Source organism: Manis pentadactyla, chromosome 6 (genome assembly GCF_030020395.1).
Source record: "Manis pentadactyla isolate mManPen7 chromosome 6, mManPen7.hap1, whole genome shotgun sequence".
Taxonomy (NCBI): domain Eukaryota; kingdom Metazoa; phylum Chordata; class Mammalia; order Pholidota; family Manidae; genus Manis; species Manis pentadactyla.
This window is the reverse complement of record NC_080024.1, coordinates 38232890-39386322: the sequence shown is the minus strand read 5'-3', so window position 1 is coordinate 39386322 and position 1153433 is coordinate 38232890.

The window sequence follows — 1153433 nt, the reverse complement described above, 5'->3', positions numbered from 1 at the left end:
CAGGCATATGAAAAGATGCTCCACATCTCTAGTTATCAGAGAAATGCAAATTTAAACCCCAATGAGATATCACCTCACACTGGTTAGGATGGCCAACATAGAAAAGACTAAGAACAACAAATGCTGGCAAGGATGTGGAGAAAGGGGTACTCTCCTACACTGCTGGTGGCAATGTAAGCTAGTTCAACCATTGTGGAAAGTAGTATGGAGGTTCCTCAAAAAACTAAAAATAGAAATAACATTTGACCCAGGAATTCCACTCCTAGGAATTTCCCCAAAGAAAACAACTTCTCAGATTCAAAAAGACATATGTTTGTGTTTTGACATATGTTTTGACTCTTCAGTTTTGATGGTTTGTTCAGATGATATGTCCTTTTATCCAATGCCCTTGAATTCAGATGCCCACTGAAATTTTACTTCTACATGTTCCCTGATTTTGATGGCAGCTGTAGCTTTAGGTGAGAAGTTCCCTGAGACAACAAACCTTACCCTTCAAGGCTAATAACCTCCATACATTAAAAAATATCTTAGTGTGTATCAACACCTAGTAAGTATATAGTTCTATTCTTGTCACTGGAAATTTAGTTAAGAAAATCTAAAGTACTTAATGAACTTACCTTCTATCAGACTCTTCATATAATAAATACACAGATAATTAAATAACCCAAGCCATGGGTGTGTAACATACTCTGAAGAAATATGAAGCAAACAAAGCGTAAGTAGTGACCTACTGGATGGTATCTTTTCAAAGCTTTACAGAGGTATAATTTCAACAATTATGTTTATTTAGGGTGTATACCTATATAACTTGATTTTTTGATTATGTATACATTGTGAAAGGATCACCATAATCAACCTAAAGAAAATCTCTGTCACCTCATATAGTTACTTTCTTCTTTTTCTTCCCTTGTGGTAAGAAGACTTAAGATCTACCCTCTTAGCACATTTCAAGTATATAATACAATATTGTTAACTGTTGTCACCGGGATATCCATTAATTATATCTTCAGAGCTTACTCACCTTGCATGACTGATACTGTGTATCTTTTTATCCATGTCACCCCAGTTCCCCCTCCCCCAAGCCCCTGTTAATCACCATTCTACATTCTGATTCTGAGTTTGACTCTTAAATTCAGTTTATAAATGAGATCATGCAGTATTTGCCTTTCTGTGTCTGGCTTATTTCATTTAACATAATATCCTTTATGTCCATCCATGTTATCACAAATTCCTTTCAAGACTGGATGATATTCTTTTTTTTTCTTTTTTATTGTTGTTAGTTTGTGTATTTGCCTTTTTTTTTACACTATGGGAGACACCTGTTGGCCAGACCTAGGGTCTGCAACGGGTGGGTAGAATAAAATGGAAATTAAAAGGGAGACAGACAGGGCACAGCTGGAGCCCACAGGGTGTGCTATGTGGCTTTGTGTGTGTTTGGAAAGTTAAGTACCCTGATGGGGGAATAGGGAGAGAACAGGCTTGGATGTGTTGAGCATCAAGGGCAGCTGAGAGAATCGTGGAATCAGGTCTGAGAACTTCAGCTGCAACCACTCCTCCCAGAAGCCTGTTCTTGCAGGGTCTTGGGAGATTTACAGGTCCGAGGATGAGAGACACCTCCAAGTTAGAAGCCACTTACTTGTTCATAAGGAGTCTGGCTAACACCACTTATCACACAAGCTCCAATCCTCGTGGGCTCCTCGCTGTGGTTCAGGTACATATACCATGCTGTCTTCATCTGTTCTTTAGTCAATGAACATTTAAGTTGTTTCTTATCTTGGTTTTAGGAATAATGTTGAACTTGGGAGTACAGATCAAAGTTGCAATTTCAATTCCTTTGGATATATGCCCATGAATAAGATTACTGGATAATATGGTAGTTCTATTTTTAGCTTTTATACTGTTTTCCATAATGGTTGTATAAATTTACATTCCTGCCAATACTGTACAATGGTTATGTTTTGTCTTTTTGATAATAGCTATTTTAACTGTGAGATGATATATGGTAGTTTTGCTTTGCATTTCCCTGATTATTAGTGATACCTTTTCGTATACCTACTAGCCATTTATGTCTTCTTTTGAGAAAAGACAGTTCAGGTCCTTTGCCTATTTTTCCATTTCTTTTGCTCCTTTTGAATTTTATGAGTTCCTTGTATATTGTGGAGATGAATCACTTATTAGATATATGGTTTACAAATATTTTTCCCACTTAGTAGATTGCCTTTTTGTTTTCTTGACAGTTCCTTTGTTGTGCAAAAGTTTTTCAGTTTGATGGCGTTCTCACTTGTCTATTTTTGCTTTTGTTTTGTGTGCTTTTGCTGTCATATACAAAATAATCATTGCCAAAGCCAATGTCCAGAAGCATTTTTCCTATTTTTTGTTGCTAGTAGTTTTGTGGTTTCATGTCTTATATTTAAGTCCTTCATCCATTTTGAGGCAGTTTTTGCATATGGTGTAATATATGGGTATAATTCTATTCTTTGTATCTGGATATCTATGTTTCCAACATCATTTATGGAATAGACTATCTTTCCCTGTTTATTCTTGGCACCCTTTTTGAAGATCAGCTGACCACAAATGTGTAGGTATATTTCTACTCATTCTGTTCTGTTCCATTGATACATATATATATTCACTCCTAAACACTAACAATGAATTATCTGAAAAAAGAATTGACGAAAATAATCCCATTTACAATAACAATAAAAACGGTAAAATACTTAGGAATAAACTTAACCAAAGAGGTGAAATTATACTGAAAATTATAAAACATTGATGAAGGACATTAAATAAGACACAGATAAATGGGAAGACATTCTATGTTTATGGATTTGGATAATTAATAACATTAAAAAGTACACACTTCCAAAGTGATCTACAGATTCAGTGCAATGTCTGTAAAAATCCCAATAGCATTTTTCACAGAAATAGACAAAGCAATCCTAAAATTCATATGGAACCACTAAAGACCACAGGTAGCCAAAGCAATGTTTTTCAAGAAAAAAGCTGAACATTTCCTGATTGCAAAATATATTACAAAGCTACAGTAATCTAAACAGTATGCTACTGGTATAAAAATAGACTTTTAAAAATATAGTATTTAAAAAAACACACTTTTTAGGATTGATGTAGCCTTTTTATTTCCTTTCTGCCCTCCCATCCCATCCTTGGTAATGTTGCACCTATGTGAGTATTTCTGAGCAGAAGACCATAATAAGAAGTCTTAAAACAGAGGAGTAGAATTCATATCTAAATATTAACAGAAGGAGATTAGTTGCAAGGATAATATGACTGTTGTGTACTAAAAGAAGCTGTCCAGATGCTCTTGGTGGACAATGCATAGAAAAATTAGATTTGTGGAACATCTGTGCCCCCAAGCCTCTTTTCCTGCTCCTATCTTCCAAACCCCCAGCCCCACCTCACCAGATCCCCCATTAATAGTCTTAATAAAAGATTAATCTTCCAGTTCTAAAGTACAGATGATTTGAGAGGTTGAGAAAGACTTCCCTCAACAGGGAATATTTGAATACAGCTTGAAATTGTGAGAGAGCAAAGAAAGGAATATCTGGAGATGAAATTGTGAGAAGGTATTGCCAGACTGGAACAGGCTGTAGTAATAAAAACTACAGCTCTCAGGATTTAACACAACAAAAAGTTTTTCACTCAGCGAAAATTCCTATCCCAGTTGGATGATGGTGCAAGTAAACTTTTTCCATGTAGTGACTTAGGAACTCAGCTTTTTAATCTCATGGCCTCAAAAGGTTGTTTAAGATAGACAAAGAGAGGAAAGGAGGAGACATACTTTCTCTTAAATGCCTCAGGCTAGATGTAACACATATTCACTGTTCTTTGGACAGAATAGTCACATGATCCCAACCTAACTTCTAGGAAGTATGGGTAATACTGGTGGCTGGCATGATGGCTTTCCAGGTATTTCAGGCACATGTAGCCACAAGTATAGTATCATCTTATCTTCCAAATCATCAACTTCAAAAAAATATTTTTTGTATTAAATAACAAAGTGAGAATATAACCGACATGACCATTTATCCTTATTTGCTTGTTCATGCCTGCTGTCCCAGCATTCAGTCTAATTCAGTCCTCTAGTAGTTTGTAAGCTGAATATGCAGTGAACTAAGTATTAATTTAAAATATGGATAAATCTAAAATAATCCTTTTGTAATATTTGTACCTTCAAGGAAGTATGTATAAGACTAACTGATAAAAATAGATGTGTTCAGACATGAATGAACAATTGTGAAGAACTAATTCCTTTTAGATTTGGGTGGTTATAGGAGAAATATTTGATGCAGCTGCTCATGATGCAGCTAGGTGATGCCAGCCAGTGTTATAATAAGACCACAAGGCCACTAATTGGTAAACTCAGTAAGAAACATAAGGAGTTAGATATACATGAAATATTTGCAAGGAATGGAGGAGGCTGAGCATCTCTACAATGTGCATGTAGAAAGTTGTCTGAAATGTCATACTAGTTCTTTCAGATTTTGCAGATTTATACTATAAACCTTTAACTTTCTATTCATGTTATTTTTAGGTAATGTCTTTTATTTTGCAATAAAACTTTCCAGCAGGTACAAGCTAAAAAAAGATAACATTACTGATTTTCTATTTTTAAGACAGTTGATGATCAATGTGTAAGTTGAACACATCTGTAGATACTTAACCTCCACCATAAGAACTGTAGTGATATTACTACCATAAGAACCAGAAGACATATTTTACTAAAATTCAGGGAAAAAAAGAAATCAGAAAACAAAAATTACTGTAGAAACATTTTTGTAATTATTTAAAGAAGACTTTCCTTAAAATAACTAACTACTTAATATGTGCAGTAGTGTAGGTGCTGTTATGTGTCAATGAGTGAAGAGTGGCTTTTCATTTAGATCAAATAACTGTTCTAAATCACTTAGCTCATTTCTTAAACCAAGTTTTATTTTGCATATGAACTCTTTGGCATAAGATGTGAATTTATCAATATTCTGGCTTCATCATCAAATTGTTAAATGGTGGCAGTTTTAAAGCAGTGTTGTCAGGTGGTTCAAATAGAAACCAGAAAGTTCCAATAATCTTTCACTTTAATATAACTAATGGAATGAAAGTAAATCACATGGAGATTCATTCTGTCATAATTGAAATATCTGTCATCAATGAGAATATTGTAAAACGTTTCCTAAAGATTTCAATATTGAAGATAAATGTATGTGTTTTTTGTTCTAACATGACTAAAAATCTTGATGGAGAAGATTATCATGTTAAAAGTCTTCTTCCTACCTATGGAACAGATGAAATTTAGAATCATTACATAAAAAGGAACAAAACTCCACCAATCTAAATTAAAGCTATAATTGTCATAATTTACAAACAGTTATACACACACACACACATATGTACACACACATATGCAGAGTAATTAGATATTTTGAATACTTTTGTGGAAAAGTTGATTTTGAATATATATATGTATGTTCTTCAGAATAGAAGTAGCTTTCTATTTGATAAGGAAGCTATCCATCATTTGAGCTTTAGAAGTGTATCATCCTTTGAAGTATATCATCCTTTGAAGAACTATTTTACAAAACTATTTTGTATCCTGAATAAATAGTGAATTTGCTAAATGATACCTCTAAATTGGTTTCCATTATATTCAACATCAGTTGGAAAATTTTCATCAAAATTTTCAAGAATAATAAATCCCAAAGCTTCAGTTTTTGACACTCTTGAGAAATTGCAATAGTTGAAAAACAGTGTTTGTTCTAACACCTAAAATCAAGTTGTAAAATCAGAATCATGAAACACAAATTTTATCCAGGTCAAGGTTTACTAAATATTTTTAATGATATACAGATCAAAATCTCAGAAAAAGCAGAGAGAATTCTAGGGCTTTGGGTAATTCTGATTTAAATATTTGAAGAATGATGCTTGATACTAAGCTGTGAATAGACTGTCAAGTAAGTATAGAAGCCAAGAGGCTTAAGAGGCTATTGATGTAAGGCACAGATGCAGGTGGCTCAGAGCACAAAGGAAAAGATGCATTTCTTGAAGACTTGAATGTGAGTCCTGTGAGTCCTGTCCTACATGACAAGCTCTACATGTTCAAAACAAGAGACATGTTACTTTTTAGGATGTTTTGAAATATTTTGGTATTTATTATTGTTTAAGTTATTGAAACAAAAATAATCATTTTATAGAAACTTTGAAAAATATGCATGTTTTCACAAGAGATGGGAATATAACATTTTTGCATAACAATAAATATATGTATTCAATAAGTATTTGTATGCACATATATGTATATATATAATATTTATTTACAATGACAGAATTTTCTTAAATAAATTTCTGTTAAAAATAAATGAAAAAGGGTGGACTGAGCCAAGATGGCGGCATGAGTAGGACAGTAGGACTCTCCTCCCAAAAACATATATATTTTTGAAAATACAACAAATAAAACTAATCCTAAAAGAGAGACCAGAAGACACAGGACAACAGCCAGACTGTATCCACACCTGTGAGAGCCCAGCACCTGGGGAAAGGGGTAAGATACAAGCCCCAGCATGGTGGGACATAAGTGCCCCTCCCCCCAGCTCCCGGCGGGAGGAGAGGAGAAGAACGGAGAGGGAGAGGGAGCCCAGGACTGCTAAATACCCAGCGATAACCATCCGCACCAGAGCACAGACACAGTGCATGCGTGGAGTGCTGGAAACTAGGGAAACGGGACAGCAAGACCTCTGAAAGGGTTCCGAAGCCAGTGCCTCTGTGACAAAGAAAAGCAAGTACTATTTGAAAGTCTTAAAGGGACAGGGATGCCACAGCTGGACAGAAACATTCCAGGTCACAGTCCAGCAGCTGGAAAGTCCAGGGAACTCCGGGAGCACTAACCCACTGGGCAACAGCTCTGAGACCCCTCATGAAGGTAAACAGCCAAACAGCCCCTGGACCATTACCCCTCCAGGGCGCAGCCATAGCAGAGCAGCAACCTGTGGCTGGCCACGCCCTCAGCAAGGGAGCTTCCTCCATACCAGCCGGGCAAGACACAAAGAACCAGTCTACATGCAGTTGCCCAAAACAAGCCACTAGGGGTCGCAGTTGTCCCAGTAAAGAAAGGCCAGTAGCAAGTGAAAAGTTCGGCCCTCCCAGCTGACAGTCAATAGCACCTGTCAACATGAAAAGGCAAAAAAATATGATCCAGACAAGACTAACACAGACAGCTTCGGTATCTGCTACATCTTCCCCTGAGAAGGAAACTGGGGAGATAGATTTAACCAGTTTTCCTGAAAATGAATTCAAAACAAAAGTCATAAACATGCTGATGGACTTGCAGAGAAATATGCAAGAACGAAGGAAGGAGAATTCAGAAATAAAACAAGCTCTGGAAGGACTTCAAAACAGAATGGACGAGATGCAAAAGACCATTAATGGACTAGAAAACAGAGAACAGGAACACAGAGAAGCTGATGCAGAAAGAGATAAAAAGATCTCCAGGTAAGAAAGAATTTTAAGAGAGCTGAGTGACCAATCAAAATGGAACAATATCTGCATTATAGGGGTACCAGAAGAAGAAGAGAGAGGAAAAGGGATAGAAAGTGTCTTTGAAGAAATAATTGCTGAAAACTTCCCCAAACTAGGAGAAGAAATGGCCTCTCAGACCACAGAGGTACACAGAACTCCCATGACAGGAATCCAAGGAGGCCAACACCAAGACACATAATAATTAAAATGACAAAGATCAAAGACAAGGACAAAGTATTAAAGGTGGCTAAAGAGAATAAAAAGGTCACCTACAAAGGAAAACCCATCAGGCTATCATCAGACTTCTTAACAGAAAACCTACAGGCCTGAAGAGAAAGGCATGATATACTTAATGCAATGAAACAGACGGGCCTTGAACCAAGATTACCGTATCCAGCACAATTATCATTTAAATATGAAGGAGGAATTAAACAATTCCCAGACAAGCAAAAGTTGAGGGAATTTGCCTCCCACAAACCACCTCTACAGGGCATCTTACAGGGACTGCTCTAGATGGGAGAACTCCTAAAAAGAGTACAGAACAAAACACCCAACATATGAAGAAGGGAGGAGGAGGAATAAGAAGGGAGAGAAATAAAGAATCATTAGACCAGGTTTATAATAGCTCAATAAACGAGTTAAGTTAGACAGTAAGATAGTAAAGAAGCTAACCCTGAACCTTTGGTAACCACAAACTTAAAGCCTGCAATGGCAATAAGTACATACATTTCAATAATCACCCTAAATGTAAATGGACTGAATGCACCAATCAAAAGACACAGAGTAAAAGAATGGATAAAAAAGCAAGACCCATCCATATGCTGCTTACAAGAGACTCACCTAAAACCCAAAGAAACGCACAGACTTAAAGTCAAGGGATGGAAAAAGATATTTCATGCAAACAACAGAGAGAAAAAAGCCGGTGTTGCAATACTAGTATCAGACAAAACAGACTTCAAAATAAAGAAAGTAACAAAAGATAAAGAAGGACATTACATAATGATAAAGGGCTCAGTTCAACGAGAGGATATAACCATTATAAATATATATGCACCCAATACAGGAGCACCAGCATATGTGAAACAAATACTAATAGAAATAAAAGAGGAAATAGAATGCAATGCATTCATTTTAGGAGACTTCAACACACCACTCACTCCAAAGGACAGATCCACCAGACAGAAAATAAGTAAGGACACAAAGGCACTGAACAGCACACTAGAAAAGATGGACCTAATAGGCATCTATAGAACTCTACATCCAAAAGCAACAGGATACACATTCTTCTCAAGTGCACATGGAACATTCTCCAGAATAGACCACATACTGGGTCACAAAAAGAGCCTCAGTAAATTCCAAAAGATTGAAATCCTACCAACCAACTATTCAGACCACAAAGGCAAAAAACTAGAAATAAACTGTACAAAGAAAGCAAAAAGGCTCACAAACACATGGAGGCTTAACAACACACTCCTAAATAATCAATGGATCAATGACCAAATCAAAATGGAGATCCAGCAATATATGGAAACAAACAACAACAACAACACTAAGCCCCAACTACTGTGGGATACAGCAAAAGCAGTCTTAAGAGGAAAGTATATAGCAATCCAGGCATATTTAAAGAAGGAAGAACAATCCCAAATGAATGGTCGAATGTCACAATTATCGAAATTGGAAAAAGAAGAACAAATGAGGCCTAATGTCAGCAGAAGGAGGGACATAATAAAGATCAGAGAAGAAATAAATAAAATTGAGAAGAATAAAACAATAGCAAAACTCAATGAAACCAAGAGCTGGTTCTTCAAGAAAATAAACAAAATAGATAAGCCTCTAGCCAGACTTATTAGGAGGAAAAGAGAGTCAACACAAATCAACAGAATCAGAAACGAGAAAGGAAAAATCACGATGGACCCCACAGAAATACAAAGAATTATTAGAGAGTACTATAAAAACCTATATGCTAACAAGCTGGGAAACCTAGGAGAAATAGACAACTTCCTAGGAAAATAAAACCTTCCAAGACTGACCCATAAAGAAACAGAAAATCTAAACAGACCAATTACCAGCAAGGATATTAATGCGGTAATCAAAAACTACCAAAGACTATGTGTTAATCCAAGCTAGACAAGGGCAATAAAACATCCACATATGCAGAAGATTTCTCTCACACACCTGATCATCTACATTTGCTCCCTTACAAAACTAAACTATGTTTTCTACCTTTATCTTGTATCTATCTACCACTTCAGCATTTTATTAAAAATAATAATAATAGAGAAATGTGGTATCCACATATAAATCAAGTATAAAAACCAAATGAGTATTCATATTTGAACTGACTGTTTATAGTTTATAATGCATGAGCAAAACCGAAAGTTTCTGTGATGACTGCCCTTGTACTATTCACTATGTAACTTATTCACTGTGTAAGAATTTGTTCTCCATGTAAGAACTTGTTTGTTATGCCTCAGAAGATTGGAGACTGACGAAAATTAGGCTTGGGGTGGATTAATGATTGTGCATTGAGCATTGACTCCCCTATACAGAATTTTATTATTGTTAACAACCATTTGATTAATAAATATGGGAGATGCCCTCACACACACACAAAAAAAGTACACACTTCCAATGGTAAAATAAATAAGTAACCGGGATGTAATGTATAGCATAAGGAATATAGTCAAGATATTGTAACAGCTTGGTATGGTGATAGCTGGTACCTAGAATTGTCATGTATATAAATGTTGAATCACTATGTTGTACACCTGAAACTAATGTAATGTAATACTGTGTGTCAACTACCCTTCAATAAAAAATAATTATCTAAAAAAAAAAAAAACTACCAAAGAGCAAAACCCCTGGGCCAGATGGATTTACCTCGGAATTTTATCAGACATACAGAGAAGACATAATACCCATTCTCCTTAAAGTTTCCAAAAAATACAAGAGGAGGGGATACTCCCAAACTCATTCTTTGAAGCCACCATTACCCTAATACCAAAACCAGGCAAAGACCCCACCATAAAAGAAAACTACAGACCAATATCCCTGATGAACATAGATGCAAAAATACTCAATAAAATATTTGCAAACCGAATTCAAAAATACATCAAAAGGATCATACACCATGACCAAGTGGGACTCATCCCAGGGATGCAAGGATGGTAGAACATTCAAAAATCCATCAGCATCATCCACCACATCAACAAAAAGAAAGACAAAAACCAAATGATCATCTACATAGATGCTGAAAAAGCATTCGATAAAATTCAACATCCATTCATGATAAAAACTCTCAACAAAATGGGTATAGAGGGCAAGTACCTAAACATAATAAAGGCCATATATGATAAACCCACAGTCAACATCATACTGAACAGCGAGAAGCCGAAAGCTTTTCCTCTGTGATCGGGAACAAGACAGGGATGCCCACTATCCCCACTGTTATTCAACATAGTACTGGGGGTCCTAGCCAGGCTAATTAGACAAAACAAAGAAATACAAGGAATCCAGAATGGTAAATTAGAAGTTAAACTGTCACTATTTGCAGATAACATGATATTGCACATAAAAAACCCTAAAGACTCCACTCCAAAACTACTAGAGCTAATATCGGAATTCAGCAAAGTTGCAAGATACAAAATTAACACACAGAAATCTGTGGCATTCCTATACACTAACAATAAACTAATAGAAAGAGAAATCAGGAAGACAATCCCATTCACAATAGCATCAAAAAGAATAAAATACCTAGGAATAAACCTAACCAAGGAAGTGAAAGACCTATACCCTGAAAACTACAAGACACTCTTAAGAGAAATTAAAGAAGTCACTAACAAATGGAAACTCATCCCATGCTCTTGGCTAGGAAGAATTAATATCATCAAAACGGCCATCCTGCCCAAAGCAATATACAGATTCGATGCAATTCCTATCAAATTACCAACAGCTTTCTTCAATGAACTGGAACAAATAGTTCAAAAATTCATATGGAAACACCAAAGACACCGAATAGCTAAAGCCATCCTGAGAAGGAAGAATAAAGTGGGGGGGATCTCACTCCCCAACTTCAAGCTCTACTACAAAGCCACAGTAATCAAGGCAGTTTGGTACTGGCACAAGAACAGAGCCACAGACCAGTGGAACAGAATAGAGACTCCAAACATTAACCCAAACATATATGTTCAACTAATATTCGATAAAGGGGCCATGGACATACAATGGGGAAATGACAGTCTCTTCAACAGATGGTGTTGGCAAAACTGGACAGCTACATGTAAGAGAATGAAACTGGATCACTTTCTAACCCCATACACAAAAGTAAATTCGAAATGGATCAAAGACTTGAACGTAAGTCATGAAACCATAAAACTCTTAGAAAAAAACATAGGCAAAAATCACTTAGATATAAACATGAGTGACCTCTTCTTGAACATATCTCCCTGGGCAAAGGAAACAAATGCAAAAATGAACAAATGGGACTATATCAAGCTGAAAAGCTTCTGTACAGCAAAGGAAACCATCAATAGAACAAAAAAGTATCCTACAGTATCAGAGAATATATTTGAAAATGACAGAACTGATAAAGGGTTGACATCCAAAATATATAAAGAGCGCACAACCTCAACAAACAAAAAGCAAATAATCCAATTAAAAAATGGGCAGAGGATCTGAATAGACTGTTCTCTAAAGAAGAAATTCAGATGGCCAACAGACACATGAAAAGATGCTCCACATCGCTTGTCATCAGAGAAATACAAATTAAAACCACAATGAGATATCATCTCATACCAGTAAGGATGGCTACCATCCAAAAGACAAACAACAACAAATGTTGGCGAGGTTGTGGAGAAAGGGGAACCCTCCTACACTGCTGATGGGGATGTAAATTAATTCAACCATTATGGAAAGCAGTATGGAGGTTCCTCAAAATGCTCAAAATAGAAATACCATTTGACCCAGGAATTCCACTTCTAGGAATTTACCCTAAGAATGCAGCACTCCAGTTTGAAAAAGACAGATGCGCCCCTATGTTTATCGCTGCACAATTTACAATAGCCAAGATATGGAAGCAACCTAAATGTCCATCAGTAGATGAATGGATAAAGAAGAGGTGGTACATATACACAATGGAATATTATTCAGCCATAAGAAAAAAACAAATCCTACCATTCGCAACAACATGGAGGGAGCTAGAGGGTATTATGCTCAGTGAAATAAGCCAGGTGGAGAAAGGCAAGTAACAAATAATTTCACTCATATGTGGAGTATGAGAACTAAAGAGAACTGAAGGAACAAAACAGCAGCAGAATCACAGAACCCAAGAATGGACTAACAGTTACCAAAGGGAAAGAGACTGTGGAGAATGAGAGGGTAGGGAGGGATAAGGGCGGGGAAGAAGAAAGGGGGTATTATGATTAGCATGTATAATGTGGGGGGTGGGGGAAAGGGAAGGGTTGTGCAACACAGAGAAGACAAGTAGTGATTCTACAACATCTTACTATGCTGATGGACAGTGACTATAATGGGGTTCGTGGGGGGGACTTGGGGTAGGGGAGAGCCTAGTAAACATAATGTTCTTCATGTAATTGTAGATTAATGATAACAAAATAAATAAATAAATAAAAATGAAAAAAATGCCCAGCTAGAGACATGAAATAATTTTTTAAAGAGAAAATATTAAATTTTTCATTAGTTATGTGTTTGGAAAGTATTGTCATAGAGATTTATTATTATGTTGAAAAATTTTTACAGAAAGATAAAAAGATCATCTAAATTTTCTCTGTGTGAAATCAAAATAGTTCCAATATCCCACATGCTTATTTTAAAATGTAGTAAGTTTTTAACTGTGATAACATATAACAATTTGTAATTCAAATGGAAAGTTTCTTGTCACTGAAACAGGCTTACTATATTTGGTTTATTGTTTGCATTTAAGTTTTTCATTTATTTCCAATAACTTCAAGAATTTGATGGCTTTTAGCAAAAAGATAGTTTAACCAAATTAAACAGACAAGTTAACCAGAGACTACTAGTAGATAGTGACATTGATTTTTAACAGAACTTCATCAGTGTTAAGGTGAGCCTACTGGATCAAGTTTACCTTAACATTGGTCCTTTACTTGATATGATAAATTAGACAAGATCAAATTTGAATTGGGCATGTTTCAATAATACATTTTGCTCTATTATTAATATTTAGGGTAAACATTCTTAGAATAGTGAATTGATCTTTTGAAAAATCCTGTCCCATGGGTCCTGACTAATGATGGGCCCTAAATATATGCCTTCCAAGTAAGATGAGTCTTAAGTATACTGAAATGTAGATAAATACAATCTCAGTCTTATTATGAAACTGTACTACACAGTTGAATATTCAATAAAACTATTCTTGGGACTTAAAAAAATAGATTTATTTGGTTGTTTGTAATGTACTAAACATAATAAAGTAAATTAGGGAATGTGACAGACATTCACTTGATTTCTTCTTGAACCTGTGAAAGATCAACTCCCATATGAAGGTTTCAGTGGAGAGTGGGGACCCTTTCAAAACAATGAAGCCATCTACTTTCACCCTAGTTTACAGTTTAATTATACTTGTCAATATCATCTGATTGTTAAGGGACTAGGATGCCACAGTTTGTTTTTTTAGTTGTCCTTGTTCTTAAAAGCACTTTCATGCTGCCTTTAATGAGTCAAGTGCACAATAAACATTCATTTAAACTTATAAACACATGTTTGAAAATAAGGACTTCTGGGGTACAATATCGTTTACTCAAGTATCAAAGGTCTAAAAGTGTGACGTGTTAGTTTTCAAAACTACACTTATGAAAATCGCGCTTCCTTTCTTGTTTATCCTTTTAAGATGTTCTTTCACTAATACAAGATGTCTATGACTACACAATTTCTGATATATTTCAAACAGACCTACCGTGCTCTTTAGTTTTCATTTACAAACCTTCATAGATGCACAAAACAACGAGCCAAGTCAAATAATTATTTAATTCACTGATTGAGTAATTTTTTAATTGGTCTTGAAAATTCTCAAGAGCAATACTGACAGTGTTTGTCCCATTTTTGGAACAGCTTTATTTCTTAAAAAATGTGGGATATGATAATATTTTAACCAACACTAATGAGATATATTTAACTTCAGCAAAGGAAAGGAAGATGTAAAGTAAGAAAACTCTACATGCATGTGTGTATGCCTGCACGTGTGCGTGTGTAACATCTGTCAGTTTAAAAATAAGACAAGCTAGACTGGTTATGTAGCTTACTTTGCTACCATCAGCATATGCATATTTTGCTACCTCCCCCTGTAAGGGATATTCTTCTTGAATAGTATATGTACTCAGTGACATAAAAATGAACACATGCACAATGTTTTATATCAAATAAGACTTTCATGGTATAATTTCCCCCTTCTATTCATTATGGCTATGTCACTGAGTTAGGACATTTTCCTTGAAAATTTAATACTGTTAAAACATAAGACAATACTTTTTTTGGGGTAAAATCTTAAGTTCTTGAAAGAGTTTTATACCACAGAAGGTCACATCAAACATACAATTTAGTTACTATTGGTATGGAGAGGATTCTAAATATTTTTAACCTGTGTTCAAATTTGAAATGTCTAAAGACACAGCACTGAATTTTTATATTAGTCATCTACCTATTATTTAAAATTTATCAAAGTAAATTAATTTGACAGATAATGTAATCATCAAAAATTGTTGTGTTCACTAGTATGTAGTTTGTATAACCTAGAAATATTTTTATTTTTTATATTACAATATGGCTCTATTAAAAATAATCATTCTGCTTGTATATTAATGATGTTCTCATTCAGTGGAGCTTCATTTTACCTAATATTTCTTCTTTTTTTTGTCTGCCCATAATGCTAAGAAATGCACTATTTGTTCTTGTGAAAATTTGTGTTTAAAATAATAGTAACTTTCACTGGATATTCTGCAAGAAATACTCAGGACTAATGAATCAATTTAGACTTAAATACTTAAAGTGCTCAAACTTTTCAAAAGTACAAACAGTGTAAAGATTTTCTAACTTTAATTCAGTCTTTAATGACTCTTCTCTGATGGAAATTCTCAGAGCTATCATATGTACCTTACTGTGTCAGATTTGCTTTACCAGTAACTTCCATTTACTTAGAGCAGCACAGATTTTTAGTAAATATGTAAGTAACAGTGATTTTCAGGAATCTGATTTTGTTTGCTTTAAGGCAGTTATAGACAGTAATAAAAGGCCCACTAGAGTGCATTAGGGTTGTGTAATGTGTTTTGGAAAATGATATCCAAAGTATAGACTGTTGTCACCTTACTGCAAAATGAGATGAACTCCCTGATGCCCTGTGATTACCCACATCCAGAGCCCTGCAGGAAGCACAGAGCTTGCTTTCTACTCAAGCCAACTCCTCACAAGATTATACCTCCAGGGGCTGATTTATGGGAATTTTGGCCCAATCATAACCCTACTAGATTAGTGTTTCTAAGTAGACAAATGCATTTTTGACTGAAAAGTGACAGTGAGTCTGTTATTTAAAACGTGGCAACCAGCTGGTTTCACCCTTATCCTTCCTGGAGTTTTAGTTTGTAAGCCAACAACTATTTTTTACTTTTGTTGCCTAAGAAAACTCATACTGCCTTTCTGTATATGTACATAAACATTCATACTAATGTCAAATTATGACAAGAATGGACATTTTCAAGCTAACTACTTACTTCCCTAAAGCACCTTCAAAAGGACAGTTTTGTCTTCCCTGTAGTTCTGTGACCATTTTACCACAAGTATTGTTTAAAATCATTCAAAGGATTTTTGTATTAGGTAAAAATGTAAAACCAAAGTATTAAGAAAAAAAGCCTCTATGTATTCCTTCCAGATAAAAGCTAGATTTAGTGGAATGAAAAAGAGTTCTGAATAGGAACCAAGATCTGACCTAGGAAACATTGTGTCTGTCTCAAGCAGACTGATAAGTTCCCTGGGTTAAGAGCAACATATGAAAGTTTAGACAAAAGCACGACATTTTAGTTTCCTTTCTATTCTAAGAGTCTACAATGCTTTGCATAAAAACTTGAGCCTGAAGAATGGTTGCGAATAAACTATGGCTGATGATCCTGTCATAGACTCTTCAAAGAACTGAAGGAATCGGTTTGTGAAGACCACAGAATATGTAAAGAAAATATTAGGCAGCTGACAACTGACAAAATCATGTCATTTAAATCTAGGACACATTCCTTACATCTTCCAGCAGACTTCTGTCAGGTTCCAAGAGAGCAAGCGGGAGTCCATGATGAGCCCAGGCTTGGAAAAAGGCCCCTGCCTCCTCTTCGCATTCTGTTACTGGCTAAAGCAAGTCACAAGACTAGCCTAACTCAAGAGGTGGGGAAAATCTTGGTGGGTAAAACTGCAAAGCAACGTTTTAAAGGGCATGACTACAGGTAGGAATCAAAACATGGGTAAGAATAGAAAGGAATTTCTATTAAATCAGTCTAGTGTTCATGTGACAAAACATACTTTATTATTTATTCACTTTACTTTTCATGTTCTTATTGATTCCTTTGAGATTCTCCAACACCCTTTAAGAAGAATTTCCTTGACAGAATTCAAGAAGGCAATTATAAAGAAAATATGTAAATTTTAAAAGGTTTCACATTTCAGATAATATGTTTACCTAAGTTTAAAGTATTTTGAAAAACTTCTAAGCATTTTTAAAATGTATCCATGACTTTCTATATCACATCTTTGTTGAATCTATCATCAGTCTGAAGTTTGTTCCATTGTGTTTGACCTGTTCTTTTATTCTAAGTTTGCCATTTTGCTTTGTTTTGAATGTTTTAGATTTCTAATACCATACCTAACTGTGGGGTTTGGTTTGTCATTTCTCAAGTATTTATATTGTTATTGCCCCTACCTTAAAATTAGGGATGCTTTCTAACCACAGTTTAAATCTTCTCCATGACTGTAAAATAATTGCCAAGGGCAATCACAACTAAGTGAGTAAAGCACTGTAGAAGTCAAAAGATATATGTTAAGGAAACTCCTCTGCCTCTTCAGGAGAAATAACCTCTAACTTCTTAAGAAATTGTATCCCCCTTGGGCAAGGATGAAAAACATTTTCAAGCATGCTACTTTATAAAGGAATTTCTTAGACATATTTATTCTAATAATCTTACATATTACTGATTCTCCATGTTAAATATAATATCAAAACTAATGCATACCGGCTTACTGGACCTTGTGCCCTGCAGTTAGTGTGGACTCAGACCATAAGTTCATGTGAGGGTTAGCTGAGTTTCTCGCTGGAGTCATTTTCCTTCTTTACTCAGAGACAAGATATGAGCAAATGTATTTCTTCACAGTCCACTTTTGTGGGGTTGACTCTTACAGATTGCTTGTTCAGGGAGTGTGTTGTCCTTTGAGGCACATAGGTTTTTGCAGGTATCTCTCACCTGGCTGGCCTCCTGGCACATTCCCAAGGCTTTACCACAATTACCCAAGATGACATTAGAATTACAGCTTGAAGTTACAAGAAATTTCAGAACATTCAGGAAAGTGTGCGTATCGTGACTTGTTTTATGGTTTGGGGGATTTCTTATTTTTGGGTTGTTGAGGGGTTTCTTTACTTATCAGAACCCTTTTTGTTGTGGTTTGTCCTGTTTCAGTTTTAGAGTTTTGAGTCATACATCTTGGGCTGTACATTTTCTCTGTGGATTACTTCCAGAAATCAGTTTCTGCCTTCTCAATGCCTACCTACAATTGCATAGGACCTTATTCATAATGTTATCTAACAACGGTTTGTGGTTTAATCATTTGTTGTTACCTCCATATTGAACTAATTGAGGGCAATCATTTTCTCTCACTCATTTATTCATTATGATATCCTAGCAAAATGGCTGGTGTATGTTTGGCTCTTAGTAATGAGTGTTGAATAAGAATAAGCCATTGGGTTGAAACCATTTGAATAGGATTCCTTTCTTTGTAATACCCCATGGGATAGAATTAGGACCCACTAAGATCCAGACACATTTAAAGTCTAACAAATCAAAGAAAAAGGAAAGAAGTTTTTACCTCACTGGAATTCTGTCCAGATTCATACACATTTTCATTTTTGTTATTTAAATATAGTATGCATATATACACATATACAGATTATGTATATGAGCATATATATGTACTTATCTATACATATATACATATTTATGTATATGTATATATGCACATATGTCAGTGGTAGAAAATAACCTTCTATTTACTTGTATACAGAATGTGCTATAGTGCCATGTATAAAAGTGATTTACTAACATTTCTATAATCCAATGTATTAAATAACTTGTCTTTTTTTCCCTGTGTCATACATAGCACTTATTCCACTTACTGTGTGTCTTACAACTTTTTTCTGAACAATCAGGCCTCTGTTTTCCTGACTGAATGCTATTTAGGGTCTTCTCTCCCTCCTTGCAGATAATATGAGAGAAAAATAGTAACAAAACATCTGCCTACATGGAGTTTACGTTCAAGGGGGAAAAGACTATAAACTTTGCTTTTCTTTGTTTGTATTTGCCTTATGATCTAGGCATGCACTTCCTCCAGATAGCCATTCCCAGCAGTAGTAAATAGAACCTTGGTTCACAAGTTATCAAAGAATAAGGAGCTGCTATAAAAACATTCCTCAGCTCTGCATAATAAAGTTGTGATCAATAAAATGATGGTTTGAATCCTAGAGCTACAGCCTGTCTAACCATTGACTGCTTCAACTCCTAACAAGATCTGACTATGATAATAAATTTTATAGAGAGAGCAGAAATATAACAGAAACTGCTAAATAATTTTATAAAAATCAATGTTTATAAGCATTATTTTTAAGCAGTAGATGGACAGGAATCATTGAAGAATCCCTCCATCTCATTCATCACTTGCATAGGAAAACAACACACACACATACAAATATTTTGCTATAATTCTACACATGGACTGGTGTAAAACCTGATTTATTAATAAGATGTTTATTAACTTTAGTTTTCCGGCAGTCGGAGTGAGCATGTATGCTCTCTCAGAGAATTCTTAGGGTTAAAATTTGGAGGATAAAATTTGAGCTTCCCATACAGTCCAGGACATGCAAGTAACCTGATTCTTCATCATGCTCTCTTAAAGAGACTGAGTTCTTTATGGAAGGCATTGGATAGCATTCCTTTTCCTTATCTTAATAGCATAGCATTGTAGCTAGCGTCTATGTGCTGAATAAATTAATGAACACATGAATTACATCTAAGTATTTCTGCATAGATCCTTGGCCTGTAACACCAGATTTGAAGTAATAACTACATACTTGTCTACCCTCAGTCTTCAGTTTTTACTGTTCTTTCCACTCACTATTCATTGCATTTAGGCACATTAGCCTTCTAGGAAAAATAAAATAAAATCATGCTTCCTGCTAGCATCTCTGAACTTGCTACTTCCTCTGCTTGAAATGCACTGTTCACAAATCTTTATGTGTTGCTACCATCTAAATGTTTAGGCCTCAACTAAAACATCACTGATTTAAAGGGACCTTCTCTTTTCAGCTGGTCTAATGTAGCAATCTCTCCCCAAAACCCATTCATTCTAGTTCATCCATAATATTTAGTACTATTTTTTTCATCTGTTTATCAATACCCAAAATTATTTTACTTAAATATTTGTTTATGACTGCACTAAAGGAATACACATTTTATTTGTTTGCCTAACTTTATCCTCAAGACAGTTCTCCTACATAGAAGATACTCAATAAACACTTCTTGAGTTTTTAGTGAATGAATAAATATTTGCATGTGCGTGTGTGTGTGTGTACTATGGTATGTTGGTAAGCGTTTAACAACTGGCCTTCTGGAAAATAAAGTCCTGATTTGTAGCATTTGCTAATTTCCACACGATAAATAAATACTCCCACCACAGCCAATTTCAGGCTACCACTGCGGTGATGTCACTGAGTTTGGAATTGGGAAGACATGTACACCATTCCCCCCCTTTTAATCCTGTACAAGTTGGTTTGAGCTAGCCCCAGCACACCAAATCTGCTTTTCTTCCATCAAGTGGATGCTCATTAACAGACACTAGTATGTATAGACTTTAAATGTTTCCAAAATCTGGTTCCAACCTGTATTTCCCAACCTCGTGCTGCCAGTTTAATAGGCCAGCTGATCACGTGTGTCCACGTGGTTGGTGAATTGGCCGTGTGCATGCCCCTTCTTCCTCTCTAGCAAATGTCTCATGATGTGTTAAGGTAAAACTCAAAAGTAACTTGCGTTTCATCTTTTCCATCAAAAATTAATAAATTTCCTTATATATTCCAGTAGCGAATTGATTCACCTGTTTTTACATTCAGAATTCAGTTATGTGTTACATTAAGGCAAACGTGTGAGTTTCCCCAGTTAGACTATAGTTTGCTGTGGGCAGAGGACACATTATTCTCATCTCTGCATCATTAGCATATAATGGAACACCTGCTATATAAAGGAATCAATAAACATGTATTTAATTTTATGAACTTTTAATAGTTTAGTGGACCTCAAGTGAAAAACAGGTTAATCAATTCGCTATTGGAGTATATAAGGAAAATTATTAATTTTTTATGGAAAAGATGAAACGCAAGTTACTTTTGAGTTTTACCTGAACACATCATGAGACGTTTGCTAGAGAGGAGGAAGGGACATGCACACGGCCAATTCACTTCTTAAAATTAATACCACTTCATGTTCCTTCTCAGTAAGAAAGCAAGTTTCTCATCACCTTTTATTTTTCTGGTGTACTGTATATTGTGATATACATCACAATTGTCATAAGATGGACAGACACAGATTATTCTTCCCTTAAGACAGAGGTGGTATAAGTCATAGAAAAACATAATGGAAGACCAAGGGAAAGAATCATGCACAGGCCTATCTCACAAATCATTTAAACACCCAGAATGTTTAAAATACAACCTTTTAAAAATAGTTGGCCATAATCACAATGTTTAAAAGTCAATTATTAGCTATGAAGTTTGATTCATAATTTTCCTTAAAAATGAACATCCATCCTTAAAATACCCCAGCCCACTTACCAGGATCCTTTGTGTAGGGTTCTGTAACCAAAGCCAAAGTTAATAAGATATTAACAAAACAACAAAAAAAGTGACTTATTTCCACTGAAACTTTGTAGAGAGTGATACATGTATTCTATATCAGGATTCCATTATTCTTAGGTAAACTGGAGAAATATCACAGTATAATCCCAGTGAACCATATTGTTATTCTTTCCATAGAGAAAAAAAGTACTTTAAGGAGATGTAAAAACCAAAGTTGTAAAATGAATATCATAATCATAGGTAACTCACCAGTTTCCTGAGAACCTTGTGGGGGTTACAAACAACCGATTTTTATTAATCAGTGTTGGGTTACACTAAAATGAATATACATAGCCTTCTGAGTGATAAAATATTCACAAAAACTCTAGCATATAAGCAGTTTTTAAAGTATGTAATTATTTACAACAACCATTCTAAGTCTTCTCATGTCCTCTGAGTTATTTTTTTTATTCCTATATAACAGATTTACCAAAGAGCAGCTTAAAATAACTCATTTATTATCTCACAGTATCTGTGGTCAGAATTTCAATCAAGGTATTCTTTGAGTCTTCTGTTCTTGGTCTCACAGGGCTGAAATCAAGGTGTTGGTGGGACCATGTTCTTATCTGGAGGTTGTACTGAGGAATAATCCAACTTTAAGTTCATTCCATTGGCAAAACCATTCCCTGTGGTTGTATAACCCTGGGCTGGTCTCCTTCCTGGCTATTGCTGGAGGCCACCAGGAGCTCCTCGATGTCCCCTGTGCTTATTTCCCTGTGACACACTTGAGTTTCCCTGCTGTCTTTTTAGCAGCTTACTATGCAGCTGTTTGTTTTTTCAAGATCAACATGACAGTATCTCTAGTAGAAATAGATACATGCATATATATATATATATATATATATATATATATATATATATTATAATAACCAAACACCATCATCTTTGCCTTTTAATATAACCTAATCAAGGCAGTGACATCCCTACACTTCTGCCATAGTCTGTTCACTAGAACAAGTTATAAAAACCACCCACACTCAAAAGAAGGAATTATCTAGGGTTGTCAATCACTGAGAATCAAGTTGTGTTGTTTGTGCCATACACTCACAGCGCTATATAGCAGCCTGTTTTCCCTAACATGGAGAGGAGTACTGAATGCAAATACAGTGAGAACAGATTTTCTATTAGAAAAGTATTTTCATAGTGTGTTAGCTCTAAACTATCTCAGCCTTCCACATTTAACAAAAAAGCCCAGGGGCCATTTTTGTCATACTCTACAGGAGCATATTTTATTTCATTCTATGAAGGAGAACAAACTGGAGACATTTTCTGACATTTTATTTACTGGAAAAATAAAAGCAAAGTCTTATTTAACCAATTAAATTATTGAGAAAAATGGACGTCTAATTTTTTTTCCTAGACTTAAATAGGACACATTTTTTTTTTTTTGGTCCACAAAATCAGGTCATCAATATAATACAAAGGACTGTGTTTGACAATGAAAAAATATCAGGACTTTGTGGCTTATCTAGATGTTTAGTGGCATATTTTCTAAATGTTATGGTTTCCCACATATTATCAATTTTTAACTGGCATCACTTCATTATCACCGTGCTAATTTCAATGAAATCTTATCACACACCATAGTCATTTGCCTTGACACTACATTTTAAACCTTTTTCCTCCTCTGTGTTTTTATTCCAGTATTTTATATTCCCTGTGCAGTCCTGCTATTTCTGTCCCGTGTAGCAGTGTCTTGCATTAGCAATTTTCCTGAATAAGGCAAGACATGCCATCAATTTCAGGATTTGTATTAACTGTTCTGTTTGGTTGGTGTTTATTTCAATCTCAGTACTCATGTAGCTACAGAGGTGAGAAAAAGAACAAAGAAAATGACAGCGCTTTCCTTAAACTAATAGCACCTAGTAGAGATTCAAGATTATTGATACTGGCAGATACAATAAAGCAATTAATTTTTATTTCTTTTTTTAATTCATCTTCTGGCACTCAACTAATACAAATTCACACACAGACCAGGTAGGATAGGGCCTGGGATAAAGAAGATTGGGAAAGCTTGACAACAATAAAAAAGATCTAATTTTATTTTTCTTTGACTTTCAACCGAGAGACCAAATGTTGAAATCACAACAAACCCTAAAGCTTGTACATGCCAGTATCCAATGTACTCCACAACATAACAACTTGCAGTATTCTACTGAATAAAACAGCTCCTTGCCTGATGGAGAAAGTAAAGCTAAAACTGAAAAAAAATTCTATCAAGAATTGGATTACAAATTTTGAGACTATACAAAGGAAAATAACAAAATAATAACTAAAACAAAATTAACAGACCAATTGAGAAACACAATTGCTTTTGTTTGTGAAGGTAAACCCTAAACATATGAAGATTTCTGTATGGATTTTGACTTCCTATACAATTTTATGAACTGGGTGAATGTGTTTTAAAAATATAATTTAACTGTGTTTATATGGAATTACAAGAAACCATTTTCAGATAATACTTGGTGTTACAATTATCACTATCCTACCTTTTTCATAATGTTAGAAAATAAAAATTTTTCCTCAGATTTTTCCCCCATGTATGTTCTCATAATATCAACAGAAAATCTCGACGTCCATCATAGATATGCATAAATCCAAAATGGTTATTACCATGAACATCATATGGAATTTCCATCTATATTCAGAATATGTATCCTTATTTTTAAATAATATACTTAGATGCACATCATCTTTTTGATCTGTGTAATTAAAAGAAAATTGATATAATTAAAGGAAATGCACATCCAGTTACTGGTTGGAATAAGTTTAATTTTCCAAAGTTTAAGATATCAAATTAATGAAAAAAATAATGAAGTATGACAACTCTAAATGCAAAGCAATACATTTAGGATAAATAGACAAGCAACAAAAATTGACAAGGTCCAATTAACTTCTCAAATTTAATGTATTCAAAACTGAACTTATGATCTTCTCCTCTAAATGTGATTCTCCCCTAATGTTCCCAATCATAGTAAATGACATTTCCACTTTTAATATGTCTCAGACTTGAAATCTGGGTGTCATCATTTACATACACTCTGCCTGCGTCCAATCTATCACTACGTTATATTTTATTTTATTCTGCTTGTATCTCAAGTAGTCCTTTTTTTCTCCATGTCACTGCTATCACAGCAGCTCTACCTGTCATTTCTTACCCCTAAGACTTCACTAGCCTGACAATACCTCTTTCAATATCTACTCTTACCTTCCTCAGACCTTCCTTTTATAGTAACCAGAAAAATTTTTTTAAATACACATCAGATCACACTATTCTTAGTTGTAAAATCCTTCAGTGACTTTTTAATTCATTAAGAATGATGTTAAGAATCCTAAACTCTGGGAGAAGGACAAGTACCAAATGATTTCACTCATCTGTGGAGCATAAAAACAAAGCAAAAACTGAAGGAACAAAACAGCAGCAGACTCACAGAACCCAAGAATGAACTAACAGTTGCCAAAGGGAAAGGGACTGGGGAGGGTAGGTGGGAAAAGAGGGATAAGGGGAAAAAAGGGCATTATGATTAGCACACACAATGTAGTGGGGGGGCACGGGGAAGGCAGTATAGCACAGAGAAGACAAGTAGTGATTCTATAGCATCTCACTATGCTGATGGACAGTGACTGTAATGGGGTATGTGGTGGAGACTTGATAATGGGGAGAATGTAGTAACCACAGTGTTGCTTGTGTGGTTGTATATTAATGATACCAAAATTTAAAAAAAAGTCCTCTGACAAATTTCTGCATGTTCTTGTCCCTGAAATATCTCCCTATCTTTTTCAAGCCACATTCTTTCTTTTCACTCTGCTTCCATCACGACACATCTATCTTGCTACTCCAGTACCATTTCTCTTCCCAACTTGTTAACAAGGTACATTTTTACACATCCTCTGGTCAAATGTCTGCTAGAATGGTGCTTTCTTCTTGACCTTATTATAGACTTTTTCCTGTCATGACTTTGCATGTCACATTATTCTGAGTAGTTTTTATTTCTACCCTTTCACATCAGTGTTATTTGTGTGATTATTAGCTTATTGCCATTATCTTCACCAGACTTAAGGAATATAAAGACAGAAAGTTCATTTGTGCCTTATTCTATTCCCAACATCTGGCACTGGGCTTGCTCATAATAGGCAAAGTGTTAACTAAATTAATGTAGGGTGAAACATCAGGATATGTTATAAAAATTTATTATTCAACTAATGTTGTAATTCTCTTATGTGGTACATTTTGAAGAAGTACTATAGGAGTCATGCGAATTGAAAGTTGGAAAGAACCCTAAAGTCTCCTAGGTCATCCTTTTTTTAAAAAATGTTTTATTAAGGTATGATTGATATACACTCTTATGAAGGTTTCACATGAAAAAACAATGTGGTTACTACATTTACCCATATTATCAAATCCCCACCCACGCTCCAATGCAGTCACTGTACATCAGTGCAGCAAGATGCCACAGGTTAACTATGTGCCTTCTCTGTGCTACACTGTTCTCCCTGCGATTCCCACACACCATGTGCACTAAACATAATACCCTTCAGTCCCCTTCTCCCGCTCTCCCCACCCACCCTCCCACACCACTCCCCTTTGGTAATCACTACTAATTCATTCTTGGAGTCTCTGAGTCTGCTGCCATTTTGTTCCTTCAGTTTTACTTCACTGTTATACTCCACAAATGAGGGGAATCATTTGGCATTTGTCTTTCTCTGCCTGGCTTATTTCACTGAACATAATGTCCTCCAGCTCCATCCATGTTGTTGCAAATGGTAGGATTTGTTTCTTTCTTATGGCTGAATAGTATTCCATTGTGTATATGGACCACATCTTCTTTATCCATTCATCTACTGATGGACACTTAGGTTGCTTCCATATCTTGGCTATTGTAAAAACTGCTGCAATAAACATAGGGGTGCATATGTCTTTTTGAATCTGAGAAGTTGTATTCTTTGGGTAAATTCCAAGGAGTGGGATTCTGGGGTCAAATGGTATTTCTATTTTTAGTTTTTTGAGGAACCTCCATATTGCTTTCCCCAATGGTTGAACTAGCTTACATTCCCTCCAGCAGTGTAGGAGGGTTCCCCTCTCTCCGCATCCTCACCAGCATTTGTTGCTCTTAGTCTTTTTGATGCTGGCCATCCTTACTGGTGTGAGGTGATATCTCATTGTGGTTTTAATTTGTATTTCCCTGATGATTAGTGATGTGGAGCATCTTTTATGTGTCTGTTGGCAATCTGAATTTTTTCTTTGGAGAACAGCCTCTTCATATCCTCTGCCCATTTGTTAAGTGGGTAACTTGCTTTTTGGGTGTTGAGGTGTGTAAGTTTTCTATATTTTTTGGATGTTAACCCCTTGTCAGATATGTCATTCACAAATATATTCTCCCATACTTTAGGATGCTTTTTGTTCTGTTGATGATGCCCTTTGCCATAAAACTTTTTAGTTTGATTTAGTCCCATGAATTCATTTTTGCTTTTGTTTTCCTTTCTCTAGGAGATGCATTCAGCAAGAAATTGCTCATGTTTCTATTCAGGAGATGTTTGCCTATGTTGTCTTCTAAGAGTTTTATGGTTTCATGACTTACATTCAAGTCTTTAATCCATTTTGAGTTTACTTTAATGTATGGGGTTAAATAATAATCCAGTTTCATTCTCTTGCATGTAGCTGTCCAGTTTTGCCAACACCAGCTGTTGAAGAGGCTGTCATTTCTCCAGTGTATATCCACAACTCCTTTGTCATATATTCATTGACCATATATGGTTGGGTTTATATCAGGGCTTTCTAGTCTGTTCTATTGGTCTATGGGACTGTTCTTGTGCCAGTAAAAAATTGTATTAATTACTGTGGCTTTGTAGTAGAGCTTGAAGTTGGGGAGCATAATTCCCCCTGCTTTATTCTTCCTTCTCAGGATTGCTTTGGCTATTCTAGGTCTTTTTTGGTTCTGTATGAATTTTAGGACGATTTTCTCTAGTTCATTGAAGAATGCTGTTGGTATTTTGATAGGAATTGCATTGAATTTATAGATTGCTTTAGGCAGGATGGCCATTTTGACAATATTAATTCTTCCTATCCATGAGCACAGGATGTGTTTCCATTTATTGGTATCTTCTTTAATTTCTCTCATGATTGTCTTGTAGTTTTCAGAGTATAGGTCTTTTACTTCCTTGGTTAGGTTTATTCTTAGGTATTTTATTCTTTTTGATGCAATTATGAATAGAATTGTTTTCCTGATTTCTCTCTCTGCTAGTTCATTGTTAGTGTATAGGAATGCCACAGATATATGTGTATTAATTTTGTATCCTGCAACATTGCTGAATTCAGATATTAGATCTAATTGTTTTGGAGTGGATTCCTTAGGGTTTTTTATATACAATATCATGTCATCTGCAAACTGGGATAGTTTGACTTCTTCCTTGCCAATCTGGATGCCATTTATTTCTTTGTGTAGTCTGATTGCCATGACCAGGATCTCCAGTACTATGTTGAATAGAAGTGGGGAGAGTGGGCATCCTTGTCTTGTTCCCGATCTTAAAGGAAAAGCTTTCAGCGTCTTTCTGTTAAGTATAATGTTGGCTGTGCATTTGTCGTTTATGCCCTTCATTATGTTGAGGTACTTGCCTTCTATACCCATTTTGTTGAGAGTTTTTATCATGAATGGACGTTGAATTTTGTCAAATGCTTTTTTAGCATCTATGGAGATGATCATGTGGTTTCTGTCCTTCTTTTTGTTCATCAGGGATATTGGTTTTCTGTTTTTGTGGTGTTTTGCCTGGTTTTGGTTTTAGAGTTATGCTGGCCTCCTGGAATGAGTTTGGAAGTATTCCCTTCTCTTCTATTTTTTGGAAAATTTTAAGGAGAATGGGTATTAGGTCTTCACTAAATGTTTGATAAAATTCAGGGGTGAAGTCATCTGGTCCAGAGGTTTTGTTCTTAGGTAGTTTTTTGATTACCAGTTCATTTTTGTTGCTGGTAATTGGCCTGTGTATATTTTCTGTTTCTTTTTCGGTTGGCTTTGGAAGGTTGTATTTTTCTAGAAAGTTGTCCGTTTCTTCTAGGTTATCCAGTTTGTTAGCATATAATTTTTTGTAGTATTCTCTAATAATTCTTTGTATTTCTTTGGTGTCTGTAGTGAATTTTCCTTTCTCATTTGTGATTCTGTTTATGTGTGTGGACTTTTTTCTTTATAAGTCTCACTATTTTGTTTTCTTGAGGAACCGACTCCTGCTTTCATTGATTCTTTCTATTGTTTTACTCTTCCTGATTTTACTTATTTCTTCCCTAATCTTTGTTATGTCCCTCCTACTGACTTTGGGCCTCTTTTGTTCTTCTTTTTCTAGTTTCATTAATTGTGAGTTTAGAACATTCATGTGGGATTGTTCTTCTTTCCTGAGGCAGGCCTGTATTGCAATATACTCTCCTCTTAGCATGGCCTTCGCTGCATCCACAGATTTTGCGGTGTTGAATTATTGTTGCAATTTGTCTCCATATATTGGTGAACAATGCAAGGGCAGTCATATCACAGAAACTGTTTCTGTTTTGATCATGCATCATGAACTACTGATTGAAGAACTATAAACAATCAAGTCAGATATGATTATTCATTTGATTTGTATACGTGATTTATATGTGAATCCCACAATGGTTATATCTTCTTGTTGGATTGACCCCTTTATCATTATGTAATGTCTTCCTTTGTCTCTTGTTACCTTCTTTGTTTTGAAGTCAATTGTGTCTGATACCCATACTGCAACTCCTGCTTTTTTCTCCCTATTAGTTGCATGAAATATCTTTTTCCATCCCTTCACTTTCAGTCTTTGTATGTCTTTGGGTTTAAAGTGAGTCTCTTGTAGGCAGCATATAGATGGGTCTTGTGCTTTTTTATCCATTCAGTGACTCTACATCTTTTGATTGGTGCATTCAGTCCATTTACATTTAGGGTGTTTATCAATAGGTATGTACTTATTGCCATTGCAGACTTTAGATTCGTGGTTATCAAAGATTCAAGGTTAACTTCCTTACTATCTAAGAGTCTAACTTAACTCACTTAATATGCTATTACAAACACAATCTAAAGGTGTTTCCTCCTCCTCCACTCTTTATATATTAGGTATCATATTCTATTCTCTTTGTCTATCCCTTGATTGACTTTTGGGATAGTTAATTTAATTTTGCATTTGCTTAGTAACTAGCTGTTCTACTTTCTTTACTGTGGTTTTATTACCTCTGGTGACAGCTATTAAACCTTAGGAACACTCCCATCCATTGCAGTCCCTCCAAAATGGACTGTAGAGATGGTTTGTGGGAGGTGAATTCTCTCAGCTTTTGCTTATTTTGAAATTGTTTAATCCCTCCTTCAAATTTAAATGATAATCTTGCCGGATAAAGTAATCCTGGTTTCAGGCCCTTCTGTTTCATTGCATTAATACATCATGCCACTCCCTCTGGCCTGTAAGGTTTCTGCTGAGAAGTCTGATGTTAGCCTGATGGGCTTTCCTTTGTATGTGATCTTATTTCTCTCTCTGGCTGCTTTTAATAGCCTGTCCTTATCCTTGATCTTTCCCATTTTAATTACTATATGTCTTGGTGTTGTCTTCCTTGGGTCCCTTGTGTTGGGGGATATGTGGATCTCCATGGCCTGAGAGACTGTCTCCTTCCCCAGAGTGGGGAAGTTTTCAGCAACTACCTCCTCAACGACACTTTCTATCACTCTCTCTCTCTCTCTTCTTCTGGTACCCCTATAATGCGAATATTGTTCTGTTTGAATTGGTCACACAGTTCTCTCAATATTTTTTTATTCTTAGAGATCCTTTCTTCTCTCTCTGCCTCAGCTTCTTTGTATTCCTTTTCTCTAGTTTCTATTTCATTTATTGTCTCCTCCACAGTGTCCAATCTGCTTTTAATACCCTCCATTGTGCTCTTCCATGATTGAATCTCTGACTGGAATTCATTCCTAAGTTCTTGAATATCTTTCCATACCTCCATTAGCATGTTGATGATTTTTATTTTGAACTCTCTTTCAGGAAGAGTCATGAGGTCCATGTCATCTTTCTCAGGGGTTATATTAATTTTATTCTGAACCAGGTTCCTTTTGCATTTCATATTTGTATATGGCGCTCTCTAGTGACCAGAAGGTCTACTCACTGGAGCTGCTCAGTCCCTGAAGCAGTGTTGCGGTTTGCAGGGGAGCGGTATTGGTGCCTGGGGGGAGGAAAGAGCTGTTTCCTGCTTCCCGGCTGCTATGCCTGTCTCCACTGCCTGAGCCAGTGGGCTGAGCAAACAGGTATAAGCCTCTATGCTTTGCGTTTGTAGTTGCTGTAGATAGATCTTCCCTCTGGTTGGCCTAAAGCCAGGGTAGGGTTTGCCGGTTTGTGAGCCAGGTGGGGCTGGCCACAAGAAAGGCACAGTAGGCTGCCTATCATGGAGGGGGTCCTTGGAGCTGTGTAGCCAGCCAGGGAGCTGGAGCTCCTGGAAATCGTGAAACCTCCCAGCCTGCTGGGCAGATTGCACCTGGACAATTTTGTCTACCTGTCCTTTGACCTGAGCAGTAAGCTCTGTGCAATCCTTGCCTCTTTAGCAGCCCTTTAACTAAGGGCTTCCTTGTTTGGAATTCTCTCAGACTGCTCACCTTTCTTTTGTCCCAGAGCAGCCAGATATGTATCCCTGCTTTCCACAAGCATCTGGAATCTCAGTCTCTCCAGGAATTCTGCCTGTCTTAGCTTTCCAATTACCTAGATACGAGAATATCATGAAAGCACCTTGAAATGTAGGTTTGTGCTCCCACAGCAGATCTCCAGAGTTAGGTATCCAGCAGTCCCAGTCCTCCACCCCGTGTCCCGCTTCGTTTCTCTTCCTCCAGCCATTGAGCTGGGGTGGGGGAAGGGATTGGGTCCCACTGGGCCACAGCTTTGGTATGTTACCCTATTCCATGAGGTCTGCTCTTTTCTCCAGGTGTATGCAGTCTGGCGCAAGCCTCTTTCTTATTGTTCTTTCAGAATCAGTTGTATTAATTATATTTTCATATTATATGCAGTTTTAGGAGGAAGCCTCTGTCTCTCCACTCATGCTGCCATCTTTAATCCTAGGTTATCTTTTACCAGCCAAGTCTTAGAGAGAATGACGTGTGTGACTGTCATGCCACCAGTCAGCATGAGAGCAGGGAAGAAAGCAGGGTCTTCCAGCTCCCAGTCGAGTGTATGTGCTACTGGTAGTTTGGGTCTTACTACCATGACTACATACATTTCTTTAACAGTTTTGTCAATAATGCAGGCATCACTTCTGTACTTCCAGGTCTGTGTAGTTAATCACCTATTCCTGTAAAAAACTACTCTTTAATTTGTAAAATATCACTACCTGCTCATTTCCTACATCTCTGACCACTGTTTTCTCTACTTATTCCTTCAATATAACTGCTTTTCAAGGCTCTGACTTTGTTCCTCTGAATGTTGATATTCTGTAACCATTAAGGATGTTTCCATATACTTTAATCCCTTCCAAAACCAGTGATATTCAATCCAAATTTTAAATCCCAATGTGATCTCTTCTTTTTTTGCCTTCCTTACTAAATAACCATGTGCTAGATATTTCTACTAGTAGAAGCTAAAAGTCTCAAAACATCCTAAACAAAATAAAAGTCATCATCCACCCTCCAAAATAATATTCAATTTAAGACTTAATGTCCTACTATATGCTAAAGCCTGAAAAGTGAGAATTCTCATGGCTCTGCCTCACCGCAGTCTACTTGTCATCAATTTCTTGGACTTTCTCACTTAAGTATTTCCAGACTCTTCCTCCATCTCTCTTTCCCTACTGACACTACTTTCCTTCTGTTGCTCCCTGTCTCTCAGCCGGATCCTTGCATCAAGTTGAACTGGTCAGCTAGTTATGTCTGTTTCCAGCCACACTTCATGGCACATCCTGGTTCATTTTTAAACTAAAAGTTTATCATGGTGTTCTGAAGGAAATGCTTTACCACCAAGTATTTCACTTGCCTTTAACATAAAAAGCAAATATTTTAGTCGATTCTCGAAGATACTTGGTCACAAGTGACAAAACCCAATCATACTATGTTGTGGAAAAAAAAAGGAGGGGATTCATTGTCTCATGAAATCTAAGGATGTAGTCAACAATCAGAGTACCAGAAAAGGCAAAGATGAAGCTGGGCTTCGAATGTAACTGAACAGAGCCTCAAACACCATTGAGATACTCTCTCCTTCTTCATTCTCTAAGTGTCCCTAAATATCACATGATTCTCTCACACTCTGTACTCTTTTGAAATAAGGGAGAATACCAGTTATAGACAGAACCTCAGATTTACTTGAAATAACACTATTTCTTTCACTTACTGTTATGATAATATTTAGTTTCCTAAAACACATTTTTTCTTTTAATAACAGAAAGAAGGACAACTAGGGCCAAAGCAAAGGAATAATAGAAGAAGGAATACCTACAAAATTACCAAACTTCAAATCCAAATCCAAAGTCTTTAAGTAAGGACTTGGGCAATTTAACCAATGTGTGTGTGTGTGTGTGTGTGTGTGTGTGTGTGTGTGTGTGTGTGTGTGTGTGCCATTCTATTTTTCTACTTTAGTCATATTACAAAGTTTTAACTTTATTTTCTCTTCAATAGTATAAACTGACTTGTAAGAAAAGCTGTAAACATCTTTCAGGGAAAGAAAATGAATTGTGGTTTCAGAAAATATTTTCAGTACAAATGTTGTTCCCGTAGTTTTGTTCAATAAAAAAACACTGTGTTGCTGTTCAGGATGTGAAACCAGATCTTTCCTACTGTTGTTTTGTTAGCATAGTTATGCAATTGACAATGGTATCCAAAAGAAAGTAGCCTTTCTCAATACTCCTTAATTTCCATATATAGCCACAGAATTTAGCACAGTATGTGTTTGAATCTAATTTGCTTCCTTTCTTATTCATACGTAAAATACATAGCTTCTAAATTGGTTTAATGGAAGCAATTATCAGAACAGTATTCACTGAAATGCTATGTGTGAGGGAAGTCCATACAAATAGAAAATACATTTTCTAGATGACTTGTATAATCATCTTAGCTCAAGAAGCAGATCAGCACAATGTGACTGAATGGCGTCCTTATTAATGTGTCTTGAATTCAAGGTGTTCCACTAGAATCTAAACTCCTTGAGGATTGCTGGGACTCTGTTTTGTTTAATACCAAATTCCCATTACCATAAATAACTAAATGTGTCTGTCATTTCATATATACATACTTAATGATATACATACTTGCCATTTTCTTTTAAACCACTAATACCCATGTTTAGAAAATTATAAATCTACAACAACTACTTAAATACTTATGTCCTCATCAAGCCACACTCATGGTGCATCCAGATTCCTTTTTAAGGTTTAATTAGTACCTGCCATGTGGAAACCTTACACAAGGAGCTTGTAAATACTTAAGCTATTTCATTAAAGACTATTTTTCCTCCATAAATCAAATAATTTGGAAAAATAGAAGAATCTGTTATTGACTTAGGAACTGAAAAGGGGTGAAGAGCCAACAGTCCACAGCAAGTAGATGTGCATGAGTATTTGTATAGCACACATCACGAAGCTTCCGGGTCTAAAGAGCTTGCATTTTTCCAGTAATTGCTCAGTACCTAGAATAGAAAAGACAGCTAATCCTTGAGTTATAGTTCTATCCATTTCAATAATTTTAGTTGTTTCCAAATACATGAAACATCTTTCCTGTTCTCTTTTTGTGCCAAATTTATACCCCCATTTTTCCTCTTTAAACTTAATCTCATAGTCCATAGCTTTACAGAGTAAAGGAATCATGCTAATTTTTGTTCTCAAATGATAAGAATAAAGATACTTATAATGCTTATCAAGAGAAAGTATTAAATATTGATGGGGTGTTGCTGAGAAATAAAAGGGCCTCCTAAAACTGTTACGGTGTTTGAATATTAAAAAGGTGAACAGAAGGTAAGAGAATTGATAAAGTAAAAACACCAATAGGCAGTAGGTAGAGTAGAGGGACTCCTATATGCAATCAATCCTACTTGTTGATCTCCTATACCTACAATTATAGGAATGTATTTCTAACCAATACGTCTCAAAATTATAGCGATCCCTACATTTTATATGTGTCTCATAAAAAGTCAAAATTCAAGGTACTTCTCATAAGCTTAAATTGAATAAACCTAGATGGAAAGAAGTGTTTTCTCCAAAATAGCATTCTAGGAAAAAATATCAAGAATAAACTGCAAATTTCAAAGCTCAAGAGAAATTAAAAGTATTTCAGGTTAAAAGTTGATTAGAAATGTAAGAACCTAGAGGTGGTTTTGAAAAATATGTAAAATTGAAAAGTATGTAAAATTGAAAAGTACTTGCTAAAGTCATCAAGTATAAAAAATTAGTGATAAAAATGTAATCCGAAATTGCCCCTGGATCTCTCCATTGGCTGAAAAAATTTATAGTAAAGGCTAAAACTATTTTAACCCTTATATCAAAACTTCAGGGTTTTAGTATGGAAATTTGAGAGCAGAAAATAAAAGCTCTCCATGGTTCTTTATAAATAGTCTAACAATGTGTTTCGGTATTCCCTGCAAGTGATCATTTTGGAAACACTACCTACCCATTGCAAAGGGCAGAATCTAAAAATTGTGGCAGAACTCAACTTGAAAGTGAAAACTAAGTAATTAGTTACTGTGTGTAATTCACAGAGAGGCTAATCATATGAGATAATTAAGCAAAACTTTTTTTTGTTAAATAAAGATCATTTTCTTCTCCCTTATATTCCCACATTGTCTATTAAACAATATTTAGAGAGTCGCAGCAGTCAGAATCTACCATAGTCTAATAGACACTTTTCTAATAAGTACCCAATTCTTACTGCTTCATGCCTTTCAGTTAGAGTTTGCATTCCCTTAATTTGTTCAAGTCTCCTCATTTTCTTGGATCACAAATGTCAACTATCCCAAATGCCTCCCTAATTTCCTGAGCAGAAAGTAATTATCCACTCATATCAATCTCTTTAAAATATTTGTGATTTGCCTACCACCTATTAGATTATTTTGTCAGTAATAACTTGTATATTGCTATGTAATCTCTACCTCTAGAATTTAAGCTCCTTTAAAACCATCAATTGTTTTCTTTTTCCTATTTGCACTTAAAAGGTGCCTTGTAGCCTAGAAACCGTTTTAGTAAATGTTGCCTGAATAAATATTCTGACTACATAAAGAAACAGAGTATCATATGATTTTGATTAAATTCTAAAATAAACACCAAAGATGTCAAGATGCCTTGATTAAAGCCCTACTTGATTAATTATCATTAGGAAAATTTGTAAGTAACCTTGTTACATAATTGTCACTTTCTGTAGCTTTTCATTTACATTACAACTCATGTCAAAAGATGATGTTCCAGAATTTGGGACTAGTCATTTGGAAAGTCATTAAAATTAACAGGGTATTTCTCATGAAATATGTTTTGACTATTGGCAACATTTTGTATGTAATCAAACTAAATTATGGTACTTAACATTTAATCAAAATTACTTTTCAAGAGCGAGTTATTTTGTACAATTTTTCTTTGGTTTCTTAATCACTTAATGGCTATAAAATGGTTAGCATTGTGATATAATTTCTACATTTAGTACTTTATTTTAATTATATATCAATTTTTTATTTTGGACAATGTGTTAACATTGAAACAAATATTCTTTTTTACTGATTAAATTATTATAGAAATTATTCAGTGCCATATAAAATATAATTCTTCTAGATGGTAACAACAGTTTAATAATATTTTTAAGAAGCTACAGAGTTTACATATTCTATTGTTCTTTTTATTTTGAATATTTCTTCATCAAAAACTATATTCAAGGCCAGTGTATCACAATAGGGACTGGATTTACTTCTTGTTTAAAACAACTAAAAAATATACAGGATATATGAACAATGGTTTTCAAGATTAGCCATCAGTCAATGAAGGACAGTGAGTTCTGAGAAGTGGAAAATTTCATAAAATTAACCATTACTATAGCTTGTTTTCTTGAAAGAGTTTTTAGGACATGGAGCAGGAAAAGAGAACCCAAGCAGAAAATTCTTAAGGAATAATGCTAGGGAAGGAGAGCTGCCTTGAGAGATCACTCCAGAGACCTGAAAATTGCCCTCTTGGAATATTCAGTAGAGTTCAGCTAAGAACAAGTATGTGAGGAAATCACATAGGCTAAAGAAAAGAGCGCCAAAATGTCTTACAGAGAACAATACACAGGGCACAAACAGGGTCAGAAATAGAATCTGTTCCCATCAACCTGGCTGAAAAACCTCATAATTCTCAGCACCTTGAGTAGGATCTTCAGAAAGATTTTTGGAAATGGTTAAGATTAATAAACTCTAGGCAAAATACTGCATCAGTCCAGTCTGAAACATCTTAAAAGCAACAATGCAACTCTTTCCATGTAATTGAAATGCATCCCAGATCAAAGCTCAGAAATATGTATAGTTATAAAAAATATCCAGTGCCCAACAAAATAAAATTCACAATGTCTGATAGTCAATCAAAGAGTACTCAGTATGCAAAATCATAAAACTACCAAAAAGAATGAGGAAAAAATGAATTAATCAACAGCAATAATAAACTAAGCAGGGGTTAGAATAAGCAGAAAGACACAGCAAAACATTAAGTGCATTGTATTCATAAGGCTAAAAGAAAGATTGAACATGTTTTATAGCTACATAGTTCAGAGAACATTTTTATAGATATAAGACAAAAAGAGACACATATTTTGAGATGTGAAAACTACAATGGTGAGATGAAAATATCACTGGAGGAGCTTGATGACAGATGAGGTATAGCAGAGGAAAAGATCAGTGAATTTGAAAATAGAGCAGTAGAAACTAAGCAAAAAGAAACTAAGAGAAAAATTACTAAGAAAATAAATGAAACATACAGAGAATCAGTAAGCTTAGGACAACTTCAAGAACTTTGATACAAGTGTAATAGGAGTCAATGAAGGAAATAGGAAGGGAAGTAGAAAAATATTTGAAGAAATTATAGCCCAGGGCTGCCACTGTAACATTTTTTAAAAATATGTGATATGTAAGGGAGCATTAAGGAACATAGCAAACATTAGAACACACTTAATACTCTTTTATTTATAATAGTAAATATTTTCATTCTGAATTACATATGTTAAGAGCACCATAATCATTTTAGAGCTTTGTGTCTTTAAAAGCCTTCATTCGGCTCTGCTGTTGAATTCTCATATTTCAACATATTTTTATCCAGACAGAGTGGGTTATTTTACTTGTTTCTAAACTCAAAATGTGTTCTTTTCTCTCAGATCAGTATACTCACACCAAGAACCCTAAGAAACAATTCACTAGATTTAGAAAAGAACAGGTTTCACTGATCCTTTTTTTCTTTAAATTAAGAGAGTAATTTGGCACACATATGTAATTATGTTACAGTCCTTGAAATCTGTGACTCTAGAATCAGGGTGACCAGCAAATACTATTTGGACTAATATTAACTTGAACTCTTATTGTTAATCCAGTCCTATTAAATTAGAGGTATGAGGCAAGGGACCAGGAATTTCAATTTAATAATATTACAGTTTAACTCATATGATCTCCCAGTTTCAATACTAGGTCCTAAGCTATTGAGATACAATTCATTTTAAAGGAATCTGCCTATCATATTTTGAGTCAAATTTCTAGCTATAGCTCCTTAACCACTGAAGGAACACAGCAATTGATTGGACAATTTATCAGATAAGGCATCTAGAAATAACATTTTAACACTGTCACTTAATGAGTACTAAAACCCAGTATAATTAATAAATTAGTTTGGCATATATCACGTCAAGTAAAATGTATTATTTAAATTGAAATGGAATAATTCTATCCTATAAATTGCATTGATAGGTATTATTTTTAATACTGATAGAGCATCCACAAAGCATCCAAAAAATGCTTGATATTATCAGTTTTATAGATCATTAATTTTTATGATATTTAGTATTTTGTGCTGTCTGTCAGCAGTATGAAAATCTAAAAAATGCCACATACTGCATTAGTTGTCTGAAATATATTACTTCTCCAGTTTAATCAACCATCTGAAGGAACTAGAGAGAAATATGTATTTGTGTTGTATTAAAGCCATAAAAAATAGTTTCATAAAAGCAATTTGACGAGTTTTGATTTGTTTTAGGGAGGTATGTGAACTACTACTATAACAAATCGACTTGATTTTTTTCTCAACTCTGGTGCTATCAATTCTGAAGGTCTTAAAGCCATTGTCTCAAAATCATCTGTTAGTATGTTAGTATTTACACAATCTTGGGTGTTACGGATTAGGGAGTCATTTGGATTATGAGAAAAGGGAAATCAATTTTAATACCAATATTTTGATATCCAGCTAAGTAAGTTTAATAAGCAATAGCATTTTCATTTATATGGTAACCTCAAAATCAAAGCCTTAATGTAGCAAAAACTAAAAAAAAGCAAAGTTTTGTGTAAAGATTTGCAAAACTTTAAATTTAAAATTTTCATTAATTAAGAAGGAAAGTGGGTATTTGTATTAACATCAGGATTGCTAATGTTATATAATTTTATGACTGAAATGATTCCCAAAGATCCTGTTCTGAAACAAATTTTATCTATGTATTTATCTATCAAACATGTATCTCTATCTCTCAATCATTTATCTATATAGTTATTCAGTGAATATGTATTGAATATTCTTTGTGTTGTTCTAAGAAGCATGGCGTTTTGATACACTCCCAGATGAAGTACATATTGGTTTAAACTTGCTGAAAGAAGTGTATCAAAAGTTTTGAATAGCTGTGATTCAGAATGCAGCATCCAAGAACTTAGGGGAAAAATGATGGATATGTCCAAAAATTAGCCAGAAATATATTTACTGAGGCATTATTGAAAATATAACAAGGCATAACATATTAATTAAAAGGAACTGTTGTTACGTGGCTTTACCAATAGCAGCATAAGAACACAGAACTTCTTGCTAACTGAATCTAAACATGCTTTTTGCATGAATTCACATGTGGTAGCAGAGGTGCCCTTCTCCTTCCAAGGCCTGTGATTACATTTAAGCTAAAGTTGGCTCACATTCCAGTGAGTATCTGTGGGTTCTTTTGGGATTTTCCTTTTGTCAGGTTGCCCAAGTCCAACTCCAGCAAGTCCAGGAGTCCCGGAAAGATGGATGGCATCGGTGACTAAGTGAAATAAATGAGGACACAGGCACTAGCAAAAGCTGAGCCTGGCCTTTAATGAAAAGTAGCATCTTGATTATATACTCTTAGATTACATAAAGTAAAGTACAGATATTAATCATATAATTGACACATAGCATGGCTACATGAGTTTGGAGAATGAGATTACATCATTTGGCAGGTCTTAGCAGTTAACTTGTTTCTAAGTAAGCCTGGTTTTTAGTTATTACGGCCAGAAAATCTCACAAAGGTTAGGTAGGTGCTAGATTCTTGGTTTTTTTTACAGATAACTATCTAAAGTTCACTATTCTATTATTTTTATTTAGGGCCCTCATTCTTTCATAGCTATACTCCCATTCCTCATCTCCAGCAGGAAAGAAAGAGGCTCTCTCTAAAAGCACACGATGACTTTTTAGTAGGCAGGGATAAATTTTATGGACTGTGCCTCTGACCCATTTTCAGTAAGACTTACAGTGGAGATTTTTCTGTTCTGGAGTTAGGTAACACCCTGTTCTCATTTGTTTTATAGTTTATAAGGCTGTTCTCTGGCTGGCTAACCACAGAATAGTATTTGTTCTCTGTATGCACCTGTTGTCATTAATCATTGAATATGCTATTTGGAGGCCATGTAGGGGCAGGGGAAGGTACCTTGACCCAGGTAAATTCCCCATATCTTTTTCCAATAAACTTGGGTTCAGTTCTCATGGGGTCTCACTTTCTCATCATCGGTGGTGGTCACAGGGGCAGTAGTGGTATTTTCCAATTTCCTTTATGGCCAGTACCTAAAATTTTCAGGGAGAATTGGATATGGCCTCTTCCCTGAAGGGGCAGCTTGAATTGAAAACAAAATAAGCAAATTTATTAGGAGGGGTATTTTGAGCAGGAGGGACATCGGGGTTGCTCCTCTGGGAAGGCCGCTGTGCAGTCCCTTCCCTCCGACTGCCTGGACTGTGTCATCAGGCTGGCAGTTCGGACCGGCTCCCGACCTCAGGTTCTTTATTTATCCTGTTTATTTCCTTTATTTCTTTCTGTCTAGATGTTGATACCAAGCTGGTCTTATGGTTCTTAAAGATTTGGTCCTACTCCTCTCTACTTGGTGTTTTGAAATGGTACATTGCGATTAAGTTTTGTTATAAATATTGTCCAAGAATGTGCTGTTTTTAGGTACAGATTCAGGAAGATTCAAATTAGGCTGTCAATGCCATTATGTTGTGAGAATTCCTATAGTCATCATTTTAAACATGAGGAAATTTGATTTCTTCTTGTTAAAGACACATGTAAAAACCAGTGATAACATTTCTTAAAATAAATCTGTAACTAAAATACTAGAAAGTATAAGGTGCTTTATACATGTCTTCACCTTACTAATACAGAAAATGAATTTGTGGACTGTTAAATGATTAACATACAATTATTTACTTAGATGCTCTTTCAGATTTTTTTTCGATTATATCATCTAATTGCTGTGGTATAGACAGTGTTCTTTTGTAGTTCACTACTACCTAGAATGTATGTACCTTGCAGTTCATAAAAATTGCATGACCTTTGTGTGAGAGATGCAGAATTTTCCATGAAAGCTGAGCAAGTACTAAGAGCAGGCTTATATAATAGCTACATATCATTGGTGCGTGAATTTGAGATAATAACATAAATTTACATTTATGACTTTTAGTCGTATACTTCATTCATAGGCTTCTTGAAAAGACTACTGAATCTGTAATGCTAATAGACTGTAGGTTACTATTTAACTTCTTTGTTTTACTCCTACACTCAATCTCTCTAATGATATAGCAGTTCCAGTGAAGAACTGTCAATGATAAGATTGTATTAATTTCTAGTATGTCAATTATTATGTCAATCATTAGCTTCAGAAATCACAACAAATAGTAGAATAACAAGTACATAATATTAAATTATTATTAAAATGAAGATATTAGAATGATAAAACCAGTAATAACAGGATTAGGTAAAAACCTATTATAGTCAAATCATTGACTATAATAAAGTAATTTTTGAGGAAAGTTTTTATTAATGTCAAGTAACAACTGAATTTTCTTTCTACTAGGTGATTTTAATGATTAGGATTAATATCTTTCACTAACAAAATTAAAAGCTTGGTAGTCTTAAATTGCAAATTTACTGTAGCCTAGAACAAAGGATTGCATTAGCTCTACAGAACTTTATAGAAAATGAGAATTTAATAAATGCTAAGAGCCTGTATTTATAACTCAAGGGAAGCAAGTCCCAGTTTTCTATACCCACAGTTTTCACAATTCTCCCCTTCTACTCTTTGTGGACCCATAGGAAATATTGCTCATTTGAAATCACTAGGGTGCTGCTTTAGTTCTCCACAGACAAGAGGGAAGGGAAAGGGAAACTTCAAAAAGCTGGAACCTAACAGTCCTCTTTAAAATCTATATGCACTTAGATTAGTTAAGGTCAGAATGCTTTATCAGTTAATATTCTTCTATATAATATCCAGTTCCCCATGAATTTTACTAAGGTTCCACATATATTTCCTCATTATAGAACTTGCTTTTATGCTGCTTATTCAACTCTTAACTTTTTTGCTGCTTTCTCCAACTATCTCCCATATGGTTTTATTCTGTTTATTAACATGGTTTTATTCTGTTTGTTTAAACAGTAATTAAGCAATACTACCCACTGCATAGCTTATGGTTTTAAATGTATTATACAGTGTAAAACAGTTTGGCAAGCCATATTACACTGTACAAATGAAAGGTAATATAATAACAATATTTCATTTCCATAACATACTAAATTTATTAGTATGTTTTTCTTAAATATTTAATCCTACAAATTATTTGCTAGATTGAAAGCCATTCATATAGTTATAAAATATAACATTTTCAAGGGAAAGTGTTGAACAAACCTCATACATAATTAATGGTGCACGCCATTGTGAACATTATCATGTTGAGATGGAGGTCACAATTAATGAATGGCTTAAATGACAGGACAAATAATGGATATTGGCTCTTCAAAATTTAATGGCAATTTCACATGGGTAATTTATTAGCAGCATTGTTTATGAAGATTATCATTCCTATTAGAATACCTCTGTTTAGTAACTTGATTTTTCAATTCAGAATCTTTAAGGAGTATCTCTGAATATATATGGACACATAAAGATCTGGGTATAATACTTCATACTTTCAGTGCATTATTTTGGATATTAAAATGAATACTCAACATGCAAAACCATTCCAAGAACAAATTGTTCCTACTATTTTTAGCAGTTACGAAAGTTCATTTGAAAGTTAATGCCGGTGACTGTCATAGGTGAACTACTAATGAATTAGCCTCAGGAAGGGACATGACTTTCTTGGCTGTTTTACCTGAAGACTTTATAAATATGTGTTATGTTCCTTATGCTTATGAATATCATTAGGAATTTCCATTAGAATTCTCTGCCTGAATCATTTGGCAGCCGTATATAAAAACATTTTTTAAAATAATTAAATTTCAACTATTTTCCCTCCATGTGACTTTGTACTATAGCTATTTTACTGGCTATAAAACTAAGCAGATTACTAGTACTCACTTTCAAGTGGAGAAGCAAAGGGTGACAAATTTATATAAAATCTTTTTTATAATGTTGAGCTTCTGTGAGGGTCAAACTCAAATATGTTGACATCTAGCATAGCTTAATTTACATATCCTTATGCCAATAAATTGCTTATGAGATGCTATTTTCAAAATATACTGTATCTTAATATGCAGAAGAAAATTATCATAAATAAAAAATACATAGTGTTTACATTGCTTTTATAAAGAAAATTTGGGAAGGAAACATTTGAAAATCTTAGTTCAGTCCTCTACTCGATTCTGGTGATATACTGAACTTTTTTCCTGCTTAATGTATTCATAAAAGTTTTGGCTCCTGAACAAACCACTCAGATATTTTCTGACCTGCTGTAACTTTCAGGAATTAGAATGACACAAGGGGAAAAGAAATTTCAACCACCATTAATCAATGAATTGCTTTCTTTAAATAGTCAAAGTAAAAAGCACACATTTAAATTTAGCAATGCTGGTAGATACATAAAAATCATAAGTTCCACAGTTCTTAATTACATTTTCTCATGTAAAGGTAGGCATGTAGAGAATATTCTGATGGTATAAGGTCTCTAAATTTTGTAAGCATTTATAATTTTAAAAAATAACAATTCCAGGATGTCAAAAATAGTTTCATCCATATTATAAAAGTGAATAGATCAGATAATCTAGTCTATAAACCTAGTAAATTGCAAAATTCCAACTCTAATAATCTTATGAGTACCAAGCACTTACTTTGTCTATCACAGGAACATTTAAGACTAATAAATGTTGAAGTAATATCATTTTTACCACAAACTGTGACAATCCTATAAAACCAGAAAGGTAATTCTGACATATCTTACTCATTAATTTTTAACTTCACAGTGTTATCATTTCACATATTACATGGTCTCACAATCTGATTATATGTTCTACACATAATGTCAAATGTTATTGATGTTTGAGGGCAAACAAAAATCTTTTTAAGTAAAAGATGTCTCCATGGACCCAAGCTTATTAATTATAGTACACTAGTGAAAGAGATCAGACTTTATATTTGCAGGTAATTTATTTTGAATCCTGGTGGGATACATCCTGATTGTGTGTATTGAGAGTGTCATTGAACTTTTACCTCAACTTCAGTTTCCTCTTAGAGAAATTTGGGAAAAATTATATTCAGCAAGTAGGAATGTAGACAAAGCTTATACAATATTTAATATATAGTATGTTTTTAAAAATAACTTTTATATTTTAGAATAGTTTTAGATTCATTGTACAGTATGTTTCCATATACTCACACTTAGTTTCTCTTGTTATTAACATCTTACATCAGTAAGCACATTTTTAAAAATTGAGAACTGATATTAACATAATATTAACTGAAGTTCACACTTTATTTATATTTCCTTTTCTTTTTTTTTTTATTTTTTTATTTTTACCTTGTGCCTCTTTTCTATTCCAGGATCCCATCCATGATACTGTATTACATTTAGCAAACATGTCATCTTAGAATTCTCTAGACTGACAGTTTCTCACATTTTCTTGTTTTCCATGACCTCAACTGTATTGAAAGATACTGCTCAGCTATTTTGTACAATGACCTTCATTGAGTCATGATTTTCTCATTATTAGATTGGAGTTAAGATTGTTTTGGGAAAAGATCACATAGATAAAGTGACATTCTTTTCATACACTATCATGTATCACTGATGAGGCCGAGGTAGTATCTGTCAGGTTTCTTTGTCATAAAGTGATTCTCTCCCTCTTCACCCTTCCCATACTGTACCCATTGTAATAAGGAAGTCACTATGTACAATCCACATTTAGTAGGTGTGGGGAAAAGTAGCCCTTTTCAAAGGACTGTATGTATCTTCTGCACTGATCCATGTGGTTACAGATAATAGTTGGAGACTGTATAGCATGAGTTTTGACTATTCTCTCCATTTATCTATTTATTTAGATCATTTGTTTATATTATATGTATTCATGGATATTTACTTTATCATTTTGATTATAATCCAATACTGCATTATTACTTTTTCAAATTTTTCCTTCTCTACTATTAAGAGTTCTCAGTTGACACTGATCCCTTGACATGCCTCCATAGTTTTGCCCTTCTTTTATTTGCTTTAATTTATATGTATTTTTTAGCACATCCTTGCTTTCTGGTACTGTGAAAAGTGCTATGCGATAAATCACTGGTTTCTTTAACAAGTAAATTGCAAGAAAAAAGGATGAAAAGGGCAAGCTGGAGTCTATATATTAAATAAGACTTGTCAACCAATTGCAATCTACTGGTTACATTGGATCTTGATTCCAACTAGTGGTTCCCAGCCAGGGGTGGCTTTGCCCCACCAAGGACACAGAAATATCTGGGGAAATTTTTGACTGCTACAACTGAGACAGTGGGGAGGGGAACGCAAAACACATCTACTAGGTACAAGCCTGGGATGCAGCTGTCTGTTTTACAATGTATGGGACAATCTCCCTGAACAAATAATAATCTGGCATAAAATGTCACTAGTGCTAAGATTTAAAAACCCTGATTCAAACAAATAAGCTTTATATTTGTTTTAAATACATTCTAACTCTGTAGTAGCTTATAGGCATACTTGTACACAAGGCACTTGAATGAATGATTCAGTATTAATTGAGTAATAAATAGTTTTAATGACTGTTACTCAATTTTACCAAACTGGTGTAGAGTATTAGTATGAACTGGATATGTTTATTTTATTTTTTAACCCTGAATGCTATAAAAGAGAGATGACTTCATTGGAATCAATTTTTCTATGTCTGAGGGTAAAATGACTAGAAAACTTGGGTAATAAGATCATTGAGAATGTATTGCTGCATGTTAAAAGATCCTTCCAAGGATTTTGCAAAATAATTAACTTAAATAATGCTTCCTGAAATTATTTTTTATTTATTATTAGTAGAATTAGATAATTTATATATTTTTCCTTAATGAAAATTTATTCCAGAATGAAAGAGACAAACAATTTGAATTGAGTGACAATTATCTTTTTTTATAATATTTTTCTGGACTGATAACAGGAGCACACAAACCGTTAGTACATGCTTGGTAAATATTAGTAAAAGCAATAATTATTTGTTAAGCACTTATTATATTGTAGGCATTCTGGTATGTAGTTTGGACTATTTCATTTAATTCTCAGGCACACAATCCCATAAAAAAAAAAAAAACCTCTTAAGGAAATGTTATCAGCCACAGTTTATATGTGAAACAAAGGTTAGTAAGGTAAAAAGATATTCAGAATACTTTTCTGTGAGGTGGTTTTGAAGCCAGATTCAAATGCAGTTCTACCTGATTAAAACCTGTAAAACATTTTACTGCACTGATACTAACAGAAACAAAATTTTAATTCAAAACAATCTGCTTGTTAATTTTATCCTAAATGAATATCTGTAGCTATAATATGAGGTCAAGAAAAGTCATTCATTATGTTATTGCTCCTGACTATATGGAGTGCACTATATATAGTTAAGACAGCAACGTGTTGAGTCCCAAGAGTTGTCCACCATTATCAATTCTCATAATATTTATATAAAATTTCATCTTTAAATTTACTAATGCAAACTGAAAATATAAATGTGGCTTGTGAACATGACAAAGTATACTCTGTAAAATATTTCTTTGCTGTCTTTGGTTCTTATGACAAAGGAAGTTCTTGGGAAGTTGCATTAAAATATGTCATTGATCTCAAAGAACTATTATGAATGAATCAATTGCAAAAACTACTAAGTGATAGTCTCATTTCCATAGAAATGGTCTCATTACAACTAAATACTGAAAATGTATGAGGAGAGTATTGTTTAGAATAAGTCTTGAAGCACTTTCCTTACCACTAACTCATATAAATATCTTCTCTCATGTTTAAAATTAAATCATTTGAATTCATCATGCACACTAGGAGACATACTCAGATTTTCATTCTGAATTATTAGTTCTATTATTTGTGTAAGTTTATTTAGGCCTATAATGACAATGAACTGAGTTGTATGAAATGCTGTCTGCATATTTTTAAATAAAATATGCTTCTTTTCAAAGTTGTAGGCAATGTTTACTTTTCTCCTTCTTTTGATTTAACAAATGTGACAGATGATGAGGTGTATCCAAATAGGCTGTTAGGAAAATTAAACCTACCCATTTTTTTGTCCTTGGACCAATTCCTCAAGCCTAATAATTTCTGTTAACTCAGACACTTACAGTTACAGTAACATATACACACTATGTAAGGGCATCTGCAAGTACATACTTACAGGGTAATCATTAATAACATCTCTTCCTATTTCCTCTCCATGCTTTTGTATAGACAAAATATTCTTACAGTTTTATCTAATTATATGTGACAGTCACCAGTTCATGGTGCCTATAATTAAACAAAAAAAAGAGATTTGTTCTTTCAGAATTTGCTTGTTACCACTAATGTCCTCAATGGTAGAAGTAAATATTTTGAAAGTCCTCATAAATAATAGAAAATACAGTACATCTGTACAAAGACTTCTGTCACTTTAAAAGCAAAAATCCAGAGAAAGATATAGTTACTACAAAGGGAATATTAGCCAAAATAATTACATATATTTGTAGTAACTTCAACTCACTTGAGACCTACTATTTTCCATGTACTATACTAAATGTTTATATGGACTAAGTCAGTCCTCACAATAACATTCAATGAGAGTAGCCAATAAGAATTTGCCCAAAGTCACACAACGCAAATGGGAGATCTAGGATTTGAAACTGTGGGCTTGGCTTCAAGGTCTAGCTTGTAAGCTGCATAACTGGAGGGTGGTCTGTGACAACCTCATTTATACACGTGACAAACTGAAACTAAAACAAAGCATCTGTCCCAAGGTAGCAAATTATTGACAACATGTGACTTGCTCATGCAAGTTGTTTGGTTATTTTACAATGCCAATAAAGGATTTTAATAGTATAATTAGTCATTGCTGTTTACTATAATACAATTATAGCATAAATCTTTTGTTTCACCGAAGATTGCTTCATTCATTTATGTTAAATGCCTGCACCTGAAAGAAATTGAATTTCTCTAGACAAGGAAATTATGTAGAACAAAAGCCTGTCTGATAAAGCTCCTACAAAATAATCATGAAAGAGTTTCTCAGATTCCAATTTATTTCTTCTTTACTCTTATTTTACATACAACTCTAACAAATGTTTATCAGATTTCTCACTTACATCAAATTAGAAATAATAATAGGGAGAAGATTCAATGGACATTTATACTAAAATGATCACATTTCATAATTGCAACTGTCAGCATAAATGTATGTGCTACATATATGTATTTAATTAACTTAAAAAATATACTAACTTGTAAAGTAATTAACTTAAAAAAACTTAAAAAATAATTTACTTAAAAAAATACAGATAGGTTGCTATTCAGAAAGGGATGACAAGGATCAGAGTATAAATTATGACAGAGGAAATTTTATTGTTACTTTTTTTAAAGTGAAAATTAGTTTTGTTATTTTCAAGCACCATTATGCAGAAAAGTAATTTTAAATGTTAATGTCTAAAAGATAAGGATTAACTTATTTTTCAGCTTAAAATAAATTCCTAGTGTTTAAACTGTTTAATCCATCTTATTCTCTCTGACATAAAAATTCTCTTGTTAGTTTTTTATATGAAAACATTGGGCTACAATTATATCCAAAATAAAAACAAGGGAAATGTCTACTTTGTGACAAAATATCTTAGCCATTCTAAAACTATACAGGATCTGTATTTCTTAATTGCTGAACATACTGCATGACATATGTTAAAGGCTCGATAAGTATACCTATAATATTATCATCACTATTTTCATCATTATTGTTAATATTATTATTAATGGTATGCTGTAGCAGACCCCCAAAAGGGAGATGTGTAAATCATCTCGTGGAGTTATACAGAATGCTACCTTTCAAATAATAAATTTGATTTATTAAATCATTTGTTGAGAACTCCAACATTTAAACTAAACATCCCTTTAGTAGAAATTTCAAGTCATCTTTAGACCTACTACCAATCTAAATTTATATTTTCTCAAATAACTAGCTTCGCCACAGGGATACTGAAGTAAGAAGAAAAGATCATCTACACATGCATGCCAGTAAAACTTAGCAAGAAAATGTATGTGTTAAGATAAATCACAGAAAAGTTACCAGGGACTGAATCAAGACACTCTAAAAAATTTCTTTCTTTATTATGAGACAAGCAACTTGACAGAAGTCCCTCTGTGGTTACTGAAAACAGTATTAGTAATCATCTCTTTTTTCTTCCAAAATACCTTTCCCTGATGATAGGAGAGATGATAGAACCAAGGCCCCGATTATGAGTAAATGTTCGTTCCCGGGTCCGAGACCCCTGCCAGCTGTGCTTTAGTCTTAGAACATCGCTCATGCTTCCATCACTTCCTGGAATCACACAGCTAAGCGGATGTTCTATTATTTTTAAAGACATGACAACATGCTACTCACTAATGAAGTCAAATGGCAAAATTAAGATAAAGATTGCATTTAGTTCCACAAATACATAAAGAAAAACCTATACATTATTTTAAGCATTTTAACTTGCAATGTATTTAACAAGTAGTAGTGTTTGAAGCTAATGTGGTTTCTAAAAGATTCACAAGTCTCCCTTAGAAAGGAATATGTCTTAACATTCTGTGCATGATATTTAACTTCGGAAGCTGGAAAGAAAAAAGAAAAAAGAAAGATGTTAGTTTCCTGAAGCTATAGTAAGATTGTTAAAAGTATAGAGCTTGGAGCAAAACATCCTTGCTTCTAAATCCAAGATTTTCCACTTGCTAGATGTCACTTAACTTCTCTGTGGCTGTTGCCACATTTCTGTGCTAGGGATGGGCATAAACTCTACATCAAAGGATACTGTTATGAGGATGAAATGGGTGAAGTCCTATAAAACATTTAAAACAGTATCTGGCATATAGTAAGCTGTATAGAAGTATTTAGCTATTCATGTATTATGAAAATAGTTGCAAAGGTCATAATGAATCATAAAGTTAATAAGTGTAACTTGGCTCAAAATATATGAAAAAGGAATACAGTTTGTTAGTAGTAAATAAACAAAGCACAGAGAATGTTTTCATTTAATATATTCATTTCCTTAAGAAACAAATAACTGAGCAATTGGTGATATGACTTCTATTTTTTTAATTTTGTTTTATGAGAACCAAGACCAATATAATATAAATCCATATAAGTGTTACCAGGCCGTAGTCTTGTTCTGAACCCAAGTTCGGCTGCATGTGGCCAAAAGGCCAAAACTCTAGGGACAAGTGTTGGTGAAAAGTAAAGGTTGCTTTATTCAGGAAGCAGGCAACCTGAGAGAATGAACTACTGTCTTAAGACCATCTCCTAAGTGCCTTAATTTAAGGGGGTCATGTGCTATCTGGAGAATAGAATATCCTTATCTGTAGTATCCAGTGGGCACTGTGGGTGCAATTCCTGAAACAGAGAGGTCTGGTTTGAGGGCAACATGGAGGCAACTTCTTAGCTTGTTGCAAAATGAAGTTTTGAAACTTTGTTAGAGCCTCTAACATAGGTAGAGAATAACTGTCCAGCAAACCTGGTTCTTGTTCTTCCTTGGTACAAAGCAACATTTCCCAGGCTCTTTTGCAATCATCAGGAGTGATGTGATTGGATTCTAGCCAGTAACATGTGAATGGAAATAGAGTACACCCTTTCTAGTCTTGGTCCTAAAAAAAAAATCTCCCACTTAAAATCCTCCATACTCCTTCCTTCTTCCATATGCTTTCTGCAGACAACCTGAGATTTCAGATGGAAGATGATGGGGCTACAAGGTAGCAGTGGCCTTGATTCCAGAATCACCACTTGTAAGAGCAGGAGAGCCACCCACCAATAAAGAACATTGAATATGCATTGTGCATAAGGGAGAATTAAATCTCTATACTTTGTTGCCATCTTTTTTTTGTTAGACCTTGATTAATTATTTTAATTAATATGTAGCTGGCCTGACTTCTGATGTAGGTGAAAGAGACTATGAGAGAGATATATTTTTAGTCATCTAGTATAATGAAAGTTATAAATATTTAATTTTTTTCTAAAATTTCCTATCTTGTCCACTCTTGCATGAGTCTCTTGGAAGGGAACAAAACACATACCAAGTCCTTAGGCTGAATTCAGTTTTTGTAGTTTAAAGATTCTTTCTCATTCACATTTAAATAAAACATTGGTTTGCAATAATGAGTCACTGAGTAACCTACTTTAATTAACTACTTGAAGGAAGTAATAACGTTGTAATTTAGTCTACTCACTTTCACAGGATAAATTGGAATCTGAGTGATTTTCTCTCATTAAAAAAACTATTCAGAAGTGGTATGTAAGCTTCCTTTTTTTTAAAATCATGACTTGTGATATTACCTATTTTTGTAAAGTTCTTTTGTGTACTTGTATATAAATAAGTATTTGTGTAGTTGTATATAAATATTTTTGAATAAAATGCTTTGGATATTGCCTTTGCATATCATCAGGGAGAATATTAAAGTAAGCACACACTGAAGGTGATGAATTTGTAGGGTGAGATAGTAGCTTTCATTTTAGGAAAGAACAAAACAGACATGTGACTGAGCCATTTTATCAGAACATAATAAAGATACTTGCATAATAACATAATAAAGAATATGTACTTGAAATATTCTTAATTCTATTTATCAACTCTACTAGACAAGAGAACAGAAGACAGGAGTGTTCTGAGTGTTTGTTTTCTTGGGTTGCCAGTCACTTTATTTGATAAAACAATGGAGATTAAAATAGAAGCAAAAGTTTATAAGAGGATAGTGTCATTTAATATAATCATTCATGCTGTCTTAAAAAGTTTTAATTTTCTACTGATATTAAGTGTGTATTCTACCAAAATATATTTTAAAAAGGAAATCAAAGTGCAAATGGGTGTTGCTAATATCTAGGAGGCACATATGCCAGTTTTCTGTGATTTCCCCTCAGCTCCAAATTCACTCTTTTAGACTACTCTGTGAAAGTTGACATAATTTTATTTCCTTATACTCAAATTCAATTATATAAGTATAAAATATGTAAATAACATGTATAAAGAATTATAAATAAATATTATTTGGGGGTGGGATGTTATCTTTATTTGAGAATACAACATAGCAGAATGAAATGGTGGCAGAGAAAAAAAGTAAAAATAGATATCTTTTATATACATTTTAGAATTGCAATTATCTATATTTCTAAATATCAGTCTATCTATATCTGTCCTCTGTATATATATTTTGATGGGATATAGCCCATTAAGTGTAGCTTAACTTTAAGTTAACTTGAGGTTCTAATATTTTTCCATTCTAATAATCATGGCATTAATCTTAGATTATGTAATATTCAGTTGTTTGTATTCCCTTCAAATTATATAAGTTTCTGTTTATCAACATAGGCTAATCATTACCTAATAGTGAATCTCTAGGCAAACAGACTAAAAAGAGTATGACTAAACAGACAGAAGTTGTTGCTACTCCATATCAAAAAATAGAATAATACTTTTTACAGTATGGGATAAACAAAACTTTCTGTTGCATGCCATGGCAATTCAGACTGCTGTTTTAGCATTTAAAAATACTATAAAGTAGAGTCTAAGGGTGAATAAATAAATATAATATCAGGTAGCTATATTTTCTATAAAAATTTAGTGGAACAGAAAATGTCCTGGCCACTGGGACTTAATTTTCAGTGTGTTAGTAGTATTCTAATGCCTCAGCGAGGTAGCCAATATTCTCCGTTTTATTGGTTATTTAATCAAAGATGTCTGGGGACATGCAATTTACTCCCCTTTAATAGTGATAGTATCTGTGGAGTTATCTATGGAAAAAATTCAAAAAACTTCATGATGTTCCAACTTTACTTTCCTTGGCTTCCACATTTTGTTAAAAGATAGGAACAGTCCTTGCATTTCTTTCAAAACTATCTGGTGCATCCTTTCTCATTTCTAATAAGACTGTTTTCCTTTCTATCACTGAAGAAAATTTGATGAGTTGTTTTTTCATTCTAATTTAACACCATTTCATCACAGAGAACATAGAATTTCTTAAGAAATAGTCCTTTTTCCAAATTTGTCACTCTGTTGATGACTTTCATGCTTGAAAAATGTTTGAATGCATGTTCACCCATGGGCCATAAAACCAATTCATGACCTATATCCCTATTAAGAATGAGAAATATTCATGATTAAGGACAGCAATTATTATCTCCAGGGAAGTGTTTTCTTAGCTGAAAATTTGTCTGCATAGATGGTTCCAAAAAATTGTTGCATGTCAGCATGTCGATTTGATTCTCTATTAGAAGAGTTTCTAAAAATTCCATTCTATAATTATATAATTTTGAGACTCATCCTTTTGGCTAGTCAAACAGCATTTGCTAATAAATGCCACAGTACAGAATTTTGTTCCATCATGCATTCTTTTAGTATGGCATATTGAAAAAATTAGTTATTATTTTCCCTTCTTACAAAATATTAACTGTGCTTATAGAGTAAACAATATTAAACTAACACCATATATCTCTTTCACACATATTTGCTGAATACCCACCCCTTTGGGGCAACAAATTAGGTACTAAGTAGATATTATTAGAAGAATAACATTTGATTCTTTCTCTCATGGAGTATATAAAGTCAAAAATTGATAGGGCAACATATATTAGGCTGTGTCAAATCTTTTTCATGAAATAGTCTTTGTAGGAGCACAGGTTTTCAGGGCAACTTAAATACACATCAGGTATATTCAGGAACATTAGAAAACTGACTTTGCCTTTTATCTTTTTTGTTTGTTTGTTTTTGGATAACAATGTGCTTTTGCTGATAGTAAATTTGACTCTGAAAAAAGAAAATTGTAATCTCGAACATTTCCTTTTAACAATGTGTGTTTGTTAGTGTGCATCTTTGTTGAATGGAAATTTAAGTTTGAGAACTAAAAACAGTAACATAGGAAGAATATTTTTATCAGCTTTTGCTAACAACTTAACTGTGGATAGGGTGCCTTTAGAGCAGTAATTTCCATAGGACATTCAGAAGTATGTGAAAAATACTACAGAAAAATATACTCTCTCTAACCTGCTATATGAGTCCTCCTTTTATGATCAGTTTTCATATCTTTTATTAAATACATTGGTGACTTATAATGGAGGTCTTGTGTTTCTTCCTTGAAAGAAGACACATATAAGCAAATAAGAGAGAAACAAGATGACTTCAGTTAATGAAAACTTGTATTAAAAAGGCACAATGAAATATGAGAGAGACCTAGGAAGGTGTTCTTCTTTAGGTGGGAAGGTCAGGAAATGTGTCCCTGAGTGGTTGATATTTAGATTGGGAATCAAGTGGATGAAGCCAGGCAAAAAATTGGGGAGATGTTTCAGTACTCCAGTGGAATATCCTGAAGTCTGAGTGAGTTACATGGCATGTTCACTAAGAGGTACCTATAGGCTGTTAGGCACTTTTTTCTTTCCCTCCCTCATATTCCTGGAAAAACAAAATCAGACGAAGTCACTGTAATCGCAGATTTGGGAGACCTGAGTTTGTATGCTGCCTCTGTCAGTGAGTAGCTATTTTAACTGGTCATGTTGCAAAACTTCTGTATCATAATATTCTTAATGATAAAATTAAGATTGCAATTTCTTGAAGGATTGTAGGGAATATTAAGTGAGATAAGAGACCAGAGCATAGGTCATATAGTAAGCACTCAATAAATGATAACTATTAATTACTTATACAAATGTTTGCATGCTTATACATAAAGGTAGATATTTGTCCATTGTGAAACTTCAGACAACAGAGATAGCTTTTGACTAGTTCCTTCACTTAGTTTTTATACAAATCTCTATTCTTTAGAGTGACTGTAATATAAGAAACAAAATTTTAATTACAATTAATAGAGTGTGCTGATATTTCACAAAATTTGCATGGCGTACCAAGAACATAGGCATATTTCATCATACTTTTGGCACTTGTTCTTTCTCATGCCTTAACTTGTGTGACCATGAGAATCTCCTAGTGTTGATTAAACAAACAGATCAGAATATGCAGAAAGTTCTTTGAATTTGTGTTTTTAAACAGGCCTAAAGTGATTACTATGAGTTAGCAAATTTGAAATACATTGGACTATGATATAAATGTATTCAAGGTGTATAAATACAGTTCCACAATAATAGAGAATATGATAATACCAGGAGGATATACAATAATACAGAAAATGATACTACCTCACACCATTGTTGCTCCGTGCACTAGACTGCTCACAGATACGGTGCTGGTGCCCTTTTCCGTGGGAAGCTTGTATACCGCCGCTCTGATGACTCAGACTTATCCTTGTGAATATGTGAAGTGATGTTGAAAAGGTTTTGTAAAGTGTATTTGTTTGAGTCAGGATTTAGATAAAGTTCGTTTAGAACACACCATGCTCTCTTTCTCTCTATCACAAAGCCAAAATTAGTTCAGAAGGAAGCAGCTCATCTTGTTTGGATTTTGGAGTAAAGACAAGCTGTGGAGAGTCACAGCATTCACAGTGGATTAATAGCATGAGAGAAACAAAAGTTTTTGTTCATGAAAACAATGTATATCAGCAAGTACTTAACATGACAGCATAAAGCAGCTTATCCTAACTAACATCACCCATAAATTAGATGAAAAAATTTAATAAATAATAATATTTTTCTAATTATTAAATATTCATAGTTTAAAATTCTGTTCTTTTATGTAGTATCTTCCTTAATAGAATTTTCTATACTCTTTTTCTCCAGTTTCTCTCTTCTGCTTCTGTCTTCAATTTACCCGTTTTGCACCAACCCCATTCCTCTAAATTTCTTTGGCAAAGATCCTCAAAGACCTCCATGTTGCTAAATCTAATGGCCAATTATGTCTCATTTTATGTTTTTTATCTGTGATTTTTGACATAGTTGAGTACGTCTTCTTTCTTGGTCAGTCTTTTCTTTGATTGTTTTTTGCATCTCTACTTTGATTCTAGGACATAGAGCTCTTTAATTTTTCTTAGCTCTCTGACTTCTTTTCTGTCTTCTTTGCTGGATTCTTTTCATCTTCCTGGATTCTAACTATTATATTATCTAGAGCTGACATAAGACATCTATACCTACCATCTCTTGATGACCCCATTAGTCATGTGGCTAAAATAACTAGTGGATCATTTAGAATGAATGTGTCAGTTCATGTAATTTCTTCATCTACTTTCCACCTATAATTTTCCATATGTCTTAATGCATTTCATCTGCTATAACAGAATACCCTACATTTGTTGGCTTATAAACCACAGAAATGTATTTCTAACAGTTCTGGAGGCTGGGAAGTCCGAGATCAAGGTGCCAGCAGATTAGGTGTCTGGTGAGAACCTGCTTTCTGATTCATAGACAGTCAGCTTCTTACTGTGTCATCACATGGTAGAAGGGACAAGGGAACTCTGAAATCTTATGTGTAAGGGGATTAATCTCTTTTATGAGGATTCCACACTCATGAACAAATCACTTCCCAAAGTCCCTGCCTTCATATGCCATCATATTAGGTGCTAGGATTTAATGAGTTTTGGGGAAATTGAAACATTTAGTTTACAGACTACCTTACCCAGAAAAAAGCCAATGTCCTCATCAGGGCTTAGAAACCCCGGTTTTATTTGACCCACTGTCCCTGTGATTACTTCTTCTACTTTTTCCCTTGCAAATGATGGCTATAGCCATGTTGGAGTGCTGTTATTCTCCTAAGATATTAGAAATATTTCTTCTGCCTGGAACACTCTGTGTGGTCTCCTCTTGGCTCATTTCTATATAATATTCTCATCTAATATAATAAAATTATAACAATATAATTTTGTTTTTCTTCAATAATCTTATTTTTCAATGATGCTGTGCCTGACCATTTGTCATGAGATAAAGGCAATGGCCAGATGGCATCCACAGCCAACATGTTAGAAAAGCTTTCATTTGAGAAAACACATGAAAAAAGATCTAATATCAATAATGTTGATAGCCTGTTGACCATTCTAGAGCAATACTTTGAGGACAGCAGTCTTTGAGAGAAAAATTGATACTTAGATTGCTGGGCTGCATGAGTAGGTTACATTCGCCATTCCCCCAATGGGTTGTGGAGCAGCCTGCCATAGCAGTATGACATAAAAGAACCTTCTCTGTGTCCTGAAATACCATTGTTTATGTTTGGAGACATCATCATGGGCCAGGCTACTGAGATCCAAGTCTTTTGGCTGTAGCTGGGTGATGTGACACCTACCAGCAAGATTCACCATACCAGTTTTCATGGTTCAGGAAACACAGGCTCTTTCCTGGGATGATGGGCAGCTAACGTCTAAAGGCTTGAGTTAACCAGAATTTCTTGTCATATACATTAGGCCATCTTCTGTTTTCATGGATTTTTACAGGAGACTCACTCTTTTTCTCAGAGGCCAGCATACAGAAAATATTGCTTAAAAATTAAGTTAAACCTTAATTCCTACCAACCTACTTAATACTGGAACAAAAACTTTCACTTCCCAGAACTCACCAAGCTTCTCCCAATCTCATTGTTCTAAAAGACTTACTTGCCATTTGTAGTATGTTTTAATTATTTTCTTATTGACTGTCTCCTCCACCATAAATTAAGCTCCAGTAGGTGAGCAACTTGAAGTAGTTTTGTTCACCACAATATGTCTGACACTAGTAAAATTTCAATACATTTTTTCAATACAAATAACTAAGTGGAAATTTAAATAAAAGAATAAAAAAAGAAATATTGAATGAATAGCCTCAAAAATCTACCTTAGGCTGTGTTATCAGTGTGCTGAAGTGGTGCCAGTACTCAATAGCTCACTGTGTTTGATTTTACTGATACAGAAAAAGAAGGGAAAATATTGAATATAAAGTTGGTATAGCATTTAAAAGGTATGGAACCAGTAGTAATTATACAGATTACGGAGTTAGCTGGCTTCTGTCCACTGCCATAGAAATCTTAAACAAGGAGGATGGTTATTAACTAGGTTATTAACTATCAACTCAGGGCATGCTATGAAAACCAGAAAGCCTCTATGGTATCATTTTAAAAACAAAATATTTTTATGCCCTGTAGTCAGAAGGAAGACTACTACAAATCAGGACCAAAGTTTGTTTATAAGGGTTGCAGAGGTATAAAGGCTACTGAAGGTATACTCTTGGAAAGTCCAATGTGCTAAACTAAGGCGCTGGGAGAAGGAGTGGGTCCCAGATAAATAGGATAAGGACATTTGGACTGATGCACCTGATAAACTTGAGACCCCAGATACCTCTACCCTTCAGCCCATTTAAAAGGTGCTGCTTCCATCTTATAAGATTCGGCACCCTTCCGTTATTACCTGGGGCATATTCAAGAACTTCATGGGTTGCAGACCTCACAAGATGATGCTTACTTCCCCCAAGTTCCACTCATGTCTACATTCACTGCCTCTAATAGGTAGTTAAGTTACTCACAATATAATTTGAGTGGAGAAATCCAGTCCAGAAGGAAGTAATTTATTCAACCAAAGAGCTGTAGTACCTGGCTAATGTGTAATACATAATGAGAACAAGGGAAACAGTACGAGGATGGATCTTAGAGGTTATACACTGGGAGGAACAGAATATAAGCTGGGTACTATTGATCTAATATAACATGATTTGGCAGGTATTGTACCTTGACATGATACTGACTTAGCGGAAATAAGGGGAAACGTCCAGACCACTTTGACAGTTTTGAAAAAGGAGAAAAGGAGTCCTGTGACTGTGAGAACTGGATGTACCTGCACTAGAATAGATGATTTTGCGATCTGACTGGTCTCCAGAAATGACTTAAGGATACTTCTTTAAGTAAAGCAGTGAAGTATGTATTGCTGAGGGATTAATACCATCACTGAGAATCTCAGTGGTAGCTATCTTTTTTTTTTTGTCAGGATTGAAGTTAAGTCCTATTGCCATGAAACTGGGATTTTTACATTTAATGATAGTAATAGCAATAGGAATCTGGCATGATTAAAACTTGAGAGGGAAAGTGACATAATTACCCTAATAGCCACTAAGGTCAGAGTGGCAGCCAGAGGACACTGACCTGCAGAAGTCTGTAGACCATACGACTAATAAATCATGATATTTGAAAATCAGGATATTTCAGTAGCAGATAAGTTTATTCCTTGATTTTTTGGCCCAAATCTATCAAAATCTAGGGAACAGAAAGCTTATGTCATCTGTCAAAATGGAAGTTTCCTCACTCTTTAGTTTCCTTTGGTTCTAATACATTTTTTCAGACTAGAGGTCATCAAATGAAGATAAAATCCTTTACCCTTGAAGAACTCCGAAATGCTGCTTTATTTCCCACTCATTTATCAAATGGACCCATGGTAATTTGCTAGAATAATTGTGGACGGAGAAGAAAGGATATTCAGGTCTTTCCAGAGCTGTTGGACACAGATTCTGAGATAATAAGATACCAACAATTTTGAGTGGTCTTCATGTATGTTCACTTGGAAACTAAAGACTTAGGAAGTAAAGTAAAAATTTCTGCTTCAAGAAAAAATTTCACTAATGGTCTGATGGATCCAGGAACCACCCTATGTTTATTTTCCTGTTCCTGAGAGCATAATCAGAACGGATATGTAGGAAACTCACTGAGTTATCTGGTCAGTAGCACAAAAGCTGCCTTGGTAGAAGGGTCAACTGTAAGCTTAGATATTCACAATCGCCTTTTACTCTTTCCCTATCCAACATTAGTCAAGTCATAAGTAATACTATACCCTGGTTGGGATGGCAGAGACAATTAACACCCCACAAGAAAGCTACATTCTTCATGATAGTCTGTTCCTTTCAGCAGAATGACCACTGCAAAAACTAGATGGTTAATGGAGAATGATAGCTGACTCATGAAAATATATTCCAGTGATAATTCCAATCTTGGTTGCTGTACTGATGTAATGCCTGCATTGGAACAAACTGCCAGAGCCTTTGGGACTTGGTATGTGACTGTTCATTGATCCAGTGAATACCTGTGGTCAATTCCCATCAGGAAAGATGATCAAAATTGCTTCCATTCATAGGAAATGGAGCAGTTCATGTTCTTTAGGTTATACCAGAGCTATGTTAACTCTGCTCTCTATTAAAATATAGTCCAAGGAGACCTTGATTGTCTTGACATTCTGCAGACATCTGCAAACATTACTATATTGATGACATTGTGCTTATTGGACCTAATATGCAGAAAAGGATAGGTGCTTTGGATGCCCTTGTAAGGAAAATGAGTAAAAAATCTGTGTGATAAACCTGACTCAAGGGCCTGAAAATTGATAAACTGTTTAGAAGTTCAATGATCTATGTAATGTGAAAATGTCCCCTCTAAGGTAAAGGCAAACACTGCTTGGTGAACCTCCTTTTGGATTTTGGAGAAACCATATACTACACTTTGAAATACATCATGTTTCAAAATTCTCAATCATAATGTAGATTGGTCATGGGAATGGTAGTAAAGCATGGAGAATATAGGCAATTATTCTGTAATATCTTCTTATGTTGATTGATAGTAGCTGTACTAGTAGGGGTGAAATTTAATAATATGGGTACCTGCTGAACCACTGTGCTGTATACTTGAAAATAATATAAGACTATATATCAATTTAAAAAAAGAAATATAGCATGTTTCACTGTTAATTAGAAATACCATTTTTTTAACTATATGGCATGAATGGCTTGCAGTTTTGAGCAGTGCCCTTAGAAAAGAGGGCTCCCTTTCATTCCCCCACAAGCTGCTTTGCCACTTAGGCCATGCTTATCCTATGATTCTAGACAGATGTTTATGGTGTAGATGACAAGGTCCTTGAGCAGCAGGAAACTACTTAGAAAAGTCTCTGCTGAAATTCAGATGACCAACAGGCATATGAAAAGATGCTCCACATCTCTAGTTATCAGAGAAATGCAAATTAAAACCCCAATGAGATATCACCTCACACCGGTTAGGATGGCCAACATAGAAAAGACTAAGAACAACAAATGCTGGCAAGGATGTGGAGAAATGGAACCCTCCTACACTGCTGGTGTGAATGTAAGCTAGTTCTACCATTGTGGAAAACAATATGGAGGTTCCTCAAAAAACTAAAAATAGAAATACCATTTGACCCAGGAATTACACTCCTAAGAATTTACCCAAAGAAAACAACTTCTCAGATTCTGAAAGATATGCACCCCTGCACCCCTATGTTTATTGCAATACTATTTACAATACCCAAATATGGCAGCAATCTAAGTGTCCATCAGTAGATGAATAGATAAAGAAGATGTGGTACATACACACAATGGAATAATATTCAGCCCTAAGAAAGAAACAAATCCTACCATTTACAACAACATGGATGGAGCTAGTGGGTATTATGCTCAGTGAAATAAGTCAGGCAGAGAAAGACAAACACCAAATGATTTCCCTCATTTGTGGAGTATAACAACAAAGCAAAATTGAAGGAACAAAATAGCAGCAAACTTACAGACTCCAAGAAGGGACTAGCAGTTACCAAAGGGGATGTGTGGTAGAGGGTAGGTGGGGAGGGAGAGAGGGAGAAGGGGATGGTGGGGTATCATGACTGGTACACATGGTGTGGGGAGAGATCATGGGGAAGATAGTATAGCACAGAGAAGGCAAATAGAGACTCTGTGCCATCTTACTACACTGATGGACAGTTGCTGCAGTGGGGTAAGGGGGTACTAGATAATAAGGGTGAATGTAGTAACCACATTGGTTTTCTTTTAAAACCTTCAGAAGAGTGTGTGTCAATGATACCTTAATAAAAATAAATAAATAATTTTTAGAAAAGAACGTCTCTTCTGGACTACTAGGTCCAAACAGAGTAACTCATCATGGAACATTAAAGAGACTAAATAATAGAAACTAACAGTCATGAGCTGGATTTTTTAGGTCACTCAAGTCAAAAGTTCATTATATGTTGAAAATGGCTTATTCAGGGTTTGTCCTGAGCATGTCCAGAGGGTGTAAGTAAATTTTACAAACAGGTAGATCTAATACCATGCTGTGTATTTCTATTACACTAACAACTTTTATTCAGCCTAAACCTACGAACTCATGGAGAATTTTCCTATGACATGCTGAAAGAAGAAGAAAACACATTAGACCTATTCATATATGATACTGTGAATTGAAAATAGGCTGTTGCCTCACTACAGTCCAATGTAGGGGTGGACCAGAATAGCAGTGTTATGTGGGCAGAGCTGTGAGTAATACACATAGCTGTCTCCTTGCTATGGAGTGCATTGTGGTCTTCCTGGGAACTGGCCAATGGCTTGGATGTTTGTCAAGGGTTTGAAGGAAATAAGACTAAATGATTAGAAAGAGGGAGATCTGGGGGAAAGTCATGTTGTGTTAGCTTTCTCTTGCTGTTCTTTCAAATTATATAAACAGTGGCTCACACCAAGACAGATGTATATCTGTATATACAGATACTAAGACTTTTGAGGTCAGATGTCTGACATGATAAACATCACCATTCTAAAATCAAGATATCAGTAGGACTGTATTTCCTTCCGGAGTCTTTAGAGAAGAGTTTTTAGAGAAGAGTCTCTTCCAAGTTCTAGAGACTGCCTGCCTTCCTTGGCTCAGTGTCCTCTTCCATCTTCAATCTGCAATGGCCAGGCAAATCTTTTTCATGTAACATCACTCTTGGACTCCTTCTCCCGTGTATATATGGACCCTGTGATTGCACTGGGCCCACCAGATAATCCAAGATAGTCTTCCCATCTCAGGGCCAGCTGATGGGCAACTTTAATTCTATCTTCAACCTTAATTCTCCTTTGGTGTATAACCTAATATAGCCACATGTTCCAGGGATTAGAATTTGGACCTCTTTAGGGAGGCCATTATTCTGACTATTCCCTTATATTTTTTTAAGTGTATATATTTTTTACTGAAGTACAGTTGATATACAATATTATATTAGTTTCAAGTATACAATACAGTGGTTCAACAGTTACACACATTATTGAATAGCCCAACTAGCACATTTATTAGTCAACATTATTTTCTTAAAATATAGGATTAATGTATTAGGCTTAGGAGGCAAAGAGATACTGGTTTGTATCTTGACTACTATGCTTAATAACTCTGTGCCCTGTGACAATTTGCTTAAATTTTCTGATCATTAGTTTATCTGTAAAATGAGAAAAGTAATACCTAACTAGAGTATTATTTGGAAGTTTAAAGAAATCTCAGCATAGGCAGTTTGACATGAGCAGAGGGGAGAAAGGAGGGTGGCAGACCACCCAGTCTCCACCCAGAGAACACTCCGTCTCCCTTAGACCAACCCCTTTGTGCAGTTTGGCACAAACTAATAATCAGAAGGTAGGAGTCACTGGGACTTTGCCAATTTCGGAGCATGTTCACTTAAGGAAAACCTTGTCCTGTAATAACCCTGAGGCCATTATAATATTTATGGGGTGGTTTTGGCCCTACCATGGGTTTTGCTTAGGTGCTCATGGGAAAATAATGAAGACACATTTGCACAAAGAGGCTGAAGGGGAGGAAACAAGGGGGATCCAAAGGATGGTGTGAGAATGACAAAATGGGAGGGAAGAAACTAAATAAACCCCCATAGAAAGACACAATGTAAAACTTGGCAGACTGCCATCAACATTCAGGGGTAGCCCACCCCTCTATCTTTGGAGCATACTTTCCTTTTGCTTTGCTAAATAATAAACCCTGTGTGGCTTTAACTGTCTATAAGGTTTCTCTATTGAATTAATTTCCTTCAAGATGACAAGAACAGAGCAATTACACAATCCACCTGCCAGTAACAGAAATAAATATATGGAAAACTGAGAAAAGTGTCAGATATAGAACATTTCTCATTAAATGGTAGCTATTGTTTTTAGTAGTACTAATATTAGCTATTTTTTTAATCATAGAAGTCCCTTAAGGGAAATAAACCAAAATCTTCAGTGAGCCTACTTGCCTGCTTTTTATACTCTTCTATATTTCATATATTTAAAACATGTATTAATACCAAATAAGAAATATTCACTAGAAACTCTACATAATCAAAAATTTCTACCTAATTGTGTTTAATGATTTCTCACAGTGTTTGTGATTATTCAGTTACAGGCTACCATGAAAAAAAATACACTGACAGTATATGATTGCTGTATAAATAATTATAATGGCCCTGGGGAAACTCACATAGAGTACTGGGGTCAGGATTATAGATGATCTTGATGAAGATCGAGGTCATGAGGACAATAATAAATATATCTGAGTGAGAATAACACAAGAATTTTGATGTAGTTTATAAAATATGACCATGGGGGAATGTTGGAAGGGTGGAGTTTCAACAGTACAAATGGAGTGTGACTGTACAGATAATGGACTACCCTTGTCATTATGTACTATGACATTTAACCCAGGCATAAGACCTTTATTGTGCTTAATGATGCAATTATTAGGTGTAATACTGAGTGTTTGAATATCCAGCATGAAATGCCATATACATTTGAGAGAGCAAAACTGTGAATGGGTTTTACTAATAAGCTTTTCTCCTGAACTCTGCCCTTCTAGGGTAAATCTGCTAAAAATGACATGGCCAATGCAAGAATTAAAGTTTAGCATGGGATCCAAGTTCAAGAATCATCAGGGTTAAACAAGAGGAATCAAGGGAGAAAAACTGAGCTGAGTAACTTGATCCCTGAATCCAATTATACAATATGTTGCTGGCTTAAGACTGCTTTAAAGGCCCAGGATCATGCCTTGACATACAATTGTTTTGCATCTTAAAAACTATATCTCTAATCTCACATTAATAAAAACTCTCTCAGATGAAACATATATATTACATGTGTATGCACACAGGTATCAATGTGTGTTTGTAGAGATATTGAGCTGCCCTCATAAGCATGCGTCACAATGATTTTACAATTTAAAATATTTTTATTTTCAAGGTAGTTCTCACAATAAGTTAGAGATACCAATTGCTGCTTGACTGACCCTTGACTGGGGACATCACAGGTAGAAAACCACACATATAGAGTCGGAGTGGCCCAAGATATACTCAATATAATCAACACACCTTAAGGCACCAAGAAGTCGACTGACTTGGTTTCCAAAATTACTTGGCTTAAGAAGCCATCCTGTTAGGATCTATATTGACAGAATTGTGCTTTAATAAAAGAGAATTAAGAATCAAAATGAATTTTGTTTTTATTTACATATTTTAAGTTGTGTAGGTTATAAACCAGCAAATCTATGAGTCTTCCCACCACACAGCCTTCATCACAGGCCTTAGTTTCTTATCCACTTACTTGGCTCCTCCTTTCTCAAAAGCTGCTTTCTTGGAGTTTTGTTTTGTTTTGTTTTACAGAATGTCTATAGTATGAAAATTATTGTAGGCTTAGTGAACCCCAACTATTAAAAATGAATTGCAGAACAGTGTGTGTGTGTGTGTGTGTGTGTGTGTGTGTGTGTGTGCGCGTGCGTGCATGTGTGCATGCATATGCCTGTATCTTTACTGCTTTCAGTCCATAGTTGGGAAGATATTTATACTTAGTCTTCCAAGTTCTGCCTATAATGATCATTGTACAGACTAGATAAACTGCCAGACAAAAATTTTAATCTCATCACTATCTCTCATTCTTATGGAGAACTCTTTCTCTATTCTAGAGATTTAAACTGTCTTTCTTGTCATTGCCATTTATACACCAAAATTAAATACAGAATTAAACTAATATATTTAATTAAAAACATGCCCCACTTTATTTAGATGACATTCAAGAAGGTACTGATTAAATAATTGATTGCAAATATCAATGTTAATTGACTGGAGTATTTTCTCTCCTCATAATTTAGCAGTTCAAAAGGAAAATTTTAAAGTTTAAATTGTACTTTCTTTAAAATCACAATACTTTATTGAGATTTTAGAATGTGACATTTTGTTTAAACAGGCAGTTTATGCACTGAAGGACAAATGAACATTCCCCAAAAGATAATTTGTCCTTTTCTAAAACCCAGTTTGCTTATGAGGAAAATGAGAATTCTAAAAAATTTCCCTAATGAACCAAGGATAAGAACTATATTCAGTATTTAGGTTAAAAATAAAAATAAATGATGAATAAACATACTTCATAGTTCTTGCCATCAAACAGTGCTGTTCCCCTGCCCTATGTGCTGGGGTTTGTGACACTTTGACTAAGAAAATGTAGCAGAAGTGCTGTAGTGTCATTTTTTAGCAAGACTTCAGAGGGCCTCACAGTTTCTTCTCCTGCCCTCTTAGCTCCATGATGCTATCACATAAAAATCTGAATAGAGGCACACCTCATGTTATTATGCTTTGCTTTATTGTGCTCAGACACTGTACTTTTTGCAAATTGAAGGTTGTGACAACCCTACATTAAGCAAGTCTATTGGCATCATTTTTCCAACAGCATTTGCTCACTTCATGTTCCATTTTGGGAATTTACAGTATTTCAAGCTTTTTCATTATTATTATATTTGTTATGTTGACCCATGATCAGTGATTTCTGATGTTGCTATTGTCATTGTCTTAGGGTGCCATGAACCATACCCAAATGAGACAATGAATTTAATTGATAAATACTGTGTGTGTTCTTGCTGTTCCACCAAATAGTTGTTTCTTCATCTCTCTAACCTCCTTGGGCCTCCCTGTTGCCTCAGACACAAAAATATTAAATTCAGGCCAATCAGTAACCCTCCAGTGGCCTCTGAAATGTTCCAGTGAAAGGAAGAGTCGCACATCTCTCACTTTGACTCAGAAGCTAAGAATGATTAAGTTTAGTGAGGGAGGCATATGGAAAGCCCAGATCATCCAAAGCCTGGCCTCTTGTGCCAAACAGCCAAGGTCTGAATGCTAAGGAAAATTTCTTGAAGGAAATTAAAAGTGCTACTCCAGTGAAACACACAGATGATAAAGTAAAACATAAAATAAAGTTTATTTCTAAGTTTTAGTGCTCTGGGTAGATCAAACCAGCTACAACATTCCCTTAAGCTAAAGTCTAATCCAGAGCAAGGCCATAACTCTTCAATTCTTTGAAGGCTGAGAGAGGTGAGGAAGCTGCAGAGAATAGTTTGAAGTCAGCAGTGATTGGTTCATGAGGTTTAAGGGAAGAAGCCTCTCCATTACATAAAAGTACCAGGTGAAGCAGCAAGTGCTGATGGAGAAGCTGCAGCGAGTTATTCAGAAGATCTAGCTATTGATGAAGGTGGCCACACTAAATATTTTCAGTGTGGACAAAACAACCTTTTATTGAAGAAGCCATTTAGGACTCATAGCTAAAGAGGACAATCAGTGCCTGGCTTCAAAGCTTCAAAGGACAGATTGACTCTCTTAGGGGCTAATGCAGCTGGTGACTTTAAGTTGAAGCCAGTGGTCATTGACCATTTCCAAAATCCTAGGACCCTTAAGAATTATGCTAAAGCTGCTCTACCTGTGCAGAAACAGAACAACAGAGCCTGGATGACTGCACTTTTGTTTACAACATGGTTTACTGAATATTTTAAGTCCATTGTTGAGACCTACTTCTTGGAAGAAATGATTCCTTTCCAAATATTACTTCTCATTGACAAAGCACATGGTCACCTAAGAACTCCTAAGGAGATGGACAGTGAGATTAATTATTGCCTGCAGGTAATTCTATCACCCATGGATCAAGGAGTAATTTCAAGTTTCAAGTCTTACTATTTAAAAAATACATTTTGTAAGGCTATAGCTACCATAGATAGTGATTCTTCTCATGGATCTGGGCAAACTAAATAAAAAACTTTCCTGAAAGGATTTACCATTCCAAATGCATTAAGAACATTTGTGACTCTTAGGAAGAGAACAAAATATCAGCTTTAATAAGGAGTTTGAAAGAAGTTGATTCCAAACCTCATCACTGACTTTGAGGGGTTCAAGAGTTGAGAAAGTAACTGCAGATGTGGTGGAAATAACAAGAGAACTAGAAGTGGAACATGAAAATGTGACCGATTTGCTTCAATCTCATGAAAAAAAATTGAATGGATGAGAAATTGCTCTTTATGGATGACCAAAGGAAGTAGTTTCTTGAGATGGAATGTGTTCCTGGTGAAGATGCTGTGAAGATTGTTGTAATGACAACAAAGGATTTAGAATATTATGTCAACTTCATTGATAAAGCAGCAACAGGGTTTAGAGGATTGACTAATTTTGAAAGAAGTTCTGGGGTGAGTAAAATGTTATCGAACAGCATCACATGCTACAGAGAAATCATTCATGAAAGGAAGAAATCATTTGTGAAAGGAAAGCAAAGTTCATCTTTATCTTCTTTGAAAACATTGCCACAGCCACCCTAGCCTTCAGCAACCACCACCTGATCTGTCACAATCATCAGTACTGAGGCAAGATGCTCCAGTGGCAAAATGATTTCAGTTCACTGAAAGCTGAGATGATGGTTGGTACTTTTTAGCAGTATTTTTTAATTAAGGTGTACATATTTTTTTTTAATGATGCTACTGCACATTTAATACACTTCAGTATAGTGTCAACATAACTTTATATGCACTGGAAAATCACAAAATTCAGTGGCTCATTTTTTTGCGATATTGGCTTTATTGTGGTGGTGTGAAGCCAAGCCTGCATTATCTCAAGGTATGCCTGTATTCTGATGGGAAGACACATGGAAGAGAAAGGATGTAATCTGGCCGACAATGAGATCCAGTTTCCTGCCATGTGAGGTTCATGGATGAGAGAGAGTATGGTGAACACTCAGCTTCAGTGAACCCACCCCAAGGCGGCAACTGTGTAAGTGACCTCAGGGGGCACTACGAGAAGAACTGAGCTGAGCCAGAGCCACGGAATTTTAAGCATATTTGTAATTGTTATTTTAAACTTCTAAGTACTGGGAGAGCACATACTTCATTACTTGAAATCCTTCAAAAATATTAGTAATACTATATTTTTCTTATATTAAAATTTCTTTTTAAATCTCTGTTTACTGTCCTGTCTTTCTTCCTACTTCTCATACAAACACCCTGGATAAGGACCTTAATCAATTTCAGTAGCTGTAAATACAAAGGTGAACAATCAGCATACATTCTTACTTATCACTTCTGGAACTACAGGTAAAAATGCACTCACAGATTGACTATACGGAAATACTAATATGCTCTAGAGTAGTCTTACCATTTATATTTTCAACTTGAGACCCTGAAAATTACAATCTATACTACAAGCTTCCCAATTTACTTTTTGGTAAAGTCTTTACCCACAGAAAGCCTCACTTAAAAGGCAAATTATTTCTGCATTATTAATGATTTAACTGATGTCATCTACAAACATATTAATATAGTGGCAAAATACTCAGTATAATTTATACACAGAAATGTTGTAAATTTTGATTTAGAAAGGTCTTGTAGAAGAACAAACAATTGGCAAGCAGACCAAAATGAGGCATTGAAGATGGTATTAAATTTCACTTCCATAATTTAGCCTGGTGATAACCTTGATTATAAAGATTAATTTGGGCACCGATCATTTCTTCATTCTAAAAAACGAAGTACAAACAATACCCTTTCTTAAAATGTGAAAAAATAAAAGATTGCACAAGTTTTTAATTAATTGAATTTTTGCATTTTAAATATTTATATAGTTAATTTTTAAAAATTGTTAAAATATTTAAAATTTTTCATTAGTTGATAAATTAATAGAGTTCTAAAACTAATATGGTATTTGGAAGTCTCTCTTAACAAACGATGCATTTGCTATAACCTTATGAAATAGGAATTTGAATTAGAAATAAGATAAAAACATTTAATGTTTCTGAGTTATATGTTACTTTGAATAAATCTAAATGAAACCTTCCATGCCTATTCCTTCCTGGAAAAAGTAGATTTTATTTTCATTTTTTACAGCTTTACTCTGAAGAATAACTATAGTACAAAGCAATAAAATGCTAAAATATTTATTGCTGCATCACATATGTACAAATCTGCAAAAAACAATTCTGGAGAACATTTTCAATTCCAGATTTCTTAGTCAATAGATACTTGCTGAAGTGGATTACCTAAGTTTCTCAAAACCCTCGTTATTTTCATAAGAACTAGCATACTCAGTCTTTGTTAGTCTCATACAATGTTAAACAAACCATGTATGACTAAACAGCTTCCTATAATTATATACAGATTTATAATTATTGATGCTTAAACTGGGTATCAGTTCCCGTTATTTTATTCTAAGTGTTTCCAAATTAATTTTATACATTTGTAGTTGGAGAAAAAGATTTGATGTGACAGCCAAATATTTGAGGAAAGAGTGTTATAGTTAACAAGTGACCTTGGAAATTAAAAATCTAAATCTGATCCCTAGATATTTTGTACTTATATTCTGTGTACATGCTAGTGCTTTTGTATGTTATGCATTAACCATATTTCCCTAGTGAGGGATCATTTTCTAAAGAAATATCTTCATTAAATTTGAAATACTTCATAACTAAAGAGACATAAAAAAAAGTTCATAGGATTGGACATTCTTTCACCTTGGGTTCTATAAGAATTTAATGACTTCTGAGCTATCTAGGGTCATCTGAATGCTTCATTTTCAGAAATCAGGTTAAGCCAAAATGACACATAAACAGGAAACAAGATTATCTCCTTTTTCCTCACCTTTTTGGCAAATTCATTCACTCAACCAACTTTTACTAACAACTGCTACTGATGACGAGAATAAAGAGATGAATATAATAAATACTGAGTGTACAAAGGTGAATTAGATGTTTTATGATTTGTGGTGCCCCCATTTTATCTCCTATCTAGATGTAGGCTTTTAGAAAATAATTATGACAAAATGTGCTGTGGACGATAGAATTATGCTCAGCAAGCTAAGAGGAAGGGATAATTGACTCTAGTGTTGAAAGATAAAGAATCAGAAATGGAATGAAGACTGTGCTCTTCAGAAAGCAAAAGCATAAAAGAGCCTTGAAATCCACAAAATATTCTAAAAATTGCCATTCCTTGAAGGTTATAATAGATTAGAATGTGTTTGTGTATATGGAGGAGTCAGAGTGGAAAGATTGGAAGAAAATTACTGGAATACCAGATTACTGCATCATGAAATATGAAGGGTGTGGAGATTCAAATAAATATTTTTGCCTAAAGTATAGGGACAAAAAAGAAGTTGTTGGAGATCTGAACCAAAAAACTGACTTGCGAAATGCTTCTTGGAAGAAATACAATGTTTTTAGTGGACATAAAAATTAAGTGTTAAACTTTTATGTAATAAAAGTGGAGTTATCCAGAGAAGATTGACATAAATGAAACTATAAATTTATTCTATCAATAAACTTGTTATACTAATTTTTTGAAGTCTTCAAGGTGATAAAGAGTCTCTACTTTGCTTTTTCCTGACCTAGACATTCACATACACTTCTGTGGAGGTCGCTCTTCACTGTTGTTCACCTGGCTAACGTGCACTGTACCTAATGCATTGATATATTCTCACCTATTTAGGCAGACTTTACTGACCGCCTTTCATACATAAGGCCCATTGCCTGTCCCATTTTATTACCCACTTACATTCTATCACGGATCATTTTGTTTCCTTCATAATATATGAGTTAATAATTATTCTCATGTTTTATTTCAAGCTTATTCCCTCTTTATCCAACTTTATTAGCTACACAATATCAAGGAGATGGTCCAAAAATATAAAAATTAAAAAATATCATCCGTCTTCTGTCATTCAAATTCTGTGCTATTTTCTAGATCCTCACATTCAAAATGTCATAAATTAATCATCTTTCCTGTTTCCCCTGACTCAGCACCTGACATATAGGAGCTTTTCAACTGTATTAGGTGAATGAAATATTTCTGATTGTTTTATGGAGACCTCTACTCAATTGAGCTACTATAGGTCAGCAAATTCACAAGTCTAGGTTTATTTTTTTATCTATCTGGAACATCCACTGTCTAGTCCTTGTGACAGTTCTCTCTCTCTCTTTCCAATAAGTTTAAGGTCAGGGACTTTTAGTGTATTTTAGTATAGCAAGGAAGTAATAGATTGCTTTGTGACACTAATGTTGGCAGTGGGCTTTTCTTTTGCTTTTAATGAGGGAATCTTATTTGAGAAGAATTAAAGTAGATGGCAGAACAAAATTTTTTTAATAATGAAGTTGGAATTAATAAAGGAAATTAAAGCTAAATTCTTCAAAGTTTTGTAAATATATGTGAAATAGTAAATTAGTGGTTGGCATAGGGATGAAGTACAAGAATGATAAAAATAGCTTAACAAGGCAGCTAATATCATGAAATTATTGTGGATCAAACTAGGGCTATATAAAGTGTGTACTTGGAGAAGTGCACTGAAATTCTTTTGATCTTACATATGATCATGTATAGAAAATGAGCTTGGAGAGTGTTTACATTTGAAGGTGCCTCCACTGTTACTTATTCTAAATCAATTATTTTTCCATGAGGGAGACTGAGGCTAAGAGATGGTAAGCTATTTATCCGAGCCAAAAACCTTTTAAAAGCAATTGCTATGACATGAATTCAGGCAGCTAATTCTCAAGTTTGAGAAATACTATGATATGCAATGCACAGAAAAACTGTGAGGATTTTCTGCAAAGAAGTAGCTAATAATATATCATGTGCAACCCTCCCCACCAAAAACCAAAAGATAAAAATAAACCCACAACAAGCCCCTTAGCCTTTTGTAGATTTTTTCTTAGACATAACAATGATTTATGTTAAAACATAAACAGATGTTTTAAAGCTGTGGCAGAAACCTTTTAATCTAATAACATACATAACTTTAATGTGCAGGTAAAGTATTAAGACCCTTAAGGATCACTGAAGAATAAAAGAGTAAACTTGAATCTCAGGCAAGAGGAAAAAGAGTACTAAACATACTCAGTTATATGCACAGCTATTTTTCAAGGTGGATCAGCTTGATAAAAAATGACCTTTTTCTGTACCTTATTTTATTTTCTAGACCTAAAAATATTGCCAGTGCCTGAGGCGTAAGTCAGAGCAAACCTCCATTATCACTCCAGAGACTTGGCACTTTCCTCATTAGGCTCTATAGTATCTGACTGAGTGACCTTGTTTGGTGAGAAGACACAGATGGAGTCTGTCAGTAAATTTTGTTAATGTAACAAGTATTCCTACTGTTAGATGAGTGTTGCACCTGATACTGGCATTTCTTCCCTTAGCAAACAACCCCTATTCCCTTTCCAACATAAGTTTCTACACTCATGCCATGAGGGTTTTCAGCATTAGCTTGTTCTAAGGATTATCTAAAAGAATGTCTCTTGCTGTGAAGGGAGATACTCTCCCTTTCCTAGTAACAAACTCTTGCTGGCTTTTGAAAGATATAACGATGACATTAAATGTGGTAAACATAAGCCAAGTAGACTCTCTCCATGCTAGAAAGCTCTTAGGTGAAAAATAAGATTTGTTATCTGGTAACCACTGTTCTAATGTGTCATTCCTCCTTGTTATCTTTTTTTGCAATGTAAAAGACAGAACTTGAAGAAAGTAGATGTTCTCAATTTTGGGTAAGAAAGGTTAAGATATGTTTTAGTACATATGTTTTTAGTAGGGAGTGGTACAGTGGGAAGTTGTATCATGAATGTTGGAAAAGGCAGGAAAAGGCTCCAAGAAGATAGGGGCCCCTCTCCTCTCAGATTCCAGTCTAGGGTCACTCCTTTTCTCATTGAAGGGTCAGACCACCAATATATCTCATTTCCCCATACCCCCAGCTTCATTTTTCAGAAGACATATTGTAGGATATGAGGCCAAGAGACCAGGGCTCCTTTCTTATACCACATTCCATTATTAAGAAGAAAGATTGACATCAGCTATGAAAGGTCAAAGATATTTGAGTCCTGGTCATCCTCACTCTAGTTAGATCTACTACCTCCCAGATAGTAGGAGGTAGATTCCTTGGCAGCAAAGCCAGGTCAAAAAGACCAGCTCCCTCCGAGCAACCTACTGCATACAGCAGAGCAGGGTTATCAGTCCCAGAGAGGTGGGCTAGTATTCTTGCCTTCTCCAGAGCAATGACACACAGCTTATACTTATTGGGAATGGTGGGTCTTGAAAGCATAAAGCAACTAACAAAGCATGGGAAAAGTCAAATCAAAAAGTGTTGTCAAAACAATGGAAATTATGGTGGTAAGCACTTAAGAAGAGGCCTGTAGTTTCATGATAGCAACATGCATAGATAATTTTTATAACAATGGTAGCACAAAAAGCAGGGAGGAGGGAATAGAGCTATACAGTACTAAAGCGTCTATTTCTCATAAAGTTGGTTCTGGTTTCTTTATCCAGTCTGACCATTTCTTTATGTAATTGTTTAATTTCTTCACATTTAATGTTATTGTTGATATGGCTGTATTTATGTATGCAATTTTATTTTTTGAATTCTATATGTTTCATATCCTTGATGTTCCTCTGTTTATTTTGTACTGCTTTGTTTTTCATTAAGGAGTATTTTCTGTTAGAACATTTGAATATCTATAATTGTTTCACTAAATTTTTTGAATTATTTTATATTGTAAGTCCTAGAACACGCATGTCAAATATGAATGAATTAAATGACTAACTGAAAGTCAGAGACAGACATACTAGATAATGAAACCAGACAAACTTTATCATATGTGTAGTAGATGCTCTTAGATTCAATAGTAAAAACAGATTTAAGATAAGATGTTAGAAAAATTTATATTATGCAAATAGCAATGATAAAAAAGTCTAGAGTGGCTAAGTTAATATACAAATAGACTTTATAATCCAACCATGTAACAAAAAAGAGGGACATTTTGTAATGTAAAAAGAAAACCCATTAGGAAGATATAGCAATTTTAAACATATAGTCACCTAAGAATAGAGCCCAAAGGCATATGAAGCATAGACTAAGAGAATTGAAGGGAGAAAAGCAATATAATAGTTGTAGACTTCGGATCCACTCTTTAAATAATGGAACAACAAAGAAGAACATCATCAACAATACAGGAGAATTGCATAACAGAGTGAACCAGCTAGATCTAACAGACTTGTAAATACCACTACCAAACAACAGAAGGAGACATATTTCTTCTCAAGTACACATGGACATTATTCAGGACAGACCAATGCTATATCATAAGTCAAGCCTCAATAAAATTTAAAGGATTGAAACAATACTAAGTGTGTTAGCTAACCACAATGGTATAAAATTAGATGTCAAAAACAGAGGGAAACTTGGAAGAATAACAAGTATGTGAAACTTAAATCACAGTTTTATATAACCAATTAGTCAAATAAGAAATCACACAGGAAAATTGGAAATTACTTATAAATGAATGAAAAAAAGCACATAACAATACTTATAGGACCCAGTTAAAACATTTTCTAGAGAAAAATTTATAACTGCAAATGCCTGTATTAAAAACAGAAGAATTCTCAAATCAGTAACCTCACCATTCATCTGAAAACACTAGAAAACAAATATTAAATTATACATAAAGCAGGCATTAAAAAAAAGGAAATAATAAAGATAAGAGCTGAAATTAAAGATAAACAATAGAGAAATTCAATAAAATTGAAAGCTGTTTTTTTGAAAAGAGCCACCGAATTGACAACTAGCTTGATTGACCAAGAAAAAGGAAAAGACTTATATGCTAACTTTAGGAATGCAAGAAGAGATGACTTTATAGGAAAAAAAATTAATAAAATAACTGTAATGGAACACCATAATAAAAAGACTGTATGTGAGAAAAAAGTTAGAATAAATAGAAAAATTTCCAGAAAGCTACTAACTACCAAAAACAAACAAGGAAGGAACAGAAAATCTTTATTAGAGATATGAAATTTAAGGATGATAAAATTAATAATTTAATTTTTTTCCACAGGGAAGAACTCAGTCCTAGATAGTTGTACTGATAAATTCTAGTGATGATTTATAGAAAACTTAATGGTACTTCCTTATAAACATGTTAAAAAGTTAGAAGAGTAGAAATCTTCCTAATTCATTGTCTGGGGACAATTTTACCATGGTATGAAAATGAGAGAAAAATAGCACAAAAAAATAATATTAAAGAACAATATCTTTCTAATATAGCCTAATTCACAAAATTTTACAAAAGAATCCAGCAACATATAAAAAGAATTATGTTATGCACCCAAGACAGGAGCACCTACATATGTGAAACAAATACTAACAGAATTAAAAGGGGAAATAGAATGCAATGCATTCATTCTAGGAGACTTCAACACTCAACTCAGTCTGAAGGACAGATCAACCAGACAGAAAATAAGGAGACAGAGGCACTGAACAACGTATTAGAACAGATGGACCTAATAGACATCTACAGAACTCTACACCCAAAAGCAGCAGAATACACATTCTTCTCAAGTGCACATGGAACATTTCAAAAAATAGATCATATACTAGGTCACAAAAAGATTGAAATTGTACCAACCAGTTTCTCAGACCCCAAAAATATGAAACTAGAAATAAGTTACACAAAAAAAATGAAAAATCCCAGAAACACATGGAGGTTTCACGACATGCTTCTAAATAACCAATGGATCAATGACCAAATAAAAAAATAGCTAGGGCAATATATGGAGACAAATAGCAACAATAATTCAATACTGCAAAAATCTGTGGGATGCAGCGAAGGCCATGCTAAGAGGGAAGTATATTGTAATTCAGGGCAACCTCAGGAAAGAAGAACACTCCAATATGAACAGTCTGAACTCACAGTTAATGAAACTAGAAAAAGAAGAACAAGTGAGGCCCAAAGTCAGTAGAAGGAGAGACATAATAAAACTTAGAGCAGAAATAAATAAAATCTAGAAAAATGAAAGAATAGAATCAATGAAAGCAAGAGCTGGTTCTTTGATAACAAAAACAAAATAAATAAACCCCTAGCCAGACTTACTGAAAAAAGAGAGACTACATACATAAATAGAATCACAAATGAGAGAGGAAAAATCACTGCAGACACCACAGAAATACAAAGAATTAATAGAGAATACTATAAAAATTATATGGTAACAAACTGGATAACCTAGAAGAAACGGACGACTTTCTAGAAAAATACAACCTTCCAAGGCTGACCCAGAAAGAAACAGAAAATCTGAACAGACCAATTACCAGCAATGAAATTGAATTGGTAATCAAAACACTAAGAACAAAATCCCTGGATCAGATGGCTTAACTGCTGAATTTTATCAAACTTTTAGTGAAGATGTAATACCCATCCTCCTTTAAGTTTTCCAAGAAATAGAAGAGGACGGAATTCTTCCAAACTCATTCTAGGAGGCTAGCATCACTCTAATACAAAACCAGGCAAAGACACCACAAAAAAAGAAAATTACAAACCAATATCCCTGATGAACATAGATGCAAAAATACTCAACAAAATATTTGCAAACTGAATTCAAAAATACATCAAAAAGATCATCCATCATGATCAAGTAGGATTTATTCCAGGGATGCAAGGATGGTACATTCGAAAATCCATCAACATCATCCACCACATCAACAAAAAGAAGGACAAAAACCACATGATCATCTCCATAGATGCTGAAAAAGTATTCGACAAAATTCAACATCCTTTCATAATAAAACTCTCAACAAAATGGGTATAGAAGGCAAGTACCTCAACATAATAAAGGGCATATATGATAAACCCAACATTATACTTAATAGAAACTGAAAGCTTTTCATTTAATATTGGGAACAAGACAAGAATGCCCACTCTCCCCACCTTTATTCAACATAGTACTAGAGGTCCTAGCCACAGCAATCAGACAAAACAAAGAAATAAAAGGCATCCATATTGGCAAGGAAGAATTTAAACTGTCCATGTTTGCAGATGACATGATATTGTACATGAAAAACCCTAAAGAATCCACTCCAAAACTACTAGATCTAATATGTGAATTCAGCAATGTTGGGGATACATAATTAATACATAGAAATCTGTTGCATTTCTTTCTACTAACTATGAACTAGCAGAAAGAGAAATCAGGAAAAAAATTCCATTCACAATTGCACCAAAAAGAATAAAATATCTAGGAATAAACCTAACAAAGGAAGTGAAAGACATATACTCTGGAAACTATAAGACACTCATGAGGGAAGTTAAAGAACATACCAATAAATGGAAACACATCCCATGGTCATGGATAAGAAGAATTAATATTGTCAAAATGACCATCCTGCCTAAAGCAATGTACAGATTCCATGCAATTCCTATAAAAATACCAACAGCATTCTTCAATGAACTAGAGAAAATAGTTCTAAAATTCATATGGAACCACAAAAGACCCTGTATAGTCAAAGCAATCCTGAGAGGAAGGAATGAAGCTGGGGAATTATACTCCCCAAACTTCAAGCTCTGCTTCAAAGCCACATTAATCAGGACATTTTGGTATGGCACAAGAACAGACCCATAGACCAATGGAACAGACTAGAGAGCTCTGATATAAACCCAACCATGTATGCTCAATTAATATACAATAAAGGAGCCAGGGATATACAATGGGGAAATGACAGCCTCTTCAACAACTGGTGTTGGCAGAACTGGACAGCCACATGCAAGAGAGTGAAACTGGATTATTATCTAACCCCATACACAAAAGTAAACTCAAAATGGATCAAAAACCTGAATGTAAGTCATGAAACCATAAAACTTTTAGAAGACAATATAGTCAAAAATCTCTTGAATATAAACATGAGCAACTTCTCCCTGAACACATCTCCTGGGGCAAGGAAAACATAATAAAAAGGATCTATATCAAGCTAAAAAGCTTGTGTATAGCAAAGGCATCTATAGCAAAGGCATCTATCAGCAGAACAAAAAGACATCCTACAGTATGGGAGAATGTATTTGTAAAAGACATATCCGACAAGGGGTTCACATCCAAAATATATAAAGAACTCATACACCTCAACACTGAAAAAGCAAATAACTCCATTAAAAATGGGTGGAGGATATGAAGAGACAATTCTCCAAAGAAGAAATTAAGATGGCCCACAGACACATGAAAAGTTGCTCCACATTAGTAATCATCAAGGAAATGTAAACTAAAACCACAGTGAGATATCACCTCACACTGATAAGGATGGCCAGCATCAAAAGACTAAGAACAACAAATGCTGATGAAGATGCAGAGAAAGAGGAACCCTCCTACAGTGCTGGAGGGAAAGTAAACTAGTTCACTCATTGAGGAAAGCAATATGGAGGTTCCTCAAAAAACTAAAAATAGAAATACCATTTGACCTGGAATCCCACTCCTTGGAATTTATCCAAGAATATATGTCCTCAGATTCAAAAAAACATATGCACCCCTATGTTTATTGCAGCACTATTTGCAATAGCCAAGATATGGAAGCAACCTAAGTGTCCATCAGTAGATGAATGGATAAAGAAGAGGTGGTACATATACACAATGGAATAGTTTTTAGCCATAAGAAAGAAACAAATCCTACCATTCGCAACAACATGGATGGAGCTGGAGGATATTATGCTCAGTGAAATAAGCCAGGCAGAGAAAGACAAGTGCCAAATTATTTCCCTTACTTGTGGAGTATAACAGTGAAGCAAAACTGGAGGAACAAAATGGCAGCAGACTCAGAGACTCCAAGAAGGGATTAGCAGTTACCAAAGGGGAGGGAAGGCAGGTCGGGTGGGTGGGAGATGGGAATTGAGGGGTATTTTGTTTAGTACACATGGTGTGAAGGGTAATGGGGAAAACAGTGTAACACAGAGAAGGCAAATGGTGGATCTGTCGCATCTTACTACACTGATGGACAGTGACTGCAGTGAGGCATGGCTAGGAACTTGATACTATGGGTAAACGTAGTTATCACGTTGTTTTTTATGTGAAACCTTCATTAAGAGTGTAAATCAATAATACCTCAATAAAAAATTTAAAAAGTAATAAAAAATAAAAAATAAATAAGAAGAATCATGTATAATGAGCGGGTGGAATTTATCCCAGGAATGCAAAACTAGTTTAACACCGGAAAATAATGATTATAGTGCACTATAGTAATAGAATAGAGAACAAAAAGGACTTGGTCATCTTAGTTAATGCAGGAAAAGCATTTGAAAAAATTCAAAACCCTTTCATGATAAAAAGAAAACATTAAAAAAAACTAGAAATGAAAAGGAACTTCTTCCTAATAAATAACATCTACTAAAAACTAACAGCTAACATCATACTTAATTGTGAAAGACTGATGGCTTTCACTCTAAGATCAGGAATAAGACAAAAGATACCTACCAACTCTTGCCATTTCTCCGCAATATTGTACTGGAAGTTCCAACCAATTAGGCAAAAAATAAATTAATAAAAAGCATTCAGATTCTACAGGAAGAAATAAAATTACATCTGTTTGCAGATGAAATTTTCTTACACAGAGAAAAATCTTAAAAATACATGCATACACATGCACTCTCACACACACACAAACAAACCCTCAGAACTAGTAAACAATTTCAGCAAAGTTGCAGGATAAAAAGTTAATATAAAAAATGTATTTCTGTGCACCTATAATAAAGATATCAAAAATGAATTGAAATAATCAGGAACACATTTAACAATGAACAAATGCAAAGATGTTGAAACTTCAGATGGGTCCCAGCTGATTCAATAAATACTCCATATGAAATCTTCTATGTGATGCACCTTAATTATGCCTATAATAATTGTAATGTTGCTTCATCTTATGGTTCCAGTTGTGCTGGTTGTATTATCATACATGACGTCTTTTTAAGACTTTGTTCAAAAACATAAATACAAATCATAGTATGATGATTTGTTAAGAAAGGTGTCCAGTTATAGTAAATGTAAAATATATGCTATATGCCTGAATTGTCATAGTATCATGTGCCCTATGGCCTTATAAGCCACGTTGTTATGGATTGAGGTAAATAGTAAGGCAAGGAACGTTTGTTAAACTAAATTTGATTTTAATTGGGGGTAACATCATTGTAGAATCAAACATGCACTGTTAGAATACTAGGAGTATTCATGAGGGTCCTCTGGTACATTCAATATTGAACTCATTCAGTATTAGCTTCTACCTGCATGAGATATCACTTTTAGATACAAAACATTTATGCAAACAGGATCATGTAGCAAGTTCCCAGTGACAGCAACATGTCTGGTAGATGAACAAATATTGGCCAAGAGCTCTAAAACAATCTTAGACAAAACTGGCACATGTCTAGGAATTCTAGGCCAATACAAATTCAACTTTAATGGAGGTATACATAGAGTCATAAAGTTATTGGTATGAGTTGACAACTTAGAAGAATGATATTTCAGGAAAAACGAAAGCATAATGAGTGGCCCCAATGCACAACACTACTTATAAAACAATGGATGCAGGAAATTCAACAGATAATTAAGTGTAATATTAAGGAATAAAGATGGGAAACTGCATATACCTTTTACTCAACAATAATGAATATGGATGCTATTCCACATGAGTCAGAAGTAGCTCAAAAAAATATTGAGATCCTGGCAGCAGAAATGCAAGGAATAAATCTATGGGAGCAGTAATTTCTCCTCAGTCTAAGGGAATTTATCAATGGAAATTCAATTTACATATATGTTCTAACTCTCTAGGACCCACTCATAGACAAAAAAATGAGGCTTATCCAATAGTGCAACAATTAGATAGAATTGGAAACTTTAGTTAACTTGACGAGGATTTTACTAGTTGTTGGAAGATGGGTATTACTTTAACATAAGTCATATTTGGAAACCTTTTCACCACAGTTGTATAGCTTGAGACAGGTTATATATCAGTTTCCACAAGAATCTAAGTTTCTACTATTGGTTTATACCCTTATGCATTACATTTGGTGTATGGACAAAGGTTGATTTTGTTGGGAAGCATAGGAAAAGTGCTACTGTAAATGTAAGCTGTTTGTTTTTCAATAATAATAGTTTATTATAATTTAAGACCAGAAAATAAAATAATTGTTTATTTTGCAATAATAATAATAATTAACAATTTAATTACTATTTGATGTAATGCTGGTGCACTTAGTAAGATCAATTTAATTTATTGTATCAAAACCCATGATAATGCTTTTATTGATAATCAAATGAATTTGAGAACTTATTTCAAAACCACTGCAGATGTTCTTTCAAAGTAGTTAATTGGTCAGAAGAAGAACTAAGTTTAATTATAAGTGACTAATTATTAAATTAAACTATTAACACTAATTGTAAGATTCAGGCATGGTACTTGAAGGAGATAAAATAATTATTAGAGCCAGGATGATGACCTACTTTGTTTGATTATTTGATAGACCAAAATATTTCCTTGAAAAAATAACTATAACTCATTGGGTAATATAAATGATTGGAATCTTTGTATATACCCTCCTTTTTCTGCTTATACATGATATAACTGGTGTAAGAAAATAAATGACAATGAACTATTTGTAAATAAGACTTGGAGCCAGAAGAGTTAGTAGAATGCTTAATTATATATAGTGTTAATCTCCAAATTTTGTTTATGAAATTAGGCCAGTACATATAGCTCTAGTTTATTTTCATTGCTCCATATTATTCCTCTGTATGCATATATCACATATTGCATTCATCCATTGTTATATTGATGTATGTAGAACTGGTGTCCAAATTTGTTTGTTTGAGCCAGTTTACATACTGAGTTCTGAATCCAGAGAGTAGGGCTTTGGTGTTTCTTAACTTAATTATCTTGTGTAAATTAATTAATCTTCCTTCACTTAAAATATATAGTCTCTTAAAAAATGTATATAGTATATCACTCTTTAGACTATGCTGAAGGTTCAATAACCCTCAAAAGTGGAGCTCCTGGTATTTTGTAAGTGCTCAATAAATCATAGATGGTTATTATTGGTATTCTGTAATAAAGGACAGTGATACTAATACATTCTTGTATATGTCTCCTATGGAATAGTCTTTTTAGAAAATATGCCTAAGAATGGAGCTGCTAGATCATACAGTAATGTGTATTCATTTTTTCCTGATTTCTTTTTTAAGTGTCTGTCCCTGTTTTTGTCCAAACAGCGCTAATATATGAAAGCTGGTTCTTTCATTAAGGCTTCCATCATTATCTTTCATAACAGTTGTTTTAGTTTTATTAAATTAATTGAGAAACATTTATGGAATAATTACTTTACACTATGCAGTAGGCAGTGGAGATGCAAGATTGAATGGACAGGGCATCTGTCCTCAAGGCGTTCATGGAATTGGGGAGGGATACAGGTACATAGACAAAAACTACATACATACTGAAAAGTGCCATCATGTAATGATGGAGATTTGCAATCTTGCCTTTTTCCTCAGCATTTGTGCCAAACGTTACCCAGAATGTTCATATTTAGTGATTACTAGTTCTGTACTTATAGGAACTATGATAATAAGTTATTTGTTTTATTAATTTCTTGGTTGTTGTTTTTTTTTGCTATAGTAAATAATTCTATAAACATTGTCTTTATTCATAAAACTTGAATGATTTTGGATACATTTGCTTATTCAATGAATTTGTTTATTCATTGAATTAAACTGTATTTATTGAACTATTTATTCAATTTAAGTACATTTATTAATGAATATGCTTATTAAAATTTAATTATTAAGTTACAGGGTTTGGTCCTGTGTTAAGAGCACTGAATTCTGAGGGTTAAAAGTACTGGATGGAAAGAATGAAACATTTAGGAAGTATATATCAACCTTAAAATATTTTGAAAATTTCATTTATTTTTAATTCCTCAGCTAGCAAGGAAAACAGATATTCACATTCAACTTGATTTTAACCCTTTAGCTTAATTGATAAATTTGTATTTGCCATCTTCCTATGACCATGAGTGAATTGCAAATTTTCACCAAAGTGATGCTCTGGATGAAGATCCAATCGCAGCTTGTTACTCATCCAGACTGTGGTAACATTGGGCTTTCTTACAAACATATTTTTGAAACTGTAAAGGAGTTAGATTTTGTGTTGAATTTTATATAGTTCTCTCAACCAGAACACTAAGGTCTTCTGGGAGCTGGAAATTGAGAAGTTAAGGTAAATCAAATTGACAGGGAAATAGTCAAATGAATTCATGTTTGAAATATTTCAGACAAGTAAAAATTTCAATTAATATGTTTTCCTGAAATTAGTTTCTCTAATATAAAAGATATTCTTTTTTTGCTTATTTTTAAACTGTATTTTACCTGTATAGATATTATTTTTTATTTTGAAGTATAACTGACATACAATATCCTATGTTTCAATTGTACATCATAGTGATTCAATATTTTTATATATTACAAAATGATCCCCACAATGTCTTACCATCTGTCACCATGCAAAGTTACTACAGTATTATTGACTATATTCCCTATGCTGTACATACATCCCCAAAATTTATTTATTTTACACGTGGAAGCTGTACCTTTAATGCCCTTCATCTATTTTGCCCCAACCCCACTCTTCCCTCTTACAGTAGACAACAGTTTGTTTCCTGTGAGTCTCTTTCTGTTTTGTTTTGTTAATTCATTTGCTTTGTTTTCTGGATTCTACATGTAAGAGAAATCCTATAGTATTTGTCTTTCTCTTTCTGACTTATTTCATTTAGTATAGTACTGTCTTTGTAATCCATTCATCATTGATAAACAGTTTACTTCCATATCTTGGCTACTATAAATAATGCTGTATGGAACATAGGGGTGCATATATCTCTTTGAATTGATGTTTACATTTTCTTCAGCTAAATATCCAAAATTGGAATTGTTGAAGCATACGGTAGTTCCATTTCTAAATTTTTAAGAAGCTTCTGTGTTTTTCATAGTGGCTGCACCAGTTTACATTCCCACGATGTGTATGAGGGTTCCCTTTCTCCACATCCTCACCAACAATTATTATTTATTTTTTTAATTTTCGATAATAGTATATCTGAGGAGAATGTGGGGTGGTATCTCATTGTGGTTATGATTTACATTTCCCTGATGATATTGAGCATCTTTTCACATGTCTGTTGGTTATCTGTATGTCTTATTTGAAAAAATACCTATTCAAGTTTGCCCAATATCTAATCAGGTTGTTTGAATTTTTTATATTAAGTTTTGTAAATTCTTTTTTTATTTTGGATATTAACTCCTTAAAAGATGTATGATTTTAAAAATCTGCAATTCCGTAAGTTGCCTTTTCATTTTGTTGATGGTTCCCTCCACTGTGCAAGAGCTTTTTGGTTTGATGTTATCCCATTTGTTTAAATTTTGTTGTCACTGTCTGAGGAGAATAGTTCAAAAAATATTGCTAAAACCAATCTCAAAGAGCTTACAGCGTAGTTGTCTTCTAGGAGTTTTCATTCAAGTCTTCAATCCATTTTGAATTCATTTTTGTATATGGTATAAGGTAGTGGTTCAGTTTCATTCTTTTACATGTAGCTGTCTCATTTTCCCAATACCATTTATTGGACAGACATTTTCCCTTTGTATATTACTGCCTCATCGTCATAGATTAAATGACCAGATGTGTGTGGGTTTATTCCTGGGCTCTCTATTCTATCCACTCATCTGTGTGTTTGTTTTGTGCCAGTACCATACTCATTTGATTACCGTAGCTTCATAGAATAAATTGAAATAAGGTGCATGATACCTCCAGATTTGTTCTTCTTTCTCACTTTGTTATAACTATTTGGGATCTTTTGTGGTTCCATGCAAAATTTAGAATTCTTTGTACTAGTTCTGTGAAAAATGCCTTTGGTATATTAATGGAGATTACATTTTGAATCTATAGATTGCTCTGGGCAACTAGGTTGCCATGTTGCCATTAAGCCCCCGTTTGGTGACATGGCCTAGCAGGACTGCCCCATGTAGGGCCTGTAGTTTTCTTTTTAAGAAACTAAACAAATATTGGTTAGTATACACACACATACACATACATATTGATATATGAACGAATATGAGCATTGTTATAAAGATTATAACAATTTTGCAAGGCAGTCAAAGCAGATATTTTTCAAAGAGTGAGTTTGTAGCAACAAATTTTTTAAAGTATCTTTTTTATGTTCTGACTGAAGTGATAATGATTTCCAAATGAAATAAATTGCTAGGTATTTGAGTACACCAATGAGGATATCGAAATAATTAAAATTATAAAAAGTGATCTAGGGATATTTAGAAAATGACAAGTTCATAAATTCAAATGTAAAGGTGTAACCTGAAGTCTCAAAAAAGAAGATACTAAGAATAAGGGAGAAAACTGCAAAACAAAATCTGAGGAAATATTTTAAAAGGGTGAAGTTCACAGTGTGTGTGTGTTTGTGTGTGTGTGTGTGTGTGTGTGTGTGTGTGTCTAGTTTTTGATGAGTATCTTGAAATTATTGTCAGCCATTAGTTTTTATAGCTCTTATTTAGAAGGAGATTCATGAAAGAATTTCAGAGTAATAGCCCAGAAAAAATAAATGCACATGTAAATACCTTCAAATGTTTCCAACTGGTAGTTTTTAAATTCAAGTAATTTAAGAGATAACATAGTTAGTGATTTTTTTATTTCAAAAATTTATTTTAGCAGAGGAGGAAAATAATTTATGTCAGATAATTAATTCCCAGTAGAACTAACTGAATCAGCATTATGCTTTGTGGAAGGGGAGAAAAGGATGGATTTCTGTAACATTTTTATGAGGAAAAAAAATGAGGTCTCCAACCTTTATGAAAAGTAAAATGTCAATTTCTAACAATTCTGGAAAAATGTGTCTCCTAGCTCTCTTCTTCACCTGAGAAAATCTATTACTCTTTCTTTTTTAGGGCATATCATCTAAACTTGTTAGTAATTGCAGCTGTTCCCCTGAATCTACTCTTCTCCTCACTCTTTTTATTTTTTCTCAATAAAACCATATGTGTCCAATAATTTTCTTTAAACCAGATACAAATCTTTTTTAGAAAATTTCATTCCTGATGGTAGGCCTACTATAGTTCTCATCTGATGACAGAAAAATCCACACATGTGTGAAACTCTGTGATGAGAGAGAAGTGCTAGTCACAGAGCACAGCAGGGGGAATTGGTGTGCAGGCTCCATGGCAGCTCAGCTGCGAGCAAGTCATCGTAGTCTTTTTGAAAACAGTATTTCCTCTCATTTTCTAAATCACTCTACTCCCCACAATCAAACTTGGTTCTCTGAAATGCTGAGCCAAATGTTGCATTAGAAATAATTTAATGTGACATTTGAAAAGTGTACTTTTGTGAATACATTTTTACTTTATTTATACATATTCTTAATTAATAAACTTTACTTCTTAGATAAGTGTTATGTTCACACAAAATAGAGCAGAAAGTACAGAGTTTCCATATATCCTGTCCTCACACATGTACAACCTCCCTCACTATCAATATTCCTCACCAAAGTGGTACATCTGCTACAATCAATGCATCTATATTGACAAAACTTATTACACAAAATCCAGAGTTTACACTGGAGTTTACCCTTGGTGTTGCCCATTCTGCATGTACAAGGACATGTGTAGGGACCAAGGGCTGGCCGCCCCCGAGATGTGCCATTGTAGCATGAAGATTACTTTGAACCATCAAGACTCAAAAGACTCAGGGAGATACCTTGACCTCCTCCACCTCAACTGCATAAACAGAATTAGTTGGAGGAATTGCTCCAGGAAGAGAGCTATAGCCTTAGACATCTATACCGGAGTGTGAACTGGGTGTGGTAGACTGGGAGGAATGTGACAGTGTGTAGAGATTTCTCTTTGTACTCCCATGTTCTGTGTGACCATCAAGTATATTGTATACCAGAAATTTACTCTTTCATATTCCTGTAAATTACTTCCCTTCCCCTTTGAAGTCTCCTGCCCCTAACCCCTTCTCCTTGGCTCAGGAAGGATGACATATACACCTCATTTTTCCTGTCTTTGGAACCATGTCTATGGCTTCCCCGTATGTACATAATTAAGCTTTATTTTTTTCTCCTGTTAATCTGTTGCATGTCGATTTGCTTCTTAGACCAGCTAGAAGAACCTTGAGGGGATAAAGGAAATTTCTTCCTCCCCAACACATGTGTCTACCATAATGGTATGACACGGAATAGTTTCATCCCCTAAAACTCCTCTGGTTCTGCATTTCATCCCTTCATCCTCTCTAACACCTGGCAGTGACTGATCTTTTATTGTCTGCGTAATGTCTTTTTACATTTACTTTCCAGAATGTAATAGAGACGAAGCAATACATTATGTGGACTCCTCAGATTGCCTTCTTTCACTTAGTAATATGAATTTAAAATTCTTCCATAGCTTTTAATTGGCTTGATAGCTCATTCGTTTCTAGCACTGAATACTAATTCTCTTGTCTGGATGTGCCCCAGTTTGTTTATCCATTCATCTACTGAAAGAGATTTTGGTTGCTTTCAAGTTCTGGCAATTATTCATAAAGCTGATATAACACACATGAAGGTTTTTCTGTGGACGTAAGTTTTCAGTTCATTTCGGTAGACCATGGAGGGCAGTTGCTGGATCATATGGTGAGAGTACGTTTAGCTTTGTAAGAAATTGCCCATCTTCCAGAGTGGCTGTACCGCTCTGTACTCGCACCAGCAGTGAATGAGATTCCTATTGATCCACATCCTCAGCCGCGCTAGGTGTGCTCAGTGCTTGGGCTTTGGCCATTCTAACAGCTGGGTAGTCGTATCGTGTTCTATTAATTTGCAATTGCCTAATAGCATGTGATACTGAACATCTTTAAATGTTTACTCCATTAGTGTATATTTCTTCATGAGGTAAATGTCAATTTAGAACTTTTGCCCATTTTTGAAGTGGAGAATTATAAAGGAAAGTGTTATGGTGAGGTCAGGCAGCTGCCAAAGGGAGAAAATGCTTATTTACTCATTGACCAACATGTTTACATGGTTTTTGCCTTGAAAAATTTGTCATGATTCATGTGTGATTCATAATATTTTAGTCGAATAAACTGATACATATGTTGTGTTTATAGGTCTCAGAACAATTTCAGTGGCATACCTAGCACATATGCCATCAATTTTTTTAAAAAGTCCCCTTTTCTCTATATAGCAAAATTTTCTTCAGAAATAATTCAATAATAATAAATAATACTATCTTGAGTCATTATACTTAAAATAATTATTTAAAAAGAGTAGATTTCACTTTTAAAGCTATTATTTAATATTCACATATGGAATAAAATTCACACACACCAGAAACAAAGATTAAACCTTACAGTTCATATACTATTTCAGTTTTAAATTATAAACACAAATAAAAATTTCAAGTGGCCACATACTATGATAGCATTTAAGTAAATTTCTGCTCATCAGATTTCCAGTCACTGTGCTATCATTTTTTATTTTGAAACTACAGATTAAAATCAGGAATGTGAGGAGCCGTAAGAGCCTGGAGACCCAAATTTCTCTAAAAGCAAGATCATCAATCTTCACCCTCTTTGAACTTAATCTCAACACAAATACATGTAGTTCAGTGCATGAGTGTTAGGGGTTAGCTCTATAATTGACAGCTATTAGAATAAAATTTCATGTAGAATACAACATTTATTAAAGGAAAAATAATAAAATATGCCAGCTTGAGATTTATATATGTGTTATTAAAAATTAACAGTGACTACATGATTGTTTAGAACTTAGAACAATAAAAAGTACTTTCTGAGAGAAGAATTTTATAACTGACATTGTTTAGAATTGCTGACACCTGATGATAAGAAGATGACCATCCTTTAGGTATTTTATCATTATTTAAAAATTCTGTACAGACTTTATAACCCCATTTTTCTTGCTCTCAGAACAGACTACTCATGGCCAAATCATTTTGATTAAAGGTTTTTAGTGGTCCAAAATATTATTTCATATATCAGTATCTTGGCTTAGTCTCACAGCTGCCTAATTATACATTTGTGGGGAACTAATTCACTGCTGATACAGCAATATCGTTCCTCTTATGTTCATGTAATAACACCAGTGGAAATCCATCATACCGTAAGGCATTATGTTGGCTGCATGCTTCAAAATGGCCTTTCACTAATTGTGCTTTATGACAGCATATTTCGCATTAGCAGTAATGGTGGTGAAAAGACAACAACAAGGGTGAGCAGAAGAAATAAATAATTATGAGCCTCAAATTTTACATGTAGGTAATTTTTTTTAAAAGTAGTGGTGAAATAAACACGAAGATCAGTAATTTATCACTACAGAAATTAAATACATGCTTTAGAATATTCTCCAAGAAGTGCATACTATAAAATTCATCTCCAGAATAAGTGGGGGAAAAGAAACAATTGTGCCAAAAAAATTAGTACTAGACTTGTTTGCAAATTTAATTACCCGTCAGTTATAAAAAAATTGATAATAGTAACCATAATGGTAGTAATAATAGCTAGTTTTATTTTATGTAGACAGTGAATTTAAATTTTATATAATGAAATATAAAGAAGGGAAATATTTTGGAATATGGCTTTAATGAATAGGATAATATTTTATAAGAGATGTAAAAACTTGACATATAGGCTTAGCAGTTAAAATTATTTAAAATGCAGTGTAAACAAAAGTTGTTAATTCCTAGCTAGTATAGAAAAAAATAAATGAGCATATCTTATCACAATGGAAGTAAGGAATGGAGTAAAAAAAATAGATATAGGAGAAGCATAGGAAAAATAAAACACAAAATAAATAAGAAATAATTTTAAATACCTCTCAATAAGTAAAAAAAAGTATCAAACTTGCACACATTTAAACCAGAAATCTATTGTTTGATACTCCATACTTTCCATACTTGTCTTTCATCACTTGCTATCCTGCTGTTTTAATTTGTTGCTCCTAGGAAACAAATATTTACCAAACTCCTACCTTATTGCCCAAGTCTGCTCCAGGACTTTGGGGCTGTGTGCTCTAGGAAAGCAGATTTTCACTGTAAACTGTAGATTACTTTACTGCAGCATTGTTTTGAGTCCCTGAAAATCAGTCTTACAAGCAAATGATTATTTTGTTAAAGGTCTCTGTGTCAATTTCCGTTGCTTTTTCACCTGTAGAACATCCTTACAGGTTGGTTTAGTTGTCAAGGTCTATGCAGTGTGTGTGGTCCTGAGTCCATAGTCAGGAGAGAGCCCAATATACAGTAAGACATATTCCCTATACCACCATATACATTTCCAGTTTTTTCCAACAATAATTCATTTGTTTTGTATCTGCCATGGGTTTGTCTACTTCTAAGCCTCAAATTCTCCTAAGAGAATTCCTGTCTCTTATATGTTTCCTCTCTTTAATCTAAATACATGGGCCTGTTTTTCTAAATGACAAAACTCTGCAAAGGATGACTTAATAGAGTCCATAGAAATTTTATACTACCACTAAATTGGCACATTGAAGGTGAGCTGTGGTGGTTAATTTTATGTCTAAAGTTGGCTAGGATATGGTACTTCGTTATTTGGTCAAACACCAGTCTAGATACTGCTGTGTATGCATTTTTTTAGGTGATATTAAATAGAACTTTTAAATTAGTAGACTCTGTATGTGTGTGTGTATATTTCTACACTAACAAAAAACTATCTGAAAGAGAAATTAAGAAAGAATGCCATGCACAATAGCATCAGAAACAGTAAAATACTTTGGAATAAATTTAACCAAGGAGGTGAAAAACCTGTACATTGAAAACTATTAAGACACTGATAAAAGAAATTGAAGACACAATAAGTGGAAAGATACTCCATTTTCTTAGATTGGAAGAATTAGTATTTGAAAATGTCCATACTGGCCAAATAAACATATAGATTCAATGTAATCCCTATCAAAATTCCCATGTTTTAGTAAAGCAGATTATCCTCCATAACATAGGTAGGACTCATCCAGTCTAAGGTCTTATATGCAAAGACTGAAGTTTTCTGAAGGAGTTGCGCCTCCAGACAGCAGCATAGAAATTCTGCCTGAGTTTCCAACCTTTAGAGTCGGTACCGCAGCATTACCTCTTACCTGAATCTCCAGCCAGCCAGCTTGCCCTACAGATTTCAGGCTGGCCAGCTCCCATAATCCCGTGGGGCAATTCTATCTCTGTCTCTCTATCACCGTCTCAATGTCTATCATATCTCTATCTCTTTGTCTTGCTATTTCTCTCATCTCTATCTTCATCTCTGTGTATCTCCTGTTGTTCTGTTTCTCTGGAGAATCCTCATAATAGAAGAGCCTAACAAAATAAATGAAGGAAAATACCAAATATTAAATGATCTACCTGTGATTGTTACAATGAAACCTCTAAGAAAAACCATAATCAGATTTGGCCTTCTTAAAAGGTATTTTTATTAAAGCAGTAAAAGAGGTATTTTCTCTTGATCTGTATGAGGTTTTCTATCCTTGTCTCCCTATGCTCCCAATACATACCCCAACCACAGATACTACATGGAAGAACTGTCCTTCAATTCACTCTAACAAAGTGTTGAAATTCCCGGAGGCATGAATGGTCCATGGAAAAATTGGTAAGGATTTCCCAACACCTGAGGAGGCCTAGCAGCAATTCACTGAATATTTGAAATTATATTAGCTATGAGTCCAACCTCTACCAATTCATCTGCATGCTGGTCAGTCCATCAGAAGGTGGACACATGGATAAAGGCTGCCAAGTGGGATCAGCTTGATTATTGTAAATACTCTAAAATGCATAATACAGAAGAGAACTTTGAATAGCCAACATGTAAGAGAAAGTTTTATGGAACTCCTACTGAACCAGTTTAAGATCTGTGTCTGTTTAGAGCTCAATCAGAAAAGGTTTACTTCCTTGTTAAGGAAACTTAATTCTCCATTAGCTGCCCTAGAAACAGTACACTGTTTTTTGTTTTTGTTTTTGTGTTTAGAATTTGCATTTCTAAAAATATCTTCATTGAATTCACACTCTCTTTTGAATGTTTGCTTCAGTGATCTGTGAAAAAAATTTTTCTAAGTGTTTTGTAGTTTGAAATTTTCTTCATTATTTCTGATTTTAATGCTGCTACTTAGAAACGCCATTCTATCTCTTGGCACTTTGCATTTGACTGGATTCTTACTTCACAGAAACTTTAGTTTCATCTTATATATCTATGTTCCGCGATTTCAGGATGTGTGTGGGTCTTTTGCTGTAGGGCGTTTTCCATACTTGGTGTATTTAAATCAGAAGTTCATGCCCTGGCGAATGTTCATGAAATGTATTTTTCATTCTTGTGCTATATTCTCTTCCTCCCTTCTCTCTTTCTTGCTTATACTCACATTCTCTCTCTTCTTGGGGCTTTTATTATTCATATTTTACTCCCTAAACAAATCATCTAATGTTTTTATTGTTTCTCTTTGGTTTCTGTCTCTATGTCTTGTTTTCCCTCAAATTCCTGGGGGAATTCCTTATTTTATATTCCAATAGTTATAATGAGATTTTATTTCAACTATCATAATTTTAATTTCCAAAGGATCATTTTGTTTTGTCTTCTGAATACTTTAATCATTTTTGTTTCATAGAGGCTGTAGGAGAGGAAAACATTTATCTTCTTCCCTTCTAGGTATTTTTTTGATCAGTAATTAAACTGGCATGGACAAAGTAACAGGAAAAAACTGAATTTAATTTCATAAATACAGGTGTAGGGACAATGGAATTTTCATGGCCAGAATCCTCACCTGATCCTAATCTATTCAGTGTGTACATGCAATGATATAATACTTAGCCAACTGAGCAGGTACATGCTTGCATACCCACTGGGGATAAGCCATTATTGCCTGTGTTGCTATAAAAAGAGCTCTGACCAGTGCTAAGGCAGAGGAGAGCAGAGCAGAGACAGAGCTGGGAGAAGAGACAGCACCTGAGATGGACTTGCTACTTATAGACTGCCCTGGAGGTGGATGGGATTCTAGCACTCCACCTGCCACCATGAGAACAAAGCTTGGTATAAGCCCCCTTTTACCTCAAACAGTCCATTGTCATTTTTCGATCTCACTGAATCCAGAGTGAGCTTGCCAAGAGCTAAGAACCCCCTCTGGCCCACGGGTACACAGGAACATCTGGAAATATGAGACTCAAATTGTGACCAAAGCAAGCACCTTTTCTACATTTTAAAGAAACTATTATTTGTGAAGCATTGACAAAGGGGTTTGGGATTGCAGTAGCAGATTAATGAAGTAACAAAGTTTGTTTACACAGCTTTTTTTGGCAGTGCTCCATATCTCTAGCTGTAAGGATGCTTTCTACCCTTCTGGCTCAGTAAAGGTACCCTTCACATGGGAAATTTATTTCCTGCTTTCAGGAGCATGATGGAGGGTCACAGTGTCCTTGTATTGGCTGTTTATTGAGTAACTTTAATTCAAAATAATCAACATGCCAACGGGCACATTTTGGTGTGGGCCATTTTGCTGCCTTTCAAGGAGATATATATATTTGTATGTCCTCCAGTGTATCAAGGAAATATTTTTGAAAGTTTATTCTTTCTTGCTTTGTCCCTGTTTCTTTCAGTTTAATCTTTTTTCCTGTTATTTCTTTCTCTCTTTCTCTCCTTCCTTCCCTCTTGACTTCCTCCCTGTTTTAGTCTTTAATTTTAGTTTAAAGCTTTCCTCAAATGTTTGTTGAAAATCTTCAGCTCTCTATTCATATACAGTGGTATGGCAGTTAAATACTGATCAGAAGCAAGATATATAAGTGCAATTGTTGGTGGCTGCAAACTTTCAGCAAGAATTAGTTATATTGCCATATAATTGGAAAGCCCAAAATTTTACTATTCTCTCAGTCTCCTTTCTCTGGGGCAGGTCATATTCTTCTGAGAAATTTTATAATCTCCTATTTTTATTTCTGCCTGAAAGCATTCTGGAAGCTTAACAAGGGAGAAAACTCAGAAGTAATTGATGTGGTAGATTTATAATTAATAATGAAGAAATTAAAGACTACCAAATAGAAATAGATCCAGTTTTTCATAAGAAACTTATATAAGAATTGGAATTTTGTTTATAAAATGAGAAAATTAGTAATACAGTAAATCTCTACTACTAAAGGAGTAGAAAATAAATTAAAATTATATAGTAAAAAGCTATGTGGTAGAAAAAATCAATTAGATCTTCATGCATAAACAGCTCTCTAAAAGAAAAGGTAGTTTGAAAAATGATATGCACAGTATAATTTATGTAATTTTCCAAAAATAAACAATTTCATGATTATGTATGGATGCATATTTATATATTTGTATTCATAGTATGTATGTGTAAATGTATATTCATAAATATATTTGTCAGTAATACATATGGCACATACATGTATATATCTCCATAAACTATATTCATGTGAATATACAATTATAAATATGTATGTGTGTGAGATCATAAACACTTAAATAGAATAATTCACACCAAACATACAGTAAGAGTTTCCTAGAAGAAGGAAATTTTACTGAGGAGGGAAACCAAAAAGACCTCAAATTTCTCTGTAGTAATGTTTTGCTTTATAAAACTGTTCATATGCAAAAATTAAGATTAATCATTTGTTACTTCAGAGTGGTAGCTGCACAGGTTTCTTTCCAATATTTTTTGTACTTTCCTTTTTAGATTTTTTCCAAAATGATAATTATAAACTCTTTACAAGGGTAGCATAGTATAGTGGAATAATAAGACCACTGGTTATATTAACTCAGGGCACAAAGACATCTAGATAGGTGGGCAACTGGGGGCTGAAATCCAGTCTACAGAACAAGATTGCCTATTCTGCCCTGAAAAATTTATCACCCCCCAAAAAAATAAAGCATTGTTTTAATATTTTCACTGAGGAAGCATTTTATAGTTTTCATGAAAAATGTTCTACAGGTCAGGCACAGCCCTGTCAGGCAACATGGACAAAACCAGTTCTAAATCCATACTGAATAATTTTGTCTGATTTCAGAAAAATTACTCAACATATGTGAACTTAGAAATTTTTTCCCTTCATCTCGGTACAATATATACCTCTTAGGTTGGTACAAGGATTACCTTAATATTGGTGCATTTTCTTTAAAATTTTAATAAAGGGTTTTCTTTTTACAAATTATCTCACTTTTGTGCATATCAAATAAAATGGCACATCATGAAAAACTGTTCGCTTGATTAATTTTTTTGACTATACTCCATTAAGGGATTTTTCATGAGAAAGACAGCACTGATTAAGTTATATTTTTGAACCTAGTCAAAAGAAATTAAAACTCTTGATTTCATTCCTATCAAATTAAATATAACTCCCAAGATCTTAGAATATATTGTAAGAAAAAAAAACACTGAGAATTGTGATTTCATTATTTTTACTTACTGCTCCTCTATAGTTACGTTATTTTTAAATTGTACATTTTTATAAAAAGACAGAAATCAAGACATTACACTACTTAAAATATATTAATCAATCAACTCGGCATCAAGGTGCTGTTCTTTAGAAGGAGCCATGTCACAACCTCTGCTAGGGAATCCTTAAGGAACATTGTTGAACTGGCTATTTAATTTTATCACTTACTCTTCATTTCTTTCAGAAATTCATGGACTGAAATTGGGCTTGCTGTTGTTATGCTTCCTTAAGAAACAAAAATAAATTGTAGCATAATGGGGAACAAAAAAAAAAGACAGGTGAGCTTCCTCAATTTGGCCCTCTTCAAGGTACATGTCTCCCAGTGTCTAGATGATTCTGTGGGGTAAAAAATGAAAGGAATATTGAACCCATTTTATCAGCCAGTTGACTCTAGGAGTTGAAATCTTGGGAAATCAGCTATATGCTCTGATTCTTCACTAAAACTTTGAAATATCAAGTCACAAATCTTAAATGCATATGGTAAATTAATGCACTGGTTTAGATGATGGTTTTAGAAAATCCTGTGAAAATAGAAAAAAATCTGATTCTTCTGTTTTTCTAAGGAACGGTGTGATAGTTAATGTGCTAAATTTCTCTACATTTAATCTTTGAGGATTTTTTCTATCATATTTTATGTTACTAGTTAGGAAGACATCTGATCATGTTTTCTTCTTCAAATCTGTTTTCAAACCAGTGCCATGAATAACCAAAACCATGAACTTTGAATAGTTCCTTCCTATTCCTGTGCTTTACAATAAATCTTGAGTCCATTTTAGAGTAGTTAAAAGAATAGACATAATTCCATATAATGACTCTTTTCCAGATGACCTGATTCAACAGTATTATCTTTTTAATAAAAGTTGTCAGATAATCCCTGTCTGCCCTTTATACTTTGAGTTAATGTGGTTTATCCTATGTGCCATATAAGATATGTTTTCATGTATCTAAGTCAGTGTTCATTCAAAATGCCAGTTTCATGTTATGGTATTTTTTAAGTGCCTCTAATATTTAACATTGATGAGATATTTATCAGTTATTTTACCTAAGGTTACAGAATTTCCCAAAAAGTATCTTTCCTATGTATGTCTCCCCTATGTCTTAAAAGAATCATAATCAACTACTGGTTCATCAGTATGTTTTAAGTCATTAGGTATCTATAATCCAGCTAATTAAGTCATACATTGAAAAATATTACTGGGTCAAGAAACAAAAACATATATAGACTTATCAACAGTCAGTAAAAGGACATACAAAGTGTGCATTTTAGAAATGTATATAAATGCACTTTCTAGTATTATCAATCTTCTCTTTAACCCTCAAATCTTCCATTTCTTTCATTTATTTAGTGCATTGTTGTTTGGATTAGAAGTAGTCTTATAGTGGGACACCTCTATTATATGTATGAAGAAATCCATTATTACCTTACTGACTAGCCAATTTATTAGTTTTCTGTGGTAATAGCTATCTCACATACTGATTAGATTAGACAGAACCAGTAAAAAGGAGATTCTTTTTAAAAATAACTTATCCAACATTCAAGTTGGAATATTTGTTTAAATGCTTTCAAATTATTTGTGCATTACTCAAATTATGTTGAAAATAGTTTCCTGTGGTTTGTACCCTTGTGATTTTTGCTCACATGTTCATATTATTCATAATGTCCAGTTTTTGCTAAGGTAGCTGGAATTGGGGAGGCTCCAGGCTTGCATCCACCTGTTGTATTTGTATCAGTTTTCATTGGTGGAACTCTGGGCTATGACACAACTCCCATTTCCTCTCATGATGAGTGACCTTTTGTTCATCATTGTGTGCTTTCATGTCGGTGATTCTTTATTCCATCATTAATCTATCAATAATATCCTATTAACATTGATCCTAACAAAAGTTGCAAGACCCAAAAGCTTATCAGTTTTCCTCAAAAGAAGCTCTTTAGCTTTTATGCAAGTTTCCTACTCATCTCTTCCAGAATCACTACCTCTCAGCTTTAAAAATAAAGTGAATTATGATGCTATGAAGATATTGATCTAGTGGTATAGTCTCCTCCTGGCATGAAAAGAGAACATTCAAAAGATTTTTGCCCCACGATAGTAAAAATTTACTCCCTCCATTCTTTATACACAAGTAGCTGAGAAACTTTCTTTTTTGTATAACTTCATGGGGCACCATTTTATACATGTTCGCTTAGTACAATGTTATAATTTTCTAGAAGAAACTGGATATGATGGGCCAGTAGTCATTTCCATACTTCTATTCATGGTATTTGTTTAATAAATAAACAAGTGACTAAATAAATAAATTGATTTTCATAAGTTTTTTAACATTTCACATCTAAAGGCCTTGACCTCAAATTTTAGGTTTGACTGTGTGTATTTATTTAAAAGAGAATGTCCAGGCCATTCAAATTTTAATTTAGTAAAAACAAACAGTCCATATATTTTTGATCACTTGCCAAAGCAAGTTTATACATGTGACCTTTGCATTATCTTGGGGGACACTTTTAAAATATTTAATTTTATATCATTACTATATAATTCTTATTTAAAAATAAAAATGATAAAAAATTACTTTTATCAAAGTTATTCACTTCAAGTCTTCAGACATTAAATGTTAACTTTTTTAAAGTAAGTATGTTCAAAATGAGTTTTGAAGATGTTTTTAACACAGCATTTCTCTCAAAAATTGGGTGAAAATATGTATTGCTTTTTATTTGTGAATGTATTGTTCAGACATTTGTCCCAGCTCTGAGAGATTTATTTTGTTTTGCTTTGTTTTATTTATATCCTAAATATAGGAGCTTTAAGTACTATTGAGTTGAATGTACAGGAGTCCCTTTGGGAATTTTAAAACCTTTTTACGGGCAGTTTTGGATCACCAAACTTGCTAGAACTCTGATTCAACACAATTCCTGAACAATTGAATAGTGTTCTTTTTTGTAGTACTTCTCTTTATTTGGTTTTGTTTCAGAAACAGCCCAATACTCTCCAAGCACCGATCATCTGGTGCCTGTACCCCTCTTCTGCCAACTAAAATTGTTAAATTCTATTTCCAAGTATGTCTCTTTCATGACTGCATGGTCTCCAGTGACAGGTTTGTTTACTTTGTAGTTGCAAGACTCAGTATAGAATGAGAAGCCCAACACAGTGAAGAAGACTACTGTTGATAAATGATTAAGTGAAGGGAATATTTAAAGCCTCGGGGTTTGAGAAGTGATTCAAGAATTAAGAAAGTCGACTTACAGAAATTTAATGATGTTGACGATGATGACAGTGATGATGACGTTGATGGGTAATAGCAACTATGATAGAATGTGAGGAATTGGGTTATTTTCTGGTACACATTTAACAACTGGATCTATTTGAGAATTATGCAATAATGGTATTGTAATTGAAATATATATATTTTTTCATTATATGAAAGATTGGAATTTGGCAATATAAGAGATCTGGAGATCAGTAAAGAGGTTATTACAACTATAATAAAATATAGTGAACAACTCAAATGGAGCAAAAGCAGAAAGAACTGCAAATCTCTGACTCAGTAGGGGTATTTTGCAGCTTTCTGTGTTACTGTTTGGTGTATTTCTACTTGTGTATATATTTAACATTGCAATTTAAAAAATTGATAAAGACTGCAAGAAGGAAAAAAAAGTTTGTGAATTAAACTATTTCCATTTAATTTTATTCTTTCTCTCAATAATTTGTGAAGGTTATAAAATGGTAAATCTGGAGTTCATTCTTGTGAATGTTGGAAAGATGGAATTCAGTACTGCTTATTTAAAAATACATAATTTGGACACCAGATTTCTTTGAATACTTTTATAGGATACCAGTTTTTTTTTAATTAAAAAAATAACTGTTTCTCATTGTTCTGACATATATTATCTAATAATTATTAAAGAATAAAGTTGAATAAAACACTCAGAAAATTAAAGTATGTCCCTCTGCCCTCCTCTGGAATGATGACAAAATTTCCAATAATATCCTTGATTTGTTTTCTTATTTTAGTGTCAATTTGAATGAGTCATATACAGGTTATTTATATAGGACCTCCCATTTAGTTTACATTTTAGACATATATAATTAAAATCTATTATCTCATTTTTATTTTTAGTAAATAAAATTTTTAACTATATGTTTTTTATTGAACTATAGTTGATATGCAATTAGTTTCAAGTATACAACACAGTGGTTTGTCAGTTACCAACATTATTAAATCCTTGGCCCAACTGGTACACTTACTGTCTGTCAACACAGAAAAATGTTACAGAATTATTGGCTATATTCTCCATGCTATACTATCATCCCTGTGACCCACTTACATTATGATTGAGAATTTTTGTGCCCCTAAATACCCCTCCCCAATGTACTCCAACTCCTCCCCTGTAGAAACCACCAATCACTTCTATGAGTCTACTACTATTTTATTCATTTTGTTTTGTTCGTACTTTCTTGGCTAATAATTGGTCTACTGCATTTAATGTGGGTTTAGTTTCACTGATGAAAAATACTTAGGTTTCAGAGTATTTCCATCTATAGAAGTTCCTTTAACATATCCTGTAAGGCCAGTTTAGTAGTGGTGAATTCCTTTAACTTTCATTAACTGGGAAACTTTTAATCTCTCCTTCAATACTGAATGATAACATTTCAGGGAGAGGATTCTTGGTTGAAGATCCTTCTGTTTCAATACATTAAATATTTCATGCCACCTGCTTCTGCCCTGTAAAAGTACTGCTGAGAAATCTGACAGTCTGATGGGGTTGCCCTTATAAATAATTGTTTTGCCTCTTTCCAGCTGCTTCCAATACCCTATATTTATCCTTAACTTGTCATTTTAATTATTATATCTCATGGAGGTTCTTTTGTTAGGGCTTCTCTGTGCTTCCAGGACCTGGTGGTCTATTTCCTTTCCCTGACTGGGGAAGTCTTCAGCAGTCATTTCTCCAAAGAAACTTTCCACTCCTTTATCTCTCTCTCAAATTAAGTTGTCTTAGTTATGACAATTCATGTAATTAAATATTCTCCTTACAAATATATGAGAAACACATGAATTTCTCCAATATAGGTTTCTTTTTTTTTACATTCTGTTAATACATCTACATTTCTCTCCAAATTTAAGGTACCAGAAGGGTAAAGAACCAGGAGGCAATACAAAATTAGACAAAAAAAATACCCAGCTGGTAATCAAATAGTGTTACATTTCAAAAATTTATATATTGCTGTTGGATACAACACCATCTTCCATACAGTGGAGTTCAATATTATTATTCATCTGATTCAATTAAATCCAAATTCAGAAATTATAAATAAAATTCACTTCACTATTTTGTGAATCTAAGATTGCTCTTTGCCATGACATATGGTTTTCAGCCATTTAACCTTCTTATATTTTTATTCTTATTTATTATGGATAATAATACTTAACCTATTTCAAATACAAATTTTGAAATAACTCACAATCTAGGGTATTTTTGAGAATTAATTAGACTTTCTAATGTTTAGGTAATTTTAATAAGCTCATATAAATATTTTATTAATTTTTTGTATTTTATCATTTTATATTTTGAATGTTTGATAGAGAGTATAGTAAAGGCAGTAATAAATGTATAATAAAATTATAGTTATAAATTTCAAAACAAAATGTTATTTTTTTCATATTTACTTAGGTGTACAATAAACCTATATTTTAGTACTATTCTAGGAAACTGGGAAATTTTAGGAATTTTGAAAATCAAATGTCAAAAGTTATATTTATAATATTCATCTCATTCAATCTACAGAAATCTTAAATGGCATGGCATTATTATTACCGTTTTATAAATGAAGAAGTAGAGGTTTCATTAAAAACAATAGAACATTGATGAAAGGTATATTAAACATTTTGCAGTTCTACCAAATACAAAAACCTGTATATTTGGTTATCCGAAGTTTGTGATATTTAAAAAAATATTCACTGTCTTCCTTGCAAGAAGAATATGCATCTTCCCACTCTCAGCACTACCCCTACACAACACATACTGATCTCAGGCTCTGCCAATTATTTGCTTTGCCTCATGGATTGTGAATGACAGTACCATGAATCTATTCTGATCAGAAATTTGCAGAAGTATTCCATTGTTCTGCTATGTCCTCTTTTTTATTTGCTGTGTGAAAAGCAAAGCCCCAGTAGGAGCCTTTTCTATTCACATGCTCCAAGAATGAGGATGTTATGGAACAGAACTGCAGCTTACCCTTCCTGGACACGTTGCATCATCAACATTTACTCAAGGAAAGAGGTGGGGATGGGAGGTTAGGGGAGGAACACATTTTCAGAAATTTATAGTAATTGTTAACATCAGATATTTATAGTGCTTGTTAATGTCACATGATTAAGACCAACATGCTATATGATTGTAATGATATTGATCGGTTGCATTTAACAGTGTCTGGTTGCTTTCATGAGAAATACCATGCTAAATTTTAAGTAATGCTAAATGATTTTCTACTTTATCAACTGAATTCCTCCAACACCTTATTTCTATCCCTTTATGCAATTTATCTGTTTTAAACAATGATATCTTCCTTATGGTGACACTTTAAATATTTGATTATCATTATGTCTCATCTAAAGTTCACCATTTATCATATAGTTTACAGATATGTCAACAATCTTTTGCTGATCTTCATTATTAGAGTCAATACCATCTACACATTTATTACCTCTATTCATAGGCAAGTCCACTGTCTTTTTCAAAATAACTTTACTACTCTAGGAGACTCTTGCCTGGGAAAATAAAAGTTAAAAATACAAATTTAGTGTCAATTCTAATAACTTCATGACACCTATCTATTCTTCAGTATAAACCATTCAAATGACAGTTTTGTTAACTGAAATCAACACAACTGTTAATATTTAAGAAAGATACAGCTTATTCATAGTGTTACTAAGGACAGTGACCAGAGAGCAGCCTATCAGTGTGCTTGAATAATCTACTCCAAAGTCCCTTCCTTTGGAAATAGGTGAAAAAGTTTTTCTACAACAGGAAAGAATGCAGAAAAGAAGTTATGTTTATCAAAACATCAAGCAGTGTGGCCTGGATACATCTCGTTAGTCTCCTAAAAGATCAGGCTATACACATTCTGATGCTATCTGTGTGAGAGGAGACAAGGATAAGGGTCTCATTAGGTGGATTACCTCATCTTCCTTTGGGGATGGAGAGGGCATATATGACATTATCTTATCCATGCTGACTAGAGAGAACCCCTGACTGACTACATTTCTGGGAGAGGTTGAAACTGCAATTAGGTTATGTATTAACCCCTAGTTTAGTGACTTAACTTAGCAGAAGTGACACCAGGTTGAGCCTCTGTCTTTCTTTTTAACAGTTTACATAGGAGACTCATTCTGCTGCCAATCCTAAATTATCATAATGATTCTTACCTAATATGGATCAATGTCCTTATATTTAAACCAACTTAAGTCTGACTTCAAAATCTCAGTAAATTGCTCAGCATTGCCCTTTTCTCTCTAGGATTCTCCTAAGACTATTGCAGAACAATAGCCTATTTACCAACAGATTATTTTGATGTTTTGAGACCAAGCATTTTATAATAGGATGGAAAAAATTATGCCCAGTATGTGTGTCTAGCTGCTTGAGCCTCTGCTGCTTTCCCATCCTGCCCCTCAATGTCCAAGAGAGAAGGCAAAGGATTTGGTTGACTTGATGCCTTGAGAGTTATTCAAATCGCAATGTACAAATAGTGTAAACAAGAAAAATAAAATCATATTTAAATTATTATTTTTGTTCTTTCTTAACAAATTAAAAAAATTAACCTCTCCTCTCTCAGGTAGTGTGTTTTTTTTCTCTCTCAGGTAGAGAGACTCTAGAGGGTGGTAAGTGAGAAGTCAAATTATAGGAGAATAAAGGAGTGAAAATCAAGAGTAACATAAAATGATGAAAATAAAATGGTTATGTATCTTAATATGTACTAAAAAGTGAGGTTAAAAATGGGGGTGTGATTTACCTCCATTACAACTCAGATGTTCAGAAGACTGTCATTAAAATGTTTTCTGTAATTTATTTGGCCTTCCTCCTGCACCCTCATCCTTCCACTAACTGATTCACAGGGAGAAAAGTAATGTTAAATCACACAAGTTGTAAAAATATCTCTGATTTAATAATTCAATTAGTCCTTTTGGAAAACAGTCTCTAATTAGGATAAACATCTCCTGCTGGCTTGGCGTCACCTTGATTCTTGCTAGAGATCCCTTCTGATGCTCCTGCAGGTCTGGATCTCTCTATACAGCCATGGGTCAGAGACAATTCAGGGAGCTAAGCCTTAGAGACTGCCTCTGCCTGATCATGTCGGCTGCACAGTTGCTGTGACAACACCATAGTTGGCTGTGAAGGAAGGGGTCTCTTCTCAGGTCCTACATTGAAAGAGCCAGCACCACCTCTCTGCTCTCAGAAGCTCTTTCACTCATTGAAAGCATCACTCTTTCTTTAAAAAATATATAAAATCAGGTTCTACCTTAGCTAGACACCTCTCTCTTCTTTTTCCCCACCTTCAAGTGAGGAAAGCAGCTGAATTTGCTTCCACTCCTCTGTTCTCTTGGTTTAGCTCATGCAGGTAAATCCTGCATCCTTTCCTCACCACAGGGGAAATCAAATTCTTTTTTTTTTAATTCTCTGGAGTACAGTTGTTGATATGGTAAAGAAGAACAAAGGAATTTGGAAAATCCTCTTTCAAGATAATAACCTGACTAGCAAAGCAATTGTCTTGTGCATAATCCAATTTGAATGTCAAAAAATTAATATTGCTTGGGCATTTCTCCTTTCATACCATCTGTAACAAATTTTAATCTTCTTCTAAGCAGATGGATGCCTAGGGTAGTGCAGGGCAAAGGCCAGATAGTCAAGAAAGCAAAAGGATGAAACAATATTTTAAAATCAATTACTCCTCTTAGAGTGGTTTATTTAAAAGCTTACCACATCTGCCTACAAAATTCCATTTTTCTTGCTTAATTTACTCTAGTACTATACTTTATACATCTCAATCTTTTAAAATTAACAGTATTAAATATTTTTAAAATAAGAGTAATACAAAATTTGTAACAAAATGCATCACTTGCCTCCTTTATCTTAACCAATTTCAGAGGCATTTTTCCAAGTACCTGCTTTTTCTATTTTTAAATAATTAAGATAAATGTATGGATCTTAGGTTAATTTGAATGAGTTTTGGTTACCACACATACCCATTAAACCCAGTCCACAATCATTATGTTGAACATTTCCATCAACCTCAGAGAATTCCCTTACATCTCTTCACAGTTGAAGGGGAGCAGAATTTGCCACACCAAAATATGCCATTTTTAGAATAAAGATTATTTTAGGTTGATTAGTTATAAGAAACAGAAGACATGGGAAAAGCTCTGAAAGCTGAGTAAAATTTAGCCTTTGAAGATACATTAACATTTATAAGGGAAAAACCCATTTGTCCCTCCCTTTACCAGGAGGAGGATGATTAAATCTCTATATAGTCTTATACAAAGGGCAATGACTTCAATCTGTGTTGTAACAACCTTATCCTTGTTTTCAGGGCTTTACTGATAGCTCCCTATAACTGGTTCTCCCAGCCCGCAACATCTTTTGTCTTTAGCTGAATATGGTGTTTATGATGGTGGCTTGGGATATTTCTGGGAGTTACTCAGTTTTCCTGGGCATCTTCCCTGTATGCAGGAGGTGTTCATGTTGTTAAACTTATGTTTGTTTCTTGTTAACATGTCTTTTATTATAGGGGGTAGTCTCAGCTAAGCACCTAGAAGGATAAAGGGAAAATTATTTTTCCTCCCCTACACAGTTAATTACCTGCACTCCAGGAACAAGCCCTGCTCTGATTTCTTTCACAACATACTACTTCTACCTCTGTTCTCAAAATTCATCTGAGTGGGATCATAAATTGCATGTTATTTTTGACATTTTTCATTCAATATAATGCTCTTATGATTAATGCATTTTGCTGTGTATGTTTATACTTCATTTCTTTGTAATGCCATTTGATATTTTATTGTAAATACATAATTTGGTTAGTTTCTATATAGTGCTGTTATAAAGATGCTACTGAGGTAGGGTAGGGACATGGGTGAGGACATATATTCATGTTCTCTGAGAAATACCTAGGCATGGAATTACTGGTTAAAGGAGAGATATAAATTTGAATTTATGGTGTCCTGTTGGTGCTTCAAAGAAGTGTACCATTTGCAGTGATTTAGAATTCAGCTCCACATTTTCATCACCATTTGGTGGTGTCAGCCTTTAAATTTAGCCAAACTTGTGAGTTGGTAGTTGGTACCCCATTATGGTTTTATTGCAGAAGAAATTTCCTCTACCCTTCGAGATTCTTTTCACTTGTTTAGTAATCAAATTGACAGGAGTCAGATTAACAGGAGAAAAAAAAAACAAAAACAAAGTTGAATTAATTACTGGAAGCCATAGACATGGATTCCAAAGACAGTCAGAGACAATGAGGTATATATGTTATCCAGAACCAAGGACAAAGGGGGTAGGGATCTAAGACTATAAAGGGAAAAGGAAATAACTCACAGGAATATGAAAAGGGTAAATGTTCAGTAAACAGAATACTTGATGAGTCAGACAGAAATAACGGGACAGAAAGAGGAATTTTAACTGACTTAATCATATCCCTCCCTGTCTGCTACCCCTAATTTACTTTATAATATAGCTGTTTATGGTGATAGCTCTCCTCTTGGAGCAGTTCCTCTATCTAAATTCTTTATATGCAGTTGCGGCAGGGGAAGTGGTAGTGTGAGGTCAGAGTGTCTCCCTGAGTCTTTTCGGCCTTAAAGGTTTTCAGCCTAACAGAATCTGGCTGCCAGAGTAGCACATCTTAGGGTGGCCTGCCCTTGGTCCCCATGGTTTCAAAGTTGTATTTTCCTGTTTATGAATAGTATTAAAACATTATCATGACTATATTGACCATTATACATCTTCATTATAGTGTTCATTTTTTATTTGTCTTTTTATTATTGACTCGTAGGAGTTCTTTTATGTTCTGAATTAGAGTTCTTTAATATATACATATAGAAGTATGCAGTGATTATTTTATCCCTATCTATGACTTACCTATGCATATTTTTACTGATGTCTTTTGATGAGCAGAAGTGGTTTTCATAATGTTAAATTTATCCATCTGTTTTTTTTATGATTAGTACTTACATTAGATTCCTAATGCTGCTATAACAAATTACCACAAGCTTAGTAGCTTAACACAACACTAATTTATTATTTTACATGTTTGAAAGTTAGAAGAACTAAAGGTTTAGAAAGAACTGCATTTCTTCTGGATTAAATGATTATGTGATTAAATGAGGGCTCATGTTTTCTTTGATGTTTCTGTTTTAATACATTACTTATCTTCATAACTCCAGTTACACTCTCTGTTCTAAAATATGAAGGCAAATAGCAAACTCAGGTGTTGTCAGTACAGCTAAATAAATAACACTGAGCAAAAATTCTTATATCAAGTATTAGTTATTTTGAAATATAATTTCTGTTATTTCAAGAATAGTTTTAATATATTTAATCCATACAAAATAATGAATTCCAGAAATGTAAGTTATAGAAGTTAATAATATAATAAACAAATATCTATAAAATAGCTTATTAGAATACTACTAATATATTTGAACCCCAAATACATTAACCTGTATGATGATAGGTGAACTTGTCTGTAGAACACATCTGTACGAGTTTCCTAGGGTAAATACCTAGGAATGAGATTGCTAGAATATCGTAATGGTGTATACACCATCCAGGCTTCTATAAGAAATACTGTTTCATATCCTTGCCAGATTTTGACATTATGACTTTCAAAAATTTTGGACAGTTTGTTGGGGGTTAAGTTTGTTTTCCTCAATTTTTGTCCCCACTGCAACAAAGAATTGAAGGGGAGAGAGGCAGTAGTGAAGCAGAGCAAAATATTTATTTGCATACACTCTAAGAGAGGAATGGGCAGGAGTCAAGGTAGACAAAGGCAGGTTTACTTGAATAAAGCAGAGAGGATGGGGAAGCTCATTGATGGGAACTTGAAAGCTCAAATCAGAGCTCTCAGTAGCCCCTCCCTACTTATCTAAAGTCAGACAGAGAGTGAAGACTTGGGCTTAAAGTCTGGGTAATAGAATGAACTGCTAGGAGAGCACAGAGAAAAAACATAATAAACTGAGCAGTGAGAAGCCTTTTAAAAATACACTCTCTAGGAGGTGGGCAGAATATGGTGGCGTGAGTAGAGCAGCGGAAATCTCCTCCCAAAACAACATATATCTATGAAAATATAACAAACACAACCCTTCCTAGAATAAAGACAAGAGGACACAGGACAATATCCAGACCACATCCGCACCTGAGAGAACACAGCACCTCGCAAAGGGGGTAAGATACAAGCCCCGGCCCGGCGGGAGCCGAGCGCCCCTCCCCCCAGCTCCCGGCGGGAGAAGAGCAGGCAGAGCGGGAGGGAGACGGAGCCCAGGGCTGCCGAACACCCAGCCCCAGCCATCCGGGCCACAGTGCAGGGCCCTCGATACTAGGAAAACAGGGCAGCAAGAACAGTGAGCGGGCACTGGAGGCCGGGTGCCGGAGGAGGTAAGAAAAGCGTGCCACCATTTTTTTTTTTTTTGCTTTTTTGCTGTTTTGTTTTGGCGAGCGCTTTTTGGAAGTCTTAAAGGGATAGGGAACCCAATACTAGGGAAACAGGGCAGAAAGACCGGTGAGCAGAGGCCTGAGGCTGGCACCGGAGAATAAAGAAAAACGAGTGACCACCTTTTTTTTAATTTAAAAAAAAAATTTTTTTTTTTTTAATTCAAAAATTTTTTTTTTTTTTTTTTTTTTGGTGGTCATTCTTTTGTTTTGGCGGGTGCGTTTTGGAAGTCTTAAAGGGGCAGGGTGGGTCACTTAATCCAGAGGTAGGGAATCCGGGATCTCTGGGCACCCTAACCCCTGGGCTGCAGGGAGCAGGGAGGCCCCTTGGACATAAATAGCCTCCCAGCCGCTCCTGCTCCAACGCGACTCCACCACTTTGGAGTAGCTGCCCGAGCCAGGCCACGCCCACAGCAACAGCGGAGATTAACTCCATAGCAGCCGGGCAGGAAGCAGAAATCCTGTCTGCGAGCAGCTGCGCAGCACAAGCCACTAGAGGTCGCTGTTCTCCCAGGAGAGGAGGGCCACAAACCAACAAGAAAGGAAGTCCTTCCAGCCGTCACTCGTCCCAGCTCTGCAAACTATTCCTATCACCATGAAAAGGCAAAGCTACAGGCAGACAAAGATCACAGAGACAACACCAGAGAAGGAGACAGACCTAACCAGTCTTCCTGAAAAAGAATTCAAAATAAGAATCATAAACATGCTGACAGAGATGCAGAGAAATACGCAAGTGAAATGGGATGAAGTCCGGAGGGAGATCACAGATGCCAGAAAGGAGATCGCAGAAATGAAACAAACTCTGGAAGGGTTTATAAGCAGAATGGATAGAATGCAAGAGGCCATTGATGGAATTGAAATCAGAGAACAGGAACGCATAGAATCTGACATAGAGAGAGACAAAAGGATCTCCAGGAATGAAACAATATTAACAGAACTGTGTGACCAATCCAAAAGGAACAATATCCGTATTATAGGGGTCCCAGAAGAAGAAGAGAGAGGAAAAGAAATGGAAAGTATCTTAGAAGAAATAATTGCTGAAAACTTCCCCAAACTGGGGGAGGAAATAATCGAACAGACCACGGAAATACACAGAACCCCCAACAGAAAGGATCCAAGAAGGACAACACCAAGACACATAATAATTAAAATGGCAAAGATCAAGGACAAGGAAAGAGTGTTAAAGGCAGCTAGAGAGAAAAAGGTCACCTATAAAGGGAAACCCATCAGGCTAACATCAGATTTCTCAACAGAAACCCTACAGGCCAGAAGAGAAAGGCATGATATATTTAATACAATGAAACAGAAGGGCCTTGAAACAAGGATACTGTATCCAGCATGACTATCATTCAAATATGATGGTGGGATTAAACAATTCCCTAACAAACAAAAGCTGAGGGAATTTGCTTTCCACAAACCACCTCTACAGAACATCTTACAGGGACTGCTCTAGATGGGAGCACTCCTAGAAAGAGCACAGCACAAAACACCCAACATATGAAGAATCGAGGAGGAGGAACAAGAAGGGAGAGAAGAAAAGAATCTCCAGACAGTGTATATAACAGCTCAATAAGTGAGCTAAGTTAGGCAGTAAGATACTAAAGAGGCTAACCTTGAAACTTTGGTAACCACGAATTTAAAGCCTGCAATGACAATAAGTACATATCTTTCAATAGTCACCCTAAATGTTAATGGGTTGAATGCACCAATCAATAGACACAGAGTAACAGAATGGATAAAAAAGCAAGACCCATCTATATGCTGCTTACAAGAAACTCACCTCAAACCCAAAGACATGTACAGACTAAAAGTCAAAGGATGGAAAAACATATTTCAAGCAAACAACAGAGAGAAGAAAACAGGGGTTGCAGTACTAATATCAGACAAAATAGACTTCAAAACAAAGAAAGTAACAAGAGATAAAGAAGGACACTACATAATGATAAAGGGCTCAGTCAAACAAGAGGATATAACCATTCTAAATATATATGCACCCAACACAGGAGCAAAAGCACATGTGAAACAAATACTAACAGAACTAAAGGGGGATATAGACTGCAATGCATTCATTCTAGGAGAATTCAACACACCACTCACCCCAAAGGATAGATCCACCGGGCAGAAAATAAGAAAGGACACGGAAGCACTGAACAACACAGTAGAGCAGATGGACCTAATAGACATCTATAGAACTCTACATCCAAAAGCAACAGGATATACATTCTTCTCAAGTGCACATGGAACATTCTCCAGAATAGACCACATACTAGGCCACAAAAAGAGCCTCAGAAAATTCCAAAAGATTGAAATCCTACCAACCAACTTTTCAGACCACAAAGGCATAAAACTAGAAATAAACTGTACAAAGAAAGCAAAGAGGCTCACAAACATATGGAGGCTTAACAACACGCTCCTAAATAATCAATGGATCAATGACCAAATCAAAATGGAGATCCAGCAACATATGGAAACAAATGACAACAACAACACTAAGCCCCAACTTCTGTGGGACGCAGCAAAAGCAGTCTTAAGAGGAAAGTATATAGCACTCCAAGCATATTTAAAAAAGGAAGAGCAATCCCAAATGAATGGTCTAATGTCACAATTATCCAAATTGGAAAAAGAAGAACAGATGAGGCCTACGGTCAGCAGAAGGAGGGACATAATAAAGATCAGAGAAGAAATAAATAAAATTGAGAAGAATAAAGCAATAGCAAAAATCAATGAAACCAAGAGCTGGTTCTTCGAGAAAATAAACAAAATAGATAAGCCTCTAGCCAGACTTTTTAAGAAGAAAAGAGAGTCAACACAAATCAACAGTATCAGAAACAAGAAAGGAAAAATCACGACGGACCCCACAGAAATACAAAGAATTATTAGAGAATACTATGAAAACCTATATGCTAACAAGCTGGGAAACCTAGAAGAAATGGACAACTTTCTAGAAACATACAACCTTCCACAATTGACCCAGAAAGAAACAGAAAATCTAAACAGACCAATTACCAGCAACGAAATTGAAGCGGTAATCAAAAAACTACCAAAGAACAAAACCCACGGGCCAGATGGATTTACCTCAGAATTTTATCAGACATACAGGGAAGACATAATACCCATTCTCCTTAGAGTTTTCCAAAAAATAGAGGAGGAGGGGATACTCCCAAACTCATTCTATGAAGCTAACATCATCCTAATACCAAAACCAGGCAAAGACACCACCAAAAAAGAAAACTACAGACCAATATCCCTGATGAACGTAGATGCAAAAATACTCAACAAAATATTAGCAAACCGAATTTAAAAATACATCAAAAGGATCATACACCATGACCAAGTGGGATTCATCCCAGGGATGCAAGGATGGTACAACATTCGAAAGTCCAACAACATCATCCACCACATCAACAAAAAGAAAGACAAAAACCACATGATCATCTCCATAGATGCTGAAAAAGCATTTGACAAAGTTCATCATCCATTCATGATAAAAACTCTCAGCAAAATGGGAATAGATGGCAAGTACCTCAACATAATAAAGGCCATCTATGATAAACCCACAGCCAACATTATATTGAACAGCGAGAAGCTGAAAGCATTTCCTCTGAGATCGGGAACTAGCCAGGGATGCCCACTCTCCCCACTGTTATTCAACATAGTACTGGAGGTCCTAGCCACGGCAATCAGACAAAACAAGGAAATACAAGGCATCCAGATTTGTAAAGAAGAAGTTAAACTGTCACTATTTGCAGATGACATGATAGTGTACATAAAAAACCCTAAAGACTCCACCCCAAAACTACTAGAACTGATATCGGAATACAGCAAAGTTGCAGGATACAAAATCAACACACAGAAATCTGTGGCTTTCCTATATACTAACAATGAACCAACAGAAAGAGAAATCAGGAAAACAACTCCATTCACAATTGCATCAAAAAAAATAAAATACCTAGGAATAAACCTAACCAAGGAAGTGAAAGACTTATACTCTGAAAACTACAAGTCACTCTTAAAAGAAATTAAAGGGGACACTAACAGATGGAAACTCATCCCATGCTCATGGCTAGGAAGAATTAATATCGTCAAAATGGCCATCCTGCCCAAAGCAATATACAGATTTGATGCAATCCCTATGAAACTACCAGCAACATTCTTCAATGAACTGGAACAAATAATTCAAAAATTCATATGGAAACACCAAAGACCCCGAATAGCCAAAGCAATCCTGAGAAAGAAGAATAAAGTAGGGGGGATCTCACTCCCCAACTTCAAGCTCTACTATAAAGCCATAGTAATCAAGACAATTTGGTACTGGCACAAGAACAGAGCCACAGACCAATGGAACAGACTAGAGTATCCAGACATTAACCCAGACATATATGGTCAATTAATATTTGATAAAGGAGCCATGGACATACAATGGCAAAATGACAGTCTCTTTAACAGGTGGTGCTGGCAAAACTGGACAGCTACATGTAGGAGAATGAAACTGGACCATTGTCTAACACCATATACAAAAGTAAACTCAAAATGGATCAAAGACCTGAATGTAAGTCATGAAACCATTAAACTCTTGGAAGAAAACATAGGCACAAACCTCTTAGACATAAACATGAGCGACCTCTTCTTGAACATATCTCCCCGGGCAAGGAAAACAACAGCAAAAATGAACAAGTGGGACTATATTAAGCTGAAAAGCTTCTGTACAGCAAAAGACACCATCAATAGAACAAAAAGGAACCCTTACATATGGGAGAATATCTTTGAAAATGACACATCCGATAAAGGCTTGATGTCCAGAATATATAAAGAGCTCACACGCCTCAACAAACAAAAAACAAATAACCCAATTAAAAAATGGGCAGAGGAACTGAACAGACAGTTCTCCAAAAAAGAAATACAGATGGCCAACAGACACATGAAAAGATGCTCCACATCGCTAATTATCAGAGAAATGCAAATTAAAACTACATTGAGGTATCACCTCACGCCAGTAAGGATGGCTGCCATCCAAAAGACAAACAACAACAAATGTTGGCGAGGCTGTGGAGAAAGGGGAACCCTCCTACACTGCTGGTGGGAATGTAAGTTAGTTCAGCCATTGTGGAAAGCAGTACGGAGGTACATCAAAATGCTCAAAACAGACTTACCATTTGACCCAGGAATTGCACTCCTAGGAATTTACCCTAAGAATGCAGCAATCAAGTATGAGAAAGATCAGTGCACCCCTATGTTTATCGCAGCACTATTTACAATAGCCAAGAATTGGAAGAAACCTAAATGTCCATCGATAGATGAATGGATAAAGAAGATGTGGTATTTATACACAATGGAATACTACTCAGCCATAAGAAAAGGGCAAATCCAATCATTTACAACAACATGGATGAAGCTAGAGGGTATTATGCTCAGTGAAACAAGCCAAGCGGAGAAAGAGAAATATCAAATGATTTCACTTAACTGTGGAATATAAGAACAAAGGAAAAACTGAAGTAACAAAACAGCAGCAGAATCACAGAACTCAAGAATGGACTAACAGGTACCAAAGGGAAAGGGACTGGGGAGGATGGGTGGGTAGGGAGGGATAAGGGGGGGGGGACAAGTAGGGGGGTATGAAGATTAACATGCATGTGGGGGTAGGAGAAAAGGGAGGGCTGTACAACACAGAGAAGGCAAGTAGTGATTCTACAACATTTTGCTATGCTGATGGACAGTGACTGTAAAGGGGTTTATAGGGGAGACCTGGTATAGGGGAGAGCCTAGTAAACATAATATTCGTCATGTAAGTGTAGATTAGTGATGCCAAAAACAAAACAAAACAAAACAAAAAATAAAGAGGGCAGTTCCTGTGTGGTAACCTCCAATGAGTTCTACACAAGGGTATAAAGGGCATATAAAAGTGTAGGCAAAGGGTCTGATTGCGTTTATACAGAAGATCAAAGCCTAATTGGGCTACCCCGAAAATGAACCAGGATACGATATGAAAGAGAACTTCCATCATCAGCACTCTCTGGAAGACTCATGCCAGAAGATGATCATCAAAAAACCCCAACAAAGATCCACGCACTGCTACAGCTGTTGATGCACTCATCCCACCAGCTCCTGGACTTGCCATGGGAATGAAGGAGATATCTTAGCTGGCCTGTGCATACAGTAAAACAACAAATTTGACTGGATCTATACTGTTGGAACTCAACCAAGAATTAGGAGAAGTGCAAATTGTAGCGCTCCAAAATCTTACAACTACAGACTATTTACTGTTAAATGAACATAAGGGATGTGAACATTCCCCAGGAATGGGTTGTTTTAATTTGTCTGATTTCTCTCAGACTGTTTAAGCTCAGTTGGACAATATTCACCATATCATAGATAAGTTTTCACAAATGCCTAAGGTGCCTAACTGGTTTTCTTGGTTTCACTGGATGTGGCTGGTAATTACAGGTATGCTTTGGTTATGTAACTATACTCCTATTATGTTAATGTGTGCGTGCAATTTAATTAGTAATTTAAAACCTATACATGCTGAAGTTACTCTACAAGAAGATATGTCAAAGAAATAATCAATCTTCCCATGTTTTCTTCCGCCTGCTACTTCTATAGCTTTTCTTCTTCCTTCCTAATTACAACCCTTAAATAGAATTCGTGCCTCATATCAAACTTACCGAGTATCATGATTCTTCCAAGTGGTAAAGATACCTCAAGACAAATGCTGGGCATAGAAGCTACAGGGCATAAATATGCAAAGAAATAAAAAGCTAACCATTTCAAACAATAAGGCTTCTCTCTCACTTACCAACTTTACATTTCCCTGTATGGCCCCGGAAGATGACTGGTTAGCCAGAGACGGGTAAGATTCCTCAAGGGAGGAACAACCTAAGACAGCCACAGTCGCAGGGGGGCCATCAGGTGAGAAATTGGGGATCAACAGAGGTGAGGCTTAGAACCTCACCCCCCCCCCCCATTCTGAGAGAAATCTTCTGCATACGTGGACGTTTTATTGCCCTTGTCTAGCTTGGATTAACACATAGTCTACAGGCACACACCTGATCATCTACATTTGCTCTCTTACAACACTAAACTATGTTTTCTACCTTTATCTTGTATTTACCTACCACTTCAGCATTTTATTAAAAATAATAATAATAAAGAGAGAAATGTGGTATCCACATATAAATCAAGTATAAAAACCAAATGAGTATTCATATTTGAACTGACTGTTTAGAGTTCATAATGCATGAGCAAAACCGAAAGTTTCGGTGATGACTGCCCTTGTACTGTTCACTATGTAACTTACTCACTATGTAAGAATTTGTTCTCCATGTAAGAACTTGTTTGTTATGCCTCAGAAGATTGGAGACTGACGAAAATTAGGCTTGGGGTGGATTAATGATTGTGCATTGAGCATTGACTCCCTTATACAGAATTTTATTGTTGTTAACAACCATTTGATCAATAAATGAGAGATGCCCTGACAAAAAAAAAAATAAAAAGGACAGACTTCCAATGGTAAAATAAATAAGTAACCGGGATGTAATGTATAGCATAAGGAATATAGTCAAGATATTGTAACAGCTTGGTAGGGTGATAGCTGGTACCTAGAATTATGTATATAAATGTTTTATCACTGTGTTGTACAGTTGAAACTAATGTAATGTAATACTGTGCGTCAACTACCCTTCAATAAAAAATAATTATCTAATAAAAAAAAAAATACACTCTCTAAGAAAGGGTAGTGCAGGCAACCTCAGAGAGGAGGTGTGTTTTAGGGCTTAGGATTCAGTATTTTAAGGCTTTCAAGAATGGGATAAAGTTAAAGGGTTAGGGGCCATAGGCTTGTCATGTGGTCTAGTGATGTCCATCTCTAGTGAGAGACAGTATATTATTATCTATAGTCAGTCCTCTAGATAATCCTGCAGGATAAACTTCTTGTTCTTTTCTAAGATAGTGGCTACCCCAAGCACTGGGAACATGACAGTTAAGACTGCTTACCTTTCCTTAAGACAGGTTGGTGGCTGATTACCAAAGAATATGCTAGGACTCTAACTTCCCAGTTCTCTTAAAATGGAATCTTAGCCTTAAGTCTGTTTTGTTCTTATTATGCTATTCATAATGTGGGTGGCAGTATTTCCAGAATCTCTCCGCTGGCCTCAGTGCATCTCCATATTAATAGGTGTTTCCAGTGGGTCCAAAGAAGTAGCTATCTCCACATCAATAGCGAATTACAAAGGCGAGCAGGGCCGAGAGTGAGGGCTTGGAGCAAGGGCAGCAAGCAAGGGCACACGTGGACCAGAGAGGTTGGGTGGCGTCCCTTTTTCCTACAGCCTGGTCACAAGAGACAGAGGAGAGCTGAAGTGGACGACTGCTTGTAAGCAATAAACGGGTTTCTCCCACTTTATTTCTCCCTTATACTGATTTCAGTTTCAAAGGTATTTTTCCCCGGGATTTTCTCCCAGAGTTACACATTCATCTTCACATGTTTTTAGGTAAATTAATTACAATGATTGTCCCATGTCTTTGCTCTATCTTACCTGCATCAGCTAGAGCAGCCTCAGGGTCACCCCAGATTTAGAGCACGTGGAATCAACTTCCATTGCAAAGGGCATTAACCCTGTGAATGTAACCTTTTTGGATCTCTGCCTTTACCTGATTAACTCGCTGCTTTCTTGGTGGGCCCTACCCTCTTTTCAGCTCACTGATATCTATCTTTCTACCTAAAAGTTGGTTAAGATTAAATAATATTTTCTCATGTTTTTATTTTCTGTTTCATTGATTACTAATAGGGTTGAATATGTTTGTTTTGAGGTTTTCTTTTTTGCCTATTGCCTAGCTTTTTTTCCTTTCTCAGAAATTCTTGGTCATGCAGTTGCCTATCTCATGGATTTCTATGATTTTAAATTGATTTTTAGTAGTTCCCTTTAACTCTCAGATATTAACTATTAATGCATTCTATAAATAGTTTACTAAGTTGTGTTTTATCTATTTATTTTCTTTTTGATGTTTTTGTTTAAGTGGTTTCCCAGAATTTAGTTGGAGTTAAATTTATGTTTTGGGGAATTTTTGGTTTATGGGTTTTGTATTGTGTTTACAAAACTCTCATCATCTGAGGTTTTGATATTAATATTAAAACCTTTATTTCAACTACAAAAGGTTTTTTGTGTGTAGAGCATGAAATAAAAAATAAATGCCGTTTTTTAATTATTAGGACAACTACTGATTTATTTTGTCCCAATATTATTGCATATTTCAGAATCTCATGTATGTATCTAGCCATTTGAGTCTGGCTGCTATCACTTAGTAAATACATAGACATCATCTAAGGTGTGTGTCTTGTGTGTATCTGTAGTTTATTATATTTCAATTGCAGTATAGTGTATTATTGTATGGATAAACCACAATAGCTTTATCTATTCCTTAGATAAATGGCATTGGGCTTCCCCTCCCTACCTTGAGTTTTTGGTGATTATAAAGAAAGGAAACATAAATATTTGAGAAAAGTATTCATTTGTACCTAAGTGTTAATTCCTTTTAGGTAAATACATAGGAGTTATTTTACTGGGTTATATTGTAAGTGTATCTTAACTTTTGAAGATGTTGTCAAAATGGCTTACACTTTCTTGTCTTTTTGTATATCTCTTTAATTTCTTTTTGAAGGATGACATTGTAATTCTTATGTGTTTGAGTGCTAGATTTTGTGTTACTCCTTTAAAGAGTGTTTTTGTTTTTGTTTTTGTTTTTTCTGGCACACACATAAATTATCTTAGAGTTCTCTGTAGTCTATTTTCAACCCCACAGCCAGAACTGTAATTTTAAAATGTAAGTCAGAATATATTCCTTTGCTCAAAATCCTCAATAGCAGTCCACTTTTTTAAAGTAAGAAGGAAAGACCTTAAAGTAGCCCACAAGGACAAATAAAATCTAACCCTCAAATTATTTTTAGTGCTATCCAGTGATTCTTTTGAACATATCTCATGGTTTTTGCTCCTTCTGATTTTGTCACACACATTTCTTAATTGCTCCTTGAATACATGTGCTCTTTTCTCTGTGAAGTCTTTCTGTTATCCTCATATATCATTCTTTCACTTGTTTCAGATGTCTTCTCAATGCCATCAATCTAGTGAGTAATTCACTGGTAAAATTATATTAGATTTTATGTTCATCTCATTGATTACCTGGGAGAGTGCAGACTTAGTACAGTACAAACCATGGAAGTTAATATTTATCTCTTCTTATATTATTTTATTTTCAAATTTAATTTGCCTATTTAGACATTTTTTAGCAAAAGATTAGATGCCATCTAGGATGTCATGAGATATGCTCAAAAGAATCACTGGATAGCACTAGGATTAGCTATTGAATGTTTAATTTCTTAATACATTTTTTTAATTTTCCCAAATAATCAGGCTGAGATTACATAAATAGAATTTTAGAGTAAATCAACATTTTAAGTAAATAAAATCATATTTACCTGATGTACAAAATTGGCAAGCATATAAAGTAACAATATTAACAACAAAATTACATTAACATGGCATTCAATTTGATTTTTAATTTTTAATTTACATTTTATCTACAACTTCAGTTGAAAGTAATTCATAACTAAGTTAGGAAATTAGTAACTTTAATAATTAAATGTACCTAAGGTCCTTTGGTCCAATCACTACTATCACCTCTTATAAATGATGATAAGCTCCTGGCCCCTGTCACTTCTGTCTTCATCTCCCAGACTCCTCATGTGGCTTACCGAGCCTGGCATCTCCTGGCCCCGTCAGTAACTCTGATCTGATCTTCTACTCTCTTCTTTCCCTTCTACTCTCTCTAGATGTCATTAGATTCTGAAGACAATCTGTGGGTATTTGCACTATGTGTTCCATCTGCTAGGAATATTCCACATGTATCAGCCAATGCTGACACTGTTTTGCCATGTAGAGGGCAGTGAAAATATTCCTGCTCAGAGATGTCTTTTTTGATTATCTAATCAGTTTCAGATATTTATAATATTTTACTTCTCTTAGCACTAAGCACTTTTTTACAACACTGTTGAGGCGAATCACATTAAAAATAATGAAGCTTCACTTCCATTCAACTTATTTAATTTATTTTTATGTCTCACACCAGTCTTTCTAAAGACCTGGAGGAGTTCCAAAAACGTACTCATGTGTTTATATATTTTTGTACAATTTGCAAAATTAATGAAATGTGTTGGTTAGACTGCTATCCCTTTCCCTTCTGCCTTCTGTCATGCTTATTGTATAAGGTATGAAGTGGCCACCATAAATTGATATGTTTAAGTGAGATTAGGGCTTTTGAGTATATATAGTTTGATCTTATGGGCTATATTGGTGTGGTTCCCAATACATTCCATGTATATTTTATTTACTGGTGATCATCCTGATGCAGGAATGACTTCTTTAAATACCTTGCACACAATACAGACTAACCCACACTCACCAGAATCCTGGTATAAATATGCAAGTCCAGTGGTAGTTTCTTAATACTATGTATCTTATGGTACCTGGTATGGAAAATCTGTGGATGTTGGAGGAGAAACAAGAATAAGCCTAGTCTGTGGAAAGTGATTCCACATATCAGATATATAAAATTGTAAGCAGTGGTAGCAAGCTTAGTTTAAATGGAGACTTTCTTTTCATAGAAATATTCTAAATAATATAATACATAATATCATATGAAAATATGTTGGGCTAAAATTTTGTTGGGCTCTTGCAAAGAAAAATTTGTCAATATTCCAGTGTGTATAAGGGAAAAAGATGCAGCAGTATACTACTAGGAATTCAGTCTGTCTGTGAAGGTTCATGGTTTATGTATCGCAATGTACTAGATTGTTCTTCAGTATATGATGAATCCTATCTTAAGTTATCTGGGGTTCTAGGTGAAGAAACTGACAAAACTATAACAAACACAATAAAAATAACTTGAAGGAGCACTAGTTACAGTTAAAACTCCTTCACGTATTCATTAGTAAGGAAATGTATATACATATATGGTGCCTATTTTTTAATTGATTTAAATTGCTTATGTACATGAAAATTTTGGTTTGCTTTTTATTGTGATGAGAGAATGATCTCAATGGAAGGCATATGAAGGTAGGCTTGAAGTAAGAACACTGAGAAGCCCTGAAAATGTCAAAATTCTTATTTAACACAATTGACTATGAATGTTAAATACATGAAAATAAGAAAAATACAAAGAAATACACCAAATATAAATGATAATAAAATACATTTTTTAAATTTTGTAAGAATGAGGGTACTCTCCAAAAGTAAACAAAAGAAGAAAACAAGGTAAAGGCAAAAACACAATTTATAGTCAATAGAGAATGTACAAATATTAGCAGTAGTTTTATTTTGAAAAATTGATTGATGTTGAAAAGCAGCATATTATTTCATCATGCCTGCTATGATGAATAATAATTTATATCAATACTATTCAATGAAAGATACCTTGTTTGTTAAAATTAGGGTATGCATTGAACAAGAAATGCCTCTCAAACACATAAAAATCAATAAAAAAAATACAATTTCCAAGCTTTAATGAGTTTGTACCCTGAGTTTGAGATACTAGTCCAGGTGATTTTTCAGACTGAATGAGTGTAATTAAGAACCTTCAAGGTGCGAAGACTCCTTAGAGCACAGAAGGTTGTGCTTATTTGGAAAGTGCAGTAATCAAGTACAACTCACTAGACCAATGTCTTCAAAATAATTAATTCAGTATTATTTTGGAAGCCTGAAAATTTGTTGCAATTATTCTTTACTTTTGTTGGTAAAAAAAAATTTTTCCAAAAGTGGTGGTTTTCAAAATAACAGACATTTAATCTAAGGAAATGCTGAATCTGATGAGTTCTTGCATGCATGAGCATTTGGAAAACTATTAAAATGGAAAAAGTGTCTTATTTATTCTGAAAATAATTAATAATATTAATAAAAAATAATGAATGTAATGAAAAAATACAAAATGAATCGATCAAGTCAAATAAGTATATGAAATAAATTGGACACAAAATACTGACCAGTTGGAGACACTGCACCCTACAATTATAACAAAAAACAGTGTTATTTTAAATTTTCTGTGATTTGCGTCAACCAAATAAATAAGTTGTAGATGATTGCAACTTGTTTTTGAATAATATTCACTTTCACTGTCAATCAAGTGACAACAAAGCTGTTTTGAGAGGTGATGAAAAAGGACAGATACATTTTTTAAAACCTTAATATTTATGCATAATATGTGCTATGTACAGCTCATTGCTTTAATCTTCTTGAAGAAAAGGCACAGCTCCTCAAGTTGTTGACTACTTTGGTATTTTGAAGTAATTATGTGTTATTTTCAGTTCAGTGATAGATGGAGCATTTTAAACGCACTTAAAGTTGAATTTTTAATGGATAAACTTAATAATATAGTTTGCACATTACAAAGTTCACCAAATCTTACAGTATGCATAAAACAAAATTTTAAAGACTTCAACCTGTATCTTTAAAGATTTGGAAGAAAACTTCAAAATCAAATAAGATGCAAAATGTTTATTCAGTATTCTGATTAAACTAAAAATATTTTAAGATCAATTTGTCCAAAATTTGAAATATTTCAATAAAATAAGTGAGAAATTACAGAGTTATGAATTGAATAGTAGCATCTTCATTCATTGCTACATTTATTTATGAAAGAACTGAGATAAAGTTTCAAATAAAATGTAATGGGAAAATGTGAAACAAAAGTGATACAATCAATAGCAAACAGGAATTATTTTTACTTTGTGAAGCAAATTGAAATAAACTTTCTAATTATAAAAAGGCAGTAGTTCATTAAATACAAGGGATACATTTGCAGAATGGATAGTGGATTAAGTTTCTTACTGTCTTGACACAAAATACGCCAATGAAGACAATATGCAGTTACAATATATAATCATAATGAAACTTCAAAGACAAACTGGTTAAAGAGAGCTGTCAATTCCAACAGAATTTAAGTTATTACACAAAAAAATTTTGAAATGCAGAGTACAATTCATATATGAGAAATAACTGGATAGAGGTTGTCTTAGTCCTTACAGATTACTATAACAAAATACCATAGACTGGGTAGCTTATAAACAACAAATTTATTTCACACAATTCCAGAATCTGGGAAGTCCAAGATCACAATGCCAGCATGGTAAGAGCCCTCTTCCTGGTTCACAACCCCTATCTTCACTATGTCCCCACCTGTTGAAGAGGTTAGAGATCTCTGGCTTCTTCTATAAGGGCATTAACCTCATGACTTAATTAATTAATCTCATGAGGTCCTAAGCACCTCCCAAGGCCTCACTCCCTAATACCAACACATTGAGCATTTGGATTTCAATATATAAATTTGGAGGTGGGTAACACAAAATATTCAGCCTTTGGCACCTACAGAATTTTCCAAAAATTAACCACAATCATAGCTTAACATTTAAAATAATGAGCTTTAAAGCTGAAAGAAACTTTTCTAAGGCATGAATAATAATAATAATAAAGTATTTTTCAATTCACTATACAACAATGAAGACATTATTTTCTACCCTCTATTTTGATAATAATATTAAAAATTCTTGGAATATATAGAGACATTTAAAGGGTTTGTGGAGAGGATAAAGAGGTACAACCTTCAAATATAAAATAAATTAGTCATAGGAATAGAAGTACAACATAGAAAATATAGCCAATACTGGAATATCTTGGTATGGTAACAGGACTTACACTTACTGTGCTGAGCATGTAGTAATGTATATGATTCCTGAGTCACTGTGTTGTACATCTGAAACCAGTATTTTATCAACTATACTCCAAAAAAAGAATGAAACTAAAAAAACGAAAAACAAAATCATGGTTATTGTTGTTAGTGAAATGCTGATGATACAGATGGTCTTTTGCATTGTCTGTGGATATAAGAGTGAAGTTGACTAACTGATCTACTTTGATGTTTGAATCAAAGACTTTTAATACTGTCTATGACTTTTAAAAATCAAGGATTCCTTAATTTGAAAAAAAAGATGTGATGAACTGGTAAAATATTTATATTCTTTATCTTAGACCCTGAAATTTTAGAATAAGAAGCAAAGAGATAGAAAAGCTTACAAGGATGGGTAGAGAAGTAAAGAGGTTTCATGAATAAAGAATATTTAACTTGGATTGGATATGTAAGAAATTATTTAGAGATTGAACATTTGATGCTACATGAAAAGTACAGTGTTAATAAAAAGTAAAATATTGCAATCATTGTGTAATTCCTTGATAAAAACTAATCATTAAAAGCTATTTAATTTGCAGAGTGGTAAAATTTTTATTTTCATTTTTGATAGCTGTCATGGACTTAATTGTGTGCCCCATGATTGATATATTGAAGCTCTAACCCCTATGTGACTGTTATTTGGAGAACTGTCATCTATAAGCTAAGGGTAGTGGTGTCAGGAGAAACCAAACCTGATGACACCTTGATCTTCAATTTCTCCAGAGCTATGAGATAGTAAGTTTCTGTTGTATAAGCCATCCAGTCTGGTATTTTGCTATGGCAGCCCTAGCAAACTATTACAATAATGACAAATTTTGTTAATTAAGTTGTGCTCTGCTTTATGTGGTATCTTCTCTTGTAAATGAAATGTGCACACTGAAATGTTTTATTTGTAATTTGTGAACTAAATGTTAGCTTCTGTTAGTTTCTACAGAAAGTAGCCTATAATTGCAGAGTGCTAATAACTATCTGAAAAGTGTCCTGATAAAAATATGCTCAGGTTATTACGGTGATTTTTTAAAAAATTTATTTATTTTTATTTTTTTGAAGAATATTATATTTACTAGGCTCTCCCCTACCCCAAGTCCCCCCCACAAACCCCATTACAGTCACTGTCCATCAGCATAGCAAGATGCTGTAGAATCACTACTTGTCTTCTCTGTGTTGCACAGCCCTCCCCTTTTCCCCACCCCCAACATTATACATGCTAATCATAATACCCCCTTTCTTCTTCCCCGCCCTTATCCCTCCCTACCCTCCCATTCTCCCCAGTCTCTTTCCCTTTGGTAAATGTTAGTCCATTCTTGGGTTCTGTGATTCTGTTGCTGTTTTGTTCCTTCAGTTTTTCTTTTGTTCTTATACTCCACAGATGAGGGAAATCATTTGGTATTTGTCTTTCTCCGCTTGGCTTATTTCACTGAGCATAATACCCTCTAGCTCCATCCATGTTGTTGCAAATGGTAGGATTTGTTTTCTTCTTATGGCTGAATAATGTTCCATTGTGTATATGTACCACATCTTCTTTATCCATTCATCTACTGATGGATACTTAGGTTGCTTCCATTTCTTGGCTATTGTAAATAGTGCTGCAATAAACATAGGGGTGCATCTGTTTTTTTCAAACTGGAGTGCTGCATCCTTAGGGTAAATTCCTAGAAGTGGAATTCCTGGGTCAAAAGGTAAGTCTGTTTTGAGCACTTTGAGGAACCTCCATATTGCTTTCCACATTGGTTGAACTAATTTACATTCCCACCAGCAGTGTAGGAGGGTTCCCCTTTCTCCACAACCTCACCAACATTTGTTGTTGTTTGTCTTTTGGATGGTGGCCATCCTTACTGGTGTGAGGTGATATCTCATTGTGGTTTTAATTTGCATTTCTCTGATAACTAGCAATGTGGAGCATCTTTTCATGTGTCTGTTGGCCATCTGAATTTCTTCTTTGGAGAACTGTCTGTTCAGCTCCTCTGCCCATTTTTTAATTGGATTATTTGCTTTTTGTTTCTTGAGGTGCATGAGCTCTTTATATATTTTGGATGTCAAGCCTTTATCGGATCTGTCATTTACGAATATATTCTCCCATACTGTAGGGTACTTTTTTGTTCTATTGATGGTGTCCTTTGCTGTACAGAAGCTTTTCATCTTGATATAGTCCCACTTGTTCATTTTTGCTTTTGTTTTCCTTGCCCGGGGAGATATATTCATGAAGAAGTTGCTAATGTTCACATCCAAGAGATTTTTGTCTATGTTTTTTTCTAAGAGTTTTATGGTTTCATGACTTACATTCAGGTCTTTGATCCATTTTGAATTTACTTTTGTGTATGGGGTTAGACAGTGATCCAGTTTCATTCTCTTACATGTAGCTATCCAGTTCTGCCAGCACCATCTGTTGAAGAGACTGTCATTTCCCCACTGTATGTCCATGGCTCCTTTATCAAATATTAATTGACCATATATGTTTGGGTTAATGTCTGGAGTCTCTAATCTGTTCCATTGGTCTGTGGCTCTGTTCTTGTGCCAGTACCAAATTGTCTTGATTACTATGGCTTTGTAGTAGAGCTTGAAGTTGGGGAGTGAGATCCCCCTACTTTATTCTTGTTTCTCAAGATTGCTTTGGCTATTCGGGGTCTTTGGTGTTTCCATATGAATTTTTGAATTATTTGTTCCAGTTCATTGAAGAATGTTGCTGGTAATTTGATAGGGATTGCAGTGAATCTGTATATTGCTTTTAGCAGGATGGCCATTTTGATGATATTAATTCTTCCTAGCCAAGAGCATGGGATGAATTTCCATTTGTTAGTGTCCTCTTTAATTTCTCTAAAGAGTGTCTTATTGTTTTCAGGGTATAGGTCTTTCACTTCTTTGGTTAGGTTTATACCTAGGTATTTTATTATTTTTGATGCTATTGTGAATGGAATTGTTTTCCTGATTTCTCTTTCTATTAGTTTATTGTTAGTGTATAGGGAAGCCACAGGTTTCTGTGTGTTAATTTTGTATCCTGCAAGTTTGTTGTATTCTGATATCAGTTCTAGTAGTTTTGGAGTGGAGTCTTTAGGGTTTTTTATGTACAATATCATGGGATCAGCAAATAGTGACAGTTTAACTTCTTCTTTACTAATCTGGATTTCTTGTATTTCTTTGTTTTGTCTGATTGCTGTGGCTAGGACCTCCAGTGCTATGTTAAATAACAGTGGGGAGAGTGGGCATCCCTGTCTTGTTCCCGATCTCAGACAAAAAGCTTTCAGCTTCTCACTGTTCAGTATGATGTTGGGCGTGGGTTTATCATATACAGCCTTTATTATGTTGAGGAACTTGCATCCTATACCCATTTCGCTGAGAGTTTTTATCATGAATGGATGTTGAATTTTGTTGAATGCTTTTTCAGCATCTATGGAGATGATCATGTGGTTTTTGTGTTTCTTTTTGTTGATGTGGTGGATGATGTTGATGCATTTTCTAATGTTGTACCATCCTTGCATCCCTGGGATGAATCCCACTTGGTCGTGGTGTATGATCCTTTTGATATATTTTTGAATTCGGTTTGCTAATATTTTATTGAGTATTTTTGCATCTATGTTCATCAGGGATATTGGTCTGTAATTTTCTTTTTTGGTGGGGTCTTTGCCTGGTTTTGGTATTAGGGTGATGTTGGCTTCATAGAATGAGTTTGGAAGTATTCCCTCCTCTTCTATTTTTTGGAAAATTTTAAGGAGAATGGGTATTAGATCTTCTCAGTATGTCTGATAAAATTCCAAGCTAAATCCATCTGGCCCTGGGTTTTTTTCTTGTGTAGTTTTTTGATTACCGCTTCAATTTCTCGCCTATAATTGGTTTCTTTAGATTTTGTTTTTCTTCCTTGGTGAGTCTTGGAAGGTTTTATTTTTCTAGGAAGTTGTCCATTTCTTCTAGGTTTTCCAGCTTCTTAGCATATAGGTTTTCATAGTAGTCTCTAATAATTCTTCGTATTTCTGTTAGGTCCATCGCGATGTTTCCTTTCTCGTTTCTGATTCTGTTGATGTGTGTTAATTCTCTTTCTCTCTTTATAAGTATGGCTAGAGGTTTTTCTATTTTGTTTATTTTCTCAAAGAACCAGCTCTTGGTTTCATTGATTTTTTCTATTGTTTTATTCTTCTCAATTTTGTTTATTTCTTCTCTGATCTTTATTATGTTCCTCCTTCTCCTGACTTTAGGCCTCATTTGTTCTTCTTTTTCCAATTTTGATAACTGTGAAAGTAGACTATTCATTTGGGTTTGTTCTTCCTTCTTTAAATATGCCTGGATTGCTATATACTTTCTCCTTAAGACTGCTTTCGCTGTGTCCCACAGAAGTTGGGGCTTTGTGTTGTTGATGTCATTTATTTCCATATATTTCTGGATCTCCGTTTTAATTTGGTCGTTGATCCATTGACTATTTAGAAGCATGTTGTTAAGCCTCCATGTGTTTGTGGGTCATTTTGCTTTCTTGGTACAATTTATTTCTAGTTTTATACCTTGGTGGTCTGAAAAGTTGGTTGGTAGGATTTCAATCTTTTGGAATTTACTGAGGCTCTTTTTGTGGCCTAGTATGTGGTCTATTCTGGAGAATGTTCCATGTGCACTTGAGAAGAATGTGTATCCTGTTGCTTTTGGTTGTAGAGTTCTATAGATGTCTATTAGGTCCATCTGTTCCACTGTGTTGTTCAGTGCCTCTGTGTCCTTACTTATTTTTTGTCTGGTGGATCTGTCCTTTGCAGTAATGGTGTGTTGAAGTCTCCTAAAATGAATGCATTGCATTCTATTTCCTCCTTTAGTTCTGTTAGTATTTGTTTCACATATGCTGGTGCTCCTGTGTTGGGTGCATATATATTTATAATGGTTATATCCTCTTGTTGGACTGAGCCCTTTATCATTATGTAATGTCCTTCTTTATCTCTTGTTACTTTCTTTGTTTTGAAGTCTATTTTGTCTGATACTAGTACTGCAACACCTGCCTTTTTCTCCCTATTGTTTGCATGAAATATCTTTTTCCATCCCTTGACTTTTAGTCTGTGCATATCTTTGGTTTTGAGGTGAGTCTCTTGTAAGCAGCATATAGATGGGTCTTGTTTTTTTATCCTTTCAGTGACTCTGTGTCTTTTGATTGGTGCATTCATTCCATTTGCATTTAGGGTGATTACTGATAGGTATGTACTTATTGCCATTTTAGGCTTTAGATTCGTGGTTACCAAAGGTTCCAGGTTACTTTCCTTACTATCTAAGAGTCTAACTTAACTCACTTAGTATGCTGTTACAAACACAATCTAAAGGTTCTTTTCTATTTCTCCTCCTTTTTCTTCCTCCTTCATTCTTTATATATTAGGTATCAGATTCTATACTTTTTCTCTATCCCTTGATTAGCTTTGGGGATAGTCAATTTAATTTTGCATTTGCCTCGCAATCAGCTGCTCCACCCTCCCTACCATGATTTTACTACCTCTGGTGACAGCTATCCAACCCTAGGAACACTTCCATCTATAGCAGTCCCTCCAAAATAGACTGCAGAGATGGTTTGTGGGAGGTAAACTCTCTCAGCTTTTGCTTATCTGGAAATTGTTTAATCCCTCCTTCAAATTTAAATGATAATCTTGCCGGATAAAGTAATCTTGGTTCCAGGACCTTCTGCTTCATGGCATTAAATACATCATGCCACTCCCTTCTGGCCTGTAAGGTTTCTGCTGAGAAGTCTGATGTTAGCCTGATGGGCTTTGCTTTGTATGTGATATTATTTCTGCCTCTGGCTGCTTTTAACAGTCTGTCCTTATCCTTGATCTTTCCCATTTTAATTACTATTTGTCTTGTTGTTGTTTTACTTGGGTCCCTTGTGTAGGGGGATCTGTGGATCTCCATGGCCTGAGAGACGGTCTCCTTCCCCAGATTGGGGAAGTTTTCAGCATCTACCTCCTCAAAGACACTTTCTATCCCTTTCTCTCTCTCTTCTTCTTCTGGTATCCCTATAATGGAAATATTGTTCTGCTTGGATTGGTCACACAGTTCTCTCAATATTCTTTCAGTTTTAGAGATCCTTTTTTCTCTGTGCCTCAGCTTCTTTGTATTCCTCTTCTCTAGTTTCTATTCCGTTTATTGTCTCCTCCAGCATATCCAACCTGCTTTTAATACCCTCCATTGTATTCTTTAATGATTGGATCTCTGACCTGAATTCATTCCTGAGTTCTTGGATGTCTTTCTGTACCTCCATTAGGATGTTGATTATTTTTATTTTGAACTCCCTTTCAGGAAGAGTCACGAGGTCCATATCATTTAAATCTTTCGCGGGAATTGTATTAACAATTTTACTCTGGATAAGGTTCCTTTCTCGTTTCATGTTTGTATGTGGCGCCCTCTAGTGTCCAGAAGCTCTATTCTGGAGCCGCTGAGCCCCTGAAGCAGCGTTGGGGGTTGGAGGGGAGCGGTACTGGGGGTAGGAAAGAGCTGTTCCACGCCTCCTGGCTCCTGTGCCTGTCTCCACTGCCTGAGCCAGTTTGCCCGGCACACAGGTATAAGTTTTAGTCCCAGAGCAGCCAGATATGGATCCCTGCTTTCTACAAGCAGCCAGAATCCCAGTCTCCCCAGGAACTCTGCCTGTATTAACTTTCCATGCGAGTCTCATGAAAGCACCATGAAATGTAGGTTTGTGCTCCCAGAGCAGTTCTCGGGATCTAGGTATTCAGCAGTCCCAAGCCTTCCACTCCCTCCCTGCTCCGTTTGTCTTCCTCCCGCTGGTGAGCTGGGGTGGGGGAGGGGCTCGAGTCCCACGGAGCCACAGCTCTCATACTTTACCCCATTGGCTGAGGTCTGCTCTTTTCTCAAGGTGTGTGCAGTCTGATGCCCTCCTCTTTCCTGTTGCTCTCTCAGGATTAGTTGCACCAATTAAATTTTCTAATTGTATCCAGTTTTAGGAGGAAGCCTCTGTCTCTCCTTTAGCCGCCATCTTTATTATTATGGTGATTTTTCTAAGGAAGATATACCCTATAGGTTTATATGTAAGTGAAAAAAAATTATGCTATGTTTATACCTTTGACAAAAGCAGTGCATTATTTATAGGACTTAAATTTATCTTCAGCTATTTTTAAAGACTTGTTTTTTTATTCTTTCAGCAAATCATTGTTTAATTATACATATGATTATTTTTTACAAAGGGTTACATAAAATTTTATTGTTAATTTCTTTTTAATTAACTTTCAGAAACAGCTAAGCTACATGAGACACTGATTTAAGGTTTTAGTCTAGTGATACCATAGGCCTTCAGGGGAAAGGTGATTATATAGAACAAGTAAAATACATGTTAGATGCCTTAAAAATTAACCTATTGGCAGTAACCACCAATGAATAAAAAAATACCTTGCTAAATATTTCAATAGGTTAAGAAAAATGGCTTTATACTATTTAACACAGGTATCATTTTTAAATTCACTACTTATATTGTGCTGATTCATGTCAATTGACTTAAAATAACTTAGTGATCCTATGATATATATTTTTTATTAAGGTATCATAGGTATACAGTCTTATGAAGGTTTCACATGAAAAACAATGTGGTTACTACATTCAAACATATTATCAAGTCCCCTTCCCCATACACCATTGCAGTCACTGTCCATCAGTGTAATAAGATGCCACAGAGTCACTACTTATCTTCTCTGTACTACACTGTCTTCCCCATGATCCCCCCACACCATGTGTACTAATCATAATAGCCTTAAATCCCCTTCTACCTTCTTCCCAACCCACCCTCCACCACCCCTCCTCTACAACCCCTCCTCTTTGGTAACCACTAGTCCCTTCTTGTAGTCTGTCAGTCTGCTGCTGTTTTGTTCATTCAGTTTTGCTTCACTGTTCTACTCCACAAATGAGGGAAATCATTTTTTATTTATCTTTCTCTGCCTGACTTATTTCGCTGAGCATAATACCCTCTACCTCTATCCATGTTGTTGCAAATGACAGGATTTGTTTCTTTCTTATGGCTGAATAGTTTTCCATCATGTGTATGTACCATTTCTTCTTTATCCATTGATTTAGTGATGGACACTTAGGTTGCTTCCATATCTTAGCTATTGTAAATAGTGCTGTAATAAACATAGGGGTGCATATGTCTTTTTGAATTAGATAACTTGTTTCCTTTGGGTAAATTCCTAGGAGTGGAATTCCCAGGTCAAATGGTATTTCTATTTTAGTATTTTGAGGAACCTCCATATTGCTTTCCACAATGGTTGAACTAGCTTACATTCCCACCAACAGTGTAGAAGGGTTCCCCTTTCTCTGCATCCTCAGCATCATTTTTTGTTCCTTATCTTTTGGAAGTTGGCCATCCTACCTGGTGTGAGGTGATATCTCACTGTGGTATTAATTTGAATTTCCCTGATAATTAGTGATGTGGCTCATCTTTTCATGTGCCTGTTAGCCATCTGAATTTCTTCTTTGGAGAATTGTCTGTTCATATTCTCAGCCCATTTTTTAATTGGGTTATTTGCTTTTTGGGTGTTGAGGCATGTGAGTTCTTTATATATTTTGGATGTGAACACCTTGTCAGATAAGTCACTTACAAATATATTCTTCCATACTGTAGGATGCCTTTTTGTTTTGCTGATGCTATCCTTTACTGTACAGAAAGTTTTTAGCTTGATGTAGTCCCATGTGTTCATTTTTGCTTTTGTTTCCCTTGCTCGAGGAAATGTATTCTGGAAAAAGTTACTCATGTTTATATTCAGGAGATTTTTGCCTATGTTTTTTTCTAAGAGTTTTATAGTCTCATGACTTACATTCAGGTCTTTGATTCATTTTGAATTTACTTTTATGTATGTTTCATTCTCTTGCATGTAGCTATCCAGTTGTGCCAACACCAGTTGTTGAAGTGGCTGTCATTTTCCCATGGCTCCTTTTTCATATATTAATAGACCATATATGCTTGGGTTTATATGTGGGCTCTCTAGTCTGATCCATTGGTCTATGGGTTTGTTCTTGTGCCAGTACTAAATTGTCTGGATTACTGTGGCTTTGTAGTAGAGCTTGAAGTTGGGGAGCATAATACCCCCAGCTTTATTGTTCCTTCTCAGGAATGCTTTGGCTATTCAAGGTCTTTTTTTGTTCTGTATGAATTTTAGAATTATTGGCTCTAGTTTGTTGAAGAATGCTGTTTGTATTTTGATAGGCATTCCATTGGATCTGTAGATTGCTTTAGGCAGGATGGCCATTTTGACAATATTAATTCTTCCTATCCATAACCATGGTATGTATTTCCATTTACTGGTGTCTTCTTTAATTTCTCGCATGAGTGTCTTGTGGTTTTCAGGGTATAGGTTTTTCACTTCCTTGGTTAGTTTATTCCTAGGAATTTTATTCTCTTTGATACAATTGGTAATGGAATTGTTTTCCTGCTTTCTCTTTCTCCTAGTACATCATTAGTGTATAGGAATACAACAGATTTCTGTGTATGAATTTTGTATCCCACAATTTTGCTGAGTTCAGATATTAGATCAAGTAGTTCTTGAGTGGATTCTTCAGGGATTTTTATATATAATATCATGCCATCTGCAAACAGGGACATTTTAACTTCTTCCTTACCAATCTGGATTCCTTTTATTTCTTTGTGTTGTCTGATTGCCCTGGCTAGAACCTCCAGTACTATTTTGAATAGAAGTGGGGAGAGTGGGCATCCTTGTCTTGTTCCTGATCTTAAAGGAAAAGCTTTCAGCTTTTTGCCCTTAAGTATGATGTTGGCTGTGGGTTTGTCATATATGGCCTTTATTATGTTGAGGTACATGCCTTCTATACCCATTTTGTTGAGAGTTTTATCATGAATGAATGTTGAATTTTGTCAAATGCTTTTTCAGCATTTTTGAAGATGATCATGTGGTTTTTGTCCTTCTTTTTGTTGATGTGGTGGATGATGATGATGGATTTTCTAATATTGTACCATCCTTACATCCCTGGAATAAATCCTACTTGATCATAGTGGATGATCTTTTTGATGTATTTTAGAATTTGTTTTGTTAATATTTTGATGAGTATTTATGCATCTATGTTCATCAGGGATATTGGTTTGTAGTTTTATTTATTTTTTTTTGTAGTGTCTTTGCCTGGGTTTGGTATTGGAGTGATTGTGGCTTCATAGAATGAGTTTGGAAGTATTCCCTCTTCTACTTTTTGGAAAACTAAGGAGGATGGATATTAGGTCTTCACTAAAAATTTGATCAAATTCAGCAGTGAAGCCATCTGGTCCATGGGTTTTGTTCCTAGGTAGATTTTGATTACCAATTCAATTTCATTGCTGATAATTATTCTGTTCAGATTTTCTGTTTCTTCCAGGGTCAGTTTTGTAGGTTTTATTTTTCTAGAAAATCGTCCATTTCTTCCAGGTTATTCAGGTTGTTAGCACATAATTTTTCATAGTATTCTCTCATAATGCTTTGTATTTCTGTGGTGTCCATAGTGATTTTTCCTTTCTCATTTCTGATTCAATTTATATGTGTAGACTCTGTTTTTTTCTTGATAAGTCTGGCTAGGGTTTTACCTATTTTCTTTATTTTCTCAAATAACGAGCTCCTGACTTCATTGATTCTTTCTATTGTTTTATTCTTCTTGATTTTATTTATTTCTCCTCTCATCTTTGTTATGTCCCTCCTTCTACTGACTTTGGGCCTCTTTTGTTCTTCTTTTTCTGGATTCATTAATTGTGAGTATAGATTGTTCATTTGGGATTGTTCTCCTTTCCTGAGGTAGGCCTGTATTGCAATATACTTCCCTATTGGCACGGCCTTCATTGCATCGCACAGATTTTGTGGTGTTGAATTATTGTTGTCATTTGTCTCCATATATTGCTTGATCTCTGTTTTTATTTGGTCATTGATCAATTGGTTATTTAGGAACATGTTGTGAAGCCTCCATGTGTTTGTGGGATTTTTCATTTTCTTTGTGTAATTTATTTCTAGTTTCATGCCTTTGTAGTCTGAGAAATTGGTTGGTACAATTTCAATCTTTTTGAATTTACTGAGGCTCTTTTTGTGGTCTAGTATATGATCTATTCTTGAAAATCTTCCATGTGCACTTGAGAAGAATGTGTATATTGCTGCTTTTAGTTGGAGTGTTCTGTAGATGTCTGTTATGTCCAGCTGTTCTGATGTGTTATTCAGTGTCCTTGTTTCCTTACTTATTTTCTTCTGGTTGATATGTCCTTTGGAGTGAGTGGTGCATTGAAGTCTCCCAAAATGAATACATTGCATTCTATTTTCCCCTTTAATTCAGTTAGTATTTATTTCAGATATGTAGGTGCTCCTGTGTTGGGTGCATACATATTTATAATGGTTATATCCTCCTGTTGGATTAACTCCTTTCATTATGTAATGTCCTTCTTTGTCTCTTGTCACTTTCTTTGTTTTGAAGTCTATATTGTCTGATACAAGTACTGCAACACCTCCTTTTTTCTCTCTTTTAGTTGCATGAAGTATTTTTCCATCCCTTCACTTGGTCTGTGTATGTCTCTGGGTTTGAAGTGAGTCTCTTGTAGGCAGCATATAGATGGGTCTTGTTTTTTTATCCATTCAGTGACTCTATGTCTTTTTATTGGTGCATTCAGACCATTTACATTTAGGGTGATTATTAATAGGTATGTATTGCCATTGCAGGCTTTAAGCTTGTGGTTACCAAAGGTTCAAGGGTAACATTCTTACTGTCTAACAGTCTAATTTTACTTACTTAGTATGCTATTATAAACACAATCTAAACGTTCCTTTTTTTTTTCCTTTCTCTTCCTCCTCCATTGTTTATATATTAGGTGTCATATTCTGTACTCTGTCTATCCCTTGACTTACTTTGGGGGTAATTGATTTGACTTTTCATCTACTTAGTAATTCATTGTTTTACTTTCTTTACTGTGCTTTTATATCCTCTGGTGACAGCTATTTGGCCTTAGGAACATTTCCATCTGTAGCAGTCCCTCCGAAATACACTGTAGAGACAGTTTTTGGGGTGTAAATTCTCTCAGCTTTTGCTTATCTGAAAATTGTTTAATCCCTCCTTAAAATTTAAATGATAGTCGTGCTGGGTAGAGTATTCTTGGTTTGAAGCCCTTCTGTTTCATTGTATGAAATATATAATGCTACTGCCTTCTGGCCTGTAAGGTTTCTGTTGTGAAGTCTGATGATAGGCTGATGGGTTTTCCTTTGTATGTGATCTTTTTTCTCTTTGCTTCTTTTAATAATCTGTCCTTATCCTTGATCTTTGCCATTTTAATTACTATAAGTCTTGGTGTTGCTTCCTTGGGTCCCTTGTGTTGGGTGATCTGTGGATCTGCATTGACTGAGAGACTATCTCCTTCCCCAGGTTGGGGAAATTTTTAACAATGACCTCCTCAAAGACACTTTCTATCCCTTTTTCTCTCTCTTTTTCTTCTGGTATGCCTATAATGCAAGTATTGTTGCGTTTGGATTGTTCACACAATTCTCTCAATATTCGTTCATTCCTAGAGATCCTTTTATCTCTCTGTGCCTCCACTTCTTTTATTCCTGTTCTCTAATTTCTGTTCCATTAACTGCCTCTTCTACTATATCTAATCTGCTTTTAAATCCCTCCATTGTATATTTTATTTCAGATATTCCATTCCTTACTGATTGAATCTCAATCCTGCATTCAACCCTTAGTTCTTGCATGTTTTTCTGTACCTCCATGAGCATGTTTATGATTTTTATTTTGAAATCTGTTTCTGGGAGATTGATGAGTTGTTTTAGTTTGCATGTTTTTCTGATGTTTGTGAGATTTTGTTTCAAACCAGTTTCCTTTGACATTTCATATTCGTATGTGGCACCTTCTAGTGTGCAGAAGCTCTTGTCTCTGGAACTGCCCAGCTCCTGAAACTATGTCAGGGGTCACAGGTGGTGGCATTGGTGCCTTGGAAGAGGAAACAGCTTTTTCATACTTCCCAGCTGCTGTGCATGTCTCCACTGCTAGAAACAGTGGTCTGAGTGCACAGGTGTAAACCTCTGTGCTTTCAGTTTTTAGCTGCCATAGACAGGGCCTCCCTCTGGCTGGCGTCATGCCAGGGCAATGGCTCCTGGTTTGTGGGCTGGTGCCGGCTTGGAGGAAGACACAGCAGCCTGCTTATCACAGTGCAGGTTATTGAAGTTGTGTAGCCAGCCAGAGGCATGGAGAACTTGAAGCTCCGAAAGTTTCCAACCTGCTGGGCAGAGTGCACTCAGACAATTTTGTCCACCTGTCCTTTCTCCTGTGCAGCAAGCTCTGTGCAATCCTTGACCCTTTTGCAGCCCTATTGCTGTTTGGAAGTCTCTCAGACTGCTTGCCTTTATTTTGTCCCATAGAAGCTAGATATGGATCCCTGTTTTCCACAAGAAGCTGAAAACTCAATCTCTCCAAGTATTCTGCCTGTCTTAGCTTTCCAACCCCACTAATGTTCAGAGCACCATGCAATGTAGGTTTGTGATCTCAGAGCAGATCTCCAGGGCTGGGTATTCAGAATTCCTAGGCTACCACCCCCTCTCCACTCCATTTCTCTTCCTCTTGCTGGTGAGCTGGGGTGGGGGAAGGGCTTGGATCCCAAGGGATAACAACTTTGGTCTGTTACCCTGTTCCATGTGGTCTGTTCTTTTCTGTATGTATGTGAAGTCTGGTGTAGCCTTCTATCCTGTTGCCCTTTCAGGATTAGTTTTATTAACTATATTTTCATATTATATGTGGTTTTGGGAGGAGGCCTCTATCTCACCTCCTACACTGCCATCTTTAATTTCTCTCCACTGATACATTTTTATTAGAAAAATTGAGCATCTAGTGCAGACAATTCCCATATATGCTTCTGTAGTTTGCCCTGTTATTAACATCATATATTTTAGTATCCCACATTTGCTACAATTAGTGAAACAACATCACTATATTATTATGTGAAGTTCATATTTTATTCATATTGCCTTAGTTTTGTCCTTTTTCTATTCTGGAATATCACTCAGGATACCACATTATATTTAGTTGTCACATCTTTTTGGCTTTAACAATTTCTCAGAATTTCCTTGCTGAGGACTCTGACAGCTTTGATAAGTACTGGTCAAGTATATTGTAGGACATTTTTTATTGTAATTTAACTGATGTTTTCCTTATAGATAGACTGGACTATGTTTTGTGTAGGAAAATTATAAACTGAGAGTTCTGTTTTCATCACATTGTATCAAGGGTGCATTTTTATCAGCATGATTTCTGTGTGTGAATCTTCCTTCATCTTGAATATCTGGCTGGAGTAGTGTTTGTCAAGTTTTTCTCTCATAAAGTTACTCTTGTTTTTTCCCCTTTCTGTACTGTACTCTTTAGGAGGAAGTAATTACACACACATGTTACCTAAAATATGGTAAGTATTCCCTCCCTCTTTTGCATGTGAAACCTATGTAACTATTTAGTATTCTGCATGGGAGGTTTGTCTTTTTATCCCATTAATTTATTCAGTCATTTAATTATATAAATATGTGTTCATGAATATTTACTTTATAATTTGCATTATAACCTGTGAGGTAAATGACAGTATTTCCAGAATCCCCCACCTAGCCTTAGTTCATTTACATATCAATAGGTATTTACCACTGCAGATCCTCCCATCAATCTGAAGCAAGGAGTGGAGAGAAAATGACCATTCTCTTTTCTCCTCCATTCCTGGCATGTAATTGGTCTGGCATCTGCCAGTTGCTAAAGACCTGCCAGTGGAGTTCCTCCCAGAAGGGACAAACAGGAAGTAGAGAGTGTGCTGTCAAGGCAGAGCATGAGCTGTAGCCAGGGGAGAGAGAAAGTTATGAGCCTGGGCAGCAAATTTGAGCATGTTGTGAGCAATAAAAACAGTTTCTCCCAACTTACTGTTTCCCTCGACTCATTTTGGTTTCACTGGTATCATTGGAAATTCGCCCTGGGCTGGGAACATCCTTCCTCCCAGGACTACACAACCCAATATATTTTTCATATTTTATTTGCTTAAATTATTCCAGCTTTGGTCCTTGGAAACTCTTTTGTTTGGCTCCTATGGCCCTTTGACATCCCCCAAAACTGTTTGTCTCTTTAACACTAACTTACTTTCTGGTATTACAAGATGTTCTAAGCTTATGTTATATATACTCCTTCCCACACTCCTAGAATTATCCATTCCTCTAAGGAGCCTTGGTTCCTTTTATTGGTGATTGATATTAGAAACAAAGAGTGGATGCCAGCTGTGTTTGTAGTTAATGGGGTATCATTTTTTTAGACCTCTCAGCTGACATAGGAAAGAAATATATGTGTATATATGCTAACCTGTGTACATACATATATTTCCTCTTTCTGTATATAGCAATATGTATAGATTATTAAATTAAACATGAGTTCTTACTGAGTTTCCAACTCTGAATATTACTGTGTAGATCATTCTAGCCTCCTACCCTTGCCAATCTCTACATTTCTACTTCAGTAGTGGGAAACAGTGAGAAATCTGATTGACTATCCATTTAGCCAATTATTCAGTTCCAGAATAGATGTATAGCAGCATCAGAATTGCTGGTACAAAACCCTGTGGAAAAACTTTATCAACTAGTATACACTACTTATGCACAGTTCCCTTTGACTTAGTTTTACATACTCCAGGCTGCACTCATTTCTAAAGTTATTTTATGTAACTTTATATCATCACATATATCAACACCACCTACAGTGTGTTATTTCATATATTTTTAATACAGTTAGAATATCTTGTCACTGTCTCCATTCTCTCTTTCCTAAGATATCCAGATATCCAAAATGTTTTCTTTTTTTGCTAAGGTGTACACTTCAAAGTTCAATCTTCATGCTTTAAATTTCTATAGGTTTTGACAAATGGCTAATATGTAAAAGAGAAAGCCACAAGTCCACATGTGTTCACTGGTGAATTCTACCAAACATTTAAGAAAAAGATGGTAAATATTCTGTACTATCTTTTCCAACAACACTTCCTAATTCATTTTATGGGGCCAGAATTTCCCCAATACTAAAGCCAGGTTAAGGCATAATAAGAAAGGAAAACAACAGGCCATTATCTCCCATAAGCATAGAGGCAAATATCATCAACAAAAAAAATCAGCAAATAGATCCCAAAGACATGTAAATAGAATTATAGATTAGACCAAATGGCCATTATTTGAAAATCTTGTTTTAATATTAACATTAAAAAATCATTCAATGTAAACTATCACATGAATCAACTAAAGGAGAAAAGTAATATGCTCATATTGATGCAGTAAAATAATTGGACCAAATCCAACACTGATTCATGATAAAAACTCTCAGCAAATGAGTAATACAGGGTAACTTCTTCAACTAGATGAAGAACATATAAAAAATATCTATAGTAAACATCAAAATTAATAGTTAGCAAACATCATAATTAATTAAGAATGCCTTTAATTAACTTAGATCAGGAGCAAGGAAAGTATGTCTTCACCACTTCTCTTCAGCATTGTCCTTGGAGTGTTAACCAGCTTAATAAGTCAAGAAAAGAAAATGAAGATAAAACAGAGTGCTTAAAATTCACACCAAAAGCACATCCATAATATTAAAATAAAAAGATATATTGGAATAATTCATGAAATTAGAATTTGAGGTATATGAAATATGAATAATTATATGAAGAATGTATTTAAAAATTATGTCTTAACAATAAAGTTGGGCAAAAAATTGAAAAGACAATTCAATATTGATAGTCATCAGAGAAATGTAAATTAAAGCCAAATTAAATGGAAATGTAAAGGCCCCATTACAGGCCATTCCACACGACTAGAAAGGCAAAATTAAAAAGACTGATAACAAATATGGGTTAAGAAATGAAGCACTTATGATTCTCACATACTGTATGGATGTTAAATAGTAAGACCACTCTGGAGAGCAGTTTGTCATTTCATAAGTTAAACGTATCTTCATGTGGAATGTATCCACCAATTCCACTCCTAGATATTGACCCAAAAGAAATTAAAATATATGCGTACCTCTATTAAGGTTTGTACAGGAATATTCTTAACAACTTTATTTATTGTTTTTCCACTTTACAGTTGAATGGATAAGCAAAGTATAGTATATCCATGCAATGGAGAACTTCTCAATATTGAAAGGAAAGGCAGCTGATAAATACATCAACATAGAACTGGATCTCAAAAGCATGCTGAGCAAAGGAATACAGGTAAGAAACTATGTACTGTAGTTTCTATTTATATGAAATTTTAAGTAAGTGAAACAATACATAGTGACAATATCAGTGTTTGTGATCAGAGGACAGTGGGACTGTGCACAGGTGGCTGAGGGAACATTTTGGAGTGATAGAAATATTGCACATCTTATGTGTGGTAGTCAAAACTCACAGAACTCTACACTTAAAATGGGTCTTTGTATTCCATATAAATTACGACTCATAAAAGGTAAGTTTTTGAAAAAAAATTTGTATTACATGTTTTAGATATATGGCTTCAAAAAAAAGTTCAAAAGGTAAAAGATTAGCTCAATTCTGGACATGTTGTGTATCTTTAATTTGTGAATTTCTAATAGAAGTGTTTTGCAGGAGTTAGAATTTCTGATCTATACCACATAGGAAATGATTAGGGTAAGAACAAAATTGGTAGACTTCAAAATGATGTGTTATTTGAACCCATGGGAATAGATATTATTGCCGATGGAGAATGATTTAGTGTGATGACTGAATCTGCCACAACTCTGACGCCAGTGCAGACATCACTGAATAACCCAATTCCCAGGTGGGGACACCACATACTCAGCAGGGGTACCTGATGGCCACAATCCCAAAAATATCACCACCTCCATGCAGCTGACCACCTCCAACAAGCACAGTGCTATCTAACTGGCAGACCCAGGTAGCACCAGCTAATAACAACATCCACGGTAGTTCCAGGTCTTTGGCTTAAAAGGCCTACCCTGTTTGCCTTGAAATTTATGCCAGAGAGCCTCTCTGGACTTTCTCACTCTGTTTTCAAGCTTTAGCCTCTAGAAAAGTATGTACTTGTATATGTATGCATTTGGACAAGCAACAAGGACAGAACTCTGAAGCACCGGTAAGGTACAAAATTCAGAATATAAAAAGACAATGAAATTAGTCAGAGATAAAAAAAAAATGAGAAGCATAGCAAAAATCATTTCCAGGAGTGGAATGGCTCAGTATCAAATGTGAAAATCCTGAAAAATCTGTCAGTGAATATGGGACTTAGATACTAACAGTGAAACTGAACTAGTATTGTGTTGCTTCAAATAGTGAACATGAAGTAGCAAAATGATGACAATGAGTGTAGGTAATTATTGGAGAATGATAGAAAGAAAAAGCTAATAATTCAAAAGACTTGAGGAGGATGGCCTAAAAACAAATATATAGCCTAAGAAAGAGGTAAGGACGTATAAGAAACGTGATGAAAGTGAAAGTTAGAAACCCTAGTACTAAATGCTGAGTGACTGGCTGCTAGATGACTACATGGTGATCTCTGTCTGTGATAGGTGTGTCTGACTTCCTCAGCAAATAAATATTTCTGGGTTTTCAATGTTCCATGGAGAACACTTTTTAATACATGAAGTACATAATTAAAGAGAAGATATTAGTTTAACATAATTGATACAAATAGGTTGTTCTAAAAGTGAATCTACTCACCTTTGTTTTTGGTGTTCTCCTAAACATAGACAGGAACAGCAGCTAGGAAGCAGGGAATAAGAAACTGATGGAACTTCCTTTCTTTCAGGGGAAAGAATTTTATTGTTTTCAAAGAGAAAGTAATGATTTTCCTCTCTCAATCTTATCTCTGAATCTTTAGAAATCATGTTTCTTTTTTTAATTTTTTAAAAGTTTGCTACTAATGTACCCCAAATATTTATACTCCCCATGGACTTCAAAACCGTTTTTTGTTCCTGACTCAGGTTGAAGTCCTATTAACCATAGCTCTAGGAATGAAACTTCTAAAGAGCATATAACTAAATATTAATAATAAGTATAAGCTATTTATATTGTGCAGAGTAAGGTTTTATCAGTACTTAAAGGGGTTTTGTCCTAAAGTCACTGGCATCAGTAGGAGGGAAATTATTCAGGTAAATGTGTGAGAAAGTCTCAGGAAAGAATTTCAAGCAGGTCTGACCAGGCTCATCAAAGACAAGTTTCTTCAGGCTGCAAATCCTACCACATAGAATCTGTATTTTATAAAATTAAAGTCTTTTATTTACCTTTTCTTTGCAACTACAGGGAGCTCATAAGCTCATTGTTTCACGGATAGGGAAGAATTTATTGTTAAACACTTTGAGAACTGTAAGATAAAGTGCACTATTAGGCTACATGTACACCATCCTGCCACCTTGCTTTTTATTAAAGACCATTCTGACATTCCAGTCAGCGTTTTCTGAGGTTTGGAGAAGTGAAAAATGCTCTTCAATCTGCCTTCACTTGCAGAGGGCACAGACAACCAGAAACTGCATGTACCCAGGTATATTCTAAGAATTGCAAACTTTCTATTGTAAAACTGTCAACTGCTTTCCTAAGCATGCAGTTGAAAATTTTTTAGGGTGAAAGTATGTGGACTTTTCATGCACACCTACATTAACATTAACATTAATGTTAATGTCTAGAGAGGTTTTAAATGTCTATTTTGGTTATCATTTATGATAAAACCAAGCATGTAATGAGCATTTACTGTATGCCAGTCATTGTGCTAAACATTTTATGTATATTACCTTACCTAACACTTATAGCAACCATATAAGAAATTAACTCCAATTAGAGATGAAAACATGCCAGGTTAAACAGTCTATCTGTTGGAGACATTACGTAGAATTCATATCAAGCATACTTCAAAACAACAAAGTTCTGCAAACTTCAAGCAGTTGTAAATGTGAGAAATGTAAAAACATTTGGTTTTGCATATATTATTGAGTTTAAGAAAGGAGATTTAAAAAATCCTCATTGTAGGTAGGTCTTAGTCTTTGTTGTTAGTATAACAACGTAAAGCAGTAGTTGATCCAGAATAATCCCCTGTTTAAAGTGAATTTGGCTTATATTGAAAAATAAGTCAAAAGTGAACCCCTGTTTCTGACATAGCAGCCTCTCCCTGCCATCAGTGACAAGGTGAAAGACGACCATTTTTGAAGGTAGAAAGGCTGTAAAAACATAGACCCATAATCACATTCTTCTTGTCTAAGTGGTGCAGAGAGACCTCATTCAACTTGAATTCTTCCCCAAATAAGAGTCCAAGAAAAGCCTGAGCTTAAACTGAAAACCATCACTCACATCAAAACTCCAGCCAGCTCAGCTGGATGATCGCATAAAGGATCCCCAGAATGTCAGTGTCATTTTGACCAATACAGTCTTTGTTACTGGGAGGCTGTAGGTGATTAGTGCCACTACCTCCTATGTGATCTACCACATCCGTACTAACAGGTCACTGCCTTAGAGCCTAAATGTTTGGTTGCTTAATTTGCTATTCTGAAGTGAGTGGTTGGAGTTACTCATAAGAGTTAGGAGAGAACATGCTTCCAACAATTAAGAAACCCTTCCTGTGAGCCCACTGGGTCAAGAAGGTGTGGGTCAATGCTTTAGCCGTAGAAATCAAGGCCAATATCTTGAAACTACTGTGGGAACTCTTGAAGTCCTAGGCTCCACTTCAGTGCGTAAGACCAAGACCAAAGTGGGCTAAGTCATACAGAAGATAGCCCTGGTGGTTTTGGGTCCCATGTGACTTGCCTGCAAATAGAATTGTCCTAAATCAAAAACAATTTTGACTGACTTCTTATCTCACAAGCCTGCACACTCTTATTCTTCTGGTCAGCTTAAGACAGCCCAGAAAAATAAGGAAGCACCTACTAAATGCTGCTTGATAATTGCAAATTGCTGAATGGATAAGTCAGTAACAGTGTTTTTTTAATCATGTCTTGTCAGATTTAATTTTTAAATATTCAAAATTCAAATCAACCTTTAACAGAAAATACATTGTACTCATGAACCAACAGAAAGTATGTAATATTTTGTAAATTCTGCTTTTTAGATTTGCTTCTCTTTTCATCTTACATTGCTGTTACTCTTTCTAAATTGCATTAGGTCTGATAAAATTTCAGGTAGAGAATATTTCTGTATATGGTTCTATTTATTTAAAAAATATCATCTGCTTCATTCTGCTTAATTATATTAGTAACTGAAATACTCAATTTAAACCTCAAACTAGCAAAGTAAAAACTACATCCAGGTCAAATACTTTATCAAAAACTATATTAAGAATACTCTCCTGAGAACTAGAACCAGTACAAGTAATTCTCAAATGCCCAGGTAATTTATATAGTGCTGAGGTTTGGGCAAAATTTGCTGAACAAGGTCCCTATCTTTGAATATACTGTCAGGCTGTGCAATACATAAATTGCAATAGTAGTACATGATGGTTACTTCATGAAGACACATATTTGAAAGCTTTTTCCAAAAGGAGAAATGATTTTGTTATGTATGAACTGCATGACTCTAGTAGAAGTAACATGATTTTTAAGCCAGCCACCTAGAAAACTGAGAGCAATTAATAAATTCTCTCTACTCCCATTCTTCTCCTGTTCAAAGCTCTACTTCTTGACCCTATATTCATCCTATTCCCTCATTGCTGCAATGTACAGGAATATTGTTGGCATGCTAACACTACACCAGACTACATCTATTAGAATTCTAAATGCAGTTGGAATTCTCTTTCACAGCCGCAAATGTATGTAGACTTGGTAAACTTCAAAGTCCTTATTGAATATTATGTTTTCCTATGGGCATTCAAAACATGTTAATCCTAATGATGTGTTGTGGGGTAATTAGCTAGGAAGTATAGGAAAACAGAACACATTATGCAGTAGTCTCATCAAATATGACTAAATATTTGGAAATTTTTAGTTTTATAAGAAAATATATTCGTGAAATCTTTGGGTTTTTTTGCATAAAACAATTTTTTATATAATTTTCAAATATAAAATAAAGTGTTTTCCATATAAGCACATTAAGTTCAAAATTGGAAAAGGCAGTATGTGAAATTTTAAAAAAATCAAAATTCTCATAGAAACATAAATGCATGAGAAGGGGGCATTTTAGTAATAAATATTAGAAAGGACTTGTGGTTAAAAAATGGTGGAGTAGGAAACAAGGTGGAAACCTCCTCCCACATACACACCAAGGAAGCACTACAGGAAAAACAACTAATCCTGAAAATTAACTGAAGACTGCAGAACAGACCATCTAAACCTGGGGAAGATGAGAAGATCACATAGAGAGGGGTAAAGTGGTAGAGCCACAATCAATAAGAACTCAAGCCATTCCCCTACCCCAGCCCATAAGCAGAAGGTATAATAATGAAGTGGAGAGGGGATAAGCACTCAGGAACTCTGCCCACCTGGCCCTGGAGATCTGTGCTAGAAACCCGAGTCCACATTGCACTGGGCTTTGGTGTTTAATGGGGCTGGACACCAGGGAGATTTGGAGCACTCTGAGAGGCTGAGTTCCTGTCAATTGTGGAGGACAGGCTCACTACATTCATCCTTTTGAGACCCAACACAGAGGTGGCAGTTTGAAAGGTTTAACAGCCACAGGAAGGATGCCAGAGGGGTAGGGGTAAGACAGAGCTCTCTCCACAGGGGAAAGGGCAGGGTAAGGTGGGGGAGTTAGCCCAAAACAGTTCATCCTTGCTAGTAGCTCAGTCCTGATGTGCTTCTCTGCACACCAGCCTGCCCCTGGCCTGCTCAGCCTAGCAGTGGTCACACTTTGTTGCCTGGCAGGTGGAGGGAGACTTTGCTGCCTGGAAGATGAAGAGAGACTTTCCCAGCATTCGTGGCCCTTTCTCAGCCCATCTGGGTAGGTGCCTGCAGGACCCAGTTCCAAATGCTCCTCCTTCCTTGCTGTTGGCCCAGCCCTACTACATGTTCCCCTGCATACCTGCTAGGCCCTTCCTTGGCTCATAAGTACAGCCATTGCTGCAGGGAATACAGAGGGCAGCCCCTTCCACAGCAATCCCAGCAGAAGCCTTGCTGTATGGCCAAAAAGGGCCTCTGCTGACAAAGACTAACCACTGCCAGCAGACAGGCAGAAAAGTGACCTCACCCACAGCCCACCAACAGTAATTGTGGCTTCACCACAAAGGAAAACCAAGCACTGGTGAGCAGTCTTAAGCTTCTGGGCACCACAGGGCACCTTCTTCATAAAGCTATTACTCTCTAGAACAGAAGGCATAGCAGATATATCTAATACAAAGGAAGAAACACAGAAACTCAGACAAAATGAGGGGGCATGCAAATATATTCCAAACAAAAATTCAGGATAAGATACCAGAAATAGAGCTAAATGAAATGGCGATCACCAATCTTCTTGATAAAGATTTCAAAATAACAGTCATAAATATGAGCACTGATCCATGGAAAAGTATTGACAATCTCAGAGAAGACTTCAACAAAGAGATAGAAGAATTGAATAAGAGCCACTCAGAGCTGAAAAATATAGTAACTGAAATGAAAAATATAATGGAGATAATCAATAATAGATTGCTGCAGGTAGAGGAAACAATCAATTAGATGGAGATTAGAGAACAGTAAAACAACAAAGCTGAGGAACAGAGAGAAAGAAGAATCTCTAGAACCAAGAGGATGCTAACAGAGCTGTGTGACAACTCCACATAAAACAACATTCACATAATAGGGGTACCAGAAGGAGAAAAGAGAGATAAAGGAGTAGAAAGTCTCTTTGAAGAAATACTTGCTGAAAACTTCCCTAGTCTGGGGAAGGAAATAGACATGCAGGTCCTGGAAGTGTACAGAGCCCCTAACATAAGGAACCCCAGGAAGACAACACCAAGACATATACTAATAAGAGTGACAGAGACTAAGGAAAAAGAAAGGGTATTGGAAGCTGCTAGAGAGAAGCAAAATATTACTTAAAACAGGGCAACCCCATCAGGCTATTAGCAGATTTATCAGCAGAAACATTACAGGCCAGAAGGGAGTGTAATGAAATTTTGAATGTATTAAAACAGAAGAATCTTCATCCAAGAATCCTCTATACTGCAAGGTTATCAATCATATTTGAAGGAGAGACTAAAACATTCCAAGACGGACAAAGGTTAAAAGAATTCACCACCACTAAACTGGCCTTACAGGATATTTTAAAAGACTGCTGTAGATGGAGATATTCTTAAGCCTAAATATTTTTCATCAGTGAAAATAAACCCACAGTAAAGATAGTAGACCAATTACTTACTAAGCAATATGAAGTTAAAAAAAAGTAGTAAAATAAACTATACATAAATCAGTCAAGGAATACACAAAAAAGGCAGATTATGACATCTAATACATAAAGTATGGAGGAGGAGGATGAAGAATAAAAAAGTGTTTTAGACTGTGTTCAAAACAGAGCAACCAAATATAGACTGTTATATATTTAGGAAACTATCTATGAACTTTAGGTTAACCACAAGCCCAAATAATGTCTTTAACAGGCACACATAAAATTAAAAAAAAGAAATCACAACACTAAAGAAAACCATCAAATAACAAGAGTATAAGAAGAAGAAGGGAACAGAGAGGAACTACAAAAACAACCAGAAAACAACTAATAAAATGGCAATAGGTATACTCCTATCAATAGTTACCTAAAATGTAAATGGACTAAATGAACCAGTCAAAAGACAGGGTGGTAGAATGGATAAAAAAACAAGATCCATCTATGGGCTGCCTACAAGAGATTCATTTCAGACTTAAACATGTACACAAACTGAAAGTGAAGGGATGGAAAAAGATATTTCATGCAAATAATAGGGAGTAAAAAACAGGAGTAACAGTACTTTTATCAGACAAAGCCATTTTCAAAATGAAGAAAGTAACAAGAGATAAGGAAGGACATTACATAATAATAAAGGCAACAGTCCAACAAGAGATTATAACAATTATAAATATCTATGCACACGACATAGGAACTCCTAAATATGTAAAATGAATACTAACAGAACTAAAGGGAGAAATAGGCTGCAAATCAATAATATTAGGGGACTTTAACACAGCATGTACGTCAATGGACAGATCAACCAGCCAGAAAATAAATAAGGAACATAGGAACTGATCAAAACACTACATAAGATGGGTTTAACAGGTATATACAGAACATTCTACCTAAAAGCAGCAGGTTACACATTTTTCTCAAGTCTACATATAATGTTTTCCAGAATACTAGGCCATATAAAGAGCCTCAATGAATGCAAAAAGATTGAAATTCTATCAAGCAACTTTATAGACCACAAAGGTAGAAAACTGGAAATAAATTACATGAATAATAATAATAAAAAGAAAACCACAACAGTGGAAACAATATGGAGGTTCCTCAAAAAACTAAAAATAGAAATATCATATGACCCAGTAATTCTACTTTTAGGAACTGACCTGAGGAAAAAAAAATGCCTGATTCAAAAATATATGCATTCTTATGTTTATTGCTGCATTATTTACAACAGCCAGGATATGGAAGCAATCAAAGTGTCTGTAAATAAATGAATGAGGAGGCGGAGCAAACATGGCGGCATGAATAGGACAGTGGGAATCTTCTCCCAAAAACATATATAGTTTTGAAAATACAACAAATACAACTAATCCTAAAAGAGAGACCAGAAGACATAGGACAACAGCCAGACTACAACTACACCAGCGAGAACCCAGCGCCTGGTGAAAGGGGTAAGATACAAGCCCCGGCCCGGCGGGACCCGAGCACACCTCCCCCCAGCTCCCGGCGGGAGGGAGAGGGAGCCCAGGACTGCTAAACACCCAGCCCCAGCCACCCGGACCAGAGCGCAGACACAGTGCATGTGTGGAGTGCTGGAAACTAGGGAAATAGGACAGCAAGACCTTTGAAAGGGTACCGAAGCTGATGCCCTGGTGACAAAGAAAAGAGGGGGCTTTTTGAAAGTCTTAAAGGGACAGGGATTTAACAGCTGGATGGAAACAGCATAGGTCACAGCCCAGCGGCTGGAAATTACAGGGAAAACCGGGCGCACTAACCCCCTGGGCAACAGCTCTGAGACCCCTCACGGAGGTAAACAGCCAAACAGCACCCCCATCCATCACCCCTCCAGGAGCTGTGAAAGCAGAAAAGCAGCCTAACGCAGACCACGCCCACAGAAAGGGAAATTCCTACATTCCGGCCAGGCAAGACACAAAGAACCAGTCTACACGTAATTACCCAACATAAGCCACTAGGGGTCGCAGTTGTCCCAGTAAAGAAAGGCCAGTAGCAAGTGAAAAGTTTGGCCCTCCCAGCTGACAGTCAATAGCACCTGTCAACATGAAAAGGCAAAAAAATATGATCCAGACAAGACTAACCCAGACAGCTTCGGCATCTGCTACATCTTCCCCTGAGAAGGAACCTGGGGAGATTTAGCCACTCTTCCTGAAAAAGAATTCAAAATAAAAGTCATAACCATCCTGATGGACTTGCAGAGAAATATGCAAGAACTAAGGAAGGAGAATACAGAAATAAAACAAGCTCTGGAAGGACTTCAGAACAGAAAGGACGAGATGCAAGAGACCATTAATGGACTAGAAAACAGAGAACAGGAATGCAGAGAAGCTGATGCAGAGAGAGATAAAAGGATCTCCAGGAATGAAAGAATTTTAAGAGAGCTGAGTGACCAATCAAAAAGGAATAATATACGCATTATAGGAATACCAGAAGGAGAAGAGACAGAAAAAGGGATAGAATGTGTCTTCGAAGAAATAATTGCCTAAAACTTCCCCAAACTAGGGGAAGAAATGGCCTCTCAGACCACAGAGGTACACAGAACTCCCATGACAAGGGATCCAAGGAGGGCAACACCAAGACACACAATAATTAAAATGGCAAAGATCAAAGACAAAGACAAAGTATTAAAGGCAGCCAGAGAGAAAAAAAAGGTTAACTACAAAGGAAAACCCATCAGGCTATCATCAGACTTCTCAACAGAAACCCTACAGGCCAGAAGAAAATGGCATGATATACTTAATGCAATGAAACAGAAGGGCCTTGAACCAAGACTACTGTATCCAGCACGAATATCATTTAAATATGAAGGAGGGATTAAACAATTCCCAGACAAGCAAAAGTTGAGGGAATTTGCCTCCCACAAAACACCTCTTCAGGGCATCCTACAGGGACTGCTCAAGATGGGAGCACTCCTAAAAAGAGCACAGAACAAAACACCCAACTTATGAAGAAGGGAGGAGGAGGAATAAGAAGGGAGAGAAATAAAGAATCATCAGACTGCGTTTATACTAGCTCAACAAGCAAGTTAAGTTAGACAGTAAGATAGTAAAGAAGCTAATCCTAAACCTTTGGTAACCAAAAACTCAAAGCCTGCAATGGCAATAAATTCATACCTTTCAATAATCACCCTAAATGTAAATGGACTGAATGCACCAATCAAAAGACACAGAGTAATAGAATGGATAAAAAAGCAAGATCCATCCACATGCTGCTTACAAGAGACTCATCCCAAACCCAAAGACATGCACAGACTTAAAGTCAAGGGATGGAAAAAGATATTTCATGCAAACAACAAAGAGAAGAAAGCAGGTGTTCCAATTCTGGTATCAGACAAAACAGACTTCAAAATAAAGAAAGTAACAAAAGACAAAGAAGGACATTTCATAATGATAAAGGGCTCAGTCCATCAAGAGGATATAACCATTATAAATTTATATACACCCAATAAAGGAGCACCAACATACCTGAAACAAATATTAACAGAACTAAAGGAGGACATAGAATGCAATGCATTCATTCTAGGAGACTTCAACACACCACTCACTCCAAAGGACAGATCCACCAGAGAGAAAATAAGTAAGGACACAGAGGCACTGAGCAACACACTAGAACAGATGGACCTAATAGACATCTACAGAACTCTACATCCAAAAGCAACAGGATACACATTCTTCTCAAGTGCACATGGAACATTCTCCAGAATAGACCACATACTAGGCCACAAAAAGAACCTCAGTGAATTCCAAAAGACTGAAATCCTACAAACCAACTTTTCAGAACACAAAGGCATAAAACTAGAAATAAACTGTTTAAAGAAAGCAAAAAGGCTCACAAACACACAGAGGCTAAACAATACATTCCTAAATAATCAATGGATCAATGACCAAATCAAAATGGAGATCCAGCAATATATGGAAACAAAGAACAACAACAAGACTAAGCCCCAACTTCTGTGGGATTCAGCAAAAGCAGTCTTAAGAGGAAAGTATATAGCAATCCAAGCATATTTAAGAAAGGAAGAACAAGCCCAAATGAATGGTCTAATGTCACAATTATCGAAATTGGAAAAAGAAGAACAAATGAGGCCTAAGGTCAGCAGAAGGAGGGACATAATAAAGATCAGAGAAGAAATAAATAAACATGAGAAGAATAAAACAATAGCAAAAATCAATGAAACCAAGAGCTGGTTCTTCGAGGAAAAAAACAAAATAGATAAGCCTCTAGCCAGACTTATTAAGAGGAAAAGAGAGTCAACAAAAATCAACAGTATCAGAAACGAGAATGGAATAATCACGACGGACACCACAGAAATACAAAGAATTATTAGAGAATACAGTGAAAACCTATATGCTAACAAGCTGGGAAACCTAGGTGAAATGGACAACTTCCTAAAAAAATACAACCTTCCAAGACTGACCCAGAAAGAAACAGAAAATCTAAACAGATCAATTACCAGCAAAGAAATTGAAGCGGTAATAAAAAAACTACGAAAGAACAAAACGCCCGGACCAGACAGATTTACCTCGGAATTTTATCAGACATACAGGGAAGACATAATACCCATTCTACTTAAAGTTTTCCAAAAAATAGAGGAGGAGGGGATACTCCCAAACTCATTCTATGAAGCTAACATCACCCTAATACCAAAACCAGGCAAAGACCCCACCAAAAAAGAAAACTACAGACCAATATCCCTGATGAACGTAGATGCAAAAATACCCAACAAAATATTAGCAAACCGAATTCAAAAATACATCAAAAGGATCATACACCATGACCAAGTGGGATTCATCCCAGGGATGCAAGGATGGCACAACATTCGAAAGTCCATCAACATCATCCACCACATCAACAAAAAGAAAGACAAACACCACATGATCATCTCCATAGATGCTGAAAAAGCATTCGACAAAGTTCAACATTCATTCATGATAAAAACTCTCAGCAAAATGGTAATAGAAGGCAAGTACCTCAACATAATAAAGGCCATCTTTGATAAACCGACAGCCAACATTATATTGAACAGTGAGAAGCTGAAAGCATTTCCTCTGAGATCGGGAACTACACAGGGATGCCCACTCTCCCCACTGTTATTTAACATAGTACTGGAGGTCCTAGCCACGGCAATCAGACAAAACAAAAAAATACAAGGAATCCAGATTGGTAAAGAAGAAGTTAAACTGTCACTATTTGCAGATGACATGATACTGTACATAAAAAACCCTAAAGACTCCACCCAAAAACTACTAGAACTGATATCGGAATACAGCAAAGTTGCAGGATACAAAATCAACACACAGAAATCTGTGGCTTTCCTATATACTAACAATGAACCAACAGAAAGAGAAATCAGGAAAACAACTCCATTCACAATTGCATCAAAAAGAATAAAATACCTAGGAATAAACCTAACCAAAGAGGTGAAAGACTTATACTCTGAAAACTACAAGTCACTCTTAAGAGAAATTAAAGGGGACACTAACAGATGGAAATGCATCCCATGCTCATGGCTAGGAAGAATTAATATCGTCAAAATGGCCATCCTGCCCAAAGCAATATACAGATTTGATGCAATCCCTATCAAATTACCAACAGCTTTCCTCAATGAACTGGAACAAATAGTTCAAAAATTCATATGGAAACACTAAAGACCCCGAATAGCCAAAGCAATCCTGAGAAAGAAGAATAAAGTAGGGGGGATCTCACTCCCCAACTTCAAGCTCTATTATAAAGCCATAGTAATCAAGACAATTTGGTACTGGCACAAGAACAGAGCCACAGACCAATGGAACAGACTAGAGAATCCAGACATTAACCCAGACATATATGGTCAATTAATATTTGATAAAGGAGCCATGGACATACAATGGCGAAATGACAGTCTCTTCAACAGATGGTGCTGGCAAAACTGGACAGCTACATGTAGGAGAATGAAACTGGACCATTGTCTAACCCCATATACAAAAGTAAACTCAAAATGGATCAAAGACCTGAATGTAAGTCATGAAACCATTAAACTCTTGGAAGAAAACATAGGCACAAACCTCTTAGACATAAACATGAGTGACCTCTTCTTGAACATATCTCCCCGGGCAAGGAAAACAACAGCAAAAATGAACAAGTGGGACTATATTAAGCTGAAAAGCTTCTGTATAGCAAAAGACACCATCAATAGTACAAAAAGGAACCCTACAGTATGGGAGAATATATTTGAGAATGACACATCCGATAAATGCTTGACGTCCAGAATATATAAAGAGCTCACATGCCTCAACAAACAAAAAACAAATAACCCAATTAAAAGATGGGCAGAGGAACTGAACAGACCGTTCTCCAAAAAAGAAATACAGGTGGCCAACAGACACATGAAAAGATGCTCCACATCGCTAATTATCAGAGAAATGCAAATTAAAACTACAATGAGGTATCACCTCACCCCAGTAAGGATGGCCGCCATCCAAAAGACAAACAACAACAAATGTTGGCGAGGCTGAGGAGAAAGGGGAACCCTCCTACACTGCTGGTGGGGATGTAAATTAGTTCAACCATTGTGGAAAGCAGTATGGAGGTACATCAAAATGCTAAAAACAGACTTACCATTTGACCCAGGAATTGCACTCCTAGGAATTTACCCTAAGAATGCAGTAATCAAGTATGATAAAGACCAATGCACCCCTATGTTTATCGCAGCAATATTTACAATAGCCAAGAATTGGAAGCTACCTGAATGTCCATCAATAGATGAATGGATAAAGAAAATGTGGTACATATACACAATGGAATACTACTCAGCCATAAGAGAAGGGTAAATCCTACCATTTGCAGCAACATGGATCGAGCTGGAGGGTATTATGCTCAGTGAAACAAGCCAAGCGGAGAAAGAGAAATACCAAATGATCTCACTCATCTGTGGAGTATAAGAACAAAGGAAAAATTGAAGGAACAAAACAGCAGCAGAATCACAGAACTCAAGAATGGACTAACAGGTACCAAAGGGAAAGGGACTGTGGAGGATGGGTGGGTAGGGAGGGATAAGAGGGGGGTGAGAAAAAGAGGTATATTAAGATTAGCATCCATAGGGAGGTGGGAGAAAGGGGAGGGCTGTACAACACAGAGAAGACAAGTAGTGATTCTACAACATTTTGCTACGCTGATGGACAGTGACTGTAAGGGGGTTTATAGGGGGGACCTGGTATAGGGGTGAGCCTAGTAAACAAAGTATTCATCATGTAAGTGTAGATTAATGATAAAAAAAAAAAAGCAGTTCCTGTGTGGTTTCCTCCAATGAGTTCTACACAATGATATAAAGGGCATATAAAAGTGTAGGCCAAGGGTCTCTTTGTGTTTATACAGAAGATCAAAGCCTAATTTGGCTACCCCAAAAATGAACTAAGATATGGTATGAAAAAGAACTTCCAACATTAGCACTCTCGGGAAGACTCATGCCAGAAGATGATCATCAAAGAAACCCCAACAATGATCCACGCACTGCTACAGGTGTAGATGCACTCATCCCACCAATTCCTGGACTTGCCATGGGAATGAAGAAGGAGATATCTAAGCTGGCCTGTGCATACAGTAAAACAACAAATTTGACTGGATCTATACTGTTGGAACTCAACCAAGAATTCGGAGAAGTGCAAAATGTAGCACTCCAAAATCTTACAACCACAGACTATTTATCGTTAAAAGAACATATGGGATATGAACAGTCCCCAGGAATGGGTTGTTCTAGTTTATCTGAATACTCTCAGACTATTTAAGTTCAGTCGGACAATATCCACCATATCATAGATAAGTTTTCACAAATGCCTAAGGTGCCTAACTGGTTTTCTTGGTTTCACTGGAGATGGCTGGTAATTACAGGTATGCTTTGGTTATGTAACTATTCTCCTATTATGTTAATGTGTGTCCGCAATTTAATTAGTAGTTTAAAACCTATCCATGCTGAAGTTACTCTACAAGAAGATATGTCAAAGAAATAATCAGTCTTACCAGGTTTTCTTCCGCCTGCTACTTCTATAGCTTTTCTTCTTCCTACCTAATTACAACCCTTAAATAGAATTCGTGCCACATATCGAATTTACCGAGTTTCATTATTCTTCCAAGTGGTAAAGACACCTCAAGACAAATGCTGGGCATAGAAGCCACAGGGCATAAATATGCAAAGAAGTAAAAAGCTAACCTTTTCAAACAATAAGGCTTCTCTCTCACTTACCAACTTAACATTTCCCTGTATATCCCCGGAAGATGACTGGTTAGCCAGAGATGGGTAAGATTCCTCAAGGGAGGAACAACCTAAGACAGGCACAGTCGCAGGGGGGCCATCAGGTGAGAAAATGAGGATCAACAGAGGTGAGGCTTAGAACCTCACCCCCCCTGTTCTGAGAGAAATCTACTGCATCCGTGGATGTTTTATTGCCCTTGTCTAGCTTGGATTAACACATAGTCTACAGGCACACACCTGATCATCTACATTTGCTCTCTTACAACACTAAACTATGTTTTCTATCTTTATCTCGTATCTACCTACCACTTCAGCATTTTATTAAAAATAATAATAATAAAGAGAGAAATGTGGTATCCACATATAAATCAAGCATAAAAGTCAAATGAATATTCATATTTGAACTGTTTATAGTTCATAATGCATGAGCAAAACCGAAAGCTTCTGTGATGACTGCCCTTGTAATGTTCACCATGTAACTTATTCACTATGTAAGAATTTGTTCTCCATGTAAGAACTTGTTTGTTATGCCTCAGAAGATTGGAGACTGACGAAAATTAGGCTTGGGGTGGATTCATGATTGTGCATTGAGCATTGACCCCCCTATACAGAATTCTATTGTTGTTAACAACCATTTGATCAATAAATATGAGAGATGCCCTCACAAAATATATATATATATATATATATATGCACACACTTCCAATTGTAAAATAAATAAGTAACTGGGATGTAATGTATAGCATAAGGAATGTAGTCAAAATATTGTAACAACTTTGTATGGTGATAGCTGGTACGTAGAATTATCATGTATATAAATATTGAATCACTGTGTTGTACACCTGAAACTAATGTAATACTGTGTGTCAACTACCCTTCAATAAAAAATAATTATCCAGGAAAAATAAATAAAATAAAAATAAATGAATGAGTAAGGAATATATGGTATATTATTCAGCCAGATGGATAATTATACACAGTGGAATATTCAGTTAAAACAAAGAATGAAATCCTGCATTTGTGATAACATGGATGGACCAGAGAGTATTATGCTAAGTGAAATGAGCCAAGCTGTGAAAGACAAATACTGTGTGATTTCATTTATTTGTGAAATCTAAAAGCAAAAAAAACCCAAACAAAATAAAAATGGACTCACAGACACTGAGAAGTGATGTTGTTGGGGGTGGTTGGAGAGAGTGGGTGGGGAGGCAGAGTGGGATACAGAGGCACAAAAATTCAAAATTGTAATATAAGTTAGTCATGGGGATTATATAGAGCAGCATGCAGAATGTAGCCAGTGATTCTGTAACATTTTCCTGTGTTGACAGATTGTAATTGTACTAATTAGGGTGAGAATTTAATAATGTGGGTAAGTGGTAAACCACTGTGTTGTATACTTAAAACTAATATATGATTGCATATCAACTATACCTCAGTAAAAAAAAAAGGTTTTACTAAAATTAATAAAAATAATACATAAAGCCAGGGACATTATCCAAATATGGTCATTTGTAAATAATTTATTTATTTTTTGTGAGATAGTTCTCACCTTTATTTTCTTTATTTTAACTTGATTGAAGTCATTTACCTTGTGCGTACATTTAGTGGGTCTCTGAGTGGGTCGAACCAAATGTGAAAAAGCAGCTCTTTGCCCAACAAATAATAAAATGGAATGACTTTTAAAAAATGTTAGAATCAACCATCTTTTCATGGAATATTTTTGGATAAAACACTATCTTTAGGATGGGAGGGAGGTTGTCCCATAAAGAACATTTTTGCACTCTTGGTCTCAAGAACATATTCTTATTAAATTGAATATAACAATGAATAAAGCTGAGCATAAAATCCTTCACAATTCCAATGATTATTTTTGCACAGTTATAAGACTAAAAAGTATTATTCTTGTTCCCTATTGGTATCTTTAGTCAGTATGTTTTTCATGATTTTCCTCTAAATAACCTGCTTTAAAATTTCTACAATTCGTGTTACTCTAAAGAATGATATAGCATAGAGATAAATATCCAAATTGAAAGAAAAGATTGGTCTAATAGGAAAGTTTAGTATGTTTAGGTATTTCAGTTGATTCTCTATATAGCAGCTTCCTACAAGGCCTGTGAAAGTGCTTTTCTCTTAGTCTTAGCAGTTAGCTGGGTCATGCTTATATGATCTGAGTAATACTAGAAAAGGTAATTTCAAAAGAACGTGTTTACTGTTTTAGAGTGTATTTCTTTTATTTTTCTTTTTAAAAATGTGTGCGTGTTTCTGCTTTTCACATAAACTTACGTCCATTTATTTGTCAGTAAAATTGAAAAACTATAAAAATTATCAAACTTCTTTTTTTACATAATCAATCAAAAAACAATATTACTGAAAGAAAAAACGGGATAGATGAAAGAAAAAAGGGCATGCAGACTCAACAGTCCACACAGGTTTATTGCTAATCCTGAGAGGCCCCCTCTGTCCTGGCCAGCAGAACAAAGGAAAGAGAGTCTCTAACAGGTCAAGAGGCTTTTTATGGCCAGGGTTTTTGGTGGGCTTTTTGAGGGGAGGGGTCAGGGGAAAGGTGGGCCTTTGGCTTGCTGACATGTCCTCTGGAGAATGATTGTAGCCTAGGTAAGATGACACCTCGGTCTCTCTGAGAGGGTGGGTGGGCTTATTCGAAAGGTGGTACTCAGGCCCGGATTCTGTCAATTATACCCACTTATTTTTTTATGATATTATGTACTTTGTTATCTAAATGGCTGCAGTATCAATAATAAAATAGCAAAGCCTAGATAAATACCGGAGAACAGAAACTGAAACAAGAATCCCATATTTTCCTGTGATTCTCATAGGCCAGTCACTAACTGTAAGAATGATGAATATGATAACATGCATATCAATGAATTTCCAACAACACTTTGTGTTTTGTTCCCGCTCCTATTTATCCAGTTGATTAAGGCAATTTACATAATTTAGAGGTAATTTCTTTCTGAAAGCCATGATAAAATGCTCTGATTGCAGTATGTTGAGCTCTTCACATGTGCAAATTTTTCCAAGAAAGCCTACAATGAGCAGGACAAAAAGGTGAAAATATCTCCAGATGCCAAAAGCAGTGTTTTTAGAAATCCATATTTGTTTCTCATTTCTTTAAGTCTTTAAGACATAAAAGCCCATGTAACAAAGGTATAGTTTAAATAGTTCATATTGTGTTATTTTACATGAGTATGGTATGCAGACTGTAAGCTCTCCATGATCTCCACTTCCTGGTATTTATGCCCTTGCGTTAGCCCCTCCTCTCGAGTATGGGCTGAATCTAGGTTTAGTAACTTATTGCTGATGAGTACAGTATGGTAGATATTATGGAATATTAATTCTCAAATTAGGTTATACAAAAGACTGTGGATTCTGCCTTGAGGGATTTCTTTCTCTGTCTCTTGAACTCTTCATTCTTGGGGAAGCGAACTGCCATGTTATGTGCAGCCCTGTGGAGAGATCAATATGATGGAGAATTAATCTCGGCAGCCAATAGCCAAAGAGGACCTGAAAGCTGCCAGTTCCCATATGAATGAGTTTGGAAGTGGATCCTCCCCAACTGAGTTTGCAGATAAGGATATAGTCCCAGTTGACAGCTTGGCTGCAATTGTGTAAGACTCCTTGAACCACAGCACTCAACTAGTCCATATTTTGTGAGAATTCTTGACTCACAGGAACTGTGATATAATAAATTGTTGTTTTCAGCTGCCAAGTTTGGGGCTAACTTTTTGCTCAGTGTAGCTCACTAAGGTATCTATTATCTATACAGATTAGATAGAGTGATTTTATTATTTTTTCTATTGTTTTATTTTTATCATTTGCAAATATGTGAAGTGATAAGGCCAGGAATTACCTCAAAATCTTCTTAGGGTGACTTGGAGGAGGCTTTTCATGTAACTGTGTCTGTAAGTGTTTGTGCCTATAAGGCCTTTAACATTCCACTCTGGGTTTAGATAAATTGTTTACCTTCGAGATTCCCTGGAAGACGTATTCCAGAGCAGATACTCTTTAGAGAGGATATATGCAGTGACTTGGATTGTAATGAATTGTGAAGAATTCTCCAGTATTTGAATTTAGCAAATTACTTTTCTATAATGACATTTCTGGAAATTTAGCACTGAGCTGGAAATTTTGGGATAATTTTGGTAGAAATTGGTCTCCAAATATTTGTTGATGGTAAATATTAGCTTAAGTTAAAGTTTTGAAGTACCAAAATTTATCTTATTTGTTTTTAAACCTCCCTTCCTTTATTTTTGAAAATATCAACCCTTTTCACTTACACTTCTTTAAAAAGACTTCCTGTTCCCTCCATTACTGTTTTTCAGTCCCTTTGATCTATTTGGCTCTTCCCAGAAACTTATGGTAGTCTAATAGAAAGCTTCTTCTCATAGGTATCTGATAATATCTTTTGAGTTAATAACAAATAGTATAGTAATATGTTGCCTCATATAATATTTGCCTAGTTCATTCATGTAATATTTAATGACTAGCCACTAAATATTTGTGCTAGTTTTTAATCTAAGTAAATCCTTATGGATTTCAGAGATGACAGAAACACTTTGGAGAAATAATTTGTGGGAAATGAGAACCTTTTCTAATATTACTCAGATCATATCAGAATGACACAGCTAACTACTAGGCCTAAGAGAAAAAGCACTGTCATAGGCATTGTAAAGCTTCCATAGAGAGACTCAACTGAAATATTCAAACATGTTAAATTTCCCTATTTTGCACTAAATACCTGGCTTTCAAATGTCTACAATTTTTGTTGCTATAAGGAATGACATAACATAGAGGCAAGTATCCATATTGACAGAAAAGATTAGTCTAATCTAGTTTTTTAGAGTGCATTGTAATTCTAAGCTAAGACTGTAACTTTAGTTTTACAGATGAACTTCCTTAATATTCTGCTCATTAAATAGATGTGTGTTTGTGTATTTTTCCTTTAGTTGCTATTATCCAAGAAAATTCGGTTTAGAGAAAAACATTGATAAATGCCAATGGGGTACAACCTATGAACTCAAATTAATATTGTTCCAGAGTTTTTAACTTCTTTGCCTAGAATCTCACTTCTAGATTACAGTGGATTAAGGAGAATGTGCACTTCTTGATGTTAACCAGTACTCTTGATTAAGCCTTTGTACCTATAATCTTTGTAGCTGCAAATACCAAAGTCTCACAAGCAAATAACTATGTGTCTACAGTTTTGGGGGAAGAGCATTCCTAGCCCAGGGTGAATCCCCTGTGAAATTGGTGAAACTGAAATAAGTCAAGGGAAAGGGTAGATTGGAAAAAAATTTATTTTTATTTGCTCACAGCTTGCTTGAATTTGCAAGCTAGACCCTGCCCCATCCATCCACTCTGGCTACTGCACATGCTTTGCCCTCACAGCATGTTCTCTACTTCCCACCTGCCCCTTCCAGGAGGAACTCCATTGGCAGGACCTTGGTAATTGGCAGATGCCAGATGACTTATGTACCAGGAATGGAGGGGAGGAGAGAATAGCCATTATCTCTCCAACCCTTGTCCCAGAGGCTTCAGGAGGCTGCAGTGGTAAACATCTATTGATAAGTAAACTGACTAAGGCTTGATAGGAGATTCCGGAAATTCTGAAATTTACCCCACAGTCTATACCTACAGAATTCTTGCCTAACAATCTACATGCTCCTCCAATTCCACAATGGCCCCTCTGTGAGAAGCTAGAGCACTGTAACCAGACTAATAACATACAGTAACAGAAATACAGGTAGCAATAAAATCGTGACAATCCTCAAGCCTGAGGATCCAACTGAGTTCAAAGTCCTACTAAGATTAAGTCCCTAATTTATCCATTCCACAGAGGCCAGTAGCTGAACCTGCAGGGAGCTCCATGAATGCTGAGCAAGCAGCAGCTGTGGTAGGAGGCAGGCCCATCCTGCTAGGACTCTAGAGGAGGATAACCTTTAGGGTGATAATAGACATGTTTTAATGATACCAACATAGGCAAATCCTATCTATCTTGTAAGATGCATACAAGATAGTGGTCCTGTGATAGGACAGTGGCAGGAATGGGGTCTCTTCCTGGTCTAGTATACCCCCTTCCCTGTGAGAGTTACAGGTGGGTCAATATATAGGGCTATGGGAGGTACATGCACTGGTCATGAAGATAAAATAGAACTTCCCCATAAGATGCTCTTACCTCCCAGCCATTTTGGGTACACTACCATGATCTTTGGGGGCCACTCTGCTGTTATTCCAGAAACTCAACAGGAGGCCAGCTTCCAGGCCTTTTCCCTAAGGTGCCAGAAGGGCCAGCAATCGCTGATCCATGTGTTGAAATATCCAGGGCCATGTTTATTCAACAGAGTCTCCAGGGTTTAGCACAGTTGGTGCTGGCAGCAGGATGTTGCTCTGCTGGCCACATCCTGGCTTCAATAACTGCTCTTTGGTTTGTACATGCAGTTGTATAGGAGAGGCAGCAATGTGTGTTAGCATGTCCACAGGGCTCAATGACCCCTTCGTGGGCTTCTCATTGAAATGGTGCAGCACTGTCTGTAAGCTGACTGACCAGCCCCATAGACTATTGGATTCTGACTTCAGGACATATTTCAACAACCCATTGTACCTCTCTATCATGCCTGCCTCAGTAGGGTGATATGATACATAAAACTTCCAACTTATCCCTAGCTGCTGCACCCATTCTTGAAATTCATGTCCAATAAAGTGAGTGCCTTGATCGCTCTCAATCATCTGCAGCCTGCCATAGGCTACAAAGAGATACTCGAGACCTTTTTTGGTTCTTTGCAGATCTGCACAATGTCTAGGAAAAGCAACCAACAGTCCAGTAGCTGTGTCCACACAAGTTGTGGCATACCAATATCCTTCTGATATGGGCAGAGGCCCAATATAGTCTTTCTGCCACCTGACAAGGGGTACCAGCCCCTTAACTATTGTCCCATGTTGCTGCTGGACTAAGTGTCAGTCCCTCTTAGAGCACACAAGGAACTCTTTCCAGGCTCTGCTCACTTTTTCAAAGGTCAGTGTCAAGCCCCACTAAGGGGCTACAACCCACATTGTCTTTTGCCCCACATGCAACCAACACTGATGTAACCATTGGTCTCAGAGGTAGGCTTTCCTTCTAGCCAATGCACCTGGGCCAATGTGTCTCCTTCATCATTCCCTGCAGATGCCAAGGGGCAAATGGCCAGTCACATGATATATGGTAACTGTCTTAGTCTGACCAGAGGCCCATAGGTCTTGCCACAACTCTTGCCCCCAAAGGAGCAAGTGACCAACCAGCCAGTTGGCATGGTACCATGTTGATAGTCACAGGGTCAAGCCCCAATAGATGGCCCCACTGTCTGTGCAGGCAACTATAAGGGAGGGCTCCTGGGTGATATGAGCCATACTGCCCTCAATTCACCCAGTTGACTGTTCTTCCCCTCCTCATCCTCCTTCCATATTGTCTCAGTCTTAGGATGGAAAGCCACAGCCTTCCACTTCGGGGGCTGCCCATGACTGGAGCCATCTATATAACAAGCATCTTCAGGCATAGAGGCTATTCCCTGCTGATAAGGGCTCTTGGTTACTAATGTCTCAAAGCAAGTTCTTACTGCTTTCCACTGGTGTATGTCACTGACATGGAAGTTCCCCACTTAAGGGGCTATTGGAGAGGATGTTATGCTGCTGTAAATAGATGCCCCATCTGGCCAGTGTTGGTTTCTGCGCTGCACCACTCCTTGGCTTTTGGGTTCAGTCTTGCACACACTCCATGATGGGATATGTGGTTATTACACATAGTAGGAGGTGTTCTGGGCTCCATAGCCAGCAAAGTATAGTAAACAGCAGCCAGTTGCTTCTCTATCATGGTGTACTAGACCTTTGCTTCTTTCCATAGTTGCAACCAGAATCCAGTAGAGTGGCGGATCTACTCATGCCACTACCAGAGGCCCCATCCATAACCACCTTTGTTTAAATGAATGTATAGCTCACAGGGCCTTGATGAGTCCATTACACTCTAGGCCTGTATGGCCCTGACTGCTCACTGAGCAGCACTAAAGGCAGCTGTGCATGTTTCATCCTAGTCCCACCTGATGCCCTTTCGTACCAACCGGTATAAGGGCTTCAGAATTTGTGCCAAGTGCAGGATAAACACTCTCCAGTAGCCCAAAAAACCCAAAATCTCTTGTAATACTGCCATAGTTATAGGGTTAGGGAAAGCCTGGACCTTATCTATTACTGCTTCTGGGATAACTTCAGTCTTACCTGACCAGACTACACCCAAGAATTTTACTGACAAACCAGGTCCCTGAACCTTGGTTCTGTTCACAGCCCATCTTTCTCCGGTAGATATTGTAGCATTCTAGACTGCACCTTCTAGATCTGCAAGAGAATCATACATGAACATAATGTAATCAATATAATGATACAGCTGCACCATTGGCAGTTTCTCCTACGTGGCCAAGTCCTGGTCTACAAGTCTGTGACAAATGGTGGTACTGTGGAGATATCCTTTTGGAAGGACAGTGAATGTCCCCTCCCCACCTTCCCATGTGAAAGCAAATCATTCCTGACTTTTCTGTGTTACAATAGAGAAGAAAACATGAGCAAGGTCCATAACATAATGAAATGTCCCTAGTTCATGACTGAGGTTGTCCACAAGGGCTGCTGTAGAGGGGACAGTAGTATGCAGAGGGGGCGTGACTTTATTCAGTTTTCTTTAATATGTGATCACATGCCAGGAGTCATCCAGCTTTTTCATTGGCCACACCAGAGAATTAAAAGAACTATGAGTGGGCTTTATGATGCCCACCTTCTCCAGCTCCTGTAGAGTTTCTCCAATTTTCTCCACACCCCCCTCCTAGGCGATTTATACTGCTTAGTATTTGTCACCCACCAAGGTACAGGCAGAGCTATAGGCCTATGCTTAGCATGTCCCCTCAGAACTGCCTTTATCACATATACCCTCAGTCTGAACTTACCTGAAGTAACCATAGGGTCTGTAAATACATGCCCTGCAGGATTTCTACCCCAAAAATATATTCATGGGTGGGAGAAATATACCCAGTATACTCCTTTGGGGGTCAATGCCCTTTTCCCAATGGGATTTGGACTTTCTTCACTCTAATTGCCTTACCCCATAGCCATCTATCATAGCAGGAGTCCCAGGAAATCACTCAGAATTGCCATCAATCAGAGAACATTCATTCAGCTCCTGAGTTCACAAGTGCCAGGACATGTTGTACATTCACTGAGGACCAATGAATTACTAATTCTACATGTGGCCTGGGCCCTGGTCCCCACCACATCGCCCAAGGTAAGGGCCTTGATTCCCCTCTAGTCAAACTGAAACACCAAACACACTCTTGTGCGGTCTGGGTACTCTTCCCCAGGAAGTCCTGCAGATGCCTGGAGGTGAAATGGGGCTTTGCCTCTGGCTTCTGTGTCTTGTACCGCAGTGGCTGGAACCACTGCTCTGGCTTTAACTGCTGATTCTGATTTACTGTCCTGACTCTGCCTTTATCATATCAACCCGAATCTGGGTCCTCAAAACATTCACAGAGCTTTTTCATGCTCTTTCAGTTGTAGACCATATTTCCTTCCATGCGCTTACTATTTCAGCCTCCCCCAGGTTGCTATAGTACGAGTAACCTCACTTATGGGATGGCCCATACTGGGGACTAGAATAGTCACTAGGGACCCAAAGAGGGGTAGGTGAGCTGTATGGAGCACCAGTTTTCTTATCCCCATGATAAACAACAACTCATTGGGGTCCTGAGGGTCCATATCATAGATTATAGTTTTCATGCCCAATTCCTATATAACCTGCTGGAGCTCTGCATATGTTTCTTTGCCAGCTAGTGGGAAAGTATGGTAAATCACCCTGGTTAAGCCAAATTTTCCTGAGGGCTACTGTCAGCCAATCCAAAAGCATATGTTCCCTGGGGTCTGATGGGCATTCTGTTACCTCTGCTGGAGAGAGGGGTGAGTCATCAGGGAAGCCAGTTCATCCATTTCTGACCCAGACAGAATAATACCCTCTACTCCTAAATCCCAAAGATGCAAAAGCCATGTGGGCAGAGACTCTGAGGGCTTCTATTGAAACCGGTTGCTCAAATGCACTAGTTCAGTCTGGGTATAGGAGTGGAGCATGGAGCTCCCCACAACCTGATGAGGGACCTGCTCTTCTCCCCAAGGAATCTGCGGTTGTTGCATCTTTATTTTCTTAACCATAGCCTGGTGGATTCTCAATACCAGAGGGACTGGTGTCTGAGTCTGTTGCCTCGGGAACAGTTCTGCCCTCGGCCCCACCATCTCATCCTCCCCTAGTTCCTCCTCCCCTGAGGTATCTTCTTCCATCTATGGGCACCGCCCCTTCCTTCACCTCCCCCATGGCCTCTTGTAGCTCACATTTTTCTGCTGCCTCCTCCTTTGTCGCTAGTATGTCTGTCAGCAGCATGATCCCAGTTCTCAGTAGGTTTTGTTCCTGTTCCAGAGCATCCCACAACTCATCACCCTGTTCTTCCAATCGATGCTGAAGTGCATCTCTCTCTTGGTAACACTTTCCAATGCTGTGAGAAGCAGCTACCCCTCAATTCCTGCCACCCTGTGGCCACTCAGTTCCCTGAAGGAGTCCCCTATTTCATGGAGGGCCAACTCCACTGCCTCCAGTGCCCCCATACTTCCCCGTTCTGGGGAGGGGCCAACTCCTCTAAGCCCTTTACCCCAGACCAAATCCACACTGGGGAATCCCTGGGTGAATCCCTGTCATCTTCATGGGGACCCCCAGGTGAAGACCCACCATCCACAAGGGGATTCCCAGGTATCTATCCATCACCCACAGAGGGTTCCTGGGTGTCTCCCCACCACCCACAGGAGTGTCCAAAGGTATTTCACCCCAGCTATAGGGACCGCCCGCCCAAACATCACACCTTGAAGACAGATTCTGGTTCACCAGTCCTGCTAACTCACGCCAGATGTGGCTCTGGGGAGCAGAGCCTTCGGGGCCTGGGGTGAATGCCCTGTGAAACCAGTGAAACTGAAATAAGTTCAGGGAAAAGGGTAGGTTGGGAGAAATCTTTTTTATATTACTCACAGCTTGCTGGAATTCACTGTCTAGGCCTGTCCCCATCCATCTCCTCCGGCCACTGCTCACATTCTGCCCTCACAACATACTCTCTACTCCCTACCTGCCCCTTCTGGGAGGAACTCCATTGGTGGGTCCTTGGTGACTGTCGGACCAATTATGTGCCAGGAACAGAAGGAAGGAGAGAATAGCTGTTATTTTTCCACCACTTGTCCTTGAAGCTGTGGGAGGCTGCAGTGGTAAATGCCTATTGAAATGTAAATGAACTTAGGCCAGGTAGGAGATTCTGGAAATTCTGCAATTTGCCCCACAGTGTCACAGAAAACTAAACAAAACAACCCAATTTGATGGACTCTAGTTTTGTCTGAATTTTCTTGGCAATGCTGTTTATTTTTCTCAAAAACTCAATTTCCTTTCAAAGACTCAGAGGCCCTATGATATGTGCCTTTCTATCACACATCTTCACCTGGGTACCTGGATTTGCACAGCTCTGTTAATTTTGAGACAGAGCCTGGAATTCATTTGTATGTCTTTTTTTTTCCTCCTGGTACAAGTATGGAAAGAAAAAAAAAAACCTCAAGCCACTATATATACTTAAAAACTATTTAAGAAATTAAGTTTCTATAAAGAGTTTTTACTAAAAGGACAAGCATAATACCAAAACTGGTATTAACAATAGGACATTGTCCTTTATCCTGACAGCAGAATACAGTAGCTGATGACTATTTTTATCTGAACTATATTTTAGATCATTTAAAAAAGTGACCCAATACCTAACAGATATTACATTAGACACTCCAAGACAAAAGACAAAATGCATGTATTCTATAACCTCTCTAGAGGCAGTATGCATTGTGTTTAAGAATTTAAACTACTTTAGTTTGAATCTTGACTCCGTCATTTGCCAATATAAATTACCTTTGGCAAATAACTAAATTTTTTTTTTGTCTCAAATTCTTCGTAGGTAAAATGGGACTAAATATATACCAAACTCATTGGCCTATTATAGAGGAAAATAGAAAAGTAATAATTCTTACTATAAATCTTAGAGTCTGGCAGCAATTAAACCAATAATTAAGGTCATGTGTCACTGAAGAATGTATTTAAGACTATTTGAAAGCATAAAACAGTAATAACTAATTAAATCTACTACTTTTAAATTAAATCTAAAATTTTTCAAGGGCAGCAAAAATTTATTCTGGCCTTTAAATATTTCCTTCTCATAATATAGTTATAAAATTCTTTGAGACAGTGTAAAATCTCAGCTAATAATGCTATATATTAACTCTTTGGTATATACCCTATTTTTAGTTATCTGATGTTTATATCACTAGGCAAAAAAGGGAATTGTTTCACACAAAAATATACTTACTGCTAAATAAATCAAACTTGAATCTCTTTTAATGCTGACCCTTTTTAGAAAAATATATTCAAATTTACTTTGTATCTTAAAACTTTTTCATCACCACAGCACTTCTGCTTCAAATTAGTAACTGTATTTTCTTAGCATGCAGTAAGAGTTTCACTTTTTTGCAACTAAAGGTTAATTGGAAATTGCTTTGAACTCCTTAAGAGATCACTCTCATAAAGAAGGGTGGTGTTTGCATACAAATCATATCTTTGCATTCAAATTAGTGCTTGAGATTGCAGTATTTTATTCATGGTGTCTATATTAATATAAATAGAAACAAAACATCAACTGATCCCTAGTATTTCAAAAGACCTTTAAAAATTTATATTTTTTAACAACAAATTGTGGTGTTTGAGATAGTATTTAACTTGAATTTTATATTTAGAAATAGAAATAACTTGTGTGCTCATAATTCAGCTCCATTATTAAGAAATAACAACTGTATATCACACATTTAACTGGAAAAGATTCAGTAATCTGTTCTTTACCTAGAATGGATAGATATAATTAGATTTTCTGCATATACACATTAAAACAGAATTGGGGAGGAGCATGTTTTTCTACTTCAAAATATTTCTAAGATATTGAAAATAACAGTTTCAAAAGAATTACTACAGAAATATGAAGAAAAACGACTCAGGTAAGAAAAATAATCAGTTGCAGAAAAGGATGTATAGGAGCTCTAATTTAAAGAATAGCAAAAGTGCCCTGTTTCTTGAGCCAGATAAAGGACTGGGTCCTGGGTAGGAAGTTCCTGCTTCACCAGCAGCAAGGCCAGTTAACAGAAACAACTTGTCTGCCAGACTCAAGAAACAGGGCACTTTTATGAGGGATCCCAAGGAAAGAAAGTTCTTTAAATTCGCCTTGCCTACAGATAAGGAGGGCAGGCTGATATGAAGCAGGGAAAGTCCTGGGGTAGGTGGTTAGTCCATGGAGAAGACTTATGGATTTGTTGTTGATGGTAGTTGGACAGACACTGGTCACATGCGAGGGGGATGCGGTAGTTCTGGCACTTTCCAGGTAATTGTTGAAATAAGTTTCTCCTTAGCTCTATCCAACAGCTATTAACTGATTATGCCCTTGTCATTTTCTCTCCTTCTCTGCCACTTATGTCACTTAATTTAGGATATTTCAGAAATTTTTTTTGCCTTGTCAAGAAATATATTAATACTTTATAAAGCATGGCTGTGCTTAAAATATGTAATACATAATTAAATATATGCAGGCAGTTTGTTTTTCAGTTACCTATATTCTCTACCTTTGTAAAATATTGCCTATATTTTCAGTGGCTTTAACCTCATATTTCTCCTGTACTCTCACTGGTTCTTTAGCCATAGTCTTCTCATTTTGATTACTGCTAATATAATAAAAAATATGAGTCAATACTACTGCTTTAAGGCAATTGTAGTAAGACTACTAAATCAGCTACTAATGAGTTGAGTGTATTTTCTGAAAATATCCCATGGCCTGCTTTTGAAAATGTAATTGAGATATTAAGCCCTGTCACAATTCATCATAAATAATCACAACTTACCTAATAAAAAATAAAGGAGGTTCTAAAATTCACATGGAGCCACAAAAGATTCTGAATAGCCAAAGCAACCTGAGAAGGAAGAACAAAGCAGTGGGGATCTCACTCCCCAACTTCAAGCTCTTACTACAAAGCCACAGTAATCAAGACAATTTGGTACTGGCACAAGAACAGACCCATGGACTAATGGAACAGAATAGAGAGTACAGACATTAACCCAAACATATATGGTTAATTAATATATGATAAAGGAGCCATGGACATACAATGGGGAAATGATAGCCTCTTCAAAAGCTGGTGTTCTCAAAACTGGACAGCTTTGTGTAAGAGAATGAAACTCGATTACTGTCTACCTTCATACACAAAAGTAAACCTGAAATGGATCAAAGACCTGAATGTAAGTCATGGAACCATAAAACTCTTAGAAGAAAACATAGGCAAAACACTCTTGAATATAAAAATGAACAACTTCTTCATGAACATATCTTCACGGGTAAGGGAAACAAAAGCAAAAATGAAAAAGTGGGACTATATCAAACTAAAAAGCTTCTGTACAGCAAAGGACAACATCAGTAGAACAGAAAGGTATCCTACAGTATGGGAGAATATATTCATAAATGACAGATCCAGTAAAGGGCTGACATACAAAATATATAAAGAGCTCACACACCTCAATGAACAAAAAGCAAATAATCCAATAAAAAAATGGGCACGGGATCTGAACAGACACTTCTCCAAAGAAGAAATTCAGGTGGCCAACAGACACATGAAAAGATGCTCCACATTGTTAATCATCAGGGAAATGCAAATTAAAACCACAATGAGATATCACCTCACACCAGTTAGGATGGCCAACATCCAAAAGACAACAACAAATGTTGGTGAGGATGTAGAGAAAGGGGAACCCTCCTGCACTGCCGGTCAGAATGCAAACTAGTTCAACCATTGTGGAAAGCAGTATGGAGGTTCCTCAAAAAACTAAAAATAGAAATACCATTTGACCCAGGAATTCCACTCTTAGGAATTTACCCTAAGAATGCAGCAGCCCAGTTTGAAAGAGACATATGCACTCCTATGTTTATTGCAGCACTATTTACAATAGCCAAGGAATGGAAGCAACCTAAGTGTCCATCAGTAGATGAATGGATAAAGAAGATGTGGTACATATATACAATGGAATATTATTCAGCCATAAGAAGAAAACAAATCCTACCATTTGCAACAACATGGATGGAGCTAGATGGTATTATGCTCAGTGAAATAAGCCAGGCAGAGAAAGACAAGTATCAAAGATTTCACTCATCTGTGGAGTACAACAACAAAGAAAAAACTGAAGCAACTAAATAGCAGCAGACTCACAGATCCCAAGAATGGACTAACAGTTACCAAAGAGCAAGGGACTGGAGAGGATGTGTGGAAAAGGAGGGATAAAGGGGAAAACCGGGCTTTATGATTTATCACACATAATCTAGGGGGTTGGGAACATGAGGAAGGCAGTATATACAGAGAAGACAAGTAATGATTCTATAACATCTTACAATGCTGATGGACAGTGACTGTAATGTGGTATATTGGGGGGACTTGATAATAGGGGGAGTCTAGTAACCATAATGTTCAAGTAATTGTACATCAGTGATATCAAAATAAAATTAAAAAATAATCATCAAAAATAAAAGGCATCCTACAGTATGGGAGAATATATTTGTAAATAACATATTGGACAAGGGGTTAACATCCACAATATATAATGAACTCACTTGGTTCAACATCCAAAAAGCAAATAACCCTATGAAAAAATGGGTGGAGGTTCTGATCAGACACTTCTCCAAAGAAGAAATTGAGATGACCAACATGCACATGAAAAGATTCTCCACATCAGTAATTATAAGGGAAGTGCAATTTAAAACCACAGTGAGATAACACCTCACACCAGTTAGGATGTCAAAATAGAAAAGACTAGGAACAACAAATGCTGGTGAGAATGTGGAGAAAGGGGAACCCTCCTATACTGTTAGTAGGAATGTAAACAGTTCAACCATTGTGGAAAGCAATATGGAGTTTCCGCAAAAAACTAAATATAGAAGTGCCATTTGACATGGGAATTCCACTCCTAGGAATTTACCCAAAGAAAACAACTTCTCAGATTCAAAAAGACATATGCACCCTTATATTTACTGCAGCACTATTTACAATAGCCAAGATATGGAAGCAACCTAAGTATCCATCAGTAGATGAATGGATAAAGAAAAGGTGGTACATAAACACAATTTAATACTATTCAGCCACAGGAAAGAAACAAACCCTACCATTTGCAACAACATGGATGGAGCTAGTGGGTATTATGATCAGTGAAATAAGTCAGCCAGAGAAAGACAAATACCAAATGATTTGTCTCATTTGTGGAGTATAACACTGAAGTAAAACTGAAAGAACAAAACAGCAGCAGACTCACAGACTCCAAGAAGGGTCTAGTGGTTACCAAAGGGGAGGGGTGTGGAGGGCAGGTGGGATATGAGGGAGAAGAGGATTGTGGGGTATCATGATTGGTGCACATGTTGTGTATCGGGTCATGGGGAATACAGTGTAGCTCAGAGAAGACAAATAGGGACTCTTTGGATTCTTACTACACTGATGGACTGTGACTACAGTGGGGTATGTGTAGGGACTCGATAATAAGGGTGAATGTAATAAACACATTGTTTTTCTTGTGAAGCCTTCATAAGAGTATATATCAATGATACCTTAATAAAAAAAATAAATAATGTATAGGAATAAAATTCTCAAAAGCACAAAAACAAACAGGTAGTATATTCACATTACCTCGAAGGAACACCTGATAACTTAGAGGATAATAAGACCTGAAGAAAAAAAAAATCTATCTTAATCTCCATAGGATAATTTTGATACCCAGGAAAGGTGAGAAGTATCATATCCTCCTCTCATGATCTGCAGAAACACCAAACAGCGGTTCTTATCTATCTGCAAATATATGTATATATTTTTTCTTTTTGAGCTGACTACTGTACTCTCTAACTCAGGCTCATGTTTCCTACCTTTAGAGACTATATCAGAGGGGAAACTGGAAGGAATTAGGTATGGAAAAACAGACAATCATATAGTTTTATGGAAGGCCTAGCTCCAAAAACTTAATGGCTAGCTATTGAAACAAAGATAAAAACACTGCTAAATCTGTTTGTGGGGATACGAATTTCCTCTGATAAGGCAGAGCTTCTCCACATGCAGGCATGGTAATAATAGAAATTTGGGTGGAAAATGTATATAGCCACTAACTATTCAGATATGATAGATTTCACAGTCATTTAAAGAGACTTTGTGATGACAAGTTAAATGCAGAAATTTAGTCTATTAACAGTTATCAGTAATGATAGGTGAACTAACAATAAATCTAGGTGAAAATAAATAAACAATACGAAATAAACAAACATGAATATAATCCTGATAAATAACATAAACATTTCTGAAATATATATTTGTTACAGAAACCAGAAGCATCAATAAAATAAAATTTTAGGTTGAGACTGAAAGAAAAAAGAGGGGGTGCAAACTCAACAGTCAAGGCAGGTTTATTGCTAAACCTGAGAGGGACCCCTCTGTCCTGGCTAGCAGAACAAAGGGAAAAAAGAGGTCTCCTACAGGGCTGGAGACTTTTTATGGCCAGGGTTCTTGGTGGGCTCTTTGAGGGGAGGGGTCAGGGGAAAGGTGGGCTTGTGGCTTGCTGATGTGTCCTCTGGAGAATGCTTGTAGCCTAGGTAAGATGACACCTGGGTCTCTCTGAGAGGGAGGTGGGCTTATTCAAAAGGCATTACTCAGGTCCGGATTCTATCAGAGACACTGAGAAAGAATTAGTAAAAAGGAGTAGACAAGGATGAGATAAAATAACATGGGTAGGCAAAGCAGTGGCATAGGATGCAAGGAGAAGAAGCTAAAAAAAGAAAGGTTTAGGAAAAGTTTTAGGGAAACTCAAATGGCAACTGTATGCTGGGCAAGAAAAGCCAGACAAAATACAGAACTTAACTACATGTTCATTTGTCTGAAATTCTAGAATAGGCAGAACTAATCCATATTGACAGAAATATATCAACAGTCACCTTGGCCTAGTGTGGCGGGGATTGACTGCAGATAGGTAAGAGAGAACTTTTTGTTAATGAAAAAATATTTTGTATTTTGATTGTACAATGTTTACAATGGTATATACTCAATGGCATAACTCAGTGAACTCATTGAAGGAGTATTTTAATTGTGTATAAATTATCTCTCAGTAAATTTGATGAAAACTGGTATTAAAAAAGCATAATGTATATGGAGATTCTACATATAGGGAAATAAAAATAATAGAAATAAAGACATAAATTAGAGAGCAGGGCAACAATTAGATGCTAAAATATTTTGAATATATGTCAGGGTTTTCACATTCCATATAAAATGAATAAAGTCTCATCGTAGTAAAATAGTATAAATAAAACATATTATTAAAAAAAATAACCCAAGCATCAAGGAGGAGTGATTAGTACCTTATCACTTCAAAAGAAATTACACTGACTTCCTATAGTCAATGCTCAAAGACAGTGGAACAAAACCATTTTTCAAAAAGAAGCAGTTAAGTTGCTCTCACATTATTATCACAAAAATACATTTTTTAGATGGTGAAGGAACAGAAAAGAATCAGTCTTAATGTCCTTGGTGGAAATACTTGAAAACACTTTTCAAGTATACAAAGATTGTAACTTATAAGTAATGAAATAGCAGAAGAGAATTTGATGGTGAATATTAAAGCAGTTAAAATGGCTTCTATGCTTGTGATTACAAAATTAATCAAATATTAAAATAAATTATTGAAATGGAAAGCCTTAATAGTACTTGAATTATTATAATCTGGTGTAAATTCCAGATTGTAATAAACTATAACTTTTATCAGATTAACATTTATTCATGATTTAATATTAAAACCACTGCTGTGGACCAATATATGCTGTTTTTAAGACATAAAACTAACAAAAATGGCATACATATATTAAGCTGAAAAGTCAGGAAAGTTGGTAGGTGAGAGATACATGTTTTTTGTTTTTGTTTTTGTTTTTGTTGCTTGTTTTTTCCCCTGGATAATTATTTTTTATTGAAGGGTAGTTGACACACAGTATTACATTAGTTTCAGGTGTACAACACAGTGATTCAACATTTATATACATGATAATTCTAGGTACCAGCTATCACCATACAAAGTTGTTACAATATTTTGACTATATTCCTTATGCTATACATTACATCTCGGTTACTTATTTATTTTACAATTGGAAGTGTGTTTATATATATATATACATATATATATATATATATACACATATACATATATATATATATTTTTTTTTGTGAGGGCATCTCTCATATTTATTGATCAAATGGTTGTTAACAACAATAAAATTCTGTATAGGGGGGTCAATGCTCAATGCATAATCATTAATCCACCCCAAACCTAATTTTCATCAGTCTCCAATCTTCTGATGCATAATGAACAAGTTCTTACATAGTGAATAAGTTACATGGTGAACATTACAAGGGCAGTCATCACAGAAGCTTTCGGTTTTGTTCATACATTATGAACTATAAACAGTCAGTTCAAATACGAATATTCATTTGATTTTTATACTTGATTTATATGTGGATACCACATTTCTCTCTTTATTATTATTATTTTTAATAAAATGCTGAAGTGGTAGGTAGATACGAGATAAAGATAGAAAACATAGTTTAGTGTTGTAAGAGAGCAAATATAGATGATCAGGTGTGTGCCTGTAGACTATGTGTTATTCCAAGCTAGACAAGGGCAATAAAACATCCACGTATGCAGAAGATTTCTCCCAGAACAGGAGTGGGGAGGTTCTAAGCCTCACCTCTGTTGATCTCCGTTTTCTCACCTGATGGCCCCCCTGCGACTGTGCCTGTCTTAGGTTGTTCCTCCCTTGAGGAATCTTACCCGTCTCTGGCTAACCAGTCATCTTCGGGGGCCATACAGGGAAATGTTAAGTTGGTAAGTGAGAGAGAAGCCTTATTGTTTGAAAAGGTTAGCTTTTTACTTCTTTGCATATTTATGCCCTGTGGCTTCTATGCCCAGCATTTGTCTTCAGGTATCTTTACGACTTGGAAGAATTATGATACTCGGTAAATTCGATATGTGGCACGAATTCTATTTAAGGGTTGTAATTAGGTAGGAAGAAGAAAAGCTATAGAAGTAGCAGGCGGAAGAAAACCTGGGAAGACTGATTATTTCTTTGACATATCTTCTTGTAGAGTAACTTCAGCATGGATAGGTTTTAAACAACTAATTAAATTGTGCGCACACATTAACATAATAGGAGTACAGTTATATAATCAAAGCATACCTGTATTTAACCAGCCATCTCCAGTGAAACCAAGAAAACCAGTTAGGCACCTTAGGCATTTGTGAAAACTTATCTATGATATGGTGGATATTGTCCGACTGAACTTAAATAGTCTGAGAGTATTCAGATAAACTAGAACAACCCATTCCTGGGGACTGTTCATATCCCATATGTTCTTTTAACGATAAATAGTCTGTGGTTGTAAGATTTTGGAGTGCTACATTTTGCACTTCTCCGAATTCTTGGTTGAGTTCCAACAGTATAGATCCAGTCAAATTTGTTGTTTTACTGTATGCACAGGCCAGCTTAGATATCTCCTTCTTCATTCCCATGGCAAGTCCAGGAATTGGTGGGATGAGTGCATCTACACCTGTAGCAGTGCGTGGATCATTGTTGGGGTTTCTTTGATGATCATCTTCTGGCATGAGTCTTCCCGAGAGTGCTAATGTTGGAAGTTCTTTTTCATACCGTATCTTAGTTCATTTTTGGGGTAGCCAAATTAGGCTTTGATCTTCTGTATAAACACAAAGAGACCCTTGGCCTACACTTTTATATGCCCTTTATATCATTGTGTAGAACTCATTGGAGGAAACCACACAGGAACTGCTTTTTTTTTTTTATCATTAATCTACACTTACATGATGAATACTTTGTTTACTAGGCTCACCCCTATACCAGGTCCCCCCTATAAACCCCCTTACAGTCACTGTCCATCAGCGTAGCAAAATGTTGTAGAATCACTACTTGTCTTCTCTGTGTTGTACAGCCCTCCCCTTTCTCCCACCCCCCTATGGATGCTAGTCTTAATACCCCCCTTTTTCTCCCCCCCCTTATCTCTCCCTACCCACCCATCCTCCCCAGACCCTTTCCCTTTGGTACCTGTTAGTCCATTCTTGAGTTCTGTGATTCTGCTGCTGTTTTGTTCCTTCAATTTTTCCTTTGTTCTTATACTCCACAGATGAGTGAGATCATTTGGTATTTCTCTTTCTCCGCTTGGCTTGTTTCACTGAGCATAATACCCTCCAGCTCCATCCATGTTGCTGCAAATGGTAGGATTTGCCCTTTTCTTATGGCTGAGTAGTATTCCATTGTGTATATGTACCACATCTTCTTTATCCATTCATCTATCGATGGACATTTAAGTTGCTTCCAATTCTTGGCTATTGTAAATAGTGCTGCTATAAACATAGGGGTGCATTGGTCTTTATCATACTTGATTACTGCATTCTTAGGGTAAATTCCTAGGAGTGCAATTCCTGGGTCAAATGGTATGTCTGTTTTGAGCATTTTGATGTACTTCCATACTGCTTTCCACAATGGTTGAACTAATTTACATTCCCACCAGCAGTGTAGGAGGGTTCCCCTTTCTCCACAGCCTCACCAACATTTGTTGTTGTTTGTCTTTTGGATGGCAGCCATCCTTACTGGTGTGAGGTGATACCTCATTGTAGTTTTAATTTGCATTTCTCTGAGAATTAGTGATGTGGAGCATCTTTTCATGTGTCTGTTGGCCATTTGTATTTCTTTTTTGGAGAACGGTCTGTTCAGTTCCTCTGCCCATCTTTTAATTGGGTTATTTGTTTTTTGTTTGTTGAGGCATGTGAGCTCTTTATATATTCTGGACGTCAAGCCTTTATCGGATGTGTCATTTTCAAATATATTCTCCCATACTGTAGGGTTCCTTTTTGTTCTATTGATGGTGTCTTTTGCTGTACAGAAGCTTTTCAGCTCAACATAGTTCCACTTGTTCATTTATGCTGTTGTTTTCCTTGCCCGGGGAGATATGTTCAAGAAGAGGTCACTCATGTTTATGTCTAAGAGGTTTTTGCCTATGTTTTTTTCCAAGAGTTTAATGGTTTCATGACTTACATTCAGGTCTTTGATCCATTTTGAGTTTACTTTTGTATATGGGGTTAGACAATGGTCCAGTTTCATTCTCCTACATGTAGCTGTCCAGTTTTGCCAGCACCATCTGTTGAAGAGACTGTCATTTCGCCATTGTATGTCCATGGCTCCTTTATCAAATATTAATTGACCATATATGTCTGGGTTAATGTCTGGATTCTCTAGTCTGTTCCATTGGTCTGTGGCTCTGTTCTTGTGCCAGTACCAAATTTTCTTGATTACTATTGCTTTATAATAGAGCTTGAAGTTGGGGAGTGAGATCCCCCCTACTTTATTCTTCTTTCTCAGGATTGCTTTGGCTATTCAGGGTCTTTGGTTGTTCCGTATGAATTTTTGAATTATTTGTTCCAGTTCATTGAAGAATGTTGCTGTTAGTTTCATAGGGATTGCATCAAATCTGTATATTGCTTTGGGCAGGATGGCCATTTTGACGATATTGATTCTTCCTAGCCACGAGAATGGGATGCGTTTCCATCTGTTAGTGTCCCCTTTAATTTCTCTTAAGAGTGACTCGTAGTTTTCAGAGTATAAGTCTTTCACCTCTTTGGTTAGGTTTATTCCTAGGTATTTTATTTTTTTTGATGCAATTGTGAATGGAGTTGTTTTCCTGATTTCTCTTTCTGTTGGTTCATTGTTAGTGTATAGGAAAGCCACAGATTTCTGTGTGTTGATTTTGTATCCTGCAACTTTGCTGTATTCCGATATCAGTTCTAGTAGTTTTGGGGTGGAATCTTTAGGATTTTTAATGTACAGTATCATGTCATCTGCAAATAGTGACAGTTTAACTTCTTCTTTACCAATCTGGATTCCTTGTATTTTTTTGTTTTGTCTGATTGCCATGGCTAGGACCTCCAGTACTATGTTAAATAACAGTGGGGAGAGTGGGCATCCCTGTCTTGTTCCCGATCTCAGAGGAAATGCTTTCAGCTTCTCGCTGTTCAATATAATGTTGGCTGTGGGTTTATCATAGATGGCCTTTATTATGTTGAGGTACTTGCCCTCTATTCCCATTTTGCTGAGAGTTTTTATCATGAATGGATGTTGAACTTTGTCAAATGCTTTTTCAGCATCTATGGAGATGATCATGTAGTTTTTGTCTTTCTTTTTGTTGATGTGGTGGATGATGTTGATGGACTTTCGAATGTTGTGCCATCCTTGCATCCCTGGGATGAATCCCACTTGGTCATAGTGTACAATCCTTTTGATGTATTTTTGAATTCGGTTTGCTAAAATTTTGTTGAGTATTTTTGCATCTACGTTCATCAGGGATATTGGTCTGTAGTTTTCTATTCTGGTGTGGTCTTTGCCTGGTTTTGGTATTAGGGTGATGTTAGCTTCATAGAATGAGTTTGGGAGTATCCCCTCCTCCTCTATTTTTTGGAAAACTTTAAGGAGAATGGGTATTATGTCTTCCCTGTATGTCTGATAAAATTCCGAGGTAAATCCATCTGTCCCGGGGGTTTTGTTCTTTGGTAGTTTTTTGATTACAGCTTCAATTTCTTTGCTGGTAATTGGTCTGTTTAGATTTTCTGTTTCTTTTTGGGTCAGTCTTGGAAGGTTGTATTTTTCTAGGAAGTTGTCCATTTCTCCTAGGTTTCCCGGCTTGTTAGCATATAGGTTTTCATAGTACTCTCTAATAATTCTTTGTATTTCTGTGGAGTCCGTCATGATTTTTCCTTTCTCTTTTCTGATACTGTTGTCTGGTGTTGACTCTTTTCCTCTTAATAAGTCTGGCTAGAGGCTTATCTATTTTGTTTATTTTTTCGAAGAACCAGCTCTTTGTTTCATTGATTTTTGCTATTGTTTTATTCTTCTCAATTTTATTTATTTCTTCTCTGATCTTTATTATATCCCTCCTTCTGCTGACCTTAGACCTCATTTGTTCTTCTTTTTCCAATTTTGATAATTGTGACATTAGATCGTTCATTTGGGCTTGTTCTTCGTTTTTTAAATATGGTTGGATTGCTATATACTTTCCTCTTAAGACTGCTTTTGCTGTGTCCCACAGAAGTTAGGGCTTAGTGTTGTTCTTGTCGTTTGTTTCCAGATATATTGCTGGATCTCCATTTTGATTTGGTCATTTATCCATTGATTATTTAGGAGCGTGTTGTTTAGCCTCCATGTGTTTGTGAGCCTTTTTGCTTTCTTTGAACACTTTGTTTCTAGTTTAATTCCTTTGTGGTCTGAAAAGTTGTTTGGTAGGATTGCAATCTTTTGGAATTTACTGAGGCTCTTTTTGTGGCCTAGTATGTGGTCTATTCTGGAGAATGTTCCATGTGCACTTGAGAAGAATGTGTATCCTGTTGCTTTTGGATGTAGAGTTCTGTAGATGTCTATTAGGTCCATCTGTTCTAGTGTGTTGTTCAGTGTCTCTGTGTCCTTACTTATTTTCTATGTGGTGGATCTGTCCTTTGGGGTGAGTGGTGTGTTGAAGTCTCCTAGAATGAATGCATTGCATTCTATTTCCTCCTTTAGTTCTGTTAATATTTGTTTCAGGTATGTTGGTGCTCCTGTATTGGGTGCATATATATTTATAATGGTTATATCCTCTTGATGGACTAAGCCCTTTATCATTATGTAATGTCCTTCTTTGTCTTTTGTTACTTTCTTTATTTTGAAGTCTGTTTTGTCTGATACCAGAATTGCAACACCTGTTTTCTTCTCTCTGTTGTTTCCATCCCTTGACTTTAAGTCTGTGCATGTCTTTGGGTTTAGGATGAGTCTCTTGTAAGCAGCATGTGGATGGATCTTGCTTTTTTATCCATTCTATTACTCTGTGTCTTTTGATTGGTGCATTCAGTCCATTTACATTTAGGGTAATTATTGAAAGGTATGTATTTATTGCCATTGCAGGCTTTGAGTTTTTGGTTACCAAAGGTTTAGGATTAGCTTCTTTACTATCTTACTGTCTAACTTAACTCGCTTGTTGAGCTATTATAAACGTAGTCTGATGATTCTTTATTTCTCTCCCTTCTTATTCCTCCTCCTCCCTTCTTCATAAGTTGGGTGTTTTGTTCTGTGCTCTTTTTAGGAGTGCTCCCATCTTGAGCAGTCCCTGTAGGATGCCCTGAAGAGGTGTTTTGTGGGAGGCAAATTCCCTCAACTTTTGCTTGTCTGGGAATTGTTTAATCCCTCCTTCATATTTAAATGATATTCGTGCTGGATACAGTAGTCTTGGTTCAAGGCCCTTCTGTTTCATTGCATTAAGTATATCATGCCATTTTCTTCTGGCCTGTAGGGTTTCTGTTGAGAAGTCTGATGATAGCCTGATGGGTTTTCCTTTGTAGTTAACCTTTTTTTTCTCTCTGGCTGCCTTTAATACTTTGTCTTTGTCTTTGATCTTTGCCATTTTAATTATTGTGTGTCTTGGTGTTGCCCTCCTTGGATCCCTTGTCATGGGAGTTCTGTGTACCTCTGTGGTCTGAGAGGCCATTTCTTCCCCTAGTTTGGGGAAGTTTTAGGCAATTATTTCTTCGAAGACACATTCTATCCCTTTTTCTGTCTCTTCTCCTTCTGGTATTCCTATAATGCGTATATTATTCCTTTTTGATTGGTCACTCAGCTCTCTTAAAATTCTTTCATTCCTGGAGATCCTTTTATCTCTCTCTGCATCAGCTTCTCTGCATTCCTGTTCTCTGTTTTCTAGTCCATTAATGGTCTCTTGCATCTCGTCCTTTCTGTTCTGAAGTCCTTCCAGAGCTTGTTTTATTTCTGTATTCTCCTTCCTTAGTTCTTGCATATTTCTCTGCAAGTCCGTCAGGATGGTTATGACTTTTATTTTGAATTCTTTTTCAGGAAGAGTGGCTAAATCTCCCCAGGTTCCTTCTCAGAGGAAGACGTAGCAGATGCCGAAGCTGTCTGGGTTAGTCTTGTCTGGATCATATTTTTTTGCCTTTTCCTGTTGACAGGTGCTATTGACTGTCAGCTGGGAGGGCCAAACTTTTCACTTGCTACTGGCCTTTCTTTACTGGGACAACTGCGACCCCTAGTGGCTTGTGTTGGGTAATTGCGTGTAGACTGGTTCTTTGTGTCTTGCCTGGCCGTAATGGAGGAATTTCCCTTTCAGTGGGTGAAGTTTGTCTCAGGCTGCTTCTCTGCTTTCACAGCGCCCAGAGGGGTAATGGATGGGGGTGCTGTTTGGCTGTTTACCTCCATGAGGGGTCTCAGAGCTGTTGCCCAGAGGGTTAGTGCGCCCGGTTTTCCCTGTAATTTCCAGCTGCTGTACTATGACCTGTGTTGTTTCTGTCAAGCTGTTAAGTCCCTGTCCCTTTAAGACTTTCAAAAAGCCTCTGCTTTTCTTTGTCACAGGGGCATCAGCTTCGGCTCCCACTCAGAGGTCTTGCTGCCCTGTTTCCCCAGTATCCAGGGCCCCCCGCCCACGCACTGTGTCTGTGCTCTGGCCCGGATGGCTGGGGCTGGGTGTTCGGCAGTCCTGGGCTCCGTCTCCCTCCTGCTCTGTCTATTCTTCTCCCGCCAGGAGCTTGGGGGAGGGGCGCTCGGGTCCCGCCGGGCCGGGGCTTGTATCTTACCCCTTTTCACCAGTCGCTGGGTTCTCGCTGGTGTAGCTGCAGTCTGGCCACTGTCCTGCGTCTTCTGGTCTCTCTTTTAGGACTAGTTGTGTTTGTTGTATTTTCAAAAGTATATATGTTTTTGGGAGGAGATTCCCACTGTCCTACTCATGCCGCCATGTTGGCTCTGCCTCGAGAGATACATGTTTATGATTACCTCTCTCTTTAAGCAGGAATAATAAGCACAAATTGTAAAACCATTGGTAAAAATCTCAGTATATCTTGATGCACTGCAAGAAGTAGTGATAGAGTCACTAGCCAGTGGTGGAGAAACTGCTCTATTCTTTGTGGACAGTTTGTGGAAAAAATCACCAATCTCATAGCTGCTTTAGAGAGGGACACAGTGGACTGAGATGGATTGAATTCCACAAAACATGGGGAGGATTTGCACCCACAATCTTGGAACACACTAATCCCACTAACTTTGGAGAATAATATTTTTCCTCTTTAGTGAAACTGACAGAGCATGACCTTTCTCCATTATACATAGAGTCCACAAACATTTAAGGATCTCTATAAGCCCATAGTTTCAAGCACACTCACATGTTCATTGATAGTCTGTGTGGGAGAAGTCACCCTTCTCACTGCCTGCTGAACTAAAACCATCCAGAAAAATACAACAGCTTTAATTGATCACTTGCTTTATGTGATGCTATTTTTCAGTATGACTGAATATGTAGGTATGTAGTCAAAGAAAGATCACTCCCCATTTAGCACAGTTGTTCTCTTTGAGCATTGGATCAGTGGGAGGAATTACAGAAATTGTGATGCCCAGGACCTGCATCCAGAGATTCTAATTTAACTGGTCAGAGCACAGCTAGGCTGTGAATTGTTAAAAACTCTCTAGTTGATTCCAACAGGCAGTTGATACTGTGAAACACTGATTTAAATAGATAGAATGATACTAAGCAAAACAGTTATGAAAGTGTATCGTATTAAGGCAAATTTCATGGAAAATCAAATATACATTTACTGAATTTTTAATATTTAGGTTGCTACTCAGATGGAATGTATAAGTACAAGATTAAATTCTTTAAAAAATGTTTTGACATAAAAAGCAACTGAAGAAATAGAGTAGAATGGACACTGTCAAAGATGGATGTAGTAAGAGTCTCAAAGAATTATATCACGAAGCGAAAGTACAAACTATGGAATAGTAGACACTGAAATTAAATTAGCCAATCAAATATTGTATGATACAGCTCCCCATTGAGCAAAGAAGAAAGGAATATCAATCAAAGAAATATTAGAATATAATTCATTGGATTTAGTTGTTTTTTAAGGCTTTCTTCACAAGTTGGAAGTGATTCTAAGTGTCAAGTCTTATAAAAAGGTATATCTATTCTGGTTAAATTTGTAAACCACAGGCCTAATAAAGAAAACATTCAACCATATTTCAAAAAAATAATCTTATCAGCTTTGTTTTCAGAAACAAATCTCTTCTGTTGATTTCAAGATAATTGTAGAAGCACTAACACTTGATATTTCCAAATTCAGGTTTTGTGATTAAAAGAATATGCATCTCCAAATAGCTTTCCTAAAGTAATAAACTGGGATTCCTTTGTTTTTCCTGACTGATCAACCATTCTGAACAATCAGTGTTTCCAGAAAAATAATATAAACTGATAATCTTCTACTAGGTTATTACATGACCACACATAGTGTAAGGATGAAACTAGTTTTTACCAAAGTAAGTAATATGAGAATGAGTAATTAGTATCCCTCAAAAGTAAAACCATGATACAATATATTTTTACCATGAAGAACAAAAGCCGTTCTTATATACCCATATATATACACATATATATATATGGGTAAGGACAGAGAGGGCTTATGGAGACTATAATTTGTCCCCTGAAATTGTAGAGTGCTGGTAAGAGTCATGTTCATCTGTGCCCCAAAGGAGGGTATTCAAATTAGCTGGGTGAGAGTTGGCCAAACATTACTTACTCCAAACATATCCACAGTGGAGGTTAGGACTTCCACATATAAATTTGGGGGTTGGAAGAAGACACAAAATTTCAGTCCATAACATATATCAATGCTTTATACTATCATTCCATAAGAAACTATCTTTAATCTATCTTCTTATGACATTTAATTATGATAAATAATTTTAGTCTGGTGAGGTACTTACACAATTTGATAATGAATGTCAATAGCAAGATCATATTAAAATCATGGGAATTTGATTTTCAGCCAATATAATTGGCTAATACAAGTAGTAAGCATATTTTTTCCCAGTATTTTACATTTATTATTTTAGCAAATACTAAATCCAATATGCATTTTTAAAAACTGCATTCTACTTATTTTTCAATGTTCTTTTTTTTCTGAAATTCAGCTTTTTTCATTGACCTTACAACTATAACCACTCATCTGACTAAGTAGAGAACAGCAAAACTGGCCAAAACCAAACACTTAAAAATAACTAAAGAACATATGGACTCGTAACAGCTTAGTGCCTTGGCACGGTGCAGAGTGAAACTCCAAAGAATGCAAAGACTGTCTTGGCATTGGCTTTCATTTGCTGAATTGAAGATAAATGTGTCCTTGTTTTCCTTCCTAAGTTCCATCCATTGAAAGGCTGAATTTTATGAATAAACCCAGAAGTCTTTCAGACAAGAGCTTTAGGGATTTTTATACTTCCCATTCTTTACTTGTCAAAAGCATAATAAAGACAAATCTCCAAGTATGGTAAACACACGCTGGACAGTGGATGACTATTAGGATCTGTTTGTTTTTATAATCATTATATGAAGGATTTGCAGTTAAACTATATATCACTAATAGTATATTTTGAATATATATATATAAAATTCAGAAATATGTATTATATATTTTACATTTTTCATATATATAAATATATATAATCTAGAAATGTACTTTGCATTGAAATAAATATTTACTTAGCAGCCATGTAGCTTTGTGGATATGTTTAAATGTTTCTTCTCAGGAGATAAAAAATGGTAGCAGAATTATTAGCTGTGAAATTAAACAGTCTCAGGTATGAGTATTGTAGAAGTTAATCTCTCATAAATACATAGATATACTGTAGTTAGAAATATATGGAAATAGATACAGGTGTAGCTATAGCTATAAATATTGGAATAGATAAATTTTAAATACAGATGTAGATACATTTTATATTATATATTCTGATTATTTATTTTATATATCTATATATTATAATAGTCCCCCAAACAAATATACATATATTGTTTCTCATTGACAGGTTCATTCTGCATAGTATAGATAGATAGATAGATAGAGAGAGAGAGAGAGAGAGAGAGAGAGAGAGAGAGAGAGAGAGAGGAGAGACAGCACAGGTATTATATGCATAATACAAAGATTAAAAAAGATAATGCTTGTAGAGCTCTTATCCCTGAATTTATAGGTAGTAAATGATTAACATATGTAAAGTACTATTAAAACGTTTTTCATAAATTCTTCGTTTAACATGAAAAAGTATGCATTTATCAAAATTTTAATCTAAACAGCCATTATTGCTAATTTTCTTGGAGATTTGAAAAAAGAAGTAAATGAAAGTTATAAAATGACCGGGCTCATTCTGCATTGATGAGCTGCAGGCAAAACTAAGAAGTCAGCTGTGCCCTTAAGACTGTTTGAACCATCCTGCATCTACAGTTACAAATGCTCCTATGTAGAGTTTGCCAAAGCCAGAACTGCTGCTTGGATGGACGTTTTTTCCTTACAATCAACTATATCCAAACGGAAATATATATAGGAAAAATTTCACTTTAAGGACTACTCATAGACTCAAATCCGAGGAATCACCCACTAGGGTGTCTAACAGGCACAGGAGTAAATTTGGGAAACTATGGACAGCCACACGCAATTTTGCATCTTTGTCAAAGGTAAACAAATATGCCATCAGTTTAGTATTAAAACCTAAGAGAGATAAATATGGAACTTCAAAGAAATAGTTCTCTATTTTGCATAAAAGTGAAATAATATATTGATGATAGGTATATGCCTAAAAAGCTATAAACTTATTGCTAATGTCCACATGATTGATTTTAAGAACTACTAATCCACAATTACTATGCAAAATTTGGGCCAGGAGATTTTAGCGGAATGTTAATACAATTGGTTGCAATTAGTTATATCACATTACATTAATGTACATTAATTATATTAATACAAATTTTATTTTCAGATAGACAAATTTGTCTAATCATATGTTTTAGAAATAATTGTTTCACTCTTTGTTTTAAACTTTTAATCCACCATGATCTGATACTTTTGTAAAATGTAATAAAATTATTAGGTAAGATAAAGTGAAAAAAAATGAAAATTAAGTTTACATGCTGCAGATAAACATATATACATACAAGATCTATACACTACAGAAATTTAATTAAAGGAAGCATAACATAGGAAAGAACAAAACTCATACAAACCTCTACATTGTTCACAGTGTTCATATAGGCACTTAATAAGGAGGATTGTTATCAAACTCATAAATTTTGTCACCTTGCTTTTGTACCTAAGCAAAAAGTTATGAGGGGATTAGCAATTTCACATTTATGTATCTACATGCACACTTTAAAATAATATTGAGGATATCTGAACTTAGAAGTATTAATTGTGACAAATAAGCTTGTTGCTTCCTTGCTAAATATCCAACTTAGGTTGGATTGATAACATTAATCATAAGGATTAATGTGCATCTGTATTCTATATAGGTGATACTCTTTATCTAGTAATACTCATGATATAGTTTCTATGCAATTTAAGCCATCTCTGCTTATCCATTGTTATCTTTTTTTCTAAAATAAAGCAGAAATATTGATTGTAGTAATGCATCTTTAATCACTTATTGGTAGCATATTCCAAAAAGTCATCCTATTAAATTATAGTTAAATGACTTTAAATGAGAGAAACAAATAAGTACTGGATCCATTAAACTTCTGTATGTTGATCTTCTCTTGAGGGAAAATAAAATTTGAGGTGATTTAAGGGGTTTAGTAGTAGCGTTTTGCACATGTGTAAGATTAAGAATCTATACTATTTCATTGATAATTTTTGTTAAATTATGTAACATGACACTGTTATGCAGAAACTCTGTTCTTCCTTAAATAGAAGTTCCCCAACTATCAAAATCATCAATAACCAAACTGGACACACTTATTCAAAGAAGAGAAGCCATGTGGTTTTCAATGGCAGATAAAAGAAAAATTAGAGTGCTAGAAGAACAGAGTTTCTACAGAATAAAATAATGAAATCAGTTTTGTTCTAACACTTTAAAAGTCTGAACTAAGCTTCAAGACATTATAAATATCTGTAGGTTCAGAAAAGTGCGAAGAAAAACACTTTACTAGCTTTATTTCTTCCATGAATTAGTTTTCCATGTTGTTAGTGACTTGAATTTCATATGTTGTCACAGTATCACCATACATTGCAGGCAAATATCTTTGGTATAGCCTTCCACTAATATTTTCACAGGCCAGTAAAGTACTCTGCATATATGCTACTATAGTATTTGTTTGTTTATTTACTTTAGCGTTATTCCCACCTGTCATCATACAGAGTTACTGCAATATTATTAACTATAACCCCTATGCTGTACTTTTCATCCCTGTGACTTATTTTATAACTGGAAGTTTGTAACTCTTAATCCCCTCCTGTAGCATTTAAATTAAAAATTGTTTCAATAATTTTTTTCATTGCTTTGTTTTGAACTTAATTCTTCATGATTTGTCTCTAAGTGATGCTTAAGTTTTTGATGGTTTTGTTGCTTCATTAGCTTACACATGTCTGCAAGAATACTTAGTGGTTTTAGCCCTTCACTTATGGTTAAAAAACTAAAAATATGAGTGATCACATTCTGGATTAAACCAGCATAATTTGTTCTTTACATTTTCAAAATTCCTCACCTTATATTTTGGCTTGTTGCTACTATCAAACTCAGAAATACATGTCTTTTTTTTTTCCCGATAAATAATACCAGTGAATTGTAGCTAGCCTTTTTAAAGTCAGAATTTGAATTAAATAGCATTTTATTTACCTGAAGTATCTATTGATTTTTTAACTATAAAGCTTCTAAATTTAGAAAACTTATAAAATAATCAATTATACTTAAGAATAAATTTTCAGATGCTTTTGGGATACAACTAACATAGCACCCTTAAAAAAAAATGTATTATAATCCTATTGCTTTTAACTAGTATGCAGATCGCCCCACACTGACTAAGCATGCAAAACAACACCTGAACTGATGTACATACCAGTCAATGTCCTGGTGTCAAATTGCAACCAAAATTTTTTAATATTTATGATCAATGTCTAGGGTTATGTTGTCATGGAGAAGTTAAAGAAAAAATTTTTCACAAGTCAGCACCCATACCTACACCACACTTTGTTGTGCTATCTTAGAAGATCCTCAGATAATTTTCCGACAACTCTCGGGAAACTTCTGAGAGAATCTTGGATAATATACTGGTAATATTACTATAAATTCCAAAACACTTATTCTCAATTTTGTACTTATTTTTTCATACATATAAAATAAATCCAGTTTATGAATCAGCACCAGTACACAGTTCATATTTAAGTAGTGATGTTCTAGGAAACCTTTGGGTAATTTTTACTTTAGAGACTGAATTCCTTAATAGTGTAAATTTTAATGCAATTTTGTCTTTTATTTTTCTTCTAATTTTTTATGATTTATCTTGAAAGGCTGTGTTTATGATCCACCTCAGGTTAATTTGAGTATGGTGTGAGGTAAAGTTAAGGTTGCTTTTTCCTTTGGTTATTCTGTTATTTCCAGAAAAAATTTGGAAAGAACTCTCCTTTATCTATTAGATAGTTTTGATACCATTATCCAAAGGCAATGGCCATATAACTGTGAGTTTTTTTCTGGTCTCCCTCTATGCTTTTCCACTGATACTTTCGGTCCTTGTCAGGGTCCTGCTATCTTGATTACTACTGTTTTCTGTAGTCCTTGAAGTAAGGCAATATAAAGTGGTAATATAAACTTCCTGATATTTTTTTCTCCTTTTTCAAGATTGCTTTAGATATCAAAAACCTTTCATTTCCACATAAATATTATAATCATTTTTAGAATACATTAATTCTGTAGGTGATTTAGTGAAGAATTGACTTCTTGAAAACGTTGAATATTTCAGCCCATGAACATGGGCTCTCTCTCTTTTTTCATAGGTTTGTTTTATAAGTTTTCATAGCTATATACTGTGGGGTTTAGTATTGAGCTTTTTTGTGCATATTTCTATTTTTGTTTGTAAGAACAGCTCTCATGGGTGCTTTTAAATGTGTGTATGTTAATGCAAACCTGTGTCATCTTGAGGCTCATTGTCTCTTCTTTGAGAATAGCCACATTTTTGTTGTTGTTTTTAATTCTTTATGAGTACTTATGGAGATATCCAGGTTATCTAGAGTATGTTATTATTGAGAGCCTGGATTTATTATATTTTTAAAAGAGTGTTGTTCAGTTTTTTAAGTAGACAATTAACTGAGTTTGCCTCAAGATGCAATTTCTGTGTCTTTGTACCTGAAATCTCAGCTGAGTTCTTTCATCCTGTCCCATGCATGCATAGCTTGTTGTTACTCAAATATCTGAGCAGAGTTTGCACACAGAATATGAGTCTCATTCCCTGGGTCTCCCACCTTACTATCCAGGAGATATGGTTGCCTCAACTCTGTGCACTGCTTCTTCCCAGCAGGAAGACTGCAGGTTTTTTATTGAAATGTTAGTCTCCTTATGGTACTAACTTGGCCTTCCTTCATTCAAAAGGGAAAATAAAGAAGTGAGCCATTCTGTGCTGACTGCTTATTCTCCTCCAGAATCTGTCTCCTGTTTTTGTTCATTTTCCTGTGACTTCAGGGTTTTTTGGTTTTTGGTTTTTCTTTTTTTTTTTTTTTGACTTAAGTCTGTCCAGAATTTAGAGTTATCTGTGGAAGGGCAGGATCAATAAAGAGTATCTCAGCAATACTAGAATTTAACTAATGGACTGAGATTTAGCCTAAGATTTAATGTGACAAAAGAAATTGCTTATATACTTCATTTTTGTGACTAATACAGGAAAGTCTTACTGACTTGAGTATTTTCTAATATTCTTTTTCTCACGTCTATTAAATATATAGGTTATACACTGAGAAAAAAAAATCAATGCCAGAAAGAACAAATACAATTTGCACAAAACAAAATTTAAATATTTATGTAGCTTTTATCTTGTGAGATACTTGGACTGTTACAAAGACAATGAATTTAAATCAGCAATAGTGATATTTCAGAATTACTGAATGAGTAAATAGATCCCATTTGATTTTATTCATTTTATGTATTACAGAAGGATGTTGATAATGAGGCCTTTATGCAATAGCTGCAAACAACATGGCTTCTTTTATGGGACTCTAACTATTTAGTGACTGCTAAGATGTTTTTAAAGTTTAGATTTTTTATATTAGTTCTCCCTTTGTGTAAGCGACCAACCTTGGAACAAAGTTTCCAAGTTAAGAGACAAGCTCTCTAATCAAATAGATGTGATTTCATGCCCTAGCTCTGTCCTTTACAATTTGTAAGAACTTTGGCAACTGCCTTCATCACTTTAGTCCTCATTTATGAAGTTGTGCACAAAAGTGTATAATATAGTTTTACTCTAAATGAGAGTAGAATTTAGTCAAATATCATACTGACCTTACATAGTCCTAACACTCACTGGCCTCATCCACTGAAAAACATAAAATCATTGAGAATGTGGTTTAAACGATATTTCCCTGAATTTATTTAGTCATTTGCCTTTAAATATTATAATTGTACCATAATAATGTAAACAGTGTCCTAAATATACTTTCACTTATAGAACTATGATTACAATATCCCTCTCAATCCTATTTTTAGTCACGTAATTTCTCTCACCTAATATACATATAAAAATTACATGTATTCCCTGTCGTCATTTGGGGAGTGTAAATTCATTATTGTCACTTCATTCTATGCTCCTTTGAATCCTCACGAAATTAAATGTCTTAATGACATTTTTTCTTCAAAATATGTGTTACCCAGCTTTTAGCCCCAGTTTTTGGGTTTTGTGAATTCTATAAAGATAGCTTAGGAAATTCAGTCAGTTTGTTTTCATTGGAAATTATGTGATCCAAAGCTCCTTTGGCAAGTAAGAAAATTATGGAACACAAACGATGGTGTGCCTATTATTATGTTCTACATATCTTCTATTAATTAGGGTAGATTTTGTTAGACATTTGGAAATAATTAAATCACACAGACTTTAATATTAGAGAATGTATAAATACACACAAAGTGTAAGCAAAAGCATGTTTGTCTGCTATAAAAATAAAGCAAGCTATCTCTCTTTCTGACAACAAAAAATATTGAGAGTTCTAGACATTTAATTTTGAGAAATGTATGATATACTGTTTCTTTAAAAAATATTTTGGGATCTGTGGATGTTGGAATTACAGAGAATGGGCCAAGTTGTGGTAATAGCTAGGATTCTGCCTGTATACAGTGATAAACATTTATGTCCAGAGTTTATCTAAAAGGAAGGTTTTTTTTTCCCTTTTCAACCTATATTTTAATTGTCTCTAAATTCAGTTTATTGTGAATAGTCTATCAGACTCTTAACTACAGTACAGCATGTTAATGAATATTGTGGGTAATAGAAACCAAATTAACACAAGTATCTAATTTTATTAAATTGTCATGTATTTGTTTTCCTCAAATATTTGCAGTTCATAGAAACTTAGCTGCTTGAGCTAAATATGCCAGATATAATTAAAAGTATTTTCTAATAAATGTACTAATGCCTACTATTTTGAGTTTAATTTTACCAATTATGCCTTTGGTTAAGTAACCTAGTAATCATTTAGCTAGAAGACACATTATGCTGTGATAGTTGTGATGTGGATCAGTTGCCACAGTGCATGAATGTTTTTGTTGGGTGAGTAGGTTTGAAAACTTTTGACTTCTAAATGGTTGCGATAATATAAAAAGTAGTTAATGCATTTTATTCCAGAAGTCTGACACAAAATGGCAAGGTACTTAGGGTTACAAAATTTATATATTTCTCTCACATAATCCAATATCATTATTTCTGTATGAAAATACCTTTACAGAACATTAAAGAATTAACTAAGTAAATGCTAAGAAGTAGGGAGTAAAGAGTTGGTGCTGTAAATAGCATTTGTAAATACTAATTTAAGCCCAGCAACAATATGCCAGTCAGTTAAAAAAATTACATATTGAACTACACACATAGTTTTATTTACTATTTTTGGCTACTAAATAGATTCTTTCTAAATAAATAGAAAAGTTATCATAAATGAGTTCTGCACAATTCATTACACATTTCACAATAATTCAGTAATAAGAGATATGACATACTAATTTACATATATGAAACTGGGAGAGAAAAACTCAAGTGTCAGCGAAGTGGCACTGATTTACTGAGTTTCTGATTCATCCTCTAGTATTCCTTATTCCATATTATTTTGCAAAATAAAGTATACTCCCCTTTAGGTATATTATGCATCTGTGCACAAGCTATAGTAAGAAGGCTCGGAAATATGACAAAGTGTAGTATCTTGTAGAACCAGAAAGAATCAAGCTAGTCTACAGCACATGCTAGAGCAAGATCTAATGTTAAAGATAGGAAATGCACAATCAGAGGAGGATGTTTTCATCATGAGAATAAATTAGCAAAGGAGAAACACTGAGTATATGAAGCAGAATATATCTCTCTCTTACAAAGACTACTCTATTAGCAGTGGTAAGCTGAAGGAAGAAGATGCTGAAGATAGGGAGACCTGTTCACAGTATTATCGGAAAAAGGAAAGGTGAGGATGCTAAGACCCTAATGAAGGTAATGACAGGTAGGAAATACACCCAGGAAAAAATACAAACCAAGGAAAAAATACAAACAGGAAAAATATCAAGCATGTGCTATTAACAATGCAACTAATATTTCTGATAATGACATAGGTAGTGGAGGTGAACTTTTGGAAAAATGCAGGAGTCTATAGTAAATTCCAACAGTTTTGCATTTTGAGTAAGTGCATGGTAAGTTAACAATAATGTTGAGGATATTAAAGTGAAGTGAAGTTGTGAATTATGAAGTAAAGGGAATGTAGTTAACTGTGTTAAGAACATGGTTACATTTTGAGGGAGACAAAGAGTTCCTTTTTTTCTTTAATGCCAGGGCAATTTGGAGGATTTTAATCTTAATGAGGTCAATGCTTCAAGTGAAAACATTTATGACATAAAAGGAAGAGGGGATAGTTTGAAAGAGTAAAAACCTCCAGGAGATAATAGCAATATGAGGGGCTTGCCCTAGATAAAGGAAAGGGAGGCTTTCTTCTCAATAAGATAAAATACATGAATGTAAATATATAAAGGACTGGTGATTGTCTTTTTTTATTCCAGTATCATTGATATGCCATCTTATATTGGTTTCAGATATACAGCACAGTGGTTGCAAATGGCAGGATTTCTTTTTTTAGAGGCTGAATAATATTCCATTGTATATATGTACTGCATCTTCTTTATCCATTCTGATGATTGTCTATTGAATTATGAGAACTTTCTACACTCAGGCTCATTATCCCTATAGAAAAATATCAGGTATTTAAAATTCTCAAAATTGGCTAAAATGAAATTAACTGTCTTGAGAGAAAATGAAAAGGGATTTAGATGGAAAGTTCTTTACAATATTTGTGGTTGTTTTGACGTGACAGAAAATAGGAAAGAGGGTTTACTGGCAACTTAAAAATAAAAATATAATAATTAAAGTTGACTTTGTTTTATTTATATACCAGTTGAAATAGGAAACAATTCATTTGTAATTGTACTAATCAGAACAGGTGAATGATTTCATTCATTGGACCTTAAAAAATTAAAAACCCTGTATAAAAGAGAAAATAAAGAGGTAATAATGGTAATTCTGACATAGATTGATTATTGAATAGAATTAGCACCTTAATTCACTTTTTTGAGATAGTAGTAGAAAGTATAAAAAATTATAAGAAAAACATTTGAAATATAAATATCTCACAATATTTCTGTTATATTCTTTTTTCCTACTCTCAGAACCATAGATAAAGGGAAAGAATGAGGACCTCTGAAACCTGTGTTAAACCTCCCAGAATCCAGGTCTTCATACATTTGGTGATGTCACTTCTTCTAATGACCCATTATGATAGGAAGTGGCATGTTTCTATGTCTATATTATGTTACTTTCAAATTTCAACCTTCTTATTTTTTTAACCTTGACCTTTCAGTCACCAAACACTAGACTTCACAGCAGATGAAAGAAAAAAAAGAAAAAATTATTACATCAGGAATGAAAGAGGGGATATCACCAAAGACCCTGCAGGTATTAAAAAGGACTACAAGGAAATACTGCAAAAAACTCACCTAATATAAAAGAAAATAATTTGACTATCCCTATACTTTTTAAAGACATTGAATTTCTAGTTAAAATTTCCCAAAAAGGAAATCTTCATTCTCAGATATATTCACTTGAGAATACTACTAAGCATTTACAGCATATATAACACCAGATCAACCCAATTTCATTCAGAAAATAGGAAAAAGGGAAATACTTAACTCAGTATCTGAAGCCAGCGTTACTCCAATGCCAAAATAAGAACAAGGCTCTTAAAAAAAAATAAGTACAGAAAATATTCCTTTTGAACATAGAGGAAAAACTTCTCCCCTGAAAAGTTAGCAAATAAGATCTAGCAAACACACACAGACACACACCACACACACACACAGGTATTTATACACTTATTCATATAATGGCCAAGTAGTTTTTATTCTGGAAATAAGCCTGGTTCAATATTCTGAAATCAATCAATGCAGTCTACCATATTAATGAACTAAAGAGAAAGACTTAATGATCATGACTCAAATAGAAATGCAAAGTAATCTAAATGAATGGAAATACACATTGTGTGCATGTATAGGAAAACAACATTAAATATGTTTCCCCCAAATGTATCTGTAGACTTTACACAAAGCCAATCAAAATTACAGCAGGATTTATTGTAGGTAAAGGCATGTTGAATCTAATATTTATACAGAAATGCAAAGGAACTAGACTAGCTGAAATACTTTGGAAAAAGGAGAACAAATTTGGAGGAATCATAATACTTAGTTCTCCAGCAACAGAGAATAATACTGAATTTCCAATAAGGGGCAATTCATTGAGGACCCTTACTGATTACTTGGTGGCAAATTGAATATATAAGGTTGCATCTATTCTCAAAGAGCCATCAGTTCTCTCTTACAGGAACAGATACCTATTCTATATGTATATATATATGGGTTTCCTCTTTTCTGCCTATAGAGCCAGGTCTTTTTATTCAGGATCTTCCATGAAACCTGATCTACATGTGTGGAAATTATAACATTTTGAGAGAAACTTTTGATTTTCTACTTAAATTGTACCATTTATTTAATTCAATTAAGAAATAACAAGTGATAATACAGGAGTAAACTGGCCAAAGGAATGAAAATTTACAGCTAAGTCTTTTTAAAAACAGTGCTGTATTAAAAATTGTCTAGATTTGTGAATTCAGAAATTATGTGTATTCAGATGAACTTGATTATGCAAGCATCAGAACATTTTAAGTTTATAAAATATTTCATTTACTTTGCATAATTTTTAATCACTGACAAATTCAAAGTGAAATATGAATCTGTAAACTTTTTTTTATAAAACAAGAGGTGCATTTAAAATGGCTGAAAATGATTTTATTTTAAACGTGAAGTAAGTATGGTTATCCTATACTCAGTGACAAACTGTTATGTAATTTATTACCAGGTATATAGATTATATTGGTATATAGATGACATAGACCATTGACAAAGAATTGAGAATAAGCAAAATAAAATAAAAGTAGTGGTTCATGTTTGAGAATTTCTGTGAGAAGAAGCCCAGCTAGACTGGGTACAGGGACCTAAATTTTAGGCAGAAGTGGAGGTCAGGAATTGGGCATGTATTCTGCAGTAGTGCTATATACATATGTGGAATCTGAAAACACGAGCTTGCGTCTGCCATCTACCCAAATTACAAGCAATCTAGCAGGGCTAACTCAAAGTATAGAGTTCTTTAAGGCCAGGAATTTTTCACTAGAAATCATGAGAGATACTTAAATCAGAACTTAAAACCAATCAAGGTACAGCAATGAGTCCAAGGTACCTATAATGGAGCTTAAATGTAAATGGTGCCATCATTTGGTAGATTGGGAAAATATGAACAGTGGGGGAATAGATGTATAGAATAAAAAAAAAGGCAGAATTAAATTATTTACCAAAACATAGAAATGTGTTTAAATACTGTCAACTTGCTGATGACATTTAAATCCATATATTGAGACTAGACATAGACCCTGAAATCCAGATTTAAATATTTGATATCTTCATTTGAATAATAGTAGACTTCTTAAACTCAACTTGTCTAAAACGGAACTCATCACTAGTCTGCCAAAATATATATATATATATATGTAAATCTATCTATCTATCTATCTATATAGATAGACATATATAAATATAAATATAAAAAATATATATATATATATACCCCATATACAGCTTTTCTCATTTCAGTTGGGGGAAGTACCATTTTCCAGCTATTCAGTCCAAACATCTTTGCAGTCATCCTTAACTCTTATCCCAGGCGTGTCCTGATATCCATGTCACTGTTCCTCTGCCCACGGCTGTATTCAGCTGCAGCTGCAGGATAGTGTTACACTCAGTTTCAAACTCCTGTCATGATGACACATCCAGCCTCAAGTCTCTGTGAGCCAGGGTGTCTTTCCAGTTCTGCTTACATTATTGAAATCATATCTTTAGTTTTGTAACCTTCTTTAATTGCATAATATTAATGTGTTAATTTTATCACATAAATTAATACTTCATTTCACTCATACATTATCCTGGAGGTAGAAATGCTCTTTATTTTTTAGAATTGACTTTTTAATTTATTTCCATTTGCATTTCTGGTATTTGCCAAGATCTAAAATGTTTTTATATTAGGAAGAGATATCTCAAATGAGTAACATGCAGATTATGGAGAAATGTAATGGGGAAACTAATATAAAAGGGGGAAGTGACTTTTTTTTATTAAGGTATCACTGATATACACTCTTATGAAGGTTGCACATGAAAAACAATGTGGTTGCTACATTCACCTCACATAGAGTCTCTCCCCATACCCCACTGCAGTCACTGTCCATCCATCAGTATAGTAAGATGCCACAGAGTCACTGCTTGTCTTCTCTTCTCTGTGCTTCACTGTCGGGAAGTGATATTTTTAAAAGATTAAGTAGGAACAATACAAATTTTCCAAACCAAATAAAATTTGGTTCAAAAGTTTTTGAACTGTCTTCAAAATTACTTTTACCCAAATGAGGGCTTGGCAGCACTCATATTTTCAATGTTTCTAACTCTGTTCTCTCCTGTTCTCTTTGCCTCATTCGCTATTTGCTTCCTTTTCTTTTATCCAGTTTGGTTCTTCTCTCTTGCATTCCCTCTTCATATTATCTGCCATTTCTCCTCACTATAAATATTTTTAACCTGAAACTGCTGTCTTTCAGATAGAAATTTGTATTTGAAACTAACAAATAAAAAAGAGGATAGAGGATTAAAAAAAATTAATGTATTAAAAGTCACGCATAAACAGCAAATTTGATATTATCTTCAGTCTGTGTGTGTGTGTGTGTGTGTGCATTTCTGTTTCATGGCATGAAGTTAGTATCAAAGGCATTGTTAAGAACCCGGGGACACAGACTAAAAATATTTGGGGACCAAAGCAGAGAATATATGTGCTACTATTAGATCAATATTTTAATTTTATTTCTAAAATCAATGTTGGTATTACTAAATTTTCACAAGCCCTCATATAGGTATTTTCAATAAAACATAACAATTTTATCATACATCTGTCTTTTTTTTATTTTTGCACAGAAGGCAGAAGGCAGATAATAGTCTTTACTTGTATTTTATTGTTTTTTAAAGACCCCTTCCCTATATCAGTATTAATAATTCAGACCTACAGAAACAAGACAAACTCTGCAAAGCCAGAAAGGCAAGCAAGATGGGTATTTTTCTTGTTGCCAGTGACAAAAATCCAAGGAAACATTAATTTCTAAACTTGAACCCTCTCATTCTCTGGTGACATATGAACAGATTATCAATGCAGTCAGTATGACAGCTGCATTCTTAATTGGAGGATGTGCTGTGGAAATGTCAGGCAGAATTTGCTGCCTTAGCTGTAACACAAAAAATTTCCTCTGTGTGTATATCCTTAATCATTGATTACCCCAAAACAAGATCCTAACCAGCATACTTGTTGCATTTCATAAACCAATGTGCACATTTTTATGTAAAGACAAAAAAATGCTTTTAAATCTTTTATTTAAAAAAATGTAATAGATAAAGCAGAAAGTACTATAGTTTGTTTACAGTTTTTCTCAGATTCTGGTAGTCTTTATGTATTTGCTGCTAGAAAGAGTATCTAATCTTATATATACAACACGGCAGACACCTCCACTCCCCGCTTTTTGTTCTTGATTAAATAACATGACAGCTCATGAAGTAATAACTTAAATAGTAACTTTTGCTACAAAAGAGAATGCTGTGATTTTTCAAAAATGTTACTCATGGATGTAAACAAATCACTCTTCAAATTAGCTTAATTTTATCACTGGGAAGTAGACATACTGGATAAGAATGAAAATGTTATTTTTGTTATTGTTACTTTGGGCATAGGTAATTAAGTTATTAACTTAAGAAAATTTATATGGAATATTAGGAAGGAATAAACTAAAATAAATCATTCTTGTCATAACACTCCTAAGAATTCAGGGTCTCACAAATATTCTTTTAAATAATAGGAAGTCCAAACATAACTGGTTTAATTATACTTATGTATAGATACCTAAATGAAAACAACTTCCAGTGATAATACTAAGAGAGCAAAGGTCTTCTTTTTCCTATTAAAATGATACATTCATTATTTATTATGAGATTATTTTACTGGCTTTAGTCATATCTGTATATCCATAAGCTAGTTTCCTCTGTTACTCATAAATGTAATGACTTAGCATAATCCCCATAGAGTAAGGTTTTGTATACCCTTTTTCATGTAGTCTCTAGTGTGTTGAGTAGCCCTTTACATTATTTCATTTCTCACAGCCTGGCTAATATTCCAGCAGCTGCCAAATCTGCAAAGATGGTGGGGATTTGGGAGAGTTAGCATGGCTTATTAAGTATATATTTCTCAAGTTTCTGTAGGATTAACACTTCAGTTAAAAAGATCAACAGAAAGTCAGATGCAAAGCTAACAATAATTCTCACTTATAAATTATATTTTATGAAAGTATAATTTAAGAAAATTATAATACATATTTTATTAAAGGTGAAATAGGAGACAGCCATAAGTGGTTCACCCTTGAAAACATTTTTTTGAAGCTTGTAGCTCCCACTGAGAATATTATTGATGATACTTTCAATATATCTTCTGGAGTCCTCAAGGAAATTTAGTCAGTAAAATCTTGACTTACTTTTTAATCAACATGCATAGTATTACCATCAGAGTCATATAGTTCTCTCTCCTACATTTTGCTTATGTTAAATCTAAAATATAAATTTTGTTCTCATTTGCTTCTCTATTATGTTGCTATATGTCATATCATTATATTATTCAGAGTACCTTCTGTAGGCCCCAAACAAATAAGAAAATTTAGATCAGAAAAAAACATGATTTCCTGTTAATTAAAAAAAAACACCAGAGTAGATACATGTAGTGATAATTCGTCACAGTCATAGAATATACAATACCAGTTTGACTAACTGTAATGTGAGCCATGTAAACTATGGGCTTTAGGCAATAATCATGTGTCAATGTAGGATCATTAATTGTACCAAGTGTATTATTGTGATGGGAAGTGCTGATAATGGAGGAAGTCAGACATGTGGGGAGGCAGAGGGCCATAGGGGCTATCTCTATACTTTCCCCTCAATTTTGCTGCTAAAATTGCTCTAAAAAAAGTAAAAAAAAAAACCCAAACCCAAAACAACACGTGAATCATTTAGTTATCTCTATTCCTGGTTTTAAATCTCAGATACAACTTTTGTCCTCAGTTGATATACTGATTGAGTTTTTCAAAGGTCAACTGTACTTTTAATCTTTATTATGCTGTGTATTTTTATATTGAAATGTAGTTGATACACAATGTTATATTGGTTTCAAGTATATAGCATAGTGATTCAATAGTTATTAAATGATTACCTCTACTGATATAGTTACTAGCAACATAAAAAGATGTCACAGAATTATTGACTGTATTCTCTATGCTGAATTTTCCTTCCAGTAACCAATTTATACCATGATTGAGATTTTGTGCCTCTATATCCCCTGCACCTAGTTCCCCCACCCACCCTGACCCCTCCACCATGATCACAACCAATCACTTCTCAATGTCTATGAGTTTTATTTATCTATTTTGTTTTGTTTTTGTATTCTTCATATAAGTGAAATCATATGGTATTTGTCTTTCTCTGCCTGGCTTACTTTACTTAACATAAAATCCTATAAGTCCATCCATGTTATTACAAATAGTAAGATTTCTTTCTTTTTATGGCTGAATAATATATTTATGAATAGGAAGATTTAATATGGTCAAAATGGCCATCCTGCTCAAAACAACTTACAGATTCAATGCAATCCCTATCAAAATACCAATGGAAATTTTCAGTGAACTAGAGCAAATACTATACTGTGTATTAGAATATCCATGAAACTTACAGAATTTTCATTTGAATCTCTACATTTATTTCAGGGTTAATTAATTTATGTATAGATTTGTAGATTTCTATGGAAAAATTCTCAAAATATGCAATATGAACATTAGTATCTATGCATATTCATATACGCCTTGTTTTTTCTCTTCAAAATAGTTTGTAATTTTCTTCAAAGAGATTTTCATAATTATACCTAATTTATAGAATTGCTCTTGTAATGTTATATATATTTTTCCCTATTACATTTTCTAAAGTCATTATTCTGGTGCCATCCACAGGATCACTGATACTAACTCCACAGAGTTTACATGTAAAATCAGCTTCTTAGGTACATTTCAAGCAGAGAAGCAGCAAAGCACTTACCGTTCCACTGACCGATTACCCCAAAACAGTTGTACTTAGGCCGGTCCTATCAGGATGCACCACAGAAAATACTCCAGGTGAGGGACCACCCTAGAGGTTTTAACAAGGGGAACAAATAAAAACTCCCTCATCAAGGAGATAGTTTTCTTAGGAAAAAGGAGGCAACTAAGTTTAGGCGCTGGCAGCAGCCTTTATGTGATTGAGACAACTGAAAACTGATGGTGCAGGTTAATGGGGGAGGAAAGGAGCCTCCTGTGCCATCTGGAGTTACCTTCCCTTACAAGGAAAAAAATTGATATCAATTGTACTGTTATTTTTATCTCACACCCAGGAACTTCACTACATTCGTAGTAATTAAGTATTTTATATTTTTGGTGTTCTACATAATCATAGACTCTGCAAATATGAATACTTGATCTTTCCCTTCCATTTCATCTGTCTCACTTGTCTTGTTCTTATCTCTGGAAGTATGCTTCTAGACTGATCCTTTAAGTGTGCTTGCTGTTTGCCACAGCTTTTTTCTGAAGATATTTATCACCTTAAGGAAGTTTCCTATAAGTTTTAGATTGCTAAAAGTTATTTTAAATGTATGAACTAGGTACACTTTTATAAGTATATTTTGCTGTATACACACACCATTGTTATCTTCATAATCATATAGACATTAAAATGATTGTGTTTTGGTAGAAGCCATAGTCACTTACTTTGTAGTAAGCTGCTCTGTTTGATTTGCTAATGTGTTATTTAAAATGTTTGTATTTATGTTTCTATGTGAGATTAGTCTGAAATGTAAGCCTTTCGTACTTCCCCCCATGCTGACCTTTGATATCAAAATTTAATCATCCTTTAAAAAATAAGATGTACAGTTTTCCTATTGGTATGGAATTTTATTTCATTTTTAACGTTCATTGATATATTCAGATTCTCTTTCAGTCTTAATTTATATTTTCTAGAATTTTAAAAATATTTCACATTAAAAAAAATTATTGGCCCATTTTTCAATATATTATTTAACAATTACCTTGGCTTATCAGGATTTTTTTTATCTGATCATTTACACTTTTGTGTAATGGGATTAAAGGGATTGAAAGGCTGCATAAGCACGATGGTAAGTGATCAAAGAAAGACTAAATGCTATGCCGTTGTAGGTAAAGTGTGCAATCACATAACTGTTCGAAGAAGGACACTCAAGACTTAGTAACAGTTTCTGCTTCAGAGAAGCAAACACATATTGATAAAATCATAAGTACTCCCGGTAGCTTGATCCTGGTGAGGATCTCATCGTGTCTTTCATTCATTTTCTGGAGGTTTCTCTTATCATTGTGATCCATCCAATCACTTCCGAAGGTGTGGGCTGTATCTCTTATCACCATGCACAGGCAGGAAACTGAGCACAGTCCTGAGTGCTTCAGAAGAGATGGGGGAGTGAGTCAAGGAATAGTCAGTTTTCCATGATTACTGCCCTACAGCGGCTCAAGTTCATACCTGTCTAAGGTGTATTTTACAGTTTGTCACTTTTAGTCATCTTCTTAAAAATAGCTTATATATTATTGATCTCTTCTGTTGTTTTCGCCTATTTATTAATTCCTTTTTATTTTAATATTTCCTTGTTTAAACTCTTTATTGCTTTATGTCTAGCTTCTTAAGTTTAACCATTAAAGCATTACTTCCAGTATTTTCTGCTTTAAATATATATAATCTGCAAACAGAGGTGATTTAAATTCTCTTTTCAGTCCCCATTCCTATAATTGCTTCCTCTTGTTTAACTGGCTCGGTTAATAATGTTGATACAATGTTAAGTAGTTATGAAGATGTTGGGCATTCTTATCTTGTTTCTGATCCTACTGAACATGTCAGGGACACAGGAGCTGAATTGAAGAAAATTCATTGGCCAAATTTGCCATAATTTAAGCATCAATATTATGTTGGTAATAAATTATATATTGAACAGCGAAAAACAGAATTTTTCCTCGTAAGGGAAGGTAACTCCAGATGGCACAGGAGGCTCCTTTCCTCCCCCATTAACCTGCACCATCAGTTTTCAGTTGTCTCAATCACATAAAGGCTGCTGCCAGCGCCTAAACTCTTCTTTTCAACAGGTCACATAATAAATCCAGGAAAAATGACAAAATTAGAAAAACATTTTCCAACTCCTAAGACAATCATTGATTCAAGAAAATATCACCAGTGGCTGTCAAAACAATAGAATGGAAGATATTAGCACACAGGATATTATATTTCAAATTATCAGTCTTTAGTGTGCAGCCTGTGCACTGAGGTTTTTTTTTAGCATTTCCTCAAGTGATTCTAATGTGTGTCGAGGTTTGAGAAACACCAATAAAGGCTTTTGAGTTATTGTGCATGTTGTAAAAATATACAAGTTTTAGTAAACTGTAAGGGAAAGGACTTTTATAGTAGATTTCTCAGCTCTGCTGCTGTGGGCTTAAGAAGAAATGTTCCTTCTGGGTCTTTCCTTCAGTGCACCTTTCTTTGAGTTCATTTTTCTTGGTTCTCTTTATGAGAAAGTTGGTAATACTTAGAGTCTTAACACAAGCTCTGGAGACCTGGCAGGAAATGCTCATTTGCTTGGAGTTAAAGTGTAGTTGGCCTTCAACATGCTTTAGTTTAAGGCATAAGGAATTTTCAAGATCTGGCCCTAGATCACCAGCAGCCAAATCTGAGGACACAAGTATCAAGGTAGTACTCTGTTGGCCTTGTCTTCTAAATGTCTTTCTCTAGAACTTACAGACTTATGCCCTGTAGATGTAGACATCAATGCAACTAACATTTAGCAATGTGTAGCATAGACAACCATGTAGTATTTGCTGTTATAGTTGTTATTGTGGTAGCCTTCCATTCAAACTGCAGCTCAAATATTCCGTTGGCAATCTCTGTTTTGTCTTCTTTAGAAATACAGAAACAAAGGGGAAACTGACCTCTTTGTAGAATCAATAAAGGAAATCAATATAAAAGCTTTTTACACTTTTGCAAAAGCAATTATGCTTTTAAATTTCACCTATGTTGTATTTGATAAATTATATATTAAGAGTGTTAATATGACTGATATATGTAATGATTTAACGTAGAAAAAGCATTTCCATAGGAATTTACTAAGAATCTTATTTTCAGATGGTATCACGAGCTTCCCAATGGTTAATACACTACTCCTTTTACTAATTTTTCTGAGTCATACATCATGTGTTTGATTGAAAGACCAGATAGCTTGTTCTTTATCTGGCCTGCGGATGTTATGATTATACAGTGTCCTTTTTATCTGTTTTGATAGATGAGGTACCCATGTAAAAGAAAATAAGCCAATACTATAAATTCAGAAATTTTAAAAACAAAAGTAAACTCAAATATGTGTATTACAGGTTGATTTTAAAGTCTCAAAGGCAATAAAAACAAGATGCACCCTTTAAATTTCTTTGAAGAGAAACTGCTTTAGGGAACCTGAGATGTCTGACTGCCTCCGGCTGCTACTCCTAGGAATATGGAAGCAATGCTTTCTCCAGGCAAATGACTCCTAGCCAGTGACTGAGGTGAGGGTGCTATTGCTGGGACACTTCTTTAATGGGAGAGTTTTGCTTTGGGTCTCTCCTTCGGCCTGGCCAAGACTTTCTTATCGCTGGCAGTGGTCTGAGTCTCTTCTTGCTCAATCTTCTTTCCTTTCTCCATTCACAAGGCCCAGACAGTGTGAAGTATCTCTCTGCCTACTATTGCCCCCTCCTTTTTATCCTAATACCTATTCTAGTATTTTTGCATCTTAATCAGTTTACTAATCTTTGAGTGATACATAAATGTGCATTTATTATTAAAAGTGATATAAAAAGGAATGGGATTTTTATCCTGTATCTTTTCCTAAATGAAGTTCTGCATTTTTTAACACAAATGGAGTTCTGAATTTACTTTAAATTGCTTGTAACACATCACCATTTTTCTTGGAAATTTTCCATATTAGTTCATACAGATTTGTTCCATAATTAGGAATTGCTGTATTCTTAGTTTTCCAAAGTATGTTTATAGCCATGTACCCGTTAATGGCTATGTAGGATATTTTAATTTATTTTATCAATATTATATAATAATTCAATAACCATCATATATATGTATACACACATTACACACATATGCCTGTTTTAAGTTATAGTCTTGGATTTGTCTATTTAAATTTGATGTATGCTGCCAAATTCTTCCAAAAATGCTTTAATATTTTGCATCCACACAAATAAGTGTATCCATCTCACCATATGCTTCCTGACATAATTGTTAGCAAACTTTTGGGTAAAAATGTAAGTATTTTTTTTGCATTTGCATATCCCTTATTACTTCTGAGATTGAATACATTACCATAAATGTACTAGCTATTTATAATTGTTTCATGATTTTTCCATACGATAATTTTCTAAACTTCAAAGAAGAGTTATGTCTGCACACTCCAACCTTTGCAGGGAAGGATATTTTGGTTGTCCTTATTTAGTTGGTTGTCCTAGATAAGTTGGTTGTCTTATTTAGTTGTAAATATTTTCAGATGTGTTTTAATGGACTATTAAAGTCAAATATTAAAGCCAAAGGTAGAATCTGGTATTTGTATGGGCAATAAGGGAAATGAAATCTAGTCAGCCTTTAGGTCCATTAATTGAAAAGTGAATTATGCAAGGTGGATTACTATGAAATTCTGAAGGCTGATCCTGTTAGCAGTGGTCTGGTGGCAATGTGCCACCAGCATTAGGTGTGGGGACATCCTTCACTTTAATCCAGGACCTCTTGGTTCTACGTGCATGCAAAATGAACATCTGTGCCCTAACACTTGACTTTTCCTCCGAGGGCCTATGGAGAGATAAGTTGTATTCTTTTTCCTACCCAGGTATTTCTGGAAGGTTGTAGCTTAGTATGTGTTGTTCAGTAATCACTGCCACAAATGCATGCATGGTACTTGCTTTGTGACTTGAAGTGACCCCCAAAAACTTTTAAGCATTGTTCCCGTAGTAGCAGAACCAAGCACGCACCGCTCTGCCTGCCCACTGTCCACCAGCTTCCCCAGCTGCTACCTGGAGAGTCCAGATGATGCAGTCTGGAAATATGGGGAATGGATGTCTGTGCATAGGACAGATTTGGAACACAAGAGGCAGGGAAAGGTGGGACACTTGTGGATTGTTTTCTCCCTCTTCCACCCGGTTTATAAAGCCTATCTTTATTCCCTCCCCCAAACTGAGCAGTCAGCTGTAGCAGGAGTAGTAATGAATCACCTTGCCGTTGCTGTCCTGCTTTCCCTGCCTCACTTCCCCTTTTCCTTTAGTTTAGCCCCTTTGAAATTCCATTACACAGTAGATGTGGTAGAATTGTTGGTAATTTATTGGTGCTCTGAACACAAGCTGAAGCAGTGTTTAAATAAGGTCTCCATTTTATCTATCTTTACTCTGTGTATGTTAATGTCCATTTCACTATTTCTTTTTAATTTAGACTTTAAAATTGACTACTTCCATTAATCTTAGTATTAAGACACATCCCAGGAGATAGGGAAACAATTTCCGTTTGAAAAGGTGTGTAATTTCCTTCTACTATTACATGCCGTCTTTAGAATTCTTCCAGAGAGATTAAAAGCCTCCCCCTTCCACCAGAATTTTCAAAACCCATAGGATGCAATCAAAGAAGAGGTAGAACAAGTGAGAAACAGATGACAGAAAAGGGGAACAATTAGACATTCAGTAGGCAGCAGGGGATAAGCCTCCCTTACCATCTTTTGGGCTGCTAAATTCTAACAAATGTCCTCAAATAAAACAGTTCTCCACCTCCCACACCCCCACCCCCACCATGCTGAGCCTTGGTGATTCACAAATACAAAAATGGGTGTGCCAAACACAGTTGGGCATTTCATTTGCAACATATAAACTACCTTTTAACTTTTCACATACTTCATGGAAATTTATTTTGTGTGTTTTCTGCAAAGCCAGAGTCTCTGACTCCCAGTGCTACAACTGAAAGGTCATAAAATGCTCTTCAGTGACTGAGCTTGAAGAGAGATGCAGGTCGGGGCAGCCAAATGATGGCTCCTTCTGCTGAGCCATGTAGTGGCCTTTCTAGCCCAGTTTCTGTAAGGCCAGTCTCTACCACTCCTTACGGATTAGGGAGAGATTGAAGACTGAGTACAACATATTTTTAACTGGGACTTCCTAAATTAGAATCTCACTTGGACATTGAGTGAGCCATAGGGTGTTACTTAATTTTCCTGTGTCTGTTTCCTCAGTTGTAAAATGGACATCATAATAGTTGTGAAGTGGCTGTGAGAATGAGATGATATGCAGGTCTTCAGAACTCTTTCTGGTTCAAAGTAAGTACTATGTAAGTTTTAACAATACTTGTTATTATAGTCTCTATGGCAATAAGACTAATCATGGACAAACAGTTGTTTAAACAAAAATAAAACTAGTATACCTCAAATTAAGAAGAAAAAGATATTCGGTCTTTTCAAATTCTGGCACTAATTTCAGCACAGAATTAAATGGAATCACAGAACAAGATCATTACTGCTCTCATAGCCTTACTCTTGAAAAATCATTTGTATGATAGCTATTAAACACAATTATTGTAACAGCTGTAGAGAATTAAAATGATCTAAAAAGCAATTACAATAATTAAGATAAATATATAATGCACATAATTATAGCATATCCAAGATATACAATGAATATGTAGTTTGTTTTCACAGTTGAAGTTTTATTGGTGCACCTTTGCAACTGGACAGAGGAAAACATTTTCTTTTTTTTTAATCGCAGTTGTATTTGCATGACTTTATTTCTAAAATCATGTCAAGACTGAAAAAAATGCCAAGTAGTTATTTATCACATATTATATTTCTTAATGGGAAAAATGAATAAATTCTGTAAGAGTAGATAAATTATAGTAGACAATGTGATACTCAGGGGTTTCAACAGCCCCTCAAGTTATCAGCAAGTGGTTAAAATGTAGATTATAGATGAAGTTAAATTCTGCTACAAGAATTGGATATATTTAAAAAAATGAAATGCAAATAAGATTGTGTAAAGTCAAACCAAAGATAATATGCATTAATGCAAATTAATAGAAAAATTATTCATTTTATAATATTTATTGAAGCATAAAATATGTTAAAATTATACCAATTAAAAATAAACTATGGATTATTGTGAGGTGCAATTATCCATTTGCCTCCTGCACTAATCGTTGACCTTCATTTTACCACAAAGGTATCCGTTATCTTTATTTCCTTCTTTAGAAACCAGTTCCTGTTATTTTATTTAACACTGTGGTATCTCATACAAAGACGTTTAATTTCGAAGTGTTTTGACTTGGCCACAGCTATAATTGTGGATAATATCCATTATCTTATTTATTTATTTATTTGTTTGTTTGTTTATTTATTTATATTTATGTTTTTCTAGGCTCTCCCCTACCCCAAGTAACCCCCACAAACGCCATTACTGTCACTGTCCATCAGCATAGTAAGATGTTGTAGAATCACTACTTGTCTTCTCTGTGTTGCAAAGCCCTCCCCTTTCCCCCACCCCCACATTATACATTCTAATCATAATACCTCCTTTCTTCTTCCCCACACTTATCCCTCCCTACCCTCCCATTCTCCCCAGTCTCTTTCCCTTTGGTAACTGTTAGTCCAATCTTGGGTTCTGTGATTCTGCTGCTGTTTTGTTCCTTCAGTTTTTCTTTTGTTCTTATACTCCACAGATGAGTGAAATCATTTGGTATTTGTTTTTCTCCATTGGCTTATTTCACTGAGCATAATACCCTCTAGCTCCATCCATGTTGTTGCAAATGGTAGGATTTCTTTTCTTCTTATGGCAGAATAATATTCCATTGTGTATATGTACCACATCTTCTTTATCTATTCATCTACTGATGGACACTTAGGTTGCTTCCATTTCTTGGCTATTGTAAATAGTGCTGCAATAAACATAGGCGTGCATCTGTCTTTTTCAAACTGGAGTGCTGCATCCTTAGGATAAATTCCTAGAAGTGGAATTCCTGGGTCAAATAGTAAGTCTATTTTGAGCATTTTGAGGAACCTCCATATTGCTTTCTACAATGGTTGAACTAACTTACATTCCCACTAGCAGTGCAGGAGGGTTCCCCTTTCTCTGCAACCTTGCCAACATTTGTTGTTGTTTGTCTTTTGGATGGTGACCATCCTTACAGGTGTGAGGTGGTATCTCATTGTGGTTTTAATTTGCATTTCTCTGATAACTAGCGATGTGGAGCATCTTTTCATGTGTTTGTTGGCCATCTGAATTTCTTCTTTGGAGAATTGTCTGTTCAGCCCCTCTGCCCATATTTTAATTGGGTTATTTGCTTTTTGTTTGTTGAGGAGCGTGAGCTCTTTATATATTTTGGATGTCAAGCCTTTATTGCATCTGTCATTTACAAAAATATTCTCCCATACTGTAGGGTAACTTTTTGTTCTATTGATGGTGTCCTTTGCTGTACAGAAGCTTTTCAGCTGGATATAGTCCAACTTTTTCATTTTTGCTTTTGTTTTCCTTCTCCGGGGAGATATATTCATGAAGAAGTCGCTAATGTTCACATCCAAGAGATTTTTGTCTATGTTTTTTTCTAAGAGTTTTATGGTTTAATGACTTACATTCAGGTCTTTGATCCATTTTGAATTTACTTTTGTATATGGGATTAGACAGTGATCCAGTTTCATTCTCTTACATGTAGCTGTCCAGTTCTGCCAGCACCATCTGTTGAAGAGACTGTCATTTCCTCATTGTATGTCCATGGCTCCTTTATCAAATATTAATTGACCATATATGTTTGGGTTAATGTCTGTTGTCTCTAATCTGTTCCACTGGTCTGTGGCTCTGTTCTTGTGCCAGTACCAAATTGTCTTGATGACTATGGCTTTGTAGTAGAGCTTGAAATGGGGAGTGAGATCCCCCCCATTTTATTCTTCTTTCTCAGGGTTGCTTTGGCTATTCAGGGTCTTTGGTGTTTCCATATGAATTTTTGAACTATTTGTTCCAGTTCGTTGAAGAATGTTGCTGGTAATTTGATAGGGATTGCATCAAATCTGTATATTGCTTTGGGCAGGATGGCCATTTTGACTATATTAAATCTTCCTAGCCAAAAGCATGGGATAACTTTCCATTTGTTAGTGTCCTCTTTATTTTCTCTAAAGAGTGTCTTATTGTTTTCAGGGTATAGGTCTTTCACTTCTTTGATTAGGTTTATTCCTAGGTATTTTATTCTTTTTGATGCAATTGTGAATGGAATTGTTTTCCTGATTTCTCTTTCTATTGGCTCATTGTTAGTGTATAGGAAAGCCACAGGTTTCTGTGTGTTAATTTTGTATCCTGCAAGTTTGTTGTATTCTGATATCAGTTCTAGTAGTTTTGGAGTGGAGTCTTTAGGGTTTTTTATGTACAATATCATGGGATCAGCAAATAGTGACAGTTTAACTTCTTCTTTACTAATCTGGATTCCTTGTATTTCTTTGTTTTGTCTGATTGCCGTGGCTAGGACCTCCAGTACTATGTTAAATAACAGTGGGGAGAGTGGGCATCCCTGTCTTGTTCCCGATCTCAGACGAAAAGCTTTCAGCTTCTCACTGTTCAGTATGATGTTGGGCGTGGGTTTATCATATACGGCCTTTATTATGTTGAGGAACTTGCATCCTATACCCATTTCGCTGAGAGTTTTTATCATGAATGGATGTTGAATTTTGTCGAATGCGTCTTCAGCATCTATGGAGATGATCATGTGGTTTTTGTGTTTCTTTTTGTTGATGTGGTGGATGATGTTGATGCATTTTCTAATGTTGTAACATCCTTGCATCCCTGGGATGAATCCCACTTGGTCATGGTGTATGATCCTTTTGATATATTTTTGAATTCGGTTTGCTAATATTTTATTGAGTATTTTTGCATCTATGTTCATCAGGGATATTGGTCTGTAATTTTCTTTTTTGGTGGGGTCTTTGCCTGGTTTTGGTATTAGGGTGATGTTGGCTTCATAGAATGAGTTTGGAAGTATTCCCTCCTCTTCTATTTTTTGGAAAATTTTAAGGAGAATGGGTATTAGATCTTCTCAGTATGTCTGATAAAATTCCAAGCTAAATCCATCTGGCCCTGGGGTTTTTTTCTTGTGTAGTTTTTTTGATTACCGCTTCAATTTCTCGCCTATAATTGGTTTCTTTAGATTTTGTTTTTCTTCCTTGGTGAGTCTTGGAAGGTTTTATTTTTCTAGGAAGTTGTCCATTTCTTCTAGGTTTTCCAGCTTCTTAGCATATAGGTTTTCATAGTAGTCTCTAATAATTCTTCGTATTTCTGTTGGGTCCATCGCGATGTTTCCTTTCTCGTTTCTGATTCTGTTGATGTGTGTTGATTCTCTTTCTCTCTTTATAAGTATGGCTAGAGGTTTTTCTATTTTGTTTATTTTCTCAAAGAACCAGCTCTTGGTTTCATTGATTTTTTCTATTGTTTTATTCTTCTCAATTTTGTTTATTTCTTCTCTGATCTTTATTATGTTCCTCCTTCTCCTGACTTTAGGCCTCATTTGTTCTTCTTTTTCCAATTTTGATAACAGTGAAAGTAGACTATTCATTTGGGTTTGTTCTTCCTTCTTTAAATATGCCTGGATTGCTATATACTTTCTCCTTAAGGCTGCTTTTGCTGTGTCCCACAGAAGTTGGGGCTTTGTGTTGTTGATGTCATTTATTTCCATATATTTCTGGATCTCCGTTTTAATTTGGTCGTTGATCCATTGACTATTTAGAAGCATGTTGTTAAGCCTCCATGTGTTTGTGGGTCATTTTGCTTTCTTGGTACAATTTATTTCTAGTTTTATACCTTTGTGGTCTGAAAAGTTGGTTGGTAGGATTTCAATCTTTTGGAATTTACTGAGGCTCTTTTTGTGGCCTAGTATGTGGTCTATTCTGGAGAATGTTCCATGTGCACTTGAGAAGAATGTGTATCCTGTTGCTTTTGGTTGTAGAGTTCTATAGATGTCTATTAGGTCCATCTGTTCCACTGTGTTGTTCAGTGCCTCTGTGTCCTTACTTATTTTTTTGTCTGGTGGATCTGTCCTTTACAGTAATGGTGTGTTGAAGTCTCCTAAAATGTATGCATTGCATTCTATTTCCTCCTTTAGTTCTGTTAGTATTTGTTTCACATATGCTGGTGCTCCTGTGTTGGGTGCATATATATTTATAATGGTTATATCCTCTTGTTGGACTGATCCCTTTATGATTATGTAATGTCCTTCTTTATCTCTTGTTACTTTCTTTGTTTTGAAGTCTATTTTCTCTGATACTAGTACTACAACTCCTGCTTTTTTCTCCCTATTGTTTGCATGAAATATCTTTTTCCATCCCTTGACTTTTAGTCTGTGAATGTCTTTGTGTTTGAGGTCAGTCTCTTGTAAGCAGCATATATATGGTTCTTGTTTTTTTATCCATTCAGTGACTGTGTGTCTTTTGATTGGTGCATTCAGTCCGTTTACATTTAGGATGATTACCGATAGGTATGTACTAATTGCCATTTCAGGCTTTAGAGTCATGGTTACCAAAGGTTCCAGGTTACTTTCCTTACTATCTAAGAGTCTAACTTAACTCACTTAGTATGCTGTTACAAACACAATCTAAAGGTTCTTTTCTATTTCTCCTCCTTTTTCTTCCTCCTTCATTCTTTATATATTAGGTATCAGATTCTATACTTTTTCTCTATCCCTTGATTGGCTTTGTGGATAGTCAATTTAAGTTTGAATTTGCCTCGCAGTCAGCTGCTCCACCCTCCCTACCATGATTTTACTACCTTTGGTGACAGCTATCCAACCCTGGGAACACTTCCATCTATAGCAGTCCCTCCAAAATAGTCTGCAGAGATTGTTTGTGGGAGGTAAACTCTCTCAGCTTTTGCTTATCTGGATATTGTTTAATCCCTCCTTCAAATTTAAATGATAATCTCATCGGATAAAGTAATCTTGGTTCCAGGACCTCTGCTTCATGGCATTAAATACATCATGCCACTCTCTTCTGGCCTGTAAGGTTTCTGCTGAGAAGTCTGATGTTAGTCTGATGGGTTTTCATTTGTATGTGATCTTATTTCTGCCTCTGGCTGCTTTTAACAGTCTGTCCTTATCCTTGATCTTTCCCATTAATTACTATGTGTCTTGGTGTTGTTTTCCTTGGGTCCCTTGTGTTGGGGGATCTGTGGATCTCCATGGCCTGAGAGACCATCTCCTTCCCCAGATTGGGGAGGTTTTCAGCAACTACCTCCTCAAAGACACTTTCTATCCCTTTCTCTCTCTTCTTCTGGTATCCCTATAATGCGAATATTGTTCCCCTTGGATTGGTCACATAGTTCTCTCCATATTCTTTCATTTTTAGATATCCTTTTTTCTCTCTGTGCCTCAGCTTCTTTGTATTCCTCTTCTCTAGTTTCTATTTCATTTATTATCTCCTCCACCGTATCCAACCTGCTTTTAATACCCTCCATGCTGCTCTTCAACGATTGGATCTCTGACCTGAATTCATTCCTGAGTTCTTGGATGTCTTTCCGTACCTCCATTAGAATGTTGATGATTTTTATTTTGAACTCCCTTTCAGGAAGAGTCATGAGGTCTATATCATTTAAATCTTTCTCGGGAGTTGTATTAACAATTTTACTATGGACAAGGTTCCTTTGGCATTTCATGTTTGTATATGGCGCCCTCTTGTGTCCAGAAGCTCTACTCTCTGGAGCTGCTGAGCCCCTGAAGCAATGTCAGGGGTCGCAGGGGAGCAGTACTGGGGGGAGGAAAGAGCTGTTCCCCGCCTCCTGGCTCCTGTTACTGTCTCCACTGCCTGAGCCTGTGGGCCGGTCACACGGGTACAAATTTTTGTCCCAGAGCAGCCAGGTATGGATCCCTGCTTTCCACAAGCAGCCGGAATCCCAGTCTCCCCAGGAACTCTGCCTGTATTAACTTTCCAACCCGGTATTCATGTGAGTCTCATGAAAGCACCATGAAATGTAGGTTTGTGCTCCCAGCGCAGATCTCCGGAGCTGGGTATTCAGCAGTCCCAAGCCTTCCACTCCCTCCCTGCTCTGTTTCTCTTCCTCCCGCAGGTGAGCTGGGGTGGGGGAGGTGCTCGGGTCCCGTGGAGCCACAGCTCTGGTACTTACCTCGTTCACTGAGGTCTGCTCTTTTCTCCAGGTATGTGCAGTCTTATGTGACACTTTCCTGTTGCTCTCTCAAGATTAGTTGCACCAAACCAATTAAATTTTCTAATTGTATCCAGTTTTAGGAGGAAGCCTCTGTCTCTCCTCTCACACTGCCATCTTTAATCTCCCAATCTCCTTTATTTCTTTTTATCTTTTTGTTTTCTAAGCCTTAAATATAAATGGGATGACACATATGCACTATTTTGCATTTGACTTTTTTTCAATATCATCATTAATTATAGTTTATTCATGTATATTTTTAATATACTATTACATGTATATAATGGAATATGTGTAGTCACTCTACTGTTGATGAATATCTGAATTGTTTTCAGTTGACTAGAAATAATGGTTCTTTGAACATTATAAAAGCTATATCAAAATTTGACATATGAAAATGAAAAATGGCATATCAAATATTGCACTGTACAGGTTAAACTTAATGTGATAAATATCTGCTCATCACTCTTTTTATTATTTTAGTGATTTTTGATGACCAATATGTAGGTCTGCTATTTTATTACAGATTACAAAATGGTGATTTTCTAAGTCTCTCATGCCTTCAATTATTACCTGAAAGTATTTTATGAAGAGAAACTTATGTCATTACTCTTTGATCTATAAACCTTATGATCATTATTTCTAAATGCTTTAGGATTAACAAGATAATTTCTCAAATGCTCTCCAATTAAATCATTTTTCCTTTTGTTTAGTACTTTTTGTTTTCTGATTAAGACAACATTGCCTACGTAAAATTCTTTAACTTACTCTCTTTTAATGTCTTCTAGAAGCTCCAGAGGTTATTTTAAAATGTACTTCTTAGTTTCTACATATTCAAGGGATTCTAGTTACTTTTTATGCTATTAATTTTAGCTTAATTATATATATGGTCAGAGACATATATACTTCATGCTTTATGGCCCAGCATCATATAGTCATTTTATACTTTTATATGTTTTATGTGCATCAAAATATAATGTATGTTCTTTAGTTTTTGAATGCATTATTTTATGTATTAATGATGCCTTCTCTTATTAGTATCAATAGGGCTTTTTTAAAATTCTATCTCTATAATTGTCTCTAACTTTTTAGCTCCTTCAACTTTTGCTTCATATAAATTAGACTAACTTACTGTATGACATAAATTGAGAATTATTATAGATTTCTGGTGGGTTGATTCCTATATAATAATGAAATATCCCTTCTTGTGTTCAACTTTACTTTAAATCTTTCTGTACTTATGAAACTTACTACATATGTTGTACTTAACATATTTTTTGTTAAGAATAGCCTCATTTTAAGCCAGTGTGAAAGTCTTCATCTTTTATTGGAGGATTCAATCTATTTATATAATATACATTTAATATAAGTCTTCCATATCAACACTTGCTTTCTCTGTATCCCAGATACTTTGTTTTCCTGTAGCTCTATTTTCTTGCCTTCATTTGACTTATTTGTTATTTCACATTATTAAATCTCCCTCTTAGTTGTGTTTGCTTACTATTCTTTCATTTACTTATTAAAGGAATTCCCATAGAGTGAAAATTCCCATTGAGCAAAAGACCTCAGAACACATACATTTTTTTTTTTACACTCTCTGGTCTATGACCAAGTTTTATATAATATTTTAGACATCAAAAATATCATTTTTGTTTCATACAATTAATGTATAAGTTTCTTACATATATTACCTTTCCAATACTACTCTTTTCTTTATTCCTGAGCTTTTTTTCTGGTCTCCTGTCGAAGACCATTTTTCAGTATTATATTTAACATTGTTCTAATAGTGGTGAATTGATTTAGTTTTGTTTGCTAGAGAAAGTGCTTATTTCTTCCAAGGTTGGCAATTATATATTCTTGTTGAAGAAAATTTCTTTCTCTATACTTCATTGTTTCCATTGACAAGTCTGTCATTTTTGTTTCTTTGAAGATTATACACGTACATATTATTTTTCTTCTAGGAGCTATATGTAAACTTTAGATTTTGTAGTACTTTTAAATGTGCTGTTTAATGACTTGTTCATATTGTAAAATTTGCAGCCATTATCACTTTGATTTTCCATCCACCTCCTCCTTTTTTTTACCCATTCCACCTGAAAATCTAAATAAATGTATGTTGTAATGTTTCATTATATTAAAAAGAAATGCATGCTCTTTTCTATATTATTTTTTTCCCTTTCCAGATAGTTTCTTTGGCTATCATCCAGATCATTCATTTTCTCATAAGCTGTGACTAAAATACTGTTGAAGTCATGCACTGAATTTAACACATTACTTCTACATTTTTAAAAATTCTGATGAAGTCCAATTTATCTATTTCTTAAATTTGTTTACTAGTGCTTTGTTGTGGTATCTAAGAAACCATTGCCTAATCCAAAGTTAGAAAGATTGTTTCCTAATGGTTTTGTAGTTTTAGCTTTAGCTCTTAAATTTCAGTCTGTGGTCTACTTGGAGTTAATTTTTGTGTGTGGTATGAAGGAGTGGCCCAGCTTTATTCTTTTGCATGTGGATGTCCAATTGTCCCTGAATCATTTGTTGAAAATATTATTTTTCTTTCCACTTTTAATTGTGGAAAAGAAGATAAGCCTCTGCTCAGTTGCTGATGAATCCATTCAGGATGACTTCCATTTCAGGGAGCTGGAGGAAAAGGCAGTTACTTGGCTTCTGAGCCTCTAGAGCAAGGCAGAAGTGTGTGTGTGTGTGTGGAGAATGGGAAGTGGGGGGAGAGAGGTGAAGGCTCTAGCTTGAATGCTAAAACCTCCCACTGTTCTTACCAAATTTCAGCAGTCCTTGTTAAATAAATATTTTCTAATTTGATTAAGCCTTTTTATCAACCTCCAGAGACTTTCAGCGATTGTTTTTGCTGATCCTGACCATCTTAAAATAAAAAGATTATATTTTTTATATACTCTATCAGTCTATCAACAAATATCTGAGTATCCAAGCATTGAGCGTATTGAAATTCAAAAACATTCCTAATTTTTCATAATAACTAAGCAACTCACATAACTCACTAAACTGACTAATTTAAAATGCTCCCTTTGGCGATGTATGTTGTTCTTCAAGCTACTATAAAAATAGTCAGTTGATTAGCCAGTAGCAATGCCACGATTATAAATTAGTTATATGGTAATTTAAATAACTAAAAAATGCATGTGGAAAAGTATACCTAATTTAAATTCTGAGGATTTATTCTGACAAAGGAGGCTCTCATTAGAAATGGGAAAGGCAGTAGGTAGATAGTGCCAAAATGAAACAGTTTATTCAAACACAGACAGTATACTTGTATTTAATAAGCACAGCAGGTGAACAATTGGATTTGAAAAGGAAATTAAATGGGCTGACCCAAGTGTTAAGGCATTATTGTGTAGCTCTGCACTTTATTCTATGATTACTGGAACACTCTTTTGTAAACCAATATGAAGGAACACTATTAGAGCAATTGTGCATCAATTAAGTATTGTAGCCACAGGAGGAAACACAAACACATTTTTAAAGGAAATCAAATTCAATCTGCTTTTATGTTCAGGCTGTTGTCCTCTCTAATATTTTATTCTTTATGCTGTGCTATTATTAATTGAGTATTTTTTTTTTGCAATCAGACCATTTCTTGATGGTTGATAATACTATAGAGTGAAAAAGTGCTAGGACTTGATATATTACTTTTCAAAATAACATACTTTTTCAAAGAAGTACTTTGAACTTTTTGGTGTTATTTCTGTTGTTAAACATTCATTTGTTCTATTCTTCTATATATTGCTTAACATAGTTAAAGCTTCCAAATAAAATTTTATTTTTGTCACTAACATACTATAATGTGAAAAGATCAAATACTGTGTTAGAGGCAAGAAAGATGTTTAGTGAGGAGAAAGAGCTAGAAAATTGGAGAGAAGATTTTAGTTTCATCTGTAGTATTTTATTATTGGGTATCTAACCATTACACCCAGACATATGTATACTAATGCAATAGTCAAGGAGTTACCCTAAAAGCATTCTGTCCATAAACCCATGTTTTAAATGGAATGGAAATAATTCAGATTTGAAGCAGGATAAAATAGTTGATCTAAGAGCACAGTGGAAGATATGAAAGCAGGACACAAGATGTCTTGAGTAATTATAAAGATGCATCTAGTCTCTAGTTACTTTTGACAAAGCTGTTTTTGTGATTTATGGCAGGTGCTTGTTTATAAACCCATTTCTGCAGAGACACAGTGAAAAGCATTTATCATTCTGCTTGGCCTTCCTTATTAGATAAATGTCACATAAACATAACCTTAATCTGGAATCTTGCTAGTCTGGCACATAAGCTAGTAGCATCTCTTTGACTACCTTCATTTTTCTGTTGACCTCTGGCAGTCAAGGAGTATTTGACAGTAAGTATCCTTAGTCCCTGTGCTTTATTTGCTAAGAAGGAAGAAAAGCAGCCATTCATAGTAGTGGAGGTTAGCAAAATATTATTTATCAACAACAGGCAACTCAATATTGATTTTGGTTTAAACATTCTGCCCTGAAGCTGTTTTCAGTTAGTAATTCAGACTAACCAATATAAAAGCTTCTGTATCTTAAGAACATATGTGTTTTGACAAAATGAAATTACCCAGTCCAGGTGTCAGCCAACTTGAATTCAGGCAGCAAATAAACTGTCCACTCAAGAGAGTGGCAAATTAATTACAGTAATTTTTAAAGTCTTGAAAAATTTTATTTTCCATGTATTCTCCCACTCCCTCTAACATGACCTTACTTTTTACATTGTTATTCTCTTCAGAATATTCTTCCTATAATTGTTAATTAGTATATTGAAATTTAGGGGTATTCAACATGACCTTTACTTAATGATTTATAATTTATTATTAAATATGTAAAAGTATTATGAATATTTAACTGTCAATGGCTAAGGATATAATGCAAAAACTAGTAATAAAAAGAAAGCTAATAAATCTGTACAATATATGACAAGTAATGAAGATGAACAATATATTAGAAACTTGAGACTGAATTAATTGTGCAAACGACATTGATGTATTACTATGTTGATTATCCTGTCTTTAAAAAATCATTAAAAACTTCAGGGATGGAGGGTTGAGAATTGTTAAGTGAGTTAATTGTCATTTTCAGTTAAGTTTATTGCTACCTCTATGATTTAACACATTAATACAATTGTTAAAGCCTAAAATAAAGTATAAACTGTGATTCTTATACAATTTAAAAAATAGAAAAATTTCCTTCTTTTATGCTCCACCATAACTCATCAAAATAATTTTCATCGTTAAGTCAAGAGATATTTGAGTTATCTATTCATATAGGTAGCCATTGCCAATGAAAGCTGGACAAAAAATTAAAGTAAGTTTGAAGAGAAAAATAAAAGCTCTGAAATGAAAGAAAAATTGATATTATGTTTTAGTTACTAAAATAAAAATAATTTATTGATTGATACAGATTATTTATGTGATATATAATATATGCAATAGATAATATATATGTATTAAGATAACAAAAATACAAAATTTTTATATATACATTACTAATGCATGTATTATACTATAGCCATTCATTTCAAAGTCTATTAATGTTTTCCAACATTGTGATGGGAAATACATTATTATTTATTCTGTTCTTTCCTTTAAGATTTCTACTATTAAAAATCATTTGACAACCCAAAAGCCAATAAAAGGGCATTAAACAAATAAGCAAATACACAGGATTAAACTATCAGCATATATTCATTTAGTTATTCATTCTTTTTACTTTTATTCATGTATTCTTATTTAGAGTAACATTTATGTGCTGCAAAAGAACATTGAGGCCCTGGTTAGTCATGTATTTAGAAATAAAATAATCTTCACATCAGTAGTAAATTATGAATTTTCTCATAATATGAGATCTCAGGTTCCAAAAGTCATTTTCATGTGTATAATATCTACTAGTCTATTAAGATTTAACTGTAACCAGATACAAGCTCTTAATATTCCTAAGACCTTGCTATTCTGAGTGGGTTGCTGAATTGTATGCTCAGATAAAGGGAGAATCATTGAGATAATTTCAGACACTAACTAGTTTGAGGGGAGAAAATGACTTGCATCTAGGAATCTAATTCTTTGATCATTCTCTTATCAAAAATCCTTCTGTGAAAATGGATGATACATAAGTGTGAGATCATTAGTAATTGATTAACATCTCCTCAAAGGCAAGGGGAGTCTTTCACACATCTTTATATCCATAATATCTAACAGAAATGTGGCATTTTACAGATATTTAATACATTTTTATTTGAGCTCTAATGTCAGGTAGCAGTTGCTAGATTACTGCATAGAACCTAAACTTGAAATGCACTGCTTTACAGCAGTAAGCATTTATTTTTTGCCCACCTACTTCAAATTAGATTGGAGTCACCCAATCTAGTTGAGTGTGGCGGCGTTTGGCTCCAAACTGCAGATAAGATTTGGATATCCATCTCATGTGTCTTATCCTCCTTGGGGAGAAAGTCCCCAGTCATTTTCTTGGGGAAAAAACCCAAGAGTATAAGAGTGCAGCAATGTGGTCCACTCCAGTCTCAAGAGTCACACTTTTTTTTTTTTAAGAGACAGTCCTTTTTCTCTAGACTTAATTACCAGTAATTTTGGTACATTAAGTTTCTAAGGCACAATGCCCTAAAATTTTCTGGGAGCTTTTATGTAAGCCTAGAAAGATCCACTAGATGCCTTCAGATGTTGGAGAAGGGTGTTACAGCCACACTTGATTTTATCTTCCAATGAAGTTGACCCTTTTGGCCACAGTTTGATTATTTTCTGTCTCTGAAATTTTTAGGTTGTTCATATTTCCTCTAAATTCTGCTTGTAAACTGGCCATTCCTTTTGGTGCTCTTTATTTCCTGCTTTCCTGGTGCATAAAGCCAATTGTACCTTTGATATTTGGCCACAGAACTTATTCATCAAATGCTACAGGTTCAGTAAATACATATTCCCATTTCAACAGTTTTTGAAATTATTAAGATTATTTATTAGAGCGCTTTTAGATCCACAGCCAAAACAGGGAAGGTAAAGAGATTTACTGTATACCTCCTGCCCCACACAAACATAGCCTTCCCCATTATCAAACTCCCCCACAGGAGTGGGGCATTTGTTACAATTCATGAATCTACACTGATGGTTATGTATATTTTAGGGGCTTCCACAAATGTATAATGACATGTATCTGTGGTATCTTTTCACTGTCCAAAACTCCTCTCTGTCCTGCCTATTCATTCTTCTTCATCCCTCAACCTCTAGCAACCATTGATCTTTTTATTATCTCTATAGTTTTGTCTTGACCAGAATATCATACAGTTGGAATCACATAATATGTAGCTGACTTAGATTCTTTCACTTAATAATATGCATTTAAGATGTCTTCATATCTTTTCATGGCTTAATAGCTCATTTCTTTTTAGTGCTGAATAGTATCATTGTTTGGATATACTACAGTTTATTTATTTACACACCTATTGAAGAACATCTTGGTAGCTTCCAACTTTTGGCAGTTATGAATAAAACTATAAATATTCATGGGATGGTTTTTGTGTGGACATGTTTTCAATTCCTCGGGGTAAATACCAAAGGGCATGATTGCTGGATCATATGGTAAGAGTTTAGCTTGTAGGAACTGCCAAACTGTATAACAAAGTAGCTGTTCTTTTTGCATTTCTAGTAGTAAATGAGAGCTCTTGATGCCCCACATCCTAGTCAGTATTTGGTGATATCACTGTTCCTGATTTTGGCCATTCTGATAGATGTATAGTTGGATCTCTTTTTTTAATTTGCATTTCTCTGATGACATGTAATGTGAATCATCTTCCCATATACTTATCTGCCATCTTTGTAGCTGCTTTGGTGAATGTCTGTTAAGATATTTAGCTCATTTTTTAATTGGATTGTTTGTTTTCTTATTGTTGAGTTTTAAGAGTTCTTTGTATATTTTGATAACAGTCCTTTATCAGATGTCTTTGGTGAATATTTTCTCCCAGTCTGTGGATAATATCCTCATTGTCTTGACATTGTCTTTCAAGAGGTTTTCAATTTTAATAAACTGGAGCTTACCAATTATTTCTTCCATGAAATGTGCCTTTAGTGTTATGTATAAAAGTCATCAATACATGCAAAGTCATCTATATATTCTCCCATATTATATTCTAGTCTTTTGTATTCTGTGTTTTTCATTTAGGTCTGTTATCCATTTTCAGTTTATTTTTCTGAAGGGTTTCAGGTCTGTATCTAGATTAATTTTCTTGCATGCTGTTGGTCAGTTGTTCCACCAACATTTGTAAAGCTGTCTTTGTTAGATTGTATTGCCTTTGTTCCTTTGTCAAAGATCAGTTCATTGTATTTATGTGGGTTTCATATGATTTATTATATTTCTGGGAGCACTATTCTGTTCTTTTGATCTATTTGTCTATTCTTTGACCAATACCACACTGTCCTTATCACTGTAGCTTTATAGTAAGTCTTTTTGAAGTTGGGTAGTGTCAGTCTTCCAACTTTGTTCTTCTTCAGTATTGTGTTGGCTATTCTGGTGTTTTTGTCTCTCCATAAAAACTTTAAGATCAGTGTGTCAGTATCCACCAAACAACTTGCTAGTATTCTGATTGTGATTCATTGGATCTTTAGATCAAGTTGGAAAGACTGACATTTTGGCAACTTTCAGTCTTCCTACCCACGTATATTGAATATCTGTTTAGTTCTTTGATTTCTTTAGTCACTTTTTAATTTTCCTCATAAAGATGTTGCACATACTTTTATTAGATCTATATCTTTGGGTTGCTAATGTCATTAATTGTATTGTGTTTTTAATTTTAAATCCCACTTGTTCATTGCTAGTATATATGACAGTGATTGACTTGTGTATTAACTTTGTATCCTACAATCTGTCTGTAATCAGTTATTATTTACATGAGTTTTTGTCATTTCTTTCAGACTTCCTTCATAGTTGGTCATGTTATCTGTGAACAAAGACAGTTTTAAATCTTCCTTCCCAATCTCTTTTTTTCATTTCCTTTTCTTGTCTTATGTATTAGCAAGAACTTCCAGTATGATCTTGAAAAGAGTAGTGAAAAGGAGCAAATTTGCCTTGTACCCAATCTTAGTGAAAAAGTTTTGAGTTTCCCACTATCAAGTATAAAGTTAACTATATAGGTTTGTAGATACACTTTATTAAGTTGAGAAAGTTCTTCTCTATTCCTAGTTTAGTGAGAATCTTTATAAAGAATGAGTACTGGATTTGTCAGGAGCTTTTTCTGCACCTATTGATATGATGATACGATTTTTCTTTTTTAGCCTTTTGGTGTGATAGATTAGATTGTTTGATTTTCAAATGTTGAACCAGCTTCACATACCCACAATAAATCACACTTTGGTTGCGGTGTATATTTCTTTTTATACATTGTTGGATTCAACTGACTAATATTTTGTTGAGAATTTTGCATCTATGCTCATAATAGGTACTGGTTTGTAGTTTTCTTTTCTTATAATGGGTTTGCCTAGTTTTAGTAGTAGGGTACAGCTGACCACAAAGAATGAGTTGGAATGTATTTGCTCTGCATCTATCTTCGGAAAAAGATTTGGGGGAATTAGTATAATATGTTACTTAAATGTTTGGTAGAATTCACTGGTGAACCCATATAGGCTTCGTGCTTTCAGTTATGGAAAATTATTAATAGTGATTCAATTTCTCTAGTAGATATAGGCCTAGTCAGATCACCTGTTTCTTCTTTTATGAGTTTTGAACCATTGTATCTTTCAAGAAACTAGTACATTTCATCTGGGTTATCAAATTTGTGGGCATAGTGTTGCTCAGAGTATTCCTTTATAATATTTCTACTGTCCATTGAATCTGTAGGGATGTTTTGCCTTCATTTCTGATATTAGTAATTTGTGTTCACACTTTTTTTGACTTACTTAGCCTTGCTGGAAACTTATTGATTTTATTGATCTTTTCAGAGAACCAGTTTTTGGTTCCACTGATTTTTCTCTACTGATACCCTTTTTGCTATTTCATTGATTTTTGGCTCTATTTATTATTTTTTTATGTTTTCTTCTGTTTACTTTGGATTTAATCTATTCTTTTTCTAGTTTCCTAACAAAAACTTATCTTACTGACTAAAATCTTTAATGTCTTCTAATATATGCAGGCAGTCCTATAAATTTCCCTCTAAGCACTTCTTCGGCTGCATCACACATACTTTGATAAATAGTGTTTCATTTTCATTTCATTCAAAATATTTTTAAATTTCTATGAGATTTCTTCTTTGACCCATGTGTTATTTAGAACTTTATTGTTTATCCTCACATATGTTTTGATTTTGCTAGTTATCTTTTTGTTAATGATTTCCAGTATAATTCTACTGTGGTCTGAGAACAAACATTGTAGAATCTCTAGTGTTTTAAGTTTGTTAATGTGTATTTTATGACCCAGCATTTGGTTTGTCTTAGTGAATGCTCCATGTGAGTTTGTGAATAATGTGTTCCACTGTTGTATTAAGTGGTCTCTATATGTCCATTGTATCTAGGTGAATTATGGTGTTGTTGAGTTCAACTATGTCCTTATTGATTTTCTGCCTGCTGGATCTATCCATTTTTGAGAGAGAAGTTTTGTAGTCCCTAATTATGACAATGGACTGATCTTTTTCTCTTTATTGTTCTGTTAGTTTTGATTCACATAGTTTGATGCTGTGTTGTTAGGCATGTGCATGCTAATGATTGTTATGTCTTCTTGGAGAACTGAATTCTTTATCATTATGTGATGTGCTTATGTATGCCTGATGACTTTCCTTTTTTGAGGTCTGCTCTGTCTGAAATTACTATAGCTACTATGCTTTCTTTTTATTAGTGTTAGCACAACATATTTTCCTATATACATTTACTCTTAATCTATATGTGTCTTTATATTCATAGTATATTTCCTGTAGACAACATAAAGTAGGGTCTGCCTTTTTTTTAATCCACTCTGACAATCTGTCTTTTAATTGGTGCATTTAGACCATTGATGATCAAAGTGGATTAATATCTACCATACTTACTACTGCTATTTTTTGCCTTGATCTTTGTTCCTATTTTTGCCTTTGACTCTTTTTCTGCCTTTTGTGGTTATAATTAAAAATCTTGCATTACTCTACCTTCTTAGCATATCAATTTTATTTTTTTTAATTTTTGGTCATTGCCCTAGAGTTTGCATACAGCTAGACTGTATCTACTTTCCAATAAAATTATACCACTTCACAGACAGTAATGATAACAAAATTATTACTATTACAAAATTTTTATTGTTATAAATGCAATTCTACAAAATAAAAATTATAATAACATATAATAACAGGGCATAGAATTGCATGTTTGTGCTTTCTTTTTATTACATTTTAAATGTAACTGTGAAGTGGTATAAGTTTATAATAACAAAACAATCCCAATTCCTCCCTCCCATCCTTGTGTCATTGCTGTCCTTTATTTGTTATATATATATTATATACATAAGCATACATAATCAAATGCATTATTGGTATTATTTTGAACAAATTTTATCTGTTAGCCCAATTAAGAATAAGAAAAGTACAAATTTTATTTTATCCTCACTTATTCCTTATTCAGTGTTCTTTGTTTATGTAGAACTGAGTTTCTAATCTATGTTATTTTTCTTCTGTCTAAAGAACTTTTAACATTTCTTGCAAGACAGGTTTACTGGCAACAAATTCCTTCATACATACATATATATGTATGTGTGTGTGTGTGTGTAAGTATTTTTTTTTTGGTCAGAAAAAGTTTTTATTTCTCTATTTTTGAAGGATAGTTTTATAGGACATAGAATTGCATGTTTGTGCTTTCTTTTTTATTCTCAACAGTTTAAATATTCCATTCCTCTCTATTCTTGCTTACATAGTTTCCAAGAAGAATTTTTATCGATTTTGTAATTTTGTTCTTCTTTGGGTAAGGTGTTTTTTTCTCCCCTCAGATGCTTCTTTCAGGAGTTTTCTTTTATCTTAGATTGTCTGTAATTGATATTGAAAAGCCTCAATGTAGTTTTCTGGATATTTACCCTGCTTGTTCTCTGAGATTCCTGGATCTGTGATTTGGTGTCTGACATTAATTCTAGGGAAATCTAAGTCATTATGGATACAAATTTTTATTCTATTCTTTTCTGTATTTCTTTTTCATTTCTTTCTTCTTCTATTCCTATTACACATTTGTAGTTGTCCCATAGTCCTTGAATGTTCCGTTTGTTCAGTTTTTTTACTTGGTGTTAGGATAGGATCACAAAATTCAAGTTCATTACATGTATAGCCATAAACTGGATGTCTGCCTTTTTCAATCTTTAATAAAGATTTTGCAGCTACATAGCATTGGTCATTGCTTTTCCGACCTCAAGTAATGGTTCTTTGTAGCCAGTTTCCAACCTAACATCACATATTTTGATAACCTCTACTTTGCACTGACTTCTGAATCATTTAACCATTATCATATGAATATTGTATAAGTAACAGATCTAAAAATTTTGTGACTTAAAACAATATTTGTTTATTTATGATATATCTGTATCTTAGCTACCATTTAGTGGATATAGTGTGAACATAACAAGTGTTGTCTTCACCTTTTAAGTTTAAATCAGGTCTGCTCCATTTCTCTCTCATTCTTCTAAGACCAGTTCCTTTTATTTCTAGATAAAGGGCAAGACAAGAATATAAGTTCAATAGAACTAACACATTCAAGTCACCAGTCATGTCATAATTGCTAATATCCCATTGACCAAAGCAATTTATATAATTAAGCCTAGTAGTAATGAGAAAAGGAAATACACTGTGGAGTTCAGGTGGTTGGGGAGAGTGAATATTTTCTAATTTAAAAACAACTGTAGATGTGGAATCAATTGTTCAGTTCCATACCCAACTATTAAGTTGAATATTTGAATTTATATTCCTGTGTTTTTTGCCCACAGGAAAACAAAGTGGAATTCTGGGGTTGCATATATTGTTTCCCATTAGCAATTATATTTACTCTTAATTTGAAAACCTAATTGCCTACCTTGGACAATGACAAATTGGGTATATTCCAATACAGATTCAATAACCACTTGGCAAATGTGCTTATGAGAAAAATCTAAGAATTAGAAGACAGGTGTTGCCCTTTCCTGTGTTTCCTAGACAGTAAATTTATAAGATTAAAACATTTTCTGTATTTTCAGATACTATCCTTTCCATTTGGTAGGACTATCTTATGAAGTAAAATGTTCATTAAGCTATATCCACAAATCTTATGCTTTATTACAAACTCTGTATTCTATGACAGTATATGGTTAAATGGGGTGATTTTTTACATTATTACATAATTTTCATTTTTTTTAATGTATGATAGTTCTTTTGAAGAATGATTCTAATTCTAGACCTAGAAATAATATATAGTGAGTTTTATTTTCCATTCATATTGCTTATAAAAAATGAGGCAGGATACATTATGATGATGTAATTTAAGAAACTTTATAGAGATAATAAGATATGACAGTATTTTTCTTCTAACAATTATTGGTGTAAATCCATTATTAAGATGATAACACTAGATATTCCGTATCTGTCCTCATTATAACTGCTGGTCCAAACAATAAATAAATCTAAAAATTTACAGAGGAAAGCTATTTGAGGACAGCTCTTTCACTGCCACAAAATGCCTCTCACCAAAAAAGAAAAAAGTGAAGAAAAAAAGAAAGAAAGGAATTCTTCCACTTTTGTTAAGCAGTGCTGGTTCCATTGACTGTTCTTCACTTCATGGCATAATTTTCAGTTTAGTAACCATCTTCAGCTTCAGTGTATGGAGTGTATTTTAGAACATTAATATATTTCTCAAAGCCCAGGTGATGATGCAGATATGCAGTCAGTGGTTTTTATTTATATATGTCTTAGACAACTTGTATATTAAACATTGTTATATCTAGAATGTATATTATTATCTGACATTCCAACATATACTTAAATGTGACCTAGTATATGTGTGAGCCTGAATTCTCTTAGGTAATGACCAAGGAAAATAATTTGATTCAGAAATATGAATTACAAATTCTGTCACAGCAATATTTGCATTTGTTGAATTTTCAAAATCAAGGTTTTGTTTTAGTATAAGCAGGAGAAATTGGGGCTTATGATAATATATCTATCATTCCTATAGTTTTAAAATTTTAATTGGTTAGTGTTAATCAATTCTATTTTTTATTCCAAAAATTGCTATTATTACGTATATGTGCAATTTAAAATTCCATAGTCTAAAATGTGAAGGTGACATATGTAAAAATCGTTAAAAATGTAAAAAAAAGGACTTTATCTCTTTCCCCTGGATATATATTGGAGCTAATAGATAAGAGAAAAGGGAAGGGTCCTGTGAAAAATGGTGAATTAGCTCAATTGCCAATTAACCATATTACTTTTATGTATCCCATAAAAAATGTATCACCATATAGTGCTCTCTGGTATTCACATGTATATTTTAACCTTTATTTATATAGATTGTTGTATTAGATTTCATAAATTTGGATGAGAGTGGATAATCCAAGTTCCCTTTTTAAATTGGAGTATAGTTGACATACTAGTTTCTAGTGTAAACATAGTGATTAAATATTTACATACATTACAGTGCTTACCGTGAGAAGTATAATCATCGTCACTGTATAAGGTTATTATAACATAAAGTTGTTTATAAAAAACAATAATAGATACATATAAAATATTTTACCTTGCTTCCTACTATATTTAAATAGACAGTTCTTAGGGCTAGAGCCAATACACTTGAAGCATGTTCCTCAATAATTCTGTAGCAGTTTCACTCCAGTTATTTATGACTTCACAGTTATGTACTTTCCAGGTGACCTAAAATTGACAAGAAAAGTCATGATCATTTCTGGCATTTGAAACAGGGTAAAAAATATTTCAAGTCTTTATGGCTGTTTCTCATGAAATTCCTTTTAATAAACCACTACATAGCTTTATTTGCCCTTTCCTGTGTTTCCTAGTCAGTGAATTTATAAGATTAAAACTTTTGCTGTATTTTAAGATAATATCCTTTCTATTTTTTCCTCTCATATCCTTGTAAAGAATCTAATAAAGATTTTCCTACATTGTAATTTTTTTCAAAATATTTCCCTGGATAAAACTATTTGAATGAAGATATATTTGGGATAACATTATAGAAATTCAGTTTTGCTTTGAAATATATCAATGATTAGAAATATTGTACAGTAAATTTATACAATATTTGGTAGGACTATCTTAAAAAGTAAAATGTTCATTAAGCTATATCCTAAAATGCTTGCCACATTAATATCCTGAATAAATATAATCTGTGTACACAGTATTGAATACCTGGATAAAGTTCAGATCTTTAACAGGAAGTGCCACATTTAGGTAGCAAAAAGTAAAGGGTATAAAAGTATCTACTTTTCAAGCAACTATATGTTAGTTGGGTTTCCTCTGAATATGAGACACAAAAGATTGATTGAAGGAGACATGTCTGTGAAGGGTAAAAGGGAAGGAGGAACAGGAAAGTACAGGAAGAGCCCCAGGATGCTAAATTAATATTGCAAAAGCATATGAATTTGTAAAACTCACTGATAATGGTAATACATAGTCCAAAGTCAGCTACTCTAAAATTATTTTCTTCTGAGGTATAAAGTTTCTGTATACTATTAAATTTGATTTGATTGAAGCTTAAAATAGGATGTTATAAGTATAAGATATTTTATACAAACTCAAGATAATCACAAAGAAAAACCCTATAGTAGGTACACATAGGATTATGATAAACAAATCAAAGATATCCTGTAAAATCTAATCAAATCACAATGGGAGAGAGCAAGAGAGAAAAGAAGGAACAAAGGATCTACAGGAACAGTACAGAGAATAACTTAAAAAATGGCAACACCAAGTCTTTATCTATCATTAGTTACTTAAATGTAAATCAATTAAATTCTCTAATTACAAGACCTAGAATGAATGAATGCAATGATGGATGCCTATAAGAAATTCCCTTTTATTTAAGGGCACATATAGACTGAGGGTGAAGGGATGGAAAAAGGTATTTCAAGCAAATGGTAACAAAAAGAATGCAGGGGTAACTATACCTATATTAGACAAAAGACTTTGAGCCAAATAAAGTAATAAGAGAGAAATGTCATAATCTAATGATAAGGAGTCAATTCATCAAGTTAATATAACTATCATAAACATACTGCACTCAACCTGAGAACATCTAAATACATAATGAAACTACTAAACAGAACTAAAACAAGAAATAAATAGCAATACAATAATTGATGACTTTAATACTGCATTATGAGCAATGGATAGATTGTCCAGAGACAGAATCAATAAGGATATGGCAAATCTGAACAAAACTATAGAACAAATGGTCTGGAATGACATATACAGAACATTCCATGAAATGATATCAGAAAATACATTCTACTCCAGGGCAGCATTTTCTAGAACAGACCATATGTCCCACACAAAACAAGTCTTAGCAAACTAAAAATGGAAATTATATTAGGTATCTTTTCTGACCACAATGGAATGAAACTAGAACTCAAAAACAGTAGAGCTAGAAAATTCACAAAACATAAGAATTAAGCAACACACATTTGAACAATCAATAAATCAAAGAAGAAATCAAAAGGGAAGATATTTTATATAAACCTCATGGTAATCACAAGGGAAAAACCTGTAGTAGGTACACTTAAGATGATGATAAAAAATCTTGAGACAAAAATGAAAACACAATTTTGTAAAACTCATGGAATGTAGCAGAACAGTCCTATGAAGGGAGTTTATAATGATAAGTACCTGCATTAACAAAAAAGAAACATCTTGATTCAACAACCTAACTTTATACTTCAAGGAACTAGAGAAAAAGAACTCAAAGTAAGTCTAAAATTAGCAAAAGAATGGGAAGAATAAAAATTAGAGAAAAAAACACATGAAATAGAGTAGGAAAGCAATAGAAGAAATTAATAAAAAGAAGAGTTGGTTCTTTGAAAAGATAAACAAAAATGACAAACTTTTGGTTAAGTGAACCAAGAAAAAAAGAGGAACCAAATAATATAAACAAAAAGGAGACCTTACAACTGATACCACAGAAATACAAAGGATCATAAGACTACTGTGAATAACTACAACAACAAATTGGATAACCTAGAGGAAGTGGATAAATTCCTAAAAACAGGCAAACTACCAAGATGGAATCATGAAGAAATAGAAAATCTGAACAGATCAATAACATAATAAGATTGTATCACTAATTAAAATCATCCCAACAAAGAAATAGCCAGGACTATATGGTTCACTGTAAATTCTACCAAACATTTTAAATAATAATTATCACTCCTCAAACTCATCCAAAAAATTGAAGAGGAGGGGACACCCACAAAATTGTTTTATGAAGCCATCATTACCTTGATACTGAAGCTAGACAAAGGCATACAAGACAAGAAAACTGCAAAGCACTATTCCTGATAAATATAGAAACAAGTATTTTCAAAAATTTAAAAAGGCAAACCAAAATCAAAAGGATATTAAAAAGATAACACATTAAGATCAACTGGGATTCATCCCTGGGATGCAAGGATGGTTAAACATACACAAATCAGTCAATGTGACTTATCACAATAATAGAATGAAAGATCAAAGTCACACCATTATCTCAACAGATGCAGAAAAGGCATTTGATCAAATTCAACATACATTCATAATAAAGATCTCTCAACAAACAAAAGGAATGTGCCTCACAATAATAAGGGCCATATATGACAGGCTCATATCTAATATCACACTCAAAGGTAAATGAAAGTTTAAAAGCTTTTTGTCTAAGATCAGGAAAAGACAAAGTTGTATACTTTCATCGCTCCTGCTCATCAAAGTACCAGATGGCCTAGCTAAAGCAATCCAGCAAGAAGAAAAGTAAAAGACATCTAAATCAGGAAGGAAAAAAAAACACAATTTTTTGTGTTTGAAATGAGATACTTATATGGATATAAAATCCCAAACTCTACCAGAAAACTTTTAAAACTTAATGGAATTCAATACAGTTGCAGGATACAAAGTCATACAAAAGTCAGTTGTGTTTCTATACAATAACAATGAGTTGTCTGAAAAAGAAATAAAAAAATAATCTTATTATAATAGCATCAAAAAACAATAAAATACTTAGGGATAAATTAAACCAAGGAGGTAAAAGATCTGTAAACCGAAAACTATAAGACTTTGATAAAAGAAATTGAAGATATACAAGCAAATGGCATGACTCAGAAGAATTAACATTGTTAAAATGTCCATACGACAAAAAGTCACCTATAGTTTCAATGTGATCTCTATCAAAATTCCAATGTCATTTTTTACAGAAATAGAAAAATATTAAATTTTTATTGACCCAGAATGACCACAAATAGCCAAAGCCATTCTTAGAGAAAAGAATATAGCTGGAGTTATCACACCTCCTGATTCTGAAGTATATTACAAAGCTATAGTAATCAAAACAGTATGGTACCATTGTTAAAAATGGACACATACACTGATTGAACAAAATTGAAAGACTAGAAATTAACTCAGGGCAACTAATATTTGACAGGGGAATCAAGAATACTCAATGCAGAAAAGAATGTCTCTTCATTAACTATGTTAGGAAAACTGGCTACTCACATAAAAGAAGTAAGTGGACCCCTGTCTTACACCACTCACAAAAATTAACTCAAAATATATTAATGAAAAATGTAAGACCTGAAACCATAAAACTCCTAGAAGAAAACATAGGGAAAAAGCTCCCTGATATTGGTTTTGGACTTGATTTTATGGCTCTAATACTCAAAGTACAAACAACAAAAGCAAAAATAAACAAATGGGGTTACATCAAACCAAATAGCTTCTGTACAGCAAAAGAAATGATCAACAAAATTAAAATGCAATCTATAGAATTGAAGAGGTTATTCACAAATTATATATCTGATAAGGGGTCAATATTAAAATACATAGGAAAAACTGAATAACACAACAAATAACTCAATTAAAAATGGGCAAAATTCCCGAATAAACATTATTCCAAAGAAGACATGCAAATGACCAACAGGTACATAAAAAGGTGCTCAACACCAGTAATCATCAGCGAGAAGCAAATCAAGGCCATAATGAAATGTCACCTCACAGCTGCTACAATGACTATCATCAAAAAGATAAGAGATAACAACTGTTTGTGAGGATGTAGAGAAAAGGCAACCCTTGTATATGGTTGCTTGTGTTTTACTTTGGTACCACCAGTAGGGACAACAGTATGGAGGTTCCCAAAAAAATTAAAAATAGAAACTTCATATAATCCAGCAATTAGCACTTCTGGGTTTATATCCAAAGGAAATGAAAACACTATCTGGAAAAGATATTTATCCCCAATGTTCATTGCAGCATTATTTATAATAGCCAAGACATAGAAACAACTTAACTGTTCATCAATTAATGAGTGGATAAAGAAGTGCTATACACACACACACACACACACACATACACATACACATATACATACACATACATACAAACATATATATATATATGTATATATATATATATATATAAAATATTAAGCAATAAAAAGAAGAAAAATTTTCCATTTGCAACAATATGGAGGACCTTGAGGGCATTATGCTAAGTGAAATTCATTGGCCAGAGAAAGACAATGTGTGATTCACTTGTATGTAGAATCAAAAAACTGAACTCATAGAAACAGAAAACAGTTTGATGGTTACCGGGAGCAGGGGATGAAGGAAATAAATAAAGGTTGTCCCGTGGAGCAAACTTCCAGTAATAAGATGAATAAGTTCTAAGGATGCAATGTATAGCATGATCACTATAATTAACAATATTGTATCATATATTTGCAAGTTGCTAAGAGAGTATATTGTAAAACTTCTCACTACATGCAAAAGTAATTGTAACTGTGGGAGGTGATGGATGTGTTAATTAACCTTACTGTGTTAATCATTTTGCAATATATACATATGTCAAATCATTATATTGTACACCTTAAGCTTGTGCAATGTAACATGTCAATTCTATTTTAATAAAACTGAAATATAATGAAATATTCCTAAAATATTTTATTGTAAAGATTTAATGTAAAATTAATTTAAAAATAATAGGAAGATATCAAAATAATTATAAAAATACTGGTAGAGGAAATGAATAAACAACTCAAAAGTATTATTGCCTGTGTACATGCACATGAGTGCAAATTTTTATTAGAAATAAATAAAATTCATAATAAACCAGGCTTATGAAACCTTTCATTCATCCGATCCACAAATATTCAACTGTGCCAATGATGGGAGTTGGCAGTGCTTGGAAAACAGCCACTTTTGTGTACTGCTCCTAGGACTCTACATCTTTTCAAACTTCCTGGAGGACAGATTGGCAACACTAGACACTCTCATCTGATATAATCTAGATCAGTAATCATTAAGTTAATTAAGTATTTGACATTTCTACCTTACTGGTTTTATTTTAGGCAAAAACAAATAATGTGTTTGTTTATTCACCAACTTCTAGGTGTAGCACCAAGATCTTTTTTTTGTATATAAATTCTTTGAATATGAAACTCTGATTCAGAGTCCACACCTTTTTTTCTCTCTTTTTCTTACCAAAAAAACACTTGTTTATAGGCTACAAAGTCTCATTACCAAATACCTAAGTGTTTCCTAAAGCTACTTTAAATGAAATCTCAAGACGCTTTTCAAATTCTTATTGATGTTCTCTACATGGTTTACATATCAATAGTTACATGGAAATTTTCTATTGAAGATTTAATTTACTGAATTTTCAAATTTTTCACAATATTCTCATAGATACATCTTCACTTATTTCAGCAGCTTTGTTAATTTCAAAGAAAAGTATATAGTTATAAAAACTATAAATTGATTTGGACACAAATGTGATTAAATCAGTTTCAAGTAATGTAATTGTACATTCAGACTAGAGGGTGGCCAATTAGCCAAAATCATTCAGTTTAAATAAGCACTGATCAGTACTTCAAAATAATTGAAAGCATTAATCTATTGAGTTAGGTAAAAGTCAGAAGACGTTCTACTATAGGTGTCACAATTCTTAAAATGTCATTTATGTTAACTTAGATAACAGAAGTAAATTCATAAGTTTACGTTGAAGGATATACAGAGGATAATTAATAAAATAAATAAGATTGTATAATTCATTTGTTTTACCTTCTTTCTTGATTATAATGCAATAATGTTAGTCAACATTATGTACAGTTTATATAAATAGTTATATATCATGGTAGTTATCTATAAAAATATAATTATTTGTGATTGTTACTTCATGTTTCCTTTAATTATATCTGTTCCAAGAAAACAAAAATGTATTGATTCTTTTGTAGTAAAAATAAAGAACTCACTTATGTTTTCTGTAAAACGATAAGAAAAATAACTTACAAAAATGTATCTATCGTTTCCTTCCCTCTTTTGTCCATTTAACTTTTTGTCTTTCTTCCTTTCTATAGAATCAACGTACAGGCAGAAGTTCCAAAATTGGAACCTGCATTTTTTTCCCCATATATGGAAAATTACTAAGAAAAAAATAGCTTTTCTTAAATGCAAGAACTAATCAGAGAATCATCAGGAAAATGACTGGCTTCTGTGCAAGGAACTTAGAGGGTGACATTGCTGATATGTATCCACTAAAGTGGCTCATATCCTCTTTTTGGTCACTTTGGAAACCTTCAGCTTTCTGCAGTAACCCACACAGTCTTCTATTACCATTTACATAATGCTTGGACCAACAGGACATAATCATTCTAAATTATACCATAAAACTACTCAAATCAAAGCAAGCAGCGCCTAGAAGGAGTTAGATAATTGCTGTTTTAAATATATTATGTAATATCTTTCCATCCTTACAAAGTCAGTTTAACAGTTCTTTATGGATTATATAGACACAGAAAAATAATATAAAAATACCTGAATTTTCAATAATTCATCCATCCATTTATTGTTAAAGGATCCTTTACAGTTGATTTCTTCTTTCATTTTAATGGAAACTTTAGCTGTCTTCAAAACCACATTTTACTTATTTCCCTATTCAGCTTACAATTCAACAGTTAAATTGCTGGCAAAATTTTTCACCCTGATAGGAGACAAAGAATATGAGAACATTGTTTCTGTAAATACTATTATTTTAAACCAGCAATAAGAAGCATAACAAAGATTTTGTTTAGTCATATTTTCTTCCATTTTCCCCAAATCCTCGTGAATATTCTTTCCTAAATGAGTTAAAGAATTTATCTTTGATAATTTGAGGCACCTGTTAAGTCACACAAATAACTTCCTGTTGTAAATATTTCTTAGCATTACAGCACAACACAACTTACTTTGTAAATACCCATGCGATAACCAAATCTTGTATTTAGTCACTTTGGGCTGCTGGAACAAAATGCCAGGGACTGGGTGGCTTAAACAAAAAACATTTATTGTTCACAGTCCTGGAGGCTGGAAGTCTGAGATCAAGGAACAGCCTTCTCCACCTTCTGACTGTGTGTACGCGTACATGGCTTTTCCTCGGTGCATGTGCACAGAGTGAGAAAAGGTGAAGTCACTGGTGCCTCTTCTTATAAGGGCACTGCTCCTGCCCTAAGGACCCCACTTTCATGATCTCATCTAACCCTGATTACTTTCTAAAAGGTCCTGTATCCAAATATCATTGCATTGAAGGCTAGTACTTCAACATGTGAATTTTGGGGAGACACAAACATTCACTCTAGAACAGCACCTTTCAAACATGTCTAAATAAACATTCTTGGTTAGTCATTACATACTCTTTGAGCACTTGTCACTTTTGTAGTGAATATGGTAGAGACGGGGAAAATAGTGCCATATGTTGTATTATGTACTAGGAATGAAGAGGGCTAGCGTCTTATTCTTAATTCCTATGGGTTAGGCATGAAAAAAGAAAGAAGTATTAAGAAAATACCAAAAATCAGCAGTTAATGTCATCTACCATCCCTGGTATGACACATGTCTTTATCTTTTGCACATAATTGTGTATTGTTATCACAATGATATATCTAGACCAATTCATGTGACTTTATTCCGTAAAGAAGTCAACCTAACTCAAAACTGTGTCTGTCAGAGCAGCCAGAAAATACCTACTACTGAGAATATGTTCAAAGCCAAATGAAACATTTTCCAGTTGGTGAGCATTCGGTATGGTTTTGAGACCAGGTAATGGGTGATTTGTTAGAAAAATGCATTAAAAAGAGCCTAAAGCATATGACACTGACTTTGGGGTGGATGAGGAGCAGAAGCTAGCAGGAGCTTTAGGAAACTTAATAGAAGCAATAAGGGCCATGAGGAGACAAGAAAAAATTGTTATTGGAAGCTAGAAAATATTGGTATAAAGTGGCAGACAGTTTGTAAACACTGCGGCATTCAGTAGCATAAGGAATATAAAGAGTACTCAAAAAAACCATGGATTGGCTGGGGAACTTCCCACACAGACTGTACAAACTGCCAACTGGCTTCTTCTAACTTTTTATGATAAAATATGATCAGATATGTGCTAAGGAAGGAATACTCAGTTTTTGAGCAGCCTGTAGGGGAAATACAAGGGAGCCAGGATTTGCTAGATTGTTTAAATTAAACTGTTTCTAAGTCCCAGTCCCTCTAGATGGCAAAAGATTTGCCAAGTAAGAAATAGACTTTAGCCAAAGATAAACTCTAAGACACTTGAAATATAGTATAGCATCAAGATAAATTTCTCAGGGGTATGGGTCTAAGGCACTTCACTGACACCTCAGAAAAAATTAAGGAAATGCCCATTTTGAAAATTAAGGATTTTGAAGATTGTTAAAGTAATTGCCCCACACTATATAACTCAGATCAAAGTAGAGCTGGGCCTCTCTTAAGGAGATTTGTGTATTTAGTACTTTATCTAATGTAGTAACACTCAAAACCTCCCATAGGGAACCCACAGGTTCTTATGAGAATTTTCCTTGCAGAAGCATTATCAGTTTGGTATGAAAGACATATTAATCAAAGAAAACCCTGAATGTCTCAATCCTCCCACAGGAAATTGGCCGAGAAAGTACTCAGGCCATATCAAAACACATCCCATCCTTATGGAAAAGAAAAGGCCTATTTTTATATTGGCCAAGATCCTGGAAGGTAGAACTGAAATCAGTGAAGAACTGCTCTCATGAACTAGAACGAGGCCCTCATCAAGGAGTTAGCACTATGTGCTCTGCCAATTTCAGAAATGAATGCTACACTTCTCCCATATTCCTCCTTTTTATTTTTATTTTTATTTATTTATTTATTTTTATTTTTTTAGATAATTATTTTTTTATTGAACGGTAGTTGACACACAGTATTACATTACATTAGTTTCAGGCGTACAACATAGTGATTCAACATTTATATACATGACAATTCTAGGTACCAGCTATCACCATACCAAGCGGTTAAAATATCTTGACTATATTCATTACATCCCGGTTACTTATTATTTTACCATTGGAAGTGTATACTTTTCTTTTTTTTTTTTTTTTGTGAGGGCATCTCTCATATTTATTGATCAAATAGTTGTTAACAACAATAAATTTCTGTATAGGGGGGTCAATACTCAATGCACAATCATTAATCCACCCCAAGCCTAATTTTCGTCAGTCTCCAATCTTCTGATGCATAATGAACAAATTCTTACATGGAGAACAAATTCTTACATAGTGAATAAGTTACATGGTGAACAGTGCAAGGGCAGTCATCACAGAAGCTTTCGGTTTTGTTCATGCATTATGAACTATAAACAGTCAGTTCAAATATGAATATTCATTTGATTTTTAAACCTGATTTATATGTGGATACCACATTTCTCTATTATTATTATTTTTAATAAAATGCTGAAGTGGTAGGTAGATACGAGATAAAGGTAGAAAACAGAGTTTAGTGTTGTAAGAGAGCAAATGTTGATGATCAGGTGTGTGCCTGTAGACTATGTGTTAATCCGAGCTAGACGAGGGCAATAAACATCCATGTATGCAGAAGATTTCTCTCAGAACATGAGGGGGGAGGTTCTAAGCCTCACCTCTGCTGCTCCCCATTTTCTCACCAGATGGCCCCCTGTGACTGTGCCTGTCTTAGGTTGTTCCTCCCTTGAGGAATCTTACCCGTCTCTGGCTAACCAGTCATCTTCCGGGGCCATACAGGGAAATGTTAAGTTGGTAAGTGAGAGAGAAGCCTTATTGTTTGAAAAGGTTAGCTTTTTACTTCTTTGCATATTTATGCCCTGTGGCTTCTATGCCCAGCATTTGTCTTGAGGTGTCTTTACCACTTGGAAGAATTACGATACTCGGTAAATTCGACATGTGGCACGAGTTCTATTTAAAGGTTGTGATTAGGTAGGAAGAAGAAAAGCTATAGAGGTAGCAGGCAGAAGAAAACCTGGGAAGATTGATTATTTCTTTGACATATCTTCTTGTAGAGTAACTTCAGCATGGATAGGTTTTAAACTACTAATTAAATTGTGGACACACATTAACATAATAGGAATATAGTTACCTAACCAAAGCATACCTGTAATTACCAGCCATCTCCAGTGAAACCAAGAAAACCAGTTAGGCACCTTAGGCATTTGTGAAAACTTATCTATGATATGGTGGATATTGTCCAACTGAACTTAAACAGTCTGAGAGAATTCAGATAAATTAGAACAACCCATTCCTGGGGACTGTTCATATCCCATATGTTCTTTTAACAATAAATAGTCTGTTGTTGTAAGATTTTGGAGTGCTACAGTTTGCACTTCTCCTTATTCTTGGCTGAGTTCCAACAGTATAGATCCAGTCCAATTTGTTGTTTTACTGTATGCACAGGCCAGCTTAGATATCTCCTTCTTCATTCCCATGGCAAGTCCAGGAACTGGTGGGATGAGTGCATCTACACCTGTGGCAGTGCGTGGATCTTTGTTGGAGTTTTTTTTTTTGCTGATCATCTCTGCTCATTTTTTAATGAGATTCTTTTATTTATTTATTTTGATGTTGAGCTGTATAAGTTCTTTATATATTTGGGGTATTAACCCATTCTCAGATAAATGATTTGCAAACATTTTTTCTCACTCTTTAGGTTGTCTATTCATTTTGTTTGTTTCTTTAGCTGTGCAGAAGCTTTGCAGTTTGATGTTGTCTCCTTGTTTATTTGTGCCTTTGTTGTGGTGGTTTGGGTGTCATATTCATGGTATCATTGTCAATAACCAATGTTCAGGATATTATCCCTCTATTTTCTTATGGAAGTTTTATGGTTTCAGGTCTTAAATTTATGTCTTCAAACCATTTTGAGTTGACTTATATGTACGGTGTGAAAGAGGAGTCCAATTTCATTCTTTTGCTTTGCTTGTGGTTGTCCAGTTTTTCCAATACCATTTATTGAAGAGATTATACTTTCCCATTTTTTATTCTTGTCTTCTCTGTTGTAAATTAATTGACCATATATGTGTGAGTTTATTTCTGGTCTTTCTATTCTGTTCCATTGGCCTGTCTGTTTTTAATAATACTATATTTATTCACTATAGCTGTGTAATTTACTTTGAAATCGGAAAGCATGATGCCTCCAACTTGTTCTTCTTTCTTAAGATTGCTTTGGCGATTCAGAGTCTTGTGGTTTCACTCAATTTTAGGATTGTTTCTCTATTTCTGTGAAAAATGTCACTTGAATTTTGATAAGCATTGCATTTAATCTGTAGAATGTTTTGAGATATGGACATTATAATATTTATTCTTTGAACCCATGAGTACAAAATATCTTTCCATTTATTTTTGTCTTCTTCAATTCCTTTCATTGGTGTCTTACAGTTTTCAGTGCTAGGTCTTTCACTTCTTGATTAAATTTATTGCTACAGATTTTATTCTTTCTGATGCAATTTTAAATGAGTTTTCTTAATTTCTCTTTCTGAAAGTTCATTCTTAGTGTATAGAAACACAACAGATTTGTGTACATTGATTTTGTACCTTGTAACTTTACTGAATTTGCCTATTAGTTTTAGTTAGTTTTGTGTGTGTGTGCGTGTGTGTGTGTGTGCGTGTGTGTGTGTGTGTGCGTGTGTGTGTGTGTAGGCTTTAGGGTTTCTATGTATCATGTCATCTGCAAATAGAGGCAATTTTACTTATATTTTTTTTCCTATTTGGATTTCTGTCATATCACTTTCATTTTGCCTGGAGGACTTCCTTTAGCATGTCTTGGAATAAAGATCTACTGCTGATGAGTTCTTTCAGTTTTTGTGTGTCTGAAACTTTTTATTATTCTTTAATATTTGAGAAATACCTTTGCAGTGTATTGACTTCTAGGTTGACAAATTGACATTTCAGCACTTTAAAAATGTATCCATTGTTGTCTTACTTGTATTGTTTCTACAAGAAATCTCATTTCATCTTAATCTTTGCTTCTTTTTATATACTATCCTTTTAAGACTATAGCTATTTATTAATAAAAATTTTATATCTTGAGAAAACTGTATATTCAATGCAGTTGTAAACTATATTACAAAAATGAGAGATTTTGTTCCTTTTAACCAGTTTGCCTTGATGGTAACATCTTTCAAAACTGGAAAATATTACAAACATGATACTAACATTGACAGAGTCAAGAAAAGGAATTATTGCATGGTCATGAAGTTCCCTTAGGATACCCTTTTACGACCCATACCCATCTCCTATCCCCAAACTATTCTAATCTCTGACAACTCTGTCCTCCATTTAATAATTTTGTCACTTCCAAAATGGCATGTAAATAAAATCAAACAGTGTGTGACCTTTAGGACTGTATTTTTTTCACTAATCATAATTTGTTGGAAATTCATAAGTTGTGTAATCAATGGTATGTTTCTTCTTATTGCTGTATAGTATTACATGGCATAAATATATATACCTTAATTAACCATTCATCCATTAAAGGACATCTCTATTTTCAGCTGTGGCTATTATGAGTTCAGTTGCTATAAATATCTGTATATAGCATTTTGTGTGAGCATAAGCATCATATCTCAGAGATAAATTCACAAGAATGTGTTTGTTGGATCATGTGGTGGTCACAGGTTTAGATTGTAAGGAACTGTGAAACTTTTCTAGAGTGCCCATTGTAGATTCACAAGAGCAGTTCACAAGTGATCCACATCCTAGCCAGAGTTTGCTGTCACACTGTTTTTTATATTAGCCATTATGATTAGTATGTAGAGATCATATGGTGTCTTCAATTGTTATTTCCCTAATAGCTAGTGATATTGAAGATGTTTGCACATGTTTGTCATCTGTGTATATTCTTGAGTGAATTGTCTATTATTGTCTCTTGTTCTTTTTCCAGTGAGATTGTTTGCCTATTTTATATTTAGATTTGAGAGCCTTCATATATTAATTGCTAGACCCTTGTCAGGTATGAGATCCATACTGACTTCCTCCCAGTCTGTTGCACGTCCTTCTACCTCTGTGGTTTTGCTGCAGAGCAAATGCTTTAACTTTAATGAGGTCCAATAGGTCAATTCTGTCTTTATAAATCAAGCTTTTGTGTTTAAGTATAAAAATTATTTGCCTATTCCTAGATCCCAAATATATTCTCCTATTATTTTCAGGAAGTATTACAATTTAACATTTCACATTTAAGTCTGCATATAAAAAATTGTAATTTTTGTATGAGGCCTGTGATTTAGGTTGAGGTACATATTTTTGCTTACAGATGTTAAGGTGCTCCAACACCATTTGTTGAAAAGACTGTCCTTCATCCGTTGAACTGTTTTAGCATCTGTGTATTAAAATTTATTTAGATATATTTGTTGTGACTCTATTTTAGAGTTCTCCACTGTGAGCCATTGATTTATGAGTTCATCCTTCCACCACCACACTGTCTTGATTTAGCTGTAGAAACTGTGTATACACACACACACACACACACACACACACACACACTGATTGTCCTGATATTGTCAGAGGGACTCCTAGTTGAATCGGGGGAGGAATGACCCTACCTGTGCTGCCTTCTGTTGCTAGAATGGGGGAAAGTAAATGCCAAGTTTCTTTCTTCTTCTGAGCAGGAAAATATGAAGACATTCTGATACTTGTTCTAATCCTGGAGTGGCCTGCCTCACCACCTTTCAGAGTTCTCTTTTGTTTGTATGTTTGTATTATTTCCTTGTTTTATAGTTGTATTTATTACTCTGCACTATTTTGTCCATATCAGAAATAAACACACTTTTTTAAAGATACTTATGAGTTAGCTGGGTTGACGTATTAAATTTATGTCCATCAATTGTTTGGCTTTTGTCAACCTTTCCAAAAAGAAAGATGACTGAAGCAACAAGAAATTGAAAGACTTGCCATTAGTGGTTCAATACACATATTTTACTTTTGAATATTTGATAGACTATTTTCCACAAAAATGCCAGATGTTGTTCCAATTGACTATTATCGCATTGACTTTCATCAATTACCTTCTTCCTGCATTGTTGAGTGATACACATCTCACTGTCAATATAAATTGCCCTTGGTATAGTACTAAATCAAATTATGCTTAAATTTTATATTAGGATAATTCCACTTAATTAATTTGTAATTTCCTACTCTCCAAACTGTGACTGTATTGATAATCTTGAAATTTCTGTCCCTTTTGAAGCAGTCTAAATTTCAAAGACTGAAATTATTTGCCATGATAGAGAAACAGTAAAATATATCTTGAATGAGCAAAGAAAAATTTTTCCCTTCCTGTGATGATAGTGTATTATGAATCCACTTTTAGATGAAACAATAAAAGTATTTCACAACCCAACTTAGAGCAAACAGAACAGGATTATAAGGTGATTTTCATTAAACATTTACTTGTCAAGTCCACAACTGGAGAAATGATAAATTTCTATTAAAGGCAGAGACATTTCAGGTATGGAAATGACCATCTTTATTTCACTGGACTACTAACTGTTTTTAAAAAGTAGTTATTTAGTATATGAAGGCTCTTATATTACATCACTTGCACCCTGCCATTTTCTGCCTAAAATGCAGAGGTATGGTTAGACAATTAGTGGAAATTTCATCAAGAGTGGAAGCCAATGTTTGCAAAATTGTATACTGTAGATTTTGCTAACCTAAATAATTTTCCCAATCTTTGCCTTTGAAGTTATATTTACCAGAAAGTGCCAAAAAAGTGCACTCTCCTGAAAGTATTCTCCTTTAAAACAATTAATTGAATAGTCATTAGTTAATATAATCTGAGACTGATTTTATTCATTTATCTTTTTTAATTTCATTAATGCAAAATGAGTTATTTTTAATCTTTAAATGACTTTTCTTTGATAAAATGCTTTCTGAGAAAAAAGTTGTTCATAATTATTATCTGTTGTTACCATTTTACATTTAACATTGCATATCCATATTTTTCTAACTAAAGTCATTTACTTCATTGCAGAATTTTACTGATTTATGTACAACTCCTTGACACAGTACTAATCACAAACTTACAGCACTTATTGTTTTCTTACAAATGTTTTACATACATCGGTAAACATTCAGTTTAGTTCAAATAATCACAAGTTATTTCAGCTTGGCTACAATATTTCTTTGATTCAATATGATTTGATGATATTGTCAGTTAATAGTAATCAACAAACAGAATTGTTTTCCACTGGATTGTAAAATTAACATGAGAAGAGTAAGCAAAATTTAAATGTGGCACATAAGCAATAAATTATCACTGTCTTTAAATCTCCTTTAAAACTCTCATAAAGTTTCAATGCACAATTAAAACATTATAAGATATTTGAAAGGCTTAGAGTAATCTTACCACAGTGAACATGATTCTTTTAAAATAGTCTTGTCATTTTAATAGGCATTTAAGTAATTTCAAAAGACCAAGGATGAAGTATATAACTAAAAAGAGACAGACATTACATTATACTCCAGTGTTGACCATGAGGTGGCCTATGATCTCAAAGAAAAGACAATGAGAATAACTGTGCTATAAAACAGGAAATCAGATTTGCCCTGAAGAATCTCTTTCCTATATAAAAATGTCTCAGAGTGCAAAAACACTCTTGGCATTGACAAAACAAAAGATTCATGCTCACATTAACAAGAAAAATTACCTTAACATGGCAAACAAATTTATGTATTTCCTTTTTCATGTACTAATGAGGATATGTAGCTGACTAGTTATGTCAAAACATATCATTTTTTTCTTAAATCAGATATACCCATTTACATATTCACAAATTACTCTGTTCACCTCAGAAGTTGCCTGAATTTGGTAATTACTGTGAAAAGTTTTTTCCTAACAATATGTATAGAAATACAAGCCAGAATACTTATGCTTGGATCCTAGTATATCACTAGCTCTGTGACCTTAGGCAAGGTATTTTCTCGTACATCTATGCCTCGGGTTTCTCATGTACACGGAGGAGATAATATTTAATTCATAATACTGTTATAAGAATTTATAGTAAGTACTTAGAACAGTGACTGACCCAGTAAGGGCTCAGTAAATGTTTTTACTATCATTTTTTTACTGTAATGTTTTCAGAGTAATAGTAATACATATAGTTTTCAGTCAGTGTTTTGGGAAGTATACCGACAGATTGGTTATTTTAAGAATTTACATACATTTTAGGATATAGTCTTAAAGTTTGCTATTTACTAAAAATGACCTATAATAGGCTTCAGAATAAACTACTCTAAAAATTGATACATTTATTAAAGAATCTCCTCAATATTTCCACATCATGTTAATTTGCATTATACCAAATCACACTTACTTATGAGGTCTAAGATTTTTGGCTAGATATACATACACTAAAATAGACCTGTAGTGGCCTCTACTGAATTGTATGACAACTCATGGATTCAGTAATACACTTAATTAACAGAATCCAGTAAGTTATTTATTTGCTATTCATGGGCATCAGCAAGTTTTCCTAATTGTATGTTTTGCAGTGTATAGTCTACCTCTCCAGAATTTACACTCAAGATTATGCTCTTCAAATTCTAATGCCAGCTGCACCCCCATGTCCCACATTATTAAAACTATGTATACTGTTTTTTCATATATCTCAAATAATATATAATCTCAAATCCATGTATCTTGCTACCTACCACCAATTATGCTAAGTTTGTCTACTGCATAAGAGTAATGTGTTTACTGATGATTTTCAATAGCTAAGGAAACTGCTACTACTCAATGCAATTCCAAGTAAAAGTTTAAAAGTTTAACAAATAAAGTCCAAAGATACTCTTTTTCTAAAGGAGTCATCAAAAAAGAAAAAAATAGTGATGATAGCAACATGACATCCTTTTCATTAAAACACAATCCAAACAGTACTAAGCACAAAATAGCTCAGCTCTTCAGGGTTTCAAATCTTTCTCTTGGTTGGATATCTCAATATTCAACCATTTTTCTACATTTGTCCACATACTGTCTTGAGATAAAACTAGATAAGATGATTTTTTCAATGTATTCAGATAACAAATTGAACCAGATTATTTTCAGTTTTCCTGATTAAGTTTAATTTTTGACACACATACCCGACTCATTCAGTTGTCAAGCTGCATGTTTAACAAACTGGGCAGCTCACAGAGTGTAATAATTGTTAGTAAATGTAACGTTAACAAGATCACTGTGACAGTTCTCAAAATATCGGTGATGAGAACAAGTTTTTTTTTTCAATATCCAATATGTTATGGTTCAATTATTTTGTAAAATTCAATAAAGTGACTTACAAAAAACAAAAGTATTAAAGGCATATCAAATGCAAACCCAAATTTTAATATGTCTTTTTGTTCTAATAATAAATATACATACAGAATAAATATAATATAGAAAGAAAACAATTATACAAAAAGTATAGATTTTTATTGAAAGTGTCTATAGATACTCTAAAGAATCCATTTTATATCTCTATTTTCTTCTCTTTTATACTTTTATCTAAATAAAAGCTGTAAGTCAAGTAGTCACTTTCTGTATTTATGCTTCAATATGTGGAAATGAGTTTACATTTTGTTTCTAAATCTACATATTGTAAATTGGATTGATAATCATGCTAGTCTCAAGGGAAAATATTTATCTTTATTATTTTTTATTTTAGTACACTAGTAGTAGAAAAACCAGTTTCACAAAAATAGATGAAGCAAATAAAGTGAATTGATGAACATAAAGTAATTTTAAGTATTACTTAAACATGCTTAGGATTGTAATTTTTATCCAAAATGATGCAAATGATGCTATATTTAGATTTTTCAAGTGTTGGATCCTTTTTTGGTAATTCAAAAGTAGTATTAGATCCTTTTTTCGGTAAATAATTCTAGTAATATATTCTGTAAACTTATAATTAAATTTGATTTATTTTTCTATATAAGAAATGTATTCTGGATCCATGCATTCCTTATGTATAAATCATTTTTCAAAGGAAGATAAAATGAGAAATAGTACCAAAATGTCAAGTGATTAGTAATGGTTTTACACAAATATAGTATCATCATGCATGGTATTGCTAAGTTATAGAATATGTCATTATAAATTGTAGAAACTCCATATTTTCAAGAATCTGTGTCTTTTAGCACTTTGAACATATATCTTATACCTTTCATAGAAGTATTAAGATCATTAAAATCAATATCAGGTAAAATGATCAACAATATCAACAAAATAATAGATCTGGTTGACCAATTTTCATCATTAAATACTTGTACCAAATTGGTTGCTTGTCCTGCATAATCAATAAAAATTCTTAGTATAAATAAATATTCTTGACAGAATTTTTCTAGACAAAACTTTATAAAAGACTTCCATATTAGCATGTAGTGAAGAGAATAATCAGAAAATACATTAAATATACTATAATTAACCAATTTACTATGTCATTCATCACGTCATATAATTCAACTGATATTTTACTTTTATGATTGTGATTTTTTTCAGTGAAGGAATTAATTCATTGATTTTCACATTGGTGCAATCTTTTTAATTTGGGTAACTGCTTCTGAATGCTTTTCTGCCATTGTACTGCACTGTTACAACATATGCATACACCAAATTTAAACTCCATATAACATTTGTTGACAATATAGTCTTTTAATTTTGTATTTTAAACTATGGTGAAAAAGTAATATATTTTTCTTTCTTATGTTTTCAAATGCATTCAATATTCTAAGTAAATATGTTGATGTAGTTGTTCTTTGATTTTGCGATTATTTCTTTGTTTTATATGTAAATATTGCTTACATTTGAAGGTTTCACTGCTTCCTTAGCTGGTATGACTCTGAAAATAGCACTCTGTGGGTTTAGCATAGAAACTTGATAGCTATGAAACTGAACTTATAGCTGGCAATGCTGTTATATAGGAAAGTTGTTAAGAGAGCAAACCCAGAGTTCTCATCACAAGAAGAATTTTTTTCCTTTTTTCTTATTTTTCCCTTTCTTTTTATTTGAAGATGTATGTTAGCTGAAACTATTGTAGTAATTATTTTACAATATATGAAGACAAAACCATCATATTGTATGCCTTAAATTTATACAGTGATATTTGCTATATTTTTCCAAAAAAATACTAGAAAAATAAAAACCCTGAACTCAGTATATAAGGGATCATAATTGAGTACATTCTTCTGTATGTATTTGGAACCACTTTTGTTATAATCATTTGATTATTGCTAACTTATTTAGAGAAGTAGAGATGGGAATTTTTTTTTTTTAACACTTAAGTATGACTTCTGGAGATGGGAACTACAGTTAAGATAAAAATACAATACATGAAAGATGGCAGTGTGAGAGGAGAGACAGAGGCTTCCTCCTAAAACTGGATACAATTAGAAAATATAGTTGGCACAACTAATCCTGAGAGAGCAACAGGAAAGAGGGCGACGCCAGACTGCATACACCTGGAGAAAAGAGCAGACCTCACCGAAAGGGGTAACGTAACAAAGCTGTGGCCAGATGGGACCCAAGCCCTTCCTCCACCCCAGTTCACCTGCAGGAGGAAGAGAAACGGAGTGGGGAGGGATTGGAAGGCCTGGAACTGTTGAATACCTAGCTCCGGAGATCTGCTCTGGGAGCACAAACCTTCATTTCTTGGTACTTTCATGATACTCGTATGACTACTGGATTGGAAAGTTAATCCAGGGAGAATTCCTGGAGAGACTGAGATTCCAGCCACTTGTGGAAAGCAGGGATTCATATCTGGCTGCTCTGGGACAAAAGTTTATACCTGTGGGCTCGGCCCACTGGTTAAGGCAGTGGAGACAGGCACAGCAGCCGGGAAGCAGGGAACAGCTCTTTCCTCCCCCCAGGGAATAATACCGCTCCCCTGTGACCCCTGACATTGCTTCAGGGGCTGAGCAGCTCCAGAGTAGAGCTTCTGGACACTAAGGAGTGCCATACACAAATATGAAATGCTAAAGGAATGTGGTCCAGAGTAAAATTAATATAACACCGGAGAAAGATTTAAATGACATGGACCTTACGACTCTTCCTGAAAGGGAGTTTAAAATAAAAATCATCAACATGCTAACAGAGGCATGGAAAGATATCTAACAATTCATGAATGAATTCAGGTTCAATATCAAATGGCTGGAGAGCATGACAGAGGGTATTAAAAGCAGGTTGTATATAGTGGAGGAGATGATAAATGAAATAGAAAATAGAGAAGAGGAATACAAAGAAGCTGAGGCACAGAGAGAAAAAAGGATCCCTAAGAATGAAAGAATATTGAGAGAACTGTGTGACCAATCCAAATGGAACAATATTCGCATTATAGGGATACCAGAAGAAGAAGAGAGAGAGGAAGGAACAGAAAGTGTCTTTGAGGAGGTAGTTGCTGAAAACTTTCCCAGTCTGGGGAAGGAGATAGTCTCTCAGGCCATGGAGATCCAAAGATCTCCCAAAACAAGGGACCCAAGGAAGACAATAGCAAGACATATAGTAATAAAATTGGCAAAGATCAAGGATAAGGACAGGTTATTAAAAGCAGTGAGAGAGAGAAATAAGATCACACACAAAGGAAAGCCCATCAGGCTAACATCTGACTTCTCAGCAGAAACCTTGCAGGCCAGAAGGGAGTGGCATGATGTATTTAATGCAGTGAAGCAGAAGGGCCTGGAAACAAGATTACTTTATCTGGCAAGATTATCATTTAAGGTTGAAGGAGGGATTAAACAATTTCCAGATAAGCAAAAGCTGAGAGAGTTTACCTCCCATAAACTACCTCTGCTGTCTATTTTGGAGGAACTGCTATAGATGGCAGTGTTCCTAGGGTTGGATAGCTGTCACCAGAGGTAGTAAAACCACGTTAGGGAGGGGGGAGCAGCTGATTGTGAGGCAAATGCAAAATTAAATTGACTATCCCCAAAGTCAATCAAGGGATAGACAAAAAGTACAGAATTTAATACCTAATATATAAAGAATGAAGGAGGAAGAAAAAGGAGGAGAAATAGAAAAGAACCTTTAGATTGTGTTTGTAACAGCATACTAAGTGAGTTAAGTTAGACTCTTAGATAGTAAGAAAATTACTTCTGGTAACCATGAAACTAAAGCCTGAAATGGCAATTAGTACATACTATCGATAATCACCCTAAATGTAAATGGACTGAGTACAACAGTCAAAAGACAGAGAGTCACTGAATGGATAAAAAAACAAGACCCATCTATATGCTGCCTGCAAGAGACTCACTTTAAACCCAAAGACATACACAGACTAAAAGTGAAGGGATGGAAAAGATATATCATGCAACTAACAGAGAAAAAAGCAGGAGTGACAGTACTTGAATCAGACAAAATAGTCTTCAAAACACAGAAAGTAACAAGAGACAAAGAAGGACATTACATAATGATAAAGGGGTAAATACAACAATAATATATAACCATTATAAATATCTATGCTTCCAACACAGGAGCACCCACATATGTGAAACCAATACTAACAGAATTAAAAGGGGAAATAGAATGCAAAGCATTCATTCTAGGAAACTTCAATACTCCCTCACTCTGAAGGACAGATCAACCAGGCAGAAGAAAAGTAAGGAGACAGAGGCACTGAACAACACACTAGAACAGATGGAACTAACAGACATCTACAGAACTCCACACCCAAAAGAAACAGAGTATACATTCTTCTCAAGTGCACATGGAACATTTTCAAGAATAGATCATATACTAGGCCAGAAAAACAGCTTCAGTAAATTCAAAAATATTGAAATTTTACCAACCAGTTTCTCAGATCACAATGCTATGAAAATGGAAATAAATTACCAAAAGTAAATGAAAAATCCCACAAACACATGGAGGCTTCACAACATGCTCTTAAATAACAAATGGATCAATGACCAAATAAAAACAGAGATCAAGCAACAAATGGAGACAAATGACAACAATAATTCAACACTGCAAAATCTGTGAGAGGCAGTCAAGGCTGTCCTAAGAAGAAAGTATATTGCAATACAGGCCTACCTCAGGAAAGAAGAACAATCCCATATAAGCAGTCTAAACTCACAATTAAAGAAGCTGGAAAAAGAACAACAAATGAGGCCCAAAGTCAGTAGAAGGAGGGACATAATAAAAATTAGAGCAGAAATAAATAAAATTGAGAAGAAAAAAAATAGAATCAATGAAAGCAAGCGATGGTTCTTTGAGAAACTAAACAAAAGAGATAAACCCCTAGCCAGACTTAACAAGAAAATAAGAGAGTCTACACACATGAACAGAATCATAAATGAGGAAGGAAAAATCACTATGGACACCACAGAAATACAAAGAATTATTAGAGAATACTATGAAAACTTATATGCTAACAAACTAGATAACCTAGAAGAAATGGACAACTTCCTAGAAAAATACAACCTTCCAAGGCTGACCAAGGAAGAAACAAAAAATCTGAATAGACCAATTACCAGCAAAGAAATTGAACAGGTAATCAAAAACCTACCTAAGAACAAAACAACTGGACCAGATGGCTTCACTGCTAATTTTATCAAACATTTAGTGAAGACCTAATACCCATACTTCTTATAGTTTTCCAAAAAATAGAAGATGAGGGAATACTTCCAAACTCATTCTCTGAGCCCAGCATCACTCTAATACCAAAACCAGGCAAAGACACCACAAAAAAAGAAAATTACAGACCAGTATCCCTGATGAACGTAGATGCAAAAATACTCAACAAAGTATTAGCAAACCAAATTTAAAAAATACAACAAAAAGGTCATCCATCATGATCAAGTTGGACTTATGCCAAGGATACAAGGATGGTACAACATAGGAAAATCCATCAACATAATCCACCACATGAAGAAAAAGAAGGACAAAAACCACAGTTATGTCCACAGATGCTGAAAAAACATTTGACAAAATTCAACATCCATTCATGACAAAAACTCTCAACAAAAGGGGTATAGAAGGCAAGTACCTCAACATAATAAAGGCCATATATGACAAACCCACAGCCAACATTATACTTAACAGTGAGAAGCTGAACGCTTTTCCTTTAAGATCGGGAACAAGACAAGGATGCCAACTCTCCCCAATTCTATTCAGCATAGTACTGGATGTCCTAGCCATGGCAATCAGACAACACAAAGAAATAAAAAGCGTCCAGATTGGCAAGGAAGAAGTTAAACTGTCCCTGTTTGCAGATGACATGATATTGCACATAAAAAACCCTAAGGAATCTACTCCAAAACTACTAGATCTAATATCTGAATTCAGCAAAGTTGCAGGATACAAAATTAATACACAGAAATCTGTGGCATTCCTATACACTAACAATGAACTAGCAGAGAGAGAAATAAGGAAAACAATTTCATTCACAATTGCATCAAAAAGGATAAAATACCTAAGAATAAACCTAACCAAGGAAGTGAAAGACTTATACTCTGAAAATTACAAGACACTCACAAGAGAAATTAAAGAATATACCAATAAATGGAAACACATCCCATGCTCATGGATAGGAAGAATTAATATTGTCGAAATGGCCATCCTGCCTAAAGCAATCTATAGATTCAATGCAATTCCTATCAAAATACCAACAGCATTCTTCAACAAACAAGAGAAAATCATCCTAAAATTCATGTGGAACCACAGAAGACCTCGAATAGCCAAAGCAATCCTGAGAAGGAAGAATAATTCAGGGGAATTACACTCCAGAACTTCAAGCTGTACTACAAAGCCACAGTAATCAAGATAATTTAGTACTGGCACAAGAACAGACCCATAGACCAATGGAACAGACTTAAGAGCCCTGATAGAAACCCCACCATATATGGTCATTTAATATATGATAAAGGAGCCATGGACATACAATGGGGAAATGACAGCCTCTTCAACAGCTGGTGTTGGCAAAACTGGACAGCTACATGCAAGAGAATGAAACTGGATTATTGTTTAACCCCATACACAAAAGTAAACTCAAAATGGATTAAGGACTTGAATGTAAGTCATGAAACCATAAAACTCTTAGAAGACAACATAGGCAAACATCTCCTGAATATAAGCATGAGCAATTTCTTCCTGAACCCATCTCCTTGAGAAAGGGAAACAAAAGCAAAAATGAACTCATGGGACTACATCAAGCTAAAAAGTTTTTGTACAGCAAAGGACACAATCAACAAAACAAAAAGGCATCCTACCGTATGGGAGAATATATTTGTAAATGACATATCTGACAAGGGGTTAACATCCAAAATATAAAAAGAACTTACACATTTCAACACCCAAAAAGCAAATAACCTGATTAACAAATGGGCAGAGGGTATAGAGAGATGGTTCTCCAAGGAAGAAATTCAGATGGCCAACAGACACATGAAAAGATGCTCCACATCACTATTTATCAGGGAAATGCAAATTAAAACCACAGTGTGATATCACCTCACACCAGTAAGGATGGCCAGCATCGAAAAGACTAAGAACAACAAATGTTGGTGAGGATGTGGAGAAAGGGGAAACCTCCTACACTGCTGGTAGGAATGTAAGCTAGTAAGCTAGTCATATATATATATATATATAATGGAATACTATTCAGCCATAAAAAAGAAACAAATCCTACCATTGCAACAACATGGATGGGGCTGGTGGACATTATGCTCAGTGAAATAAGCTAGGCAGAGAAAGAGAAATGCCAAATGATTTCCCTCATTTGTGGAGTATAACAATGAGGCAAAACTGAAGGAACAAAATAGCAGCAGACTCAGAGACTCCAAGAATGAACTAGTGGTTACCAAAGGGGAGGGGTGTGGGAGGATGGGTGGGGAGGGAGGGAGAAGGGACTGAGGGGTGTTATGTTTAGTACACATGGTGTGGGGGATCACGGGGAGAACACTGTATCACAGAGAAGGGACATAGTGGATCTCTGGCAACTTGCTGCAGTGATGGACAGTGACTGCATTGGGGTATGGGTGGGGACTTGATAATATAGATAAATTTAGTAACCACATTGGTTTATCATGTGAAACCTTCATAAGAGTGTATATCAATCATACCTTAATAAAGAGTTTAAAAAAATACAACACATGAGATAATGACCCATTTCAGAAGTAAAGATTATGAACTGAAAGACATGGCAAAACAAAGACAAAAAATGAAACACAAATGGAAAAATTACTTGAAAAATGGAAGGAGCATCAGTGAGCCATACTGGAACTTTAACCAGTGTAATACTGCAAATGGTGACTGCAGTCTCTGTAATGGGGCAAGAGAAGGAATGACAAATTCAAAAAATATTTGAAGCCATAATGGCTGAATATACTCCAAATTTGATGGAAAGTATACATTCACAAATCCAAGAAGTTCAGTGAACCCCAACACAAACAACTTGAAGAAAGATAAATACGTCATAATTGACTTGCTCAGAACCAGAAATAGAGATAAAATATTAAAAGTGACCACATATTTTCGGTTTAAATCAAATGCCATAGACTTGTATCTCCTGATTTCTCCCTGTGAAGTTCAAATATAAATCTTGGAAATAATTCAAGATACAACGGAATGAAAATTGTGAAAGGTGGTAAGTGGGAGGAGAACTGATAGGATAATCCAGGAGAAACAGTGGCTGGTGTCTTTTGACCTCCCATTCATCAGAAGAAATTTAGCCTAACTTGGTGTTTCTTAACTTCCCCAACCTAACAAGAGAATATATTTCAGGTGGGTGCATTCCTCCCCAGAATTAAAGGAGAGTCCATGGACATCAGGTAAAACTGGAAGAACTAGGAAGGATAAATTGGAAATCCATGCTGACAATAAGGAGCCAGGAAATTCCACCTCTTCACTTCAGGGACTGAGGCCCCCCTCCCACACTCAGAGACAGCATATTGCCCTGGGGCCCCGACAAAGAGAGCCTACCACAATATGCAAATCTAGCCCTTGAAGAACTGTTGTTTTCTGCTAGTCTTAAGATCCCCTCTGTCTTGCTTGACAGTTTCAACCCTAGGAAAGTTCACTATGGATTCCGTGAGACTGAGAAATGACAATTGGATGTTGTCTTGACAATGGGTTTCTGTCCAGAGCAAGTTCACTATATATTCAGTGTGACCAAAGAAATTGACAGCAGAACATTCTTGGAGTGAAAGAGTTACACCCAACTTTATTTCCAGGTGGCAGGTCAGTCACTAAAATTCCCATTCACTCACAGCAAGTCTGCATGCAGCAAGCCAGTCTCTCCCTCTGGGCCCCTCTATCTGCACAGCCATCCTCTGGGCCCCTATGTCCACACAGCCATCCTCTGGGCCTCTCTGCCTGCACAGCTGTCCCACACAGCCATCATGCACAGCCATCCTCTGGGCCTCTGTCCTAGGTGCTGTCACCATTCCAGCCTCTGCTCTGCTCTCCTGCAGCCTTGCAGCCCTGCCACTGTGTCACACCCAGAGCACTGGGTGGAGCTCTTTATATACAGGTGTTCAGTGAGCTATTCAACCAGGGCCAGGTGAGAATCCTGGCCAAAGGAAGTCTCATTTTATCCACATTCCACCCCTCCAGGGTACTCTCCTCTCAATATATATGCCCTTAGTCCTCTGCAATGGTCCCTGTGCATGGAAGCTTGAACATTATTCTCCAGGCTCTCCAGCAAAAAGTCATGCAGACACACAGGCCAGACTTGTGGCTCTGTCTCTGACCTCTGCCTCTTTAGTCTTAGTAGCTTGAACAACTGCACTGGTTTCAGTTGTTGCCATAGCTCCAGTACGATCCTATTAGGCTTCCCATCTAATTTCCTTCCATCTACTCCTGCCCATATCAAATCAACCCACATCTGGGTCCTCATAACCTCGTGAGGCCCCTCAAATTCCTCCTGTGAGTAACAGGTCATATTTCTTTCTGGGTTCTCGTTACTTCAGCTACTATATGTGTCACCTCGCATTTTGTAATCGCTGCCTCAGGTGGGCTGCACTGTCAGGGAAGGCAGCTTTCCCATTTCTGAGCCTGACAGAACAATTCCATCCACCTGTAAGTCCCACAGCCACCAGCTCAGCCGGAGTACAGGGCGGACCATAGAGTGCTCCACATCCTGGGGAGGGGGCTGCTCCTCTCCTTGGGGAACTTTCAGCTGCTGCATCTTTATTTTCTTTACAACCACTGGGCATGCTTTCAATACAGGAGGGGCCAGTGCCTCTGGCACCACCCCCTTCATCCGTCCCCAGCTCCTCCATTTCTGGGGTTGATAACACCTTTCTCCTCTGTTATAGTGCCTCACAACAATGCCAGCTCAGTCTTCAGCAGCTCTCTTACCTTCACCTCAATGCTTTGCAGCTGACGTTCTCTTGCCACCTCTGCCTGTGCTTCCCTCAGGAGTTCATCTTTTCCTTTGAGGGCCTCTTCCTCCTTCAGAACACCTGGCAGCACTGCCATCTCCTCTCCAATGGCACCTTGCTGCCGGCACTCTCGTGCTGCCTCCTCTTGCATCAGTGCCATCTCCTTCCTCAGGGCATCCACAGAAGTTTGCAGCTCACATTCTCATGCTGCCATTTCTCGGCTCTCCTCTGTAGACTTTTTTAATACTGTGAGAAGTAGCCAACACACAGTTTCTGCTGCCTCAAGGGCACTCTGCTTCTAAAAGGATCTACTTATTATACCAAGGGCCACACCTACAACCTCAGGTGTCACCTCCACTTGCTTCCAGTCTTGGGGTGGGGCCCAGGCCTCTAGGAGGCAGGCTACCTCAGACCACATAGCCATTGGGGGACAATCTGCAGTCTCCCCATTCACAGGGGCAGCCTGCTGAAGCACCCCTCCCATAAGAGCTGCCTGTCTTTTTCTATGGTCAATAATGAATCCTGCTGATTATGCCAATTGTCTTGCCAATGGGTTTCAGCCCTGGGCAAGTTTGCTATGGATTCAGTGTGACCAAAGAAAATGACAGCAAAACGTTCTTGGACTGAAAGAGTTATACCCAACTTTATTTCCAGGTGGCAGGTCAGTCACTAGAATTCCATTCACTCAGAGCAAGTCTGCATGCATCAAGCCAGTCACTGCCTCTGGGCCCCTCTGTCTGCACAGCTGTCCTCTGGGCCTCTGTCCTTGGCGCTGCCACCACTCCAGCCTCTGCTCTGCTCTCCTGCAGTCTTGCAGCCCTGCCACCATGTTGTGCCCAGAGCACTGGGTGGAGCTCTTTATATAGAGTCAACAGCCATGTATTGCCCACATGTGTGCAGTGAGCTAGTCAACCAGGGCCAGGTGAGAATCCTGGCCACAGGAACTCTCATTTTATCCACAGAAATTCTTGGGGTAAAAGGATATACACCTGGCTTTATTTTCATGGTGCTAGTTGAGCACTAGGATCATGTCTGCATCCAACAATCTGCAAGTCCTTAATCCACCTCAAATTCTGCCTCTACCCAGAGCACTGGGCATAGCTCTTTGTATAGTGACTCAGTCAATAGCTCATTGCCTATGGGTGTGGAAGCATTAGCCTAGAAGTAGGCCAATTGCATCATTAAGTGGTTTAGGATGAGGTGAGGATCCTGACCATAGGAACTTCTATTTTCCCCACACTCTCCAAGAAAAATAGGGCAATGGTGGTGATGGCAAATACAGACAAGATCTTGCCACAAGTGCCCAGCCTAGGAATTATCTTTGTTCCTGTGAACCTGAGACTACAAGGCAAGCAGCACCAACAACCTTGATCTGGTCACAAGTTACAGCCTAGGTAGTACTCTCCATCCCCCCAAGGTGGAGATATCATGCCACAACAGCACCAGATCAGGAAAGAGCTTTTGGCTTTCTCTATGCTACTGACACTTTCTCTCTACCCAGAGGCACTAGGCAGCCTGACCTGAGAGTCATCTTTCATCTCCACAAATAGTACTAGCAGAAAACATTGGTAATTCCAGCAGCAAGAGATAAAACAAGCAGGTGAAAATTAGGTTTCACTGGACTCACAGTTTACAAATGTAGTTTTAGACATGCATGCTAAAACTAAACAAGGTGACTATCTGCTACAATAAATTATTTAAATAAGACTGAAAGTCCTCTGATAATACCAAGATGTCTAGGATGTTTCTCAATAAGTACCTGCAATACAAACACCATGAAAATCACAAACGGGTTGAGTAAAGATTAATCAACTGATATCAACATCAACATCATCATTAATATGAATTAAAATTTGGAATTATCTGACAAGAGTTTTAAAGGAACCATCATAAAAATGTTGTAATAAGTAACTTCAAATTTTCTTTAAACAAGTGAAAAATAGAAAATCTCAGCAAATAAATAAAGTTATAAAAAATGTAATAAATCATAATACAAATACATAGTAATAAGAAACTTGCTAAGTGGGCACAAAAACAAAGTAGATGAGACAGAGGATAGAATCAGTGAACTCAAGGAAAGATCAATTAGATTTTATCTAAAAACAAGGCAAAATAATAAACAAATGAAGAAAGGCCTATAACTTCAGAAAAAGATCTTAGGAGTAAATCTTTGGGTTCCAAAAACACAATCAGTAAAAAAATTTTATATACTGGACCCCAAATTAACTATGTTTCTCTGTAACAATGCCATGTAAAGACAATAATACAAATAACAGACTAGGATAAAAATATGTGCAAGCCACATATCCAAAAATAGAACAAATATCTAGAATATATTTAAAATTCTCAAAAATGAGCCATAATAAGACAAGCAGACCGGTTACAAAATGAGCAACTGACATGAACAGACATTTTATCAGTGAGGTTGTATAGATTACACATAAGTATATAAAAGATAGCCAAAATTACTAGCCATTGGGGGAATGTAAATTAAAATGACCATCAAATATGACTACATGCTACAATTAAGCTTTGTAGCATGTAGTCATATTTATGTAGCTACTATGTAGCTACAAACAATCAAACAAGCAAAGATAGCAACACCAAATGCTGGCAAGGATGTGGAGAAACTAGATTATTCCTGCACTACTGGTAGGAATGTAAAATGGCATAGAAACTATGGAAAACAGTTCGGCAGTTTCTTACAAAACTAAACAGGCAAGTACCATATGACTCAACAGTTACACTAATAGACACTTATCCTTTGGCAATGAAAATTTATGTTCACTCAGAAACTACACAGAAATTTTCATAGCCACTTTATTTCTTTATTTTTTTTATTTTTTTTATTTTTTTATTTTTATTTTTTTTAATTTATTTTTTTTTTATTGAAGGGTAGTTGACAACAGTATTGCATTACATTAGTTTAAGGTGTACAACACAGTGATTCAACATTTATATACATGATAATTCTAGGTACCAGGTATCACCATACCAAGTTGTTACAATATTTTGACTATATTCCTTATGCTATACATTACATCCCGGTTACTTATTTATTTTACAATTGGAAGTGTGTTATATATATATATATATATATATATATATATATATATATATATATATATATATATATTTTGTGAGGGCATCTCTCATATTTATTGATAAAATAGTTGTAAACCACAATAAATTTCTGTATAGGGGGGTCAATACTCAATGCACAATCATTAATCCACCCCAAGCCTAATTTTCGTCAGTCTCCAATCTTCTGGTGCATAACGAACAAATTCTTACATGGAGTACAAATTCTTACATAGTGAATAAGTTACATGGTGAACACTGCAAGGGCAGTCATCACAGAAACTTTCCATTTTGCTCATGCATTATGAGCTATAAACAGTCAGTTCAAATATGAATACTCATTTGGTTTTTATACTTGATTTATATGTGGATACCACATTTCTCTCTTTATTATTATTATTTTTAATAAAATGCTGAAGTGGTAGGTAGATACAAGATAAAGGTAGAAAACATAGTTTAGTGTTGTAAGAGAGCAAATGTTGATGATCAGGTGTGTGCCTGTAGACTATGTGTTAATCCAAGCTAGACCAGGGCAATAAAACATCCACGTATGCAGAAGATTTCTCTCAGAACATGAGGGGGCAGGTTCTAAGCCTCACCTCTGCTGCTCCCCATTTTCTCACCAGATGGCTCCCTGAGACTGTGCCTGTCTTAGGTTGTTCCTCCCTTGAGGAATCTTACCCGTCTCTGGCTAACCAGTCATCTTCCGGGGCCATACAGGGAAATGTTAAGTTGGTAAGTGAGAGAGAAGCCTTATTTTTTGAAAAGGTTAGCTTTTTACTTCTTTGCATATTTATGCCCTGTGGCTTCTATGCCCAGCATTTGTCTTGAGGTGTCTTTACCACTTGGAAGAATTATGATACTCGGTAAATTCGACATGTGGCACGAGTTCAATTTAAAGGTTGTAATTAGGTAGGAAGAAGAAAAGCTATAGAAGTAGCAGGCAGAAGAAAACCTGGGAAGATTGATTATTTCTTTGACATATCTTCTTGTAGAGTAACTTCAGCATGGATAGGTTTTAAACTACTAATTAAATTGTGGACACACATTAACATAATAGGAATATAGTTACCTAACCAAAGCATACCTGTAATTACCAGCCATCTCCAGTGAAACCAAGAAAACCAGTTAGGCACCTTAGGCATTTGTGAAAACTTATCTATGATATGGTGGATATTGTCCGACTGAACTTAAACAGTCTGAGAGAATTCAGATAAACTAGAACAACCCATTCCTGGGGACTGTTCATATCCCATATGTTCTTTTAACGATAAATAGTCTGTGGTTGTAAGATTTTGGAGTGCTACAATTTGCACTTCTAATTCTTGGTTGAGTTCCAACAGTATAGGACCAGTCCAATTTTTGTTTTACTGTATGCACAGGCCAGCTTAGATATCTCCTTCATCATTCCCATGGCAAGTCCAGGAACTGGTGGGATGAGTGCATCTACACCTGTGACAGTGCGTGGATCTTTGTTGGAGTTTTTTTTTTTTTTTCTGATCATCTTCTGTCATGAGTCTTCCCGAGAGTGCTGATGTTGGAAGTTCTTTTTCATATCGTATCTTAGTTCATTTTTGGGGTAGCCAAATTAGGCTTTGATCCTCTGTATAAACACAAACAGACCCTTTACCTACACTTTTATATGCCCTTTTATATCATTGTGTAGAACTCATTAGAGGTCACCACATAGGAACTGCTTTTTTTTTTTTTATCATTAATCTACACTTACATGACGAATACTTTGTTTACTAGGCTCTCCCCTATACCAGGTCCCCCCTATATACTCCTTTACAGTCACTGTCCATCAGCATAGCAAACTGTTGTAGAATCACTACTTGTCTTCTCTGTGTTGTACAACCCTCCCCTTTCTCCCACCCCGCTATGGATGCAAATCTGAATACCCCTCTTTTTCTGCCCCCCCTTATCCCTCCCTACCCACCCATCCTCCCCAGTCCCTTTCCCTTTGGTACCTGTTAGTCCATTCTTGAGTTCTGTGATTCTGTTGCTGTTTTGTTCCTTCAGTTTTTCCTTTGTTCTTATATTCCACAGATGAGTGAAATCATTTGGTATTTCTCTTTCTCCGCTTGGCTTGTTTCACTGAGCATAATACCCTCCAGCTCCATCCATGTTGCTGCAAATGTTTGGATTTGCTCTTTTCTTATGGCTGAGTAGCATTCCATTGTGTATATGTACCACATCTTCTTTATCCATTCATCTATCGATGGACATTTAGGTTGCTTCCAATTCTTGGCTATTGTAAATAGTGCTGCGATAAACATAGGGGTACATTGGTCTTTCTCATACTTGATTGCTACATTCTTAGGGTAAATTCCTAGGAGTGAAATTCCTGGGTCAAATGGTATGTCTCTTTTGAGCATTTTGATGAACCTTCATACTGCTTTCCACAATGGTCGAACAAGTTTACATTACCACGAGCAGTGTAGGAGGGTTCCCCTTTCTCCACAGCCTCGCCAACATTTGTTGTTGTTTGTCTTTTGGATGGCAGCCATCCTTACTGGCGTGAGGTGATACCTCAATGTAGTTTTAATTTGCATTTCTCTGATAATTAGTGATGTGGAGCATCTTTTCATGTGTCTGTTGGCCATCTGTATTTCTTTTTTGGAGAACTGTCTGTTCTGTTCCTCTGCCCATTTTTTAATTGGGTTATTTGTTTTTTGTTTGTTGAGGCGTGTGAGCTCTTTATATATTCTGGACATCAAGCCTTTATCGGATGTGTCATTTTCAAAGATATTCTCCCATATGTAAGGGTTCCTTTTTGTTCTATTGATGGTGTCTTTTGCTGTACAGAAGCTTTTCAGCTTAATATAGTCCCACTTGTTCATTTTTGCTGTTGTTTTCATTGCCCGGGGAGATATGTTCAAGAAGAGGTTGCTCATGTTTATGTCTAAGAGGTTTGTGCCTATGTTTTCTTCCAAGAGTTTAATGGTTTCGTGACTTACATTCAGGTCTTTGATCCATTTTGAGTTTACTTTTGTATATGGGGTTAGACAATGGTCCAGTTTCATTCTCCTACATGTAGCTGTCCAGTTTTGCCAGCACCATCTCTTGAAGAGACTGTCATTTCGCCATTGTATGTCCATGGCTCCTTTATCAAATATTAATTGACCATATATTTCTGGGTTAATATCTGGATTGTCTAGTCTGTTCCATTGGTCTGTGGCTCTGTTCTTGTGCCAGTACCAAATTGTCTTGATTACTATGGCTTTATAATAGAGCTTGAAGTTGGGGAGTGAGATCCCCCCTACTTTATTCTTCTTTCTCAGGATTGCTTTGGCTATTCGGGGTCTTTGGTGTTTCCATATGAATTTTTGAATTATTTGTTCCAGTTCATTGAAGAATGTTGCTGCTAGTTTCATAGGGATTGCATCAAATCTGTATATTGCTTTGGAAAGATGGCCATTTTGATGATATTAATTCTTCCTAGCCATGAGCATGGGATGCGTTTCCATCTGTTAGTGTCCCCTTTAATTTCTTTTAAGAGTGACTTGTAGTTTTCAGAGTATAAGTCTTTCACTTCTTTGGTTAGGTTTATTCCTAGGTATTTTATTTTTTTTGATGCAATTGTGAATGGAGTTGTTTTCCTGATTTCTCTTTCTGTTGGTTCATTGTTGGTATATAGGAAAGCCACAGATTTCTGTGTGTTGATTTTGTATCCTGCAACTTTGCTGTATTCTGATATCAGTTCTAGTAGTTCTGGGGTGGAGTCTTTAGGGTTTTTTATGTACAGTATCATGTCATCTGCAAATAGTGACAGTTTAACTTCTTCTTTGCCAATCTGGATTCCTTGTATTTTTTTGTTTTGTCTGATTGCCGTGGCTAGGACCTCCAGTACTATTTTAAATAACAGTGGGGAGAGTAGGCATCCCTGTCTAGTTCCCGATCTCAGCGGAAATGCTTTCAGCTTCTCGCTATTCAATATAATGTTGGCTGTGGGTTTTTCATAGATGGCCTTTATTATGTTGAGGTACTTGCCCTCTATTCCCATTTTGCTGAGAGTTTTTAACATGAATGGATGTTGATCTTTGTCAAATGCTTTTTCAGCATCTATGGAGATGATCATGTGGTTTTTGTCTTTCTTTTTGTTGATGTGGTGGATGATATTGATGGACTTTCGAATGTTGTGCCATCCTTGCATCCCTGGGATGAATCCCACTTGGTCATGGTGTACGATGGTTTTGATGTATTTTTGAATTCGGTTTGCTAAAATTTTGTTGAGTATTTTTGCATCTACGTTCATCAGGGATATTGGTCTGTAGTTTTCTTTTTGGTGGTGTCTTTGCCTGGTTTTGGTATTAGGATGATGTTAGCTTCATAGAATGAGTTTGGGAGTATCCCCTCCTCTTCTATTTCTTGGAAAACTTTAAGGAGAATGGGTATTATGTCTTCCCTGTATGTCTGATAAAATTCCGAGGTAAATCCATCTGGCCCGGGGGTTTTGTTCTTTGGTAGTTTTTTGATTACCGCTTCAATTTCGTTGCTGGTAATTGGTCTGTTTAGATTTTCTGTTTCTTTTTGGGTCAGTCTTGGAAGGTTGTATTTTTCTAGGAAGTTGTCCATTTCTCCTAGGTTTCCCAGTTTATTAGCATATAGGTTTTCATAGTATTCTCTAATAATTCTTTGTATTTCTGCGGGGTCCGTCATGATTTTTTCTTTCTCATTTCTGATACTGTTGATTTGTGTTGACTCTCTTTTCCTCTTAATAAGTCTAGCTAGAGGCTTATCTATTTTGTATATTTTCTCGAAGAACCAGCTCTTGGTTTCATTGATTTTTGCTATTGTTTTATTCTTCTCAATTTTATTTATTTCTTCTCTGATCTTTATTATGTCCCTCCTTCTGCTGACCTTAGGCCTCATTTGTTCTTCTTTTTCCAATTTCGATAGTTGTGACATTAGACCGTTCATTTGGGATTGCTCTTCCTTTTTTAAATATGCTTGGATTGCTATATACTTTCCTCTTAAGACTGCTTTTGCTGTGTCCCACAGAAGTTAGGGCTTAGTGTTGTTCTTGTCGTTTGTTTCCATATATTGCTGGATCTCCATTTTGATTTGGTCATTTATCCATTGATTATTTAGGAGCGTGTTGTTTAGCCTCCATGTGTTTGTGAGCCTTTTTGCTTTCTTTGAACACTTTGTTTCTAGTTTAATGCCTTTGTGGTCTGAAAAGTTGGTTGGTAGGGTTTCAATCTTTTGGAATTTACTGAGGCTCTTTTTGTGTCCTAGTATGTGGTCTATTCTGGAGAATGTTCCATGTGTACTTGAGAAGAATGTGTATCCTATTGCTTTTGGATGTAGAGTTCTGTAGATGTCTATTAGGTCCATCTGTTCTAAAGTGTTGTTCAGTGCCTCTGTGTCCTTACTTATTTTCTGTCTGGTGGATCTGTCCTTTGGAGTGAGTGGTGTGTTGAAGTCTCCTAGAATGAATGCATTGCATTCTATTTCCTCCTTTAGTTCTATTAATATTTGTTTCAGGTATGTTGGTGCTCCTGTATTGGGTGCATATATATTTATAATGGTTATATCCTCTTGATGGTCTGAGCCCTTTATCATTATGTAATGTCCTTCTTTGTCTTTTGTTACTTTCTTTATTTTGAAATCTGTTTTGTCTGATACCAGAATTGCAACACCTGCTTTCTTCTCTCTGTTGTTTGCTTGAAATATCTTTTTCCATCCCTTGACTTTAAGTCTGTGCGCGTCTTTGGGTTTGAGGTGAGTCTCTTGTAAGAAGCATATGGATGGATCTTGCTTTTTTATCCATTCTATTACTCTGTGTCTTTTGATTGGTGCATTCAGTCCATTTACATTTAGGGTGATTATTGAAATGTATGTACTTATTGCCATTGCAGGCTTTAAGTTTGTGGTTACCAAAGGTTTAGGATTAACTTCTTTACTATCTTACTGTCTAACTTAACTCGCTTGTTGAGCTATTATAAACACAGTCTGATGATTCTTTATTTCTCTCCCTTCTTATTTCTCCTCCTCCCTTCTTCATATGTTGGGTGTTTTGTTCTGTGTTCTTTTTAGGAGTGCTCCCATCTAGAGCAGTCCCTGTAGGATGCCCTGTAGAGGTGGTTTGTGGGAGGCAAATTCCCTCAACTTTTGCTTGTCTGGGAATTGTTTAATCCCTCCTTCATATTTAAATGATATTCGTGCTGGATACAGTAGTCTTGGTTCGAGGCCCTTCTGTATCATTGCATTAAGTAAATCATGCCATTCTCTTCTGGCCTGTAGGGTTTCTGTTGAGAAGTCTGATGATAGCCTGATGGGTTTTCCTTTGTAGGCAACCTTTTTTTTCTCTCTGGCTGCCTGTAATACTTTGTCCTTGTCTTTGATCTTTGCCATTTTAATTATTATGTGTCTTGGTGTTGCCCTCCTTGGATCCCTTGTCATGGGAGTTCTATGTACCTCTGTGGTCTGAGAGGCCATTTCTTCCCCTAGTTTGGGGAAATTTTCAGCAATTATTTCTTCAAAGACATTTTCTATCCTCTTTTCTCTCTCTACTTCTTCTGGAATACTTATGATTCTTATATTCTTCCTTTTTGACTGGTCACTCAGCTCTCTTAAAATTCTTTCATTCCTGGAGATCCTTTTATCTCTCTCTGCATCAGCTTCTCTGCGTTCCTGTTCTCTGTTTTCTAGTCCATTAATGGTCTCTTGCATCTCGTCCATTCTGTTTTGAAGTCCTTCCAGAGCTTGTTTTATTTCTGAATTCTCCTTCCTTAGTTCTTGCATATTTCTCTGCAAGTCCATCAGCATGGTTATGACTTTTGTTTTGAATTCTTTTTCAGGAAGACTGGCTAAATCTATCTCCCCAGATTCCTTCTCAGGGGAAGATGTAGCAGATGCCGAAGCTGTCTGGGTTAGTCTTGTCTGGATCATATTTTTTTGCCTTTTCATGTTGACAGGTGCTATTGACTGTCGGCTGGGAGGGCCAAAATTTTCACTTGCTACTGGCCTTTCTTTACTGGGACAACTGCGACCCCTAGTGGCTTGTGTTGGGTAATTGCGTGTAGAGTGGGTCTTTGTGTCTTGCCTGGCTGGAAGGGAGAAATTTCCCTTTCTGTGGGCGGAATTTGTCTCAGGCTGCTTCTCTGCTTTCGCAGCGCCATGTGGGGTAATGGATGGGGGTGCTGCTTGACTGTTTGCCTCCGTGAGGGGTCTCAGAGCTGTTGCCCAGGGGGTTAGTGCACCCGGTTTTCCCTGTAATTTCCAGCTGCTGTACTGTGACCTGGGTTGTTTCCGTCAAGCTGTTAAGTCCCTGTCCCTTTAAGACTTTCAAAAAGCCCCCACTTTTCTTTGTCACAGGGGCATCAGCTTTGGCACCCACTCAGAGGTCTTACTCCCTGTTCCCCCAGTATCCAGGGCTCCCTGGGCACGTACTGTGTCTGCGCTCTGGCCCGGATGGCTGGGGCTGGGTGTTCAGCAGTCCTGGGCTCCGTCTCCCTCCCGCTCTGCCTATTCTTCTCCCGCCGGGAGCTGGGGGGAGGGGCGCTCGGGTCCCGCTGGGCCGGGGCTTGTATCTTACCCCTTTCACCAGGCGCTGGGTTCTCGCTAGTGTAGCTGCAGTCTGGCCACTGTCCTGCGTCTTCTGGTCTCTCTTTTAGGGCTAGTTGTGTTTGTTGTATTTTCAAAAGTATATATGTTTTTGGGAGGAGATTCCCACTGTCCTACTCATGCCGCCATGTTGGCTCCCACTTTATTTCTTAATAGTCAAAAACTGGGGGAGTAAGCATTCAAATATTATTCAATGAGTGAATGGATAAACTTCTGCACAGTCATATTATGAACACATGCTGCTCAGCAACAAAAAGGAACAAACTATTGATACACACAATAACTTAGATGAATTTCCAGGGGATTATGCTGTATTTTAAAAGTACCTAATTCCAAAGCCACATGCTGTAATCACATTTTAAATGAAAAAATTGTAGAACTGAAGATCAAAGTAGTGGTTGTAAGAGGTTAGGGACCTGGTTCCAGAGGCAGGTGGAGGTGGTTATGAAAAGGCAGTGAGTTTTCTGTGGTCTTGTTGTTTGGTAGATTTGGGTATATTGAAGACTAGGACAAGAGCAATTGCAATTTCTGCTCAACTACCTTGCATCCTCTGTCTACTAAGTATTGCAAAGAACTCACTGTTTCTCAAGGGAGCCAAGCCAGTAGAGTGTGATGAATACTGAAAGTGGCAGGACATTATTTTATCCAAGTATCAAACTCTGGGCAAGGCTACATGCCTTCTCTAGCCGACCAAACTTATCTCTGTTTATTTCTTTCTGTATTAGTTTCTTTGAGCTTTTACAAACTACTAAAATCTGGGTGGCTTGTAATAAAAATTAATTTTCTCACAGTTCTGGAGGCTAAAAATCCAAAATCAAGATAGCAGCAGGGCCATGCTTACTTTGAAGACACCAGGGAAAAGTCCTTTTTTACTTCTTCCTAGTTGCTGGTGGTTACTGGGAGTCCTTGGCTTGTAGCAGCGCCACTTCAGTCTGTCTCCATCTTTACATGGTGTTTCCCTGAGTTCATATCTAGGTGTCTTCACATGGCATTCTCCTTTCTGTATCTGTTTGAAAACTTCCCTCTTTTTATAATAGCACCAACCATCAGTATAGCACCACTCTAACCCAGTATGACCTCATTTACTCGATTAAATATACAAAGACCTTATTTTAAAATAAGGTTATATTCATAGTTACTAAATGTTTTGACTTGAACATATCTTTTATAGGAATGCAGTTCAAGCCACAACTCTTATCTTTCATCTGTCATCTACCTATTATCTATGGTGCATTCATTCATCCATCCATCCAACTATTTAATCTACCTAATGTTAGAGTTAGAATTTAAAGAAAAAACATATGAGTGTCTCAGGGATACATATTAGCATGTTAATTGAAATTGAAAAATGAAGTCAGATATTTTCTTATCTTACCATAAATCTGATACAAATGATTCATTTTACAATGAGAATTGGCTTTTCATTTAAAATGAATATGGCAATGTACCGTAAGAGGACAGAGTATACATAGAAATTAGCCATATAAAATCATTGACAATGTAATCAGTGGACATTATTTTAGATACTTCCCTGAAAATAATTTTAACAGAATAGTAACATTATCAACAGTTTTCTACAGAATGATAATTGGGAAAAGTGTATTCAGTTTCTACTGGTTTCCTATAATGTAAAGGAACCTATGGTACCTTATTTAATCTTATTTCATGAAGGACTTAAAGCTATGGTCAAAAAAGCACTTATAATATTAAAAAAACATTAAATTGAAATAGAAAATCCAGGCAAGAAGAAATATAAATATATAGAGAGAGTGAAGACCAAGTTTATGAGAATAAAACTCTGCAGATTAGAAGGGCTAGCATATTTTACAGGCCAAATTAAAGCAGAGTTAAATAATATTCATAATCAGAAAAAAGTAAAGCTGCCTAATATTTAGGTGAAAATTTTTTTCCAAATAATAGTTTTTAAGTGAAATATTTCATTTGTGGCTTTTTTTTTAGAAAGGATACTGGGTGGTATAATGTACACTTTCTGTGAACCCAACTTTAAACAGCTGTAGGGAGAGTTTCATATATTTATTTCTTGTCATATCTGGAAATATAAATCAAGGAAGCAGCATTAAAATTAAATTCTGTAAAGGATATTCTGGAAAGTGTAATACTTTCTGAAAACCTTTGATAGATGTGGTAACCCATCTGTGGCACAAGATGTTTACATAAAAATTGGTACAAAGCAGTTATTTCCTGGCTCACCACTGTCTAGATCAACATAGCAATTTTCTACAATTGGCCCTATTTTCAGCACCTGACATACTGGGAAAGGATTTATACATTTTTACATTAAGTGATCATATGTTCAGATCCCCTGGATGGTCCTGAATTAAGCCTGCAGACACAGCAAATTATTAATAGTCCCTTTTTTATCCACAAAGGTATCGAGGTTTGGATGATAAATGGTCTTGTTGCTCTCCTTATTGAGAGGTTTGTGATTCAGCCGTCTGTATCTTAACCATACATTTACTATTTCAAGTAATTTTTCAGTCTGATCACTGCTGTGCCACATACAGGCATTGCCTTCCTACTCACTTTTGTTACCACATTTGATTTTTGTCACAACTCCCAATATAATAACATAGTAAAATGGTGATGAACAGCGCATTGCCATAGGGCAAGCCTATTGAAAGTTCAGATTCCGCCTTGACCACCTGTTGGCTCTGTGACCTTAAATAAATTACTAATCCACTCTGTGACTTGATTTCATCACCTGTAAAATGGAGAGAACAATAGTGCCAATAGTTAATTGTGAGGGGTGAAAATGTCCGTACATGGAAAACACTGGGGAGCTAGGACTTAGTGAGCTTGCTGCTGGTGTGAGCTCTTCTCTGCTGTCTCGGCTTCTCTGTTTGTGTCAGCCAGTGTGAATCTGTTTCCATGTTTTCATTTCTCTTGAAACATTCCCTAACTTGGTACCCTATTTGCACTCACCTCTCATGCCACATCCTGAGTCAGCAGTCCAGACTTGCTCTTCCCACACTCAAGGGAGGCTTTTCGGGGAAACTGAAACCTCTCAAGAGTCAGCGAAATGCTAAACTGCACTGCTCTACAGAGGAAGAGACTTTACTTTTCTTCCCACTAGTGCTGATGTTCATGAGAAAGTTATAGTTTTAGAGAGGAATTAAGATGCTAAGAAACAGGAAAATGAGGCAGAAATATGATATAATAATCTGAGTCAATACAACAAAAGGAATAAAAAGGGAGGATATTGGATACTAAACATCTGAAATATAGTTTAAACTTGACGTACGAGCTATGGGGTCTAGAGCCAGCAAAATGTATCCCAGTCTTCATAAGCTGATGCAGCTGAAGCTGTTATTTAATTTTGTGCCTACTGATGCTTGTGTTATAAACCACACAGTTGATGAAGCCTGAAGATGGAGGGTACTAGTTCCTTCATGTATAAAAACATGAGAGAAGTACAGGTTAAAAATCACCTTTGATTTCTAGGCTGTCTAGTTCAGTGCATTTATTAACTTCTTGTCCTTTATTAATAATAATGCCATTAATTTTTAAAAGCATATTCAGAAATAAAAATGAAAATCACATATGGGGAATATTTATAACATAAATAATAGACAAGGGGGTAATAATTTGTCAAGTGAGGACACACATTTTGCAGACAGATTACACGTATATTTGATTAGAAAAATTGTACGGATGGCAGAAAGTTAAACAAAAGATGACATATATAGATGAGTAAAAACAAGAAAGTCTTATGAACCAATATAAGGACAATAAACATTACATAAATTCATATGCATTACTAAAGTCATATTGTATTCAGTGTCCTGGCCAGGACTGGCTGGAACACAGATATGTGTCTTTTGTTTCAATCAGCTAAGGGATAAATACTGGCAGAGACAAATGTAGTAAGACTAGTTAAAATGAAGATGTAAGTCAGCTATGCAGGGGGAAAAAAGAAAGCGTGTGTTCGTTACATGCAGACACTTTGTACCTCTTGACCAGCTGTGAGCATTTGAAACCCCTCTTCTGCCAAGAAGTTTGCACATCTAAGAAGGAAGGTGACTCATGGGTAACCTTGCTACTGAAAAGAAGAGAATAGCCTACAGCAGTCACAGAATCTTGACACTGAAGTTAAAATCCTCTCATTGCAACCCTCTAAAGCACTTAGCCCAATAAACTGTTACATTTGTCAATTAGACAGAAATAGCTCATTCAGTCTGGCATTGTATGAAAATCGTTAAGAAAATGAAAAGAATAAGCATACATTGTAATGATGTACATAAGCATTTATCACTGCTCAGTACAAGCTGGCATAAAACCTAAGTTATGACATTAAAATCTGTTAAAAAGAAAGATAGAGGCCCAACCTCCTGGTGTCCCTTCTTTCAGACCATGTCACCAAAACAGGGCTTAACACCTCACCTAATTGCAGTTTCAGCCTCTCCAGAAATGTACCGGGTCAGGAATTTTCTGTTCAGCATCAATAAGATAATCTGTCACATGTGTCTTTTCCATCCCCTGAAGGAATCTACCTAATAAGACCCTTTTTTCTCTAATGAAAATGACCTCATCTGAAATTCTCCTTTTGTTCTGTTTATGACATACTTGTCCTGCCTTTAAAAAAAACCTCTCCCTTTCTGTAGCCCTTGGGAGCATCTTTCTACTTGCTAGAGAGCTACTTTACTGCTACCTGATTTATAAATTGCTTAATATAGTCAATTAGATATTTATATTTGCTTGGCTGAACTTTATTTTTTAACAAATCTCTGGGGTTCTCAGATACAGAATACTTCAGAGTAATTTCAGCAATGATATTAGATCTAAGAATAGGTGGTAGTCCTTATTTTAAGTGAGTAAAATTTATCAACCTTATATAGATACCATGTTTAATTTTTTCCTCTAAGGTATGATATGAAGATGATCCTAAAGCTTGTTTACTATTAGCAATGAATATAATTACAGTACTGTTCATAAATAGGTCATGTATTTAGCTGTTAATATTTGCCAAGAAATATTAAGTATATTCCAACAGTATACTAAATATAGTATTTAGCATATCTAGTTAAATATTAATAAAACCAAGTGAGATAGGTAATATTTTCACCCTTTTATAGAGTAGAAACAGACTTAAAGAGGTATCAAAATAATTTAAAGATGCAGAGATTGTAAGTGGTAGACACTCTGTTTGAAACTAACCACAGAGTAAAAAATAAAATCCAACATACCAACATCACAGACACTAAAAGTAAACCAACCAGAACTGGCTAGAGCCTTTCCTGAGACAGGTAGGCATACTCTATACTAAAAACAAATACAATAAAGAATTATGTTCACTTATATGTACCATTCATAACTTAGTGGTTAGAGAAGTGAATCAGTTCCCAATAAATTATGAAAAAATAAGGCATAAAATATACCATTTTAGCTGATATAAATTTATCTGTAGAATAATTACTGAGACATAGAGGGAAAGAGATTTATGTGAGAATCAAAACAGGGAAAGAAAGAGCATATGAAAAGTAACAAGTGAAGTTGAATAACTTTTATTATTCATATTCTTAATTCTAATAGTTCAAAAATAATAGAAATAATTTATTCAATGATTAAAGCTTTATAGTTTATGAATAAGTGAAATTAATGACAGAAATAATGCAAGGGGTGAGAAGAGGACTGGGAATAATGTGTTATTATATGGTACTTGCACTGGTTGTAGAATGGTATAGTGCTATTTGAATGTCGACTTGACTTAGTTATAAATGTACATTGCAAACTCTAAGGCAACCACTAAAAAAGTAGAAATATAAGGATAATTCATATGCTAAGAAAGAGAAAATGGAATCTCATAAAATGCTCAATTAGTTGAAAATTAAATGGAAAATAGAAAATGAAATAAAGTGAAAATGCTAGAAATACGAAGTATCATTAGTGAAGTTAAGTACTGCATTTCAACAGTAGACTAAAAGGAGAAGAAAATATGTATGAGCGCAAAACAAGTCAATAGAAAATATTTGTTCTGAATTACAGTGAAAAAAAATGATACCATATAGAAAATACTGTAACAGCTATATGGGAACCAGTGAAAAGGCCTAACATATTCTTTATTGGAGCACCAGAAGCTGAGGAGAGTGTGAATGTGGCAGCAAAAATGCTTGAAATCATACTGCCAGGTTTTTCTAAAGATGCTGAAGGGCATAAAGGCAGAGCTACAGAAAGTTCTGTGAACTTTAACCAAGATAAGTACAAATAGAAAGAAACCACTTCTAGCATATGCATAGCAAAATTCCTCCCTCAAAAAGCTACATTTTAGAAACAGTTTGTTAATCTCCTTCTCTTCCCATGCTCAGGTTTTAAGTGAAATAGGATTGAACATGCAAATCAACTTGGAAACACATAATAACTTCATAATTGTGGGTTTTCCAATCCACTAATATAATAGATCTTACTATGTATGCAGGTCTCCTCTAACTTCTCTTCAAATAATTTTTTTAGACTGAATAAGATACAAATAATATGATACATGCAGGACAAACATTAAGTATAAGGACATATATATTTTGATCATAAAAGGATGGGAAAAACTATAGTATGGACACATTAACCTAAGAAATACCTGGTGTATATATCATAGACTAATTAGACTTTTAAGTTATGAAGTTCTAGAGATGAGTATATGTATTCTAAAATGGTAAAAGTAAATTAGGTAGGAAAATATTTCAATTCTCAATGCATATGCAACTAATAATATAGTTGTCAAAGTACAAAAGCAGATAATATGTCATCAGTGAAAAATTGTGGAGTAGATAGTTCCAGGGATCTGATCCTGTATGGAACCATTTAAAAATTGAGCCAAACCTGTCAGAATGAATTTTTTAATAACTCAAGAAAATTTTCAAATGTTTGCAGCAATCCAGAAAATGCTGAACAACAACAAAGTTAAAAATGGTAGACTTGTTATTGGTTCCATTATTACTAGGGATAAGCCATTTCCTTCCCTCTGGTGGTATACCCAGCATTAAGGTAGTAAGCAGTAGGTTCAGTCACAGAGAACAAACTCCAGTCTCAGCCCCTGCTCTCAGTTCCTAGGGTCGTATCTTACTGGCTTAACTCAGGTTGGCAAAGGATGGTTCCAACCCTGGTCTAGTCAGTTGAGTACTTTGGAAGTGGGTCTCTTCATACAAATTAGACTTAGGAGAGAGAGGTATTGCTCTAGTAAATGTCTCTTTGGACATCCTAGAGAAATTTGGTTGGTAGATACCCCAGTGAATATCCAACTTCACAGGAAAAATAAATGCAATATTTATTCCTTTTATTTCAATAGGAAAAATTGGTGGAAAGTATGAAAAAATCAATATATTCCAGTTATAAAACCAACTATATCATGCTTTGTTAGTCTTTTTTCACAGTCTTCTTTAGTAGAAGCTACTACTATGAACTATACTGGAGAGGAAATTTCTGTTATAGAGACATTAAAATTTTATTAAAATTACATTCATTCTCCATCTTCATATATTTTAAAAAGGTGATCAGTGTGCTAATACAAGTGTCATACCTTTTTTCTTAGAAAATCAACCCTGAAGTGTTTTAAAACATCCCATTGGCTGATTCTCTCTGATATCTTTTTTTAAAAAAATAAGTAACAAACCTAATGGAATATACAATGTTTCATTAAAATACATTTGCCAAGCATTGCAGGTAAAGCAGAATGAATACAGTTCACATTTGTGGACACTTAACAGCCTTATTTGAGACAGTATTTGGTTTGGATACAAGAAAGCCATGGAAATTAATGTTTCATTAAAATTATCTCAATGTGATAATACCAAATATGGAAGGAAGGAGAAAGTATAAAGTAGTTTCATAAAAGGATCTAAAGAAGGAAAACCATCTAAAGAAGAAAAACACAGGCATATGTTTTGATTGAGTCCATGTATATTTCTTCCTATCAAATAACTGAATGTTTTCACTTACACTGAAAGGCCCATAACTTCTACCCAAGTCTGAAGTTTAACCTTCTCTACACTTAATGCATACAAAACTTCTGTTGATTTATTTTCTTCCTATAGACAATATGCAGCCATCTAGGAGTCACCAGAAAGTCTAGAACTTACAAACATTTTTCAATAGTATATATAGTAAAAAACACTTCTGGAAAAATACTGTCTGTGGAGCTTTGTTATAGAATCTAACAGTTAATATAAATATATCTAAATAAAAACTCCCTTTATCTTAAAGCTCCATCAAACAACTGTATTTACAGATTATAAAGTTAAAACACCCACATAAAAACATATAAATGGAAATTGAAGTTTGGAATTTTTGATAAATACAACTTGCATATTTTACCACATTACTAATATTTCCCAAATCAAAGAAAGCAACTCTAACAATCATCAGCATTATCAGCATTGGCTCAATAACCAACATAAAATTGAACCCTTAATTGAATTTATGATTGCTCTTTTTAAAAATTGGAATATAGTTGATAGACAATATTACATTGGTCTCAGATCTACAACATAGTGGTTCAATAGTTATATGTATTACTAATTGCTTGCCATGGTAAGTGTAGTTACCTCATTACTATACCAAGACATTACAATATTATTGATTATATTCTCTATGCTATATATACTTTGATTCCTGTGACTAACTTATTATATAATTTTAAGTTTGTACCTCTTTATCCACTTCACCTATGTCACCCATCCTCCCCCATCCCTCCCTCTATGGTAACCAGTAGTCTGTTGTCAATATTTATGGGCCTATTTCTTTTTCGTTTGTTTTGTTTTTTAGATTCCACATATAAGTGAAATCATATGGTGTGTGTCTTTCTCTGTCTGAGTCATTTCATTTAGCATGATGCCCTTTAGGGTTTTTTTTTTTTTTTTTTCCTTTTCAATTAATTTAAAAAATAGCCTTAGTGGCTTGACTGAATCCAATTTATGTAGTGTGGCTTAACATCCCACTAGCAGTGTTTGAAATAGGAAGCCATGAAAATTAAACTGAATATTATTGAAATACATCCTATAAGAAAATACTCTTCCATTACTATTAAAGACGTTAGTGATATACTGAAGAATTGTAAACATCTTAAATGTATATAAGTAGTATGTCTTTCAACAACAATGTTTTAAAGTGATGTAAATGACCGACATGCAATACCACAAAGAACACCCCTGATATTCTGCCTTATAATCTTTTAGTTTCATTAGCATTTGAACCGATTACTCCCACTTTTAATCCATTGGTTTTTTATCCAGTCCTGAGGCCTGCAGGTGATATTCATTAATCTAACTGTATAAAAGAAAGCCTTCCCTTGGATCTCTCTTACATCCCCCCACTCCTCTCCAGTCCTTCCACCAATAGGAATATCCTTTCTGTTAAAGCTAAGTGGTGTCTAGCCTACTCTGACTATGGCTATATTTTACTAAATTACTAATGATAATCAAAATGAAGTGAGGGACGTAGGATATCACAGTCCCCACTGGTTATCTAATCTAAAATACTCAGTTTCTGTCACTTATCTATTTGAAACAAAAGAAACAAATCAATCCATAACAATATAGGTGCCTTTCTCTGGCTGTGGTCTATTTTGTCAGCCTTTACAGAATGCAACACACTGTGCTAAAGATTATACAGTAAAATAAAGTGGGTGAAGCACTATTGTTTATCATATTTTACAGGGTAAACAATTATATTCATTAATCTATCCTATGACCATTTACAGGGACTGATAGCATCTGGTTGTAATTAATCTTTATATGTGGAGATTGGTGTTCTGTTGAGTGTAATGAATTTTACTACTTAAATTTGGGCAAAAAATGGCAAATAAGATTTTTTTCTGGTTATGCTTCAAAAATCATATGTTTAATGCTTGTGTAGATGTAGGCAAGGAAAATATTTTCTCAACATTTTAGAAACGAAATATGTAACCTCATTTTAAATAATCTCTGTAAATTCATCTCTTGATATTTTACACTATAAATTTTAATAATTTCTGATCTTCTTATAGTGTTGACTAGATAAAGTCATTTAAAATGTATTACTTAAATGATTAAATGATTTGATTACTTACTATATGCTAGTTACTGTGCTTGTCACCAGAGATACAAAGGTAAATATGATATAGCATTTACATACGAGGAGCTTAGTACTGAGAGCTCAGTATCACCTAAGACTGACTCAAAGCTACTCGACAGTCTAAATAATGCTGTCTTGTTGTGTGCTCACATAAATCCTGTCTCTTTTTTCTAGAATAGTTACCTCACCTGAAAACTATAAATTTGTTAACATAGTTATCAAATTTCTATCAGTTTTTGCCCATACATTTCACTAGTACAAGACTTCATTTAAATTCTCCACTATTCCTAAAAGCACACAAAATAACTAGTATTTTTAAATATCTATTAAATATTTATGGAATGAATGAATGAGTGAATGAATGAATGAATATACAGAGTACATATAAAAACTGTAAGAATACCTACAAGGGCACAAATACACAATCAGATCGATCTCTAGTTAGTAAGTGACATAAATATTTTAATCAGCTGGAAGGCTATAAAAGTTCAGTGTAGATCTATTCCTTTGTCCCTATTATTAGAGTCTAAAAAGTAAAATAAAAATAAAGTGGAGGATCCTGCTCTGTGCCCCATTCTTTGGGGGAGAGGAGCCAAGATGGCAGCGTGAGTAGGACAGCGAAAATCTCCTCGCAAAAACATACATATTTTTGAAAATTCAATGAATACAACTATTCCTAAAAGAGAGACTAGAAGATACAGGTCAACAGCCAGGCTACATCTACACCTGCAAGAACCCAGTGCCTCGTGAAGGGGGAAGATACAAGCTGTGGCCCAGCAGGACCTGAGTGCCCCTCAAGCCAGCTCCCAGCGGGAGGAGAGGAGTCAGAGTGGGGAGGGAGAGGGAACCCAGGACTGCTAAACACCCAGCCCTAGCCAACCGCACCAGGAGCGTAGACACACAGTGAGTGGTGTGCTGGATACTAGGGAAACGGGACAGTAAAACCTGCGAGCAGATCCCCGCAGCTGGCACCCCTGGGACAAAAGAAAAGCAAGTGCTTTTTGAAAGTCTTAAAGGGACAGGGACCCCACAGCTGGATGGAAGCTCCCCGGCACACTCAGAATAGCAGTTGGGAATCCCGGAGAACTCCAGGTGCCATAACCCTCTGGGCGGCAGTGCAGCTTGGAGGCCCCTCATGGCGATAAACAGCCTCCTGCCTGTTCCACCTCCAGCATGGCCCCAACATAGCGTAGAAGCAGCCTGAGGCTGGCCACATCCACAGCATCCGGGCACAGCTCCACAGCAGTCAAGCAAGAATCAGAGACACTGTCTGTGCGCAACTGCCCAGCACAAGCCTCTAGGGATCACCGTTCTCCCAGGAAAGAAAGACCAGGAGCAAATGGAAAGGGACTTGGATCTCCCAGCTAACACACGTGCCAACTGCCTATGACTACCTCTATCGCCATGAAAAGGCAGAAGAATTTGATACAGAACAGACTAACCCAGACATCCACCCCTGAGAAGGAATCTGGGGAGATATATTTAATCAGTCTTCCTGAAAAATAATTCAAAATAAAGGTCATAACCATGCTGATGGACTTGCAAAGAAATATGCAAGAGCTAAGGAGGGAGAATACAGAAATAAAACAATCTCTGGAAGGACTTAAAAGCAGAATGGATGAGATGCAAGAGGCAATTAATGGAATAGAAATCAGAGAACAGGAAAGCAGAGAAGCTGACACAGAGAGAGATAAAAGGATCTCCAGGCATGAAAGAATATTAAGAGAAATGTGTGACCAATCCAAACGGAGCAATATCTGCATTATAGGAGTACCAGATGAAGAAGAGAGAGAAAAAGGATAAAAAGTGTCTTTGAAGAAATAATTGTGGAAAACTTCTCCAAACTGGGGGAGGAAATATTCTCTCAGACCACAGAAGCACAGAGAACTCCCAACACAAGGGACCCAAGGAGGACAACACCAAGACACATAATAACTAAAATGGCAAAGATCAAAGACAAGGACAGAGTATTAAAGGCAGCCAGAGACAGAAAAAAGGTCACCTACAAAGGAAAACCCATCAGGCTATCATCAGACTTCTCAACAGAAACTTTACAGGCCAGAAGAGAATGGCATGATATATATAACGTAATGAAACAGGAGGGCCTTGAACCAAGGATACTGTATCCAGCACAATTATCATTTAAATATGAAGGAAGGATTGAACAACTCCCAGACAAGCAAAAATTAAGGGAATTTGCCTCCCACAAACCACCTGTACAGGGTATTTTAGAGGGACTGCTCTAGATGGAAGTACTCCTAAGGCTAAACAGATGTCACCAGAGAAAATAAAATTACAGCAAAGGAAGCAGAACAATCAAATACTAGCTAAAGGCAAAAAATAAAATCAACTACCCACAAAAGCAGTCAAAAGAAACACAAAAGAGCACACACAAAAAACACCTAACATACAAATAATGGAGGAGGAGGAATATGAAGGGAGAGAAATAAAGAATCATCAGACTGTGTTTATAATAGCTCAATAAGTGAGTTAAGTTAGTAAGAAAGTAAGGAAGCTAACCTTGAACCTTTGGTAACCACAAACTTAAAGCCAGTACTGACAATAAGTACATATCTTTCAGTAATCACCATAAATGTAAATGGACTGAATGTACCAATCAAAAGACACAGAAAAATAGAATGGATAAAAAAGCAAGACCCATCTATATACTGCTTACAGGAAACTCACCTCAAACCCAAAGACATGCCCAGACTAAAAGCCAAGGGATGGAAAAAGATATTTCATGCAAACAACAGGGAGAAAAAAGCAGGTGTTGCAGTACTAGTATCAGACAAAATAGACTTCAAAACAAAGAAAGTAACAAGAGATAAAGAAGGATGTTACATAATGATAAAGGGGGCCATCCAAGAAGAGGATATAACCATTATAAACATATATGCACCCAATACAGGAGCACCAAGATATGTGAAACAAATACTAACAGAACTAAAGGAGGAAATAGAATGCAATGCATTTATTTTAAGAGACTTCAACACACCACTCACTCCAAAGGAGAGATCCACCAGAGAGAAAATAAGTAAGGACACAGAGGCACTGAACAACACACTAGAACAGATGGACCTAGTAGGCATCTACAGAACTCTACACCCAAAAGCAACAGGATACACATTCTTCTCAAGTGCACATGGAACATTCTCCAGAATAGACCACATACTAGGCCACAAAAAGAGCCTCAGTAAATTCAAAAAGATTGAAATTCTACCAACCAACTTCTCAGACCACAAAGGTGTAAAACTAGAAATAAATTGTAGAAAGAGAGCAAAAAGGCTCATAAACACATGGAGGCTTAACAATATGCACCTAAATAATCAATGGATCAATGACCAAATTAAAATGGACATCCAGCAATATATGGAAACAAATGACAACAACAACACAAAGCCCCAACTTCTGTGGGATGCAGGAAAAGCAGTTTTAAGAGGAAAGTATATAGTAATCCAGGCATATTTAAAGAAGGAAGAATAAACTCAAATGAATAGTCTAAAGACACAATTATCAAAATTGGAAAAAGAACAAATGAGGCCTAAAGTCAGAAGAAGGAGGGACATAATAAAGACCAGAGAAGAAATAAATAAAACTGAGAAGTATAAAACAATAGGAAAAAGTCAATGAAACCAAAAGCTGGTTCTTTGAGAAAATAAACAAAATAGATAAGACCCTAGCCAGACTTATAAAAAGGAAAAGAATCTACACACCTCAACAGAATCAGAAATGAGAAAGGAAAAATCATGACAAACCCCACAGATATACAAAGAAATATAAGAGAATACTACAAAAAACTATATGCTGACAAGCTGGAAAACCTAGAAGAAATGGACTACTTCCTAGAAAAATACAACCTTCCAAGGCTGACCCAGAATTAAACAGAAAATCTAAACAGATCAATTACCAGCAAAGAAATTGAAGCGGTAATAAAAAAACTACCCAAGACCAAAACTCCTGGGTCAGATGGATTTTCCGTGGAGTTTTATCAGACATACAGAGAAGACATAATACCTATTCCCCTTAAACTTTTCCAAAAAATAGAAGAAGAGCGAATACTTCCATATTCATTCTATGAAGCCAGCATCACCCTAATACCAAAACCAGGCAAAGACCCCACCAAAAAAGAAAATTACAGACCAATATCCCTGATGAACATAGATGCAAAAATACTCAACAAAATATTAGCAAAGTGAATTCAAAAGTACATCAAGAGGATCATACCCCATGACCAAGTGGGATTCATCTCAGGGATGCAAGGATGGTACAACATTCGAAAATCCATCAATATCGTCCAACATATACACAAAAAGAAGGACAAAAATCACATGGCCATCTCCATAGCTGAAAAAGCATTCAACAAAATTCAACATCCATTCATGATAAAAACTCTCAGCAAAATGCGTATAGAGGGCAAGTACCTCAACATACTAAAGGCCATATATGAAAACCCACAGCCAACATCATACTTAACAGCGAGAAGCTGAAAGCATTTCCTCTAAGATTGGGAAAAAGATAGGGATGCCCACTCTCCCTACTGTTATTCAACATAGTACTGGAGTCCTAGCCACTGCAATTAGACAAAACAAAGAAATACAAGGAATCCAGATCAATAAAGAAGAAGTCAAACTGTCACTATTTGCTGATGACATGATATTGTATGTAAAAAACCCTAAAGACTCCACTCCAAAACTGGTAGAACTGATATTGGAATACAGCAAAGTTGCAGGATACAAAATGAATACAGAGAAATCTGTGGCTTTCCTATACACTAACAATGAACCAATAGAAAGAGAAACCAGGAAAACAATTCCATTCACAATTGCATCAAAAAAAAATAAAATACCTAGGAATAAACCTAACCAAGGAAGTGAAAGACATATACCCTGAAAACTACAAGACATTCTTATGAGAAATTAAAGAGGACACTAACGAATGGAAACTCATCCTACGCTCTTGGTTAGGAAGAATTAATATCGTCAAAATGGCCATCCTGCCTAAAGCAATCTACAGATTAAATGCAATCCCTATCAAATTACCAACAGCATTCTTCAATGAACTCGAACAAATAGTTCTAAAATTCATATGGAACCACCCAAGACCCCGAATAGCCAAAGCAATCCTGAGAAGGAAGAATAAAGTGGGAGGGATCTCGCTTACCAACTTCAAGCTCTACTGCAGAGCCATAGTAATCAAGACAATTTGGTACTGGCACAAGAACAGAGCCACAGACCAGTTGGACAGAATAGAGTCTCCATACATTAACCCAAACATTTATGGTCAATTAATATTTGATAAAGGAGCCATGGACATACAATGGGGAAATGACATCCTCTTCAACAGCTGGTGTTGGCAAAACTGGACAGCTACATGTAAGAGAGTGAAACTGTATCATTGTCTAACCCCATACACAAAAGTAAATTCGAAATGGATCAAAGACCTGAATGTAAACCAGGAAACCATAAAACTCTTAGGAAAAAATAGGCAAAAATCTCTTGGACATAAACATGAGTGACTTCTTTATGAACATATCTCCCCAGGCAAGCAAAACAAAAGTAAAAATGAACAAGTGGTACTATATCAAGCTGAAAAGCTTCTGTACAGCAGAGGACACCATCAATAGAACAAAAAGATATCCTACAGTATGGGAGAATATATTCATAAATGACAGATCCGATAAAGGGCTGACATCCAAAATATATAAAGAGCTCACACACCTCAACAAACAAAAAGTGAACAATCCAATTAAAAAATGGGAAGAGGAGCTGAACAGACAGTTCTTCAAAGAAGAAATTCAGATGGCAAACAGACACATGGAAAGGTGCTCCACATCGCTAGTCATCAGTGAAATGCAAATTAAAACCACAATGACATATCACCTCACACCAGTAAGGATCGCCACCATCCAAAAGACAAACAAGAACAAATGTTGGTGACGTTGTGGGGAAAGGGGAACCCTCCTACACTGCTGGTGGGAATGTAAATTAGTTCAACCATTGTGGAAAGCAGTATGGAGGTTCCTCAAAAAGCTCAAAATGGAAATATCATTTGACCCAGGAATCCCACTCCTAAGAATTTACCCTAAGAATACAGCAGCCGAATTTGAAAAAGACAGATGCATCCCTATGTTTATCGCAGCATTATTTACAGTAGCCAAGAAATGGAAGCAACCTAAGTGTCCATCAGTAGATGAATTGATAAAGAAGGTGTGGTACCTATACACAAAGGAATATTATTCAGTCATAAGAAGAAAACAAATCCTACCATTTACAACCACATGGATGGAGCTAGAGGGTATTATGCTCAGTGAAATAAGCCAGGCGGAGAAAGACAAGTACCAACTGATTTTACTCATATGTGGAATATAAGAACAAAGGAAAAACTGAAGGAACAAAACAACAGCAGAATCACAGAACCGAAGAAGGGACTAAAAGGGACTGGGGAAGATGGTTGGAAAGGGAGGGAGAAAGGAGGGAAGAAGGAAGGGAGCCTTACCATTAGCATGTATAATGTGTGTGTGGGAGGCCCGGGGAGGGCTGTGCAACACAGTGATGACAAGTAGTGATTCTACAGCATCTTACTACGCTGATGGACAGTGACTATTTGGGTATGTGGGGGGGACTTGGTGAAGTGGGGAGTCTAGTAAACATAATGTTCCTCAGGTAATTGTTGATTAATGATACCAAAAAAATAAAAAATAAAAAATAAAATGGAGTTAGCAATGGAGTTTAAAAAGTCAATTTAGAGTGGTGATTAGCACTAAAAACATTAGAAATTATATTTTAAAGCCCTTATTTAATTTGTAAAGACTTTATTAATTTTTTTTAGAAACGGGATAAAAGAAAATCATTTTCTTTAGGTTTTTATATATTGATTATTCCACTTAAGGTAAAAATGCAATGAGATATACCATATGAATTCATGATTCTGACTGAAAATCACTTCATTAAAACAGAGTAAAAGTGACTAATGACCTATTTATAAATATATATTCATTTTAAATAACTCAATATTTTTATAAATGTTCCGCTGAGCTTTTGTGAATAATAAGTATTATTGTCATGAACACTTAGCTTTTTGTCTTCCCACTTAAATGACTTCAGCTGGTCATGTCTTCCAAATTTCACTGTTTCAGATATATAGCTTAGATGATTGGAAAGATGAAAGATAGGTAGATGACAGATAGATAGATGGATAGACAGATAGATGATAGATAGATAGATAGATAGATAGATAGATAGATAGATAGATAGATAGATAGATAGATAACATAGGCAGTTTTAGGTGTATTTATAGCTGTAAACATGGAATTAAGTAAGATTCCAATAGTTTTATTGTTCTTTTTGTCTGGTACTGTTTGATAGTTTTTAGCAATGAGTTGTGACCTTTTGATACATTATTTTTCAAAAGCAATGATGCAATGTTTTGATACATAAAATTGAGACATTAAATTGGAAACTTGAAATATGCCTAATATTAATATATGAGATCAACTTTCGAGATCAATAAATTGAATTGAAATGTGAGAAAACTAGATGTATAGGCAATTCACAAAAGAAATAACAAAATGCAATAAAAAAATGTTTGATTTTAGTATTAGAAAAGCAAAGAACTGTGTTTGTGTCTCTAGATTAACAAAAACTGAAGTGTATTATTTAGTGTTGTTTATGGTGCATTCTCATTCATAAGTGTCTGAACACTAGAATTTTATATCAAAAAATAGATTCTTCAATTTTGCAAATCTATTTATTGGATGAAACCTACATATAGAGTCAATATATGATGTACTCATCTCTGAGCAATTTAGGAGGAGGAATAACTAGCACAAACGTCAAATACTGGTTATATGAAATAATTTATAGCCATATTAGAATGAAGTAATGTGATGCTACTAAGTATTATATAGTTTTAAGAACCATATAATTTAATATTAAGAACTAAAAATCATTATATTGTATAGTATTAAATGGAAATGTCAATACAAATATTGTTATATAGGATAATATATAATGCTATGTAGATGTTCTGAATTAAATGTTCATTTTTAGGCATATAAAATTTACTCAATTGGTAACTCCAGCTGAGGTTCTGACAGCTGGTTGAATTTTAAATCATTTGTATTTTCTTATAGTTTTTCTTTGCTTTTAAATGTTTTTTAATGAATATACATCACTCTCATAATAAGGAAAATATGGTATTTTAAATTTAAAATGAAATGCAGCCTGGGAAGCAGATCTCTAGCCTTATTTCAGTAATATATCATTTATTGTTTCATGTATAAGTTAGCAATTTGATGTCTGGCAGTTATGTAATATAGAACAAATTTAGTAAGTTTTAATAGAAGGAAGAGACTCATGGAGAATTAGAGTACCAAAAAGAGAATAAATGTCATCTGCTTTCTATTTTGCCTACAGCTTGAACTATCATCATATTAGAGTCTAATATTGCTCTTGAGTTAATATTTCTAAGTTGAATGCACAATTAGCAATGATTCAGTTATGAAAGCATGGAATGTAATGGTTCTCTTCTCAAATAATTATTTTTACTTATTTTAACAATTATAGTGAATTTACCTCAATTTATTTTGATTTGTATGAGGTTTAAGATATTCTAAAAAAATTTTTTAGACCAACTTCAAGAAAAGTTTTGAAGCACAGATATTAAATTCACTATTAACTGTATAAAATTAGAAATACATGATTTTGTAATATTAGCAGGCCTAGAATAAAACACATTTGAATGGATTGAAATTAACCTGCATTTCTTTTGGAGATTAAATCAGATCTTGTGACAGTGGAGTTGATAACAGGGTCATAGTCAACAAGACACTATGGCAAGATAATGTTTTAAAACATGAAAATTGAGAAAATCCAAGAAGTTGACTGACATGTAAAAAGTAGTCATGAAAATTATGGGAACAATGCAATTATGGTTACATGAGTAACAAAAGATAGCTTATGAAGAGTTTGAAACTGTATTCGATATAAATTTTTTGTACTTCTACTGCTGTCATATCCATTATTTTTTCAGAGAATAAATATAATTCCTGTTATCTAGAAACTGATTCCAGTTAGTCTGCTTTGTTTGCCAGGAAATCTTCCATGTATTGATATAGGAGCTTCATAAATGATAGTTGCCTTTTCCTCAATAAACTTCCCCTCCCCATTCTCTCCACCCCGCCATCCCCTCCACCCCCTTACTTGCAGACTCATTCCGCACTTCTTCATACACAAATTTATTTTATATTATTGTGGATAATGTAATGTTCCCTTTTATGCTTAGGCATGTGCTGTTCTACTTAGTCTTTTAATCAGTAATATTCTACACATTTTGCTTCTTAACTTCATTTTTTAACCACTCTCAACTAGAAAGCTGTATGTGGGCATGAATCTTGTTTGTTTTACTAAGTATAGTAGGAATTCATTAAATAGTTGTTGGAAAATTGTATGAAACTATAAACATGTCACGTACAGAAAGGAAATCAACTTTCAATATTCTATTTCATCAAGAGCCCGCAGGTGTGGCCATTATTATTTATTTTTTATTATTTGATCTAACAAAATGGATGTTGTACACATTAAAATGTATTTTAAATATACCAAATCTTCATAAATGTTGAATCCAAGCTATGTATGTTTCCAAGTAGCAAGAATGTGTTATTGTCTTGAATAATTCCCAGCAGGATATCGTCACAGCAGATTCAGAATAATAAAATACAATAAGCATCTCTTCCACCAAATACGCCAATTGTTGGCAGAAAATAAAAGAACATGCATTCTTGTCCTCTGCTTTCTGCATTCAATAGCATATATTACAAATGCCATCAATGGCATATCATTTCTAGCATGCCTTCATGACCAGTAAGATGGGAGTTTGAAACAAAAACCTGAGAAGGGAAAAGAATAAAAAGACAAAATAGGCCAATCTGTCGGCCTGCTGGGAAATCACCAAGAAGAAATCTGAGCTGACAGATTCACCCTTCAGAAGGTGCTCTCTGAGGACTGATGACCAATCATAAAATAACAAATGAAGTCATGGCCAATTAAAGCTTGAATAGGAAAATCATGCATTTGGAAACTTTGCAAAAAGTTTATGGACAAGTGATATGAGATGAAATAAAGGTGTTGGGTGAGGAAAATTATCTTTTAACTTACTTTCATAAGAGAAATGGGGGGAGGGAAAGACATAGAGACTAGAATAGGCAATAAAATTTTTACATTTGAAAAGGATCTAATAATACTCAATTTTTACTTTCCTTAGAATTCAATATTAATGTAACCCACAGCCTACCTACCATTAAAAAACTGAGAGTTTCATATTCTGGAATAAATCATGGTAAATCAATGTCATTTTCTTAGTTTTCCCAACATTTTCTTTATTTAATCAAGATAGGCAACTTGAGAATTTCTTGTCCATAGGGATAAAAGCAGAAACAGTTAATTAGGAAGACTAAGCACTGTTCATCATTTCTAAAGCCTGTAACATTCAGATAAAAGGAAAATTATATTTCAATTTAAGTCTAATCTACCAAAGTCTAATCTGTTAATTAGAATGCTGTATTTATTTATAAGAGATATCTTCAAAAATAATGGTTTAAGGAATATTAAGATAGGAAAGATAATATAATGGGATATCTCTCTCTTCCTCTCCCTTTGTATGTATAGATATACTTGATTCATATATATCCATTGCTTCCAAAAGTCACCAAGATCAATTATAATTAAATACATGTGAATACAAATAATACTATATATTTTTCTTTATATTTCCATTGAAAAAAGAAAACTGAACATTCAAAAGCATGGACTATATTCTCAGATTTAAATAGATTTTTGTTAGTAAAGAAAATATCAGACTTGCAACAAAAGAAGCAAATAAAGCTTATATCAAGAATTTCTTAAAAAAATACACTTCATTTTAAACATTCCAAATCAGTGAGATAAAATCAGTATATTAAAAATATTGCTTTTTGTCAGAGCAAATACTAGGTATAATTTTCATGAACATTTAAACTATTTGTATCACACTGAATCTTCTTTATAATCTTTAAAAACCACAAATGGGGAGGCGGAGCCAACATGGCGGCGTGAGTAGGACAGTGGGAATCTCCTCCCAAAAACATATATACTTTTGAAAATACAACAAACACAACTAGCCCTAAAAGAGAGACCAGAAGACGCAGGACAGTGGCCAGACTGCAGCTACACCAGCGAGAACCCAGCGACTGGTGAAAGGGGTAAGATACAAGCCCCGGCCCGGCGGGACCCGAGCGCCCCTCCCCCCAGCTCCCGGCGGGAGAACAATAGGCAGAGCGGGAGGGAGACGGAGCACAGGACTGCTGAACACCCAGCCCCAGCCATCCGGGCAAGAGCGCAGACACAGTATATGCCCAGGGGGCCCTGGATACTGGAGGAACAGGGAGTAAGACCTCTGAGCGGGTGCCGAAGCTGATGCCCCTGTGACAAAGAAAAGCGGGGGCTTTTTGAAAGTCTTAAAGGGACAGGGACTTAACAGCTTGACGGAAACAACCCAGGTCACAGTACAGCAGCTGGAAATTACAGGGAAAACCGGGTGCACTAACCCCCTGGGCAACAGCTCTGAGACCCCTCACGGAGGCAAACAGTCAAGCAGCACCCCCATCCATTACCCCACCCAGCGCTGCGAAAGCTGAGAAGCAGCCTGAGACAAATTCCGCCCACAGAAAGGGAAATTTCTCCCATCCTGCCAGGCAAGACACAAAGACCCACTCTACACGCAATTACCCAACACAAGCCACTAGGGGTCGCAGTTGTCCCAGTAAAGAAAGGCCAGTAGCAAGTGAAAATTTTGGCCCTCCCAGCTGACAGTCAATAGCACCTGTCAACATGAAAAGGCAAAAAAATATGATCCAGACAAGACTAACCCAGACAGCTTCAGCATCTGCTACATCTTCCCCTGAGAAGGAAACTGGGGAGATAGATTTACCCAGTCTTCCTGAAAAAGAATTCAAAACAAAAGTCATAACCATGCTGATGGATTGCAGAGAAATATGCAAGAACTAAGGAAGGAGAATTCAGAAATAAAACAAGCTCTGGAAGGACTTCAAAACAGAATGGACGAGATGCAAGAGACCATTAATGGACTAGAAAACAGAGAACAGGAACGCAGAGAAGCTGATGCAGAGAGAGATAAAAGGATCTCCAGGAATGAAAGAATTTTAAGAGAGCTGAGTGATCAATATAAAAGAAATAATATAAGAATCATAGGCATTCCAGAAGAAGTAGAGAGAGAAAAGGGGATAGAAAATGTCTTTGAAGAAATAATTGCTGAAAATTTCCCCAAACTAGGGGAAGAAATGGCCTCTCAGACCACAGAGGTACACAGAACTCCCATGACAAGGGATCTAAGGAGGGCAACACCAAGACACATAATAATTAAAATGGCAAAGATCAAAGACAAGGACAAAGTATTACAAGCAGCCAGAGAGAAAAAAAAGGTTACCTACAAAGGAAAACCCATCAGGCTATCATCAGACTTCTCAACAGAAACCCTACAGGCCAGAAGAGAATGGCATGATATACTTAATGCAATGAAACAGAAGGGCCTCGAACCAAGACTACTGTATCCAGCACGAATATCATTTAAATATGAAGGAGGGATTAAACAATTCCCAGACAAGCAAAAGTTGAGGGAATTTGCCTCCCACAAACCACCTCTACAGGGCATCCTACAGGGACTGCTCTAGATGGGAGCACTCCTAAAAAGAGCACACAACAAAACACCCAACATATGAAGAAGGGAGGAGGAGGAATAAGAAGGGAGAGAAATAAAGAATCATCAGACTGTGTTTATAATAGCTCAACAAGCGAGTTAAGTTAGACAGTAAGACAGTAAAGAAGCTAACCCTAAACCTTTGGTAACCACAAACTTAAAGCCTGCAATGGCAATAAATTCATACCTTTCAATAATCACCCTAAATGTAAATGGACTGAATGCACCAATCAAAAGACACAGAGTAATGGAATGGATAAAAAAGCAAGATCCATCCATATGCTGCTTACAAGAGACTCACCTCAAACCCAAAGACGCGCACAGACTTAAAGTCAAGGGATGGAAAAAGATATTTCAAGCAAACAACAGAGAGAAGAAAGCAGGTGTTGCAATTCTGGTATCAGACAAAACAGACTTCAAAATAAAGAAAGTAACAAAAGACAAAGAAGGACATTACATAATGATAAAGGGCTCAGTCCATCAAGAGGATATAAATATTATAAATATATATGCACCCAATACAGGAGCACCAACATACCTGAAACAAATATTAACAGAACTAAAGGAGGAAATATAATGCAACGCATTCATTCTAGGAGACTTCAACACACCACTCACTCCAAAGGACAGATCCACCAGACAGAAAATAAGTAAGGACACAGAGGCACTGAGCAACACACTAGAACAGATGGACCTAATAGACATCTACAGAACTCTACATCCAAAAGCAACAGGATACACGTTCTTCTCAAGTGCACATGGAACATTCTCCAGAATAGACCACATACTAGGACACAAAAAGAGCCTCAGTAAATTCCAAAAGATTGAAATCCTACCAACCAACTTTTCAGACCACAAAGGCATTAAACTGGAAATAAACTGTTCAAAGAAAGCAAAAAGGCTCACAAATACATGGAGGCTAAACAACACGCTCCTAAATAATCAATGGATCAATGACCAAATCAAAATGGAGATCCAGCAACATATGGAAACAAATGACAACAACAACACTAAGCCCCAACTTCTGTGGGACGCAGCAAAAGCAGTCTTATGAGGAAAGTATATAGCACTCCAAGCATATTTAAAAAAGGAAGAGCAATCCCAAATGAACGGTCTAATGTCACAGCTATCAAAATTGGAAAAAGAAGAACAAATGAGGCCTAAGGTCAGCAGAAGGAGGGACATAATAAAGATCAGAGAAGAAATAAATAAAATTGAGAAGAATAAAACAATAGCAAAAATCAATGAAACCAAGAGCTGGTTCTTCGAGAAAATAAACAAAATAGATAAGCCTCTAGCCAGACTTATTAAGAGGAAAAGAGAGTCAACACAAATCAACAGTATCAGAAATGAGAAAGGAAAAATCACAACAGATCCCGCAGAAATACAAAGAATTATTAGAGACTACTATGAAAACCTATATGCTGACAAGCTGGGAAACCTAGGAGAAATGGACAACTTCCTAGAAAAATACAACCTTCCAAGACTGACCCAAAAAGAAACAGAAAATCTAAACAGACCAATTACCAGCAACGAAATTGAAGCGGTAATCAAAAAACTACCAAAGAACAAAACCCCCGGGCCAGATGGATTTACCTTGGAATTTTATCAGACATACAGGGAAGACATAATACCCATTCTCCTTAAAGTTTTCCAAGAAATAGAAGAGGAGGGGATACTCCCAAACTCATTCTATGAAGCTAACATCACCCTAATACCAAAACCAGGCAAAGACCCCACCAAAAAAGAAAACTATAGACCAATATCCCTGATGAACGTAGACGCAAAAATACTCAACAAAATTTTAGCAAACCGAATTCAAAAATACATCAAAACCATCATACACCATGACCAAGTGGGATTCATCCCAGGGATGCAAGGATAGCACAACATTCGAAAGTCCATCAATATCATCCACCACATCAACAAAAAGAAAGACAAAAACCACATGATCATCTCCATAGATGCTGAAAAAGCATTTGACAAAGTTCAACATCCATTCATGATAAAAACTCTCAGCAAAATGGGAATAGAGGGCAAGTACCTCAACATAATAAAGGCCATCTATGAAAAACCCACAGCCAACATTATATTGAATAGCGAGAAGCTGTAAGCATTTCCGCTGAGATCAGGAACTAGACAGGGATGCCCACTCTCCCCACTGTTATTTAACATTGTACTAGAGGTCCTAGCCACGGCAATCAGACAAAACAAAAAAATACAAGGAATCCAGATTGGCAAAGAAGAAGTTAAACTGTCACTATTTGCAGATGACATGATACTGTACATAAAAAACCCTAAAGACTCCACCCCAGAACTACTAGAACTGATATCGGAATACAGCAAAAGTTGCAGGATACAAAATCAACACACAGAAATCTGTGGCTTTCCTATATACCAACAATGAACCAACAGAAAGAGAAATCAGGAAAACAACTCCATTCACAATTGCATCAAAAAAAATAAAATACCTAGGAATAAACCTAACCAAAGAAGTGAAAGAGTTATATTCTGAAAACTACAAGTCACTCTTAAAAGAAATTAAAGGGGACACTAACAGATGGAAACGCATTCCATGCTCATGGCTAGGAAGAATTAATATCGTCAAAATGGCCATCCTGCCCAAAGCAATATACAGATTTGATGCAATCCCTATGAAACTACCAGCAACATTCTTCAATGAACTGGAACAAATAATTCAAAAATTCATATGGAACCACCAAAGACCCCGAATAGCCAAAGCAATCCTGAGAAAGAAGAATAAAGTAGGGGGGATCTCACTCCCCAACTTCAAGCTCTATTATAAAGCCATAGTAATCAAGACAATTTGGTACTGGCACAAGAACAGAGCCACAGACCAATGGAACAGACTAGAGAATCCAGACATTAACTCAGACATATATGGTCAATTAATATTTGATAAAGGAGCCATGGACATACAATGGCGAAATGTCAGTCTCTTCAACAGATGGTGCTGGCAAAACTGGACAGCTACATGTAGGAGAATGAAACTGGACCATCGTCTAACCCCATATACAAAAGTAAACTCAAAATGGATCAAAGACCTGAATGTAAGTCATGAAACCATTAAACTCTTGGAAGAAAACATAGGCACAAACCTCTTAGACATAAACATGAGTGACCTCTTCTTGAACACATCTCCCCAGGCAAGGAAAACAACAGCAAAAATGAACAAGTGGGACTATATTAAGCTGAAAAGCTTCTGTACAGCAAAAGACACCATCAATAGAACAAAAAGAAACCCTACAGTATGGGAGAATATCTTTGAAAATGACACATCCGATAAAGGCTTGACGTCCAGAATATATAAAGAGCTCACACGCCTCAACAAACAAAAAACAAATAACCCAATTAAAAAATGGGCAAAGGAACTGAACAGACGGTTCTCCAAAAAAGAAATACAGATGGCCAACAGACACATGAAAAGATGCTCCACATCGCTAATTATCAGAGAAATGCAAATTAAAACTACAATGAGGTATCACCTCACACCAGTAAGGATGGCTGCCATCCAAAAGACAAACAACAACAAATGTTGGCGAGGCTGTGGAGAAAGGGGAACCCTCCTACACTGCTCGTGGTAATGTAAACTTGTTCAACCATTGTGGAAAGCAGTATGGAGGTACATCAAAATGCTCAAAACAGACTTACCATATGACCCAGGAATTGCACTCCTAGGAATTTACCCTAAGAACGTAGCAATCAAGTATGAGAAAGATCAGTACACCCCTATGTTTATCGCAGCACTATTTACAATAGCCAAGAATTGGAAGCAACCTAAATGTCCATCGATAGATGAATGGATAAAGAAGATGTGGTACATATACACAATGGAATACTACTCAGCCATAAGAAAAGGGCAAATCCAACCATTTGCAGCAACATGGATGGAGCTGGAGGGTATTTTGCTCAGTGAAACAAGCCAAGCAGAGAAAGAGAAATACCAAATGATTTCACTCATCTGTGGAATATAAGAACAAAGGAAAAACTGAAGGAACAAAACAGCACCAGAATCACAGAACTCAAGAATGGACTAACAGGTACCAAAGGGAAAGGGACTGGGGAGGATGGGTGGGTAGGGAGGGATAAGGGGGGGAGAAGTAGGGGGGTATTAAGATTAGCATCCATAGCGGGGTGGGAGAAAGGGGAGGGCTGTACAACACAGAGAAGACAAGTAGTGATTCTACAACAGGTTGCTACGCTGATGGATAGTGACGCTAAAGGTGTATATAGGGGGGACCTGGTATAGGGGAGAGCCTAGTAAACAAAGTATTCGTCATGTAAGTGTAGATTAATGATTAAAAAAAAAAATGCAGTTCCTATGTGGTGACCTCTAATGAGTTCTACACAATGATATAAAGGACATATAAAAGTGTAGGCAAAGGGTCTGTTTGTGTTTATACAGAGGATCAAAGCCTAATTTGGCTACCCCGAAAATTAACTAAGAAACGATATGAAAGAGAACTTCCAACATCAGCACTCTCGGGAAGACTCATGCCAGAAGATGATCATCAAAAAACCCCAACAAAGATCCACGCACTGCTTCAGCTGTAGATGCACTCATCCCACCAGCTCCTGGACTTGCCATGGGAATGAAGGAGATATCTAAGCTGGCCTGTGCATACAGTAAAACAACAAATTTGACTGGATCTATACTGTTGGAACTCAACCAAGAATTAGGAGAAGTGCAAATTGTAGCGCTCCAAAATCTTACAACTACAGACTATTTACTGTTAAAAGAACATATGGGATGTGAACAGTGCCCAGGAATGGGTTGTTTTAATTTGTCTGATTTTTCTCAAACTACTCAAATTCAGTTAGATAATAACCATCATATCATTGATAAGTTTTCACAAATGCCTAGGGTGCCTAACTGGTTTTCTTGGTTTCACTGGAGATGGCTGGTAATTACAGGTATGCTTTGGTTATGTAACTATACTCCTATTATGTTAATGTGTGTGCGCAATTTAAGTAGTAGCTTAAAATCTATACATGCTGAAGTTACTCTACAAGAAGATATGTCAAAGAAATAATCAATCTTCCCATGTTTTCTCCCGCCTGCTACTTCTATAGCTTTTCTTCTTTCTTCCTAATTACAACGAATTCTTAAATAGAATTCGTGCCTCATATCAAATTTACCGAGTATCATAACTCCTCCAAGTGGTAAAGATACCTCAAGACAAATGCTGGGCATAGAAGCCACAGGGCATAAATATGCAAAGAAATAAAAAGCTAACCATTTCAAACAATAAGGCTTCTCTCTCACTTACCAACTTAACATTTCCCTGTATGGCCCCGGAAGATGACTGGTTAGCCAGAGACGGGTAAGATTCCTCAAGGGAGGAACAACCTAAGACAGGCACAGTCGCAGGGGGGTCATCAGGTGAGAAATTGGGGATCAACAGAGGTGAGGCTTAGAACCTCACCCCCCCTGTTCTGAGAGAAATCTTCTGCATATGTGGATATTTTATTGCCCTTGTCTAGCTTGGATTAACACATAGTCTACAGGCACACACCTGATCATCTACATTTGCTCTCTTACAACACTAAACTATGTTTTCTACCTTTATGTTGTATCTACCTACCACTTCAGCATCTTATTAAAAATAATAAAGAGAGAAATGTGGTATCCACATATAAATCAAGTATAAAAATCAAATGTGTATTCATATTTGAACTGACTGTTTATAGTTCATAATGCATGAGCAAAACCAGAAGTTTCTGTGATGACTGCCCTTGTACTGTTCACCATGTAACTTATTCACTATGTAAGAATTTGTTCTCCATGTAAGAACTTGTTCGTTATGCTTCAGAAGATTGGAGACTGACGAAAATTAGGCTTGGGGTGGATTAATGATTGTGCATTGAGCATTGACTCCCCTATACAGAATTTTATTGTTGTTAACAACCATTTGATCAATAAATATGAGAGATGCCCTAACAACAACAACCAAGAAAAAGTACACACTTCCAATTGTAAAATAAATAAGCAACCGGGATGTAATGTATAGCATAAGGAATATAGTCAAAATATTGTAACAACTTGGTATGGTGATAGCTGGTACTTAGAATTATCATGTATATAAATGTTGAATCACTGTGTTGTACACCTGAAACTAATGTAATGTAAAACTGTGTGTCAACTACCCTTCAATAAAAAATAATTATCTAAAAAAAAAAAAAAAAAAACCACAAATGGTATAATGTTAAATAGATATAGATAGTACAGTATAATATGTATGATACACTATGCTAAAATAAATACTATTCTCCACCTACTCCATTGCTGTGAGGATGATCTAATGTATAAATGTAGAACTTCGTGATTTCTGAGTCTCACTATTATATATATTCAGAATTACATACCACGTCTTTGATACTTGATACCCACCCCTAAGTCTTATGTTTTGGTGTTACCTGTTTATAGATTTGGTAACTCATTGACTACAGAGAATGAGGAAGATGGAGTCATTTCAGTACCCACAGATTTTAGATATGAGCAAATAGGTGGATGGCTGTAAGGTTTGCTAGGGTAATGTTTTTCCTTTTTCCTGGGTCTTTCTTGCTGTTTCTCAATTTTATTATTATTTTCAAAGTTCCAGGTTGGAACTTAATTTTCTCTATTCGTATCTATTTTCTACTTGACTCACTTTTTTATGATTTAAACAAAACATTATGTAATTATTATATATTTATAGTGAAATCAAATTCAAATTTTAAGTATGTATATGTTTGTAATTATTTTAATTTAACAACTTTATTGAGATATACTTCACATACAAAAAAATCTACCCATTTAAAATGAACTGTTCAGTATTTTTAAATATATTACATAGTTGTACAACCATCACCACATTCTAATTTTAAAATATTTTAATGATCACCCCCCCACTAAATGCTGTACCTATTAGTAATCACTCTTCATTATCCCATCCTCCCACCCTGTATAATGACAATTTCACTTTTTTTATATCTAGTATAGTACCAGATCTTTTCTGGGCATATGATATATTTGGAATTATACATTATGTCATCTGTTGAGCTAACTTCTTTTATTTAATGTAATGTTTTCAAAGTTCATGTTTTAGCAACTCCAGTACTTCTTCACGTTTAGCGCAGAATAATATTCCATTGTATGAATATATCACATTTTCTTTTATTATTCATCAGTTGATGGGCATTAGAGTTATCACTTTAGGGCTATTATGATAAAGCTGTTATTAACATTCATGCAAAAGCTTTTGTATGGATATATATTTTCATTTCTATAGGATAAATTCTTAGGAGCCAAAGTGCTACATCACTTTGTAACTAAGTATTTGCCAAGCTAACATCCAATGCACCTATACCATTTTACATTTCCAAATTATCTCCTCATTTGTTATAATCCATCTTTTTAATGATAGCAATCCTAGTAGGTATGAAGTGAAATTACATTGTTGTTTTCATTTTCATTTCCCAAATGGCTACAAATAAGGAGTATCTTTTCATGTACTTTTTGTTTTTTGTGTATCTTCTTTGGAGAAATGTTCTAATTCTCTGATCTTTATAAGTATGTCTTTTTATCTTTTTATTGTTGAATTGCCAGTGTTTGCTACACAATCTGGATACATGTCTCTTATCAGATATGTAATTTGTAAATACTTCCTTCAATATTGTTAATTATTTCAATTTCTTGATATTTATTTTTAAAGTATACCAGTTTTTAATTTTGATGAAATATACTGTATTCTTTGTTTTTTCTTTTTTATTGATTGGGCTTTCGGTGTTGTCTAAGAAAATGTTGCCTGACCCAAGGTCATGAGGTTTACTCTTAAGATTTTCTTCTAGGCTTTTTATATTTTCATTTAGGGCAATGAGAAATTTTGAGTTAATTTTCATGTATGGTATGAGGAATGGATCCAACAGCATTATTTTACATGTGGATGTTGATTTGTCCAGGCACCATTGATTGAAAAGACTCTTCTTTCTCCACTGAGTTTACTTAGCATCCTTGTTGAAAAATCAATGACAGTAAATATAAAGATTAGAATAGAAAAGATTCTACTGAATCATCCACAATTCTGAAAAGTTCATATTTGGGGCTTTAGTATACAGAACATCAGTGTCCTTAAAAATTAGCAAAACCTGGAAGAAGTATATTCCCACCAGGATATGAACTTAAAGATTTGGTGTTTATGTATTTTAGAATCTCTTGCAGAAGTTGAGCTAGAGGTTAGCCAACCATTAATATACAGTACTAGACCTTTCTGGAAAATGTTGACAACACTAATTTATTGCTCATCTGTAGTCACTAAAGTCTTTCTTGAAATTCCCAAAGTGGGTATTCATATCTGCCTACAAAATATGCCTCAAAAGCTACTTAAATAAGTTCTACCAAGTTTTCCCTCTGGCAAATTTTGTTACACTGGGGAGAATTGGAAATACTAACTTATCAATTGAGAGTTTAGAAATTATAAAGAGATACAGTGCTATAACTTCTGTTCCTATCTCTGCTCTCTGTTAAATATTAAATAGTTTTAATATTAGTAGTTCAAGGCTTAGTTAGCAGTGGCAAAATAAAATTTGTTAGGTAAAATGATTGTCATTCATGATGGTCATGGAGTGGAAAATTATTCTTATGCTCGTTCATTTTCATGTGAGGCAGAGTGACACAAAAAAGACTTTTCCTTAAAGCTATATTTTTTCCTTTTAATGAGTTGCCATGTTATTTCACAATTAAGTTGACCTTCTTTTCATAGAAGGTACCACCCAATAGCTAAAATACAGGAAACAAGCATCTTAGAACAGATAAACAATTACTTCCACATTGTAGGTAGGCCAGATTTATGAGTCTTCGTCCTGTTTTCTCTCTTTCATATATTTCACATTAATTTCTTTTTTTGTTGTTTACATGACTCAAGTATTTGTGAAACTATTTCTCCTATAATATAAAAGGAAGCAACTGCATATAATTCATAACTGAATAAACCCAACTAACCCACTTAGGGATGATTAAAGCATAGTTAACAGCGATGTTCTGCATTGGTGCACTTGTGTAACCAATTTCATCTGGGTAGAACTATCCAATTACTTTCAAATATATATTAGTGAAGCATTGTAGACATTACAGTGTGCTGGTTTAAACAGAACAATAAAATATGCAGCAATTTAGGTAAATCACCAAGCTGTATTTTGTTTCCTATGTAGCATTTTTAGTAGCAAAGTCAGCTAAAGGTTAAATTAAAGACCATGTAATTTATAGCACAGTGAAAAAAACTGGATCTAATTATCCTACTTGGACAAATGCTAAACCTATCAGATAAAAATTTACTTTGGAGAAGTTTATTTTGTTTCTGAAAGGCAGGGATTTGCAAATTAAGACAGAATCTAGTTTCTAAAGGCTGTTTTCTTAATTATAATTTAGTATAAATAATTACACTTTATTTTCCCTTTTAGCAAGTGAATCACTTTGCCTACCACTTCAGCGGCCAACCTTTCAACAGGCTGTTTAAAGATTGCCTACATTCATCATCCCACCAGCTTCTCTGTTATTAACCCTGTCTGATTTTATGCCAAGCTGCCACTTTTCTTCAGCTTGTGTAAGTAGAGTTTGAACTGGTGGCATCAGTTTTCTCATTGAAAATACCTGTATAGCAAGTGGGAGGATCAATCCTGTCATGTTTTGTCAAGTTGTTTAAGCGCATATTTAGGAGATGACTTGCAAGAGTTTAATCCATGAACACCAGAGAAATTCTTCATTTCTCTCTCACACCCTCCAGCCTGACTTCTCCTTCTTTCTTCCTTCCTTCTTTTCTTCTTTTCCCCTCCCTTCCTGCTGCCTCCTTTCCTTCATTTCTTCTTTCATTTTATTCCCTCCTTCTTTCTCTCTTGCTCACTCTTTTTCTTCCATTTTGTCTCCTCTCCGACCATAAAGGAGTATATAATAGACTAAAGGAGAATGTCTCATCATAATATGTTCACACTGTCATATTAATTGAGCAGGAGTGGAGTTTTGCCTACCAAATACAAAGCATATGAGAAATTTTTGTTAGTTTCACCTTCTTTCTAATATACCTCAAGCTGAAAAACATAAGCTTCAAAAAATCCTTAGATTAGGAACAGTGATTATTTTTCAGAACTTTCATTGAGTACCAATTTTTTTGTGAAGAAAAAGAAGGAGAACAAGCAGGAAAAGGAGGATGAGGAGGAGCACATAATGGCCTATGACACTGGTGTGCTCATTAGGGTCATAATAACCCACATGTTAGTATATAACATGGTATATAACCAAAGAAGTGCTCTTACAAGAAATGAGTTTTGTATACTTACTCAATAAGGTGAGCCTCTTTCCCCCAACTAGTCTGTAGGTTTCAGATAATTTTTGTTTTTTATTTGCTATACTGAATCAATTGGTCTTATTGGCACCAAGAACTCATTTTATAAGTCTAGTTTCATTTGGAAAAAGCATGAGTTGATGCTCAACACCACATGATACTAAGAACTTCTGAAGATTCAGATATTTTACTTAGGAGGAGGGACTGCGGCCACAATGATGCCTCCAGGTCCTCCTGTTAGGATTCCTCCAATTGTCACAAGATATATGTTGTTGAGAATATTTTGCTTTCTTCTTGTTATTTTGTTTCTTAGGAATCAAGAAAAATAGATTGTGTCCCAGAGATTACTAAAAGGATGTCAATTATTTCATTACTGATCCCCATAATACTTAAGTGAACAAGCAGAAAAAAGCCTACCATATCAGTAAATATACAGTATCTCAATATTCTGAAAACCAGATTAATGTTTGCCTTCACTTAATAGCTCAGCATCTTTAAGGAACTTGTCTGATACACTATCATGTAATATTTTGATATGTCCATTGTTATTGAAATAATAAAATTATATTTGAGGAGGCTGAATATTCAATTTTATAATAATTATTTTAAAATTCTAGAAAAATCAAGCCTGAAATTTAAATTACCATATAGTTACATTTTAAAACCTGTAACATACACAATTCATGTTTTCAGAACATAAAATAAATTAATACCATAAAGAAAGAATGTAACTGAAGCACAACTTAATTTTTTTAAGTGGAAATATGTTCATCTATTCTTAATTTTTTACTGGATCTGATCCCATTTGCTTTGAACCATTTGAATTCTGTAAGCCTCATTCCTAATCGTATATACTCTTATATGCATTACATATGGTGAGATGAATTGTTGAATGAAAGACTTCAAAGAAAATTTTATACCCTTATGAAGACAATGGGTGCATAATATAAAAGATGCAGCTCACATAGAGTATTATTAAGTATGAAAATATAGAGTACCTCTAGTTTATGGCTTAGCATTTTACTTATTTGTACTTCCCTTACCAAATAACTTCTACTTTTGATAGGATGGAAACGTATAATTTGAAGGAAACACAATAATGGAAATGTTTTATTTCTGCACTGTCCATTACAGTAGCCAATAGTTATAGGTGGCTGTTGAGCACTTGGAATGTGACTTGTGCAGCTGAAGAGCTGAACTTTCTAATTTTATTTACTTTTAATTAATCTAATCTAAAAAACCGCATTTAGCTAGTTCCTCTCTTACTGAAAGAGTAGTTCTATAGCATGTCAGATAGCATGGGAAAATAAAAATATAAGAAAAATCTCTTTCTACACAGTAGAGACTTTTCCAGTGTGTCAACAGGCATTCCTTCCAAGACTTCATGTAGTACTTTGTGCTTTTGCAGTCAGCAAAAGTTCAAATGTATCTTGAAAATATGTATCTTTGAGTTCATGGAGATTCCTACGTATTCATCATCATTGTAAACAAGTGCCACATTCATATTGAAATTGTGTAAATTACAGAAATTATTGTACAAATAAAATCTCAAATAAATGTCTCAAAGTAAAAACACTCTGGAATTATAAATGGAAATATAAATAACCTACTAACTTTGGCTTCCCTGTTTGAGTTCTTAAATAATCATCACAAATGATAATCAAAGACATAAAAAAAAAAATTGTAAAAACACCGTACTTACATTGGTAGAAACTTACACATATTTACACTTAAAATGGATAAAAGTAAAGGTGCTTGCATGTAAATGGAGTCTTTTTTTAAATAAAAGTTTATTTATATACATCCATCTCCTAGTTAGTTAACTAGGTGCTAGTTAGTTAACGTGATTCTCCATTCACTCAATTTATACATTAATCACCTTAATAAATATTTTGAGTTGGCTTGTGTCCCAGTGCCTGTTCTACGTTCTGGGATATGAAGATGAAAGACATTCTCTCTGCTAGAATGCACCTCAGAGTTTATGAGGGATTCTTACAAAAGGGTAAATATTATAATTAATGAATTAAGTACTTTCATAGAAATATGAAAAGGTTATTCCGAGGAAACAGAAGAAGGCCATCTGTCACAGGGCAAAGCATCAAAAAGATTTTTCCCAATGGATAGCCACTTGAGTAGAGAAACTATTTTTATTCATTGTCATACCCTAATGCTGTGCTACTAGTATATGAAACTCTGTTTTCATTATCTTACATAAATTTACCTCTGTGCAGATATAGCTAAAATTATTCAAGTGGAATAAAATTGGGAGACATATTCCAAGCAGAGAGGGAAGGACTGTGTAAAGAACAGATACATAGATTTCCAAGAGTATCAGAGGATTTTAAGACTGTAAAAAAGGGAAGCAAAATGAAAGAATTGAAGCTGGACAGGGAGGGCTGAAATCAGGAGGGACTTTCTGTAAAGAGTTTGGATTTTATCATAAATGCTGTCTGTAACCATTGAAGGACTTCAGATTGCTGACTAATTTCCTTAAGACTCAGATTGATTTCCCTCAGGCCTTGAGTGCATAATGATTTGCATGGCTGCTGTAATGATATTCTGGGGCACTGTGTAAATTCAAGTTCATAGATGTCAATGAGTAATACCCCTGTTAATGATGGCACTATCAAAAGCTTGTGTATCTGATTTACAGCGACATTCAAAAGACTTATGGTTGAATAATGAAACACTTAATGTGGAACAGAAGTGGAGAGAAAAGTTAATATAAGTCAGTGAAAGATTTAGAGATCAAAGAGGAAACATATTGAAGTCTCTTTGCACTAACGAGTGTCCAACTCTTTGATGATAGATATTAAAAGATTTAAGTTTGTAGTGTGTGAATATGAGGTTACTTTTTTCTTCTAAAAGCACATACAATACAATAAGAAAATCCAGATTTCATAGGAGTGGTTCATTATATGTAAGACCATATCATTCTTACAATATTGTCATACAGATTAAAATACACAAATTGACACATGATCATATTATGGTGGGACAAGGAGTAAAAGTGATAATAAATATCCTGTCTGTGATACCTGTTTTTCAATTTCAGAAAAAAAAGACTATCTTATTTTCACCATATCACTGTATTTTTGTAAGAAAAAATAACAATACAGTACAAATTATCAAGCTGAAGCTAAGTATTAATCACATTTTTTTCCATTTTTAAAAATGTTTCTATCGTTAACATACAATTACATGAACAATGTTATGGTTACTAGACTCCCCCTATTATCAAGTCCCCACCACATACCCCATTACAGTAACTGTCCATCAGTGTAATAAGATGCTATAGAATCACTACTTCTCTTCTCTGTGTTATACTGCCTTCCCCGTGTCCCCCATCCCTACATTTCACATACTAATCGTAATGCCCCTTTTTCCTCCTTACCTCCCTTCCCACCCATCGTCCCCAATCCCTTTCCCTTTGTTAACTGTTAGTCCATTCTTGGGTTCTGTGAGTCTGCTGCTGTTTTGTTCCTTCAGTATTTTCTTTCTTCTTATACTCCACAGATGAGTGAAATCATTTGATATTTGTCTTTCTCTGCATGGCTTATTTCACTGAGCATAATACCCTCCAGCTCCATCCATGTTGTTGCAAATGGTAGGTTTTGTTTTCTTCTTACCGCTGAATAATATTCCATTGTGTATATGTACCACACCTTCTTTATCCATTCATCTACTGATGAACACTTAGGTTGCTCCCAATTCTTGGCTACTGTAAATAGTGCTGCAATAAACATAGGGGTACATATGTCTTTTTGAATATGGGCTTCTGCATTCTTAGGGTAAATTCCTAGGAGTGGAATTCCTGGGTCAAATGGTATTTCTATTTTTAGTTTTTGAGGAATCTCCATACTACTTTCCACAATGGCTGAACTACTTTACATTCCCACCAGCAGTGCAGGAGGGTACCCTTTCTCCACATCCTTGCCAACATTTGTTGTTGTTTGTCTTTTGGATGGTGGCCATCCTAACTAGTGTGAGGTGATATCACCTCATTGTGGTTTTAATTTGCATTTCTCTGATGATTATGGATGTGGAGCATCTTTCATATACCTGTTGGCCATCTGACTTTCTTCTTTGGAGAACTGTCTGTTCAGCTCTTCTGCCCATTTTTAATTGGCTTATTTGCTTTTTGTTTGTTGAGGTGCATGAGCTCTTTATACAATTTGGATGTCAACCCCTTATTGGATGTGTCATTTATGAATATATTCCCCTATACTGTAGGATGTCTTTTTGTTTTCCTGATGGTGTCCTTTGCTGTACAGAAGCTTTCTAGTTTGATATAGTCCCCCTTCCTTGGTTAGGTTTATTCTTAGGGATTTTATTCTTTTTGATGCAATTGTGAATGGAATTGTTTTCCTGATTTCTCTCTCTGCTGGTTCATTGTTAGTGTATAGGAATGCAACAGATTTCTCTGTATTAATTTTGTATCCCACAACTTAGCTTAATTCAGATATTAGGTCTAGTAATTTTGGAGTGGATTCTTTAGAGTTTTTTATGTACAATATCATGTCAACTGCAAACAGGGACAGTTTGACTTCTTCCTTGCCAATCTGGATGCCTTTTATTTCTTTGTGTTGTCTGATTGCCATGGCTAGGACCTCCACTACTATGTTGAAAAACAGTGGGGAGAGTGGGCATCCCTGTCATGTTCCCGATCTTAGAGGAAAAGCTTCCAGCTTCTCGCTGTTAAGTGTAATGTTGGCTGTGGGTTTGTCATATATGGCCTTTATTATGTTGAGGTACTTGGCCTCTAAACCCACTTTGTTGAGAGTTTTTATCATGAGGATGTTGAATTTTGTGAAATGCTTTTTCAGTATCTATGGAAATGATCATGTGGTTTTTGTCCTTCTTTTTGTTGATGTGGTGGATGATGTTGATGGATTTTTGAAGGTTGTACTATTCTTGCATTCCTGGGATGAATCCAAGTTGAACATAATGGATGATCTTTTTGATGTGTTTTTGAATTCGGTTTGCAAATATTTTGTTGAGAATTTTTGCATCTATGTTCATCAGGAATATTGGTCTGTAATTTTCTTTTCTTGTGGTTTCTTTGCCTCGTTTTGGTATTAGAGTGATGTTGGGCTTGTAGAATGAGTGTGGAATATTCCCTGCTCTTCTATTTTTTGGGAAACTTTAAGGAGAATGGGTATTAGATCTTCACTAAATGTTTGATGAAATTCAGCACTGAAACCATCTAGTCTAGATGTTTTGTTCGTAGGTAGTTTTTTGATTACCAATTCAATTTCTTTGCTGGTAATTGGTCTATTCAGATTTTCTGTTTCTTCCTGGGTCAGCCTTGGGTGGTTGTATTTTTCTAGAAAGTTGTCCATTTCTTCTAGGTTATCCAGTTTGTTACCATATAATTTTTCATAGTATTCTCTCATAATTCTTTGTATTTCTCTGATGTCTGTGGTGATTGTTCCTTTCCTAGTTCTGACTCTGTTTTTGTGCTTAGACTCTCTTTTTTTCTTGATTAGTCTGGCTAGGGGTTTATCTATTTTGTTTATTTTCTGGAAGAACCAGCTTCTGCTTTCATTGATTGTTTCTATTGTTTTCTTCTTCTCAATTTTATTTATTTCTTTAATCTTTATTATATCTCTCCTCCAACTGACTTTGGGCCTCATTTTTTCTTCCTTTTCTAGTTTTATTAATTGTGAGTTTAGACTGTTCATTTGGGATTGATCTTCTCTCCTGAAGTAGACCTGTATTGCAATATATTTCCCTCTTAGCAAGGCCTTCACTGTGTCCCACAAATTTTGTGGTGTTAATTATTGTTGCCTTCTGTCTCCATATATTGCTTGATCTCTGTTTTTATTTGGTCACTGATCCATTGATTATTCAGGAGCATGTTATTAAGCCTCCATGTGCTTGTGGGCTTTACATTCTCTTTGTGTAATTTCTTCTAGTTTCATACCTTTTTCATATGAGAAGCTGATTCGAACAATTTCAATTTTTTTGAATTTACTGAGGTTCTTTTTGTAGCCTAATATATGATCTATTCTTGAAAATGTTCTGTGAGCACTTGAGAAGAATATGTATCCTGTTGCTTTTGGATAGAGTGTTCTGTAGATGTCCTTTAGGTCCATCTGTTCTCCTATGTTATTCAGTGCCTCTGTCTCTTTACTTATTTTCTGTCTGGTTGATCTGTCCTTTGAAGTGAGTGGTGTGTTGAAGTCTCCTAAAATAAATGACTTGCATTCTATTTCCCCCTTTAGTTCTGTTGGTATGTGTTTCACATATGTAGGTGATCGTGTGTTGGGTGCATAGATATTTATAATAGTTATATCTTCTTGTTGGACTGACCCTGTTATCAATATGTAATGTTCTTTGTCTCTTGTTACTTTCTTGGTTTTGAAGTCTATTTTGTCTGATACAAATACTACAACTCCTGCCTTTTTCTCCCTATTAGTTGTATGAAATACCTTTTTCCATCCCTTTACTTTCAGTCTCTGTATGTTTTTGGGTTTGAAGTGAGTCTCTCATAGGCAGCATATAGCTGAGTTTTGTTTTTTAACCCATTCAGTAACTCTAAATGTGAAACCAGATAGGGATTAAAGATGGCAGCATGAGAGGAGAGACAGAGGCTTCCTCCTAAAACTATATACAATTAGAAAATATAGTTGGCACAACTAATCCTGTGAGAGCAACAGGAAAGAGGACGGCACCAGACTGCATACTCCTGGAGAAAAGAGCAGACCTCACGGAACAGGGTAACGTACCAGAGCTGTGGCCAGGCAGGACCCAAGTCCTCCCCCGACCCCAGCTCACAGGCAGAAGGAAGAGAAATGGAGCAGGGAGGGAGTGGAGGCCTGGGACTGCTGAATACCTAGCTCTGGAGATCTGCTCTGGGAGCACAAATCTATGTTTGATGGTGCTTTCATGATACTTGCATGACTACCGGGTTGGAAAGCTAATACAGGTAGAATTCCTGGAGAGATGGACATTCCAGCCACTTGTGGAAAACAGGGATCCATATCTGGCTGCTCTGGGGCAAAAGCCTATACCTCTGTGCTCGTCCCAACGGTTAAGGCAGTGGAGACAGGCACAGCAGCTGGGAAGCAGGGAACAGCTCTTTCCTCCCCCCAGGTAACAATACCGCTCCCTGCGACACCCGACATCACTTCAGGGGCTGAGCATCTCCAGAGTAGAGCTTCTGGACACTAGAGGGCGCCATATACAAATATGAAATGCCAAAGAAACCTGGTCCAGAGTAAAATTAATATAACTCCAGAGAAAGATTTAAATGATAAGGACCTTAAGACTCTTCATGAAAGGGAATTCAAAATAAAAATCATCAACATGCTAATGGAGGTACGGAAAGATATCCAAGATCTCAGAAATGAAATCAGGTCAGAGATCCAATCACTGAAGAGCACAATGGAGGGTATTAAAAGCAGGTTGGATATGGTGGAGGAGACAATAAATGAAACAGAAACTATAGAAGAGGAATACAAAGAAGCTGAGGCACAGAGAGATAAAAGGATCTCTAAGAATGAAAGAATATTGAGAGAAGTTTGTGACCAATCCAAACAGAACAATATTTGCATTATAGGGATACCAGAAGAAGGAGAGAGGAAAGGATAGAAAGTGTCTTTGAGGAAGTAGTTACTGAAAACTTCCCCAATCTGCGAAAGGAGATAGTCTCTGAGGCCATGGAGATCCACAGATCTCCCAACACAAGGGACCCTAGGAAGACGACACCAAGACATATAGTAATAAAACTGGCAAAGATCAAGGATAAGGACAGACTATTAAAAGCAGCCAGAGAGAGAAATAAAATCACATACAAGAGAAAGCCCATCAGGCTAACATCAGACTTCTCAGCAAAAACCTTAGAGGCCAGAAGGGAATGGCATGATGTATTTAATGCAATGAAGCAGAAGGGCCTGGAAGCAAGATTACTTTATCTGGAAAGATTATCATTTAAATTTGCAGGAGGGATTAAACAATTTCCTGATAAGCAAAAGCTGAGAGAATTTACCTCCCACAAACCATCTCTACAGTCTATTTTAGAGGGACTGCTATAGATGGAAGTGTTCCTAAGGTTTAATAGCTGTCACCAGAGGAAATAAAACCACAGTAAAGAAAGTAGAACAGGTAATTATTAAGCAAATGCAAAATTAAATTAACTATTTCCAAAGTCAATCAAGTGATAGATAAAGAATACAGAATATGATACCTAATATATAAAGAATGGAAGAGGAAGAAAAAGGAGGAGAAAAAGAAAAGAACCTTTAGATTGTGTTTGTAACAGCATATTAAGTGAGTTAAGTTAGACTCTTAGATAGTAAGGAAATTAACCTTGAACCTTTGGTAACCACAAATCTAAAGCCTGCAATGGCAATAAGTACATACCTATCGATAATAACCCTAAATGTAAATGGACTGAATGCACCAATCAAAAGACATAGAGTCACTGAATGGATAAAAAAAACAAGACCCCTCTATATGCTGCCTGCAAGAGACTCATTTTAAACCCAAAGACATACAAAGACTAAAAGTGAAGGGATGGAAAAAGACATTTTGTGCAACTAACAGAGAGAAAAAAGCAGGAGTTGCAATAATTGTATCAGACAAAATAGACTTGAAAACACAGAAACTAACAAGAGACAAAGAAGGACATTACATAATGATAAAGGGGTCAATCCAACAAGAAGATATAACTATTATAGATATCTAAGCTCCCAACACAGGAGAACCCATATATGTGAAACAAATACTAACAGAATTGAAAGGGGAAATAGAATGCAATGCATTCATTCTAGGAGACCACAACACTCCACTCCATCTGAAGGACAGATCAACCAGACAGAAGAAAAGTAAGGAGACAGAGGCACTGAACAACACAATAGAACAGCTGGACCTAACAGACATCTACAGAACTCTACACCCAAAAGCAACAGAATACACATTCCTCTCAAGTGCACATAGAACATTTTCAAGAATAGATCATATACTAGGCCACAAAAGGAGCCTCAGTAAATTCAAAAATATATAAATTGTACCAACAAGTTTCTCAGATCACAAAGCTATGAAACTATAAATAAATTATGCAGATAAAATGAAAAATCCTACAAACACATGGAGTCTTCAGAAAATGCTCCTAAATAACTAATGGATCAATGACCAAATAAAAACAGAGATCAAGCAATATATGGAGACAAAAGACAACAATAATTCAACACCACAAAATCTGTGGGATGCAGCCAAGGCTAAGAAGAATGTATATTGCAATACAGGCCTACCTCAAGAAAGAAAAAAAATCCCATATGAGCAATCTAAACTCACAATTAATGAAACTAGAAAAAAACAACAAATGAGGCCAAAAGTCAGTAGAAGGGACATAATAACGATTAGAGCAGAAATAAATAAAATTTAGAAGAAAAAAACAATAGAATGAATCAATGAAAGCAAGAGCTGATTCTTTGAGAAAATAAACAAAATAGATAAACACCTAGCTAAACTTATCAAGAAAAAAAGAGAGTCTACACACATAAACAAAATAAGAAATGAGAAAGGAAAAATCACTATGGACACCACAGAAATACAAAAATTATTAGAGAATACTATGAAAAATTATATGCTAACAAACTGGACAAACTAGAAGAAATGGACAACTTCCTAGAAAAATAGAACCTTCCAAGGCTGACCAAGGTAGAAACAGAAAATCTGAATAGACCAATTACCAGCAAAGAAATTGAACAGGTAATCAAAAACCTACCTAAGAACAAAACCCCTGGATCAGATTGCTTCACTGCTGAATTTTATCAAACATTTAGTGAAGACATAATGCCCATTCTCCTTAAAGTTTTCCAAAAATTAGAAGAGGAGGGAATACTTCCAAACTCATTCTATGAGCGCAGCATCACTCTAATACCAAAACCAGGCAAAGACACCACAAAAAAAGAAAATTACAGACCAGTATCCCTGATGAACATAGATACAAAAATACTCAACAAAATTTTAGCAAACTGTGTTCAAAAACACATCAAAAAGATCATCCATTATGATCAAGTTGGATTTATGCCAGGGATGCAAGGATGGTGCAACATTCGAATATCCATCAACATGATCCACCACATCAACAAAAAGAAGGACAAAAACCACATAATCATCTCCATAGATGTTGAAAAAGCATTTCACAAAATTCAACATCCATTCATGATAAAAACTCTCAACAAAATGGGTATAGAGGGCAAGTACCTCAACATAATAAAGGCCATACATTACAAACCCACAGCCAACATTACACTTAACAGCGAGAAGCTGAAAGCTTTTCCTTTAAGATCGGGAACAAGACAAGGATGCCCACTCTTCCCACTTCTATTCAACACAGTACTGGAGGTCCTAGCCATGATAATCAGACAACACAAAGAAAAGAAGGCTTCCAGATTGGCAAGGAAGAAGTTAAACTATCCCTATTTGCAGATGACATGATATTGTACATAAAAAACCCTAAAGAATCCACTCCAAAACTACTAGATCTAATATCTGAATTCAGCAAAGTTGCAGGATACAAAATTAATACACAGAAATCTGTGGCATTCCTATACACTAACAATGAACTAGCAGAGAGAGAAATCAGGAAAGCAATTCCATTCACAATTGTATCAAAAAGAATAAAATACCTATCAATAAACCTAACCAAGGAAGTGAAAGACCTTTACTCTGAAAACTACAAGACACTCATGAGAAAAATTAAAGAAGATACCAATAAATTGAAACACATCCCATGCTCATGTATAGGAAGAATTAATATTGTCAAAATGGCCATCCTGCCTAAAGCAATCTATAGATTCAATGAAATTCCTATCAAAATACCAACAGCATTTTTCAATGAAATAGAGAAAATTGTCCTAAAATTCATTTGGAACCACAAAAGACCTCAAGCAGCCAAAGAAATCCTGAGAAGGAAGAATAAAGCAGGGGGAATTACACTACCCAACTTCAAGCTCTACTACAAAGCCACAGTAAAGAAGACAATTTGGTACTGGCAGAAGAACAGACCTATAGACCAATGGAACAGACTAGAGAGCCCTGATACAAACCCAACCTATATGATCAATTAAAATATGATTAAGAAGCCATGGACATACAATGGGGAAATGACAGCCTCTTCAACAGCTGGTGTTAGCAAAACTGGATAGCTACATGCAAGAGAATGACACTGGATTATTGTTTAACCCCATACACAAAAGTAAACTCGAAATGGATTAAAGACTTTAATGTAAGTCATGAAACCATAAAACTCTTAGAAGACAACATAGGCAAACATCTCCTGAATATAAGCATGAGCAATTTCTTCCTGAAACCATCTCCTCAAGAAAGGGAATCAAAAGCAAAAATGAGCTCATGGGACTACATTAAACTAAAAAGTTTTTAGTATGGCAAAGGACATCATCAACAAAACAAAAAGGCATCTCACAGTATTGGAGAATATATTTGTAAATGACATATCTGACAAGGGGTTGACATCCAAAATATATAAAGAACTTACATACCTCAGCACCCAAAAAGCAAATAACCCAATTAACAAATGGGCAGAGAATATGAAGAGATGGTTCTCCAAAGAGGAAATTCGGATGGCCAACAGACACATGTAAAGATGCTCCACATCACTAATCATCAGGGAAATGGAAATTAAAACCACAATGAGATATCACCTCACAGCAGTAAGGATGGCCAGCATTGAAAAGACTAAGAACAACAAATGCTTGCGAGGATGTGGAGAAAGGGGAACCCTTCTCCACTGCTAGTGGGAATGTAAGCTAGTTCAACCATTGTGGAATACAATGTGGAGGTTCCTCAAAAAACTAAAATCAGAAATACCATTTGACCCCGAAATTCCACTCCTTGGTATATACCCAAAGAATACAACTTCTCAGACTGAAAAAAACATATGCATCCCTATGTTCATCGCAGAACTTTTTACAATGGCCAAATATGGAAGCAACCTAAGTGTCCATCTGTAGATGAATGGATAAAGAAGTGGTACATATATACAATGGAATACTATTCATTCATAAGAAAGAAACAAATCCTACCATTTGCAAGAACATGGATGGAGCTAGAGGACATTATGCTCATTGAAATAAGCCAGGCGGAGAAAGACAAATGCCAAATGATTTCCCTCATTTGTGGAGTATAACAATGAGGCAAAACTGAAGAAACAAAATAGCAGCAGACTCAGAGACTCCAAGAAGGGACTAGTGGTTACCAAAGGGGAGGCGTATGGGAGGACGGGTTGGGAGGGAGGGAGAAGGGGACTGAGGGGTATTATGTTTAGTACACATGGTGTGGGGGATCACAGAGAGAACAGTGTAGCACAGTGAAGGCACATAGTGGATCTGTGGCATCTTGCTCCACTGATGGACAGTGACTGCATTGGGTTCTGGGTGGGGACTTGATAATATGGGTAAATGTAGTAACCACATTGTTTTTTCATGTGAAACCTTCATAAGAGTGTATATCAATCATACCTTAATAAAAAAAATGTGAAACCAAATACAAAATCACTTGTAACACTGGGATCCTATAATTATGCCATGCCATGCTATGTATCCTCAAATAATGCAAAGCAGGTTTGGATAAAACCAGTGAATTTATGAGTGTAATCCAGTCAACTCCTCATAAATGATGCTGATTTGCTATTCTGAAAATTCCCCATTTTGATAGCCACTCGTTCTTTCACCTGTTTATTTTTTCATAATTATATTTGCTCATTTAAATTAAAAAAATGAAATAAAGGGGAAAAAAATCAACCTAAGTCAGTCAAACTTCTCCCATAGAAGAGCCTTAACTATAGTACAGAAATTTATAATTAGTAGCTGAATTTTTTATTTCATCCTTATGGTTACCAAACCTTTTCACTAAATATAGTGGAACCTTTAAAAAAATAGCAGTACTAATGTTATCTACTATATTTCTATATAATTTATTATATATATATATATATATATATACACACATATATATGTGTGTGTGTATGCACACAACTATATAGTCCTTTTATATAATTCTATGTATAATATATAGAATTGTTATTATTAGTATTTTATCAGTCCTTTGAGATTGTCAGAACAGAGACCTCAGTCCCATCTCATAAATAAGATGGGGGTGGTCAGAGAAGTTGATTGCCTTACTCAAGCTTCTATCTCTGCTAATTTTTGGAGCTAGAGTCAATACCCATTCTTCTGATTCTTTGTCCAGTATTTTTCCCCTTTTAAAAAATGTACCTATAATAATATAGAAATCTTTATACTTTCTAATGACTATATTTTGTGGGTCAATAATCACTATTAAAGTATCTCTGAATACAAAATTACAACCTCTCATAATGGTTCTAACAGAACTTTTGGTTATAGAATCAATACACGCCCTCTGAATAAGCTATCATTATACATAGAATGTAATTTTGTGGGGAAAGTGACTATAATAGCACCTGCTTGTCTTCATTTTCAGCCAAGTTATTCTATAACATAATTTAATGAGACCCAATGAAATCTCCAGATATTGAAATGTTATATAGCCATTAATTATAAATTTCTGTAGTAAATTTCAAGCTGTAGCTGCTTAAACCATTCTTTAACTGATTACATTTTGAAAATATTAACGTTGATATCTGAATTTTTCCTAACACTACTGCACAGAAAAATGAAATGTTTTTACCAGTACTACTCCATCCCCATTCCCAGCTCTAGAAATAAAGCTGTCTTTTGAGATACGACCTCTTAAATTCTTGGATTCTACTATTCAAGCAACCAGTACACTTCGAATGCAGAAAAACTCCCTCCTGACAGATAGCAAAGATCTTTTCTATAATAGCAAACAGAACTCTGATTATGTCAGTTTCATTATTTGCAAAATAAGTAGATTGAATATCTAGTGTTCATGTTTCTTCAACACTGAACAGTCTATCTAGTTTATGTCTGTTCTCTGTAAGGATTAACTGGTGTTTTCTTATGCCAGGTGGCATAGCCCTTGTTGAAAATAGGTTTACTCATTTTGGAGAAATTTCAGAAACCACTCAACCTATTTTTTAACCAAGTCACTTAATAAATCAGTTATACAGTTGATAAGGAGACAAACAGGGTCTTTGTGATTAGTAATACTAGGATCTCTTCCAACCCTAGGACAGGTGGAACAGCTGAAGGGGCACTGTGACTGGAGCCTACGACCTGGCCATCTGTGACAGATTGGAAGTAGGCCAGATCTGCTCTGATGGAACAAAAGGTGAAGTGGGTGGCAGGAGTGAAGTCAGGGAGGCCAAACTATTGCCAGAGCTGTTTTCAAAAGCAGAGTTTCAAAAACTCACAGGTTGGGGGACGGGGACAGGCCATCTTCTCGACATTTTCCAGGCAGCTTCCTTCTCTCAAAGGAAAGCCTCGGGGAATGCGCATCTCAGAATTCCTTAGGAGGAGGAAGCAAGAAAGGATACTCAGAGGTAGCTGGCAGAGAGGCAGGAAAGATTCCTAGAGGTGATGTGTCTCTGTAAGCCATGTGAAGAATTTGTTTCAAAAAGGAAAACACTAATACTAAGTGGAGCCAAAATCGCTGAAATTTTTCAGCCTCCCCGGGCACTCAGTTTGACTTCCAAGTAGCAATACTAAATCTGGTCTTTTTTCTTAAGTAAATAACACAAATCCATATCCTTCCTGACTGATCCTGCCTTTCTAATCATTGAAAAGACTAAAATCTGTATTTACATTCACTTGGAATTATCTTCTTTCTCATCCCCAACTCATGTCTGTCACTTTCTATTTACTTTATTATATGGATAGGTATAATGAAGTGCTGACTGCACATGATGTTTCCAGAGTTTTTCATTCCAGAGTTGAATGTTAAATTTCACTTCTCAAAAGAAATCAATAATTCTCCCTTGCCAAAGACCAAAAATATAGCTTAGATATTTCCAAATGTGACACCAGATTCCTTTCCTGTGACCCTGTGTTTCAACCATACTTAAGTGACTGTATTTCCTCAGAATTGTGTCTGGAATTCAAGTGTTTTGAAGACTGGAAACCCTTTTTTTCATGCTAAAGATTAAAATTTTACTTCTTCCTTTATCATATTTCCTTCAGTTCTACCAAAAGTAGTAATGTCTTCCTACATTATGATTTCATAACCATTTCTTTGATTCATTTTAATAAAACATCTCTACTTTATCATATATGATGAGAATTTGGCCAAAATATTTACTTATCCTATTAATAGCAAGCTTCTATAATGTGTTAACAATGCAATTTTTGTCTGAATCTACTGCTGTAACCACCAAATACCTTGTATTTCATAAGCATTCAATATATGTGTATCAAATATACTTTTATTAAATGTTTAAAATGCCTTTCCCCCTTGCCTGATACAGAGAAGAGATAGCACTCTTTGTGTGTAACATGAGAAAATTTTACAAAACAGATTTTTGTAAGTTGAGTTTGCATTTTGCAAATTTTAGACTGAAAATTCATAATTCCAGAGACACATTTTTGTCTTCATTTCTCAATTGGCAAGCACTACTAAAATTTCAGTGTAAAGTTTTCTGCCTCATACCTTCTGCCAAGTATTTGTCTATAAACAAGTAGCTGTATTACTTATGGATAATTTCACACAAGTGTTAAGTGCAAATATTTTAATGTATTTACATTTACAGAATGGTAACTATATACAAATCTAAACAATCAATTTCTCATAAACATTTTGTATACTTCCTGAGTTTTCCAAACACTAGATGTGACCATGTCCTAAATCTAAGTGTAATTTAAAATTACATAAGAGAGTTATTCTTCCACAAATGTTAGTGACAACCCATCCACAATTGTTTTCTTAGCTTAAAACTGATTATAAGAGCATATGATTTTGGTCCCTGAGGTTCAGAGATTTTCTAATAGAAACTTCCTTGGCTTGATGAATTTGTATATAAGCAGAAGGTCAAGGTCATTTTATGTGCACATACCACTTTGTATATAATAATGTTCCAAAATTCTTTTGGAAAATACATAGACTGTGATACAGTTGAATTTTGTGGAAGCTGACTAATAAGAAAACTACCTTAAAGCTGTTGTATTCCTCTAATACATGAAATTCTTAGAAATTTTGTCTTGGACTATAAAAATATGAAAAAATAATATGTAGGGAGATTGTATGATATGGTTGTAAATCAAATATTTCTTCATTTCAGAATTTCAGGAGTATCTTTTTATAATTCATATAATACTATCCTTTATACTTAGATGTAATGACAAGCACTGTCAAGGCTGCTACCCTGTGTATATGTGCTGATATTTCTGTATTGTTACCTGAGCTGTTTTCCACCAGGGTACGCATGTAGTCTAAACTCAGCCACTATAGCCAGTACTGCAAGACCATGTTCAGTTATTGCTTTAGCACCCACTTCTTTGCCTTACACACTGAATGATTCATGGGCTCCAAAGGAACATCCCACTTGAGATGCCCAAATGACAGCACCATATGTCAGCTGCCGCCATTTCTCAGAGTTTGATGCCTATGAGCATAAATCTATATTTTGCTTCATGTTTTCTGCAGTATATTTTTCTTCCCTACCTGATTGTAGTCTGCCCCAACATCTACACAGGCTTTACCCTCATCTATTCTCTTTCAGACTCCAACTCAATAAAACTGAGTTGCCAGGAGACCATCTTTAGTACTGAAATGTTGTATGGCATAGATTGCTTCCTCAAATTTCTAAACCTTAAAATGACATTAGTCTTTAGAAAATACCCAAGATATCATAAAAGTAATACATGTAAAATCTCACTAATCTGAATTCATGAATTTGTAATTTAAGAGCAATAATGGATGACTAGCTGAAATTTACACTTACACAGATGTTTTTTATGGTTGAAAACCACTAGCTTAGAGGAAATGCTTATTCTAGTAGAAAAAGAAAGCATTTTGAAAAATAAAATTATACATGTATGAACTGATGTATTTAATAGATGTAGATTGGCCACAAATACATATATTCAAAAATTCTATTTCATGATACTATGTCAACATCATACACATCACCAAAATATTTTTAAATAAAAAATTCTTTAAAATTTTTCAGTAACTATTTCACAGAATTCATCCTATTACTGTTATTCTGAATTAGTTATTTAAGGTATTAGTTTATCTGTAAGTGTTATTATATAAAACATATTAAATAATTAACTAATATTAAAATAAATAGGGTACATGGTAAGGACATAAATAATGACCACAAAACTAAGGGGAAAGCCTCATTGAAGAAAAAAGATAGAATAGCATAAATATTCATTCTTTTCAAAAGTTTAACAAGTATTAAATCAGCACCTTTCAAATGGCAGTTACTGATGCACAAAGATAAATAAGCATATTCTATTCTACGGAGTCCAAAGCCTAGTGGAGACCAGGACATAATCTGTAAGTGTCAGTGTGTAAGGCAAGAGCAGTAACAGATGTGTGAAAGTGCAGATATACTTACGTGTTCCAGGGTTAGAGAGGGGAAGGGAAGGAATCTTGTAATAGAGAAGTAGCATCTGTGTTAGGTTTTGTTTTGTGTTCATGGTACAGTATAGAAAGCAAGTATAAAAACAAGCACTTGAATAAACTCTTGGAGGCAGGACAGTATATAGGGAACTCTAAGAGTTTTATAATTCCGAGCCTAAAGTATAAGGAACAGAGGAGATGGAGAGACAGAAGCTGGCTGGTCATGCAGGCATAGATCATTTCAAGAAGATAAGATATAGCACAGGGCTGTCAAAAGGGCAAAAGCAGTTAATGACATTTTCATTATAATTTTAAAGTAAGGCATCTAAAAATGCCCATTGTTAGGTAGCCCAGTATTTGGCAAAAGTTTATAGTCAGCAATTTTTTGCTATTTTTGTGGTCACAAAAGACTGCTAATCTCAAAGTAGCTTTATAATTAGCCTCTCTGCTAATCCTTCAGAAGGATCAATAATTGTGTTTAAGTTTAAATAACTTTTATGATAAATGCTGCTCTGCTTGAAAATTTCTCTTTACAAATCATCAGTTCACCAGATGTTGTTATTTTCTTCCCTAAAATGTGTTTCCAAGTACATAAAATTCACTCTTACCATTGCTTTCAGTACAGTGGATTTCTCTGCACTGCAAACTTCACTACATTTCATTGAAATACCGAGAGATATACTCAAATGTGCTACCAGGTGACAACATGAATGAAACATAATAGAATAGGCTACTTTAATTTATAGGGCTAAAATATTTGTAATTACTTAAAGTATCCAAGCTCATGATTGAATGTGAAAAATAAAAAGTGAGAAAATACTTACACAAGAAATAGCTAAGGTCTAAATAACTATATGAAATTGTCTAATTACAGTGTAACCTAATTCCTTAAAGATAATAACTATGAATATTTAACTATACACTTAAGACCTTATCTGATAATTTAATGCCTAAAATTACAAAAAAAGTATTGTCTTTTCTGTTATATTTACTATTATGAATAATATCATTGCATATATATTGATGTTTGCATTATTTGAATGTTTCCTATGCCATGTCTAGCCTCTCAACAAAATATCTGTATTTGTACATTTCACCCAGTTTTATTTGGAATTTTCAATTGGTAAAAATGGTAATAGATAAGATGTAATGCTATATAAATCCATTGTATCACTTGTTTTATACATATTGAGAGTCAAATATTAAGAATCAAGTATTTATTTACTACAGTGTCTCTTCTCTTCCATCAGCACTGATGTCCTGTTATATATTGTTTCTGGAAGCTTCCTTTCCCACTGAATGATTAAACTGCAGCTTACTTTGCACTGTGATATATTTAAATCCTTAGGGTATAAGGTTCTCAGAGCTTGTGATCAGAAAACATTTCCTGGATGCACTTTATATCCATTATGTATAGATTACAATGGATTTCCAATAAAGGAAGATTAGCCAACCATTAAACTCATGTATGACAAATACAAAGCAACTGTGCTTATTCTATCTGGAAACCGTCACCATTTGTGAAATGCAGGTGATGGGCCAGTGCAAATTCCTTGAGTGGTGCACACTGATTACAGTAACTCTGAACTCAGGGGTTTTTAGAAGAAGCTTATGAAACTCTATACGCATTACAAAACAATCTGTTAATATTACACTGTCTTTTGTATTATCACTGTCCTATAAGCCATCATTTACTCCACTCTGTGTTTTACTTACTTTTTATTAAAAAATAGCAAAATTATATATAATTGGTGATGAAAATGTCATAAATATAAATACATATGCATACACATATAATATTATTTAATATTATTTATATTATCTTCTAAGCCAAATTTCATACTTGCCCTGTAATTTTGATTCCTGAGAAAGTTATTTAAATCAGCAGATTCTGTGTCTTTTGAAAATTATTACTATACAATGCAGTGGTAGCATACACAATCTTTTTAATTCCCCATAATGAATGCTATTGCACTTATATCCCGTGTTTTTACAGATGCACTGTCTGAGGGTTAAAAGATTAAGCAGTCTGTTCAAAGTCACAAAACTAGTGAATGACAGAGCCAGGTTTCAAATCAAGGTCTGCTGATTTCTTAACTATTTTTTTGTCTTCCCCTTGAACCACTCTTTCAGAACTGAAACTGTGACCTGTAATTTGTTCACATCAGCATTAAAATATCTTCAAGTAAGGTAAAGTTGACCAAAATATTGCCAACACTAGTTCTTTGGGTATAATTAAAAAATTGTCCCTCTGGCATCCTAGCTGATAGCTGGATTTTTCTCCTATAAACACAAAGATCTATTCTCCTTGGCTGTGAGAGATTTTATTACAAAGCAATGAGTAAAGACATCTTGATGTACCATCTGGAATTAAAGAGGATTGAAAGGAAGAAATGAGGAAAAGGTTAAGAAACAACCAAATCAATAGAGTGTAGAAAAAAATTGCCCGAGGTGGGATGTAATTGAATAAAGACATACATGGTGTAGATAATGTCAATGCAAGTTATTGCTTTTTACACAATGTGTGATAGTTGAGAGTCATGAACATAAATATAAGTCTGAGTGAGACAAATTCTACACAAGGGTGGTTTTTAGTTATTCTGGGTTAATCTATTTTTCAGACTAGCCTTCCAAGTGCTACAGGAATTAGGATTTTAGCTTGCCTAAATAATAAAGTCAAATCTTTAGCAGAACTGATAGCCAACAAATTAAATATAATCATTCCATATAATTTTCTTCTTCTTAGTCAGTTAGTTCCTAAATGTAAAATGTGGCATTGCTTTATTAAAAAGCCTTCATTTTTGCATTGTAAATATATCAAAGTATAACAAATAATATTACCTTTCTTTTTACTAATCAAGGTAATACCCAGGAACTCTTATGAGAGACCTAATTTTGCTGTTTTATCTTCACAATGACTTAAGAAGTTGGTATTATTATTTCCATTAATAATCATTCTAAATTCAAAATTCACATAAATACATCATCTTAATAGTCATTCCAAGGTTAGATAAATATGTGTTAATAGTGTGATATGAGTCCAAGTTTATCTGGCTTCAAAGTCTACCTCTGTTGTTTACTTTGCATTCTTATTTTAGTTACATAATAATCTCTGTAAATGTATGCCAATGGTATGCCAGTTCTAAATTGAATCATCACCAGTGGTTTATTAGATAAGCAATGTGTGTGTGTGGTATTCTGATATACATGTTCTTACCTCTAAAGAATATGGGGAAATAAGCAATATTAGTCACATTTTTGAAGGCCTCACAGTCTAGACTGGAAAATGTCATGTTAAAAAAAATCTAGTACAAAGAAGCATGTTAAAATTCCAGATAGCTAGAACTAGCATTAAATGGCATGAATGTGTAAGAGAACCAGGAAAACTTAAACGGTGGTAGTGCTTTCAAAGGTACATGTGGAGAGGGTTATTATTATGGGTAAATGGGGAACCTGGCTGAGAAGTGGTACAGGTGAGAACATGAAGGACTTATATGTTACATGATAATTTAAATTTATTTTGTTATTATGCATATTCATTAACATGTTTTTTATGGAGAGTTGATAATGATTAAACTATTTGTAAGCAGTGTTCAAAGGACATTGGGCTAAGAGTGCAAACAGAGAGGCTAGTAGGAAAGCATAATGTGGACTTAGGTGAAAAGTATCTAGAAATAGATACATGTAGTGCGGTAAATAAACATTTAGACCCCTATTTTTGTCCATCATAATGGTTATGATAAACTATTATTAAGGGCACATTCAGAGAGTCATGATAAAGGGCAAATCTAGGGAACTTCATGTATGTTTCATGGAGGATCAGCAATGGAATGGATATTACAAGAAAGTGGGACCACTTAAAGATCCAAGATTTTGAAGTATAACATGTATAAAACTCTATCCAATTCCTTGCTTTCATGAAGCACAAAGTACATTGTTGGGGAGATATGTAAAATTATACATTTAAAGAGTAATATAATACATGCTATAATAGGTATAGCATAGAGCTATGAGAATCCAGTTCACCTGAGTAAAATAAGAACATAGTAAACAGATCTGAAAAATATAGTCTACATATAAAACATGCAAAACAGTTTCTGTACACACACAAAATAGATACATACACATACATATTCATACTTTATAAAACATATATATAAGTTCTGCTGTACAGAGAACATGCAGAAAAAAAGATCAAAAATGGCAATAAAGACAAAAGTTGACTTAATTCACCATTTTTTTCTTGGGCCAGTCGCGTTCTCATGCTTTTAAAATACTAGCACAAACGTAGTCTCTGAGAATATGTTTTTAATTGATCTCTATTCCCTGTTATTCTCATTGGTCTCCCAGGAAGAGTAAATTGTCAAGCAGAGGCAGAGCAATTGTAATATTTTATTAAACCCAGTGAAAAGATCTCATAAGCTATGACCTTATTACTTAATTATAAGAGAATTATGCTTGAACCCATTCTCTAGGCTTAAAAGAGCCATATTTTATTCATTATTCTAGCTAGAATAGATAAAGAGTTAATTTTTAAGAGTCACAGCTTAGCACCTAAAGGGATGATGCTCATAAATTTTTCACTCCACATGGGGAATAATCATGCTCTCGTACATTATTTTATTAGAGACTCCCATGAGTCAGAAAAACTACTGATCACTATGCCCATATGGGAAGATGTGTGTGTGTGTGTGTGTGTGTGTGTGTGTGTGTGCATATGTGTGTGTATATGTTCATGTGTAGGGTGGTGTGCATGTATAATGGAATTTGGGGGGAAGCGCTTACATTCAGTAACAATTCACAGGAAAAATATGCTGTTAAAATATGATTGGATGCACACAAATGTCATTTGTCTTCAGATGTCATTTACTATCCTCTTGATTGCAATTTTAGCCACCCTTTGACATATTTATCAGTTATTCAGAGGCTAATAAACATACCTGTGAATTATTTCATTTTGCTTTCTTTCTACATGTCTACCAACACGAAAAAGTGGTATGAAGCAGAAGGTAAAATTAAATGTGACTGTTTGCTACTCCATGTCTTTCATAGCAAATGATGTAAATGATTGGCTAAGTTGATATTTCTGGGTTGTCCTTGGATTTAAATTTTATTTATGGCTGCTTCACACTGTGGCTAGAGCTACATTAGCAAAAGAACATACAGCTGATGCCTGTGGAATATGGTTTCAGAAATTACTTTGTCTTCAAACTTAAGCAGTGCTGTATGTCAATTATACTCAATAAATCAGAAAAAAAGTCTACTACTTTTTAAAGACTGTCCTGTTACAGGTGGGAAGAAGAGGATGTAGGAAGAAAAATAACAATAAAAAACTATGCAATTTTTGTAATAGTAGAAATGTAAATTACATTTCCATGCTAAATAGTCATGGGTCCTCTGCTATATTTTAGTAAGAGTGATGATCGAAAAAGAGTGGGAGAAAAACCTAGGAATAAAAGTACTCCAAAAAGAGATTAATAGCCTTTGCTGAAATGAGAAATTTGAGCTTATTTAATTGGTATTGGTCAGTGCATCTTGAACATTTATCTGCATAATAACATCTCTAAAATTTTGAGAGGGCATTTATCTGATTTCTAAAGTCTAATTATTATAACACCCAGATCTTAATAGATAAAATTAAGATGGTCTCTAACACTCAGTAAGTGCCCAGTAATTTTTAGCAGCAAAAGTAAGGACCTCTAGTATAATAGAAAAATGAAAAGGAAAAGAAAGAAGCCAAAATAAGATCATTTTGGAGCCTGAACATTATCAATGCATTAGATTTGGGGAAAATAAATAAAAAGAAGTCTGTTGTGCCCAGATTTCTGAAGTAAAAAAGATAGGTACATCAAGAACAAGAATTAGATTGGAATAAAAATGTTTGTATTTGGTAGAATAGGCTAGATTTAATTGGCTTAACACAGCAAAGATTTTAGGTTCCAGCAACTCTCCTAGACAGCAGTTTTTATCCACAGTTGTTGAAGCTGTTTCAGTCTTGCACCTCCATCATACCATCACGAGGCCTCCTCTACAGTTATGTAACAGTGTGGAAGATTTTATTATTTTTAAAGCCTGTATATATGCTCTCTTCTTCCCTCCTGTGTAATAGACTACTTGGTCCTACTAATAGTGGGATTGGCTTATGTGACTTGCTTTAGCCAAAAGAATGTTGGCAGAAGTAAATAAAAGAGAGACCTTAAATGTACTTTGGGGTTTAGCAAGGTCTCTTGCTCTCCTGCCATTTTTATTAGAAAGCATGTCCCTGGACCTGTTTTCTTTCCATTATGTGCTTCTAGATGGAAAGCAAGCATACAAGTCTAACTGATCTCACAGTGTCAGCAAGTAAAAAGCAAATGTCTTTATGAAAACTTAGACATTGGGTTATTATATACTGTGATTGCTGATCGACAAACTGATCAGCAATAATACTGTATGAACGATCAATGCATAATGACATAATGGAAATGACATAAGTCATTTTAACTCACAGTCTGTTGATAAGAATTTTTGGTTGTTGCTTTATAAATAACATTTATTGGGACATGATTCACACACCATAAAATTCATCTACTGAAGTATACAATACAGTAGTTTTTAATGTATTCACAGAGTTGTGCGGTCATGTTCTAAAACATTTGATCTTTCTCCAAAGAAATCTCATATGTATTATCATTCACTCCCATTTTTCCCCCCAACTTTTCAGCCCTAGGCAACCACTGATCTACTTGGGGTCTCTAAAGGTTTGCCTACAGGAAATCTCAAATAAACAGAGCCAAACAACTGTGGTAATTTGTGACTGGCTACTTTTACTTAGCATATTATTTTCATTCATGTCATAGCATGTACCAGTACTTCATTCTTTCTTATTGCTGAGTAATATTCCATGTATAATATACTATATTTTACTTATCCATTGAATGGTTGATGGGCATTTGGGTTGGGCATCTGGGTTGTTTCCACCTTTTGTCTATTATGAATACTGAAGTTTGAACACTTATGTACAAGCTTTTTGTGTGAACATGTATTTCCATTTCTTTTGAATATAAATAACTAGAAATAGAATTGGTGGGAATAGAATATGGCAACTTCTTACTGGTTTTCAAAACATTGGTATCGTTTTACTTTCCCATCAATAGTATGTTAGGGTTCCATTTACTCCATTTCCTTGTCACTATTGTTATTTTTTGCCTTTTGATTATAGTCATCCTAGTGGGAATGAAATGATACTTTATTATGTTTTAGATTTCCATTTACCTGATGGCTAATGATGTTCAGCATCTGTTCATGTGCTCACTGGCCACTTGAATATACTCCTCCAACAAATGTCTACTCAGGCCTTTCCCATTTTTAATTGTGTCATTATTTATATTTATATTTTTTAGTTCTAAATATTCTTTCTATAGTCTAGATTTGAGTCCCTCATTAGATAGATGATATGCAAACATTTTCTTCCTACTTCTGTGGATTGTCTTGCACTTTCTCAGTGATGTCTTTTGCAGGGCAAGCATTTTATTTTGATGAGCTCCAATCTAGTTTTGGTTGCCTGTGCTTTGGTATCATAGCCAAACAGGATTTTTCTAACCCTAAATCATAAGAATTTAGCCCTGTATTTTTGTCTAATAGTTTTATAGTTTTAGATCTTATATTTAGGCCTATGGTCCACTTTGAGTTAATACTGGTAAATGGAGTGAGGAAGGGGTACAAATTCATTCTTTTGCATGTGGCTATATAATTTCAAAGCATCATTTATTGAAAATACCATTCTTCCTATTGAGTAGCCATGGTATCCTTGTCAAAACTTTATTTTCTGTAAATGTGATAATTTATTTCAGGATGTTCAATTCTATCCCATTAATCTATTTATCTATACTTATGCCAGTACCATACTGTCTGGGTTGTAGCTTTGTAGTAAATTTTTTAATTAGGAAGTATAAGTCTTCCAACTCTGTGCTTCCTTTTCAAGATTATTTGGACTATTTAGGGTACCTTGCAATTCAATATATATTTTAGGATCAATTTTTCTTGTTCATTTCAGTGAAGAAGCCAGCTGAGATTTTGATAGAGATTGCATTGAATCTGTAGATCCATTTATGGAACATTGCTTTCTTAACAATATTAATTATTTTGATCCATGAATAAGGGGTGTCCTCCCACTTATGTAGGTTTTATTTAATTCCAACAACATGTTGGAACTTTCACAGTATAAATTTTCACCTTTTTTTGTTAAATTTATTCCTAATTATTTTATTATTTTTGATATTGAAAATGGGAATGTGTTCTTAATTTCCTTGTTGGATTATTCATTGCTATTATATAGAAACACAATTCATTTCATACCTTGATTTTATATTGTACAACCTCACTGAATTTGTTCATCTGTTCTAATAGTAGTTTGGTCCATTCTTTAAGTTTTTCTATCAACAAGATCATTTCATCACAAATAGAGATCATTTTATTTCTTCCTTTCCAATCTGTCTGCTTTTTATTCCACTTTCTTGCCTAACTAACCTGGCTAAATCTCCAGTATAATGTTGAATAAAAGTGGCAAAAGAACACATCCTTGTTTTGTTATCATATTATGTGAAAGCATTAAATTTTTCATCATTTATTATGCTTTAGCAGTAGAAATTTTGTAGATCCCTTTATCAGGTCAAGAAGTTCTCTTGATTTCCTAGTTTAAATGGGATGTTTTTAATCATGAAAGTAGTATTTGGCAGATCCTTCTTCTGCATCTATTGAGATGATCATGAGGCTTTTGGTCTTTATTCTATCAATATATTGTATCACATTAATTGATTTTAAATGATCAACCAACCTTGAATCATGGAGTAAATCCCACTTGATTTTGGTGTATATATATTTTTGTTTGTTGTTGGATTTGGTTTGCTAGTATTTTGTTGAGAATTTTTGCATGTTTACTTATAAGGGATGTTGGTCTGTACAGTACATTGTGTGTGTGTGTGTGTGTGTGTGTGTGTGTGTGTGTGTGAGAGAGAGAGAGAGAGAGTTATGTGTTTTTCTGATTTGGTAACAGTATGATAGTGGCCCCATAGAATGAGTTGGGAAATGTTCCTTGTATTTTTTTTGGAAGGGTTTGTGAATAATTGGTATTAAATCTTCCTTAAATTTTTGGCAAAGTTCACAAATAGAGCCATCTAGGTCTGGGATTTTCTGTGTGGGCAATTTTTTTTTTTTGAGAGGGCATCTCTCATATTTATTGATCAAATGGTTGTTAACAACAATAAAATTCTGTATAGGGGACTCAATGCACAATCATTAATCCACCCAAAGCCTAATTCTCAACAGTCTCCAATCTTCTGAAGCATAACGAACAAGTTCTTACATGGTGAACAAATTCTTACATAGTGAATAAGTTCTTACATGGTGAACAGTGCAAGGGCGGTCATCACACAAACTTTCGGTTTTGATCACGCATTATGAACTATAAACAATCAGGTCAAATATGAATATTCGTTTGATTTTTATACTTGATTTATATGTGAATCTTTACCACTTGGAAGAATTATGATACTCGGTAATTTCGATATGAGGCACGAATTCTACTTAAGAGTTGTAATTAGGAAGGAAGAAGAAAAGCTATAGAAGTAGCAGACGGAAGAAAACATGGGAAGATTGATTATTTCTTTGACATATCTTCTTGTAGAGTAACTTCAGCATATATAGGTTTTAAACTACTAATTAAATTGCGTACTCACATTAACATAATAGGAATACAGCTACATAACCAAAGCCGACCTACAATTACCAGCCATATCCAGTGAAACCAAAAAAACCAGTTAGGCACCCTAGGCATTTGTGAAAACTTATCAATGATATGACGGATATTGTCCAACTGTATTTGAATAGTTTGAGAAAAATCAGACAAATTAAAACAACACATTCCTGGGAACTGTTCACATCCCATATGTTCTTTTAACAGTAGATAGTCTGTAGTTGCAAGATTTTGGAGCACTGCAACTTGCACTTCTAATTCTTGGTTGAGTTCCGACAGTATAGATCCAGTCAAATTTGTTGTTTTACTGTATGCACAGGCCAGCTTAGATATATCCTTCTTCATTCCAATGGCAAGTCCAGGAACCGGTGGGATGAATGCAGCTACAACTGCAACAGCGCCAGGATCTTTGTTGAAGTTTTTTGATGATCATCTTCTGGAATGACTCTTCCCGAGAGTGCTGATGTTGGAAGTTCTTCTTCATATCGTATCTTAATTCGTTTTCTGGGTAGCCAAATTAGGCTTTGATACTCTGTATAAACACAAACAAACCCTTTGTGTGGGCAATTTTTAAATAACAAATACATTCTCTTTTCTTGTCATAGGTCTGTTTACCTTTTCTCTTCTTGAGTAGGTTTTAGTAGTCTGTATCTTTTTAGGAATCTGTCCATTTCATTCAAAACAAAAGAAGCAAAATAAATTAGCAAATTATGTAGAAATTTAATTGGTTTATATACAGTTGTTCATAGGATTTCCTTATAATTGTTTTATTTCTTTAGGTGTACCACATAATAATTAGGTATATGTATGTTTTATGAAGTGATTGCCATAACAGGCTCAGTTAACATCCATTAACACAGATATATTTTTTTCTTGTGATGAGAACTTTTGAGATCTACTCTCTTAATTTTCAAGTATTCAGCACAGTATTTTTAACTGTATTTATCATGTGGTACATGATTTTTCATCTTGATTTCATTAATTAAGTTTTCTCTATTTGTTTTGGTCAGTGTAGCTAGTTTTGTCATTTTGTTGACTTTTCTAAAGAATTTACTGTTGGTTTTGTTATATTCCCAATTTCATTAACATCTGCTTTATTTTTTTATATTCCCAATTTCATTAATATCTGCTTTATTCTTTATTATGTATTTCCTGCTTGCTATACTGTACTCTGGGCCAGATTAGCATGTCAGGAATGGTAGACAGAATAATGTCCCCCAAAGGTGTCTGTGTCCTAAACCCTGGAATCTATGAATATGATAGGTTACATTAAAAAGAGGAATTGTGGTTATAGATGGAATCAAGTTTGCTAATCAGCTATGAGGTATCTGGCTCCTGTGGCCTGTTTGATTTTTCAGAGCCAACCATAGGCAATTACAAAGGCTTTACCTGGCAGGTTTTTCACAGAGGAAATCTGCCCTCCCCACACCAGACTTGATGCACAGTGAAGGCATTGCCATCTCTGAAAATAACTGCAGTCAAGGACTCAGACCCATCTGGCTGAATGCTGCTTTCTTTTTCCATCCCTGTACCAGGTGCCTTCATTTGGAGGTCTCTCAAGACCTCCTCAAGTGCTCTGACTGTCTGACAAAGCTGCCGTACAGAAGGAGGAGGAGGAAACCTTGAAAGGAAGCTTTCCCAACTCTGACTCAGTACTCATCTATGCCCAGCCGTTCTTCCCTTCCTTTCCCCTAGCCCCAAGGTCCATAAAATTGCTGGAGCCTTTTGTTTGAGGCTCCCTTGGCAGGGGGAAAACTTGACATTATAAAATAAGTAAATGCTGGGGATGTATTATATAGCATGATAACTATAGTTAATAATCTTGTACTGAATATTTGAAAGTTGTTAAGAGAGCAAATCTCAAAATTTCTTATCACAAGAAAAAAAAATGTTCAATGCTATATGTCAATTGTATCTCAATTAAGAAAAAAAGAAATTCTAGGCAACCAAGTGCATTCTATTGGAGAATCCCCTATGAAAGTCCCTTTGCTTGCCAGGTCTGTCTTTAGCATGTTTATAGGGAGATTAGATGGGATAAATTGCCTTCATTCTTTCATATAGACACCCTCCCCCCCATAACCAGAGTTTATGTGTTACAGAATATTCTGCTCAATCCTTTCCTTCTGAACTTTTGTTTTTGCTTTATAGGCTATATCACTAGATGTTCCCCAAAGAATTTAAAAAATCTAACTTCATATCTATAGTGGCCCTCTACCAAACAAATCCTGCTTCCTACATGATTGCAAGCTTGACACAAACAGGCAGGATAGAACTGGAATCCCTGGGATAGACTGGGTGGTTAGGAAAAGGAAAAAAAAAATACATGGATAAAGCAAGTCTCCAAAGCCGACCATATCTGGTGAACAAATGAGCCAAGTGAAGTATTTCCAGTGTACTAAGGAAAGTACAAAGTGATTGTGGAGCACATTGCACATAGTACTCTGACTGAGGAAGCACAGGCATCTTTGTGGGAAGATTGGTGGGACTGCAATATGGTAGATAAGAGAACTATTTTAAGAAAAAAAGGAGGTAAAGCAAAGTAAAGGAGCCAGATTTCAGGATGTGCATTAATTTAATGAAACTTCTCAAAATTCATTTAATCATAGGCTAGGGAATACATGAAATATAATTTATAAAATATTGATATTTCTAAATTATTGGTTACAGGAATGGAAACATAATGTATTAAGTCAAGCAAATATTTTTTAAAATCACTTAATGAATATTGTGCTTTCCCTTATATAACTATCATTTAAAAAATAAATCACTGCCGAAGAAGACGTAATGTGTGCCAAAACAGTAGAAGGTCATCAAGAAAACAAAGTTTGTCAGGCGTAAGAGATGGCTTGTAAGAAAGTATAGTGGGTAACTATACTTCAAAATGTTTTATAGGTTTGCAACACCATTGGGAACATTGTATTTATCAAGTTTGAACTGAGAAAACAAGTTAACATTCCTTCAGAGTACATATACTAATAATATACAGCATAGTTTAAATTATTAGTATTTAGTCAAATTTGAATGAAACATTAAACATGCAGGATTCATTTTGTCTGTACATCATCAGTATCATTGGTTAGAATTTTTTATTGAACTAAGACATTTTAAGACTTTCAGAGTATTCTGGAACATATTGACATGCACAAAACGCTTAAATCCTTCCTTTGAAAACATTTGTTCTTGGTTTGGTTTTTTTCCTGCCTTGTCTGTAGTTTTAAAGACCAGTTGAGCTTAGGAAAGTTTTTGTGGTTGCTGAATTTTCAAATCACAACTCACTGTTTAGTAAACTTGTTTCCATTCTTAAAGCACTAGTTTCCGAAATAGCTCATATTTATCTAAAACATGACAACTAGACACAAAAATTGTCCTTCTCTAGAATTAGACCAGTGTGAGTTTGTGATGCACAGTGTTCATAGGCTTGATCACCCACCCACACCTTCTTGTTGAGAGCCTCTTCCTGCTTTCATCAGCAAGACGCTGAAATGTGGGAATTTGGCTGAAACTGATTTCCTGTCGCTTGCCAGCATGTCTTAGAGATAGTGCTGTCTGTAGTATGATGTAAAAGAACAGACAGCTGTCCCCAGTCTTGAGGATTCATCTGGCATATTAGTTTAGAAAACCAGCTTAACATCAGTTTAACCTTTAAAGAACATATTTAAAAATAAATTTATTGTGCAGTTCTCTCTTAAAATAATGTGAATTATTTTTCCACTAGGAAAAAAGAAAGCTGTGCTTCAAAATTAGCCCTGTACTGCGTCCATATCCTAAGGGGGAACTAGTTGTTTCAGTAGTTAGGTTATCTGCACCACTGGGCTTCCACTAATTAATTTTATTTTCTAATAGTATACCTGAAGGAGGTCACATTATTAAACTTTGATTGAATGAAGTAACAAGGCCAGAGAGCTTTGACAAGCAATAAAAATTACCTACTATTCATAGAATCCCAGAAAATCAAATACTACTTATTCATTATTGAAAATGGGAGGCAGATGTGCTGTGCTGAAAGAGCACTGAACTTAAAGGTAGGGGAAAAAGTATGTATGCCATTTGCTACCATTTGTATTTGAGCAAATTAGTTGACTTACTATTGTTATGAAGAGCGGCTGACATTTTTAACTCATACAGTCATACATTTTAATGTCTTACAGACATTTTTGAGAGTTACCATGCATGCAAAGAGCTTAAAGCATGTTGAAGCTAAATTTTACCCACTGTAGAAATTGGGACTGTAGATTAGAATAAGAAATGGGGCTTCAGTATATAGACACCTGGCTTTCCCTAGACATCCTGAATCAGTTTCCATAAAATAGGCTAGTGAATATCTATCTTTAAAATGTTCTACTAGTGAATAGAATGTGAACCCATAGTTAAGTATCAATGTGTGTAATCTTTGGCTTCCAGTTTTCCAGGAACCGTGATCTTTAAAAGATCTCATTAACCTGCTGAGTCCTTCATGTTGGTCCTCAGGAGGGAATGTCATTGTGCTGGGCCAGGGAGGAAGAGTGAGGGACATGGCATTACAGTTAGTATCCTCAAGTCACAGTACTTTGTGAGACATAGACTTGGTGTACTCTGGAGACAGTAAAATCCCAGCACATGTCTGAGAAGTGGAGACTCTGCTGCAGACTTTCCATAATGAAATAATCTTATTAAAAGTAATAGATTACATGATAAACAAAAATCATATAACAGAAGTATTCTTTTTCCTACCCAACAACCCATAGTCTCAAGTCCTATACTTGGCCCAGAAGTTAACAGTTTCTAGAGAAAATTTACAGAATTTTTTTTAAAGTACACAATTTTTTACAGATGCCCATTTTTGTTTAAAAGAGAAAGACTGTAATTTGCCTTTCCTTTATAAAGTAACATTTTTGATGATATCATAAAATTACCACAATATAGGCACCATTTAATTCACCTATGTGGCACGGTTATGTAATGATTTGTCTCAGTGCATGAAAATCTTCTCACATTGGTTGATTTTGATGTTTAGTCCCTATTAAGAACTTATGAGCTCCGAGTTAATTTTCTGTCAGCTGTGCACTGTGGTAGATGTCAGGCTGCTTCTGAAATTTGGCTGTTACAGTAAGTACTGCCATAATTTCTCTGTATACTTGTGTTTTGGATCTTAAAGTATATTCCTGAGGAGTGACTTCTGTGTTGAAGAGTATTTCTGTTACTTTTTAAATATTGTCCACATTTGGTCCCAAAACTCATACCACTTAAAATTCCCATCAATAGTGTAATAGTGCTTGTTTTCTTACACTCTTATTAACAGTGGCTTTTATCATCTCTAACTTTTTTCCTGAGGATTTAGATTTTTCTCTATTTAATTATCATTGCTGTCAGCAGTCCTGTGTTGAGTAGCACGGTGTTACCCCCAAATTTCCAGCTAATCACACAATAGAGAAATCCTATGGGATCCACACAGCCATTAAAAAGGCATCAATTCCATTAAATTTGCTTCTTCCTCTATGAGACAGGCATGTGTAATGGGAAATGCATATATTCTGGCTATTTGCCAATAGGAAAAAGTAACACATATTACCCACTCTCATTGAAAATATGTTCATTCTTAAAACTCATAAAATCTACAGCTTGTTTGGGAAGATTCTTGATTCATTGGAGATTTCAAATTTACAATTTAATTAGACTTAGGATATACTTCTGAGAGACTGAATTTTGGAGTGTAAGAAAGGAGATATAAAGATGTAATTTCTTTCTTACGTGAATAGCCTTATATTAGATACTTAAATAGCTGTCTGTGTAGTCTATGGCTCTGTCTAGTTATGAAATAGGAGATTAAAAAATTAAATAGATGGAGAATATATTGACATGGATTGTTTTAATTCTCCCCCCACCAAAGGCTGCTTTTCTTTATAATGTATGTGGCTACAACTACTAAATGGCAAAAGCCTGATATCAGAACAGACTCTGATGAAGAGTTGGCAGTTCTCAGCTTAAAATACAATTAACTCTCCTATCACTGGCCTTTTTAAAACTTAAGGATGTGGTAGCAATAACCATCTTCTGATAAAAGATAAAACAATGATAATTTTTTTGGTATTAACTGAAAATGTGTTTGTTTTAATTATGTACTTTATGTTGCTTATCTGAAAGTTGATTCAATCATATGCATATTCTGAACAAAGAGAGAACTTTGCCACTTTCTATGGAATCATTTCAGGTCAAAGTATTGTTCAGTTTAAGGGAGCACTCAGTTACTGGCACTTAAGATACATGTACAAAACTATTTAAAAATAGTAGCATAAAATCTGAGATATACCCAACTCATTTTTTAAAGTACAGATCTCCTGGAAAAAAAATAATTGGCTTCACAAAGAGATCTGCTTGGGAGAAAATGCACAAATTTCTTGTTCTTCAATTATTTATGTTACATGGAGGCATAAATGGACATTTGAAATGATTAATGCCAAACTTTTATAAAAAATTCCAACTGAAGAATGGAAATAAGGTAGAGGAGACAAAAATCTTTCACTTCTTACTTTCTTCAGTTCTTGGTTATTTCACTTGGTTTTCTGTTTGCCTGTTTGTTTTTCACGGTAAGCATATGTTTTTAATTTTTTTTTTTATACTTCAGAAATTTAAATTGTAAGTAAAAAATGAATATAAGCACAACTACAAAAAAAAATGTCTTATTTGATCCTATTGACACACATAGCAGTAGTTGCAGGGCCCTGGTTAATATTGGTTATACCTTAGCTCCCTGGGTCAATCTCCATCTAAGTAGATGCTATGTTAAGTGAATTCTCTAGAGAAAGCTGTTTTTTTAACAGATTTTTATAATAATGGGAATGTTCTATTAACCATCCTTTCACTAGTTATACGTGGCTAGTTAGCACCTGAAATGTGGCTAGTGAGATTGAGAAACAGAATTTCAAAATTCTATTTAAATTTAAATAAACACCTATGAATGAATAATGACTCCTTTACTTGACAGAATAGCTCTAGATTGTAATCAAAGTTCTTGTTCCGAGGAGAGTTACACTGGTAAAATTATGTCTTAATGCATCATCTTGAAGACCTAACTGATCATAACTGAAGTTCTTGATGGAGACAAGATTTCAGTCTTTTATGACATTGTCTCCCAACACTAGAAACAGGGAATGCATTTCACTGGCTACTCGCTCACCTATTTAGAATTATGACTCAGTCTTTAGCCATGGGGGCATTATGTCATTGGCTCAAGTGCTTGATTTTACAAAGGGGAGATCATGCTTATTAGCAGGAAAAAAATAAGGTCTGCAGTATCTAAAGTTCTTTGCATGATTGGTACAGCACATGCAGTTCATAAACAAAGTTAGTCTTCTTTTCCTGTCTCTCAAGTTTAGATAATCACAAATAGAATATTAAGAAATTATTCTGTACCATTCCATAGCCTAGCCTATGAATCCATTGTGAGAAACAGAATGTGGGTAAGAATATAACTGTGCAAGGAGTGTATTGATTTTTTAAATTCTGTTCTCCTGAGACAAGACACTCAGTTAAGGAACATCTAAATTAACTCACAGTTCAAGAACAAAGAGCTTTCTCCCTGGAAATTCAAGTTAATGAAATAAAAATTTATAATGTCTATTGGTGTAAGAATACTCATCTATTAAATAAAAATATATAATATCTGTTGTTGTAAGATAGGCCATAAACTAAAAAATGCTTTTTTTAAAGGCAATTTCTATAGTTTCTAATGTATAATCTAATTATAGATTAATGGTTAATTTCTATAGTTAATCAGACAATGAGCCCAACTTGGAGGGGTATGGACAGATATGATACACTTTTTAGGGTTTTATCTATTCGCAAATAAAACATCTTAATTTCCCACCACAACCAAGTTTTATTCTCACCATGTGATAAAAAATTAAGCATTAGAATATGGTATAAGCCTCATAATTTCAAAAATAAGATTTACATATAGATTTTAGTATTAAGTTTACATATATATATATATAGATAGATAGAAATAGATGGTACATAAGTTTCCATGTAGATTAACTTTTGAAACCCTAAAGCATTAAGTGAATTGATAAATTAAAAAAAAATCACACAAAGGCTTTCTTCTTTTAATTCATGACAGGTAAAATTAAAATGAGGCCACTATGTTCCATTTCTGGTTTTACTGGCATAGCTATTTTAATTGATTATTTATTGCAGCTTTAGGCTTTTTCCCTCACAGATTAGCTCTTGCAATATTAGAATGCATGGAAACTTTTTATTGTCTTCATACATTCTCTTCATAGTTAGTTAGACTAAAATTCCACAGGAAAAATGTTGTGCAAAAACTTAAATCAATAAAAGAGAGAAATAGGAAATTAACCTAACAATATCCTGTATTGATTTGATGCATTTAAGCTAATTACTTGAAAGTGTATCCCTCTCTCTGAAGAACATATCCTGTATATCAAGATTGTATCATCTAACATAAATAACCTAAGCTAACACAAACATATACTTAATTTTCCATTCAGAATTGCCACTGCAGGGTGTTGAACTGTTATTCCTGTAATGAAAGTCTTCCGACAATGAATTAAGCAGTTTAATGTTTTCCGTAGTGCATTAAAACAATTCAGTGTGGAGCTTAATCTTTAGAAATACTGAAAATGTGCAACCATTTCACAACTATGATCTAACCTACTTTACACATGCTGTTTAGAGTTAATGCTTATACATGAGTTGAAGAGCTTAATGTCAACAACAGGATGATTTTACCTTTAAGATAAAACATCAGGAAAAGAAGGTTGACTTTACTGATAGGTATTTCTATACAGCTATATTCCCAGCTGTGCAAATAGTAGAGCTGAAAAAAAAAGCAACAGTGTCAAGAATATATTGAGTTGTTCTGATATTTGCTATAAAATTACATTTTTAGGCTACTAGGAATATCTAAACAAATAGGAGATAAGTACCAAAGCAAAGAAAAGCAAGATAAAAGGTGCATTATGTAAAAATACAGATGCACGTGGGAGACATCAGGGCATACCATTGTGGATAGCCCTAGTGTACAAAATCCCAGGGTGGATTTGCAAATATGTAGAGAGAAGGAGCAGGGAACAGATGAGGACTAGGAAATGGATAATCCCATAAATATTTTTATTCATTTATCTATCATTTTTCCTTCATGGAAATTTTAAACTAAGGGAAAACATAACCAAATCTGCAGTTTAGGGGAGTCTAAGAGTCAATGTGATCACAAAAATGCAGGGAGGGAAAATGTAATGAGATCTAAAAAAGAGAGGAGAGCTATGGAAATAAAGAACAGCTAGCCTTTTTAGACAATTTGGGAGATACAATTTTTTTAAAAAGATGGTTAAAGGTAAGGAGTGTTGGAGATAAATGCATATCAAATAACTTTCAAGTTTCTAACTAGAGTATGAACATTTGCATTTTGCTTTTGAAATAATTCAATAGTATAGGATAAATATGACTTCAGATAAATAATAGTTACCAAAAGAAATCACCTAAGAAAGAAGAGGGAATAAAAAACATGGTAACTTTTTATTGTCTTCATACATTCTCTTCATAGTTCACATTGCATAGATAGACTTTTGAAAGAACGGACCATTGACTTAATGAATGCTGTTTAGTTTGCCCCTAACTATGAAGGAACTAATCAAAAGAGGTTCAGGCTGATTTCTCTGCACCAGTCCTTAGCTCTGAATGAAGCCTTTCAATAGCATGAATAGACTGAATAAAACAACCAATGAAGTTTTTCTATTAGCTAATAGTCCTCTTCATTTTAAAGATCTTTATCAGACAGACACACCAAATTACTTTCCCATTTTGGTAAATCTATAGAAAGGTGTTTATTTATGTGTATTGAAAGTTTCTTTCACTTAAACTTTGATTTCACAAGGACTCTTTTGGTCCTAAAATTTGAGCATTGATATTATGCCCATGTTTTTACTATGCGTGTCATGATATTCCAATATTATAAGTATTATTGGTGTTAAACTCTATGATAATGACTTCTACTGTTTAGTTTTGTTATACTTGAATTGCTTTTATACCTATAACCCTTAGGAATTTCACAAAATCGCATGACTGTTGGGGGCAAGGGAGAAATGAAGAAAAATATGAAGACCAAAAGGAGGGTCACTTGATGCAGAGAGGAATGATTTTTAGGAATGATTATTAGCTTGTTTTAGTACCAGAATGCTTAGAGCTCTGGACACCTAAAAAGCCCTGATCCTGTTAAAGTTCAACATTTGTAATGATGATACTAAGCTTGTGCTCTCTTATTTTAAAATGATAATGCTAATCAAGTCAATTTTAAGACAAAGTGAAACATCTTTACATATCTGAACTTTGATTCAACTGTAACTGAAACTGAAGGTATACAGAGACAAGAGAGTGACAAGACAGTGACCTGTCAGTCCTTGGCTCAAAGCTTAGTTATTTTAGTTTTGTTTTGTTTGGAGTTCCTTGAAGGGGGTTACTGAACTTAACCCAAATTATGGTACCTTGAAATGACTCAGGTATATAATTTCTGAATCCCTATTTTTCTTGTATATTTAAGGAAGAGAGAATATTAAATATTGCTAATAAGCAGGATGGACAGGACATCCTCATTTTGAAAGAATGGACCATGTAAAGTAACCTGAATGGTTCTCATGAATTAGTGCTTTTCTCTAGCAAAAGCAAAATCACTTTAGAGTGAATATATGATTATTTTAATCCAGATGGTTTTGTCATCACTTGTGATTTTTAGAGCATTTTAGAAAAATTCCCTTGGGTTCTGTGAAGTACTTCTATAACACTTGGTAACATGTGTCACCATACCACTTTTATTTATAACCATGTATTTTCCCCATTACAACTAGTTCCTATTAATGAAAAAAGGAGAATGTGTAAAGGTGATGGTAATAAAAACCATGAAGACATTTAATTTGTGTAACTTTCATGTGGGAAAGGGTGGCACATAAATTCATCTTGTTAGGAACAAAAATGTTTTTTTGTTCAATGTTGAAGTAATAGATTTTTGGATGAAAGTGGCAGGAATGTCTAAATATGTTCCAGGGAGCTGTCAGGAGTGATAGTTTGAGAGAAAGAACTGTAAATAAAATGATAATTGCTTTCAAAGATTTGTAGACACTCATGTTCCTTTAATGCTAGCTTAATGATTAAACACTTTAAAATGTAGAGGATATCCAGATTGTATGTCCACTGAAAATCATTCTAAATAAACACAATAGCAGCAAAATAAAAAGGTCAACACAGCCTGGAATGGAAGATTTAAGAAACAAAGCATCTCGACCATAACAGCTTAGATGCATAGAGCTTACTTATGAGCTGACTATATAAAATTTTAGGAGACTGATGAACTTTTAAGATCTGTGGCTATTGCTTTCATTTCAATAAATGTTCACCATATATTTGAACATCATCAGTGAGAGCACTGGCTACATATGTTGGCATGATGCATTTAACAAAATTATGTTTTTTCCTATGAAATATCAGAAAATGCTTCAGGAAAAATTAAAACCCAAGTATGAGCCATAAAAAAATAACAATCAATGTAGTAAAAAATATTGGAGACAAGAGGTAGATAGAAACACTACAAAGGGATTTGTAAACGTTGAATTTTACCCAAAGACTGCAGTGGCATGAGGACAGCAGATGGCAAAGTGCTAACGGCACAGGAAGACATCCAAAACCACTGGAAAGTATAATTCAAGAAGCTATATGAGGTACCAAGGGACCAGATAGACGGTACCAAGTGTGAGGCAATCATCTGCACAGCCATAAAACAACCTTCACCTTTCCTGGCAGAGAAGGAAACTGCAGTAAACAAGCTCAAACTGGGAAAGGCACATGGTACAGCGCTGCCTATGATCTCATAAATGTGGTGGCAACTGTGCACTTAGTGTCCTTCGTAAAACCTGTCAGTGGGCAAATGGGAAACAAGGGACTGGCCGAGTACCAGTGCAAATCAATCTGTATAACACTTCCCCTAGCCAGCTAGACATGAAAGAGCAAGAGCTGCTGAACATCATTCTCACGTGGAAGTGTTAGGCTGCTGCCTGCTGGAACCTGCCTGCAAAGAAAGGCATCTTGGAGGTCAGAGAGGAATTTCTGATTTTATCTGATGAGGTAACCCAGTCAGATTTTCTACTTGAATGACACTGATTAAAAAGGTAAATTTAGGCCATGAAGTGCAAATTCAAAGAGTTTATAATGATTTATAAAGAAAACTTGACTGCACTAGTATAGGTAATCATATGTCCACACACCAAATTCACTGAACACACATCTAATAATAATCCACTATGTATGAGGACTGAGTATTAGAGTATTATGAATTTGATTAATATCTGCAGGCCCAGCCCTAACATAAGTAGATAGAATTGCTTAAGGAGTCTTTAAAAAGATCCAGACTTGTCATTTTCATTTTTAGCTGTTTACAAAAAATTCTATTACCACATTTTCCCCTTGCTTCTACTCACCCAGAATGCTGCATTTTTTGCTTGTCCTTACTGTGTATAGGGGGGTTGGTGGGGATAGCAGGAGAGAGGGACTGGGGACATGAAGGGCATTCAGTTTTGACAGTTCCCTCCTGCCGAAGCCCACCAGTGACTCCAGCTGAACAAGTTGGACTTAATACTCCTTTCAGTAAAGGATAACACATACCTCGAGGATCTGTGAGACATCTCATTAAGAAAGTGTTAGAAAGGAAGGGTAAGATTTGGGCTTCTCTTAGGTGACTTTAGGAAAAGTTTAATGAATTTGGAGGCTGGGGTAATTCTATGATTGGGCAGATCTACTAAATAGTAGATCTTGTCTAACGTGAAGACTAGCCCTAGGTAAAACTATAATTGAGAAAAAGACAGCAATTAGTCTTATTAGCAGGATTGGGGGAGTTTGGTCACTTCTGTGGCGTAAAGAATGATCCTAGTTGGTCTGTGTTCAGACATGATTGTGAGGTGGTCTTGATTTTGTCCTAATTCTTCATGGTCATACTCTTGTCTTGTCTAATGATGTTCTGTGCAATTACTAAGTTAGTCAGGAGAATCCCCCAGCCAAGCCCTGAGTGTCAAGCCAGTTTACAGCAAAGAGGTCTAGTTGACGTTGTCAGGCCAGCACCCGGATGTCAGGGGTTGCTTTTCTCTTTCTCAGTGTTGCATGGTAGGTCTGACTAATTGCAAGTGAGTGTCTTTATTTTCTAAATACTGTCCAATATAATAATAATTCCCTCCTCTGTATTATTAACATAGTCCAATCTTTTATGCATTCTAGGTCTGAGCTTCTGCTTGCTTCAGTGCCAACAAATGTTTTTGCAAATTTGATAAAGAGGAAATTGAAATGGAAGAAACTATATTTCCTCTCAATCACATGATCCTCTGTCGGTGTTTATTTTGTGATGTCCGAACTAAAATCCTAGGAGGTATCTTCCACCTCTTGTCACCGTTCTCTTACTTGTAAATGCATTTTGTTACCAAATCTTGCAGATTCTAACCAAGAAAAACTTCTTGAATGTATCCTAAGCTCTCCACTTTAGTCCCTGCCTAGTTCATACCCTCCGCTTTGAATTGCTTCCAGTATTACAGTTTTTGATATTTCTCTATTCCTACCCATTTCATTTATTACATTAACTTTCATCTTATTTGACTCTTTTTCAGTGTTTGGCACTACTCCGAACTCCCACTATTGCCAAAGAAAGGTTTTGATTTTTTGTTTGTTTTTGCTTTTTTTTTTGGTATTCCTCCTACCTAAGTGGTGAGTGGGTCCTATTCTCCAATCCTTTATCAGTTTTTAAATATTAGAGTTCCCCAGGGTCCTATTCTCAGCCTGTGCAGGTGTCAGCTTGCTCCTCTGCCCAGAGCCGTTCACTGTCTACTGCCCTGCCCTTACCGCTGTGCTGATCTGACTGCTGTTGTCCACATCACCCAGGGTTCAGTCAGTGCCCCGCCTCCTCTAGTCCTGCAAGGCCTGCCGGGAACATCCATTTCCATGGTCCTGGTACTACTGCCTGTCCACTTGGAACCCTCAACCTTTCAAGACAAGCAATGGTAAGTGCCCCCCAGTACTGTGATTCCCCTGGGCCTCAGTTTTCCTATTGATCCCACAGCCCTACCCATATTTGTAACACAAAGCTTTCTTCAAAATCCCAGTTCATGGGATTGAGACAATATGAGATTGTCAGCACTCTGAGTGACACATAAACACTGCTTCTGCCTACTTCTTAGATTTACAACTCAATGAATCTATCTTCAACATTCTTGATGTCCATCAATATCATTAATGAATTTTCAAACCAACATTTCTAACTACTACTACTAGTTTTTAAAAACATTTCCCACACTCTTGGATCTCTCAAAATAACACACAATTCACCTGATTGAGCTGGAAACTTAAGAGTCATTCTAAATCATCTCTTACCCCTCCAACTGAAACCAAATTTCATCAGCATCCCTAAAACCTTGTTAACTTGTTAATTTTTTTCTAAATTAAATATCATTTCAAAAGAATGGTTTATTTATCTGTGAGAAATGACAAACACCACTGTGAGTCTGAAAACATTGTCTATTGACTCTCCCTACCTAATTCCATTCTCTTTAAACTTAATATGTTTTTAATTTATTATATTTTATATTTGTAGCTTTTTAAAAATTAGCTTAGTCATTTTTGTAGTCCTTTAATTTTTTGATAAAAATTATCAATCCATATTTTTAAAAATCTTTTTATTAAGGTATGATTGATATACACTCTTATGAAGGTTTCACATGAAAAAATCATGTAGTTACTACATTTACCTGTATTATCAAGTCCCCACTTATACCCCAATACAGTCACTGTCCATCAGTAGTAAGATGCCACAAATCCACTATGTGCCTTCTCTGTGCTACACTGTTCTCCCCATGACCCCCCACACCATGTGTACTAAACATAATACCCCTCAGTCCCCTTCTCCCTCCCTCCCCACCTGCCCTCCCACATCCCTTCCCTTTGGTAACCACTAGTTCATTCTTGGAGTCTCTGAGTCTGCTGCCATTTTGTTCCTTCAGTGTTGCCTCATTGTTATATTCCACAAATGAGGGAAATCATTTGGCATTTGTCTTTCTCTGCCTGGCTTATTTCACTGAATAATGTCCTCCAGCTCCATCCATGTTGTTGCTAATGGTAGGATTTGTTTCTTTCTTATGGCTGAATAGTATTCCATTGTGTATATGTACCACACCTTCTTTATCCATTCATCTACTGATGGACATTTAGGTTGCTTCCATTTCTTGGTTATTGTAAATAGTGCTGCGATAAACATAGGGGTGCATCTGTCTTTCTCAAACTGGGCTGCTGCATTCTTAGGGTAAGTTCCTACGAGTGGAATTTCTGGAGCAAATGGTATTTCTATTTTTAGTTTTTTGAGGAACCTCCATACTGCTTTCCACAATGGTTGAACTAATTTACATTCCCACAGCAGTGTAGAAGGGTTCCCCTTTCTGCACATCCTTGCCAACATTTGCTGTTGTTTCTCTTTTGGATGGAGGTCATCCTCACTTGTGTGAGGTGATATCTCGTTGAAGTTTTAATTTGCATTTCTCTGATGATTAGCAATGTGGAGCATGTTTTCATGTGTCTGTTGGCCATCTGAATTTCTTCTTTGGAGAAGTGACTGTTGAGAACCCCTGCTCATTTTTTAATTGGATTATATGTTTTTTGTTTGTTGAGGTGTATGAGCTCTTTATATATTTTGAATGTCAACCCTTTATCAGACATGTCATTTATGAATATATTCTTCCATACTGTAGGATGTCTTTTTATTCTACTGATGGTGTCCTTTGCTGTACAGAAGCTTTTTAGTTTGATATAGTCCCTCTTGTTCATTTTTGCTTTTGTTTCCATTGCCTGGGGAGATATGTTCATGAAGAAATTGCTCATGTTTATGTTCAAGAGATTTTTGCCTATATTTTTTTCTAAGAGTTTTATGGTTTCATGACTTACATTCAGGTTTTTAATTCATTTTGAGTTTACTTTTGTGTATGGAGTTAGTAGTCCAGTTTCATTCTCTTACATGTAGCTGTCCAGTTTTGCCAACACCAGCTGTTGAAGAGGCTGTCATTTTCCCATTGTATGTCCATGGCTCCACTATCTATATTAATTGACCATGTATATTTGGGTTAATATCAGGACTCTCTATTCTGTCCCACTGGTCTGTGGGTCTGTTCTTTTGCCAGTACCAAATTGTCTTGATTACTGTGGCTTTGTAGTAGAGCTTGAAGTTGGGGAGCGAGATCCCCCCTGCTTTATTCTTCCTTCTCAAGATTGCTTTGGCTATTCGGGGTCTTCTGTGGTTCCATATGAATTTTAAAACTATTTGTTCCAGTTCATTGAAGAATGCTGTTGGTAATTTGATAGGGATTGCATTGAATCTGTAGATTCCTTTGGGCAGGATGGCCATTTTAACAATATTAATTCTTCCTACCCAAGAGCATGGGATGAGTTCCATTTGTTAGTGTCCTCTTTAATTTCTTTTAGGAGTGTCTTGTAGTTTTCAGGATATAGGTCTTTCACTTCCTTGATTAGGTTTATTCCTAGGTGTTTTTTGATGCAATTGTGAATAGAATTGTTTTCCTGATTTCTCTTTCTGCTCATTCATTGTTAGTATATAGGAAAGCAACAGATTTCTGTGTATTAAATTTGTATCCTGCAACTTTGTTGAATTTAGATATTAGTTCTAGTAGTTTTGTAGTGGAGTCTTTAGGGTTTTTTATATACAGTATCATGTCATCTGCAAATAGTAACAGTTTGACTTCTTCTTTACCAATCTGGATGCCCTGTATTTCTTTGTTTTGTCTGATTGCTATGGCTAGGACCTCCAGTACTATGTTGAATAACAGTGGGGAGAGTGGGCATCCCTGTCTTGTTCCAGATCTTAGAGGAAAAGCTTTCAGCTTATCGCTGTTAAGTATGATGCTGCCTGTGAGTTTGTCATATATAGCCTTTAGTATGTTGAGCAACTTTCCCTCTATACCCATTTTGTTGAGAGTTTTTATCATGAATGGATGTTGAATTTTATTGAATGCTTTTTCAGTATCTATGGAGATGATCATGTGGTTTTGTCCTTCTTTTTGTTGATGTGGTGGATGATGTTGATGGATTTTCAAATGTTGTAACATCCATTCATCCCTGAGATGAATCCCACTTGATCATGGTGTATGATTCTCTTGATGTATTTTTTATTTCAGTTTGCTAATATTTTGTTGAGTATTTTTACATCTATGTTCATCAGGGATATTGGTCTGTAATTATCTTTTATAGTGGGATCTTTGCCTTGTTTTGTTATTAGAGTGATGCTGGCTTCATTGAATAAGTTTTGAAGTACTCCCTCCTATTCTACTTATTGGAAAACTTCAAAAATAATGGGTATTATGTGTTCTCTATATGTCTGATAAAATTCAGCGGTGAATCCTTCTGGCCCAGGAGTTTTGTTCTTGGGTAGTTTTTTGATTATTGATTCAATTTCGTTGCTGGTAATTGGTCTGTTTAGATTTTCTGTTTCTTCTGTGGTCAGTCTTAGAAGGTTGTATTTTCTAAGAAGTTGTATGTTTCTTCTAGGTTATCCAGCTTGTTAGCATGTAGATTTTCATAGTATTCTCTAATAATTTGTATTTCTGTGGGGTCTATCATGATTTTTCCTTTCTCTTTTCTGATTCTGTTTATGTGTGTAGATTCTCTTTTTCTCTTAATAAGTCTGGCTATGGGTTAATCTATTCTGTTTATTTTCTCATAGAAACAACTCTTGGTTTCATTGATTTTTTTCTATTGTTTTATTCTTCTCAATTTTATTTATTTATTCTCTGATGTTTATTATATGTCCCTCCTTCTGCTGACTCTTGGCCTCATTGGTCCTTCTTTTCCAGTTTCAGTAATTGTGACTTTAGGTATTTTATTCTTTTTGCTTCAGTTGGGAATGGAATTGTTTTCCTGATTTATCTTTCTGCTAGTTCATCATTAGTGTATAAGAAAGCAACAGATTTCTGTGTATTAATGTTGTATCCTGCAACTTTGCTGAATTCAGATATTAGTTCTAGTAGTTTTAGATTGGAGTCTTTAGGGTTTTTTATGTACAATATCATGTCATCTGCAAATAGTGACAGTTTGACTTCTTCTTTACCAATCTGGATGCCTTGTATTTCTTTGTTTTGTCTGGTTACCATGGCAGTTCATTTGGGATTGTTCTTCCTTCTTTAAATATGCCTGGATTGCTATATACTTTCCTCTTAGAAATGCCTTCACTGCATCCCACAGAAGTTGGGGCTTTGTTCTGTTGTTGTCATTTGTCTCCATATATTGCTTCATCTCTGTTTTAATTTGGTCATTGATTCATTGATTATTTAGAAGCATATTGTTAAGCCTCCATGTGTTTGTGAGCCTTTTTGCTTTCTTTGTACAATTTATTTCTAGTTTTATTCCTTTGTGGTCCAAGAAGTTCGTTGGTAGAATTTCTAACTTTTTGAATTTACAGAGGTGCTTTTTGTGGCCTAACATGTAGTCTATTCTGGAAAATGTTCCATGTGCACTTGAGAAGAATGTTTATCATGCTGCTTTTGGGTGTATAGTTCTATAGATGTCTATTAGGTCCATCTTTTCTAGTGTGTTGTTCAGTGCCTCTGTGTCCTTACTTATTTTCTGTCTGGTTGATCTGTCGTTTGGAGTAAGTGGTGTGTTGAAGTCTCCTAGAATGAATGCATTGCATTCTATTTCCCCCTTTAATTCTGTTAGTATTTGTTTCACATATGTCGCTGCTCCTGTCTTAGGTGCATATATATTTATAATGGTTATGTCCTCTTTTTGAACTGCCCGCTTTATTGTTATGTGATGTCCTTCTTTATCTCTTGTTACTTTCTTTGTTTTGAAGTCTATTTTGTGTGATACAAGTACTGCAACGCCTGCTTTTTCTCCCTATTGTTTCCATGAAATATCTTTTTCCATACCTTCACTTTTAGTCTGTGTATGTCTTTGGGTTTGAGGTGAGTCTCTTGTAAGCAGCATATAGATGGGTCTTGCTTTTTTATCCATTCTATTATTCTGAGTCTTTTTTTAAAATTATTATGTGTCTTTTGATTGTTGCATTCAGTCCGTTTACATTTAGGGTGATTATTGAAAGATATGTACTTATTGCCATTGCAGACTTTAGGTTAGTGGTTAACAAAGGTTCAATGGTTCTTTCTTTACTATCTGTCTAACTTAACTAATCTATTAAGCTGTTATAAATACTGTGTGATGATTGTTTCTTTCTCTCCCTTCTTATTCTTCCTCCTCCGTTCTTTATATGTTAGGTGTTTTATTCTGTACTCTTTTGTGTTTCCTTTGACTGCTTTTGTGAATAGTTGATTTTATTTTTTGCCTTTGGTTAGTACTTGGTTGTTCTGCTTTCTTTGTTGTGATTTTATTTTCTCTGGTGACATCTATTTAGTCTTAGGAGTACTTCCATCTAAAGCATTCCCTTTAAAATACCCTGTAGAGGTGGTTTCTGGGAGGCAAATTCCCTCAACTTTTGCTTGTCTGGGAATTGTTTAATCCCTCCTTCAAATTAAATTATAATTGTGCTGGATACAGTATTCTTGGTTCAAGGCCCTTCTGTTTCATTACCTTAAATATATTATGCCATTCTCTTCTGGCCTGTAAGGTTTCTGCTGAGAAGTCTAATGGTAGCCTGATGGGTTTTCCTTTGTAGGTGACCTTTTTTCTCTCTCTGGCTGCCTTTAGTACTCTGTCCTTGTATTTGATCTTTGCCATTTCTAATTATTATATGTCTTGGTGTTGTCCTCCTTGGGTCCCTTGTGTTGGAAGATCTGTGGGCTTCCATGGTCTGAGAGAATATTTCCTCCCCCAGTTTGGGGAAGTTTTCAGCAATTATTTCTTCAAAGATACTTTCTATCCCTTTTTCTCTCTCTTCTTCTGGTTCCCCTATAATGCGAATATTGTTCCGTTTGGATTGGTCACACAGTTCTCTTAATATTCTTTCATTCCTGGAGATCCTTTTATCTCTCTCTGCCTCAGCTTCTCTGTATTTCTGTTCTCTGGTTTATATTCCATTAATAGTCTCTTACAGTTCATCCAGTGTGCTCTTAAGTCCTTCCAGAGGTTGTCCTGCTTGATGGTCACCCTGACCTTCTCCACTACCTGTGCTGGTTACCTGCACACTGGGAACAGCCTCTGGGTTATTCCCCTTAGCCACTGTGTGTGTATCAGCCCTTTGGGCAGCCCAGAGCCCTGCGGGGAGTGGCAGGCACACCAGGTGTGTTCTCCTGTGAGAACAGCACCCCTTCGCACCTTGCCCTGGCTTCCTCTGTCTGTGGCAGGCAGGTGCACACTGGCAGCAGCCTCTGGGTCTGGCCCAGGTGGCTGCATGCTGAGAAGAGACCGCTCTCTGGCTGCTCTGCCACTGTGGCAGGGCATTGCCGGCTGGGGGGAACAAATCGCAGGCTGCTTATTGCTGTGAGGGGCTTCAAAGCTGCATTGCCACCCAGGGGTCAGGGCACCTGAAGTTCGTCAGGTTTCCCAGCTTGCTGGGCTGAGTCTGCCAGGATGATTCCATCCAGCTGTTAAGCCCCTGTCCCTTTAAGACTTTCAAAAAGCACTCTCTTTTCTTTTCTTTTGTCTCAGGAGAGCTGACTATGGGGACCCACTCGCAGGTTTTACTTTCCATTTCTCTAATATCCAGCCGACCAAGCAATGTGTGTCTGTGCTCCCGGTGCAGATTACTAGGGCTGGTTATTTAGCAGTCCTGGGCTTCCACTCCCTCCCTGCTCTGACTCCTTTCCTCCCACCGGTGAGCTGGGGTAGGGGGAGTGCTCAGGTCCCGCCAGGTTGCAGCTATGCATCTTACCCCCTTTATGAGATACTGAGTTCTTGTAGATATAGATTTAGCCTGGCTGTTGTCCTGTATTTTCTGGTCTCTCTGTTAGGTGTAGTTGTATTTTCAAAATATATATGGTTTTCAGAGGAGATTTCCACTGTCCTACTCATGCCATCATCTTGGCTCCTCCCCCGTCTTAGATTCTTTTAATTAGTGACACATATAGATACAGATATGTAGAAATACATATAGATATGTATATGAATGAAGCCAGAAACTATCTGAGTGGTATCCTTAACCATGGGAGGCTGTCAGTAAGTGGTCAAAACCTGGCCCCACCTACCACCCCAGCCTGGGGCCTCCTCTCCTCTCTCTCCTGCCTCCTGTCTACTGTCAAGCCCCTCCCTGGTCACCTGAGCAGTAATGGTCCCTTAAGGATTGGCTTTCCACAGTTTAATATAGTAGCCACTAGCCACGCGTGGCTCTTAAGCACTTGAAATGTGTCTAGTCCAAATTGAGATGTGCTGGGAGTGTAAAGCAGACACTAGAGTGTGAAGGCTTAGTATGAAATGGAGAATGGAAAAGATTATGAATTCTTTATGTTGATTATATGTTCAAATGATAATATTTTAGATAAATCAAGTTAAATAAAACATGTCATTAAAATTTAAAAAAAAAAGTTCTCTTCTGGCCCTGTTTGACTAGCTCACTGAACACCTGTGGGCAATACATGGCTGTTGACTCTATAAAAAGAGCTCCGCCCAGTGCTCTGGGCACTGCACAGCGGCAGGGCTACAAGGCTGCAGGAGAGCAGAGCAGAGGCTGGAGTGGTGGCAACACCGAGGACAGAGGCCCAGAGGATGGCTGTGCAGGATGACTGTGCAGAGGCCTGGGGGACGGCTGTGAGGGACAGCTGTGTGGACAGAGGGGCCCCGAGGCAGAGACTGGCTCGCTGCATGCAGACTCGCTCTGAGTGAACAAGATTTTAGTGACTGACCTGCTACCTGGAAATAAAGTTGGGCATAACCCTCTCATCCCAAGAATGTTTTGCTGTCGATTTCTTTGGTCACACTGAATCCATAGCGAACTTGCCTGGGGTTGAAACCCATTGGCAAGACAGTTAGCTGTTTCTAACAGTATAAAAAAAGTAAAAAAAAAAAAAAAAAGCTAGCAGGCTTGCCCTACTCCAGGGTAGGCATTTTTTTTACATTTAAATTTTTTAATTTTATTTTATCTTTTTTACAAAGAGTATCTCCACATGGGGTGAAAATATATCTGGTTAGGTACTAATATAGTTTTTTTATAATACAAAAAGATACATAATTAAAAAACAAAAAAATGAAACAACGTTCAGCCAACATACCTTCTCAGAAAAGGGTAGAGGCTCAGTGCTCTGCCACAGGACAGTGAACAAAGTGCTAAGGCTGAAAGTGACTGACCAAGTGATAGGGGCTGCAGTGAGAGGGCTGTTGACATCCTATGTCCTAACATTGGGCAGGAAGAGAGCCCACGGGACTTTCATGAAGACCTGCCCTCTAGATCTCAGTGTTGGGGCATCCTGATCTAGAGTTCCTCCTGGAGTGTGGAGAAGTCACAGTGGGCAAGGCTGATAGCAGCAACCCTCCTCATATAATTAGAGTGTAATTAGAGTAAATTAGAGTGCTGCTGTGTGGAGACAGGATGGGAGAAATAGGCCATAGGTGGGAAGCACAAGCCTGCAAGGATGAATCCCAGCTCAGCTGCCAGGCTGTCTGCTAGACCCTGGGGTGGAACCGTTCTTCCCAGAAGAGCAGAACAGCCCCGTGACGTCACACCGCTGGGCAGGGCTTCCAGGAACTGGTGACACTCACTGACGTCAGGGAGGTGAAGGGGCCACACGGCCCCCATCCCCAGGACAGCACTGGGCATCTTTAGCAGTGATTACAATTACAATCTCTCTCAGAACCCTTTCCCAGCTGGAGGTGGGGTCAACCCTGGGGTAGGGCAAGCCTGCTGGCTTATTTTATCTTTTTTAGGGCTTTTTTTTTTTATCTGTAACAACTTTATTTATAATACCCCCAAAACTGGAAGCTACCCAAATGTCCAACAGGTGAACTGTTAAACAGATTGTGGTACATCCCTTCATTGGAAATCTATTCAGCAATAAAAAAGAAATGAACCATTGACACAAACAACATGAACTGATTTCAAAATAATTATGCTGAATGAAAGAGGCCATACAAAAAAATAATACCAACTATATTTTTTCTAAAATTCTAGACAATACAAGCTAATCTATACATGAAAAAGCAGATCCACGGTTATCTGGGGATGATGGATGGAAGGGAAGGGCTGGGAGAGGGGAATCACACAGCAGCATGAAGAAATGTTGGAGAGTGACAAATATAGTTATTATTCTGATTGTGATTTTGTATAAACACACATTTTACAGTTTAAATGTGAAATTTATTGTATATTAATTACACCTCAATGGGACTATTGTAGAAAGCATGTTTCCAGCTTCTGTGAAATGCTTACATAATCCTGTAGAATTTCCTATGAAAGCACCCTATTGCATAGGTCATGTTCCCTTTAAATTTACTATAGAAAATAATGAATTATGAATAAATTATGTGGCAGAAAGTCAGAGGATGTAGTTAAAAATAACAATTTTAAGTATTAAAAATAGGGTGATAATCACTACTGATATCAGCACTTAGGTCAAAATACTAATTTATTACTCAGTAAAAAAGACACTTGGTAATTGGAAGACAGCATTCATGAATAGGTCCAGGTATGTTTAAGTTTCATTCACTGTATAATTGTATTTTTGTGTGTTCCCTTGCTTGGCATCAAGAGAAAGAGAATAGAATCCTCATATCCTTAACAGAAAACAACAGAAATATTATACAAATTCACAAAGTCAATAAACTATAAATAATTTCTTCCTTTTTTAACAATATAAACAATATATCCATGAAATATGCATTTTGCAAGACTAGTGTGAAAAAGCCCTATTTGACTTTTTTTTCTCTTGTTTTTAGCTAAAGCATGTGAATATTCTGTTGTCTCAGATATAAGGTCAAAATCAATTAAGATAACTTTCATAAGTGTTACTCACAAGACTAGGTGAAATCAGGGAAAAAATATGATTGTGACAAGAAATGTTTCCAAATTAGTGAATTTAAAATCCAGTCCATTCTTTCACTCATGAGGAGTTACAGGTGCTAATATTATTAGCATTGATTTTTGTTTTTGGTTATACCCAGCTGGCCAGAAAATGGGGAAATGTTAGCACATGTTAGCCACTAACTAGGACTAACACTGCAGTTACTATGACATTTGGTGGGTCGACACCACTGACAACCTTTATAATTATCTGCAGAAAAGTATGTAATACAATATGCCTCTTATTAAAATGAAAGTCAGCCCAAATGTCATCCAGAACATTTGAATAGATTGCTATCATACTAATAATGGAGGTATTGTGTCTATAATCTTATGATACTTATAAGCTAGTTTATAGCATTTTATTTTAGTTTCTAATAGTTTTAATAAGTTATTTACTTTCATGGAAAGCAACAAAACTCTATAAAAATTATGTTTTCCTCTTTCTTTTAATTAAACATGCCTAAGGGGTTCAAATCATGAGACTTTTACACACTAGCTATCTATTACTTACTCATTACCCTCATATCCTAATTGCATATTTTAAAAAAATAGGAGAAAATGGAGTTCTGAGCATTGGCATTATAAGTCCAATTTGATAAATGATAGCAAATCTTTATTATTTATTCTCAATCCTCATTCTAAACATTTCAGTTAAAATTTGAAGCAAGAAATATTAAAAGTTGTCGCTGATTAACTGTAATACACAGCCTGGTTTTTTAATAAAATTATGTTTTGTCTTAAAAAAAAAAAGCAAAAACACAGCCTCAAATAAAAGGAGCATTTATTCATTCTCAATGCACTAATGCTATAATGATGAGAAATTCATTTATTTAAGTAATTATTCTTCTCTGTGTAATTTTATGTTTTTCTTTAGTTGCTTTCAAGAACTTTCTCTTTGGTTTTCAACCTATGCAGTGTTGAAAACTTTCTATATCTTAATACGAATGCCCAGTGCACGTAAATAATCATGTGCATATAAATAATTTTTCAAGCAATGCAGATTATGTATTCTATCATATGTCAACTATGTCTCAATAAATCATGTGTCTACATGTAGATGGATGGGCATAGATAGAGATAGAGATCTTTGGTTATCTGTACAAACTGCCATTCTCTATAGTTCATATAATACTACTGAATGCAAAACTACATTTAGTTTTTTTAATGTAGATCAGTATCTCAGATGTTCTTTATCTTTATCTTGTTATTTTATAAGTACATAGGACAGTTATTTTATGGTATGTTTCTGAATCTGGGTTTGCTCATTGCCTTTCCATCAATAAGCACAATTTATAAGTACATTTCATGATTCATACATTATTGACAGGAACACTACTTAGCAAAATATTTCTTTGGTTAGTTAAAGAAGTAAATTTGTGTTGGGGGAACCATGGGTATCACCAGCATAGGCTGAAGCAGAATTAGTAAAACATAAACCTACAATTCACTCCAGAAGTAGTTTTACAAATCATAGTTCCTCATCCATACTTGGGATGATAAATCGTTTTATCATGAACACTTCACCTTTTGTTGTGACTTTTTGGCAAGAACAGTCTCCATATATCAAATATATACTGTCAGAGTTGCTTTTGAACAATGGTGTAAACTCTTACTCTTACTCTTAAAGATTATAATAATTCCTTGTACTTAGGATCATGGTGATTTATAAGTTGTCATTACAGAAGGCAAACATATAAATGAAGGATATTAATCTTGGAGAAAGCCAAGTATGTAGGGTCAGAAACTTCAACCTCCATAGTCAGTCACTGTGAGAAATAAAGTCAGATTAGTATGAGGCTAGGTAATGCTCAGGTAAATTGTACAACTAAGATTGTAGATATACTTTCTCATTATAGTTTTGTAGTCATAATATTTAAAATTTAATTTTTAATATTTTTGATTTATGACATGAGTACAAGAGCCTATCAAAGGCATTTGGTGCATCAAAGAGTTCACTGGGGTGAGGGGAGGTCCTGGTTATCTATTGCCACATTTCAAAGCACATCAATATTAAGTTGCTTAAAATAACTCTTTTGTTTTGCTCACAATTTTGAGTCTAGTTTTTGAGAAGAACTTGTGGGTGGTTCACCTCGGATCCATGTGAGATGGTTGGGATCCACTTCCAAGACGGCATCTTCCCTCAACACGTCTTGCACCTTGGTTTTTATTGTCTTCTTTTGCTCTCCACATGGCACCTCATCTTCCAGGAAGCCTCAGTGTGCTTTGAGTTCCTCACAGCATGCTGGTTTTAGGATGGTTACACCTCTTACATAGAACCTGGGTTCCTGAAACAGAAAGCAGAAGCTGCCGTGCCAGTTAAAGGCTATGTAATGAAAAAATCCATCCAGACTCAAGGTCAGAGCAGGAAGGAAAGCAAGGTCGTCTTGCAGAAGATCATATGTAATGGGAGATAATGTTCTGCCATCTTTGGAAATTCTTTTTCAGGCAAGGTACATTCAGAAGAGAAACTGCTATGGATTTTGTAGACTAAAAGATCCGTTATAGGAATTAGACCTTAAACAATTTTGTGAGGAGCTTGTGTAGGTAAGATCCAAAATACAGATTAACAATTAAATGAATGGCATTAACCTACCTTAGAGTGTGCAACTTGGAGCTTGCAAGAAAATCTGGAAGTTGAGCATATTCAAATGTATGTAAAGGACTGCATAAAGGAGGTAGTGTAGCGGTCTCTGGAAGATAATCAGTCTTCAGGAATAGTGCCACCTCTGTGAGTTCATGGTGAAGCATCTTATGTTGAACATGGGGTTGCTATTGTTCATCAAAACCAGCAATTAGGTGAGGGAAGTGGACATAAAATTGCCAGGAATAAAGACAAACAAGTCTGAAGGCACCTTGGCTTATGTATCTCACCCTCTTTAACCAAAAATAATTTTCATAGTACAATGGCTGCTACTTCACTACCACCATCAAAACATCACATGAAGTTTCACTTTTTTATAAACATTAACCCACAAACATATAAGGAAGGGAATGATAAAAAAAACAGTTTCATATAGGTACAAAAATCTAACACTTGGGAGAAGGAGGAGGAAGGTGACAATCCCCAACATCACAACACCTCCCTTATTACATAGAAAGCACTGTGTAAGGTAAACAGTCTTTTCAGCCACAGCAAGAATGTCTAAAATATGGTTAGATCATAAAAATTTATAATTAGGACAATGATAATAGTGTAAGTTAAATGCGATTTTCGTTTATTGCAATTTTTTCCTACATGAGAGAAAATGGAATAGTAGAAAGAGAATTACATCTTTTAACAGAAAGGGAAATATCTATAGCATAACTGCTTCTCTGAAACCAGAGCCCTTTAAGCTATGACCAAAAAACAGAGTAAAGCTAAGCACTTACTTTTGGGGGTTGCCTAACCATGGAGGTGCAACCCAGCTTTGTACAGCTGTCAGGTTCCGAAAGGTTGTACTGCCCCTTTCTACCTCAACATCCTCATTTACTCAGAGCTTCAGGCTCAACATTGCCTCAATATCAACCAAACTTGCTTTATTTAAAGTGCTGCCAAACCACTCTACTGGTTGTGCTGTTTTTAATTTTTGTATCTTTAATATCTACTGAGGCAGTGTTCAGCCACTTCACTGCTGTGTAGATGGTCCAAGATGTTATTTCCTCAGCTACCAATTATCGTTCATGCACTGTTGCAACACTGTGGCATTTGTTTTTATATCTACTCCAATCCTATTTTTCACATAACTGTAATTCAATTTTAGAATAGGACTTTTTTTCCAGAATAGCATGAATCATGTTAGAGTTGAAATGCATAAATATACACATCCACAAATATATTTGAGCTGTGCATGCATGAAATTGTCCTCTCACTTTCACCTTTCTTCTTGGTGTGCTGGTAGTTTGGAAAGACTGTTTAAAGAGTGTATATTGGGGACAGTAGCTTACAGAAGAATGTTCACCTCACTTTGTCGTCAAAGTCTCCTGTGAAAAAGCTTTTCATTTTATCATCCAAACTTTTCAAAAACAGAGATCAAGTTTTAAAGAGATTAAATTAGAAGTTGAAACTCAGATATTTTCAGTTCTAGGGAGAGGTCAATGATAAGAGAGATATGAATGGAAACTGTGGTGAACAAAGGACCTTAGAACTTTTCTAATTATGGCAACTGTTACTCAGTTACTGCCTATTATTTACAGGTATTTCTCAAAAAGCAAGAAAAGAAGGTTTTTTTAATGTGAAACATCTCAATTTCTAAAGGATGGAAGTACTTTTAGTATTATTAATCTAACAAGTTAAAAACATCTCTATTGAGTTACGTCTTCTGGAAAATGAGTTTGCACCTTTGGTACCTATATTGATCAAAGTTCCACTAGAAGAAACTTCTGGAAGTTTCATGGGTACAAAATGCATGTACCACATCACCTAAACTATGCTATATGTTGCTTTTATCCTTATTGCTTTATATTGAAGTCAGACAAAGAAAACCACTGATAAAATATTCTGTAAATAGTCAGCTTTATCTGGTGTGACCAGACCATTTAGTGCTCTGGCTAATACAAAATTATTAATTAAGCCAGTTGCATAATGTTTTTTAAATAATGATATAGAAAAATTTTATATCCTTGGTAGTATTATATATTAAAATGGTAAAATCAAAGTCTTGTATTTAAATTATGTGTTAGAAGTCATTTTAAGTTTGTGTTTCTTCCCAACATTTTTGTGATTATCAGTTAACTTACCAAATATCCATGTCAGAGTATCTTAATAGCAGTTTCTAGTTCATAATGTCAATTATCTAATTTTATTATATGTGAGCATATGAAATGATATAATTACATTTCATCATTAAAGAAAATAAGTTGATGGAAATAGGTATAGCATCCTTCATAGTTATATAAGAATTTGCATTGAGTTTCAAGCATAGAAATGTGTCATTTCCATTTCAAATAATCATTTGGAACTGTCTAAACATTTAATGCTTTGCTATGCTTATTTGATTTGATGCTTCCACTGATGCTGACTTATTCAAAGCATCTGAAGAAATAATTGTTGATTTTCACTCCCATGACAAGATGCATAATAAATGAGATTAAATAATGCCAATTTCATTGTAAATTAAATATTCATCAAGATACTGTAAAGTAATTATAAGGTAGATTTATTCCTTTAAACACCCTTCAGTCTGGATATTTATTCAATTATTAATAGGTTGTAAATAACAAGCCATGTAGAATTGTGAATATTTCCACTTGTTACTGTACTATTTTATAATTCAGTGAAATTTTTTTACACATAAAATCCAAAGTGCCTATAAATTCAACCTTCTGAAATATTTATCCTCTAGAAAGAGGTAATGACTTCCCAATACTAAACAGATTCTTTAAATTACCAATACAATTAGAAGGACCTAGTGGAAATCAAAAGCAATATCTAATTTTAGTTATATACCCCAACTGAGATGACTTATCACAATGAAGAACAAATTGAATCACAAGAAGACAGAAGTATCACCAACTAGATTACAAAGTTTAGGCTAAGGTATGAAGTATTCTTTTTCAGAAAATTATTCAACTCCAATTAATAGTGACAGTGCTGAAATCATTAAGTGAAGGTCAACACGTTTTACAAATGGTTTTTGAAGAAAGAAACGTGTAACATTAAAAAAATTATCCTTCAATTAAACATAGCTGGCATGATCTTATTTCATAGCTTACAGAATTAGCCTTTGAATAATGAAAATTCCTGATTTTCCAGAATACTGCATTCCACTTGAGGTCAGCACAGATGAGATATCAGTGTTAATCATAAGAAAATCAAAACTGATGTATTTTTAAAATAAGAACAGGGGGGCATAAACATTAGAGGAAAAATTTATCTGAAGTCCCACTAATTTTATAATAAAGATGTAATTGAGGAAACTCATACAAGGAGAAATACATAATATAACTATATATGTATCTATTAAAGAAATCAAAACAAACCAATAATTATTAACCTTCCAGAACAGAAAGTACTAGGCTCACAAAGGTTCATTGGTGAATTCTAGCAAACATTTATGGAAGAAATTGGGCCAATTTTCTACAATCTCTTTCAGAAAATACAGCAAAGGGAATATTTCCGCACTCATTCTGTGAAGCAAGCATTATCCTAGTTCCAAAATCAGATAAAATCATTATAAGAAAGGCAACATACTTACCAATAGCTCATGAACACAGATGCAAAAATCTTCCAAGAAAATATTAGCAAGTAAAAAGCAATGTATTAAAAGTTTTACACAATCACAATTAAATAAGTTGTATTCCAGATATGTAAGACTAGTTCAACTTTGGTAAATCAATTAATGTAATCCATCACATCAATAGGCCACATTTTAAAAGATCATATGATCATATGAATATGTAGAATAATAGAAAATGTAGAAAAAACATTAATGTTCTTATTTATTAGTATTAGTGCTAATAGAGTATTAATAATACATATAAATATGTTTAATATTATTATTAAATGTATAAAAACACTTGACAAAATCCAACATTGATTTACTATGGAAACTCTCAACAAACTAGGCATAGAGGGGAACTTCCTCCACTTGATAAAGAATATCTACAAAAATACCAATAACCAACTTTATACTTAATTGCAAGAAACTAGATGCTTTCCCAGTAAGATAAAAAACAAAACAAGGATGTCTGCTCTCACCAGTCCTAGTCAACATTTTACTGGAAGTTCTAGCTAATACAATAAGAATAAATGGAAATTAAAGTATATAGACAGGGAAAGAAGAAATAAAACTATCTTTGCAGATGATGCAGTTGTGTATATAGAAAATAACAAAGATTCAGCAACAAAAAATAATGGAACTAATGAGTTTTTATAGCAAGGTAGCGGGATAAGAGGTAATATACAGAAATCAATTGATTTCTTATATACCATTAATGAACACTTTGAAATTGAAAAATAATATCATTTAAATTAGCACCAAAAAAGTAAATGCTTAGCTATGTATGATACAAAACATGTAAAACTCTCTATGAAGAAAACTATAAAACTGATGAAAGAAATCAAAGAAGATCCAAATAAATAGAGATATTCCATGTACATAAATAGGAAGACTCAATATTGTCAAGATGTCAGTTCTTCCCAGCTTAATCTACAGATTCACTGCATCTCAATGAAAATACCACCAAGCTATTTTGTGGATATGGACAAATTGATTCTAATGCTTATATGGGAAAACAAAGGACCCAAATAGCCACCCCAGTATTACAGCAGAACAAAGATGGATAACTGAGACCACCTAACTTCAAAACTTATTATAAAGCTATGTAGTAAAGACAGTGTGGGATTGGAAGAGCACAGACAAATACGTCAATGAAACATAATAGAGAACACACAAATACATCCACACAAATGCAGGTGACTGATCGTTGGCAAAGGCAATTGAATGGAGAAAAAAATGATCTTTTCAACAAATGTTTCTGAATCCAGAAATCTACATTCTGAAAAATGAATCCAGACCCTGAGCTTATACAGTTCACAAAAATCAACTCACAATCATAAGACTGAATATAAAAAACAAAGCTATACAACTCCTGAAGTATAACAGGATAAAATATAGGTGACCTTGTGTTTGATTATGACTTTTTAGATGCAACATCAGAAGCACAATCCATGAAAGAAAAATATTGGTAAGTGGACTTCATTAGGATGTAGAACTTCTGCTCTGTAAAACAGAAGGTCAAAAGAATGAGGAACAAGTTATAGACTAAGAGAAAATATCTGCAAAACATGTATCTTATAAAGAACTAGTATCCAAAATGCACAAAAAAACCTTAACCCAATGAAAAAATAGACAATAGATTTAAGCAGACACCTAAACGAAGACACAGGCTGCAAATAAGCATATGAGAAGATAATCGACATGTTAGTAGGCAATTACAAATTTAAATAATAAAATACCTATACACTTACTAGAATGGCTAAAATCTATAAAACACTAACAACCAAATGCTGGTGAAGTTGTGAAGCAGCAGCTCATTAATTGCTAGTAGGAATATAAAATGGAGAAGCCACTTTGGAAGACATTTTGGCCATTTCTTGCATCACTAAACATAAGCTTCCAATACAACCAACAATTTCACTCCTTGATATTTACCCAAATTAGTTGAAGACAGGTCCACACAAAAATCTGCATATAAGTGTTTATCACAGGTTTATCCATAATTGCCAAAACTTGGAAACAACCAAAACAGGTGCATGGATAAACAAACTGTAATATATACACAATAGGATATTACTGAGCAAAAAAAAAAGAGCTTCAAATACATGGAAGAACCTTAAATACATTTTGTTCAATGAAAGAAGCTATTCTGAAAAGTCTTCATATTGTATGATTCTTAATACTCGGGAGAAAGCAAAAATATGCAGGCAGTGAAAAGACTGTTGGTTGTAAGCGGTTCGAGGGGAGAGGAGAGCTGAGTAGGTTTAGGCCAGGGAGTGTTTAGGGCGGTGAAACTATTCTGCATGATACTGTAATGGGGGACAAATGTTATATATTTGTTAAAACCCATGGAATATACAACACAAAGAGTGAACACTATGCAAATTATTGACTTTAATTAATAATAATGTATCAATATTGGCTCATCAATTATAACAAATGGTCCGCACTAGCCCAAGATGTTAATATTAGGGAAACTGTGTGTGGGTGGGTGGGGGAGCTGAGAGACTGACTTCATTTGGATGTCATTTTATTGGAATGAGATATGTTGATAATCAGATATATTAGCAGTTTAAAAAATAAATGTGATCCATGTTAAGCACACATACACATTTAACTTTTCATTGTAATATGTTCTTGTTACAAATGTATTGAAGTAGTATTTTAATTTATTTTTCTGTATTACAAAACTTAAGATAACACATCTATAAATACTTTTATATGAATTCCACCAGAGGTGCTCTATTTTGCTATTTAGGCTTGCTTGATTCATTGCCTTTTTTATAGTACTTCTTATTTAATCAAATCATTCTCGTTAAAAATGCTCTTGAGAGTTTTCTTCCCCTTCTTTCATGATGACAGTATACTTGATAAATGTTTTATAATTAATTTACAATACAAAGGAGAAAATATGGTAAAAAGTAGTAGTATAATTGTATTTTAATACAGATTATCCACAGATTGCAACCTAGAGTATCACCTTACATTGGGCATACACTATTTCTAAAAAATTCATCCCATTGGAGCGCTATAACCATTCTTTAACTTTATCTTTCAGGCTCCTCAAATAAAGAGCAGTCCCTAATGTGGCAGAGAAACTTGCTAAAGGGCCCAGGGGGAGCCGACTAGTCCTTAACGTACTGTGCGCCATGTGGTCAAGAACTTCGCATAAAGGTGCCAGAGTGCCAGATCTGGTCCACTGGAAATGGTCTGCTGGGTAACTGGCGAGACCTACCAGGAAGTGAGCATCCCTGGGCCTCCCACACCCCTGTTCACTAGTAGGCACATTACGGGAGGAATGGGAGCACACGTTGCTTCGGCCTTCAGTGTCTTACCAGCACCCTCTATTGACCAAGTCTGATACTGCATCAAGTGGCTAAGGAAAAATACTTTCAGAGCTTCTTTCCTGTCATAGTAGAACAAAGGATGGATTTGACACTAAGGTGATAAATTGACAGCTAGCCCAATCCATCCTTTTGGCTACTCAGCTTTCATATCCATCATTTTACACATTGGAATTTCCATGCAGAAACAAAACGACTCTGTTGCCACCGAATAAGATGCAACTCTTCTTGGTACAAGTAAAAAATTCTAAAACTTCTGAAAATGAGCAGACACAGAATTCCAACAGTCATTTTATCAACAGTTAGCTATATTGATCACTCCTTAAATTCTTCCTGCAGGCCCAATAAATGCTATGTTTTCACATTTACTAAATTGTGAAACTAACCTCCAAGAACTTGAACATAAAATATGAATGGGAAGGAGATAAAAGGAATTGTTTAAGAAATGCAAAGAAATATGTAAACATAACAAGAAAGAAAATATGCAAAGCTTCTCTAATACTAGTTTCTATAACTGGTCTCAAGATCGTAGTTGTTACCAATGACATCCTTCTCCTCCCACCCAGGAGGATACTTCAGACAGAACTTGAGCTTGTTTTTGGTACACATGTACAGGGGATGGATCAATAAATTCTGGTCTACATATACAAGTGAGGAGTGTGTATCTGCTAAGGTCAGTTGATCTATGCCTGCTGACATGGGAAAACCTCAAGGGATACTCTTATGTTAAGAAACATGTTGATAACAGCCTGTATCTAAGATAATGTTTGTAAAAGCCACTTATATGTGATATCAGCGTGCATACATACACACATATGTGTAAATGAATTTGTGTGTGAGAGAGAAAAAGAGAATGAGAAGATATAGCCTGAGAAGACATACTAAACACCTAAATTATGATCACCTGTGATAGGTTGGACTTTCAAAATCTTTTTTTTCTCTCTTTTAGATGTTCAAACTTACAAGGTATATATATTACTTTTATTATTCTAAAAAGATTAAAATACATCAAAAATTAAAAAAACAAAATAAATGGGCAAGAATCAGAGTAGACATTTCTTCAGAGATGTGTCAGTGAACACATGAAAAAATGCTTAGTTAGTAGTCATTAGGGAAATGTGAGCCAAATCATAATTAGATACCTCATCATATTCACTAACATGGCTAGAGTAAAAAAGTCAATAACAACAACAAAAAAGTCAATAACAAGTTTTGGTGAGGTTGTAGGCAAGTTGAAAGTCTCATACAATGCTGGTGGAAGCATAAAATGATGCAACCACTTTGGAAAATATTCTAGCAGTTGCTCAAATGGTTAAACATAAAATTTTCATATGACTTAGCAATTCCACTCTGTGGTATATAACCAAGAGAATTGAAAGCATATGTCCACATAAAATCTTGTATGTTCATAGTTGTTATTGATAATAGCCAAGAAGTAAAATCTCAAATGACCGAGAACATGAATGAATAAATAAAACATGGTGTATCCATACAATGGAATATTATTCAATTTTATAAAAGGAATTCAGTGCGGCTACTTGTTACAACATAGATAAACCTTAAAACACCATGCTAAGTACAAGAAGCCAGTCACAAGAAAACACACACACAAAAATTATATAGTTGTGTTATATGAAATTTCCAGAATAGGCAAATTTAAAAGGACAAAACATTAAATACTCCTCTGAGGGCTGGAGGGGATAAGGGGACAAAGAGGTGGTAGTTCAAGTGTATGGAGTTTCTTTTGGAGGTGATGGAAATGTCCTAGTATTGACTTTGGTGATAGTTGGACATGGCTGTGAATATATTAAAACCATTGACTTGTACATTTTAAATAGGTGAATGTATATGGTATGTGCCTTATATCTCAATAAAGGTGTTATTTATTTTTGGAAAAGAACAAAGGACAGATTTCAACACTGTAGAGAATGATCTGTCTCTTGGTCTTACAACATCTGGGGGAGGTGGATGGGCTGTAGGGTGGAGCAGAGTAGGGAGCAGTGGGGGCATCGAGAGCAATGGGGCCACAAGCTCTAGTCCCTGAGTAAGGTCTGAAGCCACAGAGAAGCAAAAAGACATGGCAGCAACCAAAAACTAAGATTGCAACAAGCCTCCAAAGCTAAAGCAGTCAGCAGAATAGGAATGAGAGATAGAGTATTTTGTGAGAACACAAATAAGGACAAAAATGGCCAACCCTATTTATTTCACCTAATGCCTATCCACAAAGATGATTAAGGAATCAGATGTACCCATGGGCCAATACCTTGACAGCAAATAAATGTTCAAAACTTAAAAATAAACTCTTAAAGATTGAAAGTACAAAATTTGCTTTATCAAGTATCCATCACTCTACTGGAAGTAGATCTGGAATGAAGACAAATTTATTTCTCACTCCCCATAAAGCTGGGAGTGTGGAGAATGATTTATAACCATTGGACTTAAAATTTTAATTAATTAAAAAAAAAGGAAGTTAGAATTTAAGGCAGCTTTGAAAAATTTTGGGTTGAATTCTAGTACCCAATATGAGAATGTTTTCTTTAGGAGAGACAGTGATGCTTCCCTTGAATTGGAATTTAAGATGGCCTTCAGGCCATTAGTTCTCATTTCATTAAGTAACAAGTGCAGAAGTAAGTTACTGTTATAGCTAAGATGAATGATTCTATTTATCAAGAGGAAACGGGGTTATAGAAGATAATGGAACTCTTATGACATCCAAGAGGTCCTGTAATACTTTCGTATTAGTTGCCTAACAAATTACTTCAAAACTTTGTGGCTCAAAAAACTAGCAACTGAGTAAGGTATTGAAACGTGACTGAGAGGCATCTTCTGGGCTGCAAGCAAGGTGATGTGAGCAGACAACATGGAGTTGCTTATGTCAGGCTTGCCTGCTTTCACACCGATTGCCTCTGTAAACATACCCCACCCTAAAAGGCATGCGGGTGAACGTCCAAGCGGGATAACACCGCATGTGGACTGTCCCTTCTTATCTCCGACTCGCGGATGGATGGACTGGACTATATGAGGGACCGGGCACAGAGCCCCGGTAGCAAGCTCGTCCTAAAGGTCCCTGACACCGGACCACAGACGTGTGCTCCGAGGTTTGCTCCTGCTCATGTACCCGCACTCCTGCACCATCACGGATTTGTCACTGTGCTGGAACTGTCTTCACTGCGTCGCCTTCCCCTTGGGACGAACAAGAGACCAATTGGGACAGCCCGACCTGAACCATTCTTCATGACCTGTATGAGATGTGTTGATCGGTGATATGTGTGATTTTTAGATCTGCTTGATCCCCCTTTGAGTGTTGTGTGAAAGGAAATCACAAAATAAACCGTGTGATTTGTGCAACCTTAAGGGTGTTCAGTTCATTACTCCATCGCCCTGCAGGTGCATACTTCCTGACCCGCTCACATCACAAGGTCCTAGCTAGTCCACTTTCAGATCCTCCCATGTGGCAGAGTTCATGTCCCCACTGAATGTTGACTGAAGACAACATTTCTTTATCATATGGTCCTTTCATTAGGTCCATATCATAACTCCCAACATGCTAGCTGATTCCACAGAGCAAGTGGGAAAAGAGAGAGCAAGATGGAAATCACAGTTTTTTTGTAACTTGATTTTGGAATGATATCCCATACCTTTTGCTCTAATTTCTTAGAAATGATTCTCTAATTCCAACCAACTAATACCATTTTGAGACTGTCTACCACAACTGCCATGTGCAGTGATAAAAATCAATTCAGTATTATGGGAACCTCAAAGAGACAGAATTACCCAGGGATTCTCATGCATGATGTTTTCAGTCAATACACTAAGTAAATAACCATAACCAGCTGAGATAATGGTTGAGAATAAAGGAAACATGGAATGAGGGGGAAAATAAAATTATAAATACCAACCATAATCTTGTAATTCCTGGGATTGTCATGGAAATGGTGACTGTAGTGTCTGTATCTATGGCAACAGATTGTGGTAAATGAAAAAGATAAAGATCATAATTTTACTACTTCTGTATTTCTACTAGAAATTTTAGTCATGCAGAACCATGGTTTCCTGAAATATTCTCTAATATCCATTTGCTCCTTAGGTTTTGAGATGCAGGTGTGAGCCACCCATGTTTTGGAAGTGAAAATCTACCAGAAACAGCATGTTTCTAGAGCCAACAGGTGCAGGCGTAGCAGCTTCCAAATCTCTGGATCAAAGGTAAAGAAATGTGTTCCTTCAATTAAAAATCTCTGCAGTTTTCTGCTAATTTGCCAGCTTCTTAATATTGGCAGAAATAGGAGATCCCCACATGGACAAATTCTGTAGTGTTGTCTTAGTTTTATTTCTTTAAGATATAAATTAGCAGCTACTTTTCCTCTATCTCTTCCAACCCTGTTGTAAGCATTTATTACCCTTCATTAAATCTCTTTGTGTAAAATAGCTAAAGTGTTTTTTGTTAGTTGCAGCCAAATCCCAACTAATATACTAAGTCTTAATTGGAAGGATTGAGGATGGTGGAGTCTACAGAAAACTAGGATGAAAAAAATCAGATTATACTGATAGATGGTCAAGAAGATGAGTGTCCTAATGAAATGCACATCCTTCTCCAAAATTATTTTTTAATTTGTGTGCAGCCTCCCTGTTGGTCAATTTTAAAACATCAGTATGTTAAAATAGCTTGCTTATTTTAATACTCACAGGACAAAATCCAGTCAAAGAACAGCTATGATCTCAAGCAGCTACTGACTGATTTGTTCAAGTGTTTGAGTTAATCATTATGACTAAAATTTCCAGTATGTACAAAGGTTTAGAATCTTTTAAAAGCTAACCTATATTCTCTCAAATATTTTATTAAAAAGCAACATGTTTGTTTATATGACATCAAAGTTGTAGCTGTCAATGATTTATGATTGTATTTACCCTGTAAATTAACAAGCTTTAAAAATTTTATTAAGAACATTTTCAAATCTAAGAACACTATAATAATCCCCCATGTCAGCAGTTATCAACACTCTTATAATTTTGCCATCATTCCACCCCCTACTATTTATTTCTTTCTGGAATGCTTAAAATAAAGCCCAGATATTATGTTACTTCACTTATGAATATTCTTCAAGATATGGCTCCCTTTTAAAAATGAAACCCAATACCATTATCATAACAAGCAAAATTAACAACAATATCTTAATATAATGTGATGTCTATGCCATACCCAATTTTCCATAAGTAACTACAAAATGTCCTTTTACTGTTCGTTTTTTTGAATCAGAATCCAAAGAAAGTCCACATAATGAACTTTGTCATTATTATATTCATTTTGTAAAACAGTTATTGAATCTAATGGTTTCTAATATTGATGCTGTGATAAATTACTAGAAACTTGGCTTAAAACAACACAAATGTTATCTTACAGTTTTGTAGGTCAGACATCTGACACTACAATTAATGGGCTAAAGTCGGTTGTTGGCAGGGCTTCAGTCCTTTCTGCAAGCCTTGAGAAGAACCTGTTTCCTAGCTTTTCTGGCTTCTAGGGGCTGTCCCTACTCCTTGGCTCACCGCCTCCTACCTTCATCTTCAAAGCTGGCAGCAGTGTGTCTCTGACGTCACACCTATCTGATGATGGCCTAGAAAGTTATTCACTTTTAAGGATCCATAATTAAACTGGGTCCACACAGATATCCAGGACAGTCTTCCCATCACAAAGTTTGTCACCTCAATCACATCTCCCAAGATTCTTTTGCCATGTAAGGTATTATAGTGATGGCTTCTGAGAATTAGGTTATTGATATCTTTGGAAACTATTATCCTGCATACTAGAGGTATAGCTCTTAGATGTTTTATCTTTCACTGTAGTTTTTAACCTTTTATTTTGAGTGTTATAGACTCACTGGAAGTTGTGTAAAGAATGTAGAGAGTCTGATGGTCCCTTCATCTGGCTCCTCTCAATGGTGACTCCTTATATAGCTGTGGGTCAATATCAAAACCAGAAAACTGACACTGATACCATTCCATGTATTAGGCTACAGAACAGATCCAGTTTTCACCATTTTTTTCATGCATTCGTCAGTGTGTACAGTTCTATCTAATTTTATCTCATGTATATATTGTGTGACCACTACAGTCAAAATACAGAACTATCTGTCACCGCAAAGAACCCTCCTGTGTTACTCCTTAGTAGTTGTACTCACCTTCCCCATCACTGTCCTTGTCCTTTGGCAACTGCTAATCTACTCTCCATGTCTGTAATTTTATCATTTCAAAAGTATTATGTAAATGGAATCATATAATGTGTAAACTTTTGGGATTGGATATTTTTTCACTAAGTAGAGTGCTCTTGAAATACATTCAAGTTGCTATGTATATCATTAATTCATTTCTTTTTATTGCTGAGTAACATTGCATTGTATGGATGTACTAGAATTTGACCATTCATCTGTTGAAGGACATTTGGGATGTTTCCAGTTTTGAGCTATTAAAAACGAAGCTGTTAGGAATACTTATGTTCAAATTTTTGTGCAAAGACAAGTACATTTTTCTGAGATAAATGGTCAAGAATGTGATTGCTGGGTCATATGGTAAGTACATGTTTAATTTGACAGAAAAAATTGCCAAGCCATTTTCCATAGTGCTTAGGCCATTTTACATTCCATCAGCAACATACACGAGATACAGTTTTTCTGCATTCTTGCTAGCATTTGGCATCATAATTTTTTTAAAGAAATTTAGTCACTCAAATATGAGTGTAGTAATAACTCATTGTGGTTTTAATTTGCATTCCCCTAATGACTAATGATGTTGAACATCTTTTCATGTGCCTCTAAGAATTTAGAGACAGCCTTACTTCATAATTCAATGAATATGAATATAACTATGTAGTCTTTACTTAGTAATTCTGATTACAAGTCAGAATAAAAGCTCTTGTAATGTTCCCTTGTGATTTATGTGCATTTATGAGGTTTATGAAATACAAATCACATAAAAGAAGATGTAGTTAGAACAAAACCTCATTATTCTGTTTTCCTCCATTTCATAATATGTGATAATTCAAGCAAATGTTGCTGCTAGTTTTTTTTTTCTCTGAAGTGTACTCTTTTTAGAAGCTAAATTAAGAGTGAGAAAGGAAGTGGCAAAAAATATAGATTTTTATTTTATATTTTTGTTTGCATTTTTAACAAGCACTAAACAATAGTAGTTATTAATTTGGGATATATATGTATTTTTATATATAAAAATTATTATGTGCATTACAATTATATATATATATACACACACACACACACACATGCACATATATGACAAAAATTAAAAGTCACATTATCATTAAATACACCAGCTTCAGGAGTAGGTCAGTCCAGGTAAAGGAAGAAGAAGAAGAAGGGTTAGTAGGAAAGAAGTTCTCTGTATTTAGCACTTTGTTGTTATTTTGTTAAATCAGATATCTGTTATAGTATGGCCAAATGGTAACATCTACTAATACTGGGTGGTATCATAGTAGTGATATTATTTAATGTTTTTCACATTTATGCTTGAAAATTTTATAAATTAAAATAGGAAAGTTAAAAATGCAGTTATTATAATACATGTATTATGTGTCTGTTGTTTGTCAGTTATTGTTCTAAATTCTTTCTATCATATTGTTTAATCTACACAAAATCCTCATGAGACAAGATTTACATTTGTTCCTATTTTTCGGATAAAGAAACTGAAAGATGAAGAATTTCTTCTCTAAGTGGAAGAATTGGGATTCCAACTAAAAGTGTTCTAACTCCACGTCAGGGCTTTTAACTCCCAATGTTTATTCATATTTAAAATAGTATTATGTACATTACAATTATTGTCCCAATTACTTATTAATAAAAAGTAATTAATATGTAAAAACTGTCTAATTTATTTTGTTTAATAATTTACACATATTTTAATATATTTTATAATCTAAAATGTTCAATTTAGAATTCTCCATCTTAACTTGACCCAGTTAAGTGGAACAAATAATACACTAAATGACTATAATCTTTATCCAATAATTTTAAAGACTAGAGGGTTATATTTTTTAAACATAGCTTATAAAAATTTAGCAATAGGAATAAATGAGGATTTTAGTTAAATGGCATAAATTTTTTTACTGAAATAAAAATCATAAATTTCACCATCATGATTTGAAAACTTTGATAATAATAATGTATTTTACCAAGAAATCTGCTATTACTTGTATCTGTGCTTCAGGATCTAGATATTAAAAAAGGGGTGAGTTGCATCCTTTTTTGCTAACATCCATTTTTTAGTCACAGTTTCAATAATGTTGACAGAAACTTCAAATGAAGTTTTTTCTTGAAAGAATATTTATCAGTTACTGATTCAATTTCAGTGCTATGAAAGCAGTCTAAAACAAAAATATTTTTTTAATGACCTCATAGAACATTTTAGAGTAGGAAGATCCAGGAATTGCTCCTTCCATGAAAACAACTATTGATCTAGCAAAACCTTGTCAGAATCGACTACTTTAGAACTTTGGAGTCCAGGAGAATACTTACAGTGTCTAGTAGAGTGCTGATGAAGAAAGAGGTTGATGAATTTCACTGAGTTTCAGCATTTTGCAACAGCCAGTAGCCACATGGCAGGTGGCTGCAGGGATGGCCGCCATGTTCCTGATTTGGCTTACTGGTTCAGAGATGGTCAATAGTAACCTTGTCCTCCAAAAATGGAGCTTGTGTATTTTGATCTGCCTAGTGGTTCCCAGAGGGCTTGGCACATGCACTATCTATTGTTTCAACCCCCCAAACCTGAAGTGGCTTCTCTGGCAATGTTCATTGATGGAATTTAAAGAAACATATTAACCTTTTATCCTTTTTGTTTTCATACTGAATCAAGGCATTTAAGGAAACCTTTGTCAGATCACCTACTGATCCTGGAGATAACAGTATCAATGATCACACATAAAAAAGAATATAGTCTTTATGACATGATTTGGAAAAGTCACTTATGAATGACTGAAGCCTTCCTTAAACAACAACAGTAACCTTTGGGGGTGTAGGGAATGTGGGGGACTTATTTCTAGAATTACCATATTGCAATATTTAAAATATAATTTCTTTAAAAAACATTACAAAGAAACAGGTAGATTTGGACCATTCATAGGCAAAATGAAATTGGTAGAAACTATCCTTGAGGAAGCCCAGACATTGTACTTACTGGACTCTATTCTGTTCCATTGCTTTATGTGTCTCTATGCCAGCACCCGACTATTTTAATTTCAGTAGCTCTGTATGTTTTGAAATCAGGAAGTGTGGTGCCTCCAGTTTTGTTCTTTTTCAAGGTCACTTTGGCTATTTTGTGTCTTTTGTGGTTCCATATGAATTTTAGGATGGCCTTTTCTATATCTATAAAAAATTCCATTGGGATTTTTATGGGGGTAGCATTAAATCTGTAGATTGCTTTGGACATACAAATGGCCACCAGGTCTATGAAAAGGTACTCCAAATAAAAATCACAATGAAGTATCACCTTACACCTGTTAAGATAGCTATTACAAAAAAAAATTAAATGTAACAAGTGTTGGTGAATATATAGAGAAATTGGAACTCTTTTACACAGTTGGTGAACATGTAAAATGGTTCAGCCACTATGGAAAACAACAGGGAGGTTCCTCAAAAAGTTAAAAATAAAACTAACACATTACAATCCAGCAACTCCACTTCTGGGTGTATGTCCAAAAGAATTGAAATCAGAATCTCAGAGGGATGTTTTCACTCCTGCTCATTGCAGCATTACTCATAATAACCAAGGTATGAAGACAATGCAATTGTGCATCAGCAGATGAACGGATAAAGAAAATGTAGCACATACATAAAACAGAATATTATTGTTCAACCTTAAAAAAGAAGGATATCTTACCACTTGCAATAATATAGATGAACCTGAAGGACATTATCCTGACTGAAATAACCCAGTCTTGGAAAGGCAAACAGTATGGTTCCACTTATATGATGTATCTAAAATAGTCAAACTCACAGAAGCAAAGAATAGAATAGTGGTTGCCAGGGTCTGGGGGGAAGCTGAAATTGAGCTATTTTTCAATTACATAATGGTGGTTAGCAGAAAACGGTGTGGACTTACCCCAAATCCAGTCTGCATATGACTCTAGCTTTATAGCCATAAACTTTATATAGCATCTGTCACTGCTTTGGGCCTTTCTAGAAACAGTGGGTCTTCTTGGTCAGAAGGATCACTTGGTAGGCAGCTCATATCTCATCCTAGACCTACTGCAGTGCCTCTCTAGCTCCAAAGTTACACTCAAATATAGCAGCCTTATATTTACTGGATAAAGGGTCCCCTAAGTATATTACATGAGCTGCCTCCAAAATCTAGAGTCCCACCAAATAATATAACTCTTGCTTTCGGTGAGTGGTAACAAGTTACTGTAATAGCAATCATTATATTTTAAGAGGATTTTCCAAAATGTCCCCAAGTCCTGGTTTGATTCAGACTTCTGAGACCTTAGCAATTACACAGATACACTTCCTTGTGTGTATATCCTATTCTCTAGCAAATAGGTGTTTAAAAATGTCATCTAAGACATCTACAATGTAACGTTATTAATATTGTGGGCCAAATTGAGATTCTGTGGGCATTAGGAAAGACAGGGTACCTCCATAGTTAAATGTGTTAGAAAGCAGGACAGTTGATAGGTATGATAATGAAACAATACTGGTCTCTGCCACATGAAGGCAAAATACTTCTAATGGAAATGGAAAGAAAATATTTTTTAAGCCAATGGGCACATTCTAGATGCCAATACCTATGTTAATTTGCTCCTTCAAAAATATCCAGTTAAGAACCCCAGTTTTAATTGGCTAAACTACATGATTAAATTTTTGATTATCCACAACCATTCCAACTATGACCTTTGCATCAAGTAGTTTTAAGGTTCTGATCTTTGTACATTCTCCAAGGATGCTATATTACTTTTTACTTTAATGTTCTTGCATGCCTGTGGATGAGGAGGTGGGCAAATGGACAATTCTAGGTATAGTCATATGGCCTTTCCCACCACGTGAAACCTAATTGTTCTCACTCTATGGGTCAGGGAACAAATGCAGGGATTAGACCAGCTTTTAAATTTTATGCTCATTAAACTTTCTGGAACTTTGAAAATAAGTGTAAGTATAGAATTGATCTGTGGACCCACCATTAAAGATACTGTACTCCCTCACCTTAATGATGCGGATCTTAAATCACTGGTGAAGAGAACGTCCTCTGAGGCCTGATGGGTGATGATTAGGTTTAGATAACTGCTTGCACTTTGTATGTCCTTTTCAATATGTCTTGAAGAATCCTTTTTGGGCGCCTTCCTTTTCAGTATATTACGAAATTTCCAGCACATCAGTCTTTGTTCACTTTAGGTGTTGCCATTGAGTGCAAGGTTCACTTAGCCTACCTAGCAGACCTTGACACCATTCAGAGTTGCTCAAGGTAACACATAGTGTTTCAAATGACCACTGTCATTGAATTTAGCCCAACTAGCTGAACAGTCTAGGACTGTTTCAATGGTGGATGGACTAGGTTCCAAGAAAGCAGCTTACAGAAGCTACAAAGCCTCTTGTAGCTTGTTTTTGAAACTGGTCCTTCATAAGCAAATCATAGCAAATCATAAGAATATGAAAATTTAAGGGCACAAAGAATGAACATCTCTCTTGAAAGGAGTTGCTACAAAGTTACATAGAAAACTATGCCAAAGTATGTGAATATAGGGAGGAATGAAGGATTATAGCAAATTTGCAATCTACCAGGAGGGTTTCAGAAAAAAACAGCTAATCTATTCACTATTGTTGCCATCAGGAGCAAATGCCAAAACCTGTAATTGCTCCCTAGCCGTTCCCTCCATCTGCATTCCGTCTCATACTAACAATCTTGATAATTTGTGTAATTGTGTTACCACCACAAGCCACAGATTTCCTATATTCCCTTTCTTCTAGCAAAGAGGATTATTTTAATAATCTTCAAATATGTTAACAACTCAATCCCAGAACCATAAAGGTCCATTTCCTAGAGTTACTCATGTAAAAAAAAAATCACCATTCTGATCAGGGTCCAGGAAGGAAATGGGTAACACACTGAAGTTGGAGTAACTGAGGAGAGCTTAATAAGGAATTGTTTGGAGTGATGTGCTAAGCAGCAGAAGCAGGTACCATGGAAAGCTAGCCCTCTACCACTCCACTTTACTGCTGCCTTCTTAGTCTCTCAGGCCCAATCAGCACATAAACACTATTTCCCTTTTACAGTGGGATGCTCCTGAGAATATTCAGTTTTACCTCTGCTTGAGCAGTGTGAGGATGCATAAAACAGCATTTATAGCAAAAAGTAGAGTGGTCTTATTTTCTCACATTAAAAAAACACATCTTCACTCTTTTTATTATCAAACTTAAAAATCATGATGTTTACAAAAATGTCTGTGATCTATAGGCTAATCATCAGTCATGTAACATCTTCTGAGTATTAAATTAAGAAAATACTAAGAATGCTTTATGTAATATGTCTTTACCTGCTATGGCTTGTATATATATTCAAACACACATACACACACACACAAATATGCATTGATTATTCAATTTGTTTTGTTCTCTGGCTAGAACAATAATGCTTATAATTGGTTAATTCTTACTCAGTGTTTACGATATAGCAAAAACCATTTTAAGCACCTTATTTGTATAAACTAATTTGTGGTCACATCTAGTCTGGGTTTGGAGTCTATGCCCTCAGAAACTGTAATAAATATCAAAATACCATTGCACAAAACAGTAATCTTACCACTAATAAATGATTTTTTTAAATAGAATTATCTTTGAAAATGTCTTACTTGCTAAAAAGTATTTTTTGAAATATTAGACTGAAGGGCAAACCATCAATAGCTCTAACCTCACAAATATTTACATTTTTTATCAAATTTAAGCAAAACTTCATGGGAATAACAAATAAGTTTATATAGTCACGAAAAGAAGAAATAAAATGGGAAGAGTTACATAATTCACAATAACAGCTGCATCTGTGAGGACAAATAAAGATTACCTGTCTGTCCCCTGGAAATACTTGTTATATAAGAGTAAAATTGAATAACATAATTGATTCTATCCTTTGATGCATTCTCATATAGAGTTTACTTTCTCCTTAAGAGGACATGTTAATCTTCAAGATAAGACCTTTAAGAATAACTTGAAAGATCATATCCACTGAATTGAGCTCATTTTTTAAAAGTTCTGCTTTCAATAGAGTCTAAATGTTGAATGGTCATATATAGAAGCTTGAAGACATATTAATGTGCAGCGTATTATTAATGAGAAAATAAAGAGTCCGTTTCCTCTCCTATAAGTCTGGATTAAACTGAGCTAACTTTGTTTACCAGCACTGATAGAACTTACTTCGTTGTTATGACTCATAGGTAGATCAACATTTATGTTTCGATTATAAAATCACTATTAAGTGATTCATGGTCTTTGAATTAAAATAGTGTCTGCTGAGGAATGGTAAGTGCTTATTACTAGATTATCTAGAATTTTATTTAAGAAAATATGGAAGACTTGAGTACACTTTTGGAGTATATCTCTTAGCAAGGGTTACTGTTTCAATATTTCAAATAAAAATGTAGAGAAGCATAGAATGCCTTGTTTCTGAAGTGAGTCCTGAATGTGGTTAATGATGACAAACACATAGAGGAGAGGAATTTGGGGTGATGGAGAAGGAATTAAAGAGTGGAAGAAGGGAGTTTATAGTGGCATCCATTTCCCATCCTGCCCCTGACTTGGGGTGAATTCTTATTGTTAGAAACATGACAACCCCAAGTATCCAAATTACATAATAAAGGCATTCTGAGACTTGGGGCACAGTCCATCTTGGAATTCCACTATTCAATTCCACCTGACAAAGTATTGAGGATATAAGCCATTCCCCTTCTCTGCATCAACCCTTTTTCGATCTTGGAACCCCAGAATTTGTATTATGAAATCCTATTCATCAGAGATGTGGCAAGGGTGTTAGCATTGTCAAGAATCACTGACACTGGAATGGCTCTACCCTGTGCCCTTTTGAGATAGATCCTAAATAGAGTTGTACACTTTGAGTACTACACAAAGATAATAATATTTCAGACTTATTTGGTTTTGTTGGCTATCTTATTGTTGTTGATTTTTAATGTAGGAGAGATTGAACATGCTTCAGTGTTAATAGGAAATACTAATTCAAGAACTGGATTTTGAAAATACAGGCCAGATAGAGGCGGAGCCAACATGGCGGCGTGAGTAGGACAGTGGGAATCTCCTCCCAAAAACATATATACTTTTGAAAATACAACAAACACAACTAGCCCTAAAAGAGAGACCAGAAGACGCAGGACAGTGGCCAGACTGCAGCTACACCAGTGAGAACCCAGCGCCTCGCGAAGGGGCTAAGATACAAACCTCGGCACGGCGGGACCCGAGCGCCCCTCTCCCCAGCTCCCGGCGGGAGAAGAGCAGGCAGAGCGGGAGGGAGACGGAGCACAGGACTGCTGAACACCCAGCCCCAGCCACCCCCACCAGAGCACAGACACAGTGCGAGGGCGGAGGGCCCTGGATACTGGGGGAACAGGGCAGTAAGACCTCTGAGCAGGTGCCGAAGCTGATGCCCCTGTGACAAAGAAAAGCGGGGGCTTTTTGAAAGTCTTAAAGGGACAGGGACTTAACAGCTTGACGGAAACAACCCAGGTCACAGTACAGCAGCTGGAAATTACAGGGAAAACCGGGCGCACTAACCCCCTGGGCAACAGCTCTGAGACCCCTCATGGAGGTAAACAGCCAAACAGCCCCCCCATCCATTATCCCTCTGGGCTCTGCGAAAGCAGAGAAGCAGCCTGAGACAAATTCCGCCCACAGAAAGGGAAATTTCTCCCTTCCGGCCAGGCAAGACACAAAGACCCAGTCTACACGCAATTACCCAACACAAGCCACTAGGGGTCGCAGTTGTCCCAGTAAAGAAAGGCCAGTAGCAAGTGAAAATTTTGGCCCTCCCAGCTGACAGTCAATAGCACCTATCAACATGAAAAGGCAAAAAAATATGATCCAGACAAGACTAATCCAGACAGCTTCGGCATCTGCTACATCTTCCCCTGAGAAGGAATCTGGGGAGATAGATTTAGCCAGTCTTCCTGAAAAAGAATTCAAAACAAAAGTCATAACCATGCTGATGGACTTGCAGAGAAATATGCAAGAACTAAGGAAGGAGAATTCAGAAATAAAACAATCTCTGGAAGGACTTCAAAACAGAATGGACGAGATGCAAGAGACCATTAATGGACTAGAAAACAGAGAACAGGAACGCAGAGAAGCTGATGCAGAGAGAGATAAAAGGATCTCCAGGAATGAAAGAATTTTAAGAGAGCTGAGTGACCAAATGAAAAGGAACAATATACGAATTATAGGTATACCAGAAGAAGTAGAGAGAGAAAAGGGGATAGAAAATGTCTTTGAAGAAATAATTGCTGAAAACTTCCCCAAACTAGGGGAAGAAATGGCCTCTCAGACCACAGAGGTAGACAGAACTCCCATGACAAGGGATCCAAGGAGGGCAACACCAAGACACATAATAATTAAAATGGCAAAGATCAAAGAAAAGGACAAAGTATTAAAGGCAGCCAGAGAGAAAAAAAAGGTTACCTACAAAGGAAAACCCATAAGGTATCATCAGACTTCTCAACAGAAACCCTACAGGCCAGAAGAGAATGGCATGATACACTTAATGCAATGAAACAGAAGGGCCTCGAACCAAGACTACTGTATCCAGCACGAATATCATTTAAATATGAAGGAGGGATTAAACAATTCCCAGACAAGCAAAAGTTGAGGGAATTTGCCTCCCACAAACCACCTCTACAGGGCATCCTACAGGGACTGCTCTAGATGGGAGCACTCCTAAAAAGAACACAGAACAAAACACCCAACATATGAAGAAGGGAGGAGGAGGAATAAGAAGGGAGAGAAATAAAGAATCATCAGACTGTGTTTATAATAGCTCAACAAGCGAGTTAAGTTAGACAGTAAGATAGTAAAGAAGCTAACCCTAAACCTTTGGTAACCACAAACTTAAAGCCTGCAATGCCAATAAATTCATACCTTTCAATAATCACCCTAAATGGAAATGGACTGAATGCACCAATCAAAAGACACAGAGTAATAGAATGGATAAAAAAGCAAGATCCATCCATATGCTGCTTACAAGAGACTCACCTCAAACCCAAAGACACACACAGACTTAAAGCCAAGGGATAGAAAAAGATATTTCAAGCAAACAACAGAGAGAAGAAAGCAGGTGTTGCAATTCTGGTATCAGACAAAACAGACTTCAAAATAAAGAAAGTAACAAAAGACAAAGAAGGACATTACATAATGATAAAGGGCTCAGTCCATCAAGAGGATATAAACATTATAAATATATATGCACCCAATACAGGAGCACCAACATACCTGAAACAAATATTAACAGAACTAAAGGAGGAAATAGAATGCAATGCATTCATTCTAGGAGACTTCAACACACCACTCACTCCAAAGGACAGATCCACCAGACAGAAAATAAGTAAGGACACAGAGGCACTGAACAACACACTAGAACAGATGGACCTAATAGACATCTACAGAACTCTACATCCAAAAGCAACAGGATACACATTCTTCTCAAGTGCACATGGAACATTCTCCAGAATAGACCACATACTAGGACACAAAAAGAGCCTCAGTAAATTCCAAAAGATTGAAATCCTACCAACCAACTTTTCAGATCACAAAGGCATTAAACTAGAAATAAACTGTTCAAAGAAAGCAAAAAGGCTCACAAACACATGGAGGCTAAACAACACGCTCCTAAATAATCAATGGATCAATGACCAAATCAAAATGGAGATCCAGCAATATATGGAAACAAATGACAACAACAACACTAAGCCCCAACTTCTGTGGGACACAGCAAAAGCAGTCTTAAGAGGAAAGTATATAGCAATCCAAGCATATTTAAAAAGGAAGAAAAAGCCAAAATGAACGGTCTAATGTTACAACTATCGAAATTGGAAAAAGAAGAACAAATGAGGCCTAAGGTCAGCAGAAGGAGGGACATAATAAAGATCAGAGAAGAAATAAATAAAATTGAGAAGAATAAAACAATAGCAAAAATCAATGAAACCAAGAGCTGGTTCTTCGAGAAAATAAACAAAATAGATAAGCCTCTAGCCAGACTTATTAAGAGGAAAAGAGAGTCAACACAAATCAACAGTATCAGAAACGAGAAAGGAAAAATCAAGACGGACCCCACAGAAATACAAAGAATTATTAGAGAATACTATGAAAACCTATATGCTAACAAGCTGGGAAACCTAGGAGAAATGGACAACTTCCTAGAAAAATACAACCTTCCAAGACTGACCCAGAAAGAAACAGAAAATCTTAACAGACCAATTACCAGCAACGAAATTGAAGCGGTAATCAAAAAACTACCAAAGAACAAAATCCCCGGGCCAGATGGATTTACCTCGGAATTTTATCAGACATACAGGGAAGACATAATACCCATTCTCCTTAAAGTTTTCCAAGAAATAGAAGAGGAGGGGATACTCCCAAACTCATTCTATGAAGCTAACATCACCCTAATACCAAAACCAGGCAAAGACACCACCAAAAAAGAAAACTACAGACCAATATCCCTGATGAACACAGACGCAAAAATACTCTACAAAATTTTAGCAAACCGAATTCAAAAATACATCAAAAGGATTGTACACTATGACCAAGTGGGATTCATCCCAGGGATGCAAGGATGGCACAACATTCGAAAGTCCATCAATATCATCCACCACATCAACAAAAAGAAAGACAAAAACCACATGATCATCTCCATAGATGCTGAAAAAGCATTTGACAAAGTTCAACATCCATTCATGATAAAAACTCTCAGCAAAATGGGAATAGAGGGCAAGTACCTCAACATAATAAAGGCCATCTATGAAAAACCCACAGCCAACATTATATTGAACAGCGAGAAGCTGAAAGCATTTCCGCTGAGATCGGGAACTAGACAGGGATGCCCACTCTCCCCACTGTTATTTAACATAGTACTGGAGGTCCTAGCCACGGCAATCAGACAAAACAAAAAAATACAAGGAATCCAGATTTGCAAAGAAGAAGTTAAACTGTCACTATTTGCAGATGACATACTGTACATAATAAACCCTAAAGACTCCACCCCAGAACTACTAGAACTGATATCAGAATACAGCAAAGTTGCAGGATACAAAATCAACACACAGAAATCTGTGGCTTTCCTATACACCAACAATGAACAAACAGAAAGAGAAATCAGGAAAACAACTCCATTCACAATTGCATCAAAAAAAATAAAATACCTAGGAATAAACCTAACCAAAGAAGCGAAAGACTTATACTCTGAAAACTACAAGTCACTCTTAAAAGAAATTAAAGGGGACACTAACAGATGGAAACGCATCCCATGCTCATGGCTAGGAAGAATTAATATCATCAAAATGGCCATCTTTCCAAAGCAATATACAGATTTGATGCAATCCCTATGAAACTAGCAGCAACATTCTTCAATGAACTGGAACAAATAATTCAAAAATTCATATGGAAACACCAAAGACCCCGAATAGCCAAAGCAATCCTGAGAAAGAAGAATAAAGTAGGGGGGATCTCACTCCCCAACTTCAAGCTCTATTATAAAGCCATAGTAATCAAGACAATTTGGTACTGGCACAAGAACAGAGCCACAGACCAATGGAACAGACTAGACAATCAAGACATTAACCCAGACATATATGATCAATTAATATTTGATAAACGAGCCATGGATATAAAATGGCGAAATCACAGTCTCTTCAACAGATGGTGCTGGCAAAACTGGACAGCTACATGTAGGAGAATGAAACTGGACCATTGTCCAACCCCATATACAAAAGTAAACTCAAAATGGATCAAAGACCTGAATATAAATCACGAAACCATTAAACTCTTGGAAGAAAACATAGGGAAAAACCTCTTAGACATAAACATGAGTGACCTCTTCTTGAACATATCTCCCCAGGCAAGGAAAACAACAGCAAAAATGAACAAGTGGGACTATATTATGCTGAAAAGCTACTGTACAGCAAAAGACACCATCAATAGAACAAAAAGGAACCCTACAGTATGGGAGAATATATCTGAAAATGACACATCCAATAAAGGCTTGACGTCCAGAATATATAAAGAGCTCGCATGCCTCAACAAACAAAAAACAAATAACCCAATTAAAAAATGGGCAAAGGAACTGAACAGGCGGTTCTCCAAAAAAGAAATACAGATGGCCAACAGACACATGAAAAGATGCTCCACATCGCTAATTATCAGAGAAATTCAAACTACAATGAGGTATCACCTCACACCAGTAAGGATGGCTGCCATCCAAAAGACAAACAACAACAAATGTTGGCGAGGCTGTGGAGAAAGGGGAACCCTACTACACTGCTGGTGGGAATGTAAATTAGTTCAACCATTGTGGAAAGCAGTATGGAGGTACATCAAAAGGCTCAAAACAGACATACCATTTGACCCAGGAATTGCACTCCTAGGAATTTACCCTAAGAATGCAGTAATCAAGTATGAGAAAGACCAATGTACCCCTATGTTTATCGCAGCACTATTTACAATAGACAAGAATTGGAAGCAACCTAAATGTCCATCGATAGATGAATGGATAAAGAAGAGGTGGTACATATACACAATGGAATACTACTCAGCCATAAGAAAAGGCCAAATCCTACCATTTGCAGCAACATGGATGGAGCTGGAGGGTGTTATTCTCAGTGAAACAAAACAAGCAAAAAAAAGAGAAATACCAAATGATTTCACTCATCTGTGGAATATAAGAACAAAGGAAAAACTGAAGGAACAAAACCGCAGCAGAATCACAGAACTCAAGGATGGACTAACAGGTACCAAAGGGAAAGGGACTGGGGAGGATGGGTGGGTAGGGAGGGATAAGGGGGAGGAGAAAAAGAGGGGTATTAAGATTAGCATCCATAGCGGGGTGGGAGAAAGGGGAGGGCTGTACAACACAGAGAAGACAAGTAGTGATTCTACAACATTTTGCTACGCTGATGGACAGTGACTGTAAAGGAGTATATAGGGGGGACCTGGTATAGGGGAGAGCCTAGTAAACAAAGTATTCGTCATGTATGTGTAGATTAATGATAAAAAAAAAAAAAGCATTTCCTGTGTGGTGACCTCCAATGAGTTCTACACAATGATATAAAGGGCATATAAAAGTGTAGGCAAAGGGTCTGTTTGTGTTTATACAGAGGATCAAAGCCTAATTTGGCTACCCCGAAAATGAACTAAGATACGATATGAAAAAGAACTTCCAACATCAGCACTCTCGGGAAGACTCATGACAGAAGATGATCAGCAAAAAAAAAAAAAAACCCCAACAAAGATCCACGCACTGCCACAGGTGTAGATGCACTCATTCCACCAGTTCCTGGACTTGCCATGGGAATGAAGAAGGAGATATCTAAGCTGGCCTGTGCATACAGTAAAACAACAAATTGGACTGGATCTATACTGTTGGAACTCAACCAAGAATTAGGAGAAGTGCAAATTGTAGCGCTCCAAAATCTTACAACCAAAGACTATTTACTGTTAAAAGAACACATGGGATGTGAACAGTCCCCAGGAATGGGTTGTTCTAATTTATCTGAATTCTCTCAGACTGTTCAAGTTCAGTCGGACAATATCCACCATATCATAGATAAGTTTTCACAATTGCCTAAGGTGCCTAACTGGTTTTCTTGGTTTCACTGGAGATGGCTGGTAATTACAGGTATGCTTTGGTTATGTAACTATATTCCTATTATGCTAATGTGTGCACACAATTTAATTAGTAGTTTAAAACCTATCCATGCTGAAGTTACTCTACAAGAAGATATGTCAAAGAAATAATCAATCTTCCCAGGTTTTCTTCTGCCTGCTACTTCTATAGCTTTTCTTCTTCCTACCTAATCACAACCTTTAAATAGAACTTGTGCCACATGTCGAATTTACCGAGTATCATAATTCTTCCAAGTGGTAAAGATACCTCAAGACAAATGCTGGGCATAGAATCCACAGGGCATAAATACGCAAAGAAGTAAAAAGCTAACCTTCTCAAACAATAAGGCTTCTCTCTCACTTACCAACTTAACATTTCCCTGTATGGCCCCGGAAGATGACTGGTTAGCCAGAGATGGGTAAGATTCCTCAAGGGAGGAACAACCTAAGACAGGCACAGTCGCAGGGGGCCATCAGGTAAGAAAATGGGGATCAGCAGAGGTGAGGCTTAGAACCTCCCCCTCATGTTCTGAGAGAAATCTTCTGCATACTTGGATGTTTATTGCCCTTGTCTAGCTCGGATTAACATATAGTCTACAGCAGGCACACACCTGATCATCTACATTTGCTCTCTTACAGCACTAAACTCTGTTTTCTACCTTTATCTCGTATCTACCTACCACTTCAGCATTTTATTAAAAATAATAATAATATAGAGAGAAATGTTGTATCCACATATAAATCAAGTTTAAAAATCAAATGAATATTCATATTTGAACTGACTGTTTATAGTTCATAATGCATGAACAAAACCAAAAGCTTCTGTGATGACTGCCCTTGCACTGTTCACCATGTAACTTATTCACTATGTAAGAATTTGTACTCCATGTAAGAACTTGTTCGTTATGCAACAGAAGATTGGAGACTGACGAAAATTAGGCTTGGGGTGGATTAATGATTGTGCATTGAGCATTGACCTCCCTATACAGAATTTTATTTTTGTTAACAACTATTTGATCAATAAATATGAGAGATGCCCTCACACACAAAAAAAAAAATATATATATATATATATATAAACACACTTCCAATTGTAAAATAAATAAGTAACCGGGATGTAATGTGTAGCATAAGGAATATAGTCAAAATATTGTAACAACTTGGTATGGTGATAGCTGGTACCTAGAATTATCATGTATATAAATGTTGAATCACTGTGTGGTACACCTGAAACTAATGTAATGTAATACTGTGTGTCAACTACCCTTCAATAAAAAAAAAAAAATTATTTTGAAAACTAAAACAAACAAACAAACAAAAAAATCTATTTACTAAGACATGTCTTAGTCCTCACAAAATTGTATAAGGATAACTTTGTCAAGTAAAGCTAAAATATATGTATGCATAGCATGATCCACAGTGAGGTATCTATGATCAATTATATAAATCAGAATGTTTTGGCCACAAGTCAACTTTTTCTCCCTAATACTGCTATGTACTATTTTTATTTTGTGATCTGTAGCACATAATTGCATTGTTAATTTGATTCCACTACTATTCACTATGGCTACTATATAGTCCATCAATTTATGATATTAACATAAAACAGGAAGTTTGACCCTCACCTCATCTAAAAGTTTTATTTATAATGTTATTACTTGCATTTATTGGCAATTACTTTGATCCTTTATGATTATACTACTGATTCTTCAGCATGCCTTTTAAGTAAAGCATTAACAAACATTAAAAAAAAAAAAAAGAAAATACAGGCCAGAGTAGGATAAATTAGTGCAGTCTTCCTGAGAAGTTGAAAGATAATAAGATGGAAACGCTTTGTAAAGGGACTAATTTTATTTTTTGTCATGTGAGAAGTACTAAAGGACAGGCGCAAATTTTGTGGAAATTACCAAGAGGAAGTTGAGATCATGCTCATAAGAAGTGTTCAGAGAAATCGAATTACAAATAAGGCAGATTGATGCACTCTTTAGGACTGTGGGCTAATTAGCAAAACACACAGAGAAAGAGTTGAGGGAAGTTAGGGTATTGCACAAAGAATTTTTAGAATACCCAGGGAAACTGTAAAATAACCAATGCATTTTCCTGATATAATTATGTTAATTTGTATTTACTGAAATGAAAAATAATGATTTGACATACATATTGACAACCTTTAAAAATAGTTAGTTATATAAACACCAATAAAATACATCCCTATAACTTCTAGTTTATAAAATTATTTTTTCCTAGAAACACTCAAATGATGGCATAACTTTAATCTGTCTTATTTTAGGAATGTAAGTGCCAGGTATGAAACCATTTTTCATATTTGGTGTCTGTTATGGATTGCATTCTGCCCACACCACAAAGTAATTAATTGATTGAAATCTTACCTTTCAGTAGCCTCTAATGTTATTATATTACGAGACAGGGGTTTTAAAGAGGTAATTAGGTTAAATGAGGTTTTAGGGCCGGGTCCAAAAACAATATGACTGGTGTGTCCTTATAAAACTGGAAGAGAGACCAGGACTTCCAGCCTCCGTAACTGTAAGAATTTCTGTTGCTTAATCCACCTTCTCTGTGGTAGAATCAGGGTAGAATTTTAAAAACAAATGAAAAATCCTGAAATTTACGTAATTTCTATTAGTTGAGTTGTGCTTTACATGCACACACATGCCAACACACATGCACACATGCACATACACATATACAGAACACCAGTGTTTCAAGGCAATAACTGATCTACAGGCTAAAGACCTGACCTCCTTCGCTGGCACTGCCACTGCTTTCCCGCTAGCAGTGTGATTCCTAGCCTATTTAAAACTTCAATTGGTCTTTCAAAACTTCAGTTTTCTTTACTCTAAAATATGCATAATAATGTCTTCTCCCTTACAGCGATGATGATCAAATAAAATAATGGACATGAAGGCCCTTTTTGAAAACTACAAAGACTGATGAAAATGTTAGAAGTTATAACATTGATCAAAACCAAAAGATTTTAATGAAGCTTAATTGCTTTACATTAAACTTGTGTGTGTGTGTGTGTGTGTGTGTGTGTGTCTGTGGAGAAACTGAAGTATCAAAACTTAAAAGTTCAGTACCTGAACAAGAATAAGGACAATACCATGACTTGAACAGAACTTTTCTGTGATGTGCTAATTTTTTAAAATTACTCATCAAACTTAAAAAGTGTTTGATTATGTAGGAGTTAGATTTCCCTTGAATGAATGCCTGCTAAAGAGATTTCCTTCAATTTAGTCCAAACTCATCTGTCAGTTTTTAAAATATGATTAAAGAGACCATAAAATACCTTTATTATGTATGGTTTTCTTGTCACTCAAAGTATAACACTTTCAAAGATTTGGTGCCTGTTATGGATTGCATTCTGCCCACACCACAAAGTAATTAATTGGTTGAAATCTTACCTTTCAGTAGCCTCGAATGTTATTATATTAGGAGACAGGGGTTTTAAAGAGGTAATTAAGTTAAATGAGGTTTTAGGGTGGGGTCCAAAAACAATATGACTGGTGTCATATTGTAAGTAATTATTTATTTTACTTACTTTTCTTCTAAATGGAATCTTGTACAGGTTTCATGATTTGTTTTTCTTTCTATTACCTAAAAACTTTCAATTGACATGAACTTTTTCATACTGTACATCAGTATCAAATCCATTTGATCATTTCAAAGAATGTGATTCTATTTTAATTACTGCATTTCCTGGATACTAAACTATCATATTTGAACAAACTATACCCTGATTTGATAAGAATGAATATATATATAAGTGACTAGATACCTAGAAACTAAATAAGCATTTAGAATATTTTTTAAATTGAAGAGTGTGGATAAAATTGTAGTATTTCCAGAATCCAACAGGTGTTTCCAAGGGGTAGAGAGAAGTAGTCCATCTCCATATCATTAGGTAATTATAAGGGGGAGCAAGGGCATATCTGGCCCACAGAGGTTGGGTGGGGTCCCTTTTTGCAGTTGGGTCACAGGAGACATGGGTGAGCAGAAGTGGACAACTGCTTATAATCAATAAACATATTTCTCCCACTTTATTTCTCCCTTTGACTGATTTTGGTTTCAAAGGTAATTTGCCCATGGCTGGGAACTTATTTGCCCCATGGAGTTACAAAGAGGAATGACTATAACTTGTTTTAGAGAGTTATATATGTGTAGTTGTGAAAAAAGAATGTATTAAAATTACTCGAATGTTTCATAACCCAGCTTTCAATTGTTGAATTTTAATGTTTACATCCATTAAAACATACAGGAAAGAGCAGTTAAAATAGCCTTATAAAAGGAGTAATAAAAATTTAAGAACCCAATAAGCTTTACTATCTCTACATTCATATACATTTGCATGCTATGTAATATAATCTGCCAAAGTAGATGGCCTAAATAAAATAATAATACCATCACAATGAGCATGACTCTCTCAAACTGAAGCAGTCGTGTCATTTTCTTTGACTCTCCTGATTACAGCCATCTTTTAAATAAATCTCCAATTTGATCTGTTGAGAGCATGGCCATAAGCCTGAGCATCAGTGGTATTGTTTTCATATAATTATTATAAATGTTAAGTTGCTATTGCTGATGCATGTAACAGTAATGCTTCATTCATCTCCAAAAAAGGAGAAATGATTTCTTTGCCTCATTGATATGCACATGAAATGATGAAAAAAAGACTGTCAACTGTATGAGAAAATGAAGAGGATCTCTCACAATGAGATATATAGTGTCTATAGCTCACACCTGCACTGTGGAGCACCATCAGATATGAAAGATCCTTCAAGTGCTATGTCAGATTTCTGTAACACATGCAATTAGAAATGCAATGCTCAGGCCATGGAGATATTGTTCATGTTTAATGATTTAAAAGTAAGTACCAAGAAAAAGAAATGTTTGATTTCTTTAAACCTTAGGTTAAATGAGAAACAATCAACATTAACTGATTACTTAAATATAGTAGAAATATGCTCTTTGCATCTTTGTTTCTCCAGCTGATGACCTATATCAGTTTATAAGCTTATAGTGAAGATTTTGAAGAAAATAGGCCACAGATTGCCATAGCAGATAACATCACACTTTAAACAACTAAATTGATTTTATAGAAGCAGACTCACAGAACCCAAGAATGGACTAACAGTTACCAAAGGGAAAGGGACTGGGGAGGATGGTTGGGAAGGAAGGAAGGGATACAGGGGAAAATGGGGCATCACGATTAGCACACATAATGTAGCCAGGTGAGGGACACAGGAAAGACAGTATACACAGAGAAGACAGGTAATGATTCTATAGCATCTTACTACGCTGATGGACAGTAACTGTCGTGGGGTATGTGGAGGGGACTTGGTAATAGGGGGAGTTTAGTAACCATAATGTTGTTCATGTAATTGTGCATTAATGGTATCGAAAAATAAATAAATAAATAAATAAATAAATAAAACAATTACATTGATTTTAAAAGCCAGTCCTAAAAGATTCCTGTGCAGAAATGAGTTAATGTAGTAAGCCTGAGACTGCTATTCTTAATAAGAATTAGATGGTTGCCTTTGGCTTGCAAGGCTGCCTTTGGTTCATGCCTGGAAACTTGGATTTGGGGAGGGTTCCTACCAATTCCTAACTGATAAGAGGATCTCACTGTACCTAAACTACACAAACAATATGGTTTATGCTGAACACTTGCTTTCCCTCTGGAATTTGGAATTTTGTTATGTGCTAGGCAGACAGTGCTAACTGACCAGCTCCCAGTAAAACCTTGGGCCCTGAGTCTCTAGTGAGCTTCCTTGGTAAACATCTCATATGTGTTGTTACAATTCTGTGCTGGAAGAATTTAAGCACATTCTGTTTGTCTCCATGGGAAGAGGACGTTTGGAAGCTTGCTTCTGGTTTTCTCCAGACTTCACCCCATGTGCTTTTCCCTTTGTTGACTTTGCTGTGGATCGTTTTCCTGCAACAAATCATGGTCATGAATATAACAATAGACTAAGTTTTGTGAGTCCTTCTAACAAAACAAGTCTGGAGACCCCCAACACACTTCCTTTTTCTATCTGAAAAAACCGAAGAGTATTAATTTTCCTAAAATTATAATTATATTCAAATTTCTGAGTTAAGCATAACACTGATGTTACTAATCATGAGGTTACTATATCTCTAGATTTATTAACAAAATATATTTTTGTTCTTGTTTTCAAGTTTGGAATTTGTAAATATATTTGGGAAGACTAGTGCAGTTTATGTCTTACTTTTCAAATCATTGCCTTGATATAGATTTGAAGGGTATTTATTCAAAAAAATAGATTATAAAAATTTAAGTATAACTGAATCTACATGTCCTAAATCATGTAGTTCTATAATATTTATAGAATTAATTTATAATATAAATATAAAAATATAAAATTTATAATACAAATTCATTCTATAATAAAGTAAATCATGCAGTTCTACAATATTTATAGAATAATTTTTTATATAAATTTATAATATAAATATAAAAGTATAAAATTTATAATATAAATTCATTCTATAATAAAATGATTCTATTGGGGAGAATTGTTAATATTTCTTGATCTTGGATAGTGGAATTTTTTTCAGAAGTATGTCCATGATTAACACTTTCATATCAAACTTTTACAGATGATTATAAGACTTTGCTGCCTACCTTCCTACCTACCTCCCATCCTCTGAAAATCTACCTTTAAAATATTTTAGTCCTAGTAAAAACAGTAGATCACGTTTTCTATTTAAATAATTAAATATTATGAAAGCAAGTAATAGAGAATACAAGACCATATACACAATTTTGCTCAACACTTTAATGAAAAGACAAAATGAAATTAGAAAGTTTCTAAAAACATTAGTTAAATAAACAATATAAGGAGAGAAATTCTATTAGATAAATAAAAGTAATTGGAATTTTTGACAATGTACATACAAAGTATTATGAAAATGAGTTTTATGATGAAGCCATAGCCACAAACTGAGAGACTAGGCAAGAAAAATAAATGAAAGAAGCAGGCTGGGTGGTGATACTGCTGTACAAGAAAGGGTAACAACTTTGCTCTAGCAATTGTTGCCATGGAGAAAGATAGCCCTTTGTGTTATCACATCATCTACTAAGTAAAAAGGAAATCATGCAAATATGTTTGTGATATCTCACATATCTTTAATTTTAGCAACTCTTAACACCCATTTTTGGCCTGATGTGGGATTAAGAAAGCATGTCTGATTGCCAGATCAGGCTATATTACTGTAACTTCTGTTTCCCCCAAGAAAAACAATCCTCCAGAATCTTGGAGAAGATGCTTCAAAACCTTACATGAAGATTCATCTTGGGTAGCGAGTGGGCTACAGTGAATGCTGTACTGTGCTCCCCAGACCTCTTTACAGAAATAAAATACTTTTGCCCCTAACTGCTGGGATTGTTGCTGGCTCTCAGTATATTGATTTTCATAAGACCTATATAGCTTTCATTGACTCATAAATGTACAGATTATATAAAGAAAACAAATTTCACATCTTATAATTTGGCATTGGATTTGGAAAATTGTTATTTTTATAATAAACCATGCTAAGAAAAACATAAATACCTTTTCAAGGAATCTCATACAATACAGAGGAAGCATGTAGGCATAGGTCAATTTACTTTTTACAAAATTAATTTTTTAAAATGAGATTGTGTCATGAAAATGGATGTAGATACAAGTAGATTTCTGATAACAAAGTACAAACAAAACAAAACTACCAAGAAAAACCCCACAACAAGCAAAAACGGAAACATTAGAAAAATGATAACAGATACTAGAAACTTTGGCATACCAAATGTCAGGGTAGGTGGAGTATCATTGCATGTTATAAATAATAAACTGTGCTTGTAAAAATGGCTGTTTTCCTCTATAACTTTATAAACATTCCTGGAAATAATTTTACAGTATCTTTTTCTCAAAATGCTTTTGCTTTCCTCAGTGCACTTACCCTTGAACTCCCAGATCCCAGAACTATTAACCCATAATCTCTCACCATTCCCGCATCTCTGGGGTCTTTCTCTTATATAGTTATTGGATAATAAACTAATCTCTACTGATATCTTACTTGATAATGGTTCAGACATCTATCTTCATATTGGTATACACAGTTTTTAACAGGACTCCTGAAAATGAAAAACTTTATGGACAAAAGGGGTTGAGAACCTTAAGAAATGACCAAAAGACTGCAAACCTACCTAGAAGATCTATTAAAATTTATTTTTTTCTTTCTTTTAGTCCTGGTTTTCGAAAGAGAATTCTGGCAATCGGCTTCCATTTGGATTTTGGCATGACTCATTCAGTATAAAGTATCTGATAAGATTATATATGGGCTACAAATAGATTCAAATAGACTTAGAATTGAATTGTGATACTGCTTTTTCCTCAATATATAATCCATGGGCTCGTTACATCAACTCTCCAATCTTTTTCTTCTTCAATAATCCTACTATTGCCTACCTCACAGGTTGGTATATTCATTAAGTGTGATTTTTTATTTTTATATTTTTATCACAAAGATGCAGCATTAGTCCTAGTATACAAAAGGAAATTACACGTACATTGCATTTCTCTCTCTCTTTGCTTTAATCACCTGAACCCAGTTCCTGTAACCTGTATCTCATGACCTCTCAGCAGACTAGGACCGTGTCTAGGTGTTAACTGCCTATGTGAACCACAGCTGGCAGTGGTGAGATTTGAAACAATTCAAATCAAGCTCAAAATATTGTCATGGTAAATGTATTATAAAGAAAATTTGAAATCTAAAGTTCCCAAATCTGAAAGATTTAGATATTATTTTCTCCAAATATTCTTTTTGAAAAAATAGTGTTTGGGCATCAATACATATACCAGCAGCCTAGCAGTGAGATTTATTTATAACCTAGTTATAAGACTTGAATACTTTAATAGGTTCCAACACAATCTTGGTTTTACTTCCAACCAAGTCATTGTAATCCACAGGATACTAAAATATTGAGCACATTTAAATGTAAAATGGTTTTATATATTTGATCTTTACACATATAAATATATAGTTTTTATACATTGATCTTTATATTTATATCCTTTACACTTACAAATTTGATCTTTACAACATAGCAAGATATCACTAACATTGCTGCCATGTTACAGATAAAAGAGAAGAAGTCTTACTTAAGTGATCAAACTCTCCATAATGATGGAGATAAGATTGGAGCCATACAACTTACTATGCTCTGATAAAGTTTACAAGTCCTATTTTCAAATGAATTGATTTCTCTTTTAGCGTGTGGGAATGATGTAGCAATGAGCAAATGGAATGTGAGTACTGGCATACACATATTATAATTTTGCTTTCAAAGTAAATGGTTTGGATTTTATTCTAAATATTTTAATACATTATATCTTATTTTTTAAAGAGTGTACTCTGGCTGTAATATGGAGAATGGATTACAAGAGGGAGAATAGTAGAAAATACATATAAGACATTTTATAGTAGCCATCAGAGAGATGCATGAGGGAGAAGGAAAATCCGGATACTGAATTGTCGTAGGAGCCCAGAGGTTTGACAGGAAAAATATATGACATTTTGTGTCAGAAACGCAATTGGAGTGGGGCAAGGTAGAAAACAAAGTCCATTCTGAGACATATACCTGGACCTTGGTAGGCAGTTTGCTAGATTCATGTCTATATCTATAATACTACTTGTGCAGAGAGACATTACTAATTTAAAGAAAGATTTTCCAAAGGAAATAAAAATTATTACATAAGGATTACTAAATACTGTGGAAGAAAAAACGATACTTTCTAATATTTCCCTGCATTGGAATGTTTTAATGGATCTTTTTAATATTTATTTGCACTGGTTTTCCTTTCTTGTAACCTTAGTTTCTGTGAGCCTCTTCTGTGGGGCCTCATTCTTGTGCACTGCGGTGTGCACCAGCACAGTCATTCCCTCTTCACTGTTCTTATTAGTCATCACAGAAAATCCTTGATTGATCAAAGTCCACTTTATTGAAGTATCTTTATCTAATGCATTGCTAATGAAAACTGCTTCCTCAAACATATTATAAAATTATGATTGCTACTCCTTAATGATTAATCAGAAATGGCTTTTCTTCTCATGTGTGTAATCCTGCAGTATTCTGCTTTGTGTTCCTGAAGTTTCCCTGCCTGTGTGCATCTTTTCCTGAGCCCATTGTGCTTTCACTGACTTCTGCTCAAATACACACACACTCGACCTTCTGACATGAGAATGGTTTTATTCTGCATCATTTTACCTAAAAAGATGAATCCACAATTGAGATCAAGCTGGAAAATAAATTCTTGCTCAAGAAAAAAGATATATCTCTGTAGAAATATTAAATATTCCTCTCTGGCTCTGGAGCAGCTCTGGGGTTTTAAATTTTATCCATCACAAACCTACATTTTCATATATTAATACAATCTTGGCTTAAACATGAATACACAAATGCTATGTGACACTTCAATACTTTTGTTTACCTGTGAAACTCACATGATGCATAAAAAGGATACATAATATAAAACATTAAATAATTTGTGTTACCAAAGGAGTTTTTATTTTGGAATAACACTCTTTTACTATATGATGAGTAACTTTTAACTTCATCTTAAGAATTCTATTTTTTTTTAAGTTGATAGTCCATGATGTTTGTTTTATATATATGTGTAAGTCCAGGGGGAAAATTCCTGGGCAAAATACCTTTGAAACCGAAATCAGTCAAAGGGAGAGGTAAAGTGGGAGAAACCCGTTTATTGCTTACAAGCAGTCGTCCACTTCTGCTCTCCCATGACTCTCATGACCCAGCTGCAGAAGATGGGTACCACCCAACCTCTCTGGTCCAGATATGCCCTTGCTCACTCTTGTAATTACTTATTGATATGGAGATGGACTATTTTTCTCCACCCCTTGGAAACACTATTGATATGGAGATGCACTAAGGCCAGGCGAGAGATTCTGGAAATATTGCAATTTTACCCACAATATGCATGTGCACATATTTAGTTATATAGCTTATCATGGCATTTGTATGAGTTTGAGTAACCAGAATAATTCTTAGGATTTGTGGATAATGTAAATGTATTTATTATTTAAAATATTAGGACCTCTTACATATGTCAGTAAACGATCTAGTGGCAATAGTCACAGATTAATATTTCCGTGAAAATAATGAGTTATGAGTTCAATTGTATATAATTAATTAATACAATATAAAGTGAACAATTGCCATTTTTAAATATTTATGTTTGACAGTCTTACCTTTTGTTAAAATTAGCTTTTGGTACACACTGCACAAAGGAGTCCTATGTATATTAAAGTCAAATAAAAAAATGCTTTCATAAAATAATTCTGGAGAAGATGGGCTATTTATTTTCACCTGACCTTAATTCAAGGAAATACTTAAGGATCCTCTTTCACTTTCCTGCTCTGGCACACTCCATTTCATTGAAGTCTACTGTTATCTTGAAGAATATGGAAATATGCAAGTATTATCTAATACTTTTCTGAAAATTTTTTATCATCCTGGAAAGGGATGGGCTTTAATTACCATTTGCAAATCCATTGCATTTTCTTAACTGCTGTTGAGCTATATGCTACAAATAGCACAAAAAGAAATAACTGATAGCTTTCTTGACTAGGCACAACAGAAATATCAACACATTTTTGACAATGCAAAAAAGCTTCAAGAACTTTTTTCCCCTAGATGTTCCTTATGCTTATACTTTTCAGCTCTACACTTAAAAAAGATAAGCCATGATCTTTCTTGCCTCCAAGTACTAAGAAAAAAAAAATGTGTTAAATACTGACAACTGCTCATGTCAAAGAGTGACGATGAACCATCCTTTTAGCTTTGAAAGTAAAAAACTGTGACTGTCAGGATTTGCTGAGATTTGGAGTCGTATGATGGGCCAGAGTCATATGGTGGACTGGAACTAACATTGACAAACAAGTATGCAACCGCAAACATGTACAGCAAACACTAGGTACTAATGAATGTTCTGGCAGAAGCAAAGTGCTGGGAAACACAGCAAAAAAAAAGGGATGTGCATTTTCCTTTTTTAACAAATGAGTCTATATTTTTGAGTTACCACATTGTATGCCTTTAAATATCCTGCTTCATCATTGATTTGCCTTTCTCTTTTATGTTTTTGTTACTTAGCCATCCAACTCAACGTACATACTGAATATTTAGTTTTAAACAGGCACTTGGAAGACAATAGTCTACCCTATATCTTTGCTTACTGTCTCTTCTATGTCATAAAATCTCATTATCTTTTATCTCAAGTCCCATAACAATCTCCTGTTATTCCACTTTTCTGTGTTTACTGTGTTATGGTTTCACTTTTCCGACTTTCAGACTAGTAGTATTCTCATACCACCAAAATAAGATCCAACAAACCTAAAAATTCAGAATCCTTTTGTGGCTGACTTTATTTCCCTGGATACATGAGTAAAGGTAAAAAAATGGTTTTCTATTTAAATATATGAGACTGTTGTGTAGACTTTAGCCCCTGGCCAAAATGCATATTTCAAGAATGTTAAGTAGGGAAAGCCTTTATCTGTTGGACAATTTCACTCAGTATGCAATTTCCACAGGAAATGAAGACCTAAAGTTAAATATTTAATATCATCTACATTTCATAAGGGTGAGAGAGAAACCAAATTATACATGATGAACACATTACTATAAGTCCTTACCTTTCATTGATAATGAAACTACTGAACAGTTTTAAATTAAATATTAAATTAAATGAAAGTCAAATATTAATGCAAGAGCTATATGTAAGTGAAAATACTTAAAAATTTTTTCCATCTGATGTTTTTTTTCTAGTGAAATATAACTTTATTTTCAAATGCTAGTTTCTGGAACAAAGATTTTCAGAACTGTATCTGATTTTCAAAAGAAAAGTTTCCATCACTGTTTTTCCTTAGAAGTTTGCAACTCAAAGAAGTTAGCTTACTTATATAATAGCAAGTTAATTTAACATTTGTACTCATTAGAGAAAAAGAAAAACTTTTTCCACCCAGCATAAATCACTTTTGATTTTTACTATTCCATAGTAAATTTTCCACAATTATCCATTTAATGATAAATGAATTTAAAACATAAATGAATGCATAATCCTTATGAGAGCTTTCCTTCAACCTTAATTTTAAGCTTTGATTTTGAATATAGTTCCAGTGTTTTTATCTTTGTACTTTTCACCGAGTTGTATTAATTAACTTAAATCTTTTACATGATGATGTAAAAATAATAACTGATATTTATTAAACATTTACTCTGTACCAGATAGAGTTCTAATTACTTACCAAGAATTGATTTACTTAATCTTCTCAAATCTTAATGTCAATACCATTATTTTCTGACTGTATTGATAGAAGAGTTTTAAGACTACAATCATGATGGGCCTGTTTAAATTTCTTAAAAAAATAAAGAAATTTGATTCATTATTTTTAAACTGGTGATTTCATTGTCAGCTTGACTTCCTTATTAATCCTTGAGAGTAGGGTAAGACACTGCTTCCAAAATAATTGCTTGCCTATAATTATCAGGTAAACATTTAGGGGGGAATGTGCTTACCAATTTTTAAGCCTAATTTGCAACCTTTTTAAAGCTGAAATAAACCACCAAATCACAATATCACTCTCCTATATTCAATGGCCTAGCCAGTCAAAGGGTCACCTTCCAAAAACAATATATGTCCATGGTTTTCTTGGTTAACTCTGAAATTAATACTTAATTCCTGAGAAGTATGACAATGTATTATGCTTATCAAAGCAGTTGGTGAATATGTCATAAAGAAATTCAGTCTCTGAAATGATCCCAAGTCAGCAAGAAGGTGAATATGTAACTCAACTTCTGCCCTACCATGTATTATGCCTGTGCATTACCCAGGGTCTGTACCACCCACGGTGAGTCTTTCCTCCTTAGCATTTCAGGTTTTCATTTGCATTATACCATTAAGGTGTGCTTGACTTAGTGACATTTAGTGATATTAACATTCTCATACTCTCTTTCTTTGTACCTTTTTAGACATAATAATTTAACCAAGCAGGAAATCTAATGGTGGAAATTTTAGACTCTAAGATCAAGCAATGTATAACACTCTTAGGGGATCTGGTATTCTTTAAGTAATGTCTTTGTAGCACCTCACTTTCCTGTCATCTGATCCTGAGATGCTTCCGGTAGATTTCTGTTTGTGACCTGAAGCACAGTAGTGTGGCATAATTCTAAATAAGTTGTTGGAGTTCTTGATCTTGTCATTCAACCCTAATGATATAGAATTTTTAAAAAGTAAAAAAAAAAAAAAAAACACAAAAACAGTGTGGGATTGGAATGAACATCTTTAAACTTTCAATAGCCAATATGCTGTTTCAATACAGAAGAATGTAAAGTCCTTATGATATTCTTCTACTGACAACAAATCAGTTTTCCCAAATACCAATAAGTTTCATTATATAGCATTAGCCTAAATTTCTTTCGTCATAGGGAGGCTGCTCTCTCCTTATAGGATTAGGGATAAAAGATAATCAGAAAGTGGAAGAGGCACAGGACGCATTTTCCCACCGATAGGAAGAAACAAACATGAATCTGTCAAGTGGTTTCCTTTTGTGTGTGTGGTTGTGTGTGTATGAGGTTTGCTTGTTATTAAAATGTAAACTTCTTCACTATTTGCTATTTTTTATTAGAACATATGAGAAAAATAAATAATAAATATTTTACTATCTGAAACTTATTTTTGAATTAATAAATATTTTTGGAGATTATAATATTAAAAGAAATTTTTTGAAAGTGTACTTTAAAAAGAAAGTACTCCTCTGTTACAAAATTTTCAATCAAAATAAGAAGTCCAATTTACCCCTGACTGACACCTTAATATGATTTCCAAAATGCAAATCTAACTCAGACTGAGAAAACAAGCTGTGAAAGCGTGTTGTGTTGACAGACACTGTGATTTCAGCAATGTAATTTAGTGCTGTTCAGCTTTAGTGACCTTTTAAAGACTAAAATAAAAACATTATTCTCTGTGGTCTGAGTCATTTCAGCTGCTTCAGCTCTTATACTTTACAATACAAATACTTCAAAACAAAGAAAGCCAGTGGGAATACAAGGTGAAAGATATTTTTAATAATTATAGAACACATTGCCATAGCCCATGTTATAATCATTTGCCAAGGTAAAGAACATCCAAGTCATTTATTTTCCCATATTACCTACATTCTGATTATTACATAAGTTTATTTTACTTGTATCTTCAAAGTATAATTGTCAAAGCTGATATAATATTGCCTATATAGCTTTCTTAAGGAGACTGTAGAGTGTAGAGGCTGAGATCTGGGATCTTAAGTCACACTATCTGGTGTCAATTTCTGGCTATGTATCATTTGTTAAGTTCATCATCCCTGGTCAGATAAGGAGTTATGTAGCATATTTTGCCTCAATTTCTTCATCAAATCATAACATTTGCAAAGTTCTTAGAATATTACCAGACATAAAGGAAGCATTCAATATATATTACTGATTTTTTTTCCCTCGTCAATACCCAAGAAATCAAATCCTGGTTTATTAACTCAATGAACTACCCCTCCTTGACTAATTTTAACAACCTAAATGATCATAAATTACTTATTTAGACAGTGGAATTTCACTTAGCCCAATGATGTAGTTGATTTGAAAATAAAGATTTTGGTATTACAAAGTTACATTGATACTTGTATATTTGTATGTTTGTGGTAAGGACCTCAATATATGGAAGGGAGTATCAAGAAAGAAATATCAAAAAATAAATTTTAAAAAGTAGTGATAACATTATTTTTTGTAACATTAAGTTCTGTCAGTAAATTCATTTCATGTCTCTTCTTGTCATAAGAGCCTAAAGCTTCCCTCTCCTGTGACTCACACTGTTCATTCAGTGACAGATAAAAAGTCACAGTTTTGGTTTATCTCTTGAAAAAACATTGAGATGAAAAAACAACAGTGTCTCATGAGATGACTGCCTTTTACATAATGCCAAGAAGATAAAGGTTTGCATGTTTATGATAAGTTTGTATAGATTTGGGGGCTGTATTTTTAGAATATGTGTGAAGAAAGATTCAATTAAAAATGCTGTAAATTCTCATGTATTTGCATATTTACCTAAGCTAAAAGACTTCACTATTGATTAAAAGCAAATGTGAACAGGACACTATTTCATTTAAAAATGCCTTCTGATTTAAACTGGCCTCTTTTGACAACTGGGAAATAGAAAATAATCAACATCATTACATGTAGTTAAATCACAATTTGAATTAACAGTGAAATTCTAATCTGAAACCATGGGGCCAGAACAAAGTGGCACTGTGTGCTTCAAGTACTGAAAACAAAGAACTAGCCTAAGTAAAAGGAAAATGATTTGGCGGCTTCTTTAAAAAAAAAAACCTAAACTAAATATACACTTAGCATATGGCCTGGCAGTCGCACTCTTTGGCATTTATCCCAGAGAAATTAAAATTTGTGTCCATATCATAAAAGCTTTATGCAATTGTTCAGTTGTTCATAGAAGCTTTACTTACAGTCAACAACCAAAATTTCCCTCAAAAGATGAATACACTGAACATACATACCATTATATATAACACAGCAATAAAAATAAATTAAATAGTGAAATACATAACAATTTGGCTGGATCTTAAGGGCATTCAGTTGAGGGAACAAAACCAATCTCAAAATATCGCATATTGGTTCCAGTTATATAACATTTCAAAATGACAAAAATACAGAGATCCAAAATAGGTTGGTGTTTGCATGGCTACAGATGTTGGAGATAATCAGGGGTGTTGTGACTATAAGAGAGTAACAGAGTAAGATCTTCATGGTAAGGAATAGTTTTGTATTTTCATTGCAATGGTAGCCACACGAATCTACACATCTCATAATGTGATAGAAGTCTGCATATCTGCATATACACATAACCACAAACTTTTGGGAGCTAATTAATAACGCTTGTAGTACATTATTCATCTGGTGGTCTTTTGAGTTTTATATAACAATTCATTTTTTTAATTGTAAATGAAATATTTAAAACATACCTCATGTACATTTTTTCACTGTATCATGAGAAGCTTACTCTAATAGTAGGCAAGGAGCAAATTACCGTAGTGAATTGATAGCAAAATTATTTCACAAGAAGGGATTATTTTTAAAAACTGGAAGAATGTTTTAATCAAAAAACACTAAGGATTTGAGTTTACATTTTCTTTAATTACATTAAACTAATTTATTCAACACTGTTAATAAAACTGAATAATGAAATTGGTTCTAAATAGTACATGTTAACTACCATTTTTAAATAAATAATAGGTTAAAACTAAATTCTAAAAAGTACTAACCTTTTATTAATTTATTTATTCGATGCATCATTGAGTCACTTGACAATGTTTTAGGCACCTGAGGCAGAGAGGTGACTAAAACATAATTTCCTTTCAAACATCTCACACACATGCAGACTAGAACAGAAAATCTACAATCAATTGGATGAATAATAGGGGTTGGAAAATGTTATTTTTAAAATAACAAGTAAAAATTACTTACTCTTTATATCATTCATTAGCTCTGATCTATGAAATTAATTATTTGCGCCTAGTTGTTCACTGACCTCTTTTTCTTAGACCACTCAGGCTAACAGCGATACTTTGTTGCATAGCATGCTGGCCCTGTTTCTTTTTCCTCTTTACACAGTCCCCTTGGGAAATGCACCTCACTTCCGGGGCTTTGATTATGAGCCGCATGTTGGAGACTCCCAAATGTGCTGCACCTTACAAGCTTTTCTGGATATTTAATTGAATAAATTCGTTTTCTACTTGGGTTACCTAAAATTGCAAGCTCAGAACGATTAAACCCAAATTATTATTTCACTCTGCCCTCTCCCTCAGCCAAATATGCTCCTTCCATGGCATTTTTCATTCTGTGAATAACATCACAGCCCACCTAGGTGTCTCTGCCTGCAACTCTGATATCATCCTGCTCCCTTTTTCTCCCATCCCTGCAGCTCACGCACACCAAATAAAACCTCTGTACTATTGAGTCCTTGAAGCAATCACTTCATTTCCACTCTCACTCTCACTGCTTCTATGCTAACCAACGCTACAAGCATTTCTTAATAGGATTTCTGAAAAATATCTTCTAATTAATCTCAATACTTTGCTCTAATTTATTATTCATACCACATCCATATTTTCTTAATGTATTTGTAAGAAAAATCACTAACCTGATACGTATTGCTTCAATGACTTCCTCACTCCTGATATTAGTAATGGTTTATGGTTACTGTAAAGTCTGGTTTCTGTCTTCCTCTGCCCTATTATTTCTTCCATTTCTTCATTTTATATTATTGATCTAGCCATATGATTTTTCTATTCTTGTCATTTCTCAAGTGAGTCATACCCTCATTAGCTTCTGTATAAGTAATATTGCCTCTGAAATACTTTCTTTATCTTCTCAATCCTGATTTGGAAAACTACCCATCATTTGGTTCTTAACTAATACATAACTTCCTCTAAGAACCTTGCCTTGCACCCCTATGTTTAGTATGTGTTCCCTATATTTGTGTCCAATATTTCTGTCCTCGTGTATTTTATTTCATCATGTTGATTTAAGAATATTGGCCCATTACAATAATAATAAGAAGAATATCATCTGATAATTTGGGGGGGTTCTTTATATGTGTAAGACATTATTCAAAACCACTTATTATTCATTTTATTTATTATATCTTGATCAAGGGCATATATGCAAATAACTTGAAGTTTCAAATAGCTATACTGAGTTCCCTGACTCTGACCATGGTTCCTCTTTCCCAGAACAACAACTTTTAACTCCTTAGCTGCTGATTTCTGCTTAACTTCATTTCATATCTTCCTACAAGCATTATGTGTTCGTGCATATACTGCTGCTCCTTGTTGCTTCAATGTTTGGCTTCAGCTATGAAATTAACACTAGGATTTGAAAATATAACTTTGTGTATCTTCCACCTCTATAAATACAGGCCATCTTTCCATATCCCCAACTTTCTGAAACAATTATATTTTCATTTTGTTTATATTAATGCCCCATAGTCATATTATTCTATGTAGATATTATTAACAGATGAAGTCATTAATTATCTAAAGGTTCCAAAGCTAGGAGTGGGAAATTCAAGGCACAATAGGCACAATGAGAAACTAAATCTACATTCATGGATCTTAGCTTTTACCAGATGAATAAAAATTATCTTCCCCATCACTGATTGTAGAGAGCATCAGTACTTTATCAGAACACTCTGACCTGTACAGAAGGCTCAACTGGCTAGTCTAGCAACTAATGATGGTAGAGGTTCGCACTCAAGATGAAATCTGTTTGCTATCATGGTAGCTTAGAATCCAAAGAGAAAAACTAATAACAAAAGTTTATTGGGCATTCTATTGTGCAAGACAACTTGAACATAATTTCAAATTTTAAAAACGGTTTTGCAATATAGATACTTGTCCCTCTCAATTTATGGATGAGGGACCTTAAGCTAGGAAAGATTAAATGACTCATGATTAGACTGATTCATGTAAATCAGTATAGTACAGTAGTTGATGGTAAGATTCTAGAGTCAAATATAACTGTGTCTGAATCACATCTTTGCTCTTTATCATCCTATCTGACTCCAGTACCTTATTCTCCATATGAGTTAGTGTTCTAAAATGTAAAATGAGGATTACTGTGTTAAGATGAAAATAACAGTTCTTCTATATAAAAATTAAGTCACTGGGTAATGTGTTCATGTTATTTACTGATGCATCACGAGCCTCAGGAACAGTGTCAGAAAACTTATATTGTGTATGCATGCACACGAGTGTGTACATGTGTATAAACAGAGACATATATAAATATACTATTTTAACACAATGTATTTAGATGGTTGTTATTACCCACAAAGAAATGTGTCTCCCCTGTTATACAAGAACTGAAAAATGGTAGTTTCAAAAACTGTTAGAGTCTCAGAATAAGCATGCATGAGTCTGAAATGCCATCTCCTTAAATATTGTACCACATCCAAAGCTTCAGTCTTTCTGTGAATGGTGATCAGTGAGTGAGGAAAGCATTAACTTTATCGCTAGCCGTATATTACAGTGAGACAGGTGGTAAAGCACCTGCCACCAGAGCTTTCCAGCCTGTCCCCCTCACACTTGTGAGGCTTATGAAAATTAACCAAAGCACAAATGTTTCAGCAAAACTGCATGCATACTCTATTTAAAGGCACTCTTAGCAACATGCCTCTGGTAAATTTTTTCAAGTAATTATAATGAAGTGTAAAATAAAGATACTTGAGCCTTGTGACATATTTATTCATGTTTAAATTCATTACATCAATCTTAATATGTAGGCTTTCATAAGATACTTGTTACTAGAAATACGTTTATACATATGTATATCTGTATGTCTATATATATAATTTCCCTTTGGAGTGACATAAGGAAAGCATTTATTTGGAAATTTGGAGTCACTATTTTTCATTACCTTTGTGACCCATGCAGAAAATTACAGATTTGGCCAATTCTATATCCATCAGCTGATGAGTCTACTGAAGAGGGAGTATTAACAGTGAAAAAATTAAACAGTCATAAAGGAAAAACATTAGTGTATAGAGAAATATTCTTAAACTGGAGAGATTTTTTTTCCTCTTCCAGAGACACACATACCTGTCCCTCAATGGAAAAGTACAATTTAGAAAAGATTCACAGACATTTGAAGGCATTTGTTCATAGCAATTTAAATAAAAAGGTTTTTGGTGCTGGATAACTTTCTGGATCCTGAAGCCTGAGCAAGTCCAGACTCTGAGATTGAGAGCATTCTGACCTAAGCATACAAACAATGTAATCAGACTGAGAAGCCAAAATAGACAAAGCCGAGCAGGGACACAAACCAGAGCAGAGAAAGAAGAGTTCTGGACTCCTCTTGGAACCCCTCTGCTTCTCATAGATATAAATTTTGCCATTCCTTTAATAATAATGGAATGAGATTTGAGGAAAGACAAAAATGTATAGCATCCCAGTTCCCTACTTAAGGGATTATGTATTACCATTTCTATTTACTAATTGACGAAAGAGACTATATTCTTCCCTGATATAAGACAGCAAATAATGATTTTAAGCTAGTTCTTCTGGTTTCTACAATCTCTGCTCTTTCCAAATATTGCTCTGATTTTACATCTCACAAGTGTATAGTATCCCAGAGTAAATTTTGGATCACATTTAAATGGAAAATTTTGGATCCTCAATATCGTATTTCAATTACAAGTTTGAGCAAAACTAACTTAAGAAATTGTCTTTTCCTGAAAATATGTCTTAATTATAAATTATAAAAACACATTCTATTCTCAATATTAAAACAGATTACATAAAATCAAAATTAAATGTATACATATGTGTATATATGTGTATGTATATGTATATATATATATTTTTTTTTTTCAAATATTTCTCAGAACATCAAGAATACAACCATAGCTTCAGTTGAAAGACTCTGCACTCTGCCATGATACCACAAATTTTTGTGTTATATAGGACCAAGTGGTATGATAACTGATAATAACTAAGTAAATCATGGTTTATATTAACTTTAGGAAACTGCAAGCCACCTCATCACATTCATAGATTATTTTCAGAAATAACAGTTGTAACCTTTCCAAAATCCAAAGTTTAAAGAATCATTTAAATAACTTTTAAAGACAATTTTGTAAACTGGATGACATCAACCAGCACTATTTCTTTATTTATAAATGGAGATATAATTGGCAGTCAACATTGTATTAGTTTCAGGTGTACAACATAATGACGAGATACATGTATATATTGCAAAACTATCACCACAGTCAATCTAGTTAACATCCATCACATATGGTGACAATTAATTTTCTTGTGGTGAGAACTTTTAAGATCCTCTTTCTTAGCAAGTTTTAAATACACAATACACAATGCAATATTATTAACTGTAGTCACTATGCTGTACATTACATCCCCAGTACTTACTTATTTACCATTAGAAATTTGAACCTTTTGACCACTTTCATCCATTTCACCAACCCCTGCCCCCCACCTCTTGCAGCCCCCAATCTGTTTTCTGTATCTATATTATGAGTTTCTTTTTGTTTTTCTTTAGTTCACATATATGTGAAATCTACAGTATTGTCTCTCTCTGTTTGACTTATTTCACTTAACATAATACCCTGAAGGTCTATAACCAACATTATTTCTTGAGCTTGACCTAATCCTAGAGAAATAAACTCTTGGTGTATTATTAACTGATAGCCATTAAGTTGTTATTTAATTAGATTAGGATGAAGGAAGCCCATTTTACTTTTACAAAATTTGTGTACAGCTCATCACATGAATTTAGTTGCAGAAGATTTGATTACACTGTATTTCAGTTACTGGTCAATTTACATTAATGGGTATATACTCATTGGTGGGGAGAACATAATGTTTTCTGTGCATGACAGAAAGGACTCTTAGGTGAAGGATGCTATGGTGCTAAGGTGCTAAAATGATCTCCACTCCTAGGGCCTTTGATCAGTACGTACAAAGGATGCCAAAAATCCCACCTCAAAGTTTCCTTCTCTCTCAGAGGCATTACATCTAAATGCTTTCCTTGTTATTTTTATTTATTTCTGTAACATTCCTACTTTTTTATTTCCTCTAAAGAAACTTCTCTTACCCTTTTACACTTCTAGTTTTATACCTTTTATGTTGCCTGTTTCTAGTAAAAGAGAAAGAAAAAAAACTCTCTCTCTTTCTCCGTAATATGACACAGAAGTAGATGCCACTAGGTAAAATGAAAAAAAAAAAGTCTATGGGGCACACTGGATTCCATGTCTGTAGTTCATCATATAGATGGGGGATTGCATAACTCAATTTGAAAAACAGTTACTGGAGGGAAGAAGCTCTACAAACTCTGTAGCATAATTAATAGAACACATTTTGGCTACCTTGTTTTAAATTTTTTGAGAAATTTGTACTGAAGTATAGTTGATGCATAGTATTATACTGGTTTCAAGTATACAACATAGTGATTTGACAGTTATCTACATTATTAATGCTCACCTCAATTCATATACTTACTATCTGTCAACATAGAACAATAATACAGTATTATTGACTATATTCTCTATGCTGCACTTTTTTCACTTGAATTTTTAACTCTTAGAAAAGGGTTTAAAGTGTAAAAACAATAGGTAATTTCTTACACAAAAGAAAATGCGTTACAGAGTCATACCATACTTGGAGCTCAATTAATACATTCCTGATTGTTTGACAGTCACTCTACTTTAAACATCTGATCCATTTTGGTTTTACTTATTGTACCAAATTATTCCTGCTTCCAGGATTTTTTTCAGTGCTCCCCTTTATTCTCCCAAATAATAGAGACTAACTCAGTTTAACTAGATGAAGTTCATTTCCTATGTGTTACTGGATGTCCTCAAATAACATTATTTCTCATTCTTTATGCTCTAACTGCAAAAGGCGTGTGTCCTTTTTCTCATCATCATCTCAAGAATCTGAATTAATTCACAGAAAATGACAAGCAAATGATTTTCTCCTTCTCTCTAAGGATGTATCAGTTCTTTAATAGAAAAGTTCTACTGTTTATAAAAGCTTGGCATTTCTGACTCTGCTCAAACAATATCTTCTAGGAAAACCTTCCTATCTGTCAGGATGAATCCTCTTTAAGTGGCCTCCTGGCATGTTCATAAAAGATACACAGTGAAAATATACTGAATAATTGGGATTGATTTTACAGGTCCCAAGGCATTCTAGAAGTGATCACCTTGCTCACAATGCTGAATCCTTCATCAGGATCTCTAATTCTTATACTCATTTTATATAAAATGTATACTTTAGGAACTTTTTCATGTTTTCATGAGTAGGTACATGCTCATATATACTTTCTGAATCTTCAAAAAGGGATCATTAGCATCATTTCATTATGAGACTGTTAATTACAATTTAACATTAATCTAAAGATACATGTTCACATCTGCAATTAAATATGCATTGTTTCCTAACTAGACTCACTAGCTGAGCACCTTATAGCTCATCACAATTATATAGGATAATATATAAAGCCAAGCATTGTTTCTGAAACTTAAATTACAATTTCTTTAATTACTTTTATCTGAGGCAAATATTTTACTTTTTGTATTTTCAATAATATATCCATACAAAATTACTGTATATTTTGTCCAAACAAAAAATGCAGCTATTTCTACAATTATGAATTCTAACACTTCTCTTGAATTGATTAAACATAACATTACACAATCATTCACATGCTGTGACAACTTCAGTTACTTAATATTGAGAATACACACTTACCATAAAAATATGTATTTCTCTTCTATGCAATATGTGTCTGAGTGAGCATTCTTTCTTTGCCATTCAGCAGTTCTGTGATATATAATTCATCGTCTGTGTCCCATCAATTCCCATATAGATTTGCTATGGCCAGATTTATGGTATGAGTTTAATGGCTTCTAGAAGCTAGCTTGCCAATGCCATGATTATAGGAATGGCTTCATGGGAATCTTATGCTCCCTGACCACCTACTAATTTGTTGGAAAATGCAATCTGGACTATGTTTGTTTCTTGACAAGTGGGAAGGAACAATATAGAGTAATGGAAGAACTTACATGAAAAATTTATTCCTTGGTCATTCCAGGGACTGTCTCAATTGTATCTAAACATACAGAGGGGGGAAGATCTTTGAGTTCTGCATTAGCTTAAGACACCATCAAGAAGTAAAGTTGATGAACAGAAATAAATGAGTTTATAAAATTTACTTTTTACCACTTGAGTTTAGAAAATTTACTTTTCCTCTATAATTTAAATACAAAGTTCACATAATAGAGGATACAGTGGGTCCTAGTCTTGATTTTTTAAAAATGTTGCCTTTGTGTGTGTGTGTGTCTCTGTGTGTGTGCACACGTGCATGTGTATATGTACTTTATAGATATAACCAGAAGCTAAAGTTCAAGGACATGGAACCATGTGATACCCCAATAGCTCTAAATTTCCTCAAAAGGAATGATTATCTTTTGACTGAGAATATGAATTGAACTGATACCAGAGAAACCTGATTTGCTAATGTACATGCACATCATTACAAATCTATTCCCAACTCATTTATACCATTCCCTTTGTAATCTCACTCATTTCTAATTTTAAATTGTTTCAGTCATAATCTTAGCTGTTACATGGAGTTATAAGTATAATTAATCAGTGTTATAGAAAATTGATTAAGGAACTTTATTTTGCTTCAAATTTGATATTCTGTTGATTGCAAAATTCTGTTATAGAATAGAATAGCATAGAATAGCATAGCATAGAATAGAATAGAATAGAACAGAATAGAATAGAATAGAATAGAATAGAATAGAATAGAATAGAATAGAATAGAAAATAGAATAGAATAGAACTGCGTGGTCCTTAAGAGCATCTATAGCATTTATATCCTTGGCTTTCTTCTCATTTACTAACATTTCTCTGATGTTACTAATTAAGCTTTCATTGATCACTTGATTACACACCTTCCCACAAGTTCTAGCTGCTGAATTTTAGACTATATGTCCTATCCACTATTTACAACATATTCCATTAACCACTTCCACCATAATCACCAACTGAAATTACAAAGATAATACAGGCTCAACCTATTCAAGATTCTCCACATTATTATAATAGGAATTTTTATTCCTTCCTGTTAAATCTTGAGCTAAATCACAAGTCTCTGAGTTTGTAGAATTATTCTTTTTATTAACCTTCACTGTACAGTCATGTTAGTCAAAAACACTTTTAATAAGTTGACAAAAACAGCTATGACTTATAAAGCCAGTAGAAAAATATTCAATATCCACATTAATGTTAACATTTTTCATTAATTAAATTAATAAAGTATTATTATTAAATAAATAAGTAGATACTACTCACTAAGTATTTGTTATGAGCCAGGCAGTATGTTAAGCACTTTATATACATAATCTCATTAGCCATTATACTGTATGTTCATCAACCTTACTACATACAGTCTTTACGTTATCAAAGCATATATTAAAACTCAGGCTAAATTATTTGTTCAAATAATTGTAGAAGAGAAGGAAGGAAAGCTAAGGTTAGAAGCCATGCAGACAAGCCCTTTCTTTCCATCCAATGCACTTTCTCAACCAGTATACACATACATTACTGACTTCACACAGAAGATACCATGTCTGTGACATTGAATATTTTTCAAAGTAGGGGTGATGGGATGGATAATTAAACCCTCAGTGACTTCAATTCTTTTAAAAAAAATTCAAGTTACAGGTTTAATGTTGACTTCAAAGTACCCTTTAATCTAGAGTTGGATAACAGAACAGCTTAAATATCTGGGCCCACTGTGTTCTCACTTACATAGAACTTGAGACTGACTTCTGCCCTTCAGTTTTCTTGGAAGTGATTTCTTGACTTAAACTTTATTTATATTAGCAGATGTATTTCCTTCACATCTACTAGTCATTTCTGTTCATCTGTACCACCCTTGTCAATGTGATGCTTGCCACAGGTGTGGTGAAGAAATAGTTAACAATGCTTTGAGTTAGATGTTAAGCCTCTTGTTTGCTAATTTATTTAACACAGTAATAGTTTTTAAAACAGGAGAATGATATTGCTAGGAGAGAGAGGAGCAGAATGGTAGGAGGAAAACAGGTTGAGTGCATAGTAGATAGTGCAGCACAGTGGAAGATGCTATTTTACATTATGATGGTATTTCTCCTTGGCACTCCATACATTGCCATAGTATAACCCTATTCCTGCTCTTGCTATTTTTCTTGAAGTAAAAAACTGTATTTTCAGTCCCCAGATTTCCATGTAATATTGATAGTAATTATTGGTTTATTTAACATTGCAAAAGGTCATGCCTCTTTAGTGTTTATCGGGATTATGCTTACCAAGGTTTTTCCATATCTAGTAGTTCTGGAGAGACCTAATTTTTCTGTTTCATTTGAAGAATCTTAAAAGCAGTCTTAGGAAGCGTTATGTAGAAAGCTTTAAGTTTCCAGAACTTAAACGTAAACACACGTTCATCGTATGAGGCAATGTTAGAAAATTAGAAATTCTGAGTGTCAATTCTCATGCTGTCAAGTTCAGCCAGTTTTCAAAATATCACACATGTTCTTTTCTACTAAGAAATACACTGACATTAAAATCATGTCAGACTCTCCAGAAAGATAACAAGAAAAATACAAGATAATTCAGTTCTTTGACATAAAATGGTAAATGAGTCATGCTGAAAAGTGGGCAGTTACATCACATAAAAAAATACCAACTAAAAGCTTTCCAAGTAGCCACCTGAGTCAAGCCAAGTAGGTGGTCAGCATGTTGGTTTGGCAGAATGCATGGCTGATTGCCAGAGTGTTTCTGAGCAAGGCAGCCAGCTATTCATTTCACCTGCAAACTCAGCAGTTCACTTCGACATTGCACAGAATGAAAAACAAGTCAATGGATATTTTTAGGCTAAACTAATAAAGAGGGACTACAAGTAAAATAATAGCACCTTATTTTCTTTGTGGAAAACACCTTAACGGATAATGTTTCTGCTCTCTGACTTACTCTTTTGTATTCACTGTGTGCTTTTTTAATTTAAATTATACTGGACAAATGGGATATAGCTTTCTGCAGTACTGTTATGACTATTTGGGTTCTGGTGAAGTTTTGGCCTGAAATAAATCCTATCTTTTCTAACTGTATTTATATTATTTTGTATACATGTGTACATGCATCTAATTTTTTTTCACTTAAATTAACAGTTTTATTCAATACTTATTATCAGTCTTGTCTAATATCTACACTTTTTTAGTAGAGAAGATAAATGAGAAAATGATATTTAAAACAGAAATATATTAATGTTTTCTGTGAATAGTGCATAAATTGTAATATATACAGATATATGTATGTGTATACTGTGTGTATATATATATATTTGTGTGTATATATATATATATATACATATGATGAGTATAGATATGCAGCACAAAGATAGAGGCAATATTTGAAACATATCTTGGCATGTTAACAAAATTTTTTTGATAAAACAATATATTACATATAAATGTAGTAACAGTTACAAAACACACACAAAAATTATAATGGAGAATACAAATGGCTCCTATTTCTATCTGTGTGTCTGTGTGTAGTGTGTATATTTAAATTTAAAATAGTACTAGCATTCATATTTTACTATATATGTATATAGCACATACAATAAAATAAATATATATTTAACTATGAATGCTAATATTCTTGTTTTCCTGTTAAATTTGTTTTAATGTGCAAATATACATTAAAAATAGATATTTGCAGAATAGCAAATGCTGTCATTTCAAAAGATATTTGTAAACGTTTACATATAAAGGGGGAGGCAATTTAACCAATTAATACAGATACATTAGAAAATCATTTTGTTTACATAAATACATGTGTTTGTTTCTTGTTATTTCACTAAGAATGTTAAGTTCTATCAAATTGAAAGTACAAGACAATCTACCTATAATATGTATTATACAGTAGATACAAACACTGCCCTAAGTATGTGTTTCTTTGCATATTTGTGTGAATTCTTATATTCCTTAGAATGTGAGATCCAGTTTATAACAACATAAAATCAAATATTTAAAATTCACTTATACATAAGAGAGTTAAGGCAATGCCATCTATTGAAACAAAAACAATTATATTAATTTAACCAATAGTAGAGAACATTAAGATGCATGTGCTCTAACCTAAGAAAGTCTTTCAAATGATGGGGAAGAAGTAACTTTTAAAATGCAAAAATTTAATTTTAGAGATCCAAACCTTTATTGATGACAATAAATGAATGAAACACAAATTTATGACTTTTTGACTAATAAGTACACAACCTAATAGAATAATTTTTACTACTCCCAGTGAAGATACCTTTATTATATTTATATCAGTACTGAGGTAAAATGTGAAATAAAATGCAATGAGCAACTTACCAAGGAAGATAAGGTAAGAATTGAAATTTTAGGCAATAACTACAAATGGCTCAGTTGCATTAGTTTCAACAACTTTTATGAGCCATTTTTTTTTCCTTAAGTCTAGTCATTATCTTAACTTATCACTTCCTATATTACTAAAAATATTAATATTATCGTGTTATTCTGATTTATTGACTGGAATACATACATATACATGTTTCTATGAAATTAATAATATATATATTAAAGGAATTTGTCTATAGATATATAGATAATATAGATAACTGACTGTTCTTAATTCCTAATCATTAATTATTCTGTAGCTATTACTTTATTTTTTCAGGGTAGCAGTAAATGTACAAGGAATTAGATGGCCTTCAGCAAAAGTCCTTGATTAAATAAAAGCTATACTTCAAAGGAATATACGGTATCACACATATCAGTCCTCCTTATTAGCTGAGAAATCTTGTGCTGAGGTAAGAGATAGCTTTTTACAGTGATATCTCTGACTTACACTAGGAAGTGTTGGAATACAACGTGACCCCACTTTAGTAGTGATGATTGTCAAAGAAGTGTTATTGATTCATGTCTCAGTTGAAGCAGAAAAATCAATACCAGACAGCTCTAGGGGAGATGTTTCTAATGGTTTTACTGTTTCAGAGTCACCTGGGAGATGCCTTTCAAAGATGATCAACATGGCTAAACAAGATCATTCTATGTATATTGTGGAACAAATCCAGGGGCCTCAAAATTTAATTTGGAAGGAATTCATCCTAGTTCAGTATTCTAGCAAAGATAAGCATTCTACATAGCATGTATATATAAACTGACCATCATTCCAATACTTTTATTGTTCATATAATTCATCAAAAAATTATATACATATTATATTTATACATAGTTTCAAATATTATCTCACAATTTAATAGAAATCCCTGGTGTTAAAAAAATCAGAATAACATAGTAAGCAATAAAAATTTTGTACAACTTATTTGTCATCCACTTTTTCCAAAAGTCAGCTTTAGTGTTTTGCCTGTTTTTATAGTTTTCCCAAGTGGCAGGAGGTAACAAAATAATTTTGGGAAAGCTTCTGTCTGCATGTTCTCCAAACTTGAAAGGCAATGTTGAACATTTGACAGAATGTGTAGAAAAGCATGTATAGCTTAAAAGAGCTGCCAAAACATTGATTTTTGCATCATGGAATCAAGATTAACTTAATAGTGGTTTGAAATGCTTTGAAAGAAATATTATACAATGAGACTGTTCTCCTGGAAACTGTTTTGCAAAATCAAAACTAATACTTTATAAAGTTTTCTATAAGCTAAGGAGGAAGGAATAGTTAATAACATATCCTAATCATTCACATTTTAAAACACTTTACAGATTCTTCAAAGTACAAATAATTTCTGCATCAAAAGATATCTTTCTAATGAAGGTTTTCCTTAAAATTGTTCCTAGACATGCTGCATGTTCTGTGACAAAAACAAAATGACTTATTAGTTAGCAGTATCTGGGTTTCAAGTGGCATACATCCAATTTAAACTGACTAATCAAACATGGGAATACACTGATTTATATAGTTGGAAAATTCAATAGCTAGCTGAATCTAGGAAATCAAATGGTATTATCAAGAATGTGTTTCTCTGTTTTCCTTGTTCTCTTTTTTTTTCTGGCATGATCTAGTAAGATCTTGCCATGTGAACGTCATTTCCCTTCCCTTAACACTCCAAATAGCCAAAGCTTATATCATGTTTACGGTGCAAAGACTAAGCCACAGGAACATCACCCTTTCTCTCGGTCCCAGGTTCCATTTCAGAGTTTAAAAAAAAATTTGAATTGTCCTTACTTGAGCCCCATACTGTTTCCCATCCTGTGTCCAGGAGTGCACCTGCAGTGGAAGAGATTCCACGTGCTTGACAACCTTTAATGGCAAGAGAAAGATGTTAGGCACAGACTGTAAAAAAGAATAGATAGTCCAGTTCATCTGGAATAACAACATAATGCATTCCATTTCACTAGAATACTTCTAACCCTACTACAGTTTTCTCACTTAACTAGTCCCTCTCAGAATTGCTTTGCCTTTGAATATTATTTTCTTGCAAACATGAAGCATAAAATAATTATGCATACTTTTTAGGATTAATGATTCTCCCATTGGTAGTTGGTTTATGTTTCCTTTGTTTTATCCTCTATATATTTTTTTATCTTTTATATATTTCTGTTTTATCCTTTATATATATAATTTATATTACATGTAAACATATTATATAATATATATTATATATATATGGCTGATTATTCAGCAGACACATCTCTATTTTACCCCTTGTTTCTAATTCTTATGTTTGCTAATCTCATAGTAATCTGAAATTTACTGCAGCTGTGCTGCAGGGGTTCAGGCGCCCAGAGTTCCCGGGGATTCCCAGTTGCTGGCCTAAGTGTCCCAGAGCACTTCCGTCCAGCTGTGGGGTCCCTGTCCCTTTAAGGCTTTCAAAAAGCACTCGCTTTTCTTTGTCCTGGGGGCGCCAGCTGCGGGGACCCACTCACTGTTCTTGCTGCCCTGTTTCCCTAGTATCCAGGACCGCACGCATGTACTGTGTCTGCGCTCTGGTCCGGATGGCTGGGGCTGGGTGTTCAGCAGTCCTGGGCTCCCTCTCCCTCCCTGCTCTGACTCTTCTCCTCCCACCGGGGATCTGGGGTGTGGGGCGCTCGGGTCCCGCCGGGCCAGGGCTTGTATTTTACCCCCTTCGCGAGGCGCTGGGTTCTCGCAGGTGTGGATGTGGTCTGGCTGTTTGTTGTCCTGTGTCTTCTGGTCTCTCTTTTAGGGAGAGTTGTATTTGTTGTATTTTCAAAAATAGATGTGGCTTTGGGAGGAGATTTCCGCTGCTCTACTCACGCCGCCATCTTTGTTCTCTTTCTGAATTACTATTTCTGAATTACTATTTCCCATTATGCTTTTATTGGTGAAACTGTGTCCCAAACATAGTCTGGCGGATTTGGGAAAGCTGAACTCTCACTGGGTGTTACCACTTCCCTTCTCATGCATCCAGAACTCTATCATGGGTGGGAACTACTTTCCTTTTTGCTGGTGACTCCTGCTACTTACAAGGATTTAAGGGTGATACAACCATGATGCCTGTAAGCCCTCTGACCGCCAGGGCTGATGTGGCTGATGTAGCTGCCATGTGCTCTTCCTCACTCCTCACATCATGATGGATCCTTCTGACGTTCTGAGAGGACGACTCTGGAGGATTGTTCTTCAGTAAGAGGCATGCTAGCACAGCACTTGCCTGCAACATTTCAGTCACATGGAAGCAAACAGCAGGGAAAGAAAAGCGAGAAAAATAATATCTACACTTTTTAAAGAAGATATTTGGTTGTACTTTCCCAAATTCTGGCAAAATCCAAAATTTGTTATTTTGAATAAAAGTGTAATCTCCTTTAAGAAAGATTATTTTTTCTATCCTCAGATTCTAGCAAAGTGACAAGCACTTGTTAGGTAAATGGCAAATATACTAAGGTTTTGGTCAGCATTCTTTTATTTAAAAGTAACTTAAATAAAAGAAAAATTGCCAAAGGACATAATAAGAATCAATGGATTCATGTAATGAAAAATGAATGGGGGTACCGACTTCAAGCATTGCTGAATCAAGGATATAAAAATATATTTAGTATGCTTTCTTTCTATGCCTCCACTCTGAGTGGTTTCATCTCTCTTAAAAATAGAGAAGATGGAAATAAGTAGCTCTGGTTTACTTTGCATTTATATCTTCTACTTTCTAAGGCAGACCAATTCTATTCCAGCATTCTTATACAAAAGTTTTAGGAAAACCTCTGAGTGTCCAAGAACATGACAGCTTTGGCTAATGTAACAATTTGAGGATCTCATGTTCCCTTTCCATTTTCCCATTTATACAGTAGCCAAGGCAAACTAAGATCAGCATTTACAATAACACTCCCAACAAAGTATTATAATTTTGCCTGGAGTGTTCCACATGTTGCAGTGTGGATGAGACTCTAGCCTGAAACAGAACTACACAGCCACCTAGGAAATAATTAGGAGTTGGCTTTTGCCAGCCACACCCTCTATACGTAATTTATGAAGCAGGGACTGTGTGTGTGTCGATTTGAAATTTTGCTAGATTCTTCTTACCCTATGAAAGTCATGCTTTGAATCACTCAACTATTGGTCTCATTCAATGGCTGCAATTCTTAAATTCTTAATGTAGCAGATGAGAAAGTAAAATGGATTGGTAACAGTATGCTGTGTCCTGGGATAGATTGTGCCCTCAGGAAAAGAACTGATTGTAGAAACAATAAAAACTAATTATGTTGAATCTCTGTCTTGTGCTATAAAATGTGCTATGCATTATTTCACTTAAATCTTACAGCAAGCCCTGTAGGAAGTGTTAGCCTCATTTTACAAAAGAAATTGAACTTTGGGGAAGTTATAATTTTCAGAAGATCAAAGAGCAGATAGAAGATCTTGATTTAGACTTAAATCTACCTGAATAAGAAAACAATACTAATAATCAATATATTATCCTATCTTACACGGAGCAGAATGATTTTATATCAGTTTCATCTGATAAAGTAATAAGAGCTGAAGAGATAGGCACTGATTTTCCAAGAGGGACGTTACTGTTATAATTAGTGAACAAAACAGTAACAGTATCTCATCAGTCAACAGAGCCTCAACAGAGCCTAGCTTGTAAACCTAGAAAATTAATTTGGGGACTGTGTCCAACAATGCATCCAATGCTCTATGACTGCAAGAATAATTGCTGAAGAAACTAAATGAAAGGCAAGTGATAAAATTAAATCATGAACAATGGTAGTTGGAAAACTACATACCTGACTAGATCTTGACTCAAGGAATAAAAAAGAAAAATGCTGCCAATGAAAAATTCTACAGCAAATAAAATAAGGGATACCCTGAGACTAACAGAAAAGCCTACTTCTATAAGTTTGTTCCAGAAAATTGAACAATTTTGGGAAGTATCTCCATTTAAAACAATGGTATGTATGTAAGAAATGGTACCTTTCATACCAAATATGTAGATGTAAATATCTGTAGGAAAAGTTCTGACTATGGGAGGGTTTACCTGTGATGTCATCAAGGAAAGGGGCAGGGCAACAGCAAATTTTGTCACCAGAAGGCAACTGTCAAGCTGAACAAAAATGTAACCCCACCACCACCATTAAAAATATAAATAAATAAATAAAAAGAAAACAGCACTCTGGAAATTGACCAATGACACAACAACCTAAGAAGACTCTAGGTTTGAGAAACTGATGAACTTCCCATAAGAATGGTGAAAATAGTGATGTTCTTGCCCTGGAGCTGCTCCTGCTCTCTTACCCTCCCCCTGCCCCTCTTTACCCACCCCCAGCTTAACTGACAGGGAGGTTCTCCCACGTTAAGACAGGTTGTGAAGACCAGCATCTTTTCTGCTGTAGTAGACGGAGGCTCTCTCTTTGGAGAACTGGACAGCGCCAATGCCCAGCAGCATTGTCTGTGATGTGAAAAAGATTTCAGAAGCAGGTCAGGAGGGGAGGGCTAGGGGCTCTGGGTCCTCTAGCCTGAGGCTATGATTGGAACTTAAATGAGCATATGCCTAATTGAGGCTGTGTGCAAAGGGGAGGTCAGGGAGGGCCAAGCCTGAATATTGAATGTACTTCCCCACCCTGGAACAAATCCATTGGCAGAAGATGATCGATTTTGCCAGCTCTTGGTGTTTGAGCACATCCTCTACCCAATCACTGGCTGATCAGTAAGCTATGTGGACACAGGAGCAACCACTAGGAAGGAAGCCAGGCTTAAAAGTAAAAAGGAATATTCAAAATAAAAATTGAACTGACACATTAGTGGCTGAACACTACTATTATAATCTATAAAACAAGGTGGATAGACTCAAAGGTTGATGGTACAAATGGAAGACTCAGGTACTAGTTCATACATACATGAAAATTGTATATACGACAACCAAGTAATGAAAATCAGTAGGGAAAGGACATTGTAATAAAATGTGCTAGGTCAATTTAATATCCATATGGAAAAACAATAAAATTAGATCTCTTTTCCACAATCAGTTCTAGATAACTTAAAAGTTTTAAACTGAAAGCCCAAACTTTTACGTACAGGAAAAAGTAAAATAATATTTTTAAAGCCTGTGATACAAAAAATATCTTAAATAAAAATGTTAGATTTATAACTCTACCACACTAAATTTAGGAACCTCTTGAGAAGGAAATTTGTGACACCTGTAAGCAAATAATGATCATATGGATACAGATATGGTCATGCATACATATAAACATACCAATATGTACAGACTTGAACAGTCCCTTAAAATCAATCCAACACACTAAAATATCAACTAAAAAAGAATCTTCAGGAGATATAAAGAAGTGGCTCACATAAAACAACATTTTTTTTTAATGTTCTGTTTTATGGATAATAATTGAAATGCAAACTTAAGTCAAAATGAGATCCTTACCGCCATCATTTTGCAAAACTTTATAGAACCTAACCACACCAGCAATTGGCAAGGATGTGGATCAATGGAGAAAAATCTCATACATCTCCTGGGAAGACATAAATTGATATAACCAGTTCTGAAATTAACTTGGTATCATCTTTTAAATCTGAAGGTAAGCATAGTGTTGTATTCAGTGAACTCATTCACTGGCATTTTTATGATATGAAAAACCTAAAAATAGCTGAATTAATAAATAAATATACTATATCATTGCAAAGGATTACCATACCATACAAATAAGTGAATGGCATCTATATACATGAATGTTAAAGTTGGAAGAAAATTATCCATGCTGTTCCTACACCTCTTGTATTAAGACAATTTTGTTCCAAACTATCTTTTCAAGGAGGTTTACAGAGCAAACAACCTTGGGAGATAGAATGTCTTCCTCTTAGGGCAGATTTGTTTACTGTCTAAGATAATAAAGATAATGTCTCCATGTGGGGCAGACGTTAAACAGGTTTGCCAGCAGCCTCCTTTAAAAGATTGTGGATTTTTAAGCTCTGGGTTTTTCAACTCTGACACAGACTCACTGTATGTGCAGCAACCACCTTACCTTGACTCCATTTTCACCCCTGTGGGACTTGGGAGGCAAGGTACACCCATCAGACCATGAAGGGCATACCGCACACCATGCTGGGGAGTAATTGATTCCTTTGTCTCTACCGAGGAGTCCTGTGTGTTCTGTCAGAATCACTGCAATTGCAGCAGACTAGAGTGTCAGTTAGCAAGTGGGGTAAAAGTCTCAGATTTTTCACAGTTCTTGATATGTAAAAAAAAATCTTAAAACAATGTAATTGAGAAATTGAGACTAAAGAAAAAAATACATAATGATTTCATTTATGCCAAGTATTAAAATATGAAAAACTAAGTAATAGTAGGTATGGGGCAAAAATAAAAATTAAAGCAAGTTAACATTAACACAAAATCTAGAATACTTCTATTTCTGGGAAAGTACATGCAAGTGCATGAACTAATTATCAGCAATGTTCAGTTGTTAAAGCTACACAAAAGAAGGTCATCCTCATTTTACCATTCTTTATAGCATTATATATATGTCTATTGTATTTTATAAGTACATTTTAAAGAAATATAAAATAAAGAAAAAAGTTTTGTTTTTCTTTTTAAGGGTAAAATACTGACCAAAAAATTTCCCAGCAAGGCAAAGATCATGGAGGGATTAGAGACTGTGACCATCTAATGACATCAATATCTTCAAGTGCATGTGTTTTTTTCACCAAGGAGTCAACATTTACAAGTGTAAGCATGGGCAAGGCATCCCCCTGTGTGCTTTAGAGCTGGAGCTGTGCAGGGTAGGTGAGGCAGTAGGCATAGGGTGGGGGATAGGTAAAGGATGAGGCTCATGAGAAGTCTAGGGCAATTAAGAACAGAAAATCAGGATGAGACAGAAATTAGGAGATTAATGAAGGTGTAAGAAAAGGTTTAGTGGAGGTAATTAAATGAAAGAGTAAAAAGATATTTTTGTCAAAAAAAACACAACACCATGATAGAGGTTGAATAGTATCTTAGATACTATTTCAAGGATATGTGTGTGGCTTAAGTTGCATGGATAAAAGGTAATTGGAATTAAGGAATTAAATTATGTAATGAAAGAATGTTCTTGTGGATATTGAATTTACATAGAATATTGGACTCATTTGAACTGGAAAGGTTATGACCAAAACTTGATGTCAAAATCACTAGCACCTCTTAAAAATGATTTGGAGGTCATCAAGTGAAAATTATGAAATCAGTAAAACATGACGGTGCTTGAAGACCTGAATATTTATTAATTATATATTAAAGATTAATAATAAATCTGGAATAATAATAGATTTTTGCAAAATATATTGTTAAGGCATTATAGATGCTATTAACACATAAGTGTCATAGGTAAGAATCGAAGAGCTATTTTTAAAAGTGTTTTTAACAATCATTATAATCAAAATAGTTCAGATTTTATAGAGATTTTATGTGTGTACAGGTACAATTTTGCTTGTTACTAAAACTTTGTGGACTTACTGTTAAAAATTTAAATATTTCCTCACCTGTTAGTAAGGAGTTGCTTTGTCTTCTGCCCTCAAGACATTACCTCAATCCAACAATTAAAGTATAGGTGTCAGCGCAGCAGTTGGTCTTTAAGACCGTGTCCCTCTCTGGTGTGCCACCATCTATTAAGGATTTTGACAATCACTCATGTGTGTACATGCATTAACACACAAAAAGTCATATGCAAATCGTATCTTAATATCAAAGGCATTCCCTCTAACTACAGCCTCCTGACTTTACTTCCCCATGACCATTCTTTCAGTCTAATCAGGAACTTCAAGGAACTTCAATATTTTATCCCTATAAAGCTGAATATTCCTGACTCTTCTTTTCTTTCCTCCCACTCTACCCTGTGTAGAGTATGTAGCCAAATTTTTAGTATCTCCATTGTCAATACTTCCATGTCTTGACCACCACCTCTGTCTCACTTTTATATACTGGACTTATTTAAGACTCAGTCCTGGATCCCTATCATGCTACAGTTTTTACTTAGATGATTTCACAGTGTTCATTTAATAGTTTCATGTATAAATTTTGAATGCCAAATATTTCTTACTATGTCTGCTCCCCTGAATTTCATGAAGCGTAGACAACTGTCTGCTCAGAATCTCCACTCAGGGCAATCATCAGCTCTTTATACTCAAAATGTCAAAGCCTAAATGTATTACTCTTTTATCTTGTAATATGTCCTTACTGAATTTCCTATATTTTTCCTTTGTTTCTTTTTCTTTCTTACCTTTTTTCTTTTTTTTGTAAATGAAAGTTGACATCATGTACTGACTTGTGGTTCACAAGCAAGAATCCTGAGAGTCTGTTTTGAAAACTCCTTACTTCATTCCCCATTTCCAAGTCACATATTAATTCCATCATCAACAGTGATTAGTTCAGAAGTTACATGTGTCATAAGCCAGTTCAACAAAAATGAGTATTGCTGTTATTGTTCAAAACACCCAAGTGGGAAACAAATAACTTTACAGAAAGTAAAAAAGGGACACAAAAAGAAGCTAGGTTGTGCAGCATTGAATTTTTGATGATATAACTCCGAGGTAAATTTTGTCAATGGATTTTCCTTTATTTGATAAAGTCTAATATAAATTCTACTATAAAACCTGCCTCTGGAATTGGTCAAGTCCTCTCTGAACACGCCTAGAGCACCCTGTATTCTTCAAAGCTCTTCTGACAATATGACATTAATATCTACATAAATGCTGGATAAATATCTATGCTTTTCATTAGAATGTTTTAAGTAGAAAAGATTAATATGATTTCCTTACCACTCAATCCCCAATGCTGTCACAATATAAGAGCTCAAAATTATTTCAAAATAAATGAATATAGAGACTTGAACATGATATACATAATGTGAGTAAAATAAAAGTTCAGTGGGTCAATGATTGGATGAACAGATGGATGGATTTTTTTCAAAAGGGCCCTTTTCAAAAAGAAGATTTTCGTGTTCTCTAGAGACAAAGTTATCATGTTTTCCTCTGAGCATAATTATCTTCTTCATTATTAATTAAAATGGAAAGGTTGCTGAGAAATGTTTGTTTTACTAGAGATGATTTATGACTGTCTCTTCTCAGTGCACAAGGACATTATAATTTGACTAAGCATTTCTCTAACAGGATGAATTTAGTTAAGCAAAATATTTTAAAGGCCATCATTAGTATACCAAAGTCAAAGCATCAATGATAAATTGTAGTCATAGATTTAACATTTGGAACACATGGCATTTAAGCAGAAAATACATAGGGAACTTTTTTCTCTGTTGTTTTGGGTTTTTTTTGTGACTTTGATAAAGTTTGTAAAGCATTTCTTCAAGTGACATCTTTAGTAATATTTAGAGTACTGATTCTCCAACATTTTTTAATTAGGGACTACTTTGAGAATGTAGTAGACCCATATCACAATTGAAGTTACATTTACATATACACACACAATTTTGTATATAATTTCAAAGTGTTCATGAATGAATCCAATGTTAGTTTAGAATAACTGATCTATTTGATAAAATATGATACTTGAAACATATATATGTATATACAAATTAATTAAGTAAACATCATGTTTCAGTCAAAATTTATTTTGAATTTTAAATTATTAATTTAACTGTAAAATGTTCCCTTATGTTAAAAAGCTGTACAGCTTTTGAAGCTGATTAAAAACTGTCATCACACAAGAGTAAATGTGCTAAGAAAACCCCAACAATCCTCTGCATGCAGTGTTACGTGCTTCAATCTTAACACTGTTCTATTTTCACAGAGAATTCTGGAGAGATCAAAGTTTACTAGTCTCTGGAGCCTCTGTGTAATGTACAGCATCACAAACAAATTTTATGTAGCTTCTGTTATTATTGTAAATGCTTACTTTACAGTTTATTGTGTAAAACATTAACCCAGGAAATGTTCATTTTTATTGCATATGAAGAGAAAAGAAAAAAATCCTGGTAATAATCTGCCTACTGATAGCATCTCATGAAGAATTTTTATGTTACAAAAGTGTGTGTTTATTTTCACCTTCTATTACCCTTGGAAATCTCTTTGACATTGCATTTGAGACATTGACATAGACTTTGAGATTCTATAAATTCCCATCAAAGCTCATATTTTTCCATCCTTTAAATAATATTTTTTATACTGTATCATGCAGCATTTCTCCAGTTCTTTTTGATGTCATGGGACAAACAGAAACCTTTGTAAAGACTAATAAGCAAGTTATATATTCTACTCTCAAGAAGATCAGTGTCAGAGGACTGTACCCTGTTACAGACTTTAGAGATGAATTTGCCTTTGACTTTGTCTCAAATGTTAAAGGATTAAGTGCCAAAACACTCAGAGAGTGGGTGTTTGATGAAGATCAAAATCAAGGCCAAAGCTTTACTTTAATATTTAGTCCTCTTGACAGATAAATATACAGAAAGTAAACCTTGTTATTGAATATTTAAATAACATATCTTAATTCAAAACAACTGCATCTACTCCTTAGCAAGTTCTATCCTTATATTTCTCTGTCCTTATATTTCTGGACCAAATACAATTTGCTCACAACATGTATTTTTGAAACTAACTGTGGAGAAATACCCCATCTCTGACTTCAGTTTCAGAAAGAATGAATTGTCGAAGCTGTCATTATTTACAAGTGATTAAGGACCTACTTTTTACTATCAGCATACCTGGTACTACTGTGAAGTATGAAGTTCAGTATCTGTGTGTGGTTCTAGACGAGAGTATCTTGATGAAATGTTATTTTCTAGCTTGGTTTTCCCCTTATAGAACTATGATTATCATAGGAAAGTCTTTCCTAAACAAGTTATACAATTGCTTTTCACTTTATATTTCCTTTTGGTATACCTTGTATCTGAGTTTATTATTATTTTCTGTAATTTGCTTAAGGCTACAAATACTTAAGTATGTGTGTGTGTGTGTGTATACATATAAATATACATATATATACATATATATACATTTTTTTTTTTGGTTACCATGTCCTCCAGGGTCTCTCATTATTATTGGCATGGGTTCCCAAAACCCCACAGGTTTAAATACTTTTACTGCAACATCTTATCAGAGACTCTTTACTTTCCATTCTAGACTATGCACTATCTCTAGCCTACAACGCCTCCAGTCAGATCTTCATTTTCCTAACAGTTTTTTGCATGTAAACTAGCTTTCTACCATTAATTTCTTTCACTTACAGAATTTCTTATGTTAGTAAGAACCAGCACTTTCCAAAGCTGTGTAATGTTTAATGGAAATATGTGGGCTTCTCATGAAAAAAAGGAGATTTGGGACAGTGTGAGTACACGTGGGAAGTAGGAAGTCACCAGCATCTGAAGCAATGATTCCTTTCTTCTGTCTCTCTCTGTTATGCTCTCTGCCCCACCCAAACCTCAGCTTGTCACTTCTGCTTGTCCCTGTGTGCATACTCTATATTTGTGCTTCTTTCTAACAAACTGTTTTCTTTGCATAACAATCAGCTTGAGCTGATTTTTAAAATGGCTTTTCTAGCTCCAGTTCAACATGAACATACTATTTAGTTACCTATAACTAATTGGAAGTTATGTGTCTCTCCATTGAAATTTTCAAGAAAGCTCATCTGCCTGTCCATCCATGATGGACTCTGTAAATTAGGTAGTGATCCCTAATACAATCAGTGGTCACAGGGACAGTGTCACCAAGTAGAAAATACCCATACTGTACTTCTCTGCATAAGTTTTGCCTGGAAAGGTGATTTAAAGGAATGAGACACGAATGAACAGAAACTGCTAGACATGTCTATTCCAACTTTATTTACATAGATATTTCAAATGTAATCCCTCTAATCTGATATTCAGTGTTAATTCTTTTCAGATAGTGGCACTAATTTTACTCTGTGCTCAAGTTTTTATCTTAAAGACAGTATTACTGAGATACAATTCATAAGCCATACAATCCTCTCATTTAAAGTCTATACATCAGTGTTTTTTAGTATGTTCACTGAGTTGCAAAGTTATCACTACAATGTAATTTGAACATTTTCGTTCCACTGAGTGATACCCTGTGCCACAGTTTGGCAGTTCCTTAAGAATTTAAACATGGAGTTTCCAGGCTTTCGAATTTGCGTGCATGTTGTAGCATGCTTTACTATTTAATGTCTTTTTATTGCACATTTTATTCAGATTTGGTTTATTAATTTTTAGTTGACAGATAATTAAATTATCTTCATTTTTGGATAATATGAATGGTGCTCTTCTGATCCATTTCTGTACAAGTTTTCAGATGGATGTATCTTTAATTCTAGGGGGGTATATATTTAGGAGCTGAATTGCTGGGTCTTACGGTAACTCTGAACCCTGATCCTGGTCAGGGTTGTGACTGTATGTGTTGTTTGTTTCATTGTTGGTTTGTTGTGTGACTTGATCAAATTAATTATGTGAAGTCAGTTTCCATCAGAGCATACAGTCTCTTAGGTCTCTGATCAGGTCCTGCCCCCCAACACTGTCCCCTGCTTTTCCATTATCTTTCATTATGACATCACAATTGGTGATTTAATTAATCAATCAATCAATTTATTTATTTATTTATGTATTATGGTCCCATCTTCAGCCAAGGATTTTCAGCTTGGAAGTCTTCTCTCCATATCTGAAAGAGTAGAGCCTTTGTCACTTAAACAATCCTCTAGATTTCCAGGGTTAATTTCCAGTTGCTTTGGACAATACTTTGGAGTTCCCCACTCTCTGTTTCAAATTAAATCAGTCCCTTTAGTCAGAGCTAAATAATTTGCATCTTTATACTCTGCTTTCTTCCTACCCTTGTGCCATGAAGTTGGGAGTGGGTGTTCATTTTCCTAGTGAGTGGACACTGGGAGGACGGGGATGGTGGTAGCATGTGGTCTTCTTAGCTTGTCCCTTCCAGAATGGAATTCATGCTCTATGAATAATCTGCAGCAGGGCTATTAGGGTTCCAAAATTCATGATTCTACTAGAAAAACTGATTTCAAGTAAAGAGGTATTTGATCAGACTTTACCTTGAAGAATAGCCATGCTTTCTGAAATTCTATAATTTTTCTATCATATGGTAGAATCTTTACAAATGATTTGTAATTGTTTAATATCTATGGTTTACAAAAATTATCATAAAATACTTCTTTGAATGCCCACAGATTATTATGAAGTAGGTTAAAACCCTCATCTTAACCATTGTGTTGTATAGTTGAAACCAATATAATATTGTGTGTCAACTATACTTCAATCAAAATAAATAAATCCCTCAATTTAAAAGTCAGTAAATGAGATATATGAACTAGTTTGCCTAAAATCATTTGACTAGAAATGAGTTAAAATGTGAAGGTTTCCATAGCTAAGTCCGGTCTTTTTCATAGACTACAATTTTATTCACATTGAGAAACTACAGATAGTATAACACTCAATAAAAATAGGTACTCAATAAATGTTATGACACATTGTCATCTCCTGATCAATAATTATTGCATAAGTCTTTTGCTGTCTAATGTGTCTGACTTTTACAAAGTAGGGCAGTCATATATGATATGGTTGCATGCCCTTCTGTTTAATATCAAATTTGAATAAAATGAGGAACTTACAGCATGAAATCAGTGCTAGTTTCAAGGAAGACCCCTTTCACCTTTGAAAATGTTATCATATTTAAAAAGAGAGAGGCCAGATTTAATACTTTGAAGCTACATTTTTTTCTTGACTCTGTGAATAATGTCATTGGAGAAATGTCTGGAAGTTGATAGATTAAACACAACAGCCGCTGAAGTATGACTTTATTCTTTCACAGATCATTTTAGATGCAAAGACCAAAAATGAGAAAAAGAGAACAGTGGAAAATGGGGAGTTTCAGAGCTCCAATTTTATAAGAAGTTAATTTTATAGTCTAAGGTTAGAAGGATATGTCAAGAAAGCAATATAAACCCTGCTCTTATATACTGAAGCAGAACTTCCATTTTGAAGTCAATTGCTTCTGATGGTAGACGTCTTTCATGATGGCATTCTTGGTTTATGTATTTTTTTTTTTTACTATATAGTATTATTTTTTACCATATTGTTCCCCATCTGTCATGTTTTTTAACCAAAATAAAGAAAAATGTACTCTCACACATTACAAATTGCTAAGGTAGTTCTTTTGGATAGACCCTACCTTGATAGATATTTTTTTCATTTATTTTTTTGCTGTGGTTTGCTCATTTTATAAAAACATATGGTATAAATTGAAATGTCTCCTGTAGGCTATTTTTTGAGTAGCTGTGTTTTGGTTGGATGACAATCAGTAAAATGGATCAATTTATTTAAAAAAAAAGGCATGTGGGACTTAGGGTACATATTTTTCATTTTTATATGCTTAAGTATCAAAACTATCTCAAATATCAAAAATAATTATGGAAGTTCATCCTAAAATAATTCCATGATCAAAGCACATTAATATAAATCAACGCAACAGAACCCATTGGATTCCTAGAGAGAGGGAACTGAGGTGTTGGCTTTGGAAACTTTCTTCAGACACTCCCATCATATTAGGGACCCATGCATGGGGGCGGGGACAGTAAAACTACTGGGAACTTTTGTTACACAAGCTGCAGTGCTCATCCATTTCACACTCTTGTTCTCCTCTTGATTTATCATAACATTCTGATTTATTGATCCTTCTGGGAATGTCTACTGCCTTTTAAAATTTTTTTTGAACTATCTTCTACCCACAACAGAACATATTCTTGCTTTACATGACATTATTACCCATACCTTACTATATTTCTGCTAAGTCCCATCACATTACACAGTAGAATTAGAAATTTCCAAGAGCAACAAAAATTCAAACATATAACCTTTGATAAGTGATCATTACATGTGACTATAGTTACTACCCTCATTAACGATCAGGTGTTGATAACACCAAAATAATAAGTTGTATTTACTATGTATTTTCCCCTTTGTTAAATAAGGTATAATTTATTTGTGATCTTGTGATTTATTTGTGAATTTGGAAATCTTCAGCACCTATGCAATTCAGGATACAACCCATAGTGTGATTGTGAAAGAAAGGAACCCTGGGATTCACTCAACACTAAAATAAATGTTCATATTAAAGAATAATAATGCTGCAAGTTCGGATGGAAAGGTAACTGTGTTGTGATATGTCTGCCGGATTGGAAGGATAAGAGTGGAAACAGGAAAATGCTTCTAGGTAATTGTTTTATTTCATTTTATATTACAGGAATTGTACACAGCACGGAAGCAGTGAAAAAGACCAAAATGTTGAATAGTTGTAAAAATAGACACACATACACACACACACACACACACACATACACACACACACACACACACACACACACACACACACACACACACACACAGTAAATGGAATAATCAAAGATACATTTGAATAGAATAAACCAAATTTGTTGGCAGAAAAGAAAATTGTAAAAATTCTTCTCCAGAAGAAAGAAAACAGATTTCATTTGCTTTCACCTGTTCCAGTTAGAAAGAAAAGGGATCATATACACACCTATTTTTTTTATTTTACTCTGATTTAATTTTTTTTATTAAGATACATTGATATACACTTTTATGAAGGTTTCACAATAAAAAACAATGTGGTTATTACTTTCACCCTTATTATAGAGTCGCCCCCAATACCCCATTGCAGTCACTGTCCATTGGTGTAGTAAGATGCCACAGACTCCCTATTTGACTTCTCTGAGCTATACTGTCTCCGTCGTGACCGCCCACACAGCCTTTGCACCAATCATGATGCCCCACAATCCCCTTCTCCCTCTCTTCCCACCCATCCTCCCCAACTCCTCCCCTTTGGTAACCACTAGTCCCTTCTTGGAGTCTGTTACTTTGCTGCTATTTTGTTCCTTCAGTTTTGCTTCGTTGTTCTACTCCACAAATGAGGGAAGTCATTTGGCACTTGTCTTTCTCTGCCTGGCTTATTTCACTGAGCATAATACCCTCTAACTCCATCCATGTTGTTGCAGATGACAGGATTTGTTTCTTTCTTATGGCTGAATAGTATTCCATTGTGTATATGTACCATATCTTCTTTATCCATTCATCTACTGATGGAGCACACCTATTATTTTTAAAAGTACAGCTGGGTAAGCTTTAGCCGTCTGAATATTAAGCTAGTTTCCACAGTCTAGTAGTATAAGAAATGTGGGTCATGGATTTCAAGACTACCTTCAGAATCTGATTTCATGACATTAAATGTATCAGCTGTTTTTATGAAGTTGTAATGAGAACAGCCAAGAGCAGAGTTCTCACTTAGCAAATGACTGTATCTAGGGAAGTCTTTTGTTTATGTCAATAACGCCAAGTAGTATTTTATTTTAGATTATTTTGTCCCAAGTTTAATTGGTTCCATCAGAAACCTGAACCTGCTTTGAGAAAGGACCTTGATAATGGAACTCAAGGAAAGTGCAAGTCATTTTTTTCTTAATTCTTTTTTGGGCAGTGCCTGCCAAACTCTCAGCCCAGTAGTTGAAGAAATAACCACACAAAAAAAAACTAAATAGATTTTAGTTAAACATATAATGTAGTACATATAAATTAAGGTGTTTTACAATTAGCACATTGGTGAGTAAAATTACAGTATTTCCAGAATCTCTTTCCTTGCTTTAGTGCATCTCCATATCAATAGGTCATTAGGGTAGAGGTTTTCACTCTGCTGTTGCAGCCGGGTGGAGAGAGACACAGGACAACTGCTTGTAAGCAATAAAATAGTTTCTTAAACTTTACTTCTCCCTTTGACTGATATTAGTTTCAGAGGTATTTTGCCCAGGAGTTACAACTTTCAAAAACAGAATTCATCAAATTAGAGAGATCATGGTGAAAACAATTTTAGTAGAAAATGTCTATTGGAAAAATATACATAATAGGCCAACTTTAATGAAAAATATCCTTGTAATATAGGTAAACTGTCAAGGTAAACAAATATTGAACTTTCAGATGAAATTAGTAGCAATGGAAAATATATAGATGACCACAAGTGACCATAATAAGCTACACAAAAAGGATTTATTAAGAATGAAAAATATGAACAATACAATGTAATAAATCCACCTACTTTTAAAAGTGAGTTATAAAATTCTGTATATTTGAAAACACAAACATTATTTCCTTAGGTATTTCATGTAATCTCTGTCAGCTTTATAATATTTAATATTTCTAATTTCATAATAAATTGCCATCTTCTTCAAGATAGTATTGCTTATATTATGGCATTCTATTTGATATTATTTGAATTATGCATGTGCAATAGATCACTACCAAGTGAAAGTACACATTTTACCCTACTCTCTTAAAATATTAGACTGGATGTCATTCAAGGTATCTGATAGTTACCACATGATGTATAAAATAGGGTTGTGTATTTACAAAGCTTGATTTGTTAAGATTTCAAAAGTAAGAAATGATGATACTAAATAATACCTTCGTTGAAATAAAAAAGCTGAATTCAGGTGAAACCGTTACTGTAAAGCAAATTTCCTCTGTATATTTACATAACAAAAATGCTACAATTAACAAAAGACAATGTATGTAGAAACTTTTTGCAACAAATCTAGCCTACATTCCTCTTCCTTTCTTTAAAAAAGATCAAATTTAAAATTCCAAAACAATTCATTGAATTTGTAATTTTATTAGGTCTTGTTACCAAAGTTATAGGAAAAAGATCATAAGACTACAATTTTATAAAGCATACCATATAAACTTCCAAGCCAAGTGAACCAAAATTTAATACAAGCTACAAAGTATTTTAAATTGATTAAGGTTATAAAACATCTATTGAGATTTAATATGTTCAATGAGAATTTATAAAGGACAGTCTTTTACTCTATTCTAAACTTTATAGCACTGATACATCCAGGTAAAAAAATAATAATAATTTTGCCAATACTTAAAAGGAAATAAAAGTGTTGTGATATTATGGTTTGGATTCAGAAATACATATTCAATGAGAAGCCATTTGCCTTTTAATGCTGGAAGATGGAAACACATTAATATGCCTAAAAGAGCATTCCAAATAACTCAGAACATTATGATCTAGTTTTCCAAAAACAATAATAATCTTGTTTCACAATTAAATCCAAGATAGGAATTTGGAAGATTCCCTGAAGTTAGCCGTAATTTTGAAGATAATAATTATATTTTTAAGAAGGTATAAATAATTTTGAAAGATATAAAAATTACTAAATGAGGATAAAAGCCTCATTTGTATAATATTAGAATAACATTAAGCAAATATGCAAAATGTTCCATATATCTTTTCTCAATAATAATTACAGGAAGTTTAATAACTTTGGTATTTATTTATTTAAATATGTATTTATGAAGTTATCTTCAAATGACAATTCATTTACAAATAGAGATTTGTAAACCTTAATAAGCCAACAAGAGTAACTCAGAGGATGAGAAAGAGATGAGAGAGAGAAAAAGAAGGAATTAGCAGATAATTAAGTATTTCTTTGAACTTCAAATCCTAGTTTAGCAATGAAAGCAAATATATAGGACTAAATTTAAAATTAATTGGTATAATTCACCAGGTGCCTTATAAATTATACCCTCTGCTCTTTACACTACTCTACAGATTTATACAGAGAAGGTTTAATTTATCAACTATGTCCCTTAATTGAAACTATTTAATGCAATTTATATTTCATCTCACTAATCTCCTCCAAAAGAGACTCAACAGCTCTAAACCAGTGATATAACAGATTTCTGCTTTTCATAAAAACAGAAGTACACAGCAACATGTAAATCAATGTTCAAAAAAACTATGTAGTCAATGATAAGGCTTAAATGTAGAAGTTTTATTGGGATACTTCTCTCAAAATTCACAAAAAAACAGCGTATGTCCAAAGCCAGTTTCAGATACAAGAGGTCACTCTCAATTTATACATTTAGGTACGTATATTTTCAGTTCTCTGCACAATATATCACTCTAATAGGATTTGTATCTGTTACTATAGAATTTATCACACATAAAGTATCGTTTTTAGAGCTATTTAATATTCCAGTGTTGACTACATTTTAATTTAGCCAAAACCTCAATCTAGAAATTTAAAATAACTCTTTGTAACTTTAACTTTATTAGTTGCTCTAGATATAACAATATACATATGTAATTTATTACAGTATACAACCATTGGTAATTACTACTTCAATTGGAATATGAAAACCTTACCAACACTTAGTTTCCCTTACTCTCATCCATTTATAATATTGTCATGAATATTTTCTCTACATATACTGAGAGTCATATGGCATAACATTAGAATTTTTACTCTACTTTCAGATATAACATTAATAACTCAAAAGAAACAGTTTAGTATTTTACCCACATATTTAGCCATTTGCTGCCCTTCCTCCATTAATGGTCTAAGTGTCCCTGTTTTCATTTTGTCTCTGAAGGACTTTAGCAATTTGCTTTTTTCTGGTAACAAATTAGTTCTCATTGATCTAAGAATGTCTTATTTCACCTTTATTCCTTAAGCATATTTTCAATAGGTATACAACTTTTGTATGGAAGTTTTGTTTTTCTTTGATCACTTTAAAACTATTGTGCCACTTCTATGGCTGGCATGAATCAGTGAGAAATCACCGCCAGATGTAATGCACTGCCTCTGGCAGTTTTCAGGACTTTATATCCCTTTGTCTGTGATTTCATACACTTGATTGTGCTGTCCCGGTGTGGGTTTTCCTATATGATTTATAAACTTCCTGAATCTGCAAATTTATGTCTTTCACTGAATTAAGAAAAACTCCACCATTATTTTTTCAATTGATTTTTCAGGACCACACTCTCTTCTTCTTTGACTCCAATGACATATATATACTAGATCTTTATTTATTGTGCAAAAAGTTCCATAGACTTTTTTCTAAATTTTAATTGGCCTTTTAAGAATTTATTTTTTAAAAAGTTTTAAATTCACAACAAAATTAAGAAGAAGGTGCAGTGGAGTCACAAGTACTTGATGCCTCCATACACACATAGTCTCTCCAGTTGTCAACATCCTCTGCTTGCATGTTTATTTAAAAATCTATTCTATTTCTGTTATTCAAACAGGATAATTTCTATTGATCTAGTTTTAATTATACTTATTCTTTCCTAATTATGTATTACTTCCTAAATAATTATACTTATTCTCTCCATTGTGCTATTGAGCCTATACATAAAGTATTTTTTTCATTTATGTATTTTTCAATTTATATTTTTCTTTATATTTTTTATTTACTTGTTGAGAGTCTATTTTTTTCACTTGTTTCACAAATAATCATAGTTGCTTGTTGGAGAATTTCTTTTTTTTTAATTAAGATATCATTGACATACAATTTTATGAAAGTTTCACCTTAGCAACATTGTGGATTCAACATTCACCCATATTATCAAGTCACTGCCACACACCCCATTGCAGTCACTGTCCATGAGCGATTGTCATTACTTCTCTATGCTGTACTGCCTTCCCCATCACCTACCTATACTGTGAGTGCTAATTATAATGCCTCTTAATCCCCTTCTCCCTCCCTCCCCAACCACCCTCCCCAACCCCTTCCCTTTGGTAACCTCTAGTCCCTTCTTGGAGTCTGTGAGTCTGCTGCTATTTAGTTCCTTCAGTTTTGCTTTGTTGTTATACTCCACAAATGAGTGAAATCATTTGGTAATGGGCTTTCTCCACCTGGCTTACTTCACTGATAATAATATCCTGTAGCTCTATTCATGCTGTTGCAAATGGTAGCATTTGTTTTCTTTTCATGGCTAAATAAAATTCCATTGTGTTTGTGTACCACTTCTTCTTTATCCATTCATCTACTAATGGACACTTAGGTTGCTTTCATATCTTGGCTATTGTAAATAGTCCATCAATAAACATAGGGATACATGTGTCTTTTTGAATCAGGGATCTTCTTTTCTTTGGGTAAATTCCTACGAGTGGAATTACTGGGTCAAATGGTATTTCTATTTTTAGTTTTTCAAGGATCCTGCATATTGCTTTCCACAATGGTTGAATGAATTTAAATTCCCACCGGCACTGTAGGAGGGTTCCCCTTTCTTCTCATCCTCATGAGCATTTGTTGTTTCTTATCTTTTGGATGTTGGCCATTGTAACTAGTGTGAGGTGATATCTCATTGTGGTTTTAATTTGTGTTTCCCTGATGATTAGCAATGTGGAGCATCTTTTCATGTGCCTATTGGCCATCTGAATTTCTTCTTTGGAGAAGTGTCTGTTCAGATCCTCTGCACATATTTTAATCCTGGTATTTGTTTTTTGGTGTTCTGGCCTGTGAGTTCTTTATATATGCTGGATGTTAACCCCTTATTGGATAAGTTATTTATGAATATATTCTCCCATACTGCAGGATGCCTCTTGTTCTGTTGATGGTGTCCTTTGCTGTACAGAAGATTTTTAGCTTGATGTAGTCCCATTTGTTCATTTTTTGATTTTGTTTCCCTTGCCTGAGGAGATGTGTTCAGGAAAAAATTGCTCATGTTTACATTCAAGAGATTGTTGCCTATGTTTTCTTCTAAAAGTTTTATGGTTTCATGACTTACATTCAAGTCTTTGATCCATTTTGAGATTACTTTTGTGTATGGAGTTAGACAGTAATCCAGTTTCATTCTCTTACATGTAGCTGTCCAGTTTTGCCAACACCAGCTGTTGAAGAAGCTGTCATTTCCCCATTGCATATCCATGGCTCCTTTATCATATATTAATTGGCCATATATGTATGGTTTTATGTATGGGCTTTCTATTATGTTCCATCGATCTATAATTCTGTTCTTGTGCCAGTACCAAGCTGTCTTGATTACTGTGGCATTGTAGTAGAGCTTGAAGTTAGGAATCAATTCCCCCAGCTTTGTTCTTCTTTCTCAGGATTGCTTTGGCTATTTGGGGTCTCTTATGGTTCCATATGAATTTTAGAAATACTCTAGTTTGTTAAAGAAGGCTGTTGTTATTTTGAGAAGGATTGCATTAAATCTGTAGATTGCTTTAGGCAGGATGGCCATTTTGACAATATTAATTCTTATCCATGAGCATAGAATGTATTTCCATTTATTTTGTGTCTTCTTTATTTCTCTCATGAAGTGTCTTGTAGTTTTCAGGGTATAGGTCTTTTACCTCCTTGGTTAGGTTTATTCCTAGGTATTTTATTCTTTTTGAATCAGTTGTTAATGGAGTTGTTTTCCTGATTTCTTTTTCTGTTAGTTCATCATTAGTATATAGGAATGCAACAGATTTCTGTCTTTTGTATCCTGCAACTTTGCTGAATTTAGTTATTAGTTCTAGTAGTTTTGGGGTAGATTATTATGGTGTTTAATGCACAACATTATGTCATCTGCAAACACTAACAATTTAACTTCTTCCTTACCAGTCTGGAAGCCTTTTATTTCTTTGTGTTATCTGATTAACATTAGGAAAGTTTTCAGCAATTATTTCCTCAAAGAGACTTTCTATCCCTTTTTCTTCTGATACCCCTATAATGTGAATATTGTTACTTTTGGATTTATCACACAGTTCTCTTATTATTCTTTCATTCCTAGAGATCCTTCTTTCTCTCTGTGCCTCAGCTTCTTTGATTTCTGTTCTTTAATTTGTATTTCATTTACTGGCTCCTCTACCCTGTCTGGTCTACTTTTATATCCCTTCACTATATGTTTCATTTCAGATACTATATTTTTCAAAGTTTCTCTTTTTTAAAGTTCTCCCTGTGATCTTGAATATTTTTCTGTAGCTCTGATAGCATATTTATGCTTTTTATTTTGAAATCTTTATCTATGAGTTTGATGATTTCACTTAGCTCTCTTTCTGGCATTTGAATTTTGTTTGTACAAATTTCTTTACCATTTTATTCTAATGATTCCTATAAATTAATAACTCTGCGTAGGTGGTGTCCCCTAGTTCCCAGAAGCTCTCCCCTCTGGAGCTGCAGAGCACCTGCAGCAATGGCAGGGGTTGCAGGTGAGTGGCACAAGTACCTGCCGGGAGGAAAGAGCTATTTCCTACTTCCCAGCTGCAGTGCCTGCCTCCATTGCTGGCCTAGTGGGCTATACGCATAGGGAGGAGCCCCTGCATTATACCCCTGTAGCTGTCATAGGCAGGGCTGCCCTCCATTTGGCCTGGTGTGATGGCAGGGGAAGCAGGTGTGTGACCCTATGCCTGCTGAGAGGAAGGCATGGAAGGCTGAAAATAGTAGTAGGACTTTGGGACTGCATTGCAAGCCAAGGGGATGGAGCATCTGAAGCTCCTGAAAGTTCCCAACCTGATGGGCTGAGTGTGCTGGGACAATTTTGTCAACCTTCCCTTTCTCCTGAGCACTGAACTCTGTATAATCTTTGCCCCTTTAGCACCCCTCTTGCTTTGATAAGTCTTTCAACATGCCTGCCTTTCTTTGGTCCCAGAATGGCTGGTTGTGCATACTGGTTCTCCACAAGTAGCTGGAATTTCCATTTCTCTCAGTATTCTGCCTGTTTTTGCTTTCCAACCCCACCAATCTCCAGAGCACCATATAATATGGATTCGTGCTCCCAGAACAGATCTCCAGATATGGGTGTTTAGCAGTCCTGGGTTTCTACTCCCTCTGCTCTGTTTCTCTTCCTCCTGCCTGTGAGTTGGGATGGGGGTAGGGCTTGGATTGCTGGACTATGTTGCTACTTTACCCTTTTGTGTGAGGTCTTCTGTTTTCTCCAGATGTGACTGTGTGTTCTGCATTATTTGGGTTGCTCTTTCAGGATTAGTTGTATTTGCTGCATTTTCATGTTATATGTGGTTTTGGAAGGAGGTTTCTGCCTCACCTCTCACACCACTATCTTTTTCCCCTTCCATGTCTGGAGAATTTTTTATGACAGCTTCTTTTTGGTCTTTTACAGATAATACAGCCATGTGTATTATCTCAACCTTGTTTTCTTTTTGTTTTTGTTTTTCATCTTCATTGAGATTTCCCTGATGCTTGGTTGTATACAGATGGGAAAAGCATGACTCTGGAACATAAACAAAACCTGATAGTTGTGGTGGCTTTGAGATATAGCTGGAGGACCTGAAATGGTATTCATAACTTTCTGTGGCTTTTGAATGAATTGCCTATTCATAAAAAAATTAAGATTTATTTTAAGACTGAGCATCTATCTAAGCTGGTAATAATTATAATGATTAATACATTTGACCAAATGAATGATTAAAATGACCTCAACATAACTCTAAAATTATGCATACTTTTTGTCTTAAAGAAGATTGATTTTAAAGTAGTAAATCATACTTTAAGCCAATAAGCAATGCAAAACAGCTTCTGTGCTTGAGCACCTGCCATTCTGCTCTACTTCTTTATTCATATAAATTTTTTAAGATGTTTATCATTTCTTCTTTTGTTATGTGCTTAGGTTTTATGCTTTTATTTAGTATCACCATTATGTCATATTTTGTTTCCTTCTTCCAGTTTTACCATGTTTTCTTTCCTTTGAAACAGAAAACTTTTGGCTGCAAGTAACAGAAATTTAGTGTTGGTCCAAGAGACCCACAATGCTATCAGGGACCAAATCTTTCTTTGTCTTTGTTCTCCCTTCAACAGTGTTGACCCCACCCTATCACTGATTCCTCACATAGTTATAGTATTGACAGAGCAAAGCAAGAGGGGGCATCAATACTCATCATTTATTTTAAGTGTAAGAGAGAAAATGAGAGCTAATTTCTCTTCCTGTTGCTTTCTCTTTAAATAATAATTTTGTATAAGGGAAACTGACTTGTTTTCAGGCTCTGAACCAGTCAGTGTTAAGGAAAATGAAAATATGATTGGCTTACTATTTTCCCCTACTCCAGATATCTGGAGTTATGATCAATATCTTAATTGGAATTCCTTCAGGGAAAGAGAAGATTCCTTAAATTCCCATCAAGGATCCAATTACAAATGTCTTTGTTACCTTCTTTCCTTTCTTCAAAACATTTTTTGTTTGTCTACAATGTTTCAGTACATTGGATGCCACCAAAATTATTGGAATTAGTTATCATTTTATACTAGTGTCTTGAATTGTGAATCAACCCTTCTTCACCATTCTGTATGTATCATTTAACCACAGAAAATAATTTCAAAGACAATCTCATGAAAATCCAAAAAGAGATAAAGTTATATATGTATATAGGCGTATATAATTTCCCATTATTATATTTTTCATTTAATTCTTAAAAATATCAGTAAATTATCATTCCTTCAGTGTTTATCTAAATAAACTGAAAATTATGCATATCCATATGTAAATTCATATTTTACTTATTTCTAGTTTCTAGAAGGAAAATACTTGTGATTATAAATTATTGTTTTTGTAAGCAGTACTGTATTGAGATAGCTTTAATAGAAGGGAAAACATGCTATTTTCAGATTCATACTGGAAAGTAATTGCTGCCTGAGAAGAGTTAGCAAAAGAGTCTCACTAGAGATGAACTAAGTGTAATTATCTATGTCTTATAGTGGAACAAATATTAAAGGAAAGAAAGAAAGTTCTTCCCAAACTCTCCAAGGTTATATTAACCGAGAACTGTAAAAAAGTGCTGCTATTATACTTTAAATAGGCTTAAATAAGTTATTTTTTCAGGAACATTCATTTTATAGAAAACTAGAGTATTCAGTAGACAGTATTCTACTTGTTCTTTGAGGGGAAATAACAGAGAAGAAAATAAATTACCTTGAAATAATAACAAAATCACGTGGACAAGAAAATTTAGAATTATTTCACCACTTAGTTAATGAATGTGGCTGTATAGTATGGAATATCAGTGACTAAAATAGTAGCAATAAATATATAGGAAGAATGCAATATAATGAAGAGATAATTAAGATACTAAACCAAAGAAAATGATAATAAAGCTAACAAGTATGCTGAATTACAGATTTCTCATAAGAAATGTGGCAATTATTTTTCCAAAATGTAATTTAATAATATGAAACACACACACACACACACACACACACAAACACACATTAACATGAGGGTAACTAGTACTGGGCATTTAAAAATAAGTTAATTTTTAAATATAGAAAATTTAAATGTAATTCTTTGTTGTACATTTGTTATAACTCTAAGAAACTAAAAATTGAACAACAAATTAACTTTAATACTACATATGTTTTTTTAGCTTATTAAACTTCATGGTAAAATGAGTATTTCTTAATCATATGAATATCATTTTATGTAATTTCCTTGAACTATGCTCTAAACATAATTCAAATGAGATAAATATTATCCCACTAATATCACACTTCAGACATAAACTAGGAAAAGCCTATATGTACATTTTACTTATATGAGGTTTTTTTCATGTTTACATTCTCTTTTTCTTGCCTTTTCCTGTTTTTGATATTGTTTAATCAACGTATAATTTTTTAATAGGCATGCATCATCACATAAGTTAAAATATGACATCTTGGGAACCAAATAACAAGATAGAATCTAATATCTTATTAACTGTCCCTGGATACTTGGCAGAAAAACAAAATAAAAATATCTGTGGAAAATAATCTCTAGTAAAAAAAAGCTAATATTTCCTTTTATCTTTTTATATAACAATCAAAATTATAAAAGTGAATTATTAAAACACAATCCATATGTTTCCCTTTTGGGAAATTACAGACTCCCTCAAGTAATATTCTAGGTAGCCATCATTACATTTAATTTTTAATTTAATTAAAAACTAGTTTATAATTCTTGATGAATATCATTCATTTGGAATTTGTCTGGTTTTAGGTTATAAATATTCATATTTTAAATGTTTGTGTCTATCTATTAAGGAAATGAAGGCAACTACTTTGATACATATCAGCATGGTACTTTGTCTTAGATGAGATCATGGACCCTAACAGCACCTCGATTTCAACCTGACAGGATGATGAGCAGAGGACCCAACCAGCCCATGTCCAGATTCTTATTCCATGGAAACTGGAAGAAATGTTTGTTACACAGCAATAGAAAAGTAATGCAGCTGACTATAACAGAAAGCATACATGAGCTATAAACTTTTCTATATTTTCAGAAGGCAGATTAGAGAGTGGTTCATTGACAAGTGTGACATACCTAGGTTTGGAGAATTCAGTATGTACCTTTGCCTTGTTCCCAAAGAGTATATTTTAATTTGATCCTCTAGCTGTCTACTAATTTTGTGGAGGTGACTCTGGATACATTCTCATTCAGAAATTTGCTATAGTCATTCTGTAACTTACTGTAACTTATGTTCATATAGGGAATAAATATTATAGATTGGTGAAAAATGCACACATATATATGTATGTATACATATGTATATGTATATAATATATAATCATGTTTACATTATACAGCATATAAATGTATGTACATTTTACATGTATATGTGTGTGCGCTTGTTTAATTTGAATGATCATTAGTTTTCCAGAGGGCTATGTGATTTAATTGTCTTCAAAAGTGACATATCAGTGGTAGTTTTTCAGTCTTTTATCTGAATATATATTCATATAATATATGAATTGTTGAACTATGCTCTAAACATAATTCAATATAAATTGAATTTATATTGAACATAATTCAATATAAATTGAATATAAAGTCTGAAATTCTAAAAACTTACCATGGTTATGTCATCAAGTTTCTACATAATTTGACCATGTTGATTAATTCTTCCTTGGCAAAAGAACAGCAATTAAAAAAATAATAATAACATACACAGGCTTACTCCTGGGGAAGAAATATTCTTCTTTCCACTTTCTAAATATGGGAGCAATGAGAATGTGGCAAGCCAGCAATTTGGGAGTGTGTTTAAATTGAGTCTTACTAGGTTCCAGTAGAACACTAAACACATCCAGAGCCTAATCATGTAGGTAGGCCAATCATCAGCACAACATACCTGATGAAAATTATATAATCATGTACACATTATACAACATATAATGATTTGTCAATTTAAAATATATTTTGTTTCCCTTGTGGTGCTTACAAAAAGGGAGAAAATAAATCTTTTGTAAAAATTAAAGATGTTAAAGAGGAGTGACTTGTAATCATTTTTAACATGATGATATGATTAATCAATATCTTGTAATAAAAAATAACTGCTGAATTAGTGCCTTTTCACAATCTGTGCAATTTAAATATAATTAAACAGATCAGAAAAATACAGTACCTCACAGTTTAAAATTGGCCTTTGTTAACATAAAAGTCAAGTGAACACTAATAAGTTTGGTACACTGCCTTCCCCTTTTTTCTCTATGAATCAAATCCACATTTTTCAGTTTATCTTGCAATTTATATATGTAAGTATAGTCGACTTGTGAAAATCAACTGGAATAAGCTCCTCACTCACCCACTCTAGGGTTGGGTTTACGGTTACAGTTTTGCTGTCTGGTATTCTCCAGCTTAGTCCTTTACACCCACATGGTTACAGACATGCTTTCCAAACATTCTACCCAAATGGCTGTCCTCCTCACCACACCACCTTATCCATCTCTTCACTCTTACATGTATCACTACTTCCACTTACAGCCTTTACATTTTTTGCTTCTATGCTTATTGTTTGTCTTCTCTGCTATAATAACATAGGTATTATAATACCAAGGGCAAAATACTCCAATTGAAAATTTAGTTATTCCAGAGTAGAAACATATTATTGCATAGTTTTAGTAGCATATTCATTGAATATGAATATACCTTTAAAATACAAAAAGAAACTAAAAAACTTGTAGTCATTCACAGAAAACACTAGAGAGCAAATTAGGTTTCTATAGAAGAGAAAATATATATATTTTTTTGGTGAAAGGCAAAATAAATATTTCGTGATACAAAAAGTGGAGAGAATCCATTGTCAACAAACTAGCACTGCAAAAATGTTAAAGGAAGTCTCTTCAGGGAAAAGGAAATGATCAAGAGAAGTTTGTATCTATAAAAGTGAGTAACAAGTGCTGGAAATGGTAAATGCATGATTAAATACAAAACACCTTTTCATATTTTCTTACTTGCTAACACTTCAAAAGTGAATTGAAAATAACAGTGAAAAATAACAATATATTTTAGGGTTTATGACATGCAAAAGTAAAATGTATGGAAACAATGGCACAAAGGCTGGGAAAGGGGAGAGAGACATGTACTGCTGTAATCTTCTTACATATAATGTGAATCTCTGAATCCTGGAGCAACCACTAGATATAGATGATCAAACAATCAATAGATAGATGATAGATGGAGCTTCTAAGTCAATCAAATGCGACAAAATAGAATCATGCAAAATACTCAACAAAACCAAAGAGTGGCAGAAGACATTTTCACAGGATGCAATACATCTTAAGTTCTTCATCCACTTGCCAGGTGGTTTCTTCTGACTCCATCTCTTAATCAATGGCATTTCAGTCTACTCTTTACTTGAGATAGGTATCTTAGAAACACTCTTGGCTTATTCCTCTATTTTCTACATTCCTCCATGCTCTATCAATAATCAAGTTTTAAAAATTCCATTTGAAATGCCCTACAAATGTGCACTCTCTTCTTCATTCTTTATATCACTGACCATTTCTGACACTGTCCTAATATTCTTTGCATCGCAGAATAGTCTATTCTCTACCCATCTTATTACCAGTCCCTTCCCTTTCCACACTGTCTTCAAACATATTTTTAATACAAAATACAAATACATCACTTATTTTAATTAATTAAATCTACCTTTAGGACCATTATGGAATAAAGAGCCATTAAAATCCGCTGTCATCCTATCTTTCCTTCACTCCTAGTCATCTGTTTGCCCCTACCCCATAGGTTTTATGTTCTAACCACAAAGCACTACAGTATTTAGTTTTGTATTATAAAGATAATATATAATATGTTTCTGGTATTGTGTTCTATGCATTGTGATTTTTATTATACTTCAGAAAAAAATTCAGTCAGGTGTATATGAATGTAATTTGAAAGGAGCATTAAAAAGTAGATTCAGAAATAATAGATTTATTTAATCTGCAGCACATTAACAAGATCAGCAATTCTCTTCAAACTATGGAGCCCCAAGAGAATTTTATGGTCATCTTCAATTTGTCAAAATAATATTATATTAATTTTCCTACCAAAATACTTATTTTCTCTCATTTAGTCAATTGCTCTTTATCTCTTCAAAGTTTGAATATCTATATCCTCACAAAAAAGCAAAGATTGTACCAACTTCCACATAAAACGTGTGGACATTTATTTACTTTATTAACAAATTTTTTAATACAACAACAGCTTTTATAATCTCTGCACGAGGTATATATTAGTCTTTTGGGAAGCACATAATGCTGATTAACAAGGTGTATCTTCCCACTATTTATGTTCACCCATAGCATACACGATATGACATTTAGTATCCAGTCACCTTTGTTTTGTGTGGTCTTGCTTTACTTTCCATCGATTAGCTGGGTATGGAAGCAGAACTTCTTTGTCACTTCACTGGAAACTGTCTGGATAGCAACGGAGTGTATCATAAATCAATTCTACCAGGAGAATGGTCCACAACCAAAGTCAATATCATGGTATAAAGCACCTATAACAGGAGTTATAATGAAATAAACCTCAGTGCTCAACTTTGTCAGAGAACTTCAAAGATTTTTAAAGTGTACAATAATGTGCAAGGCAATGTGCTTATCATTTTTTCATCTATATTTAACAGGGTGTACAAACACTAAATATATGTCATAGTAGTAGAAAACAGTGAATAAAATAGTGGATTGTAATCTTAAAATTTTTGTTACAGTATAAGATATGTGAGCATGCCCAAACAGAAATGTTACTAAGTTAAACCTGAATTATTCAGGACTCCATGCCCAACTAATAGGTCTTTCTGTTTTTTTAAATTCTATATATGTACTCTGGATTCTGTCCAGTGGATATTGAACCAATTTTATATATATGTATATACACATACGTATTATGAAACTCTTCCAACAGACCCCTTATTTTACTTGTTTCCGTAAATTATTTGGTATCTCTATGGAATCAAAAATTGAGGAAAAAAGCTGCCATTCTACTTTGTTGCAATTGTTTACATGTTTAAAATGTTATACATATCTTTTAAAGAGAAATGTTGGCCATGCAAGATAAATAAAATTGCAATAATCTAGTAATGCCTTTTAAACTGAGAAGTTCCCACTTGAAAGCATTATTACTATTATTTATTCAGTGATTATGGTATTTTAGACATCCTTAAGAGGAGTAAAAATGGTCATAATCTTAAAGAGAAAATTTTGGTAATTACAATTGCTATAATGTTTAAGTAATATATATTTTTGAAGTGCAGTACAATAACTTCAAAGATTTAAGTAAAAATAGAGTTGAAAGGTTGTAGAGGCACTAAAAAGACTTTTCTCTCCATTTCCTTTTGTGTATGTTTTTCCTCTAAAATGATTTGCTTATTTTTTGGCTGCCTGTCTTTAATAGGTGTTCAGCTACCCTAAGAAGTGCACAGTAATTCTTAGTGCTAAGACAGGACTTGCTTATAAATGTTTAAGAGGGTTCCTACTGCAAGAGAATAGCACTGATTGGCAAGAGCTTGCAATAACTAATGAGGATGTTGTTTAAATTTACAAGGAATTTTATACTCCTAGTGCTATTTCTATACCTCCTCCTCCTGCTCCTTCTACTTCTGATACTATCATTGGTACTTATTATTACTGTCATTATTGAAATTATTATTATCATCATTGTAAATGAGTGGCCTTGGATGTTTATGAGCAAAAGGTTAAATTTCAAACTCAGTGTGAAACTAAGAACATATAAAAATATTATTTCAGAATAAAGTAAAAGAGCAGCAAAATATAAGACTCATAACAGCCTTCAGATGCCATTTGCTTATGGCCACTGTCCTTTATATATTGTTAATACGAATCATCAGGGAAATGCCAATCAAAACCACAATGAGGTATCACCTTACACTAGTAAGAATGACCACTATCCGAAAGACAAGAAATAACAAGTGTTGGCAAGGATGTGGAGAAAAGGGAACCCTCTTATGCTGTTAATGGAAGTGTAAATTGGTGCTGCCATTGTGGAAAGCAGTATGGAGGTTCCTCAAAAACTAAAAATAGAAATACCATTTGATCTAGTAATTTCACTTCCAGGAATTTACCCAAAGGAAACAAAGTCCCTGATTCAAAAAGACATATGCACTCCTATATTTATCACTGCACTATGTACAGTAGCTAAGACGTAGAAGCAACTAAAGTGTCCATCAGTAGATAAATGAATAAAGAAGATGTGGTACAGGTACATAATGGAATATTATTCAGCCATAAAAAGGAAATCCTGCCATTTGCACTGACATGGATGGACCTAGAGGGTATTATGCTAAGTAAAATAAGTCATGTGGGGAAAGACCAATACTATATGATTTCAGTTATTTGTGGAATATAAAAACAGAACAAAATGAACAAAACAGTAAATTTATAGACACTGAGAAGTGACTGGTGGTTATCACAGGGGAGGTGTTAAGGTGGGAGGGTTGGAAGTGTGAGGGGGATAAAAGGGCACAACTATTCTCAGTCATAACATAAATTGCTCATGGGGATGGTAGTACAGCATGAAGAATATAGCCAGTGATTCTGTAACATCTTCCTATGTAGACATATAGTAATTGCACTAGTGGAGGTGAAGATTTAATATTATGGATAACTTTTGAACTACTGTGTTAGATACTTGAAACCAATAAAAGATTGTATATCAGTGATACTTCAATTAAAAAAAGAAAGTAAATCGGTATAATATGAAAGTATATTGCTAGTCTTGAGCTCATTTTGAAAATGTATTTTATCTGTATATGTATCAAATTAAAAAATGTACATACACTTTGTCTTATAATTCTACCTCTAATACATATACTTAAGTAAATAAGTTAATAAATAGGACACATGTGAAAAATACTCATTACAACTTTGTTTAAAATTGCATTAAGGTGAAATCCAAGAAGAAACTGCTTAATAAAGTATAGTAAATTCATTCAATGAAATTGATATTATTAAAATATGTAGCCATGTATTTGTTAGCATGGAAATATATCTAAATTCATAACAATCGGTTTACAAAGAATATTACTTCAGTTGACCAGTTAGTGAAAATTATATTTTCAATAAACAATAAAGATACAGTATATAATAATGAATAAGTAAGTGAGAATGAAGATCCTAAAATAAATTATATCAAGTGTATTAATTATTAAAAAGGATTGGAAAAAAAGGATTAGAAAAGTAATGGAAAGTTAAAATCAGGAGGAAATGCACGAAAAAAGAAGGTCAGTAAGTCAGGTCAGTAAAATTACATTTTAAGAACACTGAGAACACATCCACCGCCTGTCTCAGTGCCTTTGAGGAGCTTGGTAGGCTATGTTAGGCTATGTTAAGTATTTTAGATTTAGTCAAAAGTAAAAGGTCACACCAATAAAGAGTTTTAATCTGAGGAGAGACATAATCTTATTTTCCTTCTTTAAAATGATCTCCTGGGTGGCAGAGAGGTGAATGGATTGCAGTGGGACAAAAGTAGACAGAGGGAGCCCGGCTATGGGAGCATGCAATAGAGGGTAGGGATGTCAGCGGCTGCCCTAAGGGACCGGGCAGCAACAGTGGAAAAGATATTTAGTAGATACATGTGATAAGCCATAGTAATTGAATTTGAGGAATGAGAGAGTAGGGAAGGTTAAAAAAAAAATTTTAGTAAAACCAAGCTGCATATCTAAATGTGTATTATATGAAGCCAATACCTCAGAACTAATACACATAAAAAATGTTCATAGAGCAATCACTAATAGGTGTGATAACGGATGACTTCAGTTTTATTCTTTATACTTTTACACATGTTATTTTTCAAACGATTTTAAGACTTTTCTAAACAAAATAATTAATGTAGTTAAAGCAAGCAGCCCAAACTATACCATAAACCATAAATTAATTTATTGATTGGTGAACTCTGGCTATAGTGCATGTGTTAAAACTTCCTCTTAGCCCTAATTATATTGCCTCAATTTTCTTCACTCTGGCTGTATTTTTGAGAGTGGGCTAGAGTGGCCCCAGAGCCAGCATACTCAAGGTAAAAGAATGTAGACTTGATCTTTGTATTCTCAACTCACAGTTTGTGAGATTATAGATTTTACTTGTTTTATTTAGGATTTTTGTCCTCAGGATATAGTCTATTGCTGTACAATTGGTAGACAGGAAATGTGTTTTGAATAAGACTGAGAAAGCCATTTTTTTAGTGTCAGTTGTACACTTTTGCAGTTTTTCCAATATGTTAACCTAATTCTGCTAGCCTTAAACTGGCACAATAATTGTGACATTTCTCAGCACTGTTTTCATTAATACATTAGATGAACTGTTTCCATAATTCTGCACATGATTCTTGAGAGCATAAGTCTCCCTGATGTTGCAAGCCAACCTTGGGATTCTTCTTCTTGCTAACTTGATTCATAATTTTCCATCACTTCAGTTCACACCTGGGCCATGCACCACCTACTTCTCAAATGACAAATTGCAATGCTAGATGCAGTTGCCTGAGATTGACAAAAAGAATCTTTCCAACCATGAAACTGTATTTAGCTCAAAGACTAAGTCACTTTTTAAATAAAAAAGTGGACTTCTTCATTATGTAGCCTGAAAATAATAAAGAATTTTGAGAACCTAGAAATATTTTTTAAATATATATGGAAACATTTAAAAATTATGGCAAATTTAGCCATCTCCAAATTAGTATAATCTCAGGAATATTGGACAGAGAATTTTTTTTAAAAATGGGAAATTACCAGCTTTAAACAGTAATTCTAAAATACTTGCTGTTAGTTTCTATGATTAGAGACAGAATTCTATCTCTCTAATAAAATATGTATACATAAAAATTTATATACATGTTATTGTCCCAATAGTGACAAAGCATTAGGGTCAAAATTATGGAAATATATAAGAAATAGAGCCAACACCTAAAATCTGTGAGATATTTTTATTCACTATAGGGAGAATGCTTTTACACATAAATTACAGGTGGATTTCAAATATTGTTAAAGGAGATACTGAAAATACACTGGCAAAAAATAAAACTGAAGAAACAGGTAAATGACTAGACAAATCTTATTATGCAACAAAAACTTGGTTTTGTATGTCTTACGGAAGAATTTTCTTTTCCCATTTGGCATTTAATAAGAAAATGATTGTAACATTTCTTATTAAATCAGATAAAGGCTAAGTATGCTATTTTCTAAAAGTTTAAATCAAAAACAAAATATGAACACATACCAACACAATCTCAAAATCAGTCCTATGTTATCACTCTCAATTAATTAATAATTATGTAGGTTCAAATCAAAGAACTTCCATTAATTAAAGGAAATTCTGGGTGTTTTTGTTTTATAGTAAAAGGAAACTTGCAGGTAAGATTGTAAATATTTCAAAGACAACTTTAAGAATCTTTAAAGTTAGACGTCATCCAATAATAACACATCATTTATTGCTCAGTCTTATCACAAATCTACATTCATATTTATCATGTGTCAAGGAAAGGGAAAGAAACAGAATGAAATAATTGTGGATATAAGAAATAAATGCAACATCCAAAATGAATGAAATAAAATAATTTTAATTTGCTGTACAGGGAAGTTACAATTTCATTATGCAGTGAAACAGATATTTTCAGGACTACCTACAGTTTCTTATGAAAAAATTATGAGGATATAAACTTGATTTAGAAGAAAAAAATTAGTTGTATGCAAAGAAAAACTATAGCAGTGGTGAGTCTTAAAATTAGTAAAAATACTGTCTCCTGAATAAATATAATTTGTTAAAAATACTGTTTTATAAATTAATCTCAATAAAATTTCACCTATTTTCCATATACAAATCAAAGGTTGAAAATATGAAAGAACATTACTAAATTAACTCCAGACATTTAGAAAAAGAAAAAAATGAATTAAAGCAGTAAATCTAATAATTTAGCATAAAAGTAATAAATGATTTATTTTAAAGGCAAAACACAAACATAAACCTTCTTTCATAAAAATGAAAGGAATAAAAGGGGAAAAGGAAGAAATTTATAACTTTATAAATGCCTATACTAGAAAAGAAAGAAGAAAGATCTCAAATTAATTACCTTCTCTTCCACTTTAAGAAATTAGAAAAAGAAGAGCCAAATAAACTCAAGACAAGCAGAACAGAGGAAATAATACAAAATTTAGAATGGGGATCAATGCAATTTAAAAAACTGAAAAACAAACAGAGAAAATCAGAGGCACCAAAGTTTTTCTCGAAGACCAACAAATTTGACAAGCCTCTAAAGCACACCAAGATTTTTCTCTAAGTTAGCAGGATAACAGAGATACTGAATAATTATACTTTGTTAACAAAAAGTCTGTGTGTATTTGCTTAATGTTTAATGGTTATTAAAGGTTCAGGAATCTAATCTAGAATATCCAAACCATCAGAGGAATGAAAAGACTTTAAAAGGAAAATTTATTCTACCAATAGCTACTAGGAAAAGACAAAATTAAATACAACAAAGGAAAGTACAGCAAACTCTAAATTTAAAGAAAAAGAGGTAAAAATTCAAATATGTCATTAATCACAGTATACATAAGTACAATAAAAATATCTACCTAAAGACAAGGTATTGCTAAGTTATCTCTAAGCAGCCATGAGGCTTGAAGGCTGGCAGCATGAGCTCCATGTTGGCATAAATTATCCTTATCCTCTACAGAGAGACTGGATATTATTGCAGAATGGGCCCAGGTGTGTCTTTGTCACAACTGAGGAACCCAGGGTTTAAGAAACCCCCAGTCTTACAAGAGGCTGCTGGCCAATCTGCCATCCTTTGCTCCAAAGTAGATATTAAATCTATTACCCTGTAACGTAAGCAAATCTCCTATGGGGAGAAGATGGACACATTACTATTCCAGAATAAATAAATCTACTCTCTGGCTTGGAGGGAGACTCCCTCTATTTTGTAGGCTGTCTGGTCTACAAATGTCCTAGGACTGTGGTCCTATCAAATCATATACTTTTTCCCCCAAATATTTACTACCTCTCTCTGTAAGAAAGGAATTCTTCCATATATACTGACATCAGACTTGGACATATGATTTACTTTGTTCAAAGAACTGTGAGTATGGTGCAATAGGCAATATCCAAGCATGAAATTTAAAAGACTTTGGTCCAACACTGTCATCTTCTCTTGTTGGAGGAGTGGCAATGGTGTGTCTCAGAGGTTGCTTCTGTAGCCTGCGTAATAGAATAAAAACTTGGAACAGAGAGGTATTTGACCTATATAACATGAACATGTGGATAAACTTCCGTTGTAAACTACTAAGAATTTCTGCTTTTTCCCACTGCATAATGTATGATAGGCTGACAAACAGAAGTTGAAAATACAGAGCTCCTCTAGCAAAAGAATAATATACATTAATTTCAAATACACATAGAAAATTTTCTAAGGTTGTAGTATTACAGACCATTTTATCAAGCTACAGTTCTTTAAAACTAGAAATACATAATAAAATACATCTAAGTAACATATTTGAAAACTATGCTCTCCCCAATAGCTCACATGTTAAATCATAAAGCACAATGAAAACTACTCCATATTTAGAACTAAACAATGAAACTATTATATTGTGAAAGTTATGGGATACAATCAAATCTCTATTCAATTTTATAAAGATACAAGACTAAGTAAAACCTAATAAAGAAAACAAGAGTACTTCTCATTTTATATTACAGTCCAATGTAATGTCCTCCTCCAAGTGAATCAACAGTCCTAATTGTTCCTTTATTGCAAATTCACCATCTCAAAGGTCCTGCTTCCAAGAGCCCTATTGTAGGTGGGGCATGAAGAGAGAAAGACACAGTTATAGAGAGAGAGCCACTGTCTTAACAGCTTCAAGACAGAAGTTGCATATTAGTTATTTCCATGTTCCATTTACAATTAATACCCATTCCGTCTGAATGCTTGGGCTCTCGGAACTGTTGTGGAATCCATCGGTCTTAAATGGGCCCTAAGCCTTTTCCATAGTAGAATAAACAGGTGATGGCAGGTCCTGCAGTTCCTTTATTGGGAGTAAAAAAAACAAAGGAGCCAGATATTTTAGGCTATGGGGAAGAATGGAAGTGAAGAAGGCTGCAGGCTTAGTGGAAATGGAATGGTTTGGATTCCATTTGGAGTATTGATGGAATAAAAGAAATAGCAAACCAGTGATCAGTCAGGGGGTTGTTACAGAAAGTTTGGCTATTTGGATTTATAACTTCAGCAGTAGAACAGATCTAGAATGTAGTTTTTCCTTTAGTCAGGAACCACTGCTTGGATTAGGAGCATAACAGCAGCCAGGTATACTTGTTTCTTTGTAATGTATCCTGGTTAGAAGTAAATATTTAATGAGTAATGAAATGAAATTCAATAAATCAACATTATCGTTAACCTTTAATATTGCCCACATTGTTTATTTTCTGGCATGTTTCAAGAAGTAAAAAAACCAAAGGCCTGACTATCTGTTAAAAAGTTGAGTTGATTGTGATAATATTGGGAGAATTTTCACATCATAGCTTCTTAGGTTTCTATAACCTTCAGATTATTTACAGGTATGTATTTGGTTTACCAATACCTAGTCATGTATAATTTGAATAAAATGGCTTATTTCTTCTTAGAATCTACTTTTTGTTTATATCTAAATTCAAAGTGTTTGACTGGAATTCTACTGACTATATTAAGAATGATTCTGAAGCACATTTTTGTAGCCATGTCACCAAAGGGAAAAATCATTTATATTACAAAAAAAAAGATACTTCTGAACCACTAAACTCATAATACCAAATGAGAAGCTTTTTAAAGGGGACGAAACTGAAACAAGAAAAAAAAAACATTCAGTCTCTCTTTTTCCTAGGAGATTATTTCATAGGAATAGATCTAAAGGAAAAACTTATTAAACAATTGCATTTTGACAATGATTCAGAGTGTCATTTGAGTTTTTTTATGAATGCTTAACTCTACACAATTCTTTTATATATTTGCATTTGTGACATTCATAACTTGTCACTTGATGTATTTTTAAACTTTTTATAAACTCTAGTAATATCACTTCCTATAAGAAATGCTTTTGGCTAATAAGTGCATAAATCAAACTAACATCTAGAAATATTTAAACCTCCTTAGAAAATGAAATGGGATACTATGCAGTAGGCGGAAGACACAATTTTAACCCCAAGAGATAGGAAACTGAGGTTATTTATATACTTTCTGTTATTTTATTTTACTTTGTGTTGGGATGAGAGAAGAGGGGTGGGATGTTGAGCCTGGCGGCAGCAGGTAACTATAAATACAACTGTGAGGTGTTGGAGATAATAGAGGCTCAGGACGTGAAGCAAGAACATATAGCATTTGAAACAAAACATACAGAATTCAAGTATATTTAAAAATTGGGGGAAGTTTTGATCTTTGAGCAGACTAGTTGAAAATTATGAGTGGTGAAGTCCTTCACTGTATGAATGACCTCATTTAGTTTTGCTAACAGAGTCTAGTGTATCTGTGGTTAAGAGCACAGATGCTGAAGGTAAACGGCCTCAGTTTAAATCCTGGTGCTGGCATTTAAAAAGTGCATGCATATCCAAAGGGTGGGACTTGTACAACTTAATTTTCTCAGCCTCAATATTTTCATCTATAAAATGAGGTATAGCATTTACGTCAAAAGCAGTTTGAATATTAAACACACTTTTAAGCAGTAGCCAGCATATTGTATCAGGTAACTATTAGCTATTAATATAATAGCCTTATGAAATATGTAATAGCATTATCCTCAATTTATAAGTGAGGGCACTCTTCAGTGAATAGTTTCTTTAAAATGAAACTCAAACTCTGAGGACTAAAATTTTCAAAACCCTTCATATGTTTTCAACATGTCTCTTTTCATTACCCACGGAGTCACTGTGTTCTCAGCACTTTGCCTTTTGTTCTTTACAGAGGCTTTGCTTCTCCTCCACTAGGGCTCGGTTCATGCTGACACCTCTGTCCTGAGGAGTCTCCACCTTTCTCCCCAGTATAAAGCCCTTGCTCTTGAACATCACACCAAGCCCCTTTGCATCAGCATTGTACAAGGCACACTTGAAGGAGAAATGAGGTAGAAGTGTCACAGTCCCTGTGCACCAACACTGTCATCAAGAAAGATCCTGTGATCCATCAGGATCACAGCCTGTGAAATGCCAGAGAAAAATTGATGCCACCATTTAAAATGTTTCAAAGCTCCCATGTGTCTCCCTACTATTTATGAGTTTTTCTGTAACCTCCAATTGAATCTTGATGGCATTATTTTTACATATATTTGTATATGTCTTATTTTTCACGAAATGTCTTATTTTTATATATGCTATATTTTCATGATATTTTCATAAAATATCCCAGGTCTGTAAAAGATGAATTTTTAATCCTCATTAGTGCAAGACAAGTGGAAAATCCTGTTGTAAATCACTCTAGTAGAAAAGAAAAAGAACCATAACAAATGATATAGTATAAGAAATATTTCAAATAAGTCTATACAAATTCACCTAACTTCTTGAAAAAAGTAAACTTTTTTCACCAGATGAAACTGCAATTATTTTTATACATCTCTAGTTACTTAATTAAAACCACAATCTCTTTAAAAAACCTCCTTATCTTCTCCAGTACCCTATTATGTCATGATTAATTAGAATATCAGATATGGAAAAAAGCAACTCTATCTTGATCTCATTCAAAGCAATCGTTAGCGTCAATTTAGGGAGGAAAGACACATCCATACTTTTGTAAGGGTGAAAACAATAAAATAACATTCTGAACCCTTTTTGGGAATAAAGATATCTTAGATAAGGACTGCAGGAGTTTTATATGTATGTTAATATTGTAAGAATTATATTGGACTTACATCATATGTACATTCAGTTTAACTGTATTTAATATTCTTTAGGGACTTAGAAAAGATGGAGTTGGATATGCAAAAGATAGAAAATAACAAATTAAATACCTTGACAATTCTTATGAGCAATCCACTCACTGAGTGTATATTAAAAAATGAGCTTGAAATTGGATTTGCTATTCCCTTAAGCTCAGAACCCCTTGGCCCATGAGTTGGATAGGTCTCTCATAATACTGAATGTGATTCTAATATATAAGGAATTCTTTTTATTCAATACAGAGTCCATCAATATAAGTCAACTACTTCAACTGTTGGAAAGCAAAACAAAAACTCATTCTTTCTGTACTGTCAGGAAACTTCCCTGAGTCCCAGCCATGTTTATGAGAAGAAGTATGTAGGTCTCCAACAGGCAACTTTCTAAAGAAATTTGAAGAGTGATTTGACTTTAGGTGAATTCTACATTGGTTTTTAGACTGAGGATTTCCAAGAATAATTTTGCTTTGGCTGTTTGATTGTCAAGAGAAATTTTGGCTTTAGAACATGAGTGTTCCAAAATAAACTCCACAGCCATTTCTTTTTTCCCTTTCTTTTTCGTTCATTCTTTCTTTCAAGTGTATTTTTTTTAACTGAAGAATAATTGAAAAACAATATTATATTGGTTTCAAGTGTACAACACTGTGATTTAATAGTTTCACACATTATGAATTCCTCACCCCAACTAATGCAGTTACTATCTGTCAACATGGAAATATGTTACAGAACCATTGACTGCATTCTTCATGCTGCACTTCCAGCCTGTGTACAGCACAGTATTTAAAATGAGAGGAACTCTATTAAATGCTGGCAATAATCATCATTATTTTATTTTAATGCACGTTTGCTAAACAAGTTTATAGGGTAGGTGTTACAGTTCTGCTCAGAACTCCCAGATCTTGATAGAAAAATAAAGCACACTTCATTTTTTATTACCTTCATTTGTTTGTTTTACTTGAGCTTATATTTCTGGTGAAATTTTTTACAGCCTTGTGTTATACTATTTTCCTGTTTTTGTATTTCAGGTTCCTTAACATTCCCAAAGTTCATTCCCATATTATTTCATGTGTTTGTATTTCACATTTACATACGTCTGCATGCTCTAAAGAAAATTTAAACAACATAATTTCAAATATTTAGTTCAGTGCATCAATGCATAGTTCTGCTAACACAAATCTCTGTAGTATGAGCATTTTCAGAATACAGTTTGCCCTGGTTATTTGCCATTATCAAAATTTCTGTATGAAATTGATTAGTGATATATTTTGTAGCCCTTATGATATTTTAGGAATACAGAAATATATTCTATAGCAACCATGATGATTATGAAGGAGTGATACCCCTTCACGCTCCCCAGAGGATCAGGGTGATTTGTGGGTCATATAGGTTTGAACCAACTAGAGATGTGCTGAATTGCTAAAATTAGTTCACTAGGCCAACTTCCTTGTTTTTTACAGTAGTTCTTATTTTGGCATGTTCAGGAGTATCCACGACATCAACATAATGTTAACAAATCCTTTGGCAACCTGAAGATCATTATGCCATGCTACATGTACTAATAAAACTAGCATTTAATATCATTCCACTGTTTGATGGATCTATGTCTTAAATCATTTAGATTATTCTTTTATTATGTGTACTTTCTATTTTAGAAAGAAATCAGATAACAAACACATGTTTGCATAATAGACAAGAAAAACAACCTTCATTTTCAGCAGAGTATTAAATTATGCCCATCATAATTTGAACCTTACTTTTATTTACTGTATTCATTACCTTAATGGCTAAATTAAGTTAATAAACATAAATATGTATTTCCCCCATTTGATGTATTTTTAATTTTAAAATTTCTTAATTTTAAAATTTCTGGATGAATACAAATTTATCATGTGGTAAATGACTGATTCATAAAAACTGACTCACCCTCAAAATGTCACAGCAAAATGACATTTGCTTTGCTTAAAACAATTAGAATCTGCTTTTACAAATTCTTCCTTGCTCACAATTGTGTGGCCATGACTTTAACAAACATTTAATTTAGAAATTTCATAAAATGAATGTTTTATTAAAATTCCATATGAAATAATTCCTGCAGCATCTTAGTTACTTGTCTTAAAATATCAACATTGAGCACTTTCAAGCTGCTTCCATTACTGGAGAACAGCTAAGCTGCTTCACAGGGTACAAGGAAAATCTGTAGAGAATTGGAAAAGTTTCGAGCCCAGCATTTTTCTCATTTTGACTTCTAAAGATAGAATCTGAATTCTTAGGCAGGCCTTACTCCATTCCATCTGATAACATACCAGACTCGGCTTCAATTATTTTTGTTATGAGTCCCTAGATCTATTAAAATGCACTTCATCAAAATGCAGTAATCCTTTCTAGTTCTTTCTAGCAGAAACATATTTTAAAAATCTGAATAAGATAACACACTTTGGAATATCACCATTATATGTAACCACTAAAGGAATAAAGCATCAATCACTTTACCAACAAAATGAATTCAAGGAAAATAAACTGGGAAAAAATTTTAGATGTTATTATCTTAAGACTTATATCAGTTATTCTTTCTTTTTTTGAATAGTCAAAAAAACTGATGCTAATGATTAATGCTTGATTAACTGGATTTTTTTTTGTTCTATTGGTTTAATTACTCTGAGCACTGAATTATGTTACCCCTGAATATAATATAGGATTCAGTAATATGCTATCCTTATAGACATAGAATGGTAGTAATGGTGTGGCCTGGAGATGTTTTAAGGCTATTTTTGTTGATTCCACTTGAATACTGGTCCGTTGTTTTGGGCATGCATTTCAACATTCTTCCATTGTCCTACAATTTTCTGATGTTCATTTGTCACACTGACAGAAACCAGTTTAAAATTTAAATCCATATCCCTCCTGAGTCCTGGAAAAGAGTTTGTAAGCCAAAGCCTGTGCAATGACTGCTGATGTCCCCGTCAGGTGCCAGAAGATCCAGCGGAATTGCTCAACAAATTTCATAACAAAATTAACAATAAGACAGATCACAGAAAAACAAATGGCTTATCATAAGGTTGCTTCCATGGCATTCTTCATATGCGTCCCCTGAAGTCATTTCCACAAATAAAATATGACAATAGAAGGAAGTATTCCAAAAATATATTGATATTTAATTGTCTCCTAACTCTTTCAGTTTATTACTTATAAAGAAAGGGCACACATTTGAAACATCTGGTAAGAGATTCCTTTAAAATACACTTTAACATAGTCAAACTGTTTTTCTATCTTAAAGATACAGGTTGATAGGATTTGATTTTGCACTGACTCTTATGTTTTTTTCATCTTTATGACTCAGTTCTCTTTGTTGCAGATTTCCAACATCAAGACTATTGCCTCCAAAAGTATTCTTCTAAACTAGCATCCCTCAAAAAGCCGTGGAGGGTTCATGTTGCATACTCATCTCAGCATAAGCTGTAGTAGAACATGTGTCATTCTAGGAAACTTTTTTTCAACTGCATAGTTAAGCTATGATAAAAGCCACAGAAAGGATGCCATTAAAAGACAGAACTATATTATGATTTCATCCACACACATGAAGTTCTTTACTTCTTCTCTTATGGCAGAATATATGCATGTTAAGGTTAAATCATTCATCATATGCATCTTACCTGTTCAAGGTGGTCCATAGTTTGAGAAACATGACAGTTTGTTGATTTTTATCTTCTTAACCACTGTAGTACTGTCTATTAAAAAATTAAACTTATTACATGCCACTTACGTGTTCATCTCTGTTACATTTGTTTATACAACAAAGTATAGCCACGAGTCAAAAAATTAAGGGCTCGTGTTCCTGGGGACTTTTATCACTTTTTGCTGTAACATACTAATATTCACCATACCTTATACCCTTAATATATGAAGAATATTATAATGATAGACTTAGAGCTTAACATGAGTATAATTGCTTTAATTCTTATAAAATAAACTAGAAAGTTAGAGGTTTTGTATATTTTTGCCTTTGAATTACAGCATAGTAATAGTTTTATTATCTTTGATAATTTAAAAAGTTTTAATGGGAGGGCGGAGCCAACATGGCGGCGTGAGTAGGACAGTGGGAATCTCCTCCCAAAAACATATATACTTTTGAAAATACAACAAACACAACTAGCCCTAAAAGAGAGACCAGAAGACGCAGGACAGTGGCCAGACTGCAGCTACACCAGCGAGAGCCCAGCGACTGGTGAAAGGGGTGAGATACAAGCCCCGGCCCGGAGGGACCCGAGCGCCCCTCCCCCCAGCTCCCAGCGGGAGAAGAGCAGGCAGAGCGGGAGGGAGACGGAGCCCAAGACTGCCGAACACCCAGCCCCAGCCATCCGGGCCAGAGTGCAGACACAGTACATGCCCAGGGGGCCCGGGATACTGGGGGAACAGGGAGTAAGACCTGTGAGCGGGAGCTGAAGCTGATGCCCCTGTGACAAAGAAAAGCGGGGGCTTTTTGAAAGTCTTAAAGGGACAGGGACTTAACAGCTTGACGGAAACAACCCAGGTCACAGTACAGCAGCTGGAAATTACAGGGAAAACCGGGTGCACTAACCCCCTGGGCAACAGCTCTGAGACCCCTCACGGAGGCAAACAGTCAAGCAGCCCCCCCCATCCATTACCCCACCGGGCGCTGCGAAAGCAGAGAAGCAGCCTGAGACAAATTCCGCCCACAGAAAGGGAAATTTCTCCCTTCCGGCCAGGCAAGACACAAAGATCCAGTCTACACGCAATTACCCAACACAAGCCACTAGGGGTCGCAGTTGCCCCAGTAAAGAAAGGCCAGTAGTAAGTGAAAATTTTGGCCCTCCCAGCTGACAGTCAATAGCACCTGTCAACATGAAAAGGCAAAAAAATATGATCCAGACAAGACTAACCCAGACAGCTTCAGCATCTGCTACATCTTCCCCTGAGAAGGAATCTGGGGAGATAGATTTAGCCAGTCTACCTGAAAAAGAATTCAAAACAAAAGTCATAACCATGCTTATGGACTTGCAGAGAAATATGCAAGAAGTAAGGAAGGAGAATTCAGAAATAAAACAAGCTCTGGAAGGACTTCAAAACAAAATGGATGAGATGCAAGAGACCATTAATGGACTAGAAAACAGAGAACAGGAACACAGAGAAGCTGATGCAGAGAGAGATAAAAGGATCTCCAGGAATGAAAGAATTTTAAGAGAGCTGAGTGATCAATCTAAAAGGAATAATATAAGAATCATAGGTATTCCAGAAGAAGTAGAGAGAGAAAAGGGGATAGAAAATGTCTTTGAAGAAATAATTGCTGAAAATTTCCCCAAACTAGGGGAAGAAATGGCCTCTCAGACCACAGAGGTACACAGAACTCCCATGACAAGGGATCCAAGGAGGGCAACACCAAGACACATAATAATTAAAATGGCAAAGATCAAAGACAAGGACAAAGTATTACAAGCAGCCAGAGAGAAAAAAAAGGTTACCTACAAAGGAAAACCCATCAGGCTATCATCAGACTTCTCAACAGAAACCCTACAGGCCAGAAGAGAATGGCATGATATACTTAATGCAATGAAACAGAAGGGCCTCGAACCAAGACTACTGTATCCAGCACGAATATCATTTAAATATGAAGGAGGGATTAAACAATTCCCAGACAAGCAAAAGTTGAGGGAATTTGCCTCCCACAAACCACCTCTACAGGGCATCCTACAGGGACTGCTCTAGATGGGAGCACTCCTAAAAAGAGCACACAACAAAACACCCAACATATGAAGAAGGGAGGAGGAGGAATAAGAAGGGAGAGAAATAAAGAATCATCAGAATGTGTTTATAATAGCTCAACAAGCGAGTTAAGTTAGACAGTAAGACAGTAAAGAATCTAACCCTAAACCTTTGGTAACCACAAACTTAAAGCCTGCAATGGCAATAAATTCATACCTTTCAATAATCACCCTAAATGTAAATGGACTGAATGCACCAATCAAAAGACACAGAGTAATAGAATGGATAATAAAGCAAGATCCATCCATATGCTCCTTACAAGAGACTCATCCCAAACCCAAAGACGCGCACAGACTTAAAGACAAGGGATGGAAAAAGATATTTCAAGCAAACAACAGAGAGAAGAAAGCAGGTGTTGCAATTCTGGTATCAGACAAAACAGACTTCAAAATAAAGAAAGTGACAAAAGACAAAGAAGGACATTACATAATGATAAAGGGCTCAGTCCATCAAGAGGATATAACCATTATAAATATATATGCACCCAATACAGGAGCACCAACATACCTGAAACAAATATTAACAGAAATAAAGGAGGAAATAGAATGCAATGCATTCATTCTAGGAGACTTCAACACACCACTCACTCCAAAGGACAGATCCACCAGACAGAAAATAAGTAAGGACACAGAGGCACTGAACAACACACTAGAACAGATGGACCTAATAGACATCTACAGAACTCTACATCCAAAAGCAACAGGATACACATTCTTCTCAAGTGCACATGGAACATTCTCCAGAATAGACCACATACTAGGACACAAAAAGAGCCTCAGTAAATTCCAAAAGAATGAAATCCTACCAACCAACTTTTAAGACCACAAAGGCATTAAACTAGAAATAAACTGTACAAAGAAAGCACAAAGGCTCACAAACACATGGAGGCTAAACAACACGCTCCTAAATAATCAATGGATCAATGATCAAATCAAAATGGAGATCCAGCAATATATGGAAACAAATGACAACAACAACACTAAGCCCCAACTTCTGTGGGACGCAGCAAAAGCAGTCTTAAGAGGAAAGTATATAGCACTCCAAGCATATTTAAAAAAGGAAGAGCAATCCCAAATGAACGGTCTAATGTCACAACTATCAAAATTGGAAAAAGAAGAACAAATGAGGCCTAAGGTCAGCAGAAGGAGGGACATAATAAAGATCAGAGAAGAAATAAATAAAATTGAGAAGAATAAAACAATAGCAAAAATCAATGAAACCAAGAGCTGGTTCTTCGAGAAAATAAACAAAATAGATAAGCCTCTAGCCAGACTTATTAAGAGGAAAAGAGAGTCAACACAAATCAACAGTATCAGAAATGAGAAAGGAAAAATCACAACAGATCCCGCAGAAATACAAAGAATTATTAGAGACTACTATGAAAACCTATATGCTAACAAGCTGGGAAACCTAGGAGAAATGGACAACTTCCTAGAAAAATACAACCTTCCAAGACTGACCCAAAAAGAAACAGAAAATCTAAACAGACCAATTACCAGCAACGAAACTGAAGCGGTAATCAAAAAACTACCAAAGAACAAAACCCCTGGGCCAGATGGATTTACCTCGGAATTTTATCAGACATACAGGGAAGACATAATACCCATTCTCCTTAAAGTTTTCCAAAAAATACAAGAGGAGGGGATACTCCCAAACTCATTCTATGAAGCTAACATCACCCTAATACCAAAACCAGGCAAAGACACCACCAAAAAAGAAAACTACAGACCAATATCCCTGATGAACGTAGACGCAAAAATACTCAACAAAATTTTAGCAAACCGAATTCAAAAATACATCAAAACCATCGTACACCATGACCAAGTGGGATTCATCCCAGGGATGCAAGGATGGCACAACATTCGAAAGTTCATCAATATCATCCACCACATCAACAAAAAGAAAGACAAAAACCACATGATCATCTCCATAGATGCTGAAAAAGCATTTGACAAAGTTCAACATCCATTCATGATAAAAACTCTCAGCAAAATGGGAATAGAGGGCAAGTACCTCAACATAATAATGGCCATCTATGAAAAACCCTCAGCCAACATTATATTGAACAGCGAGAAGCTGAAAACATTTCCGCTGAGATCGGGAACTAGACAGGGATGCCCACTCTCCCCACTGTTATTTAACATTGTACTAGAGGTCCTAGCCACAGCAATCAGACAAAACAAAAAAATACAAGGAATCCAGATTGGCAAAGAAGAAGTTAAACTGTCACTATTTGCAGATGACATGATACTGTACATAAAAAACCCTAAAGACTCCACCCCAAAACTACTAGAACTGATATCGGAATACAGCAAAGTTGCAGGATACAAAATCAACACACAGAAATCTGTGGCTTTCCTATATACCAACAATGAACCAACAGAAAGAGAAATCAGGAAAACAACTCCATTCACAATTGCATCAAAAAAAATAAAATACCTAGGAATAAACCTAACCAAAGAAGTGAAAGACTTATATTCTGAAAACTACAAGTCACTCTTAAGAGAAATTAAAGGGGACACTAACAGATGGAAACGCATCCCATGCTCATGGCTAGGAAAAATTAATATCGTCAAAATGGCCATCCTGCCCAAAGCAATATACAGATTTGATGCAATCCCTATGAAACTACCAGCAACATTCTTCAATGAACTGGAACAAATAATTCAAAAATTCATATGGAACCACCAAAGACCCCGAATAGCCAAAGCAATCCTGAGAAAGAAGAATAAAGTAGGGGGGATCTCACTCCCCAACTTCAAGCTCTATTATAAAGCCATAGTAATCAAGACAATTTGGTACTGGCACAAGAACAGAGCCACAGACCAATGGAACAGACTAGACAATCCAGACATTAACTCAGACATATATGGTCAATTAATATTTGATAAAGGAGCCATGGACATACAATGGCGAAATGACAGTCTCTTAAGCAGATGGTGCTGGCAAAACAGGACAGCTACATGTAGGAGAATGAAACTGGACCATCGTCTAACCCCATATACAAAAGTAAACTCAAAATGGATCAAAGACCTGAATGTAAGTCATGAAACCATTAAACTCTTGGAAGAAAACATAGGCACAAACCTCTTAGACATAAACATGAGTGACCTCTTCTTGAACACATCTCCCCGGGCAAGGAAAACAACAGCAAAAATGAACAAGTGGGACTATATTAAGCTGAAAAGCTTCTGTACAGCAAAAGACACCATCAATAGAACAAAAAGGAACCCTACATTATGGGAGAATATCTTTGAAAATGACACATCCGATAAAGGCTTGACGTCCAGAATATATAAAGAGCTCACACGCCTCAACAAACAAAAAACAAATAACCCAATTAAAAAATGGGCAAAGGAACTGAACAGACAGTTCTCCAAAAAAGAAATACAGATGGCCAACAGACACATGAAAAGATGCTCCACATCGCTAATTATCAGAGAAATGCAAATTAAAACTACAATGAGGTATCACCTCACACCAGTAAGGATGGCTGCCATCCAAAAGACAAACAACAACAAATGTTGGCGAGGCTGTGGAGAAAGGGGAACCCTCCTACACTGCTGGTGGGAATGTAAACTTGTTCAACCATTGTGGAAAGCAGTATGGAGGTACATCAAAATGCTCAAAACAGACTTACCATTTGACCCAGGAATTGCACTCCTAGGAATTTACCCTAAGAATGCAGCAATCAAGTATGAGAAAGACCAATGTACCCCTATGTTTATTGCAGCACTATTTACAATAGCCAAGAATTGGAAGCAACCTAAATGTCCATCGATAGATGAATGGATGAAGAAGATGTGGTACATATATACAATGGAATACTACTCAGCCATAAGAAAAGGGCAAATCCAACCATTTGCAGCAACATGGATGGAGCTGGAGGGTATTTTGCTCAGTGAAACAAGCCAAGGAGAGAAAGAGAAATACCAAATGATTTCACTCATCTGTGGAATATAAGAACAAAGGAAAAACTGAAGGAACAAAACAGCAGCAGAATCACAGAACTCAAGAATGGACTAACAGGTACCAAAGGGAAAGGGACTGGGGAGGATGGGTGGGTAGGGAGGGATAAGGGGGGGAGAAGTAGGGGGGTATTAAGATTAGCATCCATAGCGGGGTGGGAGAAAGGGGAGGGCTGTACAACACAGAGAAGACAAGTAGTGATTCTACAACAGGTTGCTACGCTGATGGACAGTGACTGTAAAGGAGTATATAGGGGGGACCTGGTATAGGGGAGAGCCCAATAAACAAAGTATTCGTTATGTAAGTGTAGATTAATGATTAAAAAAAAAAAATGCAGTTCCTATGTGGTGACCTCTAATGAGTTCTACACAATGATATAAAGGACATATAAAAGTGTAGGCAAAGGGTCTGTTTGTGTTTATACAGAGGATCAAAGCCTAATTTGGCTACCCCGAAAATGAACTAAGGTACGATATGAAAAAGAACTTCCAACATCAGCACTCTCGGGAAGACTCATGACAGAAGATGATCAGAAAAAAAAAAAAAAAACTTCAACAAAGATCCACGCACCGTCACAGGTGTAGATGCCCTCATCCCACCAGTTCCTGGACTTGCCATGGGAATGATGAAGGAGATATCTAAGCTGGCCTGTGCATGCAGTAAAACAAAAATTGGACTGGATCTATACTGTTGGAACTCAACCAAGAATTAGGAGAAGTGGAAATTGTAGCACTTCAAAATCTTACAACCACAGACTATTTATCGTTAAAAGAACATATGGGATATGAACAGTCCCCAGGAATGGGGTGTTCTAGTTTATCTGAATTCTCTCAGACTGTTTAAGTTCAGTCAGACAATATCCACCATATCATAGATAAGTTTTCACAAATGCCTAAGGTGCCTAACTGGTTTTCTTGGTTTCACTGGAGATGGCTGGTAATTACAGGTATGCTTTGGTTAGGTAACTATATTCCTATTATGTTAATGTGTGTGCACAATTTAATTAGTCGTTTAAAACCTATCCATGCTGAAGTTACTCTACAAGAAGATATGTCAAAGAAATAATCAATCTTCCCAGGTTTTCTTCTGCCTGCTACTTCTGTAGCTTTTCTTCTTCCTACCTAATCACAACCTTTAAATAGAACTCGTGCCACATGTCGAATTTACCGAGTATCATAATTCTTCCAAGTGGTAAAGACACCTCAAGACAAATGCTGGGCATAGAAGCCACAGGGCATAAATATGCAAAGAAGTAAAAAGCTAACCTTTTCGAACAATAAGGATTCTCTCTCACTTACCAACTTAACATTTCCCTGTATGGCCCCGGAAGATGACTGGTTAGCCAGAGATGGGTAAGATTCCTCAAGGGAGGAACAACCTAAGACAGGCACAGTCGCAGGGGGCCATCTGGTGAGAAAATGGGGAGCAGCAGAGGTGAGGCTTAGAACCTCCCCACTCATGTTCTGAGAGAAATCTTCTGCATACATGGATGTTTATTGCCCTCGTCTAGCGCGGATTAACACATAGTCTACAGGCACACACCTGATCATCTACATTTGCTCTCTTACAACACTAAACTCTGTTTTCTACCTTTATCTCGTATCTACCTACCACTTCAGCATTTTATTAAAAATAATAATAATAGAGAAATGTGGTATCCACATATAAATCAGGTTTAAAAATCAAATGAATATTCATATTTGAACTGATTGTGTATAGTTCATAATGCATGAACAAAACCGAAAGTTTCTGTGATGACTGCGCTTGTACTGTTCACCATGTAACTTATTCACTATGTAAGAATTTGTACTCCATGTAAGAATTTGTTCGTTATGCATCAGAAGATTGGAGACTGATGAAAATTGGGCTTGGGGTGGATTAATGATTGTGCATTGAGTATTGACCCCCCTATACAGAGATTTGTTGTGGTTAACAACTATTTGATCAATAAATATGAGAGATGCCCTCACAATATATATATATATATATATATATATGTATATAAACACACTTCCAATTGTAAAATAAATAAGTAACCGGGATGTAATGTATAGCATAAGGAATATAGTCAAAATATTGTAACAACTTGGTATGGTGATAGCTGGTACCTAGAAATATCATGTATATAAATGTTGAGTCGCTGTGTTGTACACCTGAAACTAATGTAATGCAATGCTGTTGTCAACTACCCTTAAATAAAAAATAAAAAAAAAAAAAAGTTTTAATGCCTGTAATCAAAAGGAGGTAAAATTTATAAAAGTCGGTGTTGACATCATATTGTGACCCACGTGTTGTAGAAAAGAGCAGCTAATGATTTCTAAATGCATTTTAGGGACTAAAACTAAAAAGGAACAATTTGTCATTAATATTAGAAGCACATTTTTCGTTTACCCATAGAATGTATTAAAATTGCACAGGAAAAGAGACATGATTAGAAGTGCAATTATATTGATTCACTTAACTTGAATGTACAACTAATTCACAGAGGTAGCAAACATCCATAATATAAAAATCAATGGAATGAAGTTGAGCTGTATGGAATTTATCTTTTAAGACAAAAAGAGCTACCCTCCAGAACACATAATCAAAATATACTACAAGGATTTCAGAGAACAAGTGACGGTGAAGTTTTGATACTACCTGTGACAGTTAGTGTTCCTGAAAATAATAACACAGCTAGAAATGTGTGAATACTTCATGAGGAAATCATGTCATACCTGCCTATGAGACTAAGTTACCTCCAGAAAAGAAAAAGTATTTTCATTAAGTGAATAAGACCAGGAATAAGCTATCTGTTCTTATGAAGAAAAACATAAATATAATTGCATTTGCCACACTCCTGATCAGTGCAGCCCAGCATTCTGATAGTGAAGCTGTAGAGTACTGTACCTTCCTACCTGGCTATTTCAACAATTCAAAGATAGCATTTCCTAATAAGCTCTATATTATCACCTAATCTAACATTCTCCTTTGACTTTCAGTATAATTAAATATATCTTAATTTTCCCCATTATTTAAGTGTCAATGATTTTGAGTTTTCATTAGCCTCAAACTTCCAAACTCAGGTGTCAGCATTTCCCTTAAAATGTCTCCTGCTATAAATGCCTCCTCTATAGTATTTTCATTGCTATCCTGACTCATGAATGTATTATACCCTTTGCAATATTCTCTAATGTATTTTCCCAGCCTCCTGTTTCTCTTCATTAATACTATAAACCATTTGTACTTTCATAATCATCATAAATTAGCACTGTGGATGCACTCCTGCCAAAAAATTTTGATGGTCTCTCTTAATGAGGGAATATGGTTTGTACATTTATACTCACATTAAGGATCTCCATACCAGAAGTTGTGTAGGCTATGTAATGCAAAAAGTATGTTCCTCAGTGTAGAAACCACGAGGTAAAAGGAAGAACTGGGATCAGGTAATGTTGGAACTAGGGGGCCTATGGCAGCACAGATTATTAAGCTGTTAATTTTATTATTACCTCCATATTTCTTGTCTGCTATGTTGAATTATTCTCAACCCTTGACTTTTCTTTCATTAGGGACTTTTTTTAATGAGGGAAGAAGCAGTAGCTATTTGAAGACACTGCCTCTTGTTATCTTTTATTAATTTAAGATTATTGATTTAATAATTTAAGATTATTGAAAAAATTATGCTGGGTACCCTGGATGATGGGAGGGAAGAGAATGCTTTTAATTTAAGGGCAATACTTTGGTATAAAGGAGTGATATCTTGGAGTTTAGATCCCATTATTACTAAATATCCATGGAAGTACCCCATGTTCATGTTGGGAAACAATACATCGTGAATATTTTTATGTTTTTGCATAGTCAGGACTTTCAGAGCAGAGCACTGGTGCTTGTGTGTAAGGAGGATTGAGTGGCAAGCATACCTTTGAAGTTAGAAATTGTATATTGCTCCATAGGAGTGTATTCTCTCCCCTGGGTACATTTGCTTACATTCTAAGTACACCTGAAAGAAAGCTAGAGACCTTTTCCCTCCATCCTTCCCCAGAGAGGATTTGTCCATATTCCAGAAAAAAGGGCCTCCCTCATTCTATCTTCAGAGAGACCAGTCAGATGACCAACTACCCTACATAAGCTACAGGTTTTATAATTCCAGAATCCATCTTCTTTGGTGCAACTCCTGCATGCATAATAGCATGTTGCTCTCATTGCATTGCCCTATGGAGAACTGGGGCATAGAAGATCACTGCTGTTCAAATTGCTCTTTGAATAAATAAGTCTATTTTCTGATCCAGAAGTATGGTCTTCCTGTTAATAGACATAGATAATAGGCATAAGTAGAGATACAGATACACATACACACTCTGAATGTATACACATATATGCATGCATATCTCACACGTGTATACATGCAATCATATATATGCATGTGTATATACACATGTGTATATACATGTATATATGTGTGTGCATATATGAATATATAAACTGCAGCAGGCTATCATATTGAAAGGGTAATAGATACTACATCATTTCAACTTAACAGTTGGTATCAAGAACTGCCAGAGGAAAGAAAAAAACATATGCAAGCCCTGAAATATAGAAAGAATATAATAGAGGCTACTGGATGAAGCAATTAAGGAAATAAATGTGAATTTTTGACCCTTAACAATAGGAAATTCTCCACTATTTGGCACTAATTAATGCCTTCTGGCTCTTGGAGTTGCTAATTTTGAAAATAGGAAATTTTAAAAGTTCCTTGAATTGGCTTAGGGTTAAGGTTGAAGGTACTTTGAATTGAATTGAATGTTTCATATTGAAGTTTGTATACTCATTCCTCCTATAGATGTTTCCTTTGTGCTTCTTCTGAAGGTGGTGGTTAGTAGCCCACTTATGGTAACCAAAAGAGTTGAGAGAAATAGGTATTACAAGTAGTAAGACAGGAGGATAGGAATGGAATGCAAACAAAATACTTTAGTGTTCATGTTTTAAAAAAAAGTGGGTAACTGTGGTTCTTATGTCAATTCTAATATTATAGTGCAGCTTATTTTAAGCAACAGTTCCATGACTGTGAACTATGCATCCATACTTCCTTTTGTGGTTCTGTCCTTGATGTTAGTAAACGTAAAATCAGGGACTTTGTTAGAATAATAAAGAAGGCACTCTAGGAATAGATTAAACATAGGGACTAATAAAAGAGCTATGAGAGAAAGATGTGCACATGCCCTGATATTTTAAATGTAATAAATAGTAATGACACTGCATAAAGGTCTAGTCCCCATTATGTTTTCATCTGGAGGAGAATCTTGCATTGCTGGATGTCTTTGGCTAACTTGGAGAGGACAAAAGTGTGGCTGATATCCACCTTTTGCAGGTTGGCGGAGTAGCTTCAGCCACTGAGAATCTGCTCTAGTCAATGAAAATTATGTGGCACCTTATATAGCCTTCAGTCTCTTCCAGGAAAACAAATGAAGTAATCTACAGTGAACATGAAGTGAATGAGCTCTGCATGTCACTTCTGGCTACCCTCTGTCCTCACCACATATAGGTGGCTGCAAGTCCTGCTGTGTTCAGTCTTTAGTACATGCTGCTCCTTGTATCTTTAGGAGAAGTGTATGGTCAGCAATTTCAAGACCCCTAAATGTGCATAATTAATATCAGTAGAGGTTAATTATAGCTACCCATAAAGCTTCATTACAATCTAGCAGAGAATAAAACCAATCCGAACATTTTAATTATCGAATGAATTATAATTAGCCAGTAGTAGTCACTGTAAAAAGTGTTGGACTAGTCTTCTAAAATAGGATTTTTGAAACAATGATCTATTTCATAAATAAAACAGTGTAGCTTAAGTGAGGATCACACAGCTTCAATACTAATGATTTTAGCTGAAACTCCAGCCATTGTTTGAACATTATGTAAAATAGGTAAAAATAAAACATAATTTTGCTTTGTCTTGTCTTACGGACCTTGGCAGACAAAATTAAGTTGATCTTAATCCTTGTTTCTTAACATACATCAGCGGTCATTGTATGTCCTTTCATGTTTGTTTATTTTTAACATCAAAGCAACTCATAAATATCCAATAATTAGAATATTATCTATAAAACACATCAGTCAAGGTGCTCCTTGAAGCGGAGATTTGTAAATAGTTCAGATTTCTGTTAAATGTTCAACTGAAAAAGGATAAGTACTAAGATTTAAAAGTAAGTTACTGAGAAAAATAAAAATAAAATTTTCAATTAAGGAAAGACTCAGAAAGATTCCTTAGGGAAAGCAACATACACTGGACTACTGATAATTATTAGTAGTTATAGTGCAGTTTGAAGTATAATAGGAAGAGTTGGAATCAAGGTAGCAGGAAATAATTGACAGTATTTCTTGTACTATGTCAAAGAAATGTTCACATCTAAATATAGTACGTGTTTCTATGCCTAAGATAAAAATTCTGGATAAAATCTTTTAAATGACTTGTTGGGTCACAAAGCCCCTGAATGTTCAGGGAAGGATGAATAGAGTAGACACTTTAGCCAACTCAAATCTTTGGCTAGCTCCCAGACTTTTCCCTTAGTAAAATAATGCTAACTCTGGTCAAGAATTAGAAGGACTCTTATATTTATTCAAGCTAATGGTAATTTAATTTTGACCTAACTGGTTTAGGCATAGACATACTAAATCTGATAAACTGTAAATGGCTACATATGGATACAGTTTGTGTAATTTGACTTTGCAGAACCTTCTATTAAGAGGTGTCTATTTCTGAATCCCTTAAGTCCAGGTTTGACTGTACAATTTGCTTTAACAAATGGTGCTATAGCATTCATGAGGCAAGCAGAGACGTGAAACATACCAGTGTGTTGCTTGCTATTTTTTGCTATTGTTTTTAAACTTTGTAACCCCCTTTATGTGATATCTCAGAATGACTTCCTGGAAACAAGTGGCCCAGTGGCTTCCATCAACCCTTCTGAGAGTCAGCCCATCATCATCATATATATGCATATGGCTGCAAACTACCAGCTGAGTACAGATGCAAGCTTAGCTGGCAGTCAACTGCAAATCACTCAAGTTGAGCACAGTCCGACTTGCTATCCCACATATTTGTGAGGAAATAAATGTTGCTTCAATACACAAATTTTTGGACTTTTTTCCCTTACTGAAGGAAAAGCTAACTGATGCATTCTGCAATCTGTGTAGTAAGATGAAATAAGGGAAGGCCTGCTGGGAGCTGAAACTTTTTCTCACTCCGTTTTGCTTTGAATGTGACTATATAAGGAAATTTTGAAGTTACTGTAATGATGTGAGAAAGCAGTTGATATTTTGAACTTAATCCTTAGTCTGAAGAACAGAATAATAAAGAAATGAGGGTCCTTGGTGATGTTATATAATTGGATCAATGAGTTAACTGACTCTGTAACCATTTTATGTCCAGACTTCTTTTTTATATTTAAATACTCTATTGTTTACTTTGATCTTCTCCCAATTGCAACAAAAAGCATGGTAACTGAAACAATAACTCTGAGGAAAGGCATGACCTCCTGAGAGCTACAGACTGAGAATCAAGGCTTGTCCTCTGTCAGAACATCTCTACTTGGGGAAAATAAATCGTCAGAGTTTTTCATGTTGCTTCAGCTTGACTGAAAATAACTGGAAACATAATGCATTTGGAATATATACATTTATATACTGATTTATGTAGTTCAATGACAGTAAACAGAATTGTTTTTTCTCTAATATCATTTCAAGTTGAGAAAGCTTTGCCCTGTCATCTTAATGTCTTAAACATTTCTTGAAAGTAAGGGTTGAAAATAAGCCATCAGGTGAAGTGTACTAAACAACAGTATTGGTAATAATTATATGATGTCATTATAATAAACATCTAATAAATAAAAGCCATGACATGAGTAAAAGTCAAATAATTATTAAGTAGAAAGTTTAGATTACTATGTTTCGTTAAGCAATCAAATAAGTATAATGTTACTGTGAATAGTAATATTTTAAGTCCAATATTGAGACCTATGGTAGGCTGAATAATGACCTGCACCCAAGATGGCCATGTCCTAATCTGCATAAACTGTGAATGTTACCTTATATAGCAAAAAAAGAATTTTTTTGCCATACTTTCAGATATGGTTGAATTAAGGGTCTTGAGATGAGGAATCATGGGTGGTTCTGCTGTAATCACAGGGATCCTTATAAAAGGGAAGCAGTTGGTTCAAGAGGCAGAAGTATAAGTTAAAACAGAAGCAGAGAGATTTGAAGATCCTACGTTCACTGGCTTTGGAGATAGACAAAGGCAAGTCAAAGAATGTAAGCAATGCAGCTCTGAAGCCAGAAAAGGTGAATAAAATATGCTTTCTTTAAAGCTTCCACAAAGAAATAGTTTTGCCATTAGCTCAGTGAACCTGGTTTAGGACTTCTGAACTCCAGAAGTGTCAGAGAACATTTGTGTTCTTTAAGCCACCAAATCTGTGACAGCAGTGATATGAAAGGATTTTTAAACTGCTTTTTCAAGGTATAAGCTTAAATATTTCAACTAAGTAGCTCTATAAGTTTATTGTTGTTTGATTTTGAATTCTTATAGAACTAAATTTTAATTTGTAATATTGATTTTATGCATAATTTTATCTGACACACTTAACATCTCTCAATGCTTCAATTTTGGCATCTTTAAAAAAGAAACTGTATTGAGGAAGTCCCATAGTGTATTTGCACTCCAAGTCCAAATTTCCTCTTTATCAAAGAGGCTTCAGATACAGGTCAATAATATCTACCCAGTGGCAGAAATTATCAGTAAACATTAGTCGATAAACTTCCATATTCTTAGATGAGAGAAACTGCACTTAGAGTCTTGCATTCCTGCAGGAAGTATCACTAAGAGTCAATACCAGTCAGAGTGGTTGCTCCACAATTACCTTCAGGGACCTTTCAAATAGAGGAAAATATGTTTCAATGCAATAGAGTTTCTGTCAGAGCATATACTGAGGCACAAACCTAGGGCCTGGGTTTTTGCTATTACTAGATAAAATAAACATAAAAATCACAAAATTTACAACTCAAATTCTAAGATCCTTACAGCAAGAAATGCGTATTTAATGATATTTACATTACCAAAGGAATGTGCAGTTTAGCCAGAGGACAATGAAACAGTAAGTAAGGAGTCTTGAACTGAACTATTGCATTAAGTATTGAGAATTTACCTTTCTCATAGTTATTGTCAGTTTGTCTTCTATGAAATTTTTAAAAAGTAATATCAGAGGTCATATTTTTCCTGAGCAAATTCATTCTTGGTACAAGGAAATTAAAATAAGTACACATTAAATACTCAAACAACTTTAATGTCATAATTGATAAGAAAATGCCTTCAAAATTAATCTCCAAAGTTATAAAATCCATAACTCATCTTAATTTTTACTCCAATTATTGATATTTTCTCCAGAGCCATGTTTTAACTCTGAATATGAACTGTCTTGCAAATATAGTGAAAACTGTTACCTGTGTCCTACAGGTTAGGAAAGAGTCCCAATACTCTTTGTGAGCCCTTTGCCCAAAAAGCTAGCCTTCTCTTTCCACTCTTGTGTTTTGTTTTTTGTTTTTTTAAGGATATTCTGATTTTACTCCAGCAAATGTAAAATCAGTTCTGAGGAAGTTCTTTGATTCTTTGTCACTGCATAACCCAAAACCCAAAACCATTACCAAAACACACAAACATGAATCAGGAAGAATTCTTCATCTCAAGAAATTGTAATCGAAGCCACTAAATGTCAGTATTAGGAATAATAGAAAGGAGGCAGGTTAACAAAAGATAGCAAGAAAAAAAGAAGTTGAATTACTGAGTCAAAGAGAATATGCATTTTGATTCTGGTTCCCCTCCCAGGAGTTGTGCCTATTTAACCTTCTACAAGTCATGTCTGGTAGGCAAAAAGTGGTATCTTGGTATAGTTTTAATTTATATCAATTTCATTTTAAGTGACGTTAAATTCAAATTAAGTGAGCTAGTTTTTCATACATCTATGAATCCTTTATATTTCCTCATCAGAGAATCATTTTCATAGCCTTTGCCCACTTCTCTGTTTTGGTCTTTTCCATACTGAATTTTTTTTTTTTTGAGAGTGCATCTCTCATGTTTATTGATCAAATGGTTGTTAACAACAATAAAATTCTGTATAGGGGACTCAATGCACAGTTATTAATCAACCCCAAGCCTATATCTCAACAGTCTCCAATATTCTGAAGCATAACGAACAAGTTCTTACATGGTGAACAAGTTCTCACATAGTGAATAAGTTCTTACATGGCGAACAGTGCAAGGGCAGTCATATCACAGAAACTTTCAGTTTTGATCACGCATCATGAACTATAAACAATCAAGTCAGATATGATTATTCGCTTGATTTTTAGACTTGATTAATATGTGAATCCCACATTTCTCCCTTATTATTATTATTATTATTTTTAATAAAATGCTGAAGTGGTAGGTAGATGCAAGATAAAGGTAGAAAACATAATTTAGTGCTGTAAGAGGGCAAATGTAGATGATCAGGTCTGTGCCTATAGACTAAGTATTAATCCAAGCTAGACAAGGGCAACAAAACATCCACAGATGCAGAAGATTTCTCTCAAAACAGGGGGGGTGAGGTTCTAAGCCTCCCCTCTGTTGATCCCAAATTTCTCTCCTGATGGTCCCCCTGTGACTGTGCCTGTCTTAGGTTGTTCCTCCCTTGAGGAATCTTACCCGTCGCTGGCTAACCAGTCATCTTCTGGGACCATACAGGGAGATGTAAAGTTGGTAAGTGAGAGAGAAGCAATATTCTTCAAAAAGGTAAGCTTTTTATGTCTTTGCAGATTTATGCCCAGTGGCTTCTATGCCCAGCATTTGTCTTGAGGTATCTTTACCACTTGGAAGAATTATGATACTCGGTAATTTTTGATATGAGGCACTAATTCTACTAAAGGGTTGTAATTAGGAAGGAAGAAGAAAAGCTATAGAGGTAGCAGATGGAAGAAAACATGGGAAGATTGATTATTTCTTTGACATATCTTCTTATAGTGTAACATAAGTATGTATAGGTTTTAAATCACTAATTAAATTGCACACATACATTAACATAATAGGAATACAGCTACATAACAAAAGCAGACCTACAATTACCAGCCATATCCAGTGAAACCAAGAAAACCAGTTAGGCACCCTAGGCTTTTGCGAAAACTTATCAATGATATGATGGATATTGTCTAACTGAATTTGAATAGTTTGAGAAAAATCAGGCAAATTAAAACACATTCCTGGGAACTGTTCACATCCCATGTGTTCTTTTAACAGTAGATAGTCTATAGTCGCACGATTTTGGAGCACTGCAACTTGCACTTCTCCTAATTCTTGGTTGAGTTCCGACAGTATAGATCCAGTCAAATTTGTTGTTTTTCTGTATGCACAGGCCAGCTTAGATATATCCTTCTTCATTCCAATGGCAAGTCCAGGAACCGGTGGGATGAATGCAGCTACAACTGCAACAGCGCCAGGATCTTTGTTGAAGTTTATTGATGTTCATCTTCTGGAATGACTCTTCCAGAGGATGTTGATGTTGGAAGTTCTTCTTCATATCATATCTTAATTCGTTTTCTGTGTAGCCAAATTTGGCTTTGATACTCTGTATAAACACAAACAAACCCTTTACCCACACTTTGATATGACCTTTATACCACTGTGAAGAACCTTTTGGAGATCACCACACAGGAACTGCTTTTTTTTTAAGAGAAAGGAATATTATCAGAAAAATGTACTTCCATAGCTGATCATCTGACACCCTTTGAAAGATCAAAATTAAGGATATGTAAAGCATTCATTAATCGTTGATTTGCAGTTAGTTTTATCCTATCAGGAAGTAATCCCCCTTTCCTTGCTCTTTTTTTTTGTTATCATTAATCTACAATTACATGAAGAATATTATGTTTACTAGACTCTCCCCTATACCAAGTCACCCCCACAAACCCCATTACAGTCACTGTCCATCAGCATAGCAAAATGTTGTAGAATCACTACTTGTGTTCTCTGTGTTGCACAGCCAACCCCTTTCTCCCATCCCCCACATTATGCATGCTAATCATAATACCCCCTTTCTTCTTTCCCCCCTTATCCCTCCCTACCCACCCATCCTCCCCAGTCCCTTTCCCTTTGGTACCTGTTAGTCCATTCTTGATTTCTGTGATTCTGCTGCTGTTTTGTTCCTTCAGTTTTTCCTGTTCTTACACTCCACATAAGAGTGAAATCATTTGGTATTTCTCTTTCTCCGCTTGGCTTATTTCACTGAGCATAATATCCTCTAGCTCCATCCATGTTGGTGCAAATGGTAGGATTTGTTTTCTTCTTATAGCTGAATAATATTCCATTGTGTATATGTACCACATCTTCTTTATCCATTCATCTACTGATGGACACTTAGGTTGCTTCCATTTCTTGGCTATTGTAAATAGTGCTATGATAAACATAGGGGTGCATCTGTCTTTTTCAAACTGGAGTGCTGCATCCTTACGGTAAATTCCTAGAAGTTAAATTCCTGGGTCAAATGGTAAGTCTATTTTGAGCATTTTGAGGAACCTCCATACTGCTTTCCACAATGGTTGAACTAATTTACATTCCCACCAGCAGTGTAGGAGGGTTCCCCTTTCTCCACAACCTTGCCAACATTTTTTGTTGTTTGTCTTTTGGATGGTCGCCATCCTTACTGGTGTGAAGTGATATCTCATTATGGTTTTAATTTTCATTTCTCTGATAATTAGCGATGTGGAGCATCTTTTCATGTGTCTGTTGGCCATATGAATTTCTTTTTTGGAGAACTGTCTGTTCAGTTCCTCTGCCCATTTTTCAATTGGATTATTTGTTTTTTTGTTTGTTGAGGTGGGTGAGCTCTTTATATATTTTGGATGTCAAGCCTTTATTGGATCTGTCATTTACAAATATATTCTCCCATACTGTAGGGTACCTTTTTGTTCTATTAATGGTGTCTTTTGCTGTACAGAAGCTTTTCAGCTTAATATAGTCCCACTTGTTCATTTTTGCTTTTGTTTTCCTTTCCCAGGGAGATATGTTCAAGAAGAGGTCATTCATGTTTATGTCTAAGAGATTTTTGCCTATGTTTTTTCTAAGAGTTTTATGGTTTCGTGACTTACATTCAGGTCTTTGATCCATTTCGAATTTACTTTTGTGTATGGGGTTAGACACTGATCCAGTTTCATTCTCTTACATGTAGCTGTCCAGTTTTGCCAGCACCATCTGTTGAATAGACTGTCCTTTCCCCATTGTATGTCCATGGCTCCTTTATCAACTATTAATTGACCATATATGTTTGGGTTAATGTATGGAGTCTCTAATCTGTTCCACTGGTCTGTGGCTCTGTTCTTGTGTCAGTACCAAATTGTCTTGATTACTATGGCTTTGTAGTAGAGCTAGAAGTTGGGGAGTGAGATAACCCCCACTTTATTCTTCCTTCTCAGGATTGCTTTGGCTATTCGGGGTCTTTGGTGTTTCCATATGAATTTTTGATCTATTTGTTCCAGTTCGTTGAAGAATGCTGCTGGTAATTTGAACCACTCTTGTGTTTTTATTTAACAAATATTAATTACCATGTGTAAGGCACTAATAGATTCTTAGAATAAAAGTAACCATAAGAAGTGTTGGAACAAATAATGAGGTGGATATATAAATTAGAATATAACCTCCCATACATTACAAGAAAGTCTGGAACAACATACTGGAAAATGTAAATGCTATTTTTTCCAAATAAAGTGAGTGGAATCCCATATGAAAACTGGTTTTATTCGCAATGTTCTTTCCAAGGTTGTTTCACCAGAAGCATCTGTGCTGCAAGCAGTTTTACCACAAACATTTTTGCCACATATCTCATTGGGCATAAGGTATATTTGGGGCACCGGATACAGGGGATAAAAGATAAAAAAAAAATAACTGGTTGACAGTTTGGTTTCATTTCTCCATTGACACTATACTCTCATTTTTGGTTATGTAAATCTTAGCCCTTGTAATGGTCTCTACAGTGCACAGAGTTTTGAATCCTTATTTCCTATAGAATTCTGTAACATCTACTGATGGACATATGACAATATGCCAAGAATAAGTAACAGTGTAGAAGCTTTTCATAACAGAAGGCAAAACTCAGATACAAATATTCATCCTGATATTTGGAAACTCATACCTGTTAAGGAAGAAATTTTGGCAAAAATATAGAAAGTACAGTGTTGAATGAGTAATGTTATACTAAAAGTTATATTATATAAAAAGGCATTACATGAGGAGTGAAAGAATTTGAAGACAGCTGCTTAGGTACAATCCTTCAAATAAAATCAGTAATTTGTGCATTATTACCACAAATCTACACTACTTTGAATATGTTAAAATATATTGTATATCTCAATAGTCTTTTTAATTTTGTTATTCATCTTTCATGTCTTTTTTTTTGGTATCATTAATCTACAATTACATGAAGAACATTATGTTTACTAGGCTCCCCCTTTCACCAAGTCCCCCCCACAAACCCCATTACAGTCACTGTCCATCAGTGTGGTAAGATGCTGTAGATTCACTACTCGTATTCTCTGTGTTGTACAGCCCTCCCCGTGCCCCCCCCAACTACATATGCTTATCGTAATGCCCCCTTTCTTTTTCCCTGCCCTTATCCCTCCCTTCCCATCCATCCTCCTCAGTCCATTTCCCATTGGTAACTGTTAGTCCATTCTTGGGTTATATGATTCTGCTGCTGTTTTGTTCCTTCATTTTTTCTTTGTTCTTATACTCCACATATGAGTGAAATCATTTGGTCCTTTTCTCTCTCTGCCTGGCTTATTTCACTGAGCATAATACCTTCTAGCTCCATCCATGTTGTTGCAAATGGTAGGATTTGTTTTCTTCTTATGGCTGAGTAATATTCCATTGTGTATTGTGTATATGTAACAGATCTTCTTTATCCATTCATCTACTGATGGACACTTAGGTTGCTACCATTTCTTGGCTATTGTAAATAGTGGTGCAATAAACATCGGGGTGTATCTCTCTTTTTCATACTGGGCTGCTGCATTCTTGGGGTAAATTCCTAGAAGTGGAATTCCTGGGTCAAATGGTATTTCTATTTTGAGCATTTTCAGGACTCTCCATACTTCTTTCCACAATGGTGAACTAATTTATATTCCCACCAGCACTGTAGGAGGTTTCCCCTTTCTTTGCAACCTTGCCAACATTTGTTGTTCTTTGTCTTTTGGTGATGGTGATCCTTACTGGGGTGAGGTGACATCTCATTGTAGTTTTAGTTTGCATTTCTCTGATGATTAGCGATGTGGAGCATCTTTTCATGTGTCTGTTGGGCATCTGAGTTTCTTCTTTGGAGAACTGTTGGTTCAGTTCCTCTGCCCATTTTTTAATTGCATTATTTGCTTTTTGTTTGTTGAGGTGCATGAGCTCTTTATATATTTTGGATGTCAGCCCTTTATTGGATCTGTCATTTATGAATATATTCTCCCATACTGTAGGATACCCTTTTGTCTATTGATGATGTCTTTTGCTGTACAGAAGCTTTTCACCCTGATATAGTTCCATTTGTTCATTTTTGCTTGTTTCCCATGCCCAGGGAGATATGTTCATGAAGAAGTTGCTCATGTTTATGTCTGAGAGATTTTTGCCTCTGTATTTTCTAGGAGTTTTATGGTTTCGTGACTTACATTCAGGTCTTTGATCCATTTCAAATTTACTTTTGTGTATGGGGTTTCACAGTGATCCAGTTTCATTCTCTTACATGTAGCTGTCCAATTTTGCCAGCAACAGCTGTTGAAGAGACTGTCCTTTCCCCATTGTATGTCCATGGCTCCTTTATCATATATTAATTGGCCATATATGTTTGGGTTAATGTCTGGAGTCTCTATTCTTCTATTCTGTTCCACTGGTCTGTGGCTCTGTTATTGTGCCAGTACATAGTTGTCTTGATTACTGTGGCTTTGTAGTAGAGCTTGAGAAACTTTATTCTTCCTTCTCAGGATTGCTTTGGCTATTCGGGGTCATTGGTGGTTCCATATGAATTTTAGAACTATTTGTTCCAGTTCATTGAAGAATGCTGTTGGTAATTTCATAGGGATTGCATCGAATCTGTATATTGCTTTGGGCAGGATGACCATTTTGACGATACTAATTCTTCCTAGCCAGGAGCATGGGATGAGTTTCCATTCGTTAGTGTCCTCTTTAATTTCTCTTAAGAGTGTCTTATAGTTTTCAGGGTATAGGTCATTCACTTCCTTGGTTAGGTTTATTCTTAGGTATTTTATTCTTTTTGATGCTATTGTGAATTGAATTGTTTTCGTGATTTTTTCTATTAGTTCATTGTTAGTGTATAGGAAAGATCTCTGTGTGTTAATTTTGTATCCTGCAACTTTGCTGAACTCTGATATTAGTTCTATTTGTTTGGTGTGGAGTCTTTAGGGTTTTTTATGTACAATATCCTGTCATCTGCAAATAGTGACAGTTTGACTTCTTCTTTACCAATCTGGATTCCTTGTATTTCTTTGTTTTGTCTAATTGCTGTGGCTAGGACCTCCAGTACTATGTTGAATAACAGTGGGGAGAGTTAGTATCCCTGTCTTGTTCCCAATCTCAGAGGAAAAGCTTTCAGTTTCTCACTGTTCACTGTATGATGTTGGCTGTGGGCTTACCATATATGGCCTTTATTATGTTGAGGTATTTGCCCTCTATAACCATTGTGTTGAGAGTTTTTATCATGAATGGATGTTGAATTTTGTTGAATACTTTTTCAGCATCTATGGAGATGATCATGTGGTTATTGTTGTTTTTGTTTGTGGTGCATGATGTTGATGGATTTTCAAATGTTGTACCATCCTTTCATCCCTGGGATGAATCCCACTTGGTCATGGTGTATGATCCTTTTGATGTGTTTTTGAATTTGGTTTTCTAATATTTTGTTGAGTATTTTTGCATCTACATTCATCAGGGCTATTGGTCTGTAACTTTCTTTTTTGTTGGGGTCTTTGCTGGTTTTGGTATTAGGGTGATGTTGGCTTCATAGAATGAGTTTGGGAGTATTCCCTTCTCTTCTATTTTTTGGAAAACTTTAAGGAGAATGTGTATTAGATCTTCTCTGTATGTCTGATAAAATTCCAAGGTAAATCCAGCTGGCCCGGGTGTTTTGTTCTTGGGTAGTTTTTCCATTACCAATTCAATTTCTTTGCTGGTAATTGGTTTGTTTAAATTTTCTGTTTCTCCCTTGGTTAGTCTTGGAAGGTTGTATTTTTCTAAGAAGTTGTCCATTTCTTCTAGGTTTTCCAGCTTGTTAGCATATAGGTTTTCACAGTATTCCCTAATAATCTTTGTATTTCTGTGGGGTTGATCGTGATTTTTCCTTTCTCGTTTCTGATTCTGTTGATGTGTGTTGATTCTCTTTCTCTCTTTATAAGTATGGCTAGAGGCTTATCTATTTTGTTTATTTTCTCAAAGAACCAACTCTTGGTTTCATTGATTTTTTTCTGTTTTATTCTTCTCAATTTTATTTATTTCTTCTCTGATCTTTATTATGTCCCTCCTTCTGCTGACTTTATGCCTCATTTGTTCTTCTTTTTCCAATTTTGATAATTGTGACATTAAAATATTCATTTGGGATTGTTCTTCCTTCTTTATATATGCCTGGATTGCTATATGCTTTCCTCTTAAGACTGCTTTCATTGAGTCCCACATAAGTTGGGGCTTTGTGTTGTTGTTGTCATTTGTTTCCATGTATTGCTGGATCTCTATTTTAATTTGGTCATTGATCCATTGACTATTTAGAAGGGTGTTGTTAAGCCTCCATGTGTTTGTGAGCCTTTTTGCTTTCTTTGTACTATTTATTTCTAGTTTTATACCTTTGTTGCCTGAAAAGTTGATTGGTAGCATTTCAATCTTTTTGAATTTATTGAGGTTCTTTTTGTGTCCTAGTATGTTGTCTATTCTGGAGAATGTTACATGTGTGCTTGAGAAGAATGGGTATCCTGTTGCTTTTGGGTGTAGAGTTCTATAGATGTCTATTAGGTCCATCTGTTCTAGTGTGCTGTTCAGTGCCTCTGTGTCCTCACTTATTTTCTGTCTTGTGGATCTATCCTTTGGAGTAAGTAGTTTGTTTAAGTCTCTTAAAATAAATGCATTGCATTCTATTTCCTCCTTTAATTCTCTTAGTATTTGTTTCACATATGTCGGTGCTCCTGTATTGGGTGCATATATATTTATAATGGTTTTATTCTCTGTTGGTCTGATCCCTTTATCATTATGTAATGTCCTTCTTTATCTCTTGCTACTTTCTTTGTTTTGAACTCTATTTTGTCTGATACTAGTACTACAACACCTGCTTTTTTCTCCCTATTGTTTGCATGAAATATCTTTTTCCATTCCTTGAATTTTACTCTGTGCATGTCTTTGGGTTTGAGGTGAGTCTCTTGTAAGCAGCATATAGATGGGTCTTGCTTTTTTATCCATTCTGTTTCTCTGTGTCTGTTGATTGTTGCATTCAGCCCATTTACATTTAGGATGATTATTGAAAGGTATGTAATTATTGCCATTGTAGGCTTTAGGTTCGTGGTTACCAAAGGTTCAAGGTTAGCTTCTTTTCTATCTTACTCTCTAACTGAACTCACTTATTGAGCTATTATAAACACTGTCTGGTGATTCTTTATTTATCTCCCTTCTTATTCCTCCTCCTCCAGTCTTCATATGTTGGGTATTTTGTTCTGTGCTCTTTTGTGTTCCCTTTGACTGCTTTTGTGGGTAGTTGATTTTATCTTTTGCGTTTAGTTAGTATTTGGTTGGTCTTCTTTCTTGGCTGTGATTTTATTTTCCCTGGTGACGTCTATTTTGCCGTAGGAGTGCTCCCCTCTAGAGAAGTCCCTCTAAAATACCCTGTAGAGGTGGTTTGTGGGAGGAAAATTCCCTCAAATTTTGCTTGTCTGGGAATTTCTTAATCCCTCCTTCATATTTAAATGATAATTGTGCTGTATACAGTATCCTTGGTTCATGGCCCTACTGTTTCATTGCATTAAATGTATCATGCCATTCTCTTCTGGCCTGTAAGGTTTCTGTTGAGAAGTCTGATGATAGCCTGATGAGTTTTCCTTTGTAGGTGGCCTTTTTCCTCTCTCTAGCTGCCTTTAAAACTCTGTCCTTGTCCTTGATCTTTGCCATTTTAATTATTATGTGTCTTGGTGTTGTCCTCTTTGGGTCCCTTCTGTTGGGAGTTCAGTGTGCTTCCGTGGTCTGAGCAAATATTTCTTGCCCGTATTTTGGGAGGTTTTCAGTAATTATTTCTTCAAAGACACTTTCTATCCCTTTTTCTCTCTCTTCTTCTTCTGATACTCCTATAATGTGAATATTATTCCATTTGGATTGGTCACACAGTTCTCTTAATATTCTTTCATTCCTGGAGATCCTTTTATCTCTCTCTGTGTCAGCTTCTCTGCATTCCTGTTCTCTGATTTCTATTCCATTAATGGCCTCTTGCACTTCATTCAGTCTTCTCTTAAGTCCTACCAGAGATTATTTCATTTCTGTAATCTCACTCCAGACTTCATCCCTTAGCACTTGCATATTTCTCTGAAGATCCATCAGCATGATTATGACCTTTATTTTGAATTCTTTTTTGAGGAGATTGACTAGGTCTATCTACACCCCCCAGGGTTGTCTGGACTATTTTGGACTGTACTAAATTCTTCTGCCTTTTTATGGTGATAGTGGTGGCTGTAGGCTGGTAGCGCATGTGTCAGCTGGGAGAACTAAGTCCTTTTCTACTTGTGGGTTGCCTTGCCCTTCTACGCTGCCTGTGTCTGTTACCCACACTCCTGGAGCAGCTTCTGGGTTAATCCCCTAACTGCTGTGGGTGGGGTCTCCTTCAGAGTAAGCAGAGACCTGCAGGGAGTGGTAGGCATGCCGGATGCACTCTCCTGCAAAAGCGGCACCTCTGCCAGGCAGCTGTGTGCCAGCAGCGGCCTATGGGTCTGGCTCGGGCTGCTGTGCATCATACTGAGTGGCTGCTTTGAGTGCGGCTGCTTCTGGGCTGCTCTGCTGCTGCTGCCGCCAGCTCCCCCGAGCCACTCCCAGGCCCCTCTGGTGCCGCTGTGGGCTTGCGCGGGCCTCTCCCGGCCCCTCTGGCACTGCCGCCACCAGTGCTCACTGGCTGCTCCCAGCCCCCTCCAGCGCTGCCACCGTGGGCTCACATGAGCCGCTCTGTCACTGTTGCTGCCACTGGCCCATATGGCCGCTCAGCTGCTCCCGCCGCGAGCACGCGCAGGCCGCTCCTGGGCCCCTCTGGCACCGCCTCCCCCAGCGTGCGCTGCTGCACTCCCACTACTGGGATGGTGTGTTGGGGTCTGCGCCATTTGGGGGGATGACTGGCAGGCTGCTTATCGCCGTGAGGGGCTTCAGAGCTGTGCTGTCATCCAGGGGGTTAGGGCGCCTAGAGTTCCCTGGATTCCCAGGTGCTGGGGTGCGTGTGTCGGGACGACTTCATCCAGCTGTGAGGTCCCTGTCCCTTTAAGACTTTGAAGAAGCACTCGCTTTTCTTTTGTCTCAGGGGTGCCAGTTGCAGGGACCTGCTTGCAGGTTTTGCTTTTCTGTTTCTCTAATATCCCACACCCCGTGCACTGTGTGTCTATGCTCCTGATGCAGATTTCTAGAGCTGGTTGTTTAGCAGTCCTGGGCTTTCACTCCCTCCCCGCTCTGACTCCTTTCTTCCCACCAGGGTCTGGGACAGGGGGGTGTTCGGGTCCCGCTGGCCCTGGCTTATATCTTAACTTCTTTGTGTGGTGCTGAGTTCTTGCTCATTTAGATATAGACTGGCTGTTGTACTGTATCTACTGGTCTCTCTTTTAGGAATAGTTGTATTTGTTGTATTTTCATAAATATATATGTTTTTGGAAGGAGATTTCTGCTGAACTACTCATGCCGCCAACTTGGCTCATCCCCGCTCTTTCATGTCTTTTTGAATGAATGTCCTTATTTAATTTTTTGGGATTTTATATTTTATGGCAATATTGCCTCATGGCTAGTTACATGGCAAAGTGTGGCAAAAATGCTTGTGACAAGTATGCATACGTTAAAAATACTGGACATCTTTACTTCTAAAATAGTATAGAAATTAATAATTTTAAATATTGCATTACAAAAATTCAGTTAATAAATCAGTTCATTTTTCAACAAACATTCAGAGTTTTTTGTCCAAAATAGTAGACCATCTCCTTGCACTGGGGACCATAAATACTATTAAGAAAATATTTTCATAAATATGCATTTTCTGCATAGAACGGCATATTTTAAATATAATTTAAATGAGGATTTGAGGCATTCCCTTTTGAAATCAACTTATTTTGTAAATTTTCACCAATTGCTTGATAAACCTTTATGTTTGGTATTGTCAGGCTGAGACATGGCAAAATCCTTCCCCAAAAAAAGGAAATTAATATTAATCAATGGAGTACAGGGACTAAATTAAGTTTTTAGTTATTCAAATATCAATATAAAATTTAATTACTATATGTTAATACACTAATAATGCTCAAAGTGATGGTTTTGTTTACTCCTACCTTAAGGTATGAAGATTACTAGCTACTTGAAGTGATTTATCCAATGGTTATCCACCATTCAGTCATAATTCACTGCCTAGGACAATCCTGTGTCAGCAATGGAGGTGCACTGTTCAGATTTCCCTCATTTGACTTTCAGGTGTAGTTAGCTGAATCTAACTTTAGGCTCCAAGTTCAGATTCTGTTGCAACACTCCCATTAAAGCCACATTCCTCTCAGGCAGGCTATGGAATTTAATGGAGCAAAGTGATAGCACAGTATAAAAATACTTCTACTGCTACTTTATGACACTGTAGCAATCTACATTCCTGAATAGTATTGCAAAAACAAACAAATGAAAAACTTCCTTTGGTGGCAATAGTGAATTTCTGAGCCACTCCAGTCAAACATACATTAGTGCCCAATATTTATGTAACTAGCTAGAATAGTTATCAATTCTTATTAAAGTGTCACATTTGAGTACAAAGTGCATTTCATGTAACTATATAGTTGGCCACTGAACTTGGCTGCAATTGGCTTTAGAAGGACATGAATTAATGGACTATAAAGTTTGGCTTCAGAGAACTTTAATTTTACAAGTACAGCCATAAAGTTCATGTTATTATTTTTTCCTACAGTCACCTTTTAGTCATATCTGTATGGCTAACACTTAAAGGTTATCCATAGACACAGTCTTTACATGCTGAATGAGAGTTCCCCACTAAAATAAAGTAATTATACTTTTATTAAAATATACATTATTAAAATCAATAATGATAGAAGTACCTCCTGTGGACTAGCTCACTTATTTGAACTTACATTTTTTCTCATTTGTTATTAGAACATACTTGAAGAGTGTTCACTATACACATTTTACATGCAAGGAGGAATTGCAGATTATTTAAATACTTAATGTAAATTCAATCACCTCTTTTTTTTCTATTCATATTTTATCTTATGCTTTTTCAACTTTTTTTTGGTATCATTAATATACAATTACATGAGCAACATTGTGGTTACTAGATTCTCCCTATTATCAAGCCCACCACATACCCCATTACTGCCCATCACCATAGTAAGATGCTATAGAATCACTACTTGTCTTCTCTGTGCTATACTGCTTTCCCCGTGGCCTCCCCTCCGCCACTACATTATGTGTGCTAATTGTAATGCACTTTATTCCTTTTCTCCCTCCCTTCCCACCCACACCCTGCCCCCAGTCCCTTTCCCTTTGCAACTGTTAGTCCATTCTTGGGTTCTATGAGTCTGCTGCTGTTTTGTTCCTTCAGTTTTTTCTTTGTTCTTCTGCTCCACAGATGAGTGAAATCATTCGGTAACCGGTCTCTCTCCGCCTGGCTTATTTCACTGAGCATAATACCCTCTAGCTCCATCCATGTTGTTGCAAATGGTAGGATTTGTTTTCTTTTTATGGCTGAATAATATTCCATTGTGTATGTGTACCACATCTTCTTTATCCATTCATCTACTGATGGACACTTAGGTTGCTTCCATTTCTTGTCTATTGTAAATAGTGCTATGATAAACATAGGGGTCCATATGTCTTTTTGAGACTGGAAAACTGCATTCTTAGGGTAAATTCTTAGGAGTGGAATTCCTGAGTCAAATGCTATCTCTATTTTTAGTTTTTTGAGGAGCCTCCTTACTGCTTTCCACAATGGTTGAACTAGTTTACATTCCTACCAGCAGTGTAGGAGGGTTCCCCTTTCTCTGCATCCTTGCCAGCACTTGTTGTTCCTATCAATCACCTCTTAAACGGCAAAATAAGGGTTCAAATCCAGTCAGAGCTAGCAGTATAGTCTGTTATTCCTTCATTAGGCCTCTCTGATTCTCAAAACATTTATTCAAACACAATATCTATTACGTTTTACACATGATAAATCAGTTTTATACAATATTAACCTTAGATTTTCATTAAAAGGTTGCTTTCTACCTATGGGTAAAATTGCAATATTTCCAAAATCTCTCGCCAGCCTTAGTGCACCTCCATATCAACAGGTGTTTCCAAGAGGTGGAAAGAAGTAATCTTCTCCATATCAATAGGTAATTATAAGGGTGGGGTTAGCTAAGCCATATCTGAACCAGAGAGGTTTAGTAGGGTCCCTTTTTGCAGCCGGATCATGAGATATATAGGCAAGCAGAAGTGGATGACTGCTTGTAAGCAATAAATGGGTTTCTCACACTTATTTCTCCCTTTGACTGATTTCAACTTTAAAGGTTATTTGCCCTGGGCTCAGAACATATTTCCCCCCCAGAATTATACCTGGTGGTAGGCGACAGGACCTTGAACCCAAAATCTGTCTTCATGAGTGAAACCCTTGGGCAGGCTTTCCCAAGAAATTGTGGAACATACCTGTAAACCCCCCCTGTGGATTGTGGGGGAGGCCCCAGTGGCTGCTGAGGTGGGGGGTGGTGACTCACTCTTCCTTCTGGCAGCTGTGGAGGGTGTGGCTTTACCCAAAGAAACCCTATCTATGGGGCTTCCACTTCGGGAGACCCTAGTGGAGAACCGGTCTAGGTTAAAGTACCTCCTAGATGGGTCAGCCCTCCCTGAAAATTGGGGAATGGTGTAGACACCAGAAGCTGCGGGATTAGCCCTCTGTGGGACTGAAGACTGCTTAGGGGCCCTGAGTGGTATTGCAGCAGTTGGGATTGTGGGAATTTTCTCTCTCAAGATACTGGAAAGTGTTATTGAGGAGAGAGACATACTTCGGCATCACTTGGAGGAGCCGGGCGATGACCTATGGGATGCCCTTAAGGATTATTGAGAAGACAGGTTGTGCTCCTGGAAGATAGGTTAGCAGCAAGGGAGGGGGTTGCAGGAGAATCTGCATTGTAGGGGCTGTGGGGGAGGGAGGAGGGAGGAGCCATGCCTTCAGCCCAGAGATGATAGATGAAATGTTGGGGGAGGATGAGAGGGTGGGACCGAGTGCCGAACTGTTGCTGAGGCTACCTCTGGAGGTACCAGCCTCTCCTGTATTAAAGGTATGTCTGGTTGTAATTAAGAAAATAAAATTGCAACAACTGTAGGCTCCTCAGTGGGAGGAGCAGCTCCCACCCCAGGATATGGAGCACTCCATGCTCTGCTGCACACCCAGGATGAGCTGGTGAACATGAGCATCCAGTATTGGCAGAAGCCACTGGAACCTCTGCCTACATGGCTTTGGCATCTCTACGATATTGGGGTGGAAAACATTGTACACTGGATTCTGAAAGGAGTAGACTGGTTTCCCTGTTGACTCACCCTTCCCTCTGGCAGTGGTTGCAAAATGCCCATCATACCTCAGGGAAACAGGTGATTCTGGATTGGCTGACAGCAGTCATAAGGGAAGTCTGGCTTAACAAAGGTGACTTATCATATTTACCAGTAGCTGGAAAATGTACACAGAGCTCCAGTAGGTGTTACAGGGGTTAGGCATGAAAAATGTCATCTATAGTATTGGGACTCCCCAGGGTCCCAATAAAGAGTTGTTCACAGTGGGAATGAGAAATCTGGTGCTCTGTACAACTACCCCATCTCTCTTTGGGTCACTAGTGACTATTCTTGCCCCCAACATAGGAAAACCCATAAGTGAGGCTAGTCATACTTTAACAGATCTGGAAGAGGGTGAAACGATAAAATCATGGAAGGAAGTACAGGCTACGACTGAAAGGAGAGGTGCAAAGGGCCCCTGAAGGTCTCAAGGACTCAGACGTGGGTTGATTTGATAAAGGCGGGCATAGTGAAAGCAAAACATGATGGGCAGCACAATACGATCTTGTTAGAACTGTGGCACCAATTAAAACCAGAACAGCAGTTTTAGTCCTTGAGGTCCAGGATACAGAAGCTGGAGGCAAAACCCCATGTCCAGCCTGTGTCCCTGCAAGACTTCCTGGAGGACAGTACTCAGGATCCGCCTGGGCCCTCACCCCAAAGGAGGATGATTGAGCATTGTGGTTTGACTAAAGGGGTGGGGTCAAGGCCTCCACCTTGAAGAAAGTGGTGGGGACCAGATTTCCACATGTAGAATTAGCAATTCATTAGTCCCCCATGAATGTACAACATGTCCCAGCACAAGTGGAAACAGGAGCTGAATGTTATCTGATTTATGGTAACCCTGAGTGGTTTCTTGGGACCCCGCTGTGATAGATGGCAATGGGGGTAAGGCAATTAGAGTGAAGAATGCCCAAATCACATTGTGGATTGGGCATCCCATCCCTGTATATTTTTTGGGGGTCAATATCCTTCAGGGTCTGTGGTTACAGACCACTGCAGATGAGTTCAGACTGAGGGTATGTGTGGTAAAGGAAGTTCTGAGGGAACATGCTAAGCACTGACCTATAGGTCTTCCTGAACATTGGCAGGTGACAAATACTAAGCAGTATAAATTGCCTGAGGAACACAAGGGAATTGGAGAAACTCTACAGGAGTTGGGAAGGTGGGCATCATAAAGCCCACTCACAGTCCCTAGTGTGGCCAGTGAAAAAGCCAGATGGCTCCTGGCATATGAACATGGATTACAGGAAATTGAATAAAGTCATATCCCCTTTGCATGCTGCTGTCCCCTCTAGCAGCCCTATGGACACACTAAGTCATGAACTAGGGATGCATCACTATATGGTGGACCTTGTTAATGCCTTCTTCTATATCGACATAGCACAGGGAAGTCACAAATAGTTTGCTTTCACATGGGAAGGCTGGAAGTGGACATTCACTGTCATTCTACAGTGATGCCTCCACAGTCCCACCATTTGTCATGGACTTGGAGCCCAGGACTAGGACATGTGGAAGAAACTGCAAATGGTGCAGCTGTATCACTACATTGATGATATTATGCTCATGTCTGATTCTCTTTCAGATTTAGAAGGGGAAGGACCGAGAGTCCTGCAACATCTATAGGAGAAAGGATGGGCTGTGAACAGCACCAAGACTCATGGAACTTGTTTGTCAGTAATGTCCTTGGGGATTGTCTGGTCATAAAACTAAAGTTACCCCAAAAGCAATCATAGACAAGATCCAGGCTTTCCCTACCCCTACCACTGTGGCAATATTAGAAGAGTTTTGGGTATTTTGGTCCACTGAAGAGTGTTAATCCTGCACTTGGCACAAATTCTGAAGCTCTTATACTGGTTGGTATGAAAGTGCATCAGGTGGGACTGGGATGAACCATGTGCAGTTGCTTTTACTGCTGCTAAGTGAGTGGTCAAGGCCATACAAGCCTTGAGTGTAATGGACTCATCAGGCCCTGTGAGCTAGATGGTCATATAACCAAAGGTGGTTATGGATGGGGTCTTTGGCAGTGGCTTAAATGGATGTGCTAAACTACTGGATTCTGGTCACAAATATGGAAAGTGGCAGAGGTCTGGTGCACCTGCTGTATACCATGACTTTTTGGCTATGGAGCCCATCACCGGAACAGCTCCAACCAAGGTAATAACCACCTATCCCATCATGGGGTGGGTGCGAGACTGGACCCAAATGGGGTACATATTTACAGCAGCATAGTACTCTCTCTACTAGCCCCTTAAGTGGAGAACTTCAATGCTTACTGGGGCCAGTGATGTATACCAGTGGGAAGTAGGAAGAACTTTCTTTTGAGCCATTGGTAGCTGAGAGTCCTTATCAGGATGGAAAAGCACCTATATCTGAAGATACTTGGTATACAGATGGCTCCAGGCATGGGCAACCCCCAAAGTGGAGGGCTGTGGCTTTCCATCCTAAACTGAGACAATATGGATGGAATATGGAGAGGGGAAGAGCAGCCAACAAGCTGAGTTGTGGGCAGTGTGGCTCGTGATCACCCAGGAGCCCTCACCTATAGTTATCTGCACTGACAGCTGGGCCATCTATCAGGGCTTGACCCTGTGGCTACTGACATGGTACCATGCCAACCAGATGGTTGGTCACAGGCCCCTTTTGGGGGCAAGAGTTGTGACAAGACCTATGGACCTCTGGTCAGACGAAGACTATTACTGTACATCATGTGACTGGCTATTTGCCAGAGAATTCCCCAGGGAATGATGAAGCAGACACACTGGCCCAGGTGCACTGGCTAGAAGGAAAGCCTGCCTCTGATGTACCCCAATGGTTACATCAGCATTTGTTGCACGTGGGGCAAAAGACAATGTGGGCTGTAGCCCATTGGTGGGGCTTGCCGTTGACCTTGAAAGAAGTCAGCAGAGCCCAGAGGAGTAACTTGTGTGCTCTAAGAGGGACTTACACCCAGTCCCACATGGGACAACAGAAAAGGGGGTGATAGCCCTTGTCAGGGGCAGATAGATGTGCAAACAGAAGTGGACAACTGCTTGTAAGCAATAAATGGATTTCTCACACTTTATTTCTCTCTTTGACTGATTTCAGCTTCAAAGGTCATTTGCCATGGGCTGGGAACATATTTTCCCCCTGTAGTTACACCATCTTACCAACCATCTCCCAGTTAATTACCCTTTGTCAACTAGGAATATTTCTATCACCTAAGAATGAAACTTTCATAATTTTCACCCATTCCTGAGTAAGGAAGGACATTTCTCCACTTAAGACAAGCATAATAGGACAAAACAAACAAATAATAGGAAAAAAAGGAGTCATTCCTTTTGTTCTAAATAAAAATAAAAACATATGCTCAGTGCTTGAGTTTACTCAGTATGCACTTTACTTAACACTATTTTGTTTCCTTCCTCTCACAAACTCCTAATGTTTTCCAAAAGTCATTCATTACATAGGATAGTCATTTAATGTATATTTTGAAATATACATTAGAGAATATATGAAAGAAAGTGCTCACAAAGTAAGACACTTATGTTAAGAAGTGTTCTGCTACAATTCTGAGAAACAAATTAGAAACCGGTTAAGCAAATAGAAGTAACATATTTTATTTATTTTCAATATTAATAGGCTATTATCTCAGGGACTGACTTCGCAAAAGAATATGTATCTTTTATGGTTAATTTGGATATTAATATAGTCACATTCCCTGTAGATACATGGAGCATATCACATCTAGAAATGTATAATTGTTGTTTTCCCAAGCCTTCATATTATATATTTTCTTGCAGGCAGGCAAATGCATATTGAAAAACACTCTTTAAAATTATTAATTATCTTGACAGAAAAAAATGTTTCCCCTAAAGGGTATTTAGTAATGAAATTAAAATGAATTTAAAATTTAAATTATTTTTTCCTCACTACATTTAGCAGAAATATTACAAAGAGTCAGTAGAAAAGCAGATTTTTTTTTCTGTCAGGAGGTAGAAACATTGATCCAGAATGAACTATCAAAATAAAAGTTTACAGTTATAAGGTCTTCACAGGGATATTCTATGATATTTAGGAAGCACACTAAAAATGTGTGGTTACAGCAAGATTTAAGATGGTGCATGGTTAGAAATTGTTATATAAGCAATATACATTGGAGTTACTTTGTTCCAGCCTTTGCTTACTCTAACATATTTTTATAATTACACATTTAAAAGCAATAATTGGCTTTGGATTATTCAGAAATAAATTGTCCACACTACATGTCTAAAGTAACATGTGCAAAAAGTTTTCTTATTACATCCTTTGTCCATTTATGCAGTAGGAAAGATTTTTAGAAAAATGTGCGTTTCTAAGTTCTTAACATTTGTTGTCATACAAAACAATGAATAATAACGAATACATATAAATGACAGTGGTAACCTAATTAACAGTGAACTAGGTTATGCGAGCTTGTATAACACTAATTTGTGGTCAGTTTATTGACTCTTTGAAGAATATGTGTATGCCTTGTGTAGTGTAATGTTACTTATCTAAATATAAATAATCGAAGTTTCAGAAAAATATATTCTGCTGAAGATGCTCTCCAGGCCCTGGCTTTTATATCAGCACTCAAGGTCTTTTATGTACTGCAGCTTCTTGCTGTGAGCACCTATGTCTCTGCTTAAGTATTTTCTCTGGCCTGAACATGTTCTATCTTTACACCTGTCTGGCTGTAGTGCTAGAATTTACCAGCCCAGTAATAGGGATCAACCAAAAAAGAAGGAAGTTTCTAACCTCTCACTAGATATCTATGAAGTAGGATCCCCACTTGTCCCAGTGGTCCCCCTGGGATTAAGCTCCATCCAATTGCCCAAAGCACCAACTCTTCCTTCTAATCCCTGCCTCGCTCATTTCCTTTACCAGTAGCTCCCATCATCACCTTTCAAAGAAACTACTTGCAGTGAAATTCACTCTCAGGGTTTCCTTCTGGGGCTGACCAACCTCAGAAAAGAATATGTTTATGAAGTTGATGGTTTCATAATGCATTGTAATCTCAAAGAATAAAACAACAAGTTGTTTTTAAAATTTAAGATCATCTTCAACTTGCCAAAACTCCATGTCATATTTTCCCTTATGGAAAAAATAAGAACATTTTCTTCTTTGTTTCAGATATGTAGCATTTCTATCTTTGTTTTAGACATTTTTGACAACCTTAATATTAAAAAAATATCAATGCTTTTTTTCACAGAAGGAAGTTAAGATGATTTTGGATTCATATATTTTGTGGATATACTTTTGGTGAGATAGGGCTTTAGCTTTTAGGACTTCTCCATCAATCTTTCTTGCTCATCCCAATATTTTGTTTTTGTTTTATTATTAGAGACATTTTTTTTTCTGATTTTTATATTGCTACTCATAAATTTTCTATCACATATTCTCCTATTTCTTTATTTTCAACCACTTTATATCACCATGTTTTAGGAATGCTCTTGTACACACAATAAAGCTGGAATTTTTTTCTTTTTTACTCATCCTGTAAATTTGCTGATCAGAAATCTTCTCTCAGTTTGATTGTCGTGTATTAGTTGTCCTTATTTTTTCACTGATGTTAGGTATTCACTTTATCTTTTCAGGATGATATCCCATTATGTATGGTTTTGATTTATTTGTATTAACATGTTTTAGAAGTCATCAGGTTCCCTTAATCTGTAAATTCATATTGTACTTAAATTCTGAAAATGTATTACCAAATTTCTCAAGTATTGATATCCAAAGTTGTAAAAATTGATTTCCTTCTGTCAATGTTAACTAAAACAAAAGGTCATTTAATTAAACAAAGATGAGCTTATTCTGGAAGTGCAATGGAATTGCACTTTGGGACAATCAAAGGCAAGACATAGGCAAGTCTGAAAAGACAAAGGGGAGGCTAGCTTTTACTGGGTTCTGGGAGAAAACTGGGGAAGATTATTTAGAATGTAAATTCATTAGAGGAGAATGAGAGTTCGAGATTGTGGTGGATTTTGTTACTCAGATGCTATTTATCTATTGAGGCTTGATTTTAATGATCATATCTTTTCTTTAATATTGGCTTTTCTCCTTTTGTAAATTCTGATTATTCATTTTTCTCATCATTATTTTTTTTCCATGAGAGCTTACATTATTTTTAATACATTTAATAATTTTATGCTCTGGAATACAATTAGTTTTGTTCTCTGGTTTCCTTCAAATTGTTGTACTTCTTGGTTTTTAGAAACTACTAAGTCTGTGGTGTGTCTGCTGCCTCTCCCACCTGGTGATTTATTTTTTCATATGATTTAATTAATTTATGAAGTTCATATCCAATAGTTTTTGTTTTTCAGTTATATTTCCCTATGCCCAAAACTGAAAAAATTATTTGTAAAAAAGAAAAGAAAAGTTTAAATTTTGTTTCACAAACGCTACCTCAGTTTTGTCCTTCACTGTTGCCTGAGCCCATCTTGTGATTCACAGCCACTTAGGTAGTATAAATTTGGAAAACACATGAATTGGAAACTCAAATTTTCAATTGAAAAACAATGTGGTTTTTTTTGGTCCTGCATAGTGTACAGGTATGTTACAAACTTTCGTGACATCTGAAGATTTTGTTTGTTTGTTTTAATTGTAGTAAGATATACATAACATAAAATTTACAGCTTTCACCATTTTTAAGTGTACAGTTCACTAGCATTAAGTACCTTCACCTTTTGTGCAACCATCACCATGATCAATCTCCAGATGTTTTCATTTACACAAATGCATTAAACAATAACTCCACATTCCTTTTCCCTGCCAGTCTCTGGCAACCACCATTCTACTCTCTGTCTCTATAAATTCGATGACTCTAGGTCCTCGTATAAGTAGACTCACAGAGCACTTGTCCTTTAGAGACTGCTTCATTTCACTTACCATAATGTCTTCAAGCTCCATTCATGCTGTAGCATGTGCCAGAATTTCCTTCTTTATTAAGGCTAAATTAAATTCCATTCTACATATATATTCATCTATTAGAGGACACAGGTTGCCTCCATCTTCTTACTAATGAGCATAGTGCTATAAAATACATATCCAAGTATCTGTTCTGTTCAAGCCTCTGCTTTCAATTATTTTGCTATATTCTCAAAGTGGAATTGCTGGGTCATATGGAATTAGAGATCTATTTTTGTTTTTTGAGGAACTGCCATACTGTTTACCAAAACAGCTGCACAGTGCCATTTTCTTACCTGCTGCAGTAATGCAAAAGGTTCCAATTTCTGTTTAGCGCCTTACCATCACTTGCTCTTTTCTGTTTTTGTGTTTGTTTTGTTATTTTTTAAATTAATAGCCAACCTAATGGGCAGGAAAATGTATCTCTTTGTGATTTTGATTTGCAGTTCCCTAACGATTGAGAATGTTGAGCATCTTTTCATATGCTTACTAGGTATTTGTGTATCTTCTTTGAAGAAATAAATATTAATGTCCTCCACCCATTTTTTTATATCAGGTTGTTTGTTTCTGTTGTTGCTGTTAAGTTGTAGGTGTTATTCATATATTCTGGATATGAATCCCTTATCAGATATATGATTTATAAATATTTTCTCCAATTTTGTGAGCTTTCTTTCTTGATAGTGGATTTTGATGCACAAAAGTTTTTAATTTTGAATTCTAACATATATTTGTTTCTTTTGTTGCTTTTAGTGTCGTATACAAGAAATCACTACCAAATCCAAGGTCACAAAGCTTCTCCTTGATGTTTTCTTCTGAGAATTTTATAGTTTTACTTCTTACATTTAGTTCTTTTGTCTTGAGGTAATTCTGAGGTAATTTTTTTACTGTGGGAAAAACCACATAACAATATTTACCATTTTAACTATTTTTAAGTGTATGGTACAGTAGTATTAACTATATGCACATTGTTGCATAACGGATCTCTTGAACTTCTTCATCTTGCAAAAGTAAAATCCAATATCATTGAACAATTAATATTGTACTCCCTTTTCCTCCCCCCCACCCACACCCTGGAAACCACCTTCTACTTTTTGTTTCTAAGAGATTCACTATGTTAAATAACTCATATAATGGGATCATCTTTTTGTTACTGAATTATTTCTCTTAGCATAATGTCCTCAAATTTCATCCATGTAGTATATGACATTTCCATCTTTTAAAAGAATGAATAGTTTTCTATTGTATCTCTATATCTATATCTACTACATTTTCTTTATTCTTCTGTTGATGGATATTAACATTACTAAGCATACTAATTTGGAGTATATTTATATCACCTTCATTCACTATGTTGCTAGGAATGCCAGAATGTGCACATTATTTGAAAAAGTACAACAAATGTAAAGTAAACAAGAATATTTAATAAAAGTTGTGTGGCAAAAGAGAAGATCAGGAAGAAGTTTCACTAGAAAAGGAACAATAATTTACCGAGGGTGCTTTCTATGTATACCTTGAATAGATTGTTCCACTGTTTTAATATCACAGTATATATACCATGAAAGAAAGATAATTTAATTATTTTTCAAATATGTAAGTGTATTATATTGGTATCTAAATTAAATATATGTGAAGCAGTTTAAACTCTGCTTTCGTATCTTTAAATAAATGTACTACTCATCCATTTGTACTCTAGTCACCCTAAACTCTCTCAGACTTACAAAAATAAAAAACTTATTTCAGGGAATAATTATACAAGTAACATTTAAACCTTTTAAGATTAACTTTAATTCTCATAGATAAATTTATAAAGTTGTGATTGCAGTACAATAATTTATCTGAGAAAGAGCATCTTTAGTGGACCTCAATAAATTTCAACCTTCATTTTAGGGTATCATTATCAAAAGCCAAACTTGAAAATAAATGAGCAACCTCATTTGCAATTTCCCAAATTAGATAACTTTGTTTGGCCAAGATTTATAAATCGACAAGTCTAAATTTGGTAAGTTATATAAATTGGGTATACGATTTATACCAACTAAGAAAAATATTATCAATTCATATATCAGTAATGGTTTGCTGAGAAAATATGGTCTTCAAAAAATTCTTCAGTATTTCTAGGGATAGTTAGATTTATTGACTTCCTGAAGAGGACATTTTGCATTCTAATCATTGGCAATTAAAGACACCTGCATCCGTTCTCTCTCACTGTCAGATTGCGTAATGTCTCCCTCTAATCTTTTCTTTTATGGAGGCAGATTTACAAAACAAGCAAATGCAACAATGAGCAGAATTATATCCTGGATAAAAATGGTGTCTCAGTAATAAAAGTGTCCAGGGAGTACACAGTAATTATGAATGAATTCCTGTCAACATTTTTTAAGACAGAGTGATCTTTTACTCTACAAATATTTGAAACTTCCGAACAACTTTAAATTAAGGGCATAAAAACTTGTTTTCCAAATGGTAGAAAATATATCCATATTCTCGATGTTTAAAATTAATATACGTTCTATATATATAAAGTTTTGATAAAACTTTAAAAAATGTGTTATAAGATACACTGCACCAGGGAGATTAAAGATGGCGGCATGAGAGGAGAGACAGAGGCTTCCTCATAAACTGGATACAATTAGAAAATTTAATTGGTTTGGTGCAACTAATCCTGAGAGAGCAACAGGAAAGAGGACAGCGTCAGACTGCACACAACTGGAGAAAAGAGCGGACCTCAGCAAACGGGGTAACATACCAGAGCTGTGGCTCCTCGGGACCCGAGCCCCTCCCCCACCCCAGCTCACTGGCGGGAGGAAGAGAAACAGAGCAGGGAGGGAGTGGAAGGCCTGGGACTGCTGAACACCTAGCTCCTGAGTTCTGCGCTGGGAGCACAAACCTACATTTCATGGTGCTTTCATGAGGCTCGCATGACTGCTGGGTTGGAAAGTTAATACAGGCAGAGTTTCTGGGGAGACTGGGATTCCGGCTGCTTGTTGAAAATAGGGATCCACATCTGGCTGCTCTGGGACAAAAACTTACACCTGTGTGACCAGCCCACCAGCTCAGGCAGTGGAGACAGGCACAGAAGCTCGGAGACAGGGAACAGCTCTTTCCTCCCCCCAGGCACCAGTACTGCTCCCCTGCGACCCCCGACATTGCTTCAGGGGCTCAGCAGCTCCAGAATAGAGCTTCTGGACACTAGAGGGCGCCATATACAAACATGAAACGAGAAAGGAACCTTGTCCAGAGTAAAATTGTTAATACAACTCCCGAGAAAGGTTTAAATGATATGGACCCCGTGACTCTTCCTGAAAGGGAGTTAAAAATAAAAATCATCAACATCCTAATGGAGGTACTGAAAGACATCCAAGAACTCAGGAATGAATTCAGGTCAGAGATCCAATTGTTAAAGAACACAATGAAGGGTATTAAAAGCAGGTTGGATACGGTGGAGGAGACAATAAATGAAATACAAACTAGAGAAGAGGAATACAAAAAAGCTGAGGCACAGAGAGAAAAAAGTATCTCTAAAAATGAAAGAATATTGAGAGAACTGTGTGAACAATCCAAGGGGAACAATATTCGCATTATAGGGATACCAGAAGAGGAAGAGAGAGAGAAAGGGATAGAAAGTGTCTTTGAGGAGGTAGTTGCTGAAAACTTCCCCAATCTCGGGAAGTAGATAGTCTCTCAGGCCATGGAGATACACAGATCCCCCTACACAAGGGACCCAAGGAAGACAACACCAAGACACATAGTAATTAAAATGGGAAAGATCAAGGATAAGGACAGCCTGTTAAAAGCAGCCAGAGGCAGAAATTAGACCATATACAAAGGAAAGCCCATCAGACTAACAACAGACTTCTCAGCAGAAACCTTAGAGGCCAGAAGGGAGTGGCATGATTTATTTAATGCCATGAAGCAGAAGGGCCTGGAACCAAGATTACTTTATCCGCTGAGATTATCATTTAATTTGAAGGAGGTACTAAACAATTTTCAGATAAGCAAAAGCTGAGAGAGTTTACCTCCCACAAACCATCTCTGCAGTCTATTTTGGAGGGACTGCTACAGATGGAAGTGTTCCTAGGGTTGGATAGCTGTCACCAGAGGTAGTAAAATCATGGTAGGGAGGGTGGAGCAGCTGATTGCGAGGCAAATGCAAAATTAAATTGACTATCCTCAAAGCCAATCAAGGGATAGAGAAAAAGTATAGAATCTGACACCTAATATATGAAGAATGAAGGAGGAAGAAAAAGGAAGAGAAATAGAGAAGAACCTTTAGATTGTGTTTGTAACAGCATACTAAGTGAGTTAAGTTAGACTCTTAGATAGTAAGGAAAGTAACCTGGAACCTTTGGTAACCACGAATCTAAAGCCTGAAATGGCAATAAGTACATACCTATCGATAATCACCCTAAATGTAAATGGACTGAATGCACCAATCAAAAGACATAGAGTCACGGAATGGATAAAAATCAACACCTATCTATATGCTGCTTACAAGAGACTCACCTCAAACCCAAAGACATGCACAGACTTAAAGTCAAGGAATAGAAAAAGATATTTCATGCAAACAATAGGGAGAAAAAAGCAGGAGTTGCAGTACTAGTATCAGACAAAATAGACTTCAAAACAAAGAAAGTAAGAAGAGATAAAGAAGGACATTACATAATGATAAAGGGCTCAGTCCAACAATAGGATATAACCATTATAAATATATATGCAACCAACACAGGAGCACCAGCATATGTGAAACAAATACTAACAGAACTAAAGGAGGAAATAGACTGCAATGCATTCATTTTAAGAGACTTCAACACACCATTCACTCCAAAGGACAGATCCACCAGACAGAAAATGAGTAAGGACACAGAGGCACTGAACAACACACTAGAACAGATGGACCTAATAGACATCTATAGAACTCTACACCCAAAAGCAACAGGATACACATTCTTCTCAAGTGCAAATGGAACATTCTCCAGAATAGACCACATACTAGGCCACAAAAAGAGCCTCAGTAAATTCCAAAAGATTGAAATCCTACCAACCAACTTTTCAGACCACAAAGGTATAAAACTAGAAATAAATTGTACCAAGAAAGCAAAAAGGCTCATGAACACATGGAGGCTTAACAACACCCTTCTAAATAGTCAATGGATCAAAGACCAAATTAAAATGGAGATCCAGAAATATATGGAAATAAATGACAACAGTAACACAAAGCCCCAACTTCTGTGGGATGCAGCGAAAGAAGTCTTAAGAAGAAAGTATATAGCAATCCAGGCATATTTAAAGAAGGAAGAACAAACCCAAATGAATAGTCTAACATCACAGTTTACAAAATTGGAAAAAGAAGAACAAATGAGGCCGAAAGTCAGCAGAAGGAGGGACATAAAAAAGATCAGAGAAGAAATAAACAAAATTGAGAAGAATAAAACAATAGAAAAAATCAATGAAACCAAGAGCTGGTTGTTTGAGAAAATAAACAAAATAGATGAGCCTCTAGCCAGACTTATTTAGAGAAAAAGAGAATCAATGCACATCAACATAATCATAAATGAGAAAGGAAACATCACAACCGACCCAACAGAAATACAAAGAGTTATTAGAGACCACTATGAAAACCTATATGCTAACAAGCTGGAAAACCTAGAAGAAATGGACAACTTCCTAGAAAAATACAATCTTCCAAAACTGACCAAGTAAGAAACACAAAATGTAAACAAACCAATTACCAGCAAAAAAATTGAAACGGTAATCAAAAACCTACCCAAGAAAAAAAACCCCGGGCCAGATGGATTTATCTCGGAATTTAACAGACATACAGAGAAGATATAATACCCATTCTCCTTAAAGTTTTCCAAAAAATAGAAGAGGAGGGAATACTCCCAAACTCATTCTATGAAGCCAACATCACCCTAATATCAAAACCAGGCAAAGACTCCACCAAATAAGAAAATTACAGACCAATATCCCTGATGAACATAGATGCAAAAATACTCAACAAAATATTAGCAAATTGAATTAAAAAATACATCAAAAGGATCATACACAAAGACCAAGTGGGATTCATCCCAGGGATGCAAGGATGGTAGAACATTCGAAAAATCCATCAACATCATCCACCACATCAACAAAAGGAATGACAAATACCACATGATCATCTCCATAGATGCTGAAAAAGCATTCAACAAAATTCAACATCCATTTATGATAAAAACTCTCAGCAAAATGGATATAGAGGACAAGAACCTCAACATAATAAAGGCCATATATGATAAATCCCCAGCAACATCATACTGAACAGTGAGAAGCTGAAAACTTTTTCTCCGAGATTGGGTACAAGACAGGGATGCCCACTCTCCCCACTGTTATTCAACACAGTACTGGAGGTCCTAGCAAAGGCAATTAGACAAAACAAAAAAATACAAGGAATCCAGATTGGTAAAGAAGAAGTCAAACTGTCACTATTTGCAGATGACATGATATTGTACATAAAAAAAACCCTAAAGACTCCACTCCAAAACTACTAGAACTAATATCAGAATACAGCAAATTGCAGGACACAAAATTAACACACAGAAATGTGTGGCTTTCCTATACACTAACAATGAGCCAATAGAAAGAGATATCAGGAAAACAATTCCATTCACAATTGCATCAAAAAGAATAAAATACCTAGGAATAAACCTAACCAAAGAAGTGAAAGACTTATACCCTGAAATCTATAAGACACTCTTAAGAGAAGTTAAAGATAACACTAACAAATGGAAACTCATCCCATGCTCTTGGCTAGGAAGAATTAATATCATCAAAATGGCCATCCTGCCCAAAGCAATATACAGATTGGATGCAATCCCTATCAAATTACCAACAACATTCTTCAACGAACTAGAACAAATAGTTCAAAAATTCATATGGAAACACCAAAGACCCTGAATAGCCAAAGCAATCCTGAGAAAGAAGAATAAAGTGGCAGGGATCTCACTCCCCAACTTCAAGCTCTACTACAAAGCCATAGTAATCAAGACAATTTTATACTGGCACAAGAACAGAGCCACAGACCAGTCGAACAGATTAGAGACTCCAGACATTTACCCAAACATATATGGTCAGTTAATATTCGATAAAGGAGCCATGGACATACAATGGGGAAATGACAGTCTCTTCAACAGATGGTGCTGGCAGAACTAGACAGCTACATGTAAGAGAATGAAACTGGATCACTGTCTAACCCCATACACAAAAGTAAATTCGAAATGGATCATAGACCTGAATATAAGTCATGAAACCATAAAACTCTTATAAAAAAACATAGGCAAAATCTCTTGGATGTGAACATAAGTGACTTCATGAATATATCTCCCCACGCAAGGAAAACAAAAGCAAAAATGAACAAGTGGGACTATATCAAGCTGAAAAGCTTCTGTACAGCAAAGGACACCATCAATAGAACAAAAAGGTATCCTACAGTATGGGAGAATCCAATAAAGGCTTGACATCCAAAATATATAAAGAGCTCATGCTCCTCAACAAACAAAATGCAAATAATCCAATTAAAAAATGGGCAGAGGAGCTAAACAGACAGTTCTCCAAAGAAGAAATTCAGATGGCCAACAGAGACGTGAAAAGATGCTCCACATCGCTAGTGATCAGAGTAATGAGAATTAAAACCACAATGAGATATCACCTTACACCAGTAAGGATGGCCACCATCCAAAAGACAAACAATAACAAATGTTGGCGAGGTTGTGGAGAAAGGGGAATCCTCCTACACTGCTGGTAGGAATGTAAATTAGTTCAACCATTGTGGAAATCAATATGGAGGTTCCTCAAAATGCTCAAAATAGACTTACCATTTGACCCAGGAATTCCACTTCTAGGAATTTACCCTAAGGATGCAGCACTCCAGTTTGAAAAAGACAGATGCACCCCTATGTTTATCGCAGCACTATTTACAATAGCCAAGAAATGGAAGCAACGTAAGTGTCCATCAGTAGATGAATGGATAAAGAAGATGTGGTACATATACACAATGGAATATTATTCAGCCATAAGAAGAAAACAAATCCTACCATTTGCAACAACATGGATGAAGCTAGAGGGTATTATGCTCAGTGAAATAAGCCAAGCGGAGAAAAACAAATACAAATGATTTCACTCATCTGTGGAGTATAAGAACAAAAGAAAAACTGAAGAAACAAAACAGCAACAGAATCACAGAACCCAAGAATGGACTAACAGTTACCAAAGGGAAAGAGACTGGGGTGAATGGGAGGGTAGGGAGGGATAAGGGTGGGGAAGAAGAAAGGGGTTATTATGATTAGCATGTATAATGTGGGGGGGTGGGGGAAAGGGGAGGGCTTTGCAACACAGAGAAGACAAGTAGTGATTCTACAACATCTTACTATGCTGATGGACAGTGACTGTAATGGGGTTTGTGGGGGCGACTTGGGGTAGGGGAAAGCCTAGTAAACATAATGTTCTTCAAAGAAATAAAAAAATAGAAAAAGTTAAAAAAAAGATACACTGCACTATGATATCCTGTTATGACCCAGGTTTATAAACAAATAAAAATGTTAATTAATAATCAGATTTTTTGCTTTTTTTCAGTTCATTTTTCTGTAGGCCAAAATAATATGATAGCACATACCCACAATTTTAGTGATAGAGTAAATTTTATTTCATTTATATTAAGGAACTTTCCTAGAGAATTTAACTTGTATAACTATTATGATTCTTCATTTGCCATAATAAAAATGGTGTATAGCCACAAAATAATTTAAACACAGAAGGAAATAAAATTAATATAAATCTCTTCTTTCCCATCTCTACTTTCCAGATCTTCATTATAACTTATAACGGTCACTTTGTATTAGCAAAAAATTTTTGTAAATACAAATACATACACATCATTTTCTAAACAATAAGGACATCTTAATAGAGTATTTTTTTGTTCTTTTCCTTTTACCCCTCAATGTGGTTTGAATATATTTAATATCAACATACATATCTAAATTGTGGTTTAAAAAGATTAATACACCAAATCTTAAACACTGTGTACTAAGCAAATTACCCTTCTTACTTGGGTCCATTTATTTAGTTTGTCTTAATACATTTTTTGCTCATATACACAAACATTACATTTGTACTTCTTTGAAGTGAAACAAGCTTTATTATCAAAATTTGAGGGAAAAAAACAGTTCATTTATAATATTTTTTGAAAGAAAAAAGAAAGCAATGGTCACATATCATCCATATATAAATTCTTCTCACTTATACTCTGCGGCCCTTCTGGTACACTTAAGTTTCTTATATTCAGGGAACACTGGGTAAGGCATTCAGAAATAAAATTCAGAGAATCACTTTCATTTGTGCATATTTTATGTACTCTCAGTGTGTAAATTTTATGTACTCTCAAAGGAAAACACTAGTACTTAATTTTAATATATGGAACTTATTCAAAAGAAGGATTGATTCCTACAGTTTTCACTAAGGTCTATATTAAAATATTTATCACTTAAATTTATATGGTAAGCAGTGAAATTATAATAAATAATAATGCTATACATAAGCAACACAGGACCTTCATTTCATCATTTGTTTTAACCCAAAAGTACATTACTTATTGCTAAAGCTCTAACATTATCTATGCTAAGGGGCACAGATTTCAGACACACCAGATGATTAATTTAAATGAAGAAGGCTTCTATAATAGACAAATAGTAACTTATTTACTGCATTCTTACTCCATTCACTTACCAGGTCACATATTGATACCAAATGAATTTTAAAACACTGGTTATCACCTGTCACATCTACCTGCTGAGAGTTGTGATGGCAAAATCTGTGATAAAACCATTTAGTTTGCTGGGAAATGAAATATCCCACACAATAAAATAGAGAAAATATAATTTTAAATTTTTTTCTGTATAGCCGAAAAGAAAGGCCAGAGTTTATGGCCACTTTCACTGAATTTATTCATATTCTACAGAAGCAAAAATTTGTAGCTGTAGCATATTGTTTCCAGGAATTTGCTTTTGGGTGTCAGCAACATTAAAAAAAAACAAACTGTAAAAAAAAAGTTCAAAGCAGCAAGGTTATGTATCTTTTGTTATGTATCTTTACAAGCCTGTCAGGAGGTCATTTAGGTTATACCCTACTGCTTAGGAATCATCTTTCTTCATTTACATTTTCTCTCATTTCTACCATCCTGTCTTAGTACTTACCACCGTAATTGCCTTGTAATGATTTTTGATACCTACAGGAAGAAGAGGGGAGAAGGGCGTTGGGAAGCTGATAAAGACATAAATTCTACTAGAGGTGGCATGTTAAGTTGACATGACAAAGGCAGTTTTAGATTTTTTTAAACTATATTTTTCCAGAATCATTAAAAAATATATAGGAACTTCAGGTGGAAATATCAGGAGGAGGTTAGTATTTCAACAAAGCCTCAACTTCTAGGGCTCATTCGATTTTTCCTATGTTAAATCAACAACATTAAGGAATCTTAAATACACTGTTTCAAATCACTGTTTTCTCATGATAAGCCTAAGGGAACAGTGCGACCTTATTAGGAAAGATCATTCCTTGAGTGCTTTGGTACCTCCAACATTAGTGGTTGCATCATTCCCTCTGTGAATTTCCAACTCTTAAAATAAAATATCTTTTTTTAAACCCAAATCTCTCTCCATAACCTTTATGCATTGTTCCAGTATCTATGCCTTGGCAATACACAAGATCATATGCCATTTTCATGAGATAGTCTCTCAAGTATTTGGGGAAGATAACAAAGCCTCTGGCTTACTCTCTTCTCTAAATCATCATCCCCATTTCCACCTTCATCTTCATCCTCTATAGAAACTCCAAATTACCTCCATGGTCCCCCAATTTCCAGACTTGAAGACACTACGAAGTTTTACTATAACTGTCTTTACCTCAATAATCTGCATGTAGAACTGCAGTATAATATTGGCTTCTTGGTAAGTTTTGGTCCTGTTTAGTAGTGTTATATGATCTCTTACTTATGAAACATACACTTCCCAGAGGAAATCTTATTATTTAAATTTTTTTATATTTATATAATGTCACCATTTCTGCAGAATTTTTTAAATGTGTATTTTGAAACAAATTGTAAGAAAAAAATGGACCCTGGCTCTTTAAAACAAAAAAGATATAAGGATCAAAGAGAAAAATAAAATGTCATAGGTATTATATTTTCAGAGGCTGGTAGAGTGCTGGGGAAAGGGAGGTAAAATCATTCCAAAGAGGTAAAAATATGTACCTTTTAATAGCCTGCTGCGTTTCATGATCAATAACACAACATTCTTTCAACTGTTTCTTGGATTCTTAATTAAAAAGAAAAAAAGAATAACTAATGACATCTGGAGCCAGAACAAAAAACAACAGGCTTATGATATGAAATTCTAGATTCAAATTCTGATACCATAATTAATTTACTCAGAAAACACCAGTGAGGAAATGAAATTCCATGAGCTTCACTTTCTTCAAAGGCAAACGCTTAGAAATTTGTGTTGAGCTTTTTCTTGACCCAGTCCTGAAATCAATTTGCCCTGTATTGTTGTCATGTACCCAGAAGCCATGTTCTAAGTAATAAGAATGAAATGATATCATATTGGGGGAAGTAATTGAGAGAATGTGACCACTGGTTAATCTGTGAGCTGGACACATGCAGTTGGAGGCTCCTCACCCCCTCTCCTGTCCTTGGAATATATGCTCAACCCACTGTTCCCACAGTGGGAATAGTTTTCAAGGACGCAGCCTTGAGAGAGCAGTATATTGTTGATACCATCTGGACCATATGGTGTGACTGTCCCCAGTTAAGGCCTCTATATAAACTTTTAAGATTCTGGCAGGTGGGTGCAGAGATCTTGTTTTGTGGCCATCCAAGACAAGCTTCATATGCAAGTTCCTTTGCTTATTAAACCTGCTACCCTCCAATCTAGAGTGGCCTGCCTTTTATGCAGTCTCTCCTTGCCCTCTGTGTATGGAGGCCAGTTTGTGAACCAACAATTGGTGAGCCAACCAGGAGACCAAAGAAATGGGCCCAGGGGAAGAGCATCCCCAGTGAGGGATGTCTCAAATTGGCCACCCACCTCTATGTAGGGAGGGGTGGGCTGCATGCTGAAAACAGCAGAGAGTCTAATGCATAGATCTGAGAAGCTGTGCATGGCACAATGTGGCAAAGAAGGGAAATGAGTGGCTGACCTCTACTGTGGGCAGTTTGGCTGGCCACTGATTCCCAAGCAGAGGCTGAAGCTCCAGTTAGAGAGTTCGAAGAAGAGTTGAGGTTAGAGGATGGCAGGCATCAGCTACTCTGCTAGCTTCAGGGCTGGCAGACAAGTGGGAGAGCAGAAAGGTAAGCTGGAGTCCTTAGCATGCTGTTTTGCAAAACTAGGAGGGCATGAGTGGCCACATATTAAGGTTGGAGGGCTGTCACAAAGCCTGATTGAGATGCTAAGGGGTAGAATCCCTGGGGAATTGATGCAGGGGGAGAGGAGGACGTTGTAGTGATTGATAATGAAATGGATGAAATGCCTGTGCCCTCTGATCCCTGATACAAAGGAAAACAAAAGCGCAGCAGGGCAAGCCCCTCATTCAGAAACGTTCATAGCAAGAGAATGTACATCTGCTGAGCTTATTGATATACCTGCCAAGTGCCCGCAAAAAGCCAGGTAAAGTATGCATGCATGAATAGTGCTGCTATGGAATACTAGGAGGAGGCGAGGGGAGAGGTTAATGGCATTCTCCTTACAGCTAGGAGGCTGAGAACATTGCCACACACCTTGCCTTTTAGTAGAGCCTGCATGGCACCAGAGGGATTCAAGGTACTCACTCCCTTACAGATTGAATTATTTTACTTTCAGAGAGGCTTGGCCCAATGAGGGGGGATTTCCCTGGGCAGCTAGGATCTTGGAAATCCACAGAGGAGATATTACAGATTCTTAGGGACTTGGAAATGAGACAGGCCATCTATGCTCCTGTCTTCGAAGGCCCTGATCAGTCCACAAGCACTTCAGGAATGAAAACCAAGATACTCCAGTCTATCACGGGTACTTGGTATGTGACTCTTGTATCCAGGCTGGGTCCAGTCATGGGATAGACATTTAGGATGTTGGGCAATCCTTTGCTTGTTTGGGGGAAACTAACAAATCTCACAAATGAATGCAGGCTGTGGGAAAGACCCTAAATAGTATGAGAGCTCGAGAAGCCAAAGAATGTTCCAGTCTTTTGAAAAGGGTCTGGTAAAAGCGACCTGGAAACAAACCTGGCTTGACCTTATTGCTGCACGAACCCCACCTAAAAAGAATGGTAACCCAGTGCTGTGTTGTTTGGCTTGTGAAAAGCCTTAAAACCTGAATAACAGTTCAGACAGCACCTGTCGTCTCTGATGTCCCACCTGCCTGCTGCAGCAGAGGCTTCAGGCCATACAGTCAGGTCCTGGGTGGGTGCCTCCCATGCCCTGGATGCAAGATGCAGGTCCACATTTGCCTCCAAATGAGGACACTTGGAGGTGATCACAGGTCTCATATTAAGCTCACTATTCACTGGTCCCAGAAATAAACCAAAGGAGTCACCTCTGGTTGATTCTGAAGCCAAGTTTATTTTGATACTTGGTAACCCTCAGAAGTTTTCTGATCCCCTCAGAGCCATTGATGGTTATAGAGGCAAATGGTTATGGTCAGGAAGGGCAACCTATCCCTTTAACACTGTAAATCAGGGGTCTACCCCATGAGAATACAAGTTTTTATGTCTTCATACAAGAAAATATGTTAGGCATTAATATCCTATCAAATCAAACTCTGCAAACCTTTGTCAGTGAATCCCATCTCTGGGTTAGAGTCATCAAACCAGTGCTGATGGAAATGCCAACTGGGAACCAGTGACTACCTCCCTGTGAAGAGTGGTAACCCTCAAACAGTATAAATTGCCTGGGAGGCAAGTCTTTCTAGCCCTAAGAACATGAAAAAAGTGCAGGACTTTGCAGGGATTTTTAGGCTTTTGGAGAACTTTTGTTTCCCACCTGACACAGTGGCTCTGTCTCTTATACCACCTGGTAAAGAAAGAGCACGTGGGACTGGGGCGTCAGAGCAGCAATCTACCTTTGAAAAGGCCAAGTTACAGATGGAGCAGATTAAAGCTCTGGGCATTCCCCACAGTATCCTTTTGAATTAGATATTTTTAGACTCTGGAAGGCGTAGGTTGAGTACTATGGCAGAAACAGCAGAAGTAGAGAATACTCCTGGGATTTTGGTCCCAGGTCTGGAAGTGGGTAGAAACCCAGTATACCCAACAGAGCAATAGCTTCTAGCAGTGCGCACAACTCTTCTCCAGACGGAGCCTCTCACAAAGGAATAACATATGCTATGAACATCCTTCCCTATTAAGGGCTGGGTTGAGAATCTATTCCATGGACTCAGCTCTGCCACGGTTCCAACTCCTACTTAGTCTAATGGCATACTTATTTGCAGCAGAGAGCCTCCTGTCCTCCAGCCCACTGACTCTAGAAATGCAGGGGCAGCTGGGCCCTGTAGAGTATACAGATCCTCCAAATGTTTCTACCCCTATCTTTGTGGTGGCCTTTGTAGCCTGCAGAAAGGGAATGGGGGAAATTCCTGCTGATGCTTGCTATACAGATGGATCTAGGAGGGGCAACTATCCACATGGACTGCAGTCACTATTCCTCCCAACACTAACACCATTTAGATGGAAATAGGAATGAACTGCAGCAGCTAGTAGGCTGAACTCAGAAGGGTTTACTGATTATTATCCACAAACCTGGCCATTAATCCTTTGCACTGACAGTTGGGCTGTTGTGAAGGAATTAATCCTAATCTTATGGTTTGGACAATGGGAGGCCGAGGAGTGGATGATCATGAATAAATCCTTGTGGGACCAAGATATGTAGAAAGACATTTGGGTTCACCTGCAAGAGCTTAAGGTAATCCTCACTATTCTCCACATCCTGACTCATGAGGTGCTGACATACCCTGGCAGTCAGGAAGCTGATGCATCAGTCTAGGTACAAGTCCCTGCATATGACCCATCTTTAGATACAGCAGCTTGAGTCCAAGGAAAAAACAGTCACTGTAGTGCCTGGGTGGGATGGCATATTGCCAAGGATGCCAGACTGCCCTTGAAATGGAGTGATTTAGTTAATGCAGTAACTGTATATCCTGTGTATATTAAACAATGCCCAAGGCAACTGCTAAAGGAATCTGGGGTCATTCATTGGAACTCCCAACCAATGTGGGATTGGCAAATTAATTGCATTGTCTCCCTCCGTCCAAGCGAGGGATCTAAAAATGCCTTTAGTGACTGTACAGACACTCTGAATGACCTGACCCAAGCTTTTCCCAATTGCTGCACCAACGAGGCTGCCACCATTAGGGGATTAGAAAAGCTGAGTGCCATGTAGACATGTCCTCATTGAATAGTGATGGGAGTCAGACTTCAATATATGAAAGACTGAGCAAAAGAACATGACACAAGTGAACACCCTGGGTGATCCGAACCCCGGCCTCCAGAACTTAATAAATCAGTGGTTCAGATCATGGAGCTCTTGGTGGAAGAAAGTGTTAGAGGCACACTGTTTTATTGCACTTTTATTGTGTTTCATAGACAGTGCTTTTTTTTTTTTTTTAAAAAAAAAGGGTTCAAGGCTTCAATGTGGGAAGTAACTGCAGATGTGGTAGGAATAGCAGGAGAATTAGATATAATAGAATTAGAAGCCTGAGGATGTTACTGAATTACTGCAATCTCATGTTAATACTTGAACAGATAAGGAGTTACTTTTTATGGAGGAGCAAAGGAAGTGATTTCTTGAGATGGTATCTATTCTTGGTGAAGATGCTTTGAAGAATGTTGAAATGACAGCAAAGACTTAGACTATTACAGAAACTCAGTTGATAAAGCAGTGGCAGAGTTCGAGAGGTTGAGTTCAATTTTGAAAGAAGTTCCGTGGGTAAAATGCTGTCAAAAGCATTGAATGCTACAGAGATATTGTCCTGCAGAGGAAGAGTTAACTTATGCCAAAAAATCTCATTTTTGCCTAATTTTAAGAAATAGACACAGAAACCCCAAACTTCAGCAACCACAACCCTGATTAGTTAGCAGCCATCACCATCAAAGCAAGACTCTCCACCAGCAAAAAGATTAGGATTTGCTGAGAGCTCAGCTGATGGTTAGGATTGTTTACAATAAAATATTTTTTAACAAATGCATGTGCTTGCTTTAGACCTAATATATTGCACACTACAGTGTAGTCTAAACATAAATTTTATATACACTGGGAACCCAGAAAACTCATGTGACTTGCTTTATTGTGAGATTCCCTTTACTGCAGTGGTGGATTGAAACTCAAAATATCTCTGAGATATGTCTGTATTTTGGGATTCATGATCTTAATCTGTGTTTTCTCTTGCATGTGCCTATATTGTTGCTGTGGTATCTGCTTCCAGTGCAGCCCAATAGCTGCCAAAGGAGCCATCTCTATGCTAACGAAACCCCTTGCTGATTGCCCAGGGCACACTGTGAAGAGGCAGTCATGGAGGATGGTAAGAGCCAGTCAGGAGAGAGGTTTTATTGGATTGGCCATTGAGAGGGCGTGACTGCTTCTGATCAGCCAGCTGGAACCTGGCAATCAGAAACTCCTCAACCTTCCTTTTGTCCTTGAAATATAAGCTCTGCCCACCATTCCCACAGTGGGAGCCTTAAATGTAAGTTCTCTTGCCTATTAAACCTGCCATCTACCAGTCTAGAATGGGCTGCCTCTTTCTTCAGTCTCTCTTTGCCTCTGTACGGGGGCCAATTTGCAAACTGTTATATAGTTGCCACAGTATCTTTAAAATTTTAATTCTTATAGTATTTTGATAATATATCAAAAAGCAAAATATTTGTTAAAATTCAAATGTCCCACATATGATTGATAACTTGCAATAGTTTCCTGTATTGAAGGACAAATTTCCAAAGATACTGAAATGCATGTTAGTGTGCCAGGGGACAGGGATTTACTATTTTGAATTTAGCTAAATTGTATATATTTTATATATATATATATATATATATATATATATATATATATATATATATGTATATATAACAGTAATATAATAATATTAACAGTCTATGTGTTTTCATATATTGTTATAAATTTGACTTGTATGCTTGTATGCTAAATGACCTGGAAAAAAATGAGAAAGGTAATTGGCAAATACACAATGTTTGTTTGTGGGCATGAAAGACCACTTGGTTTATGCGAATTTAATTAATCCTCACCTAAAGCAAACACAGTGCCCTGGTACTTAATGTACTGGAAAAATATACATAGCATTTTGACACCATCCTGTACTACTGAGAGGTAACATTCTACTCTGACATTGTATTAATAAGTCACTAGAAAGCTTCCAACAGGGATACAAAATCCTACTTCTAGCTTTATTTTTAAAATGGGAATAAATTCCCAGGATAGAGCAGTCTTTATGATTTGCATTTGCTATCCTTCTTTGTATTTTAATAGTCCATGAGATATGTCTTAGATGAATCTATATTTTAAACAATCAGTATAACAAAGGGAATCAGAAATAGATAATTAGAAACGAAATAGTGAAGTTATAGACAGTAGCAAAGCCATCAGTCTCAGTTGTGGGATACAATTATATAAGGTCCTCAATTATATTTTTATGAACCTGATGGAATTCTGGAACTGCCCCTTAGTCAAGTATACAGAACAACTAATTGTTTTGCTTTCATTATTTGGCTGAAGGGTGGAAAGCTAAAATCCAATTTATCCAGTAAGTGCTACATTTGTGAAAAGCAGTATCAAAGTCTTGAGGTATTTTACTGTATTCGCTTGGGAAGGCTCGTGTCTAATTTTTATGCTGATATGGCTCATAATATAGTCCTCTGACTCTTCTATTTGCTCTTGCAATTACAAGGTTTCTTATTCCATTGTGAATATTCCTCTCAACTAAGATTAGCTTAACTGAGCTGCCTTTGAAAACTTGTCTACCCATCAAATGTGTCAGGCCTAATGCATTCAGTAGCCAAAGAAAATCAATGAACAGCACACTTTTCCACTTCCTGAAATGATCAATAGGATTCACATAATGGGTGGAAAATGTTTAATAGTGGCAACTCAGAATCTTCTTAGCATAAATCTCCCCTGCATTATAACCTCTCCATTTCCCATTTCCTGAATTTGCAAGCATTGAGCAATATCTGTGTAGAAGATAATTATTAAATGTAGCACAATTAGACTTCACAGTTTGATGATAATTAGTTTAGCTCCCAAAGGTCTGTTTTCTAGATGTGAGGTCTTCTATATTTTGTATTTGAAATCTACAAATTGAAGGTATTAAAATGTGAAACATATTTAAATGCAAGTTAATTCAAATATGTATATATAAGGATGAAGATATTGTTTTGATTTTTTCTAACTTAAAATTATCAAGTAATATTGGAGATTTTTAAAACTGAAATTAATTTCTAGTTGTTTTATCCATTTAAGATTATGTGTCTCAGAGATGAAGAATCAAAGGACTCAGAGTTGTAATGTTCAACAATGAGGTTGGAGAAATACTGTAAAGAGAAATAAAGCTCTACAATCAAAGGTAAAGAAAATTCATTTAGAATTTAGTTTTTCTGTCACAAATTTATTATTTAAATGTCTATTCATGAATTGAAAAATTAATTAATGCCCCAAATAACAATCACTTCCCTTCTGTGTGGCATGGACTGTGTTAGCTATGTTAGGTGCTAGGCATACAGAGACAAAAGACAGCTCCTGCCTTTGAAAATTTAGCAATACAGTTATATATTAAGGGGATAATTTCCATTTAATGAGGCAACCTTAAGTGTGTGAATATTCCAAATTTTAAGTGTATGTATTCCAAACATATATCAAACAAGCAAATAAAAACATGTTTTTAAAACAATATTTGAAATTATATTTCAAGGGTATTAAAGAATCATAATACTAAGTGATATATTTACATCTAAGTTACTTGTTTTGTGAGGGAAAGGACAGGCCCATATTTCACTCATCTCTGTGACAAGAATTTGCACTGTGTATGATACATCGTGTGCATGTATGTGTGTGTGATTTCTCTGATTTTTCTTCTCTTTTTTCCTTAATCATCTCTGATTTTGCTAAATCATAGCAAAATCATTAACTTGTGATATATTCCATTTCTCATCATTTTCTACTTGCATCTTGATGACAGCAACCATTCTCAAATAGTTAAGCTTACTGTTTCTGTCCTGAAAACAGAATTTACAAGAACATGCAGTGTTGTTTTCTTATGTTGTAGAAATAACTTTTCATATTACTCTTCTTGTCCTTAATATATCTTAGGTCGACCCCTAATGTAGTCATACACTTGAGAACAATAACAGACAACAAATATAATATGTAATTCATTGTGTAAGGTCATCTAATTTACTATTTAACCTAAATGTCTATAAGATAATAAGGCCAGCATCCTTTAGCATGTTTGATACTAATGGTTATCTTTAGTGCAATAAATGTACTAAATCTATTTCATAGGTATTTGTATATATAAATACTATATATGTATACATGGAAAACATAAGTTTACATATGCATAGAGTTTTGGATTATATTTGGTAACATTTAAATTTCTAATGCTTTCCCATTGGTATTAAAATAACACCCAGTTCTTCAAAAGCTGACACTCAAAAGTAGACTGTAAATATATTGATTTCACTGAATAATTGTTGCATAAATTCATGTTTTATATTTTTCTTTCATAGCAACTTATTGTTTTCCTTTGAAAAATAGAAATGCATTCATATATATCATTTTCCTTTGAAAAAATACAAATACATTTATTTGTACAATTACCATGTAATCCTTTCTCCTGCCAGAATATGTGATCTGAGGGAAGACGTCTATTTTGAAATATTTAGTTAGTAGTTTCTCAACATATAAAGAACATACAAATTTTATTACCTATAAAGCTCTATCAATTTTATCAGCTAAATTTTGCATTGCTTTTTCTTATATTTTGCTTTGTACTGTTATGTAAACATTTTTTACAAATGGGATTCACACACCTAAGCCATGTGAACATTTTAATATCAAGTCACCTGCTAAGAAATTAACCAAATACTTCCATGTAAGCAAAAATGGAAAAATACTTCACACTGTCCTTTCACTCTGACATACAGTGAGCCAGAGATATTGATGGAGGGGCAGATAATTAATGGAGTAGGCATTTTTTGGTCATACATGTGAGAAAGTAGGAACAAAAATTATTGCCTTTAATCAGAATAAATCAGAGTTAATATATATCCCAATACAGTCTTTCCAACCTTATGTCACCTCAAGTTAGCTTCTGTCACTGGTAGTGAGCAGTCTTCACAGGGTGGCATTCATCAGAGCTGTCCATTCAGCATCCAAAGGCGTAGGAGTGTTGTCAGCAGTTCCCGGACAGCACACCCTTCTTTCCAATCCTGGATTCTTGGAATGGAAAACATGATGTTGAGGCTGAATTCTAAGAGTTTAGCAAATCTGCTGTGATTATCAAGGATTAGCTCCTTTCCCACAGAGTATATTTCTTGTCATCCAGATGTTTTGATATTGCATATTTTCCATAAATTATGGATCCTTAGGCTTCCCCTTTGGCCTTTCCATATAATATGCCTAATTCACTAGTTATTCAATTCCCTTCTCTTTTTATGGCCTCAGTAGCCCGTGGGGATAGAAAGAATTGCCAGCCAATCCTAATGTGAAATATTGAAATGTCAAAGCTGTAAAAAACTCTACTAAATTTCTAAGACTATTTTAGGTACTAAATTATGTTACTGCCAAATGGCCAAATGTTAAAAATAATAAAAGTGGGTAATTCTTGTCTTAACAATGCAAATGACAAATAATCAATGGGTGTCTTATTCTTCTAAATCTGCAAATGTTCATTAAGCTATAAAAATCCTTTAGGAACATTCTTTCTCACTCATAGTTGTTCTCACTTCTATTATAATCCTGTTATCTCATAATTAAATGGTGAATAATTTTTAAAACTCTTTTTTATCTACATTTTTCATCTAATAAGATAATAATAAAATTTCTTAAAACTCTTTAACCTTGGCTGAATCTTTTGTAAATCTCAGTAAATTTATATGCAATATTAACACTGTAAAGTTATCCATAGTACCCTTTCTGACTCTGAAATTCTTAACATCTTCTATTTCTAAAGTAAGCCTGCAATGTCCCTAAAATCAATCTGTGAAATAATAGATGGATGTTTGTGTACCCTTCTTTCTGTGATGTCTGTCTCATTTGTTATACATTCCGTTTCAAGAACTTGCGAATCCTAGAGCCAGCCCAGAGATCTGGGCAGCTGGAGGAGGCTCCACCATCACTGGGGATAATTTATGTTCTATCTCCCATGTGCCAATGCTCTGGAATCATCCATATTTCACACTCTCCTTTGAAAGCAGACTTCTTGTGCTTTCAAAAGTGTCATTTTTCTAATCTGATACATTAATCTAAGAAAGTATATTAATGAATTCATGTAGACTATTATATGCTAATGATGTTTATTCATCATAATTTTGACTTCCTAAGTAAATAATTCCACTTCTAATTTTCAGTCATTTAGAATGGCCATATTATTGTTTACTCAATGTCTTGAAGGAAGTATGGTGCAAGAAAAGGCATTTGTTGCATATGAGGTAATCTGGCAGAATTCTGTAAATCTTACTGCACAGTGTGCTATCACTAGCTCTGACTCTTCCCGGATAGTCTGGGTTCATGCCTTCTATCGATCAATGGACACAAGGTAATTCTTTTTGTGCCTTTTTCATCACTGAAAATGTCTCTGTTTAAAAAACAGATTATGTGATTCTCTATTACCTCATTTATACAAAATCCTGCTTAAAATTTTGGGAAGTCATCACAGCCATCACATTACAAAATTAATTTCTCAGTAAAGTATATGTCAAAAGAGATTCCCATTTTTATTTGTTATCAAATAGGTATAAAATGTTTATGATACTTATCAGCTTCCTTATATTTCATACTGATATGGCATATTACAAATGCAGAAGGAAACAAACCTTAACAAGGAAATGGATGAAACAAAGAACAAGCAAACAAAACAATTTTATTTGGTGAGTGGGTGGAAAAGAATGCTTAAGAGATTCTTATAGATGTCTTATATCTTGAAATGAAAAAGGGAGATACATGTGCTTATTAAACCCTGGATATTCTCTCAAGCAGTTTATTTATTTCTCTAGCCCAAACTGTAGAGAAGGTCACTTCTAATTATGCCCAACACATGCTATCTTACCTTGGTTCCATAACCCAAAAAGCCACTGATATTTTCTGTTGCCATAAAATATGTTAGGAAAGAGTGTAAATATCTATGTTCTGCAAATATGCATGTGTGTGTGTGTGTGTGTGTGCATATATGTATCACCATTCTTTCTAGATGCAACTGTTATTTAAACAAAAATATTTTTCATATCCAAGAAGTTATGTGAGCTTATTGAAGTTTATCTTCCCACATGCATTTCAACACTAATAGTTTCAGTAGTAATAGAGGATGTATATTTTCAGATTGATCAATTTACTGATTGTTAATCCAATGAGGAGCACCATTTCCTCCCTTGAAAAATTGTTTCCTGTGAATACCTCAGTTTCCTAATGGCTAATCTTCTCCAACAGCTGCATTATCCCAATCATATAAACACTTCCATGCAGATTCAGAGTATATATAAGCATGATTTAAAATATAATCCAGTGCTCTCATTATTTCAAGTAATCTTTGAATCTTCTTTGCCAAGCATATATAACATGACGTTTTTAAAGTAGATATTGTTAATAAATTTTTTTCCTAGGAAATTGCCAGTTAATATGAATTTGATCTGTCGGATTCTAGAAGGGAAAACACAAAACAGTTTATAAACTGTTATACTATCTACAAACACTTTGCAAACAAAGTATTGTGGTATAATGAAAAGATTTATCATAACTTATTTTATAGCATACATATATACAACATACTATTACACATATATTTGAATTTTGCAGATACTAATCAATGAAAAAAACTAAAAAGATGGAAATGTTAAACTCCTGGGAAAATAATAAGATAAGACACCTCTTTCATAAAATGTCTCAAATACAGCTCTTATTTTAGAATTGAAATTTGAACAAGAACTCAGAGCACAAATCATATACAAATTATTATCTAATAGAACTGTGTGTATTTAGTACTACAAATAGCCCAGGGCATGAGGTGCTATTAACATTTTCATGCTGACACATGTACCACTTAACACTTTCTCTATTGACACTCAGTTTAAGAATATGTGTCCCAGATTAAGAAGAGGCACCTGTATGAGAGTTAGAAAAGGAAGGAAAGTAGGGATAACTAATGAGAGGAAAGTTCCAATTATATCCAATCTATACTTCTTATTTCACCCATTATTAAACCTCTGTCTACTTCATTTACTGAGATCTGCCTGAATCTAAATGCCCTGATATTTTATATTCTCAATATTCTGCTTCACTGATAGCTCATTAGAATTTGCTTCTCCTTTCCCCTATTTTTCAAAATGAGACAGCTAGGGTTCTTATTGTTCAATCCCTGGATACCAGTGTCCCTGATTCTGTGCAGTCCCCATGCAGAAGACAGTAAGCCCGCTGGCCCCAGGAATCTCAGTCCCATCCTTGCTATTCCATCTATTCCATGCCTCGAGTTACCCATACTTAACTGCAGAGTCTAAGTAGTAAATTCTTCCTCCTAGGAACTGCATGTTGTATCATTATCAACCACTTACATGGTGCAAAGTAATTTTTTAAAAGTCCTAAAAGAAGGAGGCTTATATCCTGATTTAAGGAATCAGAGATATTTTAGAAGTAAGAGATAGCCCAATGAAGCTAAAATCAGTCTTTCCTTTAAGAAGGGAACTCAAAAGAGCAAATGAGAATACTGGGTGCTTGGAGGGAATGATACATGAAAAGAGAAGGAGAAGGTAGCGATGACAATGACAACTTTCACTTATCTTGCACAGCCTTAGCTATTAAATATTGGGTCCAGAAGAGTATATGTAACTATAGTCATTTGAGGAAATGCTTCCATCATGTCAAACCTCAGATAAAAAAAAACATAAGCATTAGTGGTAAGAGCGAATTTTACAGTTTCTAAGTGATTTCATATTCATTGTTTTATAGAAAAATCGGGTGTCATGTTTTCATCAAAGATTTCGAATGGCTTATCTCAAGGGATACAGCCCCCTGTTCTGTGAAGCACTGTATTGAAGTTTTAGGGGATGCTATTCGTTTCAAAGTAGATGACAGCCTTTTAAGATGAATATCAACCATGTGGCTCATACTAATTAAATTGTGGCTCATCACATTAAATGATGCCAGGTTCCTCATCAGTGTAACACTAGATTAATGCAAAACAAGAGGGTTGAGAAGCAGAGCAATGTTGGTGGGTCAGTCCCTGGGTAAGAATGTTTATATAGGTCATTGTAAATATTGACACAAAGTATTGCAATATAATGAAAAGATTTATCATCACTTATTTTATGATATAACATATAGACATAAAAAAATGTGGTTTTAAGGAAATTATATATGAAATAATTCCAGTATAGATGAAAATATATATTTAATAATACATATGATATAGTACATGTATTAAGGAGCATTACAAACTACTGGGGAAAGTTAGAATGATTATTTAGCAAATAATATCAACATGTTTCACTGAATTTAAGGGGGTGTGAACTAGGTTTTTGCATTGATATAAGAATGCCCAGTGGAAATAATACATGAGTCACTGAATTGAATAAGTGAAAAGTGTTTCTTAGAATTCATAAATACAGAAAAATACTGAGTTAATAGTTACAGAGTTAGATATAAAGATGTATTGAAGAATTTTCTTTTCGTTCACACTCATTTAATAGAATGTTCTTTCTTGGTGCAACCAACAAGCAGGGTCATAATAGTACCCAAAAGGCCACTCTGGATCTTCTGCTTCCCATAAAGCCCCATACAGGGCTGTAGCTATCAGAATGCTCTTAGATTTTCCATGTTGATAATACCACTGAAAATCAGAATTTGGATCAATTGACATATATTTGCATGTAAGAGTTCTTTATGAATTAACAGAAAGTATAATTTGAACGTTACTACTTTCAGAACAAACTCAACATATCCTTTACATTTTCTTCTCTTAACAGAATTGTAGTCAGCAAAAAGGTTAAGATTAGAGTTAGGACCTATCACTATACACATTTATGAACTACCACCATAGAGCTTATTTTTTTCAAAGGATTTATTTAGGTATTTGACTCTTGTGTCCATCATAGTTTTGTTTTAGCACTTCTTCACAGAGTGTTTCCAAGCATCTGTCTTCAGGGAATCTAATCTGTGTGCTTGATTGAACACAGTTACTAACATCTATAGATTTATTAAAATGTTCTGAACATTTTTGATTTAATGATCTTCATTATTGTTAATCTGTAATTGAATAAGTGTTCAATATTATACTGATAATTTTGCTGAACATCTTACCCTTATCTCCTTGCTTTCTGAACCTGAAACCTAGTATTGCCCTTTGGTGGGCATTTTTGCTTTGGCTACTAGTTGTGAAATCTTTATAAAAATTACTGAGTTCATTGTAATACTATTATAGCATTTCATAAAACAATTTTGGTTTTCACGTGGGTTAACATGCATTTAATGCAGTTTCAAGATTTTCTTGTTTTCATATGTGTTGAATATTTTGCGGAAAGTTGCTGAGCAGTTTGATCAACATCATTATGTCATGTAGAAAATTTTCCTGAAGTTATTTACATTGAGAAATACAAATCAAATTTTATATGATCCTTATGATATTGCCCAGTGACTTCCATTGAATGCCTTATTATTGTATTTGATCTCTGAATCTTATGAATTTGCAGATCTAATACAATTATTTTCATAGTAGTAGGAGATATATATCAATAAAATGAAATTAAGGTATATAATGCTTAAGGGTCTTGTGGTAGTTGATGTAATGTGTAAAACTGGCTAGACTCTAGTTCCAATTCTTCAATGAAACAGTAACCTAGATGTGACTGTGATGTATTGTGTAAACAAGATTAATGTCTCTAATGACTTGATTTTAAATAAAGCAGATAATCCTAGATAATCTAGGCCTGATTTAATCAGTTAAAAGACTTAAAGAGCAGAATTGAGGGTAACCTGAAGAAGATAATGTGCCTATAGACTGTTGTATCAGCTCTTACCAAAGAGTTGCCAACTATCTTTTCTGATAGCCTGCCCCACGAATTTCAGACTTGCCTAATCATGTAAACCCATTCCTCGCAATGAGTCCCTCTCTGCCCTTCTGGTGGAACACTGACTACTGATGCCAGTCTATATAGGTTTTTATATCTCTGTGGTATGATATGAAACAATGATGTAACATATATTTCATATCTACATACACATATGTATATATATATATGTGTGTGAAGATATATATTTCCTTTTTGTATCCTTTAGAATATTTGAAAACAAATTCTACTGATAATTTTAAAATTTCAGTTTTAAGTAACAAATGAGAAAGTATTGAAATATTTGCATTCATTTAATCCAACAGCTAAAATGGACAACATATAAATATTGCCCATCAAAACATTTAAATTACATTGTTCACTGTTAAAATTAAGAAGTCTATCATTCTTACATTAAAGAATGTTTAATTATGTTAAATTATTTTCAAATTTAGGCATAGATAATCATGGCTTTAAAAAATCATAATTATGAAATTTCACCAAGAACTTTAATTATTAATTTAATTAGCTTAATAATCTATGAATAAATTAAGAATTTACCAAATTGTATTCTATTTAGAAATACCTATTGTCAGTGTAATTATAGTAGACCAATAATTCATGTTTGAAAAATAGGACAACTTATTTGAACGTAAATTATGTCATTTCCATTGCATAAAAGATACAGAGAATTTTCAGATTAAATTAATTGCTGCAAGTGTTTATCAGACTGTGTGAGGAATTACCAGTAAAGGTTAATGTTCCTGGGCGCTACAACAATGCATTTCCACTGCAGAACACTTCGTGGCAAAGAACAAAATAAGCACAAGAGACGTAACAATGAAAAATTTTGTCTCTAAGTTGTTAAAATTAAGCAAGCTTACAGTGAGAACCAGAAAAATGTATTTCTAGTCCTATTTGAAAGGTATGAATGTTTGTGCAGTAGTAAACTTAAAAATTATTTTAAAAATATTTTACTGTAAAATTTTGCAGCCATCAGTAATATTCACAGGAAATGCAGAAACAGAAAGGGTTGAAGCAAGGAATGGGTGACACATGTTGATTGAGTAAGAATGCCTTCTCTCCAGCTTTTCTCCCTGTGTCACTGCTTCAATCTGTCTCTGTGTGTCTCTCTCTCTCTCCCTCTCCTTCTCTCCTTCCCTTCCTCCCTTCGTTCTTCCCTCTGTCCCGTCCCACCCTTCCTTTTATAAATGCACAATGTGGCACAGATTTTCAAACTTTTTCTTAGCTAAGTGACTGAACCATAAAACTGGACCTAATGATCCTTTGAAAAAGAATGTGTGGAGTGTGGAGGTATCTCAGAGGAAAATGGCATTGATGTGTTATTCCCCCAAAGCCTCTATTTTTTTTGGAACTCAGTAACTTTTTTCCCCATGCTAACTATGAATAACAGTTACTGCTTCTTGCTGTTTAGATTTTGGAAGTGGATGGGATTTTCCTCCTGTGTTCAGAGTGATCACTGAAAAACTGAGTTTGGGGAGGAGGACACCTTTAAAAGGGAATCTTCAAGTTATACATACCTGTAATGATAATTACTGGCATTTAAACATTGCGTTAAATGCTTGCATAAGTCTCTTAACAAAGCTGCATGAATTAACTCATTTACTTTTTCTCATTAGAATTCTATGCACAGGTAATAATTTAACCATATTTTACAGATGAGAATCTAAGGAGTAAAGTTCTACAATATGCTCATAGTCAAATAGCCAGAAAGTGAAAGTGCTTTGAACAAAGTGGTATATGATTGAAACTACTGTCTTGTTCAGTCTCTGAAATCTATGTAATGGAGAAAAACAAAGAAGAGCAAAGCCACCACTACCAGTGCATATTGTGTCACACCAACAGAAGAGCAGCCTCTGATTTTCTTTTGCTGCTGCATTGTTGAGGCACAAAGCTGATTCTTTCATGACTACTGTAACAAATAAAAAACAACAAAGAAGAAAGTTCTGGAGGATATTGGGAGTGCAGCTGGAGCTTATCTTTACTGACAAGCAGGTGTACTATGCGCGTTATAAGGGCTGGTCTCTTTGTTTAAACAATTACACCTCCTTTTATTTCAGACAGTTGAATATCCTACTTTCATGTTTGCTAGACACATAAAATAAATCAACCAACATTCGTCTGAATGGGAGGGAATATATCAAAAATTATGATCAGAATCAAAAGCATTAGTGGGTAGGAAGGAGTAAGGAAAGGAGGTGTTTGTGGGAAACAAATATGCCACAGGGGGTCACAAAGAGTATCTGTGATCTATCTCAGTTAGGGAACATTGGCAAGGTTTATATAAAGGATGTACATGTTGGGCTGTGAAAAAATTGCTGAATTTTTGGCCCTTTAAAGATCCACAGCAAAGTGAGTGGAAGCAGAATTTACTTAGTATAAATTGAGTAGTCAGAAGGAAAAATGGTAGGCTTTGATAGGCTTTGATACATGAAGCAACACTGGGCAATAAGTAACGGAAAGCCATAGTACAGGTCGAAACTGGGAAATCGAGAAATGTCTCAGTCTGGGGGATGTACTTTATTCTGTCATTCTCCATGGGAGTGTTACAGCACCAAAGAAATTACACCTCATTCATAAATGCAGCTACGTAAATCATATTTCATGAAAACCATAAATAGGTTTGAATCTATCCAACCCATAAAGAGATAAATATGAATGACCATAGAAGATAAAAGAGATTCTCATAATATTCATAAATACTCAGTTTAGCAGGATCTCAATATTCCTCTGTTTAAAGAAAATCTCAAATTCCCACTGGCTCATAAATCTGGTAAAAACACAATAACCCAACAAGCAAAAATGGGACATGTTTCATGAATTTTTGAAACTCAGATCACAGTAAGATTCGATTCATATATATTTGTGCATATAATCATGTGAAAATAATAACATTTTTCAAAAGAATTTTCAGATTTATCACATATAGGAACATTGGTCATTGTTTTTTAACAGTGGATAAAAGAAAAAGACTGCTACCTAAAAAAAAAAATCGTATTCTGTCATAGACATATCTAATCCTCTGTCACACATCCTGTTGGCCTTCACCTGGCTCCAGTTTCTACTCTCCCACTCTTTCTGCCATGTCAGGACACAACCAGAAGACAGCCCTCTGTGCCCAAGAAGGCCCCTCACCAGAACTTGACTATCATGGCACATTGGTCCTGGATTTCCAGCTTCCAGAAAAGTGAGGAATAAATTTCTGCTGCTTATAAAGCACCAAGCCAAGGGTGCTTTGCTATAACAGTCCAAACTAAGATGTAGGAAATTATTTATATTTCTGAACATGGTTTTTTTATCTAGATTTTTTTCAGACTCAAGGAGAATGATCACAGCAGAAAATATATTGAGTGTTTTGAATAGAGATTAAGAATGGAAAGTTGGGTAGTATTTTAGGTAAGTGCCTTTAAGCTATATATTTTCCTTATATCATTTAATATTTCTCTATATTTAATAATTTATCCAACTATTCAATAAATATTTACTGAGTTCATACTTTGTGCAAGCCACTATACTAGGTATTGTAAAATTCCTATTGTTTAACTAGTTATTTTATTTAGTAATGCACTTCATTTTTCACATGCATGTATATAGTTAATGTTAAGTACTATTTTTTCTTACCACCTTATTACCATTTTATAGGGTTTATATTAATGGTCAAAATATTCAGGGCTTATCTAGTGTGCCTAGAGTGCTTACTAATATATATTTTCTTCTCTTTAAAATTATGTAGAGTGACAAATGCTCTTGGATAACTGGGGGAAAGACTTTGTTTCCCATTGGACCTTAATTAAACAGAAGAAATAAGATGTCATATGGAAAAAGATGAAGGTTTAGCATAGCCACATTTAATCATGCTGAATAAGCAAACTGTGAACACAATGAATAAATCTTCATACTAAATTTCAAAAATTTGACTTAATATTTATGGAATTCAACAATATATTTTAATCATAAAGAGCATAAAATATGTAACATTACTGTTCACTGAAAATTAATATTGATCATATTACATTATTTAATAATACCATCATATTATAAAATTTACTGATATTGGTAAGGCATTATTCTATCTGTAGTTTAGTAGACTATCTCTTTGGGCCTACTATAATAAAAATAAATGTAACACAATTTATTATTTTTCAATTCTCTTTTAATAAAATCTCTTCAGGAACTGATGGAAATTTGGCTTATATCAAATATGTTTTACAAATTAGTCTAAGTTACTTGGGAATGTTTTTTAGGTTAGAAAAGAGTGACAAATTATTTTTTAAAGTGGGGTAATTGAGACTTTGTGCAATATCCACTATCAAACCAATTACAGATTTGGTCTATGGCTATTGATTGCTCAATCTAAATTATCAATTATGTATTACATTCTTTTCAAGTCCCTAAAAGGGCTACATCTTGAAAAAACAATCTTTTGTAGACACTTTAAACCATTTGCTTTATTCTATATGAATATAATCTAAATTTTCTAGATAGAAACCAACCTTTAAAATGACTGCCACAATTTAACCCCACTTTTAACTTCTCATGAAGAAAGATGCAAGCAGTAAATGTTGAAAATTACTTCAGTTAGATTGATATGCCACAAAAAGTTTTTTATGTATAGATTGCTTTGGGCAGCATGGACAGTTTAACAACATTAATTCTTCCAATTCACGAATGTAGACTATCTTCCAATTTATTTGTTTCTTCTTCAGTTTCCTTCATCAATATCATACAGTTTTCAGTGTACAGATCTTTCACCTCCTTGGCCAAATCTGTTCCTAAGTATTTTATTCTATTTGATGCTGTTGTAAATACGATTTTTTAAAAATTCTCTCTTAGTTCATTGTTAGTGTAGAGAAATACAACTGATTTCTGTATATTGATTTTGCATCTTTTGTATATGTTGTATTTGATTTATAGAATTGGTTTATTAGCTCTGACAATTTTTTTTTGTTTGCTTGCTCTTGGAGGAGTCTTTCGGGTTTGAGATATATATCATGTTATCTACAAACAGAGACAACTACTTCTTCCTTTCTGTTTGGATTCTAAGTGCTCTGCCTAGGACGTCAGTACTACATTGAATAAAGTGTCGAGAGCGAGCATCCTTGTCTTGTTCTTGACCTTGGAGGGAGAATTTTCAGCTTTTATCATTGAATATGATTTTAGCTATGGGATTATCATGTATGGTCATAAGGTATATTCTTTTTCTACAGCTAATTTATCAAGAGTTTTTATCATAAAATGATGTTGAATTTTGTCTTGTGCTTTTTCTGCATCAATTGAGATAATTTTATGATTTTTAGCCTCTGTTTTGTTCATGTGGTGTATCACATTTATTTATCCGTGTATATTGAACCAGGTTTGCATGCAATGAATAAACCCTACTTGATCATTATGTATGATCCTTTCAGTGTACTGCTAAATTCAGTTTGCTAATATTTTGTTGAGGATTTTTGCATGTATGTTTATCAGGGAAACTTATCTGTAATTTTCTTTTCTTCTGGTGTCCTTTTTCTGGCTTTGTTATCAGGTTAATGATGGCCTCATAAAATGAGTTTGGAAGTTTTGCATCCTCTTCAATTATTTGGAAAATTGTGAGAAAGATAAATATTAATTCTTGAAATGTTTGGTAGAATCAACCAGTAAAGCCATCTGGTCCTGGCTTTTTCATTTTTGTGGAGGTTTTGGATTACCGATTCAATTTCCTTACTCATAAATGGTCAGTTTTTTATTTCTTCATGATTCAGTCTTAATAAGTTACATGTTTCTAGGAAGTTATCCATTTCTTCTAGGTCATCCAATTTGCTAGTGTATAATTGTTCACTGTACTTTTTTGTGATCCTTAGTACTTTGGCGTTATCACTTGAATGTCTTTTCTTTCATTTAGTATAACTTCTTTAAGTGGTTTTTATCTTCTGCTTTATGTAAAATTTTAGCACAAAAAATATGGAACACATCCTTAATTTTTGCTAATTGCTAATGAATGATTTTAAATATATTAGCCTTGCTGGTTTAAGATGAATAATTATAACCATATATGCATGGAATAATTTATTCAAATCAAATGCTGATTTTAAAGCACAAATTTTATAGGATAATATTAGGGTTTTTCTGATAGTAGGAGCTCAACTTCTTGATCATTTCCTTCAGTTGTTCCTTCAATCCATGAGTAGAGGCATTTTTCTTCATATTTTGTCATAGACATTAAGCTTTGATAGTCAATTAATTTTTTTCTTTTACAGACACTCAGTGCCCCCTTGAAGTCAGCCCGTCTTCACCTCAGAGTGCTCTTTGCTACAACAGTTACAACTATTGAGTTTTGAGACATTTGTCAGTTGTTCAGTAATTGAATGAAGTAGCTGCTGAAGATTTTCAATAAGGACGGATTGGCTTAGTTGACTGTCTGATCTAAGTTATGCTGATTTTCCTTTAGAGTTTCTTCAAAATTAATCATTTTCTCAGTACTACCGAACATAGCTGGAAAAAAAGCTGATGATGTGGATTACAGAGAGAAGTATTTTTAAGTCACCTACTGATGCTTTTTGTTTCTTTGCTTTTCCAGAAGATTTGCCCATTTAGAGCTGTGTTATCTATGCCTTTTCTGCCTCTAGCTGTCCTTCCCCCACTGGCCCAGAGGATGGGTTTTCACACATCTGCCATGATCGATGACAGTGTTCTTATCTTTCCATTTTTATCACCTTAAATTGTAAGCTAAGAAAAAGAGAATGCATGTAGAAGGGAGAGAAAGACATACAAAAACAAGAAACAGGGATTTGTGCATTTGTGAATTTGAGCTATCTGAGTTTTCTTTCAGGTAGTATATTATCTATATTTCCAGTGATGAGATTATATGAATTTTAAACTTAATTTCTGTTACAAATTCATTGAAGCAAATGTTACTGGCTCAATTTTCTGACAATTTTGGGTTCTAAAAGTTTCTGATTATTTAAGAGTACGTTCTAACAAGAAATTCTTCTTCATAAATTCTATTTCCCTCTAACTCTTTTGAATATCAGAAAAAAAGGGACAACCAAAATGAATGAGGGCAGGAGAATTAGCTATGCAGGAACATCAAAGGAAAAGAAATGTCTATATTAAAAATAGAACGAGCAGGGTTATTTTTTTCTGCTCTGAATCTGAGTGTGCTTTGTTAGCCAATTCCTCCTAACCCTAACCATTCTTCTTTCTCTATCTATTAAATTGTTTTCTCCCAACTTTATTTATCTGGATTACATTCCCAAAAGTGTATCAGTGCTAGGGACTGTTGTAACCATGTTCTCAGAGTCTATTATTGCTCTCCCACATTACAACATCTTTTTAATATATAGACTAAAACATTGCTTCTGTTTCTTCCTAGCCAATGACAATTTTGTTTGATTAATTAGTAAATGCTTTTAGCAGAGGCTAAAACATTGTGTCTCAACCAAGCAACAAATGTGATTTTGACACTACTGTTTACTAAATAATGACTTTCATTTGTCTTCTTACTTGGAGTTTTGTTCTAGAGATGAGTGTAACAGTCGGAAATGGGCAAACACAACAATATGGTAGTTTGGTGGAGGAGCTGTATTTGGTCACTGAGGGCTTGTGAAATACATAAATCACGCCAGTGAGTGTCTGCTTTATCCAACTATTGAAACTAATTGATATTATTCCATCTCACTAATGCTTACCAAAGCTTAATTTCCCATTAATTAATTTTTTTAATGCCTATCTAAGTGACTAGTGGGGAAGTGAATCATTGCTTTATATACAGGCAACAGCATCTGTATAATGTGCACGAACAATTATGCTAAATATGGTATAAATCTAGAGTGGAACAAGTCAATTCAAGGGACCTAAGATGAATATGTTGACTTCCTGGCTCCAAATTCCTGTGTAAAACTTCTCCAAGCTTTTCTCTAAACTGTCTGCTCTTTACCAGAGGCTCTATTCATGAAAATTCAACTGTTCCTTCCTCTTGAAATTATTCAGTACAACTGGTAATGTTTAGAAAGTTAGCTAGGCGTTGCACATTTCCTGTGTAAGTCTTGACTTTTTTCCAGGTAAAAGTTTTAAGGTATTGTGCTCCTTAACTCTTCAGAAAATATATCTTCCAAAGACAAGTAAAGTGTCAATTATCCTTAATGGCTCTTTAGTTTTCCATTTCTTTTAAACATCTATCATTTTTGACAGACTATATTTCTGAATAGACCCTGACTAAAATAAAATTGTGGGCATGTTTTCCCCCTGTCTAATGATAGGTAACACATAAGAAATCGATTTACAACAATAGAAAAAGTGTGAGATTCTACTGTTTTTTTGTAAGTGTGCATGCGACCTCTTTGCTCTATTAATAATATTCTTTTTAGTTCTCAAAATAAAATATTCTTACTTGAAAATAATAGAAAGTTGTTGGACTTTCTAACAAGTACTAGATGTGTAGTTTTCAAACTATAGAGCTTTCTCTATTAGGGATACTTTCTAAAATAATATTAAATTATTCTATAGTAGATCATTTGAGGATGTGTTATTAAATGCAGGTTTTTTTCATTTCAATCGTGAAAGAAATCTTGTGCAAAGAAAATCATAAGCTGTGTCTCCTTTGAAAACCTAACCTACGTGACATCTTTTATGATTTTTATCAAAAACAAAATAGCTTGCATCAAAAATTCAGTGAAATGCAATGAAGATACATCCTTTCAGTTCACTATATTGAGATTTTTATCACTCTTGACATCAATGAAATGTTACTTTAAATACATATCCACATAAACAAACTAACAAACTTCAAAGAAAAATGTACCTGACTAATTAGACAGGCAAGGAAGATTTTAAGACTACTGAAATAGGGGAGAGAGATTGAGCTCAACTCTACTGAAAAAAAAGGCAGGAGAGTTTTATATGCAGCAATGATCTAGTAGAAAATTTCTGGAGGATATTAAGGACAAAGATAGTAAATAAAGTCAGGCTATCTGTGTTTGCTAATGGCTGCTTGTGGAAGTTAGGCTCCTGGCCTTCAACAGAAACTGGGAGTTAGGACACGACCTTTCTTGATACTTACATTTCAAAAAGATGGCTGACAAGTTCTTGAGACAAACAATACTGGGTTGAAAAATGAACAAGAGTCTAGGATAAGATTTACATCTCAAAGGGGCAGATAAAGAATTTACAACTAAATCTTTTCTAAAGTAAGTGCCCTAAGAAAAAGGAGGTCAGGGGCTTACAGTCAGCAAGAGAACTACCTAAAATTTAATGAAGCTGAAGGAAATGTTAAGATCATTTTGGTGAAAGAAAAAAAAATTCTCTCTTATCTGGAGCCTCTCTGTAAAGTGTGGCTTATCTATACAATGATTGTTCTAAGAATGAAAGAGTTTCAACTTTCAAAAATATTTTCTGGAATTACACTCATGGAAAGTGTGATTTATATTTTTTATATTATAAATATTCTAATTTACTGTAGTTTTTATTATACTAAGAATACAAATAGTTTTGATAAATAGCCAGAAGTGTTTCACTCAATCTCCAATGCAGTGCATTCCTCCAGATAATTATTTTTCATTCTAAGCAGAGTAATCCCTTTATAATATAAAATGAACTGAAATTGATCATGGTGATTAGGAACACCACCCTCTTATGTATTTCACAACTGTTAGAAGAATAAAAATAGCAACATTCAAACAATCTAATAGTAGGCATTTGGAGGTATTTACAATTTCAGAGATTTCTGGAAGATGTGTAGGTTCATTAGACTTCAATGAAATGTTTAGTAGCCATATGAAAGTAAGTCAGACTAAAAACACTTGAGCAAAATATGTTCCTTTAGTTCACTGGAGTAATTATCTATATGCATGTGAGGGTTAAAATGTGCTACCGAACAAAAATCAATTTTAAGTCACTTCAACTTAAGTTCTCTAAGTAGTAAAAAAATATATATTGTGTCTCTGTGAGTCAAAATGCCACTGTCTCTAGATGCATTCACTTACATAGATTCATTATATCTCTATTTTCATATTAATTCTCCCTTAGATATTCATATTTCTGCTGAAATGGGTCTAAAGCATTTTTTGAAATATTTTTAAGTCACCAACATAGTGAAAAAATTTCAAGTAATGGCTAATACCTCTTGCTCTATGTTCATAATACTAAATTATTTATATACATTAACTCATTTATTCTCTTACCAAGCCTATAGGTAGGTTCCAAGATCAAGCACCCTTTTTACACGAGTTATTCAACTTGCCCAAGATCATACTGTAAGTGGTGGCTAGGATTTAAACATAGGAAGTCTAGATTCATAATCCTCGTGTTTATTACTAAGCTATACAGTCTATGTATCTATAAGTTCAGACTTATTCAAGGTTAAAGTTTCTTTCATAATAGAGAGAATAGAGTATAAAAATGTTTGATAAACTCATACCATACTTGTTTGAACTCTGGGGGGAAAAATTCTGGGGCAAAATACCTTTGAAATCAAAATCAGTCAAGGAGAAAAGTAAAGTGGGAGAAACCCATTTATTGTTTGCCGGCAGTTGTCCACTTCTGCTTGCCTGTTTCACAACCCAGCTACAGAAAAAGAGACTTCACTCAAATTCTCTGGTTCAGATATGCCCTCATTCACCCTTGTAATTACCTACGGATAAGGAGATGCACTAAGTCCAGGCAAGAGATTCAGGAAATGCTGCAATTTTACCCACTTGTGTTGGTTTTTCTGTTTTAAATGAATAGTTGAAGTATTTCTGAAAGTTAGAAAGCAAAGAAATATACAGCATTTGATATTCTATAAAAGATTTTTTTCTGTTTTTTGTTTTTCCTGAATTCTAGTACCTGTAACAATATTAATGGCAACATTAAAGACAATTTTAAAAATAAAATATATTTCCTAATAACTTTATCTTCATGTAGGATCTTGCAAAGATCAGTAAAACACAAAAGTTTTGCAGGAAACTGCATGTAAAATTTTGAGTACTATTCCTTTGTGCTTAACATTTTAACAAATATTTCACAATTTAATTTTCTTTATAATTACTCATTCAGACTCTGTGTAAATATTCATGGAATCAGTTTTTCATATTTTTCTAAGCCATCATTCAGTTAGTCTGTTTAGGTTATTACATTTACCTATGCCCATGTGAAATCCTTTGAGAAATTAATAGCTGTCAAATATCACAAAAAATGCCAAGTATTTTGGTTCAGTATATAGCACTTTTTTATTGATGAGTAGCAATAAGATCTTAACTTTACATTTTGTAGCTTATTAACTTCACACAATAAATCTTCTTTTCTTTTTGCTATAATCCCTTTTCCTTAACCTTCACACCACTCTTTCATCCTTTTTTGCCATCAGCATATTATTTTCTTCAGAACTGTATTATGGCTGGGATTTTCTTATAGATTGGGAAGAAAAGTGCTTGTGGGGTGAAATTTTTGCTTACAGATCGCTGTGGCTGTGTATTTCTGCTATGTCTTCTAACTTATATGTAAATGTGCCTTCCTTTCAAGGGGATTAATTGGAGTAAATAAATCTTTTAAAGTATATTTTATAACCTTTTCAGGACTTAGAATAAACTCTCACTGGTAAAACCACAGCTTTGTGACCCATTCTTTGCTCTGTAAAGCATAATATCAAATCTATCTTAGGAAGATTCACTTGAGGGCATGATTATATTGATTTATTCACAACAGTATGTTGTTATCTATCATTTATTGAGAGTTTGGTATATGTTTCAGGAAATACATGAATAATTTATTCCTTTAATCTGATTAATGGGTGATTAAAACCATCCAGTGGGAGAAATCTGTTTTCTCTATTTTTTCATATGATTAAACCAAAGCTTAGAGATGGTAAATACTTCTCCTACATACATTAATTAAATAAGGTTCAAACTAAGGATTCCAAACAAGGGTTAGTAGACTTCAAAGTCCACTTGTTTAAATAGAATTCAGACCTTCTTTATTATGTGTTCTAGTTCTTCTTGATTTCTAGAAAATTATGATTTGAGTCTCTTCAATCCAATTACTTTTACTCAAAGTCAGACACTTAAATATGCAAAACATATTTTCAACCTTTTATTTATTTATTTAAAATTAAACTATCATTGATATAAAATCTTATGAAGGTTTCACATGAACAACATTGTGGTTTCAACATTCACTCACATTATCAAGTCCCCAAACCCCACCTCATTGCAGTCACTGTCTATCAGCATAGTAAGATGCTATAGAGCCATTACTTGTCTTCTCCGTGCTATATTGCCTTCCCCATGACATGACCTACATATATGGTGATTTTGAATTATAGTGTCCCTTAATCATCTTCCCTCTCCCCACCCAACCTCCCCAACCCCGTCCTCTGGTAACCTCTAGTCCCTTCTTAGAGTCTGTGAGTCTGCTGCTGTTTTTTTCCTTCAGTTTTGTTTTATTATTATTCTCCACAAATGATTTGAAATCATTTGGTACTTGTCTTTCTCTGCTTGGCTTATTTCACTGAGCAAATACCCTCCAACTTCCATCCATGTTGTTGCAAATGATAAGATTTGTTTCTTTCTTATGGCTGAATAGTATTCCATTGTGCATATGTACCACCTCTTCTTTATCCCTTCGTCTACTGATGGACACTTAGGTTGCTTTCATATCTTGGCTATTGTAAATATTGCTGCAATAAACATAGGGGTGCATATGTCTTTTTGAATCAGGGATATTGTTTTCTTTGGGCAAATTCCTATGAGTGGAATTCGTGGGTCAAATGGTATTTCTATTTTTGGTTTTTTGAGGGACCTCTGTATTGCTTTTCACAATGGTTGAACTAATTTACATTCCTACCAACAGTATAAGAGGGTTCCACTTTTTTCCGCATCCTCGCCAGCATTTGTCGTTTCTTGTCTTTTGGATGTTGGCCATCCTAACTGGTGTGAGGTGATATCCCACTGTGGTTTTAATTTGCATTTTCCTGATGATTAGCAGTGTGGAGCATCTATTCATGTGCCTGTTGGCCATCTGAATTTCTTCTTTGGAGAAGTGTCTGTTCAGATCCTCCATCCATTTTTTAACAGGGTTATTTACTTTTTGGGTGTTGATGCATGTGAATTCTTTGTATGTTTTGGATGTTAACCCCTTATCAGATAAGTCATTTACAAATACATTGTCCCATACTGTAGGATGCCTTTTTTGTCCTGCTGTTCGTGTCTTTTGCAGTACAGAAGCTTTAGATTGATGTAGTCCCATTTGTTCATTTTTGCTTTTGTTTCTCTTGCCTGAGGAGATGTATTAAGGGAAAAATTGTTCATGTTTGTATTCAAGAGATTTTTGCCTATGTTTTCTTCTATGAGGTTTATGGTTTCATGCCTTACATTCATGTATTTGATCCATTTTAAGTTTAATGTGAATATTGTTCCATTTGGATTGGTTGCACAGCTCTCATTTTGTTTTTCTTTTATCTAATTTCTATAGCATCTCCTCTACCTTATCTGATCTTTTAAATCTCTCCATTGTATGTTTCTTTTCATATACTGTATTTTTCAAAGTTTCTCTTCCTTGAAGTTATCCCTGAGATCTTGAATATTTTCCTGTAGCTCCATGAGCATGTTTATGACTTTTGTTTTTAAATTTTATCAAGATTGGTGATTTCAGTTTCACTGAACCCTCTTTCTGGCATTTTTTTCATGCAGTTTTGTTTGGACAAAATTATTTTACTGTTTTATTTTTTTTTAGTGTTTCCTATGGAATAATAACTTTGTCTATGCAGCATCCTCTAGTGACAAGAAGATCTACTCTCTTGAGCTGTGGAGCACCTCCAGCAATGATGAGGGTCACAGGTAAACAGAACTGGCACCTGCTATGAAGAAAGAGGTTTTTCCTGTTTTCCTGGCTGTAATGCCTGCCTCCACTGCCTGGTCCAATGGGCCAAGTGTTCACAGAGGCACTTCTGTACCATAGTGGGGGCCACCCTCTGACTGGCCTGGTGTGATGGTGGGGTAAGCAGCTGAGCAGGACTGGTGGCCGCCAGGAGAAAGGAGTGGCAGGCTGTGTACCACAGTGGGGGACCTCAGGGATGCATTGTCAGCCTGGGGGATGGAGTACCTGAAGCTCCTCAGAGTTCCCCACCTGCTGGGCTGAGAGTGCCAGGACAATTTTGTCCCCTGTCCTTTCACCTGAGAAGTGAGCTCTGTGTAATCTTTGCCTTTTTAGTGCCCCTTTCACTGCTGGAAAGTCTTCAAAACTGCCCACCTTTCTTTTGTCCCAGGTGGGCTGGTTTTGTGTACCTGCTTTCCACTTGTGGCTGGGATCTCAGTCTCTCTGAGTATTCTGCCCACCTTTGCTTTCCAACCCCACTAATATCCAGAGCAGAGTATAATGTGGGTTCGTTTTCCTGGAGCAGATCTTCAGGACTTGGTGTTCGGTAGGCCTGGGCTTCTACTCCCTCCCTGCTCTGTTTCTCTTCCTCCCACATGTGGGCTAAGGGGTGGGAGGGTTGGGTCCCACTGGATTGTGGCTTTGCTACTTGACCCTTTTCTGTGAGGTCTTTTCTTTTCTCCAGGTGGAGGCAGTCTGTTCTGTAGTCTTCAGGTAGCTTTTTCAGGGTTAGTTTTATTTGCTGTATTTTCATGTTTTGTGTGATTTTTGAGGACGTTTCTTCCTCACTTCTCACACAGCCATCTTTTATACTCTCTCTCAACCTTTTATTTTTATATGACTAAATAGATTTATCCAGGTGTGTCTTCTCTTCTCCCACTCTGTGGTAATATTTATATTAACTATTATTAACTTCAGAAGTATGCCTTCTTAGTGCAACAATGTAACAATTATGCCATGGTTATTAGACTTATTATTTTGTTTTCATAAATCTAACCTATTGAATAGAAACAAGTTTAGTTAAATCAATTACTTATTGACAGCTAATAATAACCAAAATAATGATTAAAATACCTTCATATCCATAGTAAATATTTCAAACAAAAAATAATATCCTATGTAGGATGCAATTCTGGATAATCTTTTATTATGTATGTTGTTTATGTGATTAAGCAATTTAGAAAGCATGTGAATTTAATAATTTACTACAAATGGACAATGTATTTACTGTAATGGACAATCATTAAGGTAAGTGACTTTTACTTCAAAGAAAAACATTTATGTTTATGAATAATTTTAAACAAACATTTTTACATTTAATCATCCCAGAAATTTGTCCATAACAGTTTACAATCTCTCCAGAAAACCTAAAACCATTTCAGAAATATATAAAAATGAAGAAGATAGAAAAAGTAATTTATTCAGTTGTGTATGGACTTTGTCTAGTATTGAAAATAATTATTTTTTGTTCAAGGTCAGATCTGAAATTTGTTGCAGAATAAATGAGACAATTTTATTTCAGTGACAGACAGACTAAAATCTCATTAAATGACTGATAGTATAAGTTATGTTTTTTCCAAGATTTTACCTCCTTAAAGTTCTTTAAAGTTTCTTTAACAGTACACTTTAGAAAAGGCTTAGAACAAAATATGTTTTATTGTGAATGATTGCTGAATTTTATTGTGTGGGAAATATCACTGAGTTAAAGAATATTATGTGTACCATGAGATATAGCTTTTTGGGTTTTTTTTGTTTATATGAACAGGATATATTTGGATCCAGAACCCATTTTTAAAAATATGCTTTTAGGTAAAGCTGGGAATAAAACTGATGTGTCTCAGAATGATCAGAAGCAAATAAAGCCTGTGTGGACCATAGGATGGGTTTGGAGCCTATAGATAATCACTATAGGTCATTGAAGGGATCAACAGTTTATTCACTTTAATCAGGGCTCTGTAATATATTAAATAAAGGGAGTAATTTGGTCAATTTACATTTTCAAAAGAATTCTGATCAGTATTGTGAGATCTGATTTAGGAGGGAGAAACATCCAAGATTGGAAGAAATGAAGTTTTATACTAGTGTATGTGAGGAAAAGTGATGGCTTGGACTTGGGAAGGTGGCAGTACAGATGATGGTAGAACAGAAGTAGATATATACAGTTTCTACTAACTGAAGTTAATGTATGCCAATAGAGGAATAAGAGAAAGGAAAAGAGGAATGGAGCATGACCACTCTATGACATGTTTGAGCAACACGACACTGGATGATGTAATTTACTAATATGAACAGGAGCTGGGGAAGAAATGGTTTTAGACAAGAGATAGTTTCTCAACATTGTTAAATAAATACAGAACTACTTACCATTATTAAGTGTTACTTGAAAACTTAAACAGTAACATGAATATGATTATCTTTGACAAGTTTGAGGTCTGTCTGCAAATAAATCTCTTGTTTCAAACAACATTTCTAGCGATTGTTTTGATGGATTTTCCTGGGATGGTGGATATGGTTGTAAAAATTCCACCCTTTTTATACCTACTCTAATAAGAGTCACATTTACAAAGATAAACAATTTTTTTTTGCTTTTTAAATGTTTTTAAATTTTCAAAAATGTTTTCATATAATTAGAACAAAATGGGAAAAATGATGGTGCTCAATATTTGTTAATAGTTGATTAAAAAAACAACTATAAATGCACGCCTACTTCTTATAGTGAGTATCAGCACTCTATCATACAAAGTTTCTTCCCAGAAACTCAGGCCCTGTCTTATCTCACCCATTCCATTACAATATTTTGAGAACACAATTTCCAAGGTTTCTTGTCAATTTGATTTGCTTTGCTTTTAGCTTCTCTTTTCACAGGGAGAGTGACAATAAACTTTTTTTCTGTCATTAGATGCTTTTCCAAACACTTCTGTGTTTAGGGTAAAAAGAGTCCAAGCTTTTCCTTCTACCTAATAGAGATTTTACCATCATTTGAATTATTAAAACACCTAGGTCTTACATGGGAGAAAATTGGATAGTAAAGGCAAAGCTAATCAAAACAAGAGCTTAAAGTAAAATCTGTTTAATTAGAAAGGAACGAGGATGCCAGAGTAGTGGGAGAAGAGTGTGCTGATGAGAACGAAAGGAGGGCGAGATCAGGAACAGCAGGGCAAATTCCCAAAGGATGGAACTCCAATGAGAGAAATGTGGACTTCATCCTTCTTAGGAAACCTTAAGATATCTGAAGAAAAGAATTGCAAAGTTCAACTTACAATAGTGTAAGACTAGGGTAGAATAAGACTAAAATAGTTGAACATTTTCAGTATATATATATATATATATATATATATATATATATATATATATATATATATATATAAAACTCACACCAAAAGTTTTGGTGCATTTATCTTCTGTAGAATAAGACTGGATTAATATTTTTTTCACTATCACAGTAGAATTCTCTGATTCTATTTCCTTATTGGACCCCAGGCTGTATGTCAGATGTAAGAGGATCACATATCTGAATCAAAAAGAGACATATGTAGTTTTGATATTTGGACTCTGGTTAGAATTAACCTTGGGAAGTTGAGTGAAGAGCATATGAAAACTTTATGTAGTACTTTTGCGATGTCTCAAATTATCTCAAAATGCAATTAAATAAATGCCAATAGACTGAAAAAAAAATGAATGAAAAAATGTAAATAAAAAGAAGTGAGCTATGCAGGCACATATAGGCATGGAGGAACTTAAATAAATATTGTTAAGTGAAAGAAGCCAGTCTGAAAAGTCTATGTACTTTATATTACCAACTATATGACATTCCAGAAAAGAAAAAAACTATGGAAACAGTAAAAAGATCAGTGGTTACAGAGTAGTTAGGGGGAAGGATGCAAGGCTGAGTAGATGCAGCACAAGAGATTTTAAGGGCAGTGAAACTATTCTCCATATTACTGTAGTGGTGGACACATGTTATTCGACATTTGCCAAAACCCATAGAGTGTACAACACAGGATCCTTAATGTAAACTATGGACTTCGGCTGTTAATAATGTATCAATATCAGCTTATCAATTGTAACTAAGGTACAATGTTAATGCAAGATGTTAATAACAATGGAAACTGGGGTGGAGAAATGAAGGGAATATGGTGATTTACTTCTGCTTAATTTTTCTGTAAACCTAAAATTGCTCAATAAATAAAATCTATTTGTTAAACAAATCTGAGATATCACAAAAAATAAATTTATACTACTTTGTAGTAATGCTAATGCAGTATTTTAAACATTTTTTTGTAACTGATCTAATGTATCAATACTATATAGTCCTTGGGAGAAATAATGATAATAGTTCTGACTTGATATATTATTTTACTTTTTAAGTATCAGTTAAAAAATGAAAAAACAACAACATTGCAAAACATTGTTTTTTAACAATGATTCTTCCTGATTATTCTGAATATACATTCTCATTTACTTTGAATTAGATAAGGTATTTCTATATAAGTATAATCCTGTAGGCTAAAGAATGTAATAAAAGCATTCCGATACCCATTGATAGCCATTTCAATGGGATAAATTAATTTGAATACTCTCTTGACTATTTGTCTCTTTGTTCTTCTTTGGTATTCAATAACAGAAAACAACATTATTTTGAAAAACTGAGTGCCAGAGGGAGTTTTAAAAACATCATTTAATTATCTATTTCCATGATTATCAAAAAGGAAATGAAGCCAAGTTGACTGATGTATTTCCAATTTTATTATAAAAAAGGAAACTTACTTTGTATGTTTATACAAAGAACTGTGTATATTTCATATTCTTGTAATTAATCATAGATATTATTTTGTGAATACTTTGAAGCCTTTGTAGGAAATGAGTGACAGTAATAAATGAATTTAAATCTCTTGTGTTCCTTACTAAATTATTTGAACTTTGTTTTATATGCTCTTTGTATTTATTAACAAGTAGGAGCACATACTAATAAAACTGTCTGAGGTAATGGAAATGTTCCATATCTGCACTGATCAATATAGTGATTACTAGCCACATGTGGTAATTGAACACACGAATGCTGGCTAATATGACTGAGGAACTGAATTTTTTATTTAATATAATTACATTTAAATAGGATGGTACAGGTATAAAATGAAGGGATTAAAAACTTTGCACTTCGTAGCATTCCTGAAAAATCAACATTAAATATTTATAAGTTATTACTGTAATTGTTGATGTATTATGAGGTTTGGGGTGTTTTAATAATTATCAATAATCAAGAGAATTGGCTTTTGAATAGATTACTTTGAATGAATGCGAGTTACCCAAGATTACCAAAAGAAAATAAAACAAACAAGGGTCAGATTCTTAAAAACAACCCAACAGTGACAAGCAAATATTTTAGTTAAGTAGAACAGTTTTCCCAAAGTAAGCAAAATCTTTTCCATTTTAAAAATGGTCAATGAAATTAATGACTCAGTTAATTTACTAAATATAAGATTATTTAATTTTCAGTGATTCCTATTTATAAATGAGCTTCCTGAAGTTCATGAATTTTAGTAAATTAGACAACTGTTAAGTAACTGATTTGGGATTTTTACCTACATTGGTTTGGACACAAAGTCTGTGATTTCCCATGCCATCTCCAATGAAAATAAATTCTCTGAGTAAAGAGTGTAACATTCATACCTCAAGAAAACTTATGGCATTAGTTTGTTTCAGCTGTAATGCAAAATCCCATAGACTGGTGGCTTAAACAACAGAAAGTCACTATCTGCCAATTCTGGAGGCTGGAAGTCCAAGATCAAGGTATCAGCAAGCTTGATTTCTCCTGAGGCCTCTCTCTTTGCAGGTGGCAACCGTGTTTTTGTCTCTTAACATAGTCATCTCAGTGTTTTTCTGTGTGCCCTAAATTATTTTTCTTATAAGGAAGGATACCTTTCATATTATATTAGGACCCACTGCAATGGCTTCCTTTTACCTTAATCAACTCTTAAAGATCTCCTCTCCAAACACTGTCACCTTATAGGTACTGGGTGTTAGGGCTCCAACACATGAATTTTAAGACAACACATTTCAGACCCACAACACCGATGTAAAACTAAAATAGTCTATTACTGTTTGAAATATATGAAGAAACACCATTATAATTTTCTTTAAAGCAATAAGATTCTATAAAATATATAATGACTAAACAGATGAGAAGAAATAATTTCAATTTAAATATTTCTATGAAAATAAGTCATAAATTTGACTAAATTGATAAAATGACATTCATTCTTTTAGAATAACTGAATGTTACTAGTCAGATGAATTACAGGATATTTTAAAGAAATAAAATATATTTATAAAAATAAAATGAATTTCCCCTTGCAAAGATGCTTAGGTGACCTCTCTGATGAGGAAATTAAATGAAGAAAAAAATAGTATTCAAATTGTAATTTGAATGACATCTCCCAGGACCTGAGAGTACAGGCAGATCAAAAGATAGTTTAATCTCTTAAATACTTGAAATGCTTTCTGTGAAATTGTTTATATATTGTTTGCTTTGCTAAATAAGAAGAGTAATTTTGCTAGAAGACTGATAAACTCATTCAGATAGTATGTGAATTATTATAGATCTTTAAGGAATTCTTGTTGATTAAAGTAAATCCACCTAGACCAGAAACAAAAGAATGAGGAAGGATGCACCAAATTGCAGGTGCACAAAAACAGGATCAAAGTGAAACAAAAAAGCAGGGACAGAAAAACTATGAACTAATACCATAAATAATTGCGAATAGCTACGGCAATGCTTTAATGGTAAACCGCGTAGGTGGAATGAGGCTTAGCTTGCACCTCAAAAAAAATTTACAGGTCAGAATAGAGTAATACACAATAGAAAAGCATTTGTATTTGTTTTGTTAAGCATGTAATTACTGATAACATAGTAAGGAAAAATCAAACAGGTAGACTTTTTATTTTATATCACTAAGTGCTTCAATTAGTGTAATTTCTTTAAAAAATGTTGCAATAATATGAAGCATTCCGAATGCTGGGTACATCTTAGCGGCATCTACATTTCTGTGGGATCTGTCATCTTTTAAAGATTTTTAAAAACAAAATATAATATTTACTCCTTAAAACCTTTGATTTATGGATAACATCAAATCAGTCTTATCAAACAATATAATAAAATGAATATAAAGGCATAACTTTTAATAAAATAGTCCATTCATTAAAGTATCTTTGGATACAAGAAGTCTTTACATCCTGCTGAAAGTATATTTTCAATAAAGAATAGCAGTACCAGCTGGTGCTACTACTAGTTATGCCTGTCAATAAAAGACTCTAAGCAATCCCATCAGAACCAAGCAGATGTGTGAGCCTGAAGTAGTGAAACTGAACATTTGTTGTAATACAAGGGAAATATGAATACTATGATTTAAGCTTCCCACACATAAAATTGCTCTATTTTTTGTTACTTTCTGTATCAAAAGCAAGACCTGATGAACTCTGTTTTCAGTTCTCATTTATATTTCAAATGAATACTTTTAGAGTTCTTGTTAAGTGAAATGGGATATTTCCTAAGATACGATAGGAAAATATTTGCCAAAACTATGATTTCTTAATAATTATTTAAGTTTATGAATAAATATTGAAGTTCATGAAATTTAGTGAATGTTCTTACCGTTTCTCTTTATTTTTCTGAGGGTAAGTAAAAGATGCATAACTGTCAAGCTTTTGTTCACTTAATTCCCTAATTTCCACATACCTGTCATTCTTTTAAGAAATTTATTTTGCATCTGGTGAATCCATGATCTTTGCTACATGCTGCCCATAAACAAAGCTTAAATTTTTCCCTGATCGTTGATATCATCATCATGTAGTAAAAACAGCAGCTTGAAATTAGTATCACAGTAAAATGTGGGGAGTCAAATTATAATGCAAATAAAATGGGGAGGGGAAAGGTGGATAGGGAAAGTTATCCTCTTTGGATCTCTTCTCTGGGGAAATGGAGAAAGTTTTGTATTAAATTTTGTATTAAATTTCGAATTTAAAGAATGAGTAGAAAGGTCTTTAAATAATGAGAACAAGTAAAGCATCAAGAAAGTGTACGTCCTAAAAGGCAAACTTAGGGTAATTTACTAATGGAAAATTGAAGAGGTGGTTGAAGATGAGACTAATTTAGTAATTCAGAGCCAGATTTGTCAGTTTCTTTATGTCAGTCTAGATAGTTTGGATTTCATTTTGTAGCCATTCAACAGAGGTTTTTAACAAGAATGTAAAAGAATCATAGTAAGGAAAGGTAAAACATTAGAAGACACATTGGAATAGGAAGAACATAGTGGCAGAGACCACTGAAAAGGATTATAATAGCCCAGGTGAGAGATAAAGGAGAGACAACAGTGTCATTAAATCCAAAGAAAAGCTGGATTTGAAAAAATAACTTTGAGTTAAAAACCTATATGGCATAAATGTGAGTGTGGGTCATAACGAAAGGATGAATCAAAGACAAACACAAAATTTCCAATAGAAAAAAGTGGTTGGTTGAAGATGCTGTTAACAGAAATAAGATTAAAAACAAAATGTAGGTAAAAACAAGGTGATGCAGTAAATTATTGGAATTTTAATGTGATAATTTTCAGTTACCAATATCAGATAAATAAATAAATGTAGATATGCTTAAAGCTATGGATATTATTTTAATCAAGTGAATTATAAAATAAAATGTTATGAATATTTATAAAAGCAATTGATGTTATTTTCTAAAGTAGATAATCATGGCTTTTATTATCTCTTATATATTATTATTTTTTTAAACAAACTCTTTTTGTTAGAATTGTGGAAGAATAAAACAGATTTTAATAGATGTTTAGATTTCACAAATTCACAGATGCTGAATTTGTGAATGTGAACTTTTAAATTAAAATTTGTTTCTTTGAATTTTATTTAATTTTCTATTAAGATATATATTTAATTGAATATGATGGAAATGCTAATGATTTTTCATTAAGAGGCCAAAAAGTTAAGGTGTATGATCTCGAAATAACTTAAAATTTTTTTCTACAAGTCTTGACTTTGCTGTGCTACAAGTTTTAGCTTTATGTAATGTTCCATGGGATAACTCTTCATAAACTGGATCCTATAACTCATTCTTTGCACAATTGAAGAATGAGGTTTATTTTCTACAAGCATATGTGTTTCAGAGGTGAAAAAAACATGTTCTTTTGCATTTAAGCAGGTTATTTACCATGTCTTTTTTATAGGAGTATTTAGTTGAAACTGTTGGGGGGTTTGAGTTTGTTCTTTTTGGTTTTGTCTCCATTGCAACAAAGAATTGATGGACAGAGACACAGCAGTGAAGCAGAATGAAAGTTTTATTTGAATATACTCTAAAGGAGAAGTGGGCTGGAGTTAAGGTAGATGAAGGCAGGTTTATTTGATTAAAGCAGAGAGAAAGGAGAAACAGGGAGGAAAGGGAAGCTTATTGAACTGCTGCTTAGCACAGGGCATAATCTCTTGCTCACTCTTAAAGACAGTGTTACTTGGTGTCTAGTATCTGCTTTAATTTGCACAGCATGGGAACTAAGTCTTTACTATTTAAGGAGTTGGGGCTGCTGCAGAGCACTGGATGGAGTGAGATTGTGTTTTGAGAACTTTTTAAAGGCAAAGAAAAGAGATTTTCAGGCAGGCAACTAAGGAGCATGATGGGATAACTGTTTTGTTTGGGTCACCCAGGCTACAGGAACTTGCAAGCTCAGATTACAGCTCTCAGTAGCTTTACTCTACCTATATGGAGTAGGACAAAGAGAGTAACACACTTGAAGAATGGTGAGTACAGGCAATTTCAGAGAGGAGGTGCACTGAAAAGCTGGGCTTTTGTCTTTTAAGGAGTTTTAAGAATGGGATAAAGGTAAAGAGTCAGGGAGGCATAGGCTTGTCAGGTGGTCTTATGATGTCTGTGTCTGGTGAGAGACAATATATCATTGTCTATAGTTAGTCCTTTAGGTAATTATATAGGACAAACATTTTGTTCTTCTGTAAGACAGTGGTTACTATTAAGTACTGAGAACATATCAGTTAAGACTGGTTGTTGGATAAGTTGTTGGCTGGTTACCAAAGTATATGATGTCTTTCTTGTTCTTACTATGCTATTTACATCTCAGCATTTTTCATTATAGGCAGGAAAAGTTAATTATGATGCTTGTCTATGTCTCAGCTCTATCTCACCTCCATTAGCTGGAGCAAGTCTCAACGTCAGCCCAGATTCAGAGCATGTGGGATGAACTCACATTGCAAAGGGCGTTAACTCTGTGAGTCCTTTCTGGCTCTCTGGCTTTATCTGATTAACTCCCTGAGTTCTTGGTGGGATCTACTTTCTTTTCATCTCACTCATATCTGTCATTTTGCCTAAGAAAACTAGTGATTTTTTTGGTTAAATTCATAAGTATGCTAGTCCTAGTGCAGGCTAATTTCTGTCCTTAAACTTTTTTGCTGTCTCTCTGTCACAGATTTAAATTCTTTGAAAGTAGAAAGTGAGGAAGAGTGGCTACATATGAAATTCAATTGTGTACATGCCGTTTGTGTCTTCTTTGGTCTGACACTGTCTGACACCATGGTGGCTTTCCGCACAATGTGGTCTTATTCATTTTCCCATAGTGTTGACAAAACCCTGAGAGATTCAGCAGTGCTTCTTTTTTAACCCTCCACTGGAGACACACAATGTCTTTCTCTAATCTGAAAGGGCTGAAGATCCCATACTATGGACTCTGGAAAGCCTGCCAACCACTGCTCTCAACACATCTGCCAAATTGAGGCCATATTATGTATGGGAAAATTTTTCTGCTCTGCCTCAAATATACTGCAGGAATGGTGGACAGTAATTTCATATAACAAGGTACCGAACCACCACTTGACTCTTCTTCCCAGCCTGATTGCATGGATAGCATCTGCTAAACACACAAAAACTAGAATTGGAAAGCAGAATTCTACTTATTTACCAATATCCACAAACTTCATAGAAGGAACTCCTCTGTTTTCTTTCTTTGCATTTTCTTTTGCTTTCATTCTGAGACTTCAATGATTGAAGAGTCCAAACGATTCTGCAAACGTTCTATCTATAGGTTTGATTCTCATCCCTTTTCTCCAGACCCAACAAGAAGTTAAGAGAAGGCACACAACTTAATCTTTCTTTCTCGCCTTTAACAAATCTGTAAATGATTTGTCTTCCATGCAAATCATTTACATCTAAAATAAACATTTAGTGAATTCTTCACTCCTTAGAGGGGGCTGCATACAAAGGAAGGAATGCCCCTTAATTTATTGGTCAAATGGAGAAAATTTAGAGATTTCCAGTAAAGCAGAAAATGTCATGCCCCTGAAATCTTTCTAAAGACATTGTTTTAAACCAGGAAGACTTTTAGGTTAGTAATCAGGAGGACTTATTTCATTTTAATATTAAATGAGCATCTGGGGTTAGACAAATTACTTTACACTCTCAGGGCTTTGTTTTCCTCATCTATAGAGTGTAAAATAGAGATTGTGTGTTAAGTTGAATTTAAAGTCTCTTTTGTTTCTATGAGGCTATGACATAAAATGCTGTGAACGCTACTTAATTATTTTACTTCTTAAAATAATTTCTCCTCTGATATTCATAGATGATGTTCATTCTTCTCCTGAGTTTTATAATTAATAAATTTTCTCTTTAAAACACATAACAATTTTTATTAATATTGTAAGTATTTAAAATATGGATAATTTAATCAAATGATAATCTACTTGGGAAGGGAAATTACAGTCTACATATACATACTTATAAGAAAACTGATGAATATAATGTGCTTTCCTCAAAATTATGCATTAAGACACATTCATTCATTGGACTTATGGAAGTGTCCAAATATTGTTTGCTGTAATTTTGTGGCTCAGCCTCAAGGAAGTTTTGGGATTCTAAATATAAATGCAATCAAATCTAGAGGTTTTATTAAATATAAGAAGAGCATTCAGTAGACAATATTTACTAAGTGATGCATTTATCAATATATCCCGATAAGCTCCTTTCTCCTCATAGTTACTGTATCTACTAAACTGCTTTTTCTTTAAACTATAGGCTTTGTATACCATCCTGCTCTCCAAATTAAAGGCCCCCTGCTACCAAAGCCCAGGATGCCTTTCATTCTAGTCAAGGATCTTCTCTGTTCTGTCTCACTACATTTGTCTGCTATCATTTAGCCCTTTGCAGCCCATAGTATAATAAGTCACACTTCTCTTCCTTTGGACAGGCTTTCTGGCCTAGATGACCTTATCAGATTCTCCAGCAAATTTATAGTCTTGTTTAAAAATCCTAAATCATCCATTACCTCCATGGAAGACCAGTACTTAATGAGGTTTTGTCCCCTTTCTCTAAGTGGGGAAGGAAAAATGAATCTTCCTCTGTTTTCCATTTGTTAATCCATGTGAACTTTTATATTTTGATTCTGACATATTTTAATGCATTTATCTGGTTGCACACCTATCTTTCCTCTTAGCCCATGAACATCTGATACCAAGAACTATAATTTAGTCATCTATATTGCCAGGCTTCAAGGATGGTAACCTACATGCAGTGAAAGCTCAATAAATGTTTCTGGAACATGACCATGTGCATCTGCTACCAAGTTTGCTATATAGCATGTGTGGTTTCTGAGCTTGACTTTTCCACAAGGGAGTGCATTCTGAGTAACTGAAGAAAAAAATCTGCATTTATTCTGTTTTCCATATTTCCTTTCTTCCCTTCTTTCACACTCCTACCATTCAACTCACCCAGCCTTAGAGAATTAGATGTATATGAAAATAAAGATATGTGTTTACATGCATATGGAAAAAATCTTGCTTTTCATATTGCAGACATAGATTTCTGTTATATGGAAAAGTCTTCTAAAAATGAATAATTATTTATTTGATACCAAATTGATTTATATTAAAAAATGATGTTTCAGGCCCAAACACTGACTGAAGTCTTTTATTTTTCATGTGTCATTCTCCCTTATGTTGTATATGAATTTCTTTTGCTTAGCCTAAACTGATCATTTTTATCTTTATTAAATAATAACTTTCTTTTAAAATATGCCTGCAGTTCATTATGGAAACACCTCCAATGTCCATCCCTTCAGGGAAGGAAACTAATGAAGACAAGCAACTGCTGGGGATGGTTTGAAGTAAAATGATACAAGGTTTGCAATCTGAAGCATGACAATGAAGCACTGTTCCATTTATTGGATGTGTAAGGTGCTTAGTGATTTTGATCATAAAACAGAAAAAGAGAATTGAATCTTTGACGTGAAAAGTATTTCAGTTCCTTTTTTTATACGTACAATGACAGGTATTGATTATTTGGTAAGAGTCATTTTCTACTATTATTTATAGTAGGACAAGTACTATTCTGACCTCTAAAATGCCATGCTTTAAGGGTAAAATGCCATTCACAGTATGTTTTAATAAAAAAGATTCACCTTGGAGAAGGCAAGCATCTGTCAAATGTCTGGTCATGCGCACCCTGATCAGAGCTTTCAGCAACGTTTGAAACTACAGTTGAAGAAGCAGAAAAAGAATTAGATAAGAATGCTTTTTTCCTTGATGTTATCCTCACCTTAAATAAAACTAGTAGAAATAAAGCAAGCTTTGGGTTGAATATATTCTTCAGTTGAATATATTGTAACTACTTAATACTTTCCAATTTTATATTATGCTCTCTTGCCATTATTTAATTTCTCTATGGTATATGAACAAGTAGAGATGATTGCCAATTTTTATTAAGCACCCCAGGAAGAAAGAGCATACTTTGCACATTCCATAAAAAAGTTTAAAGTAAATTTTTCTGAGTGCTTTGTTTGTGGCAGAAAATATGCTAAGCATGTTAGGGATAATAGAAAATTTAAGGGACACTGCACACAAGTTCACTCCTCTCTCATCTTTTAGTGCTAGGAACTGATGAGGATCCCAGCTCCACAGGATTGATGGGAGGATGCAAAGAGAACCTAAGAAAAGTAAAACCATTTTCTCTGACTATAAATTTTTACTTTGAAATTTCTTGACTATTAAGGAAATTCACATGAGTATTCACATTGATGGAATTATGTTTTTTCCCAGTACTTTTCCCTAGACTTTTATTTCAGATTGGGGGTAAAAATTATAATCCTGTTTACACTTCATTTATACACTCCAGTGTATGTGCCTAATATATAGCAGAGCAGGAAGAAGGTATGCGAGTCAAAGACACAACTTTGGGGTGAGAGGAACACATGGGACAGGACAAGGGGGATTTTTAGCTTCTGGACATGTGTGTTCAAAATCTTGCTTTTCTCTTGATGTTAAAAATAAAGAGGATTTCCCAAGATGCATTTCAGGAAAATGTTAACAGCCTTAATACATGACTGGGCCAAGGCCAGGACTCCAAAGGTTAGTTAGTAAGGCTAATGATTCACTTGTGAACTCAAGGAATTCTGTCCACTCTGTTTGATTAACTAAGTTTGGTAGAGGTATTTTAGCTTTTATTTATTTTTTTAGACTAACTTGAAACTTCACTGAGCAAAAACATAAAATCAATGCCTACAGTAAAAAAATGTGTTAGTTAATGACAGCTTTATTAACTCTTTTATTAATTTGGGGAGCATAAAAATGACTGATAGGCACAATGGGATGCCAAGTTATTATTTAAACATAGAATATTAAAGAGGAAGTATTTATATAATCTCCAACACCTGGGCAAGATGAATCATTGGTATATAAGGAGATAGTCTTTTTTCTGAGATACAGAGAGAGTCAAAGAAAAATCACATGATCTTAGGATGTTTCAAGAGTAGACATTTTAAAAGCATTCTTCTACAATTTGCTACAGGAAAAAACATACCTTAAATATGAAACGCCACAGAAAAATTAAGTACTAATTTTCATGGTCCTATTTTCTCAAAAAGAGAAGCATAATTCTACATTTTAGCACTTGGGCAGAAAATTAATTTTTACTAGCAAAACTTACCAGCTGTCAGGAGGAGGACATTTTAAGTTTGAATCATTAATTTTGTTGCCCCAAACTTCTATCAGAGCATATTGACTGCAACAATAGTAATGTATTAAATATAAATAGTGCTTTAAGAGATATTTTCACATCATACAAACTCCTATGCCCCAAGAATGAAAGCTTGTCTAGAAGATAAGCAAACACCTAGAAGACAATTTATGTCAGATACTACGTTTCCCGCCTGCAAAATGATTAAAAGGTTGTTCTGAGCCATTTCAGAATGTGTTTGCAAGCTGCATGGAAGGACTTGGTCTCGACTTAGGATGTATTTGTTTGACCCAAGGGAATTAATATTTATCATTAGCCATATATTTGCCAGGACTTCCTGAATTCTAGTTGTACCATTTGTTAACACTTCTAAAATCTCTTCGAGGTTTTAAGTACCAAGTATGTATATAACATGAAACACGTCTCTTAACTCATAACTTCTCTGAAACTTGTTTGCATCCTTCATACCTCGGCCCGGATTTTCCAGCTCTTTGAAAAAAGCTCTGAGTTGACCTGAAAGTCAAGTGCAGAGAAACTTGTCTGCTCTCTCCTACAGGAACCTGTAGACATCAGAATCTTTCTGCATTTGTAGCAGAATAACCTTACTTTCTGTCCCTTTTTGATTGTTAGCCTCCTTTTCTTCAATTTCCTTATGTGTACCTCCTCCAGTGAAATGGGGAAATTCCTCATTGTAGTGCATCTTATGGAAGACCTCAGTGTTACTCCATGTCAGAAAGTTCAGCCCTGTCTAAACTCAAAATGTTGAATATACTGTGAAAATAAAATGATTGAGATGTGGCTTTGAATTAGTTTGGGATTTTTAACCAATCTGAACTCTGAAAACATGCTTGAGGACCTTCATTTGAGTCAGTTTTCTTATTATATGCTTTTCCCTAAATCATCTATTAAAGTATTTCTTAATAGACTTACAGTACTGTGGGGACAAGTACTGCCTCCTGGTAACCTTTTGTTCCAGAGTAACCATGTGTCCACATGGCCCCGTCTTTCAGGTAATATGCTAAGTATATGGTATGTGGATGGCCTGGGGCTGCCCAACTACAGTCCCACGTTATCTATGGAAGTATCTTTTGGGAGGCAGACCCCTTTGACAAAGGTTTTGGGCACTGGTCACACAAGAATAATACCCTCTTGTAAAGCATGTCCCCTCACCAGGGCACACGCATACTCTTGTTGTCTCACCCAAGTTAAGCAGTTTCCTCCCTGTTCACGATAGCAGTGTGCAACCTCACCCAGCCAGTGGCTTCTGGACTCTGGCTGCTCCTGGACTCCCTGCACATAAGCCCAGTAAACCCTCATGGCTCTTATGGCATCTCCAGGTCTTTCCTTCAGTCTCCTAAGTGCTTTCCTATCACAACTCACCCATTTGGATGTGTGACTGGACTTGTGGCCACACAGGTACCTATGTCACATTTTGAAGTTTAATTTATCTCTCACATCATGGTATCTGAAGTCCTGTGAATTAACACTTTAAACAATCTAAAGTTCTTTTCATTAGCAATTTACCATTTGTCTTATTAGTATAATGATTTTTGGTTATGAAATTAAGTTTTATTATATTATATCACATCATTTTGGCATATGATTTTTCCAAAAATGGAAGATACTTTTCAACGGATGTATCCTTATTCTTCTGTGCAGTCATTTCTTAATTTTTTGATTGAACAAATACTTATCAAATACCATGCTTGATGTTGGAGAGCTACAGATAAAACATGCATGAATCTTGTAAAATAGTGAAAAGTTTAGGGCAGCTATTATATTATTGAAAAAGGATATTTGTAGAGATATGGTTTTAATATGAGAGATGTGTTATGTGCTAGTTATATATGAAAATTCTGGAAACACAGAGAAAGAAGCAAATAGAGAAGAGAAGGAGGAGAGAAGAGAAGGAGAAGAGTACATGAGAGCTCAGGGAAGAGAAGGAGAAACAGTACATGAGAGCACTGCCAAAGCTGAGCCTCGGAGAATAAGCTTCTCAGGCAGTGGAAGCGGGTAAGGATGTCCCAAAGGGAGGAATAAGGGGTAAAAGGCAACACCCATTCAGTTAATGGTACCCCAGTGGGCCTGCAGTGGGGGCAGAGCCGGGCAGTGCATGGGGAGTAGGACAGAGATTGGAAGCTCATTCACTGCTGCTCAGACATAGAAATGCCTGTGGGATTAATTTCTGACAATGTCTTTAAATATTTTTTGTCTGTTTACTTTCCCGACGAGCTAGAGTTTAATCCAGGACATATGGTTACTCTGAGATTAAACTTCTGCAAAGAGCATACTGCTTCTGCTATAAATCCAATTAGATTGACCATGTCCATAAACCTTAGTTTTAGCTTAGAATCTGGCCAAGACCTGTAACCCAAGGCATCTCCCAAAACCTTTCAGGTAAGAGCATATTGTAAGAATTAATCCGAGAATGGATTTTTAAAATCCATCCAGCTTTGTCATGTAATAGGACAATTAAGAAACATTCACCTTGACTTATTGATTCATATGGTTACTGTTCACCAAAGTATTTCCCCCTCCAGCCACATAGAAGGATCATATTTTACAGCTCCGTGGCGGTTTGGTGTGAACACAGGACTAAATGTGTCCTATGAGTTTTGAGCATAAGTAAAGCGTGTTGCTTCCATGTCAGTGTATGTACTTGTTGGGACCCAGAGGGCTTGCTCACCCTCCTCCACCCTCCTGGTCACCTGCTGGGTCCAGACTTTTCAGTTGCTGGTTTCCACATGAGGCAGACATGGACAGGTGTATGTCCAAAATACATTGCCCATTTTTTTACTCAAGTAACAGAAGGTTTTATATTTTTACAAATATGTTTTCTCAGCCTATGGCTTGCCTTTTCAATGTTCTAATAGTGTCTTTAGAAGAGCAAATGTTTGAACTGTCGTTACTAATTTCTTTAATGCCTTCTGTTTCCTATGTAACAAAACATTATGATAAAGTAAAGACTTTATTCCACATTTCTTAATTTTTTATACTTTTAATGTTTGTTTTAACATTTAACGTTTCATTTTAATGCTTATACCTATCATCTATGTTACTATTTTTGTACCTAGATGAACTTTTGAAGCAAGGTTTAAAGGCTTATTTTGATTTTTCCATATGAATATCCACTTGTTCTAGAAAAATTCTGTTCTGCCAGAAATACTCTTTCTTCTTTGAATTATGTTGGCACTTTAGTAAAGGATTTCATTAATCATGTATGTACAGGTGTTAGGAAGGAATTTGGTTTGAAGACACAAGGAAGTCAGAGTGAAAACAGTCATGAAAGCAAAGTAAATTTTATTGCACCCTGTAACGGAGTAATAGGGTGGGCATGCCTAGCGCTAGACAGGCAGGGTATTAAAGAGCATGATTGCACAGCTGCAGATCTGTCTGGGTCACTCAGGTGAGGGGAACTTGCAAGCCCAAATCAGAGATCTCAGTGGTCTCTCCCTACTTATCTGGAGTAGAACAGAGTGAGTGGAGACTTCTGCTAAAGTCTAGAAAATAAAATGAAATAGTAAAGTAAAAAAGATGCTTACAATGGGAAGAGTGCAGAGTGTTCATGTAGAATTTTTGATCTGTGAGTTTGTCATTTTCATTAAATATGGAAAAATTTTTCTGTCATTATTTTGCAAAAATATTTCAAATACCATCCCTTTCCTGAGACTATGAATACATACATATTAATATTGTCTCACAGAACACTAACAACATGTTCATTTTTTTTTGTAGCAATTCTCCAGAAATTTATTTTTTTCAGTTTGGTAGTTTTTCTTATTTTGTCTTTCAGTTACTGATGATCTGCTGTTCAATCTTATCTGGTTTTTAAGTTCATCTACTTTTTCTTTTTTTCTTGTATAGCATTCAACTAAATATAATTTCCAGATATTTATTTATTTGTACTAGATGTTATATGAGATTCTCTTTTATATTTCTCATTCCTCTTATGTTTACTGTATTTTTGTTTAAATCTAAACACAACTATAATTGCTGTCTTAAAGTCTTTGTCTAATAATTGTTATGTTTATCACTTCTATGTCTATGGCTCTTAACTTATTTTTATCCTGGGCATCAGTCTCATGTTCTTGATTCTTCCTTTGTTTTTTGATGATTTCCTGTAAGTTGTATGTTATTGTTTAGTTATTTCTGTTGTAATTTTGATTATTTCCTGTAAGTTGTATGTTATTGTTTGATTGTTTCTGTTGTCTTCCTTCAGAAGCTTCCTCCTTTATTCTAGTAGAAGGCTTTTAAGTTCCTTGTAGTTCTTTTGAGCCATATTTTTAAGTTTCTTCAAACAAGTTTTAAGTAACTTTTCCCCTGGCTATTTTACACTTACTACTCTGGTTTTCACCCTCTGAAGTTTCTACTAAACACTTCAGGTATTTATTAAGGACTGTTCATGACAGCTGGTCAGAACTCAGGTGTCTCTAGCCTTCTGTGAGAGTCAGCATACAGCTTCTTGCTAACTCCTTGCTTGCCTTTATGGAGTGTCAGTCTGTGCATATATTGCTTAGTATTTTCATTCCTTGACTCAAGGATACCAAGATAAAGATTGTTTGAGTTCTTTCTCCATGTAGCTTCTACTTCTCTGGATATATATTCTGCAAATTCAAGGTGCCTCATCTTCCCTGAATTCCAAAATCCTCCATTCAGTAAGACTGTTATGTTCTCTTGGACTTCTCCCGTCTACAGTACTGGAGATAACACTCTGAATTTTTTCAAGTTTCTGCATTGTCAGGGCCTTCTTAGCAGGGAGATGTCTGACTTAGTGGCTGATTGAATGACATACATGCCTTGGAAGTTAGAAATCATGTACTTCCCTCAATGGATTTAACAGAATTTCTCTCTCCTTTGAAGCCATTTGCTTACATTCTAAGAGTAATAAAACCCAGTGACACCTGTTATATCTTACGGTGCTGGAGGAATGCTAGAGACTTTCCCTTCTCTTCCTAGAGAAGAACTGTGTACCTCTAGAAAAAAGGTCTTTCTTGCTATCTCTGAAAGGTAGGATAGGCAGATGTGCCAACAGCTGCTGTATAAGGTCAGAGTTTCATAATTTCAGAGTTTCTCTCTGTGAAAATATATGCAGATAATAACTGACTCTCAAGTATCATCTCATGTGGAATTGGAGTATGAAAAGCTGACACAAATGTCTCTGTGTGTGTGTTTGTATATCTTTGTATGTGAATCTGTAGCAAACTAACTTGTTAGCTTACTGGCAAGTAGGGTAAAATCTTGGCACCTTTGCCATTTCTAACTTGGCATACATCATGGTCAGAAAGTGACTCCCTCAGAGATAAGCCATGATCATAAGACTCAATTCATTTGCTTACATTCTCTCATATATTATATTGTTTAGCTGGCTATTGTCCAATATCTAAAAATACCTGTTTTAAATACTGTCCAAAAAAGCAAAAATAAATGTTTGAAGGTCACATGTTTGTCTTAGCAGTAGTTTCTAGCACTTTGTTTCTTGGTGACAAACATGATAACTGCTAATAAAATAAAATAATCAAACCTAGGAAACTATTGCTAAAAAGTCAATATCACGCTACAGCTTATTTGACAAAGGAATCTTTAATAATGGGCATTTTAAAAACATTTATTGGAGTTATTATTCAAGAGAACTAATGATAGTATTCTGAGTAAAGGATAAAGATTGAAGGAAGGACGATTAAAATGGAGAGGTGGGGCATAATATATTCCTTGTTTGATTACAGGTCACTAAATTAGGAAGTCCTCAGAGACATGACGGTACCTGATGAAATGGTCTTAACAGAATGAGATCTCTGCAAAAATAATATTAAGCAAGGCTAATAATAGACAGGATGAAGTATTTGCTTGCTGGATTGAGTTAGCTCTTTAATTTTAAGAATTCATAGAGGAAAACAAACAACCTGGTTGACAGTAATGTGTAATTATCACCAAAATTATTAAAGCATTTTTATGCTCATTAAATAATGTGACATATATTCTGAGTCCATTAAACTTCAATGAAGTCCTTGTGGTGGCCTAGAAATTTGGGGAAGAGAGTTCAGTCATAAAGTGTATTTGCTCCTTATAGGTCAACACAATTATTACTAACATCACATTTTCACTAATACATATTCATGCCACCTGCTCTCTAGGGTTTCATGGATAACTTATAGTTAAAAATAATGTGAAATAAATATTTCATAATTTATTTTTATATATTGTTTTTATTTTCATCTCAATTGTTTATGAAATTATTCACCCAAGAACAAAAGTAGACACACCTGATTCAGGAAGCTATTATTAGAAATTTTCTCAGCCCACTCTCTTCAGTTAATCAAGTTTCTTAAAGGGCTATACACCAAAAGATCAAAAACAACACAATGGCACAAAGAAGAAATAAAAGCAAAACAAGACTCTTTCAAAGATTTATGCAAGGTATAGAAACACTGTAAGTTCAATTAAATGATGGAAAGTTTAGATTCAAATTGTTAGTGTTTTAAAAACTATTACGCCAGAAATAGTCTGAGCTGTGTTTCTGTTACTATTTGTTAGAATAATATCCCAGGGGCTTTCATGCTTATGTGCCAGTGGAGTCTTAACCATCCCAATGTTAAAAGGATATTTATAGACCCCAGCCCCCTTAACCTGAATCCTTCTGGAAAAAGTATCACTGCTTAAATTATAAAGAACATAAATATTTAGTTTAAAATTTCAAACCTGCAATAATATTTTAAATGTTGGGATCAAAACTGGAGCTTTTATAATAATGAATGACTACTACTAACATGGCACAATAGGAAAGTATCTAAGACTTTATAAACTCAGATATACAGGAAAGAAGTCAAACTTCTTAGGAACTGTCTATATTCTTTCCGTACCACATTCACCTAAGGGGATTTAACATAAGAGAAAAAAACTGCATACATACATTTTTTCTATTGATTAATATCTGGTAACTGCTTTGTCAAATAGTTTGAAATAGAAGAGTGAATGATCAAGTGGTCACACAAAAAGCATTAGATATAAGTATTTGATATAAAAGTGAATTTCAAACCCAGAAGTACTTTTATTTATAGATCTCAGAAATCTATACAGTTTGTCCTTCTCTTGATATAATTAACAAATTGCTGAAGATATAATACAATTGACCACCCATGTCCTAGATTTTCCACCAATTTAGTAGCCCTCTGAATTGTGAGGGCCACTGCCTACTTTAAGCTATTCAACTACTTCTAGAAAACCTTGTACTTAGGAAAAAGTTTCTTTGAGAAATGACAATTTCAAGAATATACTAAGTAGGCACAAACATTTCCCATCTACTTTTAATCATTACTCTATACTTTTATTACTTATGGGTTTATATAATATACTTAATTAATTGATAAATACTTCAGTTAAGTATGAAAAAGGTACAATCACTTTGCCAGTTTGGCAGTTTCCTGAAAGTTAAACATATGCCTGCCTATAATTTAGTCATTCCATTCCTAGGAAAAAAGGAATACATTGCATACAAAAACTTGTGCACAATATTCATGATATCTTATTAATCAAATACTGGAAATAACACACATATCCATCAGCATATGAATGGGAAAACAAATTTTATATATAGAATACCACTCAGCAATAAAAAGGAATGAAAAATTGTACCAACAAAGAAATAGATGAATGTGAAAATAATTATGCTGCCAGAAAAAACCACACCAAAAAGATATATTCTATTATTCCATATCTATGAAATTCTAGATAATATAATCCAATATAATTACAGAAAGAAGAACAGTAGTTGCTTACTTAGGAATGAGGGATATGCATGAAAGGTAGGAGGGATTAAAAAGTGACACTAAGATACTTTTGGTATGACGGATATGTTCACTATTTTGATTGTGGTGGTAAAATGGCTTCACTCACACACACGTGCACATGTGGAAACATTCAATGCTATACTTTAAATATATGTAATTTATTGTATTTCAATACTTCAATAAAGCTGTTTTACAAATTACCCACAAAATAATGAGTAATATTTATTTAGGGATAGGTGAACAGATGTATACATGTGAGATATAGCTTTAGGTACATAAGGAATTTTAGAGGAGACAGTTGTTCCAAACTTCTGAAAATGCCTCTTGCTATTTTTTCTCTGTCACCTGAAGAAAGATTGGGCTCGTTATCTTCCCTTTTCTTAAATTAGGTTTTGATGCTTGTGAAGCTCGTAGAGTTCTGTCTGTTGAGCATTGGAATAACTGCCAAAGAGGGTGAGATAACCCAAAGCAATCTAAATACTGCAGTAATATACAAAGGATAACTTGCTTTAATATTTTAATATGCTATTTTTATATTGTCTTTATCAGCATGTGTATGAAAAAGCATTGCAAGATCTAAAAATGACTAATAGATTTTTTTACTAATTAGATTTACAGGACATTTGCAAATATAGTACAGAGAGTTCCTATAGCCCATAATATTTCCCCGTTATTATCTTACATTGGTATGATGCATTAGTATCAACTATGAACTATATGGATAGATAACTATTAATAAAAGTGCATACTAATTTGGATTTTTAATTTTTACCTAATGTACTTTTTCTGTCCCAGGAGCTCATCCAGTATTTTCATCATATCTCCTTAGGCTCCTCAAGACTGATGGTCTCTCACACATTTCTTGTTTTCGGTTACTTGAAAATTTTGAGGACTGCTGGTCAAGTACATTGTAGAATGTCTCCAAGTATTAGATTTCATGAAGTTGTTCTCATGATTAGACAGTGGTTATGGGTTTTGAGAGGAAGACCAAAGGACTGAAGTGCCATTCTCATCACATTATATGAAAGGTGCATAATATTAACACACAGAAATGTAAAAATACTATTTACTTTACTAAATTTCATCCACTTCCAAATAACTCTTGGAGGTTCTTGCACATTTTATTCACTGGATGTCTACAGTAGGTGGAGAATGGGTGGATAAATATTTTTCAAGACAAATAGTGCAGCTTTATTTTGAAAATTGCTATAAAACTACTTGATTTACCTTTATAACATGAATTAGCTTAAAACTATAAAGAAGTCATTAGAAAGTATAAATCAGCTTATTTTCATTGTTATTTTTTCATTTTTGTGTTTGTTTACTTTTGTTTTATTTGCTAATTCCATGGAAAGTCTCTAAAACATTCTTCTCCGTGCTGACATCTTAAAAATTAGTTTACTGAGGAAAAACTTTATCATGAACCAGTGGAATTTATTCTAAGAATATAAGATTGGTTCAGTTCTAGTGAGTTAATATTAATATACCACAACAATAGATCTAATTTATAGAATATCTTTATTATCTCCATGATGCAGTAAACTAATTTCTGACAAAAGCGAACAGCATTGCTGATAAAAAAAACACTCAAGAAAATACAATTAGGCAGGATAAATCAAAAAAGAGTTCTCAGAGTTGGTGAGAAGGACTAAAATTATCTCTATTTGCAAGTGATACGGTGCTGAACCTGAAATACCCTTGATCAGGGTCAATAAATTACAGCACATGGATCAAAACTGGCATGCTTGGGGTCAAAGTTAAATTCCTCTCTGGAAACTTCTCTTGGCCAAAGACAATTAGTTGGTTCTGCCAATGTTTCATCTCTTCCATGGGGGCGGTCTGCATATAGTTAATGGTTAGCCTTGGTGTTTAAAGGCAAAGGGAACTTGGCATAATTCTGAAATCCATCCTAGCTCTTTTAATCCCCTGCAATTATTATGCTGAAGCATACCCCCAATAAAATACTCGGTGTACAAATACCTCTCTCAGAAGTATATTTCAGTAAATTTGATCTAAGATATAAACTATACATTGGTAAAATGTTTTATACACACACACTCACACACACACGTGTGTGTGTCCTCCTCCTAGAAGTATGTCTAGAACTCCTAGAAGTGTATGTCAACTCCTAGAAGAAAACGCAGAAGAATATTTTTGCAGTAATGGGGTAGGGAAATATTTATTAGAAAGGGCACAAAAAGCACTTCCAATAAAATAAAAATGATAAATTGGACCTCATCAAATTACAAATATCCATATCCATTCTGGATAAACATCATTAATAAGATGTAGACGGACATTATTTGGGAGAAAATATTACACATATCTATATATTTATATCTATGTCTCTCTCTCTATATATATGTGTGTGTGTGTATATATATATATATATATATAATGCACATGTATATTTGAATCCAGAATAAAGAGCTCAATAATAAACAAAAACACAATAAATGAGAAAAAGTCTTGAAAAGACACAATCACAAAAGGAAAAAGTATATTAATGATCAATGAAATGTAGATCAATAAGGTTATAAGTAGTCATCAGGGAAATGTAGATTAAAATCATTGCATGCTTGCACAAATGACTAAAATGTAAAAGATTATTAACACCAAATGTTGGTAACAATGTAGAACAATGAGAAAGTTTATCAGTTATTTATTGGGGTATAATATAGTCCAACCACCTTGGAAATTAAACAGTTTTTGTTTAGCTAGTTTCCTATACAGTTAAATATACACCTGACTAAGTATCTAGCAATTCCACTGTTAGATATTTACCAAAGATTAATTAAAATAGACATGCACAAAAAATACTTAAACAAAATGTTTCTAGGGTTTTTTTCATTATGGCAAAACAATGGAAACAATCCTAATACCCTTAAGGTCAAATATTGAACAGTTATGCTATATTTGTACAATGAAATACTATACTAATTAGTAATAAAAATGCTGCTGAAACAATCAACTAAATGAATTTCCAGACATTATGTAAAGTGAATGAAGCCAAATACCTACTGTATTGTTTAATTAATTAATTCTTATTTTTATTATTATATTTTATTATTTTTATTTTGGTATCATTAATATACAATCACTTGAGCAACATTGTGGTTACTAGATTCCCCCCATTATGAAGTCCCCACCACATACCCCATTGCAGTCACTGTCCATCAGAGTAATAAGATGCATAGAGTCACTACATGTCTTCTCTATGCTATACTGCCTTTCCAGTGCCCAACCCCTACATTATGTGTGAGCATCATAATGCCCCTTATTCCCCTTTCTCCCTCCCTTCCCACTCACCCTACCCACTCCCTTTCCCTTTGTAACTGTTAGTCTATTCTTGGATTCTGTGAGTCTGCCACTGTTTTTTCCTTCAGTTTTTGCTTTGTTCTTATGCTCCACAGATGAGTGAAATCATTTGGTGCTTGTCTCTCTCCACTGGCTTATTTCACTGAGCATAATACCTTCTAGCTCCATCCATGCAGTTGCAAATGGTAGGATTTGTTTTCTTCTTATGGCTGAATAATATTCTATTGTGTATATGTACCACCTCTTCTTTATCCATTCATCTACTGATGGACACTTAGGTTGCTTCCATTTTTTGGCTATGGTAAATAGTGCTGCAGTAAACATAGGCATGCATATGTCTTTTTGAATCTGGGATCCTGCATTCTTAGGGTAAACTCCTAGGAGTGGAATTCCTTGGTTAAATGGTATCTCTATTTTTAGTTTTTTGAGGAACCTCCCTACTGCCTTCCACAATGGTTGAACTATTTTACATTCCCACCAGCAGTGAAGGAGGGTTCCCCTTTCTCCACATTCTTGCCAACATTTGTTGTTGTCTGCGTTTTAGATGGTGGCCATCCTAACTGGTGTGAGGTGATATCTCATTGTGGTTTTAATTTGCATTTTCCTGGTAATTAGCGAGGCGGAGCATCTTTTCATGTGCTTGTTGGCTATCTGGATTTCTTCTTTGGAGAAGTGTCTGTTCATATCCTCCACCCATTTTTTAATAGGGTTATTTCCTTTCTGGGTGTTGAGGCATGTGAGTTCTTTATATATTTTGGATGTTAACTCCTTGTCAGATATGTCATTTACAAATATATTCTCCCATACTGTAGGATGCCTTTTGGTTCTGCTGATGGCGTCATTTGCTGTACAGAAGCTTTTTAGCATGATGCTGTTCCATTTGTTCATTTTTTAATTTGTTTCCCTTGCTCGAGGAGATGTGTTCAGGAAAAAGTTGCTCATGTCTATATTTGAAAGGTTTTGTCTATATTTTCTTCTAAGAGTTTTATTGTCGTGACTTACATTCAGGTATTTGATCCATTTTGAGTTTACTTTTGTGTATGGGGTTAAACAATAATCCAGTTTCATTCTCTTGCATGTAGCTGTCCAGTTTGGCCAACACCAGTTGTTGAAGAAGCTGTCATTTCCCCATTGTATATCCATGGCTCCTTTATAATATATTAAATGACCATATATGGTTGGGTTTATATTAGGGCTCTCTAGTCTGTTCTATTGGTCTATGGGTCTGTTTTTGTGCCAGCACCAAATTGTCTTGATTACTGTGGCTTTGTACTACAGCTTGAAATCAGAGAGCGTAATAATTCCCCACTTTATTCTTCCTTCTCAGGATTGCTTTGGCTATTCGAGGTCTTTTGTGGTTCCATATGAATTTTAGAACTATTTGCTCTAGTTCATTGAAGAATGCTGTTGGTATTTTGATATGGATTGCACTGAATCTGTAGATTGCTTTAAACAGGTTGGCCATTTTGACAATATTAACTCTTCCTATCCATGAGCACAGGATGTGTTTCCATTTATTGGTATCTTCTTTAATTTCTCTCATGAGTTTCTTGTAGTTTTCAGAGTATAGGTCTTTCACTTCCTTGGTTAGGTTTATTCTTAGTATGTTATTCCTTTTGATGCAATTTTAATGGAATTTTTTTCCTGATTTATCTTTCTGCTAGTTCATCATTAGTGTATAGGAATGCAGCAGATTTCTGTGTATTAATTAATATTGTATCCTACAACTTTGCTAAATTCAGATATTATTATAGTAGTTTTGGAATGGATTCCTTAGGATTTCTTTTATTTACAATATCCTGTCATCTGCTAACAGTGCCAGTTGAACTTGTTCCTTGCCGAACTGGATGCCTTTTATTTCTTTGTGTTGTCTGATTGCCATGGCCAGGACCTCCAGTACTATGTTGAATAAAAGTGGGGTGAGTGGGCATCCTTGTCTTGTTCCTGATCTTAAAGGAAAGGTTTTAGCTTCTCACTGTTAAGTATGATGCTGGCTGTAGGTTTGTCATATATGGCCTTTATTATGTTGAGGTATTTGCCCTCTATACCCATTTTCTTGAGAGTTTTTATCATGAATCGATGTTGAATTTTGTCAAATGCTTTTTCAGCATCAGTGGAAATGATTATGTTTTTCTTTCTTTTTGATGATGGGGTGGATGCTGTTGATGGGTTTTCAAATGTTTTTCCATCCTTGCATCCCTGAAATAAATCTTACTTGATCATGATGGATGATATTTTTTATGTATTTTTGAATTCAGTTTGTTAATATTTTGGTGAGTATTTTTGCATCTATGTTCATCAGGGATATTGGTCTGTAATTTTCTACTTTTTGTAGTGTCTTTGCCTGGATTTGGTATTACAGTAATGCTGTCTTCATAGAATGAGTTTGGGAGTGTTCCCTCCTCTTTTACTTTTTGGAAAACTTTAAGGAGGATGGGTATTAGGTCTTCAGAAGATGTTTGATAAAATTCAGCAGTGAAACCATCTTGTAAAGGGGTTTTGTTCCTAGGTGGTTTTTTGATGACCAATTCAATTTCCTTGCTGGTAATTGGTCTATTCAGATTTTATGTGTATTATTTAATTTAAATGAAGTTTTAGAACAAAGTAAATCTGTGGTGATAAACAGATAAGTGGTTGCCCTGTGCTAAGATCCTTGACAGAACTTTCTACAGCAACTGATATATTATATACATATATTGATTGATATGGTGATACATGATACACAAGAATGCAAGAATGTATTTTATATAAAATATATTTATCTGTGTGCTTAAATTAAAGCATTTTATTAGAGGTATTTCATAAATACTTTATAGGAAATTTATATTGAAATTTAATTTTTTGAAGTACAACTGAATTCGCAGGAAGAAAATCCATAGGAGAGGCAATTAGCAAACAACTCTGAACATCAACACAATTATACCAACTGTTAACTGAAACTTTGGAGGGAATTTAAAGATAAGAATCATGAAGACCAGCTAAAAATTTGATGAAGTGTTTGGTGGAATTTTAAGAAGTCACATTTATTTGTGTAGGCATGCAAGTACTGTGTTTGATTGGGGAAACATGACAGAAATAAATAAAAATGGGATGATTGCATAAACAACAGTAAAAATGAGACAGTAAAACAGTAAAAATGAAAAATATTAAAATAGAGTAGGGCAGAACAATGATAAATTATGTTTAGACCTAGATTGGATATTATTCTAATGGCAGAATACCTCCAGAGCTGAGTTATTAATGTCAAGCAATCAAACATGAGCAAAGATTACAAGACTTCACATCTCGTAATAGAAAAGCAACCAACCAAATCTAGAGGTATATATAAGAAAACAAAAACAAACACAAAAAGCAAATGACCCAGCCAAAAATGAAGACAAGAGAAAGAGAAATAAAATATTTGATCCAAGGAAATGATACATTAAAAGAGTAGGATTTATAAAGAACCTAACTTAAGAAAAAGAAGTAGGTTCCAAGAAAAAGAAAAAAAAAAAAGGAAATGAGAGGGGAAAAATTCAAAGGAGAATGCCTAAACAAGTAATGCCTTAGAGAGCACAAGGCAGATATATTTGTCTTCCATAGGCCGTTAGCTTCACAAGGCTTAGAAACATCCAGAGAAGCACCTGTCGAGATGTTGGTTCTCCGGCATTCTTTTGAGGCTGAAATCTTGTCGAGTAGCATTATCTGACCTTCATCATTCAGGTACCACTGGGTCTTTATGGGGTTTGGCAACATACCAAAGTGTTTCAAAAAAATAATTTTTCTGGCATAAGTGCACTGTAGGCTGAAGAAGAACATTAAAAAAAATAAATGTATTTGTGGGAGATTTAGCTACTCCTCTCACATATCTTCTTTGAACTCTGAGATACTTAAACATGGGGATCATGAATTGGATTTAATCTGCATTTACCTGATGACCACTTACTATTACAGTTATTATATGACTACTTACATCTACCTCTTACTGATCATTCACACACTTTTTACCTTTGTGATTGGGTCTAATCAAACCCTTTTCTTATTTATTGTGTTTTTGTTTATTATTGAACTCATTACAACTTTTGAGATCCACAATAAAGGAACCTAATACTTCTTGTTATGAACTTGGGTATAATAATTAAAGCATTCCCAATTCCACCCACGCATTTGTCTTACTGAACATTTATATAATAAGAAATTTGGGACAATTTCATTTCTTTGGATTTTATATTAATTTAAGCTAAATCAGAATTCAGGAATGTGCACTTTAACACATCATACTAAAATAATTTTATTTTCAGCATAATCTCTTTCATTTTGGGGCTTTAGTTTATAAGGTGTTTTAACCTTTTTAATTTTATTTTTCCCCTGAGGATTTTATAAAGAAAGAGTCAGGTATTGGATATGTCCATACTATTGACATTTTATTATTGGAATTTTTGGTTTTTTAATGTCATTCTAGAACCTTTGTTGAACTACACTAGACAATATGACTGGGTATGATATGGACAAAGAAACAGAATGTGAGTCATATTTTATCTTTGTGTTGAAAGTATTCTGAAGTTCATTTAATTACCTTTTAGAACCATTTCTTACCCTTTGAATGCAAACAGTATGCTGCCCAACGCATACTACTAGACGCTGATTAATAGTTAAAAACAATGGGTCATGAAAAAGACAAGATGCTAGGTAACTTAACGTTCTATTATTTTGTTCAATGTTGAGAGTGCTTCCTTGGAATTTCAGTCCTCTCTCTACAAATTCAATTGAAGGGAAGATGAATGTCTCATCTGATGGGTGAGATTGAAAAAATAGCACCAAGGACACCCAGCTGAACCCTTCCCTATTCCTTCTTTTGTCTTAGTATATAACTGTCTGTAGAAAGCATATGCTCTCACTACTTCCCTAGTATAATTTTACAAGTGCAGTCCACCTCACATCCTCCTTAAAGATATCCAGCCTTGCCTTTAACTCAGTAATTAGGGTTATGTACTTTTGAATGAAATTTTCCTAAGCCATTTGGCCAGGGCTAAGACATACCCAACTCTATGGCTTTACCATTAACAAAGGTGATCTCTTGATCACATTCTGCCAATCTCTGTCAATCTCTCTACTAGTTATAAACCCAGTAAGGCCTACAGCTGTTACTTATTGCCACCTCCAACACCCTAAATAGCACAGTATGTTATAAATGCTCAGGTAATTTACATTTAGATTCTTTCTCACAGTGCCATTTCCCAATGAGTCTTCATTGTTTCATTTTCTTGTAAGGATCACATAGATCTACCTTAAAAATGGTGTGTTAACTCCTGGGAGGATGAAATGGTACTTGATCCCTTAATTTGAAGTTTGTAAATGAAATTTCCTTTGGCCTGGTTTTATGACTGTATATTTATTACAACCGCTTACCCTCCTTCTCTATTTCCACTTTCTATACAGCAAACAGAAAAGCTCATAATACAAATTTGATCATCTGACTCCCTTGTTTAAAAACATGTGCTGTTTTTTCCATTGCAACTAGGATAATGACCAAAAAATAACATTGGTTACAAAACACTAAATGAGCTGGTCCCTGAGAAACTGCAGACTTGTCCATTGCAGTCTCCCCCCTTGTTTTGGTGTCCCAGCCTTACTGGCTTTCTTTCAACTATCCAAGTGCTTTCTATGCAATCTTTACCCCAGAATTTTTGTACCCATGTTTCTTTTCCCCAGAATAACAGTTTTATTTCCTCTCTACTTTATGTACATTGCTCCAATGTCACTTATTTAACACCAGATTTCAATGAAAATATTACTTCTTCAGTATCATGGTGAGCCATAGCATACTGTAATCCCTTTGGGTTTCTTTGTGTGTATGTGAGTGTGGATACAGACATGAAAATATATGTGTGTATATAAATATATATTTATGCATATAAATGTATATTTGTACATATATATGTGTTTATATATACAGTTGTTGCTGTTTGCTTGCTTTTTTGGGACCTTTGAATCAAGTTTGGCTTCCCCAGGCAACTGCAAGCTACATGAGAGCAGGGACCAAGTTAAATAAGTTAGATTTCCTCACTGTTTTAATGCCAGTACCAGCAGAATGCCTAAAGCTTCTAGACTCTTACTGAATCTTGAATAAATGAATAAATTGTCTCATCTATTTTATACTCTTTATATCTCTCAAGGTAATTTTGTGTGTATGTGCCTGCATACACAGGAGGGTTTTGATGATTTAGACAACCTGCAAATGTTTAAAAAATTAATGAGAGAATAAAAAAGATGCCAGATGTTTCTTCCATTTGGCAACTGTCTGGACCCTGAAAAAGTCTTTTAATATAGGTCTTCATGTTCCCTTACTCCATAGTTTTAACTTTTCATAAAAAAATTGTTCCAAAAAGGCATGATGAATCTTAAGACATCTAGTCTCAAGGCGAAGGAAACAATCTTAAATTGGATCAAAAGTTAATGAAATATTTTACTACTTCATTTTACTATAGCATTTGCAAGTTGTATCTGCACAACCTAGTAATTTTAAAATCACTCTCCTCATCTCAGTCAGTGAAGGGCTATGAAAAAGTTCTCATTTTATGATCCAGAAAGTCTCATGCAAAAGAAAAGAAATTAGGTTATAAAAGGAAGGTACTGTATAACTTGCCTAATGGCCTGTAATCTACTAAAAGTACAGCTGCGGTGGGCTGTTTAACAGGTGCTGTGATTATGGAGCATAACAAACATGTTAGGCTTTGTAGTGCATTTAATACCTTATAAACAATCGAGCTAATTTGGACAAGGCAGATGGATTAGTTCAAATGACATTCTTGTAAAAGGTCTAGGATTATGTTGTGCAGATTTGACTAAAATTTTAAGCTTAGCAACATGTTCAGCTTTAAAATCAAATACTGTTCTTAATATTCCAGCACTGAATTCTAATTTTATTCCCTCCATATAGTATAATGTACTTTTGAATGGAGATAATCATTCTCATGGTATCCTAGCAGTCTCCACTGATATGAAACCATGACTTAAAATGTTCCAATAGTTCAACTACAATAGCCCATGTACTCTTTACAAATGGGCATAAATCCCTAACCTGAAACTATCAGAGTAAATAATTTGGGATTTTTCCTGCCAAACTTACTTAATACTTGGAGGAAGTATTGCAATTACTTAATAACTGAAGGAAGTTTTTCTGAAATGAGTGACTGAATACCAGAGTATGTGGACCGAAGGCAGGGATTTGGGAGAAAAAAAGAAAACATAAATAACAAAACCAAGATACGCTTGGGCCAGTTCACTAAATTTCAAGAATAAAGAATGGATAGAAGTGTCATTTGGGAAAACTGGAAAAATAGGAAGTCATGTATCATGGGTAGGCATACTGTAGGCATACAGCTGAAGGCTTGACAAGTTTTGGAATCACTAGCAGATATATCTTGAGCCATTTAAATGTGTAAATTACATTAAAATAAATATAACAAGAGGTGGAAAAGAGGCTCAGGATCAACTACTACAGTAGTTACACATAAAAAGTATAGAGAAAGGAGACAGAAGGAAGACTGAGAAAGGAGAAGGTAGCTAGGAACAAAAATCAAGAAACTGTGATGTCATGGAAACCAATAGAATAAGTGTTCTGAGAATGGAAATAGTGTTTCCAAGTTCTATTGAGGAAATAAATGTCCATTAGACATGAGCATGTTAGGTGAGCAATGGCAGAAGTGTAACTGGAGAGGGTTAAATTTGTAAATTGAGCCGTACTCTGGCAATACGTGAGCCAGAAGGACTGAAAAATCAATTTGCATTTGCTACTAATCTCTTAAAAAATCTATATAAAATTAATCAAACATCAACTAAAATCCAACGCTGAACTTTGAAGAACATATGGGAAAAACTTCTGGCAATAAAGATTCAAAGAAAACTGATATCATGATTGGTAAGATAGAACTAATTCTTGAATTAAATTTTATCTCATTCCATCATTCAAAACAGCTAGAGTGAAGGTCTGAAGATACAACTTAAAAAGTTAGAAAAATAATTACAGATCAAACCATAAGAAAGGAGGAGATAATACAGGTAAGCAAACTTAAAAAAATTTTAAAACAAAGGTACTGTAGAAAGATCAACAATAACACATTTCTGTCCAAAATGATGAAGAGAAAGTATGAAGAATTGTGGGAATGAAAAATATGAAAAGTTGGGATTGATCACAAATCCATAAAGCATTTAAAATTTTAAATAAAAAAATTACACCAATAAAACTGAAAATTTGAATAATTTCCTATAAAAATTACAGCTTACCAAACTGATCATAAGAAAAATAGTATACTTACTTAGAACTAAAATAACTTGTAAAAATCAGCAACAGCAAAAAATAATACACACATGTAAGACCCTGCAGTTTTAGCAGTTATATATCTATGAAAAGTACCCTTAAGAAGAGAAACATTTAAAAAGAAATTCTCCCAACCCACATTTAAAATGCTGGTATAATCTTGAAAGCAAACCTAGCCAAGAAAGCACATGTAATTATAGTCTAATCTTAACTAATATAATGCAATCATAAATTTAAGAACCCTCTAACATTTTAGAAATGCACTACAATCAAGTGAGATAAAGCTTAGGGAAGAGTTAACATTAGAAAATAAGAAAGGTAAGATCATTAACAGATCAAATGATGAAACCATCATCACTATCTAAATGAATGTAGTAATTAACTTGAAATATTTTATAGCCACCAGAGGAAAAAAAATAAAAATGAACAATTTCATAGCATAATGCTGTCTTTGAGAAATCTCAAACAACATAATATATAATGTTGAAAAAAAAAGTATTCTCCTTAATATAATGGTATAGATGGATGTTGCCTGGTATCATCTCTTCACACACGCACACACACACACACACACACACACACACACACACAAATATGTACATAGAAGACAGGATTGGAATAAAAAAAGCAAAGACATCATTGTGTGTACTTGGTAAGATACATTTAAATAAATAAGAAAATGTAGTGTATTTCTGATAATAAGATCAGCATGCAAAAAAATGGTTTCGTCTACTACAGAAACAGATTTCGAGCAGATGTAGAGAAGTAAATTTCATTTACAATAAAAACAGGAATACAAAGAAACAAATAGTTTTAAGAGAACATGAACAAGACCTTAATGCATAAAAGTAGAAAAGTATAACATAAGCATTGAGAAAAAACAAAATATAAGAAGAGAAATAGCACTTTATAAATAAAAGATTCAATATCATAAAAACTCAGTTCTCTCATATTAATATTTGAATTTAACAAAAGATCAAGGGACATTTTGCAAACATTGACAAGTTGATTAACATGGAAGAGCAAAGGGCAAGAATACTGAAGAATATTTTGAAGGGAAACAAGATAGAATAACCCATCCTAACAGATAGCAAACTGAAAATGTGATGGTGACTTACCATTCCAGCCATGATGAAGTGACTGGGACCATGCTCACCTCTCTGCCAGAAACAAACAGGCAACTGAAAAGGAAAAAAGCAATGATCTTTAACTGTTAGACAAATGTAGCACTCAGCCCCAGCCAACTTTCCGTCTGCCTGCCATCTCCTTACCAGTCCCCAGGCCATGTTAACAGTGAAAGGAATCCACTTCTGATGAAATGGTGATGCATTGTTCTAGAAGTGCCTTTAGGGGTTTCCTTTTTATCACACAGAGACTCCGTGTGCAATACAGCATGATGCTGGCTAGTGCATGAGACTTAAGTCTTAGAATATGGTGACAGACCATACCTCTCACTGTGACTCCCATCAGGCCTTCATTCAGATTTACAGTTGTGTGTGTGTGTGTGTGTGTGTGTGTGTGTGTGTGTGTGTGTGTGTCTGTGTGTCTGTGTGTCTGTGTGTATGTGTTATAGATTAAAATAGGAGTAAATGGGCTATTCAGCACTTTGGGTTTTTAAAACCCACAAGTTCAACTGGTCACTGAAAAAAATTAGTCACTGAGAAAAAGTTTCAAGTCACACTGTTACTATCCCTAGCTTGCCTTTACTGATAACTGTTCTTTGTAGCTGGTGTGCTATTACTGGCTTGTGTCGCCACAGGATGCCAGCAGCACTAGAAAACCAGAAATCCCTTCTCAAAGGCAGGACCTTTTACCTTTATCCTCAAACTCTGCAGAAGAAGCACTAAAGCACCTTTCTACTGTGCTAAATCTGTCTTCAAAAGTGTTTTCCAAAATGCTTTGGGTAAAGAAACTATGTTCTATATCTTCTGGTATACATTTAGATAGTAGCTGAGCAGGTCAAAATCTCATATTGTTTGTGATATTTCTGTACATCTCAATTTAATTTCTGGCTTCTCAATTTAGTTTACATTGAATTCAAGTTACAGGCCACTAATCAAAACCAAACAACAATTAATACCCACTTATAGCTGCTTGAGCTAGTAAACTGATTGAAAAACATCTCTGTGCAGTTCATATCAATATACTTAGCCACTATAAAATCATCTTCCCTATGTATTCAAAACAAGAAGTACATATTCTTATACACACTTCTCAGATTCTTAATCTTATAAATTAACAAAATGTTTGAATCTTACCCTTCAAGCTCCTGTACCCTGAAGCACAGGGCAATCTGATGCTAGGTACTGACCTGGAGGCAGCGAAGGGTGAAAGGGGGAATCATCACGAGAACCTTTCAGCTGACACTTTACAAAAAGGTAGAAACAGCCTCAATATTTAAACAGGTAGAGAAATTTACTGCTCCTGCTGGCAAGGAAGTTTCAAGGGAAAATTCTTGGAACCACCCCAATTCTCCCAACTTTCCCCTCACTCTTTTAACCAAAATTTTTTATTTGACTTGGCAAGGATGTCAACTTTAAACCTAAACTTTCATTGAATCAGATACACAGCTACAAGATATAAGGTACATTTAAAATACTCATGGAAGCTTCTTCTTGATTCTCTGACAAAGACTTGAACTGACAAAAATCATTAGATTTTAAATTTGGTATCTTTTCCTGTTAGAAGGAATCAGGCCACTCCGTAGTCTTAAATTTCTTATAACTGTTAAAGGGTCTGAAAATAGTATCCACTTTGTCTACAAAAGATTTGCGTTTTTTCCACCCATCTTTCCAGGTGACATCACAATTTTAAGCAAGTATTTTGATTCTGTTCTCTCCTCTAATTCTAATCAGTACACCACTGCCTTTAAACCCATTCAGGTTAGGAACCACCTATTCAGGTTAGAAATTCACCTATGACCTTGGACTCTCATATCATAATTGCTGCCTGAGTTCTTAGCTGCAGAAAATAGAATCAATTCTTACTAGTTTAATAAGATAAGTATTTATTAAAAGATACTTTATTAAAAGATAGAGACCAGAGAACAATATTTGGGTTGCACAGCAAGAAATAGCCAAAAGAAACACTAGTGGCATTTCTGTAATACCTGTTGTGCAGCCACCTGACAGTACCTGCCTGTGACTATAAAGACCCAAGCTCCAGAGTGTCAATCACAGGTATTCCAGGACAGGAAGGGCCAAAAGACACAAACTCCCCACACGGGTTGATTTGATCAAATTTCTCTTTTTTGCCAGCAAGTCTCATGTGAGTGCATCTATATGAAGAACTCTAGCTTCAAAGGAGTTGGGAAATGCTTGTTTTTTCTAACTTTCTAGCCTTCAGAGTAAAAGAGATCAAACTAGAAAAAGGAAAAAATGAAAGCTGAGAGAATTTAAACAAATATTAAATATGTCCAGCTTTCTCACTTTACATATGGCTGTGACTTACAAGCTGCCTTGTATGGCTTGAATGCACATAATCTGTCTTGGAAAAAGAGAAAAGATTTTATTTTAAAATAAATGCTTATTTTCATTAAACCAGATATGCAGCTACAAGATATAAGACATATTTAAAGCAGTCATAGAAGCTTCTTCTTAGTTCTCTATGTCCTGAAATGAGAAAAAATCTTACATTCATTCAACTACCAGTGTAAAAGAGTTGACAGTGACTTGCATCAAAATTATATACATTGTTTAGGGCCATGGTTTCCTGGCAGGAAATTAATAATGAACTAATTTAAGGAAGTGCTATAAATGATTTAAAGAACTTTGTGCGTTGTCTGTGGTGTTCTGCCACTTTGCTTATAATCCTTTATATATTGTACTAGGACACCAAGTGGGATTATTACTGACTCAATTCCAGATGTCTCAATACAAAAGGACCCTAAGGTTATAACCCCTATATTCTGTGAGTTTCCAAACCACTGGGAAAAGGATGAGCAAAAGGGATACTCAAAAATTAGGTTTCTAACTTGCAGGCTCTCATCTTTGAGTATAAAAGTGGGGAAAGTTGAAAAGGCAAATAGGCAGAGAAGTTCTTTGAAAGGAATTGTTAGTATGGTGGGTCTGACCCCTTTCACAGAAGGTATAATAGAGGATAATGCTTCCACCCCTTTTTTAATACAGTAAGAAGAGTTTCAGGGGAACATTCAGAGAGCTTGGCCTGTTTGTCTTGACATCTCAGGGGAAGAGGACTACAATGGCTGACTCTGCACTCACACCCAGAGAAGCCTGGAAGCCCAAGAAGATGCTGCCTGACCATCTAATGGCCTGAGGTAAGATGGCTTTGTGGAGACAGCCATCATGTTCAGAGATCACCCAGAGAATGTCAGCGTTTATTTCCTTTAGAAATAAGCAACAAACAATCTGAGCTGTCTTAAAGGGATTTTTTTTCCAGTTACCTGGTGAAGCTCCAAAGAGAACATGAATATAGGGTCCGCTATCATAAACCGGAAGTTGAGACGAGAGTGTTGGCAGCAGAGTGGAGGACAAAGATGTCAAGAAATCTCCAGAGGAATGATCCATAGTGATGGAGATTCACTGAAAAGCCCACAAATTCAACCCCAAGGAAACTGAGTGCTAAATATATGCGAGACACCAACACAAGTTCATATCACTGTCGATTAAATAAGCCTCTTCCTGACTGTTAACTTCTCTTCCTAGCCTCTCTTCAATCCAACCTGAAGAAATCAGGAAACGAGTCTGAAGTAGTAAGAGTGAGCTTGGACATAGAAGAAAAGCAACACTGGTGAACAGATGAAAAGTAATCTCACTCCCTTTTCCTGTTGCAGGCTGCTGCAGGTTAGGCTGAGAGACAAGAGATGCTTTGATTCTGATGAAGTTCAGAGATATAAGTGGACACATCATATTTACTTTTGAGCTGTGGGTTTTTGGAGATTAAAATTATCCGAAAATTTGTACTAAAGTATCGATAAAAACCTTGGGAAACATCTTATATTTTACACAAAATTACAGAGACAAATTGTATGCCCAAAATGGGTTAATATGGGCAAAATGCAGTGAGCAAGTTACATTATTATTGCATTCCTATACATTCTATGTATTAAAAATAAGGCCAAAGTTGAGAATTATCTGAAACCATTTATTTTCCACAATTGTTATCACATACACATTTTAAAATAGTTTTTATAATAAGCATGGCAAAATAAATAAAATACCTAAGTATATGGTAAAAATGGAGGCTTATTAGAATATAGGATCTTACTATTAAACCATCTCTTAACTTCAGAGTATTTTATATTTATATATAGTCTGAAAAGATATTTTTCAATGAGGATAGATTTGTACGTTTAATATGTGAATCTGGTACATGTCAGAAACATGAAAACATACTTGTATTCTATCTTTACAGTGAAAGAAGAAAGAAAAAGAAAAAAACCTCAAATTATGTTGCCAGTTATATTTTCTGTAATTGCAGTGAGATTCTGTGTGTTTATATTAACTAAATAACTGATCTTGTATACTAAGCCAAGTACCTTAGTTACATAAACTGCTGCAGTAGTCTATCTTTCACTTTGAGACATGTGTCACAACTGTAATGAAATGATTAGTTATGAAGTTATTTGTGTAATATCTTTCTTCCTCGGGTTTCCATAAGCCCATTTTCAAGTCTCAGTAAAGAAGAAGATCTTAAGAAATGAGAGTCACAACGTGGCTGAGTAACACATCCCTCCCTTGCATCCCCTCATCAACAGCAATAGTTTAGCCTTCATTCACTAATGCCTTCCTGGGAGGTTGAGGATCCAGATAGGAGGCTATGAAACTCTAGCTCCAAAACTAAAGAGCACCATTTAAGAGGGTAGGCTCATCCACCAGACAAGTTACCCACTGACTGTGGCCCTGGCTACAGAAATAGAAACAGCTCTGCACCCCTGAGAACTCAGCCACAGTGGCTTTGGGTCTGTCACTAGCACTACAGGCCAAGGGGCCTATAGGAGTCATGACCACTTGTACATAAGGAAATAGACATACAGACTTAGGTTCTGAGTGTGGCCCCTGAAGCAGTGTGTGAACCGGCTCCAGCAGCTCATGGCCGTGGGTTGGGAGCCCCTGGAGGTAAGCCTGCCAAATTAAGTGAGACTGTAGATGCTGAAAAGGCGCTGTAACTGGGTGTACATCCTAGTTGGGCTGTAGAACCAACCAGCCACAGTCCTCAGTCATGCTGGCACAGGGATCAGGCAGCAGAAACTCCAATCTGTGCCCCAGGGGACCCTGAAAGGACCCCACACACAGCTCCTGCATTCTCACAGTCCGAAGGGTGCAGGGTCCCGGTGGGAGACACTTCCCACTGCAACTCCAGAGATTCTGGAGGCCCTACACTTGGCTCCAGCTCCTCCCAAACTGCCAGCAGGTGAGCAGTCCTGTTGACACAGGGGCCCAGCAGGAGATACTTCCTGCTGCATCCTCAGAGATCCCAAATGTCCTTCCGTGCTGCTCCAGTTCCCTCACAGCTGCAGTTTGCCAGCAGACTTCCCAACCGAGCAACCCAGTAGGAGACACTTCTGTCTGTACTCCTGGAGGTCCTGAAACAGCCTGATGCTTAACTCTACCCCCTCCCAGCCTCAGTCCAGGAGTGGTGCTGCTGGCCCAGGGAACAGGTGGAAGACACTCCTGTCTGTACCTCTGGGAGAGCTTAAAAAGGCCCTCTACTCAATTCTAGGCACTCCTGGCCTCAGTCTGTGAGCTCCAGCATAAGAACCAGGCAGGAGACATTCATGTCTATGCCTCAGGAAACCCTAAAAGGACCCTATAGTTAGCTCTCGCCATCCATCCATGGCCAAGAAACAGCCCAGCCCACCAAAGGACCTGGCAGAGACATGCAGGACCATGCCTCCAAAGCCAGGTCAGAAGGCCTCAGCTTGGCTTTGGAACACGCAGCTCTGTTCCAGCCCCTTCCAGCCATAGTACAGGGCCAGTCCTGCCCACCCAGGGACCAATACAGTGGCCAGGCAGCAGCCCTCCCAGGAATCTGGTGACAACCACACCCAACCTTCTCCTGATAGTAAGTCCACTGTCTGAGGACCCAACCGGCACTGTAAAATGGACCCTTGCTCTAAGCACTACCCCACTGAACAAAGTACAGACCACAATCCCATCTACCCAGGGGCAGGATCCATGACTGCCCAAGTCTCTGGTAGCAAGCCCTCAAATCACAGAGCCCACTGAAGACCCAGTGACAGCCTTGTAACTGGCTCCCAACCAGCAAAACTGTGATTCTGGAGGTAATCCCATCAGCCCAGGGAATAAACAAGAGAAGGTCTTTAACTGCTGAAACCAGGCTGTAAAGACTGGAAGAGGTGTTTGATCCTTAAAACATATGGATACCAATGTGCTACAGAGATCATGAAGATAATATCATTCAAATGGTAAACAAAAGAAAGCAGGAATGGTTATACTTATATCAGATAAAATGGACCATCAGTAAAAATCAGTCCCAAAAGATAAAGAAGGTCACTATATAGCGGTAACAGCATCAATTTGACAAAAGTCCATAAAACTGTAGATACAGATGCACTCAGAAAAGGATCATCTAAATATTTAAAGCAAATATTAACAAAACTGAAGGGAAAAATAGACATAAATACAATATAGTAGGGATCTTCAGTGCCCACTTTCAACATTGGATAGATCAACAAGACAGAAAATTAATAAGGACACAGTGGACCTGAATAACACTATAGGCCAAATGGACCTAACAGACATATATAGACATACAAACAGTGGCAGCAGAATATACATTCTTTTCACGGAAAACCTTATTATCCAGGATAGACCATACGTTGGGCCACAAATCAAGCCTTAACAAATTTAAGAAGATGAAAATCATGTCCAATACCTTTTCCAACCATAATGGTATGAAACTAGAAACTAATAATGGAAAGAAAACTGAAAAACTTTCACAAATACATGGAAATTAAACAATACAATTCTAAATAATCAATGGGTTGAAGAAGAAGAAATCAAAAGGGAAATAAGAAGGTATTTTGGGACAAAGAAGAACAAAAATCAACATGCCAAAATTTATGGTGTGCTGCAAAAAAAGTTCTAGAAAGGAATTTTTAAGCAATAAATACTTACATTAAGAAAAAAAGGAGAAATATCTCAAATAAATGACTTAACTTTATACCTTAAGAAATTAGAGAAAAGGAAAAAAATATTAGCAGAAAGAAGGAAATAATAAAGATTAGAATAGAAATAAATGAAACAAAGACTGGAAAGATAACAGGAAAAAAAATGAGACTATAAGGGTCCCACTCTTATCCCTTATATTCAACATAATACTGGAAATCCTAGAAATAGCAATTAGGAGAGTAAAAGAAATAAAAGGCATCTAAATCAGAAAGCAAGAAGGAAAACTGTCTCTGCAGATGACATGCTCTTATGTATAGAAAACCCTAAAATTCTACATTTGTTGCAAGACATGTAAATAACCTAAGTGTCCAATGATGGATGAATAGATAAAGGAAAAAAGAAGATATGGATGAAATGGATAAAGGAATAAGTAAAACATATTTACAATGGAATATTATTCAGCCATAAGACATAAGGAAATCCTGTCATTTACAAAAACATGGAGGGACTCTGAAGGCATTATGCTAAATGAAATAAACCAGACAGAAAAAGACATATTGCATGATATCCCTTATATGTGGAGCCTAAGAAAAAGCCAAACTCATAACAGAGTGGAATGGTAGATACTAGGAGGAAAAATGTGTAGATGATGGTCAGAGTACAAACTCCCAGTTATTAGATGAATAAGCTCTGGGACTCTAACATTCAGCATGATGACTATGGTTCACAATTCTCTTATATACTTGAAAATTGTTATCATAAATGTTCTCATCATACACCAAAAAATGTAATCATTTTGAGGAGACAGATTTGTTAACTAACCTTATTGTGGGAACCATTTTGCAGTATACACAACTACCAAATCATCATACTGTATGCCTTAAAATCATGTCGTATTATTTGTTTCTCTCAATAAACCTGGGGTAAAAAAAGAATTAAAACTTTATATATTCCCTCACTGATTGAAGGTATCACTGCATGCATTATCTCACTGGATCCTTACTACAAACCTGGTAGAACTTTTATTACTATATTCAAAGAAAACTAAGAATCAAAGCATTTAACTAGTTGGTTCAAGGTTGCATGTAATAGCCACTGAAATGCACATCTATAATTTTTTTCTAAATGTTACTCAAATTCATCCTTTTTACACAATCTCAGTGTTACCATTCTAGTGAATTAATTACTCCTGGCTTACCAAATTTCCTTTGGGGTAAGCAACTTGATGTCTCTGTATAGGACTTATTTTTAAATCTTTCTATATAGGGGATTTCTTTTTAAAAGTTCAGGTTATTTTGCTTTTTAATATTACCCTTGAAATATATGAGAGGGAGAGAAAATTTACAATACGTTAATATATTTCAGTACTTTGTTAGGCAAAATAACCTGGTATTGTTCAGGAACTGCTTATCATACAAATGAAACTGTTCAGTAAATTATTGTATTTCACTGGCTATTTCCTTCTGTGTTCCACAGCATTCAACTGCCCCACAGTTAACCTTACACAAATTGTTCCATAAGGCACACAGAAAAAGTATTTTAAGTATAAAAATAGTCCTTTCCGTTGATCTGGCATAAGGATTAATGTCAAAAGTACAAACACAAGGCAAGCAATCTTTCTCAAGGCAAAAATGCTCACTTTCTGTTTACTCTTATTTCTGTTACAATATGGATCCTTTCTATCTGCTCATGTTATTTCAGATTTAATTAAATTACTCTCTAAGATTTCTATAAGTGAATGAAAAGATTGGAAAGCAATTGTTATCTAGGTAGATAGCTAAAGAGAAGAGAAAAGGCTATTGCCAAGTAACCTCTTGCTATGTTTGTGAGTGATGAGAAACAGCAGATCTTCTGTGTCTGCACAGCTATTCATCTTATTATGGACTGAATGTTTGTGTCCTACCCAAATTCATATGTTGACATCCTAACTCCCAGTGTGGCTGTATTTGGAGATAGGGCCTCAATAAATAATTAACATTAAATGAGGTGGGAATGGTGGGGCTTGGACCCAATAGGATTAATGTCCTTTCAAGGACAGATACAGGAAAGCTCACTCGCTTTCTCTTTCTCCCCACAAACACACAAGAGGTCATGTGAGCACACAGGGAAGGAGACATGTGCTCTGGAAGGAGGGGGTTCCCCGCTCCGAGCAAGTTCACTATGAATTCTGTAAGACCGAATAATGACAGTGGAGTGTTAGGAGTTAAAAGGGGCTCACACCATGTTTTATTCTCATAGTGGTCACCCAGCTGTGCACAAGAGGCAAAGACAATCTCCATCTCCGTCTCTGCTCTCTCTGGTGCGCTCCCTCCTGCTCCCCAGCAGGGGGCTCTCTTCTTCCTTCCTAGCACGGGAGTTTCCAGCTTCTCTCTCCTGCCTCTCTGCTCTCTCAGCTCCCTAAGCTCTCTACCTCCCCCCACAGTACCGGAAGGAACTCTGTGGGTGGGTGTCTATGGTGACTGTTGCAGGCCTGACCAATAACCTCCATGTGCTTGTGTGTTTCCTCTCTACGCCTCCCCTGGGATGGTACTTCATGAATAGCAGGTGGCTCCAGTGGCTCTTTAACTGGTAAACATGCTGCCCCCTAGAGGTATGTATGCAAGTAGGCTCTTTTATTTGTACAGTGGGTGATATTAGAATCAGACAAGGTGAGAATCCTGGCTATAAAATTTCTATTTTCTCTATAGCGGCCATTTGCAATCCAAGGGGAGAGCTCTGTTAAAGAAATTGTTCATGACATTTGCTCAACACAGCAAGGCAGACTTTATTCCAGGAGGGGCTCTTGCTGCAGGTATAGGGACCACTGCAATGGAGTTTTGCATTTGGGAAGAGAGATTAAACTCAACCCCAAATACAGCATGGGTGAACAGTAGGGATCAGGGACTGGAAAATTACTAGGAGGGAACAACAGGGTAAGGGGAATTTTGAGCAAACTGAACATAAAAAGATTCTTGCTGAAGGCAGGCCAGGGTGATCAGATATCAGGACTCCTTGTCAGCTCTCACCAGACACCAACCTACTGGGCATGTGGATCTTGGACTTTCAGTCTAGAAAATTGTGAGAAGATAAATTTCTGTTTCTTTTTAAACCACCATGTCTGTTGTATTTTGTTATAGCAGCCCTATATACATGCCTTTTGACCTGTTTTGTTAGTTTTTTTCCAAGCAACTTAATCTTCACATTTTAGTTCTTATTTACATAATGTCTATTTTTGCTCCTTTATCAAGAAATCTCTTTGATTACAATGAATGTCAGATTCAAATCGTGTAAAATTTTCCAAAGGGTAATCAGTTCAGTTCTGAGGACTCCGTACTGAGACTGAAGGAAATTATCAAATGATAAACAAAACTCTTTTAGAACCACTCGTGGAGAACTCCATTTCAGACAAGAGGAGTTAGAAGTGAATATAATATGGTGGAGCCCTGGTCACAGTTTTGTCCTCACCATTCATAGTTTTGCTAATTGAATCTCTAAGATTCAACTTGACTTTTTGATTTCCCCCAGATACAGTAGTCAAATAATAATCCAAGGATATTTATTATGACCATATTCCTTACTTATCCTTCTGTGACATATAAAGACTAAGACCATGAATCTATATTAATTTATGACCCAGGGGCATGAATAGATAGGAATTAGCTGTTGGTCCTATTAATTTGTACTTCTGCACTACATCTGTAAAAGTAAAACCCTGGGTTAAGATAATAATCAATAATTTATTTTATTTACCCACGCAAATGACTTGGGGGAAAGGGAAATAGGGATAACTTATGGCTATAAGGGACATCTATGGCTATAGTCTATAATAAAATAAAAATAGGTAAGTCATACTTGCAAGTGTCAATCCAAATTGATGTCACTATGTTGCAAACAAGTGTCTTATTTTCTCAACTAGGCTGCATAGAAAATCATATATTCTTTACCTGTACATTCTTTAAAAATCATTATAGCATATTGATTTATCTTTTCAGCTACGTTTGTGAAAATACAGTAGCAAAATCTGTATGATTTTGCTGGGTCTGCAAATTGGGTGGCTTGAATAACTGAAATGTACTGTCTCAGCATTCTGGAGGCTAGAAATCCAGAATCAGGATGTTGCCAGACTTGGTTTCTCCTGGGCACTGTGAGAGGATGATGTACTCCAGGTCTCCTTGGCTTCTAGACAGCCAATTTCATGTTCATGTGGGATTCTCCCCATATGTATGGCTGTATCCACATTTCCCCTTTGTGTAAAGGCAGCAGTCGTACTGGATTACGGGCCCACCCTTCTCCAGTATGACCTCATCTTAACTAACTACATCTGCATTAACCCTGTTTCCAAATAAGCTCACATTCTAAAGTGCTGTGGGTTAAAACTTCAACATGTAAATTTTGGGTAGCAGCTGGGATTAATTCAACCCAGCATACTATCTGGTGCAGAATCTTAAATGTGATGGATCATAAGATAGACAATTACTAATGATAAATACACATCTCCTATAGTAGGGGCCATTATTTACAGCTTTTCACCTTTTCCTATGATGATTGTAACATTGTTAATAATATTAAAGTAGTTGATGAAGTAGAAGTGGAAGGGAAAGAGTGAGAGTGAGGATCAATGGTAAATGAGAAAGAAAGAAAATGACAACCTTATACCACAGTATGGTGATAATACAGCTTCAGCAGGGAAACATGTTTTGCTAAATTCTTTCTGAGACTACAAAATACATGTTTCCGGGGGTATTAGTACATCTACATTATATTTAGCATCCTGAGTGATGTGCCTTTGCCAACCATAACCAAAACACACAAGAACAAATTTAAAAGACTGGCTAAATAAGAGGCATTTTTTCAATTATATTACAAATGGTTCTAGAGATTGCACTCAAATGCACTGGAAGTTCATAGCTAACCTTTAAAAATAGATTCTCTTAGCTGCACCACTATTTTAAATCCTCTAGCTTGCTTAGTGTCATGTAAGAAAAATTATGGAACCAAGATATCTTTCTCTTTAACAAATCAATAATGTTTTAAAAAACCAACACCCATGACTTATGGAGGTGACTGATTCAATACAAGTCAGTGCCTTAAAAACCACATTAAGTATTTATATTTTACAATTGCATATAAATCGTTGTGATTTGGCAGTGCATTCTTATTAAACGTTCATTTGTGAAAATTGTATGCTGCCATCTTTTCTGCTTCTACAACCCTCAGGGGAAAACCTTTTGTGTTTCCTGGAAGAGATCATATGTATATAAATTACTTTTTCAAAAATAAATCATGTAGAAAAGCACACCTTAGAAACTTAAGTGTATATTGATGTACTCCAATTGCAAAGTTATAAAACACAAAATTAATGTTGAATTAGCACATAAAATTAAGAATCGCTCTTAGGGTTCCTAAAGATTAGGACGAATAAACTTAAGTATAAAACTTTGAGGGGAAAAAAAGGAATTTACACACAGATAATGTAAAATCAGTACATATTAATCATTCCTTCTAAGCTATGCATCTATGAACAAAATGAATGGAGTCACCATTTTTTAAGAAAAGCAAAGAAATCTTATCCTTTAAAATAAGCTTGTTGTGGGGAAATGCATTCAGAAGTTACAAAGACATAAAATGAGGATTTGCTATTCCAAATATCACTAATATGTTTCAGATACGTAGTCACAAATAAATTCTGAACATTGCGAAAGTCACTTGATCCAAACAAATGGTATAATTCTTGAAGACATTGCAACCCTTGTAGAAAGATCCATTTGTCTGGCAAATTTGGGACAATATGATAATATATGCATTAAGTATAATACTGGTTATAATTGAATGTCATATATTAAGTAAATAAAAATCTATGAATGCTTTTTGTGAGAGAAAGAAAGGCAAGTAATTCACTATCACTGGAGATCCCTATTTATACCAAATGCTTACAGTGAAACTTGGCAATGAAAAGGAAAAAATATGCCTCTAAGTATTTAGCCTGCTTTTGTAGAAGAAACTCTAATTCATTACCACTTGATGAAAGAGAGTCCCCTTTTCTCCCTTTGCGTTCTCCTTCACCTTTTCCTACTTTCTTCTCCTCCGACGTTTTTTTCTTCCCCTCCTCCTTTATCCTCTTTCTTCTCTTCTTTATTCTTTTTTTAAACAGAAGAATGCCAGGGAATAATTGTAAAGGAAGTAATAGTTTAAAATCACCCTTAAAATAACCCCTGAAGAATAATTGATTAGGACAAGAATCATCTTTGGATGCTAAAAACTAGACTTTGGAAAGGTTATAAAGACTGGCTAATTGTAGGATGCCAGAGTATAATCACTGACTTACTTTTTAACTGTGAAGGGGAAATCATTTAACTTTACAATGGAAAAATCTATAGGTTACAACCATAATTGGGTGATTAAAAAAATACATCATAAGGGCATGGTTTGCTGCCTTTCATGTGAGTAAGGCAAGGTGCATCAGGAAATTTATGTCTGGAGAAGTCCTCGAACAACAATTTGATATAAATAGAATTTATATAAATGAAATTATCAATATAGAGATAAATAGTCGAGTTAATATAAATACTCTAGCTCCCTCACCCTCCTGGGTGAGGGCTAGGAGAGTTATCAGATGTATGCGTCATACTCTGGCTCCAAAGTTTCCCTACAGGGAACTGGTGTCAGTCTGTCACAGTGGTAGCTAGAATGGTGATGTACCATTTATTGGCTCCCCTCCTGTCCCTATCTCACTCCTCACTCCCAGTCTGTGTTTCTTTCCCCTTACTAATAAATTTCTTAGGCTTCAATCATCTCTGGTCTATTTTTGAGAGAACCCAAGCTAATACCAGGACTTTTTCTCGATTAAAATTGATCCAGAAAAGTCACAAACAAGTGAATGAACCTTATTTGAATTTAGATAAAAAAAAATGATGAGAAGTATATTAGGGAATTTTAGGAAATTAATGTTAATTACGTTAGAAAAGATAACGGTAGTTTAGTTGTGAGAGAATATTCCTGTTCTTAGGAGATGCTTGCTGAAGTACTTGCAGGTGATATAGCATGATATCTGCAACTCATTTTCTTGTGGTTCCACAATAAAGCAATAAATCAGATACACACATACACAAAGATAAATTAGGCAAATATGCAAATGCTAAGAAAATAGCCGCTGACATCACATAGTTTACAATCTTTTGGAGGAGCCATTCTTTAAACTACTAATTACATTTAATTATTTAATTAGAATTATAGTAAGTTCAGTGAAACAGTACAGTGCGTTATATAACACAAATAGCGGAAAGTAGCCTTGTCAGTGGGGCAGGGGCCATTTCTCTGTAGAATCAGCGTTTACGCTGGTAGCCAAAGGAGTGTAGAAGTTAGCTTGATGTGTGTGTATATATATATATGTGTGTGTGTGTGCATGAGAGGGAAAAAGAGCACAAGAGAGGGGGAGGGCGTGCACTCTGTACAGAGGCAGAAATCATTTTATTTAAATTAGAAAGAAAACAAATAATTTCATGGGGTAAGCACATGGCCAGTGTGGCTGAAGTCCGGAAAAAACATGTGGGGAAAACTGCAAGCTAAAAAAAACCTCATGAAGAAGGCAGAGCTTAGATTACAGATCAAAGATTTTAAACTATGTTCACGATCACTCTAACTGCGTGAAAAACAGACAGTTAAGTGAAATTTGGTGTCCGTATTTATTTTAAACATGTCTTTTTATTCTGATACTTTGACATCTTGGCGTCTTCCTGGACTGCAGGGACTGACAGGTTTAGTTGATTCTTAGCGATAGCGGACAGCTCACCCAGGAGAGTGCCTTTCCCACCAACAGGAAGAGCGCAGCCCGGGCACCTCCTGCGTCGGGCTCTCCCAGGCCTCTCACACTCAGGCCACCATTCTCCTTTGCTAATCACCCCAGGGCCATGTACCAGACATCTGGAGACAGCCCCTATGCTCCAGAGCCCAGGAATTATTCAAACTATCTAATTGTAAACCTATTTAGTCTACTTAGCTTGTCTCTTCCATTTCCTTATTTAAAAACTAAAATAAGAGCTATTGTCCATATTTTTTCCCTAGCTCTTTTTGATTCCTGAGCAACCCTGATGCTTCCCCTTGGAACCCTGCATGGTGTGGCATGCCTATTCCTCCTGGGAATTAAGAGTAATAAACTATCTTTTCAATGACAATCATCTCCTGGTATGTTGGTCTCACCGTTTCTGAACAATAATAAAAGCTACGTTTTAAAACAATATTAGGTCCTGGAACAACCACAAATGGCATTAATGAAAAGCAGGGAAAATTAATAAAGTCTTTGTTTTGTAAATTGTATGGTCCTAATGTTAATTTCTTAATATTGACAAAAGTACCACTGCATAGGCTGTTAAAATTGGGGAAGTCTGGTTAAATTAGGATATTCAGGAATTCTCTCAACCTTTCTGCAAATCTAAACTTATCACAAAAAGAAATGTTTATTAAGAAACAACTTTACACATAAAAAATGAAAGAAGGTACCAAACAGGAACTGTAACAGGAGAGAGGTATAGATTAGGTTGATTTCCTGAGAACAGATCTCCCCATTTCTTACTACTCTCTATAGAGGAGGTTTACTCAATCACTCACTTAGTGAAGAACAACCATTGATTCTCATTTATAGCCTGATGGGATCTAATTGAATTATAGGGATATGGTTTCTGTTTCCTTTCCCTTGGGCAATTTTGAGGCAAGCCTCCTCTTGCATTTACCACGGAAATTCAGAAATGCTCCCTGGTAGCCTGTCCGAGGTCTAGGTGGCTGACAGCCTGAGACCATATTCCCCAAATTAGGACTTAGCATTACAAAAGGAGATACTTTTCCATTTGCCTGATTCCTATGTCTATCTCTTACTGGATTCCAAATGCATCAGTGGAAAAGAGGCATCACAGACTAGCTCCTTCTAATCAGAAGCAAAGCATAAAAAAATTGGTAAGACACATTGTCATAAGAATTCAGTTTTGACTTCTCATTTCTGTTTATACTCCAAATTCCAGCATTAGAGTCCATTTTTTAATACAGGTTGAAGAACTTGCTGGAGTAATACTTCTTGTGCTTGCAATGTAGAAAGAAAGCATTTTACCCTTTACTTCCATTAACATTCTTGAAATGTTATCATAAATGGAAATAAGGGAGATCATATTTCCATTTAGCTAAAATTTTTTTGTGTTTTTACCAGTTATGTACCGACTGAGGGGGAATAAAGATACTGCCACAGAGTTGGTGGTAAGATTTAGGCAAGAGGGGAAGGACTGATTATAGTCACACTTCACCTTCATCATTTTGACCAAAAATTCTCAACCCCAGTGACAGAATATAGTGCATCTGTGAGCCTACATGCTAGTGAGGCACATAAACTACCCATTTCAGGAAGCCTGGACTTCGAGAAGTAAGAATCATATGTATGTTCTTATCCCACTTTATACATACCTTTTAATATGTATTTGTTGCATATATCCATGAACAATATAAGTGCTTATAGGGGCTAATTTCCTTGATATAAATGCAGTGATGTTATTCAAAAAAGTCAAGGTGCATTTTCAATTCTTAAAGTCTACATATGAGAGAAAAACTTAGTGAATACAAGACCTAAAGGAATGTGATGGATTGTTTACTTTCTAAGTTTTTCCTTCAGATAAAACAATGCACCACATTCCCTGAGGTCTTGAATTCAAAATCCAAAGCCTGTCTCTACAGAGGAGACGAGTTGGCCTTCAGAGATAGAAAAAGCACTTGCTTATCTTCACTGGACAGAAATACTTAATACATCCCTGCTTACCAATACAGTGTGGAATGTGACTCAGCAAGCTATTTGATTTTATAATTTAGTTCATTACAGTAGAGTATAAAGCTACAAATTTATATATTGGGAAGGCAAATAATTACACAGGTAACATTTCTCCCTTAAGTTACTTTTGTAATTACCTCACTTCCCTTAAATGAAATTACATTCAAAAGTGTTCTTTAAAAAAAAAATCTGGAGAAGAAATAATCATTCAAGTTTATTTCACAGAGCACCCAAGCAATACTTCAGTTTGAAAATAATTAGGTTTTATGAGAAGTGAACATATTGAAGGCTCTTCACAGAAAAGCCTGTTAGGAAGACAAAGCAAACTGAATTGGACTTTTGTTATCAAAAAATCTTATTTAAGTGTGTTTCCTATAACATTATCTGTATGTATTCATTTATACTTACAATTACAGTTTTGTTTATTTTTGCTTTCCAAATTAAAATGAAATGTTCTCACATGTTATTAGAGAATTTTTTCTATATTCCTTATTTACAACTTTGCTGTATATTAAAGACTAACTTTTGTAATCATAAGCATCTAAAATGGTATTTTAACTATAATCTTCCCAGAAGACTTCATGACCTCCCTTAGTCAAGTCCTTCATTACTCACAAATTACTATGTGTTTTTCTTCCAGTACAATTATCAGTTCAGCAAATTTACATCATTTTTGAACTTACTTGATTATCTTTCTGCTACCCTGAATTATAAACTCCATTAAGGTAAGGACTATATTTTTATGACTGTTTTATCCCCCAAGCCTCACACTAACTTAGTACATGAGAGATGTTCAAAAACAGCTTGTTGAATAAATGAATCTATGGCTTTTGCTCTTGAAATATGTTCTCTTAAATGTGCTTTACTAGTTTAATAAAATTCAATGCATTCAACACATGCATAACAAAGTACAAAACGGTCAACCACATAAGCATCTAGTGTCTTTATCACTGCATGCTTACTTGATTTTACCTGGTTACAAAACAAAACAAAATAAAACTCCACAATATGGTAGTAACACTTATGCAGTGCTTAGTATTTATTTAGTGCTTTGAACTTTGGTATGCATTTTACAAACTTTATATTGTTTATTCCTCAAAATAACTTTATGAGGTTAGAATTCTCACGTTAATTTAATTGAATAAATTAAGTCTCAGGTTAGTTTTCCCATTGTTGCACAGTATGTAGGATTTGAATTAAAACTCCAAAAGGCTTAACTTCAAAACTAAACTTTCCTTAGTCAACTATGATTTATTGGCTTTGTAAACTGTACTAAAATGGCACATTTTAATGGTTTTCATTCGGAGTTCTTTAGGTATCCACATTCATTCTATCTTTTATATTCAGATTCAATTTGGTCTTCCAATATTTCTTCTTTAACTTTTCTGTCTGGAAACTTGGAACAAGGAAAATAGCACTTAGATGTACTTAATGTTGATGTTTCATTATGCGTAAAATTGCTACATATAATGTTTAATTTATGAGATAGAAATAAAATTTTATTATGTATACTTAAAAAATATTTTGGCATATGAAGACAAAATTTGGTTTATTATCATGAGCATATAAATTTTTCAAAGAAATGAACACTGCCAAAGTTTATTATAATTTGATAGTGCTAGTGTATCAATGGCCAAATAATAGCTGTCAACATTTTATAAAATGATATATTCCAGTTAAATATTTGCACTGACCTCCCTCTATGTAACTAAAAGAAAACTTTCTTTTTCCTGTATGAATCATCTCTTTGGCACAGTGACCTAAAAGCCAATCAGCTCCTAACTCCTCCATAACTGTCAGTTTTCCAACTTGTTGGGTTCTACTTAAAATTTCTTCCCCCATAGTCACAATTAAACAAAGCTAATGTGAATCATTCTAGAATTGTGTATGGCTTATACCAATAATTATAGGCATTATAATAATTGTGCTTTCTCTAATAACCTCTTTTGCTTGGAGGAGAAACAAAACAATGACTTTCGCTTTGCAGCCACAAATTAGAGACCACGAATAACCTTTCACATATTCCAGGCACTGCCTTCTAATTTGTAAATGGGGGTCATGAATCATCTAATAAGACAGGCTTCATTTGAATTGACACACACCACACAGCATTCACAATGCAGATCCTGGGTGTACAGGTTCATAGGTCAATTGATTTTTCTCTGTTGGTATTGTTCATGTCAGTCAGTGGATTTTTTAGATTTAAAAGAGAAAACAGGGATCATTCTAGCCTTATAATGTTGTTGCTAATCACATATATTTATTCATATATACTAAGTTATAGCCCAGCTATAGCTGCTATTTTTATGGAAGTTGAGGGACAAAGTGGGAAGGATATAGTAAAGAGAAGTAATGTTTATACTCTTTTGAATATTCCAGGAGTTTCATCACCCTGCTTATTTTTGTTTCTGTTTTTTTAATTAAACATTTTTTTATTGTTTACACTCCCATTCTTTTCTCTCTACAGTTTTACTTATTGGTGAGTAGTTATTTCACCTGATTTCAACATCATAATAATATAACCATTGAGTTTTCATGTGATCTTTGCCTCATAGTACTGTCAGCACCATCCTAAATAAATCAATTGATTCTCCATTTATTATTTGCCTTTTTTTTTTTCAAAATCTTAGACTAGTTGCAAACTTGTAATGGTTACCATGTTGATAGATCTACTTTGTCATGGTAAATTATAGGGAGAGTTGTCAGTGTGTGTGTGTGTGTGTGTGTGTGTGTGTGTGTGTGTGTGTGTGTGTGGAAGTGTGCATGTTTCATATTATGTAAAAAAAATTAAGGATGTTTGAACTGGACTTTCTATTTCAATTTTATCAGAGTCCCTGAAAACAGAAAAAAGTATAATAAATACAAAATAATAAAGCAATGTTATATCTAGTACCCAGGAAATTCCCAAGCGTACAGAGAGAGAGAGAGAGAGAGAGAATGAATGAGTTGTTCTCATTTCCCCTTTCCATTTCTGTAAGCAAATCAGGAAGAGAGAAGATGTGAGAGCTCAAATATGGCATATACAGCAGTACTACCAGGTCCTTCCTTGTTCCATTCATCCCGAGGGCCCGCGTTTGTCATGCAGCAAGTGGGGAGAAACAGATAAGGAATATAAGACAGATCATGATCATTCCTTATCACCCCACCATCCCATGCCTGGTAAACTTTTGAGCCTAAGGAGGGAAATAAACTTCAATATATTTTTGTATTGCATAATAATTAGAATGTCTGCAATAATTTTTTAATATGAAAGAGACTTTAAAAGTTACTCAGTCCATATGAAATTCCATGTGCCTATAAGGTAGGATCTTGGAAAAGAACAAGTCAATGAAAAGAATTTGAAGGAAAAATGGTAGAAACAAAAAGCTGCTTTCTGCTTACTGCCTATTGTATGTAACTTATTAAAAAACATTGTTTTTTGTGAAGAATGATTTCCTTTTGCTCCCACATTATTCAACATGTTTAATTAACCCTGACAGGATGGCAAGTATTCCATGTATAGAAACACAACATTTTTGTTTAGTTGTCAGCTAATGTTTATCTATTTATCAGCTGTATCTACTTTTTAGCTATTATGAATAATGCTGTCAGGAACATTTCTATACAAGTTTTTGTGTGGATGTATTTTTATTTATCATGGGTACCCATACCTACAAGTAGAATTGCTGGGTCATATAAGGTAACTCTTTCTGTCTTATTTTATTAAGAGTTTTAAGAGTTACTTATACTGTAGATACAAGTCTAAGATGTGTGATTTGCAAATACTTTCTTCCTTTCTGTGGATTGCTTTTACACTTTCTCAATGACATCATTTGCGGCAAAATGGTTTGCTATAATATAGTCTAAAAATTTAACTATTCTTTCCTTTGTCAATTGTGCTTTTTGATGTCATATCTAAGAAATCACTACTTACTCAAAGTCACTAAGATTTATTTCTATGTTTCATCTAAGAGTTTATATTTTTAGCTCTTACCTTTAGATAAATGAATTATTTATACTTCATTTTTCTGTATGTTGTGAGGTATAGGTCCATGTATTTCTTTTCATGTGGATAATTTAGTCATGCCCATACTATTAGTGGAAAAGATTATACTTTCACTCATTTAATTGTCTTGGCATCCTTATACGAAATCAGCTGACTCTAATGTAAGTTTTATTTCAGAATTCTGAATTCCATTGTTTTAGTCTATATATGTACCATTTTTCCAGCATCTCACTGTCATAATGTTTATATCAAAGATTTATAAAATTTCATTTTAAAGTTTCAAGATTGTTGTGATTATTCTGAGTCCATTGAATTTTGACATGAATTTTGGGATCAGCTGCCAGTTTCTACAAAGAAGCTAGGAAATGGATTTAATCTACAGATTAATTTGGTGATTGTTGCCATTTGAACAATCTTAAATTTCCAATCCATGAATATGGCATGTCTTTTCATTTATATGAATCTTCTTTTTATTTATTCAATAATTTGCAGTTTTCCATGTAAAACCTTTATCCTTCTTTTGTTAAATTACTCATATTTTTAGATGCTATTATAATGAAATTGTTTCCTTAGTTTCATTTTCAGATTGGTTATTGCTAATGTGTAGAATTACAATTTACTGTTTGTTTTCATTATAACCTATGTCTTTGCTTATATATTCTTTCATTACTACTTCTTGGTTTTAGAAATACTTTTTCTAATGCACCATTTTAATTCTATTATTATATTTTTATGTTACTTTTTAAATTATTTTCTTAGTTGTTGCCCTGGAGATTACAGCCAACATCTTCATTTAAAATAATCTAGTTAATATTAATATGAACCTAATTTCAATAATTATAGAAACTTTATTCTCGTATGTCTTTGTTGTTTCACTATTACTATTACTTTGGGCTATCATTGTCACATAAATTACACATGTATATACTGTAAGTCCATCAACACAGCTTTATGTCACTGTGTTATACAATTATCCTTTAAATCAGATTGGAAGAAAAGATTTACTTAGAAATACAAGGTATGTAAGTTTTATATTTTATATCCACTTATATAGTTATTTTATCAATTGCTTAATTTCTTCATGTGGATTCAGGAACCTTTTAATTTTAATGTCAAAAGCACACTTTAATATATCTTGTACAGTAAGTTGACTGCAGACATTTTCTTGGTTTTTATTTATTTGTTTTTAAATCTGGAAATACCTGAAAAGCCCCATTTTTAAAGATATTTTTGCTGGATATAGAATTATTGACTGAGATTCTATTTCTTTTGATTCTTTTTATATGTCAGTATATAAACAGCATGGTAAATTTTAAAAATGAGAAAGTTTTAACAAGGATGAAGTAGATGGAAAAGGCATAATCATAATTATACTATAGGAAGTGACTATCAAGAGACAGTCATTAAATATTCTATAGGCAAAATACTTGTAGTTTAATTTGCATATATGACTTAAAGCAAAATACAAAATAGATGTACTACACTAATTTTGAACTTTGTTAGTATCCAATGTACTAAAACAGTAAACTGGACAAATTGGTTTCAGAGAAGAGTCATGCATTTACAACTTATTAATAACTGAGTGCCACCTTTGAAAAAGGGTAAACACCACAGTTTTTTCTTTGATATCCTAACAGACAATATTATAGAAATAAATGCTCTTACTTTAAATTAAAAATCATAAAACTTTGTACCAGTCCTGGCAGATTTGTATTTTACATGATCTTGAAGTGACAAAGACAGAACTAATCACTGAAAAATATCTTGTAATGACCTATTAGATTAGCATCCCAAAAATATTCTGAAATCAAGTATGCTGCAAAATTGCTGAATTCCTTTAGAACTGTTAAATATATTTGTTTTGTCATAGAAAATTCATAAAGATACTAAATACAGTTAACATTTTTGCTCCCTTTTCTACTCATGCTAAATTCTCCTGACTTAGATGACAGAAATTAGAGGAAAAATTTTTATTATAGTTTCATGGATTTCAAATAATATTTATATATTTTAAACATAATTGCAGGCCACATATTGACTTGGGAAATAGTTCTACATTTAACATACATTGAAATTTTTTTTATAGATTGATGTAAATATACTGACAGATAATTACAAAGCTCTGCATATTACTTTAATATGGAGGGATATTTTTCATTTTTTATACTAGATTTCTATTTGTAAACTTTGCTGTGTGTTATATATTTCAGTTTATGAGATAAGTTTTTAATGAATGTTATAGACATACCCTTGCTTATTAAAATCATTTTCCCTTGGGAGAAACTGATAATAACCTATAATTTACACACAAGCACAAAAATGCAAAATTTTAAAACTTTGAGCTAAACATTCTCAGGTAATTAAGAGAGTAAATTCAGTTTATAAATACATGGTAGGTAGAGGCTTCTCAGAGAGCTGAAGAATATAGTTCTTCATTAGGAAAGTGGACATGACACAGACTAACAGATGTTAATCTTAAAAATAAAACTATCAATGATTTTACCAGTAAAAATGAGGTTATTTGGGAATATCACAGAATAAACCAAGGAGAAGAATGTTATTTCATGGAGAAGTAGAGAGGTTGGTGGGGGGGGCTTTTTGAATTAAAATCCATTAAATAAAAGCAACAGTTCAGAGTCATGTCAGGTTTCCTGTGGGCTGAGTTACAGGGTAGTCAATTTCTTGTAGAAGAGATGCAATGTACACCTTCTCCTGTTGGGGCCTTTAATTAATGATTACTTCCTGTTGAAGACTCTTCTCCTAGTGTCTGTAATGACAATTCCTCCTGTGCATGGAGTGATAAAGGCTCCCCTTTCTAGTCTCCTGACTATTTTAGTGAGCTTCTCTTTTATTAATTTTCTCACAGACAACCAAATGCTACATATCTACTGGGAAACAGTATCTATTCCATTAAAGTTAAATAATTTTATTGTTTGGTATCAATTGTTTGAGGTTGGGTAATATATTCTTGGGATGTGTAAAATATAATTTGAGATTAACAATTTATTGCTATTTACAGATACTAAACGTGAATTCATATGTTCTTAAAAATGTCAAATTACTGATGGAAAAAAAACAATAAATACTACTTCAATAGCAAGTTGTCTTGTCTTAGCAATTTTATATAATTAGATGGACTTATTTTGAACTTTTCTTAGTAGTAGCTCTGTGCATATATTCTGCATATACTATATTCTCTCTATATATTCTCTTTATTCTGCATATTCTATATATCTGTACGTTCTATATATTCTCTCTATATATAATATTCTTATTCTGTGTGTGTATATATATATATGCACATAGAGACACTTAATGGTCTTTCATATACAGCTGATTAAATTAATTTAAAAGTATTATTAAACAGTAAATATAGACAGAAAGAAATTTTTTTTCTGAAGATGGTGTTATATTAGTTGAAAGATAGCTTAAGGAAAACTGAATTATTAAAATCAACAGACTAGAAAGTATTTGATGTATTCTTTTATATCATCAATCCTTTAAAATCTATTTCATTTTCCTTTTGAGTTCTTCTAAATTGAAATTGAAAATGTAGCATTTGCCTTTTCTTTAAAAAAGAAATATATTCTTAGTATATTTTATTGGCACTGAAATTTATATCTGGAGTGAAATCTAATGTATTGAGGTTTTGAATGAATAATACTGGAGATGAAGATGTGCTTGATGATACTATCTAAAAGGAAATTGAAGATGCTATTGTCAGTAATTTATTGAAAGCTAGAGTTACTGAAGTTTCATTTTAGACAGTGAAACATCAGAGCTTTATTTTTATTTTTACTGTTAGTTTTACTTTGGTTGTATAAATAATATAAAACTGAAAATAACAGTAATATAATAATTCTGAAAATATTTATCTAAAGGAAGAAATATAATAGTATTTTCAAGTAACTGTTTTAATTAATCCTTTTTGACAGTTATCAGAAGAAAGGATACAACCCCAAACTGATAATAATAAAAATATGAATTTGTCTTTATAATTAGTACATAGTGGGCCAAAAGAGAAAAACATAGTTTTCTAAAAATATGGAATAGTTATTAGGCTAACCAGATATCTTTGTTACTTGACTGAATGACCAAAGCTAATAAGAGAAAGAAATATCACTCAAAATAGAACTTCATCAACCTAGTCAGGCAAACTATAGTCCTTGCCCCAGAACATTTAGGCATTGGAGGCAATTGTATCTCCAGTGTGAGGCAGATTCATTCAGATTTACAGGCTAAGGTAACATGGTCTCATTATATATTTAAATTGTGATTATGAGGATACTATACCTCACACCTGTGACAATATGTTTTTAGTGCCAATTAATTAGCATCCTACTTTATGTTTCTCACGAGTTTGCCTGTCATGAGAATTAGACTTTTTGATGAGAATGTTACTATTCAAAAATATTCTCCAAGTCTTGTAAAATATGCTGATATATTACATATCTCAGTCCTTCACCTGCATTTAGGAGGCCATAAGATTAATATTTTTCTAGTTGAATGTGAATGATAGTAAGAGGTGATATTCCTAGGCGAAGGCACCTAAAGGCATGTGTGACTTTTCTATACTTTCTTTCCCTGGGAATGTCAGACACAGGACACAAATGTAAGTACTAAACACACATTCCTTAATTTACTTCTACAGATATGCATGGTAAATTCCCTAAGTATTTTTAATCTGGTGGAATTCCAACAGTGATTTATCACAGCTCATCATTTCTCTCTTCCAGTTACCCTAGATTGCTCTCTTCTCTATCCCTCATGTTTCTCTTGAGGATTGTTTCTGCAATCCTAGTGAATGTTCTCATCTCTATAAAAACATACTTTAAATTTTATAATAATAAAAATACAGTTACAACTTAGATGAAAATTAAATATTGATTCCTTATTTAAAATAATGCATATAAAGCATTTTTAAATGCACTTTTATTTTTTTTTTTTTAAGCACTTTTTAGTGCTTTTAAAGCACTGTCCTTTTATTCTAATTTTGGTTGCTTCATGTATACCTATATATGCTTCATGTGTGGAAAATAATGTCATCTTTTTTAAGCTTTGTTTTATTTTGACCTTAACTATGGGTTTTGATCTTGTGAATTCAAATGTCCTTTTGTTCTTCCTTCCCATAACATCACATATCTGGTTATTCTAAAAATAAATTCTGAAATCAAAATTTATCAGCTGATGTTACTCTGAATTTCAAACTTTCTCTAGGAAAGAAGTGTCTTATGTTTTTCAGGCACTATTATATATGGAAAGAGCTGATATAAATTGCGTGACCTAAGCATTAATTTTTACAACAGATATCTACTGGGTTCTTCACATTTAGACCATGCTCTTTGATGAGCTCTAAATAGTAAAAGTGTATGTTTCTTTGAACGTGCTCCAAAATGAATGGAGAATTAGAAAGTAACATATGTTGAATTAAACACAAAGAATGACTAAATATTCATATAACTACACACAAATATGTAAGTGTATATGAGCATATATTTATATATATGCATTTCTATATTTCTTCATCCAGAGGAAGACAAATGTTGAAATTAGAAACACAATTTCAACCTGGTTCTTAGATTAACTTTCAAATTTCTCTTCCATAAGAAAACCATCTCTTGGCCTGCCTAGAATAAGTTCCTTTTCTCTTTCTCACTGGTCATTTATTTGTCCCAATGCCATTCATGCAAATTTATACTTGAGTAATACTCTTTGATAATGGAACTGGAGTATAACAATAGATATTTCTAACTAGATATCTGAAATTGTCCCAAACTTCAAACTTTAAAGAATAAGTTATTTTCAATTTTATTTCTTGAAGGAACAAAAAACATTAACAAATATTTCTGTATATGTCCAGATTTTATGACATAAAATAAGGGTAATAATAATAATGATAACTCTTATCCTCAAGAAGTGAGAATACAGAAGAAGCTCCAGGGTTGGGGGGAAGCATCTTTCCAGCCTGGGGCAAATGAACTAGTGAAACTGGTGAAGCTGAAATCAGTCAAGAGAAAAGCTAGAGGGGAGAAGCCCTTTATTGCTTATGAGAGGCCTGGCTCCATTCATCTCTGTCCTACAGCTACTCTCACTTGCTCTTCTTCTCCCTCCTTGGCATGCACTTGCCTCTGCCCCCGTTCCTTCCAGGAGAAATGCTCCAGTGACTAACAGGAACCAGACCAGCTGTGCAGCAGAGGGGAGGAAAGAACCGGTTCTCTCCACCCCATTGTCCCTGAAGGATGTGAGAGGCTACAGGGGTAATCATCTATTGTTATGTAAAATGACTAGGGCCAGGTGGGAGGTTGTGGATATATTGCAATTTTTATCTACAGCAGGAAAAGAAGGAATTTACATCCAGGTAATGATTTCTCTAATGAAGTGACTTATGGAATTTTACTCTTTTCTTATTGAAATAGGAAAAGAATTGTCAGCAAAGTAAATTGAATGTTCATTGATCCTACCAACATGAAAACCAATGAATAGTTATGGCACTTTGTGTATTTCAGCCCCACTGGCAAGTCTCATATCACTTTTAATCAGAAAGAGTGTCTCGAGGCATTTTAAAGAAGAAATAATTTTAAAATTTTCAACCGGTGATTCTTCAGATTTCACTAGAAGTCTATTGATAATTTGGATTACATTTTAGATGTGCCAGAGAAGGTAAATTTACCAGTTCTGAAAAAGAAGAGTTCAGTCTCTGTGACCACCGTATTATCATTGGAAAAAAAGCAACCGAATTTAAGTTATTCAACAACTTGGTCACTGTGATTCTCATCGTCTGAAACTTATTCCCTGAGAATGAATGAGTTTAGGCCAGCATAAGTCAAGTGGCTACCCTTGTTATATTTAACTAGCTATAACCAAGATAATAGGGTCATATATACAGTAATGCTCTAGGCACATCTGTATTTACTTTTACTTCACTTACAACTCACCACGTAAAGATTGTACTAATTACTAGGAAATTCCTGGTAATGTTTATGATTTGGCATTTAAATGCCAATCATGCTTTATTTAAAACTAATAAAAATGATCAATAATCTGGAAGTGATCATCCCAATGGCAGAACCATGGGATGAATTAGAAATGACCAAGATATGCTTCCAAATGTTATTTGTATTCTCTAAACCTGCATAAATGAAGAAGAATCTGTCCTCAGATCAGGAGAAATGCTGTTATTAATGTGAGCCAAGGAAAAACAAAATTCAAGGGTCAACTAATATTTCTGAAGGATGTGGATTATTGGAAAATGTTTTGTAGGCAAAATTGTAAATCATGTCAACATACGAAGAAAACTTTCCCAGGTTGTGTCTCTGCTTAAAATGTCACTTGGCTTCTATTCAACTCATTTTCAGCACAGGCACTATGGTAATTATTACTCAAATCCAGAAGTCATATTTATCTCCCATTTAATTTCTATCACTTGAAATGAATCTGAGAGAAGTAGGAGTCACCAAATATCAGTTTAATGACTTTTTCCTTGGAATCATTTTATTACAGAAACAAGGACTTTGGAGACTGAAAAAAGACAAAGTTCTTCTTAGGAACTATAGGAGAAAAAACTTCTAGGGAATAATTTTGATTGGTTTGACTTGAGTGAGAGCATCTTAAAGTTATCTCAGTCATCAAGAATATTAGCTATTAGGATTTCCCAGCTTTAGTCACATTCCTACTTCTCTGGTGCTGGGAGAGGAGTACAGAGAGTATTTCAATTGTCAAATCCATTAAAATCACAAGGTCATAGTAAGACAGGGACAATAGCTCAAAATAAGATTATAGTGGTTAAAACATTGTGGGGCAGTCTTCCAAATCCATAACTCTGTTGTTCACACCCTGTGAGCTCTCTTCCCTGTGAGTATGGACATGACCTGTGACTTGCTTCCAGAGTGGAATATGGCAAAGATGGTAGGATGGATGTGATTACGTACTTAAGACTGTAGTACCTAGACTTAGAGTTTCTCTCTTTCCCTTGCTGGCTTTCAGGAATGAAACACCCTTGTTGGGAGACCCCCCATGGTACAAAGAACTGTGGGCAACTTCTAGAAGTTAAGGACAGCCTCTGCTTCACAGCGGACAAAACTGAAACAATTGAAGGGACTGAATTCCGCCAGCCACTGAGTGAGCTCAGATGTATCCCCTTCCCCAGCGGAGTCCCAGACGTGCCTGACAGCTTGAATGTAAACTTGTGAGTCCCTAAGCAGCACACTCAGCTGAAAACCATGCTCGAGTCCTGAACCACAGAAATTAATAAATAAGACAATAAATGTGTATTGTCTAAATTTGTGGCAATATTGTTATGCAACAGATAGCTAACATAAATACCATAGTTTCAGAAAAAACAATGATGAACACTATATGCCATGACAGTTATTAACTGTCATTAAAAATTTTTTCCAGTCATAGATCCTAATTTTGGGTTTATGTTCATGAACCTATTCTCTTTATCTACTTGGTATATATTTTTAAGTTTTATGTGTAGGAGAAATCCTGCATATGTGAACTGCAACTCTCAAAGGGTTAAACTGTAATGCAACAATCTTAGGAAATACTCTTTTTTGCCTCTTTGATGAAGTATTTATTTTCTGGATACTATGTCACTACCTGAAACTGTCAAGTTGTAAAAATATTACCGACTCTAACCTACTGTGTTTCAATTACTTCAGTTTTTACCAGTTTTCCACTGTGATTGCAGGACAGAAAAAGGGAACCTATAATCAGGCAATTACTGCTTCATTATGAAGCTTTAAGAGTTGTTAATAATGATGTTCAGCATATTCTTTATTTTATAGCCTTTAAATTTTCTTTTCCCTAGACCAAAAGAAGAAAATTCTTCCCAGCTGCCCTAAAAATACAGAACAAAGTGTTGAATTAAATAAGCTAAATGTCTTCTTCTGATAAATGAATGCTCACTCACACAGAATTTATAAATGTTACTTAATCACTTAAAATAGAAATAAAGATTCCTTTCTGGTGTCTGATATCTTACTTTAAGCTAACACTTTACTCTTGACTATACTTCTGCCATTTATCATCTACAATCTTTTAAAAATAGAAAGATGAACCATTTAGCTCTTTATAAGCTGCACTATTTAATATATTCATACTTAGAACTATACTTTATAGTACTGAAGTATTATAAGATCTTGCCTTTGAAAAAATTAAATGCATGTTTTATTGGTATTTAAGACAAAGTTGGGGTTCTGTCACCCAAGTTAAGTTATACAAAATAGGAAAGGACTACCTTACTGCCCTGTATCAGTTCTTCTTAAACCCAAATAAATAGTGAGAGGGGTGTGTGTGTGTGTGTGTGTGTATGTATTTTTTCATTGTCCAATGAGGATAGGATTACATTGTATATAAATCTGCCTAGAAACAACAAATAACTCCTGCTTGCAATTTCATTCATTCTTCTAAGGCAGAAATTGGAATATTTTTGTAAAGGGCAAGTTAGGAAATATTTTCAGCATTGTAGTCCATAAGAGCTCTGTTGTAACTACTCAACTCTGTCATTGTAGCATGAAAGCAGCCATAAGCAATATTTAAATGAATAGCCGTGACTGAATGCCAATAAAACTTTACCTACAAAGGCAGAAGGGTCAGATTTGGTCCTCACAGCCATAGTTGCTGACCCTCGTTCTAAGAGAATTCCAAAATGTGGGTTTTAATAACCAAAAAACCTGTTTATCTGAGAATCTGATAAACTAAGAGATGACAAAAATTTGAAGTTGGAGCTGGAATAGAGCCAAATATTAAAGTTGTAAAAAGATTTTTTTTCTTTGGTTTAGATTTGAAAGAATCTAGGAGGGATAGGAGAAGGTGAGTGCTGTGAGCTCTGTGAAAAAAATGTCAGAAAGAAAACCCACAAGTATGACATGAGCTAAAAAGAAAAATCTAGAGGCCAAAATATCCAAGAATATTTTTAAAGTCATATTCTATAAAGCTTGATATAAACTTTCTCCTCTTGCTTCCATAAAAATCTGTCATAAAGTCTGCCTTGTTCTCTCAAGTTGTTTTGTGAATATATTTGTTTTGAGAACTCTACGAATGTAGAATTCTAGATATCCAAGTAGATGTGGAACATAATGTAGAAAAAGCTGAAAAGTAAAAGTTTTTATTTGAATTTCTATTATCTTTTGTTCTGAGAGGTCTGGACAGGAGACTTCCAGGAACAGACAAAAGCTAATGTTCCTTGGTGAGATTTAATCTGCTTTTGAAAGCACATGCACAAAAACACACAGGGTTTTTTCTTGTTGCCATTTTTCCTCCCAAGAATGGCCAATAAAATGCAGCCAAATAAAAACCAAGTTATCTTTCCTAAATTCCTACAAGAACACTCTGGGGTCCCATAATACTTTATTTTTCTGGTTTATTTTTTCTTTCTGGCTTCCTCCAAGCACACTTTATTCTTCCTTTTTTGTAGTCCAAAATCATGCTAACAAATGTATATCACATAATCCATTTGGGTATTAGCAAGAAAGAATATACAAAGTTACATTCTCTGAAATCAACATTTAATGGATGATATTATAAATATTCAAATAAAAATATACATATATTTTCTTTACTTCATAACTATAACCAAAAATGATCTAGAATAGTCAAAAACCCATCATCATTGGAATAAGTAATTTTAATAAAAATAATATTATAATAATAACTAAATAAAAGTATTTTTAATGTTCGGCATTCCATTTTTTTATAGATCAATCAAATGAATAGAAATTTGATTTATTTGAATCTGTTTCTCTCCTTCTAATCCAAAATTAGAAACAAATACAAGTTCAAATTCTGACACTTGTAAAATAGGAGACCAAACACTGAACTCTGAAAAGTTGGAGCCATCATGTGAGATACCTTAAGACCAGTCTTCCTTCCTGTAAATCACTGCTCATCTCAAACACCAAGGTACATAGTATTTTAACTTCTAATGTCCAACTGATAATCCTTAGTCAAAACATTGTCATCAGAGTGAAAACTTCAAGATCCTTTTCCCTCCTCTCTCTAGTCATAAAATTTAACTTCAAGAATCTTCTAAAATCTTAATCAACCAGAATTATGACCACCAGAGTTTGTTAATCTCTCTCTTTTAGCCTACTGGAACTTGTCTTTCTCTTCTATTTCTGTGCATGATTAGAGCCACTTCTGTAACCTTTTCCTGAGATTCCATAGATTTCAATAGCTGTTTACAGAGGAACAGCCACCATCGGACATTGACTGATAACATGAACCAAAATTCTTAACCCCTCCTGTGTCCAGGCCTTCTGTAATGTGACTTATCAAAAAGGGAGAGTAGTCTTCTCCATCCTTTGAATTCAGTCTGGTCTTGCATTTTGCCTTGGCCAATGGAGAAGAGGCAAACCAGATGCACATGGGAGCTTGATAAAGTGTCTGTATTTCTGCTGCTTCTCCTGGTTCTTCTGCCACAATCATGCAAATGTGCCAGGCAACCCTGCAGGAAAGATGTGAGAGCGATGTGTAGAAATGAAGTTGTCTGAGGTAACAATTTCCTAGGCCAGAGAGCCCTGAACCAAACCGCTAGCATCTACAGATAAGATCAGGCAAGATAAGATTAAGTCTATTACAGATCAGAATTATGCAATGAATAAACTCAATAAAATAATAAATTTTAGATCATATATTACATGAAAATAACTAAATAAGATGTTTAAAGTCCAGTAGTTACAGGATATGTACATTTTGTAAAGACTACTTTTGAGCTAAGAAGGAAGAATGCAAACATCTTTATAATCTCTTTTGTCTTTATTAAATGTCAAATGTAATTCACTATATCTGTTCACAGTGTTTATTTGACTGTCCTGGTAAACCAAAACATGGCAAAAGTTTAAAGGTTGAAGCTAGAATAGACCCCAAAATTAAACTATATATTAAAGTTGTGAAAAAAATTTTCTCTGAACAGTATTTTTCACAATGATGTGGGGATATGGATAATGATGAACAAAGGACACTTGTCAGTATTAAATTTGTATTAATGACTTCATGTTCAGATGTGGTTTATTCTACTGTCATCAGTGTAAGAATTAATACTTGACAAGAAAAAATGGCAATAAAGAGTATTTTAAGAGTGCAGAAATAGCTCGCCCATGAAGTCTTCTAACTTCCTCCTGCTTTTTGCCAAGTAATGATCATCAGCAGTCTCCTGATTTCTACTTCTCTTCATCCGTGATGCTTCTCAGCCCAGCACTATCTTAACAGCTCTCATCAAACCAGTCCTCAAGCAGCAGTGCCTGGCCCATCTGTTTGTGTGGACATGTCGAGACAAAGACAGTGTGTATTTGTTATACTTTATTCTCTAATATGTACTAAACATCTTCAGAAAAACTTAGATTTATTGTGCTTTCCAGATAAACAAGAGACTACATATTGTATATGTGGAGAAATATAATTAACTCTTCCAATTTTTTATTTCCTTAATCTGTCTTCAGGCATCTATTATTGATACTAGTCATGTCACTCTACTAGGTTGACATGAAAAGAAAATAAAAAATACTTTTAAAAGTGCTTTTAAACTCTAAAAGCTGTACATGTGTTAAAACAACAAATCTACCCAAAAGTCTCTGTAATACTATAAATTCTAAATTAATGATCGTGATTGGAAACAGGTTAAGCTGGAGAGGAAGGGAGTTTTTATTAATACTGTAAATAAATTTGTGAAAATGATTGAGTAAAGATTCACTTTCTAAATTCAATCAGCCTGACTTTACTTGAGTTTTGATTTCCTCACCCATTGCTGTGAGATCAGAAGGGTCATCTAAAGGATAGAAAAAGACCAAAAGACTGGAAGGCACTTGAGAAATGTCAAGTAAATACAATAAAACAACCACCATAGACATAGAAAATAATAGGAATGCAGGCTAGCATAGCACAAGGAGTCAAAATTTTAAGAATTTTTATTGAGTTGTGTCCCTGGGTTACCTTGCAACCTAAAGAAAAACAATTTTCCATTGTCTTCACACTTCATTTTATCCCTTCGTGAAGGCAATGCAGCACCCAGTGCACAGAAACCTTAATATCACTGAAACTTCTTAAAAGAATGACAGTGTGTAGCGCAACAGATTATTGCCTGAAATAATATTTAAAACCCTTAGTAAAAGAAAAGGATAAAAAAGTAAGTCAAAATTTTTGAATTCTTGGCAAGTTCTAAAAATAGTTTTCCAAAATAGACCAAGACAGACCTAATGAATGAGATTTACCCTTCTTTTATTATTTATTGATTGTACTGTATAAAGAAATATGCACGAGATACTCATTTTACAAAACTTTGGTCACTACATTCGAACTAAAATAAAAGTATTTCATGAGATGTTTACATAAATGTGAACATGGAATTTTATTTATTGTGTAAATACATACAAAGGAAAATAAAGTGATCTTTTTCTTTCCTGATAATTAGAGAATATCTCTAAAAGAAATACAGAATAAAAGAAAAGAAAAAAAATTGCACAAAGGAATTATTTGAGGTAGGCCAGCGAGGGGGAAATTCATTTGTTTCTTCCAAGGCTTTCTTCTTAATTTATAGAATTTTATACATATTTCAGAAATTCTTTCAAGGTATTCAAATAATATGAAAAGTATAGCTGGCTGAATGAAATAATAACAAATAGCACTTCAAACTATACCCATGTTATTCCCATTACTCTATATTGAATCTTAAATATCTGTATTTGAGTTCTATAAGCCTGCTGTTAATTTTTTGTAGTACTCAAGTAATCTCCAAATAGTAGAATATTTGTAATATTTGGATAGTAGAATATTAACAAACTTTATTTATTTTCCAGCTTATTCTTTTACATTCTTCAGTTTCAATATGAAGGTTAGATGCCCAATGTTGGTACTAATTAACTTGTGCAGTAGTTCCACGGAAGCATTCAGAGTGTGACTTAAAAAAAAAAGAACTGGTATGTTCTAATTCTTTTACCTTTTACTATATATTCAGTTTAGACAGCTTCCTTAGATTGTCGTATATTTCTAGCCATAACCAGCTGCAAAAACACTTGCTCTTATGATAATCATAAACTGAACTACTATAGAAATGTGAAATGATATTGTTTCCTTCTCATTCTGATTCCTATCAACAATTTACAATTTGAAGCAGCATTAGCACAATATAGTAAGAAACAGCTGCTTAATTTACCCTAATTGTTAGGCAATACCTCATTTTATCTAGATTGTGAATTCAGCAGATTCTTGAGAGCATATGTTTATTGTATTTCTAGTGCTCGCAGTAAACCGTGCTCTGCGCTTTACTTTCACCAAGAGTTTCAAAGAATCATGCTTTGCAAGTAAAACAGACAACAAATTTTCCACAACATATGCTTTAGTCATTCATTTTATCATGTGACAAATGCCCCAGATACAAGCAATTGGAAACAAGAAACAGTTCAGTTGACCCTCAACACTACTGCTTCCAACGTATTAAACAGCTTTAAACAAGATTAAAAGAGCTATAGAGAAAGCTAACCTGATCATATTTGTTTCTGTGAATGTGTGTCTGTGGCTCTGACACTGTCTTTAGTGAAACAGAATTTGTTGAGCTTTAAAATCCTCTGAAATGACTAAGAGACACTATTGAAAAATGTAACAAAGGAAAACTCTTCAACACTTTTCAAAAGCATCTTTTTTTCTTCCCACTAGGTAACATATCTGGTGATGTGAGAGATGGATCACTATTACAGTAGGAGTGTAGGAATGGTCATGATGCATAATTATTTTATTGTTGTTATTTAAGATATGGTTAAATTTGATTACTAGTGTTTTATCTACATGTATTCATAAGTAACATTGTTATAGAATTTTCCTATTTCTTACTGTTTTTATCAGGTTTGTTACCAGCATTGTAAAGTCGGTTGCATACAAACGGTATCTCTTTCTTTTCCTTGGAATTACATGTTCCATCAATTACCTGTTCCATGAATAACTCTAAGACAAATGTTGGATGTGTGTGTGTGCAAATTTTTAAATACCTTTTAAACTAATTTAATGTCTTTAAGATGGATAATTTTCAATTTGTGCTTAAGTCAGTTTTGGTAAATAATTATTTTTCTAGATATAATTCATGTTATCTTAGTCTTCACATATATAACCTAAATTGTTCATATTGTTGACTGCTTTTATAATTATGCCATCTTTTTCCTTGCATTATTAATTTATGCCTACTCGGTTTTTTAACTTGATCAAATGTGCTATAAGTCTGCACATTATATTGATCTTTTCAATTAATCATTTGATTTTGTGGATCTCTATTGTGTATGTATTACTATTTAATCAACATCTGTTTTACTATTTAACTTCCTTTTATATTATTGCTTTTATTCTGTTGTTCATTTTTTAAGATTCTGAAATTCTCTGTTTAGCTCATGAATTTTCAGTTTTTAACCTTTGGTAATATATGTATTCAAGCTATAGATTTCCTTCTATATACTATTATATCTGCATTAAGCAAGTTTTGACATGTGATTTTTTTCTTTGTCATTTAGTTACAGGGCTTTTTTAAAACTTATAATTTATTAAAACTGTATTTTACCAAATTATGGAGGTTTGTATTTTAAGTTACCTTTTTGTTTATTAACTGTATCGTGATTGATAAACATAGTTTGTATAAGATGCATTTGATATTTCTAGTAAATGTTTTACAGTCTGATATATAACAAGTTTTAAAATGTTTTACATGCTTAAAAAAATGTGTCGTCTCCACACATAGATCAATGCAATAGAACAGAGAGCCCAGAAATAAACCTACATGTATATGGCCAAATAATATATGACAAAGGGGCAAGAAGACACAATAGGGAAAAGACAGACTCTTCAATATATGGTGTTAGGAAAACTGGACAACTACATGCAAGAGAATGAAACTGGATTACCTTCTAACTCCATACACAAACGTATACTCAAAATGGATTAAAGACCTAAAAAGAAGACATGAAACCATGAAATTCTTAGAGGAAAACTTAGGCAAAAATTTCTTGAAAATAAGTGATACTGGGTTCTTGTTCATGGAATCAAAGAATGAACTTCGCAAATGCTCAAGGTGGGCAAGTAGGTATATATCTCACACTTAGCTGAGTTGTCTAGTTTCTTTTGGTTCCCGCTGGAATGCCGTTCCTTGTTTTAACCAATCTTGTTGAAAGTTGTCTATATTTCCAAATTTGGTATGCCTGTGCAACCCTTACTGCTAGCAAAAAAAAAAAAAAAGAGAGAGAGAGAGAGAGAGAGAAACATTCCCTCTGCTTGTATATTCCTGAGGCCCTCAGTAAGATTCCTGATTTCATTCTTTTCCAAGGCCCCTTATCTTGTTCTAACTAGAGAGGGGCTGCCTCTTTTTCCAGTCTGATAAGCATGAGTAGTTTTTCTCTGGACACATCTCCCAGGGCAAGGGAAACAAAAGTAAAAATAAACAAGTGGGACTATATCAAACTAAAAACTTCTACAGCAACAGACACTATCAACAAAACAAAAAGACAACCTACAGTAAGGGAAAATATATTCATAAATGACTTATATGATAAGGGGTTACATGCAAAATATATAAAGAATTCATATGACTCAACACCAAAAAAACAAATAACCCAGTTAAAAAATGGGCAGAGGACCTGAATAAACATTTTTCCAAAGAAGAAATACAGATGGCCAAGACACACATGAAAAGATGCTGTCCATCAATAATCATCAGAGAAATTCAAATCAAAACCACAATGAGATATTACCTCACAATAGTATGAATGGCCATTATCCAAAAGACATGAAATAAAAAGTGTTGGCGAGGATGTGGAGATAAGGGAACCCCCCAATATTAATGGTGAGAATGTAAATTGATGCCACCACTGTGGAAAGCAGTATGGAGGTTCCTCCAAAACTGAAAATAGAAATATTGACACAATAATTCCAACCCTAGAAATTTACCTGAAGAAAACAAAATCTCTGCTTTGAAATGATACATGCACCCTTATGTTTATTGTTGCATTATTTACAACAGCCAAGATATGGAAGCAACCAAAGTTTCCATCAATAGATGAATGGATAAAGAAGATGTAGTACATACAATGGAATATTATTCATCCATATAAAAGAAGGAAATCCTGCCATTTGCAACAATGTGGATGTACTTAGAGGGTATTAATGTGAAGTAAGCCAGCTGGGAAAGACAACTACCATATAACTTCACATACATGGAATCTAAAAACAAAACAAAACAAAACAAAATAAACAAAACAGCAATAGACTCATAGACACTGAGAAATGACTGGTGGTTACCAGGTGGGAGAGGTCACAGTGGGTGGATGAAATATGTAAAGGGAATAAAGAGGCACAAAATTTCAAATATAATATAAATTAGTCATGGGGATAAAAATGTAGCATAGGGAATATAGTCAACGGTTCTGTAACATCTTTCTGTGTTGATAGTAACTACACTTGTTGGGGTGAGCACTTAATGTATATAATTGCTGAATCACTAAGCCTTATACTTGAAACCAATATAGTATTGTGTATCAACCATACTTCAGTAAAATAATTTTTTTAAAATTGTGTCATCTCCAGTTGTAACACTCACTGTTTGATAAATGTTCACTAGATCAAACTCTTCCATTTAGCTCTGATAATATATCTTCATTGCATGACATAGTAAATATATATTTAGTATATAGTATTTAATTTATAATTAAATAATTTTTAATAGGAAGTCTTTTATAAAGATGACAGATTTGTCAAGCTGGTCTTATAAGCTCAGTTTTTTACAAAGGGTCTTAACCTATTAGGTTTGGAATTAACTAACTTGTGACTTATTTATTTTAAATAAAATTAAACTTTTTATTCCAAATAAGGTTTATGCTTTAAGTCTAGTTCATCTATATTAATGTGGTTACATCAGCTTTTCTTTGCCTTTTTTTTGGCTAGAATAGAAATGGTTGTGTGTATAAATATAAATGTAGATACAGAAATACTGATTCTTTCACTTTAATTTTCTATGCCTTTACTTTTGATACAGAGTACTAGAAAGGAGTATTTACTTATATTTTTAAATTCTAATTTTAATATATTTAAGTTGGTAAATTTATTTACAGATGCACCTTCTTTTTGATGACTAATTTGTTTGGATCTAGATCTACCATCCTACTTTATGTTTTCTCATCACCCTGCATTTTAAAAACTACTTTTAAAAAATATTAGTCATTCTGCTTTTGATTGGAGAAATTTTCTTTATTTTCATTTTTTTCTTTTTAATTATTTAAAAGAAAATCCTCAACTTTCTCCTTATTACGATTGTCCATAAAATATAAATATCACATAATATGTCAGGGAAAATCTCACAATATCTTTACTTTCCTTTTAAAATGTTAAAATATTTTAAAGTTTATTAATTACACTTTCTGGTTTAGATATTATTAATGCTCAGTATTTTCAATCTACCTTATGTTTATGTCTCCCAAAGTAATCATGAGGACGTTTTTTTTTGTTTTCTAATAAAGTTAATACTGATTTAGATTGAAGCACATGATTGCCATTTTTCATCTTATTAATTTTCTCAGTATGTCAGTATTTTGAAATAAATATTCTTTATGGAGGACTTCACTAACAAATTTTTTTCAGTTGAGGATTTATGTTTGATTTTAGTATTCTTAAGTTTTAAGTTTGACTTTAGATGTATTTTTCCTTCATTATTTCATAACAGTATAGTAGGAATTCAAATTCTTCCTCTTATTTTTCTGATCTGAATTTATATTTTTTATTAACTTCAAATAAGATACAACATGCAAACAAAAATCAAATAGTAAGAATAAATAAATTTTTGTGGCAATGTTGACAAACTGGCATTCATGTACATTGCTAATGGGGATTTCAACTTGTATAAGAACTTAGGAAAAACTTTTGGCAGTTTATTTTAATGTTAAATGTGTACCTAGTTTGACCTAGCAACTATACTTCTAGATATCTGTTCGAGAAGGTATCTCCAGAAAAATACTTGTGCACAAATAATTATAGCAGGTTTATTTATAGCTTCCTCCAACTGTAAATAATCAAAATATTCATCAGGAGGAAAATAAACACATTTCAGAGAACCTTTTCTGTCTGACTACACATTAGTCAACAACAACAAAAAATATGTTCTTCTGATATATGCAAAAACATAGTTGATCTGAAAGACATATTTTATAATTATGTTCAGCAAAAGAAGTGGAGCATACAGTTTAATACTACAAAATTTCACTTACATGAAGTTCTAGTAGACATAAAACTACTCTATGGTGATACTTCTCCAAAAAGAGTTTAAATTACTAGAGGATGATTGGAAAGGTGTATGAGAAACCTTTCTGGAACTTTACGGACAGGTTCTGTGTATTGATAAGAGTGCATGTTGCACAGGTATATACATTTGTTTAAATTCATCAAATATGATGCTTCAAACTTTGGGCAGTTAAATAAGTGCAAATTTTACTTAAACAAAAAATGATCTCTAAATAAATAATTAACTCTACCTAGTATAGTTGTTTTTCATAGTGATTTGGGCTAGCATTTCTGAAACTCCTTTTTATATTCTCGCCCTGAGCTATTAAGAAAATATATTGAAGATAATAGGAGTTCATATTCTCCATGTTCTCTCAAACCATCATTTTAATACAAAACTTTACTGAGTCTGGAATACCCTTCCCTGTGAGGTAGAGCAGGGAAAGGGGACAAGAGTCATGCCATTATAAAATCTACTTCTCCTGTGAAAAAGGCCCAGCTTATTCTTTAACTTTATATACTATTCTTCCTCTTCTTCCAGCCCCTTAATCATTTAAGTAACTTTGCAACCAGGATAAGAAATAGACTTCCAAAGTGTAAATGAACCTATGTGGATAAAAATGCCAAGATCTGGGTCAACAAAGTCACCTAAATAACTATTCTTAAGACAAAACTTCAAAGGAATTATGAATCACCTGTATACATTCATGCCTTATGGTGAGGTCTACCCAAAAGGCTCTATAAAACCCCAAACCCCAAACCCTTAAACACACCTCCAGGTTGCATGCACCTCCCTTTCTTTGAGTGTGTACTTTGTAAATAAAGCCTTATCACTGCTCAACTTACTACATTTTGTCTCTGTGCTCTTCCAAAGAGTCTCTCCCTGTGAACTAGGTGAAAGTGACTAAGTGTCTTTGTCATTTTGTTATTTCATTCTATTTTACTGACTTAAGCACAAGTCCTCACTCTGTCTCTGTTCTACTCCAGATAAGTGGGGAGGGGCTACTGAGAGCTCTGATTTTGGTTTCTAAGTTCCCACCACCTGGGTGACCTGGACAGGACTGCATCTGTATAATCATGCTCTTTAGAAGCCTGCCCCCAAATCCCCTTTCCTTGCCATTGCAAAGTTCTCAGAACATAATCTCACTCCAACCAGTGCTCCGCAGCTCTCCCAAACCTTGGGGTGGTAGGAGCTAAGTCCCCATGCCAAGCAGATCCAAGTGGACATTGGATGCCAGGTGACCCTGGTTTTAGGAGTTGGCAAGGGATTTACCCTATGCTGAGCAGTAGTTCAATGAACTTTCCTTGTTCTCTGCTGCCTGCAAGGCAGCTGCCATTCCCTGCTACTCTTCACTTATGAATTCCTTCCTTCCTTATACTCATCCAACCTGATCAAGAATTATTTCTTGTTTAGAGTCAAGAACCCTCTCCTATCCAAGTTGAAGTTTCACCTAGTGCACAGGGACAGACCTCCCCAGATGCAGCTACCCAGCTACACCTGGAATCTCTCCTTTCTCCATTCTGCTTTGTTTTCTCCCCTGATATCTCAAGGCCACCTTTCCTAACTGGCCCTTTCATTAGGAGATATCAAAGTGTTATAGTTGGTAGATAACCAGGCATAAGCAGTGAGGGGGTTAGGGATGTTGGCCAGTGTTAACATTCAGACATGTTTGTTTATAGCCTGAACATACCTTGTAAACTGTTCTCTCTGGGATGTGGGGGATGAGGATATAGAAAACAGATCTGCCAAAGCTGGTTCCAACATGGAGGAGAAGTTGACTCTGACTTCACCTCAAAATATATTATATGCTCATTAGCATACTAAAAATCATACTTCTTGGTACAAGGATAGTATGGAGGCAGACCATCTAAGGACAAAAAGAGGACATCACCCTATTTCCCAGAAATCCTCTCCTAATACTGAGAAAACCCACCTATCATGATGAATATTCCATCCCTTGCTTAAGCTCTAGCTCTAAGATCACCCAACACAAAACCCACTGGGCTGCTCGTCTCTGGAGCATGCCCTCACTCCTTCTGTGAGTGTGTGCTTTACTTTAGTAAACTACTTTGCTGTGCATCTGGAGCACACCTGCACTCCTTCCTTGAGAGTGTACTTCTGTTTTATTAAACTACTCTTTGCTTGTATCTGCTTGAATTGCTAGAGAAATCTTTCTCCATGCAAGTCAAGAGCCCTTTCTCATGTTGGGGTCTCACCTAGCACACAGGAATACCTCTCTGGATTGGATTGCCCAACAACAAAAAAAAGGCCCTCTATGGTCACACAGTGTCCTGTGGAAAAGTAGAGCATAACATATTCCAATTTAATTACTATTTACTACAAGTACTTATTCTCCTAATTTGTCTTCCCAATATACCATGAGTTTCTGAAAGGCTGGATTTATAGTTTTCTTTCTTTCCTTTCCTTTCCTTTTTCTTCATTTTACTTTTTTTCTTAATTGTGTATTTACAGTTCCTTAAATTTTTACCTGAGATACAAATTTCATTCAATTAACATAATATATTATTTTAGGTAAGCTAAATAAATAATATAACCAGGAACAATAACTTATTACATAATTACCTTGCTTTTCTCTAATGTATTTTGTAATGTAATTTCCATCATTCACTTAAAAAATGAAGTGCCCTTGGTCTTCACACACACACACACACACACTCACATACACATACACACATATGCACGTGCATATTCTCTCTCTCTCCAGATCATAAATCATAAAATCAACTGAATTGGTTAACAAGAATTTTTGTTCAAATGTTGGGAGTTTATTAAATTAGAATTTTTTATGCCTATTGTTTTGTTACTATCTTTGTCAAATAAAAACAAATCCAGACTTTATTAAGGAAAGACTTTATTCAAAAGAATTACTGCCAGGAGCTATTATGATAGTACCAAGAACTTCCTACTAGGAGATCTGCAAGTATTTTAAAGGTCAGTCAGAAAAAGCTTTTCTTTTATAGGGAGGATAAAAGAAGACTAGAAAGAATCGAGTGTGGGGAAATGGGTGTATAATAACACAGTTGACCAGGAAATGTCTTTTCTTGTGGAAGGGACCTTTAAGGATCAACTTACATTCGGATGCTGACTCAGGAGCCTCGAGGAAGGAGAAAAGCCTTTCTCAGGTTTGCTTACTTCAGATTAGCCGGTTTTGTCCAGATTGGCTGATGGGCACTAACAGTTCCACTAATAATATATGTAACAAAGAATGGGAATTTGCAGAATCTGTGTCTGATCTTGTCATAAGTAACAATCAGTGAGTGTTAACTAAGGAGGAATGGTTATTTGTAGTAAGTCATTTGCTGAAAGACAAAAGAGGTGAGGAGATTTCTTAATCATTGCTGCTCTCCTGTAACACATGGCTCAGGTGAAGTCTAACAATGACACCGTAGACTGTTTCCAATAATTTGTTTGAACCAGAAATACTCATACAATTATACTAAAGTTACTCAAGTTAGTATTTTTCATAGCAAATATTTTAAATATAAAATTATAAGCATTACATAAGCATTATAAAATGAATAAGTCATGGGGATATAATGTACAACATGGTAATGAAGGGGTTCAAAAAAAAAGTCTCCTCAAAATTATGACTTTGGCTTATGGATTATATTGAGTTGAAGGCAATTGAGAGCCTATAGGCTCAAGAGAAAGTCTGCCCCTCCCTTAACTACCTAGAGAAATCTAAATTGTGGGTTTTCCAAGATTAAAAGTTATTACTAGCAATAAATTTTATCTGGTTGAGCCAACTTTATGGAAGGGAAAACCTCTAACTACCAAGTATCTGCTCTATTTCTTATTCACCTGTGAATTACCCTCCTTCCCTTTGAAGCCCTAGACCCCTATCCCATTCTCAGCTCATTTACCTTTCTGTCTTCGAACCTCTCATGTATGTGGGGTTCTTGTATGTATGAAATTAAATCTGATTTTGTCCTGTTAATCCGTCTCATGTCAATTTAATTCTTAGACCAGCCAGAAAAACCTTTGAAGGATGGGGAAATTTTTTCCTTCCCAACATGAATCATAGTTAGTTATACTGTACTGTGTGTTTGAAAGTAGTGGATCTTGAAAGTTCTCAGCACATCATCTCTTAACATCATAAAGTCTGACAAATCATGTGATAGTTTTTTTAAATAAGGTCAAAACAATGTCACTGATAGTAGAAATGTGTGCTGAAATACAGACCTGGTTAGATATGAGGAAAATATGAGCTTCTCATTGAACAAATGCCTTTTTGTTTCCAGTAGGTGATTTCTGAAAGGCTTTTGAGGTATGAAATCTAACTTTAATACAAAATTGGCTTCACTTTTCAAAATATGATAAATGAACACCCTTATTACCTGTTGTGGCAACCAATAGCCAGATCAATATCAATTTTATCAGAGCAGTGTTGTTGTATAAACTGTACAGAAATCATAGTGAATAATCATTACATTTAAGTGTTAACAAGTGATTCAATTGATTGACAAACACAGTAAGATTTCTCTCAGGAAAAGGAATAAAAATGAAGGGAAACACTGAATGAAAGTAAACTCACAGAAATGAACATAACTTTTTAAAAAACATACTGAAATATACAATCTAGGTTGGACAGTTTTCTTAAGAATTCCAAAATAAGGTGATTTCCAGAAAATTCAGGTACCCAAAGAGACATGTTGTCTGGTAAATGGATCCCCTTTAAACTATTTGTACATATTTTGAACCACCAATCATTTAGTTTTAAAATAAATTGCAAATTATAAAAAGGAAGAATATGTTAAGCTTTTATAACTTCTCTAAAAACACTAAATTTCAAAATAGATGACCAAAAGCTAGCAACGTTTTTCATTACCTATATTTCATAAGCTGAAAATGTAATAGTGGAAGGCAATTTGGGAGATAATGATCATGAATTGGAAGGGAATGAAAGAACCAAGAAAATGGACTTTAGAAATGTATGCATCAGCAAGCTCAGACAACTGGCTGGAAAGAACACACTGACAGAAAGTCTATAGCAAAATTGGGCACCAGCAATTTCTAAGATATAATAATAAGGGAAAGAAAGAAACTATACCCATGAAAATAAAATAGAAAAAGTAACCTGGCAGATGATTTGAATAAGGTGTGAACTTTCCTAAGAGGACGAGATATGGGGAAATCACAAAGATAATGTCTGTGTAGTATAAGAGTCTGTATATTGGGAAAACCAAAGTCCACATAAATTGCTGCTTACATAGGATCTTTAACATAAAAAGAAATGAAAAAAAGGGTTAAATTAGGCATGGAGGTAATTTGTCTGTGGCATTAGAAAGGAAGACCTGCAGTTATAAAATAAACTGTTAAGTTAAAGTTTTATTTTATTAATAGTTTTATCCCTCCTCCATAGTAAAATCTATGGCATGTAGGATCAGACACATAAAAATAACCTTTTAAGTATTTGATAATTTACTTATCATACATTAAGATCTACAAAAATTAAGTGTTTATATCATATGTTGTATGTTTAAGTGCTTTTAGAACACTAAATGCTTAAATAAGAACTGTGGTGGAAGCGGAATAGGCAGAGCCCAAAATTAAACCCAACTAAAAGATTACTTCTTAAAATTAACTATTGTGTATGATAATGAAAATTTTAGTTCTAATTAAAACAAAACCATAAATACCATTTGGCATTACATCTCTATATTGTGTAAAGTAAAATGTTAACTTCATTAATGTGCAATTCATATAATTTTCCTTAACTGTCTAAACAACTTCAGATATTCTAAGGACCATTAACATACAAGCAACATAGGGCCTGGTAATGAGTTAGCAAGGCCATGGGCCCTAGACAAATAAGAGCTGATGTTCAAAGAAAACTAAAGGATCAAACAAACATGTCTTCACAGTGAAAGAAAAAACAAAAACAAATAATAAATGACACCAAAGACTTTTTTAGTACTTAAATTGTTTTGACTTATTAGAAGAACAAAACAGGTAAATTCTTATCAAAAACAAAGAAGAAAAACATAAAGTTTAAATATGTAAAATATACTGCACCTCCATGCCACCAGTTAAATTCAAGCATCAGTCACCTCTTGCCTACTCTGTTGCAACAAGCACTAGGGAACATTGGTCTCCCTCAGTTTAGTGTTTTCTTAAATCCTTTCTTTACCCATAAGAACTTTTTAAAATAGCAAATCTGAATTACGTCCTTTTCCTTCTTTCTCTAAATGTGTTGCTATATGACATGCATCAAAATAATGTAGAAATATTTATTGAAAATTAAAATTCTTGTTTCCTATTCCAGACCTACAGAATCAAAATCTCTTGAGATAAGAGTCCAGATACCTACATATTTAAAAAGCTTCTCAAATGATTAAGGACACGAACATTTAAGAATCACTGTCTTTGAGAGAAATTTAAATGCTTATATGCAATTTACTAGATCATATATTTTTTTCCTACAACCTCAACAGACTCAGCTCTATTGCATTCTACTTTGCTGTTACCTTCCAATTTTCAGATCCATAAGCCATGCAGTATTTTCCCTCCATCCAGAAAGCATATTGAATCCCTCTCCCATCCACCTTCATCATTTTCCCTTTATTTGGCTAACTACTCCACATTGCCATCCCTACCCAGTACATTTCATGTTTTGCTACACACTGGAATTACCTACAAACTTTAAAATATTGATGCCTTGGTCCTAAAAGGCAAGATTCTGATTTAAGTGGTTTGGAGAGCAACCTTGGCATTATTTCGGAAAACTCACTGAGTTATTTTTGTGCAACAAAGATTGAGAACTGTAGCTCTTTTCTAAGGTTGATTTTCCTGACCGTTTTTTTCATTTATTAAGTTTCTAATAATTTCCATTATTAATAATCTAATTTTAACTAATGGAAATCACAGTGTTTCTGTAAACTTCTGGGGACAGGAGCCTTGTGACTACCCCAGAATCTGCTATCTGCACATGATACTGACTAGAGAAAGAACTTAGAAGTAACTTAAGAAATGTCTTTTGAGTAATATATTAAATTAATGATTTGATTTATCACATGAAAATAGCATTTTAAATATTGTTTTGATTGTCTTTTCCTTCCACAGTCTTCTTTTAAGATATGAAATTCCAGAGGCAATCATGCTTCTTTCATTTTTGTATCTTAAGAACTTAGAATTGTAAATTTTCAATGAATATTTAAAGAATGACAAAAGAGAGTAGTAAATTGTAACAAGGCTTAGACAAATTAAGATAATGAAATTCTTCAGGTCATCCAAATTATATAGAAGTAGTTTGGAAATTCATTTATAGTCTGATTAGCTTTTAGTGAAGATATATATTTATTATTTGTTCATTAAAAAGTATCTGGGAAGACTTGTTTCTAGCTATGGCTGAGGATTAGAATTATTAGACAAAGTATTACCAAATGCAGGTTCATGGCTGACTGATTTCAAATTTCAAGAAGTGAGACAAAAAAACTAAATTTTGAAAAAACACAGAGTAAAATGAAAACCAATTTTTCTCAATATTTCTATCAGTTCTTAACTGTGGACTTGCTTTTTGGGAAAAAATGACCTAAAGTACTATATAGGAAAATTTTATTAGCACAGTTGGAGTGATTTTTATTTGAAGGGAATGTTTCTTTATTTCATTTAAACTGTTTCATAAGTTTGATTTTATACCTATATTTCATTTCCTACAAGTGAATTTGAGAATTTTAAGAGATTTGTGTCATCATGTCTCTAATACAATGGTTTTATTTTGCTGTTGAACTTTCACATTTAAAGGATATTAGAACTGGGTTTTGACGGTGGTTAGGTGTTGCCTAAAGGAAAAAAGAAAGAAATATTTTCCCACTGGAGAGTAACAGCTCAAAGGTATGAAAGAAGATTAGATTTTCAAGCAATGTTGAGATGTTCTCAGAACATACAATCAATGGGAAATAGTAGGAGACAAATCTCCAATGAATTCTATGCAACATTCTAGTCATTGTCAAACAACATAACAGATTTTGTTTAGTAGAATATTGTATATACAGATATAGATGCTATAAATACAGACATAGATAAATAGCATAATCTTCAATTGAACACTAGATTGATCAAAATAAAAATGTCATATTTTGTTCAAAGGACTAATTAATTTTATTAGGGCGTAAGTAAAATCAGCAGTGAATGTTGGAGAATCTAATGACTTCCTGATTCAGAATGAATTCAGCAATAAAAGCTAATTAGAAGGGAAATGAATGCCTAAAATATCCCTGGTGTGCATAAAAGAAAAGTGTAAAGATTATTAATTGAAATTAAAATTTAACAGTATACTAATGTACATGACATGGAATTCCATCTGTTATACAGCATCATAAAAACCAAATACATAGGGAATAATTCATCTTTCTTAGACTATGACTAGTTAACAGCTGGTTAGTAAGAATGTATTTGTGTAAAAAATAGTGTTGATAGTAGGAATTCCAATATACACTGTTACAGATTTTTTCTTTATTCTTCTCAAGTCCAATCTTTTCTGGGAAAATAAATTCAATTAGTAAAGGGTGACAAACGTAGATGAAAAGTGATTTTCACTGAATACTCCCCACATAACATAATATATATGTGTGGATACCCAAATATGTGTATGGTTATATGCATATATATGAACTTTCTATAAATTATAGACATTAATGTTGGAGATACAAATGAAAATAAAAATATGTTCAGAAAGGAAGGAATGACACCATATCTTTTGTTTACAAAACACACATGATTATTTGAATTAGTAGACTGTCCACATTTTTTCAAGTCTACATGGTATTATTTGAAATATATCTTATATTTTTTGCATTTAAAATGTGACTCTGAAGTGTGATATTTTGGTTTGTCTGGCTGCATGTAATACCAAGCTATAGAGCAACAATTATGCCTGCATTTATAAACCATTAGTGAAAAAAGTATCAGTTATATTTAAAATCAGTAAGAAATTGCTACAAGATCTGGTGCTATCATCAAATGCTAATAATACATTTAAAATAATCTTTGAAACTTCATACTTTTTGGACATAAGGTATATGTTTTAAAATATTAGGCCATATAAATTGGCACTTATAAAATAACATGGCATGAAGTTTGGGAACAAAAGACTGAAAGAAAGGGAATGGTTATCTGAATAAATGTTAGTTTCAGGATTGTTTATAGCAATTTAAAAAAAGAATCTAATGAATAAAAATAACCAAAGCAACAGAAGCCAATTTAAATTTCCAAATACAGGAAAGCAGTCACCTATACTGTTATGCAGCCATTTGAAATATAAAATTTTTTAAATATACTAAAATACTAAATATAAAACCTGGTGGTAGAAAAAAATTAAGCTATCCCTATTGAATTCATAAAGTGCAGAAAACAAACTGTATTATGATTGGATTTTAACTAATATGTATATGCATAAGTAATTTAACTAATATGTTGCAAAAACATGATGTATGGAATACAATGGAAAATGTATTTTGGATTCTAGTGCCCCACACTATTTGGGTCTCAATTTCATTCCAGTCTGTACTTGGAGCAGTATTTAAAATGACCCCCAATTTTTTTTTTCATACAGTTCACATTCCCTGCCTTTCCTGATGGTGAGAGTATAGTTACTTTTCAAACATAGAATCCTATTCTTCCTCTTTTTGACCTCCCATTAACTGCTGTAGCTTTTCCAGGTATAAGTAAAACATATGTCCCAGCTGTTCTCCGAATGCAAAGAAGACTTGTCAGACTGCCTGCGTGGTCTGCCTGCAGCCTGGCTGGCCTTTGCCGGACTGAATGCAGGGCAGGAGTCCTCCATACTCTCTAAGTGGTTTGGGCGATGAAAGCTCAGCTTCCTCCAGAGAAGCCCTCCTAGAAAGTCCTCCCACCTCTACACACTGACCCATCTTACATGTTTTTTTGTTTCCTTGGCCTAGTTGAGGGACCCCAGAGTCAGGTAACTGCTCCTAAAAACTTCTTTTGAATTCTTCACTATAGTCTTACACCTCATCTTAATATTCAACAAAAATGGTTTTTTGAGATGCTTTACAATACTCATGAAGACAAAATAGTGAGATATTGATACCTCAAAGAACTGTGCGATTTCCAGAACAATAAACCTTTGACCTACATCTTGCAATAAAATAGGCATTTCCTAAATTCCACAGGGCTTGAGGGAAGTTTGGTCTTCTACAATAGCAATAAATATACTCTTATAATTCAAATACATGCCAAAGGAAACAAGGGTCACTCATTATTAATAACAGGCATTCTTAAGAATTCTCACAAGAGCATTGTGTGCAACCATACATGAATAGGAACCCCATTTGTTTTAGAAGATAACTAAAGTCAGATTATCATAGAACAGAATATTAGGCTAGTGATCAGGTGCCATGGATTGATGTCTTAATTCCAAAAGGTAGTAGCTGAGGAACAAGGACAAATCAAATAATTGCTCTAAATTAAGTTTATCTACACAAAATATCTAATAATTACTCACTTGCCTAGAGGGTTTTTTCACAGATCATGAAATAAAATGTGTGAAAGTGATTTATAAATTTTAAGTTTCTATATAATGGATGCTCCAGGATATATAATTGATGTTGGTTAACTAATAGTGTGGAAAAAAGTATTTCCAAGTTTTATTTATCAACAATTGTGCTAGAAATTCATATTAAGGAACCAAACCTTTTACTCTGTACAATTTTTAAATTCTGTGTGGCATTTGTCTGATGATCTTTCTCTAACAGCATGATCAGTCTGGGTACCCTGCTCTCTCATACGAAATTATTCCTAATTTTAAGGATGGGTTAATGATCACTGTAGTCTACTAGTTCTTTACTATTTATTTATTTATTTATTTTGTTATCATTAATCTACAATTACATGAAGAACATTATGTTTACTAGGCTTCCCCCTTTACCAAGTCCACCCCACCAAACCACATTACATTACAGTCACTGTCCATCAGCGTAGTAAGATGCTGTAAAATCACTACTTGTCTTCTCTGTGTTGTACAACCCTCCCTATGCCCCCCCCACATTATACATGCCAATTGTAGTGCCCCCTTTCTTTCCCCGCCCTTATCCCTCCCTTCCCATCCATCCTCCCCAGTCCCTTTCCCTTTGGTAACTGTTAGTCCATTCTTGGGTTCTGTGCTTCTGCTGCTGCTTTGTTCCTTCAGTTTTTCTTTGTTCTTATACTCCACATATGAGTGAAATCATTTGGTACTTGTCTTCCTCCACCTGGCTTATTTCACCAAGCATAATACCCTCTAGCTCCATCCATGTTGTTGCAAATGGTAGGATTTGTTTTCTTCTTATGGCTGAATAATATTCCATTGTGTATATGTACCACCTCTTCTTTATCCATTCCTCTACTGATGGACACTTAGGTTGCTTCCATTTCTTGGCTATTGTAAATAGTGTTATGATAAACATAGGGGTTCATCTGTTCTTTTCAAACTGGGCTGCTGCATTCTTAGGGAAAATTCCTAGAAGTGGAATTCCTGGGTCAAATGGTATTTCTATTTTGACTTTTTTGAGGAACCTCCATACTGCTTTCCACAATGGTTGAACTAATTTACATTCCCACCAGCTGTGTAGGAGGGTTCCCCTTTCTCCACAACCTCGCCAATATTTGTTGTTGTTTGTCTTTTGGATGGTAGCCATCCTTACTGGTGTGAGGTGATACCATACCTCATTGTGGTTTTAATTTGCATTTCTCTGATAACTAGCGATGTGGAACATCTTTTCATGTGTCTGTTGGCCATCTGAATTTCTTCTTTGGAGAACTGTCTGTTCAGCTCCTCTGCCCATTTTTTAATTGGATTGTTCACTTTTTGTTTGTTGAGGTACGTGAAATCTTTATGTATTTTGGATGTCAACCTTTTATCAGATCTGTCATTTATGAATATATTCTCTAATACTGTAGGATGCCTTTTTGTTCTATTGATGGTGTCCTTTGCTGTACAGAAGCTTTTCAGCTTGATATGGTCCCACTTGTTCATTTTTGCTTTTGTTTCCCTTGTCTGGGGAGATATGTTCATGAAGAAGTTGCTCATGTTTATGTCCAAGAGATATTTTGATATGTTTTTTTCCAAGAGTTTTATGGTTTCATGACTTACATTCAGGGGCCATTTTTGATGATATTAATTCTTCGTAGCCAAGAGCATGGGATGAGTTTCCATTTGTTAGTGTCCTCTTTAATTTCTCTTAAGAGTGTCTTATAGTTTTCAGGGTATAGGTCTTTCACTTCCTTGGTTAGGTTTATTCCTAGGTATTTTATTCTTTTTGATGCCATTGTGAATGGAATTGTTTTACTGATTTCTCTTTCTATTAGTTCATTGTTAGTGTATAGGAAAGTCACAGATTTCTGTGTTTTAATTTTGTATCCTGCAGCTTTGCTGAATTCCGATATTAGTTTTAATAGTTTTGGAGTGGAGTCTTTAGGGTTTTTTATGTACAATATCATATCATCTGCAAATAGTGACAGTTTAACTTCTTTGCCAATCTGGATTCCTTGTATTTCTTTGTTTTTTCTAATTGCTGTGACTAAGACCTCCAGTACTATGTTGAATAACAGTGGGGAGAGTGGGCATCCCTGTCTTGTACCCAGTCTCAGAGGAAAGCTTTCAGCTTCTCACTGTTCAGTATGATGTTGGCTGTGGGTTTTTCCTATATGGCCTTTATTATGTTGAGGTACTTGCCCTCTATGCCCATTTTGTTGAGAGTTTTTATAATGAATAGATGTTCAATTTTGTCGAGTGCTTTTTCAGCATCTTTGTAGATGATCATGTGGTTTTTGTCCTTCTTTTTATTTATGTGGTGGATGATGTTAATGGGCCATCCTGCTCAAAGCAATATACAGATTTGATGTAAACCCTATCAAATTACTAACAGCATTCTTCAACGAACTGGAACAAATAGTTCAAAAATTCATATGGAAACACCAAAGGCCCCGAATAGCCAAAGCAATCCTGAGAAGGAATAATAAAGTGGGGGGGATTTTGCTCCCCAACTTCAAGCTCTTCTACAAAGCCACAGTAATCAGGACAATTTGGTACTGGCACAAGAAAAGAGCCACAGACCAGTGGAACAGAATAGAGACTCCAGACATTAACCCAAACATGTATGTTCAATTAATATATTATAAAGGAGCCATGGACATACGATGGGGAAATGACAGACTCTTAAACAGATGGTGCTGGAAATACTGGACAGCTACATGTAAGAGAATGAAAATCACTGTCTAACCCCATACACAAAAAAATTATTTTTAATTTTGTAATAATCTTAACCAGTGTCTTGAGGATTTTGAATACTATTGGATTTACCATATTCCCAGTCCTATGAGGGTAGTGGATTAGCCTGACACACAAAGTAAGAACCTCCTTGATTGTGTTGGTCATGATTTTTCGCCAACACCTAGAAAAATGTGCATAAGGTCAATGTTTAATAAATGTCCATTAAATGGCTTTAAAATTGATAATAAAAATGATCATGGAAAGGGTTTCCTGTCATCTTTAATTCTAATAACTTGTATATATTGCAACACTTTTAATCTAAATTTTCTTAGTTCATGAAAGTATTAAAGTTCAAAAAATATTTCACTAAGACAAAATTAATTTTACAGAAATATTTCATGGGCATATATGTTTATATATAATGTATTGCAGTAAATATTGATCCTTTGCCATATGACTTGCACTGCCTTTCACTAAAGGGGTGGAGTCTGTTTCTCTTTCCCTTGGCTCTGTGCTGGCCTTGCAACTTGCTCTGGCTGTTATTTAGAATCTGTCAGACGTGACTGGAGTCCAGTTCTGAGCCTAGCTCTCAGAAGCTGCATGTTTTCAGTTGCTTGCACATGCTTTTCTAGTTCAACATGAGAACATGGTCAGGTCGGTCAGCGGGAAGAGGCCTCATCGCCGCCGACGATTTAGCCAGACCACAGGCAGTCAACAGACACCCGAACACTAGAAGTATGAGGGAGCCCATCTGAGATCAGAACTGCCTCAATAAGTCCAGTCTAAATATGCTAGATAAACACTAAATGTTTTCAGCCACAGATTTTAGGGTAATTCTTTATATAATATTATTGTGGCAATAAAGAACTGATAGGCAAACTCTACTGCTTACTTTAATTTCTCTTCAATAATTTCTTGATATTAGTTGATATCTAGGCAATGAAAAAAGTATTATATCCATGAAATTAAATGAATGGTGAAAGCATTATCAAATAATTCAGTATTCCAGGGAAATTGAAAAAATAAAAGTCATTTGGAGATAATGAGCTACAGTATAACAGATAGTGTGAAATGAATATTCACATAAACAAAGAAATATATGCTGCTGAGTTCCTGTTCATTTTCTTGTTTAAGTTGCACGCATTAGTTAGACCTTCACTTTTCACTGCTGTGTTTGGTTTCACTGGGGACAGTTAAGTTCAAATAAATATTCTCTCTATAAATGACTTTCAAGTGTTCAAATGTTTTTCAAATTTAGACCTGCAAAGATTATAACTCTGATCTTTGTAAATACTACACAAAATTGTTTGCATCTTTCTAGGTTGCTCTAACATCTTTATTTCTATGGAATAACAGTTTTTCTTATTTCAGTATACTAATTAGGAGAAGCATCTAGGACACCCCTAATGGTAGAAAAAAAGGCTAGTATTCTACCCATTTCAGCTGATAGAATCATCTGTGCAAAGATTAAATATGATTGTATTACTGCCAAACTCAATAACCTCATCCTTTGTACCTCTCTTAAACTTTCTGGGTTTAATATTTTTACTTTTACCTATTTGTTTACTCTTTAGATTTTTTGTCACACAGACATTTATACTAAGAAGGTTTGCTGTCTGCCATATAGGAGAGTGTTGAAGTTTTATGGAAGATAAGACTGACCAAGGAGCACAAGCACGAGCAAAAACAATTAGCCACATTGTTATCATCCTAATTCATGTTTATTTCCAGATCAAAGGTGCAAGGAAAAAGCTAGGATGTAGCAACTGAAGCTTGCAAGTGCAGTAATTATTACAATTAATGACTTGGAGGCAACTGGGTGATGTTCAAGCTATGCCTCAAGCCTCTTGGTGACCAGCCACTTGACCTTTCTGAACCTCAGTTTCTTCATGATTATAATAAGCTATTTGACCTTAATAATCACCAAAGTCCCTTAAACTATTATGCACAGAAAAAGAGCAGAAGATATACATTTCAAAAACAGAAATTTAATCCTGTCTGCCTCATTTAACCAGTTATGTGACTTGTATATGGCCCCTTTCCACCTTGAGCCTCAGTTTTGTCATCAGTGAAATAGATCAGAAAGTTGTTCAACCAACCATATTTTAAACAAAGGTATGTTAAAGTGATGTAACCAGTAAAGGCTCTAAAGAAATATTAAGTACTGTTATTATTTCTCAAAAATGAGCCAAAGATTAGCAAAAAAGAAATGGTAGCTATTTAATGACTGCTATGGATACATTTCAGACTCCCGGAGAAAAAAATGCAAGGTAAAAAACTAATAAAATTACATTTCACCTCCCTCTATAAATTGTAGTTTTGCTAACATTTAATGGAATTCTGCTTTCAGGTTTTTAGATGCTGTGATACTTAACTCTCACTCTGAGTCAATCATCTAGTCTGTGTTTTGTAATAAAGAAGTCCTGTCTTTTAAAACAAACCCTCTAAATCACAGGTATAAGGCTGTGGAGAATAAGTTTGGTTTTGAGAGATTTTTATTTAGCAACAGAAGTCCAGGTTGGTCATGATGAGTGAATAGATTAATAAATGTGAAGCCAAACCAAATTAAGTCTCCTCTTGGGAATTGGCTTGTCACTAAATGTAAGTTAAATGAAAAAAACAAACCCACACATGCACACACACTCACGCACATAAATACACAAATAACATAGAGAAATTGGTAAACATACATGTTTCACTTAGCATTAGAAATGTTTGACTGTCCTGTGGATAGAGAGTGAGATGGTCATCTGCAAGGTTATTAATGAGAGAGCAAAGTGTTTTAGGGATGTCTATGCTCTTCAATAAGATGTCTTGGGAAGAGCTTATATCAAGTAAAACCAAAAGTATTCTGAAAATACCAACATTGCTTTATATTTAAGTTGCCCCTAGGTGACAGGAGGCCATGCTGACAGGCAAAGTCACTTACAGCTACGTTAAAGCCTTTAGCATACTATATTTGAAATTATCTCATTTGACTGTGTGAGGTAAAGAACATATAGGATTCCAAACACACCACACACACACACACACACACACACACACATACAATCTTTTTAGCTAAAATTAAAATGAGGCTTTTAACCAACTTTATTGTCTTCATGACATCCATTGCATCTGTATTTTTTAAATGAAATGGTGGTGGTGGAGATTTAATTATATCACCAAAAGTATAACAGAAAAGATGTAGTAAAGTTACTTAATGAAGAAATGTGGAACAATAAAGAGACTTAGTCCAAAGAAACCCTGTGTTGTTGGGATACCAAATTCAGAATGGGATTTGTAATGAGAATTACTCTTCTGTGATGCAGTGACAAAGAGTTTCCCTGGAGTCTGGGACAAAAGTGTGTGTGTCCACAGCTCAGGGATAACAGGCTGCAGACGTGACATACAGGCATTGCAGATGCTTTCCCCTTTTAATTCACATGATAGACTACCGAGGAGTTGAAATTTACTGAAAAATTAGTAAACAGTTGAGAGACCCAGCCCTTTCTACTGTATTTCAATGTGTCTTAGCCACATACAGTTTCTGTTCAAATGAAAAAACATGTTTCCTTTTATTTTTTAAAATATTTCTTTATCATCACATGACTTATTAGGCTTTTTATCAGGTGGCAGATACCTTCTCTAATAGACCAATCTCAATACTCTGCTACTCTGAAACTTCTTGCTGATGTAATTTAGTTTTGTTATTCATATATCCTATATACACACCAGAATAAATTTTCTTCTATAATGGAGCTTTGCCCTCATATTGACATAGGCTATGACTCATGTATCAGTCATGACAGGGTTGCCTGATACCTACATGACTCATCATTATATTTGTACTTGTTAGGTCATTCAAAAGATGATGTTAGCACACTTTCTAACCAACAAATATGAGAAGACTCAGGGATAGACATGTTAGAGGTGTAAAATGGAAAGCCATAGTGAGATTTTTAAGCATGATATGCCTAATCATATTCAAGAGAAATGTGAAAAAGAAAAAAGAAAGGTACAAAAGAATAAGCAAGCATATTTGCAAAGCTAGAAGGACATTAAAATATGTAAACTGAAGAAAAATATGTATATATACATACATGTGTGTGTGGTTTTATATATATAAGTGTGTGTGTATATATGTATTTATACACACACAGATATATATAATGATTTAATCAGTATATCTAAGTTTAAGTCTTGAGTAGTGAAAAATGAACAAATTGAATACTTTTATACTTAAAAAATAACACTTGTTTCCAGGGTTTTTTCAAGTAGGTGAATTATAATAGTTACTGGTTATGGATGCAAGGAGCATAGCAACATATGTTAAACAGGTATATTTCAAATTTAGCAGTGGAAAATATCAGGCACAGAAAACTTACTTGACTTGCTCAATCTTAGTCTTACAAATGACAACTGAGCCACTTAAGGTGAGCTGATCAGATTCCTCTATAATGAGGAATGACTAAAATTAAAAACGTGAGTAAAAACTGTTACATTAGACAAACATTTTAAAGCGCTATTTATAAGGATGGTGCAGCTCCAGGGGGAAGGGGTTCCCCTCCTAGGGCCAGTTTCCTATGACTCCGTGAAAGAAGGACAAGGGAAATGGCAAGTTGGGAGAAAAAGTTTTTCTCGCTCACAGCTTGTCCGAGTTCACTGGCCAGGTCTTGCTCTGTGCGTTCCCTTCAGCCATGGCACGGTGCTCTCTCCCTTGCTCACCCCTTCCAGGAGGAACTCCGTGGGTGGGTCCCTAGTGACCGGCGAACACCAGACCAATTAGGTACCAGGAATGGAGGGGAGGAGAGAAAGGCCGTTTCATCTCCACCCCTTGCCCAGGAGCGACCAGAGGCCCTGTGGTGGTAAACACCCATTGCTATGTAAATGGACTAAAGCCAGACAGGAGATTCTGGAGACTGGGTGAAAACTTCCATATACTCCACAGAAGGTCTTCAGAAATAAATTAATAGGAAATGGGAAGGAAAGACTTTGAGAAAAATGAAAAATGTAATACACTTTAAAGTGGCACACTTTAAAGATAGCGCTATAAAACCAAAGTTTTGGGGAAGAAATGGACAAGGTCTAATACCACCACCACTCTATGGTTAAAGACCTTAACAAAATTCCATAATCATTCCTAACTTTGTTTCCTTATTTGAAAGATCCTTATTTCATAGACTCATGTGAGAATTAATAAGATAATTAAGGAACTTTTATTTAGCTCAAGGTCTGACAGATTATAAATATATGGTAGATAATGACTTTTATTATTGAGAAATCAGTTGGTTGATTGATTCATCTAGTCCTTTATTCATTCATTTATTACAACAGAATTTGTTGAGTACAATCCATGAAGTTAACACCAGCATTCCAGGTGTTGAAAATATAGAATAATAATTGTAACTGGTTTGAAAACAAAATCTTAAAACTGCTAAATGGAAATGAATCTGATTTAATCTTGAGTTGAATATAAGATAGTATTTATTTATTCTGATACAGCTATTCAGATATTACATATATATTTTAAATATTTTTAAAAACTGCATATCATTTAATTAGGTTTCTTAGAATTGTATTACTTCAGTTGCTAATTAATAAGAATATTAATTGCTTTGGTTATTATGGACTTTATTATATCAGTAACTTCAAATTGATGATGTATTAGAAAAGTCATTAATATATTTACAAATATTGTTACATTAAAAATAATTATATTTTATTACACTATCTATTGCAAGCTGGTTTGTCATCATTACCTACATTCCTTTATTAGTTTCTTATTAAAGCTTATTATAGTGTAAATATTCAACATTAGTGTGCTTTATTCTCCTTCAGTAACAATAACAGTATACAGCAGTAATAGTAGTACAACTCTTTTCAAGTTCCTGGACCAATTCCAATGTATGTGTGTAGGAGGGGGTCTTCCCACACACAAGACCAAACAATTCTTTAATACCAGCAGGGCGTCCAAGAATTCAACTCAATTCTGATGCTATCTGCCCAGAGACTGTGTCAGATGTGCCAAGTTAAGGGCTCTGTCCTACAGGACTGCCCTCCATCCCTGACTCCAGATGGAGGTCACAAGCCCCAGGCAGTTACCTGTGCTTCTGACCTACCAGCTACAGATTGGACGTTCCCACAACCTCCCACTTAGGTTCAATTAATTTACTAGAGTGGTTCACAAGAAGTCATGAAAACACGTACCTTTACCAGTTTTAATAAGGGACACCATAAAGGATACAAGTTAACAGCCAGATGAAGAAATACACAGGGCAAAGTCCCAAAAAAAGGAGCTTCTGTCCTAGTGGAGCTTGGGGCCTGAGGCTTTGCGGCACAGGGACGCTTTCTGGTTCCCCAAGCATGGAAGATCTCTCTGACAGAGAGGCAGGACCCAAGAGGGTGACAAGCTCTTCTCATTGGTTTTTGTGAGGGCTTCATTGCATACTCATTATTGACTAAATCAGTGTCCATTGGCTGATTCAACCTCTGGCTTCCACCTGTGGGTGGAGTCCAAAAGTCTCTCTCTCATTAACATGACAAGACACTTACTTCACCTTTATGGCTTATATTTCTTCTATAGACCCAAAGAATAATTTGGGAAGGTGGTTGTCTGTGAAAAGAGTTAACTAGAATATTACTCAATCATAAATGATGGCTCTTCCATACCCTTCCTCCCCTTCTGTTTTTTGCAGTATTAGAGTTTCACAATATTATATCTGGGCTTCATATCCTCCACTATGCTGTCCTTTCCAATTCCTTTAAGTGAATTGCCAGTGATGCTCCTAACCTAGGCTCTCCAAAACTCATTGCATTTCCCTAAAAGAATCAACTCATCCATCACGATCTTCTGTTCAGAGCAGTTCCTCCACTTACACAGCCTAGAATTATTTTTGACCATTTTGCCTCCCTCTTTACTTAGTTTCAGTCAGACTTCAGATTATTTTTGTACTTGAAAAATTCCACTGGCAGCATCCAAGTTTGGCTTTAGTTTTTGTTTAAATTGTTGCAATAGCTCTCTAACTGGTTGCCCTGTCATCTATTTTTCCTATTTCATCACACTTACAGTGAACTAAAATACAGATCTGATGAAATTACCACCCCTGGTTTCTCATTGATTGTCAAACTGAAAGAGCATTCTCAGTTCAGGATTTAAGATTCTCCTTTATAAGGTCCAACCTATGTGTCTACGCATTCCTTTCACTTGTTTAAATAATACCCACTGTGAGCAAATTTAACTATTCGTGTATTTACCTTCCCCAAACATACCATGGATCTTGATTGTGAATATATAATTTTCACCTATGAAAATCTTCCTTTGACCTGAGGCTTCTTCTCTCTTCTTTCACTTATGTTTTAATGTAGTTGCTCTTGACTTCAATCCATATAACTGAAAGTCACTGTCCTTACTATAAGTGAAATGATAGTAATTTGTACATTTATCTACATTTATGCTCCTCCTTTATTTATAGAGCTTCATTTTAATTTGGGGGCATCCCCAATTTTCTCCTAATAATTAGTTTTTATTATACTTAGACTTTTTTCACTTGCAATCATAGGATTTCAGACAAATTATTCTTAACTCTGTAAACAATAGACCTGAAAATATAAATTGACTCACTGCAGGACATCATTTCAGGTTTCATCTGTCTGTTCAATCTAATTATCTGTTGGTGAATTTGGCAAGGGAGGAGAGGAACAAGGGTTATGGTTAACAATGACATGATTCCAAACCCAGGGTTTCCTTCTACATTACAGGATTAAAGCCTTTACAAGTCATTTGTAGAAACATGACTCTATGTCTAAAGGAGCTCAGAAAAAGACAGCATTGGGAGGTAATGTAATGTACTGCTTGCTTAAAGAAATCCAACCAAGTAAGTCCAGGAGGGCATATGAGAAATCTGTTCACAAAAGGCAGAACCCTAACTCAAGGCACTGTTTTATGGTTCAGAGAGCAGACACTAGTCCTTACATTTGAAACCTCAGCCTTTTCAAGAATAGGATATGGTGTAGTAGACAAGTTAGTTGACTATGAACCCAGAAAGAATGCAAAAGTAAAATCTAGATATATATATGAAGTCACGAATTAGAAGATAAACTAAAGAGTACAGGAACTCTGCTACCAGAGCAGAAGGCCTCTTGATGGTAAATCATACATAACCTAATCCTCACTGTTACTGGAAGCATTCTTTCCAAAGGGTTTATTGAATACTAAGCCATATTACAGTAAGCCCTAGGAGATCCTAAATAGTTCCTGACTTTGTCAGAATTGGCTCAGAAAATAGAACAAACCTGAGACTACAGGTGGGACCTCTTGACTGAAGGGAAATTAGTAGGAATTACATGAGGGTGATATTCTTACTTCTGCAGTTTATCTAGCTTCCTTAATACATTTCTTTTGAGGTGTTTAATAAATACTTGTTTGGTAAATACTATGTTATCATCTTGTTCCTTTTGTTTTTCCCTTCTCAGATTTTCTTTAGATCATCTGTTCCTTTTGTATTTATGTTTTCAATTTTTTTCCATGCACCTATAAAAATTTTAAATTAGTGAAAGTGACAGGTTTTCCTGATCACTAGAGACCTGGAAACAGATTGTTTAGTGAGAGCAGGGTATCACACCCCTCAGATGTGCACGTGTCAGTTAAGAACTAGGAGACCTCAACATTAGTACACAGTTCCTTAAGAGTAAATGTATAGATGACAGATCTGTTACAGTGAGGCGGCTGTTTTATTTACCTTAGCAGGAGTTTATTTTTGAAAAAGATGCCATTGAAAGCTTTAATTACAGTCTGAGAACCAAGGGACAAGATAAAGTAGCATTCCAATACGCTATAGCTGCTCTTACCCTGTGGTGTCACCAAGCATCCACCAGGTACTGTATGTTTGGTCAAATAAATTGGGAATTTAAGGCAGGGATATGGACTATGTGAAAAAAAAAACGTAAATGTCACTAATAACACGTGGTCCCAATGGTTCTGAATACACAAATACCTTACTGTCTGATATTAAGCACTGTACTCTATTTCTTGAATTTAGTAAAAGTGTATAATGTTGTGGCTGGATTATAGTGTGTGTGTGTGTATATATATACTTATTTAATATAAATATATATACAGAGAGAGAAAATTTTGTAGACAACAGAATTGGTATAGAAAATCGATTACATATCAGACTGATAAAACAGTATCTTATTAGTTTATATGATTTCTTTCTTAGCAGAAATTACTGGCTGTATTTCAGTATGTACATTTTGTTTGAGGTAGTGCTTCTCTTGTATGAACACATTAAAAATTGAGGAGTGCCTTGTGATTTCATATCTTTGAATTTGATTATTTTAGGTAGCTCACATCCTGGGAGGAAATTTTAGGGTGTGAAAATCATGATCTCATCACAATACTCTTCTTTTTCCAGAGCAGAGCTAGTAAACATAGCCAGCTAGCAAAATCTGGGCTGCAGTCGAATTTTGTAAATAAAGTTTTATTACAGCACAGCCATGCCCATTCATTTACTTACTGTCTATGCACTCTGCAATGACAAAGTAATTATGACAGAATACTGTAATAAACACCATATGGCTCACAAAGCCTAAAGCATTTACTACCTGGTCCTTTAGAGAACAACTTTTCCAATCCTTACTCTAGACAAATCAGTATGGGAAATAAAATTTTATGAACTAAGATTAATGAACATACACAATGCTTTTAAATAACTTACTGAAAATATTTATAATTTTGCAGTAATAGTCTTGATTCTACTACTACTACTACACAATTGGGTAACTAATGTTGCTTACATTGTCAGTGGTTTAAAATGCCCAACTTTTGAAATACAATCACTTAATGGACAAAATTTTCTATTTCCTCTTACTAAACTGACAATATTTTATACTTTTGTGAGAATTTGCACTCAATATTCCAACAATAGATTTTATTTTCCTTTTATTTTTTATTTAATTGCATTCAAATGTATTATAAAGGTATTATATTAATGGTACAAAATTTAGTCAACTTAATGGCTTTTAAAAACTGCAGATATTATAAAACAGAGGTATAAATTATTACTTTAAAATTGTCACTTGGTTCTTTATTTTCAGCAATTAATGTACATTAGTCTGTCTATACTCTGAAGAGTTTTATTTAAAATATCTTGAAAAAACTTAATACATATGAAAATAATATTTTTTTCCTTTTTCTCCATTATATTTTCTCTGAGATTACTTTAGCACTTAGAATTTGGTCACAATATGATTTTATAGTTACCACCTTCCACTGCAGTCTAGTCTTTTCCATTATGAAGTGTCACTCAGAGGTCTAATTTCAGCAACTATTATAATGCTGATGCAATGGTTGGGTTTATTTTGCTATCAATGCAGATCCTGAAGAAAATAATTGACAGTTTGATTAGGTACCTAAGTGGCAGACAGATTTTCATATCTATATATATAATGAATATGCACTCTAAAATGCAAGGATTCTGACCATTTTTTATCAGTATAGGCTTTTATATAATTTATTTTTATTCTTTTGTTTGATAAGAAGTTTGCAAACTCTGTTTCAGAAAACTATGAGCTCATTTTATATATGAATATTTAAGTGATCTGAGAGATGGACTTATTATCATTAAAATATTAGCTCAGTATTTGACCACTGAACAAAAAAGAAAAATAAATTATCAAGAGGTAGTTTATAAAATGAATAATTATATAAAGTGGCACAAGGCAAATGCAGGAAATAGTTTCAATATTTTGAGTAATTTTTGAAAAAATCTTTTGTTCACTGAAAAAACATATTCATTAAAAAAGCAAAGACCAGAAAATGCTTAACTATGACTTCTACGATGAAGGCTTCCAGATCTCTCCCTAGATCTAATGGGAACTTTGAGATTATTCACTTTTTCCAAGGGTGGAGCCAGGTAATAATCCTTTTCATAATCCCAAGTCCTAGGACAGTGCTTGCCACATAGGAGAGATCAATTATTCTATTTTATATTTATTTATTGCCCAGGACTGAAACTCACGGATAAGTTTCAGCTAAAATATTTCAATCTTTTTACTTGATGTTACTTATCCTCCTGGAATCTCACACTCATTATTTCTAAAGGAAAATTCATATTCCATCCATTCTCTATACCACCAATGGCTTCCTTTACTTGGTGCTCTCAGTAGGTTCATTTTTTAAAAAATTATGAAGTATTGCAAACATACTATATGTTAGGGAAGCTAGTATAATGCACTCAAAATACTCATGACCTAAATTCAACAAGACTGATATTTCTTCCTTTTTTGGAACTCCTCCCCAACACCTCCCTCAAAACTGATATTTCAATTAAATTCTCTGTCCTTTTTCCCTCCCATTCTCTGTCTTTTATGTTCCCTCCTGCTGAATTGGTTCATAGCAAAATACCAAACATTATGTCATGAATTTTACTGGTACTTCAGTTGCAGGTTTGAAAGTATGGGCATTTGTCTTAAAGACCTGATTTGATTGAGGTTCCACTAGGCAGGAATCATTCATGTTATGTACTTCATTTTGTATGCTTCATCAGGGATGTACAATGTCTTATTGTCCCACTTCTGGTTAGATCAAAGTTGGTCCATAAGTTTAGGTTTTCGTCCATTGTAAAGTTTCTCATTCAGCTTTCATCTAGTGCCTTCGGGCATTGATAGGCATTGCTAAAATCTATTATTATGGATCATAAAATGTTGATTTTCTAATTAAATTATGCCTTCTATATTTATTATTTGGATGTATTTATAAAAAAATTTTTTTACTTATCATTTGTGTGATGTTTATAATGTATAACATGGTTTATACTGTAAAGACAAGATTAATGCTACACTTTTTCATTTAATTAAAATAGTAGTTTATGTAGTTATTGTTGTAGTTACTTAAAATAGTGATCACTGAGTTTGTTTACCTTTTTATTTATTTAACTTTTGGCTTTCTCTTGTGTGGGTATTGATATGAACTCACGTTTATTTTTCTTTAGTTCAATGCATTTTGATCAATTCATTTTTAGTTTTTGATGCTGTTTTTCCATCTTTGTTTGATGACAGCTTCAAATTGACTAATTTTTTTAATATGACCCTATCAGTTTTTGCTTGCTTTCTTGTTTTATGGAACAACAAAATATCTCTGGGTCTCTTGTATCTTTCCTACCCCAGCCTGGATGAGGTGATTTTCTGCCTTGCATCATTTTAGAGGTAGGTGGTTGTAGCTCCAGGGGAACCTGTTCCCAGTCCACGGAGAATAAGCTAGTGAAACTGGTGAAGCCAAAAAAAAATCAACTGAAGGGAAAAAGTGGGAGAAACTCTTTTATTACTCACAAGAAGCCTGGCTCTGTTCGTCACCTCTAGCCATTGCTCTCACTTCCTGATTCTCTTTCATGCTAGTGAGCATTTGCTTCCCTGCCCACACCTTCTGGGGGAAACCATGCCAGCAAATCCCCAGAAAATGATGGGTACCAGTCCAATTATGCAGCAAAGGGGAGGAGAGAAGAGCCTTTCACCCCCGAGGCTGTGGGAAGAAACACCTATTGATATGTAAATGGGCTAAGGGCAGCTGAGAAATTCTGGAAATATTGAAATTTTACCCCTCCAGGATCCTCACCTCACAATCTACACATTCCTCATCTTCCACAATGGCTCCTGGGAGAGAATGCTGGAACACTGTAACCAGACTAATAACATAAAATAATAACAGAGTAATAAAATCATGGTAATCATCAAGCCTGTGGATGCAGCTAGGTTCAAAGTCCTATTCAGATTAAGTCCATAGCATGTCCTTTCATAAGAGGCCAGCAATTGAACTGGTAGAGAGCTCTGTGCACACTCAGCAAGCAACATCTGCAGCCAGGGGGTGGGCCCAAACCACAGGACAATAGAAGAAAATAACCTTAAGGGTGATAAGATACAAGTTTTAATGACACCAGTAGAGGCAAATCTTGTCCATCAGGGAGGATGCATGCAAGAGAGTGATCCTGTGATAGGTTATAGATGGGTCAATATATAAGGCTATGGGAGGCACATGCCTTGGTCACAAAGATAAAACAAAACTTCGACATAAGAAGCTCTTACTTTCCAGCCATTTTGGGTACACAACCATGATCTTTGGGGGCTACTCTGCTATTACTCCAGAAACATACAGGAGGCCAGCTTCCAAGCCCTTTCTCCAAAGTGTCAGAAGGGCCAGCCATCACTGGTCCATGTGTTGAGTTCTCCAGAGCCACGTCCACTCAACAGAATCTCCAGGGTTTAATACAGTTGCAGCTGGCAGCAGGGTGTTGCTCTGCTGGCCATATCTTGGATTCAGTAACTTCCCTTTGGTTTTCACATGCAGTTGTATAAGAGAGGCAGCAAGGTGTGTTAGCATATCCACAGGGCTCAAGGCTTCTTTTCGGGGCTTCTCATTCAAATGCTATAGCACTATCCATAAGTGAACTGACCAGCCCTGTAGACTATTGGTATCCAACTTCAGGCCAGATTTCAACAAACCATTATACCTCTCTATCATGCCTACCCCAGTAGGGTTATATGGTACATGAAATGTCCACTTTATCCCTAATTGCTGCACCCATTCTTGTAACCCATGTCCAGTAAAGTGGGTGCTAGATCACTCTTGACCACCTGCTGCCAGCCATAGGCTGCAAAGAGATGCTCTAGGCCCCTTTTGGTCATTTGCTGAACTGCATGATGTGCAGGAAAAGCAGCCAACAGTCCAGTAGCTGTGTCCACAAAAGTCATGGCATACCAATAGCCTTCTGATATGGGCAGAGGCCCAATATAGTCTATCTGCCACCTGACAAAGGGTAACAGGCCCTTTACCATTGTCCAGTGTTGCTGCTGGACTCAGTATAAGTTCCTCTTAGAGCACACAAAGCACTCCTTCTGGGCTCTGCTGACTTCTTCAAAGGTCAATGGCAAGGCCCACTGATGGGCTACAGCCCACACTGTCTTTTGCCCTGCATGCAACAAATGCTGATGCAACCATTGGGTTACATCAGAGGCAGGCTTTCCTTCTAGCCAGCACACCTGGGCCAGTGTGTCTGCTTCATCATTCCCTGGGAATGCCAAAGGCAAATGTGAAGTCACATAATATGTGGTAACAGACTTAGTCTGACCAGAGGCCCATAGGTCTTGTCACAACTCTTACCCCCAAAGGGGTCAGTTACCAAGCATCCAGTTAGTGTAGTACCCTGTCAGTAGCCACAGGGTCAAGCCCTGATAGACACCCCAGCTGTCAGTGCAGACAATTACAGGGGACGGCTCCTGAGTGATCATGAGCCATACTGTCTGCAACTTAGCCCATTGGCTGCTCTTCCCCTCTCCATCCTCCATCCATATTGTCTCAGTCTTAGGGTGGAAAGCCACAGCCCTCTACTTGGGTCTGCCCATGACTAGAGCTGTCTGTATACCAAATATCTTCAGGCATAGGGATTTTTCCCTCCTGAAAAGGACTCTGGACTACCAATAGCTCCAAAGCAAGTTCTTTCTGCTTTCCACTTGTATGTCACTGTCCCCAAAAAGCATTGGAGTTCACCATTTAAGGGACCACTGGAAAGGGTGTTACACTGCTGTAAATATGCACCCCATTTGGCCAGTGTAGGCATCTGTGCCACAACACTCCATGGCCTTTGGGTCCAGTCTCACGCCCATCCTGTAATGAGATAGGTAATTTACCTTGGTCAGAGCTGTTCTGGTGATGGGCTCCATAGTCAGCAAGGCATGGTACGCAGCAGCCAGTTATTTCTCTATCAAGGTGTACAAGACCTCTGCTCCTTTTCATCATTGTGACCAGAATTCAATAGGTGGGTGTGTCTGTTCAAGCCACTGCCAAAGGCCCCACCTGTAACCATCTTCACTTACATGAACATCTAGCTCACAGGGCCTTGATGAGTTCATTACCTCTATGGCCTTGACTGCTCACTTAGCAGCAGTAGAACAGCTGCACATGTTTCATCCCAGTCCCACCTGATACCCTTTCATACCAACCAGTATAAGGGCCTCAGAATTTGTGCCAAGTGCAGGATAAACACTCTCTAGTAGCCCAAAAGACCCAAAAACTTTTCTCATACTGCCACAGTGGTTGAAGTAGTGAAAGCCTGGACCTTGTCTATGACTTCTTCTGGGATAACTTTGGTTTTACCAACCAGACAACCCACAAGAACTTTACTGACAAACCAGGTCCCTGACCCTTGATCCTGTTCACAGCCTATCCTTTTTCCTGTAGATGTTGCAGCAGTCTAGCAACTTCCCCTTCTAAATCTGCAAGAGAATCAGATGTGAACATAATATCCCTAATGTAGTGATACAGCTGCACCATTTGCAATTTCTTCCATGTGGCCAAGTCCTGGGCTACAAGTCCATGACAGATGGTGGGACTGTGGAGGTGTCCCCGTGAAAGGCCAGTGAATATCCATTGCTGGGTCCCATGTGGCAGAAAACTGTTCCTGACTTTCCTGTGCTATGTCAACAGAGAAGAAAGCATTAGCAAGGCCCACAACATAATCATACGTTCTAGCTCATGGCTGAGGGTGTCCACAATATCTGTTATAGAGGGGACAGCAGTATGCAAGGGAGGTATGACTTTATTCAATTCCCTGTAATCCACAGTCATATGACAGAAGTCATCTGGCTTTCTCACTGGCCACACCAGGAAATTAAAAAGGACTATGAGTAGACTTTATGATGCCCACCTTCTCCAACTCTTGTAGAGTTTCTCCAATTTCCCTGTGCCCCCAGGCAATTTATATTTCTTAGTGTTTGTCACCTGCTAAGGTACAGGCAGAGCTACAGATGGGTGCTTAGCATGTTCTCTCAGAACTGCCTTTACCACACATACCCTCTGTCTGAAGTCACCTGCAGTGGTCTGTAACCACAGACTCTGCAGGATATCCACCCCAAAAATATATTCAGGGATGGGAGAAATGAACGCAGTATACTCCTTTGTGAATAAACAGTGTATTCCCAATGGGATTTGGGTTTTCTTCACTCTAATTGCTCTAACCCATAGCCATCTATCAAACTGGGGATCCCACAAAAATGCTTAGGGTTGCCATAAATCAGAGAACATTCAGCTCCTGTGTCCACCAGCACCAAGACACATTGTACATTCCCAGGGGACCAATGAATTGCTAATTCTACATGCAGCCTCTGGTCCTGACCACGGTGAGGTGGTCTTGATGCCCCCTCAGTCAAAGTACAATGCCCAATTATACTCCTGTGGGGCTGAGGGCCCAGTCTGAGTACTGTCCCCCAGAAAGTCCTGCAGGCACACAGGCCGGACATGGGGCTTTGCCTCTGTCCCGGACTTCAGTGGCTGGAACCCTGCTGTTTGCTTTAATTGGTGCTACAGTTCTAACAAGATTCCATTGGGCTGCCCATTAAGTGTTTCTTTCATTGCCCTTGCCTTCATCAAATCAACCCACATCTGGATCCTTGAGACCTTCACAGGGCCCTTTGAACCTCTCTTAACAATCACAGACCGTACTTCCTTCCATGATTTTATTGTTTCAACCTCCCCTAGATCTGCTATAGTATGAGTAACCTCACTTATGGGTTGCCCTATGTGGGGGACAAGAATAGTCACTAAGGACCCAAATAGGGATAGGGGAGCTGCATGGTGAACTACTCATCAGGGCCCTGACAGTCTATATTATAGATGATATTTTTCATGCCCAGCTTCTGTAAAACCTACTGGAGCTCTGCATGTTTTCCAGCTAGACAGTAATTATGGAAAATCACCCTGATTAGGCCAAATTTCCCTCATGGCTGCTGTCAGCCAGTCCAGAAGTACATGATTCCCTGGGGTGTGATAGGCATTTTGCAACCATTGCCATAAAGAAGGGTTAGTTGTAAGGGAAGCTGCTTTGCCCATTTCTGACCCAGACAAAACAAACACTTTCCACTCCTGAGTCCCATGCAAAAGCCATGTAGGCAGAGGTTCTGAAGACTTCTGTCAAAACTGGATTCCCAAAGCTACCAGCTCATCCTGGGTCTAGGGGCAAAGCATGGAGTGCTCCACAGGCTGAGGAAGGGGCAGCTTTTCCCTTTGAGAAGCCCACGGTTGTTTGTTTCTATTTTCTTAATTACAACTGGGTAGGCCTTTAATATGTAACAGGCTGGTGCCTTGGGTGGTGACCTCCACAACAGATCGGCCCTCAGCCCCACCCTTTCATCCTCCCTCTCATCTCCTCTACCATCTCTGGGGCTGAAGGCACTACTCTTTCCTCCCATACCCCATGGCCTCCTGCAGTGCAGACTTCCTTGCTGCATCCCCCTTCACTGCTAGCATGTCTCTCAGCCTTGCGACCTCCATTCTCAATAGCTTTCTCTCCTTCTTAAGGGTATGCCATAGGTCATAGCCCAGCTCCTATAATGGATGCCAAAATGTGTCTCTCTCCTGGGTAACCCTTTCCAAATCCATGAGAAACTACTACCCTACAATTCCTGCCACCACACAGCCACTCAGTTCCCCTAAGAAGTCCCTTATCACATGGAGAGCTAATTCCACAGCTCCCACCCTTCCCCAATCCTGGGGAGGTGCCCACTCATCTACAAGGTGTTTTACTCTAGACCAGTTCCCCACTAGGGCTCCCTGAGTGGAAGCCCCATTGATAGGGGTGTGCCCAGGTGAACCTGCTCCATCCATGGTGGGGGGCACACCCACACCATTCACAGGTTGGTGCCCTCCATTCACATTGGGGTTTCTGCATGTCTCCCCACCATTTTAGGGGCAGCCCGCTGAAGCACCACATCCATGAAGACATATTTTGGGTTCACCAATCCTGCCAACTACATCAGACATAGCTCCTGGGAAGGGTGTTCCCAGCCTATTGCCAATAAACTTGTGAAACTGGTGAAGCTGAAAAAAGTCTAGGGAAAGGATAAGGTTAGAGTAACTCTTTTATGGCTCACAAGATGCCTGGCTCCCTTCATCCCCTCTAGCGACTGCTCTTGCTCCCTGTTTCTCTCTCATCCTGACATGCTGTTCTCTGCTCACATCTTCTGGGGGATCCCCCTGTGGGTGGATCCCCAGTGACTGATGGGCACCAGACCAATTACACAGCAGAGGGAAGAGAACAGCCTGTCTCCCTCAAGGCTGTGGGAAGACACACCTAATGATATGTCAATGGCTAAGGCCAGGTGAGTGATTCTGGAAATATTACAATTTTACCCCACCATGATAGAGAAAACAATTTTATGTTATGTGTGCATGGTGGCATTATGTTCCCATTGCTTTAGACTTTTTCAGTTGATAAAATTAGAAAATATGTATTTTTGAAAAAAAACAGCTAACATAAATTCATATGTGATATCCCTAATTAAAACTAAAGAGTACACTATTTTTCTTAATTTTTAAAAATATTTAACCTGTTTCCATTTTTTACTGAAAGTTTATGCTAGTCCCTATCATTAGGAGTATAATTATTTATAGTTTTCCTAATCATAAAAAATTCAAACTATTAATATCAATAAAACATCTAATGATCAGAATAATAATTTAAATTTAGGTTTTCTGGCACCTGTGTTTTTATTTAGACTATATTTTATTAAAATATGTAATTAAAATAATATCTAAAGTCATTTGAAGAATGATTCTCTCTGTGTGGTTATGTCATTAATATGTAACACAATGATGTTAATGGATTTTAGTTCATTCTCAATGTTTTGAGATTGGGATTTAAATTTTAAATTTAAATTTTGAATACTAAAACATATGATTGCTAAAGCAAAACATATATCAAAATGTATTTATAGATGTTAGGCATCCATTCCTGTCCCTTTTACCATATTTCCTCCCTTCTGATAAGTAACCAGTTTTTAAATTAGTTTTTGCTTGTTTCTTGCCATCTTTCTTTCTTTTGTTAATAATATAAGTAAAATACCCACATACATTTCAACAATAATATATGTTCTTGGTGTTCCCCTTGTTCTTAAAAATGACAAGATATTACACATACTGCTCTGTAACTTGCTTTTCTACACAAATATATATTTGAAACCATTCCAGATTAACATCTCCCTCTTTCCTTACTACAGACAGATAATGTTCCATTGTGTTGATGCACCAGCTCTTTGAAGATGCAAGCTACTTGTAAACAAAACATTCAATAAAATCATCTGGTGTAAAAAGAAGTCATAAAACATTGGTAGATGCCTAGTAACATACTAATCAGTAACACAAATGTTTAAAATTCTTATGGGCCAAAAATTTCTGAGGTTCTAATTAAAAATGCTATGAATTAATGATTATGATCACATCATTTCATTTTTATTAATGATCAAATGTCTATGCCTTCTGTTTCATTCAGCATTAATTTGGTAATTCACTATGTACTAGGAGGTGCATCCACTCTTAGAATTAAAAAATGAAGTATCTGATCTTCGTTAAGCTAACACTTGTTTTTGTAAATATATGAAGACATTTTTACTAAGAAATTTAACAATAAATAACAGTTTCTTGCTCTATGTAGTTTAGAAATTGGTGTAGAATTTCAAAACATTATAAAATTAAAATATGTATATCATTTGATGGACCTTATGATCAGGATATTTTATAAAATGGCTATATGAGAAAAATAAAACATTTCAGGTTTCCATTAAGGGAGTTAGGATTTAACAAGCAAGCATCCTTGTAAGAGATTTCTATAACAAAAATTTTAGCATAGACAGCCTCTACTTAAATACATACCTACCCTAAGCATCAGTAACCAATACTTCCCTTGCAAATCTTCCCCATTTAGGAGCACCTGATAATCCTTTGACTGATGTATCTCAGATCCATTCCCCAGTGGTTCACCAGGCAGTTAATTCTGATGATCACACTCCTTCATCCCTTTCCCAACTCTAACTGGCCACTTCTCATTTTCCTACCAGTAATTCCTCTCCCCATGCACCACTGCTATTTTCATAAAGACAATTTCTGAATGTAACTGAAATATAAAAACAATTGGAAGACGGCAAGAATTAAATATGTATAACTAACCTATAACTTAGACAACTATTATACACACAAAGTTAACTCTTAGAAAAAAATATTTGCAACAGTCCCATGAAAGGTGATGAGAGAAGTTTCAATGATTTCAGAGGAAGCAGGGGATAAAGCCTCTGACATGGGTTGAAAGAAATGAATTTTAGAAAGAGGAGGAAAGGAATATATTTAGCTATTTTTAACAGTTAAGGGGAGTGGCAGTGGATAGCAGTAAGCACTTATTACACACAAATAATATTATTTAAATAATTTATTGTCTTTATTCATTTCTATCTCCAGTAAATGTAAGCTTCACAAGGGGAAGGATTTAGTGTTTCTTCTCCCATCATACTTCCAGTGCCCAATAAAGTAAATGCATGACACCATGTAAGTGTCTAAAAATATTTGTTAAATGAGTGAATAAATTAATTATTTAAGATACTTCTGATGCAGTTACAATGTAGTTTGATCAATAAAACATTAGACAGACACAAAATATCCCAGTATTCTACACTGTAAAGATATTTTTCTGTATCCATACCTTATTTTCTGCTCAAAATATTGGATTTGCATGCTTTCTGTTGTTAAACAAAGATTAGTATTTCTTTATGAAGAGAATGCTTCCATTTGGCAATTCCAACATAATAATTATGTATTGCACAGAGAATTACACAAAGCTTATATTTCAGGTCTGAGTAAAACATTCACTTTGACTTTGTTTTTTTCTTTTTCTTTCTATTCCCTCCAATTTAAACTTAGCCAATAAAAAGAAAAGGTCATCATGACCCAAATAATATCTTCTTTTAGCAGTTTTATACATTTAGAGCTCAACCTTAATCTCCACTTTTCTGTTCTAAAAATCTTACAGAGCCTGCTTCTGGCAAGGCAGAATGTGCCTCTGATTTTAGACATTGTACATTAATACAATAAATGACTTTTTTAGAAAATCAAAGCAAAAAGTCAAATTATATTGAAAATTACAAGCCAAGGAATTCAATCAAACACAATATCCCAGGTTTCTACATTAAACCATGTTTATGAAAGTTTAAAAAATTAAAAAGGCAAATAAATACATAAAAATAACCAACTTTGTTTCTATTCAGTAATCTCAGTACTGTGAACTGAAAACCACTGCTCACTTGTAATAAAATCTGCTTACTGGCTGGCGGAGCCAAGATGGTGGAAATCTCCTTCCAAAACCACACATATTTTTGAAAATACAACAAAGTAGACTCTTCCTAAAAGAGAGACCAGAAGACACAGGACAACAGCCAGACCACATCCACACCTGTGAGAACCCAGCACTTCGCAAAGGGGGTAAGATACAAGCCCCAGCCTGGTGGGACCCGAGCACCCCACACCCCAGCTCCCGGCAGGAGGAAAGGAGTCAGATTGGGGAGGGAGATGGAGCCCAGGACTGCTAAACACCCAGCCCTAGCCAACCGCACCAGAGCGCAGACACAGTGTGTGCATGGGGTGTTGGAAACTAAGGAAACAGGGCAGTAAGACCTGTGAGCGTGTCCCTGCAGACGTTGCACCTGGGACAAAGAAAAGCGAGTACTTTTTGGAAGTCTTAAAGGGACAGGGACCAAACGGCTGGACAGAAGCATTCTGGGACACTTAGTCCAGCAGCAGGGAATCTGGAGATCTCTGGGCACTATAACCCCTGGGGAAGCAGGGAGCATGGAGGCCCCTCACAGAGATAAATAGACTCCTGGCCATTCCCCCTCCAATGCGGTTCCACCATATCAGAGCAGCAGCCCGAGGCAGGCCATGCCCAAAGCAAAAGCAGAGATAAGCACCATAGCAGCTGGGCAAGAATCAGAAGCCCTTTCTGCATGCAGTTGCAAAGCACAAGCCACTAGAGGTCGCTGCTCTTCCAGGAAAGGAAGGCCACAAACCAACAAGAAGGGAAGTTCTTCCAGCCGTCACTCGTGCCAGCTCTGCAAACTATCTCTATCACAATGAAAAGGTAAAATTACAGGCAGACCAAGATCACAGATACAACACCAGAGAAGGAGACAGACCTAACCAGTCTTCTTGAAAAAGAATTCAAAATAAAAATCATAAACATGCTGACGGAGATGCAGAGAAATATACAAGAGCTAAGGGATGAAGTCCGGAGGGAGATTACAGATACCAGGAAGGAGATTACAGAACTGAAACAAGCTCTGGAAGGATTTATAAGCAGAATGGATAAGATGCAAGACGCCATTGATGGAATAGAAACCAGAGAACAGGAACACATAGAAGCTGACACAGAGAGAGATAAAGGGATCTCCAGGAATGAAACAATATTAAGAGAACTGTGTGACAAATCCAAAAGGAACAATATCCGTATTATAGAGGTACCAGAAGAAGAAGAGAGAGAAAAAGGGATAGACAGTGTCTTTGAAGAAATAATTGCTGAAAACTTCCCCAAACTGAGGGAGGAAATAATTGAACAGACCAAGGAAATACACAGAACCCCCAACAGAAAGGACCCAAGATGGACAACACCAAGACACATAATAATTAAAATGACAAAGATCAAGGACAAGGAAAGAGTTTTAAAGGCAGCTAAAGAGAAAAAGGTCACCTATAAAGGAAAACCCATCAGGCTATCATCAGACTTCTCAACAGAAACCTTACAGGCCAGAAGAGAATGGCATGATATATTTAATGCAATGAAACAGAAGGGCCTTGAACCAAGGATACTGTATCCAGCATGATTATCATTTAAATATGAAGGAGGGATTAAACAATTCCCAGACAAGCAAAAGTTGAGGGAATTTGCTTCCCACAAACCACCTCTACAGGGTATTTTAGAAGGATGTTCTAGATGGGAGCACTCCTAAGACTAAACAGATGTCACCAGAGAAAATAAAATCACAGCAAAGAAAGCACACCAACCAAATAATAACTAAAGGCAAAAAATAAAATCAACTACCCACTAAAAGCAGTTAAAGGAAACACGAAAGAGCACAGAATAAAGCAAACAACATATGAAGAATGGAGGAGGAATAAGAAGGGAGAGAAGAAAAGAATCTCTAGACAGTGTATATAACAGCTCAATAAGTGAGCTAAGTTAGGCAGTAAGATACTAAAGAGGCTAACCTTGAACCTTTGATAACCACGAATCTAAAGCCTGCAATGGCAATAAGTACATATCTTCCAACAGTTACCCTAAATGTAAATGGACTGAATGCACCAATCAAAAGACACAGAGTAATAGAGTGGATAAAAAAGCAAGACCCATCAATTAGCTGCACACAAGAAACTCACCTCAAAATCAAATACATGCACAGACTAAAAGTCAAGGGATGGAAAAACATATTTTAGGCAAACAACAGAGAGATGAAAGCAGGGGTTACAGTACTAGTATCAGACAAAATAGACTTCAAAACAAAGAAAGTAACAAGAGATAAAGAAGGACACTACATAATGATAAAGGGCTCAGTATAACAAAGGATATAACCATTCAAAATATATATGCACCCAACACAGGAGCACCAGCATATGTGAAACAAATATTAACAGAACAAAGGGGGAAATAGAATGCAATGCATTCATTTTAGGAGACTTCAACACGCCACTCACCCCAAAGGATAGACCCACTGGGCAGAAAATAAGTAAGGACATGGAGGCACTGGACAACACACCAGAACAGATGGACCTAATAGACATCTATAGAACTCTACATCCAAAAGCAACAGGATATACATTCTTCTCAAGTGCACATGGAACATTCTCCAGAATAGACCACATACTAGCTCACAAAAAGAGCCTCAGTAAATTCCAAAAGATTGAAATCCTACCAACCAACTTTTCAGACCACAAAGGCATAAAACTAGAAATAAATTCCACAAAGAAAACAAAAGGGCTCACAAACACATGGAGGCTTAAAAACATGCACCTAAATAATCAATGGATCAAAGAACAAATTAAAATAGAGATCAAGGAATATATGGAAACAAATGACAACAACAACACAAAGCCCCAACTTCTGGGGGACGCAGTAAAAGCAGTGTTAAGAGGAAAGTATATAGCGATCCAGGCACACTTAAAGAAGGAAGAAAAATCCCAAATGAATAGTCTACCATCACAATTATCAAAACTGGAAAAAGAAGAACAAATGAAGCCTAAAGTCAGAGAGAAGGAGGAACATAATAAAGATCAGAGAAGAAATAAACAAAATTGAGAAGAATAAAACAATAGAAAAAATCAATGAATCCAAGAGCTGGTTCTTTGAGAAAATAAACAAAATAGATAATCCTCTAGCATAACTTATTAAAAGAAAAATAGAGTCAACACACATCAACAGAATCAGAAATGAGAATGGAAAAATCACGACAGACTCCACAAAAATACAAAGAATTATTAAAGACTACTATGAAAACCTATATGCTAACGAGCTAGAAAACCTAGAAGAAATGGACAACATCCTGGAAAAAAACAACATTCCAAGACTGACCAAGGAAGAAACACAAAAGTTAAACTAACCAATTATGAACAAAGAAATTGAAACGATAATCAAAAAACTACCCAAGAACAAAACCCCCAGGCCAGATGGATTTACCTCAGAATTTTATCAGACATACAGAGAAGACATAATACCTATTCTCCCTAAAGTTTTCCAAAAAATAGAAGAGGAGGGAATACTCCCAAACACATTCTATGAAGTCAACATCACCCTAATACCAAAACCAGGCAAAGAACCCACCAAAAAAGAAAACTACAGAACAATATCCCTGATAAATGTAGATGCAAAAATACTTAATAAAATATTAACAAACCGAATTCAAAAATATATCAAAAGGATCATACACCATGACCAAGTGCTATTCATCCCAGGGATGCAAGGATGGTACAACATTCGAAAATCCATCAACATCATCCACCACATTAACAAAAAGAAGGACAAAAACCACATGATCATCTCCACAGATACTGAAAAAGCATTTGACAAAACTCAACATCCATTCATGATAAAAACTCTGACCAAAATGGGTATAGAGGGCAAGTACCTCAACATAATAAAGGCCATATATGATAAATCCACAGCCAACATCATAATGAACAGCGAGAAGCTGAAAGCTTTTCGTCTGAGATCGGGAACAAGACAGGGAAGCCCACTCTCCCCACTGTTAGTTAACATAATACTAGAGGTCCTAGCCATGACAATTAAAAAAAAACAAAGAAATACAAGGAATCCAGATTGGTAAAGAAAAAGTTAAACTGTCACTACTTGCAGATGACATGATATTGTACATAAAAAACCCTAAAGACTCCACTCCAAAACTACTAGATCTGCTATCAGAATACAGCAAAGTTTCAGGATACAAAATTAACACACAGAAATCTGTGGCTTTCCTATACACTACCAATGAACCAGTAGAAAGAGAAATCAGGAAAACAACTCCATTCACAATTGCATCAAAAAGAATAAAATACCTAGGAATAAACCTAACCAAAGAAGTGAAAGACCTATACCCTGAAAACTACAAGACACTCAAGAGAAATTAAAGGGGATACTAACAAATGGAAACTCATCCCATGCTCTTGGCTAGGAAAAATTGATATAATCAAAATGGCCATTCTACCCAAAGCAATATACAGATTTGATGCAATCCCTATCAAATTACCAGCAACATTATTCAACAAACTGGAACAAATAGTTCAAAAATTCATATGGAAACACCAAAGACTCCGAATAGCCAAAGCAATCCTGAGAAGAAAGAATAAAGTGGGGGGAATCTCACTCCCCAACTTCAAGCTCTACTACAAAGCCATAGTAATCAAGACAATTTGGTACTGGCCCAAGAACAGAGCCACAGACCAGTGGAACAGATTAGAGACAACAGACATTAACCCAATCATATATGGTCAATTAATATTTGTTAAAGGAGCCATGGACATACAATGGGGAAAGGACAGTCTATTCAACAGATGGTGTTGGCAAAACTGGACAGCTACATGTAAGAGAATGAAACTGGACCACTGTCTAACCCCATACACAAAAGTAAATTCGAAATGGATCAAAGACCTGAATGTAAGTCACGTAACCATAAAACTCTTAGAAAATAACATAGGCAAAAATCTCTTAGACATAAACATGAGTGACCTCTTCCTGAACATATTCTCCCAGGGCAAGGAAAACAAAAACAAAAATGAACAAGTGGGACTATATTAAGCTGAAAAGCTTCTGTACAGCAAAAGACACAATCAATAAAACAAAAAGGTACCCTACAGTATGGGAGAATATATTTGTAGATGACAGATCCGATAAAGGCTTGACATCCAAAATATATAAAGAGCTCACCCACCTCAACAAACAAAAAACAAATAATCCAATTAAAAAATGGGCAGAGGAATTGAACACACAGTTCTCCAAAAAAGAAATTCAGATGACCAACAGACACATGAAAAGATGCTCCACATCGCTAGTCATCAGAGAAATGCAAATTAAAACCACAATGAGATATCACCTCACACCAGTAAGGATTGCCACCATCCAAAAGACAAACAACAACAAATGTTGGCGAGGTTGTGGAGAAAGGGGAACCCTCCTACACTGCTGGTGGGAATGTAAATTAGTTCAACCATTGTGGAAAGCAGTATGGTGGTTCCTCAAAATGCTCAAAATAGACTTACCATTTGACCCAGGAATTCCACTCCTAGGAATTTACCCTAAGAATGCAGCACTCCAGTTTGAAAAAGACAGATACACCCCTATGTTTGTTGCAGCACTATTTACAATAGCCAAGCAATGGAAGCAACCTCAGTGTCCATCAGTAGATGAATGGATAAAGAAGATGTGGTACATATACACAATGGAACATTATTCAGCCATAAGAAGAAACAAATCCTACCATTTGCAACAACAGGGATGGAACTAGAGTGTATTATGCTCAGTGAAATAAGCCAAGCGGAGAAAGAAAATACCAAATGATTTCACTCATCTGTGGAGTATAAGAACAAAGAAAAAACTGAAGGAACAAAACAGCAGCAGAATCACAGAACCCAGGAATGGACTAACCGGTACCAAAGGGAAAGGGACTGGGGAGGAAGGGTGGGTAGGGAGGGATATGAGGGGGAAGAAGAAAGGGGGTATTATGACTAGCATGCATAATGTTGGGGGTGGGAGAAAGGGTAGGGCTGTGCAACACAGAGAAGACAAGTAGTTATTCTGCAACATTTTGCTATGCTGATGGACAGTGACTGTAATGTGGATTGTGGGGGGGACTTGGTACTGGGGAGAGCCTAGTAAACATAATATTCTTCATGTAATTGTAGATTAATGATAACAAAAAAAAAAGAGCAAGGAAAGGGGGATCACTTCCTGATAGGATGAAACTAACTGCAAATCAACCATTAATGCATGCTTTACATTTTCTTAATTTTGGTCTTTCAAAGGGTGTCAGATGATCAGCTATGGAAGTACATTTTTCTGATAATATTCCTTTCTCTTAAAAAAAAAACAAAAGCAGTTCCTGTGTGGTGATCTCCAATAGGTTCTTCACAATGGTATAGAGGTCATATCAAAGTGTGGGCAAAGGGTTTGTTTGTGTTTATACAGAGGATCAAAGCCTAATTTGGCTACACAGAAAACGAATTAAGATATGATATGAAGAAGAACTTCCAACATCAACATCCTCTGGAAGAGTCATTCCAGAAGATGAACATCAAAAAACTTCAACAAAGATCCTGGCGCTGCTGCAGTTGTAGCTGCAGTCATCCCACTGGTTCCTGGACTTGCCATTGGAATGAAGAAGGAGACATCTAAGCTGGCCTGTACATACAGTAAAACAACAAATTTGAGTGGACCTATACTGTCAGAACTCAACCAAGAATTAGGAGAAGTGTAAGTTGCAGTGCTCCAAAATTGTGCGACTATAGACTATCTACTGTTAAAAGAACACATGGGATATGAACAGTTCCCAGGAATGTGTTGTTTTAATCTTTCTGATTTTTCTCAAACTATTCAAATTCAGTTAGACAATATCCATCATATCATTGATAAGTTTTCACAAATGCCCAGGGTACCTAACTGGTTTTCTTGGTCTCACTGGATATGGCTGGTAATTGTAGGTCTGCTTTTGTTATGTAGCTGTATTCCTATTATGTTAATGTATGTGCGCAATTTAGTTAGTAGTTTAAAACCTAAACATGCTTATGTTACTCCACGAGAAGATATGTCAAAGAAATAATTAATCTTCCCATGTTTTCTTCCATCTGCTACTTCTATAGCTTTTCTTCTTCCCTCCTAATTACAACCCTTTAGTAGAATTAGTGCCTCATATCGAAAATTACCGAGTATCATAATTCTTCCAAGTGGTAAAGATACCTCAAGAAAAAATGCTGGGCATAGAAGCCACAGGGCATAAATCTGCAAAGAAGTAAAAAGCTAACCTTTTCAAAGAATATTGCTTCTCTCTCACTTACCAACTTTACATTTTCCCTTATGGCCCCGGAAGATGACTGGTTAACCAGAGATGGGTAAGATTCCTCAAGGGAAGAACAACCTAAGACAAGCACAGTCGCAGGGGGGCCATCAGGAGAGAAATTGGGGTCCAACAGAGGGGAGGCTTAGCACCTCACACCCCCTGTTTTGAGAGAAATCTGCATCCGTGGATGTTTTGTTGCCCTTGTCTAGCTTGGATTAATACTTAGTCTATAGGCACAGACCTGATCATCTACATTTGCCCTCTTACAGCACTAAATTATGTTTTCTACCTTTATCTTGCATCTACCTACCACTTCAGCATTTTATTTAAAAAAATAATAATAATAATAAGGGAGAAATGTGGGATTCACATATAAATCATGTAGAAAAATCAAAGGAATATTCATACCTGACTTGATTGTTTATAGTTCATGATGTGTGATCAAAACCGAAAGTTTCTGTGATATGACTGCCCTTGCACTGTTCACCATGTAAGAACTTGTTTGTTATGCTTCAGAATATTGGAGACTGTTGAGAATTAGGCTTGGGGTTGATTAATGACCGTGCATTGAGTCCCCTATACAGAATTGTATTGTTGTTAACAACCATTTGATCAATAAATATGAGAGATGCCCTCTCAAAAAAAAAAAATTTGTGACCATCATGCCAGGTAGAGGAAATGCAATGGACTAGGAACAGGGATAATGAAGAAGATGGGAGGGTGGTGAGGAGGAATATATTCATACTCTGAATCCCTCTGCTTTTATTTTTCAACCTTAAAATTAAAATTCTTTGAAATTTCAAAAAAAAAAATCTGCTTACTGAAACTTCTCAGATCCTACCACTGCTGCCGGGTATGACTTACCATGCATGTAATGCACTTGGAAACAAAGATAATAATGGATCTCTTAAAATGGTATGTTTGTTATTGTGGACAACTGAAAGGATGTACAAGTGAATATGGAGATGGAGTTTTGATGTTTTTTTATGTTAATTAGGTATTATTATCCATGAAAGAAAGGGGGTGCAAGCAAAACTGGGCAGAGGAAGAAATGGAACTGTGATGCAGGTCTGGCAAAAATTCAGCCAGAATTTTTGGGGAACTTTGCATTGCCTGACGGAGGAATTAATCCACACGGAGCAGGAAGGCTGTGCCCTTATACCTCCACCTTGCTCAATCAGCAACTGCAGGTTAACTCTGGAAGGACACAACTTCAGCTAAATGGGTTCCCTGAAGGTAACCATATCTCAGATGGACACTGTCTGCTCACTTCATTTCCCACAGCTGCACACTATCCTTTCTTCAGAGGATCTTAGCAGCTCAACTCTGTGCACACAGTTCCTTTCCAAACTTTGATAGGCTCTGGTTCCTTTGTTAGACATTTATTTTATTCTAAAAATCATACTTTATATTTGTGTTTCAGGATTTCATTTTTATACCTATGATTCTGTGTAATTTGTGTTTTCCCTTGTAAATTTAAGGATTTGTTTCATTATGAATGCATATTTCTTGAAGCTTCATCTAAGACAACTTTTTGAAGACTAAGTTTCAATTACAACCATCCATAAAGGGTGTTTGCTTCTCCCAGGAAACTGAAGTCAAAAACCAATTTACTTAGTTTTCCCTTGGTGGAACGGGTGGACATACAGGTAAAGTGGTTCAAGACCTTTACCTGTTTGAGTATGGTTTTGGAACTTCACAGAGAAGACTTTTAATTATTTCTAGCTTCGCACAGAAAAGGCCCCAGCCTAGTGTGTTTCCACCACATCTTGTAAGGCAGCTTATTTTCCATTCACACCTGTACAGCAAATGCATTACACATGTCCTGATCTCCAACTATATTGGACACTCTCCTCAGACTTACGTTTTGTCAAGTTTTACATTTTATTCAATTTTGAGGTGGGAACAAATTGTTTTATATTTTAATATTTATATCCTAAGTTTTATAGATCTCCATTGGGTTTTACTTACTAGGAAAATAACACACATAAATGTTGAAAGTATCTAGTGTTCTCACAAATATTAATGTATTTTTAAGATGCAAGTTAGGTTATTATTAATCTATCATAGAGATAAATGACAGGTGTCTAAAAATATGAAAGATAGTAAACTAATGTCTACAGAATAGTCTAACCTCTAACTTCCCTCTAAATTAGAAGTCTAACCTCTAACTTGTTATTAGGAATAACAATGTAAGTTTTACATTAATAGATTCACAGCTGCTGATTGTTTAAGATAGAAATTATCTATTCAATGATCATATTATTTTACTGCCATTATATTAGGAACAATAATATATTGTTAGTTATGAAAGCTTTGCTCTTTCTTTTCAAATTTACACACACATATGCACACACACAAATATAAAAATCTTATTTTAGTAGCTTCTATTTATATATGTGATTAACATAAATCATGCATTTTGTTTAAACACTAGATCATATTCATTTATAAGAAAACTATCATTTCTTTTTTTACCATCATTTGCACTATTGTTACCACACAAATGGATAGGCTTCTAATTTTAATAAATATAAATGTGCTAGATATTACATATACTTAAAACTGAGTTGGAATAAATATCTACACTTTTCTAGAAATCCCCCCAAATTCCATAAAATCTTATTTTTCTGGCAGATAACTATTCAGAAACAAAAGAGTAAATGAAAATTGTCAAAATAAATCTCCCAAGTCAATGTTAAATACACAAAAGTCCAGGGCATAGATCAGCATTGTTAAAAGAGCATTTGGGAAGGGATTTTACCTTTTCTAGTTTTGCTAACTCTGAATAAACAACTATGTTTTGTAAGAATTATGTAGACTTTATCTCTCTATGTCTCTCCCTGGAAATTAATTTGGAATTTTAGGGATGGGAGAGAAAAATACCATTTATTACATATGAGACTTTTGAATCTCTTACTCTTCATTTCACTTCTGCAATTAATTCACACTATTCATAATAAAGCGCTTATGTCATTTCCGGAAGAATTTAGGAAATCAGAACGGCAATTGATAATTGTTAATACTATTACATTATGTATTATAACATTATTTTATAGTATAATATACTAATATATTAACATATACTATAATAATAATAATATAAACATTAATAGTATTACCTAAGTACCTTAACTCAAACTGAAAGGATTTCTCATAATATATTCTAAAATGAAATTTCTAGTACTCCCTTAAGTTGTTTTTACAAATCCTCTGTATGTGAGCTTATGGGAATAATTCCCTTTAATGCCAGGTTTAAGTTCTTACCAGCTATTTTTCTTTGTTATCCAAGTTTCACTGAACTTCTAAGCATGACGTAATAATCTTTTCTCCCTACTTTTAGATATCAGCGGTAATATCATTTTCTTTTTCAAGTTTTTCTCTACATTTTCAGTAAGTTCATAATTTTTGCTATAAGCTCAGTTACTGTAAAATACATTCTTGAACCATGCTATCACTTCAGAGGATTGTTACTCCTTCAATATTCTTTTAAAAAATATGAACTGTTATCAGTTGGACAATATCCACCATATCATAGATAAGTTTTCACAAATGCCTAAGGTGCCTAACTGGTTTTCTTGGTTTCACTGGAGATGGCTGGTAATTACAGGTATGCTTTGGTTATGTAACTGTACTCCTATTATGTTAATGTTTGTGCACAATTTAATTAGTAGTTTAAAACCTATACATGCTGAAGTTATTCTACAAGAAGATATGTCAAAGAAATAATCAATCTTCCCATGTTTTCTTCCGCCTGCTACTTCTATAGCTTTTCTTCTTCCTTCCTAATTACAACGAATTCTTAAATAGAATTCGTGCCTCATATCGAATTTACCGAGTATCATAATTCTTCCAAGTGGTAAAGATACCTCAAGACAAATGCTGGGCATAGAAGCCACAGGGCATAAATATGCAAAGAAATAAAAAGCTAACCTTTTCAAACAATAAGGCTTCTCTCTCACTTACCAAATTTACATTTCCCTGTATGGCCCCGGAAGATGACTGGTTAGCCAGAGACGGGTAAGATTCCTCAAGGGAGGAACAACCTAAGACAGGCACAGTTGCAGGGGGGCCATCAGGTGAGAAAATGAGGATCAACAGAGGTGAGGCTTAGAACCTCCCCCCTCCCGTTCTGAGAGAAATCTTCTGCATACGTGGATGTTTTATTGCCCGTGTCTAGCTTGGATTAACACATAGTCTACAGGCACACACCTGATCATCTACATTTGCTCTCTTACAACACTAAACTATGTTTTCTACCTTTATCTCGTATCTACCTACCACTTCAGCATTTTATTAAAAATAATAATAATAATAAAGAGAGAAATGTGGTATCCACATATAAATCAAGCATAAAAATCAAATGAATATTCATATTTGAACTGACTGTTTATAGTTCATAATGCATGAGCAAAACCGAAAGCTTCTGTGATGACTGCCCTTGTAATGTTCACCATGTAACTTATTCACTATGTAAGAATTTGTTCTCCATGTAAAAACTTGTTTGTTATGCCTCAGAAGATTGGAGACTGACGAAAATTAGGCTTGGGGTGGATTCATGATTGTGCATTGAGCATTGACCCCCCTATACAGAATTTTATTGTTGTTAACAACCATTTGATCAATAAATATGAGAGATGCCCTCACAAAAAAAAAAAAAAAAAAAAGGACAGACTTCCAATGGTAAAATAAATAAGTAACCGGGATGTAATGTATAGCATAAGGAATATAGTCAAAATATTGTAACAACTTGGTACGGTGATAGCTGGTACCTAGAATTATCATGTATATAAATGTTGAATCACTGTGTTGTAACACCTGAAACTAATGTAATACTGTGTGTCAACTACCCTTCAATAAAAAATAATTATCTACAAAAAAAAAATATGAACTGTTAATTTTTTATCAGTTCAGAAGAGCTTTCCCTTTTAGTGAGGTGCGGGACCTCAGACTGACCCAGATCTGATCCTGCCATACTTCGTATCCAGGATTTCTGCTCTGCCAAGGAGATCATCGATTAAGGAGTGATAAAAGTGGCAAGGTATTCAATGCCAGACTTACTGGTTATATCTGATTTTGAAATTTCAAATCTATGTTCCAGTTAATGACCTGTCCATCATTTCTTCAGGAATTGAGTATCTATAGATGAAATGAGGCAGTCTACCTGAAGTTTCACTGTTAAAATGGTAAGTAAGCTTATATCTGGCCTGGACATTATTATAAGTAACCTGTAAAGAAAATATACACTATTTGTATTTCTCATGTGTGGTTGTAAATGCTTATATAAAAGCAGGTGGCTTAATTAAGATTTTTCTAGAATTACAGGGGAATGTTTGAAGTCTTAGCACCAATGCTGTCTTTTCAGAGAGACTTGACTGACCACTCTTCACCTACTTCAGTTTCTCTTTTTTCATCTTCTTTCCTACATCATATGAATCAACATTGGTACTGTATTTATTTGTTATTTACTTATTGCCTTTCGTCTTCAATTAAAATGTAACCTCTTTGAGGACAGGGAGATACATTATCTAACTTACTCACTGAAATATATCCACTACCCAGGACAGTGACACACATAGCAGGTGTTCATTAAATATCTGAACAAATAAACATTTATAAGATTGAGTAAATGCACCAAGGCTGCATATTGGACTGTTGAGTGTTAGGAAATCCAGAAGTGTTATTTTGGCAACTAGGAACTCACTGAAAACTTAGTAAATATTGATTTAGCCCCTTGTTTTACCTCCCAACCTTACTAAATATCCAGTGCTCTGTGAATTTGTGTTGACTGAATAATTGGGAATGTGAATGAGTAGGTAAATGCTCTCTCTGTAGCTGTCTGCTGATTTCTCTGCCTTTCATCCTCCTACATTTCAGTGCATGCTTTGGTTAAAAATCAATGAAAAGGACTTTCAGTTTCTCCCATACCTCAATCATATCTGTAATGAAGCTCAAGATGTATCTTTTCATCTTTTTTTTTCTTTTCAGTTTTCCTTGAGATGAATAACAGCCAATATTGTGGGGTTTTTTCTGGGGCTGGGGTGTTGGCTGGCTGTTTGCATTTTCAATGGCTAATCTTACTATTAAAGAAATGCAGTTTATTTTTTACCAGGGGGAAGAGAATAAATATGAGAATAATAGTAAATATATATTTTCCATGTATATTTCTATATATTGTCTACTTATTTTTTATTAGAATGTCATTGATACACATGAACAATATTGTGGTTTCAACATTCATCCATATTATTGTCCTCACCCACTGTAGTCACTGTCTGTCAGTGTACTGTCTACTTATTTTTAAATTTGGAAAATATGGGGAATCTCATTCTAAATTATAAAAATAATGCAACAAGTACAATAAAAACATGAAAATACATTGAAAAATCACCCCTACTCCTTCTTCCCTGAAAGACCACTTTTCTTTTTATTTTTTAAAATTTCTTCTACTTTTTACTCATATGTATGCATATTTTCTTTAAATTTATAATTGGTAATCACACACATCTGTATTTTGTTTTAAAAAATTACTATGGCTTAACTGTTTTTCCATATAGACACATGGATTATAACTAGAGGTACCAACTGCTAACTATTCTAGTCACTGGATTCATTTCTATATTTCCAAGTAGTTAGTTCTATATTATTGAATTTTGTTGGTTTAAATAAGGTAATGATGAACATGTATGGCTCTTCCTATTCTTTGAGTTATTTCCATGTGATAAATTCCTTTAAGCAGAATCACAATGGTCAAAGACAAAGAACAATAATTTAGCTCAACTAATTTGTAAATATTTTGGTATTGTTAAATTTTTACTTTTTAATATTGCATACTTCATCTCTGATCCTATAATATAAAGTATAATTGCTAATTATTCACATCATTCTAAACTACAATGACCTGATCATGTTACTAAGAACAAAGGAGTTTGAATATATTCTATTTAAGATGTAACATAGGCATTTTACTTTTATTAAGAGATAAGGATTGGATATGACATAGGCTACTCTCTGAAAAATATTAATTATCTATTAATGGGATATAGGGGAGGACTAAAATTGTTTAATACAGTTTTAAAGAAGTAGTTTTATATATTTAAATGAGTTTCAAATCTATCCTTACAGATGAAATGATTATACAAATAATTTACTTTATCCAAATTATGAAGCTAGAGTGTATATTATTTGGAGATTAAAAGAAGAAAACTTATTTGTGATAAATCTTAAAATATTCACTAGTAAGAATATTAATTCAACAATTCAGATTCATAATAGTTAGGAAAAAATGAAAAACAACCAAACAATAAAAAGTGATCTTTTACTTGTGTCAAGTCTTTTCTGGCATATATTTAACTTTATACTTGATTTGATCAATTAAAGATATTTTACCATGAAAAAGTAACTAATGCTTTCTTGATTCTTATGGACTTCACACATAGTAGCCAAATGCTTTACCATTCAATTTATCACTCTGAAATGGATAAGCATATTTTTGCTGGCAGTGTTTCTCCCCCATCTTCCATCATAGCTAAATCATTTTATGTCTTCCCTTTGTCATAGATCAATAGCAAGAGGAATATGACAAAACATTATGGTTTCTGTTGTTGAATATCCTCTCCAAAGAAGAATTATTATTATTTTACTACCTCAGAGAAGTAGTAAATATACATTTAAAACATTGTATATATAAACGGAAGAGAAATTTAGTGAAATTAGATAAATTTGGCCTCAGTTAAAAAGCATGTTATGAACAAAGCAAAAAAATAGAAAATTGCTTACTTTATGGCTTTATTCCTTTTTCAAATACATGATTATAAATGATGCTATACTAAATAGAAATTTTGCTCACTATAGAGTTTTAGTGAAGTTTAACCTTAATTTTTATATTTTTTTTTATTTAGAGATAGCTAGAATTTAGAACTTTTCCATTAAACTTGGAAACATGCAAATAGAGACTAATATACACTCTAGCTTCATAATTTGGATAAAGTAAATTATTTGTATAATCATTTCATCTGTAAGGATAGATTTGAAACTCATTTAAATATATAAAACTACTTCTTTAAAACTGTATTAAACAATTTTAGTCCTCCCCTATATCCCATTAATAGATAATTAATATTTTTCAGAGAGTAGCCTATGTCATATCCAATCCTTATCTCTTAATAAAAAATATTTATAAATTCCATTTTAATTTTTGTAAGAAAAATTTAAATCTTATGTGAAATGTTTAAGAGACAGCAGTAAAACAACCAAATATCTTCATAAATCTGACTTTCAAATCTATCTGGAAATATCCAGTATCAAATTGCTTATAACTTCTTTGACATAGAATAAGACTGCTTTCCTATATTCATGTTTTCTACATCTCCAGAAAAATAGATAACTTAATCCTCTAGATCTTTAATAGGGAGGAAAGCCATTAAAATAAGGGTCATTAGATGTTTCAAATGTGGTGTGTAGCCTTGATAAACCTTCCGTTTGTGACAAAACACAATTGACCACATCCTAGCTTCTGCCATGTCAACTCTTATAGAAAGGAACACGTTGAATAAATAATTTTTAAACTTGTTAAAAAAAAGGTTATCTTTGGAATATTCTGAGAAAATGTTTCATCTCTGGGATCCTGATAAGAAGAAAAGGAATGAATATTGGGCCCAAATGGAAATCTACTACTTACTGTATGATATTAATAAATGAATGAATCCGGTGTACCTCAAAATATACTCTCCTGTCTTGTTAGCTGGAGAACAGAGTGCTCACCTCATCACTGAGCTCCTTTGTTGGATTCACCCACTAAATAGCATCCAAGATTCTCAAATCAGGCAAACACAAGGACATGGGACAGGAAAGACGCCTTCAGCCACTGCTGAAAGGTTCTAATGTTTATGCCATATTTAAAATAACCTATATAAAACCTCAGTATTATTTTGCTGATTTGAAGTAATTAATATTTTCCATAAGTTTACGGGAATAAAATATATAAAACATTGGCACTTCTGCTTGCTCATGGATTTTAGCTAATAAATTTAATGTCATTGTGAAATGCATGCCTCACTGATTTGCCATTTAATTGTTTTATTTTTCTGATAAGAGAACTGAAGAAGTTTCCACATGTTTTAATTAGATAGGTAGGCCAGTTAGTGCAAAAATATTGATCATCACATAAATGTATTTTAAATGAAACACATTAGATTATGTAAATAGGATTTTAAAAATAACACACTGTTAAAATACATTGGTTAACTATTCTAGTTCATTTTTCTCAGCTCAAGTTTAATTATTACTATTATTTTGGGAATAGAAAAGTTTACTTTAAGCAATAAACACTGGATACTCAGAATCTATACTGTAAAAAACAAAAAATAAATACAAAAACCTCAGATGAGGAGCTTGTGTATTTCCTCAACTTGCTAACTATAATCATCAGTAACCTTATATAGATTAACCTTAATAATCATATATAATTTCCCTAATTATAACAATGGAGCAAACACAGTCTTTTCTTCTGGAGCATATAGAGAAACAGAATAAAAGCAGTGTTTAATAAAATTGCATATATTATAGTTGCTTGTAATTTAAGCAGCTACACTGCAAACATAAATAAACTGACTCACAGAAATGTGTCCCAATGAAAAAGTTGTAAAAGAAGATAAAATCATTTTTATGGTTTCTCTATTTCTTTGAAACATACTTATTAATTGGACTGTAAACTTTTGTGTTATTGCCTTCTGTTTATATCTTAACCCCTCAATGCACTGTAATTAATTTTGCCTTAAGAGGCAATTGACTTTTAAATATTTTTTTAGAAAATCAGAAAAGTAACCTTTGTATTTATCCATAATTACTGTTTCCAGTGTTCTTCTTTCTTTGTGAAGATACAACTTATAATATGGTATCATTTTGTTGTATCTGAATAAATCTTCCTTTACAATTTCTTACAGTGCAGGCTAGCTGGGGACAAATTTCGAAGCTTAAATTTTTCTAAGAGTGGCTTTTTATAACATCAATTTTTAAAAGAACTTTTAGCTGGATATAGATTGACTTTTCCCTTATAACACTTTAAAAATGTCAATCCATTGTCTTTGACCTTCATATTAGGTGAAAAGCATGCAGTCATTCCTTCATATTTTCCCTCAAAAGGAATTATTATTCTCCATCAGGCTGCTTTTAAAATTTATTCTTTGCCATTGGTTTTCTTTGATTATGAGATTCATAGACATAGCTTTATTTTTGTTTTATCTACTTTCTGTTTTTTGAATCATCTGAATCTCTGGATTTATAATATTCATTAAATTTATAAAACTTTTCTTCCTTCAAACATCCCCATCCTCATTTTTTGAGATGCCAATTATGAGTAGTTGTACTCCTAGATGTTGTCCTACATTTGCCTGAGACTCAATTTTTTTCATTTTTTTTCTCTTCGTGCTTCAGATTAAATAGTCTCTATTTGCATGTTTCCAAGTTTAAAGTTCAATTTTGCCTAATAAGCTCTTAATGTCATCCGGTGAACTTTTTATTTCATTTGTTTTCTTTTTCATTTCTAGAAGTGTTAGTTAACTATGGGTACTAGAACAAATTATCACAAATTGGGCCGTTTAATACAAGGAGAAATATTCTCTCACAGTTCTAAAAGCCTGAAGTCTAAGATCATTGTGTCAGCAGGATTGCACTCCTTCCAGCGGTTTCTAAATTCTGTTCCTTGCTTCTTTCAGCTTCTAGTAGCCTCTTGGCAATGTCTGGCTTATAGGTACTTCACACCAATCTCTGCCTCTACCTTCCCGTTGCTTTTTATTGTAGGTGTGGCAAACTCCCTCTGCTTCTGTCTTATAAAGGTACATGTGACTAAATTAAGGTCCTACCCAGATAATCCTGGTTGAATTCCCTCTCTCAAGGTCTTGAACTTAATTACATCTTTTCCCATGTGCAGTAATTTCACTGTTTTGCCATATAAGTTGAAATTTACATATTTTGGAGAGAGGATGTAAAAATACATTTGCGGGAGGGACATTTTTTATTCAACCACAGTGTGACCTCTAAAGATGCATGCATGTGTGGTTTACCATAAAATATTTCAACATCCCCCAAAGTCTCAATCCATTACACCATCTACTCAAGTGTAAAATCTGACATAAATATAGTTGTCTCAAAAGTCCCAAAGGTTTTCCATCATCTAAATCAGGTATATGTGAAACTTCTGGTATGAGCCTGAGGCAAAATTTTTTTTTTAATTTTATTTTGGTATCATTAATCTACAATTACATGAAGGACATTATATTTACTGGGATCCCCCCTTCACCAAGTCACCCCCACATCCCCGTTCACAGTCACTGTCCATCAACATAGTAAGATGCTGTAAAATCACTACTTGTCTTCTCTGTGTTGCACAGCCCTCCCCGTGCCCCACCCCACACTATACATGCTAATCGTAATGCCCCCTTCCTTTTTTCCCACCCTTATCCCTCCCTTCCCACCCGTCCTTCCCAGTCCCTTTCCCTTTGGTAACTGTTAGTCCATTCTTGGGTTCTGTGCTTCTACTGCTGTTTTGTTCCTTCAGTTTTCTTTTGTTCTTATACTCCACATATGAGTGAAATCATTTGGTACTTGTCTTTCTCCACCTCCATATTTCACTGAGCATAATACCCTCTAGTTCCATCCATGTTGTTGCGAATGGTAGGATCTGTTTTTTTCTTATGGCTGAGTAATATTCCATTGTGTATATGTAACACATCTTCTTTATCCATTCATCTACTGATGGACATTTAGGTTGCTTCCATATCTTGGCTATTGTAAATAGTGCAGCAATAAACATAGGGGTGCATCTGTCTTTTCCAAACTGGAGTGCTGCATCCTTAGGGTAAATTCCTATAAGTGGAATTCCTGGGTCAAATGGTATTTCTATTTTGAGCATTTTGAGGAACCTCCATACTGCTTTCCACAATGGTTGAACTAATTTACATTCCCACCAGCAGTGTAGGAGGGTTCCCCTTTCTCCACAACCTTGCCAACATTTGTTGTTGTTTGTCTTTTGGATGGTAGCCATCCTTACTGGTGTGAGATGATATCTCATTGTGGTTTTAATTTACATTTCTCTGATGACAAGCGATGTGGAGCATCTTTTCATGTGTCTGTTAGCCATCTGAGTTTCTGCTTTAGAGAACTGTCTATTCAGTTCCTCTGCCCATTTTTTAATTGGATTATTCGTTTTTTGTTTGTTGAGGTGTGTGAGCTCTTTATATTTTTTGGATGTCAACCCTCTATCAGATCTGTCATTTATGAATATATTCTCCCATACTGTAGGATACCTATTTGTTCTATTGATGGAGTCCTTTGCTGTACAGAAGCTTTTCTGCTTGATATAGTCCCATTTGTTCATTTTTGCTTTTGTTTCCCTTGTCCGGGGAGATATGTTCAAGAAGAGGTCACTAATGTTTATGTCTAAGAGATTTTTGCCTATGTTTTTTCTGATAGTTTTATGGTTTCATGACTTACATTCAAGTCTTTGATTCATTTCGAATTTACTTTTGTGTAGGGGGTTAGACAATGGCCCAGTTTCATTCTCTTACATGTAGCTGTCCAGTTTTGCCAGCACCATCTGTTGAAGAGACTGTCATTTCCCCATTGTATGTCCATGGCCCCTTTATCGAATATTAGTTGACCATATATGTTTGGGTTAATGTTTGGTGTCTCTATTCTGTTCCATTGGTCTGTGGCTCTGTTCCAGTACCAAATTGTCTTGATTACTGTGGCTTTGTAGTAGAGCTTGAAGTTGGGGAGTGAAATCCCCCCCACTTTATTCTTCCTTCTCAGGATTGCTTTGACTATTTGGGGTCTTCGTTGTTTCCATATGAATTTTTGAACTATTTCTTCCAGTTCATTGAAGAATGCTGTTGGTAATTTGATAGGGATTGCATCGAATCTGTATATTGCTTTGGGCAGGATGGCCATTTTGATGATATTAATTCTTCCTAGCCAGGAGCATGGGATGAGTTTCCGTTTGTTAGTGACCTCTTTAATTTCTCTTGAGTGTCTTATAGTTTTCAGGGTATAGATCTTTCACTTCTTTGGTTAGGTTTATTCCTAGGTATTTTATTCTTTTTGATACTATTGTGAATGGAATTGTCTTCCTGATTTCTCTTTCTATTAGTTTATTGTTAGTGTAAAGGAAAGCCACAGATTTCTGTGTGTACTTTGTATCCTGCAACTTTGCTGAATTGCGATATTAGCTCTAGTAGTTTAGGAGTGGAGTCTTTATGGTTTTTTTATGTACAATATCATGTCATCTGCAAATAGTGACAGTTTGACTTCTTCTTTACCAATGTGGATTCCTTGTATTTCTTTGTTTTGTCTAATTGCCATGGCTAGGACCTCCAGTACTATGTTAAATAACAGTGGAGAGAGTGGGCATCCCTGTCTTGTTCCCGATTTCAGAGGAAAACCTTTCAGCTTCTCGCTGTTCAGTATGATGTTGGCTGTGGGTTTATCATATATGGCCTTTATTATATTGAGGTACTTGCCCTCTATTCCCATTTTGTTGAGAGTTTTTATCATGAACGGATGTTGAATTCTGTCGAACGCTTTTTCAGCATCTATGGAGATGATTATGTGGTTTTTGTCTTTCTTTTTGTTGATGTGGTGGATGATGTTGATGGATTTTTGACTGTGGTACCATCCTTGCATCCCTGGGATGAATCCCACTTGGTCATAGTGTATGATCCTTTTGATGTATTTTTGAATTCGGTTTGCTAATATTTTGTTGAGTATTTTTGCATCTATGTTCATCAGGGATATTGGTCTGTAGTTTCTTTTTTGGTGGGGTCTTTGCCTGGTTTTGGTATTAGGGTGATGTTGGCTTCATAGAATGAGTTTGGGAGTATTCCCTCCTCTTCTATTTTTTGGAAAACTTTATGGAGAATGGGTATTATGTCTTCTCTGTATGTCTGATAAAATTCTGAGGTAAATCCATCTGTTCCAGGGGTTTTGTTCTTTGGTAGTTTTTTGATTACCGCTTCAATTTCGTTGCTGGTAAATGGTCTGTTTAGATTTTCAGTTTCTTTCTAGGTCAGTCTTGGAAGGTTGTATTTTTCAAGGAAGTTGTCCATTTCTCCTAGGTTTCCCAGCTTGTTAGCATATAGGTTTTCATAGTATTGTCTAATAATTCTTTGTATTTCTGTGGGGTACGTCGTGATTTTTCCTTTCTCCTTTCTGATTCTGTTGATGTGTGTTGACTCTCTTTTCCTCTTTATAAGTCTGGCTAGAGGCTTATCTATTTTGTTTATTTTCTCGATGAACCAGCTCTTGGTTTAATTGATTTTTGCTATTGTTTTATTCTTCTCAATTTTATTTATTTCTTCTCTCATGTTTATTATGTCCCTCCTTCTGCTGACCTTAGGCCTCATTTATTCTTCTTTTTCCAATTTCGATAATAGTGACAGTAGACCATTCATTTGGGATTGTTCTTCCTTCTTTAAATATGCCTGGATTTGCTATATCCTGTCCTCTTAAAAACTGCTTTTGCTGTATCCCACAGTAGTTGGGGCTTTGTGTTGTTGTTGTCATTTATTTTCATATATTGCTGCATCTCCATTTTAATTTGGTCATTGATCCAGTGATTATTTAGGAGCACGTTGTTAAACCTCCATGTGTTTGTGAGCCTCTTTGCTTCCTTTGTACAATTTATTTCTAGTTTTATGCCTTTGTGGTCTGAAAAGTTGGTTGGTAGGGTTTCAATCTTTTGGAATTTACTGAGGCTCTTTTTGTGGCCTAGTATGTGGTCTATTCTGGGGAATGTTCCATGTGCACTTGAGAAGAATGTGTATCCTGTTGCTTTTAGATGTAGAGTTCTATAGATGTCTGTTAGGTCCATCTGTTCTAGTGTGTTGTTCAGTGCCTCTGTGTCCTTACTCATTTTCTGTCTGGTGGATCTGTCCTTTGGAGTGAGTGGTGTGTTGAAGTCTCCCAAAATGAATTCATTGCATTCTATTTCCTCCTTTAATTCTGTTAGTGTTTGTTTCACATATGTTGGTGCTCCTGTATTGGGTGCATATATATTTACAATAGTTATATCCTCTTGTTGGACTGAGCCCTTTATCATTATGTAATGTCCTTCTTTATCTTTTGTTACTTTTGTTTATTTTGAAGTCTATTTTTTCTGATACTAGAATTGCAACACCTGCTTTTTTTCTCTCTGTTGTTTGCATGAAATAATCTTTTTCCATCCCTTGTCTTTAAGTCTGTGCATGTCTTTGGGTTTGAGGTGAATCTCTTGTAAGGAGCGTATGGATGGTTCTTGCTTTTTTATCCATTCTATTACTCTGTGTCTTTTGATTGGTGCATTCCATCCATTTACATTTAGGGTGATTATTGAAAGGTATGTACTTATTGCCATTGCAGGCTTTAAGTTTGTGGTTCCAAAGGTTCAGGGTTAGCTTCTTTACTATCTTACTGTCTAACTTAACACGCTTATTGAGCTATTATAAACACAGTCTAATGATTCTTTATTTCTCTCTCTTCTTATTCCTCCTCCTCCCTTCTTCATATATTGGGTGTTTTGCTCTGTGCTCTTTTTAGGAGTGCTCCCATCTAGAGCAGTCCCTGTAAGATGCCCTGTAGAGCTGGTTTGTGGGAGGCAAACTCCCTGAACTTTTGCTTGTCTCAGAGTTGTTAAATCCCTCCTTCATTTTTAGATGATAGTCGTGCTAGATACAGTATTCTTGGTTCGAGGCCCTTCTGTTTCATTCCATTAAGTATATCATGCCATTCTCTTCTGGACTGTAAGGTTTCTGTTGAGAAGTCTGATGATCGCCTGATGGGTTTCCTTTGTAGGTGCCCTTTTTTTTCTCTCTGGCTGCCTTTAATACTCTGTCGTTGTCTTTGATCTTTGCCATTTTAATTATTATGTGTCTTGGTGTTGCCCTCCTTGGATTCCTTGTCATGGGAGTTCTGTGTACCTCTGTGGTCTGAGAGGCCATTTCCCCCCCTATTTTGGGGAAGTTTTCAGTAATTATTTCTTCAAAGACACTTTCTATCCCTTTTTCTCTCTCTTCTTCTTCTGGTATCCATATAATGTGGATATTTTTCTGTTTCGATTGGTCACACAGTTCTCTTAGTATTCTTTCATTCCTGGAGATCCTTTTATCTCTCTCTGCATCATCTTCTCTGAGTTCCTGTTCTCTGTTTTCTAGTCCATTAATGGTCTCTTGCATCTTGTCCATTCTGCTTTGAAATCTGTCCAGAGATTGTTTTATTACTGTATTCTCCCTCCTTAGTTCTTGCATATTTCTCTGGAAGTCCATCAGCCTAGTTATGACTTTTGTTTTGAATTCCTTTTCAGGAAGATTGGTTAAATCTAACTCCCCAGGTTCCTTCTCAGGGGAAGATGTAGAAGATGTCGTAGCTGTCTGGGTTAGTCTTGTCTGGATCAAATATTTTTGCCTTTTCATGTTGATTGGTGCAGTGGTGTGCTATTGACTCATCTGTCAGCTGGGAGAGTCAAGACTCTTTCCACTTGCTCCTGGCCATTCTTTACTGGGACAACTGCGACCTCTAGTGGCTTGTGTTGGGCAATTGCGTGTAGACTGGGTCTTTGTACCTTGCCCGGCCGGTATAGAGGAAGCTCCCTTGCTGTGGGCGTGGCCAGCCTCTGGCCGCTGCTCTACTATGACACGGCCTCAGAGGGGTAATGGACGGGGGCTGTTTGGCTGTTTACCTCCGTGAGGGGTCTCAGAGCTGTTGCCCAGGGGGTTAGTGCGCCTGGAGTTCCCTGGAATTTCCAGCCGCTGGACTGTGACCTGGGATGCTTCCGTCCAGCTGTGGGGTCCCTGTCCCTTTAAGACTTTCAAAAAGCACTCGCTTTTCTTTGTCCCAGGGTCGCCAGCTGCAGGACCCACTCACAGGTCTTACTGTCCTGTTTCCCTAGTTTCCAGCCCTCCATGCATGCAGTGTGTCTGCGCTCTAGTGCGGATGGCTGGGGCTGGGTCTTCAGCAGTCCTGGGCTCCCTCTCCCTCCCCGCTTAGACTCCTCTCCTCCCGCCGGGAACTGGGGTGTGGGGCCTCGGGTCCCGCCAGGCTGTGGCTTGTATCTTACCCCTTTCACCAGGCGCTGTGTTCTGGCAGGTGTGGATGTGGTCTGGTTGTTTTCCTGTGTCTTCTGGTCTCTCTTTTATTTTCAAAATATATATGTTTTTGGGAGGAGATTCCCACTGTCCTACTCATGCTGCCATCTTGGCTCTGCCTCTGAGCATGAGGCAAAATTAATCTAAACCTATGCATCTGTGAAACTAGAAAACATGTTATTTGCTTCCCTTATTTGATGGTATGACAGACATAGGATAATGGTTACAGACATTCTCATTCCAAAAGGGAGAAAAATTGCAAAGACTAAATGGTTTTCCAAGCCATTGCAAGCAACAATTTTGTTTTATAAGGATACATGTGACTTTTTGTCAGTAGTAATCATAATGTGTCTAGTAATAAATTGATAGCAGGTATCTGAGAATTCAACTCAATTCTGTAACTATCTATGGGGAGATAGCATCAGATTCCACAGTTAAAGGGTTCAGCCCTACAAGACTGCCTCCCACCTTCACTTCAGGCATGAGTTGTAAGACCCAAGCTGTTACCTGTGCTTCTGACCAGTTACAGATTGGAGGTTCCAACAATCTCCTCCTTAGGTTCAATAAATTTGCTAGAGAGGCTCACAGAAGAGAGAGAAACACTTTACCAGTTTAGCCAGATGAAGATACACACAGGGCAAGATCCTGAATTAAAGAGCTCCTGAACTCATGGAGCAGAGGCCTGGCTTTGTGGCATATGGAAGCATTCTAGTTCCCCATGCATGGAAGCTTTCTGAAAAGGGGGAAAATGAAAACAGGACCAAGAAACCATTCTCTTGTTTTTTTTAAGGTTTTACTGAATAGACATGATTGATTAATAGACAGGCCATTGGATGACCACCGTCCATCCCTTGTCAGGGCTCTCTCCTTCCCAGAAGTCATGGGGTCGGACTGAAATGTCCAGCCCTCTAATCACATAGTTGGTCCTCCTGGCAACCAGCCCTCACCCTTGGGTGGGGTCCAAAAGTTGGTTTCCCTAATAACAAGACACCCATTTCATTTTTATGACTCGGAAGCAATTTAAGGAACTGTGGCTGAACATCAAATATATCTGAGAAATATATTTTGGTCACCTGAATGACCAAATGCATATTTCTTAAAATCATTTTATCATAGTTGTCCTTTAAAGGGTAGTGCGCTTTGTTCTGGCAGTCAATATGCATTATTTATGGATTAGCTTGACCCTTTCAAGATTTGTTTTTAAGCTTCTATATGGTACCTTTAATGATGCTTTCACCCTAGGGCCAATTTATCCCTTCTATTAAGGTATCCTTACTAAATGACCTAGATTCTTCCTGCTGATTGTTCAGAATTTTAACACCTTCTAGTATTAGCTTATTTATGGGATCTCTACAGTTTGTCCTACTTATAGGAGCCCAGTCATTTTTTTCTCAGATAAAGAATTATACCCTGCAACTGGTTTAGTATTCAGCCAAATACTCAAGAGGACCACAGGAAGAATTCTCAAGATCTTTTCTGGGAATCCATCTTTTCCAGTGCACCCACCCCTTAAATTCCAGGTATATCAAGGTCCCTCAACTCCCATCTTTGTCTTTTCAGTTGGATGACACCACCTGCGTTCTCTCTATGAACATCTCAGTGATGGAAGTGCCTCTAGACTGAAAGTTGGTGTCATGTAAGAACTGTTATTTGCTTCTCTTCTCTCATTTATCACATACCTGTGCTACCTATTGTCAAATGCCTATAAACATTTGTCATTTTTCTGGTTGTTTACATAAAAAAGGGGGGGGACAAGACTCTGTTTATTCCATTATGGCCAGAAGCAGAAGCTTAGCTTTCACACTAAATAATGTTGTTTCATATATAACTAATCAAGTGGTCATTTTTCAAAAATGATTTATTGGGTCCCAGCAAGGTAGAAAACTAAAGCTATATCAATTATTTTCATTATTTAATGCTGATCAAAAAAGAGCCTTTCTAAAAATATAATTCTAGATGAAAAATGAGGAGCTTGTTGACTCAAGAAGAAAGTTCTTGAATGGAGAATTGAAACAGGATTCATTGGTTTCCTTTTCAAATCATTGCACCAACCATGAAAGAAGGTAATACTACCAGTAGTAAGCATGCATCTCGAAAGAGACCCAGGCTATTCACTTTTTGATCACTGAGTAAATGAAATAGCATTTTTCACAGACTTTCTAGTGTTGCCATATTAGACTATTATAATTTTATATAAGTACATACACATTTGAATTTCTATTTAAAAATTTATTCTTATAGTCTTAATATAACTCAACTCAGCATATTTCACAAATTAAAGGCAAAGAAAGCTTCAAATGAAACAGAATTTAGCAACATAGATTTGTTATAATATCTGATTTTGATGTATGGAAACTAAAACACAGATATTGGATTTAAGTAGGCATGTAATTTTTTATTGCTATCAGTTTAGTTTAGTAGTAAACACATTATGATTATCACTGACAAAATTGTTAAGAAGTAAGACACTGTCTTAATGGGCAATCTCTAAATAAAATACACTAAGTAAGTAATTTGTAGGAAAATTTCCTTTGAGATTTTGTTGCTGAACTAATAAACTCTTACAAATTGATGAGTAGAAGGACTGTGTCTCAATGGCCTTTGTTTTCAAAATATGAAGGCCTAACAGTATATATAGGTATTTTGCTTTTGGAATGCCTAATTTTTTGTACTTTTTTATTATGCCTCAATTATACCATGTCACTTTCCCCTATTCATATATTAGTCAAACTAATTTTTATTCAGCTAAATGCACTAACTTGATATATATGGCATTCATGTACTTAAAATTCATGCATGTTCATTTTCCAACATCCTTACCAGTTAAAAAGACACCACTTCAAACCAATGTAGTTTTTAACATGAATCTGAGTTTAGTCATGGGAATTATATACAGCAGTACTTAGTTACAGAGTGAGTGTGTGTTTATGTGTGGGAAGAGTTATAAAATACTTTTACAGATGTGAAAATAGAAATAATTTTTATAATTCATAAATGAACAGAATCCTTTGAACTCCGATTGTAAAAACCAATCTATGATTTATCAGATTATCAGGAGTCAAACTACTTAAGAATGGGAAGGATAAAAACAGATATGCACTAAATGAACACTGGACACTGTGGATGCAATATGACTAACATTAGCAATTTTTATTGTACAGTGCAACACTCCCAATTTGCAAATTTAAGTACTGATGAACCTGAAATCATTTATCACATTGACTTGGAAATGACCTCAGATCCTTTTGGGTTAATGCTTTAAGTTTGCAATTTTGCCATTTAAAAAAATCAATTAATGTAACCATAAGAACTATGGTTAGAATATTTGACTCATTTTGAATTATTAAATTGATTTTTGCTTATTCTGTCTGGTGCATTTGTGGCTTATTAGAAAGGCAGAAGGTTATAATAGTAAAGGCTTCCAGATCTATGCACTTTGAAGACTTCAATAATCATTTTGCACTCAATATCAATTAATCTCACTTTGTTGTTGATGTCAGCTTTACTGTTACTTTAAACATATTTTAAAGTGTAGGGGAATCATTATTATATAGAGAAATAATAAAACTTTCCAGTAAATGTTATACCACATGAAATGTTCTGAATTGATTTGCTGAACCATCTTAATCTAAAAACATTCCTACAGTAAAGAGAAAACAAACTATAACAGATTTTTGTTCTGATTTTTCAATATTAGATATATTTTATTGTTGAAACTAAAGTAGTAGTTTATTATTTCTTTATATCTTACCCCAAACAAAAATAAGCTTTTAAAATACAGAAGTTAGTGAAACTTAAAATTATAAACTTTAGAAACCATTTTTAATATTTGATTTTTAAAAATCTACTTCAGTCAGTTAACATATGAATTAGTTGCATACTGCTGAGCATATTTAGCAACATTTTATGACCATGGTTGAGAATTATAAAACTTAACTATGTTGAAATACCATTTGACCAGTCCAAATATTATATTTTAATTTCATTTTTCTCTCAGTTGATTTGATAAACTGACCCAATATTCTCAGAAAAGATTAATCCTTGTTTTCACTTTGAGATTTTACTTGACTTTTAGTTTCTTTCTCACTGAATATTCCATTTTCCCTCAATTGAAAACTAGGAATACATTTACTTTCCCTCATTTAGCCTTCTGACAGACCATTTTTACAATGATTTCAGAGCTCTACTTGTGCTTGATAAATATAATTAATTGCATTTTGATGCAATATAAGGAAAATAATTCACCTTCACAGCCATTTAACTCTTCTTCCTTTGTCCACAGAGATCTTTTTAGAGGAACTTCATTTTAGAATAGTTTTAGATATGCAGAAAAGTTGCAAAGTTGGTACATGTGTCTTTGAGTATCATGCATACTCCACATTCAGATTCCCCTATTATTAATGTTTCACATTAGTATAGTATGTTTGTCAGATCTAATAAACTGATAATGGCATGTTGTGATTATTAAGTCCTTAGTTTTTATCTAATGGCCTTTGCCCCAGGCTCCCATCCAGGTCACTGTGTTACTTGAAGTTGTCGTGTTTACTTAGGGTCCACTATACCGTGATAGTCTCTTTCCTTGTTTCTGATAACCTTGACAGTTTTGAGAAATAATAACTATTTTGTAGATGATCTTTCAAATTGAATAGTCTGATGTTTTCCTCATGATTAGCCTGGATTTACAGACTTGAGATGAAAGTGCTGTTCTCATTATATTGTATCAAGGATATATACTACTGACCTGGCTTACTCTTGTTGGTATTAGCCTTGATCCTCTGACTGAGAACGTGTTTGCCAGGTAAAGTTAATCTTTTCTTGCTTTTTCATATTAAATTTCTGTTAGGAAGTCGCTATGCACAGCCTATATATAAACATGGAGAATTGTGTTCCACCTCCCTAGGATGGGAGTATTTACATCAATTATTTGGAATTCTTATGCACAAGAGATTCTATTCTCCCCCTTCCCATTTGTTCATTCAAGCATTCATTTATATCAGTATTGACTTATAGATTATTTTATGCTTGGGTTATAATCCAATATTACCTTATTTATTATCATCATTGTTATTTTGCATAAATTATTTCAACTTTGGCCATTGGGGGTTCTTTCAGTTAGCTTTTTCCATTAACAAATATTCACCCTCTTGTTTTTAGAGCACTTCATTACTCTCTGGGACTACAAGGCTCATCTTATATACTTCCTGCCCTAACCCTAGATTTTTTTTACTGAAAAATGACATTAGAAACCAAGATTTGTTTGCTTTATGTCCTGATTCCTGTGAATGTATCATTGTTTCCAGGAGCTCTCAGTGAACAGAACTAGGAGATACATGTATATACTCTCTCTTGTAATCCTGTCACTATGATTATTTATGTTATGTATCTGTATGTGTATTAAATTAAATATTGTATTGTGTAAATGTGTGTATTAAATAAACTTTGGGCCACTAAATTAGACTTGGGGACTTTAGCATGATCTCCAAGTCTAATTTAGTAATTTTTTCTAGCCTTCCTCCTTGTTTGTCTACAACCTTCCACTCCAAAAGTAAGATACTTGGCTTGTATGATTCTCCATTCATTTATTTATTTGTTTATTGCCAGTATACATGCATTGTGGTTTCAGAATTGTTAATGCATATTCCCATGGGAAACACTTTTCCAGCTAAAGTGCAGTGCTTATGTACCATTCATTTCATTTTTAGTCTTATACTCTCCACTCATTTTAGTACCCTTCATTTCATTCAGTGAGGTTATGTCATACATTTATAATTTAGTTAAGTTCTTTTATTGCAGCCTACTTCTGATGCAATAATGTCCCAATCTCTTAACTGATTATTTAAATTTGTTTACATTACATTTTACTCTTTTTTCCTGTAAGGTGCTATAGGTATTGACAAATATACAGGTGTCTTATACCCATCACTACATGATTACACAAAATAGTTTCACCTGCCATAAATATCCTCTATGTTTCACGTATTCAATTCCCACTTTCCTTCCTTAATGCCTGGCAAACATGGATCTATTTTTTATCTCTATAGTTTTTCCTTTTCCAGAATATCATACAAATAGATTGATTCCGTATGAGGCCTTTTCAGATTTTTTTCCACTTAGCAACATGTATTTAAGATTCATCCAAGTTGTTTTGTGAATTGATAATATCCATTCCTTTTTATTCCTAAATAGTATTCCTTTGTATGGATGTGCCACAATTGTTTATCCGTTCACATATTAAAGGACATCTTGGTTGATTCTATTGATTAGCAATTATGAATTAAGTAGCTTTAAACACATGTACAGGTTTTTGTGTTGAAATTATTTTTCAGATCCATTCAGTAAATATTTAGGACTTCAATTGCTAGGGCTACAATTGTTTTTATAAAACTATGACTAGGACAATAAGAGACTGCCAAAGTTTACAGGGTCTCTCTTTTTGATAACTATCATCATAGTCCTAGCAATTATCTAGTGACAAAATTATTCTTTGACACAAACCCTAAGGCTCAAGATGAAAGTAATGACTCAGCTTGTTAGCAAAACTATAGGAAAGTAGCAAAACAGACAAAAGTAAATGTCAACTGAAATTAAATACATTTCAATACATTTTAAAACCTAATTAAACTGAGAAAGGAACCAAGGAGAATTTGGTCATTATATTAATCCAAAGCCAGCTATTATTGAAAAAAATTATTTCCTTTATATGTCCTACCTGTCACAAGAGCACCTGTGGTACAGAATGAGTTAAAATATTACTGAACACCTGAGAAAATATCATTATCTGGGCAATCACTCACCCAACATTACAGCAACATTTTTGACAAAGAAAAGTGCTTCATAGGAGATATTTCTCTGAAAAGAGCAGATTGGAGTATCAGTACTATCTGATATTTCGAAGCCATGTACCTACCAACTTACTTCATTCTCTAAAATTTTTTTGAGTAACCCAGAAATGATAAGCTGGAGTCCATCTATATTTATATTCAAGAAACATGTAATTGTAGAGAAAGTCCTTACTATAGATTTGTTTTTAACCACCCAAATTTATATTTTATCTTTATTTCTTACCCTGCCAGGACATACATACACCATGAAATTAATTTACTTACTTTACTCAATTTTAACTGGTAAAAAAAAATACCTATTAAATATCACCATCTTAACTTTCTTGCCATTTCTTTTTGCCATTTCCTACTTCTCTACCTGGAGTTCTTTTCCAAGTGTATATATCATTTGTTGTTATTCTATCACTTTAAACAATATTTTTCTTTCAGTTCTTTACATGGCACCTAAATGCTAATGTATCACACATTTATATTTCCAGCCTTGATATCACAACCAAGCTCAAGCTGCTGACTTAGTTGTCTCATAGGCATCTCACCAAAGTTGGAAGGAATATCGCTGCACTCTTGATTTTTTTCCTCCAGAATTATTTCTTCATAATTATTCCCTTTCTCTGAAAGGGGTCAACACACATCCACCTTCTCAAGGCAGACACCTATGTGTCACATGCTTAAGTGCCATCCAAAGTCTAGCTTTCAGAGAACTCCATTTATTTTATTTCTAAAATATATTTCAAATCTATTTACTTTTGTAGATTTCTCCTGTCAATATCCTTGCCCAAGCAACTTTCATTATTTGTCTAAAGTACTAAAATAGAATCATTTCTAGCACTTTTATGAGCTATAATTTGAATACCATAAAATTAACTCATTTTAAATGTATAGTTCCTTGATTTTTAGTATATTTAGAGTTCTCAAACCTTCACCACAATGCAGCTTTAAACATTTCCATCATTCCATAAGGTTCCCTTGTACCTGTTTGAAGTCAGTTCCCACTCCTACCCCAACCCCTGCCTATACTGATCTGCTTTCTGTTTCTATAAAACTAACTTTTTTTTGATATTCAACAGAAATGGAATTATGTGTTTTGTGTCTGACTTATTTCATGTAACATATGTTTTGAAGTTCCTCCATGTTGTTTTGTGTTTATTTTTATTATAAATAGTACTCCACTGTATGTATATATTACATTTTGGTTGGACATTAAAATAGTTTCCATTTTTGGCTTCTACACAAATTTATGTATAATTTAAATAATGCTACTGTGAATATTCATGTATAGTTTCTTTGTGTGGATATAGGTGTCTACTTAATTTGGATAGATTTCTAGGAATGAAATTGTTGTGTAGTGTGGTAGGATTATATTTAACCTTTTAATAAATTGACAAAAATTTTCCCAAGTGGTTATACCATTTACATTCCAACCAAAAATATGTGAGTGACCTAGATCATGCACATGTACACCAATATTTGATATTATTAGTATTATAAGTTGAATTGTGTCCCCACATAAAAGATATTGGAGTTCTAACCCCTAGTATCTCAGAATGTAACTGTATTTGGAGATAGTATCTTTACAGAGATACTCAAGTTAAACTGTGGGTTTTTACAGAGATAATCAAGTTAAAATAAGGTTATAGAGAAAGCCCTAACCCAACAAGACTGATATCCTTATTAAAAGTGAAATTTGAGCACAGAGACAGATACATACAAGAAAAATGCCATATGAGGGTAAAGGCAGAGACCTACAAGCCAAGCAGAGAGGCTAAGAACAGGGCCTACCCTCACACCTCACAGCCATCAGAAGAAACCAGCAGTGTTCAAACACTGATTTCAGTCTTCCAGGCTCAGGAACTCCTAGATTCCAGTCTGGACTTTTGGTATGGCACCCTAATAAACTAATACAATTGGCCTTTTGACTACAGGCATTCTGGTGGGTTTACAAGGATAGTTCGTTTTGATTTTTACTTTGAATTCTCCTAATGACTGACATTGAGAATCTCTTCATGTACTTGTTAAACAGTCATATAATTTCTTTAGTGAAATCTATACTGAGGAATGTGATTATTCTAAAATTGTTTGTCCTATTACCAAGTTGGAATGCCTCTTTTGTATTTGAGAATAAATCCTTAATTAGATGTATGGTTTGTAATTATTTTCTTTCTGTCTGTGGTTTGCTTTTTTATTTTCTTAGTGAGTTCTCTTTTTTTAAAATCATTTTTGTTGATTTTTAAAACAGTATTATTGAGGTATAATTGCTATATAAAATGATCTTATTTAAAATGTATAATTTGTTAAGTCTGAATATATAAACACCCATGAAATCATCACCACAATCAAGATAATTAATTTATGCATGCCATACCTCTCAAAAGATTCCTTGTAATCTTCTCACTTCCTGGTCCAACAAGACCTACAAGATCTACAAGAATCCAAGATAAGTATTAATCTGCTTTTTGTTACTATAGATAAGTCGAATATTTTCTAGAATTTTATACAAATGTAATCATACAGTGTTTATGTCCCCCCACCTCTTCTTTTTTTTTTCCATGGGGAGAATCAAGTTTCCTTCCTTTATTACATATTTATCCATATTTTTAAATTTATTGATAGCTTTATTTTTATTATGGAGTAGTATTCTAGTCTACAAATACACCGCAACATGTTTATCATTCATACGTTGGTGGTCCCCAACCAGTGATGTGTTAGTAAACTGTGTCTCCTGAGGAAAAACAAAAAAATCTCTGATTTGTGTAATGTGTGCTGCTTCTCATCCTGTAAATGCTCCCAACATGGCTGACTTCAACTGGCTAACAACATTCTTGAATACTTCACTGCCACAAACTGCTAGGAGCTGCTTCCACCTCCCCTGGTACACTTCCAACTGCGGCACCTATGTGTTTAAGATGGAAGTGGTCCCCGCTGCAGCGCTCCTGTGGCCCCATTTTGACCCACAGATCACACATCCTTCCTGATCACAATGCAGTGTACAGGGTCCTAATGCTGAGTGATGAGACATTGGCTGAAGGCTTTTAGAAAGGAAGTTTCTCTCTGTTGAGAATCTATATAAAGGGAAATTGCAGCTGGATAAATAAAGACAAAAATGTCTATAGATCTTGAAAGCTGCAGGCAAGACAACCTCTAATAAAAAAGAGAGCTAGCCTTAAGACGAAGCATGCTGGAAGAAGATATGGACAGAGAGAGTGAGTGACCAAATGAATCCTCGCCTGCAACCCACATTTTTTCCAGATTTTTCAGATATGTGTACCAATCATTCATTGATAATATTTAAGGCAATTGGAATGGGTTTTCTGATATTTTCACTTGAAAAATCCTAAATGACACAGTGACAAATTCTAAAATAGTTCTCAGTATAGTGCTGATACTAGTGACTATTCTTTGAGGCTTAATAAGAGCTGGATATCAGATTATGATGTATGCTTTTTTTTCAAGGTATGAAATTTGCTTGGGGAAATTTTGAGATTCTTAAACTTTGGAATTTAAAACCTCATTTCTCTTCAACAAAATCTGGCTCTTGCATTTAAAGACTTCATTGTCAAAACTGTTGTCTTTAAAATGAGTTTCAATCATTTGGAAATTAGAAACCAAGCATTTAACTTTTTCTGTAATAAATCTCAGGTTCAGAGCCTATATTTGATTGTGGTAGAAGGCATCACCAAGAGTAAAATCAGAGAGATTAAAAAATATGTATATAGATAAATGATGAAAATGACTCCTGATTTTACAAAAGGAGAGACATTAGGATTTATGGAACATGATTATAAATAAATAACACTATAACTCTTAGACTGTTGAAAGACTTTTTTTTCTGGGTTCATGATCCAGTCATTTTCTTGCCTTCCATTTAAAAACAGATTTGATCTCCTTTGCATTTTCTATATAAAACTTCTGTTTATCTGTGAAGATCTATAACAATCTGACCAGATTCATTCCAGTCTGGTTATTTGGTCTATCTATTTAATCAGTATTCTAAGTTACATTAGCAAAGAAATACAATATAAAATCTACATTAACATGGTATCTTTGCATTAAAAAACGGTATAGAACCATTCACATAATGAGGAAATACATAAAGAAGATAATGTAAATAAAAAAATGTGTGTAAAGAGATGAGAGATGCCAAAGAGTAAAAAATGACTACAGATTACAAAATGAGAGATTCTTATATACCACTATATATTAATTAATTAGAATTAATTTTAAGTTAACTAATTAATTTAAGTGTGACTGCTCCATTATCATTATTTTCCACCAGCGCTAGCCACTTTCTATTATTCCTTTTTTCCTCAAAGCTCTTGCTCCACATTCATGGCAAAACATCTAAAAGTCAGGGCTGGTGGGAGGGTGGAGCCAACATGGCGGCATGAGTAGGACAGTGGGAATCTCCTCCCAAAAACATATATACTTTTGAAAATACAACAAACACAACTAGCCCTAAAAGAGAGACCAGAAGACGCAGGACAGTGGCCAGACTGCAGCTACACCAGCGAGAACCCAGCGACTGGTGAAAGGGGTAAGATACAAGCCCCGGCCCGGCGGCACACGAGCGCCCCTCCACCCAGCTCCCGGCGGGAGAAGAATAGGCAGAGTGGGAGGGAGACGGAGCCCAGGACTGCCGAACACCCAGCCCCAGCCGTCCGGGCCAGAGCGCAGACACAGTACGTGCCCAGGGGGCCCTGGATACTGGGGGAACAGGGAGTAAGACCTCTGAGCGGGTGCTGAAGCTGATGCCCCTGTGACAAAGAAAAGCGGGGGCTTTTTGAAAGTCTTAAAGGGACAGGGACTTAACAGCTTGACGGAAACAACCCAGGTCACAGTACAGCAGCTGGAAATTACAGGGAAAACTGGGTGCACTAACCCCCTGGGCAACAGCTCTGAGACCCCACATGGAGGTAAACAGTCAAGCAGCCCCCCCATCCATTATCCCACCGGGCGCTGCAAAAGCAGAGAAGCAGCCTGAGACAAATTCCGCCCACAGAAAGGGAAATTTCTCCCTTCCGGCCAGGCAAGACACAAAGACCCAGTCTACACGCAATTACCCAACAGAAGCCACTAGGGGTCGCAGTTGTCCCAGTAAAGAAAGGCCAGTAGCAAGTGAAAATTTTGGCCCTCCCAGCTGACAGTCAATAGCACCTGTCAACATGAAAAGGCAAAAAAATATGATCCAGACAAGACTAACCCAGACAGCTTCAGCATCTGCTACATCTTCCCCTGAGAAGGAATCTGGGGAGATAGATTTAGCCAGTCTTCCTGAAAAAGAATTCAAAACAAAAGTCATAACCATCCTGATGGACTTGCAGAGAAATATGCAAGAACTAAGGAAGGAGAATTCAGAAATAAAACAAGCTCTGGAAGGACTTCAAAACAGAATGGACGAGATGCAAGAGACCATTAATGGACTAGTAAACAGAGAACAGGAACGCAGAGAAGCTGATGCAGAGAGAGATAAAAGGATCTCCAGGAATGAAAGAATTTTAAGAGAGCTGAGTGATCAATCGAAAAGGAACAATATAAGAATCATAGGTATTCCAGAAGAAGTAGAGAGAGAAAAGAGGATAGAAAATGTCTTTGAAGAAATAATTGCTGAAAATTTCCCCAAACTAGGGGAAGAAATGGCCTCTCAGACCACAGAGGTACACAGAACTCCCATGACAAGGGATCCAAGGAGGGCAACACCAAGACACATAATAATTAAAATGGCAAAGATCAAAGACAAGGACAAAGTATTACAAGCAACCAGAGAGAAAAAAAAGGTCACCTACAAAGGAAAACCCATCAGGCTATCATCAGACTTCTCAACAGAAACCCTACAGGCCAGAAGAGAATGGCATGATATACTTAATGCAATGAAACAGAAGGACCTCGAACCAAGACTACTGTATCCAGCACGAATATCATTTAAATATGAAAGAGGGATTAAACAATTCCCAGACAAGCAAAAGTTGAGGGAATTTCCCTCCCAAAAACCACCTCTACAAGGCATCCTACAGGGACTGCTCTAGATGGGAGCACTCCTAAAAAGAGCACACAACAAAACACCCAACATATGAAGAAGGGAGGAGGAGGAATAAGAAGGGAGAGAAATAAAGAATCATCAGACTATGTTTACAATAGCTCAACAAGCGAGTTAAGTTAGACAGTAAGATAGTAAAGAAGCTAACCCTAAACCTTTGGTAAACACAAACTTAAAGCCTGCAATGACAATAAATTCATACCTTTCAATAATCACCCTAAATGTAAATGGACTGAATGCACCAATCAAAAGACACAGAATAATACAATGGATAAAAAAGCAAGATCCATCCATACGCTGCTTACAAGAGACTCACCTCAAACCCAAAGATGCGCACAGACTTAAAGTCAAGGGATGGAAAAAGATATTTCAAGCAAACAACAGAGAGAAGAAAGCAGGTGTTGCAATTCTGGTATCAGACAAAACAGACTTCAAAATAAAGAAAGTAACAAAAGACAAAGAAGGACATTACATAATGATAAAGGGCTCAGTCCATCAAGAGGATATAACCATTATAAATATATATGTACCCAATACAGGAGCACCAACATACCTGAAACAAATATTAATAGAACCAAAGGAGGAAATAGAATGCAATGCATTCATTCTAGGAGACTTCAACACAACACTCACTCCAAAGGACAGATCCACCAGACAGAAAATAAGTAAGGACACAGAGGCACTGAACAACACACTAGAACAGATGGACCTAATAGACATCTACAGAACTCTACATCCAAAAGCAACAGGATACACATTCTTCTCAAGTGCACATGGAACATTCTCCAGAATAGACAACATACTAGGACACAAAAAGACCCTCAGTAAATTCCAAAAGATTGAAACCCTACAAACGAACTTTTCAGAACACAAAGGCATTAAACTAGAAATAAACTGTTCAAAGAAAGCAAAAAGGCTCACAAACACATGGAGGCTAAACAACACGCTCCTAAATAATCAATGGATCAATGACCAAATCAAAATGGAGATCCAGCAATATATGGAAACAAATGACAACAACAACACTAAGCCCCAACTTCTGTGGGACACAGCAAAAGCAGTCTTAAGAGGAAAGTATATAGCAATCCAAGCATATTTAAAAAAGGAAGAGCAATCCCAAATGAACGGTCTAATGTCACAACTATCGAAATTGGAAAAAGAAGAACAAATGAGGCCTAAGGTCAGCAGAAGGAGGGACATAATAAAGATCAGAGAAGAAATAAATAAAATTGAGAAGAATAAAACAATAGCAAAAATCAATGAAACCAAGAGCTGGTTCTTCAGGAAAATAAAAAAAATAGATAAGCCTCTAGCCAGACTTATTAAGAGGAAAAGAGAGTCAACACAAATCAACAGTATCAGAAACGAGAAAGGAAAATTACGACCGACCCCACAGAAATACAAAGAATTATTAGAGAATACTATGAAAACCTATATGCTAACAAGCTGGGAAACCTAGGAGAAATGGACAACTTCCTAGAAAAATACAACCTTCCAAGAGTGACCCAAAAAGAAACAGAAAACCTTAACAGACCAATTACCAGCAACGAAATTGAAGCAGTAATCAAAAAACTACCAAAGAACAAAACCCCCGGGCCAGATGGATTTACCTCGGAATTTCATCACACATACAGGGAAGACATAATACCCATTCTCCTTAAAGTTTTCCAAGAAATAGAAGAGGAGGGGATACTCCCAAACTCATTCTATGAAGCTAACATCACCCTAATACCAAAACCAGGCAAAGACACCACCAAAAAAGAAAACTACAGACCAATATCCCTGATGAACGTAGACGCAAAAATACTCAACAAAATATTAGCAAACCAAATTCAAAAATACATCAAAAGGATCATACACCATGACCAAGTGGGATTCATCCCAGGGATGCAAGGATGGCACAACATTCGAAAGTCCATCAATATCATCCACCACATCAACAAAAAGAAAGACAAAAACCACATGATCATCTCCATTGATGCTGAAAAAGCATTTGATAAAGTTCAACATCCATTCATGATAAAAACTCTCAGCAAAATGGGAATAGAGGGCAAGTACTTCAACATAATAAAGGCCATATATGATAAACCCACAGCCAACATTATATTGACTAGCGAGAAGCTGAAATCATTTCCGCTGAGATCAGGAACTAGACAGGGATGCCCACTCTCCCCACTGTTATTTAACATAGTACTGGAGGTCCTAGCCACGGCAATCAGACGAAACAAAAAAATACAAGGAATCCAGATTGGCAAAGAAGAAGTCAAACTGTCACTATTTGCAGATGACATGATACTGTACATAAAAAACCCTAAAGACTCCACCCCAGAACTACTAGAACTAATATCGGAATAAAGCAAAGTTGCAGGATACAAAATCAACACACAGAAATCTGTGGCTTTCCTATATACCAACAATGAACCAACAGAAAGAGAAATCAGGAAAACAACTCCATTCACAATTGTATCAAAAAAAATAAAATACCTAGGAATAAACCTAACTAAAGAAATGAAAGACTTATATTCTGAAAACTACAAGTCACTCTTAAGAGAAATTAAAGGGGACACTAACAGATGGAAACGCATCCCATGCTCATGGCTAGGAAGAATTAATATCGTCAAAATGGCCATCCTGCCCAAAGCAATATACAGATTTGATGCAATCCCTATGAAACTACCAGCAACATTCTTCAATGAACTGGAACAAATAATTCAAAAATTCATATGGAACCACCAAAGACTCCGAATAGCCAAAGCAATCCTGAGAAAGAAGAATAAAGTAGGGGGGATCTCACTCCCCAACTTCAAGCTCTACTATAAAGCCATAGTAATCAAGACAATTTGGTACTGGCACAAGAACAGAGCCACAGACCAATGGAACAGACTAGACAATCCAGACATTAACTCAGACATATATGGTCAATTAATATTTGATAAAGGAGCCATGGACATACAATGGCGAAATGACAGTCTCTTCAACAGATGGTGCTGGCAAAACTGGACAGCTACATGTAGGAGAATGAAACTGGACCATTGTCTAACCCCATATACAAAAGTAAACTCAAAATGGATCAAAGACCTGAATGTAAGTCACGAAACCATTAAACTCTTGGAAGAAAACACAGGCACAAACCCCTTAGACATAAACATGAGTGACCTCTTCTTGAACATATCTCCCCGGGCAAGGAAAACAACAGCAAAAATGAACAAGTGGGACTATATTAAGTTGAAAAGCTTCTGTACAGCAAAAGACACCATCAAAAGAACAAAAACAAAATATATTTGAAAATGACACATCCGATAAAGGCTTGACATCCAGAATATATAAAGAGCTCACACGCCTCAACAAACAAAAACAAATAACCCAATTAAAAAATGGGCAGAGGAACTGAACAGACGGTTCTCCAAAAAAGAAATACAGATGGCCAACAGACACATGAAAAGATGCTCCACATCGCTATTTATCAGAGAAATGCAAATTAAAACTACAATGAGGTATCACCTCACACCAGTAAGGATGGCTGCCATCCAAAAGACAAACAACAACAAATGTTGGCGAGGCTGTGGAGAAAGGGGAACCCTCCTACACTGCTGGTGGGAATGTAAGTTAGGTCAACCATTGTGGAAAGCAGTATGGAGGTACATCAAAATGCTCAAAACAGACATACCATTTGACCCAGGAATTGCACTCCTAGAAATTTACCCTAAGAATGCAGCAATCAAGTATGAGAAAGACCAATGTACCCCTATGTTTATTGCAGCACTATTTACAATAGCCAAGAATTGGAAGCAACCTAACTGTCCATCGATAGATGAATGGATAAAGAAGATGTGGTAAATATACACAATGGAATACTACTCAGCCATAAGAAAAGGGCAAATCCAACCATTTGCAGCAACATGGATGGAGCTGGAGGGTATTATGCTCAGTGAATCAAGCCAAGCAGAGAAAGAGAAATACCAAATGATTTCACTCATCTGTGGAATATAAGAACAAAGGAAAAACTGAAGGAAAAAAACAGCAACAGAATCACAGAACTCAAGAATGGACTAACAGGTACCAAAGGGATAGGGACTGGGGAGGATGGGTGGGTAGGGAGGGATAAGGGGGTGCAGAAAAAGAGGGGTATTAAGATTAGCATCCATAGTGGGTTGGGAGAAAGGGGAGGGCTGTACAACACAGAGAAGACAAGTAGTGATTCTACAACAGTTTGCTACACTGATGGACAGTGACTGTAAAGGAGTATATAGGGGGGACCTGGTATAGGGGAGAGCCTAGTAAACAAAGTATTCGTCATGTAAGTGTAGATTAATGATTAAAAAAAAAAAAAAAAGCAGTTCCTATGTGGTGACCTCTAATGAGTTCTACACAATGATATAAAGGGCATATAAAAGTGTAGGCAAAGTGTCTGTTTGTGTTTATACAGAGGATCAAAGCCTTATTTGGCTACCCCGAAAATGAACTAAGATACGATATGAAAAAGAACTTCCAACATCAGCACTCTCGGGAAGACTCATGCCAGAAGATGATCAGCAAAAAAAAAAAACTCCAACAAAGATCCACGCACTGCTACAGCTGTAGATGCACTCATCCCACCAGTTCCTGGACTTGCCATGGGAATGATGAAGGAGATATCTAAGCTGGCCTGTGCATACAGTAAAACAAAAATTGGACTGGATCTATACTGTTGGAACTCAACCAAGAATTAGGAGAAGTGCAAATTGTAGCGCTCCAAAATCTTACAACCACAGACTATTTATCGTTAAAAGAACATATGGGATATGAACAGTCCCCAGGAATGGGTAGTTCTAGTTTATCTGAATTCTCTCAGACTGTTTAAGTTCAGTCGGACAATATCCACCATATCATAGATAAGTTTTCACAAATGCCTAAGGTGCCTAACTGGTTTTCTTGGTTTCACTGGAGATGGCTGGTAATTACAGATATGCTTTGGTTAGGTAACTATATTCCTATTATGTTAATGTGTGTGCACAATTTAATTAGTAGTTTAAAACCTATCCATGCTGAAGTTACTGTACAAGAAGATATGTCAAAGAAATAATCAATCTCCCCATGTTTTCTTCTGCCTGCTACTTCTATAGCTTTTCTTCTTCCTTCCTAATACAACCCTTAAATTGAATTCGTGCCTCATATCAAATTTACCGAGTATCATAATTCTTCCAAGTGGTAAAGATACCTCAAGACAAATGCTGGGCATAGAAGCCACAGGGCATAAATATGCAAAGAAGTAAAAAGCTAACCTTTTCAAACAATAAGGCTTCCCTCTCACTTACCAACTTTACATTTCCCTGTATGGCCCCGGAAGATGACTGGTTAGCCAGAGATGGGTAAGATTCCTCAAGGGAGGAACAACCTAAGACAGGCACAGTCGCAGGGGGCCATCTTGTGAGAAAATGGAGAGCAGCAGAGGTGAGGCTTAGAACCTCCCCCCTCATGTTCTGAGAGAAATCTTCTGCATACATGGATGTTTATTGCCCTCGTCTAGCTTGGATTAACACATAGTCTACAGGCACACACCTGATCATCTACATTTGCTCTCTTACAACACTAAACTCTGTTTTCTACCTTTATCTCATATCTACCTACCACTTCAGCATTTTATTAAAAATAATAATAATAGAGAAATGTGGTATCCACATATAAATCAAGTTTAACAATCAAATGAATATTCATATTTGAACTGACTGTGTATAGTTCATAATGCATGAACAAAACCGAAAGCTTCTGTGATGACTGCCCTTGCACTGTTCACCATGTAACTTATTCACTTTGTAAGAATTTGTACTCCATGTAAGAATTTGTTCGTTATGCATCAGAAGATTGGAGACTGACGAAAATTAGGCTTGGGGTGGATTAATGATTGTGCATTGAGTATTGACCCCCCTATACAGAAATTTATTGTGGTTAACAACTATTTGATCAATAAATATGAGAGATGCCATCACAAAATATATATATATGTATATATATATATATATATATATATATATATATAAACACACTTCCAATTGTAAAATAAATAAGTAACCGGGATGTAATGTATAGCATAAGGAATATAGTCAAAATATTGTAACAACTTGGTATGGTGATAGCTGGTACCTAGAATTATCATGTATATAAATGTTGAATCACTGTGTTGTACACCTGAAACTAATTTAATGTAATACTGTTGTCAATTACCCTTCAATTAAAGAAAAAAAAAAAAGGTCATGGCTGGTGGAAAGTGAATGAACCTATATAAATTTCTCTTGGTGTTGTAACAAATTACCACAAACAAATCACTCACACACCACAAACTTGTGAGTTAAACAATACCATTTTATTATCTTGCAATTCTGTAGACCAGAAATCTGAAATCTCTATTATTTGACTTAGAGTCCAAGTGTCCCCAGGGCGGGGTCCTTGTGGAAGATCTGAAAGAAGACTGCTTCCTTGCCTTTTCAGTTTCTACAGGCCCCCAGAATTCCTTGGCTCAAGGCCCCTTATTTCATCTTCAGTGCCAGTGGTGAGCATAATCATGTTTTCTTCACTGACTCTGCCTCTGTCCTGTTGCCTTTTCTGATTCTGACCCTCCTGACTTCCTTTTATAAGGGCACTGTGATTACATTAGGCACACCTCGACAACCACTTGTCTTGGTATTTTTAAATTATTCACGCCCGCAATATTTATTTTGCCATATAAGGGAGCGTATCTATAGTTTTCAGGAATTAGGATATAAACATATTTGGGGTTGTTATTCTGGTTAATAAAGATGCTAATTTATTACACCTTGTTTATTTCATCTGAACTCTTCAGGAAAAAATATCAAATCATTTCAATGTTCACAAAGCTCAAGTCATTCTTCTCTTATATTACGTTTTCCCTAAATGTTCTCTAATCTTCAAGTCCATATCATCTTTTCCAACAAGCCTCTCCTCAACTGTTCAGCTCAGGAAGTTTTACCTGTCTTTTGAAAACGTCTAGCATGTATTACAGTTATTTACTTGAATTTAATCATCCATTAGCTTGAATTGCTATTTTTAATTTTATTTTCATCTTCCATTTTCAAATTGATTGTGAATTGCTTGGAAGAGTTCTCAGATTTTCTTTGGTATTTGTTTTCATGTCTTTCATACCATGTACATAGTAGGTGCTAAGCTTTTAACTTGTTAACTTTAAGTATATTTGCTTGAATAAGAAAAAAATATTAACTGTAATCCACAACATGAAAGTGAATAGTTTCTTTTCTTTTTAATTGTATCTTTTATAATCCATTTTCCATCTCCAATAAAGTACCATAGATTGTAACGGCCAAACTACAGACAATATATTTTATAGTGGACAGAGTCTAATAAACTTTCATAAAGTTCTAGGGTTTATAAAATAGCCTTTGAATACTATGAATCTCCTTTATTTAACATCTATAACTATAATAGCATGTATATATTATTAAAGAAAATCATCTACTGTTTCTTTTTGTCTTCATTTTATCCACCCTGTATATAAGTATTCTTTTTCTATTAAAAAAAAAGAATTAATTTCTCTTGGAGTGTTAATAAAAACAAATTTGGGTAATATTTGTGTTAGTTTCAAAGATATTTATGCATATATACTTTATCTATCAGTGAAACATTATATTTTATGATAGGCGAATGTTGCAAAATATTTTTGAGTCACTTGTGTTAAGCAAATTCTTAAATATTTCCTAACCATTTGTCACCAAATTTAAATTAAAAGATCTTTTTTAAAAAACACTATTTCTCATCCATGTTTATGTGGCTCTTATATAAATGTTATCTTCCAGAACCATTTTATATCCATAGGAATCCCTTTGAAAACGTATATTTAAAATATTTTTCAAGCCTTAGTTCTCTAGGTATTGTCAGTATAAGTTCACAAACAATTATATGTGGCTGAAAATTTCAAAGCAATAAGCTTCAATTATACCTTAATGTGGAAAAGCAGCTCAAGCTGAAGAACTAGGCATCCCCTGTAGATGACTGAGGATGAAGAGGAAATTTCATAGCACAAAACAATCATCTATTTATTTTATATATAAAATACAAATAACTTGAAATCTGATCTCCTAACTTGAGAGCTTAGTTCATTAACCCACCAGACTGATGACACAAATCTCCTGATACTGGAATACACTGGAGACAGTCATACAGTAATTCATATTATAGTGATTTGCTGTCCAGCAAAGGGAAGTTTTCCTCAATTTCAACCCAGTAACAGCATTGTATTACCGCACATGGGGTTCTTCTCAGCATTTTGCCATCTGAAATAAACATGAGGGCAACTCCTATAAAAATGATTTACTTTCTTTTTTAAAGAACATGCTTATCATAAACCAGCATACTAGAGCATGTAGGAGAGGAAGCCTGACTTTCATTTCTAGTAAGAATGGAATAATACATCCTGCCTTATTTTATTTATACTAAGCTTTGTAGAAAATATGAGTTATTTTTATAGTCCTGTCAAGAACAGGAGATGTAAAGAAGAAAAGCATACTCCACAGACCTCTAGCATTTTGATACCATTGTGTTGAATGTTGTTATTTTTAGGTTTTAGTTCCCAGGCCTTTTATGCCCATTCTGCTCATGAAAAGCAAGGAAAATGTCAGAAAGTCTCTGTTAGTTGTTTTGTATTAGCTTGTTGTGGTGGTTTCATTTAATAGTAAAAGGTTGTGATTCTTCTGAAACTTACTGGTTAGAATATATATTCCTGACATTTGCAGTAAAATAACTAGGTACAAGAAATTTGTGAAATGAGTGAAAAAATTTGGATACATTTGAAAAATATTGAGTTTGACTTTAGTCCCTCTAAATCTCTGTTAATACACAGAATATATGATGATCCTTTAGTGTTGGTGAAGTCTTATAATTGAAAGACTTTCATAATTTTAGGCAGTCATTAGAAAGGAAATAAAGTTTTCCCAATTCCTAATGTAGATTTATTCTATATGTGTAGTATTTTCTCCTATTCACTCTTTACTATTCTCTTTCTCAGATACCAGAGAAGTGAAGTAATTGAACAGAATGGGTGTTTTCATGCATATGGCTTTTTATAATTAAAATATATTTAAAGATAGTCTCCATTTCTGTTTGATTTATGTACAGAACCAACCTAAACATTTATCATTGGTTTTTGAGAGGAGCATACTTCCTTGTCTGATAAGAAGGTCCAGAATAACAAACAGTAAGCAACTTACAGAGGGCGGAATATTAGGCATCCAAATTAAGTCAGTTGTAAAAGTTAAACCTGACTACATCGTGGACACAAAGCTGTTGATTCAAATGCTATAAGGTGACATCATATAAACTAAAGGTATGTTGTTATTAATCATCATCATACGAATTTCAACCATTTTTTGAGATTTAATTTTTAGATTTTGTTCTACAGTTTATATAAACCCTTAAAAAAGATCATGGTAGGTTCTTTTACTATTTTTTCTAGAAAAGAGAAGAGAGAAATTTGTAGAGTTTTTTATTTGTACTTTTATTAAGTGTTTAGAGGTAGTTGTTTTTTATTTTTTCTAAGATGAATCATGGAAAATTTTAAGAATGTTATGGTATGCCAAGATTTAGTTCATTTTGTGGGTTGAGCTTTGATCATTATAAAATCAGTAAGATCAAATGCTTCAAAATAAATGAATGGATATTTTAACCCATATAAAATTTGTATTTGAAGAAAATGGAATGAAGATTATTCCCCTACACACATATTAACCCTCAACTGAAAAAATGACTTGAAAATATTTTGGAAATTATATAGTATAGCAAATATTAAAAATTACTCTAACAGTCATTTGGATAACTTTTGTAAAATGTAAGTTTAGCAGTGTGTTGCAGATATGTATATACATATATAAATGCAGACTGTCAGAAGGGTGTCTACAGTCTTATTATTAAAATTTTTTTGATACCTTTACCTTTGAAAAGCCATTTTGCAAACTTGTTAATATTGGGACTAGTGCAGCATGTTAAATAAAGTTGATTTATAAATGAATAAAGGAAAGGGCTTATAAAATTATCCCCTATTTCTGATCCTGGTAATTTAAAAAAATTTTGAAGTGAATTAAAATTTTTATAAATACTTTAAATAAAGTTTTAAATTTACATAATTAGTATTCGTATCATTAATTACGAATCATCTTACTTCTTTATGTGCACTATCATTTTAATAGAAAAAATATGTTATTAATAATATCACTGTGTCAGAATCAATGTTTTCATGCATATGGCTCTCTTTTGCATTAAAAGCTATTTAAGGATTTTTATATTTCCTTGAAGATATTTGAAGAAACCCCTTTCCTAGAGCTACTATTTTCTTTAAGTTGACAAATATTTACTGAATACGTAAGTATGTGCCCAGAACTTTGTAAGGTACTAAATTTTCAGCTGTGAGTAAGACCAAGAAGTAGTTCTCCTCTCAGAGGAATATATATGTTGTAAAAAGTGTGATGAATATTATTAGAGGAAGAACAGATTTACAATATATACATATATTGTCTATCTATACATATTATATATCTATACATATAATAAAATAACAGACCAAGAGAACCTAATCTAATCTGGTTAGGGAAGAAGATGTGGTTAAGGAAGCCCTCCTTGAAGAAATAAATAAATAAATAGATAGATACTGGTTGGGTGCATAAGTATGAGAAGATTCTTTGCTTGACCAAACTTCAGTCAGGCTCCTGAATGTTCCCCTAAGGCCATTTATGCCCTTCCTTGCAAAATTCAGTTTTAGCAGGAAGCCTGGTGAATCACTTTAACCAGAGCACCCAGCCCGCCATATCTGACCATGTTCTTCATTCTCCACCAATGGGGATGTCCGATCACCCTGGCCTGCTTTCAGCAATAATCCTGTTAGCTCAGTTTAAGAACTCTCTTGCCTCTTTTTTCTCTTAGGAATTTTTCATCCACTGTCCTCCACCTTGCTACTTGGCTATAAATTCCCACTTGCCCATGCTGTATGTGGAATCTCCCTTGACAGCACTGAATAAAATCTGCCTAACCAGCTTTAACAAATGTCATTGACTATTTTTTTTTTCTTTAGCAGGTATGCATTAGCCAAGTGAAGAGGGGAGAAGGACTATTTCAGAGCAAATAGAACATTTAAAAGCTAGAAGTGAAAGGGCAATTGGTGAATTCACCCAGAAAAAGCCTAGGAAGCTATCAAGAAGTAAGAATAGAGAGCCAAACAGCCAAGAGTTGAGTATGTTTACAGGTCATGTTAAGAAGCTAGAAATGTATTCTAAAACAAAACATTGAAAGGTTTTCTGGAAAGTTGTTATAATACCATGTTTGTTTTAACATGTCCTCTGAATTTTGATAAGCTTTACCTTGTACCAAGACTGTATCCCATATTTCTATAGTTATTTTGATAGTTGAGAATTCAAAAAGTCCCTTTGGGCACTGCCTTTCAGGATACACATTTAAAAAAATCATGCCTGATTGAGTTTCAGGTACAGTCACTCTGATGCTTTCTATAATAGTGTATTAGTTTCCTAGAGTTCCTATAACAATGTACCACAAACTAGGTAGCTTAAAACAACCAAAACTTATCGCCTCACAGCTCTGGAAGCTAGAGGTCTGGAATCAAGGTGTTACCAGGGCCATGCTACCATGAAAACTATAGAGGAATCCTTCCTTACTTCTTTCTGGCTTAGGGTGGTTTGCCAGCAGTCTTTGATATTCCTTGACTTATATCTGCATACTTCCAATCTCTGCCTTCCTGGTCACAGAGTGTTCTCTCTGTGTCTCTGTGTCTTCACTTACCACATTCTTCTTGGACACCGTATTGGATTAGTGTTCCTAATTCAATACCCTACATTACTATGAACTTATTTTAACTAATTGCACATGGAATGAACTCATTTCCAAATAAGTTAACATTCAATATGTCAAACTACTTTGTACTAGGACCCCAACATATATTTTTTGGTGGGGTGACACAATTCAACCCATAACAGAGAGACAATTATATATATATTCAGATTGTTTTTGATTTACTATGACTATAGTGTCAATTATATAGATATCTTCCAAGTTATGGTATTAGAAACACTACTTGGAAAGAAGCAAGACTGCCTTGAATTACCAACTATGAAACATGTCACTGGAAACAGTGAATCCAAGTAGTGTAGAAAATGTTTGTTGTTTTAATCTCTCCTTCCTCTCAGTCATGCTGAATTTCATGATAATTATTATAAAGATAGTTAATCACAAACATTTGAAGAGTATTGTAAACATCAGGCTAAACTAGATTATAGAAATAATGGATGGAATATTATTGAAAGAAGAATATTGGCTCTGAAAATTTGAAATAGAAAGGAAATTATTTTGTAACCTCTATTCATGAGATATACTGACAATGTAAGGTCAAGGTATATCTCTTTTTATGAACTATAATAAAATTCTTAAAGTAGAAGTTATGGAGATAGAATAACATGGAAAATATGGTGATTAAATAACCATCAGAAGTGCTATTTGTTTTCAATGGCATCTTGAGGACTGTTTTTCAAATGAAATATTGTTGTCAGTGATTAAGGATTTCATCAGAATTCTTTCTTAACAACATACTAAGATTAATGTCCTCAACAAGAGGGTTCTTAGAAAGAAAATTTCTTCAAAGAGTGATTTACTACCAGTTTTCCTACCAAAAGTATGTATGTGACTATTGGGTATCTCATTTACTGAAGAAAATAAAATTTTTACCGTCAAGAAGATTCAAGTGTATTTTGATGCCAAATCTTCATTGCACACAGATGAAGGCAAAATTGGATGATCTCACTTATATGTGGAATCTGAAAAAAAAAAAAGAGTTTAAAGGTATAGAGAACAGACTAGCTGTTGCCAGAGCAGGGGAGTAGGTGTGGGTGAAATGGGAGAAGGGGGTCAAAAGGTACAAATTTCCAATTAACAAAATAAGTAAACCATGGGGATATAATGTACAGCATGGTGACTATAGTTAATAATTTTCTTTGAATTTTTTAAAAATTTAAGTATAAGTGATATACAATATGTTACTCATTTCATCATAGTGATTTGAATATTTTTCTACATTACAAACACCCTCCATAAATCTAGTTACCATCATACAAAAATATTACATTATTTATTATATTGCCTATGCTGTACATTACATCCTTCTGGTTCATTTTATAACTGGAAGTTTGTACCACTTAATCACCTTCACCTATTTCACCTGCCCTCCAACTCCTCCCTTTCTGGTCTTCAACAGTTTGTTTCCTGCATCTATGAATCTGTTTCTGTTTTGTTTTGTTTGTTTGTTTTGTTTTTCAGATATTGCATGTTTGAAAAATTCTAAGAGAATAGATTTTAAAAGTTTTCATCACAGGAAAAAAGACCCAGTAACTATGTTTCGTGATGTATATTAATTAGACTTGTGTTGATCATTTCTCAATATATACAGATATCAAACAATTACGGTATACACCTGAAACTAAGATACTGTTTTACATCATTTATACCTCAATAAAAAAACAAAAACAAAACAATCTTCAATATGGAGAATAGTTGAGCTGCGGTGGGTAGTAGAGATAATTCTTAATTCTCAACTGGGAAAGAAACTGATTAGTAGTTGTTGGCTGTGAGAAAAACTCAATAGAAGTCTAATAGACTTTTCATCTAAACTTAGATTGGAATTCTTTATTTAACCTTTTCTATCTCTAGCAGATAGATTTCTATAGGTTTTGTCTGCTTATAGCCATGCTTCTTCCCCTTATTTTGGTAATAACACCTCAGTTGAGTTCTAATTTGCTGGCTTTCTCCCATTAATCCAGTCTGATGGCAGAGCTATTCAAAGCACTCTCTCATCCCTTAGCCAATGGTTGGATGTATGATGAAGACAAGACTACTCAACTGCTAATACTTAGGAATTAAATCTCGAGTGACAGAATGGAAATGTTTGGATCTTTTCTACCCCAAAGGCAGAGTATTTAGGAGACCAACAATTAATTCTTGCTACTTGACTCTATGTGTATGTTTGGGCTCCCATCTTTAATGGAGAACTTTCTCATCTTTCCCATCTATTCTATGAATTATCTATTTCCTCCTTATACCATTTGATAAGTTAAAGTTGTGAGTTATTTATAACAATATAAAATAGCAATGATTTACAAAAATCTCTACTTGATCACCCTGTTTAGTGTTGGGAAAAATATACATACTTGTAGAACTTCAGTTTTTTCCCCCTCCAAATAAGAAAAGAACTATTTACTTTTCAGATTGGCAGTAAGAAAGAAATAAGACTGTCTATATAAAGTTCACAGGACAATGACTAGCAAGCTAGCAAATACTACAAAAGTAATATTTTCTTCCATATTCTTTTTTGTCATATTATTGAATCAAGTAAAATGCTACCTGTTGTGGATGCAATACAGTTATTTTAACTATTTTATGCATTGCATTAATTCACAATTAAACATACACAATAATGCATTATTTTGTTCCTGTTTCTCTGGAGAACTTCTGACACAGATTTTACTGAGTATGACTGCTGTCTTTATAAGATGAGGATATCTGGACACAGACATGCACAGCAGGAAGAAGGTGTGAAGACAAAGGAAGAGCACAGCTACTTACAAGCCAAGGAAAGAGGCCTCAACACCAAGACACCAACCTCCCAATGGCTTGATCTCAGATTTATAGGTTCCAGGCTTGTGAGAAAAAAAGATTTCTGTTGTTTAAACCATCCAGTCTGTGGCACTTTGTCACAGCAGTTCTTAGTGTTGCTGGGCAGTCCTTTCCAGGGAGATCTCCCTGCATGTTGGGTGAGACCTCAAGCCAGGTGGAGGAGGGTTCTTGACTGATCAAGAAAGAATTCAGGAGCAGGTGGAGCAGGCACAAGCAAAGAGTAGTTTAATAAAGCAGAAATACACACTCAAGGTAAGTGTAGGCCTGCTCCAGAGATGAGCAGCATAGTGAGATTTGGGTGGATGGTCTTACACTGGAGTATAAGCTGGGGTAGGGATAGGTGGGGTTTTCTTGGAATAGGGAGGAGATTTCCAGGAAATAGGGTGATGCCTTCCTTTTGTCCTTAGACAGTCTGCCTTGGAAATGTTATGGTGCAGGGAGGCATGATTTGTCCAGTGTCAATGAGTACATAATGTATTTTGAGGTGAAGTCAGGATCAAATTCACCAGTTGGAACTGGTTAGTTTTGGCAGGTCTGTTATCTATATCGTCACTCCCCACATACCATGAGAGACCAATTTTCATGAAATGTTTAGAATATTAACAAGTATCTAGTTGAATGTAAACACTGACCAAATTCCTCAGCTTCCTCTCTGCTCAGGCTGCCTATCTACCTACTATAACACCAGTAAACTGTAATACAGATTTGGGTACCAGGAAGTTGAATGCTGCTATAACAAATACCTAAAAATGTGGAAACAGTTTTGAAACTGGATAATGAGTAGAGGCTGGGAGAATTTTGAGATGCAGATCAGAAAAAGCCTAGACTGTCTTGAACAAACTGTTGGTACAAATATGGAAATTAAAAGTGATTCTGGTGAAGGTTCACAAATAAAGGAGAGCTATCAAAAAATCTACCACTGTAGAAAATGCACATGTCATTGTGAACAGAATGCTGGCAGAAATATGAATGTTAAAGTTTCTCTTGGTGAGGTCTTAGCTGGACAGGGAACTATGTCATAGGAAACTGAAGGAAAGTTGATATTTGTTATAAAGGGGCAAAGAACTTAGCTTAATTGTGTTGTAGTGTTTTGTGGAAAGAACTTACAAGCAATGAACTTGGCTTGTTAGCTGAGATTTCTAAGCAAAGTATTGAAAGCATGGTCTGCCTTTTCCTTGCTGCTTACAGAAAAATGTGAGAGTAGAGAAATAAAGAAGGAACTGCTGAACAAAAAGGAACCAGAACTTGAGAATTTGGAAAGTTCACATACTATCCATATTGCAAAAATTCTGGAGAGAAGGTTGTGACATGGCTCATTTGATAAAGAGATTACGGGTGTGGCTCATAGATCCAATCAACCACCTCAGCAGAAGCCAAGAATAGCAATGGAATTATTCAGGAAAGATCTGTGGAAAGCTAGTCTTGTCTGATGTTTGGATCCCTGTTATTTGCATGGGAAGCTAACAAGGTTTTTGAGAATTTTATAACACTACAATCTAGGTGTGGAAGGGACAGAGATGGGAGGAAAAGAAGGAAGGCTACTGGGCTTCTGGGATTCTAAGGCTTGTCCTACAGGGCCATCTGGCTGCGAACATGAGTTATCCTTCAAGAAGAAGGAATAATGAGCACAAAGTAGCTCAGAATTTGACAAGGCTGACACTGGCACCATGGGCCTTGTCCCTGGCAAGGGAAATTCCCTTTTGGAATGGAAACATCTATTCTATTCCTATGCTATTCCCACATAGGAATGAACAAAGAACATTATTTGGTAGTTGTAGATAGTACTCATACAATCCTAATTTTTTTCTCAGTTCCAATAGCCACAGGTATTATTTTCACATTATGTTCCTAAAATTATTTCTCAGTAACCTTATTTGTAGGGGCAAAGGGCAGGCAACCCCAAGATGTACCACTTTGGCATGTAGATTACTTCAGAGCTAAAAATAATCAAGGCCCAAAGACCCAGAAAGAAACTTTGACCTTCCCCTAAACAACTTCATGAAAAGAATTTAGATGGAGGATCTGCTCCAGGAAGAGAGCTGTCACCATAGTTAATTACATTATAATGGGAACTAGGTGTGCTGGATGGGGAGGAATGTGGCAATCTGGTAAAATTCCTCTCTGTGGCCCATTATTTATGAGTGGCCCATCAAACATGTGGTTACCAAACATTTACTCTTTCATATTCCTGTGAATTGCCTCCTTTCCCTACCTACACCCTCTCATTAGTTCAGAATGACAAATAAACCTCCCTGTCCCAGCCATCTTTGGAATCACATATCACTGGATTCCCCACATGTACATAACAAAACTTAGGTTTTTCTCTTTTTAATCTGTCTCATTTGGATTTGATTCTTAGACCAGCTTGAAGAACCTTGAAGGGTAGAGGAAAATTCTTCCTGCCCAATATATTCCTCCCATTATACACTCCTTATGGAGATAAAAAAAAAAGGGCTTCCGTCACAGTGTGATATTGAATGGATAACTTTTCAATTCTGAACTCTTTAGTGGCAACAAAAATATTCCCATTATTGTCTTCGAAGATTTCTACTAACGGCTCACTTCATATCTAATTAGTATTCTTTTCTTATTTTGTCACACTCATGCTATTTCCTTCAGAGGGGGAAAAATGTATCTGTTGTTACTTTTATATAACACACTGTGTTCTGTTTGCTTATTATATCATACACCATTTCTAGCATCTTCCATATGTTCACTTATAATAAAATAGATAAATTTAAAAAGGAAAAACAATAATCCAAGTCAAGCAAGGGCAAAAATAGAAGTGTTGTTAGTGTTGATGCCGGGGTTCTTACTCACGAAGCCAAAGAATGAGCTTCACAAACACTCAAGGTAGGAGAGCAACGTACAGGCTTTTATTTACAGATAAAGTGAGAGGACAGAGCTCCCGGCTCATGCCAGGAGGGGACAAGAGAGTCCGTGGTTGGCTCATTGTCTAGGGGTTTCATGCGTGGTTGAGGATTTTCAGGAATGAGGGTAAAGGGTTAGGAGTGCAGACTTGTAAGACCGCCTGCCCTGCCCTCGAGGTGGGCTGGGCTGTTGTCTGTTTGCTTGGGTTGTTTATAGTTGAGATTGCTTACCAAAGTAGTCTTTTGCCAAGTTGCAGATTACGATTAGAGAAGGGAAAATAGCACATAGTTACAATTAAATTTTACATTGTCATGATGTAATTGATACAATAAAGTGATGGTTTGTGCTGAGATACCCTTCTTTATCTGCAGAACACTCAAACATTCCAGGCCAAGTTGCTTCTGGCCTTTTGAGCTTTAAGTGATTTTACTGAAGAATGTCTATATTCCTAGTCGTGTATACAAATCTTTACCCTAGAGAATTAGTGTGACTCTAACTTTGGGTAATGCTTAACACAGAGTTTTGACAGGGACTTCTTTGCATATTGTTACATTGTTCTGACTGTAATTATCTTGCTCTGCTTTTTCTCGGGAGGCCCTCACCTTACTCTGCCTAATCCCATGGTCCCTGTCTCAGTGTGACTATGTGCTTTTATGGTCTGGTCAGCCAAAGTTAGCTAATGTTTACATAACTCACTGAAGACCAATGGTTAGAGTTTTTAAAATGTCCTAGAAACTTCTTGCATCGTTTGAGATTTGATTTGAGTTTGAGTTATAATAGTTACAAAAAGTGAAAATTTTGTTTTGGGGAGTACAGTTATTTTTCCATAGCATATTTATTTTCTAAACTGTGGCTTTAGAAAACTGTCAGGTCATTCTTTCAAGTGTGCTCTTTTATTCAATATTTTAATTTGTTCCTTTAGATGCCTTAATAAAATAGTTTACTAATTATAATTTAGATCTCATGCTTACATAGACCTTTTAGAAGGATATGCTATGGTGAATAAACAAAAGTCTAAATATTCATAAAACATGAGTAAAATACAAACATTAAATAAAATATGTTCTACTTAGTTTGCACACATTTAAGAGTATAATTTTTAAAAATGAAAAGTTCTTTTAAATCTAAATATTATAGTGACTACATGGCAGTTAAAATATGGCAATGTTTAATTAATACCATTCCAAACTCTTGAATCCCATAAAAAACTTAATGATTAGGTAAATCCAAGCAACAGGTGTGCCCTTTACAGGTTTATTAGGTATTTTGATCGATGCCATGAGGACACACTTTGCATTTCTTCATGTGAATCTATACATATTAAAATATTAGCATTTATTTAAAGTTAGGTAAAGAACACAATTATTTAACAAATTTCGGACCACCTGATACATGTGAATGGTAACTGTTGAATTTGCATGCTCACATAGTTATTAAAAGAATCAAATTTAATACCACTTGAAGTTATAGAACTCTGTTAGTATTTCACAAAGAGTTTTCAGATAATTCTAAAGAATGTATCACCTTTTCTTTCAACTGGTACTTAATCTTTGATATTTTGTTTGATACTTTGGATCTTATGGTTAAAATTTCATTATTTCCAGACTCTCTGGCCTGGCCTTAATGAATCTCCATACCAATAGATGTTTCCAAGAAGTGGAGAGAAGTAGTCCTTGGGTCATTTTATAATTGGACAGATTACTAAACTTATCCTTTTGACATCAGAAATAAATCAAAGTCTGGTGAATCAGATCAATATTGTTTTAATATCTATTCTGAAATTTTCAGTCAGATTTGCATAAAAGAGTGATGATAAAATAAAATCCAGTAGATCAAGTCAAAGTCTCTGCACATACTGGACTGCATTGGCTAATTTGTCTAAAGATAGTTACATTAAATATAGTCACAACACCTGCCTAACAAAGCCCCACAATTGTCAGTAATCTAGTAAAGAATGGGATATTTAAACTCATTCACATGCAGTATTTTGAACAGCTCCTGGTTCCAATTAATCATTGCATAAATGTGCATCACTTCTTAGTCTGATTTGCTAAAAGAGAATGTAATAGGAAAACTGCCTAGTTTTTGATAAATCCTTGCAAAATGTCAGTGATGGTAAGGCCAAAATTAGATAAATCACACTTGACATGCTACAGTATAAGAAATGCCACTTTAATTTCAGCCTCATTTTTCTGTCTTGTCTATCACAAAAAATAACACAAATGGCATTTTGAGAAGAAAGAACAATGAAACTATAAAAATCCAATGCTAACAGAATCTGTCAATTGTAAAACAATAAAATATTCAGGGTAATGAAGGCAGTGGCCTGACATTGGTAAGGGATGGAGGAAGGAAATCAATATTTGTTTCTCTGAGAGTACAAACCCAGACTTGTGGTATTGATGTTTTTAACAGGATGCAAAAGCTTTCTGTTTGAAGACTTATATTTTTTAAGAAATTTCACCAAAAAGGCAATCTATACATTAGGTTATTGTATCATGACAATAGATATTTTAAAAGATATACAAAGTTTCTTATGTTTACTGTGAAATGTCTACATTCTAGCATGACTATAATTGGTTTTGTACATTATGTAGATTGATTAATTCCAAATATATACATTTACTTTAATAGGCAGCTCTGCTTAAATAAATTTTTTGTCTTCTGTGTGGGAACAAAAAAGCTTCTTATCCTCAGCCCTCAGCCCAAGATGCTTGCTGATCACAGCATTTACTGTTAGCACCTTTAACAAATCTGTATTCCTCTTTGGGCTACCGCCTTTGGGGACACACACATGGATTAGAGAGACACTGCTGTGGGTGACTTTTGGTTGTTATTTAACTTTGATGTAGCTGAATCCTCTTTAACTAATGCTAGCTTGCTGACCTTTGGCTCTAAGTGGAAGGAATTCATTTGAAAATGAAATGCTTCTTGGAACATGCCCTAGTGTTAGAACCTTGATTTAAAAATGAATCCTTGTTTGCTTTCCATTGACCCCTGTTTCCATGTATTCTATGACCTAACAGTATTTAATAGATATCATTTCCTCTTAAAATGAACAAGGGTTAAATGAACAGATGGAGGATACTTGTTTCTTTATCAATTTTACTTGAAATGATTCTGCAATTGACATCTATATATATATTCTCTTTCTCTGAAATCTTTCATTCCATTATGTTCTAATAACTAACTAGAATCAGCTTTTAATAGTAAGCTAGATACATATTATCTTTAGAATTTTTATTTTTTCCTTTCAATTAATTATAAATAGATTCCCAGGATAAAGAGAGGGTTAGCTAAGTCAAGGAAATAACACATTCATGTAATAGAACAGAAATATATTTATTCATAGGTGTATGGAGATGAAAGTGACCAGATGAATGAAATCTACTGAGTGTTATTTCAGCACTTAAAATAAATACAATAACTACATTTATTCCTAACCAGTTGTCTATGACTTTAGTAGGTATTGATATAATTTAGTATATATGATGCAATAAATAAACTCTTTGTAATTCAGTTGCCCTTTTGAAATGATACATTACTTATAAACACCACCAATTTATTGAGATTAAATAAAGATACTGTGTCAGTTATTGTACATTTCTGTTTTTTAAAAATTCAATGAGTCACCAAGACACTCTCATAAATATGTTTTAAGTCTGTCATCCTTTATTGCATATCAGACCATTGGACCGTATGGGGAGGTAATTCTGGGTTTTCTGCTGGCCTGACCGTGATCTTGGCTCTAAGGCAAGATAAGCCAGAAAGCAATAGGCCTGGTTCTGGAAGTGACTTCTTATACTCTCTCTAGAAACCAGATGAGGTAAAATCCCCTATGGCAAGAACTATGCTAACCTTTTAAGCTATAACATGCTGCTTATGCATTTTTCAGACATATTTAAAATATTAGAACATCTTGAGCCAGATGTCAGTTAATCAGTCTGGTAAGCAACAGTCAAACAGAATCATTACCTGGGTATGATAAAAACAAACAAACAAAATAAAGTATAAATGCAAATGCAAACTAGGATGAAATGTGGTGGTTTCTGTTGCTGAAGATGCAAGTCTATGCTAAATAGAAGGGCTACAGCAAATTGCTTTGATCTGAAGGCCTGGCTCTGATCCAGGTGTCCCAGCAGCAAAGAAGTAGCCTCTGCACTCAAAGCAGGTAAAGTTCCTAAAGTGTGTTTCAGTCATGAATGAGCCAACAAAATTCATGTTTATGTTTGATGTGCCCTGAATATTCTCAGTTTCTCAGAATATCACTTTATAACATGGACTGATTTTTCTTGATTATAAAAATGTCATTTTCCTGTTAATATTCCTCATAAAAATAGGTTTGTGCTTAGAATAAAATGTATATTAAAGAGTTTCCTGTATTTTTATACTAAATGAAATGCTTACTCTGTATAGATAACCAAAAACAATAGATCAAAAATAATTCTAATTAAGAAAATATATTTGAATTACTAAGTCGCTTAGTAAAATATACTCATGTGTATCATGTATCTATAGATATGTAAATCAATGGTTAGGACATTTTATTTGGCAATAACACTATAATATGAATGTAAGTATACATTTACATTCAAAATATTTAAAATTTGCCCAAGTTAATGTGATCAGTAAGCAATTTGTCATTTCAATTTTTCAGATGCTCCTGTTCTTAAATATGCAGGAGCTTACCATTATAGAAAGCAGTGTATGAGATGAATATTTAACAGAAGAACAAAACACACAACCCAAACACTTCCTACCAATTTCTCTGATTATTCTGTAGACCTAACATCTTTTACTATGCAGCTGGGCAAGAAGGATTATAGTATTGCCTCTTAACTGTTCTCATCTTTCAACTCTTATTCCCTGAACTCTGTTCTCAGCACAATACATAGGTGAATCAATTAAAATGTTCATCAGACCATATCAATTATCTGCTCAAAATCCTCCAAAGCCTTCCTTTCCCATTTACAGTAAAATCACAGTAAAATTGTAGCAGGGTGTAGAAGCCCTCAAGGGCCTGGATCCATCTCTGTCCCTTTCTCCCTCATCTTTTCCCCTTGCTTAGACAACAGCCAAGCCCCACCCTTCTTGTTTCTTATAAAATTGTTTCCACTTCAAGACATGTGCTCTTGATATTTTCCCTAGAATAACTTTCCCCCAGGTAACCACATGGCTTACTTTCATATCTAATTCAATCCTTTGTTTAAATATCAACTTTTTAGTGAGTAAATGATTCTTTTTCAGCTATTCTTATCTTTGTCTAATTTTATATTTTATTATAATATTTATTTAATTCTGTGTGATTTTCCCAAGCCTTTTAGAGATAAATCTGAGTCTCATTTTATATTAAAAAAATCTGTTCTTAAGTTATTGGATATACTATATTATACAATCTCAATGTGCTCCTAAATTATATTTGAATATATCTAATGATTGAAATGTAGGTAAATCATAGGTTAAACTTTTAGATATTGCATCATTTTCTTAGTTTGTTAACCCCTCAGTCTTAAACATTTGACTGGTTTTCCAAAAAACAATCAACACACTCGACTTTTCAAAGGGTTCATGTAGAATTATTGTGGCATGTAATTCATAAAAGTCAAGTGTGATTGAATTTCATTTGAGTTAATTGCTAGGCTTAAATGAAAACTAGCTATAATTTTAAAAAGCATAATGTGTTTATAGCTATATGCTAAATATATTCACCCAGTTTTCATGTGTAGAGACTTGCTTTTTAAGGTATTAATGAAGATGTATATTTTGGAAATGATATCTACAACTAGAAGTTGCTGCATTTTTATTTAGAATGTTATTTCAGTCTCTTTAGATAATATATACTTTCTTACAACTGAGTGTATTTATAATAAATACAGTGTTTATTGAATGAGTAAATTTCAGTGGTATTCATATCTACAGAATAAACACTGAATATAATGTCTCTCAAGTTCTGGTCTTTTTGTTCCCTAACCTCATCTCCTTCAAGTTTCTAAACAGTGAGCATCCTAAAGAACTTACTGTCAGAATCACTAACCTCTTGTACATTTCCATGCCTTGAAACCTGGTATTCCTGCTGCCTGTACTGCTCTTCTGCTTGACTTCTCCCTTCCTGCCTTTTCTTTCCACTACACCACAATATAAAAGATATAAATGATCTATTGGTCACCTATTTACTAGACTCTTTTAATGAACATGATACCCATATCTTTAAGATGCGTCCAGCTAGTGAAGCGTTTCTGAAACCTTAAAGATGAACAGGATTTGACTGCAGAATAAGGTGAAACTATAGTTAAGAAGTGCAGATTTGTGAGATGGACAGTAGACCAGTATAGGAAAACAGCCAAAGCCAGGTTGTGAATAACCGTAGATGAAACTTACAACCACTGGCACTTGATCTTCTGGGTAGGTGATAAAACCCCATAGAAGATTATCCATGCTGTAGGACTTATTTATATTTAACATAGGACAAAATGTAAATTGATATATTTAATAGTTTACTATACAGAATGAAATTTACTAAAAATTAATGGATACTACTTATTATTATGTTTAGTGAATATTTGATGCATCTTTGTCCAGCCATCTATCTATTCCCACTTCTTCAAACAGAACTCTATTTTTTCTTCATTGAATTAACCCCATGCCCACTCATTCCATAGGCTTCAAGTGGGGCTGTCCCCATTCTTAGCTCTAAGCATGAGACCATAACCCAGGCCTAGAACATGAGAGCAGCTCATCACACTGACTACAGTGACTAGGCATTTGATGGCCCAATGGGAGTAAGACTTGATATTTCCCTAGAACCATCAAGAAAGAAAGTCTGATTTTTCAAGTGCTTAGGCATTTCTAACCTTGGGCATTCTGCAATTATTTTGACATCTTTTGGGAGAGTTTCCTAAGAATGAAGTTAAGAAAACTGAAGAAATTAGGGGAGAGATGGTTGAGAGCATGGTAATGTGATTAAACCCCTGAAAAATTTTAGTCTAAAGCCACATACCACTCCAAGAGGCATAAGTAATAAAGAGTATGTTCATTATGCAAATACTGGATCCTAACAAACAGTTGATAAGTGAATAATACACTAAAACATCTTATCAGATGTATATTTATTTTAGTATTTTCTGAAGTAATAATTATTTTTGAAAATAATTAAGGACTTGCATAGTTTAAAAAATACACCATTTTTAGGTTTTTAAAGATACAGACATTGCTAGATATTTTAATATGCTGTTCTATTACTTAGGTCACTTGACATTCAGTTGATAACATTTTCAGGACATGGTTCCAGAAGTCCTACTTAGGAATTCCTGGACACCGTTGGCTCATCTTTCTTTCAACCTTCCTTACAACCAAATCATGGAATCTTCCCCTGCTGGCCAAATGTTATGACACAACTAGATTTTCCCCACCTCGAACAACCAAAGAACCAGGTAAAACGTACAAGCCAACAGCTACTAGTACTAAACAAAAGCAGTTTAGAACTGTGCTTCTTGGAGACAAGAAAATAAGGTGAGCCCTAAAATTGAAACAGCTGGTGGACTGGGAGGCCACTATGTGCAGTGAGGGGAACCTAAACAAAGTTTGGAGGACTTTATAGTTTGAGAAGTCTAAGTCAAAAAAGTAAGTGAGGTCAAAGAGTTCTGATGTTTGTGAGACAGGGTACCAAAGAGAGGTAGGCTGTCTGGAGAGAAGCCTCCAGAGATTTGCAGAGTAGCCTTATCGTTACTGATGTGGGTATGTGTGAAAGGAAACTACCTCAGCCTGGGGAAAGAACCCTTGGAAAGGAATGGAAGAACAATTCACGGATCTCAAACAGGGCTGGGGAATATTCATGTGTTCAACAAGAATCACCATATCTTTTAATACCTAGGTCATGTGGGAGAATTCTAAGATCCCAAGGTTGGAAATGCTTAATTATTATTTTGGAATACATATTACATACCGAGTATAACTTACTTCTTTCTTTGTTTTAAAATTAGTGATTTGGAAATAGGGCAGAGCTAGAGCATTCACTGACTGGCTCTGGATCCCCTTAGAAAATGAAGGACTGTAAAGGAGAATAAATAAAAATCTTTCTTCTCTAGATTTTTGACAAAATAAAGCTCAGAAAAATAATTCCTTAGCTCCACCTATCATCTGTGGTAAATGCTCATTTTTATGAGCATTTCCAAGCATACATAAAAATATAATGTAATATATGCTCAACACTCAAATTCAACAAATAGCAATTATTTGTGACATTTATTTTTAAATTTATCTTCCTAAGAGTACTTTAAAATAATGCCTAAGCATCATCTTGTTTTACCTATTTTAATATAATCTGTAAAAACTGTCAACACATTCTTATATAATTGGAATGCTATTATTATACCTAATAAAATTAATAATGATTTCTTGGCATTATCACCCACCTGACCAATGTTCAAGTATTCTCAATTCCCCCAAAGTATCTACAACTACAGTATGTTGTGTTTGTTTTGTTTAAAGTAGGACCCATATGGATAGAGTCAGAATCTGTTTTGAAGTCCATTTACTCACAGGCTTGAAGAGACAATATAGAAGGACCCACCACTAACATCTGTTGGCAGAGGACAAATGTGATGTGCTTTAACTCTGATACATAACTTGTTCTGATATAGAAAATTTTAGAAGTTGAAAGATTCTAGATAGTAATTGTAATTTTACATGGTATATATTTTAGAAGATAAATGGTGCAGGAATTGAGAGACTTAGGTTTAAATCAGTTCTCTTGCTGTCATCATATTAACTTGTTCATTAAATGTCCTGCATTTGTTTATTCCACACTTAAGATAATATTACAAGTCTGCTTAAAAACATAGAGCTCTTGTATAAGAGTATATTATTATTGATACTTTTGTTGTTGTTATTGATATATTTTATTGAAGTATTGTTGATATGCAATATAATATTAGTTTCAAGTATACAACATGGTGATTCAACAGTTATATACATTATTAAATCTTTATCCCAACTAGTGTAGTTACTGTCAACATTCAAAGATATTACAGTATTATTGACTATATTCTCTATGCTGTACTTTCATCCCTGTGATTAATTTATATTTTGATTGAGATTTGTGACTCTTTATCCCTTTCACCTATTTCACTCACCCGCCCCAATCCCTCCCCCACAGTAACCACCAATCACTTCTCAGTGTCTATGAGTCTCTTGCTGTTTTGTTCATTTTGTTTTGTTTTGTTTTTAGATTCCACATATAAGTGAAATCATATGGCACTTGTCTTTTTCCACCTGGCTTATTTCATGTAGCATAATACCCTCTAAATCAGCTAAATTTTAAAAAAGTGATTAGAACTGCAATTATTACTAAAATATGCATATTGCATTATGTATGTACAGAAGAAATGTTTTATGGAACTAGATAAAAATTAACCCCAGAACAAACAGTATTGTGTTAAATAAAGAAGTTGTTTTAAACTATTTGTTTTATACTTTTAAATATCAAAGTCAATTTATTCCTAAAACTTTATCCTTCGTATGTCTCTTCTGCTTGAAACATATATCACCATCTAGGTGTAAAACTACATTTTGTCATGGGAGGGAAGACATGCCACTTAGCTGCACTGCCGTGAATAAATAAGTCAACTTGGGCTTCTGGTTTCTCACCTGGATATTGAGTGAATGTATTGGGGTTCAGGTTTCCAGAATTCCTTTCAGATAAATACACATATGATTCCTTTTCTTGTTGTTTTCGCTTGAGAATAACCACAGGATTAGCTCATTTTAAATGTTCAATTTATCAGAGTATTATGGCTTTAAGGTTTAATGACTATATAAAGTTTAATGTTTGCCTTAATATCTAAAAATATCACAATAATTGTGCAAAGTGAAATTACAGCAGTAGTAATACAGCTTATGGCCTAAACATTTATGTTGCTTTTCCTTCAAATTACTTGGTATTTACCATGGGTCACAGACACCAGTCAGCTGACAAGCAGCAGAAGAATCAACCAGATGGCATTTGTACAAAAATGCAGATTTCTGATCACAAAAGCTAGCAATTCATTTCCCTAAATTTGTGTTCAGCTACAGTAATCTTAAAGTAATTACAGTAGGGTAATTTTAAAGAGCACATCAGTAGATTGGAGAGCTGTTAGGTTTGCAAATCTATAACATTTCTTTCACTTATGTATTACACTTATTTACTCTGTTGGAACTGGTAATAAAATATATGTCCAAGGTTATTAAATCTTCAACAAAGTCACATGATTGTTGAGGAACAAATCATTGATAAAACAGAATTCCATTGATCTCTGAAATTGTGGGAATTTATTAGAATATCAATTATTGATTTTATTTATATTCTATCATCTGAAGTGAACATTTAAATGATAAACACATTAATATAAACTATAACATATTAATGCAATTCATTATAAAAGCTCTATAATATGTACAAAGTGCATGTCAAATATTAAAAGCTGATGTGTTTCAGTGTTTAATCTGCTTTAAAGGATTCTTTATTGTGTTAGGAATTACATATGTCTTATAGAAAAAAGCAACCTTAAATAATTTCTGGAATAACATATAGAAAAGAAGTGCCTTAAATTTCTCAAGGAATGAATTTTGAAAATCATGTTCAAATTATATCTGTTCTGAACCACTACCACAGTAAAACAACAGCAAAATTCCTGTGTTGAATTATTCTGTCTAGTCCACATGCACAGACTAAATTATTGATGTCCTAAAATCGCTTATGTAACACTTCACCATCCTGGTGTTTTAAATCAATCAAACCTTCAATTCAATATACAAATGTCTAATAATCCTACAGGGTGAGGAGGAGATTTGTTCAGTTTAAGTTATAAAATAGGTCTAGAGATTTGTCTCTGTTTTCTTATTACCCTCCTGTCCTCCTATCTCAGAGTATTGAGGCTCCTGTGTCGCTCCTTTTGATCACATTTCTTTATTCCACTGAAACCTCACACTGCAGAGTATTTATCTCCTCTCTTCATTTTAACTCCTACAGCATTTTATTATTTGTCCTTGACTTTTCTGTGAGCATTTTGTTTCATTCACAATTTATTAGTTTGATTATCATATTTCTCCTGTCTAGGATCAAGAGTTCACTTAAACCTTAAGGTGAAGGTCATGTTTGTAATGTCCTCTGAATTCCTGGGATCAGCTTTTACACTCATATGTAAACAAAGTTCTTTGAACCCACACTTATCTCCCAGGGTGTCTAAGGATTCTTGATGGCCTAAACCATCTGTATTTCTTGCATCTGTGGAATTTTTAATCCTGGCTCTTTCATATTGTGTCCATTGTACCATCCTCTTTAAATATCTTTAAATACCCAATGTTGAGTACCTCCTTGAGGATTGCACTGTTTCCAAAATGTGTACCTCTCTTTGCATAGTACAGAGAGGTATTACAATATAAAGCAACATAGCAAATAGTGTATGACTATGTGAAGTCTAATAGTGATTATTAGACTTCATTGTGGCCCTTGCCTCTTACTATACTTTCTAGGAGGATCCTCACTCATTGTCTTCCATGGTGTGACCTCCTGCCATGCCAATTTCTTCCAACACAAATCTTGTTGCATTTTTAGGAAAAGTATAAATACCCAAAGTGGTCACTGAGGTATTGCATCTAAATAAAACCCAAGTTTCCATATTGGACAAATTATGTTGACAACCTTTGCATTCCTCTTACCCACATCCTATTATTGTTCCATTACTCAGTCATGAGGCTATTTCTAAAATTCTTTTTTACCGAATATTATTTTCAGTAACCAGAAGATACTATAGAGAGAGACTATAAATAAGGAAGGATACTCCTGATTTGTGGCCAAAAAACACTACTCTACACTAACTCCATGACAAAAAAGATGTAACTTGAGAAATTTTAAATAACAGTAATACTCATGATAAATGAAAGGAACACTTGCTGAACTTTAACAGAAGAATCTAGGAAAAGGAAATAAAAAAATAACAGCAATGTGGAGTGGGGGTAGGTTATAAAGATCTTAAAGAGCATTTTTTGGTAAGGACAAAAAATATGTTATTTTTAAAATCATAGATATAATTTCATGTCACATATATATAACAGTATATCTAAGTAAATGATAAACTGTCAAAATATTTAGTTGCTATATAACAATGCTTGTTAGATAACATTTCTGTTGTCTTATTCATAAAATAAGTGCCAACTATCCTTCGATTATAACCCTTTTTCTTACCTTACTTACATTTGCAAAGTACACCTAATGCACATTTCAAAAAATTCCAACTTAGATGATATGCCAACAGGTAGAAACTGTCACTATCAATAAAGATATTATACTACTTAAGTCAGTGTCCATTTTTATGAGGGAAAATAAAAATCTAGATGGAAGTGATAGAATTAATGGTCCCATAGATGTTATTTAATAAAAGAAATAAATCCACTAAGAGAGTGCTTAATACATATTTTTAAAAAACACCTGAGATATAGAAGTTTTGGTGGCAAATATAAAAAAAATTAATCAAGACTCTGACTCCACCACAAGTTATGAACCTAAGAGGGATGGAAGTATAATTAATAATTGCATATGTACCCAAAATTTATTTTCATACTAGATTTATTTTGTTTCATAAAAATATGATTTTGATTATAATAAGTTACTTTAATAATAAGTTACTTCAACTCTGTAGCAGAGAAGTATGACTCTTCTGGGATTTCTTTCTTTTATTCCTAGGTGAATATGAATTTCAATTTTAGAATTTTCAGCTTGTTTTCTCTTAAAATTATGTAACTGGAGATAGCACCATATATTAGATCACTTCAAAACAAATGTCAGAATATGAAGTATAGTTTTTATGATGTTTAATTGCAAAGCAGAGACAGATGACACTTTTCTGTATTACTATGAAATACTGCACCAAGTTTCATTTTAGATAAATATGAGCAAAGATTTCAAAATATTTCATTATCTACAATTTAAAATACCAATTATTACTACACAGTGTATTCAGTTACTTTAAACCTGTCTTTAATATTTTATTATTCTTTAAGGTAAAATAAAAATCAACTTCTATTTTCATATTACTAACTGTATGTTAGTAATCAATCCTATCAATGAATACAAAGAAGGGCACGTATTTGGAAAACACCTCGAAATCACTCAAACCAAAATCAGAAAGCTTCTGTATCTAGTCAAATATTTAAAAATGTTTTTCCAGGATCTTATCCTCCTAAATAGTTACTTGGGGTTGAGAACAGAACTTAAATAAGTGTTCTGTGCATTCATATTCCTAAAATTTACAGTGGTGATTGGTGGAGTTACTGTCTTTGAGTCTAGTGGTGCACCGGTCACCTACAATTATTAAAATCTGAATCTACAGCTGATCACTTGCCTGAATCGACTTTCCTGTATTTAGTTAGGGAACATTTATGGACTTCACTTTTACCAGCATTGTCTGAGAAAGAAATAACGGTAGAGGTAAAATTACATTGAGTCTTAAAGAATGAAAATGCAGATGAAAAAAAAAGGAAGCGTGTGAAACACCAGTGCAGAAGCAGAAGCAAAGGCACAGGAGGGACATGTCCATGGTGCACTCAGGACGACAGTGAACACATGGCATTGGTGCACACAGCACTGAATTCTAGAAGGCCTTGAAATACCAGGCGAAGAACGCTCACATTTATCCTATGGATAAAGCAGCAAAGCAAATCAACTTTTATAGACAACTGGTTAGCACCTCTATTCAGTGTTCACCATGGAGGTGGAGACAAGACGGTGGAGTCCGCAGAGTGTTAGGACCAGTTAGGGTGCTTCTGGGGATTTACATATCTAGAACCATGTATCATATCATGAAAGGAACAAAAGGGGTACACAAGAATTCTGATTACCAGTGGAACTTAAAAATATGCTGTGATAAAATGTTGCATTACTTTTATTGGGAGATAATGTTATTTAGCCCTAAGTGGTCAGCTGTAATGAAGGAAAGTCTTTGTTTCTTATTATTCGTTTCTTACATTAATGCAGCTCTGCCCCCTCAGAAAATCTACACTTTCTTTAAATCAGAGCCTTTGACCTTACTCTTTTTGGTTAGGGAACATTTATGTTTTAGTCTATCTGAGTTGCCATAATAATATACCATAAACTGGGTGATTAAACAAAAGAAACGTATTTTTTCACAGTTCTTCAGCTTGAAGTCTTAGGTGGGGATACCAGCATGGGTCTTGGCTTGCAGGTAACTCCCTTTTTGCTGTCTGTTTGGTGCCTGTGCTTGCCTCTTCTTACAAGGTCATTGATTCTCTAGGATTAGGACCCACCCTTCTAATCTCAGCCTACTGTACTCTTAAGTATAGTCACATGGGAGGTTAAGGCCTCAACATATGAATTTGGGTTGGGGATGTGGGGGACTCAGTACATTCCAATTAACCTCCAAAACCTGCTGTCTCTTTAGTTTATCCCTCAGTGCTCAGAGTTCAAGGGAATTAGCTGTACCCTTACTGATAAAAAAAACTCCCATCTTGTAATTGGGAAGGGAGGCACATTGCCTTTTGCCCATATAAACCCAACAGCTAATTTTAAATACATTTGTTTCCTGTGGTTCTTATTCTATTTCTAATAATCCTGATGTTCTCTATCATCCTGAAGCATCTCGCCTGAAAGAACAGTGGAACTCTGGACAATGCAACTGGTCTTAATTTGTGAATTAGTTAAATTTACTTCTGGGGCAGTGTAACTATAGGGGAAAATCCTGAGGCAAAATAACTCTGAAACTGAAATCAGTCAAAGGTTTAAGAAATAAAGTTTAAGAAACCCATTTATTTCTTAACAAGCAGTTGATCTGTCTCTCTCTTGACAAGGCTGCAGAAGAAGAGATCTCCACCCAACCTCTCAGGTCCAGATAAACCCTCCCTCACCCTTGTAATTACCAATTGATATGTAGATGGCTAAGGTGGAAACACTTACTAATATGCAGATGCACTAAAACCAGGAGAGAGATTCTGGAAGTACTGCAATTTTACCCACAAGCAGATAACACAAACTTATTTTGGCTGGTTAAATTAATGAAGCAAGTTATTGCTAAGCTCTTAAGGCATCAAGCATATTACAAGGAATAGCTGAATTATCTTAACTCTTAAGGATGTGGTGAAACCAGATCCCTCCTGGGAACTCAGCAATAGAAACTCATGGACCTTCTCTCCAGAACTTGCAGAAACAAAGCTCAGATCCAGTGACATTCCATTTCTGTGTTTACTAGTAGCAAATATTATTTTTTTTTTTAGTTTTGCATAGAAACTGATTGGTCCATTTGGGTAAGATACCCACCTCTGAGTTAATAACCAACAGCTGGTAAGCAGGATTACATAATATGTGGTCTCCTTTTGTGGTGTTAATCTAAAAAATGTAGCAATAGTTATGAACTAGAAAGCCAGTCTAATGGTTACGTATATTTGATTGCAAAGAATTAGCAAACATACAAAAAATAAATATGACAAATGTGGCAAATAATAAAAAACAGTACATTTAGAGCCAAAGAACTTTTGTTAATTATGAAGAAAAACACTCAAGTGAAAACATCCAAAGCAATGCCTTCCTTCATATGTTACCATTTAGTATCACAGTCATTATTACCATGGAGTATTAGCAACATTAGATAAGGAATGACACAATTAGACAGAGTATAATTTTCTTCCTTGACAGAAACAGACTTGATAAACATACTCAGTTTATTCACCCTTTGCCCAATCTTTTCCTGACAAACCCCACTAGATTTTATGCAAACTAACCATAATTTCCTATAGTTTTGCTCTGTCCAATAGATTGTGAGTATGTTCAGCCTTTAGAGGCATCTCTGTCAGTGTATTTAGCATAATGCTACAAAATTCTCTCTGAAGGTTCAACTCCCTAAACCTGATAAACTGTGCTTCTTGGATTATCTCATGCTTTACAAGGGTGGGTGAAAGGAAAGGAGAGACACACAGCAGCAATTCACCGGAGAATTCCGCCTTATTAGAGAAAAGTGCTGGGTTATATAGGAAGGGGCATGGAGTGATTGTGGTGTTACTTCTATGGGGCTGGCTATTGGCTAGGTGCTGGGATTTGGAGGGGGGCGAGGGGTGATTGGGCTTCAGGTGGTGCCGGCGAGAACCGAGGACCCAGAAGAGAAGCAGGAGGTTCGCCATCTTATGGGTGGGGGCCCTGAAAACTGTGCTTCTTGGATTATCTCATGCTTTACAAGGGTGGGAACAGCATTTGGTACAGATTTCAGGATCTATTATCATACCCTCATGTGTAGTTGCATAAAATAATATACTACCGAATGGTAGGATGCTGTAGTGATAGTTTTAAATTCTTCATATTCTTCATAACTTGTATTTTCCACATTTGCTATGTAAATTCAGTTTTGTGACTTTTATGGTGTATCATTAAATCTGAGGAAAATGTTGTATTTACTTATTAGAGTTGCATATTTTCACTCCAGCCTGTAATCTAGATGGATGATTTCTGTTTATATCTTCATCTATACCTATATCAATCTATATCTATCTATATACTTTAAAAAGAAAGTCTAGAGTAATATATCTTAATACTATCTATTACAGTAACCACTAGTCAAATGTGGCTATCAAGCATTTGAAATGTGTCTAGTCTGATTGAAATGTGCTATAAATGTAAGACAGACAATAATGTATTTTGAGACTTAGTATGAAAAAAAATCTAAATGATGTTTGAGTACATGCTAAAATGTGTTTTAGAAATATTGGTTTAAATAAAGTATATTATTAAATTCTACCTCCTTCTTTATTGCCTTTATAAAAACATGGTATTTAGAAAATTCTGAATTGCATTTTTGGTTCCATTTTCTATTAGACAGTGCTGGTCTAAAGTTAAAGCAATTGTTATGCAAATGTTTTAAACAAATGCCTTTATAATGATTAGAAATAAATTAAAATTGCTGTTAAAAAATACTAATTATGTAATAGTTTTATATACTTTTTTCTTTTTTAAAAAACCTGACATTTCCTTCACAATTATGGTTAAATCCTCTCATAAAGTGTGTGTTCATAATAATTGCTGATGAAATTATTTTTTAACTAAAAAAAAAATTAAGTGACATTAAGAAAATGTTTCTCTTCTCCACTAAGGAAAATATATCCTTAATAATGGATGATTCATTTTTATAACAGCCCATATGTCTAATTTGTTGTTCTCTTAAGTCAATTTTCTAATAAAAAAATACATATTTTTATAGTGGAGTCAACCAAATGGCACTTCTTCCTTTGATGAAATACCATTTCTTCTTTTCAGGAAATCATCCTTGTACTCATCTCTCCTTCATTATAGATCAACTGTAGTGCAAATACTATATATGAAGTAGTGGGTTATTTCAATGCTGTTATTAAGTAGACAAAGAACAGTAGATGAATGACTCCTTTTTCAATATTCTATTTTCTCAATGAAATACAGTTACAGTGTTAGGGACTGAATGTTTATATCCCCTAAAATTCATATTTAAAGCCCTATTCCTTCCCAATGTGATGGTATTTGGAGATAGAACCTTAGGAAGGTAATTAGCATTTGATGGGATCATGATGGTGGAACTGATGCCGTGGTTCTTGTTTGCGGAGCCAAAGAATGAGCTTCACAAACAGTCAAGGTAGGAGAGCAAGGTACAGGCTTTTATTTAGAGATACAGTGAAAGGACAGAGCTCCCGGCTCACGCCAGGAGGGGACCAGAGAGTCGGTAGTGGTGAGTTGTCTAGGGGGTTTTATAGGCAGCTGAGGATTTTTCGAGAACATGAAAAAACTTAGGGGTGTGGACTTGTTAAGTGGTCTCTGAATATTTAATATTTAGAATTAACTTAACACAAGCAACTTCCTCGGATGATTTCTCCCTGAGATACCAGCATCTTGGTCTGGGAGCATATGAAACAAGGCCACCTGCTCAGCCCCCAAGGTGGGCCGAGGTATTGTTTGCTAAAGAGTAAGTTAAGAATTTCTAACGTCTTAACTTTTTGGGTATTAAAATGCAATCTTATCTTTAAGGTGGAATCCTTCCTGCCTTTTACTGTGTTGTTTATGCCTGGGCTTACTTGCTAAATTAGTTGCCCAGTTTGCAAAATCACTTCATCAGATCTGAAGGAGGAAAGACAGCATGTAGGCCTGGGCCTTTTAGTATGCTAAAGAGAACCTTACACATGATTATAAATGGTTAGCAAAATAAAACATGTGCTACTCTTCTTTATCTGGGGAACATTAACTTATTTTACTGAAGAATGATTCTAGAGCTCAATGTTTAACGTAGAGTTTTAGCAGGGGGGTTTCCTTGCATGCAGTTACATTGCTCTGACCTCACCCTACTCTGACTACATCCATGGTCCCTGTCTCAGGACCTTCATAATGAGATTAAGTGCCTTTATAAGTGTACCAGAGAGCTTTCTGATTCTCTGCCATGGGCAAACTAAGAGAACTGTAACCAGAGTCCTTACATGCTGGCACCCTGATTGCTGATGCCCAGCTTCCAGAACTGGGAGAGATAAATTTCTTTTGTTTAAGCCATCTAATCTAGGTATTTTGTTATATCAGCCTGAGCTAAGACATATATTAATAGAATTTATAATACATATCAGTTATAGTAAATCTCATTTAAAATACTCAGGGAACTTCTAAGAGTTTCAGGAAGAGCTTCATTATCATTTTTAGAAACTAATTATTCCCTAATTAATTGGGATTATACATTTTTTACTGGAAAATTTATTAAAATATTTCTATCCCTCTAATAAAGTATGTGAAGGAGGTTAAATATAACATTATATCATTTTTGCTTAGTTTTATACAGTTTAAGTAAACCAAAGCCTAAGTTTTTAACACAATTTTCTTATATATTTACTATTTATTATTCATTTAACTTTTTGTTTCTAAGAAATCTCTTCACAAATTTGCAGATTGGCCTGAAATTTCTTTAAATCTTTATCCTATTCCAGGATTTGAAATATGTTTTTGATCATTACCATGTCTCTAACTTCCTGACTAGATTTCCTCCTTAAAAAATTAAAGAGCTTAACTATTCAGGACAGAAATAGTGTAGACTCAATAATCTGACTAGTCAGGTTAAAGTACCTAATTTTTAACCAAAAAATCCAAATATAGTTTACTTACATTCCCCTCTTCATTCTGCATGAATAGATATGGACTTGAGTCTAATTAATGAGCTAGTTAATTTAATGAGCTAGTTAAAACAAATTTAATTTTGAAATATTTCAAATAAACTATTATATAAATTGCCTAAGTCTTTGATGAAAAACTGTTACACATTTCTTAGAAAAAATGATTTTTTTCACAGTCACTTCTCTAATTTTCTCTAAATGAAAACATAATTTGAAAAACGTTTGGAATTTCAAAAATTGTCTTGCCATCATGGTTAATTTTTTTTCTGATTCATTAATCTTTACTTAATATTTAATTGTTCTTTAGACTGTGCCAAACAGAAACATTTTTTTTTTAATGAGAAAAAGGAATTCTCAGCAGAGCTTTACAAATAATGGATTCTGCAAACTGTGATTCATAAGAGACGACATCTCCTGTAATTGCATCTGAGTATTCTCTTATGTGTGTCTGCCAGGAATATATTAAATCACACTTATTGCCCCTAGCTAGCCTTTAGTGTTTTGGTTTCTGGCCTAGATCCCAACCTAGAAAACCAATAAATTCTTCTTTACACATGAAACTATCTTTATTATCTTTCCTGTTGCTGTGTTCATTGGTCTTTTAATGGTTGAGTGGATCCCTTTGGTATCATTGTTCTTATGGAACCTCTCAAACAGGTATAAGGCAAGATTAAATAGTCTTCCATATTCTGAGGCCAGAAGTGTTATTCCTTCACTTTGATTCTAAAACCAAATTATGATGCTGATTCTGTTTCTTTCTGGCAAGGAAACTTTGGTCTCCAAAAATCTTACTGGAGCCAAATCTGCAAAAAAGCAAATTTCAATGGAATACAAAAAAAAAAAAAAAAATGTATCTTCCTGATGAAACTTCAAATTAAATCTGATTTTTTTCCTTTACACTAGTGAAATTTTAGTGATTCTGTCAATACAGGAGCCATGTTCTTAGATGTCAAGTTTCGTCCTAAAGTAATTGATTTTCAATTAGGCCTTGAAAGTTGATATAAACATATACTGAAAAGGAGAACATGCTGATGGTTTCCAGATCCTAAATTCCACTGATAACTATAAATGCAGCTTTCTGTTATATGAACTGATTGAACTACATCCCTGCAAATAGGACACACAGGGCAGATCAAGTTCATTAGTACCGAATAGTTCACACAGTAGCCTATTATTTCCCTACATATTCATGTGGAATCAGATTTTAAGAGTTAATTTCAAAAATATGGATTATATTCTCTTACTGCTTACAAAAACTGTTGATCAACTTCAAAGGTTGCCTTTCTTTCAACACCGAATTGAGTAATAATATTTTGCCTATAATTCTGTAACTTTTCTTTCCCTCTGATGTCTTTTTCCTTGGGAAACTGTTTTCTCTTTCTCAATATTTTTCCAAACTGGAAACTGCACACCTGGTAGTCTCTAGTATATTATAAGAAAATGTCTTACTATATAGCTCTGATATTTCACATTTAAAAATGGAAAAGAAAATATTAAAGTAGAGTTTTAATATAAATTTAATTTTCAATTTCAATGCCTTTTATTTCTATTTTGTGTGCATATTGCTAAATTCTTGAAGATGTCTCAAATCTTATCCCTCAGGTAGCCACTAGGACATGAAGATATATTCAGTCATTCTAGTGGTTATAGAACAGAAGACAAATATCTTCAATTAATGCATCAGTAATTTGGACATATTATTAATTACCTTATACATCATTACCATATTCAAAATTAGGACTCTCATTACTATTTTTCTAATAATAAATTTATAATATGTTTCTAATTTTGATTTTCTGAAAAATAAAGTCTGATGTATGCATAGCACACACGAATATAATATACTAATAACCTAAATGGAAGAGTTGAAAATAAGTCCAATATATTTAAAAATATTATTCATAAATAACTTCTTTATTATTTGATTATATAATTTCATACAAATTATTAAAATATCTAGTATTATATTTCTTTATATACTTGCAAAAATATATATTCTCACACACAATTTATCTCATAAGAAACATTTAACATTTCCCATAAGCCATAAGATAAAAAAGATCAAGCAAATATAAAATGCATCTGCAGCAGTGAAGGTATAGCAAGCTTCCTCAGTTCATTTTCTTATTTTAATCCTGCATCTCCTCTTCCACTTTTCTCTTCTAGTTGATTTTCCAACCAAATAGTAATTCAAAAGGAAAAAAAGTTATAGGTGGTGCTGTGAGAAAATAGAACTGGTGCTAATTCAAGAAGTATCATCTTTATTTTATCGTTTCTTTTAAAAGAAGAGAGAGACTAGATTGTATTAATAAGCAAAAGATTAAATAAAAGTATTTCAAATAACCCTGATAGCAATTGGTGCTAGAATAATTTATTATCATCAGGTAATAATATAAATAATAACTATTTTTTATTTACTAATATATATTCTGTGATTTACATATGTTATTTCACTAATCCCCATGACAACCATTCATGAATTTATTAATTTCTCCATGTTTCCAGATTAGAAAAATTCTGGTGGTCACAATATAACTTTAATACCCAAGGTTTCAACTTTTCATCTTTTTACATACTCATTGAGTTTAAGCAACCCTAGAAAGACAAAAAGTAACAACAAAAAAGAATCTAACTAGAAACATTGTCTTTTCTTCATTACTGCACAAACTAGGCAGGATTGTAATTAAAACTTCATATTATTTCATATAGTGCCTAACATTTCTGGTCTACAATGTAGCTGAATTGATTGGTATTTCTCAGGCCATTAATAGGGGACAGGCGTAGACCGTTTTAAGTTACAGTTAAGTATTTTGTGTGTGTGTGTGTGTGTGTGTGTGTATGTGAGTTTAGTTTTCAGCCTTCTAAAAATGTTTTTCTAGGAGGGGATCAAAAGATGGCGGTGTGAGTAGAGCAGCGGAAATCTCCTCCCAAAACCACATATATCTATGAAAATATAACAAAGACAACTCTTCCTAGAATAAAGACCAGAGGACACAGGACAATATCCAGACCACATCCGCACCTGAGAGAACCCAGCGCTTCACGGAGGGGGTAAGATACAAGCCCCAGCCTGGCAGGAACTGAGCGCCCATCCCCCCAACTCCTGGCGGGAGAAGAATAGGCAGAGCGGGAGGGAGACGGAGACCAGGACTGCCGAACACCCAGCCCCAGCCATCCGGGCCAGAGCGCAGACACAGTGCGTGGGCGGGGGGCCCTGGATACTAGGGAATCAGGGCTGCAAGAACAGTGAGCGGGTACCGGAGGCCTGGCACCGGAGGACATAAGAAAAGTGAGCGACCAATTTTTTATTTGCTGTTTTGTTTTGGCGAGCGCTTTTTGGAAGTCTTAAAGGGATAGGGACCCCAATACTAGGGAAACAGGGCAGCAAGACTGGTGAGCAGTTGCCTGAGGCTGGCGCCAGAGAATAAAGAAAAACGAGCAGCCACCTTTCTTTTTTTTTTTTAATTTAAACATTTTTTTTTTTTTTTTTTTTTTTTTGTGGTTGTTCTGTTTAGGCAGGTGATTTTTGGAAGTCTTAAAGGGACAGGGTGGGACACCTAATCCAGAGGTAGGGAATCCGGGGAACTCTGGGCACCATAACCCCTGGGCTACAGAGAGCAGGGAGGCCCCTTACGGAGATAAATAGCCTCCCAGCCGCTCCCCCTCCAACGCGACTCCACCACTTTGGAGTAGCTGCCCGAACCAGGCCACGCCCACAGCAATAGCGGAGATTAACTCCATAGCAGCCGGGCAGGAAGCAGAAACCCTGTCTGCGCGCAGCTGCGCAGCACAAGCCACTAGAGGTCGCTGTTCTCCCAGGAGAGGAGGGCCACAAACCAACAAGAAGGGAAGTTCTTCCAGCCGTCACTCGTCCCAGCTCTGCAAACTATTCCTATCACCATGAAAAGGCAAAGCTACAGGCAGACAAAGATCACAGAGACAACACCAGAGAAGGAGACAGACCGAACCAGTCTTCCTGAAAAAGAATTCAAAATAAGAATCATAAACATGCTGACAGAGATGCAGAGAAATACGCAAGAGAAATGGGATGAAGTCCGGAGGGAGATCACAGATGCCAGAAAGGAGATCTCAGAAATGAAACAAACTCTGGAAGGGTTTATAAGCAGAATGGATAGGATGCAAGAGGCCATTGATGGAATTGAAACCAGAGAACAGGAACGCATAGAAGCTGACATAGAGAGAGATAAAAGGATCTCCAGGAATGAAACAATATTAAGAGAACTGTGTGACCAATCCAAAAGAAACAATATCCATATTATAGGGGTTCCAGAAGAAGAAGAAGAGAGAGAAAAAGAGATGGAAAGTATCTTAGAAGAAATAAGTGCAGAAAACTTCCTCAAACTGGGGGAGGAAATAATCGAACAGACCATGGAAATACACAGAACCCCCAACAGAAAGGACCCAAGGAGGACAACAACAAGACACATAATAATTAAAATGGCAAAGATCAAGGACAAGGAAAGAGCTTTAAAGGCAGCTAGAGAGAAAAAGGTCACCTATAAAGGAAAACCGATCAGGCTAACATCAGTCTTCTAGACAGAAACACTACAGGCCAGAAGAGAATGGCATGATATATTTAATACAATGTAACACACGGGCCTTGAACCAAGGATACTGTATCCAGCACGACTATCATTCAAATATGACGGTGGGATTAAACAATTCCCAGACAAAACAAAAGCTGAGGGAATTTGCTTCCCACAAACCACCTCTACAGAACATCATACAGGGACTGCTCTAGATGGGAGCACTCCTAGAAAGAGCACAGCACAAAACATCCAACATATGAAGAATCGAGGAGGAGGAATAAGAAGGGAGAGAAGAAAAGAATCTCCAGACAGTGTATATAACAGCTCAATAGGCGAGCTAAGTTAGGCAATAAGATACTAAAGAGGCTAACCTTGAACCTTTGGTAACCACGAATTTAAAGCCTGCAATGGCAATAAGTACATATCTTTCAATAGTCACACTAAATGTTAATGGGTTGAATGCACCAATCAAAAGACACAGAGTAATAGAATGGATAAAAAAGCAAGACCCATCTATATGCTGCTTACAAGAAACTCACCTCAAACCCAAAGACATGTACAGACTAAAAGTCAAGGGATGGAAAATCATTTTTCAACCAAACAACAGCGAGAAGAAAGCAGGGGTTGCAGGACTAATATCAGAAAAAATAGACTTCAAAACAAAGAAAGTAACAAGAGATAAAGAAGGTCACTACATAATGATAAAGGGCTTAGTCAAACAAGAGGATATAACCATTCTAAATATATATGCACCCAACACAGGAGAAACAGCATATGTGAAACAAATACTAAGAGAACTAAAGGGGGAAATAGACTGCAATGCATTCATTCTAGGAGACTTCAACACACCACTCACCCCAAAGGATAGATCCACTGGGCAGAAAATAAGTAAGGACACAGAAGCACTGAACAACACAGTAGAGCAAATGGACCTAATAGACATCTATAGAACTCTACATATAAAAGCAAGAGGATATACATTGTTCTCAAGTGCACATGGAACATTCTCCAGAATAGACCACATACTAGGACACAAAAAGAGTCTCAGTAAATTCCAAAAGATTGAAATCCTGCCAACCAACTTTTCAGACCACAAAGGCATAAAACTAGAAATAAACTACAAAGAAAGCAAAGAGGCTCACAAACACATGGAGGCTTAACAACATGCTCCTAAATAATCAATGGATCAATGACCAAATCAAAATGGAGATACAGCAATATATGGAAACAAATAACAACAACACTAAGCCCCAACTTCTGTGGGACACAGCAAAAGCAGTCTTAAGATGAAAGTATATAGCAATCCAAGCATATTTAAAAAAGGAAGAGCAATCCCAAATGAATGGTCTAATGTCACAATTATCGAAATTGGAAAAAGAAGAACAAATGAGGCCTAAGGTCAGCAGAAGGAGGGACATAATAAAGATCAGAGAAGAAATAAATAAAATTGAGAAGAATAAAACAATAGCAAAAATCAATGAAACCAAGAGCTGGTTCTTAGAGAAAATAAACAAAATAGATAAGCCTCTAGCCAGACTTATTAAGAAGAAAATAGAGTCAACACAAATCAACAGTATCAGAAACGAGAAAGGAAAAATCACAACGGACCCCACAGAAATACAAAGAATTATTAGAGAACACTATGAAAGCCTATATGCTAACAAGCTGGGAAACCTAGGAGAAATGGACAACTTCCTAGAAAAATACAACCTTCCAAGACTGACCCAAAAAGAAACAGAAAATCTAAACAGACCTATTACCAGCAACGAAATTGAAGTGGTAATCAAAAAACTACCAAAGAACAAAACCCCCGGGCCAGATGGATTTACCTCGGAATTTTATCAGACATAGAGGGAAGACATAATACCCATTCTCCTTAAAGTTTTCCAAAAAATAGAGGAGGAGGGGATACTACGATACTACCAAACTCATTCTATGAAGCTAAAATCACCCTAATACCAAAACCAGGCAAAGACACAACCAAAAAGAAAACTACTGACCAATATCCCTGATGAACGTAGATGCAAAAATATTCAACAAAATATTAGCAAAACGAATTCAAAAATACATCAAAAGGATCATACACCATGACCAAGTGGGATTCATCCCAGGGATGCAAGGATGGTACAACATTCGAAACTCCATCAACATCATCCACCATATCAACAAAAAGAAAGACAAAAACCACATGATCAACTCCATAGATGCTGAAAAAGCATTTGACAAAGTTCAACGTCCATTCATGATAAAAACTCTCAGGAAAATGGGAATAGAGGGCAAGTACCTCAATATAATAAAGGCCATATATCATAAACCCACAGCCAACATTATACTGAACAGCGAGAAGCTGATAGCTTTTCCTCTGAGATTGGGAACTAGATAGGGATGTCCACTCTCCCCACTGTTATTTAACATAGTACTGGAGGTCCTAGCCACGGCAGTCAGAAAACACAGAAAAATACAAGGAATCCAGATTGGTAAAGAAGAAGTCAAACTGTCACTATTTGTAGAAAACATGATACTGTAAATAAAAAATCCTAAAGACTCCACCCCAAAACTACTAGAACTGATATCGGAATACAGCAAAGTTGCAGGATACAAAATCAATACACAGAAATCTGTGGCTTTCCAATACACTAACAATGAACCAACAGAAAGAGAAATCAGGAAAACAACTCAATTCACAATTGCATCAAAAAAAATAAAATACCTAGGAATAAATCTAGCCAAAGAAGTGAAAGACTTATACTCTGAAAACTACAAGTCACTCTTAAGAGAAATTAAAGGGGACACTAACACATGGAAACTCATCCCATGCTCATGGCTAGGAAGAATTGATATTGTCAAAATGGCCATCCTGCCCAAAGCAATATACAGATTTGATGCAATCCCTATGAAACTAGCAGCAACATTCTTCAATGAACTGGAACAAATAATTCAAAAATTCATATGGAAACACCAAAGACCCCAAATAGCCAAAGCAATCCTGAGAAAGAAGAATAAAGTAGGGGGGATTTCACTCCCCAACTTCAAGCTCTACTATAAAGCCATAGTAATCAAGATAATTTGGTGCTGGCACAAGAGCAGAGCCACAGATCAATTGAACAGACTAGAGAATCCAGACATTAACCCAAACATATATGCTCAATTAATATTTGATAAAGGAGCCATGGACATACAATGGTGAAATGACAGTCTCTTCAACAGATGGTGCTGGCAAAACTGGACAGCTACATGTAGGAGAATGAAACTGGACCATTGTATAACCCCATATACAAAAGTAAACTCAAAATGGATCAAAGACCTGAATGTAAGTCATGAAACCATTAAACTCTTGGAAGAAAACATAGGCAAAAACCTCTTAGACATAAACATGAGTGACCTCTTCTTGAACATATCTCCCTGGGCAAGGAAAACAACAGCAAAAATGAACAAGTGGGACTATATTAAGCTGAAAAGCTTCTGTACAGCAAAAGACACCATCAATAGAACAAAAAGGAACCCTACAGTATAGGAGAATATATTTGAAAATGACACATCCAATAAAGGCTTGACGTCCAGAATATATAAAGAGCTCACACACCTCAACAAACTAAAAACAAACAACCCAATTAAAAAATGGGCAGAGGAACTGAACAGACAGTTCTCCAAAAAAGAAATACAGATGGCCAACAGACACATGAAAAGATGCTCCACATCACTAATTATCAGAGAAATGCAAATTAAAACTACAATGAGGTATCACGTCACACCAGTAAGGATGGCTGCCATCCAAAAGACAACAAACAACAAATGTTGGCGAGGCTGTGGAGAAAGGGGAACCCTCCTACACTGCTGGTGGGAATGTAAACTTGTTCAACCATTGTGGAAAGCAGTATGGAGGTACATCAAAACGCTCAAAACAGACTTACCATTTGACCCAGGAATTGCACTCCTAGGAATTTACCCTAAGAATGCAGCAATCAAGTATGAGAAAGATCAGTGCACCCGTATGTTTATCGCAGCACTATTTACAATAGCCAAGAATTGGAAGCAACCTGAATGTCCATTGATAGATGAATGGATAAAGAAGATGTGGTTCATATACACAATGGAATACTACTCAGCCATAAGAAAAGGGCAAATCCTACCATTTGCAGCAACATGGATGGAGCTGGAGGGTATTTTGCTCAGTGAAACAAGCCAAGAAGAGAAAGAGAAATACCAAATGATTTCACTTATCTGTGGAATATAAGAACAAAGGAAAAACTGAAGGAACAAAACAGCAACAGAATCACAGAACTCAAGAATGGATTAACAGGTACCAAAGGGAAAGGGACTGGGGAGATGGGTGGGTAGGGAGGGATAAGGGGTAAAAGTAAGGGGGTATTAAGATAAGCATGCATGGGGGCGTGGGAGAAAAGGGAGGGCTGTACAACACAGAGAAAGCAAATAGTGATTCTACAACATTTTGCTATGCTGATGGACAGTGACTGTAAAGGGGTTTATAGGGGGGACCTGGTATAGGGGAGAGCCTAGTGAATATAATATTCATCATGTAAGTGTAGATTAGTGATAGCAAAAAAAAAAAAAAAAAAAAAGGCATTTCCTGTGTGGTAACCTCCAATGAGTTCTACACAAGGGTATAAAGGGCATATAAAATTGTAGGCAAAGGGTCTGTTTGTGTTTATACAGAGGATCAAAGCCTAATTGGGCTACCCCGAAAATGAACTAAGATACGATATGAAAGAGAACTTCCAACATCAGCACTCTCTGGAAGACTCATGCTAGAAGATGATCATCAAAAAACCCCAACAAAGATCCACGCCCTGCTACAGCTGTAGATGCACTCATCCCACCAGTTCCTGGACTTGCCCTGGGAATGAGGAAGGAGATATCTAAACTGGCCTGTGCATACAGTAAAACAACAAATTTGACTGGATCTATACTGTTGGAACTCAACCAAGAATTAGGAGAAGTGCAAATTGCAGCGCTCCAAAATCTTACAACTACAGACTATTTACTGTTAAAAGAACATAAGGAATGTGAACAGTCCCCAGGAATGGGTTGTTTTAATTTGTCTGATTTCTCTCAGACTGTTCAAGTTCAGTTGGACAATATCCACCTATCATAGATAAGTTTTCACAAATGCCTAAGGTGCCTAACTGGTTTTCTTGGTTTCACTGGAGATGGCTGGTAATTACAGGTATGCTTTGGTTATGTAACTATACTCCTATTATGTTAATGTGTGTGCGCAATTTAAGTAGTAGCTTAATACCTATACATGCTGAAGTTACTCTACAAGAGGATATGTCAAAGAAATGATCAATCTTCCCATGTGTTCTGCCGCCTGCTACTTCTATAGTTTTTCTTCTTCCTTCCTAATTACAACCCTTAAATAGAATTTGTGCCTCATATCAAATTTACCAAGTATCGTAATTCTTCCAAGTGGTAAAGATACCTCAAGACAAATGCTGGGCATAGAAGCTACAGGGCATAAATATGCAAAGAAATAAAAAGCTAACCATTTCAAACAATAAGACTTCTCTCTCACTTACCAACTTTACATTTCCCTGTATGGCCCCGGAAGATGACTGGTTAGCCAGAGACGGGTAAGATTCCTCAAGGGAGGAACAACCTAAGACAGGCACAGTCGCAGGGGGGTCATCAGGTGAGAAATTGGGGATCAACAGAGGTGAGGCTTAGAATCACCCCCCCTGTTCTGAGAGAAATCTTCTGCATACGTGGATGTTTTATTGCCCTTGTCTAGCTTCGATTAACACATAGTTTACAGGCACACACCTGATCATCTACATTTGCTCTCTTACAACACTAAACTATGTTTTCTACCTTTATCTTGTATCTACCTACCACTTCAGCATTTTATTAAAAATAATAATAATAAAGAGAGAAATGTGGTATTCACATATTAATCAAGGATAAAAATCAAATGAGTATTCATATTTGAACTGACTGTTTATAGTTCATAATGCATGAACAAAACCGAAGGTTTCTGTGATGACTGCCCTTTTACTGTTCACCATGTAACTTATTCACTATGTAAGAATTTGTTCTCCATGTAAGAACTTGTTTGTTATGCCTCAGAAGATTGAAGACTGATGAAAATTAGGCTTGAGGTGGATTAATGACTGTGCATTGAGCATTGACTCCCCTATACAGAATTTTATTGTTGTTTACAACCATTTGATCAATAAATATGAGAGATGCCCTCACAAACAAACAAACAAAGAAACAAACAAACAAAGTACACACTTCCAATTGTAAAATAAATAAGTAACCGGGATGTAATGTATAGCATAAGGAATATAGTCAAGATATTGTAACAGCTTGGTATGGTGATAGCTGGTACCTAGAATTATCATGTATGTAAATGTTGAATCACTATGTTGTACACCTAAAACTAATGTAATGTAATACTATGTGTCAACTACCCTTCAATAAAAACTAATCATCTAAAAAAAAAAATGTTTTTCTAATTACAGTACTCTGAATCCTCAGTAGCGAACTCCTAACATGTTTTATTTTTCTCCATTAAAATTTCATATTTCAATTACAAGTTTACTTTATCAATTGCAAAAATTCATAACAATTTAAAACAGTGACTTCACTATATTTAGTAATAAACTAAAATTATTTGGTGTGAAATACACAATTCTCAATCCATTTCACTATAAATTAATAGTTTTAAAGTATTTTTAATAGGTCAGGAAATCTATGGATAAGAGAAAAAAACCTATACCTCTCCCATTTATTTAGCATCATGTAGCTCTCTTGTGATAATGCCATCAAAATAAATTGAACCCAAATTAATTTGAATTCACATTAATGTTATTGACTGCCTACTATTGCACTTCCAGTGCTAAGTACTGAAAAGAAAAAGACTAATACAAAAAAGCATATTTACTCAAAGGGTCGTCTGGTAGATAAAAGTTGAAGAAATAAGAGGCATTGAGAGCCTGCCATGTGTCAGGATATAGAAGTCTTTTAACATATACCTTGGTTGGCAGTATAACATAGTGGTTAAGCATCTGAACTGAAACTAAACTGTCTGGGTTGACCCTTACTAATGAATGCTCAAAGGCAATCTATAAAATTTCTCAGGCTTTTTCCATGCATAAAATTGAACAATAATCTTGTCACTGAAATCTGGGAAGTCAAATACTGAGTTGACAGCTTCAAAATGGAGGAAACCTATACCCTGAGTCACAGATGAAAAAGAACCTCAGCAGCCATACATCTAACTTTGAGCAAAAATAATCTTCAGTCATGTTAAATCACTTACAAATTGGGGGCTTATATCTATAACCATGGTGTAGCCTACCAAGACCAATATGTAAATTTGGTATCTCAGAGTACTGTGCTGTCATGATACAATTTTCACTGTGTGAAATAGGCTTAGTAGTGAAGCATTGGTTTGCAACAAACTGAACTATTCTATTAAATTTGTCCATTTCTACCCCAAAGTTGAGACCTCTTTTGATTCAAAATACCTCTTATTCAAATAATTAAAATGCATAAAAATGCAAGGATTTGCGTATCTTGAAAATAGATAAGACACTTCACCCATTTCAAGGAACACACAAGATAACAAAGAAGATAAACATGAAGGAAAATAAGTGATATTTACAATAATATGTCCCTATTAAGTAATATACTAAATATTAAGAGAGCATAAAGAATGTGCAATAAGCTAGAGGAAAAGGAAGTGTTTCAATAATGTTTTAAAGGAAAAGCAAGAGTTTGGTAGATGGAACTGATAGTATATTTGTCCAGACTATAAACAGTAATGTACAAAGATAAGAAAAAGGGCAAATTTAGGGAATCACAAGTAGCCTTTAGTTCAGGAATGGGAAATAGACCAGTAATGAATTCAGATAGGTTTGCAAGAGTCAAATAATAAATGTTTTTGTAAGAAGACAAAGATTTTATTTATTTATTTATTTATTGTTTCTTTCTTGTAAGTAACAGGGGTATTGAAACTATTTTGCAATCAGCTGGATGTGAGGAGAGGAAAGGAAAAGAAAGAAGAAAATGACTTCCTGTATTGTAAAGATGTAAGCAAAGTGTAAGTAGATACATTACTGGATAAATGCATATACTGGAAAAGGAAATTTGGGAGAATATCCTAATGTGTACCTTCTGATAGCTGTTTTCAGGGGCCTAGAGGACATACAGGGAATTATGGCTGGTAGGTAGGAAAATTAGATTATCTTATTACCTTACATACACGAAGTTCATCATCAAATAAATGTGAAATTTGGAAGAAAAAAATGTAACTCCAGAGACCAGAAAGTGTGAAGATCTTACAGTTCTTTAATTTTCTTGGCTTATAATGAATAGTATAATTACTTTTTTAAAAAAGGCTTTAGAGTAAAGCATGTTCTAACATAAATATATGTTAAAAACTAAAATGGTGATATAGAAATGTAATTGTCATTCTATGATGTCTTTATTTCCTAATTTTAGATTATCAGGTTTTCTAATTTGTTTGTGCTCCATTTTAACATAGATTATGTCAATCAGTGTGTGTTTGTCTTTCATTTCGCAAACTGTTGTACAGCAGGTGTCATGTCTTTAAAAGTGTTTCTGAGTAATACCAAGCACAAAAGCGACCATCTGAGGGAGTTTAATATGTAACCTTCCAGATGCTCACCATTTGTAAACTACTCCCTGGGTGTAAGTTAGGCACTTCAGCAATGTGTCAATGTGTTTATAAGTATTATTCTAATTCATATTCTTTCATGTTATTATGGTATTACAGAGTAATGACTTCAGTAAGTTTGATCATGATCATGATCATGTCCAAATAATGAATACACAAGTTCTTTTGAGGTACATACTCCATGAAAAGTCCATTAATACCTTTGGAAATTGAGAGTTAATTGATGATAAAGATTCAGTGTTTGTGCAAGGAGCATATTCACTTCCACTTCTAGGTTAACTTTTAATATTATTTAAGTTCCCCATTATTTTGCTTAAAAGCTAACTTTAAGGGCTATGCATTATAATAGTCATTTTTTAATAGATGCACATCATGTCTATTTAAAAATCTAATATATAACTATTTTTCAGAATGTGTTGTAAGTAGTCTATAGAACATTTTTTGCACTTATCTATTTTTTATGTTTTTTGGCATGTATATAGATATTGTAGATATACACATGAAAAATGTGACTTCTCCCATTAAAATGTGATTTTTATAAGGAATCGTGGCTTTCTTTTATACTCTCCAGAGTTCACAGCATATTATTTACCAAACATTTATAAATCAAATAAGACATATCAGAATTAACAGCATTGAATATTCAAATGTATATGAAAATGTTTAATTATGTACAAATAGGCCCACACACAGAAAAAAATGAAAACATTCACTTTTTGAGTAATAAATGTAAAAATTGGAAGTAATTAATTTTGACTTTATTATTTGAGATCTTTCACCACTTCACCACTACCACCAAATTTAAACAAGGCCAGCAGTGTCCATAGTTTGTTTTTAAATCTTATTATATGTATTCATTGATTATATATATATGAGGCTTATCACAATTGAATGACTCAAAGGTTTATTATCATGAAAAACCAAATATATTTAAGAATCCTGGAAGGTAGTATTTTCAGGAGCCATATGACTTCCTGCTGCAATATTATGGAGGAGCTGTAAATTTAGCTAGGCTTCATTTCATTCTCATGACTGTAGTTACAGTAATTGCCAGGAATTCTACAGCTAACACACTTCAAGTGGCTGATGTCCCTTAAGGATCATGAGTTAACAAATTACACTCCTATACTTACATGTTCACCTTGATGTCCTCTTATGGGCTTTTAGCAATGAGACTGCTTTATTATTTGTTTTGTTTTATTTTAAATGAACCAATAATTAATCTTGAAATCCAAGGAAAAAATAAACATTAATTAATACTTTTTAAATTGTAGAAAGCTCAACATCAATAAATGTACAATTTTATGAAAGAAAAACCATAGTTTAAGCCATTGTCAAAGACTGGATTGAAAATAGGGATGTGTACATATGTACTATTTAATGACTTATGATTATTGATATGTATTATTGACGACCTTGACATGATTACCATTTTTAAGATCTATAACAAATTGAATTAAAATACTCTTAAATGCAATACAGTTTTAGGAGTCCAAAGTTTCTGTTATGAAAAGATGTGATTAATTTTTTTGATCAGAATAAAATATGAGTCTGCAATATCTGAGTTTCACTTTAATGTCTGCCTTAAGCAAAGATCGTTCCAATAACAACAAATAGGTAATACTGAGGAACAGTTGATACTCTTTATCCATGGTTTCCCTATTTGCACATTATCTAAAATAAACTCAAGCTATGATTATGTTTTTTATTAGTTCATTTCCAAATTTTTATGGAGAGAAAAATATTTTCCTAAGTTACAAAAACATTATCTGTAAACTATGTTTTAAATCAATAACTTTCAAGATCAGAAGGCATATGTACGGAATGGGTAGGTATGTTTTGTTTATGAAAAACAGAAGGTATAACCTATAATTATCTCCCAAGGGTAAGCTCTACATAAGGATGAGAGACCAAACCACAAGGTGGAATCTTGAATAACAACAGACCATCCATGAAATGTTATCTGAGTGCAAGAAACATCTCATTGGTCAATAGCATGTATAGGTCGGTCTTGATAAAGGATACATGAATAGGGTGAGTACTGCCTTTCAAACACATCTCATAACTTCCTTTATGGAATGCTTAAAGAAGCCAAATTAAAAGCAAGAAACAGCCATTGAGCTGAATACATTTGTTCATAATACAAAATGTTGGCTTAAAGTACATGAATGCTTTACTTGGTCTCATTGTGTTCTTTTCTAGGCACACAACTGTTGTAACAGGTATGAAAATAGCATTGTTTTTTTGGCAGTGAGCTCTTACAGAGACAGCTCATGCCTGAGCAGCTGGAGTGGCCCTGCCAAGCTCCTTCCCTAGGAACTTCATTCAGCTTCTCACCATCATACAGCCATAGGTTTGAACTGTGTCTGTGAGCATCTGTGCTTTACCTCCATTCCTTTTGTGCGTCAATTAGTAAGATGTGATCTGAAGTCCAGAAAAACCTAAAAGAGGTTATTTTTTAAGGTCTCGGAATTCTAAAAAGCATTTCCATATAAATTAATGATAATTGCTTTTTCTCTTAACACCATTTCTACTTACAAAATGTTTCATGGGAACACTCTACTTTTGGATAATGGGGTTGGGGCATGGAAGGCAAAATCTATATAAAAAATCTTCAGTTAGATATTTCCCTAGATATTGTAAGACCCAAACCTAATCCCATTCACATGAGATATGTAATGTTTACTGCATATGTATATATAGCAGTGTGCAGAAAATTTTCATAAAACAGCAGATTTCTTCATTTGAGAAGGTCCTATCTCAATATCACCATTAAAAGTATGTTTCTGCCTATGGAAGGGCATTGCATTTGATTTGTTTTTACTTAATTTCAGACTGATCTTAAGATGCAACTTGCTGTTTTGTACGGGGAAAAAGGAAATCGAAGAGTTAGGAGCTAAGTCAAGAAATCTGAAGGTTTAAACATTCTTTACAATATTTATGAATGTGTTTAATGTGACCTGGATACAGAATTGATACCTATATTTTTATTATAATCAACTCTTCAATTCTGACTAATATGCCACTTATGTGCTTCAGACTACAATTCTCTATTTTATTGTGGTATCCACTTTTCATTTGTCATCTAGTTGATACATTCTTGATTCAGTATATTTTCAATAAAGTATATAACTGTATTCCAAAATTATGTTTGGAATTATACTACAAAACATTTTGGATTTATGGTATGATTAAGTCTGAAACCTGAGGAGTAATAATATAAATAAAGGTAAACTTCATAAATTGAAGATATGATAGATAATAGATAATGATTTTGTAACTTGGGAAAAACTGTATCTATAATTTTCTTTATATGGACATATATTACATCAATTCTGATGTAAATCTTTGTTATGCTACCATGGCAGTCAAATAAAATTATTTCCCAAGATGGAAAAATAAATTAACATTTAACACAGAACATATTGTTTAAAGTGGTTGAAATGTGAATCAGGATACAGAGATTAAACATGGTGGTGTGAAAGGTGAGACTGAGGCCTCCTCCGAAAACTACATGTAATACAAAAATATAGTTAATACAACTAATCCTAAAAGAGCAACAGGAAAGAAGGCTGTGCCAGACTAAAAACACCTGGAGAAAAGAACAGACCCCACAGAACAGGGTAGTACCAAATCAGTGATCTGGTGGGAACCAAGCCCTTCAACCACACCAGCTCACTGGTGGGAGGAAGAGAAACAGAAAGGGGAGGGAGTGGAAAATACCACTAGGAGATACTAGAAGAGACTGAGCTTCCAGCTGCTTGCAGAAAACAGGGATCCACATCCAGCTGTTCTGGGAAAAAAGAAAGGTGGGCAATCTGAGAGACTTCCTAACAGCAAGAGAGCTGCTGAAGGGACAAGGATTGCATAGAGCTTGTTGCTCAGGAGAAAGGACAGGTGGACGAATAGTCTGGGCGCATGCTGCCCAGCAGGTTGGGAAACTACAGGAGCTTCAGGTGCCCCATCCCCCTGGCAGGCTATGCAACTCCAAGGGTGCCCAGAGTGATACACAGCCTGCTGCACCTTACTCCCAGCCGGGACTGGCTTGCAAACCAACAGCCCATGCTGTGGCATCAGCAGCTACAAACACAAAACACACAGGCTTACACCTCTGTGCTTGGCCCACTGGTTCTGGCAGTGGAGACAGCACAGCAGCTGGGAAGTAGGAAAAAGCTCTTTCCTACACCCAAGCACCAGCACTGCTCCCCTGCGAACCCTGACATTGATCCAGGGGGTGAGAAGCTCAACACAGTAGAGCTTCTGGGAACTAGACAACACCAAACACAAATATGAAACATCAGAGTAACCTGATTCAACCCAAAATGCCACAAACACCAGAAAAAGGGCCTTGTGAAACTGAATTCATCAATTTTCCTGAAAGAGATTTCAAAATAAAAATCATAAACATGCTCATGGAGGTACAGAAAAATATTCAAAAACTCAGGGAAGAATTTAGGATGGAGATTCAATCATTAAGTAACACAATATCTGAAATGAAACATACAATGAAGGGATTTAAAAACAGATTAGATGTAGTAGAAGAGACTGTAAATGCAATAGAAATTAGAGAAGAGGAATACAAAGAAGTTGAGGCACAGAGAGGAAAAAGGGTCTCTGCGAATGAAAGAATATGGACAGAACTGTGCAACCAATCCAAATGGAACAGTATTCATATAGGGGTACCACAAGTAGAAGAGAGAGAAAAATGGATAGAAACTATCTTTGAGGAGGTAATTGTGAAAACTTCCCCAATTGGGGGAAGGAGATAGTCTCTCAGGCCATGGAGGTGCACAGATCTCCCAACACAAGGGACCCAAGGAAGATAACACCAAGATATATAATAATTAGAATGGCAAAAATCAAGGATAAGAACAGACTATTAAAAGCATCCAGAGAGAGAAATAGATCACATACAAAAGAAAACCCATCAGGCTATAATCAGACTTCTTAACAGAAACCTTACAGGCCATAAGGGAGTGCATGATATATTTAAGGCAATGAAGGAGAAGGGCCTTGAACCAAGAATACTCTACCCAGCAAGGTTATCATTTAAATTTGAAGAAGGGATTAAACCATTTCCAAATAAGCAAAAGCTGAGAGAATTTACCTCTCACAAACCATCTCTACAGTGTATTTTGGAGGGACTGCTATAGATGGAAATGTTCCTAAGGCTATACAGCTGTCACCACAGGAAATAAAACCACAGTAAAGAAACTAGAAAAATTAATTAATAAGCAGATTCAAAATCAAATCAACAACCCCCAAAGGCAGTCAAGGGATAGACAAAGGGTACAATATGATACCTAATATATAAAGAATGGAGGAGGAAGAAAAAGGAGGAAAAAAAAACCTTTAGATTGCACTTGCAATACCATATTGAGTTAAATTAGACTGTTAGAGAGTAAGAAAGTTACCCTTGAACTTTTGGTAACCACAAATCTAAAGCCTGCAATGGCAGTGAGTACATACCTATCAATCCTCACCCTGATTGTAAATAGTCTGAATGTACCAATAAAAAGACATAGAGTCACAGAATGGATAAAAAAACAAGACCCATCTATATGTTGCCTACAATAGACTTACTTCAAACCCAAAGACGTACAAAGACTAAAGGTGAAGGGATGGAAAAAGATATTTTATGCAGCTAATAGAAAAAAAGCAGGCATTGCAGTATTTGTATAACACAAAATAAACTTTAAAACAAAGAAAGTCACAAGAGGCAAAGAAGGAAAATACATAATGATATGGGAGTCAGTCCAATAAGAGGATATAACCATTATAAGTATCTATGCACCCAACACAGGAGCACCCTACATATATGAAACAAATACCAGAATTACAGGGGAAAATAGATTTCAGTGTATTCAGTTTAGGAGAGTTCAAAACACCACTCACTCCAAAGGACAGATCAACCAGACAGAAAATAAGTAAGGAGACAAAGGCACAGAACAATACATTGGGACAGTTGCACCTAACAAACATCAACAGAAGACTCCACACAAACAAACATCAACAGAAGACTCCACACAAAAGCAGCAGGATACACATTCTTCTCAACTACACATGGAATGTTTTCAAGAATAGATCATATACAATTCCACAAAAACAGCCTTAGAAAATTTGGAAGGATTAAAATTGGACCAAAAAGCTTTTTAGACCACAAAGGTATGGAACTTGAAATAAATTATGCAAATAAAATGAAAAATCCCACAAACACATGGAGGCTTCACAACATGCTCCTAAGTAACCAACAAATCAGTGACCAAATGAACCAGACATCAAGCAATACATGGAGACAAATGATAGCAATAAATTCAACACTGCAAAATCTGTGGGATGCAGTGAAGGCCATTCTAAGTGGGAAGTATATTGCAGTACAGGCCTACCTCAGGAAAGAACAACCCATATGAATAGTCTAAACTCACAATTAAGGAAACTAGAAGAAGGAGAAGAAATGAGGACCAGAGTCAGTAGAAGGAGGGTTATTATAAAGATTAGAGCATAAATAAATAAAATTGAGAAGAATAAAACAATAGAAAGAATCAATGAAAACAGGAGCTGGTTCTTTGAGAAAATAAACAAAAAATAAATAAAACCCTAGCCAGATTACCAAGAAAACAAGAGTCTACACACATAAACAGAATCAGAAATGAGAAAGGAAAAATCACTACAGACACCACAGAAATACAAAAAATTATTAGAGAATACTATGAAAAATTATATGGTAACAAACTGTATAACCTAGAAGAAATGGACGAATTTCTAGAAAAATACAATCTTCCAAGGCTGATTCAGGAAGAAACAGAAAATCAAAACAAACCAATTACCAGCAAAGAAATTGAATTGGTAATCAAAAAACTGCATAAGAAAAAAAATCCCTAGACCAGAAGGCTTCACTGCTGAATTTTATCAAACATTTAGTGAAGACCTAATACCCAGCCTCCTTAAAGTTTTCCAAAAATTAGAAGAGGAGGGAATACTTCCAAGCTCTTTCTAGGAGGCCAGCATCACTCTAATACCAAAATCAGGAAAGACACCACAAAAAAAGAAAATTACACACCAATATCTCTGATAAACATAGATGCGAAAATACTCAAAAAAATATTAGCAAACTGAATTCAAAAATACATCAGAAAGATAATCCATCATGATCAAGTGGGATTTATTCCAGGGATACAAGGATGGTACAATATTTGAAAATCCATCAACATCATCCACCACATCAACAAAAAGAAGGACACAAACCACATGATCATCTCCATAGATGCTGGAAAAGCATTCAACAAAATTCAACATCCATTCATGATAAAAACTCTCAAGAAAATGGGTATAGAGGGCAAGTATACCTCAACACAATAAAGGTCAAATATGACAAACCCAGAGCCAACATCGTTCTTAACAGTGAGAAGCTGAAAGCTTTTTCTTTAAGATTGTGAACAAGACAAGAATGCCCACTCGCCCCACTTTTATTTAACATAGTACTGGAAGTCCTAGACACAGCAATCAGACAACACAAAGAAATAAAAGGCATCCAGATTTCCAAAGAAGAAGTTAAACTGTCACTGTTTGCAGATGATATTATACATAAAAACCCATAAAGAATCCACTCTGAAACTACTAGAACTAAATCTGAATTCAGCAAAGTTGTGGGATACAAAATTACTACATAGAAATCTGTTGCATTCCTATACACTAACGATGAACTAGCAGAAAGAGAAATTAGGAAAACAATTCCATTCACAATTGCATCAAAAAGAATAAAATACCTAGGAATAAACCTAACCAAGAAAGTGAAAGTTCTATACCCTGAAAATTACAAGACACTCATGAGATAAATTAAAGACACCCACCAATAAATGGAAATACATCCCATGCTCATGGATAGGAGGAATTAATATTGTCAAAATGGTCATGCTGTCTAAAGCAATCTGCAGATTCAATGCAATCCCTATCAAAATACCAACAGCTTTCTTCAATGAACTAGAGCAAATCATTCTAAAATTCATGTGGAACCACAAAAGACCCCAAATAGTCAAAGCAAACTTGAGAATGATGAATATATTTTGGGGATTTATGCTCCCCAACTTCAAGCTCTACTACAAAGCCACAGTAATCAAGATAATTTGGTATGGGCACAAGAACAGACCTATAGACCAATGTACAGTCTAGAGAGACAAGATATAAACCCAACCATATATGGTCAATTAAAATATGGTACAGGAGCCATGAATATACACTGGGGAAATGACAGCCTCTTCAACAACTGGTGTTGGCAAAACTGGACAGCTACGTGCAAGAGAATGAAACTTAATTATTGTCTAACCCTGTACACAAAAGTAAACTCCTAGACTGCTGGTGGGAATGTAAACTACTTCAAACGTTATGGAAAGAAATATGGAGGTTCCTCAAGAAACTATAAATAGAAATACCATTTGACCCAGGAATTCCACTCCTAGGAATTTAAGAATGCAGGATCCCAGATTCAAAAAGACATATGCACCTCTATGTTTATCATATGAAGCAATATTTACAATAGCTTATTTACAATAGACTATTTACAATAGCCAAGAATTGAAAGCAACCTAAGTGTCCATCAGTAGATGATTGGATAAGGAAGAGATGGTGCATAGACACAATGGAAACTATTCAGCCATAAGAAAGAAATAGATCCTACCATTTGCAACAACATGGATGGAGCTAGAGGGTATTATGCTCAGTGAAATAAGTAAGGCATAGAAAGACAAGTACCAAAAAATTTCACTCATTTGTGGAGTGTAATGACGAAGTAAAACTGAAGGAGCAAAACAGTAGCAGACTTACAGACTTCAAGAAGGATCTAGTGGTTACCAAAGGAGGGGTGTGGGAGGGTGGGTAGGGAGGGAGTGAGAAGAGGATTGAGGTGTATTATGATTAGTGATGTTCGGGAGGTCACAGGGAAGACAGTGTAGCACAGATAAGACAAATAGTGACTGTGGCATCTTGCTACACTGATGGACAGTGACTGCAATGGGGTATGGGGGGGGACTCAATACTATGGGTGAATGTAGTAGCCACATTTTTTCTTGTGAAACTTTCATAAGAGTGTATATCAATGATACCTTAATAAAAAACAATGGTTGAAATGTGTTTCAACATTAACTTAATATTTAAAAAGTTTACATTTGTATTAGGCTGTCTGAAAATCAGTACAAAGGCATATCAATCTAAAATTATTATAAATCTTCCATTTTAAAATACCAAATCATTTATATTAAGAAGCATGTTTTGTTAAATATTTAACTCTAGATGTTTCACACTAAACTGAAAATGTGTAATAATAGCTGCATTCTAATTTAACTGATATTATTTGCTAATACTACCTATTTCTACAAGATATTTTGCACAATGGTACATGGGAATATAACCCATATGCTTCCAAATTATCCATTAATAACTCAAATTGATTATAAATATAAACTAAGTGTATTGTTAATCCACCTTGTCTTATAAAAATTATTTTAAATTAATGGGCTAATTTAAATATCATATAAGTCTAACTATTCATCTTTTTTTTTTTTGCTGAGCAATTTTGTAAATCCTTTTAATAAATAAAGTGATGACATTTGGATAATTAAGTTCAAGACCTCTCCTGAAATACCATCCATTTAAACAGTTTGTATTTAACAGACTACAACAGCCTTAGAAAAAAATTACATAATGAACAGTTAAAGCAAATGTCATCTTACTCAAACACTTTTATTTATTTAAGAGAGGAAACATGAATAGAAATTCAGCCACATTAGGACAATATAATAATCCCATCACATTAATAATGCAGATGGCACAAAGAGGTTAATTATAGCTAAAGTGAACAGGTTTTGTTCATAATGTTCTTTAGACACCACCTACTGCACCTCCATAAGCAAATGCACTTAATTTCTTCCTCTTGTCTTCTAACAAAATATTGCACATGTTGGCATATAGACCTTAATAAGGATGATTAAATCATGCATGCCAAACTTATTGCCAACTTAAAGAAACCAGTTTAGCATTTAAAGTAGTGGTTTTATTAGAACATTTAAAACTTTTCACTCTAAGAATTATTATATGAAGATGCAGAAGTACTAACACAAACCCAAAAGTATTAAGTGTAGCATACATTATAAACAATATTATCTTCTTCATTTATTGGATGATTATCTTGTTCATTAAATCAACCAAATTATACTGCACCATATACTAAGCATATACTTGTAAGTACAGACAGATACAGACCTTGACTCATGGTGCTTGCAACCCACTGGGAAGGGTGGACAATAGTCAAATAATCACAAGAACAATCATAATAACAAAAAGTTTTATCTTCTCAGGATTATCCTTTTATACTGGATATTCCTTGTTCATAATCTACCCCCTCCTAGAAGTTTTTATGATTCCATGATATTTTGCTCTGGGAAAAAAACTGTAGTCTTATTTGCATATGAATTAATTACTCTGAACACTTTTTTTCAAAAACATGTATTAAAAATACAATAATCATATATTGCCTGGAAAATCTACTATTAACATTAGTAAATCTCTTAAAATGTCTAGAAAATAAGATTTTGTTTAGGAGTTTTAAGCTAGCAAAAATAAATAAATAAACAAAATCACTTCAGGCTTAAATTAATCAGGTTTCCTTGACTAGAAAATCTTATCTTTCAGATACTTTAAATTATGTTTTCCAATCCCAATTTTTTAAAGTTCAAAAATGGGAAACTGTACTCTCTTAAAAAATAGTTATATTTAACGTATTTTTTGCTCCACTTGCCTATTAGACACTAGGAAGTGATTAGATAAAAAGGTTATGATATTTCAAAACTGACAAATTAGATAAACTGTAAAAATAATGTAAATAGTAAAGAAGCAGAAATCTTGATTTTGTAAAGATCAAAGATTATTTGTAAAAAAAAATAAAATAATACTTTTCAGTTACTTATGTTAAAAATTCTGATTAAGAAATTATAATTCTCACACTGCAAGTAAATTTTCAAATGTTTTGCATGGGATGGTTAATCGTTTTTCTGTATGGAGGAAAATATGAATGTGTTATGTCCATAGTTCAAGTAATTTCAGCTTATTTGCACATTCTGAAGATACTTTATTATATTTGGAAGAAATCATTATTCTGGCCCATGAATATGTCATTTAATTTTAAAATACCCTTTTTATTTTCTAAGAATGTGTCCTACAGACATGAGTAGCATTCAAAAGGATATTTTTGAATTCACAGTAATAAAATTAAAGCTGCCATGATTTAAATGTGTTCAGATCTTAGGAGAATGATGGATAGCTAACACATCTGCATATAAAGAATATGAGATCATAGAAAAATGTGCAAACCATTTCAAAATCTTGCTTTTCCAACCTTTTTTTATTGTTTCTTAGAAATGAGAATACATAAATATAACCTGGGAAGGCCAGGTACTTCTGATCAAAATATTACTTTTGCTAAATATATTTGACTCTCCTATATTCATTTAAATAATGCCCAGTCCATTTTGTTTTCCAAAGTGATGGTACTATTATAAAAATATTTCACAAAATACATAATGAAATATTTATTTACAGTGTGATATACTGATTTATTTTTCCTCAAGTGCTGCTATATTTTGTTTTCCAGATAGCATTCCATCATTTTTTCCTTTGTAATGTATTTCCCAGGAAGCTTGCATTCAGTCATGTTTTAAATTTCTTAATTACATATATTACTAATTAAGATTTGTATATATTTTTTAATGAAATTACTTTTCAGTATAGAAAGGGAAGGATCTTCCCTTGCTTCTGGTTGGAGGTGATCTTCACTGACCTCCCATGAAAAGGGTTGAAGCTGAGGATTAGTGGGGTGGAAACATGGAGGTGATTGGAAAATCCTCCTAACAGCTTTCTGAGAGTGCAAGTTTAGGCTCCCTTTCTGCATTTATTGGTGTTAGTGAAATAAAGCCATTGTTTTTGTGTGGTGTTTTCCTGAAACACCTGAAAGACTGAAAGCTTCCTGCATTGCTAGACTACTCTTCTCTGGTATTTTGGCTAGAGTGGACTTCTGCTGGGGAATTTTTTGTCTGCACCCATTGGTGTTTCTTGGTTATCAGCTCTTTAACTCAAAATCTGGCATATATGAGTCAAATGAAACCTCAGGGAACTAACCACCTTGTCATTACAGCCTGCCACATTTCATAGTGTTCTTAGGAATATTTTACATATAATGCCCAGGGTTTTTTATTTGTATTTAATGGAAGGAATAGAGAAAAGTACGCCTATTTGATCTTCTAGGAGGCCTAGTCATGAGTCATAATATTCACCATGACCTAGAGGTAGTAAGACCACTCCCTCTGTGTGGTGTCAGTGGAAACCTTGTGGGAAGCAGTAATGAGTCACTCTTACCCTTCCCAACAATGAAGTATCACTGGAGACTACTGGGGAGCTTGCATTTATCAAACTCTCACCCAATACCCAGTAACAAGGAGCCCACCTCCCAACCTTGTGTGTCAACTGAGGCCAAAAGAGAAATCTGAGTCTCTAGTGGGAACCTGGCAGTAAGAAGTCAGTGACTGCACTTGCCCTGCTGCAGCCATGAGGGAAAACCAGCAGTAAAAACTGACAAACCTGAAAGGAGAAATAGACAAATCAAAAATTAACCTGGAAAATGCCCCTCTTTCAACAGCTGATAAAACAGCTAGACATAAATTCAGCAAGTATATGGAAGAACTCAACAACTCTACTTAATCAATGTTTATAATAACACTCCATCTCAAAAGAGCAGAATATTCATTTTTTTCAGATGCACAGAACATGTTCCACTTATTTGTGAAATCTAAAAACAAAACAAAACAAAATAAACAAATTAGCAGTAGATTCATAGACACTGAGAAGTGATTATTGGTTGCTTTGGGGGAGGGGTTGGAGTGGGAGAAGGATGGGGAATGGGATAAAAAGCAACAAAAATTCTCAATCATAATATAAGTCAGTCACGGGGATGGAAGTACAGCATGGCGAATATAGCCAATGATTCTATAACATCGTCCTATGTTGACAGATAGTAGCTGCACTAGTTGGGGTGAGGATTAATAATATGAGTAATTGTTGAACCACTGTGCTGTATACTCAAAACCAATATAAGACTGTATATCAATGATACTTCAAGAAAAACCTGTGCATTTTAAATACCCCAGATATTTGAGTGTTTTAATGTCAGAACTATGACTGATAAAACTGTCTGCAAATACATGAAGTATAAGCATAATAGAGATAAAACAGAAATGATTCAAAAATTCATTTGAGAGTAAAGTATAAATATGTACTCAATTACAAAAATATTTTTGTTTTAAATCTGAGTGCATTTGGTGTATGTTTTAAGATTTTTGAAGTGCCTTAGAGATTCAGCTATTTTAAATTTGTAATTTAGAGTTCAAAATGTTTTAAGAGAGTTTATTTAAGTTTGCAAAAGGTATTAATTGTCCAACTGAATTTAATCTTCCAAATTTGTAAGTTAATTGAGTATCATTAAGATAACAGAAACTGTGTACTATTAATTTTAAAACCATACAAGATTAAATGAAAATTCACTAGATTTGTAGTATATATTTAAAGTTACAAAGGGAAATTGGTTATCTTGTTCATAATCTTAAATAACTGATTATCGATTAAAACACAGAAAACTCCCTTAGATATTACTCAAATGAGAAAACATAAATGCTGCTGCATATCTATTCTAATATTTAAAAATCCTCTAAAATCTTAATATTATAATTGTAAAATTAATGACAGACTTGAACCAAAGGTGAGAAAACCCACAGATTTTATAATGGTTTCTCACTTTTTAAAGATCTTCAAATTGCCTGATGACTTTTAGATAAACTAGTTGCTATACTGATGAAGTTAAGCCCAATCATTTAAGTTGATACAATCTTATCACACTGCATTCTCCATTATTTACTAATCTGTACAAGATAAACTAACAACTTTTATTGCTGAAATAATTCATCAAATTCCAAAACCTGGATTAGTTGTTCAGGCAAATTTTCATCAACAAAAATAATATGTTTCCTGGTTCTCTGGTTACACAGACCATTTAAGTTAAGGCCAAGATATCTTTTCATTTTGTAAGACCATAAATAAGCTTGAGTAAACCACTTGGATTTATATCTCCTTTTATAATTATCAGGGAATGGCTCAAAAAAGACATTTCTTTCTCTATTTTTGATGAGGAAATATTCAGAAAGTTCTCAAATCCCCCCCCTCCTCTCCGGGTTTGGTAGGAAGCCAAGGAAGCCAAGGAGACAAAATTTCTGTTGAGGCTTCGAGAATATAAAGGAATCACAAGGTACTTGGGTGTTTGAGATTAAAACAATTTAACAATGTATCCCCACCCCACCCCCCTCACGGACTCAGTGGTGTGGAACAGCTTTAATCACAGTCATGGAAGTCCATTAGTTTATAATATGGTATCTGGTTAACCTTTACAGAAATAGATAAAAATATAACAAATATCCTGAATACCCCTATAATGACCTAATAGCTCCTACTACAACAGTTTCTGGATACTGATTCCCCCCATAGCTTTGCAGTAAGTGTATAAAAGGCATGGCCCTGCTGCACTCTCCTGAGCCTTCCAGTGTAAAATAAATATCCACCCTCCAAGACCTCCGAGTGCCGCTTGGTTCTTCCATCAGCGATCCAGTCCAGGTTTTCCAGTTTTCTGTAACATTGTGAGGGGCTTTGATGAGTGTTCATATAACTATGTAAGTGCGTTTTTTCCAAACCAATCAATTCTCCAACACAAGTTCGGTGTTCTACAATTTGATTCAGTTCTGACACAATCTACCTGGATTGAGCATCAGATCCACAGATTAAGGGTTTAGCCTCACAAGACAGTTCCAGCTTCAGATTCCAATCGTAAATTTCAAGTTATTCCCTATACTTCTAATGGATTGAGTGCTTGGGTGCTTGAGATTAAAACAATGGCTATAAATTGGGATTTTCAGAATCTCCTCAGATTCAATAACTTTTTAGAACTACTCGAAGAACCCACAGAAACATTTACTTATTTTTTTGAGTTTATTATATAATAAAGGATATGATAAAGGATAGTGATGGATGGCCAGATAAAGAGATAACACAGATTAAGTCTGGAAGGGTCTCAAGCAAAGGAGCTTCTGTCCCCACAGAGTTGGGGTGCCATCACCTTCCCAACATGTGCATGTGTTCACCAACCTGGAAGCTCTCTGAATCCTGTGGTTCAGGGCATTTTATGGACGCATCACCATGTTGGCATGATTAATTATTAACTCACTCTTCAACTAATCTCGCCTACCTGGGGAGATGAATGGTGAAAATGAAAGTCACAAACTTCTAATCATGACTTGTTTTTTCTGGTAATCAGTCCCTATCCTGAGGAACCCAACCAAGAGTCATCCCATTAAAATAGATCTTATTGCTCAGGAGATTCCAAGGTATTTAGGGGCTCTGTGTCTGGAAACCGAGTTAAGGAACAAATATTAGAATAAGCAATGTTCCTAGTACCATTATTTCTTGGGAAATTGCTAAGGTTTCAAGAGGTCTGGCCGGAAGCCAGGATGAAGACCACAATCTATATTTCTCATTATGTCACAGTATCACAGACTTAGAAGAGGAAATTATTTTCCAAAGGATATACTATAGTAGATGAATAAGGTAGGCGCTGAATTTTATTTTCTCTTGTCAAATGTTGTGCTTCTAAACATCATGGTATATTATTTTGTCAATTTCTTTCATTAGCCTCAATAAATATAAACACCAGATTCATTTTATTAGTGGTGATTTAAAATAGTTTTATTATTAGTGTGGCAGAAACTCAGTTTTAGTGTTAGTTTCCACTCACTTTTCTGCAGAATTCCACAAATCCAAAGTGGCTCAAAAATTGTTTTATATTGGGAATGAACTCAGTCTGTACATAGAATGAAATTTTGACATAATTCTTCACTGACATGCTCAGTAAACATAAAGGAAGAACTAAGAGAAGTCTGCATTTGTGTTGTGAGAAAAGATACTGAAGCTTTTCTTGGGTAAGAATGGATCCTAATGGAAGATATAGAAGCATTGAGTTTGATTCACAAGGGCTATTATAGTTATCTGAGGGATGAGTGATTCTGAGTAGTATCTGGATTATTATTTGAATTTGCAGTAGAGTAGTGTCAGCACCTAACATATGGGCAAAACAGTGGTGAATGTCACAGGCTGGGACAGCCAAGCCAGATGCAGTAACATAGAGTCACATGGAGGTCTGTATAGCAGGAAATGAGTTTAAATATTATGGACTTCCATTCCTGAGGGAAAATAACTTACATGCATTCACTGAACAACTGAGTAAAACTGCAAGAGTTGAACAAAAGGAAACCAACATGAACCCCCCTTTCACCCTGGCAATCCACCTGCGACTATTTACCAGACCATGAAGGTCAGACTCAAGTAGGGAGCTGTGTTCTTGCTGAGCTGAGGGAGCAGAGATAACACTTAATCTTGCTGAAGTAGTTAGAATGCAGGCCCTGGGTATATGGAGAAGAGGGAGCACCTTCAGAAAACACCTCCAGAGGTATGCTTGCACGTTCTCTCGGGTCCTGGGAAGTGACTCAGCTGCGCGTGCCAAGAACAAGTCACACAGGCCGAGGAGCGAGCGCTTGATGCAGGGCTTAGAGATTGTCAAAGTCCTGAGATTTTTCTGTGCTGGGATCTTTTGCAGTTTCTCCCAATCCAGAATAGAGATCCAGCTGAGAATCCGGAAAGGTCAGATATGAGGAATAAAGAGCAAACTACAGTAAAAACCATCCCTAGCACAAAAAAGCATTAAAGCAAATCTGAGAAAATCAAGATGATCCTCAGTTATTTTAAATGGATGCCACTACAAAACTCAATATTCCTTAAAGGCAGAAAACATAATCCATATTCCCTCAGAATGTCAAACAGACAACAAAAGACTGTAGGATACATAAAGAATCAGGAAAATGTGATTCAGGAGCAAAAAGTAATACAAGTAAATATCACCGTCACTGTTCTTTGTTCACATTTTACATAAATAAAGCTCACTTCAAGAACTTTTACAAGTGGCTTCATAAAGTAACCTAAATCAAAATATGTAGCATGGAGAAATTAAAAAGGGTGATATAATCAAATCTCAGTTTCTCCATCTAAGTAATTCATTTACATTGTCTCTAAGATTGCTTTTAGCATTATACTTTTATGATATTTGAATCTGTGGAATAAATTGCCCAACCTAGTGGACTCAGTGCCATCAGTAATTTTAGAAGATAAGATTAAAAAAAAAAGGGGGGAGAGTAGTAGGAGTGTGTATGTGAGGGTTTATTGGTGTAGGGATAAGTGAATACATTTATCTGTAAGGATTAGCAAATATTCAAGGCTTTTTCAATACAACAAAGTGAACTTATTTTCAAATAGCAATGTCCATAGACACATGGCTTCACAAATAGGGGGACCTATTTTAAACATATATTCTTGGAGGTTAGAAAACTTCATGAGCTCCTGGAGAGAACTGATATTGAGACTAACAATTTAAGGGGAAGTGTCTAAGATATTTCCTAAAATTTTCAAATCTTCCAAAAGATTTTACCCTTAAGATCTCAGTTTAAACAACAAACAAAAAACTTCATTCTATTCAACCCTCATAGTTGGATTGTTTACTCTTTTTGCCCACATCTCCATATCCTTCCAACAGTTGAAAAACTAAAAAGGAGAAAGTCACATGGGTTCTGAATGATGGGCCTGTCTTTCTGTATGTGGACTTTTTCCTATTCTTTAGTGATGGATGTTCCATATCTGTAACTGCAGTGACTCATTCGCTGACTGAGCTGCACTTTATTCTGTGATTCCTGAAGTTAGCTTAGAGAGAACTAAAGATACTGAAACTATACTTCAACTCCAAGTCCTATTATTGTCTTCAGTTCTTGCATCTCTCAATAAATTAATTACCCCTAATCTTTCAATTAACTATTTTCATTAAGTACCTTTCAGTACATTTGCTATTGAAAAGGTGTCACCTCTAAATTGTTCTCAGCGTGCATCAACAGATTTTATTATGTGAAAGAGATTTTTAAAATAAAATTTATTTTAATGACTAAGTTCAAATCAATGTTATAATTAAAATTCAAAGATATTTTAAAAAGATGCTCACTCACTGAAATGATTATATGCTTTGCTCATAAGCACCTTCTACCAAAAATATGTAGCAAACAGATAAAATATAAAATAAATATAATAGTTATTTTCTTCCCTTAATATATATATATATATATTTTTTTTTGAGAGGGCATCTCATATTTATTGATCAAATGGTTGTTAACAACAATAAAATTCTGTAAAGGGGACTCAATGCACAGTCATTAATCAAACCCAAGCCTATATCTCAACAGTCTCCAATCTTCTGAAGCATAACAAACAAGTTCTTACATGGTGAACAAGGTCTTACATAGTGAATAAGTTCTTACATGGTGAACAGTACAAGGGCAGTCATATCACAGAAACTTTCGGTTTTGATCACGTATCATGAACTATAAACAATCAAGTCAGATATGATTATTCCTTTGATTTTTATACATGATTTATATGTGAATCCCACATTTCTCCCTTATTATTATTATTATTATTTTAAATAAAATGCTGAAGTGGTAGGTAGATGCAAGATAAAGGTAGAAAACATAATTTAGTGCTGTAAGAGGGCAAATGTAGATGATCAGGTGTGTGCCTATAGACTAAGTATTAATCCAAGCTAGACAAGGGCAACAAGACATCCACGGATGCAGAAGATTTCTCTCAAAACGGGGGGGTGAGGTTCTAAGCCTCCCCTCTGTTAGACCCCAGTTTCTCTCCTGATGGCCCCCCTGTGACTGTGCCTGTCTTAGGTTGTTCTTCCCTTGAGGAATCTTACCCATCTCTGGCTAACCAGTCATCTTCCGGGGCCATACAGGGAAATGTAAAGTTGGTAAGTGAGAGAGAAGCAATATTCTTTAAAAAGGTTAGTTTTTTACTTCTTTGCATATTTATGCCCTGTGGCTTCTATGCCCAGCATTTGTCTTGAGGTATCATTACCACTTGGAAGAATTACGATACTTGGTAATTATAGATATGAGGCACTAATTCTACTAAAGGGTTGTAATTAGGAAGGAAGAAGAAAAGCTATAGAAGTAGCAGGTGGAGGAAAACATGGGAAGATTGATTATTTCTTTGACATATCTTCTTGTAGAGTAACATAAGCATGTATAGGTTTTAAACTACTAATTAAATTGCGCACATACATTAACATAATAGGAATACAGCTACATAACCAAAGCAGACCTACAATTACCAGCCATATCCAGTGAAACCAAGAAAACCAGTTAGGTACCCTAGGCATTTGTGAAAACTTATCAGTGGTATGATGGATATTGTCTAACTGAATTTGAATAGATTGAGAAAAATCAGACAAATTAAAACAACACGTTCCTGGGAACTGTTCACATCCCATATGTTCTTTTAACCGTAGATAGTCTATAGTCGCACGATTTTGGAGCACTGCAACTTGCACTTCTCCTAATTCTTGGTTGAGTTCCAACAGTATAGATCCAGTCAAATTTGTTGTTTTACTGTATGCACAGGCCAGCTTAGATATCTCCTTCTTCACTCCAATGATAAGTCCAGGAACCGGTGGGATGACGGCAGCTACAACTGAAGCAGCGCCAGGATGTTTGTAGTTTTTTGATGAGCATCTTCTGGAATGACTCTTCCAGGGATGTTGATGTTGGAAGTTCTTCTTCATATCGTATCTTAATTCGTTTTCTGTGTAGCCAAATTAGGCTTTGATCCTCTGTATAAACACAAACAAACCCTTTGCCCACACTTTGATATGACCTTTATACCACTGTGAAGAACCTATTGGAGATCAACACACAGGAACTGCTTCTTTTTTTTAAGAGAAAGGAATATTATCAGAAAAATGTACTTCCATAGCTGATCATCTGACACCCTTTGAAAGATCAAAATTAAGGATATGTAAAGCATGCATTAATCGTTGATTTGCAGTTAGTTTTATCCTATCTGGGAGTAATCCCCATTTTCTTTCTTATTTTTTTTTGTTATCATTAATCTACAATTACATGAAGAATATTATGTTTACTAGGCTCTCCCCTATACCAAGTCCCCCCCAAAAACCCCATTACAGTCACTGTCCATCAGCATAGCAAAATGTTGTAGAATTACTACTTGTCCTATCTGTGTTACCCAGCCCTCCCCTTTCTCCCAACCCCACATTATGCATGCTAATAATAATACCCCCTATATTCTTCCCTCCCCTTATCCCTCCCTACCCACCCATCTTCCCTAGTCCCTTTCCCTTTGGTACCTGTTAGTCCATTCCTGGGTTCTGTGATTCTGCTGCTGTTTTGTTCCTTCAGTTTTTCCTTTGTTCTTATACTCCACAGATGAGTGAAATCATTTGGTATTTGTCTTTCTCCGCTTGGCTTATTTCACTGAGCATAATACACTCTAGCTCCATCCATTTTGCTGCAAATGGTAGGATTTGTTTTCTTCTTATGGCTGAATAATGTTCCATTGTGTATATGTACCACATCATCTTTATCCATTCATCTATTGATGGACATTGAGGTTGCTTCCAATTCTTGGCTATTGTAAATAGTGCTGCGATAAACATTGGGGTGCATCTGACTTTTTCATACTGGAGTGCTGCATTCTTAGGGTAAATTCCTAGGAGTGGAATTCCTGGGTCAAATGGTAAGTCTATTTGAGCATTTTGAGGAACCTCTCTACTGCTTTCCACAATGGTTGAACTAATTTACATTCCCACCAGCAGTGTAGGAGGGTTCCCCTTTTTCCACAACCTCGCCATATTTGTTGTTGTTTATCTTTTGGATGGTAGCCATCCTTACTGGTGTGACGTGATACGTCATTGTGGTTTTAATTTGCATTTCTCTGATAATTAGCGATGTGGAGCATGTTTTCATGTGTCTGTTGGCAATCTGAATTTCTTCCTTGGAGAACTGTCTGTTCAGTTCCTCTGGCCATTTTTTAATAGGATTATTTGTTTTTTGTTTGTTGAGGTGGGTGAGCTCTTTATATATTTTGGATATCAAGCCTTTATCGGATTTTTCATTTACAAATATATTCTCCCATACTGTAGGGTACCTTTTTGTTCTATTGATGGTGTCTTTTGCTGTACAGAAGCTTTTCATCTTAATATAGTCCCATTTGTTCATTTTTGCTTTTTTTTCCTTCCCCAGGGAGATATGTTCAAGAAGAGGTCACTCATGTTTATGTCTAAGAGATTTTTGCCTATGTTTTTTTCTAAGAGTTTCATGGTTTCTTGACTTACATTCAGCTCTTTGATCCATTTTGAATTTACTTTTGTGTATGGGGTTAGACAGTGATCCAGTTTCATTCTCCTACATGTAGCTGTCCAGTTTTGCCAGCACCATCTGTTGAAGAGACTGTCATTTCCCCATTGTATGTCCATGGCTCCTTAATCAAATATTAGTTGACCATATATGTTTGGGTTAATGTCTGGAGTCTCTAATCTGTTTCACTGGTCTGTGGCTCTGTTCTTGTGCCAGTACCAAATTGACTTGATTACTATAGCTTTATAGTAGAGCTTGAAGTTGGGGAGTGAGATCCCCCCTAGTTTATTCTTCCTTCTCAGGATTGCTTTGGCTATTCGGGGTCTTTGGTGTTTCCATATGAATTTTTGAACTATTTGTTCCAGTTCGTTGAAGAATGTTGCTGGTAATTTGATAGGGATTGCATCAAATCTGTATATTGCTTTGGGCAGGATGGTCATTTTGACTATATTAATTCTTCCTAGCCATGAGAATGGGATGATTTTCCATTTGTTAGTGTCCCCTTTATTTCTCTTAAGAGTGCCTTGTAGTTTTCAGGGTACAGGTCTTCCACTTCTTTGGTTAGGTTTATTCCAGGTAATTTTATTCTTTTTGATGCTATTGTGAATGGAACTGTTTACCTGATTTCTTTTTCTATTGGTTCATTATTAGTGTATAGGAAAGCCACAGATTTCTGTGTGTTAATTTTGTATCCTGCAACTTTACTGTATTCCGATATCAGTTCTAGTAGTTTTGGAGTGTAGTCTTTAGGGTTTTTTATGTACAATATCATGTCATCTGCAAATAGTGACAGTTTAACTCATTCTTTACCAATCTGAATTCGTTGTATTTCTTTGTTTTGTCTAATTGCCATGACTAGGACCCCCAGTACTATGTTGAATAACAGTGGGGAGAGTGGGCATCCCTGTCTTGTTCCCGATCTCAGAGGAAAAGCTTTCAGCTTCTCACTGTTCAGTATGATGCTGGCTGTGGGTTTGTCGTATATGGCCTTTATTATGTTGAGGTACATGCCCTCTACACCCATTTTGCTGAGAGTTTTTATCATGAATGGATGTTGAATTTTGCCAAATGCTTTTTCTGCAACTATGGGAATGATCCAGTGGTTTTGGTCCTTCTTTTGTTGATGTGGTGGATGATGTTGAAGGATTTTCTAATGTTGTACCATCCTTGCATCCCTGGGATGAATCCCACTTGGTCACAGTGTATGATACTTTTGGTATATTTTTGAATTCGGTTTGCTAATATTTTATTGAGTATTTTAGCATCTACATTCGTCAGGGATATTAGTCTGTAATTTTCTTTTTTGGTGGGGTCTTTGGCTGGTTTTGGTATTAGGGTGATATTGACTTCATAGAATGAGTTTGGGAGTATTCCCTCCTCTTCTATTTTTTGGAAAACTTTAAGGAGAGTAGGTATTATGTATTATCTGTATGTTTGATAAAATTCCGAGGTAAATCCATCTGGACAGGGTTTTTTTTCCTTGGGTACTTTTTGATTACCTTTTCAATTTCTTTGCTGATAATTGGTTTGCTTAACTTTTGTGTTTCTTCCTTGGTCATTCTTGGAAGGTTGTACTTTTCTAAGAAGTTGTCCATTTCTTCTAGGTTTTCCAGCTAGTTAGCATATAGGTTTTCATAGTATTCCCTAATAATTTTTGTATTTCTGTGGAGTCTGTTGTTCTTTTTCTATTCTCATTTGATTCTGTTGATGTGTGTTGATTCTCTTTTTCTCTTAATAAATTTTGCTAGAGGCTTATCTATTTTGTTTATTTTCTCAAAGAACCAGCTCTTCATTTCATTGATTTTTTCTATTGTTTTATTCTTCTCAATTTTGTTTATTTCTTCTCTAATCTTTATTATGTCCCTCCTTCTGCTGACTTTAGGCCTCATTTCTTCTTCTTTTTCCACTTTCGATAATTGTGATGTTAGACTATTCATTTGGGATTGTTCTTCCTTCTTTAAGTGTGCCTGGATCTCTATATACTTTCCTCTTAAGACTGCTTTCACTGCGTCTCCCAGAAGTTGGGGCTTTGAGTTGTTGTTTTCATTTGTTTCCATATATTCCTTGATCTCTATTTTAATTTATTCGTTGATCCATTGATTATTTAGGAGCATGTTGTTAAGCTTCCATGTGTTTGTGAGCCTTTTTGTTTTCTTTGTAGAGTTTATTTCTAGTTTTATACCTTTGTGGTCTGAAAAGTTGGTTGGTAGAATTTCAATCTTTTGGAATTTACTGAGGCTCTTTTTGTGGCCTAGTATGTGGTCTATTCTGGAGAATGTTCCATGTGCCCTTGAGAAGAATGTGTATCCTGTTTCTTTTGGATGTAGAGTTCTACAGATGTCTATTACGTCCATCTGTTCTAGTGTGTGTTCAGTGCCTCTGTGTCCTTACTTATTTTCTGCCCAGTGGATCTATCCTTTAGGGTGAGTGGTGTGTTGAAGTCTCCTAAAGTGAATGCATTGCATTCTATTTCCTCTTTTAGTTCTGTTAGTATTTGTTTCACATATGCTGGTGCTCCTGTGTTGGGTGCATATATATTTAGAATGGTTATATCCTCTTGTTGGATTGAGCCCTTTATCATTATGTAATGTCCTTCTTTATCTCTTGTTACTTTCTTTGCTTTGAAGTCTATTTTGTGTGATACTAGTACTGCAACCCCTGCTTTCTTCTCTCTGTTGTTTGCCTGAAATATGTTTTCCTTCCCTTGACTTTTAGTCTGTGCATGTCTTTGGTTTGAGGTGAGTTTTCTGTAAGCAGCATATAGATGGGTCTTGCTTTTTTATCCATTCTGTTACTCTGTGTCTTTTGATTGGTGCATTCAGTCCATTTACATTTAGTATGACTATTGAAAGATACATACTTATTGCCATTGCAGGCTTTAGATTCGTGGTTACCAAAGGTTCAAGTTTAGCTTCTTTTTTATCTTACTGCCTAACTTAGCTCGCTTATTGAGCTGTTATATACACTGTCTGGAGTTTCTTTTCTTCTCTCCCTTCTTATTCCTCCTCCATTCTTTATATGTTGGTTGTTTTATTCTGTGCTCATTCATGTTTCCTTTAACTGCTTTTAGTGAGTAGTTGATTTTATTTTTTGCCTTTAGTTAGTATTTGGTTGGTCTGCTTTCTTTGCTGTGATTTTATTTTCTCTGGTGACATCTCTTTAGAGTTGGAGTGCTCCAGTCTAGAACAGTCCCTCTAAAACACCCTGTAGAAGTGGTTTGTGCGAAGCAAGTTCCCTCAACTTTTGCTTGTCTGGGAATTGTTTAATCCCTCCTTCATATTTAAATGATAATCGTGCTGGATACAGTATCCTTGGTTCAAGGCCCTTCTGTTTCATTTTATTAAATATATCATGCCATTCTCTTCTGGCCTGTAAGGTTTCTGTTGAGAAGTCTGATGATAGCCTGATGGGTTTTCCTTTATAGGTGACCTTTTTCTCTCTAGCTGCCTTTAAACCTCTTTCCTTGTCCTTGATCTTTGCCATTTTAATTATTATGTGTCTTGGTGTTGTCCTCCTTGGTTCCTTTCTGTTGGGAGTTCTGTGTATTTCTGTGGTCTGTTCGATTATTTCCTCCCCCAGTTTGGGGAAGTTTTCAGCAATTATTTCTTCAAAGAGACTTTCTATCCTTTTTTCTCTCTTCTTCTTCTTCTGGTACCCCTATAATATGGATATTTTTCCTTTTGGATTGGTCACACAGTTCTCTTAATATTGTTTCATTCCTGGAGATCCTTTTTATCTCTCTCTGTGTCAGCTTCTATGTGTTCCTGTTCTCTGGTTTCTCTTCCATCAATGGCCTCTTGCATCTTATCCATTCTGCTTATAAATCCAGAGTTTGTTTCACTTCTGTAATCTACTTCCTGGTATCTGTAATCTCCCTCCAGACTTCATCCCATATCTCTTGTATATTTCTCTGCATCTCTGTCAGCATGTTTATGATTTTTATTTTGAATTCTTTTTCAGGAAGACTGGTTAGGTCTGTCTCCTTCTCTTGTGTTGACTGTGTGATCTTGGTCTGTCTGTAATTTAGCCTTTTCATGGTGATAGAGATAGTTTGCAGAGCTCGCACGAGGTGACGGCTGGAAGGACTTCCCTTCTTGTTGGTTTGTGGCCCTCCTCTCCTGGGAGAACAGCGACTTCTAGTGGCTTGTGCTGGGAGGCTGCTTCCAGAAAGGGCTTCTGATTCCTGCCCGGCTGCTATGGAGTTTATCCCTGCTGTTGCTTTGGGCGTGGCCTGCCTCGGGTGGCTTCTCCAATATGGTGGAGTCCCATTGGAGGGGGAATGGCCGGGAGGCTTATTTATCTCTGTGAGGGGCCTCCATGCTCCCTGCTCCAACTCCTCTCCTCCCACTGGGAGCTGGGGTGTGGGGCACTCAGTTCCCGCCAGGCCGGGGCTTGTATCTTACCCTCTTCACGAGGCGCTGGGTTCTCGCAGGTGTGTATGTGGTCTGGCTGTTGTCCTGTGTCTTCTGGTCTCTCTTTTAGGAAGAGTTTTCTTTGTTGTAGTTTCAAAAATATATGTGGTTTTGGGAGGAGATTTCCGCTGCTGTACTCACGCCACCATCTTGGCTCCAGAGCCCTTAATATATTTTAAATGCATGTTTCATCACAGCTATTTTTAAATAAACAGAGAACATGATCAGCCCTAATACATAAATATGCGTCATATTTCATTAATATTTATCAACTTAAACTTATTGCAAAGTATTCATCAAGTACCATTGGAAATGCAGAATGTTAACTATTTTCATGTATATAAGCGCAGAATTTTTTTCTTTGTAAATTTCTTTCTCAAATCTACATACCAAAGTCATAATATATGAACACTTCTAAGGCAAGTATGCATGCTCTTTTTTGGTGCATCAACTATGTGTAACTGAGAGATAACTGTGGTTCAATAAAGAGAGCAGAAGCCATTTTCTGATCATTAATGTGCAGTCATGATGGTGTGATCTCGAAAGTAGTATTCAGTGACAAATTCAATTCCCATAGTTCTAATGATTTCAAAGGACCAAAATTTTTAATTATACAGTTCCTGTTGGTATTTTCTGTTTTCCATAATACACTCTAATACAATGAGGTATTATGATGATTCCAACATAGGTACATTTAAAGGCTACAAAGGACATATGTTCACCAGTAGATCTTCTGGTGAGTATTTGGCAAATTTGAATACTTTTCTTAAGTGTTTGCTTACCAATCATTTAAATTGGTATCAACTCAATCAGGAAATGGGTAACCAGGGAAGTAATTCTATACTGGTTTTTCAAATAGTCCTCTACGTATATACATGAGGAAATTCTTTACTTATCAATACTTATGAGATAACCAGGATGCCTATTGTATATTAAGATTGCTCTTTTGCCCTTGGTAACATAAGGACAGCAAAGTATTTGTTGCAATAGTGATACTCTGGAATTATTCACAGAGATCATTAAATGGTAAAAGACAAACATTATTTTTGAGAACTGCAGAGCAAATGTTTAGATTTTTTAAAACAGTACTTTATAGCAAAACCTTTTCTTGAAATGTCACCAGTGATCACCCATTGCTTTAAATTTGTTTTCCCATCTATATGAACTTGTTACCCTCACCCAGCTGTACTGACAGATGGTTGGTAACTTCCTTACTATTATTCCTTGAGTTACTGCCAAGTATAACTCCAAGGGACTTGGGGTGTTCATAAATACCACTGTGATGTACTAACATTAATGTAGCATTAGCAAGGTTTTTGAGTCCTTAGTGCATAGTATATTGAGCTTAATATCCTTATCAATGTACTTGGAAAATACAGTTTAGATTATATAGCTATTATGTCAGCAGGCAACTGACTAAATTGTAATCAGAAAGCAATAAACAGGGGTCGGTCTGGAGGCAGGGAATATAACAACTGGTGTCCTAAAGGATTAATCTTAAACTCAGAGTTTTATGCTTTCATCACTGTCCAGATGATGAACTGGAAAATATAAAAATTCTGTTTGTAGATCATGCCACATCAGGGAGGCTAGGTTTCACCTTATATAAGGCAATTAGAATTCAGTGTCCTTTATAAATACATGGAAGAAGAAATGACTAACAGGGTGAAGGCCAATATGATAACACTTGTGGAGAAAAAGCAATCTATGAAATTCAAGAAGGGCAATTGTTGGTTCTATGACATTATAAAAGAAAAGAAATATATCAAGAGTTTAGTGAAGAGTCTATTATAGTTATTAAAGATACAAATATTTCTGAATAAAGCTGATAATGTAATTCAAAGTAAAATTAGGCCTGTTAAGATTGAATCTATTCTTAGAGATGTCTTCTTGTGACAAGGAAATATATTACAACAATATTATTTTAAATGATTAAAACATAGCTTTCAACAAAGAACAAATGAAACAGGGCACACTGAGTATATATTGCTGTCCACTCTCCATTTTAAAGCCCTAAAAATGCAGAAGGCATTTTTTAAAATAATTCATTCTTGTTGAATGAAAAACTATGGTTATTCTGTATAGGATAGCAGTCAAAGAAGATTATGCTAAAGAAGAAAACAGAGACTTAAATGTGCACGGACATTGACTGAAGGTTTTATCTTTTTTAAGGCATAATTCCAGGATCACAGAGATAGGTAATAGATACAGATTGTTAAAGGGAGCTTTTATGGGAATTAGTTGAGATACCAGATTTTTTACTTATTTTATTCACTTTAATTTATATCTGTTCCACTTGGGTGATGCATTCCAACAGATCTTTTTCTTTCCCAGGTGGGGCCAAGTATATGGCAGCTGAATCATAGAGAAAATAACCAAATTGCTATATCCAAGGAGGGAGGAATGAGGAGAAAAAGGATAGTAAACAAGTGCAGAATGAGGAAGGAAGTGCTCCAAGAGGAGGGAAAAAGTCCAAAATATCTTAGTTCCAGCAGGTGGCATTAACCAGGACATCACACCCAAGGATATATCCAGTCCCTTTTCCAATATCACTGTAGTCAAAATTCAATATGTCCTTGACCAGTTCAAATATCACCTCATAAAACACACCATCATTGACAACCCAGTCTAAAATAAACCACCCCCTCCAGTAACTTTCTTTTTTTTTTTTTTTGCATTTGATTACTTTTTTTTAAGGTATGATTGATATACACTCTTATGAAGGTTTCACATGAAAAAACAATGTGGTCACTACATTCACTCACATTATCAAGTCCCACCCATACCCCAATGCAGTCACTATCCATCAGTGAGGCAAGTTGCCAGAGATCCACTATGTCCTTTCTCTGTGATACACTGTTCTCCCAGTAATCCCCCACACCATGTGTACTAAACATAATACCCCTCAGTCCCCTTCTCCCTCCCTCCCCACCCGCCATCCCACATGCCTTCCCTTTGGTAACCACTAGTTCATTCTTGGAGTCTCTGAGTCTGCTGCCATTTTGTTCCTTCAGTTTTGCTTCATTGTTATACTCCACAAATGAGGGAATCATTTATCATTTGTCTTTCTCTACCTGGCTTATTTCACTGAGCATAATGTCCTCCAGCTCCATCCATGTTGTTGAAAATGGTAGGATTTGTTTCTTTCTTATGGCTGAATAGTATAACATTGTATATATGTACCACTTCTTATTTATCCATTCATCTACAGATGGACACTTAGGTTGCTTCCATATCTTGGCTATTGTAAAAAGTGCTGCAATGAACATAGGGGTGCATATGTCTTTCTGAATCTGATAAGTTGTATTCTTTGGGTATATTCTAAGAAGTGGGATTCTGGGGTCAAATGGTATTTCTATTTTTAGTTTTTTGAGGAACCTCTATATTGCTTTCCACAATGGTTGAACTAGCTTACATTCCCACCAGCAGTGTAGGAGAGTTCCCCTTTCTCCACATCCTCGCCAACCTTTGTTGTTTTTAGTCTTTTTGATGCTGGCCATTCTTACTGGTGTGAGGTGATATCTCATTGTGGTTTTAATTTGCATTTCCCTGATGATTAGTGATGTGGAGCATCTTTTCATGTGTCTGTTGGCCATCCGAATTTCTTCTTTGGAGAATCGTCTCTTCATATCCTCTGTCCATTTGTTAATCAGGTTATTTGCTTTTTGGGTACTGAGGTTTGTAAGTTCTTTATATATATTTGGATTTATATATTTTGGATTAACCCCTTGTCGGATATGTCATTTACAAATATATTCTCCCATACTGTAGGATGCCTTTTGGTTTTGTTGATGATGTCCTTTGCCGTACAAAACCTTTTTAGTTTGATGTAGTCCCATGAGTTCAATTTGCTTTTGTTTCCCTTTCTCAAGGAAATGGGTTAAGGAAGAAGTTGCTCATGCTTATATTCAGGAGATGTTTGCCTATGTTGTCTTCTAAGAGTTTTATGGTTTCATGACTTACATTCAAGTCGTTAATCATTTTGAGTTTACTTTTGTGTATGGGATTAAACAATAATCCAGTTTCATTCTCTTGCATGTAGCTGTCCAGTTTTGCCAACACCAACTGTTGAAGAGGCTGTCATTTCCACATTGTATGTCCATGGCTCCTTTATCATATATTAATTGACAATATATGGTTGGGTTTATATCAGGGCTCTCTAGTCTGTTTCATTGGTCTATGGGTCTGTTCTTGTGCCAGTACCAAATTGTCTTGATTACTGCGCCTTTGTAGAAGAGCTTGAAGTTGGGAAGAGTAATTCTCCCTGCTTTATTCTTCCTTCTCAGGATTGCTTTGGCTATTTGAGGTCTTTTGTGGTTCCATATGAATTTTAAGACTATTTTCTCTAGTTTGTTGAAAAATGCTGTTGGTATTTTGATAGGAATTGCATTGAATCTATAGATTGCTTTAGGCAGGATGGCCATTTTGACAATATTAATTCTTCCTATCCATGAGCATGAGATGTGTTTCCATTTATTGGTATCTTCTTTAATTTCTCTCATGACTGTCTTGCAGTTTTGAGAGTATAGGTCTTTCACTTCCTGGGTTAGGTTTATTCCTAGGTATTTCATTCTTTTTGATGCAATTGTGAATGGAATTGTTTGCCTGATTTCTCTCTCTGCTAGTTCATTGTTAGTGTATAGGAATGCCACAGATTTCTGTGTATTAATTTTGTATCCTGCAACTTTGCTGAATTCAGATATTAGATCTAGTAGTTTTGGAGTGAATTCTTTAGGGTTTTTTATGTACTATATCATGTCATCTGCAAACAGGGACAGTTTAACTTCTTCCTTGCCAATCTGGATGCCTTTTATTTCTTTGTGTTCTCTGATTGCCGTGGCTAGGATCTCCAGTACTATGTTGACTAGAAGTGGGGAGAGTGGGCATCCTTGTCTTGTTCCTGATCTTAAAGGAAAAGCTTTCAGTTTCTCACTGTTAAGTATAATGTTGGCTGTGGGTTTGTCATATATGTCCTTTATGATGTTGAGGTACTTGCCCTCTATACCCATTTTCTTGAGAGTTTTTATCATGAATGGATGTTGAATTTTGTCAAATGCTTTTTCAGCATCTACAGAGATGATTATGTGGTTTTTGTCCTTTTTGTTGATGTGGTGGATGATGGATTTTTGAATATTGTACCATCCTTGCAGCCCTGAGATGAATCCCACTTGATCATAATGGATGATCTTTTTGATGTATTTTTGAATTTGGTTTGCTAATATTTTTTGAGTATTTTTGCATCTATGTTCATTGGGGATATTGGTCTGTAATTTTCTTTTTTTGTGGTTTCTTTGCCTGGTTTTGATATTAGAGTGATGCTGGCCTCATAGAATGAGTTTAAAAGTATTCCCTCCTCTTCTATTTTCTGGAAAACTTTAAGGAGAATGGGTATTAGGTCTTCACTAAATGTTTGGTAAAATTCAGTGGTGAGGCCATCTTGTCCAGGATTTTTGTTCTTAGGTAGTTTTTTGATTACCAATTCAATTTCATTGCTGTTAATTGGTCTGTTTAGATTTTATGTTTCTTTCTGGGTCAGTCTTGGAAGGTTGTATTTTTCTAGAAAGTTGTCCATTTCTTCTAGGTTGTCCAGTTTGTTAGCATATAATTTTTCATAGTATTCTCTAATAATTCTTTGTATTTCTGTGGTGTCCATAGTGATTTTTCCTTTCTCATTTCTGATTCTGTTTATGTGAGTAGACTTTCTGTTTTTCTTGATAAGTCTGGCTAGGGGTTTATCTATTTTTTTAATTTTCTCAAAGAACCTGCTCTTGCTTTCACTGATTCTTTCTATTGTTTTATTCTTCTCAGTTTTATTTATTTCTTCTCTAATCTTTATTATGTCCCTCCTTCTACTGACTTTAGGCCTCATTTGTACTTTTTCTAGTTTGGTTAATTGTGAGTTTAGACTGTTCATACAGGACTGTTCTTTCCTGAGTTAGGCCTGTATTGCAATATATATTCCTCTTCACATGGCCTTCACTGCATCACAAATATTTTGCAATGTTGAGTTATTGTTGTAATTTGTCTCCATATATTGCTTGATCTATTTTTTATTTGGTTATTGATCCATTGATTGTTTAGGAGCATGTTATTAAGCCTCCATGTGTTTGTGGGCTTTTTTGTTTTCTTTGTGTAATTTATATCTAGTTTTATACCTTTGTGATCTGAGAAGCTGGTTGGCACAACTTCAATCTTTTTGAATTTACTGAGGTTATTTTTGTGGGCTAGTATATGATCTATTCTTAAAAATATTCCATTTGCACTTGAGAAGAAAGTGTATCCTGTTGCTTTTGGATGGAGTGTTTTGTAGACGTCCGTTAGGTCCATCTGTTCTACTATGTTGTTCAGTGCCTCTGTCTGTTTACTTATTTTCTGTCTGGTTGATCTGTCCTTTGGAGTGAGTGGTGTGTTGAAATCTCCTAAAATGACTGCATTGAATTCTATTTCCCCCTTTAATTCTGTTAGTATTTGTTTCACATATGTAGGTGATCCTGTGTTGGGTGCATAGATATTTATAATAGTTATATCCTCTTGTTGGACTGGCCCTTTTATCATTATGTAGTGTCTTAATTTGTCTCTTGTGGCTTTCTTTGTTTTGAAATCTATTTTGTCTGATACAACTACTGCAACTTCTCCTTTTTTCTCACTATTAGTTGCATGAAATATCTTTTTCCATCCCTTTACTTTCAGTGTGTTTTATGTCTTTGTGTTTGTAGTGATTCTCTTATAGGCAGCGTATGGATGGTTCTTCTTTTATATCCATTCAGTGACTCTATGTCTTCTGATTGGTGCATTCAGACCATTTACATTTTGGGTGTTTACCGATAAGTATGTACTTATTGCCATTGTAAGCTTTAGATTCATGGTTACCAAAGGTTCAAGGGTAATTCCCTTACTATGTAACAGTCTAACTCACTTCATCCGCTATTACAAACACAACCTAAAGGTTCTTTTTTTTTTCCACCCTCCTTTTTCTTCCTCCTCCATTCTTTGTATGTTATCAGTTATATTCTGTGCTCTTTGTCTATCCTTTGGGTGACATCTATTTAGCCTTAGGAATTCTTTCATCTATAGAAGTCCCTCCAAAATGGACTGTAGAGGTACTTTTTGGGACTTCAATTCTCTCAGCTTTTGCTTGATTGAAAATTGTTTAATCCCTCTTTCAAATTTAAATGATAATCTTGCCAGGTAGAGTATTCTTGGTTCAAGACCCTTCTGCTTCATTGCATTAAATATAGCATGCCACTCCCTTCTGGCCTGTAAGGTTTCTGTTGAGAAGTCTGATGATAGTCTGATGGGTTTTTCTTTGTATGTGATCTTTTTTCTCTCTCTAGCTGCTTTTAAGTCTGTCTTTATCCTTAATCTTTGCCATTTTAATTATTATATGTCTTGGTGTTGTCTTCCTTGGGTCCCTTTGTTGGGAGATCTGTGCAGCTCCATGGCTTGAGGGACTATCTCCTTCCCCAAATTGGGAAGTTTTCACAATTACCTCCTCAATGACACTTTCTATCCCTTTTTCTCTCTCTTCTTCTGGTACCCCTATAATGTGAATATTGTTCTGTTTGGATTGGTAGCACAGTTCTCTCAATATTCTTTCATTCTTAGAGATTCTTTTATCTCTCTGTGTCTCAGCTTCTTTGTATTCCTCTTCTCTAATTTCTATTCCACTTACCATCTCTTTGACTACAACTGCTACTAATCTGCTTTTAAATCCATCCATTGTATGTTTCATTTCAAGTATGGAATATCTCAATGATTGAACCTCCAACTTAAATTCATTCCTGAGTTCTTGAATATTTTTCTGTACCTCCATAACCATGTTTATGATTTTTATTTTGAACTTACTTTCAGGCAGATTGGTGTGTTCAGTTTCATTTGTCCCTTTTTCTGGGGTTTGTGAGATTTCATTCTGAACCATGTTCTTTTGATATTTCGTATTTCTGTGTGGTGTGCACTAGTGTCCAGAAGCTCCAGTCTCTGGAGCTGCTCAGCCCCTACTGTGAGGTTGGGGATCATAGGGGAGTGGAGCTGGTGCCTGCGGGGAGGAAACTTCTGTTTCCTGATTCCCGTCTGTGATGCCTGTCTCCGGTCAGAGTCAGTGGGTCAAGCACACAGGTTTAAGCCTCTGTGCTTTGCCACTCTAGCTGTTGTAGGCGGGGCCTCCCTCTGGCTGGCCTGATGCCAGCATAGTGACTACAGTTTTGTGAACTAGTGTTGGCAGGCTAGGAGGAAGGTGCAGCAGGCTGCGTTTCACAGTGGGGAACCTCAGAGCTGAGTAGGCCACCAGGGGTAAGGAGAGCCTGAAGCTCCTCAAAATTTCCAAGCAGCTGGGCAGAGTACACCCAGACAACCTTGTCCACCTATCCCTTCTCCCATGCAGCAATCTCGATGCAAACCCCACCCCTTCAGCAGCCCTCTCACTGCTAGGAAGCCTCTCAGACTGCCTGCCTTTCCTATGACACAGTGCGGTCAGATGTGGATCCCATCCTCCACAAACAGCCAGAATCTCAGTCGCTTAGGCACTCCACCTGTCCGAGTTCCCCAACGTTCAGAGCACCACACAATATAGGTTTCTGCTCACAAAGCACATCTCCGGGGCTAGGTGTTCAGCAGTCCCAGGCTTCCACACCCTCCCTGCTCCATTTCTTTACCTCCCACCCATGAGTTGGGGTTGGGGAAGGGCTTGGGTCCCACCAGATTAAGGCTTTAGTACTTTACCCTGTTTTGTGAGGTCTGCTCTGTTTGTGAGGTTTATATGCAGTCTGGTTTAGCCTTCTTTCTTGTTGCTGTTTTAGGGTTAGTTGTATTAATTAACTATATTTTCATACTATTTGTGGTTTTGGGAGGAGTTCTCTGTCTCACCAATCATGCCACCATCTTGAATCTCTGCTCTTTAGTTTTTAAACAAAGAGTGTAATCTTACTTCATATATAATATGCTATAATAATCATTGGCTGCTCAGTGGGGTTGAATGATAGTTAATTGTAGTGTTTGCTGATTTTCTGGTTTAAATATTCTCCTAATAGTTGATTTCAAGGTACCAGGGTATAAATACTCTCCCAATAACTAATTTCAAAGTACCAAGATAATATCACTGAATGCAGAATTGGGAAGAGATACACACAGTCAGATCCAGTGTGGTAATAATATATTATGGGATATTTTCCAGGTTAAACATACAGAATTTATTAATTCCTTTTTGAAATACACAATATTTCATAGTATGCATGTAATAAAACACATGTATGTTGATGCACATTACAGTTGTTTATTTTGTTTTTGCAATTTAAAATACTTTTATCATTAAAGTAATATAATCTTTACTAAAAAGTAACAGCAGTTTAGAATCTCATATAGCATTATGAAAATAGTTTTTCTCTATATCCTCCTCCACAGATTCTTATCCTTCAGCCAAATGTTTTACAATTTTATTTTTGCTTTGACCCATAATCTAAAGCCTTTGAAATCTGTTGAGAAAATTTTTATGGCTTGTCATATGGTCTAACTTGATGAGTGTTTTGTATGAATATGAGCAGGTTGTGTATTCTGCTATTCAGGTATATTCTATAAATTACTGAGAGAGAAGCATTGAAATTTCCAATCACAATAGTGTTTCTCTGAGTTTCTCCTTTCTAATTCCATTAATTTTTCTTTGTTATTATGTAGATACCCAATAAGATAGGAATTTGTTTTTATGATGTAAGGGCCCAAGGCAGGCTGCCACAAGATGTGCCACTTTCGACTGTTGATAAATTTGAATTAAAGTCACTGGAAAACAATAGCTGGTGCAGGTGGGATTCCCTGACCTTTTGTGTCTGCTTGAAGCCCAAAAACAAACCCTCCCATGGGAAAGGTACCCTCCCTCCACTTGGAGGGTAGAAGGCATTCTTACCTGATGGGAGAGTCTAGACAGCTGCATGAACAAATCTTGTTACTATTTTTACTAATTTACTACCTCAGCCCAAATGTTATTTAGAATTCCATACTAATTTAGGCTTCCACACATAAATTTTCTTTGTCCTGTCAGTTCCTCACAGATTTATTGACTCTGTCTAAAAGGTATAAAAACTGCCTGCTTTGGCCATCTCTTTGGGTCTCAATTTCATTATTTGGCCTCCATGTACACATGTTTAAATTTTGCTTGTTTGTTTGCTTTTCTCTTGCTAATCTGTCTCATGTCCATTTGAATCTTAGTGCAGATAGAGGAACTTTGAAGGGTAGAGGAACAATTTTCCTTCCCAGCAGTGAATTGACCTTTGCTGTTATAAAACCTTCTTTATCTCCATAATGCTCCTCATCTCATAGTCAATTTTGTTTGATATTAAAATTACCACAACTTTCTCATGGTTCCTAATTAATGGTGTATCACTCTGTATCTATTTACTTTCAAAGTTTCTCTAACTTTAAAAATGTTTTTTTGTTTTTGTTTTTTGTAAATAGAATGTAGTTGATGCTTGATTTTTGTGGCCAACTGTGACATTGTCTTTTAATTGTAGTAGCCCATTTATACTTAACTTTTGAAATATGTGGGCTTATATATTTTATTTTGTCTTCATCAGATTTGTCTTTGTTACTTGATATTTCCATTCCTAACTCCTTTAGATGAATTGAGCATATTTTTAGTTTCTCATTTGTATCTTTTACTGACATTTCAGATATATCTCTTTGGGTGTGTCTTGGTTTATATGTGTATTTTTGAGGTTGTTAAGATATGATAGCATGGAACTTCAAGTTATCATCACTTTAAAATATGCTGTTACTTCTTTAACAATTGAGACATTTAATATATTTTCAAGTGAAGTACTTTTATCTTTCATTATTCTTACTGTCATATTTTTTGGTATAAGCCCTATATGCTCTGGAATACACTGTCTCCATTTTTTATTTAAGTAGTCACTAGTCTTTAAAATACATGTTTGAATACATGTATAGGTATGTGTATTTATATCTGAGTATATGAAAAATAGGAATGGCCTTTTTATTTACCTATATTTGTTATCCCTTCTGGGTTTCTCATCTTTTCCTCTAAAAGTAGATTCCACTTTTCTTCTCATTTCTCTTAACCCTAAAACTTGTCTTTAGAATGTTTTTTTATTTTAATGGTCTGCTGGAGACATTCCTTCAGAATTTGAAAATGTATTTCATTTTTTCAGGATGTGATATGAGTCATAAGAAATACATATTTTGTCTTTCACATGACCAAATAAATATTTCCCAGATATATTTGGTCTTCATCCACCTTTCCTGAAGATACTGACGAGTCTTAAAGGTGAATTGGGTGTTTTGTCACGGTAACGGGAGACTTTAGGATCTTCCCTCCCCCACCACTACCACACAAAGGCAGGGGCTGGAGTCTGAATCAGCTAATGGACAATAATTTAGTCAGTCATGACCATGCAATGAAGCCCTCACCAAACCCATGAGAAGAGCTTATCCCACTCTGCTCTCTCAGAACCTGCTTCTTTGTCAGGGAGAAATTTTGTGCTTGGAGAGCCAGAATGCCTCTCCTGCACCACGAAGCCAGGCCCCAAGTTCCAGGAGGATAGAAGCTCTTTTATTTGGGACGTTGCCTTAAAGTCTCTCTTCAACTGGCTGTTAACTTGTATCCTTTATTAAACTGTAAACATAAGTGTTCCCCTGAGTTCTGTGAGTCGCTTTAGCAAATTAATCAAACCTAAAGGGGAGGTTGTTAGAACCTCCAATCTGTAGCTGGTAGGTCAGAAGCACAGGTTAACTGTCAGGTGCTTGCCACTGGCATCTGGAGTGGAGGACAGTCTTGTAGGATGGAGCCCTTAACCTGGGGAATCAGGTGCTGTCTCTGCATCAGAATTGAGTTATCGGACACCCTGCTCGTGTTTGAGAATTGCTTGGTGCTATATTTGGGAAGACTCCCTCCCACATATTTACCCACAATGGAATCTGGTATGGAATAGTAGTTATACTACTAATACTCCTATGTATAATACTATTAATGTATATACATATGTAGGAAAAGACACCATTGCACAGGGTGAAACATCTTTCTTTTGAGCATTTTAAAGGTGTTATTCCACTTTCTTCTGGTCTTACTCTTTCTGTTGTGAGGTCAGCCATCCTTATGAACTTGCCCTTGTTTCTAATGTTTATTCCCCATTACCTGCCTATGACTGCTTTCAAGATCTCCATTGTGGGTTTTCAACATTTTGATTATGAGATTTTTAGATGTTATATTCTTTTTTTTAATTCTGCTTGGCATATGCTATTTTCTTCCACCTATGGTTTTATGTCTTCTATCAATTCTGGATAATGATTGAGCATTATTTATGCAAATATTGTTTCCTGCCCATTCCCATTCTCTTCTCAGACACTAAATATATATATCTAATATGTTAGATTACTTTCTATTTTTCAGTAGATCTTGATCCTTTTGGTTTTGTTTGTTTCTTTGTTTCATTTTGTTTTACTCTTCATTGGCTCAATAATTTTTATTGATCTGTGCTACTAAAGTTTATTAGTTCTTTCCTTTGATGGATCTACCTCTTGATAAACCCATCACCCATCAAAGAAATCTCCATTTATAATTTTATTTTAGCATTACCATTACATAGGTTTTTAAATGTTTTCCATCATTCTAATATACTATCCCATTTGTTCACAGCTGTTTTATATCTTTTCCATGGATTATTTTAGATCCTTTAATATTTTAATAACAACTGCATTAAAGATTCTGTTCAATAATTTTGATATCTATGCCCCATCTTGTTTTGTTGACTACCTCTGCCTTGAAGATGGGCCCTTTTGCTGTACTTCTACACATGCCTCCTAATTTATGATTCAACATTAGGTATTATGTGTAAAGGAACGTTAGAGAAGAGGGCATGCCCCTTATTTTGTTAAACCCCTAGTGTTAACTAACATAGTCTGTGAATGGTACTGGGTTTTGGCTTTGTTGTTACACCCCTTGGATTTGTTCATAACAAGTTTCAAATGATTTAAGAATGGAATTAGAAACTATCCTTTAACAAGGTTTGGAATCTGAATGTCTACGGCTTTGCTCCATTCTCTTAACCTGCTTTCAACCTTATATACCTGTGCCTCTAGAAGGGCCTTTCTCTGCTTTTATGACTCCCTTAGTCACAGAGAGTCAGTAACTGGAGGTTTTCATCAATTTTCCCACCCACCCTGAAATTTTAGTAGGCTTTAGCACTTGAGCTTCCATCTGGAGGTGAGGATTCTCTTGGTCATCTGTCTCCAGTCACAGTCACAGGCAATTTCTGCTTCATGCTCATTGAAAGGTCCTGATCTTACCCAGCTTTCCTACCTTCCCTAGGTTGGGTAATTGTTTCTCCAAGCTTACTGAAATACTTAATACCTGGAGGTTTATTGTTTTTCTACCTTTTGACACACTTTGGGGGCACGCATTTAGTTATCATAGCTATCCTGACCTCCACTGGCTTCAGGCAGCCACTGTCTTAAATGTTTTGGACATCCCAAAGGGGTTTTTTCAGTTCTCCTGCCCCACATTTTGAGCCTAAGTTCTCACACACACACAGTCATACCTCATGGGAAAGAAATGATGGGTGAGTATTGATTCTCCTTGTGTCTGGGCTCTGAGATATTATAAACTGTTATGCAAGCTCACATTTGTCTTTAAAAATTTGGAAATGTGTTCTCTTCTTGCCTCCATCTAAAGTACCTTTTCTGTCTCCCTGCTTTTCTGCCACTAATAAAAGGAGCAAGAATCTTTTCTCCTAGGAGGGCCTCATTAGTTTGGAACACATGGATCTCTGATAGGCTTAAAAACATGATTTTTGTTGGTAATACAATTGCTTTCATTCTTATGTCAGAACCAAGTCATCTTGAGACTTTCCATACCCAAAGCAGAAACAGCTAAAGTCCTGGTGCATGACCTTAAACACACACTCTGACAAATAAAACTTCATTGCCTAGTTTTCTCTCATGATTTCCATGTCCTTGTTTTATTATTTTAAATTATTCTACTAAAAACAACAAGCAACTTAAACTAGCCCATGGCCAAGTAGAGTTAGCATAATATAAGTGCAAAAGATAAATAAAAAGTTATTACAAGTTATGATATTCATTTGTAACAACATTTCCAAACCAGAACAGTTAAACAGTCATATACTTCACCTACTATAGAAACCCAGAAAATTTAAATATTACTAAAGACAATCCTTTCCTAGATTATTTTCTGTTTGCATATGTGCAGTGTATTGTATTGAAACGTGTGATTCTTCCTTGCATCAGACCATAAACCTATCAAGTTTAACAGTGATTATTTTACTCGTCTACCTTTATTGCTTATCATGAAAACTAGCATTGATAATTGAATGTGATTATAAGATAGTGCGCAAATGTTGATACATGCATACATCATTACATCTAGAATTTTTCCCAGTTTATTTAAAATACACCTTAAAAATACTTCTCATTTTTACATCACTATGTATACATGGATCAATATATACACACAGATATTTTTTTTCTTAAAGGATATTTTAAATGAACTGGATAATTCACTATTGAGAGGAACCAAACTAAGAAGGCCTTTACTGCTTGAAGAATCCATTGTAAATGGAAATACTTTCCATAAATCAACACTTATGGTGTTCAAACTTTTACACAAAATTTTTTAAATGTGTTTATGCACATAATAGCACTTTAAAATAATTTTTTAAAAAAGCAAAATGTATACAATCTCAAATACCATGACTTTAGAAAATAAAACAGTCATTACAGCAGGTGCAGCTGAAAGTGTCAGGTTTTTTTTCCTGAGCATTTAGTACCTCTGAAGTCTCCTTTCAGCTGACCATTCTTCTGAAGCTCTAAGGTGTCTTGCTGAAAGAGGTGAATTCATCATAATTGGAAATCGTATTCCTATATGAGAAAGCTGTTGAGGGCTTTGGATTACAAGAGAGGTCTAGGTGAAATTCCAGCTGGCTGATTCACTTTATTTGTACCCCAGGGAGCATCTTTCATATTTCTCCTCTTAAATATCATGATACAACAGAAAACTTCTAAATGGCACCAGGTGTGCCAAAAGAACCTCTTCCCAACCTCTCCCCCACAGACGTAGGCCAGGGACCTGGGACAGGCATCACGGTTAGCTTTTCCTGCCTATGATGAAAAAGCTGAGATATAAACAGTATAGTAAGAACAGGAAAGATTCCATCTTAAGGCCACCATTCAATTTTAAAAACCAGAAAGTTAGGAAATAAGATTCATAACACTCTTCAGCAAACATATAATAACTCAGCCCGCCTTGGGGGCAGGGCAGGCTATCTTGATTGATATGTTCTCAGAGGGAAGCTGTTATGCTAGAGAGGAACTGACCAATTTTTTGTGTTAATTTTGCAGAATAACCTGGAGGACTGATAATAGAAGAGACTTAATGTCTCTCACCAGAGATAAGCATTTTGAGACTACTTTACAAGTCTAAGCCCGTTGGTCCTTTGAAAAAGCTTAAAAGACAGAAACTCCAGCCTTTTAGCATGCCTCCTCTCTGACGGCACCTCCCCTCTGAGGATGCCCACACTTTTTCTCTCTTTAAGTGTGTACCTTTAAATAAAGCTTTCTCACTGCTCAACTTACTGTGTTTTGTTTTTTTTCTATTTCATTCTATTTCCAAGTCTCCATTTTATTCCTGATAACTATCGAGGGGCTGCTGAGAGTTCATATTTGGGTCTGCAAGTTCCCATTGTCTGGGTGACCTGGATGGAACTGCAGCTGCAGCAGCCTGCCTGAAAATCTCTTTTCTTTTGGAAGTTCTCAGAACATAATCTCTCTCCATCCCATGCTCCATGGCTTCCCAAATCCTGGGGTGGTAGGAGCTGTTTCCCATGCAGTGCAGATCCAAGCGGACATGGGATGCCAAGTGACCCCGGCTTTAAGAGATGGCAAGGGAATCTACCCCAGACCAAGAAAATGTTTAGAAAACTTTCCCTCTGCACCTCTGCATTTTCCTGCTCTCATTTGCCTGCAAGGCTACCGCCATTGCTTTCTCCTCTTGCTCTAATGAATTCCTCCCTTACCTACACTCTTCTGACTTGCCCAAAAATTCTTTCTTGTTCAGAGTCAAGAACCTTCCCCCCATCCAGGTTGAGGTTTCACCTGGTGTGCAAGAAGAGACCTCCCAGATGCAGCTGCCTGGCAACACCATGAACTCTAGTCACTATAAAACTTTCCTGAAACTCAGGACACTAATATTGATAGGGAAATATTTACAAGGCCAGCAATCTAGTCCAGGTGGCTCCCTTCTGCTTCTCTTCTTTAGCAAAGACAGCAGAAACTCCTGTTTCCTCCCTCCCCTTCACTCCCCGCTCCACCAGGCACTCACTTCCCAAACTCACTCCCCCTTGCTTGCTTGCTTGCTTGCTTGCTGTGCACATAGAAATGTTGCAGATACAGAAGCAGAAAGATATATATTGCTCCCCTTGCCTTTGTTTGGGGCTCAGACCTTGGGAGATTACTCCCCTGTGAGCCTGCCCATGTAAAATAAACCTCAACACTCCAAGACCTCCTAGTGCCACTTGGTTCTCCCGTCAGAGATCCAGTCCAGGTTTTTCAGGTTTTTCCACAAAAATATTGCATAACTAATTGAGTAGTGAGTCCAATTAGAATGGCATTTTTGCTCTTCTCATTCTAATTTATATACAGCAGCCAGTCTTCCCTCTCTGTTATGCCTGAATCCAAATGTATATTCCAAAATGTGTTATATTTATCATAAATTTTAATTAGCTATCTTTTGAAATGTACACAAAAATAGCTTCATGAACTCACAGGAGATAATACCACCACTCTGATGTATATTCTGAGGCAATTAGTATTTTAAAATATTAAGAATATATGGCTACATCATTTATCCCATCACTGTACTCCTTCTAGATCTTTACCCAGTTCTTACTATACTCTATCAAAATTATTTGCCTGTGTTTCTCCTACTAGACCATGAGTGCCTTTGAAACAGGATAAAGAAGAGCAAGAGGGACTCTATTTTAAACTGAACTTCCATCTTGGAACTTAAATATTAAAAGGTAAAATTCCCAGAATGTCTTTAAAAACAAAGAATTTCCCTTAGCTGGCTGTATGACTAACAATCAATTGACCATGTCTTAACTCTCAAGGATTAGTAACCAGTCCATTTCCACAAAAATTATTACTTTGAGGGAAGAAGAATTTACAAAATTCTTTTGTGTTAAGCTTATCCTACAAAAACATCAAAGAAGGCCTTGGCCATATTTTGGAAAAGCCAGTTAATCAATGTCTGTGGACCATGGAGTGGCGCCACCAGAAAACAAATGATAACATCATGAAATAATTTGTCAATGCCCTCTGTCCCCAAGCTCCTCACCCTCTGAGACTGCCTTTGTAAACTCTACATGCAACCCCTTAGAAGAGCCTGACATTCCTTTCTTGTGGCTCCCTTGTACACAAGCTGTCTCTGATAAACTCCACCTGTTGCTTTCAAGTTCAGTGTTCATTTCTACAACACTGAAACTGAAGAACTGGTCTTCGGGGGTTTGGCATGACCTTCATTTTTAGAACATTGTCTCATTCATCATTAAATGCATGCCATGTATATCAGGTATTGTATGAGCACTGAAGGAAGAAGGGTGAGAGGAGCTTGATTGCATGGATTCGACTCTGGAAAGATAACGAATTTAATTCTACTGTAAGGACCAAAGGCAGGCTGCCCAAAGATGTGCCATTGTGACATGCAGATAATTTCAGAATTTTAGAACAATCAAGGCCCAAAAGACTCTGAAAGAGACCTTGACCCCTCCACCCCCACCAACTGCTTAAAAAGAATTCAGATTGATGGCGTGCACCAAGAAGAGATATATCACCTTAGACCGCTATATTATGATGCAAACTAGGTATTATAGATTGGGAAGCATGTGGTTAAATCTGTTAAAATTCCTCTTTGTGCCCCCCACGTTCACTTTTTTCATATTCCTGTGAGTTGCTTCCCATTTCCTCTGAAGTCTGAAACCTCTACCCCTTGTACGTGGTTCGAGATGATGTATATACCTCATTCTCCCTCTCTTTGGAACCCATTCCTATCACTTCCCTGAACATACATAATTAAACTTTTTTTTTTTCTCTTATTAATCTATCTCATATCAAGTGATTCTTAGACCAGCTGGAAGAATTTCATGGGGTAGAGGAAATTTCTTCCTCCCCAACACTACCGTTTATCAAAAAACCAAATATTTCTATACTCTTTATTTCAAGCATAATTTAAAAAATAAACGGGTTGAGTTTTCCTTTTTTAAATGTATATTTAAATACTCGATGTTATGGGGGAAAACAACATAATAAGTATAAAGCCTAAGTAAATTTTAAGCTTTTTACTGGAGCCTTCAAATCTGATTTATGTGAATGTTCATCATGTATGTAACATTTTAAAGTTTTTATTTATAAATTTGATTCCAGTGACATAAGATCTATATTATTTCAGATATATGGGTTCAACATCCTCACTACAAATCAGAGTTTTCAAATCTTTAAACTATTTTCAGATAGTCTCATTGAAACTCTTTTAAACTGTGGCTACAGTGGTGTGGGAAGTGTTGCCATGATTTCATGGAATCTCAGAAATGCCTTCTATCAACTCTCAATTCTGAGTGACACTAAAATTAATCTTTTGGTAGAAGAGTTACAGGCATGTCACTCACAAAAGGGAGGACATTTTAAACAGAAATTCTGAGACTTACAGACAAACTTCTACTTCATACCTGGGCATATATATTCACAAAATTAATTGGAATTAATTAAATCATATTACAAACAAAAACCTAAACTTACCTATTATTTTAAGTACAAAGACTATGAATTTTACTCTTGAAAAATTAAAAACATATGTATAGGGGTAAGCTATTACAGAAATACTAAAATTTGGAAAAAAGATTTCATCCAAATTTTGATTGAAAAATATCATTTGTTATCAATAAATTCTGTAAATAAAATACTGATTTCTTGAGAAATAATTACATGTATTTAGAGTGCTTTAGAGGTTATAGAATGTGTCCCAAACCTAGCCATGAATTCAAGTGGTTAAATATACCAATTATCAAACCACTGTATAAACAATACTACTACTTTACCCATCTGAGTCCCTCAGCCCACTCCATCTCTGAGATAAATTTACTTTCTTTTTCACTGTTTTTGGATTTCCCTTTGTTTTCCTTTATGAACAAAATTCAGTATTGTACTGCTTATAAGGCCATTAGGCCAATTTCTTATAAACTAATATCATAATGACTTTATTTTATTTATTCTCATCTTCCACTCAAATTTATTTTTAGAACAACTTGTTTAGATAACAGAAGATGGCAATATTAACTCAATATACCTGGCTATTCCACAGGCATAAAATTATTTTAATCTCTTCAGGTTTTGATACAGTGGAGCTGTTCTATATTTAGCAGTACAGTATGCTACAAAATAAATATATGCTATATTATTTCAACATTCAAACACTCCATACACTCCAGTTTTGGAGATCTCTTCTAGTAATTGGATGCAGATCACACAGTATACTCTACTGACTAATGTAAAATCTCTTTTTACTACAACTTAATATATTTTCAAGGCTAGAAGGCATGATGCATACTCTGCAGTCTACAACTGTACAATAGAGAACACTGATCAGGTACTACACACAAGCAGATGAAACTGAGATGCATGTAAATGTTTTAAAATTAATTAAAAATATATGAATTATTAATTTTCATGATTTTCAAGCAAATGATATTGGTTGATTTACATAACACTTGTAATAGTTGGTATCTTTATAGCCTTTCTTTAATAGGAAAGCTTTTTTGAAACTGTAGAATTGAATTAAACTCTCATTATAAAGTTACTTAGATTTATTTATAATTAGCTGACACAAAGCTTAAATATAAATACAAGGAGATTAAAGCTGTTTACCAAGTGATTCCAAGCAGTGAATTATAAATAATACAAGTAAATAATAACTAATGACATGTAATAAGTTGTGATAAATAATAAAAATATAAGGTAAAATAATTGTTATTTTCACAAAATGGGATTTGAATATTTAAAAAAGCATGTTTACAAGTAAATTTAAAAATATTCTTTATTGATATTTCATCATCTATTTTTGTACTAATTAGATTCCTTAATAACAGATAATTAAATGATACAAACCAGTAATAAGTGCGCATAGCATATAAATGATGAATGCCTAAAAATTAGTTTAAAAAAACTCTGTGAAAACAAGCTTGAATTTGGAATAAGGCATGGGTTAGAATTCCTATTCCTAGAAAATATTTATGGAAAAGGTTAAAAATACCATATAAAGTTCCTACTAGTGTTTAGCATGATGTGCACTAAATAAATGATAAACATTTTAATATGCCAGCAGTAATAATGAAAAATACTACATTCAAAAACATTTTTAAAATCAGTCTCTGTGGATTACAGTTAATTGCCAACAAACTATTATTCTAAATTACATAAATAAACTGAATTCTCATTAAATCAAAATTATTGTAACTCTCCAGAGCTCAAGAAGTTGAAAAGCATGAGTCAACATGATTATTTGTTAGGTTAATAACACAATTACATAACAAAGAAAGAATAGATTTAATAAGCTAAATGAACATTAATAATTTAAAATATAATCATGAAAAATAGCCATGTAAGTATGACTCTAGTTGGAACTTTTGTCCAATTATTATAAAGAAGCATTATTTTTAACATTTCATGACACCTGACTATTGATTATTATAGTACAGATTACTGACCCTAACTCAGACCAGAACTACTTTATCAGAATTTAATCAGTGGCTTTGGAATATGAATTTTTGACTATCTTCCAAAATGAATCTTAAAGTCACTAGAATTTGAAAACATTTGCTCTATTTTTCTGCCCACTGAGAGGTGTGTGTGCGTGCGTGTATTTGTGTATATCTATATTTATATCTTTATCTACCCATCTGTACTTTGGATAAAGTTACATAGATAAAACAAATTATATGTATATAACACACAAACACATATGTATTAAAAGAAAAAATGATAGGGCATCAAAAAATAGGAAGAGTCTTCCAAGTGTACAGAATGAATGGTTATTTCAGGGTCCCAGATAGTGGCTATGTTCTCTCAACTCCCTTACATCTTTGCTATCTTCTGAGAGACAGTTTTGCTTGGACAACTCCAATTCTATTATCATGACCCAAGATACGGGAACCAACCCCTTTTTTAAATTCTATCTATGGGCTCCCACTAGACACTTGAGTGTATTATATACTTCACTCACTGTTTAGGCTTTTTTATGACCCAAACCCAAAATCTATATATCTTGCATTAGGAATAGTGTATATCCCTTTTCTTGAAATTCATTTTCTCATCTTTCCACTGGGTTTGATCACGTCCTTTTGTGACGTGTTGTTTTCTGTCCATCCTTAACCTACCCTTAGACTTCCTGGAGATTGTTTTTATATTATTATTTTTATTATTATGCAGAGTTTATTATCCAGTACTACTTCACATCCTATCTTTGCATTATGATAATCTGATTTAATTTGCACAGCTATGCAAGACAATACAACACACATAAAATAAGGCCATAACTCAGACTTCCAACCTATTAAAGAAGGAATTGGCAGTGATTGACAATGACTTTAAAATTTCAGCATTCCTGTCTTCCTTTCTGGTGTCAGTGGAGGAAGCACTATGGGGATTTACTTGTTCACTTGAATACTTACGCCACCTTTCTGGAAGCAGGACTAGTTATAGTCCAATTTGGCTTCAATTTCTTCTTCTGTACACACTCACGTACATATACACACTCAAACACACTTGCAATCACACTGAAGAAATACAGTATGTATTTGATTGAAAGATTTGAGTGGAGTGAAAAATACAAGGATTCAACGTGATCTAGTGAAAAGATATCTCACAATCCACTGACTGAAATTACAACATTTACTATTTTTTTCTGAATTTCAGGTCCCTCATCTGATAAATGTATTATACCTGCCTTGTATAATAAGCACTTAGCAGAGTTTCTGGAATACAGCAAGCAGTCACTGCAATGTAGCTATTATATTACAGAATTTCAGAATTAAAAGGGACCTTAATCCTCACCAGGCACAAACCCATCATTTTATATATAAAGAAACAGACCAAGAGAGATGTGTTCACCCGATCAAAAGCATGTACTAAAGGAATGAAGGGGAAAATTATCCAGGCATTAAAAAGAGAAAGCAGAAAACCCTGGGGGAGGATGGAATATCATGCACTAAGAAAACACACACAGTTGAGGGTGCCTGTATTAAGATGTGGCACAACTGCAAATAACACCTCCAAGGCAAATGTACAGACACTCGCATTTTCTGAATTAATTTAATCCTTCATTCAAATTTTTTCCTTAAAAGTAAAATAATTTGTCACTTTGGAGGGAACTGAGAATTTGATGATTTGAAAAAGAAGGGGTAATGACAGTTTAATAGGGAGACATTTCAGTAAAGGCAGCCTTTGATGGAACTCTATTTGCAGAAATAAGTAAGACAGGACTAGTCAGATACAGCCAAAGAAAATATTTTGCCTTCTTAGGTTCTGACCTATGTTTGATGCTCAGGATTTGATTTTGATTCAAAAATGTTGTTACAGTACAATAAATTGATTGTTATTCTGTTCACTATAATCTCAGCTGATTAAAAGCATTCTTTAATTTTTCAATTTGTTTTCTATTCTGGAATCGCTCAGAAGTTTTTAAGCACCTGTTGTGTATCTGACATTTGAAGGTACTTACAGCTTAACAGCAGACATTCAAGAAACAATTTAAAATCAATATAAGAAACTAAAGAACAATCCAAGGTAACATGAAATCTGTTGGTAGATTGATTGGTACAACTGTAAGATCTATAAGCAGTCAGGAAAAGGAGATTACAGTGACTGATGATTTCAGGAACTACTCAGAGAGAGGAAGAAGTAAAAGTGACATTAAGGAAGTGCAGCATTTAGATTGATGTGTGGAAGGGGGCAGGTCTTTTCAGGAAGAGTGGGACTATAAAGTCAATACACAGAAAGAAATGTGAGTCTAATATGTGCCATTTGTGTAGGAATTGTTATTAAATTTGTTTTATTCAATAATTTTCTCTGCTGTATACTTCTTAGTCAAATTGATATTTTTCTTACTTATTTTCCCTCTTCCTCTGTAAAAAGCTAATTGTTTTGTGGGAAGAGTTCATCAATTATAAGTAAATAAATAAATGTTCAAGTTATTAAAAAAAGAGTATACAGTTACTCCTACACAAAAATCTATCTGAAAAAATACAAAATGAAAAATTGAAAGAACTAAAAATCTAAAACAATTTGATTCTTTATTCATTTTAAGGATGGTGTTTTGTTAATATAGATAGATGGATGATGATATAATGGAGAAGAGGGAAGGGGGAGACTACAGATCTGAAGTTAAAGAGGATCAACATTGGTACAGAAATCCCATTGTCTTGGATACTTTTCCATATTTTAAAAATAAAATTTATTTTCCTATTTTAAAATAATAAAAGTTTATTGTAAAGTTTTGTAAATTATAGATAATTAAGGTAGAAAACTCTCCTATGCACAACCATATAAGCATTACAATGTAGCTTCTTCCAGTTTTTGTATGTTCATGTTTTGTTTCCTCTTTTACATTAAATTAAAATCTTATTACATATGCAATTATCATCTTTTTCATTTATTTTCATATCATAAGAACACTAACTTTTGCATAAAATATATGAAAATACAATATGGAACATTACATTGGGTGGACATGTCATTATTATTATCATCACCATCATTTTTATCACTCTAATGGTATGTACTACAGACCCAGATATAGATTAAGGATTTTAAAGAAAAATATCTTACTAAGTTTCACTATAACTATTATTATTATTATTGGAATCGCAGAGTAATTTAGCATTGATCTATCTAACAGATATGTTAATTGTCATTTTCTTAGCCTTACCAAGATTTTGTGTATATTGTTTTCCCTATTTTTAATTTTATCTATTTCTTAGTGAAGTACAGTATAGCACTTATATCTTCAACAAGTGATATGAGGAAAATACATTCTCTCAGATCTCAAACTTTGAAAAATATAAAACGTTTTTCACATGAACTCCAACTTACATAGAAATTACTGAATGCAAAACTTTCCTCTTTTAATTTCTTTAGATGTTTATTAGGTCCTGCAATTGAATATTTCAGAGAAGATTGTCATTTCTTATTTGAGTGTACTATAGTTTGAATAATTTTAGGGTTTAAAAATGTTCACTCATATTATTCCAATATATGACTGTGTGAGTGAGAATTTTTTAATTGTCTATGCCTGGAATATAATTAAATATTTTCCATTTTGTTTGTTGGTGCTATTAGTACTAATTTTAATTTAAAAAATGTATTTGTATAATTTTTCTAACATATACAATATCAGATTATTCCTCAGTTTTCAGAATTTTGGGAAGAAAAAACCTTTTCATGTTTATCCATTTTATCAATGTTTCCTTTTTTGCAATGTTAGTTCTGTATACTCCTGCATTCATTCTAGATTTAGCCTCTTTATTTCTTCATTTAAGTTTGATCTCAGTATTTGATTGTTCCTTTTAGTCTTATTGTGATTCCTAAATGTTCATACCAAGGATAGAAATCAGTGATGGAAGCCTAAGGATTTAATGCAGAAATACTAGTAACGGCACATTGCAGGAGAGGCAGAATTTGGAGTTTGAGACTTGCCTATTAAAGTGGCTTAGTAAACAAAAAGAGCTCATTAAAACCTTGGAAGAGACATATCATAGGAGTACATATCACTTCACAGAGTCAGATACAGTGAGATGAAAGACCAAAGTCAAGAAAGCAGAGTAAGTTTTAATACACTCTGCACAAAGTAACAGAGCAGGCGTGCCTACAGTGAGACAGGTGTGGATGCCCATGCTGAGGCTTCTTTTCTGTGGTTTTGGCAGGGCAGAGAGGTCCTTGATTGACAGCTGTCAGCTCTAGCCTTGTTCTGATTGGTGAAATGAGGACAGGGGCTGTGCTGTGCCTGTGCTTCTGATGTTTCTTATCTAGGGAGACCCTGGACATTTCCTGAGTCACTCTTGGACCTTGTGGCTTCATCTGATCAACTCCCTGAGTCATATCTGGGGGCCCTTTCTCCTTTTCATCCCACTCATTTCTGTCTTTCTGTCTAACAACAGGATGAATATCTACACCCTCAGATTGAGGTCAGTGTGAAAATAGAACTGTCTGCATATTTTATGAATTCAAATATCCAGAAATCAAGGTAACTGTCCAGTAATTTTCAAGTTATTAAAAATGCATTATTCATTGAAAGAAGACAACAGAATCTAGAGTCAATACAATTCATCATCTCCTCTTGGTGCATCATCTGAATAAAGCAAAAATGGATAAATGATAAAGTAGGAAAATGCAAGTAAAACACAATGTGGAAAAACATACTGATACTTAAATGTTGTAATTGGTAGACAGGTACTTACGCCAATTGTTATCAATGAAGCAATGAATCTGAGCATAAAAATGAATATAGCATACCTAGTACCCAGATTTTGATATATTATACATTCTTCAATACAATAAAACAAAGGTCCTTGGAGAAAAGGCTACCTCTAGGACTGAGGCTGGAAGTAACACAAGACAGGTGTTGCCAGAAGTAAAGATGAATTCAAAGAATAAAACAAAAGCATACACTTACCTACATATAGACATAAACACACACTTATGGTGATAGGTCAAAGGGACACAGGAACCAGCTGAAAGAGTGCTCAAAGGCCAAAGCTGAGACAACCTGAACAACAAAATAAAGTAGTATTGGATTATAAACACACATATAAAATAAATATCCATAATCCATGTCAATATAAATTAGTGCTTATATAAATAAATAAATGGGGGGGAAAGAGATAAATCCCTTATGCAAACTGATTCCAAGTAATTTATGAAAATACTCCACACTCAAGAAGGTGCAGCATGACTCTCCAAACTGCTGAAAGTGACCGTCTTTCAATAACTACAGTATGAAAATGTGACAAAAATGAGAGTAACTTTACATTTATTGTAAAAGAGAAATCTGACAAACCACTACCTCAAACACGTGATTTAAGTTAACTCCAACAGTGATGTCACACTGACGTTTCCTTGAAACGATCAAACATATTCTCAAGGAATTTATCTGCTTGACCAAACCACGTCTAAATAACAAATAAGGTTCAGTATTCTTTAAATGACACCAAAACTCAGAATCTTAAAATACTATAATCACAATGATTGGCATCCTTCCAAATATTACTACACATCTGAAAAAGAATGAAAATGTCATCCCTACTCAGGCCAAAAATCAGACAGTAGAAACAGAACAGGAAATGAGAGAGATGAATGATTTAGCAGATGACAATTTTGGAAGATGTTATAAACATGCACAAGCATTTAAATGGAAATATGTGAATGATGTAAAAAGGAAATCAACAGAACATCTAGAGCTGAACAATACTGTGTCTGAAGTGAAAATGTCATTGTATCAATTTCACATCCTATTAGGGATTACAGAGACAAAGATTAGTGAACTATAAAATTATAGCAACGGAAACTATCCAAAATAAACCACAGATTTTCTGCTTTCATTATGACAGAGTTATTAGATTTGGCCTGCTCTCCTGAACAATTAGAAAACGGGACAACTGTCAATACAGAATGGTGATCCCTGAATGAAGAAGAGTTGAGTCCTACAATAGCCCCACTTTTTCCCTGGAGGCATTTTTGGTCTATGGCACAGGAGAAATGCAAGCATGGTATAGGGATATCAGTAATTACGGAGAAAAATACCAGAATTTAAGGAGACTTAGTTGATGAAACAAAAGGCACATATTAGCAGAGAGAGGAACCTTTGCCAAAAAAAAGATTTGCCACTTCCCTATTTGGAGTTAATATGTTTTGTTCTTTTTTATTTAAGTGTAGTGAATGAGCATAAATGTAATTATTACACTGAAAAATTTAGCAAAGGAATTTCAACTAAAAAGCCTGAGATAAAAATGGAAGAAGTTATGCTAAGTAATGCAAAATTTCATTATAATAATGGTTTTCTAAAATTAGAGACTCAAGATGTCAGACAACAGTACATATTACACTGTATCAAATTCTTTTATGTTATTATTGTATAGAATCAAAGTCTATCTTACCAAAATCAAAATAAGTCCATTTTCCCCTTTAACTCCCCATTTTAATCCAAGAATTTTTACTTCAGTGTTTGTTGTACTCTATTCTTTGTTCTGTCAAAACAAGCACAGAAAGTATACAGTAGGTACATAAAATGATACTAAAGATACGAAACAGTTAACAATACACTATTCTACTCTACAATAATAGTGTAATACAGAGGAAATGCTATGATTTTCTTATGTATTTTCCAAGGAAAAATCTGCTCCTGTTTTTCATTTCGTACATACTTACTCTTATCACAAAGTCAGTATTGGGCAAAATTATGCAGTGTAAATATTCATAAATAAAAGAAGAATGAATACAGAAATACTTTTTACTGATGTTAAAACATGAAATAAACTGAACTGAGAAAAATTACAGTACCTAGAATTAATGAAGAATAAAATCAAATAGTGAATGAGTGAATATAATGAAAAGCAATAGTGTATGAAATTGACACAAAAATAAATATTCTACAAATTGCCAGGTAAAGTGTTGGCATGAAGAATTCTGCCAAGGTAGATAAGATAACAAATATTTAACTTAGCAATTGCAGAACATAGAGTCAATAAAATTATCTATGGTCAAATAATGAATTATAAATAAATCATTGGGAGCCAACATGGCAACTTGAGTAGGACAGTGGGAATCTACTCTCAAAAACATATATATTTTTGAAAATACAACAAATCCTAAAAGAGAGACCAGAAGACACAGGACAACAGCCAGACTACATCCACATGCGTGAGGGCCCAGCGCCTGGTGAAAGGGGTAAGATACAAGCCCCGGCCTGGCGGGACCCAAGCGCCTCTCACCCCAGCTCCTGGCGGGAGGAGAGGAGTCAGAGCGGGGAGGGAGAGGGAGCCCAGGACTGCTAAACACCCAGCCCTAGCCATCTGGACCAGAGCGCAGACACAGTGCATGCGTGGAGGGTTAGAAACTAGGGAAACAGGGCAACAAAACCTCTGAGCGGGTTCTGAAGCTGATGTACCTGTGACAAAGAAAGCGAGTGCTTTTTGAAAGTCTTAAAGGGATAGGGACGCAACAGCTGGATGGAAACAACACAGGTCACAGTCCAGCAGCTAGAAATTACAGGGAAAACTGGGTGCACTAACCCCCTGGGCAATAGCTCTGAGACCCCTCACAGACGTAAACAGCCAAACAGCCCCCTGTCCACAACCCCTCCGGGGCATGGCCATAGCAGAGAAGCAGCCTAAGGCTGGCCATGCCCTCAACAAAGGAGCTTCCTCCAAACCGGCCCGGCAAGATATAAAGACCCAGTCTACACGCAATTACCCAACACAAGCCACTAGGGGTTGCAGTTGTACCAGTAAAGAAAGGCCAGTAGCAAGTGGAAAGTTTATCCCTCCCAGCTGACAGTCAATAGCACCTATCAACATGAAAAGGCAAAAAAATATGATCCAGACAAGACTAACCCAGACATCTTCGGCATCTGCTACATCTTCCCCTGAGAAGGAACCTGGGGAGATAGATTTAACCAGTCTTCCTCACAAAGAATTCAAAACAAAAGTCATAACCATGCTGATGGACTTGCAGAGAAATATGCATGAACTAAGGAGGGAGAATACAGAAACAAAACAATCTCTGGAAGGACTTCAAAGCAGAATGGACGAGATGCAAGAGACCATTAATGGACTAGAAAACAGAGAACAGGAATGGAGAGAAGCTGATGCAGAGAAAGATAAAAGGATCTCCAGGAATGAAAGAATTCTGAGAGCTGAGTGACCAATTGAAACGGAACAATATCCTCATTATAGGGGTACCGGAAGAAGAGAGAGAAAAAGGGATAGAAAGAGTCTTTGAAGAAATAATTGCTGAAAATTTCCCCAAATTAGGGGAGGAAATGGCCTCTCAGACCACAGAGGTACACAGAACTCCCATGACAAGGGATCCAAGGAGGGCAACACCAAGACACATTATAATTAAGATGGCAAAGATCAAAGACAAGGACAAAGTATTAAAGGCAGCCAGAGAGAAAAAAAAGGTTACCTACAAAGGAAAACCCATCAGGCTATCATCAGACTTCTCAACAGAAACCCTCCAGGCCAGAAGAGAATGGCATGATATACTTAATGCAATGAAACAGAAGGGCCTCGAACCAAGAATACTGTATCCAGCACGATTATCATTTAAATATGAAGGAGGGATTAAACAATTTCCAGACAAGCAAAAGTTGAGGGAATTTGCCTCCCACAAACCACTTCTACAGGGCATCTTACAGGGACTGCTCTAGATGGGAGCACTCCTAAAAAGAGCACACAACAAAACACCCAACATATGAAGGGATTAGGAGGAATAACAAAGGAGAGAAATAAAGAATCATCAGACCGTGTTTATAATAGCTCAAAAAGTGAGTTAAATAAGACAGTAAGAAAGTAAAGAAGCTAACCCCGAACCTTTGGTGACCACAAACATAAAGCCTGCAATGGCAATAAGTACATACCTTTCAATAATCACCCTAAATGTAAATGGACTGAATTCACCAATCAAAAGACAAAGAGTAATAGAATGGATAAAAAATCAAGACCCATCCATATGCTGCTTCCAAGAGACTCACCTCAAACCCAAATATATGCTCAGACTTAAAGTCAAGGGATGGAAAAAGATATTTCATGCAAACAACAGAGAGAAAAAAGCAGGTGTTGCAATACTAGTATCAGACAAAACAGACTTCAAAATAAAGAAAGTAACAAAAGATAAAGAAGGAAATTACATAATGATAAAGGGCTCAGTCCAACAAGAGGATATAACCATTATAAATATATATGCACCCAATACAGGAGCAATAACATATCTGAAACAAATACTAACAGAAATAAAAGAGGAAACAGAATTCAATGCATTCATTCTGGGAGACTTCAACACACCACTCACTCCAAAGGACATATCCACCAGACAGAAAATAAGTAAGGACACAGAGGCACTGAAAAACACACTAGAACAGATGGACCTAATAGACATCTACAGAACTCTACATCCAAAAGCAACAGGATACACATTCTTCTCAAGTGCACATGGAACATTATCCAGAATAGACCACATACTAGGCCACAAAAAGAGCCTCAGTAAATTCCAAAAGATTGAAACCCTACCAACCAACTTTTCAGACCACAAAGGCATTAAACTAGAAATAAACTGTACAAAGAAAGCAAAACGGACCACAAACACATGGAGGCTTAACAACACACTTCTAAATAATCAATGGATCAATGACCAAATTAAAATGGAGATCCAGCAATATATGGAAACAAACGACAACAACAACACAAAGCTCCAAATACTGTGGGAAACAGCAAAAGCAGTCTTAAAAGGAAAGTATATAGCAATCCAGGCATATTTAAAGAAGGAAGAACAATCCCAAATGAATGTTCAAATGTCACAATTATCGAAAATGGGAACAGAAGAACAAATGAGGCCTAATGTCAGCAGAAGGAGGGACATAATAAAGATCAGAGAAGGAATAAATACAATTGAGAAGAATAAAACAATAGCAAAAATCAATGAAACTAAGAGCTGGTTCTTTGAGAAAATAAATAAAATAGATAAGCATCTAGCCAGATTTATTAAGAGGAAAACAGAGTAAACACAAATCAACAGAATGAGAAACAAGCAAGGATAAATCACGACGGACCCCACAGAAATACAAAGAATTATTAGAGAGTACTATGAAAACCTTTATGCTAACTAGCTGGGAAACCTAGGAGAAATGGACAACTTCCTAGAAAAATACGACCTTCCAAGACTGACCCAGAAAGAAACAGAAAATATAAACAGACCAATTACCAGCAATGAAATGGAAGTGGTAATCAAAAAACTACCAAAGAACAAAACTGCTGGGCCAGATGGATTTACCTCAGAATTTTATCAGACATACAGGGAAGACATAATACCCCAAAAATAGAAGAGGAGGGAATACTCCCAAACTCATTCTATGAAGCCAACATCACCCTAATACCAAAACCAGGCAAAGACCCCACCAAAAAAGAAAACTACAGACCAATATCCCTGATGAACGTAGATGCAAAAATACTCAACAACATATTAGCAAACCGAATTCAAAAATATATCAAAAGTATCGTACACCATGATCAAGTGGGATTCATCCCAGTGATGCAAGGATGGTACAACATTCGAAAATCCATCAATATCATCCACCACATCAACAAAAAGAAAGACAAAAACCACATGATCATCTCCATAGATGCTGAAAAGCATTCGACAAAATTCAACATCCATTCATGATAATAACTCTCAGCAAAATGGGAATAGAGGGCAAGTGCCTCAACATTATAAAGGACATTTATGATAAATTCACAGCCAACATTATATTGAACAGCGAGAAGCTGAAAGCATTTCCTCTGAGATCGGGAACTAGACAGGGATGCCCACTCTCCCCACTGTTATTTAACATAGTACTGGAAGTCCTAGCAATGGCAATCAGACAAAACAAAGAAATACAAGGATTCCAGATTGATAAAGAAGAAGTTAAACTGTCACTATTTGCAGATGAAATGATATTGTACATAAAAAACCCTAAAGACTCTACCCCAAAACTACTAGAACTGATATTGGAATACAGCAAAGTTGCAGGATACAAAATTAACACACAGAAATCTGTGACTTTCCTATATACTAACAATGAACCAACAGAAAGAGAAATCAGGAAAACAACTCCATTCACAATTGTATCAAAAAGAATAAAATACCTAGGAATAAACCTAACCAAAGAAGTGAAAGAACTATACTCTGAAAACTACAAGTCAGTCTTAAGAGAAATTAAAGGGGACACTAACAGATGGAAACTCATCCCATGCTCGTGGCTAGGAAGAATTAATATCGTCAAAATGGCCATCCTGCCCAAAGCAATATACAGATTGGATGCAGTCCCTATCAAATTACCAACAGCATTCTTTAATGGACTGTAACAAATAATCCAAAAATTCATATGGAAACACCAAAGACCACAAATAGCCAAAGCAATCCTGAGAAAGAAGAATAAAGTAGGGGGGATTTCACTCCCCAACTTCAATCTCTACTATAAAGCCATAATAATCAAATCAATTTGGTACTGGCACAAGAACAGAGCCACAGACCAGTGGAACAGACTAGAGTCTCCAGACATATATGGTCAATTAATATTTGATAAAGGAGCCATGGACATACAATGGGGAAATGACAGTCTCTTCAGCAGATAGTGCTGGCAAAACTGGAGAGCTACATGTAGGAGAATGAAACTGGATTACTGTCTAACCCCATATACAAAAGTAAACTCAAAATGGATCAAAGACCTGAATGTAAGTCATGAAACCATTAAACTCTTGGAAGAAAACATAGGCAAAAACCTCTTAGACATAAACATGAGTGACCTCTTCTTGAACATATCTCCCCGGGCAAGGTAAACAACAGCAAAAATGAACAAGTGGGACTATATTAAGCTGAAAAGCTTCTGTGCAGCAAAAGACACCATCAATAGAACAAAAAGGAACCCTGCAGTATGGGAGAATATATTTGAAAATGACAGATCCGATAAAGGCTTGATGTCCAGAATATATAAAGAGCTCACACGCCTCAACAAACAAAAAACAAATAACCCAATTAAAAAATGGGCAGAGGAACTGAACAGACGGTTCTCCAAAAAAGAAATACAGATGGCCAACAGACACATGAAAAGATGCTCCACATCACTTGTCATCAGAGAAATGCAAATTAAAACTACAATGAGGTATCACCTCACACCAGTAAGGATGGCTGCCATCCAAAAGACAAACAACAACAAATGTTGGCGAGGCTGTGGAGAAAGGGGAACCCTCCTACACTGCTGGTGGGAATGTAAGTTAGTTCAACCATTGTGGAAAGCAGTATGGAGGTTCATCAAAATGCTCAAAACAGAATTACCATTTGACCCAGGAATTCCACTCCTAGGAATTTACCCTAAGAACCCAGCAATCAAGTTTGAGAAAGACAGATGCACCCCTATGTTTATCACAGCACTATTTACAATAGCCAAGAATTGGAAGCAACCTAAATGTCCATCGATAGATGAATGTATAAAGAAGAAGTGGTACATATACACAATGGAATACTACTCAGCCATAAGAAGAGGGCAAATCCTACCATTTGCAGCAACATGGATGGAGCTGGAGGGTATTATGCTCAGTGAAATAAGTCAAGCGGTGAAAGAGAAATACCAAATGATTTCACTCATCTGTGGAATATAAGAACAAAGGAAAAATTGAAGGAACAAAACAGCAGCGGAATCACAGAACCCAAGAATGGACTAACAGGTACCAAAGGGAAAGGGACTGGGGTGGATGGGTGGGAAGGGAGAGAGAAGGGGGGAGAAGAAAAAGGGGGTATTAAGATTAGTGTGCATAATGGGGGGTGTGGGAGAAAGGGGAGGGCTGTACAACACAGGGAAGACAAGTAGTGATTCTACAACATTTTGCTATGCTGATGGACAGTGACTGTAAAGGGTTTTATAGGGGGAACCTGGTATAGGGTAGAGCCTAGTAAACATAATATTCTTCATGTAAGTGTAGATAATTAATGATAACAAAAAAAAAAAGAAAGAAAGAAAAGTGGGATTACTCCCTGATAGGATAAAACTAACTGTAAGTCAACGATTAATGCATGCTTTAAATATCCTTAATTTTTATCACTTAAAGGGTGTCAGATGATTGGCTATGGAGGTACATTTTTCTGATAATATTCCTTTCTCTTAAAAAAAAAAAGCAGTTCCTTTGTGGTGACCTCCAATGAGTTCTACACAATGGTATAAAGGGCATATCAAAGTGTGGGCAAAGGGTCTGTTTGTGTTTATACAGAGGATCAAAGCCTAATTTGTCTACCCAGAAAATGAACTAAGATACGATATGAAGAAGAACTTCCGACATCAGCACTCTCTGGAAGACTCATACCAGGAGATGAACGTCATAAAACCTCAACAAAGATCCACGCACTGCTACAGCTGTAGATGAACTCATCCCAACAGTTCCTGGACTTGCCATGGGAATGAAGAAGGAGATATCTAAGCTGGCCTGTGCATACAGTAAAACAACAAATTTGACTGGATCTATACTGTTGGAACTCAACCAAGCATTAGGAGAAGTGCAAGTTGTAGCGCTCCAAAATCTTACAACTACAGACTGTCTACTGTTAGAAGAACACATGGGATGTGAACAGTTCCCAGGAATGGGTTGTTTTAATTTGTCTGATTTCTCTCAGACTGTTCAAGTTCAGTTGGACAATATCCACCATATCATAGATAAGTTTTCACAAATGCCTAGGGTACCCAACTGGTTTTCTTGGTTTCAGTGGAGATGGCTGGTAATTACAGATCTGCTTTGGTTATGTACCTGTATTCCTATTATGTTAATGTGTGTACACAATTTAATTAGTAGTTTAAAACCTATACATGCTTAAGTTACTCTACAAGAAGATATATCAAAGAAATAATCAATCTTCCCATGTTTTCCTCCACCTGCTACTTCTATAGCTTTTCTTCTTACTTCCTAATTACAACTCCTAAATAGAATTCGTGCCTCATATCGAATTTACCGAGTGTCGTAATTCCTCCAAGTGGTAAGGATACCTCAAGACAAATGCTGGGCATAGAAGCCACAGGGCATAAATATGCAAAGAAGTAAAAAGCTAACCTTTTCAAACAATATGGCTTCTCTCTCACTTACCAACTTTACATTTCCCTGTATGGCCCCGGAAGATGACTGGTTAGCCAGAGACGGGTAAGATTCCCCAAGGGAGGAACAACCTAAGACAGGCACAGTTGCAGGGGGGCCATCAGGTGAGAAATTGATCAACAGAGGTGAGGCTTAGCACCTCACCCCCCCTGTTTTGAGAGAAATCTTCTGCATCCGTGGATGTTTTATTGCCCTTGTCTAGCTTGGATTAACACATAGTCTACAGGCACACAGCTGATCATCTACATTTGCTCTCTTACAACTCTAAACTATGTTTTCTCTTTTATCTTGCGTCTACCAACCACTTCAGCATTTTATTAAAAATAATAATAATAATAAAGGGAGAAATGTGGGATCCACATATAAATCAAGTATAAAAATCAAACGAATATTCATATTTGACCTGATTGTTTATAGTTCATAATGCGTGATCAAAACCGAAAGTTTCTGTGATGACTGCCCTTGTAGTGTTCACCATGTAAGAACTTATTCACTATGTAAGAATTTGTTCACCATGTAAGAACTTGTTCGTTATGCTTCAGAAGATTGGAGACTGACGAGAATTAGGCTTGGGGTGGATTGATGATTGTGCATTGAGCATTGAGTCCCCTATACAGAATTTTATTGTTGTTAACAACCATTTAATCAATAAATATGAGAGATGCCCTCTCAAAAAAAATAACAAAAAAAACCCTTCATATGCACATGTATCCTAAGAGCCCTGGCCTTCAGAGAAGAAATTAAAGAAAAAGATAATTCCAGACATTCCACTTGAGGTGCCAAATTAATGATTTAGCTGAAAATACCATAATACATACCAACTTTTAAACAAACAAATAAATCACACCCACTTCTGCCATCAGTTGTGAAACATCTACTGATGCAGAAAATTGTCAACTATATATGTACAATTTGTTGTTAAAGCACCTCTAAAATGAACTGTTATTAACGCTATGATTTTTTCAGGCCTTGTGAAACAGCTAATGCTGATGTTATCTTTGAAGCTGCCTCAACATTTTTCAAAGCATGTGGTCTGACTTGGTTCTTCTCTCTGTTGCCTGACCGGACCGTCCTGGCTGAAGCTGACAAAGCCAGGAGCAGAATGTGGAAGCGGGTCTGAGAGAGCCAGGCTACAATGGAACAGGTGTGTTGATGGGCCGTGGGGCAGTGGTCTGCCACTTGGGTGGAGAAGAGAAAGAATCAAGAGAGAAGACAAAATCCAATCCACAGAGCCCACCAAGGGTTGATCTGGAAAGGATGTGCTTCATGACCTGCCCATCGCCCTTCAGCTCCCAGAGGCGGAGCCTTTCCTGAGGTCCAGCTGCATTTCCGCCCAAGGGTTCCAAAAGACACCAATGTTTCTGCTACTTGCAGCCAAGAAGTCCTAACTAAAGCAGAAGTGTAACTACAACATAGGACCAACTGGGAGGATGGAAGACAGTCACCCAAACAGCAGCACTGGTTCTTTCCGGACAGTCGAATTGCTGCTGATACTTATTTTCTTCTTGTGCTTATATTCATTTTCTATAATCAGTGATTAGTAATTTGTAATAAGGTTACATTTTGTATTGTAAAATACAGATAACATAAAACTGAAAAATAAATAAATAAATAAATAAATAAATAAATAAATAAATCACTGAACATTTTATTCTGAATAATTTGATCCAGGTGAGAACATTGCCAGTAAATCATAACACATCTAGTAAATAAAAAATAATTAATTACATGTTGTAAAATTCATCAAAAAATAAATTAGCTTAATAGAGATTCAGTTAATGATATTTTATAAAAATTCAACAATAAAAAGAATTAGTGTTTCATTTTTAAGCAAAAATTAAAGATTTACCTGAGGTACTAATAGTACAGATAACCCATTGTATACTAATTTTTGCTATTAGGTATTATTTAAGTATGAAATAGAATCCTTCAGAATACCTATTATTTAATTACTTTAATGAATTTTGATTTAACATATTTTGTGTTAGCTGTCATCGAAATTAGATATAACTTATAAAATCACAATTTCTAATTAGTTTAGATATTTCTTTTCAAAGAAATAGAAAACATCTCTGTTATATGTAATGTCATTGGCTAGAAGGGAAACTAATGCACTGAATATCCAGGAACATAGAGTTTTCATAGATATAAATTTGTCAGTAGAACTGAAAGAAAACCTTTGAATTCCAAACAGAATTATGAGATGATACAAAAAAATAATAAATTCTTTAAATACCATAATTCTTTAAGAGTTCTACCCATCCTTAAAAACACTGATAATACTGTGTTTTAATATTTACATGATAAACAGCTTAACAAAATTATCTTCTTAGGAAACATGCAACTTTATTTCCCAACAAAAGTGGCTTTATGAAATTTGAATATAAATGAAAAAAAATAAACATGAACATAAAATTTTAAACAGAATGAGTCAGAAGCATAACAAATTAATCAAATACAATTAGTGCTAAAATAGAGCACAATAATTTTAAGTCCATCCTAGGTAGCTTTCAGCTCAAACATGAGATGAATTTTTTATGCTCAAACATGAGATGAATACTTTAATGAATTTTGATTTAATTAACATATTTTGTGTTAGCTGTCATCGAAATTCGATATAACTTATAAAATCACAATTTCTAATTAGTTTAGATATTTCTTTTCAAAGAAATAGAAAACATCTCTGTTATATGTAATGTCATTGGCTAGAAGGGAAACTAATGCACTGAATATCCAGGAACATAGTGTTTTCATAGATATAAATTTGTCATATTTCAAATATAGTAAAAGGACTATATTGTAAAATATAGTAAAAGGACTATATTGAAATATTTCATATTTCAAATACAGTAAAAGGACTCTTTTGTAAATTTAAAACCTGGTTATTAATGTCAAAGTTAAATTATATAAATTTTGGGTTTAATCATGTCATAGATAAATGAGGAAAAAATTTATTGACTATTTCAAAGAATTTAGATAAAATGATGTAAGGGCTATTACAATTTAGGATATTTACATTTGGCGCTCTAGATAGTGTTGGAAATTTTATAGATTTGACCTTATAGAAATTAACTATTATACAATATAATTTTATGCCAGATATTGGACATTTAAACTTTTCTGGGTTTTTTAGAACCAAAATAGAAGACATTTTAATATCTTGTCCTCATATTTTCCATTTTTATTTTATATATAATTTATTCCTTATTAATGTAAATGAACATAATACTGAAATACATGGTTATATTGTTATTTACTTATAGCCAGATCTGCTTTGAGACATATTTTTCTCTTTTGAGAAATTACATCAACATGTAAATTTTCCAAGAAATCTATGGTTAACTGTGCATACTAGCATGGCTTCAAAGTTTTAATAGAGCAAACATTTATTTTTATTATTGTGAGTTAGGAAATTTAATCGTAATTATTTAAATCTACATCTATCTGAAGCTTCTGTTCCATTCCTCTGTTCTTATTTCCAGCCAAACTTCCAAACTTGCCAAACTTCAAAACTTGAGCTTTGAATTCATTCTTGTTCATTTCCTTTGGAACCCAAACCAGTTAGGGTCTTGCTTGCCTGCAGTCTGTTAAAGTAGGTGTTGAAAAGTTCAGCATGGATCTCCACATCACTAAACTCAATACCTGATTCCCATCATCCATCTTGACCTGTTAACATTTGGCAAAAAAATCTTCTGCTTTAAACTCTATTCACTTTTCTTCTGTTACTTCTAACTTTTCTTTGCTGGTTCCTAGTTCTGTACATTTTAAATACTGGAATTTCCAACAACTCAGTATTTCTATCGATTTTCTTCACAATCATACTCATTTCACAGTTCGTTTTATTCACCGACAATTTTAAATATCAGCTTTTCCCTAATAATTCACAAATATTTTGCCTAACCTCACCTTTGAGCTACAGACTTTTATGACCAAGTCTGTCAATTTGATGCCTTTCCTTAAATGTATAATGAGCATCTCAGATGTATACACACAAAATCAAACTTAATTTTCCACTGGCTCTCATTTCTTTTCTCCATCTGGATCTGTTTCCTGGGACTGCTATAAAAATTCACCATAAACATGGTGACTGGAAACAACAGAAATGTATTCATTCTTTCTTGTCATGAAATTCCTCCCTGCACTATTAAAATATCCTGGAAGCTGCCACCTTTTCACAGTTCAGCAGGTTAGAAGTCTGAAATTAAGGTGTTTGGTAGGGTTCTTTCTACAAACTCTGAAGGTGAATCTGCTCCATTCCTTTTTCATAACTTCAGTTGGTTGCCAGCAATCTGCAAAGTCCCTTGGCTTATAGATGCATCAGTCCAATCTCTTCACTATATTTACATTTCCTGCTTCTCTGTGTGTCTCTGTACTTTGTTTCTTATAAGGACCCTGTCACTGGATTTAGTGCTCATCCTAATCTAGTATTACCTCATTTTAATCCTTATTTTAACAATCTGCAAAGACCCTTTCTAAATAAGGCCACATTTTGAGATTTTTATCAGGTAGACATGGATTTAGGGTAGTACTAGTTAACCAACTATATCCTCTTTTATTTATTTATAAATTATATTTTTATTCTGTCAGTGGCAAAGGACAAAATCCTCAGAATATTCATTTGCTCTCCTCTTTCTCCTGCATACACATTTGAAGCATCAGATCACTTGTAGTTTTTACCTTCAAATTAGCTGGTGAATCTAACCACTGCTTTTCATTACTATTACTTAACATGATTCAAAACACCATCATTTCAAACCCAGATTATTGCAGCCTTGTTGCCTACCTTGCCCCTGTATTCTACGCTGAGTGTACTTGGAGAAAAGCTGATGTCTTTCAAATGGCCTATACAGTTGTGACTTTTAACACCCAAGCATTTCTTCTCTTCTTTTCTGGCCCACTTTAATGAAGCATGGCTGTCTCCACACAGTTCCTTGAACACAGCAAGCACCTTTCTATCTCAGGTATTTTTCATTTACTGTTTCAGTGTCTGGAAACATTTGTCTCTGCATTGGTAACTCTTCTACTTTTTTCACGTTTCTGTTCAAACATCCCTTCTCTAATAGACCATCTCTAATAGCCTTAGACAAATAATATTTTTCTCCAACTATCTCTTTATTCTTCTCTTTCCTTCACAGCTCTTATAACCACCTGACCTTATGTATTTATTTGTTTAGGTGTGTACTGTCTTACCCAGTAAAATGTAATTACCTTGAGGTTAAGGATTTTAAGTCCTAGATCCATATCTATCTCATATAGGGACTCAAATAACGTTTGTTGGATTAATGAATGAATGAATGAATGAATCCACCTTAAATTCTGTCAACAGACATGATCAAACTCCATTTCTAAATCTAACCTGTTAATTATCCAAGAAAATTCTTGCTGGTACAGTCCCTATACCAAGCTCACTTCTCAAACAGTGAATAAATTCCTGAAATAAATATTGACTTAGAAATATTCTTAATGCTATGAGATAAAAAGGAATGATTTTCAATCAGTGCAATAGCATAACACATTTTTCAGGGAACAACAAAAAAATGAATTGTTTGGTGTTTGGTGTTTAAAATAGAGTGTTTAGTATTCTCTTTGATATCATTGTGTCATTGTAATTCACAGCTTAAAATCTTTAATATATATTTTATTGCTTCTCTAGTCTATAACATTTAATAAAATTCAAGAATGTTATGACTGAAGTGGAAAAATAGTTAAGTTCCATGTACAGAGCAAAAGCCAAGGTGTTTGACGTTATGTCAAAGGCTGTTTAAATATATAATTCATCCCATCTGTTCGTCCCCCCACATAGCCAGCTGTAGAGGTTTAAAAGAGAAAAAAAAACAAAAAGCTTGGCAAGTCCTAGCTCTGTTTTGATTAGCATAACTTCTGCTTTCTTGTCAGGAAATTCCTCCCTGTACATTAAAATATCCTGGAAGTTGCCATTTACTTTTCTTCTCTTCTGTTTTATGATTAAGAAATTAAAAATATAAATATAGCAAGATAGCATGTTTTATCTGAACAGCATGTTCAATGAAATGTCCTATGGTGCATGTTGCCACAGTTTATTAGATGATAGAACACCTTAAATATAAAGATGTCATTCATCCCAAATTTCAAGCTGTGTTGAAGTTAAATTCCAAGGGAGAACAGATACAGGAGATTTGTGCCAGAACATTTCCCAATAGCAGTATCAAAGAGAAATGAAGACTAATTTTCCTAATTGAAAATATGTAGGGAATATAAGGTAGGGAGGATTTAATTAATAGATTTGGAGTAAGGCCAGAATGGCAGGGTTAATACCTCTGGTATTTCAAGCAGTGCCACGGGATCTTGAGTGCCTCGGAGTGGTCAAGAGGACTGGCAAGTTTTACTCTAGATTAATCCTAATACATTTAAACTATTTCATGTGCTGTTTTAATTCTTTTTATTTTAAATGATATACTTTAACACACTATGATAATTTTAAGGAATTTAACATCTTAAAATAAATCTTCAGGGGCCACCATGGCTATTTTGGAATATTATTAATTACTTCCAACATTTACAAAGCTTAGGGAGTTAAAATTTATTACTTAAGATGTTTGTTTTAAATAAGCCTATTCATTTGTTTTAATACTTCTGATTTTTTATGCAGCTATCATAGAATGTACTTAATTATCCATACCCTACTACACATAGTCAAATAACTCAAACTTATTTAAAATGATGCTTTTAAAAGAATGTGGGCATGTGTATCAGAAAAGTGAAAAAGGATACACTATTAATAAGCTTCCATGTTGTTAAAACCATTACATTTTTTCCTATTCATAATTTTGTTTCTCATGCCTGTCACAACCTTCATTTCTTAATTCCCTATAATCCTATCAATACAGCAGCTGAACCATAATATGTGTATAAAGTTCAGTGTCAGGTTAAATCTCTAATACTATACTTTGTCACCATATCATACAATTGAAATATACATTGGTTTTTGCCTGTGCTGTATTTACTGCTATTAAGAGTGCAGTAAATAATATTTCCTGTTATTGTAACAAAGGAGACTATTGAAAATAGATAGTTCTATTGGATAAAAAGTTGTGTTGTGAACTCAATAGAAAGGAGAGGTTTAATTTAGAGACAATTTCTGCAGTGGATGATTGTACTCATAAACAAGGAGAAAAATTTCCATTTTACTCTGCATAGACAAAGATAGCTTTTCTTATATTGATCTGTTTAATTCACATTTATCTATCTGGATAAATAATATTTTATATTATTATATACAATTAGAAAAAACCTGTTGCCCCTCACGTTTTCTCAACTCTTTACATCTTTGCTTCAACTTGCAGATCAACTAATACATGTTATTGGTGTTAAATAAATGAGCTAAGTGTTAATTGATTCTAAAAGTACAAGTAAGGATAGTCACAGGAGGATAAGGGAAAAAATTAACAAACTTGATGAACACATGTCAACAAAGAGACATGCTATTTTTTGCAAAAAATCAGATTTCTTTTATTATGGTTTTTTTTACCATCACTTCAACACAATATGACACTTGAACCTCCTCTCAAAATGTAATATAATAATCATTAGTTCTTTGCTTTGTATTTCTATGATCACTATATATAATTGCTGTTATCAGGGTGTTAAACATTTCTTTTAGTATGCAATATTAAGATAAAATGAGAAAATGTCAAAGTCTTCTCCTTCTACAAGGATATCTTATCAATCACTCTGTAGATATTAGCACATCAACCAATTACTTTAAATTTCAGAAACATGTTCATTTGAAATTGCTGTTGGGCTGCTGCATTTGGGGAGGCCTTACCCTGCACACCAGGTGAAACCTCAACCTAGCTGGGGGAGGGTCCTTGACTGAATGAGAAAGAATTTTAGAGCAGTTAGGAAGAGAGTAGGTAAGGAGGGACTTCATTAGAGCCAGAGTAGAAATGAATGGCAGTGGCCTTGCAGGCTGCTGAGAGCAGGAAAATGAAGAGGTGCAGAGGGAAAGTCTGCTGAACATTTTCTTGTTCTAGGGCAGATTCCCTTGCCCTCTCTTAAGGCCACGGTCACTTGGCGTCCCATGTCCACTTGGATTTCCACTGTGTGGGGACTAGCACCTACCACCTGGGGATTTGGGGAGCCTCTAAGTGTGGATGGAGTGAGATTATGTTCTGAGAACTTCCCAAAGAAAGATTTTCAGGCAGGCTGCTGCAGCTGCAGTTCCCCAGGCCACCTGGCAATGAGAACTCGCAGGCCCAAATCTGAGTTCTCAGCAGCCCCTCCCTGCTTATCAGGAGTAGCGGAGACTAAGAGAAGACTTGAAAATCGAATGGAATAGCAAAGAAAGAAAGATGCTTACCACTGAAATAGCACAGAGACAAAATGAAGTTAAGTTTAGCAGTGAGAAAGCTTTATTTAAAGGTACACACTTAAAGAGAGAAAAAGTGTGGGCATCCTCAGAGAAGAGACACGCTAAAGACTGAGGTTTCTGTCTTTTAAGGATTTTTCAAATTTGAGTGGTCTCAAAATGCTTACCTCCAGTGAAAGACATTAAGTCTCTTCTATTATCAGTCCTCCAGGTAATTCTGCAAAACTAATTTAATACAAGAAATTGTTCAGCTCCTCTCCAAGATAGCAGCTTCCCTCTGAACATATCAATGAAGACTGCCTGCACTGCCCACAAAGTGGATTGAGTTATTGCCTGTTTGCTTAAGAATATGTTAGGGATCTTGCTTCCTAACTTCCTGGTTTTTGAAATGGAATCTTAGCCTTTTGAGATGGAATCCTTCTTGTTCTTACTATACTGTTCTATCTCAGCATTTTTCATCATAGGCAGAAAAAGTTAACTATGATGCTTGTCTCTTGTCTCTGCCCTGTCTCAAAATCATGTTGGTGTGATAGTGGAATATTAATTCATATTTATTGGTTTGATATAATTCAATTAAATTGGACAACTTGCATACTCTGTAGCTTATTCATACATGTTTGTTTTCATATAAATTTTATTTAGAGACATAATTTTCTCTCCCTGCTGGAATAGGGTGTTCACAACTTGAACTCTCACTGTACACAACTGGAAAGCTATATGAAAGAACTGTTGGCCAACTCTGGACAAAAGGAAACCAGGTTGTGACCCCTGAGAGATGGGAGCAAGGGAATATGGCTCTTCAGTCACTCTGGCTATATGCCTACAGGCACTTTCAAAAATTCAAGGACAAGGAGAGCGTACTTAAAAAAAAGTCTCACTGAGTTAGCAGAGAATTGGCATTCAGGGAAGGGAGGCAGCTGGAAGTTGTAGGGTGGAGTTGCAGCGAGGAGACAGAAAAGGAGCCTAAGAAATATGCAGAGAATTTTTGCTCTATATTGGACTGCATATGTGCAAAATTCTACTACCGGTCTGCCTTCCCCAAGGCACGAACACAATGGGAAGCTCTAAGTTGAATCATTCTGAGAGCTCACACAGGTTAGAGAGATTTTCAAGCTATGACCAGCCAGGATGGAGAGTCCTTGGACATTAGCTGGGACATTCAGTAATAACAACCCTCAAGGAGACACACTTCAGTATAAGTCTGAAATATCCCTGGAGTAACATCTACTTAAGTCCTCTCAGCAAAATTTAAAATCAGATATCAAAGGAATCAAAATGATCTGTGAATAACTTAATTGCCTTAAAACCCCTAAGTTATTTTTATAATGGAAAACATAATATTTAAACATTTAGATACATAATATTTACTGTTTTGGGTATCAAATAAATGTTTCTAGGCATGCCAAGAGACATAAATTTGTACATAGAAACTCAAGGTAGCGACAAAAACAAACAAAATAGCAACAACAAACATATGCTGGAATTAATCAGTGTTAATTTGTTAGATAGGTCATAGTATTCAAGTTGAATATAAAATATCAATTATATTTCTGTATATTAGCAAGTAAAATCAGAAATAGAGATCTTAAAGGTGTCATTTATAATACCATCAAAAGTCAAATACACAAACATTTAACCAAATATGTTCAAGGTTCAAACTTGAAAACTATGTAACATTGCTGACATAAATTAATGAAAGCATAAATAAATGTAAAAAGTTTGACCATTGACAATTCTCTCCAAATTGAAATATAGATTCAGTGCAAGCCTATTCAAAATCACACCAAGTTTAACATAGAAAACAAAACAATAATAAAATTTATATGGAAATGCAAAAGGAATTAATAGTCAAAACATTTCTGATGTTAATATTTATTATTGTGTTATAGTAATCAATGCAGTTTGGTTATATCAAGGATAGAACTATAGATTGAGTAAACAGAACAGTCTGAAAAAGATGCATAATGAGCACCGATTTTTTTATAAAAAGGCCCAGGCAATTTAATAGCTAAAAGTTAGAATTTTAACAAGCAGTGCTGAAGCCCCCAATATTCCAACAAAAACTCAAAATGAAACATAGAATGAAGGGTAAAAACTGAAACTATTTAACTTTCTAAAAGAAAACATGGGAACAAATCTTCATAACCAAGAATAAGTGAAATAATAAAGGAAAGAATACCAAAGAAAGTCCAAACTGTAAAATAAGATGTTTAAATATTGGAGTTCACAATACAAAAACATTCTGCTCTGAAAAAAGATAGTTTAAAAAAATGAAAAATAAGACTCTAGAGTGGGTGAATACATTTACAGTACATGTATCTGACAAACTTAGTATCTAAATTACATATCTCATAGACCTCAATAATAAAAAGGTAACCCAATAAAAGTGTGTAAAGTATCTGAACAGATAATCCATGAAATAAAATACACAGATGGCCAGTAAGGACATGAAAACCTGTCCAACAACATTAGTCATCAAGCAAATGTTAATTAAACCACAAAGAAATGCCATTATACACCCACTATAATGGCTGATATTCAAAAGGCTGATGACATCAAGTGTGAAAGATGTGGAACAGGAGGATGGCTCCCTGTAGGAATGCATAGGGTTAAAACCTCTTTGAAAAACCAGTATGGCAGTTTCTTGCAAATAAAATATTTGACTAAGGCAATCGCTAGTTTACACATATGAATACACTTTAAAAATATTTAAAAATATAAAATATATAAATGTCTATTCTACTTTTTCTTTAAGTTATAAGTTAAAAGTAACAAATTTTATAGCCCACTTCAATCTTCTCATAAAAATGATTGATTGATAAAGGTAATCTACTTTGAGAAATTGTATGACATCAAGTGTCACATCCAAAAGTTCTAAAATAGACCTACTTGTCAATGTTATAGTTACGTTTTCCAAATATATGACTACCTAGACCATGTCCCAAATTATAAATATATTATAAATCTTTCACTATTTCATTATCATTATCTCCAAGCTAGTTAATGAATTTTTCCCCTTTCCAATGATCAATGGTGCTTAACAAACTATTCTAAAACTTAGTGGATCAAAACAGTAGCAACCTGCAATTTGAGCAAGTTTAGTGGACTGCAGTTATCATCTCCCCATGGCATAAATTGGAGTAGTGTGAAGGTTGGGAGTTGAATTCATCTGAGGGTTTTCTCAATCACATGTTGAGTAGCTGATGCATGTTATAAAGTGAGATTTCAACTAAACTTGTAGCTTTTTAACTTTCTCAGAGAATGGTGGCTGGGTTTCAAAAGTTAGTATCCCAAGAAAGAGAACCAAATAGAAATTGTATTGCCACTTTGTAAATTGGCAGAATTTACTAAGAATGAACATATGTATCTGTAATGATCCAGAAATTCTACTAAAAGTCCAACATTGGCATATATTTATATCAAACACATATATAAAAATTCTAATAGTACCATTTACATCAAATAAAGGAATGTTTTAAAATGGAAACAACCCAAATACTTATCAACAATAGAATGGACAAATTAAAATATATTTGCTGAATGAAATGCTATGTAAACCATTGCTGTGTCACCAGCACATTCCTGAGTGAATGTGTGCAAATGAAACTAGACTTAAAAGAGTACATACGTATAATTTTATATAAAATTTGAAACCTCTAAAGAAAAGCCTATGGAGAAAGAAGTCATGAAATGTGTTACGTTGGAAGGAAATTATCAACTTGAGGTAAGCATTAGGTGAACTGCTTCTATTTCATATTTTGGTTCCAGTTACAGTGGTGATTTTACTCAATAAAATACATTGAGCTGTGAACTTAACACTTGAACACTTTTGTGTTTGACTATAATACTTAAATAAAAAGTTTATTGAAAATGCATACAGATGAGCATTTCATGTAATTTATATATTCCTTAAGCATATGGTAATTCGGGATTCTTTTAAATAGATGCCGATGTACTATTAAAATAAATTATATCCTTCCTTTTCTTTATTTTTAAAACAAGATACAAAAATAAAATCTTTTAAAAAGTCAATTTTTACATAGGAGCTGTTATAAAAAATTTAGTCAGTAAAATGATTGCCTGTTAATAAAGAGGCAGATCCAATAGAGCATAAACTTAAGTCTCTTAAGGGGCCATCTTAAAAAACCTAATTCAAGGACATATGGATTGGTATAATCTAATTGCATTGAAATTTTTCTGTTTTGATGATGACATTCCTTTTAAAACCCATAAAGTAGAGAAAATGGGAAGTGACAGATAATTGTCACCTTAGTGATATTAATATTATAGCTAGATTCAAAATGACTATTGTCATCTTAAATTGTGAATATATTTCTACCTGATTTAAGCTGTTCAATCACTTACAGATTGAAGCTGTCAGTTTTATTTAGATTATATTGTAAGTAAACTAAAGTTGCAACTCACTTCCACATATGGAGCAATGATCATTTAAACATTTTTCATTCATTCATTCTTTTATTCAAAACTACATAACAATATAGACAAGACATGTAGGTACCACATCCTCATGAAGCCCAATAAAGAGTCAAGTGTTTTGGGCTGGATTGTGTCTCTCCCAAATTCACTTGTTGAAGTTCCAATCCCCAATTCCTCAGAATGTAACCATATTTGGAGATAAAGTATTTAAGACATTATTGAATTAAAATGAGGCCTTTGGCTAGAACCTTAATCATTTGTGACTTCGAAGAAGAGGAAAAGGTGCCAGGGATGTATACACTGAGAAAAAGCAATGTGAGAACACAGTGAGAAGGCCAAAGAGAAAAGCCTCAGGAAAAACCACACATGATAAGACCTTGGTCTTAGCTTCCAGAACTATGAGAAAATAAATTTGTGTTATTTAGGCCCCCCTCTTTGTGGTATTTTGTTGTAGCAGTCCTAGAAAACTAATATAGAGAGTCATATCTTTAGAAAAAACCTATAAAATAAGTACAAAATTGCCATTTATTAAGTTTAGAAAGGGAAGTATTAGGTTTAAAAAACATATTATCAGTCTTCATTCAGCCCAATATTAGAAGAAGACCTAATAAATTGGTATTTAATTTAAGCCAGAAAAGTGAGCTGTATTTAACAAAGTAAAGTGGAAATTATTCCAGAAACATGAAACAGGGTTGAAGGGAAAGACATTGGCCAATTCTTAGATCAATGGGCCAGAAAAATAGGAAAAGAGAACCGTGGCACAAGCTAAAGTTGTATTGGTCTGCAGAGGTCAAACCACATACAATCAACTCTATCTGCAATAACACTTTAGTGCTGTAATTATTATATATATATATATTGTATTATGTATATAATTAATTATAATGCCTATTTTTACAAAAAATACATATATACAACAAGACAAGGGTGCATACCCTCATCACTTCTATTCAATATAGTACTGGAAATCCTAGGCATTGCAATCAGACAAGAAAAATAAATAAAAGGCATCCAAATTAGAAAGGAAGAAGTAAAATAATCTCTGTTTGCAGATGACATGATTTTATATATAAAAAGTCCTAAAAATTACACTAAAAACTATCTGAACTAATAAATAAATTAAATTTCAGAATACAAAATAAAAAATCAGTTGCACATGTATACACAGACAATGAAATATCTGAAAGAGAAATTAAGAAAACTATCCCACTTATAATATTATCAAAAATAATAAAATATCTAGGTATAAGATTAAAGAAGTTAAAAATTTGTGAATTAAAAACCATATGGCATTGACAAAAAATTTTTTAATGCAAATAAATGGAAAGATTTCCTATATTCTTGAATTGGAAAAATAATTATTTTTAACATATCTCCACTACCCAGAGCAATCTATACATGCAATGCAATCCTTATCATGATTCCAATGGCATCTTTTACAGAAATAGAAAAAACAAACCTAATATTCACAGGGAACCACAAAAGACCCTGAATAGCTAAAGTATTCCTGGGAAAGAAGAACAAAGCTGGAAACATCATATTTCTTGAATTAAAATTTTATTACAAAGGTAAAGTAATAAGAACCCTAGAGTACTGGAATACAAACAACAGACACACAAACACACATACCAGGGGAACGGAATTGACAGCCCAAAACTAAGCCCATTCATATATAGTCAACTAACATTTGACAAGGGAGCTAAGAATAATTCAATGGCAAAAACAGTCTCTTCAATAAATCATATGGAATAAATGATATCCACATGCAAAAGAATGAACCTGGACCCCTTATTCCACTCACAAAAATTAACTCAAAATTGATTTAAGATTTAAACATAAGACTTGATACCAAAAAACTCCTAGAAGAAAACATAGGGATAAAGCACTTTGACCTTGGTCTTAGCAATGGTTTTAGGGTTACAACACTTAAAGGACAAGTAATAAAAGCAAAAATAAACAAGTAAGATTACATCAAACTTAAAAAATTCTACACAATAAAAGAAAAGGTCAACAAAATGAAAAGGCAACAAATGTAATGGGAGAAAACACTTTCAAACCACCTATCTGGTAAGTGGTTAAATATAAGGGATTCAGAATTCAGTAGCAAAAAATAAATAATTCAATTAAGAGAATGAGCAAAGGACCTGAACAGACATTTTTCCAAAGAAGACATAGAGAGAGCCAAAAAGTACCTAAAAAGGTGCTCAACACCCCTGATCATCAGGGAAATGTAAATCAAAACTACAATGAAATATCACTTCACACCTGTTAGGATGTTGAATATTACAAAGCCAGAGATAACAAATGCTGGTGAGGATTAGGGAAAAAGAACCTTGTACATAGTATTTGTGGGAATATTAGCAACTATGGAAAACTATGCAGTTACTCAAAAAATAAAAAATAGAACTACCATAGGATCCAGCAATTCCACTTCTGGGCATACATCCAAAGGACATGAAATCACTATCTCAGAGAGATACTTGCATCTCTATATTTATTGTATTAATTATTTTCATTAGTCAAGACATGGAAATAACCTAAGAGTCCATTCATGGATGAATAAATAAAGAAAATGCTGTATGATTTCCCATATACATGGAATACTAAGAAAAACCTAACTTATAGAAACAGAGACAAAGAACAAAAGTGGAAATAACAAAAATGCCAGGGCATAGAGTGGGGATGGGAGAAATTGGTGAATGTGGTCAAAGGGTACAAATTTCCAGCTCTATGATGAATAAATTCCCGTGATGTAATGCACATCATGATAACTATACTTAAGGATACTGTATTGTATAGTTGAAATTTGCCAAGAGAGTACACTGTAAAAGTTCTCCCCACAAAAAATAGTTGTAACTTTTGAGATGAGTGTGTGTTTACTATACATATATGTATATGTATATCTCAAATCATTACATTGTATAGCATAAACTTATTTGTCATAATGTTACATATCAATTATATCTCAATAAAGATGGGGGAAAAAAGAACACTGAAACTAGAAAACATAAGAATAAATCTTCATTATTTTAGCTTAGGTATTGCTTTCTTAGATTAAAAAAAAAAAGCACATGTGCCAAAACATACATATAGATAATTGAATTGAACTTTATCAATATTTTAAATGTTTGTGATTAGAGGATATCATGCATGAGAGAAAATATTTGCAAATCACATATTTGATAAGGATTTTATCAGAATTATATAAAGAACGCTTACCACTCAAAAATAAAACCAGAAATAACCCTGTTTTAAGATGGGCAAGAGATTTGAGTAGACATTTCTCCAGTGAAGATAAAGAAATAACCAATAAATACAAAAAAATGCTCAATATCATGTCATTAAAGAAATACAAAATAATAGTAAAATAGAATGACTATAATGACTAATAGAATGGCTAAAAGAAGAATAACACCAAATGTTGGAGAGAATGTGGAGATAATAGATCTTTCATATATTACTGTTGGAAATATAAATAGATTTAGTTGCTGTGGGAAACAGTTTGGAGCTTCCCCAAAAGATTGGACATAGAATTACCTACCACATGACTCAGCAATTATAAATATAATTATATCTACATATAATAGTACTACATATATTTCCAAAATAACTATTTATATATAAAAGATAAAAGAAAATATATGTTCACACAAAAACCTTTACACTGGTGTTCATAGTAACATTAATCATAATAACAAAAGTGGAAGAAATCAAATGCCATCAACTGATGAATGGATAAACAATGTGTCAATATACCTATACAATGAATATTATTTAACAATAAAAATGAGTAAAGTACTGATATATTCCAAAATATAAACTGATCTAAAAACCATTATCCTAAGAGGCGGAGCCAAGATGGCAGTGTGAGTAGGACAGTGGGAATCTCCTCCCAAAAACATATATATTTTTGAAAATACAACAAATACAACTATCCCAAAAAGAGAGACCAGAAGACACAGGACAACAGCCAGATTACATTCACACCTGCGAGAGCCCAGCACATGGTGAAAGGGGTAAGATACAAGCCACAGCCCGGCGGGACCCGAGGCCCCTCACCCCAGCTCCCGGCAGGAGGAGAGGAATCGGAGCAGGGAGGGAGAGGGAGCCCAGGACTGCTAAACTCCCAGACCTAGCCATCCGCCCCAGACACAGTGCGTGCATGGGATGCTGGAAAGTAGGGAAACAGGACAGTAAGACCTGTGAGTGGGTCCTGCAGCTGGCGCCCCTGGGACAGAGAAAAGTGAGTGCTTTTTGAAAGTCTTAAAGGGACAGGGACTCCACAGCTGGACAGAAGCATCCCAGGTCACAGGCCAGAGGCTGGAAATCCCAGGAAACTTCAGGCACACTAACGCCATGGGCAACAGCTCTGAGACCCCTCACAGAGGTAAACAGCCAAACAGCCCCCCATCCATTACCACTCCGGGGCCCCACCATAGCATAGCAGCAGCCTGAGGCTGGTCACGCCCACAGCGAGGGAGCTTCCTCCATACCGGCCAGCCAGGCAAGATACAGAGACCCAGTCTACATGCAATTTCCCAAAACAAGCCACTAGTTTTCGCAGTTGTCCAAGTAAAGAAAGGTCAGGAACCAGGTGGAGAGAGTTTTAACTCTCCCATCTGACAGACTAGTCAATAGCATACCACTGCACCTATCAACATGAAAAGGCAAAAAAATTTGATCCAGACCAGACTAACCCAGACAGCTTCGACATATTCTACATCTTCCTCTGTGAAGGAACCTGGGGAGATAGATTTAACCAGTCTTCCTCAAAAAGAATTCAAAACAAAAGTCATCACCATGCTGATGGACTTGCAGAGAAATATGCATGAACTAAGGAGGGAGAATACAGAAACAAAACAATCTCTGGAAGGACTTCAAAGCAGAATGGATGAGATGCAAGAGACCATTAATGGACTAGAAAACAGAGAACAGGAATTCAGAGAAGCTGATGCAGACAGAGATAAAAGGATCTCTGGGAAAGAAAGAATTTTAAAAGAACTGTGTGACCAATTTAAATGGAACAATATCTGCATTATAGGGGTAAAAGAAGAAGAAGAAGAGAAAAAGGGATAGAAAGTGTCTTTGAAGAAATAATTGCTGAAAACTTCCCCAAACTAGGGGAGGAAATGGCCTCTCAGATGACAGAGGTAAACAGAACTCCCATGACAAGGAATCCAAGGAGGGCAACACCAAGACACATAATAATTAAAATGGCAAAGATCAAAGACAAGGACAAAGTATTAAAGGCAGCCAGAGAGAAAAAAAGGTCACCTACAAAGGAAAACCCATCAGGCTATCACGAGACTTTTCAACAGAAACCCTACAGGCCAGAAGAGAATGGCATGATATACTTAATGCAATGAAACAGAAGGGCCTCGAACCAAGAATACTGTATCCAGTACGATTATCATTTAAATATGAAGGAGGGATTAAACAATTCCCAGACAAGCAGAAGTTGAGGGAATTTGCCTCCCAGAAACCACCTCTACAGGGCATCTTACAGGGACTGCTCTAGATGGGAGCACTCCTAAAAAGAGCACAGAACAAAACACCCAACATATGAAGAAGGGAGGAGGAGGAATAAGAAGGGAGAGAAATAAAGAATCATCAGACCGTGTTTATAATAGCTCAAGAGGCGAGTTAAGTTAGATAGTAAGATAGTAAAGAAGCTAACCTTGAACCTTTGGTAACCACAGACTTAAAGCCTGCAATGGTAATAAGTACATACCTTTCAATAATCACCCTAAATGTAAATGGACTGAATGCACCAATCAAAAGACACAGAGTAATAGAATGGATAAAAAAGCAAGACCATCCATATGCTGCTTACAAGAGATTCACCTCAAACCCAAAGACATGCACGGACTTAAAGTCAAGGGATGGAAAAAGATATTTCATGCAAACAACAGAGAGAAAAAAGAAGGTGCTGCAATACTAGTATCAGACAAAACAGACTTCAAAATAAAGAAAGTAACAAAAGATAAAGAAGGACATTACATAATGATAAAGGACTCAGTCCAACAAGAGGATATAACCATTAAAAATATATATGCACCCAATACAGGAGCACCAACATATGTGAAAAAAATACTAACAGAAACAAAGGAGGAAATAGAATGCAATGCATTCATTTTGGGAGACTTCAACACACCACTCACTCCAAAGGACAGATCAACCAGACAGAAAATAAGTAAGGACACAGAGGCACTGAACAACACACTAGAACAGATGGACCTAATAGACATCTACAGAACTCTACATCCAAAAGCAACAGGATACACATTCTTCTCAAGTGCACATGGAACATTCTCCAGAATAGATCACATACTAGGCCACAAAAGAGCCTCAGTAAATTCAAAAAGATTGAAATCCATCCAACCAAATTCAGACCACAAAGGCCTAAAACTAGAAATAAATTGTACTAAGAAAGCAAAAAGGCTCACAAACACATGAGGGCTTAACAACATGCTTCTAAATAATCAATGGATCAATGACCAAATCAAAATGGAGATCCAGCAATATATGGAAACAAATGACAACAACAACGCAAAGCCCTAACTACTGTGGGATACAGCAAAAGCAGTTTTAAGAGGAAAGTATATAGCAATCCAGGCATATTTAAAGAAGGAAGAACAATCCCAAATGAATGGTCTAATGTCACAATTATCGAAAATGGAAAAAGAAGAACCAATGAGGCCTAAGGTCAGCAGAAGGAGGGACATAATCAAGATCAGAGAAGAAATAAATTAAATTGAGAAGAATAAAACAATAGCAAAAATCAATGAAACTAAGAGCTGTTTCTTCGAGAAAATAAACAAAATAGATAAGCCTCTAGCCAGACTTATTAAGAGGAAAAGAGAATCAACACACACCAACAGAATCAGAAACGAGAAAGGAAAAATCATGACAGACCCCAGAGAAATACAAAGAATTATTAGAGACTACTATGAAAACCTATATGCTAACAAGCTGGGAAACCTAGGAGAAATGGACAACTTCCTAGAAAAATACAATCTTCCAAGACTGACCCAGAAAGAAGCAGAAAATCTAAACCGACCAATTATCAGCAACAAAATTGAAGCGGTAATCAAAAAACTACCAAAGAAAAAAACCCCTGGGCCAGAAGGATTTACCTTGGAATTTTATCAGACATACAGAGAAGACATAATAACCATTCTCCTTAAAGTTTTCCAAAAAATAGAAGAGGAGGGAATACTCCCAAACTCATTCTATGAAGCCAACATCATCCTAATACCAAAACCAGACAAAGACACCACCAAAAAAGAAAACTACAGACCAATATCCCTGATGAACGTAGATGCAAAAATACTCAACAAAATATTAGCAAACCCAATTCAAAAGGATGAAAAGGATCATACACCATGACCAAGTGGGATTCATCCCAGGGATGCAAGGATTGTACAACATTCGAAAATCCATCAACATTATCCACCACATCAACAAAAAGAAAGACAAAAACCACATGATCATCTCCATAGATGCTGAAAAAGCATTCGACAAAATTCAACATCCATTCATGATAAAAACTATCAACTAAATGGACATAGAGGGCAAGTACCTTAACATAATAAGGCCATATATGATAAACCCACAGTTAACATCATACTGAACAGCGAGAGGCTAAAAGCTTTTCCTCTGAGATCAGGAACAAGACGGGGATGCCCACTAACCCCACTACTATTCAAAGTGGTACTGGAGGTCCTAGCCACCGCAATCAGACTAAACAAGGAAATACAAGGAATCCAGATTGGTAAAGAAGAAGTCAACTGTCAGTATTTGCAGATGACATGATATTGTACATAAAAAACCCTAAAGACTCCACTCCAAAACTACTAGAACTAATATCAGAATTCAGCAAAGTTGCAGGATACAAAATTAACACACAGAAATCTGTAGCTTTCCTATACACTGGCAATGAACTAATAGAAATAGAAATCAGGAAAACAATTCCATTCACATCTGCATCAAAAAGAATAAAATACCTAGGATTAAACCTAACCAAGGAAGTGAATGACCTATATCCTGAAAACAATAAGACACTCTTAAGAGAAATTAAAGAGGTCACTAACAAATGGAAACTCATCCCATGCTCTTGGCTAGGAAGAATTAATATTGTCAAAATGGCCATCCTGCCCAAAGCAATATACAGATTCGATGCAATCCCTATCAAATTTCCAACAGCTTTATTCAATGAACTGGAACAAATAGTTCAAAAATTCATATGGAAACACCAAAGACCCCGAATAGCCAAAGCAATCCTGAGAAAGAAGAATAAAGAGGGGGGATCTCGCTCCCCAACTTCTAGCTCTACAACAAAGCCAAAGTAATCAATACAATTTGGTACTGGCACAAGAACAGAGCCACAGACCAGTGGAACAGAATAGAGACTTCAAACATTAACCCAAACCTATATGGCCAATTAATACTCAATAAAGGAGCCATGAACATACAATGGGGAAATGACAATCTCTACAACAGGTGGTGCTGGCAAAACTGGACAGCTGCATGTAAGAGAATGAAACTGGATCACTGTCTAACCCCATACACAAAAGTAAATTCGAAATGGATCAAATACCTGAATGTAAGTCATGAAACCATAAAACTCTTAGAAAAAAACATAGGCAAAAATCTCATGGACATAAACATGAGTGACTTCTTCATGAACATATCTCCCTGGGCAAGGGAAACAAAAGCAAAAATGAACAAGTGGGACTATATCAAGCTAAAAAGCTTCTCTACAGCAAAGGACACCATCAATAGAACAAAAATGTATCCTACAGTATGGGAGAATATATTCATAAATGACAGATCCAATAAAGGCTTGACATCCAAAATATAAAAGGAGCTCACACACCTCAACAAAAAAAAGCAAATAATCCAATTAAAAAATGGGCAGAGGAGCTGAATAGATAGTTCTCTAAAGAAGAAATTCAGATGGCCAACAGACACATGAAAAGATGCTCCACATTGCTTGTCATCAGAGAAATGCTAATTAAAACCACAATGTGATATCATCTCACACCAGTAAGGATGGCTACCATCCAAAAGACAAACAACAACAAATGTTGGCGAGGTTGTGGAGAAAGGGGAACCCTCCTACACAGCTGGTGGGAATGTAAATTAGTTCAACCATTGTGGAAAGCAGTATGGAAGTTCCACAAAATGCTCAAAATAGAAATACCATTTGACCCAGGAATTCCACTTCTAGGAATTTACCCCAAGAATACAGCACTCCAGTTTGAAAAAGACAGACATACCCCTATGTTTATTGCTGCACTATTTACTATAGCCAAGATATGGAAGCAACCTAAATGTCCATCAGTAGATGAATGGATAAAGAAGATGTGGCACATATACACAATGGAATATTACTCAGCTATAAGAAAAAAACAGATCATACCATTTGCAACAACATGGATGGAGCTAGAAGGTATTATGCTCAGTGAAATAAGCCAGGTGGAGAAAGACAAGTACCAAATGATTTCACTCATCTGTGGAGTATAAGAACAAAAGAAAACTGAAGGAACAAAACAGCAGCTGAAGCACAGAACCCAAGAATGGACTAACAGTTACCAAAGGGAAAGGTACTGGGGAGGATGGGTGGGAAGGGAGGGATAAGGGTGGGAAAAAGAAAGGGGGCATTATGATTAACATGTATAGTGTGGGGAGTGGGGCACGGGGAGGGCTGTGCAACACAGAAAAGACAAGTAGTGATTTTACAGCATCTTACTATGTTGATGGACAGTGACTGTGAATGGGTATGTGGGGGGGACTTGGTGAAGGGGGGAACCTAGTAAACATAATGTCCTTCATGTAATTGTAATTGTAGATTAATGATACCAAAATAAAATTAATTAAAAAAAACATTATCCTAAAATAAACAATAACAAGAAGCTATATATTGTATGACTTAATTTATACAAAATATCCAAAATAGGGATATCCATTGAATCAAAAAATGGATTGTTGTTTACTAGGGGATAGGCAATAATTTACCATGGTACTGAACAAAATTGAATTGGGTATAATTAAAAGGTTTAGATTTAGCAAGTAAAAATATCAAGGAGCTTTTACTATTTTTATACTGGTGTAAGATAGTGTTTAAAGACAAAATAAAAATTAATAGATTTGTCCTAATAATGGATTAAGGCTCCTACCTTTAGACTGGATATTTACAGAATTAAAGATCCAAAGAAAAAGAAAACCTGAAATGAATAGGGGATATATTTGAAACACATGATTCAAATTGATAAATCTTCTAACCAAAAGATTCATCATCATGGCTACTGAAAGTTCTTTTTGCTCTTAAGCAATTTGCAATAAAATCAAACAAAACAAAATAAGAATATCTCAAGTATAATACAGGGAAATATTACGTGTTTTTTGAAATTCAGTTTACATGTCTGAAATAAGACTTTGTAGATATGTATGTGTGTGCTTATATGTTTATTACATTGTAATTGCACTTAGACCAGTTTGAAGATAATTTCAGTTGAAATCATGTATATGTATTTGCAAGAAAATTCTCTTTCTGCATGATTTCAATTTCATTATCAATTATCCTTTGAATATTCTTTTTACCCCTTAAAGTAAAATATATTAATAATTTACAAATAAAGTTTGAGAGGAGTAAGGATTTGAAATATTTCTTTTAATAAAGAGTAATTTACAACCAGAGAACAAACAGCTTTAAATATAAATTTTTGGTGGTATTCAATTAAAGTATTAACTAAAACCCTGTACGGTATGAAGAAAGCTAAGCAAATTAAGAATTTCTATTCACTGAGAAAAAAATTTATATTAATGAATTCTGATAATGTAATTTTCCAAATTTAAAGTTTATTTTCAATTCCATGATGAAATTTATAAAATAAAATAAATGGTAATTAAATGAACAATAGCAAAAGCATGAACAATAACACTTTCTTATATTTTACTTAATTGACACAGAGTAGATATTTTATTCACATGAATTTTATTTGATTTCTTAGCAATGGTGTAAAGAGAAGATAAGACCCAGTTATTGGTCATCAATTTATAATACCTCAATTTCACTTTAACATCAATTATTTCCCATTTTAATGACAACATAGAAGCCCATAAATTCTTGAGAAATAAAGTATGATGAAATATTTATTCATCAATAAAACATTTACTGAGCACCCTCTATGTACAATAATTAGACATTAATTTGTGACAGCTACATATTTTATTTATTTATGTGTAAGTAGTATTCAAATTTCAATTTGTTTTCAACTTCTACAAAAATTTAGCAGTGAAAATTTTAAATTTTTATCAAATAATTGCTCTTCCTCTAATTATTCTAAAAATCGATTCAAATTCATTCTTGCTTCACTTAATTTCCCCTTACATATCACACTGTATATTGTGTAACTCTGGGGAGGGGAAATCCCTGGGCAAAATACCTTTGAAACCAAAATCAGTCAAAGGGAGAAATAAAATTTAAAACCCATTTATTGCTTACAAACAGTCCTCTCCCGTCTCTCTTCCCTGCTGCGTAAGTAAGAGAATCCCTCCCAACGACACACACACACTCACCCACCCCCACAACCTTTCTGGTCCAGATAAGCCCTCGCTGGCCCATGGAGATGTACTACTGCTCTTCACCCTTTGGAAACACCTGTTGATATGGAGATGCACTAAAGCCAGGTGAGAAATTCTGGAAATATTTGAATTTTACCCACAATAGTGCAAGACAGTATATTAAAATATATTTAATAGTTAAGAAAGAAGCTTTGTGCAGTTTTCCCCATGATTCTTGGTGAGGAGGGGGCTCTGTAGTGATATTTCTGAATGAGATACTCAGTGGGCAAAACAGAGGGGAAAGGTGTGTAAAGATACATTGCCACCTCATAGAAAGCAAAACTGAATGGGTGGGAAATACAGTGAGACCATCTGAGATACTACAGGGAAAAAGCCATGGGAACCTGACATCTAATTTCTAAGGCATTTTCTGTGTGCATGTGTCTGCATGCTTGCGTGAGTACATGCATGCATGTGTGTGTGTTTGTAGTTTCTCCTTTTAGGGTAGTTTGTATTGGCTTCTATTTCTTAAATCTAAACTCTTTTTGACTAAGACAGAAAGAATGCTCTAATAGAACTGAAATCCAAGCCAAAATTTAAGGAATAAATTAATGTTGCTAGTTTACATTTATAAAATTTTACATTTATTTTAAAATCTTCAGTTTATTATTTGGAATAGTATGATATTGGAAGATTTTAAGAATGAAGTGTTATGAATATGTGATTGGATTTAAATTAAGGTTCTTAAGGTTCTTTTAAGATGTGATTACAAAGTAGTCTTCCTTGGACATCTTAAGACTTCAAATAGAATCACAATAATTTACAAAAATACAAAGTCTAGGTGCATTAAGATGTCATTTAATGACCATTTCAAATCTAAGAGTCTGTGGCATGGGTGCTAAAAATAAAATGTAATTTAAAATCATTCAATTCCCTTAGCATTCCCAGAATTTATTGACACATACAACATAATGTGTGTATATTTTTTCATTAAGAGAAAGTCACTGTGTTATTTACTCCAAACAAAGAGTTAAATTTTATCTCAGAAACCTATCACCTGGATTAAATACATGGAGATACATGTGCTTATTTATTTCTGCTAGTTGCCAAATTTCATTCATTAGAATGTTTTATTTAAGAGCTACTAAATAACAACAATTTAGGATGTAATTTACCAGAGACAAAATTAGTCAAGTCAGTGAAGAAAATTAAGTAAGGCAGTTTAATAAAGACTTCATAAATATTTTATTTAGCCCATTACCAGTTTCCCCCTCTTCTACCAAAAATAATACATCCTCTCCTTAAGGTACATTTAATTAAACTAACACAATGTGCAGTTTGATTAAACGATTTACCTAGTTATTTCTTTCACATTATTGTATAAGAAGTCGTATCATACAATTCTAAATGATATTGTATCTGTGAATATATCATGGCAGAAGGTTGAATACTTCATGTTTCCACTGGTTAAGAGGCAGTGAAAGGCAAGATATGGCAGTTAAGAACATGAATTCTGGATATAGATGACCTACATTTGAATTCCAAATCTGCAATTTACTAGGCATGTGCCTGTGTGCAAGCTACTTCACTTCTCTGTATCTGTTTTCCCATCTAGAATATAAAGATGATAATACATGCCTAACAGAATTGTTCCTAACTATTAAATAAGGCAGTATTTTTAAAACAGATTATAGCTATTGTTACATTTATCTCATTTACAAACTGGTTATTAGATATGAAATATATAGCTAACATGTTTCTGTTTCTCTCCCTATTTATTCTAAACTACATCATTTCTTCTAACCACCTAGTAAATCCTAATTCATCTTTTAAATGGTGTTGTGGGATTAACATATAAATCAAGTATAGAAATAGAATGAATAATCATATCTGACTTGATTGTTTATAATTCATGATGCATGATCAAGACCGAAACACTTTCTGTGATATGACTGCCCTTGCATTGTACATTATGTAAGAACTTGTTCCCCACTGTCCACCGTGTAGGAACGTTATGCTCCAGAAGGTTGGAGACTGTTGAGAGTTAGGCTTGGGGTTGATTAATGATTGTGTATTGAGTCCCTTATGCAGAATTCTACTGTTGCTAACAACCATTTGATCAATAAATAAGAGAGGTGCCCTCTCAGCACCACTCTTGCACCGTTAAGCCTCAAGTACCCTGACTGGTCCTTTCAGATCTTCAATATCTCATCGAGTCTCCTCCCTTATCTGTGGGTCAGAGGCAGGGAGGGACCAACAGATGTTAATGTCTGATAATACCAATGTCTGTATCATATCTGAGTATCTTTTGCTTCTTTAGAATGTGTTTGTCTTGAAGACACAAAATGTGTCTTGTGTGGCACATACTTTGTTGAAAACCAAACACAGTGTTCTAAAGAGTAAAAACTGGCAAATATGTATACTTCTTGGACATAAGTGTGCCTCTCCTTCTGCTAGACTTGTGTTATGGAGGCTTCTTAAAGGAGTCAGGATTTGGACTGGATTTAAAATTTATCTACAGTGCACCTGAGGATTGAACTTCTTATAATACTCTTTGTTTTTAGAGTGTGGGTTTGTTAGAGGTTTTTTCTCATCTGCTCTTAGCTTGCCTCTTATTTCTCCTAGTGTGTAGCTGCTCACCACAGAGTATCCGTCTCTTCTGGTTCTCCCTGCTCAATTTCCTGGTTAGTTAAACCTGAGTTTTGTTAGCATGGTGGTGGAGTGTGGGGTGGTGGGGCACATCCTTTTATGTTCCAGTCTTAAGACACTGAGAATCCAGGTCCTGGGAGTGGACAACACCCTCTTCGCACTGTGGTGCTGGATTTATCATATATTCCTGCTCTTCCACCAGGGATAGAACTACAGTGTTATCTGAAATGTTGTTAATACAATATTGGAATTTCTGTTTATGCAGGAAAAAATAAACTTGAAAAGAATAAAAATAGCCTTCTAATATGGCCCAAACATCAAGTTAATAAATATGATTTTCTTTATCAATGTTCTTTTAGTTCTTTACAAACAACTTTTAGATAACTCCTGCCTGATTTTGTAGAGGTCAGTAAATTTGGGGATCTCTCATTTATTCTAACTGCCGTTATAAGCTAAGATTAATGTCTATATACTTTATATAGAGTAAGTGAGAGCATAACTCCTTTTCTGGAACAATGAATGACAGTCTAATACATATTAAAATAAAATTGTAATTTTTCTTAAAGTACTTTTATGAGCTGCTCAGAAGGTATTTAAATAGTCAAGGAAAGTTATCTATATATCCTGGATGAAAAATATTGTGACATTACACATAAAAATGATTGGCCATTTAAAAACTCATAACATAGATGAATGTCTTTAAAATATAAAATGAGAGTATCCACTAAGACTCTGTTTTTTATTACTCTGGTACTGGAGCACTAAAATCTGTTCCTTTCCAGCATTTGCATTTTATTGACTATGAAGACTATCTTGAACATCTAAGTCACACTGTTTCCAAAAAATTATAAAGAAACAGTAATGAGTATGCAGTTAAAGTTGGAAAAGAATATACAAAATATTCCTTGTTCAAAAATCTGCACTGTAGGCTAAATAAAACAAGTTTGTATTGCTGCAAGTAACCTCAAAATATTTTACTAGCTTTAAAAATCATATCTATATCAAACCAAATACATTCTTACAATTTTTGACCTTATGTATTTATACCCACAGGGACTAAAATCTCTGTATGACTACAGTGCTAATACCTTCAATTTTTGTCCTCATCACTGGAGAAAGAGGCACCAATCTTACTAACATATTCCTACTGTTTCTATTCCAATGACAAAAGTCTAAATTCCTTTTATCCGATATGAGATGTCCAACACTATTTCCTGATGTTCCCACATTTTGGTCACATTTGTGATTTGGCTTATGGACTACATGAGCCCACTCCAAATTCTCAATTAGAATCTGACATATTAAGAATTTTAAGAAAACCTCTCTTATCCTCAGTTTACTCATTTCTCAATAGACTGGCCTTATGAGATGATCGAGGGAACAGACTCCAGAGTCAAAAATGCTTAGGAGATGTTATATAATTCAATGTTCTACAACATCTCATTCAGAGAGTCATAATTTAACTGACACCTTTGATAACTATTGCAATAAAGAAACCTGTATATTTCAAAAACGATCTACCCCATTGTTCTTTGATCAAGAAATCTCTCTTTTACAAGCAAAATTTAGTAATATCCTCTGAAGGAGTACTCTGGAGAATAACTGTCAGGGAATCCTGCCCTCATGTAAATCAATCACCAAGGATTTCATTACTGTCAGAAAAGAGGAGCTCTGCGATTATCCCTATATGAAAGCCCACACACACACATCCTGCCCATTACACAAACATATATACAGAATATACATCTATTTGAAAAGTTGAAACTTAGTTTTTCTTCCTGATGAGTTCAATTCAAATTAAGGTGTTTTTTCCCCCAGTGAGGCATAATAATAGAAAATGTAGTTACAGAAATGAAGAAATTTAAAAAGGCATAAAACAGAAAATTAAATTTAATTTACATATATTTTCATAGAGGTTCATATAAATATAAAAATAAGTAAATGAATAAATAAATATTCTATATATATGTGTGTGTGTGTGTGTGTGTGTGTATGTGTGTGTAGAAAGAGAGAGATTGAAAACCTTCAGAGTCATAAAAAACTCGATTAGAGAACTAATTAAACAGAGATCGTCATGGGCTCTTGTCTAAAATATATAACTTCCTATTGCAAATACTTCTGTTTTAATATGTATGCCAAGACATTAGGATGTATAATAGTAACAGCCAGGGACAAAAGGCCTGATATTCAGTGGCATATTATTTGCTTCTTGAGTCCTATGACTTCTACCCTGTACCTGTACAACATTAAAGGAAGTACCTAGGGCTCAAACTCTCTTTTATCCTATGATTCCCATATATTGGCAGTTAAAGTGGCCAGCCCTTAATCTTACTCATTACGACATAGCTGAGAAAGATAGGATCCATAAGTTTCAGAGGGCTGGATTGGCTCTCCATTTAATTGAGCTTTTCCTATTGTTTTGTAGGTTGTATATTGCACCTGGGACTTCTTTCCTTTGCAAATACATTAGGTGATTTTGAATGTCAGGGACAAATCCCCTTTCAAAGCTGGTTTATTATTATCATTTTTAAATAAGTAATCAGGAAAACCTTCAAGACACCAAGAGACTTTGAGACCAGTCAAAAAGAGGTAATTGATTTCCCATTTTTCACTATGTAAAATAACATTACACAATATTCCAACATTCAATATTGTGAGATTTTTCATATGGCTTTGCAGATATGGATTCCTCTCCGTCTTCATGGAGAAGTACATGGTTTGTTTCTTCCACATCAGGCATCTATCTCAAAACAGGGAAGCTATCTTTCTTTTGATCAATTTCTGGGGCAGAAAAGATGGGCAATGTTAATACCCAGTCATAAATTTAGTATCGCATTTGAAGATCCTTAAATGCACAGACATCCCATTTAATATAATACTAATTAGAAAGCTGGGGAAAACATTTTAAAATAAAATTACAAGCACTTTATATTACATTTGCTGGAGTGAAATGAGGTTTATTATAATGCCAAATGTACATACAGAGATGAGTGCAATATATTTGAGAAACTGAGTGCATACAATTAGTTATTCTGTTTTTTTCATAAACCAGAAAAAAATACTATAAATGTTTGTCAGATTGTGGGTAGGTAAGTAGGATATCTTCCGACCTCCAAAAGTACTAACCAAGCATCAGAACTGGCACATGAATTTTTTTTCTCTATTACATGTTATAATTAACCAGACAAGTATTATTACAACAAAATATTTAAGTTGATATCAGATATTGTGATATTTGACTTTTACTGTTCAAGAAATAAAGCATGTGGGTGCTTTCCTATTAAAGTTAAGCATACCTGTAATATGTTTTAAGGAAGGAGTGAAAACCAAGGAGGCTTTTTACCCTATTCATTTTCATTTATTTCTCAGTTTTGGATCTGAGATTATTTATGCATCAAGAAAGAGAAAAAAGCATTTTCATGATTATTATGAGCAATTACAACTTAAAATTTACACACTATTGTGCAGTTGAAAAATGCTGCACAAATGTTGAGTAGCCATATTATCTTTCAGCTTAATTATAAATGGCTTCCCAACTGTGATCCTTTGGAAATCAAATTCAGTACTATATCAAGAATTAGGTCCTTTGAATAGGATACAATTGATCAAACAAAGAAATCGTAGTATCACAAGCATATAAGAAATCAAATTTTAAAGAGCAAAGATTTCAGAAAGGGTCTTTTAAAGGCATATACTTAAAATCATCCAGCTATTCTATAATTTAAGTCTGTTTAAAGGGCATTAAGACAAGGGGAAAACAATTTAACATTTTCAGCTCTGTAATTTATAACTTACAAAAATAATATAGGTATTCTTAAAAAATTGAAATAAAAAACATATGTAATTAAATATTTAAAAATATGCTAAATTTAATGAAGTAATATTTATAAATTATATATTCTTTTAATCTGAAAATTATACATGATATGAGTACATTTTAGTCATCTTAACATAATACTGTATATGAACTTAACAATCTAATTTACCGTTTTAAAAACACTAGTTATTTTCATAGAGACTAACAATTGGCTTCTCAATTAATATTTTTGTTGTTTTTCCCTAGTAATTTTATTAACAGTCTTAGTCTAAGAATATCTAAAGTTTTTAAGTATCCCATCATCAAATAAATATTAAATAAGAATGCCAGAACAAAAGAGAGTAGACTTTTGAACAATACAAGATTTCAGGAATAAGTCCTGAGATGAACATAAATAACATTTTTATTGATCATTAAAATACTACATTTTTTTATCCTTGCATACAGTTCCTAAGAAAAAACATTATTCTTGTATTTTCGGACTCAAACTACCATTTTGATAAACTAATGCTTAGAAATTTGTCACTTATTTTTAAAATAGACATTTCTTCAGAATATTCTTTCTCAAGATTTTTTTATCTGCATTTTTTGTTTTAGCACCTGATTTTATCTACTTCCTGAATTTTCTAAATTACTATGTCAATGAATTTTTCATATATTAGAACACTAGTATTTCAACTGGTAATATGTGGTTCATTATACAAATACCTAAAACATTGTAATTTTATGTTTACTCTTGTTATTTATCCTACGAGTAATGATCTTGAAATGTGAAACTTCTTACTAGGTTAATTGTGCAGTCTCATACCCACATCTTACCTATTGAGTCATGCATTTATCTTATTTTCCAAACTCCTTGGTAGTAATGACCTTTCCAATTATATGACTCTGACTTATATTAAGTAATTACTTTACTCATTCTTATTCATTCCAACACATAATTTTGATGAACAGTTCTCAAATGTTCAAGTTGGCAATTCACAGGCTCATTTATTCAACATTTATTAAAGACCTGTCACTGTACAGGACCTGGAATGTAAAGACAGAAGATAATGTAGTCCTTGCTCTCAGGTTGTGCAAATGTACAAGGGAGATAGGTCAGTAAATATGCACTCTATAAATACAGTATTTGTGTCTTAATAGTATAAAAAGTGGATTAATCTACTATTCTTGGCTGTCTCAGAGAGGACTTTGCTTGTTGTGGGTCGTGAAAGGGGAGTGGAGGATGTTTGGGGGACTGCGGTAAAAAGAGTGTTCCACTAAGGGAGAGACATTTCCTCTTGAACTTGAATGAATAGCTTCATTGTAATAGCATAAAACAAACATCATTTATACTGTCAAATTAGTAAGTATGCAAGTAAATGTAATCAGTATTTGACAATGTATGGGTAAAAATATGGAAAGCTATTCAGAGAAAAAGAAAGGAAGGGAAGAGGGTGGGAGGAAAGAAAGAAAGAAAGAAAGAAGGAAGTTAAATGGAGGGTTCTAGAAATATACCTCCATTTATTTGAGTATTTTAGCATGCAGGTATAAGGATTTGGTTATTGCTACATAAAAATCCACCACAAAGTTTAGCAGCTTAAAAAAAACCAAAATTATTTTGTGCACAAGTATGCAATTTGGCTGGGGCGTGACAGGGACAGCACACTCACTCCTGCTCCGTAAAGCATCCACTGCTGCTGTTTGGCTGGAAGCTGGGAGATCTGCTTCTGTGATGGCTCAGTCATGGCTGGCAACCCTGCAGGGCTGGAGGTCACCACGGAGCTCCTCTGGGACTGTACACTGGGGTCCTCGGTTCCTCTCTACCTGCCTATTTCTACAGGCTTCTGAGCTTCCTCTGGGCATGGTGGCTGGGCTCCAAGAGCAAGCACTTCAGGGAGCCAGGAGGGAGATATATTGTATTTTGTAACATGGCTTTGGAAGTCACACAATGTCACTTCTACTGTAGTCACAAGTCTACCTATATACAAGAAGACGAAACAGACCCCACCTCTCAAAGAGAGCAATGTTAAAGTCATATTGAAAGTAAAGCATATTCATGGATGATGGCTGTATCCTTTTTGGATAATAAAATCTTCAATAAATAAGTCACTGAAAATTTTGTCTCAAGTAGTAGGTATACTTTCAGTGATCATTTAACAATAGTCCTCAGCTGGGAGCCTTTTTGCACATGAGAGGACATATGACAGCATCTGGAGACATCTCCAGCATCAAAACTGGAGATTGTACTGGCATCTACTGGATAGAGGCCAGGGGTGCTGTAAAATTAAATATTTTATAGTGCACAGGACAATGAACAGTACCCACAACAAGGAATTATCCTATCAGGCTGACAATGTTAATAGCGTCAAGGTTGAGAAATGCTACTTTAAGAAATAAAAGCTTTAGCATTTACTGAGAACTAGAACATTTTCTTATTACCTTAACTCATCTATTTTGGTGTATATCAACACTGATATTGATTTTGCCCCATAAAAGACTATAACTACTTTTTTTAAAAAGGAAAAATATGCTGTTTGGTAACTTAAAAAATATTCAATTTTGGTATTCTAAGGAGTGTATCTGTGTCCTAGGGTTTCCATAGCACATTACCATGAACTTAGTGGCTTAAAACAAAAATGTACTCTCACAGTTACTGGAGGCCAGAGTTCTGAGATTAGGGTCAGCAGGGCTGCTCTTCCTGTAGAAGATCTAGGTAAGAATCCTTCTCTGCCTCTATTTCCCAGTGGTTGCTGGCTTCCTTGGCTTATGTACACAACACTCCAATTTCTGCCTCTGTGGCCACATTGCCTGCTCTTACTCACTGTGTCATTGCTCCTCTGTCTCAAATCTCCCTCGACTTTCTTTCATAAGGACACTTGTGACTGGATTTAGGAACCACCTGGATAAGCCAGGTGGATTTCAGTATCATGGATTATCACTTCATCTTAAATTCCTTAATTTGATCAATGTCTTGGCTAGAGCCACATTTTCCTAGCACTGTGTGTGTCTTTTTATACCTTTTGTTCTCAATAAATTGTACAAATAATCAGGATATTATCTTTCCCAAATCATCACAGATATCCTTACTGAGAGTAAAGGGAGAAAAAAAAGATTTCTTCAGTAATATGTTGATACTATTCAATGATATTAAAGATTCTAGTCAGGCATTCATAGTGAAATACTAGAAATGAAAAAATAAACCAAACTGAAAAAACATAAATTTCAGAAATTTTGCCTGCTCTGTTATGAAATGAAATTTCTATACAAAATTCATTTTCTGTCTCTCTAAGGTAAAGGTTTAAGCTGCACTGTAACACCTGCAAGGAAATCATTGAAAATGCCAAAAATTGGCAGGCTTGCTGAAAATTCATCCACTACAAAACATGAAAGAATATTATACGCTTAAAAATAACACATTTGAATTTATGAAATCACCTGCCCAGCATGAACTAATAAGCACTAACCTAATGAGGTATACTTGGCAAGATTTTACTTTTATTGTTCTAAAAACACTGCTAGTTATTATAATCAATTAATATGATTTGCTGCTTCAATATATAGAAATGAAAGAAACATTGTAGTTTAAAAAGTAGCCAAGTTTCAAATCACTTTTATACTTAAAGATAACATTTTTCGTCAGTTCAGAAGCTAAATGTAGTTCCAATGAAGGAACAGTTGGTGTAGATGTCAAAGAATTCTGTACTCGGTGTCAGCCACAGCTGAAGTTTATATTCAGCTTGCCTTGGAGTCTCAGAGGAAAGTAACAAATGGTCACCTTGAAAGAAAGAAGAAAACTTTGCATTTTTATTTTTTTACTAGGTGATTTTTGAAAATATTATGCTCCTTCAATACATCAAGGGCCATCTAAATAGATAAAAATGTTGAGCCACATCCATTGTAACCTATCAATACCTCTGGGATGGGATGTAATAAACGTGCCTGTGACATTACCACATAGAAAAAAATCGATGGAGAGAGTACTTGGATATTGTGTCATATATCTCACCATGAAACCTTAAACTATGCAGAAAAATAATGTGCAGTAAGACCCGATTTCAAAATGCTGTCAGCAGAAGTTCTTTTTTGTGACACCAAAGTAATTTCCAATTGTTCACAGAATGAGAATTGGATAGAAAACTTCGTGAATGTTTGCATTGTTACATAGGTATAGACCTGACAAATATGCATTGTTTATAACCCCTGATTTTTATTTGTTTGTGGACACTGGGGATGGAGTTCTAGAAAAACAGGTGATATTTAAGAAAGAGAGTATTCTTTGTGGGTATCTCAAGTTTCTGCCCAAAGTGCAAGTAAAGGTATTGACTGTGTTTGTCCCAAATGATTGTTTTTTACACTGCAGAGCAGAGCTGGAAGGTGTAGATGATGTCTATCTCTGAAGCAAAGGGCAAGTTTGTTTACTGTCCAGTTTAACAAACATAATGTTTCATTCTGGAGCAAAGATCAGGCAGGCTTAAAGCTCATTGCAAAACATTAGGGTTTCCTAAGATCAGGGTTGCTCTCTTGTAACACACTCTACTGTGTATGGGACACCCTGTGTAAACTGGGATTGAGGGAACGAGCACAGTTGCTCATTTTCTGGCTATTGCTCTTGCTATGAGCAGTAAACTCTTCTTTGTTTCTGACTCAGTAGTCTTGTGTCTTTGGCCATAATCCACGGAACTGTGTCAGGCTAACTGGTTAGACTGGAAGGAGGTAAAAATCTCAAACTCTTCAAGGTCCTTAGAAAGAAGGATACTGAACTAACATATGTGGAAGAAATATTTTCTTTTTTTTTTTAGGTTAATATAAATTTATTTTATTCCCCTAAATTATATCTTTTCAACTATCAAGAGTAATAATAGAACCCTTTGTTAGCAAAGAGATTATCTTGATGTCTATTTTCAGCCATCATTTTTCTACCATTCTGGAAAGCTGAGCCAACAAGTGAGTTAATGTGATGTGTTGCAATCAGAAACAAAGAGAGGACCAGCAGTATCTTTTTTTTTTAATTTATTTTAATTTATGTTTACTAGACTCTCCCCTACCCCAAGATCCCCCCCCAATAAACCCCATTACAGTCACTGTCCATCAGCATAGTAAGATGTTGTAGAATCACTACTTGTCTTCCCTGTGTTGCACAGCCCTCCCCGTGACCCCCAACATTATACATGCTAATCATAATACCCCCTTTCTTCTTCCCCGCCCTTATACCTCCCTACCCTCCCATTCTCCCCAGTCTCTTTCCCTTTGGTAACTGTTAGTCCATTCTTCAGTTCTTTGATTCTGCTGCTGTTTTGTTCCTTCAGTTTTTCTTTTGTTCTTATACTCCACAGATGAGTGAAATCATTTGGTATTTGTTTTTCTCCACTTAGCTTATTTCACTGAGCATAATACCCTCTAGCTCCATCCATGTTGTTGCAAATAGTAGGATTTGTTTTCTTCTTAAGGCTGAATAATATTGCAATGTGTATATGTACCACATCTTCTTTATCCATTCATCTACTGATGAACACTTAGGTTTCCTCCTTTTCTTGGCTATTGTAAATAGTACTGCGATAAGCATAGGGGTGCATCTGTCTTTTTCAAACTGGAGTGCTGCATCCTTAGGGTAAATTCCTAGAAGTGGAATTTCTGGGTCAAATGGTAAGTCTATTTTGAGAATTTTGAGGAAACTCCATATTGTTTTCCACAATGGTTGAACTAATTTACATTCCCACCAGCAGTGTAGGAGCGATCCCCTTTCTCCACAACCTCGCCAACATTTGTTGTTTGTCTTTTGGATGGTGGCCATCCTTACTGGTGTGAGATGATATCTCATTGTGGTTTTAATTAGCATTTCTCTGACGACAAGCAATGTGGAGCATCTTTTCATCTGTCTGTTGGCCATCTGAATTTCTTCTTTGGAGAACTGTCTGTTCAGCTCCTCTGCCCATTTTTTAATTGGATTATTTGCTTTTTGTTTGTTGAGGAGCATGAGCTCTTTATATATTTTGGATATCAAGCCTTTATCGGATCTGTCATTTACGAAAATATTCTCCCATACTGTAGGGTTCCTTTTTGTTCTATTGATGGTGTCCTTTGCTGTACAGAAGCTTTTCAGCTGGATATAGTCCAACTTGTTCATTTTTGCTTTTGTTTTCCTTCTCCGGGGAGATATATTCATGAAGAAGTCGCTTATGTTCACATCCAAGAGATTTTTGCCTATGTTTTTTTCTAAGAGTTTTATGGTTTCATGACTTACATTCAGGTCTTTGAACCATTTCGAATTTACTTTTGTGTATGGGGTTAGACAGTGATCCAGTTTCATTCTCTTACATGTAACTGTCCAGTTCTGACAGAACCATCTGTTGAAGAGACAGTCATTTCCCCATTGTATGTCCATGGATCCTTTATCGAATATTAATTGACCATATATGTTTGAGTTAATGTCTGGAGTCTCTAATCTGTTCCACTGGTCTGTGGCTCTGTTCTTGTGCCAGTAACAAATTGTCTTGATTACTATGGCTTTGTAGTAGAGCTTGAAGTTGGGGAGTGAAATCCCCACCACTTTATTCTTCTTTCTCAGGATTGCTTTGGCTATTCGGGGTCTTTGGTGTTTCCATAAGAATTTTTGAACTATTTGTTCCAGTTCGTTGAAGAATGTTGTTGGTAATTTGATAGGGATTGCATCGAATCTGTATATTACTTTGGGCAGGATGGCCATTTTGACGATATTAATTCTTCCTAGCCAAGAGCATGGAATGAGTTTCCATTTGTTAGTGTCCTCTTAAACTTCTCTTAAGAATGTCTTATAGTTTTCAGGGTATAGGTCTTTCACTTCTTTGGTTAGGTTTATTCCTAAGTATTTTATTCTTTTTGATGCAATTGTGAATGGAATTGTTTTCCTGATTTCTCTTTCTGTTAGCTCATTATTAGTGAATAGGAAAGCCACAGATTTCTGCGTATTAATTTTGTATCCTGCAACTTTGCTATATTCCGATATTAGCTCTAGCAGTTTCGGAGTGGAGTCTTTAGGATTTTTTTATGTACAATATCATGTCATCTGCAAATAGTGACAGTTTAACTTCTTCTTTACCAATCTGGATTCCTTGTATTTCTTTGTCTGATTGCTGTGGCTAGGACCTCCAGTACTATGTTAAATAACAGTGAGGAGAGTGGGCATCCCTGTCTTGTTCCCTATCTGAGAGGAAAAGCTTTCAGCTTCTCACTGTTATGATGTTGGCTGTGGGTTTATTGTATATGGCCTTTATTATGTTGAGGTATTTGCCCTCTATACCCGTTTTGCTGAGAGTTTTTATCATGAATGGATGTTGAATTTTGTCAAATGCTTTTTCAGCATCTATAGAGATGATCATGTGGTTTTTGTCTTTCTTTTTGTTGATGTGGTGGATGATGTTGATGGATTTTCAAATGTTGTAGCATCCTTGCTTCCCTGCGATGAATCCCACTTGGTCGTGGTGTATGACTCTTTTGATATATTTTTTATTTGGTTTGCTAATATTTTATTGAGTATTTTTGTGTCTACGTTCATCAGGGATACTGGCCTGTAATTTTCTTTTTTGGTGGGGTCTTTGCCTGGTTTTGGAATTATGGTGATGTTGGCTTCATAGAATGAGTTTGGGAGTACTCCCTCCTCTTCTATTTTTTGGAAAACTTTAAGGAGGATGGGTATTATATCTTCTCTGTATGTCTGATAAAATTCCGAGGTAAATCCATCTGGCCCAGGGGTTCTTTTCTTGGGTAGCTTTTGATTACCACTTGAATTTCCTTGCTGGTAATTGGTTTGTTTAGACTTTGTGTTTCTTCCTTGGTCTGTCTTGGAAGGTTGTATTTTTCTAGGAAGTTGTCCATTTCTTGTAGGTTTTCCAGCTTCTTAGCATATAGGTTCTCATAGTAGTCTCTAATAATTCTTTGTATTTCTGTTGGTTCTGTCATGATGTTTCCTTTCTCATTTCTGATTCTGTTGATGTGTGTTGATTCTCTTTTTCTCTTAATAAGTCTGGCTAGAGGCTTATCTATTTTGTTTATTTTCTCAAAGAACCAGCTCTTGTTTTTATTGATTTTTCTATTGTTTTATTTTTCTCAGTTTTGTGTATTTCTTCTCTGATCTTTATTATGTCCCTCCTTCTGCTGACTTTAGACCTCACTTCTTCTTTTTTCCAATTTTGATAACTGTGACATTAGATTATTCATTTGGGTTTTTTCTTCCTTCTTTAAATATGCCTGGATTGCTATATACTTTCCTCTTAAGACTTCTTTCACTGCATCCCACAGAAGTTGGGGCTTTGTGTTACTGTTGTCATTTATTTCCATATATTTCTGGATCTCCATTTTAATTTGGTCATTGATCCATTGACTATTTAGAAGTATGTTGTTAAGACTCCATGTGTTTGTGAGCCTTTTTGCTTTCTTGGTACAATTTATTTCTAGTTTTAAACCTTTGTGGTCTGAAAAGTTGCTTGGTAGGATTTCAATCTTTTGAATTTACTGAGGCTCTTTTTGTGGCCTAGTATGTGGTCTATTCTGGAGAATGTTCCATGTGCACTTGAGAAGAATGTATATCCTGTTGCTTTTGGGTGTAGAGTTCTGTAGATGTCTATTAGGTCCATCTGTTCTAGTGTGTTGTTCAGTGCCTCCGTGTCCTTACTTATTTTCTGTCTGGTGGATCTGTCCTTTGAAGTGAGTGGTGTGTTGAAGTCTCCCAGAATGAATGCATTGCAGTCTATTTCCTCCTTTAGTTCTGTTAGTATTTGTTTCACATATGCTTGTGCTTCTGTGTTGGGTGCATATATATTTATAATGATTATATCCTCTTGTTGGACTGAGCCCTTTATCATTATGTAATGTCCTTCTTTATCTCTCGTTACTTTCTTTGTTTTGAAGTCTATTTTGTCTGATACTCCTGCTTTTTTCTCCGTATTGCTTGCATGAAATATCTTTTTCCATCCCTTGACTTTTATTCTGTACATGTCTTTGGGTTTGAGTTGAGTCTCTTGTAAACAGCTTATAGATTGGTCTTGTTTTTTATCCATTCAGTGACTCTGTGTCTTTTGATTGGTGCATTCAGTCCATTTACATTTAGGGTGATTATCGATAGGTATGTACTTATTGCCATTTCAGGCTTTAGATTCATGGTTACCAAAGGTTCCAGGTTACTTTCCTTACTATCTCAGAGTCTAACTTAACTTGCTTAGTATGCTGTTGCAAACACAATCTAAAGGTTCTTTTCTATTCCTCATCCTTTTTCTTCCTCCTTCATTCTTTATATATTAGGTATCAGATTCTATACTTTTTCTCTATCCCTTGATTGGCTTTGGGGATAGTCAATTTAATTTGCATTTGCCTCGCAATCAGCTGCTCCACCCTCCCTACCATGATTTTACTACCTCTGGTGACAGCTATCCAACCCTAGGAACACTTCCATCTATGGCAGTCCCTCCAAAATAGACTGCAGAGATGGTTTGTGGCGGGTAAACTCTCTCAGCTTTTGCTTATCTGGATATTGTTTAATCCCTCCTTCAAATTTAAATGAGAATCTCACTGGATAAAGTAATCTTGGGTCCAGGCCCTTCTGCTTCATTGCATTAAATACATCATGCCACTCCCTTCTGGCCTGTAAGGTTTCTGCTGAGAAGTCTGATGTTAGTCTGATGGGCTTTCCTTTATATGTGACCTTATTTCTGCCTCTGGCTGCTGTTAACAGTCTGTCCTTATCCTTGATCTTTCCCATTTTAATTACTATGTGTCTTGGTATTGTCTTCCTTGGTCCCTTGTGTTGGGGGATCTGTGGATCTCCATGGCCTGAGAGACTATCTCCTTCCCCAGATTGGGGAAGTTTTCAGCAACTACCTCCTCAAAGACACTTTCTATCCCTTTTTCTCTCTCTTCTTCTTCTGGTATCCCTATCATGCAAATATTGTTCCGCTTGGATTGGTCTTACAGTTCTCTAAATATTCTTTCATTTTTAGAGATCCTTTTTTCTCTCTGTGCCTCAGCTTCTTTGTATTCCTCTTCTCTAGTTTCTATTTCATTTGTTGTCTCCTCCACCGTATCCAACCTGCTTTTAATACCCTTCATTGTCTTCTTTAATGATTGGGTATCTGACCTGAATTCATTCCTGAGTTCTTGGATGTCTTTCCTTACCTCCATTAGGATGTTGATTATTTTTATTTTGAACTCCCTTTCAGGAAGAGTCACGAGGTCCATATCATTTAAATCTTTCTTGGGAGTTGTATTAACAATTTTACTCTGGACAAGGTTCCTTTGGCATTTCATGTTTGTATATGGCACCCTCTAGTGTCCAGAAGCTCTATTCTGGAGCTGCTGAGCCCCTGAAGCAATGTCAGGGGTCGCAGGGGAGTGGTACTGGGGGTAAGAAAGAGCTGTTCCCCACCTTCTGTGCCTGTCTCCACTGCCTGAGCCAGTGGGCCGGGCACACAGGTATAAGTTTTTGTTCCAGAGCAGCCAGATATGGATCCCTGCTTTCCACAAGCAGCCGGAATCCCAGTCTCCCCAGGAACTCTGCCTGTATTAAGTTTCCAACCCGGTAGTCATGCGAGTCTCATGAAAGCACCATGAAATGTAGGTTTGTGCTCCCAACGCAGCTCTCCAGAGCTAGGTATTCAGCAGTCCCAAGCCTTCCACTCCCTCCCTGGTCTGTTTCTCTTCCTCCTGCCGGTGAGCTGCGGTGGGGGAGGGGCTCGAGTCCTGCGGAGCCACAGCTCTGGTACGTTACCCCGTTCACTGAGGTCTGCTCTTTTCTCCAGGTGTGTGCAATGTGATGCATCCTCTTTCCTGTTGCTCTCTCAGGATTAGTTGCACCAATTAAATTTTATAATTGTATCCAGTTTTAGGAGGAAGCCTCTGTCTCTCCTCTCACACCGCCATCTTTAATATTTTCACTTAAACACTGTCATGAAAAAAAAACTGTCTTTATGTTTGGAGGCAGTTATCTACCTCACTGTAGCTGTTTTTTCTATTGCACCCAATATATGCATTTCATCTTTCATTTTTATTTTATTCCCTGCAGATCCAAACTCCATCCATACCCGTGCTGTGCCTCAACACTCTCCACATCAATGGGTTCCTTTGAGCCCCATAACTTCTGGTTATAAATGGACACTCAGATAGTGCTAGATATTTGGAGTGAGGAAAAATAATAGGTTTCAGAGTTAATTTTTTGCTTCCTTTTGAAAAGAGTTACTATGGGTGAGCTGGTGTTGCTGGTGTTAGATATAGAAATAGATACAGATATAGATAGAGATATACAGATGATATAGACAGATATATAGTTAAGTTATTTAGTAAACCCTTACATGCCTATTAGTATATCCTTCTCTAGTTCTATGTCCTCCAAGTGGCTCCCCCAAGCAGGTGGCTTACTCTGTTAGATGGCTTTATGATTAATATTATGAGCTAGGTAGTAGATACTTGGAATCTGTTAAAACTGCTAGGAGTGTTTATTACCACTCTGTCCCTTGTGGAGTTCTGCATGAACCAATGATTCACCTACGAGGTTTGTCAACACCCAAGGGCTTCTGAAAAGTAAATGTTCTCACCCACTCAAGGTTAAATATGGCCAAAGATGCTTTATACTTATATATCATTTTTCTACATAGAACAGCAGTAAGCATTTTAGCCCTTCAAATCTACCAAACTACTTATTAATATTCTAGATGGACCAAAGTCCATACTACAGTCCTCAGTTTTAGAGAATAGAATACACCCTTTTCAACAGTGGTAATGACTAAATACAAATGGGGCAGCTTTTTACTTATTAAGATATGCAATAAATTAATAAAACTAAATGTACATATTAATGAACAATTTGTTGACTTTGGACTATTGTATTTGCCCATGTAACACCACCCTAAACCATGTGTAAACTCCTTACCAGCTTCTCAACCCTCAATACCTACCATCTCACAAGAAACCACTTCTGACAACTCTTTTCATAAATTACTTTAGCCTGATAGCTCCTGGAAGTCATAAATATGAAATAATATAATGTATATTGTATTTTTGAATATGTATGGCTTCTCTTTCTCATAATACATATTTTAAAATCCATTCATATGGAAGGGGGGAAAGGATGGTGGCATGAGAAATGAGGCAGAAACTTCCTCTCAAAACCATATATAACATGAATGTACAGCAAATACAACTAATCCTGAAAGAGTGACCCAAAGACTGCAGAACACACTGCCTACATCTGGGGAAAAGAGAAGACCTCATAGAAAAGGGTAAAGTAGCAAAGCTGAAATCTGGCAGGACCCAAGCCCTCCCCCCACTCAAGCTTGCAGGCAGGAGGAAGAGAAATGGAGCAGGGAGGGAGGAGAACACCAGTACTACTAAACACCCAGCCCTGGAGATCTGCTCCAGGAGCACAAACCCACCTTACATGGTACTCTTGAGATTAGTGGGGCTGGAAAGCAAAGACAGGCAGAAGACTCAGAGAGACTGAGATTCCCAGCCACTTGTGGAGAACAGGCACCAACAACTGGCTACTCCCGGATAAAAGAAGCACTGGCACTTTGAAAGACTTCCCAATAGTGGGAGGGATGCTAAAGCAGAAAATATTCCATAGAGCTTGCTGCTCAGGAGAAAGGGCAGGTGGACAAAGTCATCCCAGAAAACTCAGCCCAGTGAGAGGGGAACTTTAGGAAGCTTCAAATGCTCTGTCATCCTGGCTGGCAATGCAGGTCTGAGGCAGTCCACTGTGACAGGAAGTGTGCTACTCCTTCCTCCCAGCAGGCACTGGACTACACAATTGCTGCTCTGCCTATGGTAGCTACAGGGGAATAGTGCAGAGGCACCTCCCTGCATGTCTAGCCCACTGGACCTCACAGTGGAGGCAAGCACTATAGCTGGGAAGCATGAAAGTGCTCTTTCTTCCCGGGAGGCACCAGTGCCGTGTACCTATGAGCACTGCTATTGCACCAGGTGCTAGGCAGCTCCAGAGAGTAGAGTTTCTGGGCACCTAGAGTGCTCCACCTACAGAAAATTATTATTTGAAAGGAATCACTAGAAAAACGCAACAGCAAAATAATTTTGTACAAACAAAAATTCAGACACTAGAAAGAAGGTCAAGTTAGACTGAAATCACCAATCTTCTTGATAAATATTTCAAAATAAAGTCAAAAAATGCTCATGGAGCTACAGAAAAATATTCAAGAACTCAGGGAGGACTTCAGGAAAGATATAAAAACTGAAAAATAAAGTATCTGAAATGCAACATACAATGGTGGGAACATACAATGGTGGGATTTAAAAACAGATTAGATGAGGTAGAGGAGATGGTAAATAAAATAGAAAATAGAGAACAAGAATACAAAGAAGCTGAGGTACAGAGAGAAAAAAGGATCTATAGGAATGAAAGAATGTTAAGAGAACTGTGTGACCAAGCCAAACAGAGGTAGACCAATTAATTACTATGAAAATGCAAAATTAAATTGAGTACACACAAAGTCAGTCAAGATATACACAAAGAGTACAGAAAATGACACCTGATATATAAAGAGTGGAGGAGGAAGATAATTAAGTTAGACTGTTAGATAGTAAGGAACCTGCCCTCAAACCCTTGGTAAACACAAATCTAAAGCTGGCAATGACAAGAATTACATATCTATTGATAATCACTTTAAATGTAAATGAAATGAATTCACCCATCAAAAGACATGAAGTTACAGAATGGATAAAAAAACAAGACCCATCTATATACTGTTTACAAGAGACTCACTTCAAACCTGAAAACATACACAGACTAAAAATAAAGGGATGGAAAAAGATATTTCATGCAAATAATAGGGAGAAAATAGCAGGAGTACCAGTACTTATATCAGACAAAATATATTTTAAAAAAAAGAAAGTAAGAAGAGATACATTGCATAATGATAAGAGGTCAGTCCAACAAAAGGAAATAATTATTATAAATATCATATGCACATTACATAATGATAAGAGGTCAGCCCAACAAAAGGAAATATTTATTATATATATCATATATATATGCACCCAACATAGGAACACCAAAATATATGCTACAAAAATACTAACAGAATTAAAGGGAAATAGAATGCAATGCACTCATTTTAGCAGACTTCAGCACACCACTCACTTCAAAAGACAGAAAACCAGACAGAAAATAAGTAAGGACACAGAGGTACTGAACAATCCATTAGAACAGATGGACCTAACAGACATCTACAGAACACTCCACTCGAAAGCAATAGGATACATATTCTTCTCAAGTGTACATGGGACATTTTCTGGAATAGATCACATACTAGGCCACAAAAAGAGCCTCAGTAAATTCATTAGTATTGAAATTGTGCCAAACATCTTCTCAGACCACAAAGGTATGAAACTAGAAATAAATTCTGCAAAGAAAACAAGAAAGCCCACAAACACGTGGAGGCCTAACATGTTCCTAAATAATCAATGGATTATAACCAAATAAAACAGATCAAGCAATATATGAAAACAGATGAAAACAACAACTCAGCACACCAAAAACTGTGGGATACAGTGAAGGCAGTTCTAAGAGGAAAGTATATTGCAATACAGGATTACCTCAAGAAAGAACAATTCCAAATAAACAGTCTAAACTCACAATGAATGAAACTAGAAAAAGAAGAACAAATGAGGCCAAAAGTCAGCATAAGAAGGGATACATTAAAGATTAGAGCAGATATAAATGAAATTGAGAAGAATAAAACAACAGAAAGAATCAATGAAACCAGTAGCTGGATCTTCAAGAAAATAAACAAAATAGATAAACCCCAAGCCAGACTTATCAAGTAAAAGAGAATGCATACATATAAAAGAATTTGAAATGAGAAAGAAAACTCACTATGGAGACCACAGAAATACAAAGAATTAATTATTAGAGAAAACTATGAAAAATTATATGCCAACAAATTGGATAACTTAAAAGAAATGGACAACTTTCTAGAAAAACATAACCTTCCAAGACTGACCCAGGAAGAAACAGAAAATCTGAACAGACTGATTATCAGCAATGAAATTGAACTGGTAATCAAAACACTATCTAAGAAAAACTTCCTGGACCAGATGGTTTCACTGCTGAATTTTATCAAAGATTTAGTGAAGACCTAATACCCATCCTCCTTAAAGTTTTCCAAAAATTAGAAGAGGTGGAAATACTTCTAAACTCATTCCATGAGGCTAGCATCACTCTATCCAAAACAAGGCAAAGACACCACAAAAAAAGAAAATTACAGACCAACATCTCTGATGAACATAGATGCAAAAACACTCAACAAAATAATAGCAAATCAAATTCAAAAATACATCAAAAAGATCATTCATCATGATCAAGTGGGATTTATTCCAGGAATACAAGGATGGTACAATATTTGAAAATCCATCAACATCATATACAACATCAACCAAAAGAAGGACAAAAATCATGTAATTATCTCAATAGTTGCAAAAAAAAGCATTTGACAAAATCCAACATCCATTCATGATAAAAACTCTCAACAAAATGGGTATAGAGGGCAAGTACCTCAATAAAATAAAGACTATGTATGACAAACCCACAGCCAACATCATACTTAACATCAAAAAGATGAAAGTTTCTCCTGTAAGATTGGGAACAAGACTAGGATGCCCACTCTCACCACTTTATTCAACATAGTACTGGAGGTCCTAGCCACGGCAATCAGACAACACAAGGAAACAAAAGGCATCCAGATTGGTAAGGAAGAAGTTAAACTGTCACTGTTTGCAGATGACATGATATTGTACATAAAAACCTTATAGAATCCATTCCAAAACTACTGGAATTTATAGCTGAATTCAGTAAAATTGCAGGATACAAAATTAATACACAGGTATCTGTTGCATTCCTATATACTGATGATGAACTAGCAGAAAGTGAATCAGGAAATTAACCCCAGGTATAGTTGCATCAAAAAGAATAGAATACCTATGAATAAACCTAACCAAGGAGGTGAAAGACCTATACCCTGAAATCTATAAAACATTCATGAGAGAAGTTAAAGAACACAACAATAAATGGAAGTACATTTCATGGATAGGAAGAAATAATATTGTCAAAATGGCCATCCTGCCTTCAGTAATCTACAGATTCAATGTAATCCCTATCAAAATACCAAAGGCATTCTTCAACTAGAACAAATAGTTGTAAAATTCATATGGAACCATGAAAGACCACAAATAGCCAAAGCAATTCTGAGAATGAAGAATAAAGCTGGGGGGATTATGCTCCCTGAGTTCAAGCTCTACTAAAGAGCCACAGTAATCAAGACAATTTGGTACTGGCACAAGAATAGACCCATAGTTCAATGGAACAGACTAGATAGCCCAAATATAAAGCCAAGTATATATGGTCAATGAATATATGATAAAGGAGCCATGGATATACAATGGGGAAATGACAGCCTCTTCAACAACTGGTGTTGGCAAAACTGGACAGCTACATGCAAGAGAATTAAATTGGATTACTGCCTAACTCCATACACAAGATAAACTCAAATGGATCAAAGACCTGAATGTAAGTCATCAAACTTTAAAACCCTTACAAGAAAACATAGGCAAAAATCTCTTGAATATAAACATGAGCAACTTTTTCCTGAACACATCTCCTTAGGCAAGGGAAACAAAAGCAAAAATTAACAAATAGGACTACATCAAACTATAAAGCTTCTGTGCAGCAAAGGACACAATCAGTAGAACAAAAAGGCATCCTAGAGTATGGGAGAATATATTTGTAATGACATATTCAATAAGGACTTAACATCCAAAATATATAAAGAACTCACAGATTTCAGCACCCAAAAAGCAAATAATCTGATTAAAAAATGGGCAGAGGATCTGAACAGATACTACTCCAAAGAAGGAATTCAGATTCCAGTAGGCAAATGAAAAGATGTTCCACATTGCTAATTATTAGGGAAATGCAAATTAAAGCCAAAATGAGATATCACCTCATACCAGTTAGTATGGCCAACATCCAAAAGACAAGGATCAACAAATGCTGGTGCAGATGTGGAGAAAGATGTGATCTACACTGTTCAACCATTGTGGAAAGTGATATGGAGGTTCCTCAGAAAACTAAAAATAGAAATACCTTTTGACCCAATAATTCCACTCATAGGAATTTTTTCCAAAGTAAACAATATCCCTGATTCAAAAAAAGACATATGCACCCCTATGTTTATTCCATAACACTTACAATAGGCAAGATATGGAAGCACCTTAGTATTTATCAGTAGATGAATGGATAAAGAAGAGGTGGTACATATACACAATGGAATATTATTTCAGCCATAACAGGAAAATGTATATTACCATCTGGAACAACATGGATGGAGCTAGGGTGTATTTTGTTCAGTGAAATAGGCCAGGCAGAGAAAGACAAGTACCAAATGATTTCACTTATTTGTGGAGTATAAGAACAAAACAGCAGCAGACTCACAGACTCCAAGAAGGACTAGCAGTTACCAAAGGGAAGGGGGGTGGGAGTGGGGGTGGAGAGGGTGGGAGAAGGGGATTAAAGGGCATTATGACTAGCAGACGTAATGTAGGGGGGTCACAGGGAAGATAGTATTGCACAGAGAAGACAAGTAGTGACTCTATAGCATCTTGCTATGCTGATGGACAGAATTTGTCATGAGGTTGGTAATATGGGTGAATATTGAAGCCACAGTGTTGCTCATGTGAAACCTTCCTAAGATTGTATATCAATGATACCCTAACTAAAAAAAAAGATGCACACTTATATGTTGATTACGTGTATTACTGTATTATATTTCCCAAGAATATATTTCCCAAGAATAATGTTAACATGTTTAGAAAATTACAAGGCTTTTTAATTAAGAAATAATAAAATAAAATCCATTCATATTAGTAGGTCTATCAGCAATTCATTCCTTTTTATTTTTGATTATTACAATTGCATGACTATAATAGTGTGTGTATATATTCTCCTCTTGATAGTTTGCTTATTTACATTATTATTATGAATAAGATGCTATGGACATTTTTTTTATGTCTTTCTGTGCTCATAGGTTTTCATTTATTTTAAATGAATGCTTAGTAGTGTAATATTTATCTTTTTAAGAAAATCCCCAACAGTCCTACAAGGTGGTTGTTCATTTTCCACTTTATTCAGCACTATAAGCAATCCCCTATGACTCCACATCTTTTCCAGAATTTATTTATGGTCTATTTTAGTCATTCTAGGGATAGAGTATTATATCAATGTTGTTTAATCTGCATTTTTTCAAATACTAATGATGTCCTTTGCCTTTACACGTTTATTTGCCACATATATAAAAGTGGTATATATACAAAAGAAATATGTATGTCTTTCTTTTCTGAAGCATTTTTTCAAGTCCTTTGCTAATTTTAATTGGCTTGTTTATATTTTACTGTTGATTTGTAAAAGTTCTTTACATATTTTGTATATTAGTCAAGTGTCTGATATATGTTGTTCAAGTGATTTTCTTCCCCCTTAGTCTGTGGTTTTCCTACTGATTTTCTCTTTTTGATGAGAAGAAATGTTTATTCTTTATGAAATTGATATTATCACTTTCTTCTAATACATTTTTCTCAATGTAAGGCAAGAAGATACTCTATTCTTCTAGGAGCTTTATGTAGATGGTGTTTATGCTTACGATCCCTCTTAAATTGAATTTTATGAGTTGATATAAAAGTGATATAAGGATGCTTAAATTTTTTTAACACATATGTATCCACTTGTTACAGAATCATTTGTTGAAAAGACATTCCTTCCCTTTGAACTAACGTGGTTAACATTCCATTGTTCATAAATGCATAGATCTCTTTTTGGACTCTTTGGTTTCCTTAAATTTTTCATTCTTACACCAATATTGTTCATTATAATCATAGTCTAATCTCGAAGTCAGGTAATAAAAATCTGCAAGGTTGATTTTCTTTTTCAAGGTTCTTTTGGTTCTATACCTGGCTCACTGTTATATATGTTTTAGAATCAGTATATTAATTTCTTCAAAAGGATAACCTTGGGAAGAATGGATATCACAACAATACTGAGTCTTTCAATGATCATGGTATGTATCTCAAATTATCTTATCTCTTCTTTAAATTCCCTCAGCAGTATTTTGTAGTTTTGAAGAAATGTTTCTTGATTATAATTTTTTAAATTACATTTTTATTGATTTATTGTTAGGAATTCAACTTCTTTTTGTGTAATAACTTTGTGTCTTGCAACCTTACTAAATTCATATTTTAGTTTGATATTTTAACTTTCTTATTCTTTCCACAGTTTTCTCATATGTATTAATGTATGTTTTAAATAAGGAGTTTTGGAGTTTTACTTCTCTTCAGTCTGTATTTTTAAGCTTAGTATTTATCATGCATAAAATGGAGAGAATTGATAAGCCTACCTTGTTTAAAATTTTTTTATAGGTTTAATATATGCTCATTATTATATTAAAAAAGGCTCCCTTGTACTGCTGTTTTGTAGATATTTTTTCCAGTAGAGAATGTTACGTTGCATTTTTTTCAAATACTCATTTTCTGCAATTACTGATATAATCATATCATTTTCTTCTTTATTCTGTTAATATGGGGAATTACCAGGATTGACTTTGATTTTTATAGTAACCTGTAATTCCTAGTTAAACACCACCTGAATTGCTATGATGTATTCCCCTTTTTATATACTGCTAGGTGAAATTTGATTATATTTTGTTAAGATATGTGTGTTTAAGTTCAAAAGAAATATTATTCTATAGTTCTTTTGTCTTTTGCTTTTAAATAGTTTAGCTTTTAGTATCATGGATATGCATACATCATAAAATAAATTAAGAAGTGCCCATCCTCTTGTATGTTCTGAAGGATTGGTGTGATTCAGGCATTATAGTTTTCTGAAATATTTAACGGATTTCACCAATGAATCCATACGGGCCTGGCATTTAGTGTGTGTGTGTGTGTGTGTGTGTGTGTGTGTGTGTGTAGTAGGTAAGGATTTTTTTAAATGACTAATTCCATAATGTAATAGAGATAGGGGTATTTAAACTTATGCTTTTGTTTCTTTTACCATCAGTTTTAACAAGGTATTTTTTTCAAGAAAATTTTCTATTGCGTCTATTTTGTTGAATTATTAATGGCTCATATTATCTCATTACTGTTCTTTACTTTGTTTGATCTGTATTTTTTTTATAAGTAGCATTAGTAATTTGTTTTCTCCATTTTTTCAAACTTTAGTCTTGCTGAAGTTTCACCAACATCATTAATTATTTTAAAGAAGCATCTTTACGCTTTGGGATTTTTCTCCATTGTTTACTTTATAGTTCAATGATTTCTATTATTATTTTTCTTATTTGCTTTCCTCCAAATATTTTGGGTTTATTTTACTGCTAAGTTGGAAGCATAAATCACTGATTTTAGACCTTTTATTTTTTTATAATATAAACTGTTAATTTCCCTCAAAAAAATATTCTAGCTGCATCTCACAGATTTTGGTAGGATGATGTTATCATTGAATTTATGATATTTTCTTATTTCCCTTGTGATTATTTAATGTGTATTTATAATTATTTGTTTAATTTCCTAATTTAAAAAATGTTTTGTATATGTATTTCTATGATTTCTTATTTATATTGTACTCAAAGAATATACTCTTTGATTTCAATACTTTGATATGTACTGAGACTAGGTTTATTACTCAATATATAATGTTCCATAAGCTTCAAAAAAATGTGTATTCTTCAGTTGTTGGATGGAGTGTTGTAAAAATATTAATTAGGTCAAATCAATAGATAGTGTTCAAATCTTCATAGTTAATTTTTGTCTACTTGTCCTAAAAATTACTCACAGGTTTTGATTCTTCAATTATGATCATTGATTTGCCTTTCTCCCTTCAATTCTGTATTCTTCATGCATTTAAAAATTCTGTTATTATGGACATACATATTAATGATTATTACTTTACCTGATTAATTGATTCTTTTATCCATTTGAACTATTGTTCTGTTTTCCTAGTTTTTTTTTTAAGTCTATTTTCTGTTATTAAGTCTACAGCTATGGTAGCTTTCTTATCAATATTATCACTCTCTTTTGGTGGGGGTAGTTTACCCACATCGTTTGGTTTGTTAGGATGAGAAAGACAGTCAAATGCAACTTTTTATATCCTAATGGAGGGGAAATTCAGCTTTTATTTTTACCATTCAACAATTTCTGTAATATACAATTTTCTTTAAGAGAATGAAATTAATGACTTATGCTTACCCTTCATAAGAAAACTCAGCTCATTTATTCTAAAGGGCCCTCCATCTGTACAGAAGCTTAATCTGTTATTTCATAAGGAAATTCCATTCTAAAGAAGAAATATTAATGTCTAAAAAATTATTTACTCTCAGCTCTATCATTTTATAGCTGGCATATTTTTGGAAAAAAACAAACAAAAGTAGGAACACTCCCAGGTTTCTCTCTTGTATGTCTGCTATCTGACAACTCATGTTGTTATATTAGGCACTGAAAAAGAAACTGCAGATGAGAATGCTATACCTGCGAGCATATACTTAAAGATGCCGTTTTTTAAGTTCCTAAAAACTGGTTTTGCTGATGGAAATTTCTTTGCTTCATTAACATACTTGAGTTTATCCAGTGCTTTTCCAGATGCACCTTCTCCGTCTCAGAAAGTACATGGAAACAGTGAAGGAAACACACTAAGAGAGGATGCTCTCTACCAATATCACAGACTATGTCTTTTCTTCATGTCAAAATGAAATATCCACTGAAAGAAAATTAAGATAATGTCAAAGTTACCATATGTTTGTTTTTCACAAATTATCAACAGAAAACTGGCTCCTGTTCTGTTGATAATTTGTCAGCGAATATTAACAGGTATTGACACTAACAAAGTTTCCACTGGGTTTACTCTTCAAAATAGCTCAGGATTCCAAACTCATCAGTCAGCAGCTGCTGCTATCATCGAGTGGACGTTGCAGTTCTATTTTATCATGGAAGCGTTCATATTAAATAGAAATGAAAAAACCCGAACAGTGATTACTTCCTATTTCAAATTTATTTTAAATTTTAAAGAGTATCAGTAAGACTAAATGCAGGTTGCTAATAACCTTAATAAAACAAACAAAACAAAACCCCAGTCTCAATTTTTTAAAATGAATCCTTATTTCTATTTATGTTCCATATAAACACATTTTAAAAAGTTAAATAACTCGATAAAAAATATGTAAACATACACAATACCTAGTTTCAATCTTCTTTGGGTCAATTGGTGATTTGTTATTCTTGTCTGGGTTCATTTATTTGTCTGGGGATCAAATAGTATTTGCTTATCTAGGTTGCCCACACGTGGGATGACTAGAGCAACCCAGTTAAACTTCACATGTCTGTAATGTACCCCAACAGACAAGTCTGGCATATTCTCATAGTATGGACAGAAGTGTTAGAGAGACAAGAAAAATCCAAACATGTAGGCACATTTCAAGCTTGCATCATGTCTGGTAACATTCAATTGGTCAAAACAAATTATGTGACTAAGCCCAGAGTCAGGCAGTGGACAAATCAAAATGATAGGCAAAGGACATGGATGTCAGGGGGCATTAAAATAGGGGTCAGTGATACAATCTACTATACCATCTACAGGCCTTATATTAATTTTTTTTAACCTACTTTTACATCTCTCATATCTGTAGATAAATGTTGAATAATGCCAAAATAGTTATAGCTAAGTCAAGATTACTTGGTTAAATAATATTGTTTCTGTATGTATTGGTATATCTGCACATTAATATAAAGACATGAGAAAGTACTTGCATTAAGAGAAGATTTACAGTTGGGAAAATGCATAAAATGTATTAGTTATGGAATAAAATTTTGTACATGCTGGGACAGTGGGTCAAAGTCCTGACTTTGGCCCCAGGAGCAGTTGTACAACAGCAGAAGCTGGGTTTGGTGACAGCAGGTCAAACCCATGCCTTAGAACTCCAGGGGTGGGGCACCGAGCAGCAGCACAGCCCCCTGATGGTTGGGCAAAGATGAGGCTGCTTAGGCCCCACAGGGCAGCCACAGAACAGCAGCAGCACCTACCCAGTGATATCAGGGGATTTTGACATCTCCCAAATGTCAGTGTCAGAGGACATGATTGCCGCAGGAGCAGTGGGGCCCTGGAAAAGGCAGATCAAAGCCACAATTTGGGACTTGGGGGAAGGGGACAGTGCACAAGCAGCTCTAATTTCACAGACAGTAAGGTGCTATGGTGTCCTGATCCTGGAAAGCGGGGCACAGCAGTGTCTGGGACCCCTGACATCAGGCCTCACTGCAGCGACAGCTGCTGTCCTGGGGAGGAGACACGGCAGGAGAAGTCTCCCGTAGCTCTGCCAGTTGAGTTCTGCTTTAATGAAGTCTCGAGAGGTCACCAGCAGCAAAGGCTGTTAATGTTCACGGCAGAAGGCCTGCTGGGTTTCTCCTGTTCTCCGTTTTTCCGCGGAGTAAAATCCCTCTGAGGGCATCTCTCTCGGTGCTAAGCTGCTCTGGACTAGGGCATGGGCTGCACAGGTCAAATGCTTCCTCTGCTTTTCTGTCCAGCCATCCTCTGTTTTTGATCTCAGCAGGGTTTCTGCTGCTTCTTTGCTTCAGTGCAGAGCTTTCCCAGAGCTATTCTGGCAATTTGTAGTTGCTCGTTTATTGTTTTCCTTGTGAGTAAAAAAAGGAGACAAGTGTTGGGACCTCCCAACCCTCCGTCTTGCCGATGTCACCTTCAAACCCAAGATTTAACATGAGAGCCTTTGAGCTGGAATTGTGTTTCCTGAAGATAAAATTTTCTGCTCTCAGGTTTTACTGGGATGGGCTCTGTTCTCCACATGTATGAGCATATCCGTATTCACTACCACTAGGCTATCCCAGGGTAAAATGGGCAAAGAACGGGGTCAATTTGAAAAGACCTGTGTTTGTATAGTGATTATTTAGTGGGAATCTGTCCATGAAAATTCTCCCTCAGCACAAGAACTGAATTTTACCTACATGTGCATGGACAGCTCATTAATAAATGAGCACACCATGTCACTTATTAATTTCTTTATAAATCATTGTTGCAAGGAAGGAAGGAAAAGGAGTTATTAAGGTTCAGTGGAAAATACATGGATTTGAGAGCAAGATAGTCCTGGGTTTGGAACCTTGCTAAATCATTTACATATTCTTGAGTCTAGGGAAACAACTTGTCTAAACTTTGCTTACAATCTTTAAAATCTCAACAAAACCATCAGAATTGTTGGAAGAATTAAATAATAGAAATTGCATGTAAAATTCTTATTTCAATACGACATCCAAATGTGTCCAGGGAAACAGGCATTCACTTCTCTGATTCTGAGAAGAATTTTATATTATGAAGAGCATAACGTTAGGTTGCAACTAAATGTGGAAACTGGGACTTTGTAAGCTGCCTTTCTGAACGGAGGTTGAGCTCTTAGCAATCGCATTTGATCACTCCCCTTAGAGAGCAGGCTAGAAAATCACCATTAATTCTAGGAACAATTCAGGCCTTCTCACATTTGTCCTGCCTTCTGTATCTTGCCAGTTTCAGCATTGTGTAAATGTTACCTCCTCTCTGAAAATTTGCAATAATTTTTTTTTCTCCTCCCACCCCATATCACAGCTTGATAAAATTAATTCCTGTGTGTTTAGTAGGATCTCATTATTTTTATATTTTTGTCAATGCATATTTTTAGCTATATTGTACTGTAATTGTTTACCTACCTATATAAATTTTATTACTAGCACATGGCATAACACATAAGACATGTTAAGTACTCAAACATTTTTATTAAACAAAGTTTAATTTATGCAGATACTACAAACGAAAAATATGACAATGTTGATCCTAAAAATATAGAGTTCATAGTTGCACTGGATAAAGACAAAAATACGGAACTTCAAAATTATCTAAATGCACTCAATATAGAAACAAAAGCAACTGTGATCATAAAGCACACAGAAAAGTGAGGGGGATTTTCTATCATTGATGATTTATGATCAAACATGTTTAATATGATTTTTTTTCCAATTCCCATTGACTAGCATCAAGATAAATTAAATAAGAGATATGAAGTTGAGTTCAATCTTATTTGGTCTCTTGGATTTTCATGAAACATATAGATTGAAAATGGAAAAAAATGTCACTTTGATATTTTATTATTAAAAAATTCACTTAAATGTAGTGTTAAGTTTTCCTGTCTGCATATATTAATATTTCTTAGAATTATGGACATGATTTCATAAATATTTCTTTTCCCAATTGATCAAGTCCATAACCACTACTGCCTAGTATGGGTTAGAAATGTCAGGAGAGCACTTAATTTGAGTTTGCGACTATCTGTGTGATTACTAGAAATAAATGAGCATTTCACTTATAAATATCTTCCCACGATATTTCCTCACATTCCCTTATCTCAAATCAACTTGTATTAGAACAAACAGAAAACTTCTACCAGGAATATGAATAGTTGGCACTCTATTTTAAGAACTTTAAAATTGGTTTTCCATAATATAGTGTTATAACCACTTTCACTTTCAAATCCCTTTTCAAACACGTTTTTTTTTTTAATTTACAAGACCATGTTAGGTAACTGTGCAACTGACTTAGAGAACAAATATCATTTGCATTAAAGATAATAGAAATGAATTCCAGGCATTGGAATATATGCTTGAAGACCTCAGAATGGCCAAAAGGATATCTATGGCACAGTTAATATTTTTTCATCCCATAGCTGGTAACTCATTTAAGTATTTTTTTTTTGTTATAAAATGGGTTTTTACTGTGCATTCATTCTATCTCATTACATGTAAAAAATATCCCACAGAAGTCTTTAAGAAAGTTGCTTTGTTTGGTTTAGTGTCAATTAGGTGGTTTTTTTTTTTTGAGATTAGTTTCTTTTCTAGTTTATTCATTATAGACATTATTTATTTTCCTTAGAAAGTTTAGCCTCCGGGTTTCATGACAATGCTACTATATTATAGGATAAAAATAGAATTCCAGTCTCCCTTTCCCCTCAACCCCTATAAATTCATTTCTAATGACTGAAGAGGATGCAGAGGCACTCAAAGATATATCAGAGTTTTGCAAAGTCCTTATTTTCAGCATGAAAAAAGAACTCTAAATTGGAACCCATTACTTATACTTCATTTATTTGCTGGTCTAGAAAAAAATGAATAACCTCATTATAGCTCAGCTTTGTCTTACACATACAAGAAATCTTTTATCATTATGATGTAGCAGTTATCTGGAGTAAAACAGGAAATTATTCTTTTAGCAGACTGTCTTCCTCTCTACTTATTAAGTTGTGTTAAAAGTACATTTCTTGCAGAAAATGCCAATGTCTGATTAGATTTTCAACACACTACATTGAACTGACTACATATTAAATTAACTGGGTTTTCCTAGTTTTCTTTATTCCTCCTCTCATTTTTTTCTCTTTAACTTTAGAAAATACTAAGGATTGTGCCATTCTATTCATATTTTTGAAGGTCTGCCTCATTCTAGATCTATTAAACCAGAAACTAGACTCAGTGAACATAACCTCCTCATTACTATAATAAAAGAATTATATTTCTATTTATTATTATCATTAAAATAGAATATTTTTTAAATGATGGTACACAGTAAGACAAATCGTATGGAGAACAAAGATAATAAAATAACCATCATTTTATTTTTATATAGACTGATGAAAAATTCAGTTTGTATAGCAAATGACAGATGGATTCTTTGAAAAGAGTTAAATCTCCCTTTGAAATGAAATATATATTGGTTAAAAAGTATTGTGAAGAATTTCATAGTGCTAACTCTGCATTTAGATACTTAGTGAAGAAGAAAGACACAAGGGGCAAACTAAATTCATCTAGCAGTTAATAGTAGTTATATATACTCATGTGGCAAAAAGCATGGTATTCCAATAGCTTCGCTAACGTAACTCCGAGTGCCTCATTAGATTTACTTCTCTAATTAGAAATATATTTAATTGATTAAAATCTATTACACTTGCAATAGCTTTAGTCATCTTGCAATACATTTTGCAATAGAAGTTAATCAATGTACAGTGGTGTAAATCATGGTACATGGTAGTTTTTAAAACCCAAATATCTATAAAAATCAAAACAAAAGCTGTGCTGCGTTGAAAGTAGTAGTAATTCAATACATATTATACTTGCAAAAATCTCAGAGTCTTGTTTTTTCTTTTTTTGGTTTTAAGATTGCTATCTATAATATTTATCCTGGAACATTTCAAACAGAATCAGAGGGAATAGCAATGTGATCATCATAGCCTATTCTCACTTTCATGCCACCCAAAATTTCTCTCCTCACAAGTGAATTTAAAAACAAATCCCAGACATCATATCTACAAGATAATACTGTAACATAACTATATAACCATCATTATACTCTGCAAAATTAACTAAGTCCTTAATATCACCTAAATTAAATCTGTGGTCTGTATGTTTTAAAAATTTTCATGCAAATATGTTCTTTTAAAGGTACTTTGTTCTAATCAACATCTAAATAAACTTGGTTGATATGATTTAACATTTTTTCCAGCTGTTGTTTAAAATCACTTTATTGAAGTATAACTATATATAAGATGCACATATTTAAATTGCACAATTTTATGAGATTTGACATATATGTATAAACCCATAAAACCATCATCACAATCAGCATAATGAATATATACAGTTCTCATTAATCTATGAAGTTTCTTTTAATCGCTAACCATCCAGCTCTCTCTCCTCCTCTCACTGCTCTCAGGCCATGTACTTGTTGAAGGCACTGAGTTGCCCCAAGTAGAACACTTGTGAAGTCTTATCTCTAGGTTTTATCTTTTCATGTAGCCAGTATCTGATTTCTTTGCCTGGAGACTTCCTTTAAAGCTTTAGAAAGGAACTCTAATCCTGGAAGGAAAACTAGAATTAATTACCCTGAGATCAAATAATAACCAAGAAATGAGGGCTGTTGGTGCAGAAACACCCCAGCTCCGTAGCCCCTTGGATAGAAGGCCTCTGATACTTTCTCTGATCAGCCTTTGGTTCCCCCTATGGTAGCAAGTTCATACTGCAAAGGCTTTACGGCTGGCTGTCCTTCCCTGCCCCACTTCACCACTCCCCATTATGGTCTCTGTACTAAAATCTTTGTACAAGGATCAGATTCTTGGGAGTCCAACCTAAGGCATTTGATTTACACCTTCTCTCACTTTCAGGGTTTGGTTGATTCCTAAATTCATTTAACATGTTATTCTAGCGTCCTTATATCCTTAAACTGGTAATGTTAGATGTTTAATAGAATGCTTTTCTAAATCTTTCTAGTAGCTAAAGACATTTGGGGAAAATGGTTTTGTAAAACCTTCTCTATTCAACTTGCCTTTTCATCATTAACTTTACTTTTCACATATTTACGTCTTGTATATGCTCTTCTTTTAATGGGAAATATTATTCTTATTACTCTCTTACCCTTCACTATTTTTCAGTTTTCATTTACTCTTTTTCAATAATGCCCTTACTGAATTCAGACTGAGGACTTCATGTAAGCCTCAGCAATCTTTTTTTAGGAATCATTAGCTATATTTTGTACTCATCTAACACTGAGCATGCTATTCATGTGTTCATCTCAAAAGCCTTGTGTAATATGCTGGATAAATAATATTACAGGTGATAAGTATTGAGGTTAAGAAAGTTAAGTAAATTAATCCTTGTGGGTCTTAATTTCCTGACAATACATTTTGCTCCCATTATAAACATCTCACACTTGGGTTAGATATATTTCTATTCAGGAAATCCCAGGTATGGAAACTGCTGTCTTCTACATTTAAGTGTGCACCTCTGTAATTGTCTGCTTGACTCTCTTCTCTCCACTGTCCATCCCCTGCCACTTAGAAAATTAGATTTTATTTATGCTATTTTCTTTCCATAATAATATCTTATATATTAAGCATATTTAATTTAAAAAGCATGTTAAATTTCTTTCAGTTAATGATATCACTATATCAGAGATAAATATGATTTTATATTTCTAATATTCTAATATTAACACTGCCTGAATTAAGCGTTCCTAAATCATCTAATATAGAAGAATTAGTACAAGCTCTGGAAGTCAAAAGACCTCAGATTAAATGCTGATTAACTGTAGGACTTATATAAATAACCTAAGGTTCACATCTAATTTTCTTGGTTTTATTTTGTTTTAATCAGGAAAAAAATTAAATACTATAACATATAACTCCATCAGTCTGGTTCCTAGATACCAAATTTCATACTTCCTAAGACATACACTCCCCCTATACACACACACACACACACACACATTTTAACATCTCTGCAAACTAGATATACCTACAGCCAATGTCATTTGAAAACTTCTGCCAGTCAGGGGACAGGTATGACATAGATTTTATTATGTAGTCACAAATAAATGCAGTTGAAATTACTAAAGACATAACTGAACAACTGAAACCCCTGAATGTCAAAAAGATTTAAGGTCAATGTGAGGAAGAGATATTTTCTTCCATTTTCTAAAATTGTTTTGTTTATATTGTAATCAACAATCAAAAAACACACAAAAAGCTATTAGTAGCTTGGGGAAAAAGATGGAGAAAAAAGTGGAACATTATTTACATACTGTCTTCCTACCATTCCTGTTGACTGAAGGAAAAAATACACACAAAAATTACAAAGAATATCTTAATTTATTAGTTTCATTAAATTTTCCTTTGATTTATGCACAGAATTGACAAACTGATACATGTTTTATTATGTCTAAATGAATTCGGTAAATATGTATAACATAAAAATCTATATGGTAAGAACTCATTTATTTTGTGGTATTATTTACCATTTTTTTTCTTAGTAGAAAAAATCATGCATTTTACAATCAGTGCCATCTTAAGTGTTCCTGAAATAAGGCAGTTAACATGTAGCACTCCCATTTATTTTGTTGTCCAGATAGAGTAATAAAGTAAAATATTAATGAAAAAATTAAAATTATAATTTTTTAAAATTTCCTTATTACAAATTGATGTATTTTTACTTAAAACTATGCATAAAATAATTCTCGAATATACTTGCTGTGTTAATTACAACAAAAACATTCTCATAAGTTCAAAATGAGAAACAATGCACAGAAAGTATATTTAGGATTGATTTCATTCACTAAGATTTAGTTCTTTATTTTTTTTTTACTTTGAAATCGGTCCCTATATTTTTATTTCCTTGTTTAACAATGTCATAAAATGCTTATGATAAGCCAATCTGCTTCTAATCACTTTACAAGTATCCACACTTTTAATACTAATAACAATACTGTTATCATTTCCATTTATAGAAGAGATAACTGTTGCACAGATAAATTAAGTGTGTTATCCAAGACTTGATGATTGACCAAAGTGGATTTTGTAAGGTTTATAAAGTGTACTATACACCAGTGGGATCTGAGAAGGACAACTTTTTTAGACTATCCTATAAACTGATCAGATTTGCTGCTAATTCATAAAGAAGTAAAAGAATCCTGCCCTGGTACCATCATTGTATTCTATTACCATAAAACTGACTTTTTTTTTCCAGATTTCATGTATAAGTGATACCATAGAGTATTCATCTTTCTCTGTCTTATTTCACTTAGTATGATGACCTCCAGTTTCATCCATATAGTCACAAATGGCAATAGTTCCTTTTTTTAATGGACAGTTAATAATCCACTGTGTGTGTGTGTGTGTGTGTCTGTGTGTCTGTGTGTCTGTGTGTGTGTATAGATGTACCAAAATTTCTTTATTCATTCATTTGTTGATGGACACTTAGGTTTTTCCATGTCTTAGCTATTGTGAATAATTCTGCAATGAACATGGCAGTGCAGATATCTCTTAGGGATATTATTTCATTTCCTTCAGTTACATGCCCAGAAGCAAAATTGCTGAATCACAGCATAGTTCTATTTTTAATTTTTTGAGGAACTTCTGTACAGTTTTCCATAATGGCTGTAACAATTTACATTCCCAACAATAATACAGAAGGGTTCCTTTTCTCCACATCTTTGTCAACATTGTTATTGCTTGTCTTTTTTTTTTTTTTTATGGCAGCCATTCTAACAGATGAGGTGGTATCTCATTGTGGTTTTGATGTGCATTTCCCTGATGGCTAGTGATACTGAGCAACTTTTCAAGTACCCGTTGACCAATGTATGTTTTCTTTGGAAAAATGTCTACTTAGGTCATCTTTTTTTTGGTATCATTAATCTACAATTACATGAAGAACATTATGTTTACTAGACTCCCCCCTTCACCAAGTCTCCCCCCACAAACCCCATTACAGTCATTGTCCATCAGCGTAGTAAGGGGCTCTGAATCACTACTTGTCTTCTCTGTGTTGCACAGCCCTCCCCATGCCCCCCACACACTATACATACTAATTGTAATGCCCCCTTTCTTTTTCCCCCGCCCTTATTCCTTCCTTCCCACCCATCCTCCCCAGTCCCTTTCCCTTTGGTAACTGTTAGTCCATTCTTGGGTTTTGTTCCTTCAGTTTTTCTTTGTTCTTATACTCCACATATGAGTGAAATCATTTGGTACTTGTCTTCCTCCGCCTGGCTTATTTCACTGAGCATAATACCCTCTAGCTCCACCCATGTTGTTGCAAATGGTAGGATTTGTTTTCTTCTTATGGCTGAATAATATTCCATTGTGTATATGCACCACATCTTCTTTATCCATTCATCTACTGATGGACACTTAGGTTGCTTCCATTTCTTGGCTATTGTAAATAGTGCTGTGATAAACATAGGGGTGCATCTGTCTTTTTCAAATTGGGCTGCTGCATTCTTAGGGTAAATTCCTAGAAGTGGGATTACTGAGTCAAATGGCATTTCTATTTTGAGCTTTTTGAGGACCTCCATATTGCTTTTCACAATGGTTGAACTAGTTTACATTCCCACCAGCAGTATAGGAGGGCAGAGAAATTAAATTATAAACCAAATGGACATTAGTGATTAAGTCATTTAATAAAATGCATTGGTTGCTTAATTATGTGCTAGGCAATCTTCTGGGTTCTAAAGACAAATGAAAAAATAAGCTAGGACTCTAACCTTTTTACAGTTTAAAAGAAGAAAGACTAAAAATGAATAACTAGAAAAGATTATTTTAATTAGTAATAAATGAAGATGGTGGCAGCCAGAAAATGATATCATTGTTCAGCAGAAAAGGAATAATTAATGCTAATTTTTCTTCTTTTTGTAAGAAATAACACATGATATATGACTTAAGAACATAAAAGTTAAAATGACTGCATTTCAATCTGTAACTGAGACCTCATTAGATACATCAAAGCAATGCCTTCTTCCTTCAGCCACCTGGATGTGGTAGACATCTGAAAATTAGAGTAATATAAGGAATTCTCATTTCCATATGAATTCACTTACTTGAGAATTTGTTACATGTTATTTCAAAATGTTAACTAAATTTCTAATTAGCTTTATTATTAGTGCCTGACCTATATTTCAAAATAGTCCCAAAATATACATATCCTGAAAACTGATAATCTTGGCAAATGATATTAGTAACTAATGATGTTTGTCCTTAAACTTGGTTTGTAATTTGTCATAGAAACCACCTAATATCTTTTAACAGTGTATTTTTTTCATCCATGAAGCCCTTTGTTCAAAACCTTACCTGCATTCCCAGTATGTGAAACAGGAATCTTTACCTGCATGTTCAATATGTGAAACATGTTGAACTGAAGCCAGTTTGTAAAGAACCCATTCTGCATGCCCTCTCTTTTCCCCTGTCCACCCAGTAATAACTCAAGCTGCTGTTTGTTTATTTTGGGGAAAGCTTTTGCAATTTTCCCCAAAGCTTTTTAATAGAACATCCCTTGTACTATGTAGTACATAGTTTAAAAATACTTTCTTAATGCAATGATATCCCTCAGATTGCAGATGCCTTTTCAGCTCTTTTTTTCACAGAAATTATATATTTTTTATTTAAAAATGTTGAATTATTCAGATAGCTTGTGGGTAGGAAGGAAAGTATTACTATTTTTGAGATGAAATTATTAGAATATAATTTGGCTCTGTTTGCCCTTTAGTATTTACTCTTACCAGCATTGTATGAGCACTACCAATGTCTCATTCACTCTAGGAAGTTCAGTTCGTGCTCCTCAAATATACTGCTTCAGTTACTGGCTTTGGGCATTGTTACACTGCAACTGGAGAATCCATGAATTCCTTTCATGCTATGCTATAATCCATCATTTTTCTCTCTTACAGAAAAGGGAAGCTTAATATTGTCATTTTTATTATGTTTATGTTTCTATTACTGAGGTAATATTATATATATAATATTAATTAAATTTTATGAAATAATCCTGAATTACTAATTTAAATGAATCATGGTGTTATTTTCAAAATGTAATTTAAGCTCACATTTTACTCATAATTGTATTTTGAAACATAATATCTTCAGAGTATAGTAACACTACTTTGTCATGGATGGATGGAAGGCTATATCCTTATCATTTTGTAAAGAATGACACAGCTCTGTTGTGAATTTTTTTTAAAGAGTGATTATTGAAGCTTCTTGTAAGTACCTGTAAATGTACAGAACTGATGATTATTTTGAAATTACTCCAACTTTAGAGTAAACTGTATCCTACTAAGCATCTTTAAAAGTGAAACATTTTTCTAGACATGATCCATTGCTCTTTCATGCATTTTTTTACAGTCATTTTAATGTTAATTGCTTCCTAGGGGTAGCATCAGCCTCAGGAAGGAGTTGCTGGTAAGCATCATATGTGGACTAAGCATCCTCAACCAGCTCCACATGCTTTTGTGGTTCATTGGTTTTTATCTGTTTTATACATCTATTGATTCTGATATTTAAACTGCATTAGTTCTATTAATAAATAATAGCATCATATATACATATATATATATATATGATTCTTTCTTTAACCATTATTTTGAAGATCTATGACCAGAAATTGAATAGCTATTTTTAAAGTTGAGATAAGTGAACGTTTTCAATAAATATTATTTGCCATCTATATCCAAGAGATGCAGAAATAGAAATTATTTTTTAAACCTAGTCTTTATTGTAGGAAATGACCAATGATCCTTAGTGATGGGACAAAAGATGGTTCCATTTCACTGCACTATTTGGTAAGTTTCTAAACCAAAACACATTTCTCAATCTTCATGCTACATTTTCCATTGGAATAAAGTATGTTACATGATATTTTTCATTTTGTTGTATTAATAAAGTAAAAAAAAATCTTCTTTTTCTCAATATCTGGATTAACTCCTTAGTTTATTAAATTATGCTTCACAAAATGAAACCACAATAGCATTAATGCTTTTCACAAACAAGTAAACTTTGAGGCTTATGTCTGATCTTGCCAAGGAGACACATCAACCATCAAGCAATCCTCAATGAACTCCCAAGGTCCAAGAATTCCGTTTTATCTAGATTCTTCTCACAATGTGTAATACTTCAATAAATAATTTGCTGCCCAAAACAAAAACGAATGTCTGAAGTACACATTCAGATTTGTGGCACTTTTTTGAGCCTTGTAAATTCCTCTATTTCTTAAGTCAGCATTTAGAAAAGGATCTATGACTAAAAAATGAGCCGATATACAAATTTGTACAGTTCAGGTAGGGCCAGCACCTACAGATCCCAATCTATTTTCAGTTTTTCAGTAAATATTTGTCTAGTATCTAATTAAAATTGGACCTTTACTAAAAGATGCTGGAATCAACATCTCAAGAATTATCTATAACCAATTTCAGGGAACAAGATGCTCTTTGCCAGATGGTTTAAACATGATAATAGTTTTATTTTGCTTAATGTTTTATATGAGAATATTTTTAGTAATCTACATATTCAAAAATTTTACGATCTATATGTAGTATATCTCAAAGTCACTTATGAAACAAAAGATTAATGTATAGATTTTAATAATTTTCTAATAAAAAAAGAGTATATGTATATATATCTAGGGTTAAGAAGATGCTTTGTGCATTTTGTTTCTTGATGAACTAGAGGTACAATCACTAGTTGGAAGAAAATATAACCTGAGTATTCACATGATCTGTTATTATTGAAGCATGGTTACTTTATAGTAACTGAGAAGGAAAGGATGTAATCTTGAGGGGAAATAATGAACAAGTAAAACAACAAATTTATTTGCTTAAAACTATGATTGTTTTGTTATAAAAATGATCATTACCTTTAATTAGCTATGCATACTAAACTCTTATAAATTGACCTAAACATTTTTAAAAAGTTTAAATAATTTATGTATTTTCAATGAATAAATTACATTTTAGATCCTGGTTCCTTTTTTTTTCTTTTTAATTTTTTATTAAGGTATGATTGATATACACTCCTGTGAAGGCTTCACATGAAAAAACAATGTGGCCACTACATTTACCCTTACCATCAAGTCCCCACCCACACCCCAGTATAGGCACCATCCATCAGTGTAGCAAGATGCCACAGATTCACTACTTGCCCTCTCCATGCTACACTGTTCTCCCCATGATCCCTCACACCATGTGTACTAAATATAATACCCCTCAGTCCCCTTCTCCCTCCCTCTACACCTACCCTCCCACACCCCTCCCCTTTGGTAACCACTAGTTCCTTCTTGGAGTCTGTGAGTCTGCTGCTATTTTGTTTGCAGTTTTGCTTCATTGTTATACTCCACAAATGAGGGAAATCATTTGGCACGTGTCTTTCTCCGCCTGGCTTATTTCACTGAGCATAATGTCCTCCAGCTCCATCCATGTTGCTGCAAATGGTAGGATCTGGGGGATTATGCTCCCTGACCTCAAGCTATGCTCCAAAGCTATAGTAATCAAAACAGTATGGTACTGGCAATGGAACAGAATAAAGAGACCAGATATAAACTCATGCATATATGTTCAATTAATATACAATAAAGGAGCCATGAATATATGATGGAGAAAAGACAGCCTCTTTAACAATGGTGTTGGGGATATGCAAGAAATTGAAATTGGATTAATGCCTAACTCCATATACAAAAGTACACTCAAAATGGATCAAAGACCTGAATGTAAGACATGAAAGCATAAAACTCAAAAAAAAAAATAGGCAAAATTCTCACGAACATAAGTATCAGCAATTTTTTTCTGGACACATCTCCTTGGGTAAGGGAAACAAAATACAAAATGAATGAGTAAGACTACATCAAACTAAAAAGCTTCTGTACAGCAAAGGACCCTATCAGGTGAACAAAAGGCATCCTAGAGTATGGGAGAATATATTTGTAAACAATTTATCTAATAAGGGGTTAACATACAAAATATATAAAGAACTCTTATGCCTCAACACCAAAACCAAATAACCCTATTAAAAAATGGTCAGAGGACCTGAACAGACATTCTACAAAGAAGAAATAATGATGGCCAGCAGGTACATGAAAAGATGCTCCACATTGGCAATCATCCAAGAAATGCAAATCAAAACTACAATGAGATATCACCTTATACCAGGAAGAATGGCCACTATCCAAAAGACAAGAAGTAACAAGTGTTGGTAAGGATGTGAAGAAAAAGGAATCTTCATACACTGCTGGTGGTATTGTAAAATAGTGCAGCCACTGTGGAAAGCAGTATGGAGGTTCTTAAAAAAGAAAAAAACTTGCCAAATGACCCAACAATTCCACTTATAGGAATTTACTCAAAGAAAATAAAATCCTTGATTCAAAAAGATATATGCATCCCTATGTTTATCACTGCATTATTTACAATAGTCATGATATGGAAGCAACCAAAGTGTCCATCCATAAATGAATGCAGTTCGTATAGGCAATGGAATATTACTCAGCCACAAAAATGACTGAAGTTTTGCCATTTGCAACAATGTAGATAGACCTATAGAGTAGTATGGTAGGTGAATTAAGTCAGAGAAAGACAAGTACTATATGATTTCACTTATATATGGTATCTAAACAAAAATTAACCAACAAAACAAATACACTCATAAACCCAGAGAACAGACTGGTGGTTGCGGGTTAAAAAGTGATATAGATGAAGGGGGATTAAAAATTAGTGAGAATGTTTGATATCTCTCGGTCTGGGTAATGGTTACATGAATGTATACACATGTCAAAATGTATCAAGCTTGTACTTGATAAACCTAAGATTTATATTGTATGTGACTCAATATAGAATTTAAAAAATAATGCAAAATTAAGTGTTTTAAAAATACATTTCATTTTTTTAAACTCTTTGAAAAGTGCTTTGTAATATTTTAAAAATGAAAGACTTTATATATAGCTCCAAGGTGATGTTGCAAATCTGACCATAGTTAAATAAAGAAAATAGTTCGTGCTTGCCCTCATTATTTTTGTGTACATTAACTATCCATATATCCCCATTTCCAGACTACACAGTTTCCTTTTCTATATCTAGATTCATTTATGGAAGAATCAAAATAATTGGGGTGGGGTGTAGGGCAAGAAGACTTTTGAAATAGGGAGTATTTTTGTGGAAGGTAAGGTAATATTTACCCCAATAAAATATTAGTGAGTGAAATAAAAATGATAACTTTCTTATATAAAACACATAACCAGAGTTAGTAAAGGTAAAACTAGATCTTAAACTTTATTCTAATTTTCTGATTATAAGAAGTACACCAGTATGGTTCAGGTAAGAGTCTCTGAATCATGGAGATTACAAAAATGATCGAATTTATAATACAGTTTTCTATGTGCTCTGCCCTGTGCCAACAATGTCCAAGGTTTTCCTCTCTTCCTCTCTCCCTCCCTCCCTCCCTCCCTTCCTTCCTTCCTTCCTACTTTTAGTCATTAAAATGTATCCTATTTTAAATAGTATCTTAACAAAGCATTTATATTTAACACCTTCACTTGATGTTTTTATACTTTTAGCTTAAGAAGACTTTCTTTTTTCATTCTAAATAAAATCAAATATTCAAAATATGTATTTATTTATAAAATGGAGCAGGGCAAACTATAATGCTTGAAAGTAAATGTTTAATATTTTGTTATTTGAGTTTATAAAAATATGCTAATATTATTGTGTGCTCCTATTTCTGGATTTTCTGCAAGTTCGGGAGAAAGGGGAGGAAACCTTTAGCTGTTGAACATAAAGTCTCAAAGAAAATCCCTAAATATCCTGTCACATGTTCTAAAAGTAGTTTCCGTCTTCGTGTAAGTTAATCAGTACCCTCTCTTGAAACCTTGTATTAGCACCAATTCCCAGTGACAGCTCTCATTTTGTTGCCTTGGATGAAGTCTTTCTTGCTATTAGAAACATCCTCAGGCATATGCTTGAAAATCTGTTGAGATGTGATATTATCTAATTTAGGTTGTACTACATCAAGACAACAATTATTAATACATTTTTTTTTTACTATCCTTTCCTTGTAATGGTGACACTGACAGTATTATTGGACATAATCATGTAAACATATAACTTTTCTAATATATATACATATAATTTAAAGGGCTTCCATAGAACTTTTATTCTCTCATAGAACAAAATGTTAACTAATGCATTGTATACTCTCAGCTATGTCAGCAGCTTCACACAGAAAATACACTCAGGTATCTTGAAAAACTTCTGCTTTAATTTTTATCTTAGTTTATAATGCATTTTTAATATTACAATCTAGCAGAGTCACAAAATTTAATCAGAAAACCACAAGTTCATTCAGCCTTAACACAATTTCCTTTCCTTTTCCCAGTACACTGTAACAGTCAGATCAGCTATCAATTTCTGAAATACACTTTTCCTGTGGGATCAGATATCTTTGTAAGTATGTCCAATCTGTCAGCAACTTGAACCTGTTGATATTAAAATCTATATTCCCCAGTCCACTAGTACTTCTTCAAGCATCCTGTTATGTGTGACCTTGCCCCCGACATGTGTTATGTCACAAATCTTAGACTCTTCTAAAACAATCTTGAGGGAAAGGTATTTTAAGTGTTGGAAATACTATGGAAAAAAAACAAAATCATGGTAAACATTCTTTCCCCTGATGCAGCACTCATTGTAAATTCTTTCTCCTTACACTCTTTTCCTTTTCTTTGTAAAAAAAATCTCTGATTTCTGTCAGTGTCTGCCATAAAATGTTTAGTACATTTCAAGTTTGTCATATTGTTCCAAATAAAGGAAAGCAGGATGCACCTGGTGTTCGTTCTTGAGTTCCCTATAGGCTAACAAGACAGAGAAAGCAATAGCTTCATGCTCATTTTGCATAGATCAAGTAACTCCCTGAAGTGCCATACTATTCCTGAGAAGAAGCCTGAGATAACATATGAAGATACTCAGAAAATAGCATTAAATAGATCACTTACATTAACTCTCAAATAGGTGTGCATTAAGTCAGAGAAGAGACAAGTTGTGTTTAAGGCTATGTCTAAATTGTGTTAATGATAAAAGAAAATTTAGAAGATACAAAGAATTATTTGGCTTTCTGTACCCAAGAAAACCATGCTTATTTTGAGAAATTGGATATGGAAGGTAGAAAACTTCTAACTAGACAATCATAGGAATTTTAAATGAAGCTATTTCTCATACATATTTCTCAATATCCATCAGCAATACAATAAACTTTCAGTTGAAAATTTCAGGAAATGTAGGTCTATATCACATAAGCACATTAGTGTCAGTTATGTATTTTATCTGAGATGGAATTTATCAAATCCCAAAATAAGAACTGGAGTAACTTAATATTTGATTTCACAGTATCAGAAAAACAAGCATGTTTTTCAGCAACACTAGTTTTCCAGGAGATGAAAATGGGTGAAAACTTTTAGATTGAAAAATTGAGAGTCTAGTTTACATTTGTGTGTGTACATGAGTAAATATGTGTGTGTGTGTGTGTGTGTGTGTGTGTGTGTTGAATGGAGATGAAATTCATATACACAATTATTTTAAAGTATATATAATTCAGTGGCATTTAGTGAATTTGCAGTGTTGTTCATCTCTTTAGTTTCAACACATTACACCACACACCTATTAAATAATCACTCCCGATTTCCCCTTTCTCCCACACCCAGACAACCAGTAATCTGCTTTCTGACTCTATGGATTTGCTTATTCTGAATATTCTGCTTAAAAGAAAACATATAATATGTGACATTTTGTGTCTCACTTATTTCACTTAGCATAACGTTTTCAAAGTCCATACAAGTGGTTACAAATATCAGTATTTCATTCCATTTTATAGTTGAATAACATTCCACTGTATGTATATAACAAAATTTGTTTATCTATTCACCCATTGTAGGCATTTAGGTTCTTTCAGCCTTTTAGCTATTATGAATAATTCTGTTATAAATACTTGCTTACAACTGTCTATGTAGACATATGTTTTTACTTCTCTTGGGTATATACATAGGACCAGAATTGCCAGATTACATGGAAATTCTATTTCTAACTCCTTGAAAAATCGCCAAACTGTTTTCCATGATGGCTATATTGTTTTACATTCCCATTAACTCCCATTAATAAGAACATAAGCTCTAACTTCTGTTCATATACATCAACACTTGTTATTTTCTGTCCTTTTTAGTATAGCCATTCTAAGTATTAAGTGGTATTTCATTGTAGTTTTGAAATGCATTTTTAAAATTATCAATGATGTCAAACATCTTTTGAAGTGGTCATTGGTTTAGAAGAAATGTCTATTCAAATCCCTCACCCATTTTTAAATTAGGTTGTCATTCTGTTGTTGAAGTATAAGAGTTTGTCTTGTATATATTCTGGATATTAACCCTTACTTTATATATAATTTGAAAATTTTTTCCCACTCCAAGGTTGTCTTTTCACTTATTTGATAATGTTTGATACACATAAATATTTTTCAATTTCTATAAGATCTAATTTAAATTTAAATTTTGGTAAGAATAGTTAATATTTCATCCAACCTCTTAAAATTTTATGTGCACAATACTTTGTTAAATTGTTAGCATTAAGTATAGGCACTATTTGTTTTTTTACAGCGGATCTCTAGAACTTAATTATCTTGCATAACTTAAAATATACCTGTTGAAAAGCAACTCCTCATCTCCATCTCCCCTAGGTCCTGGAAACCACCCCTTTACTCTCTGCTTCCATTAATTTAACTACTATAGATACCTTATACACAGGGAATCACGCAGCATCTGTCCTGTAACCACACTTACCACACTTAGCACAATGCTCCCCAGGTTCATCCATATTGCTATACGTGGCAGAATCTCTTTCCTTTTAAAGGGCTAAATAGCATTCCATTGTAGGTATATACCATATTCTCTTTATGCATTCATCCATGGATGGACATTTAGGCCACCTCCATATCTGAGCGTCTGTGAATAATGCTGCATGAATATGGGAGTAAAGATATTTCCTTTTTTCTTATGTTACTCATGCTTTTGGTGTTGAATCTAAAAATTTATTACCACATATGATGTCATGAAAATTTATGTTTTTTATTGTTTATATTAGCTCTTATATTTAGAGCATTAATCCATTTTGAGTTAACTGTTGTGTATGTTGTGAGTACAACTTCATTCTTTTGCATATCTATAGCAAAAGCTCTAATATTATGAGCTAATATTATGTGCTGATTTGATGTCTGATAAAATAGGGAGGGTTTTGGATGGTCTAACTCCAAGTACCACTCCCTACTCTGCTCCAGCAAATAAGATCCTCTATTCAAACGACCTCTTTATCAAACAAACCAGTGCGAGCAATGGGTTTTGGTTCCCTGCCAGCCTACAGAATTACTCAAACAAACCGTAACATCCTCCTGAAGGCACAAAGGACACCCAGTCTCTTGATACTACAAAGCCTTCCTGCACCTCGTTGCTCATTATGTTCCTAAGTGGAAGTCTAACACGACCTTGCATGGCATACAGAGTCCTTCCCCTGTGGACGGGCTCCAAGTGGACATGACTAATAAACTGTTGTCCACCTCACCTGCCCAGTGTCAGTTGGGGAATATTCAGCCATGCCCAAAACCCTAGGGTAGTAACCCCTCCCTAATGAATTGGTACAAAAGGGTCCCAGTTTTTCTATATCCTCATCAACATTGGTTATTTTCTGTTTGTTTTTTTTAACAGTAACCATCCCAATGTTTGTGAGGTGCTATCTCATTGTAGTTCTGATTTACATTTCCCTAATAATTAGTGAGAGGCTTTTCATGTACTTATTGGCCATTTGTACTCTTCTTTGGACAAATATCTATCCAAGACTTTTATTTTTTTATTCTGATTTTTTTCAATTGTTGAGTTTTAAGAGTTCTATATTTAATCTCTATATGAATCCCTTATCAGATATATAATTTGTAAATATTTTTTCCCATTCTGTGTGCTGCCTTTTACTCTGTTGATAATGTCTTTAATGCAAATTTTAAAAATTTTCATGAAGTTCAGTCTATCTTTTTGCTCTTTTGTTGTCTGTGCCTTTAGGGTCATAACCAAGAAATTACTGTCAGATCCAAGACTGTGGAAGTTTTGGTCTATGTTTTCCTCTAAGGGTTATAGTTTTAGCTCTGACATATAGGGTTTTGATCCATTTTGACTTAATTTTTGTATTCGGTGTTTGGTGGGGGTCCAAGTTCACTCTTTTGCATGTGAATGTCCAGTTTTCCCACCACCACTTTTTGAAAAAACTGTACTTTCCCCAGTGAATGGTCTTGGTACTTTTTTTGAAAATCATGTATTCTTATATGATTTATCATGCTGAGGTATTTTCCTTCTATTTGGTTTGTTAAGTGTTTTTATCATGGAAGTGGGTTGAATTTTGTCCAATTCTTTTTCTTTATCAATTGAGATAATCATGTTTCTTTTTTTTCATTCTGTTAGTGTGGTGATTATTATTTGTATATGGAACCATTCTTGCATTCCAGGAGTAAATCCCACTTGGTCATGTTGTATACTCCTTTTAATGCTGCCTAATTTGTTTCCCAAGTGTTTTTTTGAAGATACTTGCATCCATGTTCACAAGGAATAATAAGGTGTAGTTTAGTTTTCTTCGAGTGTCATTTTCTGGCTTTGGCTGGCTCAAAGAACAGGTTAAAAGTTATTTCTTCCTATTTCTTCCTCTTCCAGTTTTTGGAAAAGTTTGAGAAGCATGTGGTAGAATTCACCAGTGATACCATCAGTTCCATACCTTCTGTTTATCCATAGAATTTGGAATATTGATTCAATATCCTTGCTAGTTATAAGCCTTTTGAGGTCTTCTATTTCATCATTATTTAGTCTTGGTAGGTTTTATACTTATAGTAATTTATCCATTTCATCTAGAGTATCCAATTAGTGTGTATTGTTCAAGTACTTTCTTTTAATCCTTTTAAATTTTGTAGCATCAGTAAAGTCTCCACTTTTATTTCTGATTTTAATGATTGGAGTCCTCTCTTTTTTTTATCTTAGTCCACCTAGATAAAGGCTTGTCAATTTTGTTGACGTTTACAGAGAACCAACTTTAGGTTTCATTGATTTTCTCATTTTTATATTCTCTACTTTGTTTATCTTTACTCTAATTTTTATTATTTCCTTCTTTCTGCTAGCTTTGGGCTTAGTTTGTTCTTTTTCTAGTTGCCTAAATTGTAAAGGTTGCCAAATTGAGACCTCATTTTTTAATTTAATGTCTATAGCTATAAATTTTCCTCTTATTACTGTTTTCAGTGCATCCCTTAAGTTTTGTTATGTTGTTTTTTCATTTTCATTCATCCCTAAGTATTTCCTAACTTCTGTTGTAATTCTTTCATCCATTGATTAACAGTGTGTTATTTAATTTCTACAAATTTGTGGGTCTTCCAGTTTTCCATCTGTTTTTGTTTATTTTTAACTTTATCCTGTTGTGATCAGAGAAGATACTTTGAACAATATCTATCTTCTTAAATCTACTGAGATTTAATTTGTTACTTAACAGATGGTCTAATCTGCAAAATGCCCATGTACATCTGAGTAGAATGATAATTTCATTGCTGTTGGATAGAGTGTTCTGTATTAAATCTGCTGTGAAACCTAGCTGATTTACTGTTTTATACAAGTCCTCTGTCTCCTTACTTATCTATGTCTGGCTGTTCCATCCATTATTGAGAGGAGTATTGGTGTCTTCAACTTTTATTAGAGAGTTATCTATTTCTGCCTTAAATTCTGTTGATTTTTGCTTCATATATTTTGATGCTCTATTACTAGATGTGTAAATGTTTATAATTTTTATGTCTTGCTGTTGTGACTTGCATCTTTTATTAATCTTCATATACATCCTCCTTTGTCTCATGAAATCTTCTTTGATTTAAAGTTATTTTGTCTGGTATTTGAGTATATCCACCTCTCTTTTCTTTGTTTATTATTTGTGTGGAAAATCCTTTTGCATCCTTTCACTTTCAACTCAATTTGTATCTATGGATCTAAATCACTTGAAGACAGCATAGAGTTTGGATCATATTTTTAAAATTCATTCTGCCAATCTCTGCCTTATGATTAAAGAGTTCAAACCATTTACATTTCAAGTAATTACTGATAAGGAGGTACTTATTTCTGTCATTGTCATTGTGCTATTTGTTTTCTATATGCCTATGGCTTTTTCATCCCTTATTTCCTGCTTTGCTGTATTTTGTGGTTAGTTGATTTTTTGAAATGGTGAAAGTTTAAAATCATTCCTATTTCCCTTTGTGTACATTCTAGAGATATTTTCTTTGTAGTGCTTACCATGGGGATTGCATTTAATACATGAAGTTACAAAACTATCTTTGAACTTTACCAGCTGAACTCCAATAACACACAAATATCTGCCCTTTGCAGCTCAGTTTATACCCTTTTCAGTTGTTGATGTCATATTACATCTTTACAGATTGTGTACCCAAAATCATAAACTAATAATTCTTAAATGCATTAGTCAATTATTTTGAAAACAAAATAAAGATATAAGACAGTTACAATCATACTAGCTTTTAGTCTCATAGTTCATTTTTAAATAATGCGTTTATTTCTGAAACCTTGTAAATAGCGAGAAGCAGCATTACAAACCATTGTTAAAATAATATTAACTTTCATAATTTCCCATGCATTTATCTTTAATGATATCTGTATTTTTTCATATGGCTTTAAATTATGGTCTAGTGCTCTTTCATTTCACCCTGCAAAACTCCTTTGAACATTTCTTGTATGGCAGGTATAATGGTATTAAACTTCTTCAGATTTTGTTTACCTGGGAATGTCTTAAATTTTCCTCAATTTTGAAAGTCTGTTTTACTGGATATAGGATTCTTGGTTGGTTCACAGATTTTTTTCTTTCAGCACATTGAATATATAGGTCCATTGTTTCCTGGCTTCCAAAGTTCTGATGAGAAATCATCCCACAATCTTGTTGAGATTTCCTTTTATGTAACATATTGTTTCTCTATTGCCATGTTCAAATTATCTTTGTCTTTGACTTCCAAAGATTTGATCATACTAGTTTAGTGTGGGCCTCTGAGTACACCTTCATCAGAGTTGATTAACTTTCTTGGATGTTTATACTCAAATATTTCATCAAACTTAGTAAGTTGTCAGTCAGTATATTTTTAAATATTTTCTTTTTCTCTCTTCTCCTTTGGGAAACACCCACAATATATATGTTTATTCACTTGACTGTATTCTATTATCCCTTCACTTCTTTTTCTTTGTATTGCTTAATTCAGTAATTCCTATTATCATATATTTAAGTTCACTGATTCTTTCTTCTTCATGCTCAAATCTTCCTTTGAATTCATGTAGGAATTTTTAAACTTTTAGTCACTGTATTTTTCAGTTCAGTATTTGTTTTTGGTTTCCTTTAATGTTTTCTATCTCTTTATTAATACTTTTATTTTGTTCTTACATTTTTTTTTACTTTATTCATGTTTTCTCTTAGTTTTTTTAACATCTTTAAAATTGTGATTTTAAAGTCTTTATCTACTAGATTTGCCACAGGCCTTTTTCAAGGATAGTTTCTACTGATTCCTTTTTTCTTTTTTCTCTTTGAATGGACCATACTTTCCTGTTTGTTTCTATGTCCAGTGGGTTTTATTTGTTGAAAATTGAATATTTAAGTCCAATAATGTGATAACTGCAGAAATCATATTTGCCCCTTCACCAGGATTCACTGTTTAAGTTTATATTTATTTGTTTTTTGATTGTTATAGGCTGTCTCTTTGCTGAGGATCATACTGATGTAGAAACTTATGGTCTTTTCAGGTATTTTCTGCACCTGCACTTTCCCTAGGAATGTATAGTGATTTTTTGAAATAGTGAAATGTTTAAATTCATTCCTTATTTCCCTTATTTTGATTTATTTGTGTATGCAGTTGTTTTTGAATTCCCTGGTCTTTAACGTTTGGCTCCTAAAAATTGTAACAACAAAAAAAGAAGGCATAGTGGAAGGGCACCAGTCCTTTAAGTCCCTTGAGAGTCACCTCAGTTGGAAGGAAAAGGAATTGCAACAATGGTGGCAGGTGAAACAATGGCAGCCCACCTCTTTGTCTGCACTTCGGAAGTCAGTGTCAGCACAGATTACTGATATTTGGAGGACAAGGTCTTTGCCTTAACTTCCCTTGCTCTACTAAGCTGTGTGGAAGCTGCTCTTAAAACATTTGCACTGCTGCCTACTATGTGGCTTGAGGAAATCCTATTAGGAACAAAAATCTTTGCATAAGAATTTACATTGACAAGCTTTGTAGGATGATGGCTAGAATTAAGATGGCTTGGAATATTGGTATCACTAGAGTTATAAACAGTGTTCTTCAAAAGAAATTTATAGAAATTTGGGGCTTTGGAAGATATAAGAACATGAGATTTTAAGGGAACTTAAAAGAATTAATGGTAAAGGTATCTAAAATAATTTAATAAAAGTTGTGTTTATTTTTATTTTTTTACTTATCTTGCACTCTAGCAAAGCAAATCCTTTTCCTCTCACCCTTCACCCTCACAAATACACTCTATGTGAATATGTCAATTTTCCTAATTGAGTGTGCGTGTGTGAGTGACTGGGAAGGGATGTAATAATGAAGAAACTAAGGGATATTTTCCAAACTCAGACTGGCAGAGTGAAGATAACAGACAGGATATAGAAGCAAATGTAATGACTCAAAAAAAAACCTAATTCAGTTTAAGTAGGAAATTAATAGGTCAGCATGAGATTCTAGGGTTCTTGGGAATGTTTGTAATCTTATATAGGGCACAGATCTTGACAGAATATGGCCTGGGATTTGGAACCAATTCTATGTAAATATTACTGGGCAGGAATATCTAATTAACAGTGTAGTCAAATATGTTTCATGCAGAGACTTGCCAAACATGTCATTCAAACTTATACTTTAAAAAATATATTGGCCTTGGTCATGCCCACAATTTTTAGCCAAATTTTCTTTTACATGAACCAAAACATGTTTTTACTTAGTATGAATGCTAATGTTCTGTTATTTTGATTTGTGTATAATTGCCTATTTTTCTTAAATTACTAGTTATCTTGGTTTTGGTCTTTAGATTCAGCTTACAGTATCCTTCAACAAGGCATTTTTATAAGCTCTTGCAATACAGTTAATAGCATCTGCCTTTTCCGGTTTCTGTGTTCTTCCTTATCCAAGGAATAGGAATCGCCCTGTGTTCAGGGAGTCTGGACCCTATTAAAGAGAAATATTATAAAGAACTAAATTTTTGGCACAGAGGTATCTTAGCCTAGAAATTTATTTAGTTCAATTCTCATATGTAAAATCAAAATAGAACAAATCCAGTTGCTTTGCTCTAATCATTGCTTTTTTGAGAGCCCAATATTTAAGGTAAAACTAGTGAAAAATAATGCTTTCTTTTTTTTTCTTCAAGGTAGGAGAGCCCGGGAGATTTATTGAGAGATACAATGAGAGGACAGACAGAGCTCCTGGCGTGAGCCAGGAGGGGACAAGAGAGACCCAATGCTTTCTTAATAGTAAGTTTCTCTCAGTTATTTTCTATCTTGCTTCTCCTTTCATTAATGGGCCTGGGTTTATTAAACATATTTTATTTAATTTGAAATCATCAAATCCTTAAAAATAATACTAATCAGAGAATAGTAAACCAAATAAAACAAAAGAAAAATGATTCCAATAATTATAATTGAAGTGATATTTACCCACCAAGTTCAATGCTGACCATATAAAGCTGTGAATGCTTTGTATTATTGCTAGCCCTAAACTAACCAGATTACAAGTAAATACAGAGCAAAGCAGAAGAAACTTTACATGGCAATAATCTGTAAATTTAATTTTTAATTTACAAACAACCCATTTTGACTGTAACATATTCTATGTGTAATTCTATATTCATAAAATGTAAAGTACAAACTAATAACATTATAGCAATTTTCAGCCACTACTGAAAAAAAACATAACCCCATTTCACCTATTCCTTCTTAAAAAATGAAAGATTGAAAAGTATATGGTAAGATATATGTAAGACAGTGTATTATGCATTAGATGCGAAACTTTATAACTATTTCAAAGATAAATGTCTTAACCATGTATCCTCTATTTTTTAATATAGCAAGTCTATCAAAGAAAATAACTAAGATAATAGGTATTTCCTATGGGTTGAATTGTATCTCTGCCTCCAGCCAAAAATAAAAAAGATATTTTGGAGTCCTAATCTCTAGTATTTCAAAATGAATGTGACCATCTTTGGAAATAGGGATTAATTAAAGTAATAATAGAGACAGAGGTAATAACGTTAAAATGGGGTAGGTTCATAAGGGTGGGCTGTAATCCAAAGAGACTGGTGTCTATTTATTTATTTGTTTGTTTGTTTGCTTGCTTGCTTGTTTATTTATTTATTTCCAAGGGCAAATAAATTTATTATGTGGAACTTTTGTTGAACTACTCATTTCCACATTTCCAATTTTCTAAGCTTTGCCCCTGGTAGCCAAACTGACTATACATTATGGCCATATGTGTGATAAAGGTGATTTTTTTTGGTATCTTTAATGTAGAATTACATGAGCAACATTATGGTTATTAGACTCCCCCTATTATTAAGTCCCCCCCACATACCTCATTACAGTCACTGTCCATCAGCGTAGTAAGATGCTATAAAATCACTACCTATCTTCCCTGTGTTATACTGCTTTCTCCATGTCCTTCCCCCCTGTTACATTATGTGTGCTAATCGTAATGCCCCTTTTCCCCCTTATCCCTCCCTTCCCATCCATCCTCCCCAATCCCTTTCCCTTTGGTAACTATTAGTTCATTCTTGGGTTCTGAGAGTCTGCTGTTCCTTCAGTTTTTTCTTTGGTCTTATACTTTACAAATGAGTGAAATCATTTGGTACTTTTCTTTATCCACCTGGCTTATTTTATTGAGCATAATATCCTCTAGCTCCATCCATGACCATATAAAGCTGTGAATGCTTTATATTATTGAAATTAAGAAACAAATGGTAGTATTTGCTTTCTTCTTATGGCTGAATAACATTCCATTGTGAATATGTACCACATGTTCTTTATCTATTCATTTACTGATGGACACTTAGGTTGCTTCCATTTCTTGGCTATTGTAAATAGTGCTGCTATAAACATAGGGGTGCATATGTATTTTTCAAACTGGGCTGCTGCATTCTTCGGGAAAATTCCTAGGAGTGGAATTCCTGGGTCAGATGTTGTTTCTATTTTTAGTTTTTTGAGGAACCTCCATACTGCTTTACACAATGGTTGAATTAATTTACATTCCCACCAGGAGTGTAGAAGGATTCCCCTTTCCCCACATCCTCGCCAACATTTGTTGTTTATCTTTTGGATGTTGGCCATCCTACCTGGTGTGAGGTGATATCTCATTGTGGTTTTAATTTGCATTTCTCTCTGACGATTAGCGATGCGGAGCACCTTTTCATGTGCCTCTTGGCCATCTGAATTTCTTCTTTAGAGAAGTGTCTGTTCAGCTCCTCTGCCCGTTTTTTAATTGGCTTATTTGCTTTTTGTTTGTTGAGGTGCATGAGCTCTTTATATAATTTGGATGTCAACCCCTTATTGGATATATCATTTATGAATATATTCTCCCATACCGTAGAATGTCTTTTTGTTCTACTGATGGTGTCCTTTGCTGTACAAAAGCTTTTTAGTTTGATATAACTTGTTCATTTTTGCTTTTGTTTTCCTTGCCCAGGGAGATATGTTCATGAAGAAGTTGCTTATGTTTATGTCCAGGAGATTTTTGCCTATGTTTTTTTCTAAGAATTTTATCATTTCATGACTTATATTCAGGTCTTTGATCAATTTTGAGTTTACTTTTGTGTATGGGATTAGACAATAATCTAGTTTCATTCTCTTACATGTAGCTGTCCAGTTTTGCCAACACCAGCTGTTGAAGAGGCTGTCATTTCTGCATTGCATATCCATGGATCCTTTATCATATATCAATTGACCATATATGGTTGGGTTTATATCTGGGCTCTCTAGTCTGTTCCATTGGTCTATGGGTCTGTTCTTGTGCCAGTACCAAATTGTCTTGATTACTGTGGCTTTGTAGTAGAGCTTGAAGTCAGGAAGCATAATTCTCCCTGCTTTATTCTTCCTTCTCAGGATTGCTTTGGTTATTTGGGGTCTTTTGTAGTTCTGTATGAATTTTAAAACTATTTGCTCTAATTCGTTGAAGAATGATGTTGATATTTTGATAGGGATTACACTGAATCTGTACATAGCTTTAGGCAGGTTGGCCATTTTGACAATATGAATTCTTCCTCTCCATGAGCACAGGATGTGTTTCTATTTATTGGCATCTTCTTTAATTTATCTCAAGAGTGTGTTGTAGTTTTCAGAGTACAGGTCTTTTACTTCCTTGATTAGGTTTATTCCTAGGTATTTGATTCTTTTTGATGCAATTGTGAATGGAATTGTTTTCCTAATTTCTCTTTCTGTTGGTCATCATTAGTATATAGGAATGCAACAGATTTCTGTGTATTAATTTTGTATCCTGCAACTTTGCTGAATTCAGATATTAGATCTAGTAGTTTTGGAATGGATCTTTAGGGTTTTTTATGTACAATATCATGTCATCTGCAAACAGGGACAATTTGACTTCTTCCTTGCCAATCTGGATGCCTTTTATTTCTTTGTGTTGTCTTATTGCCATAGCTAGGACCTCCAGAACTATATTGAATAACAGTGGGGAGAGTGGGCATCCTTGTCTTGTTCCCAATCTTAAATGAAAAGCTTTCAGCTTCTCACTGTTAAGTGTAATGTTGGCTGTGGGTTTGTCATATATGGCCTTTATTATGATGAGGTACTTGCCCTCTATATCCATTTTGTTGAGAGTTTTTATCATGAATGGATGTTGAGTTTTGTCGAATGCTTTTTCAGCATCTATGGAGATGATCATGTGGTTTTTGTCCTTCTTTTTGTTATGTGGTTATGAACTTGATGGATTTTTGAATGTTGTACCATCCTTGCATCCCTGGGATGAATTCCACTTGATCATGATGGATGATCCTTTTGATGTATTTTTGAATTTGGTTTGCTAATATTTTGTTGAGTATTTTTGCATCTATGTTCATCAGGGATATTGGTCTGCAATTTTCTTTTTTTGTCGTGTCTTTGCCTGATTTTAGTATTAGAAGACTGGTGTCTTTCAAAAGGGAGAAATTTGGGCACAGAGAGTCACATAAAGAAAATATGATACAAAGAGGCATAGGAAGAAAATGGCTATCTACAAAGTTAACAAAATAGACCTGGAACACTTCTTTCATCACATATCCTCAGAAGGAATCAATCTTCCCAGCACCTTGATTTTAGACTGTTAGTCTCTAGAACTGTGAGAGGACTAATCTCTGATTTTTCAGCTACCAGCTTGTGGTATTTTTTAAGGGAACTCTAAATTAATACAATATTGTTGAGAGTAATCTAGAATTTTCAAGTCTAACAATAACTAAAGAGTAAAAATTCTTATCATTCAAATTAAGATAAACAAGTAAATAATGCTATCAGATTGTCTTAATAGGAAACATTTTATATTACTATTTGTTTTAAAAAATTCTTCCATGCTTGGGGCAGGGGGAGAAAAAAAATTATTCCATGCTTGTGTTATTTTAACTAAAGAAAGCAATTTACAAAGTTTCCCATTCAAATAGAAACAAAAATAATTTATATGATCAATGGGTACTGGTTGTTTTATTTGGTCATTCAAATTTCCTTAGGCTTTATTCATGTCTTTATACATACATAACATTTTAATGTTGAGTTAAAATAGCATTCAATTTTAATTTTAATTATTTCTGTATTGGTAGCTATAACCTCTTTCTTGTTTCTAAGTTTATATTCTCTAACAACCTGTCAGAGAGAGAGAGAGAGAGAAAGACAGAGAGAGAGAGAGAGAGAGAGAGAGAGAGAGACTGTGTGTGTGCATGTGTGTGTGTGTGTGTGTGTGTGTGTGTGTGATTGTTTAAGATACATCTCTAACATCTATACTTCCTGTTTTGGTTGTATGCCTTTGGCCAAATTATATAATCTCTCTTTTCCTCAGTTCCCTTATCTGTAAAACAGGGTTATTAATAGTATCTACTTAATAGGACATTGTGCTGAATAACTAAGTTGATATATCGAAACTAATAGCAGCCAATAACACATATAAAGTGTTATATGAGGTATTGTTGCTTTAATCATCATTCATCTATACATTTATTCATTCACTCACTCATAAATTCATAAATATTTATCAAAGGTTTATAGTGTGACAGACATACAAATAAATAACAAAAATTGTAAGGCTATGTTTTACCTATCTTTATATATATATATATATATATATTTGTATTTATATATTTACATATATAAATGACATATGTGTTATAAAGTGTGAGTTTATATGTGTCTTTTTATTTTTATTTATGTTTATAATATTTTCCTTTATGTTTTTATGAGATCCTGAAGGATGATCAAGTGGAGTTATTCCAAGAATGCAAGGGTAGTTCAATGTTAGCAAATCAATGTAACCCATGATGATAATAGACTCAATTAGAAAGAAGTGAACAAACATAATCATGTCCATAGATGTAGAAAAGTACTTGACAAAATTCAAACTGATCGATGATAAAAATTCTCAAAAACTAGGAATAGAAGGGAAGATCCTTAACCTAATTAAGGGGCTATACTAAATTCTATGGCTGGCATCCTATTTATTTGTAAGAGACTGAACCTTTCCCTTAAAATAGGAAAGTATGAGGTCACCTATCACCAATGCTCTCCAATGTACTGCTGGGAGTCCTAGCTGGTAAGGTAGATCAAGAACAGTAAGTAAAATGTATACAAACTGGAAAAGGAAGAAAACCTTTTTATTAGCAAATGTTATGATTACTTAGTTAGAAAACCCCCAAAAATCTACAAAAAATTATTATTGTAGTTAATGTACTATAGTAACATCACAGGATAAAAGGTTAATATATAAATACAATAAAAAATGAACTACACTAAAGATGCTCAACATCACTTGTCATTAAAAAATTAAAACTATACAATAATGAAATACACTACAAAACAATTTAATGACTAAAATCCAAAATAATGACATTATTAATTGTTAGCAAGGAAATAAGAACAAGAACTCTCATTCATTGCTAGTTGAAATACAAAAGGATCCTCAGCTGTCATGGCAGACAATTTGGATGTTTCTTACACATCTAAACATATTTTTACCATATAATCACAGTGCATTCATACAATGAAGTACGATTCATACTATGAAGTGATAAAAAAGAATGGGCCATCTAGCAGTGCAAAGACCTATATAAGTCTTACATGCATATTATTAAGTAAAAGAAGCCAGTCTGAAAGGCTGTTAAGAGTCCATTCCTACGACATTCTGAAAAGAGCAAAACTATAGAGATGTTAAACAGATAAGTGGTTTCCATGGCTTTTAGAGGGAAGAGTTTTGAATAAGTGAAGTACATAGGACTTCTTAGGGCAGTGAAACTATTCTGTGTGATACTGGAATGGTAAATACATAAATTACTAAGTCAATAACACTTTACAGCATGAGTGAACCTTAATGTATGCAATTTAAAAGAAAATTAGTTGGTCAAAGTATCCCAGGTGGAATTCAGACTATGACCAAAGACTTTAGCTGTATTGAAAATTCATGAAACTTTCTCACAGAAAAAGAGGGAAGAAAGGTGACTTTGTGACTTTTTCCTATGTGAATTGGAAAATGAGTAGAGACTATAAGACCAAAGACAAAAGTAATTTTATGTAAGCACCTTTGTATACTTGGTGAAGTTCATTCTCTACATGCACAAACTAATTCTGAAACCATCATACATATATACTGGATAAAATAATGGCACAAATGGATGGTGATGGTGGGTGACTGTTAGAGTGACAAGTTAAAGATAATCAAGAGAGGAAGGTAGAATGATTCATGTGGTAACGGGTTAGAGCTGGAGTCATCAATATAAACTCATATTTAGCTTAATATAGATAATATGCATGCACATAAATATATTTATAGATATGTGTATATTGATAGGTTTGTATACATGCATGTATTTCCATGTTCTGCCAGCTGAGATAGACTAGAAGCAAAAGCATTTTATTAGCAAGGAGCATATTCAGTGACCAATCCTGCTTTTAAATTCCATTCTCCAACAAAAGGAACTTCTTAGAGAAGATGGTGTTTCTGGATGAGATTAGCATTTGAATTGATAAACTCAGTAGACTGCCCTTTTTATTATTAGGATAGTCAGAGCCTGAATAAAAAACAAAAGAAGAGGAAGGAGAAATTTTCCCCCTTTTTTTCTCCTAATTGCTTGAACTGGGACATCTCATCTCATCTTCTGTCCTTGGCCTAGAATTTACATCATGGGCTCTGTGGGTTTTTTTTACTTTGGAGTAGGCCTGAATTACCCAACTGACATCCCTTAGTTTCCAGCCTGCAGGTGGTAGATCATGGAATTTAGTTTCCATAAGAGCATGATCCAACTCCATGCATATATTATTGGTTGTTTCTTTGGAGAACCCTGAGTACTAATACACCAGCATTTTTTCAAAAGATTTTATATTGGGGTAAATATAATAAAATGCATAAACCTTAGCTTGATGAATGTGTATAGCATCAAGATGCTAATGCTAATACACCAGCATCTTAAAACCTATTTTATTGTAATTTTAATGTCCATACTGAGGGTTGCTTAGATTTATAAACCCAATAAAAAAGTTAAAAAAGATTTGTCAACCAATTTTACTAAGTTTTATATCATATATATGTAGATAACTAAAGAACTCTGAAACTAGCTGCATGCACACAGGAAAGAAAAAAACTGATAACAGATATATATATATATAAGAAAATTTAAGACCTAAATTAAATAATTTATATACCTAGTTTTTCATAATATCTGATATTAAATGGTAATATCAAGAAGGTAGAATTACACATATCATATTCCTGGAATGCATTAATGACTCAAAAGCAAAATAGAAAATAACTTAAAAATTAAGTTAACCAGATAATACTGTATTTTCATCATTATATATCAATTGAACTAAACATAAGAAATAATCATAATTAGGTTATAATGAATTTTATTGCCTCCGGAGAAACTTCTATTCTTTGTAGAGTTTGGTTCACACAGATTGGTTAGATGACAACACTCGGAGTGTTCATTACTAAGAAAAAAGTACAGGTGTTTGCTAAATATGCTAGTTTTTTTCTATTTTTAATGAATACCCTTTGTAATAACTGAAGGTGAGACCAGAATAGTAAAAAGGATAAAGTACTATCTGAGATAAGTACAAAGGTGTTTTCATTTACTCATGTGTAATATTAAAATTCTGATATTTTCAGGAGTGTTTGCTTTGAAGAGAATTTTCATTTCCTTTTAAGTCATATAAAAAATCATCATCAACATCATCATCATCATAATTATATTTATGTAATGGTACAGTTACTATAAGCAACCATTAATACTCTTTTTTTCACTATGCAATGACAAGAGCACTTTGCAGTTTGGGTATGGACTCTGATAAGTATCTGCATAAAATTAAAAGTGTGGCATATTTAGGGATACTGCCTCTTTCCTCAATATTATATCCTGCTTCATGTTTAATTCTTGCACATCTTAGAGACTATTTCATAATAGAGAATAGATATGACACAAATTATTCTTCTTTATGGTTTCTTATAATGTCAAAGCATTTATACCAGATGGTAGGTATACTTAAAATTTTATCACAGTTTCCTCACACTGTGTTGCAATAACTATTGAATTATATGAGTCTGTATTCAAATCCTGCATCTGCATGTCTTTTGCATATTGTCTCATCTCCCTAAGCCTATTTCCTCCTCTGTATTATTTCAAGAATTCCTTGGAGGGTAAAGCAAATCACATATATTAAAGCACCAACTACTTTTGTATGTAATATGCCTATTGTTTCACAGGTGTTCAATAAATAAGATTATATTGTCATTAAAAATTGACACGATTTCAACTCTTACATGCTTGCAAGCATCTGAAGAGCAGTGATGGGGATTAATTTTAGAATCTGCCACAGAAGTTGGCAGTGTAGTTTGTTTTTATTTTAAATTATAGAATGTTATGGAATTGAAAGTTATTTTACATTCTAGCAATTTGCTTTCTCTAATTCAACCTTGAGAACTATCCAATATTTATAACTTTATTTAAATGAAAATCTATCTTAGTATGCATTGCTTCTCACAGTTCTGAGGTTTATATTACTATGTAATGAGCATAAGAGTTCCCATGTTTATTTTATTCATTCTTTGAAAATTGACATTTTGATACTTCCTAAAAAAGAGTGAACTTTGAAAACTAGTCACAATTCATTCTATTGACAAGAAATAAATATCTTCTTATAATATTATGGTTAAACAAGGGATGAATAATTGTATTATCAAAATTACATACAATTTAAATATTAGAAATCTCTAGTATATCACAGGCAGAAGATTATTAAATTGAATAATTCTTTCTTAATCACAGAAAGTCTGCCCTCTCTGCCAGACTGATACTTCCTGATCGTTATACAATGTAATTTTGAAATGAGTAACTGTACGTTTATGTCACTACCTGAGGAATGCTAATATTTAAATTCCTATTATTTTGTAGTATAGTATTTATTATATAACTTCAAATAACAGACATTTCTTGGAAGAATTGTAGTTCATTTTATAGTACTTCATGATGTCTGACTTAGAATTTCTTCTCTTTAAGACATTAATCAAATAAAAGTGTAATTAAATTCAATTTTCTGCCTTGCATTTTATCGACTGTAGTCATTTTAGCTATTACTCTCTATTCTCATTTCCCTATGTGTCACTTGAAAAATGAGCTGTCTGATAAATTCTGTTCATCAGATTATTTTTTAATTTTTCTTTTATTTTCTGTTGGAATTTCAAATAGATTCTTCATTGGATAGAAAAAATATATAAAAAATATAACAATATATAACTATAGATACCATGTAAGAGTATGCTTAATCTGACTAAAAGGTCTGAATGATGCAATTAGTATTTCAAATAAAATAAAATATATTCTTGTTGTTGCCAGGCAGCTGCTTGTGGGAGGTCTCTTCCTGTGCACCAATTGAAACCTCAACCTAGATGGCAGAAGGTTCTTGACTCTGAACAAGAAAGAATTTTTGAGGAGGTAAGAAGAGCGTAGGTAAGGAGGGACTTCATTAGAGAGAGAATAGAAGTGAATGGCAGTGGCTTGTAGGAAGCTGAGAGCAGGAAAATGCAGGGGTGCAGAAGTAAAGCTTGCTAAACATTTCCTGGTCTAGGGTAGATTTCCTTGCCCTCTTTTAAAGCCAGGGTCACTTGGCATCCCCTGCCCACTTGGATTTGCACTGCATGGGAACTAGCCCCTACCACCAGGGGGATTTGGGTAGCCACAAAGTATGGATGGAGTGAGATAATGTTCTGAGAACTTCCCAAAGAAAGGAGATTTTCAGGCAGACTCCTGCAGCTGCAGTTCCCCAAATCACCCGGCAATGGGAGCTCGCAAGTCCAAATCTGAGCTCTCAGCAGCCCCTCCCTGCTTATCAGGAGTAAAGCAGAGACTAAGTGAAGACTTGCAAGTGGAATGGAATAGCAAAGAAAGAAAGACGCTTACCAGTGGAACAGCACAGAGGCAAAACGCAATTAAGTTGAGCATTGAGAAAGCTTTATTTAAAGGTACACTTAGGGGGAGAAAAAGTGCTGGCATCCTCAGAGAAGAGGCAGGCTAGAAGGCTGGGGTTTCTTCTGTCTTTTAAGTATTTTTCAAGGGCCAGGGGGTATAAACTTGTAAAGTGATCTCAACATGCTTCTCTCCAGTGAGAGACATTAAGTCTCTTCTAGTAACCATCCTCCAAGTAATTTTGCAAAATTTACTTAACACAAGAAATTGGTCAGTGCTCCTCCAGGATCGCAGCTTCCCTCTGGGAGCATAAATATATGAATCAAGTGCACCTGTCCTGTCTCCAGAGTGGACTGGGTTACAGCCTGTTTGTTAAAAAATATGTTAGAAATCTTACTTCCTAACTTCCAGGTTTTTAAAATGGAATCTTAGCTTAAAGATGGACTCCTTCCTGTTCTTACTATACTGTTTATATCTCAGCATTTTTCATCATAGGCGGGAAAGTTAACTATGATGTTTATCCCAGGTGCCTGTCCCTACAACATAATATTTTAATTTTTGGACACTACTGATATATACTGATGCTGTGTAACATTTAGCACAATGCTGCTTTACAACTCTCTGGGATTTGAAATCTCCAGGCCAAACACAATTTTTATTAACATCTATGTGGTAAGGTTATAGGCTTCTCAGACAACTAAAACATATTATCTGACTGGACTCTCCAGATTTTTTCTTCCTCTCTTTCCTACCAGTTATACCAATATATCATGTCAATAAAATTACTTAAATACTAAATTTTCAAAATAGTAATATTTCCAATATTGCAAATGATTAACTTTTTCTTAGACAGCAGTGTGAATTCAGCCATTTTATTATAATTATCTTAATTCTTCTTATGGTAGACATCAAACAATTGACTAGAATCTATTAAGTCTGCCCTATACCTGTGATGAATTTGTTGTGCAAAATGATATGATGAAATTAGGTATTCGCTTCACCAGTCTATCTCCTACATAAATGATAAATATAAAGTTATTGCTCAGAACTATTTTTCTACAGCTTAAAATACTGAAGGAATTCCTGTTAAATGCAACGCTGGTATTAGGTTAAAATAATGAGAGATTAAATATAAACATCCCTCCTCAATACCACATGATCAGAGCTTTCTAGATTCTAAAAGAGGGTTGATTTCATAAGATGTGGATGGATCCCAGCAGAGTTCAAGCAGGTAATCTTGCTCTATATACAGCCATCTTCAAGATACGCTCAGTGATTTTTAAAGATTGTATGCTCTAAAAATCAGATTTCTATTTTTGATAAAGCTTTTGATTTCACTTAACAATGCTCAGTAAGAAGAGCCCCAAGTTCAATACATGGGTTTTTCATTTTCATTAAACTTTTCAAAACAATGTTATATTTATCAACTGGTTATTTTAACATTTGTCACTTTCTATCTTTTATATATCATAGATTAAAGAAATCTTACATGTATGTAAAATAATGCTACTTAAATAAAAAAATTAAAATGGCATTTCAGTGGGAAGGACCAGCATACTGATTACCTCCAATCTTCACTTAGAGCCCTATGCTACCACTCACAGGCTCATAACACCGTTTTATGAATTCTGCCATCTTCTGCCTCTTAAAGCTTTGCCAACAGCTCCACTACCTGAGCCTATCTATTGATCACACACCTGACCCACACAACATGACTGCCTGGAACCCAGACTTAGATTTTCCCAGCAAATAGAAAGTTATGAATAAGTAAGTATAATTATTTCCTAAGAAGGGGCGGACTTAGAAACTGTAAGATATTTCTTCACTAAAAATCCTGAAATTCTCTATAAAAGATGACAAAAATTTTTTTGCATAGCTGAGTGCCCAAGAAAATAAGGTCTTAGATTTTCAACATAAATGAAAAAAGAAAACTCAGAGGGATAAAATCATGAATGGTTGCTATCTCCTAGCAGCAGGAGTGAAATAAGGTTTGAATAAAAGATGTAACCTAAGGCGATGATCACTTCAAGGATTATTATAGAAATAAACAATTTTTAAAAAGCTTGGCAAATGTAAAGATAGATCATTCAAATAAATAACACATTATGGATGCTCATAGAAAGGAAAACTATAAAACAGTTCATGGCAAATTTTACTATCCCTCCTAAGCATAGGAGTCAAGGCCTTTGATCATTACAAAGTAGGAGATTGGAACTAAGATGTCTGCAAAAAATTGGAATTCTCAGGGTCAGGCTGAAGTAGAGTTTTAAAGACACCTAGCAAGGAAAGAAGATGGTAGAAAAACTGTTTGATGATCTATAAGCTATGAAAGAAAGGAAAAATATTTTCCTTTAGAATTTGAAGCTATATGTGTAGGATTCATGTAAATTTGGAATTCAAATGTACACTATTCAAATATTCAGGTAATCCTCAAGCTTTGAAATTTTATTAAAAATGGTCCACAGCTTGGAGTTATTTCAACTGTCTAGCAGAAGGTAATGCAAAATTGAACTGGAAAGGCAGTTCCACACCCAAATGTCAAGGTTTTCTTACAGAGTAAGAAGCTATGCAAAATATACTTCCATAATTAAAATACAAGAAAGACAAATACAATGAACAGCAGAAATAAATAAAAAAGGACTTGAGAAAATAGAATTATAATGTAAAAATATATAAATCTGTTTAACCAGAAAGTTAAGAAAAAATAAGTTCCCATAAAAAAGGAAGAGTAATGTTTTTAAAGAAGCAAATAAATTGCATAAAAAAAAGCACATACCTTCACTGAAATTACCTCAACAGATAATAATAATATGATAAAATAAAATAAACAAAAGAAGCCAAAATACTGGTCACACAAAGCAATATGCAATGAAGTAAAGAGTGATACAATTTTAAATGGCCTCATTTTCTTGTATGGTTTAAAACGTCTGTAGAAATATGGATTTGGTTGAGACTTTGCTAAGACAAGTATACATGCAAAAAACAAAATTATTCATTAACAGAGTGGAGTACAATCTAAACTTCATAAACTGTTAAAGGATTAAAAAAACAAGAAAATCTGATGAAAATAATGGTGGGAGAAAATAAGCAATTTTAGAAAGCTTGGCAAATGTAAAGATAGGTCATTTAAATAAACACATTATAGGGACTCATATTTAGGGAAAGTATAAAACCATTCATGGCAACCATAATCACAACATCCAGGGTGGGAATGATTTTGGGAGGCAGCAGTGAAGTGTAAATTATAACCCATTATTCTTTGAAGAGAGACCAATGTCTCTACTAAAATCCAGGAAGAATTTTAAGACTATGCAGTGTATTTGAGACAAGACACATGCCCTCACTACCTCTTCCCACTTCAGTGAGATGGAAATTCCACTCCAACCAGCTATAGTCAAGAACACTAGGCTCCATCTCCTACAAGTTCTCAGTCAGCTACTCATTGGGAGGAACAGACCATCAGCATTTGTTATCTCCCTCTAACTATCTGTTATTAAGTATAAATTCTGGTAACTATGGCTGAGATGAGGCCACCCAGCTCCTACTCATGAAGCAGAGGCTCTGCTTTGGTACAACATCACTGAGAATTCTTGGGCTCTGAGTCCTTGCCAAACCTTATGAAATGGGTGTTCCACTCCACTCCAAGAGGCAAGGTGAAAAGACCTGGAGCCACTATTACTCAATCCACCAGGAACTCAGCTCCTAAAGTGGGATGTCACTCAGAGAGAAGTACACCACTGACAGATCCATGCAAAAAAGCCATGGCCCAGATATTCTGCCTGGAGAAGAGAAACAGATTAAAAAACAGAAAGCTGCAAATCTTTCCCAAAGGAAAGTACTTCATTTGCAACAAAGTATAGAAACGGCCAGGCTAAAGGAAGCTGAAAAAACAGTGGAAGCTATAGTGAAAGAAATGAAAAGAGATTGGTAGATTCACTGGAGACAGACAGTAAACTAGTTTGCCTATTTTTCCCAGAGTGGAGAAAGAGACAGGTGGGAAGAGAACTCTTGGAGTCAGGAAAAAAAATAAACATTCACTTAGGGAACTGTTCCTTAAAAGGAGTACAAATTGAATTGAATTAGCCTCTGAAGCAGTTTATGATCCAGGACATTGTTGAGAGAGAGAGAGAGAGAAAGAGAAACTACTTAGCAATTAAAGGAATTTAATACATTGTAAGGAAAAGAGCTGAAGAGAGACCTGCTAAAACCACTGTTATCCCAGAATGTCTTGGGGCACACAGAGAGCTGTACTTCCCTGAGGAACAGAAGCAGGAACTTAAAAGGGCACTGGGTGAGGAGAAAATTTCACTAAAATAATCCAACTAGTCACTAAATCATTAAGCAAACTGATAACATTAATGAATTCCAGAAAGGAGAACCAGTACTCTGAGTTGTAACAATCTATTATGCAAAATATCTAAATAACAGCAATGACCAAAAAATGAAAACATGAAATGCACAGTAAGAGGAAAGTATGATCCCTTTGCTGCCAAAAAGCAGGCAATAGAAATAGCCTGTGAGAGTGATCCAAAGGTAGATTTAACAAGGACTTCAAAGTAGCCATTATAAGTTCCTCTAATCGAGGAATCCTTGATTAAAAACATAATCATTAGGAAAATGCAAGTCAAAAGAAAGGTATGACAATAATGTTACATTAAAATGAGAATATCAATAAAAGAGATAGAAATTATAAAAATGAAACCAGAGGGTATCAAAAGATTTAAACAGGTAGTAGGAACAATTAGCAAATTGGAACATAAACGGGGATTAAGCAATCCAAAGGCCAGAGAGAAAAAAAGAATGAAGAAAAATGGATGAAGTGTCAGAGATATGTGAGACATCATTAAATGAATCAAACGTGCATAATGGGAGTGGCAGAGGGAAGAGTGAGAGAAAGGAGCAGAAGAAAATATATATAAGAAGAAATAATGGCTAAAAGATCACAAACTTAAAAACATGAGTCTATATATCCAGGAAGCTATATACTCCAGGTAAAATAAACTCAAACTAATAATAGTAAAAAATTTCTGAAAGCCAAAGACAAGGAGAAAATCTTGAAATACAGAAGAAAAATAATAAACACGAAGAAATCTCAAAAAGAGTAATAACTTTTTTGAAATAATGGAGGACAAAAGACAGACTCAATTTGCTAAAAACAGAAATGAAATGAAGGATATTTCTACTGATCTAACAGAACTATTAAAAGAATATAAAAGAATACTATGAACAACGGTTTGCCAAAAAGTTAGATAATTTATATGAAATAGATCAATGCCTAGAAAGACAAACTACCAAAACTGGCTCAAGGAGAAATAGGAAATCTGAATAGACCACTAACAAGTACAGAGACTGAATTATTAATTAAATACTCCCACAAAGAACAGCCCAGGCCCAGGTGGCTGCATTCATGTATATTGCTGCTCTGAAATTTGATAATTTTAAGAACAATAAAAGTTTTTATAATAAATTTAACAAAAAGTGTGAATAACATATTCCTTAAAAACTTCAAAATATTGTTGAAATAAATTTTTAAAAAGACAATTTAAAGGAACCACATGTCTTATTCATTGGTCACAAGACTGACAGTTAAAAAGGGCAACAATCCTGGCATTGATCTTCAGATTCAATGCAATCCCTATCAGAGTCATAGTCGATTTCTTAGAAAAACAGACAAGCTGATCCTAAAATTCACTGACACACCCAAGGGACTCAGAACAGCCAAAACACTATTGAAAATATTGGAAAAGAATAAAACTCAAGGACTCATACTTTCTGATTTCAAAACTTCCTACAAAATAACATTAATACTGCAGTACTACCATAAGGATATAAGTATCAATCAATGGAATAGAATTTGATAATCTAGATATAAACCCTCATATTTATGGACAGTTAATTTTTGACAAGTGTGCTAAAACAATTCAAAGGTGTAAGAGTTTTTTCATTAGTACTGGGACAATTGTATATCCAAATACAAAGCAATAAAATTAGTCATCTACTCACACAATATACAAAAGTTAATTTAAAATGGATCAAAGAACTAAATTTAAGAGATGAAACTATAAACCTCTTAGAAAAAAACAGAAGAAATATTTTTGTAGTTGGTAAGAAAATTGTTTCTTAGATATGACACTAAAAATAGAAATGAAAAAAGAAATCATTAGATAAATTGGATTAATCAAATTTAACAATTTTTGTGCAATAAGCAATACTATCAAAGAATTGAAAAGACAATGCACAGAAAGGGAAAAGATACTTGTAAACCATATATCTGGTAAGGGACTTGTCATATTTGTCATACAGAACACATAAAGATCTTTTACAGCTCATTAATAAAAAGATAAGTAATCTGATTCAAAATGAACAAATTGATCTCTATTGACCTTTATCCAAATAAAATACACAAGTGGCTAACAAGCACATGAAAAGATGTTTAACATCCATAATTATTAGGAAAATGCAAGTCAAAACTAGTCAGTTACTACTTCATACTCATAAGGATGTTATAAACAAAAAGCCAGACAACTAAAACATTGGCTAGGATGTGAAGAAATTAGAACCCTCACACACTGCTGATGCAAATGAAAAATGTCTCAGCCATGTTGGGAAATAATCTGGTATTTCTTCAACATGTTAACTATAGAGTTACTGTATGACCTAATAATTTAATTTCTATGTATATATACTAAAGAAGAATGAGGTGTGGAGCCAAGATGGTGGCATGAGTAGAGCAGTGGAAATCTCCTCCCAAAACCATATGTATTTTTGAAAATTCAACAGATACAACTATCCCTAAAAGAGAGACCAGAAGATACAGGACAATAGCCAGGCTATATCTACACCTGCGAGAACCCAGCGCCTTGCCTAGGGGGAAAGATACAAGCTGCGGTCTGGTGGGACACGAGCGCCCCTCACCCCAGCTCTCAGCGGGAGGAGAGGAGTCAGAGGGGGGAGGGAGAGGGAGCCCAGGACTGCTGAACACCCAGCCCAAGCCATCCATACCAGAATGCAGACACACAGGGCATGGGTGCTGGATACTAGGGAAATGGGACAGTAAAACCTGTGCATGGGTTCCTGCAGCCAGTGCCCCTGGGACAAAGAAAAGCGAGTGCTTTTTGAAAGATTTAAAGGGACAGGGACCCCACAGCTGGATGGAAACATCCCTGGACACTTAGTCCAGGAGCAGGGAATCCCGGGGAACTCCAGGCACCATAACCCACTGGGCAGAGAGCAGCTTGGAGGCCCCTCACGGAGATCAACAGCCTCCCGCCTGTTTCCCCTCCGACTCAGCTCTGCCACAGTGGAGCAGCAGCCTGAGGAAGCAGGGCAGAGCTTCTTTCAAAGCAGCCAGGCAAGAATTAGAAACCCCATCTGCACGCAGCTGCCCAGCATAAGCTGCTAGGGGTCGATGTTCTCCCAGGAAAGGAAGGCCACAAACAAGCAAGAAGGGAAATTCTTCCAGCTGACACATGCACCAGCTTCCCACAACTACCTCTATCACCATGAAAAGGCAGAAGAATTTGATACAAACCAGACTAACCCAAACATCCCCCCCTGAGAGGGAGCGGAGAAAGACCTAACCAATCTTCCTGAAAAAGAATTCAAAATAAAGGTCATAACCATGCTGATGGAGCTGCAGAGAAATATGTAAGAGCTAAGGGATGACGTCAGGAAGGAGATTACAGAAATGAAACACTCTCTAGAAGGATTTATAAGCAGAATGGATAAGATGCAAAAGGACGTTGATGGAATAGAAACTAGAGAACAGGAATGCATAGAAGCTGACACAAAGAGAGATAAAAGGATCTCCAGGAATGAATCAATATTAAGAGAACTGTGTGACCAATCCAAGTGGAACAATATTCACATTTTAGGGGCACCAGAAGAAGAAGAGAGAAAAAGGAATAGAAAGTGTCTTTGAAGAAATAATTGCTGAAAACTTCCCCAAACTGGGGAGGAAATAATCTATCAGACCATGGAAGTACACAGAACTCCCAACAGAAGGGACCCAAGCAGGGCAGCACCAAGATACATAATAATTAAAATGGCAAAGATGAAGGACAAGGACAGAGTTTCAAAGGCAGATAGAGGAAAAAGGTCACCTACAAAGGAAACCCCATCAGGCTATCATTATATTTCTCAACAGAAACATTATAGGCCAGAAGAGAATGGCATGATATATTTAATGAAATGAAACAGAAGGTCCTTGAACCAAGAATACTGTATCCAGTATGATTATCATTTAAATATGAAGGAGTGATTAAACAATTCCCAGACAAGCAAAAGTTGAGGGAATTTGACCCTCAGAAACAACCTCTACCGGGTTTTTAGAGGGACTGCTCTAGATGGGAGCACTCCTAAGGCTAAAAAGATGTCACCAGAGAAAATAAAATCACAGCAAAGAAAGCAGAACAACCAAATACTAACTAAAGGCAAAAAATAAAATCAACTACCCACAAAAGCAGTTAAAGGAAACACAAAAGAGCACAGAATAAAACCCCCAACATATAAAGAATGGAGGAGAAGGAATAACAAGGGGGAGAAATAAATAATCACCAGACAGTGTCTATAATAGCTCAATAAGTGAGTTAAGTTAGGCAGTAAGATACTAAAGAAGCTAACCTTGAACCTTTGGTAACCACGAATCTAAAGCCTGAAATGGCTATAAGTACATACCTTTCAATAATCACCCTAAATGTAAATGGACTGAATGCATCAATCAAAAGACACAGAGTAATAGAATGTATAAAGTGCAAGACCCATCTATATGCTGCTTATAAGAGACTCACCTCAAACCCAAAGACATGCACAGACTAAAAGTCAAGGGATGGGAAAAGATATTCCATGCAAACAACAGGGAGAAAAAAGTAGGTGTTGCAGTACTAGTTTCAGACAAAATAGACTTCAAAACAAACAAAGTAAATAGAGATAAAGAAGGACATTACATAATGATAAAGGGCTCAGTCCAACAAGAGGATATAACCATTATAAATATATATGCAACCAACACAGGCGCACCAGTGTATGTGAAACAAATACTAACAGAACTAAATGAGGAAATAGAATGCAATGCATTCATTTTAGGAGACTTCAACACACCACTCACTCCAAAGGACAGATCCACCAGACAGAAAATGAGTAAGGACGCAGAGGCACTGAACAACACACTAGAACAGATGGACCTAACAGACATCTATAGAACTCTACATCCCAAAGCAACAGGATACACATTCTTCTCAAGTGCACATGGAACATTCTCCAGAATAGACCACATACTGGGCCCCAAAAAGAGCCTCAGTAAATTCAAAAAGATTGAAATCCTACCAACAAAATTTTCAGACCACAAAGGTATAAATCTAGAAACAAATTGTACAAAGAAAGCAAAAAGGCTCACAAACACATGGAGGCTTAACAACATGCTTCTAAATAATCAATGGATCAATGACCAAATTAAAATGGAGATCAAGCAATATATGGAAAGAAATGACAACAAAAACACCAAGCCCCAACTTCTGTGGGATGCAGAGAAAGCAGTCTTAAGAGGAAAGTATATAGCAATCCCGGCATATTTAAATAAGGGAGGTCACTCCCAAATGAATAGTCTAACATCACAATTATCAAAATTGGAAAAGGAAGAACAAATGAGGCCTAAAATCAGCAGAAGGGGGGACATAATAAAGATCAGAGAAGAAATAAATAAAATTCAGATGAATAAAACAATAGAAAAAAATCAAAGAAACCAAAAGCTTGTTCTTTGAGAAAATAAACAAAATAGATAAGCCTCTAGCTAGACTTATTAAGAGAAAAAGAGAATCAACACACATCAACAGAATCAGAAATGAGAAAGGAAAAATCACGACGGACCCCATAGAAATACAATGAATTATTAGAGAATACTATGAAAACTTGTATGCTAACAAGCTAGAAACCTAGAAAAATGGACAACTTCTTAGAAAAAAACAACCTTCCAAGACTGACCAAGGAAGAAACACAAAATCTAAACGAACCAATTACCAGCAAAGAAATTGAAGCAGTAATCAAAAAACTACCCAAGAACAAAACCCCCAGGCCAGATGGATTTACCTTGGAATTTTATCAGACATACAGAGAAGACATAATACCCATTCTTCTTAAAGTTTTCCACAAAATAGAAGAGGAGGGAATACTCCCAAACCCATTCTATGAAGCCAACATTACCCTAATACCAAAACCATGCAAAGCCCCCACCAGAAAAGAAAATTATAGACCAATATCCCTGATCAACATAGATGCAAAAATACTCAACATAATATTAGCAAACTGAATTAAAAAATACACCAAAAGGATCATACACCACGGCGAAGTGGGATTCATCCCAGGGATGCAAGGATGGTACAACATTTGAAAATCCATCAACATCATCCACCACATAAAATAAAAGAAAGACAAAAACCATATGATGATCTCCATCGATGCTGAGAAAGCATTCGACAAAATTCAACATCCATTCATGATAAAAACTCTCAGCAAAATGGGTAAACAGGGCAAGTACCTCAACATAATAAAGGCCATATATGATAAACCCACAGCCACAGCCAACATATTGAACAACGAGAAGCTGAAAGCTTTTCCTCTGGGATCAGGAACAAGACAGGGATGCCCACTCTCCCCACTGTTATTCAATATAGTACTGGAGGTCCTAGCCATGGCAATTAGACAAAACAATGGAATACAGCCAATCCAAATTGGTAAAGAAGAAGTTAAACTGTCACTATTTGGAGATTACATGACACTGTACATAAAAAACCCTAAAGATTCTACTCCAAAACTTCTAGAACTAATATTGGAATACAGCAAAGTAGCAGGATACAAAATTAACGCACAGAAATCTGTGGCTTTCCTATACACTAACAATGAACTAATAGAAAGAGAAATCAGGAAAACAATTCCATTTACAATTGCATCAAAAAGAATAAAATACCTAGGAATAAACCTAACCAAAGAGGTGAAAGAGCTATACCCTGAAAACTATAAGACACTTTTAAGAGAAATTAAAGAGGATGCTAGCAAATGGAAACTCATCCCATGCTCTTGGCTAGGAGGAATTAATATAGTCAAAATGGCAATCCTGCCCAAAGCAATATACAGATTCGATGCAATCCCTATCAAATTACCAAAAACATTCTTCAACGAACTGGAACAAATAGTTCAAAAATTCATATGGAATCACCAAAGACCGCGAATAGCCAAAGCAATCCTGAGAAGGAAGAATTAAGTGGGGGGGATCTCACTCCCCAACTTCAAGCTTTAGTACAAAGCCAAGTAATCAAGACAATTTGGTACTGAAACAAGAACAGAGCCACAGACCAGTGGAACAGAATAGAGACTCCAGACATTAACCCAAACATATATGGTTAATTAATATATGATAAAGGAGCCATGGACATACAATGGGGAAATGACAGTCTCTTCAACAGATGGTGCTGGCAAAACTGGACAGCTACATGTAAGAGAATGAAACTGGATCACTGTTTGACCCCATATACAAAAGTAAATTCAAAATGGATCAAAGACCCAAATGTAAGTCAAAACCATAAAACCCCTAGAAAAAAAACATAGGCAAAAATCTCTTGTATATAAACATGAGCAACTTCTTCATGAACATATCTACCCGGGCAAGGGAAACAAAAGCAAAAATGAACAAGTGGGACTATATCAAGCTGAAAAGCTTCTGTACAGCAAAGGACACCATCAATAGAACAAAAAGGTACCCTACAGTATGGGAGAATATGTTCGTAAGTGACAGATCTGATAAAGGGTTGACATCCAAAATACATAAAAAGAGCTCATGCACCTCAACACTCAAAAAACAATTAATCCAATTAAAAGTGGGCAAAGGATATGAATAGACAGTTCTCCAAAGAGGAAATTCAGATGGCCAACAGATACATTAAAAGATGCTCCACATCGCTAGTCATCAGAGAAATGCAAATTTAAACCACACTGAGATATCACCTCACACCAGTAAGGATCGCCACCATCCAAAAGACAAACAACAACACATGTTGGCGAGGTTGTGAAGCAAGGGGAACCTTCCTACACTGCTGGTGGGAATGTAAATTAGTTCAACCATTGTGGAAAGCAGTATGGAGGTTCCTCAAAAAACTAAAAATAGAAATACCATTTGACCCAGGAATTCCACTTCTAGGAATTTACCCTAAGAATGCAGCAGCCCAGTTTGAAAAAGACAGATGCACCCCTATGTTTATTGCAGCACTATTTACAATAGCCAAGAAATGGAAGCAACCTAAATGTCCATCAGTAGATGAATGGATAAAGATGTGGTACATATACGCAATGGAATATTATTCAGCCATAAGAAGAAAACAAATCCTACCATTTGCAACAACATGGATGGAGCTAGAGGGTATTATGCTCAGTGAAATAAGCCAGGCAGAGAAAGACAAGTACCAAATGATTTCACTCATATGTTGAGTATAAGAATAAAGAAAAACTGAAGGAACAAAACAGCAGCAGAATACAAAACCCAAGAATGGACTAACAGTTACCAAAGGGAAAAGGGACTAGGGAGGATGGGTGGGATGGGAGGGATAAGGGCAGGAAAATGAAAGGTTGTATTACGATTAGCATGTATAATTAGCATGTAGTGGGGGGCATGGGGAGGGCTGTGCAACACAGTGAAGACAATTAGTGATTCTACAGCATCTTACTACGCTGATGTACAATGACTGTAATGGGGTGTGTCGGGGGACTTGGTGAAGGGGGAGCCCAGTAATCATAATGTTCTTCATGTAATTGTAGATTAATAATAACAAAATAAAAAATGATAATAATATCAAAATTTAAGAATAATTTAAAAAAATAAAGAATGAAAATATATGCCTAGTCAAAAACTTATTCATACCAGCATTATTCATAACAGAAAGTGGAAATAATCTATCCATCAATTTTTAAGTGGATAAATAAATATGATATATTCATACAATTGAGTATTATTTGGTAAAAAAGAGAATGAGGTATTAACATATTCTCAGTATGGGTGAACCTTGAAAACATTATGCTAAATTAATGAAGCTGGTCACAAAGAATTACGTATTATTGTAAGACTTGTGGAAGTGTACAGAATAGGCAAGTATATAGAGAAAAAAGGACATAAGTTCACACAAGGCTCATTGACAGAGAGGGATGTAGAGAGTTATGACTAATGGGCCACAGGGTTACTTTTTGGATGATGAAATCTAGATTTGGGTTGTAGTGGAGGTAACACAACTCTGTGAATATATTAAAAAATATTGAACTGAACACATTAAATGGGTGAAAATAAATCTGGTTAATTTTATTAAAACTGTTTAAAAATGGTACATGGAATAAGGGGCCAAAATGTTGAGTCAGGAGTTATCAACAAGTATATGTTTCCACATTATATGAATATTTAATTCATCATTGATCTATAATACATGGATCATACTTAAGAAGCAAAATAAGGGCTGAAGTCAATTGAATAGGAAAGGATGTTTTTTTTGAGACATGCAATGCATAGAGTCTAGGATAACCAATTATAAGTCCATTTTACTATTAAAAATATCCTCTGTGTGTGTGTGTGAGAGAGAGAGAGAGAGAGAGAGAGTCTATGTCTGTGTCTCTGTGTGTTCCCATTTCAGGAACCAACATGAACTTATTTTACTAGTGGCTATGTTTATTTACTGAGATATTTATTTACATGCAAAATTTTCTGTGTTAGAGATGCTGGTCATACAGTATACACTGCTTTTTCCAAGTATTATTGATTGTCAGTGTATCTCATGATGATTTTTCATTAAAAAATCTCAGTTGAAAAAAGTTTCTGTATGGCAAAGGACACCATCAACAGAACAAAAAGCCATCCTACAGTATAAGAGAATATATTTGTAAATGACATATTGGAAAAGGGGTTGACATCCAAAATATATAAAGAACTCACATGCCTCAATACCCAAAAAGCAAATAACCCAATTAAAAATGGGCAGAGCATATGAATAGACAGTTCTCCAAAGAACAAATTCAGATGGCCAACAGGCACATGAAAAGATGCTCCACATCACTAATCATCAGGGAAATGCTGATTAAAACCACAATGAGATATCACCTCACACCAGTTAAGATGGCCATATAGAAAAGACTAGAAACAACAAATGCTGGCAAGAATGCATAGAAAGGGGAACCCTCTTACACTGCTGGTGGGAAAGTAAGCTAGTTCAACTGTTATGGAAAGCAATATGGAGGTTCCTCAAAAAACTAAAAATAGAAATACCATTTGACCCAGGAATTCCACTCCTAGAAATTTACCCAAAGAATACAAGTTCTCAGATTCAAAAAGACATATGCACCCCTGTGTTCATCACAGCCCTGTTTACAATAGCCAAGATACAGAAGCACCCTAAGTGTCCATCAGTAGATGAATGGATAAAGAAGAGCTGGTACATATACACAATGGAATACTATTCAACCATAAGAAAGAAACAAATCCTACCATTTGCAACAACATGGATGGAGCTGTAGTAGGATATTATGCTCAGTGAAATAAGCCAGGCAGAGAAATACAAGTGCCAAATGATTTCCCTTATTTGTGTGGTATAACAATGAAGCAAAACTGAAGGAACAAAATAGCAGCAGACTCACAGACTCCAAGAAGGGACTAGTGGTTACCAAAGGGGAGGGGTGTGGGAGGGCGGGTAGAGAGGGTGGGAGAAGGGGATTCAGGGATATTATGATTGGCACACATGTTGTGGGGGGATCATGGGGAAGACAGTGTAGCACAGAGAAGGCAAATAGTGACTCTGTGGTATCTTACTATACTGATGAACAGTTACTGTAATGGGGTATGAGGGGGACTCGATAATATGGGTAAATGTAGTAACCACATTGTTTTTTCATGTGAAACCTTCATAAGAGTGTATATCAATAATACCTTAGTAATAAAAAGAAAATCTCAGTTGCATTAGATTATACTGACAATCAGTACACTTTCTGGCTAACCACATGATGAATTATACAAAGAGTTAAATAATGAAAGCATGACTCCCTAAAGTTTTATTTAAAGGAGGTACACACTTTACATAGAAAAATATCTTCATAGTTCATCACTTCTATTAATTAGTAATTAAAATTTTATTATAACATTATCTAAACTAAAATAAAGGATGTAGCCTTGCTGTAGTAGCTATGGTCATTTCATCATGTTTTATTTTCATATAAATTGAAAATTCATTTTTCATAAATTAGGGTAATGAGAAACTCTATCTCCTTCATTCAAAATTAAAAAGTAAGTAATTAAGCAGTAAAGTTAAGAAATAAGTGATTAAACAGTAAGTTAAAAAAATCATGGGAGAAAGCAAAAATGTGTGTATGTTTGTATATATAAAAGTATTTATATTCTATATGTCAGGATTGTAAGAAGCTGAATATATCTACTCCAATTTTATTTGTTATATTAATATCAACCTTATTAACTTGCATAACAACAATATCACAATATTTATCAATGTGTTTAAGCATAAAACAAAAGAGAGGTTATAAGTATTTTGTTAGTTTAAAGTCAGTGGAATAAATCTCTCTGGTTTTTATTCATGTGTTTGATTTCATTTAATCCATCAGTTATTTCCCCCACCTCTTTCCGTACGTCTGTCTGTCTACCTACCTATTTAGTATGTATTAAGCACCTATTGCACAATTGGATATTGATTTGCACAAAATACTCAATAAATATTTGGAAGGTACAGTAATTGGCATTTAGCATTAATCACAGAGTATATGCGGTGCATTTATTCCTTTCTTTGAATCCTATGATTTCTTCTGTGACTGACTTCCCAGAATAGTAGCTTCTTTGCTGACTCAGGTACAACCTTGCCATTACCTCCTGGGAATAAGTGTTATAGAGGCATATTTCTCTTCCATCATTTACTCTTTTCCAGAAGACTGAGTGAACAGTCTTGTATTACAAATTACCTCTAACTTTGCTATATTTTACTTGAAGTTATCTTTGTAGAGAGCAGATACCCCAAAAGGCTAAAAAGTACTAAATAGATGGTAACAAAGATTTCAATATTTATAATTATACAAATGTTAATATTTCTTGCACACATACTACATGCCAGTCCCTACTTTTGACTTTTTACATGAATTGCCTTATTATTTAAACATTTCCACAATTTTATGAAATAATAATATCCAAATTTACCGATTAAGAATTCACCTCTATTTCTTTTTTGTAACTCTAATCCAATGTTACAGGCCAGATTTTGTCATAACCTGGAACTACATAAATGCTGAAATTTAGTATTATATTCTCTGTTTTCTGGTTACAATCTCAAGTGTTTCCTTCTTTCTCAATTTCTTATTTTTCAAATATTAGAAACTCAAGATCCAATAAGAACAAACAACTTTTTGTTCCACCTGGTTTTCTATGCATCAAAGATTGCAAGATGCAAACGTTTAGCTATTATTCTTAACACTTCTGTGTTTTTGTATTCCAAATACACCTACTTAAACACTAACCTAGATTAATTAAATCCTTCAAACTCAGGAACATTAGTTAAAATAATTTATCTGAAGGATGATAGAGAAAATAATGAAAGCTAGATATCACACAGGTAATGCTGATACATGGTCTTCAAACATAGCAAATCTTTACATCACTTTTGTGTACCCAGCAGTCTTTCCAGAGAACTCCAGTCATTTTCTTCCCTGTTTTCTCAATAATAATCCTACACTCTTATTTAATTTATAATATGATATACTTTCAGAATTTTGTGTCCATCTTTACTGTGAAAATTGAGGCCATTTGACAAGACATTCCTTTATTTAGTTTCCATTTGAACTGCCACCAGTTTCCCATTTGAACACTTCTACAATCTTATTTATGGTTATCTTGGTGGAAATGTGACTCACTCCTTTGCTTTTCCTCTATTTCTGGCCATATCTCTAAAATTAAAAATAAATACAATAAATGACATATTCCTGTATTTACCTACCTACACTTCTGTCCATTCATAATCTCCGATTCCCGCACACTACTTACATCTCAAGTAATTATTACATTTCAATGATCATCTTGAAATAACCCTTTTTAAGATCATCAATAACCCTCCTTCAGTCCAAGAAAATGAGGACTTAACTAATAAACTTTCTGCAGTGTTAGAACAGATCGCTCTGTTATTTTAAAAGTTTCACTTCTCTAGTTTGCTTTGCTAATTTACATTTTGGATTTATTTTTGTCCTTTTGGCTATATTTTAGTCTTATTTATGTATATATATTGTACTGATAATGTCTTAAATATCCTCGAGGGCTAATCTCTTAGCTTTTGTCTCTTGCAAATTATATACTCTCTTAGATACTTCCCCTAAATCCACTCTTTGTATTCCCCAAGAGATTGGTCTGATTTAATATGAATACTCCAGTTCTTAGTATGCTATACAGGTTTCCAACAAATTTTTATTTTTTCAATGATTAAAAACTTGTATAAATGAGTCCAGAAATCTCACTGAGCTCCAGATACTTATATTCAATTTTCCACTTGGATATGTCACAGCTACCTCAAATTAATACATCTCAGCTTCACCTTTTCTACAAATCTACCATCCCAAACATGAACATGTATCTCCATTCCTTTTCACTGGCACTGCCCTCTGCACATACATCCTAGCAGTGTGTTTTGCTACCTCTGGACCGTCACATGTGTGATATCTTCTTCCTGATGTGTACACACTTCATCAAACTTCATTTGGCTAATTCCTACTTATATTAAATGATTCATCTCAAATTCCTCTCTCCTGAGAAGCCTTAGCTGAACCTTCTGTTACATTATTCTTCTGGACACTGCTTCCACTTACTACTTTATATTGTAAGAGCTCTCAAATGGTTTTCTTCACAATAGTACCTTTGAAAAGGACTTCAAAAAAATGTTTTGAGTAGCCAAGGAGCTGTCAGAAACACTGCTATGTCTTCTTAATGGATTTTGGATTTTGTTTGAGAGAAGTGTCTTGAACTTCACTCAAAATTTTTACTTTACCAAAAATTTTAACTGTACAAATGTTTTTCCATGTACCATCTAATAGTATCCCTATAAAATAAGGTCACAGATGTACAGGATCAACTTTCACTATGAATTCATAAAACAGAATAAGCAATGAAGAAATTTGATAGAAATGACTATGTAATGTTTCAGATATTAATAATGTTAGTTGCACAGTACCAGTATTCTCTTACTTAAAAAAATTAATGAAAAGCATATAGCATAATGCCTGAGAGATAGGTGTTTTATGTAAAATTCATCTAATATATTTTCCATTATAAGAAAGAAGCCAATTCTGTTCACTTGATAACAGACTAGTCTTTCTAGATCTATATTGTCCATTATTGCTATGCGGTATTTACACATGGTTATTTCACGAATCTAATTTTTACCAATTATATTTTTGCCATTTTAATTATTTTTGTAAATGGGAAAGGTTGATGAAAAATATTTCTATGAAACAAAAGGTTTTCCAGGGAGAGAGAGAGAGAGAAAGAGAGAGGTTGGGTACATATAAAGATTTTATTTCTCCAACACTTAAAACATTGAACTGCTCTGGAGCAACTGAGAATGCACTTTAATGTCTTGAAATGAAGCTATACTAATAAAACTTTACAATTTTTTATAGAAATTAAAACAGCAAGAAAATTTTACTCCATATTGCAGCTTAAACTTTTACCTTGCCATCTCCATGTGCTTTAAGATTTACAGCTTCTGATATTCTCCTTACAATAGCTATTATATCCAGCCAGTGAGCACTTAATTGATAATGATGAAAATCATCTCTGTATCTGTGGCATATGTTGAGCATCTGTTTCACGCTATAATTTTAAATTCATGCCTTCTGTTTAAAACTGAAACATTGAGAAAACAAGTTTTCATTTTTCAGGTTTTATTTTTAATTGTTGGCTGACCAATGAGACTAAAACTACTGAGAGACATTCACTTTGAAGCTGTGTACTTAAAGAATATAGAAGAAACAGAAGCACAAACCACTTAATTATAAAAATTGATCTATAAAATATTTGTTTCTCTAATTTGCGTGCATCCCAGATTTTCATATTTACAATCATGTGGACATGCCTATGTAATTTGCCAAGATTCATATATCTATCCAGAGTTCACTGTTAGGTAAAATGTTAAATTGAGACCTATGTGCTAATTTTTGCTTTATAAGTGTTATGAAAAATAAAGCAGAGAAGTTTGGAAAATTCCTGCTTATAGGCTGTTTTGCCTTGGTCAAAAGTTCTGTACCTCATCTCTCTAAAACCAGTAAGAGTTACCCATACTGTGGATATTTTGTTCTTTCTTCTATACAGTATCCTTTTCCCCTTCTTTTGGTAAGAAAGGGAAATACTTCCTTTTATTTCCTAAGGGGAATTTTCACACTTCCCCATGTGTGGTTCTGGGGAAGATTCTCTTCATGGAAACTTACTTCCCTCTTATATATTATTACCTGCTGTAACTCCAGAAGGAAAATCCCAGGGCAAATACTTTGAAACTGAAATCAGTCAGAGAGAGAAATAAAGTGGGAGAAATCTGTTTATTTCTTACAAACAGTCCTCCACTTCTGCTGTTCCCTGTCTCTTGCAACCAGGCTGCAGAAGAAGAGGCTCCACCTGGCCTCTCAGGTCCAGATAAGCCCTCTTGCCCTTGTAATTACCTATTGATATGGAGATGTATACCCTTGGAAACACCTATTTATATGGAGATGCACTAAGGTCCGGGCTAGAGATTCTGGAAATACTGCAATTTTACCCACACCTGCTATCATGGGTTAGGCAGGTTATCCAATCAAGGCAATCAGCCTTCATCTCCTATTAAATTAAATCTGAGTGCAATGTCACCTTGAGTTAAGATGAAAGTCAACACCCCCAATATACAACCTATGTGCTGCTGATGGAAATTTGTAGAACTGTGAAAATTCCTGTCTTTCATTAGAAATGGTTATTTAGCATTTTCTTCCTTTTTTCCCCTTCTTTCTTTCTTTCTTCTTTTTTAAAAAAATATAACTATCTGTTAATCTAATAACCCCTTTAAAAATTAAGTTAGCCAGATTGGATTTCTGTGACTTGAGACAAAAGAATTCTAACCATTTCAGTACTTCACAAGAGTTATGGTGAAGCATGAAATTTCTCTGATGAGAAATTGCCTCCTTAAAAAGAATTTGATTTTAACAGGACAGGCTGAATAATGATTTGCCATCTTTGTTACCTCAGCATCTTCCCCATTTCCTATTAACTACCTTCATGATTATTGTAAGCCCTTTATGAGTTTTATTTTAGTATTTGGGAGCCATGGAATGTCAAGTATCAAACCTTGCCTACTCTGAATTAGGCAGGCTATGCAAACCAGGATTTTCATTTTTATATAAGTAAATACCAATGTAGGATTTAAGTACCTGTCTTTGTATCTGAAGACATTGGTCATGACCATGATTTCTAAATGTACCTTTTTGCATAGAGAGAACACTTGATGAATCATTAAACTCATAGGCCGTTCTGAAGGTGTCTTGTCAATGGGTTTCAGCCCTAGGCAAGTTCACTGTGGATTCAATGTGACCAAAGAAAATGACAGCGAAATGTTCTTGGGGTGAAAGGATTATACCCAACTTTATTTCCAGGTGGCAGGTCAGTCACTAAAATCCCATTCACTCAGAGCAAGTCTGTATGCAGCAAGCTGGGCTCTGCCTCTGGGCCCCTCTGTATGCACAGTCATCCCGCACAGTCATCCTCCAGGCCTCCCTGCAAAGTCGTCCTGCACAGCAGTCCTCTGGGCCTCTGAACTCGGCGCTGCCACCACTCCAGCCTCTGCTCTGCTCTCCTGCAGCCTTGCAGCCCTGCCACTGCGTCGTGCCCAGAGCACTGGGTGGAGCTCTTTTTATAGAGACAACAGCCATGTATTGCCTACAGGTGTGCAGTGAGCTAGTCAGCCAGGGCCAGGTGAGAATCTTGGCCACAGGAACTCTCATTTTATCCACAGAAGGTTTATGTGTGTGATTGTAGCCTGTAAGTTCTGAAACATTACTCCAGTTATCTTAAATAACATGTTATACAATAGGTATGAGGTAGCTCTCTATTGCAATTATCATCTTTAAATGTTTCTTGCTATTTGTAATTCTATTTTTCAGTGTTTACAATGATCAGTCTCTTTGTTTCAAATGAACCACAGCTTTCATCTCTATTTCACAAAAAATTAGTAAATGCACTTAACTTAGTAAAGATATGCATGAATTAATAATGAGTAAACAAATGTAGTTTAGGGATATATATATCTATATACTGATATATATTTATTCCATCAATGTGGTTCATGATGAAAGGTCTGTTTAGCATAACCCTGGAGATAAAGAAATTTGATTTACTAATTTCTAGTTTTAAATGACACCTCAAGTGTTTCTTAATCCTTTCACATTTGTTGTGACTTTGTAAATTAACATTTGTTAAGAGGAACACAGGGTGGTGGGCGATCAGCCTCCCTCAACAACAGACAATAAGAGACACTGAAATAGAGAAGTTGGTTACTGATACACACAGATCCTGGACGAGGTACCCCACATACCATGAAGCAAAATTTAGGGTACTTTCCCTAAAACATAATATTAAAATGGAATTATGCTTTCAAATGAAGTAGGAGGAAAGTGTAATTTTAGAAATAACTTTTTATAAAAAATATGTACTGCAGAAACAGAGTGGGGTAACAGGTTAGATATAAATATTGTAAAGTGGAATAACATTGTAAATGAGAATAAACACATATACCATCATAATTATATATATTATCTAAAAGTAATATATCAAAGTTTACAAGGCAAATTTTTTTAAAAAATTAATAAAATTTACTATGAAATATATGAACTGAAACTGTAGAAATTTGCTAAGGGGCCAACACAATAGTCTTATGAAAAACTGAGAATAACAAAGAAAAAGGAGAATTAACACCTAAAATAGAAGATTAATCTTTTTTTTTTATATTTCCCTGCAAATGGAATGGTCAGATTTATTTTAATGATCATCTGTTTACAAATAGAGTATAAAACTTCAAAACTATGTACATCAAATATAATATTGTTGAGAGTTAAGGTAAGCTACTCCTTGGTATTGCTGCCTTGGCAACCATTTTATTTGTCCAAACAGCTGGCAGGGACCTTAAATTACCAGCCCCTCATGCAAGATCATGCCCTATTTAACAGCACAGAGTCACCAGCAAGTGTTAAATTTATGATATAACTTCCCCAACAGCCCTTGAAAACATGCCCTCCCTGCTTCCCAAAGTCTTCTCCTTGTATGCTCCTTAGATAAGACTGTTGTGGAGCTTACCCAAACCTGGAGCTCTCATTTGGTTTGAACTGACTAATCTGACAATAGTCCAAGAACCACAAAGCATTCCCCTCCTGGATCCTAATAAAAGCATATGCCCCAGGTCCTACTATCACACACTCTCTCTCTGCACTCTGCCTTGACCTCCCTATGTGGCTCCTCAAGGCATGTGGGGTACCTCGTCCAGGACCTGTGTGTATCAGTAACCAACTTCTCTATTTCAGTGCCTCTTATTGTCTGTTGTTGAGGGAGGCTGATCACCCAGCACCCTGTGTTCCTCTTAACAAATGTTAATTTACAAAGTCACAACAAATGTGAAAGGATTAAGAAACATAAAGAAGATTGTTGGCACTGGAACAATAGTCTGTGGACAGCTGGCCCAACTCGCTATAGGTAAGGAAGTCAAAGTGCAGAATAATCAATGGATTTGTTCAAATTACACAGTTCATTATTTGAAGACTTAGGCCTTCCATTGCCTCCCACCTGGCTTCTCCCCCAGCCACACCTTTTCTTGAGTGCTTCCTTCACAGACTGGCACATTGATACCTTGGGTTAAGTCATCAAAACTTTTAGAAATACCGGCCACTTAAAAATAACAGTGACTTCCCCTCACCTCTACCAGTTGTTCTCTTTCTCTCTCTCTCTCTCTCTCTCCCTCTCTCTCTCTCTCTTTAATTAACCTATTATTTTGTTTGTTTGTTTATAACCAACCCTTAATGTCCAAAATTAACTTACTTGTTTTCCTCAGGCTCTGTCTCTTTCAAGGTTCTTGGAGGTGGGGCGCCACGTCCCTTGTTTTCAGGGCCATATCTCTGTCCCTACGTAGGAAGAATTTAATAAATACTGTGCAATGCCTTGTTGAAGATTGCTCACATCTAAAATATCAACTCATCAGATGCTTTTTCTCACTATTCTGTCTGAAGTAGTAGCCCCCAGTCTGTCACCAAACCTTGACAGATGCTACTGTAACTGAACAGCCTATTAATAGAAAATTTGCTAAATTATGTAGCATACTATATATTCACCATGTGCCTCACATGGTTTAACAATTTTAATTTAAGCAAATCAATATGGGCAAACTAGCAACTTTTGCTGTTAATTATATATATTTTTTCTATCTCCATTGCTCAAACTAATTAAATTATGTGCTGTGGAGAAATACTTCAAATAAAAATAACAAAAAAATACCTGATCAAACATACTGCTGAGATTGAGACAGACTTTGTGTTTACCTTATCATTAAAATGGTGATAATAACAGCACCATTCTTATAAGGTTATAAACATTGAACAAGTGACCATAAATAAAGGATTTACAGTGATTTGTAAGTGACACATAATAAAAACGGAATTAACATTACTAATTAATATTTGTTGAAATTTAATCTCCTTTTATATTTCTAGTGATGTTTTAAAATTTAGATATTGATTATATTCAGGTAATAAAAAAATTTACTTATGTTTAATTGTATTTGGTTCATGAATACCTCTAACTTAAACAATGAAGCCAATTTACTTTTTTACCAATAATTAAGGATTTTACTTTCATAAAATTTGATACTTTAAATGCATTTTTTCTATTATCCTTCAGAATATATTTCAGTATCATTATTTACACACAATTTCATCAGTAAAGATAAAAACAAAGCTATAATTGGAAGCAAGAATTATTTTTATAAAACTTCTTTGATGACTCCATTTTATTTCCATTATTGTGTTTTTGGTTACATATCCTTCATTTCTTTGATTGTGCGTTTGAGCATAGGGCAGAAAAATGAACTTATGGCAGAAACTGTATGTGGCCTACAAATTCTAAAATATTTTTATCTGGGCCTTTACATAAAAAGGACTTGCCAGGCCCTGAAGGGCCACATATGATCACCTTTTATTCTCCTCCTTTTTACCTCTACCACTCATTCTTTTTGCTTTTCATCCCTTTCCTATTCCTCCCTCACCTACCTTTTTATTCCCTTTAGTATTTTTTAATTCAATCTACAGAGCATTCTTAGTATCTAGGGTCAGGCCAGACTTGGCCCCAGGTCATAATTTGCTGACCCTTAGTCTAGATTTTACAATATACATATGAAATTTATCATAATTGATCTTTAAATGATATTATAAAAGTTCTACAAATAGTTCAGTAATCTTACAGTGGTATACAGTTCCATCCTTCTTTTACACATACACATTCAAGAGTAGATTGTTGCATTGTTATTATGTTTTCTTTGGCTAGTTCAATATCATTTAGAGATATTTAACATTAGAAAAATAAAATATTTTATATTCACTCAGAAGCTACCGTTTCTGGCCTCCAATTTTTTCCTCTAAAGCCACATTTCCATTTGTTTTACTTTGCATTTTGCTTTAAGAACTTCCTTTCTCATTTCCTGCAGGGCAGTTCTTCTGGCAGTGACTACTTTGAGCTGTGGTTTATCTGTGTAGGGAAAATGGAGTTCCCCTGCCAAGATGCTCACTGACCCTGACCTACTTGCCCACTTGGCGCACTCTGTGCTGTCTCGTGACTCCTCACAGTGTGCACGCGTTATGAGCTCTTGCCTGTCTATCGAGCAGGTGCAGGTCACTATTGTCTGAGTTGCTATATAAGGACTCTGCTCAGTGCCCTGTTGTGGATGCTGTGATGTAACCTAAGTGCTTGACAAACTTCTATGAGAATAAAGCTGCTATGAATCCTATAGCCTTGTCATTTTTTTGGTCTTGCTGAATCCAGAATGAACCTGCCAGAATCTGAGCTCCTGAGCTACAATCTGAAAAGTATTTTGCCTTTAGTTTTGAAAAATATTAGCCTTGGTTATAAAATTTCAGGTTGACTGCTTTTCGTTTGTTTCTTTCCTTTTGGCACTTTAAAGATGCTGCTCCTGGCCATTCATATTGCAAAGTTTTATTGAGAGTATTATTTTGTATCTACATAATTTTCCTTTTTATTGCTACTTTTATTATTCTTTGTATTCAGTAAATTGATTATGATATGCTGTATGCTTCTCTATATGTTTTCTTTATTAGTTTAGTTCAGCTTATTGGATCTTTACTTTTTTTATACTTTAAAAACTCGGGGGAATTACTTCATCAAATTTTTTCTTTCTCTTGACTCCTTCTAGAACCCCAATTTGTCATTTATTAGATGTCTTAATAGTTTCCCACGAGTTAGTAATGCTCTTTTTATTTGCAATTTTTCTTTCTTTCTCTGTTTCGTTTTGAACAGTTTCTATTACCATATCTTCACATTCACTGTTCTTTTTTTCCTCATGTCCAGCATGCTTTTAATTTCATCAATTATATTTTTCATTTCAGATATTTTATTTTTCATGTCTGGATGACTCATTTAGAGCTTTTTATATCTTCCATTTTTTCTTTTCCTTTTGCTTGTACTTTCCCTTTTATCTCTGAATGTATTTGTAGTAAACAAAATAGCTATATTCGTTTCTCTGCTAATCCATCATCTGTCATATCTGGTTTTATTTCTATTGAATATGTTTGTCCTGATAATGGGTCATATGCTTCTGCTTTTATGCATGCCTCCTCATTTTTTATTGGATGTCTGAAAATGTGAATTTTATATTATGATTACTGGATTTGTAGTATTTTTAGGAGTGTCAGGCTTTGTTTTGTTGGTTTATGGATAATTTGATCCTCTACTGTTTTATTTTTAAGCTTTGTTAGGATACAGACTAGACTTCAACCTAGTGAATGTTCCATATATTTTTTCCTGGTTTTCTAGTTGTTTCTAATGGAGGACAATCTCTCTAACAATGAGTCCTTCATAATTCAAAGAAAAAGTTTTGATATAACTTTTGAATTAGTATCTTGCCTATAAAAAGGGCAATTTTAGAGGTTTATTTTTGGGTTTTCTCACTACAACAGTTATTATATGACAAGTTAAGAGAACAACGTGTGGATTCAATCAAGTATTTTAGATTAGGCACATTTACCACTGGTTTAGTTTTCAGACCCAGTAGATCCACTGTGAACTGTACTTGGTTCAGGATTCAATTTTTTACCAATCCTCTCGTACCCCATTCTAACATGAGGTCATGGTGATGCTTTGAGTCCCTGAAAATTAAAGCAAAATTAGACCCAGAATCCCATGTTTCATAAAATATTATCTTTTTCTTGTTCCCACTATATTAGCCATATTAATGAACATAAGTATCTCTGAGAATGGATGTGGGGAAGAGTTATTATATGCATTTTCTTTGGTGATTCCTCCTTTGTAGGAACTTGTGTAACAGATCTTTTTCTTGGTTTTACTACTACCTCTTGGTCCTTGATAATGTTGTACATCTTGTGTCCAATGAAAGTGCTCCATAATCATAATCAGTCCCTTATCAAACTATACTTACTGGCCCAGAATATGCAGAAATATCTGTGATTCAGTATTCTCAAGTGTTTTCATTCAGGGATTCCCATTCCTAAAGCAAATTTTTAATTCTACCCAAACAGCCCTCTGATATTGGCATAGCAGACTTAAATTAATGGAAATCTTTTTTTTTTTTTTTAGAGCTCTGCTTCTTTCCCAATTAAGTTCTGGGCTCAATTTGCAGCTTTTAGTACCCTATAGTTAAGGTGTGAAAATTCTTACATGCTGCTAAAGAGGTCTTCTGGTTGTTACACTTCACTAAATTGGTAATTAACCACCCTCAGCCTTTCATTGCCCTTCTCTAATACATTGATTATCCCCACAACAACCAACAAATGCCATCCTTCTTATAATTACTACTTTCCCCATACCTCTCAAAGATATGATACATTGCACCCATTTGTAAATTAACCTCCACTGGTATTACATTTTAGTTTAACACATTATCACTCATGAAATTTAACAATGACATTGATATAGAATGCCAGAAACTACCATATTCACCATACTACCAGTAATGTGACCCTCATTGCCAGCTGTTGGTGGATGGCCCAACTGTGTAATTATATATCAGTATTTCTTTCCCAGTGCCTGCAGAATAAAATATCTTAGCTCTGTGTTCTTAGAAAACAAACTCTGAGATTTGCATGCCAGAGGCTTTATGGGAAGGGCTCTCAGGAATGAGTTTGAGATAGCAATTGAAGAATTGGTCAGAAACATATATTAACTGTGATCCATTTGTTATGGTGGCCTCAATCAGTCACATTCAGTATGGTGAAGCTAGAATGGCCCTTTAGAAATGTCCTTCATTGAGGCAAGGAAGACAAGTTATACATTCCCTTATTGTACAGATGAAAACTTGTGAAAGGCAGCTACCATCACACAGGAATCCAAGCATAGATCTTACTACTCAGTATTCTGAGTACTTGGGGTATTAATGAGGGTCAGGATGGTGCATCATACCAGGCACTATAGGGATATGAGGTATTCTAAAAAATCAAGTACAATAAGTTATTGTGATTACCATGGAAGAGAATTAGAGCATGTTATGACTATATATTTGGCTCTTCAGCCAAATCTTGGGACAGGGAATTATTTCTGGATAAAAATGTTTATGTCGAAGGCATATAACAAGTGTTTTCTAAGACATGGAGAAAAGATTATATGTTACAGATTCAATGAAATGGCTTAAAATATTGACTGGATTAGATAATACTCAGGCCAAAAACTCAGTTATTTGGTAACCACTAATATAGTCATCTACACAAAAGACTTTAAGTGCATTTTGATTTCCAATAGTATGCATATGAATATAGTAGTAAAATTTTCCATTAATTTTAATATGTTTCATATACCCAAACTAGCATTGCCATGAGAAGCAATCAGTGTAGTTGGGAAGCTTCATAATTGCTTTCAGAAATACATATCATTATTTTTAATGATACCACAAATTTCACCAGAGACCATATACCTTGATTGTTAGGTGGGACTCTGAATGGGTTTGTGTTATTTGCAATTATAAGTTACCATGAAAAGGATGAAACACTGGACATTTTGAGAATTATTAAAGGAATGTGACCTGAGATCTGAATTAAATTCCCAAAATTTATTGCATATTCATAACAAAGGCGCTGAATTCCAAGGTAGTAGTTTGAGACTTCATTACTCTGGATGATATTTTTACTGACAATACACATTCATCTCCTTGAAATAACAGATTATTGTACCCTGTCTTTTCACACACTACCAAAAAATTCTCCAATGCTTCTGTCAAGATTCTCTGGATTATATTCTCATTTTTCATCACATTGATGAATATGTGGACAGATTGTTTTAAGAACCAGTTAAGTGTTTCAGCAGATGTTAAAGCAGAAGGATGAAACAACTTGTATACCATTTATAGGAGAATATATCTATATTTATACAAATAGTAAGATACATCATTAAATGAACACACGAAATAAAGGGGTTTGGCACAGGATATATTACGTCTACTTAAATTTGCCTTATATAGTCTGTAAGTGATGAAAATAAGTGATTAAGGGTAGGAAGCCTGATATTATAACTAAATATCTTTAGTCATTTTCCACAGACTGCCCTCTCTACCCCCACAGTTTTTTAAAAATATGGGTGGTCAAAGGGTGAGGAAGGGTAACTGGAAAAAGTGTCTCAGTGGAGAATGAGTATAAATCCATCAGTAACACTGAATAACTAATCCAATGGATAAGTAGCATCGTCTTTATATGTGTAGGACAACATTTTCCCCTGACACTATCTCCTGACACTTTAGTAACAGTCAGCAGGTAATGGTGGCTATACTGACACCAGTAAGTAAGTTATGGGATCAAGCTCTTAGGAGTGGCTATCATCATTCACTTTTTTCTTATAATGTCATATTTTTCACTGTGTTATAGGTACACTGCAAAGATGTATTTCAACTATGACCTTCATGGCACTGAGTAAAAATAAATGTGGATTTCAGTAAGTGAAAAGCAACATTTCACTGGCAAAAACAGCCTTTCAATTTTAATGGTGAACACTAAACTGCTTTAACTAAAAACTGGCTTTTTCCTCTACATTTGCACATGTGAAAGATATATATCTACATTATATATATATTACTACCTTATGGATATAGTCTTTTCAATTGTTCCTTTAAAATATCACCAGATATACAGTAAACACACATGAATGTTACCATTTTCTTGAATGTGTAACTTAGACTACATAATTATTTTTAATCCTATTATGCACATGCCCTCAAAGTATAAATTGTGGACTACAAGAAGCCCCTGAAACCCTTTATAGAGACCCTCAAAATAAAACTATTTTCAAATTAATTATTATGTTGTTTGACTTTTTTCACTTGTTGACATTTGAAATGGTGCAAAAAATACTGGGTAAAGGTGCTGATTCCTAAACATCTATCTAGGTAGTTATTCCAATTCCAGTAGTTATTTTATTTTTCACTGCCACACATACAGATAAAAAAATAAGAAATCTAGTTCCAACTAAAAATAACTTGTTTAAACAGTAAAACAACTTTATTAAATTATGGCATTTGATTATGTATTTTAATATTTTGCTACAAAATAATAAATGTACTTAAGTCATATAGAAATGCCATGAATTTCTTGAGGAAAAATTCTTGGAAAATTGAGTGGCAAGCTGAACTAGTCACTTATTTCACTGAGTAGTGTTTTTACTGAAAATCACAATATGATTATTCTAACTTGGGTATTCACCAGATATAATTTTGAAATATTTATAGTCCATTAACACTGAATATAATTTCATTGATCTGGTTGTATTTATTTTTCCTAGTTGATAATCTGTTTTCATTTATTCCTTCTCTTTTTAACTGAATGATTTTTTGGTATTCCATTTCAGTTTATTAATTTTTAATTAAAATTGTTATATACATACATATATGTGTATATATATATATGTGGATGACTGTTTTTCTTTTTAAGTTTTATTTTACTCCTCCTTATGATAGTATTGTCATATCTCACCTATTATAAATACCATAACACAATGTACTAATTTTTATTCTTAAGAGTCATGTGCATATTAACAATTTCAGCAAAAAAATCCTTTATATTTATTTACATATTTATCATTTTTAATGCTCTTTATTTTTTGTGGATGATTTGCATTTCTATGCAGTATTGTTTTTCAGCCTAAATATCTTCCTTTAGTATTACTTATGATACAATTTTGCTGGTTACGAATTCTCTTGATTTCTTTGACCTGAAAATGTCTTTCTTTTGCCTTCATTCTTAAATGATAGTTTTATTTGGTATAGAATTCTGGATGGATAGATTTTTTTTTAAATTTACCTTTGTTGTTAGTATTTCCAGTTCTTTAAAATGCCTTCTGTTCCCCATATTTTCTACTGAGAATTCAATGCTTATACTTATCATGCTGCTCGGTTCTCCCTGTGTCATTTTTCTTTGGTTGCTTTGAAGGCTTTGCCTTTACTTTTGAACCAAAGTTTGAATATGATAAGCCTAGATATGAAGGGTAAAACTGCTATATTTGTCCTAATTGGGATTATGTGATTATAGATCTATAAATTTATGTCTCAATCCATTGGGAATTTTTTTTCTTTTTGCCTTATATCTTTAAATACTTTTTTTGCTGCATACTTTCTCTATCTTATTCATTTATAGCCCCAATTACATGCATATCAGACCTTTTGCAATGTTTTAACAGTTACCTCAGGCTCTGTTCACTTCTTTCTTTCTTTCTTTCCTTCTTTTTGGACTGTTCTTCATATTGGTTAATTTCTGTTGCTCTATGCTCAAGTTCATTGATTCTTTCCTTGTTATTTGTGTTCCACTGTTAAGTCCATGTTCTTCTGGTAAGTCCATCCAGTATATATTTTTTTAAACTTCAAGTGTGGTACCTTTTATTTACTTCTATAATGTCTACTTTATATCATTTGTAATATTCTGCTGAGATTTCCTGTTTGTTTATTCATTATAAGAATAATTTCCTTTTTGGTCCTTCAACTTAATTTTAATAGATTCTCTAAAATTTTTTTGCCTAGGACCAATATCACATTGTCTTGCCTTTATTTTTGAATGGCTCACATTTACTTACTTTTTATGTGTCTAGTAATTTTAAGATAAACTCTTTACATTGTGTGGAAACTCTAAATTCTATTCACTTAAAAAGTATTTTAAAATGTATTTTAATATATAATTATTGTGGATGAACAAACTCTCAACTTGGTCTTTCCTGCAGTATATGGCAAAATAAATCTCTATTCTATTATTTTGTCTTTAGCTTGTGTTAGAATCTCTCTTGCACATATACAGTTTTGAAATCAGCCAGAGATTTAAGTAGAATCTATATATAAAATATAAGTCCTGTATGGTTCTTCCATACCAGAACTTCCCCTCTCACCATCCAGCTGATGTGGTTTTTCTGAACTCTGTTCAATTCAGTAACATTAGGTTTTCTATCAGGCAAAAATCCATGTAATATAGGAATAGATAATATAGGAAGTTATCTAATGTTATCTTGTTTTCTTAAGTATAGACTACCTTTTGAATTCTGCCTACTCTGGGTTAGATATTTGGTTATGCATTTATTTGACTACTGATGTACCTATTTAAAGAACTGAGACCTATTACATTTACATAATTGGTCTGATAGGTAAAACTCAGAAATTCGTGAAAGTGATAACCAATTTAAAGTAGTTTTTTTATTATTCAATATTAAGAAAAGTCAGGCTTCAAGATAATTTTGTTAAGCTTAGACTATATAATTAATGCATGTTATAACTGCATAGAAAGGTATGATTAATTCTAGAACTTTGAGAAAATTCCAAAGAAGACATAGCATTTGACCTTGGATTTTCTATATGAATGGGAAAGTCAGTATAGCTTGATGCAAATAGAATTGAAACTTATGTCTACTTTTAGAAAAGAGCATTTTCATCTAATATACACCAGTGTTTTATACAGAATGGGACTCAGCATATGCATTTTTTGACATAAACAGAATTGATTCACAAAATAGTGTTATCAATTTCTTTGAGAATTTTGAATGTTGAGGTGTTCTTTGGAATAATTATTTAAAGTCTTCATATAACCTGAAAATAAGACAACAAAACCAAACAATGTTTTATAAATTAGTGATTAAAACTCACACAGTTAGAATTGGCTAACATGCTTTGTGGAAGAGTTAATAAATATACAGTTTGAAGCAAAATCAAAGGGAAAGAAAATGATTACAAGCAGAATTGTTTCACAATTATGAAAATGATTATGTCTCTCATCTCACTGATATACATATTATACTGGTTATCCCCTCTAACTTTACAGTAATCCTTCAGAAAGTCAGAAATCATGAATGTTTTGTTTATAATGGCATATCTTTGGAAGCATTAATTTGAAAGTTATCATTGCTAATCACTGCAGTTTGTGAAAGTAAGGTTTAGAATGTGAAATGTGCAATGAGACAAATGATTTAAGTATATGTAAGAAAAAAATGAGGGAGAAGGTTTTATTGAAAAATACATAATCAATAACAGCATTTCTTTATGGATAAATATCATGTTTAAATGATGTTTATGGATAAAGAGGAATAAAGAAGAAATGTTTAAAATGACTATTATGTGTCAAACCACATGTATTTTTTAATTTTTCAATAAAATTGAGAAATGTTTCATTATATTTATGTATAAAGTAAAAAAAGTATTTCCTGAAGTGAAGCTACTAAAATTCGAACACACATGCTTCTGTCTCTTTATACATTAGCCTACAAATATTTAATTCTAAGTCTGCAATAGAAAAATGATTTAAACTATTGGGCTCATTAAATTGGCAATTAAAAGTAATTACTTGCTTAACTTGTTTTTCACCAATTTATTCTTTTGCAGAAAATTCTGCAGTGACAATTAAGTTTAGCATGATTTACATAATGTGTGCAGATTTTATGTGTTAAACTCCTGTTTACAAAATCCTGTATATAAATAACATAATTAGGATATATTATAATCATCATAAAAATTCTGAATAACAAGTGATAACAGTAAGCTTTTATTAATTATTTTTGGCAAAACAATAGAAATTAATAATGTAGCAATAGAATTATACTAAACATGATCTAACATCTCTGATTATTGCAAAAATCACTTCATGATATTGCAATGATTCAGTCTTCAATGTGAATATCAATTATACCAATGATGGTAGTGTTATGGAAAATACTAGAAAACCTGGACTGGATCACTGATGGAGGAAACAAGCGGCACTCGGAGGTCTTGGAGTGCTGAGGTTTATTTTACATGGACAGACTCCGAGGGGAGTAATCTCCCAAGGTCTGAGCCCTGAGCACAAACAAAGGGAGCAATTTACATTATTTTGATATGTGGCTTTTTGGCATGTGCAGGGCAAAAGAGGGGCCCAGAAGAGGGGAGGAGGGAGCTGGGAGTGCTCTGCCAACAGGAGGGAAAAAGCAGTTTGCTGATCTTGACTGCTGTGTTGAATATTTTCCTTGTCACTCCCCCCTCTGATGCCCCTTTAAACACTTTGTTTTAGGGACATCAGCTTTTTAGTTTATAATAAAATTATAATGGCTTGTATTTGTACTTTTAATTGCTTTGAGCTAGGATTTTTTTCTTTTGACTTTTTTCGTTGAAGTCCTGATTACTTTGTGAAGAATACAAATGATGTTTTTGTGCATTTGTCTGTATGGGCCTTGTGTGTACAAGTTTAAATGAGTCCTTCAGACTCTTGATAAGGCTGTGCTTAGCAAAAAATACCCATTTTCCCTCAGTCCTAATTTATTTTTATGCAGCTGAGCATTACAGTCAGGCTGGCTTATTTGAGTGTGAGAGGACAGGTGCTAAGGGTGGAGGGCCACCAAGGGCAGCTCCCTTGGGTGATGACCATGCACTTTACAATTTTTGCACATTTCTTGATAGAGATACTTTGGGAATGAATGCAGGCTAAGACTTGAGTTCAGCTAGGATAGACAGGTAAGCACAGCAAAACAACTTACGATTACCCAATAAACAATAGAAAGGGCAACTTTGTGAGGAACAGTTTAGTCAGAGGGGGCAGCACCAGAGAGGTTAATGCCCAGGATGAGAGATTCCATTCCATGAAGGCCAGGATCCACGGCGGGCAGGAGTTCACTAGCCAGAGGGTAATCATGGGATGAGGAGGTGGTGAGGATTCTGGAGGTCTGGCTGGGCCTTCCACCAATGTGTTTTTTGTCGAGATTATGTGCCTTTTTCACTCTGGAATGATGGACCCACAGAATGATGACTGCAAGTTTGAGGGAAGTAGGAGTGATTAGAACAACAATGTGGGGGCCAGCCCACTGAGGTCTGAGGGGATCCCTTTTTCAAACTTTGACCCAGACTGAGTCCCCAGCCTGGAAGGAATGTACTGGGGTCTCTAAAGAGACTGGGACTTTCTATGGTATATTGCTGCACTTATTTAGGGTGGCTCCAAAGGCTTGGAGCTCTTTTCTTGCTCCCTTATCCCCTATCTGGCATAGGTTCCCTGGGAGGCTTCCGAGACATGAGGGGGGGTGTTTATAAACTAATTCAAAATGGGAAAAGCCTTGAGTCCCAGGTGTACAGTGAGCACACGGGAGAGCCAGGGGCAGTAGGGAGGCCAGTTTCTTGGCAAAATTTAGCTAGGGTTGGTTCATTTGAGGGTGCAATTCATTCTCTCCACTTTCCCTTAACTTTGTGGTCTGTATGCAATGTGGAGTATTCAGGTAATGTTGAGAGATTTAGTTAAAATCTGTACTGCATTTGCTACAAAGGCAGGTCCATTGTCACTGAATTGTACACAGTAGGCCAAACTGGGGCACAGTATTTTTCAGGAGGACTTTGGCTACCTCCTGGCTTTGTTTTGTCCTGGTTGGGAAGGCTTCGACCGACACAGAGTATGTACACACTGTTACTAGAAGGTATCTGAGTCCTCTGCTTGGGTACATCTGTGAAGTCTATTTCAAGGTCTTCAAAGGGGGCAACTCCTGCTCTTTAGACACTTGGCGTGGGTTGTGTTGCAGATCGAGCATTATTTCTGGCACAAGTCATGCTCTGCTCACTTACTGCTCAGCTTAATAATGCTAGCAACTGGCTGATGTAGTATTGCTTTTTGAGGAGGGCTTCTAGTGCAGTTTTTCCTGGGTGGGTGAGCTGATGGTATTTGCTGACTAGATGCCTTCTGTTTGCATTTGTGACAAAAATACATCTGTCAGGAAGCATCTACTATCCTTTTTTAGTTAGGGTGGCTCCTTCAGCTATGGCTCAGTTCTTTTCAGTGTACTTGGGTGGAGGGGCCTCCACTGGGGGCATTAGGGCCATGGTGAGGGAAGGAGCTTTATCTGTGTTTATTGGCCACTGTTTAAGCTGCTCTATCTGCTAGCTGGTTCCCCTGTTACAGGTTGCTTTTTTGTTTTTGTTTTTTTTTGGAGTTCTTTGCAATGTAGAATTGCTACTTTTTTGGGAGCCAGACAGCCTTGAGGAGTTTTAGTGATGTGCCAGCCAAGAGTTGGAGAGGAATTAGTGTCCCTGTGTGTTTATGTGGGACACAATTGCATGGGGGACCCTGATATTTAGGGTTTTTTTCTTGCCCTAGGGTAAGTTTATCTGCTGTTTTAATGAATAGAACTGTGGCTGTCAGTGTCCTGAGGCAGGGTGGCCATCCTACCACAACTGGGTTTAGTTTATTTGACAGGTATGCGACTGGCCACTGCCAGGGCTTAACGGTCTATGTGAGAACTCCGAGGGCTAATTTTTTTTTCATGTACAAAGAGGTTAAAGGGCTTTTTAAAATATCTGGCAGGCCTAGGGCTTGTTCTGAAGCAGCCTTTATTTCCAGGAAGGTGGCTCTTGCCTCTTCTGTCTAGATGGGGTGTTCTTGGTCTGGCCCCCACAGGAGGCTGTAGAGGGGTTTTGCCATTGCCAAGAATCCAGGAATCCAGATTTTGCAGAACCCAGCGGCCCCCAGGAACTCTCATATGCCTTTCTTCATCTGGAGCTGAGCTAAGGAGATAATGACCTTTTTCCTTTCTGGCCCTAGTGCCCTTTCTCCCTGGGTGAGGAAGAAGCCCAAGTACCAGACTTGCTGCTGGCAGATTTGTGCCTTCTTCCATGAGACTTGGTATCCTGAGTCTGACAGGAGTTGCAGGAAGGTCTTTGTGCCTTTTGCACAGTTTTCCTGGGTGTCACTGGCAAGGAGGAGGTCATCTACATACTGCAGGAGGGGGTAGCACATGGCTTTCCTCAGAAAGCTGGTGAGGTCTGCAGCCAATGCCTCTCCAAAGAGAGTCAGTGAGTTCTTGAACTCTTGTGGAAGCCGCGTCCATGTTAACTGCATCTGCTGCCCCGTATCCAGTTCAGTCCATTTGAAGGCAAACAAGAGCTGACTTTGGGGGGCCCAGCTGGAGGCAGAAAAAAGCATCTTAAGTCTAGGCAAGTGAACCATTTGGCAGACCCTGGGATCTGGCTGAGGATGGTGTACAGATCTGGGACCACTGCGTGTAAAGGAATAGTCACTTTGTTAATGGCTCACAGGTCTTGGGCAGGACAGTGCCCTCTTCCTGGACTTCTGACTGATAGAAGTGGGGTGTTCCAGGGCAACTAACCTTTGATTAGAGTGTCCGTCTCTCTGAGTCTGATCAGGTGTTCTTGGACATCTGCACTCACCTCTTGTGAGAGGGGATACTGCCTCTGCCTTTGTGGCTCTGAGAATAGTTGCAGTCTTGTTACTGAAGGGGGCTACAGGGAGGGTGACCATAGAGTGTTCTGCCCCTGTGTCAACCATAAAAGTCATGTTTTGGCCCCCACTTTCATTTTGACCGTGGGCTCATAAGGGCCAACAGTGAGAGAGCCCATTCTTGTCAATCTGAGTCTGTTCCTGCCAGGCCAGTGAGCCTTTCCCCATGAGGCTCCTCCCGGTAGCGACTGGGCTTTTTGGCTTTGCCTTGGTTGGGGCATTCGTTCTTCCAATGCCCCTTTTCCTCACAGTAAGTGCCCTGGTCCCTGGCTAGAGGTGTCTTAGGCCTCTCCCCTCTTGGCAGCCAGCTTTTCTCTGCCTTTTGGTCATCTCTCTTCTTTCAGGGTGGCTGCCAGGACGCTGACCTTTTTCTTCATTTTTCTTTCAGCTTCTCTGACAGCCTGAACTTCTCTGTTTAGATATCCTTTGTTGGAGTTTTAGTCAGCTGAGTGATATTCATCCCGGCAAAGTCTTCAAGTTTTTGGAGTTCTCCTGTGATGTCTGAGGCGGCTTGAGCTATGAATGAGGTGTTGACCATTTGTTGGCTCCCTGGTGACTCAGGAATGAAGGGGATGTAGATGCAATAAGCTTCACACAGTCTTTCATAATAGTCCCCAGGAGGCTCTCCTGGTAGTTGAGTGACTGAAGAAACTTTGGTCATGTTCATAGGTTTTTTGGACCTGGCTTTGATTCCCTGGAGGAGGGTGTCCTGATATTGGTGGATCTGGTGTTGTCCCTCAGGGGTGGTGAAGTCCCACTCGGGGTGCTCTTCGGGGACAGTGATTTTAGCCCATGCACCCCCATCAAGGACCCTGGCTGCCTCCTATCTTCCATTGTGAACAGGGTGTGGAGAAGCTGTTGGCAGTTTTTCCAGTTCAGCCAATGGGTTTGGAAGAGGGATTTCATGAGATCAAACAGGGCTTGTGGCTTTTCTGACAGAGTGTTGTGTTTTTAATTGAGGAGGTCAGTCATGGAGAAGGGTTGATAGTAATGCATGCACCGGCTGGGCTGGATGGTCCCATATTTATTACATCTCTCAGGCTCTCGCGTCTCTTGCACTGGCATCTAAAGGGCACCTGCTCCAACCTGAGGGCACAGTCTGGCTGCTGGTCTGGGGGAGAGTGAGTTCACTGGTTCTGGAGTTGGCAGGGAGGTCAATGGTGGCAGGGTATCCGGGACCGGGGGCTGCGTGCTGATGGCCTTGGGGGTGCATAAGGTGGGGGCAATATTAGCTCTTCCTTTGGGTCACCAGCAAGAATCTGCAGATGCTCAGACTTCTGTTGATTCTTGTGGGCTTCTTTGTTGAGGCGATTAAGACCCTACCCTGTCTCTGCCTATTGCAAGCAAATAACACCCAAGGGGGAGGGGTCTGGGTGATTCTTAACCATTAAAAATGAGAACTGGTCAGGATGATCTGGATCTCCAGTGATGACCCACCAGACCTGGAAGACTGTTAGGACATCTAGGGCGCTTTCCAGAGGCCATCCTATACTAAAGGTGGGCTATTCAGATTCACACAGGGTTTTTAACCTGCTGGGAGTTCATTTTACTCCATAGTCTTTTGAAAATCCCTTCCTCAAATTTTTGATCATGGTGTCAAGAACTGTGGGTTTGCTGTGCCCTGACCCTGTGATGTGTCCATGTAACAGTACCACGACAACAGACAAGGGAGGGGTGCCTCTCTAGAGAGGAGACCAGTCAGATACCTGTCTGTTCATGCTCGTCTTGGAGACTTTGGTCAGCCTTGGCTAAGGTGCACCTGTATAAGTCCCAGGCCAGGTCAGCCGAAGCTGAGTCACCTTTATGTTGTGGTATCCTACCACGAATACAGCGAAGAGCCCACTCAGATTCTGTAGCACAGGCCATGGAATCACAGATTCAGTGCAGACTGAATGGCTTCAGCTGCCCTGCACACTCACTCACACACTCAGACCAGAGTTTAAACATTTCCCCCCTTGGGAATGTCTACCTGTAAGACTTCTAAGAAGTCTCCAGGAGGTGATCAGGCTCTCCTTCAACCCCAACGGGTGGGGACTGGCTGGGTCAGGGGCCCTGGAGCCTTACCAGATTCAATGTCTGAACCAGCTCCTCACCTGCCAAGCCTCCCTGAGTCCAGCCGGAACAGCGGAGCAGGGCTGGCCCAGGGCGACCGGGGCTGGCCCAGGACTGCTGAAAGATCAGGCAGGGCATGCCTTCTCCCTTGAGATCTCCCATTCCATCACCAACCTGCCGTTGCCCCAAACCGGTGGCAACAAAGGGCCAGCATGGTTGGGTTTCCCAGTCAGAGAACCAAATGTTACCAAAAATACTGGAAAACTTGGACTGGGTCACTGACGGAAGAACCAAGAGGTACTCGGAGGTCTTGGAGGGTTGAGGTTTTATTTTACACTGGCGGGCTCAGAGGGGAGTAATCTCCCAAGGTCTGAGCACAAGCAAGAGGAGCAATTTATATTATTTTGATATGTGGCTTTTCAGCATGCACAGGGCAAAAGAGGGGCCCAGAGGAGGGAGGAGGGAGCTGGAAGTGCTTTGCCAACCGGAGGGAAAAAAGCAGTTTGCTGACCTTGACAGCTGTGTTGAATATTTTCCTTATCAGTAAAACAAGAAAATGACAACTAATAGTCTTCTGTTAATAAAATTACAGATAAATTAAACCAACTTTTTCTTCTAATATTCTCCCCAAATAGTGTCTAGTTATGTTCAAAGCTCTCCACAATATATTGGTTTTCAAGATATCTTGCTTCATTAATAAAATATCATTAGCTACCCCCTTCTCAAACTTCCTCTATACGGTCAGCTTCTTACAGAAGTAAGAGGAAAATTTTGATCATCTGGCCTCCTGGGATTTCTATTTGACATTTGCTCCACAGCACAGTGTGTCTCTGTCATCTCCAGCTATGCTAAAGAAGTGCTCCCTTTGTCCCACCTGGAACCATGGTTCTTTATTTCATGTATGTGCCAGCAGTGTAAAGGATATTGTAAACTTTAAATCTCTAATAACATCACTTAAGAAGACTGAATACTACTCCTTTTTACTTTGGGACTGTTGAAAATTAAATATATGGGAAAGTCACCAAAAATTAAAAGTTAACACATAGAGGTCTTTTGTGGGAAGATCCTTCATACTAAGCTGTCTCTAATACCTCCAAATTGTGAGCTATACTAAAGATATTTATGAAGATCTGCAGTAAGTCACAAGAGAATCTTCACTGCTTCACACTAGGAATATGCATCATTTTCCCCCATATACATATTTCTCTAAAATTATGACTCTTCATTTTGGAGGAATCTACATAAATCTTAACCCAGATTTATCAGTGTTAGCCAATGCTACCAATATCCTGAATATTATTCCCAGGGGCAGTTAAGGCCAACTTTCATGATTAAATGTTTCATCTGCAATATACATAAATTCATACTCTGAACAAACATTTATAATCACAGAAAACAAAGGATTTGGTTAATTATTTAGCCAATGACTCAATTTTATTATTTTCTTTATGGGGAAATCAGGGGAAGTAGGCAGTATATTCCTTCAGATATATTTTTTTACCTTAACTACAGAATAAGTGTTATATTATGGATTGGATTCTATGACTTCGATGCTTCTATATTTCCCCAAACCTCTATATTCAAATGGATTTCCATTTTTTGGTATATGGTGTAAATAAACCACTATACATGTTATCTACATCCAAATGAGAGACTAGACAATTTGGATGTTTCTAGACAATTTTTATATGATTATGATCACCAAATGCTTCAGCAGTTTATTTCTTTCTTTTTTGTCTAATTAAAATCTACAGTAAGAAAATATAGAATATGATGCTTATACATTCAAGAAAATTAACACAATATCACTGAAGATTTCAAAGTATAGAAATGATCACAGCAATTGTCTAATACTAAAATAATGTAGCAAAGTTAAACTGATCCACAGTGGTAATATTTTCTACCTACTTTACCCTGATATAAAATGTGTTATAGCACAGCTCTATAAACATTGTATTTCTGATTTTTGAGTTCAAAAAGTTTATGTTAACATTTAGAGTAATTTCAGTGGAAGCATCGTTTAGAGATTCATCATATTAACATCAACTACCCACCTAATATAAAGAGTACAAATTAAAAAACTGTCATAAATATTTTATATTCATTCTCCTGGAGAATGTATGGGGAGATGTATGTTTAGCAAAAATATTTGTTTTAAAACTATTAGAAGAAAGTGGGAAAGGGAATTTCCTTATTCATTATCACATCAATTTTTAGATACAAAGGAATCACAAGATTTATCATACTAATCAATACCAAATTAATTCATTTCAATGAGCAGTTTAACTATGAATACCTAATAAATTTGGGATAATGGAGCAGTCGGTTGTTGTACACCCAAAAACAAAGGAGTCAGCACTGTATTTTTACTTTTCAGCTTTACTTTCCATATTTATATGAGAAAGTGTTCTGTCATGCAATATATCTTAACAGTCAAATTTAATTATTTCATATTCACAATATATGTGTCTGGCTCCTAGAATTCCCAAATTTCCTGTGTCCATCTCATAATACTTCTGATCAATTCAGGAAGATATTTATTTTTTTAAAAATATTTCCAACTGGTTTCAAAGAATGTGTTGATTTTCGATCAATAAAAAATGATATTTGGATTAGAAACATTCAATATACCAATTATTTGGGACAATATTCTTCTGTCAGTCACTGCCAGGCATTTATATCTGTACAGTATTTAAAAAATCATTATTTTATGTAATTACTAAGTTCTTGTTTGCAATTATTTAGCAATGAAAAATACAAATATATAAATTTGTGAATAAATTTGCATAGATAATTTCACTTTTCCATAGTGTTGAAACAGTTCAGAAATGCTCTAAATGCTGACCTTTTTGATGAATTCAAAAATTTATTTTCCCAGCCATATTTATTTTACTTAAATTTCTATAAGCAGGTCTATGGAAACAATAGGATGCATTAATTTTGTATTTGTAAGCCTGCCATTAATTCAGTTGTTTTGTTTTGATGTGATTTTTCTAAACAATTTGACTTGCAACTTGGAAAACTAAATGCAGATCTTGCTGCATCTGTCCTCATATCTTTCTTCTCTTCCACAGTATCATTTTTCTGCAACTTCCAACATTCTCTAGCATATATTTCTAGTTAATTTTTTAAAATGGTCTGAAATATCCCATCTTAAAAGACACTATCAAAATATTGCTTGTTTATTATATGTTCTTTCCATCATGGTAGGATGAAAGCCACACTTTTGCTGAAGCCATCACCAACTCCCCCAAATTTAATTTGACTTCTCAATAATTTATGTTACTGTTTTTAATCCATCTAGTACACCACAGCTTTGCTTATTTCACAAAGGAACAATAAGATCTTTAAAAAATTTAAAGTAAGGCAACAGACCAAATTTTGAGCTTAATACTATTAATACACATTCCTCTCGTCACTATACCACGGTATCCATCACCAAAAGGTGGAATAATTAAGAAAAACTCTGAATTTCAAGGATGAATATATTGAAAAGACAAAATATATGAAATATATGAAATATGCAATTTAAAGCAAGAAAAAGAAAATAAATGAAAAACAAACTATATAATACCACAATTAAAATGTGGGATTCAAAGTGGAACTTTGATCAAGATGGTTTTTTCAAATAATAAAATATTGAAGAAGAAAGTGAAAGAATTATATGACATTTAAAAACATTGGCTTACATATCTTTCATAGAAAAATACTACAGAACATAAAAGCTAAAAATAATCAGTGAGAAATGAGAAACACAAATAATAGTAAAAGAAGATTCAATATATTGTTAACTAATATCCTAAATAAGATTAAAAAATGGAAGAGAAATTTTGTTTATAGCTTAACAAAACTATATTAGTATTACATAAAACTTGAGTTTAAAGTTTGAAAATAAAGAATTTATAAGAGAAAAACTAATATTGATTCACTAATACTGATGATAGTTGGACAGAGGCAATTAAAGGATCGTAATTACACATGTTTTCGGACTCTCTATCCCTACCCCTTCTTCAATAGCTAAAAGGAATAACATAATCGAATTGGGTTATAACTTTGATAAGGTCACATTTAACATATGGACATTTTGGAGTCTACAAACCTTCTGGGGGATAAAATGGGATCCAAACATTGTTGAAAACATCTAAACCATCATTCATGTATAAGAGGAAAGAGAAATATGCTTTAAAACAGGCAGACACTCACAGAGAACACAGTTATCATAATCCTGGAATTAAAAAATAATAATAGCAATAAGCAACAGTTTTATCAACCAAGAAGTGAAAAGAGAAAGTATGCATGATTAAAAGCCAGGTTTTTAATTTCATTTAAGCCTAAAACTAATGTTTCAACACATAATGTAAATATTATGAGGTATTTTAATATAAAAATTGTAGAATAATGAACACGGACAGGAAGAGGTGGTAGAAAGAGTGTATAGATTACTTCATCTATCATAGATGGAATAAATATCTTATAAAGGTAATAAAGAAATGACTATATTATTAAAAGGTAAGTATTAGATATAGCTGTGTGCATGCATAGAAAGGACCTCAAGGAGACTGGCATGGAGTGAAAGCAGTCAGTCTTGAGCAATGTCTGAACTTTGAGTATGCCACCAAACCTAAACTTTGGTTCTTCCAATTTCACAGTTAAGAAGATGAGAAGTCAAGTCACAGACTGCAAGAGTATATTTGCAAAAGATATTTTTGATAAAAGTAAGTATATATATCCATAACATATAAAAATATCTTAAAACTCAATCATAAGAGGAACAAATAACCTAAACAAGAAATGGGAAAAATATATCTGAATTGACATTTTCCTAATGAAGATATACAAATATTTTTTAAGTGCAGGATAAGAGTTCTACATCTTTAGACTCTTGGGAAATGTAAATTAAACCACCATTAAATACCATTACTATGCATTAGAATGGTGGTAATCTAAAATAACCCATAATTCTTCCTTAGCTTTAGCTATCTACCAAACAGAAGTGAAAACCCATGTTCATACAATGACTTGTAAGTATAAGTTCATAGCATGATTCATAATATCCCCACACTGGAAGCAACCCAAACTCCCATTGATGAATTATTGGATAAACACAAAGTGGTATATTCATATAATAGTACACTACTCTGAAATAAAAAGAAATAAACCTAATAATAATCTGCAAAATGGATAACTCTCAAACACATTATCCTAGGTGAAAGGAGCAAGACTCAGAACTATATATTTTATGATCCCATTAATAGGAAGTTCTAGAAAAAAGTAAATCTATAGAGATTGGTGAAAGTCTAAGTCAAGGGAACCATAATATATTATGGCTGCAAAATCATAGTTTTATTAAAAATTATTGAACTGCATACTTACAGTGAATGATTTTTTGTGAAATAAATTATATGTAATAAAGTTATTCAAATATAATGAAGGGCAGATCAAGTTGTAGTTTAACTAGCTTTACCATCGAAGCAGCCCAAAATGTAAACATGATTTTACTGTTGAAACATAAGCTTTTGGAATACAGTGTTTTCTACAATTCTTGTTATTCTATAGCTCAGTTCAATACCAGGTACACTGCAGACTATTATGAAAATGTATTAAATTAGATTAGTTAATTAAATTAATTAGTTCATGCATGAACTGGCTTGAATGTGATACTTCCCCTTTCTATGCTCACAGAAAATAAACTATTATAGGCAGGACCAGTAGCTTGAAATGTTAGGTAGAGTAGCATCCAGATAATGGAAGAGTAATAGGAAATTTGTGGCTTAAAGACCTGTGCCTTCTTTTGCATGGGTTGTAAAGGTTATTAATCAATATAATGATATTTTTCCATGACATTATTTTAATGAAAATATTCAGAAAAATTCCTGTTTTTCTGTGAAATATACCACGATATATTTTAATAAAGTTACATAATTCTAAGTAGCCAATAAAACAATGACATAAGTAAAATACAATATAAATAGTTGATAAAAATTACATAGATATGCTCTTCATTAATATGGTACCAGGCTTCAGACATTTTTCTAATTTTCACATTGTGCCATAGACACATAAACTAAATATGCATACATGTATCCATGAAACAATAAAACTTATACTTTTTACCTTCTGAAGCTTATTAGGATATATTGAAATGAAATATAATATGTATTTTATGTATTACTTTACATATGTTATGTAAACTACATATCTGCCCTGTATATACTTAACATGCATATAACATAGTTATGTATTATAATATAAAATACTTTTAAAGCCATAATTTTCAAGAAAGTGTTGCCTAAAAATTTTAAATATGTTATACTTAATTTAATAGGAAAATAAATAAAATTTCACTTTAAATTGTTATCAAATTTATTAGTCAGGAATGCTATTTACTTATTTCCATTGTAATGCCAATGTACTTAATAGAACCTGAGCACAATATCAGTGAGATCAGCAATTATGTGTTTTTCATTCAGTATTCTTTTAAATGATGTCTAGCACACTATATGCTTTCAATAAATATTTTTAAGACAACAGTTTCATGTTTCATGTGTATTTTATATATTTAACCTCCCTTGCTATATATAAGTGCTCAACTTAAATACTACACATTTTTCTGATTAATTAGTCCAGAGGCAAACTCCCATTTGTGTGATACCTGTTGTGTATTTTGTAAACACATACGGTTTACATGGTGGTGGATGAGGTTATCTCACTACTCTATAAATTAGATGTAGTTAGAATCTGTATCACATGATCATATGAATATGTGTAATTCCATACAAGCATTAGAAATGTGACAATTATTTGATAAAATAATGTGTTCAAGTTGTAGTTACAAGTCTGCACATTTTTTTCTATTCTTCATTTAAAATGTCATCAGTAATAGCTATTTATAATGAGCTACTTTCATTAAGCTTAATTTGTCATTTAGGTATGTCTGGTCCCTTCAGTGAATTCAACCTGTGTTTTAACAGTCATGAAAATCAATATTTATATGATTTATACTATTCAAAATTGCTTCTTTTCCATGTTACACAGACTAAGGGAACTTACAGTTTGTCTTGATGTTTTCTTTTATTAAAGTAGAAAAGGGATCAAAATAAGGAATAAAATATGAAAATATCTTGTCACTTTTATTGACAATTAAAAATTTTATGTATTTTTCTGACAAGCAATTTTTACTAGATCTTTTTTGTGATACATCATAAATTGGGTGGTGGTTAGTAGTTCAAACCGTTGAATAACATCAATGATCATTTTCTTTCACTACTAAAGAAGTTAGTAGTGAAGACAGTTTTCTGAAATATTGCCACTCATATAGAAAATTGTTACTGCTCCTACTTTCCTTGCATGTTTTGCATTATATTTTTTTACCATGTCAGAGACTTTTACATACCAAGATGTACTAAGAACCATAGAAGTGAACAACATTATTACATGTTTATATGTAAGGATGGTGAAGCTATAATTTTTTTATAATCAAAATTAATATTATAAAGAATTAGAAATCTTGAGTGGCATTTTGCATTTTATGCAATAAATGAGAAAATGCTAATCATGAGACATATTTAATATCTAATAAAATACTAAAATTAACTCTAAAAATATTGCTTCACTTTATTAATGTTGAGATAGGGCAGAGACAGAAGACAAGCACCATAGTTAACTTTTCCTACCTATGATGAAAAATGCTGAAATATAAACAGTATAGTAAGAACAGGAAGGATTCCATCTTAAAGCTAAGATTCCACTTTAAAAAACAGGAAGTTATGAAGTAAGATTCCTAACATATTCTTTAGCAAACAAACAATAACTCAATCCACTCTGGGGGCAAGGCAGGTGGTCTTGACTGATGTGTTCCCAGAGCAAAGCTGTTATGCTGAAGAGGAACTGACCAAGTTCTTGTATTAAGTTAATTTTGCAGAATTACCTGGAGGAGGGTTAATAGAAGAGACTTAATGTCTCTCACCAGAGATAGGCATTTTGAGATCACTTTACAAGTCTATACCACTGGCCCTTTGAAAAATCCTTAAAAGACAGAAACCCCAGCCTTTTAGTGTGCTTCCTCTCTGAGGATGCCTGCACTTTCTCTCTCATTAAATGCGACCCTTTAAATAAAGCTTTCTCAGGGCTCAATTTACTGTGTTTTGTCTGTTTGTTATTTCATTCTATTTCCAAGTCTCCATTTTACCCTTGATAGGTAGGGAGGGGCTGCTGAGAGCTCAGATGTGGGCCTGTAAATTCCCATTGCCTGGGTGACCTGAAGGGAACTGCAGCTTCAGTAGCCTGCCTGAAAACCTCCCTTCTTTGGTAAATTATCAGAACATAATCTCACTCCATCCCGTGCTTCACAGTTCCCCCAAATCCTCGGGTGGTAGGGGCCAGCTTCCATGCCATGCAGATCCAAGCGCACATGGGATGCTAAGTGACCCCAGCTTTAAGAGATGGTAAGGGAATCTGCCCTAGACCAAGAAAATGTTTAGCAAACGTTCCCTCTGCATCTTCCTGCTCTCAGCAGCCTGCAAGACCGCTGCCATTCATTTTTACTTTTGCTCGAATTCCTTCCTTACCTACACCCTTTCGATCTGCTAGAGAATTCTTTCTTGTTCAGAGTCAAGAACCCGCTCCAGACCAGGTTGAGGTTTCATCAGGTGTGCAGGAAGAGCCCTCCCAGACCCAGCTGCCCGGCAACAATATTATGCCTTGTTTTTTTGGCAAAATAATTTTTATTGGACACTGAGCTTTGTATGTTTCCCTTTAATGGACTCATAAAATCACCCTTAAAATATTATATTTACAAATTAGACATTTGTTAATAATCCTTAACAATGAGACACTGAATACTGAATCATGCTTACACAGAGTAGATGAAGATAGCAGAGATCCAGTACAGTTCATATAAAATCAAAGGACATATATTCTCAATATCACTTATTTATCACTAACAAACCAAATATTTTGAAAAATTACTGTAGGATAAAACAATTTCTCTATTTGATTGATTGATGGAAAAACAACAGTTTTTTTTGTGCTACTGAAAAATTATTAACTGATAATAAATTTACTTTGAACTGTTCAGAGATCAGATTCAAGATTACAGGTTCATGTTTTGAAATATTAATTATAAAATTCATCTGAAAATCTAAAGGACTTAGAATAACTAAAACAATATTTAAAAAGTCTAACAAGTTTGGATGACTTATATGTCCTAACTTCAAGATTAATTATAAAGCTATGTCAATTAAAATAACTTATGAGGCAAAATACATATATATGTCCATTGAACAGAAGAGAGCCCAGAAAGAGAAGACATATATGATCAGTTGTTTTCAACATAGGTGTAACGTCAAGAAAAAGATACTCTTTTCAATGAATTCATATCTACATGCAAAACAAATTTCAATTCCTATCTCATACTACATATAAAAATTAATTTAAAATGTTTATTGACTTAGAGGAAAAATTTTACAATATAGAACTTAAGAATAAAATATGAGGGAAGATGTTTTTGACTTTGGGATAGGAAAGGATGTCAAATATAATCTTAAAGCATAATATCTAAAAATATACATGTAAATTTGATTTTATTTAAAATATCTGCTCTTTTTACAACACAGTCAAATAAGTGAAAGCATAAGCCAGACTGGAATAAAAATTTGAAACTCATGTTTTTCATACAAACCTTGTATTCAGATTATATAAAGAACTCTCAAAACTCAAAAATAAGACAAAAAACAAAAACCTAGTAAAAATAAGTAAAATTCTAAATAGATACCTCACTAAAGTGTATGTATGCAAGGCAATTAAGGACATAAAAATGTTCAACATTATTGGTAATAACAGATTTATACCTTAAAACCACACTTTGAAACATACCTATTAGAAGTCTACAATTAAAAAGACTGGCCACACAAACAGTTGGCTAGGATAGTGAACAATTTGAACTCTCATACATTGCTACTGGAAGTATCATATGATACAAATATTTGGAAATGGTTTGACAGTCTCTTCAAAATTTAAACATATGATCTAGTCATTCAATTCATAGAAAAAGGAAAACAAATGCCCCTACAAAATATTGTACAGACATATTCAGCACAACTTAATTTGTGGTAGCCCCAAAACTGAGCCCCAAATGGCTATCAGTAGATAAATAGATAAACAAGTTTTGATATATCAGTGATAAAAAATGAACTATCACTCTCTGCAACAACATAAATGCATCTCAAAATAATTATGCTTATTTAAAGCATTCCAAAACATTTGACAAAACAAATTTGGCTGTATTTAGACAGTTTTTCACATACTTCTGAGTCATTTGGGCCATACAAATACTTGTAACTGTTTTTATAATTAAGCCTAACCTATAATGATATATATGTGTGTGTGTGTATATATATATATATATATATGAAAAAAATGAGAATATTCTCTTGTTTTTACAAAGCAGAAACTTCTAGCTCAATACTTTTCATCTCTAAGGTATTATTGCTAGAAGTCTTTTGACAAGCTTTCCTTATATTAAGAGCATAATGCTACATAGAAGTTCCTCATCATATTTGTAATCTACTCTTAAAGTGTTAATTCATTATTAGGCTTCAGGGTATTTGCTTTTTAAGCTTAGGGTATTCTGAGGGTAATACTTATCTAAATTACTTATCAGTTTTTCCTATTCACAGGGCAGAATTCAGTAATTGATCTTCGGATGCTAGATTTGCTGAAGTTCACAGTTGAATTTGAATCTTCACAACTGAGTGCTCTAATTATGGCTATGATACACGTTAACTGGAAATTTGCAATTTAATTGGTAGTGGCCAATGTTGGCCTGGTTTCTCTGGCTTTCTGTTTTACTTTTTAATAATACAGTATGGATTTTCCTGTGACAAGAAGGTGATTCTCAAATGAATTGTGAGAAAAACAGTGAAATCATTGCAATAGAGAAAAAGAGACAGCCTTTAAAGCTTTTGGAACAGCTTACATTTTTGACCAAACTTGAAAATTCTAAAGTTAATGAATGTAAAAATACCAGTAAACTATCTGAGATTAATTTCAGCTTTTCTAGTTTCTGCATCTCTGTTTGATATAGATCTTAATTACTAAATCTGGTAGGGGGTCTTGCTATGTATAATAAAATACTTTTTATCCATATATGCTCTATAATTCAATATGCTTAGACATTATACTAGGACTTTTATTAGATTTTGTTTGTCAAGGATTTTAGGTACTCAATTCTCTATATTAAATTCATTTCAAGCTGGAGTAGTTGGTTTTCTTTTTCCTATCCAAAATCCTATACAGGAATATCAAAATATTTATATATTATCAATAATATCAATATTATCAATATTGTCTAAAGAAAGTTTTTAATCTACAAATCTATTTACCAAATATTTAAGGACAAGAGATTTAAGTAAGCCAAAGATACTGTGTTCAATGTGCTTATAATGTATTAGAAAATAACCATGGTATTATGAAGGGCATGGACATTATATTAAATAGATGAAATTCAGAAAAGGGAAAATTAATGACAATTATGTATGAAAGATACTATATAAGTTAATTTTCCTTATGAGAGCTAGTTACTTCTAAGTGGGGGTCTTCTTTTAATCAAAAGTGTATCTATTATATACTACTCCAAAATACACACACACATATATATACATATTTCAGTTTGTTTTTAATGTGACCAAAATTTCTACTGTATATATTTCTGTTAAATTTAATTGAAAATTGAAATACCAACAACTGATGTTTCAGTAGAAAGAATTAGCAGTTTGCTTGAAAGGATGAAAAATAGGAAAGGAGATATTGCTTACAATAAAAAAGTTTTGCATTGTTTTCAAATCATGTCATACTGATTTGCTTATATACATGTATATATATTCATATACATGTATATTTACAATTTGAATAAGTGAGGCAGAGACATTTCTCTATTTTCCTCAGACCTTTCCATGTCTTAACAAGGCATAAGGTTGAGACTGCATTTCCTAGTCTTTCTCATTTAGGTATTTCCAAATGACTATTTCTAGCTAAAGGGATGTTTAAAAATGATACAATGCATTTCTTGAAATGTCCCATGTGCAATTTTCTCTCTACTATCTCTCCATGTGGAGAACTTATTGACCATCAGTAATGTAAGCAATCAAAACTACGATAGAAGGTGTCAATCTCTCTGAATCACTTCTTGTAGAATTCCTGCCTACAAGAAATATCTATGGTAGATTTTGCATGCACTAGAGCTAAATTGTTCTTTTGTTAACACACTGTTATTCTGTTGTGGCTTATTATAGCAGGAAGCAGTGTTACTCTATTACAGCATTTATTCTAATAATTATCTAGTTATTTTGAAGCAAATAAAAACTCTGCCTTTCCTCAGAAGCCTGCAAAGGGATTGCTGTCTATAGAAATATTCTTATTTGAAAATCATTGCTTAAGTAGGTTTTTTAAATGATAAGTTAAAAAATAAAAAAAAGAAAAAATATATATAATCCATGCTTTTCTGAGAATCAGGAAGATTTTGAGAAACTCTGCTTTAGGGCACGTAGAATTCTATGTTTAATTAAATAGTCATAAATGCATCTTAATCAAAGGCAATTCTCTTCATCTATTTTTATCTTGTTGCTTCTGACATGCATATGTTTAATAAGGGATATTGCAAAATAAAAACAACTTTTTTTCCTTCTTAAAAGAATATTAAGTATTCTGAGCAATTTTTCTGAATGAATTTCAATTTAGTTAAAATAAATAGTTCTTAAATGGCTTACTTTAAGTAACTTTTGAAGTTTTCAAAATTTCTATTTAACATCAATGAAAGTATACAAAATTAAAAGTAACAATTAGTAACAAGCAACATGAATCCTTAAAAACTATTCATAATTTCTGATATTAGGTGAAAAACGTGATATACCATGTTGGGGATTGGTGATATGAGATAAACAATATGCATGAGTATGAATAATCTAAATATATGGTTGATTAAATACATAATGTAGAATAAACACCAAATGTTTAATCCTTAATCTATGTAGCAGTTGGTATACAGTTCTGTCCAGTATATGTGTGTGTGTGTGTGTATATATATATATATATGTATATATACACATACAAATATTTACAATCCCCCTTCTAATTATGATTTTATTCTGCTCACAGAATAGGTGAGACACAAAGAGAAACATGAAAAAAACTTTATGCTTGTAGATTAATCCACAGGACAAAGGTCTAAGGAATGTTAAGGAATCAAAGGAGAATAAGTGTGGGAGAGGAGGAGGGAGTAATGGGAAAATGAAAGGAAACGGGAAAATTAAGATGAGCATCTGTTGTAGGAAAGTTCTTTTATACCTAAAACATGTAAGAGATCTTAAAAATGTTCATTAGATAGTAGTTCCACAATGTCCCCTTACCTGCTTCATAAGAGACCATCCAAAAAACATACTGTCTGTAAAGGGTTGAGGTGATGTATTTTATTATTTCATATGTGTCACATTGTAACCTTTTTGTTTTCAGTTATTTAAATAAGTTAGGAACTTTGGAATTATTCTGACTCCAAAAACATTTAACAACCCTTTGAACTTGCATACACCATTGTTGCTATAAGAAAAATCAGGCACCCTGAGTTGGTTAAAGATCCTTTTTGGAAGTTCCTTACAAACATATTAGTTACACAACAGAGATAAACTTCACCTATTTAAAAAGTGAAACACCTTTATGAAGTCATTCAAGTCCAAATTTCTCAGTCTTTGAAAGGTTATAAGAATCTTGTTGAGACAATATGCCAGTAACTCTAATTGCCTGAAAAACTAGGTAACTGGTCTGGCTTAATTCAGTACAAGGCATTATACTTTGTTGGCATTTTTCTATTAAAGATTAATACCTAAAACAGATATCTGAGTGTTCAAGCATGTAAACAGCAAACATTAACCACAGTGATTTTGTGATAAGTAAACACAAAGGAGCCATCTTCCTGTGTGATGTAGTGAGAAATGAATCTAGAGAGGACTGAGCCTAGTAATCAGAAACTGAAGACTGGTAATGGAGGTCAGAAAGGTTTTCCCCCTTGCAGTGAGGATCAGAATAGATATCTACTTTTGGAGATAGAAAATTTTGCTAGGAATAGGTTCAAGAAGCAAGATGAACAGAACTTTAAATAAAGCTGGGATAACAAGAAAAGAGGAGAAATAGTCCTCAATAAGTGAGAAAATATCCTAAGGGGATAGTAATTATGATAGATTTAACCTATGAAAGAATATTAAAGAGTGTCATACTTAAATTTATTTGAATATGGCTAAGATGAAAAAATGTCATTTAATACCAATTTTAATATTAGAACTAATTATCAAAGTCTCTAAATAATGTATTAGTTACTTCTTCAGCCCCTGAGGCTTTAGAGTCAACATGTTGAAACATTTAATAACTTATGTTTGTGTTATTTCATACCTCTGAGAAGCTGACAACTACCTATGGCCTCCTCTGCACACTTTGAAATGTCAGATCACTTTGTCTGGTCATTTATCTTTTTTATTCATTTTCTTTTTCCTACTAAATGCCAGCATATCTCTTAGAAACTTGCAAGGTGAGAGTTAAAGTGTTAGTATCCTTAGGGTTCTCTCTGGAATCACCTCCAAGTTGGCTAGGTCCTCTAACAGACTTTTTCTGCCAGTATCTAATATAACCACCCTATCTCCCTCCACCACCCCCTCCCCACCATCTTTCCTCACTCTGCACCACTCTGCATCTCCTTCAGGGTTGTAGTTACTCACTACAGAGGATGTGGATCATTTGGAGATATTCAACCTCTTTCAACTCGCTCCCTATATTTTGGGTTTTACCATCCAAAGGTAGAATCCAGAAAAGTCCCTTTTCCAGACAACCCTACATCTAGGAAGTGCAGGTTTAGCCAATCTGACACATTTTTTTGAAACTTTGATTCAGGAAGGAACAAGGTGAAGAACAAGCCTGATACAGGGACATTGATCTCTATCCACTGCTGTGCCAGAACAGAGATTAATGTTTTAGTCTGGTGCAGCATTGGCAGGGTTTCTGGTATTCTCTGCCAACCTGTATCATTTAGTTACTGTAGTCCCTGAGGGGTGCTTGAGTGCTGTTCATGAAGGAACAGCTTTAGGGCCTCTCTGGCCCTTCTTGAAGGATGCTTAATATCTTTAATTAATTATCTGCTTGTATTCTGATTTTGGAAATAAGAAATGTGATAGAAAATCTATCAATTCGGCTCTGGGCCGAAGGGAGTTTCAGCTCCAGGCAAGTTCACTCTGGATTTGGTGAGGTGGGAAAATGACAATGAAACACTGGGGTAAAAAGGGTCTTATACCAAACTTTATTCTCATGGCAGTAGATCAAGGGCTACAATCCCATCCTTCTCCAGGGCAGTCTGCAAGTAGCAAGTCCATCTCTGTCTCTGCCTCTACTCTAGGTTCTGTCTCTGCTCCAGGCTCTGTTGTGGGCCGCAGGCGCTGCTCTCTTCTGCTCTGGTAGCACTATGCAGAGCTCTTTTTATAGCAACACAGGCAATAATGGCTTCTTGCCAATGGGTATGCAAGCATGCACATGTGCAGTCGGTTAAGTATTACATCACTGTACATACACAGTGGGCAAGTAGATTGGAATCAGGGAAGGATCCTGGCCATGGAGCTTCCATTTTCCCTGCAAATGCTCATCAGTACTTTCCTCTCTCCAAGTGCCCTGAAAGAATATTCTTTTCTACTCGTTGATTTCAATTTTCCAGTAAAAATATTCACTCTGAGGGCAAAACTTTATTATATGAAGACATGTGCAATGGCTGTTGGCCAAAGAGTATCTTGAAATGACCTGTATCACTGCATACAAATTAATTAAATTTGTATTAATTTTGACAATCAGGGAGTTAGATAAGATACTTAGTAAGATTTTTGTTGGTGAATTCTGCTGTAGATGTAAAATTATGAAGTTGAAAGTTGGTAAATGAAGAAATTTCTGATACAAATATGAGCTGAACTCAAACATTTTCTCATAAAATGAGAATTGTCTACAAAATATTTGAAACTATAGAATATTCTTACATTTTAAAATTTAAGAATCATTTAATGATAAATGGAGCTTCTATAGTTATATGTGAATTTAACATTAAACGTATGGTTAATAAGATAAAGCTTGTTAAAAATATTAGTTGGAAACTAATACCAATGGCATTTAAGAACTAAAATAAGCATTTGCCATATTAACTGTATGTGCTACACATATTACAGTATTCCAGTGTGAAAAGGAAATATAATTCAGTATATCAGAATAGTTAAACAAAACAAAATATAATATGCTCTAATGACTCATCTTATTTTAGATGCAAACTTTTATGTCTTTAGTTCTTATTAATACCCCACCATCATTTATTCTTCCTTTTAGGATCTTGTTTTCATAATCCATTTTTAAAAGTGTTTGGATAGTCATAAGACTTTCAGTTTTGGGTTTTTTTGTCTCTCTTTTTCATTATTATAATATATCTGGTAATGTGTTCTGGATGACATAATAAAACTGCCAATATATACCAGCAATAAGATATGCAGTATTTTTGTGTTCCTAATAGCTTCTTTAATTTGTAAATCATTTAATAGATGTAAAAATATATGCATTGACTTGTATATTCAAATTAAAAAATGGTATCAATTAGATTGCATGGAAACATGTCACTAGATCTTAAAAGCACATACAAAAAGCATGCTACTATCTTCTCTCTAATATAAACAAAATATATTAGCAATCATAGTCTTTCCACAAAATATAATAATGAGTTAAACATACTTCATATTCAAAATTTATATGTATTAATCCACTTCTGCAAACTTCATAGTATAATAACAGCTTTTATTGAGGAATTTTATGTTTGAAGGGGAAATTTGTGAATAACTGAAGAACACAGAACTCCTATTTAGGTATATATAAAATAGTTTGATGATATTCATCACACAAAGTGAACTAAGATGCATGTCTTCTAAAACAATGAATTAGTTAAAATTAATCTAGTGAAGACAGTTCATAATATTTAAAATTTAGTGCTTTTTAAAAGATTAAATAAGATATTCTATGTAATACTCTCTTTGCTTCCTCTGAAAATGTACAGATATAAATAAAAGACCAAAAATTTAAATTTTAGTGAGGCTAATTGCAGCTTTGGCCAGTATTTTAACAAATAAAGTGTGTATATGTGCTTTAGTGTGATGCAATATGGTGGAAACTTATCTGTGTCTTGTTTGATTTCCACTCTTCCCTAAGGAATGCATTTTGTTGACAGCTGCTGTAGCCTTGAGAACAATTTTCATTGCACAGAGCCTACTGTTAACCTCTTCAGATGATCAATTAGAAAACAGCAGCAATGGTTAAACCATTACTTTAGTAGTGGGAAAACAATAATGGCAATTGGAAGCTCAGAGTGCAGATGTATTATAGATTGTTATAAGAATTAGCTCTTCTTTAGACCCTAGGCATATTACTTTTCAACGTCTGTCTTTGATTTGTTAAATAAAGTCTATTTCTTTCCTGTTTTTGTCTTTTGCTTTTTCTTTGTTCTCTCCATCTCGCCTTTTCATCTCCATTCTTTTTCCTTTTAATCTTTTTATTAAACTTTATTTTTTTGTCCTCCACATTGCATGGTCATTACAGAGAAGTAGTTTTCCTTTAATAAATATGTCGTATTTAAATATATTTAAATATATATATTTAATAAATGTATATATCATATATGAATATATTTATATTCATACTCATATAATTCATATATGATACCTATTAAATAATATAGTTTCTTACAGTTATCTTTCATTAAGCAACACAAAAATTATAAGTTCATTTCTTCTATGGGCTTCTATTTTTCATTTTCAATATGGCCCCATTTTAGCAAGTTTCAGTTACTCTAGAAAGGTCATATTCCTAATATAAAGAATTATATTTGTAGTTCTTAAATTTTGGTAAAAGGAAAAATGATATTATATTATGGCTTTATAAAGTAATTGTCATTGTCTCACAAGGTGTAAAGGAAGTGTAACAGAGTGTAAAAAGCACTAGACTGGTACTAGATTAAGTGTAGATTTTAAGGTTATCTCACTTGCTAGGTTAATTACATAAGCAATAACATCCTACTCATTGTTAAATAGGGAACTTAATGCCTTCACTGACTAAACTGCAAGGTCATTGAAATGGTTCATAAAGATAATATATATATGGGGAACGTGCTCTCTAAATTATAAATTGCATTGTAAAGATATTAATGTAAATGTGCATTGATTATAAAAATTATTCTGTCTTATCATTTAAATTCAAAATATTTCATTTAAAATTCTTACTAGATTCGGTGAACATGTAAGTAGGAGTTTGTTCTGATTTGTCTGTTTTCAAAAATGGATCATATCACTATCTATTATAGATTATCCACATTACAAAGGAAACTGTAGGGTATACATTTCTCAAAATTGCCTAAACTACAGCATTTTGGGTTAAAATTCTAGTGAGATAAATGTGTATAATTTTTGAAAGACCAAAAAAAAGAGAGAAATGCCATTTCTTTTTAGAGGCATTTGCAGGCTACCTGTAGGCAGAGAAGAAATCAACAGCAGCTTCCTGATGATCTCCTGAGAATCAGTCATTTTAGGGAGGCAAACAAGCAGTTGGATGTATCTCAAAACTGCCTTAAAGTTGTAGCAAAGTGGACTTTGCCAGCAAAAACACATATCAATATTAGATATCTTCTAGCACAAGGCACTGAGATGAGTACAGCATTGCTTCTGATAGTATCTTTGCCCACAATGCATACCTCAATATGATAAGAAGTAAACATCAGGCAAACATTTTTAGGGACATTTCTGCCAATGCTCTGTAAAACTTGCAATGTCTCAGAGATAAAACAAAACAAACAAAAAATATTGAGGATGTATAAAGCGTAGAGGACACAGGGGAGACATAACAATGTTAATATGATGTGGAATCCTAGATTGAACTCTGAACCAAAAGAAACAAACGAAAAAATCAGTGAGAAAATTGGTGTGCAATTTGAATATCTGTAGATTAGCTAATAGTATTATATTGACATTAATTTCCTAGTTTTAATAATTGTACATGGTTATATAGAATATTATATATATATATATATATATATATATATATATATATATAACATGGTTATATATAACATTAGTGGAAGCTGAGTGAAGGGATCCTCTGCTCTTTTTCCTGTTTTTGCAACTTTTCTAAGTCTAAACTTATTTCAAAATGAAATGTTTAAAAAAATTACAGCAACTTACTGGTTTTTGAGAATTGTCTGCTGCAGTGTTTCCAATTGAGACTTCAGTGTTGGATTCCCTAACTTTTGCTCTGCTGAGTCTCATAACATCTTAATATGTTAAACATTTGTTATCTTTAATATTTAAGTAAGTTCTGCAGCTCCAGGCAGAAGGGGGTTTCAGCTCTAGGAAAGTTCTCTCTGGATTTGGTGAGACCACATAACAACAATGAAATGTTGAGGATAAAAAGCGGCTCATAACAAACTTTATTCTCAAGGTGGTAGGTCTAGTGTTAGAATCACATCTGCATTCAGTGTCTGCAAGTAGCACGTTTCCATCTTTGCCTCTGCTCCAAGCTTTGTCTCTGCCCCTAGTTTCTGCTCTCCTGCTCTCCTGTTCTCTTGCTTTTCTCTGCTCTTAGCACTGGGTGGAGCTCTTTATACTAACACAGGCAATAATGGCTTATTGCCAATGGGTATGCAGGCATGTGCATGTGCAGTAGGCTAAGTATTACATCATCATATCTACACAGTGGGCGAGTAGGTTAGAATCAGGGGAGGATCCTGGCCATGGAACTTAACATTTTTCCCACAAGCTCTTTGTTCCATGATAACCAGTAACTGATACAGTTTGAATATTAAAAATGGTCTCAAGGAAACACATGAGGACTTATTAGACACTAGTATATTAAAGAGGCAAATCTGGAATTTTTTTTTCTGATTAATTTGAGTATTTGAGGTTATATTAATATTTTTAAGAATTAAAAAGAAATCTAGTACTTTTCCTATGATCAGAACCCTATAATAGAGGAATTGAGATAATATTAAAATAGGTGAAAATAACACATGATCATAGGTCTTTAAGGAAATCATGTAATCGATCATCTTATCACTAATTTCTAATGCCTTATAGCATGAGTTCTCTGCTGCTGTGATTTAAAAACTATAATTAAGTATTAATATTAATTTAAAAACATAATTACTGGGAATGCAGTATATAACAATTTCTGAATAAACTTTATTCAAAGTGACACATTAAAGTATCATTCTTCTAGAAATTATTGGCCATTAAACTCATTTGATATTTCATTAACTAGGTATATACAATTGTAGAAAGGCCTTGGTAATTCTCTTATTATTGAAAAGTGCATATCAGTTTATATAGCCAGTGAATACTGGATCTGTAGCATACAACTTAGTTCAACCCAGTAAAACTACATATCGCATGAAATGAATCCACTATTGATAACTGCACTATTCACTAAATGAATTAAAAAATGAATGTACACACAGGTTTTTGAGGGGTTATTATTCATATGTCTTCCCAATCCTGTGTTCTGTGATGTCATATGAAACACACTAGGGAAATCAGCAAACATTAAAACTTAAGGATTTTTCATTAATTTTTTAATTTTGGAAAACCAATCATTAAACATTTATCAGCACAAGATTCACCGAGGGCCATCTTTGGAGACCAGCTATCATAAACACCTTTTATTTTATAGGAATACCCTTTAAAATAAGAAAAGATTTATGAGTTCCCAAGTTTATATTGCATACTAACACAATTAAAATATTTTTTTGTAATTTGAAACACTTGCTGATAGATTTGTATTGGGATACATTTGGCATTGGAAAATAGCCTATTTTTTGTAACTAAAAGTTTACCCTGTTAACTGATGAAATTTGTGGTAGATGATCATGTATAATATGAATACCTTTCACACTTCTAAAATCAGATTTTCCCTAATTATTTCCAAGCTTGTGAAATCAAGGACTGTGTTATTCTTCAGCAAACATATAAGCAACAACAAAAAGGCAACTAAAATTCAAATTGGATAAATTTAATAAGTAACAACTATATGAGAGAATTTTTTTTTACTAATAGAAAGTTTCCAGTAACAGAAGTGTTTAACTAAAATTTGCTGCTTGTTTTTCTGTATATTATTAGACTAAAGTTCTGATTATAATCAAATTAATAGGTTAAAAATAATGGAGACATATTCTGGACAACAATGTGCTTATTAACCCAGGAGTTTTCCTGTTTGAAAATTGGAAAAGAACCCCATACACAAAAGTAAACTCGAAATGGATTAAAGACTTGAATGTAAGTCATGAAACCATAAAACTCTTAGAAGACAACATAGGCAAACATCTCTTGAATATAAACATGAGCAACTTCTTCCTGAACCCATCTCCTCGAGAAAGGGAAACAAAAGCAAAAATGAACTCATGGGACTACATCAAACTAAAAAGTTTTTGTACAGCAAAGGACATCATCAACAAAACAAAAAAGCATCCTATAGTATGGGAGAATATATTTGTAAATGACATATCCAACAAGGGGTTAACATCCAAAATATATAAAGAACTTACACACCTCAACACCCAAAAAGCAAATAACCTGATTAACAAATGGGCAGAGCATATGAATAGACAGTTCTCCAAAGAAGAAATTCAGATGGCCAACAGACACATGAAAAGATGCTCCACATCACTAATCATCAGGGAAATGCAAATTAAAACCACAATGAGAATCACCTCACACCAGTAAGGATGGCCACAATCAAAAAGACTAAGAACAACAAATGTTGACGAGGATGCGGAGAAAGGGGAACCCTCCTACACTACTGGTGGGAATGTAAGCTAGTTCAGCCATTGTGGAAAGCAATATGGAGGTTCCTCAAAAAACTAAAAATAGAAATACCATTTGACCCGGAATCCCACTTCTTGGAATATACCCAAAGAATACAACTTCTCAGATTCAAAAAGACATATGCACCCCTATGTTTATCGCAGCACTTTTTACGATAGTCAAGATATGGAAGAAACCTAAGTGTCCATCAGTAGATAAATGGATAAAGAAGAAGTGGTACATATATACAATGGAATACTATTCAGCCATAAGAAAGAAACAAATCCTACCATTTGCAACAACATGGATGGAGCTAGAGGACATTATGCTCAGTGAAATAAGCCAGGCGGAGAAAGACAAATGCCAAATGATTTCCCTCATTTGTGGAGTATAACAATGAGGCAAAACTGAAGGAACAAAATGGCATCAGACTCAGAGACTCCAAGAATGAACTAGTGGTTACCAAAGGGGAGGGGTGTGGGAGGTCGGGTGGGGAGGGAGGGAAAAGGGAACTGAGGGGTATTATGTTTAGTACACATGGTGTGGGGGATCACGGGGAGAACACTGTATCACAGAGAAGGGACATAGTGGATATCTGGCAACTTGCTGCACTGATGGACAGTGACTGCATTGGGGTATGGGTGGGGACTTGATAATATGGGTAAATGTAGTAACCACATTGTTTTTACATGTGAAACCTTCATAAGAGTGTATATCAATCATACCTTAATAAAAAAAATAAAAATAAATAAAATCCCTGCCTCAAAAAAAAAAAAAAGAAAAAGAAAATTGGAAAAGAGCTTCCATGTCGGAGCTGTTTCTGAAGAAAATATAATTAAACAATTGCACACAGAGAATATGTTATCTCCGTGAATATTATATATTAGAAAGACAGAAAGCAGACATTTTAGCTTGACCTTACTGGTGGGATCTATTTCAAGACTCTTGTGTAAATCGATTGTATATTTGATCTGAACAAAGGGTAACAATATTTGTTTTCTCTGAGCAGGGTTACTAGCATTTGTTCTGATTTTAATACTTTCCAGTCCATTTAACTCAGTAAAGAGTTTCTAAGCACAACACTGTGAATAAAAATCTGAATAGAACAAGAAAATCAAAATATTATTTAAGGTGGGTTTAATTTTCTTTAAGATTTATTCTTGCAATAAATGTATAAACTAAATAACCGAAGACAAATTAGAAAAAAGAAGAAAAATGAATAACAAACATCAATCATGACCTAATCTTTTAGAATATGAAAAATATTGGGAAAGGATAGAGACTATATGACAAAAATGCCCTAGTAACGTAAAGAAACAGATTTGTTGGGGCCCATACTCTTGTCAGCTCTACAGTGTTTGTTCTTATTAATGCCAGACAGCCTAAATAATTATCAGATGTATATTAAATCACAGATACACAAGTCTTGAAAAAGTCAGTTTATATGTCATCATGTAGTTTGTAAGTGAAAGTGTTGGAGTTTGGTCTCAGATTTTTCTAATTTAATAGGCCTTGGATATTTCAAAACAGCTGTTTTCCTTCAGTGTAAAATATGTATTCATTGGCAATGTGATGAAAAGGGAAAATACTGTGGCTTCTACCTTAAGAAACTGAGTTTCTAGTCTTAGTTCTCAAGCATAAATAACTGTGGTAATTATGGGCATATTTAATGTGTCTATATCTCACATTTAATACTTACAATGAGAAAGAACTGAATGACTTATCTATATTACTTCTACACATAAACTTCCATTATTATTTCTATCAATTTAATTTGTCCTTTATGAAAATGAAAAATTGTTTTCCTTCTCTGAGCATATAAGAATATATTAAATAATTATGACCATGTTTTTCCAATGGATATCAGTGAAGCATAAGCACACAAGACATTTAAATTATATAATATCAAAAACTATTTACCATTAGAAATATACAAATTGAATTTCAAAAGGACACTTTCTGGAGTCTTTTTCTTATTTAAGCAGGGTGCTTATGTTCATGGTAGAAATAGTCAAAAGACTAGGCTAATTTCTTACTGGAAGGTTGACAGATAATCAAATCCCTTTACAGACCCAGGAAATGAGTACTTTAAAAAATGTCTTCATGCAAAGCACCATTTCCTAGAAAAATATGTATATGTACAAATCACAATTTAAGAATAATTATAACATATATCAACATATATATAAAAAAGCAAGATCATCATGTAAAGCATCAGCCCTCAATCTTTGTGGCAATTTAATGGACTAGATGACAATTGATTGCTTTTAAGCTCTAAAATTATACAATTTTTGGCAATTTGCATGAATAATATGGTCTTTGGAATATATACATTGCCTTGCACATTATCTTTTTTCCTCTGAAACTTTCTCTGAATTGAAAGTTCGAGCCCCTGAATTCTTCCTTGATGAGAGACATGTTATATTCTTAAGAACAACTTTACCCACTCCTGTACACACGTATGTATTTAGAAATGTACAGATAAAAATGTTTTTCTTACTTAGGGATTAAACTCTCATGCTCTAGTTTATGTGACTTAACAAAGACAGACATTACCAACTTCAAAATATTTGTATTAAATTTTTTGAAACAGAAATATCTAATAAACAGCACAAATTACAGGTGAAATATAAAAATTATTCCTACAAAATGCAAGAAAAATACAAGGGTCACTGCAAAAATGGTGGTGTTCCAGGTTGTCCTGGAGGTTATAGACAATGAAAGACAAAAATTGGTTTGCTTCAAAAATGAAGGAATTGACTACTGTTATGGGTAGTATGGATGATTAGGTAATGTGCACATAACTCATTTTGGATCTCAGAAATAAAAACATTTGAATATATAGAGGAAGATATAAAAAAAGTTAAGAAAACGTTCATTTAAAAAAATGAAGTGGAAATGAATGGAAATTCGATTATGACTTCTAAAGCCAGCATCTGGCCTAATGGTTTTTGCTGATTCACAAAAATTGACCCTTGAGTGTAATATATTTATTATCTGGCTCTTGACACTGATAAGAAACTATTGTTCTTATTCCTATCACTAAAAATTACCTATTTTATGTGCTTACTTAAAAGTTTTGTCTACTTTTAACCTTATGTAATCTTACAGTATATACTTTTTGTGCTTGATTTCTACCTCTATTTTATATAGTTGAGATTCATCTATGTTGCTCTGTAGTTGCAGATTGTACATTTACATTGCAATATAGAATTCTATTATATAAATAAAACTGATTTTATTTTTCCTCTGTGATGGGCTTTTGGATAGTTTTCAGTTAGTGCTTCTTTCCTTATAATCTAACTGCATATCAAATCACCCCAAGGCATAGTGTTTTAAAACACTAACTTTCTATCCACTCATGATTCTCCAGGAAGGCAATTCAGGCAGGGCTCAGTGAGGATGGCTCATATTTACCGTTTGTGTTGGCTAAAATAACTTACACGTTTGCAGTTACATTGCAGTCAGGTGGTAACTAGCTCATCCCAGTGCATTCATTCACATGTCTGGTAGTTGCCTTGGACAATGGTAGCAACTGGGGATCATATACCTCCTCATTCAACAGACTAGCCTGAGCTTTTTTACCTTTACCTGAGCTGCTCCAGTAAGAACACATTTTACATGATTCTTACATCATGTTTGTTAATTTTCCTCTAATCAAGTTAAGTTTTATGACCAAGTCTAAAGTCAAGGCATGAAGAGGTAGATTTCACTTCTTAATGGATTTATGTTGCAAAGGGTCATGGGAAGATTTTGACCATTACTTTTCCAATCTTCCTTAGCACCCTCTGGCCAAAATAATGTATTTGATTCCCATATACAAGAGATGCTTACCTTCATCCAAGAACCCCCAAAGTTTCCCCCCTTATACCACCAAACTTAAAACCCCTAATCTTTTCACTGTTATCAGATACTGATATCCATGAAGTTCCTCAGGTTCAGTTCCTTGGTGAGGTTCCTTTTGATCAAAAAACCTGTGAACTAAATAGTCAGGGCCTAACTTCACCGGTGTTTTATTTGGTGTCTGCTGATCACGGTTACATATTGCAGTGAGTTGGTGGGGAAGCTAGAGGTTGTCTACTGGCCGTCCTTACACGTATGTCTGCAATTGGCTAGCGAGACAGTGGCAACCGGGCTTTCTGTCTCATCATCCAGCTGATTGTTGGCAAAGCCTCATGTAAAATAATCTTCTGAGGGTTTGTGATAACGAGGTTTGCAAATTTTCCTGGACTAAAAGTTAAGTTGCATGGGAAAGCCCAGGCTCAAGAAATGGCAGGGGAATCTACATTCATTCAAGAGTGAAGGAATCTGTGCCAGGTTTGACAATCTCAGGCTATTATGACCAGTGCAGCTAGGATGATTCTTGAATAAGTATACTGGTGAAAATGTATACCTTCTCTGTTGGGCTCTTATATAGGAAGAAAACTTCTAAATTTGTTTTACTAATAGGTTTTCAAGAAAATTACTCATTTTACCCAAATTATCCTGTGTATTAGCACCATTTTTTAAAATAATAGCCTCTTATTTTCTTAACAACTGTAGGAGCTGCAGTGATATGCCATTTTCCATTTCTGGTATTGGTGATTTGTGTTCTCTCATATTTTTCCTGATCAGTCTTACTAACAATATATCGATTTCATTTCCCTTTTTGAAGAATTATCTTGTGACTTTGCCTACTTTTAATATTTTATATTAATTTTGATTTGATTTCTGCTTGTATATTTATTTCCTTTGATTTCTTTGAGCTGATATGTTTTTCCTTTTGCTACTTTCTTGAATAGATTCTTACAGTTTTTAGCCATCCGTAGAGAAAATTAAAGTTCCTATGGCCAAGATTCTCACCTGACCCTGGTCAGCTTGCCCACTGCACACATGTAGGCAATATGCTGTTATTAACAATTTAAAGAGCTCCACCCAGTGCTCTGGGCTGCATGGCTGCAGGAGAGCAGAGACTGGAGCAGTGGCCGTGCTGAGGACAGAGACAGAGACAGCTGTTGGGGCAGAGAGGCCCAGAGACCATTTTTTCATGGAGTCTTTAGGTTTTCTATATGTATCATGTCATCTGCAAACAGGCAGGCTTGCTGCATGCAGAGTTGACCTGAGGCAGACAGGATTCCAGCACTTGACCTGGAACCATGAGAATAAAGCTGGGTATAAACCCTTTCACCACAAGAATGTTCCATTGTCATTTTTCAGTCTCCCCCAACCAAGAGTGAACTTGCCTGGGGCTGAAGCCCATTAGAGAAACATCATCCTTTTGTTTTTTTCTTAATATATGCATTTAAGACTACAAATTTACCTCTACATATGTTTTGGCTTGATCTCACATATTTAAACAAGCAATATAATTAATATTTTTCACTCAAATATATTTATATATTTGTAATTTCCATTGTAACTTTTTCTTTGACTTACAGGTTATTTAGAAGTCTATCCTTTTGTGTCCAGGGAATTGGGGATTTCCTCATTGTCTTTTCCTTATTGGTTTTTTGTTTAATTTTATTGTGAGCAGAGAACATGTGCTGAGATATCAATCCCTTAAAATTGGCTAAGATTTGTTTTAAGCCAAAAATATTCTCAATTTTTGTTTCACATACAATTGAAAAAGTTGATATTCTGTCACTTTAAGATGCTTTTCTCAAATCAGTCACTCTCTCCTTGTGTTTCTCGAATTTGTTATTGTTTCTCCAGATTATCTGCACCTTTCTGATAATTTTTTTCTATTAACACCTTACCTACAATTTTTATAAATCCCTTGTTATCTTTGAGATTATAAATTGCATACTTGATTTATAGTTAAATATGAAGTATTGCTTTATTTGGTTGAACATTTACTTCCACATATATTTTTAAATTCCTAAAGCATATGGTATTGTTTCACAGTCAATAATCAGTCAGTATTCTCTGTATTTACTGAACACCTTTTTTCTTTTCTTCTACACTCCTTGAGGCAATTTTGTTTTTCCCTTTCTTTTTGTTTTGTTGTTTTTGCATTATAACTCCGTTTAGTACTGATTAGTAATATAGGTTGCTGGTGAGGAATTATCTTTTTTGCTTGTCTAAATATATCCTAAATTTTCTCCCAATTTTGTAGCACATTACAGTAAATTTAGAAATTTTTCTTGGGTCCTTACTGTAAGCACTTTAAATACAGCATTCCCTTTGCATTTGGTGTCAAATCCAAAAATCATTGCTAAGACCAACGTTAGGAACTGACCTTTGATGTTTTCTTCCAGGAGTTTTACAGTTTCAGGTCTTACATTTAAATCTTTAATTGATTTTGGGTTGATTTGTGTGTACGGTGTAAAGTAAGGGTTATTTCATTCTTTTGTACATGGCTATCCTGTTTTCTCAGCATCATTTATTGAAGAGACTATCCTTCCTCCACTGTATATTCTTGCCTACTTTGTTATACATTAATTTAGTCTATATACATAGATTTGTTTCTGGCCTCTCTATTCTGTTCCACTGATACATGTGTCTGTTTTTATGACTGTACCATGATGTTTTGATTGCTATAGCTTTTTAACATAGTTTGAAATCAGGAAGAGTGATACCAACTGCTGTGCTTTTTCTCAAGGTTTCTTTGACTATTCAAGATCTTCTGTGGTTCTGTATGAATTTTAGGGTTGTTTGTTTTATTTTTTTGAAAAATGCCATTGAAATTTTATAGGGATTTTACTGAATCTGTATTTGCTTTGGGTAGTATGGGCATTTTAACAATATTATTTCTTCCAATCCATGAACATGGAATAGCCTTTCAATCATTTGTGTCTTCTTCAATTTCTTTTATCAATGTCTTTAAGTTTTCAAGTATTCAGGTCTTTCATCTCATTGGTTCAATGTTTTTCTATGTATTTTATTGATTTTGATGCTATTATGAATAGGATTGTTTTCTTAATTTTTCTTACTAGTAGTTCATTGTTAATATGTAGAAACAAAACTGATTTTTATATATCGATTTTGTGTCCTACAGCTTTGCTGAATTCATTTATTATTTTTACCATTTTTTCATGGAGTCTTTAGGTTTTCTATATGTATCATGTCATCTGCAAACAATTTTTCTTCTTCCTTTCTATTTCAGATGTTTTTATTTCTTTTTCTTGCCTAAGTACTACGCTTAGGACATTCAGTATTATGTTAAATAAAAGTGGCAAGAGTATACATCTTTATCTTGTTACTGATCTTAGAGTAAAAACTTTCAGCTTTATTTTCATCACTGTGTTTGATGTTATCTGTGACTTGTCATATATAACTTTTACTGTTTGGAATACATTCCTTCTATACCCAGGTTTTTGAGAGTTTTTTTTAAATCATAAATGTTGAAATTGCTCTAATGCTTTTTTTGTACCTGTTGAGATGACCATGTGATTTTTATCCTTTTTTTAATGTGTTGCATTTATTGATTTGAATATATTGAATCACCCTTGTATCTCATGTATAAATAACAGTTGAGCATGGTGTATGATCCTCTTATTGTGCTATTGAATTGGATTTGCTGATATTTGGTGAGAATATTTTCATCTGTGTTCATTAGGGATATGGGCCTGTGTTTTCTTTTCTTCTAGTGTCCTTGTGTGGCTCTGGTATCAGGGTAACATTGACCTCATGAAATGAGTTTGAATGTGTTCCCTCCTCTTCATTTTTTGAAAGAGTTTGAGGATTCTTCTTTGAATGTTTGGTAGAATTTACCAGAGAAGCCATCTGGTTCTGGACTCTTCTTTGTTGGGAAGTTTTGATTACTTACTCAATCCCCTTGTTCATTATTGATGTGTTCAGATTTTCTATTTCTGCATGATTCAGTCTTGGTAGGTTGTATGTATCTAGGAACTGATCTAATTATTCTGTTATCTAATGTGTTTATGTATACTTTTACATAGTAATTTCTTAGAATCATTAGTATTTCTGTGATATCAGTTTTAATGTCTAACTTCTGATTTTACATATTAGAATCTTATTTTTCTTGTTAAGTCTAGCTAAAGGTCTGTCAATTTTATCTTTTCTAAAAACCAGTTTTTAGTTTCATTGATCCTTTTTTTTGTCTTTTTAGTCTCTATTTCATTTATTTCTGCTCTGATTTTTATTTCCTGCCTTCTACTAACTTTTGACATTTTTCTTTTTATTTTTTTTTCTAGTTCCTTGAAGTATAAATGTAGGTTGTTTACTTGAAATACTTATTTTTCTTTAGGAATTTATCACTGAAAACTTTCCTCCTAGAACTGCTTTTGCTGCATCCAATAAGTTTTGGTGTGTACAGTTCCATTTTCATTTGTCTGAAGATATTTTATTATTTCTTTTTTGATTTCTTCTTTGGCCCAGTGGTTGTTCAGGAGCATGTTGTTTAATCTCCATATTTTTTTAACTTCCCAGTTTTCTTCTTATAATTAATTTATAGTTTCATACTGTTGTCCTTTGAAAAGGCAAATGTTATGATCATAGTTTTCTTAAATGTATGGTCTATCTTGGGCCTAATGTATGATCTATCTTGAGAATGTTCCATGTGTACTTGAGAAAAATGTGCATCTCCTGCTGTTGGATGGAATGTACTATATGTGTCTGTTAGGTCCATCTGGTCTAACATGTAATTTAAGTCCATTATTTCCTTATTGATTTTCTGTCTTGGTGACCTATCCACTGTTGAAAGTTTGGTATTGAAGTCCCCTCCTTTTATTGTATTGCTGTCTACTTCTCCCTTCAGATCTATTACTCACATTAAATAGGCACACCTTTCTTTATTACTAAGTATAAATGGCACAGTGGTTCATTGTCTTAGATGAAGGGGAAGAGCTTCAGGGCTGTCCAAGTTAGGCAGAGTGCTACCATGGGAAATTTGGAGTTTGAAGTTTAGAAGTTCAGAATTAATTATGGAAGTTAAGGTAGGAAGATCCTAGTTATCTCAGAAATTAAGTTTCTTATATTGCATCATAAGTCTATGATGCAAAGTTATTAGTTTTTGAATTGTCATTCAGACTGCTTTAGTTTAATAATAGAATTTTTGTAATTATTGGGAATTCTTCCCATATTCTTGCAATCTTTTGTATGTAGGTTTTATTTCACAGATTTTCACCGTCTTTTCCATTTTTTTCTCCTTTTGGTTTTACTTAGTCTCCAGAATAGATATGATATAGTAAAAACCTATTAACTTGAAAGCATTTTAAAGCCAAAACCAGCAACTATTTTAAATAAATGATTCTTTGCTATGGTTTTAAAAGAAAATGAGCTTTTTAAAATAATGTATGGGAGAAAATGTGGTAAATCCCCCGTTTGTTATACAAGGTAGCATATCTTTAAAAATTACTGTTAATTACTAAGCACCATTGGATTTCTCAAAATTATCTTTCAATTTTATTTTCCACTAAAGGAATAATTTGAAAGACATTTGAGAGAGCTAACTTGAATTTATTTCTACTTGATTCTAGGATATAATTTATATAATTATAAAGGGGAATCATTTAATAAGATTCCAAATGTTTTGTATAATTTAATTAACATGAATGGTGTATAATTATTATAAAAGAGACAAACAATATTTCCTAACTGATAAATGTGGAAACTACTGTTAATAGTTATTTAAGTTCATATTTTAATGAATGGTTGAGGGAGGGCTTTGTGATGGAGTTTCTCACCAAAGCACTATTGACTGTTTGGGTAGGATAATTCTTCTTTGAAAAGCACTGACCAAATACCACAGAATGACCAATATTCATGGTTCTTCCCACTAAATATCAAAGTAACTCCCCTCAGCCTTCCTCATTCTTGTGTCTACTAAGTGCATGTGGGAAATGATACCTCTCTGGCTTGTAGGCATCTGTATCAGTGGCAGGGATAACTCCTCATCTGAAAGATCCTGGGGAAATTTATAGGAAGAAGTCCAAGAAGAAATAGTGAAATTCATTCTTTTGCCAATTAAATATGCAGACATATTTAAGAATGTATTCAATGTTTTGAATAGTGTCTTCTGTATGGAATTATGCGACTGGAATTTTTTTCTGGCATTATTATCAGGAAGTTATTCTTCAAGTACATGGTTTATAAAAATGCATTTCAATTAACTTTAAATCTGTCTCATTTTTATAGTCTCACTGTCTTATGTTACCTCTTTTTATATATTACTTTCTTATACTGTACTTTAGCTTGCTCAATTTTCTGATTCTATTTCAGCAACCTTATTTTATTTAAAGGTAGGGATAGAAAAACACATGTTTTACATATATTTACACAGAAAAGAAATTATATAACAAATAAAATGAGCCATTCTACACATATTTTTCTATTTATACTTAGCAGGAAATAGGATGGAGTAATTTTTTAGTGAAACATTTTTTTTATTCCAGTAACCTACACTACCTTGAAGTGGTAAGCTTGCTACTTTTCAGTATTATTTTATTGCTGTCCTTCATTTTAAACTGGAGAAAAATCTGTTCTATACCTTAGCTCTCATTTATTAGAAAAATATTTCATCACACAGAGCATTTAAGCATGTCTTATTGTGTTGTAACATATAGTTAACAAAAAGTTAAAAAAAAATCAATTAGACTTGAATCTTACTTTTGAATTATGGATGAATGGATTTGTATAATGAAGTGCTTTTGTCATTCAAGTGTTTGTGTTTAAATAAACATGTGATACAATTCTAGCAGGGCTTAAAAGATCTTTTAAACATAAGAAAAGTGCATTTAATTGGAAAAGGCTTTGGTTATTGTTTAAATCAAATTATACTCCTGGCAGTACAAGCAGTATTCTATAATTTGTAGTTGACTCATGTATCCTGGATAAGTATGGCTATGCAATAGTGAAGCCAAAGGAATATGGCTTCAGAAACATTGTAGGAAGTTAAAATATGGTGATATAAAAAAATATAAATAATTTAGAGTATTCAAGCAAGCAGCCCTATATCTTATGTCATTCCTACATATTTAGATAGAAAAGCCAACCTACTTTTAATACAAAATTATAAATTCTTGAATGCATTTATTTCACTTTCTTGGACATGTATGGCTTAAAATTCCAATTCTAATAAACCTGTGCCAACATATATAAACCTCTTTCTTTCTGGGCAACTTATATAAATAGTAGTTTCATGTGCCAGTATACTTCAAGTGAAATTTTTATTGTTACGTCTTTTACCTGACTTAATTATAAGCTAATTGCCTTCAGATAAACTTTTAGGCTAATTTTGTAGATATGTATATAATACAATTTTTTAGAACATGCCAACATTAATTAAAGAGGTATAGAAGGTTTTATACCTAGAAACAATTTTAGCTTTAGAAATCCAACGAAAAAAATAATCCTTACATACCACCATTCCTAACGTGGTTTTCTAACTGTCTTCATTTTCCTATTTCCTCCTTCTACTGACTGAACTATTATAGTAATATATTTTTTCCATCTTCATTTTCTTTTCTCATCTGCCTCCCAAATTTAACATAAAAGTATCTATTTTCTCTCTCTATTCTCTAGGTACTCAATGTTCTTCATTTTACTATAGATGTTGCATTATTGCTTACTATTTCTTTATATATTCCATTTACCCTTGAGATATGATTTTTACTCCATACACCTGCTTACCACCACAGAATATAATTGAGCTCTCTCAAACACCATAATACCCCCAAATCCTCTCTGACTACCCTTTGATTTTACCAGTCCTAATCTTGTCTTTTTATTCTCATCAATAATTTTTCCTGTTACTTTTTTAAGTCAGTCATTAATAAATATTAACTTTTCTGTGTATTCTTGATATATCTTTGCATTGTAACCATTTTAGAATTATATTTGATATAAGTGTCTCATCAGTTCAACAGGTCAAAGATCAAAAAGTTATACAACACAATCAATCCTTCATTATGACAAAGATCTTTTTGTTTGACCTAATTTTAATCGGACTCCTGAATGTTCTTCTAGGCCCATTGTGCACTTTGTTATATAAAAAATTCTGTTTTAGTAAGAAACCTGCTAAATTGGTTTAACCAGAGCCCTGTACCCTCAATATCTGATTACCCTCTATAGCTGATCCTGATTCTCCACCATCCCCCAGATGATGCCTGATTACCCTGGCCTGTCTTCAGAAAGAATTCTGTTAGGTTGGTTTAGCCAGAATCCTCTTTACTCTGATATTTCCTCTTAACAATTTTCCAGCCACTGACCTCCACTTTGCTCTAGCTATAAATGCCAATGCACACATGATGTTTCTGGAGTTGAGCCAAGTATCTTCCCTACTGTAAAAACCATTGCAGTGGCCCCTATACCTAACATAAAGGTTCTAGAAAAAAATCTGCCTTATCACCTTTAACAAGTATCACTGAATTTTTTTTTCAAGAATTTGGAATTCAGAGTCTATATATAATCTATATAATGTTTACATCTACACACACATAGGACTTTGTGGAATTTATATAATTTAAGAAATTGTTTTTAACTGTCACAATCCATGATTTTCCCTTTTGAAGACTGTTACTTTGTTCTTGTGACATTGTGATTTTATGCTCTGAAAAATATAAATTACATTATTATATTATAAATGGAGATGCTTGGGTAATAGCTCCTTTATAGCTCTACTACCTGGTATTAAACTTTTAATGCTTAAGTTTCAATTATTTACTGTAGGTGCTCTAGAAAGGGTTTCAGGAGTAGGGTAGGAAAGGAGGGAAAACTTTCTCTTTATTATATTTAAATAAAATCATTAAGTGTCAATTGAGTCAAGAATAAGACAGGAATATATGACTTCATTGATGAGGATGGGAAAGAACAGCCTTAATAGTGATACTACAATTTAGATTTCTCAGTGTATTGTCCCAAGCAGTTTGTGTAGATGCACTTACTGACTGACATTCCTCATGAAATGTGATCATGTTTGCCTCTTTATATAAAAAGTTAAGCTTTGAGAACTATAAATAGATTGTTCCTACCTGGCTGGTGGTACACTAAATATTTGCTGACGTCCACAGTAAATTGAGAATTTTAAGACATCCCTTAGTAGTCAGGTTTGATGATCACTCTTTCTTTTTTCAAAATGAAATAATAAGATGTTTTTGTCTATAATATAAAAATAGTGAATATTGGACTTGAGACTTAAAGTTCATTCAAGTCATAGGCCTATGTTTTCTAATTTGGATATGCATATTCTAATTTGTTGGAGTTTTTCTAAGTATACTTCCTTAACACTGTCGACCTAAATAAAGAGGCAAGATCAAATCATTTTTTTTTTAGTGAGGTTATTTAGGAATAGCAGAAGTATTGCAATTCAGGACACACAAACTGCAGCAAGCTACAGGCTAGGCTGCTGAGGGTTTGCTGTAGGCTATATTTATGGGCAGGGAATAAAAAGAGCAAAGAGTCCAGTTAGAGACTTAAAATCAAAACAAATGGAGACCTGCTTTGAAAATTCCCCAAGCAGACAAAAACAGTCCAGTCCTACTAAAAAGGCTCAATTTGGCACATTTTGCCAGACTAACTTGAGCTGAGTCATTTATTCTTCATGTCTCTGGGAATCACAAGGAAAACTTTCCAAAACTGATATGAGGCAACCCGTTATTACTTCCCTGTCATTTAAGAAAATCTCAATATTATCAGTATACTGTAAACCAAACATTTACAGGCGATCAGTTTCTCAGTCCTTAAGTTTTGTTTTCCTGGGAACACAAGCATTAGGTTTTCCATTTTACATCCACCAGTTCTATTTCAGATTAAAGTTGTTTGACAACACTGTACGTCATAATATTAAATTTTTACTCTGAAATCACTGTCATGTGATTTATTTAAAACCTCTTTTTATTAATGTTAGAGTTATTTAACATTATAAATTCTGTTTTAAAAATGAACTTAATAATTTTAAGAACATTTGTTTTCCCTTTAAGTTACTGATCAAACCAAAAAACACACTCTAAAAAGTTATGAGATCATTCCATTTCTTTTGCTTATCTCCTTTTTTCTCATAGGTGAAATTAACTTAAATTCAATATACTAAAATTCATGACAAGGGAAAAAATAGAGAAACTGGCACCCTAAAGCTGAAGGATAGTTGAAGTATAAATAGTTTTGAGTCAGAGATAACTCTGATTTCACCGTAGTTATTATCTGGACACTTATTTGGGGCACTGCAAAATAAAATAGATATAGATTTTCTAAATACTTAATTATGAATCAGTTCATAAAAATAGACTTAAAAAATCAATCCAACCTTTTCTTTTTTTTTTGAATTGACACATGCCTGTTTTCAATTCTTCAATTAAGTAGATACAATAACTCATAATTTGTTACCATAGTTTTCCTTAAGGCAGTCAATATCCCAATTAAGAGCAAATATATTTTTAAAATCTCCTAGTTTACAAGTGTACTGTAGTTTGTTGGTATATGGCCTCACTTTATTTTCTCTCCTGGTATAAAAATGTTTTAATATCATAACATTTGCCATAGTTTTTTAACCTTTTCTTAACCTTTCTTCAAACAGAATATATAGACCCGAAGACACACATGAATAGTTTGAATAGTTATTAATAGTTTTGAATAGTTTTTAAGGATTCATGTTGCTTGTTACTAATTGTTACTTTTAATTTTGTATACTTTCATTGATGTTAAATAGAAATTTTGAAAACTTCAAAAGTTACTTAAAGTAAGCCATTTAAGAACTATTTATTTTAACTAAATTGAAATTCATTCAGAAAAATTGCTCAGAATACTTAATATTCTTTTAAGAAGGAAAAAAAGTTGTTTTTATTTTGCAATATCCCTTATTAAACATATGCATGTCAGAAGCAACAAGATAAAAATAGATGAAGAGAATTGCCTTTGATTAAGATGCATTTATGACTATTTAATTAAACATAGAATTCTACGTGCCCTAAAGCAGAGTTTCTCAAAATCTTCCTGATTCTCAGAAAAGCATGGATTATATATATTTTTTCTTTTTCAATGGCAATTACTTGGTTGTACTTGCCACAACAGATTTTGGACCCAACATCCTCTCTAGATACTTAATGCTGAAATTGTAATTAGCAGTGCCCTGGTAATTTTTGGTACAATAGTGCTGTCTTATTCCCATCCCCTCATTCTTCTGACTTTGCAGGTTCCTGAAAACCTCTCACCATCTGTGTGCTATTGTTGTGGCGAATCCTTCTAGGCATTTGAGTCTATTTCCACTACTCAATTTTATTGTCTTTCTTTCCCTTTGCTGCTTCTTCACTTATATCCTGTTCTTGCTCTCTGAGTATTCTCTTGGTTAGATGCTTCTGATCATCTATTGCTTTCCATGCTTGGAAATTGGACTTTTATTTCATAACCAAGAGAGTCAGTGTACTCATCCCATTCCTATCTATGGGTCATAACATAGAAAATGAGCCAGACTCTATTCTCAGCTTAGACTATGTATTTTATATGTTCAGATTATTAAAAACATAAAAATTATCCTGATTATCTGATGTTTTCCAAAAACATTTTTTAAAAATGTGTAGATTTTTATGGACTGAGTTTGTGTCCAAAAAAATTCAAATGTAGAAGTCAAAACTCCAAATGTGACTGTATTTGGAGAGAGAACCTGTGAGGTGATAAAGGTTAAATGATCATAATTTGGGGCACAAATCCTGTAGGGCTGGCATCCTTAAATGAAGAGGAAGAGACATCAGAGCTCTCTTTCCACCATATGAGGACACAGAACGATGATGTGCATTGCAAGCCACGAAGAGATTCCTCAACAGGAAAAAATAATGCTTTTTCCTTCTTACAAGAATATTAAGTATTCTGAGCAATTTTTCTGAATGAATTCTAATTTAGTTAAAATAAATAGTTCTTAAATGTCACCTTGATCTTGGACTTTAGACTCCAGAATTGTGAAATATAAATTTCTGTTATTTTAGACACCTAAAATGTGGCATTTTGTTATGACAGTCTAAGCAGACTAACATATAGATAATATATGAGATACTTTCATCAAAAAATACTATGTAAATAGAATTGACATGATCTTGGGAATATTGTTAATTTTACTTTTAAGCCAACTGCAAAGTCTATGCTACTTATTTGAGTAAACTATCATGCCTTTATTTCAGGGAAATCACTCAGATTATATGGTATTTTATCAGCCTGTATTCTGTATAAAAATACTTCCTCAGTTGAAATTATGCAACTGATTTTTCCCATTCTACTTTCTAGATGAAAATCAAGTAAACTAGGTCAGTATATGTTTTTAAGCAATCTCTAAAAGAAAAGGTGTTATGGTCTTATCAAATGAACACAATCATTGACCAGTTTCCCTCTGCAGTAATGTAATAACTGATGTAAAAAATGACAATGATGAGGAAAAGTTATGTAATTTAAATATATATTATATTTATTCATACCTATACAACATAAAAACTACTCACAAGATTATTTTTGTCTTTGTTCAATGTTCATCATTTATTCTTTAACCATATATATGGTATATCTAATATTTGCTTAATATGGAACTATGCATGCATTGGACATATTGAGACACATAAAACAATAGTCTGTGACCTCAAAGAGTACAGATTCTCTGAATAATGTCCAGACATACTGAGACAGGTATAGACAGGGCCATCATGTAAGCATGTGGATAAAACCCCAAAGGAAACAGAATGGTCAAACGTTCAATAAGAGAAAAGATTTAAGCAATGCTTCAGACAGAGTAATTAGTGTAAAACAATAGAGGGGAGAGAAACAGTACAGCTGTGTACCAGAATTGGGCAGGGCAGCACAGGTTAATAAAAGGTAGAAGGAAATTATAAACATAGCAGGAAACAAAAAGTTGAGAACTCCATAATCACTGTGCATTAAAGCCGTTCAAGAAATCAACGGGGAACTTTTGAAAAGTTTTAAGCCATAACATTGTCAGATTTACATGTCATACTATTTACTATAATCACTGTAGACAATTGAAAGCAGTGGGATAATGAAGGAGGGGTATGAGTCACTCTTGGAGCCACTGTAATAGGACAGGTGTAATATGGTTAGGGCTTTGTGTAGGAGAATAACACGAAGGATTTTGTAAGTGGTCACATTAATGGTTGTGGTGGAACAGATAAAATATAAAGACCAATTGAAGTGTAACCTATGGGAAAATGAATAGTCAAACACTAGGCAACACTGCATGTTGTGGTTTTTTTCTCTTACATAAGGAAAACAAAAGAAAATTTAATGTGCCCAATAATTAATTTAGTTTTGTGTTCTTTTATGATAGTTAAAATGTTTAAGTAATAGAGAGTCCATAAATAATAAAACATTAGAATCTAATAAGTGACATAACAAAAGCCCAGTGGGATGCTTCTTTTCAGGCTATCTTCCCTATGGAACCTTATTTGTCACATCCTGTGGTAGGTGGAATAACTCACAACCCGCTTCCCCAAATATAACCATATTCTAATCCTCAGGATCTATGAAAACTTTACCTTACAAGGCAAAAGAGACTTTGCAGTTATGATTAAGGTTAAGGAACCTCAAAATGAGGATATCAAACCTGTATTGTCTGGATGGGCCCAGTATTTAAGAACATGAGTCCTTAAGAATGGAGAACCTTTCCCAGCCAGGGCAGAGAGAGCTATGGAGACTGAAGAAGGGCCAGAGAGAGGGGATGTTGCAGCTTTGACGATGGAGGAAGGGGCCATCGGCCGAAAGATGTGGGCTCCTGTGGGAGCTGTGAGAGGCAAGGAAATAGATTCTCCCCTGAAAGGAACACAGCCCTAAAAAACTTCTTGATTTGAGCCTGGAGAGGTCTGTCTCAGGACTTCAGACTTAGGGAACAGTAAGATGCTAAATTTGTAAATTTGTAAATTTGTTGTTTGTATCCCTAAAGATGCCAAAATTTGTTAACAATAGCAATTGGAAACTGTTACAGATTTTCAGACCAAGAGTAGCGTGCTTTTATAACAAATACTGAATACGTGGGAGTGGGAGTGGAAGTGAGGCATTGGGAAGAAATTGGAAGAATTTTGAGAGGCATAATAAAAAGACCTATATTACCATGAAAAGGCAATAGAAGTGTTGATTTCAAAGACTCTGATCTCGAAGGTTCTGAAGCAAGTGAGGATCTTAGCAAAGAAAACCTTAATTGCCTTGGAGACTATATAAATTATCATGATCAGATCAATAATAAAATCCTGAACTCTGAAGATACTGTTGATGTTCAGAAGGAAATGAAGATCGTGTTAGTGGAAACTAGAAGAAAAAAGTTATTTTCATCTTTCTAGTGGCAGAAAGCTTAGCAGAATTTGTTCTGCAGTTATGTGGGCAGGAATTGTAAAAGGGTCACTTGAATATTTAGCTGATGAAATTTCAAAGGAAAGTACTGAAGGAGTGACCTCGTTTCTTCTTGCTGCTTACAGTAATATGGGTGAGGAAAGAAATAAATTATTGGAAAAGTTGTTAAACAAGAAGGAAATAGGATTAGATGATTTGGGAATTTATCAGCCTGTCCAGATTGCAAAACATGCTAAAATTAAGAGATCCATTGACAGAGAAGCATGCTCTAGAGTAAAAGCCAAGGTTGTGGCTATACAACCTTTTTCTAATATCCCAGAAACCTCAAAAATTCAGAGTATTCAGTCACACAAAAGTTTCTCTAAAGAGATTAAGGAAGATACTCACTAATTCCCTTCATTAAACCAGAGAACATCTAAGAAGCTTGAGAGATCTACGTCTCAGTCTCTCTTGTGGACCCCACTTCATTATACTGTCAGCGATTCCCAAGGGCGCTCCTTGGTCCTCTGCTGTCTTCATTTTAATGGTCCTAGAAGATTTCATCCAAATACTTGAGTGCACACTAGAATTTCTTATGGGAATTATGCACATTTTAAATTATGTCAATATGTGGAGTTGGTTATGAGGATAGAATTATATTCATCATGCCAATAACCTTTTCAGGTCCATGTGATAATTGTATACTGTTTTAGCCCATTTGGGCTGGTGTAACAAAATACCGAGACTGGGTGACTTATAAACAGCAGACATTTATTGCTTATAGTTATGAAAGCTGGAAGTCCAAGATCAGGGTGCCAAACAAGCAGGTTCTGGCGAAGGCCTGGTTTTCTGGCTCACTGATGGCTATCTTTTCCCTGTAACTTCACATGTTGGCAAGCTAGTTCTTGCATCTCTTTTACAAGAGCCATTAATCCCATCCATGAGGGCACCACCTTCATGACCTAAGCACCTCCAAAAGGCCCTACTCTCTAATACCATCACATCAAGCATGAGATTTAAATATGAATTTTGAGGGAATGCAAATATTCAGTCGATAGTATATGTTCATTTAAAAATAATGTTTATCTTTTGGTGTCTAGGTCATTTTATGTAGGCTTTTTAATTACATGAGTCAGTTGCTCATAAATTTACCTTTTACCTACATTGAAAACATTAACCAGTAAGACTATCTATAAGGAGGTCTAGATGCTAAAACTCAGAATCTATTAGATATCTTATTTCTCTACTGAAAAATATTCACTTAAATGGAGTAACCAATGCTTTCTTCCTTCTCTCATTTCAAGTAATTTCTGCATTAAGAAGCTGTGCCTTAAGAATTGACATGTCTAAAAAGAGAAATGTCATTCATTAATGTATTGATTTATATAATAAATATTTATCAAAAGCCAGTATGTGCCAACTATTGTTAGACACTTTGAATTCATTAGAGGACAATGAAAAGAAGTGCCTTCATGGAAGTCATAGTTTAGCAGCATGTAGCATTAAATAGGCAATAATAAATGTGATAATTACCAGAAAATAAAAGTACACAATACTCTGGAAGTTCAACGTAGGAGCAAACTGTAGGGTGGAAGTTAGGGAAAGCTTTCCTTGAGTTAAGTGAAGTTAAGAGACTTAATAGATAATTGTAAGTGACCTAGACAAATTCAAGCAGTGAACCTTAAATAAATATGGAACCTGTAGACATATTCTTGCAGCACACACAAATAAAGCAGGAAATAGAAGGAAGTAAAGAGACAGAAATTTTTTTTTGTGTGTGATCACGTTGTTAATTAAGATACACCTCTAATTCTTATTACAAGTGAAAAGCTGCATTGAGGGAATCACTGTCTTGCTCACGTGTGAATGAGAAATATGTGAAAAGTCTCAAAACCCAGGAAAAGCTGCAGAGCCCCTGTTCTCTAGGCCAGTACTGAGCAAAATAACAGAGCCATGTAACAACCTCAAAGGGCAAAATTTGGAAGACTGCATTGGGAACGTCAATTTCATCTAAGGAAAAGATGGGTACTTCCTTTTCCAGTAAGCAGAGTAATAAGAGTTTGACAGAAAATATATAGATATATACATTGAAATTCTGCTTGAGAAAAAAATGACTTACTCTGCTAAGAATCTAATTAGGAAATAAAAACTTTGAGAAATTCAGAGATCATAGATAGATTTATACTTTTTAAAATACCAGTCTCCCCAAACAAAATTATTACATTATCTTACTAGGAAAATACAATCTTTACATAGAGTGTTATGTGACATTTCCCAGAAATCAGAAGAAAAAAAGTTGTTAAGCTATAAGACGTGAGTTGAGAATTTGTTATGAAGGTTGAAAATGAGACTATGAGATTGTAAAAATAAACACGACTTTGCAAATAACTTTTAAATCATAAACTCATTATAAAACTAAAGTAGACCTCCCAAAATTCATGCAACATATCTGACAATACAAAACAAAAACAAAATCACAAGTATAAAGGGAGGACAATCTGCATATTTTTATCATTTACGAACTTTTACAACCGAATTTTATAGAAAAATAACAAAGATAGTCCAGTGAGTGTCCCTGTATATACCTCACCCAGTTTCCCCATTAATCTCTTAAATAACCATTGTACATTCATCAAAATTAAGTAACTAACATTGACATATTACTTAACTAAATTCTAAATTTTATTTGGATTTCATAGTTTTCCATTATATCCTCTTCCTTTTCCAGGATCCTATCCACAGTCTCAAACATTCAGTTGTTATTTCTCTCCAGTTTCCTCTGGTCTCTGTTATTCTGTTTTTCCTTGCTATTTTTCGAATTCTGTTGTTCTTCAGGAGTATTCGGCAGGTATTCTGCAAAATGCCCTTTAATCTAGGTGTGCTGGTTGTTTTCTCATGCTTAAATTAAGGGTATCGTGTTTGGGGAAGAAAATCAGGGAGAAGTTCCTTTCCTGTGTCATCACACCAAGGGAAAACGACTGCCATGATGTCACTGGTAATATCAGCCTTCATCTTTTTGTTATGAAAGTGTAGGAAATGACCAAAGAAACTTTGGAAAAATGTTATTTTGATTACATATTATAAGGTTTATGAAAAATGAATTATAAATACTGTACACTAGCTAAATTCATTTCTCAAATGGGTATGGCTAACCATTCTGAAAATGCTTTATCTGTATACTGGGATTAAACAAGTAAATTCAAATGGAAGGTGAGAGTTAAGTTTCTCACCATCACAGAAGGAAGTTATACATAAACAGGAATGGAAATTAAAATGCATCTTGTAATGAAGGATTAGAATTAGAAATAATGTTATAAACTAATACATTTATGGCATATCACAAGTTCTGGCAGAATATGCATTTTTATATAGTTAAAATACTTTCTGACTTCTCTTTATTATCTGACTAGAGATTATTTACATGTGTTTGTTTCAGTTCTAAATATTTGGGGGATTTTTCAGAGCCATAATATTGATTTCTAATTTAATTCCATTGGGGTTAGAGAACATTCTTCAGAATTATTCAATCTTGTTTCAATGGCCTAAAATATGTTCTATCTTGGACAATGTTGCAAGTACAGTTGAAAAGTCCAAGTGTTTTACTGTTCTTGCCAACATACTCTAAAAATGTCCATGAAGACAAGTTGGTTGATAATGTTCTATTCTTTCTATCAATTTTGAGAGATGAATGCTAAAATCTCTGCCTACATTTGTGGATTTGCTTATCTTTGAAGTTTTATCAGCGTTCACTTCACTTATCCTGGAGCTCTGTTATGTTTACGAATGTAAGCATAACAGATTGTTATGTCCTCTTGATGAATTGAGCCCATTATTGTTATAAAATGACCTCTTTAACCCTGGTAATATTCTTTGCTCTGAAATCTACACTATCTGGTATAAGTAAATCTATTCCAGCTCTTCTTTTAGTTGTGTTACCATGGAATACCTTTTTTACCCATTACCCTTAAACTGTACATGAATTTGTATTTAAAATGCATATGCTATATACAGCAGGTAACTAAGTCTTGCTTTTCATTCATGCTGAAAATCTAATTTTTAATAGGAGTAATAGATAATTTATACATAATGAGATTACTGATATACATATGTTTATATCTATCTGCTATTCTTTCCTATCCAAAGTTTTCTGCTTTTTCTTGGTTAGTTGAAAGTGTTTTATTATATTTAATACAATTTTGAGTTGTTAGTTATAAATGATTTTATTTTAGTGGTTCATTTTGTGTTTAGAGTGTGTAATCGTACTTTATTAAAGTCTACCTTCAAATGATACCACACACTTCACAAATACTATCAGAATCTTAAAATAGTATACTTCCATTTATCGCCTCCTCAACTTTATGCTTTGTTTAAGATATGTCAGACCAGGAAAAAAAAAATCCTTGCTGTTTGACATGTGCCTGGTGGGAGATCTGCAAGAAAAAGTTCTCTCTTCAGAACAAAATAAAGGGAAAACTCTAAGGTAAATAGGGAGACTCAAAGCCAAATGGAAGCAACTTAGAGCACAGTTAACACAAATTCACACAAAGGTCTGGAAGGATAAATGTACTGCTGTATAAGCATGAACCTATTTACCTTACTTTATTTGCTATACAATAAAGCAAGTCCAGATTTCAACAAAATACTTACAATACATATGAAATGGGAAGAAAAATCAGTGTGGAGAGATAAATGCAATCATCAGAAATGATACAGATGAAACTCTATGATATAGAAACTCCATTTTTTTTTGAAGAGCATTATGTCTACTAGACTCACCCCATCACCAAGTGCCCCCCACAAACCCCATTACAGACACTGTCCATCAGCATAGTAAGATGCTGTAAAATCATTACTTGTCTTCTTTGTGTTGCAAAGCCCTCCCCATGCCACCCCCCCATATTATACATGCTAATCATAATGCTCCCTTTCTTTTTCCCCACCCTTATCCCTCCCTTCTCACCCATCCTCCCCAGTCCCTTTCCCTTTGGTAACTGTTAGTCCATTCTAGGGTTCAGTGAGTCTGCTGCTGTTTTGTTCCTTCAGTTTTTCTTTGTTCTTATACTCCACATATGAGTGAAATCATTTGGTACTTATCTTCCTCCGCCTGGCTTATTTCACTGAGCATAATACCCTCTAGCTCCATCCAAGTTGTTGCAAATGGTAGGATTTGTTTTCTTCTTATGGCTGAATAATATTCCATTGTGTATATGTACCACATCTTCTTTATCCATTCATCTATTGATGGACACTTGGTTGTTTCCACTTCTTGGCTATTGTAAATAGTGGTGCGATAAACATAGGGGTGCATCTGTCTTTTTCAAACTGGGCTGCTGTATTCTTAAGGTTAACTCCTAGAAGTGGGATTCCTGGGTCAAATGGTATGTCTATTTTGAGCATTTTGAAGAACCTCCATACTGCTTTCCAAAATGGTTGAACTATTGTTCAACAACCCAGCCAACATTTCTTGTTGTTTGTCTTTTGGATGGTGGCCATTCTTACTGGTGTGAGGTGATATCTCATTGTGGTTTTAATTTGCATTTCTCTGATGACTAGCAATGTGGAGCATCTTTTCATGTGTCTGTTGGCCATCTGAATTTCTTCTTTGAAGAACTGTCTGTTCAGCTCCTCTGCCCATTTTTTAATTGGATTGTTTGCTTTTTGTTTGTTGAGATGCGTCAGCTCTTTATATATTATGGATATCAACCCTTTATCGGATCTGTCATTTATGAATATATTCTCCCATACTGTAGGATGCCTTTTTGTTCTATTGATGGTGTCCTTTGCTGTACAGAAGGTTTTCAGCTTGATATAGTCCCATTTGTTCATTTTTGCTTTTGTTTCCCTTGCCTGGGGAGATATGTTCATGAAGAAGTCACTCATGTTTATATCCAAGAGATTTTTGCCTATGTTTTTTCTAAGAGTTTTATGGTTTCATGACTTACATTCAGGTATTTGATCCATTTCAAATTTACTTTTGTGTATGGGGTTAGACCATGATCCAGTTTCATTCTCTTACATGTAGCTGTCCAGTTTTGCCAGCACCATCTGTTGAAGAGACTGTCATTTCCCCATTGTATGTCCATGGCTCCTTTATCAAATATTAATTGACTATATATGTTCGGGTTAATGTCTGGAGTCTCTAATCTGTTCCACTGGTCTGTGGCTCTGTTCTTGTGCCAGTACCAAATTGTCTTGATTACTGTGGCTTTGTAGTAGAGCTTGAAGTTGGGGAGCTAGATCCCCCTTCACTTTATTCTTCCTTCTCAGGATTGCTTTAGCTATTTGGGGTCTTTGGTGTTTCCATATGAATTTTTGAACTATTTGTTCCAGTTCATTGAAGAATGCTGTTGGTAGTTTGATAGGGATTGCATCGAATCTGTATATTGCTTTGGGCAGGATGACCATTCTGACTATATAAATTCTTCCTAGCCAAGAGCGTGGGATGAGTTTCCATTTGTTAGTGTCCTCTTTAATTTCTCTTAAGAGTGTCTTATAGTTTTCAGGGTATAGGTCTTTCACTTCTTTGGTTAGGATTATTCCTAGGTATTTTATTCTTTTTGATGGAATTGTGAATGGAATTGTTTTCCTGAATTCTCTTTCTATTAGTTCACTGTTAGTGTATAGGAAAGCAGGAGATTTCTGTGTATTAATTTTGTATCCTGCAAATTTGCTGAATTCTTATATTAGTTCTAGCAGTTTTGGAGTGGAGTCCTTAGGGTTTTTTATCTACAATATCATGTCATCTGCAAATTGTGACAGTTTGACTTCTTCTTTACCATTCTGGATTCCTTGTATTTCTTTGCTTTGTCTGATTGCCGTGGCTAGGACCTCCAGTACTATGTTGAATAACAGTGGGGACAGTGCGCATCCCTGTCCTGTCCCCGATCTTAAAGGAAAAGCTTTCAGCTTCTCGCTGTTTAGTATGATGTTGGCTGTGGGTTTATCATATATGGCCTTTATTATTTTGAAGTACTTGCCCTCTATACCCATTTTGTTGAGAGTTTTTATCACGAATGGATGTTGAATTATATTGAAATCTTTTTCAGGATCTATTGAGATGATCATGTGGTTTTTGTACTTCTTTTTGTTTATGTGGTGGATGATGTTGATGGATTTTCAGATGTTGTACCATCTTGCATCTCTGGGATGAATCCCACTTGGTCATGGTGTATGATCCTTTTGATGTATTTTTGAATTCGGTTCGCTAATATATTGTTGAGTATTTTTGCATTTACGTTCATCAGGGATATTGGACTGTAATATTCTTTTTTGATGGGGTGTTTGTCTGGTTTTGGTATTAGGGTGATGTTGGCTTCATAGAATCAGTTTGGGAGTATTCCCTCCTCTTCTATTTTTTGGAAAACTTTAAGGAGAATTAGTATTATATCTTCTCTGTATGTCTGATAAAATTCCGAGGTAAATCCATCTGGCCTGGGGGTTTTGTTCTTGGGTAGTTTTTTGATTACTGCTTCAATTTCGTTGCTGGTAATTGGTATGTCTAGATTTTCTGTTCCTTCCTTGGTCAATCTTGGAAGGTTGCATTTTTCTAGGAAGTTGTCTATTTCTTCTATGTTTTCCAGCTTGTTAGCATATAGGTTTTCATAGTAGTCTCTAATAATTCTTTGTATTTTTTGTGGGGTCCATCGTGATTTTTCCTTTCTCATTTCTGATTCTGTTGATGTGTGTTGTTTCTCTTTTTCTCTTAATACATCTGGCTAGAGGGTTATCTATTTTGTTTATTTTCTCAAAGAACCAGCTCTTGATTTCATTGATTTTTTTCTGTTGTTTTTTTCTTCTCAATTTTATTTATTTTTTTCTCTGATCTCTATATGTCCCTCCTTCTGCTGACTTTAGGCCTCATTTGTTCTTCTTTTTCCAGTTTCAATAATTGTAACTTTAGACTATTCATTTGGTATTGTTCCTCCTTCTTTAAATATGCCTGGAGTGCTATATACTTTCCTCTTAAGACTTCTTTCACTGCACAGAAGTTGGGGTTTTTGTTGTTGTTGTCATTTGTTTCCATGTATTACTTGATCTCTATTTTAATTTGGTGGTTGATCCATTGATTATTTAGGAGCATGTTGTTAAGCCTACATGTGTTTGTGAGCCTTTTTGCTTTCTTTGTACAATTTATTTCTAGTTTTATGCCTTTGTGGTAAGAAAAGTTGGTTGGTAGAATTTCAGTCATTTGGAATATACTGAGGCTCTTTTTGTGGCCTAGTATGTGGTCTATTGTGGAGAATGTTCCATGTGCACTTGAGAAGAATGTATATCCTGTTGCTTTTAGATGTAGAGTTCTAAAGATGTCTTCTATCAGGTCCATGTGTTCTAGTGTGTTGTTCAGTGCCTCTGTGTCCTTAGTCATTTTCTGTCTGGTGGATCTATCCTTTGGAGTGAGTGGTGTGTTGAAGTCTCCTAAAATGAATGCATTGCATTCTATTTCCTCCTTTAATTCTGTTAGTATTTGTTTCACATATGGTGGTGCTCCTGTGTTGGGTGCATATATATTTATAATGGTTATATCCTCTTGTTGGACTGAGCCCTTTATCATTATGTAATGTCCTTCTTTATCTCTTGTTACTTTCTTTGTTTTGAAGTCTATTTTGTTTGATTCTAGCACTGCAACACCTGCTTTTTTCTCCCTGTTGTTTGCATGAAATATCTTTTTTCCATCCCTTGACTTTAAGTCTGTGCATGTCTTTGGGTTTGAGGTGAGTCTCTTGTAGGCAGCATATAGATGGGTCTTGCTTTTTTATCCAATCTATTACTCTGTGTCTTTTGATTGGTGCATTTAGTCCATTTACATTTACATTTAGGGTGATCATTGAAAGATATGTACTTATTGCCATTGCAGGCTTTAGATTCATGGTTACCAAAGGTTCAAGGTTAATTTCCTTACTATCTAAGGGTCTAACTTAACTCACTTAATATGATGTTACAAACACAATCTAAAGTTTCTTTTTTTTTTCTCCTACTTTTTCTTTCTCCTCCATTCTTTATATATTAGGTATCACATTCTGTATTCTTTGTATATCCCTTGATTGACTTTGGGGATAGTTAGTTTAATTTTGCATTTGCTTAGTAATTAGCTGTTCTACTTTCTTTACTGTGTTTTATTTCCTCTGGTGACAGCTATTAAACTTTAGGAACACTTCCATCTGTAGCAGTCCCTCCAAAATAGACTGTAGAGATGCTTTGTGGGAGATAAATTCTCTCAGCTTTTGCTTATCTGGAAATTGTTTAATCCCTCCTTTAAATTTAAATGATAATCTTGCTGGATAAAGTAATCTTGGTTCCAGGCCCTTCTGCTTCATTGCATTAAATACATCATGCCACTCCCTTCTAGCCTGTAAGGTTTCTGCTGAGAAGTCTGATGATGTTAGCCTGATGGGCTTTCCTTTGTATGTGATCTTATTTCTCTCTCTGGCTGCTTTTAATAGTCTGTCCTTATCCTTGATCTTTGCCAATTTTATTGTTATTTGTCTTGGTATTGTCTTCGTTGGGTCCCTTGTGTTGGGAGGTCTGTGGATCTCCATGGCCTCAGAGACTATCCCCTTCCCCAGATTGGGGAAGTTTTCAGCAACTACCTCCTCAAAGACACTTTCTATCCTTTCCTTTCTCTCTTCTTCTTCTGGTATCCCTATAATGCGAATATTGTTCCGTTTGGATTGTTCACACAGTTCTCTCAATATTCTTTCCTTCTTATAGATCCTGTTTTCTCTCTGTGCCTCAGCTTCTTTGTATTCCTCTTCTCTAGTTTCTATTTCATTTATTGTCTCCTCCACTGTATCCAACCTGCTTTTAATACCCTCCATCATGCTCTTCAATGATTGCATCTCTGACCTGAATTCATTCCTGAGTTCTTGGATGTCTTTCCGTACCTCCATTAGCATGTTGACGATTTTTATTTTGAACTCCCTTTCAGGAAGAGTCACGAGGTTCATGTCATTTAAGTCTTTCTTGGGAGTTGTATTAACAATTTTACTCTGGACCAGGTTTCTTTGGCGGTTCATATTTGTATATGGCACCCTCTCCTGTGCAGAAGCTCTACTCTGGAGCTGCTCAGCCCCTGAAGCAATGTCAGGGGACACAGGGGAGCAGTATTGGTGCCTGGGGTGAGGAAAGAGCTGTTTCCTGCTTCTTGGCTGCTTTGCCTGTCTCCACTGCCTGATCATGTGGGCCAAACACACAGGTATAAGCTTTTGTCCCAGAGCAGCCGGATATGGATCCCTGCTTTTCACAAGCAGCTGGAATCTCAGTCTCTCCAGGAATTCTGCCTGTATTGGCTTTCCAATCCCATAATCACATGAGTATCATGAAAGCACCATGAAATTTAGTTTTGTGCTCCCAAAGCAGATCTCTGGAGCTAGGTATTCAGCAGTCCCAGGCCTTTCACTCCTTCCCTTTCTCATTTCTCTTACTCCCAACGGGTGAGCTGGGGTGGGGGGAAGGGCTTGGGTCCCAGCGGGGCACGGCTCTAGTAAGTTACCCTGTTCCATGAGGTCTGCTCTTTTCTCCAGGTGTGTGCGGTCTGGCACAGTCCTCTTTCCTGTTGCTCTCTCAGGATTAGTTGCACCAATATCTATTGTGCAATTTCTAATTGTATGCTGTTTTAAGAGGAAGCCTCTGTCTCTCCTCTCACGCTGCCATCTTTAATCTATTCTCCAACATAGAATTTTAAATGACAGGGTTAAAGGCTCTAATTTAAAAATAAATAACTTGCCATATCAGACTGTAGTTTTAACAAGTAGATGAAAACCCTAAGAAAGAGTCCAGTAAAGTGCTAAAAACAAAGTACAGTAATAGAGATGAGAGATGCCTACTCATTAGTGGACTCAACACAGCTGGTGAGAGAAGCAGTAAGCTGGAATACAGGTCAGAAAGCATTACTGAAACTAAAACACAAACAGATGACAGAGTGAAAAACACAGAACAGAGAATCCAGGGTATATTGAAAAATATGAAATGGTGTAACAAGTGTTATTGGAATCAAGAACTATGGAAAATTGTTTGAATATACAATAGCTAATAATTTTCTAAAACTACTGATAGAAACCAAACCATAAGTTCAAGAGCTCAGAAAACAGGATAGATAAATAATAAAACTAACAATAAACAAATTAAAAAATATTCATGCATATCATATTCAAATTTCAGAAAGCTAAAGAGAAAGATAAAGCCTATGGGCTGCCAGAGTATAAAAGACACATTACATGAGAGAAAAAAGGATATAAAGTAAAGAAGTCTTCTCATCAGAAGCAAGAAGATAATGAAGTGAATTTTTAAAGTGCCAAAAGAAAAGAAAAAGTCAACCCAATATTCTATTGTCTGCAATAATGTACTTGGTAAGTTAAGGACTTAAAGACTACAGGAATTCATTTCCAGCAGTCCCACACTACAAGAAATGTTAAAATAAATTTTTCAGAGGAATATGATTAGGTAAGAAATGTAAATCTACACAAAGAAAATAAAGACCATTGGAAATTTAATTAAGGGAAGCTAAGATATTTTTATTTTAATTCTTCTGAAATCAAAACATTTAAAAACTTTCTTTACAGAATATGCAAATGAGAAATTGTTGACAAGAGTGCCACAGAGTTCAAAAGGGATAAATTGGAGACGATCTGTTACAAGATTCTTAAACCACATATGAAATAATATATTATTGGAGTTGGTCTCACATTATTTAAGATTGTATTTTATAATTAATGGAGTATATAAATGGAATTTTAAAAATGCACAGAGAAATCAGAGAAAACATAAAAAGAAAGATAACATGAATAGGAGATGACAGATTTTAATCCAAATATGTCAATAATCACTTTAAATGTGAATGGTTTAAATACATCACTAAAAAAATTAAAAGCTAATGATGCCCAGATCGAATAAAAAAATAAGACACATGATTTGCCATCTCCAAGGGAACACTCTTTAAATATAAGTACCTAAGGAGGTGAAAAGAAATGACATGGGAAAATATATGCACTAACCAAAATGAAGATATATTAGCTGTATTAATTCCAGACAAAGTAGACATCAGAACAAGAAGTATTGTGAAGAAATAGAGGGACAGTACATGATAATAAAAAAATCAAATTTTGATAAAAACCTAGCAATACTAGATGAGTGTGCACCAAAAAACAGAGTTGCATAGTATCAGAGGTAAAATATGATAGATATGAACATGGAAATAGACAAATCCACATTATAGTTTGAGACTTCAACATTCATCTCTCAGTAATTGATAGAAAAATTAAGGAGAAATTCAGTGAGGACGTAGATGGCCTGAACAACCACAGTATCAGCAAATTTGACCTAAGTGGTATTTATAGAACTTTCTACTTAATAAATGGAGAATACACAAATTCTTAAGAATAAATAGGACATTTCAAGAAGCCATATTCTGAATTATAATAGAAACATCAGCAAGTTAAATATAATATGATTAAATTATTTGAAGTCATAATAGAATTAAATTAGAAATCAATCACAGAAAGATATTTTGAGAAAACTCAAAATATTTAGAGACTAAATAACTAACTTCTACATAACCAATGAGTCAAAAGGAAAAATTTGAGGTAAATTTAAAAACATTTTTAACAAAAATGATAATAAAAGATCAACTATCAAGACATGTGAAATTGCAGTTAAATCAGTATAAAATGAACTATTCTGTTATTACTTGACTAAGAAAATTTTGAAAGCAAAGATTTCATTATGCATTTTACTTTGCACAGTCATAGCAGAGGGCCTGAAAGAAATGTATATTTTAACTAAATATTGAGTATCTCAAACAAAAAAAATCAATTGTTGCCTATATATGTAGCATAGTCAATATTCAATGCTTATAATTTTGTGTTTGAATACTCAATGCTTTTAATTTTCTTTTTTGCTCAATTCTTTCCTTGGTAAAGCAATATAATAGCATATTTTGTCAATCAATAAAAAAACACTGGTGGGAATGTAAGTTAGTTCAACCATTGTGGAAAGCAGTATGGAGGTACATCAAAATGCTCAAAACAGACATACCATTTGACCCAGGAATTGCACTCCTAGGAATTTACCCTAAGAACGCAGCAATCAAGTATGAGAAAGACCAATGTACCCCTATGTTTATCGCAGCACTATTTACAATAGCCAAGAATTGGAAGCAACCTAAATGTCCATCGATAGATGAATGGATAAAGAAGATGTGGTACATATACACAATGGAATACTACTCAGCCATAAGAAAAGGGCAAATCCAACCATTTGCAGCAACATGGATGGAGCTGGAGGGTATTATGCTCAGTGAAACAAGCCAAGCAGAGAAAGAGAAATACCAAATGATTTCACTCATCTGTGGAATATAAGAACAAAGGAAAAACTGAAGGAACAAAACAGCAACAGAATCAAAGAACTCAAGAATGGACTAACAGGTACCAAAGGGAAAGGGACTGGGGAGGATGGGTGGGTAGGGAGGGATAAGGGGGGGCAGAAAAAGAGGGGTATTAAGATTAGCATCCATAGCGGGGTGGGAGAAAGGGGAGGGCTGTACAACACAGAGAAGACAAGTAGTGATTCTACAACAGTTTGCTACGCTGATGGACAGTGACTGTAAAGGAGTATATAGGGGGGACCTGGTATAGGGGAGAGCCTAGTAAACAAAGTATTCGTCATGTAAGTGTAGATTAATGATTTAAAAAAAAAAAAAAGCAGTTCCTGTGTGGTGACCTCTAATGAGTTCTACACAATGATATGGGGGGCATATAAGAGTGTGGGCAGGGGGCCTGTTTGTGTTTGTACAGAGGATCAAGGCCTAGTTGGGCTGCCCCGAAAATGAACTAAGATACGATATGAAAAGGAACTTCCAACATCAGCACTCTCGGGAAGACTCATGACAGAAGATGATCAGCAAAAAAAAAAAAAAACTCCAACAAAGATCCACGCACTGTCACAGGTGTAGATGCACCCATCCCACCAGTTCCTGGACTTGCCATGGGATTGATGATGGAGATATCTAAGCTGGCCTGTGCATATAGTAAAACAAAAAGTGGACTGGATCTATACTGTTGGAACTCAACCAAGAATTGGGAGAAGTGCAAATTGTAGCGCTCCAAAATCTTAACAACCACAGACTATTTATCGTTAAAAGAACATACGGGATATGAACAGTCCCCAGGAATGGGTTGTTCTAGTTTATCTGAATTCTCTCAGACTGTTTAAGTTCAGTCGGACAATATCCACCATATCATAGATAAGTTTTCACAAATGCCTAAGGTGCCTAACTGGTTTTCTTGGTTTCACTGGAGATGGCTGGTAATTACAGGTATGCTTTGGTTAGGTAACTATATTCCTATTATGTTAATGTGTGTGCACAATTTAATTAGTCGTTTAAAACCTATCCATGCTGAAGTTACTCTACAAGAAGATATGTCAAAGAAATAATCAATCTTCCCAGGTTTTCTTCTGCCTGCTACTTCTGTAGCTTTTCTTCTTCCTACCTAATCACAGCCTTTAAATAGAACTCGTGCCACATGTCGAATTTACCGAGTATCATAATTCTTCCAAGTGGTAAAGACACCTCAAGACAAATGCTGGGCATAGAAACCACAGGGCATAAATATGCAAAGAAGTAAAAAGCTAACCTTTTCAAACAATAAGGCTTCTCTCTCACTTACCAACTTAACATTTCCCTGTATGGCCCCGGAGGATGACTGGTTAGCCAGAGACGGGTAAGATTCCTCAAGGGAGGAACAACCTAAGACAGGCACAGTCACAGGGGGCCATCTGGTGAGAAAATGGGGAGCAGCAGAGGTGAGGCTTAGAACCTCCCCCCTCATGTTCTGAGAGAAATCTTCTGCATACATGGATGTTTATTGCCCTCGTCTAGCTCGGATTAACACATAGTCTACAGGCACACACCTGAACATCTACATTTGCTCTCTTACAACACTAAACTCTGTTTTCTACCTTTATCTCGTATCTACCTACCACTTCAGCATTTTATTAAAAATAATAATAATAGGGAAATGTGGTATCCACATATAAATCAAGTTTAAAAATCAAATGAATAGTCATATTTGAACTGACTTTGTATAGTTCATAATGCATGAACAAAACCGAAAGCTTCTGTGATGACTGCCCTTGCACTGTTCACCATGTAACTTATTCACTATGTAAGAATTTGTACTCCATGTAAGAATTTGTTCGTTATGCATCAGAAGATTGGAGACTGACGAAAATTAGGCTTGGGGTGGATTAATGATTGTGCATTGAGTATTGACCCCCCTATACAGAAATTTATTGTGGTTGACAACTATTTGATCAATAAATATGAGAGATGCCCTCACAAAATATATATATATACATATATATATATATATATATATGTATATATATATATTTAAACACACTTCCAATTGTAAAATAAATAAGTAACCGGGATGTAATGTATAGCATAAGGAATATAGTCAAAATATTGTAACAACTTGGTATGGTGATAGCTGGTACCTAGAATTATCATGTATATAAATGTTGAATCACTGTGTTGTACACCTGAAACTAATGTAATGCAATACTGTTGTCAACTACCCTTCAATTAAAAAAAAAAAAAAAGAATAAAAAAATAAATAAATAAAAAATAAAAAAACAGATACACAGATAAATGTATTATTATTTTGTCTAACTTATGAATGATATTCAAAACCTCATTTATAATATATATTGATATCAACAATTTGAATGTATCTGTTTTCTCAAAAATTTTAGTGAAGACCCTTAAAATTGGCACCATTTCATTATTCTTTAGGATGCAAAAATAGTTAAGACTGCCAAAGTCCTGGCAAATTTAATTGTACAAAAAATATATTTCTATGTGGAATAGAGCAATGGTGAGTAGTTGATACTAAGATAACAAAGATTTTTTTTTAATACTGAATAAGTGTAGTAGTTGCTTGATATTAGTACTGAATCTGATTATAGGAGTAATTATTAGAAATTTTAATTAACGTTTAAATATAAAAAGCATGACATACCTCATTTAGTTCAAGTCTGTCTCTTGCAAGAATAAAATTTTAACAAAAATCAGATTTATGAACATTTAATCATAAGTTTTCAAAAATAATTTTATTAACTTAAAACAGACAATGCTTAATGAATTCATATGCTGACTTTGCTTAAAGAATACTACATGATGGCCTAAAGTGCCCTTGATTACAAGGGTAGGTCTACTGAATCCATTTTCTATTCATCTAAAAGCATCTTAATAATTTGACATGATTCAATAGGTAAAGAAAAAAAAGAGGCAAATAAATCAGCTTTTATTTTGTTAAATTAGTAGATTTGTATTAAAGTTGTTAAATTTATATTAATCTTGTTGGTGCTTTGAAATACAAATCAATAGACAGTATTAGTGTGATGATTTGAGGCTTAACTTAACATCTACTGCTTCATTCTTTCAGTAAGTATTTTGAAATGTCCATCAACAATTAAGTCTGGTTCCATGAGTGGTATAGGCATCGTCTCTGTGGCCAGCCCCATCCATCATCAGGAAGAGAGCCTAGAGCCTGGGTGGCCTGCCTGGATACTGGTGGGGTGAGAGAAGTTGGGGGAAGACAATGCATGCTGCAATACCTGAGAGAGAGAGATGCCCTTTCTATGACACCCAGTATAAGTGTCTGATTGTATAGAGAACAATTATATTGAAATATACAGGGTACTATTAAAATTAATGTTTCCGACTTAGTTTAATTCCCTTATGCCATGACCAGTCAGTTTCTTTAAACTTTAATCTTGTAAATACTTTGATTGCAAGTTCATAAATTTCAGTTATCACTTACCAAATTTCCTACATAATTCTATTTCTTTTTAACTAAATTGAGATTTCATACTATTACTAATGCATATGTGTATCTGTCTCTCTAACACAATACACACACAGACCCTATTTACTACAATATTTTTAATGTAAATTTAAACAATTATAATGATTTATACCTATGGGGATATTTTTTCTATCATTTCAAATTTTATTTATAGTTATTAAATATGTTCATATATTATTATCTGTATACACAGATATACAGAGTTTGGAAATATATGAGAGAAGTAAAAAAGGGAAAAAACTATAAATATATATACAAATATATACATACATATATAAATATATATGTGTATAATTGAACACATATGTGTATAAATTACTTTCTCATAATAATGAATAGTCACCATTAATAGAGATATAATTAGTCACTGATATCTACCAAGATAATATTTAAGTGTTCAAAAATCCTGGTTCACATAAGTAAAAGGAAAAATTGATTTTTGACTGTGCTTCCTATTGGCTCCTGATATTTTTAAAGTTTATTTTTATACTAAGTTGAACGGTGGATCTAGATATTTTGGAGAACTGAAAATTTGCCTTGACTAAAATATAAAATATTTACATGTAATTATTATATATAATACATATTAGAATATTATATAGTTTGTGTATGAATATTCTATATATTAAATATATATTACATTTGCAATACATTTCTATTAGCAACATTAATCCTTTTATATGAAATACAAGTAGAAATGAAACTAATACTTAAAGTTTCAAATTAAAAGTACTTAAAACTTCTAAATATAAAATCTTTACACCTAATTTTTAGATAAGCATTTATGCTAGAATTTACATATTACTATCTCTTTTTCCTCTTATTTTTTAACTAATATGTTCAAAACAATTTTTAAATCTTGTATCTTCATAGAGATGTTTTTAAAATATGCAATAATATTTTCCTATGCAAATAAATGTGAAGGAAACTTTGTTTTCCAATTAAATTTTTTTTAAATATCAGAGAGGGAATATTTATTTCACTATATGTTCCCCTTTCTCCTAAGATAAAGTAATTTAATATTCATTAAGTTTGCTTTTTTAATCAAATTTCAGCACACAATTAGGAGATGTTGATGAAAATCATCTCTGAATGGTTAAGAAAATCTGAACACATGAAGTAGCAGAACAGTGAGGAAAAGTGATGTCTAGAAAACCTTGTTGAGGCACTGCAAAATATCCAGTTGATTCAATAAAAAACAACACAATAAAATTTGATTTATGAATATATATGTATTCAGCTTTTCCCCCTCTACTATAAGGACACCCCTAAGCATGCAGGAATACCTAGATTCTTTCGGTTGAAATATTTGATTGTAAAAGTCTGAAGGAAATGTATGTAAGGAAAATATAGGTAGCTTAGTTTGATCAGTATATTTCCTAGTCCCTTTGTGCTGCAGAGAGGCTATAATTCTAATTTTTATAAGATATTATATCTTTAAAATCTTAAATCTACTATAACAGTTGTTTATTTTAAATAACCTACATTAATTAAAGTCCATTTACAGAGCCAATGGTATGCTAGTTTAAAATAAAATAGATGAAATCTGGGGCTATAAATGGATCTCTATAAATTGTATTAGAATGTAACAATAACAAGTAACTGTAAAACATATTTAAACTGTAAATTTTTCTCAATAAAACATATTAATGATGATACAAAGAATAAGTACTTATATAGCAGAATAAATTTATATAAAGTTTTAAAGTAATGAGTATGCTATATTTTCCTAAACTTATAATTTCTCTTCTGTTGTAAAAGTTCTTAATAGGTACACAATTTTATTGTATATTATTATATATATAACATTCAAGTTAATAAAATAATTTGTCTTAATAAGTACTTCTTACAGCATTCTTTTTCTATGTAACTGATCACCTATCAGAATGATTTTAGCTACTAAAAAAGATATATATATTATAGTTAGCTCATTTATGTTGAAGGGCAGGCTTTTGAACTAATCCACAAGTTTAATGATGACATAGGTAACCAGGTTCTTTTGTATTATTGGCCTGCCTCACTAGTGACCGGTACATTTGAGGATGTTTCTTATTCCTTTGTTCATAGAAAGGCTGCCAATGGCAATTAGGTTAATATGCTTCCCTCTTGATGTCCATTTTGAAAAAAGAGAATCACTTCCGTGGCTTCTTTCCCTGACGCCCCCTGCAAGTCTCGCCTGTTTTCTTCTTGCTAGAATTACATTAGGCCCATCCATCTTGATATACTAATTAAATGGTACTTAGTAAGTTATGGGTCCTATTATTTAAGCCAAAAATATAAAGTCTAAGTAAAATTCCTTAGTTCATGGAGCTTAATGTTTTGGGGACATCAAATAATTTAAGATATGCATAATATAATGCCAGGTATATGATGACAGGTGCAATGAAGAGGGCAGAGAAAACACATACACATGCACATGTGTGCACACACCCACACATACACACACACACAATGTAGAGATGTTTGCTTTTTTGGACAGGGCTATCATAGATGAAACCTCTTAAAGTGTTGTTTGATCAGAGACCTAATGGAGTCAAATGAAACACTGAGAGAACACCAATTCTTTACACAATGTTATACACTTGGAGGTAAAAAACTCTGGGAACTTCTTGCCTCACAGATTCCCAAAATATAAATCAGGGTCACACGTGCCTCTGCACATTAAAAGGACTCAATAAGACACTTCAAATCCCCTTTGAAGTTCCAAACCCTGTTGAGGTGATGAAGACATTCATTTCACTTTACAAGTTACACAATGCTGGGCTCTCAATAGAACCTCCACCTCCCTCACTAGTCTCAGGTTACAGGCCCTATAGAGTACTAGAATGGCTTATTTACAAATAAATTCAATCCAATTAAGCATATATTATTTCAGGCATCACTCTAATATCAAACATGAATTTTATTAAAAGTTTGACTCTATTTTTATGTTTGCTGGCAGGTTTCAATAATCACTGCTCCTACTTTCCCTCTTGCCCAACATCTGAGAAAACCAGTAAGAAATTCCTTTGATCCTTTGCTCTGCACCGACAGGATGTTCAAACCACTCAACCCAGTGTGGAAACCCTCGCGCCAGCCTCATGACATAAGCACAGTAAAATCCAAGCCAGTACCCCTTCCTTGATCTCTCAAGCTATTATTCAAACCTGCTTGAGATCAGACCCTTCTCTCCCCAGAAATCCTCATTATTTGAGTAACAAATCACATCATACCCTCTTGGCGTATGTGTGGGATCATTCCTAATCAGTTTTGGGTGGAGAGCCCATCTTCTATCTCGAGAGTGACATATATAAAAACAGTTTTTATTATAATATACCCTACTCTGTTTTCCTAAAATGGATTTTAAAACCACTTCTTTGTCCCATTCAATTTTGGCTTCTGAAAAATGTCATTTATTTTTATTGATATTAATTTCCATTTGATATATTATATCCTTAAATAATATGTATTTTCTTATAAAAACATAGTATTTACACTTTGAATTGCTTAAAAATGAAATCATTAAAAAATACTAAAACTCTTCAATGATTTGACATTTTTTGAGATTATTTAAGTTAGTCATACTCTTTAAATACCTTGAAAGTTTGTTAAAATATATTCTGTATGAACTCTTATAACAATTTTCTATATTTTCTTTCTATTTTCTTATTTGAAGTCTATTCAAGATTTGTAGCCAAAAACATTTTCATGAAGTCTTCAGGAATCAGTTATTTTATAAGTCTTTTAGTGTTCACAAAGTGTTAATAGTATCAGAATACAATCACCCAAGTATTTTAAATGTATAGCTAAAAGTCTGGTAAAATTATAAATAAATTTTGCTACATATTTTCCTTCCATAATATTACCCAATGAAGACTACTTTCATAGTTTAATCTTTTTAAGCAAATCTAACCTCAGCTTACATATTTTAAGTGATGTTAAGTCATATTGTAACACTGCTTAACATTATCAGTTTCTTTCACGTAGCCCAACAACTTAGACAAAAATCTGATAAGATAAACTGTGTGACCAATTGAAGTACCAGTTTTGTTCTTTGTTGTGTTTATCTGACTTTGTATAATTGTTCAACTATAACATTCTGGGCAAATACCTCTTTTATTCAGATAGGTGCCCCTGTCTGTCAGTAGAGACAGTAACTGTCTATTCTGTACACAGATTTTTCAGTGAATAAAATATAGCCATGGAAATAGATGGCAGTTCTACACTACCAGCAAGCTGTATTACTAGAGCACCATATCTATTTCTGCCAAAATTCCTCCTCTTTGATGAAAAAGAAAAAAAGTATTTGGGTTTACTTATCACATAATAAAATTAGTATGCCTAACTGTCCTCACATGGGAGAGCCAACAGTCAATATTTCTTATGTGAATATTATAATCATACAGAGGCATAACAAGTCAGATTTAAGCTGACTTGTTTTAAATAATTACATTCACAACAAACCTAACAAAATTAAGTACAATCATAAAATAGTATGTTTTGTTACATTTTTATTTTTCTTCTATCTTTTATTCCTAGTTATACTGATGCAGGATAGATATACTGAAAAGCATGTCAAACTGAAAACTCTTAAATTGTGGTGAATCTAGTCATTAGAATGACTAGAAAGAGAAAAGAAAGTAGAAAAATTTTGTAAATATACTATTTTTAGTAAGATATAATCTATAAGGCAAAGATGAATCAAGGTTATGACAAAATATTGATTAAAAATAAATCCTACTGTTTTCATTTGTAGAATATATATAATTAATGGTAACATGTCATTTTCCAACTTGGCAACAGTTTGGTACTATAAGCCTGAGAAAGTTAATATATTCACAATATATTAATATCTGAGTATGAATATGCAAATATTTTAAGAACAGTATTATAAAATGATGCCTTGAGCATATGCTGACAGATCATTTGTCTATCATCTCATATTGAAATTAGATATTTAAAGGTTAAAGACATGATGAGTTGTCCTAAATCTTCCAAAAACATTTTGAATTATTTAAAATTCCATGATTTTCCTTCTGAACTTTTCCAAAAATGAAACCAAGAAATAAATATTTAGACAACATAAAATAACAGTTCAAATGTTAAAATATAAGAATTCCTTCTGAAAGTGTCTTAAAGGGATTTGGGAACACCAGACCACTGGGGATTTCCTAAATGCAATGATGAGAGTTTAAGAGACTACCTCAATGGATGCTTTCCTAGAAGCCTAGAGATTTTGGCAGGTCCTGGGCATACATATCTCTTTTAATCTAATAGGATTTCTATAATTAAGTTTATTAGCATTCATATTTAGCTGATGTGGAAATTGATGTTTAGGGAAGTTAAAAGCTCTTGCCTTTAGGAAAATATCCCTAAATAACAAAATTGCAACTGGGCATAGGAGGAGTGTAATGACTAGAATTCTCAGCTCCTGAGCTGCCTGACGTCTTCCCAGGTATTTCTGCTTGCTTTGTGAGGAGTCCAGTTATCTCAGTCTATTCATCAAATAATTAATTTTGCCTGGATTCATTAATTCTTGTCAATTCGTATAAATTCTCCAATTTATTACACATTTTAACCTGATAAATGACTTACATGTCCTGACCCAGAAATTCCTCCTCTGAATTGTCTCAATAAATTAACTGAATCAGCTATGTCCATATTAAATCTAGTTTTGACCATGCCTGTCATGCCTGCTAACACATCCCAAAATTCTGTAGCTAAAGACAAATGCACAGCACAGACATGTTGTAATAGAATTTTTCTGTTCCATTAGGAGGGACCTGTACTTAGAAAAAAAAATTAAACAGGAAAATTCCAAATATAGTATAAATGGAGCCCAAAGAATTTTTCAGCTAGATTCACAAGTTGTTAACATTTTGCCACATTTACTTTTACTTTATCCTTTCCCTCTGAACCTCATATAGTGTTGGCAGCAACAGTTGAGTTAAGGGGAGGGAACAGTGCTCCTACACCAAAAAGCTTTCTTGGTTGACAAAAATATTAAACTCTACCTAAGCAAAATTTTATTCTTGAATTTAAATGCCTACAACTATGTGTCATTTTAAAAATGTCATAAAAGGAGGAGACAAACTTTCAAAATTTAAGTCTGAAATAAAATCTGGAAATAAGGTACTAATTATTTAGCTGAGAAGATTATTTTCAATTTGAATAAATGTCCCATTGTGTTTATTTCTTTTGTACAACCAGTGGCAATCACTTTAAAAGAAGACAACTTAATAGGCACCAAACTTTTACAGACCTATTTAGGAGGGGGTAAAATTTAAATTGCTACACTAAGATTGACTAGAGGAGAATGTTGATGCCCTGTTTTCATTAATATGTCCTTGGAACCCTAGAGTGATCCATTTTCTATATAAAGAAAATATATGTAATCAACCTCGAGTTGGAAATTAGGCATGAAATCCAAAAGAAAATGAAATTGACAAGTTTCACTTTACTTTCTAAACCACTTATATGTCAGTAATCCAAATTTATTTCCAACTGGGCTTAGATGTATTTAAAAATAAATAACAAGAATTCATCATGCGGTGAGTCTCTGCATTCTTTAAGAAACAAAGGAATATCTGGACTCTAAATATTACTCAGAAAAAACTGTGATTAAACAACTGAGAACAGCTGGCTAAAGGTATTAATTTTTTCAGTACTAAATCATTTAAGACAAAGTTTCTCACTGTTTTTGCATAAGAAACAAAAAGTCCTCAGTGAGAGAACACTAAACCTCATATTTGTAGAGAGCAAGATGGTTTGAGAAGAGCTGAAATGAATTACATTGACTTAATTCTCTTCAAAAACATGAGCTGCAAAATTAGCAAGAAATTTGGAAGGATTTTTTCCTCAGGACAAAATAATCAACTATAAAAATAACAAGTCGAATCAAATACTAAATTAACAGAAAAATACTGCCAACAGATAACAATAATTAATCATATAAAAGCATTATTATTGGTTGATGAAATATTTTTATTAGTCTTCATTGTCTTTATCAAAGAAATACCTAGTACTAGAAAAACCAAATTAATGTACTCAAGAAAAGCATGAAATACAAATTAGTGAGGTCATTTTAAATGCATCACCCAGTGTTTTGAAGTGAATGATGTTGAAAGTATTTCTGGGATAATCCCAAGTATATATCTGATTCCAAATAAATTTATTTAGAGATTTTTCCCTATCATGCAGTCAGAAAAGTAAATACATGTGCATACATGGGTACATGTATGTATGTACATCTAGATAGGTAAACAGATGGTAGATAGATATGACAGATAGATGGGCGATAGTTTCATTTTATTTAATAGTGAAATATTCATATGAATGTGACATAGTATAAATGTTGCAGGCAGTATATTCATTCATCCCCATGTAAGAAGAAATCATTTCTGCCAATAGACTAAATTCAATATTTTTTTCCCTTTCATGTATGTTTTTAGTATCATGAGCTGAACAAGACTGGATTTAGTAGGCACAGGGAAGTAGGAATTGGATGCTGAACTAGACAAGAAAAGTGTATACGTCAAAACTAAGGGTGCAGGCTGGATGGTTAAAGGAGCTGGTCTGATTCTTTGGTGTGCTGCAGCAGGCTTGTACCATCTTGTGAGAACCAACTGTTCACATCTCTTCTCACCTCAGCGTTCAGTGCAGTGAGTAGTTTTAAATATTCCATGAGAGTTTCTGAGACAGGGAAATCAGCAAATGCTATACAATCAGGGATCTTTCCAAGCTATCCCCGACTCCCAGACCAGAAAGCTGTTTTTTCAGCATTTACCATCACAACAGTGGTTTAATCTAGCCTTGTCTCTTTTTAGCAAATGGCACTAATTATTTTACTGTTCTGTACATCACATTTCTCAATATCAAATACACATAACAATATTTATCCAAAGGCAATGTTGGGGCAACCAAAGTAAATGCTTTTTTAAAAATCATCTGACATTCATTAGATGCTGAAAATGAGTTACTTATATGTGAATTTAGGTGGCCTGTAACCACAGCAAATCCAGAAATCACTGTTAAATCTTAAGACTATTAAACATAACATATTTAGAAAAAAATGCAGCAGGCCTTAATTCATAAGTTGATTAAAGATACAGCCACACAAGTATATATACATGTGTGTTTATTGCCACAATTCTAAGTATTGGCCTAAAAATAAATACACTGAATAGGATTCTACAAGAAAATAAAAAATATTTAGTAATTTAGCAGAAAGAACCAAAACGAGTTAAATCGAAGGCACTAAGGATTTATTCTAGAAGACTACACCAAAGAAAAAAAAATAGAAAAACACGTTTTTCACTCATACATTTGTTCTTTATACAAGAACATAAAATGCCTATTACATATTAGGCATTGCTCTGAATGGTGGTGAGGCAAAACATAAAACACTGAAATTTTGTGACACCGATGCCAAGTTATAGCACTTGGTATACAGAAAAAAATAGTAATAGCTAACATTTTTCAATGCTTTTCTTTGCAAGATACTACCCCAAATACTTTATACTTATTACTATTATGCACATTTTACAAGTGAGGAAAATAAAGTGCAGAAAGTTATGTAATTTTTCAAAATTTTATATTTAATAAATATCAAAAGTGGTGTGTAAACTCAGTATGTCAGAGTTCAGTAGATTTATGAACACAGTGGTGTAACTTCAATCTATTAAGAAGTTGGCAAATGTTCAATAGCATGTTTAAAGTTAAGAAGAAAAAAGTCTAATTTAAAATCAATAAAATTAAATGTATAATCAAGCACAAGATTTTTTGTTTCATTTTAGCAAAAATAGATAAACATGCTCTTGCAAGAAAAACACTGCAGGACACATTTCAAATATCCTTCATCGAGTGTCCCCCAATGTGACATCTTGCATAAATATATATCACAAACAAGAAATTGATATTGATGCAATACATCCATTTAATTTAGATTTCATAAGTTTTTTATGCTAATGTATGTATTTCATTCTATGTAGTTTTAACTTCTACATTCTATGTAGATTTGTGTGACCTCCACAAGTCAAGGTATTGAATAATTCCATTACCACTACCCATTGTGTAACCCTTTCATAGTCATAGCCCCACTTCTGTCCTTCCTGCCTAATCCCTAGTAATCACTAATCTGTATTCCATCTCTATAATCTTGTCATTTTAAGAATGGTATATGAATGGAATTATATATGGGTAACATTTTAAGATTCTTTTTTTAATCAACATATTTCTCTTTGGATCCACATTGTTGCCTTCATCAATAGTTTTTATTTCTGAGTAGTATCTCATGGTAGGGATGCTATGACAAATTATTTAAACATTCACCCATTGAAGGACCTAAAGACTTTTTCTAGTTTTAGCTGTTACAAATAAAGTTTCTATGAACACAATTACTTGGTTGTATGGTAAGTGCAAACCTAGTGTCATAAGAAACTGTCATATTCTTTTCCAGAGTGGTTGTAATATTTTGCATTTCCACTAGTAATGTAGGAGTGATGCATTTTCTTAACATCTTCACCAGCGTTTGCTATAGTGGATATTTTAAAAATTTATTCATCATTATAAGTTTGTAGTGATATCTCATTATGTTTTTAATTTGCATTTTTTAATGACTAATGATAACATTTTTATGTGTTTATTTGCCAACTGTACTTTGTATATTTTATCTTGGTTTGATTATTGGTAGTTTTTGAGTTTCCAAGAATTGGCCCATTTTTTTCAAATTATCAAATGTGAAAGTGAAAATCATTGTTAGTATTCCCCAATAGTCACTAGCTATCACTCTCAGTAGTGAGCTACAATGGCTGCAAGATCACCTGCTTTAATTGGCCATTGGGTTGGGGTGAAAGATCACTTCCTCACTCAGCCCCACTGAAATCACTGGGAAGGAAGGTGTGTTTTCATTCGTGTTTGACAGGAGTGAGATGAGTATCATCCAATGAGTTTTTTGCTGTTAGGTCACCCTTTACCCAGTCCTTCAGCTAAGAGGAAAACTTTTCTTGGAGTTCTTTTTATCTCTCCCTGTTGGCAGCCCTGAGTTGGAAGCTTCTGCAGCACTCTGCTCAGTGTATACAGAACTCAGGTCATTCACCCTCATGACATCCCCCAAATCCCAAAGACCCTCGGCTATCTACCTTTATCTGTGACCCGTCAGAGTCTCCCTATGTTTATTTGTTTTGTTATACTCGGGGATTTTCTTTCACTTTATTAGTTGTGAGAGAGAGGAACAGGTTACAATGTGGTCATTCCATCTTGTCTGAAGTCAGAAGTCCACACAAGGTTTTCGTTAATTAATAAGAAACAAATGAAATCAAATTCATTTTAAGGATAAATACCAACATCAGAATTTCTTTTAAAATTACCTTTAAGTTAATACTAAAGTTTAAAATTGCAATTTATATTTTCCTAGATATTAATCATCAAATCATTTTTTCTGCATATCTAAGATTTCTTCTATAATTTTACAGTAAAGAAGTATCTATACAAATGGCTCATATCTGCATAGTAGTTATTGAATACAGAGAGCAATGTTCTACCTTTATAAGAAGATTTTGGAAAATGCCTTCAAATTATAATTGTGCTAATTCATTTAATGTCTTATAATTTGTAATATATTTTATAAATTTCATAACTATTTAGTCAAGCAGTTATTTTTTTCATTTTTAATAGCCCAGATTTTATTGATTGTCTAGATTCCTTAGTATTTTAGTAGGCTTAGAACATTAGTCAACACAGTTTGTTAATAACTGTGCAACTGTCTAGGACTTTTATTATGATAATCTGGAATTATTTAGCCTGGAGAATGTCAATTATTAAAAGTATAATATTAGATTGGACATTAGTTTTCACTATTAATTTAATGATATGCTATAGCATTTGAAGAACTGGTAAATCTAAAATGTATGCTTTTATAGATATTTTAAGAGTATAACATTTTTTTAGTTATATGCCAAGGTACACCCGATAATATACTATAATAAACAAAAATAATATGGCTTAATATTTTATTAAAGATCTGGAAAACCATTATTTTACTATATAACAATAGGAAGATGATTTTATGATCTTTGCTAAAAATATCCTGTAGTAGTAGTATATTTATTTGGGGGAATGAATACAATTAAATGAATAATGTTAGCATTACTGTGGGGAAATGAAGTCATTGTTGCACATATGCCCTAATTCAAATTTCCTTAAAGGAACTGTATACCATCTAGTGATCTAGTGGCAAAATTACAATTTTTAATTCAGTGTTTTCTTGTAAGCATCATCATTATCAGACTGATGAACAGCAACCAAGAACACCTTAATTAAGTTTGAATCAAATATCTTATTTTAGTAAAATAACTTTCTGGGAAAATTCCCAAATGCTCAATTACTCCTATGAATTTTTATTTTAGTAGATAGGGTGAACTTAAAAAAACAGGGAAGAGTTACTATGAATTCTTGTGACTTTGCTCTTTATGAAAAATACTTGTGTAAATGCTGCAACACATGCTTATTTTTGTCACTTAGAAATACATATATACATTTATACATAAACATTTCATGATTGCTACATAATTGTAGTTGATATAAATATGATTGATATGCCCATATGTCCTTCAGTCTGTTTCATATAAATTTACATTGGATAAACTATTTCCTAAACAAATAGAAAGCAAGTTGAAGAGGTTAATGTAACATAATTTGAATAGTGTGGAAATAAAGAAACTTAATTTTTTTTTAACTTCCTTTTTTCTGTTTTATATGATTTACTTAAGTAGATGCTTTCCACTGGCTGCCAGATGTATACATAGTGATACTATCACCAGTTCCTTAGGGTTCACTTCAAAAATTGTCAGAACTTATAAATTCCTTTTTCTTCTTTCTAAATAACTTATAAAATATCCCTGGATCTGCAATTCCCATACATTTCTCATTCCTCAAATTCACAATATAATTCCAATCTCCTTACTTTCAATAAATTATCTAAAAAGTCAGGCTCATCTGACAAGGACAATTACTCAATTCTCAGACTCTCCACCTCAAAATGCCCCCGTATCTTCATCCCTTATGTCCTCACTGTAACAACAGGCATATTTATGCCTCATCCTTTCCAAAATTACCACCTTTATTTATTCTATTACCTCTCTCTTTTTTGAATCTTAGCTTTATCAGATTTTCCCATTCCCCTTTATAGCATCAATCTCTTGTCTCTAATTCCTTTGCTTGGTTTCAGTCTTCATGGAAACAACACAAAATAATACACTCTCCTTTGTATCTCATGGCACCCAGTGATTTCTCTGTTTTCTCCCAATCCATCAGAAACACTCTTCTTAGATAGAGTATCTGCTATGCAAAACCTAACATCATACAATTGATTTTGAATTTTTACTTCAATTTTTGAATCATTGTTCTTTGCACATTTAAATGAAATGAAGGACTATTCAGATAATTCTAGCTTTATCTCTATTATTTCCATCCTGTTTCCTCCCTCCAATAGAAGGTTGTATTTTAAGTTTGTGAATCACCCTGAGCAATTTTTAAATGTAAAAGTACATATATGATAGAAGGTTATGAATATTTTTCTCCCTTATGATATATTTCGTTTAAAAATTTGTTCTGGCAGTGACTCCACAACAAAGGGATTTTCCACCATGGCACTAAAACATTGGGGCTGGATAATTGCTTTGGGGGACTGTCATCTGCAGTGTAAAATGATGAACAGCATTGCTGGCCTCTAACAACTAGATGTCAGTCAGAACCCAAAGTCATGACAGTAAAAAATGTCTCCAGACATGTCTCCAGGGGTGAGTCACTCTCAGTTGAAAACTACTGCTAAACTAATATGTAAAAGATATTTCTCATTTCTTTTTGTAGAACCATACTCATTCTGGAGAATGTACCGTTGTTAACTGACTAGTCCCTTACTGATGAAGATACTGGGCTGCTTCCCATTTTTGTTATTATTAATAGTATTGCAATTAATAGCTTATAATATTTTAACAAGGTTTGTTTTTAGATTTGGATTTTAAAAATGAGTCACCTAAATAAAAAACATGTAATGTTGCTAGATGTTAGCAGATTACCTTTCAACCTTTTGCATTTCCATCAGTGATGTTTGAGTCAAACAATTTTGAATGCCAAAACTTTAATGAAAAAATGAGCATCTATTTCTTGTTTGATTGAAAACAGTGATGTTTCATCCTGATTAACCCCTTTTCTTGTCACACTTTGGTGAAAATAATGTTTATTTCCATACTTTGATATTTTTCATTGAGTTGATATTTTAATTTGTAGTTGATTATTGAAAATATATGGTTAAATCCTAAAATAAGAAAGCAGCTTAATTCTACAAAACAAAAAAAAAGGAATTAGGAAAACTAAACAAAAAGTGCTCAAAAATTTCACCTCCTTTTTGTGAGTTTAAAACTGAAATATACAGCACAGGCCACATAACATAAAATTTATTTTGAAGTCACTTATCTACTACCTCACTCATTTTTTCCTTTATGCTTTTGACACAGAGAGAAAAATATGCTAGATGGCAAAAGTATACACAAAGAATTAGAGGGTTCAAACAGAATTTGTACCAAAGAAAAACTATTAAAGTATATTTGGAATATCTTTCAATTTATAATATGTCCTCACATTTTAAGTTTTTCATTATATTTTTACAGTTGTATAAAATAGTGTCTGTCTTGAGGGAGTTCTTGGGATCCCTAGCACAAAATCTCACTATGAAAATTTCACTAACCCATTTACACAGGGTTATTTTCATAGGGATAGCATTCTGTGGCAGCAAGGTAACTTTTTACTATAATCAAATGCATTTCAAAAGAAACTAGAAGTTCTTATACTTTTAAAACAAAATGAAGCGCAATGTTGAATCTGTAACACAAGTATTAAGATTTCTCTTCTAAATGTGGCTTTGGCCTAATTTTTTTCTTGTGAAAATTAGCTGAAATATCTTCAAGCCTGTTATGAGACAATTATTCTTCTGAAGGTCTTATAAGTAAATAGCTAGTGAAAAATTGTCAGTTTCTCCTGGTAATTTTGGACAACGTTAAGAATTGCTTTTACTCTCCAGATTTTTGTAGGCATCAGTATTTTAACTAATACACATTTAGGTTTAGTTAGAAAAACAAAAAATTCTAGCATTTTAAAACAAGAACAATAACAAGAAACTGGTAATGTGGGATAGAATACATGAAAAGAGAAACAACTATTAGGACACTCCTACATTGGCAACAAGGAGATATCTACCAATGATAGAGGGAAAAATAAATGGGAAAAGGAGGTGGAAACTAATCCACGAAGCCTGGATCTTTGGGGGACGACGTACATACGAGAGGCTGCTTAGAGAGAGCTGGAACTCTGTAGGAACGGTTCTCCATTGGCAGCTAGAGCCACAGAATAGAGCAACTGCTGGAGACCAGAGACAGAGAGAGCCTACCCTTTATTTTCCCTTCCTCCACCTCCCAATCTCCCACTACTTCTTTTTGCTGCTGGGAGTTGAAACCTACAGAGATCAGTCACCTTGCTAACTGCAGTGGAACCAAGAAATGGTAAGAAAAATATCTGAACCAATGAGGCAAATAACCTGCACAAAATTCCTTCTCATTCTTGTTATTAATGGTCATTCATCAGCAGAGACTGTACCTAATTGAGAACTAGTTTCTTTAGTGTTATTCTTTTGTGGCTTTTAATGTAATTCAGGTTTTCACTTTTTTTCTTACTGTGACATTATCACTCTGCAATGAAATTCTAGAACAGCTATGATCTGTTTGCCCACTGCTGTGCCCCAATACTTAAAAAAGGTTTGCCCATATTAGTTGATTAACTAAATGTGGTGAACAAGTAGGTAATGGATAAATTTCAATTCATTAGGGAGTGAAACTGTGGGCAAAATATAACAGTCCAAAATTTTATTTATAATAATGTTTGTCCTGACTGGTTTGGTTTCTTATTTGAAATCAGAAACTCATATTCCAATGGGGATGAACATCAAATGATCAAAAGATGCATATAATATGTAAATGTGTAAACAGTTTAAACATCAAACGGTATTTTATTTCAATGTTTGTATTACCTTTATTTACTTCAATAGATATTATCTATCCAAATTTACCCAAAATATTTTTAAATTAATAAATATTTCTGTAGCAAACATTTTGTGTGTCTTTCTAATTTGTTGCATTATAAAAAATATGTTTCCATTTGAAATTTTGAAATTTCATACAATACTTAAATTGCTACATAACCAACAGATGACCCATAACATAGTTGATTGCTCTTGTTGTAACTAATGGTAGAAAGTAAAGATTATTATACTCCAAAGTATATATTGAGGATAATAAAGATTCTCTACATAGGTTTATAGATTATACTAAAAAGATGAAGGAAACAACCATAGAAAGAGAAAATTTGAAATTTTCTAAATACTTCATTTAGAATAATTAAGTAGCAAATTAGTCTTTGTTATTGAATATACAGCAGAATATATGGTAATATTTTGACATAGGAAGACGTAAGAATGGACTCACTTTCATTTGTACTCAGATGTGATGTGTACTTTTCAACATAACTGTGTCTATTATTTTAATTGAATTCAGAGAATTATGTTTGAATCAATTGATTGATGACCTCTGATAAAGCTATAGCCTTGGAGGCCAACTTTGGTTTTACTGTCTCTGACAGCATGACATTTTATAACAAATACAGTGATAAACAAAATGTGAGATTCCATAACTATGCTTTTTGTATTAGCTCTCAGAATCTTTGGAACAGCATTCTACAATCACAATTTGAGAATATTTATATTTGTCATGTCTTTGCATTTTTGCAAAGGCTTCAGGGCACAAATCTATACAATTAAGATAGTTTAACTTAAAATATTCAAAGAATTCCTCTCTATTACATATTCAGCTAGAAAAATTATATGGTTAACTTGAGATTTATCTAGATATCAGTCCTTAAGTGATTAGTAGTTATCACAATAATTTTTACAGTAACTCAGTTGCATTAAAAAAAAACTTTTGTAACTAACTTGATCTGACTATAGAATCTAAATATTAATCTAATTATAGGGGGAAAAAATATGAGATTGTTAGTCTTCTAAGATAATATTTAGGTCAAAAACCAGAAAGGTAAACATTTCAAAATCTATAATTATAACTAACTGAACCACCTTTGACTTTGACATCCATACTGCATATATTAGAATTTAGCCAGCAGTGATATAATGAGAAATTATAATTAGTTTCTCAGTCTGTATTCTCACAGATATTCCTATCAATAACTCAGTTCAATGCTTTTCAGATTAAAATGCTTCTTTGGTCAAGGACAGTCTATTCATTTCATACTATCTTCAAATAATTTCTGATAATAATTCAATTGTCCTTTAAGGAACAGCTTGGTATGAATTCATATTCACGAAATTGACATTTTATGTTCTATTTTTGTTTGTCAGAAGGCAGATGACTTCCTGACTCATGTTCTTACAAAAAGCAAAATAAAGAACAAATTATAAGATAAACCAACCAGTCTTTTTCACAAATGTAGTCGCTCTGACCTGCCACAAAATTTATATCAACTTTATAGGCATATGTCTAAATACTAAATGAAACAATTTGATCATATATAATATGTGTACTGAAGAGTTTTTGCTAACACATTTATCCTTTTTATTTAAAATACATAATTATAAAAATATTAAAATATAAATTTCACCATTATCCTATCCTTAATAATCTTATTACCCATAAGTATCCTGTCTTTTATCAGTAAGTTATTAAATGACGTATTTTAAGATATTTAATTTTTTTATTTCCAACCTCAGTAATGTTGAAAATAAATCTCAAATCACATCAGCTTGCAACTATTTTAACCACTTTATATCCGTTCTCAATTTTCTTCAAGTGCTCATGCAGCCAGAACCCATGTTAAAACAAAACCAAACAAAAAGCAAACCATGATTTTTCTAGGTTTTTAGAAATTTACAGAAGAAATACAAGTGGCCAAAATAATTTATGAAAGAATGCTCAACCTCATTAGTATTCAAAGAAATAAAAATAAAATGAACATTGTGACTTGATCCCTTTTTAAAATTGATAACATTATAGGAAACAACCCCCAGCTTGATGAGATCGTTAAGAATATTTACCATCTTTCATTGCTGGTGGTAGAATATATATCAAACTGACACTCTTTCTGAGGGGGGCACAGTTTGAAGACTTGAAAATTATTTATACTCTAACACACCAATTCAAACTTTAGGAAGCCATAGTAAAAATAAGTGCAGTTTACTTAAAAAAATATGTTTGCAAAGTTGTTTAATATTGCTTATAAGCAAAATACTGTAAATATACATAATTTTTATTTTTCAAAAGTGTCTCAGTTTCACCATAAATTCCATGGTTACTCTATGTACAATATTTTTAAAAATGCAAATCACCTACTGTCCAGATAGAAAGTATTGGTTCAGCAAATGTTAATAATATTTTTAGTATAATAGAAAGTAGCTATTAAAATTGCCATATTGTGTCATAAGGAAAATATTAATAATATAGGTTAAATTATCTTTAAATGTGAATGTATACATAGATATAAAATTTTTTTCTAGAAAAATCATTCTAAAAGTAAAAATTGTGGTTAGTTAATGTTAGAATTATTAAAATTAGGCCTTTTTTTAACCAATATGCATTTTCCATTTTATGATCTATACTTATTATTTTTTAAAGCTAACATCATTTTTTGAAATACTAGCTGTGAAAGTTATTGTAGTTAATAGTTGAGCTTAACAGTGGATTGATTGCTCTATTAAAATTAAGCTTTGATGAGAGTTAACAGAAATTGTATTTTATCCTGTGTTGGAGATTTGAGTACCAAATAAATGCTGTTAACTTATGTTCACATCAATTCATAGAACATGCATTCATTTAATACACACTGTGTTTACTTTGCCAATCCAGAAGGAAATAGGGATTCATAGAGGAATGAGGAAGACCTGTGTCTTCAAGTCATTCATGATACAATGAGAGAAGTAGACTTCTTATAAATACCTAATGTATATGGTACAAATAAGTGATAATGATAGGGCACATGATATTGATTCTGACAAAAGATTCTGAACACATCATGACTGAGATAATAATTAATGGAGACTAGGATATAGACAACTCTCCAAAACAGACAATTTCACATTGGAGAAAACAGTTTGGGCATGGATATTGATAAGTGCAAGGTAAGATGCAGGGATGTTGAATGTCTGAAATATATATTGATGTGTTTTCAGGATGTGGGAAGATATACACTAGGCAAAGTAGGTCTTGGTTAGATTTCAGATATGCTAAATATATACTGATTATCATATAAAGGAAAATATGGACATTGAGCTTGGTTAGTAAAGTGAAGTGGAAGCAGAGCTGATCTAATAAAGATGGGTCAGCTTCTCTGTGTATAATGGAGGAAACTGGACCTAAGAGCCTATTTGGGCAGCTTTTCAGCAAGTGGTAATGAGGACCTAAACCAGGAGAGTGGAAATCAAATGGAGGGTCTTGGTTTCAGAGGCAATGCATGGATGGAATTTTATAATGCTCTGGATTTTGGATACTAGGGAGGAAAGAAATCAAAACTCAATTCCAGCTTTTAAGCCTAAGTGACATAAAAATGTAGGTACAATTTAGGATTTGCAATCACAAGAATAAGAAGGGATTGTAAAGAAATTTAGAATTCTGTCACAAGGATGAGGTAGTTGAAGACATAAAATTAAAGAGACTAAATTATAAAATATATTGAAGGGAAAATAATAGTGAATGGATTTTAGAATAAATAGTATACATGAATTATGTGTCCCACCTAAGAATTTGGAAGTATTTTGCTTTCTATTTCTCTGAGAAGCTATTAAAAAGCAAAGGAAATTAATCAGGTTGGTCACTCCAATTAAGTGAACATTTCCTTAAAAAGTACCTCATGTAAAGTTTTCATGTGATGACATTTCTAGTACCAATATTTCTAATAACCAAATCTGTCAGGTTTTATTCACATTCATTTAAAGTGCTTTATTGTATACTTCAAAACATTCTATTGGAGAGAAAAAAAGATGGCAGTGTGAGAGTTTAGCCAGAAATCTCCTCCCAAAACCACATACAATATGAAAATACAGCAAATACAACTAATCCTAAAAGAGTGACCAGAAATAAGATTTTACTAGCCAGTACACATCTGGGAAGAGAAAATCTCAAAGGTAAAGTAATAAATCCATGAACCGCTGAACCCAAGTACTCCCCCAACCCCAGTACTCCCCCGACCCCAGCTCTCTGGTGGGAGGAAAAGAAACAGAGCAGGGAAGGAGTAGAAGCCCAGGACTGCTAACTACCCAGCCCTGGAGATCTACTCCAGGAGCACAAACCCACATTGCAAGGTGCTCTGGAGATTAGAGGGGTTGAAAAGCAAAGTCAGAGACTGAGATTACAGCTGCTTATGAAGAACAGGTTCCCACAACCAGATGCTCTGGGACAGAATAAAGGCAGGTGCTTTGAAAGACTTCCAAATACTAAGAGGGCTGCTAAAGGGACAAGAGTTACACAGAGCTTGCTGCTCAGAACAAGGAACAGTTGGATGAAATTGTCCTGGCACACTCAGCCTATCAGGTTGGGAACTTTCAGGAGCTTCAGGTGCTCCATCTGCCTGGCTGGCAACACAGCCCCAAGGACCCTAACTGTGATAAGCAGCCAGCCACTCCTTCCTACAAGCTGGCACCTGTGTGCAAACCTGTTGCCCCCACCATTGCTCCAGGCAAGCCAGAGGGCAGCCTTGCCTAGAGTACTTTAGGAGCTTAACAAAGAGGCTACTTACTGTGCAAGGCTCACTGTCCCTGACACAGAGGCAGACCCTTGAGCTGGGAAGCAGGGAAGAGCTCTGTCTTCCAGGTAGGCACCAGCACTGCTTGCCTGCCAGTCATCATACCAGGCCAGCTGGAGGGCATGCACACCTACAGCACCTTAGAGGTTTAACACAGATACTACTCCCTGCATGCAGCTGAATGGCCCTGACAATGGAGACAGGCACTGCAGCCAGAAAGCAAGAAAGAGATTTCTCCTTCAGGAACACATCAGCACAGCTCACCAGCGACCCCTATCATCACTACAAGATTATGAAAAGGCATAAGAACCTTGTTCAATCCAAAAATCCCTCAAACACTAGAAAGAGGGCTCACTGAAACTTAAATCACCAATTATCCTGAGAAATAATTCAAAATAAAAGTCATAAGCATGCTAATGGAGCTACAGAAAAATATTCAAGAGCTAAAGAATGAATTTAAGACAGAGATAGACATGTTTAAAAGTACAGTATCTGAAATGAAACATAGAATGGAGGGATTTAAAAGCAGACCAATAGAGATAGAGAAGACAGTAAATGGAATAGAAATTAGAGAACAGAAATACAAAGATGCTGAGGCAAAGAGAGAAAAAGTGATCTCTAGGAATGAAAGAATATTAAAAGAACTGTGTGACCAATCCAAACAGAGGGATATTTGCATTATAGGGGTACAAGAAGAAGAAGAGAGAAAAAGGGAATAGAAAGTGTCTTTAAAGAAATAATTGATGAAAAATTCCCCAATGTAGGGAAGTAGATAGTTTCTTAGGCCATGGAAGTCCACAGATCTCCCAACTGAAGGGACCCAAGGAAAACAGCACCAAGACATATAATAATTAAAATCGAAAAGATCAAAGACAAGAACAGAGTATTAAAAGCAGCCAGAGAGCGAATTAAAGATCACCTACAAAGGAAAAGCCATCAGGCTATCATCAGACTTCTCAGCAGACACCTTATAGGCCAGAAGAGAGTGGCATGATATACTCAATGCAATGAGATATCGAAGGGCCTCAAACCAACAATACTCTACCCAACAAGATTATCATTTAGATTTGAAGGAGGATTAAACGATTTCCAGATAAGCAAAAATTGAGGGAATTTACCTCCCAAAAACCATCTCTATGGGATATTTTAAAGGAACTTATCTAGACAGAAGCATTCCTAAGGCTAAATAGCTGTCACTAGAGAAATAAAAATACAGTAAAGGAAGTAGACCAATTAATTACTAGCCAAATGAAAAATTAAACCAGCTACCTACAAAATCACTCAAGGGCGGGGCCCTGGATACTAGGGAAACAGGGCAGCAAGAACGATAAGAGGGTACCGGAGGGTTGGCGCCGGAGGACAAAAGAAAGATGAGCGGCCATTTTTTTTTTTCCGTTCTGTTTTGGCGAGAGATTTTGGAAGTCTTAAAGGAATAAGGACCCCAATACTAGGGAAACAGGGCAGCAAGACCGGTGAGCAGATGCCTGAGGCTGGCGCCAGAGAATAAAGAAAAACTAGCGGCCATTTTTTTTAAATTTATTTATTTACTTCAAAAAAATTTTTTTTTTGTGGTCATTTTGTTTTGGCGGGTGCTTTTTGGAACTCTTAAAGGGGCAGGGCGGGACACTTAATCCAGAGGTAGGGAATCCCAGGATCTCTGGGCACTCTAAGCCCCTGGGCTACAGGGAGCACAGAGGCCCCTTACAGAGATAAAGAGCCTCCCGGCCGCTCCCCATCCAATGCAACTCCACCACTTGGGAGCAGATGCCCGAGCCAGGCGACGCCCACAGCAACAGCGGAGATAAACTCCATAGCAGCTGGGCAGGAAGCAGAAGCCCTGTCTGCGCCAGCTACCCAGCACAAGCCACTAGAGGTCGCTGTTCTCCCAGGAGAGGAGGGCCACAAATCAACAAGAAGGGAAGTTCTTCCAGCCGTCACTCATCCCAGCTCTGCAAACTATTCCTATCACCATGAAAAGGCAAAAATACAGGCAGACAAAGATCACAGAGACAACACCAGAGAAGGAGACAGACCTAACCAGTCTTCCTAGAAAGAATTCAAAATAAAAATCATAAACATGCTGACAGAGATGCAGAGAAATACACAAGAGATATGGGATGAAGTCCGGAGGGAGATCACAGATGCCAGAAAGGAGATCGCAGAAATGAAACAAACTGGAAGGGTTTATAAGCAGAATGGATAGGATGCAAGAGGCCATTGATGGAATTGAAACCAGAGAACAGGAACGCATTGAAGCTGACATAGAGAGAGATAAAAGGATCTCCAGGAATGAAACAATATTAAGAGAACTGTGTGACCAATCCAAAAGGAACAATATCCGTATTATAGGGGTACCAGAAGAAGAGAGAGGAAAAGGGATAGAAAGTGTCTTGGAAGAAATAATTGCTGAAAACTTCCCCAAACTGGGGGAGGAAATAATCGAACACACCATGGAAATACACAGAACCCCCAACAGAAAGGATCCAAGGAGGACAACACCAAGACACATAATAGTTAAAAAGGCAAAGATCAAGAACAAGGAAAGAGTTTTAAAGGCAGCTAGAGAGAAAAAGGTCACCTATACAGGGAAACCCAACAGGCTAACATCAGACTTCTCGACAGAAGCCCTACAGGCCAGAAGAGAATGGCATGATATATTTAATGGAATGAAACAGAAGGGCCTTGAACCAAGGATACTGCATCCAGCAGGACGATCATTCAAATATGATGGTGGGATTAAACAATTCCCAGACAAACAAAAGCTGAGGGAATTTGTTTCCCACAAACCACCTTTATAGGACATCTTACAGGGAATGCTCTAGATGGGAGCACTCCTAGAAAGAGCACAGCACAAAACACCCAACATATGAAGAATGGAGGAGGAGGAATAAGAAGGGAGAGAAGAAAAGAATTTCCAGACAGAGTATATAACAGCTCAATAAGCGAGCTAAGTTAGGCAGTAAGATACTAAAGAGGCTAACCTTGAACCTTTGGTAACCATGAATTTAAAGCCTGCAATGGCAATAAGTACATACATTACAATAATCACCCTAAATGTAAATGGACTGAATGTACCAATCAAAAGACACAGAGTCATAGAATGGATAAAAAAGGAAGACCCATCCATATGCTGCTTACAGGAGACTCACCTCAAACCCAAAGACATGCACAGACTTAAAGACAAGGGATGGAAAAAGGTATTTCATGCAAACAAAAGAGAGAAAAAAGGAGGTGTTGCAATACTAGTATCAGACAAAATAGATTTCAAAATAAAAAAGTAACAAAAGATAAAGAAGGGCATTACATAATCATAAAGGGCTCAGTCCAACAAGAGAATATAACCATTATAAATATATATGCACCCAATACAGGAGCACCAACATATGTGAAACAAATACTAACAGAACTAAAGGAGGAAATAGAAAGCAATGCATTCATTCTGGGAGACTTCAACACACCACTCACTCCAAAGCACAGATCCACCAGACAGAAAATAAGTAGGGACAGAGAGGCACTGAACAACACACTAGAACAGATGGACCTAATAGACATCTACAGAACTCTACATCCAAAAGCAACAGGATACACATTCTTCTCAAATGCACATGGAACATTCTCCAGAATAGACCACATACTAGGCTACAAAAAGAGCCTCAGTAAATTCCAAAAGATTGAAATCCTACCAACCAACGTTTCAGACCACAAAGGCATAAAACTAGAAATAAATTGTACAAAGAAAGCAAAGAGGCTCACAAACACATGGAGGCTTAACAACATGCTCCTAAATAATCAATGGATCAATGACCAAATTAAAATGGAGATCCAGCAATATATGGAAATAAATGACAAAAACAACACAAAGCCCCAACTACTGTGGGATGCAGCTAAAGCAGTCTTAAGAGGAAAGTATATAGCAATCCAGGCATATTTAAAGAAGGAAGAACAATCTCAAATGAATGGTCTAATGTCACAATTATCAAAATTGGATAAAGAAGAACAAATGACGTCCAAGGTCAGCAGAAGGAAGGACATACTAAAGATCAGAGAAGAAATAAATAAAATTGAGAAGAATAAAACAATAGCAAAAATCAATGAAACCAAGAGCTGGTTTTTCGAGAAAATAAACAAAATAGATTAGCCCCTAGCCAGAATTATTAAGAGGAAAAGAGAGTCAACACAAATCAACAGTATCAGAAACGAGAAAGGAAAAATCATGACGGACCCCACAGAAATACAAAGAATTATTAGAGACTACTATGAAAACCTATATGCAAACAAGCTGGGAAACCTAGGTGAAATGGACAACTTCCTAGAAAAATACAACCTTCCAAGACTGACCCCGAAAGAAACAGAAAATCTAAACAGACCAATTGCTAGCAACGAAATTGAAGCGGTAATCAAAAAACTACCAAAGAATAGAACCTCTGGGCCAGATGGATTTATCTCTGAATTTTATCAGACATACAGGGAAGACATAATACCCCTTCCCCGTAAAGTTTTCCAAAAAATGGAGGAGGAGGGGATACTCCCAAACTCATTCTATGAAGCTAACATCACCCTAATACAAAACCAGGCAAAGACCCAACCAAAAAAGAAAACTACAGACCAATATCCTTGATGAACGTAGATGCAAAAGTAGTAAACAAAATATTAGCAAACGGAATTCAAAAATACATCAAAAGGATCATACACCATGACGAAGTGGGATTCATCCCAGGGATGCAAGGATGGTACAACATTCGAAAGTCCATCAACATCATCCACTACATCAACAAAAAGAAAGACAAAAACCACATGATCATCTCCATAGATGCTGAAAAAGCATTTGACAAAGTTCAACATCCATTCATGATAAAAACTCTCAGCAAAATGGGAATAGAGGGCAAGTACCTCAACATAATAAAGGACATCTATGATAAACCCACAGCCAACATTATATTGAACAGCGAGAAGCTGAAAGCATTTCCTCTGAGATCGGGAAGTAGACAGGGATGCCCACTCTCCCCACTGTTATTTAACATAGTACTGGAGGTCCTAGCCATGGCAATCAGACAAAACAAAAGAATACAAGGAATCCAGATTGGTAAAGAAGAAGTTAAGCTGTCACTATTTGCAGATGACATGATACTGTACATATAAATCCCTAAAGACTCCACCCCAAAACTACTAGAACTGATATCGGAATACGGCAAAGTCAGAGGATACAAAATCAACACACAGAAATCTGTGGCTTTCCTATACACTAACAATGAACCAACAGAAAGAGAAATCAGGAAAACAACTCCATTCACAATTACATCAAAAAAAATACAATACCTAGGAATAAACCAAACCAAAGAAGTGAAAGACTTATACTCTGAAAACTACAAGTCACTCTTAAGAGAAATTAAAGGGGACACTAACATTTGGAAACTTATCCCATGCTCGTGGCCATCCTGCCCAAAGCAATATACAGATTTGTTGCAATCCCTATGAAAATACCAGCAACATTCTTCAATGAACTGGAACAAATAATTCAAAAATTCATATGGAAGCACCAAATATCCCGAATAACCAAAGCAATCCTGAGAAAGAAGAATAAAGTAGGGGGGATCTCACTCCCCAACTTCAAGCTCTACTATAAAGCCATAATAATCAAGACAATTTGGTACTGGCACAAGAACAGAGCCACCAACCAATGGAAAAGACTAGAGAATCCAGAAGTTAACCCAGACATATATGGTCAATTAATATTTGATAAAGGAGCCATGGACATACAATGGCAAAATGACAGTCTCTTCAACAGATGGTGCTGGCAAAACTGGACAGCTACATGTAGGAGAATGAAACTGGACCATTGTCTAACCCCATATACAAAAGTAAATTCAAAATGGATTAAAGACCTGAATGTAAGTCATGAAACCATTAAACTCCTGGAAAAAAACAGGCAAAACCTCTTAGACATAAACATGAGTGACCTCTTCTTGAACATATCTCCCCGGGCAAGGAAAACAACAGCAAAATTGAACAAGTGGGACTATATTAAGATGAAAAGCTTCTGTACAGCAAAAGACACCATCAATAGAACAAAAAGGAACCCTACAGTATGGTAGAAAACATTTGAAAATGACAGATCTGATAAAGGCTTTACATCCAGAATATATAAAGATCTCACACGTCTCAACAAAAAAAAACAGATAACCCAATTAAAAAATGGGCAGAGGAACTGAACAGACAGTTCTCCAAAAAAGAAATACAGATGGCCAACAGACACATGAAAAGATACTCCACATCGCTAATTATCAGAGAAATGCAAATAAAAACTACAATGTGGTATCCCCTCACACCAGTATGGATGGCTGCCATCCAAAAGAGAAACAACAACATATGTTGGCGAGGCTGTGGAGAAAGGGGAACCCTTCTACACTGCCAGTGGGAATGTAAATTAGTTCAACCATTGTGGAAAGCAGTATGGAGGTACATCAAAAGGCTCAAAACAGACATACCATTTGACCCAGGAATTGCACTCCTAGGAATTTACCCTAAGAATGCAGCAATCAAGTATGAGGAAGAGCAATGCACCACTATGTTTATCACAGCACTATTTACAATAGCCAAGCATTGGAAGCTACCTGAATGTCCATCAATAGAGGAATAGATAAAGAAGATGTGGTACATATACACAATGGAATACTACTCAGCATAAGAAAAGGACAAATCCTGCCATTTGCAGCAACATGGATGGAGCTGGAGGGTATTATGCTCAGTGAAACAAGCCAAGCAGAGAAAGAGAAATACCAAATGATTTCACTCATCTGTAGAGTATAAAAACAAAGGAAAAACTGAAGGAACAAAACAGTAGCAGAATCACAGAACTCAAGAATGGACTAACAGGTACCAAAGGGAAAGAGACTGGGGAGAAAGGGAGGGTAGGAAGGGATAAGGGCAGGGAAGAAGAAAGGGGGTATTATGATTAGCATGTATAATGTGGGGGGTGGGAGAAAGGGGAGGGCTGTGCAACACAGAGAAGACAAGTAGTGATTCTACAACATTTTGCTATGCTGATGGACAGTGATTGTAAAGGGGTTTGTAGGGGGGATTTGGTATAGCAGAGAGCCTAGTAAACATAATATTCATCATGTAAGTGTAGATTAATGATACCAAAAAAAAAAAAAAAAAAGGCAGTTCCTGTGTGGTGACCTCCAATGAGTTCTACACAAGGATATAAAGGACATATAAAAGTGTCGGCAAAGGGTCTGTTTTTGTTTATACAGAGGATCAAAGCCTAATTGGGCTACCCCGAAAATGAACTAAGATACGATATGAAAAAGAACTTCTAACATCAGCACTCTCTGGAAGACTCATGCCAGAAGAAGATCATCAAAAAACCCCAACAAAAATCCACGCACTGCTACAGCTGTAGATGCTCTCATCTCACCAGTTCCTGGACTTGCCATGGGAATAAAGAAGGAGATATCTAAGCTGGCCTGTGCATACAGTAAAACAACAAATTTGACTGGATCTATACTGTCGGAACTCAACCAAGAATTAGGGGAAGTGCAAATTGTAGCGCTCCAAAATCTTACAACTACAGACTATTTACAGTTAAAAGAACATATGGGATGTGAACAGTCCCCAGGAACGGGTTGTTTTAATTTGTCTGATTTCTCTCAGACTGTTCAAGTTCAGTTGGACAATATCCACCATATCATAGTAAGTTTTCACAAACGCCTAAGGTGCCTAACTGGTTTTCTTGGTTTCACTGGAGATGGCTGGTAATTACAGGTATGCTTTGGTTATGTAACTATACTCTTATTATGTTAATGTGTGTGTGCAATTTAATTAGTAGTTTAAAACCTATACATGCTGAAGTTATTCTACAAGAAGATATGTCAAAGAAATAATCAATCTTCCCATGTGTTCTGCCGCCTGCTATTTCTATAGCTTTTCTTCTTCCTTCCTAATTACAACCCTTATATAGAATTTGTGCCTCATATCAAATTTACTGAGTATCATAATTCTTCCAAGTGGTAAAGATACCTCAAGACAAATGCTGGGCATAGAAGCCATAGGGCATAAATCTGCAAAGAAGTAAAAAGCTAACCTTTTCAAACAATAAGGCTTCTCTCTCACTTACCAACTTTACAATTCCCTGTATGGCCCTGGAAGATGACTGTTTAGCCAAAGATGGGTAAGATTCCTCAAGGGAGGAACATCCTAAGACAGGCACAGTTGCAGGCGGTCCATCAGGTGAGAAATTGGGGATCAACAGAGGTGAGGCTTAGAACCTCTCCCCCCCTGTTCTGAGAGAAATCTTTTGCAGCCTTGGATGTTTTATTGCCCTTGTCTAGCTTGGATTAACACATAGTCTACAGGCACACACATGATCATCTACATTTGCTCTCTTACAACACTAAACTATGTTTTCTACCTTTATCTTGTATCTACCTACCACTTCAGCATTTTATTAAAAATAATAATAATAAAGAGAGAAATGTGGTATCCACATATAAATCAAGTATAAAAATCAAATGAGTATTCATATTTGAACTGACTGTTTATAGTTCATAATGCATGAGTAAAACTGAAAGTTTCTGTGATGACTGACTGCCCTTGTACTGTTCACCATGTAACTTATTCACTATGTAAGAATTTGTTCTCCATGTAAGAACTTGTTCCTTATACTTCAGAAGATTGGAGACTGACGAAAATTAGGCTTGGGGTAGATTAATGATTGTGCATTGAGCATTGACTCCCCTGTACAGAATTTTATTGTTGTTAACAACCATTTGATCAATAAATATGAGAGATGCCCTCACAACAACAACAACAACAACAAAAAAAAAAAGTACACACTTCCAATTGTAAAATAAATAAGTAACTGGGTTGTGATGTATACCATAAGGAATATAATCAAAATATTTGGTATTTTAACAACTTGGTATGGTGATAGCTGGTACCTAGAATTATCATGTATATAAATGTTGAATCACTGTGTTGTATACCTGAAACTAATGTAATGTAATACTGTGTGTCAACTACCCTTCGATAAAAAATAATTACCAAAAAAAAAAAGAATCACTCAAGGGATACACAAAGAGTATGACACTTAACATATAAAAAGTGGTGGAGGAAGAAAAAGAAGGGAGAAAAATAAAAGAATCTTCAGATTGTGTTTATAATAGCATAATAAGTGAATTAAGTTAGACTGTTAGTAAAGAAGCTGCCCTTGAACCTTTGTTAACCATGAATCCAAAGCCCGCAAAGACAGTAAGCACATATCTATTGATAATCACCCTAAATGTAAATGGACTGGATGCATCAATCAAAAAACACAGAGATATATAATGGATAAAAAAGCAAGACCCATGTATATGCTGCCTATAAGAAATTCACTTCAAACCTAAAGACATATACAGACTAAAAGTGAAGGGATGGAAAAGATATTTCATGCAAATAATGGGGAGAAAAAGGCAAGAGTTGCAATATTTGTATGAGACAAAATAGACATCAAAACAAATAAACTAACAAGAGACAAAGAAGGACATTATATAATGGTTAGGATCAGTCTAATAAGAGGATATAAACTTTATAAATGTCTAGGCACCCAACATAGGAGCACCCAAATATGTGTAACAAACACTAACAGAATTAAAGGGGGAAACAGAATGCCATACATTCATTTTAGGAGACCTCAACATGCCACTCACTCCAAAGGACAGATCAATCAGATAGAAAATAATTAATGAGACAGAGCCACTGAACAGCACATTAGAACAGAAGGACCTAACAGACATCAACAGAATACTTCACCCAAAAGGAAGAGGATACACATTCTTCTCAAATGCACATGGAACATTTTCTAGAATAGATTACATACTAGGCCACAAAAAGAGCCTCAGGAAATTCAGAAAGACTGAAATTGTACCAACCAACTTCTCAGATCACAAAGGTATGAAACTAGAAATAAATTGTGCAAAGAAAACAAAAAGGCTCACAAACACATGTAGGCTTAACAACATGCTCCTGAATAATCAATGGATCTATGACCAAATTAAAGCAGAGATCAAGCAATATATGGAGACAAATGAAAACAACAGTGCAATTCCCCAGCTTTGGTGGGATGCAGCAAAGGCAGTTCTAAGAGTAAGTATATAGCAATTCAGACCTATGTAAAGAAGGGAGAACAATCCCAAATGAACAGTTTAAATTCACAATTAATGAAACTGGAAAAAGAAGAAGAGATGAGGTCCAAAGTCAGTAGAAGGAGGGATATAATAAAGATCAGAGCAAAAATAAATAAAATTGAGAAGAATAAAACAATAGAAAGAATTAATGAAACCAGTAGCTGGTTCTTTGAGAAAATAAACAAAATAGATAAAACCCTCAACAAACTTAAAAGAAAAAAAGAGAATCTACACACATAAACAGAATCAGAAATGAAAAAGGAAAAGTCACTATGGACACCACCAAAATACAAAGAATTATTAGAGAATATGATGACAAATTATATGGTAACAAATTGGATAATCTAGAGAAAAGGATAACTTTCTAGAAAAATACATCCTTCCAAGGTTGACCCATGAAAAAACAGAAAATCTGAACAGACCAATTACCAGCAATGAAATTGAATCAGTAATCAATAAACTACCCAAGAACAAAATGCCCAGACCAGATGGATTCACCACATAATTTTATCAGACATTTAGAGAAGAACTAATACTCATTCTCTTTAAAGAATTCCAAGAATTAGAAGAGGAGGGATTACTTCCAAACTCACTCTATGAAGCCAGCATCACTTTAAAAACAAAACCAAGCAAAGATACCACAAAAAAGAAAATTCCAGACCAATATCCCTGATGAACATAGGTGCAAAAATACTCAACAAAATATTAGCAAACCAAATTCAAAAATACATAAAAAATATCATCCATCATGATGAAGTGGGATTTAATCCAGGGATGCAAAGATAGTACAGTATTTGAAAATCCATCAACATTATCCATTAAATCAATAAAAAGGACAAAATTCACATGATCATCTCCATAGATGCTGAAAAAGCATACAACAAAATTCAACATTCACTCATGATAAAAACTCTCAACAAAATGGATATAGAGGGCAAGTACCTCAACATAATAAAGGCCCACAACAAACACACAGCCAACATCATACTTAACAGTGAAAAGCTGAAAGATTTTCCTCTAAGATCGGGAACAATCTTTTCCTCTAAGATCAGGAACAAGACAAGGATGCCCACTCTCCACAAGATCATCAAGGAGCAAGTAAACTGTCAGTGTCTGCAGATGACATGATATTGTACAAAAAACCCTCTAAAGAATCCACTCTAAAACTACTGGAACTAATATATGAATTTAGCAAAGTTGCAGGATACAAAATTAATACACAGAAATCTGTTACATTCCTATACACTAATGATGAACTAGCAGAAAGAGAATTCAGGAAAATGATTCCATTCACAATTGCATCAAAAAGAATAAAATACCTAGGAATAAACTTAACCAATGAAATGAAAGACCTATACTCTGAAAACTACAAGACACTCGAGACAAATTAAAGAAGACACTAATAAATGGAACTACGCCCCATGCTCATGGATAGGAAGAATTGATATTGTCAAAATGGTCATCCTGCTTAAAGCAATCTATAGATTCAATGCAATCCCTATCAAAATACCAAAAACATTCTTCAACGAACTTGAACAAATAGATCTAAAATTCATATGGAACCAATTTGGGATCAAGACCCCAAATAGGTAAAACAGTCCTTAGAAGGATGAATAAAGCTGGGGGGATAATGTCTGACAACTTCAAGTTCAAGTTCTACTGCAAATTCACAGTAATCAAGGCAGTTTGGTACTGGTACAAGAACAGACCCATATATCAATGGAACAGAGAGGAGAGTTCAGATATAAAACCACACATATATGGCCAGTTAATATATGATAAAGGAGCCATGGATATACATATACACAATGGAATATTATTCAGCCATAAGAAGAAAATATGTCCTACTATTTGCAACAACATTGATGGAGCTAAAGGGTATTATGCTCAGTGAAAGAAACCAGGCAGAGAAAGACAAGTACCAAATGATTTCACTCATTTGTGGAGTATAAAAACAAAGCAAAAACTGAAGGAAAAAAAACAGCAGCAGACTCACAGAACCTAAGAAGGGACTAGTGGTTACCAAAGGGAAAGGGGTTAGGGAGGGTGTGTGGGAAAGGAAGGATAAGAGGATTAAGGGGTATTATGATTAGCACACATAATATAGGGGGGGCACGGGGACGGCTGTGCAGCGCAGAGAAGACAAGTGACCCTATAGCATCTTACTATGTTGATGGACAGTGACTATAATGGGGTATATGTTGGGAACTTGATAATAGGGGGATTGTAGTAACCACAATGTTGCTCATGTGAAACCTTCATAAGACTGTATATCAATGATATATTAATAAAAAAAAGATATTCTATCACTTTTTCAGTTTTAATGTATTCTATGAATAGAGAGAAGATAGTATTCATTTTGATAAGAATGGAATGACTGACTATTCCTGGTTACTAAATCTCTCATAAATCAGAATGTTGATGATGGAATGAGTAAACGGAAAGTAGTTTGAACTTTTAATTTCACCAAAATTGTCCTGCCAACCTTTTAATTCAAAAAGCTTCTAGTTCTTTTGTATTTTGTTTTCCAGTCTTATATATTCATGGTGGAAATCACATAGTCTTCTTCATTGGCTTGGTCAGAAAATTTGCAATTCTTAATTGGATACATCAGAATACTTCTGTAATTTTGCTTCCTTATTTTATTTTGTGTTTTTTTCTTGGACATTTTCTAGTACCTACCTGCTATTTAATTTTTATTAAAAAAACACAGAAATGAAGATTCTTTATCATGCATTCAAATGTCCTTTAAAACATGTATTATTTTTTCAAACTGGATTCATAGGCCAAAGAATATAGTCTAAGCATCATTTCAATACTAGCTATTTTAAATCTGTATGTTTTCTTTTTCAGACATATTAGTACTAAGCATTTTGATTTTAAAATTCACCTAAGGTGTATTTATTCCATGAGGAAAGATGTAGTTTGAAAATTTTCCAGAAACATTTTATAATTAAGTACAGATGCAAAATTCTAAATGATTCTTACCTTAAAATATAAACACTTCATTGATGGCATTGAAAGTTAGTTATAACAACATACAATACACACACACACACACACACATATATATATATATATATATATACATATTAAAACAAGCAAAATAACCTATTAGGAATAGCACAGACTATGTTATACTAAAGAAGAATTGATAATAGTGTTTTTATATAATTTTGCATTGTAATGAGAAAAATGCAAAGTGTGTGTTGGCATAGAGTATATGAAAAGTATGTTATATTTATATAGATTAAAAGGATAACTAAATATTGTATATGTGTAACAAAAAGGTGTTAATAGACTAAAAATACATAGAAAATGTATGACAGTGTTGGCCTTTGGTGTGTGACCAACAGAAATAAGATGAGATTGGAAACAAATGATGCTTTTTCAAAATCAAAAATTACTACTTAGTAGTTTATAGTTTGTATATAAATATGTCCTTTAAGGTTGCTAATAAAAATAAAATTAAAATTATTTTCTTATAATCAAATTTAGGTATATATACCTGAGACTGAAATTTCATTCTATATAATTTAAAATTAACTGATATAATATATTTTTAATAGACATGTATATTAACTTTACATGGAATCTGTCTAAATACCTCATTCAGTATTTAACATGACATTAATTTAATATGGAAAGAATTTACAGGTTATATTTTATTCTCACTAAATCTTAGACTTTCCATTTAAGGTTGAATGACTGTTTTCTGGAACCATATCCATGGCAGGACTCATTATCTTTGGGCTTTGCAATAAGTTACTAAAACTTCCTCAATTACAAATTCCAAAATTTATCTCTATTACATATTGATTTTCATCAAAAGCAGATTGAAAATAGTAATACATTTTTAATGTTATGAATTTTATCAACATTGTCTTTGATGATCTTAAATCCTACTCAAATAAGTCTCTAAGCCTAATCTAATAGTAACCCTTTCTCGTGTATTTCTCTTGTGCTTTTGATTAAAAAGATATGATGTGCTATTTCTTCATGCATATTTTATTCAAACATGAATAAATTAGAGCATTTGCATCTATACAACTGCTCAAGAAGAATATACCATGAATGCTCTAGTAGTTAGATATTTATCATACTTTTTATATGTTTTTTATTTATTTTTTTCTTGAGGATTCCAGTGATGTTTCCTCCTGCCGAACTTGTTTTTATATAAGTTATAGCGTATTTGCTAACAGTTTGGGTTCTTGAATTATAGAATCCTGTTCAAATCTTGCTTCTGGCTGCTATTATTAAAAGATATTGTAATGACTGAATGAAATAATCCCTGTGAGCTGTTTAATATATCTCAATTTCAGTAAGCACGTGGTCAATGTTATTATTTTTAGTAATGTTTTTAAATTATGAGTATAATTTTCATTTAACATCAGTATTTTCTCTTTAATGAGTTATACCTATATATATATGTCTGATTAATGGTTTATTAAGGTAAAGACAAAAGTGACAGTATTTAGAGTAAAGGAAGAGATGAATGCATTATTTTTAAAAATAGAACTTTTTTTTTTACTCTGGCAAGGAAACTTATTAGAAACATGTTCTATTGTTTGTTTTTACCTATCTAGGTCAGATAAGATGCTTCCATTTTTCTCCAGAATTTCTTAATGTTTGCTTGACTGGGTTAGAATGAGAAACGGTGTGGCAGTAAGGAAACAAATAGTTACCTTTTTACTCGTCAATCAGGGGATTATTCTTGGAAGGCACAATGTTGGCTACAAATTTTATATAAAGAACAGATAATTTTTCTGCACTTTTCTGAACTACATCAGTGCTATTTGAGTCTTGCTCTGTCCCTGGTTTTAAAGCCTGTGATATTTATATGATTTTGTCATGATGTCTTTTGACTAATTGGAGGACTTTTTTCTTACTTTTTAATGATTGGTTTTCCTTTGGAAGGTCTCTCCCACAAAATATTGGGACTTGAAGGAACTTGTATGGACAGAGAAACAATAGTTGACAGAGCAACAACCTATGTTTTTTCAAGCCTGAAATGTATACATTTAGATGAGGACTGCACCCACTTCCTTAAATCAGTATTATTTCCATATAGGGTAAATTATGTAATTTTGCACTTCCAAGTCTTGATGGCAGCTTAGAAACTAAGATTTTAGTTCTGTGACTGCTTATGATTTCTTGTGTGATTTTGGACAACTATTAAACCTAGTAAGAATCGGCTTTCTCATCTGTAACTAAAACAGTTGGGTTAAATGACCTGTAAATTCTTTTCTAATTCCGAAGTCCTACGATTTTAAAGAATGGACTGAAAGGACTGTTCTATGCACTAATAAACTGATTGGTTTCTGTGGTCCCATTCTGAGAAAAAAAAATCTTTAAAACATGATTCTTGAACCTCATTTAAAAAGTGTAGTTTTTCATAGGAAACAAACATGCAAGTTCAAATATATATCAGGTTAAATCCATAGTTATATTTCCCTTCCCAATTATTTTAAGAACTTTGGAGTATATGCTAGCTCATCGTGTAAATGAGAAAAAAAGGATGTATGGATTCTTCAAAGTAAGTGTGTATTTATGTGTGTGTAAAGATATATATATATATATATATATATATAATGTTAACTTTTTATGCAGAATTGTCCTTATTTTTACCTTTACCCCTTCAAATAACAGACTTTAGCTTGCCAGGTTCTTCCCAACTACCACCACAAAGAAACAGTGATGGTAAGCAAAACAAACAAACAAAAAAACTCCTTCCAAAAGAGTTTTCTGCTAACACTAATGAGAGACACACTGAATTCTGGGGTTATGATACTGAAAGAACATGAATCTGGTTACTCCTCACTGCTCAGGTTGTTTTTGTCTTACAAGAAATTTTTTGGAGCTTTAAAGAGTAAGACCAGTAAAAGAAAAGAGGAGCTGCAGAGGGAACAGAGGTGGTCTTGATAATCCATTTAAGTCCTGGATCCAGTTTTGCTTGAAAACAATGGTATCAACTTTGACTCTTTCATGGCATATTGAAAAATCAGTTTTTTAATTTTTCTGATTATCTTTAATATAAATTAATTTGGGTTATATTTCCAAAAGTAAAGGAGTCATAATTTTCCCAAGCATTTATACTTGAATGTATAGCATGCATAAACCTTATTTAAAAGGGTAATTTGTTACCCTCCGTCTCTCAACCCATATGAGCCCATGTTTAGCACAGTTGGGTGAACGATTACTTATTAGTGCAGCAATCTTAAAATGCTATCTTAAATGGTCAAGTACTCACTCTATAGAGGGGTAGAAAGAACAATCTATACTCATATAGAGATTATATATAACATTACATATATTTCAAGTTGCTCAGGTTTAAAAAAAATAATTCCCTGTACTATTTTATACCTTTAAAAAATCTAAACTCTCATTTAAAAGAATGGAAACCAAAAAAGTATTAAAAGAGGTAAACTTTTCTAGTTTCTACAGGTCTGCACAGATCATGAGACTACTGTGGCAACAAAAAAATATGCTTTTCTGGCTACATAAAATCACATCCCCCTTCAGGAAAGAGAAACACCTCAACATTTAGTAGCTTAAGATCACCCTCTACAATTGTTATTTCCTGAACACTACATAATAATAATAATGATAATAATAATAATAAATGTTTCAAAGAAATTACAATATAAAGTATGTTATATACTTTTTTTTAAAATTTTATTTTGGTATCATTAATCTACAATTACATGAAGGACATTATGTTTACTAGGCTCTCCCCATCACCAAGTACCCCCCACATACTCATTCATAGTCACTGTCCATCAGCGTAGTAAGATGCTGTAAAATCACTACTTGTCTTCTCTGTATTGCACAGCCCTCCCCATGCCCCCCCAACCTATACGTGTTAATCATAATGCCCCCTTTCTTTTTTTCCCACCCTTATCCCTCCCTTTCCACCCGTCCTCCCCAGTCCCTTTCCCTTTGGTAACTGTTAGTCCTTCTTGGGTTCTGTGCTTCTGCTGCTGTTTTGTTGCTTCAGTTTCCTTTTGTTCTTATACTCCACAGATGACTGAAATCATTTGGTACTTGTCTTTCTCTGCCTGGCTTATTTCACTGAGCATAATACCCTATAGCTCCATCCATGTTTTTGCAAATGGTAGGATCTGTTTTTTTCTTATGGCTGAGTAATATTCCATTCTGTATATGTACCACATCTTCTTTATCCATTCATCTACTGATGGACATTTACGTTGCTTCCATATCTTCGCTATTGTAAATAGTGCTGCGATAAACATAGGGGTGCATCTGTCTTTTTCAAACTGGAGTGCTGCATTGTTAGGGTAAATTCCTAGAAGTGGAATTCCTGGGTCAAATGGTATTTCTATTTTGAGCATTCTGAGGAACGTCCATACTACATTCCACAATGGTTGAACAAACTTACATTCCCACCAGCAGTGTAGGAGGGTTCCCCTTTCTCCACAACCTCGTCAACACTTACTGTTGTTTGTCTTTTGGATGGTAGCCATCCTTACTGGTGTGAGATGATATCTCATTGTGGTTTTAATTTGCATTTCTCTGATGACAAGTGATGTGGAGCATCTTTTCATGTGTCTGTTGGCCATCTGAATTTCTTCTTTAGAGAACTGTCTATTCAGCTCTTTTACCCATTTTTTAATTGGATTATTTGCTTTTTGTTTGTTGAGGTGTGTGAGCTCTTTATATATTTTGGATGTCAACCCTTTGTCGAATCTGTCATTTATGAATATATTCTCCCATACTGTAGGATAACTTTTTGTTGATGGTGTCCTTTGCTATACAGAAGCATTTCACCTTGATATAGTCCCATTTGTTCAATTTTGCTTTTGTTTCCCTTGCCTGGGGAGATATGTTCAAGATATGTCACTCATGTTTATGTCTAAGAGATTTTTGCCTATGTTTTTTTCTAAGAGTTTTATGGTTTCATGACTTCCATTCAAATCTTTGATCCATTTCGAATTTACTTTTGTGTATGGGGTTAGACAGTGATTCAGTTTCATTCTCTTACATGTAGCTGTCCAGGTTTGCCAGCACTATCTGTTGAAGAGACTGTCATTTCCTCATTGTATGTCCATGGCCCCTTTATCGAATATTAGTTGACCACATATGTTTGGGTTAATGTTTGGAGTCTCTATTCTGTTCCATTGGTCTGTGGCTCTATTCTTGTGCCAGTACCAAATTGTCTTGATTACTGTGGCTTTGTAGTAGAGCTTGAAGTAGGGGAGTGAGATCCCCCCCACTTTATTCTTCTTTCTCAGGATTGCTTTAGCTATTCGGGGTCTTTGGTGTTTCCATATGAATTTTGGAACTATTTGTTCCAGTTCATAGAAGAATGCTGTTGGTAGTTTGATAGGGATTGCATCAAATCTGTATATTGCTTTGGGCAGGATGGCCATTTTGACGATATTAATTCTTCCTAGCCAGGAGCATGGGATGAGTTTCCATTTGTTAGTGACCTCTTTAATTTCTCTTAAGAGTGTCTTATAGTTTTCAGGGTATAGGTCTTTCACTTCCTTGGTTAGGTTTATTCCTAGGTATTTTGTTATTTTTGATGCTATTGTGAATGGAATTGTCTTCCTGATTTCTCTTTCTATTAGTTTATTGTTAGTGTATAGGAAAGCCACAGATTTCTGTGTGTTGATTTTGTATCCTGCAACTTTACAGAATTCTGATATTAGTTCTAGTAGTTTTGGAGTGGAGTCTTTAGGGTTTTTTATGCACAATATCATGTCATCTGCAAATAGTGACAGTTTAACTTCTTCTTTACCAATCTGGATTCCTTGTATTTCTTTGTTTTGTCTAATTGCCATGTCTAGGACCTCCAGTACTATGTTGAATAACAGTGGGGAGAGTGGGCATTCCTGTCTTGTTCCCGATCGCAGAGGAAAGGCTTTCAGCTTCTCGCTGTTCCGTATGATGTTGGCTGTGGGTTTATCATATATGGCCTTTATTATGTTGAGGTACTTGCCCTCTATACCCATTTTATTGAGAGTTTTTATCATGAATGGATGTTGAATTTTGTCGAATGCTTTTTCAGCATCTATGGAGATGATCATGTGGTTTTTGTCTTTCTTTTTGTTGATGTGGTGGATGATGTTGACGGATTTTCAAATGTTGTACCATCCTTGCATCCCTGGGATGAATCCCACTTCGTCATGGTGTACACAATCCTTTTGATGTATATTTGTATACAGTTTGCTAATATTTTGTTGAGTATTTTTGCATCTACGTTCATCAGGGATATTGGTCTGTAGTTTTCTTTTTTGGTGGGGTCTTTGCCTGGTTTTGGTATTAGGGTGATGTTGGCTTCATAGAATGAGTTTGGGAGTATTCCCTCCTCTTCTATTTTTTGGAAAACTTTAAGGAGAATGGTTATTATGTCTTCTCTGTATGTCTGCTAACATTCCAAGGTAAATCCATCTGGCTCGGGGGTTCTGTTCTTTGGTAGTTTTTTGATTACTGCTTCAATTTCATTGCTGGTATGTTCTGTTTAGATTTTCTGTTTCTTTTTGGGTCAGTCTTGGAAGGTTTTATTTTTCTAGGAAGTTGTCCATTTCTCCTAGGTTTCCCAGCTTTTTAGCATACAGGTTTTCATAGTACTCTCTAATTATTCTTTTTATTTCTGTGGGGTCCATCATGATTTTTCCTTTTTTGTTTCTGAGTCTGTTGATGTGTGTTGACTCTCTTTTCTTCTTAAAAAGTCTGGCTAGAGGCTTATCTATTTTGTTTATTTTCTCGAAGAACCAGCTCTTGGTTTCATTGATTTTTGCTATTGTTTTATTCTTCTCAATTTTATTTATTTCTTCTCTGATCTTTAGTATGTCCCTCCTTCTGCTGACCTTGGACCTCATTTGTTCTTCTTTTTCCAATTTTGATAATTGTGACATTAGACCATTCATTTGGGATTGTTCTTCCTTCTTTAAATATGCCTGGATTGCTATATACTTTCCTCTTAAAACTGCTTTAGCTGCATCCCACAGTAGTTGGGGCTTTGTGTTGTTGTTGTCATTTATTTCCATATATTGCTGGATCTCCATTTTAATTTGGTCATTGATCCATTGATTATTTAGGAGCGTGTTGTTAAGCCTCCATGTGTTTGTGAGCCTCTTTGCTTTCTTTGTACAATTTATTTCTAGTTTTATGCCTTTGTGGTCTGAAACGTTGGTTGGTAGGATTTCAATCTTTTGGAATTTACTTAGGCTCTTTTTGTAGCCTAGTATGTGGTCTATTCTGGAGAATGTTCAATGTGCATTTGAGAAGAATGTGTATCCTGTTGCTTTTGGATGTAGAGTTCTGTAGATGTCTATTAGGTCCATCTGTTCTAGTGTGTTGTTCAGTGCCTCTGTGTCCTTACTTATTTTCTGTCTGGTGTGTTTTGGAGTAAGTGGTGTGTTGAAGTCTCCCAGAATGAATGCATTGCTTTCTATTTCCTCCTTTAGTTCTGTTAGTATTTGTTTCACATATGTTGGTACTCCTGTATTGGGTGCATATATATTTATAATGGTTATATCCTCTTGTTGGACTGAGCCCTTTATGATTATGTAATGTCTTTCTTTATCTTTTGTTACTTTCTTTATTTTGAAATCTATTTTGTCTGATACTAGTATTGCAACACCTCCTTTTTTCTCTTTTGTTTGCATGAAATACCTTTTTCCATCCCTTGACTTTAAGTCTGTGCATGTCTTTGGGTTTGAGGTGAGTTTCCTGTAAGCAGCATATGGATGGGTCTTCCTTTTTTATCCATTCTATGACTGTGTGTCTTTTGATTGGTACATTCAGTCCATTTACATTTAGGGTGATTATTGAAAGGTATGTACTTATTGCCATTGCAGGCTTTAAGTTTGTGGTTACTGAAGGTTCAAAGTTAGCTTCTTTACTATCTTACTGTCTAACTTAACTCACTTTTTGAGCTATTATAAACATGGTCTGATGAATCTTTATTTCTCTCCCTTCTTATTCCTCCTTCTCCATTCTTCATATGTTGGGTGTTTTATTCTGTGCTCTTTCTAGGAGTGCTCCCATCTAGAGCAGTCCCTGTAAAGGTGGTATGTGGGAGGCAAATTCCCTCAACTTTTGCTTGTCTGTGAATTGTTTAATCCCTCCTTCATATTTAAATGATAATTGTGCTGGATATAGTATTCTTGGTTCAAGGCCCTTCTCTTTCATTGCATTAAGTATATCATGCCATTCTTTTCTGGCCTGTAAGGTTTCTGTCGAGAAATCTGATGATAGCCTGATGGGTTTTCCTTTGTAGGTGACCTTTTTTCTCTCTGGCTGCCTTTAATACTCTGTCCTTGTCTTTTATCTTTGCCATTTTAATTATTATGTATCTTGGTGTTGCCCTCCTTGGATCCCTTGTCATGGGAGTTCTGTGTACCTCTGTGGTCTGAGAGGCCATTTCCTCCCCTAGTTTGGGGAAGTTTTCAATTATTTCTTCAGAGACACTTTCTATCCCTTTTTCTCTCTCTTCTTCTTCTCTTACCCCTATAATGTGGATATTGTTACGTTTCGATTGGTCACACAGTTCTCTTAATATTCTTTCATTCTTGGAGATCCTTTTATCTCTCTCTGTATCAGCTTCTCTGCGTTCCTGTTCTCTGTTTTCTAGTCCATTAATGGTCTCTTGCATCTCTTCCATTCTGCTTTGAAGTCCTTCCAGAGATTGTTTTATTTCTGTATTCTCCCTCCTTAGTTCTTACGTATTTCTCTGCAGGTCCATCAGTATGGTTATGACTTTTTTTTGAATTCTTTTTCAGGAAGATTGGTTAAATATATCTCCCCAGGTTCCTTCTCAGGGGAAGATGTAGAATATGTCGAAGGTGTCTGGGTTAGTCTTGTCTGGATCAAATTTTTTTGCCTTTTCATGTTGATAGGTGCAGTGGTATCCTATTGACTCGCCTGTCAGCTGGGAGAGCCAAGACTTTTTCCACTTGCTCCTGGCCTTTCTTTACTGGGACAACTGTGACCCCTAGTGGCTGTGTTGGGCAATTGCGTGTAGACTGGGTCTCTGTATCTTGCCCGATCGGTATGGAGGAAGCTCCCTTGCTGTGGGCGTGACCAGCCTCAGGTTGCTGCTCCCCCAGAGGGGTAATGGACGGGGTGGCTGTTTGGCTGTTTACCTCTGTGAGGGGTCTCAGAGCTGTTGCCCAGGTGGTTAGTGTGCCCGGAGTTCCCTGGAATTTCCAGCTGCTGGACTGTGACCCGGGATGCTTCCGTCCGGTTGTGAGGTCCCTGTCCCTTTAAGACTTTCAAATAGCACTTGCTTTTCTTTGTCCCAGAGGCGCTGGCTGCGGGACCTGCTCACAGGTCTTACTGTCCTGCTTCCCTAGTTTCCAGCACCCCACGCATGCACTGTGTGTCTGTGCTCTGGTCCGGATGGCTGGGGCTGGGTGTTCAGCAGTCCTGGGCTCCCTCTCCCTCCCCGCTCTGACTCCTCTCCTCCCACCAGGAGCTGGGGTGAGAGGCCTCGGGTCCCTCCGGGCTGTGGCTTGTATCTTACCCCTTTCACCTGGCGCTGGGTTCTCGCAGGTGTGGATGTAGTCTGGCTGTTGTCCTGTGTCTTCTGGTCTCTCTTTTAGGGATAGTTGTATTTTTTGTATTTTCAAAAATATATATGTTTTTGAAAGGAGATTCCCAGTGTCCTACTCACGCCGCCATCATGGCTCCTATAGTTTCATTTTTAAGAAGGTAGATTTAGCTGTTTACTGACTGCTCTCTCCAGGTTGATAGTACCATATATTTAAATATTTTTCAAAGCAGTAAACACATAAATTAATATGGTAAGTGAATATGCTCTCAGAGAAACATATAGAGCACAGCATATTAATATTAAAGAATATTTATTCTGCTTTCCATCTGTGAGTGATTTCTTGAATAGTGTATACCTTTATCCGCGTAAGTAATATATTTAGACTTTGCAAACCAAAATGTCCCTTTTTTACCATTTACCCCTCTGTGTACCTTTGGAATAGAATATTAATTATGCTAGTTTTACAATTCAGAGTTTTAAAGCTGATGAGTCAGAATATGCAATACTTAAATCTTATAGTTTATCTCAGTAAGCCATATTTGAATATAAGTTTATATTAAGGGATTATGATGAGAATTCTCAGACATTTAAGAAATTATATATGCCATATGTAACAAAGTAAGGAATTTACAGTTAGAATAGTTGAAATCAATGAACTAAGAGTGATGAACAAATGGAGTTACTGAATCCCGAGATAAATTAGAAATAAAAAATTAAGATGACAAGTTTATAGATCAAATTATTCATAAAAAAATTGTTAAAAATAAAATGCTCTGTTTAACAAAGAACATTTGTCTTAACATAGAAATTTTAAGAAAAGAATAACTAGATTATTATAATTAGGGAAACACCCTGTAGAACGAGTAGAGATTTTTTATTTGTAAAAGTGCTTTGAAATTACTATAGTTCCTTGTTGCTGAACATTTTCATCACACAAAATAGTGTGATATGCTTTTGTTGAATTTCAACAAATTATATGCAGCCAACCTATGGTTGCGATTCTACCATGATTTGACAAATAGAGTTGCCTCCCAGGGCACTAATCCTTTGGCCAGTAAATTTATTGTCATCAAATTCTATATATGATTTATTGTTCAACTGTTTCTCACATTCCACAGATTATATTCATTAAACAAATCTTTTTTAGCTTCAGCGCTAACTGTAAATTTATGTAATTTGGTTTCTATAATGGCTATGTTTTATAGTTGATTCACAATATCACTGCAAGTTTAACAGTCAGGTTTTGTGAGCTGGTACAAACTAGTTCCAGCACTACTGAATCTAGATCACATTATGAATTAGATTTGAGAAAAAAAAGCTTATATATAAATATATATTTTAATTCCACCTTCAATATCACCTTCTATTATTTCTTTACCTCCAGTACATTCTGAAGAACCATTTTACTGCCTATTTCTATCATTTTCCTTTTCCTCTTGGTCCATAAACATGGTAAGTGATAACCAATAGCAGCAAATAGGCATGATCTGAAAAAGCAATTTTCTTTGAGTAGGTTATAAAATATCACTCTGTACTTTTATTAAACAACCAACACAATTTGTTCACTTATATATGTCATACTGTGTCTTTTAAGCCAGTATATTTCAATCAAATTATTGTTTATTTGAATATTTATTCATGTTCAACATACCATCTGGCCTATGGTGATACAGCAAAAAAAGGGACTCATATGACTTTTGCCCTCATGATGCTTACAGGTAGATAAAATAATTATTATGTATTTATATTTTGTATATATAATAGTTATTTTTATATAAATAACTAGAAGTATGATAACTATGAGGAAAAGAAAAAGAGTGCCATAGAAACAGCAAAGAAATTTTATCTAGTTAAAGGTGTCAATAATTTCCTTTTGAAAATGAAACATTAACTGACATATAACAGCTAATTTTGATGGTGGTTCTCAACAGAGGTAACAGACTTGACAATGAAGGGTGCAGAAAGAGCTGCTATCATCCTAAGCAGATGATAGTAAATAACAGCAATGAAGAGTAGGAATAATAACTGGTCCATGCTAATAACTGTATTTCTCCAGGTATCTCAGACTCTCTCTTCAATTCTCTCACCATCTCTCACACACACCTCTTCAATTCTCTCACCATCTCTCTCTCTCACACACACACACACACACACACACACACACAATCAAAATAATCCTAACTCCTTCCTCTCCACAATGCACTACTTATTTTCTGATTGCCTAAAGCTGTAATCAATGTGAAAAGTAACTGGTTGCCTCGAATGGGATATAGATTATGCAAAGTGTGTCAAAATGGAGAAGTGATTGGTCCTCAGTAAAATAAAAGAGTTGAGAAAGTTTAATTAGGGAGAAAAGTTTCCTATCTCCATATTCCATGAAAATAGTCGTGTCCTACTTGTGTCCTTTGTCTTGATGGAACTCTGGGTTCCTAGATCCAAAGTAAAAGTCTTTTTACAAGGCATGTCTCATTTTCTTGCTCCTTTGTTTTGTAGAGCTCTTTCAAAACTGTATATAAATGGTAGACTATATTGATCATTACTAAATTCACATTCTTTCCTTCTTTCTTATTTTATATGATATCAAGTAAGTCCTTCACCTACTACACTTCAGATTCCTCCTTTGTGAAATCAGACAATAATTCTAACTACCTCATGAGTTGTAATAGCATTAAATGAGTTAGTATTTGTAAAGAGTTTAGAACAGAACCTGATATACAATTAGACTTCAGTTATATAAATTGTATTTTTAACACTGAGTGCAGGATTACATATATACATATGCTTTTGCTTATCCCAAAGACACATCAAAATTAGACCTGCCAGTCATGAATCAAAATGTATATGGCTAGTTAGCATTTTTTGTTTTTCTGTCTCTCTGAAAGTGCAATATCAGAATAATTCAGTATTCAGAGTCTGAAACATCACTATGTACATATCTTCCAATCACCTCCACATTTCCACTGCCACAAAGAGGGATAAATTATATTATAAATAAGCTAAAATTTCTGTCATCTTAAAGTAGCACAGAAGACATAAAAAAATCCTGCAGAGGAGTACGTGCAATGAAAATGGAGTGAGGATTAGTTTCATCCTTGCTTTGCCATGTTGATAGGAGGCAAGTTCAAAATGACTGTATATATTTTGATTTTATATATATATATATGTATATATACTATATATGCATATATATGTAATATATACATTTATAATGTTATATATCCATATATAAATATACCCATGCAAATATAAGAATTTTTATCTCTATTTTTAAAAATTTTCTGCTGTCAAATTACTCTATATTTGTGTCCTTATTTGTGTCTTATATTACATACTTCCTTAATCTAGACAGTAGCAGCTCTGTGCCAGTAGCCCACCTTTCATGTATCACTGCTGATACTCTAATTCTTGCTAAATCTCACTCTAGATCTCAATGATACAGAGGCCATTAATTACTGCCAATACTCTGGAGATCAAAATTTGGCCTTGAACTAGCAGTTAGGACTACTTATAGACCTTCTGTATGATATATAGATATCTACTAATTAAGTTCTTTTTAATAATATTTTAAAAATCAGAGTCAGAGGCTAAGTAACTCCTTTTTTTGAGTTTTGCTTTACATATCAGAATGTTTGACAATGTCTCCAAGTTTTTGCCCAATGCATAGTTAAAAGTCTACAAATTTGAAAATTGATGTATAGCTGGATGAGTTTTAAACAATACCTCTATTTCTATATGTCTTATTGTATGGACACTAGAGCTCCCTAGATTGTCATGAGTATGTCCTCTAATAATGCCTTTATATGTATTTCTCTAGCAGAGTAACTAAGTATAACTAACAAGTTATACAATGTAATACATACCAAGTTATGGTAATAACGTGAACTTATATACACTATCATTTACAAAAATCACCTTATATCTTGTGAGATATGAAGAACACATATTGAAATTCACTTTTAGATATAAATAACCCTAAACTCACACATTTACAGATTTGTAAATATCATACTACCTCTTACAGAGTTGGAATGCAAAACATCTCTCTTGATCTGAATTTACATAAACTTCATTCCATATGTATCAGTTGGGGCTCAATGTAAGAAACAAAATTCCTGTCAGTATTTTAAGAAGGGGTTTTATCTATTTAGAAATGAAAGATTCTGAAAGACTTTTGGGCATGAAAGTCACACTTACCTTGAGGACAGGGATTTCATCTCTTTCCTCACTTTTTTCACCACACAGAATGGAATATAGGAAGCCCACCCAAATATTTGTTAAGTGAATGAACCTGTAGCTATACAAGAACTGATGCTCTGCTGATTGTAGAGTGCCTGCTAAGTATCAGTGTTGCACTAGTTGCTTTATGGACGTTATCTGACTTGGCACTCGCCATAACTGCGTGAGGTCGTTACTCTTTGCCTCACGTACAAGTGGTCACGCCAAAGCACAGAAAATTTAAGTGATTCTAAGGTTACATTGCTAGAAAACGAAAAGTCTAAGCCAAAGCCTTCCTTTTTCCAGTGTTTCATGCTAAACTAAATTAACTTTTTTTAATCAATAAACTTTAATTTAAGGTAGTTTCAGGTTTGCATAAAAATTAAGTAGAAAGTAAGGAAAGTTTCCACATAAAGCCTCAGTGCCCACTCTCCTATTTTCCTTATATTAACATCTTGCATGGGCATACATTTGTTACAACTAACAAGCCTTTACTGATGTGATTATTATTAATTAAGACCCATAGTTTACCCTAGGGTTCCCTCTCTGTGTTATACATTCTATGGGTTTGACAAACATATAATGAAATGTATGCACCATTTACACTACCATACAGAATAGTTTTGCTGCCCTAAAATTTCATTGTGCTCTACCTATTCATCCTATCCCTATACCTTTAAACCCCTAGCAACCAATCATGTTTTTACTGGTGCAATAGGCAAATTAAATTATCTTTTTTCAGCAATTCATTTACTACTTTTTATTATATTAAATTCAGAAGTAATTATTTAAGGAAATGTACTGTTACTTTATAACTTGTGATGTTTAGAGAATATGGAAAGTACTTTTTTCTATGGCCCATTTTCACAAACGTAATGATGAAAATAAAGGAGATTATATAAATACATAGAAATTATCTTATAGTATGAAGACTCTTATCAAGTATATCCTTATAAAAGCATCAATTACTTCTAAGATCATTATCAAACATGAATTCTGGTAGGCTGGTAGAATGTCTTTTAAGTGGAGAATATTCTATAACAGAGAATGTACAGATATGATAAATGTGTAAGTATAAGGATTAAATGGGACATTAATTTATATAAACCCAAAAGAAAGAAGGCATAAATAATGGAGTAAACTGAATATTTCTATTATGAAATAGTATATAATCTGTACAACTTTAAGATCATTTTGACCTGGATGTTTTGTGCAAAATAGAATCATTCAAGACACTAAAACTAAGGGAAAAATTAGGTCTGATAGAAAGTGGTGAAATAAGAAATTCAGCCAACATAGTCAATATATGCTGTGTTCTGTATCAGCAAGAACATAAAATACACTTTAAAAGTAAATTTACTTAAAAAAATCTACAGTTTTGCATGACAACATATTATAGGTTATGCTGCAGTAAAGTACACATCATAATGTTTATAACTCTTCAGGGTACAATATAAAAATATGTTATTTTCAGCAGTCTAAAAGTGACCATATCCCATAAGTGTTATGTTTGTGAATGAACAATAATCCTTAAAGTATTCCAATATTCAAGTGTAGGATAAGCTTTCACCCACATTTGTCATTATTCATGTGTTACTAAATAAAGGCTTCTAATTAAAAATATTCTCTATATGGGTTAGGCAAAAGCTGTTTGTTTTGTTAGATGAAATTTAAAAGAATAATATTTGAGAGATTCTATGCATCTCTGCTTCAATGATAATAAAATAGATAATCTTTCAACAGTGTGCAGCTGTTTTAATTTAGCTATCTTTTCACCTTAAACACTGATCTACAAAGATTATCCTATATAACTTTATAGCAAAATCAAATTCATATTATACCCCAAATGCAAATACAGTTTAAAGAACCTTGCAATAAAACTATGACAGACATGTAAATGCAGGACTTAATAGTTTTCATGTAAGTAAGGCATCATCTCCTGGGAATACCAACTGCTAAAAAGGAATAAGATCTGCAATATTGTATTTATTGTCTAAAGTGCTGGTGGAGAATTGAATGGTTGCATCCACAAATTTCCATTCCTCCATCATCCAGTACAATTTAGAACTTCTTAGTGCTTTAGAGGCATTAACTAATTATTACACTCAATAACTTACATTTTTATCCCTTTTTACACAACTAAAAGAAAGAGAGTAAGCAGTTTTCCCAAGCCGGCACTATAAGTCCGTGTAAAGTCAAACTAGAAGCGTCTGATGGCTATGATATGGTTTAGATGACTAGACATATTTTTCCCAAAATGATGTGCACAAGGGAGTTACTGATGAAGGTTAAGGGGAAGAGCCAGGTAGTGGAGGAGGTTGGAGAAAGTCCACAGAAATGCTTCACTTGATCGTTAGAAATGATGCATTATTTCTTAGTAACATTTCATCATTACTCTTCTCTACAATCAATAAAAATAGCTGAAAATCTGAAGGTCGGCACATGAGTTTATCTAGAGATGGTAAGTTAGTTTAATATGCTAGTGAAATGACCTACACTTTTCACTGGAAGGAGCACATAGTCATTTCTTCTGACACTGGTCAAAGGGAAATTGTAATCATCTAAGCTTTGGTACTTAACACAATACAAATTAGTTTAAGATCATGATCATCCTATTGTAAAATTCTATTTTTCTGATCACCTTTTTATATTCACATCATGGTGCCTAATAATTTATTTGTGACTTCCAAAGATAAATGATGTGTTATTTTGGGTCTATCCTCACATTTTTCTATAGCAACATATCCTCAGTTGGAGTGTATAGTAGTTTTGCTAGAGGGACCAATTTGTAGGATTCAATTTCTGTTCACCTTCCCCTCTTGTATTAGAATGTGTCATACATAACATTCATAATAAGTCGTAAAATTAATTTTCTTTTCTTTCTCATATTCTATTTTTCTGACATTTTGTATATGGCCTAAATACATGCTTTAATGGTTGAAACTACTTGCTCTGAAGTCACACGATTAACATAAAACTATGGTTCCATCACTACTACACAGTTAATTGTGGGAAAACTAAATCATCTGGGTCCCTCATCACACATTTGAAAATGTGGTAATATAAAAGACATTATTTCTTGTGCAGATTAAATAAGGTTTATATAAAAATTGTTTAGAACACTATTTAACATATAGTAAGCTCTCAATAAATATTAGCCAATATTACTAGTATTATTATAACTTGAATTTAATCTTGCTAAATCAGCATTTCCCCTGTTTCTTCTAGCTGAGATTTTGATACATTTTTACAAATTAACCAAATTCCATCCCCAGGTAAAGCTTCAGATTAGAAAATGAAAGGACTAGTTTCTAGTTTTGCTTCTAATGTACTACTTTATCATAAAGAATTTTCTTTAATCTATCTAGCTTATTCTTCTGAAAATATATGAACATAAACTGTGGTTTCTTAAGTTCTTCAAGGTCTAAAAGTCTACAAGTCAAAGGCATAACTTTGGGTTATAACTGAACAGAGGTTTGATTATCTCCAGCTCAATTTCCTGTTCTGAAATAACCTGCATGTCAACTACCTGATTTCAGTGATAAAACACTAACATATTGATTTTTAAATGTTTGAATATAATATGGGTGGAATTTAAAAAAATCAGAGATTCTGTACATTTTCTTGGGTTTTAACAAACCAAGTGTTTACATTAAAGACTATACTCTTGGTTAAGAGAGCTGCCTCAAAATATCTTTGGAATTCAACTTCTAACTTATGTTAAAAACACAATTCATTAATGAAATAGAATAATTTTCCTTCGGACAATTTTTCTTTTTGGAAGATTATAAGACATAACTGGTATATAATATGGGTAATCAAGTATATAGAAATTGTCTAATTAAAAATAATGTGTGGTCACAAAAAGCAAGAAATTCATGTGCACGTATGTGGTGTGTGTGTGTGTGTGCATGTATGGAGTTTATATCTGACTCTAAAAGCAATTGCAAAATATTATCAGGAAAAAGAAGGGGGATCATGATTAATGTTAATGAAAACACTAATTTAACTATAAAAATTTGCAACATAAAAAACAAGTACATTCTTTCTCCTCCAATACCTGAATAAGGGAACAAATCTCATCTCTTTGCTATCTCTGTTGTGAAAAATGGTAAGAACTCAACAAATGAGAGAAGGGATAATAACAAATTGGTTCTGCATTGACAAATTTGGTAGGATCCATTTCCATATGAAAGAAAAATAAAAGTACTTAACATATGTAATTGCTTTCTGGAATCAGTAATATATACATATATATATATAATGTTTACACATATATATGACATATATTACCTATTTATATCATGTGCGTATTCTGTTTATTTTATATTTATTGTAAAATCTTTTGGGAAAAGACATTCCTTCATGGATCTCTCGTGTTCTTGCACACATTACTGGATGTGCCTGGAATATAGGGTTCTAACCACTCTTTATCTGGCATAACACTCAGGTCTGGATTTCCAGCATGTAACCTTGAGGAATAAATAAGGTAACATCTGCCTCTGGAACAAAGAGCAGGCTTGCTTTCGGCACAGTCAGGATGCCTCAGCCACAGTAACAAACCCCATCTGCCATTCGGGCATGTATTGCTTCATTCCTGTGGGACTCTGAGGCAACCAAACAGACAAAAACATGCAGATTTACCTGTTACTTGCTGTTCTGTGAATATGAACAACCTTTTGTCTCTGAACTAGGAGTCTTTTTCTTCTGCCAGCATCTATGAAATACTAACAGGCTAACTTAATGGCTTGTAAATAGGCTAAAATCTAATCTCAGACCGGACAGACCTAATGTTACTCAGGATTTTTTTGTATCTGATACATGTCAGAAATAATATCTTAACCATCTGACACTGTTGCCCACTATAACATGTTTGATTAAATTAAAGGCTCTACCTTTTCAAACTTATTTGAAATACTATGAATAGTAAAAAAATAAGTATAGGATTATAATAAATATTTTATAACTTTATTATTTTAGACTTATATGGAGAATACACTTATAAAATGCACTTTAACCCTTCACTCATTAGTCTCCTAAAATTCATCATAAAAAGGTGGGCACCAATTAATAAAAAATAAAATATTTTACTAAGATGTAAATGTAACTCTATTTGTAATTTTAGCCATAGGCTCTGTGTTTACGATGGTAAGTCATCGAAATAAATAATAAAATAAATTAATCAGTCTGGCTGGTATCTTGTTTTATTAGCCCTACAATGAAAATTTTTAAACTGCATTGTTATTAATAAAACTCTTTGGAAGATAAGAGCACAAGAAATAAACAATCATAAAAAACAACATTGAATATATATACAGTAGGAAAATTTGTATTTTCACACTGATTAAAAACATTCATCCCACTGTCCAGATATGTTTCTCTCCAAATTCCAAGAATCAACTGTTTTCAAGACAACTGTTCTTGAAATTTCAGAGGAACACCCTGCTGAAAGGACCAGGAGATTGAGCTAATTGGTTTCTGAAATCTATGGTTTTTGGGCAAATGAAAAATGGGTCCAGCTCCTACAACAGATTCTAACAGGGCAAAAATGATGTTCTCTAGATAAGTGTTTCTACACAGTAGTTTGTTTCTTTTTATCCAAGCAAGGAAAAGATAATCTAGATAACTGCATATTATATGAATAGCACCCTCACAAATACAGTTGATATTTATTTGGAAATAAAATTTTTAAGTCCATTTTTGAGCAAAACAAGATCTGTTTCCAAAATAATATTATATCATCATGTTCTTTTATTCTAATTATTCTGTTTCTCAGCGTTTCCTATTATTATCCTTTCTGATCATAAAAATATGCTATTGCTAACATTCAAAAGTCTGTTTAGAGGCTCATCAATCATGGTTCTGAATAATAATAGGTTTATAATATTCCCCTGTGAAGTGCCATTTTTGAGCATAAATTCATTAAAAACATTAGTTTGTCTCATTTTACAGCAGAATGTCAAATAATTTGTTAAATAAGGACCACTTATGAAAACTAAATAAGAACAAAGTGCCACAGGCTGATGAAGGTACATAAACATGATGTCATGAAAGGAAAGAGCTAAAAACATTTACATATGACAGGAATTTGAAGCTACCTAGAGAGTACATTGCTATTAACTTAAGAAACAAATCATCAGTAATGATGTTAGACTGCATTAAAAAAACATTTCAGACTGCCCCTAAAACAAGAAAAAGGCTGATTTTTAAATAAAGATGTCTATGGTTTACAACATTGTGATATCGACTAATATATTTTTTCCTCTCCAAATTGTACTTATCCACTTCTGCATTTATAGTCTTTTAATTATTCTGAATTAAAAGTAATTTAATGGTGCACACAAGGAAATAGAGTCTTCTTTTGAAAAAAAAAGTACACTATAAAATTATGTTTATCTATAATAAGTTTTCTTTTGGTTGTTTCTGTTTTTATTTTGCTTGTCAGCATGTATTTACTTTCCTTTAGCACAAGAACTAAAATTTTCTTAAAGGGTTCATTACTCTTACTTGTCCCATAATGTGGTTTAGATAAGACTCACTACACACCCAATTCCAGGCACAACAGGCTGTCACTGGTGACCACAGCTATGTTACTCTACTTTGTTACTACCTGCCTATGTTAGGGTTCTATCAGAGTGATATTAAACAGGGAGTTATTATAAGTTTAGAGTAGAGTCATTATAAGCTAATTACATTCCCACTAGTTTTTCTTTTAATAGAATTCAGCAAGTTATATTATGTGGAGAAGCAAATAACTAGAGTAAGTGAAACAAAGAAGACTCACATTACCTGAATTCAAAACCTAAAATAAAGCTAGAGTTATTAACAGAATATAGTATTTGTGAATTGACGGACATGGATTGTACATTATGGATCTATAGGTCCTCACATATATGGTCAACTGATTTGACACAAATATGCCAACAAGTCAATGGAAAAAATACGTTTTAGTCAGCTAATGGGAATGGAACAATTGGACATCATATACAATCAAATGAAACTCAAACTTATACATTGTGCTACATTTAAAAAAATGCTGAAAGTGGATCATAGACCAAAATGTAAAACCTCAAATATATACCTACACTAAGAAAACACTGAAAAGATTCATTGTGACTGACTTAAGTGAAGATATTTTGATAAGACACAAAAGTGTAATCCATTAAAATACTCATAAATTGGACTTCACTAAAATAAAAACTTCTACCTTTCCAAAGTCACTATACAGAAATTAAAGGAAAAGGAGCAAAGAAAAACATAGTTTCAAAATGTTTGTCAGATAAAGCACTTATACCTAGAATATACAAAAACTCTCAAAACTTAGGAATAATATTTTTTTAAGTGGCATACTTGATCAAAGAAGATATATGAATGGGAAATAAACAAATGAAAAATATTCATCATCATTTGTCCCTAGAGTAACAAAAACCACAGTGAGATACCATGATATATCTAATAAAATGACTGGGAAAAAAAAAAGGGCAATTTGACAGCACCAATTGGGAAACAACATAAACTCTCATACACTGATATTGGCAATGCTACTTTAGAAAACAGTTCGACAGTGTCTTCCAAATTTAGACACGTTTTAAATATATAACACAGAAGCTTCAAATATCTTAGACATTTGCCCAAAATAAAAGAAAGCATATTCACAAAATATCAGTGCATGAATATTTATAGCAGCTCTATTCATAATCTTTAAACCTGAAATAATCTATATGTAATGCATCTTGTAAATACATAAACAAACTGTAGTTCATTCATTTTATGAAATACTACTCAGCAATATAAATGTATAGACAACCAAAGGGTTGCATCCAAAAGCATTATGCTATGTAAAGGGGATAGGATCGGAAAGTTTATGCTGTATGATTCTGTACATATACGTTTGTAACAGGCAAATATACACAGAAAACAGATCACTAATTACAAGGGAATGGAGAGGGAGAAGGGTTGAATGCAAAGGGCACAAGGGAATTTTGTTGGTTTACAGAAATATTCTATGCCATGATTGTGGCTGCACCATGACTGAATTTTTTTTTTCTAAAAGGCATAGAACTACACACTAAAAAGGCTGACATTTACTCTATGCAAATTAGACCACAATAAACCTTACTTCTAAAAAGGGGCGTGCTCTAGAGTACACAATGAATAAAAGATCATTGTCTCAGAAGATCACAGAGTTTAGTGGAAGGACATGTAGTAACAAATGGATCATCTGAACTGCAATGTGGTAAATGCCACAATAAAAGTATGAGAGCTATTTGTAAGAGTGAGCAATTAAATTTGTTTGGAGAAACATGGGGAAATGTTTAAAGAGACATGAATGTTTCTCCAAGAGGAAGAAATAAAAGAGTAACATAGAGGAAATAAAATTTGTAAAGATAGCAAACACTGAAAGATACATTTAAATAATAGTGAAAAGTTCCAAGCAAATTGTGCATGGCCAGAATTGGCATTGGGGATGGTTGAGAACACATATTTGATAATAAAATTTCAAGAGATGTCCCTGATTCTAACATTTCTCACAACTACTTACTGTTGCTCACGAACCTCCACACAGGGGCATGCTCTAGAGCAACCTTAAAAAGGGGTATGCTCTAGAGTACACAATGAATAAAAGATCATTGTCTCAGAAGATCACAGAGTTTAGTGGAGGGACATGTAGTAACAAATGGATCATCTGAACTGCAGTGTGGTAAGACCGCTCACACATAATGGTCTTCCATAAGCTTACAGAAACTTTCTCAAATCTGGGTGTTTTTACATCCTGCTTGTAGGTCTAAAATTCTCTAAACTCTGTGCAGGGCTAGATCCTTCTCATTCTCTTCATTTCAGCTAAAATATCATTTCCTCAGAGAAAACTTTTTTATACATGTGGGGGGATCACATGGCTCTATTAGTCTCTAGTTTAGTCATTTGATTCCTGTCATAGTATTTATTAAACTGTGTAATATCTCTTTTGTCTACTTTTTCTATCCCTCACTGAAATGAAAATTTCATTAGGACATAAACAATGCTGATTTTGTTCATCATTTTACCCTAGAGGCCTTGAATATGAAGTGATTGGAGCTCAGTAAATTGCAGCAAATATTTAAAAGTAATGAAGGAAGAAAGGAAGCAAGGAAGAAAGGGGAAGAAGAAAGGAGAAAAGGAAGAAGGGAGGGAGAGAATTAAGGATAAAGGAAAGATCAGTGCAAGGAAAAAAGGAGGGAAGAAGGGACAGATAGTATTCCTCAAGGAGGGCAGCCCTGGATTTGAATTCTGCTGCTAATTACTTGTCAACTAAATTGAAACAATAATTCCCTTCATCTGTATGCTGGGGATAATAATATACCTACTTAATTTTATTGCAAGTATTAAGTGAAGTAACACATGCAAAGAACTTTCCATGCTGTCTTTCCCACAATAAATACTAAAAACTCTTTTATTAAAAGGAAAATTATGTGATAAGCAACAATTACATGGCAATGTGACTTACCATTATGCACACGGCCCTGAAATCAGACTTCTGAGTTCAAATTAAATTTATTTCATTTAACTCCTCTGTGAGTGATGGCCAATGTTCCTGCCTTCATGGAATTTATACCTGGTAGGAGAGAAAAATCACAAAAAATATAAATCACTAACCAATTAAATAATATCTTTGCAATGGTATTCTAGTAAATAAAATTGGTTCACTATGGGGACTTTCTTGTACCAGAAAAATTGTGGACCTGGCACTTCTTAGCTTTCTTTTTAGAAGTAATTAGAAAAAAACCTAAATTAAAAATAAAAGAAGGAAAAAGAGGAAGAAGAAATTTTACTGCTTTCCCAAAAAAGGAAAATCCCTTCCCCCCACCCTCCACTGGCCCTGAAAAAAAGGGATTTGCACATATGAGCAAAGAAATAGACAGATAATCTGATATGGTGGTGGTCCTGGGGAGGTTATCACACCTAAGTTTAGGATATGATATCCTAAAACACAGTACAAAATTTCTGGTCCATATAACATGGTGAATTGGACATGAAACTAGTGTGTAAAGTCATAGTCTTACAACCCTGTTGTATTTGATCCCAAGGATACCCTAATGCTTGGATCTACATCTCTTCCAAGACTCAGGCAGCTCCAGGTGGTGGGAAATTAGCAGTCCCTGGGATCAGCCCTCTAAAAACTGATGAATTGTGATGTATCTATCCAGTTTCCTTGATCCTCAGATGGGACACCACTGTTTCTTAGAGCTGGGGTAACAACATTCCTTATTTCCCTGCAGAATCGAGTTCCACTGGTCCATAATTTGATAATACATTCTTGTATTTGCTGATTTTTCTTCCCTATACCTCTACCTATATTATCTGTGATGATCAAATACATTATTTTCATTTGAATCCCTGCTTAGTATCTTTTTCTGGGAAAACAGAAACTGAAAGACCCAGTAAAATATAAAATAATGTCTTCCTCCCACTGGTCCAGGAAAATGAATAGTAAGTGACAAATTAACAGGAAGGTATTTCTCCAAGAAATACAGATAATCAAAAATCAATTTTAGAATCCATAAAATAGATAATTTTTATTTTTAGAAATACAGAAAAAATAATTTTACTTTTAACTATATGTGGTGTAAACTGCAGAATTCCTAGAATCTCCTGCCTCTCCTTAGTACATTTACATGTAAATAGGTTTTTACTACTACTGCCTCCAGCAGCCTCCATGGCAAGGGGTGGAAAGATAATGGCCAGTCTCTCCTCCCCTAGGTTTCTGGTACGAAACTGGTCCAGCATCTGCCAATCATCAAGGACCCGCCAGTGGAGTTCCTCCTGGAAGGGGTGGGTGGGAAGTAGAAAGTGCGCTGTGGGGGCAGAGAGGGAGCAGCTGGCTGCCAGAGGAGATGGACTGGGCCAGGCCTTGCTAGTGAAGTCAAGCATCCTGTGAGCAATAAAAAGTAGTTTTCCCAACCTACTCTTTCCCTTGACTTATTTCCATTTCACCAGTTCATAGAGAATTTGTACTGGGCTGGGAACACCTGTCACCCTAGAGCTACACCATATCACTGAAAATTCTAAAATAAATTATCATCACTTGGAGGTTAAATAACATATTACTGGGAAAAGATCCTTTCTTCTTGCAGATGAACTGATTAATCCTAAAGCATGTGAATCTTTGATCTAGAACAAACTAACATTGTCATGTATTGATTAAAGAATGCTAAAATTTGCAAAAATTCTATTAAAAGATGCAAAGTAGTTTTCTGCATTGTAATTGGGGGGTACATAAATGCATTCTCAGGTTAACGCTCCCTTTTTCAGCTGGTATGATCTCAGGAAATAGCCATTTGGCTAGAAATTTTAAAGCAGAGACCAAATGGAAATGGAGTAATCTCAGAAGCATAGACTCCAAAGAATTTGCTTGGTCTGGGTGATGGTGTGTCCTGATGTCCACTGGACAGAACAGCTATATTTCTGATTCCACTACCTTTGTTGGAGAATTCTTTCCTGAACTAATAAAAATTTAGGTTGCATTATGCCTGTAAAGTGTTTCTTGTGGAGATGTGTGCCATCATATCTGAGCAATCTGCCAGGAAATAAAAACTAGAAACTAGGAGGAAAAAAACTGAAATGTTACTGAAGATTTTAATGTCTTCTGAGAAGAAAAAAAGAAATTGCAGTGTCTACATTTCTTGTTGAATCAAAGATTTAAGGCTTAACCAAACCTGAACCTTTTGGGATAAACTCACTTGAAAGACATATCAATTGCATATGACTCATACAAGAATTCACTCTAAGTATAAAGAAATGACAGCCAGAAAAAAAAATCTAAGAATAATATCACATTATTAACAAAACGGCAGATGCCTTACCAGAGAAGATATATAGATGTCAAAATAGATGTGAAATGATACTCACCATCATATGTCATTAGTTACATGCAAATTCAAACATTAAGATACCACTACCACTAACAGAATGCATAAAATCCAAACAAACAAGTGTCAGGTACTAATGAGGATGCAGAGCAACAGGAACTCTCACTGATCACTAGAGGGAAAGTAAAATAATATAGTCACTTTAGAAGGCAGTTTGGAGCTTTTCATAAACATAGACTTATCCTATAGTCTAGCAATTACATTCCTAGGGTATAAGGTAAATGATTTGGACATCTTAACATATCTAACTGCAAGAAGGAGTCCTTCCCTTGGCATGAAGCACTTATTTACCCAGAACTTGTAAAGGTTTACCAAATTCTCTAGCCCTGTCCACAGATTTTTGAGCATATTTCCAATTTCATCAGTTAGATAATATTAACTATAACTCTCTTAAATAAAGAGGAAATAAAGATTTAAGAGTAAAGAGAAAAATGTAATAAAATAATTTGAAATATAATACTTTCAATGAATGAAAAATTTTGAAGATAATGAAGAAACTTTGAAATCTCAAGCACTTGCACTTTTGAAACCGGATTTCATGAAACAACATTGATTAGAACTATAAATATTGATTTGTTTATGTTGATATTTAAGGTATCTTAAACATTAAAACATATAATTTAATATTATTGAAACTACCATCAAACATTCAGAAGCATTTGTTTGATTAAATAAATTAACATTTCTCTGATTTGAGGAAATTTATTTTGTCAAATTCATAAATTTTTATGTTACTTCTTTGAGTATCATGTGATCAATGGGATCAATGTTAATTGTTTAATACTTAATAAACTGTACATTAGCCAAGGCACAAATAATGATATTTTATTTCCCATGAGAAAACTCTTTAAATATTAAAGAATAATTCAAAAACAAGATGTTCAGCTCACATTGGGTGAAAAATCATTTAAAAGAAAACATTGGGAGAAAAATCATTTAAAAAATAACTAGAAGCACTTTACCAAATGTGAGTACTTATATACCCCTCACACAGCTACACAAAAGATACACATACACACAATTACCTTGCTCTTCCTCTTATTTTCCACTTCTTTTATTTTCTAACTGAAATGCTTTCCTCCCATGCCCACCCCCTGGCCTTTGTCTTCTCAAAAATTTCTATATGGATTTCAAATAGTTGGACCTAGAACTGGCTAATTTCAGTGGAAAGGGTCTTACAAATGCTTTGCTCAATAAAAAAATATTTATTCAGTTAAAAGAAAAAAAAACATTTTCAGCACCATCTTGCTAATTTTCAGGCAACTAAATTCTTCCTTGAAGCAAAAGTATTTTCATTTGCTTTCATCTCTCTAAAATGTCCCTGTGGAGCTTTTCACAGTATCAGGCAGAAATTTTTTTTGCTGAATTTACACATTATTTGACTAGAGCAAATATCCTTTCAGTGGAGGTAGAGCATTTCAGTTTGTGCTGTTCTTCTCTACCTGCCATAAATATCTAATTGTGTGCACATTATTCTGTGCATTGCTTGTAAATGCTTCATGTATTTCTGGAATGATGTTGCTAAAGAAAAACGTTAATGGTCTAGAAACATTGTGAAACTTTGTTCTGAGAAGTTAACACTGTTAAAATATGCTAGGGGTCCATGAAATACATATCACACTAGATATGCATTCGAGCTAAGGTTCTAGCATAACCAAATAAATATCTTAGTTCAATGATGACATCCTTCCATTCTTCAAAAAAGCTTGACAAACACTGAAGACCACTATAGAAACCTTCTAAAAATAGCGTGCACTCTTTCAACTCAGATACTGAATTTGGCACCTAAATGCACAATTATTTCACTTCAGTAAGCACTTAGGCATGCAAATGGGTATTTGTTTGGCTAAGTGTCAACAAGGGAACTCAAATATGCCATTTATGTATACCTTTTAGATGTCAGGTTTTGAACATTTCAGCCTTAATACATCTACAAATTGTGAAGTTTTTCACATATATAAAATGCTATGATTTGACCATGTCAAAATATCTTTGAATATTGTGAAATTTTATTAAAATAACTCCTAAAGGACTGGCATGGGGGAAACATAAGCATTAGAATTAAACACTCATCCCAGTAGTAAGAAATCTATTTGAAGAACAGATTTATGACTTCACACACATACTAAGTTGGTTGTAAATTACTGCACATTGTGCCATTTTATTCTCCTATAATTTTACATTGTAAAATTCAGGTCTCTTTATAGTTCCAGATTCCAAGGTAGTAAAACATCAGAGCTATTTTCTCATCCTTCTCATTTTTTAAAATAACGTACAGCACAATTCTTACAAGCTGGGCTGTATCTATGTTAGAATTCCTAGAGGGAAGATAAGTGCCCTTTTTCATAATAATGGTGATGATAGTGATGATGATGATGATGATAGTAGGAATAGTGCCTCTTTTGCCTGCTAGAAGTTGTAAAGCACCATTTGAATGATGGTGTGTGCTTTTTCAGCCAAATGTGGTTCCTTTGAGTATTGCAAATGGCACTTCAAATGAGAAATCCAACACATTTGCTACTGCTTACTGCTTAAATAAGTTAGACTTGTTTTCACCATCAATCTAGCAAAGTTGTTACTAGATTTATGTATATATTAAAATTGGTTTGAAACGAAGTTTTTTTGACTCCTTGGATAAATTACATTTCTAATCCTTGTCTGTTGCTTACACTAACAAAGAAAAAATAGATTCACTTAATTTCTGTATCTCAACTTCTCCACCCAGCTTTCTCCAATTATGTAATAGCAATTACATACATGCTTTTTGTTGCTAAGTCTATTAGAAAATTCTAACAAAGTTTTCTCTTTTACTATATGGTGTCTTTTGCAAAGCTCAGAACACATGGAGAATATCATGTGGTTTGCACTGTCTTGGCATTTAAGAGAATAAACAATGCTGGCTAGTATTAGTACAGGTGGTTTTAATTTTTTACTGAGACTACCTGGACGGAGAGGGAATTTGAGCTTGACCTAGCCAGAACTTAGTTACATACTGATGCAGGGAAGAAAGACTGAGTCAGCTGGTGGTGTCTACTCAGTCCTTGGCTATTTGTTAAATAGGCACTTATAGGAGAACAACTGTATATGAGCACAACTATCTAATTTTTGATGAAGAACATTAATTAACTTAACAAATATTATTTAGAGCCTACCTGGTAATAGAGACTGCACTATACTATGGGAATAAGGAGAAATACCATTTGTTCAACCTGGTAAAAATGAAATGAAACACCATTTAGAGAAATATAGTTGTACTTGTGAAAAATATTTCTTATGTAACTAATTGTGTGCACAAAAGTATCTTTAAAAAGATTACCAAATAAAGTTCATATATTTTGAGTATAATGATATGTTTTCAAAGATTAAATAAATTTGAAATGTGATATTTCTCACTAATTGTAAAATGCTTGTATTTTCACTGGATTCCAAACAGAATTGCACTTATCATAATTCTGAATTATTAGGCTTGTGAATAATACATTTCATCTGAAATATTAGATATTTCCAGATTTTCAACTGAATTTAGACCAATGAATAGGACTATGTCTAAAAATCCAGGAATTTATTTTTATTCTGTGCTATTGCTATCAGTTTTAGATATCATTTATATTCAATATTACAATTATTTTAAAAATCACTATTGATATTCTTAAGTATTTATAAGAAATTATAATATTGGGAAAATTGAATATCATTGTATATTCCCAAATTGGGAAAAAAACAAGAATATTAAATGTCTTAAAAAGTAAACACAATCAATGAGAGACAAATCTAAGCTATTGGGCTCTGGGAGTGTAACTGCAAGTCACAGCCTTCGCCTCTAGGGACATTGGTTCAGTCTCAAAGACATTATGTCTCCTTCCAAAATATTTAAACAAGAATAAATTATTTTTTGTATTCTAAAACTGACATAAGCCTATAAAATGCTCATTGGTGTTATAATTCTCTATGTCTCAAACTTATTTGAATCTCTCTTTCATAGAAAGCATTACAAATTAGAGACCCTTATAATTTTTCAAAAATACTTTTGGAATGATCAGAATAATAGTTTTCTAATAATTACATATTTATTTATTTCAAAAGTAAAATAAATGACTGATATGAAAATACTAGCCTTTCACTTAATTTTCCTTAAGAACTACAGATAGCTATACTAATAAGGAATTCATATATTATCTAGCTCATACTTATTTTGGGCATAAACTAAGGTTGATATAGATTAATATCATTGTATAAATTTTAAAATCAGTTAATATATGGTTATTACTTGTAATGTTAACTTACTGATATTTAAAATGGAGTAATTTTTTAGCATATTTAAAGTAAATAGCAAAGTGAGTAAATTCACAACAGGACATTATATTTACAGCAAACTCCAATTTTTATTTGTTGCCTTCCTGACGTTTTTACTAAACCACTTAAATTAGCAGCACCCCAGTTTTCCTAGAAGACAATACAAGTTATGGGAACCAATAAATTATCAAAGATCTGACTTGGGCTTTATTGAACCCTAAAGACATAGATATAAATGATTTCATGTGTTTTTAACTATTTTTCAAAACATAATAGAAATAATACATTTGCTTGGAAATTAAATATTTGTAAAGAAAGAGTCAAAAATTTACCTAATTTATCTAGGATGTTTTATAAAATCAAAGGAAAAGCATTTGATATTAACAGGTTACAATCTTCTTATTTTTGAGCACTAAATTATAAATTAAGCCTTTTTAAGACTGAAGAGGTGGCTTTGATTCTCTGGCAAGGCTCTCAATTAAGCTAGGTGAAGACTGAAGGCAGAGCCCTTTTTGAATTTTCCCAGGCAGAATACTTTTGTTGGCCTCAACTGCTTTTCTCTACTGACTATTGCACATTTCTCTACTGTGAATACAGATTTATATGCAGCAAAATTAAATGGAGGTAAATGCAATTAATGTGATGAATGTTCCCAAATAATTCAGAAGGGAAAATTGAGTACCCAGACCAGGGAGAGTGGCAAAAAAAATGCAACCACTAATTACTTATATTGTACATAATTAAATGATAGGACATTGATTAGCTGCATATTATTTAAAATTTATATAAAGATAGGCTCTCATTTTTAAAGTTAATCTTACCCTTCCTATGACTGAAGATAGATTCTTTCTCACATTTATCTCTGCTTTAACATGTTTATGTTACTATATTATTTCTTCTGTTGATTTTTTCTTTCTAAAAATATTCTTAAAATACCTGTTCATTTTGATTATATTAGTTTTATAATATTTATTGTATTTCTTGATGTATTTTCTAAGACATTTTTGAGACAAGTAACTTCTTTCTTTTAAAGTTTTAAATGGTTGTTAGAGACAAGACAAATGTCAACCTATGTATCTTTTCAGTTCCTCCAATTGTAAAACTTTATTTTGAGGTTCTCGGCATTTAGTTATTCTCTTAAAAAAGGTAAATATTAAATTTCTAAGTATCTTTTATTTTCATTAATATTTTGGTTTGAATCGCATTAAAGTTGTTAAAAATGGATTTCTTAGTAGTATTCAGTATTCTTAGCAAGGATCATGGCATATTTATTCATTATTCCTATTTTACCCTCATGAAGGACCAACTTTACATACTGAGTACCTCTTATGGTTGGCTCATTTTATGTATGTTAATTTTTCAACAGGACCTTTTTTATTCCATTGTATTTTTTATATGGTCATGGCTCTTAAACAGTGGTTGAGCTCTATTTTTATCTTTACTGAATATTGTTAACATTTTTGGGTATTTACCATCTTTTTTAGTCTTCACAGCAAATATATATTTGGACCTATGACATTTAGAATAAATCCAATACCTTTAAACTAGTCTAATGAGCCCTTCATCGGTGCACTCCTGGTACCTATCTTACTTTATTACTTAAAACTGTCTATGTGCTCAAGCTACCTTAGCTTTCTTGTTATTAGTTAAAACTGCCAAACATAATTCTGCCATGTTCTTCATCTTCCCCAAATGCACACTTTTCCCCCTCAGAGAGCTCTTTCCTTAAGTACACTATACATTCCTGTTTTTCGTTTGTTTTCAAAATTTACCTCCATAGATAAGCCTTCTGTCGGTTCATAAAGGGCAAGGAGAGACTGAAAAATGAGGCACACCACTCCAGACTGGTATGTGGTGGGCTTACTAAACAAGGGAAATTACTTAGGACTAGTGTCTTTGATGGCTACAAGATGACTAACTAGCTTCCAAACTGCCCATGGGAATCTTAAAAATTTATGAGAGGATTTAACTGGGTTCAGTCACATACACCATGCAGATGGTCTCAACCACACCCTACTCTCTCTTACCTTGTTCCAGATCTTAGGGGACAGATTTCAGGAGTTCACCATTGAATATGATATTTGCTATGGGTTTTTCATAAATGCCCTTTATTATGTTAAGAAAATATGCTGACCTTATTCTTCTCTTTTTCTTTTGCTTCATTATTTGTTTTCTAAATTTTCTTATCATGAAAAAAATGCTAGATTTCTCAAAGGCTCTTTCCTGCATCAATTTAGATGATCATGTGTTTGTTTTTTCTTCATTCTATTAATGTAATGTGTTATACTGATTGATTTTTTTACATTGAGTGAAACTTGCTTTCATGGAATAAATTCCATTTTGTTTTGGTGTATAATACTTTAAATATGCTTGTATATACTTGTTTATTCTTTTCTTCAAAGAGGACACCCCCCAAATAATAGAAGCTTCGGGCAACCCAAACCTTGAATCCACTGTGTATAATACCAGGCTTTAAAAAAAAGCCCCCATTTGGAAACATCCCAAATATTCATCTACAGTTAAGCAGATAAATCAACTGTGGTGCAGTGAAAAAAAAGGGAATATTTTATTTTTCCCTCTAGATTCACTCTCAATCATTTGTCATCTTTTTCTTGGGCCAGGAGGCTGAACTATGTGGATTACATCAACAGTTTCCTTTGTTTTCTGGCTAAAAGTTTCCCATGAGGAGCTCAGGTAAGAGACTAGAGGGAGGAAGAAAACTGGCATCAGTGCCCCTCTGTATGCTCCTCATCTATAGGGCATTGCTGGGATGACTTGATCAAACGTAGTTTTTCTTATCAAGAAGATCGACTTTAAGGCATTCTTCCCCTAGTTTCTGGAAGCTCTCCATATCTTTGGTACCAAATATTTAGTTAAGGACAAGCAATTGATTATCAGAAAAATGAAAATAGCAAGACCTTTGGAAAAAAGGAAGGCTATTAATTGAAAAGTAATAAAGGGTAAGCTTCTGATGTGCTAGAATTAGTTTTTGTCTCCTGAGTGGGTTATAATAAAAATTTTAGAGAGTTCATGAAGCTGTACACTTTGTAGTTCATGCATTTGTAGTTTTTTGTTTTACATTAAGACAGTTTATAAACTGAAATAGGATATTATTTAAGAAGAATAAAAAAATAATTTGTGTATAGCTAAGGGAGAGGAATTTTATGACACATGTAGTCACAGAACATAAGTTCACTGGGCCAAAAGTGAAAGATTTTAAGTCAAGAGAATGTAATTGCTTTTACAAACTGCATTAAAAAAAAGGTCCTTTCAAAACAAGTTCACTTGATATTTGTATTATGATAATTCTTTTATTTTAATATGTCCTATACCCACATACAAATCATAGTTTTAGAGCTTAATGTAGAAAGCAGGCTTTATAAAAATTATGGGTGTTCAATCTTTGTAATGTTTAACTTATATGTAATGATTTTGATAATTGCAAACAAAATTATTTGTATGTATGATACGATTATACTCTAATATTATGTATACTATAAATCTATACTTTTGATTTTCTATATTAAGTAGTTAAACCATAACTTTTAAAACAATAAGTACAGTAATTTGGTAATTCTAAATCGAATGGTGTACAAGTAATTGTGTTTTATATTTTTTTTGTTCACAGTGGTTTGACAGACACTTCTTCTCTGACAAATAGATGCAGATAAATGCATACATGAAAATGAAAATATAATATTACACATAGGCAGTAAATTTCCCCAAATCAGTAATTAAAATACTTAGACTATGTAAAATACTTATAGAATAACACTTTCTTAATTTTCAACACCATCATTCACATACATTATTCCTCTGCATATAGGCAAAGAATGATCTTGGTAGTCCCAAAACTATGGCTCATATATGCTAACAGAATGGAATGAATGTGAGGAATTATTAGAGCTTCTTGTAGAATGTTTCCTATTGTCAATTCTAATTAAACTATATACACACGTTTTGTATACCTCTGTTCATGAGCAACTTTATAGTCTTAGTCACATTTCTGCATTATGCTTCAGTGTCTGATATCAATATTCAATACCTGTATATTTGATGAATACTATAATACACAATATGCATGTAGAATAATCTTGTTATGATACAAAAATCAGAAACAAAAAGTATATTGAAGTTCATAAAACATGTAGTGTGTCTATATGACATAAACAGAGAAATAGTGAACTAGAAAATATATTTGCAACCTTTACATGACAATTAAGAAAATACTTTCTTTAATGTACAAAGAATTTTAAAAAGTAAAAGAAAAACTCAAAGAAAAATAAAGAGCATGAGTAAGCAATTAAAAGAAGGGATAAGTAACAAATTAACAAATAAAAGCCTTACCATACTAACTTATCTTTACAGAAATGTGTTCTGAAACACATTTTTATCTTTCAGGAGATTAAAGTTTAAAGAAAAAATAGTTGTCATCATTGACATGGAAAATAGGCACATATGCACCCCTGATAGAAAGATAGATTTTTATATCTAGTCTAGAAAACAGTTTGGCTACTGTGTTAAAACACTTCAAATGTATATAGCTTTTAAGTCAACCTTCCATTTGTGGGATTATATACCATAGACATCATTTCACAAATATACAAAGATTTTATAGTTGGACATTTCCTTCAGGGAAAGCCCTAAAGGTCTTTAAAATAACAACTGTAACTACATAATCAAAAAGAAACATCCTAAGTACTAAGTAGGTTAAGTACCTGAGGTTCATATTTATATTAATAGCATATATAAAATCATATATATTAGATCTACATTTATTGGCCAGAGCAAGAATTTCGCAGTACTTTAAGAGAAAAACCTCCATTATCTTAGAAGGATAGAATGGGGAAAAAGAAAGGTAGAGAAAGTATTTTCTACCAATGTTATGAGTATAATCTTTCAGCAAGTTTATTTTCTCTTTTGTCTCTAATAAATATTGCAAACTTATAAAACTAAGTAAATTTTAAGAGCAGAGTTGTTTTGATTGCAATACATGACAATTCTACATCCTTTGAGGAACTTGCATTACAAGTATGTTGAATATTTTTCCTTTCAATGTAAAAATACTGGTTAAAAAAAGATGTTGTCTTTCACACATATTCCAAGAACACTAAGATAACATACTTATTTTTAAAGAATAAAATACAATGAGAAATGGTTAACCATACTTCTCATGTTGAGCATACAATTGGAAAACACCATTTAAATACTACCCATGTGAGTTGTATTTCATTAAATAAATGGGGAAATTTGTGGAGCATATGCATGATGCCAGCTAAAATATATTTAATAATAAGTGCCAGAAAACTAAGCATGAATTCAATTATTTAATATTTATAATAAGCCAGGGGATTGATGCAGTTATTACATCTGAAAACTAAGACAGGTTAAATCATTCAAAGATTACAAAGACAGGAAGTGACCAAATAAAGATTTAAACTTGAGTCTTTCTGACTCTAGAACCTATCCTTTTCATTATGGCAGTATATTATTTATAACAAAGCTGATTTATAATTGAAAAAATAGAAAAATAATTTTAAGGAGCAAATATTACTTAATAAAATACATTGATTAAATTGAATGGGGAATAAAGGCCATTTTTTTATGCAGAAAGTAAAAGTAAATTAAAAATGAAATGCCAATTTCTGCTGGTTATGGCAGATTGGCTTCTCTAGCTAATGTGGTGTGGAGCAAGGAGAATGTGTTCTTGGGCAAATTTTAACCCAGATTTATCTCACCTAAGAGTCCAAATAACATCAAGTGAATAATTTAGACTCTACCAGACCTGACATTTTCTCAGGCACTTAAGAGAAACATATGCAAATCCCTCCTTCCATTTGATGAAAGACCATTATCCTATATATCAAAGAATTCTCATAAATATATATTTAATAGGGTTGGGGAGAAAGCATTCAAAGATAATCAAATATATAAGGTAACAAGACCTCAAAGTGAGATCCAGGAGAAACAATATACACAAAGAGACATGCAAAAATATGTTTATGGCAATGTTTTTATCTTTCTTAAGTGGAGACAAAGTAAATGACCAACAACAAAATGTCCAACAAGAGAAGAGAAATTGTGACATATCCCTACAATGGAACAGATTAACAAAAAATGCAAGTTACAGAAATTACAGTACAGTAAAATTTATTTAAAGTTGAAATATGCAAAAATATATATTGCTTTACAATAAATATATCTGTAGTAAAATGTTAAAGACACGTATGGTAATGATAAATGCTCAATATGAGATAGTGGTGCCTCTGGTGATTGAATTAGGGAGCAGTACTTGTGCTTGCTGTGAGGTGAGTACTTGGTGTAATGTATCACTCATTGTCCCATTATGCTTTCATTGGATGTTTATTAGTACATATAAAAAGAACACCATGACTAAATGAATAATTACATAAAATTTATCTTTAATTTTTTGAAATATCAATTGCAATACATACAGGGTAAAGGTTGAAACTTACAACTATCCTGTTTATTTCAATAAGAATAAACTGACTTTTGTTTTCAAATAATTAATGATCTTATAATTCTGGGACACTGAAGCTTAATAAAATTTCAAATGTTTACATTATATTCATGACCATGTATCAATAAACTGTATGGAAAGGTAAAATATGTCCATCCTACAGTTAGTATATAAACACACTATTTGATTATAGTAAAATGGGGGAGCAAATTATATATTTAAACTTGAGATCAACTTCTGATTATCTGTGTAATGCACAGATCCATACACGTAGAAAATAATCTCAAGGTTCATGTCTTATCACATAAATGGACAAATGTATTACTATATATATTTTTAAGTTTAAGTAATTAGATGGAACTTGTGTGTTTATTTTATCAGCTGAACTTATGCCATAGAATATGGCACATGAGGAAAGAATGTAATCTTGTTTTTAACCAGTTTTTCCTATAAAGTATCACTAATTTTATAAAGATCCCTTGGCCTAGTTTCAAGACTAAGGATTACTCTCATCTCATCTCTAAAAGTAGGCTTCAAACAATTCCATACATTTGGTAAATATCAGTATTGTCCCCAAGATATTTTTTTTGCAGGGAGGGTCTGTCACAATTTCAAATATTTTCCTTAACAATATATTTTGATATTAGGTATCCATAATCAATGTTACTATGACACTCTCTTACATTTACAAGGATTAAGAAAATAAGACTATAAATTATATTGAGTTACCAACATTGACTAAATTACTATTTATGTGTTACTTATATTGAAAGAAAAACTCTATTCTTATTTAACTGAATTTATTTAATTACCACATTGCAAGTGTGACACTGTATTACAGATAGCTTCTTTGGGCACAGATAGGATATTCTGAACAATTTTTACCAAAATTTGAGGTCTGGGCAAACAACATGTTTTGAAAGGTAATTTATGACCATTTAGATAGAGTTCCAGAGAGATTTACCTCCTGAGGTATTTATTTACATTTCAAGTTAGGTTTAAACCTAGGAACTCCAAGACATTCTGGGTTGTAAATTTGGAGACAATAGACTTATTTATCTCTCCCCTGGAGATACTTATTTATAGTATATGGAATTAGAGTAAGAAGCCAAGACCTTTTCCATTATATTTTCAAGGAGACTGTTTCTGGATGGGAGTGATACAACATGAAAATAAGTGCCCAGATTCATTTTATTCTGGGTTCCTCATGAGCAATACAGACTTCATTTGCAATGGATGACATTCGTCTCTTATTGCACCACCTCATGGGTAAGAACTGGGGAATAGGAAACCAGTAGTTATTGTTTACTCTAAATAAAGATTTACTGTGCTTCAGCAATTTATGTGCACATTCAGGATAATATTAATAAACATAGGTTTTAAAAAAACTTAAAAGCAGGTAAATTTGAATAATCATCAAAATGTAGGTAAGCCTTTGAATAATAATCTACATGTAGGTAAGCAATTAAAATACTTTTATGTTTATTAGTATATTCACAAATTGAGTCACCCTTGAATTTCTTGAGATGCAAGAATTCTAATTAAGTACCTATAAGCATGTTCTAATTTGGTATATGATTGAATGAAGTTATTTATTCCTTTTTCCCCAGCTTTATTAATATATACTTGATAGTTATATATACTTTATTACTACTGCAGTACTTCTTAGAACTTAGTATGTTAGCATGCAGTGTGATTTAAAGAGGAAGGCATTGAGGGACAAGGGTTGAATATTTGTGTTTCCTGACCATAGTTACCTGCAAAAACACTTTTCCCATGGAGTACACATTAATATCTCATCAATCTAGTCTCCTGAAGACCACATTTTGGGAACTGATTACTTTACTTACTCTACAGTACTGGTTAGGGTAATTCTCTTCAAGGTGAAATTTCAGTTACTATCATTAGTACCACTAAAAGGTACATGGATATAAGGTTTTAAACATATTTTCAATTCATTTATTTTCCAATATTCTTGTTTTTACTTAAAAAGACAAAACACTCCTTAAAGTGCATGTGCCTAACAACAGAACATCAAATTAATTGAGGGAAAACCTAATAAAACTACAAAAAGAAAGAGATGGACCCACTATCCTATTCAGAGATGTCAACACCCCTCTGTCCGAAATGGACAGAAACAGCAGGCAAAAAATTATTAAGGATATTGTTGAATTAAAAAACATTATCAATTGCCTGGGTAGGTACAATTGGCATCTTGCATACTATTTCATCAAACAAAAGCAAAATACACATTCTTCTCAAATTCACATGGGGCATCTATTAAGATAGACCACATTCTGGGCCAGAAAACACACTTCAACAAATTTAAAAGAATAGAAATCATACAATGCCTGTTTTTAGACCACAGTAGACATAATCTAAATTCTCAAGAGAAATTAAAAGATTTTTTTGAAATAAAAATAAAAACAACATCAAAATTTGTGGGGTGCAGAAAAAGCAGTGATAGCAGGAAATTTGTAGCAATAAATGCATATATTAGAAAAGAAAAATCTAGAATCAGTAATCTAAGATTTCACCTTAGAAAACTAGTAAAAAGGAGCAAATGAAATCCAAAGTAAGCAGAAGAAAATAAATAATAGTGCAGAAATTGAAAAAAAAAAAGGAAAAGAGAAATTCAATGAAACCAAAAGTTAGTTCTTTGAAAAGATTGATAAAGTTAATAAGACTCTACCTAGGCTAACTATGAAATATAAGAAATTACACAAATTAATAATATTAGAAATAAAAAACAGGTAATCATTTCAGACCTGGTGGAAATAAAAAGGATAATAGAAATACTTTGAGTGACTTTATGCCCACAAATTTGATATAGCAATAGAAATAAATAAAAAGTATCCGTATTAGAAAGAAAGAAGTAAAGTTCTCTTTATTTTCAGATAATATTATTGTACAAGAAGAAGACCCAGAGGAAACTACAATAAAACTGATAGAACCAATAACTGACTAACTGAGGGGTTTCAGGATACTGACTATATGAATATCAGTTGTATTTCAATATATTCATAACAATCAGAAAATTAAATTTTAAAAACAATTTTATTTACAATAGCATCAAAAATTATATAATTCTCAAGAATAAATTTAATGACAAATGCAAGTTTTGTATAATGGAAACTAGAAAACTTTGCTAAGGGTAAATAAAGAAATTCAAATAACTAGAGGTGTTTTGTGTTCATAGAGTCAAAGACTCAATTTATCAAGATGGTTATTCTCCCTCAGTTGGATCAAAACTTCAAACAAAATCCCATAGACTTTTTCTTAAGAAATTGAAAAAAAATTCAAAAATTATATATAACAACGAAACAAACTGAAGGAACAAAATTGCAGCAGACTCAGACTTCAAGAAGGAACTAGTGGTTACCAAAGGGGAGGGGTGGGGAAGACGGGTGAGGAGGGAGGGAGAAGGGGATTGTGGGGTATCATGATTGGTGCACATGGTGTATGTGGGGTCATGTGGAAAACAGTATAGCTCAGAGAAGGCAAATAGAGACTCTGTGGCATCTTTCTTCACTGATGGACAGTGACTGCAATGGAGTATCAGAGGGGGGACTGGATAATAAGGGTAAATGTAATAACCACATTGTTTTTCTTGTGAAACCTTCATAAGAGTGTATATCAATGACACCTTAATAAAAAATTATATGTAAATGCAAAAGTACAGAATAGAAAAATTATTTTTAAAAAGAAGCACAATTAAGAATACTTACACTACTCAAAATCAAAGAAACTATAAAATTATAGTAATCAAGGCAATAGGGTATTGAGACAAAATAGGGACAAATATTAAATGGAAAGGCTTTGAGAGTCTTCAAATAAATATTTTTGTAAAAGGTGTCAAGACAAAATGGGAAAGGATAGTATTTTCAGGGAATAACTCTGGAAAGATTGGATATTTGCATGCATAAAATGAATTTAGACCCTTTTCTCACTCTATACACAAAAGGTGGCTCAAATTGGATTATATAACTGACTGGAAAAGCTAAAATTACAAAATTTCTAGAAGAAAGCATAGAAGAGAATTGTAAGGAACTTGGTTTGGATAGGGGTAGATACAAAATCAAAAGTAAACTTCATAAAAATAAAAAACGCAATTTATATTTTATCCAAATTAAAAAAAAATGTGTGCCTCAAATGATTCCATTAATAAAAAGAAAAAAAGTAAGCTACAGATTAGGAAAAAATACTTTAATATAACATATTTTATAAAGAACTTCTATACTGAGTTTATGAAGAACACTTGCAACTTAACAATAATGCAAATATATAATAAGAAAATCATTTAGACACACAATCAAATAAAATGTAGACATGAAAATATGTTAATTTTCATTATTTATTAGAGAAATACAAATACAATAATGCACTACTACACATTACTAGAATAGGTGTTTGATAAAGTACAGAAAAAGAAGCAGAGAAATTAGAATCATATATTGTTATTTTGAATATAAATGGTACAGCCAATTTGGAAAGAGTTTGGCAATTTTTTTTAAGTTAAATATAAACAACATGCAATTCAGCATTTGCACTCTTAGGAATCTACCCAACAGAAATGAGAACACACATGTTTGTTAGTGTGCATAGTAACATTACTCATAAAAGCTCCAAACTGAAAACAATCTAAATGTCTTTCCACTGTTAAATGCATAAACAAAACTGTGGAGTGATTGAATGTTACTTAGGATGTAAAGCAATGAAACACTAATGTTTGTCATAACATGGATAAATCTCAAAAAATTACGCTAAGTGAAGGAAGTCAGACAGAAAGAATTTTTTAAATGTGTTCTTTTATCAACATTACAATATCTAGAAATGCAAACTTATGGAGACAGAAAACAGATCCATCAATGGTTACCCAGAAATAAAAAATAAGAGTGGGAAATAACTTCAGACAGAAGAGAGGTATATGGGGAGATAGAAATGTTCTGTAACTGGAGTGTGCTGACAGTTGCACAACTCTATTTACTAATATCATTTAATTATACACTTACAAGCATGAATTTCACAGTATGTTAATTACATTTAAATAGAGATTTTTGAAAGATATTAAGAATGTAATATACTTAGGAATAAATTTTAAAAGAGACATGAAATATTGCATAGGGAAACTAAATGCAACCTAACTAAATTAAGAAATGTTTCCTGGCAATATATTTTTAAGATTGCAATTTTTCTACAAATTGATTTCTAAATTTATGTAATGTCAATCACAATCCTAGCAAGTTTTGTAAAGAATTTGGCAAAATGATTTCAAAATTTATATGAGACAAAAGACATAGTATAACCAAAAATAAAAATGTTGAAAAAGATCAAATCTGGAGGACTTATGCTATCTGTTTTTGCAACTATAATTTTAAAAGATGGTGTTATAATGTAAAAATAAACATATGGATCATTGGAGCAGAAAGTGAGTTCAAATATATAATAAGAGAATTACATCGATAGACATAGCAATTGAATTTCAAAGTCCCATAGTAATTCAACAGGGAAAATAGAATGTTTCAAAAACAGTTTTATAAAAACTAGGCATTTGTATGCAAATAAATGTTCCACAATCTTTTATCCACATTATATACAAAAATGAACTTCAAATGGATTATGGAGTCCTACAAGTGAACTAAATTTGTTAATTTTAAGATGATAGATACAAATCTTAGTGACATTGGGTTAGGAACAATTTTGTTTTACTGGACACAAAACAATAATGATGTACACAATCACCTCATTAAGGTAGTTTATAAAACATAAACATTTCCTCTTCGAAAAGCAAATTTAAGAAAATGAAAAACCACATCTACTACGAGTAAAAGTTAACTGTAAAACATAAAAAGAAGAATCAAAAGGCTGTTTCCAAATATATAAAGAAATATATATAAATTCATTAATCAGATGGCAGAAAATTCAGTATCATTGGCAACATACTTGAACACAGACTTCACAAATGAAAATAAATCATAAATATGCAAATGAAACGATGATTAACAGTTCTTACTGTCAGTTAAATGCAATCTCTCACCACTGTGCACCCACCAGTACCGCTGAGGTTAGAATGCCTGGCGTTACCAAGTGCGGCTGAGGTTGTGAGACAAGGATGCCTCCCATTCACTACTGGTAGGAAGAGTGGGGCATCACTGTTGGAGGTAAAGGTGATTGCACAGTAAGTTGGAAAATTAATGTATAACTTCACAAGTAAATGTTTTATAACTGGGATTTATGTGTATATGCTCTTTAACTGTCTTGTTTTCCTTCTAATTCCATTGTGGTTGTTTATAAAGGAGCTCACTGGAACACACACACACACACACACACACACACACACACACACACACACAGCAGAAGCAATAATTACTATGTGTTAGTTTAAATTAAACATTATTTTTAAATAAGGTTTTATATTTTATCTGTGATTTTAATACAAGAATACTATAAAGTACATAGTTCATATATCTAGAAGATATAGTTTTTGTTTTTTACTGACAATGATTGGATGTAACTGAATGAGAAAGAGACATCTGAGTGATTACAAAAATTTCAAGCATTAAAATATACAATCATTTGAGTAGGACTCTTAGATATTTGGACTTATTCTTGTATATGTAAAAAAGCAAAAATATTAATTATCTTGCTAGAAGATTGCTTTAATTAAATCTCCCACCTGGGACATGGCCCATTTTTGTACTAAAAATAAATATTATCACCTTACTAACCTTTGACTAACTTATAGGTTTTATGGGATAATTAACATATTTTGATAACATAAAACCCCTAACTATTCCCATATTTTTACAAAAAGAAAGGAAGAATGAGCCTTTTTAAAAAGCATTTATAACACAAATCAAGTACTTTTGGTCAAATAAGTATTTGTTAGCCTCCTGCTATGCTCAGTATTGGGCTGGTGATTTTTCTGTCCTACTAAAATTCTCTCTGGATAAATTTAATTCTACATCCTGGAACAAGTTTTCATTAGCTCTACTAGATTATAGCTTAGTACACTAGTTACCTTACTACTATTTTATTTATTTTATTAAAGTAGGATGCCAAAAGAACAGTGTTCAACTGAAGAACACCCTTCTAAAAGCTAGGCTAGTGTATTGACAGTGTGTTAGTCCACAATAAGTAATTTTTGGAAATCGTGTCAATTTAATAAGGTTCTGATAATTGAGTAACCTATTTCTTAAGCCCTCTAGTTATTTACTAAAGAACTCTTTCACTTGCAAAGGTATCCATGGAGTTCTGTGTTTCCCTGGAACCATAGAGAGATTTAATAATTATTGTTATTTTCAGTTCAACTCTAGTTATTATTCAACTACCAGGACAGTTGTATAGACCTTGATTTAAGATAAGTAGAGGAGATTGTAAAGTGTGTATTAGGTTTTGTGTACCTCCAACTCACCATGCACTAAAAGAAGACTCTTGACTTCCCACCCACATTATTTTATATTGTGTCAAAGTAAACCAGTCCGTGATTACAGAAAACCCAAATCTAGTTCCATTTCTAAATATCTAATAAGACAGCTGTCATCCACCAAATAATCAACTAACAGGCATATTAAAAACCTACAATGTGGGCTATGTGATATGTTGCAGACAATACAAAAGAATAATAAATAAGCACTATTAACAAATAATAAGGAAAATAGATAAACACTATTCTTCCCTCAAGAAACTCCAAATTTGTAAGGAAGACAAACCCAAACACATACACAAATATATATATGGGACATGCAATAGTTTAATGTCATACGTACTTCTGGCTTACTGATCTTAGCCATAGAGGAACCACGAATGACTATGTTTTATGAGATGCTTAATTATTTAAGGAAAATATATTTTCTTTTTTTAAACATCTGTTGTGATGGCCATTCTGTGTGTCATTATTATGATTATCATCATCATAATCACTGATGCAAAAGGAGGTACATTTGAGTTCCACTACTCCAATGACAATGTGAGGAAATCTGTGCAGCCAAATCCCCAGAGAAGCTGGTGAAAATGGAAAAATAAAACAAAACAAAACCCAACCATTTAAAGTCTCTGGAAATGGATCTAAAGACATATAGCAAGTGAAGAAACATTTATTAAAGATGATCTGTTAAAACTTCTTAAGAACAGTGATAGTTTGAGGCATGTGAATCATGATCCCGTTTCCCAACCCCATCCAGTCCTGTGAAACAGAAATTACTATTTGGTCCTAATTGGCGCAACCAAGAACACAGGGCCCCTCTTTAGTTCCAAAACTCCTTGTCATGGAATATAGGATATTCCTGGGAAGGGTTGCACCATCTCATTCTATCACTCCCGTTCCCTGTCCTATTACCTTTTGCAGGGGCTAAGTTCCTGGAGTGCAGCTGGGAAGTTGGGGGTGAAGAGGCTCTATGCTATCATGGCATACTGAAAATGCTGGGATCCTGATTGCTCTCTCCTTGGTCTATTCCGAAGAACCACAGAAAGAGAAAACCAAGAAGAGCTCTGCTGGGGGCAGAACAAATTTCAAACACTGAATTCCTAAACTAACCCTGCGAAAGAGCTCAAATTTAATTGAATCAGTGTGTGGAACAATTTGTGCTTGGCCATTGATGAAAACAATATAGCAATAAGCAAACAACTATCAGAGTACAGCTGCATGTGGTCAGGGAAAGAAACAGTCAAAGAGAACAGTACTAAAACCACTGCCATATTGCCTAACTGTGCACATGCCCAAGGCTGTCCCCTGAGCAACAAGACCATGGCTTCTGCACTGCAGGGAAAATAGGTTTCACTAAATAATCCAGTCAGTCGCTAAACAAATAAACTAATAAAAATTACAACATGGAGTGAGACACAGTATCCAGAGTTGTTATATTAACTAAAATGTAAAATTTTCAAAAAATTATTATTCAAAGATTGAGGAAAATGTTAGCCAAAGAGAGGAAGAAAAGAAGGCAGTAAGAAGAGGCTGGGAAATGAATCAGATACCAGATTTAACTCAAAAGATTAAGTAGTACTAAGGAGCCATTATAAATATGTTCAAGAAATAAAGGAAACCATGGTTAAAGAAGTGAATGAAGCTATGAAGACAGTCTCTCAACAAATAGAGAATATAAATAAGATGGAAACTATATTTTAAAAAAGAATCAAATGGAAAGTCTGGATTTAAGAATTACAATAATAAAGATAAATAAATAAATACTAAAGAAATAAAAAGTACATCAGAGAAGCTCAACAGAAGAATTAGCAAACATGAAAACAAATCAATACAGATAATGCAATCTGAAGAACAGAGGTCAAATAAAAGAAAAAAATAAAGTTCCAGAGAAATGTGGAACACCATTTAGCATGTATTGAGGGTCAGTGTACAAAAATAAATCAGTGAGTAATATGAAAATGAAATTAAGAAAATAATTCCAATTATAGTAGCATTAGAAGGGATAAAATACTTAGAAATAAATTCAATGAAAGAAGTGTAAAACTTATAAAGCTTTGAAAACTATAAAACAATCCTGAAGTTAATTAATGGAGACCTAAATTAAAGGAAATTTGTAACAAGTTCGTGAACTTGAAGACATAAAATTGAAATTTTTAAAAATGACAACAATCCCCAAATTTATCTGTCAAGTCATTCAATCTCTGTTATTTTCCAAGCTGATTTCTTTGGAGAAATTGACAGTTGATCCTAAAAAATCATAGGGACTTACTCCGGGGACCTAAGGGAGTGAAAACAATTTTGAAGAACAAAGTTGCATGACACACATTTTGTAATATTACTCAGCCAAAAAAAAGAATGGAATCTTGCAATTTGCAACAATAGGGAAGGACCTAGCTTGTATTAAGCTAAGTGAAGTAAGTAGAGAAAAGAAAGACAAAATAAAAATATCACTTATATGTGGAATCTAAAAAACAAAACAAAGCAAACAAAACTGAAATAGACTATAAACAAAGAATAGACTGCTGGTTGCCATGGGAGAGATGGATGAAATAGACAAAGGGGAAAAATTAATGACAGTGTTTGATATCTTGATCTGCATGATGGTTACATGAGTGTATATGCATATCAAACTTCATCAGGCTGTATACTAAGATTTGTGTTTTTCTTATTGTATATACTTTAATAAAAAAATTTTTTTAAGAGAATTTAAAAAGTTGCCACAAAACAATGGCAATCAAAACTGTGTGGTGCTGGTATGAGATAAACATGAAGATCAACAGAATAGAACTGAAAATCTAGAAAAAATCCTTACATTTTCTGTCAGTTGAATTTTAACAAGTGTACCAATACAATTCCATAGGGTAAATTATTTGAAGAAATGGTGGTAGGAGAGCTGAATAGCTACATACAAAAGAATGAAGTTGGGTACTTACCTCACAACAACAACAACAAAAACCTCAAAATGGATCAAAGCATAAATATAAGAACTAAAATTATAAAACTGTTAGAAGAAACAAAAGGGTGGCTTTGGATTTGGCAATGTATTCTTAGGACATCAGAAGTTCAAGCAATCAAAGAAAAAATACATTTACTTTACCAGAATAAAAACTTTTGTGACTGATGATAAATGAAAAAGAACACATGAAATGAGAGAAATATTTTCAAATCATATAGCTGAAAAGGGACTTATATCTAGCACATATAATGAATTTTTATAGCTCACTAATAAAAAGACAAACCTATTAAAAATGGGCAAAGGAATTGAAATGGCCATCTCTATAAAGAGATATACAAATGGCACAAAGCACATAAAAAGATGCTCAACATTTTATCAGAGGGGCTCATTAGTCATCAGAGGAATGCAAATCCAACTGGAAAGAGATATCACTTCATACCCACTAGGATGGCTATTATAAAAATAATAATAAGGGTGGACAATGATATGAAGAAATCATAACCATCATATACTCCAGGTGAAATTTTAAAATAGTTCAGACACTTTGAAAAATACTCTGGCAGTAGCTCAAAATGTTAGACATAGAGTTACTATTTGTTCTAGTAATTCTACTCCTAAGTATATACCAGAGAGAAAGAAAACATATGTCCATACACAAACTTATACAGGAAGGTTCAAAGCTACATTATTCATAATAGCCATGAGTTGTATCAATCAAATGCCCCTCAACCCATGAATGGATGAAAAAATGTGGAATGTTCACACAACGGTATGTTAGTCGTAAAATGAATAATGATGCAAGCTACAACGTGGATGAACCTTGAAAACACTAAGTGAGATGACTACATGTTATATGACTCTATTTATATGAAATGTCCAGAAAAGAAAATCTATACAGGTAGAAAGTAGATTAGAAGTCACCTAACACTGGGATAAAAGGGATATTGGATGTGATAGCAGAAAAGTATATGGTTTATTTTTGGTGTGAGGAAAATATTCAAAAATTGATGCAGTAATAGTTGCACAAATCTGTGATCATGATAAAAAACATTTTGTTGTGGACATTGAATGAATATTATGGTAAGTAAATTATATCAAAGCATAAATATAAGAACTAAAATTTTAAAACTGTTAGAAGAACTAAAATTATAGAACTGTTATATATGGTAAGTAAATTACAATAATAGCAGATCAGGTTCCCTCCCAGAATTCTTCAATGGTCAAACTGTTGTAAAACAAAAGATCAATGGGACCTTCTCCTCATGGATATGGCTGTTTCTGTGGTCACTAATTTACACTACAAATTTCATTTTCTCTGCCACTATTATTATATTTAAGAGGGCCAGGTATTTGGTTAGCCACAATCAGTTTTTGGCAGATATTTTTATTATCTTTCTAAACGATGGAATTTAATATGTGGAATTTAAAACATATATTAATACATGTACTATATGTTTAAAGCCTATGTTGTTAGATGGAACATCAGAAAAATATAAAATGCTTAATACTCTCAGATACTGATAACTTTTAAAAAGAATCTGACTGATAATGACATAGGAACAGGAGATAACAAGCGAGGTTTGCTTGGTTGAATGTTTTGTAAAAAGAATACAAAAAATAAAATAAAATAATAATTTACAGATAATTGGTTTTTAATAGCTCATTGTGAAATACTGAAATCAGAACTCAGCCATACTAAGAAAGTGAGGACCATGAAAGTGTGGGGAATTAGAGACTAGGAAAGTGAAATAATGTTTTCTTATTAAAAATATTAAAAGGGCAATGGTCCTGGGAGAATTGTTAAAATGGCATTTTGGACAAAAGGTAAATAAATTTTAAAACAAAAGCAAAAGTGATCTTTACTGAAAGAATAATATTTCTGTATGCTGAAGCAGTATAGTAAGAAGAAAATGTTTAGATATATTTTAGGCTTATTATAGTTGTCATGTAAGGTGTTGTTGAGGGCAATTTTTTTCTAGCAAGAAAAATAACCTCCAAAACTAATTACAGTATTAGCCGAGATGGCTGATAACTGATATGCAGACATGCTTTTGATAATGTTCTTTTTAAAGAAAAAGAGCATCTTTTTATTAACCAAAAATTTGGGAAAACGGATTTGTTGAATTTATTTATCTAAAGAAAAACAAGGTGTGTAATTTGGGTAATTTATAGCTCTAATATCACCTACTTTAAATAAATAGTATCATAGAGTCATACAGAAATCAGAGTGTCATAATCTCTTATGATTTATGCAATGCTGATCCCCTTGGAATTTGCTTTCTAAACTTAATTTGTATTTTTGAATATCATTAGAGAGCTTATTTTGGTATCCTGTTAAAAAGTTATTTTTTTTGGCATGTTTAATGACATCATAAATAGTCTGAGTGCTTGAAAAAGATTCACAGTAAACAGTTTAGTTTCAAGATTTGGGAAAATGTTTACAAAAAGAACAAGTAGAGAATTAAAATTATTTTCTACATTAATGTGATTTTTTTTTCATGGACAATTAATCAGAAAGTGTTAGTGCTTACTTTAGTGTTCTTTTTATCTAAACAATTCGCATAGTCTTAAAAGCTCTTGCTTCACTTTGCCACTTTAGACCTTAATGATCATTAGCAAAATAATTTTACTTTCATTAAAAATATTAAAAATAGAGCCACACAGCTCAAGTTGTAGAAGCCCTATTATTGTTAATTACTGTATTATTACCCTTGAACTCTTTGAAATACAGAAACTAGATGCAAATATATAAGTTCCGTCATTAAATCTTCATAACATAGATGATTTTCAATTTGTATACTTTCGATTTGTATTTTTTCTCAGGAGAATTTTTCTAAAACCCATGACTTTTGAAATTTAATTTTAAAAAGAAAAAGAAAAGAAAACAACTCAGTCATTTCTAACAGAGGCTGACAATGGTTTGTAGTGTAGTGTGAGGTGGTAATAAGAGAAAGGAAAGAGGTTGCCCTTTAGAGTAAGTTTAAACTCAGGTTGCTTAGGTCAATATATCTACAGATCGACAATTTAACACACCCAGCAATGACTTAATCTGATCATTTGAGGGAACTGGCCATAAAGTTTTAAGAGAATTCTCTTATCATTGTGTATAATAAACCAAAGAGATCTCTTAGCTCCAAATAATATTCATTAATATCCAAGTTCAATTAACATATTTTTAAATGATCAACTTAAAATTATATTTGTAATTTCTGAAATCCAATATATGATAAAAACACCTTGCAGAGAATTTTTATGAAATGCAAAACATCAAAGGCTATTATTGGTAAGTGAATATGCAAATGAAAAAGAACAGCTCTGTTATTTACAGATAGCAACTGTGCACAACAATCACAATATCAATATGTTTAATTCCAAAAACTACTTTCCACCTGTTATCTATTTTGATCTTTTGTAAAATTTGTTTTTAAATACATAGTTCTGTGATAAAGGCTTACACACACTGAATGACAGATCAAATTTGGACTTTGTTGGAAACCAACTGTTTTAGATTATAAGATAACCATTAAAAATTTTGAAAGAAAAATTACCAGTGCTTTCTATATTTAATTTACTATTTAATATAGTAACAATTTCCAAATATATGCTATTTAATATAAGGTGATCACCAATTTTAAATGTATTTAATCATTATTTCTAGTTCTAAAATCAAATTGTACATGGGGAAGTTCATCTTTAATCATCCCTGCAATATGTGTGTGTGTGTAAAGTACACACATGGAAGTATTTGTATTTTATTGTCCTGAATTACCACATTTATATGGCAAATATTATTGACATTTTTCTGTATCTGTTTTTCTTAGTTAACCTATGCCAGGTGAAGTCTAATTCTGTGCTATTATATTCTTAATGAATTAACAGTTAAAACATAACTTGGAAATATTAATTCCCCATTCTACCTCTGACAATATTCCTTCTATAGTGAAGGAATGAGAATATTTCCTAAGATCAGTGGAGCATGGGAAGGGTAGAGAATAACAAGAGGATATTTTATGAGACAGATCAGGTTCCCTCCCAGAATTCTTCAATGGTTCTAGGGATGCTACCAACATGACCTACCACAGGTTTGGCCTATTTCACTTTAGAATTTGAACATTTGTTACTTAAATATACATCAATATAAGAATGAGTGGCCACTTTTTTAAGTACATGAACATTAATATGGAAGGGACAGAAGAAAGAATCAATGAATTTTGGAGATAGAAAATTAGATATTACTGAATCTGAAAATAGACTGAAAAAATAAAAATGAACAGAGCCTCAGGAATCTGGGACTACAAAAATATGTCATCTGAGTCCCAGAAGGAGATGAGAAAGTGGGCAGGACTGAAAAAAAAGTATTTGAAGAAATAATAGCTGAAAATGTCTCCAAATTTGCAAAAGACAAAAAACCCCACAGATTCAAGGATATAGAACTCTATCATCAGGTTCTAACTGACATTTATAGAACACTCCACAAAGCAGCTTCAGATGGATATGATTTTCAAGTGCCCACAGACAAAACAATACACTCCACAGCCTGAGTCAGAAAACTAAACTCAAATAAACCAAGAAAGACTGAAATTCTACAGAATGTTTCTCTAGCAACAGTGGAATTCAATGAGAAATCAATAATATGTATTTAAAAGAAAAACTTCCGAATATTTGGAAACTAAAGAGCACACTTTTAAACAGTTCACGGATCAAAGATGATATCTCAATGGATATTTAAGAAAAATAAATAAAAGAGCCCTGAACTGAATGATGGTGGGGTTAATTTTTGTTATCATTGTTTCCTCCCTCTTAGCCACCAGCCTGCTCCAAATCATGCACTGATCATCTACCGATGTAGCTGGCAGAACGCCGCATGCTGGGGCTTCAGCAGGGGGCACCCGTTAGAAGTAGGTGCCTGCATTATGCCAACAGCCACAATGTTGCCAAGGTCGTCATCGCTCCCAACTGGCCTGGGGAGGATCCAACTGTGTGGCTTAGATAGGAACACACGGGAATATTTATGAGGGAACAGCTTCCTCTTCATACTTAGAAAATCATCTTGTTAAACTGCTTCCTGATGCAGATTTAGGAGAGGCAGTTCTTTATGCAAATTTATTTCAGAAATTTTGAAAGTATTCCGTTTGTGATGTTTTAAGCTGGTTTTAATGTTGAAATTGTTTCATTACAGTTTTAGAGATAATGGAGATAAATTTTAAGGTATGTTATATGTGAATTATATATGTGGAATTATATATATGTGAAAGCTACGTCTGTTTTTGTCATTGGCTGATTTGTATACATATGTGAAATTATATATATATATTTTATATATGTGAAATTATATATATATATATGTGAGAAGGTATATCTGATATTTTCATTGGCTGATTTCAAATGGGTTAAGCATTAACATTTTGTATTTGAAACTTCACATATGACTATCACTAAGGAAAACTGTTTTTGGAAGCAGTGAGCAGTGGCTATCCCGAAGTTAATGTAATGGTAGGAGGCATTGATAAAAGCATGAAATGTGGTAATCACACATAATTGGAAATATTTGCATCCAAATATTGTTGCTGACTAATGTAAAGAAATTTCTTTTTGTAAAATAAGTCTGTGTCCCCGCCCAAACTCATATGTTAAAATCTAATCCCCAGTATGATGGTATTTGAAGAAGGGGCCTTTGGGAGGTAATTAGGTTTTGAGGATGGAGAATTTATGAATGAGATTAGTGTACTTACAGGAAGAGGGTAGCGAGTGGACTTTCTTTCCACCAAGTGAGAATACATGGAGGAAGTGGCATTCTGCAGTTCAGAAGAGGGCTCTCACCAGAACCTGACCATGCTGGCACCCTGATCTCGCATATTCGGCCTGAAGAACAGTGAGAAATAAATTTTTGTTGTTGATTAGCCATCCAGGGTACGGTATTTCATTGTAGCAGCCTGAACTATGACAGAGAACATATTCATTTTGGAAAGTACAGCAAACTAAGCAAGATTTAAAAATTGTCCTTAAAAAAAAAAACTCATTTGTACTCAGAGGAATACAAATATCCTGTTAAATTTTTAAAGTATCCATTCATTTATAACTGTGCAAAATAACATAGCATCAGTGATCTCTTCTACTGATTACAATTCTTCAGATATACAGAGTAGTAAGTTCAGAAACTTTGAAGATGTCTGTTCGAGGTTTCCAAATCCATAATCATTCTATTCGGTGAGTTTATTTAGGTTATAGCATGAGAACTGTATTTTAAAGCTTAAAGCCAAATCAAATAAAATTTATGTTTCAAAAAATAAGTGAAATATTGAGGAGTATCTTTTTACATCGTGAAACATGCCTTCTTAAAAAAATGCAAAAATGTATTTGTAATTTCACCATATATATGTAACAATTTTAATAGCTAGACATAAAGGAGTTTGTTGCTAACTAATGTAAAGAAATTTATTTTTGTAAAATAAGAAACAAAAGCAAAATCATAAAAACCACTGGATCATTTTACCAAAAATGGAAATAATAAAATATATTGAGTAATACATCAAGTTATATTTTTATCAGTAACCAGAATAAACCAATTGTTCAATAACTGAAATATATCACATATACAATATTTAAACATTATATGTGATTACCACATTTCATGCTTTTATCAGTGCCTCCTACCATTACATTAATTTTGGGATAGCCGTTGCTCACTGCTTTATACTGAGCTTGTTAAAGTTCTCAGATTTTTCACACGGGATTCTTTGTATTTTTCCCCCTATCAAGGAATTTGTGTAGCTATTTCTTGAACCTGCATGTGTGATTTTGCAATCATTCTGTGAAACATCAACTCTTTTAATTTAGTCCAGTTTCTATTCTAGTGAATGTGACCGAGATGTTTGTGTTAAAATTATTCCATGGGGGCAGGTTTCCACTTTTCTAATCTGTGTTTCTGTTATACATCTGTCCTATCGTCCTTATGATCTTTAGAAGATCAAATGCTTACTCTATGCTAAATTTTTGACACATGATGTTCTAAGAAATAAAACAGATATTGGAGCTACTGAGATTGGAAGCATATAAAGAAATGCACAGAGGAAATGTTTTTGAACTGACTTAATTAGTTTTGAGCTGTTTTCCTGAGTTGGTGAATAATCTTCCTGCTCAAAAACAGGGAAAAGAAAAAGTGGATTCACAGAAGAACAGAAGATAGGCATATATTGAAGATATTGAGGGTTTACTTCCAGACCACCACAGTAAAGTGAAATGAATTTTTAGGTTTCCCAGTGCACATACATATACTATATTGTAGTCTATTAAGTACATAACTGTATTATGTCTGAAAAACAATATGTACACCTTAAAAACACTTTATTACCAAAACATGCTAACCACCAGAGCTTTCACCAGGTTGCACTCACTGATCAGAGATGTAATAAAAACAGATATAATAATAATGAAATGTTTGAAATGATGTTAAGGATCACCAAAATGTGAAACAAAAACAAGTCAGCAAAGGCTGTTGGACAAATGGTGTTGACAGACTTACTTGATGCTGGATTGCCACAAACCTTCAATTTGTAAAAAACCCAGTATCTGTGACTTGTCTGTAGTGAGGGCATCAAACTTGCAACCCTGAAAATCCCAGGCTAATTAGTAGAAAGAACTGAAAACATGGCTCAGAGGTTTCTTTTTTTTTTTCCTTAAAAAAATAATTGTTATTGTATTCCGAAGTAATGATATATAACATTGTCAGCAAATTCTAATTTATTCAATCTACTCATTCATTCAACATTTATTAAGTGTAAGATTTTGAGCAGGTACAGAGAATATGAAAAAGAAAAATAATGTCTCTTTGTAGGAAACTTAGCCTTTTAAAATGAGATTCAGAAAATTTGCATAAATAGCTTAAATGTTTTAAGTACTACCATATTGGAACGGTTATGGGGACATACAAGTAAATATGACTGCCAGATCATCAACAAAAATACACAGAATCTGAGTTGATTATTTGGATACTCATATGTTACATCTACTCATTGCAGAGGTATCATTCCATTTGCTCCGTTTAATTATTTAAAAAGAAATTAAGCTGCCTTTGGAGTCTTACAAAAGGTGAGGTAGGAATCCATATAAATAAATAATAATGATTTATATGTTATATTAAAATGCTTTATATATATATACATATATATATACACACAAACACACACATATATTCATATAGTAGTAAAAAAGACATTACGATTCATTAGATACTCCCAAATTAGTTAGCACATGAGTGAAAGAAAGGGACATCATAGATAATTATTTTGTCATTTATAAATAGCTATCTAGTGATCTGTATGGAATTATTGCCTTATTTCATAAAAATTTCATATAGGTTATACTATCTGTTAAATAGTGAAACATAGATGAACATGGAAATACTAATTTATTCATGCATTCATGGTAGTTTACTACTGAATAAATATTTTGTGAGAAAAATATGATTTTAACATAATTTTGTTAATAGTCTTTTATCTCATAATCATCAATATTCTGAAATTAAATATGGTATTTTTCAATGTACATAATTTTTAAAGGATTAATGGTATGTATAAATAAGCAGAAAATTAATATTTATGCATCTATCACTTTCTGAATACTAAATTAGATGATTTTGCATATATTGTCTACTTAAACTGACAACTAATGGTGGTAGCTATTATTAATGACAATCTAAGGGCAAAACTGAGGATTAGAAAGACTAGTGGGTTTCCCATATATATCACAGCAAACTACATTATACCATGGAAGAGCAATGGTGGAAACAGTACTTCTTACTGAAACTATTTGGATATATTAGAGAAAATTGGAGCCCAAAAGCATCTGATTTAAACGTACAGGACTGCAAGAATTTAGTGATGCATTTGCAACAGTGCCCATTTTATTAAAAAATATGTTGTCCTGGGAATGTTATTTATGTGAAAAAAGGCTATCTCATATGGTGATTAGCATAAAAGCTTTCTCTTAAAAGTATTTTGAAACTTTAGAAGGAAAGAATGGCTGAGCTGAAGGCTCTTCTCATATTCAAACTGAAGATTATGCCTTACTCTCCTGGATTTATAGAATTATATACCTAATTCATTGAAGAGCCTTAAACATTCTTTTCACTCTTGCTCTGTATTCATTGTGAGAAAGTCAAATATGTATTTGATTATAGCCATTTTTGAAAATCCCATTTTGTGTAACATTAAAATAAACATCTCCTCATGAATATTTTGCTATTTCTTCACTATCAATGTACCTTATGTTTTGAGCTTCTTTGCCCTAGTAGATGGAATTTCAGCAACTAGCGTTCTGATCAAGTCATCCCTGAGGCTAACCATTAAGCAGAATTAGAAGTGCTGTCTCTGGCCAAGGATATGCACTCTGTAATGTAAATTGGCTCATGTAGAGACCAAACGTTCAATCTCACCTTCAATAAGATCATGTACCAAGTAACTGAGCCCCTCGTTTACAGAATAGCAAGTTACAGTTTTGAGAATCTGGTTGGAAACAAATTTTGTGTAATACAAGATTAATTTTTAAAAATCCAGAAACATTTAAATAATACCTCTTACACTAAGAAAGTTGAAATACTCTGAAAAATTTTCCTAACTAAAAAATGCAAATAAAAGCATGCCAGTTGATTTTTATTTAATAAATTTAGGGTGCACTTTACATTATAGCCTTCCTCCTTGCCCAGTATAACACTTTCCTGATTAACTTCCTCAAATAAAATTTGAACATAAAGGTAAATTCTAACTAGCTAGTTAGCCAGATGGGAAGAGAAAGTCTCTATGAAAAGTCTCAGAGTTAGTTGTTTCCTTTGTTTTGATGGCGGAAACACATCAGTTACATCTTGGGAGGAGGGGACTTGTTATCATAAAAGCATATCTACTTGCTTGATCTCATCTCTCTACCTTTTCTTTATGTCAGTCCCATGAACAAGGACTATGATACTCTGGTGTTTATTGTGGCCATGGTGAAAGATTTCTCCATAATAAAATCTTCTAAAACAAAAACTGGCAATGTTTAGACCTTCATGTCTGCTTTCTCAACACTGGTTTCTTACAGTGTCAGGCAGACCTTGGTTTTCATTCAAATATGATCTTTACTAGCTGTGTGATCTTGAAGAATTTACTTACTTTTTCTGACACTTTTCATTTTCATCTGTGAAGCCTTGATCATATTTAACCCATAAAATTATTTGAGAATGGATAAACATAGTATCTATTAAGAACAAATTAAGAGTGTTTCTCCATTGTTCACTTTATATGCCTGATAAATCATTACTGATGCTTGAAGTTTAAGTTGTAAATCTTTACCTGATCGGCTTTTAAGCAAAATTACTTAAAAAATTAGCTTCTGCACTTCAAAAGTTTTGTTATTTCACTAGAACAAATCAGTGCTCAACACAAGTTTTACAACTATCCATTGAAATGAATACCTAGTACAACATTTGATAACGGTATATTAAGATGTGTCCACAAGTTCCTTAATATATCATCTTGAAGCAACACAAATCTCTGAGAACTAGCCAGTTCTTCCTAAGGATGTATTAACGTCTCTGCATAGAATTTTCCTTTATTCAGAGTTCAGCAATAACATTGTTAGAGAATAATCTTCAGAGACACTGGGAACAGTTTTGCCTCACCCCTGGTTAATAGGCATATGCATAAATGTTCAAGTTAACGGAAGTGTACACAGACTCTTCTCTGGATCGAAGAAGGGGCTGTATTTTATTATTTTAAATTTTTTTCCAACCCCACCCATGTGGGTGTTTTAATTATTGGATACTGTGTTAAAATGCAGAACAATGTTAAGTAGATGTTAGAACTCCTCTGGTAAGAGAAAATAGGAAAAGGCAACTAACAAATTGTACCTCAGGCACTGTGCTTATTTCATCATATTTATTTTCTAATTTTAGAGAAAGTAAAATGGAAAGAATGGAGAGTCATCTTAAAACAGATGGTAGCTGAAATCAAGATTTAAAACAAATTGGCTAAGAATCTAGAATGATGAAAAAAAAGCAGGTAATTGTAAAAGAACATTGAAAAGGTAACTGAGAAATGAAATCATCCCAAAAGTTTAATGGCTTAAAGTTTTATGGCCTCAGAATAAATATCTGAACTTCCAGATATTGATTAACTGGCACTCTAGGGAGGTTGGGCTATGTCCTTTGTCTCTATATTTTCAGTGTCTGCTATGTGTTGCCACCAAAAATGTGTTCAATTATACAGAAAATGTGTAAGCATTTGTTTGTATAATCTTATCTTTGATACTCTGATAGTAGCAATGAAGAATGACAGAGTTTATTCTAAATAATCTTACAGTGCTATTTTCCAGATGTTTGATATAAGAAGAAACATTTTTACAACTATAATATGCTTTAATAACAAAGTTCCCAAAAGGAGAAATAAAAGTGTACAAATTTTATTTTTCATTTCTTACTAAGGTAATTAAAATGCCTATGTTAACCAAATTTGTTTTGTTTGAAATCTTGATGTTTCTAATTTGATACAGAATTCTTAAGTCAAACCTTATTTAAGATATATGACAGTAAATGTTTATGTGGAAATACTTAGGAATACCTGTACAACAATATTTAAATCATTCCTGTTATCATTATGTGATTAGTATTTAATAGCAAGTTACCTTAGGAACATTCTTTTGGGACAATATGCTAAGTTTATACTTGTGTATGTGTTTTCATCAAGATCCAATAATTTTCTTAATAAAGAAAATAGGAAGCCCAGAGTTTCTGAATTTTGAAATAATTTCTCATTGATTATTTCAAATAAGAATACTGCTGCTATGACTAATGAATGAACTGTTAATGTTTGTAATAGATCATATTTTGATAGAGAAATATCTATGCATGGTGATTTATCAGCTGGTTCTCAAAAGGAGACTGCAAAAAGAAAGACTGCTGTATCTTAATTGCATATTCCCTTTTTATGTCTTCTAATAAAGTTTTGAAATGCAAAGACAGATATTAAAGTTCAGTTATATAGGTATACTATATGATATAAATTTTCCATTTCAAAGATAAATTAATTAAAATTATTTGTTAAATTCTAGTATTTAAATGTTTCTGGACAAATTTGCTTGTAAAGTAACTGAAGTAGGGAATTACCTAATTTCTATCTCTGTAAAAACTTCCTCAGGTTCTGTCTGAACACTTTTCATCTTTTGAAACAGTAGTCTCAGGCTGCTCTTTATCTCATAATATACAAAGATAACTCATAACCATGAACTGTACACATGAAACTCACAAATGCATTGTGTAGCATGACCATAATCACCACCCTTTGCTGGACTGCTCTATTATGGACACACAGCAAAGCTTTCCTTAGTGAATGTCCTCTCTGACTTTACCTCCCCTTCTCTTCCACTCACCAAAAAACAGATACATATTCTTATTTAACTATCTTTCTTCTAGTTTCTTCCCCATTACCAAAAAGAAAACATTGCCATCAGGAGTTTTTGTTCCAATTTATTTCCATATCAGAAATGTCCTTAACAAACAATAACCCCAAATCATAATAACTATCTTCAGGCTACTATTCATACTTAGTTCATAGTTGTACAGCCTTTAAATAGAGAGCTAATAAATAAATTAAAATGATTGATTAAAATTACAAGCTTTTTTCTTCCTTATAATTTGAATCCTTTTCATTCATCTAACAATGGAAAAATACACAAAGCATAGGATATCCTGCTAAGGTGCTTTATAAACACAGTTTCACTTTTTTAATGACATATTTTGTTTTAATAACAATCATAAATTACTACTGTCTACATATGAGTCAATCAATATCTCTACTCTCAGACCCATCCCAGAAAATATTTTTCCTACTTTGAAATTTTTTTCACTTGTTCTTCAGCAAAAATGAAGATTGATTACTTTATTCGACCCCCACTAATGACAAGTAACAATACCCAATTAACCACAGAAATAGTCTATATCTACATTAAAAGGGTAATTGGAACAAACAGAAAAGTGATAAAAACAATATAGTAATTAAAGCTTTACACTTAATGATGCATTTTAATAGTATCAAAGTGTTTTTGAGACTTTCTTCATCTTAAGATTCTAATGGGAAATTATTTTCCAAATTTGAAGGAAGAGGTATTTATTGTATTTCATCACTAAAGTCAGTGTATACTTCTCTTGTTAATAAAAATATTACTTTTATCACCAGGAGGTATTGAAAACTTCTACATCCTTCTAAATTTTTTAAAAATATTTTTAAACTTCTCAGAGAATTATATTTTAAGTGGAATGGAAAGGATAATTTTTCTTGTGCTGTCACCTTTCCAAGAGTTTTCCACTCTGGGAAGCACAGGAGACCTTCACAAGTGAGAATACCAAAATAGAGTTGAGCAGCTTTTAAAACTTTGTTATTATATAATTCTTTGAAAATTTTACTTGTAGAATTGCCATGCTGCGTGTGTATGTGTGTATGTGTGTGGCATGCGTATATATGTGTGAATGTTCCATGGGTGCTGCAAATCATTTCAGGGTGTAAATCCTGCTTGTAAAAGTATAACTTTATTATTAGTAGATACACATTGATTTTTAACTAATATCTTAAAGCTACTGAGTATCAGTATGCATGATGACAATAATCCCAAGTATTATATGCTCATATTGTATCATTGTTTTGATAGATTTCATGTATATTTTCCTGAAAAATTCTTATGTTATATATTATAATTATTTGTATATTACAGATAATTTAAAAGTGGCTAAGAGGATAACTAAAGGCACAGACTAATAAATGAAAAAATAACATAGAAAAAAACCCTAAATTTTCTCCAATGCCTTATCTCTTAATCATGAGCTCTCTCTGAAGGTCTTGCTAGAAATTAATCTCACAAATTAGAAAATGAAGAGCAAAGGCAAAGAAAACCAAATTTTCCTAAGGCAGGTTTTGAACTTATTCTTTCCTTGGTTCCAATAGATTGTTGTTGAGCTCCATATTGATTGCTATGCCTGGCATAAATTTTAAGTCAATAAAGAAAGAAAGAAAGAAATAGATTCTATTAAATGCACTTGCATTTTCAAAGTTTTTTAGTTCAACATCAATTCTACTGTGGTTTTGCATAGTTGTGGAGGCATGTTTATTCTCTCTGATCCAACAGTTAGGTTTCAGGGACACAGGTTCACCACATTCAGTTAGAAAAATGAAAGAATATGAATGGGTTGAGGTAAATGTGATAAAATAATATTTTAAATATAGATAGCTGAAAAGTACTAAGAACTTGTAAGTGCATTATAAAATTATATGAAAGATATATTACTATGAAAATGTCTGAAACTCCAGTCTTTAATAAAAAGAATTTTTTTCACAAAACCTACAGAAAAAATTACAGTCAGTATTATCAGCAAGTCTTTATATTATGTAAGTCAGTCAGGAAAATTAATTAGAAAACTAAAAATATCATATTTCATTTAATTCTAATCATGTTTTGCAGAATTGGTTAATAAAAGCAGTATTTGTTTGGCACTATGAGAAATAATTTTACACAATATTGGTTAGTTACTTGAACAAGTCAACTTCAAACCCATGGGAACTGACATTGATTCATGAAAAGAGAAGCGTTACCAACTACATTTGACTTTCTGAAGGACAAAATTATGTAATTTAAAAATATGAACACAGCAAATGGGAAGGAGATAGGAATATTAACAAGGAAAATAGTATCCAGCTATCCCATTTGGTTAAAAATAGGCATTTTAAGAAAATGAGATACAGAAAAAATAACCAAAGTCAGTGTTTGGTAAAATGCACAGAAACAAGGATTAATTAAAATATAAATATTAAATGAGGAGAAGGTATTTGGAAGATTGGAATGCCAAGGATACATGGAATGATGGTACACAGGAGATTAAATAAGAGAAAGAGCTGCAGTGTAATAGAGATTGTCATAAAATGGATAAAAGCCCACTCCAACAAGCTTTAATTTTACCCCCTACCCTGTCCAAATATGAGCCTATCACGGGCAGACTCATTCCGCTACCCTGCCACCTGCAACCTGCCTCAATGAGAAAATGATCCCATCCGTCTGGATTTCATGATTTTGAGATTCAACCAAATGGTCTCAGCAGGGGCGTAGAATAATATTCTGTGTTCTATTCCAAACCATTTGCATGTTTGTTTATACCTACTTGAATTTCATTTTCTCCTTTCATCCAGCTTCTTTAAATTGTTATTTTCATTGTTGCATTTGATCTTACTTATATGAATATTCTGATGTGCCCTTGCTTAGCTTTGATTATCCTCACAATACTATTTACCCTGTTCATCCTTACCAGTATGTTACTTAGACCTCCATATTAATTCCCTAATAGATTTTGTCTCCTGAGTTTTAGTAAAAGTAGCTATAAAGAGAGATATAAGCTGTCATGTTACAATTAGATAATTTTAATATTGAAAATAACAAACATAAAAGAAAAATATGTGTATATATGTATACATATATAAATAAAAAACACCAATGGAACTATAACCCATATTCAACAATTACCAACTCATATTTCGTCTTTACCTAGACTCATACCTTAACCCAACTACTTATAATGAAGCAAATCCTCAACGCAACCTATAGCCACTCAGTGTTCAAATTTATTCAAGTGTCTTAACAATATTTTGAAGAGTATGCCTATTCCTTAGTGCATATATATATATATATATATATATATATATATATATTTTTTTTTTTTTAACTTAAGGGCCTTTAATTTCCGCAGAAGCTAATTACACACTGGATTGTCTAGGCCCACTCTGTCTTATCATCTTCTCTGTGCAAACTCTGCATTTTAAAATCCTTCCAACCAACACAAAGACTGCATCTCTGTAGGTTTCACTGCCATGCAAAAAACCATTCCGGTGAAAAATTTCCTGAGGAACAGCCTCTACTCCTACCACCACTCCCAGCACACATACAGCAAACATCATAGTTACTGACTCATGCCGTCATCATCTGGAAGGCGCATATGAACATTTCCCCGGATGAAACAAGCCTTGGGGTTTTGGTGTGATAAGTGAATTGCTAAGCGAGTTTGCCTGTTCAAGCCAAGTGACTAGATGTAGATGCAATAAATACATTTGTCTGCCAAGTCAGACTCTGGTCTCTCATACCCAATGCACTCGGTGACTTCAGGGTGGCTGTGTATCTGCTCTTGTTTCTGATTTTTATTAATCTGCCTTCAAAAGCTTGAATTTCTTATTCAGGGCCAAGAAGTCTTTTTTCTTTAAATTTTTTATTAAGGTATAATTGATATACACTTTTATGAAGGTTTCACATGAGAAAACAATGTGATTACTACATTTACCCATGTTATCAAGTTCCCACCCATACCCCAGTGCAGTCACTGTCCATCAGTGCAGCAAGATGCCAAAGATTCACTATGTGCCTTCTCTGTGCTACACTGTTCTTCCCGTGATCCCCCACACCATGTGTACTAACAAAATGCACTTCAATCACCTTCTCCCTACCTCCCCACCCACCCTCCCACACCCATCCTCTTTGGTAACCACTAGTTCATTCTTGGAGTCTGAGTCTGCTGCTGTTTTGATCCTTCAGTTTTGCTTCATTGTTATACTCCACACATGAGGGAAATCATTTGGCATTTGTCCTTCTCCACCTGGTTTATTTCACTGAGCATAATGTCCTCCAGCTCCACCCATGTTCTTGCAAATGGTAGGATTTGTTTCTTTCTTATGGATGAATAGTATTCCATTGTGTATATGTACCACCTCTTCTTTATCCATTCATCTACTGATGGACACTTAAGTTGCTTCCATATCTTGGCTATTGTAAAAAGTGCTGCAATATACATAGGGGCGCATATATCTTTTTGAATCTGAGAAGTTGTATTCTTTGGGTAAATTCCAAGGAGTGGGATTCCCAGGTCAAATGGTATTTCTATTTTTAGTTTTTTGAGGAACCTCCATTTTGCTTTCCACTGTGGTTGAACTAATTTACATTCCCACCAGCAGTGTAGGAGGGTTCCCCTTTTCCACATCCTCACCAGCATTTGTTGTTCTTAGTCTTTTTGATGCTGGCCATCCTTACTGGTGTGAGGTGATATCTCATTGTGGTTTTAATTTGCATTTCCCTGATGATTGGTGATCATTTTTATGTATGTGTCTGTTGCCCATCTGAATTTCTTCTTTGTAGCCATGTCTCTTCATACACTCTGCCCATTTGTTAATCGGGTTATTTGCTTTTTGTGTGTTGAGATGTGTAAGTTCTGTATATATTTTACATGTTAACCCCTTGTTGGATATGTCATTTACAAATATATTCTCTCATACTGTAGGATGTCTTTTGTTCTGTTGATGATATCCTTTGCTGTACAGAAACTTTTTAGTTTGATGTAGTCCAATGAGTTGACTTTTGCTTTTGTTTCCCTTTCTCAAGGAGATGAGTTCAGGAAGAACTTGCTCATGCTTATATTCAGATGTTTGCCTATGCTGTCTTCTAAGAGTTATATGTTTTCATGACTTACATTCAAGTCTTTAATCCATTTCGAGTTTATTTTGTGTATGAAGTTAAACAATAATCCAGTTTCATTCTCTTGCATTTAGCTGTCCAGTTTTGCCAACACCAGCTGTTGAAGAGGCTGTCATTTCCCCATTGTATGTCCATGGCTTCTTTGTCATATATTAATTGACCATATATGGTTGGGTTTATATCTGGGCTCTCTAGTCTGTTCCATTGGTCTATGGGTCTGTTCTTGTGCCAGTACCAAATTGTCTTGATTACTGTGGCTTTGTAGTAGAGCTTGAAGTTGGGGAGCTTAATTCTCCCTGCTTTATTCTTCCTTCTCAGGATTGCTTTGGCTATTTGAAGTCTTTTGTGGTTCCATATGAATTTTAGGACAATTTTGTCTAGTTCGTTGAAGAATGCTGTTGGTATTTTGATAGGAATTGCATTGAATCTATAGATTCCTTTAGGCAGGATGGCCATTTTGACAATATGAATTCTTCCTATTCATTAGCACAGGATGTGTTTCCATTTATTGGTATCTTCTTTAATTTCTCTCATGAGTGTCTTATAGTTTTCAGAGTATAGGTCTTTTACTTCCTTGGTTAGGTTTATTCCTAGGTATTTTATTCTTTTTGATGGAATTATGAATGGAATTGTTTTCCTGATTTCTCTCACTGCTAATTCATTGTTAGTGTATAGGAATGCCAAAATTAATTTATTAATTGCATAAAATATCTTTTTCCATCCCTTCTCTTATAGTCTGTGTATGTCTTTGGGTTTAAAGTGTGTCTCCTGTAGGCAGCATATACATGGGTCTTGTTTTTTTATCCATTCAGTGATTCTATGTCTTTTAATTGGTGCATTCAGTCCATTTACATTTAGGGTGATTATTAATAGGTATGTACTCATTACCATTGCATGTTTAAGATTCGTGGTTACCAAACATTCAAGGTTAACTTCCTTACTATCTAAGAGTCTAACCTAACTCACTTAATATGCTATTACAAAAACAATCTAAAGGTTCTTTTCTATTTCTCCTCCTTTTTGTTCCTCCTCCATTCTTTATATATTAGGTATCATATTCTGTACTCTTTGTCTATCACTTGACTGACTTTGGGGATAGCTAACTTAATTTTGCATTTGCTTAGTAATTAGCTGTTCTACTTTTTTACTGTGGTTTTATTACCTCTGGTGACAGTTATTAAACCATTAAACCTAAGGAACACTTCCATCTTTAGCAGTCCCTCCAAAATACACTGTAGAGATGGTTTGTGGGAGGTAAATTCTCTCAGCTTTTGTTTATCTGGAAATTGTTTAACCCCTCCTTCAAATTTAAATAATAATCTTGCCAGATAAAGTAATCTTGGTTCCAGGCCCTTCTGCTTCATGGCATTAAATACATCATGCCACTCCCTTCTGGCCTGTAAGGTTTCTGCTGAGAAGTCTGATGTTAGCCTGATGGGCTTTCCTTTGTATGTGATCTTATTTCTGCCTCTGGCTGCTTTTAATAGTCTGTCCTTATCCTTTATCTTTGCCATTTTAATTACTATATGTCTTGGTGTTGTCTTCCTTGGGTCCCTTGTGTTGGGAGATCTGTGGCCTGAGAGACTATATCCTTCCCCAGATTGGGGAAGTTTTCAGCAACTACCTCCTCAATGACACTTTCTGTCCCTTTCTCTCTCTCTTCTTCTTCTTCTGGTATCACTATAATGTGAATATTGTTCTGTTTGGATTGGTCACACAGTTCTCTCAATATTCTTTCATTCTTAGAGATCCTTTTTTCTCTCTGTACTTCAGCTTCCTTGTATTCCTCTTCTCTAGTTTCTTTTTCATTTATCATCTCCTCCACAGTATCCAATCTGCTTTTAATACCCTCCATTGTGCTCTTCAACAATTGGATCTCTGACTGGAACTTATTCCTGAGTTCTTAAATATCTTTACATACCTACATTAGCATTTTAATGATTTTTATTTTGAACTCCCTTTCAGGAAGAGTCATGAGGTCCATGTCATCTTTCTCAGGTGTTATATTAATTTTACTCTGAACCAGGTTCCTTTGGCATTTCATATTTGTATATGGCACCTTCTAGTGTCCAGAAGCTCAACTCTCTGGAGCTGCTCAGCCCCTGAAGCAATGTTGGGGGTTGCAGGGGAGTGGTATTGGTGTCTAGGGGGAGGAAAGAGCTGTTTCCTGCCATTATGCCTGTCTCCTCTGCCTGAACCAGTGGGCCGAGCACACAGGTATAAGCCTCTATGCTTTGCATTTGTAGTTGCTGTAGACAGATCTTCCCTCTGGCTGGCCCAATGCCAGGGTAGATTTTGCTAGTTTGTGAGTCAGGTGGGGCTGCCTGTGAGAAAGGCACAGTAGGCTGCCTGTCATGGAGGGGGTCCTTGGAGCTGTGTAGACAGCCAGGGAGCTGGAGCACCTGGAAATCATGAAAGCTCCCAACATGCTGGGCAGAGTGCACCCGGACAATTTTGTCTATCTGTCTTTTCTCCTGAGCAGTAAGCTCTGTGCAATCCTTGCCCATTTAGCAGCCCTCTTGCTAAGTGCTCCCTTGTTAGGACGTCTCTCAGACTGCCCACCTTTCTTTTGTCCCAGCTCAGCTGGATATGGATCCCTGCTTTCCACAAGCAGCTGGAATCTCAGTCTCTCCTAGTATTCTGCCTGTCTTAGCTTTCAAATCCCTAGTTACGAGAGTATCATGAGAGCACCTTGAAATGTAGGTTTGTGCTCCCAGAGCAGATCTTAGGTATTCAGCAGTCCCAAGCCTTCCACTCCCTCCCTGCTCTGTTTCTCTTCCTCCGGCCTGTGAGCTGGGGTGGGGGAAGGCCTTGGGTTATGTCGGGCCACAACTTTGGTACGTTACCCTGTTCCATGAGGTCTGCTCTTTTCTCCAGGTGTATGGAGTCTGGCGCAGTCCTCTTTCCTGTTGCTCTTTTAGGAACAGTTGCATTAATTATATATTTCATATTATATGTGGTTTAGGAGGAAGCCTCTGTCTCTCCTCTCACACCACCATCTTTAATTCCTTTAGTGCATATCCTAATAGTATCCAATTAAATAATAAGTCTTTTATTTTGGTTTTTCATGTTAATTAATTTGAGAACTTTATATTCCATTCTGTATCTAACTTTAGACAGCTGAATCAGAATAAAAATAAAACCATACTATTTGGAAGTGTTAGTGTTGAACACTCTTATTACACATATTTTACTGCATGTTTGGGCAAACCTCAGGTTGATTTTTAAAATCAAAATCACATTTCCTCAATCTGTTGTAACATGCAATTATATGAGGAATTCTCCTCAAAGACATACACGAAAATGACAATGCCTTTCTAGGCTCCTGTTAACAGTTAACAATGTTGCAGAAGAACAAATAGGTATCATGTTCATTCAGAAATCCTCCTTACTACTTTTATTTTACTGACCTAATCACAGTGGTTTAATAGAAAATTTTGGATGTTAAGGGGTCTTTATCTTTGAGCTAATACTACAGGAGACTGAGTATGAGGTGCCATTATAGTCATAGGGACTTAAAATGACTATAATTTTAGAGAATATAAATTCATTAAGTGAGCTCCAAATGGTCTTGGTCCTAGGTCTGGACACATTGTTGTCCTGTTTGTGATACAGGTGGCCAGACGTCAGTCAGAATTTGATGCTACTTTGTAGTGGAGGTGGTGGAGATCTGAGTCCAGGGCAGGTGAATCAGTTGGAATTTGTGGAGCATGGCTTTGGAAGAAAAGGAGCTGTATGGAGGAGACCCATGGTTCTGTGTTGAGCATTGCTATGAGTTCTTGGCTGAGCAATGGATTATGCACATGTAGGGATGAGTATACATGGCTTAACAGAAATGTTTACTATAGACTTGAAAGCAGAATAGAAGTAACAGAAATCAAGCTGTTGGGAAAAAGTAGATCTCCCGTCTGTCCATTCACAGTGTAGATACAAAGTCAATAGGTCACTAACAGTCTTGAGAACCCAGCTGAGACACTAGAAACATCTCACATTTGAAACAAGGGCCATACTCTAGAAAGTCCTAAACTAGACTTACCCTACCAAATCTTAAACAACCCAACAGGATATATAGGAGATAGAATTGTAAGTTTAAGGGCTTGTGAAACATCTTGGATCTTCTCCAAAATAGTAAAAACAAGCCTACAAGAATTCATGGTGATCAGAAACTACTTACTAGAAAAAAACAATGTATTTTTCAAAAGAAAATAACTGACTTCTAATCTCTGTAACAAATTATGACAAATGTCCAGTGCACAAAAATTACTTAACCAGGCAAACAAATAAGAAAATAGGATTTCTAGTCAAGAAAAAGAAAAAAAAATGCCAGTAGAAACCAATTCACCCCAAGATAGTTTAAAAACTGGCTCTAGCAAAAAGACTTTAAGACAGCTATTGTAGTCAAAGAACTGAAGGTGTGTTCAAAGAGTTAAAGAATAATATGATTTCAATAAGTGAATATTTAAGAAACCTAAACAGAGAAAATAAAGTAAGAAAATAAGCAAAATGGATTTTTTTAGAATTGAAAGCTACAATAATGAAAATGAAAAATAGATTTAATAATGGATTGAAAATGGTGGAAGAGTCAGTAAACTTGACGAGAAATCAACAGAAACAATTTAATGTAAGAACAGAATGGAAAATAGAACATGAAGAATCTCTGGGAAAATAAGAAATAGACACAAGAAGGGAAACCCCCACATTGAAAGAAAACTACTGGCTTACATACCTAAGAAGCTAGCAAACCCTAAGCTGAAAAAAAGAAAACAAAACATCCGGCACATCATAGTTGCATTGCTGAAATGCTATTATAATGGACAAATATTAACAACATCTAGAGAAAGAGACATATTACATCAAGAAGATAAGAATTTCTTGTGGAGGAAATAGAAAAATAAATAAACATATGAATATAAATCAAGGGAATTAAATAAGAGACACTCAGAGAAAATTTAAAAGACATTGATTTTTTTTAAGACAAATTATTAAAATTGTTAAACCCACAGTAAGAGTGATTAAAAAAGAAAAAGAGAGAAAACACATATATTACAAATATCAAGAACAAAGATTGTGCATCACTGCAAATTAATCAGAAATTAAATATAATAAAGGAATTTTGATAAAAACAATCTGTCAATAAAGCTGACAACATAAATGTTACTTTGAAACAATTTACCAAAACAGTATCAGAAAAATCTGAAAAACTGTTTACTATTCGATTAATAGTAAATTATTATTTGAACTCATAATCAAAATACATCTGACAAATATCAGGCACAGACGGTTATACTAGTAAATTCTATAAAAATGTTAAGGAAATAATCATATGAAGTTTAGATACACTTTCAGTAAAGAGAACATTTACAAATGCACTTCATAAGGGCACTATAACCCTGATACAAAAACCTGACAAATATATTGAAGAAAAAATATTTTTTTGTATACATGGAGCATGTATACAAATATATTCAACAAACATTAGTAAACTGAAGCCAACACTATTTAAAAAGGATAATCTATCATTACATTAAGATCTACCACAGTCAATGTTCATTTAATAATCAATCAACACAATTCATCGTATTAACAAAAAGAGATGAAAAGCACACAATTATCTAAAGAGTAGAATGAATATTTGAATAAACATACTGCATGTTTATGATTAAAACCTGTAACAAACTCAAAATAGAGTTAAACTTCCTCAACCTGAAGAAGAACATCTATTGAACCCCTACAGCTAACATCATAGTTAATGGCCAAAGAAAGTCTAATTGCTTTCTTTCTAAAAATAGCACCAATTCAAGGATGACTGATCTCATTTCTTTTTCAATATTGTACTGTGTTCCTAGCCAATGTAATATACAAATAATAATAAAGGCATAAAAATTAGAATGGGCAATGAAAACAAGTATTTGCAGAGAATTTTTTATCTAAAATATAGCACATAGAATCTACCCCAAAAAACTACTAGAATCAATGAGTAATATACAAAGATTTTATAATGTTAGTACAGTAATAGCCAAAACAAAATTAAAATAGCATTTAGTATAGCATTAAAATTACAAAGTACATAAAATTATATTTAATAAAGGATTTGTGATGCTACATAGAGAATTACAAAATAACATGAGGAAAAAATAATGAAGATTTAAATAAATATGGACACGTGCCATGTTAATAGATTGGAAAATATATCTTAAAATGTTCCTCCAGTTCATCTATAGAGACACTATAATCCACTTCTAAAATCCCAGTCGATGAGATATTTCTAAAATTTATATTGTAATGCAAAGGATCTAGAACAGGCCAGGGAGAGAGAGAGAGAGAGAGCGAGAGAGAGGGTGAGAGAGAGAGAGAGAGAGAGAGAGAGAGAGAGAGAGAAAGAGAGAGAGAGAGACACTGAGAGAGAGAAAGGAGAATAAATTTGAAGGGTTATAAACTATTTGACTTAAAAACTACTATTAATCAAGAGAGTTTGGTATTGGCTTAAAAGATGACATATAAATCTATGGAAGAGTATAGAGAATATAGAAGTTAAACACATACATATACACAATACACACAAACATCACTTAATTTCCTGTAAAGGTAATTCATTGGAGAAATGAGTTTCTCTTCAGTAAACCATTTAAAAAACCTATTAAATAATACATCTTTTCCTTACCTCACAGCATCTGTTCATAAATATAAACACTAAAAGCTAAAGTCCTAGTATTTCTAAAAAATACAGGCTATCTTTACAAGAAAGCAATTATTTCTCATGCAGTACACACACACACACACACACACACACACACACACACACACACACACACACACACACGAAACCACTCCTCTGAAAGGTTAAATTGTGGAATTTTGTGATAAAATTGGACTTCATGAATATTAAGAATTTTGCTCTTCAAAATATAACTTGAAGAAAATTAAAAGGCAAGCAACTAGAAGAAAGTGCAGTAAAAATATTTATCAAAGAACTTGTATCAAAAATATAAAAAGAACTCTTACAACTTAATAAATAAGAGGACAAGCAACCCAATTAAAGAAAGGTCAAAAACTAGAATATGTATCTTACAAAAGATATGCAGCAATGACCAGAATGCATATAAAAGAGTATCACTAGCACTATTCATCAAAAAGAAAAGGAAAATAAAACAATGGAATATTATTTAGGAATAAAAACCAATGAGCTGCTGATATAGACAACATGGAAAACTCAAAAAGCTTTTGCTGAGCAAAAGAAGCTCCTATGCTGGAAACAAAACACACACAATGTGTCACACTGTGCATCTAGAGTTCTAGAAGCAGCAAGAATTAATGTATAGTAATGGAAATCAGATCAACACTTTCCTGGAGAGGGATTAAAGGAAAAGTTGACTGTGAAGGGGCACAAGAGAACTTTCTGGGGTGAAGAAAATGTTCTATATATGGATATAGGTTGGAGTCACAATTGTCAAAACTAGAACCACACATTTATTATGTGGATTTAATTATACATAAATCATACACCCAATAAAATTGAAAAAAATATAGATGATTTGAGAGCCGGTGTGAGAATCATGAATAACATGATACCATATTTTGTATTTAACATAGGCATGTATATTAAAATTTCAACTAATATCTACCATGACCATAATAGGTACTGAATTTGATATTACAGATGATGAAATCAGAATCCATAGCAGTTCATTTGTCTCAAGGCCCTCACTTGTCTCAGAACCCTCATCCTTTCCCAACATATGTTCACAATGTAATGTGTAAGTTGTGCTGTACACAAATTGCCTTGTACCTTTTTGAAGCATTTTTACAAGGCTGGTAACTGCTTGCTTGTCTATGTTATGTTACTCCTTTTTCCAAGATGAGTATCAAAAAATTGATATTTGAAAATATGAACATATTTGGAATTGGAGAGACATTTGGTTATGAAAGTGATAACTGAACAAATTGGAGAAGTTGAAGGTGAGGTGCGTTTTACAGAAAAACACCTTGAAGAATCTGTACTGTTGACACAATTGCTTCCAGAAGGAGAAGCGGCATGCATATTTCAAAACTGAGATCATATGGTATTTAATATATATTCTACATTGCAGTGTTGTGAAACTGCACTTGACTGCTTAGTAATGGGAGTGTATACTAACATCCTGGTTTAGTTGGCAAACATTACCAAACCCCAGCTCTCCAGGCCCCAGGGCATGTCTGAATATGAAAAATTAAAGAATTGAAACCAATCAATGTTCTGTGCACCGAGGTTCTAGCCCACACTTCCACTGTTAAACTACAGTTCTTTTCTGCTGTACAGCAACTGTTTTATAGTGATAGTAGTTTGGAACTTTAACGTTAAAGTCAATTTTGTCACAATTTATTCACTTTGAAATCCGGCAATTAGCATTATACCAGAAAAACTTGCTTGCAGAAACATGTACCTTAGTCATCAAAAACTGATAGGATATATTTATCAAAATTATCACAATTTTGTTAGTTTATTTGTTTATATAAGTCCTTAGTAAGGAGCAAATTGGTATTGATCTAAATCCTTGGACTTTAAGCCTATTCTCTTTTTGCTAGAACAACAGGGAAACACTAGGGAGCTCCTACAAGTCCCCAAGAGAAGTAACTTATTTCAGAGAATGTACTTAGTATTTAAAGAATAAAGGGAACATTTTTGCTAGTATTTATAATTGATTGAGGATGTGGAGAGAGGCAAAATACTAGTGATTTAAGATTGTGAGAAATAAAAAGAAGAGAATAAATTTTTCCTGGTCAGTCATGTGTAAAGAGGAGTATTATTAATTTGCATATTCAAATCAAGGACTATCTTTAGAGCATTTTTTATGTCACCAAGATTTCAGACACACCTCTGGTCATAACAGTTAGAAACAAATGAGCCATAATAGATCACAGAGCTCATTCTATGCCACATTCACTTCAATTTTCCTGGAAGCAGATGTATGAATGATCTTAACCAGAAGGCCAGAAGAATTCTCCATTTCAGAATTCATGACAGTTATTATAATTTCAAAAAAAGAAACAAAACAGATACCAATAACAGATGGTCTAAAAGTTACTGTGCACATTTTATGTACAGTTGTACTAAACACCAGGGTGCAACTGAAATGACAAAAAGGAGAAAAATGGAATATTAACACTATCAAATAAAGTTTAATTAATTTCTTCAGAGGTCTCTTGTATGAAAATGTGATATGGCATGTTATAAATTATGTGATAATTTTGATATGATACATTTAATTTTGTAAAACATTTTAGTTACTCTAAAGATTACCTATTTTACCTTATATCATATAGCTTTCATCATATTTTGTACATTTTATCACTATTTTAACTTCAGTTCTAAGTCTCAGAACTCATAGCAAATAGTTTTAAAAATTAATTTCCCTTAATTCAGAATAATTTTTATGTTTGACTACTGAATGTAAGCAATGTATATGTAGTTAAATAACCTACTATAGATCCAATAGACTGGGCATTTCATAAATGAAATAATTCTGCAACAAGAATTTTTCCTAAGTCTTAATGTTCCTCATCCACACTGAAGCAAACAAGGGACGCTTCCCTTAGCTTTCTGTTACTTCTGTCAGATGATCAACCTCACTACCCAGGCCTTCTCTTTACAAACCAAGACCTTTTTGTTGCTAGGACAAGTCTAACACAACAATCAGAAAAGTTAATTAATAGTATTCTTGATAAAAATTCATGAGCAACTATTTCTTTATAAAAAGAACTTAACTACAGTGAGGGTTTTAGGGGAAGAAAGTGAGGTAAGAATCTAGAATGAATGATTGAGTTGACTGCCAAAAATAAATAGGATGTTCATGGTCATTAAGATCAGCCTCCCTAGAGAGGAAAACATACATAAAACTCTTCAATGAATAACAATGTAAATTTCTAGAACACTTATTTTCTATCTTCTTGGGTAATTACTTTTGCTTTCTCTGAAAATCTTTATCCACCCATCCATCTACATACCTGCCTCTCTAATATCTATCTTGCGATCCATCTAGATATATTTTAATCTTGTCATCTGCGTTTATGAAGATTAAGATAGTTCATACAATGTTTAGAGATTGGTATGGGACTCTAGGATTAATACTACCTCTAAGAGTAATTTAATTTCTCTGTCTCTCTAGAGGAAACCAAATTTTATTATATTTTCAATTCTCTACTCATTTTTTTAAAAATATACACACACTCTCTTATTTATATATGAATATGTAAGAAGCACAAGAGTTACTATCATAAAATACTTTGTATATCAAGTTAATTCTTTAAAACTGCTGATTATCTTATGATATTACATATTAAAGTAAATGTTGATACTCAATTCTGCAAAATGTTGTATCAGAAGTTAATTTTAGGTTGTAAAGAAGTTAAAGTGAGTAATAGCTTTAAAAGAAAGTACTAAATATTCTTTGGTATCTAATTTTTAGATCTCTTTCTTTTTAGTTACTGACTTTTCTAATGCAAAAAGCTTAAAGCTGAATTTATATCATTTAATTACATTTAATTGTATATTCCTTTATATTCATATTTATATTTCTGTAGTAACTCATCATTTGATTCTGACCATTTACTATAGTTTAAATTTTAATAAGATATACAGAGAAACATACACTGAATTAACATACTGCAACTAATTATCAGAAAAATGAGATATGTGAATGATTACAAATGCAATTTTAAAAAATTCCCAAATGATTTAGACAAATTAGTTAGGTTCTTCTTTAGAATCTTATCATTCAGACACTCAAGGTAATGAGACATTAATTAATGTATTTATTCAATGCATATATAATGCTCACAACTTTTCTTTCTCATACTAAGAAAAATTCCGAGTAACTCTACTTGGTCCATTTCCCTTCTGATTAAATAATGACTGGCATGCAGGCTTTTGCTTTCTTCTTGATGGAAGAACACACCTTTTAATTATACACTGAAACACTTTAATTCCCAGATGGCTACATCTGAGCAACCACTGAACTAACATTTTAATTTTTTCTTAATAGGAAACAACTAATGTCTAGCTGTTCAATGACTTTTCATTAACAAGGACACATTGCCATTATCAAACTAAATCAGGAGAAATGAAATCCTTAAAATAGACTTTAAATTCTGAGAATTTGCATTTAACTGAAAAGCATGATTTTTCTGCATTTCCTTGCATAGTGTACTTTTGGCTTAGTATTGCTTTTTTTGGGAAAGTGGCTTCACCTTCCCTATTTCTCAGTGAAACTCTAAGTTTGAGAGAATACCTCGCTAGATGTGGGTAGACTGTGTCAAACTGTGTAAGCCATTTCCCAAACCAAGTCCTTGCTGATAAAAGGGTAAAGACAAAACAAATGAATAATAGTGGATTCTGGTCAAGATGGCTTTCCAATCCCTATCTCAGTCAATATTTTCCAGTCCTTATTCAGGACACTGAAATTATACTTTGTCAGGATCTGATCTATCTCCATTTATCACTTGTGCAATGAAGTCCAAAGTAATAATGTATACATTTTCATTTGCATAGATTATAAATTTAATTTCATAGATTATTGTTTTCTGCTTGCTGAATAATTTGACTAGTACACTCTGAGATGCCTTAGAGTCTTCATTTATTAAAAGAAAAAAGATTTTCTACAGATATTTCGGTAGAAAATTACTCACATGTCTTATAGTCCAGTAGGATATGAGGCTAATTTTGTTGATCTTTTGAATTGTCTTCCTATACTTCATAAGGTCAGGGCCATGATCTGATCATTCTTACAGCACTATCTGCCTCTTCCATATGAGTAATTGTTACATTTCCCACAGCCCAAAGATACACGTTTTAATGCAGCTGTCTGACTCGGTGTCACCTCTAGATTTGGAGTTATGCCTTTACATCGTATCATATCCTAAAGTTACAGCAGAGCATGCATTCTGATTGGAGGAGATGTCACCACCATGGGCACAAAAACTGGTTTTAGGGTTGAAAATAATCTTATTCTTTTATGTATAAAGTACAGAAATTCATACAGTAGATATCAGATATACAATATATCTGAGGTATTAAAATGTTTAAGAAGATGATTAGGTTAACAATCTATCTAACGATCTAAAACCTTCCCTTATAGAGTAATAATGAAAAAAGAAAAGTTTGAGAAATACCAAGTTAGTGTGAGGGACACTCATACATACACAGCATTGCTTTTCATATGTTTTCTCAGACTGATAGATTAGATGACTCATCAGTTATCTAGAATGTGTTTATAGTCACATATTTACTGCTATGTGGCTCCAAAAGATCACCATTTTTCAATTCCTTGCTTTATTGCAAAACACTATCAAAACTGCAGTTGACTTAACGAGTCTTCTTAGGTATAAGGATGATACACGCCTAACTGTGAATTAATTAATTGGGTTTGTTTTATCTGAAAGATTAACTGAGTTCATCAAAAATATAATAATTGTCATTTAGTCACTGAGGCTGGGAAGCTGGAAAAAGTCACATCAAAAGAACATAATGAAATTTCAAGTCAAAGGGCTAGGAGAAGTGAAAAAGAGAAACAAACTGTGATAGCCAGAAAGTGCTATGACTATCTGGAAGTATGGAAGCAAAATAAAGATTTAGTCATTTAAGGATTCAGAAAGAGAAGCTCATGGGGCTAAGACAAAATCTTATTATGAGATATTATTAGGCACCAAAAATTTAAATGTTAATATGTCCTTAAATTAATACTACCCCATCAGTTATTTGCATTAGCACCCTTGGTCCAAGTAGTAGAACTGTTTTTGTAATAAAAATTCTAGGGCAAAACACGTCAAAAGAGTTTGAGCACTGAAGTACAAATCTTCAGTTTATTGAAATTGGAAGGGTTGAAAGAGCCTGCGATTTACTACTGAGTTCCTTTCAAAGACAGTCAAGAAGCACAAGGGATAGTGATTCCTAGCGATGCTGAGGCGGATGCATAGGCAGCTGTGCCTTAAAGGAGCGGGCTATTCCCAGGTGAAGCACAGCATCATGGATCATGAGGCAATCACTCCCTTTTCAATAAATTGCTCTTGAAATGGTTTGCTCTTAAATTATCCCATTGGGAAAACAAGTCTTATACAGTGACTGAAAAGGTCTTGTGATAATTTCCCTTGCACAACCTGAGACTCAGTTTTGACATATAATTTATCTCTTCCTGACATGATGACGTTTGGATGATTGCCAGAGACCATGCAACATGTGCATTCAATGTAGAAAGGACAGCTGCTAGGATATCCATTTTCATTGTCCCACCAGATCCAAAAAGAATACTCAGCCATCATTTTAGTTTATAAAAGATAGAAACATATGTATAGTTTCAGAAAAAAATCAACAGAATTCAAATAACTTGTGTTTTTGTTTCCATTTCTTTACTATTGCTCCTGCTAAATCTCGCCTAGATGGTGAATATAAATGCTCTATGTAATTTCTCCAACTCCTTTCCTTCCCTACTCTAATCTTTTCTGCAAGGAGTTTCACACTGCATTTACTAAATCTCAACTGTTCTCAAAAACTTGTCGTAGTTCCCATTTCAGACAGTGTTAATTAAAGGTCTTCCTAATACCCACCATTGGCAGGCAGTATGATTTGATCCATCTGTCTATTTTTGTCTGGCACTTCTTTCTTATGTGAACACTGCTCAAAGCAAATAATTTCTGATTTCTGACCTATCACCTATTTTACTATTTGCATACTCCTGTCCATTCGGTTTATACTCATTTCTTACCTTCCCAAATATCTCCCCTACACTCTCTTTTCTGACTCACCACTCCCAGCCTCACACTTTTGGCTAGAAGCTCTTTACTTTTTTCAGTGAATATGGACGTCATTTGACATATAGCAACTAATTTGTAACTATAAGTTTTTATCTCCTCTCCTCTAACTATTTTAGGACTAACCTAACTGTACCACTTAAAAAAATTTATTCATTGAATTTATTCATTTACTTGCTAAATGTTATCATTTTAGGCTAAATGGTACGATATTCTTCTTACATTGTCCTCTACATTGCCTAACAAGGAGTCTGGTATATTAGGAGGATTAGAAATATTGGATAAACTGAATTGTCAAGTTACTGAACAAATGTGTAAGAGGTATTGTTACTTTTCATCTGCATCAGCTCTTCTCTTCCTTGTAGATGGCAACGAAGTGACAACATCAGTTAAATATTGACTAACTAGAACCACTTGATGCTCCAAGAATGTGAAAAATGTAGCTGTTAAGGAATAATATTCTCTCCATGAGCTCTTTTATAGTTTTTATGGTCTTTCTTGACATGACCCTAGCCAACATTGCTGTGAACACTCACATAATGATATTTCACATAAAATATTGGGCATGTTACAATTTCAAAGCCTCATCCTCTATGCTGGTATATTAAATTTGGGTGCTGACTTTACATCTAATTATAATTGTAAAGTTCATTCACCTCACCACTTATTGAGGATGTCTTGAATCAAACACCATGCTGGAAGTCAATGTGGTAATGATAAGAAGTCATTTGTGTCCTGTAAAATCTCACAACTTAGGAGACGAGGCAGGGCCTCCATATGTGAAATCACAATACACTGGGGTGAGGTCTAAATAGAGGACATAACTGGTGAATTAGTAACAGAAAATCTTCTGCCTGATGAACTCAGGGAATGTAGGAAATCTATAGAGGAAGTTGCACAGGATCTTGAAGAAATAGAAATACAATTTGGAAGACAGAGCAGTAAAGATATTTCAGTCAGAAATATCAGAAAATACAAAGATATAATTATGGTAGTGAGCCTGTAAATATGCTTTCAAATATATATGCAAAAGGCACTCAAATCAAACTGATATCTAAAATGAAAATATTAATTATTTCACTTTAGAACCCAGAGTTATGAGTTATGGCAGGCCCATATTCCTTGATTTAAAGCTTCAGTATATTTTCTGGAACTATGCTTCTTGCTATTACTCTGCTCTTTATCCACCGAGATGGTTTCAGACTAAGACTAATTCACTGCATGGTCTAAAGGTATTTTGAAAGGAAGGGAGCGACACACAGCAGCAATTCACCGGAGAATTCTGCTTTATTGGGGAAAGGTGCTGGGTTATATAGGAAGGGGCATGGGGTGATTGTGGTGTTACTTCTACGGGGCTGGTGGCTATTGGCTAGGTGCTGGGATTGGGAGGGGGGAGAGAGGTGATTGGTCTTTAGGTGGCGCTGTCGGGGAACTGAGGACCTGGAAGAGAAGCCGGAAGTTCACCATCTTACTGGTGGGGGCCCTTCATTCCCCCCTTTCTCCTCTATGGGGTTGTGGACGTTGCTTTCTTTCTGACTGCTTCCTGCTGAATGGGGGCAGGGAAGGGAGTGAGGGCTTGAGGATTTGGGGGAAAGGGTTGATAGGACTCCCCACAGTAAGGACGAGTAGATGTGGACTTCTTCAGGTTGGAAATCAATGAAGGTTCCCTGTAACCATAGGTCGAGGACTTGTTGATTCCAATGGTGCCAAGAGGATACGGGTGCCAGAAGCCAGGTGTCTGTGGCCATTGTTTCCAGGAACAGTTTCCAGCAGAGAGAGGGGTATCTCAGCATGTGGTGAGGATGTTATGTGAGGGTGAGGGATCTTCTGTGGCCAGAAGTTGATAGTTCCTGAGTAAAAGCTGGTTGAAAGTTTGATTAGAGATTTTTCCGACTTGGGATTTGATGAACTTTATTATACAACGTAAGAAGAGACAGGCAAGAAGAATGATTATTATGGGGACCTGCAATGGGCCAGAGCTAGGTAAGGAGGGGTTTGTTAGTATTGAAGAGAATGGGTTGGAATTGGAAGCAGAGTGGAGGCTGGAGGCAAGGTCAGTGAGTTTGGTAATGTCAGTTTCCACAATGCCGGATTCGTTGATGTAATAGCAGCACTCCTCTCGAAGGAAGACGCAGGTGCCGCCCTTTTCGGCTGTAAGCAGATCTAAGGCCCACCGGATTTGAAGGGTGACTTTAGCTAGCGAAGTGACCTGTCTTTGGAGAGAGGCTAGGGAATCGGCAGTGGATGTCAGGGCTCTCTCAAGTTTGGCGTTGAGATCTCTAATTGCCCATAGAGACTGACCCAAGGCTCTTCTCGAAAACCCTGCCCCAATGGCTGAGGTGTTCAAAGAGATACCGACCATAATGGGAAGGAAAGCAGCTCTTTTTGTGCGCGAGGGCAAGGGAGGTTGGAGCTCAAGAAATTCTGCCATGCTGTAAAGTGTAAGCTGTGGGATTAGGGTGACGAGAATGCAGGTTATATCGGAGTTGGGAGGCAGTGAGTTGAAAAGACTGCCATTACACCAAAAGAAGTGTCCCGGTTGAGTGAAAGTCTTAGAGCCGGAGGTAGGGTGTAGATAGAGAGGCAGTGAAGTGCGCTGGAGGGGAGTGGAGCTGGGCCTACACAGTGGTGGATGGTGAGATTATCTGCGTATTCTGGTTCCCATAGGGGTATGTCTGCCAGGGGGTGGAGGGGTTGTCCTTCTGCATAGAAGGAGTAGTTGGAAATATTAAAGGGCACATCAGCCAGCAATGGGCGCTGTAGTGATGCGCACAAGAAACAATTGGCGGTGTTGAGGGTGTGGTTGAGACAGATGGTGGTGTCTTCTTGAATAAGCTGTAACCAAGAGTAGGAGGAATAAGAAGATGAAGAAGTGCCGACCGAGAGTTTGGATAATGACTTTTTCAGAATGTCCGATATCTGATGCAACTTGAGAGATCTGGGAGTGAGAGGGAACATACTCTCGAGAGATATGAAGGGTACCATGGGGGGTTGAGGACTCCCCATAGTAAACTGAGGCTGTGACCCCGGCGGCCCATTGAGAGTCCCAGAGATCTGGGATTGATAAGGAGAATGAGCCGTTGGGGTATTTCATGAAATGGTTGGAGGAGTAATACTGTGGGTACTGGGAGTTACTCATGTAGTGAATGGCACAAGACCAGTAGGGACATCCTCCATAGGTGTCTTGCCATCACCTGCAATAGGCTTGTCTTTTGTCATAGAGGAAGCAGAGGTAGGGAGAATAAAGGTAGCTGCTAGTGAACACTTTGGTGGAGAGAGGAAAGTGGAGGTATAAAGGCTCGGAGCAGCCTTTCAGAGGGCAGTCTGATGTGGCAATGAGGGTAGTAACTTTTGTTTGATGCTGTGTGTAAGTCTGTCTTACTTTGAATCGCCATACAAAGGAGGCTGGGGTGGCGGGGAAGACAATAGGAATGAGGAGAAAAGGCAAGAGAGTGCTAAAGGAGGAAAAAGTCATGATTCGGGTATGGATGGCAAAGGGGGGGATTTTGGAGGAAAGAGGACAGTAAGGTCAGGAGTCTGGAGGGAGGCAGAGTCTGTAAATTTTTGTAGGTTAAGAGATCCTTTAGGTGATGTGGGGACAGAATGGTAAGGGGCGCCCCAAATGTCAGTTTATGAGCTTCCTTCTGCAAGAGCTGTCCAGCGGCTAATGCCCATAGGCAGGGTCCCATCCCCGAACTGTGGGATCTAATTGCTTGGAAAGATAAGCTACTGGGGCAAAAGATGGGCTATAATATTGGCCTAGGACTCCTAGAGCTTGACTGGACCTCTCATGAATGTATAATGAGAAGGGCTTTAACAAATCAGGAAGATGGAGAGCTGGGGCTTCCACAAGGGCTCAATGGAGCTTAATGAAGGAGTGTTGGGGTGAGGAGGATAATGGTTCTTCAGGGGGGCCCTTGCTGAGGTCGTATAGGGGTCTTGCCAACAGGGAGAAGTTCTATGCTCTAAAATACCCTCTAAAAATCTACGCTCTAAAATACCCAGCCAGGCCTAGAAAGGAAAGGATTTCTGTCTTGGTTTTAGGAAAGGGCAGGTCAGAGAGGAGCCGTTTTCTGTCTAAGGTAATGGACTTTCTTTGTTGAGATAGAAGAAATCGGAGGTAAGTGACAGAAGGGGAAGAGATTTGAGCTTTGACAGGGGATACTCAGTAATCTCTGGAAGCTAGAAGGTTAAGTAGGGAGGCAGTGTCAAGTTGAGACTGTTCCCACGAGGGACTGCAGAGTAGAAGATCGTCCACGTATTATAATAAGGTGGTCTCGGAAGCTTTGTGGCAAAACTGTCTAAGTGAGTTGTTCAGAATGTCTTGTGTATGTGTCTGTCCACGTGAAGGCGAAAAAATCTTGGGAGGAGGGGTCTCAGGAGGCCAAGGCAGGGCAGCAATAAAAGGGTGTATGGATTTGGGACTAAGGGATGGATAGGGACGATGGCGATGTTGATGAGGCGAAAGTCTTGGACGAGGCGGAAAGATCTGTTGGTTTTTTTAACAGCTAATATGGGGGTATTAAACAGGGAGTGAGTGGGTCTGAGGTAATTTTTGTTTGAAAGATCTTGAATGATGGTTGGAGGCCTATGAGGGCTGAAGTGGTTAGGGGGTATTGGGCCTGACAGATATACTGAGAGGGGTCACGTAATTTGATAGAGGCAGGAGGACATAGAGCTACGGAGGGGCTTGTAATGTCCCAAACTCTGGGATTTACAGGGTGTATGAGGGCAGAACTGGAGCTTTAATTGGGTAGAGGGGGGTCGTCGGCTATGAGAGCCATTAGAAAGGGAGTACTGGGGGCTGTGGGAGTGGATATAGTTATGGAAACATGGAGGAGAGAAAGGATGTCCCATCTTAGTAAGGGGATGGGACACTGGGGCATAACCAGGAAGGAGTGGGAGAAAGGTATGGGATTGTCCTGGATTGTGCATAAAAGGGGAGGGGTTTAATGGGAAAATCTGTTTACTTCTTACCCCGACTATAGGAGTAATGGCAGGCATGGTAGAGCCCCGGTATTCCCGCAAGACTGAGAAGGTGGCTTCTGTATCTAGGAGGAAGGAGATGGGGCGACCGTCTACTATTAAAGTAACCCTGGGCTCTTGTTTGGTGATGGAAATGGTCGGGCGAGAAGCCCCCGGGCCCCGTCAATCTTCTTCTGCCAGCCCCACTATGGCGGGCTTAGGATGGGGGTTGTTCGTCCAGCCTCCCCTTTGGGTGGCTGGGCAATCAGACCCCCAGTGGCTCTTTTTGTGGCATCTGGGGCATGGGGTCATAGCCCTTGACCAATGTCCTTCTTGTCTGCACTTGAAACAAGCTCCTGGGGGGGGGGCTTGTTTGTAGAAGAGCGCCCAGGTTGTGGTTTTATCTGCTGGGCCAACATTTGGAAATTGGCCTGATCAGCCTTTTGTTTACGGCGTTCTTTCTCCTCCTCCCAGTTATTGAAGACTTTAAAGGTCACTGTTACGATCTCAGTCTGTGGGGTAGCGGGGCCCTGTTCTAACTTTTTGAGTTTAGCTTTAATGTCAGGGTAGCTTTGAGCTAGGAAGTATGTCATAAGGGCATGTCTCCCATCAGGCGTTTCTGAGTCCAGGCTGGTAACTGTAATAGGGCTTGAGTGAGTCTGTCTCAGAACTGGGAGGGAGCTTTTGAAAATTGACTATTTACAAGCTGCTTTTTTCAGACCTGCTATTAAGCAGCAGGCGAAGATATCTCGAGAGCGGAGACTGACGGCGGTGTTATAATCCCAGTGTGGGTCTTGTTCGGGGACAGCGGTGGGGCCAGGGGGATAGGTGGGTTCAGTCCTGTGGGTTTCGGTGGCGTGCGTTTGGGCGAAGTCCCAAACTCGTCTATGCTCTTCAGGAGGGAGGGTATTGGCCAGGAGCATGAAAATGTCATGATGTGTGAGGCTGTATGACTGTAGGGTCCATTGAAACTCCCTGATATATGTCGTGGTATCAGTGGAAAAGGAACCTAGGCGTTTCTCAAGTTGGGCTAAATCTCTTAAGGAGAAAGGGACGTGAACGCGCACGATGCCTTCGGATCCTGCTACTTCCCGGAGGGGGGAGTGATAATTTTTGGAGGCCCTTGGGACTGAGTCAGAGGAGGACTGAAGGGTTCTGGCTCAGTCTGTCGGGGAGAAACAGGTGATGGGGGCAAAGACAGAGGAGGCTCTTGGAACTTAGTTAGAGGGGGGCTGAAATGCTCAGGCTTGATCTGCAGGGGGGTGAGGTGGGGGAGGAGATGGTGGTGGAGGAAGGGGGAGGGGCTGTTGTAGGAGAGGAGGGGGAAGGGAGTGAACGGGAGGCTTCTGCGGGAGAGACGGCTTGCAGGGTAGGAGAACTTGGGAGGAGGAGGTGGAAAGCTTCGATATAGGGAATCTCCTTCCATTTCTTCAGGCGCTGGCAGTAGTTAAAGAGATCTCGAGTGATGTTAGGATCAAGAGTTCCCCCTGCGGGCCATTGGTTGTTATTGTCTAGGGGGTATGTTGGCCAATCTTGGGAGCAGTATTTGTGGAGAAGTTTTGGTTTTATATCAGGTGTCAGGGAGAGGGTGGCTAGATGCTTGAGCAGGCATTCAAGAGGTGAACTTTCAGGGAGGGATGAGGAGGCTCCCATGGCTAAAGGACAGAGAAGGAGACAAAGAGGGGAAGACAAACGGAGATCCTCGGACTGGGAGCAGATCGCAAGGAGACAAAGGGCGTCCCCGATGATCCTTGATGGTCTGCGGAAACTCATATATGAGTCGGTTTCTTAGGAAGTGTGGGTCGTCACCCAGACTTCTCTAAGAAGGCAGAGTGCCGGAGTCCGAGGTACTTAGTACTAGGAATTTTCGGTGGACAGAATGTATTTCAGCAGGCAGAACAGAAGAAGGAAGGGGGAAAAGGGAGCGTTCTCATCCACAAAGGAGTCACCTCGTTTATGGCTGTTGGAGGAGGGCCCTGAGGGTCCGCCGCAGCCGTGAAGGCCTAAGGCGGGGAGAGTTCCCTCCTTGTCCCCAAGCGTCAGGGCCTTGCCGGATGATCACGGTCAATGGCACTGCGATAGCTCGGGGATGAGTGGCCCACTCCGGGGGAAAACTTACCCAAAGGCCAAAGAGGAGTGGTGAGTGTGAGGAGCCAGCGCCGGAAAAAGAGGACGAGGGCAAGCTGCTGCTGGTGTCGGGGGGAAGTTGGGGCCCAGTTGGGGTGTCCCATCTCCTGGGTTTCAGCACCAATGAAAGGAAGGGAGCGACACACAGCAGCAATTCATCGGAGAATTCTGCTTTATTGGGGAAAGGTGCTGGGTTATATAGGAAGGGGCATGGGGTGATTGTGGTGTTACTTCTACGGGGCTGGTGGCTATTGGCTAGGTGCTGGGAGTGGGAGTGGGGAGAGAGGTGATTGGTCTTTAGGTGGCACCGGCGGGAACTGAGGACCCAGAAGAGAAGCAGGAAGTTCGCCATCTTACTGGTGGGGGCCCTTCATATTTACCAGAAGGGTTCATTTAAAAAATTACCTTTAGTATTAGCTCTATTTACTTACGAGTGCTTTTTCTTTTTAGGTTGATTCTGACTCTATATTCACTATGCATGTTTCCCTTTCGATCACTGGCCTCTAGAAACAATGTTGAGGCCTCTACAAACATCTGTTGCAATAGTTCAGTGGAGTAGGTGGGTCCCAATAGCTGTTAGGTCAGGGAAACTTAAAAACCAAAGATCCTGATGCTTCTTCATATTTAAACTGACAACATACACCAGTGTGCTATGCACACGTCAGTGATAAGGTACACTGTGCACATCTGTTCATTCTGCTCACACTTCTGAGGGTAACAACACAACCTGTACTGAATATTCACTGTTTCCTAGTATATTATGGTAGAATTCATCTTTGTTCTTAAATCATACATTACTTGCAGTACAGTGTATTTTTTCTCACAGTTTTGAATAAGAAAAGAGAGTCATACAGCAGGGTTCTACCAAAAAAGTCTATCTGTGTATCTGAGATACACCAACTTCTATTTGTAATTTTTCCTCCTTCATTTAAAATATCCTGGCCTATTTTATTAAGTTGGCTTAGTGTAGTAAGTTGAGATAAAAGAGTTCTTTTAAATTATTTTCTATTATAATTTATGTTTATTTTTCCATTTCATCATAACAATTCATTTATAAATTGACTTTTTAATGTTTTGGTTAATATTTTCAATATATTACAATCATATTAAAATGAGAAAAAATATACCTATCTTTAAGTGGCATTTAAAATGTTCTTATGAGTTTAGTTTTTACTTGGATGGAATACATTAATCAGTCAAAATACATGTGTTCTTGATTTCTTTACTCGATCAGTTGACTTCTGCTTCAGTGGTACTTACTTCCTGTATTGTTAGAGATTTTAGTGGTAAAGATGGAACTTATGTAAATTGATTAAGGTAGACATTTAGACTTTAAAATAAAATAGAAACATAAAGTCATCTGGAAAGTAAGAACATTAATCCATCACTTCTGCCAAATAAAATACACATATTAGAAGATACTCAAATGGAAATTCCTCACTTTGATATCTGAAAGATGAAAGTTAAATCACTATTCATCATTAAAATAAACTGCAAATAAATAATAATGCCAATATAATTATAAATAATTTAAACAAGTTACTTATTACTTGGCATAGCATGTAGTGATTTCACAAACACACGTTAGTATGAAGAACATTAAGAATCTTGCCCCCTTGCAAGTGTTCTTCACAGTGTAGCCTCTTGCCAGCACAAATCCAGCCCAAGTCTATTTCCATACTCTAAATGTGATGGTACAATGGGAGGGGAAAGCCCTAAGCCAGAATTCAGAATTGTGTGTGAATTTACTAAATGTCAGTTCTGCTCGTCAGATATTTTTATCTCTATAGGATAGGATATATAGTCTCTAGAGTTCTTTTTCACTTTAAGACTCTGGGAATCTGTTTAAATATTGTAAAATATATACAAAAGATTAATTTTTGTTTTTTTCCTCAATGCAAGGAGAACAAATAGCTTTCTTTGTAGTTTCTAGTGCTCAAAATATCTCACCCAGTTTATAATGTTGTTAGAAATCTCAACTTTAGTATATAGTTCTTAGGATTTAGGTTTTAAGTCTGCTTTTCAAATACAAATTTCGCTAAAGGATAAATTTAGGGTGTCACCTTTTATTTCAATATTATGATTCAGTAAATTTTCAGATTTCCTTCAAATTAAATGTCTAAATTCCAAGGACCATGGCCACCAGAATAACAAGAGATGTACACAGGAAGAGAGATTTTGATGTTTTGATGAAGATGATAAAGACAGCAGGTAATATATCAGCCTCATTGATAATATTTATGAGTAATACATCAACCCCCCTATTAGTAATATTTATTAGTAATATTTAATGTGAATTAATATGTAAACTATATTCTAATAAACCTGTTTAAAGTATTAACCAGTGGCATCAAGCTTATAATAAATAACTTCTGTATCTGTAGGGAATATAGCCATATCATGTTATAAAATTTTAGTGTTTCTAGTATGTGAGGCCCCTAGCAGGCAAATCAGCAGACTGAGATGGATCAGGAGAAGGATATTTGAAGAAAGGAACGCTTCCTTCCAAGAAAAAAATTATTACTATTGTTTTGCCAACACTTATGTATGATAATATAGACATTCCTGATTAAAACCAAAGCAAAGAAGCCAAAATATAAAGTTCAGAAAGAATGAAGCCACATTTATTATATAAATATTTGTTCCTCCCTTATCAGAGATGTGCAGTCAATCATGACTCTTTATGTTCATGTGAAAGTTAACTTGAAATAGTTAAGATGGTGAAGATGGACAGTTTGTAGTTTGAACTGGCCTTTCAGAGAAATAGAAACAATGACACAAATGTTAACACTCTTTTCCTTCATCTCAGAGTCTTAAAAGTGTCAATATTGTGTTCTCTGACTAATTTCTTAAAAGATTGGAACCCCAGCTCTAGACATCTTCAGTTTCACCTTATTATACATGTGTAACCACAAAGACATTACTATGATTAACTGGTTTGAACTCTGAATATAGCCTTGGAACAAGGACTGTTGAATGGAACATAACCCAATGATAGACATCATTGTTAATTGTTCAAGCTACCATGGTATAGGGTGATATGTTTCCCACCATCATCTACAGTTGTATGTTTAAATAAAGATATCAATCAAAGAAGTATATGGGGATATACTTTGAGGAAGACAAAATAAGAAATATCCAGTTTAAGTAGGAAGACTTCATCCTGAGGACAGGACAGTGATGAGGAATATAAATTCTTACCAAATACTCACCCCTAACCATTTACACAGTAAAAACTTACTATTGTAAAATGAGGATCTTATTTTGGAAGTGCCAATTAATGCCATATCTGAAAAAGTCATATATTAATCTTTCAAATAATTGAAATGTATTTATTTCTGCTATTTTTTCTACAAGTATCCTAAATTATATTTTCTGTGTGGATTATTACCTTCTTATTCTAAAGTTTTAATTTTTCAAATTGTTCATTGCTTCATGTATTTGTTCTCATCCCAACCAAACTAAAAAAACCTGGCTTAGATTCAGATGATCTGAATTCTGAAACACAGTTTTGTGATTTAAACAATTAACCTCATCTTTCTACTCTAATGAAATTTCTACTTAATTTTCATCTTCTTACCCAACACATTTGGCACTTTCAAAGAAGGCTGATATTGATTAATCAAATCAAAGGACATAATTAAGATGCTGAGAGATAACTGACAGATCACTAATGTAATTACATGATATTTTTAAGGCTTTTGTATATATGCTTAAATTACACTCACAGGGTGTTAATCAATCAATGTATACTCCTTCAACATCGGTAAGTCTATTTTTAAATGACATAGGCTATACATATATTTGTATGGAAAGATTTTCCACTGAAAATGGTTTACAAAATGAAAAGTAGAGTTTTGCTTCTGGGAAGATAAAACAGATTGTTTTTCTATTCTTCCTGCTAAGTATAACTAAAAGACTTGGAAGTAATATACAAAACAAGTATAAGAAGACTAAAAGGTGGAAAGAAGAAGGCAAATCAGGACCTAAAGAATAATCCAGTGGTGGTTCTCCTGGAGTTTTCTGTTTTGCTTTGCATTTTTCTTTTTTTTTTGCTTTATTCAGATATTGTTGAGATATACCATATGCAAGTTTAAGTGGACAATGTGATTAGATACATGTATATATTGCAAAGTGGTTACCAAAATGAATTTAGTTAATATCTTCATTCCCTCACATAACTATGATTGTGTATGTATGTGTATGTGTGGTGCTAACATTTAAGATTTACCCTCTTAACAACTTTCAAGTATATAATACAGTATTGTTAATTGTAGTCACCATGTTGTTGATTAAATCCCAATATTTTATTTATCTTATATCTAGTAGTTTATATCTTTTGATCAACATCTCCCCATTTTCCCCAGTGCCCAGCCCCTGGCAAATACCATTCTCCTCTATTTCTGTGACTTTGGCTTTTTTAGCTTCTGCATATAAGTGAGAATATATAGTATTTTTCTTTTTTTGTCTAACTTATTTCACTTAGCATAATGCCCTTCAGGTTCATCCATGTTGTCATAAAAGACAGGGTACCCTTTTTTTTCATGGCTGAATAATATTTATATACATTCCACATATTCTTTATCCAGTTATCCATTGATGGACATTCAGATTGTCTTGGTTATCATGAATAATGTTGCTGTGAATGTTGGGCATAGATATATCCTGGAGATATATACCCAGAATTGAAATAGTGGGGTCATATGGTAGTTCTATATTAAATTTTTTGAGGAACCTCCATAATGTTTTAACAGTAACAGTACCAAAAATTACATTTCCAGTGACAATGCAGTAGGGTTCCCTTTTCTTCATAGCCTTGTCAACAATCGTTTCTTGTTTGATAGTAGCCATTCTAACATGTGTGAGGTGATATCTCATGGTTGTTTTTATTTACATTTCTCTGGTGATTAGGGATTTTCAAGCATCTTTTTATAACTCTTAGCCTTTTGTATGTCTTCTTTGGAAAAGTGTCTATTGAAGTCCTTTACCCATTTTAATAATAATTTTTTTTCCTATTGAGTTGAATGAGTTCATTATATATTTTGAATCTTAAACCCTTATCTGAATGAAGTGTTGAAAATATTTTCTCCCATGATATAGGCTGCTTTTTAAAAATTTTGCTGATTATTTCTTTTTTTGTGCAGAAACTTTTTAGTTTGATGATTCACTTGTTTATTTATGCTTTTGTTGCTTGTACCTTTGATGTCATATCAAAAAAAAAATGTTTGCCAAGACTAATGTCAAGGAGCTTTATCCCTGTATTCTTCTAGTACTTTTACAGTTTCTGGGTTTACATTTAGGTTTTTAATCTCTTTTGAGTTAATTTTAATGAATGGTGAATGATAGGGATCAAATTTCATCCTTCTGCATGTGTTCATCCAGTTTCCCAGCTCTATTTGTTGAGAAACTATAATTTCCCCGTTGCATCTTCTTGATATTAGTTGTCTACGTATGAAGGGGTTTATTTCTGGGTGCTCAAATATTAGTTGACTACGTATGAAGGGGTTTATTTCTGGGTGCTCAGTTTTGTTCCACTGATCTATGTGTCTGTTTTTATGTTAGTACCACACAGCTTCGATTACTACAACTTTGCGGTAAAGTTTCAGATCAGAAATTGTTATGCTTCCAGCTTTGTTCTTTCTCAGAATTTCTTTGGTTATTCAAAGCCTTTTGTGATTCCACACAAATTTTTGAATTGTGTTTTCTATTTATTTGAGAAATGTCATGTAATGTTTGAAAAGATTTGCATTGCATCTATAGATGGTTTTAGTAGTATGAACATTTTAACAATATTAAATCTACCAACCCATGAACATGGGATATCTTTCGATTTATTTGTGTTTTCTTCAATTTCTGTCACCTCATTGGGGAAAGTTATTCCTAAGTATTTTATTTTTGATGCTTTTTTGTTGTTGTTGTTGTTATCATTAATCTACAATTACATGAGGAACATTAAGTTTACTAGACTCCACCTATCACCAAGTTCCCCCCACATACCACATTGCAGTCACTGTCCATCAGCAACATAAGATGCTACAAAATCATTACTTGTCTTCTCTGTTGTACAGCCCTCCCCATGCCCCCTCAACATTATACATGCTAATCATAATGCACCCTTCCATTCACCCCTCACCTTATCCCTCCCTTCCCACCCATCCACACCAGTCCCTTTCCCTTTGGTAATTGTTAGTCCATTCTTGGGTTCTGTGAGTCTGCTGCTGTTTTGCTCCTTCAGATTTTTCTTTGTCTTATACTCCACAGATGAGTGTTTTTTTCTACCTGGCTTATTTCACTGAGTATAATACCCTCTAGCTCCATCCATGTTGTTGCGAATGGTAAGATTTGTTTTCTTCTTATGGCTGAATAATATTCCAATGTGTATATGAACCACATCTTTATCCATTCATCTACTGATGGACACTTAGGTTGCTTCCATTTCTTGGCTATTGTAAATAGTGCTGCAATAAACATAGGGGTGCATCTGTCTTTTTCAAACTGGGCTCCTGCATTCTTAGGGTAAATTCCTAGAAGTGGAATTCCTGGGTCAAATGGTAATTCTATTTTGAGTTTCTTGAGGAACCTCTATACTGCTTTCCACAATGGTTGAATTAATTTACATTCCCACCAGCAGTGTAGGAGGGTTCCCCTTTCTCTGCATCCTCACTAACATTTGTTGTTGTTTGTCTTTTGGATGGTGGCCATCCTTACTGTTATGAGATGATATCTCATTGTGGTTTTAATTTGCATTTCTCTGATAACTAGCGATGTGGAACATCTTTTCATGTGTCTGTTGGCCATCTGAATTTCTTCTTTGAGAACAGTCTGTTCAGCTCCACTGCCAATTTTTTAATTGGATTATTTGCTTTTTGTTTGTTGAGGTGCGTGAGCTCTTTATATAATTTGGATGTCAACCCTTTATCAGATCTGTCATTTATGATCATATTGTCCCATACTGTAGGATGCCTTTTTGTTCTATTGGTGGTGTCCTTTGCTGTACAGAAGCTTTTCAGCTTGATATAGTCCCACTTGTTCATTTTTGCTCTTGTTTCTCTTGCCCAGGGAGATATGTTCATGAAGAAGTAGCTCATGTTTATGTACAAGAGATTTTTGCCTATGTTTTTTTCCAGGAGTTTTATGGTTTCATGACTTATATTCAAGTCTTTGATCCATTTTGAATTTACTTTTGTGTATGGGTATAGATAATGGTCCAGTTTCATTCTCTTACATGTATCTGTCCAGTTTTGCCAACACCAGCTGTTGAAGAGGCTGTCATTTCCCCATTGTATATACATGGTTCCTTTATCATATATTAAATCACCTTATATATTTGGGTTAATATCTGGACTCTCTATTCTGTTCCACTGGTCTGTGGGTCTGTTCTTGTGCCAGTACCAAATTGTCTTAATTACTGTGGCTTTGTAGTATAGCTTGAAGTTGGGAAGCGAGATCCCCACTACATTATTCTCCCTTCTCAGTATGGCTTTAGCTATTTGGGGTCATTTGTTGTTCCATAAAAATTTTAACACTATTGTTCCAGTTGGTTGAAGAATGCTGTTGGTATTTTGATAGGGATTGCATTGAATCTGTATATTGCTTTAGACAGGATGGCCATTTTGACAATATTAATTCTTTCTAACCAAGAGCACGAGATGAGTTTCCATTCGTTAGTGTCCTCTTTAATTTCTCTTATGAGAGTCTTTTAGTTTTCAGGGTATAGGTCTTTAACTTCCTTGGTTAGGTTTATTCCTAGGTATTTTATTCATTTGATGCAATTATGAATGGAATTATTTTTTTGATTTCTATTTCTGCTAGTTCATTGTTAGTGTAAAGGAGTGCAACAGATTTCTATGCATTAATTTAGTATCCTGCAACTTTGCTGAATTCAGATATTAATTCTAATAGTTTTGGAGTGGAGTCTTTTGGGTTTTTTAAGTACAATATCATATCATCCGCAGATATTGACAGTTTGAGTTCTTCTTTACAGATATGGATGCCTTGTATTTTTCTGTTTTGTCTCATTGTCATGGCAAGGAACTTCAGGACTATGTTGAATAACAGTGGAAAGAGGGGGAATCCCTGTCTTATTCACGATCTTACAGGAAAAGCTTTTAACTTCTTGCTGTTAAGTACAATGTTGGGTGTGGGTTTGTCATATATGGCCTTTATTATGTTGAGGTAGTTGCCCTCTATACCCATTTTGTTGAGAGTTTTTATCATGAATGGGTGTTGAATTTTGTTGAATGCTTTTTCAGCGTCTATGGAGATGATCATTTGATTTTTGTCCTTTTTGTTTATGTGGTGGATGATGTTGGTGAAATTTTTTAATGTTGTACCATCCTTGCATCCCTCAGATGAGTCCCACTTGGTCATGGTGTTTGATCCTCTTCATGCATTTTTGAATTTGGTTTGCTAGTATTTGTTAAGTATTTTTGCATTTCTGTTTATCAGCAGTATTGGTCTATAATATTCTTTTTTGGTGATTTCTTTGCCTGGTTTTGGTATTAGAGTGATGCTGGCTTCATATAATGAGTTTAGAAGTATTCCCTCCTCTTCTATTTTTTTGGAAAACTTTAGGGAGAATGAGAATTATGGCTTCTATGTAAGTCTGTTAAAATTCATCGGTGAATCCATCTGCTCCGGGGGTTTTGTTCTTGGGTAGTTTTTGATTACTGATTCAATTTTGTTGCTGGTAATTGTTCTGTTTAGATTTTCTGTTTCTTCCTTGGTCATTGTTGGAAGGTTGTATTTTTCTAGGAAGTTGTCCATTTCTTCTAGGTTTTCCAGCTTATTAGCATATAGGTTTTCATAGTACTCCCTAATTATTCTTTTTATTTCTGTGGGGTCCATCGTGATTTTTCCTTTCTTGTTTCTGATTCTGTTGATGTGTGTTGATTCTCTTTTTCTCTTAGTAAGTCTGACTAGAGGCTTATATATTTTGTTTATTTTCTCAAAGAACCAGCTCTTGGTTCCACTGATTTTTTCTATTGTTTTATTCTTCTCAATTTTGTTTATTTCTTCTCTGATCTTTATTATGTCCCTCCTTCTGCTGACTTTAGGCCTCATTTGTTCTTTTTCCAATTTCAATAATTGTGACTTTAAACTATTCATTTGGGATTGTTCTTCCTTTTTTAAATAGGTCTGGATTGCTATATACTTTCCTCTTAGAACTGCCTTTGCTGTGTCCCACAGAAGTTGTGGCTTTGTGCTGTTGTTTTCATTTGTCTCCATATATTGCTTGATTTCTATTTTAATTTGATTATTGATCCATTAATTATTTAGGAGCATGTTGTTAAGCCTCCATGTTTTTGTGAGCCTTTTTGTTTTCATTGTGCAATTTATTTGTATTTTTATGCCTTTGAGGTCTGAGAAATTGGTTGGTAGAATTTCAATCATTTTGAATTTACTGGGGCTCTTTTTGTGGCCTAGTATGTTGTCTATTCTGGAAAATGTTCCATGTACACTTGAGAAGAATGTGTATCCTGTTGCTTTGGGTGTAGCATTCTGTAGATGTCTGTTAGGTCTATCTGTTATAGTGTGTTGTTCAGTGCCTCTGTGTCCTTACTTATTTTCTGTCTGGTGGATCTGCCTTTGAAGTGAGTGGTGTGTTGAAGTCTTCCAAAATGAATGCATTGCATTCTATTTCCTCCTTTAATTCTGTTGGTGTTTGTTTCACATATATTGGTGCTCCTGTATTGGGTACATATATGCTTATAATGGTTATATCCTCTTGGACTGAGCCCTTTATCATTATGTAGTGTCCTTCTTTATCTCTTGTTACTTTCTTTGTTTTGAAGTCTATTTTGTCTGATACTAGTATTGCAACACCTGCTTTTTCCTCCCTATTGTTTGCATGAAATATCTTTTTCCATCCCTTGACTTTTAGTCTGTGCATGTCTTTGGGTTTGAGGTGAGTCTCCTGTAAGCAACATATAGATGGGTCTTGCTTTTTAATCCATTCTATTACTCTGTGTCTTTTGATTGGTACATTCAGTACATTTACATTTAGGGTGATTATTGAAAGATATGTACTTATTGCCATTTCAGGCTTTAGATTCATGGTTACCAAATGTTCAAGGATAGTTTCTTTATTGTCTAACCATCTAACTTAACTCTCTTATTAAGCTATTATAAACACAGTCTGTTGATTCTTTATTTATCTCCATTCTTATTCCTCTTCCTCTATTCTTTATATGTAAGGTGTTTTTTTCTGTGCTCTTTTGTGTTTCCTTTGACTGCTTTTGTGAATAGTTTATTTTATTTTTTGCCTTTAGTTTGTATTTGGTTGGTCTGCTTTCTTTGTTTTGATTTTATTTTCTCTGTTGACATCTATTTAGCCTTAGGAGTGCTTCCATCTAGAACAGTCCCTTAAAAATATCCTGTAGAGGTGGTTTGTGGGAGGCAAATTCCCTCAACTTTTGCTTGTCTGGGAATTGTTTAATCCCTGCTTCATATTTTAATGATAATTGTGCTGGATACAGTTTTCTTGGTTCAAGGCCCTTCTGTTTCATTACATTAACTATATCATGCCATTCTCTTTTGCCCTGTAAAGTTTCTGTTGAGAAGTCTGATGATAGCCTGTTGGATTTTCCTTTGTAGGTGACCTTTTCTCTCTCTGGCTGCCTTTAATACTCTGTCTTTGTCTTTGATCTGTGCCATTTTAATTATTATATGCCTTGTCGTTGTCCTCCTTTGTCTCTTGTGTTGGGAGATCTGTCAGCTTCCACGGTCTGAGAGACTATTTCCTCCCTCATTTTGGGGAACTTTTCAGCAATTATTTCTTCAAAGACACTTTCTATTCCTTTTTATCTCTCTTCTTCTTCTGGTAATCCTATAATGCGAATATTGTTCCTTTTGAATTGATCACATAGTTCTCTTAATGTTCTTTCATTCCTGGAGATCCTTTTATCTCTCTCTGCCTCAGCTTCTCTGTATTCCTCTTCTCTGATTTCTATTCCATTAATGGTCTCTTGTACCTCATCCAGTCAGCTCTTAAGTACTTACAGAGATTGTTTTATTTCTGTATTCTCCCTCCTGACTTGATCCCTTATCTCTTGCATACTTCTCTGCAGGTACATCAGCGTGGTTATGTCCTTTATTTTGAATTCTTTTTCAGAAAGATTGGTTAAATCTATCTCCCCAGGCCCTCCCTTGGGGGTTCTCTGGGTAATTCTGGACTGGACCAAATTCTTCTGCCTTTTCATGGTGATAGTGTTAGTTGTAGGCAGGTAGCATGTGTGTCATCTGGGAGAACAAAGTCCCTTCCTGCTTGCTGGTCACCTTGCCCTTCTCCGCTGCCTGTGTTGATTACCTGCACACTTGGAGCAGTGTCCGGGTCAATTCCCTGAGCCGCTGCAGGCAGGGCCACCATCAGGGTAGTCCAGAGCCTTGCAGGGAGTGGAAGGGGCGCCAGCTCTTTTCTCTTGCGAGATCAGCGCCCCTTCACACCTTGCCCCAGTTTCCTCTGCCTTCACTGGGCAGCTGCACACCATCGGTGGCCCCTGAGTCTGGCCCAGGTGTCTGCGCACTGGGAGGAGACTCTCGGCAGTTGCTGTGGGCTTGGCCACTGTGGGTGGGGCTGCACCAGCTGCAGTGTATGAATGGCAGGCTGCTTATCACTGTGAGGGGCTTCAGAGTTGCATTGCCACCCAGGGGGCTGGGGCACTTGAAGTTCCTCAGGATTCCCAGCTTGCTGGGCTGAGTGTGCTGGAACAATTCCATCCAACTGTGAGTTCTCTGTCCCTTTAAGACTTTCAAACAGCACTCGCTTTTCTTTTTTCCCAGGGGAGCCGGCTGCGGGGACCTGCTCACAAATTTTACTTTTCCGTTTCCCTAATATTCAGCACACCATGCACTGTGTGTCTGCACTCCCTGTGTGGATTACTAGAGCTGGTTGTTTAGCAGTCCTGTGCTTTCACTCCCTCCCCACTCTGACTCCTTTCCTTCTGCCAGTGAGCTGGGGTGGGGGGAGCACTTGGGGCCCACCGGACCACAGCTTGTATCTTACCCCCTTCGTGAGATGCTGAGTTCTCGCAGATGCAGATGTAGCCTGGCTGTTGTACTGTATCCTCTGGTCTCTCTTTTAGGAATAGTTGTATTTGTTGTATTTTCAAAAAAATATATATGGTTTTGGGAGGAGATTTCTGGTGCCCTACTCACACCGCCATCTTGGCTCTTCACAATCTATTTTTGATGTTTTCATAAATTGTTTTATTTATTTTTCAGAAAGTTTATTGTTAGGGTATAGAAAAACAACTGATTTTTGTATTTTGATTTTGTATTCTCAGCAGGTGTATTATTAATTTATGTTTTATCCCAACATTTTTGTATAGTTATATAAAATGTTATAACTGATTGCAAGACAGGAATTTCTTGTCATTTTAATGTAAATATTAAAAAACAACTCAAGATCAGAAGCAAGTTCTTAAAGTTGTTATCTAATCTTCTACCTACTGACAAGGAATATTTAAGTGAAACAAAGATTTAAAGCTAGGAAGAAACTGAATGACAAAGATATATTCTATATCAGAAGCAAATCACTGTCACATAATTTTCATAAGTACTCCAGTTATTTCAGTTAATAGGACAAGATGATCTATAAGGGAAAGACAGCATATTTAACCCAATATTTAAGAATCATTTTGAATTTGCAACATATACTTGCTTTTCCAATACAGGACTATTCAACTCTTTTTTTAATATCGCTACTAGTGTTCATTAATTCTTGACTCCCCATCACGTAGTTACTCCTTCTATCCTTGATGAATAATTGACAAAAATTTAAAGAGAAATAATAATAAAAAGTATGAGAAAATGAAGATGCATAAATGCAGGCTGAATACATCTGAATCCTGCATGATATGTTTTAAAACACAATGAATGGAAATTTTAAGACAACAATAAATTTTCTAACTTGTAAGTATAATCAGTGTAAGACTGTCAGTTTGAAATTATAGACAGAAAAGTAGATCACATTATTAATGTTCCATTTAATTAGTTGTTTTATTTTAATTCCATTTAAGAAGTTGTGTAATTAACCCAGAGGCTCAGAAGTGCAGAAGAGTATTATAAAATTCTACCCATCTACAGAAATTATGAAGTAGTGTTGGAAGATGCTGGATAATATTGAGTTAAAGGTGTGTGTGTCATTGAGGATTTGACTCATGTGCTTTTTTCTTTTTAGAGATTCATCCAGTGACATATAATTATACAAATTTTAAGTACAATATTGATACGCTCTTCCCCAGAACTGTACTAATAAAGTAGCATAGGACAATTATAAGTCATTCTTATTTCTTTGTCAATACCTCTTCCCTTTAAGATGTAAGATCCTTGTTTAATTTTTCTGAGTATTTGAAAGTGAGTATTTCACTTTGACTTTTCCCTGTTACTCCAAAACAAAGAAAAATTTTATGAAAATAAAATTTAAATGTTAAAATATGCATTTTTTCAAAAATTACAATTGTATGTCTGTTATTTAAAGGTTTTTTTCTTTTTCTGTGTTTTCTCTCTTTCAGTATGGTAATCAAAGACTTTTTCATAAAATAGAAATATAAAGCTTGTATACTAGATTGACACTTCTGAGTTCTAATTAGTTCATAGTCTGATTATAGTTATCTCTTTCTTCTTTTTAAGGAGAATAAGTTAAGTTTTCAGTTCTTTGCCCTTAGGCAGGATCTGGAGGAATGGATCTGAATATACACACAATTTATTGAAAAGGCCTCAAAAACTTTTTACATCAAATAAACATATGCAGGTGAATAATGTTGCCCCATTACAGTAGTAACTGAATGCATGCTGGAGGAATTTATTAACTGATAATAATAGTCCATGTATTTATTTAAGAAATATGCTTTGCAACCAGTAAGTCCATCAAGCTTCAAGATCATAATAAAAACCAAGCTCTAAGAAATATTTCAATACCATCCCAGTGGTGGTCAAATAACCAAATGGAGAAAATAACTATGCATGGTGAATAATGTTCTTTCCAGTAACATTTTAATAAACATTTTAATAAATAATTTTATATACCTATTCATCTTTCTATAACTATATCCATGTATTTACTGATACTCACAGCTACATTTCATTAACTTTCATGGGAAATAGTCACACATATGCGAAGGAGAGTGGTCCCAGGGAGCTGAAGTAGAATTAAAAACCATCCCTTTTTAAAATTGAAATACCTGTCCAAAATTGAACCAGGTGGAGCATACTTATAATTTATAGCACTTGATTGGTAAGCGTGTTAATGACAGCACTTCAGGAGTGGGTGAAGATGGAAGACATCTGCTTCTTGGGATAACCTCCTGAGATGTATGATTCAGCCACTTTGAGCAAAGGGTATTTTCTCAAATTAAGGAAAGCTAAATTTTCTGCTGAATAATTATGTTGAACTAAGAACATTTTGCTCTGTCCCTAGTGGATATCATAAAGATCATTTTGATTCTCCCAGTTATAAAACAAAAGTAAATTATCTTTGAAAGTAAATTACACTTTAACATTTCCCTGAGTATGCTGCCAAAATATTTGCCAATATAGTTTCATGCTTTTTTTTTTCTGGGAATAAAGGACTTTCATACATTTTGGCAAAGGAAAAAAACCTCACTCATATTCAGAAATAAAAATAATGTTTTTTTAAAAAAAATAATAAAATGTCTTTGTTAACATATTATTACCAATATACACTTTGATATCATTGCACCATTTTCAGAGTTTGACACTTTTTGCTTTCTGTATGATATTGTGTCCAATTAAGAAAAAAACAATTTCTAATGCATTTTATGAAATTAGGATTAACAAAGAGAGGGAATATTATTGAGCAATGAGAATCACTGTGGGTATATAGAATTCATGAATCTCAATAAAAGGTAAATTCAAATTAATCTAATAAAAAATTGAATGTTTTAAAGACTATCCACCCTTTCTTAATAGAATTCTGATCAAAAGACTGCTCTTAATGGTTAATGAGGTAGGCTATAGTGCTAAAATGCACAAGAGATCTCACTGAGTTGAATACTTAAAGTAGGTTAGTAACTAGAAAAACTTAAAAAGAGCTCTTTATTCCCACTAATGCTCAAAATGCCAACCATTTCCACAATATTTTTCTTATTTATTTTGATTGAAAATATGATTTCCATAATATTTTCTTTTAATTGCTTAATATAACTATGTTATTAGGCTTAATACATTGAGATATTAGTGTAACTTGAGGAATATAGATCATTGGACAATAGAATGGGAGACAAACAGATATAGTCTCTTGATAGGGACAGGGTGAATCTAGGGAGGAGAGTTTTGGACTGTTGTGTGTCTCTAAGCAGAAAGGTCCAGGTATACCATTTAATGGAGAGGACTGGTGAACAATGGCTCAAAGCTACCAGGAAAAATTGCACTGTAAGGGCACCATTAAGAAAAATGAGGCTTGTGGTTAGAAATACATGGTATTTAACAACTTGCCTTGATTAACCTAGCTTTTTGTTTTTGTTTTTTGGGTTATAGTTAGTGGAAATATTCTGATTTCCTTTCCATTACTAAAGTTCATGATGTAGCCAGGCTATTACTTTGCTCCCAAAATACTGAGGATACATACCAGTTGCTTCATTTTTTGTTTTTGTCCAGGAACTATCATCCTCCTTAACATTTTTTTGTTGTTGTTGGTCATAAACCTGATTCATCTTTCTAGATAACTTTGTTTTGGATATTTTATAGACTTGTTATTATAAATTAACCTTCCTCTCAAAAGTAATTTCACATTTTACTGATTATACTAGACATTCTTTTTCTTTGCCATCTAAGTCATCAATTGCATCACTGTTAAACTGAGTTCCTAGTTAAATGATAAGTTCCTTTACAATATATTCTAAGGCAGCAATAAAATATTTATTTTGGCTGATAAATTACAAAGACACAAAGATTACTAAATTAACCAAACATTCTATTAAAAAATATTTTCTTTTTTGTTTACCCAGAAATTTGATTACATCTTTTTGAAGTAGGTAAATATTTTAAATGATTGTCCATTTGCTTGTTCAAATGCTCCATGGGACTTTCTTTTTTTGGGGAAGCAATCAATGAAATTATAAGTAAATACCTTTAAAGGCAAATATGCTTTTAGGCTTAATACTTTGGAATGTTAAAGTTTTATCGTGTTTGTTTTAAGTGTCTAATCTCTGAATCCATTTGTACTTAAAGTTAATCTTCTACTCAAAATAATTTCCTTTGAATTTACATTTATATACAAAATTAGATGTTCACTATTTAATTTATGTATGGTATGAACATCAAAGAAAAAATGCAGACATTATAGAAATTTTAGAAATAATGCAAGCATATTTGAAAAATATAGAATATATACGAAATGCACACACAGCGCCACTGATTTCAGGGAAAATAATCAGAGGATGAATTAATCATACCAAAGTATAATCTCATTAGTAGTCTTGCCAGAGCCTCAATGCTTTATTAAAGGAATACTTCCAGACAATTACATCAGTCAATGAATATGTGCCTTGATTATGTAAAAGTCAATATGTTACATCTAAAAGAAATTAAATTGCCTTATTGTCCCCAAAACATTTCCCTGAAAGTTGAGAATCACTAAAAAATATTTATGAAATTATTTACATGTATTTCTGTTGTTCCAGTAGACTTTATATCTCTTGAGTATATTTCCTACCTCAGATGTATTTATTCTAGTGATTAAAACACTTCTAAAATACAACTTGGTACATCGATAGAGATCATAAATTCTAAGAAATGTACTGAATATAAGATAGAAAAAAAAAGCATATTGAGTGGCATTCACTTCCATTTAATGCTACTTACTAAAATTTTCTTCTACATGAAAGTCTATTTCTTCTAAATAAAATATTCCATATTAGCTCCACTTTTGTTAACTTGTGATTAATTTACTTAAAAAGGACTTGGATCTGGTTACTACCAGTTCATGACTTTTTGATAAATTCGGTTGGTTTCAGAAGAAGGAATCTTTTTGTTGCAAATAGTGAAGGTCACAAATCTACTATTTCAGCTCCTTCAGCAGAAAAATAAAAAGTTATTTAGACCTTTTGCAGCTGTCTGAGAAGTGTATTAATGTCTTTAATATTAATGCGGTTCTCTTACTTTTAGTATTCCTTAGAGAACCTAATACCAGAGGTAGTTCCTCTGTTTCTGTAATGAAACAGTCTTGTTAAATGTTGTGTAAAACTATGTCTTTCTGCCTTTTCTCCTTTGCTGCAACCAGAATGCAAATTGCAGAATATATACTTACTAAAACGTAAAGAATTTTGCCAAAATAGGGAAGTTGGTCTTCTGTAGTGCCAATTATTTTATTATGAAACCTAGCACTTAGTATTTTCCTAACACATTAAAAGTATAATAAATACAACAATGTAATATATGCCTCGCCGGAGTCCATATACTCAAAGTAAATTAAGAAAAATTTCAACATGATGAAAACTAAGGGAAGATATATGCTAAAATTGCTAATCATGGACATTTCATGGCATGATTGAATCATGAGAATAGTTTCTTGACTGTGTAATCAGTGCTCTAGTTTACCTAGTGGATTCTAAAATGATAAAATATAGAGCGATAAATTGGTAGATTTATAGATATAAGCATCAATGATATAGATAGATCTATAAAATGCCAATCATTCACTTAGACACTCAAAAATATTCCTTGATTACTACCATGTATCTGTATCATGAAAGTTACTGGAGTTAGAGGTGTAATAATATTTGTTTAACTAGCATTATTAACTGTGACACTTCCAGGGCCATCTTTCAAGAATGTGCTATCATGAATAATTAGGTATTGTGTAGAAAACAGGTTTTAATAATATTTTTTAAGTCAGTAATGTTTTTGAGAAATTATTTCAGACTGACGAGACTATTCTTGTGTTAGTAAACAGTTCAGTCTCCAAGAAGTATAGTGGAATATAAACTATTTACAAAAAATATATGAATAGGAACTTTCTTATTAATATTTTTAAGATGGAAATTATTTACAACTTACTAGTGTTTCACAGAGAACATTTCCATTGATATAGGTCAAAATACTTGTTTGATTTTATTTTTTACTCTTCATCCAGATGTTTAAGGTGATCAGAGCACATTATATGCCTTAGTTATTTGAATGCTGGAGATTAACTATCTCACCATGTATTGTCCTTTATTTATAAACTAAGCATTGTCATTTTTAAATGATTATAGGCCAAATCCTAATTGATGTTTTCAAGAGGCTATGAGATGGATTACTATCTGTTTTACTTGTTTTGTTAGCACCAGGCAATTACAACAATAATAGCAACTAGAATTTGTAAACTGTAAGAAGTAGCTTGCATAATCTGTAACCCCAGGTTCAAAAGAACCCAGTGGAAACATAATGACACAATTTATGCATGAATAAACTGAGGCTCCAAGGATGTAAGTAACTTCCTAAATTTAAAATTACCTATTAAGTTGCAGCAAGAGGAACTGAACTTGGTGTAATGAACTCAAAAATTTTTGCACTTTCCACCATATCCTGCTGACTGTCTATAGCTGCAGACTCATGTGCTTTGCATACATTCTAAAAGGGAGAATGCACACCATGAAAGTATGTACACACAGTAACATAGACTGAGAGCTGCATGAAATTCATAAATTTCAAATTATACTGATGTGTACAGTTTGATAGAAGTGACTGATCTGAGCAAGTCAATAATATGAACTTCTGTTCCATCTTTGTTTTTGTGGCAGTAATTTAAACTTTAATACATATATATATAGTGACCATCTGAGAAAGGAAATAGACTTTGGACAGTTGAAGGGTACAATATATCTCAGATTTTTCTGCCAGTGCTTGAATGTACACATTCACAAAAATAGGAAGGGAGGCCAATTCTTCAGCTATCCTTTTGGAACTTTTAAAAAGACTCTTGAAAACTGATCATTGCTGGTGACAAGACACCAGTTCTCCAGGGAGTAAATTATGGAGGGGAGAATAGAGTATCATCCATTTATTCCTCAAAACTGGTAAGGGGTAGGTTGCCTAGGAGGAATGCTAGAATAAAAATAGATATGCTTTGACAAATAAGCTTCTATGGAAATGAGAGCAAGAAAATGTATTTAGATAAAAAGTAATCCAAACTTTATACATAGGATGATTTACTTCACATTATCTCTTACCCCATAAAAGAGATTTGAAAGTCATGGTAGTCATCTTCAATGAACATTATACTGTTCTAATCAAAAGGTCAGTATAATACTTAATGAAAAAGGTCAAGGTCCCACACAAAATATTAACTACCTTTTGGGAAAAAGATGGTATATAATTCATATTCTCCAAAGAAAATATGTAGTTAAAATTATAAAGTGAAAAAAAAATTAGAAGGAGAAACTGACAGAGATCAGCACCAAAGAAATTAAGATAAAATGAAAGAAAAATAGTAAAATACATATGAATTTTTAACTTGGAAGAACCTAGACTAAGAACAACTAAGCTTGTGTGCCACACAATCATGAAAGCCTTCGTTGGAATTCAGGGGTATTAGTCCCTGGAATGATAGAAAAATATCCTATTGAAACTTTAAAATAAATATGGAGAAAGCACAAGAAATTTTAATATATGATAAAATACTTAGGGTGAAGATGCTTTTACAAATGTAAATACAAAAGGTATTTTCAGAGCTTAGTTGATGGATTATTGATGAGCTTCAGATGAAAACAGATCCTTTTAGTCAAATATATCCTTTAACATGGTAAGAGATCACAAAATGTACTGGATGGAATATGGGCCTAAGTAAGTAGTAATTCTATATACTTAATATGAAAGTTATCTAAACACCAATGCCCTTGAGAATTTGACTGTAGTTACTAATTTGTAGACATTCTAAAAATTAGTTAGTGTTCAGAAGATGGCAGGCCATTGTTATTCTAAGCCACTATTCTTCCATCATTATTGTCAAATTTAAAGTGAAAAAATTATTCTAGAAGGAACAGAGACTAAAAATAGTAAGAGTCATTTGGTTGAATTACTGAAAGTAAGGTGAATTTTCCTTGAGTGGAGATAATAAATTTTATATTTAATTCTATTTACCATCAGCTTTCACCTTACTGCCTACATATAATTCTTATGAAGTAAGTAATTGTTAGAGTATGGATTTTAACATCAAATAATCCACAGCAGGCTTTTCTACTTATCTTGTAACTTCTTCAGTACATATGCTATATTTAGACTCTAAATTAACTTATCTTCAATTTTATTTAAATCTATAGTACACTGATTTTCAGACACTTGAGAAAATGTAAATATATAATAACCTCTATATGCATAAAAGCAATATATTAATTACTTAAAAGGTAATCAATTAATTTGGTTCTTAGACTAAAATGTAGGAAAATCATCCATCCTCTACAGATACATACATATAGAAGACACTGTAAAACTGGACACCTTACTCATGTGCATCTTAACATTTTGCCCTCCAAAGTCAGAATATGAAATGGTAATACAGCCAATACCTGTGTGTTTTGTCAAAATGCCATGCAGAGAAACATCAATGACATTTTTAATTATCTTTGGCTTAAAAACCAGTGCCATAAAATTTTCTCAGAATTCCAAGTTTGATAAAAGTTTATAATTGCTGATGTACTGCTATGTGTTGTTTTACTGAACAAGAGAGCTAAGGAATTCATATTGTTTCACTTTTAGCTTTGGTTGCTATGGAACACTGAATTTGTTCTCTGCTGCAGTTTCTTCTCTTATCCTTTGTGTTTTGATAACTATAAGAACAACTCTGACACTTTTATTATTTATTTATTTTTCCCTACTATTAATCAGAATATAAGAATAATTTTGATCGGTAATAGTTTCCTTGAACTTTATCATGTGAATAGAATTGTTCTAGTGATTATATAACTAGGAAAGACCAAACAGAAATAGGTTTTAATGAGCATCTACATTATTTAGGACACAACTCAAGGCATCTAGGTTCTGACATCTTGTGAAACCACTATGCCTTTGGTTGCTATCCTGCACAGTTAAAACAGGTTTCTCTTTACATCTGTAAATGAGTCCACACAAAGAAGAAAAAATAGAAAGCCTTGGGAAACAATTTACCCTTCCTATGGAAAAATCTCAGAAATTGCACGCATCATTTCTGCTTATTTCTCATTCTCCTGAATTTAACATGTTACAACTCATAGCAGCAAGAAAAGCTGATAAGGACCAGCCATGTGCCTAGCTAAAATTGGGTGGGGAGATATTTAGATTTCCATATGGAGGAAGAGGATGAGTATTGGAGTAAAATTATCATCTCAGACAAGTTTCTTTGCCTGATGTATTTCCAACTTACCATCTGGCCTCTGTGCATAATAAGAAAGCAACTTACTTTGCCGTGGAAGGTCTTTGGTTTTATAAATAGACAGGCATAGTTTGGCATTCCAGTTCCACTGATTATTAATGATGAATAGTTGTCAAGATATTTAATGTTTCTAAGTCACTATACTGTGATCCAGGAAATGTGGGTAAAATATCTAATTCAGAGTTTTATTGACTTAAGTATGATTCTGTAATATAAGTAAAAATAATGACAGCAATTATTATTATTAGAGATGAAATTATAAATTGCATTTTATTGAAATACTTTATTCCTTGTCCGTTATGATGATGCTTCAATCAATATGATCTTCTGGATTTATGTCTCTAAGAACTTCCACACACACACACATCCTAGACAGCCTCTATGTGTTAGGAAGGAAGACCCAAAGGAAATGTTTTCCTGTAGGAGAAGATGGGCTAACTAAGAAATATTGTTCCATTATAATTAAATAGGTGGAACTCATGTTATAGACCAAAAACTAAATGTATATTTATCACTTAGGCTATATGCAATTTAGCAAGTCAGTGCTACTTGGAAAGCAATGCTTTTCAAGTGAAATTCTCCTTTTTTCCCACTAATATTTGTTTTGGTTCCAATAATAAGTATGGAGACAGCTGAAAGAAAGACTGAGAGTGGGAGTCACCTGCAAAAATATATACTTGAATGATTTTTCTCCTGATGAGTCTATTAGTTACTATGGTGACAATCTTTTCAAGCACTTAAAGAGAAAATAGTGTCTTTTCCATCATTTGAGAAACAAAATTTTTTGTTTTTGTTAGCAAAATTATGTTTACAATTTTGTTTAGAAATTTGTTGGTTTTCATATGTCTTTATATGTAAAACATGTTGATTTTGCCAGGTCTTCATATTACAGCTTTTTAATTCAAAATTAATTTTTAATTGACTATAATTGCTCCAAACATTTACTACAAAGGTATTTTAAAACCAAATATTTTCTGCCCCATATATATATATATATGTATATATATATATATATATGTCTTCTATGAGTTTCTTGACAGAGGAAAATCCTGTCTGAAGTAAAATGGATAGCAATACTATCAGGTAAACATTGAGTTTAAGTCTCATAATTCATTGTTCAAACTACTTATTACCGATTTTCTCATGTATAGGACATTTCTATGTGGGGATAATTTTTAAATTAATATGCAATTTTACTCTGAAGCAATCACTTTAGCTTGTCTAGCTAGGGCAGTAATTTTTGTGCGTGTGCTAGAAGTTATAGGGCATTGATTATCCTTGTTTGTTTCACTGATACTATAATTAATAAGTAAAACAAAGTGAGTGAAGTTGAAGACAAAATGAAGTTAATTACCACTGAAAAGAAAATTGCAATCAATCCAAGCATTGTTGTAATTAGAATTTAGAATCTAAAACTCTTCTTAGCAGCAAACTTATACAATCTGTATTTTTGAATTTCTGACTTCATAGGCTTAACTTTTGAATTCTGTATGTTTGCTTTCTTTTTCAAATCTTGTCTATTCTGCCTGCTTCTAACACTGGTATGTCACTAGTGATCTACCTAACACCTTGCCTTTTATTTTTTGTCATATCCAATTCAGTCATTTGTTCTTACTTATTGCTTACATATTCCACATCCTTTTGGCTTACTTCCCCTCCCACTCAATTCCTATTTGTTTCCAGTTTAGATTTATCATAAGAACACTACCTGAGATTAATTGCTCACTCAAAGTTTCCCTAGCTATTTAAGTCATACAATCTCTTTATAGGTAAGTTTATTTAGCAGTTACGTGGGTAAAATGTGTATCTCCTGGGGATATCAGAAAGGCTGAAGTACTCATCATATCACATCAAACACTGGAAACTATCAAGGAATTGATATTCTTGTATAATCTTCCCACTGGATATCTTACTAAATTCTGACATACACATACAAAAAAAAAACTGTTAAGGAGCTTTCTGAATAATTAATATCCTCACAGAAAGAAATACCAGTAATATTAAATTTCCCCCAAAAATATCAGAATCAAATTGTACAAAATTATCAGGAACATTAAATTTCCCTTAAAATATTAAAAGAATGTGTTGATCCTTTACAACTAGCTCTTAACTGAGGGCTTTAACAATGAGCTTCTAGTGAATATAACATTCATCTTCATTACGCCTATCTTCCAGTCCAGCTCTGTGCCAGGGCAGCTTTTAGGAATATTGTCTTAAGATATCTTTATTATTGAAACTTGAATCAGCAGTTAATAAACAAGAATATCAAAAGAAAATTGTAGACAAGTCCACTCTAAGCAATCTCAAGCCCAAATAAAGAAAACAAAACTATATATAAAAGAAAAAAACATACAATAGAAGAGATTGGTAAATGTAGGTTTCTGGCAGTGGGACTCACCTAACCACAGTGAATCTGGTCCCTGAAAAAATGTAACAAAATTACTGGCAAAATGATAAAAAAATAAGTCATTTCAGAACTCTGTAAATTAAAGGCCCAGAACAAGCTAACAGCATTTACTAAAGAACACCACTAAACCACGTGAGAACACATGAAGACGTCAAGAAAAAAAAGGACACTAGTTCCAAAATTACTATCAAATTAAAAAATATTAGGGACATACTATAAACAGTCTTGTGCCAATAAATTTGACTAGTTATGCAAAGTGGACAAATTCCTTGAAAGAGACAAACTACCAAAGCTCAAACAAGAACAAACAGATAATATGAGTGATCCTGTATCTATTAAAGGCATTGAATTTGTAGGTAAATCTTCATATAATGAAAACTCTAGGATAAAATAGCTTCACTGAAGAATTCTAGTTTCCACTTCATTTAAAAAATAAATATTACCACTTCTACCCAACTTCTTGCAGAAAATTGATGAGTAAAGAATACATACCAACTCATTTGATAAGGCCAGTATTACTCTCATGACCAAACTAGACAGATATTATAAGAAAATATATGAAAATCAGAAGTGTTTCTATGTACTAGAACAAACAGTTGAACATATAAAAGTTATTGGTTTGCAGTGGCATGAAAAGATATGAAACACATAGGGATGAATCTGAAAGAAAGAATGATGTAAAAGACTTCTACACTACCAAGTCTGAAGCACCACTGAGAGAAAAAGAAAGAAAACCAAAACAAATGGTGAGAGACACCATACCCATGAAACAGGAGACTGAATAAGATGACAGTTCTCTGCAAACTGTTATATAGATTCACTGCAATTCCAATCAAAATCCCAGCAGGCTTTTTATAGAAATCTGAATTCTGATTCTAAAATTGTATGACCATTCAAAGGACATACAACAGTCAAAACAATGTAAAACCGCTATGTTTGAAGATTGCTATAAAGTAATATTAAGCAAAAGAATGTGGTATTATTTTCAAAATAGAAAAGTGGAGCAAAATAAGGCATTCATAAATAGACCCATGTACATATACATAGCTGATTTTTGACATAGATGCAAAACAATTATGTGGAAAAGGATAGCCTTTTCAACAATTGGTGCTGTAACATTTGGAAAGCCAAATGCAAAAAGACACAAAATATATTTGATCCACAACTTGCATCATATAAATCATTAATTCAAAATAAATCATAGATCTAGATGGAAGACCTAAAATTCCAGTATGTCTAGGATAAATTATAATAGCCATTGCAAAGCTATGTTACGCAAAAATTTTCTAGATAACAAACTAAAGAAATGAGCCACAAATGAAGAGAATTGATAAACTGTACTTCATTGAAATTAAGAACTTCTACTCTTAGAAAGATACTACTAAGCAAATGGAAACATAATTCAAAGACTCGGTGAAAATATTTTCAAATCATATAACTGAGGAGAAAAAAAGTTCTGAGATTTGTAATACTCTCCCCAAATGCAACAGTACACAGCAAATCCAATAAAGAAAGATATGAGCAAAAGATTACAACAAACAGTTCACCAGAGAAGATGAATGAATGGCAAATAAGTACATGGAAAAAATGTTATACATTGTTAGTCTTAGGAAAATGTAAACTGAAACTACAATAAGATATCTTTGTACACCTGTTAAAATGGCTAAAATTTAAAACAAATAAATAAAACAATAGAAAGAAAAAAATATTGGTTCTGCCAAATGCTGGCGGGAATGTGGAGGGTGTGGAGTAAGTAGAACTCATATATACTGCATGTGGCAATATGAAGTGAAACAACCATTTTGTAAAACAGTTTTGTAGCCCCTCAAAGAAAAAGATACATCTACATGTGATTCAGCCATTCTACACTTGAGTATTTCTCCACGTGAAATAAAAGAACAAATCCATACAAAACGTGAATGCAATTGTTTATGGCAGCTATAATTACAGTAACTCAAATGTAAAAGTAAATGTTGGTCAATATGTATATGGGAAAACAAATTGGTATATCCATGTAATGACATAAAATTTAGCAATATAATGAACTTCTGACACAAATTATTAAAATATGCAACTTTCAAAGTAACTATGTTGAGTGAGTCAAGACTAATATATGTGTGTATATAAGTGTATATATTTACATATCTAAATCTAAGGCAGACCTTAGAATTAAGGGCATAGCATTCTAGCACAGAACTAGTCTCTGGGAATGGAAAATAGGTGACCATGTCCTTTAGATTTAAGCTGTTACATGCTATTATATTCTTACAGCACTGTGTATACTAAATTAATTTCTGTAAGTGTTATTTATATATAAGCATTTACATAAGGGAGAGATAAATGTGGGCTAAAGAATTAAAAGAAAGCCTCAAGAATAGTGTAAATTATACATATAATTTAAAAAATTTCATATCTTAATTGTAGGCAATTTTCATAGTTCATTCTTTCTGAAAATACTTATTTTTACATTCATTGATAAGCATGTTCATTGAATTATTTGAAACTTAATAAAAACAAAGTCTACCATGTCTTCTTTGTAATTATTCTGATAAAATTAACTGTGAACCCTTCTTACAGTCCCCAAATACACATAGATTTGGTAGCTATTTATTTTATTTTCCAACTAAATTTTTTTAAATTTTTTGTTGGAATTTATTTACTTTTTATTACTTTTTGGTGAATAGTTTGAAAATATAAACATATTTAAGATTAGATTAAATCTACTTTGACAATACATTAGAAATTCCTTTTAGAAACATTTTTTATATTTATAAATATGAAGAAAATTAAATTTAAATCATGACTCAGTAAATCTCTCTTTGGACATTAGTTGCACTAACATATTTAATATCTTATTTTTAAAATTCAGTAAATATGCAAATATGAAAAAAAGAATTGTGTTTAGGACAGTTTAGATTCTGAAAATGATTTACATGAATGAGTAAAACCAATTATTTTAAGAATGTAATGTTAAAAATGAATGCATTCACCCTCTGCTCTAGGCGTTAGATTCTATCAAAATAATATTTGAAAGGTTCTACATAACAGAACATGTTGTGGGAAAAGATCTGCCTCAGTAATTTAGCAACATACATAGTACCATTAATTTATATAATACTAGATTATATGAACTAACTCTACATATATGAAAATATTAAAATTACAATTATTTCAAAGAATATTCTCTTATGATCTGTTGATATGCAAAGTTGTTATTAAAGTAGCCTGTGTTGGATGGAACTAAGCCGGAGAAGGAAGGGAAATTAGAGGTTGAATCAGCTTTAGGATTTACTTCTTTTTTATTGTTTTTTTCCATCCCTTTTTCATCCAGAACAAACTACTTTTTATCTTTTATTAACTGGAATTCTGAATAACATTTCATTTATTTTTTTAAATCTTGCTTTTTTAAAAAAGTTTAAAGTTTACTATCTTTAGGTAGATATATAAAAAGCTATGATTAACATAATTACATAGATGAATAATAAATAACCTCAACCCAAAGAAATTAGGTAATATGCACACACAGTCACACAATTATTAAATTGAAAAACTATTTGTGAAACCTAAATTGCTTTTAGGCCCAACACTTGGCTAACTCTACCAGTTTATAGAACCATCTGCAAATAGGAAATACAATAGTAAAGAGGCAGAATTCAGTTCAGAAACCTGGGTTTAAATCTAGACTTTGCCACTTCTTGTTTTGTGATACCTGTGATCTTACTTTCATGCAGAAAAACAGGACATTTAGAGGACTTACTTCTTAGGACTACTGGGAATTTTAAATGAAGCTATGAATAGCCAACTCAAGGCATGTTCAGGGCACAGTCTCACTCTGCTGGTGCCTTGAAGTGGTTTAAATGAGTTATGTCAGAGGTACCAGAACTTTGATAGAAGACATGCAGTGAGTCTCAGAAAAACTGACAGGCCATAAATTCCTTTTATTTCTCTCTGAGCATTCAATACATATTTTTGTGTATATGCTCACAATAAAACATTTTAAAATAATGAGCTGATCAAATATGAAGCATAGCAAATGTGAAGGGCAGAGAAAAAAGCTTTTCCTAAGCATATGTCAAAATGATTCCTTTAAACCTAAGTTATACTAGGCTAGGAGAAAATCATTGCAATCTGGGAAGGACGTTTGTCTGAACACTCAGAAAGTGAGTGAATTCATAGATTAAGTCACCACTTAACTTAATGTGTGCTATGGGAAGCTACTCCTAGGTGAATCTCTACGAAAAGGGAGTCCCACAGTGAACTGGGCTTGGGAAATGATAAAATGCCGGTCACCCTCTTGGAGCCTGGTCTTGGAAATAACATTGCTCAGTTAGATTGTTCAGAAATTGTCCTCTTAAACAACAGCAACCCAAACTTTTAAAACTGATATAATGAAGTGTTTCTTTTTTCTTTTATTTTTTTTCCTTTTTTTTGGCCATCAGATTCCTCTTTCACAGTTTTTTCTTTGACTCCCACCAAAACTAATGCTTCATGGGACCCACATTGGGATAAACTCCTTTAAACCATGGGCAACATTCTAATACTGTGTCAATGTTAAAATAAATGTGCATTTTCCACAAAAATTCATCCCTTTCATACAGGGTAGAAGAGATATTTAAGTTTCATTCAAAACAAGAGACACTCTAAAAATGAATACTCTATGATTTCATAGACTTAAATTTTGATTTTTTTAATTACGTTTACTTTTGGTAGGTTCTGAATTTGTCTGTGATAATAGCTCAAGGTTTCCTTCAAACCTCACCATAGGTTCATGTTGATCTAAAATGAACCCTGGAGAGTACAGAAATGCACCTATCTACTTTGTGATTGAAATCACAGGTGGAAATCTATTTCTCATTTGGTCTGCTTTCATTGGTCTCAAACTTTTTCTTCAGTAAAAATTTGTTTATGTGATATAGAGTATGCTCTACATATATAAGAATAAAATTACTCTCAAACCCATTAGACAATTGGTTTATAATGAATCTCAGAATTAACATTCATTTTTGAAACCTAAATGGTTTAACTTATTGCTACACCAGCTCTTTATTTCATGGACTATAAAATTCACGAAATATTGAGCTTCATGGTCTATGAAATAAAGGCCTATAAAAGTGTCTTGGAATGTAATTATCTGCTAGATCAGATATTTTTACCAAACTCATAATAAAATACATTGAAAGTTTTCTGTTACAATTACTTGATATCTAAAAACAGGGGAAACTAATTGGAAAATAGATAAGGCCATCATGATATGCAAATAAAACAAATGAATGGCAATTAATAACAGGACCAAATCCTTCTAAAATTATTCAATGCAATTAAGGTTTCTTAAACCACTTTTATACCTGCTGAAAAATCTCAGAAAATGAATAAACAGGTTTAATTACAGAAAATAAAACAAAATCACTACTGCCAAAGGTCTCTATCTGATACTTGGCAGTTTTAGTACTTATTTTACTCTCTTTTAAAATGGACTGAGAAATTACTTGAGTATTTAAATGTATCTTCCCATGAGCTACAAGATGACTTCCCCTCTCTCCCTGTCCCCCTCCCCTCTTCCTCTCTACTAGATTATAGATTTACAATTACGATACCCTCATAGGAGAAAAAGTCATTTCATGAGATCCTGACATTCTTGCCATCTGGACATCTAATTTTAGTTTTTGTCACTATTCAGTTTCAATCAGTAGGACTGAACTAGTGATGACGTTCCTATGCTGTGCTTTAATGCCTTCAGATTCTTAACACATTTTCTCTATTATAGACCATTCATGTATATTCTGGCAGTGCCCTATGTCCTGTCAACTGGATAGTTCACTGAAAACATACTGGCTGAAAGTTTACCTTCTTTTATCTCTTACTGTAAAACTGTCTCTCAGCTGTTATCTTCCTTTTTACTTCAAAAATTCTCCTAAAATATCATTTGAAATAAATCATTCTAAACATTCAACTTAAATCCTATACTGACTTTCTGCTTCGGCCAACAGAGTGATTTAAATTATTCAGATATGCTGCTATTTCTTTGATATTTGTGTGTACATAAACAACATTCATAAGAGTTAATTTCATTCTGTACCGTTTTCCTGCCAATTGTCTCCTATTTCCTTCTTTAGCATAATTACTACAATAGGACAACAGCTGGTTGCCCTATAATATTTGCTCCCTTTCTTCCTTAATAAAATTGCTGATAATTTTGTTGAACACATAGCAATGACAAAGACCACAATTCCCAGCCATCCTTGGTGTTCTGTCTGGTTCCTTAACTAATTCTTACCAACTGTTCCACGGTAGGTTCTAGAAACCCTCCTTAAAGAATAGCTGTTATGTGGGCTTTTCCCTTTTTCTTCTTTTCACATCTGTTAAGTCAAGCAGTGAAGCAGTTCTTGAGCAGCAGTATAGCTCCTAATAGTACATTTGCTGCACTCCTATACATTTAGTTGTTAGAGAAACAAGGTGTCCATATGGATTTAGACAGTTGAGCTGTACTCAGGGCACAACTCCCTGCCCTACCCGCAAGTCCATCAGCGCAATGCAGAGCAGACTCAAATAGATGTTATACATGCAGGTCTGTTTCACAGCTGAAGAACCCTTAGCTTTGGAAACTCCTAATCATATAAGGAAGTTACTGGCAAACTTACCCAACATTCACCCAGAAGACATTACCTAATTATCCTGAAAGTAAGCAAATCTCCCTTGCAAATTAGAAGGAATATTTTCTTATCCTTGAATGTCTCTAGGAAGGGGAAATATTTTGGAAGAAGAGAGATGTCTCTAAAGCTCTCTGGAGGGAGTGGCTATTTTATCTTTCCAGGGATGCCTGCTTGTCCAACCATTCTTAAAGTGGCTTCTTGCCTCAGAACATATGTAGAAATGCCATACCATAGAGAATTATCACTCCAAGACATGTTTTTCTCATATATGGATGCAATGACATCTTGAAGATGAAGTTCACTGTAGATACATGGTAAAATGGTGTGATAGAATAAAGCTCGGTCCCTGAGATTCTCATGGAACTGAGCTACCTTATAAGTCTTGGCTACTTATCTGAGAACACAATATCTGCTGTGTTGAAGTCATGTTTATTTTGAGTTTCTTTTACTCAAAGTGGAACCTAATCCTTACAGACATAATTACCTCTGGTTCTTCTTCAAAAATATGTTGAAATAACAGTCTAGTAACAATGAGTTTGCAAAATGTAGAAAAGTACAAAAAAAATAGAAAAATTTATCATAATTTATACATCATAAATAACATTATTAAAAGTTCAATCTAATCAGCGAATCAGACAATATTATAATGGCATATTTATTTAAATACTGGTCTATGTTTCCTAGTATTTTGTGAATAGAATTGTTGAGATCAAGTAACTGTTAGAAGATTTTTAAGACTCATCAAAATTTCAAAATTGTTTTCTTGAACTTCATACAGGTTTACTAAGAGTGAATGAAAGTGACCTCTTCAACATATTTTTTTATTTTGCTGGATCACTAGTGAATTTGAACATCTTCATATGGTTTGTAACTAATTGTACTTTTGCTCAACCTTGACATCTTAGGTTTTTGTCAATGTGTATCTCAGGGTATGTGGCTGAGCCCACTTGCTTTTTCCCTTTGCAGTTGGTTGGGTTGATGTCATGCCAATCTGCCCAGTAGAATAAAGGGAGGACTCATTTAAGTAATTCAGACTTGGACTATAATTAGCTTTCCATTATCTATCCACTTCCAAATAGATTATGCTTTTGGATACTAAATTTTCAAACTTATATTACTAAAACTTACATGTTCTTAGGCTTTGTCAAATGATGGGCATAAATCATTCTTTTGATTTCATTCTCAAAAAAGGCACGTCTCTAACTTCTACATGGCAAAGATTATTTGGTATTCAAATATATCACTGTTGACTAGAGCAGGATATCCCACCTATGCTCATGAGTAATATATGTATATATATATATACTTCTCTAGTCTACTCATAGATGCCTGCAGCCCATGAAATCACAGAAAGAAACACCTTTTACTGTCAATTTTGTCAATGCTGCAAGTATCTTGGGCAATAATACAACACTCTGAGCAGATTCCTATTTCCTTAGCTTTTAAAATTATAACACTTTTGAGGCCCCAGTGCATTCCATTTTGATCCTATTATTCGAGGATCCCTCTGGGTCATCATGTTTGATTCTCTTATTCCCATAAATCTTTGCTGTTTTGCCCTTATGTTGTTCTTTAACTTTCCACCTATACATTTTTCTTTCCATGGGACAGAAAGAGTTTTTAGGGTCAGTGTGGGGAATTAACCCCATGATGTTCTTCCCTATTGCCTCCTCCAATAATAATTATAATAAGATAAAACCAGAAAAACCTTTGAGTACTTATATAACCTATTAATAACTATTGTTTTAAAATTGTGTTTAAAAATTTGTAATAATTAACAAACATCTAATTTTAGTGAGTTTTATTTTTTTTCCTCTTCTACTTTAAGCTATTTGTCTTATATTCAGCTGTTGTTTTTTCTCCTAAGTATAATTTGAGTTGGAAGTTACCTTCTGTTTTTTACTCTAGAGATACTGATAATTTTTGGTGGGAGCCAAGAATGAGACTGTCATTTTAGAATAAACCAAAATAATTTATAAGATCATTTTTTCAAATTTTCAGGAGATTCAAGGCATTGCTATTTTTCTTTAAAATGTACAAAGAAGAACACAAGTACAGGGAAGTCTTATTAATCTATGTATCACTGCAAATGAGTCTAGATAGATAGGCTGATCATATAAATTTGAATAATGGTAATATGCTGCCACCAGGTTTCAGGATTCATTCATTAGGTATGGCAAACAGGACTCTGACTTAGATAGTAAGTGAATTCCATGGTATTAAGGTAATCTACTAAAATTGAAATACAGATATTATCTTTTCCAATTAGAACAGTTTTCATAATAGGTTGCATGAGAAATATGATGTAAGGATTAAAGAAATTCTATCTGTAAAGCACTTCAAATTCAGGTGTAAGATATAACTTTATAAGTACCAACAAGTATTATTGTTATATTATTACATTTGCTATTTTGCAACTATAACAACAGTGATTGTGTACAAAAAGATATTTTTCAAAAAGTAATTTATATGACTAATACTTGTAAATACCCATAAATTTAAGTTTGATTAAAAAAATTAAAGTCAACACGAGTGTCACAATTACATTGCTTCACAATTAAGTATTAGTTTATATGATTATTGTATTATTGTATTGAAGCAGACTATTATATCCATTATTTCAAAAGCTCTATTATCCCTGTGATTAAAAGTCTACTAGTAGGAAATGAGGTACTTAGTGACTTTCTTAACTCTTGAAGTGATAAAACCCTCATTTTACACCAGAGATTAAGTTAGTAACTCGGGGACAGAGTCTGTAAAATGCTACTGTGGATTCAAGATTAACACACCTCGCCCAATCATTTAATATACATTTAGAAGTTCTGCATGTGGAGATCATTAATTTCACAGACTGCCTTACCCAATAATTGCAGTTGTTAAATTATTCCAAGGTAGTCTTGGGCATTTTCCTTGTTACTTGATTAGTATGTAAGTTTTATTTTAAAGCCTAGCTAATAACCATATGTCATCAGATAGGATGTAACATAAAACTAATGCATTTTTCTAAAGTGATGTGTAAACTGACTCTTGAGCTATTATAATTTTTCATGCATCTTAGATTTTTCAATGTCTGAATCATTCTTAAAATTTACCTATGAATTATAGACACAGGTTTGAGGTTTTGTGATTATTTCATCAATATTGAAATCAATTTCTATGTATTCAAGTATAGTCAAATAGGTGGGTTTACCATGGTCTTTGTGTTTAGTGTCTGACATTTACTAATGTTTATTTAAGGATACACCTCACTTTAAAAAAAATGACGGTCCTGTGGTACACCATCTGACATTATTCATGTTTAGAGGTCATGCGTATACAATATATTATATAAATTTCAAACTGATAGCTATGAGAAAAGAATTATCACATTTGTTCCAGTTATTTTTCTGAGTCTGAACTTCCTGTTTGAATGTTTCTATAAATCATGAAGGAAGAAGTTAAAATTATTTTACTATTTTACTGCAAGCCAGTATAGTAGGATTCCTTATACATAATAAAGACATGAATAATTTGGAACAATACTTTTGGTCATTAAACTTTAAATATGATATAGCAAAAGTAAAAACAATGTCAGGAATAAAGAAAAGGAAACAGGATAATCAGGTTGAATGGGGCCTGAGAAGCCTCGATGAACCACTTAACATAGGACTCCACTTTAAAACATCTCAACTCAGCATATTTACTTCCAATATAATAGTTTGAGGCACTCCTCTGACCTGCTTCCCAGTGAAACTGGTGAAAACTATACTTAGGTATCTTAGAGCCTCCAGAAATTAAGATCCATATCAGATGAAGAAACATCAATCAATATATGAAAATTAGTACAAAATGAGAGAGTCTGGTATATCTGAACCAGGACCTTTCTGTCCCGTCCTCCACCCAGACTGGCATGAAAGAGACTCTGATCCAAATTGCTACACTCACGAGCATGGGGCTCCCTTCTCTTTCAGGACTCAGAAGGCTTTCTTTCTGAAACAGGATGCTAGCAGCTACCTGCTGCTGAACTACCCTAGAAAGTGTGGTGGAGACATAGAGAATCTCTTCACACCTTAATCCCCATTTGTGAAATGGAGGGTCTACTTGGAGCATATTGAGTATAGTGGTGCCCTGATAACTCAGGCCCTGGCTTCTGAGACAGTGGTTTAATGTCAGGAATGGCAAAACAAGAGGACTCCATGTCATTGCCCTCCCCGATAAGTGCTCAGCCCTTACAATTGGGGTTTAAAGAGAAAATTGATATTGTCCTCACCCTCAGATCCAAAGGCCAGGCTCATAGATATTCCCAAGTGTGGGGAAAGATAGACCATAAAACAGACAGCTCCTAATCTCTTCCCAAGGGAATTGACTTCATGAGCAACAGAGTGGGAAGAAATTCAAACTTAGTCACTCTTAAGAACAGTGAACAGTGAAGGTTATGATGAAGGGAATTTGAGGATGGATACAAAATACAGAATAAAGTGTAGGCCAGCTAGGTTTCAGATACTCCAATAAACCTAGAAGAAGACAGGTAGGAGGAGTCCTCTTGGGATCAGAACAAAAATAAAACAGTAACATTAATTATTCCTTGAAAAGAGCCAGAATTTGCTTGATTTAATTTATGTTAAATTACTGAATTTTGAATATTTGGAATTACTGAAAACAATGAAATAATAAGTCATTATAGTTTAACAGTGAGTATGGTCAGGTAAGAGAGTCCTACTTAAACCAATCATATCTAGGTAACTGGAATGCCTTCCTGAGTAAGAACATTCAAGACTGAATATTATGTATGTGTGTGTGTGTATGTATATGTGTGTGCATAGGCATGTCACTATCCTCAAAAGCAGTCACCAAACATAAATAAGTAAATAATATTAACAAGCCCATAGGAAAGAGGAAGCTAGTACCCCAAGTTGGTACAATGTATTATCTAAAATGTACAGTTTCTAACAAAAAATTATAAGGCATACAAAAAAATAGAAGTAAATATGACCCATACACCAAGATAAAAACACATTCATACATACACAGCCACACACAAACTCCTGTGAGAGATTCAGGTATCAAATTTATCATATTTTAATGTAACCAATATATACATGTTTGTAGAACTAAAGGAAACCATGATTAAAGAAGTAAATGATAATATGGTGACCAGGTTATATCAAGAGTGACTCATCTTCTAATAAAGAGATAGGAAGTATAAACAAGAACCAAACAGAAATTTCAGAGTTGTGAAATATATTAATTGAAATAAAAATTCACCAGAGTTCCTTAATAGTTGATATGAAATGACAGAAAAAAGAACAAATAACTTTAAGATAGATTGATATAGAGATCATGTAAGCCTAAAAGCACAGAAAGAAGAATGAATAAAAATGAACAGAGGCTCAGAGAAATGGAGAGAACTGCCAAGCACACCCAAAATAAATGTAATGGGAGTATTAGAGAGGAGGAGAAGAATATAAAAAATAGAAGAGATATTGTCTAAAATACTATCTGCAATTAATGAAAAACATTAATCTACAAATCTTGGAAGGTTAGTGAATTCCAAGTAGGATAAACATAAAGAAGTTCAGAAATAGACACATCATACTGAAAATGCTGAAAGATAAGGCAGGAAGAAAATCTCAAAAGCTTTAAGAGATAAACATTATTTACAAAAGAACATCAGTAGTATTAAATATTAAGTATTCCCAGCATAAATAATGGAGACCAGAAAGCGTAGAGATAACATACACAAAGTGCTCAAAAACTAAAACTGCTCTGCCAACCAAAAATTCGATATCCAGCAAAGCATCTCATAAATGAAAGCTAAGAAAAGACTATAAGATAAAAAAAAAGAAGAAAGAAAACAAATCAAAGAAAGCTAAATGAAAATAAACTGAGAGCGGAAAGAGGAGAGAGAAAAGATGGTGGAGTAAGGAGGCAAGGTAGAATCCTCCCATGTACACACTGAGGAAGTAACTATAGAAAATACAACTAACCCTGGAAATGACCTGAAGACTGCAAAGCAGACCATCCACACTTGGTGAAGGAGAGGAGAACATACAGAGAAGAGTAAAGTAGCAGATCCCTGATCTGTCAGGAACCAAGCCCTTCCCCTATTCCAGCACACAAGTTGGAGGGAGAAGAATGGAGAAGGGAGGAGATAAGTGCTCAGGAATCCTACACACCTGGTCCTGGAGCTCTGCTCTGGGAACATGAATCCACACTGCTTTGGGCTTTGGTAGTTAATGGGGCTGGAAACCAGGCAGAGTTGGAGAACTCTGAGACTCTGAGACTTCTGTCAGTTATGGAGGACTGGCATACTCTGTCAGTCCCACTGAGACCCAACCTAGAAGTGGCAGTCTGACTTACCAGCAGTGGGAAATATGCCAGAGGGACAGGGGTAGAAGGGAGCTCTCTCTGGAGAAGAAAGGACAGGAGGATGAAGCTTCCATATCCCTTGCTCAGCCCAGCTAGTGGGCATTCACAGGCACTAGCTCCAAACATTTCATCTGCCCTGCTGGTGGCTCAGCCCAGGGTGCACTTTCTTGCACACCTGACCTGCCCAGCCCACTCCAAACAACAGTGGTCAGACATTGTTGCCTTGCAGGTAGAAGAAGAACACTTTACTAGCTTACCCAGCCATACTTCAGTCCAACTGTGGGGTTACCTACAGGAGCCAGCTGTAAACTCTCCATCTCCCTACTGGAGGCTCAGCCCCATGGTGGTAGTTCCCTGCACACCTGCCCTGCCTGGCTCACTTGGCTCTGCAGCAGTCCAACTTTGCTGCCTGGATGGTGAAGGGAGACTTTGCTGCCTGGCAGTTGCAGGAGGATACTTTCTCAACTTTCCTCGTGCTTCTTTAGCCCGTGGGAGCCAGCTCTAACCTCTCTAGCTCAGCCCCACAGTGGCACTCCCCTGTATGCCCATCCTGCCTGGCTCACTCAGCCCACCACTGGCTGTCATTGCTGACCAGCAAGATGCAGGCAGACTTGCCTACAATAAATCCAAGCAAAAGTGCTTCATGGCACACAAAGCGCATGCTGAAGCCAGCTGTCAGCCTTTGCTGACAGGGATAAGCCACTGTCAGCAGATAGACAGAAAGGCAGCCCCGCCCGCAGCCCATGAACAATATCTGTAGCTCCACAGAAAGGAAAACTACGTATGTGAGAGCAAAGAGTCTTGAGCTAATGGGCACTACAGGATGCCTTCTTCATAAAACCAGTACTTTCTAGACCAGGACATATAGCTGATCTATCTAATTCAAAAGAAGAAACACAGAAACAAAGACAAAATGAGGAGGCAGAGGATATATTCCAAATAAAAGAACAAGATAAGACACCAGAAAAAGGGCTAAATGAAACAGAGATCACCATTCTTGATAAATATTTCAGAGTAACAATCATTAATATGCTCATTGACCTGGGGAAAAGAATTGATGATCTCAGTGAGAACTTCAAGAAAGAAATAAAAAATTAGAAAAAAAGCCACTGAGAGATGAATAATACAGTAACTGAAATGAAAAATATAATGGAGGGAATGAACAGTAGACTGATGGAAGTAGAGGAAAAATCAATGAGATAGAAAATGGAGAACAGGAAAACAACTAAACTGAGGAACAGAGAGAAAAAAGAACTTCTAAAAATGAGAAGATATAAGAGAGCTTTGTGACAACTCCAAATGAAAGAATATTTGCATAGTAAGGGTGCCAGAAGGAAAACAGAGAAAAAAATGTAGTAGACAGACTCTTTGAAGAATTAATAGCTGAAAACTTCCCTAATCTTGGGAAAGCCATAGACATCCAAGTCCCAGAAACACAGAGAGCCCCTAGCAAATGGAATTCCAGGAAACCAACACCAAGACATTTAGGGAAAATGGAAAAAATTAAAGATAAAGAGAGAATCTTTAAAGCAGCCAGAGAGAGAGGCAGACAGTTATGTATAAGGGAAACTCCATAAGCCTATCAGCAGATTTCTCAGCATAGACTTTACAGGACGAAAGGGAGTGATATGAAATATTTAATGTATTGAAAGGGAAGAACCTACAACCAAGAATCATCTACCCAGGAAAGTTTTCATTCAGAATTAAAGGACATATTAAAAGTGTCCCAGATAAAAGTTAACAGAATTCACCACCACTAAACTGGCCTTATAGGATATGCTAAAGGGACTTCTGTAAGTGGAAAAGTTCTTAAGCCTAAATATCTCTCTTCAGTGAAAATAAACCTACAGTAAAGGTAGTAGACTGATTACTTACTAAGCAAGTATCAAGTTTAAAAAAAAGGGGACTAAAATCAACTATATACCAAATTAATCAAGGGGTACACAATAGACATAGATTATGACATCTTATACATAAAGTGTGGAAGAAGAATGAAAAAGTAGTACATTCAGATTGTTTTCAAAACAGGGTGATGATAAACTTTATATAATGTAGACTATTATGAATTTAGGATACTATCTATGAAACTTACAATAACCATAAACCTAAAGTCTAAAATGGATAAACAAAATTAAAAAAAAAGAAATCTAAGCATAACAATAAGAAAGCCATCAAATAAAAAGAGTATAAGAGAAGAAGAATGGAACAGAAAGGAACTACAAATACATCAGAAAACAATTAATAAAATGGCAATCAGTATAGATGAATCAATAATTACCTTAAATGCAAATACACTAAATACATTAATCAAAAGACATAGGTTGCAGAATGGATAAGGAAACAAGACCCATCTATATGCTGCCTACAAGAGACTCATTTCAGACCCAAAGTCATACACAAAATAAAGTGAAGGGATGGAAGAGATATTTCATGCAAATAAAAGGACAAAAAAGCAGTAGTAGTAGTAGTACTTATATCAGACAAAATGGATTTCAAAACAAAGAAAGTAACAAGAGCCAAAGGACATTACATAATGGTAAAGGGGTCAGTCCAACAAGAGGATGTAACAAGTGTACATTTCTATGTGCCCAACATAGAAGCACCTAAATATGTAAAACAAATACTAACAGACCTAAAGGGAGAAATAGACAGCAACACAATCATATTGAGAGATTTTAAAACCACACTTACATCAATGGACAGATCACCCAGACAGAAAACAAATAAAGAATCAGGGGTATTGAACAGCACATTAGACCAAATGGACTTAACAGATATATACAGAATGTTCCACCGAAAAGCATCAGAATACACATTGTCTCAAGTGCACATGGAATGTTCTCCAGAATAGAACATATATTAGGACATTAAAAGAGCCATAATAAATTTTAAAAAATTGTAATTGTATCATTCCAGGTCACAATGGTATGAAACTAGAAATCAATTACATGAAGAAAACAAAAAAGAACCCACAATCAGATGGAAGGAAAACAACATTGCTCCAAAATTATTATTGGATCAGTGAACAAATCAAAGATGAAATCAAACAATAAATGGAGACAAATGAAAACAAAAACACAACAGTTCAAAAGATGTGCGATGCTGCGAAAGTAGTTCTAAGAGGGAAGTACATAGCAATATAGGCCTACCTAAAGAAACAAGAGCAATCTCAAATAAACAGTTTAAACTCACAACTAAAGAAATTATAAAAAGAACAAATGAAAACCAAAGTGAGTAGAAGGTGGGACATAATAAAGATCAGAGCAGAAATAAATAAAATAGAGAAGAATAAAACAATAGAAAAAAATCAATGAAACCAGAGACAAACCCCTAGCCTGACTTATCAAGAAATAGACAGGACACAAATAAACAAAAATCCTCAATAAGATATTAGTGAAACAAATTAAAAAATACATCCAAAGGATCACACATCATGACCAAGTGGGATTTACTCCAGGGATGCAAGGATGGTACAATACTCATAAATCAATCAATGTGGTCTACCACATTAACAAAAGGAAGGCTAAAGACCATATGCAATAGATGCTGAAAAAGCATTTGACAAATTCAACATAACAAAAGCTCTGAACAAAATGGGTATAGAGGGAATATACCCAGAAATAAATCCATTCATATGTTGTCAATTATTATATAATAAAGGAGCCATGAATATACACTAGGGAAAAACAGCCTCTTCAACAACTGGTACTGGTAAAACTGGACAGCTACATGTAAGAGAATGAAACTGGCTTATTATCTAACTCGATACACAAAAGTAACTCAAAATGGATCAAAGAACTGAATGGAAGCCATGAAACCATAAAACTCTTAGAAGAAAACATAGGCAAAATCTCTTGCACATAAGCATGAGAAATTTTTTTTTTTTATTGAAGGGTAGTTGACGCACAGTATTACATTACATTAGTTTCAAGTGTACAACACAGTGATAAAACATTTATATACATAATTCTAGGTTCCAGCTATCAAACTACCAATCTGTTACAATATTTTGACTATATTCCTTATGCTATACATTACATCCCGGTTACTTATTTATTTTACCATTGGAAGTCTGTCTGTTTTTTTTTTTTTTGTGAGGGCATCTCTCATATTTATTGATCAAATGGTTGTTAACGACAATAAAATTCTGTATAGGGGAGTCAATGCTCAATGCACAATCATTAATCCACCCCAAGCCTAATTTTCGTCAGTTTCCGATCTTCTGAGGCATAACAAACAAGTTCTTACATGGAGAACAAATTCTTACACAATGAATAAGTTACATAGTGAACACTACAAGGGCAGCCATCACAGAAACTTTCGGTTTGGCTCATGCATTATGAACTATAAACAGTTCAAATATGAATACTCATTTGGTTTCTATACTTGATTTATATGTGGATACCACATTTCTCTCTTTATTATTATTATTTTTATATATAAAAATATATATTTTTTTGTATTGTATTTTAATGTACAATTGGATGTATTTTTTAATTTGTTTCACTAATATCTTATTGAGGATTTTTGTGGTAGGAAGATACAAGATAAAGGTAGAAAATATAGTTTAGTGTTGTAAGAGAGCAAATGTAGATGATCAGGTGTGTGCCTGTAGACTATGTGTTAATCCAAGCTAGACAAGGGCAATAAAACATCCACGTATGCAGAAGATTTCTCTCAGATCGGGGGGGTGAGGTTCTCAGCCTCACCTCTGTTGATACCCAATTTCTCACCTGATGACCCCCCTGCGACTGTGCCTGTCTTAGGTTGTTCCTCCCTTGAGGAATCTTACCCATCTCTGGCTAACCAGTCATCTTCTGGGGCCATACAGGGAAATGTAAAGTTGGTAAGTGAGAGGGAAGCCTTATTGTTTGAAATGGTTAGCTTTTTATTTCTTTGCATATTTATGCCCTGTAGCTTCTATGCCCAGCATTTATCTTGAGGTATCTTTACCACTTGGAAGAATTATGATACTCGGTAAATTTGATATGAGGTATGAATTCTATTTAAGGGTTGTAATCAGGAAGGAAGAAGAAAAGCTATAGAAGTAGCAGGCGGAAGAAAACATGGGAAGATTGATTATTTCTTTGACATATCTTCTTGTAGAGTAACTTCAGCATGTGTAGGTTTTAAGCTACTACTTAAATTGCGCACACACATTAACATAATAGGAGTATAGTTACATAACCAAAGCATACCTGTAATTACCAGCCATCTCCAGTGAAACCAAGAAAACCAGTTAGGCACCTTAGGCATTTGTGAAAACTTATCTATGATATGGTGGATATTGTCCAACTGAACTTGAACAGTATGAGAGAAATCAGACAAATTAAAACAACCCATTCCTGGGGAATGTTCACATCCCTTATGTTCTTTTAACAGTAAATAGTCTGTAGTTGTAAGATTTTGGAGCGCTACAATTTGCACTTCTCCTAATTCTTGGTTAAGTTCCAACAGTATAGATCCAGTCAAATTTGTTGTTTTACTGTATGCACAGGCCAGCTTAGATATCTCCTTCATTCCCATGGCAAGTCCAGGAGCTGGTGGGATGAGTGCATCTACAGCTGTAGCAGTGCGTGGATCTTTGTTGGGGTTTTTTGATGATCATCTTCTGGCATGAGTCTTCCCGAGAGTGCTGATGTTGGAAGTTCTCTTTCATATCGTACCTTAGTTCATTTTCAGGGTAGCCCAATTAGGCTTTGATCCTCTGTATAAACACAAACAGACCCTTTGCCTACACTTTTATATGCCCTTTATACCCTTGTGTAGAAATCATTGGAGGTTACCACAAAGGAACTGCCCTTTTTGTTTTGTTTTGTTTTGTTTTGTTTTGTTTTGTTTTTGGTATCACTAATCTACACTTACATGATGAATATTATGTTTACTAGGCTCTCCCCTATACCAGGTCTCCCCTATAAACCCCTTTACAGTCACTGTCCATCAGCATAGCAAAATGTTGTAGAATCACTGCTTGCCTTCTCTGTGTTGTACAGCCCTCCCTTTTCTCCTACCCCCCATGCATGTTAATCTTAATGCCCCCCTACTTCTCCCACCCCCTTATCCCTCCCTACCCACCCATCCTCCCCAGTCCCTTTCCCTGTGGTACCTCTTAGTCCATTCTTGAGTTCTGTGATTCTGCTGCTGTTTTGTTCCTTCAGTTTTTCCTTTGTTCTTATATTCCACAAATAAGTGAAATCATTTCGTATTTCTCTTTCTCCGCTTGGCTTGTTTCACTGAGCGTAATAACCTCCAGCTCCATCCATGTTGCTGCAAATGATTGGATTTGCCCTTTACTTATGGCTGAGTAGTATTCCATTGTGTATATGTACCACATCTTCTTTATCCATTCATCTATCGATGGACATTTAGGTTGCTTCCAATTCTTGGCTATTGTAAATAGTGCTGCAATAAACATAGGGGTGCATCTGTCTTTCTCAAACTTGATTGCTGCGTTCTTAGGGTAAATTCCTAAGAGTGGAATTCCTGGGTCAAATGGTAAGTCTGTTTTGAGCATTTTGATGTACCTCCATACTGCTTTCCACAATGGTTGAACTAATTTACATTCCCACCAGCAGTGTAGGAGGGTTCCCCTTTCTCCACAGCCTTGCCAACATTTGTTGTTGTTTGTCTTTTGGATGGCAGCCATCCTTACTGGTGTGAGGTGATACCTCATTGTGGTTTTAATTTGCATTTCTCTGATAATTAGCGATGTGGAGCATCTTTTCATGTGTCTGTTGGCCATCTGTATTTCTTTTTTGGAGAACTGTCTGTTCAGTTGCTCTGCCCATTTTTTAATTGGGTTATTTGGTTTTTGTTTGTTGAGGCGTGTGAGTTCTTTATATATTCTGGACGTCAAGCCTTTATCGGATGTGTCATTTTCAAATATATTCTCCCATACTGTAGGGATAATTTTTGTTCTATTGATGGTGTCTTTTGCTGTACAGAAGCTTTTCAGCTTAATATAGTCCTACTTACTCATTTTTGCTGTTGTTTTCCTTGCCTGGGGAGATATGTTCAATAAGAGGTCACTCATGTTTATGTCTAAGAGGTTTTTGCCTATGTTTTCTTCCAAGAGTTTAATGGTTTCATGACTTACATTCAGGTCTTTGATCCATTTTGAGTTTACTTTTGTATATGAGGTTAGACTATGGTCCAGTTTCATTCTCCTACATGTAGCTGTCCAGTTTTGCCAGCACCACCTGTTGAAGAGACTGTCATTTCGCCATTGTATGTCCATGGCTCCTTTATCAAATATTAATAGACCATATATGTCTGGGTTAATGTCTGGATTCTCTAGTCTGTTCCATTGGTCTGTGGCTCTGCTCTTGTGCCAGTACCAAATTGTCTTGATTACTATGGCTTTATAGTAGAGATGGAAGCTGGGGAGTGAGATCCCCCCTACTTTATTCTTCTTTCTCAGGATTGCTTTGGCTATTCGGGGTCTTTGGTGGTTCCATATGAATTTTTGAATTATTTGTTCCAGTTCATTGAAGAATGTTGCTGGTAGTTTCATAGGGATTGCTTCAAATCTGTATATTGCTTTGGGCAGGATGGCCATTTTGACGATATTAATTCTTCCTAGCCATGAGCATGGGATGAGTTTCCATCTGTTAGTGTCCCCTTTAATTTCTCTTAAGAGTGACTTGTAGTTTTCAGAGTATAAGTCTTTTACTTCTTGGGTTAGGTTTATTCCTAGGTATTTTATTTTTTTTGATGCAATTGTGAATGGAGTTGTTTTCCTGATTTCTCTTGCTGTTGGTTCATTGTTAGTATATAGGAAAGCCACAGATTTCTGTGTGTTGATTTTGTATCCTGCAACTTTGCTGTATTCCGATATCAGTTCTAGTAGTTTTGGGGTGGAGTCTTTAGGGTTTTTTATGTACAGTATCATGTCATCTGCAAATAGTGACAGTTTAACTTCTTCTTTACCAATCTGGATTCCTTGTATTTCTTTGTTTTGTCTGATTGCCATGGCTAGGACCTCCAGTACTATGTTAAATAACAGTGGGGAGAGTGGGCATCCCTGTCTAGCTCCCAATCTCAGAGGAAATGCTTTCAGCTTCTCGCTGTTCAATATAATGTTGGCTGTGGGTTTATCATAGATGGCCTTTATTATGTTGAGGTACTTGCCCTCAATTCCCATTTTGCTGAGAGTTTTTATCATGAATGGACGTTGAACTTTGTCAAATGCTTTTTCAGCATCTATGGAGATGATCATGTGGTTTTTGTCTTTCTTTTTGTTGATGTGGTGGATGATGTTTATGGACTTTCGAATGTTGTACCATCCTTGCATCCCTGGGATGAATCCCACTTGGTCATGGTGTATGATCCTTTTAATGTATTTTTGAATTCGGTTTGCTAATATTTTGTTGAGTATTTTTGCATCTACGTTCATCAGGGATATTGGTCTGTAGTTTTCTTTTTTGGTGGTGTCTTTGCCTGGTTTTGGTATTAGGGTGATGTTAGCTTCATAGAATGAGTTTGGGAGTATCCCCTCCTCCTCTATTTTTTGGAAAACTTTAAGGAGAATGGGTATTATGTCTTCCCTGTATGTCTGATAAAATTCCGAGCTAAATCCATCTGGCCCGGGGATTTTGTTCTTCGGTAGTTTTTTGATTACTGCTTCAATTTCATTGCTAGCAATTGGTCTGTTTAGATTTTCTGTTTCTTTCGGGGTCAGTCTTGGAAGGTTGTATTTTTCTAGGAAGTTGTCCATTTCTCCTAGGTTTCCCAGCTTTTTAGCATACAGGTTTTCATAGTACTCTCTAATTATTCTTTTTATTTCTGTGGGGTCCATCATGATTTTTCCTTTTTTGTTTCTGAGTCTGTTGATGTGTTTTGACTCTCTTTTCTTCTTAAAAAGTCTGGCTAGAGGCTTATCTATTTTGTTTATTTTCTCGAAGAACCAGCTCTTGGTTTCATTGATTTTTGCTATTGTTTTATTCTTCTCAATTTTATTTATTTCTTCTCTGATCTTTAGTATGTCCCTCCTTCTGCTGACCTTGGACCTCATTTGTTCTTCTTTTTCCAATTTTGATAATTGTGACATTAGACCATTCATTTGGGATTGTTCTTCCTTCTTTAAATATGCCTGGATTGCTATATACTTTCCTCTTAAAACTGCTTTAGCTGCATCCCACAGTAGTTGGGGCTTTGTGTTGTTGTTGTCATTTATTTCCATATGTTGCTGGATCTCCATTTTAATTTGGTCATTGATCCATTGATTATTTAGGAGCGTGTTGTTAAGCCTCCATGAGATTGTGAGCCTCTTTGCTTTCTTTGTACAGTTTATTTCTAGTTTTATGCCTTTGTGGTCTGAAAAGTTGGTTGGTAGGATTTCAATCTTTTGGAATTTTCTGAGGCACTTTTTGTGGCCTAGTATGTGGTCTATTCTGGAGAATGTTCCATGTGCACTTGAGAAGAATGTATATCCTGTTGCTTTTGGATGTAGAGTTCTATAGATGTCTATTAGGTCCATCTGCTCTACTGTGTTGTTCAATGCTTCCGTGTCCTTATTTATTTTCTGCCCAGTGGATCTATCCTTTGGGGTGAGTGGTGTGTTGAAGTCTCCTAGAATGAATGCATTGCAGTCTATTTCCCCCTTTAGTTCTGTTAGTATTTGTTTCACATATGCTGGTGCTCCTGTGTTAGGTGCATATATATTTAGAATGGTTATATCCTCTTGTTTGACTGAGCCCTTTATCATTATGTAGTGTCCTTCTTTATCTCTTGTTACTTTCTTTGTTTTGAAGTCTATTTTGTCTGATATTAGTACTGCAACCCCTGCTTTCTTCTCACTGTTGTTTGCTTGAAATATGTTTTTCCATCCCTTGACTTTTAGTCTGTACATGTCTTTGGGTTTGAGGTGAGTTTCTTGTAAGCAGCATATAGATGGGTCTTGCTTTTTTATCCATTCTGTTACTCTGTGTCTTTTGATTGGTGCATTCAACCCATTAACATTTAGGATGACTACTGAAAGATATGTACTTATTGCCATTGCAGGCTTTAAATTCGTGGTTACCAAAGGTTCAAGGTTAGCCACTTTAGTATCTTACTGCCTAACTTAGCTCGCTTATTGAGCTGTTATATACACTGTCTGGAGATTCTTTTCTTCTCTCCCTTCTTGTTCCTCCTCCTCGATTCTTCATATGTTGGGTGTTTTGTGCTGTGCTCTTTCTAGGAGTGCTCCCATCTAGAGCAGTCCCTGTAAGATGTTCTGTAGTGGTGGTTTGTGGAAAGCAAATTCCCTCAGCTTTTGTTTGTCTGGGAATTGTTTAATCCCACCGTCATATTTGAATGATAGTCGTGCTGGATACAGTATCATTGGTTCAAGGCCCTTCTGTTTCATTGTATTAAATATATCATGCCATTCTCTTCTGGCCTGTAGGGTTTCTGTTGAGAAATCTGATGTTAGCCTGATGGGTTTCCCTTTATAGGTGACCTTTTTCTCTCTAGCTGCCTTTAACACTCTTTCCTTGTCCTTGATCTTTGCCATTTTAATTATTATGTGTCTTGGTGTTGTCCTTCTTGGATCCTTTCTGTTGGGGGTTCTGTGTATTTCCGTGGTCTGTTCGATTATTTCCTCTCCCAGTTTGGGGAAGTTCTCAGCAATTATTTCTTCTAAGATACTTTCCATCTCTTTTCCTCTCTCTTCTTCTTCTGGGACCCCTATAATATGGATATTATTCCTTTTGGGTTGGTCACACAGTTCTCTTAATATTGTTTCATTCCTGGAGATCCTTTTGTCTCTCTCTATGTCAGCTTCTATGCGTTCCTGTTCTCTGATTTCAATTCCATCAATGGCCTCTTGCATTCTATCCATTCTGCTTATAAACCCTTCCAGAGTTTGTTTCATTTCTGCGATCTCCTTTGTGGCATCTGTGATCTCCCTCCGGACTTCATCCCATATCTCTTGCGTATTTCTCTGCATCTTTGTCAGCATGTTTATGATTCTTATTTTGAATTCTTTTTCAGGAAGACTGGTTAGGTCTGTCTCCTTCTCTGGTGTTGTCTCTGTGATCTTTGTCTGCCTGTAGCTTTGCCTTTTCATGGTGATAGGAATAGTTTGCAGAGCTGTGACGAGTGACGGCTGGAAGGATTTTCTTTCTTGTTGGTTTGTGGCCCTCCTCTCCTGGGAGAACAGTGACCTCTAGTGGCTTGTGCTGCGCAGCTGCGCGCAGACAGGGTTTGTGCTTCCTGCCCGGCTGCTATGGAGTTAATCTCCGCTGTTGCTGTGGGCGTGGCCTGGCTCGGGCAGCTACTCCAAAGTGGTGGAGTCGCGTTGGAGCAGGAGCGGCTGGGAGGCTATTTATCTCTGTAAGGGGCCTCCCTGCTCCTTGCAGCCCAGGGGTTAGGGTGCCCAGAGATCTCTGGATTCCCTACCTCTGGATTAAGTGTCCTGCCCTGCCCCTTTAAGACTTCCAAAAAGCACCCGCCAAAACAAAACAACGACCACCAAAAAAAAAATATATTTTTAATTAAAAAGAAAAAAAAAAAAAATTTTAATTTAAAAAAAAAAAAAAAGGTGGTCGCTCGTTTTTCTTTATTCTCCGGTGCTAGCCTCAGGCCTCTGCTCACCGGTCTTGCTGCCCTGTTTCCCTAGTATTGGGGTCCTTATCCCTTTAAGACTTCCAAAAAGCACTCGCCAAAACAAAACAGCAAAAAAGCAAAAAAAAAAAAATAAATAAATAAATGGTAGCACGCTTTTCTTATGTCCTCCGACAGTCGGCCTCCAGTGCCTGCTCACTGTTCTTGCTGCCCTGTTTTCCTAGCATCGAGGGCCCTGCACTCTGGCCCGGATGGCTGGGGCTGGGTGTTCGGCAGTCCTGGGCTCTGGCTCCCTCCCGCTCTGCCTGTTCTTCTCCCGCCAGGAGCTGGGGGGAGGGGCGCTCGAATCCCGCCGGACCGGGACTGTATCTTACCCCCTTCGCGAGGCGCTGAGTTCTCTCAGGTGCGGATGTGGTCTGGATATTGTCCTGTGTCCTCTGGTCTTTATTCTAGGAAGGGTTGTCTTTGTTATATTTTCATAGATATATGTTGTTTTGGGAGGAGATTTCTGCTGCTCTACTCACGCTGCCATCTTCTGCCCCTCCGAGAAATTTTTTCTGGACATATCTCTTCAGGCAAAAAAACAGAATAGAAAATGAACAAGTGGGACTACATATAACTAAAAAGCTTCAGTACAGCAAAGAACACATGACCAGAACAAAAAGTCAACCTATAGTATTGAAGAATATATTTCTAAATAATATATCTGATAAGGAGTTAACATCCAAATATATAAAGGACTCATATGCCTCAACATCAAAAAACAAATAATGCATTTAAAAAATGATCAGAGGTCCTAAACAGACATTTTTCAAAAAATGACATACAGATGGCCAACAGGCACATGAAAAAATGCTCCACACATTGCTAATAAACAGGGATACACAAATCAAGAGCACAATGTGATACTGTACATCAGAATGGCCACTATACAAAAGACATGAAATAACAAGTGTTGGTGAGGATGTGGAGAAGAGGGAACTCCCCTACATGACCAGTGGTAATGTAAATTGGTGCAGCCACTATGAAAGCAATATAGAGGTTCTTAATAAACTAAAAATAGAAATACCATATAATCCACTAATTTAATTTCTAGGAATATACCTGAATAAAACAAAATCTCTGATTAGAAAAAATATATATGCACTGCTATGTTTATTGCTACATTATTTACAATAGCCGATATTTGGTAGTAACCAAACTGTCCATTAATAGATGAATGAATAAAGAAGAGGTAGTACATGTACACAATGGAATATTATTCAGCCATAAGAAAGAAAGCCTGCCTTTTATGAATGGACCTAGATGGTATTATGCTTAGTGAAGTAAACCAGGCTAAGAAAGATAAATACCATATGATTTTACATATATGTGGAATCTAAAAACAAAACAAAACAAATTGAACAAAACAGCAAAAGACTCATAGACACTGAGAAGTGACTGGTCACTACCATGGCTAGGGGAGCATTAGGATGGGTAGGTGAAATAGGTGAAGGGGATAATGAGGTACAAAATTTCAATCATAAGATAAATTACTCATGGGGATGAAAATACAGTATTGAGATTATAGTCAATAATTCTGTAACATCTTTCTATGTTGACAGATAGTAACTACACTATTTGGAGTGAGGATTTAATAATGTATATAACTTTAATCACTATGCTGTGTACTTGAAACCAATATATTATATATCAATATTATAAATAAAAATATGAATAAATAGAGAATTTGTTGTAAATAGGTTCACTTTACAAGAAATGCTAAAGGAAGTTCTTCAGGTTGAAACCAAGTGACACCAGATGGTAATTTGTATTCACATGAAAAAAACAAAAGCATCACTAAAGGAAATTATGTAATTCTATATGACAGAAAAATTCACATTTTTCTTCTTTCTTCTCCATTGATTTAAAGTAATTGCATAAAATTATATATGTGTGTCACATGGCCTATAAAATGGAGAAATGCTATATATGTATAATATAGTTGTCAGCAACAGCACAAAGGAGGTGAAGGGAGCAAAGCTCCACTTGATTTGAGGAAATGGCTACAGATAAAGATGCAATAATTACATATTGTTAGCCTTAAAACATTAATAGATGTGATATGTATAATTATAATACTACAAAAAGAGGAGGGAATAGAGTTATATATGAGCAACATTTCTATATATCAGTGTAATTTAAGCTATTGTAAATCAGAAGCTGATTCAGATAAGTTCAGATGTATATGACAAACCCTAAAACAGTATTAAAAATATCTTACATAGTGAAAATAATCATTAAGTATTATTGAATTAAAAACAGTAGAAAATGTTCATCTAATGCAAAAGAAAGTAAAAAAGAAATAAAGCAACAAAAAAGCCATGAAGCCTATAGAATATTGAAAAAAGTGAAATGGCATAAATCCAACTATATCAATGATAATATTAAATGTAAATGGATTAAATATTCTAACCAAATGCAGAGATTTTCAGACTCAATAAAATGTGTGATTCAACGATATACTGTACATATACTACAGGATACACTTTAACCAAGCATTTGAAGAACTAATACCAATTCTTTGTTTTTTTTTTTTTTGAGAGGGCATCTCTCATATTTATTGATCAAATGGTTGTTAACAACAATAAAATTCTGTATAGGGGACTCAATGCACAATCATTAATCAACCCCAAGCCTAATTCTCAACAGTCTCCAATCTTCTGAAGCATAACGAACAAGTTATTACATGGTGAACAAGTTCTTACATAGTGAATAAGTTCTTACATGGTGAACAGTGCAAGGGCAGTCATATCACAGAAACTTTCAGTTTTGATCACGCATTATGAACTACAAACAATCAGGTCAAATATGAATATTTGTTTGATTTTTATAGTTGATTTATATGTGAATCCCACATTTCTCCATTATTATTATTATTATTATTATTATTATTATTTTTAATAAAATGCTGAAGTGGTAGGTAGATGCAAGATAAAGGTAGAAAACATAGTTTACTGCTGTAAGCGGGCAAGCGTATTATGCTCAGTGAAATAAGCAAAGCGGAGAAAGAAATAACAAGTGATTTCACTCATCTATGGAGTATAAGAACAAAGGAAAAACTGAAGGAACAATATAGCAGCAGAATCACAGAACCCAAGAATGGACTAATACCAATTCTTTACAATTTCTTTCCTCCCCAAATATAGGTGACTATATTTCCTCACTCATTTTATGAAGCCACATTACTACTATACCAAAACCAAAGAAATCACAATTACAGACCAGTATCTTTCATGAATTTGAACACAAAATTGTTTTCCATAAAATGCCAGCACACTGAGCCCAACAAAATAAAAATAACTATACAATATGACCAAGTGTGAGACTTATCACAGGAATTCAAGGTTAGTTGAACATCTGGTAATAAATTAAGTAATATATCATATCAATAGAATAAAAAATAAAAATCACAGGATAATTTCAAGAGATGCAGAAAAATTTTTGATAAAAATCCAACACTTCTGCAACCTGATGAAGGATATCTACAAAAAACCCCACAGGTATCATATTTAATAGTAAGGCTAGATTATTTTCCCCTTATATTCACCACTATTTTAGGGATTCTAGCCAAAGCAATTAGTAAAAGAAAGAAAACAACATCCAAAATAGAGGGAAATAAGGAAAATAACTCTAGTCACAGATGACATGATCTTGTATATCTTAAGGAAACCACTAAAAAACTATTAGAACAAATAAATGAATAAGCACATTTATAGGATATAAGATCTTTATACAAAAATCAATTCTTCTACAGAATTGCAATGAACATTCTAAATATGAAATTAAGAAAATAATCCCAATTATAGTAGCTTCAGAAATAGTAAAATACTTAGAAATAAATTTAACAAAAGTGCAAAGCTTATATTCTGAACACCAGAAAACATTCTTGAAATAAAAGAGGATATAAATAATTGAAAAAGCATTCCACTTTCATACATCAGAAGGTATAACATTGTTAAAATGGAAATACTCTCCAAACTAATCTACAGACTCAGGGCAATTCCAATTAATATCCAAGTTAAATTCTTTATAGGAGTTGACAAGCTGACTCTAATATTCATACGGAATTGCAAGGGACCCACAATGAGGTATAACTTCATACTCACTAGTGTCACTAGAAACAAAAAGTCAGATAATAACAAGTATTAGTGAGGATTTGAAGAAATCTTGACCCTTATAAACTTCTGGGGCAATATAAAATAATGCAGTCACTTTGGAACAATCTACCAGTTCATCAAATAATTAAACATAGAGTTACCATAAGACTTAGCAAATCTCATGATCTTACCATAGCCATTATATAGATTAGGCACTGAATAAATACTTCATGTACCCATGAATAAATTAAAAGAATGAACTAGTAAAATTAATGCTAATTCAACACATAGTCTTTAAAAGTGGTGTTTTGGTATTTATTAATCGGTATTGCTGTTCAGCAACTAATGTTTATAAAATTTGAAGTTTGTTTGATTAGCTTCATATTTTTCATATTATGTTTCCACTACAGTTTTTATCTACCAGGAGGTTTCATCAATTTCTCATTTCACCATCAATTCATCAATTTATCAATTATTCAGCCTTATAATTCAGGTATTGTTTTGTCCTCTCTTGATTCAGTTTAATTTAGTTTTCAAAAATGTGTTTGCCTTTAAGAAATATGTGCCTTTTAAATTTTAAGACAGGATACTTACTTAAAGTTTTAAGAAAAAAAATCTACACCTGTTTTATTTTCACCCACACAATTGGCCACTCATAGATATTTGGAATTCCTAGTCTATTGTTGCCCAAAATATTTTTGTTGAGTTTAAGATATAATTATAAAATTTGTTATTATTTTTCTTTACTATTTATTAAATGCTTTTTGTACTTTGGAAAATGTTAGACTTTATTTATAAGGCCATTGTTGAGTGTTTCTCAACTGGTAATAACTGGTAATTGCCCTTAAAATGACAGCTCTGTTAGTATGAATCCCTTGATATTAAAGACTAATATGCCAGACATCTTACACTTTTCACAATCAATAAAGTCTGCATTTCAGATGTCAGGTCAGCAAGTTTCTGTACACCAGCCACTGTGATGTCTGGCACAGGTTGCCAAACCTCTGTGGAGTGCAAGCATACAGTTAGCATTTCTCTCAGCTTCCAAAAATAGTCTCCCCAATTTATGTTGTAATATTCCCTCTAGCTGTGCCAATGCCACTTGAAACAAAGTTGAGCTTCCATTTTATAATTACCTTTTAACTTTCCTAACTATTATTAAAATTCAGTTTCAAAATGTTTTCTTAAAATATTTCCTTTAATTCAGTATTCATAAGCTAACTTTCAAAGTGAGCATTATGCTTTAGGTAAATAAATAAAACAAAATATGAAAAAAGTAAAATGTCATTTAGTAGACAATTGAATAATCCTTGCATTCTGTAAATATATGCCTCTACAGGGTATTTTGAGAACATGAGATTCAGAGGAATACATGATAAAAGTTGACTTATTTCACTTTGTTTTCTTTACTGCAGTAGCAGTAATTATGTGCTTGTCACAAGCCTTGCATTTATTTCCTTCTTTCTGCTATACTCGCAACCTTGAGGCTGAATTTCATAAATAAGAGTCAACCTGACAAATGTGGGGCTGTCTCTCCTTAAGATGGTTGAAGAAGTAGGATGCAATATCCTCTCTTAACTCAAGCAGTTGGTTCCATGCTCAGGGATGCATATACCCATCAAAAGCTAGGATATATCAATTAATGTCACAAGAAAAGGCAAGAAACTATTAATCACTTCAAATGAACTGAGAGACAGATGGAGCCATTAAAACTTCAAGAAGTGGCCAAATATTATTGATTCATTTAGTATTCATTGTATCACTACTGATCATACCAGATTCCTTTTGGTATTAATAGGTGGGATGTGCACGAGTACAAAATTTTCAACAAATTGCCTATGAAGAAATCTGTCACTACTGTAGTGTAGTAACTTAAGCAGCAAAGAGGATACACTTAAAGGTGAGTTTAGAATTTGTTTTCTGTCACATTATTTTAGGAAAAGATACACATTATCTCCCAATGTATCAAGTTACCCTGCTAGGAGTAAAAGAGAATATAGAAATATTAATCCAGATAATACAAAAAATGGTTTATTTGTTTTCTAGTTTTATATAGACAAAGCTATTGTTTGGTGTCAAAAAAGTACCTGTTTGTTTCATGCTGTATTATGTTGGTGTGTTGCGTTAAGGCACGTACAAATTAGAGTAATTAGAAGTTGATTACTTTTACTTGTTTTTCACGTAAGTTGCCTAGGAAGCGAAAGAAAGTTCCAGATGTTTATAGCATTATTAATAGTGAAAATGGTATTTTTACTGTTCTTAGTATGATTTCCTAAGTGCCTAATATATATAAGGCATTATTTAAATGTTTTATATATATATTTCACTTAATTGTCCCAACAAATCCTAAGATAGATATTGCTATTATCTTTTATGTTAAATATTCATGATTAGATAAGCAAGTAAAAGTTTTCAGCCACTAAGATGCATAGGATATATAAATTGTTGAATTACTATGTCTGAATTAATAGACATAAAAAGATTAGTTATAGCTATTTTTCTTAACACAATCATTGTTTTCGTCAAAGCCAGCTAATAGTGAGTGCATATCATATGACCACCCAATAGTGGTCACTCATTAGCATTTTCTGAGAGGATTTCCTTTCAGTTATACATTCCCTTTCAATCATTGGTAAAATATGTGACGTTAGAAAAATATCTCCAATGTTAATTTTTAAGATTTTTCCACTGGTATAAAGCAAAGCAATATAATATTGCTCACAATACAATGGATGTCACGATACTTTGTCATTAAAAAGTTTTCCTTGAGTTTTGGTATTTGAGAAAAGTGAGGTTGGTTTTTACATCAGAAACCGTAAGTCAAATGTGTGAAGGCAAAGTGAGAGGTATGAAGCAGATAACCTTTTGCAATCAGCTTTGATTTGCCTTCAGTAATGTTAACGCTACTGATTTATTTAATTTATAAAGGATCAGATGACTTGAGAAGGTGAATGAGCTGTGTGGGGATTTTCCAGGTGAACCAGTTATGTTCCTTTCCATAATGGGGTGAGGAATCTTCCTTGATTCCTTTAGAATGTAGGTACAAACAGCCAAAACCTTTGAAAAATGAAAGATTGTCAAACATACACATTCACAATGAGTGATCCAAATATTCTGTGTTATATTTGGCAGCAGCTTTTATATAATATTTCTGTTTCCAAATATTAAAGTAAATGAATATGTCTGGGTATGTGTCATCAGTAAAATTGCTCATATTGTTCAACTTGTATTTTTTTTATGTTAACTAAACAGTGCTTATTCTA